At 32.7% G+C, this 848,678-nt stretch overlaps 7 protein-coding genes and 4 long non-coding RNA genes across 13 annotated transcripts; 4 read left to right on the plus strand and 7 right to left on the minus strand.

The window, feature by feature from the left end:
• The first annotated feature begins 1,112 nt into the window (after window positions 1-1,112).
• On the plus strand, window positions 1,113-1,877 carry LOC126892117 (arginine and glutamate-rich protein 1-B-like). Its single transcript, XM_050661594.1, has one exon. The coding sequence runs from the start codon at window positions 1,113-1,115 to the stop codon at window positions 1,875-1,877; it is 765 nt and encodes a 254-aa protein (XP_050517551.1).
• Window positions 1,878-6,582: 4,705 nt separating this feature from the next.
• On the plus strand, window positions 6,583-8,155 carry LOC126892124 (uncharacterized). The gene is made up of 2 exons (XM_050661598.1): window positions 6,583-6,591; window positions 6,959-8,155. Exons 1-2 carry the CDS (start codon window positions 6,583-6,585, stop codon window positions 8,153-8,155), a joined length of 1,206 nt encoding a protein of 401 aa, XP_050517555.1.
• Window positions 8,156-16,934: 8,779 nt separating this feature from the next.
• LOC126878902 (uncharacterized) lies at window positions 16,935-21,911 on the minus strand. The gene is made up of 2 exons (XM_050641797.1): window positions 21,774-21,911; window positions 16,935-17,269 (listed from the first exon to the last, which is right to left on the minus strand). The coding sequence occupies exons 1-2, from the start codon at window positions 21,845-21,847 to the stop codon at window positions 17,128-17,130; spliced, it is 216 nt and encodes a 71-aa protein (XP_050497754.1). The 5' UTR covers window positions 21,848-21,911; the 3' UTR covers window positions 16,935-17,127.
• Window positions 21,912-24,885: 2,974 nt separating this feature from the next.
• On the minus strand, window positions 24,886-32,488 carry LOC126878904 (uncharacterized). The gene is made up of 2 exons (XR_007695867.1): window positions 26,168-32,488; window positions 24,886-25,683 (listed from the first exon to the last, which is right to left on the minus strand). It is a non-coding gene; the product is annotated as an uncharacterized LOC126878904 (long non-coding RNA).
• Window positions 32,489-97,395: 64,907 nt separating this feature from the next.
• Window positions 97,396-148,939, minus strand: LOC126892136 (protein phosphatase Slingshot homolog 3-like). The gene is made up of 3 exons (XM_050661602.1): window positions 148,935-148,939; window positions 100,097-100,474; window positions 97,396-97,747 (listed from the first exon to the last, which is right to left on the minus strand). Exons 1-3 carry the CDS (start codon window positions 148,937-148,939, stop codon window positions 97,396-97,398), a joined length of 735 nt encoding a protein of 244 aa, XP_050517559.1.
• Window positions 148,940-170,011: 21,072 nt separating this feature from the next.
• Window positions 170,012-177,863, minus strand: LOC126878906 (uncharacterized). The gene is made up of 2 exons (XR_007695868.1): window positions 177,418-177,863; window positions 170,012-172,429 (listed from the first exon to the last, which is right to left on the minus strand). It is a non-coding gene; the product is annotated as an uncharacterized LOC126878906 (long non-coding RNA).
• Window positions 177,864-190,789: 12,926 nt separating this feature from the next.
• Window positions 190,790-195,138, plus strand: LOC126878900 (52 kDa repressor of the inhibitor of the protein kinase-like). Its single transcript, XM_050641795.1, has 2 exons — window positions 190,790-191,177; window positions 191,737-195,138. The coding sequence occupies exons 1-2, from the start codon at window positions 190,985-190,987 to the stop codon at window positions 193,980-193,982; spliced, it is 2,439 nt and encodes an 812-aa protein (XP_050497752.1). The 5' UTR covers window positions 190,790-190,984; the 3' UTR covers window positions 193,983-195,138.
• Window positions 195,139-200,164: 5,026 nt separating this feature from the next.
• Window positions 200,165-219,219, plus strand: LOC126878901 (dual specificity protein phosphatase MPK-4-like). The gene is made up of 2 exons (XM_050641796.1): window positions 200,165-201,026; window positions 218,763-219,219. The coding sequence occupies exons 1-2, from the start codon at window positions 200,511-200,513 to the stop codon at window positions 219,147-219,149; spliced, it is 903 nt and encodes a 300-aa protein (XP_050497753.1). The 5' UTR covers window positions 200,165-200,510; the 3' UTR covers window positions 219,150-219,219.
• A 38,090-nt stretch (window positions 219,220-257,309) lies between these two features.
• LOC126878899 (HEAT repeat-containing protein 1 homolog) lies at window positions 257,310-709,739 on the minus strand. Of its 2 annotated transcripts, XM_050641793.1 has the most exons (8): window positions 709,335-709,556; window positions 708,117-709,278; window positions 616,935-619,114; window positions 610,627-611,067; window positions 560,002-560,337; window positions 559,427-559,915; window positions 260,121-260,560; window positions 257,310-258,403 (listed from the first exon to the last, which is right to left on the minus strand). In XM_050641793.1, the coding sequence occupies exons 2-8, from the start codon at window positions 709,268-709,270 to the stop codon at window positions 257,372-257,374; spliced, it is 6,072 nt and encodes a 2,023-aa protein (XP_050497750.1). In that variant the 5' UTR covers window positions 709,271-709,278; window positions 709,335-709,556; the 3' UTR covers window positions 257,310-257,371. The 2 variants fall into 2 exon arrangements, with proteins under 2 accessions (XP_050497750.1, XP_050497751.1); XM_050641794.1 differs by lacking the exons at window positions 559,427-559,915; window positions 560,002-560,337 and having other exon boundaries at window positions 709,335-709,739.
• A 3,033-nt stretch (window positions 709,740-712,772) lies between these two features.
• Window positions 712,773-713,666, minus strand: LOC126878903 (uncharacterized). The gene is made up of 2 exons (XR_007695866.1): window positions 713,272-713,666; window positions 712,773-713,215 (listed from the first exon to the last, which is right to left on the minus strand). It is a non-coding gene; the product is annotated as an uncharacterized LOC126878903 (long non-coding RNA).
• Window positions 713,667-811,672: 98,006 nt separating this feature from the next.
• LOC126878908 (uncharacterized) lies at window positions 811,673-813,315 on the minus strand. Of its 2 annotated transcripts, XR_007695871.1 has the most exons (4): window positions 813,128-813,307; window positions 812,534-812,968; window positions 811,851-811,926; window positions 811,673-811,788 (listed from the first exon to the last, which is right to left on the minus strand). It is a non-coding gene; the product is annotated as an uncharacterized LOC126878908 (long non-coding RNA). The 2 variants fall into 2 exon arrangements; XR_007695870.1 differs by having other exon boundaries at window positions 811,851-812,968; window positions 813,128-813,315.
• Window positions 813,316-848,678: the final 35,363 nt, after the last annotated feature.

The following is an 848,678-nucleotide window of genomic DNA, read 5'->3' on the forward strand; positions in this document are numbered from 1 at the left end:
AACCACATTTTCTTTTTTTAACTGTCAAAATTTCACCCTTTTGCATTTCAATCTAAGTGGTTCACTTATTTCCAGGTTTACACTGAGGATGGTCAGTTTGACCGAAAACGTTTTGTTGTACTTCCACTCCCTTGTGGATAAATTTTAAGAATTTTTTAATAAATTATATACCTACATACAACAGAAGTGTTTACTTCATTCTACGTTGTTTGTACTTTTACTTTCTATAATCAGCTTTAAATCAAAAGAGTAAACAGTTTCCAAAATATTAAAGGCCAAAAAATAAACAGTATATCGTATATCTTTTAATACTCTGGGCTAATTAGCAAAATACAAGGAAAAGTTATTTACCAGCAATTTTATTGTAGGAATCGAATCTTCCCTCCCTGGGATTGTATTTCTACCTCGACGACGGTGGGAGGGCCGAGTAACCGATCGTGGTCCCTAAAGTTGTGAGGGGAGCACGACCGGTGAAACCAAGGACAGTCCCAGCGTCCAGCGACTGTGCACCGGGTGAGCGCCGGACACCGCCGCTGGACGCTAAAAAGGCGTCGCAACTGAGGCGAGCAGTTGCGACGCCTTTCGCCTTCAGCAGATGTATATCACCCTCCAAGTTCCCTACGGCTACTCTAATCCCTAAAAGTTAATCTCGTCCACCTTAGCATTGTGACCGGGGGTCGATGGGGGGCCCCAAAGCACTGTGCGGGGGGCTCCGCCATCGGACTCTGATCACAAATTTCTATTCGAAAACTTCTTCGACATACCCACTACGAGTAGCCGTCATGTCTTACCCCACCACACATCCATTCCAAATCCCGCGTAACAGGGGAGGCAGCAGTTACGCGGAAACTCCAGGTAGCCTGTGAATACAAACTGCCACTGCGTCCGGAGGCAACCGTGAAAAAAAGCCTAGAGGAGTAAACCTCAATAAAACAATCCCCACTATCACGGTGGAAGGCATCGTGCCAAAGATATGAGAGATGCGAGGGTTAGAGCATCACAAACGATCCCTTCGGGATACCTGGCGACCTCCCGAAGTAAACAAGCCTTGGCGTGGTAAGGGCGCACTGCCGCGCCAGACGTATAGTACGTCCCAACTCGTAGGAATTTATATGAGTACCAATAAACAAAATTCTGAACAGACGGGGGTGAGTGAAGACGACCATCGGCGAGACACGGACAATGGAACGGATATGGAAAATGAGAATAGGAAAAAACAGTCGCCTGACGACTTGAAATGGGAAGAAGGAATGAACAGTTTTGAGAGGGAGCTCATAAACTCACATAAAAAGAAACAGAAGATGAACAGGTCGACTGCCCCAAAACAGTCGACACTAGTAGGGGATGAAATGCTGGAAAGCAGTGAAAATGATGACGATGAGATAGGGGAGGAAAGATCACAAGAGGAAGTGGAAAACATAGAAAAAGGATGGCAAAATATTCAGGAGAGGGTGTTAGCCTCTTTCCTGCTTGATGATGAAACCATGAATAAGAAGAAAAGGAAAGGGAATAGTCTAGAGATAATAAATGATCTGAAGAGGGAGAGACTCGAAGAGAGTATTAAGTTTCCTAACGAAACCAAACAACAAAAAATAAACAGGAAACTCGAAGAGTTAAATATAAAACTAATAGAGATATTTACTAACCTAAGCGAAAAAAGGGGGGAAAAGGTGGAGATGGATACGGAATTAAAAAAACTGTTAGGGGTCATAAAATCCACTAACAACAAAAAAGAAGACGACAGTATAGCCGAAAAAACACAACAAGAAGTAAAATGCGATCACTGCAAGCTAAAAGTGGAACAAGAAAGACAGAGAGAAGAGCAAGAAAAAATTAAAAGGGCTCTAAACATGGGGGGAGGAAAAAAACCTTCATGAGTATATGTAATAGCAAATGGGAGGAGAAAGCATATATGTAATGAAACTACATATTATACTTTCATCATTTTAATATTGCTGTGCTCCAAGATGTCATCTCAAATTGGAATTTCAAATTGGAACGCAGTCAGCCAACGTTAGAAATTCGGAACACACTCCTGGCCTGCCGAACCGTCACTAGCTGAGAAGAGATTGGATTGACAGACGTCGTCATTTATGAAATGTCAAGCATTTATGAAACTTTTATTTTCACTTATTTGTAGAAATAATCATAGATTGGGAATATTGACATTAAATGTCGTTTCTTTATTCTAGGTAAATATTGTAAATGTTGTATTAAAACATGTTTTAATAAAATACTTTATTCTAGAGCAACACAGCTGTCCTTATTCCTATAAATATCATTACAAAACGACATTACTAGTCAAAAAAATGGAGAAATTAAAGTTCCAGTTTACAGTACAGGGATCCGCAGATGGAAAAACGAATGAAATATGTATAACAGCAATTGAAACTCCAGATGGACGTGTTTTTGAGCTCCCAGAAGAATTCAAGCAGGTAAATAAACATACATACCTAGCGAAATCTAATGTATTTATGAAAGTAAAAAATTCTTTGAAAAAAAGAGGTCAAAAAAGAAATTTATGGGTACCATTAGATATTGAAATGAGAAAGATATATTTAGATGATGGTGAGAATTTACAATTTGGGGAACAGTATTTAGATGAGAAAACACAATCTGTAGTTGCTACTTATGAAAAAGAAATACCATCAATAAAAAATTTAAGCAGAGTAACTGAAAGTTTTTTGATTGAAAAATTTTCTATAAAAATACCGAATGCTTGTCAGTGGATGGAAGACTTTGAGAGAGAGTGCGAACGATTTGAAATCATAGATGATGAACAGAAAATAGAGTCATTAAAATACTTACTTGAAAAACAATGTTTAGATTGGTACAGTAGCATGATAATTAAATACACAGTACAATCAGATTGGAAAATTTGGAAAACAAACTTTTGTGATGCATATGAAAAGAAAGGTTGGTCTCAAATCAAATACGCATTCACATTCAAATATCAAAGTGGTTCTCTTATAGAATATGCAACAAAAAAAGAAAGATTATTATTGGAAGTAAATAAAACAATCGACAATGACACATTAATAAACCTTATTGTATTAGGTTTGCCAGACGACATAATGAATAAACTTGATAAATATTCATTGATTTCAACTACTCATCTATTTAGTGAGTTGAACAAGAATGAATACTTGGTAAACAAGCAAGGTAAAAGACAGAAAGTATTCTTAGATTTTAAAGAAAAAGTTGAAGAAAAACAATACAAAACCAGCCAAAGATTATACAAAGAACAAAAACACATATGCAGTATTTGTGAAAAGCTTAAAAAAGGAACACGTTACCACTTAGAATCAGCATGTTGGTATAAGGCAAAAGATAATCACAATGACAAAGATAGTCAAATTCAACTTATCAACAACTCAGAAATAGAATGTGAACTACAAAATGAAAATCAAAAAAACTGCTAGTGTTGCCATTAATAAAAGTAAAATTAGTACTGAATAGCAATTTTGAGATTTTTGCAATATATGATTCAGGTTCAAATGTCTCATTAATAAATTCAAAATTGTTGAAAATAAATAATGAAAGACTAATTAATCCTAGAGGTACTAATTTAAAAACTATTAATGGCCTTAAAAAAACAAATGGAATGGTCAAATTAAGTATAAAAATTTTTGACGTAGAAAAAGAAACTGAAGTCTTTGTGATTGACAAGGATAATTTTGATTATGATTTTCTAATTGGTTTAGACTGTATAAAAAATTTTTATTTATGTCAAGATGAAAACCTGAAAATAAGTCAAAAACCACCTATACATATAGATACTATTTCTAAGGAAATAGAAAAAACTTTTCAAACAAATGCTAAAATTTCTAAGGAAATTAATGAAGAAATAATATTTGCTTCTAAGGAAACAAATGATAATTCAAAGGTATCTGATATGTCAAATGAAATGGGAAATAAACATTTAATAAATTTTAATGAACACTTTGAAAATCAAATTTTTGAAATTTATGTAAACCATTTAGATCGCTATCAACAATTAAGAATAGATGAATTAATAAATGAAAACAAATCCATATTTGCCAAAGATAAGTATGATGTAGGAACAGTAAAGGATTATGAAGCACACATTGATTTATTAGAAGAAAAATATTGCAGCAGAAGGCCATATAGAAACTCAATTGAGGATAGAAAGGAAATTGAAAAGCAAATTGCAATGCTATTAGACAAAAAGCTAATCGAAGAATCATACAGCCCCTTCGCAGCACCAGTTACATTAGCTTACAAGAGAGAGGAAAATACAAAATCACGATTATGCATTGATTTTAGAGACCTGAATAAAATTGTTGTGCCACAATCACAACCATTTCCTCATATTGAAGATTTAATGCAAAAGACGAGAAACTGTAAATTTTTCTCAACCCTTGATATCAATTCTGCATTTTGGTCAATTCCTATGCGTATTACAGATAGATACAAAACAGGATTTGTTACACAAGAGGGACATTTTCAGTGGACTTGTTTACCATTTGGGCTGAAAACATCCCCAGCTATATTTCAGCGAATAATGTGTAATATAATAAGAAAACACAAACTTGCTGACTTTGCAGTGAGCTACATAGATGACATACTAGTTTTTTCAAAATCATTCTCAGAACATATCAGACATCTAACACAACTATTTACAGCTATCAAAAGTGAAGGATTCAGATTAAAGCTTACAAAATGCACATTTGCTGCGGAATCTGTAAAATACTTGGGTCATATAATACAAAATAATAGTGTACGACCACTGAAGGACAACTTAATTTCAATAAAGGAATTTCCAATACCTAGAACACAAAAACATGTAAGACAATTTCTAGGAAAGATAAATTTTTACCACAAATATGTGCCAAACATTGCAATAACATTGAACCCATTACACAACCTGTTGAGAAAAGGACAACCATTTATTTGGACTACAGAATGCCAAAATTCGTTTGACAAATTAAAAAACATATTGTTAACTCAACCTGTATTAACTATATTTGATCCAAATCTACCAATACATATTTATACTGATGCCAGCTTATTGGGAGTAGCAGGGGTATTAAAACAACCACAGGAAAACAAAGAAGAAAAACCAGTGGCTTATTTTTCAAAAAAATTAAATGAAGTTCAAAAAAGAAAAAAGGCCATATACTTGGAGTGTTTGGCCATTAAAGAATGTGTTAGGTATTGGCAACATTACTTAATTGGTAAGAAATTTACTGTTTTTTCTGATCATAAACCATTAGAAAATATGAATATAAAATCTAGGACTGATGAGGAACTAGGAGATCTAACATATTATTTATCACAATATGATTTTGATGTTAAATATTGTCCTGGGAAACATAACTTAGAAGCTGATTGCCTTAGCAGAAATCCTGTCCTAGGCCCAGATAAAAATACTGAGGAACAGTTAAAAATTGTAAATTCAATAACTATCCAAGATATACTGGAAGATCAAGAAAAAAATAGAGACATACAGGAAAATAAGTATAAATTAATAAATAAACATAATGTTTATTACAAAAATATAAAAGGAAGAGAAAAAATCCTTTTGACTGAAGACTTTAGTAGAGAATTTTTAAAAAACGTTCATAGAAACTTGTGTCACATAGGAGTGAAACAAATGCATAATATGATTGGAACATATTATACAGCAAAAAACTTAACAAAAAACATTAGAGAAACCTGCCAAAAATGCTCAGTATGCATTAGAAATAAATCAAGGGGATTAGAAAAATTCGGATTAATGTCACATTTGGGACCAGCCACAAAGCCTTTCAGCATTGTCAGTATAGACACAGTAGGAGGTTTTGGAGGTTCCCGTTCTACAAAAAAATATTTACATATTCTAGTAGACCACTTCACACGATATGCATATATATTGACATCGAAAACTCAAACTGCAAATGATTTCATTAAACTTGTAAATAGTATTCCAGAAAATGATCAAATCGAAATGATTCTATCAGACCAATATCCAGGAATAAATTCAAATGATTTTAAAAAGTTTTTAGAGAAAAAGTTTACGAAACTAATATTCACTGCTGCTAACTCTCCTTTTTCTAATGGTCTCAATGAGAGACTAAATCAAACCCTGGTTAATAAAATTAGGTGTAGAATTAACGAGACAAAAGAAAAAAAAGCTTGGACAACAATAGCACAAGAATGTGTGGGCAAATACAATGATACCGAACATACTGTAACTGGTTTCTCACCATCATATTTAATGTATGGCAAAAAAGTAACAACACTGCCATCTGAACTGAAAGAAGTAGATTCAGAAAAAGATTGGATAAGAAACAAAAATCTTGCTTTAGAAAGAACGAAAAGATCTCACAAATATAATAAACAAATTTATGACAAGAACCGTAAACATGTGGACTTCAACATAGGTGATTTGGTGTTTGTCGAAAATGGAAACAGGTTAAACCGAAAAAAAATTGGACGAATTAAAAATTGGACCATATGAAATAACAGAAAAACTATCAAATTCCATTTATAAAGTAAATATGAATCGGAAGAAGTCAGACTCTAATCTATTCCATATCTCGAAGCTGGTTCCATTCCCTATACAGGAAGAAGGTCAAGATGAAGATGGTAACGAAAATATTTGAATATTTTCACCTTTGGGAAGGATGATGTAATGAAACTACATATTATACTTTCATCATTTTAATATTGCTGTGCTCCAAGATGTCATCTCAAATTGGAATTTCAAATTGGAACGCAGTCAGCCAACGTTAGAAATTCGGAACACACTCCTGGCCTGCCGAACCGTCACTAGCTGAGAAGAGATTGGATTGACAGACGTCGTCATTTATGAAATGTCAAGCATTTATGAAACTTTTATTTTCACTTATTTGTAGAAATAATCATAGATTGGGAATATTGACATTAAATGTCGTTTCTTTATTCTAGGTAAATATTGTATTAAAACATGTTTTAATAAAATACTTTATTCTAGAGCAACACAGCTGTCCTTATTCCTATAAATATCATTACATATATAAAGACAAATTGGGAACAAGGGGGGTTACGAGAAACGGTCGAGAAGAAAACATGTCTGATAGTAACAAAAAAGGATGCGAAGGACAAGGGGGTAGAAAATATAATAAAGGACGTGGGAGAGGACCTGGCAGAAACACTAGAGGAAGTGAACGAGGGAGAAATCAAATTCCTTGAGAACTTTAGGAGGAAAGAAAATAAAAAAACAATTTGGTACACGTTCGTCGCTGGAATAGAAAAAGAAAGTGGTGGCGATATATACGACCTAGCAGAAAAGGCTATAACTAAAATTAAGAAAGAGATGGATGAAACACCAAAGGTTGTACGGGTCGTAGCCGGTAACGACCTTAACAAGGAGCTCATAAGGAAAGCCCTCGAATATGTGGGGCGGAGGGAAAGTATCTCATGGGAGATGATAGTAAGAGGGAAGGAACTCGAGGTAGAGAAGAAGTCAGAACAAGAAGAAGCCCTCCTTATAAAGATGGGGGGGAAAAAATATAACGAAGTTCTTAGCGAAATGAGAGAAAAAATCGACATTGGAAAAATCGGTCTACAAGTGGAGAAGTTAAAAAGAACGAATGGGGGAGATCTCCTTGTAAAGTTAAAGGGAAGAGGGGCTGCGGAGAAGTTGAGGGCTGAACTGGACAGCAAAATGAACGGGATGGACACGGCAATCAGAAGAAAAGAGACTTTCTTCACGATTACGCGGTTGGACCCAGGGGTTGGTGAGGAAACTCTAAAGAAAATGATAAAGAGCTATACAGGCGTTCCTGAGAGAGAGATAGAAGTCAAGGTTCTACGAACAAACAGATATGGGGAGCAGGTAGCTACGATAGTCGTACGCCCCTCCAGAGCGGAAGAGCTGAGGAGGTACGGCTCGATAAAAATAGGGTGGGTTGTGTGTCCAATAATGGAGAGACACAACTCAGTTAGGTGTTTTAAGTGCCTAAAGTTTGGGCACAACACTTACGATTGCAAGGAAGAGAGCAGGGCGGCGTGCTGCTATAATTGTCTCCAAACGGGACATACCGTTGCAAGCTGCGGTAATAAACCGTACTGCTCGGTATGCAAAGAAGAAGGGCATAGGATGGACAGGATGGCCTGTCCGTCGTACCGAGCCCTTGTATACGGTAGGGGAGGAGAGGGGAACCCCTAAAACATGCTAACCAAACATAAAATAGACTCCTTGGAAAACGAAGGTGGGCCCATATACAGCCCACCTAGGTGTTATTTTATATCTTTAAAATTTATTTTATCTATTTTATTTATTCTATTTTACTCTATTATATCAATTTTACTAAACCACTTTTATTTATTGAATTCTTTTACTTTTACATATTTTATCTATATACCGTATCTATTTATTTTATTTATATTAATTTATTTACTTATTTTAGCTTTTATGCTTTTTAATTTTTTCGAAAGACGTGAGTCCGACGCAGAAACGACCTCTGGGAACTGAACCAAAGTGGACCTCAAGGATCAACCTGGTATACGGATATTGCAGGTGAACGTGGGCAGGGCACGCCGAGCACACGACCTTGTCCACGCAAAAGCCTGCAAGCTAGAAATAGACTTGCTCATCGTCCCGGAACCAAACAAAAAAATAACATCAGCCGGTGGTTGGGTCCAGGATAATGGGAAGAATGTGGCGGTGCTCTTTAGAAATAGGGATTTGGGGGTGCGTGGTATTGTCAGGGGAGGAAATCATATCCTCATCAAACTGAGGGATTTCAGCCTGCTGGCATGCTACGTGTCCCCAAATATCCCTATGATAAGATACAAAGCAATCGTAGATGAAATAATTAGCGCCGCCACGAACGAAAAAGAAGTGATGATCGCCGGGGACATTAACGCGAAATTGAGGTTGTGGGGTGCCCCCATAAACGACAGAAAGGGGGAAATATGGAATGAATGGATAGCCCAGGCTGGCCTCCAAGTATTAAACAATAACAAACCAACATTCGTAAGGGGGGTCAGCCGAACACACATTGATATTACGTTCGCGAGTGAAGGGCTATCCAGGAGAGTGCACGGCTGGGATGTCCTTGACGATCAGTTATTCACCTACCACCGGTATATACAATACGAAATAAAGGTTAAAGGGGGAATAAGACGGCCGATAGGACACACGGAGATTTATTTTAACAAAACCAAGTACCTATCGAAGGTCAGGAAGATTACCACATTACAAATTTGGCCACCGTGAAGAGAAAAGATAATAAAAAATCCCCCTACTGGTGGACGGATGAGATAGAAGATCTACGGGAGAGATGCCTCAGAGCTCGAAGGAATTATACGAGAAGCCAGGGCAGCCTCGAGCTCAAGGAAATATATAAAGATCTAAAGAAAACTTTAAATAAAAAAATAAAACAAGAGAAAAAAGAAAAGTGGCAGACCCTGATAAAAGCATTGGACGAAGATATATGGGGCGATGCGTACAAGATCACTATGAAGACGCTGAAAATAATCGCCCCATATAGACTCAACGAAGACCAGCGGATGGAATCAGCTGAGCTCCTCTTTCCTACCAAGGATCATCAAAATTTCATTAAGATATTTCCAACGATGGTAGAGGAGTTCACGGAAGAGGAAGTTAGAATAGCTGGTCAGGAGATGAAGACAGGGAAAGCTCCCGGCCCTGACGGGCTGCCACCAGAGGCAATAAAAATAATAGCAACGGAGAAACCAGGTTTGATCAGAAGAATATACAACGACCTACTGCAGAAGCAAGAGTTTCCCAGGGACTTAAAGGAAGCGAACTTAGTTCTACTCCTAAAGCCTGGGAAACCCCCCGATTCAGCAGCCTCTTATCGGCCAATATGCCTTCTGGACTGCCTTGGTAAGTTCTACGAAGGGCTTATCAAGAAGAGGCTGGAGGGCGTGTTGGAAGATCAGAGAGTGTTATCAAATCAACAATATGGATTTCGAAAAGGTAAATCGACAGTCGATGCCGCGACCTGGATAAGGGACGCGGCTAAAGCAAGTAAAAAAAGATGGGTGGTCTTTGTTCTGTTGGACATAAAAAATGCTTTTAATTCAGCAAACTGGGGTCACATAGTAGACCGAATAGTCGAATTTGGGGCTCCAGAGTATGTGTCCAACATAATAAAGGACTACCTATCTGAAAGAAACGTATGCATATCGAAGAAAAAGAAGAAAGAAATGACCGCGGGTGTACCCCAGGGGTCAGTCCTGGGACCCTTACTTTGGAATATACTATACAACGGGGTACTAGAAGTAAACAGGCAGAGAGGAGTGAGAGCGATTGCATACGCGGACGACCTAGCCTTACTGGTCGAAGACGACATGAATAGGGGAATAATACAAAAAGTAAACGAAGCAATACAGAAGACCGCAGATTGGATAGAGAGAAATGATCTAAAGTTAGCAGTAGAGAAGACAGAATCCATTATCTTGAGGGGACCAAGAAAGAGAGATGACATATTTGGATATAAAGGCTCTGTAATAAGACCCCAAAAGACGGTTAAGTACCTCGGAATTATTTTCGACGACAAGCTTAAATTCGGACAACACGTACAAGAAGCATGTCGGAAGGCAGAAGAAAGGACCTCTATACTAAATAAATTTATGCCAAATATAGGGGGTCCTGGATCCCAGAAGAGAATAGTGATGGCACAATCCATCTTATCCATAGTTTTATACGGAGCCCCAGTGTGGCACGAGGTCCTTCGAATGAAAAAGTATAAAGACGTGCTTCTTAGGACACGAAGGAAACCTCTGATCAGGGTGTGCAGCGCGTACAGAACCGTATCAACCATTGCCTTACAGGTGGTGGCTGGGTCTGTACCGGTGCACATCCTGGCCAGAGAAAGAGTCCGAATGTACCAGAGGGGCAACGGGGCAATAGGTTCAGGTCCACAAGAAAGGAAAAGAAGTCTAGAGATGTGGCAGAGGGAATGGGCAGCCGAAGTCGAGAAGGCGGCCTGGACGAGATCCCTGATTCCAGATGTGGTGAGGTGGTACGAGTGCCGGCATCGGCGCGTCAGCTACTATTTCACACAATTTTTGACGGGACATGGATCGTTCAGGAAGTTTACTCATCGTATAGGGAAAACCGTGGACGATCTATGCCCTGATTGTGGAGTAGTGGATGACGCGCAGCATGTCGTCTTCGTGTGCCCTGCATACCAGGCGGGACGTACCGAGCTGCAGCTGGGACTGGGATCGCCTCTAGGCGAGCCTCACGAGCTAATTGATAAAGCTATCAATAGCAAGAGAGACTTCGACCTGATCATTGCTTATGTCACGAAGACAATGAAGCACAAAGAGGAGAAAGAGAGGCGACTGCAAGCGGGATGACCGTCTATTTATTTATTTTTTAACGTTTTTATTTTTGTGTCGCAGATGGCAGCCAGTGGGGGGAGGATCCTTTACATCCAACCTGCGCTGTCTGTCTTATTTTAACTATTTTTACTTATTTATTTATTTTATCTTGTTTTATCTCCTTATTTACTTCTTCAATCTTATTTATACAATATTTATCATTTTAAATCAATTTTATTACTCAAATGTGTTGCGTGTTGTAAGCGGTAGTCAGCAGGGGGGGGGGACCTTTTACATCTAACCCATGCTGACCGCCTTTGTATTGTTTTGTTTACTTTCTGTTTTGTCTTGTTTTTTGTTTTGTATCAGGTAGTGGGGGAGGATTTTTACACCCAACCTCACTGACTGCTTCCTTTTTAACTGTAGAATGAATGGGTATGAGTTTGAGTGCGAATTGATGAAAGCACGAATGTTTGGAGTTGCTCGTAACTGTCGACTGGTATCCTTTTGCTAGTTCATGTTTGATTGGGGGCACCCCGGTCGCCCCACCCACACATGGGCTGCACGGAACGGTCGTCTTCACCGACCGGTCTTTGTGCGGGGTGTGTGCGGGACGGGGCGGCTGGGTGGCCGCTTAATCTACGGAGTGCACGCAGAGGGTGCCCGGGGGGAGTTATGAGTAAGGTCGACGGGTCAGACATGCTCGCCAAGAGCGGTTCCAGACCTGTCGGCTGGAGGAAGAGGAGGTGAGTTTAGTCGGTAGGCGGTTCGGCACGGTGAAGCGTGACGGATCGAATCCGACACACCTGGGACACCTTCCCAAACGGTCTTTTGAAGGTTCTCACCTCCCAAAAAAAAAAAAAAAAGGAATCGAATCTTATGGTTGTATATATTAATAATATAGCTATGCAAAGTCCGCAGATAGTGTGCTACTTTTTTTATAAACAAAATGGCGCCCGAAAAAAATCGTGTTTTTTCAATTTTTGCTCTATAACTCCAAAGATTTTAACTTTACACCAAAAACACCCAAATAAAAATTCACCGTAATTAAATTCTCCAAAGACACGTGTTTTTCCCGATTTACTTGACGAAAATTTTCCCCGGAAAATGCGGGTTTTTCCAACAAAATCTTTAATTTTCAACTAAAATTTTAGATAAGTAATAATTGTTTATTAATATGTAATTAAATAACTTGGTAATATAAAAGCTCTTTTCGCATAGATTATAATTCCAGAAGCCGATGGAAATTGAATGAACAGTTTATCTGGTAATATCTTTTTTTACGTAAAGCTGTAGTTTCATACTGAAGCTTAGTATATACTGACTTTTTGGGATAGTTCTAAAACGGTACTCCAAAATATGGACAAAAATGCTGTCTCTAGTGATTCAAGGTTTAATCTTAGAGCAGATTCATCACTTCGACATTAAGGGTTTTCGTTCCTGTCATTCTCTATTAGTTTCAAAGTTTCTGTAATTACCGGCCAATTTTCTTTCAGAGCTCGACAAACATCGTTTCTTGCTGACCAACGTGTTTTATGGGAACGATGTGTTGAACTTGTTAAAAAATTGTACAGTTCTTGAAGTAGACCAAAAAAAGAAACAGCAACCACACATGAACCAACGGCCACAGATCCTACCAGATTTAAGAAATGAGCGGCTCATGTGACATACTCAGCCTGAGGACCTAGTTTCGTTATTCTGGCTTGAACACCTGAGTATATCCCTGCCATATTACTGGCATTGTCATATGACTGACTACGGCATTTTGTGATATCCAAATCGAATTTATCAAAAACATCGATAACAGCATTTACTATCTCTTCAGCTTTGTGTCCGACGTTAGGCGAAGAACACAGAAAGCGTTCTACGGGTATGCCATCCCTAGTTATATACCTTAGTACCAACGTTAATTGGTCAATATGAGATATGTCTGGAGTGGAGTCTACCACAATCCCAAAATATTTTGCTTCCGTAGCTTCATTTAATATTTGTCTTCGAACATTTTCAGCCATAAGAAAGATCACTTCTTCATATGTTGACAAGATAGTAGGCGAAAAATAGCAAAGCGAGCGGGATTTATCTTACCTGCGCTGAGACACGGTCTACAGGTACAACGTAAAGAAAGTAACAGAATTAGTAAATAATATATTCTCACGGTTATGTTTAAAAGTGGTATGTTAAATTATCGCTCTTATATTTTTTAAACTTTTAATGTGTGGTAACTGTGCCAGCGTGTACTCGGAGTAGGGGGGCATCCATAAACTACGTCGTAAAAAATTTGGACTTTTTAATACCCTCCCCCCCTTCCGTCGTAATTCGTCGGTTACAGACGAACCCCCCCCCCCCCCATGTCGACGTCGTCATTGCAGTACACGACCCCCCTTTCAGTGATTTAAAAAAATTCAATGTTATTTCTGTTTTTTTTAATCAACCTTGAAACTTTATTTGCGAATGTATCACAACAAGAACAATTAAGGGGGTAGGCGCAAAATCTTGGTCCAATGCTATTTAAATGCATTCTTTTTTCGAATCCTGAGAAATCTAATAAATATATTTGAAGAATGTAAACGCAGAATGAAAGATTACATTATTACCGAGGGCTGAAAGTCCCTTAGAATAAACAAAAGGTTTCTTTTGAATGAAATTTTTGAACTTAAAAATCAGACTAAATATTTTTTTATCCCTGTAACTTATTAAAATAAACATTATAGATGTTTTCAGAAACTTTTGGTCCTCGGTAATAATGTAATCTCTCAATCTGCGTTTAAATTTTTCAAAAATTTTTATTAGTTTTCTGAGCATTTGAAAAAAATGAATGCATTTAAATAGCATTGCATCAAGATTTTGCTTATAAATCTTCTCTAAGTATAAATACGACTTACTACTAAATATAACACAATATTTTATTTCCATTCATTCTTTCAGAACTATTTTTCCACACACAGTATGCAGCACATAAATAAACTAACAATTGAATATTGTTTGCTTCCAAACATTTTTCTGTATATAGAAGCACTTGTTTAAACTCAAAGAACAATGTCTTACTGTTTGTTGTCCTGTGCTAAACTTTTGCAAAAGTGCTACCTAATATTATTTTAATGTGACTGTGACTGATAAATACGAAATTTATGTGATAAAAGTATCTATAAGAGAATTCTTTTTAATTTTAACAAAGGTGTATTTATTCGTAAACGTTTTGTTTTATTTTCAATTTCATTTCAAAAACTATAGGTACGTTTTTATATGAATATCTGATACTTTAATGCTGGTAAAAAATTATATTTATAGAGACAATAGCGACAAATTTAAATATACCAATATATTAAACGACGTCGAATGTGCACTCATACCCCCCACCCCCCTGTCGTATATCGTCGAAATAAGCAAGCCCCCCTCCCTCCCTCTTCTCAACGACGTAGTTTATGGATGACCCCTAGGCAATGCGAACAAAATCCGCCCATTCCGCGCCCTAACGAATTTGGCGATCTAGGCCTGTGCCTTGTTGGCCTAGTGGTAAATCCGGCCCTGCTAGTGGTCAGTTTAGTTAACACCGCTATCCTATAAACACCTTCTTTGTTAGGTTGGCCATAGGTCATAGTGCTTCTGCTAAATGCAGTCTGTAGAAAGTATAAAAGGCCGGAAATTGCGGAAAGCAACGAAAAAGCTGTTTGATGTTTGATTTATAGGAAGAAACTAAACATGGGATGTCATAAATTTTCTTAAGGTCAGTAATACACTGCGCGTCAGAAAAAACGGGCATCCCAAAAAATGGGTAATTTTTGATGTCGCGTATCTCCCAAACCTGTTGTCCGATTTAAGTAATTTTTTTTTAATATGTTATAGCCTTATTCTTTATCAATATCGCTGTAATTATATTGTTGCTAAACAGGCAAATTTTCAATGCATAGTGGGTGTATGAATCAAACTGTGTTTTTTTCTTAAAGTTCACAACACCCTGTGGAATATTCTAGTATTTATAAAATACTAAAATTAAAACCCAACTATAGCCTCAAGTTTTCTTAACATTCTCTTTTTTGATTCATTCGCTTATGTTTTGGATAATACAAAAGTTAGGTACTTTAACAACTAGCCATGTTCTTCATCAGTACAGGGTGTTTCTAAACAAGTGCGACAAACTTTAAGGGGTAATTCTGCTTTAAAAAATAATGACAGTTTACTTTATAATCGTATGTCCGCAAATGCATCGTTTCCGAGATACGGGATGTTAAATTTTCTCTTACAAACTGACTATTTATTTATTGCTTTAAAACCGGTTGAGATATGCAAATGGAATTTGGTGGGTTTTAAGACGTAGTTTTTTTTTGACATACAATTAAGAATTTTATATTCACCATTGACGTGGATACGGGTAATATGATCGGTCATATTACCCGTGTGCGCGCCAATGGTGAATATAAAATTCTTAATGCCATGTCACAAAATGCGTAATAACTATGTCTTATAGTCTGTTCGCTAAACTCAGACGCAACTTTCTAGATATTTTAGTCGGTAATTTTGCGAATACTTTTTTAATACTTTTTAAATAGTTAATAATCACTAAATATTTAGTAATTTTGTCAATTTTTGCAAAATTGGCAAAAAACAAAAAAAATATCGACTAAAATATCTAGCCAGTTGCGTCTGAGTTTAGCGAACCGACTATACTACCAAATTTCATTTGCATATCTCAACCGGTTTTAGGGCAATAAATAAATCGTCAGTTTGTAAGAAAAAATTTAACATCCCGTATCTCGGAAACGAAGCATTTGCGGACATATGCTTATAAAGCAAATGGTCATTATTTTTTCATGCAGAATTGCCCCTTAAAGTTTACCGCACTTATTTAGAAACACCTTGTACTGATGAAGAACATGGCTAGTTTTTAAAGTACCTACCTAACCTTTGTATTATCCAACATAAGCGAATGAATCAACAAACAGAAGAAAACCTGAGGCTATAGTTGGGTTTTAATTTCATTATTTTATAGATGCTAGAATATTCCACAGCGTGTTGCGAACTTTGAGAAAAAACACATTTTGATTCGTACACCCAGTATATAATGAAAATTTACCTGTTTAGTAACAATATGATTACAGCAATATTGTTAAAGAATAAGGCTATAACATATTAAAAAAATACTTAAATCGGACAACAGGTTCAGGAGACACGAGACATCAAAAATGACCTATATTTTGGGGTGCCCGTTTTCTCTGACGCGCAGTGTATACTAGTTTCATGATTTGGAATTAGCAAATAATTTCAACTGAGGACGTAAAACCGCGCAAGGTATGTACAAACAACTAATATATAAGGTAAATATGGGTGCAAAGAAAACAACAAAATTCTAGCATATTATATTTTTGAAGTGTATTGTTGATTTGTTGTTAACGGGCAATATTGAAAGGCAATTTTTGAAAAATAGGGTGAAATTCGAGTGTTCGTATTTAGTGATAAAAAAAATACCAAAAAAACTTTTAAGACCTGGTTTTGAGAATCAATACAAATGAAAGACACCTAAGCAAAATATTATGTTTCTTGGATTAAAGATTATGGAAATGGCGAAGGGAGAATTAAATAGGAAATTACTTCTGAAAAACTGTTTGTAATAACACTAAAAGATAAGAGGAAAGAAAAAAAATCAAAGGCTCTTAAAATGTACTGAAAATTTTATTCAACATTGTGTTTTCATACATTACGTAGACAACAATATCACAATTATTTGATCTTACTTATTTTTATGTTTGTACCTACCCTGTATATTAATTATTACCATTAATTGTGAATATTTTTAAGTGATATGTGAATCATGATACAAAGAGAATTGTAATAATGACGATCAGTTTATCTCATCATGTATCGTGCCAGTCTGGGATCATATCTTCTAATAGTGGTGTATCCCATATCTCTGTAGCTTTGCAATTGGGATACAAATCCTGGGTTAGGAAATACGCATCTTTTCATTTTTACTTTATCCAAAGCTTCCCTAAAATCAGAATACAATATATATTTCCTGTAAAAGCTATTAATTCGAGAGTGATGTGTTTGTGGTTTATTTGAATTTAGAATAGTATGGTGTTTAAAAGAGTCTGGCACTGGCAGTGAAACGAAAAGTTCGAAGTAAAATCGCTCTGATTTAAAGTGTAAATTACGTAGGAAATACAAATCCGAAAATTTAAACAACATCATCACTTAGTTTGTGAATGGTAAAAGCCTTAGAAGAGCAGAAATTTCTCAGAGAAAGCAAATTAGTAGCCAGATCACCTCAACATAAAGAAATTGCAAAACAGCCAGAATCCAGCATGGATGAATTCAAACAAATGCTGCGCGATCTTAAAAAAGACCTACATGAGGATATGGCACAAATAAAGAGAGAAATTAAAAATGACATCAGGGAAATGAGAGAGGACATAAAGGACACCAAAAAAGAGCTGCAGAAGAACCGAGAGGAAATGAAAAGCATGGCGAAGGAAATCACCCAAATGAAGGACGAATGGACGAGAAAAAAAGAAGAACTACATAACAAAATCAAGGAAGTGGAGGACAAGATGGAAATGATGAAAAAACAAAAAATTCTAAACAACCTAACAATAACTGGACTTACAACGAATACCGATAATAAAGATACACTCGAAGAAGCTTTGGAAAAGTGTTTCAGACAGAACAACTTTTGAAAACAAAGATACGTAGAGCGCAGAAGATAGGACAAGATAGATGTATAGTCGAAATGGTAGAATGGAATGACAAAATAAAGATACTCCAAGAAAAAGCAAAGCTAAAGGGGAAAGACATTTTCATAGACTCGGAACTTACAAGAAATGAACAAAAAATCCAGAAAAATATAAGAGATATAGCCAGAGAAGAAAAGAAAAAAGGTGCTATCGTAAAAGTGGGTTATCAGAAATTAGAAGTGAACGGGAAGAAAATGAAGTGGGATCATAGGTCCCAGAAACTCACAGAGGCAAACAAGTTAAAAAACTAAAGGCCGAAACGAAACCCGGAACTATAAAGACGAGGAAGAAAATGAATTACTAGATATAATGCAAAAATCATACAAAAACAAAACAGATTATTATTGGCAAATGAAGAGGACAATCAGGAAACAGAAGAAGAAACGGACTCTCGGGTGCAGAGAGCTGATTACTCACTCACTTTAAACTCTAAAATCAATGAAACTGAAGCGAAGCAAAACAAACCCAATAATACCTTAACTCAAAAAACGTTACAGAATCGGAGCCTGGAACGTCAGGACCATGTATGAAGCGTCAAGACTAGCGCAAGTAGTAAAAGAAATGGCAGAATTAAGGATACATATTATGGGGCTATCTGAAATAAGATGGCCTGGGCAAGGAGAGACAACAATATCAAACGGAGGAGTGCTGTTACACTCAGGAAACGATATAAAAGAAGACAGGAGGAATGGAGTTGGGATTCTTTTAAGTAAAGAGGCAAAAAGAGGGCTAATAAAATGGCATCCTATATCAGACAGACTAATAGTAGCACCATTCAATTCTCAAATAAGAAAGATTACCATTATTCAATGTTACGCACCGACAGAGGTAATCGCAGAAGATGAGAAAGAAAATTTCTACCAACAATTAACAGATACTATCGGAAAGGTGAACAAACGGGATTTTCTAGTAGTTATGGAAGATCTGAACGCGAAAGTTGGCAAAGACAACAAGGGAGTGGAAACATGCATGGGAACATATGGACTAGGGAATAGAAACAACAATGGAGAGAAACTCATAGAAGTTAGCCTAGAAAACAATCTTGTCATTGGAGAAACGATTTTCCCACACAAAGACTGCCACAAAATAAGCTGGATATCACCAGATAATAAAACGCAAAATCAAATAGACCACATTTTGATTAATAAAAAATGGAGAAGTAGCCTTCTAGATGTACGAAATAAAAGATCAGCAGATGTAGAAAGTGATCACCACCTACTAATAGCAGAAATAAAAGTAAAAATTAAGGCAAAAAGCGGGAGTAAACAATATAACAAACGAAGAAGATACAATATACAACAACTGAAAGACAGTGAAACCAAAAAAATGTGGAGTAACAAAATAAAGTTGAACACAGAAACTGTAAACAGCACACAGACAAATATAGCAAACAAATGAGAGATGATCAAAGAGACTGTACACCAAACCGCACAAGAACTGTTGGGCTACAACGAAGAAAAGAAATCAGAGTGGCTAAGTAACACATGGCAACTGATAAAAAAGAGGAAAGACTTAAAAGCCGAACTAAATAGAATACAAAAATTAGAAGATAAAATCAGAATAACCCAAGAGTATGCAGATACAAATAAACAAGTAAAAAAGAGCGCTAGGAATGACAAAAGAAAATGGACAGAGAAGATGGCGCGCTTAGCAGAAGAGGCAGCCGAAACAAATAATCAGAGAGGGCTATATAGAACCACTAAACGTCTTGCAAATAAGAACTTCAACAGTGGCAAACCACTAAAAGACAAACAAGGACAACTGCTTACAACAACTGAAGAGCAAAAATGAAGATGGCATGAGTACTATAGCGAACTTATGACAGAAGAAGAAAATGAGCCGCCGTTCCAAGAGGGTAACGACGTAGAGCCAAATGAAAATGATCTAAGGATAAACGAGGAAACTCCAACGATAAAAGAAATAGCTGAAGCAATCCGGCACCTGAGGAACAACAAAGCAGCGGGAATGGACGATATCACAGCAGAACTTTGGAAAGCGGACACTGAGAGAACCGTGGAGCTAATAGCACCACTATTAGCAGATATATGGGCTGAAGAAATCCTACCTACGGAATGGAATAATGGAATTATAGTTAAGCTCCCAAAAAAGGGGACGTACAGCTATGCGAAAACTGGAGAGAAATAACACTGTTATGTTCCATAAATAAAATATTAGCATTTATTGTTCATCAAAGAATCAACAATATAATAGACAAAACTCTCAGAAAAGAACAAGCGGGTTTCAGAAGGGGAAGATCCTGTATAGACCAAATTTCGACGGCAAGAATCATCATAGACGAAACTATAGAGAAGAACGCAGCCTTGATAATGGCCTTTATAGACTTTGCCAAAGCCTTCGACAGCATAAAACATACAGCCCTATGGAAAATCTTAAGGCTAAATAAATTACCTCCTAAGATCATTGGAATAATCAAAATGATGTATCAGCAAACATGTCAGGTATTGCATAAAGGGCAAATGACAGATAAAATACCAATTGAAGTAGGTTTAAAACAAGGTTGCATACTGTCACCTTTGCTCTTCAATATATGTCTTAATCATATACTGGAAAAACAATTGAAAGAAAAAATGGGATCCCTTGGAACTCCCTTCAGAACAAGAAACTAGCAGATATGGAATACGCAGATGATATCTAGACGAAGCAATAAAGCACTAAAAAGCCCAAAACCTAGAAATTTTGTGCAGTAAGATGATGCATTCTATTGCCGACGTCATGCAACTTTATGCATTCTATTCGAGAGAGTGTCAGGTTATTTTGTGAACTAAATTTATCTTCGGCAAAAATTTTTGTGCATGAAAAAATGCATTTCAAAGTGCATCTCGAAGAGATGGAAAATGAAAAATTTAGAACTCAAAAGATATTGACGGAAATGAGTTCAATTTTTATACTTGGGGGTTTTGGAGGTCACTGAACACGAATTTTATGACGACGATGGTCTCCAAGGTACCTGGTGCCCAAGATGGAACTCATCTCCTGGGACGAACGAATAATTCGCAGGACGATTGAATAATTCGCGAAATGAAGATTGGATCGAAAAACTGAAAAATACGTGTGTAATATTTTTCAAAAATTCTATCCAATGACACTAAACACGACCCCTCCACTTCATCCCCTGGAGGTGGCGTGGGGGTAACTTTAAAATCTTAAATGGAAACCCCCATTTATTATTGCATATTTGGATTGCTTACGTAAAAATAAGTAACTTATATTCGAGACATTTTTTCGAATTGTGGATAGATAGATATAATCGGAAAATACGATTTATCGTGATACCATAGGTAAATTATAGAAACGGTCTAATATCTCGAGAAATGCAGTTCCAAATAAAAAACCAAAAAATACGTGTTCAATATTTTTCAAGGGGTGGAGGTTGGGTGGGGGTAATTTTTAAAATCTTAAATAGGAGCCCCCATTTGTTATTGCAGATTTGGATTTCCTACGTAAAAATAAGCAACTTTCATTGGAGACATTTTTTCGAATTATTGATAGATATCGCTTTAATCGGAAAAACACTATTTAGTAGCGTCATCTGTCAACAATGGGGCCAAAATGATCCCTTCGGGCTTTCTAGGTAGGTATACTAAGCCAGACTTTCTAGTGTTAAAGTACATTAGTCATATATTTTTTTGCACCGTATCGCGCTTAGTTTGAATGTAAGCGGCATTTAATGGTGCTCGTTTTAAGGCTTTTTTCAAACACTACAAAAGGCGTTGGTAGCATTATACACCTAAAACCTACCGTTCCTCTGTTATTTCAAGTTGAATACACCAATTTGAGCATGCACCACAAAACAAACTCTTTTCACCTACCATATCTCTTTTTGTATTATAAATAGAACATTTACGAAGGAACGAATCTCTTTGTTATTTATTTATGACCTAAAAAATGTTTTATATAGTGTTTTTAGTTCGATGCATAGTTTTTAAGGTATTCACAAAAAACCGTCCGAAAAGGTGTCATTTTTCAATGAAAATGGCCAATTTTCAATTAAGCATAACTCAAAAATTATTGAGTTCTCAAAAAAAAGTATAGACCAGTTTTTGCTTAGAAATAGGTTCTCTAGCCACTCCCGTGCTTATTTTGACCAACAAATTTTCCACCCCCTTGAAGGGGTGGGAACCGCCCCAAGATAAAAGCGCCATAGTATATAGTGTAGATTTTGTTTCTTGAGCTATTCCCTACTTATTGTGAAAATATCAAGTATATCGATGTAGTAGGATGGAATTCGGAGCCAAATACCCTCATTGACTGCCCTATAATAATGCTCTGCTATGATCGCGTGAGAGAGGACACACAAGATTATAGCAAAATTTCTATTTACTGTAACTTTTCGAGTTTTTGAGCTACAGCAACGAGTTTTATGTCATTGGAAAAGTAATTTTGCATTATTTCAAAATATGTAAAAATATACAAAAATTAAGATTTTTTTTATTTCCGGTTCAACCGGAAGCCACATTTTAAGTAAAATTTATTGTAATAATAAATAATAATAAATAAAAAATTAGTTTTTATTACAAAGGAAGTTACGGGCACTCGTATATTTTTTTATAGAAAATTTATAACTCAATATTCTCAATATACTCATATACTCATATATCACAATTCAATAATGTCATTCAATTAACCGATAGGATTTCAAAAATATATCAAAAAATAAACAAATTCCTTGGAGCCATTTTTGAGAAAGTCTAGTTCAAAGTTATGTCAAATTTTGACCCCTTAAATATAGGCAACCAATAACTTTTTCTGAAAAACGATAATATTCTTCTTATAGCCCTATCTTTAGGCTATATAACGCCTTTTTCAAATTAAACTTATCTTAAACAAGTTTTTAGATAGGTAGGGAAATGTGTCGGATGGGCGGTCGGCCATGTTGGCTGCCATTTTGAATTTGGAAACGTCAAATTCCGTATTTCTATTTACCTATCGATGAGTTAGCTTTGAGTTAAATCGGTCAAAATTTGCAAAAATAGGCCCTAAATAACCCCCTATTTCGGCCTCCTTTGAGAAGTTTTTTTTAAAACCTTAGTTTCTCGACAAAATTCTCTTAAACTTACTCATACCGAATTTCATCGAAAACGGTCCGGTAGTTTTTGCTGGGCGGTGGCGACATACGTACATACGTACGTACATACTTCCGACATGTTTTTTTATTTGCTTTTTAGACTCATGGGGACTCAAAACGTCGAAAAAAATTGAAATCTGAAAAAAAATTTTTTGCACGATCCTATAACTTTATCTATTATACTATACTACGTATATAGTACGATAAAGTAAAACGAGCCTGTACCGCCATTAAGAAGAACAAAAGAATACACTTTCTTCAAATAAACTTTTTTATCCGATGCCTAGATTTTGTGTCATTTTGGAACTACTAAAACTTTTTATTTCATTAGTAGTTCCAAAATGAACAAAATCTAGGCATCGGATAAAAAAGTTTATTTGAAGAAAGTGTATTTTTTTTCTTCTTAATGGCGGTACAGGCTCTTTTTTTTAATATTGTATTTAATTACAGAGTAATTTCCACATATTAATATATTTTTCAAATTGGGCTCTGTACCGCCATTCTTTATTATATTACGAATACGTGTGCCAAATATCTCGAAAAAATATTCAAAATTACAGCCGCAATCTTGGAACGCGTTTTCGCTACCTGTTGATCGCTACTGGTTCCTCTTAATAAAAATTAATAAAATCTCCAGGGGCGGAACGCTGTGTGGGGGCCAAATGGGCAGAGGTGAATATAAAAATTATATGGGGTTTTTGTGACGTTCGTGATACAGATAGTACACCAAAATTTGGAAATAAGTAGATCATGGCGTAACTAGTAAAATCTCCATCGGTGGAACACTGCGTGGGGGACAAAGGGGTGACGAGCAGGGGTGAATATAAAAATTTTATGGGTTTTTTGTGACGTTCGTGATCGAGATAGTCCACCAAATTTGGGAATAAGTAGATAATGACGTAACTAAGCAAAATGTCCAGGGGCGAAACGCTGCGTGGAAGACAAAGGGGTGGCGAGCAGAGGTAAATATAAAAATTTTAAGGGGTTTTTTGTGACGTTCGTGATCGAGATAGTCCACCAAAATTTGGGAATAATTAGATAATGACGTAACTAAGCAAAATGTCAAGGGGCGGAACACTGCGTGGGGGACAAAGGGGTGGCGAGCAGGGGTGAATATAAAAATTTTATGGGTTTTTTTGTGACGTTCGTGATCGAGATAGTCCACCAAATTTGGGAATAAGTAGATAATGACGTAACTAAGCAAAATGTCCAGGGGCGAAACGCTGCGTGGAAGACATAGGGGTGGCGAGCAGAGGTAAATATAAAAATTTTAAGGGGTTTTTTGTGACATGCGTGATCGAGATAGTCCACCAAAATTTGGGAATAATTAGATAATGACGTAACTAAGCAAAATGTCAAGGGGCGGAACACTGCGTGGGGGACAAAGGGGTGGCGAGCAGGGGTGAATATAATTTTTTTTTGGGTTGTTGTAACGAATTGGTTTTCTGTTTGAGTGGGGTAGCTTAATAAATGACTAAAGTTTTTCGGAAATAGGCTAGCTGGTAATTCAAGAGACTTTATCAGTAGGGCTCAAGGGAGGATTAGGCCAATTTGCATGCCCTACTAAGACGGTACCTAATGAAATACGTAAATGATAAAGAAAATAAATTAGTATAAGGGGTAATGAAAAGGAAGAGAACTACTGACCGAGAAGATATTACTGAGAACGTATGCGGGCGCCAGGGAAGGATTGAATGAATTCTTCGCCGAGTGACTTGTATTGCTGCACCTAACTAATACTATTAATAGATACTATTAAAATGGTAGGATAATAAAACATATAAGTATGTACAACCAAATTTAATCAAATAAAATACCTATAGCCCCTATATACAATTTTTACACAATTAGCTAAACTACCGGACGTACTAGGCTAGTACGTTCCTGTCGATAACGCAGGTTTTACAATATGAAAAATATGTAAGAAATTAATTCTATCAAACAGTGTGTACAAACTTATGATTAATGAGGGATACAAGATTGGCTGACAATCTCGTATCTGATCGGAAGTGACAATACCTGACCGATGAAATAAATTTTATTAAATAGGTTATAAAATAAGGTTCTAAACTCCCGAATATTGTGCACAACACTCTTACAACAAGATGGTTTACAACCTTCAAACTATTGTAAACAAATGATAAAAACAGTGGAAAGATTAAATTTATCGAAAATATTGAATGTTATTAGGTTAATTATATTTTAAGAAAAATGAAAATATATTATTATTAAAGTAAGTTAACAGTTATTGACAAAAAGAGTAAAATTTAAAGGTATTATTAAATAAATTGACATGCAAATTTTAATTATAAAACCTGTTGCTTCTACACAAGTGAAGGTGTGTTTCTCATCCAGCCTCCTTCGAGGGTGATGATCGGAAGAGACCCAAGTACGGTATTTTCCAGGTTTTCCCAACCTTAGGGGTGGAGGGTACTTGTCTCGACGAGGTACTTCCTAGTACCAGAAACTCAACAAAAATTCCATGCAAAAAATCCAACAAACTTGACCCAAAATTCCCAACTTATTATGTTTCCATTTAAAAGAAAAAATTACTGACAACTTGGACTCCTTCTTCTCCAATGACTAAAAGAAAACAAAACCGGTGATTAGCTGGTTTCTTTTTAGTACATATGACAGGGGGCCTTTACAAAAAGGTATAAAACCTTATCCGAACTTGACAGGAAAAAACTAAAAAAAGTGACGTTTTGATGTGTATACGTGCCATATCATTGACCTTGGTACGACTTTCACTTGAAATAGGCTTTTGAACACATGTAAGGAAGTATGTATTTGAAGAAATAAATTTTAATATTGTAATAAAAGATTACTTTACAGAATTAGCTAAATGCGAAAATGAAAATGTCATGGATTTTTAAACTTATTTGGAGTGAAAATGTAATTTTCAGAATTTTTTTAATCTGCAGAACATAGATTAGACGTAGTGAAGCATGGAAAATCTACTTATTGAAGTGTAACATTTATTTTAATATGATATAAATCTCGTATTAGGAAAAGATGGTATGGTTTTTTTAGAAAGGGAAAAAAATAGAAAGATATTTCTACATACCCGGTGATGCTGTAAAAAGCAACGAAACTCCTCTCCTATACTTCACCAAAACCAAAAAAAAACCACAACTTCTAACTTATATTCAGCATTCACATAAAACCAAATTTTAACATAAATTCTATTCTAGATAGAATCACCGGTCATTGGAGATGCGATTTCTACCAAATCCTTCGAAAGAGTGAAGCCTTTCACTTCTGTCAACCACGTTCGGCGGAAATTCCTTGACAGATTGCCAACTTAACAATTCCAATGTTACCAGTTATTCCATCAAGTCGCACCGAAAATCAACGCAACACTTCAAACAACTCGCTGTATAGTTGGTTGTATACCTAGTTCCTATCGGAATAAATATTTTAGTAACGATTAGAACGCTTATCGTTACATTGTGACGTTCGTGATTGAGATATAGACCAATTAAGTTAGGTTTTTACTCGATATAACTGAAAGAACAGGGTTTGATAGTTGAAATGTGTAGAATGAGATGTTCCATCTTGGGATTCATCAATTTTTTTTGTGGAACAATTTTTAAATTAAATTAACAACAAAAACGTCAAACTTAGTTTTTGCTCATAACTTAAAAAACTTGTTTATTTAGAGTTTTGACGTTCACAGGTAACTTTTTCAGACAAAAAATATACATAGAATGAGATACGCTAAATGAAAATCGGTTAATAAATAAAAAAGTTATTGCAAAACGGCCGACAAAATCGCTGTTTTTGGATATTGTTAATAACAATTTTATTGCTGATTAAAATTTGTTTAAATGTATATAAACTTGAGGGTATTATAGCGTTTGAATGGTGTGCAAAAAATGGTCTAGATCTGTTAAATAGTTTTTGCGAAATTGAATTTGTTTATAAAATTTTTTGAAAAACGAGCTAATTTCTGAGTCTGGTCCAGTTAATTTGGCTGAATGGATTTCAATGATCTGGGGCTTATTTCCTTCGTTAAGATGAAATGTATACTAATAGCCTATGAAAAAAATTTAAAAAAAAGTTACATTTATGTAATCAAAATTATTTGTTAATAAATAGCACTTTTTAAGCTTATAAACAATTACAAAACTCCGTGGAAATTAGATTAAATTAAATGGCAATAAAAAATACGGAAAGCTGATTAAAATACACAACTTAAAAAAAATTAAAAGTCATACCACCCTGACTGACTTTTTTTTTAAATCACTGTTACGTTACTTAACAACATTAAGAGCTGAAATTAACCAGTCTTTTATAAGAAAAGACAAAGTTTTCAACAAAATTTTTAGCTAGAAAAAATATTACAAATTGTTTAAACAGAAGTGTTATAAACAAAGAGTATTTTGCGTTCCGAGTAAAAAATAGTGGACGTAGCGGCTGGCGTAGCCGAATAAGACTGAATTCGCGCGCTATTACACTAATAGCCGGTATAGGTGAAATTTGCTAGTCATTTTAGGCACGATAAGAGCCTAAACTTAAATAGTAGAACCTAAAAGTAAATGTATGAACACTATGCCGTCACGTTTTAGTGACGCACATGCGTCGACAGTGGCGCATCAAAGTTTCCACTTATGGACAGGATAAATAAATTAAAAGGTACCCCCTCTCACTAACAGAATTCAATTTATTTCACTTTTTAAGTTCTATGTGATTAACAAATGAGACTTCTTCTTCTTTAAGTACCGTGCCCAAATTTTAAGGCGTGGGTAGCTTCCATAACAATTTGCCGATATCGTTCTCGATCTTGTGTGGCATGTAACAATTGATCTGCTGATAAGCCAGTCCATTGACGAAGGTTTCGGAGCCATGAATATTTCTTTCGACCAATTCCTCTTTTTCCGTCGATCTTTCCATTGAGTATTAACTGCAGCATCCTGTATCTGCTACCTCTCATTCTATGCTCCAGATATTCAAGTTTTCTCTTTTTTATCATCTTCATTAAGTCACCTTCGCCTTGACCTACTCTGTTTAAGACTTCTCTGTTTGAAATGCGTTGAACCCAAGATATTCTGAGCATTCTACGATACGACCACATCTCAAAGGCTTCTAATTTGTTCATCATGTTAACCTTCATGATCCAGGTTTCACATCCATATAGTAATACAGGATACACATAACATTTTAGGAACTTGATTCTTAGTTGTAAGTTCAGCTGAGAGTTGCTCAGAATAGATCTAAGTTTCATAAATGCTCCTCTTGCAATTTCTATACGAGTTTTAATTTCTTCATCCGATTTAGTGTCTCGTTTATCCAACATCCTAGGTATTTAAAATGGTTAACTTTTGTTATTGATTCATCATTGACAATTAGTTGCATAGGGCCGACGTCTTGTTTACTAACCACAAGTAACTTTGTCTTTGTTGCATTTATGTTAAGTCCGTTATTGGAGCATTCTCTAGCGACTCGATCTATAAGGAATTGAAGATCTTCGATATTTTCAGCCATGATCGCGGTGTCGTCTGCATATCTGATGTTGCTAATAGTTTCTCCCCCGATTCGAACTCCACATTGTCCTTCCAAGGCTTCATTAAAAATTATTTCTGAGTATACGTTAAACAAAGTTGGGGATAACACACAACCCTGTCTGACACCTCTTTGAATGCAAATTTTGTCTGTTTCTTTGCCGTCTACCAGAATAGAAGCTTCTTGATACCAATATAGATGTTGTAAAAGTCTCAGATCTTTATCGTCTATTCCAATCATTTCTAGATATTCAAACAACCTATTATGTTGAACTCTATCAAACGCCTTCTCAAAATCTATAAAGCAGACGTAAATTGGTTTCTGTACTTCCCATGATCGTTGAAGTAATGTTAACATTGAGAACAAAGCTTCCCTTGTTCCCAATCCTTCTCTGAAACCGAATTGTTTGTTTCCCATTGTCTCTTCACATTTCTGCTTGATTATATTAAGAATTATCTTAAGAAGTAGCTTGAGAGAGTGGCTCATGAGACTAGTAATACTTAATAACGTAATTTTAACCCACCACCCCTTCCCCACCATCAGGGCCAGGTTTCCCATAAGGCCGACTAGGCCTGAGCCTAGAGCGCAAGATTTTGAGGGGCGCAAAATTTCAGATGTTTTCAATTCAATGGGACAGAAATTTGAGGGCGACTAATGAAAACGCGGGGGAAGGAAGGAATGCCGAGACGCGAGAAAACAAACAATACGTCAATACCACGATGATTCCTGTACTTACACTGTTACACTTACGCTACCTATCGGTAGGAGTTGCCTTGCGTTGCATGGAATTGAAGCAATCGCGTTTGGTGGAGTGTGAAGGTGGGAATATCAACATTCTCGAGTTATTTACGCGTTACTTTTGATTAAACGTCGATTCCATTATATTATTTGCTTCTCGGGACAAGTTAAGCACTGAGCTACGTAAACGCGCTGATAAATATAGTGACATTCATTCAATTTTTGGGTTTTTTGAGAACACTGACTTACAGACCTCCGATGTCATTACAGAAAAAGCTAATCACCTAGTGACCTTATACCCAAATGATCTCGAAATATCATTAACTGATGAATGTTTTTATCTGCAAGCTTATTTGGGCCAATGTGAGCCATCGCTTTGGGAGATAACAGGTGACCAAAAAGTGAAAAAAACCTCAAGTATTTCCGGACTCTAAATTTCTTTATGAAAATGGTGCTCTAGAAATGTGCCCGAACATTGACATAGCACTCCGTATTATTCTCTCCTCACCTGTCTCAAACTGTTCCGGAGAACGCTCATTTTCAACCTTGCGACGCGTCAAGAATTACCTTCGGTCAACAATGGGAACTGAAAGATTGACAGCGTTATCCCTTCTTAATATTGAGCAGCGCATCACCAAAAGAATTGCGTATGAAGACCTCATTGATGATTTTGCCCGTCAAAAAGCTAGGCGTAAAGCAATGTAACCTTGGTGATTGGTGAAACAATGGTATTTTCTTCTTTTTTTGTTTGCTTGTTATTATATTAATACTCAACTTATGCCAGAAATGGTCTTAATTTTGTAAGATTGAAAATAAAAGCTTTCGACGATTCCTCTTTAACTTGAGTCATCCCTCCCTTTATTTTTTTTTAAATGAGTGTTTCATCACTGGGCAGGGGGCCAGCTACAGGGAGAGGAGTGGATGAGGGAGGCAGGGCGGTAAAAACAGCTGGGCCTAGGGCGCTAGTAGGGGTAAACCCGGGCCTGCCCACCATCAAAATGGGGGCCAAATGCCAATGGATACAAATGGATAACTCATGGATTTTTGGGGTTTCTGAACATAAATACGCCATCAGAACACACACCGGAGCACCTGGTGCCTAAGGCACGTTATCTTTTGTAGTTTCGATAGTTTTCGGTACTAAATTAGTGCAAACGCATTACTCTTGAGTTTTTGGGGTTGCTGAACATGAATATGCCATTAGACCCAACCCACACCGCATCTGGTGCCTAAGGCAGGTCATCTTCTGGAGTTTCGAGTCTTTTCGGTACTAAATTGATGAAAACGGATTACTCATGGGTTCCTGAGGTACCTGAACACGAAAACGCCATCAGAACAGACACCGAAGCACTTGGTGCATAAAGCACGTTACTTTTTGGAGTTTCGAGAGTTTTCGGTACTAAATTGATGGAAAATGGATTACTTTTTGGTTTTGGGGTTGTTGAACACGAATATGGCTTACATGAGGAATTCTGGAGTATCTTGTGATTACGGTAATTACTAATAACGTCAACGCATAATAACACTGATATAAAAAAATAAATAGATCAACATAGTAGAGTTCGTATTCCGCAAACCCAAAAACCCATGAGCAATTCGTTTACATCAATTTAGTACCAAAATTTTTCTAAACTCCATAAGATGATATACCTTAGGCGTCAGGTGCTCCGGTGTTTGTTCTGGCGGCGTATTTGTCTTCAGCAACCCCAAAAATCCGTTTGAATCGATTTAATGCCAAAAGCCCTCAAAACTCCAGAGGATAACGTGCATTAGGCCCAGGTGCTCCGGTGTCTCTTCTGATGGCGTATTTGTGTTTAGCAACCCCAAAAACCCATGAGTAATCTGTTTGCATCAATTGAGTATCTAAAACTTTTGAAATTCCAGAAGATGAAATGCCTTCGGCATCAGGTCCTCCTGTGTTTGTTCTGATTGGGTATTCGTGTTCAGCATCCCCAAAAACCTATAAGTAATGTGTTCCTATACCTATAAGCAACGTCCCTTGCAGTGACCTTGGGCTCCAGGTGCACAGTTGGTCGGTTCTGATGGTATATTCGTGTTAAGCGACTTCAAAAACCCTCCAGTAATCCATTTGCATCGATTAAATGCCGAAAACCCTCGAAACCCCAGAAGATGACGTGCCCAAGTAGCGACCCTGAGCACCAGGTACTCCGGAGTTCAGTTCTGATATCATATTCGTGTTTACCGACCCCAAAAAACCCGTGAGTAATCCGTTTACATCAATTTAATGCCGAAAACACTCGAAACTCCAGAAGACTACGTGCCTTAGTAGAGATCCAGGGCACCAGGTACTCCTGAACGAATTCAATTCTGATGGCATACTCGTGTTTAGCGATCCCAGAAACCCGTAAGTATTCCGTTTGTATTAATTTAATACGTACTGAAAGCACGCGTAAGTCCAGAAGATGACGTCCCTTGTAGTGACCTTGGGCACCAGGTGATCCAGAGGTCTGTTGTGATGGCATATTCGTGTTCAACCACCTCAAAAACCCCCGAATAGTCCAGTTGCATCAATTTAGTGCCGAAATCCCTCGAAACTCCAGAAGATGACGTGCCTTAGTAGCGACCCTGTGCACCAGGTACTCCGGAGGTCAATTCTGATGGCATATTAGTACTTAGTGACCCCTAAAACCGGTGAGTAATCCGTTTGCATCGATTTAATGCCGAAAACCATCGAAACTCCAGAAGATGACGTCTCTTGTACTGACCTTGGGCACCAGGTAATCCGGGGGTCAGTTCTGATTGCGTAATCGTATTCAGTCACCCCAAAACCCCCCAAATAATAAATTTTGTTCCTTAGTATTCTGATTTTGACTTTATTTTTATATTTATGCAATTTTGGATGCATTTATGGCACTTTACAGTGCAATTATGCATTTCCACCCATTTTTGAATAGTTAACTTTTTCCTGATGTCAACCTGAACATAATGCAACTGCAAAAAAAACTATACATATACAACCATCTCCCTCTACAACTTAAATCTGCAACATCTTTCCCCAAGTTCCGTAAAATGACAAAAGGCTATCTATCTGAAAGACCATATTATTCAATAACAGTGTTTCTTAACCAATAACTAAGAAATTACAGTATTCTTATTTATAAGTAGAATTTTAATCTATATTTGAGTGTCATATGCAGCAGCTTAACTTAACTTATTAAATTTCTTAAGGTAGATTATGCAATTTGCAATTTTTTTAAAATTGTAACATAGTTACTGTTTTTTGTTTCACTTCATTATATTTTATTTATATTGACGATTTATATAATTTTAGTAAATTGTATTTGTTATTGTTTTTATTTATGCCTCTTGTAAGCTTTGTCTATAAAATTGTTAAATTTTTCATGACAATAAAGCATATTTCTATTCGATTCTATACGAAACGCTCGTTTCATTGTAATTGTAAGTTGTTACAGTAAACTTGTTACAAGTGGTGTACAGTCGGAAAAATGAAAGAATACCCATGAACGAACATATAAAACACGCTGTATTTTCCTGTCACCGTGTCACAAAGAAAATTTCCCAGCGCAAGTACATGTAATAATAATTATTACATTACTTGCGCTGGCCAATTTTTTGTATGACACGGTGACATGAAAATACAGCGTGTTTTATATGTTCGTTCATGGGTATTCTTTCATTTTTCCTACTGTAGGTGTGAGGAATTTTTTTTAATTAAATTTACGCTGTATTTAAACTGCCGTCAAACGGTCGTGCACTAAAATGCCATTAACAGCTATCGCGTCATTCTTATGATGCGTTTGACGGCATTTTCTTCGGCTGCCGTTCGCTTGGAGGCTGGCCATCTTAGTACCTATCAATTTCTGATAAATAATTTATTAATATTAGAAGATTTTCTTATAAACGAAAATGAAAATAAAGTGAAGTATTAAAACGTATTTTAATTATGGGTAATGATAAATACATAATTAAATTAGTCTTTATTTATTGTAAAACCTGTTGTAAACTAAGAAAAAAAATAATTATAGAAATTTAATAATTTCTTCGGAATGGAACCCTGGATTTATTTGGAAATGTTTTGGGGTTCCTTTTCTTTTTCTTTGGTAATCCTATTGCTGTCAGGCCTTTTCCTTTTGGGCGTCCTCGTTTCTTTACTGCCACTAGTATTTTAATTGTCGACAAAGCAACATCGTTCACTTAAAGAAATGTTATAAAAAAATTTTTACCAATTTCACAAAATGAAATAAAAAGTGAAATATAATCAAAAGTCATGATAAAACCATTTAGTATTATTTGAAAGTTCATTATTTATTAAATTAAATTTATTCAAAGGCAGAAACCCAAATAAACTCCAATTTGGTTAACAGTGCCGACGTTGTATCTATTGATAATCATTATATGCTTACTTTTGAGGTATCATGATTGTGCTGAGTTTGAATTGACGTTATTTCTAACGCATTTCCATCTAACGACGCCTTGAATCGTACATGTACTGAGCAATCTTCTTTAAATGTCCAAGACTGCCGAATTTTTTCCCACCGCTCTTGAAGTTCCTTCCACCATGATTGCATGCATAAACAAGTTGATAATAAATTAAATAGCTTTCTATCGGCCTCTTAATTTTACTGCTTGCAATAGTACGTGTATCTCGTTTCCAAAATGTGATAAATGTACTTTTTCCAAGTTTCGAGATGGCTTTTTTGCATCGGCAAATGAGGAAAATGTATCGCCAACTTTTAACATCATTGACATACCAATACTTAACCTAACTAAAGCAAACCGCACACCAAAGAAACATGAAACGTAAAACACGTTTCATGAAAATAAATCACAGGTAAACAAATCTTGAAGTCCGCCTACCAATGAAACGAGTGTGATTCATGCTCATAAAACATTTTTATTTTCGGAGAGTTTCATAAATGGCCGGATGTCTATTTGTTTAGCAGTGTTTTATTTCCATGAAACGTGATTTACGTTTCATGTTTCTTAGATGTGCGGCCCGCCTTAAAGTACCAATATTTAGAAAACGAACGGACGCCCAATAATGACACTTACCTAAGTCATTCAAGTTTTTCAAATTTAAACTTATTATTCTCTCAATAATTAATAATTAGGTACAAATATAACGCTTGTAACTATTTATACTGAGACGGGCACTATAATAAAATAAGGTAAGAGAATCGTCAACTCGTGCATTAACTCACCACGTGTATATTATAATATGCTGAACTGCAAGTGAAAGCGAACGGCAACCGAAGAAAATGCCATCAAACGCATCATACGAATGATCATAGCTGTTAACGGCATTATAGTGCAAGACCGTTTGACGGCAGTTTAAGTACAGCAATAAATTTAATTAAGTTTAAATATAAATACAGTGGAACCCCGATAAGTCGGCCTCCGATAACCCGGAAGTCCGGCTAACCCGGACCAATTTTCATCACACAAAACAAACATTTTTTCGCTTTGACTGAGTTTTTTTACCAAGAAATAAACAATACTCTATACAAATGTACGAAATTTAGATGTACTGTGCATTCGTATTTCATGTTTTTGCAATTATGATCAGATCAGATCAGAGGTCAAGCATGTCTGAGTGAACAGCGACTAAACGAGCTTTTACTTTTTCGGTGTTTTAAGTGGTATTTTCGATATAAAACTTATTTGTTTTTGGTTGTACGTGGTGTTTGTTATTAATTGAAAGTCTAGGATATAAAGTGATATCCCTAAAGAAGCTGCAAAAGGTAATTTGACTTGCATCTTATTTGATACCGACTCACATATATTCAAGCCATAGTTGCCAGCTAGTTTAGAAAATCTCAAAATATGAGTAAAATAACTAGAAGCACGTCTATATCTGAGGATAGTATAATCGATGCTGTGATTAATAAGTATATATATATATATATATATATATATATATATATATATATATATATATATATATATATATATATATATAATAATAATAATAATAATGTTTATTTACTTTCAAAATAACGCAATGGAAATACACTTAACAGTTCAATACATATAAATAAATATAAATATAAATAATATGAGTAAAATATAAATATATATGAATTTATCATGAATATAGTGTACAAGTTATAAGCAAATAAATAAACACAAAAGAAATTCCCTGAAGAACCAAAGGTTGTGCACAGGGATTATTCACATTTATTTAGCTCTAATTAAATGTTCACAATACTTTATGACATAGACCAACCAACAAAGTAAAAATAAAAACCCAGAAAAAGTTTTGCTTGATTTGAATAATCATAATAATTACAAAAATATTGCATCCAGAATTTCAGTTTCCTTAAGAAATCTGCTAAAAATTGTTTTGACAAAACTAAATGAGTTTATTTTTCTGATATAGGTTTTATACATGTCTGGTAAACAATTAAATATTTTGGGTACGAAATATGTATAATTATGTTTCCCAATAGACTTTTTAGGAATCAGCGATGTCCAATGGCCGACTCAGGAAAGATGAAAATCAACAATAAAACAATATACTATTCAGGAAGTCAAGACGGTTCACACAGATATGGTGTCGGGATAATACTAAACAAACACATGGATAAAGCTGTAGTAAATTTCATTCCATACTCCAACAGAATTATCCTCTTACAATTAAATCAGAATAAACCCAAATTAAACATAATACAAGTTTATGCTCCGACTGCGGACAAACCAGAGAGCGATATTGAAACTTTCTACGAAGACCTAGACAATATTTTAAAATCCATTAAAACGCAGGATGTTACAATTATAATGGGAGATTTTAAGGCAAAGGTTGGAGACGAAAAAGTAGAAGAATGTACAGGAGGATATGGTCTGGGCAACAGAAACGAAAGAGGTGACAGGCTTATCGAATTTTGCCAAAACAATAATTTTGTCATAACTAATACATTGTTTAAAATGCCAAAGAGAAGACTATATACCTGGAAGTCACCAGCAGATCAAGAAGGGAGAATTGTAAGAAACCAAATAGATTATGTATTGATTAGACAAAGATACAAGAACGCAATTATATCTTCAAAAACCTATCCAGGTGCCGACATAGGATCAGATCACAACCCAGTAGTGACCAAAATTAGGCTCAAAATGAAAATAATAAAACGCAGAACAACAGATGTAAAAATCGATACAAGTAAACTAAGAAACCCACTCATAAAACAACGCCTGACAGATGAAATTAATAACCGTTTAATGAATGTTAAAGAACAAATCCAGCAAAATACTGAAACAGAGACAAAATGGTTATTAATAAAGACAGAAATAGATAAATGTCAAAAAGAAATTCTTACACCAACCAGATACAAAAAGAAACAATGGATGACGGAGGAAATCTTAGATTTAATGGAAGAAAGACGTCAGCATAAAAACAAAGATAATCAGATGTACAAAAATGTGGATAATCAAATAAAATCCAAAATTAAACAGGCTAAAGAACAGTGGTTAAAAGAACAATGCGCAGAAATAGAAGAACACCAGAAAAGACATGATAATTTTAACACACATAAAAAAATTAAGGAATTAACGCAGATCAACAGAAAAAGAAAACCGGGAATACTAAAAGATACAGATGGGAAACTTGTGTTGAGTACTAACGAAAAATTAAAGAGATGGACAGAATACATAAATGAATTGTTCAAAGACAAGAGCAGATGGAAGTCGAAGTAGAAGATGATACGGTTTTGAAGATATTAAAAGAAGAAATTAAATCGGCATTAAAAATCAGCAAAAATGGCAAAGCAGTAGGTCCAGACCAAATCCCAGTAGAAAGCTTAAAATGTATAAATGATGAAACCTTAGACATTATCGTAGACTTGTTTAACACAGTGTACAAAACAGGAAACATACCAAAACAATGGTTACTCTCAACCTTTTGTGCTATCCCTAAAAATACAAACGCTAAAGATTGCAGTGAATACAGAACAATATCATTAATAAGTCACATTCTCAAATTATTCTTGAAAATAATACATGGTCGTATAAACAAAAAACTAGAAGAAGGAATAGATGATAGTCAGTTTGGGTTCAGAAACGGATTAGGAACCAGAGAGGCGTTATTTGCTTTTAATGTGTTAGCTCAAAGATGCATGGACATGAATGTGGATGTGCATGTTTGTTACGTTGATTTTGAGAAGTCTTTTGACAAAGTAAGACATGAAAAATTAGTCCAAATTCTCAAGACAAAAAACATAGACAAAAGGGACTTACGAATAATAACAAACCTTTACTGGAATCAAAGAGCACAAATTGTAATAGATAACGAACCCAGTCCAGAAATTGAAATCAGGAGAGGAGTTCGGCAGGGATGTATTATGTCTCCATTACTCTTTAATGCATATAGTGAAGCCATTTTTGAAGAAGCATTGCTATCTCAAAGTGAAGGAATAATAATTAACGGAAGATCTATTAACAACATAAGATATGCAGATGACACCGTGATTATAGCAAGCTCTGCTGAACAACTCCAACTACTACTGAACAAAACAAACAATTTCTGTAAAGAATATGGACTAAAAATGAATATAAAAAAGACCAAATACATGATAATAACTAAGAAAACAAACATACAAACAAGCATACATTTGGGAAATGTACCGATAGAAAGGGTTGATAAATACAAATACCTAGGAACCTGGATTTCAGAGAAAAATGATCAAACAACAGAAATAAGGACCAGGATAGAAATAGCAAGAAATGCGTTTGTAAAAATGAAAACAGTTCTCTGCAACAAAGACCTTAGCTTAGAACTGAGAGCAAGAGCTTTGAGATGCTACGTGTTCTCGATACTACAATATGGACTTGAAAGCTGGACATTAAAGCAAGAACACATAAATAAGCTACAGTCATTTGAAATGTGGTGTTACAGAAGAATGCTTAGAATAGCATGGACACAGAGGAAAACGAACACGGAAGTACTGCGAGAAATGGGTAAAGAATGCGAAATAATAAACACGATAAAAATAATACAGTTACAATATCTGGGACACGTAATGAGGGGACCGCGATATGAAATGCTAAGACTGATAATACAGGGAAAGATAAGAGGCGGAAGGAGTATAGGAAGAAGGAGAGTGTCATGGTTAAAGAATTTAAGGGACTGGTTTAGATGCAGTTCTATAGAACTCTTTAGAGCAGCGGTGGATAGAGTAAAGATAGTGATGATGATATCCAACCTCCGATTAGGAGACGGCACTTGAAGAAGAAGAAGAAGAATAGATTTTTGTGCATTAGAAATTTTAACATAGTCTTGATGTTTCCTTCTAGTGTTATAAGAATGATCCAAGGATTTTAATATATGTTTATTATTGTATGTAAATAAAATTATGTTTAATTGATACAACTTTCTAATACTCAATACGCCGGCTTCTCGGTAAAGTAGTTCTGACGGGTATAGATTTGACTTATTTAGCATTATTTTCAGAAATCTCCGTTGCAGTATTTCAAGTTTCGTTAAATGCGAAGCATGTGTACCACCCCATGCCAAAATGGCATATCTAATACGAGATTCAATCAATGAATAATAAACAGTTTTTAAGTAAGACAAATTTAGAATATTGCTGAGATAACGAAATTTATATAATAACATTCTTAAAGTTCTGCACACCATATCTATGTGGACATCCCATCTTAAGTGACAGTCAATATACACACCTAAATATTTTATGTTGTTTTTTCTACTTATTTTTATATGTGTATTATTATCTCTTATATCTAATTCCGTGAAAGCAGGTAAATTATTTTTATAAATTAAAAACGGTATGAAATAAGTTTTGTCAAAATTAACAGTAAGCAATCTTTCATTCAGCCGTTCTAGTACCTCTTTCTGCTAAAATTTTTAGTTCGTCCCAAGAATTATTGGTGTAGAGAATAACTGTATCGTCAGCAAAACAAATAATCTTGCCATTTATTTCCATTCCTGTCAAGGCATTTATATAAATAGTAAACAGTAAGGGACCTAATATAGTACCCTGAGGTACACCATATTGTACGTTTTTTTCGGCGCTTAGTTTGTCATTAATTTTGACCAATTGTGTTCTATTATTTAAATAACTTTGTAATAGTATGTGTGGTGCACCTCTGATTCCAAGATCCTCCAAAGTTTCCAATAGCTGTTGATGACTGACAGTGTCAAATGCCTTGGCTAAATCCATAAAAATAGCTAATGTAGGAGAACTTTTATCAAGCATTTTGTATAAATAATCAGTAACAGACGTAATCGCATCGGTAGTAGAATATCCCTTCCTAAAACCATATTGGTTTCCTGATAGCAGATTAAATTTTATGAGATATTTATTTAATCTCTCTAACAAGGCTTTTTCAAATATCTTAGCAAGGCTGGTAATAAGCGATATAGGCCGATAATTTTGTACTAAATTTTTGTCACCCTTTTTGAATATGGGTATAATTACCGATTTTTTAAAAAGTTTAGGACATACAGCTTGTTCGAATATTTTATTTATTAATACAGTTATAGGATCTACAATGATATTTGCAACTATTTTTAGTATATCTGCAGAAATGTTATCTATGCCAGTACTCTGGGCTAATTAGCAAAATTCATGGAAAAGTTATTTACCAGCAATAAAATTGCTGGAATCGAATTATCAGATCCTCTATATTAATAATATAGGTATGCAAAGTCCGCAGATAGTGCGCTACTTTTTTTATAAACAAAATGGCGCCGACAAATCGTATTTTTTTCAATTATTTCTCTATAACTCCGAAGATTTTAACTTTACAACAAGAACACCCAAACAAAATTTCACCACAATTAAATTCTGCATAGAGATATGTTTTTCACGATTTGCTCCGACGAAAATTTTCCTCGGAAAATGCGGGTTTTCCTAACAAAAACTCTAATTTTCAAATAAAGTTTTAGGTAAGTAATTATTAATCAATAATTAAATAACTTAGTGACATCAAAGCTTTCTTGGTATAGATTGTAATTCCAGAAGCCGGTGAAAATTAAACGAATATTTTAGCAACAATTCAATTGTTAATAAACAATTTACGATCGCAATAATAACCAAAATAATCATGATACATTGATCAAACTTATAAAGATTATAAAGATGAGATGCTTATTTAATATTTTATCGACAAAATATAAATTTTTCTTTTTTTTTGCATAATCTTTAAATTTTGAAAAAAAAAATATTTATAATGCGCTGGTCTAATTAGTAAAGTACAAAGAAAATTATTTACCAGCAATTTTAGTGCTGGAATCGAATTATAAGATCCTATGTATTATTAATATAGGTATGCAAAGTCCGCAGATAGTGTGCTACTTTTTTTATAAACAAAATGGCGCCGGAAAATCTTATTTTTTTCAATTATTGCTCTATAACTCCGAAGATTTTAACTTTACACCAAAAACACTCAAATAAAAATTCACCCCAATTTAATTCTACATAAAAGCATGTTTTTTCCGATTTGCTTCGACGAAAATTTTCCTCGGAAAATGTGGGTTTTCCCAACAAAATCTCGAATTTTCAAATAAATTTTTTGGGCCAATAATTATTTATCAATAATTATATAGCTTGGTGAAATAAAAGCTTTCTTGGTATAGATTATAAATTCAGAAGCCGGTGAAAATGAAACGAATATTTTAGCAACAATTCAATTGTTAATTAAAAATTTACAGTCGCAATAACAACCAAAATAATCATGAGACATTGATCAAACTTAGAAAGATTATAAAGGTGTGATGGCTATTTAATATTTTGTCGACAAAATATAAATTTTTCATTTTTTTGCATAATCTTTAAATGTTTAAAAAAAATTGTTATAAAAAAATTAACATTTCTCAGAAATTGTTTATTATATTCTAATTTTATAAAATACTTAAAATGCGTATTTCATAGGTCTTGAAAATGAATGATTTAAAAAAATTTTCCAACCATTCGCAAAAAAGTTATGAAACAGCAAAGTAAATATACGAAATCTCCGTTGTTTATAATTTGTTTTAATTGTTTCAAAGCTTAAAAGTGAGTCTATGGTACAATCTAATTACTCACAAAGAATGTCAAAAATTAGTGCAATGGTTATATTTTAATCAAAGATTAAAAATACTTTTTTTTGTAATTTTTAGCGCAAAAGTAGGCCTGATACAGAGTCGGAGCTAAAATGTTCACTCGAAGCGACTGACACGCAGCATATATTATTTATAAAAGTGTACGTCTCGCGCGGCCTGTCGTCGCTCAGAGTGAAAATTTCAGCTACAGTGCTGTATTATTCTACTTTCGCGCGTGTAAATTACAAAAAAATATATTTATAATCTTTAATTAAAATATAACCATTAAATTGATAATCGATATTTTTTTGTAAATAATTAGCTTGTACATTATACTCACTTGTACGCTTTGAAAGAATTAAAAAAATGTATAAACACCGTAGTAATCGTATGTTTATTTTGCTGTTTTATAACTTTTTTGTAAATGGTTGCAAAAAAGTTTTAAAGCATTCATTTTCAAGATATTTGAAATGCGCATTTTAGCTATTTTTTAAAATTACAGTATAATAAAAACTTTCTGAGAAACGTTAATTTGTTTATAACTATTTTTTTTTAACATTTAAAGATTATGCAAAAAAATAAAAAATTTATATTTTGTCGACAAAATGTTAAAAAGGCATCTCATGTTTATAAGATTTCAAAGTTTGATCAGTGTATCATAATTATTTTGGTTATTATTGCGACCGTAAATAATTAATTTACAATTAAATTGTTGCTAAAATATTCATTTAATTTGCATCAGCTTCTGGAACTATAATCTAAACCAAGAAGGCTTTTAAGTCACCAAATTATTTAAATATTGGTAGATAATTACTTATCTAAAACTTTATTTGAAAATTAAAGATTTTGTTGGGAAAACCCGCATTTCCCGAGGAAAATTTTCATCGGAGCAGATCGGGAAAAACACGTCTCTATGCAGAATTTAATCACGGTGAATTTTTATTTGAGAGTTTTTGTTGTAAAATTAAAATCTTCGGAGTTATAGAGCAATAATTGAAAAAAACACGATTTTCGGGCGCCATTTTGTTTATAAAAAAAGTAGCACACTATCTGAGGACTTTGCATACCTATATTATTAATATATAGGATCTTATAATTCGATTCCAGCAATAAAATGGCTGGTAAATAACTTTTCCCAAAAATGGCCTATTCTCCGATAATCAGCCCAGACTACAGGAGATTTATTAGGTTTTAAGGAATGAATAATATTATGGATTTCTGAGTTAGTTACAGGTTCTAAAAAGAATCTACGATTGCATGTAAATTTTGGAGAAACGGGAGATTGTTGTATTTTAATCTTTTCAGCGAGCTCATTTCCTATATTGGAAAAATATTCATTAAAAATATTGCTAATGTCAGATCTATCAGTAACTAACTCATTGTTTCTATTTAAGATACTTTTTATTTCATTTGATTTTGAATTATTATTATCTAACTTTTTGATTGTATTCCACAGACCTTTGGAACTATTTTCATATTTTTTTATTTCCGAGTGAAAATACGTTTTTTTCGTTTCAATAATTAGTTTATTTAATTTATTTTTGTATACTGTATATTCCTTTTTAAATATTTGATTATCTGGATTATTTATATGTTTTCTGTAAAGTTCATTTTTTTTATTAACTGATTTTATTAAACCGTCCGTCATCCAACTATTCCTTTTAACTTCACATCTTTTTTTCTTTACTTCCTTAGTATTTTTATTAATTACTGAAATGAGCGTATTGGTAAAACTGTCTACCATATCATCAACATTATCCGTATTTAAAACTTGCTCCCAATTCTGCAAACTGAGATCTCTTTTTATATTATCATAATTTATTATTTTGTTGACATTCTTCTTAAAACCCATTTTGGCCTTTTCAAAAGCAATACTAATAAAGTAGCCTTATGATCAGTTATTAGAAGATCCAAAACAGCTGATAAAGTATTATTTACCATTTGCGAGTTGCTTTTTATAAAAATATGATCAATACAGCTATGGGAATCTCCTTGAATTCTAGTATTTTTATTTATCACAGATACAAAATTATGTTCACTTAGCATACTTAAATATTCAGAAGACTCAGGAGACATGTTTTTAATGTTAATGTTAATATCTCCCAAAAGTACATGGTATTTATAGACAAAACTTTCAGTATTATTGAAATAATCATTCAGACAAACACAAAAGTCATTTTCATTAGTTGATGGTGGTCTATAGATTACAGTTATTGTGTTTTTATTATTTTGACCAATTACAGTTATCTCTAATGCCTTACATACAGAAACACTTACAATTCTAGAGGTATATCTTAAATTATTTCTTAAATATACGATGACACCGTCATTTTGATTTATGTCTCCTTCATTATATAAGATATTGAAATTTTCCATATTAAATAATGATATATCAGGGATCACCCATGTTTCAGTCAGACATATACAATCAAAATCCAGCGTCATCTGTTCTAAATTTATCTTCAACTGATCTAGATTTCTATTTAGGCTTCTGATATTTTGATGCAAAATTGAAAATTTTTATCATCTGTACCTTTATAAAAATCCTCGGTCAGCTGATTAAATGCTTCTAAATTTGTAGGTTTATGCGTAACTACAGGGATGTAGTCTATATCCCGTATATATGGATCCATCAAACAAAATAGACAATTTATTTATCGATGTTACTCGAACCAGCGCGGGATCTCGTGTTTCTATTTTGTAGGGGTGGTGGGACTTCTTGTGGCTTTGTTCTTTTGATTGGAGTGTTGGTTATGTTGTTCGATTTTATTAAATTGTCTAGTTCAGGCTGAGTTATTGTTTTGGATTGTTTGTCGATTTGGTTTGAACACGGAGTGGCTGGATCACTACTGCTTTGCTGAATGGAATTGCTTGAATTTTCTATTTCAAGTATTTCACTGGCTGTGTAGACAGAGTTGTTTACGTATAATTTATCACCTCTAATGTAACACTTGTTGTTTGGTGTCCTAACTTTGTTCATATATCTTCTTAAAATTGCTGTTGTTTCCCGTTGCTTTGTTGTCAAATCGTGGGATATATGTATATTCGTTCGTTTAAGTTTGTTGCTGTTTTTTAGAATCGCGAATTTTGCAGGATATGAAACGAATTCTACTTTTACTGGAGCGTTATTATTTGTCCCCAAGGAATAAATATTATTTATTTTTTCTTCTTCAATTTTAATGTCTAACAATGCCGAAAACCTTGTACAAAACGATTTGGGAGTAATATCTGCTTTTTGTTGGTTTAATCCAAAAATTACAATATTATTTTTTTAGCTCTTTCCAAAGCTTCTACTTTTTCTCTCAACTCAGAGTTTTCTGCTTCTAAGCTTCGAATTTGCTCGTTTAATGATTCTATTTTCAACAGTACATTAACTTCTGATGCTTCTATAGCTCTTCTTAGCTCTTGTTTACTATTTTTAATTTCTTCTAGGATTATATTCTCATTATGTTTAGCCATTTTATGTGTGCATAAGTCAAAAATATAAATGTGGATTTAAAACTATTTTATTTGTTGGTTGTGGTGGAATTATTTAGGCTGTACGTAAATAAACTGTTTTTTTAAAATGGCTTCTACTCACCGCCTGTAGTTTAATTACGATTTTGGCACATTAAGAGCAATTTAACAAGCACTAACGCTCACACTACTAAAACAGTCACTTGTGAACACTATGCACTAGGTGAAGCTATTTTTTTGTTGCACAAATCTGGTATTTGATGTTATTCTACAACAAGACAAATTCTAGAGCTGTTATCTATTCAACACATTCCACCATATATATATATATATATATATATATATATATATATATATATATATATATATATATATATATATATATATATATATATAAATGTAAAAAGTGAGTGAGGAGAAAATCTCACTGTAATTGAGGTTATCAGTCAAGGAGAATTAAAAAAATGATCAAACTATTTCAATCTTTTTAATAGAATACGTTTCGTGCAGTATTCCTGCACTTCATCAGTTCTAAAATGATTGTGAAGTTAACATAAAGATGTAAAAAACAATGTCATAACAATGGTTTTTGACGTTATAAACTTAGTAGCTAAAAAATACTAAGTTTATAACGTCAAAAACCATTGTTATGACATTGTTTTTTACATCTTTATGTTAACTTCACAATCATTTTAGAACTGATGAAGTGCAGGAATACTGCACGAAACGTATTCTATTAAAAAGATTGAAATAGTTTGATCATTTTTTTAATTCTCCTTGACTGATAACCTCAATTACAGTGAGATTTTCTCCTCACTCACTTTTTACATTTAAATATTATACAGTCGTACTCCTTGATATATATATATATATATATATATATATATATATATATATATATATATATATATATATATATATATATATATATATATACATTAACGACTGTTAACGAAATATTGGAATCGTAGAAAAGAGTACACTGAGTCTTCCATTTCAGCTGTTAACCCAATAATTTGTAAATTGATATATATATATATATATATATATATATATATATATATATATATATATATATATATATATATATGAGCCCAGAGAGGTTGAAGAGGGCGAAACACATTTCTAAGAACTGGTGTTTGGATCTTTGATTCTATTCGAAAAATTTTTCCCAGCCCGAAGTGGTGGATGTGTGAATTCTTCGTAAGGGGATTTTTCCACATTCTCTATTTCATCTGTTTGATTTATATATATATATATATATATATATATATATATATATATATATATATATATATATGCTTTCTGTTGTTTTCCGGGTTTGACTCCGCGTTGAATAATTTTGGTTTTGAGAAAAACCATTATGGTCAAAATAATGGTTTTTCTCAAAACCAAAATTATTCAACGCGGAGTCAAACCCGGAAAACAACAGAAAGCACATATAGCTCCCGCGGAAACTTTAAGTGTAACATATATATACATATATATATATATATATATATATATATATATATATATATATATATATATATATATATATCGGTTTTAAAACGTTCTCCTACGTCTTCCGATGCCTAGTCGCCATTCACTTCGGTCCATCCAAAGGTCTTCATCCAATTCTCTTTCTCTCATTTCTCGATTTATGCCTTCTCTCCAACTAAGGCGGGGTCTTCCTCTTTTTCGTCTACCATGAGGGGTCCACGTTAGGATTTGTTTCGGGAGTCGTTCTTCGGACATTCTTTGTACTGTCCACACCATCTAAGCTGTTTGGTACTAATGTCATCTACTATTGTGTGTTTCACATTCATTATTTCCCTAATTCTGTTGTTGGTTACACTTTCTAATCTTGATTTTCCTGCTAAGCGCCTCCAGAAATCCATTTCTGTTGCTTCAAGTTTTCTCTTGTATCTTTCTTTTATTTGCCATACGTCACTGCTGTAAGTGATTATACTCTTAACAATTGTATTGTATATTCTATGTTTGTTGTTGTTTGATATTGACTGGTCCCACAGGATGCTATTGAGAAGGGTAATTGCTTTTCTTCCCTGGTTGTTTCTTTCTTCTATCGTCCGGTCTACGTTTCCTTCTTGTGTGATGGTCATACCCAGGTATTTATATGCGTCGCAATGTTTAATAATTTCGCCATTCCCCAGTGTAAGGTCCTGCTGTGTCCCACCGATACACATATATTCGGTCTTCTTTATGTTTATTTCCAAACCACCTTTTTTGTACTCCTCTATTAATTTCCTTGTCATATATTCTATATCATCGTAGTCTTGCGCTAGTACAAGTTGGTCGTCGGCAAATGACAAAGTGTATATTGTATTGTTGTTGATCGGTAATCCCATGTTTTTGCATTTGCGTTTCCAAAGTTTTAGAGTTTGCTCGAGGTAGATCTTAAATAATGTCGGTGAAAGGCAGCACCCTTGTTTTAGGCCTTTGCTAATTTGGAATCCTCTCGATAGCCTGCTTCCAACTTTCACCCTTGCTGCAGTTTTGGTATACAATTGTTTCGTCGCTGTTATTAAATTTGCGCTTATATTGGTTTTCTCTAATGCTTCCCATAGTTTGTTTTGTGGGATGCTATCATACGCTTTTCTTAAGTCCACATATAACAGATGCACCTCCTGGTTGACGGCCAGTTTCTTCTCAATAATCTGTGTAATACAAAACAGATGGTCAACCGTTGATCTCCCTGCCCTGAATCCTGCCTGTTCTTCAGCTTCTATATCTTTATATTCGTTTTCGATTTTATTTTTAATCAGTTTTCCGTATATTCGGCTGATCGAGTTCGTTACAGCGATGCCTCTGTAGTTGTCACATTGATCCCGTCTGCCTTTTTATGTATGGTGGATATCCATGATGTCTTCCATTCTTCTGGGATTTCCGCTCCGTTTTTGCATCTTTGAAAGAGTTTAGCCAGGTTTTCATATAATTTTGTTGTGCCATATTTTATTAGTTCAGCTGGTATGTTCCCTGGTCCTGGTGCTTTGTTATTTTTTAAAGACTTACATACTTCTACTTCTTTTGTTGTTACTCGTAATGGTGAGGCTAAGATATTTACATTGCTGGTATCACTGTTATTTAAAAATTCCGCTCTGTCCTCGTTTAGGAGTTTTTCAAAATATTCGTCCCATTGATCCGGTGTGATTGCTGATATTATATCTCTTTTCTTTTCCTGTCGTAGCGATTTTAATACTTTCCAACTTTCTGTACTTCTCCGTCCTCCTAAATGTGTGTTAATCATGTTACACTTTTTCTCCCAAGCCTCATTCTTCTTTTGGCATATCATTTTTCGCACTTTAGCTTGAACCCTCTTGTAATCTACCTTATCGGCGTCGGTCCTTGTGTTCAGAAATTTTTTATACTTCTCTCTTTTATTTTTAATCTCTTGTTCTATTTCTTCGTCCCACCAATACGGAGTTTTTCTGTGGTTTTTTATTTGGAGTCCGAGGGCCTCTGTTGCTGCTTCCTGAAGACATGTTTTTATATAATGATAATGCTCTTCATTGCTGGTAAATTGCATGGTTTCTAACTTTTTATCTAGTCTACTCCTGTATAAATCCCTCACGCTTTCTTGTTCTAAGCTGTTTAGGTTGTATTTCTTTTCTGTTAATTTTTCTATTTCCGCTGCAGCTTCTTTTAAATCTCTTGCTCTATCTATTCCTATTGTGAGCTTTGTTTTTAATAGATGGTGGTCACTGCCGCAAGTGGCTCCTCTATATACCCGCACATCCTGTACAATCAATTTAGTCTTTTGTCTTATGATTGTATAGTCTATGATTGATTTCAGCTCTCGGGTATTTTGTGTCCATGTATATTTATGGATATCTCGGTGTTAGAAGAATCCATTTGTGATTTTCATATCATTTTGTTCGCATAAGGCTATTAGTCTAGTACCATTGTCATTTATAGCTTCTTCACCATATTGGCCTATGACTTTGTTGTGCTGTTTCTTGCCTGTTCTACTGTTTAGGTCCCCCAAGATTATAATTTCTCGTGATCTGCCGATATTTGCAATTTCTGAATGTAGCTTTTCAAAAAAGTCGTCTTTAATATTCACCAGTGCATCATCGTTTACTGCATATACTCCAATAATCGTAATCTTTTTTCCTTTGATAGTTAGATTCATTTTTATGAGCCTTTCGCTGATGGCTTCCCAAGCAGTTATGAATCTCGTTAGTTTCTTGCGTTATAAGTATACCTACGCCTTGTTGGGCTCTTTTCTCCTTTGGTACCCCGCTGTAGAAGTAATCATATTCTCCGATATTTTCTGATCCTTGACCCTTTCGTTTTGTTTCTGTAATCACTGCGATGTCTATGTTCAGTCTATTTATTTCGTGTATTACTTCATTTATTTTTTGTTTAAACCCTTGTACGTTCCAAGTTCCAATATTCGTTATCCTTTTCCGTAGCATGTGTCGTCGTGACATAATCAATCGATTCCGAGGCGTTTCGCTAGGTTTTTTAATAGTTTGAAATTTTTCCGAGTAACGGGGAGTTAACCCGATGCCTCAACCCCCGACCTTGAGGACCAGGGTTTGATTTTGGAGTATTCCTTCTCCTAGAGGATTTGCTTTCTCTAGAGCTTTAGAGCATCCTCCGCGCTAATAAGTTATTGCCGAAATTAACTGCCACAATTAATGAAAACACAGAGAAACTTGCCAAAAAACTGGACGGCCTAGAAGAAAAATTAAATAGTGCCATTACCAAACTCTCAGCAGTTGAAACCATGATACAATCTAATAATAAAGAAGTTGATATAATTAAAAGTAAAATGGAAAAAATTGAACAAAATTACAAAAGGAACTCGTTAACTATGATCGGAATTAAAGAAGAGGAAAACGAAAATCTGTTAGCCAAGGCACTTACTATATTTAATGAAGGTATGAAGATCAAATGCGCCCATTGGGAAATTAACAATATTTTCAGGATTGGAAAATTTAATAAAGATCAGCCTAAACCTTCTTTTTCTTCTTCTACGGCACTACAGCAAAAATTGAGCCTTGCCTCCTTTATTTTTTGCCTCCACCCTTGCCTGTCTGTGGCTGCTCTTCTCCATACACGGACTCCTAAAAGGGCTTGTGCGTCGCTGTTTACTGTGTCTTCCCAGCGCTTTCGTGGCTTCCCAACCGGTCTCTTTCCTTGCATTCTAGCATTCAGTGCTCGTTTTGGTAGCCTATCCTCTCCCATTCTTATCACATGTCCAGCCCATTGCAATCTTTGTATTCTAATGAAGTCTGACAGGGGCGTTTCCTTATAAAGTTGATAAAGCTCGTTGTTGTATCGACTTCTGAAGATTCCGTTTTCCCTCACAGGTCCTATTATTCTCCTAAGTACTTTCCTTTCGAATGTGTCGAGTTTGTTTTTGGATGTTTCTTTCAGGACCCAGGCTTCACTGCCATATCATGTTATTGGTCGAATTAAGGTTTTATAAATTCTCATCTTTGTATTTCGGTGGACACTTTTAGACCGAAATATATGGGAGAGAAGGCAAAATAAGCTCTGGTTGCCTGCGTTATTCTCTTCCGTATTTCTCCATCTTCTGATCCGTCGGCATATAGTTCTACTCCCAGGTATGTAAACTTTTCAACCGTTTCAATGTCATCTTCATGTATAATGTTTTCTCGGACTATATTGCCTAAACCTAGAACAGTGATAATTGAAGTGTTAAAAAGGAATGAATTATTCAATTCAAGTAAAGTGCTCAAAAATTCCCGGAATGGGACGTTTCATCGCCGCCGGTTCATCGCCGCCGTTTCGATGCCGCCGGTTCATCGCCAGTCCATTTCATCGCCGGCCGTTTCATCGCCGGCCGTTTCATCGCCAGTTAGTCAGTTGATCTTGTATTATGGGAGATGTCACGACACGACGTTAAATTCAGTTCAAAACTTATGACAAAGAAGTAGATACAAAATATTATTATATTAATTTACTGTTCTATTTCTACTTCCCCTAAATTTGATACTAAACAGTATTAAATTTGTAGTGTTAAATTATATTTTATATTATAAAAGTTTAAAAGTCTATTAAAAGATTAAGTATGGCAACGGGAATGGTTATATCTCGCATTTCCTAGAATTCCTAATTAATACTAAAATTAAATAATAAATGTAACTGTCGAAAATTCGGAAATACAGTATGTCCCTGTAAGTTGTATCCATATGGAAAACTTTTTTATGATTAATTTTACGAAAAAAAGTTATTCTTTATAAAAAGCTCTGGATGGTCTAAAATTTAAAATTCAACCATCTTATATCAAATTTTATCAATTTTATACGAGGTATGTCAAAAAAGATAAATTTAGATCAAAAGTAAAGTACCTTTGTAGTTCAGAATATTTCAATTAGAAGGATGTAATTACGTACTGAAACATAGTTTTTAATTCTAAATAACTTTTCATAATAACAATTTTCGATATTGTGAAAATTAAACGTATTTTACTCATGAGCGAAATTCATATTTTTTGACATACCTCGTATAAAATTGATAAAATTTGACAAAAGATGGTTGTATTTTAGATTTTAGACCATGCAGAAATTTTTATTAAGAATCACTTTTTTCGTAAAATTAATAATAAAAGAGTTATCTGAATTAAAATAACTGAAAATAATGTTAGTTATCCATAATTAAAAAAAAAAAAAATTTTCAATTAGAAGGATGTAATTGCATACTAGAATACAGTTTTTAATTCCAAACAACTTTTCATAATAGCGATTTTCAATATTGTGAAAAATAAAGCTACTTTACTCTTGAGTGAAATTCAAACTTTTTGACATACCTCGTATAATATTCAAAAAATTTGATATTTGATGGTTAAATATTAGGTTTTGGACCATGCAGAGCTTTTTATAAATAACTTTTTTTCGTAAAATTAATAATAAAAAAGTTTTCCATATGGATACAACTTACAGGGACATACTGTATGTCAGTTAGCGATGAACGGGCGGCATCGAAACGGCCGGCGATGAATCGGCCGGCGATGAACTGGCGGCATCGAAACGGCGGCGATGAACTGGCGGCGATGAAACGTCCTAGACCCAAAATTCCAGTATATATTTAAACAAAAATTTGACTAGTCAATCTTATCAACTGCTACGTTCTGCCAAAAGTAAATATGGTAACCAATATGCCTGGTCTAGGAATGGAAAAATTTTTGTTAGACGTGACAACAACGTAATGGTGATTAACGATATACATGATCTGAACTAAAGCGATTAAGTTTAAGTTTTCACTCTAATGGCATATAAAACAACATAATGCTATTCTACACCCCACCAGAATGAAAACAATGGGAACCTTCTCTGGTTACACCTCCGAGGCTTCTACAATTTGCAAGCCATACGGATGCTGAGACTAAGGAAGATGAGGGAATTCTACAATTTACAATTCACGTCCCATCTGCTCAGCGCAGTAAATTGAAAATGGTTATTCATTTTTAAAGCGATTAAGTTAAAAAACCTGGTAAACTATAATGAGGTATTTATTTATTTTTAATTTCTACTCGTCTTAAGAAATTTATAGGTTCGAAAATGAACGATTTTATGTCGGATGTAAAATTATCATTTTCTGGCCAAACACCATCAGAAACGAAGATCTGCTACACCTGACCCAACAAAAGAGGGTAGAAAATGAAATAAAATACAGAAAGTGGGGGTGGATAGGTCACACACTCCGAAAAGATAGTTCCAGTATTGCAAAAAATGCCCTAGAGTGGAATCCCCAAGGAAAGAGAAAAAGAGGTCGCCCAGCACAAACTTGGAGAAGATCCATCATGGACGAGATAAGAAGTCAAGGAAAGTCTTGGAATGAGGTGAAGGCCCTAGCGCAAAATAGAACCCGATGGCGCGTTTTCACTGAAGCTCTATGCTCCACTTAGGAGTTCAAGAACATTATATATATATATATATATATATATATATATATATATATATATATATATATATATATATATATATATATATATTATCATAATTATTAATTTGTGAGAAATTAAGGAATATTCTTTATTTATTTATTCTTAATTTTTATGCAGCAGTATTATTATTTTATTTAGGTTTATAGTATAGAAAATTGTATGTATTTTTGGGTGAAGCCGACTGTTAGTTATGAGTGTGTTTTGATTCGGGTTGTTGGGTTGGTTTTGTTAGTGAATATGTTTTTACGTTTAGGTTATAACCGTGTAATTTTCTACCTTTGTAAAATTCATACTCCTTTTTCTTACTCTCGTCTTATTTCTATTTAGCAAAAATATAATTCAAATTTAATACATTAGTTAAACTTGATGATTAAGAGCTCGTGATGTAAAACACTTAAGGCCGCGTCTCACCATCAAATAATTTGATCAAACAGTTTGAGCAAACTCCGGAAGTACGTCAAAGTGACGTCACAATTGCAGTTTTTTTGAAATTCTAAAAATCTGTGATCTCACTATCAGTCTAGTTTGATCAAATTTTTTGTATTGAGTTGTCTAATTTGTTTGTACTTTATTTAAAATTAAAATTTTTCATTATTATCCACAATGAACACTCAGGATGTGACGTCACTAACTGTCACTTTCAGTTTGCTCAAACCAGTTTGATCAAATTATTTGATGGTGGGACGCGGCCTTTACGATATCCACCCTTATTATATATTATCAAAACTGCCGAGGACTGAACACTAAATTAAGCGATTTTTTCAGTAGCTGCTTGAATGACAACTATGATGTTAATAGGTTTGTTCTAGCAAACAGTCAAACTAGTCAGAAACCGTCAGCAAATAGTTGGTCAGTGAGAGAACATAATAGAGTCATCAGTGCTATCCCCTCTACTCGCGCTGGTCGACTATTCGCTGATGGTTTCACCCGTGTTGAGCTGCCCCCCCCCCACTTGCAAAAATTAAAAAACAAATAGCCCTGATTTATGAGCTATTTATGAGCTTTCATATTCCGCAAACTAAAAATTTTGAGCTCGTTCCACTGAGCAGGAATTTAATACTTTAGTGGGGGGGGGGGGCTGAGTCAGCCCCCTTACTACTTCAAAATAGGAATATTGAATCGGTTTTTGCGGCAGAATTACGAGCTATTTATGAGCTCTTGAAATTATACAGTTTCGATTTTTGAGCTCATCCCCTTCACCCCCAAACAACCCTTTAATTGATTTAACTTAAGAGAAAAATGCTGAGAAAACTTAAAATATATCGTATTGCGGATATAACTCCTATAGCTTATATACTCTAAGAATAAACTATTAAATCACGTGCATTTCGATTATTGAGCTACAACCCCTTCGCAAGAAAACCACCCCATCTTCCCGGCTTAAGAGAAAGTTGTACTTAAAATGCATTAAATTAATTATTTGGCGACTACATATCATTTAATAATTTATAAGCTCCCAAATTACGCGCATTTAGATCAGTAAATTGCAATTTATTTTGTATAGTGCAGTCACTGAAGGTAAAAATCAACGATTACCTTCAATTTCGGTGAACCTTCATCGATTTTCACGAAAATTGGTCAGTGGTTAGAGAATATCTCAAGAAACAAAAGTGACATGGTACCACCTTGCGCTTTTACCCTGAGGGTGGATACCGCCCCTTCTCGGGGGTGAAAATTATTTTATAAAAAATAACTGCACAAATCTGTAAAAGAATAAATTATAGGCAAAATTTATTATATAAAGTTATTAAAATAAGTCAATACTGTTTAAGTTATTAAAGATCAAAAATTTTAATTATTCGTGAAAAAATGCATGTTTTGAAGCGGTTTTTCGTAAATCACTGAAAAACTGTAAGTTTTTACAAAAAAGTTAATAGTGGTTTAGGTCGTATAGCTTATATTCTAAGAATAAACTCTTAAATCACGTGCATTTCGATTATTGAGCTACAACCCCTTCGCAAGAAAACCACCCTATCTTCCCGGCTTAAGAGAAAGTTGTACTTAAAATGCATTAAATTAATTATTTGGCGACTACATATCATTTAATAATTTATAAGCTCACAAATTACGCGCATTTGGATCAGTAAATTGCAATTTATTTTATATAGTGCAGTCAATGAAGGTAAAAATCAACGATTACCTTCAATTTCGGTGAACCTTCATCGATTTTCACGAAAATTGGTCAGTGGTTAGAGGATACCTCAAGAAACAAAGGTGACATGGTACCACCTTGCGCCTTTACCCTGAGGGTGGATACCGCCCCTTCTCGGGGTGAAAATTATTTTATAAAAAATAACTGCACAAATCAATAAAAGAACAAATTAAAAGCAAAATTTATTATATAAAGTTATTAAAATAAGTCAATACTTTTTATGTTATTGAAGATCAAAGATTTTAATTATTCGTGAAAAAAATGCATGTTTTGAAGCGGTTTTTCGTAAATCACTGAAAAACTGTAAGTTTTTACAAAAAAGTTAATAGTAGTTTAATTCGTATAGCTTATATTCTAAGAATAAACTCTTAAATCACGCGCCTTTCGATTATAGAGCTACAACCCCTTCGCAAGAAAACCATCCCATATTCCCGGCTTAAGAGAGAGTTGTACTTAAAATAATTTAAATTAATTATTTGGCGACTACATATCGTTTAATAATTTATGAGCTCGGAAAATATACGCATCTCAATTATTGAATTGCCATTTTCTTTCTATAGTGCAGTCACTGAAGGTAAAAATCAACTATGACCTTCGATTTCGGTAAATCTCCATTCATTTTCACGAATTGACAATAACAACTTGCGGTTTTAGCCTGGGGTATGTGTCACCCCTTCTCGGGGGTGAAAATTACTTTATTAAAAATAACCCCACAAATCGAGGGAGGGACAAATTTTAAGCAAAATTTGTTATATAATGTTATTAAAATAAATCAATACTTTTTGAGTTATTAAAGATCAAATATTTAAATTTTTGTGAAAGAAGATGCATGCTTTAAAGCGATTTTTCATAAATAACTCAAAAACTGTAAGTTTTTACAAAAAAGTTTTCATCACTAAAATTGAAGCTAATGAAAAATATAATAAATTGCTTACTTGAAAAACCTTTTAATGTTAATTTAAAGTAAGTTATTGGTAATTAAATGTATATTTTTTTCTGCGACTGTTCAAACCTAAGGATTCAAGCTTAAATAACGGGAAAGAGATGCATTTTATAACAATTAGGTACTAAATACTTGTCAAAGTACTTAGAAACACCTATCAAAAATGAGCTCCAGAAAAAGTTGATAGCATCAAAATTTATACTTATAAAGTATACAGCTATAAAACTATATTACATTTAATCTTTCAAATACTTTATTTTTAGATCATATTTAAAATAATAACTCCAACAATACTCGATTGACGTAAAAAATGATAGATAACGAAATTTGAGTTTTTTTATTAGCAAAGATTTTACTTGTTTTTTGATTTATGTATAAATCAAAATAACGAAGATAGATACGTTTAAGCCTAAATTTTACTACGAGAACAATGTAACTGGAGCCCTTTAACCTATTATCCTAAAAAATAAAGTATTTGAAAGATTAAGCCGGTACTTTATGTCTCGGTTGACAGCCGGTTAGTTAACCGGAGTTTAATCGGGACCTCTTTAGGGTCTCTTGCGTTGTAATAAATGTAATTACAAGTATTATTGTGATTATAAATAAGAATAATAATAATACTTATTACAACGCAAGAGACCCTAAAGAGGTCACGATTAAACCCCGGTGAACTAACTGGCTGGTAATCGAGACATAAAGTATCGAGCCTAAATGTAATACAGTTCTATAGCACTTAAAATTACCTTTCAAATAGTTGGATGTGCCTGATATCATAAAAATTAACAAAGTGATTAAAAAAAATTCATTTTTTTTTTTTTTAATTTTTGGAGTATAAATTTTGATGCTATCAACTTTTTCTGGAGCTCATTTGATAGGTATTTCTAGGTACTTTGACCAGTATTTAGTAAATGTTATAAAATGCATCTCTTTACCGTTATTTAAGCTTGAATCCTTAGATTTGAATAGTCGCAGAAAAAAACTATACATTTAATTACCTATAACTTACTTTAAATTTACATTAAAGGGTTTTTTAAGTTTTAAGGGTTAAAAGTCAGCAATTTATTATATTTTTTATTAGCTTCAATTTTAGTAATGAAAACTTTATTGTAAAAACTTACAGTTTTTAAATTATTTATGAAAAATCGCTTTAAAGCATGCATTTTCTTTCACAAAAATTAAAATATTTGATTTTTAATAACTCAAAAAGTATTGATTTATTTTAATGACATTATATAACAAATTTTGCTTAGAATTTGTCCCTCTCTTGATTTGTGGAGTTATTTTTAATAAAGTAATTTTCACCCCCGAGAAGGGGTGACATATACCCCCGGCTAAGTTGTTATTGTTAATTTTGTTTCTTGAGGTATCCTCTATCCGCTCACCAATGGAGATTTACCGAAATCGAAGGTCATAGTTGATTTTTACCTTCAGTGACTGCACCGTAGAAAGAAAATGGCAATTCAATAATTGAGATGCGTATATTTTGCGAGCCCATAAATTATTAAACGATATGTAGCCAAATAATTAATTTAAGTTATTTTTTCTACAACCGTGTTAAAAATTCAATTTTTAGCACTCCATACGTGCGTTAAAAATGCTACTTCAAGGCATTAGTGCTTTAAGAAATTTTTAAGGCACTGCAGTTCGTATTGACAGTATATACAATTTTGATGTAATGTCAAAAAAATATAAAATTGTAATGTCAGTCAAGTTCAAGTAAAAGTTTTTGTAGATATTCACTCATGTGAATTGCGGAACTCGCTTTCGCTCATTCTGCAAACTTTCACATGCGTGCCTTAAACGTCTACTTTTAACACTTATATCATAAATAACTATTAAGTACAACTCTCTATTAAGCCGAGAATATGGGATGGTTTTCTTGCGAAGGGGTTGTAGCTCAATAATCAAAAGGCGCGTGATTTAAGAGTTTATTCTTAGAATATAAGCTATACGAATTAAACTACTATTAACTTTTTTGTAAAAACTTACAGTTTTTCAGTGATTTACGAAAAACCGCTTCAAAACATGCATTTTTTCACGAATAATTAAAATCTTTGATCTTTAATAACTTAAAAAGTATTGACTTATTTTAATAACTTTATATAATAAATTTTGCCTATAATTTGTTCTTTTACAGATTTGTGCAGTTATTTTTTATAAAATAATTTTCACCCCGAGAAGGGGCGGTATCCACCCTCAGGGTAAAGGCGCAAGGTGGTACCATGTCACCTTTGTTTCTTGAGGTATCCTCTAACCACTGACCAATTTTCGTGAAAATCGATGAAGGTTCACCGAAATTGAAGGTAATCGTTGATTTTTACCTTCAGTGACTGCACTATACAAAATAAATAGCAATTTACTGATCTAAATGCGCGTAATTTGGGAGCTTATAAATTATTAAATGATATGTAGTCGCCAAATAATTAATTTAATGCATTTTAAGTACAACTTTCTCTTAAGCCGGGAAGATAGGGTGGTTTTCTTGCGAAGGGGTTGTAGCTCAATAATCGAAATGCACGTGATTTAATAGTTTATTCTTAGAGTATATAAGCTATAGGAATTATATCCGCAATACGATATATTTTAAGTTTTCTCAGCATTTTTCTCTTAAGTTAAATCAATTAAAGGGTTGTTTGGGGTGAAGGGGATGAGCTCAAAAATCGAAACTATATAATTTCAAGAGCTCATAAATAGCTCGTAATTCTGCCGCAAAAACCGATTCAATATTCCTATTTTTAAGTAGTGGGGGGGCTGACTCAGCCCCCCCCCCCACTAAAGTATTAAATTCCTGCTCAGTGGAACGAGCTCAAAATTTTTAGTTTGCGGAATATGAAAGCTCATAAATAGCTCATAAATCAGGGCTATTTGTTTTTTAATTTTTGCAAGTGGGGGAGGGGCATCTCAACACGGGTGATGGTTTCAAACCGTTTGAAACTGATGCTAAAACAAACCTATTATTGCTGTCGAAACATGGCTACAAGATAGAGTCATGGATGGTGAAGTAGTAAACACTTCAATTTTTAACTTAATAAGATCAGACCGGAACCTTCAGTTGACCGGAAAATCCACAGGTGGTGGAGTTTTTATTGCACTTAGGAAAAATTATAAAATTTTCAATGTAATAAAATATAACACTTCATTTGAAGCTGTTATAGTAACCTTTAAGGTCAATAGTTGTAAGTACACCTTTTTGGAGGTAAAAGTCCGCATGAGGCAAGAATCCGCACACGCCTTCTAGATGACAGAGACAATATATTAACTTGATTCACTCATGGATCGGTCAGTACCTTTCTAACAGCGCTACAGACTATACACGTGCTTCGTGCGGCGGTAGTTAACGAAAACATGAGGTAAGTTTTAAAATTTGGTGTTCTGATCTAATATTTTTAATCATTCTTTTGAATATTGTATGTGTTAAACTATTTTTCTAAAAAGTCTTTTAACTAATTTGAGTAAGCCGGTTTATTGTAAATAATTTTAAGGAACAAAATCCTTAATTTGAGGTTAGTTTGTTCCAAATATGTTTAGCTAAAATTAATAATGAATTTTGGGGTATAAGTCCGCATGCCGGATGGGGCAAAGATCCGCATGCGGATTTTTGCCTAATTAGGTACGTTTGTGTGTATTATCTAGAATTTTGCTTAATTCATGAAGTGTTTTGAAAAGTTTGTATAAATTACGTTTTTTTGTTTGTTTGTAAAAATTACGTTTTTGTTGTAGAACCTACAAGAGAAAAAATGAGAGCATGAGGCCATTTACAGAGGATGTTTTTATGCAGGCTAAACATTTAAAAGAAAGAGGTCTATCAACAAGAGAAATAGGTAGAACTCTTGGCTATGATGAATCTACCATTCGAAAAAGGCTAAAAGCTGACAGCAGCGTTAATTTCTTGGGTAGATTTCGACGTGTATTTACTCCAGAGCAGGAAAAGCAAATAGTGGACCATTGTAAAGCTTTAGACTTACGTTTCTATGGGCTTACCCTAAAATCGCTTCGTTTTCTGGCATATCAGTTTGCAGAAAGAAATGGTATCCAGCATCAATTTTCCAAGCAATCAAAACTAGCAGGTAGAGATTGGACTAGAAATGTTATGAAACGAAACCGCCTTTCACTACGTACACCACGAAAAACCAGTGTAGCTAGGACCATGGGGTTCAACAAACATCAATTGACACAGTATTTTCAAAATTTAAAATCTGTCTTGGAGAAATATAAATTTCCTGCGAATAAAATCTATAACATGGATGAGAGTGGTTTACAAACAGTACCAAATAAATTACCTAAACATGTTGCTCCCACTGGAAAAAAATAGGTAGCAAAAAATGTAGCTGCAGAGCAAGGAAGAACTGTGACAGCTGCATGTTCTATGAGTGCAACAGGACACTATGTTCCACCATTCTTTATTTTCGCACGCAAAAGACTAAATCCTCTTTTGATAAAGGACGCTCCAACTGGTTCTTTTTTGGCTGTAACTGATTCTGGGTACATGAATTCAGTTAAGTTTCTTCAATTTTTGGAGCACTTTCGCAAATATACAAATTCTACCGCTGAAAGCCCAGTGCTATTAATTTTGGATAACCACATATCCCATACCACTCTAGAGGCCATCACTTACGCAAAAAATAATAACATCCATTTGCTCAGCCTCCCACCTCATAGCAGCCATCGAACTCAACCACTGGACAGAAACTTTTTTAGGCCATTAAAAGTTTACTATGATGATTTGTGTGATAATTGGACCACATCTAATCCCGGGCAAGTAGTCACAGAATACCACGTCGCTGGATTATTCAAGCAGGCCTATGAGAAAACTGCTACTATAGAAAAGGCTGTTAATGGATTTAAAATGACAGGTATTTTCCCTTTAGATGAAAATATCTTTACCGAAGAAGATTTTTTACCTTCTTCAGTAACTGAACAAGAGCAAGAAGAAGTAGATGATCTTGACCGAAATAATAAAGATGAACAATTAATGATTGTATTTTTGACGAAGACAAAAGTCAGGAAAATGACAAAGCAGAAGAACCAAATAGTAAAGCAGAAGAACCAAATAGTAGAGCAGAAGAACCAAATAGTGATGCAGAACAACCAAGTGGTGATGCAGAAGAACGAAATGTTGAAAATCTACCAGATAGAGAAATGTCTACTACGTTACCGTCAGATATCATTCCGTTGCCAAAACTAACCAAAAAGAGAAAACAAACAAGAAAAGGATTAAAATCTACACTTCTGACATCTACTCCACATAAAGAGCAAATGGAAATCTCAGAGCTGGAAAAGAAATACAAAATTAACGAGAAAAAAGGAAGGAAAGCATCAAGATAAATAAAAATACAGTAAGAAAAGTATTTGAAGAAAAACAAAATATACTAAATAAAAAGGAATATGACTATTCTTCTGACTCGGAGGCGCAAATGTCACTTCACGATAGTAGCAGCAATTTAAGTTTTTCTGAAAGTGATGCTGAAAACGAATTATCCGAATTAAGTCCAGGAGAGTTTCCTGTAGTAAAAGTTTACGCAAAAACCAAGGACTCATTTCGAAGGTACGTTATGAGAATTACTGTAATGATGGTTACAATGGTGTTTATTATAGAAGGGCACCAAATACAATGCGTTTTTCAGAAACTAACGAAGAGTTTTTGTTAACAAGACAGACATTATAAGTAAACTTTCCAAGCCATTGCTAGGCAGTTCTGCTGGATTTAAGGACTTTGTGAGCTTTTCAACCGATTTAAGTAATTTAATGCTGCACTAGATGTAACCTAAAAAGTGTTCCAGCTTTCAAAAATTTCTTTTATTTTTTACCTTTTTGCGTTTAGGTCATATATCCACTTGTTTATATGTTATAAGTTTTTAGATAATGTTTTTTGACAAAATAAAGGATTTCTATTTGATACGTTGTTAATTTTTATTTTTATGAAATTATTTTTATTCAAAGGGGGCAAAGATCCGCTACGCGGACTTTTGCCCCAATTAATGGGGTAAAAATCCTATTTGTAAAATATTGTACTTTGCGCTATAGTTTTTTTTCTTACAGCTATTTAGCATTCGTTTTATATTTATAGCTAAGGGCATTAGTTATCCTAATGCCCTGACAAATTTAATATGTATACTGCAATAAAAAGTGTGGCAAATATTGCATATATACCAAGTGCGGACTTTTACCCCACCTACCCGCATTTTAAGTACAACTTTCTCTTAAGCCGGGAAGATAGGGTGGTTTTCTTGCGAAGGGGTTGTAGCTCAATAATCGAAATGCACGTGATTTAATAGTTTATTCTTAGAGTATATAAGCTATAGGAATTATATCCGCAATACGATATATTTTAAGTTTTCTCAGCATTTTTCTCTTAAGTTAAATCAATTAAAGGGTTGTTTGGGGGTGAAGGGGATGAGCTCAAAAATCGAAACTATATAATTTCAAGAGCTCATAAATAGCTCGTAATTCTGCCGCAAAAACCGATTCAATATTCCTATTTTTAAGTCGTGGGGGGCTGACTCAGCCCCCCCACTAAAGTATTAAATTCCTGCTCAGTGGAACGAGCTCAAAATTTTTAGTTTGCGGAATATGAAAGCTCATAAATAGCTCATAAATCAGGGCTATTTGTTTTTGAATTTTTGCAAGTGGGGGGGCAGCTCAACACGGGTGATGGTTTCAAACCGTTTGAAACTGATGCTAAAACAAACCTATTATTGCTGTCGAAACATGGCTACAAGATAGAGTCATAGATGGTGAAGTAATAGACATTTCAATTTTTAACTTAATAAGATCAGACCGGAACCTTCAGTTGACCGGAAAATCCACAGGTGGTGGAGTTTTTATTGCACTTAGGAAAAATTGTAAAATTTTCAATGTAATAAAATATAACACTTCATTTGAAGCTGTTATAGTTAACTTTAAGGTCAATAGTTGTAAGTACACCTTTTGTTCTATATATATACCTTCGGGAAGCGGAGGTAATGTGTATGAGACCGCATTTGAATGTTTACAATCTCATATAATGGATGAAGGAAGAAAATATATACCTTTTTGGGGATTTTAATATACCCAGTGTAACTGATATAAATATTGACAATAACATCTCTAATGACATTTTTGAAAAACTACAAGACTTTCTTGATTACAATGGATTTAAACTATATAATAATATTAAAAATTTGCAAGGTAGGACATTAGATTTGGTAATTAGCTCGGATAGTAACTGGAATAATTATACAGTCAGTAGAAATTGTCTCCCATCTGTTAAAGAAGATTTATACCATCCTGCCCTGGATATTGTAATTAAAATTAAATCGAAGCCAAAACTAAGTAATCAGCATTTATCAGAAATTCAGTATAATTATAAAAAATGTGACTTTCTCAGGTTAAGTGTAAGTATTAGAGATGCAAACCGGCATAATGTGATTAAGGAACAGTCAGATGTGAATGCAGCATTAGATGCATTTTATAATATATGGAACAAGTTAGTAGACGACTGTGTACCGAAATTTTGTAAATATGTAAATTTAAAAAAATATCCGGTCTGGTTTACTAAAGAAATAGAGATTTATTAAAAGAAAAAGATAGATATAAAAAATTAAAGCTTGTTTCCAATTACTATTTAGATAAATATAAGGAATTAAGGAGTAGCGTCAATAAATTGATTAAGTTAGAGGAACTTAAGTAAGTAATATTGAAAATAATTTATCTACAGATATTAATTATTTTTGGAATCATGTGAATAGTAAGAAAAAAGATATCTCAAGTTTCATCAATTACACATATAAAGGGGAACAAATAGCAGAGGAAAAGACTGTAGATGCATTTGCAGACTTCTTTTCATCTGTGTATTCATCAATTAAAGCCTCATATAATCTTAATTTTCCTGAAAAGTCTGTACATAGTGACAGTTTTGTAATAAAATTCATAACCGAAGCTGAGTACAACAATGGAGTTAAAAAGATAAAACCTAAGAAAGCAGCTGGGACTGATGGGATTCCGCCGTATATTCTTAAAACTTGTGTGAATGGTTAGAAAAACCATTGCTTCATATATTTAATTTAATAGTTTCCTCTATAAAAGCTATCCTGTAGTATGGAAAACTGGTATCGTAACTCCTATATTCAAAACAGGTAATAAAATGAATGTAGAAAATTATAGACCGATATCGATAATGTGTGCACCAGCTAAACTATTCGAACAAATTATTTATTCTAGGCTATATCATTATGTCGAAAAGTTTTTAGTATCTCAGCAACATGGTTTTGTAGCCAGTAAATCTACTAGTTCAAACTTATTTATTTACATGAATCGAGCATATGAAACTTTAGAATCAAAGTCCCAATTAGATACTGTATATACAGACTTTCGTAAAGCATTTGATACGGTTGACCATGACGTGTTATTATCAGAATTAACTAAGTTTGGTTTATCAAAGAATTTTATCGAATTAATAAAAAAGAGTTGAGACTTCTGAGCTTCACCGATGAGGCATAAGGATGCTGAAATAGCTATATGGAGATGGTGGATTAACTCTGAATCAAATATAAACAAAACCTGCCTTGATCTTTTTTATCTTTTTAATAAAAAATTATTTGCAAAACAGATCTTTTATAGTTAAACACAATGGAAATACGTCAGGTAAATTTGAAGCTAATTCGGGAGAGCCACAAGGTTCTAATCTGGGGCCTCTTTTATTTGTACTTTTTATTAATGACTTACTATCAGTATTGACACATTCAGAATGTCTTCTATTTGCTGATGATTTAAAACTCTTCAAACGCATACAAACTGTTGAGACTCTGTATTGTTACAAAAAGATCTAAATAATTTACTTGAATGGAGCTATTGCAACAAGTTATACTTTAATGTGAAAAAATGCTGTATATTTACCGTAACACGTTTAAAAGATCCTATTATATTTGAATATAAAATTAATGAAGAAACTTTACTGCGTTGTACATAGGTAAAAGATTTAGGCATCACCTATAATAATTTATTATCTTTCGCTGGCCACATAAATAATATAACGAAGTCTGCAAATCGATTATTAGGGTTTATAATTGGACAAACCTTTAATTTTAGAAATATAGCAACTCTTAAAATTTTGTACTATACTTTAGTAAGGGCAAAATTCGAATTTGGAGCTCATATTTGGTTTGGTGAGTATCAAACTGCATTAGATACACTGGAAAAAATTCAAAATAAATTTGTAAGATATCTTTATTTTAAAAAATATCACATACGACCAGATTATACTGAAGTTAGAACCACTCGCCTTAGAAATGAGTTTAAAATATTGTCATTAGAAGACAGACGGAAACTTACAGCTTTAATATTTTTACATAAAATAATTAACAATAAAATTAATTCACCTGAAATTCTAGCTTTGATTAGGTTCAATGTACCATTAAGATTAACTCGCAATATGGTAATGTTTAATATTCCACTATTATCTACTACCACCAGAGCTCCTCTGGTGGCCATGTTTCGACTAGCTAATAACATCAATACTCTAACTGATTTAGATTGGAGAAAACCAGAATAAAAGTCGAGAATGAACTAACATCGGAAGTAGAAATCAACTCGGGAATCAGACAATGGGATAGCTTGAGCCCATTGCTTTTTAATTTAGTCATGGACAAAATCATAGAAAACATTAAAGGTACTGGAAAAGGATATAAGATGGCGGAAAAACAAATAAAAATCCTCTGTTATGCTGACGACGCAATCTTAATCTCCGATAACGAGGATAACCTACAGCGAATGACACAAACTTTCAATAGAGTGGCGAAGAACCACAACATGAAAATATCAACAGCCAAGACAAAATCCCTGGTAGTGTCAAGGGAACCCATAAGATGCAAATTAGTAATTAACAACGAACTAATTGAACAAGTCTCGAGATTCCAATATCTGGGAATCGAAATATGTAGTTATGGGGATGTTAAAGAGAGCGTCCGAAAGGAAGCAAATAAAGCCAATTACGTGTCAGGATGTCTGAGGGATGTCATCTGGATAAACAAAGATATGAGGAAAAAATGAATAACCATTTTCAATGTCGTTGCAACACGAAACTACAGCCGCGCGATATTCTAGTCCAATCAGAGAGTGCCGCAAGCATCTCTACCGGTTTCGAAACTTATTAGTCTCTCATCAGGAGGCACATATGCTGCTCTCCCTGATCCAACCAAAACAAACCCCGGCGTGCAGTCACGGATCGCAACGAACGAAATGGCATAGATGCCCTAGCGGCAACTGCTATCAAAAGTCTAAGTTTTCACTCTAATGGCATATAAAGCAACATAATGCTACTCTACATCCCACCAGAATGAAAACAATGGGAACCTTCTCTGGTTACACCTCCGAGGCTTCTACAATTTGCAAGCCATACGGATGCCGAGACTAAGGAAGATGAGGGAATTTTACAATATATAATTCACATCCCATCTGCTCAGCGCGGTAAAGTCCCAACGAGAATAGTTCCCTTTGTACTCCAAACAGAGTAAAGTAAATCAAAAATGAATAACCATTCTCAATGTCGTTGCAACACGAAACTACAGCCGCGCGATATTCTAGTCCAATCAGAGAGTGCCGCAAGCACCTCTACCGGTTTCGAAACTTATTAGTCTCTCATCAGGAGGCACATATGCTGCTCTCCCTGATCCAGCCAAAACAAACCCCGGCGTGCAGTCACGGTTATTCATTTTTGATTTACTTTACTCTGTTTGGAGTACAAAGGGAACTATTCTCGTTGGAACTTTACCGCGCTGAGCAGATGGGACGTGAATTATATATTGTAAAATTCCCTCATCTTCCTTAGTCTCGGCATCCGTATGGCTTGCAAATTGTAGAAGCCTCGGAGGTGTAACCAGAGAAGGTTCCTATTGTTTTCATTCTGGTGGGATGTAGAGTAGCATTATGTTGCTTTATATGCCATTAGAGTGAAAACTTAGACTTTTGATAGCAGTTGCCGCTAGGGCATCTATGCCATTTCGTTCGTTGCGATCCGTGACTGCACGCCGGGGTTTGTTTTGGTTGGATCAGGGAGAGCAGCATATGTGCCTCCTGATGAGAGACTAATAAGTTTCGAAACCGGTAGAGGTGCTTGCGGCACTCTCTGATTGGACTAGAATATCGCGCGGCTGTAGTTTCGTGTTGCAACGACATTGAAAATGGTTATTCATTTTTGATTTACTTTACTCTGTTTGGAGTACAAAGGGAACTATTCTCGTTGGAACTTTACCGCGCTGAGCAGATGGGACGTGAATTATATATTGTAAAATTCCCTCATCTTCCTTAGTCTCGGCATCCGTATGGCTTGCAAATTGTAGAAGCCTCGGAGGTGTAACCAGAGAAGGTTCCCATTGTTTTCATTCTGGTGGGATGTAGAGTAGCATTATGTTGCTTTATATGCCATTAGTGTGAAAACTTAAGACTAAAGATATGAGGCTTGAAGGGAAAGTACGCATATACAAATCATGTGTAAGACCGGTCATGACGTACGCGATAGAAACAAGATGTGACATAGCAGAAACCAAGAGGATCCTGAGAACATCAGAAATGAGAACGGTGAGGTCAATAACTGGGAAAACACTGAGAGACAGAATACCGAACGACAGAATAAGAGATCTCTGTAACATACAAGATATAGTACGGTAGGGAAGACAGAGACGACGAGAGTGGAATCAGCATGTGACGAGAATGGACAGCGAGAGAATAGCCAGTATAGCCAGGGATTCGAAGCCAACAGGCAAGAGACCAATAGGAAGGCCATTTAAAAGGTGGCGAGATAGCTGGCAGTCAACATCACAGCTACGAATACAAGCTCAAAATCGGTAAGGAACAGGCCAAGAGGCCTATTTTAAGAAGAAGAAGAAGAAGAAGAAGAAGATTTAGATTGGTCAGTCTCACAAAATGTATTTCGGGGAATAGTGTTACGACAAATTATTAATTTATCGGCATAGGATTAGTAAGTGTTGTCTTATGGATAATATAAGAATGGTTTGTATTATCTGATATGTTAGACCTACTATTTATTTTGTTTTTTTTTTGTTATTTTTATTTCTTATGTTTTTGTATAGATATTTATTTTAGAAAAAACTTAGTGTATTTTATCCTTGTAATTAGACCTTACAGGTCTGTTGGGATAACAAATAAATACATAAATAAATAAATTATAATCGAGTTTATCTGTAAGTATACCGTATTTGGTCGTCAATTAGCAGCCGAAGAGGACGGTTCTACGAAAAAGTTGTGATAAACAAACCTGTTAACAAGCTATCCGAGAAAAACATTTATTTATTTTATTTGAATGCGTTCAAAAACGTGAGTTTTATTATTAATATTATCAATTTTACGAAAATGGGACGTTTATGAAAGTGCAAGGGTTGCTGTTACGGTCCTAAGAAAGATCTATGTATTTTTAATAGTGTTTTTGTTCGGCAAAAAATATTACACACAATTAGTAATTAGTGAATAGTGATAAAACTTAGTACTTTTGTGTCAAAACATTCTACCTTTACCTTGTAAGTGTTGGCGGAGATATAAAGGTGGGATTCAACGCTCCAAAGGAACGGTTAGTAAAATTTCAATCATTATTAGAACTTTTTTGTAAGAATACATGAGAAATATAAACAAAAAAAAAATAGAGAATACATAATACAAAAAAAAATAAATAAAAACATACTGAGAACCGATAGGGGTTAATTTTCCGCGGAGATAGTCCGAAATTAACCCTTTTCGCGGTTGTTTGGTAAACTAGTAGTTCTAAAATCTGTATATATTTAAGAAATAGCACGTAATTTAAACTAGGCATATTATATTACATAGGTAAAAAAATTAATAAAGCTGGAGCTGGAAAGGGACGAGCCTCTGATCGAATATCGCAAGAGAAAAGACAGAGAATCAGTATCTCCCCCAAACCCAACAAAAAAGCTGCAAACCGCAAAGGGAAAAACGGAAGACATGGAGAAAACAATGGACACAGAACAAGAAACAACAAATAGCTTACTGAAACAAGTTTTGAATGAAATTAGACAAACGAGGGAAGAAAACAAGGTTTTTAGAGATGAAATACTAGAATTAAAGAAAGAAAACAATAAGGTAAAGACAGAACTCGAGGAAACAAAGAAAAAGCTAAATATTTTGGAAATGAGGGTAGAACGGTGTGAAAAAGAAATGAAGCAAAACAAACTAGTAATAACGGGTCTCAAAATAGATGCGAATGATGAAGCTGAACTAAAAGAAGAAATGACAAACTTCATCAAACAGCACTTGGAAGAGAACACAAAAATAGAGAAAGCAGTTAAACTGGGAGACAGAACTTGTCTATTGAAAATGGGAAGTATAGAAGAAAAAAATAAGGTAATGAAGAAGAAAAGTAAATTGAGACATATCAAAGGGGAGAAGAGTCTTAGAAAGAAATATTCAGAAAGAAATAGGAGCAAAGTGTAAGGAATTAAGACACATGGGGAGAAATGTTAAAAGGGACTACAATGGATTAACCGTGGATGGTAATGAAAAAGGGAGATGGAGAAAAGACGGTAAAGTAGAAACATTCCCAAAAAACTAGCTGATGAAAATCAAAAGATAGTACCACTGGAAACAGACTCGGCAATGCAAACGGTTAACGAAAACAAAATAACGCACACAAAAGAAAGAAAGAATCTCAATAAGAAGAAAAGAACGAAACCCATTAGAATGGGATCTTGGAATATTAGAACCATGCTAGCAGTAGGTAAGATGCAAGAAATAGCTCTTGAAATGAAAAAATACGAACTAGAAATCCTAGCCCTACAAGAAATACGATGGAAGAAAGAAGGAAAAATTGAGAAGAAAAACTTTAGCATATACTATGCGGGAGAAAACAAACAGGGAACCAATGGTACGGCATTTATGGTGAACAAAAAAATGAGGGAAAAAGTGATACAATTCAAAGCAGTTAATGGAAGGATATCTTACATAAGAATAGAAAATAAACAAGCCAACATCTCGATAGTCAATTGCTATGCACCCACGGAAGAAGCAAGCCAAGAAGATAAAGCAGAATTCTACGACATCCTGGAAGAAACCTGTGAAAATATTCCGAGGAATGATATATTAATAATATTGGGTGACTTCAATGCAAAGATCGGAAAGGAGGACTATAATAGTAATGTAGCGGGCAAAGAAACCATTCATGACACTACGAACGACAATGGAGGAAAAATCTGCAACCTAGCAGCAGCAACAAACACATATATAGTTAGTACTAGGCATAAACATAAAAAAGAACACAAAATAACATGGATGGATGATACCAGGAAGAATGGATGGAAACCAAATAGATCATATTCTAATTTCGAAAAAGTGGACACAAATAGTACAAGACGTAAGGTCATATAGAGGGGCAAATGCGGACACTGATCACATATTGTTGATAGCAAAACTTAAGATGAAAATAATCAAAGCAAATAATCATAAGGAAAGAAAAAGGAGGAAATGGAATATAGCCAAACTGAAAACGCAAGAAAAAAAGCAACAATATACAGAACAACTGGAACAGAAACTGGGCAGGTACGAGAACATAGAAATAGAAGAAGAATGGAAAAACATTAAGAACAGCATAATAGAGACAGCAGAACAAATAATAGGATTCCAAAAAAACAAAGAATCGAAAGAATGGTTTGATGACGAATGTCACCAAAAAAGTCAATTGAAGCACCTCGCAAGAAACAAATGGCTACAGAGTGCCGAACAGGAACAATTGGACCAATATAGAAAAGAAAAACAAGAAGCATTGAAACTCTATAGAAGAAAGAAGAACACATGGATCATTGAACAAATGCAAGAATTAGAATCGAATAATAAAGACAACAAGAAATTGTTCGAATACATAAAACAACAATACAACACCAAAAAAACTGTCACAAAAATAAACAAAAAAGATTGGGAAAAACATTTCACGAACCTATACAAAAACAACAACAAGGCAGATTCAGAGGATGAGGATATAAGAGATAACAGAGATGAAAAGGAAGGTGCACCTACTTATCAGGAATTCATGGAGGTACTAAAACAACTAAAAGTAAACAAAACGCCAGGGCCAGATGAAATCAACAACGAACTGATCATCAACGGAGGAGAGGAGCTCACGAAGCGAATGCACAAGTTAATGGTTACAATTTGGAAGGACGAAAGCATGCCCATAGAATGGAAAAATGGGCATATCACACCAATCTTTAAGAAAGTAGATCCAACTAAGTGCTGCAACTACAGAGCAATTATGCTATTAAATACAACGTATAAGATATTGACCACAATTATAAGAAACCGACTAAATCAATACACAGAAAAAATTATAGGACCATACCAACAGGGCTTTAGAAAAGGAAGATCAACAATAGATGCAATACACGTCCTAACACAAACAATTGAAAAAAGCTATGAACATGACGTAGAATTACACATACTATTCATCGATTTCCAACAGGCCTTCGACAGCATATACAGACAACAATTATTAAAAGAAATGAAAAAAATGGAGATACCGGCAAAATTAATAAGACTAACTAGAATGACAATGAAAGACTAAACAGCAAAAGTTAAAACAAATGAGGGAGATACAAACGACATCAAAATAGAACTTGGGGTAAGACAAGGAGACAGTCTGTCAACGACACTATTCAATATCGCTCTAGAAGGAGTAATTAGGGACACAGGCCTGAAAAAGACAATTATTCAAAGCTCAACACAGATCATAGGATATGCGGATGACCTAGGACTGATAGCACGAGATAAAAAAAGACTAGAAGAGGCACTTTTAACCCTTGTAAGAGAAGCAAAGACGCGAGGATTAATAATCAATCAGAATAAAACAAAATACCTTATAAGCACAAGAGACAATGTAAACAGAATAACAGAAATAAAGATAGGTGAAAATACATTCCAGAGAGTAGATTGCTTCAAATACCTGGGGGTGATGGTGGACGGCAAAAACGGAAGGAGTATAGAGATCAACGAAATAATTAAAGCAGGTAATAGAGTATATTGGAAATACCACCGACTACTCAAGGACAAAAACCTAAGCAAAAAAACAAAATCAAAAATATATACAGCAGCAATTAGACCAGTGATAGCCTATGGAGCAGAAGTAATGTGCCTTACGAAAAAAGACGAAGAAAAGTTAAGAATAATTGAGAGAAAAATTTTGAGAAGAATACATGGCCCAGTGATGACAGAAACAGGGGAATATAGAAGGCTCATGAACCATGAAATAATAAATATAACTGAAGGAGAAGATATAGTAAATTCATTAAAGCACAAAGACTCAGATGGTTTGGACACACACAAAGAAGAGGAGTAGAAGAACTGATCAGGAAGATAGTGAACTGGAGACCAGTAACAAATAGACCAAGAGGAAGGCCAAAAATAAGATGGGAAGATCAACTGCTAGACGATATATCAAAGATGCAAACTGGAGAGAAAAGATTCAGGACCGGAGTGAGTGGAAGAAGATAGTAGAGAAGGCAAAAAAACATCACAAACTATGAACGATGACCTAAAGGACACTGCGGACTAATCCACCGCGTGAAATGGATTAAAAGAGCTCATAGTATTTGAGCGACCTATACTCTAACAAGAGTGAACGGTATATACCGTATTTTATTCATTTTTACCATATTCTCCGGCTAACCCGGATTTTCGATAACCCGGATCGGCCGCGGTCCCGATTAATCCGACTTATTGAGGTTCCACTGTAATAGTGACTTTAAAAGACTTTTGAACTTTATTCGTCGCGAATAATCGGAGTGCGTTAATTGTTCGGTATTCGGAAAGACTTTTTAAAAGAACATTTGAAAAGTACGTGTGTGCCGACCAAAGATGTTGACCAGAACGACACCCCTGCATCCTCAATCAGATGGAATGGTCGAGAGGATGAACCGAACGATGGGTAAACACTTGTCCAAAGTTGTATCTGAACATCAGCGAGATTGGAACCAACACATTCATATATTCCTAATGGCCTACCGTTCGGCTGTGAATGAAACTACAGGTCAGACACCAACCTGCCTGATGTTGGGTCGTGAAGATCGTTTGCCCTGCGACCTAGAGTTTGGCTGCAGACCTTCCGAAGAACATGTTCATCATCATCATCAATGGCGCTACAACTCTTCGTGAGTCTTTGCCGCGTTTACTATTGCCTTCCATGTTTGTCGGTCCTGTGCCACTAATTCCCATTGTCCCACTCCCATTTTCTCTAGATCTTCTTTGACTGCATCTTTCCACCTTTTTCTATGCCGTCCTGAGACCTTCTTCCATCTGACCTTTCCCAGAACACATTGTTTATAAGGCGATTGTCGTTACTGCGTATCACATGCCCTGCCCATCTGAGTTTATTCGCCTTTATATATCTGACTAGATTTTCTTTTCCGAATATAGACTCTAGCTCGTTATTGTATCTGCGTCTCCATTCGTTTGTCACGCTGTTTCTGCAAGGGCCATATATCATTCGAAGTTCGAATGTTTTGCCTTATTCGCAGTCGTTCTTGTTTTGAGACGACCATGTATTTTGTTTTGTCTTCATTTATTTTTAGACCGATGTTTAATGCAGCTTCTTCAAAGCTCGAGAAAATATCCTTAATTTCTAATGTTGATTGTGCTACTGCGTCTACGTCATCGGCAAAGGCGAGTATGATTTTTGCTCCCCGAGCAGTTGTCTGGTTTGATTTTTGGATACATTTTTCGCATGAAATATTCTAAGGCCAGGTTAAACAACAATGGGGACAACGGATCTCCCTGTCTCAGTCCAGAATTTACGCAGAAAGCATTTGATATTTTTCCCCCTATTCTAACTTGTGAAAATGAGTTACTTACACACATTTGTGTTACCGAAGAACATGTTGCAGGCAAAGAATAGGTCGACCGCCTGGAGTTACGCCAGTGACAGAATGAAAGATCAATATGATTCTCGATGCAAGAATGAAAGCTTCGAAGTAGGTGATCTTGTCTGGCTTTATAATCCACAACGTCGTCGAGACTTGTGTCCTAAACTAAAAAGACAATGGAAAGGTCCGTATGAAGTTAAGAAGAAAATAACTGACGTAATATACAGAATTAAGAAGTTGCCAAAAGGTAAACCAAAAATTATTCACATAAATAGTCTTGCACCATATGCTGGCTCAAATGAATCAGAAGAAGCACGAGTGCTCCAAGATGAGATGAAAGATGCCGGACAGCCAAGTTTTAAATAATTTATGTCAAATTACGCAGAGAGAAAGAGATACTAGATTTGGCGTGACCACAGAAGTTCAGCAAGATCTGTTTAGTGTTCCGGAAAACGTCTCTCTAATCCACTGTGTTGCCCAAGACCTCGAGATGACTAAAGGAATCTCGTCCGTGTTCATCACGAATTTGGCTTTACCAAACCGGGGTACGAATTACCGTGTGTTGCATGAACCCGAAAATGTCATACCCTTCAAAGAACATGTTCATCATGTTTTTATTATATATTTCTTATTTTTATTTCTTTTCTAGGGCTGTATGCAGAGCTGGAGAGTTCTGTAGATTCCGCCATCCTGGGTCTTTATCTAGAATTGCTGATTGCGACGTTCAGATCTTAGGAGGGGAGCAGTGTAACGAAAGAGTTTCGAATAGACGGTCCCCGCGACTAGAAAATTCCATTCGTTCGAGAGAACAGTAGGCGTGCCGGCAGAGCATCGATTGAGTGGTCGTGATGAGCGCGGATCTCTCCGGAATGTTTCATAATAACTTTATCGTATATATAAACCGAGGGCGATGTTACTTTTTAGTTATAAGTTAGAATTCGTAAAGAAAACTTTTAGTACATTCTTTCACGGTTTTTGATCTAAATTTTAAAGAACCGCTTGGATTGACATGAAATTTGGCATACGCATAGCTTACATGTCAAAGAAAAAAGTGATATTGTGCCGATGTGTGCTTTTGCCCTGGAGGTGACTTTCACCCCCATTTGGGGGTGAAAAATATATGTCCAAAATAAGTTCGGAAATGGGTAAACTGACTAATTTTAAGTAACTTTTGTTCTATAGAGCTTTTTCGCCAAGTCAACACTTTTCCAGTTATTTGCTAGTGAATATGTTCATTTTTCAACAAAATAACCACATTTTTAGACGGTTTTTCGCAATTAACTCAAAAAGTAAGTATTTTGTCGAAAAAAACGTTCTTAGCAAAAATATAGCCTGTAAAAAAGTAAAAGAAATGGTGTACGCGTTAGGTCTCTAGACCTTGTAGAACCGGAGTTATAGCCAATGAAAAATAGATTCATTTTCCTCAAATTTCAAATAGAATATTTCGACGTGAAATATCCAAAAAATTAAGCACTTTTTGTAGAAAACCCACTATAACTTTTTTAAAGTGTTAAAAAAAGCTTTATTTCTGTTTTTATAAAAAGTTTCTAACATTACATTTAAGCAAGTTACGCTCAAAATAAAGTTGGTCCCTTTTGTTTTGGCAAAAAAAATCGGGAAGACCACCCCCTAATTAGCAACTTAAATGAAATTAATCGTTACCGCTCCACAAATTATTTTACTTATGTTGTATTTATATGATCTGTAAGTTTCATCGATTCAAAGTGCTTATTTTTAAAAAAATTTGGTTTTAAAGTAAAATTTTTAAAAATTTTAATTTTGAAAAATATGCTTTTTTTCAAAATAACTTAAAAATTGTTAGAGACACCAAAAATCTCGAAAAACAAAAAAAGTTAGCATTGCTTTTTTGAATATCATGTATTTTTTTGTTTTTCTGTTAGACAAAAATTGATGAAGATTTGGTGTTTCTAAATTTGCATACATTCGTGATCAGTGACTTGTTCAACCCCTTTTAACTACAGCCCTTTCAAAAAGAATGACTTTGAACCGATCAAACTTATAGATTATATAAACAATGCATACACGAGTCAAAAAACTTGTGAAGTCGTAACAATTAAGTCAATTTGAGATACTAATTAGGGGGTGATTCTCCCGATTTTTTTACCAAAAAAAAGGGACTAACTTTATTTTGACCGTAACTTGTTTAATTTTGATGCTAGAAATTTTTTTATAAGACAAAAATGAAGCTTTTTTTAAACCCTTTAAATAAGTTGTAATACGTTTTCCCCGAAATGTGCTTCATTTTTGGTTATTTCACATTAAAGTATTCCATTTGGAATTTGACGAATATGAACCTATTTTTCATTAGCTATAACTCTGCTTCTACTAGGTATAGAGACGTGATATATACACCATTTTTTTTTAATTTTTTGCAGGCTATATTTTTGCTAAGAATGTTTTTTCGACAAAATACTTACTATTTGAGTTATTTGCGAAAAACCGTCTAAAACTTTAAATAAGTTGTAATAACGTTTTCCCCGAAATGTGCTTCATTTTTGGTTATTTCACATTAAAGTATTCCATTTGGAATTTGACGAATATGAACCTATTTTTCATTAGCTATAACTCTGCTTCTACTAGGTATAGAGACGTGATATATACACCATTTTTTAAAAATTTTTACAGGCTATATTTTTGCTAAGAATGTTTTTTCGACAAAATACTTACTATTTGAGTTATTTGCAAAAAACCGTCTCAAAACGTGGTTATTTTGTTGAAAAATTGAACATATTTACTGGTAAATAACTCGAAAAGTATTGACTTAGTGAAAAAACTCTATAGAACAAAAGTTACTTAAAATTAGTCAGTTTATCCATTTCCGGACTTACTTTGGACGAATATTTTTTCATCCCCAAGAGGGGGTGACAACCACCCCCAGGGCAAAAGCACATATCGGCACAATATCACTTTTTTTCTTTAACTTGTTCGCTATGTGTATGCCAAATTTCATGCCAATCCAAGCGGTTCTTTAAAATTGAGAGGTTTTGCAATATTTTGCCGTTAAAGAACGGACTATTTTATAAATAAATAAAGTCTTATATAAATACGAACCGCTCGTTTCATTGTAATTGTAAGTTGTTACAGTAAACTTATTACAGTATGATGACAAATTGTTCATATCAGTTCCGTTACTTAATACTGCTTGTAAAGTATCTCATAATTTATATTGAAGTCTCTCCATGCAATAGAGCGGACACTCCAGTAAAATATGGTGAACACTGAAACACTGAGCACAATATCACATATGAAGCACTGTGGTTTTAATTCACTCTCCAGCAGATGTTTATATATGATGGCGGTGTGGCCTATTCTCAGACGAGACAGAATGGTTTGATGTAACCGATCTTTTGGGTTGATTTCCAAGGTTATATCGCTTTATTATAACTTTCAATATTTTTTTTGTTTTTTGAATATATTTTTATTTAAATTAAACTTGCGTTTTACTGAGTATGGCGTCTAATAGAACTACCCGTCACAAGTTGTCCATACTTGTCTAATCTTCGGGCTCAGTGGAGATCTATCGCCTCAAAACTAGTGATGTAACGAATATTCGTATTCGCATTCGCGAATATTCTCATATTTTTGAATATTCGCATTCGCTTTCGTATTCGCAAAATTTGTGCGAATATTTTGCGAATATGAATATCGGAAAAAAAGTAATTTGAAGATAATATTAGGTTAATAAAATCAAAATATCTTCACTTCTCATCTTTTTTTTTAAGTAAAGATAATTTATCTTCGTATAATCACATTATCAGCCTTAACTTTATTTTATTATTTGGTCTTTTTTATTAAGCCTTAAGATTCCTCAAGAATCAGATTTATTTACACTAGATGTCAATTAACTTCTCATTATAAATTTAGAAAATATTACAAAAATAGAAACATATTTAAAAAAAACGGAATATTCGCATTCGCATCCGCATTCGCGAATGTCGTAGCAGATATTCGCATTCGCATTCGTATTCGCGAATGTTTAAAAAATGACATTCGTTACATCACTACAAAACCCCCGGGAGAACGTAGCTGTACCGATATGTGGCTCGTATGCGAATTAACGAAAGACTCCTATAATGCTACATGGCCTGGTTGAGTTGACTCTAATGAATGATTCTAAATGTATGTTCTCTCTTGTTGGCAACATGAATTGGGTCATAGCCCACACGACCAAAAGAACAAAGGTTTTTATTTAGTCAGCTAAATTAATGTCCATTGGCAAAATATTGTTTATGAATTACAACAATTAAACAAATGAAATAGCCCGCACCTGGTTAAATATAGTAACAAATTGGTCCATGTGATATATGGGGTGATAAAAATATACTGTTTAATACCGGATATGAATTATGAATATTTGATATTGAACATATTGCCCGGCGAAATAAATCATAACACGGCGTCAGTACAGCAACGCTAACAATGATAATGATAAAGTATTTATAAGATATAGTCTGTTCGCTAAACTCAGACGCAACTGGCTACATATTTTAGTCGATAATTTTTTTGGTTTTTGCCAATTTTGCAAAAATTGGCGAAATTACTAACTATTTAGTGATTATGAACTATTTAGTAATTATTTTTTGCCAATTTTACTAAAATTGCCAAAATTACCGACTAAAATATCTAGAAAGTTGCGTCTGAGTTTAGCGAACAGACTATAATAGGTTAATGTACGGTGTGATGTGAAGACACTAGTCTTTGAACAACTTATCAATCCTCCAACTGCAACACCTTAGGTAATAATATCAAAATTAAATCTGAATCAGAATTTAAATCAACAACATTCAAGTCAAAGTTCAGATTAGGTAAAGATAAATGAAAAGGTATTGAGTGGGATAGATGTTTCAATATGTTAAGTATTGTATTATTTTGTATTCTCTTATTATAATCGTATAGTATTATTAGTTATTTTATTATTAATAGTATCGAATTATATAATTAGTTAGTCATGCATCGATTCTGCGACGAGCTCTCGGACTATAATTATATACATATATGCTTCGCCGTTGTATTTTATTACATAACATGCCAGCTGAGTTTTTGTAAACTCGGTTTGTATTACATCATATATGTAGGCTAATAATAAGGTCGTGTTTCCTAACGCGAAATATTCTGAAATGCGTAAAGTTATTAATGATGTTTATTATTAGACGTTGTACTATGTATTCAATTATTATTTCTATTATTATAGCTTTGTGTTTATGTGTTTATTATTGCGATCACCTTTTGTCTTATCTTCTTGTATGACCATAATTGAAGTATTAATTTATAAAGTATTAAATAAAAAATCAATGGGAAAATCCCAATAGTTGACTGTATACCATAGTTTAAAAAAAACCAATACAGAAGTAAAAACTTCGAGATGTATTCTGGTATAAAATCGTTTATTTAAAACTATAAAATGTCATGGATTGCAAAACGTTTTCGTTCTATACAGAACATCTTCAGTGCATCCTGCCGAGTAGTTTGAAACTAGCACACTGTAAATAGTGTTAACCTCATCGTATATGGTTTACATAATATAATACAGTAGAACCCCGTAAATCCGAACCCCGCGAATCCGAACTTTCGGCAAATCCGAACTAACGGAAAGTGAAAAAAATTTAAAAATTCAAGACAAAAACTTAAAAAACATGTTTATTATACAGAGTAAAGCCAGAAAATTGGACAATGTAGGATAACTAGGACTTTGACATTTAAAATTTCTTAAAACTAAATATTATACTTTAATATATAGGTTTATAAAGTGTTTATAAAGGTTAAACACAAACTCACTTTGGTTCTCTCGTAGTCAACTTGAGTCCAAAAATATTGTCCACACTCTTGCGAGAACGTTTGGCTACTCAAAATCACAATGAAAGCTTTGAACTACTAGTTAAGGCTAACTTTCGGATAATCCGAACTTTTCGGAATCCGAACAGGCTGCCCCCCCAATTAGTTCGGATTTGCGGGGTTCTACTGTATATTAAAATTTTATGACTACAAGTCGATGTTAATAGATAAAGTGGAACACATGCTAAAAGGGTGCCATGGTTCCCTGTTCGAAGATGCTAGGTACTTGCCAATTCAATGGGCACAGACCAACTCCTGAGTTGGTCTGTGCCCATTGAATTGGCAAGTACCTAGCATCTTCGAGCAGGGAACCATGGCACCCTTTTACCATGTGTTCCACTTTATCTATCAACATCGACTTGTAGTCATAAAATTTTAATATATTATATTATGTAAACCATATACAATGAGGTTAACACTATTTACAGTGTGCTAGTTTCAAACTACTCGGCAGGATGCACTGAAGATGTTCTGTATAGAACGAAAACGTTTTGCAATCCATGACATTTTATAGTTTTAAATAAACGATTTTATACCAGAATACATCTCGAAGTTTTTACTTCTGTATTGGTTTTTTTATAAAGTATTAGTAGTGAAGTATTAGTTAATAACCCTGTAGTCTGTAGTTATACCAGAGTTGTGAGCTTTGTAGAAAAGTTTAAAATAATCTACTATAGTTAGTAGATTCCTTGGGGGGGGGGGGGCAAAAAATTCCTCCATTTGCAGCGTTATAGCTGATTTCAAAAAAAAGTATATCCTTACTCTATAATTCTAAGTTCCGTTTGCTTAATATATCTATCATGTAGACAATCCATTGTCGTGCCGGATCTGCAGGACTCAACCGAGTGGGATCCGATTTACCACCCTAGACATTCCTCTTAACATCCTCCCACACGACTTAGTTTTCAACCCTTAAGGTCAATCCCTGTCTAGTTTGCATACATGTTTTGAAAAAAATTTGCATCAGGCACCGAATTCTTCTGTTGTTCATGGTGGTTGTAATTCACCCGAGTCCATTGTTTGTTTCTTCTTCCTTGTTGAGCTTGCTGTGGTCCTCTGTTTCTTTGCATTCTTTTTATATTATAAGTCCTTCTTTCATGTTTATTCGTATTTGTATAGTTTACATAATGATTCCTCCTCGTATAATTTTGTCTTTGGTATTTATTTTTATTCTTGTAATATTTGTTCTTGTTTTCGTTTGTGTTAATGTAGGTTTGATCTCGATACGTTTTTGTATCACGACGTCTATCTTTTGTTTTTCTGCAACTTTTATCACGGTACATCTTCGACTCCTGTGGTCCGTATTGTTTTGTATTTCTGTGATCACGATACGTCTTCGTGTCACGTCTTTCCTTGGCGTTAGTACTATTGCAGGGTTTTTTCTGTATGTTTCTCTTCTTTTAGAGTTATTTTTGTAATCTTCATGTGTTACATCGTTTCCTTCTTTCCGTCGATCGACGTTTTATACTGTATTGTATTTGTGTCCGTTTGGTACACCTCTTCTGCTCCTTTATACCTACTGTCTTTTGGTTTTGCTGGAGTCTTTTGTCATCTGTTTGGAAGAGTGTTTCGTCACTCTTTGCCCAAATAATTGCCCCTGATAAGGAGCTGAATTGTACTGTATTGTACCGGGTGTCCCAATAAGAATGGCTCTCGGCCATATCTCAGGAACCGTTTATAGTAGAGCTTTGAAATAAAAAATTTTATAACAAAAGTTGCCTCAGGAAAAGACTGGAAATTATTTTCATAATTGTGGGACCACCGCTAGAGGGCGTAATTGAATATCAAAAATTAAAAGATCTAAATTTTACAAAATTTTCCTAATGAAGGGGCACTGGAAATCCGATCGTCGTATTCTTCATAAAATTCTACGCATATTTGATTTGACAAGTTTAGGTCTACCTTTGGAAATAAGAGGTGGGGGTGAGTGGGAACCTTGTTATGAAAAACTGGCTGTGAGTCCGGTTCTGCTTAATCAAATTTTGCAAACTTGGTCTTGTTGAAGACAGATCTTTTTCGTCAATGTAAAAGTTATGATTTCGAACCAACTTACTGAGTAATGTGCCAGCTAGAAGGCATTATTTAATTTTTTTCAGAAATCTAGTGTTCCTTGGAAAATATTAAATACAAACATGCATTTTTAATAACATATTACAAAATTAGACAAAATTAGCAACAGAATATCGAAAACCGCATGTTAATACCTTTTTTCTATCTCGAGATATCTTACAAAACGTGTAAATTTAAAAACATAACTGTTACTGTCACCGGTAAACGAAATTCATTAAAAGTAGTGTGCTATGGAAACAACAAAGAAACATTTTCCAGCTGTCGACGTATATTAGGTCTTTTCACCGCTTCTCATTTGTTTCGAGCCTCGTTCATATCTCGTATATTAATATTATACACGGATTTTACGGCATATGACAGAGGCTCGAAACAAATGAGACGCGTTGAAAAGCCCTATTACAAAGAAATAAAAACAACTATTTAGTGATGACATAAATGTTCAAATTTTTGCCCATCATTTTCGTTGCAAACATTTACTCTTTCAAGAGTAGATTGAACAGCAGTCTCCATTTCTGCTCTCGATATGCTTTGAATGGCGTTTAGTATTCTCTGGATAATCTATTCTAGAGTAGTGTATGATTGATGGGCAACAATTTGAATATTTAGGTCGTCACTAAGTAGTTCTTTTTGTTCTGTGTTATATTTAATTTTAATAGTATTGTTTCTCGAAATAGTTACGCCACTGGTGATAGTAAACACGTGATAAATCCGCTCTGTAAGAAAACTTCGAAATAACGGAAACTTACAAGTAGAAAATTGCGAAATTGTGACCATTGGAAAATTGGAACACTTATGGTCCAAGAGCTGTGAGACATTTTTGAGTAGGTATTTTAGGCAACCTGAAAATTTTTCAGGTGACTCTTCCATGATAACCTAATACAAAAATGCCGGTCTGGCTGGAGGGTAGCGGTTATTTTCCCCAAAATTCCCCCCCAAAGTTAAACAAAAGGGTAAAAATTGTCATTACAAAAAATATCATTGACGTGACTTTAAAGTAAATTTAAATATTCAAATATAAAGAAAATAAACAGGCCAGGCGATTTAAGGGCGATTTTAACTCTGCAAGATACTTGCATGGGCGCCCCAGGATTATTTTCAGGGGATGCATCTGAACTTCATAAGATTTCATCTGAATCTGTACATACTATTAACGAGTATAAAATATACAACTATACATGCATAGCTATGTACATTCTTTCCGGACAGGGAGGTGCAATTGTTATTTTGACAGGGTATTTTTAAATATTAAAAATAAATATTCTAAAAAAGACAGGTTTTTTTGTTGGAATTTTCCAACTGCCAGGTGATTAAACAAATTACGCGTGCATATAAATGAAAAGCGCTATAGGTAAGCAGAAGTGTGAGAAAGATCGTATATCGATAGCTGTTTGCGTCCTCTGTTGTAGCTAGAAAAATCACGTGACCTTTAGATATCCATGTTGTTGTTTCTCGAAACGTTAGAGTAATTATTATATATCATAGTTTTCTAATTTTTCTTAATTAAAGAAGAAAAAAATACGTACTATACAATAGATTTTGCAAATATGATAGAAAAAAGCCAAATTTATTATTATAAATAGATAGGTAGAAAAGTATAAAACTATAAACTAAATTAATTATGTGTCCGAATCTTGTACTTCCTCTTCAAAATCCACATCTGAGCTTAAATATTCATTCTCTTCTTCTTCGTCAGACTCCCCTCGAGACTAAGATTCCTCTTCTACATGATCTGTAAATAGTTGTAATATGTATGTAGAATTATCTAAAAATTAATTAGTCATTAATTAGTTGAGTTGCTACGTATTCTCCGTCCATTTATAAGGAGTAGAAGCCTGGACAATCACGGGTGCATCTGAAGAAAGACTTGCCATTGTTGAGATGTGGAGTTATCGAATAATGTTAAATATATCATGGACACACGTAACAAGCACGGAAACATTAAGAAAGATGAAAAAGGCAAAAGAAATACTCAACACTATGAAGGAAAGAAACATGACCTACTTTGGTCATATACTACGAAATAAAAAACGTGATGTGATTGGTTATATAAGGAAAAGTATTGAGCATTGTATGTAAGCATGTGTTGAGTATTTCTTTTGCCTTTTTCATCTTTCTTGATATTTCCTTGTTTGTTAAGTGTTGTTTCCATGATATTTTTTAGATTATTCGATAACACCACATCTCAACAATGGCAAGTCTTTCTTCAGATGCGCCCGTGATTGTCCAGGCTTCGACTCCGTATAAAAGGACAGAGAATACGTAGCAACTCAATTAATTAATCACTGATTAATTTTTAATTAATTCTAAATACATATTACAACTATTTACAGATCATGTAGAAGAGGATCTGAGTCTCGAGGGGAGTCTGACGAAGAAGAAGAGAATGAACATTTAAGCTCAGATGAGGAGTTTGAAGAAGAAGTACAAGATTCGGACACAGAATTAATTTAGTTTAAAAGTTTTATACTTTTTTACCTATATATTTATAATAATAAACTTGTCTTTTTCTATCATATTTGCAAAATCTATTGTATAGTACGTATTATTTTCCTTTTATTAAGAAAAATTACTTAAAATACTGTAATATATATAATAATTATTCTAACGTTTCGAGGCACAACAACATGGATATCGCCAGGTCACGTGATTTTCTCGAGTGAACGGACTCGCTCAGCTACAACAGAGGACGCAAACAGCTATGGGTATACGCTCTTTCTCACACTGCTGCTTACCTATAGCGGTTTCATTTATATGCACGCGTAATTTGTTTGATCACATGGCAATTGGATAATTTCACCAAAAAACCTGTCTTTTTTAGAATATTTATTTTTAAAATTAAAAAATACCCTGTCAAAATAACAATTGCACCTCCCTGTGTCCGGAAGGAATGTACATAACTACGCATGTCTAGTTGTATATTTTATACTCGTTAATAGTATGTACAGATTTAGATGACATCTTCTGAAGTTCAGATGCACCCCCTGAAAGTAATCCTGGGGCGCCCATGCAAGTATCTTGCAGAGTTAAAATCGCCCTCAAATCGCCTGGTCTGTTTATTTTCTTTATATTTGAATATTTAAATTTACTTTCAAGTCATATCAATAATATTTTTTGTAATAACAATTTTTACCCTTTTTTTTAATTCGGGGGGGAATTTTTGGGGAAAATAACCGCTACCCTCCAGCCAGACCGGCATTTTTGTATTAGGCTATCATAGAAGAGTCACCTGAAAAATTTTCAGGTTGCCTAAAATACCTACTCAAAAATGTCTCACAGCTCTTATACCATTAGCAGTGAATGTGAGTGAAATACGAAGCCAAAAACAAGATTTAGTAAGTCAAAATCGTTTATAATAAAAATAGAAATAACCTTGAAACTTGCACACGGAATAGATATTTTGACATCCGCACTTTTGAGGTGTGTCAAATGTCTTACGCCTGGTGTGCATAGAGCAAACAAACTGAACGGTAACCACAGAACACATTATTACATAGTTACATATATTACGCCGATAGAGTAGGCAACACATAATACTTACAAAACAAGAGTGAAGTACGCCGATAGCGTATGCAACACAAACTCAGCAATAGTAAATTATTGAATAAAACATTATCAATTAAATATGAGTTTTCAAAAAGAACAAATAATAGAAATTAAAGAATTCATAAAGGAACTGATCGCCGAAAATGGAGAGGAAATGATGAAAGAAACAAGAGATCTAATCAGAGAAGTGAAAGAAATGAATCAGATGTATAAGGATGAAATAAAAAGACTAATAGAAGAAAATTTGCAGATGAAAAACGAAATAAAGGAAATACGAGCTAAAATGAACTACATAGAGGAAGTAGAAAATAGAATAGAAACGAATGATAGGGAAAACAGGAAAAACAATATAATCATAAACGGATTGGATATACCAAATATTAACGAAAAAGAAATAGAAGACCATGTCAAAAACTTCGTCGATAAGGAATTAAAAGTTGCAATAAATAATGCAAAAGTAAGAAAAATCAAGAACAAAACATACTTGGTCAAAGTAGATAACTTCCCAAAAAAATTGGAAATAATGAAAAATAAAACACTACTAATGAGAGGAGAACACAAACAGGTTTATATAAATAATGATCTGACTGTAAAAGAAAGAGCAATCCAAAATAAACTCAAAATAATTGCAGAAAAAAAGAGAGAAGAAAACAAGAAAGTAAAAATAGGATATCAAAAATTAATAATCAATGGAGAAAAATGGATATGGAGTACAAAAAATAATGAATTGATACAAGAACAAAGAAGCAATAACACGCAAACAAAAAACTGGCTACAATAACCACATGGAAAAGAGATGGCAAGACATCAACGGAAACGACGAGGCAAAGAACAGGAAATGAAAATGGTAATGGTAATAAACAAACAATTTGGAGACTAGCAACGTGGAATGTGAGAGGACTAAATGGAAAAGAGGCAGAATTAAGCTATGAGTTTGATAGAAACAGAATAGAAATACTAGGAATAACAGAAACCAAAAAGAAAGGCAATGGAGAAATGTATTTGGAAGGTGGACATATTCTCATATACAGCGGTGTGCCAAACGAAAAAAGAGCAGCAGCGGGAGTGGGATGTGTAATACATAAAGACAGAATAAAGCACATACAAACATGGGAAAGTTGGACAGAAAGAATACTTACAGTAGAGATGAAAGATGAAGGGGAAGAAAACCTAACCATAATCACGGTGTATGGCCCAGATGAAAATGAGAAAAAGGAAATAAAGGACAAATTCTGGGAAGACCTCAACATAGCCGTAGAAAACAGTAAAGGAAATATATTTATTATTGGAGATTTTAATGGTAGAGTCGGAACCAAAGATATGTCGACATCTGATGTAATTGGAAAATATGGTGAGGAGGTGAGAAATAACAATGGAAGAAGATTAATAGAATTTTGTGAATTAAATAGCCTAATAGTAACAAACACACATTGTGAGCACAAAAATATTCATAAATTTACAAGACAAGGACCAAGAGAAACGGAAAAATCAATAATCGACTACATACTGATAGAACGCAATAATAGAAGGGCACTCCAAGACATAAGAGTTAGAAGAGGACCGGAAATAAGCAGTGACCACTACTTATTAGAAGCTAAAATAAAACATAGGATAGAACCCCAAGCTAGAGCAGCAGAAAATAGAAAAAAGATTGAGTTCGAAACAATTAAAAACTATAAGCTTAGAGACAAACAAATAGCTCAAAAATACGAAGAACTGACAAACTTAAAAATAACAAACTTGATGAGATCAATACAGATAAGCAATTTGGAACAAAAATGGCAACTACTCAAAGATATATTAATTGAAACGGCAAAAGAAGCGTGTGGGGTGTACAGGAAAAACAACAAAACTAAACAAACGAGCTGGTGGAATGATGAAATCAAAAACCATGTAAAAATGAAGAAGAAAATGTGGGAAAAGTACTTAGGGAACAAAACCGAGGAAAATTACGATAGATACAAAGAAGAAAGAAAGAAAGTAAGAGACATGATAAAAATAGAAAAAGAAAAGACCTGGATACAATTCGGACAACAGATGGAATACAACAGTAAAGAAAATCAGAAACTTTTCTATCGAACAATGAAAAATATAAGAATAGACAAACCAACAAGAGATACAAGAATAAAAAACACAGATGGAACAATAATAACAGACGATCAAGAAATAATGGAAAGATGGAAGCAACACTTTCAAGAACTACTAACTAGTAATGAAGTAAACAGAGAAGAGAACAACGAAGAAAATGAAGAAAGAACAGAACAGGAAGAAAACACAGATGAAATAACAAACGAAGAAATAGAAACAGCAATAAAGAAACTTAAAAATGGGAAATCTCCTGGACATGATAGAATAACACCAGAAATGCTGAAGTATATGGGACTGGAAGGTAGGAAATTGCTCAGAGAAATATGCAATGAGGCATGGAAGAAAGAAGAAATACCGTCGGACTGGGAGATGGGAGTAATACTGCCCATACATAAGAAAGGAGATATCAAAGAATGTAACAATTATAGAGGAATTACACTATTATGTACGGCACTGAAAGTATATGAAACAGTATTAGAACAAAAGCTGAAGAATATAATAGAAACGACACTAGAAGAAGCCCAGAGTGGTTTCCGGAAAGGACGAGGGGTGCAAGATCACATATTCACAGTGAAGCAAATAACAGAAAAAACACTACTGACTAAAACCAAAGCGTACATGGCCTTCATCGACCTAGAAAAAGCATTCGACAGAGCGAAAAGAGAAACAATATGGAACAGTCTAATTAGAAGAGGAGTTGATAGAAAACTAATAGAAGTCATCAAAAGTCTATATAAAAGAAACACGAATTACATAATGCATAAAAATATGAAATCGCAACAATTTAAAACATCGGAAGGCTTAAGACAAGGAGGAGTCATGAGCCCTACACTCTTTAACATCTTCATGGACGAAATAATCAAAGAATGTATACCACAATTAAAAAAGCTACATGTAGGTTACCGAAACCTAGAAAGAATAGGAATATCAGAATGTGCATTTGCTGATGATGTAATTGTCATGGCAGATAAAGAGGAAGATCTAAGAAATAATCTACAAACATGGAATGAGGTATTAAATAGGCATGGGATGAAAATAAACACACGCAAAACAAAGATTATGGTAGTAGCACAAGAACAACCCGTATTAAACATACAAATCAATGGAGAAACAATAGAACAGGTAAACTACTTTCAATACCTGGGAGTAACAGTGGAAAACAACGGAAAACAACACAAAGATATAGAAGAAAGGATTAACAAAACGTCTAAAATATTCCACGCAATTAACAACAAATTTTTAAACAAAAAAGAAATATCCCGAAAAACCAAAATAACTGTCTTCAACACGATATACAGACCAGTACTTACATACGGGTGCGAGTCTTGGGTATTAACAAGAAGTATGAAGAGTAAGATCCAGGCACTGGAAATGAAATACCTAAGACGAGTAAAAGGAGTATCAAAAAGAGACAGACTAAGAAATATAGATATACGAGCGGAGCTCAAAACTAAACCACTCCTAGAATACATCGAAGAAAAATAGCTGAGTTGGTGGGGCCACATGAAAAGAATGAGAAGAAACATACCAGTAAGGAAAGTATGGGAAGCAAGAATTCAGAAAAAAAGAAACAGAGGAAGACCATCAGAAAACTGGGATACAACCATTGCGAAGATTATCCAAAAGAAAGGGAAAACCGTAGCAGAAGCAAGCAGACTGGCGCAGGATAGAAAACAATGGTCAAAGTTTGTGCACACGTGAATAGACATTAGTCCCGACACTGAAAAGTAAAAGGGACTTAAAAGACTATATATATTGTTATATTTCTATTTGATATAAAAATTAAATTTTGATAATTATAAACAAAATTCACTTTAATATAAAATATTTTTAATTTTCTCAACCTCGGGCATATAAATTTAGAACAACCTGTATACAACAAATTGTTATATTTAATTTTAAGAAGTGATTAGAATAAGCGTACGAAACTCGGAACAATGTGCTTAGATAAACAAAGTGAATGACGCGTACCATTATCGTTCTTCTCGGAAGGTCGATCATTAGCCTATGCTAAATAAAACTCAGTGAAATAGATGATAGTTCATTATCGTTTTTCGCGGAAGGTTTCGATCATTAGCCTATGCTAAATAAGACTCATTTGAAAGAGAGAATAGGTCATTAAAATTTGTAAATAGTTAAAAAGTATTTTAGAATGGGAATTAAATATTTTCTTTTGAAATCCATTAAGCATATTTAGAAAGATTAAAAATTGGTTTTGAGGAATATTACGAATGAGAGTTGGTGGTGGAAGATTGATTTGTGAATCTGGAAGGGATATTTAGAAAGTAGGGGAATGGATGAGAAAGTGAGATCAGAATGTTTTGAGCTGTCGAGAAGTGAAGTCGAGTAGTAGACGGTAGTGTACGGAGAGTGAGAAAGCCGATGTAGTTCCGTGAGTGTGGAGTATCTATCGTGGAACGAGAAGTAGGCCAGGTCGAGAGTAAAAGAACCTCCTTGAGCCAAGAGTGTCCCGGTAGCTGATAGCAGTTTCGAAAAAGGTAGAACACAGCATCACGACAAAAGCAGGAACGAGAGCTTTTCGAGCTAGTTTTTCAAAGGAGAACATTACTGGAAGCCAGGACGAGGTTTGATCGCAGCCAAGGATAGCAGGAAACGGGTTTTGTGTGAGGACATTTTCAGTTCACCAGGAAAAGGTCAGTCTCATTTGTTTGGACATGAATGTATGGGTTTTTCGTATTAAATTCCACATAAAAAATTGAATAACATAATCAATAATATCAGAAAAGCTTCATCAAAGTTAAATAGAGTTGTTCCTAATAACTCCTAATAGTTAAATGTTAATAAAAACTTTCAATTGAAAACCAAAAGGAAATAAGATTCCCATTTGTAAATGTTATGTTTAAGAATAATAAGAAATAGCAAATATTAAGCATTGATTGCCTTTTAAATAAAATAAAAAATATTATGATTATAATTGTAACCCATATGTGTATTTTTTTTACTCTTTTCTTTTCTATCCCGATTAGGAACCATTAAGAAATATTTGAAGCCACGAAAGTAAGTAATTAATTTATAATTCGCCCTGAGATTGAAAACATATTGATATGTGATCTGGTTAATTAATTAGATTAGTATTAATACATTGATTAAATTAAGTGACATATAAGAATATTATCTCATATCAATAATCAAGATCACATCAACTGTCGTCCAACGTGGAAAGCATTGTAAAGTATTTCTAGTGGCAAATTTGAAGGATAGAAAGAGTAAAGCCGGTATTTGAAAATTTATATGCCTGTGGTAAAAAGTGAGATACTTACATTTGATAACATAAAATTTTAGATCTCTTTAGGTACAAATTTTACATAACTGATTTAATATTTTATTTTTACGATATTTACATTTGATATATTTATTGACAATTTATAATATTTGGGTAAAAAAAAAGTCGTATTGGTAACATACTAGTAAAATTTCATATTTGGCGGGGATAATACTTCTTGAAAACAAATGTCTGTGACAAGAAGCCAAAGCAAGGATAACAAAAAACAAAAAGAACATTCAGACCAAGAAGATATTTTAGACACGACAATCATGGCATCAGAACAGCAAGAATTATCAGGAATAGATAAATTATTACAAATGATGCAACTCCAGTCACAAAGAATGGAACAGAAAATGTATGAAACACAACAAAAACTGGATGACAATCAAAGAGAAACAAAACAAACAATGGAGAAAAATCAGGAAGAAACATCAAAGAAAATGGATAAAGTGGATCAAAAAATGGAGGAAACACAACGAAAAATGGATGAAACACAACAAAAATTGGATCAAAAAATGGATGAAACAAAAAGAATAATGCAAGAAAATCAGAAGGAAACAAAACAAGCCATAGAAGAGAACAACAAGAAAATGGAGGAACGCATAGAAAAGTATGAAATGAAAATTCAAGATAAAATAAAGGAGTTAACGAATGGCCAGAAAAAGGAACTAGAAAATTTGGAAAATAAGTTGGAAAATGCTATTCAAGTAGACAGAGAAGAAGTGGAAAAAAGAATCACAGAAATAGAAAAACAAGTCACCGAAAACCGGACGCAACAAAATGTCGGAGAAAGAAGAGAAATGGTTATACATAGCACAGATGACGTGAAGATAAGGTTTGGCGGGGATGTAAGAAGATTACACCCAGTGCCGTTCATAAATAGCCTGAAAAAGAAAATACAGCACATCGGAAATTTCGAAACAGCAAAAGAAACTATCAGAAACCATCTCAAAAATGAAGCAAGCCTATGGTTCGATTGCAAAGAAGAAGAATTTGACAGTTGGCAACAATTTGAACAAAAATTTTTGAATTATTTCTGGGGAAAAGTCCAACAATTGGAAATTAACAAGGAATTGCAAAATGGGAAATACAATGATAGGATGGGTATATCAGAAAGGACATATGCATTACAAATTTACTATAACGCAAAACATTTACAATATAATTACTCATCGGAACAATTAGTCGAACTGATTGCAAGACATTTCGAAGAAACGCTGGAAGACCATATCACATTGCAAAACTACAAAGACATAGATAGTTTATGCCAATTCCTACAAATAAGAGAATTACGTGTAAGAGAAACAAAATCAAGAAGGTCGCGAGAAGATTACAGGCCCCGAGAAACACAGGATTACAGAGATAGAAATCAAAATAGGAGGGACTATACAAGACGAGATTTTAATCCCAGAAGGGAAAACGAAAATAGAGACAACGGAAGAGGAAATTATGAACAAAGAAATAGGCAATGGAATGAGGACAGAAATCGAGAATACCAGAATAGAAACACCACACGCTCAAATCAAGAAAACAGAAATAATGGTAGACAAAATGAACAGGGATATCAAGAAAACCGAAAGAGATCCGACAGACCAAGAGAAAATAGAAGAGAAGTAAATAATACCCAGACAGATGGATATGACGGAGAGAGACATTATGACGAAAATATAAACAACGATGAGCAACCGGCGTTTTTTCACGACGGCGCTCACTAAAAACCAAAAATCAAACAGGAATCTTTTGTAACCCCAAGGAGTTTATTAAATTGGCAAGAAACAACGAAAAGAAAAATGGAGTTAATTTAAAATTTGTGGATGGATTTATCAACGAGAAACCAATTAAAATTATGATAGACACTGGATCTGAAATAACATTGGTCAACAGAAAACTAATAGAAGAAGTTAACTTAACAAATTTAATTTACAAAATACCTAGGGTAAATTTAGTGGGCGCAAACAAACGGACATTGGCAACTATAAATGAAGGCATACGAGTAATGGTACGACTGGGTAAGAAGATGTATGCACTACAATGTGTAATAATGCCAAACATGTCACATGACATGATAGTAGGAGTTGACGAATTGGCAGAAAAACATGTAGTGATAGATTTTAAAAATAATACGATGAATCTAACAGAAGAAAAAGAAGAAGAACAGGACAAGGAACAGGAGAAACAAAATACGGACGAATCAGGTAAAGAACAAACAGTGGAAATGAATTTGGCAACGAAGCAAGGACAAAGAAGAAAAGGGAGAAAAAGTCAGAAAAAGACAAAAGAAAATGAAACCTGTGGCTCCTCAAAAGAAGAGTTGAGCCCAGAAGAAGAAAATTTGAGAGTATCAGAAACAAAGGAAACCTGGGATTCCTCAAAAGAAGAGACGAGCTCAGGAGAAGAAGAAATAAAGCAAAAAAATGAAAGCGAAAAAGATATGATCGAAACAGTGGCATTTGAAGAGGAGGCATATGAAAACGAGGATGCAGAATACACGATAAAAGTATGTGAAAAATCTGAGGAAAAAGACAGAAGATTAATATGGGAAAAAGGGAAAGACAACATAATAGCCGACACTCTAACACAGGATGAGGACACTGAAAATAAGGAAACAATTACTCTACAGGTGGGACTAATTAGAGTAATACAAGAAGAAGGGGTATAAGACGTAGATTAAAGTAAGGAAATATACAGGGAGTTGGTTTTGCCTCGAGAAAATTTATTTAAAAATGCAGATAAATTTTATCGAATACAAGGCGGGGATTTGTTATATTTCTATTTGATATAAAAATTAAATTTTGATAATTATAAACAAAATTCACTTTAATATAAAATATTTTTAATTTTCTCAACCTCGGGCATATAAATTTAGAACAACCTGTATACAACAAATTGTTATATTTAATTTTAAGAAGTGATTAGAATAAGCGTACGAAACTCGGAACAATGTGCTTAGATAAACAAAGTGAATGACGCGTACCATTATCGTTCTTCTCGGAAGGTCGATCATTAGCCTATGCTAAATAAAACTCAGTGAAATAGATGATAGTTCATTATCGTTTTTCGCGGAAGGTTTCGATCATTAGCCTATGCTAAATAAGACTCATTTGAAAGAGAGAATAGGTCATTAAAATTTGTAAATAGTTAAAAAGTATTTTAGAATGGGAATTAAATATTTTCTTTTGAAATCCATTAAGCATATTTAGAAAGATTAAAAATTGGTTTTGAGGAATATTACGAATGAGAGTTCGTGGTGGAAGATTGATTTGTGAATCTGGAAGGGATATTTAGAAAGTAGGGGAATGGATGAGAAAGTGAGATCAGAATGTTTTGAGCTGTCGAGAAGTGAAGTCGAGTAGTAGACGGTAGTGTACGGAGAGTGAGAAAGCCGATGTAGTTCCGTGAGTGTGGAGTATCTATCGTGGAACGAGAAGTAGGCCAGGTCGAGAGTAAAAGAACCTCCTTGAGCCAAGAGTGTCCCGGTAGCTGATAGCAGTTTCGAAAAAGGTAGAACACAGCATCACGACAAAAGCAGGAACGAGAGCTTTTCGAGCTAGTTTTTCAAAGGAGAACATTACTGGAAGCCAGGACGAGGTTTGATCGCAGCCAAGGATAGCAGGAAACGGGTTTTGTGTGAGGACATTTTCAGTTCACCAGGAAAAGGTCAGTCTCATTTGTTTGGACATGAATGTATGGGTTTTTCGTATTAAATTCCACATAAAAAATTGAATAACATAATCAATAATATCAGAAAAGCTTCATCAAAGTTAAATAGAGTTGTTCCTAATAACTCCTAATAGTTAAATGTTAATAAAAACTTTCAATTGAAAACCAAAAGGAAATAAGATTCCCATTTGTAAATGTTATGTTTAAGAATAATAAGAAATAGCAAATATTAAGCATTGATTGCCTTTTAAATAAAATAAAAAATATTATGATTATAATTGTAACCCATATGTGTATTTTTTTTACTCTTTTCTTTTCTATCCCGATTAGGAACCATTAAGAAATATTTGAAGCCACGAAAGTAAGTAATTAATTTATAATTCGCCCTGAGATTGAAAACATATTGATATGTGATCTGGTTAATTAATTAGATTAGTATTAATACATTGATTAAATTAAGTGACATATAAGAATATTATCTCATATCAATAATCAAGATCACATCAATATATATATAGTATTGTTTCTCTTTATATTGTTGTTTTAATTAATTATATTTTTATACGTTGACATCTGCAAATGTTATTTTGTTTTTTTCCACAGCACACTACTTTTCATTAACTTAGTTTACCGGTGATAGTAACAGTTATGTATAAAATTTACACGTTTCTCGAGATATCTTGAGATAGAAAAAAGGTATCGACATGCGGTTTTCGCTATTCTATTACTAATTTAATCTAATTTTATAAAGTATGATTAAAAATGCATACTTGTATTTAATATTTTCCAAAGAAAACTAGATTTCTGAAAAAAATTAAATAACGCCTCCCAGCTGGCTTATTACTTATTAGGATGGTTCAAAATTATCACGCTTACATTGAAGAAAAAGATCTGTCTTAAACAAGACCTAGTTTTCAAAATTTGATTTAGCAGAACCGGACTTACAGCCATTTTTTCATAACAAGGAGTTCCCACTCACCCCCACCTCTTATTTGCAAAGGTAGAGTTAAACTTGTTAAATCAAATATGCGCAGAATTTGATGAAGAATACAATAATCGGATTTCCAGTGCCCCTTCATTAGAAAAATTTTGTAAAATCTAGATCTTTTAATTTTTGATATTCAATTACACCCTCTAGCGGTGGTCCCACAATTATGAAAATAATTTCCAAGCTTTTCCTGAGGCAACTTTTGTTATAAAATTTTTTATTTCAAAGCTCTACTATAAACGGTTCCTGAGATATGGCCGAGAGCCATTCTTATTGGGACACCCGGTACAATAGTTATAGTGTTATGATCTGTTTGTTGAGGACTGGCTTGCTTTCTTTGTGTCGTTCCTGACACTATCCATCCTAGTGTTATGTTTTGAGTGAGTAGGCCGTTACTTAATCGGTCGATACCCTCCATCAATATGTAACTGTATTATTTGGTAGTACTAACGCCTCTGTGTTCCTTATAACGCTTCCATGGTTCCTAGTTTTTTATTCTATTTTCGAAATAAACGATATTATACCTTTTTTCCGGCCGTGACCGTGTTAAACTTGTTGTTTTGTTAATTCGTATTGTTTCCTCAAACAACAATCTCGAACTTTCTGATGCGACAGCAGTATTATGGTTGATAATTTGTTTATAAATATAGAGTTAAATACAACAATTAATTACGAGTAAATGGGTTATGTAATCGTTATAAAATATGGCAATCTGATACCGCTTTGACCTTGTATAGCTAAATAATAAGTTTAAGACAGGTCAGTACGAATAAGTAGGTGAATAAATTATATGTAGTTACGAAAAAATATAAATGAAAAATCTTAGTAACAATGTTTAAGTAAAATTATGAAAATGTATGTATTTATTAACCAAATTTTCAAAATAAGAATACACATAATGATCAGTTGTGATTATTGCAATGCTGAATGATTAAATAGTTTTAGAGAGAAATATCTTTTATTATTATCAACTAAGTAATTTATGTGTAAGTGAAATAATTTTAACTTGAATGCAGACAATTATACAGGGTGTCCCGAAAAGATTGGTCATAAATTATACCACAGATTCTGGGGTCAAAAATAGGTTGATTGAACCCCACTTACCTATATACAATAATGCACACAAAAAAAGTTACAGCCCTTTGAAGTTACAAAATGAAAATCGATTTTTTTTCATATATCGAAAACTCTCAGAGATTTTTTATTGAAAATGGACTTGTGGCATTTTTATGGCAGCAAAATCTTAAAAAAAATTTAAGTAAAATTTGTGCACCCCATAAAAATGTTATGGGGGTTTTGTTCCCTTAAACCCCCCCAAACTTTTGTGTACGTGCCAATTGAATTATTATTGTGGCACCATTAGTTGAACACATTATTTTTAAAACTTTTTTGCCTCCTAGTACTTTTTCGATAAGCCAGTGTTCATCGAGATATTTTGAATATTTGTCGAATCCACCACATATTTGTATATGGTTAAGTACGATTATAGAGACCTGTTAATAATCTGAAAATTTATTTATAATTTACATTTTTAGGTATATTTTGAAAAAGAAGCTACATCTCGATAAAAGGTGACTTATGAAAAAAAGATTAAGAGGCAAAAGTTTTAAAAACACTGTGTTTAGCTAATGGTACCACAATAATAGTTTAATTGGAACGTACACAAACATTTGGGGGGTTTAAAGGAACAAAACCCCCATAAAATTTTTACGTAAATGTATTGAAAAAGAAGCCGCATCTCAATAAAAACTGGCTTATCGAAAAAATACTAAGAGGCAAAAAAGTTTTAAAAACGTTGTGTTTAACTAATGGTACCACAATAATGAATTAATTGGAACGTACAAAAAAGTTTGGGGGGTTTAAGGGAACAAAATCCCCATAAATTGTTTATGGGGTGGACAAATTTCACTATAATTTGGCTTTAAGATGTTCCTGCCATAAGAATGATACATGTCCATTTTCAATAAAAAATCTCTAATAGTTTTCGATATATTGAAAAAAATCAGTTTTCATTTTGTAACTTCAAAGGGCTGTAACTTTTTTTATGCGCACATTTGTACTAAGGTAAGTTAGGTTCAATCGAACTATTTTTGACCCCAAAATGTGTGGTATAATTTATGACCAATCTTTTCGGGACACCCTGTATAGAGTGGACTTTCTAGCTTAGATCCTATCATTCAATTTGAGATACCTTAATATTTGGTGTAAAGTTGGAGTAAATGTAACTTGTTCAAAAACTTACAATTTGTTTATGTTTCTGGACGTTGTGGCTCTCCTGGTTCTGGAGTGGCTCTGCAAGCGATCCTGTAGTTTGATCTCTGGCTCTGTAGTGGCCCTCTGGATCTGTAGGTTGATATCTGGCTTTGTAGTGGCCCTCTGGATCTGTAGGTTGATCTCTGGCTCTGTAGTGGCTTTCTGGATCTGGTTTCTGGTTCTGTAGGTTGATCTCTGGCTCTGTAGTGGCCTTCTGGATCTGTAGGTAGATCTCTGGCTCTGTAGTGGCCTTCTGGATCTGTAGGTTGATCTCTGGCTCTGTGTGGCTTTCTGGATCTGGTTTCTGGTTCTCCCGGGAGTAGTGTCGTCTATGTACCGATGGTGTTGTTAGCTGTGGACTAGTTGTAGGTCGATCTGTGTTTTTCGTGTCTTGTTAAAGATGTTAACACCTCGATGTTCTCTTTTGCTCGACAAGGAGCATGTCTAATCCACTACCACACTCTAACCCCGGAGCCCTTAATTGACTCGAATGAGTGAAGTTAAAGGCAGATCTGGCCTGGTTCAGTTGACTCTAATGAATGATTCTAAATGTATGTTCTCTCTTGTTGGCAACATGAATTGGGTCATAGCCCACACGACCAAAAGAACAAAGGTTTTTATTTAGTCAGCTAAATTAATGTCCATTGCCAAAATATTGTTTATGAATTGCAACAATTAAACAAATGAAATAGCCCGCACATGGTTAAATATAATAACAAATTGGTTCATGTGATATACGGGGTGATAAAAATATACTGTTTAATATCGGATATGAATTATGAATATTTGATATTGAACAATACTTTTATTACAAACATTCTGATAGCAAATTTGCCCGTTTGCCAACGAGTTATAGGTCATGGTTATCTTTTTGGGGGTTTGCCGCTCGCCTAGTCATAAAAATCAAAAGAACAATAATTCAATAATCAATAATAAATATCATCTTTATCATCGGCATAATATAGTGAGATGACATTTATAACATTAAACTTTTTAAAGGATTCGAAGGTTGCCATGATAAAAATTTTAAACCTCCAGACTGCTACTCGAAGCGTAATTTTTATCTGTACCTCAGATGAAACAGGAACAAAATGACAGCTGCTGATTGAGTACTATAAATAGTACTTAATCAGCGGCTGTCATTATAGTATGATACATATTACAACGGGACATCACCCGCATTACCATAGTTTACCGGACATCATAGACAAACCTGGCTAATTTGAACTTCCCCGTAAGATTTGGGCGGCCCTTAATCGAATCACAACAAAGTGTGGAAGATGTGCCGACTCTCTCTCTACATATGGAGTAAACTTCCCTCGCCTTCTTGTGACTGCGGCGCTGTAAGACAGACGGTCAGACACATAACACAGGACTGTCCACAATACACAGGCGACCCTGCAGACTTTGTAATGACAACCGAAGGGTAAATAGAATTTATAAACAAACCTGGACATCTGTTTGTGATTATATTAATGCATAAATCTAAATTTAATTTAATTATCTACTCTGTGATGTAAGCCATACGCTAAATAAAATAAAAATTATAACGGAAGTGTATTTTTACTAATAAATATGATAAATAACTACTTAAATTTAAATAATATACGAAAAGTCAAACAATAGGGCTTTTCATCGACTGTCATTTGTTTCGAGCTTGTGTCATGTGTCATATAATATTAATATATCTACGCCATACGTCTTTGGTTTGTATCATTGGTATATATCAATAACGTATGATGTAGATATATTAATATTATGTGACATATGACAGAAGCTTGAAACAAATGACTGTGAATGAAAAGCCCTATAAGGAATGCTCGTAATTTTCCCCTTGTTGCCATATTCTAAATTTGAAAAAATATATAGGGAATAATCAATTTTTTTTGACATGCCGTTTCTATTACAGCGAGCATCTCATTGGCTAGAATTAGTGACGTGTTTATATGACGTCATTACATTTGGTGAGATTTTAAATGGTAACTGACGTCTGTCATAATATTGGAGGTAAAATATAATGTCAAATGATTGTTTTCAAATTATATTTTATTTATTTAGTTTATATTTTTTAACCACAGTTTATTTTTCAACCAACTTCCTTCCCTATCCATGATTGGTCAATTCGTAATAGTTTTGTTTTATGGTAGGTTTAGTTAGGCGTTAATTTTAAGAAATGTTGGTGGCTACATAGGCACAGCTCCCAAAGGCCATAAAAGAAGAAGATAAAAAAATAAACAAACAAAAATCATACATAACCTTCTATACGACAACATGACTTTGGCACTTATATTACAGATAGTTATCTTTGTTTCACAACTTCAAGACAAAGAGAAACAGTGTAGCCGGTAGTTGCTGTAAGGTTTGTTCCAACACAACGAAAACCGTTATGAAACGATCACGAAACTGCGCGCTGTGAGCAAAATAATACGTTCCATGGGTTATTTTGTTTACTGCTCAGTGATCGTTTCATGACGGTTTTTCGTTGTGTTGGAACAAACCTGTAGTAAATGTAATTTGTTTTTTATTTGGCAACAGCGCTATCCCGCCAAATTTGACGGTAGCGAAAAAACTAATATAAGGAAAAATTTGTTGAATTTGTTTGCCGTCAAGTTTGTACCGGTAGGTTATGATATCATTAAATCTATGGGCATTCCTAATTGTTTCGACTTTTCGTTTACCTGTAGGTTAAATTATATTTCTTCATAATATAGGCTATAACAACTGAGGCACTTCTGGATACACCCATTTGACAGTGCACAAGTACGGCTCCTTTGGCAACACCCTCTCTAATAAATTCATAGGTTTCGTCGAAATAAGACAATAAGTCTGAAGAGCTTAAGTCTGGAAGCCTAATGTACTTTATTTGAAGATATCCTAGGGCACTTTTTACAGTACCAGTTAAAGGGAAATCATTGATAGTGAGTATGTGAGTAATTTTGTATTTTTTAAGAGTTTCAACATTTCTGGCTTCTGCCTCACCACTGAGGTAGAGATTAGTTTCTATCATATCCAATTCATCTGGATACTGCCTTGAACCAGACTTGGAATAAATATTGCTAAAAGATAAAATTGTTTTAGTTAACAGTAACTTTATGATTATGATAATATATAAGTATTCTTTGAAAACCTCAAAATGTCTTTAAACTTAAAATATTGTTATTGATGACACCTGCAACTTAGGAATCACAAGAAAAATCCAGGTCCGAATTAACAAGAAATATAAAGTAATTGTGCCCTTGAAACAACGCCCTATATATTGACATTTTCAAAATCCGTTTGCATATTTTAAAAGGACGCAAAAAACTAAGTTAAATGATTCGCTTCAATAGGGAACTTGCACATTTTTCTATTACGTAGGTAATAATGTTCAGATTTGTTTAAAAATGAGATTTCCAAAATTTCACGCTTCAAAATCTCATATTCACTTAGAAGTGCAAATTTAAAATTTTCTGTGATTTAAAATAGTTCAAACGACCCGTGACGTCACATAGTTCTACTATATGGTTATGTTTATGGTTATATTTAGGTATATTCGTCTTCTTTAATTTATTGGCCTCCACCTACTTAGGTATTTGGCCAGCTCATCGTCGCGGAATAAGGTAAAAACATTTAATTCGAATGACATGTATCGTATGTCATTGTAATAATATATACCAGTGTGTTGAGATTGGAGTTTGATAGAGTTTTTGAAGGAAAGGAAAGAAGGTTTACTATGGAAAATAAAAGAAAACACTATAAGTGTTGTTTAGTGCCATTTTGTAAAAGTGCAAGTTTTCTATGTATTTAAAATAGTTCAAACGATCAAAAACACTTGTGACGTCACATAACTGTTTTTCTACTGACGTTTATAATGTCTAATTTAAAAGTATATACAATTTTGTTTACTTTATTGGTGCAGAATGTAAACACACAATCATAAATATGACGTCACGACGTGTTTTGGGCTAGCTGCAATAATTTGAATTTAAAATCGTCTTTAGAGGCCAAACGGAACACAAAAACAACTTTTTTATCTTTGATACATGTTTTAAATTATGTTCTGTTGCGATTTATGACATTTTTTTCGAATTTAAAATTTTATGCAAGTTCCCTATTTTTTGCGCAGACAATTTAATGACCTTAATTTTGAAATTATGTTAAAATTTTGAACAGCTAAGAGATTAAAAAGCAAGTATTATTAACTCTTAATAATAAATTAACTATTTTGATTGGGAATAATAAATTATTAAATAATAAATTATTAAAGTCAATAAATACTTACTTTGTGTATATTTTTAATATGTTGTACCTTTGAGGAAACAGTGATACAAGTGCAAATTTTCCACAAATTGAATTATCAACAACGATATTAAAAATACTCGTCTTTGTCTGGGGACCCAAAAGTTGGTATTGCAACTCTTCCTTTTAGTCGAAGCAATAAAGCACTAAAATCGGCCTTACCTCTGAAAAAAAAAAGGAAAAGACGTATCTTAATAATTCTTTTTGCATTCGATTCGTGAATGCGTTAGGAAACTTTGTGAACCGGAGCCATTATATAAAATTGAAAAACTACATACAAAAAATGCATTCTTAAAGTGCATCTCAAAAAGACAATAAAAAATATTCAGACCTCGTCAATTTATCGGCGGAAATGAGTCCAATTTTGTTACTCGGAGGTTTTTGGGGTCGCTGAAAACGAATATAACGTCAAAAGTGATCTCCGGAGTACCTGGTGCCCAGGGTACCTACTGTTTACCTCGTCTTGTGAAGTTTTCGGCAAATTCATTAAAAATTAGTCAAAAATCATTACTCGGGGGTTTTTTGGGGCCGCTAACGACGAGTATGACATCGGAAGTGATTTTTGGGAGTTCCTGGTGCCCAGGGTACCTACTGTTTACCTCTCTTAGGGAGTTTTCGGCAAAACATTTATTAAAAAATTAGTCAAAAATACCTACTTGGGGGGTTTTTAGGGTCGCTAACGACGAATATGACATCGGAAGCCATCTCCGGAATACCTGGTGCCCAGAGTACCCACTTCTTCTGGAGTTTTCGGCAAATTAATTAAAAAATTAGTCAAAAATCATTACTCGGGGGGTTTTGGGTCGCTGACCACGAATATGACATCGGAAGTGATCTACGGATTACCTGGTACCCAGGGTACCTACTGTTTACCTCGTTTTCTGGAGTTTTCGGCAAATTCATTAAAAAATTAGTCAAAAATCATTAGTCACGAGATAAACAGTAGGTACCCTGGGCACCAGGTACAACGGAGATCACTTCCGATGTCATATTCGTCGTCAAAGACCCCAATAACCCCTGAGTAATGAATTTTGACTAATTTTTTAATGAATTTGCCAAAAACTCCAGAAATCGAGGTAAACAGTATGTACTCTGGGTACCAAGTACTCCGTAGAGCACTTCAGATGTCATATTCGTCGTCAGCGACCCAAAAACCCCCGAGTAATTGTTTTTGGCTATTTTTTAATGAATTTACCGAAAACTCCATGAGAAGTAGGTACCCTGGGCACCAGGTATTCCGGAGATCGCTTCCGATGTCATATTCGTCGTTAGCGACCCCAAAAACCCGCAAGTAATTATTTTTGACTAAATTTTTAATAAATTTTTTGCCGAAAACTCCACATGACGAGGTAAACAGTAGATACCCTGGGCACCAAGTACTCCGGAAATTACTTCCGATGTCATATTCGTCGTTAGCGGCCCAAAAAACCCCCCGAGTAATGATTTTTGACTAATTTTTAATGAATTGCCGAAAACTCCACAAGACGAGGTACACAGTAGGTACCCTCGGCACCAGGTACTCCGGAGATCACTTTTGGCGTTATATTCGTTTTCAGCGACCCCAAAAACCCCCGAGTAACAAAATTGAACTCATTTCCGCCGATAAATTGATGAGTTCTGAATATTTTTTATTGTCTGTTTGAGATGCACTTTAAGAATGCATTTTTTGTATTAAATTTTTCAATTTTATATAATGGCTCCGGTTCACAAAGTTTCCTGGCGCATTCACGAATCGAATGCAAAAAGAATTATTAAGATCCGTCTTGTCCTTTTTTTTTTGAAGGTTCAGTGCTTTATTGCTTCGACTATTTATTTAACTGAAATATCATATTTATTTCTTATAAATATATAAAAACAATAAACTTTATTGATTTATACAACCAAATAAACAATAAATGCAAATAAACCAATAAACTGTCACTATCAATGAAAATTATAAACTTCAAGATTCATAAGCTATCACCGTACATACCGTATTGTTTATCCTTGTTTAACTTATTGTGATTTCTATGGAAAAGCGGCTTAATTTTGCGATACTAGTTTCTGTGAGTTAAAAAGAGACCTAGTATAAAAAGTAATTCGTGAATAGCTTCATGCATGGGAAAAGCTGGCGTGGAAGAACTTTAATGTTATTTTTAAACGCTTTTATTTAGTTCAATAGTTTGCGTCAAATCTTTAGACGTTAATTTGACTGCCTTTTCTTCAATGCGAATTAATGAAAATTTGCAGACATATGCATTCGCGGGAACAATACACGAATAGTCAATAAAAAAAATGTTTTCATGTTTATTAATTCTTTAAATAAAAAAAAAACGATTTTAATGGAAAACGCTTAAATTCTCTTGTTTTTTACAATGTAAAAACTTAAATCTTTTACGGATTGTATAGCTAATGATGTATAGCTATAATGAAAAAAAATTTTAAGAAATGCTTTTCTTTAGTTACGAGTGACTAAAATTAAAAATATAAAAAAAATCAACTAAAAAGCAAAAAAAATGAAAAAATCTAACAAATTCGTTAAAGAAAAGCGTAAACCGTTTATTTGATGAACACGCGCCACGCTTTTCTTTGACGGATGTGTTAGATTTTTTCGTTTTTTTTTTGCTTTTTAATTGATTTTTTTTATATATTTAATTTTAGTAACTCGTAACTAAAGAAAAGCGTTTCTTAAAATTTTTTTTCATATTTTTTTAAATATTTTAGTAAAGAATCAGCTCGTTTCCATTCTAATTAATTTTTTGTTGATTATGCAACAAATGTATAGACCAAAATGTTCTCCATTTTGGTCGTTTTCCAAACATACATTTACATTACATTTCCTTGGCTGTTTTAAGATATTTCTAACCAATTCCGAATTACGTTTGGGTGGTTCTTTATTTCCCTGACAGCTTGTATTGTTCTAGTATTTATTTATTTATTTAAAGAGGTCACGAGTATTTATTTCAAAAGAATACACTTGTGATTTTAAATGATTTTAGATATAATAATCTACTGGATTAAAATCAGAGTATCTTGAAGGCCAGTTATACAGGCCAATCATGAAGTTACTACTGTACATATATTACTAAAATTATCATTTAGACAGTCTCTAAGAATACCAGGAAATTGTCTTGCATACTCTCTTCTTCCAGCTAGCCTATTTCCATGAGAAAATCCATAAATAAAGATAATATCTGCATATTCTTGGTTAGAAAATTTATGAGGTAAGTATTTTTATAACTCAATACTAACAACAACAATAAGAAAATTTAAGTTATCTAATCTAAACAATGAGCTATCAAAGGCATAGGTGTCTAGATGGAAGCTTGTGATATGAATGTTGTAGTATATAGATTCTTACAATAACTATACCAGCTTGAGCTGATTAATCACGAGGAGCATGCGGGAATTGCATAGAAATGATCCAAATTAATGTAAATAAAGTTTCAATGAGTCAACATCAGCGCGCGGAAAACGCATTCCCAGATTGCAGCTTTAATTTTGAATATTTTGTCATACAGTCCGTACAATACCGTTGCACGTCATTATCTATGTCAGAGATCTAAGTTGACATTGTTGCCCAATTACAAAAAATTCTTGAATTCATTTTTTTAAATCAAATATATCACATACTTATTGCGAAGTGGATTATACAACAAAATATATGTAAATAAATAAAAACAGAAATAGAAAACAAGAATTAAGTTATAATCTTACGTTAAAATAAATAATAAAAACAATAAATATAATAAAACAAATGCTTATAGTAAAGACTAAAAACAAATCTGAAGTGTCAATACCGCAACTATCAAATAAATGTTATCAATTTATGCCAAGATGTCACCTTTGTTCGATCGCAGTTAGAGTATAATCCGAACAAGTATGCTTTATAAAAACGCTTTATATTCCACTTACACAAATTAAACGAAACAAGTTAGGGTATGTTTCTTTAAATTTACACTGAATAGAAATCTTCCAATATTATTTCTACGCGTATATAATAAAATATGACTAGTGGCTGTAATTCCAGTGTACTCGGCTAAACGATTCTAAAAAGAAACAGACCTACCACTTAAATATTTCGTGTTGGTATCATGTGACGACACGTGCTATGACGCGGATGACGTGCAACGGTATCTATATTGTACACGATTGTACGGGGTGTAGTAAAGAATGGCGGTACAGAGCCCAATTTGATAAATATGTTAGTATGTAGAAATTACTCTATAATTAAATAAAATCTTGCAAAAAAGAGCCTGTACCACAATTAAGAACAAAAAATACACTTTCTTCAAATAAACTTTTTTATCCCATGCCTTGATTTTGTGCCACATTGGAACTACTAAAAATCGATTATCTATAACAAGAAATTGAACTTGGCTGACTTGGCAACATTTAGTACTATAACAACATATAGTGACTATGAGTATAGTAATTATTGTTTTTGTTAGCATAGTGTCACTGTCACTGTCGTACTTTTTTATTCTGTGAATTTGATGGCCTTAGCGGAGCCAATTAGCCAGACATTTTGTTATTTTAAAAACAAACAAATTTGTTTTTTCAATCAGAGGAATTTTTTCTGTATTTCTAACTCTAAATATATAACAAACTAACATATTACAATTATTATCTAAATAATACACTGTTTTGGTTGTAAATATTTTTTTGTAAATTTTTATTTTTTTTGTATTTTTTTATAATTTTTAATTTGTTTTTTTTTAACATTTTTTTTATTATTTTTTTTATTATTATTTTTTGTTAATGGTTTTTTTTTACTACGCTAAGACATAAACCCGATTCAACATCTCGGAGGTTTACATTAACTTTTTTGAATTCGTATTAAGTACTGAAGTATTAGAAGGTATTTTACAACGTAATATAAATTTATGAACCGCAATTAATAAAACACATAAAGCACATTGTATTGGTATATAGTTACAAAACAGAAAACCAAGGTAGTTTACGATTATTTAGTATTTTCAAAATCAGTATTGATTTAATAACTTCAATAATTTACATATTATTAAAAGTGCTGTTTTTTTACTCTAAAAATTTTAAGTAAAAGGTACATTCCATGTCAAATCACCCAGGCAAAAACTTTTGGATGTCTTTTGACATTTCTGCGGGGCGTAAAAATAAGATAATTAATTAAGGTCAAAAAAACTTCTTTTTTTTTTCTCAAAATGTTATTTTATGCAATTTTACAGTGATTTGGTGTTTATTTAAACAAATTTGCATTTTCTATCGTAAAGTATCAACAGAAAAAATAATATTTTAATAGAAACTCATTAGGACTCAAAAATGTCATTATATGGCATTATAACAAGTTATTTTGATTCAAAACAAGTTTTTGATGAAATTTTATAGTATAGAAAACGTTAAAATACCGTTTTTACATTTTCCTCCATTTCCAAAATACATAATAATCGATTTGGCTGAAAATTTGCCTACAGATAGCCAAAATATAGGACTTTAAGTGGTTAGAAGGATTTGGATTATATTACAATACCAAAAAAGTTACATGCAATAATATCAAACTCAAAAGTATATTAGTCCAGTCGGGATAGCATTTGACCTTGCATGCTGAGCTGCCCAAAATTTTATTTTTCTGATCTTTAGGGGGGTCAATAGTAGCCTAAATTTAAAATTGCGAATAAATTCCTCCGTTACATTAGCCGCCATCTGGATTTTAAAGGAGAACCGTTTTTGGTCAATATCTCCGCCATTTTTAACTTTTAGACAAAAATGGTAGGAACTGAAATTGTTCCAAATAAGTCGTATTTAAAATTATTACAATTTTTTTTAACAATTTTTGTCGTGAGGTCGATATTTTCCGAGTTAATTGTACTTACAGTAGACGCCTATACAGGGTGTCCAGAAACTCTACCGACAAACGAAAACAGGAGATTCCTCAGGTAATTTTAAGACAATTTAACCAAATTCACCTTGTCCGAAATTGCTTCCTAAGGGAGCTAGAGCTGTTTGAAAATGGCGCCTTGTAATTAGTTTTTCTTAAATACCTCCAGAACGCTTCTAGTTAGAAAAACAAAAATTGGTATGCATATTTATCTTCCAGAGATACATCGATTACATCCATTGCGAATTTATAGTACCGATCATAGGCGTCCGTTTTGGGTAGGGTATCGGTTATTTTATCGTATAACTTTTTCGTCTTTAAATTTTAAGCATTCTTCACTTTGGATTATTAAATCGTGGGGTATGCTTGTACTAAAAGGTACTCTTGATTTAAGTCGGTAGGACACACCGTTTTCTAGAAAAATCGATTTGAAAATTTTTCGTCTCTTGAATTTGAAAAAAAAAAAATTGAAAAATGTTTTCAAAAAAACGGTGTATTTTACGAACTTAAACGAAGAGTAACTTTTACTCCTAGAATATCTCATAATTTAATAATCTAGTGTCAAAAATCTTAAAAATTAAAGACAAAAAAGTTATGCGATAAAATAACCGTTGACCTACCCAAAACCGACGCATATGACTGATACTTGAAATTCGCAATTAATGAAATCGATTCATCTCTGGAGTATAATTAAACTTACAAGTTTTCGTTTTTCTAATTATTTTTTTTTTTATTTTTTTTGAAATTTAAGGAACAAAAAATTTTCAAATCAATTTTTCTAGAAAACGGTGTATCCTATAGACTTAAAACAAGAGTACCTTTTAATACAAGAATACCTCACAATTTCATAATCCAGAGTTAAAAATGCTTAAAAGTTAAAGACAAAAAGTTATGCGATAAAGTAACCGTTGCCCTACCCAAAACGGACGCCTATGACCGGTACTAGAAATTTACAATGTATGGAATCGATTTATCTCTAGAAGATAAATATGCACACCAATTTTTGTTTTTCTAAATAGAAGCGTTCCGGAGGTATTTAAGAAAAACTAATTACCAGACGCCATCTTCAAATAGCTCTAGCTCCCTTAGGAAGCGTTTTCGGACGAAGTGAATTGGGTTAAATTGTTTTAAAATTATCTGAGGAATCTCCTGTATTCGTTTGTCGGTAGAGTTTCTGGACACCCTGTATTTTTGACTATCATATTGCATGTAACCTTTTTGGTATTGTAATATAATTCAAATCCTTCTAACTACTTAAAGTCCTATGTTTTGGCTATCTGTGGTCAAATTTTCAGCCAAATCGATTATGATGTATTTTGGTAATGGAGGAAAATGTAAAAACGGTATTGTAACGTATTCTACACCATTAAAATTTGGTCAAAAACTTGTTTTGAATCAAAATAACTTGTTATAATGCCATATATTGACATTTTTGAGTCCCTTCTATTAAAATATTATGTTTTTCATTGATACTTTACGATAGAAAATGCAAATTTGTTTAAATAAATACCCGATCACTGTAAAATCGCTTAAAATAACATTTTAAGAAAAAAAGAAGAAGAAGAAGAAGAAGAAGACAATTCGACCTTAAATGTTTTATTTCTACATCCCGCAGATGCTATATACCAATTTACAGACACATCGGAGATCCAAAAGTTCTTTTGATCCAAAATTGAGTGATTTGAAATGGAATCACCCAAAAATTAAATTGGCTGAGCAAAAATTTAATGGAACCAATAAACTTATTTTGTGCTCTTTTCAAATGTGCAAACGTATTTTGAAAATTTCAATATACAGAGTGTTGTTTGAAGGTCACAATTACTTTATATTTTTTGTTAATCCAGACCTGGATTATTCTTGTGATTTGTAAGTGAGTCGTTCCAATGTATTAGTAAATAAGTATTGATTATTTTTAAAATGAGTCAGGGGCGGCCCGTCGGGAAGGCAAGATAGGCGCCGCCTAACCTCTTCAAATGTACAATAATAAATTATTTATTAATTGAAATTACTTTCAAGATTGCAATTTATAAATGTTGACACAATACCTAAGTATCTAAAATAATAAAGCTACTTTTTAATTTCTCTCCGAAGTTGTTATTATTGTACGCTCCCCATAGTAGTGCTACTCACTTCTATGATGGCACTACCCTATGCGAGTAGTCAGGCACTTTTCAAATACGCCTAAGAACAGAACAGAATCGTATGCGTCTCTCACTCTTTACACTAAGGCCCGGTACTTTATGTCTCGATTAACAGCCCGTTAGTTAACGGAGGTTTAATCGGGACCTCTTTAGGGTCTCTTGCGTTGTAATAAATGCAATTATAATTATTATTATACTTATTTATAATTATAATAATACTTGTAATTTGTAATTGCATTTATTACAACGCAAGAGACCCTAAAGAGGTCCCGATTAAACCTCCGTTAACTAAAGCAAGAAACCCATTATGAACAGCCAGCACGGCACAGCCCGGCACGGCACAGGACAGTCCAAATTCATTCCATGAACATACGCCTGTTTTGGATTACTTCGACAACGAATATTTTACTGTGCAACATAAGAAGTAGGGATGGCGGTTTTTGACAAAACACCGGTTTTCGGTTATACCGGGTTTTTTGCTTACGGATTAACCTGGCGGTTATAACCGGCGAAAAAAAACCGGTTTTTGGAAAAACCGGTTTTTGGTTTTTTTAATCCAATAGGTTACAAAGTTACATTTACAATACACTTTAGTTTGCGATACTCTATTCGACTCGATATCAATATGATCAAAATTAGTACTATCGAAAGAACATATATTACTTCTTGTAACACGTTTGTATATTTGTAGAATAATTTTAACTCATTTAATACTTCCTGTATGAGTGTATCGTTTTGAAAACGTAGCGAAATTCTTGGAGATTCGTATTCGTAATCAGTAATTCGATATTCATAGTCAGAGCATTATTTTTGGTAATCAGAAAAAGTCATTCACCCATGTTTGCTTCTAATTCAACCAGATCACTTCTTATGTAAATATTATGATTACAAATACCTTTACAAGGAAATATTATAATAAAACTTAATAAATGTTTCTGGCTGATGTGAGATTGCACTTTCAGTTTGCTTCTGTATTTTATAAAATAAAATAAAATTTGAATTATGGTTTTGTTTGGAATAATTACTTGAGGATAACAATTATGATTGGGATCCAAAATAATACCTAACCTAATCCTAATCACCGTAAAAACCTAATAACCGGTTTTTACTTTAAAAAGAAAAAAACCGGTTATAACCAGGACAAAAAAGCTACCGGTAAAACCGGTTATTGCTAAGTAAAAAAACCGGTTTTAGGTTTAAACCGGTAGGTTTTTCCCATCCCTAATAAGAAGTACGAAAGGAAATGGCGCTAATAATTATTCCAATAAACAACAATTTAATTTGCAGTTTACTTTCGTTCTTCTTATTTTGCACAGTAAAATATTCGTTGTCGAAGTAATCCAAAACAGGCGTATGTTTGTGGAATAGGGTATATTATAGTTTTAAATGCAACGTAACCCATTATGAGCAGCCAGCCCGGCCCGGCACAGGCCAGCACGCAAACAGAACGGCTGAAATTCTCCGAGTAGAATAAAATCCGTTGGAGTCGAACGGCCTCTGAACGGCCAGAGTGTGTCATAATTGTTATAAAATATTATATTGTTGATTTTTTAATTGAAAGCGCGTTGTTTCTTTTGAAATAATATGGACGAACTTTTAATTGAGAGTGTCAGAGAATACCCATTTTTGTATGATGCCTCGGACCCAGTTTATCACGATAGCAAGAAAAAGGACAATGCATGGGTACAAATATCCGAACATTTTGATCAATGGACAGGTACGTACATTATCTTTTAACCATGAATTCGTTTTTTTAACATGATGCATATTCATTAAAATTGTGTAGTTTATGTCTTTTAAAAATTTTTATTTTACGATAAACTAAAATAAAATTAAAACAATACATAACATTTTTCTCCTATATAGAGATGGGCTAAATTATGGAATAAATTCATTTTCTGTAAAATGGACGGCTTTGGAGAAAAATCCCGAAACACGTCGATTTTTATTTTTAAATTACAATTTTTTGGCATATATTTCATACTAGTGACGTTATCCATCTGAGCGTGATGACGTAATCTATGATTATTTTAAATGGGAATATGGGTCGTGTGGCATCTCATTTGTGGCCAAAAAATACTTTTTTAATTAAATTAATTGACGAAAAAAGAAGAATGTATGCAATTTATTTAACTCAAAATACTTTCTAATGATGTCAGAAAATAGAAAAAAAAAATGTTTATTTGGCAAAAAACATTGCTTTTCGCTTAAATTAAATGTTCAAACTGTCAAGAGGTAGGTGGGAGGCTGTTTGTGATTTAATTTAAGTGAAACGAAATGTTTATTTGTGAAATAAACATTTTTTTCTATTTACTGACAGCAGTACAATGTATTTTGAGTTAAATAAATTACATACATTCTTCTTTTTGCGTCAATTAATGTAATTTAAAAATTATTGTTTTGGCTACCCTGTATAAATAATGATATTATTGTTTATATTACTGAATAGAGGATTGAACACCCTTTCAAATGAGATGCCACACAACCCCTATTCCCATTTAAAAAAATCATCGATTACATCATTAAGCTCAGATGAATGACGTCTCTAGTATGAAATACAGTGGAACCTCGATTATCCGTCAGGGCACCGGACCAAGGGTATGACGGATAATCGAGAAGACGGTTAACGAACATTAAAAAAATAAAAATCATACTGTTATGGTGACACACAGATATTAACTAATAATTTGTGTGATGTACATTTTTATTTTCGGCTTGCGATTCTAAAAATAGAACTCTAAAAGTATGGTATCATTTATCATTACCTATTTAAATTGAAATTTAATCCAGAGCCCTGAATAAGAACAAAAATTATTTACATAAAAAAATGCGGTGATGGCATAACTGCACGTGTACATTTCAATGAATTTCGTTTGGCTTATCGCAATGCTCAAACAAAATGAATTGATGACTCAATTTTTACTTGTGTATATGTTACAGTTCAAGTTGATTCTCAGTTAGAGTTGACTCCAACTAGTTGGAAACAACTCCAATTGAAACGAGCAGTAAAAGTTGATTTTAAAAATTTAAATCAACTTTTACTAGTTGGAGTTGACTCTTCCTGGATCGATTCAGTAAATGTTGATTATACGAGAATCTCAAGTGCATTTTTGATGAGTGTGCGTTTCTTTGTTTTGACCGTTTCAACTACTTATTAGTATAGCCTGTAAGCGTCGCCCCCGTTAGGTAAATTATTTTGATTCGATATTTTGCACAAACTTACTCAAAAAAATACATCCGTATAACAATCCTTATAACAAATACACAGGGTGTCACGCGGTACCGCAGTCGAAAAATTGTTTAACCAATTTTTGTTAACCAAATTCACAAAAATAATTTTTATCTACTCTATCTCATATTATGTAAAGCAGCGGTTCTCAATCTGTGGTACATGTACCACTGGTAGTACATATCATTATTTGCCGTCCTGCCAAAGACAAACCATTTTATTTCCAATAATGACACGAGCCGTCTCACCGTGCCTCGGAGAGCACGTTAATCCGTCGGTCCCCCTGGGCTAGTATAAGATGTAATTGGCGCCGGAACTGTCCGAAAGGCAAAAATGCCATACGATATTATATATTATGAAAGTCAGAAACTAAAAAAAATCAAAAATTAAAGCTACCTCTATAAGATCCTGAAGAAATTTTTGTCATTATTTCATTAATAAGATATTATTTTTAATTATCAACAATGAGCGCTAAGCGAGTATTGAGGCGGCCGTCAATGTGAGTGCGAGTGAGATTCCCCATTGGACGGGCGGAATGGTGCATCTCTTTATCTCTCACCATTGACGGCCGCCTAATACGCACTTAGCGCTCATTGTTAATAATTAAAGATAAAGCTTAGTAATAAAATACAGTCCTCTCTCTCTATAACGATATGCAAGGGACCGGGAATTTTCATCGTTATAAGGAGAGATCGTTATAAGGAGAGATCGTTATATAGAGAGAAAGGGAAAAAAATCGTTATTGTAATAGTAATCATACTGTACTAAATAAATTGTGTTAATTTTCTCTATTGCCCGAGTTATCGATAACTTTTCTTTAACCGAGAGTACTCTACGCTTTTTCGAAAACATCTTGACTGTTCACAGGCCGAGATACAACCGAAATTGAAACTTAGAAGTCGTCAATAGTCAATAGAGGACAACATCTGTGTGAAAACAGTTAAGGCACACCGCCCGAACGATAAAAGCGTGTACTCAACTTTCTGCATATCGGATTGAAATTTGAACCACCAAATTTTTGCTAAATTAGAGCCAAAAAATGAATCACTCACTAATCACTTTTTATCAAGTTACACCTACGCAAGAGCTTTTTCAGTTATTCCCTGTGTTTCAATTAACCGTTATCTTTAATTGGTAAAATTCTCACGGTTTAGTTATCTTAGTTATTGCCAAACGCAAATGGTTATCAGTTGTTTCTTGAAAAGTGAGGTCATCGAATATTGAAAAGTTATCGTTATAAAGAGAGAACGATATCGGTATAGAGAAAGAATTAATACATTGTCCTTATGACGAACCAAACAATGTTTAGTATTTTGATCGTTATAGAGGAATTATCGTTATATAGGGAATCGTTATAAAGAGAGACTACTGTAGTGACAAAAATTTTCTGCGTTATAAGAGAGACTACTGTAGTGACAAAAATTTCTGCTGGATCTTGTAGAGGAGGCTATAAACTTTGATTTGGTCACTTTCTGACTTTCATAATAATGGATTTTAACCGAGTTATTAAGCCTTGAAAATGGCTATTTTCGCATTTTTCAAATTTTAAATCGCGTATAACTCGACAACAATCAATTTTAGAGAAAAATCACAAAATACCTTTTTTTTCCTCAGACTAACCCAAATGATCTAAAAAAAAATTGTTCCAAGTGAAAAAATTATTTTTGTGAATTTATCTAAAAAAATTGTTTAAACAATTTATCGATCAAGGTACTGCCTGGCACCCAGTAGATTCTTTTTGAGTAAGTTTGTGCAAAAAATTCGAATCGCAGTAATTTACCTAACGGGGGCGACGATACAGCCTAGACTAATTTGAACATATTCAGTAACATTTAATTTCTAGAATCGGCTGTTTGTGTGAATCAGAATCAACTTTTACTAAATGGCTTTGGGAAGAGTATACTTTTCCTAGTTGGAGTCTACTTTTACTAGTAAATGTTGAATATAAATCTTCATTTTATATTTATAATCAACTTTTACTGAAACCAGCCGTCGACCAGAGTCGACTCCAACTAGTTGGAGTCAACTCCAACTGGATAATCAACTTGAACTGTAACATATACAATATAACTTAATGGACCCTGACGGTTAACAGAGGTGACGGATAATCGAGGTTCCACTGTATATGCCAAAAAATTGTAATTTAAAAGTAAAAATCGACCTGTTTTGGTATTTTCTTCCAAAGCCGTCCATTTTAGAGAAAATGAATTTATTCGATAATTTAGCCCCTCTCTGTATATATTTTATTAATAAAAATACATTATCATTTATGGCAAATGATCATTTTTCCGGTGCCGTGCCACGCTGGCCGTTACAAATGGGTTTTTGGACGGGCCGGCCTGTGCTGTGCCGTGCCGGGCTGGCCGTTCATAATGGGTTTCTTGCTTAACGGGCTGTTAATCGAGACATAAAGTACCGGCCCTAAGGCTACGGCTCCACGGGCTGGAAATTGACGCTAGCAGTAGCCGCAAAACGAACTTAAGGTTCCGCAGAACGGAATAGGAATAGCCGAACTGTACCGACTATAGGACTTGTGCGTAGTCGGTTCAGTTCGGCTATTCCTATTCCGTTCCGTGGAACCTTAAGTTCGTTTTGCGGCTACTGCTAGCGTCAATTTCCAGCCCGTGGAGCCGTAGCCTAAGCATTTTCCAAGCTAATTTCCAGAGGGGTCCTATTTTCGAATTCATTCGAGCATATTTTGCATACGAAATTAGAAGAATTTCGCTTGAAATCCGGTGTCTTGTATTTACGAATACTTCGTGTACGAATTTTTTCGTATACGATGACTCGAATGGGTATGAACCATTCGAATCGAGATGCTCGTATACGAATTATTGTTGTCATTTCAAGGTCACTTCAGCTGTCATGATAGTTTTAGCTGATAGTGTTAATTGTGTTGGTGTCTACAATATTTTTACATTGAAAGTTATTTTCAATGGCTGGTTTAAATAATCCTTTAAAAGAAAGAAAGGATATGTTGTACGATTATGCCTTGAAAATATAACCTAACCTAACTGTATGTAGGCATTTTAGCATTGGATCACCATATCCTCAATTTTTTCATACTATCACATTACATAAAGGTGCATTAAAAAATCGCTTTGAAGTAAAGTTTTAAAAAGTAAATAGTAAAATATCAGTATAAATACTGGATACAAAAATAATATTAAACAAAATAGCACAATAGCACACTTTCTGCGGAGTTTGCAAATCAATATTACTAATATACCTATGCAATCTTAAGATTCGATTACACTTAAAATAACTGCTAAACAACTTTTCCCAAAAATGGCCTTTTTTATAATTTGTTCAGACTGTAAGTCGTTATCTTTATACATTAAACGTTCTTATACAATCTTATTCTTGTACATTATACCCCAGTATATATAAAAAATATAACATTTTGTTTTTAATACTGCGATTATACCATTGATTGAAATTATACAAGAAATAGACAAAGTATGGCAACATTGTGACTCTTCAGATGACAAATAAGTTCAATGTTATTCGAATTTGCAGTGTTGCCGGTGCAAATTCTGCTCGTATACGTATAACATTTCGAAGGACGTTCAAAAATACACATTCACGTTCGTATACGAAATTTTTCATTCGAGTTAACTCGTATGCGAAAATATTCGACTGAATTCGAAAATACGACTCCTGGGGCTAAAGCGACATTTTTTGCGCATTCAACAATGGTTGTCACGAACTGCATCTCGGGATAGCCAATTGTATGTTTTAGGATCCTGACTACAAATACTGAAAAAACTAAAAGTGCAAATTTTGTCATGAAATTTAGTGCGTGGGGTTATAATGATATTATGAAAAATTTTTCCAAATAAATTTTTCCGATATCTGTAACGCGAAGCAAAATATCGAAAATTCGCCCTGTGGATTCGCAGTAGGCCGAGTTTAAAATTTAAATTTGAGTTGACTATCTTAAAAAATGTGAACCATCACACTGCTTGACTGCAAAATTTCAAATCTGTATTTATTTTGATAGCCGCACTATAGGGGTGTCTTCATCGTAAATTCGACACACTGTGTATACAGGGTGTTTCATTAATAATTGTCCATATAGTAACTGGAAAAAATGTGGTTCCTTACTGAGTTACAGGGTGTTTTATCTAAAAATTTAAAAACTATTTTTGCTCAGCATTTTAAAACTATTCGACGTATCCTTTTCATACTTCGCAGGAAGTATAGGTACTGTACAAACTACTAAATTATGTTAAATAAACGTTTCTGGCTATTACCAGAGGCGTACGACGGGGGAAAGTGAATGGTTGACCCTTTCCAAATTCTACGCCACTGGCGGAATTGCTATTTTAGTTCAATTTTTCGATTCTCCAATACTTTCTATAAAAATAATATACTCTTCATTCGTAACCATAAAGCCATTAGTTTTCGAGATCTTTGAAGTTAAAAATGAAACGACACTGTTATTTTGATTAATGTATTGTGTCACTTCATTTTTAATTTCAAATATCTCGAAAACTAATCATTTTATCGTACGAATCAACGGTATATTATTTACATAAAAAGTATTGGAAAATCAAAAAATTACACCAAAATATTAATTTCGTTAGTGGCGTAGAATTTGGGAAGGGTCAACCAGCCACTATCCCCTATTGTACGCCTCTGGTAGTAGCTAGAAACGTTTATTTATCTTAACTTAGTAGGGTGTACACAGGGACGTATTTATGGGGGGTTTAGGGGGTTCAAACCCCTCCTTGCAGTCCATGCAAAACTATTACTTTTAATCCAATATCATTACATGTATAAAAAATAAAAATAAATTAATGAGTCAGCGCACGGATGCTGTCGGTCCGCAGTAGCAGCGTAGATACAGATAAACTAATACCTATTAGAATTAGAACGCTATTAGTAGTTATATCACCGTACACCTATTCCAAATAGTAGGTTCACTCTTTTGATCTCGGCTCTCGCCGAAAGATTTTTTGCCGGTAGTCATAAATTATATTGAACGCTCCGCAAATACACTGAACGGTGCCTGAACGATAGAAATTTTGAGAGGACTGACTGGAGAGAATTTGGTAGGTACGGGGCGTGAGACGACGGGGGCAGGTAAACCGGCGCTAAATCGAGAGTGACCCAACTTATTCTATCACTGAACGGTGGTTATACACGGTGAGTCATAACTATAGGGACATAGACTAAGGACAGGTTATTTGGACCAAAATATGGCTATTGGGCCAAATATGCCTTAATAAAATGTTGCTGAGAAAAAAGATACAGGGTGTTAAAGTTAATTTTTGTTTTTCGTTTTTTGCTAATAGTTTCCCTGTATGTTTATAAATTGCTATCAAAATTGGCACAGAGGCATAATCTTAGACAAGAAATAGTATTTTATCTACAATTTTACGTTTTGTCATAGAGGGCGCAACGTGGATCATTCCTGATGATCAAATTGAGTCTAAACTTTTTCTGATGAAACTTTTTAGTAATTTTTATTAGAAAATATGACGTAAACATCATTTTTACGTAAAATTGGTACTCTTGTTTAAACATGATAATTTCAACCGTTTTCGATAAAAACGCAATTGAAGATTTCAGGAACTCAGAAGGGGATATCAAATACCAAACTAATAAACAAAGTTGCAACTGAAATGATTGTGACGAGGCATTTCAATCAAAAAAGTAATGATTACTTTTAAAAAATGCAACACTACACTACACTGTCACATCACAAATAATTTACTCTGAACAAATGACATTTACCAACAACAATTATCTGACAGTCCAAGGCATACTTTTCATAAATGAAATAATATTTGAAATCCTTTTTTAAGACTCTAAGCAGTTCGACTGCGTTTTTATCAAAAACGGTTGAAATTATCATGTTTAAACAAGAGTACCAATTTTACGTAAAAATGATGTTTACGTCATATTTTCTAATAAAAATTACTAAAAAGTTTCATCAGAAAAAGTTTAGACTCAATTTGATCATCAGGAATGATCCACGTGGCGCCCTCTATGACAAAATTTAAAATTGTAGATAAAATACTATTTCTTGTCTAAGATTATGCCTCTGTGCCAATTTTGATAGCAATTTATAAATATACAGGGAAACTATTAGCAAAAAACGAAAAACAAAAATTAACTTTAACACCCTGTATCTTTTTTCTCAGCAACATTTGATTAAGGCATATTTGGCCCAATAGCCATATTTTGGTCCAAATAACCTGTCCTTAATCTATGTCCCTATAGTTATGACTCACCCTGTATATGAGTCGCAGTCTAGTGCTGTCTAGTGCCAGTCTTGTTTGTCGGCCGGCCGGTGCATATGTGGATTTGTGTATTGTTTTCTTTATTTTGTTGCTATTGTACAAGTACAAATTCAGTAAACTGTTGTATTTGTCGAAATTTTTGTGGTGTTTGTGTAAGTATCTACAGTGTCGTTACGTATATATAGATAATATAATAATTATTATTTGGATATTGCTTAATATGTATTAATGTTTTAGTGAAAGAAGTATGAAACGAACTATACAGCAGTCGCTTTTGGGATTTTTTCCAAAGAAGGGGAAAACTAATGATGAACTGAACCCTCAAAACGATAAAATCCTAACTACGCCGAGTATGGATATTAGTACAGATGGGGATGCTCCAACTCCCTCCACCTCAGATAGAAACAGAGAGACAAGCCATGGTAAGTTACTTTAATTTTAATCTCTCACCATTTTAAATCATTTTTTTTTAGCTGGGCTGGATTCTGGTATGGACTACGATTTTGGTAAATATTTATCAAATAATCCAAAAAATGACGAAGAAAAATTAACAGTTTTAAAAGAAACTTGGACCTCTCCAGAGACTTTTAAGTTCCCCGTCTGTGGTAAAAGAAAACTTTGTTTTCAACGTCATTGGACCCAAAAGAATCCATGGTTAGTATATTCAAATATGTTACAATGCAAAATGTGCGTTTTATTTGGACAGACCGAAGGTGGTCGCGGTGATCAAAAACTTGGAAGTTTTGTCACAAAACCATTTAATAACTGGAAAAAAGCATCTGGAAAAAATGGACCATCATCGAAATACAAATTATCATAAATATGCTGTTGAACGGGCAAGAAATTTTGTAAGCGTTATGGAAGGTCAAACTCGTGATATTACAGAGTCGTTTAATGAAGAAAATAAAAAAATTGCCCGAGAAAATAGAGAGAGGCTATGTGCCATAGTGGACACAATCTTATTTTGCGGACGGCAGGAATTGCCTTTGAGAGGAAATCAAGACTCTGGTGAAATCGGTATTATAGATCCTCTACATAATGACGGTAATTTTCGTGCACTACTTCGTTTTCGTGCGCAAGCTGGTGATGAAGTACTTAAAAATCACCTTATTTCTCAAAGCAATCATTCTCGGGCTATGTACATATCGTCCGTCATTCAAAATGAAATTATTGATTTGTGTGGAAATGCTATTCAGGAGCAAATAATAAATAGAGTGAAACAATCAGGTTTCTTTGCTGTACTTGCCGACGAAACTCAAGACATTTCGCGTCACCAACAACTCTCACTTTGCCTTCGGTATGTAGACTGCTCTTCTGGAAAGGCACTTATTCGAGAGGATTTCATTGAATTTATCCACGTTGATGAAGTAACAGGATCAGCTCTAGCTACGATAATCATCGATAAACTTAAGTCGTTTGGATTAGATTTGGAGAATTTAGTTGGCCAGGGCTATGATGGTGCGGCTGTGATGAGCGGACGATTTAAAGGAGTAAGAACAATAATCATGGACAAATATCCTCGAGCACTATTCGTACACTATGTGGCGCACACATTAAACTTAGTTTTGGGTCATTCATGCGAGCTCCCTGCAATACGAAACTGCATCGGAACTATTAAAAGTATAATTAACTTCTTTCGGCAATCTGCACTCCGGGATGGACTTTTAAAAAGAACTGCGGACGAGGTTGGAGCACCTCATTCAACGCTTATCTCGCTTTGTGAGACACGCTGGACAGAAAAACATACAGCCGTCGAAAGATTTGCTGAGATGTTTCCTGTAGTAAATTCCGTGCTTCAAGAACTTTAAGAATCTGTTGCAACCCAAGCTTACCAGTTACAAGTCGCAATGGAAAACAGTCAATTTATAGTTTCACTAACTATTTTAAGGAAGGTTTTCTCCTATACGTCAAGCTTAAACCGAACCCTACAAAAAGTCAATGTAGATTTAACCGACTCTTCAGTTACGTAAAAACAATAAAAACCACTTTACAGAACCTTCGTAACGAACGTGAATTCTCAAATCTTTTTGAGGAAGCAAAAAAATTAATTTCAGCAGATATAACTGTTCCAAGAGTAAGTAGGAGACAATTAAACCGCAATAATATACCAGGGGACACTGCTCAAGTTTACTATCGGCGAAATATATTTTATCCATTTATAGAACATGTAGTGACCGAGCTTGATGCTCGCTTTAAACCTCACGAAGAAGCAATTTCAGGAATTCAGTTGCTTCTACCAGATCGCACCCAAAATACTGAGAGAGCAAAGAAATGTATAGCAGGAATCGGAGAAATATTTCTCAGGGAAGTTGAAATAAAACATTTAGTAAGTGAGTATGAGCTTTGGCACAACCACTGGTGCAATCAAGAACAGCAGTCTACTGCACTAGAAGCTATGGACCGATGTGATAAATTTTTTTTCCAACGGTTAGGAAACTTCTTCAAATTTTAGCAACACTTCCAGTATCTACTGCCACACCTGAACGTACTTTTTCATCACTTAAACGGTTAAAAACTTATCTTAGAAATAGAATGGGAGACGAGAGGCTTACAGGATTAGCTCTCATGAGTATTCATCGGAACGTGACAATAGGTCTAAATTCCTCAGAAATTGTAAATAAGTTAGCTGAAAGAAGGAAGAGAATGAATTTAATTTTGTAAAACGGTATTTTAAGTTGTAATAATTTTTTTAGAAATTTGTTTTTATTATTTTTTTCAAAGGTATTTCAAAACCAAGCCCCGGTTTTACTTAATTTGGAAATTAGGATCCCCCCATTAAAAAACTATAAATACGTCCCTAGGTGTACAGTACCTACACTTTCTGTCAAGTATGATAAGGATACGCCAAATAGTTTTAAAGTTTACTTTAAAACTAGTAGTACTACTACTTTTAAACTAAACACCCTATGAAATTATGCACCCTATAAATATTGTGCAAAAATGACCCCTTTTTAATTATTTAAAGTTAAACAATGATCCCCTTATATGATTTGGATACTTTCTTGAAAATATCTTTTGTACTCACCTAAACTTAGATATAAAATTTGTTCCAACCTGCACGAATTTACATTTTGATTTACATGTAGTGTAATCTTATTTTACTAGACTATAGTGAGTATAGTGTATTGATAACAAATGAAAATTGTACAAAATAAAAATATTTTGTAGAAATAAATTCCATAAAATTTTATGAGTTTAGTATACTATTTGCAATAATTCTTCTTTTTTTAATGAAAGATAATAAATAGTAAAACAAAATCAATTGGAAAGTCACAGTAGCTGGCTGTATACCATAATTAAAAATCATACAGAACAAGTAAAAACTTCGTTTGTATAATGGTATAAAAAGTTTATTGAAAAACTATTAAAAAGTCATCCAAAAGAATTCGCAAAACGTTTTCAATCTAGATCAGATCATCTTCAGTGCCTAGAACGAAGTATTTCGACGTTAGAATGAATACAAAAGGTTAAAATTATGACTAGTTAAAGAAAAAATGTGGAATATACTTACGTTCTGCTTAGTACATGAAACTAGCAACCTTATAGAATAGGTGACATCGAGAAATATGATTTACATTTTTAAAAAATGATGTTAGTGGCGACTCTAAGTCGATGTTGTGATAAAATTTTAAGAGTGCTCAAAGGGCAACATGATTCACTGCTCGATGGTAACGTGTGGTACTTGCCAGTTAGATGGACACAGACCAACAAGAATATAGGAGATGACAATCTATTTATCAGACTGAAGTGACATGATAAGACAGGTAGTCAATTTTTGGTTATGAACTTAAATTCAAATTATCAGTTAAGCTGAATGGATGTTAATAACTGTAATAAAGTGGAATTTAAATTATAATAAAATTACATTTTATTGTAAAAGTCTAAAAGGTAACTCTCTGTTATAGTATTTTTACTACAAAAGCGATATTACGTAGGTCAAAATTTTTGACGTAAGAGAACTGTCAAAACATTAGAATGTGACTTTTCATTATTGCCATGTTTATTATAATATTATATATTGTTGTGATCTGCTTCTTATGAATTTTATATTAATTATTATTTATTTGATTAATTATTTAATTGTCGCAAATCATACATAAAAAATGAATAAAAAATCTCAGGGTGCCTTTTTATAATATTAAAAAAATGTCTAAATTATCTTACGTTATACTTATCTTCTCTCGTGGTTTCAGTATCTCTTAGTTGATCCTAATCGGGATAAAATAGGAAAAAGAAATAAAGCAAAAATATAAAATAAACATACAGAATTGTCTTTTATTTATCAAAATCAATACTCTAAAAAAATCTATCACATCTAAAACCTGTGGACACAGATGTCCGAATGAAATTTTTACCACTTAAATTTATTCTAGTTAAAAAAAACAATTTATCGGTTTGTTCCCGATGACTTTGGTACAACAAAATAAACAAAACCAAATTATGTATTCGCAAGATTAGCTATACTTCCTATTTACTTTTTGAAATATTGGAATTTTAATTCCTACGCTTTTTACTCAAAATTTTAGTTTCCGAACATAAAAATATCGTTCACATAAGTTGACTGACCTTTTGCTTCACTCACTCTGGTGTCTTCTCGTGACCCAAAACAGCTCTCCCTCATTGACTATGTTAAAGGCTACTCATCAAAGCCCTCTCCTTTCTCCAGCTTCAAAACTATCAGCATACCAGCACCAATTATCCAACAAGCCAGGCCTCTTTTGACCAGTACTCGATTCAACCAGAACTCCAAAAATTCTCTGCTCTCCTTCTCACAATAATACAGAATCAAAGAGGTATTTCGTCTCAATTTGATCTGTCTCTCGTTCCACTTTTCAGCACTATTCTCCACTATCAAACAACCACCGGTACTTGCTAACTATCTATCCACGAAAACGTCGAACTGCTCCTCAGCGATGCCAATAACATACTGCCTTCTTTTTCAAACTCATTCAATCATTCAAACCACTTTCCCCTTCCAAATGGCCAAGAATCAGAAACATTTCTCTTTTCCATTCGATAAACAAACAGTCATTCTTTCAAAATTATTCCGACCATCCTAATTACTTTCGGTGAACTCTACAACATTTACTCGGGGTGAAACAAAGATATTAAAATTCCAAACTTTCTTTTAAACCATTTTTCTAGAAAATGATAATTACCTCTACCTGTGGATTCTATAGTTCCCGTAATAAACAATATTTTTCCATTTTAAACCTAAATACATCGTTCTTTTCACTTTAATTATTCACAAAAGTCTTTAATGGTTCATCGGAAAGCTCATTAAAAAAGAAATCCACTTACATCCAAACTAAATTCTAATAAATATTTACAGATCAATATACAGGGTGTATCAAATTTATGTGCCCGCGTTATTTAAAAAAAAATTTAATTTAATTTTTATTTTGCCCTTGATTGATAAATTGAAAACACAATAACATCCCCGCCTTGTTTTGAGATAAAATCAGTATTAATAAGTGCAACAAAAAAATGATTTTCTCTCGACAACAACACCTTTCTATTGTGTCAAAATATTGAGTCCCTCCTGAAAAACAATTGCTTTCTTTTTCCCAGTGTCTGTACTTAGATGGGATAGGGTAAGTTTTCGATCGAAAATTTCCTAAGTCTTTAGTCTCAAATGAATTTTCATACTTTTTGGCTACTCTGTTTTCTTCATTTATTAAATTTTCACATTCCCTCAATATTACACGCAGTTCCTTCTCCTTTTCTTCTCCACATATCAATTTTCTTTCTTTTTCCTCCGATTCTCTACACATGTTTATTGTGTATTCTGTCTTCTCCATTTTGCATACTTCCTCTTTAAATACCGCAGTCTCAATTGTATCTTTTCCGCCTTTTTCTATTCTGATCTCTTCTTCTTCTGGGCTCATCTCATCTTTTGAGGAATCCCAAGCTTCATTTTCCTGTGTCAATCTTTTTTCTTCCTTTTCCTTTTCTGGGCTCATCTCTTCTTTTAAGGAATCCCAAGCTTCATTTTCTTTTGTCAATCTTCTTTCTTCTTTTTCTTCTTCTGGGCTCATCTCTTTTTTCGAGGAATCCCAATCTTCATTTTCTTTTATCCATCTTCTTTCTTCTTTTTCTTCTTCTGGGCTCATCTCTTTTTTCGAGGAATCCCAATCTTCATTTTCTTTTATCCATCTTCTTTCTTCTTTTTCTTCTTCTGGGCTCATCTCCTTTTTCGAGGAATCCCAATCTTCATTGTTTTTACTTATCTTCTGCTGCTTTCTCCTCTCTCTTTTCTGTCCTTGCTTCATTGCCAAATTCATTTCCACCGTTTGTTTTTTGTCTGCATTATCCTTTTTTTGTTTCTCATGTTCATTGTCCATTTCCAGAATGTTCGGTTCTTCTTCTTTTCCATCTGTGATTTTCATCGTGTTATTTTTGAAATCTATCACCACATGTTTTTCTGACAATTCATCCACTCCTACGATCATATCATGAATCATGATTGGCATTATAACACATTGTAGTGCATAAAATTTCTTCCCCAATCGAACCTTTATTCGTATTCCTTCATTTATTGTTGCCAAAGTCCGTTTATTTGCGCCCACTAATTTTACCCTGGGAATTTTGTAAATCAAATTCGTCAAATCAACCTCTTCTATTAATTTCCTGTTAATCAAAGTAATTTCTGAACCAGTATCAATCATAATAATTTTAATCGGTTTCTCATTGATAAAACCATCTACAAATTTTAAATTAGATCCACTTCCTTTATCATTATTTCCTGCTAATTTAATAAATTCCTTCGGGTGACAAAAAATTCCTGTTTGTTCTTTTGCTTTTAGTGAGCGCTTTCGTGAAAAGACGCTTGCTGTTCTTCTTCGCTTCTTCTTCCGTCGCTTTGTCTCTCATCCTCATATTCATATATTTGCGTGTTGTTTACCGCTCTTCTGTTTTCTCTTTGTCTGTCGGACCCGTATCGGTTTCCACGATTTTCCTGTTCATTCCTTCTATTATCATTTCTGTCCTCTTGATTTATGCGGGTGTTATTTCTATTCTGGTTTTCTCGATATCTGTCTTCATTCCATTGCCGATTTCTTTGTTCATAGTTTCCTCTTCCGTTGTCTCTATTTTCGTTTTCTCTTCTTGTATAATCTCTCCTAAAGTTCTGTCTTCTATCTCTATAGTCTCGATTTTCGCGTTGTCTATAATTATCTTGCGATCTTCTTATTTCTCTTTCTCTCATTTTTGCCTCTCGTATTTGTAAGAATTGGTACAAACTGTCGATATCTTTGTAGTTTTGTAGAGTTATGTGATCTTCTAAGGTATCTTCAAAATGTCTGGCTATCAGTTCTACTAGCTGTTCGGATGAATAATTGTACTGTAGATGTTTTGCATTATTATATAATTGTAGTGCATATGTTTTCTCTGAAATACCCATTCTATCATGGTACCTCCCATTTTGCAATTCCTTGTTTATTTCTAGCTGTTGTATTTTTCCCCAGAAATAACTCAGGAACTTTTGTTCGAATTTATGCCAATTGTCCAATTCTTCTTCTTTGCTATCGAACCATAAACTTGCCTCATCTTTAAGATGGTTCCTTATCGTTTCTTTGGCTGTCTCGAAGTTACCGATGTATCGTATTTTCTTCTTTAAATTGTTTATGAAAATTACTGGGTGTAATTTTTTTACATCCCCGCCCAATCTTATTTTCACTTCCTCTGTACTATGGATAATCGTTTCCCTTCTTTCTCCGGAATTTTGTTGTTTTCTGATATCATCAATTAGTTTTTCATTATTTCGGCATCTTTCTCCTATTTCTGTCTTGTCTTCTTGTAAAGCATTTTCAAATTTGTTTTCCAAATTTTCTAGTTCCTTTTTCTGGCAATTTGTTAACTCCTCCATTTTATTTTGAATTTTCATTTCTTGCTGTTCTATCTCGTTTTTCATTGTTGTCAAACATCCTTTTACTTCATTTTAATACTTTTCTATGCGTTCCTCCATTTTCTTGTTGTTCTCTTCTATTGCTCGTTTCATTTCTTGTTGTGTTTCATCCAGTTTTTGTTGTGTTTCCTTCATGGCTTGTTTTGTTTCTTCTTGATTTTTATCCATTGTTCGTTTTGCTTCATCCATTGCTTGTTTTGTTTCTCTTTGATTGTCATCCATTTTTTGTGACTGGAGTTGCATCAGTTGTAATAATTTATCTATTCCTGATAATTCCTGTTGTTCTGATGCCATGATTGTTGTTTCGAAAATGTCTTCTTGTTCTATATGTTCTTCTTGTTCCAAATGTTCTTCTTGTTTTTTGTTTTCTTTGCTTTTGCTTCTGGTTGTTATCGACATGTAGTTAAAATTTATCCCCGCCTGACACCAAATTCGAAAATACGCTGTATGCTGTCGAGACGAAAATTTTTCTCTCCCCAAATATAATCAATTTATCCCACAAATTTTTAAATATTTCAAAATTCAAATCAATCAAAAATAAAATAAATATGTAAAAAAAAACTGTACCTAGATAAAAAAATTACGTCAAACAAATATTTCAAAATTTTAAATATATCACTTTTTCCGACGGGCAAATAAATTTTCCTTCACCTGTTTTTCCGTTTCCTATTCCCTTCAAATTCACAACCAGAGATACTTTAATGCCCCACGTTGGGCGCCATGTTGTTATGATCTGCTTCTTATGAATTTTATATTAATTATTATTTATTTGATTAATTATTTAATTGTCGCAAATCATACATAAAAAATGAATAAAAAATCTCAGGGTGCCTTTTTATAATATTAAAAAAATGTCTAAATTATCTTACGTTATACTTATCTTCTCTCGTGGTTTCAGTATCTCTTAGTTGGTCCTAATCGGGATAAAATAGGAAAAAGAAATAAAGCAAAAATATAAAATAAACATACAGAATTGTCTTTTATTTATCAAAATCAATACTCTAAAAAAATCTATCAAATCTAAAACCTGTGGACACAGATGTCCGAATGAAATTTTTACCACTTAAATTTATTCTAGTTAAAAAAAAAACAATTTATCGGTTTGTTCCCGATGACTTTGGTACAACAAAATAAACAAAACCAAATTATGTATTCGCAAGATTAGCTATACTTCCTATTTACTTTTTGAAATATTGGAATTTTAATTCCTACGCTTTTTACTCAAAATTTTAGTTTCCGAACATAAAAATATCTTTCACATAAGTTGACTGACCTTTTGCTTCACTCACTCTGATGTCTTCTCGTGACCCAAAACAGCTCTCCCTCGTTGACTATGTTAAAGGCTACTCATCAAAGCCCTCTCCGTTCTCAAACTTCAAAACTATCAGCATACCAGCACCAATTCTCCAACAAGCCAGGCCTCTTTTGACCAGTACTCGATTCAACCAGAACTCCAAAAATTATCTGCTCTCCTTCTCACAATAATACAGAATAAAAGAGGTATTTCGTCTCAATTTGATCTGTCTCTCGTTCCACTTTTCAGCACTATTCTCCACTATCAAACAACCACCGGTACTTGCTAACTATCTATCCACGAAAACGTCGAACTGCTCCTCAGCGATGCCAATAACATACTGCCTTCTTTTTCAAACTCACTCAATCATTCAAACCACTTTTCCCCTTCCAAATGGCCAAGAATCAGAAACATTTCTCTTTTCCATTCGATAAACAAACAGTCATTCTTTCAAAATTATTCCGACCATCCTAATTACTTTCGGGGAACTCTACAACATTTACTCGGGGTGAAACAAAGATATTAAAATTCCAAACTTTCTTTTAAACCATTTTTCTAGAAAATGATAATTACCTCTACCTGTGGATTCTATAGTTCCCGTAATAAACAATCTTTTTCCATTTTAAACCTAAATACATCGTTCTTTTCACTTTAATTATTCACAAAAGTCTTTAATGGTTCATCGGAAAGCTCATTAAAAAAGAAATCCACTTACATCCAAACTAAATTCTAATAAATATTTACAGATCAATATACAGGGTGTATCAAATTTATGTGCCCGCGTTATTTAAAAAAAATTTAATTTAATTTTTATTTTGCCCTTGATTGATAAATTGAAAACACAATAATATATATTATATTATATAATGAAAAGTCACAATCTAATGTTTTGACAGTTCTCTTACGTCAAAAATTTTGACCTACGTATATCGCTTTTGTAGTAAAAATACTATACAGAAAGAACTGTTGTGATTGTTATGTTAATAAAAATGTTATTCATAGTAAAATCAATGACATCATTGATGACAGTTTAAAAAAAAGAAGAAAGTTTAATTTAGTTTTGAAATAAAAAGAGAACTGAAAAAACTTGAATGTAAACAACTAATGGAAGGAAAATACCAGAAAACTAGTATTATTGTAAAAAGATTGACAAAAGAGTAATGTTGGTTGCCTATGATTATGGTTGTAATGGGTAACAGAGAAAGAGAAAATTGATAAATTCAGCTGATTATTATTTGAATTAGTTAACTAACAATTTGAAATCTACAGATGGTACTGGAGTGAACAGGCTGAAATGGGTGAAAGAAAAACTTTTTTGATATTACTGTAGAAGTTTTTTTAAAAAGACAGGTTTAGCAAAAAGCAGGTTAAATACAAAATAAAAAATAAAGATTAAAAAACAAGTAGTAGTGATTGCCTGATATGGTAATGTTGAAAAAATATAATTTGATTAAATTACTGAAAGGATAATAGATATGTATTTACTGAAATGATAAGGGATGTAAAATGCCAGATTAAATGAAATTATGATTTGAAAGAATGTAGAAAAAAGGGGAATGACATAAGTGTTATGAAAAAATTATCAGAAATGCAAATTGAAATGTGTGACAGACAATTGTAAATGAGCTGTAATTAGTCATAGAACGGAATAGATGAAAACATTAATGAGTTATAACATAACAGGCAAACTATTTATTGTGTGAATGAATATTAAGGTGATAGCTAACTAATCAATGTTGAGGGTTGAAGGTTATTGTATATATATATATTGATGTGATCTTGATTATTGATATGAGATAATATTCTTATATGTCATTTAATTTAATCAATGTATTAATAATAATCTAATTAATTTACCAGATCACATATCAATATGTTTTCAATCTCAGGGCGAATTATAAAATTAATTACTTACTCTCGTGGCTTCTAAGTATTTCTCAATGGTTCCTAATCGGGATAGGGAAGAAAAAAGTAAAATAATACACATATATGGGTTACAATTATAATCAAAATATTGTTTATTTTATTTCAATGGCAATCACTGCTTAATATTTGCTAGATCTTATTTTTCTTAAACATAACATTTACAAATGGGAATCTTATTTCCTTTTGGTTTCCAATTGAAAGTTTTTATTAACATTTAACTATTAGGATTTATTAGCAACAATTCTATTTAAGTTTGATGAAGCTTTTCTGATATTATTTATTATGTTCTTCAATTTATAATGTGGTATTTAATACGAAAAACCCATACATTCATGTCCAAACAAATAAGACTGACCTTTTTCTGGTGAACTGAGAATGTCTTCACACAAGACCCGTTTCCTGCTATCCTTGGCTGCGATCAAAACCTCGTCCTGGCTTCCAGTAATGTTCTTCTTTGAAACTAGCTCGTATAGCTCTCGTTTCCTGCTTCTGTCGTGATGCTGTGTTCTACCTTTTTCGAAACTGCAATCATCTACCGGGAACTCTTGGCTCAAGGAGGTTCTTTTACTCTCAACCTGGCCTACCTCTCGTTCCACGATAGATACTCCACACTCACGGAACTACACCGGCTTTCTCACTCTCCGTACACTACCGTCTACTACTGGACTTCACTTCTCGACAGCTCAAAAATTTCTGATCTCTATCTGTCATTCATTCCCCTACTTTCTAAATATCCCTTCCAGATTCACAAATCAAACTTCCACCACCAACTCTCATTCGCAGTATTCCTCAAAACCAATTTTTAATCTTTCTAAATATGCTTAATGGATTTCAAAAGAAAAATAGTTAATTCCCATTCTAAAATTACTTTCTACTAATTACAAAATTTAATGATCTATTATCTACTTCCACTAAGTCTTATTTAGCATCGGCTAATGATCGAACCTTCCGCGAACAACGATAATGACCTATTATCGATTTCACTTGAGTCTTATTTAGCATAGGCTAATGATCGAACCTTCCGCGAACAACGACAATGGTACGCGCCATTCACTTTGTTCATTCTAAGCGCATTGTCCCGAGTTTCGTTTAATCACTTCTTAAAATTAAATATAACAATTTGTTGTATACAGGTTGTTCTAAATTTATATGCCCGTGGTTGAGAAAATTGAAAATATTTTATATTAAATTGAATTCTGTTTATAATTATCAAAATTTAATTTTCATATCAAATAGAAATATAACAAATCCCCGCCTTGTATTCGATAAAATTTATCTGCATTTTTAAATAAATTTTCTCGAGGCAAAACCAAATCCCTGTATATTTCCTTACTTTAATCTACGTCTTATACCCCTTCTTCTTGTATTACTCTAATTAGTCCCACCTGTAGAGTAATTGTTTCCTTATTTTCAGTGTCCTCATCCTGTGTTAGAGTGACGGATATTATGTTGTCTTTCCCTTTTTCCCATATCAATCTTCTGTCTTTTTCCTCAGATTTTTCACATACTTTTACCGTGTATTCTGCATCCTCGTTTTCATATGCCTCCTCTTCAAATGCCACTGTTTCGATCATATCTTTTTCGCTTTCATTTGTTAGCTTTATTTCTTCTTCTCCTGAGCTCATCTCTTCTTTTGAGGAATCCCAGTTCTCTTTTGCTTTTGATACTCTCAATTTTTCTTCTTCTGGGCTCAACTCTTCTTTTGAGGAGCCACAGGTTTCATTTTCTTTTGTCTTTTTCTGACTTTTTCTCCCTTTTCTTCTTTGTCCTTGCTTCGTTGCCAAATTCATTTCCACTGTTTGTTCTTTACATGATTCGTCCGTATTTTGTTTCTCCTGTTCCTTGTCCTGTTCTTCTTCTTTTTCTTCTGTTAGATTCATCGTATTATTTTTAAAATCTATCACTACATGTTTTTCTGCCAATTCGTCAACTCCTACTATCATGTCATGTGACATGTTTGGCATTATTACACATTGTAGTGCATACATCTTCTTACCCAGTCGTACTATTACTCGTATGCCTTCATTTATAGTTGCCAATGTCCGTTTGTTTGCGCCCACTAAATTTACCCTAGGTATTTTGTAAATTAAATTGGTTAAGTTAACTTCTTCTATTAGTTTTCTGTTGACCAATGTTATTTCAGATCCAGTGTCTATCATAATTTTAATTGGTTTCTCGTTGATAAATCCATCCACAAATTTTAAATTAACTCCATTTTTCTTTTCGTTGTTTCCTGCCAATTTAATAAACTCCTTGGGGTTACAAAAGATTCCTGTTTGATTTTTGGTTTTTAGTGAGCGCCGTCGTGAAAAAACGCCGGTTGCTCATCGTTGTTTATATTTTCGTCATAATGTCTCTCTCCGTCATATTCATCTGTCTGGGTATTATTTACTTCTCTTCTATTTTCTCTTGGTCTGTCGGATCTGTTTCGGTTTTCTCGATATCCCTGTTTTTTGTCTACCATTTTGTCTACCATTTTGTCTACCATTATTTCTGTTTTCTTGATTTGAGCGTGTGGTGTTTCTATTCTGGTATTCTCGATTTCTGTCCTCATTCCATTGCCTATTTCTTTGTTCATAATTTCCTCTTCCGTTGTCTCTATTTTCGTTTTCCCTTCTGGGATTAAAATCTCGTCTTGTATAGTCCCTCCTATTTTGATTTCTATCTCTGTAATCTTGTGTTTCTCGGGGCCTGTAATCTTCTCGCGACCTTCTTGATTTTCTTTCTCTTATACGTGATTCTCTTATTTGTAGGAATTGGCATAAACTATCTATGTCTTTGTAATTTTGCAATGTGATATGGTCTTCCAGCGTTTCCTCGAAATGTCTTGCAATCAGTTCGACTAATTGTTCCGATGAGTAATTATATTGTAAATGTTTTGCGTTATAGTAAATTTGTAATGCATATGTCCTTTCTGATATACCCATCCTATCATTGTATTTCCCATTTTGCAATTCCTTGTTAATTTCCAATTGTTGGACTTTTCCCCAGAAATAATTCAAAAATTTTTGTTCAAATTGTTGCCAACTGTCAAATTCTTCTTCTTTGCAATCGAACCATAGGCTTGCTTCATATTTTAGATGGTTTCTGATAGTTTCTTTTGCTGTTTCGAAATTTCCGATGTGCTGTATTTTCTTTTTCAGGCTATTTATGAATGGCACTGGGTGTAATCTTCTTACATCCCCGCCAAACCTTATCTTCACGTCATCTGTGCTATGTATAACCATTTCTCTTCTTTCTCCTACATTTTGTTGAATATTGATTTCCGCAATCTTTCTTTCCATTTCTTCTCTGATTGCTTGAATAGCGCTTTGCAACTTGTTTTCCAAACTTTCCATTTCTTTTTTCTGGCAATTCGTTAACTCCTTCATTTTATTTTGAATTTTCATTTCTTGTTCTTTCATGTGGTCCTTCATTCTCATTTCTTGTTTTTGCATGTGATCTTTAATTTTCATTTCATACTTTTCTATGCGTTCCTCTATTTTCTTATTGTTCTCTTCTATCGCTTGTTTTGTTTCCTGTTGATTGTCATCCATTTTTTCTCCACTTTATCCATTTTCTGTTCCATTTTTTGTTTTGATTCATCCATTTTTTTTTATGTTTCTTCCTGATTTTCTTGCATTTTGTCCATTTTTTGTGACTGGAGTTGCATTAGTTGTAATAATTTATCTATTCCTGATAATTCTTGCTGTTCTGATGCCATGATTGTCGTGTCTAAAATATCTTCTTGGTCTGAATGTTCTTTTTGTTTTTTGTTGTCTTTGCTTTGGCTTCTTGTCACAGACATTTGTTTTCAAGAAGTACTGTCCCCGCCAAATATGAAATTTTACTAGTATGTTACCAAGACGACTTTTTCTCACCCAAATATTATAAATTGTCAATAAATATATCAAATGCAAATATCGTGAAAATAAAATATTAAATCAGTTATGTAAATTTGTACCTAAAGAGATCTAAAATTTTATGTTATCAAATGTAAGTATCTCACTTTTTACCACAGGCAATTTTCAAATACCGGCTTTACTCTTTCTATCCTTCAAATTTGCCACTAGAAATACTTTTCCATGCTTTCCACGTTGGACGACAGTTGATGTGATCTTGATTATTGATATGAGATAATATTCTTATATGTCATTTAATTTAATCAATGTATTAATAATAATCTAATTAATTTACCAGATCACATATCAATATGTTTTCAATCTCAGGGCGAATTATAAAATTAATTACTTACTCTCGTGGCTTCTAAGTATTTCTCAATGGTTCCTAATCGGGATAGGGAAGAAAAAAGTAAAATAATACACATATATGGGTTACAATTATAATCAAAATATTGTTTATTTTATTTCAATGGCAATCACTGCTTAATATTTGCTAGATCTTATTTTTCTTAAACATAACATTTACAAATGGGAATCTTATTTCCTTTTGGTTTCCAATTGAAAGTTTTTATTAACATTTAACTATTAGGATTTATTAGCAACAATTCTATTTAAGTTTGATGAAGCTTTTCTGATATTATTTATTATGTTCTTCAATTTATAATGTGGTATTTAATACGAAAAACCCATACATTCATGTCCAAACAAATGAGACTGACCTTTTTCTGGTGAACTGAGAATGTCTTCACACAAGACCCGTTTCCTGCTATCCTTGGCTGCGATCAAAACCTCGTCCTGGCTTCCAGTAATGTTCTCCTTTGAAACTAGCTCGTATAGCTCTCGTTTCCTGCTTCTGTCGTGATGCTGTGTTCTACCTTTTTCGAAACTGCAATCATCTACCGGGAACTCTTGGCTCAAGGAGGTTCTTTTACTCTCAACCTGGCCTACCTCTCGTTCCACGATAGATACTCCACACTCACGGAACTACACCGGCTTTCTCACTCTCCGTACACTACCGTCTACTACTGGACTTCACTTCTCGACAGCTCAAAAATTTCTGATCTCTATCTGTCATTCATTCCCCTACTTTCTAAATATCCCTTCCAGATTCACAAATCAAACTTCCACCACCAACTCTCATTCGCAGTATTCCTCAAAACCAATTTTTAATCTTTCTAAATATGCTTAATGGATTTCAAAAGAAAAATAGTTAATTCCCATTCTAAAATTACTTTCTACTAATTACAAAATTTAATGATCTATTATCTACTTCCACTAAGTCTTATTTAGCATCGGCTAATGATCGAACCTTCCGCGAACAACGATAATGACCTATTATCGATTTCACTTGAGTCTTATTTAGCATAGGCTAATGATCGAACCTTCCGCGAACAACGACAATGGTACGCGCCATTCACTTTGTTCATTCTAAGCGCATTGTCCCGAGTTTCGTTTAATCACTTCTTAAAATTAAATATAACAATTTGTTGTATACAGGTTGTTCTAAATTTATATGCCCGTGGTTGAGAAAATTGAAAATATTTTATATTAAATTGAATTCTGTTTATAATTATCAAAATTTAATTTTCATATCAAATAGAAATATAACAATATATAGTCTTTTAAGTCCCTTTTACTTTTCAGTGTCGGGACAGGTTATTGTCTGAAATGGCAAACTGAGAATTTTGAATTTTGTAGCTGAAAAATTTGGAGATATGAGGAATGGCAAACTATTGAATGGCATAACTAAGAGATTGGGAAGGTGTATGAAAGAGGATTGGAAATAAAAGGAAGAAGGTAAACTGTGTTAGGGATGGCAATATAACTATATGATTAGGAAATAGTATGAAGGGGGATTGGAAAAGAAAGAAGGTAAACTGTGTTGGGGTAGTGAAAGAGGGAATAAAAAAGATAAGAAATGTTACTAGTGGGGTGAATGGAAAGGGGGGGAACACAGTTACAAAGGAGAAGAAAAAAGAATGGATAAATTATAAATAGAGTCTGTTTTCATGTTAGGGGAATAATTGTCGGTGGATAGGAGTAAAAGGTCGATTTAAAGTAGTTTGGCGGTTAACGCAATTGGGGCTTGTCCTCATGTCTTTAGAAATCTCAAGGTCTTCGTACAACAAATCCAACCGTAAAGAGTTCTTATCCTGGATATTGTGAATTAATTTGACGCCATCAGGGATGGTAAGATGGTGATTGTTAACTTTAAGGTGATGGGAGAAAGCTGATGTATTATATCTTTTGTAATGTTCAGCAGATCTAGTTGAAAGTGATCTATAAGTCCTGCCTATGTACGAAGCATCGCAGTCAGAACAAGTCAGTCTGTAAACTCCACTACGGTTCATATAATGTACTGTATCTTTGGTATTTGTAAAAAAAGTGGTTGAGAGTATTTCCAACTTTAAAAGAGATGTGTATGTTGTCAGAAGTGTTGGATATAATGCTTTTAATCTTTTCAGATAAGGTGGGGTTGTGATATGGTAGTGAGCTATAAATTTGGGAAGAAGAAGAGGTCTGACGAAAAGCAGAGTTTTGTAGCAACCTAGATTCTCGTTTACGGATGAGTTTGTGTATTATAAGGGGATCATAACCATTGTTGACAGCTATTTGTTTGACGATGTTGAGTTGTTTATTGAAAGAGTCATTTGACATAGGTATGGAAAATAGTCTATGTATGAAACTTCTAAAAGCAGCTAATTTGTATGATAGAGGGTGATTGGAAGAAGAATGAATGACGTGATCGGTTTGGGTTGGTTTACGAAAGATACCAAAGTTGAATTGGTCGTTAAGTCTGGTAATAGATACATCAAGAAAATTAATGGCCTGAGAAGATTCTAGTTCCATGGTAAATTTGATATTTGGGTGGATTTGGTTAATTTTAAGAAGTAGTTGTTGAGCTAAGTCATGATGTCCAGCAATAATGACCAAACATTCATCTACATAACGGAACCAATGTAAAATTTCTGGATTTTTCATGATGTGATTGGATTCTAGAATCTAGATCTGGATTCTTAATGATGGGTAATTAATAAATAAATAAATACCTTTATACGATCACTGATAACAGCTATCACAAAGCGATAAGACAACTTTCAACTAGATCTGCTGAACATTCCAAAAGAGATAATACATCAGCTTTCTCCCGTCACCTTAAAGTTAACAATCACCATCTTACCATCCCTGATGGCGTCAAATTAATTCACAATATCCAGGATAAGAACTCTTTACGGTTGGATTTGTACGAAGACCTTGAGATTTCTACAGACATGAGGACTAGCCCCAATTGCGTTAACCGCCATACTACTTTAAATCAACCTTTTACTCCTATCTACCGACAATTACTCCTCTAACATAAAAACAGACTCTATTTATAATTTATCCATTCTTTTTTCTTCTCCTTTGTAACTGTCCCCCCCCCCTTTCCATTCACCCCACTAGTATCTAACATTTACTACTTCCTTACTAATCACCCATTAACATTACCTTCTTCCTTTTATTTCAAATCCTCTTTCATACACCTTCCCAATCTCTTAGTTATGCCATTCAATAGTTTGCCATTTCTCATGTCTCCGAATTTTTCAGCTACAAAATTCAAAATTCTCAGTTTGCCATTTCAGACAACAACCTTCAACCCTCAACATTGATTAGTTAGCTATCACCTTAATATTCATTCACACAATAAATAGTTTGCCTGTTATAACTCATTAATGTTTTCATCTATTCCGTTCTATGACTAATTACAGCTCATTTACAATTGTTTGTCACACATTTCAATTTGCATTTCTGATAATGTTTTCATAACACTTATGTCATTCCCCTTTTTTCTACATTCTTTAAAATCATAATTTCATTTAATCTGTCATTTTACATCCCTTATCATTTCAGTACGTACATATCTATTATCCTTTCAGTAATTTAATCAAATTATATTTTTTTCAACATTACCATATCAGGCAATCACTACTACTTGTTTTTTAATATTTATTTTTTATTTTGTATTTAACCTGCTTTTTGCTAAACCTGTCTTTTTAAAAAAGTTCTACAGTAATATCAAAAAAAATTTTCTTTCGCCCATTTCAGCCTGTTCACTCCAGTAACATCTGTAGATTTCAAATTGTTAGTTAACTAATTCAAATAATAATCAGCTTTTATCAATTTTCTCTTTCTCTGTTACCCATTACAACCATAATCATAGGCAACCAACATTACTCTTTTTTCAATCTTTTTACAATATTAATAGTTTTCTGGTATTTTCCTTCCATTAGTTGTTTACATTCAAGTTTTTTCAGTTCTCTTTTTATTTCAAAACTAAATTAAACTTTCTTCTTCTTTTTTAAACTGTCATCAATGATGTCATTGATTTTACTATGAATAACATTTTTATTACATAACAATAACAACAGTTCTTTCTGTAACAGAGAGTTACCTTTTAGACTTTTACAATAAAATGTAATTTTATTATAGTTTAAATTCCACTTTAATACAGTTATTAACATCCATTCAGCTTAACTGATAATTTGAATTTAAATTCATAACCAAAAATTGACTACCTGTCTTGTCATGTCACTTCAGTCTGATAAATAGATTGTCATCTCCTATATTCTTGTTGGTCTGTGTCCATCTAACTGGCAAGTACCTCACGTTACCATCGAGCAGTGAATCATGTTGCCCTTCGAGCACTCTTAAAATTTTATCACTTAACATCGACTTAGAGTCGCCACTAACATCATTTTTTTAAAATTTAAATCATATTTCTCGATGTCACCTATTCTACAAGGTTGCTAGTTTCATGTACTAATCAGAACGTAAGTATATTCCACATTTTTTCTTTAACTAGTCATAATTTTAACCTTTTGTATTCATTCTAACGTGGAAATACTTCGTTCTAAGCGTTGAAGATGATCTGATCTAGATTGAAAACGTTTTGCGAATCCTTTTGGATGACTTTTTAATAGTTTTTCAATAAACTTTTTATACCATTATACAAACGAAGTTTTTACTTGTTCTGTATAATACATAGTACCTACTGACACTTTCCACAAGTATTAAAAGGATACGTCGAATAGTTTTAAAATACTGAGTAAAAATATTTTTTTATTTTTAAATAAAACTCAATAAGGAGCCATATTTTATTTAAGCGATTTTGGTTATATCTTAATATTTTAAGGTCTAGAATCAAAAGGTTTGTTCCAACACGACCGAGAACCGTCACGAAACGGTAATGCTCCTGCGCAGTAAACAAAATCCGTTCCAACAAAAATATGATCGTCATCGGATCGTCCTTCCCACTGTTCCAACAAGAATTGTGATCTTTCGGTGACGGTTTCGTGATGATCATTTCAGTAATCGGGCAAATGCATAAATGTGCTGGTTGGACTGACTTGCACACTAGAACTTAATTCTTTAAAGTTTTTGAGCCTTTGATCGACTTAAAAGCGCACAAGCTGTCACCAATAAAAATGACAAATATATGATTACCGTCATGGGACGATAACTGGGCGATACAATTACGAACATGCGCACAACAAACGGTACAAGTAGTTTCGTGACGGTTTCTGGACCGTCCAAAAGTTCATGTTGGAACAAACCTTATAACTCAGAGATTGGACATTCTTAATGAAACCCCCTCTATAAGAACAACAACTATATCTTTTACTATAAGGGAAAAAAGAAGAAGAAAAAACGACAAAAAAGTTTGTTAATTAGTGCAAAATTCCTAGACACCCTATTATCGGAACAGCATTTCAAAATGTTTAATCCCCGCGACGTTATTAAAAAAACAAATTATAAACAAATTAGAATAATTTTCAAATGCCATTTTAGAGGGGAGTTAAAGTGAAATTTGAATTTATCAATTACGCCAGTCAATGGGAGCAAAAATAGGATATAACCTCCGAATTCTATCCTACTGCATGGATTTTAATGAAATTTTGGGAATAGCCTCTACCTATCTCCTAATTCAAAGTCTACTCTATGCCGATGTGTGCTTTTATCTTGGGGGTGGTTCCCACCCCTTCTCGGGGGTAGACAATTTCTTGGTTAAAATAACCACGGAAGTGGCTGGATAACTTAATTGTAAGCAAAAACTGTTCTATAATTTTTTTTGAAAACTCAATATTTTTTGAGTTATTCGTGGTTGAAAATTGGCCATTTTCATTGAAACATAACACCTTTTCGAGCGGTTTTTTGCAAATATCTTAAAAACTATGCATCTAACTAAAAAAACTATACAGTGCTAGTCAAAAGTCCGTACCCCCCTCGTATCTTCTGAACGGTTATACCTATAATAGTGAAATTTGGAGGGAGGAAATAAACTAACGTGAGCTTCTTAACTAATCATGACAGGTGACATAATATTGACAGGTGACGTTGCAGAGCCACTGTGACCGATAATTTTAAATAGGACCCTATGGCAAGTGATACCTCGTTTGAAAGGTATTCAAAGTACCTATTCAGTCATAGTAATTTTTTTGGGTTTTAGTTGATTTGAATTTTGGTGAATAAATTAAATGAATATAATATTTTAGTTTCGCATTTAATTAATAAAAATTCAACTGTCCGCCTGTGTTTTTTTTTGTCAAAAAGTTTGACGTTTTTCAATTCTCTAGTAGTTTTTACGTCAACGTCAACCTTTTTGACAAGTAATTATATGCGGAATTTTGAATTTTTATTAATTAAATGCGAAACTCCAATTTTATATTTATTTCATTTATTAGTATGACTGAATAAGTATTTTGAATACCTTTCAAACGAGGTATCACTTGCCATAAGGTCCCATTTAAAATTATCGGTCACAGTGGCTCTGTAACGTCATCTGTCACTATTACGTCACCTGACATGACTAGTTAAGAAGCTTACGTCCGTTTATTTCCTCCCTCCAAATTTCACTATTATAGGTATAACCGTTCAAAAGATACGAGGGGGGTACGGACTTGTGACTAGCACTGTATAAAACATTTTTGTAGCTTATAAAAAACCAAAGAGAGTAGTTCCTTTATATATCTTCTAGTTGTGATATAAAAAGAGATAATATGGTAGGTGAAAATAGTTTGTTTTTTTGGTGCATGCTCAAATCGTTGTATTCAACTTGAAATAACAGACAAACGGTCGATTTTAGGTGTAGTAGGTGTAAAACTTTAGGTGTAGGACCAAAACCTTTTGTAGTGCTTAAAAAGATCTTTAAAATGAGCTATATTAAAGGTATATTACATTCAAACTAAGCGAGATATGCTGCAAAAAAATTGATGATTAATGTATTTTAAGAAAAAACGAGAAGTATATTTAACCTCTCATATACCAGAATTTTAATGCATCATTTTACTTCTACAATACCTTTTATTATAGTATTATGGACGGGTTCAAAAAGTTGTACGGGTTTAAAATGAATGGTTTTTGAAAAAAAAAATAAGATCAATTTATAGTGCGCATTTTTAGATTTCCTTAAAAATCTTCTTTTTCTATATGTAACTTGAAAATAATAAGAGATACAATAACGAAACAAAACAAAATTTTTATTCAACAAAATCCTACATTTTTGTGTGGTACCTTTTTCCGTATCTTTTATCATTTTCGAGTTACATGGAGAAAAAGGAAGATTCTTAAGAAAATTTAAAAATGCGCTCTATAATTTGATCTTATTTTTTTTCAAAAACCATCCATTAACCCATCCAACTTTTTGAATATAGAAATAATACTATAATAAAAAGTATTGTAGAAGGAAAACGATGCATTTAAATTCTGATGGATGAGGGGTTAAATGTACTTCACATTTTTTTTTAAATTCCATTAGTCATCAATTTTTTTTGCTGCATATCTCGCTTACTTTGAATGTAATCAACATTTAATGTTGCTCATTCTAAAGATTTTTTCAATCACTACAAAAGGTATTGGTAGCATTATACAACTAAAATCGACCGTTTTTCTTTTATTTCAAGTTGAATACACCGATTTCAGCATGCACCAAAAAAAACAAACTCTTCTCACTTATCCTATCTCTTTTTGTATTATAACTAGAAGATATATGAAGGAACGAATCTCTTTGTTTTTTTTTATAAGCTACAAAAATGTTTTGTATAGTTTTTTTCGTTAGATGCATAGATTTTAAGGTATTCGCAAAAAACCGCCCGAAAAGGTGTCATTTTTCAATGAAAACGGTCAATTTTCAACCACGAATAACTCAAAAATTATTGAGTTTTCAAAAAAAAATATTGAACAGTTTTTGCTTAGAATTAGGTTCTATAGTCACTTCAATGGTTATTTTAACTAAAAAATTTTACACCCCCGAGAAGGGGTGGGAACCACCCCCAAGATAAAAGCGCACATCGACATAGGGTAGACTTTGTTTCTTGAGCTATTCTCTACTTATTGTGAAAATATCAAGTAAATCGATGTAGTAGGATGGAATTCGGAGCCAAATAACCTCACTGACTGCCCTAAATATATTTATCGAAAACACATAAAAATTAGAGTAATGAGGTTTTATACAGATTTTTATTCTTTTGGTAACAACCGCGTTTTTGCAATTGAAAATATAGTAAGATTTAATAAACAAATTAAATATCTCATAAATTAGGTATTAAATATGTTTTAACCAATGTTTTTTTGGCAAACACTGGTAACATAGCGCAACTTCTCCTATTAGGCTATTGATTATGTTCAAAATAAGAGAGCTAAAAGGAACTACAACGTTAATGAGATTTTATTATCTCATATGGTCAACGGACCTCTATATTTAAAAAAACCGCGGAGTGCTACCATTTAAATAGGTGCGTTTTTGAGAAAGGGGCGAATTAGTCCCTAGGCTCAGGGTGAATTAGTGTGAATTCTATGCACTTTTGGTACCAACACGTCTACAGAAAAATTGTTCCAGGTTAAATTTACTATCAAAATATCACATTTTAGAGTCAAATATATTTTTTTGCAATAATATATTCAAAAGAAAATCAAGAAAAAAACACCAAAGAAAGCAATTTTGTTTTTTGCCCCAAACTTTTTCCTCAGGGATATAGGTATAGGCATTGCTTCAGCTAAAAATAACTTCAGTCCTTTCTCTTCAAAATGGCGTTTAACAGAAGTCACTAGGATTTATATTTTCCGAAATAGGATTTTTCAAAATTCTCAGCTCACAGCATTTTAGGGCCATTTTCCCCATTATTTCGCAAACACTTTCTGTAACTTTTTTCTACGCATCTCTAGGTATATGTAATGCTTAGTATAAATAGAACTCAATTACCTTTAAAATGGTCTATTGCGTAAGGTTGTGCGACTATTTTTAAGCATGTTATGCTTTTTTCAAGGTTTTATACTTTTAATGATTTTTGATATTTTTTATGGTTAATGTTTAAATTTCTTATTATAACTTTTTTTCTTATATATTTAGGTATATACATTGTGCAATAAAAAAGCTTATTTTCTTTACTTTAAAATGGTGTATTGCAAAAAATTCTAGGACTATTTTAAAACAAGATATCTGTAGGAAATCCAAGGGTATCCGTAACTTGAGAAAAATTTTAATTTTTTTTATTTCTTTCAATTAGAAGAATATAGTTACATATTGTAACCTAATTTTTAATTCAAAATAACTTTTCTTAATAACACTTTTCGATATTATGAAATATAAAGGTACTTCACTCTTGAGCGAAATTCATATTTTTAACATACCTCGTACACTATTGATAAAATTTTATATCTGATGATTGCATCTCAGGTTTTAGATTCTGCAGAGCATTTTATAAAGAATAATTTTTTTTCGTAAAGTTAATAATAAGAAAGTTTCCATATGGTTTCAGCTTAGTGGGACCTGTGGCATGTGTATATGTCACATTTTGAGAAAGCAGTTCTTGTTTAAAAATAGTCCTAGAATTTTTTACAATACACCATTTTAAAGTTAAAAAAATAGGCTTTATTTTTTATTGCACAATATATATACCTAAATATATAATAAAAATGTTATAATGAGAAATTTAAAAATAATCGAAAAATATATCAAAAATCGTTAAAAGTATACAATTTTCAAAAACCATATCTTGCTTAAAAATAGCCATACAGCCTTCTACAATAGACCATTTTAAAGTTAATTGACTTTTCTTTCCTACAAAATGTACCATTGCATATACCTAAACCTGCGTAGAAAAAAGTTACAGAACAATGTTTGCGAACTAATAAGGAAAATGGGTCAAAATCGCTGTGAGCGGCGAAGTTTGAAAACTCATATTTTGGAAACTATAAATTATAGAGACTTCGACCAAACACCATTTTAAAGAGGAAGGATGAAGTTTTTTTTATTTGAAGCAATGCCTATACCTATATTCCCATGGGAACAAGTTATGGGGCAAAAATTGCTATATTTCGTGTTGTTTTCTTGCTTTTCTTTTGAATATATTTTTGCAAAAAAAAATATTTTTGACTTTGAAATGTGATATTTCAAAAGTAAATTTAACCTGGAACCATTTTCATGTAGACGTGTTTGTACCAAAAGTGCATAGAACTCACCCTAATTCGCCCTGTGCCTAGGGACTAATTCACCCTTTTCTCAAAAACGCACCCCTTTAAATGGTAGCACTCCGCGGTTTTTTCATATATAGAGGTCCATTGACTATATTAAACAATAAAATTCCGTTAACGTTGTAGTTCCTTTCTATAATACATAATCAATAGCCTATCTATATAAATAAAAATGAATGTATGTATGTATGTATGTATGTTCCTTATAGACTCGCAAACTATGCATTTGATCGTATGATGACCTTAATCAAAGTTGTTGTGCATGAACCCGGGATGGTTTATGAAGTGGTACGGTCTATCTAAGTGAAAAGGGGGCTTGCCCCCCCGAAATTTTTTTAAATTTTTTTGGCCAAATTTTTCTTTTTTAATTTTATACGATGTAGAACCAAAATATATGTACATACAATCCTAAATTTTCACTTTTTTATCTCCAACCGTTAATTTTTAATAGCCATCTAAATATTACCTCTTCTATATAAATAAAAATGAATGTTTGTATGTATGTATGTATGTATGTATGTATGTTCCTTATGGACTCGCAAACTATGCATTTGATCGTATGATGACCTTAATCAAAGTTGTTGTGCATGAACCCGGGATGGTTTCTGAAGTGGTACGGTCTACCTAAGTGAAAAGGGGGCTTGCCACCCCGAAATTTTTTTAAATTTTTTTGGCCAAATTTTTTTTTCTTAATGTTATACGATGTAGAACCAAAATATACATACAATCCTAAATTTTCACTTTTTTTATCTCCAACCGTTAATTTTTAATAGCCATCTAAATATTACCTCTTCTATATAAATAAAAATGAATGTTTGTATGTATGTATGTATGTTCCTAATGGACTCGCAAACTATGCATTTGATCGTATGATGACCTTAATCAAAGTTGTTGTGCATGAACCCGGGATGGTTTCTGAAGTGGTACGGTCTACCTAAGTGAAAAGGGGGCTTGCCCCCCCCCCTGAATTTTTTTTAAATTTTTTTGGCCAAATTTTTTTTTCTTAATTTTATACGATGTAGAACCAAAATATACATACAATCCTAAATTTTCACTTTTTTATCTTCAACCGTTATTTTTTAATAGCCATTTAAATATTTAACATCTATATATAAAATTCTCTTTCTCAGTGTTTGTTGCCATACTCCTCCGAAACGACTTGACCGATTTTTATGAAATTTGGCAGTTAGACTCCTTGCTCAATTCGCTATCCAACGGTATATAAATCGTCTCTCTAGCTCAATTAGTTTCCGAGATAACAAAACGAGCCCGTAGGACAACACGAGAGCAGACATTAAGCACACGAGAAGAACGAGCGAAAATTGTACTAACATCCGTGAAATTATGAAATTTTTAATTTTTCGATTACTATTTTTAATGTACAAAAAATATTTCAAAATTTTGCCGAAGGATCATGTCTTTCGTATAATAATAATCAAAATTTTGGCGGAGGCGCATATCTGGTATAATCAAAATTTTGGCGGATGCTTTTGGTGGAGGCGCATCTCTGGTATAATAATCAAAATTTTGGCGAAGGCGTGTTTCTCTGCTACAATAATAATTTTTTCCCCAAAAAACTGGCGCAAGAACACTTAGCTCTCTGTCTCAATAGGTCCGTCCATCAGTTTACTCTTTTTAATGCTTTTAAAATTTTACCAAAATACAGAAGCATAAAATCAAAGGCTATTGTTGATCAAAAAATTTTTCTATAAAATATTTTGTAGAACACCTACGTTTTTTAGAGTCTATACAATTATTACAGAGAAAATCAACTGCCGAAAGGCCACATTTACTCGAAGTCAATTGCTCGAATAAAAAAGAAAATTGTATATCTAAAATATTTATTCACAATAGTACAAAATATAGACATAAGAAAGATAGTATAATAGAACAAATTATATGATATTCCACGTATATAATCGTATATTAATTTATGTTAAAAACATATATTTTCTATTATTATATTCATTAGTGTATACATTATAGTAGGGTAATGTGTACCGGAATCGTGCTGCGGTTAAGTTAGGTCAGGCTAATTCATTAGTGTATACATTATAGTGGGGTAATGTATATCGAAATCATGCTGCGTTTAGTTTAGGTTAATTCATTAGTGTACACATTATAGCGGGGTAATGTGTATCGGAATCGTGCTGCGTTTAGGTTAGGTTAATTTATTAGTGTATACATTATAGCGGGGTGATGTATATGGAAAGTTCATGCGGTTAAGTTAGGTCAGGCTAATTCATTAGTGTATACATTATAGTGGGGTAATGTATATCGAAATCATGCTGCGGTTAAGTTAGGTCAGGCTAATTCATTAGTGTATACATTATAGCGGGGTATTTTCTTTGATTTGTATAGTCTTATAAATTGTACAGATTATAGTCGTATATATAATTCGTAAATCATTTTTTGTTCGATTATAGCGCCATCTATCAACAATTAGAATAAATGTTATAACAAACTGTGGTCACGGACGTACCTTTTTTCTGTCACTTCCAACTTAATGCGTTAGAAAGAAATCGAAAAACTGTGATGCACTGAAAGATGCCTTTGAGAACGAGTATCCATAAGTGATAAGTGACAAACAACCTCAAAATGGTCATAGAAGATATAGAGATAGTGTTGATAGGTTATTGCGTTTAATAAACAATTACATATTATGAACCACAAATTGATATCTGTGATTATATACGTGGAATATCACATAATTTGTCCTATTAAATGTACCTCTCTTACATAGCTACAAATTTTGCATTATTGTGAATAAATATTTGGACATATAATTTTCTTTTTTATTCGAGCAAGTTGCATTTCGATCAATTTTTATATCGAGCAATTCATTTTCGAGCAGTTGATTTTGAGTTATTGATCTCTAGCAATTGCGTTCGACCAATTGATCTAGAATTAAAATTATGACACATTATCTAAGGTGCAACGAAGTTCACCGGGTCAGCTAGTATTAAATAAAATAATTTATAGTGCTTATAGTATTTTTGCAAATTTGATTTTTAAATTTTATATATAATTATTTAAATAAATAGGGAATCAAATTTAATTTAGTAAGTCTTAGGTAAAAGATTTGTCCTTCAGCTTTGTAGAGAAAAATCCTAAAGACCTTCATTAAAATGTAAATTATCTAAGCAGTTAAAAAAGCAAATATTGTGCAAAAATGATTTCGCCTTTTTAATTATTTAAACAATGATCCCCTCATATGATTTGGATACTTTTCTGAAAATATCTTTTGTATTCACCTAACTTTTGATATAAAATTTATTCCAACCTGTACAGAATTACATTTTAATTTTTTTAAATTTTATTAGGTTACTATAACAGTATAAATAAATAATTATTGGTTGACGTAAGGTTTATGTTATAGGCCTGGATTAAAAAAAAAAGTTGATTAATAGCAAGCTGAAAACTTGTAAATAGCTTAACGGTGTCTATTCGGACAATCTTTGATGTGCGGGAACACTGGAACAGGGGAAGTTTTAATCGTGGAGCAGTTTAAAAATTTGGAACGCCAGATTACGAATACGTCCCATGTATTTTGTCGGGCAGAACATCCAATTGATTTGTTACCCTTTCATTAAACTCTCATGCAAAAATCAGACTGCTATTACTAACCAACATAATTCCTGTCATTTGACATGTTCTTCGTGTTCCACTCATTAAAATGCACAGTTGGTAATACACCACTCTGATTTTTGCATGAGAGTTTAATGAAATGGTAACAAATCAATTAGAAGTTCTGTCCGACAAAATACATGGAACGTTATCCTATAGATGAACAGTGTTCCCATACATCAAAGTTTGTCCGACTAGACACCATTAAGCTATTAACACATTTTCAGCTTGCTATTAATCAACTTTTTTTGGTACGCGGGATCCAGGTCTATTATTTATGTCTGTTTACTTTTAATAATGTTGGCTATAAGCAAGTATGTTTGGTTGCGTAGTAATTTCCAGTCACGTCTAGCAACCTAACATTCCAAAAAAGAAATTACCAACATCACTAGACAGTTGTGTCTCAGATAAGCGAATCGAGTTTACCTACTTGTAATAAGATAATATTTTCAAAATGATATAAATGCATGTTAAATGTCAACAGTTATTGTAGCTCTTATGAAAAGTTGGACTGGAAAGGCAGCAGTGGTGGATAGGTAATCCTCCAAGAAGTTACTCCTCCATAGACGAAGTCAACCCGCTAATTACGAAATAATGAGGCAATAAACGCGCTAATTAGGAAAATTAAGCGAACTTACTCCATTATTTCTGTCTGTTATGTAAATAGTTTGTGTTTATCTTATTTTTTATGTCTTTTAGTTGTTGTTTCACTAAAAGTCTCTCCCCCTTCCCCTAGTGCACAAGAATGACTGCATTGCTTTTTTAAATGTAGACTTACATGAAAAATAACTTTTTTTCTTAAAATGAAAAATAAAAATTTTCCATATGATTCCAACCTATCACAGATTATGGAAATTTGAAATACATGACTCATGACAAAGAAGTTGATCCCAAAAAAAGTTAAGTAGATGTGCAAATAAAAAATATATAAATATTTTAGAATGAAAGGAAATAAATGATCATAAAATGCATGAATATATAAATGATAAAATAATCAAGGTAGAAGAACAAGATAATCTATACAGTATACTGTGAGATAATTATTGTAGCATAATATAATGTATGTTGTTATAGTATCAACATAAGTACTAACTTCTTCTTCTTAAAGTTACATCTCCTAGCGGAGGTTGGATATCATAATGGCTATGGTCACTTTGTTGGCTGCTGCTCTGAACAGTTGTAATGAACTACAGTTAAACCATTCTCTAAGGTTCCTCAGCCAGGAGATGCGTCTTCTTCCTATGCTTCTTCTTTCTTGGATCCTTCCTTGCATAATAACTCTCAGCAGCTCATATTTCTCTCCTCTGGTAATGTGACCCAAATATTCTAGTTTTCTTGTTTTTATACTGTTCAAAATTTCTAACTCCTTATTTAAACGTCGTAGCACGTCAACATTGATATATAATCCTTTGAACCCACTGAATTTTCAACATTCTTCTGTAACACCACATTTCGAACGCTTCTATTTTTCTTATGTGTTGCCTTTTCAATGTCCAAGCTTCCATTCCGTATAGTAATATAGAAAATATGTAGCATCTTAGAGCCCTCAATCTGAGAGGCAACTGCAGGTCTTTGTAAGCAGTGTCTTCATTTTTATAAATGCTTGCCTTGCAATTTCAATTCGGACTCTAATTTCTTTGCTTTGGTCATTTTTGTCATCGACCCAGGTTTCCAGATATTTGTATGTCTTTACTTTTTCTATTTGGGTTTGCTTTATCATTAACCTTTCATTTCCATGTTCTGTTTTTGAGACGATCATAAATTTAGTTTTTTTCTTGTTTATTTTTAGTCCCTATCGAATGCAATAATCGTTAATTCTATTTAGCAATTCTTGTAGCGATTCCAGAGTGTCTGCCATTATAACGGTGTCATCAGCGGATCTTATGTTATTTACTATTCTTCCGTTTATAGAGATTCCATCACTTAGCTCCGCTATCGCTTCCTGAAATATGGCTTCACTGTATAGGTTAAACAGTAGCGGCGACAGAACACAACCCTGTCTTACCCCTCTCTTTATATCAATATTCTCAGATTCTTGTTGTTCTATCTTTATATTGGCCTTTTGATTCCAATACAGATTTATGATAATTCGTAAATCTCGTCTGTCTATATCTGTTTTTCAATAATTCTATTAGTTTTTCATGTCGGACCCTGTCGAACGCTTTTTCGAAGTCGATGAAACAGGAATAAATAGTAATATAGAAAATATGTAGCATCTTAGAGCCCTCAATCTGAGAGGCAACTGCAGGTCTTTGTTTGTAAGCAGTGTCTTCATTTTTATAAATGCTTGCCTTGCAGTTTCAATTCGGACTCTAATTTCTTCGCTTTGGTCATTTTTGTCATCGACCCAGGTTTTTAGATATTTGTATGTCTTTACTTTTTCTATTTGGGTTTGCTCTATCATTAACCTTTCATTTCCATGTTCTGTTTTTGAGACAATCAAATTCCATATCGAATGCAATAATCGTTAATTCTATTTAACAATTCTTGTAGCGACTCCAGGGTGTCTGCCATTGTAACGGTGTCATCAGCGAATCTTATGTTATTTACTATTCTTCCGTTTATAGGGATTCCATCACTTAGTTCCGCTATCGCTTCCTGAAATATGGCTTCACTGTACACGTTAAACAGTAGCGGCGACAGTACACAACCCTGTCTTACCCCTCTCTTTATATCAATATTCTCGGACTCTTGTTGGTCTATCTTTATATTGGCCTTTTGATGCCAATACAGATTGATGATAATTCGTAAGTCTCGTCTGTCTATATCTCTGTTTTTCAATGATTCTATTAGTTTTTCATGTCGGACTCTGTCGAACGCTTTTGCGAAGTCGATGAAACAGGAATAAATATCCAGGTTCATATCTAAGCATCTTTGAGAGAGGATATTAAATGCAAACAATGCCTCTCTTGTTCCAAGTCCTTTGCGGAACCCAAATTGGGTATCATCCATATCATTTTCTAGCTTTCTGTATAATCTTCCATGAATCACCTTTAGAAATATTTTGAGGGTATGGCTTATTAGTGATATTGTCCTATAGTCTGAACAATCTTTGGCATATATTGTTTTAGGTATTGTTACAAAGGTGGAGACCAACCATTACTGATAGGGGAGTGCATTTAGATCTTCACTTCGGAAAAAATCAAACAAGATAAAACTTTTTGTAATTTCATTAAGAAATGTTTAATAAACAACATATCAAAAAGTTCTACTCGAGAAGTGGGTGCTTCATTTTTTATTAAACAAATGAACAGCGAAGTTAGATGTTTTTTTAAATAACTCCGAGAATATAATTTTTAGAAAAAAACTGACTTGACCATTGAAGAATTCAGAAAATTTTACAAAAAAAACCTTATTTAAAGATTTTTCTAAAATTAAATCTCTAGCTTCTGTAATTTTTTATTTATAACGCTAAAGTCACCCTTCTCACACACATTGGCGCACTGTAAACTAGCGTTGGAAGAAGTGCACGGTTGAGTTTTTTAAATGTAATTATTTAACTAATAGATCAAAAGAAATTTTACAAATTGGACATGAAAGAAGATGAAATAAGCTATCTTATGGTTGTAATAAAAAGAAATAAAATGTATGGACATAAGTACGGTGTGGGCGGAAAGTGAGCCTTACATGAATTTTGTTTAAAAATGATTTAAAAATGTGTAACTAATACAATTTTAACTATAAAACTCTCAAATTTGCACAACTTACCCCCCCAATCATCTTACTAAACGATGTTTCATTAAAAAAAAATCTCAAAAATTTAATTCAAATAATACGCTGTCTCAAAAAATGTAATTTTTGAAAACTTCGTAGTTTTACAGAATTCCCACCACTTTAAGACGGTATTACTCAAGTTTGAATAAATCTAATACAATTTTTTTCATATTATTTTAAAGCTTAGGATGTAGTATTTAAAAAACACTGTATTATTTTAGTTTAAAAATGAAATAAACAATTTCTTTTTGAGAATACTAAGAAAGATAACAAAAATGTAATACAAAAACCGAAAAGTACCAGTTGAAAAAATGTATATACAGAGTGATCAAAACTTTTTTCTGTAAAACTTACCTAAAATATATTTAATAATAAGCTTCAACAATAACAAATGTTCAACAAAAAAAATTTTTTTTTAGCTCTTATACAGTATGTCTGCGTAACTTGGAACCTATTGATAACTTTTTTAATATCAGTTTTACGAAAAAAAGTTATTCTTTATAAAATACTCTGCATCGTATATAACATAAGATGCAACCATCAAATATCAAATTTTGTTAATTTTGTACGAGGTATGTCAAAAAATATAATTCACTCAAGAGTAAAGTACCTTTATATTTCACAATATCGAAAATTTTTATAAAGAAAAGTTGTTTGGAATTAAAAACTATGTTCCAATATGTAATTATATCCTTCTAATCGAAAATTTTGTTTTTTTTAATATTGTTTCAAATTAATTAAACCTCAACTTCACCTATTCACTTCATTTATTATTTATGATAACTGATGTATTATTAATTTTATGAAGAAAGTTATTCGTCATAAATAGCTGTGCATGGTCTAACACTTAATATATGCAAATATAAAATATTATATTTTATCAATATAAACGAGATATGTTAAAAAATTATATTTCGCTCAATAAATATGTAGCTTTATAGTTCACAATATTTCGATTAGAAGAGTGTTATTGCATATTGACACATCGTTTTTAATTCTGAACAACTTTCCATAATAACAATTTTCAGTATTATGAAAAATTTAGGTATTTTACTCCTAACTGAAATTTTTATTCATTGACATATCTTGTACAAAATTGATAAAAATTTATATTTTTTGATTGCATTTAAAGTTTTAGAATATGCAGAGCTTTTTACTAAGAATAACTTTTTTATTTATGATCCCATTGCAACAATTTTTTGAATATTGAAAAGATAGATTTTAAATAATTTGTTCTTTCTTTCTAATACATTTTAATGTTTAAGATTATTGTGAAAATTATTTGTTTATCTTTTTTTTAAGAATAAAATTCCATATTTGTTTGATTGGATTCTACTTGTTTTTCATTTAAATATCCGCCATTTTGGATCCGCCATTTTGAAATTTTAATTTTTAATCTTTAATTCAGATTCAACAACCTGTTAAAAATAAAGACAATAAATGTTTTAGAAAAATGTTCTTATTACTGTTCTTTTTAGAAAATCCGCATTTTGGATCCGCCATTTTATAGTTTATAATGTTAACATTTAAGTTAGGTTTATCAAAGCTCTCAAAAATAAATATATGTAGAAATAAATACAATTTGTAAAGCAATTATGATTTTACAAATATTTTTTAAGTTATCCGCCATTTTGGATCTGCCATTTTATAATTTAAATTATCAAAATGTGATTCAGGTTCAGCAACCTCTCAAAAATATCCACATATATGTAAACAAACACGTTTTATAAAAAAAATTCGGACTTTACAACTGCTTTTTAAGGATTTTTAGAAAAAAATCCGCCATTTTGAATCCGCCATTTTGAATTTGCAAATTGTAATGTCAGATTCGGTTTCAGCATAATCAAAACTAAAACAGAAACATTTTTTATCAAAATAAAATGTTGAATTCACCCATATTCTTAACATTATTTATACAAAACAACTGTTATTGTTTAAACAATTAATAAACAATTAGCGGCGAAATTTGTGAGTAGAACTTTTTACTTTAACATATTTATAAACTAACAAAAAAAGTTTTAGAAAAATATAACCTCGTTTGATTTTTTCCGAAACATTGTATCTTTTCGTTCTAATTGCACTCCCCTATGAGGTATTTTTCCGGTTTTATATACTTCATTAAACAGATCCAGTAGTACAGGTAGAGTTTCATCGTCTAGACATTTCAGTAATTCTGCAGGTATTTCGTCTGGACCTACAGTTAAGTACTAACAACATACTGTAACGAGAAGGTTATTTTCAACCTACCCACGTAACAATTGCACCTCTACCATCTGATTCACGCAAGTCTTACATCTTTCTCGGCGTTGTTACTAGAAGCACATAAAAGAAAGGTCATACGATACACAGAGTTGAGCGAACCTTCTGGAAAATAACCTTTGCCTATAATACCGGGTGTCCACTTATATTTTCCCCCATTTTAACTGCCTATAATTTCTAAACGGCTCAAGATAGAAATATGCGGTTTTCGCTGAAATGTATTATTTTAGTAAAAGTTTTGTCTGAATGGATTGAATTTTTGATATCGCATTCAATTACGAAAAAGATGGCGGATTTTTGAAAAAAACATTGTTGACTTTTTTTTAATGGAACACCCAGTATATTTTTTTGTAAATTGAAAGAAAGGTCATTCACCTATCCAGCAATATAAAGTTTTTCAAAATCGGTTATCAAAACACTGAGTAATTAATTTTTAAAATAAAAGGTGCAACGTGGATATCAGATACCTAAATAACATAACTCAGCAAACTGACATTGTTATGCGATTTCCACATTGCATCTCTCATTTTAAAAATTAATTGCTCACTCATTTGACAACCGATTTTAAAAAAAAAATATATCGCTGGATAGGTAAATGACCGTTTTTTCAAGTTTTTAGGTAAATGACCATTTTTTATATCGCTTTTAAATAAAAAATGGCGGATTTTTGAAAAAAAAACGTTGTTGACTTTTTTTATTAAAACACCCAGTATATTTTTTTGTAACTTGAAAAAACGGTCATTAACCTATCCAGCGATATAATTTTTTTTTAAATCGGTTGTCAAATGACTGAGCAATTAATTTTTAAAATGAGAGATGCAATGTGGAAATCACATAACATAATATCAATTTGCTTAGTTATGTTATTTAGGTGTGTGATATCCACGTTGCACCTCTCATTTTAAAAATTAATTACTCAGTGTTGTTCTGAAGCTATTTTCTTGTGGCATTTTTATAATCAAGTATATTCAAATGGGAAATAAGCCACAATTTTACCTAAAAATGATTTTATTAACGTTTGGACGCCCAAGTCGGGTGTCGTTGTCAAAATACAAAATAATACTAAATAAACAAAAATGTTGTTGCTTAGTAAAAAATTCTTCTAATAATTTATTTAATCTGACTCATTTATATCGGCAATTCAGACACGTATTATACATTTTAAAGTAGACGACTTTAAAATGATATTGCCAATATTGATGAGTTGCGTTCCTGGGACGACTTTACTAAAAGATAGTTCATTCGATTACATGAAATCAATTCCAACTCAAGAATATCCGCCACAAAAAATCATAGCATGTGATCTGTCTTTAAAAAGACAACCAAATGCAACGGTGGCACTGAAATTCTCGCGTTAGAGATTCCATAGTAAATCACGAGGGAAAACCAGGAAAAACCTCGTGATACTATCCCGACATCGTAAGTATTTGGGTTTACATTTAGTTTACTCTCAAAACTAATACCAAATTCTGACTTGATATTTTAAATTTTAAATAATACTAAAATACTAAATATGTACTAACTCGATATGTTACTGATTTACTAATTGTGGTATTTTCTTTCTATTGACTTCCTCCTTTAATATGGGTAACCACATCCTACTGCATTCTACCGAGGAATTTGCGACACAATTGGTTTCATTTAGCATAATTAGAGCCGCTTCTTTGATTTTTCTCTTTTTACTATCTGCTTCTTTTAGGACTATACTTGAATCTCTCCACTGAACTCTATGTTCATTATCCCATGCGTGTTGACATATTTGAGATCTATCAAATTCTCTATTTTTTATATAAGACTGATGTTCATTTACTCTAATGTCTAATGGTCTTGACGTTTCACCTATATAAAATTGTTCGCATTCACAAGGTATTTTATAAATACAATTCTTTGTTCTTTCTTGTTCACTGTTAGGTTTAGTTTTAGATAGAATAGATCTCAATGTGTTTGTTGTTTTGAATGTTGTTGATATGTTGAATTTATTTCCTATTGTTTTAAGTTTCTCGGATAGTCCTTTTACATATGGTATTGATATTTTCCTCGTATTATTTCTTGTGAATGTTGTAGGATCCCGTTAATAAAATTTCCTCGAAACGTTAATAAAATCATTTTTAGGTAAAATTGTGGCTTATTTCCCATTTGAATATACTTGATTAATTATTAGCGAATATTTCGCGAAATGAACGTGAAACCTAGTGGAGTCACTGAAGGTGGATATGAGCTATTACCTCCGATTTCGTTGAACCTCCATCGATTTGCATGAAAATTGGTGAGTGGTTAGTTAGAGGATATCTCAAGGAACAAAGGTGACATGGTGCCAACTTGCGCTTTTACCCTGGGGGTGGATGTCACCCCTTCTCGTGGGTGAAAATTATTTTATTAAAAATAACCCCATAATTCGATAGAGGGGCAAATTTCAAGAAAAAAATTGTTATATAAAGTTGTTAAAATAAATCAAAACTTTTTGAGTTATTAAAGATCAAAGATTTTAATTTTTCTTCAGAAAAATGCATGTTTTTAACCAATTTTTCATCAATAACTCAAAAAGTGTAAGTTTTTACAAAAAAGTTATTATTATCAAAATTAAAGCTAATAAAAAATTAAATAAATCCCTTACTAGAAAAACCTTTGTTTACTAAAAGTGAGTTATAGGTAATTGAATGTATATTTTTTCGGCGAGTAAAAAACTCTAAGCATTCAAGCTGAAATAACGGGAAATTGATGCATTTTATAACATAAACCTATTAAACATTTGTCAAAGTACTTAAAAATATCTATCAAATGATCCCCCGAACATGTTCATAGCGTTAAAATGTATGCTCCAAAATATTTTCAAAATTTATCTTTTAAAAATTTTTCCAAAAAATGGTATTGTTTTTTTTTTTAATAACTCCGTTCGTGTTTACGATATCAGGTTCATCTAAAAACTGTTTGAAAGTTAATTCTAAGTGCTATTTAAGCACGTTAAACCTAATCTTCTAAACCTCTTACTTTTTTAAAAAATAAAAAGTTAAATGACCCCGGTTGCATGGTTCCCACCGCAAAATTTAAGATTTAAGGTTGATCTGAACCCCCCCAAAAATAAACTACACATTCAAAAAATTTGAAAAAAAATTGAGAAGGTATATGTGATCACTAGAAGCATTTTGACAAATTTTGAATAAACTTCATGTTTTCGTTTTCGAAAAAACTCAAAAAAACTCCTTTTTTCCAAGTATAAAGCGGGAAAACCAAACATACAATTTTGCTAATTTTCTTACAGAATAAAGATATAATCCTAGGAAATACTTATGAATTTTTTTAAAATTTTTGAATATACAGTTTTGCCACAGTACGAAAAAATAATATTTCTCGGCTTATAATAAAGCTACCGGTAAGAAATTGGATAAAATTTTAATAACAACATATATAAATCTGTAACACTGGAAAATATTTCCAATAAAATGTTGAATATTTTTTCTTAAACATATGAAAAATCGGATAATGTCTAGGTAATGGGAACGGCAATTGGAAGGTGGAAACTCAAAAAAAATCTTATGTATGTCTTTCTACTCACTTTATAATGCTAAAAAAATCACGGCTTCCGAATTTCCATGCATATTTTTTCTATAATTCTCATTTAAAATTCTGTTTTTAACATGAATTTTCAAATATATCCTCCATCTTGATTGTTCTGTCCTTAATGTCATGTCACTTTTCTACCAATGTTGCCATATTTTCAAGAATATTGTCTTGCAAAATTTTGTAAAAATGTAAAAAAATAATATAATTTTGAAAAAACTACATATTATTTTGTTTTAATTTTGTCTTCATCAGTCTTCATGTTTATATTAGTTTCGGTTAGTTTAGGTCAGGTTTGGTCAGGTTATGTCTTAGTCACTAAGAAATATTTAAAAGGTAATAAGTCACTTTAATTTTCAGTTACTAACTTCTTTATATATTATTTTTGATTAATTTGGGTTAGGTTTGGTCAGGTTATGTTTTAGTCGGTATATTGTGATTGCGCGCAGCGGTCAAATACCTCCTGGGGTACTCTACACTCTAATACCCGAAAGTTAGGTTTGGACCGAAGGGTTAGGTCTTCCTCCTTTGAAAATTGTACTGTATAATATATAATATATTAATTTTTTTAAAATTAGCAAAATTTCCGTTCAAAACGAATAAGAAGTAAATAAAACTTAGACACCCTGTTGAGAACCCTGACCGCTGCGCACAATTGCAATCTGCCCGTTTTAGTCATTCTAGAATATTATTATAAAAACGGTACTTTATATTTATATTTAAATTATTACAAAATTTTGCAAGAAATAATATTTTTTGAAAATATGGCAACATTGGTAGAAAAGTGACATGACATTAACAAGGAAACAATCAAGATGGAGGGATATATTTGAAAATTTATGTTAAAAAAGGAATTTTTAAATGAGAATTGAACTAATTATAGAAAAGATATGCATTGAAATACACGTGTCGTATTTTTAAGAGCATTATTAAGTGAGTACAAAGGCATACATAATAAAATTTCTCTAATTTCACCTCAAATTTAGCATGCACTTTTCCTAGACTTTTACCGAAAAATCTCGTTAAACAAGAATTATATCTTGAATTGCCGCTATCAAATTGTGCTACCATGACATGGCTCCCTCTAGAACACCGGTAATATTTATCTCCGATAGATAGCAGTAACTTCTGCGTAGAATTGCCTTAAACAGAACTGTAATCTAGCAGCGTTGCCATATCAATTATTTGTACAACATTTTGGCAGATTACAACAAAATTATAACTTTTGTTTTGAAAATACGATGTATTAAAATCTACAATCTACAAATAATATATTTATAAAAAAACCTAAGGGTAAAAAGGAATTTTCCCAGTTTTTAGTTTTGATCAGTGATGTGTTCTTAAAAACCTCTCAATTACTTAAGTGTTTAGATATTGGTACCTGATAATGTAAATTTACAGAATATTATTAGAAATTTTAGTAGATGCACAAAAAGTTATATTAATTACGAAAAGGTACTTATACGATAACGAATTAATGAAATAAATTATTATAAGGTAGGTACTTGGAAAAACCGGTAAGTGCATGTAGAGCACTAATAAAACTATTTCGAAAAAACTTTTTTCATCATAGTTATCGTTGTTTATAATCAGAATTACTTTGAAAATTGGTAAGGGGCGTAGCTGATATTACAACTAAACAAAACCCGATTTTAAGTTTCCTCGAATATTAATATATTTAATTGTTTCCACGAAAACTGGTTTCTTTCAGATTTCTTCCGCGAAAAGTAGTATCATTGTAGTACGATTCGAATTATTTCCACAACATCTAGTAGACATGTTTCAAAACCTCATGAACCTCATACGCATACCCGAAAAAATAAATGGACCCTAAAAACATTCACCATTTAACTTCATAGGAAATTAGGCGATAGGAGAGGATTTGCACGTGCTATAAAGAACCTATGTAGGTATATCTTACATGTTCTCGAGTATTTCCAATAAACATGACATAATATGTTTCTGGTGATGTTTCTCTCTAATCTTTTAAACATTCCAGTTGTTACTCGTCGCATTTATTTTATCTGAGACTGAGAGATGTAATTAAATTTTACGACTTCCGTCTGGCCTGCCGATAAAAATTGCTTGTGTAAAAATGTAAACCTTTTAAGAACTAAAAGTATCTAGACTAGAGGGCAAATAAATAAATAGCAAATCAATGTATGATAGAAAAATAATAGAATTTTGATTTTAAATTCAACAAAATATGGTGTGCATAACCACTTTCATAAGATACCGCATAATAATGTTCAAGAGGTCGCCCATACAAACAGGGCCGCCGAGAGGGATGAGCGGGCCCCGGTAACAAGTAAAGAGTGTGCCCTCCGCTAAAGTGAAGAGCGAAAAAAATTGTTAAATTTTAATAAAAAATAAAATTATCAATAATAAATAATAAGAATGATTTCAAATATAAATTTTATTATGTTTTGATTACTTATATTTATAATAGGGAACATTTTTTATAGTACAGGTGCTTTTCGAGTTTTCGAGATTGGCAAAGACGTCTATACCTAATTTTCGAAAAATCGCATGATTTTGCCAAACCATCGATGCACAAAGTTGCTATGCCAGTTAACCGATCCTATTTCATTGTAGATCTCATAGCATTTTTAATGAGAGAAAGACAACTAAAGGATCTTTCCTCTTCAGCGGGTTAAATTGGTTAATTGTTTAATTTCACACCGAAATATTTCGTCGGGCTCAAAATTATCAGTTGGGTCACTACTAAGCCCAAGGAGATCATCAAAAAATCTGGCAAGCTTCTTGCGCCGCGCCTTTTTAGAATAAAACAAAATATATTTCAAAATAGAGGTCATATAAAATATAGCCGAGTGTTAATTAAACGCATTATGCACATAACGTGAAGAGCAAACACGTGTCTGGTCAACACCGGGCGGGCCCCTTTCATCGCCGGGCCCCGGTAAAATGTACCGACTGTACCCCCTCTCGGCGGGCCTGCATACAAACAGTGGTTCTAATTTAATAAACAGTCTTGTATAAATCCATTTTTTAGGTTGTGATAAGGGCCTCAAACTACTAAAAACAATGTTTTAAAAATAAATAAGCCCAAACTACTGAAGTATCAGAAACTGATACCACAAGGTTTTAACTTAAATTTAGGAACTTGCTGAATTAAAAAATAATTGTGTGTTTTTGAGGCTTAAAAATCGTCATTTTTCGTTTTTTTTTTCTGTTTTAAATTGTTTATAAGTTGAAAGCGATCCATTTTAGAGAAAAATTACAACAAACCTTTTTTGTTCAGAATGATGAAAAACCTAAGAAAAAATTTGTCCGGGCAGATGAAATATGACTTCTGAAGCACAAGAATACCACAAGAATGGAGATCAAGCATCCTAATACCTCTCTTCAAAAAAGGAGACAAATCAAACCCGGGGAATTACAGAGGGATTAACTTATTAAATACAACATTAAAATTAACAACAAAAGTGATACAAATAAAGTCAATGAAATTATAACATTATCAGAAGAACAACAAGGTTTTATGTTAAGAAGGTCATGCACTATATTTATAATGAGGCAAGTTCAAGAGAAATCGTTGGAATACAACAAACTGGCATATTTATGTTTCGTGGACCTTAAGAAAGCATTTGACAGGGTCACATTAAAGGACGTTATCCACTTGTTATCTGGGAATAATTAAAATGATAGAAAACATCTAACAGAACAACACAATAAAAGTAAAAGTGGAAGATGAACTAACTGACCCAATTGAAGCCGGCAATGGGATAAGACAGGGGATTCCTTGAGTCCTTTATTGTTCAACCTGATCATGGACGAAATAATAAAAAAAGTAAGAACTAAAAAAGGATATAAAATGGGAGAAAAACAAGTTAAAATAATCTGCTATGGGACGATGAAATACTAATCTCCCAAAGTGAAGATGATTTACAACAAATTTAACATGTTAATTTCCTCAAAAAACACAAAATGCATGGTTATAACAGCAGATCCAATAAGATGTAAATTGGAGCTTTAAGGTCACATAATAGAACAAGTGATGGAGGATAAATACCTAGGCATCACAGCTACGGAAGGCTCGAAACAGAAGTGGAAGATCAAGTGAATAGAGCAAACTGAGCCGCAGGTTGCCTGAATGACACAATATGGAGAAATAAAAATATCGGAAAAGACATGAAAGACAGAATTTACAAAACAGTCATCAGACCAATAATTACATACGCGGCAGAAACACGACCCGACACAGAGAGGACAAAAAGATTGCTCGAAACAGCGGAGATGAAAACCCTTCGAAAAATCGATGGTAAGACTCTATGGGACAGAGCTAGAAGTACAGATATGGTACGGAGATGCAAGGTGGATAACATTAATAACTGGGTAAGAAACAGAAGAATATAATGGAATGACGACATACGCCGAATGACAACAAATAGGGTAGTCTGGTAGTCAGGACAGCGAGAGACGATTCCCCAATAGGAAGACGATCAGTGGGAAGACCACGAAAACGATGGAACGACCGAACGACAACTTACTAGAGGCGCATTGAAAAAACAGACAGTCATGTCTATACAAAAAGAAGAAGAAGAATACTTCTGAAGCATTATGCATATTATACAGGTAGGTCTACAATTCTTTAACCACCTACCTATTCCTATACACTTGATCTCGATGATATAAAGAGTGATATACTGATTACTGATTTGAAATCAAAATCCTGTTTTGCAGGAACATGCAATTAGTCCACGTTGTGAGGCCACTCCCGTCTGAAAAAAATTCTGATTTGGTTTCTTTGCGGATTCCTATTCAAAAATGTCCCCTTTGAACAAATCAGAGGAGTGCCGGCGAAATTTTTGGCAGAAATTGTTTAAACAATGTTTTTAAACAAATTCACAAGATCACCATTTTTTGTCCAGGAAAATATTTTTTTGTTTTTTGGGCCATTCTAAACAAGAAAGATATCTTGTCATTTTTCTCAAAAGTATATAGTTTTCGAGTTAGAGGTGATTTAAAATCTGAAAATGCGTAAATACACGTTTTCGAGGCTAAAACTTATATTTAAATTATTATATTCAAAGTTGGCAATTCCTTAAATTGAAATTTAAACGTTCATTTTTGAAATTCTGAGCAGTAATCGGATATATATAACTTCAATTTAGACCGTTGTTTTTTAATTGTTAATAATGCGCGTCCATCCGATTTTATTGCCAATGCGGCAGGCTCTATTTCAACAATCTCCTATTTTGACCTGGAAAACATTGTTTAGGTTTTTTTGGCTCTTTCTAAACAAAAAAGATCTCTTCTCATTTTTCTGAATTTTCGAGTTACTAAATCGAAGGATTTAAAATCTTAAAATTGTGAAGATACACATATTCGAGGCTTGGAAATTCCTATGTAAATTATTATTTTTGAGCTTGCCAAGTACCTAACTTGAAGTTTAGACGTTCAATTTTAAGAGTTGGATGAGTAATTGGGACTTATTTCAATGTAAATCGTTGTTTTTTAATTATCAATTATGCCCACTCGACCCTTAGGCCGCAACCTGCCACCCTCGCACTATGGCTAGCACTCCACTTGCGATTTGTAGTCGCGGCGACAAAAAAATCGCTGTCGCAGAAAATCTAGAGGGTGCCTCGGCTGCGATTTAAAAGTCGCTGAATTGCATCCGTTTTGCAATGGATGACATCGAAACCACTTGTGTGATTGCTCTTCGCGCGAGATGTGTGCAGTTGTATCTTGTAACGGAAATTGCAGAATTGCTGAATTTATCTTAACTCATCCAACTGAAGTGGTAGACATAATATTTATATTAACAATATTATAAATATAACAGTGTTAATATACAAGCACACCGGCAAAATTAGCCGAACGCCTTAAAAATGGGACATGTTTGATGTCTCGAATTTTCTAAACCTGTTGTCCGATTTGAGTGACTCTTTTAGTGTATTATAGCCTTATTATTTAAGAATGTCAGTGTAATAATATTGTTGCTAGACAGGTAAATGTCATTTTATACCGGGTGTAACAATCATACTGTGTTTTTTTTCTTCAAGTTCGAAACACCCTGTGGAATATTCTAGCATATATAAAATATTGAAATTAAAACTCTATTATAGCGTTAGGCTTTCTTAACATTTTCTTTTTTGATTCATTTGCTTATGTTGGAAAATAAAAAAGTTATGAGCTTTAACAACTAGCCATGTTTTCATTAATAATAAATCCTCATAGTAGGGGAGGAAAGTATGCTAAATTTGCAGTTACTCGAGCGTTATGGGGACCTATTGGATTGTAAAGGGTGGGTGCTAAAACCAAAAAAAGTTAAGATAAGTTTCCCATAAAGTGTGGGATATTTTTTAATTTAATTTTCCATTTCCACCAATCGTTTTTTCCAATTATAGCGCTATCTATCCATAATTCGAAAACATTAGTCGAATTAAAGTTGCTTATTTTTACGTAAAGAATCCAAATCTGCAATAAAAATTGGGGGCTCCTATTTAAGATTTTAAATTAAATCCCCCACCCCACCTCCGTGGAGGCTCGTGTTTGGTGCCATTCGATAGATTTTTCAAAAATATTGAATACGTGTATTTTGCAGTTTTACGATCTGATGTTCATTTCGCAAAATATCGTATTTAAAATTTTTAATTTACCCCCCCCCCCCTCTCCGAGAGATATTGTGTTTAGTATTATTCGATAGATCTTTGAAAAATATTAACACGAATTTTTTAGTTTTTCGATCTGACGTTTATTTCGCGAAATATTCGCTTTTTTTGTGAAACTTTCTCATAGCCTAGTTTAGAATTGTTTATTAAACTAAGCAGAAAATGAGGAGTTATTGATGGAAAATATGGCTAGTTGTTAACGCACAATTGTTTATTAAACTAAGCAGAAAATGACGAGTTATTGATGGAAAACATGGCTAGTTGTTAACGCACAATTGTTTATTAAACTAAGCAGAAAATGAGGAGTTATTGATGTAAAACATGGCTAGTTGTTAACCCACATAACTTTTTTATTGTCCAACATAAGCAAATAGTGAGAAACCTTGTACCCTGTAAGTGTACCTCTACCATAATATTGGTTCTTAATACAGGGGAGTTCGTTAAGGGAGATCCGAAGAAAAATCTATCCTCAGAAAAATAGTGTATATTTAAAAAATCTGACAATTTGAACGTGGCCTAAGAAAATGGGCGAGTCACAAAGTTTCACAAAAAAAGCGAATATTTTGCGAAATGAACGTCAGATCGTAAAACTAAAAAATATTTGTTTAATATTTTTCAAAAGTCTATCGAATGATACCAAAAACGAACCCCCAAGGAAAGGGGTGAGGGGTAAATTAAAAAGTTTAAATACGATATTTCGCGAAATGAACATCAGATCGTAAAACTGCAAAATACATGTATTCAATATTTTTGAAAAATGTATCGAATGGCACCAAATACGAGCCCCCACGAAGGTGGGGTGGGGGATTTAATTTAAAATCTTAAATAGGAGCCCCCAATTTTTATTGCAGATTTGGATTCTTTACGTAAAAATAAGCAACTCTAATTCGACTAATTTTTTCGAATTATGGATAGATAGCGCTATAATCGAAAAAAAACGATTATTTCAAATGCAAAATTAAATTAAAAAATGAAAAGTCCCCACTTTATGGAAAACTTAACTTAACATGTTTCTGGTTTTAGCACATACTCTTCACAATCCAATAGGTACTATGAGGATTTATTGATAAAAAACATGGATAGTTGTCAACGCACCTAACTCTTTTATTATCCCACATAATTAAATGAATCGAACAGAAGAATGTGAAGAAAGCCTAAGTCTACAATTGAGTTTTAATTTTAATAGTTTACATATGCTAGAATATTCCACAGGGTGTTCCAAACTTTAAGAAAAAACACAGTATGATTTGTACACCCGGTATAAAATGATATTTACCTGTATAGCAACAATATTATCACAGAGATATTCTTAAATAATAAGGCTATAACATACTAAAAGAATCACTCGAATCGGACCACTGGTTTAGAAAATTCGAGACATCAAACATGTCCCATTTTTAAGGTGTTCGGCTAATTTTGCCGGTGTGTGTATATTACGTCTATGAATCAACTGTAACTTCCGCTAATGAGAAGTTAATTGGTATTTAGTGTAACTCAATCGTATGTTCGCGCTATAATATGCGTATGTTCTCATTTTTCAGATTTTAAATCGCTTATAACTCAAAAACTGTTAACTTGTCAGAACAATGAAAAGAAACTTTTTTTTATTTAGTATTACCCGAAAAACCTTAAAAAATATTTTCCGGTGCAAAATAGAAGATTATTGAAATAGCCGCACCGGCATTAAAATTGGATGGACGCATAACATTTTAAAAAGATAGAAGAGATCTAAATTGAAGATAGAACCGACTACTCTTCAGAATTTTATTACAGATATATTCAGATATAATAAATCTGAGTTTTTAAGCTTCGAAAATGAGTATTATCGCATTTTTCAGATTTTAAATTGCCCCTAACTCGAAAACTATCAACTTTTGAGAAAAATGACACGATACCTTTCTTGTTTAGAATGGCCAAAAACCTAAAAAAAATATATTTCGGAGCAAAAAAGGGTAATCTTTTGAATTTCTTTAAAAAAAATTGTTTCAACAAATTCTCGCCAAAAAGTTCGCCTTGCACTCTTCATATTTCATTAAAGGGAACATTTTTGAATAGGAATCCGCAGAGAAACCGAATCATATTTTTTTCAGACGGGAGCGGCCTCACAACATGGACTAAATGTTTCTTGCTAACATTACATTGTTATTAGGCCTTGATAAAATGACTGTCTAAACAATTTGGCAACAAAGACAATTGAGCCAATGGGTGTAAGGATAAAAAAGTGTTCAGGTTTCTACATTATTATTGAGTCATCATGTAGAAATCTACAATAAGTTGAAAATGTTACCACATTAACATGCTACAGTAGAGCCATCTCTAGGATCAGAAACAAATTAATTGAGGGTTCGTATCAACCTTAAACGTTTCTATCTCGGTTATTTTTTACTCTATAAAAATAGTAAGACAGGTGAAATATTTGGCACAGAAAAAACTAAAATTTGGTTATACAACGTGTCTACTTAAGTTGGAAACATATGGGAAACTTTTTTATTAATTTTACGAAAAAAAGTTATTCTTCATAAAAAGTTCTGCATGCTCTAAAACCTAAGATTTAATCATTCGATATCAAATTTTATCAATATTATACGAGGTATGTCAAAAAGTATGAATTTCGATCAAGGGTAAAGTACCTTTATTTCTCTGAATATCGAAAATTCTTATTATGGAAAGTTGTTTGGAATTAAAAACTAAGATCTACATGCTTCTAATTGAAAAAAAATACAAAATTTTCTCAAATTTACGAATACCCAACATCGTTTTTATTTATTACAAATATGATAACTCTTTTATTATTCATTTTACGAAAAAAAGTTATTCTTCATAAAAAGCTCTGCATGGTCTAAAAACTAAGATACAACCATGATATATCAACTTTTTTGAAGTTATACTTCTTTAGGCACGAGGGTGAATTTTTACATTCCCCAGCGCATGCGCACACGGACAGTTTGGTATTAAATAGTCGCTACATCTTTTAAATTATGTAGCACAAATAAGGTGTGCGTGAAAAGAATATATTATTAGTGTTTTTAGTAAATATATTTATTATAATTTTTATGTCTGTGGATTTGTCTTCCTCCTAATAAGTATTATTGAAAATGTTTATTTTCATTTAAAGTATCTGTCACCGAGATTGTAATTATGTCCGAGAAATGATCCACTGAATACAAAAGCCGTGGTAGCCGATCGGTAGAGCATTCGCCTAGGGATCGAGAGGTCCCCTGTTCAAATCCTGACAAAGTCATATCCTTTTTTTTATACTGTTTAAAGTACATAGGTATATTGATTTCGTTGAAATCATAATATGAAGTTAGAATATATTATAATAGAAGTATAACTTCTTACGTGCGGACAAAGTACACACACACATTTTTTTTTAATTTTATACGAGGTTTGTCAAAAAATATGAATTTTGCTAATGATTATATTATGTACCTTTATATTTCACAATATTTCAATTAAAAGGATTTAAGTGCATATTGAAACATTGTTTTTAATTCTAAACAACTTTTTGTAATAACAATTTTCAATATTGTGAAAATAAAGGTACTTTACTCCTGAGTGAAATTTATATTTTTTGACATACTTCGTATAAAATTAATGAAATGTGATATCTGATGGTTGCATCTTAGGGCTTAGGACATACAGAGATTTTTATAAAGTATACCTTTTTTTCGTAAAGTAATAATAAAAGAGTAATCTTATGTGTAATAAATAAAAACGAAGTTAAGTATCCATAAATTTAAGAAAAGTTTGGAAAAATTTTTTTTTTCAATTAGAAGCATATACTTGCATATTTGATCTTAGTTTTTAATTCCAAACAATTTTTCATAATAAGAATTTTCGACATTTAGAGAAATAAAGGTACTTTACCCTTGAACGAAATTCATATTTTTTGACATACCTCGTATAATATTGATAAAATTTTATATCTAATGATTGAATCCTAAGTTTTAGAGCATGCAGAACTTTTTATGAAGAATAACTTTTTTTCGTAAAATTAATAATAAAAAAGTTTCCCATATGTTTCCAACTTAAGTAGACACGCTGTATATAATTTTTTACGTATATTGAGTATTTTTGGAGTAATCAAAAGAATATGAGAATTACAATAATTTTAAAAATTATGATTTTTTTAAATTATATCTTTTTTTCAAAAATATGCATTCTACACCGGTCAAGATTATCGAAAACATTACTTATGCTAATATAAAGAAGTTTTTGTTAGGATTACTATAAATTTTAATTTTTGTGGAAATGGCGTGTTTTATTTTTCATTTTTTCCTAAAAAATTCGAAACGGTTCTTTTATTTTCATTATAACTTGCTTAATTTTGACGCTATTACCTTGTTCTGAAACTCATTTGATAGGTATTCCGAAGTACTTTGACAAATGTTTAGCAGGAATATTTTATACATTGCATCGTTTTCCTGTTATTTAAGCTTGAATACTTAGATTTGAGTACTCGTCGAAAAAAATACGCATTCAATTGCCAAAAACTCCCTTTGAACTAACATAAGGTTAGTTCTTTATATGAGAAATGTATTCATTTTTTTATTATCTTCAATTTCAGTAATAATAACTTTTTTGTAAAAGCTTATAGTTTTTGATTTATACGTGAAAAACCGAGTTAAATCATGCATTTTTTTACGAAAAAAATAAAATCTTTAGTCTTTAATAACTCAAAAAGTGTTGATTTATTTTAATAACTTTATATAACAAATTTTGCTTATAATTTGTCCCTCTATGGACTTATATTATTTTTAATTAAATAATTTTCACCCCCGAGAAGGGGTGGCATCCACCCCCAGGGTAAAAGCGCAAGTTGGCATCATGTCACCTTTGTTCCTTGAGGTATCCTCTAACTACTCACCAATTTTCATGAAAATCGATGAAGGTTCAACGAAATCGGAGATGAAAACCTTCAGTGACTGCACTAACCGAAAAACTAAAAACTATGTGTTCAATATTTTTCAAAAATCTATCGAAACATACCAAACATGACCCCCCACGGAGAGTGGTGGGGGGTAAATTTAAAATTTTAAATACAAATCCCGCGATATTTCGCAAAATAAACATTAAATCGAAAAACTGCAAAATACACTTATTCAATATTTTTGAAAAATCTATCGGATGGTACCAAACACGACCCCCCACGGAGGTGGGGTGGGGGATACTTTAAAATCTTAAATGGGAGCCCACATTTTTTATTGCAGATTTGGATTCTTTGCATAAAAATAAGTAACTTTTATTAGAAACATTTTTTCGAATTAGGGATAGATGGCGCTATAATCGGAAAAAACGATTGTTGGAAATGGAAAATTAAATTAAAAAATGGGAAGTCTCCACTAAAATGTAAAATTTTACTTAACTTTTTTTGATTTTAGAACCTACTCTTCACAACCAAATAGGTCCCCAAAGCGCTCGAGTGACTGCACATTTAGCATTTAGCATACTTTCCTCCCCTACTATAAGCATGCTCATAATTAGGAGTGGTTTAGTGTATATGATAAATTTGATCTGTAAGTTTGTTAAAATAAATTCGTATAAAAGAACTGATAGTTTTATTGTTACAATACTAGTAGTAGTCCAAACCATAAAGTGTTGGTAATCATAAGGTAACAACAATGTAAATACTCCATTATTAATATGTCGACCTAATCTATAAGCTGGTTAACTCCATTTATCCTAATTTTACAGGAGACACAAAAACTATCTCTCTAAATATGACTAATATGAATACTACGTATCCTACCATTTTAAAAGATAGGATGGTGGAACGGAAATATTTTATAGATACACATATCACTAACATTATTTGTATATTGTTTAATAAGTATTTAAATATTACTTACCACCAACTTTTTCTTGAAAATATCACTTTCTAAATAGTGATAGGTCAGTTGTGTGGTAGAGAGAAATATCTGACGTAACGGCTCGCCGCCGGTGGGAAGATACTACCTCAAAACTAGATTACAGAGACGGAAGTAAATTCTGGAACAAATTCAAAGTCCTAACAAAACAAAAACTATCTCAACCTTCTCATCTGTTGGTCAACAACCAAATCATTAACTCCCCAGAAGAGAAAGCAGAAGCATTCAAAAATTCGCTTCAAAATAACTTTCAAACCCCTGACAACCCGAACTTTGATCGCATATTTAAACTCAACACAATTCATAGTCAGAAATACTCTCAATTTTCACATTCCGGTCCATGACCCAATCATGGATCCCCTCACCAACAGGGAAACGGAGAGCTTTTGCCGCCAAGGCAAAAATAGCGCTCCCAGACCTGACTGCATCAGTCGAATAAGCCTTAAGAAACTTCCTGAGAGTATTTTCTCTCTTCTCACTAAAATCTTCAATGCATGCATCAAAAGAAGCTACTTTCCTACTCCTTGGAAAGTAGCCAACACAATCATGTTACCTGAAAAAGGTAAACCCCGTACCGACGTGAAATCCTATAGACCTATCTCTCTCATAAACACTTTGGGCAAAGTTCTTGAGCTAATCTTAAAAGAGAGGCTCAACGACTTTCTCGAAACCCACAACATCATCCCAAAATTTCAATACGGATTCCAAAACGGTAAATCTACTAAACATGCATTGATTGACTTTACCACTAAAATCTCACAAACCATCAACGCCGGTTGGAAGCTAATTGACATCGGGCTACCATTACAATTCACAAAAATTGTACATTCATATCTCCATGACCAAACTGTAAGAGTGAAAGGAAGCGATCAAAGATCAACCCCTTTTACTCCACAAGCTGGAGTTCCCCAAGGATCAGTTATAGCACCACTGTTGTACATAATCTACAACAGTGACCTCTCAAATCAAAATATCCCAGGCACCCGGTTGTTTCTCTATGCTGACGATACGGCTCTGCTCACAACAACTACACGATACAACCCACCACTCATCCATAGAAGAGCCTAAGCTCTGTTAAACGCGGTCGAGGAATGGTGTTGTAAGTGGAGAGTAACACTAAACGCGAACAAAACAACAACCATTGTATTTCGCGCCCCCACTGTGTCATCAAGAATCATTAGACATGAGGACGACCAATTCCCAGTGAGGCTGATGGGAGAAATGCTTTTGCTCAGCCAGACTACAACCTACTTGGGAGTTCTGTTTACCAGGACTCCCAACTGGGATGCAGATCTAAAGGCAACTTTAGATAGGGTAAGAAATAGAGCCAGATTACTCCACCCTCTCTCTGGGAAAATTGGCAAGACAGACACGAAAACGCTCATCCACACTTACAAGGCCTACATTCGACCCGTCATTGAGTACAAATCAGGCCTCTATTGTATATTCAATAGCAATAGACTACAAAACCTGAAGTTGTTGCGAGCGGAACGTAGAATCCTGCGTGTCATCCTGGATATCCTTTAGGCCTGGATATCCTTTACCTTTACCTCCCCAAAATTTACATTGTCTATCTTTGTGTGGTAGGTAGGACAAAGTAGGGAGTTATGTATTTTTCATACTACGTTTTGTAGCAAGGGAGACGCGGTGTATACGAAGAGGTCGCTATTTACTGATCGAGTAAAATAATGCAGGTCAGTCCTTTTTTAAACGATAAGTAGGGACTTTTTGAAACAGATAGTAGTAATAACTCATTTTCAGGTAATTATGGAGTTACACAGTTTACAGATTAGGACGACGAATAGCTGATATAAACTTCCTGTTACATACTTTTTGATTTAAAAACTAAGAATAACGGGAGTATATACAAAAACCATAAAATTTACATGTCTTAATTTCATATAGTTATTGTAGAAAAATTTATAATTGTGTTGTTTGGTTTATTTGATATATGTAGTTATATACAATTATAATTTAAAACTTGTTATTTTAGGCCTGGATCCCACGTACCAAAAAAAGTCTATTAATAGCAAGCTGGAAATTTGTTAGTAGCTTAACGGTGTCTAGTCGGACAAACTTTGATGTATGGGAACACTGGAACAGGGAAAGTTTTAATTGTAGAACGTGTCATCCTGACAAGTTTATGATTCTGAAAACTAGCATGTTGTTTTTAAGTTTATTCAATAGCAAACTTTATACATATAATACCTATATGAAAAAATGTTTGTCTGACAAATATGTTGGGCATTATAATAAGTCCGACACATAGAACATGTCAAATGACAGGAATTATGTTGGTGGTAAATCAGACCGCACATAGAACATGTCAAATGACAGGAATTATGTTGGTGGTAAATCAGCAGTCTGATTTTTGGATGAGAGTTTAATGAAAGGGTAGCAAATCAATTGGAAGTTCTGTCTGACAAAATTTATGGGACATTTTCGTAGTCTGACATAATCAATTTGTCAATTACATAAACATAAATTTGAACATACACATAAGTGAATGGGTGAAGATAACCTCTGCAAATTGCGATTGTGGTGCTACAATACAAACAGTTAGTGAAGGAATGCCCTATCAAATGCTCTGCCAATCCGCCCGATTTCTTTCTGAAAGAATCAATTGAATATATAGATAATACGTATATTCAAATTTAGTTGACAAATTTTGTAAATTAAATTTTTGTTTTAGTCCAGAAAGCCACTGCGCATCAATCTTACTCAAAAAGGACCCATTTTAACAAATTTGCATGTTGCCAGGACCAAAAGTGGGTCAAAAATTTTTTAAACGTTTTTTTTTTGTTTTTTCCTAAAATTATTTTTTTTGTATGGAACAAAGTTTTTTTCAGGTTTTTTGGATCATTCCAAACAGAAAAAGTCTTTAGTGACATTTCTCTAAAGTTGATAGTTTTTAACATATAAGCGATTAAAAATTGAAAAACTGCGAAATTGGCCATTTTTAACTCTCAAAAACTATGTGAAAAACTGAAAATTTGAATGTTGCCAAGGTAGTTAGATATTCTTTAAACATCTATTGATGAAATCTGGAAGAGCTTTTGCAATACAATATTCAAAATTCCTTTGTTTTTTAATTGCTGATCAAGCGTGCGCGACACTATTTTCCACTGACAGTATGGTGCAAATGAAAGGAATAAATTCGTTATTTCGTAAACCGACGACTTTAAGGAAAAATCCCGAAACAGGTCGACTTTTACTTTTAAGTTATGATATTGTGGCATATATGGTATACTAGTGACGTCATCCATCTGGGCGTGATGACGTAATCGATGATTTTTTTAAATGAGAATAGGGGTCGTGTGCTAGCTCATTTGAAAGGTTCTTCAATTCTCTATTCAGTAATATAAACATTTATATAATTATTTATACAGGGTGTCCTTCTACTTCTTTTTTGTCAAATAATTTAATTTAATAAAAAAATTTTGGACACCCTGTATAAATAATTATGTAAATGTTTTGTAAATAATTATTATTAATAAATAATTTGTAAAAATTAATAATTATTGTTATTTACTGTTTGTAATGTAGTGTCCACAGTCCTCTCTACTTGTACACAAAAACTGTGATGTAGCCATACACTAAATAAATAAATATAAAATTTATTAAGATCATAATATAGTATTAGGTTTGTTCGTAGTATACGAAGTTCGTAGTATACGAACGCTACCTGTTAACTGCGCAGCGCTAACTGTTAACTGTGCATGCGTCTGATGGTTGGCAACGGTTGCTGATCGTTTGGAACGTACTACGAACAAACCTATTGTTTTGAAGCCATTTTCTTTTGGCATTTTTGCAATTAACTAGTTTTGATTGGAAATAAGCCACAATTTTAGTAAAATATGAGGGCAAAATTACAGATCTAATAACAAATGGACGTTATACCAAATTAATGAAGGATCCAACGAAGACACTGGAAAACAAGATATATAGAACTTTATTCTTTAAAGATGATTTAACATACTATCAAAGAAAATTAATGACAATTCATTACAGTAAGACACCACATTTTTATGGAGTGCCGAAACTTCATAAAGCGAATATACCACTTTGACTCATTTGTAGTACCATCAATTCTCCTTGTAGTGAACTATCAAAATTTTTATTAAACATTATAAAACCATTTGCCAATAATAATGGCACATTTATAAAAAATACACATTTTTTAAACAATTTATCAAATATTGAATTTATTCCAAATAATATTCTAGTAAGTTTTAACATAAACAGTTTATTTACAAATGTGCCATTAGATAAAACTTTAAACATAATCAAAACGAAATTAGAGAATGATAAATACATTGACAACTAGGACAAGACTAAATGTATCAGCTATAATGTGAGTTATTGACATTATGTACTAATACCTATTTTCAACTAAATAATGAATTCTATAAACAAAATTTTGGTCTAGCAATGGGCTCTTCTTTATCTCCATTATTGGCTAATATATTTATGGAGGATTTCACAACTGATATAATTTCTAAACAAAATTTAAAACCCACAGTATGGTGGATATATGTAGATGATGTGCTTTCAATATGGCCTCATAGATCAGAACTGTTGGATACATTCCTAAATATTATAAACGATCAAGAAGAGACAATAAAATTTACAATGGAAAAGGAATATAAAAACACCCTGCCTTTCCTCGATATTTTAGTCTCAAAGAAGGATACTGGATATGAGACTCAAGTGTATAGAAAACCAACACACACCAACAGATATCTCAATTGCAAATCAAATCACATCAACGTTAAAAAGGGAATCATTAAATCCTTATATGATAGAGCCAAAATTACTTGTTCTAACGAAAATTCATTCTTAGAAGAAAAACAATTGTTAACATCTGTTTTATTAAAAAATGATTATCCTTAATCATTTATAAATAAGGAATTGTCAAGATTGGATCGAATGGAACAGAACAACTTAGAACAGGATCCTATAGCATTCACAAGAAATAATACGAGGAAAAGATCAATACCATATATAAAAGGACTATTCGAGAAACTTAAAACAATAGGAAATAAATTGAACATTTCAACAACATTCAAAATAACAAACACATTGAGATCTATTCTATCTAAAACTAAACCTAACAGTGAACAAGAAAGAACAAAATATTGAATTTATAAAATACCTTGTGAATGCGAACAATTTTATTTAGGTGACACATCAAGACCATTAAACGTTACAATAAGTGAACATCAGTCTTATATTAAAAATAGAGAATTTGATAGATCTCAAATATGTCAACACGCATATGCAGTAGGATGTGGTTACCTATCCTAAAAGAGGAAGTCAATAGAAAGAAAGTACCACGATTAGAAGTCAATAACATATGGAGTTAGTGCATATTTTATATTTTAGTATTATTTATATAATATCTAGTATTATTAATATTATTTATAATTTAAAATAACATAATATGTACATATTAAGGTCAGAATTTGTTATTAGTTTTGAGAGTAAACTAAATCAGACCTAATACTTACGACATCGGGATAGTGGCACAGGTTTTTTTCCCGGTTTTCCCCTCATGATTTACTACTGGAATCTCTAACGCGAGAATTTTACTGTCACCATTGCATGTGGTTGTCTTTTTAAAGGCAGATCATATGTTATGATTTTTTTTGTGACGGATATTCTTGAGTTGGGGTTGATTTCATGTAATCGAATGAACTATCTTCCAGTAAAGTCGTCCCAGGAACACAACTCATAAATATTGGCAATATCATTTTAAAGTCTTCTACTTTAAAATGTATCATATATGTCTGAATTGTCGATATAAATGAGTCAGATTCAATAAATTATTAGAAGATTTTTTTTACTAAGCAACAACATTTTTGTTTAATTCATTAATATTTTTTGTATTCTGACAACGACACCTGATTTGGGTGTCGAAACGTTAATAAAATTATTTTTTTAGTAAAATTGTGGCTTATTTCCCATCATAATATAGTATTCTGAATAAAAAACTTATTTCATAGAAATTTTTAAAGAAATTATTTCATGGAAAAAATAAGTATAGGGTAGGAGGGGCAAAAGTATGCACGGGGCAAAGGTACGCACTTACATTTTTCAGTAACTTCTTATATGTTGGCGACAACATCTTGTGGCATATGTTTGTACTACTCACTCAGTAGCATTGGATGAGAAACTTTGGCACAATCAGGGCGAACACAAAAACAAAAATGAGGTAAAAATTATTTTTGTACCTTTTGATCTAATTTTTCTTAAAAATTGATTGATTCTAATTCGTAATCTTTCAAACTCAGATTATTATTGGTTAGGCATGTTGAAAGTTTATTGTTAGAAGTCTTCTTCTACATGACAGTTTGAAGTTCATATGTGCATAGTTTCATATTGAGGTTAGATATATTATTGGTTGCCGGATGGGGCAAAAGTACTCACACAAATGGGGCAAAGGTACACACTTTGAATGTTGAAATGAGGGCAAACGTTCACAGTGCGTACTTTTGCCTGCAGTGAGGTAGACTTGGCAAATGCATGTTTCAAGTCAATCTTCAAAGTGAATATCAAGTTGAGCTTGATATTCTATCAGCTAATTTTGTCTCAATTGCAAAATGTCTCAAATCTGCAAAAGTATGCACATGCGTACTGTAGGCATTTACATTTTCTTTTTCAAAAAGTTAGCAACCCTACAAAAATAATATTGAAGAATTTCCATTTGCCTAATATGATTACAAAATGTATCATTTTCACTTTCATCTATACTCTGTGCCAATTCAAGCATTAGGAGATTCACTAGAGATGAAAATTTAGAAAATGCCTACCTTTGCCCCCACCTACTATTTCATTAAGATTAAAAATTATTAATCTAATATAAGGCATGAGACAGGTATTATACAAAATAAATCTATAAAAAATACCCTTCAAAGGTACATTATTTGTATAAAGAATGGTTACCTAAAATTTTAATTTTCAGACAAAATCTACAAAATTCCTTGTTTACCTATAAATCCTGGGATCCATATTAAACAACCGTAATATTCCTAAAATAATAAACGGGGCCAATATTTGATTAAAATATTTGAATTACTTACGATATTCTTGACAGCACTGACATTTTAGGATGGGAGCTGGTATTTGCACTAATTTTGCAGTTTAAAGGATACTCTGCCAAAATCTAAATTTACTAGTGCTATATTACCATCTATTACTTTTAATAGCTTCCTATTTTCTACATTCCTCCTCCCGCCACCCCATTTTTTCTATAAATAATCTGAAGTCTGAAGGTTTATTTTCATTCCACAGATTTTTTTATTCCCTTTTTAGAAATTATACTCGGCCAACGAAATTTTGAACTGAATCAAATCAATAGAGCAAAAAGGAATATTCTTGGACGTTTGGTTTGTATTAGTTCTGTCAGTTCTGTATGTACCCACGGTTATTAGACTTTATTACGGTTGTCTTGTCCGACGGAGGTGGGGAGACTTATATTTTTGACTTTACGTCACAAGAGTTTACATTCCCATATTGTTAAATGATTTTCGATCATAGGGCTTTTCATTCACAGTCATTTGTTTCGAGCTTCTGTCATGTGTCACATAATATTAAGGGGTCATATACGGATAAATTGTACGAAAACTATTGGGCTAATTGAGTTCATTTTTTTTAATTTTAAAGGTGGACTTTTAAGGAGCATAAAACATAATGTTAAAAGTTAAAAAATAATTAAAAACATGGCGGCTGTGTCCAGTGGAGTAGAACGTGTTTTTTTTTTTCAGACCAAACGGTGGACATGATTCAGCTCGTAATATTTATCTGAAACAAAAATTGTTTATTTGTTATCATTTTGTAGAGTAATAGTTCTCGTGTGACGAGAGGAATTTAAGAAAAAAAAAAAGATTACGGAAATGGTAGAAATTTTAAAAAAGTCGTAATTCTCACCAAAAAAATAGTCTATTTTTTTATTGCTATTCGAAAATGGTTAAATTTAATCAAAAAAGCTCTCGTCACACGATAGTAAATATAATTTAGAATATGTATGCCAAAAATGCAGTTAATCGGACGAGCGGTTAAGCAGTTATCATGCCCACCGTTTGACCTGAAAAGAAAAAACACATTCTACGCCACTGGATGCAGCCGCCATGTTCTTAATTATTTTTTAACTTTTAACATATGTTTTATGTCCACCTTTAAAATTAAAAAAAAAATGAAATCAATTAGCCCAGTAGTTTTCGTACAATTTATCATTACATTTAGACTACTTTTTAAGCTCGAGAAACGTATATGACCCCTTAATATATCTACGTCATACGTTATTGGTATATATCAAACCAAAGACGTATGACGTAGATATATTAATATTATGTGACACATGACAGAAGCTCGAAACAAATGACAATCGATGAAAAGCCCTATTGAATGTGTGTTATGTTATTGTGTATATATGTGTATTATTTGTGTTATTATGAAATAATTAGACAAATAGTACACATTTTAATCTTATACCGGGTGGTGAATCGTAAAAAGGGCCATAGGAAACTCAATGTAAAATTCTGAATTGTTGAATTCCTGCTTCCCTAATTATTTTACATCAAAAGTCATGAGAGAATACTTGTAGAGAATTAAAATCTGTATTAAAATTGTTCTACGATTTAAATGCATTCCAAAATTTTGAAAAATATGATACATTTGCCACAATAGATATGCGTATAAAAGTAAGGCCACACGTTACTATTTAACTGACAGTGCTCACACCATTGACTGAATAAAAAAATATTTATTATTAATCCTTTCTCCGCAACTGAGGGTATCTTATCAACTGTATTGTTTTTAAACAATAGGGCTTTTCATCGACTGTCATTTGTTTCGAGCTTCTGTCATGTGTCACATAATATTAATATATCTACGCCATACGTCTTTGGTTTGTATCATTGGTATATATCAATAACGTATGACGTAGATATATTAATATTATGTGACACATGACAGAAGCTCGAAACAAATGACTGTGAATGAAAAGCCCTATACGCTCTGAGCTTCGCTGGTGTCGCTCCTGGCGGATTACTAATTCAACTTTCACTGGTAATTTTTAAATTTATTATTAAATTGTTATCGTTTAATATTTACAACGCAAAAAAGTAATTAAATTGTAATCGATTTTTTAAAGATTTTGCTAATCATTTTGACGTTCTATTGATAAAATATGAATTTCTTACTTCGGATACTTTCACAATTATCGTGTAGATGGCGCAGATTAATTTATAATTACATATTACGGAACAATAAAAAAACTTAAATTCAGCATTTAAAACGTAAGTATATTTAACGTAAAAATATATACCACAGCTTTGACCAACTAATATTTTTTATAATTAATGTTTTTAATTTTAATTTTAAATTAATCACTTTGACATTTATGTCAAATTTCCGGTAAACGTTTACAGACTTGCCACTACTGGCGCTCGCGAATTTGTAAATATCCCCTCTACGTACGAGCTCACAGCGTATAGATGATAAAATAAAAATATTGACAGTTCAAAAATGTGAACATTATTGCATTGTGTGTGGCCTAAGTTTGGGCTGAAAACTAAAATGTATTACATTTTTACAAAATTTTGGAATATGTTTAATTACATAGACCAATTTTAACAGTTATTTCCAATACAGATTTCAATCCTCTACAAATAGTTTCTAATGTATTTTGATGTACAATAATTATTAGGGAAGCTGGAATTCAACAGTTCAGAATTTTACATTGAGTTAATGCAAAATTTTGACGCATGTCAAAATTCTCAATGTGTTTTAATTGTATTCATTTTTTTCAAATCCGGAGGAAACTAATAAATATTTTTGAAAAATTTAAACTCAGAATGAAAGACTACATTATTACCGAGGGCTGAAAGTCCCTGAAAACTTCTATGTTTATTTTAATAAGTTACAGGGCTGAAAATAAAAGAGAAGTGTGATATTTAATTTCAAATATTTCATTCAATAGAATCTGCTTGTTTATTCTAAGGAGTTTTGCGCCCTCGGTAAAATAGTAATCTTGCATCCTGCGTTTAAATTTTTTTTAAAATACTTGGTTTTCTCAGTATTCGAAAAAAATCATATTACGATTCAAATGACAGTAAACTCTCATGACGTAATCTCACCCTTAATGTGCATTTGTTAGTCGATTTAGGCAACCGTAGTCAAGCTTCATAAATAGACAGGTTGCATGGTAACTTTCCACCAATCAGCGTCGAGAATCTAATGGCGGGAGTGACGTCACCCAGAATGCTGCATTCAAATTCATTCACTTCACTCATTGAAATAAACTCGGAAAGTAGGATGTGTATATTTAAAAAAAATACGTTTGGATTTTTAATGACTATTTATTTCATATATTCTTTAAAAAATGTGGTAGATACCTGTAGAGTTACAAAAATCATAGAATATAATTGCAATTAAATATATATGTAGTAGAATAGCATTACTAATACTTAATTAAAGCAGGAGATTCTTTCTTGTGTATATATGGGACTAAATCATTCAAATATTCTAGGTATATTAATAATGGGTTGAATATAATTTACTTTTTTAAATGATTTTGAGTAGGTATATAATAATTTTGAATTGGGGATAATGCATGTAGTACATTATTATAAATTCCTCCTAACATGTAAACCATGGTGAAAAAGAGATTCAACTAAAGATTTATGTAGGTATCAAAATTAGTAGTTTTTCCCTTAAGTTTAACATAAGAGCATCTGATTACGTTAGGTACTGGATTATAATATCTAAAACTATTAAAACATTATGATTCCATTCAATAGATACCTGTGAAGTTCTACATTAACAGTAAATTATAAAAAAAAAATACAATTTCAGTGCAATAAAGGAAATTTTCCCCATTTTATATGGTGCATTTTATTTCAGTGCAATAAACTCGGAAAGTAGGAATGTATTGAAAATGTGTATATTTAAAAAAAATACGTTTGGATTTTTAATGACTATTTATTTCATATATTCTTTAAAAAATGTGGTAGATACCTGTAGAGTTACAAAAATCATAGAATATAATTGCAATTAAATATATGTAGTAGAATAGCATTACTAATACTTAATTAAAGCAGAAGGAGATTCTTTCTTGTGTATATATGGGACTAAATCATTCAAATATTCTAGGTATATTAATAATGGGTTGAATACAATTTACTTTTTTAAATGATTTTGAGTAGGTATATAATAATTTTGAATTGGGGATAATGCATGTAGTACATTATTATAAATTCCTCCTAACATGTAAACCATGGTGAAAAAGAGATTCAACTAAAGATTTATGTATCAAAATTAGTAGTTTTTCCCTTAAGTTTAACATAAGAGCATCTGATTACGTTAGGTACTGGATTATAATATCTAAAACTATTAAAACATTATGATTCCATTCAATAGATACCTGTGAAGTTTTACATTAACAGTAAATTATAAAAAAAATACAATTTCAGTGCAATAAAGGAAATTTTCCCCATTTTATATATTCATTTAGTTTATAATTGTTTATTCAAACGATCTTCAGATGGCTGCAATATTGGTTATAATTTTATATGAAACAATTACATATAATAGATCTATTATCTATAGACTTATAGATATATTGTTCAATAAGTCTAAGCAGAATGTAACCTACACAGATGATGTAAACTTGATGTGAAGAACATCAAGAGACATTACAGAACTGTAATGTCTCTATACAAGAATGTCCTTTACTATACAATACAGCAGAAAGAAAATCCAGTAAGTAAGTAGGTACTTAATACAACCACATTAAAATGTATCTTAACACTTGTAAAAGAGTTTTGGGTTTAAGTTATTATACTAAAAACACTTAATGCTATCTATAGATACATTATATCTCAAGATATAAACACAAATTAAAACACTAACGATATTTAATAACAAAATATAGCCTCCAAACCACGTATCCTATTATGTTTACAAACAATTCGTAAAATTGATCGTCTGGGTGACGTCACGATGACAATATTTCATTTGTCAATGTCAAAGTTACCATACAACCTATGGTATAGGGACCTTGAACCGTAGTAATAGGGAGTTTTTGTGCACACAAATACGTAAACGTAACCCATCTTTTCGACATATACGCTTGCGCATTAATGGTTGAACTCCCGTATCTCGATGCGTATTACCTAAAGTAGCGCTCTGATACGTACGTGAGAACGCATCCCTATCGAGACGAAGGTCACCGAATGCACACGAGGATCTTGCCCGATTGGCGATTACCTACCAATGGCTACCAAATGAACATTTCATCAGCGTACTACCCGTTTATAAATATTTAAGGTTATATTGGTTATTGGTTTAGTCTAATTGAGTAAAATTATTCTGTGTTTGTAAGTGGAAATTGGAACTTCATAATAGATTTAAAATTTTATTGTTTTCAAGTTGTCTATTAATAAAGCAAAACAAACAAATCTTGTATTAATTTAAGAAATACTGTGATCACCACAATTAATAACTTGATAAATAAATGACCTAATTTCTGTAAAATTTTCAAATAAATATGAACAAACTATTTACATTATACTGGAATTCTGATGTAGGTACAATAATTTACAACTAAAAAATAGGTATAAACAAAAATAAAAAAATTTTAACCTAAGGAAAAATAATATTTTTATATTTAAATAGAAGCAATAAAAACCATACAATTTCATCATTCATTTATCTTTTTTTACATTTGTATATTAATTGTATATTGTGTGAACATTGTTTTATTTTTTTAATGTCAACGGAATTTAAAAATTACTTTACGATTTGCTTTACGTTACGTTAAGGCAGTCACAAAAACTACCTATTTTAACGTTCATCCTCTACGACACGTTAGTGGCTTTACGTATACGGAGATGCGTACGTTACGTAGCAACAAAAACTCCCTATTGTCTAAGAACCGTGCACAAAGACAACTAATGCAGCCACGATACAAGAGAGAGGTCCTAGAGAGAGACAGACAAGGTGGTGGAAACTTTGACAGGCCGTGTAATTTGAGTTGCCTGTATCAACTTAAATCGGGGAAATGGACCTCATATTTTTTTAACTGGGCTGATGGGGCAGTATTTCCAAATTTAAATACTTTTTTGTATTTAAATACGTCAGAACTCTCTTCTTCATTTAAAGAAGTACTGGTTTTAATCTGTCTTTATGTCATTGTCATTAAGTGATACACAATAAAATGACATATATATCATGGCGCAGTTCTGAAACCTACAAAATAGAATATGCCAAAAGCAAAGACTAAAACCAGTACAGTCGAACCCGCTTATCGGAATACCTGTTAAAGGAATATCCCGCTTTAAGGAATAGAAATTTGAGGTCCCGAAACGTTTCTACCAGGCACCAATGATCGGTTATTAGAATAACCCCGTTATAGGAATACTTTTGCTTGGCACGAAGGCTATTCCAATAAGCGGGTTCGACTGTACTTCTTTTAATGAAAAAGAGAGTTCTGACGTATTTAAATACAAATGAAGGGATCTAATACGGTCAGAATGAGAGCAATAGCCAGGGAAAGAGGGAAGATAATCGCCACCTTTTGTAAACAAACAACTTCATAGTGGTAGACGGTAGTTGAAGGTTGTAGTAATAAATATTTTACATCAAAAGACATGAGAGACTATTTGTAGAGGATTGAAATCTATATTAAAAACAGCTGTTAAAATTGTTCTACAAACATATTCCAAAATTTTGTAAAAAATGTTATTCAGTTTTTAAATTAACATGCCACAGTTAAGTTAGGCCACACACATTGCAACAACGCTTTTTTCGAATTTAATTCTTTATTATAAATTTTTTATTTATTATAAATTTTTATTATAAACTTTTCACCCTCCGTAACTCTGGAATCGTTGATTTTATAAAAATTATGTACAGGACCTTTTTTGTTTTAAATTTGATGTAAAACATTTTTATATAAAACATTGTTTACGCTAAAGCATATTTTTAGAAATATTGACGAAAAACTTAAAAAAACTGCTAATTTACCGATTTCTCCCCCATCTCCCCCTTCCCTCCCAAACCGGATGCTCAAAATGGTGTGACTTTTTACTGAACAATATCTGGACCATATAGAACAATTTGGTGTTGGAGGAAAGCTTTTACTTTAAAGGCGGGTTGACATTACTAGTGAATAACGAACGTGGCTCACGCTTACGTATTTTGCCCGTGCTATTGTTAGATATTTTGTTATCTATTTTCAAACTCGAGCAGTACATTTGTATCTATGCATTGCATAATAATATGCGTTTTTTTATATTCTAAGATTTGAATGGGAAATGGCCATTCCATCCGTATTGACAGTTCATTGGTACCCACTCAAAATTAAGCTGCGCTCTGCGCTGCGGTTAAGCTTGGTCACAGAATAAATAACCCATAGATACTAGATAGAGTTAAGGCTGTATGACACTATGCATTTTCTTGTATCATTTCTAATATCGTTTCTGATATGTCAAAAAAATGCATAGTGTCATACACAGATACAAGAAACGATATCAGAAACGATACAAGAATTTGTGTCAGGCACAGATTCTTGTACAAGAACTGCGCCAATTTCTGCGCAAAAAGCAAAAACGTAAATCCTGCTGGTAAAACTTCTAAATGTCATAATGGCGGCTGAAAATGAGATCATATGATTTATGTCTTGATGAATTTATTTGTGTTTTTGTATGTATTATTTATAAATATTTTATTGATACTTAATATATACCGTTTGGTATGGACTAGTCTTCTACTAATAACCATATATTTAGCTCTTAATAAAGTTCAAACTATGTATAACTTTCGGTTTCATATTGCATAATTTTTTAATAGAGGAAAATACAGTAGTTCCTAATTTGGATCAAACTGAAGATAATTCTAATGCGAATATTTTAGCACAAATATCAAAACAAAATAAAAAACACAAATAATCAACAGTCAACGTAAAAATTCTAGTTAACATTAAAACATTTGTTTTTAAAAGTTTATAAATTTTATAAAATCCTTAAAATCAGCTGTAGACGCAGTACTACCATACCAATGTAACGTGAAACAGGGTGACAAAAAAAAATTTCGACCAATCACGTGCCGAATTTCATACAATTTTCGATATAAGAACTTGCATAGTGTCATACAGGGCACAAATGTACGTACAAGAAACGATACAAGAAAATGTATAGGTATCAGAAACGATATTAGAAATGATACAAGAAAATGCATAGAGTCATACAGCCTTTATATATTAGCATAGAGAGACATAGAGGTATATATTAACATAGAGGGAGCCTACCTTCCGCGCTTCCTGACGACAAGATCTCATGGACTGGTTTGCTGCATCTCTTTCTAACGCATTGTATCGAAAATCTATGATGACATTCAGTGTGAATATAGGCACGGAAGAGGAGGACAACTGTAGCAGCTTTACTATGCGTAAGAGCGAAACAGCACTAATCCAAATAAAAAAGATGGTGTCGTCACTTCGCTCTGAATGACACTCTCTCTATGCTAATATATAACTCTATGATAGACTGTCCGCTGTCATGAGCCGCTGTCACATCCCCTGTAATTTACACTCAAATGCCCATAGAATTTCTTACACTAACACTCAAAAGTGTAACACTAAAAAACAAAGGAACAGACCTAATAATCTTAATCTAAATTCTAATCTAATCTATTTTCGAAAGTTGACAATCGAACTGTCAAATGTCAAAAAATCGAAAATCTGTGACTTGTGATTGGGCCAAATTTTCCCATAACACAAGTCCTGCTCAAGGTTCATATGGTATAGGGACCTTGAGTGAAACTGAAAATGAGGAGAAATGAGGACCTGCTGGAGAAACTGAAATCTCGCGGCGGGCGATGATAAATAAATCGCTGTGTCTAGGTACACGCTAACGTGTACGCAAATAAAAAAAGTTAGGTACACGCTTAAACGTCATCAAGTCAGTGACGTCATTATTTAGCGTGTACTATGACTGGGTTTTTTGGTACACGCTAATTTGAGCCGCGTGTATGCTGTGGTATTAAGTATCTGGTATCGCGAGTGTCAGAGTGTGGTTAGAATTATTGTCTAATCGCGTTATGTTTACATTTTAATATTGATTTGTAAAGAGTTTCCTTATTTTTTACTTGTTTAATGTTTTTTTTTTAAATTAACTATGGAGTGTGGAAAATTTAGTTTTTTTAATGAGTTTAAAAAACATTCTAAGACAGTATGAAAAAGATAAGAGACAAAAATTCGTGATTAAGGGTAGCAGAAGTAATCAGATAAAATATACGGGGCGATTGATTAGTCTGATAAAGCTCAGTAGATCCGCTATAGTAATAGATAGCAATTAGAGTTAGTAACAAAAATTTTAGCAAACTTTGAGCTTCATATTACAAAATTAATAAAATTAGTTAGAATGTTACAGGGCGTTCGATAATATAGTGGCAGACCAAACTTATGTTTTTTAAATGGGACACCCTATATTTTATTTTATGTTCGAAATCTTCTTAACTTCCATATCACAAAAATATAAAGGCTTATTATGTTATACAGGGTATTTACAAAGTTATAACCAATTTTCTATGAAAATCGTAACAAGTTCAACTCCCTGTATAAATAAAAATAAACACCACAGCAAAAATAAACACCGATATAAACTGGTATAATTAACTTACGTATAAAAATAATTTTAGCAGTATTTTGTATATATCATGTTAACTCATTTATTTTGCTAACCTGAAATACTTTTATATACATACATTACAATTAAGTTTGAAACATCTGAATAGTTTTGTTTCCCTTTCCCTTCCCTTAATAAAAATATTTTCTATCAAACAAACAACAAACACTAAACATATGAAAATAGCGTGTACCAAAATATAAAGTCACTGCGCATGCTAAATAATGACGTCACTGGCTTAATGAAGTTTAATTCGCGTGTACCTAACTTTTTTATTTGCGTACACGTTAGCGTGTACCTAGACACAGCGTAAATCGCTACATATTTCTTGTTTATCTTCTTCTTGTAGTTTCATGGCCTCCACCTCTTAGGTACTTGGCCAGTTTCTTGTTTATCTTACAATTGACAATTTTTATGACAGAAATAAAAGTGTGGTAGAAAATCAATGTTGAAAAACAGTATTGATTAAAAAATCACTATTTATTCGTTTCTACACTAGTCTTCTTTCTAGACTGTACAGCTGATTGTCGTTTGTCTTTATTTCTTTATTATCTGACCAATACGATACGAACACAGATATCACGTGGGTAGTTCTAACCAATAAAATCGTGGAATTCATAGCGGTCAGGGTCAGCGGTTATTAAGCGAGATCGCAAACCAAATGCAACACATAAGATAAAATACATACGTAAAATGTTGCACATTTATTTCATAATAGCGTACATCTGTTTATACCTACTCAACAGAGATAACGTCGCATGCACACATTTTATATAATGTAGAATACAGGAGCGTGCTATAATTTTGGAACTTCAGTAAGTATATCAGTAGTTGAAATGTCTTCAAGCGAAGAAGACGTTAATTGTATCTTGGCAATTTTTAAGAAGACGTCAGAGAAAAAAAATGGGTTCAGCATGTTCATGCTACACTATTGTTGTTAATATTTTTGGATAATCCTCTGCAACGACTCTATTTACCTCCGAAGGGTAATACTCTGATGAATTTTGACTTGAGGTTGAACATATTAACTTATTTATTTTTAGCACATAATATGCAAATCGGACAGGTCGATTTTTAAAACAATCATAATATATTCGTGTGACAGTCATAACTAAGATTTTTTTTGAATCGGAAAGTAGGTACATCATGTAACACCTCATTTAAAAGCTTTTAAAATACTGATTACAAAAATATATAATACTTGCGCAAAATTTCGGTCCAATACTTTTTAAATGGATTCATTTTTTTTAATCCTGAGAAAACTAATCAAGAATTTTTGAAAAATTTAAATGTGCATGCACTCGCAATTAGTGACTAGTTCAAGCCTCAACTACAGCCCCTTCAAAAATAAGCACTTCCAACCGGTGAAACTTACCATATAAACAATAATATATACACGAGTAAAGCAACTTATGAAGTGGTAATGATTAATTTCACTGGGGATGCTAATTAGGGGGTGATTTTCACAATTTTTTTACCAAAAAAGGAAGGGACTAACGTTATTTTGAGCGTAACTTGCTTACTTTTGCTACTAAAACAAAATTAAAGTTTTTTTTAAACAATTTAAAAAAGTTTTAATGAGTTTTTCCCAAAAAGTGCTTCATTTTTTGGTTATTTCACGTTGAAATATTCGATTTGAAATTTGGCGAGTATGAATATATTTTTCATTACTTATAACTCCTCTTTTACTAGGTAATCTCATACCTAAACCATTTTTTTCACTTTTTTATGGGATATATTTTTGCTAAGAGTGTTTTTTTCGATAAAATACTTACTTTTTGGGTTAGTTGCAAGAAACCGTCTGAAAATGTGTTTTTTATGAACATATTTACTCGCAAATAACTCGAAAATTTTAACTTAGTGAAAAATGCTATAAAACAAAAGTTGCTTAGAATTAGTTAGTTTATCCATTTCCGGTCTTATTTTGAGCGTATATTTTTTCACCCTTGAGAAGGCATGAAGCTGGGCACCCATGCTACCTACATATTTATATGCCAAATTTCATGCCAATTTAAGCGGATCTTTAAAATTTATAGGTTTTGCATTATTTTGCCGTCAGCGAACGGACTATCAATTGCCCATAAACTTTAAAAATATCACTTAGAAAGAAATATGAAAATAAAGATGGAGAAAATAAAGATAATGGTCATGGAAAATGAGGATAATCAAGTAAATATAGAGAGAGATAAATAACCAAAAACTAGAACAAGTAACAACATATACATAAATGCCTGGGTGTGAAAATAGAAAATGGAGGAAGATCAGAAGAAGAAGTCAACGAAAGGATAACCATGACTCCAGAATGTACTACAGCTTAAACAGAGCATTCATTGGAAAGAAAGAAGTAAGCAGCAGGACGAAGATGGGGGTATATAAAATGATCTTCAGGCCGATTCTCACCTATACTACTGAGAGCTGGGTGCTAACACAATCATCGAAAAATACTTAGAATAAACTCAATGGACATGAAGTACCCATGAAAAGTAAAAGGAATTACAAGACGCGATAGAATAAGAAACAGCATTGTAAGAGAATAACTACAAGTCGAACCAAAAACACAAATACTAGATAAGAACAAGCTTAAATCCTTTTGGCTTTTGTGTAGAATGAACGACAATAGACAAGTAAAACGCGCATGGGAGGCAAAAGTACACAAAACAAGAGAGGAAAACGGAGACCAAAGAAAACCTGGAACGATGAAGTGGTAAGGATTCTGAAGAAGAAAAATACAACTTCGACTGAAGCGAAACGAAGGTCCAAGAATAAGCAAGAGTGGAGACGATTTGTATATGATATAATTGATATAGATGCATGAAATGTATTTTTCGAACACCTTAAGAAAAGTTTAGATATAGATTATATAATAAAATTATTTATACTACTTGGACTAAATAAAAAAGGGATTTGTGTACCATTTTAACAAATTTAAATTATACTAGAAAAAATTGATTTGTCAAAAAACTGTAAATATTAATCTGTAAACATTATATAGATAAGTCAACAAGCATGTTTATGCTTTTAAGACTTTTTTAAGTTTATTATGTAAGTAAACAAATTATTGTAAAAAATTGACCTATAATTGACCAATAAACCTATTATCTCAAAAATTATAATGCCCTATTATCCCTCTTATTGCACGCCCTCAATCCCAAATACACACATCTGGGCTTCTGGCACATACAGTACACTCTACTGCCCTTTTTTGAGAATCCGATCCCGAACAGGCGCGGATCCGGGGGGGGGCAGAGGGGGCAATTGCCCCCCCCCCCCCGAGAATCTGAGGATAAAAAAAAATGTGTATTTATTTCTAAATTGAGGATAACGAGTGCCACTGGCCACACAGAAAAGAGCTTTATATATTTAGCGATTGTCCTATTCAAAGTTTGTTTCCGCGTGCAAATTTCCCGTGCTCTCTCGTCGAATAATATTCATTGAAACAGTTCCGTAAAGATTTTAATTTGCTTGCTGTAAAGCTTATAACCGTGCGCACGCCCTAGCGTTAGAAATTAGAAACGGAACTTCGATTAGATTAGATTGCGCTCGACATAGTTCCTTATTCTGACGCTAGAACGCGCGCATGTACAACAACAAATAAGATGCCATTTTGATGTCGGTGCTTATTTGTGCTTTGTTGTTGTTGTGAGCTGATGTTATGAAACGAGCTGCCAAAATTACAACGTTCTTCAAAAAGTTGAAGACAACGTCAGGTAAGGTTACTCTATTTCATAAGCCATAGTAATAAAAGCTAGTAGGTTAGTAGGTTTAATGGTTATTTTTTACGCTTGCTACGTTTTTGTTTACTGTTTAGGCTATTATTTAGGACTCACTAAAAATTAGTTTAACTTTACTTTTATTTTTTATTTATATTTAACGTTTTTTTGTGTTTAATTAGTCTACCCTTTTAAAGTAAAATACATTTTTTAATGTAAGAAATCAGATAAAATCAAATTTAATTGATTAAATGTTAATTTTGTTTGATTTTCACTTTAAAACAATTTCAGATAGCAGTAATGGTGAGACTGAGGGTGCAAAACGAGACGATGAAGATAAACCCGAATCACTTACAATAATTCGAGATGAAGTGGAAGTGGGACAACATGAGCAAAGCTCGCTTGCTGTGTCACAAAACCCAAACTTCGAAGTGGAAGTTTTCGGTAAGCCTTTTTTGTAATAGCGAGCAACAACATATAATCCTGCAAAAGGCACATATAGAGGATAAGAGCTTTAAAATGATACCCAATTTGCCTAGAAAAATAATTATTTAGGGGTTGATTTGTTGAGTACGAAAATCAAGTAAATTGTTTTAATAATGTGGATGATAACTTTTAATACAAGTTACATTTTAAATTAAACAAACTATTTCAAGTCTTAAGACCGCGTCCCACCATCAAATAATTTGATCAAACTTGACAGTTAGTGACACAAAGTGACAGTTAGTGACGTCACATCCTGAGTGTTCATTGTGGATAATAATGAAAAACTTTAATTTTAAATAAAGTACAAACAAGTTAGACAACACAATACAAAACATTTGATTAAACTAGACTGTTAGTGAGAGCACAGATTTTTAGAATTTAAAAAAAAACTGCAATTGTGACGTCACTTTGACGTACTTGCGGAGTTTGCTCAAACTGTTTGATCAAATTATTTGATGGTGAGACGCGGCCTTAATAGGTCTAGTCGATCAATTATTTCAAGGTTGTGTTTTTTTAGGAGATCCTCTGGCCTTGGATTCACACTCAAAAAGCAGTGGACCTACCAACTCCTCAAGCGAATCCAGACCTACAATTAACTCTGAAGGTAAAGTGAAAGAGCTCTCTTCAAATCATATCATCAAAGATATAGGGCTATATGTAAATAACAAGCCTGATGATTACACAAAATATCTTCTTTTGGAAGAACATTGGAAGCCACCCTCAAACTACGTGTATCCATATTCAGAAAACTCAAAGGGCGTTAAAAGGTATTTGTCTAAAACCCACCTAGAAAATCATACATGGCTTGTACTTTCAGAGTCGAAGAAAGGTTTGTTCTGTAAATACTGTGCACTTTTCGCCCAAGAAAAGGCAGGTCACAATAAGGGCGTGAAGCTGGGGAGACTTGTAATTGAACCTTTGACACGGTTTAAAGACTTAACAGGAAAAGATGGCGACTTGCAAACCCATGAAAGAAGTTTATACCATAAAACCTGTGTAGAAATGGGGAAAGACTTTTTGAAAACTTACAAATCACCTAATAAAGAAGTTATCAATCAGGTATGCTCTGAGCGGCTTCGTCAGGTTACAGAAAATCGTGAAAGGCTAAAGCCCATTATCAAAACCATTATTTTGCTCGGGCGTCAAAACATACCTTTTCGAGGTCACAGGGACGATGGTCCTATCAACCTAGACATTGAGACTTCAGCAGCAAATCAGGGGAATTTCAAAGCTCTCTTGCAGTTCAGAGTAGACGCGGGTGACAAAGCTCTCGAAAAACATCTTAATACATCATCTTCTCGAGCAACATATATTAGCAAAACAACGCAAAATGCTTTAATAGAGTGTTGTGGGGATGAAATTAGGGATGAAATTCTGAAAAGAATACTCGAGTCCAAATATTGGTCTATGATGTTTGACGAAACCAGTGATTTGTCTCATAAGGAACAGATTACATTAGTTGTCCGTTATCTTTGGAAAGATGCCGTAAGGGAGGACTTCATAACTTTTATTGATGCATACAATGCAGCAGCAGATGTAAATGGTAAAGAGTGTAAAGAGAACAAACTATCAGGGAAAACTCTAGGTGAAATAGTCTTAAGGAATGTAAAAGAACTTGGCTTAGACCTTAGTTACTGTGTAGGCATAGGTACAGATGGGGCTTCGGTAATGACATCTGAAGAATCAGGTAGTGTAACAAAGATCCAATCAGAGGCAGTTAGTGCAAAACGGCTTCCATGCTACAACCACGCCTTGAATAATTCTATTTCTAAATCTAATAAGATTCGATCCATAAATAATGCCGTTGGCATTATGAAAGAAGTCATTCACTTTTATAATCAGTCAGCAAAAAGGAATGCTGTTCTAACTGAACACGTAGGAAGGCAACTAGTGAGCCTCTGTGAAACTAGGTGGGTAGATAGACATGATGCAGTAATTTTATTTTTTTGTGCATTGCCAGAAATTGTCGATTCATTTACAGAGATAAGCGAATGGAAAGAGTCCGAGTCAGCCAAAAAGGCCGTATTGTATATCAACTCAATAACAAGCACTGAATTCATTTTTTCTTGCGTTTGTCTGGTAGATATTCTGAAAAGGACCCTTCCCCTAAGCAAGTTATTGCAAAAACCAAACTTAGACTTGAACAAGGCTTCCAATGCAGTGACAGACACACTGACATGTCTGAAGGATAGGAGACGAAATTGTGATGATCATTTCACAGAGTTATACTTGGAAGCTCTAACTACCTCTGAAAAGCTGGGCGTGCAGCTCAAAATGCCCAGAGTAGTGAAAAGCCAAAGGCATAGAGAAAACTACGAAGCAGAGACAGTGATGGAATATTATAGGATGTCCATGTATATACCACTTCTCGACAATGTCATCACTGATCTACAAACCAGGTTCTCCGAAGAAAACCTATTGTGCTTTGACCTCAACCTTTTAATGCCTGCAAATATGTTGAACACCAATGTCAGCGAAAAATGCTTGGAGTTGAACGTGAGGCTGCAGAAAGTTTGCCAGAACTTTAAAACTCTTTTGCCCAGTGATTCTGAAGTGGTACTTGAAGGAGAGTTAAGCATTTGGAGAGCGAAGTGGTCAAGGGAGAAAGAAGAAGGAATGAAAATTCCAAACTGTGCCATAGAAGTACTCAAATGCTGCGATGGAGATATGTTTCCAACTGTACGAACACTTCTACAAATACTTATCACACTACCAGTAAGTGTTGCAAGTGCTGAAAGGTCATTCAGCAGCCTTCCCAAGTAGCAATTTGTCGACGCGACAACGTTGTCTACCGCGTGGCAACGTTTTGTTACAACGTTGTTATTGCCTAGAAGACGACCCTATTCTGCACTAATTTGGTGGACGATTTTTGAGTTGTCTTGACGTTGCCTAGGCAACCTCCTATGAAGCAACATCGTTTCGTAAGCGTTGCATAAGACAACTGAAGCGACTATAAAAAGAACCTGCGCGTGCAATGGTTGCTCAAGGAGTCAGACTAGTTATGTTTTTTTACCTATATTTTTAACACCTTTATGGTGAATGCGAAAACCAAAATGGTAACTATTTTGACATCGTATTAGGTATTTAAATTTATATCAATACATAAAGGACTTAAACAAAATTACCTGATCTGAAAATTTATAAACGCATCTCAGATTACCGTCAAATATGGATATTTCACCTTTAAAAAACACACGCGCTACTTTTTTACGACATTTTTGACAAAAAATATGCAAATTTAAAAAAATCAAATTTTAATATAAAAGTTAAAATTTATGTTAAAGATGTTCTGTATAAATTTAATGTATTGATGGTGCTTTTAAAGGTATCATTTTTTATATTCTGTATTTTCATTTTCTTTGCATCCCAAAAATCTCAAGTAAAACCAAAATGGTGCATTAAACAATATTACCTTATTACTAAAAAATACCTTATTACCAACCCTAGACCGATAAGACAACTTAGAAGTCCAATCGCCAACCAAGCCCGGCCGCGCTGACTATCCCAACCATTTTAGAACGCACCCTCTTATTGGGTGACAGAGAGGTCATGTGACCAGTGTCAAAAGTGTAGCATTCTCCTTAACAGCGTTGCCACATTTTGGAGATTTCTACTTTTTTGGTAGATTTTTGATATTTTTTAAAATATTCTAGTAGGTAATATTGTTTAGTAGATTTTTGTTATATTTCAACATTTTGTTATGACTAAAATAAAATTTGCTTTTTAATAGTATTTACCCCATTTCTAAATTAATTTTCACACATTTGGTTACAATTTCCCAATCCGAAAATAAGACCGAAAATAAGATTCAGAATAATTAGGTCATTACCGAAAATAAGATTCAGGACGTAGATGATGAATATTACAGAGAAATGAAACTGGAAACTAGATTCTTGTGTAACAAACTTGCAGATTTCAAGTAACAGTGCAAGCAGTATTTCAGGTGTTATTGAAGAGTTCTGGCATTCGGTGAGCCTATTATAGAAGCTAACGATGGAAAACTAAAATATCTAAACATATGTAACTTTGCAAAACACAAAATGTTGTGTTCACGTGTTTCTAATGTTAAATGCGAAACAATTGTTTGAAGAATTTGATCCAGACATGCAGCTGTTAAAATTAGTGGATGACAAAATATTCTAGTTGTTAAATGTACCTATTCATTTTTTTCGAATCATGAGGAAACTATAATAAGTATTTTTGAAAAATTTAAACGCAGAATGAAAGACTGCATTATTTAGAAAAACCAAAACGTTTCTTTTGAATGAGATATTTGGAATTAAAATGACACTACATTTTGTCTTTTTTTCACCCCTGTAACTTATTAAAATAAACATTATAGAAGTTTTCAGTGACTTTCAGTCCTCGGTAATAACGTAATCTTTCTTTCTGCGTTTAAATTTTTCAAAATACTTATTCGTTTTCTCAGGATTCGCAAAAAATGAAAACATTTAAAATACATTGAACATTTTAACGGGCGACATTTTGCGCCTATCCCCTTAAGTTAACTGTTGTTTTTATTATCAAAAATCCCAAATATATCCCAAAAATCCTTAAGTACATTTTAGTTTTTGATTTAGTAGATTTTAGCTAAAAAATGGTAATTACCAGTTGTTGTTTTGGAATAATTAGGTTTCCAATTTTTTGGAATTCCTCTTGGACAGTTAAGACGGATATGCAGATTACTGTATAAGTTTACTGTATTTACATGGCCTAAAAAGAATCTACTGATTTTGTGAAAGCAAAACTAATGAAAGAGTAAAAACTGACCTGGCAACCCCGTCTAGCAGGCAACCCCGTCCAAGGTTGCCAGGTCTGGTGAAAATTCACCAGATTTGGTGATTTTGTAACCCATTTGGTGATATGGTGAAAACTTTTTTAAAAAGCTTAATATCTGGTGATTTTTTGACCTTATCTACATATAAATTTATGTTAAAATTTAAAAAGTACGATTATACTATATATGAGTTTGTTATTCGTTATTAAGAATTGCCTAATATTCATATCATACAAAAAGTCTAATTTGTAATATAAAATGATCCGCCTCTGTGGTGTTCAACCGGGGATTTCCCGAAGGTTACGCTATTCTTGCAAGTTTCATGCACTTCCAATAATTTATGTCTTGGTTTTATAAACAAACCTTTCAGTTAATATCAACATATCAATTTTCAATTTATCAGTTGTATCTTTCTTGTGTCGGCTGTAGAGTTGTAAGTGATTACTGTTTTTATAGTTTTGTCATGTATTGTGTTGGTTTGATCATCTTTAAAATCTCAAAGGTGGGTAGGTGTACTATTTTTTCAGTTTTTATTTATATTACAAATTTGGTAGCATGAGCAAAAATTACTAGGTGTTTTAACAAAAAGTTTGGTGGAAACAAGGTGGTCTGCTATGCCAAGTTTATGACATAAAAAGTTTAGTTTTAAATAGTAAATAATCTACATTATCGGGAGTTTCAGTAAGTAATAAACCAACCCTTCACATTACCGTTCTCGAATTGTTACGCGTATGCGCATGCGCAATAACCTATAATCATGCGCAGTAACACATTTTTCGTTACTGCGCATACTCATAACAATCTGGTGATTTTTAGCAAAATCTGGCAACTTTTTAAGCGACTGTCTGGTGATTTTTAGTTTTTTGACCTGGCAACCTTGACCCCGTCTAGCAAAGCTGATACAAAGATTGAAAGATTAAGGTTATCAAATCTACTGATAAAACAGAGGACAATGGAATGGAAACCAGCTATTAAAAAAACAAACGAACAGGTTGTTAAATAAATCGAAAATTTCCAGCAAAATAAAACATATAATAATAAGAAAAAAATAAGGTTATAAAGTAAATTCTTTTTCTCCTTCTGAAGTTGCCGCAAAGGTGTCACACACCTAGAACAACACCTAGGGTCGTGACAGACAACTTCAGAGTCGGCCAGGGCGTAAATTAGTTTAGCATTATAACGTTTTTAAGTCGTTGCGATTGTTGAAAAAACTGAACTGTGATATGTAGTTGTCACAATGGTAATAAATTAGTTGCCCGTGTAACTAAAGGCATTACTTAAAGTTGTAACATCGCAATGTCAGTCGGGATAGGGGACGTTGGCCGAAACAACTTAAAATGCTCTCGGGCAACGTTATATACAGTGCATTTGTTTGTACTGACAACCAATGCGTCGAAAAATTGCTACTTGGGTTAAGCTCGTTAAATCCTGGCTACGGACAAGAATGGTTGAAGAGAGGTTGAATGGATTGTGCCTTTTATACATACATCGTGATATTGAGGTGAATGTTGAGAACGTAATTGAGCGTTATGCTAAAGGAGGAAAAAGAAGGCTGGACTTTATTGTTTAAGTTTTATGGAGAAAGTATGTAAATAATAAAGTAATGCTTTGAATCTTCAAAAAAGTGTTTTGTGTTTTTATTTCCCTAACCAAGTAGGCTTTAATGAATAAATCCAATTAAAAACTATAGATTTAAATTACAAAATATGATCATGTTTTAGTCTCTAGATTGTCTAAAAACACGAGTTTTCAGTTACATTTTTCCAGACCCAGACCCCCCGGAAGGTTCCCCACATAATCCTCCTTGCCCCCCCCCCCGAAATCATGCCCTGGATCCGCCACTGATCCCGAACGAGCTTTTAAAGAATTCTAGGTAGTTTAAGTGCATTGAAGACATAAATTAACCGCAGATATTTATTAGACCATGCTGTATTGTTGGCCCCGTTAGGTAAATTATTCGGATTTGTTTTCTGTTGCACAAACTTACTGAAAAAGAGGTCCTCATAATAAATCCACAGGGTGCCGGGAGGTGCCGCGGTCGGAAAATAGTTTAAACAAATTCAAAAAATCAATTTTTTCACTTCGTAAATTTTTTTATATTCTTTGGGTCATTATGGACAAAAAAGGTCTCTTGTGATTTTTCTCTAAAATTGATTGTTTTCGAGTTATACGCGATTTAAAATTTGAAAAACGCCAAAATCACTTCTTCTCCTTTTAGTTTCTTGGCCTCCACTTCTTAGGTACTTGGCCAGTTCTCGTATTTAGACTGCAATTGGAAGGGAATACTCTTTTCAAGGGGTCTGGATTTTTCCATATTCCCTTCGTTAAATTCATTGTATTATGATTGTCAAATAACTATTTTATATTTTAATTTGAAATATTACTATAAATTGATTGATCGTTCTTAAGATTTGGTCATTAATATTATGTAGACGATTTTATATTGAAATGGGGGTTGGACTTCCTGTATTAACAAGTTCCTGATACAGGTCAAGTTGATTTATTTTGTAACATATTCAGTAACATATGAGTTATACTTTTGTCCACATTCACAAAAAGGAGTATCACTACAATTGATTTTAAACCAATAATGATCTGGTATGAGGCATTGACCCGTTCGCATTCTAATAATTGATGTCAAGTGCCTTCGATCCACAAATGTGAATTTGTGGAACCAAGGGTTTGTAGAAAAATCACTTTAGTTTTATACTGTTTTGTCCATTCAACTTTAAACTCATTTACAATTTTGTGTTTAATAAAAGGTAAAAAGTGAAATTTATATATTTCAATGTCTGCAGAAACGTTTAAAGTCTTGACTATATTTGCCAATTTATCAGCCTCTGTATTCCCCTTTACTCCAGTATGGCCTGGAATCAAAGCTAAGATTAAGATATAGCTAAGCTAAGATATATATAACGCCAAAATGACCATTTTCAAGGCTTAATAACTCGGTTATAAATTATTATTATGAACGTCAAAATGTGACTAAATAAAAGTTTAAAGCCCCCCTCTCTCCCTACATGATCTTGCAGAAATTTGTGTCATTAATGTATTACTAAGCTGTTATTTTTAATTAATCAGCGCTAACAGCGTATTGAGGCGGCCGTCAATGTGAGTGCGAAAGAGATGCACCATTCCGGCAACCAATGGTGCATCTTAAAGGCACTCACATTGACGGCCGCCTCAATACGCTGTTAGCGCTAATAGTTAAAAATAACAGTTTAGTAATAAATTAATGACACAAATTTCTTCACGATCATGTAGGGGGGGCTTTAAACTTTGATTTAGTCTTTTTCTGACTTTCATAATAATAATTCCTAAAGGCCCCGTCTCACCATCAAATAATTGACAGTTAATTTGATCAAACTTGACAGTTAGTGACACAAAGTGACAGTTAGTATGTATAGTTTGTGTCACTAGTCAAGTTTGACTGTCAAGTTTGATCAAATTAACTGTCAATTATTTGATGGTGAGACGGGGCCTTAAGAGTTAAAGACTTGAAAATAACCATTTTCGCGTTTTTCAAATTTTAAATCGCGTATAACTCGACAACAATTAATTTTAGAGAAAAATCATAAGAGACCCTTTTTGCTCATAATATTCCAAAGAATCTAAAAAAATTGGTACGAAGTGAAAAAATTGATTTTTTGAATTTGTTTAAAAAAATTGTTTTAACAATTTTCCGACCGCGGCATCTCCCGGCACTCTGTGTATTTGTTATAAGGACCTCTTTTTAAGAAAAACGTTTGTGCAAAAAAAAATTATCGGAATAATTTACCTAACGGGGGCGACGATATAGTCTGGACCAGTGGTTTTCAATGTTTTTGGGTCATGTACCACCAAATTCTTTTAAAATTATTCTTGGTACCACCTAACTGAAATACCTGTCGAGCTAGGTAACCTAACTAACTACAAATATGCTGGATTTTGGCTGTGTTTCTGTGTTTTGTGTACCACCCCAAATAATGTAATGTACCACCAGTGGTACATGTACCACAGATTGAGAACCCCTGGTCTGGACTATATGGGATGTTGCCTGTACAAATATCGTTCGGATATTGCTTTTGGTATGCGAGCTTCCTAACGAATCGTCGCCGACACCGCCGACTGGCTGGCATGTCGCATGTGCATGACATTGACATTTGGTTCTTGGTTGTCATGTAATTTAATGTTATTGTTAGGTTTTCAATGACAATAAAGTACAACCAAATACAACAGTTGTTTTGTTTACCAATCCAAAGATTCGTTCATTCTCATTCGTTGGTTTAACGATTGATAGTAACTATAAATTCAAATTACAGATCAGATGTATATATATATATAAACACGCAAAAATGCTTGGCTATAAAATGAAAAATGTAACTGCAATATTAGGTGACGTTATATATAAAAATAAATAAAATCTGCTGTTGATATTGTAGTTCATTAGTTTTGAAAAATAAGCAGTACTAACTTTAATCTTGTGCCAAATTAGTTTTATTGTTAATATTAATATTTTCACCCAAATAAGAGAAATGGATGACGTGCAACTGGGTCCTGTGAGTATTAGCATGATAGAAGATAATTTATATTTAGGAGGATTGGCAGCTGCGAAAAATTTGGAAGTTTTAAAGAAGTACAACATTACTCATATTCTTACCATAGATATATGTCCATTACCAAGAACTGTAACAGAACAAAGAAATTTAGTTACCAGATTTATACAGTTGTCAGACCAACCAAGAGAAGATTTGCTTTCATATTTTGATGAAACAGATTTATTTATTAATGAAGGAAGGGAGAAGGGAATTGTTTTGGTTCATTGTTATTTTGGTGTTTCTAGAAGTGCCACTGTTGTTATTGCCCATATAATGAAAAAATACCAGATGAGTTACTTTGAGGCATTTGATATGGTAAAAGCCAAAAGAAAAATAGTTTTTCCTAATCCAGGTTTTGTGTCACAACTAAAACTTTATAAAGACATGGGATACCAAATAGATAACAGAAACATGCACTATAAAATATATAAACTGTCTCTAGCTGCTTTTAGGGTAAGTAACAAGAATTATATACCTAACTACTTAATAATTTGTTTTCATAACAAATCTGCCAGAGTGTTACAAAAAAATGGTCCAAAATTATTCAAATTCCTAGGCACGATAATAAGATCGACTTTACCTATATCCTAAAATTGCACCTGATTATAATGGGTTGAGTTATAAAATAACTTTTTAAAATTCTACTACAACCAAACATACCATTAATACTGACAGTTAAACTGCAAAACCTCGTAAGTCGATTTTTGGTCCATTATGACTTTTATACTTTGTTGGTTTATACTTTTACATATCTTTTAAACTATTTAATGGTACTAGCGACATCAAAGACCTCGTAAGTAAGATTTTTTATTTATTTATTTATTTATTCACGGGTAAGCCCTATTCAGATATAAATGTTACAGTGTTCTAAATTATCATAATATAACATAACAAAGTGGTTTGAGAAAAAATAATTCTATGAGTAGTACAGTTACAAAAAAGAAAAAAAGAAGATTACATATAGGTCAGTACAATTACAAACAAAAGATAACACATAAATCAATTCAGAAATTTTCCAAGGTATAATGGTTTTGAGTTATCTAATACATACAGGTCATGTAACACAAATCACAATACAAAAGCTCTGGCCGAAAGTATTATAAAGTTAAAAAGAAATATGATTTTTAAAGCAGGAAACTGATACACCTATTAAAAATTTCAAGGATATTCAATGAGTTAGCTAATCTAAGAGTTCTAGGAATAAATGTGTTGTAAGAATAATAGACCATTCCAGGGTGACGTCATTTGACAGCGACTGGTGGGCAAAATATTGTAAACAAACTAGGTTAAGTGTAGAAAACCATTGTTTAATTTAAGAATATGATTAAAATACCAGCGTTTTGTTCAGTTTGAAAGTGTTCCAGTAAAGGTAAAAGAGATAAAGTAAGTTTTTTTTATAATACCAGCCGCATTTAAAGACCGAAATGTTTTAAATCACTATAATCACAATACACTGTAAACGGAACGACGATATGGGCCAAGAAAACTGATTTTCTGATTATACCGGGTTTTTGCATCCCCTACGAAGGGATGTCCTATATCCAATATTTGAAATTTTTGTAGTTAAAACCACAGATTTTTTATAATAAGGCGAGAAAATAGCAAAAATAACACCAAAAACACAATTTTTGCCCCTCAGCAACAGTGTCGAAAGTCACTTGACCTGGAATGGTCAATTGTGTGTGTGTGTGAGAGAGAGAAAAAATGGCTTGGATGTGGGTCCGTTAGCCACAGATTTTTATTTTATTTTTACTTACCTCAATTTATTAGTTTTGTTATATTTATACCTATTTCACTTAAATTTGTTTCTCTCACTTTGTTTCTCTCAAGTAGTTAATGAGTAATTTAAATATTTCCATTTTATGACAACTTATTAGATATTCTATACTAATTGAATATCTACATATACACAGCTATCAGTTTTGAAGTAGTGTGTGAAGAAAATCTTGATTTTATGAATTATGAGGAATATTTTTACGATTTCAGAAATGGTGACTACTTTTCAATAAATAATTATTTAGCAAGTATAAATTGGGAGGGACTGTTTCTTAGTGGTACAGCTGATAGTATGGTGGTCATTTTTTATGATATAATTTACTCATTGATAGAAAACTTTGTTCCACTTAAGAAATATAAGATCTCTACCTTTCCCTCTTGGTTCTCCTCAGAGCTGCGTAACCTAATTGTATGTAAAAAACAGGCCCACAAACAATATAAAATTAGTAATAGGCAAGATGATTATGACCGTTTCGTGGCTTTAAGAAATCAGTGTGAAATTTTAAGAGCAGACTGTCAGAAACAGTATTTAGATAGGATACAAAACAACATTTCCCATAATCCAAAATATTTTTGGTCTTACATTAAAAGCAAAAGAAATGGGTATAACATACCAACTACAATGGTCTATAATGACAGGGTTGGCTTGAATGTCAAGGACTCTGCCAATATGTTTGCAGAATATTTCTCATCTGTCTACTCAGATGACCAACAAGATACTTTACCTTTTTTTAGTTTTGAAGGTTCGATTTGTTTGAGTTCCATAATACTTATAGCAACTGAGATCTATGATACTATTGCAAGTTGTAAAAACCGATTATGTGGAGGGCCGGATGGAATCCCAGCCTATTTTCTGAAAAAATGTATATGTGTACTTACAAAACCAATTTTGTTTATTTTTAACAGATCACTTGGTACTGGTAGCTTTCCCAGTCTCTGGAAGAAGAGCTTTTTAAAGCCGATTTTTAAATCAGGTGCAAGGAACGACATATCAAACTATCGAGCTGTCTGTAATCAGTCAGAGCTGCCATAGTTGCTTGATTGTTTGGTTAGTAAGAAACTGACATGGTGTTTTAGAGGCATTTTTAATCCTGAACAATTTGGCTTTATGAAAGGGTGGTCAACAGATGCCAGCCTAGTTTTGTATGTCAATCATATATATAACAGCTTTGAAGAGGGATTCCAGGTTGACTCGATCTATACTGACTTTTCTAAAGCATTTGATCGGGTTAACCATGGGGTCCTATTACAAAAACTAAGAGCTTTGGGTATTGTGGATCCCCTTCTTCAGTGGATTTCAGAATTTATTAGCGGCTGTACGCAGGCAGTTAACTTAGGAGGTGTTACTTCGATTGAAATAACAGTTCCATCAGGCGTGCCGCAAGGCTCTCATTGTGGCCCTGTTTTGTTTTGCTTGTTTCTGGTTGATTTAGTAGAAAAAATTAAAAATTGTAGTGTTCTTATGTTTGCTGACGATGTAAAACTGTTTAGAAAAATTCAATCCTGGGATGATGCTGTTATACTACAGGAAGATCTTAAATCTTTTTATGATTGGTGCAGTTTAAACAGAATGTCACTTAATATAAACAAATGTCATAAAATGACGTTCTCGAGGAAAAGAAATCCAATTACATTCGTTTATTATATTAATAACTTGCCATTAGCCTCTAAAAATGAAGTATCAGATTTGGGAATCTGGTTAGACACCAAACTGTCATTCTCATGCCACATCAATCAAGTAACAAACAGGGCGATGAAAGTACTGGGATTTATCCAACGCACATCTGTAGACCTGTCTTTGTTCACATTTAGAAAACTTTATTGTGGTCTCGTTAGGCCCATTCTAGAGTTTGGATCAGTTGTATGGTCCCCATCATACAACTGTTACATTGAACATATTGAAAGAGTCCAAAATAAATTTTTGAGGGTAGCAGCTTATAAGAGTGGATACAGGAGAGAGGAATATGACTATCAGTGGGTAAGAGATAGTCTAAATTTACCAACACTTGAGTCAAGGAGGACATTGTTAGATTTATGCTTGCTACACAAAGTTATTAATGCTTTCATTGATTGTCCTCAATTGATATCACTTTTTAGTCTTAAAGTTCCTAGTAGAAGCAACAGACAATCAGAAATCTTTTCAGTGCCATTTCACCACCACACTAATTTTGGTATAAATGAACCGACTACACGATTGGTTCGGAGTGCTAATGGCCTGCCAAGACAAATGGATATTTTTGACTCCAAAATTGGTTTGTTCAAAAAACAACTAAGGGGTATCTTACAATAAGTTTGTTGTAGTTCTGTATTGTTCTTACAATATGTTTGTTTGTATTATTCTGATGTGTTTATTATTTTAATAATTTATTATTGTTGAGGTGTAACTTGTAAAAGTCTTGTTGTGTGTAAAACTTTTAAATGGATGCTGTAAATAAATAAATAAATAAATAATTGGAAAATGAACTTGTGTTTGTCGTAAATTGTAATATAAATTGATTTATATATCTCTCGTTAATTTTGCATTCAAAGAAAATATGGTTCAAATCTCTAATCGAAACATTATCACAAAAACAGACTGATGAATCTATTCCTAATTTGTGCAGATGTGCCTCATATTTTCCGTGTCGAGTTTTTAATCTGACATAGTAGAAATATCTTGCTTTGGCAGGTTATACTTAAATATGTATTCAGGTGGCGGAGGAAGTTCTTGATGTAAAGAAAAATATAAATTTTTTGATATGCTTGAAATATTTTTCCATTGTTTTTTCCATATTTTATTTATTCTAGCTTTGAGATCATTTATTACATCTGTCGATAAGATCTAAGTTAGAATCTCACCATTTTTTATTGCTTCTTTGGCCAACTCATCCATTTTTGCCCATATAAATACTACTTCCACTTTAGTAAGAATAATTGAATCTATGAAAAGAAACATAAAAGGTTTGCACCTGCCTAGTCAAACGACTGTGGACAAATAGAGATATTTTGGAGAGAAGCTCGGGGCAGTTACACAGCCTGTTGATAATTTTAAATAAAATTATTAAGTCTCTTTGTTTTCTGCGTACCTCAAGAGGAGGTAAGTTCAGTATGCGCTCTAATGCAGAATAGTCGTAGTATACATGCATCTTAGTGGCAGTATATCTCAGAAAATTGTGTTGGACAGCCTCAAGTTTCAGTTTATGAGTAAAGTAATAGGGGGACCAAATTGTGGAATAGTATCAAAATGAGATCTAACCAGGGAGAAATAAAGGGATTTAATAGCTGAGATGTTAGTAAAGTCTCTGGTGGTTCTCTTTATAAAGCCAAGCATCTTCATAGACTTCTGTATTGTACTGGAAATGTGTGATTTATAGCTAAGGACGGAGTCAAGGATCACACCTAGATCCTTAGTTTCAGAGGCAGAATGTAAGGTCAGATTATTTATACTATATTCGAAGATGATTGGATGATGAGTTTGATGAAAACGAAGAATATGGCATTTGGATGCATTCAAACACATACCATTTTGCATACACCAGTTAGATAGGCGTTCAATATCACCTTGTAGACTAAGTGAATCAGCCTCACATGTGATTATTTTAAAACATTTTAAATCATCAGGGAATAACAAAGTTTCACTTACTTGGAAACAGGGTATTAGATCATTGGTAAATATATTAAACAACAGAGGCCCAAAGTGTGATCCTTGTGGTACACCTGAGGTAACAGAGATGGTATGAGAATAGTAATGATTAATCCTGACAATTTGCGATCTTTGCGTAAGATAGCTCTTGAGCCACTTCAATATAAGGCCATCAACTCCATCTAAATAAAGTTTATGAATCAAGAGCTCATGATAAACTTTGCCGAAAGCTTTGAAAAAGTCAGTATATACACTTGTAACCCCTTCTCAAGAGCATCTGTCAAAAAGTCAACATATGTTATGAGACCAGAGAGAGAGAGAGAGAGAGGAGAGAGAGAGAGAGAGAGAGAGAGAGAGAGAGAGAGAGAGAGAGAGAGCGAGAGAGCGAGAGAGAGAGAGAAAGAGAGAGAGAGCGAGAGAGACGTATTAACATAGGCAAAAATATAGGTCCGTGAACCTGGCCCCCGAAATGCGAATATTCGTGTGAAAATTTGCGCATTGTTTGCCCATCGTTTGACCATGTTTGCCCACTTATTACTTTTTTTTGCCCACCTTTACAATAAGAGATACATACATGACATAAAAAACATAAGACCCAAATTTGCTCCGAATTGAAAAAAAGATATGCACTCGTTTGACCACGTTTGCCCACCTTTTAATTTTTTTAGATATTTATTATTTCTCTAGATATGACATAATTGACATAAATAACATGAAATAAAATTTTTTCGAAAATCAAACTCGCGCGTTCGTTTGTCCGTCGTTTGACCACGTTTACCCACCTTTTAATTTTTTCAGATATTTATTGTTTCTCGAGATATGACATGATTTACATAAATGACATAAAATATAATTTTTCGAAAATCGAACTCGCGCGTTCGTTTGTCCGTCGTTTGACCACGTTTTTTCCACTTTTTAATTTTTTCAGATATTTATTGTTTCTCGAGATATGACATAATTGACATAAATGACATGAAATAAATTTTTTTCGAAAATCAAACTCGCGCGTTCGTTTGTCCATCGTTTGACCACGTTTGCCCACCTTTTAATTTTTTCAGATATTTATTGTTTCTCGAGATATGACATGATTGACATAAATGACATAAAATATAATTTTTCGAAAATCGAACTGGCGCGTTCGTTTGTCCGTCGTTTGACCACGTTTTTCCACTTTTTCGTTTTTCGATTCACTCATTATTTTCCGAGATACGACATACACGACATAAATCACAAAAAACCTATAAAATTAAATTTTTTCAAAAATCGAACTCGCGCGTTCGTTTGTCCGTCGTTTGACCACGTTTGACCTTTTAGTTTTTTCAGATATTTATTGTTTCTCGAGATATGACATGATTTACATAAATGACATAAAATATAATTTTTCGAAAATCGAACTCGCGCGTTCGTTTGTCCGTCGTTTGACCACGTTTGCCCACCTTTTAATTTTTTCAGATATTTATTGTTTCTCGAGATATGACATGATTGACATAAATGACATAAAATATAATTTTTCGAAAATCGAACTCGCGCGTTCGTTTGTCCGTCGTTTGACCACGTTTTTCCACTTTTTCGTTTTTCGATACACTCATTATTTTCCGAGATACGACTACACGATATAAATCACAAAAAACCTATAAAATGAAATTTTTCGAAAATCGAACTCGCGCGTTCGGTTGTCCGTCGTTTGACCACGTTTGCCCACCTTTTAATTTTTTCAGATATTTATTGTTTCTCGAGATATGACATGATTGACATAAATGACATAAAATATAATTTTTCGAAAATCGAACTCGCGCGTTCGTTTGTCCGTCGTTTGACCACGTTTTCCACTTTTTCGTTTTTTGATACACTCATTATTTTCCGAGATACGACATACACGACATAAATCACAAAAAACCTATAAAATGAAATTTTTTCGAAAATCGAACTCTCGCGTTCGTTTGTCCATCGTTTGATTACGTTTGCCCACCTTTTAATTTTTTTAAATATTTATTATTTCTCGAGATATGACATAATTGACATAAATGACATGAAATAAAATTTTTTCGAAAATCAAACTCGCGCCTTCGTTTGTCCATCGTTTGACCACGTTTGCCCACCTTTTAATTTTTTCAGATATTTATTGTTTGTCGAGATATGACATGATTGACATAAATGACATAAAATATAATTTTTCGAAAATCGAACTCGCGCGTTCGTTTGTCCGTCGTTTTACCACGTTTTTCCACTTTTTCGTTTTTCGATACACTCATTATTTTCCGAGATACGACATACACGACATAAATCACAAAAAACCTATAAAATGAAATTTTTTCGAAAATCGAACTCGCGCGTTCGTTTGTCCGTCGTTTGACCACGTTTGCCCACCTTTTAATTTTTTCAGATATTTATTGTTTCTCGAGATATGACATGATTTACATAAATGACATAAAATATAATTTTTCGAAAATCGAACTCGCGCGTTCGTTTGTCCGTCGTTTGACCACGTTTTTCGACTTTTTCGTTTTTCGATACACCCATTATTTCCCGAGATACGACGTACACGACATAAATCACAAAAAACCTATAAAATAAATTTTTTTCGAAAATCGAACTCTCGCGTTCGTTTGTCCATCGTTTGACCACGTTTGCCCACCTTTTAATTTTTTCAAATATTTATTATTTCTCGAGATATGACATAATTGACATAAATGACATGAAATAAAATTTTTTCGAAAATCAAACTCGCGCGTTCGTTTGTCCATCGTTTGACCACGTTTGCCCACCTTTTAATTTTTTCAGATATTTATTGTTTCTCGAGATATGACATGATTGACATAAATGACATAAAATATAATTTTTCGAAAATCGAACTCGCGCGTTCGTTTGTCCGTCGTTTTACCACGTTTTTCCACTTTTTCGTTTTTCCCACCTTTTAATTTTTTCAGATATTTATTGTTTGTCGAGATATGACATGATTGACATAAATGACATAAAATATAATTTTTCGAAAATCGAACTCGCGTTCGTTTGTCCGTCGTTTTACCACGTTTTTCCACTTTTTCGTTTTTCGATACACTCATTCTCCGAGATACGACATACACGACATAAATCACAAAAAACCTATAAAATGAAATTTTTTCGAAAATCGAACCCGCGCGTTCGTTTGTCCGTCGATTGACCACGTTTGCCCACCTTTTAATTTTTTCAGATATTTATTGTTTCTCGAGATATGACATGATTTACATAAATGACATAAAATATAATTTTTCGAAAATCGAACTCGCGCGTTCGTTTGTCCGTCGTTTGACCACGTTTACCCACCTTTTAATTATTTCAGATATTTATTGTTTCTCGAGATATGACATGATTTACATAAATTACATAAAATATAATTTTTCGAAAATCGAACTCGCGCGTTCGTTTGTCCGTCGTTTGACCACGTTTTTCCACTTTTTCGTTTTTCGATACACCCATTATTTCCCGAGATACGACGTACACGACATAAATCACAAAAAACCTATAAAATAAATTTTTTTCGAAAATCGAACTCGCGCGTTCGTTTGTCCGTCGTTTGACCACGTTTGCCCACCTTTTAATTTTTTCAGATATTTATTGTTTCTCGAGATATGACATAATTGACATAAATGACATAAAATATCATTTTTCGAAAATCGAACTCGCGCGTTCGTTTGTCCGTCGTTTGACCACGTTTGCCCAACTTTTAATTTTTTTAGATATTTATTGTTTGTCGAGATATGACATGATTTACATAAATTACATAAAATATAATTTTTCAAAAATCGAACTCGCGCGTTCCTTTGTCCGTCATTTGACCACGTTTTTCCACTTTTTCGTTTTTCGATACACCCATTATTTCCCGAGATACGACGTACACGACATAAATCACAAAAAACCTATAAAATAAATTTTTTTCGAAAATCGAACTCGCGTTTTCGTTTGTCCATCGTTTGACCACGTTTGCCCACCTTTTAACTTTTTTAAATATTTATTATTTCTCGAGATATGACATAATTGACATAAATGACATGAAATAAAATTTTTTCGAAAATCAAACTCGCGCGTTCGTTTGTCCATCGTTTGACCACGTTTGCCCACCTTTTAATTTTTTCAGATATTTATTGTTTCTCGAGATATGACATGATTGACATAAATGACATAAAATATAATTTTTCGAAAAGCGAACTCGCGCGTTCGTTTGTCCGTCGTTTTACCACGTTTTTCCACTTTTTCGTTTTTCGATACACTCATTATTTTCCGAGATACGACATACACGACATAAATCACAAAAAAACTATAAAATGAAATTTTTTCGAAAATCGAACTCGCGCGTTCGTTTGTCCGTCGTTTGACCACGTTTGCCCACCTTTTAATTTTTTCAGATATTTATTGTTTCTCGAGATATGACATGATTTACATAAATGACATAAAATATAATTTTTCGAAAATCGAACTCGCGCGTTCGTTTGTCCGTCGTTTGACCACGTTTTTCCACTTTTTCGTTTTTCGATACACCCATTATTTCCAAAGATACGACGTACACGACATAAATCACAAAAAACCTATAAAATGAAATTTTTTCGAAAATCGAACTCGCGCGTTCCTTTGTCCGTCGTTTGACCACGTTTGCCCACCTTTTAATTTTTTCAGATATTTATTGTTTCTCGAGATATGACATGATTTACATAAATGACATAAAATATAATTTTTCGAAAATCGAACTCGCGCTTTCGTTTGTCCGTCGTTTGACCACGTTTTTCCACTTTTTCGTTTTTCGATACACCCATTATTTCCCGAGATACGACGTACACGACATAAATCACAAAAAACCTATAAACTAAATTTTTTTCGAAAATCGAACTCTCGCGTTCGTTTGTCCATCGTTTGACCACGTTTGCCCACCTTTTAATTTTTTTAAATAATTATTATTTCTCGATATATGACATAATTGACATAAATGACATGAAATAAAATTTTTTCGAAAATCAAACTCGCGCGTTCGTTTGTCCATCGATTGACCACGTTTGCCCACCTTTTAATTTTTTCAGATATTTATTGTTTCTCGAGATATGACATAAATGACATAAAATATAATTTTTCGAAAATCGAACTCGCGCGTTCGTTTGTCCGTCGTTTGACCACGTTTTTCCACTTTTTCGTTTTTCGATACACCCATTATTTCCCGAGATACGACGTACACGACATAAATCACAAAAAACCTATAAAATAATTTTTTTTTCGAAAATCGAACTCGCGCGTTCGTTTGACCACGTTTGCCCACCTTTTAATTTTTTTAAATATTTATTATTTCTCGAGATATGACATAATTGATATAAATGACATGAAATAAAATTTTTTCGAAAATCAAACTCGCGCGTTCGTTTGTCCATCGTTTGACCACGTTTGCCCACCTTTTAATTTTTTCAGATATTTATTGTTTCTCGAGATATGACATGATTGACATAAATGACATAAAATATAATTTTTCGAAAATCGAACTCGCGCGTTTGTTTGTCCGTCGTTTGACCACGTTTTTCCACTTTTTCGTTTGTCGATACACTCATTATTTTCCGAGATACGACATACACGACATAAATCACAAAAAACCTATAAAATGAAATTTTTTCGAAAATCGAACTCGCGCGTTCGTTTGTCCGTCGTTTGACCACGTTTGCCCACATTTTAATTTTTTCAGATATTTATTGTTTCTCGAGATATGACATGATTTACATAAATGACATAAAATATAATTTTTCGAAAATCGAACTCGCGCGTTCGTTTGTCCGTCGTTTGACCACGTTTGCCCACCTTTTAATTTTTTCAGATATTTATTGTTTCTCGAGATATGACATGATTTACATAAATGACATAAAATATAATTTTTCGAAAATCGAACTCGCGCTTTCGTTTGTCCGTCGTTTGACCACGTTTTTCCACTTTTTCGTTTTTCGATACACCCATTATTTCCCGAGATACGACGTACACGACATAAATCACAAAAAACCTATAAAATAAATTTTTTTCGAAAATCGAACTCTCGCGTTCGTTTGTCCATCGTTTGACCACGTTTGCCCACCTTTTAATTTTTTTAAATAATTATTATTTCTCGATATATGACATAATTGACATAAATGACATGAAATAAAATTTTTTCGAAAATCAAACTCGCGCGTTCGTTTGTCCATCGATTGACCACGTTTGCCCACCTTTTAATTTTTTCAGATATTTATTGTTTCTCGAGATATGACATAAATGACATAAAATATAATTTTTCGAAAATCGAACTCGCGCGTTCGTTTGTCCGTCGTTTGACCACGTTTTTCCACTTTTTCGTTTTTCGATACACCCATTATTTCCCGAGATACGACGTACACGACATAAATCACAAAAAACCTATAAAATAATTTTTTTTTCGAAAATCGAACTCGCGCGTTCGTTTGACCACGTTTGCCCACCTTTTAATTTTTTTAAATATTTATTATTTCTCGAGATATGACATAATTGATATAAATGACATGAAATAAAATTTTTTCGAAAATCAAACTCGTGCGTTCGTTTGTCCATCGTTTGACCACGTTTGCCCACCTTTTAATTTTTTCAGATATTTATTGTTTCTCGAGATATGACATGATTGACATAAATGACATAAAATATAATTTTTCGAAAATCGAACTCGCGCGTTTGTTTGTCCGTCGTTTGACCACGTTTTTCCACTTTTTCGTTTGTCGATACACTCATTATTTTCCGAGATACGACATACACGACATAAATCACAAAAAACCTATAAAATGAAATTTTTTCGAAAATCGAACTCGCGCGTTCGTTTGTCCGTCGTTTGACCACGTTTGCCCACATTTTAATTTTTTCAGATATTTATTGTTTCTCGAGATATGACATGATTTACATAAATGACATAAAATATAATTTTTCGAAAATCGAACTCGCGCGTTCGTTTGTCCGTCGTTTGACCACGCTTTTCCACTTTTTCGTTTTTCGATACACCCATTATTTCCCGAGATACGACGTACACGACATAAATCACAAAAAACCTATAAAATAAATTTTTTTCGAAAATCGAACTCGCGCGTTCGTTTGTCCATCGTTTGACCACGTTTGCCCACCTTTTAATTTTTTTAAATATTTATTATTTCTCGAGATATGACATAATTGACATAAATGACATAAAATAAAATTTTTAATTAAGTAGTAAATATGGTTTTAAACGTGGCTGGATTTCTATTTTCCATGTACCCAGGTAATGAATAATGTTAATTTATCATCGTTAATTAAGTTAATATCGTAAAAATATTGTTTTCATGACGTCCATTGAAAATAAAAAATCAACCTTACCTGACATAAAATCTCTATATTGTGAAATTCACAACGTTTAGTGTTTGAAACGTTGTAAATAACACAAAATTAAGAATCATTGAATAGAGGATTTAGAATTCATTTTGTCAAAAATTCAGTGTAAAGAATAAAGAAGTCACATAATATAGATAACCTAATTTGTGAGACAATTATGATAAAAATTTACACAAAGTCGCATCCTATAATATAAACTGATCAAAAGCTAGTCAGACGAACGCGCAAGTTAGATTTTCAAAAAAAATATTTTTTATGAGTTTTCGTGATCGATGTCGTATACGTCGAATCTCGGGAAATAATAAGTATATCGAGAAACGAAAAAGTAGGCTATCGTAGTCAAACGATCGACAAACAAACGCGCGAGTTCGATTTAAAAAAAAATTAATTTTAGTGTTTTCTGTAATTTATGTCGTGTATGTTGTATCTCGGGAAACAATGAGTATATCGAAAAACGAAAAAGTGGGAAATCGTAGTCAAACGATGGTCAAACGAACGCGCAAGTTCGATTTTCGAAAAATTATATTTTATGTCATTTATGTCAATCATGTCACATCTCGAGAAACAATAAATATCTCAAAAAATTAAAAGGTGGGCAAACGTGGTCAAACGATGGACAAACGAACGCGCGAGTTTGATTTTCGAAAAAATTTTATTTCATGTCATTTATGTCAATTATGTCATATCTCGAGAAATAATAAATATTTAAAAAAATTAAAAGGTGGGCAAACGTGGTCAAACGATGGACAAACGAACGCGAGAGTTCGATTTTCGAAAAAAATTTATGTTATAGGTTTTTTGTGATTTATGTCGTGTACGTCGTATCTCGGGAAATAATGGGTGTATCGAAAAACGAAAAAGTGGAAAAACGTGGTCAAACGACGGACAAACGAACGCGCGAGTTCGATTTTCGAAAAATTATATTTTATGTCATTTATGTCAATCATGTCATATCTCGAGAAACAATAAATATCTGAAAAAATTAAAAGTTCGAAAAAAATTTATTTCATGTCATTTATGTCAATTATGTCATATCTCGAGAAATAATAAATATCTAAAAAAATTAAAAGGTGGGCAAACGTGGTCAAACGATGGTCAAACGAGAGCATATCTTTTTTTCAATTCGGAGCAAATTTGGGTCTTATGTTTTTTATGTCATGTATGTATCTCTTATTGTAAAGGTGGGCAAAAAAAGTAATTAGTGGGCAAACATGGTCAAACGATGGGCAAACGATGCGCAAATTTTCACACGAATATTCGCATTTCGGGGGGCCAGGTTCACGGACCTCAAAAATATGAGGATATTACCTGTAATAGGAGAGTGTTTTAACACTATTGGTTCAAAAAGAGCATTTACGAAGGGTACTGACAATTTTTTATAGCACAAATACAAAATGGAGTACAAATATTAGGAGATTAAAAGATAAACTTGCATACAAAACAAATAGATACAACACTAGTTGATCAAGAGAAACAAAAACTACTATTAACTACGAGTACTTACTAGTTAAATGAGTCTTTCAAAAGCCTTGTGTAAAAGATTGTCTATGTGCACTTGTTCTGATTGCGCCGTCTCCTTTCGAAGGTTGGCGATCCAAATGGCAACTGTAGCTTTGGAAACTGCGGCACGAAAAATGTTTTCTCAGGTTCTTAAGCCACGAGATCTGGCGTCTTCCTTCTGATCTTTTGCCCTTTACTTTACCTTCCAATATGATTTGAAGTAAAAAGACTAAGTTTTCACACTAATGGCATATAAAACAACATAATGCTATTCTACATCCCACCAGAATGAAAACAATGGGAACCTTCTCTGGTTACACCTCTGATGCTTCTACAATTTGCAAGCCATACGGATGCTGAGACTAAGGAAGATGAGGGAATTCTACAATTTACAATTCACGTCCCATCTGCTCAGCGCGGTAAAGTTCCAAAGAGAATGGTTCCCTTCATACTCCACACAGAGTAAATGTAAATCAAAAATGAATAACCATTTTCAATTTCGTTGCAAAACGAAAATACAGCCGAACCATATTCCAGTCCAATCAGAGAGTGCTGCAAGCACCTCTACCGGTTTCGAAACTTATCAGTCTCTCATCAGGAGGCACATATGCTGCTCTCCCTGATCCAACCAAAACAAACCCCAGCGTGCAGTCCCGGATTGCAACGAACGAAATGGCATAGATGCCCTAGCGGCAACTGCTAGCAAAAAGACTAAGTTTTCACTCTAATGGCATATAAAACAACATAATGCTATTCTACATCCCACCAGAATGAAAACAATGGGAACCTTCTCTGGTTACACCTCTGAGGCTTCTACAATTTGCAAGCCATACGGATGCTGAGACTAAGAAAGATGAGGGAATTCTACAATTTATAATTCACGTCCCATCTGCTCAGCGCGGTAAAGTTCCAAAGAGAATGGTTTCCTTCATACTCCACCATATGGTTCGGCTGTATTTTCGTTTTGCAACGAAATTGAAAATGGTTATTCATTTTTGATTTACATTTACTCTGTGTGGAGTATGAAGGGAACCATTCTCTTTGGAACTTTACCGCGCTGAGCAGATGGGACGTGAATTATATATTGTAGAATTCCCTCATCTTCCTTAGTCTCAGCATCCGTATGGCTTGCAAATTGTAGAAGCCTCAGAGGTGTAACCAGAGAAGGTTCCCATTGTTTTCATTCTGGTGGGATGTAGAATAGCATTATGTTGTTTTATATGCCATTAGAGTGAAAACTTAGTCTTTTTGCTAGCAGTTGCCGCTAGGGCATCTATGCCATTTCGTTCGTTGCAATCCGGGACTGCACGCTGGGGTTTGTTTTGGTTGGATCAGGGAGAGCAGCATATGTGCCTCCTGATGAGAGACTGGTAAGTTTCGAAACCGGTAGAGGTGCTTGCGGCACTCTCTGATTGGACTGGAATATGGTTCGGCTGTATTTTCGTTTTGCAACGAAATTGAAAATGGTTATTCATTTTTGATTTACATTTACTCTGTGTGGAGTATGAAGGGAACCATTCTCGTTGGAACTTTACCGCGCTGAGCAGATGGGACGTGAATTGTAAATTGTAGAATTCCCTCATCTTCCTTAGTCTCAGCATCCGTATGGCTTGCAAATTGTAGAAGCCTCAGAGGTGTAACCAGAGAAGGTTCCCATTGTTTTCATTCTGGTGGGATGTAGAATAGCATTATGTTGTTTTATATGCCATTAGAGTGAAAACTTAGTCTTTTTGCTAGCAGTTGCCGCTAGGGCATCTATGCCATTTCGTTCGTTGCAATCCGGGACTGCACGCTGGGGTTTGTTTTGGTTGGATCAGGGAGAGCAGCATATGTGCCTCCTGATGAGAGACTGGTAAGTTTCGAAACCGGTAGAGGTGCTTGCGGCACTCTCTGATTGGACTGGAATATGGTTCGGCTGTATTTTCGTTTTGCAACGAAATTGAAAATGGTTATTCATTTTTGATTTACATTTACTCTGTGTGGAGTATGAAGGGAACCATTCTCGTTGGAACTTTACCGCGCTGAGCAGATGGGACGTGAATTGTAAATTGTAGAATTCCCTCATCTTCCTTAGTCTCAGCATCCGTATGGCTTGCAAATTGTAGAAGCCTCAGAGGTGTAACCAGAGAAGGTTCCCATTGTTTTCATTCTGGTGGGATGTAGAATAGCATTATGTTGTTTTATATGCCATTAGAGTGAAAACTTAGTCTTTTTGCTAGCAGTTGCCGCTAGGGCATCTATGCCATTTCGTTCGTTGCAATCCGGGACTGCACGCTGGGGTTTGTTTTGGTTGGATCAGGGAGAGCAGCATATGTGCCTCCTGATGAGAGACTGGTAAGTTTCGAAACCGGTAGAGGTGCTTGCGGCACTCTCTGATTGGACTGGAATATGGTTCGGCTGTATTTTCGTTTTGCAACGAAATTGAAAATGGTTATTCATTTTTGATTTACATTTACTCTGTGTGGAGTATGAAGGGAACCATTCTCGTTGGAACTTTACCGCGCTGAGCAGATGGGACGTGAATTGTAAATTGTAGAATTCCCTCATCTTCCTTAGTCTCAGCATCCGTATGGCTTGCAAATTGTAGAAACCTCAGAGGTGTAACCAGAGAAGGTTCCCATTGTTTTCATTCTGGTGGGATGTAGAATAGCATTATGTTGTTTTATATGCCATTAGAGTGAAAACTTAGTCTTTTTGCTAGCAGTTGCCGCTAGGGCATCTATGCCATTTCGTTCGTTGCAATCCGGGACTGCACGCTGGGGTTTGTTTTGGTTGGATCAGGGAGAGCAGCATATGTGCCTCCTGATGAGAGACTGATAAGTTTCGAAACCGGTAGAGGTGCTTGCAGCACTCTCTGATTGGACTGGAATATGGTTCGGCTGTATTTTCGTTTTGCAACGAAATTGAAAATGGTTATTCATTTTTGATTTGAAGTAGTTCATATCTTTCCCCTCTCAACACATGGCCCAAGTATTGTATTTTTCTTTCTTGGATTATTCTGAGTAATTCTTTTTGTTTGTTCATGCGCCGAAGTACCTCATTGTTAGAAACCTTTTGTACTCATGGAATTCTCAGCGTCCGTCTGTATGCATGCATCTCAAAGGCATCCATTCTCTTTTCTGTTTCAGAGTCCATTGTCCAACTTTCACAGGGATATAACAAGACAGAAAACACATAACATCTGATCATTCTAATTCTGAGCTCCTAGCTCTAGCTTATGTGCACTATTGTCTATTAACAACTTCACTGGTACCAAGAGCCTGACTGTCGTGGTATGAGGAGGAAGTGACAACGTTGATTGCGTTCAGCTACTAAAGCCGATGCAACAGAGAGATCCGAGAAAGAGTTTTAGACGAAGACCTTTGGGAAGATAAAGATGCATGGAGATTGGGCATTGGAAGACGTCGGAGGACATTTTAAACCGATTATATATATACGTAATTTCTTATTACAACCTAACTGTGGTTAATCCCATATAAACATAACATTTAATTCAAACATGTCACAAGTCAACAGTTTTAGAACCCCGTATATTTTTAATTATCTATTATATAATATGTAATATGCTAGATAACAACTGATCCTTTGGAAATCAAATATGGGTGGGGTAAAATTAGGTATATATTATCCCGTGGGAATATAGGAAACGTAATTATTAACAGCCTTCCAACTGTTCTAGTCAGTATGAAAAATTAAGGTCCAGTAAACGCGCTTTATACGAAGTAGTCCAAAAACGGATAACAAAACGCAATAGAAAGATAAGATCTAAGATGTATTAAAGATTAAGTTTTTTTTAATTAAAAGATCGCACAATATAGAAATTTGCACAGTTTGTTGCTTTTATTTTCGAAGTATCAAAGTTAATGTTAATATAAAAAGGAAATATATGAAAATATACGATTAAAACACTATTTTTTGGTTTTTAGGTGAGAAAAGTAAAGATTTTACCACAAGAATTTCACTATCTAATTCAGCCTGATCCAAGTCTTGAACAAACTGAACCAGAACCCAATGTTTACCGATGTAAAAAGTGTAGGAGAATATTAGCAGCTGAATCTAACCTTCTTTTGCATGAGTCAAATGGAGTAGTATGCAAAGAAACTTACTTTGTAGAACCAATTGCATGGATGAATGTCTTGCAAGAAAACCAGGGCAAAATATTGTGTCCAAAATGTTCAACTAAATTGGGATCATTTAGTTGGATAATGGGATGTCAGTGTCCTTGTGGAATACAAGTGGCACCTGCATTTTATCTCACTCCTTCCAAAGTAGATTTTTGTAATGTTGTTAAAAATTTAGAAACTACATGTTAGATAGTTTACAGTTTGAATCAAAATTTGTTGTATGTTTTAATATTAAATATACCATATATTTATTATGAAAGCCAGGCTGCCATTATTTAGATTGAGCAAATAATTGTGTAAAATAAATAAATTCAAATGTTTTTTTAATAATTGACACTGTATGTTACTTATGCGTGATACGTTTCACTGTCATAAGCATATATGTGTTTATGTTGGAATTTTTGATACGTTGTTACCTTACAAACCTTTTTTAAATAAAAACCAAATAACATAGAAATTAAAAACCAATAAGACAGATAATAATTAACGTGGAATGAAAATAAGAGACATCTTATATTTCAATTCGTTCAGACAGGACCATATACACCTTGTGTAAGTTTCATCGTCAGTAGAGATCATCATAGGGGTATATATGGTTACCTTTGAACGAAATAAAAAATAGTCAGTCTCCCAATGTCGAATTACAACATATAACTTAATATGGACGCTATAGCGACATCTACCAATTCGACGTTTTATTTCCGGAGTAATAAACACTTCTCTTGGGACCAGATTCTGGTTACGCCTCTATTCGTGGTTTCTAATACTTGCAAACCAAATGAACGATGAATGAAAGAAGAGCCTGGGAAGTCTAAAATGTGTACTTCACTGGCTGTCTATTATTCAAGGCAAAAATTCCAACGAATTTAGAAAATCTGGATAGAAGGCGGACTTGTATCTTCGCGTTTATCCTGTGTAAGCTAGCATCAAGTGATGAAAAACTTAACACTTGTTATAATGATTTATTGAAATAAAAATTAAAAACGAACAACTTCAAAATGAACTAATTATTTTAAGGGCAGTCCGGTTAGACAAACAAATATAATTACGTATATTCAAATGGGAAATAAGCCACAATTTTACCTAAAAATGATTTTATTAACGTTTCGACGCCCAAGTCGGGTGTCGTTGTCAAAATACAAAATAATACTAAATAAACAAAAATGGTGTTGCTTAGTAAAAAATTCTTCTAATAATTTATTTAATCTGACTCATTTATATCGGCAATTCAGACACGTATTATACATAATAAATATAATTACAATTAGATATTATACGACGTTACAAAAAGCCGGTAGCTTCGCGTAGTGATGTGTCTCTTGTGTGATGTATCTCTTACGAATGCGAAAAAACGAATCCCATGTCTGGTATGATCTCATTTTCCTATGGTCTGACTTTTGACCCTGAATTCGAGCCTCGCCATGCACTTGCTGGCTGGATCTCATACGATAACGAAGGTTAATCCCGGAATGCGCTGAGTGTGGTAAAAGCAGCGGCGTAGTTAACACTGTTGCACAATAAAAAACGAAGCAAAATAAATCTAAAAAGTTTGCTTGAAACTCTACATTCTCCCAGCCTTGATTCCAGGAGGGAATCAAAATATTCCTACACTAACTTCATAAATAGAAGAAACTAATTAATGTCTGAAACCGTGGGCAAAACGCACACCTTGTTTACACCTCGTTTGAGGACGGATCCATTTGTAGTCTTTACCGACACTACTCGAGTATGTCCAGCGGCACCAGGATGTTCAGCATGAACACGGGCTAAGGGCCAGCAGAGTGGTGGCACGTTGTCTTCTTTGAGAAGCACTAGATCTCCTATCTTCGGGCCTCTAACAGTTGAGCAGCAACTAGTCTTTGGTCGAACTTGCAATGAAGTCAAGTATTCCTTGTGCCATCTCGTCCAAAAGTGATGGCGTAATTTTTGAATATATTCATACCGTAACAAACGGTTGCTAGGCACATCCCCATAATTTGGTTCTGGAACGGCTGTCAATGACCTGGCGGCTATGAAATGTGCGGGAGTCAAAGGTAAAAAATCGTTGGGGTTAGAAGACATAGGTGAGGTAGGACGGCTATTTAATATAGCCTCGATTTGAGTGCATAACGTATACAGCTCTTCAAAATCCAATTTAGCTTCTGTTAACACACGACTCAAATGATATTCGATTTGTTTAATATGAGATTCCCAGATTCCGCCAAAAGATGGCGTCCTGGGTGGAATAAACTTCCAAGTTATATGCTCATTACATAAAAAATTAGTTATTTCACCCTGTATTGTATTAAAAAATTTGTAAAATTCCTTGAATTTATTATTGGCACCTACAAATGTAGTTGCATTATCAGAGAAAATCTGACATGGTTTTCCCCTACGACTGATAAAACGCCGCAAGGCGGCAATGAAACAATCCGTAGGCAAATCTGACACAGCTTCTACAGCGTGTCTACTTAAGTTGGAAACATATGGGAAACTTTTTTTATTATTCATTTTACGAAAAAAAAGTTATTCTTTATAAAAAGTTCTGCATGCTATAAAACCTAAGATTCAATCATCAGATATCAAATTTTGTCAATATTATACGAGGTATGTCAAAAAATATGAACTTCGTTCAAGAGTAAAGTACCTTTATTTCTCTCAATGTCGAAATTTCTTATTATGAAAAGTTGTTTGGAAATAAAAACTAAGATTAAATATGCAATTACATGCTTCTAATTGAAAAAAAATATTTTCCAAATTTTTCTCAAATTTATTGATACTAACTTCGTTTTTATTTATTACACATACGATAACTCTTTTATTATTACTTTTACGAAAAAAAGGTATTCTCTATAAAAAGCTCTGTATGTCCTAAGACCGAAGATGCAACCATCAGATATCACATTTTATTAATTTTATACGAGGTATGTCAAAAAATATGAATTTCACTCAAGAGTAAAGTACCTTTATTTTTCACAATATTGAGAACGGTTATTAAAAAAGTTGTTTAGAATTAAAAACTATGTTCCAATATGCAATTACATCCTTCTAATTGAAATATTGTGAAATATAAAGGTACTATAATGATCTTGAGCAAATTTCATATTTTTTGACACACCTCGTATAAAATTAATAAAAGTTGATATATCATGGTTATGTCTTAGATTTTAAACCATGCAAAGCTTTTTATGAAGAATAACTTTTTTCGTAAAATGAATAATAAACGAGATATCATATTTGTAATAATTAAAAACGATGTTGGGTATCCATAAATTTGAGAAAAAATGTTTAATTTTTTTTTTTTTTTCAATTAGAAGCATGTAATGAATGCATATTTCATCTTAGTTTTTAATTCCAAACAACTTTTTATCATAAGAATTTTCAATATTGAGAGAAATAAAGGTACTTTACCCTGACCGAAATTCATATTTTTTGACATACCTCGTATAATATTGAAAAAATTTGATATCTGATGATTGAATTAGGTTTTGGGGCATGCAGAACTTTTTATAAAGAATAACTTTTTTTTGGTAAAATTAATAATAAAAAAGTTTCCCATATGTTTCCAACTTAAGTAGACACGCTGTATATGTACACCCTTCGTGACAAAACATAAATAAAGAAATCCAGCATTTTCTGGTTTTGCTCCCCTTCCCTTAGAATTCTTAATTAAATACGGCCCTGCATAATCCAGACCAACATATGAAAATGGCAAAGATTGTGTAACTCTTTCCATAGGTAGGTCTCCCATAAAAGGAGTAACTGGCTGTGCCTTTAACCTGTAGCACCTTAAACATTTGTGCAAAACCTGTCTGACAACAGCCTTGCCTCTTGTTATCCAATATTGCTGTCGTAAGAGGTACAATAAGTTCTGAGTACCCAAGTGTGCATTTTTTACATGCTCATGATTTATTAGCAGTTTAGTAAAATGGCTATTTCCTGCCAATAATATTGTATGTTTAACATCAAAAGACATATCTGCGTTTTTCAATCTTCCCCCTACTCTAATAATACCTCTTTGATCCAAAAAGGGGTTAAGTACTCTGACATTGCTTTCAGATAGTTGAACATTAGCTCTTAATAAATTAATTTCCACGGGAAATGACACTAATTCAGCAATTTTTATTAATTCTAATAATGCACATTCTAATTCTTGATTAGTTAAACAACCTGTGTTTTTAAATTTACCCTTGCTCCGAGTGTTGTTAACAAACCTCAATATATAAGCAAAGGCTCTAAGTAATCTGGAGAAATTTGAAAACCGTTCAAAATCAATCAAATTTATTACTGAAGTTATTTTAAATGACTTAGTCTCCGGAACAGTATCGGAAAGTTCGACTGTTCTTGAAATAAAACGTTTCTCATTCTGCAAGAAAGGAGGGCCTGTCCACCAACTGTTATTAATTTTTAAACTATGAATGCTCGACCCCCGAGATAATATATCCGCGAGATTCAACTCAGATCGAACATGTTGCCAGTGGGAAGCCTCAAATAATGCTACTATTTTAGCAACTCAACATTTTAACAACTTTTAACATTTAATATTATTAATTTCCAAACGTAATGTGGATACAATTTTCTTGGTTAATTCAGCACCCAATAATGCAGCGCATAATTCCAACCTCGGAATTGTTATAGTTTTTAAAGGTGCGATCCTGCTCTTTGCTGAGACCAAGGCGACCAAAAAATTGCCATCGCTTGTAATAGACCTCAGATATACACATGCTCCATACGTTCGTTCACTCACGTCACAGAAGCAATGTAATTCTAAATAATTAAAATCGGCACATACAATAAGTCTGAGAACCAGAACGCTCTCAACCAATGGAAGTTCATCCCGAAAACTCAGCCACTCTTGTAAAATCTTGTACAAGACAGTTTCGTCCCAAGAAGTTTTTTCAGACCACAACTTCTGCATGATTATTTTAGCTCTGACAATAAATGGATTAAGTAATCCTAATGGATTGAAAAGTTTAGCAATATTTGACAAAATGGTTCTTTTGGTTACCTTCTCAGAAATTTCAGTTGCGGAATATCTATAAGAAAACTTATCAGTTTTAGGATGTAAACTAAGCCCTAATGTCTTTGACAACATGTCACTTTTTTCGACAACATGTCACTTTCAATATTTGGTCCAGACAATAATATGTCATTGAGACTAGCACCTGAGGATGTACGAGCAGAAGCGTCGAATACGACCCTCAGTTTTGTAGTTAAACTTTCTTCTTTAACTACCCCATGATGTGGCAATATATACCCAGGGGTTTTTATTTATATCTAACCTGGACATATGTCCTAATTTTTCGTACTCTTCCATAAAGGCGTTGTACTTATTTGAGAATGTTGTATTTTGACTGAATTTTACTTGCAGTCTTTTAAACCTTTTCAAGGCATTATTATAAGAGGCACCCAACTTATTGCGTTAGCTAACGCAAGGAATTGGGAAAGAAAAGCGAGTAACAAAAGGGAGTGGAAAAGAATAGTACATCAAGGCATGGGCCTACTAGGCTCGTACTGCTTACATATTATTATTATTATTACCTGTCTATTCATCAAAGTAAAAATTCCAACGAATTCTTGGTCCCTATACTCAAATAGGAGTAAACTAATATAAAATGAAAATGAGAGACATCTTATATTTCAATTCGTTCATCATACAAACACAAAAAATAGACATGCCTAATTGCAGAAACACATCTAACTAGACAATCATTTATTAAGCTGCAAGGTTATCAAATCTATCATGCCATACATCCACAAAATTCAGCCAGAGGCGGAGCTGCTGTCGCTGTTAAAAATAGTATTCTCCACTGGGAACGTGAAAAAATTGAAACCGAAGAAATACAATGTGCCTCTATCAGTGTTAAAACTAAGAAATACACACTTAACATTGCAGCTGCATATTTCCCTCCTAGACATAACCTCAAAAGAGAAGACTATGCTAACTTCTTGTCAACCTTGGGTGAAAAATACATAATTGGCGCAGACTTTAATGCAAAAAATACCTGTTGGGGCTCCAGACTCTCAACACCTAAAGGTAAAGAATTGCAGCATGTTGTGACCGGACACAATTGTAGATGGCACTCTACTGGGAAACTCACTTACTGGCCAAGTGATGCAAACAGAATCCCAGACCTCCTAGATTTTTTCATATCTAGAGGTGTAGCAACAAATTTTATAAAAGTATAGGATGTAGAGGAGCTTATATCTGACCACTCTCCAATTCTACTAACAATTAATGAGCAAATTGTTACCACTGAAATGAAACCCGTGTTGACCAATAAGTTTACGGACTGGGTAAACTTCCAATCAGAAATTAATGAGAAAATTGAGTTCAATGGATTTATTCAAACGATAGAACAATTGGAACAAGAAACCGAGCTATTTATGATAAACATCCAGCAGGCAGCGTGAAACAACACACCTATAATCCAAAGAAAAACAGTAGGAAACAATTACCCCAAAGAAATTAGAGACTTGATACAGGAAAAAAGAAAGGCTCGGAAGATATGGCAAAGAACTCGAATTACAGAAAATAAAAATAAGCTAAATAGGTTCACACAACAGCTGCAAAGGGAAATCTCGAAAATTAAAAACGAATCAATCAATAAGTACCTGAGAGAACTAACTGATGATGAATGTACCGATTACTCCCTTTGGAAGGCAGCCAAAAAGATAAATAAGCCAGTTCAGCATGTACCTCCTTTACGAAAAGAAAACAGAACATGGGCAAGAAATCCCAAAGAGAAAGTGGATGCGTTCGCTGATTATTTAGAAAACATATTTCAGCCAAACCCTGGGGAAACTCATGTAGACGATGAACCAGTAGCTTTTGATTCTGTTAACATACAACTGACTACTACAAAAGAAGTTCAAAAATTAATCAAAAACATCAATACAAAAAAAGCGCCTGGGTTTGACCTGATCAATGGTGAGATACTAAAAAAATTACCTAGAAAAGCCATAGTAAAGCTTACTACACTAATAAATGCATCCTTTAGGCTTAGATATGTTCCCATCCTTTGGAAAACTGCAGAGGTTATAATGATACCAAAAGTAGGACAAGATAACCATGAATTAACATCATACAGGCCAATCTCCTTACTATCCATAATCTCAAAGGTGTTTGAAAAATTACTACTACGAAGAATGAACCATATAATTGAACAAAAAAATATTATTCCTACTCATCAATTTGGATTTCGTGATAAACACTCCACAATTGACCAGATCCATCGAATAGTAACTGAAATAGAAAAAGCACTGGAAGGGGACAAAATTTGTTCGGCAGTATTCCTGGATATCGCAAAAGCATTTGACAAAGTATGGCACGACGGTCTGTTAATGAAGCTAAAGAAAATATTTCCTATGCAACTCGTTGAAATATTGAAGTCATACCTACACCAGCGAACATTTAGAGTTAAAATGGAAAACGAGTACTCTGAGTTAAAGCAAATAAATGCAGGGGTTCCACAAGGTAGCGTTCTTGGACCAATACTATACCTTTTGTACACATCTGACATTCCGGAGAGGGAAAACATCCAACTGGCCACATTTGCTGATGATACAGCAGTCATGACAATAGGAGCAACTATAGAGGAATCTACGATTAACTTACAAAATGCAATTAATGGCATAGAAGGCTGGTCCAAAAAATGGCGTATAAAGTTTAATGAACAGAAGTCAGTTCATATTAACTTCACTAACAAGAAAATCAATAATCTTCCAATTATCCTAAACAACAACGTTGTTCCTAATAAAAAAACAGCGAAATACCTGGGTTTAAATCTCGACGTCAAACTAAAATGGAAGGAGCACGTTAAAAAGAAAACTGAACAGATGAAGATAAAGTACAAAAATATGTATTGGCTAATAGGTAGGTACTCTCAACTTTCCATTCAGAACAAAGTACTAATTTACCAACAGATATTGAAACCGGTGTGGACCTATGGCCTACAATTATGGGGCTGTACCAAAAAAAGTAATTACCGAAATTTAGAAACGCTCCAGAACCGAATATTAAGGAATATTGTATGTGCTCCCTGGTATGTTCGGAACGACAATTTGCGTAGAGATCTTAAAATCGAATCTACTCCAAATGAAATTAAGAAAGTCGCCAGGAGACATGAAGACAGGCTCCATAAGCATCCCAACCATGAAGCACTTCAGCTTCTTGTCAACGAACCCCAGATGCGAAGGCTCAAGAGGACTAAACCGTTCGAGCTCGTGTAATGTGTGAAGTTGTGCCGGGCTTAGTTAGTGTTGTGCATTGTATTGTAGCCACAACAAATACGTGAGCAATTAGTGAAAAGCAGAGTCAGTGCTGTGCTGTGTAGCCACAACAAAGAAGTGGACATTTCATGTAAAAAAAAAGCTATAGTTTACAAACATTTTTAGGGAAATTAGGTTAAAGAAAAAATACTGATTAATCTTGTAGATTAAGTGTATTTATATTGTTTAAATAAAAAAATATATATATTCTTTAACTCCATTACTCCATCGTGACCTCGGTCTTCCCTCTTCGCCTTTTCACTGCCAATGCACTAGATAGTACCATTCGGGGAATTCTAGATGGAATCATTCTCTGCACATGGCCCAATCATCTAAGTCTTTGCGCCTTCTTCTTAAAGAGCCGTCTCCTCAATGGAGGTTGCTACTACAATTGCAAACTCTTCTCTGTCTTCAGCTGTTCTTATTAGTTATTCAAAATTTAGCCCTGTCCTTTATCGGATGTTTCTGAGCCACGATAGTCTTTTCAACGTTTTATAGTTTTCTATTGTTAGTTTCTTTCTCTTGTGCTTCTGACAATACTCTATCTCTTTCTTTCAGTATTCGCTCAATATAATTCTACTATTCACTACATTTCGTTCACATACTACAATCCTTGATCTTTTCAGATACGACTTCCCAATATAACAACCAAAAATTTTCTGCTGATTGCCCAACAATAAAAATTCCTTTTTTATCACTCATCCACTGTTTTCATTACTATTATAATTATAAATAATTTCTCAGCTATCAATAATTAATTTTACTCTAGTATCTCAACATTTATCAATATAATATAATCTAAATTTTCAATAGTTCAACTAGTCTAGTTGTTTCTTCGAATGTTTCACCGACTGCTAGTATTGCAGTGTCGTCTGCAAATGTTGCCAGTTTAATATTTTCTGTAACAGGTATGTCACAAGTATATAATAAATATAGTATGGGTCCCAGAACACTGCCCTGTGGGATTCCTGCTTTAATTGGCCGTAATTCTGAATATTCGCTTTCCTGTTTAACTCTAAAAGTTCTATCTTCCAAATATGATTGTATTAGATGTACATATTGGATGGGAAGATATCTTTTTAATTTTAGTAACAAGCCTTTGTGCCACACTTTGTCAAATGCTTTTGCTATGTCTAGAAAAATAGCTGAGCATATTTTATTCTCCTCCAGAGATCTCTCTATAATATCTGTTATTCGATGAATTTGGTCTATTGTTGAATGTTATTTATTGCGAAATCCAAATTGGTGGGAAGGAACAATTTCCCTGTGGTCGAGTATAGGTTGCATTCGTGCTAGCAATATCCTCTCAAATAGTTTGGATAAAATTGGTAGCAGAGATATTGGTCTGTATGATTCTACCTTGTTGGTTGGTTTCCCTGGTTTGGGAATCATGATTAATTCAGATGTTTTCCACGTTATTGGTAGGTACATATTGCAACCTGAATACTGCATTTATAAGGTTTGTGACTTTTACGATGGCCTTTCTAGGTAATTGTTGTAGTATTTCTCCTGTTATTAAGTCAAATCCTGGAGCCTTTTTGGGATTGATATTGTTTTTGATTACGTTGGTAACCTCTTTAGGAGTAGTAGGCTTTATTATGTCTTGATCAGTATTGTTCAAATCAATTTCAGTGCTTTGATCATCTTCGTTTTCGGCTTGATGATTATTTCCCATTTCGTTATTTTGGAATGCATTTTCCAAGTATAAAGCGAAAAGATTTGCTTTTTGTTTTCCATCTCTTGCCCATGTTCCATTTTCTTTTCTAATCGGCGGAATCTGTTGCGAACCAAAAACAAAAAGAAGAAGAAGAAGAAAGTACACTGCTCAATTTTCTACAAAATACGCGTATCAGTTTTTTTTGGAACCAGCTGTACATGTTAGAAGTCTCGAATTTCCTAAACCTGTTGTCCGATTCGAGTGATTATTTTAGTATGTTACAGCCTTATTATTTAAGAAAATCGATGTAACATTATTATTGCTAGACCGGGCCTCGATTTTTGACCCTTCGCTTCTGTTTGTATCTGTTTAGTATACGAAGCGAATACGTTCGATAACGAAGCGAAGGGTCAAAAATCGAGGACCAGGTAAAGGTCATTTTATACCGGGTGTAACAAACATAGATTGTTTTTTTTTTTCTTAAACGTACTAAGTTTTTTATTATTTAACATAAGCAAATGAGTCAAAAAAGAAAATGTTAATAAAGCCTAAGCCTACAATTGAATTTTAATTTAAATATTTTTTATATGCTATAATACTCCACAGGGTGTTCCGAACTTTAAGAAAAAACACAGTATGATTGTTACACCCGGTATACAATGACCTTTACCTGTATAGCAACAATAATATTACATCGATTTTCTTAAATAATAAGGCTATAACATACTAAAGAAATCACTAAAATCGGACAACAGGCTTAGGAAATTCCACGTGTACAATTATTCAGCAAGTGAGTCGATTATTTTGCTCTCGACTGTAGTTTATTCTATGAATAAAGTTACTCGGCCAATAAACTGACATTTCTCCATTTTACTAACGTCAAATAAGACTTATTTTACTAATTTATCAAATAAATACTTACTCTTCGAATAAATAGGCAAGTTAATCTTGCTGTAAATTTTTATAAGAAAGTAAATTCGCCAGTTTAACTTTAAATTATCAAAATGATAATGAAACAAAATATAAATATAAACGTCTCATAAATTTTATTCGATGAATTAGCTATTCATTGATTTATTTGTTGTTGGTGAAACCGGACCTAAGAAAGTTATTTTTGTGATAAAATAACAACAGCTAAAAATTATTGTTGTGATAGATCTTTACAACACCATGTTGAAAATGTGCATAGCAGGCGCGTACCGCCCATGTAAACAAAGCTTAATTATTGTTGTGATAGATCTTTACAACACCATGTTGAAAATGTGCATAGCAGGCGCGTACCAAGGGAATAGACCAGGGCATTTTAGCACTAAAAACACCGGAATAAATCGATTTTTAAATACAACACCTATAGTCTGGGCAGATTATCGGAGAATAGGCCATTTTTGGGAAAAGTTATTTACCAGCAATTTTATTGCTGGAATCAAATCTTATTATTTTATATATTAATAATATAGGTATGCAAAGTCCGCAGATAGTGTGCTACTTTTTTTATAAATAAAATGGCGCCCAAAAATCGTGTTTTTTTCAATTTTTGCTCTATAACTCCAAAGATTTTAACTTTACACCAAAAACACCCAAATAAAAATTCACCGTAATTAAATTCTACATAGAGACGTGTTTTTCCAGATTTACTTCGACGAAAATTGGTACTATAAAATCTCTTTTCTTATAGATTATAATTCCAGAAACCGATGGAAATTTAATGAACACTTTAGCAACAATTGAATTGTTAAGTAAAAATTTACGGTCGCTATAATAACCACAATAATTATGATACATAAGAATAACTATGATTTTTGTATAAAACGACACTGTACCTATCTAATGCATTTTACAAAATTGAAATTGGACTATATAAGCGGCCTCAGGAATATTTTAAAATTGTTTTTTTTTATTATTTATTAAATTAACAATGCACCTAATCTTAAGACTAACCAGCATTTTACATTTAACTTAATCTACTACTGTACTGTCCTAGGTATTCCCAACGGTTCACCTTAGAATTTAATAATTATTGTTGCACACATCACTGTTGTGGCTAGGTTCACTGTCCGAATTTAAACTGACACTGACATTTTTATAGATTTATCACTATCACACAAGTTCAAAAGGTTTGGTGCGTTTGAGCCTGCGGACTAGGTTTTGATTATCTAAAAGTTCTAACACTTCCCTGTTTGTATGGTTGTGGAGTCGTTTTTCGTGACCCTTGGCAATCTTCTTTATTTCTTCTTTGATTTTTGCTATACGAAGTTCCCGATGTAGGTCTTTGTTGCGGATATACCATGGAGCGTTGACTATGTTTCTTAATATTCGGTGTTGGACTCTTTGAAGGCAAGCATAGTTACTCTCACTAGTACAGCCCCATAACTGTAGACCATAGGACCATACTGGTTGGAGCATTTGTTTGTAAACTAATACTTTGTTTTTGATTGTAAGTTGTGAGCTTCTACCTAATAACCAATATAACTTCTTGTACTTCAGTTTTAGTTCTTCGGTTTTCTTTCTGATATGTTCCTGCCACTTTAATTTGCTATCTAAATGTAGCCCTAGATATTTAACTGTTTTCTTGTACGGAACGATTTTATTGTTTATTCTAACTGGGTGACTATTTATTTTTTTGTAGGTGAAATCGATATGGGCAGATTTCCCTTCATTGATTCTTATGCGCCATTTATTATTCCAGGTGTTTATTTTGTTTACTGCATTTTGCAGGTGTCTAGTTGTTTCTTCGAATGTTTCACCGACTGCTAGTATTGCAGTGTCGTCTGTAAATGTTGCCAGTTTAATATTTTCTGTAACAGGTATGTCACAAGTATATAATAAATATAGTATGGGTACCAGAACACTGCCCTGTGGGATTCCTGCTTTAATTGGCCGTAATTGTGAATATTCGCCTTCCTGTTTAACTCTAAAAGTTCTATCTTCCAAATATGATTGTATTAGACGTACAAATTGGATGGGAAGATATCTTTTTAATTTTAGTAACAAGCCTTTGTGCCACACTTTGTCAGATGCTTTTGCTATGTCTAGAAAAATAGCTGAGCATATTTTATTCTCCTCCAGAGATCTCTCTATAATATCTGTTATTCGATGAATTTGGTCTATTGTTGAATGTTATTTATTGCGAAATCCAAATTGGTGGGAAGGAACTATTTCCCTGTGGTCGAGTATAGGTTGCATTCGTGCTAGCAATATCCTCTCAAATAGTTTGGATAAAATTGGTAGCAGAGATATTGGTCTGTATGATTCTACCTTGTTGGTTGGTTTCCCTGGTTTGGGAATCATGATTAATTCAGATGTTTTCCACGTTATTGGTACATATTGCAACCTGAATACTGCATTTATAAGGTTTGTGACTTTTACGATGGCCTTTCTAGGTAATTGTTGTAGTATTTCTCCTGTTATTAAGTCAAATCCTGGAGCCTTTTTGGGATTGATATTGTTTTTGATTATGTTGGTAACCTCTTTAGGAGTAGTAGGCTTTATTATGTCTTGATCAGTATTGTTCAAATCAATTTCAGTGCTTTCATCATCTTCGTTTTCGGCTTGATGATTATTTCCCATTTCGTTATTTTGGAATACATTTTCCAAGTATAAAGCGAAAAGATTTGCTTTTTGTTTTCCATCTCTTGCCCATGTTCCATTTTCTTTTCTAATCGGCGGAATCTGTTGCGTTGGTCTATTTATTCTTTTTGTACATTTCCACAACGAGTAGTCAGTGGTTTGGTCAGCTTCTTAACTATTGGGTGAGGTTGTTTAATACATTTTTATTTTCTACAGTTCTGCTTTTTTGCCATGTCTTCCTGGCTTTTCTTTTTCTTTGCACCAGTTCTCGAATTTCTTTGGGATAATTTTGTCCTTTGGTTTTTCTTATAATTTGTTTGATATTATTCCAAGCTGCTTGTTGTATATTTATGGTTAGTGTCTCTGTTTCTTCATCAAGTTGTTCATTAGTTTCGATTGGTACATTAAGCTCAATTCTGTCACTCCTGTCTAAAGCTAGCCCAGTCCGTTCTTTTATTGGTTAATGTTGGGTTATTTTCTCATAGTATTATATGCTCACTGATTGCGAGTAGTATTAGAGAGTGATCAGAACTGGGACCATCAACTTCTTCTATTTTCATAAAATTTGTTGCAACTTTTCTTGAAATGAAAAAGTCAATTAGGTCGGGTGTTTTATTTTGATCAGTGGGCCAATATGTTGGTTTTCCAGTTGAGTGCCATTTGCCGTTTATCTTTTCTATTGCTGCATGTAGTTCTCTACCCTTTGTATTGGTTAACCTTGAACCCCATACAGTGTTTTTAGCATCAATAAGTCTGCACCAATAATAAATTTTTCTCCAAGCGTGTTAAGCAAATGGACATAATTTTCTTTTTTTAGATTGTGTTTGGGTGGAAAATATACAGCTGCTATTGTTACTTCATATTTTTTTGTTTTGACACTTATACTAGCTGCCTGGATGGCTTCAGTCTCTATATTTTCTCTTTCGAAGTGAATTAGATTATTCTTTACGATTATTGCTGCTCCTCCACCAGCTGTGTTTCTAGGATGAAGAGCTTGATATATTTGGTATCCTCTCAGTTTAATATATGTTTGTTTAGTGAAGTGTGTCTCTGATATTATAGTCCATTCTTTCACGGTTTTTGCTCTAAATTTTAAAGAACCGCTTGGATTGACATGAAATTTGGCATACGTATAGCTTACATGTCAAAGAAAAAAAGTGATATTGTGCCGATGTGTGCTTTTGCCCTGGGGGGTGACTTTTATCCTCTCTTGGGGGTGAAAAAATATATGTCCAAAGTAAGTCCGGAAATGGGTAAACTGACTAATTTTAAGTAACTTTTGTTCTATAGAGCTTTTTTGCCAAGTCAACACTTTTCGAGTTATTTGCGAGTGAATATGGTCATTTTTCAACAAAATAACCACATTTTTAGACGGTTTTTCGCAAATAACTCAAAAAGTAAGTATTTTTTTGAAAAAAACGTTCTTAGCAAAAATATAGCTTATAAAAAAGTAAAAAAAATGGTGTACGCGTTAGGTCTCTATATCTCGCAGAACCAGAGTTATAGCCAATGAAAAATAGATTCATATTCACCAAATTTTAAATAGAATATTTCGACGTGAAATATCCAAAAAATTAAGCACTTTTTGGGGAAAACTCATTATAACTTTTTTAAAGTGTTTAAAAAAAGCTTTGTTTCTGTTTTTACAAAAAGTTTCTGGCATTAAATTTAAGCAAGTTACGCTCAAAATAAAGTTGGTCCCTTTTGTTTTTGCAAAAAAAAAATCGGGAAGACCACCCCCTAATTAGCAACTTAAATGAAATTAATCGTTACCGCTCCACAAATTATTTTACTTATGTTGTGTTTATATGATATGTAAGTTTCATCGATTCAAACTGCTTATTTTTGAAAAAATTTGGTTTCAAAATAAAATTTTTAAAAAATAAAATTTTGAAAAATATGCTTTTTTTCAAAATAACTTAAAAATTGTTAGAGATACCAAAAATCTCGAAAAACAAAAAAAAAGATTTGCTTTTCTGAATATCATGTATTTTTTTGTTTTTCTGTTAGACAAAAATTGATTAAGATTTGGTGTTTCTAAATTTGCATACATTCGTGATCAGTGACTCGCTCAACCCGTTTTAACTACAGCCCTTTCAATAATAAGGACTTTGAACCGATGAAACTTACAGATCATATAAACAATATATACACGAGTCAAGAAACTTGTGAAGTCGTAACGATTAAGTTCATTTAATGGGGGTGATTTTCTCGATTTTTTTACCAAAACCAAAAGGGACTAATTTTATTTTGAGCGTGACTTGTTTAATTTTGATGCTAGACATTTTTTTATAAAACAAAAATGAAGCTTTTTTAAACACTTTAAAAAAGTTGTAATGAGTTTTCCCCGAAATGTGCTTTATTTTTGGTTATTTCACGTCAAAGTATTCCATTTGGAATTTGACGAATATGAACCTATTTTTCATTAGCTATAACTCTGCTTCTACTAGGTGTAGAGACGTGATATATACACCATTTTTTAAAAATTTTTACAGGCTATATTTTTTCTAGGAATGTTTTTTCGACAAAATACTTACTATTTGAGTTATTTGCGAAAAACCGTCTAAAAGCGTGGTTATTTTGTTGAAAAAATGAACATATTCACTGCCAAATAACTCGAAAAGTATTGACTTAGTGAAAAAACTCTATAGAACAAAAGTTACTTAAAATTAGCCAGTTTATCCATTTCCTGACTTTCTTTGGACGAATATTTTTTCACCCCCAAGAGGGGGTGAAAACCACCCCCAGGGCAAAAGCACATATCGGCACAATATCACTTTTTTTCTTTGACTTGTTAGCTATGTGTATGCCAAATTTCATATCAATCCAAGCGGTTCTTTAAAATTTAGAGATTTTGCAATATTTTACCGTTAAAGAACGGACTAATTAAACATATATCGATTTTTTGGTTATTTAAGGTAAACAGCATCTCCTGCTGATGTTGCAAGAGGCCGTTTGCGTTCCAATGTAATATTCTTAACTCTTCCGCCATTTTATCGTCTACTAGTTTCTATGCTATTTAATCTTTGTAGGATTTTTTTATTGAATTCTTCTTGATTGTTCATGCGTTCTATTAGTATGTGTAGCATGTATATATATATATATATATATATATATATATATATATATATATATATATATATATATATAAAGGGTTGTCTACAGCTAATGCCGTTTCCCTTCCGTCAGCCAGGACTTCCATTTTTTTCGATCTTCCCAGTCTCCGTCTTCCAATCCTTTCTTAGACATGACTTCGTCGACTTCATTTTTCCAAGATCTTCTAGGTCGTCCTCTTCTTCTCGTTCCTCTTGGGCTCCATTCTGCAACCTTGTTTATCCAAGTGTTTTCTGCTCTGCGTACGTGGCCGTACCATTTCAGTCTTCTCTCGTCTATATATTGCAGGGCATCTTTTTCCACTTGCATTCTTCTCCTTATCTCCTCATTTGTTATTCTGTCTCTTCTGGTGAGACCACAGCATCTTCTCCAGTATTCCATTTCGGTTGCCAGAATGCTTTTTTGGGTTTTTTTGTTTATGACCCAAATTTCTGCGGCATATGTCATGATGCTTCTTACTATTGTTTGGTATATCATTCTTTTTGTTTTTCCCTTGTAGACTGGGAGATATTATACAGAAGTTCAGCCACGATTTTCTAAGTCCTGCCTTTTGCAATACTGGAAGGGTAGACGATGTAATTACAATCTGTGGAAACATCCACAAATTTCCTGTGACATTTTCCTGTAAAAATCAGATTTTCCCAAAAAATAAAAATAGGGTTTTGCGATGAATTTCTAAGTCCTGCCATATCCGTAGATAGACAGGATACTATCGATTTTATGAAGAAAATTTTTTGGGCAGGACGGTCGCAAAAGTACTTAGGGAGTATACATATATACAAATATGTAATGAAAATAATGAAATTTTCATGATTTTCTAAGTCCTGCCAACTTAATAAACTAAACATATTTATTTCAAAATGATCAAAAAAATATTGGCATGACGTCTCCTAATGTTTAAGTATACTTGTCCCTTGGAAAATTCTGCGGAAAATTCTCACCCTGATTCCGTGATTTTCTAAGTCCTGCCTTTAAAAAGTTATAATACTCAAATACAATCAATACCTTTTCGGTACTCGGCAGGAAGGTTAAACAGTTCTTGTAAGACGGCAGGAGTCCTAGATTTGTAAGAAAATTCGTGAAAAAGTCAACGATTTTCTAAGTCATGCCATTTTGCACATGTTTCAAGAATCTTAATATAAGTCTATATACAAAGAGGCAGGATGGTTTTATGGTTATTTTGTATACAGGGTGGGGCATTAGTGTGGGCTAGTCCAATTACTCGTTTGTCGTAAGATATACGAAAAAAGTTATTTAGGTAAAACATGTGCCACAGATAGGACTATAATTTAACAGTATTTTCTAATATACAGGGCTACCCGTTTTCACAGGGTGACAAAAATTTATGTTTTTTTAAATGGAATACCCTGTATATTTTTACATTTTTGGATTCTACTCGATGTTCTCTTTAATAAAATATAGTGTTTTGAAATATTATACGAGGTAGTTTAAAATATAATTACGTTTTTTTTTTTATTTTGTAGGAACATTCACACCCTATACATATTGTTAGTGATTTGATATCCAAACTTCTATTAATTTATGTTTAAACGATTTTTAATATAGTCTACTATTGTCAGTTATTAATAGTATACCAAAATGTTTAATTTTAGTATACGGGGTTGGTTGAAACTTGAAACTCGGAATGAGTATTTTTTGAGTTTTCTTAAATGGGACACCCTGTATTTTAGTATTATAATAAAATGATATTTTATGGTACCTTTTTATTTGCTAAGCATTTTCTATACCATATTTATATATTAATTTCGGCAGTAAATTGATACAGACAGATTACTCAGGTGGTTTTTGGGGTTTCTGAACAAGAATGTCACATTAGAACAGATCTTTACCTAGTGCCCGGGGTGACTGATATACACGCCGTATTCTTACATTTCGAGGCTTTCAGACACTAAAGTGATGCAAGTAGATTTCTCGAAGAGTTTTGTGGTTGCTGAACATGAATACGCCATCAGAATCGACCTCCAAAAACTCTCTTAAATTCGAGATCAGTCACCCTTTGCACCAGGTGCTCCGAGGGTCGGTTGTAATGTCATATTCGTGTTCGGCCATCCCAAAAACCATCGAATATTCTGTTTTTTTTTTTTTAATTTATTGCCGATATCCCACGAAACTCCAGATGGCGTGCCTTAGCAGCAACTCTGGGCACTAGGTGATTCAGAGGTCGGTTCTGCTTGCGTATTCGTAACTCCATAAACCTCAAAAATAACAAAATTTTGCCCTTCATACACCGATTTTTACAGGTTTATGCACTTTTGGATGCATGTTATGCACTAAAATGCAATTTCTACCCATTTTTATATTATACACCTTTTCCTGATGTTATCCTGAACACAATGCAAAAAGTTGCAAGTAGATAGATGCTGTATTTAAAAATCGTTATTCTGGTGTTGTTAGTGTTAGTAAATTTTGCTATCAAATATAGGAAACAATATCAGGATAATATCTACAATCCTACAATATTAGGAAAACGAGTTGAGTGCGGCAACTCAGCGCCTGTTACATGCGTGTGTATTTTGTGTTCGAACAAGTAAGAAGGCGGGATAAAATTGCTATGCAACAAAATAAATTAATAACAACAAATTGATTTTAAGGCAATTAATAATTGCAATAAAGGCAATTAATAAATTTAATAATTTTACGGCAATTTAACACAATTCAACTAATCTGAAAATGCTTCCTAAGGCAGATTAAAATAACATAAAACGTGAAACATGAAACTTGAAATAAGAAACAAATAAATTGTGAAAAAACATTTGATTTCATGTGATATACTAATCGAAGAAACAAAAATAAAATTTGTATAGTCGACAATGGAAAGTTATGACGAGGTCGTTGCTGTCATGGCAAACCTTTATTACTTTCTAAGGGAGGCCGCAGATCAAAGAAACGTGAAGTAAAACATAAAACGTAAAACATGAAACAAAATGAATTGTGAAGGACGAAACCGTTTCATATTATATACTAATCAAAGAAACAAAATGAAAATTTGTATAGCCAACAATGGAAAGTAATGATGACGAGGTTGTTACTCTTGCGGCAACTTTTTATTACTGCCCAACATCATAATCATAGTACGTATTTGGTTGCAAACGAACTAAGTAATCATCTTCCCAAATTTAAATAATTTTATAGACTGAGTATTCAAACATCTACATTGTTTTATTGTGGGTCCTGGTTTAAAGAAAACTGATATTTTCTTATCATTACCTATTCGAGTACCTCTCCAGGTTATAATAATTGTACAACTCTTCATTCTACTTTACAACAGAAACCAATGCAATATTAAATTCTTGGTTGGAATTCATATTATGCACGTAATTAACTGTCCAAAACAATGAAACTGAAACCGAAAAATACAACACGATCTCTTTCCTGAAACAGATTTCACCAAGATAAAAATGTTTTATGTGCATGAATCACACTCGCTTCTTGTGTGTGCGGACTTCAATTTGTTTAACTGTGTTTTATTTTCATGAAACGTGTCATGTTTTATGTTTCTTTGGTGTGGGGCCTCTCGAAGATAAAAAAGTTTCAGGCACATGAATCACACTCGTTTTATTGGTGGGCGTACTTTTAAATAGACGGAGGCCTATGACCAGTACTAGAAATTCACAATTGATAAAATCGATTCATCTCTGGAAGAGAAATAAACGTAGCAGTTTTCGTTTTTCTAAATAGAATTTTTCTAAATTCTTTTAAACTCAAAAAACCAAAAAGCGAAAAATTTTTCACATCGATTTTTCTAGAACACTGCATTGCGTATTCTTCTGAGTTAAAGCAAAAGTACCTTTTAGTACAAAACTATCCCAGAATTCAATAATCCAGTGTCAGAGATGCTTAAAAGTTAGACAGAAAAGTTATTCGATAATATATCCGTTTCCGTACCCAAACGGACCCCTATGACCGGTACTAAAAATTGACAATTGATAATTGACATTTGACAATTGACCTCTGGAAGATAAATAAGTGTACCAGTTTTCGTTTTTCCAAATAAAAGCGTTCTGCAGCTATTTTAAAGAAACTAATTACAAGACATCGATATGCTTCTTCTAGACGAAGCATATCGAAGTAGAGGTCGTCCGCCAACCAGATGGTCTGATGACATTTGTAAAGTTGTAAACGGTTTTAGATTAGTGTTTTTTAAGCATACTCGACATGGTATGACTCAAGAAAAATGTGGTGATATGAATATGTTTGTATAACACCCTGAAATAATTTTACAGACAGATAATTTAATTTTTTTATACGAAATAACTATACAACCATCCTGCCTCTTTGAAAATAGATTTATATTAACCTTCTTGAGATATGTGCGAAATGGCATGACTTAGAAAATCGTGTAATTTTCCACGAATTATCTTACAAATTTTTTAACTATATATAGTAAAAAAGGTGTAACTAAACATCCTGCCATTTTGCATAATGTATACTGAAATTATTTATTTTGTAACAAAATTTATTTTATGACTTAGAAAATCACGGAACCAGAGTGAAAATTTTATACAAAATTTTCCAAGAAACAAGTGCAGTTAAACATTAGGTGACGTCATGCCAATATTTTTTTTGGTCATTTTGAAATAAATATAATTCATTTATTAAGTTGGCAGGACTTAGAAAATCATGAAAATTTCATTATTTTCATTACATATTTGTATATATGTATACTCCCTAAGTACTTTTGCGACCGTCCTGCCCAAAAAATTTTCTTCATAAAATAGATAGTATCCTGTTATTCTATGGATATGGCAGGACTTAAAAATTCATCGCAACTCCCAATTTTTTTATTCATGGAAAATCTAATTTTCACAGAAAAATGTCACAGGAAACCCGTGGATTTTTTCACAAATTGTAAGTACCTTCTCTAACCTTCCAGTATTGCAAAGGGCAGGACTTAGAAAATCGTGGTTGAACTTCTGTTAATATCTCCCGGTTTATTGATGTTTTTATTCCAGATTACATTATGGAGTTGTCTGATGCAAGATCGTGTTTGTCCCAATCTACTTTTTATTTCTGCTTCTGTTGTTCCGCTTTTCGACATTATAAAGCCCAAATATTTAAAATTCTTCGTTCCTTTTATTTCAACTTGTTCTTCTACTCTAAGTTTTTTACGTCTTCTTCCGATATTACTAAGTATTCCGTTTTCTTCATATTTATTTCCAGGCCCACCTTTTTGTTTCCAGGCCTGTGTAGCATGTTTGATATCGAATTGAGATCATTCTCTACTGGTTGTTTTGGCTCGTTAGAGGCTATTTGGGCATATGTTTGGTTTTGGTTAACCTCTCTTGGATGGATTTGCGTAGGATTCTCCATGTCTGCTGCCTTGTTTTGTAATTTGGTTGTAGGTCTCTGTTTGTTCCGTAATTTTTGAAGAGATATAGCAGTGGTGCAACCTCTATAACTAGCTGGGTGGGCACCACCACAGTGTACGCATTTGGGTTCTTTATCTTGTGGCTTCTTAGAATCTTTTGTTAAATGTTTCCTGATGCATTTTACGCATCTCGGTTCTCTTCTGCAATAATTTTGTGTATGTCCGTACTCTTGACACCGTTTACATTGTGGAATCAAATTCGGTTTTCTGAAAGCTTCTATCGTCACTTTCATGTTTAAAATTTCGGTAATTTCATACACTTTTTTTGTATTTTCCTCTTTACTAAAAGTAAGTGCAAAAAGTGGCAGTGGCGATTTGTCCTTTCCTCTTAGTAACTGGGTTACGTTTTCTATTTTGTATCCCTTATTTTTTAGGTCTTCCATTATGTTCTTAACTTGGCAAGTTTGATGCAGTTTTCTTGCAACCACTTTTAGAGGTCTATTTTGTTTATCTTCAAACGAATACCATTCGAGATTTGTGTCATTTAGAGTCTTGGTTAGGTTTCTGTAGCTATTTTCGTCTTTGACATTAATTTTTATATTTCCATCTGCAAGCATGCTAGTTTGATAATATATTTGCTTACCTGATAAGTGGCTGGCTAGGGTGTCGTATTTTTCCTTCTTCTTCTTCCTTTTTTTATGGGTTTCGATTATGCAATACGCTATCATTTACCCAGTACATGTATGTAGGTTATGCGAGTCTTGCTCGAAGCAATGCACAACCTACGTTTTTATCCTTACAAATGATATATATAACTTTTCTTCAAATATCCATTATTCCATTTAACTAAGAACAAACACATTAGCAATCATGCTCGAAAATAATGCTTCCTTAATAAAGCTAAATTGCCATAATTTTACTACAATAACTATAACAGACAACACTAAGCTACTTCACTTTCACGAATTATAACTAAAAATTAACTTTTCTTTAGGGATTATTTAGATAACTTCAAATTAATTTTTCATTCTACATAAAACATCCTTCGGCGGCCATTGCCGCCGAATCCCCCCGTCGTATTTTTCCAATTTGTTTATAATGACTGGTGGTGGTTTACGTGCCGTTTGTGTCTCGTCTGGTTTACTTCTCTGTTGGTGGGAGTGGGGCTGTACTTCCTTTGGGGAGTTGCTTATCTTCCTTTTTTTGCATTGTGGACTCGAATCCATTCCGTTTCTTTACTCAGTTCTTCGTCGTCGGTGCGATATTCTATATCTTCATTTTGCTGTTGTTTTTCTTCGCCTATCTTCTTTTGTAGGATATCTATTTGGATTTTCATTTGTTTGTATGACGACATGTAGATTTTCTCTTTCTTGTTTTTCCTGTAACCAGGCGTTGTATAACATCTGCTCATTTTGACTTCTGGCTTGATTCTCAGTAAAGAGCACTTGATTTTGTTGAAAAAGTAATGTTTCACTTGATGTTGTCGGTAGGGAAACCATATTGTCTTTTTTTCTATATTTCAATACACCCATCTCACACTATGGCCTGAGATTGCCTGGACTATTCCAGGCCATATATTCCATGAAATATTTAACAGTGTAACTATTTATTTGTGCAGATATAGTATGGTATAGTTAGACCCAAACCCAGACATCCAAAGTGAAAGTTATCCTCCAACACCAAATTGTTCTATATGGTCCACATAATGTTCAGAAAAAAGTCACACCATTTTGAGCGTCGGGTTTGGGGGGGAGAAATCTACAAATTCGTAGTTTTTTAGGTTTTTCGTCAATATTTCTAAAACTAAGCGGTTTAGCAAGCATGAACAACCTTCTACACAAAATTGTTCTACATTAAATTTGAAATAAAAAAGGCCCTATGCATAACCCTTCTAAAATGAACGGTTCCAAAGTTTAAGTTTTTCGTCAATATTTCTAAAACTATGCTTTAGCGTAAGGAATGTTCTATAGAAAAATGTTCTACATAAAATTTAAAACAAAAAAGGTTCTATACATAATTGTTATAAAATCAACGGTTCCAGAGTTACGGAGGGTGAAAAGTGGAGGTTTTCGATACTTTTTATATTTACCGATTTCTCCCCCCCCCCCCCCTCCACCCGACGCTCAAAATGGTGTGACTTTTTTCTGAATATTATGTGAACCGTATAGAACAATTTGGTGTTGACAGATAACTTTCACTTTGGATGTCTGGGTTTTTGGTATTGGCTCCGTGCGTCTCCCCTCTACGTACAGTCACGTGATACGATGGCAGATTTTGTAAGGACGTTTTAACATTGAGTCTTATGGGATTATTTTGTTAAACTTGAATATTTTATTTTGTAGTGATAATAACCGAATACAATTGTTAGAATTCATTAGTTATTAATTTATACTGTAATTTATAGTGCAACAAAATATTTTCTTTTTCGTTAATAAATATTTATTGACATAAACTGCGATAGTGAGGTTATGCATACAAAATCAAACTGATAATCAATATTGGAAAGTGAAGAATTTATAGTGCGTTTTTATTTTCTGTTTATATTGATACATAATATCACTAGCGTGACACAACATTTTTTTAAATGTCTCATTTAAACATACACAAAGCGTCCTTATAAAATTTCAAAAAACCGCCACCATGAGCAGGTCGGTCGATTTTGCTTTGACACTTTGTTAACGCTCGGAGCGAATAGTAATATAAATATTGCCCAAAAAATATAAAAAGTATCGAAAACCTCGACTTTCACCCTCCGTAACTCTGGAACCGTTGATTTTATAACAATTATGTATAGAACATTTTTTGTTTTAAATTGTATGTAGAATATTTTTGTATATAACATTGTTTACGCTAAAACACAGTTTTAGAAATATTGACGAAAAACGTAAAAAAACTACTAATTTACCGGCTTCTCTCCCATCTCCCTCCCAAACCGGACGCTCAAAATGATGTAACTTTTTACTGAACAATATGTGGACCATATAGAACATTTTTGTGTTGGAGGAAAACTTTTACTTTGGATGTTTGGGTTAGGCCTTTTTTTGGACCAGCTATACTATACTACCTCCATAACTTTGGAACCATTCATTTTAGAAATATTATGCATAGGGCCTTTTTTATTTCAAATTTAATGTAGAACAATTTTGTATAGAAGGTTGTTCATGCGAAACCGCATAGTTTTAGAAATATTGGCGAAAAACTTAAAATACTACGAATTTACCGATTTCTCCCCCCTCTCCCCCACAAACCCGACGCTCAAAATGGTGTGACTTTTTTCTGGACATTGTGTGGACCATATAGAACAATTTGGTGTTGAAGGATAACTTTCACTTTGGATGTCTGGGTTATGCCATCTTTTGGATCAACTATACTATACTAATAAAACTTTTGTATCTTATCACAGTCGAATTTTAATTTTGCAAGTAAAAACTTTCTAACTTTAATAACAATCGGTTTTTAATTATCACCTTAATTACTGTAATTATGGCTTAATTCATTTGCTAACGATACGATGTGATGTTTACTTGTCGAAAGCCAAATGAATCCTGGAATCCTCCAGTGTCTCTCTAAATAGAAACTCGGAGTAAAGATTAAACAGCAGAGGCGACAGAACACATCCCTGTCTAATTCCCCTCCTAATTTCTACTTCTGCGGATGTGGAACCTTCGATCCTAACTCTGGCGTTTTGGTTCCCGTATAAGTTTTTTAGTAATTTGATGTCTTTTCCATCTAAACCGACTTCTTGCAAACGTTCTAATAGTAAGTCCTGTCTTACTCTATCAAATGCTTTTTAGAAGTCTATAAAACATATAAATATATAAAAAAAAAATCAATGGGAAAATCCCAATAGTTGGCTGTATACCATAGTTTAAAAAACCGATACAGAAGTAAAAACTTCGAGATGTATTCTGGTATAAAATCGTTTATTTAAAACTATAAAATGTCATCGATTGCAGAACGTTTTCGTTCTAAACAGAACATCTTCAGTGCATCCTGCCGAGTATTTTGAAACTAGCACACTGTAAATAGTGTTAACATCATCATATATGGTTTACATAATGTAATATGTTAAAATGTTATTACTACAAGTCGATGTTAATAGATAAAGTGGAACACATGCTAAAAGGGTGCCATGGTTTCCTGCTCTTCGAGCAGGGAACCATGGCACCCTTTTAGCATGTGTTCCACTTTATCTATTAACATGGACTTGTAGTCATAACATTTTAACATATTACATTATGTAAACCATATATGATGATGTTAACACTATTTACAGTGTGCTAGTTTCAAAATACTCGGCAGGATGCACTGAAGATGTTCTGTTTAGAACGAAAACGTTCTGCAATCGATGACATTTTATAGTTTTAAATAAACGATTTTATACCAGAATACATCTCGAAGTTTTTACTTCTGTATTGGTTTGTTATATAAATATATCTTTATGTTGGTCGTAGCTTTGCGCCTGAATTACTGCTAATATGTTAGGATCCTGATAGAGCTCAGTTATTTCGTTATTTGTTCTTCTTATCCATTGTCCATTTAAGTTTTTCCCACCTAAAAGTTTGCGCAGTATTTTCCTCTCCCAAACTAATAACAACTCTTGATGTTTTTTTTTTGTTGTGGCCCATGTTTCAGAAGTATACGTCACTATCGGCCTTATTACGATCTTGTAGGTTCTTAGTTTTGCTCTTCGAGATATATTTTTGCTTCTTAACAACCCATTGAGAGCATGTATAGCGCGCTTGCCCGACATAATTATTTTTTGTATTTCTTCTTCACAGTTAGGATCTCTTGTGAAGACAGTTCCTAAGTACTTAAATCTTTCAACTTCTTCGAATTTATATTATGTTCCCTTCGCTGTTGTCATTGTTATGTATTTCCCCTGAACGAATTGCTTATTTGTCCATTCCATATACTTTGTTTTTGCTTCATTTATGTACACTCCTTTGATTGCTGCCCTCTCTTCGAGTTTCCATCAGTTATATTTTGCTCCTAGCCAAGATTACCAAATCGTCCGCGAATGCTAAGCACTGATGTTTTTTGTGGTATATCAGACCTGTTCTATTAATGTTTGCTTCCTGTGTAACCTTTTCTAGTATTATGCTAAACATTATAGATAATAATGGATCACCCTGCCGCACTCCTTGTTTGACCTCAAATCTTTCTGTTATACAATTGTTTATCTTGACTTTATTCACTGTTCTTTGGAGAGTTAAGTTTATATCTAATAAGTTTTGGACAACATCCATGTCTTGCAATGCTGTGAATAGTTCCCTTCTTTTGACTCGATCGAAAGCCTGCTTAAAATCAATGAAAAGAAACATGGTCTCTTTATTGTATCCGTAACTTTCAGCCCGTATTTCTCGTAGTGTGAAGACCTGATCCACAGTACTTCTGCCTTTTCTGAAGCCACACTGATATCCTTCTATGCTTTTATCAACCTTCGTTGTTAATCTATTTTTAATATGCATAGCCAATATTTTATACGTTATATTGAGCAGCGCTATGCCTGGATAATTCTGACAATCAGCTATATTTCCTTTTTTTTAATAGGACATAGTATTGCTTCTGTCCATTCCTCTCTCAGGTAGTATTTCTTATTCCCATATATCATTAATTAGTTTCTGGATTTTATCTACTAACTGATTTCCTCCAAATTTAATCATTTCAGCCGTTATGCAGTCGCTTCCTGGGATTTTGATCATTTTTAAATTATCGATGATCTTCTGAATTTCGCTTTTAGTCGGAGCCTGCTCTTCACTCTGTTGATTTTTAATTTCGTATTTAATTTACTAGAACCATTGTTTCCTCGTTATTATCGTCTGTCTGTTCAGGTCCATTTAGAAGCTCATCAAAGTACAGCTTCCAGCGTTCTACTGGTTCACCCATAATCATTTCTCCATTTTTATTTTTATAATGTACCGTTTTCGGCTGGTGTCCTCGTTTCTCATTATTTATCCCTTGGTACAGGTTCCTAATTTGATTATTTTTGTGGTTTTCCTCTATATTTTTCAGCTTAGCTTCATGTTTCCTTTTTTTTGGTTTTATTTCTTTGTTCAGTGTTCCTTGAGTTATCATTTTTAATTCGTAGCCTGGCCCGTTCTTCCAATTCTTGTTCGCGTTCTTCATCAAACCATTCTTTTTGTTTTTTCTTTGTGTTGTCATTGGTGCTGGAAATATTTGCTGCTTCTTTAATTACATCTTTTAATGTTCCCACATGCATTATACATTCCTTTCATCCACTATACTCTTTAATTTGTTGTTAATAATTTGTCCATACAACGTTTACTCACTTTCTGTCTGTAATCTGATTGGCTTGTTTCTTTCGTATTTTAATCTCGTTTTGTTTCGAAGATTTGTGATTGTTTCATCCATATTCCGACCAAATAGTGGTCTGAGTCCATATCGAGTCCTCTATATGTTCTCACCTTTGTTATGCAGTTTTCTTCGTTTTTCTCAATTAAAACATGGTCAATCTGGTTGACCGTACGGCCGTCCGGAGATTTCCATGTTCCCTTTTATAATGTCCTTTCGTTGGGGGTACGTACTTTTTATTATAAGTCCATTTTCTTTAGCAAAATCTACCAGGAAATATCATTTTCGTTGGTCTCTGGGTGTAAACTGTGCTTGCCTATAAATAGTGGGCATTAATATTTCTTCTCTGTCTATTTTGCCATTAGCGTCTCCTACAATAATCTTCATATCATACGTGGGTATAGCCTCAAATACTTCATCTAATTTGCTATAAAATTCTTCTTTTAGCTCTATTCCCTTTTCCTCCGAGGGTACATGTATATTCACAAATTTTATCTTTTGGTATTTACCTTTTAATCTGAAAGTGCAAAATCTGTCCGAAATTGCTTTAAAGTCTGAAACAAATTGTTTCAATTTTTTACTTATTACAAAACCTGTACCCAGCAATCTGTTACTGCCTCCGCTATTGAAAAATATATGGTCGTCTATTTCCTGGCTACCCTGCCCTAATTGTTTTGTCTCTTGTAGACCTACTAGATCAAACTTACATTTCCTAATTTCGTTTATAAATGCTTCAGCCTTCCTTCCTGATAGGATCCTCTTATATTCCAAGTCACTGCTTTTACTAGTTCTGTTGTTTTATTAATTTGTTTTTGCTTTCCTTTTTTCGTGTCCGTGTTCCTTGCCGTGTCGTCTTTGTCGATTCATCTCCGTCTGCATCTGATTCTAGTTTTTTGGGATGTCTTCTTTTATTTTTTCCAATTGCCCTCTTTTTTTGTTCCATTTCCATAGTTCATTGTTTACTATTAATCTCTGGTACCCTATTTTTGTGATTTTTCCATTGTTTTTCTGCTCTCTAACCATTATTCTAATTTGGCTTGTATTTCCCTTTCGTCTTGTGTTAGATCATCATTTACATATATTTTCTCCATTGGTTGGTTAAGCTTCATATTATTTTGCATTACTTTGGACTTTTCGTATTTGTGATCCAACTCTACTAGACATGTTTTGTCTTTCAGCTTTCTTGCATCATTCACCTTTACTTTATCTCCCATTTCCTTTTCTATGAAACCTTCTACTGTATTCTTTAGCATATTGGGATTGTCCGTCTCAATTAGAAGTCCTTGAATCACAATATTTCTTTTTCGTTTTTCTCCTTCTAATTTTTGTAATCCTTTATCAGTACGACTTAATTCGTTTTGCAGCTGATTTATCTCTTCAATCGCTTTTTCATTAGCTAGTTTTAGTTCTCTCATTTATCTTCGATACTCCTTTTGTTCTTTTTTGAGCTCCATCAGTTCTTCAATTAGCATATTCATGGTTTCCGCCTGCTTTTTCTGTTGATTTTTTATTTCCTTTGTATCCTCAGCCAGTACTTTAAGTAAATCCATCATTTGGGCTAGCATATCTGGGGTTGAGTCATCACATTTTTTTGGTGATCTATAGGTTTTCTTGGATTTTTTTAATACATCACCATAAGTTCCTGCTTTTCTTTTTCCTCCATCTGAATACGTATCATCCGAGTCTGTCTTATTTATAATGTTTTACTTTTCTTGATGTTGCCCTTGTTTTGCGTGAATATTCTTTGCACCGAGATAGGAGTTGAGTCCCAGGTCAGCTCTTCAGATATATCCACCCCAGTGGAGGCTCGTGGCTTTAGTGACAGGGTCGGCAAGGTTTTGTCTCCTCAGATAGGTATGCCATCTAATTAAAAGGCTTCAATTTCATAGAATATTTTTGGTTTTTGTTTTTTTTTATGTTTTTTTATTTTATTTTTTTTTGTAAACCTGTTTATAAATTAACTCTAGTCTAAGTTGTTTCGAAGTAGCAAAATGGGTTATAACGTCATTGTAAAATTTATTATTGTTTTGGAGAGGTTTTAAAAGTTTTTTTCTATTGACATTTGAGACAAGTTTGACATTATCTCTTGTTTTATGGTGTTTCGACAATACGTTTTGACTTTTTTGAGACAAGAGAAATCCCGTTCATTTGAGGCAGAATTTGCCCATATTTGAGCACAATAATTTATTAAATTCGGGAACAGTTTGTTGTACCTAATGAATTGCTGTATATAAAATTAAACATATTTTGTAACTTATCCCACCTTCCGAAAATATTTAGATCAGCATATAAAACTGTTAATCCATTTTCTTATTTTATTTGAATAAAGAATGATGGATAATTTTTAATGAACTTGTCTAATAGATATTTTGAAAATTCCTTGTAAATAATAATTGAGTTATCCTTCCGCTCAAAAAGGTCCGGATTTACATAATCAAAATGTCAAAAAATTAAGAAAAACTTAATTTTTTTTCTTCGTTTTTTGATTTTAACTTTCAAAGTATTCACTTCTGAGAAAAGTTACACTGACATAAAAGTTGGGTAACTAAATTTCCTACAATATAGGATTGGTTGAAAATTTTAAAAAGTGTCATCCTTGTTGCAAATCAGCAATAATTGCGAAAAAAACATAAAAAATAAGTATTCGCATTTTACGTTTTTCAACCATTTATGCTAACACTTACGACCTTCATATTTTAACCAGAAAACCTTTGATATAATAAAACAATACTGTAAATTTCATTAAGATCGACATTTTGCAATCTAGCTTTTGCAAAAAAATTAATTTTTTCAAAATGTTGCAGTACTGACAATAAAGCAGATAGCAAGTTGAATTTTTTTACATATAGAAGAAAGGTACAGTATTCTTCTATACGTAAAAATAAATTCAACTTGCTGTCTGCTTCATTTTCAGTTCTGCAACATTTTGAAAAAATTAATTTTTTTGCGAAAGCTGGATTGCAAAATCTATTGAAACGATCTTAATGAAATTCACAGTATTTTTTTATTATATGATGTAGTTTTTCTGGGTAAAATTATGAAGGTCTTAAGTGTAGCATAAGCGGTTGAAAAACGTAAAATGCGAATACTTGTTTTTTATGATTTTTTCGCATTTATTGCTATTTTGCAACAAGGGTGACAATTTTTAAAATTCTTAGCTAATCCTTTATTGTAGAAAATTTAATTACGCAACTTTTATGCCAGTGCAACTTTTCTCGAAAATGAATACTTTTGAAGTTATAATCAAAAAATGAAGAAAAAAATCGAATGTTTCCTTTATTTTTTGACATTTTGATTATTTAAACAATGTTCCGGACCTTTTTGAGTGGGAGGATAACTCAAATATTATTATATGAGTTATTTTCAAGCAATTTCTGCAAACAAATACGAGTCACCTCTCAACGTCCAAGTACGTGTTTTGTTGCCATTTGCAGATCACCGCTGTGCTCGACAGATTGTTTTTCTGCCGTACTTGTCATTCAAATAAATACGGGGAATGTATAATTGGTTGCCTATCGGCTAATATTCCATAGCGTCTTATTACAAGCAAATGCTCAACTGGGTACGGCTAACCGAAGCGGGCCATAAATTCACACAATCGCAGTCGGGTGTATGGCTGGCTAGGATCCTTAATTTGAAAAGTCTCTTACGCACAGCGCACAGGGTCACAAGGTATCAGATCGTTCGAATTCTTTTAAAAACAATGAATAAAATTTAGTCTGTATTATCTCACAGATATTTTTTTTATTTCACACAAACGAATATCATCAACTCTGATTAACTTATATATTTAAAAAAATCTATAATGTGTCCATAAATGTGTGGGTCGGCACTGCCGACCCTGACTAGCCGCCACTGATCCACCCCTCTCAGTGCAATCAGCTTCTCACTAAACTTTGTTTAGTTACGCTTTCCAACGATTATTCGCACATTGTTTTATATTCGAACCGGACTTCAGCTGGAGAACTAGCTGTCTTATTTATCTTATCAATATAACCTTACTTGTTTTTATTATTATCAGTATTGTTTTTAACGCCGAATATTACTTCTTTGCAGTGGATTTACACAATAGACAGGTAGTGAAGTGCAAATTTTAGACTTTCCCGGGTCTTCTTTCATTCATCGTTCGTTTGGTTTGCAAGTATTAGAAACCACGAATACAGGCGTAATCACAATCTGGTCCCAAGAGAAGTGATTATTTCTCCGGAAATAAAACTTCGAATTGTTTTAATTAATGTAGACTCTATCATGACTTAAACTTTAAACCAATTAAAACTAAACCTTAAACCAGTTAATGAAAGAATTAGTATTACAAGATTACGGGGTAAATGGTCCAATTTAACTATATTCTGTGTATAAACAAACCGAAGAGGCATCAGACGATGATAAAAATGAATTCCACTGCTTTCTAAATCAACTATGCACAGAAGCTCCTGACCATGATATCAAAGTAATACTGGGTTATATTAGCGCAAAAGTAGTCACAAAAGAGTAGGTACATAATACTGGTGGCAGAAAATATAGTCTACAAGCCGTTACAAATGACACCCAGTTTGCTAGAAAAAAGATCCACAAGGCAACATGGATATCAAATTATGGAAGAACAAATAATCAAATTGATCATGTATTGATTGATGAGAGACAATATAGCAGCATAATAAGCTTAAGAACTACGAGAGGGCCAGATAGTGACACGGACCATTGGCTCGTGAAGCTAAGCTTAGTTAGCTTAGAACAAGAATTTCAACACAAACAGTAGATAAATAGACAAATAGATGGAATGTGGCGAAGCTGCGAGAAGATAAGGAAAGACAATAGTCAATACCAAGTAGAAATTAGAAGTAGGTTTCAGGTTTTGGAAATAAATGAAGATGTAGATCAGCAATAGCACTCCATAAAAAGAACTATTAAAGAAGCAGCAGAGAAATATATCGAAACAAAGAAGAAAACAAAAATACCAAAATGGTCAGACGAAGAATGCGAAAGAGCACTGAAAGAAACAAACAAAAAAAAAAGAATTGATTATCTGTCGAACCCATCAGACGAAAAACGTATACACAGCGTTGACAGAGAGGCGCAGCTAGAATAACAATAAGGCAAAAAAGGTAGAATATCTATACTCTGGGCTAATTAGCAAAATTCATGGAAAAGTTATTTACCAGCAATTTTATTGCTGGAATCGAATTATAAGATCCTATATATTAATAATATAGGTATGCAAAGTCCGCAGATAGTGTGCTACTTTTTTTATAAACAAAATGGCGCCGACAAATCGTATTTTTTTCAATTATTGCTCTATAACTCCGAAGATTTTAACTTTACAACAAAAACACCCAAATAAAAATTCACCGCAATTAAATTCTGCATAGAGATATGTTTTTCACGATTTGCTCCGACGAAAATTTTCCTCGGAAAATGCGGGTTTTCCTAACAAAAACTATAATTTTCTAATAAAGTTTTAGGTAAATAATTATTAATCAATAATTAAATAACTTAGTGACATCAAAGATTTCTTGGTATAGATTTTAATTCCAGAAGCCGGTGAAAATTAAACGAATATTTTAGCAACAATTCAATTGTTAATTAACAATTTACGATCGCAATAATAACCAAAATAATAATGATACATTGATCAAACTTATAAAGATTATAAAGATGAGATGGTTGTTTAATATTTTATCGACAAAATATAAATTTTTCTTTTTTTTGCATAATCTTTAAATTTTGAAAAAAAAATAGTTATAATACGTTGGTCTAATTAGTAAAGTACAAAGAAAGGTTATTTACCAGCAATTTTATTTTGGTCTAATTAGTAAAGTACAAAGAAAGGTTATTTACCAGCAATTTTATTGCTTTAATCGAATTATAAGATCCTATATATTATGAATATAGGTATGCAAAGTCCACAGATAGTGTGCTACTTTTTTTATAAACAAAAGAGCGCCGACAAATCGTATTTTTTTCAATTATTGCTCTATAACTCCGAAGATTTTAACTTTACACCAAAAATACTCAAATAAAAATTCACCCCAATTTAATTCTACATAGAGTCATGTTTTTCCCGATTTGCTCCGACGAAAATTTTCCTCGGAAAATGTGGGTTTTCCCAACAAAATCTCGAATTTTCAATTAAATTTTTTGGGCCGGTAATTATTTATCAATAATTATATAGCTTGGTGAAATAAAAGCTTTCTTGGTATAGATTATAAATTCAGAAGCCGGTTAAAATGAAACGAATATTTTAGCAACAATTCAATTGTTAATTAACATTTACAGTCGCAATAACAACCAAAATAATCATGAGACATTGATCAAACTTAGAAAGATTATAAAGGTGTGATGCCTATTTAATATTTTGTCGACAAAATATAAATTTATCATTTTTTTCCATAATCTTTAAATGTTTAAAAAAATTGTTATAAACAAATTAACATTTCTTAGAAATTGTTTATTATATTCTAATTTTAAAAAATACTTAAAATGCGTATTTCAAAGGTCTTGAAAATGAATGCTTTAAAAAAATTTTCCAACCATTTGCAAAAAAGTTAGTAAACAGCAAAATAAATATACGATATCTCCATTGTTTATAATTTGTTTTAATTGTTTCAAAGCTTAAAAGTGAGTCTATGGTACAATCTAATTACTCACAAAGAATGTCAAAAATTAGTGCAATGGTTATATTTTAATCAAAGATTAAAAATACTTTTTTTTGTAATTTTTAGCGCGAAAGTAGGCTTGATACAGAGCCGGAGATAAAATGTTCACTCGAAGCGGCTGACACGCTTAAACTCGCGCGAGTTGTGTATGTGGGCGGGTAGCTACGGTACTGTATTATTCTACTTTCGCGCGTGTAAATTACAAAAAAATATATTTATAATCTTTAATTAAAATATAACCATTAAGCTGATAATCGATATTGTTTTATAAATAATTAGCTTGTACTTTAAACTCACTTCTACGCTTTGAAAGAATTAAAAATAATTATTAACACCGTAGTAATCGTATGTTTACTTTGCTGTTTCATAACTTTTTTGCAAATGGTTGCAAAAAAGTTTTAAAGCATTCATTTTCAAGATATTTGAAATGCGCATTTTAGCTATTTTTTAAAATTATAATATAATAAAAAGTTTCTGCGAAACGTTAATTTGTTTATAAGTATTTTTTTAAACATTTAAAGATTATGCAAAAAAATAAAAAATTTATATTTTGTCGACAAAATTTTAAATAGGCATCTCACCTTTATAAGATTTCAAAGTTTGATCAGTGTATCATAATTATTTTGGTTATTATTGCGACCGTAAATTATTAATTAACAATTGAATTGTTGCTAAAATATTCGTTTAATTTTCACCAGCTTCTGGAACTATAATCTAAACCAAGAAGGCTTTTAAGTCACCAAATTATTTAATTATTGGTAAATAATTACTTATCTAAAATTTTATTTGAAAATTAAAGATTTTGTTGGTAAAACCCGCATTTTCCGAGGAAAATCTTCGTCGGAGCAGATCGGGAAAAACACGTCTCTATGCAGAATTTAATCAAGGTGAATTTTTATTTGAGTGTTTTTGTTGTAAAGTTAAAATCTTCGGAGTTCTAGAGCAATAATTGAAAAAAACACGATTTTCGGGCGCCATTTTGTTTATAAAAAAAGTAGCTCACTATCTGAGGACTTTGCATACCTATATTATTAATATATAGGATCTTATAATTCGATTCCAGGAATAAAATTGCTGGTAAAAAATTTTTCCCAAAAATGGCCTATTCTCCGATAATCAGCCCAGACTACTACAACAAATTGAAAAGGTAGAAGGTAGAACGTGGACAAAATCAAAGTAAAACATTCTACAAAGAGGTAAGACAATAAAAGAGAGGCTCCTATACGGGGTGTTTCATTGAGAAACGGAAATACTTGAATGGTGAATATAAGTCATTGAGGCTATTCTAGATATACATTTATTGCCTCGCCGATTTTTATAACCGAGTTACAGGGTGTTTTATCGATTTTGTCCATTACTTTCTTCTTCTTCACATGCCATCACCGCGACGGAGGTTGGCAATCATCATGGCTATTCTAATCTTAGATGCTGCTGCTCTGAATAGTTCGGTTGATGTGCATCCGTACCATTCCCTAAGTTACGCAACCATGAGATTCTTCTCCTTCCTACACTTCTCTTGCCCTGGATTTTCCCCTGTATAATCAATTGAAGTATGTTGTATCTCTCATTACGCATAACATGCCCCAGGTATTGCTTTCGTGTCTTGATGGTTTCCAATATTTTCAGTCTTTTGTTGACTCTTCTCATGACTTCGTTGTTTGTTATATGCTCGGTCCATGATATCTTCAGGATTCTTCTATACACCCACAGTTCAAATGCTTCCAACTTTTTACTAGTCGATGCGTTAAGTGTCCATGCTTATATCCCGTAAAGCAGGGTCGAGAAAATATAACGCCTTGCCAACCTAACTCTCAAGTCTAATTTCAGTTCTCTTGCACAAAGTACCTTTCTCATTTTATTGAAGTTTGTTCTTGCTTTCTCTATTGGAACTTTGATTCCTTTGGAGTAATCGTTTGTGTGATTAATTATTGTGCCAAGATAGTTGTAGTTTTCAACTTGTTCTAAAGTTTTACCTTTAATTGTCAGGCTTTCATCATTATTTTGGGTTTTTTATATCCTCATAAATTTAGTTTTCTTGATGTTTATTGATAATCCATATTCTTCTCCATACTCAACTATCTTGTTCATTAGCTTTTGGAGGTCTTTAAGGTTGTCTGCTATTATGATAGTATTGTCCGCATATCTAATGTTGTTAATTGGCGTTCCATTTACCTTTATTCCTGCTGTTTCTCCCTCAAGAGCTCTTTTCATACACATACAGGGGTGTGACAATACACACCCCTGTCGCACTCCTCTTTTAATTTCGAACTATTCTGATGTGCGTTCATTAATGCGTATGTGTGCTTGCTGTTTATAATATAGATTTGTTATAATTCGATGGTCATTGTTTTGCTTTGAGGACGTCCATTAGCCGTTTGTGGCGGACTTTATCGAAAGCCTTGTTGTAATCTATGAAACAGACGTATATCCATAAAATTATTAATAAAAGAGTTATTACATGTCTAATAAATAAAAATGATGGTCGGAATCGGTAATTTAGGAAAATTTCAGAATTTTTTTTTTTCAAGTAGAAGGCTGTTATTGCATATTTGAATATGGTTTTTAATCACAAATAACTTTTCATAATAAAATTTTTTGATATTTTGAAATATAAAGGTAGTTTGCTCTTGAGCGAAATTCATATTTTTTGACATACCTCGTATACTGTTAACAAAATTTGATATCTGATGATTGCATCTTAGGTTTTAGACTATGCAGAGCACTTTATAAAGAATGACTTTTTTTAGTAAAATTGATATTAAAAAAGTTTCCCATATGGTTCCAAGTTACGCAGACACCCTGTATACGTCGTAAGAAGATTCGCTTCCGTCGGGTATCACACATTTCCTTATACTTCGTTTAGAAGGCTCATTTCGCCCCCTTATAAAAGCTTAAAGCCTATATTCAGTTTTTGCTAAATCAGTTGAAGCACGAACTGCATTTGGTAATTATAAAAACTAAAAACTGGTAATTATAATACTTCTTCCTCTGAATACATCCATTGTGCAAAGCTACAACAACTAGGTAAAAATATTCAACGGAGCTGGTATATACTGTTTAATGTAATCCTAGAATATCGTCTCAATAAGAGGACCTTATGATTACATATTATGGGCTTTTAATTATTTAAGACATTAGACTTCTAGGACACTTCTTCAAATTGCACAAGCAAAAATTTTCTGGAGAATTTTCTATCTAATCGGGTATTCGACAGGCGGAACTCTTTTCCTTGTGAGATTGGTAATTCTGAATGTATGAACTTCTTTAGAAACAGATACGATTCATATACGTTCATATTGTCACAACAATTTCTTTTAGATTAGCGCACTAAATTTTTGTTATAGACTTTACTTTTAATTTTTTTACAATCTTTAATTAATACTCGTTATATAAATATTCTCGGCTATAAAATTATCTATAATTGTGTTATTTTAAAACAAGAGAAAAGTTTGTTACAGAGCTCTTAGATACAACTTTTATTAAAATATATAAAAAACAAAATATACCTATGAATTAGGTAAACTTAAAAATACTTTTGTAAAGGTTCTCCTAACACTTTTTCCATTTCTTGTATTGCCTTTTGACAAGCCTTTTCTACATCCTCTTCTTCGTCTTCCAGCAATTCAGCAAGGAATGGAATAGTTTCCGGTAGTAACGGAAGGAAATCTTCGCCCAGTTTTTTGACTATCTCTGTAACACAATGCAATGTTAACAATCTAATTTTAGGCGAATTATGTCGCATTTTTAGTAAAATCTGATAGTTCATTTGCTTCCAAAGAGCATCATCAGCAACAGCTACTGAAAAATTAACTAAGCATGGTGTTAAGATTTTGTTATTTCGTTTTATCAGTTCATCTAAGCCTCCCAGGGGATTTTCCAATTGATCTACTAACGGCTGCATTAAAATATCGAATCGATCTCTGTTCACGAATTTATGATTGTCATACAAAAATACCGCATTTAACGTGGATAGCATGTTCTGCAACAATAATATATTTTTCTCTTGGTCATCAAAGTAAAGTTCTTCAGTTTTGACCTTGTTGCAAGCATCTAACATGACTGCTACGTTGTTAATAAAATGGCCAGCAAACAATACAAAAATTCCTTTAAGTGATTGTGCTATTTGGCTAGAAAGATTATAAAAAGTAATCAGTCTTTCTGTTTTAACGTCACTCCTCACAGCCCAGTCGTAAAGTTTGTAATATAGCGGTCGAAAGGTATTTTCCGAAAGTTTTAAGATAAGAACTGTAAGAGCTTTAACAATATGGCTTTCAACCATGTTAGCATCTTCTAGTGTACATTTTTGCTCTGTGCGGAACTTAAGAATGTTAAGAAAGAAATTTGTGAGTTCGTTTAAATTGCTGTTTACATCAAGTCCGTTAGTATTTGTTATACTCTCTGTTAAGATATTTAGCAGTGAGCTGGTGGCGTGGAAACAATTCCTGTCCACTAGTGTATTATAACAGTTTTCTATTGGTAGCAGAAGAACTCTGAGGGGTATGGTCATTCCTATTTTTTTATTTATGCTGTTTAGTTTAGTTGACAGTTGTTGCACCTAAAACGAAAACAAAATTACAATAAAAATGTATGAAAATTAAACTGATAACTGTGTAACAAATGTACGAGGTAATACCAGTATTAGGATCAATATCGTAAAACAAGAAAACGGGGAGCTTTAAGTAACGTATGCAGCAAAATAAACATTACTGAAATGCGTTTGCCTCAAACTTGTATTTGTCACGCGCCGAAACGTACTGAGTGATGCCGAAAGTCGTTATAGTAGGGGAGGAAAGTATGCCAAATTTGCAGTTACTCGAGCGCTATGGGGACCTATTGGGCTGTGAAGAGTAGGTCCTAAAACCAAAAAAAATTAAGTAAAGTTTTCCAGTTAAGTGGGAACTTTGCATTTTTTAATTTAATTTTCAATTTCCAACAGTCGTTTTTCCGATTATAGCGCCATCTACCCATAATGATAAAAAATGTCTCGAATGAAAGTTGCTTATTTTTACGTAAGGAATTCAAATCTGCAATAAAAAAATGGGGTTTCCTATTTAATATTTTAAAGTAGCCCCCCACCCCACCTCCGTGGGTGGTCGTGTTTGGTGTCATTCGATAATTTTTCAAAAATATCGAATACGTGTATTTTTCAGTTTTTTGATCAGATGTTTATTTCGCGAAATATCGCGGGGTTCCTATTTAAAATTTTAAATTTATTCCCACTCCTCTCCGTGCGGGGTCGTGTTTGGTATCATTCGATAGATTTTTAAAAAATATTGAAAACGTATTTTTTAATTTTTGGTCTGACGTTTATTACTCGAAATATTCGCTTTTATTTCGAAATATTCGTCAGATTTTTGAAATGTACACTGTTATGCATGTATTTATAACTGATACAGTCGAACCCGCTTATTAAAATAGCCGTCGTGCCAAGAAAAAGTATTCCTATAACAGGGATATTCTAATAACCGATCGCATATGCCTAGTAAAAACGTTTTGGGACCTCAAATTTCTAGTCCTTAAACCGGGATATTCCTTTAACCGGTATTCTAATAAGCGGGTTTGACTGTATAACTGATCTTAATCTGACGATTTCCAGGTTTTCTAAGGATAGATTTTTTTCGGACCCCCCCCCCTGAACGAATGTATTAAGATCCAATATATGGTAGGGGTACAAGGTTTCTCCCCATATCATAATCTGACGCGCTCGAGTAACTGCAAAAATCTCCGCTTGGGCTCCCCTACCATTATAACATGTGAATGTTAATATTAGGTGCTTCAGGATGGTTCTCAGTTTTGCAGAAAAAAATTTTTCTACGTGGAGTACTATTTTCGGAAAAGGTCGCAAAAACGGTTCAAGCTTAAAATTAACAAGTGTTTCAGCAGGATGGGACAACATGTCACCTGGCTAGGGAGTCTCTTCGAATACTACGCGATCATTTTGAGGATCGCCTTATTTCGCGTGGCAGTGATTTTCCACCAGACCTAACGCCACCTGTTGGGTACATAAGGGGAATGCTGAAGGAGGCATCTGACATTGCAAAATTGCGGACTAGAATTATTAAAGCTTTTTTCGTGCCAGAGGACATCTTTAACATCTGTTTTATCGGGAACGTCGTCGTAAATAATTTTTGCAAGGCTATATCATGGATACAAAATAATCATAAACATTTCGAGGTTTATTTTTTTATTACTGTTTATTTTGCCGCATATTGTATTTCAAAATTGAATAAAAAATATTTAGTGTTTTACTTAATTTTTAAATTTAATTTTACCTTTTGTTCGTCTTTATTTATATTCCACTTCGACATCAACTGGGAGACTTCAACTAACAGTTTCTCTAAATAAGGACTCAAAAACAAGGGCATGCTGTCCAAAATCTTTTCAATGGTTGTAATCAAACTCTTTAATAAAACGCTAGATATTTCTGCGTGTTTCTGCTGTTTCAAAATTTTAATAAGTATAGGCATGAAATCTGGCAAGCTTGCAATAGCGTGTCCTTTGAGATGAATACATAGCTCAGCCAGACAAAGAACCACCGATGCAAGCAAGTTATTCTGAGCTTTACCGGATTTTAACACCCCCGTGATGAAGTCTATGATTTGAACAAATTTTTCAGGTTCTTGCCGTGCGAGAAGTTTAACTAGTAGTTTTAAAGACAATAAAGCTGTTTGTATGATTATTTCCTGCTCGGCGTCGACTTCTTCATCTAGACCTAAAAGGAACATCAACTAAATTAAGAATACAGCTCTAATAAAAATAAGTAAATAACGAAACTATATTTGACTACAATCTGTATTATCTCCACTCTCTTCTATTATCTTCGACTATACAAACAAAAAACAAATAATAAACTTAACGGCAAAAGTTTTGCGCCAGCAAAAATTATTCCCGTTTTAAAAGTTGATTTTCTCGCGAACGGATTCCGCTATTTTCAACGAAAATTTCGTTTTCGTTTATAAATTCGCAAAGTCTGTCCGTTCGTTCGTGCGTTGCAGTCCCTGCAATACTTTGAGCAGATCTACCGATGGACCACCATGTAGTTTTGTCTCCTAAATCCAAATCTGAAAACGGCATTTCGATATCTCAAACCATCTTCGAGATAACCGACCTCAAAGTCAACTTGCATCTCGGGACAGCAATTTAGGGTTATTTAGGAATTTTTATACATGGAGACACTGCTAAAAATGCATTAAACCTAATGTATGTCAAAATGCAAATAAAAATTTCATATTTCAAACTAGCGCGTGACTTCGACTGACATCGGCTATAAACGCTTGTGATCAGGATCCTAAATTGCTATCCCGAGATGCAAGTCTTTGTTTCGTTTGACATATAAACGTCAAGTTGAAATGTCAAATAAACAAATTGTTCATTTATTAATGTTCATGTAGGTAATGTTAAATGGCAGATTACTAACCCGGACCCGGAAGAAGAAGACACTAATGGCTTAAAAACTCACGCCAATGGTTTGGACTAACGTGCCAATGTCCGCAACGGACGAAGCACATGAAAAAGAAGAATAATAATTAGAAATGAGGTATTCTTCTTCTTACGGTGCTTATCCGTTCCGGATGTTGGCTATCCTAACTTTGCTTGCAGCTGTCTGTTTGTCGATGTATTGAACTAGTTTCTCAGGTTTTTAAGCCAAGATATTCTTCTTCTACCTGCTCCTCGCTTCCCAAATACATTGCCCTGCAGAATGAGTGGCAGCAATCTCTGTTCATTTCTCATAACATGGCCAAGATATTCTAGTTTGCGCTCTTTTCTGGTGTTCGCATTCCTTGCCCATTCTACGTAGGACCTCAACATTAGTCACACGATCCATCCACGAAATTCTTAAAATGCTTGTGTAATATCACATCTCGAATGCCTTGAGTTTTCTTAAAGAAGCTTCGGAAAGTGTCCAGGCCTCTACTCCGTATAATAATGTAGAAAATACATAGGATCTGACAATAGAGATTTTGGTACAAAGTGGTAAATCGTGACTTCTGAAAAGAGACTTCATGATTATGAACGCTGATCTCGCTTTTCCTATGCGTTGTTTTATTTCACTAGAGTGGTTCCATTGACTGTTTATGATGGTAGAGTCCTTTTCATGAGCATTTTTCAGTGCGTCACAGTTTTTCGATTTCTTTCTAACGCATTAAATTGTATGTGACAGAAAAAAAGGCAAGTCTGTGCTTAAGGGCATTTATAACATTTATTCTAGTTATTCTGGTTGTCGATAGATGGCACTATAATCGCAGAAAAAATTATTCACGAATTATATAATATATCTACGAATATAATCTGTACAATTTATAAGACTATACAAATCAAAGAAAATACCAGTTTATAAATGCAATAAACACAATTGCTTTGTTTTTATGCCAAATTGCAAATCGAATGTAACAACTGTCAGATTTAACTAAAATGTCATGTTAGAATAAATGTCATAAATGTGTATTATCACGGACTTAACTTTTTTTCTATCATTTGTGACGCACTGAAAAATGCTCATAAAAAGGACTTACCAAGGTATGTGTAGCTGTCCACCATGTTAATTACTTGTTGGTTAACCAAAGTTGTGTATTTAATATTTCGCGCTTACTGACTACCACTACTTTGTTTTTTTCGTATTGAAATAAGTCAATGTTCGCTACTTATAGCTTATAGGCGCGACATTATTCTTTGTAAACCATCTAGGCTATCTGCAAAAACTACTACGTCGTCGGCATATCTAATGTTGTTAGATCTATCATCTAATTCCGTTTCCTTCAAGGATGGTTATGAGCTTATCATGTTTTACTCTATCAAATGCCTTTTGTAGTCGATAAAACAAATGTATATATCTATATCTATATATATATATATATATATATATATATATATATATATATATATATATAATTAAATTTTGTTTTTCTTGGGTTTTATTTTTCCATTTAAATCAACGTTTCGGCGGATATCTCTCGCCTTTGTCAAGATTCTAAAAATGCATACAAATAAATACAAGATGTTATTATAGAACATGTTAAAACACTTACCTACACGTAAATCGACACAATAACAGTACTGGACATACACAGAATAAAATGTGAGACCTGTTATCTCACATTTTATTCTGTGTATGTCCAGTACTGTTATTGTGTCGATTTACGTGTAGGTAAGTGTTTTAACATGTTCTATAATAACATCTTGTATTCATTTGTATGCATTTTTAGAATCTTGACAAAGGCGAGAGATATCCGCCGAAATGTTGATTTAAGTGGAAACATAAAATCTTATTCCAATTTTAACATTATTTACTGAACCGAAACCCAAGAAATACAAAATTTAATTAAATATAGTATGGTTCAAGAAACTCAGTAAAACAATATATATATATATATATATATATATATATATATATATATATATATATATATATATATATATAGATATATATATATATACAGGGTGCGCCAAACCTCTGGTCTTCTTTGATTACGGCTAAACTATGAGATATACAAAAACATGTTTATAACAAAACTAATGTGTATCAAAGAGGTCTATAATTTAAAATTATTTTCAATTATACAGGGTGTCAGAACGACGGTATGAACCAAAGTTGTATTTTTTTAAATGGAACACCCTGTATATTAAATCATTTTTGAATATATTATTTAAAAATATGAAAAATTTGTATAAGGTCTTATAGGCCTAAAGTTAATAACTTTCAAAATATTTACATTTTTATTGAGAAAAATGGTAATATTTATAGGGTTGTGGATTATGTTTCCAAGGAAATAAAAAGTTAGGTGATAGGTCAAAGTTTTTAAAATACTGTGTTATTTTTAAATAATTTAATATTTTTTACTTTTAGCCATAAAATATACAGTGTGATCACTATTTGCAAATACAAAAGTTCCCATTTTTTTTAAATGGGACACCCTGTATATTAGTTTTGCGTTTGGTAGTAAATATTACAACCTTTCTTTTGGTATAAGGTTGTATGTACCTAGCATGTTTCGTTTTGTAGATATTTTAAAAAAACTATAGATTTTACGTTTTTGCGGATTTTTTATTTAAAAATTTTTTTGCAAAAAAAATAATTATAATCTGGTTTTAGAAACATACACTAAAATATAAAATATGAAAATAAAAACGTAATTAAAGATTAAAATAAATCGTATGCTAGTACAATTCAATTGAATTTAATAACTTTAAATTATTTTACAAAAAATATTTTACCTTATTAATGAATACATAAATTAGTTACTAAATTAAATAAACAACCAAATTTTAAATCAATCGTAGTAATTCTTCTACCGCAGCAACTTTCCTGTACCAAATTAATTGTTAGTTATTTTAATTTACGAGTAAGATCAGTTAATAACTTTTTAATTTACCTACATCTTGAGAACGTATAAAGTATGCTTTGAAACAAATGAACGTTATGGAAGTATATTAAGAAGTAAATAGTATCTATGTACCTACTCGTGTCACAAAAGCTGGTAATAATTTCTAATGGTTTCGCCCAAAACAAATGTCATATCCAAAAATTTTTCGGTTAAAAAATTAAAATTTAAAATATAAAAAATTGTTACAAAAATTTCAACTACAAAAGTATTACCCGTTTTTGTGACACCAGTAAATACTATTTATATTAATAAATAATTTGGATGATACATTTAACATTCATATGTTTCAAAGCATACTTTATAATAATTTTTATATTCTCAAGATGTATGTAAGTAAATTTAAAAGGTAAATTAAAAGTTTAACTAAATAAAATTTAACTAACAATTAATTTGGTACAGGAAAGTTGCTGTAGTAGAAAAATTACTACGGTTGATTTAAAATTTGGTTGTTTATTTAATTTAGTAACTAATTTATGCATTCATTAATATGGTAAAATATTTTTTGTAAAATAATTTAAAGTTATTAAATTCAATTGAGTTGTACTAGCATACGATTTATTTTAATCTTTAATTACGTTTTTGTTTTTATATTTTATATTTTAGTGTATGTCTCTAAAACCAGATTATAATTATTTTTTTTGCAAAAAAAATTTTAAATAAAAAATCCGCAAACACGTAAGATCTATAGTTTTTTTAAAATATCTACAAAACGAAACATGCTAGGTACATACAACCTTATACCAAAAGAAAGGTTGTAATATTTACTACAAAACGAAAAACTAATATACAGGGTGTCCCATTTAAAAAAAAATGAGAAAATTTTGTATTTGCAAATAGTGATCACACTGTATATTTTATGGCTAAAAGTAAAAAATTTTAAATTATTTAAAAATAACACTATATTTTAAAAACTTTGACCTATCACCTAAATTTTTATTTCCTTGGAAACATAATCCACAACCCTATAAATATTACCATTTTTCTCAATAAAAATGTAAATATTTCGAAAATTATTAACTTTAGGCCTATAAGACCTTATACAAATTTTTCATATTTTTAAATAATATATTCAAAAATGATTTAATATACAGAGTGTTCCATTTAAAAAAATACAACTTTGGTTCATACCGTCGTTCTGACTCACCCTGTATAATTGAAAATAATTTTAAATTATAGACCTATTTGATACACATTAGTTTTGTTATAAACATTTTTTTGTATATCTCATAGTTTAGCCGTAATCAAAGAAGACCAGAGGTTTGGCGCACCCTGTATACAGTATGTCCCTGTAAGTTGTATCCATATGGAAAACTTTTTTATTATTAATTTTACGAAAAAAAGTTATTCTTTATAAAAAGCTCTGCATGGTCCAAAACCAAAGATTTAACCATCAAATATCAAATTTTTTGAATATTATACGAGGTATGTCAAAAAGTTTGAATTTCACTCAAGAGTAAAGAAGCTTTATTTTTCGTAATATTGGAAATTGCTATTATGAAAAGTTGTTTGGAATTAAAAACTATATTTTAATATGCAATTACATCCTTCTAATTAAAAAAAATTTTTTTGAGAAATTATGGATAACTATCATTATTTTTTCAGTTATTTAAATTCTGATAACTCTTTTATTATTAATTTTACGAAAAAAAGTGATTCTTAATAAAAAGTTCTGGATGGTCTAAAACTTAAAATACAACCATCTTATATCAACTTTTATTAATTTTATACGAGGTATGCCAAAAAAGATAAATTTAGATCAAAAGTAAAGTACCTTTATAGTTCAGAATATTTCAATTAGAAGGATGTAATTACATACTGAAACATAGTTTTTAATTCTAAATAACTTTTCATAATAACAATTTTCGATATTGTGAAAAATAAACGTATTTTACTCTTGAGCGAAATTCATATTTTTTGACATACCTCGTATAAAATTGATAAAATTTGACAAAAGATGGTTGTATTTTAGATTTTAAAACATGCAGAACCTTTTATTAAGAATCACATTTTTCGTAAAATTAATAATAAAAGAGTTATCTAAATTAAAATAACTGAAAATAATGTTAGTTATCCATAATTTTTCAAAAAAAAAATTTCAATTAGAAGGATGTAATTGCATACTAGAATACAGTTTTTAATTCCAAACAACTTTTCATAAGAGCAACTTTCAATATTGTGAAAAATAAAGCTACTTTACTCTTGAGTGAAATTTAAACTTTTTGACATACCTCGTATAATATTAAAAAAATTTGATATTTGATGGTTAAATCTTAGGTTTTGGACCATGCAGAGCTTTTTATAAAGAATAACTTTTTTTCGTAAAATTAATAATAAAAATGTTTTCCATATGGATACAACTTACAGGGACATACTGTATATATATATGTATATATATATTGTTAAGATATGTAAAATTTGAATTAATATGGTTTCGATCTTAATATTTTAGAAAAGTTAAAACATATAATAAAAATATACCAAAATTCATTTCGAAGAAATGAAAGTCAATTATCTTTGGATGGCCGTAGGTAAACAAAATTTAAATAGGGATTAAGTATTTTCTTTGTACAGTTAGTATGATAAGAAAGTGGTTATGTGTTTGGACAATGAGACCGGGTTTCCCAAATGGACTTTTGCGGCGAGGGAATAATTGTATTTAGAAATTTAAATGAATGTAATCTTTGTTTAGATATTAAGAAAGGAAAAAAAAAACCGATTGGCATGTAATTAGTTTTAGGAAATTTCTAATGGTAGGGAAAATTGGTGTTTGTTATCTGAAAGGTAGATGGGGATAAAATTGAGGAACTCGGATTGATGAAGAAGGAAAAAGGAGGGGCTAGGTATGAAGAATGGGAGTTTAGCGAAATGTTAGAGGGTGGAAGAAGAGTCAGTTGTTAAATGATCGTTAAGTCGACTAGTGGTGATCTCTAAGAGTCTCCTGAAGTAGTAAGGCAGATAAGTGAATAGTTGTGAGTTTGTTGAAATAAGTGTCCTGACGGAAGCTCATCACGTAAAGCATTGTAAGTTATATTGTTCTACTTATATTCCAAGAGTCACCGTTGCATGCCGGAACGAGAAATAGATTCAGTTTATCGAGAGGAGAAAAGGCTAGCATTGTTTTTTGAAAGATACGTGCATCTGTAGGGGGTCATTAATGACAATAGGCTTGCAATAATTTGTTGCGAGATTGCTGACTACATAGGGGGCTGCTAAGAGTAAATTGTAGGCGACCAGAGACAAGAATTTGGACAACTCATCATCCGAGAGACAGTTTTATTTTTTTTGTAGAATTGTTCATAACGCAAATTTCAATAAGTACTTTAGATAGTGGTAGGGTTATTTCAATAATCAGAATAGGAGATATTATTTTTAGAGGATATTTTGAGGGTGAATTTATTTCAATAGATGCTTTTGTACCATATATGTGTTTTATTCCGTTAATCTTTGACCTTATTTATCATATGTAAAGCAAAGGAGATATTGAAGCACGAGAATATAAAACCCTGAGATTAGAGCATTAAATAGTGTGATTAAATCATAAGTGCATCATTAAAATTAAATTTAATTAATTAGTTAATTATCTAATCAAGTGCTTTGAGCACACCGATCTTTGAATATCACATTAACTGGAGCCCAGAACGTGGTGGCTTAAAAATATCGCAGCTTTGCATTTGATGGTAGGGAAAGAGATAAGGAATAACTACAGGTGATCCAGAGATAATTTGACAATTTTTCCAGGTGTAAAAATAATTTTGATTTATGGATTGATCGTAGGTATTGGATATTTACTGCCATTGAATTATTTGATTTTTTTTTACCAATCGTACATTTGATATTTATTTTGAAATTTACTGATTGCATATTTGATATTTGTGGCGAAAATTTATTAAATTTGGGGAGAAATATTTGTCGTGTTCTGCAACTTATAGAGTGTTGTAAAATTTCACATTTGGCGGGGACAAAGAAAACAGTAACGAAAAGAAACAACATGTCGACCACAAGGAGGCAAAGCAAAATGCAAGAAAACAGAGAAGAGGAAAAAATTGTTGAAGAAGGATTGGATAATGAAGGAGATACAACGATTATGGAGAGAAAAGAACAGGAATTAACAGGAATAGAGAAACTATTGCAACTGATGCAACTCCAGTCACAACAAATGGATAGAAATCAACAGGAAACAAAAAGGACAATGCAAGAAAATCAACAGGAATCAAAACGAGCCATGGAAGAAACACAAAGAGAAATATCACAGAGAATAGAACAGAAATTGGAAGAGAATGATGGCAAATTGAAAAAGCGTTTGGAAAAATATGAAAATGAAATGAAAGCCTGTTTAGAAAAAGTTAGAGAAGAAACAGAAAGGAAACTGGAGATGCAACGAGAAGAAATAGAAACTAAAATGAAGGATATTAAGAATGTGCAGAAGATGGAATTAGAACAGTTAGAAAGCAAATTTGAAAATGCAATACAAGAAGACAGGCGAGAAATAGAAGAAAAATTTAAGCAAAACGAAAAACAAATTGCGGAACTCAAGAATCAACAGAATTGTGGAGAAAGAAGGGAAATGATTATCCATGGTACAAGCGACGCGAAAATACAATTTGGCGGGGATATTAGAAAAACACACCCAGTACCATTTGTTAAAAATTTGAGAACCAAATTGCAACATATTAGATATTTTGACGACTGCAAAGAAACAATTAGAAACCATCTGAAAGAAGGAGCAGCGTTATGGTATGAAAGTAAAGAAGATGAGTTTGAAAATTGGACAGATTTCGAAAATAAATTTCTCAACTATTTCTGGGGGAAAGTTAAACAGAGGGAAATCAACCAAGAGCTACAGAATGGAAGATATCACGAGAAAATGGGAATATCGGAGGAAAGATATGCTTTGCAGATATATAACAATTCCAAATATCTAGACTACAAATACTCTACCGAACAACTGGTAGAAATGATAAGCAGACATTTCGAAGAAACGCTGGAGGACCACGTGATTTTGAGAAACTATCAAGATATTGATAGTTTGTGCCAATTCCTTCAAGTAAGGGAAGCAAAACGAAGAGAAATGCGAAACAGAAGACAACATGAACAATATAATGGACCGGCAAGAAGGTATCAATCAAATTATGACCAGAGAAACCGACATGCCCAATCAACAAACGAAGATAGGCCGAGAGAATACCAAAATTACAATAGACAACAAAATTATGATAACAGGAATCACGCAAAAAATAGAACATATGAAAATCACAACAGAAACAGAGATGCACAAAATCCTCCGACTAGGAATACGAACGAACAAAGGGACGGTAGAAACAATCAGAATTTCCAACGACAAAATAGAAGGGAGATGAATCATGTAACAATAGAAAACGAGGAAGAAGATATATGCAATGAATCCAGACAGGATTTTCAATAAAGCATCCACTGAACAAACATAAACAACTCTCCGGTATATTTTGTCATCCGAGAGAGTTTATACAGTTGGCGGGAAATGAAAGACAAAGTTCTAATTCCAATTTAATATTCTTAGATGCATTTATAAAACATAAAGCGATTAAAATTTTGATTGATTCTGGATCGGAGATATCGTTAATCAATAAGAAACTAGTAAAAGAATTAAATTTGGACAGATTTGTGTACAAAATTCCTAGGGTTGTTTTAGTGGGTGCAAACAACAAAAAATTGACGACAGTAAATGAAGGTTTGGGAGTGCGGATCAGAGTGGGAGACAAATACTATATTATGCAATGTGTGGTGATCGAAGATTTAAACCATGATATGATAGCGGGAATTGATGAATTGAGTGAAAAACACATCACCATAAATTTTTCGGAGAATAAACTGGAAATCAGAGCAGAACCAGACAACATAGAAGAAGAAACGGAAATAGAGAGGAAAATAATTGTTGAAAAGATAAATGAACAGGAAAAACATAAAGAAATCAATATGACTGTAGAGGAAAAACCGAAAGTACAAGAAAAAAATCAACCAGAAAAAAAAAAAGAAGGAAGAAAAAGAAGAAGAGTTCAAAAAGAAAGAAGGAAAACACGGTGGATACAAGAGAGAGACAGGAAATCGAAGATACGGAAGAATTGTCGGCAATCGACGATAAAACAGAAAGGAAGCAGGAAGAAAAGGAAGTTCTCATAAGAGAAATGAAAGCAGTAGAAACATGGTGCTCGGGATACCAAATGGAAATTGAAGATAAAAAAAAACAGAAGAAGAAATAAAGGATGAGGACAGAGAAGAAATGGCAATAATGGACGAGAATCCAGAATTTTATGAAGAAATATTATGGACAGTGAACACATGCGAACAAAATGAGGATGAAAGAAAATTAAAATGTGGAGAAAACATGGAAAAGGAAGTAGAGAAGATTCTAGAAAATTATGGAGATTTGATTAATGAAGAAAGCCGAGTGGCTAAAAATTATGAACATTCTTTTAAAGTTAAAAACTTAGAAAATTTTAAATCCAAGACATATCCAATCCCGTATAAATACAGGCAAAGCGTCGGACAGGAAATTGAAAAAATGATCGAAGACAAGGTGATAGAAAGATGTGACTCGCCATATATCAACCCGATAGTATGCGTTAAAAAATCGAGTGGTGATTTGCGATTATGTTTAGATGCAAGAAACATTAATTCACACACAATCGCGCAATACGAAGCGCCTTTGAACATCGAAGCCATATTTGGACGAATCACAGGGTCACACATTTTTTCCAAAATCGATTTGAAACATAGTTTTTGGTTAATACCTTTGGCAGAGAAATGTCGAAATTATACCGCTTTTTCGATCGACGGAGTGGTATACCGATTTAGGGTGGTACCATTTGGCCTACAGAGTGCATGCGCTGCTTTGGTTCGCGCATTGAACACAATCTTAAATAGGCATGAAGAATTTGTTGTACATTACATAGATGATTTATTAATTTTCTCACCAGATATAACAAGCCATCTACGACATATTCACACTGTGCTAGAAGAACTGGATCAAGCGGGATTGAAATTAAATATTCAAAAGTGTCAGTTTTTCCAAAAGGAAATACTGTATTTAGGATTCAAATTAGACACAAAAGGGATTAGTCTTGCAGAAGATAGAATCGAAATTATAAATAACTACGCTAGGCCAACCAATTTAAAAACATTGCGGGGATTTTTGGGAATGGTAAACTATTTCAAAAAACTAATACCAGACATCAGCACAAAAGAAATACCGTTGATAGCATTACTTAAGAAAAATGTTAGGTGGAAATGGGGAACGGAACAAGAAATGGCTTTCAAAAATTTAAAAGGAGCTTTCTCCACAGCTGTAAGAGTACACCACCCAAGATATGATCAACCTTTCATTCTCCGGACCGATGCTTCCATAACAAAATTCGCAGGGGTGTTATCACAGATCCAAGACGATGTAGAGGTGCCAATCTGTTTTGTCTCCCGTGTAACCAAAACATATGAGAGAAAGTACAGCGTTACTGAATTAGAGTTCGCCAGTGTGTTATTTTGTGTAAATAAATTACGGTTTTACCTACTAGGGGCAAAATTCACCGTTGAAACAGACCATGCAGCTTTGGTACATATAATGAAAAATAGGCTGGTAAATAATAGAATTCATAGGGGCATTCTTTTACTTCAAGAGTATGATTTTGAATTTAAATATATCAAAGGAACTGACAATATCTTGGCTGATGCGTTGACGAGAGATGAACAATTCCGCAAAGAGGACCACAAAACTCTCCACGTTGGCATGAACATAATGAGAGAAGAAGCAGGCTTATTTTCTTTGGCTCAGATCAGGGAAAATCAGGAACAACTGGATGAAAGAGAAAAGCAAAGGGCCGAACAAGAAGATAACTTATATTTTAAGAGGGTCGATGGTAAAGAACTATATGTAATCACGGAACAGATGGCAAAAGAAGTTTTAGCAAAATTACACTGTGACAACGGACACATTGGAAGCAGGAAGGTGTGGCTTATGTTCAGGGAGAACTACATTTGTCGACAGGACTATACAATAGCCAAAGAGATGACTCGAAATTGCGAGACATGCCAAAAGTGTAAAAGTAAGAATTGCAAAAACGAAAACATCACAAAAAACGTCATAGCTCGGAAGAAACTGGATATTGTCGCCATTGATATGTTGAGCGATTTAATAACAACAACACAGAGGAATAAACACATATTAGTTATGGTGGATGTTTTCTCAAAGTATTTAAAACTGTACCCATGTAGAACCACGAAAGGAGCTGAAATACTTCGGAAGATAGACGATTTTATCGAAACAGTGGGAAGACCAGACAATATTTTGTTGGACAATGCGACATACTTTAGGAATGACCGTTTTAAAGGGGAATTAAGAGAGAGAGGCATAAATACAAAATTTGTAAGCATCCGACATCCACAGAGCAACCCATCAGAGCGTTTTATACAAGAAGTCACAAAATTTCTAAGAATTGCTGCGGAAGAACATCATCGACATTGGGACAGAAAAGTGTTTGAAATAGAGACGTATTTGAACTGTGCACCAAATACGGTTACCAAGGAGACGCCTTTATATGTAATGAAAGGAACAATGCCTACGAGACCGTGGGAAGACACCGCCCCCAGACAATACGAAGAAGTGATCGAGGTGGTTCAACGAAGATTGAGACGAAGTGGAGAGAAATATCTCCAAAGGCAAGAGAGGACCCGAAGAAGAAGGCCGGTTACATTCCAGAAAGGGGATAAAGTTTTAGTGAGGGCACTGAGGGTGTCCAATTTACAAAATGGTATTTGTGCTAAATTGATGCCGGTATTTGAAGGTCCATATAGGGTCAATACGGAAAATGGGGTAAATAGTTATGAATTAGCGCATATAGAGACAGGCAAGATACGGGGTATTTTTAACATTCACGACATTTATAAGTATCATGAGTAGAGTTTGGTAACATAATGGAATAATTTGATCCTAAAAAAAAACTTGTGTCATTTAAATAAATAACAGAATTTTTTCGGCAAATCAAATGGCGGGGAGTTGTTAAGATATGTAAAATTTGAATTAATATGGTTTCGATCTTAATATTTTAGAAAAGTTAAAACATATAATAAAAATATACCAAAATTCATTTCGAAGAAATGAAAGTCAATTATCTTTGGATGGCCGTAGGTAAACAAAATTTAAATAGGGATTAAGTATTTTCTTTGTACAGTTAGTATGATAAGAAAGTGGTTATGTGTTTGGACAATGAGACCGGGTTTCCCAAATGGACTTTTGCGGCGAGGGAATAATTGTATTTAGAAATTTAAATGAATGTAATCTTTGTTTAGATATTAAGAAAGGAAAAAAAAACCGATTGGTGAAAATTGGTGTTTGTTATCTGAAAGGTAGATGGGGATAAAATTGAGGAACTCGGATTGATGAAGAAGGAAAAAGGAGGGGCTAGGTATGAAGAATGGGAGTTTAGCGAAATGTTAGAGGGTGGAAGAAGAGTCAGTTGTTAAATGATCGTTAAGTCGACTAGTGGTGATCTCTAAGAGTCTCCTGAAGTAGTAAGGCAGATAAGTGAATAGTTGTGAGTTTGTTGAAATAAGTGTCCTGACGGAAGCTCATCACGTAAAGCATTGTAAGTTATATTGTTCTACTTATATTCCAAGAGTCACCGTTGCATGCCGGAACGAGAAATAGATTCAGTTTATCGAGAGGAGAAAAGGCTAGCATTGTTTTTTGAAAGATACGTGCATCTGTAGGGGGTCATTAATGACAATAGGCTTGCAATAATTTGTTGCGAGATTGCTGACTACATAGGGGGCTGCTAAGAGTAAATTGTAGGCGACCAGAGACAAGAATTTGGACAACTCATCATCCGAGAGACAGTTTTATTTTTTTTGTAGAATTATTCATAACGCAAATTTCAATAAGTACTTTAGATAGTGGTAGGGTTATTTCAATAATCAGAATAGGAGATATTATTTTTAGAGGATATTTTGAGGGTGAATTTATTTCAATAGATGCTTTTGTACCATATATGTGTTTTATTCCGTTAATCTTTGACCTTATTTATCATATGTAAAGCAAAGGAGATATTGAAGCACGAGAATATAAAACCCTGAGATTAGAGCATTAAATAGTGTGATTAAATCATAAGTGCATCATTAAAATTAAATTTAATTAATTAGTTAATTATCTAATCAAGTGCTTTGAGCACACCGATCTTTGAATATCACATTAATATATATATATATATATATATATATATATATATATATATATATATATATATATATATAGTCAATGTGTTTTGGGCTGATTAGAAGTGAAACACTTTGAACTTTTGTCGAGCTTTCGGACAATTTATTTCCTTTATCAAGACAATCTAAAAATACAAATACTACATTTGATTAATGTCTTTTTGACATATTTCAAAATTAATTTACGTTTACAATTTATATTTTTTAGAAAGAATTTTTATGTTTTTTATAATTATGTTAGTTATTTTGTAAACCACGAGCAGTAAGTTTTTATTTTTCTAGTTTTCATCTAAATTTAAACATTTGTATTTTTAGATTGTCTTGATAAAGGAAATAAATTGTCCGAAAGCTCGACAAAAGTTCAAAGTGTTTCACTTCTAATCAGCCCAAAACACATTGACTGCATTCCCCAAAATTATTCTTTTTGTATTATTAACAGTCACTACATATTAATAATCATATATATATATATATATATATATATATATATATATATATATATATATATATATATATATATATATATATATATATAAATAGATGAAATAGAGAATGTGGAAAAATCCCCTTACGAACAATTCACACATCCACCATTTCGGGCTGGGAAAAATTTTTTCGAATAGAATCAAAGATCCAAACACCAGTTCTTAGAAATGTGTTTCGCCCTCTTCAACCTCTCTGGGCTCGTCGGTAAAGACAAGAGGTTGAATATCTTTAGACACATTCTAAAAAAAAAATGCGAAACACATTTCTAAGAACTGGTGTTTGGATCTTTGATTCTATATTCGAAAAAATTTTTCCCAGCCCGAAATGGTGGATGTGTGAATTGTTCGTAAGGGGATTTTTCCACATTCTCTATTTCATCTATTTGATTTCGTACGAGTGGTCGTTAAACCAATAACCTTGGATCTTTGGTTCACTGAGTGTGTTTCAAAGATCTACATCTTATGTATATATATATATATATATATATATATATATATATATATATATATATATATATATATATATATATATAAACTCCTGGACAAAATTAACGCACCACTTTAATTAATCTAAATATTTATAATATGAACACAAAATAAACCTAAATTACATTGAAATAATAATAAACACCTACAAATAAGTCCAACATGACTTTATTATGACCTTAATTTGCCTTATTGTTTCTTTAAAAATTTGTTATTGCTGGAAATGCGTAAATAAGCTAGCATAACTCCAAATTGCAAAAAGAAAAAAATCAGTAAAGTAACACAATAAAATGCATCTGGGTAAACACTAATACCGTGTAGGTCCTCCTCTACTTCTTATGACTGCATTTATGCGTCGAGGCATGCTTGATATCAAATGTTCAACAAAAGCTAGCGGAATATTCTCCCATTCTTCAATAACGGCCTCAATGAGTTGGTTGTGATTGGCAATAGGGGGTCTACGACTTCGAATCTTTTTTTTTGAGATAATCCCATAGATGCTCTATAGGATTAATGTCCGGACTGTTAGGTGGCCACTCTAATAATGGAATATCAACATCATTTAGGTAGCCAATAACCTGTCGAGCCACATGAGGACGAGCGTTGTCTTGCATGAATAAAAAATTAGGTCCAAGAAACGGAGCAAAAGGCATTACATGTTCGACAATAATGTTGTCTAAGTAATAATGGGCATTCATAGACCTCGTACGTATAGGGACTAACTCCGTACGAGCTTCAAAACAAATTCCCCCCAAAACATTTTAGAGCCACCACCAAAAGTTACTTTAGGAGAGACATTGCAGTTGGCAAACCTTTCTCCTCGCCTTCGCCAGACACGCTCACGACCATCTGGAGCTTTTAGGCTTACTCTAGTCTCATCGGAGAAAAGAACTCGTTTCCAATCATCGATGGTCCAATTTTGATGCAATCTTGCAAAATTTAATCTCTGAACCCTGTGTTCTCTGGTAAGCAAAGGTTTTTTGGCCGGTTTCCTGTTGCTCAATTCTGCTTCATGTAAACGTCTTTTAACTGTTCGAGACGAAATCGCGACATTTCGAACATCTGCTAGTTCATTTTTTAGCAAATTGCTGGTGACTCTCCTATCTCTGAGAGCACGTTGTCTCAAAAAACGATCATCAATTTGATTAGTGCAACGTTTTCGCCCTTGCCCTGGTCTTCGATGGTACGACCCTGTTTCATTATATCGCCTCACCTTGCGACTGATGCTGGAATGATGTCTTCCTAACAAACCTGCAATGTATCGCATTGAATATCCTTCATCTAGGAGAGTCGATGCTCGCACTGCCTCATCCATTGACAAATTTCTTTGGCGGTTCATTTTTTTATTTGATTTTTATGCAAATGAACTTCCAAACATGCATGTGATGAAAAATATCACAATAAAAAGCTTGTTTCTCACAAGCACTTTGCTTTAATCGGCACTTTTTATGAAAAGTTTAACTCACTTTTAGTCTAAAACGAAGTTTAATACAAATAATTGTTAAAGCAAGACTATTATTAGCTTACATGATAACTGTCACTGTCAAACAAGGTCCATAGGCAACTTGTCGTACAGTAAACTATTAATAAATGAAGATTATTGAGAAAAATATTAGTGGTGCGTTAATTTTGTCCAGGAGTTTATATATATATATATATATATATATATATATATATATATATATATATATATATATATATATATATTGTCATAGATAAAGATAAGCAGAGAGGAAAAAGAAGAAAATCTAATTATCTAATTGTATGCTAATTTTTATTACGTTAAAATAGTTATTTTCTAATATTTAATTTTTTTATTCACCCTGTAAAATAGATACCGATTTCAATTACCCAGTATTGTATTGTAAGATATAAGTTTTTCTTATTCATATTGTTAAAATAATTCTATGAATTTTGGACAAATGCGTTTATCATGTTAACAGTGCAGTTACATTCAATAGACAGTGTTTCTAAGAACAATTAGCGGCAAAAGCATTTGGAGGCGTTGATATGACGTAGTAAGGATATTTGTTTGGACGAATGGAACTGCAGGGACGAGATAGATTGAAGGATGTCAAAAAAAAATGGTTTTTCTTTTTTGACAAGACAAGAACGAGAGGCGGTGTGTTTTAGAGAGCTGAAATAGAAGGTACTGTTGAAGAATGAGTAACAAGTGTCGGTTTGTTTACTAGTTATAATTTAATTTGTATTCATACTGGGTAATTTTGATTTCAAAATAATTTGCGGTATTTTTCAGAATTGTTTTCATTATTTTGCACAAGCATTTCTAGATTCATAGATTATCTGTTTTCACAGTTTATTCTATTATTAAACATTTGTGTTTGAATTATTTGGTATAATTAATTTTTCTTTAATATACGGTTATATTTTATTTTTCCATGAGTTTTTTCTGAGTATTGGTTTTGCATTTCTGCGATTGGATGATGTAAAACCCTGAGATAAATTTATTAAATTGAGCTAGTCCAATCAAAGTAGATATCAATAAGTAGAATCAAAACAATATTGTCGCCCAAGCGTGTGAGGCAAAAGCAGAAACACCAATACCCAGACAAAGTGTACTGGAAAATATATAAATTCTTACAGGATTTTTCTAATTTTTTTTCTCTCTGCCAAATTTCGACAAAGTATTTTTGATTTTTATTATTCAAACCTTTTTCGCTTTGAATAATCTTGGAACAGTTTTTTTACATAACCAGATATTTTTATTTGATCAACATTCTTGTGGAATAGGCAAAGATAATAGTTCGGTTGGTTTGTACGTTCACATTGTTAAGTCCAGAAAAAGGAAAGAAAATGGAGACAAGACTCAACAAAAAACAAAAGGAAACAGAAGAACGTTATAGCGAGGAAGGAATAGAAAATGTAGACGAAGAAATTAGTATTACAGAAACAACAATCAAGGAGAGTACCACAGAAATATCAACAATGGATAGGATATTACAAATGCTACAGATACAGGAAGAAAACAGTAAAAGACAGGAAGAAAACAGTAGAAGACAAGCAGAAAAAATAAAAAAAAGTATAGATGAAAACAGTAAACGACAAGATCTAGGTTTTAAACAAATGGAGCAGAGACTAGAACAGCATAAAGAGGATGTACAAATGTATTTAAAACAGATGAAACATGAAGTAGAGCAGAAAACAAAGGAAATTAGCCAAAATTTAGAAAAACATACCAAGAAACTACAGAATTTGGAGAAACATGTAGAAGATAGAGACGAGGAAATAGAGGATAGATTTAAAAAATTGGATAAGAAACTATTGGAAGTAAAATCACAACATAATACTGGAGAAAGAAGACAAGTAATTATACACAATGGAGCAGAAAATAAGGTCCAATTTGGCGGGGATATAAAGAAACAGCACCCAGTCCCGTTTATTAGGATGCTTAAAAATAAAAAACAAGGATATGAAGAGTTTGAAGAGGCTAAGGATATGATAAGGACTCATTTTAAGGATGGAGCAGCATTATGGTTCGAGAGTAAGCAAAATGAGTTGCAAGATTGGGAAGAATTTGAAAGAAAATTTTTGAGATATTATTGGGGAAAAGAGAAACAGATGGTCGTGAATAGTGAACTACAAAATGGAAAATATGATGAGAAACTAGGAATATCCGAAGAGAAATATGCATTGCAAGTATACGCCAGTGGGCAATATTTAAATTATAATTATTTGGAAGAACAGCTAGTTGAATTGATAGCAAGACATTTTGACAATACAATGGAAGACTATGTCACCTTGCAAGGATATAGGGACATGGACAGTTTATGCCAGTTTTTAGTTGTAAGAGAGGCTCGAAGAAAAGAAAGAAGGACCGGTAGACAAACGGAAAACAATGGGAACAACCAAACAAACCGCACAAACAACTACAGACAGTCTCGTAATGAAAATCCTTACCGATACAATGGATATAGGGATAATGAGGGACAAAGATATACAAACAATTTTAATCAAAATAGATATGAACAGAATAGAAATGGATATCATCAAAATAGATTTCAAAACAGTGGGAGAAATTATAACAATCAACCATATCAGCCAAATGCAGGTCGGGAAAATTTTAATAGAGGAAACTATGGAGACCTGTAAGAAGGAGTGGAAACGCAATGCATCGTTTGTGGGCTAACTTTTCAACCTCTAATTCAACTTTCAGCAATCGCCGCTAGAGGCGCAAGTGTTCGAATAGGTGCTACAAATACATTAGCTCTTATGGACTTATTTATTATTTAACTCATTTTATTATTGTTTTTAGCGTAATTAGACATTAATTTATTGGTGGATTGTAGCTGAATATGTTTTATGCCAAAAATAAATTATTTTAACCTTATAACATATCGACGTGTGGTAAAAAGTGTATTCTTTTTATACCATTGTAGATGGAGATGTGACATCAAAATTAAATTTGTCATTACTTTAATATGTAGGACAGCTTATTTTGAAGCGGAAATATTTTGTCACATTATCTAACTGCCACATTTATATACCAATGGTATTTCAACCGCAAATTAATTTGTTAATATCTTTGTAACTGATATCAAAAAGTTTGTTAGTTGAAAAAATTTAACTTAACTGTAGGTAATTGTTTTTAAAAAGTTATTTAACTAATTTATAATAATATCAAAATTTAAAATGCTTTTTCTTTTGAACACTTCATATCTATATTCTGAAAGCTTATCTATCAGATGTTTAAATTTAGTTAATAAAAATATATGTAAATTAACTACAGACGACAGTCTGACTTTTATAAAATTAATGTTAATTTTTGTGAAATATTTTGTCTCAAAAAATGCATTGTTTCGACAGAAAATCTTTCAAGATCCTCCTACTATTATCACTATAATTTTCAGATTAAAATAAAAACCAATAATAAGTAATACACAAATTTTATTTACACCGAAGGAAATAACATACAAACGAATAGGTATAATCCATGAACGTTATAAATAACATAAAGACAAATCTTTATAAAAAGTCTTTATTAACTTCCTTAAGTTCCCTTTTGAATTTTTTATCGGAACGATAACTCGATATAAATCCCGGTACGAAGCAAGTTCTTTTAGTGTAAGCTTTCTTGGCACTCATATTTAAATAATATTAACCACCAAAACCAGTAATCTTATATTAACTACGAATAATTAATTATTTTCGAAGTTTTCACATTCACTCCAATGCAAAACTAGCATCTATGCCTACGCCACCGCCGCCCTAGCGAGAAACCAAGCAAACAGGCAAAATCGTGTACAAAAATTTCAAGGTCGTCCTATCTCGATTCCTCTCCTCTGTGTAGGTCTCCATAGAGGAAACCAATATAACAACAACAATGGACAAGGAAGAGAACAGAACAGAGAAATAAACAGCCTAAGTTTCACCAGAGAAGGAGAAAATGAACAAGGACACCAAGTAATGGACAATGTGGAAGTAGAAATCAATAGAGCAGGGTCGTCTTTTCAGGAGGGCACTCACTAAAAACAGGGATAAAATTTAATTCAGGAATATATACTCACCCTAGGGAATTTATCACTTTAGCGGAAAAAAAGATTGAATACGTGCGTAATAATTTGGTTATGGTACAGGGGTATATTAAAAATAAAAAGGTTGATATACTTTTGGACACTGGTTCAGAGGTATCATTAGTTAATAAACAATTGATAAAGGATTTAGGACTAGATTCTCAAAGGTATAATATTTCTCGAATAAGGTTAGTGAGTGCTAATTCAAAAAAGATTTTGACTACGAATGAGGCTATTGTTTTGACATTGAGATTTAAAAATAAAGAATATTTGATTAATTGTTTTATAATTGAGGACATGAAGTATGATATTGTCATTGGAGTGGATGAATTGGATAAGTATGGAACGAAAATTAATTTTGCAAACAAATATATAAAATTTGGAGAGGACATAATGGAAGAAGGTTTAAAGGAAAAAGAAGATGAGCAGGAAGTCAGTACAGCGCCGAATAAGGTACGCACATCAATACCTGACAAGAAAGATGAAAATAAAGAGGTGCAAGAAGATGACACAGGAAATGAAGTAGATGTTTTGACAACACATTTTGAATATAAGAAAATGAGAAGTGTGGCATCGCAAACGATGGACACCGATGAAAGAAAAGAGGGGAAGAAGAGGAGGAGAAGAAATAGGAAAAAAAGAAGTGTGACGCCGATATAGGTGGACACAACTTTAGGACAAGAAGAGAAAGAAGAGGAAGAAGGAAATTTAGATGTCAGTACTGCGCCGCAAAAGGTGGGTACAAACATGACGGAAAAGGAAGTTGAAATATTGGATGAGGAAGAAGCTGTAGTTTTTGAAGAAGAAGAATCGGAGAAGGAAGAGAGAGAATTTGAGTTCAATATGTGTACAACGACAAGTAATTGCGAAAGTGAAGAAGAGACATCAATAGTTTGTGGAGAAGAAATGACGTCTGACTTAAAAAAATTACTGGCAAGACATACGGGATTAATCAATACAGAAAATAGAGCAGCGACAAAATACGAACACACGATTAAAATGAAAAACTTATCTAATTTCCGCTCGAAGACATATCCTATTCCATTTAAATATAGAAAAGATGTAGGTCAAGAAATAGATAACATGTTGAGGGATAAAATAATTGAAAGATGTGATTCACAATACATAAATCCAGTAGTCATTGTTAAAAAAAGTAATGGGGACATAAGGATTTGTTTAGATGCACGTAATTTGAATTCATGTACAGTGCCCCAATACGAGGCCCCATTGAATATAGACTCAATTTTTGGTAGAATCACAGGATCTAGTTTTTTTACCAAATTGGACTTAAAACATAGTTTCTGGTTAATTCCTTTAGCAAATGAATGTAGGGATTACACTGCTTTTTCTATCGACGGAGTGGTATATAGGTTTAGGGTAGTGCCATTTGGTTTACAAAGTGCATGCGCGGCTTTGGTAAGGGCATTGCACACGATTTTAAATAAACACGGTGATTTTGTTTTACATTATATCGATGATTTGTTGATTTATTCTCATGATATGTCTAGCCATATGAATCACACAAAGGTAGTTCTCAAAGAACTAGATGAAGCAGGTTTAAAATTAAACATAGGAAAATGCAAGTTCTTTCAAAAAGAGGTGATTTACTTAGGTTTCAAACTAGACAGGCAAGGCATAAGCCTAGACGAAGAGAGAGTCAAGATCATAAAAGAATACACACGTCCAACAAATTTAAAAACACTGAGAGGATTTTTGGGAATGATAAACTATTTTAAGAAGCTCATCCCAGACATCAGCCAAAAGGAACTGTCATTGATAGGTCTTTTGAAGAAAAATGAAAGATGGAAATGGGGCAAAGAGCAGGAAGAAGCATTTCAAAATCTTAAGACAGAATTTGCAAGTGGAAGTAAGATATACCATCCGATATACACAGCACCGTTTATTTTACGAACAGACGCTTCGATGAATAAGTTTGCAGGGGTGTTATCCCAAATACAAGAAGAAATAGAAGTTCCAATATGCTTTGTGTCCAGAGTAACAAAAACATACGAAAGACGATATAGTGCGACCGAGCTAGAATTTGCCAGTATTCTTTTCTGCGTGAATAAACTACGTTTTTATCTATTGGGATCAAAGTTCACCATAGAAACAGATCACGCTGTTCTCGTTAATATCATGAAGAATAGAGTAGTAAACAACAGAATACACCGCGGTATTTTATTACTACAAGAATATGATTTTGAATTCAAATATATCAAAGGAAAAGATAATATCATCGCCGATGCTCTCACCAGAGATGAATACTTCAATAAAGAAGAAAAAATGGAATTTCAGGTTGGAATGAACATTCTAAGAGACGACGACGGAATCTATTCATTAGAGGAGGTCATGAGAGACCAAGAGAATCTGGAAGAACAGGAAAAAAACAGAGCAATACAAGAAAATGGAATTTATATAAAAAGAACGGAGGAAAGATAACTGTATATGATCACAAACGAACTGGCTAACAAAATATTGATTGATATACACCGAAACAATGGACACATTGGAAGTAGGAAAAGCTTTCTGGTATTCCGAGAAAATTATATTTGCAAAGGAGATCATAAGTTGGCAAAAGACATTGTGAAAAGATGCGAGGTTTGCCAAAAATATAAATCGAGGAACTTTAAAAATGAAAACATACCTAAGAATATAACATCTGGCCAAAAATTAGATCTTGTAGCCATTGATATGTTGAGCGAACTGATAAGAACTCCCCGTAGAAATAAGCACATTTTGGTGATGGTGGATATTTTTTCGAAATTTGTAAAATTATACCCTTGTCAAACAACAAAAGGAAATGAAATATTACGAAAAATAGACAATTTTTTAGAAGAAGTTGGGACACCCAGGAAAATACTGCTAGATAATGCTACGTATTTTAGAAACGATAGATTTACAGGTGAGCTACAACAAAGAGGAATAGACACTGTATTTACAAGCATCAGACATCCTCAGAGCAATCCATCGGAAAGATATATACAGGAAGTAACAAAGTTTTTACGAATTGCATCTAATGGACAACATACAGGATGGGATAGAAAGATGGAAGAAGTAGAAGAATACATAAACTCTATTCCAAACACAATAACCAAAGAATCTCCGATGTATGTGATGAAAGGAAGAATGCCACCTAGACCATGGGAAGAACCAACAGAAAGAGAATATGAAGATGTAATAAACAAAGTAACTACAAGATTAAGAAGAAGTGGAGAAAAATACATCCAAAGAAAGCAAAGACAACGGCGAAGAAGATCTGTTACATTTCAACAAGGTGATAAAGTAATGGTGAGAGCACTGAGAGTGTCCAATTTGAATAACGGTGTTTGTGCGAAATTGATGCCAGTATTTGAAGGTCCATACGTCGTGCAAACAGCAAATGGGGTAAATAGCTATAGGATAGGGTACATAGAGAATGGCAATATTAGGGGTATATTTAATATAAACGATATATACCGGTATTTTGAACAAAAATTTGTAGAAGCATGTAAATAATTTAGATACTAAGTATAGAAATAGGAGATAGGATAAAAGCAAAAGGATTGAGTAATCTGGGTATAAAAGAAATTTTTTTTCTATCTAAAATTTTGTTCATACCCAAGGTCGGGGAAGTTGTCATAGATAAAGAAAAGCAGAGAGGAAAAAGAAGAAAATCTAATTATCTAATTGTATGCTAATTTTTATTACGTTAAAATAGTTATTTTCTAATATTTAATTTTTTTATTCACCCTGTAAAATAGATACCGATTTCAATTACCCAGTATTGTATTGTAAGATATAAGTTTTTCTTATTCATATTGTTAAAATAATTCTATGAATTTTGGACAAATGCGTTTATCATGTTAACAGTGCAGTTACATTCAATAGACAGTGTTTCTAAGAACAATTAGCGGCAAAAGCGTTTGGAGGCGTTGATATGACGTAGTAAGGATATTTGTTTGGACGAATGGAACTGCAGGGACGAGATAGATTGAAGGATGTCAAAAAAAAATGGTTTTTCTTTTTTGACAAGACAAGAACGAGAGGCGGTGTGTTTTAGAGAGCTGAAATAGAAGGTACTGTTGAAGAATGAGTAACAAGTGTCGGTCTTCGTAAATTAAAAAGCCTTATAGGTGCCCGTATATAAAAAGCACAAAGTAAAAATGTTATTTTTGGAAGTCAAAAGAAAATTCAATGTCAAGTGAAAGCAGCTGTACTAAGGTATCCAAAATACATTGTTCTCTCCGTCAATAGTCTCTGTTTGCCACACTTTTGGTTTTCTTTGGTTGCATCGACCCCTATGTGGAGACTCAAGTGAAATGGGACATAAACTTTTTCGTGATTTTTAAATTGACATAAACTTTCACAGAAACCTTTTCGTGATTTTTAAATTGACTTTTGTTTACTAGTTATAATTTAATTTGTATTCATACTGGGTAATTTTGATTTCAAAATAATTTGCGGTATTTTTCAGAATTGTTTTCATTATTTTGCACAAGAATTTCTAGATTCATAGATTATCTGTTTTCACAGTTTATTCTATTATTAAACATTTGTGTTTGAATTATTTGGTATAATTAATTTTTCTTTAATATACGGTTATATTTTATTTTTCCATGAGTTTTTTCTGAGTATTGGTTTTGCATTTCTGCGATTGGATGATGTAAAACCCTGAGATAAATTTATTAAATTGAGCTAGTCCAATCAAAGTAGATATCAATAAGTCGAATCAAAACAATATATATATATATATATATATATATATATATATATATATATATATATATATATATATATATATATATATATATATATATATATAAATAACAGGTATATAATATTTGCTGAACAGTTAGGAAACAAGGCTGAAATATTGGGGTAGCAGCAATCTCAAAGAAAACTCTTTATAATAGTTCCAAGCTTTCGAAAATGTTTATTTTCATCATCAGGGAAACTACAATCATAAATAGACAGTATTTAACAAATAGGCTAACTGAAATCAATAATAATTGCTATCTTTGTGTTACCAAAAATCCAGAACACCACAGTTTCCTCTCACTAAATGTGTTTTATAAATTTATATGTCAGTGTTTAACAACTAGGCTCAACATCCTCAAATAATGTAAGTACAAACATATAAGTAACTCTTTAGTAAGATTGTTTTGTGATGTGCAGTGTTTTTAGTGAAAGTATTGACTCTGCATTTCTCAAAACAATTTTTTGTTGTTTTTGTGTTTTTGGGGATCCTCGACACCTGGTTTAGTGAGAGGAAACTGTGGTGTTCTGGATTTTTGGTAACACAAAGATAGCAATTATTATTGATTTCAGTTAGCCTATTTGTTAAATACTGTCTATTTATGATTGTAGTTTCCCTGATGATGAAAATAAACATTTTCGAAAGCTTGGAACTATTATAAAGAGTTTTCTTTGAGATTGCTGCTACCCCAATATTTCAGCCTTGTTTATATATAATATATATATATATATATATATATATATATATATATATATATATATATATATATATATATGTTATATCCGTTTTTACCAACTAACCTTAATAATGAAGTACCTACTTATTTCCCATCAGGATATATCAGGTGTCAGCCATCTGAATCGACGCATCCAGTTTCAATGCCAATGTCAGCGAGAACTACTACGTCCAGGCTTTCTCACAACCTCAGCATTTTGTAAATCATATAAAACCATTTGCCGGTGTTTAATATTTGTTCGTAATAATTTAGATTTCATTCATGTAACTTTAATTCTTATATTTTCAAAATAAAATATTTTTTAAAAAGTCAAAAAAGTTTTAAGTGATATAAAAATTGGCGCAGTCAGTAGGATCTGGAAACGTTGTTAGAACACGGAAAGGCCTAACTAACAACGGTGGATTCCAATCCTTTGATTCAGAAACGAACCATCCAAAAGGCAGAGCCGTCATCACTTTGCAGATATCTACGGATTAGGAACACCTGGTGAAGCCCCTGGTAGAGACGCTGTCGAGAACAAGACGACTAGATGTTTTTGGATTTAGTGTAAGTCTAATATTGAATCATCTCGTATATTATTATTACATTATTTTACAATATTATTATTATTATTGAATACTGTTCGATATTCCAATATTGATTATACTGAAAATCAATAAAAACAACTACATATTTATTCTCATTATTTGACGTTTATACTGTAAATCGTCAATTTTTTTTTTTATTTATTGTTGTTATAAAACGCCGGAAACACGCACTTTTCGCTCATCGGGCAGTTATTATAAGAACATTTTTTTTTTAAATACTAAATAAGTACAACCACTAAATATTTTTCTGATTATCTTTTAACTATTTGACGTTTATTCTGTTAATCGTCATTCCTTTATTTTCACTATTGTTCTTATATACACGTCTGAAACACGCACATTTCGCTAATCAGACAGTTGTTATAAAAACATTTTTGATATTTTTTATTATTTCTGATTATTGTTTGATATTTAAATTGATTTATTTGACCATTTTTATTTTTACTATTTGATATATTGACTATTCCATATTTAAATTGTTTTGTTTGACCATTTTTATTGTTATGATTTGATATTTTGATTATTTCATATTTAATTTGTTTTATTTGACCATTTTTTATTTTTGATATATTGATTACCTGTTTTATTTAAATTTATTTGATCATCATGACTGACAACAGTAATACTTCTCGTCCCGCAGTCCCCGTATCTCATATCGAGAATGAACCCGAAGTAGAACCTTATAAACTATCCGAAATATTTTCGATCGTACCCGAATTCGAAGGCGATCAAATATTTTTACAAACCTTTCTAAATGCTTGTGACTATGCCTACAATATGTCTACGCGTGATCAAAAACAACTATTAGTAATTCACATAAAAAATAAACTTCGCGGAAGAGCAGCGCAACTCATAAGCTCTAGAAATCCCTTATCATATCTAGAAATTAAGCAACTTCTTAATTCCCACTTTGGAGACACTAGAGACCTATCTTCTCTCATACAAGATTTACAGAGAGTCAAACAACTTCCAAATGAATCGGCTCTTACATTCCTCAATCGTGTCCAAGTCCTTAATGCAAAAATGCATGCCAATATCCAGAAATCTGGCCTCACTCCTGAAGAGAAACAAGCCCAAATCGTACTAATCGAATCAATGGCGCTCAATACCTTATTGACCGGCCTAGATCCAAAAATTGCACATATTGTTCGTGCTAGTAATCCGAAAGACCTTCTTCAAGCTCAGGTCCGCATCAGACGAGAGCTACAATTATCTTATTTCGAGATACAGAAAACCAATAGCCCCAATCCTCCAAGACCCAATCAAAATAATCAAGCCATTAGAAGACCAAACTTTCAACCACCTAGATGCACCTTTTGTGGACGCATTGGCCACTCAAATAACGAATGTCGCTCTAGACAAAATTCCCAAAATAATTCCCAGAATTTTAACGATACTCGAAATTTCAGTAGCTATCAAAACTTCAATAATGCCCAAAATAATGGCTTTCAGAGGCAAAACTTCAGCCCGAATAATACCTATCAAAACACTAGACCTAACGACCAACAAAGACCTCAGTTCAATCAAAATAACCCACAATTACGCCCTTCTGTAATTCATAAGAACCCAAATTTTTCGAACGATAGACAGAGAGCTCATTTTGTTAACTACGAACCTGACTATGTTCATGATTATACCCCAGCTCCAATTGAAAACTATCATTACGAAGATTTCTCCGATAATAATTATTATCCACCTCCTGATTATTACCATTCATTCGATCAATCAACCGATTTAATTAATAGCCAAGACTATCAGGATTTTCTCACAGTTCCAAATCAGAACCACCCACCAGACAATGTCATTTCAATGAAGGAACCTTTGTCTCAAATACAAAATCAGATCCAAACTCTAAATTTGGACGACATGAACCCGTCTCTAAATTTTCCAGAACAGAAATTTTTCTAAGCCCTCCTCTTGCTGTAAACTCTAAAAATCCTTATTATATAACAGACGCATCAAACAAGTTTAAACTACTTATCGATACCGGTGTTTGTATCTCTATCTTTAATGAAAATACCGCGAAAAATTTCAAACCACGTTTTCCTGAAAATATGACCATACAGTTTAATACAGACCAAACAATTCATATCAACGAATCTACTTTATTCCCTTTCCAAATGGGGAACCCCCATAAAGTATTTATCTATAATCTAGATACAGATTTTGATGGAATCTTAGGCCTCGATTTTTTTGAACATTACGAATGTGCAATAGATTTCAAGAACAAACAACTAATCACAAATTTTCAAACATTACCTCTCTACAAAGTAGAAACTGATTCGCTTAACAATGAATCTCCTAATCAAATTAAAATAGATCCCAGATCCGAGCAAATATTTAATCTAACATGTCATCTGTCGAATACAGATGCAATTTTGCACAAAAATGATAATGATAAAGTCCATACTCCCAACGCATTAGTACACGTGAATGAAAAAGAAAAATTTCTGACATCTATTATAGTAAACTCAAACACAATCCCCAAAATTACCGATTTTTCTGATACCGCAATAATTGAACCCTATTCAAACTACACGATTCTAAATTTCCAGTCAAACGATAACTTAATAAATTATTGCTCTGATAAAATATACCGAAACGACAACATCAAGTCTCGACTTCCAATACAACATATTAACAAGGAAGAACGAGAACTAGTAAAAAATCTTTGCTTAAAATATAAAAACAAAAGAGCTAATCAATCTGAAAATTTCGATGAACATCCTTTCAATATCCTGCCTTATGCAATTATTTGTCCTAATAACACAAAAAACAAAACTAACGAATTTACACCGTACAAACTTATTTTTGGATATACTTCTATTAGACCACCCGAAATATTTTATAATGCTAAAACTCACGGATTTATACCGTACGAACTCATGTTTGGGTATACTTCTGTTAGACCACCCGAAACATTTTATAATGTAAATTTGCTTATATCAAAATACTTTAGGAACTTAGGTAATCCTAAAGGAAAACCCAAATTAAAATTATTGTCCCTTTCGAAACCCAAGAAACCCACGTAAAGTTTGTTACTTTATTAAATACCAAATCCAATAGAACAATCAAAGTAAATTTTGAAAAATAAAAAATGAATAACCATTTTCAATTTGTCAAACTTAGTCTTTTTAAATTTTGAAAATTCATCTATCATGAATTCTCTTTCAAATTCCTTAGACTCATTTCAGTCATCCACTCCCAGTATATGTTAACCCTAATCAACAACACCATTGGAATCTACTTTTATGAAGAATTTATTTTATTTATTAAGCTCAAGAACCCTTGAATGCATAGAGCTGAGAAATTTAATTTTCCCCACAATTAGTATTAAGTTATTAAGTACATAATAATATTACACTGTACTACTATAATATAGACTATAGACAATATTACATTTACTTTTATTAAATACTTAATATTAAATATTTACAATGTACAAATTTTATTATAGTCTTTCCATACATTTTTTCTTAACTACTTGTTTCCATTGCTTTCTGTCTAAAGCTTTTTATTACTTTTTCGCAAGTCTTCATATACTCTGACATTTAATATCCTTCCTGTTCTATCTTTTCTTCTTGATGTATTGATTTTCGTGATAGTACCATCTTCAACATTCTTTCCTTTCCCATTCTTTCAATTTGTCCTAAATATCATATTCCATATGCTTTGATTGACATCATTATTTTTGACTCGTTATTTAAGTCTCTTATTCCATACAAAAAAAAAACAAATAGTCTGGCTAATTGACTAAGCCAAAGCCAAAGCCATTATAAAAAAAGTCTCTTATTATTCCTTCTACTCTATTAATAATTTATTTTCACACCTCTATATATTGCTCTTGCATTTTCTCTCCCATCTCTCTAAAAAGTCTATTTCTGATTTTTGTACCTATGTTTCACGTGCATATGTAGCTGTATGCCTGACAACTGTTTTGCAGATTATAATTTTTGTTTTTCTTGAGACATATTCGAATTTCATTAATGATCGCCACACTCCATACTTTTTGTTTGCTTTTACTATTTTTGTCTTTATCTTTCCTTCCCCGTGTCCCTTTTCACATAATTTCAGACTTACCTGAGTAAACTTTGAAACTCATTCGAATAGGCATTTTTCGCATCCTGTCTAAGGAGAAATTATCTTCCTTTTTATCTGTTTCTCCCGTTATCATGCATTTTGTCTTTTCCTTATTTATTACTATTTCCTTATTTATTAGAAGACTAAACCTTTAGCCTCATTTCTAATATTCTTGATTAATCCTCTTAGTTCTTTCTTACCTGTCATTAATAGTGTTAAATCTATACATTGCCATACATTGATGACCATGTTCAAAGAAAATATTTCCTGCATCTTTATTTTACTTTTTCTAATTACATACTACTTCTAGTATCAAAGTAAAAAAGGGTCATTGATAATTTGTACCCTTACTATAATCCTTCGTTTCTTTCAAAATTCCTTGGTTTATGCCCTTGCCCTTGTTTGCTATTTCGTTATTGTGTTATCCATAGGCATTTTGTTTTCATCATGACGATTTTAATTAGTAGGCTTATCTCTTTCATTAGATCGTATATCTGTTGCCGCTTTACCTTATCTTAGTCGTACTTGAAAGTCAACGAACAGAACATAATACTGATGTTCATATCCGTAGCACGTAGTGTGGATTCCTTTTAGCGCTAACGTTTGGTCTGTCGTCGACCTATTATTTTTAAATTCTGCCTGATATTCGACCAATATATTTTCCTTATATTTATTTAGCTTTTTCTTATGATTTGTGTCAAGATTGTCTAAACTAACTACTTCTAACAGCGCGATACCTCTATTATAGTTGTCTCTATTATAATAGTTTAAATAGTTTTCACCTTTCATTTCGTCAAATTTTGTGTATGAGACATACCCCTGCTATGGCCCACTCTGTTGACATTTTTCTGTTTCCCATGTGCTTTTATCAAGTTATGTATCTCTTTGGGTAGCCTTTTTCTTCGGCTTTTATCATTTCCGCCGATATTTCTGTTATTCCTAGACTTTTATTGTTTTCGTCTTTTTATTATATTTTTTATTTCTTCCATTGTACAAGTTTCTATTAATATAAGGTCATATTCACTTTCATGGATTATTCTCCTTCCTTGTTCATTTTTATTTAGCAGTTGCAAAAAGTTAGTTTGCCAATTTCTCATTAACTCCCTGATTTATTTATTAATGTACCCACCTTCATCATTTTTCATATATGGGATATTTTTCTTATATCCTCTTTCCATTGTTCTTGTTTCCTGGTAAAAGGATTTAATGCCCTTTTGTTTGGAATCTTTCTTCGACCTCTTTGAGTTTATCTTCATTGTATTTTCTTTTGTTTTACACATTATTTTAATCATTGTCCTCAATTCTCTGAATTCTTATCTACTACAGTCACTATTATTGGTTAACTTTTAATTCTTATTTTTCTAATTGCTTCTACCAATTTTAGCATTTCTCCCATCACACCATTCCTTTATTTTTGTTTTCTATTTTTAACTATTAACTAATTAATTTAACTAAGGTAACTTTACTAATGTTTAACACTGCTTCCTGTATGTTTTCACTAAATCTTTTAAATCAAAATTTCAAACGACAAATGGACCCTCCTGGTATACAAAGACATGTAACCAATCAGAGATTTTATCGACAAAACGACAGAATCTTAGACAATTTATTAGATACCACTGAATAAAATGTAGCTTGAATACTATTATGCAAATCTGAAGTCCAAACTCACATACGTCTCCTCAAACAAATCTCTAGTTCCGTTAAAGTCAAATATACAGAAATAATCGCTGATACGAAACAACACGCTTTCCGAGAAAAAACAGGAACTTATTAACGGAATGGGTTCAATATGGAAATCAATAACAATAACCGGAAACTTCAGATCAGATCTGCCATCAGATTCGTCAGATGGCGAATATTTCAATGAATGTATAAATTTAATAAGAAACCCCGCAATAAGTATCAAATCGAAAAGCTATTAAAAATTCAAATATCGGTTACCACTTCTTTCATTAAGAGTTTCAACGCGACAATCCGAAAATTACAAATAGATGAGGAAACCTTCAACAATAATATTAAAGAAATTAGAAAATCAATAATGAATATCTCTGACCAATTAAAATTCTATAAATCTCAAATCGATATGCTGAACTTTTGTGAGTTGCTAATGGAAAGCTATTCATTTATCGAACATTCGTTAAATGATATAGTAAATGCTATAACTTTTGCTCGATTAAAAATATTACATAGTTCAATCATTATTCCGTTTGATTTAATTGAATCGCTTAGGCATATATCACAATCATTACAGAAAAATAATCTTCCCCATCTATCTATACTTCAAACCTCCCTCAATATCTCGATATTATCGAATCACATGCCTATCAATTAGACACAAGAATTGTGTTCTTCTTAAATATTCCTTTAACTGTTTAACTGATGTAGAACAATATACTTTATATTATCTCTATCCAATAACAATACTGGATAATCGAACAGGTTTAAATTCGATATTAACAACAACTCATAAATATATTGCGCGAAACGATGATTCTTTGTTATACCTTACAATAAATAGATAGCCTTGAGTCATGCAAAACACTTCGAGCCAGAACCAAGATCTGTTATCCAATCGACAGCGACGCCATATGCGAAGCCCAACTTCTGAAGCGACAAGAACGCCTTCCTAGAACATGCCAGACTTCCGTAATATTTGCCAAAGACTACACCGTTCAGAAGATCAGCTTGAATTTTTGGCTCGTAACAGTTTCTGACCCACTGCCCAATAAAATCAAATGCTAATTCAGAGAAGTCAAGTCAGAAATCATCAAAACTAACCACGTGCTCAAACTACAACCCACGTGCGATGCCCTTACTGGTAGTACAAGAGTACACTCCCAGAAATTGATCGACGCTTACGATAATGTTACGTACTAAAGTCATCCAGTTCAAATACCATTCAGTTGCTGCAATCACTTCTTAGACAAAATCTTTCCAAGACAAAGACCCAGTATCCACCTAAGCGACTCCATAGAAGAAGAAGAGCAAATCGCACTGAATACCAATAAACAGACACTCTGGAACTTGCTGCCACGCGTCAACTTCCTTCTAACAAGGGGAGCTGTTATATCCGTTTTTACCAACTAACCTTAATAATGAAGTACCTACTTATTTCCCATCAGGATATATCAGGTGTCAGCCATCTGAATCGACGCATCCAGTTTCAATGCCAATGTCAGCGAGAACTACTACGTCCAGGCTTTCTCACAACCTCAGCATTTTGTAAATCATATAAAACCATTTGCCGGTGTTTAATATTTGTTCGTAATAATTTAGATTTCATTCATGTAACTTTAATTCTTATATTTTCAAAATAAAATATTTTTTAAAAAGTCAAAAAAGTTTTAAGTGATATAAAATATATATATATATATATATATATATATGTATCAAGCAGTGATTCTTGAGGATGCAGTCGATTTTGGCCCACAAGACAAAGAAAACTCTTTAACTTACTGTCAAGCTTTCGAATTTATTTTAATTCTTTTTCAAGACATCTGTTGACAAAAATATACAAATATAAAAATTATGTAGGTACTTACAATTTTCTTAATTACTTACTAGTCATGTCTTGAAAAAGAATTAAAATAAATTCGAAAGCTTGACAGTAAGTCAAAGAGTTTTCGACTGCATCCTCAAGAATCACTGCTTGATATTTGAATATACAGTCAAGAATACCATAATCTTATATATATATATATATATATATATATTGATGCGCGTTAAGTTGTGACTTCCGGTATACAGAAGAGGCTGTCCGACTTCCACCTTTTCTACTAGGAATTATTTTTTAAAAATTGTGTATTTGGTAAAAGGGGGGCTTATAAAATGGGTCTACCTATTGAGGGGAAAGGATTTACCAAAATAAATTTTGTATATATATACGTATATACCGAAGCGTACAGCATACGTTATGGCTTCCATATATAGGGTAGTTCAAGGTGCGTTGTCACTTCCAGCGGTGTTGTCATATTTTGGAAGTCACAACGACTCGTCTGCTGATTTACCTCTTACTTTAAGCGTAATGTGTGATCTTTTGAAACTTTTACTGTGAATACAGTTGTGAATGCAGTTCTATGTTTTACAGTTGTCTATTTAAATTAAAAGATTGATATTCTTTTGATTAAACAGGTTTACAAAAAAAATACATTTCGGAATATTTGACGAAACCATATGACTAGGGGGTTTTTGGGGTCGCTGGTCACGAATCCGGGGTCCGCTGACCTCTATCACGTCAGGTAATGGTCATCTCAAGGTCAAATCAAGATAAACCGACAGTCGCTCTGAAAAAGTATATTAGGGGGTTTTTGTGGTCGCTGATGACGAATTTTGTGTCCGCTGACGCTCTATCACGTCTAGCTCAAGGTCATTTCGAGGTCAAATCAAGATAAATCGACACGATCGCTCTGAAAAAGTATATTAGGGGGTTTTTGGGGTCGCTGATCACAAAACTGGGGTCCGTTGAGCTCAACCGCGACAGGTAAAGGTCATTTCAAAGTCAAATCAGTTTTGTGGACTTGTCCTGATTTGGCCTTGAAATGACCTTTACCTTACGTGGTAGAGCTCAACGGACCGCAGTTTTCATGATCAGTGACTCCAAAACCCCTATATTTTCAGAGTGATTGTGTCGATTTATGTTGATTTGACCTTGAACTAGACGTGATAGAGGTCAGCGGACTCCTGATTCGTCATCAGCGACACCAAAAACGCCCTAATATACTTTCTCAGAGCGACTGTCGATTTATCTTGATTTGACCTTGAAATAACCTTGAAATGACCTTTACCTGGCGTGAAAGGGGTGAGCGGACCCCGGATTCGTGATCAGCCACCCCAAAAACCCCTTTGTAATATGGTTTCTTCAAATAGTCCGAAATTTAGTTTTTTTTTGTAAACCTGTGTTATTTATGATATAATTGATATTTATTTTACAAATACTAATATTTTATTATTGCTGCAAAATGGATTTTTTGGAATTAATTAAAAAAGTGTTATTAGTAAGTAATTTATTTATGAAAATTATATCAAAAATTTTAATAAATAAATTTGAACGTATAGGAAATTTTAATATTTATTATTTTTCTTGATTAAATTTTAAATTTTAGATTTTATTACAGGGACCATCCTTTTAATTTTTGATGGACCAATAATAATGTGTAATAAGAAAATTAAATGGCTAAATACACCAGGTGGGGTTGAGCCGCTAAAAAGCTATCTATCCATCTTTTTAGAGCAGATTAGTCCCAGTCTGCTACTCGATACTATTGACTGTGCTTCTCCATTTCTTTCTATCCTCTGTCTTTTTCTGCTAGTCTCTAATTCCTGCCCTATATAAATTTTCCTTTACTTCCTGTAACCATTTATTCTAGTTCCTCCGCGTCTCCTTCTAACTCCGGGTTTCCATTGTAAAATTGAGTTTATAGTTGTTACGCTACCTGCTCTCCATATATGCCCCAACCATCTAACACTGTGCTGAAATCTGAAAATCTGGAATAATATCTACCCGGGTCGAAACATTTTTTTTAATATATGAAAATAGTTATTTATGAAACAGTTCGTGAAGTATGCTTTTTACGAATGCACGTGATGTTTAGAGCACGAGCGACAACGGAGCGAGTGCTATACATCGCGTAAGTTCGCAAAAAGTACTTCACGCACAGTTTCATACAATATTTTACCTACGATAAACAAATAAAATAACTGTAACTCTCCATCAATGGAATTCATTCCTATTCTACAATTTTTAGAACTTATTTAAACATTCTGATTTCTTTCAAACCACAAAACTGTCAAATTTTTTTTGTAATTTATTGCTCATTATGTCATCACCATGACAACGCTAAAGTTAAGGATATTTGATTATACGAAAGTGTGTCAAAAACAGTGCGAAAAAGTAAATCCCGTTTAAAATACATTGTTACTTCACGCACACGTTATCCATTAAATAGATCGATGCAGATCGGCCTTATATCGGATCCTCTACTATTAGTCCGTTCGCTGACGGTAAAATATTGCAAAACCCATAAATTTTAAGAAACCGCTTAGATTGACATGAAATTTGGCATACACATAGATAACATGTCAAAGAAGCACATTGCTATTGTGCCGATGTGTGCTTTTGCCATGGGGGTGACTTGTACCTCGTCTCGGGATGAAAGAATATACGTTCAAAATAAGTCCGGAAATGGATTAACTGACTAATTCTAGGCAACTTTTGTTCTATAGCATTTTTTCACTTATTTTCGAGTTATTTGCGAGTAAATATGTTTATTTTTCAACAAAAAAAACAACATTTTTTAACGGTTTTTTTGGCAATTAACTCAAAAAGTAAGTATTTTATCGAAAAAACCATTCTTAGGAAAAATATAGCCCATAAAAAAGTAAAAAAAATGGTGTGCTTATGAATGAGATCCCTAGACCCAGTAAGAGAAGAGTTGTAACTAATGAAAAATAGGTTCATACACGCCAAATTCCAAATTGAATATTTCAACGTAAACTGTCAAAAACTAAAGCACTTTTTGGGGAACACTCATTACAACTTTTTTGTAGTGTTTAAAAAAAGGTTAAAACAGTTTTAGCATTAAATTAAGGAAGTTACGCTCAAAATGAAGATCCTTTTTTTTGTAAAAAATTATAAAATTCACCCCCTAATTAGCATCCGAAATGAAATTAATAGTCACCACTTCAGAAGTTGATTTACTCGTGTATGTATTGTTTATAAATATGATCTGTAAGCTTCATCGGTTCAAAATGCTTATTTTAAGGGGATGTAATTGAAAGGGATTGAACTAGTCACTAACCAACTGTGTAAGCCAATTTTGAACAGCCATATCTTAACCAATATTTGTCTCAAAGAAAAACACATAATCCTAAATATTCAGAAAAGCAAAACCTACATTTTTTACTATTCGTAATTTTTAGTATCACTAATAAATTATATGTCATTTTGAAACAGCATTTTTTTCTGCAAAAAATTTTACTTTAAAACCAATTTTTTTCAAAAATTAGCCCTTTGAGCCGATCATATAAGATATACAGATCATATAAATATTACATAAGTTAAGTAACTTGTGAAGCGGTAAGTATTAATTTCATATGAGATTCCAATTAAGGGGTGCTTTTTCGATTTTTTTTAACAAAAATAGGACCTACTTTATTTTGAGCGTAGCTTGCTTAATTTTTATGCTAGAAAGTTTTTTAGAAAACATAAAAAATATTTTTTTAAAACTTTAAAAAAGTTGTAATAAGTTGTCTCAGAACAGTGCATCATTTTTTGGTTGCTATCATTTTTTGGTTATTTCACGTGAAATTATTCGTTTTTAAATTTGACGAATATGAACCTGTTTCCTGTTTTACATTAGCTACAACTTTGCTTCTACTGATTCTAAAAAGTTCATACGTACATCAATTTTGTTACTTTATAAGCTATATTTTTAATGTTTTTCCCGATAACATACTTACTTTTTGAGTTATTGGCAAAAAAACCGTATAAAAGTGTTTTTTTGATGATAAATTGCCATATTGACTCGCAAATAACTCAAAAAGTATTAACTTAGTGAAAAAATTCTATATAACAAAAGTTGCTTAGAATTAGTCAGTTTATCCATTTCCGAACTTATTTTGAACGTATATTTTTCACCTCCGAGAAGAGGAGAAACTCGCCCCCGTTTTCTTTTCACTTTTTTCTTTGACATGTGACCTATGTGTATGCTAAATTTCACGTCAATCCGTTCTTTAAAATTTGGAGCAAAAACCGTTAATGAACTATACTGCAGTCAAACCCGCTTATTAGAATACCTCTTAAAGGAATATCCCAGTTCAAGGAATAGAAATTTGCGGTCCGGAAACGTTTCTACTAGCGACCAATGATCGGTTATTAGAATATCCCGGTTATAGGAATACTTTTGATTGGCACGAAGGCTATTCCAATAAGCGGGTTCGAATGTATTTCGGTAAGATCGTAAAAAACGAATCAGAATATTTTTCCTATCGACTAAGATACAACCTGGACTAGGTAAAATAAAATACCTACTTTCAATACACCAATAATCATTGCGTTTTTTATAAATGTATAAAAGCATAATATTTTAGTGCATATTTCAATTATTCAACTGTTTTTTGCATAATTTAAGGTTTTTTTAAGTGCATATTTCCCGAGCTCTATTAATTTGATGTATTTCTCCACGAGTTTACAGCAAAAATCTTGATAATTACAATTGTTTTGTTTGTATAATTATTGTTTTATCTACGACTGATACATAATATAGGTATTATACTTGTGGTGTTTGCAATATAATGCCATATAATAATCCCTTAGGGATTAATAATGCGGGATTAATAGCTATTAATCCCTCTGGCACAACAATCACAAAATTCACCACGGAAACAAAATAATCAACCTCAAAAAGTGTCACTGTCAAACGAATAGTATATTTGACAGTTTGTGTTGAGATGGACGAAAATGAAGAATCTTTTAATTGTACACCACCAGAAATTCTAGAACTAGCTACAGCAACAGCATCTACCTTAATGCCTGAAACATCGAAATCCATTTATAATAAAACGTACGCAACCTTCAACGAATGGCGTGTTCGAAACAACGCGAAATCATGTTCCGAAAATGTTCTGCTGGCCTATTTCGCTGAATTAAGTGCAAAATATAAACCGTCTTCATTATGGTCATTCTATTCAATGATTAAATCTATGTTGAGAATAAACCATGACGTTGATCTGGACTACAGCAGATACTATCGCTAAAGAGATAAACAGTAATGTACCATCTTCTTGTTCTACAGCAATCGAGATCCCAAATATTTGTATTAAAAACTCTACTAAAGTTAATGATGATTCTCAACCAATTCAGTTTATTAATTGTACTATTACTAATTTTAATGTTTTTAACAAATAAAGTTGTTCATTAAAAATCTTAAATTAATTAATTTGTCGTAGATAAAGTAGAGTATACTACTCGCAATAATGGCTCTCATTCCCTCGGAATGTTACTCCCTCGCCGCTAACGCCGGCTCGGTTCGTAAATATTCCTCGGGAATAATAGCCATCATTATTGACTCGTGGTATAATCTACTATTATCATACAGTCAAGTCGCCCTTGAATCCCAAACATTTTTAAAAGAAAATAAAATTTTTATTGGATATGTTCAAGCAGACATTTCCGTTCAAGCAGAATTTTTAGTCACAACATATCAATGTTAAATATTATTAGAACAACGTTAGGGTGTCACGTTTCTTTTAATGACCGACACACATATTATATTTTAATTACGGATCCCACATTTTGCTAAACAGTTAAGAATGTAGTAGAAACATCAAACTTAGAAACATATTTTTATTGCCTACTGCTGATAAATTAAACAGTATCAAATATCACTCGTTGACATCTCTGTATTAATTTTAAATAATAAAATATATGTAGTTTTGTATTCTAAAATATTTGGAAAATATACCTATGTATTTTTTTTCATTTACACATTTACACTTCATTTTAAGGGAGTGTCCGTTGAAGAGTACAGGTTCAATGTTATCGGCAAATGAGTTTTGTCTTAAATACCGTCCGTATAGAGGAGCTGTTCGTTAAGGAGATAGGCGCAAAATCTTGGTAAAATGCTAATTAAACGCACTAATTTTTTTCGAATTCTGAGAAAACTAAGTATTTTTGAAAAATTTAAACGCAGAATGGAATATTACATTATTACCGAGGGCCGAAAGTCCCTGAAAACTTATACAGGGTGTCCAGAAACTCTACCGACAAACGAAAACAGGAGATTCCTCAGATAATTATAAGACAATTTAATCCAATTCACCTAGTCCGAAAATGCTTCCTAAGGGAGCTAGAGCTCTTTGAAGATGGCGTCTTACAATTAGTTTTTCTTAAATATCTCCAGAACGCTTCTATGTATTTAGAAAAACGAAAACGGGTACGCTTATTTATCTACCCGAGATACATCGATTGCATTAATTACAAATTTCTAGTATCGGTCATAGGCGCCCGTTTTGGGTAGGGCAACGGTTATTTTATCGCATAACTTTTTTGTCTTTAACTTTTAAGCATTTTTGACAGTGGTTTATTAAATTGTAAGGCATTCTAGTACTAAAAGGTACTCTTGCTTTAATTGAGTAGGATGAACCGTTTTCTAGAAAAATCGATTTAAAAATTTTTCGTTTTTTTAATTTTAAAAAAATTTGAAAAAGAAATTTATATAAAAACGGTGTATTTTACCTACTTAAAGTAAGAGTAAGTTTTAGTACTCGAATACCTCATAACTTAATCATCAAGTGTCAAAAATGCTTAAAAATTAAAGACAAAAAAGGTATGCGATAAAACAACCGTTTACCTACCCAAAACGGACGCATATGACCAGTAATAGAATTTTGCAATTAAGGAAATCGATTTATTTCTGGAAGATAAATAAACGTACCAGTTTTCGTTTTTCTAAATAGTTTTCTTGTGAATTTTTTTTTTCAAATTAAATACACGAAAAATTTTCAAATCAATTTTTCTAGAAAACGGTGCATCCTACCGACTTAAAGCAAGAGTACCATTTAGTACTATAATGCCTCACAATTTAATAATCCAGTGGCCGAAATGCTTAAGAGTTAAAGACAAAAAAGTTATATGATAAAATAACCGTTTTCCTACCCAAAACGGACGCCTATGACCAGTACTAGAAATTCGCAATTAATGGAATCGATGTATATTTGGAAGATAAATAGGCGTACGAGTTTTAGTTTTTATAAATAGAAGCGTTCTGGAGCTATTAAAAAAAACTATTTACAAAACGCCATCTTTAAAGAGCTCTAGCTCCCTTAGGAAGCGTTTTCTTACTAGGTGAATTGGGTTAAATTATCTTCAAATTATCTGAGGAATTTCCGGTCTTCGTTTGTCGGTAGAGTTTCTGGACACCCTGTATAATGTTTATTTTAATAAGATAACGGGATAAAAAAACAAGAGAAAGTTAGTGTGATTTTTAATTTCGAATATTTCATTATCAAGAAACTTTTTGTTTATTCTAAGGGACTTTCGGTCCTCCGCAATAATAATCTTTCATTCTGGGTGTAAGTTTTAAAAAGTATTTATTAGTTTTCTCAGAATTCGTAAAAAATGAATGCATTTAAATAGCACTGGACCGAGATTTTGCGCCTACCCCCTTAAGAGAGAGTTTACTGTATTTCATATTATTACTAGAATTTATTACTTTAAACTTTTTATCGCTCTTGATTCATTTTTTCGTGTATTTAATTCCATTCAATTGTAATTGTACATTCAATTTTTTTGTATATTTTTACACGTTTTATTACTTTCGAAATAACAATAACTATAAAATCGATTTTTCAGCCTACTTGGGTCAAAAAAATACGCAATTTTCGGAAATTTCGTTAAATGAGAACATTTACCTACATTTCTTGTATTTAAGCTTTTAATAAGATTTTTAAAAATAATTTAGATTATTTAATAGATACATTCACCGGCACGAAAAACGGGCACCCCAAAAATGGGTCATTTTTGATGGCTCGTATCTCCTAAACCTATTCTCCGATTTAAGTATTTCTTTAATACGTCTTATTCTTTAACTATATCTCCTATCTATCTAAACCTATTCTCCGATTTAAATATTTCTTTAATATGCCTTATTCTTTAACTATATCGCTGTAATAACATTGTTTCTAGACAGGTAAATTATCATTGTATACTGGGCGTACCAATCAAACTGGTTTTTTTTTCAATTTTCAGAACACCCTGTGGAATATTCTAGCCTTTGTACAATATTGAAATTAAAACCCAACTATAGCCCCATGTTTTCTTAACGTTCTGTTTGTTATTCATTCGCTTATGTTGGATAATAAAAAAGTTAGGGACTTTAACAACTAAACATGTTCTTTATCAACACATGGTGTTTCTAAATAAGTGCGACAAACTTTAAGAGGTAATTCTGCATGAAAAAATAATGATCGTTTACTTGATAAAGCTATGTCCGCAAATGCTTGCAAATATAAAATTCTTTTGCCAAACGATCATTTTTTTTTCATGCATAAATTAACCCTTAAAATTTGTCGCACTTATATTTAGAAACACCTGTATCGATAAAGAACATGGCTAGTTGTTAAAGTCCTTAACTTTTTTATTATCCAACGTAAGCGAATGAATAAAAAAACAGAATGTTAATAAAACCTGGAGCTATAGTTAGGCTTTAATTTAAATATTTTATAAAGGCTAGAATATTCCACAGGGTGTTGTGAAAATTGAGAAAAAAAAAACAGTTTGATTGGTACACCCGGTATACAATGAAAATTTAACTGTATATTAACAATATTATCATAGCTATATTGTTAAAGAATAAGGCTATAACATATTAAAAAAATTACTTAAATCGGACAACAGGTTTGGGAGATACGAGACTTCAAAAGTTACCCATTTTTTTGGGGTGCCCGTTTTTCGCGCCGGTGAGTGTAGATTAAATTAGAAGTTCATTGTAAAAAAGGAAGTAAACAAAAACACGAGAAAAATAAATTTATATAAGTAAATAGGTAAGTAAATATTATAGATTAAAATAAGTACAGAAAATATATAATTATAGAGATATATAATCACTTATTGTACCTTCATTTAAGGCTAACTTTAAAAGTAAAGCAGATCTGCTATTATTCATGTTTAAAAACAAAAGGCACACAAAACACTAAGTACGATTAGGACCGCGAATCTACAACAGATAAATGTCTGGAAACCGTTACACAGGGTTGCCAAAAAACGGAAGTCACACCGAGCGGTGTGGTATACGGAAGACGCTACGCGTTGTGTACATAACCTGTATAGTAGCACGGGAGCGACACTAGCGCTGGTGATATACCGTCGAACTAAAATCTGATCTTATGAGTATGTTAGATACGATATGACTTCCAGCGAAATTTTTAATATAAGCCGTCTGATACCATCTAGTAGCCAAATTCGTAAAAATATAGGCAAAACGTTGTGACTTCCGAAATCGGAAGTCATAACGGTATATATGAAGTAACAACGTATTACGAGAATCTACTTTGGAAGTCACATGGATACATGTATCAATATATATATATATATATATATATATATATATATATATATATATATATATATATATATTGATGCACGTTAAGTTGTGACTTCCGGTATACAGAAGGGGCTGTCTGGCTTCCACCTTTTCTACTTGGGATTATTTTTTAAAAATTGTATATTTGATAAGAGGGGGGGTGCTACGATAGATCTACATATTGAGGGGAAAGGATTTACCATAATAAATGTTGTATATATATAGGTATATACGGAAGCGGACATAATACGTTGTGGCTTCTGTAAATAGGGTAGTTCAAGTAGCGTTGTCACTTCCAGCGATGTTGTCATGTTTTTGGAAGTCACAACGTCTCTTCTGCCAAATTTACCTCGTAGTTTGAGCGTGATCTGTTATCTTAGAGTCTCACACTTGGCAGTGGAATTCATTGGTATCTAGCGTTCCAATAATAATGTCTTCTTTTTAAAGTGCCTACCCGTTCCGGATGTTGGCGATCATCATGGCTATCTTGGCTTTGTTTACCGCAGCGCGGGACAGTTCAGTGGTAGTCATGTTATACCACGTTCGTAAAGTTTACCACTTTTACCACGTCCTCTTTTACCACTTACCATCCCTTGAAAAATCCGTTGGAGAAGGCGGTAACGTTCTTGATTTCTCATTACTTCGCATTGGAAATCGAAATTGGTTAATTGGCTTAATTGGGTAATTGGTTAAACGGCTTAATTCTAAATATAAAATATCATTAATATTATATAGTTTAACTGTAATAATAATTGTTACAATAATTAAAACTATGCATTAGTCAATTACAGCTATTAATGAACATAATTCTGTGAATGAATATGAGTCTGTAATTCGGACCCCCGGGGAATTACAGAGGAATTAATTTATTAAACACAACACTAAGTGATAACAAACACACTGAATACAATTATAAGATTAGCAGAAGAACAACAAGGTTTTAGGTCGGGAAGATCATGTACCGACGCTATATTTATAATGAGGCAGATTCAAGAGAAATCAGTAGAATACAACAAGCCGGCATACTTATGTTTCGTCGATTTTAAAAAGGAATCTGACAGAGTCAAATTAAAAGACGTTATCCATTTATTGTACGCAAGAGAGGTACCTCTAGGAATAATTAAAACGATCGAAAATATCTATCAGAACAACACGATCAGAGTAAAAGTATATAAAGAACTAACTGACCCAATTGAAGCTGGCAATGTGATAAGACAGGGAGACTCCCTGTCTTGTTCTCTATTGTTCAACCTGATCATGAATGAAATAATAAAAAAAGTAAGGACAAAAGAAAGATACCAAATGGGAGAAAAACAACTTAAAATAATCTGCTATGCAGACGAATCTCTCAAAGTGAAGATGATTTACAACGTATGCTGCACCAATTTAATATAACCGCTAGAAAATTTAACATGTTGATTTCCCCAAAAAGACTAAATGCATGGTTATAACAACAAATCTAGTTGTAAATTGAGCTGGACGGTCAGATAATAGCACAAGTCGTAGAGTTTATATCTAGGCATCACACTATCTAGCTCTATCTACGGAAAGCTCGAAACCGAAGTACAAGCTCAGGTGAATAAAGTAAACAGAGCCGCAGGCTGCCTGAATGACACAATATGGAGAAAAAAAAATATCGGGAAAGAAATGGAAGGCAGAATTTACAAAAGAGTCCTCAGACTAATAATGACATACGCGACAGAAACACAACCTGATACAGAAAGGACAAAAAGAATGCTAGAAACAGCAGAGATGAAAACACTTCCAAAAATCGATGGTAAGACACTATATGATAGAGCCAGAAGTGCAGATATACGTATACCACAGAGATGCAAGGTGGACAACATTAATAACTGGGTGAAAAACAGAAGAGTAAAATGGTGGAATGGCCACAAAAGCCGAATGACAATAAACAGAGTAGTAAGGACGGCGAGAGACGGTTCCCCAATAGGAAGGCGATCAGTGGGAAGACCACGAAAACGATGGAATGACAACTTACTGGAGTCACATTGAAAAACAGACAGAGTTATGTCTACACAAAAAGATGAAGAAGAAGAATAAATGAATATAATGAATAAAATGATGCTAGGTAATATTAATTTTAACAAATATTTTTAGTGATTTTATTTTAGCTCCAGGTTATTGTTGGAGTTTACTAACGACATTTTAAATTTAATAATATAATATTGAATAATAAAATATTATGAACAATATAAAGTTAGATACACTCCGGCCAAGAAAATCGAGCTTAGTAACAAATAAAAAACAAAATGTTGCAAATCCTATAATTGCAAAAAACGCTCAGGGAGTTTGTCAGTGATTTAAAGTCAGTGTCAGTGTTAGTTTTTTTAACAGTAACAGTGATCCAAAAAAATTTTTACGGCACAAAAATAGCAACTGTAACAATTTGTTTAAAACATCTTTAGAATTTTTAAGTGGTTATTTTCCGAGCTCTGTTAATATAATGTATTTCTGCACACGTTTAAAGCAAAAAACTTTTAATAATTAGATACAATTATTCTATTATAGAGTGAACTCTCCCTTGGATGGACAGTATAGTTGATCCGCATAAACTGTCCGTTTAAGGCAGGTGTCCGTTTAAGGGAAAAATAAATATGATATAATTAATTATTTTTAATGAGAAATAAGCCACAATTTTACTAAAAAAAATTATTTCATTAACGTTTCGACGCCCAAGTCGGGTGTCATCAAAATAAATATTACTAGAGTAACAATGTATTACTAGAGTAATATTTTGTATTTTGACAACGACAAATATAAATTTTAACTATTTATAATGGGAAATAAGCCATAATATTATTAAAAAATGATTTTTATTAACGTTTTGACGCCCAAATCGGGTGCCGTTGTCAAAATACAAAATACTATAAACATAAACAAAAATGTTGTTGCTTAGTAAAAAAATTCTTCTAATAATTTACTTAATTTGACTCATTTATATCGGCAATTCAGATACATATGATACATTTTAAAGTAGAAAACTTTAAAATGATATTGCCAATATTTATGAGTTGCGTTCCTGGGACGACTTTACTGAAAGATAGTTCATTCGATTACATGAAATCAACCCCAACTCAAGAATATCCGTCACAAAAAAATCATAGCATGTGATCTGTCTTTAAAAAGACAACCACATGCAACGGTGACATTAAAATTCTTGCGTTAGAGATCTCATAGTAAATTACGAGGAAAAAACAGGAAAAAACCTCGTGATACTATCCCGACATCGTAAGTATTTGGTTTTACATTTAATTTACTCTCAAAATTAATACCAAATTCTGACTTTACTATAATTTTGTTTAAATTATAAATAATATCAATAATACATGGATATATAAGTAATACTAAAATATAAAGTATGTACTAACTCGACTATTGACTTACTAATTGTGGTATTTTCTTTCTATCGACTTCCTCTTTCAGTATGGGTATCCACATCCTACTGCATTCCACCGAGGAATTTGCGACACAGTTGGTTTCGTTTAGCATAATTAGAGCCGCTTCTTTGATTTTTCTCTTTTTACTATCTGTTTCTTTCAGAACTATACTTGAATCTCTCCACTGAACTCATATTTTAACATATGAACTGAACATATTTTATTTTTATAACATATTTTTACAACATTCACATTTCAGTGGAGAGATTCAAGTATAGTCCTGAAAGAAACAGATAGTAAAAAGAGAAAAATCAAAGAAGCGGCTCTAATTATGCTAAACGAAACACAACTGTGTCGCAAATTCCTCGGTGGAACGCAGTAGGATGTGGATACCAATACTGAAAGAGGAAGTCAATAGAAAGAAAATACCACAATTAGTAAGTCAATAGCCGAGTTAGTACATACTTTATATTTTAGTATTACTTATATATCCATGTATTATTGATATTATTTATAATTTAAACAAAATTATAGTAAAGTCAGAATTTGGTATTAATTGTGAGAGTAACTTAAATGTAAGACCAAATACTTACGATGTCGGGATAGTATCACGAGGTATTTCCTGGTTTTCCCTCGTGATTTACTATGAGATCTCTAACGCGAGAATTTTAATGTCACCGTTGCATGTGGTTGTCTTTTTAAAGACAGATCACATGCTATGATTTTTTTGTGACGGATATTCTTGAGTTGGGTTTGATTTCATGTAATCGAATGAACTATCTTTCAGTAAAGTCGTCCCAGGAACGCAACTCATAAATATTGGCAATATCATTTTAAAGTCTTCTACTTTAAAATGTATCATATGTATCTGAATTGCCGATATAAATGAGTCAAATTAAATAAATTATTAGAAGAATTTTTTTACTAAGCAACAACATTTTTGTTTATGTTAATAGTATTTTGTATTTTGACAACGGCACCCGATTTGGGCGTCGAAACGTTAATAAAAATAATTTTTTAATAAATGTGGCTTATTTCCCATTATAAATAGTTAAAATTGTAAAAATGCCACAAGAAAATAGCTTCAGAACGACAAATATAAAAATGCCACAATACAAGGAAATAGCTTCAGAACAACAATGAATATGTTAATTTAAAATTTTTAATAACTTTAATAACTAAAATTATTTCAGTTACTTTAATTATATGTACAAAACGCTAAGACCTACAAATTAATACAATGACGTCTATTGAACCCAAATATCTTCATTCGACAATTAAGTTAAGATTCATATTTCAGTCAAAACACAAAAATTTATCGAGGTATTTATTATCAGAGTAATAATGGGGTCAGCAATTCTTTCATGGATCGACATACACATTAAAATTTTGCTTGCGTTGCTAACAGTTAAAAGTTGTGAACATATTTATTTACATAATTAATATAGCGTAAACAGTATTCATACCTAATATCAAATATCACTCGTGTAAAAGATCTGTTAGCCCGATCAAGGAATACAAAACTGATCGAAAACCTCCAAAAAATAAATTAGGGATGAAAATTTGGGAATAGGTAGTTGAAATTGTCTATTATTAAGAAAATGTTTACAATTCTACATCACCTCCATTTTACAAAAATTGAGGGGAATACACCCTTCTTGGGGTTGAAAATATACATTCAAAATAAGTCCGGAATTGGATAAAATAACTAATTTTAAGCAACTTTTGTTCTATAGAGTTTTTTCACTAAGTCAATACTTTTCGAGTTATTTGCAAGTGAATATGTTCATTTTTATGCTTATGAACGGTTTTTCGCAAATAACTCAAAAAGTAAGTATTTTATCGAAAAATGTATTCTTGGCAAAAATATAACTTATAAAAAAGTGAAACAAATGGTGTACACATGAAGTCTGTTGACCCAGTAGAAGCAGAGTTGTAGCTAATGAGGAGTAGGTCCTTCTTCGTCAAATTTCAAATCAAATGTTTCGACGTGAAATAACCAAAAAACGGAGCACTTTTCAGGGAAAATTAATTACAACTTTTTTAAAGTGTTTAAAAAAAGGTTTATTTTTGTTTTTTAAAAGAACTTTTCACGTTAAAAGTAAGTGAGTTACGCTCAAAATATTGTTACGCAAATAAAAGGGCTCAACCCTTTTTATTTTTTGGTATAAAGATCGCGAAAATCACCCCCTAATTAGCATCTCAAATAAATTTAATCGTTACCGCTTCACACTTTACTTTTCTTATGTATTCTTTATATGATCTATAAGTTTCATCGGTTCAAAGTGCTTCTTTTTGAAATGGCTTTAGTTAAAATGGCTTGAACAAGTCACTAATCACGAGTGTATGAAAATTTTGAACAGTCTTAGCATAACCAATTTTTGTCTACCAGGAAAACAAAAAATCCAAAATAATCAGAAAAGCAAAACGTACATTTTATTACTGTTTGAGATTTTTGGTATTACTAATAATTTTTCAGTTATTTTGAAAAAAAAAGGAATTTTTTCAAAATCAGAAATTTTTTTTTATTTTAAAACCAATTTTTTTCAAAATTGAACAGTTTGAACCAATAAAACTTATAGATCATTATAAAGAATACATAAACAAAATACCTTGTGAAGCAGTAACGATTCATTTTATTTGGGATGCTAATTAGGGGGTGATTTTCGCGATTGTTTTTACTAAAATATAAAAGGGAGCAAAAATATTTTGAGCGTAACTCACTTACTTTTAATGTTAGAAGTTAAAAAAAAAACAAAAATAAACCTGTTTTTAAACACTTTAAAAAAAATTTTAATAAGTTTTCCCCGGAAAGTGCTCCGTTTTTTGGTTATTTCACTTTGAAATATTCGATTTGGAATTGGACGAATAAGGACCTACTTTTCATTAGTTACAACTCCGCTTCTACTGGGTATACAGATTTCATGAGTACTCCATTCTTTTCACTATTTATAAGCTATATTTTTACTAAGAATATCTTCTTCGATAAAATACTTACTTTTTGAGTTATTTGCGAAAAACCGTCTAAAAACATGTTTTTTGTTGTTAAAAATGAATATATTCACTCGCAAATAACTCTATATTTTTCACCCCCGAGAAGGGGTATTCCCCTCAATTTTTGTAAAATGAAGGGTGTGTAGAGTAGTCAACTTTTTCTTATATAATAATAGACAATTTCAACTACCTATTCCCAAATTTTCATCCTTCCTTTATTTTTTTTTAGGTCAGATTATTCTTTGATCGGGCTATGTATCAATTTGAAACGATAAAAAATGACCTACAGTATCATACGCAAAGCATGCGAAACATGGGTGCTGAAAAGTCAGAAACAGACCTTTTAGAAAGATTGAAGAGAAAAATGCTAAGAGCAATATAATATGGAGGTGCGAAAATAGATCAGTGGAGAAGAAGAACCAATAAAGAATTGGAAGAACTGTATAAAGAGCCAACGATAACGATGACGATCAAAGCACAGAGAATAATATTTGGGGCAAATTGAAAGAATGAGAAGTAAAAGAATGCCAAAATGGTACTCTTACGTAGACCATAACAAAAGAGAAGGAAAGGCAGGCCAAGAGAAAGATGGGAGGACAGTGTGTACGAAGACCTGAAGAAAAGTAACATTGAGAGATGGAAACAACTAGCATTGAACTGAAGGAGAGGGAAGTAGGTGGTGAAAGTTTGTATAAATGGACTGAATTGGAATTATATAAAATTTATAAGACTAAAATAAAATATAATCAGAAATGTAAACGTTTTATTCCTAGGCCAACAAGGAATATTGAGCTTAATAAATAATAAAAAATGTAGTTTTATATCGTAAAATATTTGGAAAAAGTTCTTTATTTTATATTTGCTATCCACATTTGCGGATACGTGCTGTCGTGCACGGATGGGTGCTGTCGCCACAATTATTCAATGTGTACTCCCAACTAATATTTCAGGAGGCACTATGGGAAAGAATTGAAGGTGTAAGGATTGGAGGGAGCATCATTAATAACATAAGATTTGCAGACGATACCGCAATCATGGCAGAGAATATAGACAATTTACAAATTCTCCTAGATATCATTAACAGAGAAAGCAAAAAGATGGGACTAACAATGAATATAAATAAAACCACATTAATGGTGATCTCAAAAAACCCTGTTGACAACATACATCTGACATTGGAGGTAAACCGATAGAAAGAGTCGAGAGGTATAAATACCTAGGAGCAATTATAAACTCACAATTAGATCAAGATGAGGAAATAAAGGTGAGAATAGAAATAGCTCAAAAAGGATTTATAAAATTCAAGTTAATGTTTACAAATAAGAAATTGAGTATGGACATTAGATTGAGGTTCGTCGAATGTTATGTTTGGTCGCAACTACTATATGGGGTAGAAGCTTGGACTCTAAAAGCACAATCCGTAAAAAAATTGGAGGCATTCGAGATGTGGCTGTATAGGCGCATTCTGAAAATTCCTTGGACTGCAAAAGTCTCAAACGAAGAAGTGTTAAGAAGAATTGGACATGGCAGGAAGCTTATGAACACAAAATAAGAAAAACATCGTATCTGGGCCACATACTTCGTAACTATAAATACTCTCTGCTACACGTCATCATGCAAGGAAGAGTAGAGGGGAAAAAGGTTTGGGAAGAAAGAAGAAATCTTGGCTGAGGAATATCAGAGATTGGACTAACCTCAGTGTTGAACAGATATTTCACTTTGCAAAAGACAGAGAAGCGTTTAAAAAGGTGATCGCCAACCTTGGTTAGAAGACGGCATAAGAAGAAGAAGAAGATCCGCATTTACACATCATTTTTACTGTCAACGTCCGGTGTTGAGTGTCAGTTGTCAGTTGAAGGGTACAGGTTCATATATCGCCGAATTATTTTTGTTTGAAAAACCGTCCATATAGAGGAGGTGCCCGGCAAAGGGAGGTGTCCGTTAAGAGAGAGTTTACTGTATTTCATATTATTACTAGAATTTATTACTTTATTAGAACTATTTATCACTTTTGATTCATTGTTTCAATTTTTTTGTGTGTTTTTATACTTTTATTACTTCCGAAGTTACAATCACTAAAATTGACTTTTCAGCCTAGGTCCAAAATACCTATACGCGATTTTCGGCAATTTCGTGAAATGAAAGTAATATTTACCTAAATTTATTTTTTAATAAGGTTTTTAAAAAATAATTTAGATTATTTAATGGACACTTTGAATTTTGTACATGTATAATATACTAATTATAGAGATAATATATTTAATTTAACGCTAACTATGAAAGTAAAGCAGATCTGCTATTACTCATATTTAAATAACAGCTGCACAAAATACTACGACCGCAAATCTATAACAATTACATGTCTGGCGTCTGGGAACGTTTAGACAGCGTTGCCAAATAACGGAAGTCACAACGAGCGGTGTGGTGTACGGAAGTCCCTACGCGTTGTGTATATCACGTGTATTCTCGTACGGGAGCGACACTAGCGCTGATGATATACCGTCGTACTAAAATCTGATCTTATGAGTATATTAGATACGATGTGACTTCTAGTGAAATTTTTGATATAAGCCTTCTAATACCATCTAGTAGCCAAATTCGTAAAAATTTAGGCAAAACGTTGTGACTTCCGAAATCGGAAGTCATAACGGTATATATGAAGTGACAACGTATTACGAGAATCTATTTTGGAAGTTACATGGATACATGTATCAATATATATATATATATACATATATATATATATATTTATAAATATATATATATATATAAATAAATAAGCAAAATCATTGGCTAATACTCGTAAAGTGAATGTGAATTTAGTTGGAAATATATAAAATGATGAAGGGTCATCATTCCATACATTTCTGTGCAACTATATACACCGTTGTTTCGGCGTTTATATATAATTTTATTTAATATTGTTATGGCTTTTCATTTCCTCAGGTAGCTTTACCTCCTTGGCAATGTTAGTTGTAGCCTTGCGACTGCGGGTCTTCTAACAACCTGACCAAAATTGGTAACCTTGCTCCTGTAGTAATCCTTTTACAAGTTAACAAACAACTTTTTTAACTTGCTACACTATACTGACGAAGCCCAAATAGGCCGAAACACCGGTGTATATAGTTGCACAGAAATGTATGGAATGATGACCCTTCATCATTTTATATATTTCGAACTAAATTCACATTCACTTTACGAGTATTAGCCAATGATTTTGCTTATTTATTTTTATATTTGTACTCGATTATCCAACATCATTTTATATATATATATATATATATATATATATATATATATATATATATATATATATATATATATATATATATATATACAAATAATATGTTAATTGACTTATTAGAAAATACAAATTTCACTATTGTTTTGGGTATAGAAGTCAAATTGGGGCCTTAAAGTACACTATTATCTAATATTCAAGCTTTCGGAAATGTTTATTTCCTTTCTCAAGAATTTCTACAATGCAATAAGATAAAATTTAGAACATATGTATGAAAGAATAAAAATATTAATGAGTAACTTACCAGAATTTAGATTATAAAAGAATGTTGATTACAATACATAATTAAAAATACTATTACTAAAACGGCTGTTTAACATTTCAAAAAACATAAAAACAATAAAAATTCTTCAGAAAAGATTTTAGAAAAGATTAAAAAATTGATTAATTTTGAAGTTTTGATCTAATTTTGATTGACTTTTTAAAATTTATTTATAAATCCTAAATACATGGCTGACAAAGACTAAATGTAACTATGGTTATAGCATATCGGTGTTTACATCTACCAGGAATTGAAAATATTTTTTGATAATAAAAATAAGGAAATGTTTAAAAGCAAAAAAAAATTAATTTTAAATATTGGTGATATTAATTAATTTTGTTAACATTTAATGAAAAATTATAAAGTGTAGATTAGAAAAAAAAAATGTATGATTTGATATAACTATGATTATTATTTTTTTTTTTTCAAAAGAAAGAATGTAATTATAAATTTTGCTAAGATTGTCAATTTCAGATTATATATATATATATATATATATATATATATATATATATATATATATATATATATATGTATCCTACTATCTTCCTAGCGTCCATACATTGCCCGATAACTATCCGCTCGGCGTCCGCGGAAATCGAGCGTCCGTATACGGACGCCGAGATGAAACCTTAATAAAAATTTATCATTGGTCAGTTTTCTTAGAATACTTCTTCTTCTTTTTGATGCCGTTGACTAATAATACGCGTACACAAGTTCTCTTTATATACAGAAGAACTTAGATTACTATAATCAAACATTAAGCGAAATTATTTCGGACGCTTAAAAGATAGTTAAATAAATTTTTCGTATACTGTAGCGTATAAAGTAGTGTTAACATTTGATCACCAGAGGCGCTCTTTTCAATATACGTATACTTTTAGGTATATTGCATTTTTATTTTTACGATTTCTCAGCGTCCATTAAATAAACTCAAGTTTTGATATTGCCACTTCTGAGAGTCGTAGACTTGGCAACCGTGGCTAACGTAGTATTTAGGAGGAGTTCACTGCGGAAGGAGGACTAAGGCCCGTAATTCTTTAAAAATTTACTGCCAACATTGAACAAACCTTTTGCACTGGTTAAAAAAGACAAAGATTTAGCAAACATATCACGCACAACAATGTGGAGAATACTCCATGAAATGAACTTTGTTTTTTGCAAACGAGGAGTAAAGTCGACCATGATTGAACTGTTCTATATGGTTTTCACGCAATTTTGAAAAAAATGTGAAAACGTTGAATTATCCACGTCCGTCTGCCGGTAAACACAGCTCCACCAACAAAGGTGAGGAATTTGACCTAGAACTTCCGGTTTTAGAAATGCAACCGGAAGTACTGTTTTCAAGTCACCGGAATAGTACAAGCGATATATTATTCGACGCGCCTTAGCAAGAGGAGAACAAATATATTCATCCGGTTTCATGACTGTGTCCGTCCATCCGCGAATATATCTCCTCCGTTATTAATACAGATAGAATGACAAATGAGGTGTCGAATGAAAGCTTATAACCCAAGGATGGTATCAGAGATGAAAAATTTGACCTCGGACTTTCGGTTTTAAATTTGCGACCGGAAGTACAGTTTTAAAGTCACCGAAATAGTATAAGCGATATATTATTCGACGCGCCTTAGCAAGACGAGAACAAATATATATCCGGTTTCATGACTGTTTGTTCGTCTATCCGTTCGTCCCCGAATATAACTCCTCCGTTATTAATACAGATAGAATGACAAAAGAGGCGTCGAATGAAAGTTTATAACCCAAGGATAGTACTAAAGATAAGAAATTTTACTTCGGACTTTCGGATTTACTGTTGGAATTGGAAGTTACTGTTTTAAAGTCACCGAAACAGTATACGAGATATATTATTCGACGTGCCTTAGCAAGATGAAAACAAATGTATACTTTTGGTTTTTATATCATTTCCGGTTAAAAAGTTCTAACCGGAAGTGCCATATTATAGTCGCAGGAATAGTATATATGACATATCAATAGAAGCGTATTGAAAAGTCGCGCTTGATTTTTTAGTTCCGGTTTTGAAGTAATTTTCGTTTAATTTTGTGCTTACATTCAACCGCTGACGTCTTACGAACGCACCCAATGATAGAGAAGATGAGGATGATGTTAATATGGAGTGAATAAATTATGTGATAGTGTGAAAATCGGCGGACACAAAGTGCCAAATCCGAAAAGTGTGTAAGTAATAGTCCGACAAAAAGTGAAAATTAGGTAATAGTGCGAAAAATTGCAACTAATATAACATCCAACTAATAAATATACCAATTTACATAGAAGTGGTTTTACTTCTTGTTAGAGTTTTTTAACTATATGGTATACAGCCAACCTAGGGAACCTCCCTTTTAGTTTAATATAACATCCTTTTTAAGGGGAATACATGTTATATACTAATATACAGGGTGAGTCACCATGCACCACTAACGGGACGGAAGATTATAGCGAAAGGGTAAAAGGTTTGAAAATTTTTTAAATATAGCTTGTAAGTTAATAAGATCTAAGGTAAAATGTAACGTTAAGTATATAAACGAATGGACACTAAATAGAAAAAAATAATGGAATAGCCACATAAGCAGAATGGAGGAGATACGTGTGGTCAAAATAGCAAGAGATAAATCACCAATCGGTAGAAGAAGTATCATCCGACCGCGCAAAAGATGGAGTGACAACCTTCCATAGAAGTATCAATCCGCCAATGAACAAGCCGGATTGCTTATAAAGCGGATAAGGAAGCAGAATAAGAAGAAAAAATATAACTTTGATACGTCGCAATTTATTGAGACCTCCTGTAGTACGCTGCAATTTATTGGGACATCCTGTCTATTTCAAAATAATTTTAAAAAGTAGGTTTTACCAAGTTACAGACTAATAATTTAAAATGTTTTACTCTTTCGCTGTAATCTTCCGTCCCGTTAGTGGTGACTCACCCTGTACTTATACAAGGAAACATTTTTATGGAAGTAATTATTGTTGTTATTATTTACATGAAAATAAAATTAAAGCTGCACCTGTTTTTTGTAGTTTAGTTACATCTTATTATCTAAAGCTAAAGCGTTAATAAACATGTAATGCAACAATAGTAAAATTTAACTATTTTTATCAGATATACATTATTTATACCTATAATTTCTGTCTATTAAAGAAACAAGTATTTATATTCGATACTTTTGTATTGTATAAATTCTCGTAAATATAACTGAAGTTAATATTTTTTGTACAACGCTAATAAATGTCGAATGTGTCACATTCATTAGTGTGTGTTGTAAAATGTATACAATTATTTAATTATGCAAACTGTCCAAAATACTAAACTGCTGAAAAGACAAAATGCACGTGTTTAAATTCTTGTGCGAATCTTGTTTCATTTCAGTATCGCTTCCAAGAAATTCTTTTGAGCTAATGTATGATTTCATTTTTAACCGATTTTTATAATTTCATTATTTACAACTTACGAACTCATTTAACTAAGTATAATATAATATAGCTAAACTACATAGAAACAGTGATGTTGTCAAAGCGAGAATTATTTAAAAAAAAACTTAAAGAATGCTGCCTTTGGGACGGGAACGGGATCTACACAGTCTAATTCCCCTACCCATGTGGGGGAGAGAGAAGACATTTCCTTCGCTAATAACGGTAAGTTTATTTTTGTAACTAAATGATGTGTTAGGTATTCATTACATACAGGGAATGTTATTATTATGCTATGGGTTTTTTAGGTGCCGAAAAATCGAATTACTCTATACGTAATTATGAGCAACCTAATAACAACGATGGTCAGCAGTCTCCAGATTTTCTTTTACCTGATAATAAAAGTTTGCTGAAAGGAGGTAATAATATTTAATTACCTAGGCTCAATCAAAAGTAACTCGTTTTTTTATTTTTTTGTCGTAGATTTATACCTCAGCTCGGCAGATGATTCTGATTTGGACCCTACATTTTCACCTACAGATACAAGTAGTTGTGAATCTGATGATGAATTATACTTTCAGAAAGGTATTATTTATTTTTCTTCATCGATATACTTTACAATATGACAAAAACTCTTGCAACTTTAATCTCTTATTTTGGAAATCGCAAACCAAATGACTTATTCACGTTTTAACAATTTAGTGTTAGATTCATTCTCATAATCCTTAGTCCCCTTTAGGGCGTCGGATGTCGGGTTCCACCTCTTATCCATTTCTCCCATGCGCTTCTATTGGTGGCCAGAATCTTCATATCTCTTATACTCATGTGTCTCCTTTCACCTATATACTGGTTCTGGTGTTTCCCATTTTGGCTTCATGTACCTTCTTTGTTAGTTTCTTTTGCTCCATTCGCTCTATGTGGCCAAACCAGTTGAACTGTTTGTTTTCGATCTTCCTCATTATCGGTTCTTGCTCCATCTCTTTCCTTTTATCTTCATTTCTAAATCTTTAAATTTTCGTAACTCCAGCTATTCTTCTCATGTATTTAGTCGCGTTTTTATTCCTGTTTCTTTTGCACAATTATAAGTTTCCGCCCCATATGTCATTATCGGATTTACCATGCTATTATATACTCTGAATTTAGTTTTGTTATCTATTTCTGCCTTTCCAAAAATTGTATTATTTAATGAGTAATACACGTTATTCAGTTTATTACTTATTGCCATATTCGTTTTCCCATCATCTGTTATCTTATATTTTCCAAATATTCAAAAGTAGTTACTTGTTCTATTACTTATTTATTATCATTAGTTTTGTTTTATTGTGATTCATTTCCATTTTTAAGTTCTGTATCTCTTTTTGCTAAATAATCTATAGTTTTTGCACTTTTTCTACTGTGTCTGTGTATCCTACTGTACAGTAAGGACGTTTAGGTTCGAATAAATTCATTTTCTCGAGAATGGTCAATTTTGGAGATAAATCCCGAAACAGGTCTACTTTATCATACTAGTGACGTTATCCATCTGAGCGTGATGACGTAATCGATGATTTTTTTAAATGAGAATATTGGTCTTGTGATAGCTCACTTGAAAGGTTATTCAATTCTATATTCAGTAATACAAACGTTAACATAATTATTTATACAGGGGGTCCAAAAAAATTTTTTGAATTAAATTAATTGATACAAAAAGAAGAATGTATGAGGTTTATTTTATTCAAAATACATTATATTGCTATCAGAAAACAGAAAAAATATTTATTTGGAAAATAAATATTGTTTTTCGCTTAAATTCAAGTTGAAGCTTCCACCCATCTGCCTCTTGGCAGTTTGAACATTTAATTCAAGCGAAAAGCAATGTTTTATTTTTCAAATTAACATTTTTTTCTGTTTTCTGACAGCAGTAAAATGTATTATGAATTAAATAAATTACTTACATTCTTCTTTTTGTACCAACTAATTTATTAAAAATTATTTTTTTTGTATACCTTGTATAAATAATTATGTTAATGTTTATATTACTTAATAGAGAATTGAATAACCTTTCAAATGAGCTATCACACGACCACTATTCTCATTAAAACAAATCATCGATTATGTCATCACTCTCAGATGGATGACGTCACTAGTATGATATACGTGTGTCTGCGTAACTTGGTCTGCTCAAAAATATAAGAAACTTTTTTATTATCAATTTTACGAAAAAAAGGTATTCTTTATAAAGTGCTCTGCATAGTCTAAAACCTAAGACGCAATCATCAGATATCAAATTTTATCAACAGTATACGAGGTATGTCAAAAAATATGAATTTCGCTCAAGAGTAAAGAACCTTTATATTTCACAATATCGAAAAATGTCGTTGAGAAAAGTTGTTTGTAATTAAAAATTATGTTATAATCTGCATTTACACTCTTCTAATTAAAAAAAACATGAAAATTTTCCGCAAATCACGGGCACCCAACATAATTTTTATTTATGGTAGTTCCGTTATTATTAATTTTACGAAAAAAACTTATTCTTTATAAAACGTTTTGCATAGTCTAACAACTAAGATAAAATTATAAGATATTAAATTTTGTCAATTTTATACGAGGTATGTCAAAAAATATGAATTTCGCTGAAGATTAAAGTTCCTTTATTTTTCACAATATTGAAATTTGTTATTATAAAAAGTTGCTCAGAATTAAAAACTATGATTCAATATGCAATTGCATCCTTCTAGTTGAAATATTGTGAACTATAAAGGTATTTTACTCTTGAGCGAAATTCATATTTTTTGACATACCTCGTATAAAATTGAAAAAAATTGATATCTCATGATTGAATCTTAGTTTTTTTGACTATGCAGACATTTTTATAAAGAATAACTTTTTTTCGCAAAATTAATAATAACGGAGTTATCTTAAATAAAAATGATGTTGGATATCCGTAATTTGAGGAAAATTTTAAATTTTTTTTAATTAGAAGCGTGTAAATGCATATTATACCATAATTTTTCATTGCAAACAACTTTCCTTAATAACAATTTTTGATATTGTGAAATATAAATGCACTTTACTCTTGAGCGAAATTCATATTTTTGGAGATACCTCGTATATTATTAATAAAATTTGATATCTGATGATTGCATCTTAGGTTTTAAACTATGCACAGCACTTTATGAAGGATAACTTTTTTTTCGTAAAATTGATATTAAAATAGTTTCCCATATGGTTCCAAGTTATGCAGACACACTGTACATGCCAAAAAATCGTGATTTAAAAATAAAAATTGACTTGTTTCGGGATTTATCTCAAATCACCGATTCTTGAGAAAATGAATGTATTCCAACCTAAACGTCCTCACTGTATATTGACGGTTTCTTGTTTGATCTCGTTTGAGAAGAAGAAGAAGTGTTAGATTCTTCTTTTTTTTATTTTTTTTATTTCTTTTTTATTTAAGGTGCCAAACATCATAAAACCACTAAAAAAAGAAACCAACAGATGGAAAACATTAATCAAGAAGCTTCGAATGGTTCGTTTGAAATGGAACCTAACCATGATGAGAATATTCAAATTGGAGAATCGACAGAATGCTGTCAAGTATTAAATACTGTAAGTAGCACCTCTAGTACTCACGATTCATTATTATACTCTGTTTTTAAACCAGGAGGAGTAATTCAAATTTACCGCGCCGTAATGCTTGTTTCAAATTGGTTCAACCGTAGGCAAGTTTACTCCACTGTTATGGCGTTTTGACACTATTGACATTTATGAAATTTTGACACTAATGACATTTCATAGGTTAATTAAGTTAGGTATATCGGCGATTTTTTGTGTTTTCTGCGTTTTGCCTTTAATTTCTATATGTTAAGTCTACTTTTATATAAAAAGCAGTTGTTTTTAGAACTCTTTAGCGACGTATTAGTATAGTATAATATTTATAGATTACCGTCGAAGGCCGATATGATCAACCAAAAAGAAGATGTATTTGGAGAACTTTTCTAGTGACTTTCTTGGGTGTAAATCTGTCTTTTTATTTACTCTTCTTGGTTTAAAAACAAAGCATATTTTTCCCAAAAAGCGTTAAAGCAGCTTTACATCTAGGCTATGCAAGTCTCATGCTATGCAAGTCCGTCTTGTATGGCATATCTCTTGCCTAGCCTGATCTGTTTACATTAGTCTTTTGTTTTTTACTCTTGAAAAATTTCCAGTCTTAATACCTTACTTTGAATAAATTAATTTAAAATCGCAAAAACAAATAATTTATTCTCAAGAGGTATATTATAACCAATTTTTAATCTTCGTAGTTAAAAGAAAATCAAGATAAACCCTTAGTTCAATCCCTAAAAGACCAACTCTTATCAGTATTTTCTTAAACAGATAGGAATGCTAACTTCATTATTAAAAATGTTGAATAAAAATACTCTGAACTCTCTCTTAAACGAACACTAGTCGTTCTGCATAAAGTGGCCGTTTAAAGAAGATGCTCGTCGAAGAGAAAAAAAATCTGTTACCTTAAAATGTTTAAAAGTGTATGCATGTATACTGTATACCTATAAGTAAGTATAAATAATAGAAATATTATTTTAACATTACACAACACAAGTTGTTGTTTAGGGACAAAAGAACTTTTCGAGTTTATCTCTGCATTCTTGTATCAAATTTATTTAACCAGTCTGTCATGATTTTCCTTTTCATCCACGACTTCTTATTGTTGTATCATTCGATAGGTAATTGTTCTACGTGTGAACCCTTGAATCAATGAGGGTTTTTACTTTTTCCGATTACTGGTAGCCTTTCCTTGTCCCCTATCATAATAGTGCAAAATATAATTGTGATCCTATATTTGGAAGCCTTAATACCTCCAGTGCACCTTTCTCCTTTCAGGGTATTGCTCTAAGCTAAAGTTTTGTTGGGTAATGCTCTAAACTCTAAAATATGATGGAGAGTATTTTTTTAATAAAGTGAGCAGTTTTTCCTTCCAGTTAGAAACTACTAATAAATCTGCAGCTGCTGCTTCGCCACATACAGATTTGACGGAAATATTATGTCATTTACAAAATTTCTCGAGCTATCCACCAGAAGCTTTCTTGGTCTTCAAACATTTTCTTTTCGCTTCCAGGTTTCCGCTCTCAGAAAACTGATAAATCACTCCTATATTTCAAAATGTCATTGGTTTGAGTTTTTCCAATAACAAATTTTTCTGCTAACTGTCGTAACACGTCTTCGCAATAATGAACCACATCGACTTTTTCTTCCAAACTTAAAAGCTTTCTTTTGGGTCACTAGTGTATGTCATATAGGCCAAAAAATCATAATTTAAAAATAAAAATCGACCTGTTTTGGGATTTTTCCTTAAAGTCGCCGATTTATGAAAAAACGAATTTATTCCTTTCATTTGAACCATACTGTATAGGTAGATGTTCAGATAGACACAAAATTTATTGTGAAAATTGATCTGAAAATAAAATTTCTACGAAAACCCTCATAAAAATCCAACGACTGACGTCTATTGAATATGTTTAATCAGACATTTCGGTTAAAATAAAATTTTTATTTCAGTCAAAACATAATTTAACAATGTTATTATCAGGTGGTGTAGCATTTCGTTCATGGACCGACACACATATTAGTAAATTTTATTATTTTGCTTGCTTTGCTAAACATTAAGTAGAAACATCAAACTTCTAGTGCTGCTAACGTACAGTTATATCAAAAATATCACTGGTGGACAACTGTATTGATTTGGAATAATAAAAATGTAACAGAGTTTTATATTGGAAAATATTTGGAAAAAAATATTCATTTGTTTGATTTACTGTCAGCGTTTACACCTTATTTACTGTACGCGTTTGTTGTTGAGAGTGACCGTAGAAGGGAGTTAAAGGCTACAGATTATTATATCGTCGAATGATTTTTGTTTTTAAAACCGTCCGTATAAAGGAGGTATCCTTTAAGAGAGAGTTTACTGTAATAAGTTCCTCTTGGAAATAAAATTTATATGTGTTTGATTTTCTGTATGATTCATAAACCGTTCTTTTGCAGGAACTGGCCGAGAATTCTACAAAGAACGAGTTGGGTGTTCGAAAATTGGATGGTGAAATCCGTAAAGGGTTAAAAAAAAAGGATTTTTGTTTCTATTGTGAAAGCTTGGTACTTAATTTTGCCAGACATACTTTACGGAACCATGCATCGGAAATCGAAGTTCAGAAAATTTTGTCTCTGCCTCCAAAAAATATAGAGAGGAAGCGTCTATTGGATGTCATACGAAAAAAGGGAAACTATTTAAACAGCAATGATATTTGTAAACCTATTCAAAAATCCCATTCAGAAAATGACGTGTTACCCTGCACCAATTGCTTAGGTTTTTATTCTGTCAAGACGTTATGGCGACATCGAAATAAATGCATTGGCCTAAAAAGTAAAGGACATCAGTCATCTGCTCAAAATTTACTTCTCGCGAATTTAAAAGTCGACTCACAATTAAGACAGACAGTTTTTCCCAGAATGAGACCGCAAAAAAGGATTCACTTATTTGTGCTTTTGGAGCAAGATACATAAAAATTCACCGTGAAAAACACTTCATAAATGTTGCATCGCAGAAAATGAGAGAACTGGCTAGACTTCTTATTCAAATAAAACAAAGAGATGAATCCATAAAATGTTTATTAGATGCACTAAAATCAAAGCATTTTGATTTACTTGTTGAAGCAACTAAAGCTGAAGCGAAATATGACGCAGATAAAGATATCTATAAATCACCTACATATGCTCTTAATATGGGAACGACATTAAAACAATGCGCTGAATTAGCGATTATAATGGTTCTAAAAAGAAAAAACATTGCTGAAACAGTTAGTTCGGCTGAAACAGAGGCCGATCTTAAAACTTTAATTCAAGTATTACAGTCGCAATGGCAATATGGAATTTCTAGTCAGGCAGCGAATGATTTAAATGTAAATAAATGGAACAAAATCACTCTTGTGCCTCTTGCGAGCGATCTGAAATTATTAAAAGAAAACCTTATCACAAAAGCTACATCAGCTGTGGCAGCCTTAGATGCAGACAGTAACGATACAGACAGCTACACCATTTTACTGGAAACAATATTTTGCCGAGTAATGTTGCTTAATAGAAGGCGACCAGGAGAGCTACAGAGGCTCACTTTAGATATATACGAAAATGTTAAAGAAAACAAATCCAACTATGAAGAATTTTTCGAAGTGATCTCTCCGTCGGAGAGAATTTTATTAAATAGATTTAAAAGAGTGGTGATAAGAGGAAAGAGAGGTCGAGGTGTCCCAATACTTTTCAGTACCGATGTTCAAGAACACATCACAATTTTATTAAAGCACAGGAAAGACCTTGTAGAAAAAGGAAACTTGTATTTGTTTGGGAAAATAAATAGTCTACAACCTATATGTGGTTATAAAGTTTTAAGCAAATATGCTCGGGCATGTGGGGCAAAGAATCCAGATGCTTTAACATCGACAAAACTTAGGAAACATCTTGCAACATTAACACAACTGTTTGCAATGTCTGACAACGATTTAGAGCAGCTTGCAAACTTTATGGGCCACACTATCGGTATTCATAAGGGTAGTTACCGATTACCGGATGACATATATCAAACAGCCAAAATATCAAAACTTCTCCTTTTAATGGAACAAGGTGGGGCTGCACAATTTAAAGGAAAGTCCTTAAACGATATAGATTTGGATCTTGAAGAAAATCTGTTAAATACCGATGATAATATGCCAATTACAGAGGCAACTGATTTAATTCCAGAGGTAAATATTTGTGAAAATGAAGCTTCTGGCATTAATTCTACTGTAGCTTTGTCAGGAGCAAGTAATTCCAGCAAAGAACAAAACAAAAAGGAGAAAAGGTCGTTGGTGCCCTGGAAAGAGGCACAAAAAACAGTTGTTATCAAATATTTTTCAGACCATATTAAAAATAAAAAGCCTCCTAAAAAAAGTGAATGCGAAATTTTAAAAGAAAAGTATCCGAAGTTATTGAGCAACAAGGATTGGCTCAAAATTAAGGTATTTATTCAAAACCAATACATGAAAAAGAAGTAAATTTAATGATTTTTTTTTATTTAAGAAAAAGTAAATTTAATGATTTTTTATTTCAAAATTATGTAATTTTCAATTAATAAACCTTTTTGTTTTATTTTAATAATTTTTTTTATTAAATCGAACTGTCTAATTCTTTTGGTATGTCGTTAGACGTGCCCAATCCTTTATAATACACTAATAAAACTGAGCACACGGCATAGCGACTCATTACCGATGGTTGTATCATACGGAAAACCAGATCACACTGTATCATTGTTGTGAAATATTGTGGTTTCCCAAAAGGTAATATTTGTTGTTGAATGGGTTGCATGTGAGAGTTCATTTTAAATGAAGTAAAAGACAGACGTACTCTCAATCATTTATTGTAACTTCCGACGACCGGTTTCGCTCTTTAAATTGAAACAAGAAATTTACAATAAATGATTGAGAGTACGTCTGTCTTTGACTTCATGTAATATTTGTTATTCTATTACGAAACAAAGTTGGGGTTCATTGTGTGGAAGGGACAATGTCGAAACAGTCATAAGCAGTTTTTATTTAATTGAAGCAATCAATTCTATTTAATAATGACATCTTTTATCATAAAATAATGAAATCTTTTGAACATTGCCACACAATTTATTACAATTTATTTCCAATACAGCAGTTTCGGCAAGTTGCATTTCTCAAGTAATGTACCAAATATACAGTATGGTTCAAAAGAAAAGAATAAACTCAAATATTTGGGCGAGTACGTTATCGGCCAGTCAAAAAAATACGGGCCGATAACGTACTCGCCCATAATGCAGCCCCAAACATTATCAGTAGTATTTAATTGCATAAGAGCTCCAAAATTATCGAATTTTTCCCGAGTGACACTTTGACAGTTTTAATTTCACGACCCGAAGGGGAGTGAAATTATGTCAAAGTGTCACGAGGGCAAAAATTCGATAATAATTTTAGAGATCGAGTGCAATTTGCTGCGATTATTTCATGAATAAATCTGTTCAAAACCAGAATTTTATTGTAATTTATTTATGTAAGTACAAATTAGTACAATTAAACACACAGTTGTTATAAATATTTGACGGTTGAAAGTCATCACTTTTATAATTTTTAACATTAATGTCACTGAATGTATTTTTTCGTACCAACGAAGGGCATCTGACGTAATATACTTGACGACGGGATATTATCAAAAATTATCAGTTTAATTTTGATTTCTGTAGCTTTCTATTGGTCAGAATCTCCTATGAATGAAATAATCATAATAATGAAAATTAAGTTTATGTACTAGACTAGACTATTATTATTATGAAAAGTAGATTCGTCTGTGTAAACAATATACTTTTAAAAAATCAGGTTCTTCTCCAACTTTATCAAAAGGCCAAAACCAAAAATTTAAACGTTTATCGTAATCCCGTTCTATTAAATGCTGGTGTAGTTGAGTGTGATACGGATGATAGTGGTTTATCTTACGTCTTCTATATAAACTCGTTTAACTGATTTACAGTTCTCCCGAATTTTTTCTCGTACTAATATTTGGGTTTTCAGTAACAGAAAGTAGAACATCAAGTTCGTGGACGTTGTCACAAATCACTGGTTTATTTTTATTTACCTTTTCGTATGCAACATTACCAGTAACACAGCACGGAATCAGTTGGGAAGTCTCTCAAAAGCTTCTTTTTGTGGGTATTTTCTATCAGGATACTTTCGAGCGTAAACTTTAGAAGCTCAGAAACAATTTTCCAAACATTCCCTAATGCAAAGTATCCATGTCGACTCTTTCGTAGATAGCGTAATTCTTCATTTTTAGGAACAATTAAATCTAAATATTATGCACGAATGTTTATATTTTTGACAATTACCAGACTGTAGTGTCATAAACCGCCAATGTCGTACAATGATATTAACTAACTACATCTTTTGTTTTAAAATCGAGTGATACAGTAGCGATCAACAGGTAGCGAAAACGCGTTCCAAGATTGCGGCTGTAATTTTGAATATTTTTTCGAGATATTTGGCACACGTATTCGTAATATAATAAAGAATGGCGGTACAGAGCCCAATTTGAAAAATATATTAATATGTGGAAATTACTCTGTAATTAAATACAATATTAAAAAAACGAGCCTGTACCGCCATTAAGAAGAACAAAAAAATACACTTTCTTCAAATAAACTTTTTTATCCGATGCCTAGATTTTGTGTCATTTTGGAACTACTAATGAAATAAATAATTTTAGTAGTTCCAAAATGACACAAAATCTAGGCATCGGATAAAAAAGTTTATTTGAAGAAAGTGTATTTGTTTGTTCTTCTTAATGGCGGTACAGGCTCGTTTTTTTAGTATTGTATTTAATTACAGAGTAATTTCCACATATTAATATATTTTTCAAATTCGGCTCTGTACCGCCATTCTTTATTATATTACGAATACGTGTGCCAAATATCTCGAAAAAATATTCAAAATTACAGCCGCAATCTTGGAACGCGTTTTCGCTACCTGTTGATCGCTACTGTTTCCTCTTAATAATTTAAATAATTCTAAATTAAGCAAAAACTGTGACTCCTTGTTATAGGACATCCTTATACCATTCGAAAAAGAAAAGTTTGTTTATTATTATGATTAATTAATATTTATGGTGTTCCATTTAAAATAAGACTCATATTACACATTGAATAATCCAATAATGAAACTGTAAATTTTGAACACCCTGTAAATAAATGTTTAACAGTCAATCATGAAATACATTCAACCAATATCCAATTATTTAGCTGCAAGAGTAAATTTGTTACAATTGCTTAAATAAGTTGGGAATGAGTCTTCTTTTAAAACTTTACATTTTAAGAAATGTCGACATAACTCAGAACACTCTGTACATAGGTATAGGGAAGCCTTATGAAACTATATCTTATTTTTTACGCACAATTGGAAAATGCAACAAAATACATGTGTTCCATAAGAAGAAAATATAACTTTGATACACAGCAATTTATTGGGACAACCTGTATATTTCAAAATAATTTTAAAATGTAGCTTTAACCTACTTACAAACTATTAATTTAATTTTTTTTTCAAATCTTTTACTATTTTGCTGTAATCTTCCGTCCCGTTAGTGGTGACCCACCGATATAATATGTATGCCAAAAAATCATAATTTAAAAATAAAAATCGACCTGTTCCGGGATTTTTCCTTAAAAACGCCGGCTTATGAAAAAACGAATTTATTCCTTTCATTTGCACCATACTACTGTAACTGTATAATAACAGATTATGTAAATACCAAATTCGATACGCTTTCGGTTTGTTAAGTGTCAAATTACCTCTATTCTTCACACATGTAAAATGTCGAAACAGTATATTTTCATTAATCTAATATTGTGGAAATATGACACAAGAGTAAATTATACCGTATAATTGAAGGACGCCCAGACATCGAAAGAGTCAATTTTTGCGTATTCTCTGGACGCTAAGCGCTTGTTTTACAAAAGGACGCTGAGTGATGGAAAAGTTAAACTTGAGAGATGAATTCTCCTTGGACGCTCAGTGATCGTTCTGTCAACGGACGCCCGGCGGATAGTAGGATGCAAATATATATATATATATATATATATATATATATATATATATATATATATATATATTGATGTGATCTTGATTATTGATATGAGATAATATTCTTATTTGTCATTTAATTTAATCAATGCATTAATAATACTTTAATTAATTAACCAGATCACATATCAATATGTTTTCAATCTCAGGGCGAATTATAAAATTAATTACTTACTTACGTGGCTTCTCAGTATTTCTCAATGGTTCCTAATCGGGATAGGAAAGAAAAGAGTAAAATAATACACACATATGGGTTACAATTATAATCAAAATATTGTTTATTTTATTTAAATGGCAATCACTGCTTAATATGTGCTAGATCTTATTATTCTTAAACATAACATTTACAAATGGGAATCTTATTTCCTTTTGGTTTCCAATTGAAAGTTTTTATTAACATTTAACTATTAGGATTTATTAGCAACAATTCTATTTAAGTTTGATGAAACTTTTCTGATATTATTGATTATGTTCTTTTATTTATAATGTGGTATTTAATACGAAAAATCCATACATTCATGTCCAAACAAATGAGACTGACCTTTTTCTGGTGAACTGAGAATGTCTTCACACAAGACCCGTTTCCTGCTAACCTTAGCTGCGATCAAAACCTCGTCCTGGCTTTCAGTAATGTTCTCCTTTGAAAACGAGCTCGTATAGCTCTCGTACCTGCTTCTGTCGTGATGCTGTATTCTACCTTTTTCGAAACTGCAATCAGCTACCGGGACACTCTTGGCTCAAGGAGGTTCTTTTACTCTCAACCTGGCCTACCTCTCGTTCCACGATAGATACTCCACACTCACGGAACTACACCGGCTTTCTCACTCTCCGTACACTACCGTCTACTACTGGACTTCACTTCTCGACAGCTCAAAACATTCTGATCTATCTTTTTCATTCATTCCCCTACTTTCTAAATATCCCTTCCAGATTCACAAATCAACCTTCCACCACCAACTCTCATTCGCAGTATTCCTCAAAACCAATTTTTAATCTTTCTAAATATGCTTAATGGATTTCAAAGAAAATAGTTAATTCCCATTCTAAAATTACTTTCTACTATTTACAAAATTTAATGACCTATTCTCTATTTCCACTAAGTCTTATTTAGCATCGGCTAATGATCGAACCTTCCGCGAACAACGATAATGACCTATTATCGATTTCACTTGAGTTTTATTTAGCATAGGCTAATTATCGAACCTTCCGCGAACAACGATAATGGTACGCGCCATTCACTTTGTTTTTTCTAAGCGCATTGTCCTGAGTTCCGTAAGCTTTTTCTAATCACTTCTTAAAATTAAATATAACAATTTGTTGTATACAGGTTGTTCTAAATTTATATGCCCGTGGTTGAGAAAATTGAAAATATTTTATATTAAATTGAATTCTGTTTATAATTATCAAAATTTAATTTTCATATCAAATAGAAATATAACAATATATATATATATATATATATATATATATATATATATATATATATATATATATATATATATATATATATATATATATATTTGCCAAATTGTACATTTATAAAAATTAAATCAATTTATTAAATTATGATATACATTGGAGAGATCCTTGATGTCAGTTTTATTATTTATGCAATTTTGGTCTTTCTTTACATGAATCATCTCCAATATACATCTTGTGTGGTAGTTTTGTTCTTTTTCTAAAATTTGTACATTTTCAAAATCAAAAGCATGGTTATTTTCTATGGAATGCTTGGCTAATGCTGTAGTGTTTACTTTGTTGGTTTGTACACTATGTTTGTGTGCAACCATCCTTCTATGTATATATTGATGTGTTTGCCCAATGTATGTCGAATTGCAGTCTTTACAATTTACTTTATAAACAACATCTGACTGCTGGTCCTTAGTAACAATGGGTTTAAATTTTGAAAAACATTGCCCCGATGTTTTAGGCGCTTTATGTCCAACATTGATATCATATTTTGCAAACATTCTCGACATTTGTTCGGAAAATCCATTTATATATGGTAGGGATATATAGCGTTTATTTGGGTTGGTGATATTACTATTGATATTGTTAGGTGAAATTTGGATTTGATTTGGAGTGGATTCACTTGACAATAGCAAGTGAGATCTTGCCGAAACGTCGTCAAAATAATGGTTTTTGTCAAAACCAAAATTATTCAACGCGGAGTCAAACCCGGAAAACAACAGAAAGCATATATATACAGGGTGCGCCAAACCTCTGGTCTTCTTTGATTACGGCTAAACTATGAGATATACAAAAAAATGTTTATAACAAAACTAATGTGTATCAAAGAGGTCTATAATTTAAAATTATTTTCAATTATACAGGGTGAGTCAGAACGACGGTATGAACCAAAGTTGTATTTTTTTAATGGAACACCCTGTATATTAAATCATTTTTGAATATAATATTTAAAAATATGAAAAATTTGTATAAGGTCTTATAGGCCTAAAGTTAATAATTTTCGAAATATTTACATTTTTATTGAGAAAAATGGTAATATTTATAGGGTTGTGGATTATGTTTCCAAGGAAATAAAAATTTAGGTGATAGGTCAAAGTTTTTAAAATATAGTGTTATTTTTAAATAATTTAATATTTTTTACTTTTAGCCATAACATATACAGTGTGATCACTATTTGCAAATACAAAATTTTCTCATTTTTTTTAAATGGGACACCCTGTATATAAGTTTTGCGTTTTGTAGTAAATATTACAACCTTTCTTTTGGTATAAGGTTGTATGTACCTAGCATGTTTCGTTTTGTAGATATTTTAAAAAAACTATAGATTTTACGTGTTTGCGGATTTTTTATTTAAAATTTTTTTGCAAAAAAAAATAATTATAATCTGGTTTTAGAAACATACACTAAAATATAAAATATGAAAATAAAAACGTAATTAAAGATTAAAATAAATCGTATGCTAGTACAACTCAATTGAATTTAATAACTTTAAATTATTTTACAAAAAATATTTTACCATATTAATGAATGCATAAATTAGTTACTAAATTAAATAAACAACCAAATTTTAAATCCACCGTAGTAATTTTTCTACTACAGCAACTTTCCTGTACCAAATTAATTGTTAGTTAAATTGTATTTAGTTAAACTTTTAATTTACCTTTTAAATTTACTTACATACATCTTGGAAATATAAAAATTATTATAAAGTATGCTTTGAAACAAATGAATGTTAAATGTATCATCCAAATTATTTATTAATATAAATAGTATTTACTGGTGTCACAAAAACTGGTAATACTTTTGTAGTTGAAATTTTTGTAACAATTTTTTATATTTTAAATTTTAATTTTTTAACCGATCCGACGCCCTGAAGGGCACTAAGGATTATGAGAAAGAAGAAAAGAAGAATTTTTTAACCGAAAAATTTTTGGATATGACATTTGTTTTGGGCGAAACCATTAGAAATTATTACCAGCTTTTGTGACACGAGTAGGTACATAGATACTATTTACTTCTTAATATACTTCCATAACGTTCATTTGTTTCAAAGCATACTTTATACGTTCTCAAGATGTAGGTAAATTAAAAAGTTATTAACTGATCTTACTCGTAAATACAATATAACTAACAATTAATTTGGTACAGGAAAGTTGCTGTAGTAGAAAAATTACTACGGCTGATTTAAAATTTGGTTGTTTATTTAATTTAGTAACTAATTTATGCATTCATTAATATGGTAAAATATTTTTTGTAAAATAATTTAAAGTTATTAAATTCAATTGAGTTGTACTAGCATACGATTTATTTTAATCTTTAATTACGTTTTTATTTTCATATTTTATATTTTAGTGTATGTTTCTAAAACCAGATTATAATTATTTTTTTTGCAAAAAAAATTTTAAATAAAAAATCCGCAAACACGTAAAATCTATAGTTTTTTTAAAATATCTACAAAACGAAACATGCTAGGTACATACAACCTTATACCAAGAGAAAGGTTGTAATATTTACTACAAAACGCAAAACTAATATACAGGGTGTCCCATTTAAAAAAAATGAGAAAATTTTGTATTTGCAAATAGTGATCACACTGTATATTTTATGGCTAAAAGTAAAAAATATTAAATTATTTAAAAATAACACTATATTTTAAAAACTTTGACCTATCACCTAAATTTTTATTTCCTTGGAAACATAATCCACATCCCTATAAATATTACCATGTTTCTCAATAAAAATGTAAATATTTCGAAAATTATTAACTTTAGGCCTATAAGACCTTATACAAATTTTTCATATTTTTAAATAATATATTCAAAAATGATTTAATATACAGGGTGTTCCATTTAAAAAAATACAACTTTGGTTCATACCGCCGTTCTGACTCACCCTGTATAATTGAAAATAATTTTAAATTATAGACCTCTTTGATACACATTAGTTTTGTTATAAACATTTTTTTGTATATCTCATAGTTTAGCCGTAATCAAAGAAGACCAGAGGTTTGGCGCACCCTGTACATATATATATATATATATATATATATATATATATATATATATATATATATATATATATATATATATAAAGTAGTTTGGTAATATTGACTGATACTATGTATAATAGTTTTGTTTTGGGGTTGCAGTCACTTATTTTTTAGGGGCAGGATAAGTAAAATTCTTTGTTATTATCGAGCTTTCGCAAAATTTATTTGCTTTTTCAAGATAAGCTAAAATAAGTATATGATAAATACAATGAAATTAGAGATAAAGTACATTGTATATAAAAGCATAAAAAACTTACAACTTGAGGTTATTCCATAAAGTAAACATTTTTACAAAACATAATGTATATAAATTTCTATTTTATATAATCCAAATAACAATGTTCCAATTTGTAAAAAAATATGAGGAAAGATCTGATTTAATTTAGTTTTAAATTTGACTAATGCCAGAAAGACATTTCAAGTAATGTCAAAAAGAATACCAATATCTGTTTATTTGAAGTTGTTATAAACTAGTATTAGATTATTCAATATTAGTATACTTTAAATTAGAGTAGGTATATCTAGATATATGAATTTTGCCAATTATTCTTTAGTTAATAAAAAATTAAAGTGGTGCCAAAATTTGAAAATTTAATTTATGAAATTTAGTTAAGGAATTTAGTGTTTTTTAATTAAAATATTATTTATCATAAGATAAAATGTAATTGTAGATGTTACTTAGTTTATTTATGTCAGTTTTTTTATTCACACATTGATTTTTATTTATGCATACCATTTCAAGAAATTCCCTTTTATTAAGTTGGTTCTCATGTTTCAATATCGTTGTTTCATTGAAGTTGAATGAATGATTTTTATTTAGTGCATGGTTTACTAATGCACATGTATTTTTGTTATTTCTTAGATCGCTTTTGTGTGACGTTAATCTACCTATTAGATTTCTAGATGTGTGTCCGATGTATGATTTTTTTATTAACCACTTTAATTTTTTATTAACTAAAGAATAATTGGCAAAATTCATATATCTAGATATACCTACTCTAATTTAAAGTATACTAATATTGAATAATCTAATACTAGTTTATAACAACTTCAAATAAACAGATATTGGTATTCTTTTTGACATTACTTGAAATGTCTTTCTGGCATTAGTCAAATTTAAAACTAAATTAAATCAGATCTTTCCTCATATTTTTTTACAAATTGGAACATTGTTATTTGGATTATATAAAATCGAAATTTATATACATTATGTTTTGTAAAAATGTTTACTTTATGGAATAACCTCAAGTTGTAAGTTTTTTATGCTTTTATATACAATGTACTTTATCTCTAATTTCATTGTATTTATCATATACTTATTTTAGCTTATCTTGAAAAAGCAAATAAATTTTGCGAAAGCTCGATAATAACAAAGAATTTTACTTATCCTGCCCCTAAAAAATAAGTGACTGCAACCCCAAAACAAAACTATTATACATAGTATCAGTCAATATTACCAAACTACTTTATAATTAAAGATGGGGTTCTACGAAAACATCAAACATAGGTATGGACCTGCAACTGAAAGGCTACTAAAAACATGGGCAAAATACAACAGCAAATTAGCATCTTTACAAAACAGAAAAATTTTCTTAATCAAATGTAGAAAATACCAACTATACCCTAACCACATTATAAATGGTACTACTAATATTAACAACCTACTACACCACCGAGGAGGAAGAACAGGACAACAAGTACAATGTTTTAATTTAAATTTAAAAAAACAAATTATCAATTTAGAGATAAAAGCTACATTTTCAGACATAAACTTTTTAGACAAAAATATGTTAGTCATTAAAAATAAATTACAAAACTTACTCCCACGACATATTACAACTGAATTTTTTCGTAGGCAAAAAATAGCTTACAACAAAATATTTCATAACATAAAAGAAAATAATAGACTTAAATTTGAAAATCTGAAAATGAGCGCTTATAACTCTATCACTTTTAAAGAAAAATGGTTTAAAAATTTGACTAATGTTGAAATTCCTTATAATGTAAAAAAGATACTCGCATTAGGTCCAAAATTTTGTTTATTACCAACTATTAAAGATTTCAAAATTTCTAATATACTAGCAGATATCGAAAATACTATAACTAGATTTTCTGAAAACGAAAAAAACTTAATCAGGGCTCAATGTACTAACATCATAACTAACTATTTACATAAAAATAAAGATAATAATCATTTTTTAAATAATTTATATCATGAATGTAAAAAATTCATCAAAGACCACCCTGAGATTTATATTGTGAGAAGTGATAAAGGAAATGTGACTGTTGCGATGTACAAAGAAGACTACTACACAAAAAGTTATGAACTTTTAAACGACACTAAATATTATAAAAAACTACAAAATAATCCAACAAGTACCTTACAACAGAAAGCTAACAAAATAGTTACTGAACTAAAAAATAAAAAAATGATCACCAAAGAGGAAGCCTCAACTCTCACCATATATAACTCAGTCACACCACGGTTTTATGCACTACCAAAAATACATAAACCTAATTTAGCAATGAGACCAATTGTATCATCAATTAATTCACCCAATAATAAACTGGCAAAATTTTTGAATGATATTCTTACAAAATCATATAATTTAGATAATAGTTTCTCTATACAGGATTCTTTTGAACTAAGTAATTTTATCAATAACTATCAATTACCTAACAACTACATTATGGTAAGCTTTGACGTAATATCTTTATTTACTAATCTACCTCTACATGTTATTAAGAACAGCATTAACAAACACTGGCATGAAATCGAAATAAATTGCAAAATGAATAATAAAACTTTCTTAGACATTTTGGAATTCATTTTTGATTCTAATGTATTGATTTTTGATAATAAATTCTACAAACAAATCTTTGGCACCCCCATGGGATCTAGCATATCATGCATATTATGTAATTATGTATTAGATGATTTGGTAAGAGATTCTTTAAATAAATTGCCTTTTGATATTCCATTTATTAAACGCTTCGTGGATGACTTAATACTTACTTTACCTAAAGATAAAATCAATGAAACTTTAACAAATTTTAACAACTATAATGAACATCTAAAATTCACATATGAAGAAGAAATAGATAACAGCATCCCATATCTAGACATGAGAATCAAACGAAATCCGCAAAATGTATTAAGCACTGAATGGTATAGAAAACCTATAGATAGTAACAGATTTATCAACTATCATTCACAGCATCCACCTCATATGAAAATAAATTTAATATTAGGTCTCAAAAACAGAATCAACAAATTATCTCACCCAAGCAACATCAATAAAGGATTAATGGAACTCAAAGACATTTTATTGGAGAATTCTTACCCACTTAAACTAATAAACAAATTTTTATTTAACAACCCTAATAATAGAACGATTGATATTAATACAACAACAGAACCAAATAACCAAATTTTGCAATCCCAATTAACTTACACCTCACTACCTTACATACCAATATTAACACCCAAATTAACTAAAGTATTTGCTAACTACTCACAAGTTAAAATTACAACTAAAAATGTAAAAACGTTAGCATCACTGTATACAAAAACTAAAACACCTATTGGTATTATGGAAAACTCTAATGTAGTGTACAAGATACCATGCGGAAATTGTGAAAAATCATACATCGGACACACATCTAGAAATCTAATAGGTAGATTAACGTCACACAAAAGCGATCTAAGAAATAACAAAAATACATGTGCATTAGTAAACCATGCACTAAATAAAAATCATTCATTCAACTTCAATGAAACAACGATATTGAAACATGAGAACCAACTTAATAAAAGGGAATTTCTTGAAATGGTATGCATAAATAAAAATCAATGTGTGAATAAAAAAACTGACATAAATAAACTAAGTAACATCTACAATTACATTTTATCTTATGATAAATAATATTTTAATTAAAAAACACTAAATTCCTTAACTAAATTTCATAAATTAAATTTTCAAATTTTGGCACCACTTTAATTTTTTATTAACTAAAGAATAATTGGCAAAATTCATATATCTAGATATACCTACTCTAATTTAAAGTATACTAATATTGAATAATCTAATACTAGTTTATAACAACTTCAAATAAACAGATATTGGTATTCTTTTTGACATTACTTGAAATGTCTTTCTGGCATTAGTCAAATTTAAAACTAAATTAAATCAGATCTTTCCTCATATTTTTTTACAAATTGGAACATTGTTATTTGGATTATATAAAATAGAAATTTATATACATTATGTTTTGTAAAAATGTTTACTTTATGGAATAACCTCAAGTTGTAAGTTTTTTATGCTTTTATATACAATGTACTTTATCTCTAATTTCATTGTATTTATCATATACTTATTTTAGCTTATCTTGAAAAAGCAAATAAATTTTGCGAAAGCTCGATAATAACAAAGAATTTTACTTATCCTGCCCCTAAAAAATAAGTGACTGCAACCCCAAAACAAAACTATTATATATATATATATATATATATATATATATATATATATATATATATATTGCTTATTTCCTGACCGTGAATTTTTAAATAGTTGGTTTTTAATTCCTGGGTTTGCGGTCTGTTATAAATAAAACACTTGATTTTGCTTGAGAAAATACAAAAAAAAATACGCACCTCAGTATTCATATTTCGAGTTACATACTCAGATCATAACTACAAAAAATCTTGCTCCCATTATTAAAAGTTAAACATTAGTCAGATTTATTTCTTTCGTATATTATGTAACTTGATCTCCTGTATATTATCGTTTTGGTTTTACGACCACCATCCAAAACCGTTGTGAAGTGCTTTTACCATATGCCCAATGCCCATGCCTGGCATTCTCTCATAACATCTTAGAGAAACACAATGTGCATTTTTTTTTAAATTTTCAAAATATTACGTGTATGGTATATAAAATATGTTTGTTAACAGTGTAATGTTTAATAATTAAAAGTGCTTATTGAAAATGGCAAACAGCCGAAACGTCTAAGCAAAATCAAGACTGCAAACCCAGGAATTAAAAACCAACTATTTATATATATATATATATATATATATATATATATATATATATATATATATATATATATATATATATTGTTATATTTCTATTTGATATGAAAATTAAATTTTAATAATTATAAACAAAATTCAATTTAATATAAAATATTTTCAATTTTCTCAACCACGGGCATATAAATTTAGAACAACCTGTATACAACAAATTGTTATATTTAATTTTAAGAAGTGATTAAATAAGACTCAAGTGAAATCGATAATAGGTCATTATCGTTGTTCGCGGAAGGATCGATCATTAGCCGATGCTAAATAAGACTAAGTGGAAATAGAGAATAGGTCATTAAAATTTGTATATAGTAGAAAGTAATTTTAGAATGGGAATTAATTATTTTCTTTGAAATCCATTAAGCATATTTAGAAAGATTAAAAATTGGTTTTAAGGAAGACTGCGAATGAGAGTTGGTGGTGGAAGTTTGATTTGTGAATCTGGAAGGGATATTTAGAAAGTAGGGGAATGAATGACAAATAGAGAGCAGAATGTTTTGAGCTGTCGAGAAGTGAAGTCCAGTAGTAGACGGTAGTGTACGGAGAGTGAGAAAGCCGGTGTAGTTCCGTGAGTGTGGAGTATCTATCGTGGAACGAGAGGTAGGCCAGGTTGAGAGTAAAAGAACCTCCTTGAGCCAAGAGTTCCCGGTAGCTGATTGCAGTTTCGAAAAAGGTAGAACACAGCATCACGACAGAAGCAGGAAACGAGAGCTATACGAGCTAGTTTCAAAGGAGAACATTACTGGAAGCCAGGACGAGGTTTTGATCGCAGCCAAGGATAGCAGGAAACGGGTCTTGTGTGAAGACATTCTCAGTTCACCAGAAAAAGGTCAGTCTCATTTGTTTGGACATGAATGTATGGGTTTTTCGTATTAAATACCACATTTAAAATTGAAGAAACATAATCAATAATATCAGAAAAGCTTCATCAAACTTAAATAGAATTGTTGCTAATAAATCCTAATAGTTAAATGTTAATAAAAACTTTCAATTGGAAACCAAAAGGAAATAAGATTCCCATTTGTAAATGTTATGTTTAAGAAAAATAAGATCTAGCAAATATTAAGCAGTGATTGCCATTTGAATAAAATAAACAATATTTTGATTATAATTGTAACCCATATATGTGTATTATTTTACTCTTTTCTTCCCTATCCCGATTAGGAACCATTGATAAATACTTAGAAGCCACGAGAGTAAGTAATTAATTTTATAATTCGCCCTGAGATTGAAAACATATTGATATGTGATCTGGTAAATTAATTAGATTATTATTAATACATTGATTAAATTAAATGACATATAAGAATATTATCTCATATCAATAATCAAGATCACATCAATATATATATATATATATATATATATATATATATATATATATATATATATAAAATGATGTTGGATAATCGAGTACAAATATAAAAATAAATAAGCAAAATCATTGGCTAATACTCGTAAAGTAAATGTGAATTTAGTTGGAAATATATAAAATGATGAAGGGTCATCATTCCATACATTTCTGTGCAACTATATACACCGGTGTTTCGGCCTATTTGGGCTTCGTCAGTATAGTGTAGCAAGTTAAAAAAGTTGTTTGTTAACTTGTAAAAGGATTACTACAGGAGCCAGGTTACCAATTTTGGTCAGGTTGTTAGAAGACCCGCAGTCGCAAGGCTACAACTAACATTGCCAAGGAGGTAAAGCTACCTGAAGAAATGAAAAGCCATAACATTATTAAATAAAATGATGTTGGATAATCGAGTACAAATATAAAAATAAATAAGCAAAATCATTGGCTAATACTCGTAAAGTAAATGTGAATTTAGTTGGAAATATATAAAATGATGAAGGGTCATCATTCCATACATTTCTGTGCAACTATATACGCCGGTGTTTCGGCCTATTTGGGCTTCGTCAGTATAGTGTAGCAAGTTAAAAAAGTTGTTTGTTAACTTGTAAAAGGATTACTACAGGAGCCAGGTTACCAATTTTGGTCAGGTTGTTAGAAGACCCGCAGTCGCAAGGCTACAACTAACATTGCCAAGGAGGTAAAGCTACCTGAGGAAATGAAAAGCCATAACATTATTAAATAAAATGATGTTGGATAATCGAGTACAAATATAAAAATAAATAAGCAAAATCATTGGCTAATACTCGTAAAGTAAATGTGAATTTAGTTGGAAATATATAAAATCTTCTAACAACCTGACCAAAATTGGTAACCTGGCTCCTGTAGTAATCCTTTTACAAGTTAACAAACAACTTTTTTAACTTGCTACACTATACTGACGAAGCCCAAATAGGCCGAAACACCGGTGTATATAGTTGCACAGAAATGTATGGAATGATGACCCTTCATCATTTTATATATTTCCAACTAAATTCACATTTACTTTACGAGTATTAGCCAATGATTTTGCTTATTTATTTTTATATTTGTACTCGATTATCCAACATCATTTTATTTAATAATGTTATGGCTTTTCATTTCCTCAGGTAGCTTTACCTCCTTGGCAATGTTAGTTGTAGCCTTGCGACTGCGGGTCTTCTAACAACCTGACCAAAATTGGTAACCTGGCTCCTGTAGTAATCCTTTTACAAGTTAACAAACAACTTTTTTAACTTGCTACACTATACTGACGAAGCCCAAATAGGCCGAAACACCGGTGTATATAGTTGCACAGAAATGTATGGAATGATGACCCTTCATCATTTTATATATTTCCAACTAAATTCACATTTACTTTACGAGTATTAGCCAATGATTTTGCTTATTTATTTTTATATATATATATACATATAGATTATAGTTTTGTTTTGGGGTTGCAGTCATTTATTTTTTAGGGGCAGGATAAGTAAAACTCTGTGTTATTACCTAGCTTTCGCAAAATATATTTGCTTCTTCAGGGTAAGCTGAAATGAGTATATTATAAATACAATGAAATTAAGTTAAAATACATTGTATAAAAAATAACAAAAAAGACTTACAACTTGAGGTTATTCCTAAACATTTTCACAAAACATAGTATATATATAATTCTTATTCTAATGTTATCCAAATAGCAATGTTTTAATTTTCAAAAATTCGATTTAATAATTTAGTTTTTAATTTTGATTAATGCCAGAAAGACACTCGAATAATGTCAAAAAGACACAAAAATCTGTTTATTTTATTTTAAGTTGAAAAGTTAGTATTAGATTATTTAATTAGTAATCAAAATATCAAAAACTACTACATATTTTAAATTATAGAGGATATAATTTAAAATATATATATACATCAAATGTAGTATACAAGATACCATGCCAAAATTGTGATAAATCATACATCGGACACACATCCAGGAATTTAATAGGTAGACTAACATCACATAAAAGCGATCTCAGAAACAACAAAAATACATGTGCATTAGTGGATCATGCCATAAGTAAAAATCATTCTTTCAATTTCAATGAAACAACGGTATTAAAACATGAAAACCAACTAAATAAAAGGGAATTCCTAGAAATGGTATGCATAAATAAATATCAATGTGTGAATAAAAGAACTGATATAAATAAACTAAGCAACATCTATAATTATATTTTATCTTATGATAAATGATGTTTTAAATCAAGAACATTAAATTCCTCGACTAAATTTTATAAATTTAATCTTCAAATTTGGCAACACTTTAATTTATTAACAAAACCATAATTGGCAAACTAAATATATGTTATATCCTCTATAATTTAAAATATATAATAGTTTTTAATTACTCACTAAATAATCTAATACTAACTTTTCAACTTAAAATAAAATAAACTACTAATGCATATAAATATCTAGTTATATCCTCTATAATTTAAAATATGTAGTAGTTTTTGATATTTTGATTACTAATTAAATAATCTAATACTAACTTTTCAACTTAAAATAAAATAAACAGATTTTTGTGTCTTTTTGACATTATTCGAGTGTCTTTCTGGCATTAATCAAAATTAAAAACTAAATTATTAAATCGAATTTTTGAAAATTAAAACATTGCTATTTGGATAACATTAGAATAAGAATTATATATATACTATGTTTTGTGAAAATGTTTAGGAATAACCTCAAGTTGTAAGTCTTTTTTGTTATTTTTTATACAATGTATTTTAACTTAATTTCATTGTATTTATAATATACTCATTTCAGCTTACCCTGAAGAAGCAAATATATTTTGCGAAAGCTAGGTAATAACACAGAGTTTTACTTATCCTGCCCCTAAAAAATAAATGACTGCAACCCCAAAACAAAACTATAATCTACATAGTATCAGTCAATATTACCTAATTACTTTATATACATATATATATATATATATATATATATATATATATATATATATATATATATATATATATATATATATATATATATATATATATATATAAAGGATGTTATGTAATATAAAGTGTAATGTAATAAGTATATATACATATATATATATATATATATATATATATATATATATATATATATATATATATATATATATATATATATATATTAACAAATGAAATAGAGAATGTGGAAAAATCCCCTTACGAATAACTCACACATCCACTATTTTTTTTTTATTTTTCCACATTCTCTATTTCATTTGTTGATTTTGTTACGATTGGTCGGTGAACCAACTTTGTATCTTTTGATCACTGAGTGTGTTCAAAGATTCTTTTTTGTTTGTTTTTTAAATATATATATATATATATACAGTAGAACCCAGCAAATCCGAACTAATTGGGGGGACAGCCTGTTCGGATTCCGAAAAGTTCGGATTATCCGAAAGTTAGCCTTAACTAGTAGTTCAAAGCTTTCATTGTGATTTTGAGTAGCCAAACGTTCTCGCAAGAGTGCGGACAATATTTTTGGACTCAAGTTGACTACGAGAGAACCAAAGTAAGTTTGTGTTTAACTTTTATAAACACTTTATAAACCTATATATTAAAGTATAATATTTATTTTTAGGAAATTTTAAATGTCAAAGTCCTAGTAATCCTACATTGTCCAATTTTGTGGCTTTACTCTTTATAATAAACATGTTTTTAAGTTTTTGTCTTGAATTTTTAAATTTTTTTCACTTTCCGTTGGTTCAGATTTGCCGAAAGTTCGGATTCGCGGGGTTCGGATTTACGGGGTTCTACTGTATATATTGATACATGTATCCATGTGACTTCTAAAGTATATACTCGTAATACGTTGTCACTTCATATATACCGTTATCACTTCCGATTTCGGAAGTCACAACGTTTTGCCTATATTTTTACGAATTTGGCTACTAGATGGTATTAGAAGGCTTATATTAAAAATTTCGCTGGAAGTCATATCGTATCTAACATACTCATAAGATCAGATTTTAGTTCGACGGTATATCACCAGCGCTAGTGTCGCTCCCGTACTATTATACAGGTTATATACACAACGCGTAGCGTCTTCCGTATACCACACCGCTCGATGCGACTTCCGTTTTTTGGCAACCCTGTGTAACGGTTTCCAGACATTCATTTGTTGTAGATTCGCGGTCCTAATCGTACTTAGTATTTTGTGTATGAAACATGAATAATTTTGTGTTAACATTAATAATAGCTTTCTTTTAAATCTGCTTTACTTTTAAAGTTAGCCTTAAATGAAGCTAATTATATCTCTATAAATATATATTATCTGTACTTATTTTAGTCTATAATATTTACTTACCTATTTATTTATAGAAATTCATTTTTCTCGTGTTTTTGTTTACTTCCTTTTTTACAATGAACTTCTAATTCAATCTACACTCACCGGCACGAAAAACTGGCAACCAAAAATTGGTAATTTTTGATGTCTCGTATCTCCTAAACTTGTCCGATTTAAGTAATTTTTTAATATGTTATAGCCTTATTCTTTAACAATATCGCTATAATAATATTGTTGATAGGCATGTAAATTTTATTGTATACCAAGTGTACCCATCAAACTGGGTTTTTTTCTCAATTTTCACAACACCCTGTGGAATATTCTAGCCTTTATAAAATATTGAAATTAAAACCCAACTATAGCCCCAGGTTTTCTTAACATTCTGTTTTTTTTTTATTTATTCGCTTACGTTGGATAATAAAAAAGTTATGGACTTTAACAACTGGCCATGTTCTTTATCAATACAGGGTGTTTCTAAATAAGTTGATGCACGACAAATTAGATAAACATGTGATGTACATAAACTTGAAAAAAATTCGTGCTACATAATTTAAAATCGCACCGGCGGCTCTAATCATCAAGAGATTTTAGGGTGTGAGTTCATACAACAATATTTAAGCTAAAGAAAAGAAATTATTAATTTTTTTGGGCGCCATTAATAGATCAGAATCTATTGCTATATAAAAATTACAAAATTGTTACGAAAAAAATGGTATCCCTTTGACTACTAATGGTACTTACCCTTGTTGTCTGTGGTAGGCTGCGTTTCCTAATACAATAAGGATACATAGATGGATTGTGCGAACAGAAAAAGACGAAATAAGTTTTAACATAGTTACCATTTATTTAGATAGAAAATTGTCATTAAACTGAGTTGATTAGAAAAATAAAAAAATAAGTCTTTCGCGTTTCATCTTAAAAGTTCAAAAAAAAGAAAAAGGAACGAAACAGTTTATTGCAAAATACCTGGTGATGATCCATTGTTGTTGAACAGCTGGAATCGGGTTAGCTCGCCAGAGTTGTGGATACGACGAAATCACTTTCACTTTTCACTTTCATTTTTAGAGTTAAAGTACTGTTACATAATTGTTATTATATTATACGAAAAATAAAAATTCCATAGTTCTTTCTGTTTTATGAAAAGAAAATAACTGCATTCATGATTATTAGTGATACTTCTCACTGACTTGATAATTAAACATATTTTATTTAGACCATTGTCTTTAAAAAAAATGGAACTGCGTTCCTCGAAGATTGAATTAAGTGCGGTTTATATGAGACATATTAAACGGAAGTCTTATCCGCAAATGTTGAACTAAGTTCTGTTTGAACGAAACATATTACACGCCGTACTAAGAAAACTATTATTTTATCGTACCGGACACAACACAGAGAATATATCGGTATGGTATTTAAGACAACATATCGCACTTGCGATTTTCACGACAGAATCTTTAAGATTCCATTTTGCCTATTTAGGCACAGACAAGAAAAAATGCAGGTCTTCACTGCATGACCGCTAGAACTTAATTGATTTCTTCTTGTCCTAATCTCGGACAAGATTCCTCTCTGCTCTCTATATTCACCTCCCTTTTTCACAGCTATCACCTAATTTTACCAATAATCATCATTCCGAAATTTTCGTACCAATCACATAGCTGGAAAATAATGTTTAGACCAGCCTTATTATGATCATACGTTTCTTTTTCGGCCAATCACCACGAGTGTCCTTTTTGTAACCGTTTAAGGATTCCCAGGAAAGTTACTGCGTTGTAATTTTGTGGAATTCCTAGATTTCTATCACTCAAACATTTAGCAATATTTCCTATTCTTCTTTTTATGAGGCATATCCTGTGCAAAGTAAATACTTTTAGGAAAGCTGTCTCCGAGCTCTAAAGTGTCTTTGTGATTTTACTGCCTGCAATAGCTAAATTATCAGCTTAGGCGTCTAGAATTTCTTAAAATATTAATCCTTCCGCTTTCTTGTGGGTGGCCTAAGAGAAACGCGTTGGGAAGTACATTTCGTCTTACTTCTATCTATAACGACAGAGACGGACTTTTGCGATATTTAGATTGTGATTCTTCTAGCCTGTTTCACTGCCTCCCCCACGATTTCAACTTCGTGCTAACCAGTTTGAAATCGGAAACGGAATTAAAAAAATGAAACAGCAAAAAAAAAATGAAAACCACATTTGTTAGTCACCATATCGTAATATCGTTCAGAGGCCTTAGGCTTTCTCTAACGATCAATACATGTCTTACAATCTAGACATGAACGCGTTAATCAACACAAAAAATTCACAAGAATACAACGACGCAATTCGTCATCGTAGACACAAAAAAAAATAAAAACACAAAAATAGGGCAAGATATGTTAACGTTTTTTCGGATGCATAGGTTTCTTTCAACCTAGACTAACACCACGAATAACATAAGAATAATGATGTCTTAGCATCATTAACGCCATAAAAAAATAACATGTTATCCTTGACTTGGATGCATAAAGTCTCTCATTCATGACTTATTCCAGAGATAACACAATATAATAACGCCATAAGCAGTTATTACTTACGAACAAAAAAAACAAAAAAAAAGGAGTTACTGATAGTTCTAAGTTGGACCTTGTAATTATATAAAGATAAGCCTGTAATTAGTTTATTGTGGAAAAAATGGACACATTGCTTTTCAGAAACTTACTACTCTTTCAAGAACAGGGGGGATTAGGAAAATATTGATATTTTAACTTCGTTGTGGTAACCAGAACAAGCGATAACTGACGCGTATCATACGCCTATCATAGGAACATTTTCGGTGGGGTCAACTTAAGGTAGGGTCATAGTCGGTAGAGTCTATTATTCAAAGTTACACAACCAAACGGAAGTTTTAGGAAATGACATAGGAAGTCATCACCTAAGGTCTGTGGCTAAATTGCGATTATGAATGGCTTCTCATTCCGACGAGTCAACTGGCGGGAATCCGCTCACTTCATCCCTAGCCTTCCTCAGTGTCTGGCCATCCATACCGTAAAGGGGGTTAGACAACATATTTTAATAGAGGGGGCTGAAATTCATAGGTCCTTGAAGTAAGAATAAACTTAGGCAAAACAAATAGGTTCTATTACGAACTATCACTAGTAACTGTACTAAGGACTTCTGATATCAATCTAGATACCAAAAAAAAATAAGAAACGATTTTCAAAAAAAATATAAAAAACATTTTCCCTAAGCTTAAGCTGGATTGCATATAAGCGAAGGTAGTATATCCTAGAAGGATACCAAAAAAATAAAAAAAATAAAAAATAAAAAATCAACCTTTTATTATAAAAAAATTTTACTTCTATATCGGACTAACGCACGACATAAAAACATTTGAAGAAGGATTTTTAATATGTCCTTTCAACAAAACAAAAAAAATTTATTTTTATTAACTAGGTAAAACAGTTCAAAGAACTGGGGTGTGAGCCAAACTGAGTTGCTCTGGAGATCAACGTGCGGAATCCCCTACACTACTTCCAGAGGCTCGTCTCCTTCGCGACAACATCAAAAAAAATATATCAAATAGATAAACATTGACCGCAGCGGGACAATTCCCTACTATTGGTCTACACCACACATCAAAAAAAAGGTTGTCGAGACAGCTCTAAAAAATTTATGCGCGTCTCTCGTCCTGAATGGAACGAGGCACTTGGGGACGGTTTTGCCGAAGCAAAGTTGTATTCAATGTACTACGTACTAGGGTATCAGTGCATTACTGATCCCACGCCAAAATTTGTTGGAAGAGAAACAAATCCCTTCCAGGAAAAAGTTCGCAATTTGCGCGACTTTTCCTTTAACACGGACCACGGAGGAAATGGGGTGTCGCTAAAAAAAATTACCGAAGTATTTAGATTATAATAGGCTTTCAGATCAAAAATTCATATGTCCAAAATCATTTATTTGAAATCACACTTTCCAAAACTGAAGAATTTCGACTAATAAAAAAATTTGGTGCACAAAACAAAAAAATTATTTCTCTCAAAAAAAACTTTAAGCACCTGTACTATAAAATAGAAAAAAATCAAAAATATCTAAAAAATTATATTTAAAGTTGGTTCATATCGCCCTGTAAATAACGGAATATACATTTCTATTCGCTATCGGACAAATCTGAAGCATCTGACGAAACATTGACGGATGAATAAGCTTTTAAATCTTTAATATGCCAATTTCCAGCATTGGAACCATCTGGATTCCTAAGAACGTAAACTAACGAGGATAGTTTTTTAATTATGGTACATAAAATATATTTGGGAGCCAATTTTGCCATGAAATGTTTCGGGGCGCTAGATAAAACCATATTTTTTCTCCAAACTTGAACGCCAACGTTAAACTGTACGTCGCGTTAACGCAAATTATATGTTTTTGCATTTCTCTGATATGCACGAGACAAATTTTTACGCACGGCCGTGAAAACTTCTTTTATTCCCGTTACTTCGGACGCGTAATTATCGCGATCACCCGGTAGGATTTCTATATCAACAAAATCATGGGGCATTTGACCGTAATAATTTCCAGACAACGGTACGTGTCTAGCAAAATTTAAAAATGCCGGTGAATATTTGGTTACTTCATGTTTCGCTGTGTTTATGGCTTGCCGAATTTCATGTATGTGTTTGTCCCAATCGCGGTGTTCGTCAATATAACTTCTGATTGCCGTACCAATAGTACGATTGCTCCTTTCAACAAAATTTACTTGGGGAGAATAAACCGCAGAGAACCAGATTTTTTGGACTGCATATCTCTCACAAAGATCTTTCATTATTTTACAATTTAAATTAGAGGCATTATCACACATAAGATGTTGTGGAACTCCAAATATGAGAAACACCTGTTCCTCTAAAAATTTACAGATATTTGAAGCAGTAGCCTTGCGAAGAGGATGTAACAAAGTGTACTTAGAAAACCAATCTGAGACCACCAGCAACCACGTAAAACCGTTTCTACTTCTGGTTAAAGGGCCTATTAAATCAACGGCGATAATTTGCCATGGGTATTCGGCTTTTTTCTCTTTACCCATTTTACCCATTTGCGCCATATTTGGTGCTTTTTGTGCTCCACACGTTTTGCAGGCACGGACATATTTAACAACATCTCTTCGCATTTTTGGCCAGTAATAATTTTCTTGGATTCGAGCAAGAGTTTTATAAACACCAGGATGGGCACAAGTTGCAGGATCATGACACGACTTAATAACATCCTCACGTTGAGGTTTGGGAACAAGGACTTTCCACTCGATTAAATTTGAATTAAAAGGAAGACAAGCCGGAATAAATTTGTATATGAGGTCGTTCTCTACTTTCCACTGTGGAAAACTTTCTGGGTTAGACAAAATCTTTGTACGCAAATCATCGTACCAGGGATCGATGCGATCAGTATCAACTTCAAGATAAGCAATTTGATCATTCTCATGAATCCTACTAAGTGCATCAGGCACCTTATGACATGCTCCTTTACGATGGACGATTCGGAAATCAAACTGTTTGAGACGCATAGCCTAACGAGCTAAACGGCCTGTGGGATTTTTTAAATTTCTAAGCCATAACAACGAATAATGGTCAGTGATGAGGGTAAATTCAACACCATCTACGTAAGGACGAAATTTTTCAACAGCAAACAAAGCTGCAAGGGCCTCTTTCTCGGTGGTTCCATACGAACGTTCTGCTCTTGTCAAAGACCGACTAGCATAGGAAATCACCTGTTCTCCACCGTCTATTTCTTGAGTCAATACAGCTCCTAGACCGGTGTTACTTGCGTCACACTGAATAGTGAAGGGACGAGAATAATCGGGTTGTACTAGAACTGGGGAAGATACTAAAGCTTCCTTTATGGCGATAAAAGCATTCTCAGCTTCTGATGTCCAAACTATAGGTTCTTTCTTTTTCTTTCCTTTCAAAAGATCATTGATAGGGGAAACAAGGGTAGAAAAATCTTTGACGAAGCGTCTATACCAAGAACAAAGACCAATAAAACGTTTAATCTCCGTTGTGTTAGTTGGACGGGGATAATTAACCATAGTGGAAATTTTGTCGGGGTCCGACCGAAGAGAGTTATCACCAACGATATAGACTAAATACTTCAAAGTTGTTTTGAAAAATTCACATTTGTCTACATTTATCGTAAGGTTAGCATCCTTTAGTTTATCTCGCACTTGTCCTAACAAGGCAACGTGTTCCTCTGCAGTGGAAGAACAAACAATAATATCATCCAAGTAAGTAAAAATAAAAGGTTCGAATTCTGGTCCAAAAATTTGATCTACTAATCTTTGCTGGGTTTGAGCACTATTACAAAGACCAAAAGGCATCACAGTAAATTGAAAAGATCCACGGCCAACAACAGCAAAAGCAGTTTTTTCTCGCGAAGATGGATCAAAAGGGATCTGCCAAAAAGCTTTTTTCAAATCTATCGAACTTATATATTTAGCGTTACGCAATAATGACAAAATTCGGTCAATATTGGGGAGAGGATATGTGTCATGACGAGTAACTTCATTAAGATTCCTGCCATCAAAACAAAACCTAAACTCGCCTGTCTTTTTCTTTACAAGCAAGACTGGACTACACCAAGGACTGTTACTCGGTTCTATAACTTTAAGTTTGAGCATCTCATCTAATTCGCGATTTAAAATATCTGACATGTATGGCGACATAGGAAAAGGACGTTGTCGAAAAGGCTTTGCGTCACCCGTATCGATAGTCATTTTGATCTTATCTGTTCTTCCTATACCATTCTTTTTGTCTACCTCCTGAAAACTATGGATGACAGCATCCGCTAGAGGTCTTAACTCGGCGGCAAGAGAATCAATCGAACACAAAGATTGTGGGAACGAAACATCGCCTTCAGGTTTTGAAGTTACTATCTCGCAACAAGGATTTCTGACACTCCATTTATTTTGTTCGAAATTTATCGCTAAAGAAAATTTTGAAATAAAGTTACTTCCTAAAATAAAATTTATTGGTAGCGATGGCACTACAAGACAACTAATCACATGACAAATTCCATTCGCCACAAACGGCAAATCTACAATACCAGAAACCTTTTTACTCGATCCGTCGGCTAAAGACACATTCTGACTACACGGTAAATCGATCTCAATGTTGTTTCTCTCAAGAAAATCCAATCCCTTGGATCCGACTACAGTAGTGGAACACCCGGTATCTAATAAAAGCGTAAAGGGTTGCGAAAGAATTTGAACCTCCAAGTAAGGTCTGTTATCGAATGGCTTTGAAGCAATGACCGGAGATAATTTTGACGAATGTTTATAAAAATTTTTTACTGTACCTAGCCATTTGTACCAATCAGAGACATTAAAATTTTCTGGAAACTTATTATCGGCCGCAAAACATGAATGTTCGGGGTTTGAAATTTTATTGTGAACACTCTTACCGAACTTAAGGGTGTTGGTTATTCGTTTTTTGAAGGTTTGACACAGTTTGGGCATGTCCTTACCGTAACATTATCTGCGCCACATCGGAAACAAAAATATCTATCAAAACGCTGTTTACAGTCGTTGAAATTGTGCCCGCGTCTTCGGTAATTAAAACAAACGATCATCTTCGATTTATTCGAAGTACTTTTACTAGGGTTTTTCGCCTTAGAATTTCGCGGAGCCGAGCGATCGTCATTATTTTTAAAATTTGCTTTTCCGTTAGGAACATTGGCTTTTCTGGAGGGACCGGGGAACTCATGATTAACATAAGCGACGGACGTTTCCTTCTTGACACTAGGCACGACCACATTATTCTCTAGTTTACGAATAATAGCAGACAACTCCTCAACAGTATTGGTATCGACTAATGCAATCAACGGAATATATTCAGGGATAATATTTTGCCTTAAGTGTTTCACGATAGTTTTCTCTAAAGGCTGCACCGTCAGCCGTTTTGCCAAAGACATAACCTGTGCCTGAAATAAAGCGAACGACTCATTTTTCTTCTGCTTCCTGGATTTGATCTGGTTCCATAAATCCTCGTCGTAGTCTTGGGGAAGAAACGTGGCCTTCAAAAGACCAATCAATTCGTTCCATGAAGAAACGGTACTACGAACACTCCTGAACCACACAGCAGCGCTACCTGTAAATAACTCGACAGCTGATCTGAAAAGAACCTCTTGTCCTACATTACGGGATTCAGCCAGGTCTCTAACTTTTTCTATGAAAGGGAAAACTCCTTTAGAATCTCCACTAAACTTAATGTTCCAATCAGCTAAATTAGTTGGATGCGACACCTGAACGACGGGAGCTGGAATATTAACGACCGGCTGTGAAGGAATTATATTCGAAGAAACTGATGGCCCAACAGGAACGACTTTGTCATCTAATTGCCCTTCTAAAAGTAAACAATCTGCAGAAGCCTCTGCCTTATACTCTTCTTCTTCCTCAAATTCTACGGGTAACCTAGCTATTCTAAAAGATAAATGCGTAAGATGAGCCTTTGCCCTACGATAGACCGAATCTCTAACGTCTCCTTCGAAATCTCCAATTAAACTACGGATGTCAACAGCAGTTTCGTCTATCTGCTTCTTCTCATCGTTGAATATTAACCTATTTTCCTCTAAATCAATAACGGCCTTTTTACTAAGTAATTTACGAAGCATTGTTTTTTTGTCACTAAGATTTTTCTTAGTCTTAACCCCTCGTATAAACAATTCATAATCAATTTCGTCATTTTTTAAATATTGAACCACGGAGGATTCCATTTTGAATTATATTCTCTCAAAAATTATGCAAAAAAAAATCAACAAAAACATTTAAACTCAAAATTTACTGTAAACTTGGAATTGAAAACTAGCAGTTATTTTATTTACCTTTGGAATTTTCTCTTTTCATATTTACATTACTATCTTATTTCTTATCTGCGCATCCATCGAAATTTTATAAACAGTATAAAATCTCTATTCAGACACCTTTAGACAACAAGGAGCCACATTTTAAATAAGTGCTAGGAAAAATACCATTTACGTGTAAAACAAAAAAAGGAATGCAATGACGTTGTTTTTAAGTACTCGTTAACACGGAGCAAAAAGAAACAAAAAAATGACAGAAACCTCTAGGTGCGGTCGCCGTTTTATGAATAAAACTTAGGTTGCGTTAAAAATAAAAAAGCCTTTTTGTGATATTACTAATTAAGAGTTAGATGAAAAACTTAGCGTTATTTTATGAATCAATAATGAGCAGAACAACGTGGACAAAATAAGAAAACAAACTAATAAGAATTAGACAAGAGATAGCCCCACATGTTGCGGCGTCATTTTATGTTGCACGACAAATTAGATAAACATGTGATGTACATAAACTTGAAAAAAATTCGTGCTACATAAATTAAAATCGCACCGGCGGCTCTAATCATCAAGAGATTTTAGGGTGTGAGTTCATACAACAATATTTAAGCTAAAGAAAAGAAATTATTAATTTTTTTGGGCGCCATTAATAGATCAGAATCTATTGCTATATAAAAATTACAAAATTGTTACGAAAAAAATGGTATCCCTTTGACTACTAATGGTACTTACCCTTGTTGTCTGTGGTAGGCTGCGTTTCCTAATACAATAAGGATACATAGATGGATTGTGCGAACAGAAAAAGACGAAATAAGTTTTAACATAGTTACCATTTATTTAGATAGAAAATTGTCATTAAACTGAGTTGATTAGAAAAATAAAAAAATAAGTCTTTCGCGTTTCATCTTAAAAGTTCAAAAAAAAAGAAAAAAGAACGAAACAGTTTATTGCAAAATACCTGGTGATGATCCATTGTTGTTGAACAGCTGGAATCGGGTTAGCTCGCCAGAGTTGTGGATACGACGAAATCACTTTCACTTTTCACTTTCATTTTTAGAGTTAAAGTACTGTTACATAATTGTTATTATATTATACGAAAAATAAAAATTCCATAGTTCTTTTTGTTTTATGAAAAGAAAATAACTGCATTCATGATTATTAGTGATACTTCTCACTGACTTGATAATTAAACATATTTTATTTAGACCATTGTCTTTAAAAAAAAAATGGAACTGCGTTCCTCGAAGATTGAATTAAGTGCGGTTTATATGAGACATATTAAACGGAAGTCTTATCCGCAAATGTTGAACTAAGTTCTGTTTGAACGAAACATATTACACGCCGTACTAAGAAAACTATTATTTTATCGTACCGGACACAACACAGAGAATATACCGGTATGGTATTTAAGACAACATATCGCACTTGCGATTTTCACGACAGAATCTTTAAGATTCCATTTTGCCTATTTAGGCACAGACAAGAAAAAATGCAGGTCTTCACTGCATGACCGCTAGAACTTAATTGATTTCTTCTTGTCCTAATCTCGGACAAGATTCCTCTCTGCTCTCTATATTCACCTCCCTTTTTCACAGCTATCACCTAATTTTACCAATAATCATCATTCCGAAATTTTCGTACCAATCACATAGCTGGAAAATAATGTTTAGACCAGCCTTATTATGATCATACGTTTCTTTTTCGGCCAATCACCACGAGTGTCCTTTTTGTAACCGTTTAAGGATTCCCAGGAAAGTTACTGCGTTGTAATTTTGTGGAATTCCTAGATTTCTATCACTCAAACATTTAGCAATCTTTCCTATTCTTCTTTTTATGAGGCATATCCTGTGCAAAGTAAATACTTTTAGGAAAGCTGTCTCCGAGCTCTAAAGTGTCTTTGTGATTTTACTGCCTGCAATAGCTAAATTATCAGCTTAGGCGTCTAGAATTTCTTAAAATATTAATCCTTCCGCTTTCTTGTGGGTGGCCTAAGAGAAACGCGTTGGGAAGTACATTTCGTCTTACTTCTATCTATAACGACAGAGACGGACTTTTGCGATATTTAGATTGTGATTCTTCTAGCCTGTTTCAAAGTGTGACTGACTTTAAGGGGTAATTCTGCATGAAAAAATAATGATTGTTTGGCAAAAGAATTTTATTTTTGCAATCATTATTTTTTCATGAAGAATTACCCCTTAAAGTTTGTCGCATTTATTTAGAAACACCATGTATCGATAAAGAACATGGCTAGTTGTTAAAGTAACTAACTTTTTTATTATCCAACATAAGCGAATGAATAAAAAAACAGAATGTTAAGAAAACCTGGGGCTATAGCTGGGTTTTAATTTCAATATTGTATAAAGGCTAGAATATTCCACAGGCTGTTGTGGAAATTGAGAAAAAAACCAGTTTGATTGGTACGCCTGGTATTCGGTAACGGTATATAATGATAACTTACATGTCTAGAAATAATATTATTACAGAGATATTGTTAAAGAATAAGGCTATAATATATTAAAAAAATACTTAAATCGGACAATAGGTTTAGCCTATATATAAGATACGAGCCATCAAAATGACCTATTTTTTGGGGTGCCCGTTTTTCGTGCCGGTGAGTATATCTATTAAATAATCTAAATTAATTTTAAAAATCTTATTAAAAGCTTAAGGTGATACAGTAGCGATCAACAGGTAGCCAAAACGCGTTCCAAGATTGCGGCTGTAATTTTGAATATTTTTTCGACGTATTTGGCACACGTATTCGTAATATAATAAAGAATGGCGGTACAGAGCCCAATTTGGGAAATATGTTAGTATCTGGAAATTACTCTATAATTAAATACAATATTAAAAAACGAGCCCGTACCGCCATTAAAAAGAAAAAAAATACACTTTCTTTAAATAAACTTTTTTATCCGATGCCTAGATCTTGTGTCATTTTGGAACTACTAATGGAATAAAAAATTTTAGTAGTTCCAAAATGACACAAAATCTAGGCATCGGATAAAAAAGTTTATTTTCTTGTTCTTCTTAATTGCGGTACTGGCTCGTTTTTTTAATATTGTATTTAATTACAGAGTAATTTCCACATATAAATATATTTTTCAAATTGGGTCTGTACCGCCATTCTTTATTATATTACGAATACGTGTGCCAAATATCTCGAAAAAATATTCAAGATTACAGCCGCAATCTTGGAACGCGTTTTCGCTACCTGTTAATCGCTACTGTTTCCTCATAAATACAAGAAATGTAGGTAAATGTTCTCATTTAACGAAATTTCCGAAAATTGTGTATTTTTTTGGACCCAAGTAGGCTGAAAAATAGATTTTATAGTTATTGTTATTTCGAAAGTAATAAAACGTGTAAAAATATACAAAAAATTGAATGTACAATTACAATTGAATGTAATTAAATACACGATAAAATGAATCAAGAGCGATAAAAGTTTAAAGTAATAAATTCTCGTAATAATATAAAATATAGTAAACTCTCTCTTAAGGGGGTAGGCGCAAAATCTCTGTCCAATGCTATTTAAATACATTTATTTTTTTCGAATCCTGAGAAAACTAATAAATATTTTTTAAAACACACACCCAGAATGAAAGATAACATTATTACGGAGGACCGAAAGTCCCTTAGAATAAACAAAAAGTTTCTTTTGAATAAAATATTCGAAATTAAAAATCACACTAACTTTTCTCTTGTTTTTTCATCCCATTATCTTTATTAAAATAAACATATATTAGGTATATAAGTTATTAAAATAAACATTATATAAGTTTTCAGGGACTTTCTGCCCTCGGTAAAAATGTAAGCTTCCATTCTGCGTTTAAATTTTTCAAAAATACTTTTCTCAGAATTCGAAAAAGATTAATGCATTTAATTAGCACCAGACCAAGATTTTGCGCCTATCCCCAACGAACGCCTCCTCTATACGGACGGTATTTAAAACAAAATTCATTTGCCGATATATTGAGCCTGTACTCTTCCGGACAATCCCTTAACCCTTAAACGCCCAAGGGTGGGTAAAAAATGTCCACCTAATGCGTATTCCCTTGTAACATATTTATTACGTGTTTAAAAATTTTTCAAAAATTATTTATTGTTAAAAAGACAGCCTTTTATCGAATGTTAAATTGTTTCTACCGATATTTTTGAAAATAAAAGTAATAGGTAATAGCTTACGTTAAATATGGGTTGGCATAAAAAGTACACCCTTGGTAAAACTTGTTACTCAAGGTTTCTATATAATTTCTCGTTGGTAGCAACATAATCCATATATTATCGACGTATAATTACATAATCGACATAATTATCCGCCAATGAGAAGGCTGAAAGGAAGAATATGGAGAAAATGGACAAATTTGAATTACAGTAGAACGTCGATAATCCGGACGTCAAAAATCCGGACCGTCAATAATCCGGATTTGTATTTAGCAAAAATATCTGATTCTTTTAAAATAAATTAAGAACTTCGTTGCGAAAAACGAACCTCTACCGCAGTTAAAAAATATTTTACACATTTTTTTAAAAGCCCAAATAGTGTCTGATGTTTTTACTGTACACATGGTGCTATTAAAAATTAATTACAATACAGTGTTTAAACATAAAAAAATGTTTTGATTAATTTCACCTCTAGACACTTTACTGCACAAGAGAAAACATAAAACTTTAAAACGTTTGTTGTACTTTTATGTGTATACTGGCCTTTTTTGAGGTAATTTCGATAATCCGGATAATTTGATAATCCGGATGGGGTCTGGTCCCAATTAATCCGGATTATTGACGTTCTACTGTACTGCCTTTTACTGGTATGTTAATTTTGATGTACATTGTAATTTTGTTGTACGATTTGTAAATTGCTTATATTAATATTTTACAAGATTCTGTGTTTATTAAGCATAAGATCCTTAAGTTTAATCCATTTGCAACAACTCTCAATAAATATATTAGCTATTTTCGAGGTGGACATTTTTTACCCACCCTTGGGCGTACATGGAACCTAAAAAAGGTTGGGTGTTTAAGGGTTAAAATGATGTGTACCTAAATGAAAAAAAAATACATAGGTATTTTTTCCAAATATTTTAGAATACAAAACTATTTATATTTTATTATTTCAAATTAACACAGAGATGACAACGAGTGATATTTGATAACTATTTACCTTATCAGCAGTAGGTAATAAAAATCTGGTTCTTACTATCAAATACCAAAATTGTAGAAAGTGACGCATACTTTAAATGTAGACCTTTGCGGGTCCAAGGGGAAAGGAAACCGACGAGTCATGGGCGTGCGGTTATTATTAAAAAAAGAATAAGAATTTTAGAACGAATTGATCGTCATAAAAATTATTTTCTTATTTTATAGATTTCTTATATGAAGAAAACGGTGCTACTATAGTATGCGGTCTACCCTGGGGATGCGATCTGCCTGTGAATATCATTATAGTGTTTTGTGGCTTCTTCCCAACTAAAATAGTAAATTGATATGGCAAAGTATAATTTATAAAGTTAAAATAATAATTCTTCCGATTTATGGGTTTCATTTACTTGGTAAAAAATTTTTTGTCGGCACAGTATACCTGTGCCGCTAAACGATAATCTTTTCTCAGAGAAGAGTTTTACACACAATAATGAAAATCTTTACAAAGTGAATAAAATTCATAAATCAGAAGAATTGTTATTTTAATTTTCCAAATTAATACTTTGTCATATCAATGTATTATTTTAGTTGAGAATAAGCCATAAAATTAGCTTATTCCCAACAAAAATAGTAAATTAATATGACAAAGTATTAATTTGTAAAATTAAAATAATAATTCTTCTGATTTATGCGTTTTTATAACTTTGTAAAGATTTTATACCGGCACTTTAATATAATACAGGTTATACCCCGCAACCAACGGTAGACCGCGAGGTATAACAGAAACGCGACGATAGACCGCATATTATAGTAGCACCAAGCAAGCAATTTGATTCAACCCAGCCTGAGAGACTTGCTCAGCCCTTGATGACATTCGGGTGTAACAATTCATTGGAGCGAGGTAAAACTCGAGTAAAACAGGAGACACTCTATCGCGCTCCAATGCTCCAGACCATCCCTTTCCCCCCTATAGCACTCTGATGCGCGATAGGGGCACAACTATCAGCCAAATGCTCTTCACGTGGGAGTTTTGCGTAACAGAACTCCAACGTGGTGCCCTAATCGATTGCAAATTCAGGCTAGCGTGAGGCGCTTTAATCCTGTTTCATCTAGTGACTTATCCGCGTAACTAAAATTGCTTGCTTGGGCCCCAAGCCTCTGCTCTGGGCTAGGCCCGGATCAGAGACTTGGTGCTCAAGGGTTTGGGCCCTACGAGCCCGTGTTTTTTGCTGTTTTTTTTTTGTTAATTTTTTTGGCGGCTTGCGCCGGTTTTTGTTAGTAATTTTTTAATTTTTTTGGAGGCCGAAGCCGTTTTTTGTTTTTTTTAATTTTTTTGGTAGTATGTCTCTGAAAAATAAAATCTGATTAATGGGGCCTAAACAGTGTTGCGCTTATCTACGTTGATAGAGATAAATATAAAAAATATGTTCAAATAAAAACTTACGTTATATATCACCTAATCTGAGTCATCTATGTCGTCTTCAGATTCATCACTAGTATCTTCACCTAGATGCACAACTATTGGTTCAATGGTAATTTCAATGAAGTTATCAAGGTTCCACATTTTCTTTTCTTCTTTCACTACATGTTCGATACATTTTATCCACGATTGTGAGGTCACATTGCTGACGGCACCATTAAGTAGATTTTTAACATCATTTAATTTATAAGTAAAATTGTTCCTTGCTACTTCATTTTTTATTTGAGCCCATATAAGTTCTATCGGATTTAATTCGCAATGGTATGGCGGCAATCGAAGTACAATTACGCCTCGTTCTCGCGCCATTTCATCTACTACATATTTAATATATTTATCTTTATGACACCGTGCTAAGTTTAGTAATTCGGTCTTCAAATTTTGTTCATTGAATTTAATATTTTTTTTAGTAAGCCAATCCGCAATCTCTGCTTTTCTCCATTTAGTGGTTGGTAACTGTTCTACACGCCGGGAGTGATATGGAGCGTTATCCATAACAATAACAGATCCTGGTTGAATTTTTAATAGAATATCTGAAAACCATTTTTCATAATGATCTGCATCCATTTTCTCATGGTAATCTATAGTTTTTTTTAGAAACAAATGCATTTAAACCTCCTTCAACAAATCCAGAGTCGCTACCAATATGGGTAATAATAAGGCGTTTTCCCTTTCCAGATGGGGCTTTTAAACCTGTCGACAAACCATCTAGGAAAGCTTGTCGTTTGTTTTTCACATTTAAATCCTGCCAAATTTTAGTCACTGTATGTCCTTCATTTAACCATGTTTCATCTGTATAGTATATCTTTTTTCCATCTCTTCGAAATTCTGCAATTTTTTTCAGGTACCGTCTGCGCCATAAAATGATTTCTTCTTTTTCAATAAGAGTACTATTCCTCTTTCTCTTTAAATACCTAAAGTTCATTTCACGTAAAGTACGTAACAAAACACATCTTAATATTTTTGGAATATTTTCATTAGATTGAAGGGAAAGAGCAATTTTTTTATAGTTGGTAATTCGTTTTTAAAATAAAATTCATGTACTGCACGACGAATGGCCTGTTTCGTCGTATCATCCAATTCTATTTGTTTCCTTCCTCTTGTCTCAACCTTCAAAGTATTACTATCGTTTGTTTTATCGACTGTTTAAATGACTCTGTACACACTAGCTTCCGAAACTTTTGTTAAAATACTACATAATGTAACTACATCGCTTACATTCATATTTTGTTCTCTGGCTCGAAGTCCTTCAAATACATTTCCGATCATAGCTTTTTTTCAGGTGTTAAATTGTGGCGTTTCTTTTTAATACACGGTTCACTACTACTACTGTCAGACATATTTATTTTTTGTCACTACTTAAATTGAATTAATTAAACTAAATTACTCACAGTTTAGTAAATGTAAAATCACCTTCCACTAATAACACTACAAATAATTCTGTTTTTAATTATTATTTGTCACTACTTAAATTGAATTAAACTAAATTAGTCACAGTTCAGTAAATGTAAAATCACCTTCCACTAATAACACTACAAATAATAATTATGTTTTAATTCTTATTTGTCACTAAATTGAATTAAACTAAATTACTCACAGTTTAGTAAATGTAAAATCACCTGCCACTACTTAATAACACTACAAATAATTCTGTTTTTAATTATTATTTGTCACTACTTAAATTGAATTAAACTAAATTACTCACAGTTCAGTAAAGGTAAAATCACCTTCCACTAACACTACAAATAATTATGTTTTTTATTATTATTTGTCACTACTTAAATTTAATTAAACTAAATCACTCACAGTTCAGTAAATTTAAAATCACCTTTTACTAATATCACTACAAATAATTCTGTTTTTAATTATTATTATTTGTCACTAAATTACTCACAATTCGCAAAACGTAAAATCAGCTGTCTGGTTTATGAAATACCTTTCAGCGCGCTCATGAAATGACTTACAGAAACACACGTACCCTTGAACGCTGCCGCTGTTGCCAGTTACATCACCTTAATCTGCGACGACATTGTCGATCTCGGACAGTGTCTAAGGTTAGAGAAAGATATAAACTACGACCTTGCAGATAACGTTCAGTTAAATTATATATGCTGGCAACGTTCAATATTCTTAGAACTGCAATCTTGTCAAAAAGGTTTTAAATAGACCAGTCAAATTATTATTGAAATGTATTTGATATAAAATGAGATCTCTTCTCTTGGAACGTATATTCTAAACAGTCAGACAAAGAAGGTTTTTGTCAATTTTTAAGCGATTAAACAGATTCTGCAATAATCGACTAATTTGTTTATTAAATAGTAATTAAATTTTCTTATTTTGTCGATTTTCCGACAACAAAAATATTTTTTTAAAAAGGGTAAACGTCTAATTTTACTTGCCTATGAAAAGTTATTAAAACATGACTCACTTTCTACAATTGTGGTATTTGAGAGTAGTGTGGGATCCGTCATTAAAATATTTTGTGTGTCGGTCATTAAAAGAAATGTGACACCGTAACGCGTTGCTCTAATAATACTTTAACATTGATATGTTGTGACTAAAAATGTTAACGGAATGTCTGCTTGGTTGAAAATATCCAATAAAAATTGTATTTTCTCTTAAAAATGTTTGGGATTGAAGGGAGACTTTGACTGTATGATAAAACAATAATTATACAAACAAAACAGTTATAATTATCAAGATTTTTACTGTAAACTCGTGGAGAAATACATTAAATTAATAGAGATCGGGAAATATGCACTTAAAAAAACCTTAAATTATGCAAAAAACAGTTGAATTGAAATATGCACTAAAATATTATGCTTTTATGCATTTATAAAAAACGCAATAATAATTATTATTGGTGTATTGAAAGTAGGTATTCCAGGTTGTATCTTAGTCGATAGGAAAAATATTCAGATTCGTTTTTTACGATCTTACGGAGATAGTATAGTTCATTAACGGTTTTTGCTCCAAATTTTAAAGAACGGATTGACGTGAAATTTAGCTTACACATAGGTAACATGTAAAAGAAAAAAAGTGAAAAGAAAACTTTGCCCTGGGGGTTGAGTTTCTCCTCTTCTCGGAGGGGAAAAATATACGTTCAAAATAAGTTCGGAAATGGATAAACACACTAATTCTAAGCAACTTCTGTTATATAGAATTTTTCACTAAGTTAATACTTTTTGAGTTATTTGCTAGTCAATATGTCAATTTTTCAACAAAAAACACTTTTATGCGGTTTTTTGCCAATAACTCAAAAAGTAAGTAGGTATGTTATCGGGAAAAACATTAAAAATATAGCTTATAAAGTAACAAAATTGATGTACGTATAATTTTTAGAATCAGTAGAAGCAAAGTTGTAGCTAATGTAAAACAGGAAACAGGTTCATATTCGTCAAATTTAAAAATGAATAATTTCACGTGAAATAACCAAAAAAATGATAGCAACTAAAAAATGATGCACTGTTCTGAGAAAACTTATTACAACTTTTTTAAAGTTTTAAAAAATATTTTTTATGTTTTCTAAAAAAGTTTCTAGCGTTAAAATTAAGAAAGATACTTTCAAAATAAAGTAGGTCCTATTTTTCTTAAAAAACTTCGAAAATCACCCCTTAATTCGGGCTAAGTAAAGGGCTAATTTTTGAAAAAATTGGGTTTTAAAGTAAAATTGTTTAAATTTTGAAAGAGATGCTTTTTTTTCAAAATGACATAAAATTTATTAGTGCTACCAAAAATTACGAAGAGTAAAAAATGTAGGTTTTGCTTTTCTGAATATTTAGGATTATGTTTTTTTCTTTGAGACAAATATTGGTTAAGATATGGCTGCTCAAAATTGGCATACACAGTTGGTTAGTGACTAGTTCAATCCCTTTCAATTACATCCCCTTCAAAAATAAGCATTTTGAACCAATGAAGCTTACAGATCATATTTATAAACAATACATACACGAGTAAATCAACTTGTGAAGTGGTGACGATAAATTTTATTTGCTAACTTCCTTAATTTAATGCTAAAAACTTTTTAACCTTTTTTTAAACACTACAAAAAAGTTGTAATGAGTGTTCCCCAAAAAGTGCTTTAGATTTGGACACTTTACGTTGGAATATTCAATTTGAAATTTGACGTTTATGAACCTATTTGTCATTAGTTACAACTCTTCTTTTACTGGGTCTAGGGATCTCATACATAAGTACACCATTTTTTCACTTATTTATGGGCTATATTTTTCTTAAGAATGTTTTTTTCGATAAAATACTTACTTTTTGAGTTAATTGCAAAAAAAACCGTTAAAATGTGTTTTTTTTGTTGAAAAATGAACAAAAAAGAACAATAGTTCCTTAGAATTAGTCAGTTAATCCATTTCCGGACTTATTTTGAACGTATATTTTTTCATCCCTAGACTAGGTGAAAGTTACCCCCATGGCAAAAGAAAACATCGGCACAATATCAATTTTCTTCTTTGATATGTTACCTATGTGTATGCCAAATTTCATGTCAATCTTAAGTGGTTTTTTAAAATTTATGGGTTTTGCAATATTTTACCGTCAGCGAACGGACTAATAGAAGAGGATCCGATATAAGGCCGATCTGAATCGATCTATTTAATGGATAACAATAATTATTGGATATGTAATTTAGTATGTTAACAATTATAAAAAACAAGGGGTGCATGATCTAATTTTCTTCTGACTATAATCAATTAATAATTAATAAATGACTTTTATCTACTCTATGTCATATTATGTATAAATTTTTAGTTTGTGAAAACTGTCATTATAGATAGCAGTGCTTTAAAGTAAGCATGAAGTAACAATGTATTTTAAATGGGATTTACTTTTTCTCACTGTTTTTGACACACTTTCATATAATCAAATATTCTTTCTTAACTTTCGCGTTGTCATGGTGATGACATAATGAGCAATAAATTACAAAAAAAAATTTGACAGTTTTGTGGTTTGAAAGAAATTATAATTTTTATATGTCAAAGTTCTAAAAATTGTAGAATAGAAATGAATTCCAGTGACGAAGAGTTACAGTATTTTTATTTGTTTATCGTAGATAAAATATTGTATGAAATTGTGCGTGAAGTACTTTTTGCGAACTTACGCGATGTATAGCACTCGCTCCGTTTCATAAATAACTATTTTCATATATTAAAAAAAATGTTTCGACCCGGGTTGATATTATTCCAGATTTTCAGATTTGGGCACAGAGTTGGATTGTTGGAGCATATATGGAGAGCAGGTAGCGCAACAACTATAAACTCAATTTTACAATGGAAACCCGGAGTTAGAAGGAGACGCGGAGGAACTAGAATAAATGGTTACAGGAATTAAAGGAAGATTTATATTGGGCAGGAATTAGAGACTAGCAGAAAAAGAAAGAGGATAGAACGAAATGGAGAAGCATAGTCAATAGTATCGAGTAGCAGACTGGGAAAAATCTGCTCGAAAAAGATGGATCTAGATAGCTTTTTAGCGGCTAATCCCCACCTGGAGTGTTTAGCCATTTAATTTTTTTATTACATATTTTATTGGTACATCAAAAATTAAAAGGACGGTGCCTGTAATAAAATCTAAAATATTAAAATTTTCTATAAGTTCAAATTTATTTATTAACATTTTTGATATAATTTTCATAAATAAATGACTTACTATTATTGTCCTTTTCATGATCATTTTTCAGTGCGTAACAAATGATAGGAAAAAGGGTAAGTCCGTGAAAATACACATTTATGACAGTTATTCTAACATGACATTTTAGTTAAATCTGACAGTTGTCACATTTTATTTTCAATTTGGAATAAAAACAAATCAAATGTGTTTCTTGCATTTATAAAATGGTATTTTCTTTGATTTGTATAGTCTTATAAATTATACAGATTATATTTGTAATATTATTATCTAATTAAAAAAAATATTTTTTTATTATGGCGCCATCTATCGACAACTAGAATAACTAGAATAAATGATATAAATGTCACCCATGTAATGCAATCACCGACGTGCGTTTTTTCTGTCACATACAATTTAATGCGTTAGAAAGAAATCGAAAAACTGTGACGCACTGAAAGATGATCATGAGAAAAAGAATATCATAAATAACTATTAATCTGTTCTTTAAAATACACAAATGTGTTTCTTGCATTTATAAAATGGTATTTTCTTTGATTTGTATAGTCTTATAAATTATACAGATTATATTTGTAATATTATTATCTAATTAAAAAAAAATTATTTTTTTATTATGGCGCCATCTATCGACAACTAGAATAACTAAAAGAAATGTTATAAAAATGTCACCGACGAAATGTAATCACCGACGTGCCTTTTTTTCTGTCACATACAATTTAATGCGTTAGAAAGAAATCGAAAAACTGTGACGCACTGAAAGATGATCATGAGAAATACTGTAACACTTTTTTAATTAATTCCAATAAATCCATTTTACAGCAATAATAATATATTAGTATTTTTGTAAAATAAATATCAATCATATTATCATAAATAACACAGGTTTACAAAAAAAAACTAAATTTCGGACAATTTGACGAAACCATATGACAAGGGGGTTTTTGGAGTGGCCACAAATCCGGGGTCTGCTCACCTCTATCGCGTCAGGTAAAGGTCATTTCAAGGTCAAATCAAGATAAATCGATAGTCACTCTGAAAAAGTATATTAGGGGGTTCTTGGGGTCGCTGAAGACGAATCCGGAGTCCGCTGACCTCTATCACGTCTAGTTCAACGTCATTTTAAGGTCAAATCAACATAAATCGACACAATCGCTCTGAAAGTATAGGGAGTTTTGGGGTCGCTGATCATGAAATCTGCGGTCCGTTGAGCTCTACCACGTCATGTAAAGGTCATTTCAAGTTCAAATCAGGAGGAGTTAACAAAATTGATTTGACCTTGAAATGGCCTTTGCCTGACGTGGTTGAGCTCAACGGGCCCCAGTTTTGTGATCAGGGACCCCAAAAACACCCTAATATACTTTTTCACAGCGATTGTGTTGATTTATCTTGATTTGACCTCGAAATGACCTTCAGCTAGACGTGATAGAGGTCAGCGGATCCTGGATTCGTTATAAGCGACCTCAAAAACCTCCTAATATACTTTTTCAGAGCGACTGTCGATTTATCTTGATTTGTCCTTGAAATGACCTTTACCCGACGTGATAGAGGTTAGCGGACCCCGGATTCGTAACCAGCGATCCCAAAAACTCCCCTAGTCTTATGGTTTCGTCAAATAGTCCGAAATGTATTTTTTTGTAAACCTGTATAATCAAAAGAATATCAATCATTTAATTTAAATAGACAACTTTAAAGCACAGACAACTGTATTCACAGTAAAAGTTTCAAAAGATCACACATTACGCTCAAAATAGGAGGTAAATCTGGCAGACGAGTCGTTGTGACTTCCAAAATATGACAACACCGCTGGAAGTGACAACGCGCCTTGAACTACCCTATATATGGAAGCCATAACGTATGCTGTACGCTTCGGTATATACGTATATACAGGGTGTCCAGAAACTCTACCGACAAATGAAGACAGGAGATTCCTCAGATAATTTTAAGACAATTTAACCCAATTCACCTAGTCCGAAAATGCTTCTTAAGGGAGCTAGAGCTCTTTGAAGATGGCGCCATGAAATTAGTTTTTCTTAAATACCTCCAGAACGCTTCTATTTAGAAAAACGAAAATTGGTATGCATATTTACTTTTCAGAGATGAATCGATTCCATCCATTGCAAATTTGTAGTACCGGTCATAGGTGTCCGCTTTGGGTAGAGCAACGGGTATTTTATCGCATAACTTTTTTGTCCTTAACTTTTATGCATTTTTGACACCGGATTATTAAATTGTGAGGTATTCTAGTACTAAAAGGTCCTCTTGTTTTAAGTCGGTAGGACACACCGTTTTCTAGAAAAATCGATTTAAAAGTTTTTCGTTTTTGGAATTTGAAAAAAAATTGAAAGAACTTTTCAACAAAAAACGAAGTATTTTACCAACATAAAGTAAGAGTAACTTTTAGTACTCGAATACCTCATAATTTAATAATCTAGTGTCAAAAATGCTCAAAATTTCAAGACAAAAAAGTTATTCTATAAAATAACTGTTGACCTACCCAAAACGGACGCCTATGACCAGTAATAGAAATTCGCAATTAATGAAATCGATTTATCTCTGGAATATAAATAAATGTACCAGTTTTCGTCTTTCTAAACAGTTTTTTTTTGATTTTTTTTTTATTTAAAAAGCGAAAAATTTTTAAAATCGATTTTTCTAGAAAACGGTGTGTCCTACCGATTTAAAAAAAGAGTATCTTTTAGTACTAGAATACTTCAAAATTTCATAATCCAGTGTCAGAAATGCATAAAAGTTAAAGATAAAAAAGTTATGCGATAAAATACCCGTTGCCCTACCCAAAACGGACGCCTATGATAGGTACTAGAAATTTGCAATGTATGGATTAGATTTATATCTTGTAGATAAATACGCGTACCAATTTTTGTTCTTCTAAATAGAAGCGTTCTGGAGGTATTTAAGAAAAACTAATTACAAGACGCCATCTTCAAAGAGCTCTAGCTCCCTTAGGAAGCATTTTTGGACTAAGTGAATTGGGTTAAATTATCTTAAAATTATCTGAAGAATCTCCTGTCTTCGTTTGTCGGTAGAGTTTCTGGACACCCTGTATATACAAAATTTATTTTGGTAAATCCATTCCCCTCAATAGGTAGACCCATTTTATAAGCCCCCCTTTTACCAAATACACAATTTTTAAAAAATAATTCCTAGTAGAAAAGGTGGAAGTCGGACAGCCTCTTCTGTATACCGGAAGTCACAACTTAAGGTGCATCAATATATATATATATATATATATATATATATATATATATATATATATATATATATATATATATATATATATATATATATACAGGGTTACGCAATTGAACTGTTACCAACTTCACATCGATATATCTGGCAAATCGATGATGACAGCTACATCAAAGTTGGCCTGATAACACTTCAGTATATTGTTTAATAAGCCATCAAAAGCATTTGCATATAAGTTTTATACATACAACAAAAGTTATTCGCAATGGAATTTAATAGTGTGATTGCGTTATATTTGGCGGGAAAATCACAATCAGCTATTGTTCGTCAACTCAAACACCTCAAAGTGAATAAAATGTTTGTGTATCGCACCATAACTCGTTATAATGATACTGGTGGTGGACGAAAAAAAACAGCAACATCACCTGAAATGGTTCAGAAAGTGAAGGCTCGACTTAAGCGAAATCCACGTCGTAGTGGTAATCAAATGGCAAAAGAACTAAAAATATCCCAGCGAAGCATGCAACGAATATTGCAAAAGGAGCTCAAGGTCAAGCCTTACAAGTTCCAAAAAGCACACAATCTCATTGATTAATAAGTACAGAGGAATATTTATAATCAATGACAATCTTACATCAAATCAAAAAAAAGTTCGGCTTGAAAGAGCAAAGGAGTTGTTACGCCTGCACGAACGTGGCGAATTTCCGAACATAGTGTTCTCTGATGAGAAAAATTTCTCTATTGAGCAGTTCATAAAATCTCAAAATGATCATGTTTACTTGACCCAACGCACCTACGAAAGTTTGAGCCTACGAACGGCCACCCGTAGTAATTTCCCATCTCAAGTAATGGTATGGGCAGCTGTAACCGCCGATGGACGCTCTCGCAAACGTTTTTATTGAATCTGGTGTCAAAGTCAATGCAACTTATTATCGGGAAAATGATTTAGAAACTGCTTTAGAGCCGTGAGCACGCAAACATTTCGGTTGTATACCATGGACGTTCCAACAAGACTCGGCACCGTCTCATAAAGCTAGTGTGAACCAAGAATGGTTAAAAAACCATGCTCCACACTTCATTTCATCCACACAATGGCTTTCGAATTCGCCAGACGCAAATTCGATGGACTATTCCATCCGGTCCATTTTGGAGAGCAAGGTTAGGACTAAAAAATATGCCAGTATGGATGCGCTGAAGAAAGCAATTATACGTGAATGGGCTAAAATACCGGAATATCACATTCGATCACATTCGTGCAGCATGAAACTCGTTTTTTGATCGTTTGAAGGCCATAGTCAAGGCAAAAGGTGGTCACATCGAGCTAAAATGAGCGAATTCTAAAATTTTGATTATTTTCACACATTTTTGTCATTTGAATCAATAAAAAATAATTTCACACTAAAAATTATGGTCGTGTAAATAGGTAACAGTTCAATTGCGTAACCCTGTATATATATATATATATATATATATATATATATATATATATATATATATATATATATATATACAGTGGAACCTCGATAACTCGGATTAATCGGGACCGCGACTGATCCGGGTTATCGAAAATCCGAGATAGCCGGAGAAGATGGTAAAAATTAATAAAATACGGTATACTTACAGATAAACTCCGTTAGAATTGAAATAACATGAAATATATTTATAAATATGCACAGTATTACCTACTCATTAAAATTACTAAAAAAAACACCAAACCCAAACGTAAGCAAATGGAAGCGAACAATACAAGACACACAATACTAAAGACCATTGTTTATAAAAGAATTTTTTAAATAGTCTTTCCTAAACAATGCTGACAGTTTGAAATAAAAAGGAATAGATACTGCAGACAGGTGGCTGTTGTTTCTGCGGCGTGTGCTGAGTCATTTTTAATATCGTATAGTTCAAATTACACACATAAGTACACATTATCTCTCAAATATTATATTACATACATTTTTATTGTTGAAAGGTTTGTCTGATAATTAACTATTTTGATTGGAAATAAGCCACAATTAAATTGAAAAATACAAAATATTGAAAATCAAAATGTTTATCTGATGAAAATCGGTCCGGGTTAGCCGGACTTCCGGGTTATCGGGGGCCGACTTATCGGGGTTCCACTATATATATTCAAGAATGTGTAGCGAATAACGTGGCTTTGTAGACAAATCTGTGACACAAAGAGGTGTCTTTTGTCGTTCATCGTCTTTTATGAAGACTTTGAAATTTACATTTTCGCGTCCGCTACGGAAAAGATTTCTTCTGTATATCAGAGAAATCTTTTCGTTTAATTCATATATATATATATATAAAATGAATAATTTTGGGAATGCAGTCAATGTGTTTTGGGCTGATTAAAAAAGAAACACTTTGAACTTTTGTCGAGCTTTCGGACAATTTATTTCCTTTATCAAGACAATCTAAAAATACAAATGTTTAAATTTAGATGAAAACTAGAAAAATAACAACTTACTGCTCGTGGTTTACAAAATAACTAACATACTTATTAAAAACATAAAAATTCTTTCTAAAAAATATAAATTGTAAACGTAAATTAATTTTGAAATATGTCAAAAGGACATTAATCAAATGTAGTTAGACTACTTTAATAACTCGATAGATTGGGAAAGAAGTTAGCTAACAGTGTATAAAATAATGATATAAAGATATAAGCAAATTTGAAGTTATAATTATTAGCTAACTTCTTTCCCAATCTATCGAGTTATTAAAGTAGTCTAACTACATTTGATTAATGTCCTTTTGACATATTTCAAAATTAATTTACGTTTACAATTTATATTTTTTAGAAAGAATTTTTATGTTTTTAATAAGTATGTTAGTTATTTTGTAAACCACGAGCAGTAAGTTGTTATTTTTCTAGTTTTCATCTAAATTTAAACATTTGTATTTTTAGATTGTCTTGATAAAGGAAATAAATTGTCCGAAAGCTCGACAAAAGTTCAAAGTGTTTCTTTTTTAATCAGCCCAAAACACATTGACTGCATTCCCCAAAATTATTCATTTTGTATTATTAACAGTCACTACATATTAATAATCATATATATATATATATATATATATATATATATATATATATATATATATATATATATATATATATATATATACCCCACCATGTTTCACTCTTCCATTCATTGACATTTTTCATATGTTAGGTCGTCCGACCGACATAGCTCCACAGTATATGGAGGAGCGAAAGAAATCTATGTAAATCGATTTAATTTATCATATTTCACCTTTCTACAACTTTTTAGAGGGACGACTTATTATGGTTTTTTTAACATTTTGTATAATTTAGTTAGAGACATGACCGAGAGCCGCGGCGGCGCCACCGCTCTACGTATATTGACTGCAGTATACGAAATGTTCGTATTTCCGATGGTAGGTCTTCCCCTGAATAATTGTTTATATATTTACATAGCATAGGTATTCCGCAAATCGGGCAACACTGCATGTAATTAAATCTATTTTAGGAATATTCGACTGTTGGTCTCTCGCATCGTCTATCGCCTAATAATCTTGAAGTATTAGCACCGTTTATTTATGGCCAAAGTAGTTTCATAAAATAAAAGCGTGTATAATTTTTCAGTGTTTTTTTATTTTTGATTTGTTTGTTTCTGTTTTTTTTGTTTTGTTATTATTTTTTCCATTGTTTATACTATGTTTATTTGTGTGTTCATTCTAGTTTTTCAGTAGTAACTTTTTATATATGTTTTATTTTTTTAAATCTTACATTTTATTTAGATGTGTGTACATACAATTCTATAATATAGACTTTATAACTTTAAAATCTACGTGATGTTCTATTTCATCGTTATGCCTACGTCTACAAGTGGTAATTGCTTGACTACTTACAGTAAAATTTTGAAAATGTATACCTACCTACTACCTAAGTAAGCTTGATCGTAAAGCTGAATCGTAAGATTCGTAAAATATACATATATAGCCCAGTCGGGATAGCATTTGACCTTGCATTACGAGCTCTCCCAAATTGTGTTTTTCTAATCTTTAGAGGGGTCAATATTAGTGTAAATTTAAAATCTCGACTGAATTCCGCCGTTGCGTTAGCCGCCATCTTGATTTTAAACGAGAACCGTTTTTGCTCAATATCTTCGCCATTTTCAACTTTTCGACAAAAATTATAACAACGAAAATTATTGTTGAAAATGTGATTTTCTTTAATTAATTTTATTACAATCTTTTTCGTGAGGTCGATATTTTCCGAGTTATGGCGGAAAATAGTGACAGTTTTATCTCGTTTAATATTGTGTTACAACAAAAATGTGCCTATACAAAAATAAAGAGAATTAAATTTTATACAATTTTGATCGTTTTTTTTTGTAAAATCAATATTTAAGGTAAAAACCTTCGTATGCGGTAAATGCACAAGCGTAAGACCTGATTAATTTTACAGCAATTGTTTTTGTTCAATATCTACGTCATCTTCAACTTTTAGACAAAAATAGACTAGAACTAAAATTGTTCCAAATATGATTTTCCATAATTAGTTTTTAACAATTTTTTTCGTGTTGATATTTTCCGAGTTAAGCGGGAAAGTAGGAAAAAGGGAGGGGGGAGAATAATTTTGTTTCTGAGATGCCCCAAATTTTATAATTCTATCCTTTAGGGAAGGTCAATAGTAGTGTAAATTTAAAATCGCATCTGAATTCCGCCGTTGCGTTAGCTACCATATGCCATATTGATTTTAAAGGTGATCCGTTGTTGCTTAATATCTTCGCCTCTTTCAACTTTTTGACAAAAACGGTAGGAACTAAAATTGTTGGAAATGCAATTTTCTAAAATTTCTGTTTCACAATTTTTTTATGCGATCAATATTTTACGAGTTAAGGGGGAAAATAGTGGAAATAGAGGGGAAGTATAATTCTTGAATTGTCTTATTTGTTATTAATTTTACAAGATAAATTGTACATAAACAAAAATAAAGAGAATTCTATTTTTACCATTTTTGAAACTTCCAATGACACACCAACGAAACTACATAGAAGACGTAAATAATACCTTATATGCATTAAGTTCACTTAATTTTAATAACTAGCGGGTTTATTGGTTGAATTTGTTTGTCGATGTAAGTTTCATGTCAGTTAATATATTTTTTATATTTCAACAATATTCTTTTCATTTTGGACCCTGTTGAGGGAATTTCCCCATTGCCCCCCCCCCCCAGTAGATCTGCTACTGGTTCTCTCGAAAAATTGTAGGAAATGGCAATTTCAACAGCTTCAGTTTTTACACTTTTTGTCAAAAAGTTGAAAATGTTCGAGATATTAATCAAGAACAATTGCTATAAAACCATACGGGTCTTATGCTTGGGTCTTTAATGCATGCATACTACCTTAATTATTGATTTTAGCAAAAAAATAAAACATCATAATTATGTAAAATTTAATTCTCTCTATTTTTGTATAGGTATATTTTTTGTCGTAAAACTAATATTAAAAAAGATAAGTCAATAAATGTGCTTTAACTGTCACTATTATTAGCCATAACTCGGAACATATCGACCCAAGATAAAAAACTGTAATAAAAGCAATTATAGAAAATCGCATTTTCAACAATTTCAGCTTTTATACTTTTTGTCAACAAGTTGAAAATTGTTTTGTTGTTTGTTTGGGTTTATATGACTGCGGACACTAAATCCATTCGCCAATTTTACTATTTTTTATTTTATTAGTCATTTTTTCGTATCTTATCCTAAAACTAATACTAATATAACAAACAATTCTACTAATAAATAATTATTTTTGTATTTTTTTTTTTAATAATTTTTTATATATATATATTTTTATTAATTTTTTTCCAAATGATGTTCTCAGAGTTCCACAGAAAAAACTGCAACATTCTTCTTTAGCCCTCTACTTCATTCGAAAGCTATTTTACTATGGACTGTCCAAGTTCGTCATTCATTTTTATCTACATATTTTTTTTTATATTTTTTTTAATTATTATATTTTTTTTTCTATTTTTTTTTATATAGCGGAGATATTGAGCAAAAACGGTTCTCGTTTTAAATAAAGATGGCGGCTAACGAACGGCAGAATTCAGTCGAGATTTTAAATTAGCACTACTATTGGCCCACCTAAAGATTAAAAAAATAAAATTTGGGGCAGTTCGTAATGCAAGGTCAGACCTGTTATTGGTTTAACCCAACTGGACTAACAGTCGAATAAATTTTTACTTTTTACGTTGTAGCAAATTCTGGTAATCCAGGTTGTGTTCATAATTTATGTACTATTAATTTTTAAAAATAAATAGAAAAACGTAATCTATCATAGATTAAATTGCATAAGCGGCTAGTTTAATGTTCAGTTTGTGGGTACGCTTATTAGTCCAGAGAAATAAGATTTTTCTTGTGACACATCCCCCTCCAGGGCCCTCCAGGCCGAAAATAAACTTTTTGAGTAGTATGGACATCTACAGGGTGTTTGGTAAAGAATGGGCCATAGCTTAACCTCAGTTTCCTCAGAAATTTGCTAGATGGGGTTTTTTTAGGTCGAGAAAACTAAATTCGCTACCAAAAACTATGTATTGCCCAGAGGGCGCCACATACGCCTTTCAGAACTCATTTATTACGTTCAATTTTTTTAACCCTCACTCTGTATAATTTTGACATTAAAATTTTTATTCTCCTATTAGTTTTACTTAAAAAAGGTATACTTCTTTCATCTCCCTAAACTCGACCGTTTTCGAGATAAACGCATTTTAAATCTGCAATACACCATCATTTTTAGCATAATATCATTGTAGTTACACCCGAAAAATAACTTAAAACCATAGTAATTGTGCCAGTTCTCAAATTTATGTAATTGCATCGCAAATTCCATTTCAAGAAATTTGCGATACATTTTTGGATAATTTTATGGTTTTAAGTTATTTTTCGGGTGTAACTACAATGATATTATGCTAAAAATGATGGTGTATCGCAGATTTAAAATGCGTTTATCTCGAAAACGGTCGAGTTTAGGGAGATGAAAGAAGTATACCTTTTTTAAGTAAAACTAATAGGAGAATAAAAATTTTAATGTCAAAATTATACAGAGTGAGGGATACAAAAAATTGAACGTAATAAATGAAAGCTGAAAGGCGTATGTGGCGCCCTCTGGGCAATACATAATTTTTGGTAGGAAATTTAGTTTTCTCGACCTAAAAAAACCCCATCTAGCAAATTTCATGTTGTTATCTCATACGTGTCAGGAAATATTCAATAATAAATAAAAAAAAAAGTTTAACTTTGACACCCTGTATCTCGGTTATTATGAACTTTGTACTAAGGTAAGTTAGCTTAAATAGGCCTATTTTAACCTCAGGAAACTGAGGTTAAACTATGGCCCATTCTTTACCAAACACCCTGTATAACAATCACATATATGTTTCCTGCAGTCGATTTTGATGATATACATAAACATAGTGTATACATATAAACAAATGAAGAACAAAAAGAGGTGAATTTTCGCTTTTTTCGTCTATTAGCAAAAAGTTAAGCATTTTAAACAAATTTGAGAGTAAGAAACTCATAAATCCTAATATAAAATACTTCAATATGGCGTTGACTAAATATATCCATCCTTATTTGTTGCTTAGAAAATGGCAATGTAAGTCATAAATTTTGAGTTTTTATAAATGTTCATAACTTATTTTAAAATTAAGCCAAACCTTCTTATTACGTGGAATGCTGAGACTTCAGGTGCTTAAATTATACCCTAAATTTCAAAACAATCGGTAAAATGGTTCAAAAGTTATTTAATTTGTTTATCCCAAATTAATTTTTTTTGCCACAATATAAGTCAGAAAATGATAAAGTTACAGTAATACACTTTGTGAAAGAAGAAGATTTATACTAATAATTTTATTTAAAAAAATAAAAAAAATGAGAAAAAATACTTTTAAATAAGTATTGCAAAATTATTTTGAAAGAACATTTCGATTTTTTGCTTATAAAGATTTTTTTCATATTTAGAAAGATTGAATTGTTTTACAAATTTAGAAAGAGAAAAACTTGTCCTAGGACAATTAGGGACGAAATTGCCCCCACCCCCTCCCTTTTTTTTAATTCACAGCAGCTTTGTTTATAGCATTTAAGAAATAAAATTAGCCGCATTTGAAAAAACATACTTCACAGTTTTAATGTACCAAATATAAAAAAAGATTTCTTTCAAGGAAATAGGTTAATAATCTCAAATACATTAGGTTTTACTTCTTGATGAACATGCTACTAGAGAGAAATTAGAGAGAGGACAAAAAGAACAAAGTTATTTGCAGAACATTTTTCAACATATTGTTTTTTTCTATAGTTTAAATTTTTGTAAATTTAACTATTCTAAATGGAAAATAAGCCACAATTTAACTAAAAAAATGATTTTATTTACGTTTCAACGTCCAAATCAGAAGTCGTTGTCAAAATACAAAATATTAATAAATTAAACAAAAATGTAAATTTATTAGAGAATAATATTGTATAAGGAAATATAATGTGTTATATAATTATTTTTATTAAATATGATTCACATAATTCACAAAAATCACTTAATTACGACTTGATCTATATTTATTTTCTTACTCGTTAAAACCTATTTTGTATGTATATATGTGTGTACCATTATTATTATAGTGTTGCAAAATTCAAAAAGTAAATTCAAAAAAACATAACTTTTAAAGATTTTGAAATAAATAGTGTTTCCAAATTTTCTAGAATATTGTAACTGTATCTTACAAAATTGAAAGTTATAATTTTAAGATTGTACAAAACAATAAAAATTAAGGTATTTCATACATTTTGGTATGACAACAAGACTATTAAAAGAAAATAAATCAACAACAAATGAGATTTATCTAGGATTACTAGTATTTTTATGAAAAACATATCGATTATCAGTTATTTATTATAAGTTATTGTAAATTCAAGTGTATATGATCCACTCCCATGATTGCCAACAAAGTCATCCTAAAAATACCGTAAAAGAATTTCCAAAAATTGTTTACACAATTTACATAGTTAATTAAATAATCACTTTATTAACAAAAAACTTATTCATAACGACGCAAAAGGGTACATATAGATTAAAAACGAGACATCAAAATATATAATAGAGAAAGGTAGAGGTTTTGGTTATCGAAGTCAATAACATATTTATATCTCTGTACTAACAGGCACTCGGTGCAACCTGTATTTCAAGAGCAGGTAGTTTATTTTAATAAAAAATCTGGTATAAAGAAGATCCGTTGATCGGATCGGTACTAACTGTTCTTATCTGAATTTCCAACACCAATTATTTACGTTTATCTTTTGTTTGGAGGTTCTTTAACTTCAGTTTTTCATTCATCTAGTAGCATGTTTTTAGCAAAAAATTAAAACTTAGTTCACTTGAGACTTTTTGATTTTCATAGACCAATACTCGTTTTAGAAACAATTAAATGGGATAATTTGTTTTTTTCATACAATCTATTAAAAACAAATTATTTACTAAGTTTAATGAAGAACTATGTGTTATTATATTATTCATCAATATTTATGTTTTGTGATTAAAATTACTTCAAATATTATTAAATAAGATTGAAAAAATTGTTTTAACAAATTTGATTGTGTATATAACAATTAATTTATTTAAATAATGCATATTCGTAATTTACGCAAAAAGTACGTACAAATTACAAAAAGAAACGTCGAAATCCATAAAGGAGAAAAAGAGATACAGCTAACAGCTCCTTTACCGTTCTCATCGATCTCCCAGGTTTCAAGGCCGGCCGATTTTAAGGGCCACATTTTGAAGCTTTGTCGATGATTTCCTTGAAAGAAAACCTTTTTTTATATTTGGTACATTTAAAACTTTGAAGTATGTACTTTCAAAATTACTAATTTTGTTACTTAATTGTTATAAACAAAGCAACTGTGAATTATTACGTTATAATAATAACGTAAATATTTACGTTATTATTATAGATGTCCATACTATTCAAAATATTTGTTTTCGGCCTGTAGGGGGTCATGTAACCAACAGGTTATTTTTTTCCTTATTTCTCCCTTATTTCCTTATTTCCTATTGTTATATAGCAATAACAAATATTATACAAAATTACTGAATTTAACGTTTAATTACAGAGTTGATTCAAAATAAGAAAAAATGAAGGGTTTATTTTATTTGTAATTTGTACTTAAGAATGTCTAAAAAAATAATACTAAATAAACGTGGGAGTGTTTGTTTCTTTTAGAACAAAATTTCAACAACATGTTCCATACATTAACTTAATCTGTTCGGTGTAACTTTGCTATTATAAGGAAGAAGGGTGACCAAAAAGAAAAGCAAAACCGAAATATTTATTCCACCTAAAAAAATAACGGAATCTACCAATACAATAAGGCAAATAAGAAATCAATAATAGAAGCAGACAGTAACTATTTACTTGTTTTCATGTACTTATTTTGGACAATGCCTAATTTTTAGTCAGTTCTTATTGTGAAAAAGTACTGGATATTTCGAAATAAGTTCTATACACTCTTGTCTCTCTGGTGCTTTTTTTCTTTAATTTGAGCTTTAAAATAATAACATACGACTACTTTTTGGTCTTCTGTCCAAGGAGTGAGCACTCTTCTCTTTTTTTCGGATTTTATGTTACTTTCATTAATCAAATTCCTCTTTGTTAGTTTCGTGGTCTGAGAATTCTTGAATTTCTTCCCGTTCCAAAATTTCGTCTATATTATCATCTAATGTTTTTAATTTAATGTTTAATGTTTTCAATCTAAACTTTTCTTAAAAACATTCAACAACTATTGCGTTTCTTTAAAAACAAACACTAATCTACATCTGTATTATTTTGTCTCGCCGCCGCCCGTAGCAAAATTTAAAAGAAACCGTGATATCATGAAATCACGTGGGGTAGACTGATTTCACAGCACTGAATGGGACCGAACATACAGAAACTGACAAATAAATAATAACACAAATAAAGAGTAACCTATGACAAATACAACCACAATAATAAACAGATCTTAGGAGTTATGAATAAAAAACTGATTTTGTTATAGAATCTGTCATTTCGTTTAAATGTTAAAAACTACGAAACAAAAACAAAATAAAGCAAAGGTATAGCCTTAAAAATAAAACGTAAAGAAACTCACCATATGAACCTTATGAACAAACAGTAGATTTCGTGACGTCACGGTTCCTTTAAAATTTAGCCACGGCGGCGAGACAAATGTCTAAATCTGGCAACACAGGTTGGTTAACCTATTATATATGCATTTTGTAACAAAAATATGCTCAGGAAGACCGAAACCTGTTAGAAATGGATAATGCAATTATACACGTGGAAGTTTCAAACATTGCACAATGTAAGGAGGAGAGAAAAATAGTGGATTAAAAAAATGTATATACACCGTTCTTAGGCGTCAACGCCCTTCGGTAGGGATCTATGGGGGAGTATCACCGAGCCGCAAGCCCTTATCCCTTGCCGTACTGCTCCCTCATAGGTCGATCAGATGCCCGCATATTCCAGTCTAAGCGCCAGATTCATATTTAGAATTTTATACTGACGCGTTAGCCTTTTTGTTTTTCCGATGGCCTGGCTTGGGCTTGAACTCTCGTACCTCACGGCGAAGTGAAGTGCGGGTCAGCCGCTAGTCGCACTGAGCTATCCGATCGACATGAGCTATCGGATTAAAAAAATGACAAAAAAAAAATGATTTCAATTTTTTCACACTGCATATCATAGAGATCTTTTAAGCAATATACTTAAATCAAAAAGTTGATATACTCACTCCTTCTGGGAGACGACTTATAGCTGGTTTCCGAAAGGAGGACTTAAACATACCGGGGTGTATATATATATATATATATATATATATATATATATATATATATATATATATATATATATATATACAGTGAGCACGTAAAGGTTGGAATAAATTCATTTTCTCGAGAATGGACGATTTTGGAAAAAAATACCGAAACAGGTCAATTTTTATTTTTAAATTACGACTTTTTGGCATATATATCATACTAGTGACGTCACCCATCTGGGCGTTATGACATCATCAATGATTTTTTTAAATGAGAATAGTGGTCGTGTGATAGCTCATTTGAAAGGTAATTCAATTCTTTATTCAGTAATATAAACATTAACATAATTATTTATACAGGGTGTCCAAAAAATTTTTTTTGGATTAAATTTATTGACATAAAAAGAAGAATATATGTAATTTATTTAATTCAAAATACATTTTACTGCTCTCAGAAAACAGAAAAAAATGAATATTTGAAAAATAATCATTGATATTGGCTTAAATTAAATGTTCAAATTGTCACGAGGATGGTGGGTGGCTACTTTAATATTGAATTTAAACCAAAAACAATTTATTTGCCAAAAAACTTTTTTTCTGTTTTCTGATAGCAGTAAAATGTATTTTGAATCAAATAAATTACACACATTCTTCTTTTTATGTCAATAAATTTAATTAAAAAAAATTTTTTTTAGTCACCCTGTATAAATAATTATGTTAATGTTTATATTACTCAATAAAGAATTGAATTACCTTTCAAATGAGCTATCATACGACCCCTATTCTCATTTAAAAAAATCATCGATGACGTCATCACGCCCAGACCGGTGACGTCACTAGTATGATATATATGCCAAAAAATCGTAATTTAAAAATAAAAATTGACCTGTTTCGGGAGTTTTTTTTTTAATCGTCCGTTCTTGAGAAAATAATTTTATTCCAACCTTTACGTGCTGACTGTATATACAGGGTGTAACAAAAATACAGGTCATAAATTTAATCCCGTATTCTGGTACCTAAAATAGTTCGATTAAACATAACTTACCTTAGTACAAATGTGCACGGAAAAAAAAGTTACAGCCCTTTGAAGTTACAAAATGAAAATCGATTTTTCCAATATGTCGAAAACTATTAGAGATTTTTTATTAAAAATGGACATGTGGTATTGTTATGGCAGTAGTATTTTAAGAAAAAATTATAATGAAATTTGGACACCCCATAAAATTTTTATGGGGGTTTGGTTCCTTTAAACCCCCCCAAACTTTTGTGTACGTTTCAATTTAATTATTATTGTAGCGCCTTTAGTTAAACACAAGTTTTTAAAAACTTTTTTGTCTCTTAGTACTTTTTCCAAAAGTCAGTTTTTATCGAGATATTTGAATATTTGTCAAATCCACCACATATTTGTATATGGTAAAGTACGATTATGGAGACTTGGTAATAATATGAAAATTTATTTATGATTTACATTTTTAGGTATATTTTGAACCATATTAAAAAAGAAGCCACATTTCGATAAAAGATGCTTTATCAAAAAAATACAAAGAGGCAAAAAAGTTTTAAAAACACTGTGTTTAACTAATGGTACCGCAGTAATAGTTTAATTGGAACGTACACAAACATTTGGGGGGTTTAAAAGAACAAAACCCCCATAAAATTTTTATGTAAACATATTGAAAAATAAGCCTCAACTTGATAAAAACTGCCTTATCGAAAAAATACTAAGAGGCAAAAAAGTTTTAATAATATTGAATTTAACTAATGGTACCACAATAATAATTTAATTGAGACGTACACAAAAGTTTGGGGGGGTTTAAGGAAACAAAATCCCCATAAAATTTGTATGGGGTGCACAAATTTCACTATAATTTTTCTTTAAGATGTTCCTGCCATAAGAATGCCACATGTCCATTTTCAATAAAAAATCTCCAATAGTTTTCGATATATTCGAAAAAATCGATTTTCATTTTGTAACTTCAAAGGGCTGTAACTTTTTTTGTGTGCATATTTGTACTAAGGTTAGTTAGGTTCATTCGAACTATTTTTGGTCCCAAAATATGTGGTTTAATTTATGACCTGTATTTTTGTTACACCCTGTATATATACAGGGTGTCCAGAAACTCTACCGACAAACGAAGACAGGAGATTCCTCAGATAATTTTAAGACAATTTAACCCAATTCACCTAGTCCGAAAATGCTTCCTAAGGGAGCTAGAGCTCTTTGAAGATGGCGTCATGTAATTAGTTTTTCTTAAATACCTCCAGAACTCTTCTATTTAGAAAAACGAGAATTGGTATGCGTATTTACTTTCTAGAAATGAATTGATTTCATCCATTGCGAATTTCTAGTACCGGTGATATATTAATGATATTTTTTTGTATAATTAACAATGTATTTTTGTTCACTGCAAAAATAAAAAATTAAAAAGTATGTTCATTAAAATTGATGAATTTATCATAACCAGTTGCCGAATCTGCTGGTCTAATTGCTCCATTGTAACATATTACAGAAGTGTTAAAATTGAATTCTTAATTTTTTATTACAAAATTTTTACCTCGACAGCGTAGGGTACAAGAGAACGGCTTAAGTAAGTACAAAATTTTTAATAATATAATTTGTTCAACTAATAGGTCCAAAGGTATCTGGAAAATAATAAAAATGTTTAAAACATTGCTTACTTATTTCATACACTCAATGTATTTTTTTATGTAAGGATATAGAAAATAATATTTTGAAAAATATTTAAAATATAGTAGTAAGTCTTAAATTTCACATTACATAAAGTAGTTAAGTCTGCTAGTCTACAAAATTAAAAACAAATAGAATACTTAAAAAAAATTTAAGCACTCATGCCATACCAAACGAACTACATTCTTACATATTTTAAAAAGAAAAATATTTAATTTTGCCCAACCCGACTAAACTATCGGCAGGTAAAAAGTCTGCAGTATGCGGGGGCCCTACTGTTGAAATAAATTAGAAAATTAAAATAAACTTATCTACCATTATGAAATTCTAATTTGACACAAAAAACTGTATTCTGGATTAAGAACAAGTGTGTAGAATACTCTCGTGAATTAAGAAGCGTTTCTACTGTAGGGTGACCATATCATAAATTTGAAAAAAACGGGACACATCCAAGCAGCAGTAGCGCACCTATAATTTTTCTCTGGGGGGAAGGGGGTTGGCTTGGGCGTCGAAATTTTTTTCTATATTTTGTGAAATGACAAGTTACATTTTCCTGCTATTATTTATATATTTTTCATATGCCCTGGGGGAAAGGGGGTTTAACTCCCAAACCCCCCCTGGGTGCGCTACTGCCAAGAAGGGTTTGGAGCGATACCCAAACAGGGATTGAAACACCGTCTTTTAGCTAATTTGGAACCTATAAATCCTTTTCAATTTTAAATGTGTAATTTACGTACGATTAAGACTGCGAAACACGCAGAAAACTAAAAAACTACGCTAGAATGACGTGGAGAAACAACCAATCCGTCAAAACAAAACAGGGAAGAATAAAAAATAGCGAGAAACACAGCAAACTCAACAAATAAAAAGAAGAAAAATGACGGGTTTCGCTGGAGGACATTAAAAAAGACAGAGAAAACCATCAAATATAACAATTTTACAAAAAAAGTCAGATAAAAAAATACGTCCAGCATTAAAACAAGAGTACTAAAAAACAAAAAAAAAGAGAAACCCTGTTTGAAGACAAACAGATCAGCAGAATATGAGAAGAATATTACGAAAAAATGCTATTCGCTATGAAGGAAACAGATGAAGAACAAGATAACAACGAAGTAGAAATTTTCATAGAAAAAAACGTACAAAAACAAATATTAAAAACATAGAAAACGGAAAAGCAGCAGAAGAAAATGAAATAACAGTGGAATAAAATACAGAGGAAGAGAATTACATAAGGAAATAAACCAGCTAATACAACAAAAAATATGAACAAAACAGACTACCAGCCGATTGGAACGCAGATATTATAGTAGGTACCTATATACAGTAAAACCCCGCAAAATCTTAACTAATTGGGGGGACAGCCTGTTCGGATTCCGAAAAGTTCGGATTATCCGAAAGTTAGCCTAACTAATAATTGGAAGTTTACTTTGTCGTTGATTTTGAGTCGCTGTGCCTGTCTCTCTCCCCCTTCCACCCATCTCAGATTGATGTCACTGATGCAGAGCCAGTGTCATCATTTGTGCTTAGTCGTTAACTCCATGGCTTGATTTCTAATTTGAATAAGCTCCATTTTTCCCCGTTCCCCTATACAAGATGGATGAGAAAACTAAGAAGAAAGTGTAATTACAGAATGGATTGAAGCTGACGACAAAGGGAGCGAAGAATTTACGGATGAATACATTGTAGACTTGGTTCAACCTCAAGGCAACCCTAATGACTAATGAAGATGAAGAAAGCGAGGAAGAAGTTTCCCTGTCATATTGGGTGTCACACGCAGATGCCACTAAAGCTCTGGGTGTGGCTCTACGTTACGTGGAGCATAACTCTGCTGCGTTACCAGTAGATGTAATGTTTATGTGTAAATAGTTTATCATCACTGCGTCAATTCGCTACACTTCCATGCGTCAGAAGAAAGTTACGGAGTCAAAGACCTGTTAAACGTAGATTGTTCAATTTTCTGGTTTTACTCTGTATAATAAACATGTTTTTAAGTTTTTGTCTTGAATTTTTTTCACTTGCCGTTGGTCCGGATTTGCCGAACGTTAGGATTAGCGGGGTTCTGATTTGCGGGGTTCTACTGTATATAAAAAAGGAGATCGGAAGGAGTGCGAGAATTACAGAGCAAGCACTTTATTTAACACCACATATAACATTCTAGCAAACATACTAAACATAAGACTTGAATCATGCGCCAAACGAATATTAGAAGAATACCAGAACGGGTTCAGACCGGGAAGGTCGATGATTAGTCCCATACATACAGTGGAGCAAATAGGTAATTCAAAAATCGAGAGAATAAAACAGAGAAATACACCTAATATTCATGGATTTCAAAAGCGCTTTGATACAATCAATCGGAATAAAATGATGGGGGAGCTAGAGAATGTTGGAATCCCAGAAAAATTAAGACATATGCTAACAGTGAGCCTAAAGAACACCAGAGCAAGGATCAGTTTCAACGGAACAACTTCTAAGAAGATTAATGAAAACAAAGGTGTGAAACAAGGTGACTCTATCTCGCTACGACATGATTTAATCTTATATTGAAAGTAATCATGAGAAGGACAAACTGGGCAAAAAAAACATTACAGATCAACTTTAACTAGTAGCATAATGCAGATGATGTAGTCATAATAGAGAAGACAAAGATGACACTTTCAAAAGCACTTGGAAAATTACATAAGGAAGCGAAGAGAATAGGACTAGAGATAAACAAGCAAAAACAAAATACATGACGGATGACACAATAAGTCAGAAATATCTAATAACACAGAATGAGAATAATACTGGGCCACAATGTAGTAAAAGAGAGAGAAATACGAATGAAAACAAATGCCGCAATTGAAGAAAAATTAAAGAGAGAAAATATGGTCAGTTACAAAAAAATCAACCAAAAGCAAACATTTGGGACATTTAGGCGTCCCGAGAGACTTTTTCGGGACCCCGGGACAAATCTTAAAAAAACGGGACAATCCCGTTTTTACGGGATGTTTGGTCACCCTATTCTACTGTTATAACGTCCTTCACTTAATCGTAATTGAAAAGTATTTGAAAAAGTTATTTAAAGTGGGTCCTTGTTTTGGTTCTTTATTTAAATTTGGTTCTATTCTTGTAATGTTTTCTAAATTTATGATGAGAAGTTTATAACTTTATTAGATAATACCAAATAATAAAATAAAGTGAAGGCTGATAATGTGATTGTACGAGGTTGTTACCTTTTCTTAACAAAAAAAAAATGATGACAAGTGAATAGATTTTGACTTTATGAACCTAATATCATCTTTAATCTTCAAATATTTTTTTCTCAAAATCATATTCGCACCGTTAACCATAAATCATCGTAGACTAAACAACTAAATTCTTAATTATGTCACCAACTCTGTGTCCGCATGTGTTAAAGATATATTGTGTTCTCGATTACTCAGCGGTGCGACGTCGACGCCTTGGTCAAATTATTACTCTACAATCTACAGACACGTCTTCAAATCAGTATTTGAATTGAAATTATTTATGATAATGAAAACATTTTATATTTATTCGTATATTTACTACTTAAATAATTAAACATTAATTATTATTTTTATATAATATTTTATGTATAAATGGAGACTAGTTGCAAAACTAAACAACATAGTAGATAGAAACGCAGAAGCGATATACGAGGAGGTAAAGAAAGCCATTCATGGAGCAGCAGAAGAAGGGCTAGGAAAAAAGGAAAACATTATTAGAGAATACCCAGAATAGTGGTCACAAGATCTAGAATCCTTGATAGAAAACAAAAAGAAAGTTTACCAGACATGGTTAGTTTCACAAGACGGTGAAGATAAAAAGATATATTATGCCCGGTTAAACAGAGAAGTGAAAAGGAAAGTTGCAGAAAGAAAAAACAAAATGTGGGAAATGAAATGCGCTGAATTGAATATTGATATTATTCAATAGAAGAATTTCTTAATGAATAACTAAGAAAATTGGGTTTCATACGCAGTAACTTAAACTGTCAATTCCTAATGTTGTATTTTAGTTGTTGTAAGTATGTTCAACTTTCAATTTACAATGTATATAAATTTTGCAATTAATTGTTTTTGTCTTTGGTTTTATATCTTATTTACTGTATATTGACGATTTATCTAATTTTATTGAATTGTAGTTGTTATTTGTTATTTCTTGTTGATATTATTTTTCTTTTGACTGTATGTAAGCTTTGTCCATAAAATTGTAAAAATTTTCAGTGACAATAAAGCATATTTCTAATAGATATATGGGAGGAACGAAAGTATCTGAAGTTTGGCAAACCCTTAGAAATTTAAGAACAGACGAAAAGCATAATACTAACGTACATTTAATTAAAATGGATCAATGGAAAGAGCATTATAAAATGTTACTAACAGAGGATAGACCGGAATTTATAGAAAACACTGAGTCTGATCAAGAAGAAATAACTACAAATATAGAAATGATCACTAAAGAAGAAGGTAGGAAAGCTATGAAACTATGAAAAATGGGAAAACAACGGGATCTGGAGGCATACCTATATAACTGGTGAAATATTGCTCAGATTTGCTAATAAAGAAAATTACAGATATTTTCAATAACTGTCTTATAAAGGGATATAATATCCCGAAAGATTGGGAAAGGGCTTTTATAAGCTCAGTACATAAGAAGGGATGTAAAAGAACATGTAGCAATTATAGGGGTATTAGTGTAACCAGTTCTCGGGGAAAGCTGTATGGTAGAGTTTTAAAAATAAGAATCGAGATGTTTTTCCCAGACATCGAAGAGCAAAGTCGATTTCGCGCAGGATGATCCTATTTAGGCAATACCTTTGTATTACAGCAATTGGTAGAAAAGATAATGAAAAGAAATTTGACAACTCATCTAATGTTTGTAGATTTGGAAAATGCTTACGACAGTGTGCCAATAAACAGGATGTTTAAAGTGCTCCAAGAATCTGGTTTAGATAACACGTATGTAAATGCTCTTTATAACATATACAAAAATTCGATTAGTAGGATAAAAATACGAGACAATTTATCAAAACCCTTTAAAACATCTAAAGGTCTATGACAGGGATGTTGCCTCTCTCCTACGCTGTTCAAAATTTATATCCAAAAAGTGCCACACCTACGGATGAAAAAGTGATCAAGAATGGGAATAGAAATTGGAGAGGACTGCCTGTATACTTTGCTATTTGCAGATGACCAAGTACTAGTGGCAAATGATGCAGAAGTCATAACATTCATGACAAGAAAGCTAATCGAAGAATACGCTAAATGGGGATTAAAATTAAACATAAATAAAACGGAACATCATATAGTTGGAGGAAAACCAGAAAATATTCCAGTTGAAGACGGTATTATAAACAGCTGTAAAGAATATAAATATTTAGGAACTGTTATTGCCGAAGATAGTAGCACAGAAAAGGATATCTATAAAAGAATAATTCAAGGACGAACGGCTATCCAAAAATTAAATTCTGTATTATGGTCAAAAAATATCAGGATGACAACAAAGATAAATCTCTATCACAGTATAGTAGAACCAATCACAACATATGGCGCAGAATGTTGGCAGATATCACAAAGAAACAGAGACAAACTGAAAGCACTAGAAATGGACTTTCTACGAAGATCGTGCAGAATCTCTCGATTAGACCACATAAGAAACGAAGTAGTTAAGGAACGAGCAAAGGTTAAGAGTAGCATTGACAACAGAATTGAATTCCGGCAACTGATTTGGTATTGATACGTTAAACGAACGAACAATAAACGATGGCCAAGAAAGATCCAAGCTTAGACTACTCCAACAACTAGACGAAGACGAGGCAGACCTCGTAAATCTTGGGAACAAGGAATAATGGATGTCATGCGAAAAAGAGAAATAGAAGAAGAGGATTGGCAGGAAAGACAAAACTGGAGATTGAAGTGCAGGAAGCAGCCAGAGCTGTAGGGCCTCACTATATATAATATATTAATATTTTTGCACGGCGTGCGGGCCTCATAGCTAGGCGCGCCCACCTAGTCCGACTAATAGTTAATCCGGCACTGTATATTATATAACTAAAGCTGTTTAAAATTTAGAGACACGCAAGAAATAGCTACTTGGCATTACCTAGTAGTTACCTACCAACTAAAATTTTAATAACCTTAAAAGTTTACCATAAATAGAAAATAATTAATAAGGTGTAATAACAATATAAGCAATAACAATGTAAGCAATAACATAATAACCACTATAAAAATCTGATACTGATAGAGCAAAGACCAGAATTCAGCATTGATGGAAACGAACAAAAAATAATGACCACAGAGGAAGAAAAAATAGTCATAACAGACAAAGAGATGAAACAAGCAATAAATTCCATGGAAAACAATAAAGCGGAAGGACCAGGAGGAATTGTAGCGGAACTCATAGGCGTAACCGGGGGGTTTGGGGGCTATAACCCCCCCCCCATTTGGATGGACTTTGAGCTCTATACGCTAAACACCATACCCCTCAGAGACCTTCCAGTAGTTGTAACCCCCCCCCCTTTCCAGTAGTTTTAACACCCCTTAGCATCATCCCGATTACGCCTATGGTGGAACAAATCAAATATGGAACAGAGAAATTAAGAAGAATGATATGCCGAATCATGGAAAGAGCAATAAATGGAGAGGACATCCCTAAACAATGATAAGAATCCTACATAACATCAATATAAAAAAAGGGAACAGAAAAGATTGCGAAAATTACAGGAGGATAAGCATCATCACTACAATGGGAAGACTGTATGGCAGGATCCTCAGGAACAAAATAGATAAAAATATAGAACGTAAAATCGGAGAAGAACAAGCAGGTTTCACAGCAGGGAAATGATGTCTAGATCATATCCATACATATAATACAACAGACAATAGAGAAAAAAAGAAGAGCTAAGAACAAAGATTTACACATGGTGTTTATAGACCTTAGGAAGGCATACGACACTGTGCCAAGGAAAGAACTGTACAAAGCAATGACTAAAATAGGGATACCACCTAACCTAACACAAGCATCAAGAACATGTACAGTGGAAATGAAGTAAATATAAAAATAGAAAACAAGGTAGTTGCTATCTTCAAAACAACAATAGGATTACTACAGGGATGCCCAATTCCCAACGTCACTAACTGTATTTAAAATATTTTTAGAACACGCACTAACAACTTGGAAAACAAAATGTAGGGGTATGGGAATGGGAATACCGATAAGAGACGATTACCTCTACACATTGTGTTTCGCAGACGATCAGGTGGTTATGTCTCAAGATGAAGAGGATATCAGTTGCATGTTGCAGAGGATATCAGTTGCAGAAAACTAAAAGAGGAATACAAAAGGTGGGCCTGGAAATTTATGTGAAGAAAACGGAATACTTAGCAATATCGGAAGAAGACGTCAAAAACTTAGAAATAGAAGAAAAAGTAGAAATAAAAGGAACGAAGAATTTTAAATATTTGGGCTTTATAATGTCGAAAAACGGAACACCAGAAGCAGAAATAAAAAATAGATTGGGACAAACAAGATCTTGCATCAGACAACTCCATAATGTAATCTGAAATAAGAACATTAAGGGAAATAAAAAAAATGATACACCAAACAATAGTAAGAAGCATCATGACATATGCCGCAGAAATTTGGGTCATAAACAAAAAAGCCCAAAAGAGCATTCTGGCAACCGAAATGAAATACTGGAGAAGATGCTGTGGTCTCACCAGAAGAGACAGAATAAAAAATGAGGAGATAAGGAGAAGAATGCAAGTGGAAAAAGATGCCCTGCAATATAAAGAAGAGAGAAGACTAAAATAGTACGGCCACGTACAGTACGGCCACGTACGCAGAGTAGAAAATACTTGGATAAACAAGGTTGCAGAAGCTATTATAAGAAGACCTTAGGATAGAAGAAGATTTTTTGACCTTAAATACAGTCGGAAAAATGAAACAATACCCATGAACGATCACATCAATCACTTATTTTGTATTTGCTATCTTTTTCTGTAACTAACGTTTGTTATTTATAGAAAAAGACAGCAAATACAAAATAAGTGATTGAGGTGATCGCTCATGGGTATTCTTTCATTTTTCCGACTGTATTTAAGGTCAAAAAATATTCTTCTTCTTTTTTCTCAAAATGTTATTTTATGCGATTTTACAGTGATTTGGTGTTTAACCAAATTTGCATTTTCTATCGTAAAGTATCAATGGAAAACATTGTTAAAAAGAAATTGTAATATGTAATTGTAAATAGTTTCAATAGTAATTGTAAATAGTAAATAGTAAATAGTAAAATAAATAGGAAAAATTTCAGTTTCTACCATTTTTGTCGAAAAGTTAAAAATTGAGATATTGAGCAAAACAGGTTCTCGTTTAAAATCAAGCTGGCGGCTAACGTAAAGAAGGAATTCATTCGTGATTTTAAATTTAGGCTACTATTGACTCCCCTAAAGGTTAGAAAAATAAAATTTTGGGCAGCTCGGCATGCAAGGTCAAATGCTATTCCGACTGGACTAATATACTTTTGAGTCTGATATTACTGCATGTAACTTTTTTAGTATTGCAATATAATTCAAATCCTTCCAACTACTTAAAGTCCTATATTTTGGCTATCTGTGGGCAAATTTTCAGCCAAATCGATGATGATGTATTTTGGGAATGGAGAAAAATGTAAAAAACGGTATTTTAACGTTTTCTACACTATACAATTTGATCAAAACCTTGTTTTGAATCAAAATAACTTGTTATAATGCCATATGATGACATTTTTGAGTCCCTTCTATTAAAATATTATGTTTTTCATTGATACTTTGCCACAGAAATTTGTATTTGCAAATTTGTTTAAATAAACACCAAATCACTGTAAAATCGTATAAAATAACATTTTGAGAAAAAAAGAAGAAGATTTTTTGACCTTAAATATCTTATTTTTACGTCACGCAGAAGCTATATACCAATTTTTAGACAAATCGCAGATCCAAGATTTTTTGCCTGAGTGATTTGACATGGAATGTACCTTACATAATCTTCTATTCTCCATATTATTTGTTTGTAGTGTAACGTTGGCCATTACCATTAAAAATCTAATTATATTAAACCGTTTGATGATGCAAAGACAAACTTTGTGAAACCGGTCAAGCAAAATACAACTACCTAATTATAAAATTATAATTTTTCCTGTTCATTCTACAGAGCAAGTGTTTAAAGAATAAATTTAGGATTCTAAAAGATTTTTATATATAAAACCGATTTTGTATGACAAAACGCCAAAATAGCAAAAGATATAAATAGAATTTGTCTGAGTTCTTTAACTAAATTCTCACGTAAACACGACCAAGGTTAAATATTTTACCGGATACCATAAGTACATTGTTGCCAGTATAACGGATGCCAAAACGAGCGCGAAGTGTATAGTATTATTCTTTGTATTCTGTCTTCATGCATTCTTTGTACGTGACCAAACCATCGTAGTTGTATTTCGTTAATTTCGTCATTTATTGTATGTGTGACGTTCATTATTTCTCGTATCCGTTAATTGGTGACATGTTCTTTTCTTGATCTTCCTGCAGCCCTTTTCCAGAAATCCATTTCGGTGACCTCATAACATTCATTTTGATTTTTCCTTCATATGCCATACTTCGCAGCTGTATGTTATAATGCTTTTCACTACTGCGTTATAGATCTTTTTCTTGTTTTGGTTGTTTATCTGCTTGTCCCAGAGTACTGAGTTTAGGAACCTAATTGCTTTCCTGCCCTGAGTGTTTCGTTCTTTAACGGCTCCGTCCAGTGTTCCATCATTCGTGATTTTCATATTCATACCCAGGTATTTATATTCGTTACATTTACTGATTGTTTCTCCTCCTTCTATAGTCGAGGAAATGAATCATTTTGACTCGCAATTTTTTCGTCCAGCATGGATTTACTTGAAATTTTCACAGAAGGTAGGGAATAGTCCAAGGATCATTTTCTATATCATGCCGCTGTATAAAAAAATTTAATACATTCCTTACTTAAAGAACTAAACTAATGTTATATCAAAGTGAGTTATTGGCAATTTAATGTGTATTTTTTTCGACGAGTACTCAAATCTAAGTATTCAAGCTTAAATAACGGGAAAACGATGCAATCTATAAAATATACCTGTTACACATTTGTCAAAGTACTTCAGAATACCTATCAAATGAGCTTCGAAGCAAGTTAAAAGCGTTAAAATTAAGCAAGTTATGATGAAAATAAGAGAATCCTTTGGAATTTTTTAAGAAAAAGTGAAAAATCAATCATACGCGATTTCCACAAAAAATAAAATTTATAATAATCCTTATAAGAACTTCTTCATATTAGCATAAGTAATGATTTCAATAATTTTGACCGGTTTAAAATGCATATTTTTGAAAAAAAGATATAATTTAAAAAAATTATAATTTTTAAAATTATTGTAATTTTTATATTCTTTTGATAATAACTCCAAAAATACTCAATACACGTAAAAATAATATATAACCAAATTTTAGATTTTTTTGTGACAAATACTTTACCTGTTTTATTATTTCTACAGGGTAAAAAATAACCGAGATAGAAACGTTTAAATCTTAAATTTTGCTGTGAGAACCATCCAACCGGGGCCATTTAACGTTTTATTTTTAAAAAAGTAAGGGGTTTAAGAGATTAAGTTTAACTTGATGAAATAGCTCTTGAAATTAGCTTTTAAACGGTTTTCAGATAAACCTGACATCGTAAAAATGAACGGAGTTATTAAAAAAAAAACAGTAACATTTTTTGGAGACATTTTTAAAAGATAAATTTTGAAAACATTTTGGAGCATAAATTTTAATGCTATCAACATGTTCGGGGGCTCATTTGATAGATATTTTTAAATACTTTGACAAATGTTTAATAAGTTTATGTTATAAAATGCATCATTTTCCCGTGATTTCAGTTTGAATACGTAGATTTTTTTACTCGCCGAAAAAAATATACATTACCTATCCTATAACTCACTTTTAGTTAACACTAAAAGGTTTTTCTAGTAAGGAGTTTATTTCATTTTTTTATAGCTTCAATTTTAGTAATAATAACTTTTTTGTAAAAACTTATAGTTTTTGAGTTATTGATGAAGAATCGGTTTAAAACATGCATTTTTCTCAAGAAATATTAAAATCTTTGATCTTTAATCACTCAAAAAGTTTTGATTTATTTTAATAACTTTATATAATAAATTTTGCTTAGAATTTGCTTCTCTATCGAATTATGGGGTTATTTTCAATAAAATAATTTTCACCCCCGAGAAGGAGTGGCATCCACCCCCAGGGTAAAAGCGCAAGTTGGCACCATGTCACCTTTGTTCCTTGAGATAGATCCAAATCGATGGATGTTCAATGAAATCGGAGGTAATAGCTCATATCCACCTTCAGTGACTCCACTATTGGGACCGTGCAAGTTCGGAAAAGCGACACCTATTTCTACGCTCTGAACTTTTATTCGCACTTTTAATTATATTGGCCAATCATATGGTCCTGGTTACTGGATAATTGTCAAGGCCATAGTCCAAAAAAATAATAAGAAGAAAAAATAAGATTTAGGTTGTGTTATTCAAACATAAACAATTGTATGTAGTAAATAAAATTAGTTATTAAAATGCAGTATTGCAAGCAAAATACAATTAATTAAATTTACCTTTATATAATAATAGCATATCATATCAGTATTGTGAAGCAATATATATTTTTTCTTCCTAAATGACAATAGGTATGAAATGTACGTCAATTTGACAATTTCAGTTGACAATATGAATTATTTAAGAAAGTTGCAATATTTCTCCGCTATTCGCGCACGATCGTTTCGCGTATCCCTTCCAAGTACTTGCACACCGCGAATAGAGGGTTTTTTGAGAATACCTCGAAAAATATGCATTTAATAAAAAAAAAACTGTAGGTATCAAAAATTAATCTTTTAGTAACACAAATTAAATTAAATAAAATTAACATGAAGTAAAACTCCCTAGTGTAGTTGGTATATTTAATAAAAATTATAAAAATTTTTAAAAATCCAAACGGATTACGTTCAAAACGTTTTCGGACTTATCAGTCCATCATCAGTGAACCTAAAAGTAAGTAATCTCACTTAGTAAAATTGAAAAGGGTGAAATTTTGAATGTTAAAAATTGAAAAGTGTGGTTACGATTACTTACTCTCTGTCCTTGCTAAATAGCCACAATGCCAAACACTGGTCAAGATGTATGTTCTAACTACATGGTGAAATCTGATCTACAATTTGGCTTACATTGGATGCCAACGGATTAGTACTAGGAACATGATGCTCTACTCCATTAATTAAGAGATTTTTTTATTATTAGGTCTACATTGAACTACGTTTAGTCTGTCAATGATTTAGAAGGAAGTTGAAATACTTCAAATGTCAGTAACATTGACATCCAGGAAAGGGAATTTTTAAGGTATTAACCAAGGTCAAGATCCAATGTGGTTACGGAAATTTAAGTTTAAGACTGTGTTGGAATTTTAATTTTTAATATTAGAATTTAAAATTTACTATTTTTATAAAAATATTACAACCATTACCATAAACTTGACTATAAAATTAAATTTGATCGAACTTATTGTCATAATATGGTAATGAAAACAAAATGTAAGATAGAATTATTGGTTAATGAAAGTTAATAATTTTTTTGGCCTAAAATAGCCTTGTGGGTGAAAGTTAAAACGTTGAAGTGATACAACAGTTGTTTAGTGTGTATAGAAATATAAATTTGTTAACTGTAATGTTGGTTGTATAAGTCTAGTAAGATATTGATTCTGTATGAGTTAACTAATTAAAAAAATTTGGTGAGAATTGAGGTAACTGATATAAGATTGTTAAGTAAAAAATATAAATAATTGACGGAATGTGAAAATGTGTTAGTTATAGTCAAAAATATAGGAAGTATTATAACATTATGCATATAAAAGAAAATGGAATTATTTGATTGTTAAATTAAAACTAAGTTGATAAAATGTGTAAATGAACAAAAGATTCAAAAGAAGTGCGTCAACCGGATGCACAAGACACAAACTGTATTTGGAAAATAATTAAAAGTTAAAAATAGTAAAATAAGAATAAAGTTGTAAAGTTAGAGATTAGAGTGGCTAGAAAGTTAGATGCAACATATTAAAATTTTGAATTTTTAAGAAAAAAATTTTTTTTTAATGAAAAATAAAAAGAAAAAGGAAGAGAAAAATAAAATAAAAAGGAAAAAGGACCTGTATGAAAAAGAAGAATTAAATGAATAGCGTAGTAAAACATTTTGGAAAAGATCAACGAACGAAGTAAAGACCCAAGCGGCGAATAGACAAATAGATAAGGTCAATGATTTATGAAGGGAAAAGTAGGGTGAGAAAATGGCAAAGGGTGAATTAGTTGTGTTGGTGTTACTGGGGGTTGTAGAGTAAATGATTAGTATGAAAGGAGATTTTGGAAATAGAAGGAAGTGAAGTATGAAAAAGAATGAAAAAGAAGGTTAAGTTAAAGGTTTTATGGGTGAGGTCAGGAAAGTTGCTAAGAGTGAAGGATAAATTGAAAAAACAAGGAATTTAGGAAAAAAGTTGACGGTGAATGGGAGTAAAATTGCGATTAAGGGAGGTTTGTCTATTCACACAATTGGGACTGGACCTCAAGTCTCGGATAATCTCCAAATCCTCATACAAGTCCAATCGGAGTGTGTTTTTCTGCTGTATATTGTGCACCAACTGGACACCCTCAGGAATCTTAAGTTCATGTCTATTGACTTTAAGGTGATGTGAGAAAGAGGAAGTAGTATCTCTCTTACTATGTTCTAGGGATCTGGTGGCAAGAGATCTACAAGTTCTACCGATGTAGGTAGCATCACAATCTGAGCAAGAGAGTTTATATACACCACTACGGTTCATGTAGTTGATTGGATCCTTAGTATTGGTCAAACTCTTGTTAAGGGTGTTATTAACTTTAAAAGAAATTTTTATATTATCACAGGAGTTGGTAATAATGTATTTAACTCTTTCAGATAGATTAGGGTTATGGAAAGGCAATGAAGCATAAATCGGAGTTGTTGTAGATGAAGTAGAAGAAAAAGCTGACTGTTGAAGTAATCTGAGCTCTCTTTTATGTTGGAGTTTATTGATGATATCAGGGTCATAACCATTGTTTATAGCAATCTGTTTAATGATGTTTAATTCTTTGTTGAATTCTGTTGATGAAAGAGGAATAGAATTTAATCTGTGGATAAAACTACGGAATGAAGAAAGTTTGTGGGAAAGAGGATGATTAGATGATGAATGAATTACCTGATCTGTTTGAGTGGGTTTACGGTAGATCCCAAAGCTGAAATGGTCATCTAGTCTGGTGATAGAAAGGTCTAAGAAATTAATGGAGTTAGAAGTTTCTAGTTCCATAGTGAAAGTGATTTTTGGACGAATTTGATTTATTTCATGAAGTAAATTCTGTGCTGAGTTGGAATCGCCTGAGATCAGAAGTAAACAATCATCTACAAAACGGAACCAGTGTAAAATCTCAGTATTTTTTATGATATAGTTGGATTCTAAATGATCCGTAAAAACATCGGCTAGGAACGGGGATAAGCAACTACCCATTGCTAGACCATCAGGTTGTTGGTAAAAGTTGTTATTGAAAACAAAGTAATCTTGAGATAGACAAATTTTGAGAATGTTTATGATAGACGAAGTGGTATTAGGGGTGATAGAGTTATTTAAAAGAAGTGAGTTAACCAGACTAATAGATTCATGTTTGGGTACTGAGGTAAATAAATTGCTAACATCAAAGGAAAGCATAGTAATATTCGGATTAAGATTAATAAGTTGAAGTTTTTCAACTAATTGGCGAGAATTCGAAACTGTAAATTGGGGAGTGACCAAACCATCAATAAATTCAAAAATAAACTTTCTAACAATAACCATTCTATTAATTACAACAATTCATCATCGTCTTCTTCTCTTACACCTAATCCAGCCCACAGTAACAACATTTCTTCAACTTCTTCATTTCCCAATTTTTCTCTTAAAAAAACCAATTCTCTTTTATCCACCTTAAAGTCAATAAAAAATAAGATTAAAAACCATCAACTTGTTTTTAGTAAAGCAGATAAGGGCAACTGTCTTGTTATTTTAGAACAACAACTATACATTGATAAAGTCACTTCCTTTCTTGACACCAATAATTTTACCCTTCTTCCTGTTGATCCATCTAAATCTTTTGTTTCAAAATTGAAAAATAATTTAAAACAATATTCTGATTTCTTCTCTGAACATGAAGCACCATACAATAAAATTCCATCTAATCCATTGATCCCTAGGTTATACGGTTTACCAAAGATCCACAAAGTTGACATTCCTATCCGTCCCGTCGTCAGTTTTATAAACACCCCAGTTTCTATTTTATCTAAATTCATTCTAAAAATTATCAAGAACTTCATAAACTTCACTCCCCAATTTACAGTTTCGAATTCTCGCCAATTAGTTGAAAAACTTCAACTTATTAATCTTAATTCGAATATTACTATGCTTTCCTTTGATGTTAGCAATTTATTTACCTCAGTACCCAAACATGAATCTATTAGTCTGGTTAACTCACTTCTTTTAAATAACTCTATCACCCCTAATACCACTTCGACTATCATAAACATTCTCAAAATTTGTCTATCTCAAGATTACTTTGTTTTCAATAACAACTTTTACCAACAACCTGATGGTCTAGCAATGGGTAGTTGCTTATCCCCGTTCCTAGCTGATGTTTTTATGGATCATTTAGAATCCAACTATATCATAAAAAATACTGAGATTTTACACTGGTTCCGTTTTGTAGATGATTGTTTACTTCTGATCTCAGGCGATTCCAACTCAACACAGAATTTACTTCATAAAATAAATCAAATTCATCCAAAAATCACTTTCACTATGGAACTAGAAACTTCTAACTCCATTAATTTCTTAGACCTTTCTATCACCAGACTAGATGACCATTTCAGCTTTGGGATCTACCGTAAACCCACTCAAACAGATCAGGTAATTCATTCATCATCTAATCATCCTCTTTCCCACAAACTTTCTTCATTCCGTAGTTTTATCCACAGATTAAATTCTATTCCTCTTTCATCAACAGAATTTAACAAAGAATTAAACATCATTAAACAGATTGCTATAAACAATGGTTATGACCCTGATATCATCAATAAACTCCAACATAAAAGAGAGCTCAGATTACTTCAACAGTCAGCTTTTTCTTCTACTTCATCTACAACAACTCCGATTTATGCTTCATTGCCTTTCCATAACCCTAATCTATCTGAAAGAGTTAAATACATTATTACCAACTCCTGTGATAATATAAAAATTTCTTTTAAAGTTAATAACACCCTTAACAAGAGTTTGACCAATACTAAGGATCCAATCAACTACATGAACCGTAGTGGTGTATATAAACTCTCTTGCTCAGATTGTGATGCTACCTACATCGGTAGAACTTGTAGATCTCTTGCCACCAGATCCCTAGAACATAGTAAGAGAGATACTACTTCCTCTTTCTCACATCACCTTAAAGTCAATAGACATGAATTTAAGATTCCTGAGGGTGTCCAGTTGGTGCACAATATACAGCAGAAAAACACACTCCGATTGGACTTGTATGAGGATTTGGAGATTATCCGAGACTTGAGGTCCAGTCCCAATTGTGTGAATAGACAAACCTCCCTTAATCGCAATTTTACTCCCATTCACCGTCAACTTTTTTCCTAAATTCCTTGTTTTTTCAATTTATCCTTCACTCTTAGCAACTTTCCTGACCTCACCCATAAAACCTTTAACTTAACCTTCTTTTTCATTCTTTTTCATACTTCACTTCCTTCTATTTCCAAAATCTCCTTTCATACTAATCATTTACTCTACAACCCCCAGTAACACCAACACAACTAATTCACCCTTTGCCATTTTCTCACCCTACTTTTCCCTTCATAAATCATTGACCTTATCTATTTGTCTATTCGCCGCTTGGGTCTTTACTTCGTTCGTTGATCTTTTCCAAAATGTTTTACTACGCTATTCATTTAATTCTTCTTTTTCATACAGGTCCTTTTTCCTTTTTATTTTATTTTTCTCTTCCTTTTTCTTTTTATTTTTCATTTTAAAAAAAAAATTTTTTCTTAAAAATTCAAAATTTTAATATGTTGCATCTAACTTTCTAGCCACTCTAATCTCTAACTTTACAACTTTATTCTTATTTTACTATTTTTAACTTTTAATTATTTTCCAAATACAGTTTGTGTCTTGTGCATCCGGTTGACGCACTTCTTTTGAATCTTTTGTTCATTTACACATTTTATCAACTTAGTTTTAATTTAACAATCAAATAATTCCATTTTCTTTTATATGCATAATGTTATAATACTTCCTATATTTTTGACTATAACTAACACATTTTCACATTCCGTCAATTATTTATATTTTTTACTTAACAATCTTATATCAGTTACCTCAATTCTCACCAAATTTTTTTAATTAGTTAACTCATACAGAATCAATATCTTACTAGACTTATACAACCAACATTACAGTTAACAAATTTATATTTCTATACACACTAAACAACTGTTGTATCACTTCAACGTTTTAACTTTCACCCACAAGGCTATTTTAGGCCAAAAAAATTATTAACTTTCATTAACCAATAATTCTATCTTACATTTTGTTTTCATTACCATATTATGACAATAAGTTCGATCAAATTTAATTTTATAGTCAAGTTTATGGTAATGGTTGTAATATTTTTATAAAAATAGTAAATTTTAAATTCTAATATTAAAAATTCACTTAGCTTCCATTCGTCGTGGTAGTCAGACGTGCGTAGGAAAGAAGCTTGTTTTTTAAAACCGGTGTCTATAAATTAGATATTTAAATAAATATTTTGTGAACTTTAAAAGTAAATTAATTACACCAAATAAAAAAGCGAAATCGGAATAAAAACATTAAAAAGTTATGAGTGCAGTTAGCGGGGGCGACGCCCCCGATAAAAATGTTTTAGAAACCCAAATGGATACAGAACATGCAACATCTTCAAAGGAGGAGCTATTAGGATTCCAAAATCTTGTTCCAGTTACACAGATAAGTACCACAAAACTTGTTAATAATAAACCCATTATCGATAATGACTTTGCTAATGTACACACTTCAATAACAAATAACATTAACAAAGAAGTAGGAACAAAAAGGGAGGAATTTCTTTACCGACAAAACGACCTAGGACCTTTTTACGCGTATTTAGAAAATAATTCACCCGATTTTAAAGGCAGATTAAACGCGTTAAGGATAGGTGACATTATTATCACAAATTTTAAAGAAATTGATGAAAAAATTGTAAGCATTGACGCAGTAGGAAGAAATAAAATACGTATAAAATTTAAAGATTATAAATCGGCTAACTATATCATATCTAAAAAAAATGAAGCAATATTTATAAAAAATAATCTAGACATATACATTCCTAAGTTTCTTTTAGTTAGACAGGGCGTAATAAAAGATATTTCCACAGAATTTTCAGTAGAGTATGTTAAAAACAGAATAAAAATGTACGATTTACACTGTAAATTTGAAGTCCTTCAAGTCACAAGATTAAATCGAAGACAAGTAGATGAAAACGGTACTCAATACATTCCAACAAAAACATGCGTAGTTAGTTTTAAGTCACAAGTGCTACCAAAATATATAACAATCAACAAGGTACTAAAGGAAGTCGAACCATACAAACAAAAGGTGCTATTATGCTTTAATTGTCTTCGATTTGGACATACAGGTGGGCAGTGTAAGAGCAAGGCTAGGTGCGATAAATGTCAAGAATCCCACAACTCAAAAGATTGTAAAAAGACCGATCTCACTCCAAAATGTTTTAACTGTTCGGGGGATCATTTTACTACAAATTTAAGCGCGTGTCAAGAATTTCAGCGTCAAAAACTTATTAAAGACGCTATGTCTTCCAATAATATTAGTTATCAAGACGCAAACAAACAGTTCCCCAGAAACTCCTATGCAAAAGTAACATCCATAAATACGGAACAAACTACAAACCTCTCCTGCCTCAAAACTTTCCCTCCATTAAATCCCAATAATTATACACCCACCCAATTCCCATCAAATCCAATTAACAAAATGTCAACTAATAATATATTCTACAATAATAATTCAAATAATACAAATTCTCGAACATTCAAAAGACAGAGACCAAATAGTCCAGATCCAACATTAATTTTGCATAATGAAATTATATCTTCCCCTAGATCTCAATTACCTACGGGAGGAATATTAGACAGCATTAACTATAAGGGAAATATTAATAATAATCCAGTTGCATCTCCTTCAGACTTGAGCATGATAAATTCAATATTAGAATTAGTTATAGAAATTGTCTCAAAAGTTTTAGTAACAAAAAGTATAAACATAAATAAGGAAGAACTCGAAAACTTAGTCAAATTAACTATAAATGGAAACACGTCATCACATTCTCAGACCTCAACCATGCAATAAATATCCTTCAATGGAACTGCCGTTCGGCAGTTTCTAATAAAAATAACTTAGAATATCTACTAGATAGGGGCAACTACTCCGTTGCACTTCTATCGGAAACATGGTTTAAAGCAGAAAAATACTATAATTTTAAAGGTTTCAACAATATTCGCTGTGACCGGGACGACGGGTACGGCGGCTCTGCCATTTTATTAAAATCAGACTTAATATACCAAGAAGTCTCAATTCCAACTACAATCAACTTTGAGCATACTTGTATCTCGGTAAATTTTCCATATATACATAAAAAAATTTACTTTGTTTCAGTATACCTTAAACCGAGAACTAGAATATCATTACAACAGTGGATTAACTTTTTGGAACAAATTCCAAAACCATTCATAATTGGGGGCGACTTTAACGCACATAGTTTGGCATGGAACGATGGATATGACGATATCTATGGCAAGATTCTTTTGGAAGCTATCGAACAATGCAACCTAGTAATTATAAACGACGGATCACCTACATTAGCAAACAATAAGAAGTCAGCTGTAGACTTGACCCTCTGTACACAGGATCTGACACAACTAATTACGTGGTGTACTTTAGAAGAACCTTATGGCTCTAATCACTTACCAATACACATACAATTTGGAAGGAATATCCCACCTGCGCAAATTAAACAGACAAAACATAATATATGGAGACTCAAGGCTGCTAATTGGGATGTATACACCGCTACCCTTGAAGCAACAGAACCAAAATCATCACTAAAGGGCATTATCGACAATATTAACAAAGCTGCCGACAAAGCAATTCCGTTACGAAAATCAAACACACAAAATAGAAATCATTGCTCAAAGGACTGGTGGAACGAAACCTGTAACATAGCTGCTAAAGCAAGAAAACAAGCTTTCTTAACCTACACACAGGCTCCAAATCTTAATAATCTAACAGAATATAAAAGACTTGATGCAGTAGCTAAAAAAACTTTTAAAGAAACTAAGAAAAAAAGTTGGATAAATTACTGCCAAAATCTAAATCAAAATACACCAATTAAAGAAGTGTGGAACAAAGTAAACCGATATAAAAACCGAAAACAAGCGAATAAACCCCTAATGGACCCCAAAGAAGACTGGATAAGCGAATTCCACACAAAAATCTCACCTCCATGGGTCGAAAACAACATTACTCAACAAATAGCTACTGTAAATAGGAACACTTCTTTCTTACAATCGTTATTTCAATTATGGGAACTCGATCATTGCATTAAATCAACAAATAATAAATCTCCCGGGGCGGATAACATTTCATATAATATGTTGCATAAAATGCCCTTAGACCATAAGAAAGCCCTGTTGGAATTGTTCAATTCGATTTGGATAAATAGGATTCCTTTTCCACCGATGTGGAAAGAATACATCATAGTACCTATCAAAAAACCTGGAAAACAGAATGGAAATGCAGATTCATATAGACCCATAGCTTTATCATCGTGTATATTTAAAACCATGGAAAGAATGATAAAGAACAGGCTTGAATATTGGCTAGAAAATGAAAAAATATTACCTGACTCACAATATGCTTTTAGAAAGGGAAGATCTTCCTTGGAACCCCTAACGATACTAGTAAATGACATCTATCTAGGATTTTTTTTTTTTTTATTATCTCCCTTTATTGACAATCAGATATAAAACAAACATCTATAAGTCAATTTGTTGGTCTTACATTAAATTAAATTATTGTAAATGTGGTGACGTGGAGAGGTAAACATCCAGCGATGTTTCCTCAGTTACCTCTTAGGTCGGAGGGCCAGCTTCTTCTTAGTCTTCTATTGTGGACAGGTTGCAGTAGTGGATGAAGTAGTGGATTAGGATGGTCTTCTAGTTTGTTGTGGTGTTTTCTGTTGTTTTCTCGGATGACTTCGGTTACATATGGAATTTTTAGATCTGTGTGTAGAGTTTGGTTTGATACATACCATGGTGCATTAACTATTGCTCGAAGTATCTTGGATTGCGCTCTCTGGATAATCACAGTATTGGATTTGCTAGCACAGCCCCACAGTTCAATGCCATAAGTCCAGATTGGCTTTATCACTGCTTTATATATTAGCAATTTGTTTTCTATTGAAAGATGGGAATTTCTTCCAATGAGCCAGTAAAGTTCTTTGGTTTTTAGGTCAAGTTGCATTCTTTTCTTTGTTATATGGTGTTTCCAGTTGAGTTTATTGTCAAAGTGTAGCCCTAGATATTTGACTTGATTACTTTGTGGTATTTTTATTTGATTTATGGTTACTGGTGGGCAGGTTCCAGTCCGGAGAGTGAATGTTATATGGGATGATTTTGTTTCGTTTACCTTAAACTTCCACTTCTTCAGCCATATTTCAAGTGAGTTTAGATGCTCTTGGAGATTTTGTGTTGCTGCAATAGGATCGTCATGCTTGGCAAAAATAGCAGTGTCGTCTGCAAATGTCCCGATGGTTGTTTTATCATTTGTAGGCAAGTCATATGTATATAGTATGTACAATAATGGTCCTAGTATGCTCCCTTGTGGTACGCCAGAGTGAATAGGCTTGTATTCCGAGACTTCTTCATTAACTTTTACTTTAAACTGCCGTTCGTGTAGGTAGGCTCTCAGTAGGTTGTAGTAACTTGCTGGAAGAATTCTTTTTATTTTGCATAACAAGCCTGGATGCCAGACTTTGTCAAAAGCCTGACTGATGTCTATAAAGGCTGCTGTGCAGTACTGCTGATTTTCAAGTGACTGGTTAATGGCGTTGACTATGCGATGGCATTGTTGTATCGTTGAATGGCTTTGTCGAAATCCGAACTGATGATCTGGGATCCAATTTTGTGGATTTATTTCTGCATTTATTCTGTTTAGGATAAGTCTTTCAAGCAACTTGGAGATTGTTGGTAATAAGCTGATAGGCCTATATGATGAGACATCTAGAGGGTTTTTGCCAGGCTTTGGTATCATAATTATTTGTCCAATTTTGAGTGCTTTGGGCCAGTAGTCACATCTAAGTATTGCATTGAATATGTGCAGTAGTTTAACTATGCCCTTTTTGGGTATTTCTTTTAACATTTTTGCGGTTATCAGATCTTCGCCTGGTGCCTTCTTTGGGTTTAGGGTGGCAATTACGTCTCTAATTTCTTTTGGAGTAAATAGTTTTATTCGGTCCTGTATCTGTAGTGGTTCTTCTAATATTTGGTTCGCTTCTGGTACTTGGTCGTCATTTAGTGGAGTAAAAACTTCTGCTAAATACTCGGCAAATAGGTCAGCCTTTTCTTTATCACTTTTTGCCCATGGTCCTGGTGGTGTTGAATTTTTACGTATTGGAGGTAATGCTGTTATTGGCTTTCTCTTACTTTTTATGGGCTTCCATATAGAGTTGTCTTGTCTTGAAAGATTGGTGATATAATTCGTAAATGACTCATTTTTGACTTCTTGCAGCTTTGATTTTAATTTGTTGCTGATGCGATTGTATCTTGTTCTGCTGTCTGGTGTGTGTGTTCGTTGCCATGCAGATCTGGCCTTTCTTTTTTCAGCTACCAGTTTTTTTATTTCTAAAGGTATATTACTTATGTTTCTGTTGGGACTACTTTGTGGGGTAGCTGATTTAGCTGCATACTGTAGTATGTTTATAAATTTGTTATAGTCCTCTTCTATTTCTTCCGGTTTTTTCAGCCTCGTTGTTATTTCGATAGTATCGTGAATTATTTGTCGGTAAGTGTCCCAGTTTGTTTTATTGTTGTGCAGGTGGAGTTTTGGTTTTTTAGTGATAACTGTTGTACTTACCGTTGCTATTATTGGGCTATGGTCAGTAGTTAGGTCATAGCTTGGTGTTATATCTGTATAAGTTATACCGATACCGTTTGTTATGAAGAAGTCCAATAAATCTGGTTTTTTGTTGGGATCGGTCGGCCAGTATGTTGGTGTTCCCGTTGAGATAAATGAGTATTTCTTATTTTGTATAACATGTGCCAGTTCTCTGCCTTTTGTTGTTATAAGTCGTGACCCCCACAAGGTATGCTTGCTGTTGTAATCTCCCCCAGCAATGAATTTTGGTCCTAAAGTTTGGAAAAATTCTTCATAGTGTTCTCGTTTTAGATTATGGCGAGGAGGGCAGTACACAGCTGTTACGTTGACATTATATGGAAGTGCTTCAACGCTTACTGTCGTTGCTTGTATGTGTTCTTCTTTGTACTTCAGTAGTTCATGATGTTTAATATTTTCTTTGATGAGTATTGCTGTACCTCCGTGGGCTGTGCCGTCAGGATGCTCAGTATGATATAGTTTATATTTAGGTATGTTAAAATAAGTTCTGTTTGTGAAGTGTGTTTCACTAATTAAAAATATGTCAATTTTATTTATGTCTAGAAATATTTTCACTTCTTCTGTATGGCTTGGAAGGCCGTTGGCATTCCATTGGGCTATTCGAAGAAACTTAGCCATTTATTTCATTTTGTTCATAAGCATGGTAAGCATGTTGAGGACCATGCTATTTTGTTGGATTAGTTGGTTGAATAGATTCTTGAATTCTTCCAAAAACTTGTTTAACACAGTGGTTGTATCTTCTGTTTGGTTGCGTTTAGTTACTTCAGCATAGCTCATGCCCTGGGGCAGTGGATTGGATAGTTGTTGTGTGTTTCTTGTGTATATATCATTTGTGTAGATTGCTGATGGGTTTTGATGCTCTCCATTGTTTTTATTGCTTCCTTTGGTAAGTTTCTTATAGTGATCACATCCCTTGTAATTGGCTGGGTGGCCTCCATTGCATAACGCACATATGGCTGGCGTCTCCTTTGACTTTTTGCACGTGGTGGTATTGTGTGAGCCTCCGCATTTTACACAGACGTATGGTTTATTACAATATGATTTGGAATGTCCATATTGTTGGCATCTCATGCACTGTATTATACTGTTTTTTTGAGTTCGTGGAGGTTCTATGTGTACTACTCTGTTCTGTAGGCCTGTTATATTATAGACATCTTTGTTGTTTTGCGCGGGTTCTAAATCTACAAAGAAGAGATTAAGTGGTTCTTTGGTTTTTTGTTGTTTTACATTAACTATGTTTCTCACTTTGTGCTCTAACTGAGATAGCTCACTTTTTATGTCATCAGTATTGGTTGAGTGATGTAAGTATCTGATCACGATTCTGTAGGCTCGTTCTTCTTTTAGTTGGTACGTGTGATGGTATATATTTTTTTCCTTGAACTCCTTAACCAATTTTCGGTATATTTCTGGTGTTTCACAATTTATTTTGACAACGTTGTTTATTAAACTTTTTGTCTGGTATTCTTCTTTTTTGGCTATTTCCTCTAATTGCTTTGTCATCTCTTTGAAATCCTGTACCCCGTGTACAAATATTGGTGGAGGTTTTGGTATTTTGTTGGTTTCGACGTTTCCAATATTTTCTTCTGTTTCTTTCGACAGCGGTTGGAATCGGTTACCTGTTTCAATTTCGCTTGGATTTGGTCTGTTGTTATGTATTTTCTTTCTTTTATTGCTTCCCATGACTTGCCAAGCGTTTTTACTGTTTGTCTGATTTTCTTCTTCATCTTCGCTGGTTGATGTCATATAGTGAGTTTCTCTGTCTTCGATATTTGCACTATTTTTACTTGATGTCGGCATTTGCTGCTGAACTGGTTGAGAGCTGAACTGGTTGGTATTTACTGTCTGTATAGGAGTTGTATGATACTGTTGTTGCATAGTTGGCATATTCATGTTCATTGCATTTTCTGGTTGCTTCATCATTGTTGGCTGCCACTGTAGTTGGTTATTGGTTGCTTGTGGTATTTGGTAATTTGGTAATTTGGTATTTGTAATCTAGGATTCACACACAAATACAGCACTTTGGCCACATTTTTGGATATAACTTCAGCATATGATAATGTTCAAATAAATATACTAGAAGAGAAGCTCATCAATATTGGTCTACCAACCTCCTTTGCCAACTTCATAAAATCAGCTTACTCTAATCGATCAGTTTCCTTAAAGATAAATCAAGAAATTTCGGAATCAAGAATATGTAGATCTGGATTACCACAAGGTAGTATCCTGAGCCCAATCCTCTACAGCCTGTACACAATGGATATAGAAAATGTTATATCACAAAAGTCTAAAATCATTCAATACGCTGATGATGTTGTTATTTACACCAGTAGCAAATCAGAGGACAAATGTATAGAAAATATCAACACTGAATTTATAAAAATCCAAAAATACCTAGACAACATGGGACTTTCCATATCCGAGTCCAAAACCAATATATGTATTTTCTCTAGAAACAGAAATAACTATCAAAGACAACTAACAATAGGAAAATATAAACTCTGTATTAGTAACTCTGTAAAATATCTTGGTCTGCATCTAGATAGAAAACTATTATGGAAGGACTGTATCCACCAAATTATCAAAAAAACAAGTAATTCTATAAATATCCTAAGAGCGTTTTGTAGAGCAAAGTGGGGAGCAGACCCAAATACGGCTTTACTATTCTACAAAACAATGGTACGATCAATAATGGATTATGGAAGTCAACTCTATGGAACAGCAGCAGATACACATCTAAATAAAATCGAGATACAACAAAATAAATGCTTAAGAGTTTGCCTGGGATATCTTAAGTCAACGCCCATAAACATTATACAAGCTGAAGCCGTGGAACCTCCTCTTAAACTAAGAAGACAACTATTGAGCAGAAAATTCATGATAAAAACCATTTCAAAAAAAACTTCTTACCTCAATAGTGTACAGTCACTAACAGTTCAAGTTTTGACCCATAGATACTGGCACTTCAAGAAAACCCCCCTCATAGTAGAATCTTTCTCAGAAATAGCTGACATTACAGATATACTCTATTCCAACCAACTCCCTCCAGTTTTAATTTACTCACCTGAACAAATTTTTTCACGTGAAATTAGAACCTACTATTTTGAAAGTGAAGAAGTAGCAAGTATCAATCAAACAAAGTTCAACGAAACAAAAAACAAATACTGGCCAAACTATGATTCTATATTCACTGATGGATCAAAGTCAAAAGAATATACCAGTTGTGCCTTCTACCATTTTGAGGAAAATACTGACAAAAAATTTATTTTACCAAAGGAAGCTTCCATATACACTGCAGAACTAACAGCAATAGTGCAAGCTATGAAATACGTACTCGGCTCTAACCACGACAAATTTATAATATGTACGGACAGCAAAAGTGCAGTAGATAAACTTAAAAATGTTAAAATAAATAGATCAGTTAATCATATTGAAGCAAAAATCCTGTATTTACATAATGAGATACACATCAAGAATAAAGTCGTCATATATCTATGGGTAAAGGGACACGCAGGCATAACAGGTAATGAAATGGTGGATGCCTTAGCAAAAACAGCTCCAACATCAGGAGAAGAACTAAATCTTAAACTACCCCCGTCCGATTTATTCTTAAATCAAAGGAACAAAATAAATGAGATGTGGCAAAACCTATACAGTGCATCAACAACTGGAACAAACTTTTGTAAACACCAGCCAAGGATTCCCAGAAAACCATGGTTTCACAAAATACCAAACAGAAACTTTGTCGCCACAATAAATCGAATACGTGCAAACCATGCACTAACACCTTATTATAAACACAAAATAAAAATTACAGACGATCCACTGTGTAGTTGTGGTAAAATGGGTACATTGGTACATGTTTTACTTGAATGTCCAATAAATATTGTAAACATTAATAATCTATATAAAAACTTAATTCACTACAAGATAAACCTTCCAATAGACCTAAATTGTATTATTTTTTCAGGAAATAATAATATACTTTATGTACTTCATCAACACATCATAAACTGTAAACTAAAATTGTAAAATTACTAACCAATTTTGTAAGCAATTCTGCAAAACAAACTAAATGTAAAGCATTAAAGGAAAAAAAAAATAATAATAATAAAAAAAATAAACCAAGTAAAAAAAAAAATTAACCAAATAAAAAAAAAACAAAAAAAAACAAAAAAAAAACAAAAAAAAAAAAAAAAAAGAAAAAAAAAGAAAACAAAAAAAAAATAAAAACACACACAAAGAGGGCTAAAACCTCCGCGGCGTTGAACCGGGTTGATGCTCTAGCGCGGAAGGAAAAAAAAAATTAAACACCTTACACTTTACTAATGCTACATATTACTAACAAAACAAATGAATACATCATGCTCAAGTTTGATACTATGAAACAATTTACACAAACTATTTATACAATCTAACATAGTCTGGCTAATTGGTCCTCACCAAAGCCATAAATTCCAGGAAAAAAAAAATATTAAAAATTAAAATTCCAACACAGTCTTAAACTTAAATTTCCGTAACCACATTGGATCTTGACCTTGGTTAATACCTTAAAAATTCCCTTTCCTGGATGTCAATGTTACTGACATTTGAAGTATTTCAACTTCCTTCTAAATCATTGACAGACTAAACGTAGTTCAATGTAGACCTAATAATAAAAAAATCTCTTAATTAATGGAGTAGAGCATCATGTTCCTAGTACTAATCCGTTGGCATCCAATGTAAGCCAAATTGTAGATCAGATTTCACCATGTAGTTAGAACATACATCTTGACCAGTGTTTGGCATTGTGGCTATTTAGCAAGGACAGAGAGTAAGTAATCGTAACCACACTTTTCAATTTTTAACATTCAAAATTTCACCCTTTTCAATTTTACTAAGTGAGATTACTTACTTTTAGGTTCACTGATGATGGACTGATAAGTCCGAAAACGTTTTGAACGTAATCCGTTTGGATTTTTAAAAATTTTTATAATTTTTATTAAATATACCAACTACACTAGGGAGTTTTACTTCATGTTAATTTTATTTAACTAGATGGTATACAGCCAACCTTCGGGTATTATCCCGTTTTATTTTTGTATATGACAGTATGGTCAATTTGGCTTTAGAGTACTTGCGACTAGCCACACAGCGGAGCAATGTTCAACTGGACATATGGTTCATCTCAAGATGTTTACACAATAAAGTTTTTCCAACCTTTTGTAGAGTTAAGACATCCAATAATGTACATCCCAATACCAGGATCTCCATTCAGAATAAAATTTTGAGGAAAGAAATTTGTAAGCACTACAGTAAGCTTAATTAAATCAATTGTAAACTTAAGGTAACATATGATTCTCTACTTGATACTTTAGGTTATATTAACATCAATTTTTTAATGTCAGACATTCAGGATAAGGTTGATCACTCTCGCACAGTTAAATTCAATACAGTCAATAATAAATTACAACGTTTGGTTAACAATAAGATTAAATCTGATCAACAAAAAACTTTAAACAAGAATAAGTTCTCCAATTTTCGATTCCATCCAAGAATCAAAAATCTTTCCAAAGTTCAATTTTCCGATGATGAATTAAAACTATTGAATCTCGGCCTCAAACACTCCATTCCCACCAATTTGTCTGTCAAAGATCTTGAGAGTCTTTCTATTGAGACCGATACAGTCATTCAAAATCTTTCCATTTCTCTTACAAAAAAAACTTCTATCAGAAATTCTTGTATCCAAACCATCAATAAATTCAAAAATAAACTTTCTAACAATAACCATTCTATTAATTACAACAATTCATCATCGTCTTCTTCTCTTACACCTAATCCAGCCCACAGTAACAACATTTCTTCAACTTCTTCATTTCCCAATTTTTCTCTTAAAAAAACCAATTCTCTTTTATCCACCTTAAAGTCAATAAAAAATAAGATTAAAAACCATCAACTTGATTTTAGTAAAGCAGATAAGGGCAACTGTCTTGTTATTTTAGAACAACAACTATACATTGATAAAGTCACTTCCTTTCTTGACACCAATAATTTTACCCTTCTTCCTGTCGATCCATCTAAATCTTTTGTTTCAAAATTGAAAAATAATTTAAAACAATATTCTGATTTCTTCTCTGAACATGAAGCACCATACAATAAAATTCCATCTAATCCATTGATCCCTAGGTTATACGGTTTACCAAAGATCCACAAAGTTGACATTCCTATCCGTCCCGTCGTCAGTTTTATAAACACCCCAGTTTCTATTTTATCTGAATTCATTCTAAAAATTATCAAGAACTTCATAAACTTCACTCCCCAATTTACAGTTTCGAATTCTCGCCAATTAGTTGAAAAACTTCAACTTATTAATCTTAATCCGAATATTACTATGCTTTCCTTTGATGTTAGCAATTTATTTACCTCAGTACCCAAACATGAATCTATTAGTCTGGTTAACTCACTTCTTTTAAATAACTCTATCACCCCTAATACCACTTCGTCTATCATAAACATTCTCAAAATTTGTCTATCTCAAGATTACTTTGTTTTCAATAACAACTTTTACCAACAACCTGATGGTCTAGCAATGGGTAGTTGCTTATCCCCGTTCCTAGCTGATGTTTTTATGGATCATTTAGAATCCAACTATATCATAAAAAATACTGAGATTTTACACTGGTTCCGTTTTGTAGATGATTGTTTACTTCTGATCTCAGGCGATTCCAACTCAGCACAGAATTTACTTCATAAAATAAATCAAATTCATCCAAAAATCACTTTCACTATGGAACTAGAAACTTCTAACTCCATTAATTTCTTAGACCTTTCTATCACCAGACTAGATGACCATTTCAGCTTTGGGATCTACCGTAAACCCACTCAAACAGATCAGGTAATTCATTCATCATCTAATCATCCTCTTTCCCACAAACTTTCTTCATTCCGTAGTTTTATCCACAGATTAAATTCTATTCCTCTTTCATCAACAGAATTTAACAAAGAATTAAACATCATTAAACAGATTGCTATAAACAATGGTTATGACCCTGATATCATCAATAAACTCCAACATAAAAGAGAGCTCAGATTACTTCAACAGTCAGCTTTTTCTTCTACTTCATCTACAACTCCGATTTATGCTTCATTGCCTTTCCATAACCCTAATCTATCTGAAAGAGTTAAATACATTATTACCAACTCCTGTGATAATATAAAAATTTCTTTTAAAGTTAATAACACCCTTAACAAGAGTTTGACCAATACTAAGGATCCAATCAACTACATGAACCGTAGTGGTGTATATAAACTCTCTTGCTCAGATTGTGATGCTACCTACATCGGTAGAACTTGTAGATCTCTTGCCACCAGATCCCTAGAACATAGTAAGAGAGATACTACTTCCTCTTTCTCACATCACCTTAAAGTCAATAGACATGAACTTAAGATTCCTGAGGGTGTCCAGTTGGTGCACAATATACAGCAGAAAAACACACTCCGATTGGACTTGTATGAGGATTTGGAGATTATCCGAGACTTGAGGTCCAGTCCCAATTGTGTGAATAGACAAACCTCCCTTAATCGCAATTTTACTCCCATTCACCGTCAACTTTTTTCCTAAATTCCTTGTTTTTTCAATTTATCCTTCACTCTTAGCAACTTTCCTGACCTCACCCATAAAACCTTTAACTTAACCTTCTTTTTCATTCTTTTTCATACTTCACTTCCTTCTATTTCCAAAATCTCCTTTCATACTAATCATTTACTCTACAACCCCCAGTAACACCAACACAACTAATTCACCCTTTGCCATTTTCTCACCCTACTTTTCCCTTCATAAATCATTGACCTTATCTATTTGTCTATTCGCCGCTTGGGTCTTTACTTCGTTCGTTGATCTTTTCCAAAATGTTTTACTACGCTATTCATTTAATTCTTCTTTTTCATACAGGTCCTTTTTCCTTTTTATTTTATTTTTCTCTTCCTTTTTCTTTTTATTTTTCATTTTTAAAAAAATTTTTTCTTAAAAATTCAAAATTTTAATATGTTGCATCTAACTTTCTAGCCACTCTAATCTCTAACTTTACAACTTTATTCTTATTTTACTATTTTTAACTTTTAATTATTTTCCAAACACAGTTTGTGTCTTGTGCATCCGGTTGACGCACTTCTTTTGAATCTTTTGTTCATTTACACATTTTATCAACTTAGTTTTAATTTAACAATCAAATAATTCCATTTTCTTTTATATGCATAATGTTATAATACTTCCTATATTTTTGACTATAACTAACACATTTTCACATTCCGTCAATTATTTATATTTTTTACTTAACAATCTTATATCAGTTACCTCAATTCTCACCAAATTTTTTTAATTAGTTAACTCATACAGAATCAATATCTTACTAGACTTATACAACCAACATTACAGTTAACAAATTTATATTTCTATACACACTAAACAACTGTTGTATCACTTCAACGTTTTAACTTTCACCCACAAGGCTATTTTAGGCCAAAAAAATTATTAACTTTCATTAACCAATAATTCTATCTTACATTTTGTTTTCATTACCATATTATGACAATAAGTTCGATCAAATTTAATTTTATAGTCAAGTTTATGGTAATGGTTGTAATATTTTTATAAAAATAGTAAATTTTAAATTCTAATATTAAAAATTAAGATTCCAACACAGTCTTAAACTTAAATTTCCGTAACCACATTGGATCTTGACCTTGGTTAATACCTTAAAAATTCCCTTTCCTGGATGTCAATGTTACTGACATTTGAAGTATTTCAACTTCCTTCTAAATCTGACAGACTAAACGTAGTTCAATCAAAGAATACTAACACACCCACAAGAAGCGAAAGCATCGACCATTTTACGATCCAAATTTCTTTGCGCATGTGCGATCTATCCGCCATCTTTTTAGTGTCTTATGTGTAAGTGCGTGCTATTTCTCAACGTGACAAGACACATTGGAGAAAGAAGTATAATAAATAATAAATATTAAACTTAAAGTTAAGTGTTAAGTTAAAATAAACTCATTGTGATTGTGATGGCTGCAAGAAAAGGCAAAGGTGGATTTTCTTGTGTGGTTCGTGGATGCCCCACTCGATCTGGGGAACAAATAAGTCTCTTTACAATACCAAGAGATCGTAGCAGGTAAACAAATTAAATTTGAAATTGAAACGCATTAGGAAAGTTATTTGAACATTAATATTTTAATTTAATATACTTTTTTCTAGAGCTGAATTATGGCTAAAAGCCGCAAATAGAGAAGATTTGCTTTCAAAGCATGTGAATGACTGGCATAAATATTGTAGAATATGTGAGAAACATTTTCAACCCCATTTCATATCGAAGGGGGGAAATGAAAGAAAAAATTTATTTATGCTAGCCCATCCTACGATATTCCCACACAAGATATTCCCACCACACAACCAAAACGTACTATCTGCAGATGAACCATTAAGAAAAATCATAAGACTTGAAGGTAGGTACAGTTTATTTATTCACAATTATAGTGCCTCATAAAAGTCATATAAAAATCAGTATCTACTTACTCTCTTACTATCTCTATATAAGTTGTTTGTTGTTTTTCATAATATAACAGGATCCGGAATTTTGAAATTTAATGATCTTTTATAGTAGTTCCATTTTATCTTTGCCTATGGGGCACAATTCATTTTCAAACAAATTAAATTAAATCAAAACATAAAGTGTATGCATATGCCGATGTGTGTAGTATATAGTATACAGTATAAAAAATGTATATACACATCGACCTTCCTTTCACTTTATGTTTTGACTTAATTTGTTTGAAAATGAATCGTGACGCATGGGAAAAGTTAGAGTGGATGAATAATAACAGCCTTAAAACACTATTTTGTAAGAACCTATCTTAGGGTTACATACTAAGTAATATTTATGTTGTGGTTTTAGGTCAAACTGAAATAGATATTATGCAGCCAGTTGCAATTGATGCCGCTGATAATGTACCTGATACTATCATGGAAGAATCTCTGGTAACAGGTAATTTTATTTATTGCTCCTACAACTCTATTATGCATTCAACTAATCACTAATAAGTATTAACATATACAATGATGAGCGTGCTAATAACTGGCAAAATAAAGCAAAAGATGGATAACATAAATTAAGTTGTGAGATAAAAAGAAATGAAATTAATGGAGGTGGGAGATTTAGCAATAAAAACTTATAAACTTACATTCTATTTATTGTTTCCCACCTTTAGATGTATCAGAGGAGTATGTCAACTAAAACTGCCACTATCACAGAGGCAGTTGCCAAACTCATCTGATAGGTCTAAAGATGGAAAACAATAAGTAGAATGTAAATTTATAGGTTTTATCACTAAATCTGTCACCTCCACTAGTTTCATTTTTTTTTTATCTCACAACTTAATTAGTTTTCCATCTTTTGCGTTATTTTGCCGGTTATTAGCTCATTGCACATCACTGTAGTTCTTCCATTATATCTTTGCGTATGCATGAAATTATTACGTTATGAAATTATGTTAAATATAATGTAAAGTTATCCTGTGGTTAAGTTATAATTATCGAATTGGCGTTATATATGATCGCGATAAATATATAAATTGAGACCCAATATGAAACAGTGCGTAAAACTTCCAATGAATTTTTATTTTCCGAAATTTATAGGGTGCCCACTTTTTTGCCGGTCAGTGTACAAAAGATAAATTATACAAGAATAAAAATGTTTTTAAATTTTTAAGCATTTAGGGATTTTACTGTTCTATAGCTCTACCTAACGAACACCGAACAGCTGTTCGGTGTAGGTGGGTATAGCTTCTCATAATTATCTTTCTCACCCCGACTTGTGGTAATTCTACATAATGTTCTCTTTGTTAGACAACACAATACTTACTTCCTTTTTGACTTTTAGGAAATAACTCATCTCGTAACAGTGAAGGATACATCACACGGAATTTATGTTAAAACTTATCGAGGAAGTTATCTGTCAAAGTTTTCTTAACTTAACTCAAAACATTAAAAATAACTTCGGTGATACATCACAGGGCTGATTGCGTTTATTTTATAAAGTTATATTGTGTTAAATATATAATATTTATTATAACAATATCAATATATTATATTATAACATAGTTATAAGTGTACAATATAACTTAATAAAATACATCCATCGATAATAGCCATTTTCTAATTGATTTTTTGCTGTTTTTTTGTCCTGTTTTTGCATTTAGAAGTCATTTATATTAAACCAACAGCTGTTTTTACAACTAGTTTTATACTAGAGTTTGAAATTTAATGGTAAGTATTTTATTTTGATATTAATTTACATACAAAATAACATCATTCATGTTTAAGGGGTTTTGTTTACATTTCCGTAAAAGTGAAATAAACAACAAAAAGAAAATATTTCATTTTCAAATATTTATATTATAACAAATATTAAATTTTATTATCACTAATATTAAAATAATCTATTAAGCTACTTCAAATGTAGCTATAATTCTGCATCAAAATTTTAAATTCTATTTATTTTATAACGGCAAATTTTATATCCATCAGTGAGCGTTACAGAAATGCAGTAAAGTCTGTAAAAACCTATCCTGGCGCCGATGTGCCATCTGATCACAATCTATTGTTAGCCGAAATAAAATTAAAACTTAAACGGATAAAACAACCACGATCCTCTAACAAACTGGATACCGATTTTATTAGAAACAACAGTCAGGGGATTTCAAACAATTTAGAGAGCAATTTTGAGAATAGCGAACAACAAGAATCCATCGAGGATCATTGGAACCAAATCAAAACGATTATAAGCAACTCAACTCCAAACTTCAAAGAGAAAAATCAAAAGAAGCAACAGTGGATGAACGATGAGATTTTGAATTTGATGGAAAAAAGACGCAAATTTAAGAATCAAAACATCGAAATGTATAAACGCATTAATAAAGAGATAAGGACTAAAATACGAGCGGCAAAAGAAACATACTTTGAAAAAAAATGTTTAGAAATTGAAGAGTTGCAGAGAAAACATGATTCATTTAATATGTATAAAAAAATAAAAGAACTCACCGGTCAGAACAAAAAACATGCAAATAACATCGTTGATAGAGACGGAAAACTGATTATCACTAATTTGGATAAAATAGACAGATGGAAAGAATACATTGAGGAACTGTTTAATGATGAAAGGCCCGAGCTTGAAATTAACGAAGTAGTTACAGGACCTGACATAACTATGGACGAAATTGAACAAGCAATAAGATTAGCAAAGACCAGAAAAGCGACGGGACCAGACGAAATACCGAATGAAATAATAAAGCTCTTCGAAAATTCAGGTAAAAGATCTCTCCTTCATCTTTTTAATAAAGTTTATCAAACTGGCTATATACCAACGGATTGGCTGCTGTCGACTTTTGTGACGATACCTAAAAAAGCAAACGCGAAAAGATGTAGTGACTACAGAACCATTAGCTTGATGAGTCATGTTTTAAAGATATTTCTACGAATTTTGCACTCTAGGATGTACCAAAAAATAGAAGAACAGCTTGGTGATACACAGTTTGGATTCCGCAATAACCTTGGGACCAGAGAAGCACTGTTTAGTATTCAGGTTATGGTACAGAGATGCAGAGATGTCGGACATCCGGTTTATATGTGTTTCATTGACTTTGAGAAGGCCTTTGATCGGGTAAAACATACGGAAATGATTGCTATTCTTCAGAAAGTGGGTATTGATGATAAAGACCTACGCATTATCAAAAATCTTTACTGGCATCAACGTGCAAACATCAGGATTGGCTGGGACACGTCTGAAGAACTTCAAATACGAAGAGGAGTAAGGCAGGGCTGCATTTTGTCCCCACTAATATTTAACATCTATTCTGAGTTTGTTTTCAATAAAGCAGTGGATAATGCTCAATGTGGTATCAAAATGAATGGCGTCAATATTAATAATTTGAGATATGCGGATGACACGGTGTTAATTGCGAGCAATTATGAAGAACTTCAACATCTGATTAATAGGATTACCACAACGTGTGATGAATATGGACTCAAGCTAAACACCGCAAAGACCAAGGTGATGGTTGTCAGTAAGACGCCAATACAACCGGAAGTAGTAACAGCTTATGGTGAACAATTAGAAAGAACTAACAGTATCACCTACCTTGGTTGTAATCTAAATGAGAACTGGGACATGAGCAAAGAAATTAGAATACGTATAGAGAAGGCCAGAGCTGCATTCTTTAAGATAAAGAAACTTTTATGTGGAAACAACATTACTTTGAATCTTAAAATTAGATTAGTGAGATGTTATGTGTTCTCTACTCTTTTGTACGGTGTCGAAGGTTGGACTTTAACAGATACTCTTCTCAAGAAATTGGAAGCCTTTGAAATTTGGGTATACCGAAGAATCCTACGAATAAGTTGGGTGGATAGAGTTCGTAACGAAGTTGTTTTGCACCGGATGGGAAAAGTCACAGAAGTCGTCAGAACAGTTAAAAATCGAAAACTTGAATATTTTGGCCATGTTATGCGACACCCAGAGAGATATAATATACTCCATTTAATAATACAAGGCAAGGTAGACGGAAGAAGAGGGCCAGGTCGAAGAAGAACGTCATGGCTTAAAAACCTGAGAGAATGGTATAACAGATCCTCTGCATCCCTTTTCCGAGCTGCCGTTAACAAAATTACTATAGCCAATTTGATAGCCAACGTTCGATAATCGAGCACGGCACATGAAGAAGAAGAAGAAATTTTATATACATGATCTTAGTAATAGCCATTTTCTGTCACTTACTGTTGCGTGGAATAGATTTCCGACTTATTTTGTATGCTTTGAATGATAACGCACGGGTAAAGAATCATGGACTGAAGTGTATACAATTTTTGCTCCAAACTGTGCAAAGGTATTTTTGAAGGCAAGAAATATTATAAACTTAATTTCGACAAAAGTGGTCTTTGACCAGTTGTTACACCGAACCCTTGAATTATTACATTGACAGTACAATATCAATTACATTACATATCGACATACATTTCACTTAACGTTTTGGTTTGTTTGCAAACGAATCTAACGTTCGTGCAAAGATATAATGGAACAACCATATCTGCTTTGAATGTTTGTACATTATTTGGGTATTAAATACACTTTTATATTTCAGATGTTGATATCAATAAGGTAGTGTCTTCCAGACCTCATACTCCAGTACAAACAGCTGGAACACAAACCCCCCTAAAATTGTCCTGTAGTACCCCAAGAAAACTTAAATTGAGGTTGAAAATAAAATCACTACGCAAAAATATTAAGAGATGCCAGTTGTCCAAGAAGAAGAGGGAAAGTGATATTACTTATTTAAATAAATTTAATCAAATGTGTGACAAACTATTAAACCAGCCTTTAGCACAAATAGTAAAAGCTCAGGCATTATTAAAAAGTAAACCTCCAAAAAGTAGGAGGTATTCTGATGAATATAAACAATTTGCGTTAACACTATATTTTTTGGGTCCAAGAGCATATGCCTTTATGCAAAAAATATTGTATTTGCCCTCAAAACGAAGTCTTCAAAAAATTACTGAAAATTTGGTATGTAAACCTGGTTTAAATAATGAATAAATATTTGATGCCCTAAAATTAAAAGTGGACACAATGTTAGATCAGGACAAGCACTGTAGTATTTGTATTAATGAAATGTCAATTAAAAGTAATTTATTTTTTGATGTAGGTCGTGATGAAATAGTTGGTTTATATGATATAGGAACTGGGAAAAAGGAATCAATAGTTGCACAAAATGTACTTGTGATAATGGTTCGAGGTTTGTATTCAAATTGGAAACAGCAACTAGCATATTTCTTTGTGAATACTACCTTTGAAGCAAATCACCTTCTTCCTATTATAAAAGAATGTATTTCTAAATTATTTCAATCAGGTTTATATGTGAATTGTCTTGTTACTGATATGGGATCGAATTTTCTAAAATTGAGTAAATTACTTGGGATTTCTCCATCTAACCCAGAATTTGATGCCAATGGACAAAAAATTGTTTATTTATTTGACCCATGTCATTTAATTAAAGCCACTAGAAATAACTTAATTAATAATGTCTTTCATTTTAATAACAAAAAAACTTCTTGGTTATTTATAGAAACATTTTATCATGAAGATAAAAAACAATTTTATAAGTGTGCGCCAAAATTAACATACTCTCATATACACCCCACATCTTTTGAGAAAATGCGAGTAAAACTGGCATCCCAAATTTTAAGTAACACTGTTGCAAGTTCTATGAATACATATATTGCTCTTGGTATTCTTTCATCAGAGGCATCAGGAACAATAGAGATTATTGAAAAATTTAATAATTTGTTTGACATTTTAAATTCTACTGATACGAACAATCCTAACAAATATAAAAATGTATTTGAGGGAACTGAATTTCAGATCAATTTCCTAAATTCCATGATAGATTTCCTACATAACCTGAAAATATTAGATAAAACAGGAAAAGATGTAACATGTCGTTCTAGATCAAAAAATTGTTGGATTGTAACAATTAATGGTGTTAAAAAACTTTGGGATAACTTATCATCTAGCGGTTTTAAATATTTAAAAACAAGAAGACTTAACCAAGACTGTGTGGAAAATTATTTTGGAAGTATAAGGCAACAAGGCGGAAATTCCATCAATCCAACTGCCATACAATTTCAGAGGGCATTTAAAAAATTGTTTTGTCAAAATTTTATGCATTCTAACAATATGAATTGCAAAGATGATTTAGATAAACGTTTAATGGATTTAAATGTAAAAAAAGTTTCTAATAGTCAACAATATTCGCCAATGAAGGCTCTTTCACTTCCAGATTGTGATTATAAAACAGAAAATCTAACAACCCAAAATGCTTTTCAGTATGTATGTGGTTATTTAATTAAAAAGGCTCTTAATATTCATGTTTGTCACATATGTAATAAATATTCAAGGGAAATTAAAGAACTAGATAGTAGTTTATTATTGACACATTTTAAAGCATACAGTATTGATCAATGTGATTATGGGGGACTGAGAACTCCAAGTAGGGACTTTGTCCAATATATTTATAAGTTGGAAAAAATGTTTACTGCTTCTTATGAAGATATATTAACTAAAGGTGGAATATCACACTCATACTTTAGAGTAATGAAAGAAGTTCCTTTTAAACATCCATGTGATTCCTTTCCATATACATATGTATTAAAACTATTTATTCGTGTAAGATTATTTTTTTCTTTAAAATATTTTAACGCGGATTTAAAAAGTAAAAAAAGTAAAAAGAGTAAAAAAAAGAAGGAAGATAGAAAATTGAAAATATTATCCCATGTTTAAATATTTAAAATTATCGTAGTTTTTATATCACACTTTGTTCAATACTACAGTAAATCTTGTAGAACTCCTGTATGTCTAATATGTAGTTAGTTTTTTATTATTCTATATGTATAGTAAATAATATACTCAATCAAATAAAATAGTAATTAAATTTTATAGTAAAGATTTAATTTTTTAAAACAATTTTTAGGAATAACTCATTTACGAATTCTTCATTTTGCACTTTTTACTATTGCTTTAAAATTCAAATTTTTAAATCAATGTTTAGGATTACCTCAGTTACACATTCTTTATTATGCACTTTATTATTGCTGCTAAGCCAACAAAATAATACAGACGATTCTCTATAATACATAATCTGATAAATATTTTGACAATGTGCAATATTGGAAAATTAAGACATGGATGGTTAAAATGTTATTTTGACATATCTTTAAACAGAGTTTTCGAAATTCCACTTTTGTTTTTTTATAGTGCCAAAACAACTTTTTGTTTGGTACTGTATGCTTTTAGTCTAGTAAATAAATTACTGGCATTCTTAATTTCAGCCTATTGAAAAACTTTATTACAAACAGTGCAATCGTGCATTTGCAAAGCTTTTTTAATCAAATATCCACATAAATAAATAAAGACACTTTCTGTACCTGTGGTTCGAATCTGGAATGGGTATAACGGTATTTATATTTTTTGTAACATTTATAGGTTGGAAAGTATTATGTTCGATATTATTTAAGCCGGTTAATATAATCCCTAATTCATCTGTACAATTCATATGTTCCAGATGTAAACAATTAAGACAAAATCATTTGCTGAATGCTCTTTCACATTGAATTGGGGTACGGTTTACAGTTTTGTGCTTATTGTCTTTTCCTAAAATTTTTTATAAACGGTCTTAGTTTATTCGTCTGACTTTTAAGTTAATAAATCCTGCTCTTTCCAGTCGCTGCCAAAGAACTTTTACATATTATATTGTTACCATCAACTGGTACGAAATGTAGATCTTGATGTTATATCGATGTTTACATATTTTCAAGTTGTCCAAAAATATCCACATGTCTTCGAGGTAATTGAGATGGTAGTCCAAACCTTTAAAACATTTTTAAATTCATTTGGGTGACATATATATTGGTGGAATTGAATATATCAAATTTATTTATTACTTCAATAGTATATAAGTCTTGCAGCTGTTACGTTTAAAATTTGAGTAGCTTACTTAACTGTCGTATTTTAAAAGTGTGTTGGTCGAATATGCGCCTCGGTAGTTATTTCTAGTTGCTTTTTGTAAATTTGGAGGATCAAAAAATAAATAAGCTTATGATTAATTATTTATATGGGAAATAAGCCACAATTAAAATGAAAAAAATAATTTTATTAACGTTTCGACGCCCAAATCGGGTGCCGTTGTCAAAATACAAAATATTACTAAAATAAACAAAAGTGTTGTTGCTAAGCAAAAAAATTCTTCTAATAATTTATTTAATCTCACTCATTTATATTGGCAATTCAGACATATATTATACATTTTAAAGTAGAAGACTTTAAAATGATATTGCCAATATTTATGAGTTGCGTTCCTGGGACGACTTACTGAAAGATAGTTCATTCGATTACATGAAATCAACCCCAACTCAAGAATATCCGTCATAAAAAATTATAGCATGTGATCTGTCTTTAAAAAGACAACCAAATGCAACGACAGTAAAATTCTCGCGTTAGAGACTTCATAGTAAATCACAAGGGAAAACCAGGAAAAACCTTGTGATACTATCCCGACATCGTAAGTATTTGGTCTTACATTAATTTACTCTCAAAAAATAATACCAAATTCTGACTTGTAACATGTTTAAATTATAAATAATATTAATAATACTAGATATATATAAGTAATACTAAAATATAAAATATGTACTAGCTCGATATTATTGACTTACTAATCTTGGTATTTTCTTTCTATTGACTTCCTCTTTCAGTATGGGTAACCACATATTATTTATTATTTTTTCATTTTAATTGTGGCTTATTTCCCATATAAATAATTAATCATAAAAATGCCACAAGGAAATAGCTTCAGAACAACATAAATAAGCTTAAGCAGTGACATTTAATTTTCCGGACAGTTTTATAAAGTTTGACCCCCAATCAGTTAAAATACTTTCAACATGTAACCCAGATTTTGATAATTTGGTAACACATTAACTTTAGAGAAGTTGTTGACGTCAAAGGTTGTATTTAAAAAAAAAGTAATTGGCTGTTTGCAATTCTGAAATCATCTTGCCACAATAATCGCAACGTTTTATGCAACTAAAGACTTATTTTTTTAGTAAGTCAAAAGAGACAGCAATAGGTGCTCACATGATGCTAATTGTTAAATCACAAATTAATTCCTTATTTGTAATCTCACATTCTTCTTAACTTCTTAAAATTGTATAGTTTCACCGTGTATAATTGAAACATTGGAAAACATATCGAGTAATATTTTAATAATTGAATGGGTGATTGGAAAAGGAGAAGATTCCTGACAACCGTATTTTTAGAAAATGAAAAAGAAAAATGTTTTGCGTCGAAGCCGCTAGTTAGATAGCCATTCTCTTAATATTTGTATCTTAGTGTAATTCGCCAAATTTTTGGAATGTTGTCCTTTTTCCAATCACCCATTCAATTAGAGTTCAACCTGCAAATTTAATAAATTGACAAATATTATATTTTCTAATTGAACTTTTCAAGTGTTGCAATAACGTCCTCGATTAAATTGTATTGTAAGCTCTTAGTTCAAAGTTTGTCATTAGTATACATTATTTGTGAAATTATAAATTGGGGATTTGAGCTCTTTTGAGTGCAGTCTATTATAGAAAGTTACCTAACCAACAACTATAGTGTAATAATCAGTAGCTGTCAATATAACCATATTTTTTACTTCACACTTTAAACATATATTTATCATCGTCGATCGAGAAGAAACGGACACAGGGCATTAGAAAACAATTCGAAGCTGATATTTACATCGAATTGTCCACTAATTTAAAGCCGAAATACGTATAAGCACATAGTAGAGGCCCTATTCTGTAATCAAATCTGAATCATCTTTACTTTTATTTATTTTTTTCTTTCCCCACTTCTTGGAATCCAACGAATTTCATGACGACCCAAATGAAAATAAACATTTGACTTAAGCGCAGCTTCATCAATGCATATATTATACAATTTTTATCCATTTATTCTGGCGTAGTCTTAACTTTTAATTGGATAGCATTAAATACAGAGGTCTAAATTAAGCCAGGTTTACAAACAATTTTTCCAATCATTTTTTTCAAACAACGTTTAGTAGGTATATAAAGATTTTTTTTCAAAAAGTTTTAAGCTTTAGGTTCAAAAAAGTATCATGTGAGAGCGAATTGTTTGTATTCCTTTGAATATCTACTGACCTTTGGGACTTTTCTATATTTTTTTATATAACAATAACATTATCCTATAACGGGGCTCTTCAACTCTTGCTTCTTAATAACAGTGCAAAAGTGCTTGAGCTTTTACAATTTATTAATAATTTGTCACACATTTTTTTAATTGTTTTAATTCTTGTTTTGTGTTGTTTGGTTTTTTACATGTTATATCTAAAATTTTCCCTTTTAAAAACCTGATTTTATGTTTCAGCTTAAACGTGGACCGACTCTAATTTACTCTCTTTTAACGCAGATAAAACAGTAGCATTATCCTATAAAGGAGCTCTTCAACTCTTGCTTCTTAATAACAGTGCAACAGTGCTTGAGATTTTACAATTTATTAATAATTTGTCACATATTTTTTTAAATTGTTTTAATTCTTCTTTTGTGCCTTTTGTTTTTTACATGTTATATCTAAAATTTTCCCTTTTAAAAATCTGATTTTATGTTTCAGCTTAAACGTGGACAGACTCTAATTTACTCTCTTTTAACGTAGATAAAACAGTAGCATTATCCTATAAAGGAGCTCTTCAACTCTTGCTTCTTAATAACAGTGCAACAGTGCTTGAGATTTTACAATTTATTAATAATAATTTGTCACATATTTTTTTAAATTGTTTTAATTCTTCTTTTGTGCCGTTTTGTTTTGTACATGTTATATCTAAAAATTTTCCTTTTAAAAACCTGATTTTATGTTTCAGCTTAAACGTGGACCGACTCTAATTTACTCTCTTTTAACGTAGATAAAACAGTAGCATTATCCTATAAAGGAGCTCTTCAACTCTTGCTTCTTCATAACAGTGCAACAGTGCTTAAGATTTTGCAATTTATTAATAATTTGTCAAATATTTTTTTATTTAAAATTTAAATTTAATTCTTCTTTTGTGCCGTTTTATTTTTTACATGTTATATCTAAAATGTTCCCTTTTAAAAACCTGATCTTATGTTTCAGCTTAAACGTGGACCGACTCTAATTTACTCTCTTTTAACGTAGATAAAACAGTAGCATTATCCTATAAAGGAACTCTGCAACTCTTGCTTCTTAATAACAGTGCAACAGTGCTTGAGATTATACAATTTATTAATAATTTGTCACATATTTTTTTAAATTGTTTTAATTCTTCTTTTGTGCCGTTTTGTTTTTTACATGTTATATCTAAAATTTTCCCTTTTAAAAATCTGATTTTATGTTTCAGCTTAAACGTGGACAGACTCTAATTTACTCTCTTTTAACGTAGATAAAACAGTAGCATTATCCTATAAAGGAGCTCTTCAACTCTTGCTTCTTAATAACAGTGCAACAGTGCTTGAGATTTTACAATTTATTAATAATAATTTGTCACATATTTTTTTAAATTGTTTTAATTCTTCTTTTGTGCCGTTTTGTTTTGTACATGTTATATCTAAAAATTTTCCTTTTAAAAACCTTATTTTATGTTTCAGCTTAAACGTGGACCGACTCTAATTTACTCTCTTTTAACGTAGATAAAACAGTAGCATTATCCTATAAAGGAGCTCTTCAACTCTTGCTTCTTAATAACAGTGCAACAGTGCTTGAGATTTTACAATTTATTAATAATAATTTGTCACATATTTTTTTAAATTGTTTTAATTCTTCTTTTGTGCCGTTTTGTTTTGTACATGTTATATCTAAAAATTTTCCTTTTAAAAACCTGATTTTATGTTTCAGCTTAAACGTGGACCGACTCTAATTTACTCTCTTTTAACGTAGATAAAACAGTAGCATTATCCTATAAAGGAGCTCTTCAACTCTTGCTTCTTCATAACAGTGCAACAGTGCTTAAGATTTTGCAATTTATTAATAATTTGTCAAATATTTTTTTATTTAAAATTTAAATTTAATTCTTTTGTGCCGTTTTATTTTTTACATGTTATATCTAAAATGTTCCCTTTTAAAAACCTGATCTTATGTTTCAGCTTAAACGTGAACCGACTCTAATTTACTCTCTTTTAACGTAGATAAAACAGTAGCATTATCCTATAAAGGAGCTCTTCATCTCTTGCTTCTTCATAACAGTGCAACAGTGCTTAAGATTTTGCAATTTATTAATAATTTGTCAAATATTTTTTTATTTAAAATTTAAATTTAATTCTTCTTTTGTGCCGTTTTATTTTTTACATGTTATATCTAAAATGTTCCCTTTTAAAAACCTGATCTTATGTTTCAGCTTAAACGTGGACCGACTCTAATTTACTCTCTTTTAACGTAGATAAAACAGTAGCATTATCCTATAAAGGAGCTCTGCTACTCTTGCTTCTTAATAACAGTGCAACAGTGCTTGAGATTTTACAATTTATTAATAATTTGTCACATATTTTTTTAAATTGTTTTAATTCTTGTTTTGTGCTGTTTTGTTTTTTACATGTTATATCTAAAATTTTCCCTTTTAAAAACCTGATTTTATGTTTCAGCTTAAACGTGGACCGACTCTAATTTACTCTCTTTTAACGTAGATAAAACAGTAGCATTATCCTATAAAGGAGCTCTGCAACTCTTGCTTCTTAATAACAGTGCAACAGTGCTTGAGATTTTACAATTTATTAATAATTTGTCACATATTTTTTTAAAATGTTTTAATTCTTGTTTTGTGCTGTTTTGTTTTTTACATGTTATATCTAAAAATTTTCCCTTTTAAAAACCTGATTTTATGTTTCAGCTTAAACGTGGACCGACTCTAATTTACTCTATTTTAACGTAGATAAAACAGTAGCATTATCCCATAAAGGAGCTCTTCAACTCTTGTTTCTTAATAACATCCAGTTCAGTGCCGTTAATTCTGTAAAATTTTGTATTGAAAAAAGTATTTTGTGTTTTGTATCTGTATTGAATTTTTATTATAGTTGTATAGGCTTAACAAGAACGTCAGTTAATTTAACATTATTGTAGATTTTATTTGTGAGTAATGTAGTGACATTTCTTTATATATGTATGCATACTTAGGTTAGGTCTGAATTTTAAAGCCATGTTAAGTAATGTTATTTATAGACTTTTATATTATATTTTTAATTCGGGATTTACTAGGTCCCAGGCGAGGTTTAGAGGGGTTTTACCTTCGCCATTTCACCAATAAGGGCCTCCCCTCCTTTGAGTGCCCAAATTTTTAATAAAGAATAAAAACATTTTAAACATAGCTATTTGGTGTTTTATTTAGTTTGCAATAGTTATTTCCAGTAATCCACAGGCAAATCTATATGATTTTTTAAGACAGCTAATGGAAAAACATAAAAAAAACTACAGGTTTAAATATTACTCTGTTTCTCAGTGTAACCAAAAATTAACTATGTTTTGAGCGAATTCCTCATTACTTTTCTTAGTGGAACACTACGTGGCTATTCGATCATTCTCCAACCGATATTTCTGTCCCCTGAACATCAAAGAGCCGACAAGAGCTTTCGCTTCTTGTGGGTGTGTTAGTATTCTTTGGTTCAATGTAGACCTAATAATAAAAAAATCTCTTAATTAATGGAGTAGAGCATCATGTTCCTAGTACTAATCCGTTGGCATCCAATGTAAGCCAAATTGTAGATCAGATTTCACCATGTAGTTAGAACATACATCTTGACCAGTGTTTGGCATTGTGGCTATTTAGCAAGGACAGAGATTAAGTAATCGTAACCACACTTTTCAATTTTTAACATTCAAAATTTCACCCTTTTCAATTTTACTAAGTGAGATTACTTACTTTTAGGTTCACTGATGATGGACTGATAAGTCCGAAAACGTTTTGAACGTAATCCGTTTGGATTTTTAAAAATTTTTATAATTTTTATTAAATATACCAACTACACTAGGGAGTTTTACTTCATGTTAATTTTATTTAACTAGATGGTATACAGCCAACCTTCGGGTATTATCCCGTTAAATTAAATTAAGCTAAAATAATCTTTTTTCGAGTATACTGTTAGACCTTTCAAAAAATAATAATATGAAGCTGCTAGCATGAAAGTTAAGAGACTTATGATCAAAAAAAAGGTCGGTACCTGCTATTCTCTATGAAAAAATCAGTGAAAACAGCCCCCCAACTACCCTTCTAATTGAAAATTGATCTTCACCTTTCTGTAAGTAGTTCCTTTTATATTCGTATTATCAATACACCCAAGAAGTTTGACCTATTTAAAAGGCTTAATTTTAGAAAAAGTGGAGTTTAAAGAAAAATTGACTTTTTGCAATTTAATATTTGTCACCTATTACTTCAAAATATCTCCGAAAATACTGGAGATACGAAAAAAAATATGGACTACTAAATTGTAGCTTATTATTTAATAAGTAAAATTCGCTTGTGCATAGATTTTCATTACAGTGAACAGTTAGCGAGATAAAGCTATTTAGTAGATCAGATGTAGAAAAAAGGATAGTAAAGGCACAATATGCACTCATTATATAATCATAGCGGGTAGTATCATTATAGTTGGGTAGCGGGTAGGAACTCTTTAAATTCTTGAAGATAGTCCTATCAGGGAAAATGAATTAATCCCTGCCGTCCGCAGATTCCGGGGGTTTCCTGACCCGGGAAACTAGTACCTGTTTAGGGTCCCTTGTCCAGGGTTACGGATGAAGTCCACAACGGCTACGGCGGAGAAGCGGAGCTTCGGTACGGTGTAGATGGCGGAAGTGGCAACCCTCGATTTTAGGGGTAATATGGAATCAAATTACTCACCGAATGATTGCCGGAATAAGAAATCCCCCACTTACTGGCCAGCGGCTTTGGGCGGATGAGTTAGAAAGTGGTAGGGCACCCTTTTGCCCTGAGGTTGAGAAATCGGCCCCGAAGGCGGAAGAACCAAGTAATGGTCAACGGCATAAGGATGTAGAAGGCAAGGGGAAACCACTACATTAAAGGTCCCTATAGATATCCCTAGTACAATCATCATGGTGGTAGAAACCAACAACAGTGATACTGATTATGGCCCTCGGAAGCCAAGATCCGGCAGGGGAGGAAAAGACTCTCAGGTCGTTAATCGGCGAATTCCTTGTCACAAAAGCGGAGATGAGAGAATAAGACTGTCCAATACTAAAATTGGAACCTAGAATGTTCAGAGCATGTTTCAGCCTGGTAAGATGCACAATACAATTCAAGAGATGAACAGGTTGAATATTGATATACTGGGTATCAGTGAAGCCAGGTGGCCTAACTCAGGCTGCTTCTCAACAGCAGAAGCTACAATATATTATTCAGGTAGCGATGACAACCTACATAGACACGGAGTGGCAATAATTGTTAATAAAATATCTAATAGAGCAGTGAAAGGGTTTGTCCCCATCTCAGAAAGAGTAATGTTACTACAATTAGAGACATCTCACGCCACGTTGAACCTGATACAAGTATATGCTCCTACGACGAATGCCAATGAAGAAGAACTAGAATTATTTTACCAGCATATCGAAGAAGCACTGAAAAAAAACAAAAAGCAGAGAAATCACGATAGTCTTAGGTGATTTCAATGCAAAAATTGGAAAGGAGCAAAGCGGAAAATGTGTAGGAAAATATGGTCTGGGAAATCGCAATGAGAGAGGTGATCGTCTACTACAATTTTGCCAAGAGCAGAACTTCATTATCACAAACACAGTTTTCAAACTACCCAACAGACGACTGTATACATGGCGATCGCCCGCAGATTCATCGTAGAAAGTAGTTAGGAACCAGATAGACTACATTATGATAAACGAAAGATACCGTAATGCTGTTAAAGCCGTAAAAGCATATCCCGGAGCAGACGTGGCCTCAGACCACAACCCACTTATCGCCAAAATTACACTCGCACTTAAAAATATTAAAAGAAATCAGAGAACAGCTACAATAGACATAAGCAAGCTTAAAGAACCCAACGTAAAAGAATGTCTTCAACACGAACTGCATAAGAACTGTAGAGATCTGAACATAGACACCAATGACATTGACGAGCACTGGGAGCAACTAAAACATTGCATACTAGAACCTTGTAAAGATATACTAAAGACTTCCACAAGGAGAAAAGAGGAATGGATGAATGACGAGATACTGAATATGATGGAACAACGGAGACAATATAAGAACAAAAATGACAATAAATACAGGGAGATTAACCACGAGATAAGGAAGATGATAAAGCAGGCAAAAGAAAAACACTTTGAAGAGAAATGCAAAGAGATCGAGGATCTCCAAAAAAGATACGATCTATTTAACCTACATAAGAAAGTCAAAGAAATGGCTGGACTAAGAAAGCAAAATCTAACTGGTGCACTTCTGGATAGACACGGGGTCGCTATAACAGAGACCGATGAGAAAGTACAACGTTGGGCAGAATACATCGCTGAACTGTTCGATGATGAAAGAGGGTACCTGGAACACATAGAACTTACTTCAGGAGAAATAGGTCCATATATTACAACGGAAGAAATAATACATGCGTTAAAAACAATGAAGAACAGAAAAAGCCCAGGACCTGACATGCTTCCTATCGACCTTTTAAAAATAATAGATGAGCAGCATATTGATATTTTAGTGGTACTCTTGAACAAAATTTATAGCTCAGGCACATTACCCAAAGAATGGTTGACGTCGATCTTTATTTGCCTCCCTAAAAAGAAAAACGCACGAGAATGCGGCGACTACCGCACCATTAGTTTGATGTCCCATGTGCTAAAGTTGCTACTGAAAGTCATCCATAACCGAATATATCATAAACTAGACATAGACATTAATGATACGCAATTTGGGTTTCGCAAAGGCCTGGGAACTCGTGAAGCTCTTTTTTCACTTAACATACTTATACAAAGGTGCCTGGACGTCAATCAAGATATATATGCGTGTTTTATTGACTATAATAAAGCATTTGACAAAGTACGACATGAACAATTAATGCATGTTCTGGAATCAAGGAAGCTGGACTACAATGACCTCAGGATTATATCGAATTTATACTATAAGCAACGAGCAAAAGTACGTGTTAACGATCAGCTGTCGGAGGAAATTGAAATCAGACGTGGAGTGAGACAGGGATGCGTGTTGTCGCCGGTTCTTTTTAATGCCTACTCGGAAGAGATCTTGAAAAAAGCTCTGGATGGTGAAACAGCTGGAATAAAGGTAAATGGAGTTCCCATTAACAACATTAGATATGCGGATGACACTGTCATCTTAGCTGAAAATATTGGGGATCTTCAGAGGCTGGTGACCAGAATAGCAGAGTTTGGAGAAGAATATGGGCTAACAATGAATGTCAAGAAGACAAAGTTTATGAGAATATCGAAAACTCAAAGAAATAACGAAAATCTCGTCATCAACGGATCCAATATCGAACGAGTCGATCAATATGCATACCTTGGAACAATGATCAACTCCACAGGAGATTACTTACAGGAAATCAAAATCAGGATAGAAAAGGCTAGAGAAAATTTTAACAAAATGAGGAAAGTGCTCTGCACAAGAGATTTGAAGTTGGAGCTAAGAGTTAGGTTGGCTAGGTGCTAGGTTTTCTCGACTCTGTTTTATGGAATGGAAGCTTGGACCTTGAATGCTGCATCAATGAAAAAACTAGAATCATTCGAGCTGTGGGTGTACAGAAGAATTCTGAAAATATCGTGGACAGAACACGTTACAAACAAAGAGGTTCTGAGAAGGATGAATAAAGAAATGGAAATCCTAAATACCATCAAAACAAGAAAATTGGAATATCTCGGACATATTTCACGTGGAGAGAGATACAGCTTGCTCCAATTGATTACGCAGGGAAAGATTCAAGGAAAGAGAAGCATAGGGCGACGCAGAATATCGTGGCTGCGCAACCTGAGAGAGTGGTACGGATGTACATCAAATTGAACTTTTCAGAGCAGCCATCTCTAAAATACGAATAGCTATGATGATTGCCGACCTCCGCCGCGGAGATGGCACTTAAATAAGAAGAATATAATCATAATGCATTAAGGAAAAACTGGAACACACGCGATATATCAGAATTAACCAAAATCAAAATATTTACAGGAAGAGACAGGAAGAAACAACTAGCAAAAAATTACAAACCTTTATAAAAAATCGTTGAGGAAAATCCTAAAAATATACTGGCCAGATAAAATAAAAAGCAGATCTACGGAGAAGAACAAAACAAAAGAAAATAACAGTCACGATTAAAAATAGGAAATGGAAATGGATTATACGGGCTCGTGAGGAAGGATCGAAATAATATAACCAAACAAGCACTCGAATACCAACCAGACGAAAGAAGAAGAAGAGGAAGACCTGATAATGGCTGAAGAAGAACTGTAATAAGAGATCATGAAAGAATTGGCCTGAGATGGAGAGAAGTCCAACAGAGAGAGACAGAGAGAGAGAGAGAGAGAGAGAGAGAGAGAGAGAGAGAGAGAGAGAGAGAGAGAGAGAGAGAGAGAGAGAGAGAGAGAGAGAGAGAGAGAGAGAGAGAGAGAGAGAAAGAGAGAGAGAGAGAGAGAGAGAGAGAGAGAGAGAGAGAGAGAGAGAGAGAGAGAGAGAGAGAGAGAGAAACAATACCGATTATTTATCAAAATAAAATTTAATAATAAACCTAACCTAACCTATCGAAAGGCTCATCAAACAATTATTAACTTTAAAAAATAAACAGTTGTCAAGGGTATATAGTGGTATTGTTAAGTATATTACATTATAACTTATTCCATCGAAATCTTCCGAAATCCATAATCTTCCATCGAAATAAAATAGAAAATTTAAAAGTTTAGAAAATACATCTTTCATAACTACACCTAAGAAATACGTTTTTCTAACCTGATTTAAGAGTATAAAAAAAACGAAAACAAACAATTTACAGCAAATCCTTATCGTATATCCGAGCAAAACAGGAGACGTTAATTTGTCCAATTCGTTCCTCTATTTGCGCATGTGCAAGCAATGTCATATAAAGGAATCTTTTATTTTGACAATTGATGTAAAAAATAAAAAATAAAAATAACATTTAAAATGTGCTGAAATTCTGTATAAAATCTGCCGTTACCTGTAATATAGATAAAAAGTAAAATAAGTTCATGGAAAAGAGTAAAACGTTGACTTTAATCAGTATTTTGTCATTTAAAGAACAGAACAACATAACCGATAATAATCATCCTGCAATATAGAAGTGCATTTAGAAATACTCAATTTTAGGTGTTGTTATATACTTTTGCATATTATGGGTATATAAAATGGGGAATTTATGGACAATGTATTGCTAGGGAATATCCAGTTCTCAACTACAGCAGTTGAAGTGCTTCCATTATAAATATTGCTTGTTATTGAAAGGTTTGGTATTTTGAAGAGATTTTTCATATTAATATGTGAAATGAGATGCAATGCAAGATATCTTTTGTTCAAGGAATATCAGCTTTACAAATATTGCAGTTGTTTAGAGAAAACATTGAAATACTGGCAACTGAGCCTGCGGTTATTTAATCGAACAAGCTGTGGCAGTACATTTTTAACCAGGAGAAAATCTAGTTCAAAATGTGTGTGTGTGTTTGTTTGTTTTAAAATGTTGCCATTTAAGGCAAATACAGTAAAAATTCCGTTAACCAAAATGGCTTGACAGTTTTAATAATTTTGTCAATAAAAAGTAAATTAAACAGCAATAAAATTAAGGAAATTGAACATGTTTAGAGTGTTTTTTTAAGAAATCTTCTGTTTTCTTTTGTGTTTGCCTTCGACAACGATGTTTTGTAGCTCTATCTCTCCAATACTATGTAATTTGATAAAAAGAAGAATACAAAAAACAATGTTATTTTTAACCGAAATTCTTGTTATCCGAAACAGCCTTCCACTCAATTATTTCGGTTAACGGAGGTTTTACTGTAAATGGCTAATGTTGATAATATATTATTTTTCTTGGATTGCAGTTTGTTAATAAATTTATAAATACATACATGATATTTGTGTTTGATTTGAAATGATTTTAAGCATCATTTAAAGTATGTTATATCACATTCCGTTAAAAGAACTTCCACAACTAGCAAAAATGTATGATAAACAAATTGTTTTAAAGGACAAGAATAATAAAGAAATTAGCTTTATGGTGGGTTTTTTATAGTACATTTAAATAAACAAATGCTGATGGCATGCAAATGAAAGTGTAATTAATACTTTTGCTTCAAAACTTTATAGATTCCAATACATAAAGGATTAAAATTTAAAAAATAAATACTTAAACCTTTGTTTTATTGTATTAACCTGCTTAAATTGTTAATACCATTTGGATTGCATTTCAACCAAAGGATAACATGGAACAAACACCTCCAAATGAAATGCAGGCAGCTGGATCTCAAGTTCAGACAAATGTACTACTATACAAAGCCATGTTGGTCACAACTTTGATTTTATATTATGTTTTTGTTCCTTAGTACCCATTGTTTACTGCTATTTGTTGAATGATGTACAATTCTATCTTGAAGTTATTTATGGCATGGGTATTTCTGTCAGTGTATGTAACATATTATGTAGGCTGCCAATAGGATTTTTCAGCCCTTCTCATTTGTTTAGAACTTCTGTTCCTAATGTTGTATATTAATATGGATGATTATACGAACTATCAACAAGATCAAAGCAAATGAGAAGCGTTGAAAAGTTCTATTTATGTTGTGTTAGGATGGGATGATGAAATGTGACAGTATTTTGTATTAGATAAAAAAAATAGCAAGTTGCCCGAATCATCATTGTAAATCAAAAATAGGTCTTTTGAGATATTAGACTTTGGGCATGCATTTATCCAACGCTGTCATAGGCATAAGGAAAAAGACAAAAAGAAGAGATCAATACTTTGGGCAACTTGCTACTTTTTTTTATATACAACACAACAAAATACTGACACAATTCATCATCCCATCCTAACTATTAGGGTGGCTATTAGAGCCACCTCAGAAAATTTTACTTTTGTTTAATAATGGTATGTAAATTTTTTCTTTATACGGTTCAAGTTGCCTTTGAAACTTTAGAAATGGATGGTATGTTTCTGTTGGAGTGATTAGTGTTAAATAATAAAGTTTTTATTTCTACTATTCTCTTTGGTGAGATGTACCACTAGTGTAACGAACATGCAATGTTTATTAAATTCACAAAAAATAGTATAAGACTGTCAGAATATCACTGGAGAGCAATGGAAACTCTCAGAGTTTATTATAACTGTAAACACCAAGAATACAAAATAAGAGGCACACGAGTTGCAAGCTAGCTGGGCAGCACTGACAAACAATGGCATCTGAGTTACGCATTACCACACACACGTGTTACCACTATTGTCGGACTATTATTTATTGCATTCATTAAGTGCAACAAGACAGTCAAATGGAAACAAACGCATTAATATATTATACACTTCAATAATAATAATACACTTCTAATAATTTGATCACCCACTGTATGTTAGATAGACTGACAGAAATATCCATATAAATAACTTCGAGATATAATTATAGAATTGTACGCATCATGCAACAAATAATATATATGTAGCAGTAAACAATGGGTACAAGGAACAAACAATTAACAGAATCGAAAATCAAAAACTGCATAAAAAAGCCTTGAAATTAGTCTTCCCATTATCACAGAAAAACCCAGTACCTATCTTCTGCTCTATCACAGGTAAGATATCAACAAATATGTAGCCAAACACATAAAAAGAAAGGAATAACACCAGCTTTCAGAACTAACAACTTAAACAAATATTTTAAATAAATCTTGTGGGAAGATTGAAAACAAAAGTTTTGTGTTTATTGTTAGACATGAATTTCCACCAAGTAAGCATCGAATCCCTTAATTCTTTTCATTACACTTTAAGCACACTACACTCTAAAATAAATGTGTAGTAAAGTGTACACTCTGATAAAATAATACCGTATTTTCCGTTGGCATCGGTCCATTTTAATTCGTATCTACTTATCCAATATATATGAAAATATCATTTAACCCAACCTATTTTTTAGACTTGCTTCATCTGTTTCTATCAAATATCTAAAAGATAAATAATTTAATTGAAATCTACACTAACATTTGTTTAAAAGCACATTTAGATATTATGAATACTTTGTTAAAGAAAGAATAATCTATAATAATGTTAAAATATACTACTAGTTAAAGAAAGAATAATCTTTTTTTAGCCGTAATAGGTCCACTGCACATTATTTAAATTTTGGCACGAAATTCAATATGACATTGCTTGCACATGCGCAAATAAAGGAACGAATTGGACAAATTAACGTCTCCTGAGCAAAACCACCTAATTGGCAAAAGTTATAAATAGAATTTGTCTGGGTTCTACAACTAAATTTGCACATAAACACGACCAAGGTTAAATATTTTACTTGATATTATAAGTACATTGATGCCAGTATAACGGATGCCAAAGAGAGCGCTAACTGTATGAAATTATTCTTCTTAATATACACGCTGTATATTGATCGGAAGTCACGAAGAGTCAAAACTATACAGAAGCCACGAGGGACGCAAATGCAATATATATGAGCAATATTTCTACTTTTCGGTGAATTTTGTGGGGAGGGTCCTCGGATTTTCTTCAAATTTTAGTATGTTACTGGACCTATTGAAAAAACGTTATGCTGAGAGTTACAGAGCCCTAGGGGCTTTAGAGCCCTAGATAGGGCCCGTCGAAGACCCTAAAAAGGTCGTTTTTGCTGTATATTTGACAGGCTGTACATCGGCTCCCAGTTAACCGATTTTAACTTACCAAACGTCATTGTCTTTGTAATTTTAAGCAGTTTTTTCAGTGATAATTTAAAGTCTCTAGTCAATAACCCTGATTTTTGGGACCATTTTAAGTAACGCTAAAAATTTCAAAAAATACTATTTTCAAAAATGTGTCAAAAATCTAATTTTAATCCGATTTTCATTTTCTGGACAACAGTTTAAAGGTATTAACAAGGGCTTAAAAATGATATTTTGTGAGTTAAAATCCGTTCAGTAGAAGTGGAGATAAAACAGATTGAAAATAGACATTTTTGTAAAAATCGCGTTTTTACGCATTTTCAAAGTGCTGGCACCTTTTGGGGTATATCTTAAATTGTACAAAATTGTTTTTACATGTAGTTTTTTATATAAATAATAACGTTTCATTGGAGATTTTCTTGGCCCGAGCCTCTATCTATCTGTCATACAAACTTCTAGGTAGCCTAGAAGTATAGGTATGATATTTCAAAATCTTAACTAAAATCAAAGTATCAATTCTGTGAACGCTACTTTTATAGACTAAGAGCCGCTATAGATGAAATTTGATAATTATTTTAAGCACGATAAGAGCCTAAAACTTAAATAGTAGAACCTAAAAGAAAAGCTATGAACACTGTGCCGTCACTTTTTAGAGCCACATACCTCGACAGTGGCGCATCAAACTTTCCACTTATGGAGGGGATAAATAAATTAAAAGGTACCCTCCCTCACTCCCAGAATTAATTTTTTTTATTTTTTAAAGTTATACGTGATTCAAAAATAAGACTCAGTGTAATTTCAACCCGCCTCCCCTGTTTCCCTAGCCCCACCATCAAAAACTTCATTTCTCGTTTTTTATTTTTTTTAGGTGGGATATAATCAATTTTAAAATTTTAAAAAATTCACACGCATAGTTGTGGCTTTTACAAAACATGCCCATTTTTTATAGATACGTAGGTTGAGTGACATAACCTAAAAAAAATATTTTTTTATTTTTATAAACTTTTAAACGAAATACTTTTTTTTGGGGATGACTGTTGGACTATTTTGTTTTAATCTTGTGTATTTTATCAAATGCTACATTTCTAATTTATTTTAGAAGTTTCCGTAAGGTTCTCCATCTTCAAAAATCCAAAAAATTTCGAGGGGGTTTTTGGGGGTTTCAACGTATTTCTCCAATTTTTAAATATTCTACAGGACACAGTTACTTCAATTTACATATAACCTATAAAAAACATTAATTTAATCTATTTTGAAGTCTATAAAATAGGTAAAATCACCAAAAATCCCCTAAAAAACAGTTTTTTTTTTATTTTTTGGTGGTGGAGGAAGGGGGTAGGGGTGGCGGGTTAAAATTACACTGAGTTTTATTTTTTAATAACGTAGAACTTTAAAAAATTAACAAAATTGAATTCTGGGAATAAGGAAGGGTACCTTTTAATTTATTTATCCCGTTCATAAGTGGAAAATTTGATGCGCCACTGTCGAGGTATGTGCCTCTAAAAAGTGACGGTATAGTGTTCATACGTTTTCTTTTAGGTTCTATTGTTTAAGTTATGGCCTCTTATCGTGCTTAAAATAATAAGCAAATTTCACCCATAGCGGCTCTTAGTCTATAAAAGTAGCGTTCACAGAATTGATACTTTGATTTTAGTTAGGATTTTGAAATATCATAACTGTACTTCTAGTCTACCTAGAAGTTTGTGTGAGCCCTCAAATAAAAGGTTTTGATCTCTACTTTTATAATCCGTAATAGATAAAGTCGTCAAGCTCTCTGATTGATAGAAATAGGCCGTAAGTTGGTTGTTAAGTCACCTCATTTGAGTAACAAAATACTCATTTTTAGAGGGTCATATAAGGTAGATAGAGGCCCGGGCCAAGAAAATCTCCAATGTGAAGTTATTATTTATATAAAAAGCTACTTCTAAAAAAATTTTTTGTACAATTTAATATATACCCCAAAAGGTGTCAGCACTTTGAAAATCCGTAAAAACGCGATTTTTACAAAAATGTCCATTTTCAATCTGTTGTATCTCCGCTTCTACTGAACGGATTTTAACTCTTGAAATATTGTTTTAAATACCTTTTTATTACCTTTAAACTGCCGACCAGAAAAAGAAAATCGGATTAAAATTAGATTTTTAACAAATTTTTGAAAAGCAATTTTTTGAAATTTTTAGCGTTACTTAAAATGTTCCCAAAAATCAGGGTTATTAATTAGACACTTAAAATTGTCACTGAGAAAACTACTTAAAATTACAAAGAAAATGGCGTTTGGTAAGTTAAAATCGGTTAACTGGGAGTCGATATACAGCCTGTCAAATATAGGGTAAAAACGACCTTTTTTGGGTCTTTGACGGGCTCTATCTAGGGCTCTAAGGCCCCTAGGTGGCTGTAACTATCAGGATAACGTTTTTTCAGTAGGTCCAATAACATACTAAAATTTGAAGAAAATCCGAGGACCCTCCCCACAAAGTAGAAATATTGCTCATATATATATATATATATATATATATATATATATATATATGTATATATATATATATATATATATATATATATATATATATATATATATATATATATTTGCATCCTACTATCCGCTGGGCGTCCGTTGACAGAACGATCACTGAGCGTCCAAGGAGAATTCATTTTTCAAGTTTAACTTTTCCCATCACTCAGCGTCCTTTTGTAAAACAAGCGCTTAGCGTCCAGAGAATACGCGAAAATTGACTCTTTCGATATCTGGGCGTCCTTCAATTATACGGTATAATTTACTCTAGCGATTAGTGGGCGCCCTGCGACGATGTCATATTTCCACAATATTAGATTAATGAAAATATACTGTTTCAACATTTTACATGTGTGAAGAATAGAGGTAATTTGATACTTAACCGAAAGCGTATTGAATTTTGTATTTACATATGTTATTATACAGTAGTATTATGCAAATTAATGAAAGTAATAAATTCGTTTTTTCATAAGCCGGCGACTTTAAGGAAAAATCCCGGAACAGGCCGATTTTTATTTTTAAATTATAATTTTTTGGCATATTATACCGGTGAGTCACCACTAAAGGCATGGAAGATTACAGCGAAATAGTAAAAGATTTGAAAAAAAAATTTAAATTAATAGTTTGTAAGTAGATTAAAGCTACATTTTAAAATTATTTTGAAATATACAGGGTGTACCAATAAATTGCTGTGTATTAAAGTTATATTTTTTCTTATGGAACACATGTATTTTGTTGCATTTTCTAATTGTGCGTAAAAAATAAGGTATAGTTTCATAAGGCTTCCTTACACCTATGTACAGAGTGTTGTGAGTTATGTCGACTTTTCTTAAAATGTAAAGTTTTAAAAGAAGACTCATTCTCAACTTATTTAAGCAATTGTAACAAATTTACTCTTACAGCTAAATAATTGGATATTGGTTGAATGTATTTCATGATTGACTGTTAAACATTTATTTACAGGGTGTTCAAAATTTACAGTTTCATTATTGGATTATTCAATGTGTAACATGAGGCTTATTTTAAATGGAACACCATGAATATTAATTAATCGTAATAATAAACAAACTTTTCTCTTTCGAATGGTATAAGGATGTCCTATAACAAGGAGTCACAGTTTTTGCGTAATTTACAATTATATAAATTATTAATGATTACATCGATTTTAAAACAAAAGATGTAGTTAGTTAATGTCATTGTACGACATTGGCGTTTTATGACACTACGGTCTGGTAATTGTCAAAAATATAAACATTCGTGCTTAGTATTTAGATTTAATTGTTCCTAAAAATGAAGAATTACGCTATCTACGAAAGAGTCGACATGGAGTGTACTTTGCATTGGGGAATGTTTGAAAAATTGTTTCTGAGCTTCTAAAGTTTACGCTCAAAAGTATCCTGATAGAAAATACCCACAAAAGGAAGTTTTTGAGATTTCTCAGTAGATTCCGTGCTGTGCTACTGGTAATCTTACATACGAAAAGGCAAATGAAAATAAAGCAGTGATTTGTGACGACCTCCATGAACTTGATGTTCTACTTTCTGTTACTGAAAACCCAAACACTAGTACGAGAAAAAATTCGGGAGAATTGGAAATCAGTCAAACGAGTTTATGTAGAAGACTTAAGATAAACCACTATCATTCGTATCACACTCAACTACACCAACATTTAATACAACAGGATTATGATAAACGTTTAAATTTTTCTTTTTGGCCTTTTGATAAAGTTGGAGAAGAACCTGATTTTTTTAAAAGTATATTGTTTACACAGACGAATCTACTTTTCATAATAATTGTCTAGTACATAAACTTAATTTTCATTATTATGATAATGTTTGGGGCTGCATTATGGGCGAGTACGTTATCGGCCCGTATTTTTTGACGGGCCGATAACGTACTCACCCAAATATTTGAATTTATTCTTTTCATTTGAACCATACTGTATATTTGGTACATAATTTGCGACAAATTTTAAATTTCTCTGAAACTATATTTTTTAATAGTACTTAATGATAGGTACATTACTTGAGAAATGGAACTTGCCGAAACTGCTGTATTGGAAATAAATTGTAATAAATTTTGTTGCAATGTTCAAAAGATTTCATTGTTTTATGATAAAAGATGTCATTATGAAATAGAATCGATTGCTTCAATTAAATAAAAACTGCTTATGACTGTTTCGACATTGTTCCTTCCACACAATGAACCCCAACTTTGTTTCGTGACAGAATAACAAATATTCACAGACTACACAGTGTACACCTTTTGGGAAACCACATATTTCACAACAATGATACAGTGTGATCTGGTTTTCCGTATGATACAACCATCGGTAATGAGTTTTATTAGTGTATTCTAAAGGATTGGGCACGTCTAACGACATACCAAAAGAATTAGACAGTTCGAGTTAATAAAAAAATTTATTAAAATAAAACAAAAAGGTTTATTAATTGAAAATTACATAATTTTGAAATGAAAAAATCATTAAATTTACATTTTCTTAAATAAAAAAAAATCATTAAATTTACTTTTTCTTCATGTACTGGTTTTGAATAAATAAATACCTTAATTTTGAGCCAATCCTTGTTGCTCAATAACTTTGAATACTTTCCTTTTAAAATTTCACATTCACTTTTTTTAGGAGGCTTTTTATTTTTAATATGGTCTGAAAAATATTTGATGACAACTGTTTTTTGTACCTCTTTCCAGGGCACCAACGACCTTTTTTCCTTTTTGTTTTGTTCTTTGCTGGAGTTACTTGCTCCTGACAAAGCTACACTAGAATTAATGCCAGAAGCTTTATTTTCACAAATATTTACCTCTGGAATTAAATCAGTTGCCTCTGTAATTGGCATATTATCATCGGTAGTTAACAGATTTTCTTCAAGATCCACATTTATATCGTTTAAGGACTTTCCTTTAAATTGTGCAGCCCCACCTTGTTCCATTAAAAGGAGAAGTTTTGATATTTTGGTTGTTTGATATATATGTCATCCGGTAATCGGTAACTACCCTTATGAATGGTAGTCTTGTCGATACCTCAGGTACCTGAGGTTAAAATAGGCCCATTTAAGCTAACTTACCTTAGTACAAAGTTTATAATAACCGAGGTACAGGGTGTCAGAGTTAAACTTTTTTTTATTTATTATTGAATATTTCCTGACAGGTATGAGACAACAACATGAAATTTGGTATATGGGGGTTTTTTGGGTCGAAAAAACTAAATTCCCTACCAAAAATTATGTACAGTAGAACCTCGATTAACCGAGGTAATTGGGACCGAGAGTACCTCGGATACGGCAAAACTCGGATAACACGGAACGTAACCTAAATATAGTACAATATAAAGACGATTGTTAGTCGGCGCACACAGTGGAGGCGGTTTCCGCTTACGGTTAAACCGCGCGGACCCGCTTTTAAACGTTTTCAAAAAGAATGCACGTCTTTAAATGTACACGAACATAGTCAAAGCAGGTCCGCGCGGGCCAACCGCTTCAACCCGCCTGACCGCTTTTGCTAGAATGATAATTTAGTTTTTTCCGCGCGGTTTTAATGTTTACTCGAATGAGAATTTAGTTTATTCCCTCTTTTTGTCGCGCGAGTTCAGTGATTTTACAATGAATAAGGAGGCAATGGATTAATTTTATAAATTGTACATTATAATAAACAAAAGTAATAAAGTCAATCTTATTGAAACCGTAATTTTGTGTGATTTAGGTATTCCCAAAATAAATTTACAACAAATCTAATTAGCTCAATGTTATAACAAGCCTTCCGGAAGGATAGCTTGCTTATGTAAATTACACCAGCTTTTAGTTAAGATCAAACAGTAGCGATCAACAGGTAGCAAAAACGCGCTCCAAGATTGCGGCTGTAATTTTGAATATTTTTTCGAGATATTTGGCACACGTATTCGTAATATAAGAAAGAATGGCGGTACAGGGCAAGTAATGAAATAAAAAATTTTAGTAATTCCAAAATGACACAAAATCTAGGCATCGGATAAAAAAGTTTATTTGAAGAAAGTGTATTTTTTGTCCTTCTTAATGGCGGTGCAGGCTCGTTTTTTTAATATTGTATTTAATTACAGAGTAATTTCCACATATTAATATATTTTCAAATTGGGCTCTGTACCGCCATTCTTCATTATATTACGAATACGTGTGCCAAATATCTCGAAAAAATATTCAAAATTACAGCCGCAATCTTGGAACGCGTTTTTGCTACCTGTTGATCGCTACTGTATCACCTTAAATGATACTCCACTTTCTCCAAAATATAAATAAAAGTCTCTTGAGTCATTCTCATATACCTACTGGAAGAATCGTTCATTATCTTCTTTTAATTTTTGAAATACATGATGATATTCTCCACAAATTAATTATTCTCGATTAATAGGATGTACACCAACTCTCTTTCTTCTCAGTTTAGACAAAACAGAATCTAAAGCAATTATATTGTCATCGGAAGACGACATTTTGCTACAAGTAGTAGACGCAACTGACAAATTTGAACGATCTCTCTCGCTTTTACCCGTCTTCACTGTGTTACCATAACCGCGCGCGAGAACCGCGCGGTTTGCCCGTAAGCGGAAACCGCTTCCACTATGTGTGCCGCCTAGGTTAAAATAAAATATGGGACAAACACACATTGTTTTGGTATAAAACTCATTTAATATTACATAACCTTAAAACAGTTGAATCTCAAATACACTACATGTGAATCAATTATCATTTTTATAATTTATAAAATTCATTAAAATTTATAAAATTCATATTAGGATGGCCTCGGTTAACCCGGAATCTCGATTAACCGGAAATCGGTTAACCGAGGTTCTACTGTATTGCCCAGAGGGCGCCACATACGCCTTTCAGCACTCATTTATTACGTTCAATTTTTTTTATCACTCACTCTGTATAATTTTGACATTTTTAATTTTTATACTCCTATTAGTTGTACTTAAAAAAGGTATACTTCTTTCATCTCCCTAAACTCCACCGTTTTCGAGATAAACGCATTTTAAATCTGCGATACACCATCATTTTTAGCATAATATCATTGTAGTTCCACCCGAAAAATAACTTAAAACCATAATAATTGTGCTAGTTCTTAAATTTATGTCATTGCATCGCAAATTCCATTTGAAGAAATTTGCGATACATTTTTGGATAATTTTATGGTTAAGTTATTTTTCGGGTGTAACTACAATGATATTATGCTAAAAATGATGGTGTATCGCAGATTTAAAATGCGTTTATCTCGAAAACGGTTGAGTTTATGGAGATGAAAGAAGTATACCTTTTTTAAGTAAAACTAATAGGAGAATAAAAATTTTAATGTCAAAATTATACAGAGTGAGGGATAAAACAAATTGAACGTAAGAAATGAGTGCTGAAAGGCGTATGTGTCGCCCTCTGGGCAATAAATAATTTTTGGTAGGGAATTTAGTTTTATCGACCCAAAAAACTCCCACATACCAAATTTCATGTTGTTATCTCATACCTGTCAGGAAATATTCAATAATAAATAAAAAAAAAGTTTAACTTTGACACCCTGTATTTCGGTTATTATAAACTTTGTACTAAGGTAAGTTAGCTTAAATCGGCCTATTTTAACCTCAGGAACCTGAGGTTAAGCTATGGCCCATTCTTTACCAAACACCCTGTTTAATCAAATAATGAAAATCTGTTAAAAATGAAATAAGAAATTATCCCACAAGAATTTCTTGGAAGCAATACTGAAACAAGATCCGCACAAGAGTTTAAACACGTGCGTTTTGTCTTCTCAGCAGTTTAGTATTTTGGACAGTTTACATAATTGAATAATTGTATAAATTTTACAACACAAACTAAGGAATGTGACACATTCGACATTTTTTAGCGTTGTACAAATATTAACTTCAGTTATATTTATTTATACAATACAATACAGAAGTATGGAATATAAATACTTGTTTCTTTAATAGACAGAAATTATAGGTATAAATAATTTAGATCTGATAAAAATAGTTTTACTAATTGTTGCATTACATGTTTATTAATGCTTTAGATAAGATGTAACTAAACGATAAAAAACAAGTGCAGCTTTAATTTTATTTTGATGTAAATAATAACAACAATAATTACTTCTATAAAATTTTTCCTTCTATAAGTACAGGGTGAGTCACCACTAACGGGACGGAAGATTACAGCGAAAGAGTAAAAATTTTTAAATTATTAGTCTGTAACTTGATAAAACCTACATTATAAAATTATTTTGAAATATACAGGATGTCCCAATAAATTGCAGCTTATTACAGGATGTCTCAATAAATTGCGACGTATCGAAGTTATATTTTTTATTCTTATTCTTCTTCCTTATCCTCTTTATAAGCAATCCGGCTTGTTCATTGGCGGATTGATACTTCTATGGAAGGTTGTCACTCCATCTTTTGCAAGGTTGGCCGATACTTCTTCTACCGATTGGTGATTTATCTCTTACTATTTTGAGCATACGTGACTCCTCCATTCTTCTTATGTGGCTATTCCATTATTTTTTTCTATTTAGTGTCCATTCGTTTATATACTGTACGTTACATTTTACTTTAGATTTTATTAACTTACAAGCTATATTTAAAATTTTTTCGAACCTTTTACCCTTTCGCTGTAATCTTCCGTCCCGTTAGTGGTGACTGATGACTCACCCTGTATATTAGTATACAACAATTAGTTGCAATTTTTCGCACTATTACCTAATTTTCACTTTTTGTCTGACTATTACTTACACACTTTTCGGATTTGGCACTTTGTGTCCGCCGATTTTCACGTTATCATATAATTTACTCACTCCATATTAACATCATCCTCATCTTCTCTATCATTGGGTGCGTTCGGAAGACGTCAGCGGTTGAATGTAAGCACAAAATTAAACGGAAATTACTTCAAAACCGGAACTAAAAAATCAAGCGCGACTTTTCAATACGCTTCTATGTCAGATATACTATTTCTGCGACTATAATATGGCACTTCCGGTTAGAACTTTTTAACCGGAAATGATATAAAAACCAAAAGTATACATTTGCTTTCATCTTGCTAAGGCACGTCGAATAATATATCTCGTATACCGTTTCGGTGACTTTAAAACAGTAACTTCTGATTCCAACACTAAATCCGAAAGTCCGACGTAAAATTTCTTATCTTTAGTATTATCCTTGGGTTATAAACTTTCATTCGACGCCTCTTTTGTCATTCTATCTGTATTAATAATGGAGGAGTTATATTCGGGGACGAACGGATAGACGGATAGACAGTCATGAAACCGGATATATATATTTGTTCTCGTCTTGCTAAGGCGCGTCGAATAATATATCGCTTATACTATTTCGGTGACTTTAAAACGGTACTTCCGGTCGCAAATTTAAAACCGGAAATCCGAGTTCAAATTTTTCATCTTTGATACCATCCTTGGGTTATAAGCTTTCATTCGACACCTCATTTGTCATTCCATCCGTATTAATAACGGAGGAGATATATTTGCGGACGGACGGACAGACGCACAGACAGTCATGAAACCGGATGAATATATTTGTTTTCCTCTTGCTAAGGCGCGTCGAATAATATATCGCTTGTACTATTCCGGTGAGTTGAAAACAGTACTTCCGGTTGTATTTCTAAAACCGGAAGTTCTAGGTCAAATTCCTCACCATTAGTAGGTACCATTCTTGGGTTATTAGCTTTTATTCGACGCCGCATTTGTCATTCTAGCTGGTATAGTAAAGGAGGAGTTGTGTTTACCGACAGACGGACGTGGATAATTCAACATTTTCACATTTTTTCAAAATTGGATAAAAACCATATTTTAACCAGTGCAAAAAGTTTGTTCAATGTCGGCAGTAAATTTTTAAAGAATTACGGGCCTTAGTCCTCCTTCCGCAATGAACTCCTCCTAAATACTACGTTGGCCACGGTTGCCAAGTCTACGACGCTCAGAAGTGGCAAGATCAAAACTTGAGTTTATTTAATGGACGCTGAGAAATCGTAAACATAAAATGCAGTATACCTAAAAGTATACGTATATTGAAAAGAGCGCCTCTGGTGATAAACAGTTAACACTACTTTATACGCTACAGTATACGAAAAATTTACTTAACTATCTTTTAAGCGTCCGAAATAATTTCGCTTAATGATTGATTATAGTAATCTAAGTTCTTCTGTACATGAAGAGAACTTGTGCACTCGTATTATTAGTCAACGGCATCAAAAAGAAGAAGAAGTATTCTAAGAAAACTGACCAATGACAAATTTTTATTAAGGTTTCATCTCGGCGTCCGTATACGGACGCTCGATTTCCACGGACGCCGAGTGGATAGTTATCGGGCAATGTATGGACGCTAGGAAGATAGTAGGATATATATATATATATATATATATATATATATATATATATATATATATATATATATATATATATATGAAATAAACGAAAAGATTTCTCTGGTATACAAAAGAAATCTTTTTGACGTGAAAATGTAAATTCAAAGTCTTGATAAAAGACGATGAACGGCAAAAGATATCTCTTTGTATCACAGATTTGCCTACAAAGCCACGTTATTCGCTACACAATCGTCAATTACGGAGAAACCGTGATATGAAAGAAACGCCGATTGCATTTAATTTCATTTCGACCACCACCGATATCCTACACGACTTGTTTCACAGTCATGTCAACCGCTCGTCAGGGACATCTAGGTGGATGGTCGAAGCGCAACAAAATGCATGGGGCCTTCCTGGTAATAATAAAATAACCAGACTTCAGTACACTAGGTACGACATCTATATGAAATAAACGAAAAGATTTCTCTGGTATACAAAAGAAATCTTTTCCGTAGCGGACGTGAAAATGTAAATTCAAAGTCTTGATAAAAGACGATGAACGGCAAGATACCTCTTTGTATCACAGATATGCCTACAAAGCCACGTTATTCGCTACACATTCGTCAATTACGGAGAAACCGTGATATGAAAGAAACGGCGATTGCATTTTATTTCACTTCGACCACCACCGATATCCTACACGACGTGTTTAGCAGTCATGTCAACCGCTCGTCAGGAACATCTAGGTGGATGGTCGAAGCGCAGCAAAATGCATGGGGCCTTCCTGGTAATAATAAAATAACCAGACTGCAGTACACTAGGTACGACATCTATATGAAATAAACGAAAAGATTTCTCTGGTATACAAAAAAAAATTTTCCGTAGCGGACGTGAACATGTAAATTCAAAGTCTTGATAAAAGACCATGAACGGCAAAAGAGAACCAGCACTATTCTTAGATACTGAAGGAGCATATCACTCCGTTTGTTTATCAACCTTAAAACATAAAATCGTAAATTTTTTTCATATGCCAATTGCTTTCGTTAACACAATAATCAGTTTCTATACAGATAGGGTAATTTACATCAGAGATCATAATAACAAACTAATAGGTCCTCGACATAATTATCACGGTATACCACAAGGCTCAGTATTATCACCAATTTTATTAAATCTGTACACCTCTGACATACATAAGATGCAAATAAACAACATCCCATTCAAAATCATACAATATGCAGACGACTTTTGTGTCTATGCGGAAAGCAAGAAATATGAAAACGGTATGCAAAACCTTAGTACAGTTTGTAGTTCCCTCTTTCCATGGTTCTTAGAGAACGGATTAAATTTATCAATTAACAAATCAGCAGTATCTGTCTTTACAAGACACAATCTTCCTATAAACCAAGATGTATTACTTAGTGATCAATCTTTTACATTTAAAAATAATGTCAAATATCTGGGCCTCATTCTGGACAAAAAACTAAATTGGAAACAACACATACAATATATGCTGGATAGATGTAGCAAAGGTATTAATTTCCTTAAAATGACAACTACAGTGTGGTGGGGCTGCGATGTTGAAACATCTTTATTGTTTTATAGGGCTTATATACGATCCATTATAGATTATGGTGCTACTCTCTACGGTTCTGCTTCCAAAAACCTTTTAAGAAAAATTGACGTTTTCCAAAATTCTGCCTTGAGAATCTGTTTAGATGCTATGAGATCTACTCCTATACAACCAATATATGTTGAAGCTTCTGAGCCTCCTTTGGAGATTAGAAGAAATTTACTAAGCGAAAAATGGGTACTTAAAGCACACTCTACAAATTTCGAATTATTTTCCTGTATATGTCATCTTAACGAATCAGATCTTACTCACAAGTATTGGATTAAAAAACCATCTCCGCCTTTATGTACTGCATTACAGAACAATCCTATTTTTTCAAAGAAATTAAACACAGTAGACAACTTTGCTCTCTTCCATAAAACTGATGTAATAATACCCACATACAACGAAAACAACATATTCAGCAACAATATCCTGAAATCTATTTTGAACTGCTACAGTGATGCAACAGTTATATACACAGATGCATCTAAATCAAGAGAAGGGACTGGCTGTGCTTATTTTTTACCCTCAGGAGGTTTCGAATTCAAGTACAAACTTCCCAATGAGTTTTCAATTTTCTCTGCGGAATCATTGGCCATACTCGAAGCGTTGAAATATATTAAAAACTCTTACACTAAAAAAACGTTAATTCTTTCAGACTGCCTATCAGTTTTACAAAATATCAAAAATACTTTTTTGCCCAAAACATTTAGTAATCCTTACATATTTTTAATAAAGGATATGTTAAAGCATTTAGAAGACTCTGGCTTCAATATAAAATTTATTTGGGTTAAGGCACATATTGGACTCAAAGATAATGAGTATGTTACTTAGCTAAATCCAGTATAACATCAGGCACTTTATTGTCATATTCTTTATGTGTATCAGATGTTATTACTATTTTTAAAAGAAACCAACTATCGATATGGAAAGATCAATGGAATCTTTACTGCTTAACAAACCCCACAAGATACACCACTTTACAACCAGTGATTCCACAAAGTACCTGGTTTAAGAGTTTTAAAGCTCCACGTAAATATATAACGACTATAAATCGACTACGTTTTGGGCATGCTTGCTATCCAAGTCATTTATATAAAATAAATGTGATTGAAGACGATAATTGCAAACAATGCGGAAAGCAGGGTGATCTTGATCATATCTTTTTTGAATGTACTAAGTTTCAACAGCATTCAAACTCTCTCTATAAAAATTTAATTAAACTTGATATGCATGCACCATTCAATATCCAGTCTCTGCTGGCTACAGACTCACAACAAATATACAATATCATTATAAATTTCTTGTCAGATACACGCATGGTCTTATAAGATTTGTACTCGGGCATGATATTTTTATAATCAAGTATATTCAAATGGGAAATAAGCCACAATTTTACCTAAAAATGATTTTATTAACGTTTCGACGCCCAAGTCGGGTGTCGTTGTCAAAATACAAAATAATACTAAATAAATAAAAATGTTGTTGCTTAGTAAAAAATTCTTCTAATAATTTATTTAATCTGACTCACTTATATCGGCAATTCAGACACGTATTATACATTTTAAAGTAGACGACTTTAAAATGATATTGCCAATATTGATGAGTTGCGTTCCTGGGACGACTTTACTAAAAGATAGTTCATTCGATTACATGAAATCAATCCCAACTCAAGAATATCCGCCACAAAAAATCATAGCATGTAATCTGTCTTTAAAAAGAGACAATCAAATGCAACGGTGGCACTGAAATTCTCGCGTTAGAGATTCCATAGTAAATCACGAGGGAAAACCAGGAAAAACCTCGTGATACTATCCCGACATCGTAAGTATTTGGGTTTACATTTAGTTTACTCTCAAAACTAATACCAAATTCTGACCTGATATTTTAAATAATACTAAAATACTAAATATGTACTAACTCGATATGTTACTGATTTACTAATTGTGGTATTTTCTTTCTATTGACTTCCTCCTTTAATATGGGTAACCACATCCTACTGCATTCTACCGAGGAATTTGCGACACAATTGGTTTCATTTAGCATAATTAGAGCCGCTTCTTTGATTTTTCTCTTTTTACTATCTGCTTCTTTTTACTATCTGGGCGTCGAAACGTTAATAAAATCATTTTTAGGTAAAATTGTGGCTTATTTCCCATTTGAATATACTTGATTATAAAAATGCCACAAGAAAATAGCTTCAGAACAACATATTTTTATAAGTTCAGATTTGCATCCTTTTTTATCATAAATGTTATCACTTTATCAGAGATCCATTATTGTTTTTATTGTATTATTATTGTATTGTATTATTTATTGTATCACTATATTGTTTCTGTTTAATTTTGTATTAGGGATAGGATTGTATATTCTTTATTGCAACTGGCTGAATGACTAATGTCTATGCCATTAAATAAAAAAAAGGCTATCGAATTTATGCTTTCGTTACGAAGTACAGGAATAAAGGATAGGAAAAACTATGAATAAATGAGTAGCAACAAAGTTAGTTGGGAAGACTTCGTCAAAATAGTTGAGGAGATTACGCAAGAAGTAATAAGACAAAGCAGAAGGGTCTTGAAGAAGAAAGTACCTAAATCTACGGATATACAAGAAGAAGTAACGACACAGTTAATTAAATCTACAAGTTCACACACTTAACGAAGAAAAATTGGGAAGCGCTAACAGACAAACAAAGAGAAGCGTGCAGCAAATATTTTGGAAGAATCAGAGACAAAGTTATACGCTCATTTCAAGCTGTAAACTTAAGAACAGTACATAGTTCCAAGTTCAATACATCAGCCAATCGACAAGGAAATAGAAGAAGAACAAAGCGACGAGGAAGTAGAAGAGGAAAAAAGTGACGAGGAGATAGAAGAGGAAAAAATTGACGAGGAAATAGAAGAGGGAAAAAGCGACATAAAACAAGATATAAAAATATTAAACATGACTCTGACGATCAACGAATTTTGGAATATCGCAAGCAAGGTATTGCCCAACGAGTTCGATGGAAGCGCGGGTAAACTACAACCATTTTTAGACGCATTAGAACTACTTAGGAAAATAGCAGAAGGACATGAAGAAACAGCTAACATTAATAAAGACAAGGTTGACCAATAAGGCTAGAACCCTAATAACCACGGAAGATACGATTCCACGTATAGCCGAGGCACTGAAGAAAGAACTAAGAGGCGATAATCCGAAGACTGTAACAGCCAAGTTAGCCAAAAAAAAGGCAAGGGCATCGAGATGCAGCAGTGTACGCATCTGAAGTAGAAGAATTAGCAGAACAGTTAAAAGTGGCATACATAGCGGAAGGAATGCCATTGGAATTAGCGAAAAAATATACGACGGAAACAGTGGTAGCAACGATGAAACGAAACGTTAATGCAGATAAAGCTAAGCTAATACTGGAGGCAGGTAACTTCACAACACCACAGGAAGTAGTATATAAATTTTTATCGATTGATACAACAGAAGAGAACACACAGGGAAGAGTCTTAAATTACAGGACAAATTATGAAAATAGAAGAGGACAGCAGCAATACCGAAGAGGATACCATAACAAATACGATAGAGAGAGAAGAAATAACTTCGGACAACGGAACGAAGGAGAAGCAACGGAAAACCAACGGAACTATTCGAACAGAGGATATAGACAATTTAACAACCAAACATACAGAGGAAACCAGAGAGGAGGACGTAAGAGGAACGTAAGGCTACTAGAGTTAGAGGACAGCCAAGAGGAACAAGAAAAACCGTAGTTGGGGTTTTGAATGAACGAGACAAAGGAAGTACACAGTCAGAAGTGGAATATAATATTTACAACTTCGACTTAAACCTAACGAATTTTGTACGAATGAAAACAGAAATCCTAGAACACACAAATACCTTTATCATAGACACAGGAGCTGATATTTCAATACTGAAATGTTCACAAGATTTTATGAAGGAACTTGTGAAACCAAACACAAAGGCGAAAATAAAAGGAATAACTAAAGGAGAATTGCAAACAATGGGAGAAGTTGAGACCACACTAGAAGTAAAAGGAACTCGATTTGAGCATATCTTTCAATTAGTTGAACCTAGCTTTCCCATTCCAACCGACGGAATCATTGGGAGAGACTTTATTTCAAACTTTCAATGCATACTAGACTACGCTAACCTTAAAATGCACATTAAAGAGGACAACGATTGTTACATTAGTATGAACATTTTGGATAATATAGATAATGACACAATAATAATACCGCCTAGATGTGAAATTTACAGAATAGTAAAATATTTTCAAACACTGAAGAACGACAGGATAGTGGAACAACAGGAAATACAACCAGGAATATTCATAGCGAGAGCAATTATTTCAAGTAATAATCCCTACATCAAAATTTTGAACACAACCTACGAAACAGTAAATGTAGAGGCAAACACAATCAGGACGTTAGACATTAAATTATTCAACATTATATAGACTGATCAACGACAGCAAGGATAGAAAAAAATAATTGCGGGAATCATTGAAGTTAGGTATTCCAGAATACATACGCGATAACTTAGTATCTTTATGTGAAGAATATTCAGATATATTCGCCCTAAGGCATGACATGCTAACATGTAACAACTTCTACGAGCAGAAACTGAGAGTTAAAGACCAAACTCCGATATATATTAAAAACTATAGGACACCTCATGCACAAACAGAGGAATTAAACCGACAAGTACAAAAACTAAGAGACCAAGGAATCATAGAACCGTCTACATCAGAATACAACCGCCCAGTAATGTTGGTACCGAAAAAAGCTATAGATGGAAATAAAGCATGGAGGTTATGCATAGATTATAGACAACTGAACAAGAAAATAGTCACAGATAAATTTCCATTACCAAGAATAGACTCGATATTAGATCAACTAGGAAGAGCAAAATGGTTTTCAGTTATAGACTTAATGTCAGGTTTTCACCAAATACCATTAGAAAAATCCTCGAGAAAATACACATCGTTTAGCACGGAAAATGGAGCATTTCAATTTACCAGATTACCTTTTGGATTAAACGTAAGCCCGAATAGCTTTTCAAGGATGATGTCAATAGCGTTTTCAGGATTAACACCAGACAAAGCATTTCTTTACATGGACGATATAGTAGTAATATTAATATCTGAAAAAGATCACTTAGACAACCCGAAAAAGACATTCGAGACATGTCGAAAATTCAATTTGAAACTTAACCCAGGGAAATGTCAATTTTTTAGAAGAGAAGTCACATATTTAGGACATGATCTTTCTCAGGAAGGAGTATCACCAGACAAAGCGAAATATGCAACGATTGAACAATACCCGATACCTAAGACAGCAGAAGAAACAAAAAGATTCGTAGCATTTTGTAACTATTATGGACGTTTTATTCAAAATTTTGATGAAATATGCAGACCACTCAACAGATTATCGAGAAAAGGAGTAGAATTTTTTTGGTCAGATGAATGCATTCAATAAGCTTAAATCATCTCTGATGAAGCCACCGATCTTAAATATCCAGATTTCAATAAACAATTTATCCTAACGACAGACGCATCCAACGAGAGTTGTTCAGCAATTTTAAGTCAAGATTACAACGGAATAGACCTACCGATAACATACGCATCAAGAAGTTTTTTTACTAGCGATCCATTAGGGAATTAATCATTTCAAATGTTATCTGTATGAAGCACCAACATTTTTAGTAAAAACAGATCATAAACCACTAACACATTTATTTGCAATGAAAGAACCAACTTCGAAACTCACGAGGATCAGATTAGATCTAGAGGAATACGATTTCGAAATAGAGTATATAACAGGGGAAAATAACTACGCAGACAGCTTTTCAAGAATAACATTGCATCAACTAAAGAACCTATACATAAACAATCCAGTGGCGTGCGGTGACATTTTCGGAAGGGGAAGCGATTCAGTAAGAGTATAAAATTATTTTCCTACGGGCGTCGAGATCAAAATATATACTATGTGATAAATATGTACCTACTTAATAGGTAAATAGTAGGTACATACCTAATATTATACTACTTATTAACTTATATGGATTAAAAACAAAAACTATAAAAAATTACCTGTAAAACGAAGCAAGCAAGCAAGCAATAGTGTTTAACCCAGACTGAGAGACTTGCACGCCCCTTGAGAAAGACATACGGGTGATACAATTCATTGGGGAGAGGAGGATTTACTATACCTAGAAGCGGCCGTCACTCCATCCCGCCCCAATGCTCCAGACTATCCACTTCCCCCCCCCCCCCCCCGATAGCACTCTGATGCGCTATAGGGGCTCTCTATCAGCAAAGTGCTTATCATGTGGGAGTCCTGGGTACAAGGACTCACACACGAAATCATACCCCGATCAATGCAGGCCAGCGTGAGGCGCTCTATTCCCGCTGTTTCTAGTGACTTATCGATCTGTATTGCTTGCTCGGACCTCGACTCCGGGCTTGGTTTGTTTAAACTTAAAAAGAAGAGTTCCATTTAAAATTGTTATTATATTCCGAGGCATTTCCACAACACGCACCTTTTAACACTTATTTATATTTGAGGTCTATTCTCCTATCAACCAGTGCAAATTTGTCTATAACATCGTCGTAAAATTTTGTATTTTCTGACATTTGTTTAATGCATTCTTTTTCAATAAATAATAGGGCTAACTTGGAAAGTCTGTCTTCGCTGGTTGAATTTCGTGTAAAACTTTTAATTTAATGCGTTTTAACACTGAAAAACTGCGTTCAAGTGATGCACTTGTCGCTGGGATAGTTAGTACTAATTCACACAATTTGACCACTTCACACAGGGACTTATTTAAACCAGTAGTGTTTAAAAAAATTTAACAGATTCCTGGGAATTTCTTTTTCACTAATGTCACTTGTTTCATAAACGACACTTAACTGAGAGTTCAAAGCTGGGACATCAAAAAAATTTCCATAATTTAATCGTAGGGAATTAAATGCCTCTGTGGGAAATTTTGATGAGTTATAATTGGATATATTAAAATTACATAATTCTACAAATTTTAATTCGTTAAAATTTTGAAATCGAGAATTCATTTGTTGTATGATATTGTCAAAAATTTCGATGTATAATCGTCGATAGGAGGTCTCTCTATCGCCGACATTAGCAATCTTTATTCTTTTACTTTCAGGTTCTAAGCCCATAGTTACAGTTTTCTCCCAAATATTTTTGAACTGCTCTCGTTTTTTAATTAGTGTATTTCGAAACTCATCTATTTGTCTTATACAAAATCCAATGTCATTTGACTTCGTCTGTAAAATGTCGAATAAAATATCAGTAAAAGGAAAAATCTCTACAAAAACATTTAGCAAAAAATTGAAATCGAAATTTTCTTTAAGCCAATGTAAGTACCCCTTAGCAGCAGTAACAGTCTCAGCATCCCATTTTTCTTTATTATCCCAAACGTCTTGAAAAAAGTCTATCAATGAATCACGGTATTGAAACACCGTTTGCACTAAGCGTCCATTGTAGTTCCATCTCGTCTGAGCAACTTTTGGAAACCTTTTCTGAACGTACATATCCAAAGCATGCGTTCTTTTTGATGATTTTGAAAAATAGGATGCCAAGCCACTTAGCGTCGAAAAGAAAACTTTAACGTCTTTAATATTGTCCATGCCTAGAGATAAAACCAAATTAAATCTGTGTGCTAAACAGTGAACAAAAATTGCATGTTTAAACTGTTCCTTTACTTTAGCTTGAAGACCTGCTAACTGACCAGCCATTACTGCAGCACCATCATAGCTCTGAGCGACAAGCTTGAAACATAGCCTCTGCAGTCCGATCGCCAGTTATGTTCACGAATTCTAAAAATCTCTCTTGAGGAATACCATCAACCACATATCGCACAACAATGGATAACTGACAAAAATTACTTACATCTGTTGTTTCATCAAGTGCAATTGAAACAAATGGAGCTTTTTTATCTCATTTTTAATATGATCCATTACAACGTCAGCAGTACATTTAATTAAGTCGTTTTGGATTGTGTTTGAGGTACCTCGGAAAACTGTGGAATTGATAAATTGATTTTTTAGGGTTTCATCATATTTTGCCAAAAAATTTACAAGGTCTATATAATTTCCTCGATTGGCCGATTCACTTGTTTCATTATGACCTCTGAAACTTAATTCATGTTCTCCCAAGAAACAAGTTACATCAATCAACCGTTTTAACACATCCCTATTTTTTTAACGCTTTTATTGTGAAGTCTATGGCTTATTTTTAAATGATTGTCCAAACTATGTTCAATGCGATATGCCCCGAATGTTTTTTCTTTAATTGTAGCACTTAAATGGCACTTACTATTTACATGTCGCTTTACACTTTTATGAAAATTATTTAAATCTGTAACGCCGACCGAGTTCCAATGTGTTTTTTCGCTTGTATTAAAAAGAATACAGGGCCAACAAAATAATTTTGATACAATTTTGCAGCCAGTTAACCATTCATATTTTTCATAAAAACCCACATGGAAATGTCTGGTAAATTTCTTTGCCGATTTTTCCACTTTTGTCTCCAAATTAATGGGCTCCGTTGACCTACCAGACTTATAATGTCCACTTTCTCTTGATAACTTCGACTTGAAAATCCTTTTTTTAATAAACTACACACAATACAAATACAAACACAGTTTTCTATATTATTCATAAATCCACAGGACGGTCCACTCGCTCCTTCCATTGCAGAAAAAGATAAACGACAGCACAAAATTTACAATTAAAAAAAACGTCGCCTCGTATACCTACGAATTTCGACTGACTTATAAGTAAATGCTGGCGTAAGGCGAACAGCAAATCGCTTCCACTGTAAGAAAATTCGCGCGAACTCAAGATGACTTGTCAGTGCGGTCATTAAACCCTGACCACGCCGGCCAACATTTTCAATGGATCAACTGCGCTAATTTTGAAAAGAGCTTCCATACAGGCACGGCTCTTGGTATAGGATGCGTTAAATTGTGTGTATATTATTATTTGAGTTCGTTTATGCGATAATTTTTTAATATTTTCGATCCTATTGTCTATATAATAGATTAGTTAGATTAGGGAAAATTTGTTGATAATTAAATATTAATTAATAATATATTTTCTTATATCAAAGTATAGGGAAGCGGTGCTTCCACCGCTTCCATGGACCGCACGCCTCTGGACAATACCCATATACTAGCTACAACACGACCTCAAGCAAGAGAAAAGGGGAAAGAATCAAGGCAAACGAAGGCAGAAAGTGAACCCGCACTACAGCCAGAAGCCACCAAACAGACAGTAAGAAAGGTACTAAATAATTTAGAGGCGCATATACTACCAATTTTGTCCTTTGGAGCAGAACTAATCTCACCAAGACTGAGCATTAGGGCCAAAAACAAAATAAAATGCAGCAAGAGCATAGCCACAGGATTCGATTTAAACCAAACGTTGGCACAGCTTGATAAACTGGCGGTAGAGAATGCAGTACGTAAAGTAAAGATATACGTAAATGATATTATTTTTAAATTGTGCACAATGGATGAATTTATTAAACAAGGAAACAGAATATTGAAAAATGTAGAGATATACATATGTGAAGTACCAGAAAAAATAGAACACGACAAAGAAAAACGCAGATTAATAGAGGAATATCATAATCACCCGATGTTTGGAGGACACTTAAAGAAAAATAGACGAATAAAGAAGCTAAAAGCAAGATTCAGATGGAAAAATTTGGAAAAAGACGTAGAAAATACGTTAAACAATGTCATGAATGTCAAATTAACAAACCAAAAAGGACAGAAGTCGAAGAATTCGTGATATCGGACACTTCTTCGAAACCAGAGGACACAGAGTACATAGACACGATAGGTCAATTCACTAGAAGTAATGAAAACAATGAAGACAAAAAAGAGCGGCAAGAAGAGAATAATCCCAAAACAACACCACAACACTTTAAAATAGGAGACCTAGTCCTGGTAAAAAGGGAAGAGAAAGGTAAGTGTAATAGTCTTTATGTAGGCCTCTTCACAATAACAGAGGTAAATAACGTTAATTGTAAGATCAGAATGGAAAACAATAAAATCAAGGAAATACATAAGAATGGATTATATGCTTACAATCCGAGAACACAGTGAGTGACAAGTGAAACGGGAACAATGTTGATAACGAACATTGTTTTTTGTATTTAATTATTAGTTATAGGAAATCAATATTTAATTTGTATTGATTAAAATGCAGTAATCAGTTGGTGGTGCTGTCTGAAAATTTTCTTCCTTCTCCGAAGTCAGAAAATTTTGCCAGGAGGGTAAAGATGTATTGGGATTCACAGCATCCATTATTAAGCATCCAATTAAGAGCAAGACACATTCTTTTAAAATTTAAATGTTTTAAAATTTAAACACACGTTTGTTTATAATACATATTACGTGACCCAGATTACTCCACACAAGTGTACCAGTTGTCAATCCTGCGGCGTCAGCGATTCAATATTACATATTCCTAATTCATGGCCAAAGCCGACTCAGCATAAATAATATAAACACTTTCTCTTTTATTTATATACACAGAAAACATCGGGAGGCATTCTAATTTCATTGCGTGATCAATCATCATGGATAGTTGAGATACACCAGAGGGTGAACGTACATTAGCACATCAACTCTTTACAGTCGTACTCCGAGTTGATAATAAATGAATATACTGTGAGTAGTGTTTACTTCATCAACCCCTATCGTAGGGGGTAACTACCCCCAACCACTCTGAGATGATCCAGATGATGTAAAACTAATATAAGAGTCAGTGGCGCCCCTAAAATTTTCCTCTGGGTGGGGTTGGCTTAGGCTCCGAAATTTTTTTGTATTGTTTGTGAAAGACAAGTTGCATTTTCCTATAGGCGAGGAAATAAAGCACACTTCTAACTTTTTAAAGTAAGACGGATCGTTATGAAACCTTTTGCACTCAATTCGGGAGAGCTTTAGGAAAATTCTTGAACACTTGGCATGTGGGACAAATGAAAATTGCATTGTTGTAAGCAGAAAAGCATTTTCCAAAGTGCTTCTCAAAGTGTTCAAATAATAAAAATTCACAACTCTGAAAATAATCATGGAAATAAGTGCAATTTTCATACTCGGGAGTTTTGAGGTCGCTGAATAGGAATATGGGATCTGCGAAGCTGTAAGATCTACCTGGATGCCCGGTATCCCGGTAGGCACGTCGTCTCCTGGAGTTTTATAGAAATTTATTATGAAAATCGTTGAAAGTTGATATTCCGAGGTTGTTGAGGTTGCTGAATACGAATATTGCTTCGGCCATGCTGTAGAAGGTACCTGCTGCCCGGTATCTATGTTATCTCCTTGAGTTTCATGAAAATTCGTTATGAAAATAGGTACTTGAAATTTATCACCTAAAGGTTTTCGAGGTCTCTGAATACGAATATTGCATGGAAGATGCTGTACGAGGTACCTGGTGCCCGGTATCTACGTGACCTCTTGGAGTTTTATGGAAATTCGTTACAAAATTCAACAGTAACACTAACAGTAAGTTATTTTAATTCAGAGCGCAAATTATGAAAAAAAAAAATAAATCGAAATTTTTTTCATCGTTAATAATAATTTTTTTAGATATAAAGATGTCAGAACCTCGAGTATATGATTAAAACTGTCAGTTGCCTTAAAAACCCCGGAATAACAAGTTTCAACAAATTTTCTTACGAATTTTCATAAAATTGCCGGAGACGACGTAGATACAGCGCACCAGGTACCTCGTACAGCATCTTCGTTGCAATATTCGTGTTCAACGATATCAAAACCCCGACATAATAAATTTCAACTATTTTCATAACACATTTCCATAAACCTCCAGGAGATGACGTGGATACCGCGCGCCAGGTACCTCGTACAGCGTCGCCGAAGTAATATTGGTGTTCAGCGACCTCAAAAGCCTCGAGATAACAAATTTCAACGATTATTATAATGAATTTCCATAAAACTCCAGGAGTCGACGTGCATACTGGGACACTGGGCACCAGGTACCTCTTACAGCTTCGCCTACCCTATACTCCTGTTCAGCGACCTCAAAAACCCCCGAATATAAAGATTGAACTTATTCCCATGATTATTTTAGTTGTGAATTTTTATTTTGTGAACACTTTGAGATGCACTTTGGAAAATGCATTTTCCGCCTACAAGAATACAAATTGCATTTGTCCCTTATGGCAAGTGTTCAAGAATTTTCCTGAGGCTCTCCCGAATCGAATGCAAAATGTTTCATAACGATCCGTCTTACTTTAAAAAAGTTAGAAGTTTACGCGATTTTGGTGCTTTATTTCCTCGCCTACTACTATTATTTATATATTTTTATATGCCCTGGGAGGTGTTTTAACCCCCAAAACCCTCCCTAGGTGGTTAGAGTATCAGATAATAATATTTAATGCATCTGAACAAATTTCACTCCTCTTAAGCTTTTTTTATAGATTTTGGCAATAAGGGAAGTTTTCACCCTTAAAAAATAAAAAGCGCCCTTCGGCACAATATAGATTTTGAAGTAGAGGGTAAGGTGAACTTAATTCCAAATTTTTATACAAATCGGTCCATTCTGTAAAAATTGCGAGGTATTGTCAAGATTCATTTCTTGAACTATATTTTATTACCTATAAGTCAATCTACTGATTACTCAATGTTTATGTTCGTCGGCGCAGTTTCTGATGTGAATGATGTGTCAGGAGATTCTAGAGGGAAATATTTTGTTACGACCTTTCTTGCATTTAATCATTCATATTTCTTGTAAGCAATTTAAGACATTTTCTATACAATATCTAACAATTTTTTAAAATAATAAGACAAAATTGAAAAAAGGAACTCGGTACATCTATCCAGAGCCACAAAGCCGCATATGGCTCGCCCCAGTTTTAAATATCTTAGTTGCTATATTACTGAACAACTAGATCCAGATAAAGAGATAAAATGTAGAATCGAGATAGCTCGCACATTTTTAAAAATGAGGTCATTTTTCTGTAATGCAACTTGCAACTTCAACTTCGAAACCGCATGATTAAATGTTAGAATTGGTCAGTCCTCTTATACGGTGTCGAAGCATGAACATTAATAGTATGCACCATTAATCGTTTGGAGGCTTTTGAAATGTGGCTGCACAGACGTACACTAAAAATACCATTGACAGAGAGAGAGCAAATGCTGCTCGCGAGCTACTTGATAACATCAAATGTAGAAAGATGGTCTATTTTGGACACGTAGTAAGGGAAGACCGAGATAATATTCTTCAACTTATTATGGGTAAAATCGAAGGACGCACAGAAATTGGTAGAAAACAGGCCTCTTGGTTGAAGAATATCAGAGAGTGGACAGGAAAAAGGAAAGCAGAGCAACTATTTAGAATAGTTTGAGACAGAGACAGTTTTGCCATGTTAATCGCCAACGTCAAGGGACTTGATAGGGTACGTTAAGAAGAAGAAATGAGTTTTATTTTCTAACGTTCTGCTCATAATTTATGCTTCGGTCAAAGAGCGAAATTGCAAAATACGGAATTACACTTATGTAAGAAATAATGATACTCAAAGCTTCAACGAAGTCAACTACTAGATACTCGCATATTCTTATGATTTAGAATAAGACATATTTTCCTAAAAAAGAAGATATTCCAAAACTACCTCCAAAGAAGAAATTAAATTTGAAGGAATATCTCACTGGATTTATTTGTTATAGTCTGATAAAGTAAAATGATTTTTATGTAAAGACGGTTTTTACGTTAGGGGATGATGGGATAGTTTTTGGATGTTGGTAAATTTAGCCATCAACAGCAATTAATTAGAAATAAAATATGCCGTTAAAATGGGCTCTGTACTCCTTTTCATTGCCGAGCTAATATAGGTTGCTAGCTTTACCGTAAAGCTAGCAGCACCCACTGTTTCTCGGAAACGGCTACAGCAATAAATTTTTTCTTTCCGTAATAAATTATCAATTAATTCCTGGGGGTTGAATTTTCGAGTTTTATCATTTTTTCGGAGGGGGGGAGTTTTGCGCTAGGGGATGATGGGGTAGTTTTTCGGGATTGGTTATTATATGAATCACGAGCAATTAATTAGCAATAAAATATGAAGGCAAAATTGGCTCTTTACTCCTTTTCATTGCCGAGATATAGGTTGGGTGCTGCTAGCTTTACCGTAAAGCTAGCAGCACCTACTGTTTCTCGGAAACGGCTACAGCAATAAATTTTTTCTTTCCGTAATAAATTAGCAATAAAATATAGTCTTAGTCTGAATTCGGTCTTATAAAATGGTGCTGCTGACTTTACCGACATGAAGTATTTCCGCATTCTTAAAAACCACTTGACAGACAACGCGGTCCAAAGCAGACGTAATAAAAAAACTATGTAAAGTAGAGTATTCACAGGTTCCTGGAGGCAACCCATTGCCGTCGACTATAAGTCACATTATTTTCATGTATTTATAATGTAGTTTGAACATTCATCCCAACCAGTGTTTGGCATTGTGGCTATTTCGCAAGGACACGGTGTAAGTAATCTTAACAACATTTTTCAATTTTATTAAGCGGGATTACTTGCTTCTAGGTTCACTGATTATGGACTGATAAGTTCGAAAATGTTCTGAACAATGAATGTAATCCTTTTAGACAAGGCAAAAACGGCGGGTTCTTTGGAGAAAATATTCCCATGAGATTTTTTTGCATAATCACATTCGTGAGACATTCCAGAATAAGGTTCAAGAAGTCTCCCAAGCAAAAAGTGGTCCAAATTTTTTTTAACCAAATTGCAAAAATCAATATTTTCGGCCCGGACAAATTTTTTTTAGGTTTTTTGGACCATTCTGGATAAGAAAGGCCTCTTATAATTTTTCTCTGAAGTTGATCGTTTTCGAGGTAAAGGCATATTAAAATTGAAAAAAAAAAAAACGAAAAATGGCGATTTTCAAGGCTTAATTACTCGGTTAAAAGTTATTACTATGAAAGTCATAAAGCGACTAAATCAAAGTTTAAATCTCCCCCTACAAGAACCTGAAGAAATTGTTGTCATTATTTGATTACTAAGTTGATATTTTTAAGTTATAATAATGAGCGCCATGCACGTATTAGGCAGCCGTCCATGACGAGTGCGAAAGAGATGCCATTCAGGCAGTCCAATGGCGCATCTCACTCGCACTCACATTTACAGCTGAGTCAATACGATCTTATCGCTCATTATTAATAATTAAAAATAACAGTTTAGTAATAAATGAATGACACAAATGTCTTCAGGATTATGTAGGGGGGGCTTTAAATTTCCACTGTCTGACTTTCTAAATAATAATTTTTAACCGAGTTATTAAGTCTTAAAAATGACCATTTTCGCGTTTTCCAAATTTTAGATTGCTTATAACTCGAACACGATCGACTTTAGAGAAAAATTACAAGAGACCTTTTTTGTCCAGAATGGTCCGAAAAATCTAAAAAAAATTGTTCGGGCCAAAAATATTGATTTATGCAATTTGATTAAAAACAAGCTGAAAATGCGAGCATTATCATAACGAAAACTTTGTTTATTTACGTAATAAACAAATAAGAATATTACGTAATTCGTAATATGGAAAATTGCTATTATGAAAAGTAGTTTAGAATTAATAATTATGTTTTAATGTGCAATTATATCATTCTAATTTAAATGTTATAAACTATAAAGGCAGTTTACTCTTGATCTAAATGTAATTTTTATATACCTCGTATAAAATTAATAAAACTTTATGTAAAATGTTGGTTGCATCATAAATCTTAGAACATGAATAGCTTTTTATGAAGAATAACTTTCCTTCGTCAAATTAAAAATAAAAGAGTTATAAATGAAAATGTTGGTATCCATAATTTGAGAAAAATCTTCAAATATTTTTTTCCATTAGAATTGCACATATCAGACCATAATTTTTTATACCAAACAATATTATTTCATATACTGTCGGTTCGGTAAACTCAGACACAACTGGCAAGTGATTTTAGTCAATAATTTTGCCAATTTGATAAAAAAAAATAATTACTAATTACCTAGTTAATAATTACTAAATAATTAGTAATTTTGCCAATGTTGGCAAAATTCGCAAAAAACAAAAAAATTACCTACTAAAATCACTAGCCAGTTGTGTCGAGTTTAGCGAACTGACTATACAGGGTGTCCAGAAACTCTACCGACAAACGAAGACAGGAGATTCCTCAGATAATTTTAAGAGAATTTAACCACATTCACCTAGTCCGAAAATGCTTCCTAAGGGAGTTAGAGCTCTTTAAAGATGGCGTCTCGTAATTAGTTTTTCTTAAATACCTCCAGAACGCTTTTAGTCAGAAAAAACGAAAATTGGTACACATATTTATCTTCCAGAGATAAATTGATTCCATCTATGGTGACTTTGGGTGGTGGTTGTGGGTGGGGCAACGGTTATTTTACCGCATAACTTTTTTGTCTTTAACTTTTAAGCACTTTTGATACTGCATTATTAAATTGTGAGGTATTCTAGTACTAAAAGGTACTCTTGCTTTAAGTCGGTAGGACACACCGTTTTCTAAAAAAATCGATTTGAAAATTTTTCGTTTCCTGAATTTGAAAATTTTTTTGAAAATTAAAAAAAAAACGGTGTATTTTACCAACTTCAAGCAAGAGTAACTTTTAATACTAGAATACCTCATAATTTAATAATCTAGTGTCAAAAATCCTTAAAAATTAAAGACAAAGAAGGTATGCGATAAAATAACCGTTGATCTACCCAAAACAGACGCATATGACCGGCACTAGAAATTCACAATTAATAAAATCGATTCATCTCTGAAATATAAATAAATGTACCAATTTTGGTTTTTCTAAATATTTTTTTTATTGAATTTTTTTTTTGATATTCAAACAACGAAAAATTTTCAAATCGATTTTTCTAGAAAACGGTGTATCCTATCGACTTAAAGTAAGAGTACCTTTTAGTACTGTAATACCTGACATTTTAATAATCCTGACTCAAAAGTGCTTAAAAATTGAAAACAAAAAAGTTATGCGATAATATAACTGATGCCCTGCCCAAACGGACGCCTATGACCGGTACTAGAAATTTGCAATTAATGAAATCGATTTATCCCTGGAAGATAAATATGTGTACCAATTTTCGTTCTTCTAAATAGAAGCGTTCTGGAGATATTTAAGATAAACTAATTACCAGACGCCATCTTCAAATAGCTCTAGCTTCTTTAGGAAGCATTTTCTGACTAGATGAATTGGGTTAAATTGTCTTAAAATTATCTGAGGAACCTCCGTTTGTCGGTAGAGTTTCTGAACACCCTGTATTTTAATTTTATAATAAATGGAACAGTCCATTTATTATAAAGGGTAGGCCGTATACTCGTAAATATATACCTACTTAATAAATTATTGCTTTTAAAATATACTCAAATTGTATTTTTGCACATCTTATTTATTTTATATAATAATTAAATTCACTATCAAATGTCATTGATGTTTTATTAATACTTAATTTAAAATTTAGTTTGACATTCACGAAGTGTCAAACTCAAATGTAAATAAACTATGCTTTGCTGAACAAATTGAGATTAAAAAAGTAGCCTACGTTTAGTGCGTCGGTAGGAAATAACCGGATTGTGACGTCACATTTTAGACTTTGAGGTCGATTATCTCGAAGACGGTTAGAGATATCGAAATGCCGTTTTCAGATTTGGATTCAGAAGGCAAAACTACATAAGAATCCATCGATACACCTGCTCTAAGTATTGCAGGAGCGGCAACGCAATAACACACAGACTTTTGCAAATTTATAAACGAAAAGTTTTCGTTGGAAATTGTAAAAAAAATTTGGACCACTTTTCGCGTGGGCGACTTCTTTAACCTTATTCTGCCTTTTTTCCAACGAACCCGCCGTTTTTGCCTTGTCTATTTTGGATTTTTTAGAATTTTAATTCTTAATTAAATTTTATACCAACTATACCAGGGAGTTTTCACTTTACGTTAAGTTATTTAAAACTACATGGTATACAGCCAACTTTCGGGAACTGTCCTGTTTTATTTATTATTTAATTAGTTAAAATAAACTCCTTACTTATTTTTTTTTGTATTGTTGAAACCATTCCTTCGTGGTAAAATTGTAAGTATTGAGGAATTTGTTATTTATTAAAGTAGGTAGGTACTCCTAATATTTTACTAAATCATTTATCGAGTGCAACTGATTATAAACTTCATAAAGCTATGAAAATAAATATTGAAAAATTCATCATTCACTTTAATTGAATATAATGCATGAAAAATTGTTTTAAATCTACCTGTTTCCTTCCGCCACTGGTAGAAACAGTCCGCCCACCTGTGCAAGTTACTACGTCACATTCCCAAACTTACGTTTGTTGGAGTCTAATATATCATTTTCCACTGTGTACAAGTTATTTTTTGTAATGAGTTTATAGGCTATACGTTTCAGGAAATGAGTCGGTAGAGTTCGATTAATATTTTTGTAATTTTTTGTTCTTTTGCCCTTGATTCATAGACTGTTCAACGTGGAATATTTCTTGAAATTTCCGCAGATTCGAAATTTCCAAGAGATACGTAGGTACGTTTCCTTTTGGTTAACTCCACCTTCTCTAAATTACAGGAAAACATCGTGTGTACTTTCCGATTAAGACATGTCAACAGCACAAATTCAAACACTAATTCGACCGGATTATAAATTGTGGGTATGCAAACACAGAACTACCTCTAGTAAACAATTGCATGACGATATTATAACGAGCGATGGAGCGATCCACAATAATTGTGGGATAATTATGAGATTTTATGTTATAATTATTATGAGATCCCAATAATTATTATTGGGATCAAAGCTAGCCGTGCAAAAAATTACGTATGTCTTGTTTTAATCTGAATTTATATCATTGGTTTATCAATTAATTTTGATTAACATTATAAAACCCACCAACATAGTCCACTGAAATATTCTCAACTGCTCAGAATTGGCAAAGAAGACGAAAACCTTTTGCAAACATGTTTTCGACCCTCAGGATTCCGAATCTGAAATTAGTTTTGCGAGAAAATGCCGGGAAATCCGAAAAAATCGTAAAATAGAGATTTTCCGCAATTTTCTCGAAAACTACAGCAGTTACCGGAAAAATAATTAAACCATCGTATTTATTGGACGATTTTGCATAAAAATAAATGTGTTTTTTTGCAAGAAAATGCCAGGAAATCCGAAAAAATCGTAAAATAGGTATTTTCCGCAATTTTCTCGAAAACTACAGTAGTTAGCGGAAAAATAATTAAACCATCGTGTTTATTGGATGATTTTACATAATAATAGATCTGTTTTTTGCGAGAAAACGCCGGGAAATACGAAAAAATGGTAAAATAGAGATTTTCCGCAATTTTCTCGAAAACTACAGTAGCTAGCGGAACAATAATTAAACCACTGTGTTTATTGGACGATTTTACATAAAAATAGATGTTTACTATATTAAAAAATAGATAAATATAGTAATAATTATATAGGGTGTCCCAAAAGTAATGGGACGATCGAATATCTCGCGAATTATACATCGCATCAAAAAACTGAAAAATACGTTTTCAATCATTTTCAAAAATTTATCGAATGACACCGTACACGACACCCGCTTCCACACCTTAGAGGTGGGGTGGAGGGTAACTTTAAAATCTTAAATAGGAACCCACATTTTTTATTGAAGATTTAAATACCTCATAAAAAGTAAGTAACTTTTATTCAAGACATTTTTTCTAATTGTTGATAGATGGCGTTATAGTCGGAAAAAACTATTTAGGAACCCCCATTTCTTATTGCAGATTTGAATAGCTCATAAAAACGTAAGTAACATTTATTTGAGAAAGTTTTTATTTTTGTTGATAATAGACTCCGCTAAAAAATCGTATTTTTCCAATTTTCGCGCCATCTTTAAACCATTCTCAAAATGTCTCAAATAAATATTCTTTATTTTTTCATGAGGAATCCAAATCTGCAATAAAAACCGGGTTCCTATTTAAGATTTTAAAGTTACCCCTACCCCATCTCCATGTGATGGATTTGGGATCGTGTTTAGTGTTATTCGATAGTTCTTGAAAAATATTGAACACGTGTTTTTTGGATTTTCACATGGAAGTATAGTTCTCGAGATATTAGATAGATAGATAGATTTAAACAGGTGGCTTTCTGGCCTATGCCACTACGACCTTTTCAGACTATATAACATCCTCTAGCCTGACCCTTTTTAAAAAGTCCAATAGCTTCGAGACTGAACCTTCCGTGTAGTTATTTACCGGTGGATTTTCTTCTCCAAATGTGTTTGGACCACACACTTTGGACAAAAAAACCACACATTTTTGTCACAATGACTGTGTGTTCACATAGAATGTGTTAGGCTGTTTCTTCTTCCAGGTAACAGAATCTGCACAGGTCATCATCTGACAATCCCATCAGCTTCAAGTGCCTATTCAGCTTATAGTGCCCTGTTAGCAGACCTACTATGGCTTTGACTGTTTTCCTGTCTTTGCTTATTAAGTCTGCCGTAAATTTTGGCGAATGTTCTGGAATGAGCTGTTTCGCCTGTCTTTGTCCTGGTGAATTCCTCCTGGCATTTATGAGCCTTGTTTGGCTATTTAATCGGCTTTTTCATTGCCCTTATGACCCTCGCGTCCCAGTACCCCAGGACACACACAATCCCATACTAGCTTAGAATTGGCAATTCAAGGGCAATCTCCAAGCCTTAGGGGCAATCCATCACTTCCACGAAGTGATGGATTGCCCCTATTTCCGTCTGGAAAACTGTGATATCCTTAGATAGCCTAACCAGGAAATGCATCCGTTGATTTGTCCCTACTATGCCGGCTTCCAAACCTTCTGATGTTTTTGAGCCATCAGTGTACCAGGTAGCAACAGCTTATTTAGGCACACCTTTCTTCCAGTCTTCCTTGCCTAGTATATTAATTTTGAACTTTTTGGCAAAGCTATATCTCATAGCTCTTGCATCGAAAGGCTGCCCATCACAATATCGGCTTTTAGCTCCTCAATTAGCTTTAGCTTTCTGTTGTCAGCGGAATGGGACGTTTCGATGCCGCCAGTTCATCGCCAGTCCATTTAATCGCCGTCATATCTCGCATTTCCTAGAATTCTTAATTAATACTAAAAATAACTAAAATTGTAACTGTCGAAAATTCGGAAATATATCAGATAGGGATTAATTGACTGGCGATGAATCGGCCGGCATCGGCATCGAACTGGCGGCATCGAAACGGCGGCGATGAAACGTCCTAGACCCGTTGTCAGCACCATGCACCGGCCCTTTATGTAGCTGACTATGCGTTAATCTGTGCATCACTGATCCGACTTCGCTCTGAACAAAGAAGTGAAGTGGTGGTTGATTCAGCAGGACTTCAAACGCTTCTGTAGGAGTTTTTTATGGCCCCCGTAGTACAAAGGCATGCTTGCCTTTGTCTATTGCCTAGCAGCCTTATCGCTCCAACTTGCTGCGTCTTTGTCCATCACGTCACCGAGCAATAGGTTATCATGGGTGTAATAACCTTTGTTTATAACCATAGAGTCATTTTGGGGTTAAGCCCCCAATTATTACCGCACATTCTTCTACATCTGTCGAAGGACATAGTAGCCTAGATAAATTATAGAAACGGTCTAATATCTCGAGAGGGGCCGACGGATACGCTCTATTTCTAATCGGCGTAAAGCTAAGCGGGGAAAAAACTAATCTCAGGGTACAAGTCTTGCACGGAGAGTCTTAGAACTTTGCAACTCCTTAAACCATCCAAAGATCGCTAGGTACTCCCATCAATAATTGGGGGTGTGCAAGTAATCGTTGATTGCACCCTTCTCGTGGTAGCCCTGTTGAAACTAAACTCAGCGGATCTAGACTAGACTGTTGATAAACAATCCCCAAACCAAGCCATGAGATACCGTGTTGAAGGTTGTAAGGCACCAGGGTGACAGTGTCGCAAACGGTTTCTTTGGGGCAAGGGACAACAGGTTGTACCCCTTAGTATTTAGACTTATCCGTTGCAAGTGGGGCTCTGCGAGAGGTTGACTGTCCATCTCTAGCTACTCGTGGAACCAATTTGAAAAATAAAACAAAAGAAAATGTAAAATCTCAGAGCCAAAGGGTGCCCGAGGCCGAAGGCTTAAGGAACTCTAAACCAAAATCATAGTTCCTAAAGCCCAAGGGCAGGGAGCATATAGACGAGTGACACACCCCTAATTTGAGGCTTAGAAACCGAAAAAGCGACCATGATTGGTGAATGGCTAATTTTGATTATTCTTTATATTTTCGAGGTCGTTGAATCCAAATGTGAAGTTTATTTTTATCTAGAGTTGGTGGAACATGTTCAAAAATCAAATTTTAAGCAACAAGGCGAAAAATCAATTTTGATGATTTTTCAATTTTAACTCGCTGTATCTTTGGTCGCTGTAAATATTTCCTTTTGAAAATTTTATTGTATCATCATTGAATTATTTAGATAAGAATGAGATTTCTCTGAAATATTTAAAAAAATTGAAAGAGCAGTTGTTAATTTTGAAACATCTTGTCGTCAGATTTCGTTAGTTTTATGTTTACTTAAAACAATGATTGAAGAGACTTTTTACTTTATAATTTTAACCAACATAACATTAAAAAATGACTCATGTAGAAGTTTTCTGGAAAGTTTCGAATCAAAATATGCAATAGGAAAAAATTGATGTGACTTTATAGACGAGTGGGACTCCCCCAAAAAAGGCTTATTTCTCGAGATACTGACCACGGTGTGTTGAATGGCTAATTTTGGTCATACTTTATGTTTTTGAAGGTAATGAAAACAAAAATGAGATTTATTTTGAATTTTAAGTGGGGGAATATTGTCAAAACCAATTTTACCCTAAAAATAAAAAAAAATTATCACGTTTCTTTTTTAATAATTAAAAGTTATGGGCCATTCCACGAACATACGCCTGTTTTGGATTACTTCGACAACGATTATTTTACTGTGCAAAATAAGAAGTACGAAAGTAAATGGCGCTAATAATTATTCCAATAAACAACAATGTAATTTGCAATTTACTTTCGTTCTTCTTATTTTGCACAGTAAAATATTCGTTGTCGAAGTAATCCAAAACAGGCGTATGTTCGTGGAATACACCATTTTTTCTATAAAACGTTTTGTTCTTTGTACTCTATATTTTAACATAAATTTGATTAAAAACTAAATTTCAAATTTTGTCACTCAACTTTTGCGATTAAACTTTGCAATTCAGGAATCTGCCCCGTTTACGTTACAAAATTCATAACTTTTAGTATAATAAGACTGAAAGATTAAAGCAGGTAACATTGCCTTCAGAAAAAATGCAAGACATATATTATAAAAATTTCAGAAAAAATATTAAAATGGAACAGAGTTGTAGCGAGTTAAAAGCAAAAAAAGTAATTTAATTTTTTTTTATTTTTATGGTAAAATTGCGATTTTGACAATGTTCCCACTTAAAATTCAAAATAAACCTCATTTTTGTTTTTATCACCATCAAAAACATTAAGTATGACCAAAATTAGCCATTCAACACATCGTGATCAGTATCTCGAGAAATGAGCGTTTTTTTGGGGGAATCCCACTCGTCTATAAAGTCACATAACTTTTTTCCTATTGCATATTTTGACTCGAGACTTTCCAGAAAACTTTTGCATGAGTTATTTTTTAATGTTGTGTTGGTTAAAATTATAAAGTGAAAAGTTTTTCACTCAACTTTTTTAAGTAAACATGAAACTAACGAAATCCGATGACAAAATATTTAAAAATTAACAACTGCTCTTTTAATTTTTTTAAACATTTCAGAAAAATCACATTTTTATTTAAATGCTTCAAAGATGATACAACAGAATTTTCAAATGGAAATATTTACAGCGACCAAAGATGCAGGGAGTTAAAATTGTAAAATCATCAAAATTGATTTTCCGCATTTTTGCTTAAAATTTGATTTTTGAACATGTTCCACCAACTCTAGATAAAAATAAACTTCATATTTGGATTCAGCGACCTCGAAAATACAAAGAATGAACAAAATTTGCCTTTCACCAATCATGGTCGCTTTTTCGGTTTCTAAGCCTCAAATTAGGGGTGTGTCGCTCGTCTAATAAGCTCCCTGCCCTTGGGCTTTAGGAACTATGATTTTGGCTTTAGAGTTCCTTGGGTCTTCGGCCTCGGGCACCCTTTGGCCCTGAGATTTTCAATTTTTTTGTTTTAAGTTTCCATATTGGTCCCACCTCGTGTGGGATGCGGGCCGCCCAAGTAGAATTCACCCACAGTATCTCCTGACTTGATCGTAAAAGGCGACTAATAGGAGCAGCATTCCGCTGACCTCTTCCTTGAAATCCTGTCGACACCTGACCCTTAACGACCAAACCCCGATACCCACCTCCAACTCACCCCGCGTGAGATTGGAGTCCTTTTGTCCGTGGGTGAGTGGCAAGGGCCGTCTGGACGTGGGGGAAGCGGGGCATGTATATGTCGCGCAACCTATTAAACTGCGTTCAGAACGTCCAAACCAGACACGCACTCCTAAAGGGGAAGACTGGTCTCCAGAGTCCTGAAAGACAACCAGTCTAAAGGAAGAATACCTTTAACAAAAAATTACCTGGTCCTCCAGGTTGGGGGTTAAGACGTCAGGTTGGTTCCCTGTCACTTGTAAAAAACCGCATTTACCAAAAAGCCTAAAAGTTGCCTCGGAGCTTCGGATGGATGAAACAGACAACGACAACAGCTACGAAAATGGACAATGAACATTGGCACTTGGAATGTACAGATCATTAGCGGAAAGGTGGAAGAAGTCATCCAAGAAATTACTAAACTGAACATGGACATAGTTATCTTGACTGAAACAAAGAAGAAAGGATGTGGTACAGAGATATTGAAGAACTATGTACATATATATATATATATTGTTAAGATATGTAAAATTTGAATTAATATGGTTTCGATCTTAATATTTTAGAAAAGTTAAAACATATAATAAAAATATACCAAAATTCATTTCGAAGAAATGAAAGTCAATTATCTTTGGATGGCCGTAGGTAAACAAAATTTAAATAGGGATTAAGTATTTTCTTTGTACAGTTAGTATGATAAGAAAGTGGTTATGTGTTTGGACAATGAGACCGGGTTTCCCAAATGGACTTTTGCGGCGAGGGAACAATTGTATTTAGAAATTTAAATGAATGTAATCTTTGTTTAGATATTAAGAAAGGAAAAAAAAAACCGATTGGCATGTAATTAGTTTTAGGAAATTTCTAATGGTAGGGAAAATTGGTGTTTGTTATCTGAAAGGTAGATGGGGATAAAATTGAGGAACTCGGATTGGTGAAGAAGGAAAAAGGAGGGGCTAGGTATGAAGAATGGGAGTTTAGCGAAATGTTACGAGGGTGGAAGAAGAGTCAGTTGTTAAATGATCGTTAAGTCGACTAGTGGTGATCTCTAAGAGTCTCCTGAAATAGTAAGGCAGATAAGTGAATAGTTGTGAGTTTGTTGAAATAAGTGTCCTGACGGAAGCTCATCACGTAAAGCATTGTAAGTTATATTGTTCTACTTATATTCCAAGAGTCACCGTTGCATGCCGGAACGAGAAATAGATTCAGTTTATCGAGAGGAGAAAAGGCTAGCATTGTTTTTTGAAAGATACGTGCATCTGTAGGGGGTCATTAATGACAATAGGCTTGCAATAATTTGTTGCGAGATTGCTGACTACATAGGGGGCTGCTAAGAGTAAATTGTAGGCGACCAGAGACAAGAATTTGGACAACTCATCATCCGAGAGACAGTTTTATTTTTTTTGTAGAATTATTCATAACGCAAATTTCAATAAGTACTTTAGATAGTGGTAGGGTTATTTTAATAATCAGAATAGGAGATATTATTTTTAGAGGATATTTTGAGGGTGAATTTATTTCAATAGATGCTTTTATACCATATATGTGTTTTATTCCGTTAATCTTTGACCTTATTTATCATATGTAAAGCAAAGGAGATATTGAAGCACGAGAATATAAAACCCTGAGATTAGAGCATTAAATAGTGTGATTAAATCATAAGTGCATCATTAAAATTAAATTTAATTAATTAGTTAATTATCTAATCAATTGCTTTGAGCACACCGATCTTTGAATATCACATTAACTGGAGCCCAGAACGTGGTGGCTTAAAAATATCGCAGCTTTGCATTTGATGGTAGGGAAAGAGATAAGGAATAACTACAGGTGATCCAGAGATAATTTGACAATTTTTCCAGGTGTAAAAATAATTTTGATTTATGGATTGATCGTAGGTATTTGATATTTACTGCCATTGAATTATTTGATTTTTTTTTACCAATCGTACATTTGATATTTATTTTGAAATTTACTGATTGCATATTTGATATTTGTGGCGAAAATTTATTAAATTTGGGGAGAAATATTTGTCGTGTTCTGCAACTTATAGAGTGTTGTAAAATTTCACATTTGGCGGGGACAAAGAAAACAGTAACGAAAAGATACAACATGTCGACCACAAGGAGGCAAAGCAAAATGCAAGAAAACAGAGAAGAGGAAAAAATTGTTGAAGAAGGATTGGATAATGAAGGAGATACAACGATTATGGAGAGAAAAGAACAGGAATTAACAGGAATAGAGAAACTATTGCAACTGATGCAACTCCAGTCACAACAAATGGATAGAAATCAACAGGAAACAAAAAGGACAATGCAAGAAAATCAACAGGAATCAAAACGAGCCATGGAAGAAACACAAAGAGAAATATCACAGAGAATAGAACAGAAATTGGAAGAGAATGATGGCAAATTGGAAAAGCGTTTGGAAAAATATGAAAATGAAATGAAAGCCTGTTTAGAAAAAGTTAGAGAAGAAACAGAAAGGAAACTGGAGATGCAACGAGAAGAAATAGAAACTAAAATGAAGGATATTAAGAATGTGCAGAAGATGGAATTAGAACAGTTAGAAAGCAAATTTGAAAATGCAATACAAGAAGACAGGCGAGAAATAGAAGAAAAATTTAAGCAAAACGAAAAACAAATTGCGGAACTCAAGAATCAACAGAATTGTGGAGAAAGAAGGGAAATGATTATCCATGGTACAAGCGACGCGAAAATACAATTTGGCGGGGATATTAGAAAAACACACCCAGTACCATTTGTTAAAAATTTGAGAACCAAATTGCAACATATTAGATATTTTGACGACTGCAAAGAAACAATTAGAAACCATCTGAAAGAAGGAGCAGCGTTATGGTATGAAAGTAAAGAAGATGAGTTTGAAAATTGGACAGATTTCGAAAATAAATTTCTCAACTATTTCTGGGGGAAAGTTAAACAGAGGGAAATCAACCAAGAGCTACAGAATGGAAGATATCACGAGAAAATGGGAATATCGGAGGAAAGATATGCTTTGCAGATATATAACAATTCCAAATATCTAGACTACAAATACTCTACCGAACAACTGGTAGAAATGATAAGCAGACATTTCGAAGAAACGCTGGAGGACCACGTGATTTTGAGAAACTATCAAGATATTGATAGTTTGTGCCAATTCCTTCAAGTAAGGGAAGCAAAACGAAGAGAAATGCGAAACAGAAGACAACATGAACAATATAATGGACCGGCAAGAAGGTATCAATCAAATTATGACCAGAGAAACCGACATGCCCAATCAACAAACGAAGATAGGCCGAGAGAATACCAAAATTACAATAGACAACAAAATTATGATAACAGGAATCACGCAAAAAATAGAACATATGAAAATCACAACAGAAACAGAGATGCACAAAATCCTCCGACTAGGAATACGAACGAACAAAGGGACGGTAGAAACAATCAGAATTTCCAACGACAAAATAGAAGGGAGATGAATCATGTAACAATAGAAAACGAGGAAGAAGATATATGCAATGAATCCAGACAGGATTTTCAATAAAGCATCCACTGAACAAACATAAACAACTCTCCGGTATATTTTGTCATCCGAGAGAGTTTATACAGTTGGCGGGAAATGAAAGACAAAGTTCTAATTCCAATTTAATATTCTTAGATGCATTTATAAAACATAAAGCGATTAAAATTTTGATTGATTCTGGATCGGAGATATCGTTAATCAATAAGAAACTAGTAAAAGAATTAAATTTGGACAGATTTGTGTATAAAATTCCTAGGGTTGCTTTAGTGGGTGCAAACAACAAAAAATTGACGACAGTAAATGAAGGTTTGGGAGTGCGGATCAGAGTGGGAGACAAATACTATATTATGCAATGTGTGGTGATCGAAGATTTAAACCATGATATGATAGCGGGAATTGATGAATTGAGTGAAAAACATATCACCATAAATTTTTCGGAGAATAAACTGGAAATCAGAGCAGAACCAGACAACATAGAAGAAGAAACGGAAATAGAGAGGAAAATAATTGTTGAAAAGATAAATGAACAGGAAAAACATAAAGACATCAATATGACTGTAGAGGAAAAACCGAAAGTACAAGAAAAAAATCAACCAGAAAAAAAAAGAAGGAAGAAAAAGAAGAAGAGTTCAAAAAGAAAGAAGGAAAACACGGTGGATACAAGAGAAAGACAGGAAATCGAAGATACGGAAGAATTGTCGGCAATCGACGATAAAACAGAAAGGAAGCAGGAAGAAAAGGAAGTTCTCATAAGAGAAATGAAAGCAGTAGAAACATGGTGCTCGGGATACCAAATGGAAATTGAAGATAAAAAAAAAACAGAAGAAGAAATAAAGGATGAGGACAGAGAAGAAATGGCAATAATGGACGAGAATCCAGAATTTTATGAAGAAATATTATGGACAGTGAACACATGCGAACAAAATGAGGATGAAAGAAAATTAAAATGTGGAGAAAACATGGAAAAGGAAGTAGAGAAGATTCTAGAAAATTATGGAGATTTGATTAATGAAGAAAGCCGAGTGGCTAAAAATTATGAACATTCTTTTAAAGTTAAAAACTTAGAAAATTTTAAATCCAAGACATATCCAATCCCGTATAAATACAGGCAAAGCGTCGGACAGGAGATTGAAAAAATGATCGAAGACAAGGTGATAGAAAGATGTGACTCTCCATATATCAACCCGATAGTATGCGTTAAAAAATCGAGTGGTGATTTGCGATTATGTTTAGATGCAAGAAACATTAATTCACACACAATCGCGCAATACGAAGCGCCTTTGAACATCGAAGCCATATTTGGACGAATCACAGGGTCACACATTTTTTCCAAAATCGATTTGAAACATAGTTTTTGGTTAATACCTTTGGCAGAGAAATGTCGAAATTATACCGCTTTTTCGATCGACGGAGTGGTATACCGATTTAGGGTGGTACCATTTGGCCTACAGAGTGCATGCGCTGCTTTGGTTCGCGCATTGAACACAATCTTAAATAGGCATGAAGAATTTGTTGTACATTACATAGATGATTTATTAATTTTCTCACCAGATATAACAAGCCATCTACGACATATTCACACTGTGCTAGAAGAACTGGATCAAGCGGGATTGAAATTAAATATTCAAAAGTGTCAGTTTTTCCAAAAGGAAATACTGTATTTAGGATTCAAATTAGACACAAAAGGGATTAGTCTTGCAGAAGATAGAATCGAAATTATAAATAACTACGCTAGGCCAACCAATTTAAAAACATTGCGGGGATTTTTGGGAATGGTAAACTATTTCAAAAAACTAATACCAGACATCAGCACAAAAGAAATACCGTTGATAGCATTACTTAAGAAAAATGTTAGGTGGAAATGGGGAACGGAACAAGAAATGGCTTTCAAAAATTTAAAAGGAGCTTTCTCCACAGCTGTAAGAGTACACCACCCAAGATATGATCAACCTTTCATTCTCCGGACCGATGCTTCCATAACAAAATTCGCAGGGGTGTTATCACAGATCCAAGACGATGTAGAGGTGTCAATCTGTTTTGTCTCCCGTGTAACCAAAACATATGAGAGAAAGTACAGCGTTACTGAATTAGAGTTCGCCAGTGTGTTATTTTGTGTAAATAAATTACGGTTTTACCTACTAGGGGCAAAATTCACCGTTGAAACAGACCATGCAGCTTTGGTACATATAATGAAAAATAGGCTGGTAAATAATAGAATTCATAGGGGCATTCTTTTACTTCAAGAGTATGATTTTGAATTTAAGTATATCAAAGGAACTGACAATATCTTGGCTGATGCGTTGACGAGAGATGAACAATTCCGCAAAGAGGACCACAAAACTCTCCACGTTGGCATGAACATAATGAGAGAAGAAGCAGGCTTATTTTCTTTGGCTCAGATCAGGGAAAATCAGGAACAACTGGATGAAAGAGAAAAGCAAAGGGCCGAACAAGAAGATAACTTATATTTTAAGAGGGTCGATGGTAAAGAACTATATGTAATCACGGAACAGATGGCAAAAGAAGTTTTAGCAAAATTACACTGTGACAACGGACACATTGGAAGCAGGAAGGTGTGGCTTATGTTCAGGGAGAACTACATTTGTCGACAGGACTATACAATAGCCAAAGAGATGACTCGAAATTGCGAGACATGCCAAAAGTGTAAAAGTAAGAATTTCAAAAACGAAAACATCACAAAAAACGTCATAGCTCGGAAGAAACTGGATATTGTCGCCATTGATATGTTGAGCGATTTAATAACAACAACACAGAGGAATAAACACATATTAGTTATGGTGGATGTTTTCTCAAAGTATTTAAAACTGTACCCATGTAGAACCACGAAAGGAGCTGAAATACTTCGGAAGATAGACGATTTTATCGAAACAGTGGGAAGACCAGACAATATTTTGTTGGACAATGCGACATACTTTAGGAATGACCGTTTTAAAGGGGAATTAAGAGAGAGAGGCATAAATACAAAATTTGTAAGCATCCGACATCCACAGAGCAACCCATCAGAGCGTTTTATACAAGAAGTCACAAAATTTCTAAGAATTGCTGCGGAAGAACATCATCGACATTGGGACAGAAAAGTGTTTGAAATAGAGACGTATTTGAACTGTGCACCAAATACGGTTACCAAGGAGACGCCTTTATATGTAATGAAAGGAACAATGCCTACGAGACCGTGGGAAGACACCGCCCCCAGACAATACGAAGAAGTGATCGAGGTGGTTCAACGAAGATTGAGACGAAGTGGAGAGAAATATCTCCAAAGGCAAGAGAGGACCCGAAGAAGAAGGCCGGTTACATTCCAGAAAGGGGATAAAGTTTTAGTGAGGGCACTGAGGGTGTCCAATTTACAAAATGGTATTTGTGCTAAATTGATGCCGGTATTTGAAGGTCCATATAGGGTCAATACGGAAAATGGGGTAAATAGTTATGAATTAGCGCATATAGAGACAGGCAAGATACGGGGTATTTTTAACATTCACGACATTTATAAGTATCATGAGTAGAGTTTGGTAACATAATGGAATAATTTGATCCTAAAAAAAACTTGTGTCATTTAAATAAATAACAGAGTTTTTCGGCAAATCAAATGGCGGGGAGTTGTTAAGATATGTAAAATTTGAATTAATATGGTTTCGATCTTAATATTTTAGAAAAGTTAAAACATATAATAAAAATATACCAAAATTCATTTCGAAGAAATGAAAGTCAATTATCTTTGGATGGCCGTAGGTAAACAAAATTTAAATAGGGATTAAGTATTTTCTTTGTACAGTTAGTATGATAAGAAAGTGGTTATGTGTTTGGACAATGAGACCGGGTTTCCCAAATGGACTTTTGCGGCGAGGGAACAATTGTATTTAGAAATTTAAATGAATGTAATCTTTGTTTAGATATTAAGAAAGGAAAAAAAAACCGATTGGCATGTAATTAGTTTTAGGAAATTTCTAATGGTAGGGAAAATTGGTGTTTGTTATCTGAAAGGTAGATGGGGATAAAATTGAGGAACTCGGATTGGTGAAGAAGGAAAAAGGAGGGGCTAGGTATGAAGAATGGGAGTTTAGCGAAATGTTAGAGGGTGGAAGAAGAGTCAGTTGTTAAATGATCGTTAAGTCGACTAGTGGTGATCTCTAAGAGTCTCCTGAAATAGTAAGGCAGATAAGTGAATAGTTGTGAGTTTGTTGAAATAAGTGTCCTGACGGAAGCTCATCACGTAAAGCATTGTAAGTTATATTGTTCTACTTATATTCCAAGAGTCACCGTTGCATGCCGGAACGAGAAATAGATTCAGTTTATCGAGAGGAGAAAAGGCTAGCATTGTTTTTTGAAAGATACGTGCATCTGTAGGGGGTCATTAATGACAATAGGCTTGCAATAATTTGTTGCGAGATTGCTGACTACATAGGGGACTGCTAAGAGTAAATTGTAGGCGACCAGAGACAAGAATTTGGACAACTCATCATCCGAGAGACAGTTTTATTTTTTTTGTAGAATTATTCATAACGCAAATTTCAATAAGTACTTTAGATAGTGGTAGGGTTATTTCAATAATCAGAATAGGAGATATTATTTTTAGAGGATATTTTGAGGGTGAATTTATTTCAATAGATGCTTTTATACCATATATGTGTTTTATTCCGTTAATCTTTGACCTTATTTATCATATGTAAAGCAAAGGAGATATTGAAGCACGAGAATATAAAACCCTGAGATTAGAGCATTAAATAGTGTGATTAAATCATAAGTGCATCATTAAAATTAAATTTAATTAATTAGTTAATTATCTAATCAATTGCTTTGAGCACACCGATCTTTGAATATCACATTAATATATATATATATATATATATATATATATATATATATTGATGTGATCTTGATTATTGATATGAGATAATATTCTTATATGTCATTTAATTTAATCAATGCATTAATAATAATCTAATTAATTTACCAGATCACATATCAATATGTTTTCAATCTCAGGGCGAATTATAAAATTAATTACTTACTCTCGTGGCTTCTAAGTATTTCTCAATGGTTCCTAATCGGGATAGGAAAGAAAAGAGTAAAATAATACACACATATGGGTTACAATTATAATCAAAATATTGTTTATTTTATTTAAATGGCAATCACTGCTTAATATTTGCTAGATCTTATTATTCTTAAACATAACATTTACAAATGGGAATCTTATTTCCTTTTGGTTTCCAATTGAAAGTTTTTATTAACATTTAACTATTAGGATTTATTAGCAACAATTCTATTTAAGTTTGATGAAGCTTTTCTGATATTATTTATTATGTTCTTCAATTTATAATGTGGTATTTAATACGAAAAACCCATACATTCATGTCCAAACAAATGAGACTGACCTTTTTCTGGTGAACTGAGAATGTCTTCACACAAGACCCGTTTCCTGCTATCCTTGGCTGCGATCAAAAACCTCGTCCTGGCTTCCAGTAATGTTCTCCTTTGAAACTAGCTCGTATAGCTCTCGTTTCCTGCTTCTGTCGTGATGCTGTGTTCTACCTTTTTCGAAACTGCAATCAGCTACCGGAAACTCTTGGCTCAAGGAGGTTCTTTTACTCTCAACCTGGCCTACCTCTCGTTCCACGATAGATACTCCACACTCACGGAACTACACCGGCTTTCTCACTCTCCGTACACTACCGTCTACTACTGGACTTCACTTCTCGACAGCTCAAAACATTCTGATCTCTATTTGTCATTCATTCCCCTACTTTCTAAATATCCCTTCCAGATTCACAAATCAACCTTCCACCACCAACTCTCATTCGCAGTCTTCCTCAAAACCAATTTTTAATCTTTCTAAATATGCTGAATGGATTTCAAAGAAAATAGTTAATTCCCATTCTAAAATTACTTTCTACTATTTACAAAATTTAATGACCTATTCTCTATTTCCACTAAGTCTTATTTAGCATCGGCTAATGATCGAACCTTCCGCGAACAACGATAATGACCTATTATCGATTTCACTTGAGTTTTATTTAGCATAGGCTAATGATCGAACCTTCCGCGAACAACGATAATGGTACGCGCCATTCACTTTGTTTTTTCTAAGCGCATTGTCCCGAGTTCCGTAAGCTTTTTCTAATCACTTCTTAAAATTAAATATAACAATTTGTTGTATACAGGTTGTTCTAAATTTATATGCCCGTGGTTGAGAAAATTGAAAATATTTTATATTAAATTGAATTTTGTTTATAATTATCAAATTTTAATTTTCATATCAAATAGAAATATAACAATATATATATATATATATATATATATATATATATATATATATATATATATATATATACATCCCGCTATCATTATGTCATCTTTTCATGTTGCAGTCATTTGGCATCACTAAGAAATACTATCATTTTCGAATTTTAATTCGTGTATGTTTTTTGAGCGCATTTTTTAATGCCCTGTATCGTTCTCAGTTTTCTAAAATTTTGATTTTAAAAATTTAAATTATATACAAAAATTTTTACACTTCACAGCCATTTTGACTTCCACCACATAAAAATGTGTATTTGCGGTGTATTTGCCGTCAATCAACGTTGCCACGAGTTAAAAATATCGAGCGTTTGAGGCCAGGTAGAAAAGGTATATTATAAAGTATATAAAAGGTGGGTTCTTTACCTGTTCGGCTGGTTCAGCTGGTAAGGGTCCAAATATTTTACGAGTTGAATTGTGTTTATTTTATTTCATCTGTTAAATTATAATTTTCTCATAACGACTTACAATATTTGTTTGAAAAATTAATTTTGGGTCATTCCATTTCAAATCATTCAATTTTGGAGCAAAAATAAATTTGGACCTCCGATTTGTCTGAAAATTGGTATATAGCTTCTGCGGGACGTAAAAATAAGATATTTAAGGTCAAAAAATCTTCTTCTTTTTTTCTCAAAATGTTATTTTATTCGATTTTACAGTGATTTGGTGTTTATTTATACAAATTTCCATTTTCTCTCGTAAAGTATCAATTGAAAACATAATACTTTAATAGAAGGGACTCAAAAATGTCATTATATGGCATTATAACAAGTTACTTTGATTCAAAACAAGCTTTTGATCAAATTTTATAGTGTAGAAAACGTTAAAATACCGTTTTTTTTTTACATTTTTCTCCATTCCCAAAATGCATCATAATCGATTTGGCTGAAAATTTGCCCACAGATAGACAAAACATAGGACTTTAAGTGGTCATAAGGATTTGAATTATATTACAATACCCAAAAGTTACATGCAATATTATAATCAAAAATATAGGCGTCTAAAATTAACTCGAAAATATCGACCTCACGACAAAAATTGTTAAAAAGAAATTGTAATAATTGTAAATACGATTTATTTGGAACAATTTCAGTTCCTTCCATTTTTGTCGAAAAGTTAAAAATGGCGGAGATGTTGAGCAAAACAGGTTCTCCTTTAAAATCAAGATGGCCGCTAACGTAACGGAGGAATTCATTCGCGATTTTAAATTTAGGCTACTATTGACTCCCCTAAAGATCAGAAAAATAAATTTTTGTACAGCTTGGCATTCAAGGTCAAATGCTATCCCGACTGGACTAATATGTATATACTTTTGAGTATGATATTACTGCATGTAACTTTTTTGGTATTGTAATATAATTCAAATCCTTCTAACCACTTAAAGTCCTATCTTTTAGCTATCTGCGGGCAAATTTTTAGCCAAATCGATGATGATGTATTTTGGGAATGGAGGAAAATGTAAAAAAAACGGTATTTTAACGTTTTTTACACTATAAAATTTGATCAAAAACTTGTTTTGATTCAAAATAACTTGTTATAATGCCATATAATGACATTTTTGAGTCATTTCTATTAAAATATTATGTTTTTCATTGATACTTTAAGACAGAAAATGCAAATTTGTTTAAATAAACACCAAATCACTGTAAAACCGCATAAAATAACATTTTGAGAAAAAAAGAAGAAGAAGATTTTTTGACCTTAAATATCTTCTTTTTACGTCCCGCAGAAGCTATATACCAATTTTCAGACAAATCGGAGATCCAAATTTTTTTGCCTGAGTGATTTGACATGGAATGTACCTTTTACATTTTCGTTTAATTTACTTACGGTTTTTGTTCAGAATTTTGAAGAAACGCTTGGTTTGACATAAAATTTGGGACACGCATAGCTAATATGTTAAAGAAAAAAAGTGATATTGTGCCGATATGTGCTTTTGATCTGGAGGTGAGTTTCGTCCGTTATCGGGGATGAAAACAAATACGTTCAAATAAGTCCGGAATTAGATAAACTGACTAATTCTAAGCAACTTCTATTTTATAGAGTTTTTTCACTAAGTCAATACTTTTAGAGATATTTGCGAGTGAATATGTTCATTTTTCAACAAAAAAAAACACGTTTTTAGACGGTTTTTCGCAAATAACTCAAAAAGTAGGTACCTACTTTATTGAAAAAAAATTAGCAAATAGCAAATATAGCTTATAGAAAAGTGAAAAAATGGTATATGTGTCAGGTCTGTAGACCCAGTAGAAGCAGAGTTATTGCTAAGCTTTGTTTTAAAACCAAGAGGAGTAGGTAAACTAACCCTAATAGCACACGACGTCCTCTGGACGTCCAAAATAGGTCCATTTTTGGTCCTAACGTCCATGGACTATAAATGGACGTCCTCTGGACGTCCGGCGTTGGACGTCCTTCGGTGGACTAAATATGTACGTCCTTCGGACGTCCGACGTTGGACGTCCTTCGGTGGACTAAATATGTACGTCCTTCGGACGTCCGATGTTGGACGTCCTTCGGGTGGAATAAATATGAACGTCCTTTGGACGTCCGTACTGGACGAAATACGGACGTTTGCTGATCGTCCATATTGGACATATTATACGAATTACGGGATAAAATAGCAAAATAATTCAATAAAATATTAACTTAATTATGTTAATAAAATAGTTTATATCGAAAAGATAATTATATTTAATTCAAAATTGCACAGTTTTATATTCTAAACATGTTTTTGTTTTTTTTGTAAAGTGTGAAAATCTTATTTGTAAATTATTTGTTACAATGTTTTATTATTCTAGTTACCAAGATGACATAAGTTTGCTAATTAATTCTAGTAAGCAAAAATATAATTTTTATCAATGTATCTGTACTAAAAATGAATCTTAAGAGCATCTTTTTGAAGTTGAATATACGTGGCCGTGCCCAAAATAGGTCCAGTCTTAGTCCTAATGTCTATGGACTATAAATGTATGTCCTTTGGACGTCCGACGTTGGACGTACTTCGGGTGAAATAAATATGAATACGGTGGATTAAATATGTACGTCCTTCGGACTTCCGATGGTGGAATAAATACGAACGTCCTTTGGACGTCCGTACTGGACGAAATACGGACTTTTTGTGGACGTCTGAAAATCACCCCCACTACTTGGTTCCTCTGTTCACAAAACTATAACGATAGGCGATAGATTTTCGATTCACCCACCGATATCAGTTCGAAGTTGGAGAGTTGATCTCTCAGTCGTTGTCGTCGTTAGGGCTCCCGCGTAGAGTTTTATTCATTAACCACTGATTTTCATAATGTAATAAATTATATTATATACGAATTAAAGTATAATATACTTTTACATATACTATATATTACGTAAAACTATGAAGACGCTGTTTCACAACATAACACAGAGTCCGACCGCCTCATCGGGCCATTTAGAGCATCAATGCATAAGCCCATCCAATGGATTATTATGTGCCCCTTTGACATAGGCGCACACCATTTTAATCTACCACCCTGAGGATTCCTGCTCCTGGAGTTTTTCTGAAGTGCCGAAACAGTCTATGTTCCTGATTCCTCGATCAGATGAGGAGTTTTCGGAGCCATCAACCCCAGAGAGCTACTGGAGCTCCACGTTGCAGCCAGTCACTTCTTGGTAAGTGAACGCCAAAGAGGAAGCATTCAGACTCTGCTGCTACCACCGTCTGGACATAGCCTATCGATCCCTGATGGCCTAGAGGACAAACTCACCGAGAATGATGGACAAAACCACCAGCCAGGACAACTGGTATCCAAACATTGGTATTATTTACGTTTTTTATTACATTTACGTATTTTTTCATGCTCTTTGATATATATTTCTTATTCTTTCTGGTATATTTTTCATACATTTTTCAAGCTTATGGGTGTTTGGTAAAAAATGGGCCATAGCTTAACCTTGGATTACTGAGCTTAAAATAGGTCGATTTAAGCTAACTTACTTTAGTACGAAAGATTATAATAACCGCAATACAGGGTGTCAAATTTAAACTTTTATTTTATTCTTGATTATTTCCTGGGCAATACATCATTTTTGGTGTTGAATTTAGATTTCTTGTCCCAAAAAAACCCCGCTTACCAAATTTCGTGATATTATCCCATGCTTGTTAGGAAATATTCAAGAATAAATAAAATAAAAGTTTAAATTTGGCACCTTGTATTTCGGTTATTATCAACTTTAGTACTAACGTAAGTTAACTTAACTTAAATCGACCTATTTTACCCTCCGAAATCTAAGGTTAATCTATGGCCTATTCTTTACCAAACACTCTGTATAAGTACATATTTGTATTCTAGCCAATCTTTTTGGTTTTCTATAAAGTATAGATTTCCTTGAATTTTGAATTACAATTGTTAAAGGAAAGTTTCGCTACCGCGGTCGCCTTTTGTTCGTCTTAACTTCCATAACGGTTCTTTTGTCAAACAGATTGGGTTGGTTATTGTACCTAGTAAGCAAAAAGTATTTATCTCAGTATTTTATAATCTATTTATAATATTGAATTATCTAAAGACAGAAAGCGAAGGCGGATGAAAAAAAATTAGACAAAAGTTGAATGATTATTATAATATTATAATATAATATTACACTATATAATAAGTATATATAGATAGAATATCTTCTTTTTAAGAAATTGTCCATTATCTCCAAATGAGCAAGGTGTCGATTTGAAATATATGTATAATATACAGCCCATTACGCACCACCTTAAAAATTGAGCATTTTTGATGTCTCGAATTTCCTAAACCAGTTGTCCCATCTAAGTGATTTTTTTTATAATATTATAGCCTAGGCTATAGGTTACCTCCTTAAGCTTGTCATGCACGGGGAGCTATATACTGTAATATATATTATATCACACCGCTCTCTATAGTAATGAGTGAGCCTGCACACACGGAACCATTAGTTCCGTGTCTCCAGGCTCACTCATTACTATAGGGAGTGATATGATATAATATACATAATATATTACAGTATAGCTCCCCGTGCATGACAAGCTTAAGGAGGTAACCTGTAGCCTAGGCTATAATATTATAAAAAAAAATCACTGAGATTGGACAACAGGTTTAGAAAATTCGAGACATCAAAAATGCATCATTTTTAAGGTGGTGCGTTAATTTCTTGTAGAAGTGTTATTGTAATTTAATGTAAATAATGTAATATCCAATAATTGTAATTTAATATAAGATGTAATATAAGTTCCTTAAAAAATGTATTTTTTATTTCCCACAATACATTCTCCACAGGTCTAAATATCGTCGCTAGACGTCCACCGAACGTCCTCTCAGGACGTTAGATGGACGTTCGGCAGCACGACATTTGACCAAACTGGGACGTCCTATGAAGGTCCAATTGACGTCCACCGAACGTCCCCTTTAGGACTTTAGGTGGACGTCCATTGGACGTTAGATGGACGTCCATTGGACGTTTGGCAACGAGGCATTTGGACCAAACTAGGACGTCCTGTTAAGGTCCAATTTACGTCCCCTAGGACGTCCGATTAAGGTCCAATTTACGTCCGATTAAGGTCCAATTTACGTTCGATTAACGTCCAATTTACGTCCGATTAAGGTCCAATTTAGGTCCCCTCGGACGTTAGGTGGACGTCCATTGGACATTTGGCAATGTGGATTTGGACCAAACTAGGACGTCCTGTTAAGGTCCAATTTACGTCCCCTAGGACGTCCGATTAAGGTCCAATTTACGTCCGATTAAGGTCCAATTTACGTCCCCTCGGACCTTAGATGGACGTCCAATGGACGTTCGGTAGCGCGACATTTGGACCAAAATAGGACGTATAAAGGACGTTCCTCGGACGAAAACGGACGTCCTTAAAGTCCGTGAAGGACGTCCTATGGACGTCCATTGGATGTCCTTGTGCTATTAGGGTAAAAAGACAGATTCACACCCAAGAAAGTCACTAGAAATATCTTCAGATACATCTTCTTTTTTGGTTGATCATATCGGCCTTTGACGGTAATATTGACTAAAAATCTAAAAATAAAAGGAATAACGCAGAAAATGCAAAAATCGCTGATAAAATAAATAAACTAACCTATGAAATGCCAATAGTGTTAAAATTTTATAAATGTCATTATTGTCAAAATTTGATATGAGTAAAATTGCCTGAGGTTGTACCAATTACAAACAAGGTTTACGGCGCGGGAAATTTGAATTACTCCTCTTGGTTTAAAAACAGACTATAGTGAAAAATAAGCTCTTATATGTCAAATTCCAAATCGAATATTTTAACGTGAAATAAAAAAAATTAAACACTTTTCTTTGAAAACTTATTACAACTTTTTTAAAGTGTTTAAGAAAACGTTTATTTTTATTTTTTTAAAAAGTTTCTAGCAGCAAGAGTAAGCAAGTTACGCTCCAAATAGAGTTGTTCCTTATTTTTTGGTTAAAAATATCGTAAAAATCTCCCTCTAATTAACAGCCCAAATGGAATTAATCGTTACCACTTCACAAGTAACTTTATGTATTGTTTGTGTTTGTAAGTTTCATCAGTTCAAAGTGCTTATTTGTGAAAAAATTTGGTTTTAAGGCTGTTCCTCACGATTCTAAGCATAGCTAAATTCCAATGTAAAAGTTTAAACAAAATAACGCAAAAACTATGGCAGATATTGAGATAATTCTTTTTTTATATGAAAGGTATTAAAAAGTTCTAGTGCACTATTTGCTTATCAATTATTAAATTGTTTAAACAATATGTTTTTTTTTAACTTTTTTGCTTAAAATTAACGTAAAAAAATTTAAATTTAAATACGGCACTAGAGAATTTTTCCCACTTTCCGAAACTGTTTTTGTTTTTAACATAAAGTGTAACACAAAGCAGTTATTTTGTTTAAACTTTTTTACTAAAAGTTTTGCTAAAAGGTATCTCTTTCGGCCGTCATTCTGTCCTTGTTGTCGATATCCAGCCCGCGGCCAGCCAGCAGGTAAAGAAACCCTGTCGGTAGGATTATCAATAATGTTATTACAGGTACGAAAACGAATTAGTGCTTATGAATGGACAAAGATTATTTAGACTTTTGACAAAATTTTTATTATAATTTTTATTTCAAAACACCCTCTAAAGAAACATTACACAATTCTATATTTATAAATGTAATTTCATTTTATCGATCTTGCTCATGATGCTACTCAAATTCTTATAATACCTATTACTTGTATAAACTTTTTCATTATATGTATTATCATGTATAATATGATATGCATAATCCGTTTAGAACGTCTTTCGACGTTATCCGATCCCATTTTTCATTCAATTCGGCTGTTCCATTGATCTTCTCTAAGTTCTTTGGATTTGGAGCTCATTGAGTTTCTTATTCTTTTTATCCATGTTCTCTTAGGTATTTCTCTCTTCTGTATTCCTGTAGGTGACAATGCAATTACTTGTTTCGGGAGTCTACTGTTTTTCATTCGTTGGACATTTCCGAACCATTTGAGCTGCTTTCGTTGTATGTCATCCATGACTGTACCTTGTATTCTCATGCGTGCTCTAATTTCTTAATTGGATTCTTCATTTATTATCCTCTCCCGTTTCGAAATTACGGCACGACAGCCCAAATTGAGCCCTGGACTCCTTTATTTTTTGCCTCCAGCCTTGACTGTCTGTGGCTGCTCTTCTCCAGACACGGACTCCTAAAAGGACTTGTGCGTCGCTGTTTACTATGTCTTCCCAGCGCTTTCTTGGCTTTCCAACCGGTCTCTTTCCCTGCATTCTAGCATTCAGTGCTCTTTTTGGTCGCCTATCCTCTCCCATTCTTATCACATGTCCGGCCCATTGCAATCTTTGTATTCTAATGAAGTCTGACAGGGGTGTTTCCTCATAACGTTGATAAAGCTCGTTGTTGTATGTACTTCTGAAGATTCCATTTTCCCTCACAGGTCCTAGTATCCTCCTCAGTACTTTCCTTTCGAATGTGTCGAGCTTGTTTTTGGATGTTTCTTTCAGGACCCAGGCTTCACTGCCATAGCATGTTATTGGTCGAATTAAGGTTTTATAGATTCTCATCCTTGTATTTCGGTGGACAATTTTGACCGAAATATATGGGAGAGGGCAAAATAAGCTCTGTTTGCCTGCGTTATTCTCTTCCGTATTTATCCATCTGATCCGTCGGCATATATTCAATTTCTACTCCCAGGTATGTAAACTTTTCAACCGTTTCAATGTCATCTTCATTTATAATGTTTTGTGGGATTATATTTCTTCTCGTCTGAGTCATTATTTTTGTTTTTTCTGTGTTAATTTCGAGACCTTAGCGAAGTACTTAGCGTTCGTCTTATTACATCCATTTCCGCGGCTTCTGTCTTTCTTATATTTCTCTCTGTTAATCGCCTCATTTCACAATCGTATAAAAGCATGCTATTTACCAGTTTCATAGATATTAAATTATATCTTTTCTGTTATTTTCTTGTTCCAGAGAAAGGCATCCTATAGCTTTTTTTTGCTTTTCTTTGTTTTGTACATTGAGGAAATTTATGCCGCTTTCCATTAGCTGGGAACGGGGTATCCATTTATACACATATTAACAATTTTTGTAATCAGTCGAATTAGTTTTTTGGTGCCACATATAAGGAGTTCAGTTCGTCGTCTATATTGATTCAATGGAATCACCTTGCTTAGCAGTTTTCTGTAGACTTTATTAGACTCAGAAATGCCGCAAAACAATCGGAGGAATAAATGAGAATAAAACAAAATATATAGCTACAACATGAACGGGACAGAGAGACAGAATAGGGCAAAACGTTACAATGCACCAGAACAACTTTGAAAGGAAAGGGTTCATCAGTTTAAACATTTGGAAGCTACGATCACATCTGATAATAAAGTTACTCATAAACAATGATTCAGACATTAATATTGTTACAGTAGCTAAGTTAATATATGTAATACAGTAATTTAATATTATCTCTATAGAGATGTGTGGCGCTGGTCACAATCTCTTCATGTCATTATTTCTCAGATAAAATGTGCCTATTGTTATATGTTATAACAGATTGCCTAATAAACATTAAAAAAAAAGTAAACAATGATTAACAACAAAATACAAAGTGCCAATCGTTGTTGCGTTACAAAAAATATTGAAATTAGATTATGTATCCAGTTGTACGAAAATAAGCATCTACCATTCTGTAATAAGACCTAAATGACGAATACCTGTGAAACATGGACAATAACAAAACTTAAAAATCGCAGAAAGAAGAATTATTAGAGGAACATATGGAGCAGTTAAGGATGGCACCAGAGAACTTTAGACAGTGAGAACCAACCAAGAATTGAAAGAATTATATAACCAACCAGATCCTATAATATAAATATATATATAATGTAATATAAATTTTTAAATAAAACAAAATTAGATAGGTACAGCGTACAGCATGATATTTTTAGGTCACGGTATTGCTGAGTTGGGTTTTTTTTAAATATAATGTCTTATATTTTCTTTTGTTTTTAGGTCATTTTTTTTAAGGACAAATTGGCTGTCTTAATTTAAACGTTGATTAAGGCTTGGAAATGTAATACATTTTTGTGAAATGTTGATAATGTGGCGACACGATACTCTTGACTCTTGACATACCTAGACATATAAGTCTTTGTGACTTTATTATTTTAACTATATTATAGTTAAAATAATAAAGTCACAAAGACTTATATGTCTAGGATATGTCAAGAGGCAAGAGTATCGTGTCGCCATATTCTCAACATTTCACAAAAATGTATTACATTTCCAAGGCTTAATCAAAGTTAAAATTAAGACAGCCAATTTGTCCTTAAAAAAAATGACATAAAAACAAAATAAAAATATAAGACATTAAGTATAAAAAAACCCGACTCAGCAATACCGTGACCTCAAAATATCATGCTGTACCTATCTAATTTTGTTTTATTTAAAAATTTGAAATCTAAATTAATATTGTTCTCGAAAATATAACTGCACGTTTCTACAATAATTTACAATGTACATTCTAATTACCTACCCATAATCCCACTGAAGAAAAGAATGACCACAAGTTAATCGTTTTATTGTTTAGCTTCTTAACTGCCACCCAGGGGTTGTCCGGTTTGTCTATCGGCTCGATAACAGGTGAACAGAATTTTTGATCTGGGCTTTCTGCACGTAAACGTTTACGTGTAGAAAGAAATTTTTGAGAGAGAGGATATTCACAGTTATGATTTAGAAGGAATGGCCTTAAAGTAAATTTTAAATCTTTAATTTTGAAAAAAAAGTCTTTTTTCAAAATAACTTAAAAATTATTAGTGATACCAAATATCTTAAAGAGTAAAAAATGTAGGTTTTGCTTTTTTAAATATTTGGGATTTTTTGATTTTCTGGAAGACAAAAATTGGTTAAGATATGGCTGTTTAATTTACTCGTGACTAGTGATTCGTTCGAGCCCTTTCAACAAAACCCCTTTCAAAAATAAGCATTTTTAACCAATGCAACTTACAGATCATATACAGGGTGTCCCCGAAAATAGTGCGTTCCTTAAAGGTATAGATAGAAAGCACAATGTAGAGCAAAAAATTCTTATAACATTTTCAGCCGTTTAAAACTTTTATAGAACAAAATTTGCTTAGAATTAGAATTAGTCAGTTTATCCACTCCCGGACTTATTTTGAACGTATGTTTTTTCACCCCCAAGAAGGGGTGAAAATCACATCCAGGACAAGAGAACATATCGGCATAATCTCACTTTTTTCTTTGGCATTTTAGCTACGTGTGTGCCAAATTTCATGTCAATCCAAGCGGTTCTTTACAATCTGGAGGTTTTGCGATATTTTACCGTGAGTGAATGGAATGATTGCCGTTGTCACTTTTAGATAAGAAATCATTATCACAATGACATAGTCAGGTTAACTGAATTATATAATTATTGTTTTTATCATTAAATGTGAAAACCTAGAATTATCCATGTCTGTCCGTCAATAAACACAACTCCTCTGTTAGTAGGACAGAAAGAATGACAAATAAGGTGTCAAATGAAAGCCTTTAACCAAAATATGATATTACATGTGAGAAGTTTGACCTCGGACTGCCTGTTCCAGAGTTGCAACCGAAAGTACTGTTTTAAATTCGTCGAAATAGTACAAACTATTATTCAACGCGACTAAGAAAGACCAGAACAAATACATACTTCCGGTTTCATGCCTGTCTATTTGTCCATGTCTGTCGGTGAACAAAATTCATCCGTCATATCAACTGACAAAAAGTTACACGAAGAGTTCAAATATCGACTGCCGGTTCAACTTCCGGTCACTTTGGGTGAAAAATTAGAACTTACGATGTCCAATTGCTTGTTACAATTTTTTTATAAGTGTTCTACTCTATATATTCTGACTTTTTCTATAACTTACTTAGATCACATATAATTTAATACAGTTTTGATGTCAGGGTCTTCAAAATTTATGTGGTGAGTTCCGGTATGTGATGAATAAAAAACGACTCTATAAGCAGAAGAAAAAAGTGTTCTTTAAAGTGTTCTCAAGACCTAAGACAATACATCGACTCACAAGAGCGTTGTGACAGTAGCAAAAATTCGAGTTGGGGTTCGAATTACTTTCTCATGCGGCTTACTCTCCTGACTTGGCCCCCTCCGATTATTAAGTGTTCCCAAATCTGAAGAAATGACTCGTAAATAAAAAAATCAGCTGAGATAATTGAAGAAAAAAATAACTATTTTTCAGAGCTTTCAGAATCGTATTATGCGCACGGCATCGACATCCGCGACACGGCATAAATCCGACAAAAGAATTGAGAGGGAACTCTGGACCAAATATCAAAAACCAGTATAACCTAACACTTTGAGTTTCATATTAATAATAGAAAATCACCGAAAGACAAATATGTAATGTAAAGAATTAATATCTCAATATTCCGGTCTACTAAACAATAACGACTGGCAAAACATTAAAGTCTTTATTCAAGTCGTATATTCAAAAAATAAGACAAGTAGAGTAATAAATGGATAATTAAAAATTGCGAGAAACAGTGCAAGAAAATTATTTAATAGACCCGAAGACAAAACAAAAATTAATGTGCTAAATAAAAGTACTGATTCGTTACTGCAGAACTAGAACTGTTATATGGAGCTATACTAGTCTGGATCGGTGTAAATTAAATGAGAAAGAAAATAATATAATAAACACACTTTAAGAGCAGATAGAGAAAATATATGGATTATCAGAAGGTTCAAACGTCAGAATTATCAACGATAAACAAGAAAAAGTCAACGAGATAATGATTCTGGACCAACTGTTTTATTATAATTAGGGTTACGGAATTTTCGTTTTTACGAAATAGATGCGAATTTCGGCGAAATTTTGAACATAAATGCGATAAATGTGAAATATGGAGTTTTTGTTTATTTCCGCGAAATACCTGCAGGTGCCCAACTCGCCCGTAAATAAGTAGGTAGTTACGTAGTAAATAAGGCATGGAAAGATTTTACGGAAAGTTTTCTATTGTACATAATTTTTGAAAGGTTGTTTATTTTTCTAACACGTGTTGAAACAGAAGGAACTTTCATTGTTCATCATTAAATAGATAAAGATAAGATAAGGAATTGATATTTTTCAATGTTGATTCTTTGAGAAATATAAATAATCCGACTGTTGTTATCTGCATTTCGGTCTTTTGTATTGGTAAAAATCTAAGTAGGAATAAAGGTCGGCTAATTTTTATTTTCTAAACATATAAATTAGTCAAACAGGACAATCAGTGCTCATTCCGTCAATTTTTATTAAGAACATGGTCTATCAAAAAAGTTTTCATAGTAACATAAAGTTACTTAAAGTATCCCCTAAAATGGGACGCCCTAAAACAATTTTGAGTGATCGAGTCAAAGAATTTGCAACAGATGACCTATATCTGTGTGACACAAGACACAATTGCTACACAGTGCAGTTTTCCGTCATTTGCTAAAGCAGCATTACAGAGCATTTGGAGTCCAACGAACAGCGTAGACGCAGAACGATTCTTCAGCACATATAATATTGTAGTGACAGATCGAAGAACAGCTCTTAAAGAGTCGAATGTCGAAATTACAACGATGTTAGCTTTTAATTAATGTTTTCTGTTGTTTTACTCGTAGTTAAAAATAAATGCGAAATTTTGTAATTATAAAAAAAGTAAATGCGAAATTCATGTTTTTTATTTGCGAAAATTCCGTACCCCTAATTATAATTAGTTATAAAATAGCTTCAATGGGGAAAAGCTGTAAGCTTAGACCAAACACCAGTAGGGGGCATCCAATTAATTGAGGAAAAAATTAAATGTATAACAATATTCACTTCATTTACTGAAAAGGCATTGTCCCGCAAGAATGGTTGAAATCACAATTAATAGACCTACAAAAAGACAAGCGCTTAAAAGTGATAAGACCATTGAACAATAAGCATGTAAGCTACCTTTTAAACACATTCTCAAAAATAATCCATAACACAAGGATTGTTAGGAAATTCTTTTATAGACTTCAGGCAACAAATTCTCCTGATCATGTTTAAAATACGTACGGAATGTACTAAATAAAAAAATATATTTATCATTTAAAAATAAATACCCTTATACTATAACATAGTTCTAACGTTAAATATATAATGCTTTCCTGTGGAGTATACAAAGGATGGTCCTGTTTTTCCCGCACGCTGCCTTATTTAGTCTTCTTTGTTGTTTAATTCGTTAAATTCTATCCTCTTATGTCACGGCTTCAGGAAGCAGTGGATATATGCAGTGAACGGGAGGCCTATGTCGAACAGTGAACGAACGGAGCCTTTTCGCGTTTATCATGTAGAGAAGTCACTTGTCAAAAACTGGACGTATGTAATCGTATTCAATTTGTTAAATACTGTCACATAATATGTCATACACCTCTGTGCGTTAATCCATTTTATTTCTACATTAAGGTGCTATTACATGCCGCCATTTTGATTTGTCTACAGTCGCATTCTGCCCGTTAAATCCCATCGTTTGAGGCGCTGTACGTCACGATTGGATCAATTGTAGCGAAGCTGCATGACTAAAGCCCTTTTAACATGTTGCTGTATTTGATTTTTTGGTGCCATTTTATATTATTTGTCAAATACTATTATTTGAGGTGCTGTACATCACGATTGGACCAATAGGACCGTAGATACAAGACTAAGGCCCTTTTGACATGCTGCTGTATTTGATTTTTCTATGTCATTGTATTCTATTTGACAAATCCAGTTATTTGAGGTGTTGTACTCCACGATTGGACCAATAGGAGCGAAGATACGTAAATAAGGCCCTTTTGGCATGTTGCTGTATTTGATTATTCTGTGTCATTGTATTCTGTTCGTTAAACCCTATCATTTGAGTTGCTGTATGTCACGATTGGACCAATAGGACCGAAGATACATAACAAAGGCCCTTTTGACTTGTTGCTGTATTTGATTTGTTTGTGTCAAATTTGATTCTATTGGTCAAGTCCTATTATTTAAGATGCTGTACGTCACGATTGGACTAATAGGACCGAAGATACGCTACTAAGGCCCTTTTGACATGCTGTTGTATTTGATTTTTCTATGTCATTGTATTCTGTTTGCCAAATCCTCTCATTTGAGGTGCTATACATCACGATTGGACTAACAGGACCGAAGATACATAACTAAGGCCTTTTTGACATGCTGCTGTGTTTTGATTTTTCTGTGTCATTGTCTTCTATGATGCATAAGGCATGTCTATGATATGCCTTATTTTTAAACAAAACAAGTAATTGGACTTCGTAAGTCCTAGGTTTTCACCCAAAGTAATCGAAAGTAGAACTGGAAGACGATATTTGAATTTTACGTGTAACTTTGCGTGGATTGATATACGAATTTACTAATTTTGAGTCATTTTTACTAAACTTTGACATTTGTCACCTCATTTGTAATTCTACCCGGTATAATGGCGGAGGAGTTATATTGGCGGTCGTACGAACCGACAGAAATATTGCCTAGGTCAAATACCTCACCTTTAGTACCATCCTTGGATTATAAGCTTTCATTTGACACCTCATTTATCCTTCTAGCTGGTATAATGATGGAGGAGTTATATTTGCGGTCGTACGAACCGACGGAAAGACAGCCTAGGTCAAATATCTCACCTTTAGTACCATCCTTGGATTATAAGCTTCCATTTGATACCTCATTTGTCATTCTACCTGGTATAATGATCGAGGAGTTATATTCGCGGTCGGACAGACCGACGGACAGACCGCCAAGGTCAAATATCTCACCTTTAGTACCATCCTTGGATTATCAGCTTTCATTTGACACCTCATTTGTCATTCTACCTGGTATAATGACGGAGGTGTTATATTCCCGGTCGTACGGACCGACGGAAGGACAGCCTGGGTCAAATATCTCACCTTTAGTACCATCGTTGGATTATAATCTTTTATTTGACACCTCATTTATCATTCAAGCTGGTATAATAATGGAGGAGTTATATTCGCGGTCGGAGGGGCCGACGCACAGACCGCCTAAGTCAAATATGTCACCGTTAGTACCATCCTTGGATTATAAGCTTTTATTTGACACCTCATTTGTCATTCTACCTGGTATAATGATCGAGGAGGTATATTCGCGGTCGGACAGACCGACGGACAGACAGCCAAGGTCAAATATCTCACCCTTATTACCATCCTTGGATTATCAGCTTTCATTTGACACCTCATTTGTCATTCTACCTGGTATAATGACAAAGAAGTTATATTCGCGGTCGTACGGAAAGACAGCCTAGGTAAAATATCTCACCTTTAGTACCATCTTTGGATTATAAGCTTTCATTTGACACCTCATTTGTCATTCTACCTGGTATAATGATCGAGGAGTTATATTCGCGGTCGGACAGACCGACGGACAGACCGCCAAGGTCAAATATCTCACCTTTAGTACCATCCTTGGATTATCAGCTTTCATTTGACACCTCATTTGTCATTCTACCTGGTATAATGACGGAGAAGTTATATTCGCGGTCGGACGGACAGACAGCCTATGTCAAATTTCTCACCTTTAGTACCATCCTTGGATTATAAGCTTTCATTTGAAACCTCATTTGTCATTCTACCTGGTATAATGATCGAGGAGTTATATTCGCGGTCGGACAGACCGACGGACAGACCGCCAAGGTCAAATATCTCACCTTTAGTATCATCCTTGGATTATCAGCTTTCATTTGACACCTCATTTGTCATTCTACCTGGTATAATGACGGAGGTGTTATATTCCCTGTCGTACGGACCGACGGACAGACCGCCTAGGTCAAATATCTCACCTTTAGTACCATCCTTGGATTATCAGCTTTCATTTGACACCTCATTTGTCATTCTACCTGGTATAATGACGGAGGAGTTATATTCCCGGTCGTACGGACCGACGGGAAGGACAGCCTGGGTCAAATATCTCACCTTTAGTACCATCGTTGGATTATCAGCTTTCATTTGACACCTCATTTGTCATTCTACCTGGTATAATGACGGAGAAGTTATATTCGCGGTCGTACGGACCGACGGAAAGACAGCCTAGGTCAAATATCTCACCTTTAGTACCATCCTTGGATTATTATCCTTTATTTGACACCTCATTTATCATTCAAGCTGGTATAATAATGGAGGAGTTATATTCGCGGTCGGAGGGGCCGACGCACAGACCGCCTAAGTCAAATATGTCAACTTTAGTACCATCCTTGGATTATAAGCTTTCATTTGACACCTCATTTGTCATTCTACCTGGTATAATGACGGAGGAGTTATATTCGCGGTCGTACGGACCGACGGAAAGACAGCCTAGGTCAAATATCTCACCTTTAGTATCATCCTTGGATTATCAGCTTTCATTTGACACCTCATTTATCATTCAAGCTGGTATAATAATGGAGGAGTTATATTCGCGGTCGGAGGGACCGACGCACAGACCGCCCAAGTCAAATATGTCAACTTTAGTACTATCCTTGGATTATAAGCTTTCATTTGACACCGTATTTGTCATTCTACCTGGTATAATGACAAAGGAGTTATATTCGCGGTCGTACGGACCGACGGAAAGACAGCCTAGGTCAAATATCTCACCTTTAGTACCATCCTTGGATTATAAGCTTTCATTTGACACCTCATTTGTCATTCTACCTGGTATAATGATCGAGGAGTTATATTCGCGGTCGGACAGACCGCCAAGGTCAAATATCTCACCTTTAGTACCATCCTTGGATTATCAGCTTTCATTTGACATCTCATTTGTCATTCTACCTGGTATAATGACGGAGGAGTTATATTCCCGGTCGTACGGACCGACGGACAGACCGCCTAGGTCAAATATCTCACCTTTAGTACCATCCTTGGATTATCAGCTTTCATTTGACACCTCATTTGTCATTCTACCTGGTATAATGACAAAGAAGTTATATTCGCGGTCGTACGGACCGACGGAAATACAGCCTATGTCAAATATCTCACCTTTAGTACCATCCTTGGATCATAAGCTTTCATTTGACACCTCATTTGTCATTCTACCTGGTATAATGACGGAGGAGTTATATTCCCGGTCGTACGGACCGACGGAAGGACAGCCTGGGTCAAATATCTCACCTTTAGTACCATCCTTGGATTATCAGCTTTCAGTTGACACCTCATTTGTCATTCTAGCTGTTATGTTGACGGAGGAGTTGTGATTACAGACAGACGGACGGACAGACGGACGTGAATAATACAAAGTTTTCACATTTTTTCAAAATTGGGTGAAAACAATATGATGCCAGAATGATTTGTTGATGAAAATAATATATACATTCTCAAATTGCCTATTATTCGGTGTGGATAATATTATATTCAACAGTGATGCCAAATTTCTGATGCCAAAATGATTGATAATGAAAGTGGGATATACGTTTTCATGTATATAGCGGCAGCGACAAAACGGTAAAACACTGAACTAAATGTATATAATATTTTCACTGTACCATCATTTTGGACTCAAACATTTTATGGAATAAACTTATATAACTTAGTAAGGGATAAACAAAGAAAGCTGATATATTAAAGTAACATCAAGAAATCAAATCTCTAACTACCGAGTTGATCAGACTTCTGGTAACAAGTGCAGAAAAAAAGTTATTAAGGTAGTGTAAAGTGGCATCGATATACAGATGCCACTTTGCAAGACGATGCCAAATCGATGGTAAATGCATAATGTATCGATGCCAAATCGATAGTAGGATGTATATATATATATATATATATATATATATATATATATATATATATATATATATATATATATATATATATATATATATATATATATATATATATATATATACATCCTACTATCAATTTGGCATCGATACATTATGCATTTACCATCGATTTGGCATCGTCTTGCAAAGTGGCATCTGTATATCGATGCCACTTTACACTACCTTAATAACTTTATTCCTGTACTTGCTACCAGAAGTCTAATCAGCTCGGTAGTTAGAGATTTGATTCCTTGATGTTACTTTAATATATCAGCTTTCTTTGTTTACCTCTTACTAAGTTATATAAGTTTATTCCATAAAATGTTTGAGGCCAAAATGATCGTACAGTGAAAATATTATATACATTTAGTTCAGTGTTTTACCGTTTTGTCGCTGCCGTTATATACATGAAAACGTATATCCCACTTTCATTATCAATCATTTTGGCATCAGAAATTTGGCATCACTGTTGAATACAATATTATTCGCAACGAAAAATAGACAATTTGAGAATGTATATATTATTTTCATAAAGAAATCATTCTGGCATCATGTTTTATTTAAAAATAGGGCATATCAGAGATATGCCTTAGGCATCATAGAAGACAATGACACAGAAAAATCAAACAAGCAATATGTCAAAAGGGCCTTAGTTATGTATCTTCGGTCCTGTTGGTCCAATCGTGATGTATAGCACCTCAAATGATAGGATTTGACAAACAGAATACAATGAGAGAAAAATCAAATACAACAGCATGTCAAAAGGGCCTTAGTCGCGTATCTTCGGTCCTATTAGACCAATCGTGACGTACGGCATCTCAAATAATAGGACTTGACAAATATAATACAATGACACAGAAAAATCAAATACAGCAACAAGTCAAAAGGGCCCTAGTTATGTATATCTAGTCCTATTGGTCCAATCGTGACGTACAGCAGCTCAAATGGTAGGGTTTAATGAACAGAATACAATGATACAGAAAAATCAAATACAGCAATATGTCAAAAGGGCCTTATTTACGTATCTTCGCTCCTATTGGTCCAATCGTGGCGTACAGCACCTAAAATAACTGGAGTTGACTAATATAATACAATGACGTATGAAAATCAATTACAGCAGCATGTCAAAAGGGACTTAGTCTTGTATCTACGGTTCTATTGGTCCAATCGTGACGTACAGCGTCTGAAACGATGGGATTTAACTGGCAGAATAAGATGGTGTAGACAAATGAAAATGACGGCATGTAATAACACTTTAAAATTGTAGAAATAAAATGGATTAACGCACATGGTATGACATATTATGTGAGAGTATTTAACAAATAGAATACGATTACATACGTCCAGTTTTTGACAAGCGACTTCTCTACATATGATAAACGCGAAAGGACCCCAACGTTCACTGCTCGACATAGGCCTCCCGTTCACTGCATATACCCGCTGCTTTCTGACGCTGTGACTTGAGAGGATAGGATTTAACGAATAGAACGACAAAGAAGACTAAACAAGGCAACTCACGGGAAAAACACAACTGTCCGTTTTATACTCTACAGGGAAGCATCAAATATTCAACGTAAGAATATATTATAGTATAACGGTATGATAAATCTTTTTCTTTTTTTTCATTTAGTGCATTCCGTACGTTTTTTAAACATAATCAGGAGAAGTTGTTGAATTTCTGAAGTCTATAAAAGAATTTCTTAACAAACCTTTTTTTAATTGTGTTATGGATTATTTTTAAGAATGTGTTTAAAAGGTAGCTCGCAGGCTTATTGTTCAATGGTCTTATCACTTTCAAGCGCCTGTCTTTTTTGTAGGACTATTAATTGTTAATTGTGATTTCAACCATTCTAGCGGGGCAATGCCTTTTCTGTAATTGAAATGAATATTGTTATCCATTTAATTTTTTTCCTCAATTAATTGAATGCCTCCTACTGGTGTTTGGTCTAAGCTTACCGCTTTTCCCCATTTAAGCTAAAGTGCTCGTCAAAAGTTAGGGATATAGAAAGTTATGCTCATTTTCATAGCTAATTTTTTCGAGAACACATTAACGGATTCCATATATTTTTTTAATATTTTAGATTTTTCTTTAGTATTTACACAGTTGTGCAAAGGTTTAACCTCTTGTTAGGTATTAGTTACGTATCTTCACTCCCATTGGTCCAAACGTGTCGTACGGCGGCTCAAATCATTGGAACCAGCCAATAGAATACAATGACTAGGGAGCGGATTTATATGCGATCAATTTTGATGAAATATGCGCATATATATGCGGTAAAAAATTACGAAATATGCGCAAGATATGCACAAAAATTCAAAAAATGCGCATTTCGGGAAACCACAAATTTTCTGTCTTATTTAGCAATCTTATTTATTATCTTTCAAATAAAATCTTTTTTTATATATGCAATTTATTCACAGTTTTTACAAAAACTGCTACCAATAGTTACCTATTTAAAATAAAACAACAATATCACTATAAATATTATCTTCGATTATAATTCACTACAATGTGTTTTTTCAAATTCTTTACGAGGAAACATATTCTTTGATCAGATAAAATATTTTTATAACTTGAAAAACTCCTTTCAACATCAATAATTGGTGCGTATTTAAAATAACTTGTTAATTTCCGTTAGAAAATCGTAAATGTATGGCTAGTGTAAATTCTCTTAACAATAGAGGATTTAAAAGAATCACCAGAATTATAGGTACCTACTAAATATAACAAAAGTAAATAAAATTCGGATTTCCGTTTAAACCATCCTTCGTCATTTTAACATCCTACAATCATTTACGGCGTACTATCCTATAAGTACTTTGTGTAAGGATCGGGTATTTTCTAAGAAAAAATGAAAGGCAGTGAATGAGCTGTCTCTCTTGGTTCTCGAATTAATAGAGACGACAGCCTGTGCGGGGAAATATTTTGTCGAATTAAAAAATTTAAATTTTGTTTTGGACTAATGAAATAAAAAATTTTAGTAGTTCCAAAATGACACAAAATCTAGGCATCGGATAAAAAAGTTTATTTGAAGAAAGTGTATTTTTTGTTCTTCTTAATGGCGGTACAGGCTCGTTTTTTTAATATTGTATTTAATTACATAATAATTTTCACATATTAATATATTTTTCAAATTGGGCTCTGTACCGCCATTCTTTATTATATTACGGATACGTGTACCGAATATCTCGAAAAAATATTCAAAATTGCAGCCGCAATCTTGGAGCGCGTTTTGGCTACCTGTTGATCGCTACTGTATCACCTTAAACAATTTTTTAAACAAATTCACAAAAATAATTTTTTCATTACGAACGATTTTTTTAGATAAGTTGGGTTATTCTGAGCAAGAAAGGTATCTTGTGATTTTTCTCTAAAATTGATTGTTGTCGAGTTATATGGCCATTTTCGCATTTTCAGGTTTTAAATCGCGTATAACTCGACAACAATCAATTTTAGAGAAAATTGACAAGAGACCTTTTTTGTTTAGAATGTCCAAAGTTATCTAAAAAAAATTTGTTCAAAGTGAAAAAATTATTTTTGTGGATTTGTTTAAAAAATTGTTTAATCAATTTTTCGACCACGGCACCTTGTGAATATGTTATAAGGACCTCTTTTTGAGTAAGTTTGTGCAAAAAAATCGAATCGGAATAATTTCACTAACGGGGGCGACGATAAATCCGGGACTATAGCGCTAATTATTAATAATTAAAAATAACAGCTTTGTAATAAAATAATGACAAAAATCTCTTCAGGACCTTGAAGCAGGGGTTTGAAACTTGATCTGCTCACTTTTTTAATTTCATAATAATAACTGTTAATCGAGTTATTAAGATTTGAAAATGGCCATTTTCGCATTTTTCAAATTTTTAATCGCATGTAACTCGACAACAATCAATTTTAGACAAAAATGGCAAGAGACCTTTTTTGCCCAGAATGACACAAGTTATCTAAAAAAATTGCTCGAAATGAAAAAATTATTTTTGTGAATTTGTTTAAAAAAAAAATGTTTAACCAGTTTTTCGACCAAGGCACCGCCCGGCACCCTGTGGATATGTTATAAGGACCTCTTTTTGAGTAAGTTTGTGCAAAAAAATCGAATCGGAATAATTTCGCTAGCGGGGGCGACGATACTGCCCGGTCTACTTTTGATGCTGTTGGTGATAGAATAGATACTTTTTAAATAACAAAAATAAAACTTTTTTTAAACACTTTAAAAAATTTGTGGCGGGTTTTCCCCGAAAAGTGCGTTATTTTTTAGATATTTTACGTTGAACTAGTCGATTTGGAATTTGACGAATAAGAACCAACTTTTGATCAGCTCCAACTCTGTTTTTATTGTGTGTCCAGACTTCATACATACATAATTTTTTTTACTGTTTTATAAGCTTCATATTTGCTAAGAATAGTTTTTCGATCAAATACTTACTTATTGATTTATTTGCGAAAAACCATCTAAAAACAAAAGTTACAAGGAATTTAATTAGTTTATCCACTTACGGACTTATTTGGACCTATATTTTTTCACACTCGAGAAGGGGGTGGTACTCATCCCCAGAAAAAAAGCACACACTGGCACAATATCACTTTTTTCTTTGACATGTTAGCTATGCTTATGCCAAATTTCATGCCAATCCAAGCGATTTTGTAAAATCCAAAAAAAAAACAGTGAGTAAATTGTCCAATGATATCTTTAAAAAAAGACTAGTGCATTTTACAAAAATTTAGGTCAATAAATACACACACCGGCAAAATTAGCCGAACACCTTAAAAATGGGACATGTTTGATGTCTCGAATTTCCTAAACCAGTGATTCGATTTAAATGATTCTTTTAGTATGTTATAGACTTATTATTTAAGAATATCGTTGTAATAATATTATTCCTAGACAGGTAAATATCATTTTATACAGGGTGTACCAATCATACTGTGTTTTTTTCTTAAAGTTTGGGTCACCCTGTGGAATATTTTAGCATATGGAAAATATTAAAATTAACGCTCAATTGTAGATTTAGGTGTTCTTAACATTTTCCTTTTTGATTCATTTACTTTTGTGGGGTATTAAAAAAGTTATGTGCGTTAAGAACTATCGATGATTTTCATCAATAAATCCTCATAGTAGTAAGAAGGAGGTATGCTAAATTTGCAGTTACTCGAGCGTTATGGGGACCTATTGCATTGTGAAGAGTATGTAATAAAACCAGAAAAAGGTTTAGTTAGGTTTTCCATAAAGTGGGGGTTTTAATTTAATTTTGCATTTGAAACAATCGCTTTTTTCCGATTATAGCGCTATCTATCCATAATTCGAAAAAATGTGTCGAATAAAAGTTGCTTATTTTTACGTAAAGAATTCAAATCTGCAATAAAAATTTGGGGCTCCTATTTAAGATTTTAAATTAAATCCCCCACCCCACCTCCGCCGGAGCTCGTGTTTGGTGCCATTCGATAGATTTTTCAAAAATATTGAATACGTGTATTTTGCAGTTTTTCGATCTGATGTTCATTTCGCGAAATATCGCAGGGATCGTATTTAAAATTTTTAATTTACCCCTCACTCCTTTCCGTGGGGATTCGTTTTTGGTATCATTCGATAGACTTTTGAAAAATATTGAACACGTATTTTTTAGTTTTTCGATCTGACGTTCATTTCGCGAAATATTCGCTTTTTTTGTGAAACTTTGTGACTCGCCCATTTTCTTAGGCCCCGCTCAAATCGTCAGATTTTTGAAATATACACTATTTTGCCTATTCTTAACTTACTTTATTTTAATCTGATGATTTCGAATTTTTCTAATGATAGATTTTCTTCGGACACACCTTAACGAACTCCCCTGTATCAAGAACCAATCTCTTCACAATCCAATAGGTCCCCATAACGCTCGAGTAACTGCAAATTTAGCATACTTTCCTCCCTACTATGAGGATTTATTGATGAAAAACATGGCTAGCTGTTAAAGCACATAACTTTTTTATTTTCCAACTTAAGCAAATGTATCAAAAAGGAAAATGTTAAGAAAGTTTAAGTCTATAATTGAGTTTTAATTTTAATATTTTATATATGCTAGAATATTCCACAAGTTGTTCCGAACTTTAAAAAAAAAACACAATATGAGTGATACACCCGGTATAAAATGATATTTACCTGTCTAGCAACAATATTATTACAACGATATTCTTAAATAATAAGGCTATAACATACTGAAAGGATCACACAAATCGAACAACAGGTTTAGGAAATTTGAGACATCAAACATGTCCCATTTTTAAGGTGTTCGGCTAATAATTTTGCCGATGTGTGTAATATGAAAACAGCCGAATATGAACCAATGTTGAATGTTTTTACAAAGTATTGTTTATTTTTCGCTACTCGAAGTGAACTATTAAACTAGTTTAACAAAATACATGACCAGCTCGAAAAGCAGACCGATCGTTAAATGATACAATCCGACATTGTATTAACACAAAAGTTACTTGACCACCTCAACTAATTTAGAATTTTGTTTATATTTTCTTCAGACATTCTGTTGCTAAACAACAATGTTTAATATTAGTTTAATTTCGCTCACGCTGTATATTAGTTTTAAGATATAGACTTTCCTAATTTTCCTAAAATTTAATTATCTTTACGGATGCCGGTACTTGCTTGAAAAGTAACTTTCTAAATATAATCATAATGCGTTCTTAAGAATTATAACAATGACAGTACACAGTTAGAAATTTTTATCTCTCAGTCTTTGTTATCCAAAAATTCCAACCAGGCCATTTCATGAGAAAGACCGCTGACGTAAACTTTAACCAAAAAAGGAAATTTTGAAGGTCAAGGAAGGCGGTTGCGATGAAAGGGGGTTGGGGTGTGTGTATTCGGAGACAGTGGACAGTACAGTTGCAAGTGCCAGACGGGACAGTCGAAAGGTTGGAGCTCAACGCTCTCGGTTCAGCGCAAACCGGATTCTTTAATACGTGTTCAGTAACTAGTGCCAACTCTTTTTGTTTTCGTGCTCATAGTGTGTTTATTGAGCTATTGCAAGCAAGCTATCGGCGTCCAAAATTTCGTTATTGTAATTGTTTTTGGTAAATAGACTTAGTAAAAACGTTCTTCTCGTATATTTCATTTTGTCCCAAAGCTTTGGGTGGTCCTTCGTTAAAGTAGAGAAAAAGTGAAACCATTTCCCTAAGGAAAGAAAATTCAATTTCCCCAAGGGGAAAAACCAGCGATCTATAACTGGTGCGCGAAACAAAGGCACCAGGACGAAGTGTAAGGCCAACAACACCTACATCTTCGCACATGTTCCTTCGAGACCGGATATCTTCATATTTTAACTTCGAACCAAAGATCTTCGCTTGGTTCACCTTCAAGTTAGACATCGACGCACCTTCAGGATCTTCCAGTGGACGTCTCCAGACTTCTTCATCGTGGTAGCTGGTTCAACGCATCGCATCAAACTCACAACAAACTGTAAGCTTTTTAATTTTAATATTACTTGTGAAGTGCACACTATAAACTCTCTTTGAATATTTATTGAACACTTTCGTTATTTCGCTGTTTTTTATATTTATTGGACATTAATATATTTTCTTGATTTTATTGGACATTCTCATATTTCGTTAATTTCTCTGTTTAATATTATTTTTTGGTTTTTAATTCAAAGATCAAATCGTTTCACGTAGTTTTCGCTCATCAAATTTTTGTCTAATTTACGCAGTCAACCATGAATAAAACCGTTGACGATCTCACTAAAGCAAGAGATGACCTTGTTAAGGCAAGGGGTCGTAGCAAAGCTTCGATAACTAGATTGGAGAATTGGTTAAAAGATAATGGAAATAAAAATATTTCAAAAAATGAACTTATTTCTAGAAAAGATTATTTATCAAAAGTTTTTGACAAGTACCTTGACGTTCAAAATGAATTAGAAATATTAGATGATGCATATGCTGTTGACATGGCAGATGTAGAAGGGAGATTTCTAATCTTGGAATCAGCCTTAAATGATAAAATTGATCAAATTTCAGTAAATTCTGTTATGAGCACCTCAGCTCAACAAAGTCCCACAAACTCAAATAACCGTCATGTCCGCTTACCGGAGCTAAAAATTCCTCATTTCGATGGGACTATAGGGAATTGGCCTAGTTTTTCCGAGATTTTCACAAAACTTATCGTAAATGACACTCATCTTTCAGATATTGAAAAACTAATCTACTTAAAATCAATTCTCAAAAACGAACCTCTACAACTAATTGAAAATTTGGAAATTGTGGGTTCAAATTTTTCTGTTGCTCTCGATATACTTAAAAATAGATTTGAAAATAAATGTTTAATAATTAATACTTATTTAAAACAACTTTTGAACGTTTCTTCAATAACAAAAAATACTGCTCAAAACTTGCGTGAATTCTTAACTCACATAAAAAAGAATTTAAGTGCGATAAACAATTTAAATATTTCCGACAATCTTGCAGATTTAATTTTAATTCATATATTCACACAAAAATTAGATTTTAATATGAAACGATCCTTTGAATCAGAAAGAGATTTTAACGAACTTCCTACGATAGATGAGTTTTTGAATTTCATTGAAAAGAAATGTAAGATATTGGAAAATTTGATCTTTGAAGAAAAAACAAATCATAAACCAAAACCGTCTCTGCATACTTCTGCAGATAACAGAGATACACTTTTTAAATGTTTTGTCTGCAATTCTAGCTCACACAAGGTATACTCTTGCCAACAATTTTTAAATTTGACTGCTCAAGAGCGTATACAAAAAGTAAAGAACAAAGGTTTCTGTCTCAATTGCCTTGCTAGTGGCCATAAATCTAATATTTGTCCCTCATTGTCGAATTGCAAAACCTGCAATAGGCGCCATCATTCTTTGCTCCACATTTCGCATCCGTCGGAAAATAATGCAAAGCAAGTTTCCGATAGGTCAAATCATCAAAGTCAACCCGCCCAAAATCAATTTGTTCGTAATTTCCGTGACCAACGTCAAAACCAGCATCCTTCTCAATATACCTCGGAGAATATTCAAGAAAATTCGCAGAACAATTCTGTTCTAAATGCAATTCCGCAATCTTTGCCAGATATGCAAAATCCCCCAGGTCCGAGCAATATTTCGTCTCACTCTGTATATTCGAAAAACCTACAAGTTTTACTCGCAACTGCTTTGGTAACTGTTTACGATGTTCAAAATAATCCCATCTCAGTTCGTTGTTTAACAGACTCCGGTAGCCAGGTTTCGTTCATAACAGACAGGTTAGCCAAAAGAATTTCTTATTCACCATATACCAGAAATCTTCAAATATCAGGCATAGCTCAAACTTCTTCTGTTTCAAACAGGATGGTAGACCTTCAAATCCATTCAAACACATCTCCTGACAAAAATTTTTATCTGTCTTGCGCTATCCTTGAAAGCATTACGTGCCAGCATCCACAAGTCGCGCTTGATTTAAATTTATTAAAAATACCAAAAAATGTAAAACTCGCAGATCCACATTTCTGTACCCCGTCGGACGTAGACATTCTTTTAGGAGCTGATATCTATTTCGATCTAGTTACGTATGGCTTAATAAAACTAGGTCCCAATCTTCCTATTCTTCAAAACACTCATTTGGGGTATATTGTAGGAGGAAATATTCCATACTCTCGTAATGCAATGTTAGGATCAAACTCGAATCCTTCAACTAATGTTCACTCTCATTACTCAAATGTTTCATTACACGCACAAACTGTTGATCTCGATTCTCTTTTAAAGAACTTTTGGGAAATAGAAGAGACTAAACCTATCAATCCTATTCATGCAAAAACATTAACTCCCTCAGAACAGCAAGCTGAGGACATATTCAAATCTTCGTTTACAATTCTTCCCAGTGGCAGATTTCAAGTAGACCTACCTCTGAAAACTCCTAATGAATATCGAAAATTAGGCGAATCATTTCATTTGGCAAAAAGACGTTTTTTCAATCTTGAAAAAAGGCTTAATAAATCAGACGAATTACGGCGTCAGTACAATGATTTCATATCAGAATATGTATCTTTAGGTCATTGTAAATGCGTTCCTCTTTCTAAAATTAATGAATCGTCAGTACATAAGTTTTTTCTTCCACATCATTGTGTTCTCAAACATGATAGCCTAAATACCCGACTCAGGGTTGTATTTGATGGATCAATGAAATCAACCTCAAATGTGTCTCTCAATGATATTATGCTTAAAGGTTATACCGTACAACCTGATTTATTCGAAATCCTAATTCGTTTTAGACTTTACAAATATGCTCTCATCGCCGACATCGAAAAGATGTTTAGGCAGATAAGAATCAATCCGGAACAGACATTTCTGTTAAACATTCTATGGCGCAATTCCCCGCAAGAAGAATTAAAATGTCTAGAACTTCAGACCGTGACTTACGGCACAAATTCAGCTAGTTTTTTTAAGCACTAGATGCCTCAAAGAGTTGGCAGTTCGTAATCAAGGAAATTACCCATTAGCTGCTGATGCACTACAAAATTCTTGTTATGTAGACGACATTTTACATGGTGCAAATGACATCGACACTTTGCATAAGACTTATAAACAGCTTTCTGTGAGTTTAAATTCCGCCGGAATACCACTCCATAAATGGAGTTCTAATTCTTCTGAGTTTCTCGACTCCATTTCCACTGAATCACAAAATTCTAATTATGTGGTAAAACCCGAAAATTCGTCAAATAAAGTTCTGGGGATATGTTGGAATTCTAAGTCTGATTTGTTTTCTATATCTATCCCTGACATTTCCAATGAAACAAAATACACAAAAAGAGAAGTTCTATCCATTATTGCCTCTATTTTCGATCCTCTTGGTCTAATAAATCCGATTACTGTATCTGCAAAGTTGCTAATGCAAAAAATTTGGATGTGTAACTTAAATTGGGATGACAAACTCACACAAGAAATTTCCTCAGAATGGTTAAATTTTTTAGCTCACATTCCTGATCTCGCCAAACTTGCAATTTCTAGACCTCTGCTCAATCCTCTCAATATTTCTCGAATTGAAATCCATGGTTTCTGCGATGCAAGCATGAAAGCATATGGTGCTTGTATTTATTTACGAGTTTTACATGAAAATGGAACCGTTTCGTGCAACCTAATCACCTCAAAGAGCCGTGTAGCTCCGTTAAAAATCATTTCCCTACCGAGGCTTGAATTATTAGGTGCTGTTTTGCTCTCTACCTTGATTTCAAATATTGTCCTTATTATTTCACCAAAGGTTTCTCCCATAGCTTCGGTTAGGTTGTGGACAGACTCCCAAATCGTACTTGCATGGATTAATTCTCATCCTTCTCGTTGGTCAATCTTCGTAGCAAACCGTATATCTCACATACAGGAGTTAACGCAAACTTATTCATGGAATCACATAGGGTCTAAAGATAACCCTGCAGATATTCTTTCTCGCGGTACCACACCCGCTTTGCTGATAGAAAATACATTATGGTGGCATGGGCCTAACTTTTTAATGAACACAACCACTAAATTCAATGAATTCGTTCCAAATACTGACTTAACAGGTGTCCCTGAAATAAAAGGCACTCTTCACACTGTAAATAATTCAAAGCCAACTCTATATACAACATTTTGCAAATTTTCATCCTTCACTCGTTTACAAAGAGTAATTGCATATTGCAATAGGTTTATCTACAATCTTAAGAATAAGAAAAACAAAAGAAATGGTGTACTTTCGGCTACTGAACTGATAGAAGCTGAGCAAAGGATAGTCAAAATTATTCAACTAACATTCTTTCAACCAGAATTTAACGACATACAGCTCCAGAAACTAGTTAAAAATAAGGTAATTTTAAAATTGAATCCATTTATAGACACATCTGGTTTTATAAGAGTTGGTGGAAGACTTCGCCACGCAAATGTTTCATATAATCAAAAATTTCCACTCCTTCTTCCTTCAAAATGCCATGTAGTTAGATCGTTGCTTGAAAGAGAACACATTCGCCTATTGCACACCGGCCCTCAAAATACATTGTCAAACATAAGACTCACTTATTGGCCTCTTGATGGACTAAGAGAAATCAAGAGAATCATATACAAATGTAAGAGCTGTTATAGATTTAACGCAAGGCCGGCTTATCAAATAATGGCCGATCTACCCAAAGAGCGGTTTCAGGTCTCTCGACCGTTCACTAATGTTGGTATCGATTACGGGGGCCCACTTCAAATAAAATCTTCAAGATTGCGACGTGCACCCATTTGTAAGGCTTATATAGCAGTATTCGTATGCCTCGTTACTAAGGCAGTCCATATAGAGCTAGTGTCCAGTCTCAGTACTGAAGCTTTCCTACTAACTTTGAAAAGATTCATTTCACGCAGAGGCATCCCTAAAACGATATATTCGGACAATGCGACCAATTTTCTCGGAGCTCGTAATCAGTTGAAGGAACTTTACGACTTCTTTATGGGAGCGGATGTCCTACCTACCATAAAGGCATTCGCAGCCTCAACATCAATTGAGTGGAAGTTCATTGCACCTCGATCTCCACATCAGGGTGGAATTTGGGAAGCAGCAATAAAAAGCTGTAAGTATCACTTGGTAAGGATGATAGGCAATAATATTTTTACATTCGAGGAATTAACCACTATTTTAGCTCAAATAGAAGCAGTTTTAAATTCACGACCACTTTGTCCATTGTCAGACAGCCCAAATGACTTCTCATTTCTAACCCCCGGTCACTTTCTGATCGGCAGCAGCATGACTTCCTATCCAGAGAAAGACATCTCGTCAAGATCCGAAAATAGTTTGTCACTGTGGCAGAAATGCAGCAAAATTCAGCAGCATTTCTGGAAGTGCTGGTCCAGGGATTATTTAAATCGTCTCCAAAACAAGCCCAAATGGTTTACGCCCCAAGAAAACATTAAAGTTGACGATCTTGTACTCCTAATCGATGACAACGCTCCCCCTCTAAAGTGGCCATTGGCAAGAGTAATTAAAACATTACCAGGTAAAGACGGCAAGGTTCGAACCATAAAAGTAAGAACTAAAGACGGAACATTCATAAGATCTATTGTTAAAGTGTGTCCTCTACCTCATACTCATTTAGATGTAGGTCACATCAACGGGGGGACTATGTTGCTAAACAACAATGTTTAATATTAGTTTAATTTCGCTCACGCTGTATATTAGTTTTAAGATATAGACTTTCCTAATTTTCCTAAAATTTAATTATCTTTACGGATGCCGGTACTTGCTTGAAAAGTAACTTTCTAAATATAATCATAATGCGTTCTTAAGAATTATAACAATGACAGTACACAGTTAGAAATTTTTATCTCTCAGTCTTTGTTATCCAAAAATTCCAACCAGGCCATTTCATGAGAAAGACCGCTGACGTAAACTTTAACCAAAAAAGGAAATTTTGAAGGTCAAGGAAGGCGGTTGCGATGAAAGGGGGTTGGGGTGTGTGTATTCGGAGACAGTGGACAGTACAGTTGCAAGTGCCAGACGGGACAGTCGAAAGGTTGGAGCTCAACGCTCTCGGTTCAGCGCAAACCGGATTCTTTAATACGTGTTCAGTAACTAGTGCCAACTCTTTTTGTTTTCGTGCTCATAGTGTGTTTATTGAGCTATTGCAAGCAAGCTATCGGCGTCCAAAATTTCGTTATTGTAATTGTTTTTGGTAAATAGACTTAGTAAAAACGTTCTTCTCGTATATTTCATTTTGTCCCAAAGCTTTGGGTGGTCCTTCGTTAAAGTAGAGAAAAAGTGAAACCATTTCCCTAAGGAAAGAAAATTCAATTTCCCCAAGGGGAAAAACCAGCGATCTATAACTGGTGCGCGAAACAAAGGCACCAGGACGAAGTGTAAGGCCAACAACACCTACATCTTCGCACACATTCCTTAAGCTAACGCTGTCAAGATATTTTTGTTTTATGCTTATTTTTTGTTTAACAATAATAAATATAAGTGACTACAGCTGTTTCGGCGGAGTGCCTTTCTCAAGTAATATAGTTTACAATGTGTTTGCCTTTTTAATCTTCAACTGAAGAGGTTGAGGAGTGGGGAGCTGTTTGTCTCGAGTTGGTCATTCAGAATTATATCTGTATTTTTCAGTTTATTAATTTCCATAGATTCTAAAAAAGATAGCTTAAGGCCTTTATTTTGAATATGTAGAATTTGAAACTCTTCATTGAAAGAATGATTATGATCTAGAAGGTGAAGTGCGTATGTAGAAGTGTCTGTTTTTCTATTGTTGAATGCCCTTTTGTGTTCTGCTATCCGTTTGTCAAAAGTTCTGCCAGTTTGACCGATGTACGTTTTCGGACAGTCACCACAAGTTAGTTTGTACACACCACTCTGTAGTTGCTTTCTCTTTCGGCTTTTATTGTTCTTAATATATTTGCTTAAGTTGTTGTTAGTTCTGAAAGCTGGTGTTATTCCTTTCTTTTTTATGTATACCTTCTGCTCTCTCACATATACTGGCAAGATAACAACAACAATAGCCAGATACATAAAAAAGAAAGGAATAACACCAGCTTTCAGAACTAACAACAACTTAAGCAAATATATTAAGAACAATAAAAGCCGAAAGAGAAAGCAACTACAGAGTGGTGTGTACAAACTAACTTGTGGTGACTGTCCGAAAACGTACATCGGTCAAACTGGCAGAACTTTTGACAAACGGATAGCAGAACACAAAAGGGCATTCAACAATAGAAAAACAGACACTTCTACATACGCACTTCACCTTCTAGATCATAATCATTCTTTCAATGAAGAGTTTCAAATTCTACATATTCAAAATAAAGGCCTTAAGCTATCTTTTTTAGAATCTATGGAAATTAATAAACTGAAAAATACAGATATAATTCTGAATGACCAACTCGAGACAAACAGCTCCCCACTCCTCAACCTCTTCAGTTGAAGATTAAAAAGGCAAACACATTGTAAACTATATTACTTGAGAAAGGCACTCCGCCGAAACAGCTGTAGTCACTTAGATATAATAAATTTTGTGGAAGTATAGAAAACAAACGTTTTCAGTGTTTTATTGTTAGATAAAATGAACTTCCATCAAGTAACGGTCGAATCCATCAATAATAAATATGTTGAATTTTCACCCTTTTTTGCAAAACAATTCTTTGTTTAGACTTCTGATTGATATTGATATCAAAAAGTCAAAATTAGATAAAACTAAAAAACTCGACAGCGTTACCTCGAGAAACTCATAACCTAATAAAATTTTTTGAATTTTTGGTTTACCATGATCTAACGATGAGTTTTGATATCCACCGCAAAATTCATTATATTTTGAGGTGTCTTTTACAAATTTGCCGCCGTTGGCTTATTTTTCAGTAGTACCTACTCTTTGGATTTCTTCTTGAGTAATCTACGAATTATACTGAATATGCCTATTTAATTTAGAAATAAAATAAATCTACCATACTTAAAAAAATGGTGTTTGGAATATTGGTTTCAACCCCTTCGGCCCCCTTAAGGATATCTATGACACGATTTTAATAGGCAACCCATGCTAGAAATATTTGTCTATGTATGAAATTTAATAAAAATGTTTCATCCCGCAAGCAGATGGGTACAGGTCGACCTATATTCGGATCCCGTACTACTAGCTCCACATAACATTTGTAGTTCTGCAGTAACTAATCAATAATTTGACACATTAAGTTTTTGTTTTGTCTTCACTACTCGATTTTAAATCATTTATTATAAAAAATATGCAGTATTTCTCTTGTTTTTATACAAAGAAGAAATTTCTAAATTTAAGACGAAATATTTTTAAATTGATTTATTATTACAGACATTTATTTTCCTTACATTTTCTGGCGCTTTTCCTCGCAATTTTTAATTATCCACATGCAGCAATGATTTTTGCACGAGAGTTTAATGAAAGGGTAACAAATAAATTGGAAGTTCTGTCTGACAAAATACATGGAATATTTTCGTAGTCTTACGTTTCAAATTTTTAACCTGTTCCACAATTAAAACTTCCCCTGTTCCAGTGTTCCCGTAGATCAAAGTTTGTCCCACTAGACACCGTTAAGCTATTAACAAATTTTCAGCTTGCTATTAATCAACTTTTTTTGGTACTATACCAGGTCTATAAGATTTGACTAATTTTGAGTAAGGTTTGCCCAACTTCCAGACAATTTTTTAACCGCATATGACATCAAAACCAGAATTAAAAATTCGGTTTCGACTTCTTAATACACGTAAATTGATCAAGTATATTTTTCTGTGACTATGTGTGTCACTTCCGGGTACACCATTTTAACCGGAAGTGGTATAAAAACTAAAAAAAGTGTTTCTTTTTTCTCATTTTCTAATGCGCGGTAAATTTCTAATCGCTAGTACCATCTATGGGTTATAATCTTTCATTCGACCTCATCATGTCATTATATCTGACAGACGGACGGAGACAGGCATAAAACCGGAAGTATATATTTGTTCTCGTCTTTCTAAGGCGCGTCGAATAATACATAGTTTGTACTATTTATGCGAATTTAGAACAATACTTCGGGTTGCAACTCTTTATCCTGAAGTCGGAGGCCAAATTTCTCACCTTTAGTACCATCTTTGGGTTATAAGCTTTCATTCGACGTCTAATTTGTCATGTTTTACCCCGGCATCCGACAGGTGAACTTCTTTGCCCCTAACAGACAGGTGGGGTGTGACAAACCCCAGCAATAAAAGAGTTAAAGAATCTCAAAAAATATCTCTACGTTTAGATTAGTTAACAGAAACAGTAAAGATGCAGTAGAAATAAACAAACCAAGACACTCTAAATGATACTAGGAGCACCCCCGAATCATAATTTACAATGTGTAAACTTTGGAAATCATGACTTGGAATTTACAATGTATATACATTGTAAATAATTATGATTCGGGAGTGCTCCTAGTTGCATTTAACGCAAATTTCTACCCTGTTTCTTGTTGAAAATAAAGCAAAAACTTTACCAATTATGGTTTCATTTCGAAAACAACATACGTTCACAAACTTTAAAACATAATATCAAAAAAATACGCAACATTTAGACTTTTTTGGTCTTTCAGATAGATGCATTTATAACCCATAATACTTATATAAAATAAAGTATTACTATCAGAATCTTTAACTGCTAATGGAAATATTTTTACGTTTCCTGAAAAATTTACACATTGTAACATATAGTGCGTCCATAAAGTAAAGCATAAATTAATTATTTCGTAAACCCTGTATAAATAATTATATTAACGTTTATATTATTAAATAGAGAATTACATACCCTTTCAAATGAGATATTACATGACCCCTAATCTTATTTAAAAAAATCAACGATTACGTCATCACGCCCAGATGGATGACGTCACTAGTATGATATGTATGCCAAAAAAATTGTAATTTAAAAATAAAAATCGACCTGTTTCGGTATTTTTCCTTAAAGTCTCCGGTTTATGAAATAATGAATTTATGCGTTACTTTATGGACGCACTGTATATTGTTTCGCAATGACCCATTCAATTATTATAAATGCAATTAACCATTCACTATGTCATGAAAATGGCAATGTAAAATTAATTTTTCAAATGTCAAACTTTAAAATTTGTTTTTGTTAAAAAAAAATAATTTAAATAGCTATTATGAAATTCGTTACAAACAAAATCTGATAATTTCAACTAAATGAAATAAAATGCCAAGTGAATTATTAAACTCGTTCAGGTACCCGTTCAGACCCAAGAGCCTACAATGGTTTTTTACCTGAGTGCGAGTGGAATACTTGTAACGTGAAACGATCGTTTGTATCTAACTAGGTACTGACTTTTCCGTAAAAATATATATCTTGGCAACGTCCTGTTGTTACCAAAATGATGTTTAAGCAATGTTTTTGACCTACGGGAGTCAAATTGTCTGTATAGTGTAAGGAATAAAATATATAAATAAATCGGATTACTCAAAATCCGACAACGGTGCCAAGCCTAAAGCAGTGTATTAAGCGAACATTCACGGTTTATATCTAGAAAATGATAGCATTTCTTGGTGATGCCAAATGACTGCAACGTGAAAAGGTGTCAATATGATAGCGGGATGTATATATATATATATATATATATATATATATATATATATATATATATATATATATATATGAAAGAATGGCAATTGCATTCTATTACACTTCGACCACCACCGGTATTCTACACGACGTGTTTCGCAGGTTATGTCAACCGCTCGTCAGGAACACCTAGGTGAAGTGGTCGAAGAGGAATAAAATGTATGGGGCCTTCCTGGTATTAATAAAATACCAGAATTCAGTACACTAGGTACGACATCTATATGAAATAAACGAAAGGATTTCTCTGGTGTACAGAAGAAATCCTTTCCGTAGCGGCCGTGACCATGTGAATTCAAAGTCTTGATAAAAGACTATGAAACGACAAAAGATACCTCTTTGTATCACAGATTTGTCTACAAAGCCACGTTATTCGCTACGCATTCCTCAATAACGGAGAAACCGTGATAATATGAAAGAATGGCAATTGCATTCTATTACACTTCGACCACCACCGGTATTCTACACGACGTGTTTCGCAGGTTATGTCAACCGCTCGTCAGGAACACCTAGGTGAAGTGGTCGAAGAGGAATAAAATGCATGGGGCCTTCCTGGTATTAATAAAATACCAGAATTCAGTACACTAGGTACGACATCTATATGAAATAAACGAAAGGATTTCTCTGGTGTACAGAAGAAATCCTTTCCGTAGCGGCCGTGACCATGTGAATTCAAAGTCTTGATAAAAGACTATGAAACGACAAAAGATACCTCTTTGTATCACAGATTTGTCTACAAAGCCACGTTACAGACACGTTTACAGACAAATCTGTGATACAAAGAGGTATCTTTTGTCGTTTCATAGTCTTTTATCAAGACTTTGAATTCACATGGTCACGGCCGCTACGGAAAGGATTTCTTCTGTACACCAGAGAAATCCTTTCGTTTATTTCATATAGATGTCGTACCTAGTGTACTGAATTCTGGTATTTTATTAATACCAGGAAGGCCCCATGCATTTTATTCCTCTTCGACCACTTCACCTAGGTGTTCCTGACGAGCGGTTGACATAACCTGCGAAACACGTCGTGTAGAATACCGGTGGTGGTCGAAGTGTAATAGAATGCAATTGCCATTCTTTCATATTATCACGGTTTCTCCGTTATTGAGGAATGCGTAGCGAATAACGTGGCTTTGTAGACAAATCTGTGATACAAAGAGGTATCTTTTGTCGTTTCATAGTCTTTTATCAAGACTTTGAATTCACATGGTCACGGCCGCTACGGAAAGGATTTCTTCTGTACACCAGAGAAATCCTTTCGTTTATTTCATATAGATGTCGTACCTAGTGTACTGAATTCTGGTATTTTATTAATACCAGGAAGGCCCCATGCATTTTATTCCTCTTCGACCACTTCACCTAGGTGTTCCTGACGAGCGGTTGACATAACCTGCGAAACACGTCGTGTAGAATACCGGTGGTGGTCGAAGTGTAATAGAATGCAATTGCCATTCTTTCATATTATCACGGTTTCTCCGTTATTGAGGAATGCGTAGCGAATAACGTGGCTTTGTAGACAAATCTGTGATACAAAGAGGTATCTTTTGTCGTTTCATAGTCTTTTATCAAGACTTTGAATTCACATGGTCACGGCCGCTACGGAAAGGATTTCTTCTGTACACCAGAGAAATCCTTTCGTTTATTTCATATATATATATATATATATATATATATATATATATATATATATATATATATATATATATATATATTGTTATATTTCTATTTGATATGAAAATTAAATTTTGATAATTATAAACAAAATTCAATTCAATATAAAATATTTTCAATTTTCTCAACCACGGGCATATAAATTTAAAACAACCTGTATACAACAAATTGTTATATGTAATTTTAAGAAGTGATTAGAATAAGCGTACGAAACTCGGAACAATGTGCTTAGAATAAACAAAGTGAATGACGCGTACCATTATCGTTTCTTCGCGGAAGGTCGATCATTAGCCTATGCTAAATAAAACTCAGTGAAATAGATGATAGTTCATTATCGTTTTTCGCGGAAGGTTTCGATCATTAGCCTATGCTAAATAAGACTCATTTGAAAGAGAGAATAGGTCATTAAAATTTGTAAATAGTTAGAAAGTATTTTAGAATGGGAATTAAATATTTTCTTTTGAAATCCATTAAGCATATTTAGAAAGATTAAAAATTGGTTTTGAGGAATATTACGAATGAGAGTTGGTGGTGGAAGATTGATTTGTGAATTTGGAAGGGATATTTAGAAAGTAGGGGAATGAATGACAAAGTGAGAGCAGAATGTTTTGAGCTGTCGAGAAGTGAAGTCGAGTAGTAGACGGTAGTGTTCGAGGAGTGAGAAAGCCGGTGTAGTTCCGTGAGTGTGGAGTATCTATCGTGGAACGAGAAGTAGGCCAGGTCGAGAGTAAAAGAACCTCCTTGAGCCCAGAGTGTCCCGGTAGCTGATAGCAGTTTCGAAAAAGGTAGAACACAGCATCACGACAAAAGCAGGAACGAGAGCTATTCGAGCTAGTTTTTCAAAGGAGAACATCACTGGAAGCCAGGACGAGGTTTGATCGCAGCCAAGGATAGCAGGAAAGGGTTTTGTGTGAGGACATTTTCAGTTCACCAGGAAAAGGTCAGTCTCATTTGTTTGGACATGAATGTATGGGTTTTTCGTATTAAATTCCACATAAAAAATTGAATAACATAATCAATAATATCAGAAAAGCTTCATCAAACTTAAATAGAGTTGTTCCTAATAACTCCTAATAGTTAAATGTTAATAAAAACTTTCAATTGAAAACCAAAAGGAAATAAGATTCCCATTTGTAAATGTTATGTTTAAGAATAATAAGAAATAGCAAATATTAAGCATTGATTGCCTTTTAAATAAAATAAAAAATATTTTGATTATAATTGTAACCCATATGTGTATTTTTTTTACTCTTTTCTTTTCTATCCCGATTAGGAACCATTAAGAAATATTTAGAAGCCACGGAAGTAAGTAATTAATTTATAATTCGCCCTGAGATTGAAAACATATTGATATGTGATCTGGTTAATTAATTGGATTAGTATTAATACATTGATTAAATTAAGTAACATATAAGAATATTATCTCATATCAATAATCAAGATCACATCAACTGTCGTCCAACGTGGAAAGCATTGTAAAGTATTTCTAGTGGCAAATTTGAAGGATAGAAAGAGTAAAGCCGGTATTTGAAAATTTATATGCCTGTGGTAAAAAGTGAGATACTTACATTTGATAACATAAAATTTTAGATCTCTTTAGGTACAAATTTTACATAACTGATTTAATATTTTATTTTTACGATATTTACATTTGATATATTTATTGACAATTTATAATATTTGGGTGAGAAAAAGTCGTCTTGGTAACATACTAGTAAAATTTCATATTTGGCGGGGACAGTACTTCTTGAAAACAAATGTCTGTGACAAGAAGCCAAAGCAAGGACAACAAAAAACAAAAAGAACATTCAGACCAAGAAGATATTTTAGACAAGACAATCATGGCATCAGAACAGCAAGAATTATCAGGAATAGATAAACTATTACAACTGATGCAACTCCAGTCACAAAAAATGGATGAAGCAAAAAGGACAATGGATAAAAATCAGGAGGAAACAAAACTAGCAATGGATGAAGCAAAAAGGACAATGGATAAAAATCAGGAAGAAACATCAAAGAAAATGGATAAAGTGGATCAAAAAATGGAGGAAACACAACAAAAAATGGAACAGAAAATGGATAAAGTGGAGAAAAAAATGGATGACAATCAACAGGAAACAAAACAAGCGATAGAAGAGAACAATAAGAAAATAGAGGAACGCATAGAAAAGTATGAAATGAAAATTAAAGATCACATGCAAAAACAAGAAATGAGAATGAAGGACCACATGAAAGAACAAGAAATGAAAATTCAAAATAAAATGAAGGAGTTAACGAATTGCCAGAAAAAAGAAATGGAAAGTTTGGAAAACAAGTTGCAAAACGCTATTCAAGCAGACATAGAAGAAGTGGAAAGAAAGATTGCGGAAATCAATACGCAACAAAATGTCGGAGAAAGAAGAGAAATGGTTATACATAGCACAGATGACGTGAAGATAAGGTTTGGCGGGGATGTAAGAAGATTACACCCAGTGCCGTTCATTAATAGCCTGAAAAAGAAAATACAACACATCGGAAATTTCGATACAGCAAAAGAAACTATCAGAAACCATCTCAAATATGAAGCAAGCCTATGGTTCGATAGTAAAGAAGAAGAATTCGGCAATTGGCAACAATTTGAACAAAAATTTTTGAATTATTTCTGGGGAAAGGTCCAACAATTGGAAATTAACAAGGAATTGCAAAATGGGAAATACAATGATAGGATGGGTGTATCAGAAAGGACATATGCTTTGCAAATTTACAATAATGCAAAACATTTACAATATAATTACTCATCGGAACAATTAGTCGAACTGATTGCAAGACATTTCGAGGAAACGCTGGAAGACCATATCACATTGCAAAATTACAAAGATATAGATAGTTTATGCCAATTCCTACAAATAAGAGAATCACGTCTAAGAGAAAGAAAATCAAGAAGGTCGCGAGAAGATTACAGGCCCCGAGAAACACAAGATTACAGAGATAGAAATCAAAATAGGAGGGACTATACAAGACGAGATTTTAATCCCAGAAGGGAAAACGAAAATAGAGACAACGGAAGAGGAAATTATGAACAAAGAAATAGGCAATGGAATGAGGACAGAAATCGAGAATACCAGAATAGAAACACCACACGCTCAAATCAAGAAAACAGAAATAATGGTAGACAAAATGAACAGGGATATCGAGAAAACCGAAACAGATCCGACAGACCAAGAGAAAATAGAAGAGAAGTGAATAATACCCAGACAGATGAATATGACGGAGAGAGACATTATGACGAAAATATAAACAACGATGAGCAACCGGCGTCTTTTCACGACGGCGCTCACTAAAAACCAAAAATCAAACAGGAATCTTTTGTCACCCCAAGGAGTTTATTAAATTGGCAGGAAACAACGAAAAGAAAAATGGAGTTAATTTAAAATTTGTGGATGGATTTATCAACGAGAAACCAATTAAAATTATGATAGACACTGGATCTGAAATAACATTGGTCAACAGAAAACTAATAGAAGAAGTTAACTTAACAAATTTAATTTATAAAATACCTAGGGTAAATTTAGTGGGCGCAAACAAACGGACATTGGCAACTATAAATGAAGGCATACGAGTAATGGTACGACTGGGCAAGAATATGTATGCACTACAATGTGTAATAATGCCAAACATGTCACATGACATGATAGTAGGAGTGGACGAATTGGCAGAAAAACATGTAGTGATAGATTTTAAAAATAATACGATGAAACTAACAGAAGAAAAAGAAAAAGAACAGGACAAGGAACATGAGAAACAAAATACGGACGAATCAGGTAAAGAACAAACAGTGGAAATGAATTTGGCAGCGAAGCAAGGACAAAGAAGAAAAAGGAGAAAAGGTCAGAAAAAGATAAAAGAAAATGAAACCTGTGGCTCCTCAAAAGAAGAGTTGAGCCCAGAAGAAGAAAATTTGAGAGTATCAGAAACAAAGGAAACCTGGGATTCCTCAAAAGAAGAGACGGGCTCAGGAGAAGAAGAAATAAAGCTAAAAAATGAAAGTGAAAAGAATATGATTGAAACAGTGGTATTTGAAGAGGAGGTATATGCAAACGAGGATGCAGAATGCACGGTAAACATGTAAAAATAAAACTATGTTTATTTTCAATAAAACCACATTTAGTTATTTTAAGTTATTTATAGTTTTAGGTGGCATGACTGTGTAATTTTAGTTTGAATGACATTTGTAAATAATTATTTGACAGTTGTCAAAAAACTCAGAGTAAGAAATAGCATGTTCTTGATTCTCTTTTTTAGGTTTGTATTTTTAAGTTATTTTAGTATTGTTGTATTAATGTTTATAATCTTTATTGTACATATTGTAAATAAACTCTTTTTTAGATGAATTCATACGGCTATCTCTTACACGAATAAGAAGTATGAAACTACTCTTATAAATCAAGAACTTAAGCTGACCAAGCCAACATAGTGATAAAAATAGATTTTCAAACCGTTATTTGTACAAATTAAGGATGAATATTACATCAATGAAAATTTGTATTGCTATAGAAGCAAGCAGTACTGATAGTAAGAATAATGTATGTAAATTTAAGTGGTTGCAGCCAACACAGTCACCTTTCTATTATGAAATGCCTGCTGAAAAGCAACTTCAAGATTATCATTCTGAACTATTTCGTCTGAAAAAAGTAAAAAATGTTTTAGCATCCATGAAATCAAGAGGATGCTTTAGAACATGTACCATTTCATTAGATGATAATTTGAAAGTGATTTATTTTGATTCAGATGGTGATGTGGTTTATCAAAATGAGTACCTACAACAGACCTTATTACCAGTGTATGAGAAGAAAGAAGCGATTGAACAATCTCCACCATTAGTCGAGTTGCTCCAGAAACTTGGTGATACTAGTATACCTAAAGTTGAAAAGAAAAATTACAAAAAAATAAAAGATGATTTCGTACTTCGAAATTTTGATGGTAAAAATGTTCCAATGAATTCATGGCTCAAGACCTTCGAATCAGAATGTTCGCGATGTGAGGTGGATGCTGATAAAGACAAGATTTTGATTCTACGTCTGTTTCTTGATGGAATAGCAAAGGAATGGTTTGAATCAAAAATAATAACATTAGGCTTAGATAACAGTTTTGAGGTATGGAAAGTTAATTTTTTAGATAGTTTTTGTCAAACAGGTTGGGATAATCATAGAAAAGCTTATTCTTTTAAGTATGTAGGTGGTAGTTTTGTTGATTATGCATTTCGCAAAGAAAATTTATTGCTAAATATCAAAAATGATTTTCCTATTGATATATTAATCGATTTAATTGTGACAAATTTGCCAATTCATATACAAAATAATATTAATAGAGCTGAGGTTACAACAATGGAAAAATTGATAGGTGAGTTACGAAAGTTGGAGAGTTCAGTTATAAGCAAAAAAAAATCAGAGACAAACCCAAATTTTGTACAAATACCTACCAAATTAAATACAATAATACCAAAAGAAAAAAATAGTTGTCAATATTGTGATAAAAAAGGATTCCCTGGGAGGTTTCATCCAGAGGCAATGTGTCGTTTAAAGCAAAAAGATAGAAGGACAATACAAGAAAACAAATCAAATGATATTCAATATGTTAATAATATTGCTATACAGGAGACATTAAATGAAACGGTAACCGACCAAAAAAACTGAATTTGCTGCCATTGATCACATTAAAAGTATTCCTAAATAATAGAGAATTATGTGGAATCTATGACCCAGGTTCGAATGTTACTCTTCTGAATTCGAAGGTAGCAGGTAAGTTGGGATTAGTTATTCATGAAGATAGGAATATGTTTAAAACGATAAATGGCAGAACAAATTTTACAGGAAAACTAATTGCAAAAATGAAAATTAATAAAATTGAGAAAAATGTTAATCTTTTTGTAATTAATGATGAATATTTCGAGTATGATATTCTACTTGGATTGGATTCTATTTTGAATTTTCAAATGAAACAAGATTTTGATTTAGAAATTTATCAAAGATTAGATCTAGATATTGAAGAGAAGATTGAAAAGTTTAATCACAATGTTAATTTGACAGAATATTCAATAAACTTTAATGAAGGAATTCCCACAGAGCTTTTTGAAGCAAAATTAGAACATTTACAGCCAGAGCAGAAAAGTAAAATAGAAATATTACTAAATAAATATGACAATATTTTTGCAAAACATAAATTTGATATTGGGCAAGTTCAAAATAATGAAGCTCAAATTAAACTTTTAGAACATAAATTTGTCGCAAAGAAGCCATATAGATGCTCAATAGAGGACCAAAAAGAGATAGAATTTCAAATTGGACAATTGTTAAAAGCAAATTTAATAGAAGAATCATCTTCGCCCTTTGCAGCACCTGTTACATTGGCTCTTAAAAAAGATGAAGGATCTAAAACAAGATTATGCATTGATTTTCGTGAATTAAACAAATTAATTGTTCCCGAACCACAACCTTTTCCATTAATTGACGAGATTTTGACCAAAACAAGGAATGCTAAATTCTTTACTACTTTAGATATAAATTCTGCTTTTTGGTGTATTCCAGTTCGGAATAAAGATAAATATAAGACAGCTTTTGTTACACAAGATGGTCATTGGCAATGGAAATGCTTACCTTTTGGGCTTAAAACATCACCAGCAATATTTCAAAGGATTTTAAGTAATATTATCAGAAAACATAATTTAAATCCATTTTGTATAAATTACATAGATGATATTTTAATATTTTCAGTATCATTTGAAGAACACTTAGAGCACATCGAAAGACTCATGGAAGCCATTCTTGAAGAGGGATTTAGGCTCAAACTTCTAAAATGTAATTTTGCAAGAGAAGAGGTAAAATATTTGGGGCACATTGTGGGAAACAATTCAGTTCGTCCTTTACATGATAATTTAATATCGATCAGAAATTTTCCAGCACCAGATACCAGAAAAAAAATACGACAGTTTTTGGGAAAAGTAAATTTTTACCACAAATATATAAAAGACTCAGCTAGGTTATTAGAGCCATTACATAATTTACTTAGAAAAGATATTAAATTTCACTGGTCTTTAAGCTGCCAAACAGCCTTTGATATGGTAAAGAGTATCCTGTGCTCTGAACCTATTCTCGCTATTTTTGACCCAAATGCTCCTACAATTATATATACCGATGCTAGTATTTTAGGAGTTGGTGCAGTTCTCAAACAAAAACAAGAAGATGGAGAAATGAAACCTGTGGCTTACTTTTCAAAAAAATTGAACAAATATCAGAAAAACAAAAAAGCAATTTTTTTAGAATGCCTGGCAATTAAAGAAGCATTAAAATTTTGGCAATACTGGCTAATGGGAAAGAAATTTGTCGTTATTACTGATCATAAGCCCCTTGAGGGAAGAGAACTTCGTACAAGGCCAGATGAAGAATTAGGAGATATGACTCATTTTCTTTCACAATTTGATTTCGACATTAAATATGAACCTGGAAAAGAAAATGTAGAAGCAGACTGCCTTTCTAGAAACCCAGTTTTGGAAAATATAGAAAATGCAGAAACATTTATAAAAACAGTGAACCTAGTGACATTAACTGAGATAAAACAAGACCAGAATAATAATCGACAAGCTATAGATAAAATGATAGGAACAATTTTTAACCAAGATGTATTCTATAAATTAAGGAAGAACCAGAAAAAAATAATTTTATCCAAAGATTTTGGAGTGAAGTTAATAACAAAAATTCACAAATTTTATGGTCATATTTGTGCTGGTAAAGTAATTAACAAAATTAGGAATTTTTACTACATTAATAATTTGGATTTACTGGCAAAAGATATCTGCCAGAAATGCGAGATCTGCTGTAAAAATAAAACAAGAGTAGGTCCAAAATATGGTCTCTTGTCACAATTAGGTCCGGCAAAAGAACCCTTCGAGATAATGTCCCTAGATACAATAGGAGGATTTGCTGGCAATCGTTCAACAAAAAAATACCTCCACTTACTTGTAGATCATTTTACCAGATATGCATTTGCAGTTACTTCCAAAAATCAGATGACAGGTGATTTTATTAAACTAATCTCTAAAATTCAAGATAAACACCCCATAAAAACATTATTAACAGATCAGTATCCGGGAATTAATTCCAAAATATTTAGAAATAATATGAAACAGTTAAATATTCAACTGGTTTTTACAGCAGTGGACTGCCCATTTTCGAATGGTTTAAATGAAAGACTTAATCAAACATTAGTTAATAGGATAAGATGTAAACTAAATGAAACTAGAAGTAGAGCATGGACAAAAATAGCTGAAGAATGTATAGATGAATATAATAGAACAGATCATTCCGTAACCGGATACAGCCCAGAATATTTGCTTTTTGGAAAAGCGGATCCGATTGTTCCCGAGGAACTTTGTGAAACAAGAAATGTATCAAAAGATAAGCAAATAGCTTATAAAAATTCAGTACGACATCATGAATATAATAAAAAGCTGTATGACAAAAATAGAAAATTCCATGAATTTAAAGAAGGAGATTGGGCATATGTAGAAAATAAATCCAAACTAAATAGAAAAAAACTTGATGAAGTAAGACTAGGTCCATTTCAAATAAAAAAACAAATTTCAAATACTTTATATGAAATAGACATCGGATACAAAAGGAACGATATGAACTATTTTCACATCTCAAAATTGTTGCCTTGTGACCAACCATAGACTTTCATGGTTTGTCATACCTGTTGGTGGGGGGATGTAAAAATAAAACTATGTTTATTTTCAATAAAACCACATTTAGTTATTTTAAGTTATTTATAGTTTTAGGTGGCATGACTGTGTAATTTTAGTTTGAATGACATTTGTAAATAATTATTTGACAGTTGTCAAAAAACTCAGAGTAAGAAATAGCATGTTCTTGATTCTCTTTTTTAGGTTTGTATTTTTAAGTTATTTTAGTATTGTTGTATTAATGTTTATAATCTTTATTGTACATATTGTAAATAAACTCTTTTTTAGATGAATTCATACGGCTATCTCTTACACGAATAAGAAGTATGAAACTACTCTTATAAACATGTGTGAAGAATCTGAGAAAAAAGACAGAAAATTGATATGTGGAGAAGGGAAAGAAAAAGAATTGCGGTTGATGTTAAGAAACTACGAAAATTTGATCAATGAGAAAAACAGAGTGGCTAAAAAGTACGAACATTCATTTGAGGTGAAAAACTTGGGAAATTTTCGATCAAAGACTTACCCGATTCCATACAAGTATCGACAAGAGGTGAAAGAAGAAATAAATAAAATGTTGGAAGATCAAATCATCGAAAGATGTGATTCACCGTATGTTAACCCGATTGTGATAGTAAAGAAAAGCAGTGGAGAATTGAGATTATGTTTAGATGCCAGGAATATCAACCAGCACACTGTATCACAATATGAATCACCTCTAAACATCGAGGCCATTTTTGGAAGAATCACCGGGTCACACATATTTTCGAAAATTGACTTAAAACACAGTTTTTGGTTGATACCGTTAGCTGAAAAGTGTAGAAACTACACCGCTTTTTCTATTGATGGTATTGTCTACCGGTTTAAGGTAGTGCCGTTTGGATTGCAGAGTGCTTGTGCTGCACTCGTCCGAGCTCTACATACCATTTTGAATCGCCACGAAGATTTCATAGTTCATTATATCGATGATTTATTAATTTTTTCACAAGATACTCAGAGTCATCTGAAACACATAGAAATAATTCTGGAAGAATTGGACACAGCGGGATTGAAATTAAACATTGAAAAATGTCAATTTTTTCAAAAAGAAGTCATTTATTTGGGTTTTCAATTGGACACCAAAACAGTAAGATTATCCGAAGACAGAGTCAAGCTCATAGATGAATACCTAAGACCAACGAATTTGAAAACATTGAGAGGTTTTCTTGGCACGATTAATTATTTTAAAAAACTGATTCCCGATTTGAGCCAAAAGGAAATCCCTCTGATAAAGTTGCTTAAAAAAGGAATAAAATGGAATTGGAAAGAAGAACAGGAGGAAGCTTTCGAAACATTAAAACGAGAATTCGCAAAAGGAACGAAAATATACCACCCCATTTACAATTTACCTTTTATACTCCGAACTGATGCGTCCATACAAAAATTTGCAGGAGTTCTGTCTCAAATACAAAACGACCAAGAAGTGCCGATATGTTTTATATCGCGAGTGACTAAAACACATGAGAGAAAATATAGTGTTACAGAATTGGAGTTTGCCAGTGTACTATATTGCGTGAACAAATTGAGGTTTTACTTATTGGGAGCAAAATTCACAATCGAAACAGACCATGCAGCTTTAGTACATATCATGAAGAATAGATTAGTAAATAATAGAATACATAGAGGTATTCTATTATTACAGGAGTATGATTTTGAGTTCCGATATATAAAAGGAAAAGACAACATAATAGCCGACGCTCTAACACGGGATGAGGACACGGGAAAAAAGGAAACAATTACTCTACAGGTGGGACTAAATAGATTAATACAAGAAGAAGGGATATATTCGTTAAATGAGATAAGGACAAACCAAGAAGACCTAGAGGAAAGAGAGAAAAGAAGAGCGGAAGTAGAAAATGACATATATTTTAAGAGAATAGACGGAAAGGAACTATATTTAGTGACACAGACATTGGCCGAAAAGATAATAAAGAAATTACATGAGGACAATGGGCATATCGGTAGCAGAAAAGTTTGGCTCGTTTTTAGGGAAAATTACATCAGCCGACAGGATTACCGCATTGCAAAGGAAATTACCCAGAAGTGCGATGTATGTCAAAAATATAAGAGTCGGAATTTCAAAAACGAAAATGTTGCCAAAAATATTGAAGCCCGAAACAAACTAGACATTGTAGCAATAGATATGTTAAGCGATCTAATTATGACCACTAAAAGGAACAAACATATTCTGGTAATGGTGGATGTGTTTTCAAAATACGTAAAATTATATAGTTGCCGCACCACAAAGGGGGAGGAAATATTAAGAAAAATCGACAATTTTATAGCCATAGTAGGAACACCAAAAAAGATCCTACTGGACAATGCAACGTATTTCCGAAATGATCGTTTCAAGGGACAACTTCGAGAACGAGGAATAGAGACAAATTTTGTCAGCATCAGGCATCCACAGAGTAATCCTTCGGAACGATTCATACAGGAAGTGACGAAATTTCTTCGCATTGCAACAGATGGTCAACATCGCCACTGGGACAGGAAAATGGCGGAAATAGAAAGGTATCTAAATACAATTCCGAGCACAGTAACAAAAGAGACCCCAGAATACATCATGAAGGGTGTATTGCCGATAAGGCCATGGGAAGACCAAGAGCCAAAAGAATATCAACAGGTGATTGAAACCGTACAGAGAAGATTACGGCGAAGCAACGAAAAATATATCCAAAGACAGGAACAAAATAGAAAAAGAAGACCAGTGACTTTCCAAAAGGGTGAAAAAGTACTCGTGAGGGCATTACGAGTATCAAATCTTCCTGGGGGCATTTGCGCAAAGTTGATGCCTGTTTTCGAAGGCCCGTACATAGTGAATAATGAAAATGGGATAAATAGTTATGAGTTGAGGCACAGGAACTCGGAAAAGATCCGAGGAATTTATAATATTCACGATGTATACAAATATCACGAATAAAAGACAGAATTACATGAAGTAGATAGTAAGTTAGGATATAAGACGTAGATTAAAGTAAGGAAATATACAGGGAGTTGGTTTTGCCTCGAGAAAATTTATTTAAAAATGCAGATAAATTTTATCGAACACAAGGCGGGGATTTGTTATATTTCTATTTGATATGAAAATTAAATTTTGATAATTATAAACAAAATTCAATTCAATATAAAATATTTTCAATTTTCTCAACCACGGGCATATAAATTTAAAACAACCTGTATACAACAAATTGTTATATGTAATTTTAAGAAGTGATTAGAATAAGCGTACGAAACTCGGAACAATGTGCTTAGAATAAACAAAGTGAATGACGCGTACCATTATCGTTTCTTCGCGGAAGGTCGATCATTAGCCTATGCTAAATAAAACTCAGTGAAATAGATGATAGTTCATTATCGTTTTTCGCGGAAGGTTTCGATCATTAGCCTATGCTAAATAAGACTCATTTGAAAGAGAGAATAGGTCATTAAAATTTGTAAATAGTTAGAAAGTATTTTAGAATGGGAATTAAATATTTTCTTTTGAAATCCATTAAGCATATTTAGAAAGATTAAAAATTGGTTTTGAGGAATATTACGAATGAGAGTTGGTGGTGGAAGATTGATTTGTGAATTTGGAAGGGATATTTAGAAAGTAGGGGAATGAATGACAAAGTGAGAGCAGAATGTTTTGAGCTGTCGAGAAGTGAAGTCGAGTAGTAGACGGTAGTGTTCGAGGAGTGAGAAAGCCGGTGTAGTTCCGTGAGTGTGGAGTATCTATCGTGGAACGAGAAGTAGGCCAGGTCGAGAGTAAAAGAACGTCCTTGAGCCCAGAGTGTCCCGGTAGCTGATAGCAGTTTCGAAAAAGGTAGAACACAGCATCACGACAAAAGCAGGAACGAGAGCTATTCGAGCTAGTTTTTCAAAGGAGAACATCACTGGAAGCCAGGACGAGGTTTGATCGCAGCCAAGGATAGCAGGAAAGGGTTTTGTGTGAAGACATTTTCAGTTCACCAGGAAAAGGTCAGTCTCATTTGTTTGGACATGAATGTATGGGTTTTTCGTATTAAATTCCACATAAAAAATTGAATAACATAATCAATAATATCAGAAAAGCTTCATCAAACTTAAATAGAGTTGTTCCTAATAACTCCTAATAGTTAAATGTTAATAAAAACTTTCAATTGAAAACCAAAAGGAAATAAGATTCCCATTTGTAAATGTTATGTTTAAGAATAATAAGAAATAGCAAATATTAAGCATTGGTTGCCTTTTAAATAAAATAAAAAATATTTTGATTATAATTGTAACCCATATGTGTATTTTTTTTACTCTTTTCCTTTCTATCCCGATTAGGAACCATTAAGAAATATTTAGAAGCCACGGAAGTAAGTAATTAATTTATAATTCGCCCTGAGATTGAAAACATATTGATATGTGATCTGGTTAATTAATTGGATTAGTATTAATACATTGATTAAATTAAGTAACATATAAGAATATTATCTCATATCAATAATCAAGATCACATCAACTGTCGTCCAACGTGGAAAGCATTGTAAAGTATTTCTAGTGGCAAATTTGAAGGATAGAAAGAGTAAAGCCGGTATTTGAAAATTTATATGCCTGTGGTAAAAAGTGAGATACTTACATTTGATAACATAAAATTTTAGATCTCTTTAGGTACAAATTTTACATAACTGATTTAATATTTTATTTTTACGATATTTACATTTGATATATTTATTGACAATTTATAATATTTGGGTGAGAAAAAGTCGTCTTGGTAACATACTAGTAAAATTTCATATTTGGCGGGGACAGTACTTCTTGAAAACAAATGTCTGTGACAAGAAGCCAAAGCAAGGACAACAAAAAACAAAAAGAACATTCAGACCAAGAAGATATTTTAGACAAGACAATCATGGCATCAGAACAGCAAGAATTATCAGGAATAGATAAACTATTACAACTGATGCAACTCCAGTCACAAAAAATGGATGAAGCAAAAAGGACAATGGATAAAAATCAGGAAGAAACATCAAAGAAAATGGATAAAGTGGATCAAAAAATGGAGGAAACACAACAAAAAATGGAACAGAAAATGGATAAAGTGGAGAAAAAAATGGATGACAATCAACAGGAAACAAAACAAGCGATAGAAGAGAACAATAAGAAAATAGAGGAACGCATAGAAAAGTATGAAATGAAAATTAAAGATCACATGCAAAAACAAGAAATGAGAATGAAGGACCACATGAAAGAACAAGAAATGAAAATTCAAAATAAAATAGTTAACGAATTGCCAGAAAAAAGAAATGGAAAGTTTGGAAAACAAGTTGCAAAACGCTATTCAAGCAGACATAGAAGAAGTGGAAAGAAAGATTGCGGAAATCAATACGCAACAAAATGTCGGAGAAAGAAGAGAAATGGTTATACATAGCACAGATGACGTGAAGATAAGGTTTGGCGGGGATGTAAGAAGATTACACCCAGTGCCGTTCATTAATAGCCTGAAAAAGAAAATACAACACATCGGAAATTTCGATACAGCAAAAGAAACTATCAGAAACCATCTCAAATATGAAGCAAGCCTATGGTTCGATAGTAAAGAAGAAGAATTCGGCAATTGGCAACAATTTGAACAAAAATTTTTGAATTATTTCTGGGGAAAGGTCCAACAATTGGAAATTAACAAGGAATTGCAAAATGGGAAATACAATGATAGGATGGGTGTATCAGAAAGGACATATGCTTTGCAAATTTACAATAATGCAAAACATTTACAATATAATTACTCATCGGAACAATTAGTCGAACTGATTGCAAGACATTTCGAGGAAACGCTGGAAGACCATATCACATTGCAAAATTACAAAGACATAGATAGTTTATGCCAATTCCTACAAATAAGAGAATCACGTCTAAGAGAAAGAAAATCAAGAAGGTCGCGAGAAGATTACAGGCCCCGAGAAACACAAGATTACAGAGATAGAAATCAAAATAGGAGGGACTATACAAGACGAGATTTTAATCCCAGAAGGGAAAACGAAAATAGAGACAACGGAAGAGGAAATTATGAACAAAGAAATAGGCAATGGAATGAGGACAGAAATCGAGAATACCAGAATAGAAACACCACACGCTCAAATCAAGAAAACAGAAATAATGGTAGACAAAATGAACAGGGATATCGAGAAAACCGAAACAGATCCGACAGACCAAGAGAAAATAGAAGAGAAGTGAATAATACCCAGACAGATGAATATGACGGAGAGAGACATTATGACGAAAATATAAACAACGATGAGCAACCGGCGTCTTTTCACGACGGCGCTCACTAAAAACCAAAAATCAAACAGGAATCTTTTGTCACCCCAAGGAGTTTATTAAATTGGCAGGAAACAACGAAAAGAAAAATGGAGTTAATTTAAAATTTGTGGATGGATTTATCAACGAGAAACCAATTAAAATTATGATAGACACTGGATCTGAAATAACATTGGTCAACAGAAAACTAATAGAAGAAGTTAACTTAACAAATTTAATTTATAAAATACCTAGGGTAAATTTAGTGGGCGCAAACAAACGGACATTGGCAACTATAAATGAAGGCATACGAGTAATGGTACGACTGGGCAAGAATATGTATGCACTACAATGTGTAATAATGCCAAACATGTCACATGACATGATAGTAGGAGTGGACGAATTGGCAGAAAAACATGTAGTGATAGATTTTAAAAATAATACGATGAAACTAACAGAAGAAAAAGAAAAAGAACAGGACAAGGAACATGAGAAACAAAATACGGACGAATCAGGTAAAGAACAAACAGTGGAAATGAATTTGGCAGCGAAGCAAGGACAAAGAAGAAAAAGGAGAAAAGGTCAGAAAAAGATAAAAGAAAATGAAACCTGTGGCTCCTCAAAAGAAGAGTTGAGCCCAGAAGAAGAAAATTTGAGAGTATCAGAAACAAAGGAAACCTGGGATTCCTCAAAAGAAGAGACGGGCTCAGGAGAAGAAGAAATAAAGCTAAAAAATGAAAGTGAAAAGAATATGATTGAAACAGTGGTATTTGAAGAGGAGGTATATGCAAACGAGGATGCAGAATGCACGGTAAACATGTGTGAAGAATCTGAGAAAAAAGACAGAAAATTGATATGTGGAGAAGGGAAAGAAAAAGAATTGCGGTTGATGTTAAGAAACTACGAAAATTTGATCAATGAGGAAAACAGAGTGGCTAAAAAGTACGAACATTCATTTGAGGTGAAAAACTTGGGAAATTTTCGATCAAAGACTTACCCGATTCCATACAAGTATCGACAAGAGGTGAAAGAAGAAATAAATAAAATGTTGGAAGATCAAATCATCGAAAGATGTGATTCACCGTATGTTAACCCGATTGTGATAGTAAAGAAAAGCAGTGGAGAATTGAGATTATGTTTAGATGCCAGGAATATCAACCAGCACACTGTATCACAATATGAATCACCTCTAAACATCGAGGCCATTTTTGGAAGAATCACCGGGTCACACATATTTTCGAAAATTGACTTAAAACACAGTTTTTGGTTGATACCGTTAGCTGAAAAGTGTAGAAACTACACCGCTTTTTCTATTGATGGTATTGTCTACCGGTTTAAGGTAGTGCCGTTTGGATTGCAGAGTGCTTGTGCTGCACTCGTCCGAGCTCTACATACCATTTTGAATCGCCACGAAGATTTCATAGTTCATTATATCGATGATTTATTAATTTTTTCACAAGATACTCAGAGTCATCTGAAACACATAGAAATAATTCTGGAAGAATTGGACACAGCGGGATTGAAATTAAACATTGAAAAATGTCAATTTTTTCAAAAAGAAGTCATTTATTTGGGTTTTCAATTGGACACCAAAACAGTAAGATTATCCGAAGACAGAGTCAAGCTCATAGATGAATACCCAAGACCAACGAATTTGAAAACATTGAGAGGTTTTCTTGGCACGATTAATTATTTTAAAAAACTGATTCCCGATTTGAGCCAAAAGGAAATCCCTCTGATAAAGTTGCTTAAAAAAGGAATAAAATGGAATTGGAAAGAAGAACAGGAGGAAGCTTTCGAAACATTAAAACGAGAATTCGCAAAAGGAACGAAAATATACCACCCCATTTACAATTTACCTTTTATACTCCGAACTGATGCGTCCATACAAAAATTTGCAGGAGTTCTGTCTCAAATACAAAACGACCAAGAAGTGCCGATATGTTTTATATCGCGAGTGACTAAAACACATGAGAGAAAATATAGTGTTACAGAATTGGAGTTTGCCAGTGTACTATATTGCGTGAACAAATTGAGGTTTTACTTATTGGGAGCAAAATTCACAATCGAAACAGACCATGCAGCTTTAGTACATATCATGAAGAATAGATTAGTAAATAATAGAATACATAGAGGTATTCTATTATTACAGGAGTATGATTTTGAGTTCCGATATATAAAAGGAAAAGACAACATAATAGCCGACGCTCTAACACGGGATGAGGACACGGGAAAAAAGGAAACAATTACTCTACAGGTGGGACTAAATAGATTAATACAAGAAGAAGGGATATATTCGTTAAATGAGATAAGGACAAACCAAGAAGACCTAGAGGAAAGAGAGAAAAGAAGAGCGGAAGTAGAAAATGACATATATTTTAAGAGAATAGACGGAAAGGAACTATATTTAGTGACACAGACATTGGCCGAAAAGATAATAAAGAAATTACATGAGGACAATGGGCATATCGGTAGCAGAAAAGTTTGGCTCGTTTTTAGGGAAAATTACATCAGCCGACAGGATTACCGCATTGCAAAGGAAATTACCCAGAAGTGCGATGTATGTCAAAAATATAAGAGTCGGAATTTCAAAAACGAAAATGTTGCCAAAAATATTGAAGCCCGAAACAAACTAGACATTGTAGCAATAGATATGTTAAGCGATCTAATTATGACCACTAAAAGGAACAAACATATTCTGGTAATGGTGGATGTGTTTTCAAAATACGTAAAATTATATAGTTGCCGCACCACAAAGGGGGAGGAAATATTAAGAAAAATCGACAATTTTATAGCCATAGTAGGAACACCAAAAAAGATCCTACTGGACAATGCAACGTATTTCCGAAATGATCGTTTCAAGGGACAACTTCGAGAACGAGGAATAGAGACAAATTTTGTCAGCATCAGGCATCCACAGAGTAATCCTTCGGAACGATTCATACAGGAAGTGACGAAATTTCTTCGCATTGCAACAGATGGTCAACATCGCCACTGGGACAGGAAAATGGCGGAAATAGAAAGGTATCTAAATACAATTCCGAGCACAGTAACAAAAGAGACCCCAGAATACATCATGAAGGGTGTATTGCCGATAAGGCCATGGGAAGACCAAGAGCCAAAAGAATATCAACAGGTGATTGAAACCGTACAGAGAAGATTACGGCGAAGCAACGAAAAATATATCCAAAGACAGGAACAAAATAGAAAAAGAAGACCAGTGACTTTCCAAAAGGGTGAAAAAGTACTCGTGAGGGCATTACGAGTATCAAATCTTCCTGGGGGCATTTGCGCAAAGTTGATGCCTGTTTTCGAAGGCCCGTACATCGTGAATAATGAAAATGGGATAAATAGTTATGAGTTGAGGCACAGGAACTCGGAAAAGATCCGAGGAATTTATAATATTCACGATGTATACAAATATCACGAATAAAAGACAGAATTACATGAAGTAGATAGTAAGTTAGGATATAAGACGTAGATTAAAGTAAGGAAATATACAGGGAGTTGGTTTTGCCTCGAGAAAATTTATTTAAAAATGCAGATAAATTTTATCGAACACAAGGCGGGGATTTGTTATATTTCTATTTGATATGAAAATTAAATTTTGATAATTATAAACAAAATTCAATTTAATATAAAATATTTTCAATTTTCTCAACCACGGGCATATAAATTTAAAACAACCTGTATACAACAAATTGTTATATGTAATTTTAAGAAGTGATTAGAATAAGCGTACGAAACTCGGAACAATGTGCTTAGAATAAACAAAGTGAATGACGCGTACCATTATCGGTTCTTCTCGGAAGGTCGATCATTAGCCTATGCTAAATAAAACTCAGTGAAATAGATGATAGTTCATTATCGTTTTTCGCGGAAGGTTTCGATCATTAGCCTATGCTAAATAAGACTCATTTGAAAGAGAGAATAGGTCATTAAAATTTGTAAATAGTTAGAAAGTATTTTAGAATGGGAATTAAATATTTTCTTTTGAAATCCATTAAGCATATTTAGAAAGATTAAAAATTGGTTTTGAGGAATATTACGAATGAGAGTTGGTGGTGGAAGGTTGATTTGTGAATCTGAAAGGGATATTTAGAAAGTAGGGGAATGAATGACAAATAGAGATCAGAATGTTTTGAGCTGTCGAGAAGTGAAGTCGAGTAGTAGACGGTAGTGTTCGAGGAGTGAGAAAGCCGGTGTAGTTCCGTGAGTGTGGAGTATCTATCGTGGAACGAGAAGTAGGCCAGGTCGAGAGTAAAAGAACCTCCTTGAGCCCAGAGTGTCCCGGTAGCTGATAGCAGTTTCGAAAAAGGTAGAACACAGCATCACGACAAAAGCAGGAACGAGAGCTATTCGAGCTAGTTTTTCAAAGGAGAACATCACTGGAAGCCAGGACGAGGTTTGATCGCAGCCAAGGATAGCAGGAAAGGGTTTTGTGTGAGGACATTTTCAGTTCACCAGGAAAAGGTCAGTCTCATTTGTTTGGACATGAATGTATGAGTTTTTCGTATTAAATTCCACATAAAAAATTGAATAACATAATCAATAATATCAGAAAAGCTTCATCAAACTTAAATAGAGTTGTTCCTAATAACTCCTAATAGTTAAATGTTAATAAAAACTTTCAATTGAAAACCAAAAGGAAATAAGATTCCCATTTGTAAATGTTATGTTTAAGAATAATAAGAAATAGCAAATATTAAGCATTGATTGCCTTTTAAATAAAATAAAAAATATTTTGATTATAATTGTAACCCATATGTGTATTTTTTTTACTCTTTTCTTTTCTATCCCGATTAGGAACCATTAAGAAATATTTAGAAGCCACGGAAGTAAGTAATTAATTTATAATTCGCCCTGAGATTGAAAACATATTGATATGTGATCTGGTTAATTAATTGGATTAGTATTAATACATTGATTAAATTAAGTAACATATAAGAATATTATCTCATATCAATAATCAAGATCACATCAATATATATATATATATATATATATATATATATATATATATATATATATATATATATATATATATATATATATATATATATATATATATATATATATATATATATATATATTGTTATATTTCTATTTGATATAAAAATTAAATTTTGATAATTATAAACAAAATTCAATTCAATATAAAATATTTTCAATTTTCTCAACCACGGGCATATAAATTTAAAACAACCTGTATACAACAAATTGTTATATGTAATTTTAAGAAGTGATTAGAATAAGCGTACGAAACTCGGAACAATGTGCTTAGAATAAACAAAGTGAATGACGCGTACCATTATCGTTTCTTCGCGGAAGGTCGATCATTAGCCTATGCTAAATAAAACTCAGTGAAATAGATGATAGTTCATTATCGTTTTTCGCGGAAGGTTTCGATCATTAGCCTATGCTAAATAAGACTCATTTGAAAGAGAGAATAGGTCATTAAAATTTGTAAATAGTTAGAAAGTATTTTAGAATGGGAATTAAATATTTTCTTTTGAAATCCATTAAGCATATTTAGAAAGATTAAAAATTGGTTTTGAGGAATATTACGAATGAGAGTTGGTGGTGGAAGATTGATTTGTGAATTTGGAAGGGATATTTAGAAAGTAGGGGAATGAATGACAAAGTGAGAGCAGAATGTTTTGAGCTGTCGAGAAGTGAAGTCGAGTAGTAGACGGTAGTGTTCGAGGAGTGAGAAAGCCGGTGTAGTTCCGTGAGTGTGGAGTATCTATCGTGGAACGAGAAGTAGGCCAGGTCGAGAGTAAAAGAACCTCCTTGAGCCCAGAGTGTCCCGGTAGCTGATAGCAGTTTCGAAAAAGGTAGAACACAGCATCACGACAAAAGCAGGAACGAGAGCTATTCGAGCTAGTTTTTCAAAGGAGAACATCACTGGAAGCCAGGACGAGGTTTGATCGCAGCCAAGGATAGCAGGAAAGGGTTTTGTGTGAGGACATTTTCAGTTCACCAGGAAAAGGTCAGTCTCATTTGTTTGGACATGAATGTATGGGTTTTTCGTATTAAATTCCACATAAAAAATTGAATAACATAATCAATAATATCAGAAAAGCTTCATCAAACTTAAATAGAGTTGTTCCTAATAACTCCTAATAGTTAAATGTTAATAAAAACTTTCAATTGAAAACCAAAAGGAAATAAGATTCCCATTTGTAAATGTTATGTTTAAGAATAATAAGAAATAGCAAATATTAAGCATTGGTTGCCTTTTAAATAAAATAAAAAATATTTTGATTATAATTGTAACCCATATGTGTATTTTTTTTACTCTTTTCTTTTCTATCCCGATTAGGAACCATTAAGAAATATTTAGAAGCCACGGAAGTAAGTAATTAATTTATAATTCGCCCTGAGATTGAAAACATATTGATATGTGATCTGGTTAATTAATTGGATTAGTATTAATACATTGATTAAATTAAGTAACATATAAGAATATTATCTCATATCAATAATCAAGATCACATCAATATATATATATATATATATATATATATATATATATATATATATATATATATACAGTGCTAGTCAAAAGTCCGTACCCCCCCCTCGTATCTTTTGAACGATTATACCTATAATAGTGAAATTTGGAGGGAGTAAACAAACGGACGTAAGCTTCTTAACTAGTTATGACAGGTGACGTAATAGTGACAGATGATGTTATAGGGCCACTGTGACCGATAATTTTAAATAGAACCTTATGGCAAGTGATACCTCGTTTGAAAGGTAATTAAAATACCTATCCAGTCATACTAAGTTTTTTGGGTTTAGGTTGATTTTAATTTTGGTGAATAAATTAAATAAATATAATATTGTAGTTTCGAATTTAATTAATAAAAACTCAAATGTCCGCCTATGGATTTTTTGTCAAAAAAGTTGACGTTTATTAATTCTCTAGTAGTTTTTACGTCAACGTCAACCTGTTTGACAAATAATCATAGGCGGAATTTTGAATTTTTATTAATTAAATGCGAAACTATAATTTTATATTTATTTCATTTATTCATCAAAATTAGCTTAAACTCAAACAAAATTAGTATGACTGAATAGGTATTTTCAATACCTTTCAAGCGAGGTATCACTTGCCATAAGGTCCCATTTAAAATTATCGGTCACAGTGGCTCTGTAACGTCATCTGTCACTATTACGTCACCTGTCATTACTAGTTAAGAAGCTTACGTCCGTTTATTTCCTCCTTTAAAATTTCACTATTATAGGAATAATCGTTCAAAAGATACGAGGGGGGGTACGGACTTTTGACTAGCACTATATATATATATATATATATATATATATATATATATATATATATATATATATATATATATATATATATATATATATATAAAAGGAAAAGAAGTCTTTGCTGACAACGTAGAAAACGGAATTCTGAGGTTATTGGGATATGCAGCGGTGAAATAAGTGTACTCTTTTAACTAAGTTTCAAGCTTTCGAAAATGTTTATTTTCATCATCAGGAATAACTGAAATAAAGTGCTACTGTTAGTACAGCATCCTCGAAAACATACAGTACAAGGTGTAAAGGTTTAAAAACTTACGTTATTGAGATTTGCTTTCCGTGGATGTTATACTCACAGGTGACAAATTCACGCACCACTCATTGATTGAGTCAAATATTAAAAAATACATGGTGTAAAAGACCAAATTGACAAATTATTTTCTACACTAACACATAAGAAAAAGACAATTAAAAAGGTTTACATGCCACGTGTGCCGGCAAGTGTGAAATGTGAGGTTAGAAGTCAATGTCATTCCTGGACATACGCAAATGACACCACTTCTTCTTTTTTCTTTGTCTTATGTAGTACTAATACTTTAAGAATACACATCAAAAATTTACCAGAGTTTTGTTTGAAGTTAAAAACCAAAATTATAAATAATTTACATTTCAATGTACTGAAAGCTGGAAACTTTACAATGAATCAGTTGATAAGACACATCATTGAAATGAGGATAGTTGTCTAAACATAATAGATATGAGTAAATAGAGCTTAATTGATTTATGTCACTCCTTTTGTTCATTGCATTAGAATTCTGCGAAATGAAAGCCATCTCTAAGAACAGTCTTTTAGTATAGTTGGATTCAGAAGCTAAAACTCTGACCGATTCGTAATTCATTTTGTGATGTTCTTTATTAACATGTTCGGCAAGAGCAGATCTTTCAGGATATAATCTGCTATCACTGCGGTGACTAACTAAACGACTACCTAAATTGCGTGCGGTTTGTCCAACATATACCAAATTACAGTTGTTACAGGGAATCTGGTAGACAACGTTAGAACAATCCCTAATGTCACTCTTGTCCTTAACCTTTGAAAATATAGATCGTGAAGTTAAAGATGTTTTAAAGGCTATTTTCAAGTTAGGGATGTCTTTAAACAGTCTAGCCAGTCTGGGTGTTATGCCTTTCACGTATTTTAAAGAAGTATATAAACAATTGGCATTTTGTTCTCCGCTTGTAACAATAACGTAAGTATCTCAATAACGTAAGTTTTTAAACCTTTACACCTTGTACTGTATGTTTTCGAGGATGCTGTACTAACAGTAGCACTTTATTTCAGTTATTCCTGATGATGAAAATAAACATTTTCGAAAGCTTGAAACTTAGTTAAAAGAGTACACTTATTTCACCGCTGCATATCCCAATAACCTCAGAATTCCGTCTATATATATATATATATATATATATATATATATATATATATATATATATATATATATATATATATATATATATATATATATATATATATATATATATATATATATATATATATATATATATACAGTTTTTGGTTATTGGGTTATGCAGCAATTGATAAGTGTACTCTTTTAAGTCTTTATTCCGAGCTTTCGTTCATGATTATGAACATCGTCAGGGTGCTACAATTATATTATATATGTGAAACAATATGAAAATATGTATATAAAATTATATGTACTTACATGTATAAAATTATACATATATAAAATTATAGCACCCTGACGATGTTCATAATCATGAACGAAAGCTCGGAATAAAGACTTAAAAGAGTACACTTATCAATTGCTGCATAACCCAATAACCAAAAACTGTACATTTACTGTCAGCAAAGACTCATTGTCTTCTTATATATATATATATATATATATATATATATATATATATATATATATATATATATATAATATATATATTTGTTTTTCTTGGGTTTAAATTCAGAGAAATATATATATATATATATATATATATATATATATATATATATATATATATATATATATATATATATATATATATATATATATATATATATAATATATATATTTGTTTTTCTTGGGTTTAGGTTCAGAGATTATATTTTAAATTTGGAACTAGATTTTATTGTTCATTTACAATCAACGTTTCGGCAGAAACTCTTGCCTTTGTCAAGATTGATTTCTAAAAATTTTTTCTAAAAAAAATAAAAAGAAACAAAAATTCAATCAACGATAGGAAAGACACGGACAACCTGAATAGAATTTATTTTAATCTAATTTAATTAATAATAAATAACACCATTAAAAAATTTCTTAAAGTAACATATTTCCATTTTGTATCCCTTTTACTACATTAAAGATACGCTCCTGTAATTAACTAGCACAGTAAGCAATGAGATATCAACACTCAATTTTTAATTTGTATCTGTTCATCGTCGTTAGTGTGTCGTTTTACGTGTTTGGTAAGTTTTAATATTGTTCTAAAATAATGTATTGTTTTTCATTTGTAAAAATTTTTAGAAATCAATCTTGACAAAGGCAAGAGTTTCTGCCGAAACGTTGATTGTAAATGAACAATAAAATCTAGTTCCAAATTTAAAATATAATCTCTGAACCTAAACCCAAGAAAAACAAATATATATTATATATAATTAGTATGGTTCAAGAACATCAATAAAACTATATATATATATATATATATATATATATATATATATATATATATATATATATATATATATATATATATATATATATATATAGTGGAGTTGAGAAACACCAGCGAGCAAAAAGAGGTGTATCCGTAATGATACATAAAAAACATCAACGCAGATGAAAATATCATAAGAACCAACATGACAATTAACCAAAAACCTGTCACTATTCTCGGTATATATGCAGTCTCTGATGATCAGCCTTATGCTGTTAAAGACGAATTCTTTGAGAAAATCAATGACGAAATTACAATTGGAAGTACTAGGGAAGTGATCATAGCAGGAGATCTGAATAGTAGAGTCGGACAGAAGGTAAACAACAAAGTGATAGGTCCACATGGAGAAATAACCCAAAATGACAATGGTTAAAGATTAATTCAAATATGCGAAAACCATCAGCTAAAAATAACAAACGGGTTTTTTAAACACAAGGAGATACACAAATATGCATGGATTCAGGTAACCAGAAATTTAAAATCGATCATAGATTATGTGATTACAAAACAAAATACAAGATTACAAGTAATGGATACAAGAGTATATAGAGGAGTATCATGTGATTCGGATCACTTTATGGTAAAGTCCGAAATAGTTTTTCCGTTTAGATCCAAGAAAACAAAAGAACCACCTGAAGCCACAGAAATTTTTAACACAACAAATTACAACCTGGACAGCTTACAACATGAAAGTACGAGAACACTATATCAACGAAGACTAACTGAAAAATTAGAAGATGTAATCCAAAATGTATCCGTGCAAGAAGTGTACAAAAATATAATAGAGAGTATACAAACAGCCGCAAAAGAAGCTCTTGGTTTAAAATCCGAACGCCACAGTAAAAAGCTATGGTGGACCGAAGACATACAAAACCTAATGATGGAGAAAAAGAAAGCGAACGCACGGTGGCTAAGTACTAAACATCCAGTAGACAAAGACAAATATTTGGACCTACGCAGAACAACAAGAAGAGCAGTAACCAGTGGCGTGCTGGCTGTATAAATGAATCGGTGCAATCACCGACAGGCCGCGGCCTCTTAAGGCCGGTCAAATAGGTTTTTTTTCACAAAAAATTTTGGATGTGACAAAAAACTGTTTTTTTTTTAAATTTCCAAGCGAATGTTAATTTTGCTAATAATATAAAAAAAACATTTCTAAAAAATTATTTTTTTTTTAAATTGTAAAATACAGTTTAAGTAAATGAATAAGACTCTAAATACATAAATAGATTGCTATTTATAATATTTATTTTCATACATACAACTATATTAAATATATATCGTTTTCTGGTTTCCAATTTCCTTCAAACATGTCTGTGCCCTGCAGAATAAAAAATGGGAAAAAAGTCTTGCACATTTTTGACCGAATTTTAAAAACAAATCGTTGTATGATGACATAAGCACTCTACATCCTAGAAATTTTGATACAATAAAAAATTGTAGACCTTTAACGGCATTTAAATCATTTACTGAAAAATTAAGAAATTTTTATCCTACCATATCTGCGACTACAATTAGAGAAGAACTCGTGGATTTTGCTGATAAATGGACTATTAAAAAATAGGATTTTGCAAAATACTGAAATTATAGAAATCGAGTTAATGATGAATATCTTCAGTCTATAGAAAATATGAAGGATGATATTATTAAGCTAAGTGGTAATGAACATGAAGTAACAAATGGCAATGTTGTTGATATCGTGAAAACTCCACCTCTGTGTGGTACTAAAAAGTGTAATGTATAGTGATTGTATAGCCTGTTGTTACGCTGTTACAATTGTTAGCTGCAAGTACAACTATATCAGTGTGGTTATCCAAATTTAAATTGTATATAAGCATTTACTAACTCTTTCAGTGATACAAGTATCTTGCGAAAGAAGCTTTTCAACGTTGAAATACATAAAAAATTGGTTAAGAAGTACTTTAACACAAGATCACTTGGAAACATTTATGCTAATGGCTATAGAAAAAGAAACTTTGTATGAGCTTAAAAATGATGAAATAATCGACGAATTTGCTCAAAAATCTATTTTAATTCGTAAATTATTGATCGAGAGTTAAGTAATTATTTTATAAAATAATTGCAAAAGAATGTTTAGATTATTGCGTTTTATTAAAATTTTAAATATTGTTAAAATAATGTATTTGTAGTGTACTTGTATTTGTAGTCTCTTTTATAATTGATTTAGTAAAATTCAATTTCATACATAATTCAAAAATTCTCAAAATTTTATTTCACATTTATCTTAATTACATCAAATTCATATTTTGGTTTCTGCCTTACTGCATGCATACAATATTGTCATACATCGGCTGTCCCAAGTAGAAACACTGTAAGCGCCAATTCGAAAAATATTCACCAGAGTAGAAAACATAAAGGACTCAACTTTTCAAATTTCTATTTTGTTTGAAATAAAAGTGAACACACATTAATTTAGTAAAAAACACTCCTGTTTTTCAGTAAATATTTTTATGTCTGAATTTTATTTCCTGACTAGGTTTTGAACACATACAGTGTTTTTATTTGGGAAACCTGAAAATATAGTATACAATTTCCCACTTTTTAAAGACATTAAGTACCACAAATGATACTTTATTTAAGTTCCTTTAACAAATATATAACAAATTGCAACAATTTAATGGTCAGTGTCTGGGTCATGTAATTGCTGTCATCCAGGGCTATGGAAAAGCTTGTCCACTAGTGTCTCTGAGACTGACCAATTACGCCAAAACGATCAGCCGTTTTCAGGCATCAAAGAAATAAGTTTATTATACATGAGGTACATATGTATACAAATTATATTCAATTCTCTATATAAAAAATTATATTATGCAGTTTTTAATAAAAAATTTTCGTTTATTGTTATAACTTTGTATATATAATATTTATATTAAGGTTTAGTTTTACAGCTTGTAGTTTTTTTATTAATTTGGGCTATTATAAAGTTATCTTACTCAAAATTCAGCCGACTTACAAGTGAAAAACCGACTAAATTCTGTAATTTTGCAATGTTTTTGCAGCATCTGTGTTTCTAATTATTATATTATTGGTCAAGGTTTACCAAACATTATTTTGTTGATTTTTTTAAGATCAAAATTCGTTTTGTAAAGACTACTTATATTTGTTAGTTTACGAATTATAATAACTTAAACAGTTAAATTGTTTATAATAAATTCTCGTCACTTTCGGCGCAAAAGAAAGTTATAAATTCGAATTCAGCAGGTCAAAATATTATTAGATTTTTATTCATATTTGATAATTAATAGGTAACACCCAGTTTAATTTTAAAAATTAATTTTAAATAATTAATACAATAAACTTAAATATTTTATACACGACAAATTTCTACTGCACTTATCACAATAACCATCAATAACTAACACACAACTAAAAATTGCTTTGGAAATATCAATGGTTTTGTCGAATGTAAAATGTAAATCATGCGATTCCCACGGTAAATCACTCTAAATCCCAAAAACCAAATAAAAACACTGTATATCCCGTATTTACAGTGTTTATACTTGGGGATATGGATATAATGTGTTTTAAATTGGTGAAGTGAAGATGGAATATAATATAATGTGTTTCATAGCAATGTTAAATTGTGGTTCTACTAATTTTTTACCGAGGGACTTATTCCAGAAGATCAAACTTCGTACCAGAGAATTTAAACCTCAAATGTGGTCTGTAATAGATAAGGAAGGTAATTTAAAGAGCGATACTGAAGAAATATTGGAAACATGAAGATTGGAAATCAGCAGAAAATCAGTGGCCTTCTGAATACCCTAGAGAACCTACTGTCTTACTCGCTGAAGTCAAAGATTCCCACGGTAAATCACTCTAAATCCCAAAAACCAAATAAAAACACTGTATATTCCGTATTTACAGTGTTTATACGTGGGGATATGGATATAATGTGTTTTAAATTGGTGAAGTGAAGATGGATGTAATATAATGTGTTTCATAGCAATGTTAAATTGTGGTTCTACTAATTTTTTATTTTTTTCTTCCTTCGTAATTGGTAGATAACAACACCCTAAATCCAAAAATGCAATAAAAGTGATTTTGAAAAAAATGGATATACAGTGTTTCTACTTGGGGCAGCCGACATGTCATTTATTATTTGTGAGATTGCTTATTCTTAAATAAAAAAATATGGCAAATTAACAAAAAATCATTGAATTCAAATTTTTATGGAGGTCAAAGTTTTAAGCTCTTGGATATTGGTCACTTGGGGGCAGAGAGCAGCAGGCCTACGCCTCTCTGATGATGACTCCAAATAGAGTCGAAAATCGTCGATTTAGAGTGCTGGCTTGCGCTCTCTGTTCTAAATGAAAAATAAGACAGTTTTGCCTTCGTATTGCAACTGAATAAAACTGGTATACATTTTGATTTCAGTTCAAATTTTTAGGTTTGCTTTAAAAATATTTTATATTTTTGTTTTTTTTTTATTTTATAAATAACGAATAAAACATCCTGATAATAGAAGGTAAAATGAGCATAGGAGGCCGCTTCTCGATAAAATCACCGGGCCGCATGAAAAGTTCCAGCACGCCACTGGCAGTAACAGCAGCAAAAAAAGAAATGTGGGATAGGAAATGCCAAGAGATCAAAACTTACATAGGCGGAAGGAAGTGTTCAGAGACATGGAAATTTTTAAACAAAATAAAGAACACAGAAAAAAATACTATTTCTATTCAGTTAATATCAACAGAAAAATGGAAAGAATACTACGAGAGTTTGTTAACAGAAAGTAGAGCCGAATATACCACACAATCACCAACAGAAGTATTTGTTGAAGGCGAAGAGATTGTAGTGGGAGTTGATATGGTGAAGAAAGCTGTAAATGAACTAAAAAATGGTAGAGCTCCAGGGCCCGAAAATATTCCTGCCGAATTAATAAAATGTGGCACAGATAAACTCTTTCCAAGCACTTACTTGGTGTATGAACAAATATATAAACGGTGTCACACCACCCAGTTTATGGAAAGTAGCTTATATTTCTTCCATTCATAAAAAAGGAAATAAGTTGGATTGCTCAAATTACAGAGGAATATCGGTAACTAGTACACTAAGCCGGGTGTACGGGCGCATTCTTAGAAATCTCATTGAGATGGAGTATAGGGGACAAGAAGTAGAAGAACAGGCTGGTTTCCGCAGTGGAAGGACTTTGCACAGATAATGTCTTCTGCCTAAAACAATTAATTGAAAAAAAATCAGCAACCAATCAAGAGACCCATTTCATGTTTGTTGACCTCCGTAAAGCATACGACAGCGTTCCTGTGACTAAATTGTGGAAATCACTACAAGAAACTAACATCAGCTACACTCTAGTCAAAGCCTTAAAAAATCTATATGAAAATTCTACATCAAAAGTAAAAATTGGCAACACACTATCTAAAAAGTTCATAGTTAACAAGGGTCTGCGCCAGGGCTGCTGTATTTCACCAATATTGTTCAAGATATATGTTGCAAAAGCACTAAACCAGTGGAAACGTAAATGCCACGGTATGGGTATAGACCTCGGAGAGGTTTGTCTGTATACCTTACAATTTGCTGATGACCAAGTCATCATAGCTAATGATAAAGACGACCTACAGTATATGGCAAGAAAACTGAAGGAGGAATATGAACAGTGGGGCTTGGAAATTAATGTGGAAAAAACTAAATACCTACCCATAGGAGCTGAGTTATCCAATATCGAACTAGAGGATAATGAACAGATCACATCCTGTAGTGAATACACGTACCTGGGAGTAATCTTCGATAGAACGGGAAAAGACGATGAGGAAATAAAGAAAAGGGTAACACAAGCTAGAAAAACAATTGGATGCCTAAATGGAATACTTTGGAGCTCCGAAATAGGAATACAGCGAAAATAAAACATCTATGAAACACTTATTAAAAGCAGCCTACTTTACGAAGCAGAAACTTGGAGAATAACCGAGAACAACAGGAAAAAATTAGAAGCTGTAGAAATGGATGTGTTTAGAAGATCGTTTGGTATATCCCGTAGGGAAAGAATTCGAAATGAGGAAGTAAGACGACGAATTGGAATAGATGGTTACTTAACAACAGACATTGAGAGGAAACAGTTGATATGGTATGGTCATGTTCAAAGAATGGAAGACACAAGATTGCCCAAAAAGATCTTGGAGTGGGTACCACCAAACCGCAAAAAACGAGGAAGACCCAAAAAGACATGGAAAGAAGGGGTAACCAAAGCAATGAGTACAAGGGATCTTAGAGATGGCCAATGGGATGATAGGATGTGGAAGTTAGGTATCGGACAACGTCGAAAGACGTTCTAAAACCGATACATACATACATATTGGTCCCACGAGTAGCTAGGTCGCTTGCGACGGTTAGGTCTAAATACTAAGCGGTACAACCTGTTATCCCTTGCCACAAAGGAACCGTTTGCGACACTGTCACCCCGGTGCCTTACAACCTTCACCACGGTATCTCATGGCTTGGCGTGGGGATTGTTGATCGACTGTCTAGTCTAGATCCGCTGAGCTTAGTTTCAACAGGGCTACCACGAGAAGGGTGCAATCAACGATTACTAGCACACTCCCAATTATTGATGGGAGTACCTAGCGATCTTGGGATGGTTTAAGGAGTTACAAAGACTCTCCGTGCAAAACTCGTCTCCTGAGATTAGTTTTCTTCCCCGCTTAGCTTTACGCCGATTAGAAAAAGTGCGTATCCGTCGGCCCCTCTCTAGATATTAGACCGTTTCTATAATTTATCTAGGCTACTATGTCCTTAAGCAGATGTAGAAGAATGTGCGATAAAAATTGGGGGCTTAACCCCAAAATGACTCTATATTTATAAACAAGGGTTATTACACCCATGATAACCTATTGCTCGGTGACCTGATGGACAAAGACGCAGCAAGTTGGAGCGATAAGACTGCTAGGCAATAGACAAAGGAAAGCATACCTGTATACTACCGGGGTCATAAAAAACTCCTACAGCAGCGTTTGAAGTCCTGCTGAATCAACCACCACTTCATTTCTTTGTTCAGAGCGAAGCCGGATCAGTGATGCACAGATTAATGCATAGTCAATTACATATAAGCCCGGTGCATGGTGCTGACAACAGAAAGCTAAATGAGGAGCTAAAAGCCGATATTGTGATGGGCCAGCCTATCGATGCAAGAGCTATGAGATATAGCTTTGACAATAAGTTCAAAATTAATATACCAGGCAAGGAAGACTGAAAGAAATTTGTACCCACACAAGCTGTTGCTACCTGGTACACTGATGGCTCAAAAACATCAGAAGGTTTTCAAGCCGGCACAGTAGGGACAAATCAACGGATGCATTTCCTGGTAAGGCTATCTAAGGATATCACAGTTTTCCAGACAGCAATAGGGGCAATCCATCACTTCGTGGAAGTGATGGATTGCCCCTAAGGCTTGGAGATTGCCCTTAAATTGTTAATTCCAAGCTAGTATGGGATTGTGTGTGTGTCCTAAATAAACTAGGAGACCGTAGCAAGGTTACGGTAGCCTGGGTACTGGGACGCGAGGGTCATAAGGGCAATGAAAAAGCCGATGAAATAGCCAAACAAGGCTCATAAATGCCATTCGTTGGACTGGAATCCCTCTACAACATTGCAAAGGCAGTAACAAGAACGACTACAAGAAAGTGGGTAGCTCACAAATATTTTGAATGGTGGAGGAATTCACCAGGACAAAGACAGGCGAAACAGCTCATTCCAACACATTCGCTAAAATTTACGGCAGACTTAATAAGCAAAGACAGGAAAACAGTCAAAGCCATAATAGCTCTGCTAACAGGGCACTATAAGCTGAATAGGCTGATGGGATTGTCAGATGATGACCTGTGCAGATTCTGTCACCTGGAAGAAGAAACAGCAGAACACATTCTATGTAAACACACAGTCAGTATGACAGTCTGGCAAATGTGTGGTTCTTTGCATTTGGAGAAGAAAATCCACCGGTAAATAGCTACACGGAAGGTTCAGTCTCGAAGCTATTAGACTTTTAAAAAGGGCCATGCTAGAGAATGTTATATAGGTCTAGTAGACCACAATAGATCTGAAAAGGTCGCAGTGGAATAGGCCAGAAGGCCACCTGTTTAAATCTATCTATCTATCTAATATCTCGAGAAATATACTTCCATGTGAAAATCCAAAAAACACGTGTTCAATATTTTTTCGTGTTTAAACACGATCCCAACTCCATCCCATGGAGATGGGGTGGGGATAACTTTAAAATCTTAAATAGGAACCCGGATTTTTATTGCAGATTTAGATTCCTCATGAAAAAATGAAGAATATTTATTCGAGACATTTTTTAGAATTGTTTAAAGATGGCACGATAATTGGAAAAATACGATTTATTAGCGGAATCTATCAACAAATCTAAAAACTGTCTCAAATAAATGTTACTTACTTTTTTATGAGCTATTCAAATCCGCAATAAGAAATGGGAGTTCCTAAATAGTTTTATCCGACTATAGCGCCATCTATCCACAATTCGAAAAAATGTCTCAAATAAAATTTACTTACTTTTTTATGAGGTATTTAAATCTGCAATAAAAAATGTGGGTTCCTATTCGTGGTGTGCAAGTACTTGGAAGGGAAACGAGAAACGACCGTGCGCGAGTCGCGGAGAAATATTGCAACTATCTTAAATAATTCATATTGTCAATTGAAATTGTCAAATTGACGTATATTTCATACCTTCTGTGATTGAAGCAGAAAAATTATATATTGCTCCACAATATTGATATGATATGCAATTATTATATAAAGGTAAATTTAATTAATTGTATTTTGCTTGCAATACTGCATTTTAATAACTAATTTTATTTACTACATACAATTGTTTACGTTTGCATAACATAACCTGCATCTTATTTTTTCTTCTTATTATTTTTTTGGACTATGGCCTTGACAATTATTTAGTAACCAGGACCAATATGATTGGCTAATATAATCAAAAGTGCAAAAAAAGTTGCCGAGCTATGAAACCAGGTGTCGCTTTGCCGAACTTGCACGGTCCCAATTTAAGATGTTAAAGTTACCCTCCACCCCACCTCTAAGGTGTGGAAGCGGGTGTCGTGTACGGTGTCATTCGATAGATTTTCAAAAATGATTAAAAACGTATTTTTCAGTTTTTTGATGCGATGTATAGTTCCCGAGATATTCGATCATCCCATTACTTTTGGGACACCCTCTATATAGTTATTACTATATTTATCTATTTTTTAATATAGTAAACATCTATTGTTATGTAAAATCGTCCAATAAACACGATGGTTTAATTATTTTTCAGCTAGCTACTGTAGTTTTCGAGAAAATTACAGAAAATCTCTATTTTACGATTTTCCCGGATTTCCCGACGTTTTCTCGCAAAAAAACACATCTATTTTTATGCAAGATCATCCAATAAACACGATGGTTTAACTATTTTCCGCTAGCTACTGTAGTTTTCGAGAAAATTGCGAAAAATATCTATTTTACGATTTTTCCGGATTTCCCGGTATTTTGTTGCAAAAAAACACATCTAATTTTATGTAAAATCGTCCAATAAACACGATGGTTTGATTATTTTTCCGCTAGCTACTGTAGTTTTCGAGAAAATTGCGGAAAATCTTTATTTTACGATTTTTCCGGATTTCCCGGCATTTTCTCGAAAAATTAATTTCAGATTCGGATTCCTGAGGGTCGAAAACATATTTGCAAAAGGTTTTCGTCTTCTTTGCCAATTTTGAGCAGTTGAGAATATTTCAGTGGACTAAACATCTCTACATAACCTAATTTTCTTGTTAAGTTGACGTACACTGCAAAGTTGACGTAAACTGGAAAGTATATCTGAATTAAGAACAGACATGCACTGTATAGCTATCTCTGTCGTTCAGAGCCACCTATGGTGACAATAATTTTGGATCACACGTTACCTAAAGTATTGTCCTATTAGAGCTAATAGCATCTTGTTCTTAATTTGTCTACCGCAATAATGAAGGTACACTGTATAAAGCTTTGGGTTTCCCTTCTCTTAGAATTTACATAGAACTATACAAGAATCTGATAGAATAAAAAAGAATTAACAAAAAAGCTTTTAAGTAGAATTTTTGTAAAAGGTGAAAATTTTACTTAAAATGAGCACATTTTGATAGAAAAACATTACGTAATTAATATTCACTAAAAACAATAATAAACGAATGAGAAAATACTTTCTACTACTAGCATAAATGGGACAAAACAAGCATATCAGCAAGAGAAAATTATTTTTTACGATATAGGTGGTAGAAACCTGCCCATTTGAAACAAAACGTTATCAAACTATGTATAAAAAAGTTAAGAATTGTGTATGAAAAGTCAATTTCAGAAGCTATTGCAAGATTTATGATTTACATAAATAATTTTTACTTTAATTTATTTTAAGAAATCTTGTTCTCCAACTTACCTTGTATTATTGCTATGATAGGTCGAATTAACGAATATAACTCGTTTTTACTACATTCTTCAAAAAATTGTGAACTATGCTGTAATTTATTATTTAACAATTCCAAAACTCTTCTTCTAACAGTCGACAATGTGTGTATCATCAGGCCTTTAGTAACCAGTAGGAACATCTGTGGTGTTAGAAGAGCGTTAACACTGTCCAAAATATCGTAACTCAAATGCAATAAAACTTTCCAGTAATGCGCTTGTGGTGTATTTGAAGCTTTGTCGCAAACTTTCGATATTCTTTGTATATATTGAAGCGTGTTGACGATCATCTCTTTGAACAGAGGTTCCAGGTTAAGTTCATCTTCATCGCTAAGGGAAGCAACTTGATTTACAAACTCTGGAAAACCTAAGAGATTACCAGTGGATTTTACCAACACATATTTGTAATGTCTAAAGTCTTTGGGCGTATGTGCAGCGATGTTGAAAATAGTAGTTACATCGCCTAAAATTTAAATAGAATATAATAGTATCTGAATTTTGTATGAATGTGTGTATGTACTCGCATGTATGTATATAATATGTGCTTACTATCTACTTCCATATTTTCCTCTTTTTCATCTGGTAATTTACTCAAATATTTTATTAGGTAGATGCAATTGGCAATAACGATCTTTGGGGAAAATTCCCTACATAATTCTGAAGCTATATCTAATCTTTTCTGAGAATTTTCTTTTCTCTGTTTGTCATGAGCACCATGTGTAACTTGAGCTTCAAAAATTAATAGCAAAAAGAGATATAGGTGATTCTTAACTTCTATCTGCTCCAGAAGTTGTTTATAAAGTGGTATTCTTCTGTGCTCGGGTACGTCAAGAATTACATCTACAAAGACTCGAAGAACATTGGAAATGTTCTGAATCTTATTGTCTGCAAATAACATAAATAATAATATAATATAAAATATATTTTTTTATTATACGTGAAAATATATAGAAAGAAAAAAGAATATCTACATTTTTGATCTGGACACTCTTAACCTGTGATGTTAAAGTCAACATACCTTTTGGAGTATAAGATTTTCTATTATTGCAGTATTTAGGGGATACAGTATCTGAAAAAAATTATAAATTCGCGATAGGAGGGAGAAAGAGATTAAAAGAATTTATATATTTCAATGATAACCATCTTGAAATATTTTTTAGTTCATTAATGATATAGACTGGGAGATATTATACAGAAGTTCAGCCACGATTTTCTGAGTCCTGCCTTTTGCAATACTGGAAGGGTAGACGAGGTACTTACAATTTGTGGAAACATCCACAAATTTTCTGTGACATTTTCCTGTAAAAATTAGATTTTCCCAAAAAATAAAAATAGGGTTTTGCGATAAATTTCTGAGTACTGCCATATCCGTAGAATGACAGGCTACTATGGATCTTATGAAGAAAATTTTTTGGGCAGGAAGGTTGCAAACGGGCTAACGGAGTATATATGTATACAAACATCTAAGGAAAATAATAAATTTTCATGATTTTCTAGGTCCTGCTAACTAAATAAATTAAACATATTTATTTCAAAATGATCAAAAAAATGTTGGCATGACGTCTATACTTATCCCTTGGAAAATTTTCACCCTGATTCCGTGATTTTCTGAGTCCTGCCTTTAAAAAGTTATAACACTCAAATGCAATCAATACTTTTTCGGTACTCGGCAGAAAGGTTAAACGGTTCTTGTAAGACGGCAGGAGTCCTAGATTTGTAAGAAAATTCGTGAAAAATTCAACGATTTTCCGAATCATGCCAGTTTGCATATGTTCCAAGAATCTTTATATAAGTCTATTTACAAAGAGGCAGGATGATTTTATACTTATTTCGTATACGGGTATATTTCGTATACAGACAAAGTCCAATTACGCGTTTGTCGTAAGAGATACGAAAAAAAAATTATTTAGGTAAAACGTGGGGCAAAGATAGGACCATAATTTAAAAATATTTTCTAATATACAGGGCTACCCGTATTGACAGGGTGACACAAACTTATGTTTTTTTTAAATGGAACACCCTGTATATAATTTTAAGATTTCTAAGATAATTTTAAGACAACTTAACACAATTCACAAATTGAAGATGGCGCCTTGTAATTAGTTTTTTTTATATCTCCAGAACGCATCCATTTCAAAAGACAAAAACTGGTACGCCTTTTTATCTTCCAGAGAGAAATTGATTCCATCAATTGAAAATCTCTAGTACCGGTCATAGGAGTCAGTTTTCGGTAGGGCAACGGTTATTTTGTCGCATAACCTTTTTGTCTTTAACTTTTACGCATTGTTGACACTAGATTATTAAATTGTGAGGTATTCTAGTACCAAACGGTACTCTTGGTTTAAGCCGGTAGGATGCACCGTTTTGTAGAAACTTGGTTTATATACGAAATAACTATACAATCATCTTTGGCCTGTTTGTAAATAGATTTATATTAACATTGTTGAGACATGTGCAAAATGGCATGACTCAGAAAATCGTGTAACTTTCCACGAATTTTCTTACACATTTTTGAACTATGTATAGTAAAAAAGGTGTAACTAAACATACTGTCATTTTGAATAATGTCTACTTAAATTATTTATTTTATAATAAAATTTACTTTATGACTCAGAAAATCACGGAACCAGGGTGAAAATTTTCCACAAAATTTTCCAAGGGACAAGTGCAGTTAAACATTAGGAGACGTCATGCCAACATTTTTTTTATCATTTTGAAATAATTATGTTTAATTTATTAAGTTGGCAGGACTCAGAAAATTATGAAAATTTCATTATTTTCATTACATGTTTGTATATCTATATACCTACTCCCTTAGTCTTTTTGCAACCCTCCTGTCCAAAAAATTTTCTTCATAAAATCGATAGTGTCCTGTCATTCTATGGATATGGATATGGCAGGAAATTCATCGTAACTCCCCATTTTTTTCCTCATGGAAATCTAATTTTCACAGGAAAATGTCTCAGGAAACCCGTGAATTTTTCCACAAATTGTAAGTACCTTCTCTAACCTTCCAGTACTGCAAATGGCAGGGCTCAGAAAATCGTGGTTGAAGTTCTGTCAATATCTCCCGGTTTGATAGGTTTGTTCCAACACAACGAAGAACCGTCATGTAACGATCACGTTACTATACTATATAATAATTAACGTTCCATGGGAACGAAATAATACGTTCCGTGGGTTATTTTGTTTACTGCGCAGGACAATGATCGTAACATGGACGGTTTCTCGTTGTGTTGGAACAAATCTGATGTAATCGCAATTCCTACCTACATATTTTCGATATAATGAATAGGAAGGTTATGGCATGCAATAGCGATGTTATAGAGTAGGGTATAGCCAAAGAACGGCGTTATAAAATTGGAAATTTTAAGATAACAAACGCAACTCTGACGGAAAGTATTGTTCCTCTATACGCTGATAATGTGGGTTAGAAAATACTGAAAAGAACTTAGAACAGAACTGTGAGTGGGGACGCCCTTGAAAAAGAATATATGTATACGCTCTGAGCTTCGCTGGTGTCGCTCCTAGTGGATTATAATTCAACTTTTACGGGTAATTTTTAAATTTATTATTAAATTGATATCGCTTAATATTTACAACGCTAAAAAGTAATTAAATTGTAAAAGATTTTTTTAAGATTTTGCTAATCATTTTGACGTTCTATTGATGAAATATTAATTTCTTATTTCGGATACTTTCACAATTATTGTGTAGATGGCGCTAAGATTAATTTATAATTACATATTACGTAACATTAAAAAAACGTAAATTGAGTATTTAAAACGTAAGTATATTTAAGGTAAAAATATAGGTATACCACAGCTTTGACCAACTAATATTTTTTATAATTAATGTTTTTAATTTTAATTTTAAATTAATCACTTTGACATTTATGTCAAATTTCCAGTAAACGTTTACAGACTTGCCACTACTGGCGCTCGCGAATTTATAAATATCACCTCTACGTACGAGCTCACAGCGTATAGGACAAAAATAGTAGATTGGAAATGTCCAATTCGTCTTAACACTTCTTCGTTTGAGACTTTTGCAGTCCAAGGAATTTTCAGAATACGCCTCTACAGCCATATTTCGAATGCCTCAAATTTTTCTACGGATTGGGCTTTCAGAGTCCAAGCTTCTCCCCCATATAGAAGTTGTGACCAAAAATAACATTTGACGAACCTCAATTTGATAACCATACTCAATTTCTTATTTGTAAACATTGACTTGTATTTTACAAATCCTTTTCGAGCGATTTCTATTCTCACCTTTATCTCCTCATATTGATCTAACTGTGAGCTTATAATTGCTCCGAGGTATTTATACTCATCTCTACCCTCTCTAACGGTTTACCCTCCAATTTCAAATGCATGTTGTCAACAGGGGTTTTCGAGATCACCATGTATTTGGATTTATCTATATTCATTGAAAGTCCCATCTTTTTGCTTTCTCTATTAATGATTTCTAGAAGAATTTGTAAATCGTCTATATTCTCTGCCATGTTTTCGGTATCGTCTGCAAATCTTATGTTATTAATAATGCTCCCTCCAATCCTTACACCTTCAGTTCTTTCCCATAGTGCCTCCTGAAATAGTGTCATACTAAGCAATTAAAAAAAGAAAAACAGTGAATGCATGTTGCAGAAATAGAATTAGATGAATGAGTCGACTGAAGACAAAACGTAAAAGTCAGAAAACCCAATAAAAATAATCGTAGTTAGGTTCCCGGTAGGAAGCGGTATAATGGATCAATGTAAAAAACCAGATAAAAAACCGTAGAACAGTCTCAGGAATTCAACTTTTCACTCTTTATAATATGCTGTGGACTTCAAAACAGAATAATAAATCTTATCAAAGAACTCACAGTGATACAGAAAGAAAAGTCCTACATAACGGCTTAACATTTGACATAATGGCTGTGCTAAATGGAGTACCACAGGGATGTGTTTGATCTTCCTTACTATTTTAAAATTGTAGCAGACTCCGTACCAACAAAGGTAAACGCTAATAGAGGAATTTACTGGTGATTAACATATAGACTGGAAGATCTCTGTTAAAGTCTGGCAAACTATCTAAGAGAGTCATTAATATTCAGCTGAGCGGAGTGCTATTGTCCGAGTTGAGAAATTCCATAAACAATGGATCTACCTGTTTTATAAAATTAAACCTTTGTTTATATAATTTCACAACTCGGGCAATGGCACCCCGCTCAGCACAACTATATATATATATATATATATATATATATATATATATATATATATATATATATATATATATATATATATATATATATTATGCAAATCTTATGTTATTAATAATGCACCAATATATATATATTGATGCACGTTAAGTTGTGACTTCCGGTATACAGAAGAGGCTGTCCGACTTCCACCTTTTCTACTAGGAATTATTTTTTAAAAATTGTGTATTTGGTAAAAGGGGGGCTTATAAAATGGGTCTACCTATTGAGGGGAAAGGATTTACCAAAATAAATTTTGTATATATATACGTATATACCGAAGCGTACAGAATACGTTATGGCTTCCATATATAGGGTAGTTCAAGGCGCGTTGTCACTTCCAGCGGTGTTGTCATATTTTGGAAGTCACAACGACTCGTCTGCTAGATTTACCTCCTATTTTGAGCGTAATGTGTGATCTTTTGAAACTTTTACTGTGAATACAGTTGTCTGTGTTTTAAAGTTGTCTATTTAAATTAAAATATTGATATTCTTTTGATTATACAGGTTTACAAAAAAATACATTTCGGACTATTTGACGAAACCATATGACTAGGGGGGTTTTTGGGGTCGCTGGTTACGAATCCGGGGTTCGCTAACCTCTATCACGTCAGGTAAAGGTTATTTCAAGGACAAATCAAGATAAATCGACAGTCGCTCTGAAAAAGTATATTAGGAGGATTTTGGGGTCGCTTATAACGAATCCCGGATCCGCTGACCTCTATCACGTGTAGCTGAAGGTCATTTCGAGGTCAAATCAAGATAAATCAACACAATCGCTGTGAAAAAGTATATTAGGGTGTTTTTGGGGTCCCTGATCGCAAAACTGGGGCCCGTTGAGCTCAACCACATCAGGTAAAGGCCATTTCAAGGTCAAATCAATTTTGTTAACTCCTCCTGATTTGAACTTGAAATGACCTTTACATGACGTAGTAGAGCTCAACGGACCGCAGTTTTCATGATCAGCGACCCCAAAACTCCCTATACTTTCAGAGCAATTGTGTCAATTTATGTTGATTTGACCTTAAAATGACGTTGAACTAGACGAGATAGAGGTCAGCGGACTCCGGATTCATCTTCAGCGACCCCAAGAACCCCCTAATATACTTTTTCAGAGCGACTGTCGATTTATCTTGATTTGACCTTGAAATGACCTTTACCAGACGCGATAGAGGTGAGCAGACCCCGGATTTGTGATCAGCCACTCCAAAAACCCCCTTGTCATATGGTTTCGTCAAATTGTCCGAAATTTAGTTTTTTTGTAAACCTGTGTTATTTATGATAATATGATTGATATTTATTTTAACAAAAATACTAATATATTATTATTGCTGTAAAATGGATTTATTGGAATTAATTAAAAAAGTGTTAATAGTAAGTCATTTATTTATGAAAATTATATCAAAAATGTTAATAAATAAATTTGAACTTATAGAAAATTTTAATATTTTAGATTTTATTACAGGCACCGTCCTTTTAATTTTTGATGTACCAATAATAATATGTAATAAAAAATTAAATGGCTAAACCCTCCAGGTGGGGATTACCCGCTAAAAAGCTATCTAGATCCATCTTTTTCGAGCAGATTTTTCCCAATCTGCTACTCGATACTATTGACTATGCTTCTCCATTTCTTTCTATCCTCTTTTGTTTTTCTGCTAGTCTCTAATTCCTGCCCTATATAAATCTTCCTTTAATTCCTGTAACCATTTATTCTAGTTCCTCCGCGTCTCCTTCTAACTCCGGGTCTCCATTGTAAAATTGAGTTTATAGTTGTTGCGCTACCTGCTCTCCATATATGCCCCAACAATCCAACTCTGTGCCCAAATCTGAAAATCTGGAATAATATCTACCCGGGTCGAAACATTTTTTTTTAATATATGAAAATAGTTATTTATGAAACGGAGTGAGTGCTATACATCGCGTAAGTTCGCAAAAAGTACTTCACGCACAATTTCATACAATATTTTATCTACGATAAACAAATAAAAATACTGTAACTCTTCGTCACTGGAATTCATTTCTATTCTACAATTCTTAGAACTGTGACATATAAAAATTCTAATTTCTTTCAAACCACAAAACTGTCAATTTTTTTTTTGTAATTTATTGCTCATTATGTCATCACCTCTCTTGTGCTCTGCACAAGAGATCTAAGGTTAGAGCTAAGAATAAGGTTGGCTAGGTGCTACGTTTTCTCGACTCTGTTTTACGGAATGGAAGCTTGGACCTTGAATGCGGCATCAATGAAAAAACTGGAATCATTCGAGATGTGGGTATATAGAAGAATTCTAAAAATATCATGGACAGAACACGTCACAAACAAAGAGGTTCTGAGAAAGGTGAATAAAGAAATGGAAGTCTTAAATACAATTAAAACCAGAAAATTGGAATATCTCGGACATATTACACGTGGAGAGAGATACAACTTGCTCCAACTCATTATGCAGGGAAAGATTCAAGGAAAAAGAAGCATAGGGAGACGCAGAATATCGTGGTTGCGCAACCTGAGAGAATGGTACGGATGTACATCAAACGAACTTTTCAGAGCAGCCGTCTCCAAGGTCCGAATAGCTATGATGATTGCCGACCTCCTTCGCGGAGATGGCACTTGAAGAAAAAGAAGATGTCATCACCATGAAACGCGAAAGTTAAGAAAGAATATTTAATTATATGAAAGTGTGTCAAAAACAGTGAGAAAAAGTAAATCCCATTTAAAATACATTGTTACTTCATGCTTACTTTAAAGCACTGCTATCTATAATGACAGTTTTCACAAACTAAAAATTTATACATTATAATATGACATAGAGTAGATAAAAGTCATTTATTAATTATTAATTGATTATAGTCAGAAGAAAATTAGATCATGCACCCCTTGTTTTTTATAATTGTTAACATACTAAATTACATATCCAATAATTATTGTTATCCATTAAATATATCGATGCAGATCGGCCTTATATCGGATCCTCTTCTATTAGTCCGTTCGCTGACGGTAAAATATTGCAAAACCCATAAATTTTAAAAAACCACTTAAGATTGACATGAAATTTGGCATACACATAGGTAACATATCAAAGAAGAAAACTGATATTGTGCCGATGTTTTCTTTTGCCAAGCAGACATTCCGTTAACATTTTTAGTCAGAACATAATATCAATGTTAAAGTATTATTAGAGCAACGCGTTATGGTGTCACATTTCTTTTAATGACCGACACACAAAATATTTTAATGACGGATCCCACACTAGAACCAGATTTTTATTACCTACTGCTGATAAGGTAAAGAGTTATTAAATATCACTCGTTGTCATCTCTGTGTTAATTTGAAATAATAAAATATAAATATTGTAGTTTTGTATTCTAAAATATTTGGAAAAAATATCTATGTATTTTTTTTTCATTTAGGTACACATCATTTTAAGGGATTGTCCGGAAGAGTACAGGCTCAGTATATCGGCAAATGAATTTTGTTTTAAATACCGTCCGTATAGAGGAGGTGCTCGTTGGGGATAGGCGCAAAATCTTAGTCCAGTGCTAATTAAATGCATTAATTTTTTTCGAATTCTGAGAAAACTAATAAGTATTTTTGAAAAATTTAAACGCAGAATGGAAGCTTACATTATTACCGAGGGCAGAAAGTCCCTGAAAACTTATATAATGTTTATTTTAATAACTTATATACCTAATATATGTTTATTTTAATAAAGATAATGGGATGAAAAAACAAGAGAAAAGTTAGTGTGATTTTTAATTTCGAATATTTCATTCAAAAGAAACTTTTTTTTATTCTAAGGGACTTTCGGTCCCCCGTAATAATGTTATCTTTCATTCTGGGTGTATGTTTTAAAAAATATTTATTAGTTTTCTCAGGATTCGAAAAAAATAAATGTATTTAAATATCATTGGACAGAGATTTTGCGCCTACCCCCTTAAGAGAGAGTTTACTGTATTTTATATTATTACTAGAATTTATTACTTTAAACTTTTTATCGCTCTTGATTCATTTTATCGTGTATTTAATTCCATTCAATTGTAATTGTACATTCAATTTTTTTGTAATTTTTACACGTTATATTACTTTTAGTGTAGGAAACAAAGGTTGAACCTTGCAAAATGGACACAAGTCCAGTTTTATTTTTTTTCTGGTATATCAAGGGGTGCTTATTATAAGACTAACTTTTTCTGAAAAAATTTCGCCCCGGAACCTCCCTTTTCACCCCTTTAAAGGGGGTAATTTGTGGTTTTTGCGGAACGTAGCCCTTCCTGTAACTTTTACAAAAAATTTCTTTTATAGAAATATGAAGAGGACTATATTTTCTACGATCTATTTCCAACACCATCTCTCTATCATCCACCGTTTAGCGGGGGTGGCGCCCTAAAGTTGACAAGTTTTTAAAAAAGATGTTTTTAAAAAAAATATATTTTTCCCTAACTGTAACGGAAATTAAGAAGAAATCCTGCGGCAATTATTCACAAATAATTGACTGATTTTTTGGTATAGGTTTTACTTAAGGATAATTGCCCTTTTTTTAATTACAGGGTGTTACATTTTAAAAAACCTCTTTTTATACCATCTGAACCGTTTATGCTAGAGTAAAAAGACTTTCAGCGCTTACCCATGTACTGGTGCTATTTACAAATTTGTATAATGCACCCCCATTTTTTCCCCGGAACCACCCCAAAAAAAAGAAGAATTAATAAATAAATTGATTTTCTTGGAATCCTTCACACACAATGCCCTTTATTAATATGCTTCATACATCATTTTGTGGAAGTTATTATTACCCATGCATGGACACCAAAAGCAATTTCCTAGTGCAAACCCTTAAGCTAAAAAAAAATAAATAAAATGGGGGTTTGAAATTTTTTTTTGTTTTTTGCTTTTTGATCCATATGGGTATATGCTTCATCAATAGTGCTTTTCAAAAATATATATGGTTATTGCAACATCTCTGCGAAAACCACCCCTATCCTTGAAAATGTACTGCAGAAACTACCCCTATCCCTTGGCGAGCATGTTTTTACGATTTTCTCATTACCTATGTATTATTTTTAAACAAAACTTATACAAGGTTAAAGACCACTATTTACTCTAAAAATTATGTCCTATTCATTTTTTCGTATAAGCAACGGTTACGGCACAGTGGCGCCGTAAACCTCATATATGCTTTGGCGGGCTCCAGTTTTTGTTTTTTTTTCGTCATCTGTTCGTTTTGTTGATAAAGTACTTATGCAAAATAAAACAACACAGTGTAACCTACAAATTATGACTTATGCACATTTTACATTCTTTGCTCCCCAAAGCCACAGTGGTGGCCCAAAATAAATTTTTGCATATTTTCGCCACCTACATGCATTTTATTGCATTAATGCTACCTTAACAGCACAATATTTACCCTTAGGTGGTCGCTACGCAGTGGCGGATCCAGGGAGGGGTGATGGGGGTGAACACCTCCCCCCCCCTCAAACCAAGTCATATTATATTCAAAGATTATAAAAATATTCATTTATTTTTATAGAAATTTAACCAATTGGCACCCCCCTCTTAACGATGCTGGATCCGCTACTGTCGCTAAAGCATAAAAAGTCATTCTTATAAAAATAATATTAATATTATATAAGTATTTCTATAAAAAAAAATGAATATTTTTATAATCTTCAAATATAATATCACTTGGTTTGAGAGGGGTGGGGGTGATCGCCCCCATCACCCCTCCCTGGATCCGCCACTGCTTAGCGACCACTTAGGGGTGAATATTGTGCTATTAAGGTAGCATTAACGCAATAAAATGCGTGTAGGTGGCGAAAATATGAAAAAATTTATTTTGGGCCACCACTGTAGCTTTGGGGAGCAAAGAATGTAAAATGTGCATAGGTCATGATTTGTAGGTTACACTGTGTTGTTTTATTTTACATAAGTACTTTATCAATAAAACAAACAGATGACGAAAAAATAAACAAAAACTGGAGCCCGTCAAAGCATATATGAGGTTTACGGCGCCACTGTGCCGTAACGGTTGCTTAAACGAAAAAAATGAATAGGACCTAATTTTTAGAGTAAATAGTGGTCTTTAACCTTGTATAAGTTTTGTTTAAAAAAAATGAATAGGTAATGAGAAAATCGTAAAAACATGCTGGATAAGGTATAGGGGTAGTTTCTGCAGTATATTTTCAAGGATAGGGGTGGTTTGCGCAGGGATGTTGCAATAACCATATATATTTTTGAAAAGCACTATTGATGAAGCATATGCCCATATGGATCAAAAAGCAAAAAACAAAAAAAAAATTTTAACCCCTCATTTTTTTTATTGTTTTTGGCTACAAGGGTTGCACTAGGAAATCGCGTTTAGTGTCCATGCATGGGTAATAATAACTTGCACAAAATGATATATGAAGCATATTAATGAAGGGCATTGTGTGTGAAGGATTCCAAGAAAATCACTTTATTTATTAATTCTTCTTCTTTTTTGGGTGGTTCCGGGGAAAAAATGGGGGTGTATTATACAAATTTGTAAATAACACCAGTACATGGGTAATCGCTGAAAGTCTTTTTACTCTAGCATAAACGGTTCAGATGGTATAAAAAGGGGTTTTTTAAAATGTAACACCCTGTAATTAAAAAAAGGGCAATTACCCTTAAGTGAAACCTATACGAAAAAATCAATCATATATTTGTGAATAATCTCCGTAGCATTTCTTTTTAATTTCCGTTACAGTTTGCGAAAAATATTTTTTTTCTAAAAACATCTTTTTTAAAAACTTGTCAACTTTGGGACGCCACCCTTGCTAAACGGTGGATGATAGAGAGATGCTGTTGGAAATAAATCGTAGAAAATATAGTCCTCTTCATATTTCTATAAAAGAAATTTTTTATAAAAGGTACAGGAAGGGCTACGTTCTGCAAAAACTATAAATTACCCCCTTTAAAGGGGTGAAAAGGGGGGTTCCGGGGCGAAATTTTTTCAGAAAAAGTTAGTCTGATAATAAGCACCCCTTGATATGCCAGAAAAAAAATAAAACCGGACTTGTGTCTATTTTGCAAGGTTCAACCTCTGTTTCCTACACTATTTCGAAATAACAATAACTATAAAATCGATTTTTCAGCCTACTTGGGTCAAAAAAATACACAATTTTCGGAAATTTCGTTAAATGAGAACATTTACCTACATTTCTTGTATTTAAGCTTTTAATAAGATTTTTAAAAATAATTTAGATTATTTAATAGATACATTCACCGGCACGAAAAACGGGCACCCCAAAAAATGGGTCATTTTTGATGGCTCGTATCTCCTAAATCTATTCTCCGATTTAAGTATTTCTTTAATATGTTATAGCCTTATTCTTTAACTATATCGCTGTAATAATATTGTTTCTAGACAGGTAAATTATCATTGTATACTGGGCGTACCAATCAAACTGGTTTTTTTTTTTCAATTTTCACAACACTCTGTGGAATATTCTAGCCTTTATACAATATTGAAATTAAAACCCAACTATAGCCCCAGGTTTTCTTAATGTTCTGTTTGTTATTCATTCGCTTATGTTGGATAATAAAAAAGTTAGGGACTTTAACAATTAAACATGTTCTTTATCAATACATGGTGTTTCTAAATAAGTGCGACAAACTTTAAGGGGTAATTCTGCATGAAAAAATAATGATCGTTTACTTGATAAAGCTATGTCCGCAAATGCTTGCAAATATAAAATTATTTTGCCAAACGATCATTATTTTTTCATGCAGAAATTACCCCTTAAAATTTGTCGCACTTATATTTAGAAACACCTGTATCGATAAAGAACATGGCTAGTTGTTAAAGTCCTTAACTTTTTTATTATCCAACGTAAGCGAATGAATAAAAAAACAGAATGTTAATAAAACCTGGAGCTATAGTTAGGCTTTAATTTAAATATTTTATAAAGGCTAGAATATTCCACAGGGTGTTGTGAAAATTGAGAAAAAAACCCAGTTTGATTGGTACACCCGGTATACAATGAAAATTTACCTGTCTATCAACAATGTTATCATAGGTATATTGTTAAATAATAAGGCTATAACATATTAAAAACATTACTTAAATCGGACCAAAGGTTTGGGAGATACGAGACATCAAAAATTACCCATTTTTTTAGGGTGCCCGTTTTTCGTGCCGGTGAGTGTAGATTAAATTAGAAGTTCATTGTAAAAAAGGAAGTAAACAAAAACACGAGAAAAATGAATTTATATAAGTAAATAGGTAAGTAAATATTATAGATTGAAATAAGTACAGAAAATATATAATTATAGAGATATATAATCACTTATTGTACCTTCATTTAAGGCTAACTTTAAAAGTAAAGCAGATCTGCTATTATTCATGTTTAAAAACAAAAGGCACACAAAACACTAAGTACGATTAGGACCGCGAATCTACAACAGATAAATGTCTGGAAACCGTTACACAGGGTTGCCAAAAAACGGAAGTCACACCGAGCGGTGTGGTATACGGAAGACGCTACGCGTTGTGTACATAACCTGTATAGTAGCACGGGAGCGACACTAGCGCTGGTGATATACCGTCGAACTAAAATCTGATCTTATGAGTATGTTAGATACGATATGACTTCCAGCGAAATTTTTAATATAAGCCTTCTGATACCATCTAGTAGCCAAATTCGTAAAAATATAGGCAAAACGTTGTGACTTCCGAAATCGGAAGTCATAACGGTATATATGAAGTAACAACGTATTACGAGAATCTACTTTGGAAGTCACATGGATACATGTATCAATATATATATATATATATATATATATATATATATATATATATATATATATATATATATATATATATCAGGGGCGTGCGGTGAAATTTGAAACAGGGGAAGCAATTTATAAAAAAAATTGTAAAAACACCTATTTATAATGTAATTCAGTTCTTCTACCATTTTTCGAAAACTTGTCTATAACTTCCTTGTACAAACGTGGATATTGTGACATTTCTTTAATCAGATTATATTTAATTGGAAAAGAAAACAAGTAAAATCCTTTATAAAACGTATACATACTACTAGGTATACTCCCTAGGGAGTAAAAGTACCTTGTCTCCCTAGGGACGAAAAGTACGTACGCCTTTCCTCCCTACAATCAGGTCAGGAAATGTATACTTTCGGTAGAGGTAGGTGGAAAAAATATTAGTAACTCACTGGCAATATTTTTTGTGTGAATACTCAATATCCTCAGTCTCATATAAAGCTGTTAGTTCTGAACTTAATGAAATCAAGTCAAAATATTGTCCATAAAGACGCATCAAAGATTTTGTTTGTTTTTCAGGAAAATGTGTTTTTTAATGTATTAAAATTGCACAGCTAAAGAAAGTCTCGGTCATCAAAATTCTTAAAACCTATTTTCCATTTGTTGACATATTTGATCGAAAATCTGGTAAATTGTATAGTTGGCGGTAGCACGATTCGACATCTCCAACATTATCAGTGCGTACCTATTCGTTTCCTTTTAGGCTTAACTTAACTTCTTGCCATCATATTATTCGAGCATTTTTCAAAGTCATCTCTCTCTTTTTGTTAATAATATCTTTAAATACGCTAATTTTTTTACACAGAAACCAATCTCGTTTATCTTGCATTGCAATACATTAAATAAATTATCTGAGAATGGAAATATTTCTGAAAAAAGCTAAGTTATAAAGTAAAATTCAAATAATCTTTTAAACTATCCAAAAATCCTCTCGAGCTATTTATGGTTTCTGTATCCCACATTTCACATTTTTACCATTTTCCAAAACACTAATACATATTTTATAATATATTTATATAAATAATATTTATATTTAGTATTTATAATATAAATAATTCTATGTACTTATTTATATAAATAATTCAATAAAATCCATCTTCATACTTTCAAAAAATCAGTCAACGAAGCCCGTCATTGTCAAATTCTGGTAAATCCCATTTAAATTCACCAAAAACATCTTCGTATGTAATTGACAAAACTGCTTATAAGCTAAAGATATGACCCAAATTTGAACTCACCGCTCACCATCTAACCCCGACGATTTTTACATAGGCTTGAGTCGCTGGAGAGAAGCAACTTAAAAATCAGATTATTATGCCGATATAACTCCGAATACCACCGTAGAAATACGATCATGGTCCGAGTAGGGAAGGATGCAGCATACAGTGCTGCTTATACTAGTGTGGGTACCTATACCTATTTCATTGCTTAGTTATTTACTGTGTGACAAAAATAGAGTAAAATACGTTTGTCTTTTCTTATTAGGTAGGTACTTGCTGCTTGTACTATATAATTAAATATTCTCGTACGCAACTTAAAATCCTGCTTATTATGTGTTTGTTCAATTTTTTTAAAATTATCTCAGTTACTCAGATGGTACGGCATTACTACGGAAACCAAGGGAAGCAATGCTTCCCTTGCTTCCATGGACTGCACGCCCCTGATATATATATATATATATATATATATATATATATATATATATATATATATATATATATATATATATATACAGGGTGCGCCAAACCTCTGGTCTTCTTTGATTACGGCTAAACTATGAGATATACAAAAAAATGTTTATAACAAAACTAATGTGTATCAAAGAGGTCTATAATTTAAAATTATTTTCAATTATACAGGGTGAGTCAGAACGACGGTATGAACCAAAGTTTTATTTTTTTAAATGGAACACCCTGTATATTAAATCATTTTTGAATATATTATTTAAAAATATGAAAAATTTGTATAAGGTCTTATAGGTCTAAAGTTAATAATTTTCGAAATATTTACATTTTTATTGAGAAAAATGGTAATATTTATAGGGTTGTGGATTATGTTTCCAAGGAAATAAAAATTTGGGTGATAGGTCAAAGTTTTTAAAATATAGTGTTATTTTTAAATAATTTAATATTTTTTACTTTTAGCCATAAAATATACAGTGTGATCACTATTTGCAAATACAAAATTTTCTCATTTTTTTTAAATGGGACACCCTGTATATTACTTTTGCGTTTTGTAGTAAATATTACAACCTTTCTTTTGGTATAAGGTTGTATGTACCTAGCATGTTTCGTTTTGTAGATATTTAAAAAAAACTATAGATTTTGCGTGTTTGCGGATTTTTTATTTAAACATTTTTTTGCAAAAAAAATAATTATAATCTGGTTTTAGAAACATACACTAAAATATAAAATATGAAGATAAAAACGTAATTTAAGATTAAAATAAATCGTATGCTAGTACAATTCAATTGAATTTAATAACTTTAAATTATTTTACAAAAAATATTTTACCATATTAATGAATGCATAAATTAGTTACTAAATTAAATAAACAACCAAATTTTAAATAAACCGTAGTAATTTTTCTACTACAGCAACTTTCCTGTACCAAATTAATTGTTAGTTAAATTGTATTTAGTTAAACTTTTAATTTACCTTTTAAATTTACTTACATACATCTTGAGAATATAAAAATTATTATAAAGTATGCTTTGAAACAAATGAATGTTAAATGTATCATCCAAATTATTTATTAATATAAATAGTATTTACTGGTGTCACAAAAACTGGGAATACTTTTGTAGTTGAAATTTTTGTAACAATTTTTTTTATTTTAAATTTTAATTTTTTAACCGAAACATTTTTGGATATGACATTTGTTTTGGGCGAAACCATTAGAAATTATTACCAGATTTTGTGACACGAGTAGGTACATAGATACTATTTACTTCTTAATATACTTCCATAACGTTCATTTGTTTCAAAGCATACTTTATACGTTCTCAAGATGTAGGTAAATTAAAAAGTTATTAACTGATCTTACTCGTAAATACAATATAACTAACAATTAATTTGGTATAGGAAAGTTGCTGCAGTAGAAGAATTACTACGATTGATTTAAAATTTGGTTGTTTATTTAATTTAGTAACTAATTTATGTATTCATTAATATGGTGAAATATTTTTTGTAAAATAATTTAAAGTTATTAAATTCAATTGAACTGTACTAGCATACGATTTATTTTAATCTTTAATTACGTTTTTATTTGCATATTTTATATTTGAGTGTATGTTTCTAAAACCAGATTATAATTATTTTTTTTGCAAAAAAATTTTTAAATAAAAAATCCGCAAAAACGTAAAATCTATAGTTTTTTTTAAATATCTACAAAACGAAACATGCTAGGTACATACAACCTCATACCAAAAGAAAGGTTGTAATATTTACTATCAAACGCAAAACTAATATACAGGGTGTCCCATTTAAAAAAAATGAGAAAATTTTGTATTTGCAAATAGTGATCACACTGTATATTTTATGGCTAAAAGTAAAAAATATTAAATTATTTGAAAATAACACCATATTTTAAAAACTTTGACCTATCACCTAAATTTTTATTTCCTTGGAAACATAATCCACAACCCTATAAATATTACCATTTTTCTCAATAAAAACGTAAATATTTCGAAAATTATTAACTTTAGGCCTATAAGACCTTATACAAATTTTTCATATTTTTAAATAATATATTCAAAAATGACTTAATATACAGGGTGTTCCATTTAAAAAAATAAAACTTTGGTTCATACCGTCATTCTGACTCACCCTGTATAATTGAAAATAATTTTAAATTATAGACCTCTTTGATACACATTAGTTTTGTTATAAACATTTTTTTGTATATCTCATAGTTTAGCCGTAATCAAAGAAGACCAGAGGTTTGGCGCACCCTGTATATATATATATATATATATATATATATATATATATATATATATATATATAACTCCTGGAAAAAATTAACGCACCACTTTAATTAATCTAAATATTTATAATATGAACACAAAATAAACCTAAGTTACATTGAAATAATAATAAACACCTACAAATAAGTCCAACATGACTTTATTATGACCTTAATTTGCCTTATTGTTTCTTTAAAAATTTGTTATTGCCGGAAATGCGTAAATAAGCTAGCATAACTCCAAATTGCAAAAAGAAAAAAATCAGTAAAGTAACACAATAAAATGCATCTGGGTAAACACTAATACCGTGTAGGTCCTCCTCTACTTCTTATGACTGCATTTATGCGTCGAGGCATGCTTGATATCAAATGTTCAACAAAAGCTAGCGGAATATTCTCCCATTCTTCAATAACGGCCTCAATGAGTTGGTTGTGATTGGCAATAGGGGGTCTACGACTTCGAATCTTTTTTTTTGAGATAATGCCATAGATGCTCTATAGGATTAATGTCCGGACGTTAGGTGGCCACTCTAATAATGGAATATCAACATCATTTAGGTAGCCAATAACCTGTCGAGCCACATGAGGACGAGCGTTGTCTTGCATGAATAAAAAATTAGGTCCAAGAAACGGAGCAAAAGGCATTACATGTTCGACAATAATGTTGTCTAAGTAATAATGGGCATTCATAGACCTCGTGCGTATAGGGACCAACTCCGTACGAGCTTCAAAACAAATTCCCCCCAAAACATTTTAGAGCCACCACCAAAAGGTACTTTAGGAGAGATATTGCAGCTGGCAAACCTTTCTCCTCGCCTTCGCCAGACACGCTCACGACCATCTGGAGCTTTTAGGCTTACTCTAGTCTCATCGGAAAAAAGAACTCGTTTCCAATCATCGATGGTCCAATTTTGATGCAATCTTGCAAAATTTAATCTCTGAACCCTGTGTTCTCTGGTAAGCAAGGGTTTTTTGGCCGGTTTCCTGTTGCTCAATTCTGCTTCATGTAAACGTCTTCTAACTGTTCGAGACGAAATCGCGACATTTCGAACATCTGCTAGTTCATTTTTTAGCAAATTGCTGGTGACTCTCCTATCTCTGAGAGCACGTTGTCTCAAAAAACGATCATCAATTTGATTAGTGCAACGTTTTCGCCCTTGCCCTGGTCTTCGATGGTACGACCCTGTTTCATTATATCGCCTCACCCTGCGACTGATGCTGGAATGATGTCTTCCTAACAAACCTGCAATGTATCGCATTGAATATCCTTCATCTAGGAGAGTCGATGCTCGCACTGCCTCATCCATTGACAAATTTCTTTGGCGGTTCATTTTTTTATTTGATTTTTATGCAAATGAACTTCCAAACATGCATGTGATGAAAAATATCACAATAAAAAGCTTGTTTCTCACAAGCACTTTGCTTTAATCGGCACTTTTTATGAAAAGTTTAACTCACTTTTAGTCTAAAACGAAGTTTAATACAAATAATTGTTAAAACAAGATTATTATTAGCTTACATGATAACTGTCACTGTCAAACAAGGTCCATAGGCAACTTGTCGTACAGTAAACTATTAATAAATAAAGATTATTGAGAAAAATATTAGTGGTGCGTTAATTTTGTCCAGGAGTTATATATATATATATATATATATATATATATATATATATATATATATATATATATATATATATATATATATATATATATATATATATATATATATATATATATATATATATATATATATATATATCGATAAAAGGTACGTTGTCGCCTCGCGGTGAAAACTATGACGACCTCGCCTCACCCTTTTGTAGTTCTTTTTCTCAAAAAATATATGCATATATACAATGAGGGGAACTTTCTAATTAAGAATCTCTAAAGAGGGGAAACGATTTTAAATGTTTATTTTATATATAAATTTACGATTAAATCCAATGCGCTGTCGCCTCACAACTATATATGACTAAGAATGAAAACCGGTACGTTGTTGCCTCAGACGGCGTTGCCAAATATTCGAAAATGAATAAAGGATTGAGTGGGTCGAACTTTGCTGCACAGCGAGAGGTAGTATAGGTATTTATTACGGATATAGGTAAAGCAATAGTGGGAATTTGTGTGTTCTATTGTTGTTTACATTAAAAATAAAGGATGGTTATTTTTGATATTTTAAATAAGCTTAAGATATGAACATGGTTTGTTTGGATTATATGTTTAAAAAATTTTTATTAGTAGATATTCCAAAGCTAGTATTTTGCAATAAATTAAGCTAAGACAAGTTATTTTGTGTGAATTATTGCTCTTATACAGTAAAATTATAAAGGCTTTTAACTATATAATTTATTATTTGCAGTAAGCATATTACCTATCTCACAGAAAAAAGTGTCAACGGTTTATTTAAAAATTTTAATTAAAAACCAGTGAACTAGTATACATAGCTGTAAAAATGTTCCAACAAAACGTATTCTTACAGCAAAGTGTACGAAAATAATCCATAAGGTGGTGAAGGTGGGGTGGTTTTAAGAGCGAAAATGGTTTTCTGAAATTTCTGGCTAAACATTGCATCGTTTAAAAAAATTCAACGCAAAAGATGTGGGCATAAAAAAATCTACAATTTGTGTAGTGGTCTTTTTATCCTGATCTCAAAAAATTTTGAGAAAAACTCAAAACTAGGTTTTTAGGTACCTATTTAAATTTTTCGTCTACAAAAATGATTTCATTATGTTTTGTTTAAATGTCAAACCCTTTAATTGAGGCGTTGGTTAGATGTTTATTATATCTAAGGATAAAAAACAATTATAAAAATAGTAACAAAAAGTAAAAAAAAAATATTCCGATATTTTCACTTAGCATCATATAAAAACTTATATATGCCATACATATTTTATTTTTATAAGATGTTGAATTCTTGATTTTATAATATTGGAATTCACCTTTTTATCTAGATGGATATACGCCATCTTGAATATAATTTGAAAAGTGTTCTCTTAAAAGGTTTGTTTTTAATATTTCTTCTTTGTGGAGGCACATATGAATGGCATTCGGAATGTTCCCTTGCTTGGTTTTTTGATGCTTTGAGTAGTTTTTTTATTTGGATAGTACTTATTGTCACTGTCCGTTTTAAATTCTTTACTTGTTTGAGCCAGAACGTTATCTTTTGCAACCAACGCTTTACTTTTTTTAACTTTTTGCATACCTGCAATACTTGGAAAATTAATATTCGTATTTTAAAGATTGATTTTTTTATTTTTTTCCGCATTTCTAAATCGTGGTGAAAATCTAGTTCTTCAAGCGATTTTCCTTTATATTCTAAAGGAAGAGAATCCCTTTAAATTGCTATTAAAAGTTTTGACAATTTTACCGTTTGATAAATGTCAGCAGGTAATTCATAACATTCATCATGCATTTTTTCGTCATGCCCCATAAACTTGACAAATTCTTTAGGTTTAATTTTTGGACATACTTAAAATTTGTGCTACTGTTGCAATATTTTTGCGTAATTTGTTGCTTGATATAGCTTCAGAGTTTGTTAAAATCATTTTGCTTGTCAATTTACGGATTGAAACATCCCCTTTGTCCCATTTTAGCTTACTGCCTGGAACTGCAAACATATAGTTATTAACGTCGGACGACGTCAGACATGTATTTATGTCTATGTTTTATTAAAGTTTCTATGAAACCTTGCAAACTTTTTGGAAGTAAAATAACAACAGCTCAAGAACCTTTACCAGAACACACTGGAATTTTTTGTCCTCTCGTAATTGCCTTCTCTCCTTCAGTTAAAACATTTTCAAAATCACTGAAATCCGTTTATCTTTCGTTACTAGATTGCTGAATTTTTAAATACTGAACATCACCTATTCGTCTTCTGTTAAAAATAATGGCTAATGCTAGAGCATATTTAACTAAATTTTTATGTTTCAACATTATCAATATTGCTCTCAAACGTCTTCTGACACTTCACACCAATTTTAATACTTTCTTCTCAAAATATTTTAATATCACTTAGTGGTACTAGCTTTGGCAATTTTTGTTCTTGAATATATTTGTTAGCGAGAGAAGCAATTTCCAAACTCCAACGATTTGTCAGCAACGTTTTCAAATTATGTATTTATAGCCCTTGGCCAATTCCTGTATTTGTCTTTCTGTTGTACACGTAAAATCAGCTGATTCTTTTAGTATTAAATGGAGGTGTTCATAGCAACATAGTTTTAGGTACGTACCCAAGTGCAACGCGATAATACGAGTAGGAGAACTGAAGGTCTTTTTAAAACCATTGTATACATATAAAACTAAAGACTAAGTAGTTTCGTGTTGCAACGAAATTGAAAATGCTTATTAATTTTTGATTTACATGTTTACTCTGATTGGAGAACGAAGGGAACATTCTCGTTGGAACTTTACCTCGCTGAGAAGATGAGACGTGAATTATAAATTGTAAAAATTCCCTCATCTTCCTTAGTTTCAGCATCCGGTTATGGCTTGCAAATTTTAGAAGCCTCAAAGGTATAACCAGAGAAGGTTCCCATTGTTTTAAATCTGGTAGGATGTCGAGCAACATTTTTGGTGTTGTTTTATTTGCTATTAGTTTGAAAACTTAGTCTTTTGCTAGCAGTTGCCGCTAGGGCATCCCTACCATTTCGTTTGTTGCAATTCGTGACTGCACGCCGGGGTTTGTCCTAGTTGGGTCAGAGAGAGCAGCATTTGTGCCTCCTGATGAGAGATTAATAAGTTTCGAAACCTGTAGAGGCGCTTGCAGCGCTCTCTGATTGGACTAGAATATGATGCGCCTGTAGTTTCGCGTTGCAACGAAATTGAAAATGGTTATTCATTTTTGACATATAAAACTCTTGGAGCACTTGAGATCGTCAACATTTTTGGGTCTTAAAATATGCTTTAAAGCAATCGTATTATTATTTACCATCGTTCTATACTTAATAATAAATATAGAGAGGGTTCGCATTCTTCCACTACATGCATAGTTTATACCCTCTCTCTTATGGTTTTTTAAGTAAGAATTACCAAAATTAACGTAAATGTAAATGCTATACATCTTTCGTTTTGTAGAAGACTCTTGTTTCTTAACATTTAATTTGGGGACAACGTTTTTTGGATCCATTACACATGCTGTAAGGGTTTGCGATTCAGAAACGTAATTATTACTGAAACCACCACGGTTTTTTGCTTGCAAATTCTGTTATGTCGTTTATAATGATACCGTCATTTGCTAATAGTCTAGCTAGAAGGCTTACAAGACATAATCAGTAAAGTTACAGAAGTGAGTCAGCGTTATGGACTGAATCCTAATATTAAGAAACCTAAATTAGTCCAGAAAGCCACTGCGCATCCGCTAGGAAAAATATTCTAATTCGGATTTTTTGCAAAATCTTACTCAAAAGGGACTGCTTTTAACAAATTTGCATGTTGCCAGGACCAAAATGTGGTCAAAAATGTTTTAAACGTTTTTTTTTGTTTTTTTCCTAAAATTATTTTTTTTGCATGGAAAAAAGTTTTTTAGGTTTTTTGGATCATTCCAAATAGAAAAGGTCTTTAGTGACTTTTCTCTAAAAATGATAGTTTTTGACAAATAAGCGATTAAAAATTGAAAAATTGCGAAATCAGCCATCTTTTACCCTCAAAAACTATGTAAAAAACTGAAAATTTGAATGTTACCAAGGTAGGTGGATATTCTTTTAACATTGATTGATGAAATCCCGAAGGGTTTTTTGCAATATAATATTCAAAACTCCTTTGTTTTTTAATTGCTAATCAAGAGTGCGCGACACTATTTTCCACCGACAGTATGGTGCAAATGAAAGGAATAAATTCGTTATTTCGTAAACCGGCAACTTTAAGGAAAAATCCCGAAATAGGTCGATTTTTATTTTTAAGTTATGATATTGTGGCATATATGGTATACTAGTGACGTCATCCATCTGGACGTGATGACGTAATCTATGATTTTTTTAAATAAGACTAGGGGTCGTGTGCCAGCTCATTTGAAAGGTTCTTTAATTATCTATTCAGTAATATAAACATTTACATAATTATTTATACAGGGTGTCCAAAAATTTTTTATTAAATTAAATTATTTGACAAAAAAAGAAGTAGAAGGACACCCTGTATAAATAATTATGTAAATGTTTACATTACTGAATAGAGAATTGAAGAACCTTTCAAATGAGCTACCACACGACCCCTATTCTCATTTAAAAAAATCATCGATTACGTCATCACGCCTTGACGGATGACGTCACTATTATACCATATATGCCACAATATCATAACTTAAAAATAAAAATCGACCTGTTTCGAGATTTATCCTTAAAGTCGCCGGTTTATGAAATAACGAATTTATTCCTTTCATTTGCACCATACTGTCGCGTGGAAAATAGTGTCGCGCACGCTTGATTAGCAATTAAAAAACAAAGGAGTTTTGAATATTGTATTGCAAAAAACTCTTCGGGATTTCATCAATCAATGTTTAAAGAATATCAACCTGCCTTGGCAACATTCAAATTTTCAGTGTTTCACATAGTTTTTGAGGGTTAAAAATGGCCGATTTCGCAATTTTTCAATTTTTAATCGCTTATTTGTCAAAAACTATCATTTTTAGAGAAAAGTCACTAAAGACCTTTTCTATTTGGAATGATCCAAAAAACCTAAAAAAACTTTTTTCCGTGCAAAAAAAATAATTTTAGGAAAAAAACGAAAAAAAAAACGTTTAAAAAATTTTTGACCACCTTTTGGTTGTGGCAACATGCAAATTTGTTAAAAGGAGTCCTTTTTGAGTAAGATTGTGCAAAAAATCCGAATTAGAATATTTTTCCTAGCGGATGCGCAGTGGCTTTCTGGACTAAATATATGAGGATCAGGAAAGATAACGCATCAGTTGAAGGGCTAGAAAAAATCGTAAACAAATAAGCACAAACATGCAAATTACCTATAAGGATATTAATCTGGTGAGCAATATCAATGGTAAATAAAATAAATAATAAAATAAGGGTACTTCCATGATATGTATTTCCCGTGTTTTCTTTACATCGCCATCTATCAAGATCTTATTTTCAGTTATTTTGTTCGTTTCATGTCTTCTCAATTTATTTTTGTTAGTTTCTCATTTTATCGTCCTATATTTTTTTGCTTGAAATATTACTGTTGTCATTTCTATTCAAACATTTTAATGTCAGAATACGGGTTTTTCTTTCAGAGCAGAAGTAGTAAACTTCTGATGTTGGATAGTGTTTTGTTGTTTCATTTTTGAGATTTTTGAAACTGTTGCTATTACTGCTCAATGATAAATTCCTATACGAAATTTACTTAGATTGACTCCCGTTTGCATGTCACCCACATAAAGATATTTATTTTGGTTTTACATAGTTTTTTTATTTGAGTTAAGCCATTCAGGTTCATTTTAGTGTTTTTCAACTTTCTGTAATTTCGATAGTAGGTATATCAGTGTTTATCCTTTGTCATAACTGTTATTTTTTTTCCTACTGCTGTTACAGAAAAAATCATTTATGTTCTTACTTTTGTAATAAAGTCACATAATATATTGAATTTTTTATTTTTTAGGATTAAATTAATGACTGGTTAGAATTTTCCTATCCTTTCGTCTTCATGATCTTTTGGGGCATAGACTTGTTCAGTTCCATATTATAATAACTACTTGCTTAAGTATTACATACGCTCCATGATTACTAATATTCCGTTTGTAATTTTTATTAATTCCTATGCGACCAGCTAACATATTTTTATTCCGGCATGCTCTCTCTCTTATAGAACTTGTTTATACAGGGTGTCCAGAAACTCTACCTAAAAACGAAGACAGGCGATTCCTCAGATATTTTCCTAAGACAATTTAGCCCAATTCACCTAGTCCGAAAATGTTTCCTAAGGGAGCTAGAGCTCTTGGAAGATGGCATCTAGTAACTAGTTTTTCTTAAATACCTCCAAAACTCTTCTATTTAGAAAAACGAAATTTGGTAAGCCTAGTCATCTTCCAGGGATAAATCGATTCCATCCATTGTGAATTTTTAGTACCGGTCATAGGCGTCCATTTTGGGTAGGGCAACGGTTATTTTATAGCATAACTTTTTTGTTTTTAGCGTTTAAGTATTTTTGACTCTGGATTTTTAAATTGTGAGGTATTCTAGAATTAAAAGGTACTCTTGCTTTAAGTCGGTAGGACACATCGATTTCTAGCAAAAAATTTATTTGAAAATTTTTGGTTTTTTGAATTTTACCAACTTGAAGCAAGAGTAACTTCTAGTACCAGAATACCTCATAATTTAATAATCTAGTGTCAAAAATGCTTAAAAATGAAAGACAAAAAGTTATGCGATAAAATAACCGTTGACCTACCCAAAACGGACACATATGACCGGTACTAAAAATTTGCAATTAATGAAACCGATTCATCTCTGGGATATAAACAAACGTACCAGTTTTCGTTTTCTAAATAGTGTTTTTTTATTTTCTTTTTAATTCAAGAAACGAAAAATTTTCAAATCGATTTTTCTAGAAAATGGTATATTCTATGGACTTAAAGCAAGAGTACCTATTAGTACTAGAATAATTCACAATTTAATAATCCATAGTCAAAAATGCTTAAAAATTAAATAAAAAAGGTATGGGATAAAATAACCGTTGCCGTACCCAAAACGGGCGCCTATGACCGGTACTGGAAATCCACAATTATGGAATGGATTTATATCTGGATGATACATATGCGTAATAATTTTCGTTTTTCTAAATAGAAGCGTTCTGGCGCTATTTAAGAAAAACTAATTATTACAAGACACCATCTTCAAAGAGCTATAGCTCCCTTAGGAAGCATTTTCGGACTAAGTGAATTGGGTTAAATTATCTTACAATTATCTGAGGAATCTCCTTTTTTCGTTTGTCGGTAGAGTTTCTGGACAACAATTTTAAATTGTAAGCTGCAACTTATATCATAAAGTTTTTAGCTGCCTTGTTACGGTACCGACGGCGCATATTTCTATATTTCACGACCTAATACCCAATGCAAACTGAAAGCGACGTTGCCAAAATCTGAGGCAACAAGGTACCGGTTGTTAAACAAAAAGTAGAATTTATATGCTGAGGCGACAACATACAGCCAGTCACTGCTGCAATGCCGATACTAGCGCCAGTGATATACTGCCGAACTAACGAACCAAGAAATAGTGAAAAGGGGTACGTTGTCACCTCAAAACTATTTTTTGCACATCGACTCATAAGGTGGTTGGGAAGCTGTCCTAAAATTTTCAGCCCAAAACGTTGTCGCCTCACCAAAGTGAGGCGACAACGTCATATATGAGGCGACAAAGTCTACCGATTCACCGTTTCTGAGGCGACAAGGTACCCCTTATCAATATATATATATATATATATATATTGATGCACGTTAAGTTGTGACTTCCGGTATACAGAAGAGGCTGTCCGACTTCCACCTTTTCTACTAGGAATTATTTTTTAAAAATTGTGTATTTGGTAAAAGGGGGTCTTATAAAATGGGTCTACCTATTGAGGGGAAAGGATTTACCAAAATAAATTTTGTATATATATACGTATATACCGAAGCGTACAGCATACGTTATGGCTTCCATATATAGGGTAGTTCAAGGCGCGTTGTCACTTCCAGCGGTGTTGTCATATTTTGGAAGTCACAACGACTCGTCTGCTAGATTTACCTCCTATTTTGAGCGTAATGTGTGATCTTTTGAAACTTTTACTGTGAATACAGTTGTCTGTGTTTTAAAGTTGTCTATTTAAATTAAAATATTGATATTCTTTTGATTATACAGGTATACAAAAAAATACATTTCGGACTATTTGACGAAACCATATGACTAGGGGGGTTTTTGGGGTCGCTGGTTACGAATCCGGGGTTCGCTAACCTCTATCATGTCAGGTAAAGGTTATTTCAAGGACAAATCAAGATAAATCGACAGTCGCTCTGAAAAAGTATGTTAGGAGGGTTTTGGGGTCGCTTATAACGAATCCCGGATCCGCTGACCTCTATCACGTGTAGCTGAAGGTCATTTCGAGGTCAAATCAAGATAAATCAACACAATCGCTGTGAAAAAGTATATTAGGGTGTTTTTGGGGTCCCTGATCACAAAACTGGGGCCCGTTGAGCTCAACCACGTCAGGTAAAGGCCATTTCAAGGTCAAATCAATTTTGTTAACTCCTCCTGATTTGAACTTGAAATGACCTTTACATGACGTAGTAGAGCTCAACGGACCGCAGTTTTCATGATCAGCGACCCCAAAACTCCCTATACTTTCAGAGCAATTGTGTCAATTTATGTTGATTTGACCTTAAAATGACGTTGAACTAGACGAGATAGAGGTCAGCGGACTCCGGATTCATCTTCAGCGACCCCAAGAACCCCCTAATATACTTTTTCAGAGCGACTGTCGATTTATCTTGATTTGACCTTGAAATGACCTTTACCTGACGCGATAGAGGTGAGCAGACCCCGGATTTGTGATCAGCCACTCCAAAAACCCCCTTGTCATATGGTTTCGTCAAATTGTCCGAAATTTAGTTTTTTTTGTAAACCTGTGTTATTTATGATAATATGATTGATATTTATTTTAACAAAAATACTAATATATTATTATTGCTGTAAAATGGATTTATTGGAATTAATTAAAAAAGTGTTAATAGTAAGTCATTTATTTATGAAAATTATATCAAAAATGTTAATAAATAAATTTGAACTTATAGAAAATTTTAATATTTTAGATTTTATTACAGGCACCGTCCTTTTAATTTTTGATGTACCAATAATAATATGTAATAAAAAATTAAATGGCTAAACCCTCCAGGTGGGGATTACCCGCTAAAAAGCTATCTAGATCCATCTTTTTCGAGCAGATTTTTCCCAATCTGCTACTCGATACTATTGACTATGCTTCTCCATTTCTTTCTATCCTCTTTTGTTTTTCTGCTAGTCTCTAATTCCTGCCCTATATAAATCTTCCTTTAATTCCTGTAACCATTTATTCTAGTTCCTCCGCGTCTCCTTCTAACTCCGGGTCTCCATTGTAAAATTGAGTTTATAGTTGTTGCGCTACCTGCTCTCCATATATGCCCCAACAATCAAACTCTGTGCCCAAATCTGAAAATCTGGAATAATATCTACCCGGGTCGAAACATTTTTTTTTAATATATGAAAATAGTTATTTATGAAACGGAGTGAGTGCTATACATCGCGTAAGTTCGCAAAAAGTACTTCACGCACAATTTCATACAATATTTTATCTACGATAAACAAATAAAAATACTGTAACTCTTCGTCACTGGAATTCATTTCTATTCTACAATTCTTAGAACTGTGACATATAAAAATTCTAATTTCTTTCAAACCACAAAACTGTCAAATTTTTTTTTGTAATTTATTGCTCATTATGTCATCACCTCTCTTGTGCTCTGCACAAGAGATCTAAGGTTAGAGCTAAGAATAAGGTTGGCTAGGTGCTACGTTTTCTCGACTCTGTTTTAAGGAATGGAAGCTTCGACCTTGAATGCGGCATCAATGAAAAAACTGGAATCATTCGAGATGTGGGTATATAGAAGAATTATAAAAATATCATGGACAGAACACGTCACAAACAAAGAGGTTCTGAGAAAGGTGAATAACGAAATGGAAGTCTTAAATACAATTAAAACCAGAAAATTGGAATATCTCGGACATATTACACGTGGAGAGAGATACAACTTGCTCCAACTCATTATGCAGGGAAAGATTCAAGGAAAAAGAAGCATAGGGAGACGCAGAATATCGTGGTTGTGCAACCTGAGAGAATGGTACGGATGTACATCAAACGAACTTTTCAGAGCAGCCGTCTCCAAGGTCCGAATAGCTATGATGATTGCCGACCTCTTTCGCGGAGATGGCACTTGAAGAAAAAGAAGATGTCATCACCATGAAACGCGAAAGTTAAGAAAGAATATTTAATTATATGAAAGTGTGTCAAAAACAGTGAGAAAAAGTAAATCCCATTTAAAATACATTGTTACTTCATGCTTACTTTAAAGCACTGCTATATAATATATATGACAGTTTTCACAAACTAAAAATTTATATATTATAATATGACATAGAGTAGATAAAAGTCATTTATTAATTATTAATTGATTATAGTCAGAAGAAAATTAGATCATTCACCCCTTGTTTTTTATAATTGTTAACATACTAAATTACATATCCAATAATTATTGCTATCCATTAAATATATCGATGCAGATCGGCCTTATATCGGATCCTCTTCTATTAGTCCGTTCGCTGACGGTAAAATATTGCAAAACCCATAAATTTTAAAAAACCACTTAAGATTGACATGAAATTTGGCATACACATAGGTAACATATCAAAGAAGAAAATTGATATTGTGCCGATGTTTTCTTTTGCCAAGCAGACATTCCGTTAACATTTTTAGTCACAACATAATATCAATGTTAAAGTATTATTAGAGCAACGCGTTATGGTGTCATATTTCTTTTAATGACCGACACACAAAATATTTTAATGACGGATCCCACACTAGAACCAGATTTTTATTACCTACTGCTGATAAGGTAAAGAGTTATTAAATATCACTCGTTGTCATCTCTGTGTTAATTTGAAATAATAAAATATAAATATTGTAGTTTTGTATTCTAAAATATTTGGAAAAAATATCTATGTATTTTTTTTTTTTCATTTAGGTACACATCATTTTAAGGGATTGTCCGGAAGAGTACAGGCTCAGTATATCGGCAAATGAATTTTGTTTTAAATACCGTCCGTATAGAGGAGGTGCTCGTTGGGGATAGGCGCAAAATCTTAGTCCAGTGCTAATTAAATGCATTAATTTTTTTCGAATTCTGAGAAAACTAATAAGTATTTTTGAAAAATTTAAACGCAGAATGGAAGCTTACATTATTACCGAGGGCAGAAAGTTCCTGAAAACTTATATAATGTTTATTTTAATAACTTATATACCTAATATATGTTTATTTTAATAAAGATAATGGGATGAAAAAACAAGAGAAAAGTTAGTGTGATTTTTAATTTCGAATATTTCATTCAAAAGAAACTTTTTTTTATTCTAAGGGACTTTCGGTCCCCCGTAATAATGTTATCTTTCATTCAGGGTGTATGTTTTAAAAAATATTTATTAGTTTTCTCAGGTTTCGAAAAAAATAAATGTATTTAAATAGCATTGGACAGAGATTTTGCGCCTACCCCCTTAAGAGAGAGTTTACTGCATTTTATATTATTACTAGAATTTATTACTTTAAACTTTTTATCGCTCTTGATTCATTTTATCGTGTATTTAATTCCATTCAATTGTAATTGTACATTCAATTTTTTTGTAATTTTTACACGTTTTATTACTTTCGAAATAACAATAACTATAAAATCGATTTTTCAGCCTACTTGGGTCAAAAAAATACACAATTTTCGGAAATTTCGTTAAATGAGAACATTTAGCTACATTTCTTGTATTTAAGCTTTTAATAAGATTTTTAAAAATAATTTAGATTATTTAATAGATACATTCACCGGCACGAAAAACGGGCACCCCAAAAAATGGGTCATTTTTGATGGCTCGTATCTCCTAAACCTATTCTCCGATTTAAGTATTTCTTTAATATGTTATAGCCTTATTCTTTAACTATATCGCTGTAATAATATTGTTTCTAGACAGGTAAATTATCATTGTATACTGGGCGTACCAATCAAACTGGTTTTTTTTCTTCAATTTTCACAACACTCTGTGGAATATTCTAGCCTTTATACAATATTGAAATTAAAACCCAACTATAGCCCCAGGTTTTCTTAATGTTCTGTTTGTTATTCATTCGCTTATGTTGGATAATAAAAAAGTTAGGGACTTTAACAATTAAACATGTTCTTTATCAATACATGGTGTTTCTAAATAAGTGCGACAAACTTTAAGGGGTAATTCTGCATGAAAAAATAATGATCGTTTACTTGATAAAGCTATGTCCGCAAATGCTTGCAAATATAAAATTATTTTGCCACACGATCATTATTTTTTCATGCAGAAATTACCCCTTAAAATTTGTCGCACTTATATTTAGAAACACCTGTATCGATAAAGAACATGGCTAGTTGTTAAAGTCCTTAACTTTTTTATTATCCAACGTAAGCGAATGAATAAAAAAACAGAATGTTAATAAAACCTGGAGCTATAGTTAGGCTTTAATTTAAATATTTTATAAAGGCTAGAATATTCCACAGGGTGTTGTGAAAATTGAGAAAAAAACCCAGTTTGATTGGTACACCCGGTATACAATGAAAATTTACCTGTCTATCAACAATGTTATCATAGGTATATTGTTAAATAATAAGGCTATAACATATTAAAAACATTACTTAAATCGGACCAAAGGTTTGGGAGATACGAGACATCAAAAATTACCCATTTTTTTAGGGTGCCCGTTTTTCGTGCCGGTGAGTGTAGATTAAATTAGAAGTTCATTGTAAAAAAGGAAGTAAACAAAAACACGAGAAAAATGAATTTATATAAGTAAATAGGTAAGTAAATATTATAGATTGAAATAAGTACAGAAAATATATAATTATAGAGATATATAATCACTTATTGTACCTTCATTTAAGGCTAACTTTAAAAGTAAAGCAGATCTGCTATTATTCATGTTTAAAAACAAAAGGCACACAAAACACTAAGTACGATTAGGACCGCGAATCTACAACAGATAAATGTCTGGAAACCGTTACACAGGGTTGCCAAAAAACGGAAGTCACACCGAGCGGTGTGGTATACGGAAGACGCTACGCGTTGTGTACATAACCTGTATAGTAGCACGGGAGCGACACTAGCGCTGGTGATATACCGTCGAACTAAAATCTGATCTTATGAGTATGTTAGATACGATATGACTTCCAGCGAAATTTTTAATATAAGCCTTCTGATACCATCTAGTAGCCAAATTCGTAAAAATATAGGCAAAACGTTGTGACTTCCGAAATCGGAAGTCATAACGGTATATATGAAGTAACAACGTATTACGAGAATCTACTTTGGAAGTCACATGGATACATGTATCAATATATATATATATATATATATATATATATATATATATATATATATATATATATATATATATATATATATATATATATATATATATATATATATATATAAACTAGAAATGATCACAGCTGTTAACCCTATATATATATATATATATATTGATACATGTATCCATGTGACTTCCAAAGTAGATTCTCGTAATACGTTGTTACTTCATATATACCGTTATGACTTCCGATTTCGGAAGTCACAACGTTTTGCCTATATTTTTACGAATTTGGCTACTAGATGGTATCAGAAGGCTTATATTAAAAATTTCGCTGGAAGTCATATCGTATCTAACATACTCATAAGATCAGATTTTAGTTCGACGGTATATCACCAGCGCTAGTGTCGCTCCCGTGCTACTATACAGGTTATGTACACAACGCGTAGCGTCTTCCGTATACCACACCGCTCGGTGTGACTTCCGTTTTTTGGCAACCCTGTGTAACGGTTTCCAGACATTTATCTGTTGTAGATTCGCGGTCCTAATCGTACTTAGTGTTTTGTGTGCCTTTTGTTTTTAAACATGAATAATAGCAGATCTGCTTTACTTTTAAAGTTAGCCTTAAATGAAGGTACAATAAGTGATTATATATCTCTATAATTATATATTTTCTGTACTTATTTCAATCTATAATATTTACTTACCTATTTACTTATATAAATTCATTTTTCTCGTGTTTTTGTTTACTTCCTTTTTTACAATGAACTTCTAATTTAATCTACACTCACCGGCACGAAAAACGGGCACCCTAAAAAAATGGGTAATTTTTGATGTCTCGTATCTCCCAAACCTTTGGTCCGATTTAAGTAATGTTTTTAATATGTTATAGCCTTATTATTTAACAATATAGCTATGATAACATTGTTGATAGACAGGTAAATTTTCATTGTATACCGGGTGTACCAATCAAACTGGGTTTTTTTCTCAATTTTCACAACACCCTGTTGAATATTCTAGCCTTTATAAAATATTTAAATTAAAGCCTAACTATAGCTCCAGGTTTTATTAACATTCTGTTTTTTTATTCATTCGCTTACGTTGGATAATAAAAAAGTTAAGGACTTTAACAACTAGCCATGTTCTTTATCGATACAGGTGTTTCTAAATATAAGTGCGACAAATTTTAAGATGTAATTTCTGCATGAAAAAATAATGATCGTTTGGCAAAATAATTTTATATTTGCAAGCATTTGCGGACATAGCTTTATCAAGTAAACGATCATTATTTTTTCATGCAGAATTACCCCTTAAAGTTTGTCGCACTTATTTAGAAACACCATGTATTGATAAAGAACATGTTTAATTGTTAAAGTCCCTAACTTTTTTATTATCCAACAAAAGCGAATGAATAACAAACAGAACATTAAGAAAACCTGGGGCTGTAGTTGGGTTCTAATTTCAATATTGTATAAAGGCTAGAATATTCCACAGAATGTTGTGAAAATTGAAAAAAAAAACCAGTTTGATTGGTACGCCCAGTATACAATGATAATTTACCTGTCTAGAAACAATATTATTACAGCGATATAGTTAAAGAATAAGGCTATAACATATTAAAGAAATACTTAAATCGGAGAATAGGTTTAGGAGATACGAGCCATCAAAAATGACCCATTTTTTGGGGTGCCCGTTTTTCGGGCCGGTGAATGTATCTATTAAATAATCTAAATTATTTTTAAAAATCTTATTAAAAGCTTAAATACAAGAAATGTAGGTAAATGTTCTCATTTAACGAAATTTCCGAAAATTGTGTATTTTTTGACCCAAGTAGGCTGAAAAATCGATTTTATAGTTATTGTTATTTCGAAAGTAATAAAACGTGTAAAAATTACAAAAAAATTGAATGTACAATTACAATTGAATGGAATTAAATACACGATAAAATGAATCAAGAGCGATAAAAAGTTTAAAGTAATAAATTCTAGTAATAATATAAAATACAGTAAACTCTCTCTTAAGGGGGTAGGCGCAAAATCTCTGTCCAATGCTATTTAAATACTTTTATTTTTTTCGAATCCTGAGAAAACTAATAAATATTTTTTAAAACATACACCCAGAATGAAAGATAACATTATTACGGGGGACCGAAAGTCCCTTAGAATAAAAAAAAGTTTCTTTTGAATGAAATATTCGAAATTAAAAATCACACTAACTTTTCTCTTGTTTTTTCATCCCATTATCTTTATTAAAATAAACATATATTAGGTATATAAGTTATTAAAATAAACATTATATAAGTTTTCAGGGACTTTCTGCCCTCGGTAATAATGTAAGCTTCCATTCTGCGTTTAAATTTTTCAAAAATACTTATTAGTTTTCTCAGAATTCGAAAAAAATTAATGCATTTAATTAGCACTGGACTAAAATTTTGCGCCTATCCCCAACGAGCACCTCCGCTATACGGACGGTATTTAAAACAAAATTCATTTGCCGATATACTGAGCCTGTACTCTTCCGGACAATCCCTTAAAATGATGTGTACCTAAATGAAAAAAAAATACATAGATATTTTTTCCAAATATTTTAGAATACAAAACTACAATATTTATATTTTATTATTTCAAATTAACACAGAGATGACAACGAGTGATATTTAATAACTCTTTACCTTATCAGCAGTAGGTAATAAAAATCTGGTTCTAGTGTGGGATCCGTCATTAAAATATTTTGTGTGTCGGTCATTAAAAGAAATGTGACACCATAACTCGTTGCTCTAATAATACTTTAACATTGATATTATGTTGTGACTAAAAATGTTAACGGAATGTCTGCTTGGCAAAAGAAAACATCGGCACAATATCAATTTTCTTCTTTGATATGTTACCTATGTGTATGCCAAATTTCATGTCAATCTTAAGTGGTTTTTTAAAATTTATGGGTTTTGCAATATTTTATCGTCAGCGAACGGACTAATAGAAGAGGATCCGATATAAGGCCGATCTGCATCGATATATTTAATGGATAACAATAATTATTGGATATGTAATTTAGTATGTTAACAATTATAAAAAACAAGGGGTGAATGATCTAATTTTCTTCTGACTATAATCAATTAATAATTAATAAATGACTTTTATCTACTCTATGTCATATTATAATATATAAATTTTTAGTTTGTGAAAACTGTCATTATAGATAGCAGTGCTTTAAAGTAAGCATGAAGTAACAATGTATTTTAAATGGGATTTACTTTTTCTCACTGTTTTTGACACACTTTCATAAATTAAATATTCTTTCTTAACTTTCGCGTTTCATGGTGATGACATCTTCTTTTTCTTCAAGTGCCATCTCCGCGAAGGAGGTCGGCAATCATCATAGCTATTCGGACCTTGGAGACGGCTGCTCTGAAAAGTTCGTTTGATGTACATCCGTACCATTCTCTCAGGTTGCGCAACCACGATATTCTGCGTCTCCCTATGCTTCTTTTTCCTTGAATCTTTCCCTGCATAATGAGTTGGAGCAAGTTGTATCTCTCTCCACGTGTAATATGTCCGAGATATTCCAATTTTCTGGTTTTAATTGTATTTAAGACTTCCATTTCTTTATTCACCTTTCTCAGAACCTCTTTGTTTGTGACGTGTTCTGTCCATGATATTTTTAGAATTCTTCTATATACCCACATCTCGAATGATTCCAGTTTTTTCATTGATGCCGCATTCAAGGTCCAAGCTTCCATTCCGCAAAACAGAGTCGAGAAAACGTAGCACCTAGCCAACCTTATTCTTAGCTCTAACCTTAGATCTCTTGTGCAGAGCACAAGAGAGGTGATGACATAATGAGCAATAAATTACAAAAAAAAAATTTGACAGTTTTGTGGTTTGAAAGAAATTAGAATTTTTATATGTCACAGTTCTAAGAATTGTAGAATAGAAATGAATTCCAGTGACGAAGAGTTACAGTATTTTTATTTGTTTATCGTAGATAAAATATTGTATGAAATTGTGCGTGAAGTACTTTTTGCGAACTTACGCGATGTATAGCACTCACTCCGTTTCATAAATAACTATTTTCATATATTAAAAAAAAAATGTTTCGACCCGGGTAGATATTATTCCAGATTTTCAGATTTGGGCACAGAGTTGGATTGTTGGGGCATATATGGAGAGCAGGTAGCGCAACAACTATAAACTCAATTTTACAATGGAGACCCGGAGTTAGAAGGACACGCGGAGGAACTAGAATAAATGGTTACAGGAATTAAAGGAAGATTTATATAGGGCAGGAATTAGAGACTAGCAGAAAAACAAAAGAGGATAGAAAGAAATGGAGAAGCATAGTCAATAGTATCGAGTAGCAGATTGGGAAAAATCTGCTCGAAAAAGATGGATCTAGATAGCTTTTTAGCGGGTAATCCCCACCTGGAGGGTTTAGCCATTTAATTTTTTATTACATATTATTATTGGTACATCAAAAATTAAAAGGACGGTGCCTGTAATAAAATCTAAAATATTAAAATTTTCTATAAGTTCAAATTTATTTATTAACATTTTTGATATAATTTTCATAAATAAATGACTTACTATTAACAATTTTTTAATTAATTCCAATAAATCCATTTTACAGCAATAATAATATATTAGTATTTTTGTTAAAATAAATATCAATCATATCATAAATAACACAGGTTTACAAAAAAAAAACTAAATTTCGGACAATTTGACGAAACCATATGACAAGGGGGTTTTTGGAGTGGCTGATCACAAATCCGGGGTCTGCTCACCTCTATCGCGTCAGGTAAAGGTCATTTCAAGGTCAAATCAAGATAAATCGACAGTCGCTCTGAAAAAGTATATTAGGGGGTTCTTGGGGTCGCTGAAGATGAATCCGGAGTCCGCTGACCTCTATCTCGTCTAGTTCAACGATATTTTAAGGTCAAATCAACATAAATTGACACAATTGCTCTGAAAGTATAGGGAGTTTTGGGGTCGCTGATCATGAAAACTGCGGTCCGTTGAGCTCTACTACGTCATGTAAAGGTCATTTCAAGTTCAAATCAGGAGGAGTTAACAAAATTGATTTGACCTTGAAATGGCCTTTACCTGACGTGGTTGAGCTCAACGGGCCCCAGTTTTGTGATCAGGGACCCCAAAAACACCCTAATATACTTTTTCACAGCGATTGTGTTGATTTATCTTGATTTGACCTCGAAATGACCTTCAGCTACACGTGATAGAGGTCAGCGGATCCGGGATTCGTTATAAGCGACCCCAAAACCCTCCTAATATACATTTTCAGAGCGACTGTCGATTTATCTTGATTTGTCCTTGAAATAACCTTTACCTGACGTGATAGAGGTTAGCGAACCCCGGATTCGTAACCAGCGACCCCAAAAACCCCCCTAGTCATATGGTTTCGTCAAATAGTCCGAAATGTATTTTTTTGTAAACCTGTATAATCAAAAGAATATCAATATTTTAATTTAAATAGACAACTTTAAAACACAGACAACTGTATTCACAGTAAAAGTTTCAAAAGATCACACATTACGCTCAAAATAGGAGGTAAATCTAGCAGACGAGTCGTTGTGACTTCCAAAATATGACAACACCGCTGGAAGTGACAACGCGCCTTGAACTACCCTATATATGGAAGCCATAACGTATGCTGTACGCTTCGGTATATACGTATATATATACAAAATTTATTTTGGTATATCCTTTCCCCTCAATAGGTAGACTCATTTTATAAGCCCCCCTTTTACCAAATACACAATTTTTAAAAAATAATTCCTAGTAGAAAAGGTGGAAGTCGGACAGCCTCTTCTGTATACCGGAAGTCACAACTTAACGTGCATCAATATATATATATATATATATATATATATATATATATATATATATATATATATGTATTAAACTATATAAGAGAGTCATTAATATTCAGCTCAGAGGGGTGCTATTCTTCAAAGTGTGAAATTCTATCAACAAGGGATCTACCTGTTTTATGGAATAATCCCTTGTTTATTTAAGTAGACATTTCCATCAATAGTAGGTACACCGCTGAGCTGAATACACACAGGGACGCGCCGTCCATATGGGCAAGGTCGTGCGGCGCACGACGGCGCCAAGGCGTTAAAGGCGCCCTTTGACTCGGCAAAGTTAAATAAATATCCAATTCAAAACTAAATATTTTTTGAAGCAAAAAAACATTGCAAAAAATAACTTAGTCCACTCATTCCCAAACATTACTATTTCGTTACGTATATTATTAACAACTATAGGTATTACCGATTTCTGTAGCTTCAGCCGTTCTAGCTAAGCGTTTATTTGAAAAACAACACATGTCCATTTTTCGAAAATTCGATATGTATTGTTCTTATAGAATAGTAGTTTATTTCTCCAGTTCACACATTTGGTTCAGATTGCATATAAAATTTTGATAATTTTAGAAAAACAACAGATGTCCATGCGGTTTTTTGTAAAAACAACACTTGTCCGATCCTAGTCAACGGTAGTTGTAAGTGTGAATGATCTTATCCTTAAATTTATCAGTTGTGTGCATTCTTTGACAGTAATTATGTGATGTTTGTTTCTTTTGTATTAGAAATAGTTCAGAATAACAGAAACTACATATATGTACAACACAATACCTCTATTTCCGAATATATTTTGGTAAGTTTGTACACTTATTTTCATATCCACATTCCTTCCAATGAATATCTTAATAAAAGTAAGATTTGAAATAAATTAAAGCTGGGCAGTTTTACTTGATTTTCCAAAATTTTCATTTTTGGACAAGTGTTGTGTTTCAAATAAACGCTTCAATTACTTAAGATCTAGAATGGGTCAGGAACGGCTAGAAAATCTTACTATTATTTCTACAGAATTAATGAATTTGTCAAAGGTAAAGCAAGAAAAGTTCAATTTCTATAAGAAATATCTGTTGGTTTTCATCATAATAAGTACATTTGTTTAAAAAATCGCAATATAAATACGTTTCATTTGTTGATCTTCAATCTTTTTTAATAATTTTAAGTAATGCTGTATGTATAACTTTAACATAGGATTTATTCTGTTCTGTTTTATTATGCAATATAGTTTAAAAAAATTATTTTTAACAACTACTACACTACTAGAAACAACAGAGATGAAAATACTTCGACGAATATCAGGCAAATTCTGTTGGATAGTGAGGGAAGCGAAAACATAAGAAGATCATGCAATGTAGAAGACATAAAATGGATGGGTGACAAAACGGAAACAGGAGTGGAACGAACACATTAGTAGAATGGCAGAGGATAGGATAGTACGAATAGCACGAGATAAGTTACCAAATTGACGAAGAATTATTGGCAGGCCAAGAAAAAGATGGTGCGATAATCTAAACAATTTAGGAGGCAAATATTGAAGAATAAACATGCTTTAAAGTCTCCATACAAGAAGGAAGAAGAATAAATTATTTTTTATAACAGTATTGTGTACTTATTATTTCCTTCAAAAAAAAAAAAATCTGGGTAGACGTAGAAAAAATTTCAGTTTTCCACGTTGAAATGTGAAGGAGTGATTGATATTTCTACCTGGTAATTTTGATAAAGGCGCTTATCAATATTTTGCACGACGGCGCCGAAGTTACTTGGCGCGTCCCTGAATACACACACCCAAACTTATATGGAATCACCTGATATTTCTTATTATTTCGGGCGATTTTAAAAAAACGAACACACGAAGTCAAACAATATTTAGTTTAAAGCAATTTAATAACAAATACGTAACAATTAAATAAAACAATAACGTATTTAACAAACAAATTGAAAGTAGTTTAAAGTCAATAGCATACAAAATTTCAATGTAAAACGAATAATGGTTAACTTGTTTTTATTTATGTTTTTTGTATTTTGTGGTAGTCAGTGTTATCACCTCTAGTCCTTATGCAAGCTTCAGTTTGCGTGGGCACGTTCCTAATCAAATTATCAACATTTTATTGTGGTAGTTTGCTCAATCCTTTAAAAGCAGATTGTACTAGCCGTGCGGTGTTTTGTGGATTATCCCGGCGAGCTCTAATTTTTCTTTTAAGCATATCCCACAAATACTCTATAGGATTAAGCACGGGTGAGCAAGCAGGCCACTCCAAACAAGGGATACCTTTTGCTTCAATGATGTCTCTAGTCACTCTAATGGTATGTAGAGGTCCATTATCATGAAATAAAATAAAATTTTCTCCTGTTGCGCCTCTCCAGAGCCTGACTACAGGTTATCAACATACCTGTGAGCAGTTAAAGTTGATTGGATGAAAATTAAAGGAGTTTTTTTACGGATCACAATTCCTCTCCAGAACATTACACTTCCCCTTGTACATTTGTGAACAGATCTGACAGTTTTCGTTCTTGCTTGTCTTCCTCGACCTCTAAGTACACGATTTCGTGGGTCATCTGATTTTCCATCTGATTACATTAAATTCTGACTGTTTTTGAAAATAGCACATTTTGTCAATTCCCAATGTTCCAGTTTTGGTGGTGAAGACACCAATTTTGGCGATCAATCTTGTGCTGCCTGGATAACTCGGGAACCCCTAACTGTCACCTGCTGTATACTTCTTGGTACGAACTCTTCTTCTTATCCTTTCAACTGAAACAGTTACACATGTAGCTTCCAAATGCTGCTTTTGGAGCTGCAGGTGAGAAATGGTTGGGTGTCTTCCAGCTGATTGGACAATTAAACGATCGTGGAGAGCCGTTATTACTTTTGGCGACTTTCCCTTGCTTTATTTTTGAGCTTTCCTAGTTCCTGTTACCTAGCATATGTTTTGGACAGAACGTATTACGCCTAGCTCTGCAGCTATGTCCATCTGAGAACATTACTTTCTCCACAAGACCAATAATATTTTCTCGTTGTAAGTTCTATAACCCCGACCCCACATGAAGCATATTTTCGTTTTTGGACGCAAAAGTTAGTTTATTTATTTTCCGGGCTGTACTATCCGATTGTCTTGTATATTTGTTTATTTTCAATAAAAACCTTTAATCTTCGCAACAATAACAAGTTTTTTCAAAAGAAATAAATATTACTTTGAAATACATGATGATTCCATATAAGTTTGGGTGTGTGTATTTATTACTCTCTGAGTTTCCTTGCACAACTATACATTTATCAAATTGGGCTAACCCGTACTCGTACCCCCTCCACGGCATCCATATTGCCAAAGTATCATGTCTGCCGTGATGAGGGATGGACTAAATCGACAACGGACTATATCGATAATTTCCACCTCTACTAGTTCCATCTCTCTTTATTTCACAATGTATTACGTTTTCCATCTTTTGCGTTATTTTGCCGGTTATTAGCGCGCTCGTATAATAAGTTTAATCTTTTTATTTGCTACATTTTTAACAAAATCTCTATAATATTTTGACAACCTAAATTTATTTGACATGGTACCTTGAAAAGTAATATAATTTCCTAAAATGTGTATGTTGCTTTGAATTTCTAGTTGAATATTATATACAGTGTGGGTGCCCAAAAACTCTCCCGACAAACGAAGACCGGAGATCCTTCAGATATTTTTACGATAATTTTACCCAATTCATCTAGACCGAAAATGCTTCCTACGGGAGCTAGAGCTCTTTAAGTGGGTAAATCTTGGTCCAATGCTATTTAAATGCATCATTTTTTTCGAATCCTGAGAAAACTAATAAATATTTTTGAAAAATTTAAACGCAGAATGAAAGATTACAGTATTACCGAGGGCCGTTTGAAATTAAAAATCACTCAAAATCTTGTCTTTTTTTTCACCCATGTAACTTATTAGAATAAACATTATAGATGTTTTCAGGGACTTTCGGCCCTCGGTAATAATGTAATCTTTCATTCTGCGTTTAAATTTTTCAAAAATACTTATTAGTTTTCTCATGTTTTGAAAAAAAAAATAATGCATTTAAATAGCATTGGAGCAAGATTTTGCGCCAACCCCCTTAAAGATGGAGTCTTGTAATTAGTCTTTTTTAATTGCTTCAGAACGCGTCTATTTAAAAAAAAAACAAAAACTGGTACACCTATTTATCTTTCAGAGATAAATCGACTCTATCAATTGCGAATTTCTAGTACCGGTCATAGGCATCCGTTTTGGGTAGCATCCGTAGATATTTTATAGCATAACTTTTTTGTCTTTAACTTTTAAGTATTTTTGACACTGGATTATTAAATTCGAAAGTATACTAGTACTAAAAGGTACTCTTGCTTTACGTCGGTAGAAGAATGCACAGTTTTCTAGAAAAAAACGATTTGAAAATTTTTCGTTTTTTGAATTTGAAAAATTTTTTGTCAGTACAGCTTGTATACGGCAATGCTTTTCAAATGAGAAGTAAACGAACCGTGTTGCCATATACTCGGTACCGGCACCAGAGGTGGCTTTTAGATACAAGAATTTAACCCTGCCCGCTTCGGTAGCGCTTACTGTTTATAAACCGAGGCCGCGAATTGGTATGCGAAGCTGCGAACTGACATCGTTGCCTGTACTGACTTATCGGAGTGACAAACACTATAGAATGCCTCAAAAATCTAGTGTCAAAAATGCTTAAAAATTAAAAACGAAACCGATAAAGCGATAAAATAACCGTTGACGTACCCAAAACGGCCGCCTATGGCCGGTACTAGAAATTTACAATTGATGGAATCGATTTATCTCTGGAAGGTAAATAGGCGTACAAGTTTTCGTTTTCTAAATAGAAGCGTTCTGGAGCTATTCAAAAGAAAACTAATTGCAAGATGCCATATTTAAAGAGCTCTAGCTTCCTTACGGCCAGTTTCACAATCTGTGGTTAACCCTAGCGGTCAACTAACCTTTACCCATGATCTAACTGACAGATGCTGTTTCACAACCACAGATTCAATCATGGTTAGTTGACCGTAAGTTTTGTTTTATTTTTCTTACGTTGGTAGGAAATTATGGACAATGATGACCAGAAATAATACTTTTATGGAGAATTATCAGATCAGCTGATCAGTCAGATGAGTTTTGGTTTTGATCGATTTTTATTAGGATAAATTCAATAAATTATTATATTTCTTTAGGACTATTTGTTGTATATATTTTTAGGTATTTTATATTTACTTATGAAGTTTATTTTGCAGATTAAGGAAAAATAAATGTGTGTAATGTGCGGTTAGGATATTCACTTCGAGACTATATACGAGACTTGTGGTTTCATTTGCATAATCATATTTTTGATGTGAATTCTTGCTATCTTGCTTTAAAAATTTATAACATACCTCCTATGGGATTAATACCATTTGATATATGATGGTTGCATCTTAGATTTTGGACCATATAAATTAGTATGCAGAACTTTTTTAGAAGTATTTTTTTCGTAAAATTAATATTAAAAATGCTTCCCATACGTGGCCAACTAAAGTACACACGCTGTATATTACATGCACATTATACGTTTTAAATTTTGTTTAAGAATAATATTTGTTTTAAGGTCTTTCGCCAAAATCGTTAAAATTAAATTGTTAATATAAAAACATGTAGCAAGTAAGATACTATATAAATGTGTATTAATAATTACCCCAGGAAGCAAATCATGCATTTAAAAATCGAAAAATTATTGGCCGCTGAAATGCTATTTTAAACGCATTTAAGTACAGTATTTCTCATGATCATCTTTCAGTGCGTCACAGTTTTTCGATTTCTTTCTAACGCATTAAATTGTATGTGACAGAAAAAAAGGCACGTCGGTGATTATATTTCGTCGGTGACATTTTTATAACATTTATTCTAGTTATTCTAGTTGTCGATAGATGGCGCCATATTAAAAAAATATTTTTTTTAATTAGATAATAATATTACAAATATAATCTGTATAATTTATAAGACTATACAAATCAAAGAAAATACCATTTTATAAATGCAAGAAACACATTTGATTTGTTTTTATTCCAAATTGAAAATAAAATGTGACAACTGTCAGATTTAACTAAAATGTCATGTTAGAATAAATGTGTATTATCACTGACTTACCCTTTTTCCTATCATTTGTTACGCACTGAAAAATGCTCATGAAAAGGACAATAAACTATAAATTCTACTCACAAAAACGGAGAGGAGGTTAATACAATTGATTAAAATTGTGATTAAATCTAATTAAAAACGTAACACCACTATAATAAAATGTTTAATCCACAAACTGTAAAATAAAAAGTAAATAACAAATTAATTTAATTGTCAACTGTCAGTTGTTAAATATGACAAGAGAATTGACTGACAGCGACATCTCTGGATTGGAATGGTAACTAATTTGCTGTCTTGACCTTGACAATTTACGTGAAACGTCTATGAGTATGTATGGTTTGTGTCCGCGACCCGTTTCTCCAACTGTCATCAATAACGACTGACTTCACGTGTAACTTTGATACGAGAATCGAGAATTATAAAAAAAATATGCATTGAAATCCAGATCCCGTAATTTTTTGAGCGTTATAAAGTGAGTACAAAGACATATTTCTTTTTTTGTAATTACAGCTTCAATTTACCGTACACTTATCGTAGATTCTGCCGATAAGGTAGAGTCGTGTTGGGGAAACCTGGGGCTAGATTCCGTGCACTTTACGATATCTACAGTCGCTTTCTATCGATGTCAATTGTCGTGAAAATATTTGAATTTTTAGCTTTAATTTAATTATTTTCTAGTTTTGCTAGGTTATACTCTAATTGATGCTGAAGTGACACTTAGTAAAACAAGAAAATATTTGAATTAAAACTAAAAATTCAAATATTTTCACAATTGACATAGATATCTACAGTGCACGGAATCTAGGCCCTGGCGTGCTCTAATTGACAATTGACCTAACCTAGGCTAATGTACTTTTGTGTGTCTGGCTGGAAAGTGCTGCTACAAATGACCTATAGCGGAAATTTTACAAATTAAAGATATAGTTCGGTTTAGAAATAAATTATCACTAATTGTTTTGAAATGTTTATTTAGTGTTATAAACTTCTAAACAACAAAAATTATAAAAGTAGAAAAGTTTATGAACTTTGAGTAGATCTATTGTAAGTGGAATTGACTTCTGTGAGGAAATTATAAATCCGCAGAATATGTTATGTTATATAATAAATGTCATAAATGTGTATTATCACGGACTTACCCTTTTTCCTATCATTTGTTACGCACTGAAAAATGATCATGAAAAGGACAATACATATAAATTCATATCTGTAATTAATAATTTACGTGTGTACACTCTACATTCTGTCCTGTCAATAAAACGAAGTTAGATTAGGATACCTCTGGTTAAGAACTTAACGTCTGGTTAAAAATTTTGTCAGTTGAACCACAACTTCGCCGTTGACCTGATATTGTGAAACGCATATTTCGGGGTAACCTCTGGTTATCTCTTAACCACAAGTTAACTTTACTGTCTGAAATCGGCCGTAAGGAAGCATTTTCGGACTAGATGAATTAGGTTAAATTATCTTCAAATTATCTGAGGAATCTCTTTCTGAACACCCTGTATATACACACACGGTGTTTCATTAAGAATGTCCAATCTCTGAGTTGTAGATTCTAGACAGGGCACCGCCGTCGAATGTGTGCGGTGCACACAGTTGCCAGCGAATAAGGGGCGCCACTATAGTTGTTACAAAATTTTACGCGTGTCAAAGCAACACTTACATTACCCATTTACCGATCTTGCCACCCTGTATATCTCAACTTCAAAGGTAGGTACATTACCTACCTATTAACATTAGATTTGTCCACTTTAACTACTTTCTTTGTTCATTTTTTGACACAACAGGTATGGGTTTTTTAAATAACATTTGAGGGGCCAGGGCTGTGATAATGGCTCTAAGATGCGTGGCAATAATAACAGTTTGCAAAAGATTATTTTAGATCTGAATCCACGAGCCTATTATATGCCATGTACTACTCAGCTCAGCTAAACACTGACGCAAAAATCCACGAATAACTGAGCGAGATACACAATGAGCCATGGAACGTGCAATGCTAAACGTGAGCCTTCGAGACCACATAAAAAACCAACAAATCAGGCAAAGATCAGGAGTTCAAGACGTCATCGAAAGAGCTATGACGCTTAAGTGAAACCGGGCAGGGCACTTAGGTAAAACACAAGATGTATAGTAGACACGACGAATAATGCACTGGAGGCCTAGAAACTACAAAAAAGCCGAGGACTACAACTGACCAGATGGACCGACGGCATAAAAAGATTAGCGAGAAACTGGCTACAAACGGCCCAGTGTAGAGAACATTGGAAAGAACTGAGGGAGACCTATGTCCAGCAGTGGACGCGATTGGCTGATTGATATTGACAGAAAACTCACATTTAAAACTTTTGTGCAGACATTTGGAAAAAAAATGAGATTTAATGATCATCTAGATATAGAGGGAGACGATTTGTTTGAAGAAATTATACAGTTTCAGCCTTTGTTAAAAGAAGTAGGTAAATAATGATATGTGTAAAATTTTAAAATTTATATTTTTAAACGAATCTGCAGTTTACCCAAATTTAACAATAACTCTTCGGATCCTGCTCACTCTGTCCATATTTGGTGTCACTGCTGAACGATCTTCGAGTTGTCAGTATTAGATGAAATTGATATTCACCATGTTAGAAAAAGATTTGCCGAACCAAAAGCGCGAAAAGTGAATTTTTATAAAATAGCTATTTTATGTTTACCTATATCGTTAGTTTTTCATGTTGTTACGCCAAAGGTTATTTTTATTTAATTATTTCAACTTACTCTATTTTCCTGTTGCATGTGCGAGAATTTTTTTGTTATTTTTGTCGGGTTACAATAAATAATATTGTTAATTTTTATTCACATTGTTTTATTTAACGGGACAATTTAAAAAAAAAATGCCTATTTGTTTAGGCGCCATTAAATGTTTTGCACACAGGCGCTACCATGTGCTGGCGCGGCACTGATTCTAGACCTCAAAATATTAAAATATAAAGGAAAAGATTCCTCTCATTGGCTGTATACCATAATAAAAACTTACTAATGAAGTAAAAACCTCACATGTAGGTAGGTGGTATATAATTTATTTTCGGACCAATCAGTCCATCATCAGGTGGTAGAAACCTAAAATAAGCAAACCACTGTATTAAAAAAGCCAAGATGAAATTTGACTGTCTGAAAGTTAGGAAAATTACAACATGTGGTTACTTACTTCAGATCCAAAGTAGTTGGAACTAGCTACATATTTAGGTCAAAAGACCTTAATGTAATAATAATTATGCCATTTAGGCTACAAAAATGTCGACAATAAGTCGATGTCACAAGAAATTAAATTGCAACGGTATTACAAAGTGGTCTTCATCTTGGCCTCAAACTGACAGACTAAAGTATGACATTGAACGGATATTGACAAGACCTTCTAGGGAATTTTATGTGTATGTAGTTATATTGTATTTTAGAAATGCAGAAAATATAAAAAATATTTTTACAACTGAATGAATTTAATTAGATATTAAATAAATGAGTAAGAATAAACAATTTAAATTAATAGTCACATGAAATTATTTATGAAAATTTCATGGCGGTGAAAGCGAAAGTTCACCCAAATCACTTAAATAAAATGTGGCTCCTTACTGAGTTACAGGGTGTTTTATTTAAAAATTTAAAAACTATTTTTGCTCAGTATTTTAAAACTATTTGACGTATCCTTTTCATACTTGGCAGAAAATACTATACAGCCTATGAAATTGTATTAAATAAACGTTTCTGGCTATTACCAGAGGCTTACGACAGGGGACAGTGAACGGTTGACCCTTACCAACTTCTACGCAAATGGCGGAATTTCCATTTTAGCGTAATTTTTCGATTCCCCGATACTCGCTATGCAAATAACATACTTTTACTCGTAACGATAGTCATTAGTTTTCGAGATATTAGAAGTTAAACATGTAACGACACAGATATTTTAATTAATGTATTGTGCCGCTTAATTTAAAACTTCAAATATCTCGAAAACTAATGATTTTTTCGTTAAGACCGAAGAGTAGATTATTCACTCTTAACCGTAAAATCATTAGTTTTCGATATATTTGAAATTAAAAATTAAGTGGCCCAATACATTAACTAAAATAACTGTGCCGTTATATGTTTAACTTCAAATATCTCGAAAACTAATGACTTTATCGTTACAAGTGAAGAGTTTGATATTTTTTACATAGAGAGTATTGGAGAATCGAAAAATTGCGCTAAAATGGCACTCCCGCCAGTGGCGTAGAATTTGGGAAGGGTCAACCATTCACTGTCCCCTGTAGTATGCCTCTGGTAATATCCAGAAATGTTTATTTATCTAATTTAGTGAAATGTACAGTATCTACACTTTCTGCCAAGTATGAAAAGGATACGTCGAATGCTTTTAAAATACTGAGCAAAACTAGTTTTTAAATTGTTAAATAAAACACCCTGTAACTCAGTAAGGAACCATATTTTATTAGTGATTTTTGTTAAATCTTAATATTTTGAGGTCTAGAATTTAAAATTCAGAGATTGAACAGTTTTAATGAAACACCCTGTATAACTAAATAAATAGACACATAATATACACATATGTCCAAAAGTTTGGAATATTGGAATATTTGATCTTTTAATTGATTTTTATATATCAACTCTTCTGAATAGTTAAACATCATTTTGCTGCAATTCTCATCAATACTAAATAAATCTCAAAACCAGATACACGATATGCAAAAAAATGAGTTAATCTCTTGGAGTGAAAAGCTTACAATGTACAATTTACATTTAAAAATAAATTTGTATAGATAAAAATAAATTTGTATAGATAAAAATATTTTTTAATAAAACTAATAATCAGTATTTCGTCCATTAGCCTGTGTGCATGCCTGTAGGCGATTTGGCGTGCTGCCGTTTGACTGGTCGAGCTGGGCTTGCGGAATTCTCTCCCATTCTTCGCGAGCAGCATTTTTTAGTTCTTGAAGTGTTATAGGGGGATCGTTTCGCGTCTTGATGCGTGATTTGAGAACGTCCCAAGCATGTTCAATGACGTTCATGTCGGGGGAATTCGAGGGTCACTGTAATGTAGATATTCTTTCTTCTTCCAGAAAATTTTGTGCTGCTGCTGTTCGATCAGGAGGTGCGTTGTCATGCGTAAACACAAATTCATCACCTACTGCCCCTCGGAATAGACGCACTACAGAACTTAAAACTTCCTCGATGTACACAGCACCAGTGACTCTTCTGTCCAGAACCAGCAGTGGCGTCCGTGTACCACGCATAATACCACCCCAAACCATAATACTGCCACCTTCAAATGGGACACGCGGTTGGGCTGATTCTAGTCGGGCTTGTCGTCCTGGGGCCCTCCAAACCAGTGTTCTTCGCAAATCAGAAAGCAACCCAATTTTGATTCATCAGAGAACATCACGTTATTCCAGTTAGGACCATGATGCACCATTTCTCTAGCCCACTGCAACCTTACTATTTTGTGTTAGTAGGATAGTTTAGGAACATGTAAGAGTCTTGTACGACACAAATTTACCGCATTTACTCCGCGTGTTATTGTTACCGTGAAATATTCAGTCCTTAAATCCTTGCAATTTCACTGGATATACCACTTGTAGATTCCAGAAGATTTCTTCGAGCCATCAATAATATCTGCCGCCTCTGCCGGTCTTGTGCTGCTGTTGTACATCGACTTCTATCACTTCTGGAGCAATCCTTCACGTCATTTGTATCTTGGATTTTTTTTAATTTCCGATACAGCCCTCTGAATAACACCAACAATATTCGCGATATCAGTTTGAATAAAGCCCTGTTGTAACAAAGCAATTACTCTAGATCTGTCACAATGAGATATCACGTTTCTAGGCATTTTTAAGCGGCTCAATTCAAATTTAAACAAAGACTGAAATAATGTGTAAATACGTTAATCAGTTAAATGTGACCGAAATGATACAAAAACGATTCAAATTTTTTATCATTTTCATTTAAAAACGCTCTAGAATGAATATCAACAACAGTTTTGAAACCATCATAGGCGTAGATATATTATTTGTACGTATTCCGAACTTTTGGACATATGTATTTATACTAACCTTCTTCATCACTAGCGACTATTATGGGAATAATAGTATCAACAATTTTTGAAATAATCTGAAAACTATACGCATCATCATGTCTCAGCACCGACGATCCTATAAATGTGAATATAGCCATAATATTATGCAACACTTGATTGGGGATATTATGTGCAGTGTGTGCTAATACCAACAATGCATGGTGATGTGTTTGGGGATTCTGGGATGCTCTTATACACTGAACAATAAGTTCCACATTAAAAACGTTTTCGGGTATCTTTGCTTCGATTTTTGTACAGCAATGCAGAACAATAGAAAGTAAAAGTTGTTTTGGGTATTCGACAGAGCTTTGCTCGTCGAAATCTAGACAACGTTTAAGAAGATCGAAAAATATTGGCACTATGATCTCAGAATTTCTTATTTTCTTTTTATCTTGAATAAATTCCAATATCGTAACACCTAAAAAGTATTTATAATTTAAAAATTAATATGAAATTTGCATTAATATGACTTTCAGTTGCTAACTTTTATGCACACTAATGGCCGGTTTCACCAACGACAAATACTACACTTGAGAGCAAAATAATCGACTCATTTGCTGAATTTTACAGCTGGTTCCTAAAAAACTGATACGACTCTTAGTAAGATTTGATCATTTTGAGCAGTGTATGATTGGTCTGACATTACATCATATTTATTATGACAGACAAATAATAAAATAAACAAACAAACAGCCATTTTTTAAGGTTGAAATTATCTGACAAATTTTAAGATTTGGCAGTGACAGTGACAGTATGTAAATAATAAGTATTTATCCTTCAAAATATAACAAATAAAATATAATTAAACTCATATTCATTATATCACACCTCATCAAAAGCTTTTTACAAGAACATAGTCGGCGATTTTGATATGGCTTAGGCTTAGAGCTAGACTACATCAAGATCGCCTATAAATCGTGCTGGTAATTGCCTTGCAGCGAGACCAAAAACAAAAAGAAGAAGAAGAAGAAAGTACACTGCTCAATTTTCTACAAAATACGCGTATCAGTTTTTTTTTTTGGAACCAGCTGTACATGTTAGAAGTCTCGAATTTCCTAAACCTGTTGTCCGATTCGAGTGATTATTTTAGTATGTTACAGCCTTATTATTTAAGAAAATCGATGTAATATTATTATTGCTAGACAGGTAAAGGTCATTTTATACCGGGTGTAACAAACAAAGGGTGATTTTTTTTCTTAAACGTACCTAAGTTTTTTATTATTTAACATAAGCAAATGAGTCAAAAAAGAAAATGTTAATAAAGCCTAAGCCTACAATTGAATTTTAATTTAAATATTTTATATAAAATGACCTTTACCTGTATAGCAACAATAATATTACATCGATTTTCTTAAATAATAAGGCTATAACATACTAAAAAAATCACTAAAATCGGACAACAGGCTTAGGAAATTCCACGTGTACAATTATTCAGCAAGTGAGTCGATTATTTTGCTCTCAAGTGTAGTTTATTCCATGAATAAAGTTACTCGGCCAATAAACTGACATTTCTCATTTTACTAACGTCAAATAAGACTTATTTTACTAATTTATCAAATAAATACTTACTCTTCGAATAAATAGGCAAGTTAATCTTGCTGTAAATTTTTAAAAGAAAGTAAATTCGCCAGTTTAACTTTAAATTATCAAAATGATAATGAAACAAAATATAAAAATAAACGACTCATAAATTTTATTCGATGAATTAGCTATTCATTGATTTATTTGTTGCTGGTGAAACCGGACCTAAGAAAGTTATTTTTGTGATAAAATAACAACAGCTAAAGTTACTTAAATATTGTTGTGATAGATCTTTACAACACCATGTTGAAAATGTGCATAGCAGGCGCGTACCAAGGGAATAGACCAGGGCATTTAGCACTAAAAACACAGGAATAAATCGATTTTTAAATACAACACGTATAGTCTGGGCAGATTATCGGAGAATAGGCCATTTTTGGGAAAAGTTATTTACCAGCAATTTTATTGCTGGAATCGAATCTTATGATTGTATATTTTAATAATATAGGTATGCAAAGTCCACAGATAGTGTGCTACTTTTTTTATAAATAAAATGGCGCCCAAAAATCGTGTTTTTTTCAATTTTTGCACTATAACTCCAAAGATTGTAACTTTACACCAAAAACACCCAAATAAAAATTCATCGTAATTAAATTCTACATAGAGACGTGTTTTTCCAGATTTACTTCGACGAAAATTGGTACTATAAAATCTCTTTTCTTATAGATTATAATTCCAGTTTAGCAACAATTGAATTGTTAATTAAAAATTTACGGTCGCTATAATAACCACAATAATTATGATACATAAGAATAACTATGATTTTTGTATAAAACGACACTGTACCTATCTAATGCATTTTACAAAATTGAAATTGGACTATATAAGCGGCCTCAGGAATATTTTAAAATTGTAAACAATTTTTTGGCTTATAAACAAATATAATATCTCGGGAAAGATTAAATTAAATTAAATCATAAAAACGGTATTGGAAAAAAGCGACAGGACGCTTCTTTTAAAAGAAAAAACGTTTAATTGTGATGAGTGGTTCCTGAGATACAACCGGTCAAAGTTGACCGGCATTTACGGCAAAGATATAAACAATAGGATCATAATTTTCGAACCATCACCTTTTTAGTTTTGTCCTCTTTCTCCACACCAATTTTCATAACATAAATTATTATAATAAAAACTATCGATATTACGAGTGAAAATTGCCAAAAATAGCAAAATTTTAATCAAAAATTAGGTTGGAGAAAATGTAATCTCAAAGTTCAAAATCGGTATACGTTAAAAAAATGCATTTTCTCGGCTTCCCATGGAGCAATTTTCTTCATTCTTTTTTTGTTCCAAAGTAACTTGAGTAGAGCCATCTGACTAACGCATTATTCAATGTCAAAGTTGCTTTTGTTTTGTTATAATAAATTTATTTATTAATTATAACAAAATTTTTTAATTGGTTTAAATAAAGATTGTTTAAATAATTATACAGCTTTCAAATAAAAATATTTATGTTTTTAACTTTAAGAGGTACACTTGTAGTAAGTTTATCTAAAAAAAGTCTACAACTGTAGAAAATATGTAGTTTTTTTTCTTATAAATAAATTAATCTATTATAACAAAACAAAAGCAAGTTTGACATTTGATAATGCGTTAGTTAGATGGCTCTACTCGAGTTACTTGGGAACAAAAAAAGAATGAAGAAAATTGCTCTATGGGAAGCCGAGAAAAGCATTTTTTTAACGTATACCGATTTTGAACTTAGAGATTACATTTTCTCCAATCTAATTTTTGATTGGAATTTTGCTATTTTTGGCAATGGACAGCCTAAGTCTGACGTCACAAATGTCACAAAATTGGGAGGAGCTTATATTGGCTCCAAACAATTTTGTTTGTAACGTTAAATGGTCATAAGGAATTTTTTAGTCATAAGGTATTTCGTTAAATAAACGTGTTAATTAAGAGCTTTTTATTCGTTTTTGCTCAAGTGGTTTTTATTCCTTAGTGATTGAAAATAAACATAACCTCAAAACTTTACGTTCTAATCATTGCATTAAATTAACTCACCTGGGCAAAAACGAATAAAAATCTCTTAATTGGCACGTTTCTTTAACTAAATACCTAAATGAAAAGTCTTATTTTATCACACAACCTACGTAAACAATAAATTAAAAATTCCTTATGAGTGTTTAACATTATAAACAAAATTGTTTGGAGCCAAATATAAGCTCCTCCCAATTTTGTGACGTCAAGACTTAGGATGTCCATTTTCACTCGTAATATCGATAGTTTTTATTATAATAATATATGTTATGAGTACTTTAAAGATTTGAAAATTAGTGTGAAGAAAGAGGACAAAAATAAAAAGATGATGGTTCAAAAATTATGATCCTATTGTTTACCTATATCTTTGCCGTAAATGCCGGTCAACTATGCCGGTTGTATTTTAGGAACCGGTCACAATTAAACGTTTTTTTCTTTTAAAAGGAGCGTCCTGCCGCTTTTTTTCCAATACCGTTTTCATGATTTAATTTAATTTAATATTTCCCGAGATATTCTATTTGTTTATAAGTCAAAAAATTGTTTATAATTTTAAAATATTCCTGAGGCCGCTTAAATAGTCCAATTTCAATTATGTAAAGTGCATTAGATAGGTACAGTGTCTTTTTATACAAAAATCATAGTTATTCTTATGTATCATAATTATTGTGGTTATTACAGCGACCGTAAATTTTTAATTAGCAATTCAATTGTTGCTAAACTGTTCATTCAATTTACATCGGCCTCTGGAATTGTAATCTATACGAAAAGAGATTTTAGATTACCAAGTTATTTATATATTGATAAACAATTACTTATCTAAAATTTTAGTTGAAAATGAAAGATTTTGTTGAAAAAACCCGCATTTTCCGGGGAAAGTTTTCGTCGAAGTAAATCGGGAAAACATGCCTCTATGTAGAATTTAATTACGGTGAATTTTTATTTGGGTGTTTTTGGTGTAAAGTTAAAATCTTTGGAGTTATAGAGCAAAAATTGAAAAAAGCCATTCGAGCGCCATTTTGTTTATAAAAAAAGTAGCACACTATCTGCGGACTTTGCATACTTATTATATTATTATATACAATCATAAGTTTCGATACCAGCAATAAAATTGTTGGTAAATAACTTTTCCTTGTATTTTGCTTATTAGCCCAGAGTACTATAGAGGGTTACAACGGTTAGCATTGTGTTCAGGATGTCAGGAGAAAGTCTACAATAGAAAAGTGAGTGGAAATGCATAATTGCATTTTAAAGTGCATAAAATGCATCCAAAAGTGCATAAACATGTCAAAATGAGCATATTAAGGGCCAGATATTGTTACTCGGGGTATTTTGAAATCGCTGAACACTACTACGCCATCAGAAATGATCCTCGGATTACCTGGTGCCCAAAATCACTGCTAAGGCACGTCATCGAGGGTTATCAGCACTAAATTGATGCAACAGATTACTTGGAGGTTTTTGGAGTCGATAAACACGAATACGCCGCCAGAACCGACCCCTGGAGCACTTGGTGCCCAGTGTCACTGCTAAGGCACATAATTTTCTGTAGTTTCGGCATTAAATGGATGCAAACAAATTACTCGAACGGTTTTTGGGGTTGGTGAAAACGAATACGCCATCAGAACGACACCCGGAGCACCTGGCGTCTATGGTCACGTCATCTTCTGGAGTTTCGAGTGATTTCGGTACTAAATTGATGCAAACATATTACACGGGGGTTTTGGCGGCTGCTGAACACGAATACGCTATCAGAACCGACTTCCGGAGCGCCTAGCACTGTCACTGCTAGGGAACGTCATCTTCTAGAGTTTCGAAGGTTTTTGGCACTGAATGCATGTAAATGCAATGGAAATTCCATCTTTTTATATTGTTAATTTTGTATTCACATTCACATTGCGAGTTATTTGCCAATGATTTTTCTTTTCTATGTTTATAGTTGTACTCGCTTACTTAACATCCTTTATTGTATAAGGTTTTGGCTTTTCTTTCCTCAGGTAGGTTTACCTCCGTGACTGTGTTGGTCGTCGCCCTGAAAGGCAGGGTCTTCTGACATTGTTGTCACAAATGGTAATATTGTTCCTGTAGTGATCTTTTTCCAAGTTAAACTATTATTCTTCTAACTTGGCTATACTGTACTGATGACGACTAATGAGTCAGAAACACGTGTCTGCAGTTGCATTCCATCTTTTTATATTGTTAATTTTGTATTCACATTCACATTGCGAGTTATTTGCCAATGATTTTTCTTTTCTATGTTTATAGTTGTACTCGCTTACTTAACATCCTTTATTATATATATATATATATATATATATATATATATATATATATATATATATATATATATATAGATTTAACACAAAATGCATATAATTCTGGCCCTCCTATAGAATTTTTTGAACTTTGTGGCCCCCCTTAAAAAAGTTTGCCCACCACTGATCTAGTGCATTGTCAGGCAAAAGGAGAAGAGGAAGACCGAGGTTACGATAGAGTAACCTAGTTAAAGATGATATGAGAAGACTTAACGTAACGAACTGGGAAAGAAAAGCGACTGACAAAAGGTAGTGGAAACTAATAGTACCTCAAGCCATTGGCCTACTAGGCTCGTAGTGCTTACATATTATTATTATTATTAATTTATAACAATTACATCCTACAACCAGTAAAGAAAGGATAGGTAAATCAGTTGTTAATGAATATTGTTATTAAAGTTAAATTTACCTTTTCTCCATTCTAGAGTATCCAATATATCCACTGTGGGTACGACACTGATTCTCCTCTTACGCTTACTTTCATCAAGTTTAGGAGACTGCACCTCCCTCATAGCAACTAATTGCTCTTTAATCCAATCTGCATTCAGATCAATATGTTTGAAAATTTTACTGGCAGCCGGAAGTACTTCAGGGTCACGGGCGGTAGTGGATATTTCGATTATAAGATCTATTAGCTTCCTTGCAGCGATTTCATTCTCTAGTTCAGAAAATAATTCTCTATCTAACTGATTTAGTAGAAGCAGTGAAGGGGATATTTGCGCCTCGTCTTCATTGTACAATTTTGTTTTGTCATCTTTTATAAATCTGTCAATTAATTTCCATGTATTTGAATCCAATTTGAGTTTCTTAATCACCTTAGGTTCAATTCTGGACACAATAAATCCAATTATTTTTGCGTTAAAAGATCGTACTCCTTCAATACCACTATTTTCTAGAATTTCTACAGCCATATCTGCTAAATCTTCTAATATGTCAAAGGAGGTAATTAAGGATAACGCTTTTAAAATACCTGCTTTAAGATAACATGGAGTGAAATTGTCGTAACACAATTTTAGTAGACGGTTTCTTATATTATTTAGATCATTTGTACAAGTTCTTTTTTTTGTGTTAGAAGAATCTAGATTATTAAACATAATTGATGGTATTTGTTCATTATCAATAAAAATTTCTTCCTTATTTTTAATAATATAATTTAGAAGATGGTAATATGACATAGTTTTTCTGGTAGATACACCAATTAAGGTATTCATAATGTCGATAACTCCTTTCCGAATCTCAGCATTAGGATCTGATAATAAAACTATTAGAAAAGCACTAATTCTTTTTTCAAGAAATATTAAAGGTTTCGCCTCTTCATTGTCTTTTAAAGTACGCTGTATGAAACCAAGAACTTTGTTTTTGAAGTCATCTTCTAAATTAAATTCTTTATTGATGCATAAATTTAAAAGGAACTCTATTTCTTCCTCCAAATTTTGACAATATCTATGTAACAATGTTTTTAGAAAGTCTTCGTTATTGTCCACCAATATAATTGTAATCATTGTAATAAATTTATTTTCAGGGTTATCTAGTGAAAAATCCTGTACTTTCAGTTTTGGTTTCTCTATCTTTTTTATAAGATTTTCTAAACATTTCAAGAAACCTTTAATAGGAAACTTTCCTAAAAGTGATTGTTTTATATATACATCTATTGTGCTAGTTTCTTCAAATTTAACTTCTGAGCTCTTATAAAATGTTAACAAAATATCCAAAATAATATTACCAGTTTCCAAACTTGAGTTTTTAGGTAGAAGATTAGTAACTATCAAAAATGATACATATTTTTTAAAAGTATCCCAAGATTCAGCAGGTATCCTCTGCAACATTACTATAAAAGATTTAACATTTTCAACATCTGTGTTTTCAGCTAATGCTTCAGTGACAACTTTAATAAAGGTTTTTCTGTCAGATGTACTTTTCAGGTTGAGTATTTGATTCTTAAACAAATCATGCCCAACTAAAAAAGGTGAATCTAGAACTTCTTTAGCTTTCCCCATATCTTTGGAATCTGTAGGTAACAAAAATGGAAACACAGTTAAGAAAACTTCCCAGTCCTTTGGAGGATATAATGAAGTCAACATTTCTAATACGATACTGCAAACATCATCCCAATTATGTTTATCCTTCTGATATTTTTCTGCAAGATGAATAAGTGAAGATTTTAAATTACCTCTATCCATTTTTCCCGTTTTTTTAATTACCTCAAGTGTGTTTTTGACTACCATTAGATTATCATCTCTTAATCTGTCCACAAAGGAATTATTTATTATTTCTTTGTCAGTATCTCTAAGGGAATCATAATCAACTAATAAAAATTTCAATGCTTCAGTTCTTATTGCTGGATTAGGATGATAAAGTTTGTCAAAAATATCAAATTTTCCTTGGTAAGTAGTGGTATTTTTTAAAATTTTTGAGAGAGATTTTCTTCTTTTTATCAATGTTTTATTTGTAGATACTGACAAAATTTTATATATTTCCTTATCGAAAGGAGAAGGATATTGGTTTTCTATTGACTCAAATATTTCTGTCAGCCATTCTTTAGCTTCGGAGGATATGTTCATTTTAGTAGGAACAGCATCCAAGATACAACTAAAAAGTAAAATATAGTATGTATGTATTTAGTATTATCAATTAGAATTTTATTTGGAATATTTAAAAATATTGTAATCAAGGTAAACTAATTGCAGAGACCAACCACATTATCGGATCAACAAATGAAATCTTAGTGAGAAAATGGTAAAATTTAACATTTGGTAAAATTCTTTTATGCCTGGTTGCACCAACAAGTCTTAAGCTCCAGCTTAGCTCAGCTCAGCTTATAGATAGGGCCGCTTTAAGTCTCCCTTATGTTGCACAATAATTTTGGATTCTTATCTAAGCAATCCATCGTGGCAAGCTGAAAATTGATTTAAGACGCAATGGTGTAAATGTTTCTTAAACTGAGCTTAAGGCACGTCTTAAGCTTAAAATCTGTTGGTGCAACCAACAGGCATTAAAGACATTAATATATGTACGGCCAGGAACCGAAGCTTTTCACTTCGCAATTTTTACAGAATGGATCGGTCTGCTTGAAAATTTGAGAATAAGTAGTGGCTAGTCCAAGGATCAAAATCTATATGATTCCGAAAGGCGCTTTTACCATGGGGGTGGTTGCCACCCCATCTCGGGGTGGAAATTTTTTATCATATTTTGATAGTAAAAGTTGATAAAAACATTCATTCTAAGCAAAAAATGTTCTATACATTTTTTTGATAAAATTAATAGTTTTCGATTTATTCGCTATCGAAAGTGTTAGTTTTGTATAGAAAAAATCAATGTTTTTCATTTACGATTCACTCAATTTTTGCCGTAGAAAAATTTTTTTCAACCCAAATTCTCGGGAATTAAATAACCTACAATTTTATATTGAAACATTTTTCGTATCTCTGATGCTAATCTTTATATTCTGAAGAAAATGACATTTTGTACCAAACTACACAAATTCGTTATTCGCTTTTAACTTCAGTTTTTTTTTAAACTAACCATTCTAAGCCAGTCAAACTTCTAGAATCTATTAATAATACATAGATAAATAAGAATAAATAGGGCCAATGACTAAAAACACAGCTAACTTACATTATTATGCTTCCAATTGGATTTCTCCATTTTTTTTTCAAAAAATTATATTAATATTTTAACCGTAACTTTTTTATTTTTTATCTTAGAAAGTTTGTTAAAACATAATTTTGTAGACTTTAACAAGATCTATGTCTTAAGATTAAATCTTTTTAAAATCCGTAGTCGCAAAAAGAGGTGACTTTGAAAGGATTGGTAAAGGTGGTTTTTGCATGTTATTATAAGTTTTAATTGTCAATAGCTCACTCAATTTTTGCCGCAAAAAAAAACTTTTGCAAACTAGTCCAAGCTGTGGGTGAAAAATAGGTCGATTTCAGGATATAATTCAGGAATTTTTGAAACCTATCAGGTGTTGTAAAGGACGATGCCAGGAATAACTTATACTAAAATGTAACCAAAAATTTTGTGCGGTTTTTTATTTATGACGATTTTCATTTGTTAAATTTGCAATTTTAAAGATTTTTAATTTTGCAGCTTAGGATATTCATTTTAGAGAAAAACTTTTAAATAGAAAATTATAGTGAATTAAAAAACCTACAATTTGAGCTATGGCATGTTTATCTTCGTTAATACGTTATTGCAGAATAGCCTGCGAAAGGTCCAAAATATCAGTTTTTTGCAATTGCCTTATTTATTGTAAAATTAACTTTTATGTATTTTTTAAGGCTTTAAAATAAAGATATTTCAACATTAAACATAAAAAACATAAAAAAATTTGTAGTGCCCGATTAGTGAACTTGTTGCTTAGATATTATAGTTTGTTTATCCCAAGAGGTCAAATGTCCAAGGCTATAACTTTTTGAAAAAAAAAAATCGTACAAAGTGAATCCAAGATTCGCTCTTCTTCTAAAGATTTATATTTTTATAATCTGATGTAAATAAATGCGTATAATATTTTTCAACCTCTTATTTCGGTATTGAAAATAAGGGGGCAAATTTCGTTATAAACATTTACAACTGAAGCCGCCGCTGTATCCATCCTATGAGTTTCTAACTTGCAGCACTTATTTCACAGTCATTGACTAAAGAAAGACTTATACTATCTTAAAATAAAAATTATTTTAACCGAAAATTACATTTAATTATTAAAAATTATTTTTAAAGTGTAGTGGAGATTTATTTTTCGTTACGACTGTGATTTATTGTGTCGGTTGCCCTAAGCAACGGTTAGCAACTTATAATAAATTGAATCACGGTTTTTGCTTTAAATTTTAAAGCGTCGCTTGGATTGACATGAAATTTGGCAAACACATAGAGAACATGTTAACGAATAAAAATTATATTGGGCCTCTGTGTTTTTGTCCTGGGGGTGAATTTCACCCCTTATAAAGGGTGAAAAAATATATGTTCAAAATAAATTCGGAAATGGATAAAACGGCTAATTCTAAGCACCTTTTGTTCTATAGCATTTTTTCACCAAGTTAATACCTTTCGAGTTATTTTCGAGTAAATACCTTCATTTTTCAACAACAAAAAAAACACGTTTTTAGGAGGTTTTTGACAAACAACTCAAAAAGTAAGTATTTTATTGAAAAAAAGAGTTTTAACAAAAATATAGCAAATTAAAAATTGAAAAAAATGATGTATGAAAAATTCATATCCGTCAAATTTCAAAGTGAATTATTTCAACGTGAAATAACCAAAAAATCATGCACTTTTTATAAATTATTAGCAATTTATAAATTCCCGTATAAAACTTTGATTAAAAAGCCAAGAATCATAATTCCTAAATATACAGAATCAAATCATTTAAATAATATTTTAGTAAAATCTATACTGAGCGACTTTGTGGATTACACAGTAATTTACACAGACGGTTCTAAAAATCAGGAGTAGGATGTGCTATGTATGTGCAAAATACCCATCAACATAATAATTACAAATTATCTAGTATTAGTAGTATTTTTACAGCTGAGATTATAGCCATCGAAAAAGCTCTAGAATGGATCAAAGAGAATAATATTGAAAAAGCTGTGATAATAACAGACTCCAGATCTGCAATATATGCAATTGAAAACACTGATTTTAGTTCATACAAATCAAAAATTTTATGTAATAGAAAAAATAATTTGTCTAAAGTGGAAGTAGTATTTATATGGGCAAAAGGGCATGCCGGTATACTGGGTAATGAGAAAGTGGATGAGTTGGCCAAAGAAGCAATAAAAAATGGTGAGATTCTAACCCAGATCTTATCGACAGATGCAATAAATGACGTCAAAGCTAGAATAAATAAAATATGGAAAAAACAATGGAAAAATATTTCAAGCATATCAAAAAATTTATATTTTTCTTTACATCAAGAACTTCCTCCGCCACCTGAATACATATTTAAGTATAACCTGCCAAAGCAAGATATTTCTACTATCGTCAGATTAAAAACTCGACACGGAAAATATGAGGCACATTTGCACAAATTAGGAATAGTTAATTCATCAGTCTGTTGTTGTGATAATGTTTCGTTTAGAGATTTGAACCATATTTTCTTTGAATGCAAAATTAACGAGAGATATATAAATCAATTATATTACAATTTACGACAAACACAAGTTCATTTTCCAATTAGTATAGAATATCTAATAAGTTGTCATAAAATGGAAATATTTAAGTTACTCATTAACTACTTGAGAGAAACAAATATAGTCATTTAAGTGAAATAGGTATAAATATAACAAAACTAATAAATTGAGGTAAAAATAAAATAAAAATCTGTGGCTAACAGACCCGCATCCAAGCCATTTTTCTCTCACACACACACGCACATGCACTTTTTGGAGAAAACTCATTACAACTTTTTTTAGAGTGTTTAAAAAAATATGTATATCTGTTTTTAAAAAAGTTTATAGCATCAAAAGTAAGCAAGTTACGCTGAAAAAAAGTTGATCTCTTTTTTTTTTGTCAAAAAACTCGGAAAGTCACCCCCTAATTAGCATCAAAAATGAAATTAATCCATTTTACTTCAATGTTGTTTTACTCGTGTATGTGTCGTTTATGTCTGTAAGTTTCATCGGTTCAAAGTGCTTATTTTTGAAGGGGCTGTAGTTAAAAGGACTTGAACCAGTCAATAATCACGAGTGTATGCAAATTTAGAACAGTCATATCTTAACAAATGTTTGCCTTCCAATAAAAGCAAAAATCCAAAATATTCACAACAGCAAAAACTACATTTTTTTACTCTTCGTGATTTTTGGTCACACTAATAAATTTTAAGTTATTTAAAAAAAACATTTTTTTCAAAATTAAAAATTCAAACAGATTTAGTTTAAAACCATTTTTTTAATAAGTCCTTTGAACCGATGATACTTACAGATCATATAAACAATACATGAGCAAAGTAACGTGTGAAGCGGTAATGATTAATTTGATTTAAGATGGTAATTAGGGGGTGCCTTTCCCGAGTTTTTTTGATAAAAAAAAGATCAAGTTTATTTTCAGCGTAACTTGCTTACTTTGGATGCTATAAACTTTTTTTAAAAACAGATATACATATTTTTTTGAATACTTTAACAAAGTTGTAATGATTTTTCTCCAAAAAGTGTATGATTTTTTGGTTATGTCACGTTGAAATAATTCATTTTGAAATTTGACGGATATGAACCTATTTTTCATTAGCTAGAACTTTGTTTCTACTGGGTCTAGAGATTTCATGCATACATCATTTTTTTCAATTTTTAATTTGCTATATTTTAGTTAAAACTCTTTTTTTCAATAAAATACTTACTTTTTGAGTTATTTGTCAAAAACCGCCTAAAAACATGTTTTTTTTTGTTGTTGAAAAATGAAGGTATTTACTCGAAAATAACACGAAAGGTATTAACTTGGTGAAAAAATGCTATAGACCAAAAGGTGCTTATAATTAGACGTTTTATCCATTTCCGAACTAATTTTGAACGTATATTTTTTTCACCCCTTATAAGGGGTGAAACTAACCCTCAGGACAAAAGCACACAGAGGCCCAATATCATTTTTATTCTTTAACATGTTATCTATGTGTTTGCCAAATTTCATGTCAATCCAAACGGTGCTTTAAAATTTAAAGCAAAAACCGTGATTGAATGTATTATAAGTTGCTAGCCGTTGCTAAGGGCAACCGACACAATAAATCACATTCGTAACGAAAAATAAATCTCTACTACACTTTAAAAATCATTTTTCATAATTAAATGTAATTTTTGGTTATAATAATTTTTATTTTAAGATAATAAAAGTCTTTCTTTAGTCAATGACTGTGAAATAATTTCTTAATTGTTATAAATAAAGTCACTACGATTTAAGAAAACAAAAACAATTATCTCGGCTTCAGTTGGACGTAGAAAATTTTTATTTGGTTCTGAATCTTTATTTTGTCTTCAGCAACAATAACCTGGAAGTTAGAAACTCATAGGATGTACAGGGGCGGCTTCAGTTCTAAATGTTTATAACGAAATTTGCCCCCTTATTTTCAAAACCGAAATAAGAGGTTGAAAAATTTTATACGCATTTATTTACATCAGAATATGAAAATATAAGTCTTTAGAAGGAGAGTGGATCTTGGATTAACTCTGTACGATTGTTTTTCAAAAAGTTCAAAGAGGTCAAATGTCCAAGGCTATACATTTGACCTCTTTGGATAAACAAATTATAATATCTAAGCAACAAGTTCACCAATAGGGCACTACAAATTTTTTTTATGTTGTTGAAAGATCTTCATTTTAAAGCCTTAAAAAATACATAAAAGTTATTTTTACAATAAATAAGGCAATTGCAAAAAACGGCCATTTTGGACCTTTCGCAGGCTGTTTTGCAATAACTTATTAACGAAATTAAACATGCCATAGCTCAAATTGTAGGTTTTTTAATTTACTACAATTTACTATTTAAAAGTTTTTCTCTAAAATTAATATCCTGGGCTGCAAAATTAAAAATTTTTAAAAATTGCAAATTTAACAAATGAAAATCGTCATAAATAAAAAACCGCACAAAATTTTTGGTTACATTTTAGTATAAGTTATTCCTGGCATCGTCCTTTACAACACCTGATAGGTTTCAAAAATTCCTGAATTATATCACGTTTTTTCACCCACAGCCTGGGGTAAACCGGATTCTTGAGAATTAAATAAGCTACAATTTCATATTTAAACATTTTTTCGTATCTATAATGTTAATTTTGCTATTCTGAAGAAAAAGCTATTTTTTTTCCAAACTACAAAAATTCGTTATTCGCTTTTAACTCTATTTTTTTTTTTAAACTAATCATTCTATGCCTGTCAAACTTCTAAAACCTATTAATAATATACAAATAAAAATGACCAAATAAGGTTAATGATTAATTTTAATTAGGGTGGTGATTACTGGGTTGCTTGCGATCACTTTTTCACTGAAAAAAATGAGGACTGACATTCTTTTCATTATAAGTCACTTAATTTTTGAGCTAGAGACTTTTCTTTTCTTTCTAGAGATAGATATTTTTAAGTAAATTAGTTTGAACAAGTTGTCCTCGAAAAATGCATAGTTTTCCGTCTTTTGACTTTGAAACTACAATATTTAGCATTTGACGAAGAAGAGCCAACATATAATAAAGTATAGCTCGATTACTATTGGTCTTAAAGAAAATTAAAAAAAAACGGTTTTGTTTATTTTTTGAAAAGGTACATTTTGGTAAGTAAAGTGTTTTTGATAAAACGAAAAGTTTTGGTGATATTAGCAGAAATCGTATTAAAAACACTGATTTTTCGATATAAAACTAACATACAGTGAGCACGTAAAGGTTGGAATAAATTCATTTTCTCAAGAATGGACGATTTTGGAAAAAAATCCCAAAACAGGTCAATTTTTATTTTTAAATTACGACTTTTTGGCATATATGTCATACTAGTGACGCCACCCATCTAGGCGTGATGACGGCATCGATGATTTTTTTAAATGAGAATAGAGGTCGTGTGATAGCTCATTTGAAAGGTAATTCAATTCTCTATTCAGTAATATAAACATTAATATAATTATTTATACAGGGTGTCCAAAAAATTTATTTTTGGATTAAATTTATTGACATAGAATGTATGTAATTTATTTAATTCAAAATACATTTTACTGCTCTCAGAAAACAGAAAAAAATGTTTATTTGAAAACTAATCATGGCTTTTCGCTTAGATTAAATGTTTAAACTGCCACGAGGCTGGTGGGTGGCTGCTTTAATATTGAATTTAAGCAAAAAACAATATTTATCTGCCAAATAAACATTTTTTCCTGTTTTATGATAGCACTAAAATGAATTTTGAATTAAATAAATGACACACCTTCTTCATTTTATGTTTCAAATGAGCTATCACACGATCCCTATTTTTATTTAAAAAAATCATCGATGACGTCATGACGCCCAGATGGATGACGTCAATAGTATAATATATATGTCAAAAAGTCGTAATTTAAAAATAAAAATTGATATGTTTCAGGATTTTTTTCCAAAATTGTCCATTCTCGAGAAAATGAATTTATTCCAACCTTTACGTGCTCACTGTATATAACTAACTAGCGAATGAATCGAAAACTATCAATTTTATCAAAAAAATGTATCGAACATGTTTTGCTTATAATGAACGTTTTTACCAACTTTTGCGATTAAAATATAATAAAAAATTTCCACCCCCGAGATGGGGTGGCAACCAACCCCATGGTAAAAGCGCCTTTCGGCATTATATAGATTTCGATCCTTGTACTATCCACTACTCATTTTCAAATTTTCAAGCAAATCGATCCATTCTGTAAACATTGCTAGGTTTTGTCCTATTTTAAGCTTCATTACTTTACAAGACTATTAACAAAATTTAATATTTATAAGTAAATTATCTCATATTAGTCCAGAAAGCCACTGCGCATCCGCTAGGAAAAATATTCTAATTCGGATTTTTTGCACAATCTTACTCAAAAAGGACCCCTTTTAACAAATTTGCATGTTGCCAGGACCAAAAGTTGGTCAAAAATTTTTTAAACGTTTTTTTTTGTTTTTTTCCTAAAATAATTTTTTTGCATGGAACAATTTTTTTTTAGGTTTTGTGGATCATTCCAAACAGAAAAGGTCTTTAGTGACTTTTCTCTAAAGTTGATAGTTTTTGACGTATAAGCGATTAAAAATTGAAAAATTGCGAAATCGGCCATTTTTAACCCTCAAAAACTATGTGAAAAACTGAAAATTTGAATGTTGCCAAGGTAGGTAGATATTCTTTAAACATCGATTGATGAAATTCCGAAGAGTTTTTTGCAATACAATATCAAAAAGCCCTTTGTTTTTTAATTGCCAATCAAACGTGCGCGACACTATTTTCCGTATTAAATATAAATGAATAAATTCGTTATTTCGTAAACCGGTGACTTTAAGGAAAAATCCCAAAACAGGTCGGTTTTTATTTTTAAGTTATGTTAAGTTTAAGTTAATCGATGATTTTTTTAAATGAGAATACGGGTCGTGTGTTGGCTCATTTGAAAGGTTTTTCAATTCTCTATTCAGTAATATAAACATGTACATAATTATTTATACAGGGTGTCCAAAATGTTTTTATTAAATTAAATCATTTGGCAAATTGACAAAAAAATTAAATTATTGGACACCCTGTATAAATAATTATGTAAATGTTGATATTACTGAATAGAGAATTGAAGAACCTTTCAAATGAGCTAGCACACGACCCCTATTCTCATTTAAAAAAATCATCGATTACGTCATCACGCCCAGATGGATGACGTCACTAGTATACCATATATGTCACAATATCATAACTTAAAAATAAAAATCTACTTGTTTCGGGATTTTTCCTTAAAGTCGCCGGTTTACGAAATAACGAATTTATTCCTTTCATTTGCACCATACTGCATACACAATAATACACATGCAACGGTGGAAAGTAGTGTCGCGCACGCTTGATTGACAATTAAGAAACAAAGGAGTTTTGAATATTGTATTGCAAAAAACTCTTCGGGATTTCATCAATCGATGTTTAAAGAATATCTACCTACCTTGGCAACATTCAAATTTTCAGTTTTTTACATAGTTTTTGAGGGTTAAAAATGGCCGATTTCGCAATTTTTCAATTTTTAATCGCTGATATGTCAAAAACTATCAATTTTAGAGAAAAGTCACTAAAGACCTTTTCTGTTTGGAATGATCCAAAAAACCTAAAAAAATTTTGTTCCATGCAAAAAAAATAATTTTAGGAAAAAAACAAAAAAAAAAACGTTTAAAAAATTTTTGACCAACTTTTGGTCCTGGCAACATGCAAATTTGTTAAAAGGGGTCCTTTTTGAGTAAGATTGTGCAAAAAATCCGAATTAGAATATTTTTCCTAGCGGATGCGCAGTGGCTTTCTGGACTATATGTATAATGTATACAGTGCACTGGAATAAGTGTTACCCCCCTCCCTATTAACTTATTTCTTGTTAGCATATAAGAAAAAAGCTTTGACGGGTCGATTTTTAAAATAATTATAGCATCAATGTTTCGAACTTTACGCGATCTCTCTTCAGGTGACAGACATAACTTTGATTTCTTTAAATGGGAGAGTACATCATGTGACACCTCATTAAAAAGCTTTTGAAATACTGATTACAAAAATGTATAATACTTTAATCCTTTTTGAGAGCATAGGCGCAAAATTTCGGTCGAATTCTTTTTAAATGTCATTTTTTTAAGCCTGAGAAAACTAATAGGTATTTTGAAAAATTTAAATGCAGAATGAAATATTAAGGTATTATCGAGGGTCGATAATATCAGGTAAAAGCCCATGAGCACTTCTATAATGTTTATTTTAATAAGTAACAGGGGCGAAGAAAAAAGGGAAAATTGAGTATGCTTTCAATTTTAAATACATCATTCAAAATAAACTTTTTGTTTATTTTAAGGGCCTTTCAGCCGTCGGTAACAATGAAATCCTTCATTCTGCGTTTAAAGTTTTCAAAAATACTTATTAGTTTTCTCAGGATTCGAAAAAAATTAATGCATTTAAAAAGAATTCGACCGAAATTTTGCGCCTACGCTCTCAAAAGGGAATAAAGTATTATATATTTTTGTAATCACTATTTCAAAAGCTTTTAAATGAGGTGTCACATAATGTACTTTCCCATTAAAAAAAATCAAAGTTATGCCTGTCACCTGAAGAGGAATCGCGTAAAGTTCGAAACATTGATGCTATATTATACTTTGAATATTTTAAAAATCGACCTATCCGAGCGTTTTGCTTATGTGCTAAAAACAAATAAGTTAATAAGGGGGGTAAAACTTATTCCAGTGCACTGTATATGCCGCTAATAACATCCGACGTTGATGCGACTATGTTTGTAAAATAAAAAATAAAAACAGCGCGTGGCACTAGGGAAGTACCGACAGAAAAGAATACTTATTATACGTAATTACTAATTACTATTATGTAGGTTAATGAAATTTTATGTCTGCTTATTAGTGAATTGTTAATAATTTTCTAAATATATTTTTTTATTGATGGCTTTGGCAGGTTGACATACAGCCAGATATTTTTAAATATGTATCTTGAAAAAACCATGTCTTCAATATCTAACAAAAAATACGCATGGAACTGCGAGTACTACTCCACGTAGTGTGTGGTCTGATTATATTCCATCCGATTCAATTTTATTTAATGTTATGTAATTCTACATAATTTTATTTTTTATACAGTATGTCTCTGTAAGTTGTATCCATATGGAAAACTGTTTTATTATTAATTTACGAACAAAGGTATTCTTCATAAAAAGTTCTGCATGGTCCAAAACCCAAAATTTAACCATCAGATATCAAATTTTATGAATGTTATACGAGGTATGTCAAAAAGTTTGAATTTCACTCAAGAGTAAAGTAGCTTTATTTTTCACAATATTGAAAATTGCTATTATGAAAAGTTGTTTGGAATTAAAAACTATATTCTAATATGCAATTACATCCTTCTAATTGAAAAATTTGAAAAAAATTTGAAAAATTATGGATAACTAACACTATTTTCAGTTATTTCAATTCCGATAACTCTTTTACTATTAATTTTACGAAAAATAGTTATTCTTAATAAAAAGTTCTGGATGGTCTAATACCTAAAATACAACCATCTTATATCAAATTTTATCAATTTTATACGAGGTACGTTAAAAAAGATAAATTTAGATCAATAGTAAAGTACCTTTATAGTTCAGAATATTTCAATAAAAAGATGTAATTACATACTGAAACATAGTTTTTAATTTTAAATAACTTTTCAAAATAACAATTTTCGATATTGTGAAAAATAAATGTATTTTACTCTTGAGCGAAATTCATATTTTTGACATACCTCGTATAAAATTGATAAAATTTACCACAAGATGGTTGTATTTTAGATTTTAGACCATGCAGAACTTTTTATTAAGAATCATTTTTTTTGTAAAATTAATAATAATCTGAATTGAAATAACTGAAAATAATGTCAGTTATCCATAATTATTAAAAAAAATCAATTAGAAGGATGTAAATGCATACTAGAATATAGTTTTTAATTCCAAACAACTTTTCATAATAGCAATTTTCAATATTGTGAAAACTAAAGCTACTTTACTCTTGAGTGACATTCAAACTTTTTGACATACCTCGTATAATATTCAAAAAATTTGATATTTGATGGTTAAATCTTAGGTTTTGGACCTTGCAGAGCTTTTTATGAAGAATAACTTTTTTTCGTAAGGGGCTGTCCATTAATCACGTGAGGCTCGAAGGGGGGGAGGGTTCCATAAAAAATCACGAAACACCACAAGGGGGGAGGGGGTCTAGTAATAATATCACGTGTATTTATTTTTTAAGGAAAATGCCCGAAACTCAACTGAAAAGTGGCGTTACATGTATTTATTTTTTCGTCAAATGCACACAAAAATCGAAAGTGGCATTGGTGTGACTGATAAAAAAAATCATTTCTCATTCTTATATTATATAAACCAACAACACATTAACTTTCTTTGGTTCCATCCAAATTTCTGTAGCGACACGGTATACTTTAAATGGTAATTATTTTAAGTGCCTTATACCTACTATCCGATAAATTGGTAAAATGGTGTGAGTTATTCTGTTGTTTTGGCACTGAATATCTACGAATCTACAGTTGAGTCCGCGAGTCTTTACCCGTGCGTCATCATTTAAAGCATACGAAATAAGTCGGAAATCTATTTCACGCAACAACAACTGACAGAAAGTGGGTACTGTTCCGATTACGGGTTTTATTATAAAATTTGACGTTATCAAATAATATATAGAATGTCAAATGTAAGTTTTGCTTCAAAATTTTTGTGCAGAATTACAGCTACATTTGAAGTAGCTTAATAAATTCTTATATTATTATTGATTTATAAATAAATAAACAATTTATAAAAAAAATCAGTAACATATTTTATTTTTGTTATTTTATTCACTTTGGCGGAAATCTAAACACAATCATTTCTTTACTCTGTGAATGACGTTAGCTTTGTATGTTTTAAATATTAATTGCCAAAATATAATTATTTACCTTAAAATTTCAAAGCCCAATATAAAATTAGTTGTGAAAACAACTGTTTGTGTAATATAAAGAAACTTCAAAACGCAAAAATTCGACAAAAACCGCAAAAAATTCAACTGATTGACAGCCACAAAAGTAAACAAAGCAGAAACGTCAAACAAATTGTGCTTAAAATATGAAAACATACCGAATCGTCTTTTTGTGTACCTATCTCTTTTCAATGCACTGAGTCTAGATGGTTCATAAAAATAACATGTGTTGTTACTTAATAACAAACGACAGCTGGTTTGTCATGAGTTTCATGCGTGGAAGAGAATGATGCTAGATAAAAAGTATGTGTTTTATCTCTTCAGGTATTAATGACGCACGGGTAAAGACTCGCGGACTCAACTGTATATAAGAATCGGAGGCACATTTCTTCTTGGATCTTAGCAATAGAGTATTTGACATATTCAGACATAATATGTTTATTGTTACACAATTTTGTACAGGGTGATCAAAATATTATAGTATTCTATTGACAAACTCAATATTTTAGCTCATGTATCAATACTTCAAAAGTATTGCCCATGCCCTACACAAATTTGTCAAGCATGATCTAGAGCAATATTTATCTTTACAAATGCACTTGGTATAAGCGCGTTCAATCGCGTTGAGAGAAGAATGGCGCCTTTCAGCCCGGAATTATCTGGACTTACACTTCCACATGATTCTTATGGAACCCATTTGGATGAACAAGGGAGAACAAAAGATCATGACCTTGAAAAAAGAACTTTCGTCAGAAGGCTGGTGAAGTTCTCTCAGAAGTATGGAGTAATACGGTTATTGACGGCCATGGCATCGTAGCAGAGTATGTCAAGCCAGATAACATTGTCGAAAGTTTTATTCCAGATCTGTCTTCCCAGCAGTAGTATAGCGAGCATGTGTGAGAAAGTCAATATTTGCTTTAGGTATATAATATGCGGATAATATTTAAGTATATAATATACGATTCACTCTTTCGGAACGATTCGTTATACCTCCTTACCCGATTTTGCACTCGTTCGGTGGTCTATATATTCCAGAGCCTCAAGAGCATGACGACAAGATCCATCATGCTCCATTTCTTCTGCGACGTTCTCTCGAAATTACTCCAACGTATGAAGGCTTCGGCAAATTGACTTATGACCTGTATTGCCCTAGCCTGCAGAAGGATCATCAGATACTTTTGAAAGCTCATGTCAGCGGTGTGCACTGGACTTCTGTACAAAGAAAAAAGCTAAAGCGCATGTGAATACTTGTCACAAGCAACTGAATCTGACCAATAACACTCTAGAGATGCACAATGTTCGTCCTTCCTGCATCCTCACGCGACGATTGAACAGTAGATCGAGATGCGTAGTGCGCGAAAATAATGACGCCGGATGGCTTGATGAAACTGATGTTGATCTTCAACAAAGCACTGTGCCAACAACTGACTTGCTAGATGCTTATCCAGTTATTGGTGTTAAAGAAAATCTTGCTCATTAGTGATCCGAGGATACCGTACATTAAATAATGTTTATGTATAATACATTTAGTATTTAATACTAATTTAGTACAAAAATGTTTTTCGCATTTTTTTTCAATATTTTTTTCAGTCAAAAACAACCTGCAACCTTTCTGTCTACCTCTAAACGTTATTATTGTAGTCTTTAATTTTTATAAAAAAAATATGATGATACTTATCTACCTACTATACGTGTATTTTATAGATATTAAAGAAATAGATTTTTTGTAGATCCTAAAAAATACATGTGATATAGGGGAAGGGGGGTGGTAAGTCTTAAACCTCACCATGTATCACCAATGGGGAGGGGGGTTAAAAAATGCCAAAAAAAACATCACGTGATTAATGGACGACCCCTAAAATTAATAATAAAAAAGTTTTCCATATGGATACAACTTACAAAGACATACTGTATATAATTTTATTAATTGTTAATTGTATTCAATTTTTATAATTTTACATAATCTCATTCAATTTTATTTACTTTTACATAGTTTTATTTGATTTTTTTAATTGTATTTATTTTTATATAATTTTATTGATTTTACACAATTTTAGTTAATGTTATTTAATTTTACAGACTTTTATTTAATTTTACATAATATTATTAACTTCCTACATAGCAACAAATATTTTGCAATAAACACATTTTATAAGAAAAAACCGCAAAGGAAGTGGACGTGGTTATCACCAGACGGAAAAACACGGAACGAAATCGATTACATCATGTGTAACAAGAAAGATATCGTAGATGTAACAGTAATAAATACGGTCTCTCTGAGTAGCGCTCATAGAATGGTTAGAGCTAAACTAAGAATTGAGTATAGCAAACGCAGAACTAACTTTAATAACACGACACAAATAGATACAGAAAAGCTAAAAACCGATAAAGAAAAATATGCTAGTAAATTAAAGACCGCCCAAGCACTGAATCTAGAACAACTCAGCTTAAATAAAATTAACTCAGTTATAACAAAAGAACTATTGAATGCTCTGAAATAGCGACCCGTCATAAAAATAAAAAATCCAAAATAAGTGCAGAATCGCAGAATATGCTGAAACAACGAAGAGAGCTCCTGTCACGAAACAAAAGAAATACCACAGAATACAAAGAACTTAACCGAGCCATATGAAAACAGATAAAATACCATATTAGAAAACATCAAGAAGACCATATAGATAGAAGAAGTCATAGAGAAAAATCGAAGTCTGAAATATACCAAACCAAAATTAGACCAATTTTTTTGTAAAATTTATAAGTAATAAATTATTTTTCTTTCTTTATTTACATTTACTGACAAAAGTAGTTTTTAATTGTTTCAAAAATGTTGTATGTTGTGGTTGTGTTTTTTTTTTGTAAAATTTATTACTAATAAATTATTTTTATTTCTTTATTATTGCTACATTGTTACATTGATATCATAAACCGGGAGATATTGACGATTTTCTGAGTCCTGCCCTTTGCAATACTGGAAGGTTGGAGAAGGTACCTACAATTTGTGGAAAAATCCACGGGATTCCTGTGACATTTTCTTGTCAAAATTAGATTTTCCATGCAAAAAAAATTTGGAGTTGCGATGAATTTCTGAGTCCTGCCATATCCATAGAATGACAGGATACTATCCATTTTTGGTTGTCCATCATTGTTATCCATTTACTTACAGGATGGTTGTAAAAGGGCTAAGGGAGTATACAGAGTCGGTATTTTCTTATCGATGGTATGCGAATTTAATAAGAGCAACAAAGAGACATGTATTTATTATACATTTAAAACGGGTTAGAAGATGTGGGCCGGTCGAACGTGGCGGAACTGGGAAGGGTCACCAAAAAATTTCGAGTCGTAGGTAATGGCTTTGTCAGACAGTGTTGCCAAAGTTGGAAATTATCAAAAGAAAATATTAAAATAGAAAAAATAATATATTTAACTTTTTGTAAACAGATATAATAAACAAATTATTTAAAAGAAAAAAAACAAGTAAAAAAATATTGTTTTCGCCAATTTTAAGAAATGTGAAAACGTTGAATTATATTTCAACGTTTATTTTTTTATTAGTTTTTTCTTTTAAATAATTTGGTTAGTACCTACACTATTTGTTAACAAACATTAATATAATATGTTTTCTACTTTAATTAATTAATTATGCAAGTTTTTCTGTCCCAGAGACTTTGTAAACACAACTTTTCCGTCATAAGATCAGACAGAAGGACAAAAATGAGGTGTAAGAGTGAAAGCTCTTAACCCAAGGATGTTATTAAAGTGAGAAACTTGATCGCACAAGTACTATTTTAAAGTCTCCGAAATAGTACAAGCGACATATTATTCGACGCGCCGTAGCAAGATGCTTCCGGTATTAGTCAAGTCAGTCCAGTCCGTCCGACAAAAAAATAGAATGACAAATGATGTGTCGAATGAGAGCTTATAACCCAAAGATGGCATTAGAAGTAAGAAATTTGACCTCGGACTTCCGTTTATAGAGTTACAACCGGGAGTACGGTTTTAATGACGCCGAATTAATACAAGCAATGTATTATTTAACACGCTTTAGCAAGACGAAAACAAATGTATTGTACTATTTCGGTGATTTTAAAACAGTACTTCCGGCTGCAACTGATACCATCTTTGGGTTATAAGATCTAATTTGATACCTTGTCTTCGTATTGCTAAAGCGCATCGAATAATATGTCGCTTGTAGTATTTCGGCGGCTTTAAAACACTACTTCCAGTTTCAACTCTGCAACCAGAAGTGTGAAGTCCAATTTCTCAGCTTTAATACCATCCTTAATTCGACACCTCATACTTACTACGTACTACGTGGCGTTACAACCCTTCGTGGGTTTTAGCCCACTCGACAGCATGCCTCCACTCTTCTCTGTCTTAGACAATCTTTGTCCAGTTCTCCACGCCCGTAGCTTTCAGGTCTCCTGCTATATTATCTTGCTACCGGAGTTGAGTGTTTTAATAAAGTAGGAGTTATATTCGATAGACATACGGACGGACAGACTTGCACAAAGCCGGAAAAATATAATGGTTTTCGTCTTGCTAAAGCGCGTCCAATAATAAGTCGTTTATAATATTTATTGGGCGACTTTAAAATAGTACTTCAAGTTTCAACTCTAAAACTGGAAGTGCAAGGTCAAATTTCTCACCTTAATAAGATCGTTGGGTAATGAACTTTCATTCGACAGCTCATTTGTCCTGTCTTATTTAATGACGGAAAAGTTGTGTTTACAAAGTCTCTGAGAGAGACAGACATGCGTATCTAATTATCCATCAAAGTAGAAAAAAAAATAATACAGTGATGAGCGCGCTAATAACCGGTTAAATAACGCAAAAGATGGAAAACTTAATACGTTGTGCAATAAAAAGAGATGAAACTAGTAGATGTGTAAAATTATCGATAGGAACCTATAAGTTTACATTACATCAGGTACCTACATAGTTTCCCTCCTTTAGACGTCTGTGACAGAAAACATTTGGAATTTTATAAAATTCTGCTGTCACGGTTAGATTTGTTATACTCCTCAGATATGTCTAATGGTGCGAAACTATGTAATGTTATGTAAATTTATAGGTTCCTATCGATAATTTTACATCTCTATTAGTTTCATCTCTTTTTATTACACAACGTATTATGCTTTCCATCTTTTGCGTTATTTTGCCGGTTCTTAATAGCGCACTCATTACTGTACCTATATTATTTTTTGTGAACAAATAAGTACATCTACTAAACAAATTATTTAAAAGAAAAATATAAGTAAAAAAATAAACGTTGAATTATAATTCAACGTTTTCACATTTTTTTTAAAATGGGTGAAAACAATATTTTGTTATTTTTAAATAATTTGTTTCTTATATATCTATCTGTTTACAAAAAGTTAACTATATTATTTTTTCTACTTTAATATTTTCTTTTGATAATTTCCAAATTCGGCAACGCTGTCTGACAAAGCCATACCTACAACGCCCAATCTTCGGCTACTTCGGCCGCCCAATATCTTCTAACCCGTTTTAAATGTATAATAAATGCATGTCTCTTTGTTGCTCTTATTAAATACCCATACCATCGATAAGAAAATACCGACTCTGTATATGTTACAGTTCAAGTTGATTCTCAGTTAGAGTTGACTTTTCCTAGTTCGAGTCAACTCCAACTGAAACGAGCAGTAAAAGTTGATTTGAAAAATTTAAATCAACTTTTACTAGTTGAAGTTGACTCTTCCTAACCCTTGTTAGTAAAAGTAGATTATACAATTTATACGAGTATAATCTCACGTGCATTTTTGATGAGTGTGCGTCTCAGCGTCTCTTGGTTTTGACCGTTTCAACTACTTATTAGTTCAGGATGTAACGTCGTCCCCGTTAGGTAAATTATTCTGATTCGATTTTTTATAATACATACTTATAACAAATACACAGTGTCAAGCGGTACCGCGGTCGAAAAATTGTTTAACCAATTTTTGTTAACCAAATTCACAAAAATAATCCTTATCTACTCTACCTCATATTATGTTTAAGTTTTTATTGTGTGAAAATTGTAAATATAGATAGCAGTACATGAAGGGTTTAAAATGTGCCTGAAGTAATAATGTATTTTAAATGGGATTTACTTTGTCGCACTTTTTTAAGCACACTTTCATATAATCAAATATCCTTAACTTTCGCCTTGTCATGATGATGACATGTGAGCAATAAATTACAAAAAAAGTTTTGACAGTTTTGTGGTTTGACAGAAGTTTGAATTTTTAAATGTCAAAGTTCTAAAAAATTGTAAAATAGGAATGTATTTCAGTGACGAAGAGTTGCAGTTTTTTTATTTGTTTTTTGGTAGATAAAATATTGTATGAAACTGTGCGTGAAGTACTTTTTGCGCACTTAGGCGATGTATAGCACTTGGCCCGCTCGTGCTCTAAACATCGCGTGCGTGCGCAAAAAGCATACTTCACGAACTGTTTTATAAATATTTTGGTCATTCGGAGCAAAAAAGGTCTCTTGTGATTTTTCTCTAAAATTGATAGTTTTCGAGTTATACGCGATTTAAATTTGAAAAATGCGAAATGACCATTTAAGTCAGAAAGTCACCTAATCAAAGTTTAAAGCCGCCCTACAAGATCCTGAAGAAATTTTTGTCATTATTTTATTACTAAGCTGTTATTTTTAATTATCAACAATGAGCGCTAAAAGCGTATTGAGGCGGCCGTCAATGTGAGTGCGAGTAAGATCCTCCATTCCGACCGTCCAATGGTGCATCTCAGTCGCACTCACATTGACAGCTGCCTCAATACGCTCCTAGCACTCATTGTTAATAATTAAAAATAACAGCTTAGTAATACAATAATGAAAATATTTCTTCAGCACCTTGTAGGGGAGTCGCTAAAATTTGATTTGGTGACTTTCTGACTTTCATAATAATAATTTTTACCTGAAGTTAATAGCTTTAGTTATTAAGCCTTGAAAATGGTCATTTTCGCATTTTTCAAATTTTAAATTGCGTATAACTCGATAACAAGAAATTTTACAGAAAAATCTCAAAAGACCTCTTTTGCTCCGAATGAACCAAATGATGGAAAAAAATGTCCGAAGTGAATTTTTTTTGTGCATTTGTTTAAAAAAAATTGTTTAAACAATTTTTCGATTACGGTACCACCTGACACCCTGTGGATTCGTTATAAAGACCTCTTTTTGAGTAAGTTTGTGCAAAAAAATCTAACTGGAATAATTTACCTAACGGGGGCGGCGATACAGCCTGGACTATAAATATCACGATTTGAACATAATATACAGTAACATTTAATTTCTAGAATCGGTTGTTTGTGTGAATCAACTTTTACTAAATGGCATTGGGAAGAGTATACTTTAACTAGTTGGAGTCTGCTTTTACTAGTAAATGTTGAATAAAAATCTTTATTTTATATTTATAATCAACTTTTACTAAAACCAGCCGTTTGAGTCGACTCGAACTAGGAAAAGTCAACTCCAACTGGATAATCAACTTGAACTGTAACATATACATATACAAATATGTAATGAAGATAATGAAATTTTCATGATTTTCTGAACTAAATAAATTAAACATAGAAGAATTGTTTACTAAGCAACAACATTTTTGTTTAATTTATTAATATTTTGAATTTTGACAACGACGTCCAATCTGAACATCGAAACATTAATAAAATATTTTTCGTACTTCCGGGCCTAAAGTGACAACTTCACTCCCTTGTGACAGGTACTAAAGTGTCACATTTAATCCCTCCGGGATTAAATATTGACGAAACTCCCGGAACGATTAAATCACAAACAAACGAATTTAAGGGATATTTTATTGAAAAATATAATTAATTAGAATGGTAATTAACGTTAATATTCAAATTAATATTGTGACAGTTCGTCATATTGACCAGTCTTTCCTGGGTTAATGCAGCAGGTAACTGACGAGTAACAGATAGGTCCTTTTCATATTGAACTGGTGTTTGTTTCGAAGATCCTGCGGAAACAGGAAGCGAGAATGAGGACTGTGGCATAACTATAGTGGACGAATCGGCGACTTGACCAAATATTTTATCTGAAATTTTTTGTTTATTTTTAATAGACGATTCAATATATCCCTCGGCCACGTTGGAGGATTTCCATCCTCCATGTCTCTTCAGCACGTCTATTGTTGCTCCCGAATCAGCTAACAAAGACGCAGATGTGCGTCTAAAACAATGTCCCGTATAAGACGTCGCATTTTCTAATTTCAAGAAAGCTGCTATTTGCCGTGGAATTGTACCAAACATGTTTTTTCCTACTACTCGCGTAGTACATTCTTTGTTGATGTATTGAACAAAAAATTTTGAATGAGTTGTCCCTGTCTTTCGCAATGCCACATATTTCCGAAATATCGCCACAAAACTGATGGCACTGTTTTCTGAATTTTTGATCACAAAATTTCGGTCAATTTTATTTTTGGTGTTTCTAATCGCAATTAGGAAGGAATCGCCCAAATCTCTCACATCGTCGATTTCTAAATCAACCAACTCTTTTCCACGACAAGCTCCCGCAACGCCCAAAATAAGTGCAACCTACAAAAAAATTGATTTCTTAAAATTTCTGAATATAAACAAATTTCCAAATTTACCTTAAGCATTAAATATTTATCATCCGGAGCCTCCCGTAAGAACTGATCTACCTGCTCAGACGTGAGAATTCTTGACTTCTTTGGCTTAAATCCCTCATTTCTTCTCTTCAAAAAAGCTAATAATTTTGGAAATTTACTTATATCAATATCTTCTCTAATGTTAATAACCGATTTCAGCATTGAGTAATGTGCCCAGAGAGTTGAGGCACAAACCGCTTTTGATTTATCATCGAAGTAGACTAACAGCGCATTTTCAGTAGGTTGTCTCACATTTTTTAAGCGGCACCACTTTTTAAAAGCATCGTACTGCTGCTCGTATAGTTTTCTAGATTTCGGTGGTAACAATTCTTCACCTACTTCGGCTGCTCTTTTATCAATATCAGATACACCTTCTTCACTCATGATACCAATAATTATCAATAACAATGTTTCTTTACAATGACACTAGTAATGACAATGTTTCTAAATTATAACTGTCACAACGCAATGTTACTATGGTAACTTATTTTAAAGACAGTTTATTAAATGAGTTGAAGAGAGAAAAAACTGATTGAAATTATTGAAATAATTAATAAAATCATACCGGAAGTACGAAAAGTATCGTATATACCTTGCGACTGAAGTACATTTAATCCTTCAGGTAAATTATGGCCCTCCCTGCGGTCGGGCCATAAACTTTACCTTCAGGATTAAATGTACTACTTCAGTCCCGCGGTATATAATGTACTATTTTTTAGTTAAATTGTGGCTTATTTCCCATTTACGAGTAGAATAGTTAATTGCAAAAATGCCACAAATAAATAGCTTCAGAACAACAATAAACATAGTTATTTTAAAATGATCAAAGAAAATGTTGGCATGACGTCTCCTAATGTTTAAGTGTACTTGTCTCTCGGAAAATTCTGCGGAAAATTTTCACCATGATTCCGTGATTTTCTGAGTCATAAAATAAATTTTAATATAAAATAAATACTTTAAATAAACATTATTCAAAATGGCAGGATGATTTGATAGACCTTTTATACTATAAATGATTAAAAAATGTGTAAGAAAATTCGTGGAAATTTCCACGATTTTCTTAGCCATGCCATTTTGCACATGCCTCAAGAATGTTAATATAAATCTATTTACAAAGAGGCAGGATGGTCGTATAGTTATTTTGTATATAAAAATGAATTTTTGAATCTCTTAAATTATTGAAGTGAATTATACAAACATATTCATATCAATCAAGGCACAGATACTCAGATGGATGGGACATATAGAAAGGAGGAATCCAGAAGCAGTTATCAAAAAAATTTCCAAATGGAGACCTATATCAGGCAGACCACGAGGAAGACCCAAAACTAGATGGGAGAACCAGATACTCGAGGACCTTAAGAAGATGGGAGTCAGAGAATGGGTTACCATAAGCAAAAACAGGAACGAATGGAGGGAAATTGTAGAAGATCCCAAGTCACACAACCAATTGTAAAACCAAAATGTTAATGCGGATTGATTCACCGCGACAAACGAATCGGAAGAGCCCAAAGAGGGCGGTAATCACTCCGCTACGCGTGTAGATGCCTTTATGATGATGATGATTCATATCACCACAATTTTCTGAGTCATGTCATTTTGCACGTGTCTCAAGAATGTTAATATAAATCTATGTACAAAGAGGCAGGATGGTCATATAGTTATTTTCTATAGAAAAATAAATTTTAAGTCTCTAAAATTATTGCAGTTAGTAACTGTAATATACAAACATATTCATATCACCAGAATTTTCATGTCCTGCCATTTCGCGTATGCTTTAAAAAGCAATAACAGTCCAGAGAAATAAGATTTTTGTCGGGACGCTTGAGCAGCCAGGTTCCAAATGGTTTTTTTGGGTACTATATACCTAATACATTATAAAATTTTAGTCATTAACAAATAAGTGTCAAAAATGGCAGTTTTTTCGTTTAAATCGCTACAGGTAAAAATAGGGTAATTAAATATCTTATTTAGAGTATTCATCTTTTAGTAGATGAGCAAAGGTTTAAAATGACAGTATTTGAATTTTGGTCCAATCATTTGTTGCTTCGCTAATTGCAAAATAAGACTAACATTTCGAAAATAAAAAAATTTGCTGAAGACTTTGATACTGCATGAAAGTCAACCAGTTCATCTAATGCCCAAAAATTTTCAAGACGATTCAACGATTAGTTTAAATTTTATTCAATTTATTTATCCCAAAGAGCTTTTTTGCAATTGTTCAGAAAATTGTAATGATACAGCACTTCTGTGGAAACCACATGAAAGAAGAATACTTATATTTTCAAATTTTTTAAAAAAATCAATAAAAAGTCATTTTTATCATTCCGAAAAAATTTGACTAAAGTAGTCATTTTTGGCTCATAAATAATTTGAATAGCTTTGTTAATATTGACTGTAGAGTAAATCTACTTTGGGATTTCAAAAGCTGGTAGTTACACGAATTTTCAAAAAAAAACTTTTCGCCTAGGTTAACTACGGTCAAAGTTAGCCACTTTTATTATTTAATTCACAGTTACTTCTATATACATACAATTCTCCTGTAACAATGTTAGTTACCATACTCCTCCGAGACCGCTTGACCGATTTTTATGAAATTTTACACGTATATCCTGGCTGTAGGACTGAGAATAGGTTTTAACCTATTTTTCATACCCATAAGCTGTAAGGGTGGTTGTCCCCCTGACATTTTTTTTATTTTTTTGGACAAAATTGTCTACCTTAATTTTATGGTATAGCAATGAAAAATACATATAATATAACCCTTGATTTCATAGTTCCAATTAGTACAGACGTTTGAAAGTAGCTCAGTGTTATATTTCAATTTTAGTTTTGTATGAACTGCCTTTTGAACTTAGAGTGTTATATTAGTGTAAATTATAGTATAAAGTGAATAAGAATCAAAAATTACAAGCGGAAGAGGCTGTAAGTAAAAAATTTTGAAAATTAAATTATATTAAAAACTGACAACCTATAATATTTAACAACTGTCAAATAAAAACATTTGGCTAGAGATAGGAGTAAACATTTTGGAACTGTAGAGGTGGGCGTTACTCCTTACGGTATAATAATAAAATAATAGCTGATAAAACTAAAATGCAAGTCAATATTCCGCCAGAACCACCTGACAGGGGAAAAAATTCTACGATGTCAACAAATGAAAATGATAAGGTCATAAAAAATCTGTACACAAATAATGATAACGGACCTTTTTACGTATATATCGAAAATAAAAACGGTAATTTTGGAAAATTGCACCGAATCGGGACAGCCAGAATAATATTAAAGACAGTGCCGGAGGTACAAAATAATATTACATTAATAACAGTAATTGGTAGGAATAAAGTAAAAGTCGAACTTAATTCTTTTGAAAGTGCAAATAAATTAATAATTTCCGAAATTTTAGCAGCAAAGGAGTATAATGTTTACTTACCAACATTCCTTATACAAAAAAGGGGAGTAATTAAGTTAGTTGATAAAGACCTGGATGAGAAAGAATTAATTAATATAATTCAACCTAGATATGGATATAAATTTGAGGTAGTTAATGTAAAAAGAATTAATAGAAGAGTTAAGAATTCAGATGGAAATATAGAGTATATCCCTACATCTACCATAATAGTATCTTTTAAGGGTCAAACGATACCTCAGCAGGTAATTATAGAAAAAATGATATATGAAGTCGAAGCATATATCCGAAGATTAGTTCAGTGTTTGAAATGTTTGAGATTTGGACATGTAAGTTCCCAGTGTAAAGCAAAAGATAGATGCAAATATTGTAGTGAAGAATATGAGAGTAATAACTGTACCAACAAAAAAGATATAAATTGTGCACTTTGTAGCGGTAATCATATGGCAACAGATATGACGGCACGTTGTCCAGAAAGGGAAAAGCAAAAAGATATTAAAAATATATTGAACTCAGAAAAGCTATCTTACTATGAAGCCAACGTCAAATACAAAAAAAACTTTTCTACAGTGGTTAAAAACAATCCAGCAACTACCTCCAGTTATTATACAATAGCAAAACGGAAGAGGACTGGAAGTATTAGTTCAAATACGAAAGATACGGCAATAATGGAGCAACATAAACAAATATTACGTAATCCCAATGTACAGCCACAACCGGTTTTTTCAAACTACCCTAATATACCTGATTATCACAATAGTGATAATTTACAAATGGACAGTAAAAATTTTTGTGAAAATATACAGTAGACTCGCGATTATCCGAGTCCCGGTCATCCGAGCCCCTCGGTTAACCGAGGCAAAAGTCATAACAGGTGAGTTACAATTTTCAACCTTGGCGCAACATCGCCGCCTTAAAATCAAAAATAGGAATAAAGCTTATGTAAAATCAAAGACTTTTTAAACAGTAATATGGATAAGGTAAATGTTTTTATCTTTTATAGACAATAATTTATTAATTTTGTCATTAAAATATCCACAGTTATGATTATTTTACGTGTTTTTCTATCAATATAACCAATCTCATTGTTAACCGAGTTTTTTCGTATCCGAGATAGTCACGGTCCCAGTTACCTCGGATAATCGCGAGTCTAATGTATTAGATTTTATAAAAACTAAATTATATCAATTAAGTTATACTATGGACATAGAAACATTAGCAGCTTTAAAGAATAATATAAAGTAATAAATAACACTAATGGCTAATATTAATATGTTGCAATGGAACGGTAGGTCTGTTTTAGCAAACAAAGGTACTTTAGAAAGGTATCTTTTTGATAAAAATATTTCTATTTGTTTTTTATCGGAAACTTGGTTTAAAAGAAATATGAATATTCATTTTTCAGGATATAATATATATAGAGAAGACAGACATGATGGATATGGAGGAGTGGCCTTGCTGCTTAAAAGCAGTTTGGCTGTTTCTCCAACTCCATTATATCATAAAATAAATAATGTAATGACTATTAGCATAGCTGTCCGATTACCTTCAGGAAAAACAATAAACTTATACTCAATATATGTTAAACCTGGATTAAGTATTTCACAGAATGATTGGAAAAATTTTTTTGGTAGTTTGAAAAAACCATTTTTGGTAGGTGGTGATTTTAATTGTCATAACGTTGCTTGGGGTTGTAGTACTTCGGATCGTTTGGGGAAAAATTTATTAGAGGCCATTGATGAATGTAATTTAATATATTTAAATAATGGTAAATAAACTATTTTGTCTAGACCGGGAAGTATTAATAAGTCGACAATAGATATTACTATTTCTACAGCCGATGTTGCTCATTTATTTGACTGGGACGTGGATGATACGACATTAGGTTCAAATCATTATGTAATTTTAATGAAGATAAATTTGAATTATGACGTTAATAATATTAATTATACTAGAAAAAAATGGAATATAGAGAATGCAGATTGGACGCTTTTTTCTTCTCTTATGGAACAATATGCTGAAATTAATAAAAATAATAATGACTACCATACCTTTATTGAAGAATTTAAAAAATGTATTAAAATTACTGTTCCAGAGAAGAAAAAATCGTTTCACGCAAAATTTAATAAGAATTGGTGGAATCCAGAGTGTAGTAGGGCAATAAAGCAACAACAATTAGCACTTAAACAGTATAAAAAAAACAAGGAACAATTGAAAATTACATTAACTACAACAAATGCACAGCTTTACTAAAAAAGTAGTAGAACAAAGTAAAAGAAAAGCGCGGAGAGAATTTTGTGTCTCTTTAAATAGAAACACAAATATTAAAACCATTTGAAGTCAAATACGAATGTTAAATAATGCCTATAAACCACCCATAAGTTCAGTAATGGAAGGAGATTGGATAACAAATTTTTTTAATAAAATTTGTCAACCGGGTCCTGCTCAAAATATCATTTATTCGACTAATGTAGAAGAACATTATTTAGTAAAATCATTTACTATGAATGAATTAGAAGCGAGTATAAAAATAAACAAAAACACAGCTCCAGGACTTGATGATGTTCAATATATCATGATAAGTAAATTGGGAGAAGAGGCTAAGAATATGCTACTGGCAATTTACAATAAAATATAGAATACCGAATGTTATCCATCAAGTTGGAGAGTTTAGTTTTACCCTTTCTAAAACCATACAAAAATCCAGAAATGTAAGAATCATATCGAGGAATCTCGTTAGGATCTTGTATTAGTAAAACATTTGAAAGAATGGTAAAGTGGAGATTGGAGAAATGGTTAGAATCTAATGAAAAAATACCGGCTTCACAATTCGGATTTAGAAGAGGATATTCTACCACAGAAAACATAGGTCATCTAGTAACAGATATTGATCTTAGTTTTTTTAATAATAATAATAATAATAATAATGAATTTATTTCGAAAATTGTACATACATATATACAGAGACACATACATATACGCAGAGCCAAATATTCGTCAACATAAAAAACAAAATTAAAATATTATTGTAATGTTTGTGAATTCCTGTTTTGAATTTTTTTGTGTCACTTTTGGTGTCACTTTTGGGTGATTATTTTTTACAGTACTGCAAAATTCCCCCCACTTAGAAAATCCTTGTGACGGTTAAAATCGAAACGACTTATTCCTACACCACTAGGCCAAAAAGATGGATCATATAAAATACCTTTTTTCTTGAGAGATGCTGTTACGACAAACGCTTTTAATCGATTTTCATCCGATGGTAATTCCTTCACTTGTACTATTTCGTTTTCAAACTCCACGTTATTTTTAATATACTTTTTGATCACCTCTTCAGTTGCGGCCCTTTTTACTCTATTTTAGAGCCATACTTTACGCTCCCCTTCTGAGAACTCCAATTCTTTATCATTGAAACTATTCCCCGTGCCTATGTTTTTTCTTTGTCGTTTTCTTCTAACCACTGTTTGAAATTCTTCTCTAGTGTCTTCACGTTCTTCTGCGGATGTATCTTCGCTAACATTTTCCTTTTGTTCGCTATTTACCTTTTTTTGAGGTTCCTTCTTACCTTGTTCATGTTCCATTGGTAAAACGTTTGGTTTTCTTATATTTGATTGTACACTTCTTGGAGGCACTTGTCTGATAAAAGTTGGTACACTGCTGATAGGTGTAGTAGCCACTTCCGCGAAAGTTTGTTTACATTTGAGATTAGCATTTTCATGTTCCAATCTCCTAATCCTATCTAACAATAATTCGTTATTTAGGGCTAAAATTTTATTTTTATCCTTTACTTCATCGACCAGTTCCCTTAAATACTTGTTTTCAACTGCTAACACTAATTGTTTATCAACTAAAAGGGAAGTTCCCTAGGTTGGCTGTATACCATATAGTTAAAAAACTCTAACAAGAAGTAAAACCACTTCTATGTAAATTGGTATATTTATTAAAACTTAAAAATCCCAATGGATTGAATAAAATATGTCCAATTCAGAACGTTTTCAGACCTATCGGTCCATCATCAGTGAATCTACAATAAAATAAGTAATCCCACTATTAGAATTGAAAGATGGTTGAAATTTTTAAAAAGCTAAAAATGTGGTTAGATTACTTACGTGCATACTTGCTAAATAGCCCCAGAACCAAACAATGGTTGAATTTAAAATTCAATTTACATTATTTAAAAATAATATTCAACAGGCTAAACGCCGATGTTACAGGATATTGCCTATGGGAACATGGTGAAACCCTACCAAAACCTCAATCAACCATCTTAGGCCAACTTTGACTATAAAGTGACACTAGTGTGTATGGAACTGTTTGAAGTGACATTGACAGTAGAGAAAAAGGTAGTCGATTTTAAAGTTAATTAACCAAAAGGTCATGACCCACAACAAATGATAAAAATTTTTTAATATCTGAAAATGTCTAACATTTTAAATCTATTGGTTATTGAAAAGAACTTGTGATATACAAAATTAATTTAGAATATAAGATTATTTATATTGACTGTATACCATAACATTAGATTGATCAAATTGATAGAAAGAAAGTTGAGCTGCTGTCAATAATGATAAAAAGATAAAAATAGATGAAGGTGAGAGAAGAGAAAGAATCAGTATTAGTTGGAATGTTATTGTACAAAATGAATAAATTGGTAGGCAATTTAATCTAGTCTATATTGTATTGGTGGTTGTATATGTAAAAGGAAAATATTGTTATTTAAAAAATAAATGCAAATTTTTGTAAATAATGGATTTGAGTTAGGATACAGTCAAATAATTAAAAGTGTGTAATATGTGAATGAAAAAGAATTGTAATTATTATGAGATGTTTTATTTTTTAATTTTATTTCAAAAGTTTTGAGAGAAATCTTGTGACAAAGTGAGGGTATGTGAAGTTAGAGATAAAGAAAAGTATGATTATAGCTGTTAAGTCCAGTTGATACACGAATGAAATTAAAATGAAAATAATATTGAAAGTGTACTGAATAAAATAAAACCAAAGTAAGAAAAAGAATATTGATATAATTTAATTGTAATGATAATGGATCTGAATGTGAGAACTGAAATTAAGTGATGTGATGTTAGTTGGAGAGGGAAAAAATTTTCTTGGAAAAGTCAAAGACAAAAAGTAGAGGGCTGTGGTGTAGGGTATAAAGACAAGAATTTTAAGGGAAAGAGAGGGATAAAGAAAAGATGAGGTGTGGAATTAAACTGAACGAAGTAATGAAATGAAAAAGAAGTAAAAAGATAGTAGGGTGAATTAATGAGGTGGTAGTTAATAGGGTTCAGTAGTTAATAATGTTAGTCGGGTAAAGGAGTTTGAAACAGTGAAGGATAGAGGAAATTTTGAAAAAGAAGGGAGAGAAAGTTGAAAGAGAAAGAATAGGATAAAAAGAGGAAGTTGAAAAATAGGAGTTATGAGAATAATTGGCGGTGAATGGGGACAAAGTTGCGGTTAAGGGATGTTTGTCTATTGACACAGTTGGGACTCTTCTTCATGTCCTTGCCAATCTCCAAATCTTCGTATAAGTCTAAACGGAGTGTATTGTTTTGTTGAATATTGTGTATCAACTGGACACCTTCAGGAATCTTAGGTTCATGTTTATTGACTTTTAAATGGTGTGAAAAGGCAGAAGTGGTATCTCTCTTGCTGTGTTCAGCAGATCGGGTAGAAAGGGATCTGTAAGTTCTGCCGATGTAGGTGGCATCACAATCTGAACAAGAGAGTCTGTATACCCCACTATTTATTGTAGATTCACTGATGATGGACCGATAGGTCTGAAAACGTTCTGAATTGGACATATTTTATTCAATCCATTGGGATTTTTAAGTTTTAATAAATATACCAATTTACATAGAAGTGGTTTTACTTCTTGTTAGAGTTTTTTAATTGTTTATCGTTTTTGTCGTCCGGTTTTTTCACCACTTGACAACATGTTATTTTAGTTTCATCCAAAAACTTGATTTCTGGACACCTTTTTGCGCAACTTTGGTGATAAATCGATAAACAATTTATACACACACATACTGAGCACTTTTTTGTATTACAACATTTCATATTGCCACTATTTTATTATTTTTATCACCATCTTCCGACACACAATCATCGTCGGACGCCATTTTTCGAATAGGAAATAGGTTTTGAATAGGTTTTACTGAAAATAAGTCTGTTACAGCTTTATTTATGGACATAGAAGGAGCATACGATAATGTCAATCTTAGTATTCTATTCTATATAACAAAATGTCATTAATTGGTCTTCCGGAAAGTTTTAATAAAAAAATAATTAAGATGTATTCCAACAGAAAAATATTCCTAAACATTAACAATAACCTATTAGGACCTCAAATTGCTAGATGGATTACAACAAGGAGGCATATTAACTCCAGTATTGTACCTTATATATACACATGATTTAGAAAAAACAGCAAAATTTTCAAAAATTATACAATTTGCAGACGATGTGGTAATTTATTAAGATCAAACTGAAATTAATCAAGGAATCAAAAATATCAATGATAACTACATAACAATTAGTAACTGGGCATTTAAAAATGGACTTACATTATCTAAAGATAAAACTCAAGCCTGTATATTTACTAGACAAAGGAAACATGTCCCAGTAGAAATAAAATTAAATAATATAAATTTTCCGGTACAAAAATCTGTACAACACCTCGGTGTCATTTTGGATCAAAAACTTCTATGGAAAGAACAAATAGAAAATATAATTAGGAAAACAGAAAAAGGAGTAAATATCTTACGAGCAGTTTCACATTCCACATGGGGAGCAGATCCCAATCTCTCTCTTTTGATCTATAGAGCTTATATAAGAGCAATAATAGATTATGGATCAGTATTTTATGCGGACGCAGCCAACTGTTATCTACAAAAAATTGAAGTCGTTGTGAACAAATGTTTAAGACTGTGTTTAGGCGCTCTAAAGTCTACTCCAATAAATAATTTATTTATAGAGTGTTCTGAAATGCCTATGACAATAAGAAGAATCAAACTAGGCAGTCAATTTTTAATTAAATTACTTCATAAAGAATCCAATATAACTGAAAAAATTCATCGATTGTCAATACAAGATTTAATGAATAAATACTGGCAAAAAAAGAAATCACCTTGTATTGCAGAATGCTATAGACAATTGGCTAAGTACAAGGAAAATATTCACACTACATCAATAAACCTAAGCTATACCTATAAATTCGAAGAAACGATGAAAATAGATATAAAGTTCCTTCGAGATTATTCGAAATATCCAAATCAAATAAGAAATCTAATGTTTGAAACAGATATAAAAGAATTAGTACCAAATTCATATCAAATTTACACCGACGCATCAAAAAACAAGGAGGGAACAGCCTGTGCAATATATGATTCACAAGATAAGTATAAAAAAATGGTAAAATTAAATATAAACACAAACATATATTCGGAGGAGTTAATAGGTATACTAGAAGTCTTGAAGTATTGTCAACATATTGTCACAAATTCAGAAATTGTTATAATAAGTGACAGTAAAAGCGCTTTGTCAAAAATAAAGCACCTGAAGATAACTTCCAAAGTAAATTATATATATATATATATATATATATATATATATATATATATATATATATATATATATATATACATATATATATAAAAAGAATAATTTTGGGGAATGCAGTCAATGTGTTTTGGGCTGATTAGAAGTGAAACACTTTGAACTTTTGTCGAGCTTTCGGACAATTTATTTCCTTTATCAAGACAATCTAAAAATACAAATGTTTAAATTTAGATGAAAACTAGAAAAATAAAAACTTACTGCTCGTGGTTTACAAAATAACTAACATAATTATAAAAAACATAAAAATTCTTTCTAAAAAATATAAATTGTAAACGTAAATTAATTTTGAAATATGTCAAAAAGACATTAATCAAATGTAATTAGACTACTTTAATAACTCGATAGATTGGGAAAGAAGTTAGTTAACAGTGTATAAAATAATGATATAAAGATGTAAGTAAATTTGAAGTTATAATTATTAGTAAAAAAAAAACTGATAGTAATGTAAAACAAGTTGATTTAGAATGTTTTTTGTTTTTTTGTTTCACTTCTAATCAGCCCAAAACACATTGACAAAATTATTCTTTTTGTATTATTAACAGTCACTACATATTAATAATTATATATATATATATATATATATATATATATATATATATATATATATATATATATATATATATATATATATATATATATATATATATAAGCGAGTCTTCTACAGCTGACGCCGCTTCTCGCATCCTAATTTCCAGCGTTTTCTGTCGAAGCAATCTAATAATAATAATAATAATAATGACTTTATTGCTTTTTTTTTCAAAAAAAAAATACAAACTAGACAAACAGTAATAATTATAATAAAGCAAAAGGCGACGTTCGCTCTTAGATGATGTTCCTAGAAACACCAGCTAAGAAGCGCTCTTCCACGTAACCGCAATACAAATAATTACTATGCTAGTGTAACCTAAAGACCTTATTTACATGCTAAAATAAATTTATCGTATATGATAATAACACTAATTATCTATTTTTATTGAATAAATTTTTATTGAATAAACTTTGCAATCATTCAAACGAATGCAGCCAAATTTACTTGTTTATAATCTAAATTTTAATTTTATGCTATTATTAAATAGAGACTTTTTTACGTTGGATTTAAATTGAGAGATGGGTAAAGTTTTGAAATTTTCAGGGATCATATTGTACAGATTAGCAATATTGTAAGAGAAGCAAGATCGAAATAACGAGGTTTTATGTTTCGGTATATTAAGTTTATTTTTGAATCTGACATTAATATTATGTACTTCTGACCTTTTTTTAACTTTTTTATATAAATAATAGGGCTTTTTGGTTAGCATTATTTTATGAAATAATACTGATCCGTGAAGAATACGCCTGTTACTAACATTTAACCATCCTAGATCCGCAAGATGCTTAGAAGTTGGATTTCGACGTCTGATACCACAAATGAAACGGACACACATATTTTGAATTCGTTGCAAACGATTCTGATCTAGTTGTGTTAATGCTGGTCCATATATTACATCACAGTAATTAAACTGTGAAAGCACTAAACTATTGCAGAGCATAATTTTAGTGGTTCTATTAAACATTTGTCTATGTGAGAATAAAAGTTTTAAATTACAATATGCTTTCTGAATTATTGATGAAATATGATTAGAGAACGTTAGGGAGTCATCTAATATGAGTCCCAGGTTTTTTTCACAATTAGATAGAATTACATTTTCGTTATTGATTTTTAAATGTATTTTATTATTTACTCGATTTTTCTCAATTCTACGTCCAAACAGCATGGCTTTGGATTTTCAGGGATTTATGCTTAAGCAGAATTTGTTTGAAATGTCTGAAATAGATTTTAGTTCTTTATTAATTTTAGAACAAGCATTTTCAACTTCTGATTCTTTAAACTCTAAGTACAATTGTGTGTCATCTGCATAATAGTGAGATTTCATATAATTTAAATAACTTGAGAACTGGGAGGTGTATATCGAAAACAACAAAGGTCCCAATATAGAACCTTGCGGAACTCCTCGTGATAGGTAAATTTTATTTGACGACTTTTTATTTAAAAACACGCTTTGAGATCTTTGATCTAAATATGACTTCAACATTTTTTGCGCTTGTTTATTAAAAGACATAAAATTACATAGTGAGAGAAGTAGAGGGTGGTTAATTTTATCAAATGCCTTCGAGTAATCTAATAAAACTAGTATGCACAGGTAGTTGGAGTCAATATAAGAGTAAATGTCATCTAAAACTTTAAGAAGTGCGGTAGTGCAGCTATATCCAGGACGGAAACCTGACTGATGTTCTGGTAGGAGGTGAAATTTGGTAATGTGTTGCCTAATTTGTTCATCCATCACTTTTTCTAGGATTTTAGAAAAGGTACATAGAATGCTTATGGGACGCAGCTCATTGTAGTCAACAGGACTATCAGTTTTTGGAAGAGGTATGACTTTCGACTCTTTTCAAACAGAAGGGAAAATAGATTTTTGTAGACAAAAATTAAATATGTGAGTAATAAATGGTAAAATGTAGGGGCAACAATAAAGAATCATAGTGATATTAATGTTATCATGTCCAGAAGCGTTTGATTTTATTGAAAGTAGTTTTTCATATACCTTTAACTCATCAATTACTGTAAAACTAAAATTATCAACACCAGGAAATTTAGAAGAAGAATAGTGGTTTAAAACGTCAGCATCAGGAATGTCGTGACCACCAATACCATGAACGAAATAATTATTTATAGAATCCGGATCTTGCAAATGATCAGGAATAAATGACGACGATTTTTTATTACTAATGATGTTATGCTTCTTCATTTCTTTCCACATATTTTTTCCTCGCCGTAACTGAAATTCAAAATACGCCTTCTTTTCGCGTTTAATTGCATGATTAACTTCATTACGAATTGATTTGTAAAAATTCCAATGATTCTCATTTTTTGATTTTTTAAATTTTAATAATGCTTTATCCCTTAATTTCATCATATACCTTAATGTGTCTGTTAACCATGGAGCCTTTTTTCTTGTAATTTTAATTTGACGAAGAGGTGCATGAATTTGAAATAAATTTAGAATAGTGGAATTTAATACGTTGATTTTACTTTCAATATCATTAAGTAGATAAATTTGTTGAAGGTCGGAAGCTGCTAGATCTCGATGAAAATAGTGCGGTTCAAAATTTCTAAAGTCACGAAAAGTGAATTCAAAAGGTTTAAATTTTTTTATACCCGGTGATCCAAAGTAACAAGATGGCATGGAGTGATCTGATACTAAAGGACACTTAGTAACTTTTACATTACTGATTTTTAAAGCTTCCGTACATAATATAATATCGAGTAGTTTTGGACCTCTTGTTGGTTGGTCAACAACTTGAGTAAGGCTGTAAGTGTCAAAAATTGACTATAGAGTTCTACATTGTAGGCTACTCGGTTCTAAAAAATTAATATTAAGATCCCCAGCAAAAACAATATAGTCATATGATGGCGATAATGTACCTAAACATAAGTCAAGATCGTTAGCGAAATCGTGATAAGAAAAATCATTAGGCCTGTAAAGTGAACCCAAAGCGTAAGTTTTATTATTATAACAAAACGAAATCCATAACTGTTCGGAAGTAATATTGTCCAGATTAGTAATAGGTTTAGGCTTTAAACTATTTTTAATATATACAGCAGTACCTCCACCAATTCTCAAAGATCTATCCCGTCTGAAAATTTTGTATCCCGGTAAATCGACTACTCTATTTACAATATTAGGTTTTAGCCAGGACTCCGATACTGTAATTAAGTCAAATTTATTAAACACAGCATCTTTAAAAGCAATAAAGTTAGCCAAGATAGATCTTGCATTTATATGACAAACAGATAATGGCTCATTCATTCTATTAAATAAGTACAAAATCCATCAAAATATATTCAAACTAAAAAATACCCAAATTTAAGCGTGTTGAAAAGACGTATTATGAAAATAAAAAAAAAAAAATTTACAGATATACTAAGCTGAAAAGAATTGAAAATAAATGTACAATTTTAAAATATTGTTTTTTTTTAGTTAATGTTGTCTATATAAGCATTCATATAATTTTTAGTTGTTATATTGACGCATAGTTACAAATATTGATATGAACGACATAAAACTCATTTAATTATAAAAATAAATAAATTCCCTAATCACCAGAACACAAAAGAAGAAAAATAAATTAGTATAATCTAGCATAAAAATCTAAGAAACAAAATTAGAGTTCATTCCACCAAAAAGAAATAAAGGAGCCTTTATTTTCTAGCGTTCGCAGTTTGTTTCTGATTTCTCGTTTTAGGGCTGTAGTTAATTTTTCCTCGCTTCCGTTTCTTGAACACTGGCTTCTCACTCTGTTGGATCGAAGTGCCGGTCTCAGTATGTTTATGAACAGTAATATTTTCGTTGGATTTAGTGCTACATGTATCACTTTCATCTGAAGACGGCGAGTCTACTTGTTGTTCTAGGTCTTCCAAATCATCTACTGTGTATATCTGGTCTTCTATTTCTAATTTATAACCTCTTATCTTAGCTCGCAGGTTCTGTTCTCTGGCTAACTTTAAATGTTTTGAGAGTTTTTTTTGTATTACCCGGTCCTCAACGGATGCATCATTTACTATTGATATACCTGTTCCTTTTAATTTTACAATATTTTTATACAGATCTTGCTTTCTTAAAAAGGAGACAAACTCGAGAAATACAGGAGACTTTTGAGGATCTCTTTGTGTTTGATAGACGTTGTTGATGTCTTCTGCTTTGAGATTTATCTCTAAAAGGGAATTTAATTTTGCAAGAACTTCTGACAGTAAATTATTCTTATCTGTGATTTTGAAGCCAAATATAACCACATTATTTTTTCTTATCTTTCTATCTAGAAAGCAAACTTTATTTTCAAGTTCAATTACTTTTTTATTTTGTTCTATTATTTGCGAAATGTTGTCCAAATTAGCAGCAATTTCATTTTTAATTTCAAGTGTTTGTTTACTAGTAACTTCTTTAATCGCGTTATGTATAAGATTGGTCAGGTCTGAAACGGTAAGTTGAGATATATTTGTAGCTTCGTTATTAACGTCTACCATTATTTACCGCAGTGACTCGTCTATTAATTTTGGTGGAATTGATGTCTAGCAAGAATATTCGACAAAAAGTGACTTCAGCTACTTTACTGGATTTTAGTCTTTATTCGTTCTATTTAAGGATTTTCTGCAATTTAGGTGTATTTATCTAATATTTTTAACTCACTTTTTAGATGAAGATGTCCGTGCACTTTTGTGGATTAGTTGTTGAAGAACTCACTTGTTTTTATCATTTTTGTACCACTTAAATTTACTAAATAGCAGGAGCGATTTTATACACGTGTATACACCAGCAAATTACTTTCGCTTATATCTTCAGTTTTTAGATCTCTGGCGGTCATTGCATCTTCGACATCTTCTCTCCAGGATCGCCTTGGTCTCCCTCGTTTTCTTCTTGTGGGTGGAGTCCATTTTTCTATTTTTTTTGGCCATCTACCTTCAGGCATTCTCTGAAGGTGTCCATACCAGTTGAGTCTTTTGGCTTCGATTGTGTCTATTATATCTAGATCGATTTCCATTTCTCTCCTAATATCTTCGTTTCTCACCCTATCAAGTCTAGTGAACCGGCAACATCGTCTCCAATAGTTCATTTCCATGGCCTTAATTTTTGATTTATTTCTTTGGTTTATTTCCCAGAGCTCGACGCCGTACAACCCAATACTTTCTATTATTGTTTTATATATTCTTATTTTATTTTCTTTTGTTATTTTATTATTCCATAATAGTCCGTGTAGCTGTCTGGTAGCTGATCTTGCTTGGCCAATCCTGGAATGTATTTCGTCGTTACTCCCTGCTTTTGAAGTTATTTGGACTCCTCAATATTTATAAGTTTCGGTTGGGTTTATAGTTCCCATTTCAATTTGTAGGCTTTCTGGTGTTTCTCCTTCAACTAAGTATTCAGTTTTTTGTATATTAATTGTAAGGCCCCACTTAGTGTATTCCTCTTCCAGTTTTCTGAGCATATAGTCTATATCACTCTCATCTTCAGCTAGAATAACTTGGTCGTCAGCGAAGTGTATTGTGTACAATCTATCGTCATCGATTGGGATGCCCATATTGCAGCACTTTCTTCTCCATAGTGAGAGTGCCTCGTTTAAATATATTTTAAAGAGTGTAGGTGCTATGCAGCAGCCTTGCTTTAGGCCCTTACTAATTGGAATTTCTCTCGTTAATTTGTTTCCAGTTTTAATGTTTACCGTCATATTTTTGTAAAGCTGTTGTACTGCTTGTATATTTTTTTTGCTTATCCCTTGTTTTTTTATTGCTACCCAGAGCATTGAAAGTGGTACACTATCGTATGCCTTTGTCAGATCTATAAAGACTACATGGGTGGAAAGGTTGTGGGCTAATCTTTTCTCAATAACCTGCTTTAGAGAAAATATGCTGTCCATGCAGGATCTGCCTGCACGAAAGCCATTTTGTTCTTCTACATCTGTCATTTCCTTTTCGATTTTATTTTTTATTATTTTTCCATAGAGTCTTGAGAGTGAATTGATGACACTAAGCCCCTATAGTTTGAACAATTCTTTCTATCTCCTTTTTTGTATATGTTGTTAATATGTGCTTTTGTCCACTCCGGTGGTAAGTCATGACCTTTATAGAATAAGGTGAAAACATACGCCAGTAATTCTCGTAATATTTGTGGGCTGTGTTTTAGTAATTCGTTCGGTATTCCTTATATAAATGTAAATTAATTCCTTAAATGTAAATTATATTATTTTGGAAATAATCAAAAATATTAACGAATTAAATACTGATTAAAAAAAAAATACGGTTAGTGTGGGTCAAAGGACACAGCGGAATTATGGGTAATGAACTGGTGGATTCCTTAGCTAAGCAGGCTCTAAAAGAAGGGACATATATTGACTACAAATGTACACCTGAAGAAATTAAAAATATTAGCACTAATATATATAAAATAATCTGGAGCAAAGAATTTGAGGAAATTAAAAAAGGTATGTACTATAAAGAAATTCAATGTACAATACCATCAAGACCATGGTTTGCAATGACAACTCTTCCAAAATACGCAGTGAGACAAATATGCCGTTTAAGATTTAACCATGCATTGATTTCAACATATCTACATAAAATTCATTTAAGAGACAATCCATATTGTCAATGTGGAGAAATAGGTGATGCTGAACATATGATTTTAAATTGCCCTCTAATACAAATAAATATAAATATGTTTATAAGTAAATTATACAGTTGTAAAAATATAACACACCCAATAAATTTAACATATTTATTATCACAAATTAATAATACAGAATTAATGCAATTATTTATAGAACATATTAAAAATATAAAAATCAAATTATAAACTAACTAACGTAAAGACCGAAATTAAAATCTATTATAATATATATAAGTAAACCTGTGTTTTTGCCTGATGTGGTATTCCCACTGACCAGTGGTCATTCCTTATAAAGTATGTAGAATAAGTAGGATAGAAAATGTTAAGTAGATAAGTATAGGAAAATATATTGTAAAATAAATGAGCAAAATTGATGAATCGGCGAATGAGGCTTGAAGGGCCCGTAGTCATACAACTCCAAAGAAAAAAAAACTTTTGATTTTCACTTTTCTAACACCAACCCCTATTTTTTAAAAGCCATCTATATATTTACAACTATAAAATTCTCGTGTCACAGTGTAAGTTGCCATACTCCTCCGAGACCGCTTGACCGATTTGTATGAAAATATATATTGTTATGATCTACTTTTTATTACTTTAATATCAATTTATCTTTATTTGATTACTCCAATTACTTATTTAATCAATTATCCAATTGTCGCAAATCATACAAAAATGTAAGTAAAAATCTCAGGGTGCCTTTTTATATTACAAAAAAATATCTAAATGATATTATGTTATATTTATCTTCTCTCGTGGTTTCAGTATCTCTTAGTTGGTTCTAATCGGGAAAAAATATTAGGAAAAGGAATTAAATAGAAATATAAAATAAGCATACAGAATTGTCTTTTATTATCAAAATCAATACTCTAAAAATTGATTAAATTTAAAACCTGTGGACACAGCTGTCCGAATGAAATTTTTACCACTTAAATTTATTCTAGTTAAAAAAAAAAACAATTTATCGGTTTGTTCCCGATACTTTGATAAAACAAGCTAAACAAACAAATTTAGGTACATATTCGCAAAATTACCTATACTTCCTATTTACTTTTTGAAATATTGGAATCTTAATTCATATGCTTTTACTCAAAATTTTAGTTTCTGAACATAAAAATATCTTTCACATACATTGACTGACCTTTTGTGCTTCACTCACTCTGATGTCTTCTCTTGACCCAAAACAGCTCTCCCTCGTTGACTATGTTAGGCTACCCATCAAAGCCCTCTCCGTTCTCAAGCTTCAAATCTATCAGCATACCAGCACCAATTCTCCAACACAACACAAACTCCAAAAATTCTCTCCTCTCCTTCTCACAATAATCAAAGAGGTATTTCGTCTCAATTTGATCTGTCTCTCGTTCCACTTTTCAGCTCTATTCTCCACTATCAAAACACCCACTGGTACTTGCTATCTAACTATCCACAAAAACGTTGACTGCTCTTCAGCGATGCCAATAACATAATGAGTTCCTCTTTCCAAAACTATCTCAACATTCGAAACAAAACTTTCCCCATTCCAAAGTGCCTAGCCAATCAGAAACATTTATCTCCCCACCTTCCTTTTTTTATTTGAAAACAAACAGTCATTCTCTCAAAAATATTCCTACCCAAACTTATGACTTTTCGGAAATTATCTAAATATTCCTATCATTAAACAAACATATTTAAAATTCCAAACTTTCTTTACCTCGATCTTCTAAGAACTAATTACTATGGCTTTTGCCCTCGTGCATAACAAAACACCGTCATAATCTCCAAATACCCTGAACAATCATTGTCTATTCATATCACTTTCTCCCCTAATTTGTTCTATTTTTCAGGAAAAAAACTTACTAACGATAAATCACTTCTTAAAAACTACTTATAATAAATAGTTACAAATCAAATATTGAATGGGTTGCATATGTGAGTCCATATTAAATATAGTAATGAAACACAGACCTACTCACAATCATTTAATTATACTTTGAGAATAACATTTCATACTTTGCTACAATTAATACGCAACCCATGGAGCATTGTCTTTCTCCATTCGAACAAAACATCACCCGTTTCACATACGCATCTTCCTTCAGGATCCATTCCAAATTCGAAATCTTACTGTGTTTTAACCTACGTAACATGTCTGTTTACCCTATCACTATCCCAACAAACCAATTAGCATAATTTGGACGTACTAATATGACAACAACTAAGTTGCAACGCAATCCTTGTAACGGCATGTAAGTAGATTAGAACAATATTACTACCTCTTTTATTATTACTACTTTGAATTTGGAAGCATATTTAAGTCAGCTTATGTTTATTTTGTTTTTTAATGGTTAAAAATTTTAATCTCAACAAATTCACAAACTGTATGCACCCTTTTGCACATACATGCCTATGAGCATTTTTACTCATAGGTGTGCCTTTGTATATACCAATATTCTGAAATGTCAACAGTTGCAAACCTTTATTTCAAAAAAATTTTATAAATTTTTTAAAATTTTTAAATTTGGCTTTCTATTAACATCTCTTCAATCAGACACTGTTCTAACACAAGTTTTCTCTTATTGTAGCATTTAACTACTTGTAACGCCGACCTGAAGATGATCTGTATATTGTAGAGATCGAAACCGGTCGTCAAAGTATAATTAAATGATTGTGAGTAGGTCTGTGTTTCATTACTATAGTTACAAATCAATGTACAGGGTGGATCAAATATATGTGCCCGCGTTATATTAAAAAAAATTAAAATTTTTATTCTATCTTTGATTGGTAGATTGATCCACAATAATATGTATATCCGGTAGGTCTTAGAATCGGTCGCAATCTGTGTTTCATATCCCTGAGTGATAAGGGGGTTCCCCCTAACATTTTGTAATGTTAGGTGGCGATATGTGTACATATTGTGCTCTACAAGACTACGCATACATACAAATTTAAAAAATTATGATCAAAATCCATCAACAATCTCCGGAGATATTAATCGCAGCATATGGTTGAAGAATCAATTTCATTTTTTGAGTGCACGGATTTTAATATTTCCCCTGCACCGACCACGAATCGATTTCGTTAGGACGTCATTTTTAAAGCTTTATTAACTACTCTGTTGAAGTTCAAAGTTTCCTCAAACTTTTATACATAAACTATATACCTTTATCTTCAAAACGGCGCTAATTAGGTTGCTTAATTATTATAAACAAAGTAGCTGCGAATTAAATAAAAAAGTGGCTAACTTTGACCGTAGTTAACACGTTGACGGACAGTGCGTCAAATGTATGAGCAAGTGTTGTGACGCTATATGAATTTTGTAAAGTAGAATAGGGAAATTGCTGAATTTCTTTTAGCGTTTATAGTTTATGGAAACAACGAGTTTTTTAATATTTTTTGTAAACGTGTGGATGACTATCATGGATGTCGTGTCACATTTTATATGCATCTGTAGATGTAATGTGACAAAAAATCTACCGATTTTTTGCCACAGCTCGTTATTTTAAACATGTCTTCTATAGACGTTGATTACATCAATGTAAATTAGACGTCTATAGACGTTCTGTTCGTCAAGGTATTAACCTAGGCGAAAAGTGTTTTACTCTACAGTTCTTCTTCAGGTTCCTTCCCCTATCGACGGTTGGAAATCATCATCGCTATTTTAATTTTATTGGCCGCACTTCTGAATAATTCTAATGAGCTGCAAGCGAACCACTCTCTCAAATTTCTTAGCCAGAATATTTTGCGTCGTCCTGGGTTTCTCTTCCCTTGCATAATTAACCTAAGTAATGCGTACTAATGCGCACCCTACTCTACAGTCAGTATTAACAAAGCTGTTCAAATTATTTATGAGCCAAAAATGACTACTTTAGTCAAATGTTTTCGGAATGATAAAAATGACTTTTTAATATTTTTTTTAAATACGTTGAAAATATAACTATTCTTCTTTCATCAAGTTTCTACAGAATTGCTATATCGTTATTATTTTCTGAACAATAACATTGCAAAACAAATCTTTGGGATAAACAAATTGAATAAAACTTAAACTAATTGACGAATCGTCTTAAAATTTTTTGTGAATTATCTGGACTGTTTGACTCAACTTTTCGTGCAATATGAAAGTCTAAAGTCATTTTCGCAAAAGTTATAGCAAATTTTTTATTTTCGAAATTTTAGTCTTATTTTGCAATTTCTGAAGCAACAGAGATGATGGGACCAAAATTCAAAAACTGCCAAGCCTTTGTTCATCTACTAAAAGAAGGATACTGATATTCAATGAAAAAACTGCCATTTTTGACCCTTATTTGTTAAAAACTAAAATTCTGGTGCGAACTGTGACGGGCATTTTTGTATTCATAATGTATTAGGTATATAGTACCCAAAAAACTCATTTGCAACCTGGCTGCTCAAGTGTCCCGAACATGGTATATTTTTACTTTATTTCCCTGGCGTATGATCTAAAACCATTTACAACGTCTCAGGATAACCGCAAAGATATTTAATAATAAAAATTAATTTTTATAGCATTAAAACCGTACGATAGGGTATTAGATACTATTTTCCTGAGTAATGCCTCAAATTTTTAACACACCTTTCAAATCTAATACGAAACTGTAATATCTTAATTGGGGGGATTATATGCTAAGGGGTACAAGTGCACAAAATAATACTAGATAGTACTAAAAATCTAGTGCCAAACAGGTGAATTAAACTACTGGTGGCGACATATCACAGGTTGTAGTTTGACTACTTACGAACTATTTAAAAACAGTTTGCGGCAAACAGGTGTAATTTCAATTGTACTTGTATCCCTTTGCCTGTAAGGTGTTAGATATCATTTTTGGTGAATCGTTTAGTATCTTTGCAAATCAAGCCCTTAAAAAAGTATTCAAAATAAGTGAAATAATAACACAAAATGTACCAAGTAATTTTTCATAAATAAAAACGTTTAATTTTTACGTAATTTTTCTTTTATTTTAGTTGAAGAATTTAGGAAATTCGTAAAATACATTTTTTTCCAAATTTCAAATTTTTTAAATGTAAGTAAATACTAACTTTACAAAAGCTTTTACAATTAGATAAACAAAAGGTATAAAATTAATTCAAAATAAGTCCATTACTTTACTTTAAAGTTTACTTCAAGCAGCAGCGAGAAGCGGAACTACCTGACTTGACAATGGCAAGTGAGATCTTGCCGAAACGTCGTCAAAATAATGGTTTTTCTCAAAACCAAAATTATTCAACGCGGAGTCAAACCCGGAAAAGCACATATAGCTCCCGCGGAAACATATATATGTATATATGTATATATATATATATATATATATATATATATATATATATATATATATATATATACAAAAAACACTTTTGAGTTTCGGTGGGTTGGAGTCAATAAAAAGGGGCTGTTAGAATACTATTTTTTATTACTCGAGCTTTCGAATGTGTTTACATTCATTTTCAAGAGCTAAAAAGTAACTGATAAAGTGGAAACAAAGATCATGTAAAAATATAACTCACCAGATAAATCTAGATTGGTTATTAAAACTTGCTAACATTAATACATATAATAAGAGGAAAACTATTAATATCCATAAAATGAATTCTTTCCAGACTGCATAATATAAATTAATGGCCAAAAGATTTAAATTTTTGAAATGAATTTTGAATTTGAATGATCGGTAAATTGGAAAAAAATTTTAATACAAAAAGTCAATGTCAGTGAAAAAATCAGCCTACATCGACAAGTAGCTAAAAGTAATTTATTTAAATATATTATAACGTGATGATTTGTTAAAAAAAAGAAAGAAGAAATAAATAAGTAGAGAAAAAAATATTTTAGTAGTTTACAGAAGTACAAAAGAAATGTAATAAGGATGTGAAAAAAGTGAAATATTTATGGTGCTCTGAATATTATTTAAAATTATAAGGAAATGATGTAATTATAAATTTTGCTTAAATTTTGAATTTCTGATCTTTTATTTAAACTATGATCACTTCTACTAATAGATACCATTTCCAAAAAAGTCCTTTTGAATTTATGCAGCGTTTTGAGATCTCACAACAGATGGTGTCAGATTATTAAAATTGTTAGAAAAAAGTATTCTGTGTAGCATGTGTGGAGGATTATATACATCTATCCCATCCAGATTACCTACAAGCTGATCTTTTAGTATTAAAAAATATTTTGATTGAGAACTCTTATCCTCCACACATGCTACACAGAATACTTTTTTCTAACAATTTTAATAATCTGACACCATCTGTTGTGAGATCTCAAAACGCTGCATCTGTTATTCAAATCTATTATCATTCACTCCCCTACATACCATCATTAACACCTAAGTTAATAAAAATTTTAAAGGTTATTGACAATATAAAAATAACAACAAAAAACATCAAAACCATTACATCTCTGTATTCTAAGACAAAGTATCCTATAGAAAAATTAGAGAAAACTAATGTAGTATACGGCATTAGTTGCACTCAGTGTGAGGCTGTATATATTGGTGAGACTGGCAGGAATTTATCTAGTCGCGTAATTTCCCACAAAAGTGATTGCCGAATCAAAAAACCGTCTTGTGCTTTGGCAGAGCATGTGATTGACAAAGATCATATCATGGATTTTGACAACATAAAAATGTTGTGCAATGAAGGTAATAAATTCAAAAGGACTTTTTTGGAAATGGTATCTATTAGTAGAAGTGATCATAGTTTAAATAAAAGATCAGAAATTCAAAATTTAAGCAAAATTTATAATTACATCATTTCCTTATAATTTTAAATAATATTCAGAGCACCATAAATATTTCACTTTTTTCACATCCTTATTACATTTCTTTTGTACTTCTGTAAACTACTAAAATATTTTTTTCTCTACTTATTTATTTCTTCTTTCTTTTTTTTAACAAATCATCACGTTATAATATATTTAAATAAATTACTTTTAGCTACTTGTCGATGTAGGCTGATTTTTTCACTGACATTGACTTTTTGTATTAAAATTTTTTTCCAATTTACCGATCATTCAAATTCAAAATTCATTTCAAAAATTTAAATCTTTTGGCCATTAATTTATATTATGCAGTCTGGAAAGAATTCATTTTATGGATATTAATAGTTTTCCTCTTATTATATGTATTAATGTTAGCAAGTTTTAATAACCAATCTAGATTTATCTGGTGAGTTATATTTTTACATGATCTTTGTTTCCACTTTATCAGTTACTTTTTAGCTCTTGAAAATGAATGTAAACACATTCGAAAGCTCGAGTAATAAAAAATAGTATTCTAACAGCCCCTTTTTATTGACTCCAACCCACCGAAACTCAAAAGTGTTTTTTATAAACAAGTCAACAAAGTACTTCTTTTTTCTTTATATATATATATATATATATATATATATATATATATATATATATATATATATATATATATATATATATATGGATTCCGACTTTAGGAAGCCAAAAACGCTATATCGCACCGGTCATACGAAGCCCGACACCTCCTTACGAAGCCCGGATTCGGGCTTCGTAATTCTTTAATGTTATTTCCCCAAAAAACGTACTTTACACCATCTCTCGATATTTTAACCAAGCTCAGAACATGTGAATACGCTTGGGCTTCATATATATTCGGACAAATTTTAGAAATGTACCATAGGTAGCTCTGAAATCATGATTAACAATACGAAGCCCGGGCTGCTTAGGCCTGGAATTATTATCAAAACATACACTCGTAGTTCATGGTATCTACCACCAGTTTGCGCTGCGAAAAGAAGTATATACTCTGTAGAAGTTCAGCAGCGTTAGGAAGCCCACATTGAGCTACCGATTATAAGAAGCCCTGAAGTTTGGCAACGTTTTTGCATATTCCTCAAAGTACTATTAGCTTGTAAACATTTTTATTATTACCTGGCAATGCACATTTTTTGTATTTTTGGGTCGTTCATCGTCATTAATCTTGTGTACTAAGACTCCCGAGAACAGATTATGGTAATTCTTAGCATTACCTGTACACAGTAAGATACCGACAGAGAAAAGATTTAAAAATTGAATCGCAAAAGAATTATTTATTTTAATTGATACAATTAATACAAAGTAACACTTTGTATTACTAATTTACTATTTTAGTTTGTAATAAGCCACAAAATTTGCTACCAAATAGGAAATTAATATGACAAATTAAATTATTGTTTTTTTTTATTTAAAAAAGGTTAATGCCTCGACAACTAATGGCCATTGGCATGGTAGGTACGGTAATTTTTAACAGTTAGGTACCTAGTGTAATGTGTAGTGTGTGTGTGTTGAGTAAGTGTCTTGTTACTTTGCAAAGTTGACATCATTGTCTTTGCAAAGAGACGCTAACTGTATCCGAACGTCTGCGGTTCCTCCGGTGAGTACCGATCCCACAAGGACAGAAACTATTTTCATTTATTAATTTATAATAAATGAAACATTTCTGACCCTGGTGAGATTCGAGCTCACAACCATTCGGATTTTTCGATCCAAAGGTAGGCGCTCTTACCACTCAGTCAAGGACGGAGTTAAAGTTATTATTATTAAATATTACTTTATAAAATTAAAAATAGTCATTCTTATGAATTATGCGTATTATTCTGATTCTGATACGATGAACACTTGTTTGATGGGTCTGAGCCACACAATTGAGGGTTAGGCCACTGCTTCATTCGTATTTTTAGTATTTGTCAAGGCAACAATACATTATGTAGTGCCATATTGCCAAATATAGAGCTAGATTGTGTAGACCACTGTTGAACCATATATCCAATTTTTCTGCTTTTATTGATGTATTAATCTAAAAATGCTCAATTTGTGGACTGTGCCACTGTTGCTCTGAGCGCCTCATTTAATACAAATACAAAATATTTAATACAATAATGCATATAGATTTTCCCTTCGGAAAAAATCAAACAATATAGATGTTTTTTAATTTCATTAAGGGAATGGGCACGTAGTTTCTGCTGAAATGCTACTCAAATGGAATTCATTTTTTTTTTCGAATTCTGAGAAAACTAATAATTATTTTTGAAAATTTTAAACTCAGAATAAGAGATTACGTTATTAGCGAGGGCCGAAAGTCCCTGAGAACTTATATAATGTTTATTTTAATAAGTTACAGGGCTAAAAACTAAAAGAAAATTTAGTGTGACTTTTAATTTCAAAATATCTCATTCAAAATAAACTTTTTATTTATTGTAAGAGACTTTCGGCCCTCGGTAATAATTTAGTCTTTCATTTTGCGTTTAAATTTTTCAAAAATATTTATTGTTTTTTTTTCAGGATTTGAAAAAAAATGAGCACAATGTCCGTGGTAATATTTTCCAAATCTTTGTCAGTAGTAAATAGAATATTGCCAGCATATTGTCAGTCAGACAGTGACAATTTTAAATATTTGACCTGGCATTGGGAATATTTTCAGTTGTTGATTAAATAATATTGATAATGTGTTTAATAAATAATTGATTTAAGACGTGAACTTAATAAAAAGTTATTTATTGTTTATTATTTATGGAAGATCCAAAGCAGAGAATACACCAGGATATATTCAGTGATCCAAGTATTGTGTTGTTACAGATGTTCAAAATTGTAAGCGTTTCATAGTAACAATATATTATTAAAAAATCACTTTATCACTTTTCCTCTTTTCTCGATTGATTATTAGCTTTTGTTGTACAGTAGGTAAATTATTACTGAATACATAGGTAGTGAAAAAATTATCAGTAGTAATTGCACAAGAGCTCTGAAATTATCGAATTTTTCCCGAGTGACACTTTGACAGTATTAATTTCACGACCCGAAGGGGAGTGAAATTACGTCAAGTGGCACGAGGGAAACAATTCGATAATAATTTCAGAGATCGAGCTGCAATTTGCTGCGATTATTTCATGAATAAAACTGTTTAAAACCAAAATTTTATTGTAATTTATTTATGTAAGTACAAATTAGTACAATTAAACACACAGTTGTTATAAATATTTGACGATTGAAAGTCATCACTTTTATAAGTTTTAAAATAGTAATTGTCATTAATGTCACTGAATGTATTTTTTCACAGCAACGAAGGGCATCTGACGTAATATACTTGACGATGGGATATTATCAAAAATGATCAATTTAATTTGTATTTCTATAGCTTTCTATTGGTCGGAAATATGAAATAATCATATTAATTAACTGAATTAACAATTAAGGCAATTAATTATACTAGTAAAAGTTATCCAAGAACATTCAAAAGCCATCTTTACAGTTAATGATGCAGTTGTCAAGTAAAGTTTACATATCCATACCAGTGACAATTTTACTACACGTAATTTGCCGTGTAAAGACAGAAAGAGTGGGGATAGCCTTAAAATATTTGCGAATTATGTACCGATGGCCCTAAGAAATGTTTAATAAACAACATATTAAAAAGTTCTACTCTAGAAGTGGGCACTTAATTTTTTATTAAACAAATGAACTGCGAAATTAGATGTTTCTTTAAATAACCCCGAAAATATAAATTTTAGAAAAAAACTGACTTGACTTGAAAAATTCAGACTATTGAAAAAACCTAAATATAAGATTAAAATTTTTATAAAATTAAATCTGTAGCTTCTATAATTTTTTATTTATAACGCTAAAGTCACCCTTCTCACAAACATTGGCGCACTGTAAACTAGCGAAGTGCACGGCTGAGTTATTTCAGTGTATTTCTCTAATTAATGGATCAAATAAAATTTTACAAAATGGACAAGAAAGAAGGAAATTAAGAGAAGGAACAAGAAAGAATAGCTTAATTGGAAAGAAGAACAATTAAGCTATCATATGGTTATAATAAAAAGAAATAAAATGTATGGGCATAAGTACGGTGTGGGCTGAATTTTGTTTAAACATTATTTAAAAATGTGTAACTAATAAAATTTTTCTTATAAAGCACTCAAATTTGCACAACTTACCTTTCAAACATCTTACTAAACAATGTTTCATTCAAAAAAATGCCAAAAATTTAATTCAAATGATATGACGCAAAAATGCAATTTTTGAAAACTTTTACGTAAGTTTTAAGGAAAAACGTAGTTTACAGAATTACCAGCACTTTAAAACGGTATTACTCAAGTTTGAAAAGATTTTTTACAATTTTATATGTGATTTTTTAAAGCATTTGATGTATTTTTAAAATTTACTCAATAATTTTATTTTAGAAATGAAACTATGAAACTATGAATGAAACTATTCCTTTTTGACAAAAATTAAGAAAGATAACAAAAATGTACCTAATACAAAAACCGAAAATTACCAACTAAAAAATTGTTTATAAAAAGTGATCAAAAATGTTTTCTCTAAAACTTACCTAAAATAAATTTAATAATAAGCTTGAACAATAATAAATTTTCAACAAAAAAATATTTTTAGCTCTTAAACATTATGTCTGCGTAACTTCGAACCTATTAATAACTTTTTTATTACCAGTTTTACGAAAAAAGTTATTCTTTATAAAATACTCTGCATCGTATATGATCTCAGATGCAACCATCAAATATCAAATTTTATTAATTTTACATACGAGGTTTTACATACGATTTTACATTTTGACATACGAGGTATGTAAAAAAATATGAATTTCACTCAAGAGTAAAGTACCTTTAGATTTCACAATATCGAAAATTGTTATTAAAAAAAGTTGGTTGGAATTACAAAATATGTTTCACTGTTTAATTACATTCTTCTAAATGAGATATTGTGAACTATAAAGGTATGGTATGTTTAACAGTAAATGGTCGAGTTCAATTAGTTACCACTACAAACATCCTGGAATAACCGATAATAGTATAAAAGGTCCGGTTTCAGGTAAAATTTAAATATGTTTTCTGGTACAATTTCTTTGCTTTATTATGGGATTACCGTCTAGTCAGTGTTAATTGTCAAAAGACCAACTCTGTCTACCTCGGTTGCTTATCGCTCCGGGTGGGTCTTAACAATGGGCCAGGTCAGATAAATTTAATAATATTTACGACCGCACTAATTGAACTCAACCATTTACTGTTGAACAAACCATACTGAACTGTTAAGCAAAAGTCATATTTGTTTGATATCTGATGGTTGTTTTTTGGACTTTAGACCAGAATAGAGTATTTTATGAAGAATAACTTTTTTTCGTAAAATTAATAATAAAATAGTTGAAATAATTTAAATAAAATAATGATGATGGGTATCCGTAATTTGAGAAAACATTGAATTTTTTTTTCAATTATAATGATGTAATTATAATAAAACATAGTTTTTAATTCCCAACAACTTTTATAATACCCATATTTTGATATTCTGGAATATAAAGGTACTTTACTCTTTAACAAAATTCGTATTTTTGACATACCTCGTATAAAATTGATAAAACTTGATATCTGATGATTGGGTTTTAGATTTTAGACTATGCAGAGCAATTTATGAAGAATAAACTTTTTTTCGTAAAATTTGCAATAAAAATGTTTCAAATATGGTTCCTTGCTACGCAGACATAGTGTAGAAGAGCTTCTTTATAAGAATTTTCAAATTGTAATGCCATATTCGGATTCAGCATAATCAAAAACAAAATAGAAACAAAATTCAACGATATTTTTAAAATTATTTTAAATTATATAATTTAACATGATTGTTTGGAATTAAGAACTATTAGGCCTTGGGCCCGCATATACAATTATTATTTATGACCACACCGTTGAAACTTTTTGTACTTGTTATTTGGGTGGAGTCGGACAAATTTTGAGCTTGGCGCATTATGGTAGTGGGGCGTTTGTCTGTCAAGCGGTGACGAAGTTGTCAACTTTATGCAAGAAAAAAATTTATTACCACATTGGTCATTCTATTTTAATCAATGGATTTTATCATATAAACAACGAAAACAATTTTGTCGGACAAAAATATTGGGGCATACGACGCGTCGGACACGCTAAATATGTCAAATTTATGAAAATAATAAATTTATTACCACATGGATAATTTTAACGGTATCTACCATAAAGCATTTTTACAATAATGTGGTAACCTTGTCGGACAATTTTCACGGGGCATACGCGCAGTCGGACGCGCCGAAGATGTCAATTTCCTGAAATTTTTTTATTTACAACCATTTTTCCGACAACATTAGTAGGTTATAAGTAATTATATTCTTAATCAAAAAATCAAAGTGTCGGACAAAAATATTGGGGCAACTCGACAGTCGGACAAAAAATTTAATTTTTATTAGTAAACTATACTTTCCAATTATGCTGGGTTCGTGCATCCCTTATTTTACAACCATTTTTCCGACAAAAGTAGTAGGTTACAAGTAATTATATTCTTAAACAAAAAATGTAATTGTCTGACAAAAATGTTGGGGCAAACGAACAGAAAACTTAATTCTTTTAGGCTATCGACGAGGAGGTATTATCAAAAAAAAATTTTAAAACAGAGTTTCTCGGTTACTTTTGAATCGATTTAGCTGAAAATTGGTACACACACTAAGTAAAGCATTTAAAAGGGTATGACGTAGGTCGTAACCCAAAATTTTCTTAAAAAATTTTCCGACAAGAGGGAAAATTTTAGAAAAATTGTGATCTGATAATGTGTGTATATACTCCTTGAACAACGACAAACATCGTTCTGTATTTTTTTCTCGAATTAAAAAAAAAATTTTCAGCACATGTATCAGGTTATAAGTAGTTATATTCCAAATCAAAAAATCTAAGTGCCCGACATAAATAGTGGGGCACATCCAAAGTCGGACAAAAAATTTAATTTTTATTAATAAACTATACTTTTAAACTATTCTGGGTTCGTGCATCCCTTATCTTTACAACCATTTTTCCGACAAAAGTAGTAGGATACAAGTAATTATACTCTTAAACAAAAAATGTAATTGTCTGACAAAAATGTTGGGGCAAACGAACAGGAAACTTAATTCTTTTAGGCTATGGACGAGGAGGTATTATCCAAAAATATTTTAAAACAGTTTTTCTCGGTTATTTTTGAATCGATTTAGCTGAAAATTGGTACAAACACTAAGTAAAACATTTAAAAGAGTATGACGTAGAGCTGTACCCAAAGTTTTCCCAAAAAAATTTCGGACAAGAGGGAAAATTTTAGAAAAATTGTGATCTGATATTTGCGTACATACTCCTTGAACAACGACAAACATCGCTCGGTAGATTTTTTTCTCGAAATAAAAAAAAATTTCCGACACAAGTATCAGGTTACAAGTAGTTATATTCCAAATCAAAAAATCTAAGTGTCCGACAAAAATATTGGGGCAAATCCAAAGTCGGACAAAAAATTTAATTTTTATTGATAAACTATACTTTTAAATTATGCTGGGTTCTTGTACCCCTTATCTTTACAACCATTTTTCCGACAAAGGTAGTAAGTTACAAGTAATTAGATTCTTAAACAAAAAATGTCATTGTTTGACAAAAATCTTGGGGCAAACGAACAGAAAACTTAATTTTTTAGGCTATCGACGAGAAAGTAATATCAAAAAATTTTAAAAGAGTTTTCTCGGTTATTTTTGAATCGATTTAGCTCAAAATTGGTACACACACTAAGTAAAACATTTAAAAGGGTATGACGTAGAGCTGTACCCAAAATTTTCTTAAAAAATTTTCTGACAAGAGGGAAAGTTTTAGAAAAATTGTGATCTGATATTTGCTTACATACTCCTTGAACAACGACAAACATCGTTCTGTAGTTTTTTTTTCCAATTAAAAAAAATTTCCGACACAAGTATCAGGTTATAAGTAGTTATATTCTAAATCAAAAAATCTAAGTGTCCGACAAAAATATTGGGTCAAATCCAAAGTCGGACAAAAAATTTAATTTTTATTAATAAACTGTCTTTTAAAAAATACTGGGTTCGTGCAACCCTTACCTTTAAAACCATTTTTCCGACAACATTAGTAGGTTATAAGTAATTATATTCTTAATCAAAAAATCAAAGTGTCGGACAAAATATTGGGGCAACTCGACAGTCGGACAAAAAATTTTATTTTTATTAGTAAAATATACTTTCAAATTATGCTGGGTTCGTGCATCCCTTATCTTTACAACCATTTTTCCGACAAAAGTAGTAGGTTACAAGTAATTATATTCTTAAACAAAAAATGTAATTGTCTGACAAAAATGTTGGGGCAAACGAACAGAAAACTTAATTCTTTTAGGCTATCGACGAGGAGGTATTATCAAAAAAAAAATTTTAAAACAGTCTTTCTCGGTTACTTTTGAATCGATTTAGCTGAAAATTGGTACACACACTAAGTAAAGCATTTAAAAGGGTATGACGTGGGTCGGAACCCAAAATTTTCTAAAAAAATTTTCTGACAAGAGGGAAAATTTTAGAAAAATTGTGATCTGATAATTTGTGTACATACTCCTTGAACAACGACAAACATCGTTCTGTATTTTTTTCTCGTATTAAAAAAAAATTTCAGCACATGTATCAGGTTATAAGTAGTTATATTCCAAATCAAAAAATCTAAGTGCCCGACATAAATAGTGGGGCACATCCAAAGTCGGACAAAAAATTTAATTTTTATTAATAAACTGTCTTTTAACAAATACTGGGTTCGTGCAACCCTTACTTTTAAAACCATTTTCCGACAACATTAGTAGGTTATAAGTAATTATATTCTTAATCAAAAAATCAAAGTGTCGGACAAAAATATTGGGGCAACTCGACAGTCGGACAAAAAATTTAATTTTTATTAGTAAACTATACTTTCAAATTATGCTGGGTTCGTGCATCCCTTATCTTTACAACCATTTTTCCGACAAAAGTAGTAGGTTACAAGTAATTATATTCTTAAACAAAAAATGTAATTGTCTGACAAAAATGTTGGGGCAAACGAACAGAAAACTTAATTCTTTTAGGCTATCGACGAGGAGGTATTATCAAAAAAAAATTTTAAAACAGTGTTTCTCGGTTACTTTTGAATCGATTTAGCTGAAAATTGGTACACACACTAAATAAAGCATTTAAAAGGGTATGACGTGGGTCGGAACCCAAAATTTTCTAAAAAAATATTTTCTGACAAGAGGGAAAATTTTAGAAAAATTGTGATCTGATAATTTGTGTACATACTCCTTGAACAACGACAAACATCGTTCTATATTTTTTTCTCGTATTAAAAAACAATTTCAGCACATGTATCAGGTTATAAGTAGTTATATTCCAAATCAAAAAATCTAAGTGCCCGACATAAATAGTGGGGCACATCCAAAGTCGGACAAAAAATTTAATTTTTATTAATAAACTGTCTATTAAAAAATACTGGGTTCGTGCAACCCTTACCTTTAAAACCATTTTTCCGACAACATTAGTAGGTTATAAGTAATTATATTCTTAATCAAAAAATCAAAGTGTCGGACAAAAATATTGGGGCAACTCGACAGTCGGACAAAAAATTTAATTTTTATTAGTAAACTATACTTTCAAATTATGCTGGGTTCGTGCATCCCTTATCTTTACAACCATTTTTCCGACAAAAGTAGTAGGTTACAAGTAATTATATTCTTAAACAAAAAATGTAATTTTCTGACAAAAATGTTGGGGCAAACGAACAGAAAACTTAATTCTTTTAGGCTATCGACGAGAAGGTATTATCAAAAAAAAATTTTAAAACAGTGTTTCTCGGTTACTTTTGAATCGATTTAGCTGAAAATTGGTACACACACTAAGGGCCGGTTGTTCGAACGCTAATCAACAATGATCACTATCAAATATTTAATTACTGTCACCAAAACTGTCAATGTCAACTTTTATTGGGTAGCTGAAAACATAATTGATTAAAATTATGAGATTAGTTAATCAATTAACATAACAATTATTAACATAATTGATTAAGTAATTTCATATTATGTTTTCAGCAACCCAAACAAAGTTGACTTGACAGTTGGTGACAGTAATTCAATATTTGATAATGATCATTGTTGATTAGCTTTCGAACAACCGGCCCTTAGTAAAGCATTTAAAAGAGTATGACGTGGGTCGGAACCCAAAATTTTCTAAAAAAATTTTCTGACAAGAGGGAAAATTTTAGAATAATTTTGATCTGATAATTTGTGTACATACTCCTTGAACAACGACAAACATCGTTCTGTATTTTTTTCTCGTATTAAAAAAAAATTTCAGCGCATGTATCAGGTTATAAGTAGTTATATTCCAAATCAAAAAATCTAAGTCCCCGACATAAATAGTGGGGCACATTCAAAGTCGGACAAAAAATTTAATTTTTATTAATAAACTATACTTTTAAATTATTCTGGGTTCGTGCATCCCTTATCTTTAAAACCATTTTTCCGATAAAAGTAGTAGGATACAAGTAATTATACTCTTAAACAAAAAATGTAGTTGTCTGACAAAAATGTTGGGGCAAACGAACAGGAAACTTAATTCTTTTGGGCTATGGACGAGGAGGTATTATCCAAAAATATTTTAAAACAGTTTTTCTCGGTTATTTTTGAATTCATTTAGCTGAAAATTGGTACACACACTAAGTAAAACATTTAAAAGGGTATGACGTAGAGCTGCACCCAAAATTTTCCCAAAACAATTTCGGACAAGAGGGAAAATTTTAGAAAAATTGTGATCTGATATTTGCGTACATACTCCTTGAACAACGACAAACATCGTTCTGTAGTTTTTTTTCTCGAAATAAAAAAAAATTTCCGACACAAGTATCAGGTTATAAGTAGTTATATTCCAAATCAAAAAATCTAAGTGTCCGACAAAAATATTGGGGCAAATCCAAAGTCGGACAAAAAATTTAATTTTTATTAATAAACTGTCTTTTAAAAAATACTGGGTTCGTGCAACCCTTACCTTTAAAACCATTTTTCCGACAACATTAGTAGGTTATAAGTAATTATATTCTTAATCAAAAAATCAAAGTGTCCGACAAAAATATTGGGGCAACTCGACAGTCGGACAAAAAATTTTATTTTTATTAGTAAACTATACTTTCAAATTATGCTGGGTTCGTGCATCCCTTATCTTTACAACCATTTTTCCGACAAAAGTTGTAGGTTACAAGTAATTATATTCTAAAACAAAAAATGTAATTGTCTGACAAAAATGTTGGGGCAAACGAACAGAAAACTTAATTCTTTTAGGCTATCGACGAGGAGGTATTATCAAAAAAAAAATTTAAAACAATGTTTCTCGGTTACTTTTGAATCGATTTAGCTGAAAATTGGTACACAGTGTACTTAGTGTGTGTACTACACACACTAAGTAAAGCATTTAAAAGGGTATGACGTAGGTGGGAACCCAAAATTTTCAGGAAACTTAATTCTTTTGGGCTATGGACGAGGAGGTATTATCCAAAAATATTTTAAAACAGTTTTTCTCGGTTATTTTTGAATTCATTTAGCTGAAAATTGGTACACACACTAAGTAAAACATTTAAAAGGGTATGAGGTAGAGCTGCACCCAAAATTTTCCCAAAACAATTTCGGACAAGAGGGAAAATTTTAGAAAAATTGTGATCTGATATTTGCGTACATACTCCTTGAACAACGACAAACATCGTTCTGTAGTTTTTTTTCTCGAAATAAAAAAAAATTTCCGACACAAGTATCAGGTTATAAGTAGTTATATTCCAAATCAAAAAATCTAAGTGTCCGACAAAAATATTGGGGCAAATCCAAAGTCGGACAAAAAATTTAATTTTTATTAATAAACTGTCTTTTAAAAAATACTGGGTTCGTGCAACCCTTACCTTTAAAACCATTTTCCGACAACATTAGTAGGTTATAAGTAATTATATTCTTAATCAAAAAATCAAAGTGTCCGACAAAAATATTGGGGCAACTCGACAGTCGGACAAAAAATTTTATTTTTATTAGTAAACTATACTTTCAAATTATGCTGGGTTCGTGCATCCCTTATCTTTACAACCATTTTTCCGACAAAAGTTGTAGGTTACAAGTAATTATATTCTAAAACAAAAAATGTAATTGTCTGACAAAAATGTTGGGGCAAACGAACAGAAAACTTAATTCTTTTAGGCTATCGACGAGGAGGTATTATCAAAAAAAAAATTTTAAAACAATGTTTCTCGGTTACTTTTGAATCGATTTAGCTGAAAATTGGTACACACACTAAGTAAAGCATTTAAAAGGGTATGACGTAGGTGGGAACCCAAAATTTTCTTAACAAATTTTCCGGCAAGAGGAAAAATTTTAGAAAAATTGTGATCTGATAGTTTGTGTACATACTCCTTGAACAACGACAAATATTGTTCTGTAGTTTTTTTTTCTCGAATTAAAAAAATTTCCGACACAAGTATCAGGTTATAAGTAGTTATATTCCAAATCAAAAAATCTAAGTGTCCGACAAAAATATTGGGGCAAATCCAAAGTCGGACAAAAAATTTAATTTTTATTGATAAACTATACTTTTAAATTATGCTGGGTTCGTGTATCCCTTACCTTTACAACCATTTTTCCGACAAAGGTAGTAAGTTACAAGTAATTATATTGTTAAACAAAAAATGTAATTGTCTGACAAAAATCTTGGGGCAAACGAACAGAAAAGTTAATTCTTTTGGGCTATCGACGAGAAGGTATTTTCAAAAAAAATTTTAAAACAGTTTTCTCGGTTATTTTTGAATCGATTTAGCTCAAAATTGGTACACACACTAAGTAAAACATTTAAAAGGGTATGACGTAGAGCTGTACCCAAAATTTTCCCAAAAAAATTTCCGACAAGAGGGAAAATTTTAGAAAAATTTTGATCTGATAATTTGTGTACATACTCCTTGAACAACGACAAACATCATTCTCTATTTTTTTCTGGAATTAAAAAAAAATTTCAGCACATGTATCAGGTTTTAAGTAGTTATATTAAAAAATCAAAAAATCTAAGTGTCCGACATAAATAGTGGGGCAAATCCAAAATCGGACAAAAAATTTAATTTTTATTAATAAACTATGCTTTTAAACTATTCTGGGTTCGTGCATCCCTTATCTTTACAACCATTTTTCCGACAAAAGTAGTAAGTTACAAGTAATTATACTCTTGAACAAAAATGTAATTGTCTGACAAAAATGTTGGGGCAAACGAACAGGAAACTTAATTCTTTTAGGCTATGGACGAGGAGGTATTATCCAAAAATATTTTAAAACAGTTTTCTCGGTAATTTTTGAATCGATTTAGCTGAAAATTGGTACAAACACTAAGTAAAATATTTAAAAGGGTATGACGTAGAGCTGTACCCAAAATTTTCCCAAAAAAATTTCCGACAAGAGGGAAAATTTTAGAAAAATTTTGATATGATATTTGCGTACATACTCTTTGAACAACGACAAACATGGTTCTGTAGTTTTTTTTCTCGAAATAAAAAAAATTTCCGACACAAGTATCAGGTTATAAGTAGTTATATTACAAATAAAAAAATTTAAGTGTCCGACAAAAATATTGGGGCAAATCCAAATTCGTACAAAAAATTTAATTTTTACTGATAAACTATACTTTTAAATTATGCTGGGTTCGTGTATCCCTTATCTTTACAACCATTTTTCCGACAAAGGTAGTAAGTTACAAGTAATTATATTCTTAAACAAAAAATGTAATTGTCTGACAAAAATCTTGGGGCAAACGAACAGAAAACTTAATTCTTTTGGGCTATCGACGAGAAGGTATTATCAAAAAAAATTTTAAAACAGTTTTCTTGGTTATTTTTGAATCGCTTTAGCTCAAAATTGGTACACACACTAAGTAAAACATTTAAAATGGTAGACGCAGAGCTGTACTCAAAATTTTTCCAAAAAAATTTCCGACAAGAGGGAAAATTTTAGAAAAATTGTGATCTGATATTTGCGTACATACTCCTTGAACAACGACAAACATCGTTCTGTAGTTTTTTTTCCAATTAAAAAAAATTTCCGACACAAGTATCAGGTTATAAGTAGTTATATTCTAAATCAAAAAATCTAAGTGTCCGACAAAAATATTGGGTCAAATCCAAAGTCGGACAAAAAATTTAATTTTTATTAATAAACCGTCTTTTAAAAAATACTGGGTTCGTGCAACCCTTACCTTTAAAACCACTTTTCCGACAACATTATTAGGTTATAAGTAATTATATTCTTAATCAAAAAATCAAAGTGTCGGACAAAAATATTGGGGCAACTCGACAGTCGACAGTTCTGTATTTTTTTTTTCTCGAAATAAAAAAAATTTCCGACACAAATCGGGTTATAAGTAGTTTTATTCCAAATCAAAAAATCTAAGTGTCGGACAAAAATATTGGGGCAAATCCAAAGTCGGACAAAAAAGTTAATGTTTATTAATAAACTATACTTTTAAATTATGCTGGGTTCGTGCATCCCTTATATTTACAACCATTTTTCCGACAAAGTAGTAAGTTACAACTACAGTAGGAAAAATGAAAGAATACCCATGAACGGACATATAAAACACGCTGTATTTTCCTATCACTGCGTCACACAAAAAATTGGCCAGCGCAAGTACATGTAATAATTATTATTACATGCACTTGCACTGGACAATTTTCTTTGTGACACGGTGACAGGAAAATATAGCGTGTTTTATATGTTCGTTCATGGGTATTCTTTCATTTTTCCGACTTGTAATTATATTCTTAACCAAAACATGTAACTGTCTGACAAAAATGTTGGGGCAAACGAACAGAAAACTTCATTATTTTAGGCTATCGACGAGGAGGTATTATCAAAAAAAATTTTAAAACAGTTTTTCTCGGTTATTTTTAGATCGATTTAGCTGAAAATTGTTACACACATTAAGTAAAAAATTTAAAAGGGTATGACTTGGAGAATGGAGAAGAAGACACAATGATGAACTCCAGACAATATACGGAGATGAAAACATAATACGCTACATTAAATCAAACAGAATACGATGGGCGGGTCACGTACTAAGGTCAAGTGACGAAAGACTTCTAAACGCCACATTCTGGGAAAGGCCCGATGGAAAAAGGTCAGTTGGTCGCCCAAGAAAGAGATGGAAGGACGCAGTAGCCAGCGATCTACGCAAAATGGGAGTACAGCAATAGGAAATAGCTGCTCAGGACCGACAACAATGGAGGGAAATAATAAACGCGGCCAAGACTCACATAGAGTTGTAGAGCCAAATGATGATGATGATGATGATGATGACTTAGAGTTGTACCCAAAATTAATTTTGGGTATTAACTACAGTTACATTATTAACTACATTTTTTAACTACAGTTAAGAATTTAATATTCAACATTGGCGCGCATACGGGTAATATGAGCCGAAAAATACGTAATTTAATATGAAGTCAAAAATGTATAAAAATTATTTTTTTTTAAATTGTACCAAAACGCCCCATTATTTTTGTCCGACAAGTGATCCAATATGCATTACACATGTAAAAAAACAGTACAAAATAAAAATAACAACTGTGGTAATAAATAAAAAATTTTCAGGAAATTGACATTTTCAGCGCGTCCGACTGCGCATATGCCCCGTGAAAATTGTCCGACAAGGTTACCACATTATTGTAAAAAGGTTTTATGGTAGATTTCGTTAAAATTAGCGTAGCGTTTATGTGGTAATAAATTTATTATTTTCATAAATTTTAAGTTATTTTTCGGGTGTAACTACAATGATATTATGCTAAAAATGATGGTGTATCGCATATTTAAAATGCGTTTATCTCGAAAACGGTTGAGTTTAGGAAGATGAAAGAAGTATACCTTTTTTAAGTAAAACTAATAGGAAAATAAAAATTTTAATGTCAAAATTATACAAAGTGAGGAATAAAAAAAATTGAACGTAATAAATGAGTGCTGAAAGGCATATGTGGCGCCCTCTGGGCAATGCATAATTTTTGGTAAGGAATATAGATTTCTCGACCCAAGAAACCCCCAGATATAAAATTTCATGTTGTTATCTCATACCTATCAGGAAATATTCAATAATAAATAAAAAAAAAGTTTAACTTTGACACCCTGTATCTCGGCTATTATAAACTTTGTACTAAGGTAAGTTAGCTTAAATCGGCCTATTTTAACCTCAGGGACCTGAGGTTAAGCTATGGCCCATTCTTTACCAAACACCCTGTATGCATAAAAATTATTTTTTATTTTAATTGTACCAAAACGCCCCATTATTTTTGTCCGACAAGTGATCCAATATGCATTACACATGTAAAAGAACAGTACAAAATAAAAATGACATCTGTGGTAATAAATAAAAAATTTTCAGGAAATTGACATCTTCGGCGCGTCCGACTGCGCATATGCCCCGTGAAAATTGTCCGACAAGGTTACCACATTATTGTAAAAATGTTTTATGATAGATACCGTTAAAATTATCGATGTGGTAATAAATTTATTATTTTCATAAATTTGACATATTTAGCGTGTCCGACGCGTCATATGCCCCAATATTTTTGTCCGACAAAATTGTTTTCGTTGTTTATATGACAAAATCCATTGATTAAAATAGAATGACCAATGTGGTAATAAATTTTTTTCTTGCATAAAATTGACAACTTCGTCACCGCTTGACAGACAAACGCCCCACTACCATAATGCGCCAAGCTCAAAATTTGTCCGACTCCACCCAAATAACAAGTACAAAAAGTTTCAACGGTGTGGTCATAAATAATAATTGTATATGCGGGCCCAAGGCCTATATATTCTGATATGCAATTTCATCCTTCTAATGGAAAAAAAAATTTTGAAAATTTTTCTAATCAACATTATTTTTAGTTGTTTATTTCAATTATGATACATATAGATATTTGTATAACAAGGGAGGAAAGTGCTTCTTTTCCTCCCGAGAATGAAGTTTACTGCCCGACGCGTAGCGGAGGGCAGTAATCATTCAAGGGAGGAAAAGGCACTTTACTCCCATGTTATACATATGGTTTTTCCACCTTCCTCAAATAACAAGTCATTTTTTCATTTTTACTTAATTTATTTGTGTAACTAACCAACAAAATTTATTAGAACTAAAACTAATAAGTACGTACAATATAACTGTCAACTGTCAAATATAAGTCAAAATAAAAATGTAAACATTGTTAAATCAAAATAACAATTTACAGTTTTTTACCATTCTGTGAAATACAGAGTGTTTTATAAATAAACGTTAAAATGTATACAAACTTACGTAATAGAAAATAGATATTGTACAGGGCGTCAATAAGTTATATTTTTATGAATGAAATACCATGATGTCACTTTTACTTTTCTTCCCTAGGGAGGAAAAGTACAACTTTGCTCCCTACAATCAGGTCCGGAAAAGTATACTTTCGGTAGAGGTAGGTGGAAAACTCTTTTATTATTCATTTTACGAAAAACAGTTATTCTTTATAAAATGTTCTACAGGGTCTAAAACCTAAAATACAACCGTCTAATATCAAATTTTGTCAATTTTATACGAGGTATATAAAAAAAATATGAATTTTCCCAAGAGTACTTAAATAATATACCCTTATTTTTCACAATATTGAAAATTGTGCTTATGTAAAGTTGTTTAGAACTAAAAACCATAATTAACCCGCCAGTGGTCGCTATATGAGATTTTCTCTCACGGTTTCAGAAAATTGCACAGAATTTTTTTTCTGGGAAATTATAAGATCTGTAGTTCCTTCTAGTCTCCTAACTATCCTCCCTCGACAATCTAATAGAATCGTCCGCTTAGATAGTGACTCAGTTGACCTAATATCACCCAATTGTTGAGTCAGCGCGCTTCAAGTGAGACATTCTCTCATCAAGCGACCACCCGCGTTACGAACTGTACATAAAAATTAATTTTATTTTGGCACTTAAAACCTAAAATAATGTAAAAAAAATTGTAATTGTCATCAATCAAATTTTCCAGAGCATTCTTGTTATATTTGTGTGCTGTGCCGTAAATTATCAAGATACGGAGATTGATTAATTTTGGTTTAATTCCGATTATTTCTTTTTATTTTATTATATTATTATCTATATTATGTTACATTTTTTTTTCTTATTATTAGTTAATAAAAAAAGTTTAAAAACTGTTTTAAAAACTTTATTTTGTAAAAAAAGGTAAAATTTGGATATGTGAGAGAAAATCTCACGCGCGACCACTCGCGTAACAATCTACCTAGCGACCAATGCCGGATCGCTAGGTTGGGAATCTATCTTTGGTTGGGAAATAAGCCACAATTAAATTGAAAAAATAATTTTATTCGCGTTTGGACGCCCAAATCGGATGTCGTTGTCAAAATATAAAATATTACTAATATTTACTCGGTAATATTTTGTATTTTGACAATGACATCCGATTTGGGCGTCGAAACGTTAATAAAATTATTTTTTCAATTTAATTGTGGCTTATTTCCCAATCAAAATAATTATAAAAATGCCACAAGAAAATAGCTTCAGAACAACACTAAAAACCATCTTCCAATATTCCATCCTTCTCATTGAAATATTCTGAACTATAAAGGTACTTTATTCTTGATCGAAATTTATCTTTTTTGACATACCTCGTATAAAATTAATCAAAATTGATATAAGATGGTTGTATTTAAGGTCTTTGGCCATGCAGAACTTTTTACAAAGGATAAAATTTTTTTTGTATAATTAATAATAGATCAGTAAGGATCTGTTTTTAGATGGATGTGAGAGGTGGCATTCAGATTTTTGCGGATAAAGTTAGGTGATAACTTCGTTATTAATAATTGATTAATGCTCCGTCTCAAATATGCCCGGAACATTAATAAAAAAAATAAAATATTTAAAAATTTCAAAAAATTTCGTTTTTTTTTTCTAATTTTTTTGCTTATAACTTTAAAACGATTCATTCTGGAACAAAGTCGTATAGGAATAAAACAAAGGTAATTAAATTTTCTATCAGATGCGATTGGTTAAAAGTCTCTTAATTAATCAACCTTGCTGCAAAATAGCAATAAATATAAAATAAGGGGGCAAAACAAGCCTGTTATTATTCAATTATTTTCCATCACTTAGGTTACACTTGGAACCTTCCTAATTCGCTTAGAAAATTTTTGTAATATGCTAAAACCGTACACCAAATTTCATTAAAATTGACTTACTAGATTTTGAATAATAATTTTGCAATCTAAACTTTTTTTAAAAAATTAAAATTTTTTAAAATCTTGCACAACAAAAACTAGTGTATACAAAGATTTGTCAATTTTTCTACATATAAAGAAGCACTCCACCTATCTAATGCACTTTACAGAATTAAAATCGGATTGTTTAAGCAGCCTCAGCAATGTTTTAAAGTTATAAACAATTTTTTGGCTGATAAACAAATTAGTCCTGTGGCCAGGAGGGGGTGCTGCGGGCTCCTTTATTTAGATACACTTACCCAAGATTTTTATGTATTTTTTGACCCGTGGAACACGATTTTTTTGGGTAACAGTTGATCCGGATATCAATAAAATTGTTATAAACAAACAACTTGAGGAATTACATAATATCGATTTTTCGCAAAATAAAACACTTTTTTATATTTCTTGGGTAAGTCTAAGCAAAAAATGTTCTTACAAGTTTTTTCGTAGGATGCATAGTTTTCGAGATAAACGCAGTGGAACTTTCAAAAAATCGAAAAAGTGCAATTTTTGAACGCGAATAACTTTTGATTAAAAAATAAAATAGCAATTCTGCTGACAGAATTTGAAAGTATAAATCAAATTATACCGGTTTTAATTATTTGCATTGCTAAAAATTTATTTTTTATTATTAAACAAAGCTATTTGTTTATAAGCCAAAAAATTATTTATAAGTTTAAAACATTGCTGAGGCCCCTTAAATAATCCGATTTTAATTCTGTAAAGTGTATTAGATAGGTAAAGCACCTCTTTATATGTAAAAAAATTAGACAACTTCTAAATGGTCTACTTTTTGTTCAGAAAGATTTTAAAAAATTTGAACTTTTTTAAAAACATTTAAATTGCAAATTTATTATGCAAAATCTATTAGGTCGATTTTAATGAAATTTGGTACACAGTTTAAGTATATTACAAAGAATTTCCTAAGCGAATTACTAAGGTTCTAAGTACCACCGAAGTGGTTAAAAACATTGAATAACAACAGGCATATTTTGCCCCCTTATTTTGTATTTATTGCTATATTGCAGAAAAGGTCATAAGTTAAGACATTTTTGACCAGTCGGATATCATACAAAATTCAATTATCTTTATTTTATTTCTCTACGACTTTGTTCCAAAACGAATCGTTTTAAAGTTATAAGCAAAGAAACAGAAAAAAATCGACGTTTTTCGAATTTTTAAATATTTTATTTTTTTTATTAATGTTCCGGCCATATTTGAGAAGGAGCATAAGTAAATTATTATTAACGAAGTTATCACCTTACTTTATCTGCAAAAATTCGAATGCCACCTTTCACATCCAAAAATAGACGTTTTTTCACAGATCCTTACTGGTCTATAATAAAATAGTTATCATAATTGAAATAACTGAAAATAATGTTGTATATCCATAATTAAAAAAAATTCAACTTTTTTTTAATTAGAAAGATGAAGTGGAATATTAGAATATAGTTCTTAATTCCAAACAACTTTTCATTACAACAATTTTTAATATTTTGAATAATAATGCTACTTTACTCTTGAGTAAAATTCATATTTTTTGACATAATATCTCGTATACGGCTTTAAAAAAAATGAACTGATGGTTCTATTTTTAATTTAGACCATGCACAACTTTTCACGTTGACGAACAGAACGTCTATAGTCGTCTAATTTCCATTGATGTAATGTGACACAACGTCTATATACGTTGAATTTTTCCCTATTCTACTTTGCAAAATACATATAGTGTCACAACACTTGCTTATACATTTGACGCAGTGTCCGACAACGTGTTAATTGGACACACTGTACAAAACAATTATTGTTATTGTTTAAACAAATAATAATCAATTAGCGGCAAAATCTGTGAGTAGAACTTTTTTACTTTAACATGTATATAAACTAACAAAAAAAGTTTTAGAAAAAGATAATCTTGTTTGAATTGCTCCGAAACAATGCATCTTTTCGTTCTATCTTGACTCTTCTAAAATGCTTCGTATAGATTGCTGAATAGAATTGGGCTTCTTATAACAGGCAATATGACGACTTATATACACATATAACGATCTCGTAGAACAGTCGTATTATTTAAACGTAAATTAAAACATGGCAACATCGTCGGGCTTCGTATAATGCGTAATCCATATACACTGTGAACGCGTTTATACGAGTGGGCTTCGTAAGACTGTAGGAATAAGACAGTGCTACAATCCCCTTACCCCGTAAACCGCGGGCTTCCATTCATCGGCAGGTTGTAGCGGGCTTCCTATCATTTGTGAGCCATATATATATATATATATATATATATATATATATATATATATATATATATATATATATATATATATATATATGAAAAAACAAAAGATGTAGATCTTTGAAACACACTCAGTGATCAAAAGATCCACAGGTACTGGTTTGGAAGACCACTCGTACGAAAACAAACAAATGAAATAGAGAATGCGGAAAAATCCCCTTACGAACAATTCACACATCCACTACTTCGGGCTGGGAAAAATTTTTTGAATAGAATCGACGATCCAAACCAGTACCTGTGGATCTTTTGATCACTGAGTGTGTTTCAAAGATCTACATCTTTTGTTTTTTCATAAACATTATCTAACTTACTCTAAAGTAATTAGGGAATTAAAACTTGAGAATGGCATTGTCAGGTTGGGCGTAGATTTACGTTCCTGCTATGTCTAGGTCTCGAATGTTGTTTTTTGATTGGAATGTGTCTGAAGATATTCAACCTCTCATCTTCACCGATGAGCCCATAGAGGTTGAAGAGGGCGAAACACATTTCTAAGAGCTGGTGTTTGGATCTTCGATTCTATTCAAAAAATTTTTCCCAGCCCGAAGTAGTGGATGTGTGAATTGTTCGTAAGGGGATTTTTCCGCATTCTCTATTTCATTTGTTTGTTTATATATATATATATATATATATATATATATATATATATATATATATATCAAACAGATGAAATAGAGAATGTGGAAAAATCCCCTTACGAACAATTCACACATCCACCATTTCGGGTTGGGAAAAATTTTTTGAATAGAATCAAAGATCCAAACACCAGTTCTTAGAAATGTGTTTCGCCCTCTTCAACCTCTCTGGGCTTATCAATAAAATTTTTCCCAACCCGAAATGGTGGATGTGTGAATTGTTCGTAAGGGGATTTTTCCACATTCTCTATTTCATCTGTTTGATTTCGTACGAGTGGTCGTCAAACCATTAACCTTGGATCTTTTGATCACTGAGTGTGTTTCAAGGATCTACATCTCATATATATATATATATATATATATATATATATATATATATATACATCCCGCTATCATTATGTCATCTTTTCATGTTGCAGTCATTTGGCATCAGTAAGAAATACTATAATTTTCGAATTTTAATTCGTGTATGTTTGTTGAGCGCATTTTTTAATGCCCTGTATCGTTCTCAGTTTTCTAAAATGTTGATTTTAAAAATTTAAATTATATACAAAAATTTTTACACTTTACAGCCATTTTGACTTCCACCACATAAAAATGTGTATTTGCGGTGTATTTGCCGTCAATCGATGTTGCCACGAGTTAAAAATATCAATCGTTTGAGGCCAGGTAGAAAAGGTATATTATAAACCATATAAAAGGTGGGTTCTTTACCTGTTCGGCTAGTTCGGCTGGTAAGGGTCCAAATATTTTACAAGTTGAATTGTGTTTATTTTATTTCATCTGCTAAATTATAATTTTCTCATAACGACTTAAAATATTTGTTTGAAAAATTAATTTTGGGTCATTCCATTTCAAATCACTCAATTTTGGAGCAAAAAAAAATTTGGACCTCTGATTTGTCTGAAAATTGGTATATAGCTTCTGCGGGACGTAAAAATAAGATATTTAAGGTCAAAAAATCTTCTTCTTCTTTTTTTCTCAAAATGTTATTTTATTCGATTTTACAGTGATTTGGTGTTTATTTATACAAATTTCCATTTTCTCTCGTAAAGTATCAATGGAAAACATAATATTTTAATAGAAGGGACTCAAAAATGTCATTATATGGCATTATAACAAGTTACTTTGATTCAAAACAAGCTTTTGATCGAATTTTATAGTATAGAAAACGTTAAAATACCGTTTTTTTTACATTTTTCTCCATTCCCAAAATGCATCATAATCGATTTGGCTGAAAATTTGCCCACAGATAGACAAAACATAGGACTTTAAGTGGTCATAAGGATTTGAATTATATTACAATACCCAAAAAGTTAAATGCAATATTATAGTCAAAAATATAGGCGTCTCATCATCATCATCAGCCCATAGTCGTCCACTGCTGAACATAGGCCTCCTCGAAAAACTTCCATTCAGATCTATCCTGCGCTGCTGCAATCCAGTTGGTACAAATCCTCTTTATGTCGTCAGTCCATCTTGTGGGTGGTCTTCCCGGGTTTCGTCTATCCGCTCTCGGTCTCCATTCCAAGATTTTTTTGGTCCACCTATCATCTCTCATTCTAGCGACGTGTCCTGCCCACTTCCATTTAATTTTGGCTATGTGTTTTATTATGTCTTCTACACCACTTCTTCTACGAATTTCTTCGTTTCTTACCCTATCTCTTAACGTTATGCCCAACAATGATCTTTCCATTCTACGTTGCGTCACTTGTAGTTTTCGTGCAGATGTCCTTGTTAGGGTAAGTGTCTCTGCGCCATATGTAAGAACAGGCAGGACACATTGATTAAAGGCTCTTCTTTTTAAGCTGATAGGTATATCACCTTTAAAAATATCACGTAGTCTTCCATATGCTGCCCATCCCAGAGTTATTCTTCTTAGCAGCTCAGCAGTTTGATTGTCTCTGCTAATTTTTACCGTATGTCCAAGGTATATGTAGCTGTCAACAACTTCAATTTCGACGTCTTCTACCTTTAAAGGATGGCTCGGAACTAAATTCGTCATCATTTTGGTCTTTTGGTAATTAATATTTAGACCTACTTTACGTGCTGCATTGCGGAGTTCATTCAACATATCATTGGCAGTTTTTAGGTCATCTGAAATCAGAACAATATCGTCTGCGAATCGTAGATGACTGAGCATCTCACCATCGATATTTATTCCTTTATTTTCCCATTCCAGTGATTTCAAAGCATGTTCAAGTACAGTAATGAACAACTTAGGCGACATAGTATCTCCCTGTCGAATACCTCTCCTGATATATATCTTATTGGTAGGACCGTGCAGATTTATAGTTGTTGTAGCATTTCTGTATATATTTTCTATAATATTGGTGTACCTATGATCAATTCGACACTCTTCCAATGCCTTAAGTAGTGCGGGTAATTCGATAGTATCAAACGCTTTATGGAAGTCTATAAACGTTAGAACTAGAGGTCTATTATATTCAATTGATTTTTCAATCAAGACTTTGAGGCACTGTAGGTGGTCATTTGTACCGTAGTTGGGGCGAAAACCAGCCTGTTCTTTTGGTTGGTACAGCTCAAATTTTGCTTCCAATCGATTGGTTATTATTCTGGTGTACAGTTTGTATAAATGGTTGAGTAGAGAAATTGGCCTGTAATTCTCTAGGTTCATGTTGTCACCCTTCTTATGCATAAGAATTGTAATTGAGTTATTCCAAGCTATAGGAATTTTTTGACTATACAAGCAGAGATTGAAGAGGTCTTGTATTTTTTTCAGAAGAGAAGTTCCGCCAAGTTTTATAGCTTCTGTAACTATTCCATCATCTCCCGGAGCCTTGTTGTTTTTCATTTTTTGGAGTGCATATTGTATCTCATCTTGAGTAATTTCTGGAATATCCTCAGATCCCTGGTTTTGTACCGTGTGTCTATTTTCTGGATTTATGACATTGTTAACTTGGTTTGTGTATAATATAGTGTAGAACTCTTCGACTATTCCTAGTATTTTCTGTCTGTCTGTTGTTATCTCACCATTTTTATCCCTAAGCTGGAAAATTTCTTTTCTACTTGTCGTCATTTTTCGTCTCATTACCTTCATGCTCCGGTTTTGTTCTATAGTCTGTACTATTTTTTCATGTTTAAATTTCCTAATATCTCTTCTCACAGCTTTCGATATGTCTTTATTGAGTGCCCTAATGGTTTGTGGATCAATGTCCCTTTCACTTTTTAACTGTCTTCTTTCTGTTATTTTGTGTTGTGTTTCTAAAGTGATCTTTTCATCTCGTTTGGTCTTTGGGCAAAAACGTGCTTGTGCCAGTTTAAGTGTATCAACTATTTGTTTGTTCAACTCATCGACATCGTTTGATATTATGGTGTGATCAAGAGTGTTATTAATGTAGTCTCCAAATGCTGTTTCGTCTTGTGGGCGTGTCCAGTGAAAGTATTTCTTTTTTAATATATGGCTTCTATCTAAATGAGTTGGTATCTCAATGGTAGCTCTAACCATCCTATGGTCAGTGTTCTAGGCGTCTACTGTAAGTAAAATTAACTCGAAAATATCGACCTCACGACAAAAATTGTTAAAAAGAAATTGTAATAATTGTAAATACGATTTATTTGGAACAATTTCAGTTCCTTCCATTTTTGTCGAAAAGTTAAAAATGGCGGAGATATTGAGCAAAACAGGTTCTCCTTTAAAATCAAGATGGCCGCTAACGTAACGGAGGAATTCATTCGCGATTTTAAATTTAGGCTACTATTGACTCCCCTAAAGATCAGAAAAATAAATTTTTGTGCAGCTTGGCATTCAAGGTCAAATGCTATCCCGACTGGACTAATATATACTTTTGAGTATGATATTACTGCATGTAACTTTTTTGGTATTATAATATATTTCAAATCCTTCTAACCACTTAAAGTCCTATCTTTTAGCTATCTGCGGGCAAATTTTTAGCCAAATCGATGATGATGTATTTTGGGAATGGAGGAAAATGTAAAAAACGGTATATTAACGTTTTTTACACTATATAATTTGATTAAAAACTTGTTTTGATTCAAAATAACTTGTTATAATGCCATATAATGACATTTTTGAGTCATTTCTATTAAAATATTATGTTTTTCATTGATACTTTACGACAGAAAATGCAAATTTGTTTAAATAAACATCAAATCACTGTAAAATCGCATAAAATAACATTTTGAGAAAAAAGAAGAAGAAGACCTTAAATATCTTCTTTTTACGTCCCGCAGAAGCTATATACCAATTTTCAGACAAATCGGAGATCAAAATTTTTTCGCCTAAGTGATTTGACATGGAATGTACCTTTTACATTTTCGTTTAATTTACTTACGGTTTTTGTTCAGAATTTTGAAGAAACGCTTGGTTTGATATAAAATTTGGGACACGCATAGCTAATATGTTAAAGAAAAAAAGTGATATTGTGCCGATATGTGCTTTTGATCTGGAGGTGAGTTTCGTGCGTTATCGGGGATGAAAACAAATACGTTCAAATAAGTCCGGAATTGGATAAACTGACTAATTCTAAACAACTTCTATTTTATAGAGTTTTTTCACTAAGTCAATAATTTTAGAGATATTTGCGAGTGAATATGTTCATTTTTCAACAAAAAAAAAACACGTTTTTAGACGGTTTTTCGCAAATAACTCAAAAAGTAGGTACCTACTTTATTGAAAAAAAATTAGCAAATAGCAAATATAGCTTATAGAAAAGTGTAAAAATGGTATATGTGTCAGGTCTGTAGACCCAGTAGAAGCAGAGTTATTGCTAAGCTTTGTTTTAAAACCAAGAGGAGTAGGTAAACTAAAAAGACATATTCACACCCAAGAAAGTCACTAGAAATATCTTCAGATACATCTTCTTTTTTGGTTGATCATATCGGCCTTTGACGGTAATATTGACTAAAAATCTAAAACTAAAAGGAATAACGCAGAAGATACAAAAATCGCTGATAAAATAAATAAACTAACCTATGAAATGCCAATAATGTTAAAATTTTATAAATGTCATTATTGTCAAAATTTGATATGAGTAAAATTGCCTGAGGTTGTACCAATTACAAACAAGGTTTACGGCGCGGGAAATTTGAATTACTCTTAGTTTAAAAACAGACTATAATTAAAAATAACCTCTTATATGTCAAATTCCAAATCGAATATTTTAACGTGAAATAAAAAAAATGAAACACTTTTCTAGGAAAACTTATTACAACTTTTTTGAAGTGTTTAAGAAAACGTTTATTTTTATTTTTTTAAAAAGATTCTAGCAGCAAGAGTAAGCAAGTTACGCTCAAAATACAGTTGTTTCTTTTTTTTTGGTTAAAAATATCGTAAAAATCTCCCTCTAATTAACAGCCCAAATGGAATTAATCGTTACCACTTCACAAGTAACTTTATGTATTGTTTGTGTTTGTAAGTTTCATCAGTTCAAAGTGCCTATTTGTGAAAAAATTTGGTTTAAAGTAAATTTTAAATCTTTAATTTTGAAAAAAAAGACTTTTTTCAAAATAACTTAAAAATTATTAGTGATACCAAATATCTTAAAGAGTAAAAAATGTAGGTTTTGCTTTTTTAAATATTTGGGATTTTTTGATTTTCTGGAAGACAAAAATTGGTTAAGATATGGCTGTTTAAAATTTGCATATACATACTCGTGACTAGTGATTCGTTCGAGCCCTTTCAACAAACCCCCTTTCAAAAATAAGCATTTTTAACCAATGCAACTTACAGATCATATACAGGGTGTCCCCGAAAATAGTGCGTTCCTTAAAGGTATAGATAGAAAGCACAATGTAGAGCAAAAAATTCTTATAACATTTTCAGCCGTTTAAAACTTTTATAGAACAAAATTTGCTTAGAATTAGAATTAGTTAGTTTATCCACTCCCGGACTTATTTTGAACGTATGTTTTTTCACCCCCAAGAAGGGGTGAAATTCACATCCAGGACAAGAGAACATATCGGCATAATCTCACTTTTTTCTTTGGCATTTTAGCTACGTGTGTGCCAAATTTCATGTCAATCCAAGCGGTTCTTTAAAATCTGGAGGTTTTGCGATATTTTACCGTGAGTGAATGGAATAATTGCCGTGTCACTTTTAGATAAGAAGTCATTATCACAATGACATAGTCAGGTTAACTGAATTATATAATTATTGTTTTTATCATTAAATGTGAAAACCTAGAATTATCCATGTCTGTGCGTCAATAAACACAACTCCTCTGTTAGTAGGACAGAAAGAATGACAAATAAGGTGTCAAATGAAAGCCTATAACCAAAATATGATATTACATGTGAGAAGTTTGACCTCGGACTGCCTGTTCCAGAGTTGCAACCGAAAGTACTGTTTTAAATTCGTCGAAATAGTACAAACTATTATTCAACGCGACTAAGAAAGACCAGAACAAATACATACTTCCGGTTTCATGCCTGTCTGTTCGTCCATGTCTGTCGGTGAACAAAATTCATCCGTCATATCAACTGACAAAAAGTTACACGAAGAGTTCAAATATCGACTGCCGGTTCAACTTCCGGTCACTTTGGGTGAAAAATTAGAACTTACGATGTCCAATTGCTTGTTACAATTTTTTTATAAGTGTTCTACTCTATCTATTCTGACTTTTTCTATAACTTACTTAGATCACATATAATTTAATACAGTTTTGATGTCAGGGTCTTCAAAATTTATGTGGTGAGTTCCAGTATGTGATGAATGAAAAACGACTCCATAAGCAGAAGAAAAAAGTGTTCTTTAAAGTGTTCTCAAAACCTAAGACAATACATCGACTCACAAGAGCGTTGTGACAGTAGCAGAAATTCGTGTTGGGGTTCGAATTACTTTCTCATACGGCTTACTCTCCTGACTTGGCCCCCTCCGATTATTAAGTGTTCCCAAATCTGAAGAAATGACTCGTAAATAAAAAAATCAGCTGAGATAATTGAAGAAAAAAATAACTATTTTTCAGAGCTTCCAGAATCGTATTATGCGCACGGCATCGACATAAAAAATTTGTAAAACCGTTAAAATCGCTGTATTGAACATATTGAATAAAATTAAGGAATTTTCATGAAAACATGTTTTTCATGAAAATATGTCTACTTTTATAGGACGCACTTCAGCAGTTCATAAAAAAAGCTTACAGACTTTCTAATGCTGTTTGCTAAATAGCAAAAATAACAAAAATTTTATTACTCATGAAGAAGATCAAGCAGCTAAATTTAAAGTAAAATCATTAGATGGCATATAAATAGATATGGAACAGAAGTTGATATCCACTTCTGAACCCACCTCAGAAGAAGTGGACGAAATAGAGTAATTGGGAGTCCTTCAAAGGTCACCTGAGCACTCAGAACCTAGTACCAGTACATGCAGCTGCGATAATATTAAAGAGAAAGATAATTAAAAATTGCGAGAAACACTGCAAGACCCGAAGACAAAAAAGAAAACAAAAATTAATGTGCTAAATAAAAGTATTGATTCGTTACTGCAGAACTAGAACTGTTATATGGAGCTATACTAGTCTGGATCGGTGTAAATTAAATGAGAAAGAAAATAATATAATAAACACACTTTAAGAGCAGATAGAGAAAATATATGGATTATCAGAAGGTTCAAACGGCAGAATTATCAACGATAAACAAGAAAAAGTCAACGAGATAATGATTCTTTACCAACTGTTTTATTATAATTAGGGGTACGGAATAGATGCGAATTTCGGCGAAATTTTTAACAAAAATGAGATAAATGTGAAATATGGAGTTTTTGTTTATTTCCGCGAAGTACCTGCAGGTGCTCAACTCGTCCGTAAATAAGTAGGTACTTAGTCACGTAGTAAATAAGGAATGGAAAGATTTTACGGAAGTCGGAAAGTTTTCTATTGTACATAATTTTTAAAAGGTGTTTATTTTTCTAACACGTGTTGAAACAGAAGGAACTTTCATTGTTCATCATTAAATAGATAAAGATAAGATAAGGAATTGATATTTTTCAATGTTGATTCTTTGAGAAATATAAATAATCCGACTGTTGTTATCTGCATTTCGGTCTTTTGTATTGGTAAAAATCTAAGTAGGAATAAAAGTCGGCTAATTCTTATTTTCTAAACATATAAATTAGTCAAACAGGACAATCAGTGCTCATTCCGTCAATTTTTACTAAGAACATGGTCTATCAAAAAAGTTTTCATAGTAACATAAAGTCACTTAAAGTATCCCCTAAAATGGGACGCCCTAAAACAATTTTGAGTGATCGAGTCAAAGAATTTTCAACAGATGACCTATATCTGTGTGACACAAGACATAATTGCTACACAGTGCAGTTTTTCGTCATTTGCTAAAGCAGCATTACAAAGCATTTGGAGTCCAACGAACAGCGTAGACGCAGAACGATTCTTCAGCACATATAATATTGTAGTGACAGTGACAGATCGAATAACAGCTCTTAAAGAGTCGAATGTCGAAATTACAACGATGTTAGCTTTTAATTAATGTTTTCTGTTGTTTTACTCGTAGTTAAAAATAAATGCGAAATTTTGTAATTATAAAAAAAGTAAATGCGAAATTCATGTTTTTTATTTGCGAAAATTCCGTACCCCTAATTATAATTAGTTATAAAATAGCTTAAATGGGGAAAAGCTGTAAGCTTAGACCAAACACCAGTAGGGGGCATCCAATTAATTGAGTGAAAAAAATTAAATGTATAACAATATTCACTTCATTTACTGAAAAGGCATTGTCCCGCAAGAATGGTTGAAATCACAATTAATAGCCCTACAAAAAGACAAGCGCTTAAAAGTGATAAGACCATTGAACAATAAGCCTGTAAGCTACCTTTTAAACACATGCTCAAAAAGAATCCATAACGCAAGGATTGTTAGGAAATTCTTTTATAGACTTCAGGCAACAAATTCTCCTGATCATGTTTAAAAAACGTACGGAATGTACTAAATAAAAAAATATATTTATCATTTAAAAATATATACCCTTATACTATAACATAATTCTAACGTTGAATATAATATAATGCTTTCCTGTGGAGTATACAAAGGATGGTCCTGTTTTTCCCGCACGCTGCCTTGTTTAGTCTTCTTTGTCGTTTAATTCGTTAAATTCTATCCTCTTATGTCACGGCTTCAGGAAGAAGTGGATATATGCAGTGAACGGGAGGCCTATGTCGAAAAGTGAACGAAGGGGGCCTTTTCGCGTTTATCATGTAGAGAAGTCACCTGTCAAAAACTGGACGTATGTAATCGTATTCACTTTGTTAAATACTGTCACATAATATGTCATACACCTCTGTGGGTTAATCCATTTTATTTCTACAATTTTAAGGTGCTATTACATGCCGCCATTTTGATTTGTCTACAGTCGCATTCTGTCCGTTAAATCCCATCGTTTGAGGCGCTGTACGTCACGACTGGATCAATTGTAGCGAAGCTACATGACTAAGGCCCTTTTAACATGTTGCTGTATTTGATTTTTCTGTGCCATTTTATATTATTTGTCAAATACTATTATTTGAGGTGCTGTACATCACGATTGGACCAATAGGACCGTAGATACAAGACTAAGGCCCTTTTGACATGCTGCTGTACTTGATTTTTCTATGTCATTGTATTCTATTTGACAAATCCAGTTATTTGAGGTGCTGTACTCCACGATTGGAACAATAGGAGCGAAGATACGTAAATAAGGCCCTTTTTTCATGTTGCTGTATTTGATTATTCTGTGTCATTGTATTCTGTTCGTTAAACCCTATCATTTGAGGTGCTGTATGTCACGATTGGACCAATAGGACCGAAGATACATAACAAAGGCCCTTTTGACTTGTTGCTTGCTGTATTTGATTTGTTTGTGTCAAATTTGATTCTATTGGTCAAGTCCTATTACTTAAGATGCCGTACGTCACGATTGGACTAATAGGACCGAAGATACGCTACTAAGGCCCTTTTTACATGCTGTTGTATTTGATTTTTCTATGTCATTGTATTCTGTTTGTCAAATCCTATCATTTGAGGTGCTATATATCACGTTTGGTCTAACAGGACCGAAGATACATAACTAAGGCCCTTTTGACATGCTGCTGTGTTTGATTTTTCTGTGTCATTGTCTTCTATGATGCCTAAGGCATGTCTATGATATGCCTTATTTTTAAATAAAACAAGTAATTGGACTTCGTAAGTCCTAGGTTTTCACCCAAAGTAATCGAAAGTAGAACTGGAAGACAATATTTGAATTTTACGTGTAACTTTGCGTGGATTGATATACGAATTTACTAATTTTGAGTCATTTTTACTAAACTTTCACATTTGTCACCTCATTTGTAATTCTACCCGGTATAATGGCGGAGGAGTTATATTGGCGGTCGTACGGACCGACAGAAAGATTGCCTAGGTCAAATATCTCACCTTTAGTACCATCCTTGGATTATAAGCTTTCATTTGACACCTCATTTATCATTCTAGCTGGTATAATGATGGAAGAGTTATATTCGCGGTCGGACGGACCGACGGACAGACCGCCTAGGTCAAATATCTCACCTTTAGTACCATCCTTGGATTATCAGCTTTCATTTGACACCTCATTTGTCATTCTACCTGGTATAATGACGGAGAAGTTATATTCGCGGTCGTACGGACCGACGGAAAGACAGCCTAGGTCAAATATCTCACCTTTAGTACCATCCTTGGATCATAAGCTTTCATTTGACACCTCATTTATCATTCAAGCTGTTATAATGATGAAGGAGTTATATTCGCGGTCGTACGGACCGACGGAAAGACAGCCTAGGTCAAATATCTCACCTTTAGTACCATCCTTGGATTATAAGCTTTCATTTGACCTCATTTGTCATTCTACCTGGTATAATGATGGAGGAGTTACATTCGCGGTCGGACAGACCAACGGACAGACCGCCAAGGTCAAAGATCTCACATTTAGTACCATCCTTGGATTTTTAGCTTTCATTGGACACCTCATTTGTCATTCTACCTGGTATAATGACAGAGAAGTTATATTCGCGGTCGTACGGACCGACGGAAAGACAGCCTAGGTCAAATATCTCACCTTTAGCACCATCCTTGGATCATAAGCTTTCATTTGACACCTCATTTATCATTCAAGCTGGTATAATGATGGAGGAGTTATATTCGCGGTCGTACGGACCGACGGAAAGACAGCCTAGGTCAAATATCTCACCTTTAGTACCATCCTTGGATTATAAGCTTTCATTTGACACCTCATTTGTCATTCTACCTGGTATAAAGACGTAGAAGTTATATTCGCGGTCGTACGGACCGACGGAAAGACAGCCTAGGTCAAATATCTCACCTTTAGTACCATCCTTGGATCATAAGCTTTCATTTGACGCCTAATTTATCATTCTAGCTGGTATAATGATGGAGGAGTTATATTCGCGGTCGGACGGACCGACGGACAGACCGCCTAGGTCAAATATCTCACCTTTAGTACCATCCTTGGATTATCAGCTTTCATTTGACACCTCCTTTGTCATTCTACCTGGTATAATGACAGAGAAGTTATATTCGCGGTCGTACGGACCGACGGAAAGACAGCCTAGGTCAAATATCTCACCTTTAGTACCATCCTTGGATCATAAGCTTTCATTTGACACCTCATTTATCATTCAAGCTGGTATAATGATGGAGGAGTTATATTCGCGGTCGTACGGACCGACGGAAAGACAGACTAGGTCAAATATCTCATTTTTAGTACCATCCTTTGATTATAAGCTTTCATTTGACACCTCATTTGTCATTCTACCTGGTATAATGACGGAGAAGTTATATTCGCGGTCGTACGGACCCACGGAAAGACAGCCTAGGTCAAAGATCTCACCTTTAGTACCATCCTTGAATCATAAGCTTTCATTTGACACCTCATTTATCATTCAAGCTGGTATAATGATGGAGGAGTTATATTCGCGGTCGTACGGACCGACGGAAAGACAGCCTAGGTCAAATATCTCACCTTTAGTACCATCCTTGGATTATAAGCTTTCATTTGACCTCATTTGTCATTCTACCTGGTATAATGATGGAGGAGTTATATTCGCGGTCGGACGGACCAACGCACAGACCGCCAAGGTCAAAGATCTCACCTTTAGTACCATCCTTGGATTTTTAGCTTTCATTGGACACCTCATTTGTCATTCTACCTGGTATAATGACAGAGAAGTTATATTCGCGGTCGTACGGACCCACGGAAAGACAGCCTAGGTCAAATATCTCACCTTTAGTACCATCCTTGGATCATAAGCTTTCATTTGACGCCTCATTTATTATTCTAGCTGGTATAATGATGGAGGAGTTATATTCGCGGTCGGACGGACCGACGGAAAGACATCCTAGGTCAAATATCTCACCTTCAGTACCATCCTTGGATTATAAGCTTTCATTTGACACCTCATTTGTCATTCTACCTGGTATAATGACGGAGGAGTTATATTCGCGGTCGTACGGACCGACGGAAAGACAGCCTAGGTCAAATATCTCACCTTTAGTACCATCCTTGGATTATAAGCTTTCATTGGACACCTCATTTGTCATTCTACCTGGTATAATGATGGAGGAGGTATATTCGCGGTCGGACAGACCGACGGACAGACCGCCAAGGTCAAATATCTCACCTTTAGTACCATCCTTGTATTATCAGCTTTCCGTTGACACCTCATTTGTCATTCTAGCTGGTATATTGACGGAGGAGTTGTGATTACAGACAGACGGACGGACAGACGGACGTGGATAATACAAAGTTTTCACATTTTTTCAAAATTGGGTGAAAACAACATGATGCCAGAATGGTTTGTTGATGAAAATAATATATACATTCTCAAATTGCCTATTTTTCGGTGTGGATAATATTGTATTCAACAGTGATGCCAAATTTCTGATGCCAAAATGATTGATAATGAAAGTGGGATATACGTTTTCATGTATATAGCGGCAGCGACAAAACGGTAAAACACTGAACTAAATGTATATAATATTTTCACTGTACCATCATTTTGGACTCAAACATTTTATGGAATAAACTTATATAACTTAGTAAGGGATAAACAAAGAAAGCTGATATATTAAAGTAACATCAAGAAATCAAATCTCTAACTACCGAGTTGATTAGACTTCTGGTAACAAGTGCAGGAAAAAAGTTATTAAGGTAGTGTAAAGTGGCATCGATATACAGATGCCACTTTGCAAGACGATGCCAAATCGATGGTAAATGCATAATGTATCGATGCCAAATTGATAGTAGGATGTATATATATATATATATATATATATATATATATATATATATATATATATATATATATATATATATATATATATATATATATATATATGTATATATATATATATACACAACGTGATATATAACGTGATGACGTGTATGACGTGATGGAACGTACTATATACGCCACCTATCTAGCAATAGCTTTTTCGTGTTCTGAGGTCGTCCTTGTGACAGACGAAAAGAACCTCAGCTCAGCTTTCACTTTTAGTTGGGAAATTGTTCGGAGTGGCATGGGACAAAATTTAGGTCAAGTCCAGGTTAATACCTAGTTTCATAAAATGTGAATTCCAAACTATGGATCACCAAAACTATTAGGAGTATTTCCATCCAATTGGGTTTTCTATATAACATCATCGAGTCTCATGGTAACTACAATTTTTATATTAATTTTTTTTTATAACAATCTGTGAAATATATAATTTTTCACTCTTTCATGGTGAAATATATAATTTTTCCAATTAAATCTTATGCGTAAATTTATTCACTGAAATTAGTAGTTATCTTTAATTATTCCAAAATCTTCCAGAGAAAATCCTAACCCTAATTTTTAGCTATGTATCTGTATCTTTTATCTTTGAATTATTCCATTATTCAGCAATATCCCATAATTATATTAAAGAAATCATATTTATTCTGTACTTAAATCCCAAATCCCCGTGGCTGTAATTAGAAATTCTCACATAAAGTTGTCAAGGTTAAGTATTCAGTAATTTCTTGTGCCTAACTAATGAGTTTTTTTACATTACTATCTATCCAAAAAACACTTTCTTGGTTTTTCTTCTATCTTTCCTTGGATTCTTTTTTTCATACACTTAAGAAACTGAAGTAAACGGAAATTTTGTGTTTTTAGCCAATCCCGTGAAAACTTAGACCTCCCAATACCATCGGAGAGGTAGGACAATTTCCAACCACTAGTCACTATTGGGTAGTCATTTTGGGGAACAAGTTTTTGGGGGCATTCCAGCTCCTTTTCGTCCTGCCACCGGGGTCTACGGAGAGCATGAGGCGCATCATCCTGATGCTCATTTTCGAGGATGCAACAGCAATAACTCAATAACTCCCTCTCTCAATAACTCAAAATCACAAACAGTGAACTTTACCCTAAGACATAACACCATTACACATCCCATTTTAACAGATTGTTCACAGGAAGCTAAATTTCTTGGTGTTTATCTTGATCAGGGACTCACTTGGGAACGGCACATACTGAAACTTTCCCAAAAGCTCTCAAGCCAACTCTTTTTATTTAGAAACCTATCTAAGGTTACCTCCCTTCAAACCCTTCTTACATCATATGACAGCAACTTTCACTCACGACTAACTTACGCAATCCTTTCCTGGGGACACTCTTGCCATATAGATAAGGTGTTTGGTCAGCAGAGAAAGTGTATTCGCATAATCACAGGTCAGGGTTATCGGGACGATTGTAGGCAGTCTTTCAGAAACCTGAGGATTCTCACACTACCTTCTGTGTACATTATGCAGTGCCTGTTGTATGTTCATCAAAATGTAGATCTGTATAAAACACAACAGCATACTTATCAGACTAGAAATCATGATGCCCTTGTACCAGACTTCAGTCGACTTGAGAGGACCAGAAATGGAACCAGATACGTAGCATTGAAATTTTATAACTGTATACCAATATCTATTAAAAGTCTTGATTTTAACCAATTTAAGAGACAAATTAAAAATTATCTTCTGATGGGTGCTTTCTACTCATTTGAGGAGTACTTCAGATCTGAATTTTGTTTTGTCCTGTAATTTAATTAGTGTTTAGTTTTTAAATTTTAGTAATAGGTTTTTTTACTGAAGTACTGTCAACTTTTAATGTAATTTTAGACAATTTTAATTATTGCTGACCTGTAAAAGTACATTTGTACATTATTACCAATAAATACTCTACTCTACTCTACTCTAACCTGTTAGAGAGTCGTTTGGGATTGTTTGGGAACAATTAGTGTGGTGATAAGAGTAACTATGGTTCTTTATATTTCAGACATTTATTTGATGCACTATGTTTATTCATTATTTTTTTCAGATTTAGCTAACTTTGTTTTTGATATGACATATTTGTATATTAATGTATTAGGTTCCCAAACTTTGTATCTACGGTAACTTCTTGTGCACAGGAATAACCCTAGAAAATTAAGCTTTTATACTTTATTATTGCTTTGATTGGTTGATGTAATTCGGGTAAATTTAGTTTGTATTAGTAGCTTGTTTCCCAAATATTTTGTTTATTCACTTTACTTCATTTGTTCGGTTAATCTAGGTCATTCTTTCGGTACTTACCTCAACTTCATTTCTATTTCATTCATTGTATATTTAACTTGGTTAATTCATTTAGTATTTTCCCTTAGTCAGGCTTGTGCCTATTTATTTATATCACTTTTTAATATTTTTCGGTTTTAAAATGGTTGTACGTAGCAGGTGTACTATAACCATTTGGTAGAAATCTCATGTGAGTTGTACCCTATATGTAAGTAAGAGGTATTTATATAATATTGTAGTAGGTAACAGGATTGTTGTTATCTTGAATATAACATGTTAAAGTATAACGTATGTCATTTTAGAGTCACATAATATTAAATTTGGTTTAACTCAGAGATTGTCAAAAATCTAGGTAGTTATTTTATTAAATATTTACTTATTTTGTATATCATTTATTTTTATTATTCCTTTATGTTCATTATTACTGATTTAATATTTCACAGCAGTGTAAGATACCTGGGAGAGTGATCGGGGTTCTATTTTGCGCTAGGGCCTTCACCTCATTCCAAGACTTTCCTTGACTTCTTATCTCCTCCACGATGGATCTTCTCCAAGTTTGTGCTGGGCGACCTTTTTTTTTCTTTTTTTTTTTTCCTTTTCATCAATACAGTGTGTTTCTAAATAAGTGCGACAAACTTTAAAGGGTAATTCTGCATGAAAAATTAATGACTGTTTGCTTTATAAATATATGTCCACAACTGCTTCGTTTCTGAGATACGGGATGTTTAATTCTTACAAACTGACCATTTATGTATTGCTCTAAAACCGGTTGAGATATGCAAATGAAATTTGACAGGTTTTAAGAGATAGTTATTGCTGATATTTTGACATACAACTAACAATTTTATACTCACCATTGGCATGCATACAGGTATAAACATTTTAGATACATCCCGTATGCATGCCAATGGTGAATATAAAATTCTTAATTGTATGTCTAAAAATGAGCAATAACTACCTCTTAAAACCTACCAAATTTCATTTGCATAAATATCTTAATCGATTTTAGAGCAATAAATAAATCGTCAGTTTGTAAGAAAAAATTCAACATATCGTATCTCGGAAATGAAGCATTTGTGGACATATGTTTATGAATCAAACGGTCATTATTTTTTCATGCAGAATTACCCCTTAAAGTTTGTCGCACTTATTTAGAAACACCCTGTATTGATGAATAACATGCCTAGTTGTTGAAGTAAAGTCCTTTTACCCTATGACGGCCGGTATGTAATTAAGATATCAGTGGGCCTCAAACAGTGGGGCGTTAATATTTAATTCCTATCGCTTGAAAAGTAAAAATATTTAATTTCCTGTATTTTATGTTCAGTAATAATATTGGATTTTACTGTATCAAAGGCAAATAAAATGATTATAATATGTATATACAGGGCGTGCTAAAAGAAGTGGGACGGAATATTTCGATTACTCGAAATTATTTGTCGACATCAAATGTTCATGAAGGTCTCTATAAATCTCTATTTTGCGTAGAGTGAAAATTATACGAATTGCTTTGCATGCAGTAAAATTGGAAAATACTTGCCAAGTTGCTGGTATGTCCAAATTTGAATAAAATACATCCAAGACATTAGTTTCTGCAGACATTGTATTAAATATAACCTTGAAACAAATTGGCACTAAATCACTTCCGAGTTTTCAACAAAACAAAAGGTTTAAACATGTGTAGTCCAGTAATTAATACCAAAGCTATTGAGAGTATGCAGTCCAGTAATTAGACCGAAGGTACTTTATCGTTTAACTAAAACACACCGCTTTGCAAGTCCGAATTGAATTCCCGAAACACTTCTTTTTAGCAAACGATTTGTCCTATTCACTGTCTGATATTTCACTATCAGAGTCGTCACTATCTGAATTGTCTATCCGAATAATTAGAGGCCGGACCTCGTCTATAACTCGCTCGGTTTGAAAAGACTTAACGATTATGTCTTCCGTATGTCTAATACAATTTTGCCATTGTACTGCTTTTATTTGTTCTAGCGATTCTTTCCATAAACTAAGAACGCTAGCGTCATCTGTTGTTTTGGACGCATGTTTATCATAAAAATTTTTGGCTATACCCCAAACTAACTCAATTGCATTATAGTGGCAATGGTAGGGCGGAAGTCGAAGAACTTCATGGCCATATTTAAGAGCCATTTGGTCAGTAACAAATTTCTTTTGAACTTTGTGCTCTCCACACCTTTGAAGTAAATCAACTTTTAAAAATATGTCACTGTGATAAATTTTCTTTTCTGTCAACCACAACTGTATTTCTTCTTTTGTCCAGCTGCTTGAAGGAAATCTCTCTTCTACTCTGGAGTGGTAGGATGCATTATCCAACACTATTATGGATGGTCGCTCCAATTTTTTCAACAAATTTTCTTCAAACCATTCTTCAAAAATATTTGCACCCATATTTCCATGGTAATCACCTGTATTCTTTGTGGACGAAAAAATTAAACTAGCGTCCGGAATAAAACCCTCATCATTTCCAGCATGAAGTATAATGTAGCGTTTAACATTACTGGAATGATTAGAAGAATAACATTTCGTGGTGCCATCTTGCCAGGATGATTTTGACATATTTCCTTTAGCGAAAATCCAAGTTTCATCTAAAAATACAACTTGCCTCGGACTATCAGACGTTTTATGGTTCATGTATTTTCTTAAAAAATGCCACCGTTTTGAAACAACATTGGACAGTTCACACAATACTTGTCTATTATTTGTCTTTTTGTATCGAAAACCTAAATGTTTCAGCACTCTCCACAAACTTGTTAAACTAATATCACACAGTTCCTTGTCTTTAATTTTTTGTAACACAGCACTAAGTTCCTATAATTTATTAATTATTTATTATTGTTACTAATTTAATTTTGTTGGTTTTTATTGTTGTCATTGTTGTCATTTTTATTATCTTTTGTTATTTGTTATTTTAGGTTAAAATTGGTTATCTTTACTGTTTACCATATTTCATTTTTTTTTATACATTTTTTGTAAATTGGCTCTGCCGTTTATTGAATAAATAAATAAATAATTGTTACATGTTCTTTGGCTTTATACATATTGTATATAATATTTTTAATTTCAAGTTTAACTGACTGGTGCAAATCTAAAGTTTTTGGATGTCGACGATTTCTCTTGCTTACTTTATTTATTTCATCCTAACTCATGTTATTAATTCTTCGGAATGTCCTCTCTGAGATACCGCAAGCATCGCATGTGCGTTTCTGAACTGCCATAACAGATGTCAATGGACCCATATATTTTTTTCCAAATTGAAATAACTTTTGACTTTCAGAACTAAACGCCCTTCTTCTGGAGACAACACTCTACGTTTCTCCAAATTATTCATTTTACTTTGAAGTACTGCTTCACTACACTACTATAAAAAAATAGGTATGTACTTATATACAACTACTACACCCTAAAAAGGATGAGGGTTGTACAACAGACGAAACAATCGAACACAAATTATTTAACAGCCAATGCTATAATAACAGGCATAAACACTGCATTGATTGTGATTGCAAAAACCGTTGGCATGTTTTAAATAAGATTTCTGCTGATTATGTATTAAACAACAACAATACAACCCACGACCATCCATTAATTTTTAACGATACACAGAACTGTAATTTGATGACAAGTTTGAATTTGATCTACTTTGTCGATAACAGTGTCATTAACAGAAAGATATTTTTAAATAGCATGAATCATTTTTCAATGATTGTGTGTCTTTAAGAAATACATACATACTAAACAAATTTTTAAAGTGTGAATAAAGAAGATTACATTTATTATGACACATGGTATATACTCCTTATTTTTCAAATAATATGTTCTTGTAAAAGTATAACTTTGATTATTGGGTAAACCTACTACCTCAGAAGAAATTAAAAAAAAATAACATTCCGTACTTGTATTATTGCAAAAAAATATTAAAACCAATAAACGATAACTTGTTGAGAAGTGCTGATTGAAACAACAGACCAGTAAAATGCTATTCATAAAGGTAGTGTAAAATATATCGCCGCTTATCTGCTCTGCTAGTAACAAACTTATCAGCATTTAATGGCAAAGTGGTCTTGTTAGCTGAAAAATATTTTACCTAACTTTTTTATTATCACACATAAGCGAATGATTCAAAAAGCAAAATGTTAAGAAAGCCTAAGGCTATACTTGAGTTTTAATTTAAATATTTTATATACGCTAGAATATTCCACAGGGTGTTCCAAACTTTGAGGAAAAAACATACTATCGTTGTTACACCTGGTATACAATGACACTTACCTGTTTAGCAATAATATTATTACATCGATATTCTTGAAAAAGCTATAATATACTAAAAATCACTCAAATCGGACAACAGGTTTAGGAAATACGAGACATCAAAAATGTCCTATTTTTAAGGCGGTGCGTTAATTTTGATGCTTATTGTATATAACGGGCCAAGTGACAAAAAATTAATATTTCTGTTTTTTTCATTATTATGGTCTATGCAACAATGCTGTTAACCTGTATTATGGGCCAAGTGAGAGTTGCATTGGAAACAGCTCTAAATAAATTCAATAGATAGTGTCCGCCGTTAAGTATAGTGTTTCGTTTCCTGATAAAAACTCATTTTTCTCGATTGTGTATTTTGTCACTTGGCCCGTTATATATCTCCACGCTTCAAATGTTATTATGTTATTCAAAAATCTGTGTTTAGGCTATTAATTTATTCCTGAATTTATATAAATGATGTCAATGGCATAGAATGAACACCTCGTATTTGATTTTACAGGAGAGAATTTAAACTCTCTATGAGTACTGCAAACTACAATATATGAAAAATATATGAGTAACAATCTAAATGTGCTCAGAATCAAAAATATGTAGATAGTTTTTTGTTTTTAGGTTAGAGTATGAACCAAATTATGTTTAAAGTCTCTCCTATAAAATTAGATAAGACGTTTTCATACCAAGACATCGCTACTTCGATGAAGATATAAATATAAGATATACAATTAAAAACATCATACCTTAAAACAGTTGCTACAAATGTGTCCTTTACTTTGATGTAATCCAAACAGGCCTTAATCATATCTCTAGCCAATTTCAAATCGTTGTTAACTCCTTCATAAGCAAAATTTTTCAGAATAATTTCTAAAAAAGAATAAACAAAACTACCAGAAGATTGCAAATTATACAAAGTTTTAGGTAGCCAAAGTTTTTCTGATAAATTAGCAGTAGCAACTTGAGGAATGGATTTGTACTGGCTCTGTGATTGGTATATAACCAAGAGAACTAAAATTGCCTCAGTTTTTAAAGTAGAGACAGGAACTTCAGAAATCTTTTCTACAAATTTGTCTAGAAGTTTATCTGAGAAGCTGGTTTTAGATACTAACCTAGCTGTAACAACATAGCTACCAGCACAGAAATCTGCAACTGTAGAGTTCAAACCCTTTAATAACACTGGTAGCATCTGAGACACTTGATCTTCAGTTATTTTATCAGATAACTCTATGGTCCCTGTAAATATTGTGCAATAAAAGTTAAAAGCTACAGTTAACATTTCTGGCTTTTCATGATGCTTTAATAGATCTTTTATATACTTAGAAATCACTTTAAGAAATCCACTGTTTGAAACAGCATGATTCAACAAACTTTGTTTTGGTAAATATGCACCAGGCTTCTGTAGTTGTTTTAAGAAGTAAAAAATGTCTCTAGTTTCTTTAAACTTAAACAATTGGACAACTCTAACAAATATATTTGATTCATGGTAAGGCAAACTTAACAATAACAAATCATCTCGATTGTATTCATGAATAGAAAACCTGTTAATTAACCATTCTAATGTTTTGTGACAAGAGTTTAACATGAAGTATGGAGCTAACAACAATAGAAACTTTTTTAAAGACTTGTTGAGTTTTTCATTGGCACCTGCAGTTTGAACAGATCTTTCAAATTGTTTTGATGTCAGGTGAAATAATGTGTCCTCAAATTGAGCAAATAGTTCATTCTTTTGCACCAATTCTTCTAAGCCTTCTAATCCAATTTGATATATTGTTTCTCTGCTAAGAGTGGCGGCTTCCTTTTGATCAAATAGTAAGGAAGGTCGTTTTTTATCCCGAGTTAGAACAGATGTTTGTGGTACAGCTAAACGCTGAAGCTGTTCTGCTAAGGAAGTAGCCATTTAATAGCCTACAACAAAATGCACTTTTAGCCACTACACTTTTCAACAATCTGAATACACTTACATTTATCCGTTTCTTTCTGCCTAATTCTCAATTTAATCTTCACCCTAACCTTCAAAAACAAAAAACACGTGTGTAAAAGTGTAAATAGTACCTGACAGGTACGATTTGTCAATAGGGCTTTTCATCGATTGTCATTTGTTTCGACCTTCTGTCATGTGTCACATATTATATCTACGTCATACGTCTTTGGTTTGTATCAGGGGTCGTATTTTCGAATTCGATAGAATATTTTCGCATACGTGTTAACTCGAATGAAAAATTTCGTATACGAACGTGAATGTGTATTTTTGAACGTCCTTCGAAATGTTATACGTATACGAGCAGAATTTGCACCGGCAACACTGCAAATTCGAATAACATTGAACTTATTTGTCATCTGAAGAGTCACAATGTTGCCATATTTGTTTGGTCTATTTCTTGTATAATGTACAAGACTGTCTTAACTGGGGTATAATGTATAAGAATAAGATTGTATAAGAATAAGATTGTATAAGAACGTTTAATGTATAAATATAACGACTTATAGTCTGAACAAATTATAAAAAAGGGCTATTTTTGGGAGAAAAGTTGTTTAGAAGTTATTTTAAGTGTAATCGAATATTAAGACTGCATAGGTATATTAGTAATATCAATTTGCAAAGTCCACAGAAAGTGTGCCATTTTGTTTAATATTATTTTTATATCCAGTATTTACACTGATACTTTACTATTTACTTTTCAAAACTTTACTTCAAAGCGATTTTTTAAATGCACCTTTATGTAATGTGATAGTATGAAAAAATTGAGGATATGGCAACGGTGTCATATGTCAAGTTTGGAGCTTAGATCCAATGCTAAAATGCGTACATAAAGTTAGGTTAGGTTATATTTTCAAGGCATAATCGTACATGTCCTTTCTTTCTATTAAAGAATTATTTAAACCAGCCATGAAAATAAATTTCAATGTAAAAATATTGTAGACAACAACACAATTAACACTATCAGCTAAAACTATCATGACAGCTGAAATGACCTTGAAATGAAACAATGGTTGCGTTCATCAAACAGAGAGCTTGGAATCGGATTGCAATCGGATTGGAAGCTCTTTTACTAGTGAACGGTGCGCTGAATTAATCGGATTGGAAGCGCTCGCCATTTTATTCAGCCTTAAATTTGTTATTGTGCTGTGATAGCTGAATCCCGCCAACTTTAAAATTAAGTTCAAAGTAAAATGGATAATTTAATTAAAATTGAATATAAATACAATAATTATTGTATGTAATTTATTGTAAATATTTGTAGTTCTTATTTTAGTATTATTAATATGTATCCTATATATAGTTATTATCTAAATTAAGTTAGAAATATTTGTGTTTTTTTATTTATATAGTTACTAGAAATATTAACACAATATCTGTATAGTAGGTACCTACCTCATTTATTTTCCAACAATCCAGTTTTTGATTGATTCACAAATCTTATAAAAATTGGTATTGATTGCATACCAACTATTTGTAATTAATATTTACCTACAATAAAATTAAATTTAATATAGGTAGGTAGGTACCTATACAATAATACTCCATATTAGTTATTTTCAATAATATTTCCAATTTTTTATTCTTCTTCACCCACCGTTATGTTATTAATTTCTTTATTTAGCATACCTACTCAATATTGCATTTATCCAGAACATTATTGCCTTCTATATTATAAAATTGTGTAAAACACAATGTTCGTTAATCGAATATTTTCTGTATCAAATTTTAATCCTCTAAATTTGCATTTTATTAGTTCAAACCTTTCTACAGCTGACCGAATCTTTAATTTATTATCAAAATTTTCTTGTTCTTGTAGTAAACGTTTATTATTCTGGTAAGATTTCATTAAGTTAAGTATCTAGATATGCCGAATTTTGAATGAGATTTATATTCGCTGGTAAAATGGAATCTGCTCGAGTTAAATAGTTAATAGGCCTGGATCCTGCATACCAAAAGAAAGTTTATTAATGGCAAGCTGAAAATTTGTTATTAGCTTAACGGTGTCTAGTCGGACAAACTTTGATGTTTTAATTTAAAACAAACACTGGAACGGGAAGTTTTAATTGTTGAACAGGTTACAGGTTTCGAACGTCAGACTACAAAAACGTCTCATGTGTTGTGTCAGACAGAACTTCCAATTGATTTGCTACTCTTTCATTAGCATGCAAAATTAGACTGCTATTTATCACCAATATAATTCCTATCCTCTGACATGTTCTACGTGTCGGAATTATTAAAATGCCCAACATAGAGAGAGACATACTTTATTGATACAATGTACCAAAAGGCCATCGACCAAAGTCTTTCAGCCAACTGCCCAACATATTTTTCGGACAAAAATTTTTTCATATATTATAATATACAAAGTTTGCTATTGAATAAACTTAAAAACAACCTGCTAGTTTTCACAATCATAAACTTGTCAGGATGGCACGTTCCACAATTAAGGCTTCCCTTGTTCCAGTGTTTCTATACATCAAAGTGTGTCCAACTAGACACCGTTAAGCTATTAACAAATTTGAGCTTGCTATTAATCAACTTTTTTTTGGTATGCGGTATCCAGGCCTAGGTACGAAATTTTTAAAAGTAGACGTTTTAAAAAAAATTTAATTATACAGTTTAAACAGCTTTTTCAAAACTATTTACAATCATATTATTTGTTGTCATTTCATGGAATTAGGCATAATCCAAATTTAATATAAGTACTATGAAAAAAGAACTAGAGGGAGATATAATCTATTTTTTAATACGATTCTTTGATCACAACCAACTAACTCTTGAGATAAACTGGGAATGCAGTAGACATCCCTTTATGATGCTCATACAGAAGCACATTTCCAAGCAATCTCACATTACAAAGTTGTTGCTGGCATCCTATAAAGGGAAAAAATAATTATTTTGCATGGTTACATTATCTTGAAGCTGTATTCGATAAAAAATTCTGAAACGAGAAAGCTCACTTTAATACTTATCCGGGCAAGACATTTTACTTCCATATAAAAGACATGGCATTTCGGGCCTATTGAGCCCCACTTGCCCGGATAAGGGTTAAAACAGTAAAAGAAAACGCAGCAGCATAAGGTACTGTTGGTTGGGAGCACTCTGAAGACCACCATGTGTTCGTTGTTCTCTGATAATACCATCAATACAGATAGAATTATTTCTACGAGTATGGCTATGTCAAACGAAATAAGGATTGAGAGACCTTTTAGATGCTCTCAGTGAAACAAATGCAATTTTAGAGCCACAACCAAATACTAGGAACGCTAAGGAAGAAATTCCTCTTATTAAAAAAAGAATGGAGGGACAATTCTTGTTAACAAATTCTGCTTAACAATGGAGGAGGAAGATATATGAAAGGTTGTGTTAAGTACAATACATTTAGTTTTTATCTAAGCATGAAAATAAATATTATGACCACATTTGTACTACATTTATTTTCAAACAAACCAGTTTTTTATTGATTCACAAAAAATTTTTATTGATTACGATTTACAATTAACCCATTCGCAGATACGACTAATATGCATGTACTTACAAAGGGAAATTACTGTCTGCATATGAAGATGTGTCCACAAATGTGTTAATACAATATTTACAATAAAATTATATTATAGAATATTTACAATAAAATTAAACTCAATATACACATTGATATTCAAGATTAGTTATTTCCAATTTTTTGTAATTCTATATTATTTGGGTGAAAATCTTATGTCCAGAGCTCTTTGGCAAACCAAACGTATCCCCAGCAACAAATTCTCTGGTTTACTTAGCATCCACATCATAAACATTAATTTTTTCCAATAGAATTATTCTGTTTTCAAATTGGTGGATATGACCAATACAATTAAATAGTTCCTGGAAATATAACAATATAATATACATGATGTTATTAATTTGTTATACAATTTTACCTGGAAAGTAGTTCTGGACATACGAAAATGTTCTCTAAATTGGATATTGAATTATGGTTTATATATATTTAATTTCATCTCATCCTTCTGGAATAATTGTGAGGCAGGTACATCTGCTAAATGTATAACGGCATTTGCTAATTTCGTCCCCAAACAAAAATTCTTCAAGAATATTATCCATTTTAGCTTAGACACAGTTTCAGTTTTATTTAAAAACAAAACTGTCTAGGTTATAAATTATATAAACAAAGAATAAAAAAATAAACAAATGGAACACAGAACACTCTCAATCGAATGTCAAACGTCAGTCGTTCACTAGTAAAAAAACTGTCAGCGTTTCAGCGCAAATTAATCGGATTGCACTCGGATTATTCTGGTGAACGCGACCAATAATTCGTATACGAGCATCACGATTCGAATGGTTCATACCCATTCGAGTCGCCGTATACGAAAAAATTCGTACACGAAGTATTCGAAAATACAAGACACCGGATTTCAAGCGAAATTCTTCTAATTTCGTATGCGAAATATGCTCGAATGAATTCGAAAATAGGACCCCAGGTTTGTTCCAACACGACCGAGAACCGTCACGAAACGGTAACGCTCCTGCGCAGTAAACAAAATCCGTTCCAACAAAAATATGATCGTCATCGGATCGTCCTTCCCACTGTTCCAACAAGAATTGTGATCTTTCGGTGACGGTTTCGTGATGATCATTTCAGTAATCGGGCAAATGCATAATGTGCTGGTTGGACTGACTTGCGCACTAGGATTTAATTCTTTAAAGTTTTTGAGCTTTTGATCGACTTGAAAGTACACAAGCTGTCACCAACAAAAATGACAAATATATGATTACCGTCATGGGACGATAACTGGGCGATACAATTACGAACATGCGCACAACAAACGGTACAAGTAGTTTCGTGACGGTTTCTGGACCGTCCAAAAGTTCATGTTGGAACAAACCTATACGTCTTTGGTTTGATATATTCGCGGTGTGCAAGTACTTGGAAAGGGAAACGAGAAACGACCGTGCGCGAGTCGCGGAGAAATATTGCAACTATCTTAAATAATTCATATTGTCAATTGAAATTGTCAAATTGACGTATATTTCATACCTTCTGTCATTGACGCAGAAAAATTATATATTGCTCGACAATATTGATATAATATGCAATTATTATATAAAGGTAAATTTAATTAATTGTATTTTGCTTGCAGTACTGCATTTTAATAACTGATTTTATTTACTACATACAATTGTTTACGTTTGCTAAACATAACCTGCATCTTATTTTTTCTTCTTATTATTTTTTTGGACTATGGTCTTGACAATTATCCAGCAACCAGGACTAATATAATTGGCCAATATAATTAAAAGTGCGAATAAAAGTACAGAGCGTAGAAATAGAGGTCGCTTTGCCGAACTTGCACGGTCCCAATACCAATAACGTATGACGTAGATATTAATATTATGTGACACATGACAGAAGCTCGAAACAAATGACTGAATGAAAAGCCCGGATGGAATAGGCACGAAGACATTTAATCATAGATATAACAGAATAGATAAGGCCAGTCGAAAAATAGCGTAACGCGGAACAGTTCGGGTCGGTGGTCTATCTATCTCTCTCTACTGGCGCTTAGCTTTCTCTCTCTAGCATATGATGGCCGCCGCCTGTGTGTCACTGTCGTTCCGTTATTCCCACCTCTTGGTAGATACAGTCAGCTACTTGCGTCTAGACAGCATACCAACAAATCAGGTGATTCCGTATCGATATCAAATTCAGATCGATATAATCGAATTGAATTTAGTAGCTCGAGCTCGGATATGTCATCGGGAGAACAATAACATCATGCCCCGCTAACTCTAAAGGCTGTATGACACTATGCATTTTCTTGTATCATTTCTAATATCGTTTCTGATATCGTTTCTTGTATACATTTTCTTGTATCATTTCTTGTACGTACATTTGTGCCCTGTATGACACTATGCAAGTTCTTGTATCGAAAATTGTATGAAATTCGGCACGTGATTGGTCGAAATTTTGTTTGTCACCCTGTGTCACGTTATGGTAGTTGGTAGTACTGCATCTACAGCTGATTTTAAGGATTTTATAAAACTTATAAACTTTTAATTAACATTTTAGTGTTAACCAGAATTTTACGTTGACTGTTTGAGGTTGATTATTTGTGTTTCTATTTTGTTTTGATATTTGTGCTAAAATATTTTCATTAGAATTATCTTCAGTTTGATCCAAATTAGGAACTATTGTATTTTCGTCTATTAAAAAATTATGCACCATGAAACCTACATTTAGATATAGTTTGAACTTTATTAGGAGCTAAATATATGGTTATTAGTAGAACAGTATAGTCCATACCAAAGGGTATATTAAGTATCAATAAAAGATTTATAAATAATACCTACAAAAACACAAATAAATTCATCAATACATGATCCCATTTTCATTTCAGCCGCCATTATGAGTAAGTAATTATGACATTTTAGATGTTTTACCAGCAGGTTTTACGTTTTTGCTCTTTGCGCAGAAATTGGCGCAGTTCTTGTACAAGAATCTGTGTCTGACTCAAATTCTTGTACGCTGTGTCTAGGTACACGCTAACGTGTACGCAAATAAAAAAAGTTAGGTACACGCTTAAACGTCATCAAGTCAGTGACGTCATTATTGAGCGTGTACTATGACTGGGTTTTTTGGTACACGCTAATTTGAGCCGCATGTATGCTGTGGTATTAAGTATCTGTAATATGTAAGTATCGCGAGTGTCAGAGTTTGGTTAGAATTTGTCTAATCGCGTTATGTTTACAGTTTAATATTGATTTGTAAAGAGTTTCCTTATTTTTACTTGTTTAGTGTTTTTTTTAATTAAGTATGGAGTGTGGACAATTATTTAGTTCTTTTAATGAGTTTAACAGCATTCTAAAACAGTATGAAAAAGATAAGAGACAAAAATTCGTGATTAAGGGTAGCAGAAGTAATAAGACAAAATATACGGGGCGATTGATTAGTGTGATAAAGCTCAGTAGATCCGCTATAATAATAGATAGCAATAAAAGTTAGTAACAAAAATTTTTAGCAAACTTTGAGCTTCATATTACAAAATTATTAAAATTAGTTAGAATGTTACAGGGCGTTCGATAACAGTGGCAGACCAAACTTATGTTTTTTAAATGGAAATGGAACATCCTATATTTTATTTTATGTTCGAAATCTTCTTAACTTCCATATCACAAAAATATAAAGGTTTATTATGTTATACAGGGTATTTACAAAGTTATAACCAATTTTCTTTGAAAATCGTAACAAGTTCAACTCCCTGTATAAATAAAAATAAACACCACAGCAAAAATAAACACCAATATTAACTTACGTATAAAAATTCTTTTAGCAGTATTTTGCATATAATATCATGTTAACTAATATTTATTTGCTAACCTGAATATATATTTTATATACAGTTGTTTTATTACAATTAAGTTTGAAACATCTGAATAGTTTTGCTTCCCTTCCCCTTTCCTTAATAAAAATATTTTATATCAAACAAACACTAAGGCCCGGTACTTTATGTCTAGATTAACAGCCGGTTAGTTAACCGAAGTTTAATCGGAACCTCTTTAGGGTCTCTTGCGTTGTAATAAATGCAATTATAATTATTATTATCCTTATTTTTAATTATATTTAATAATACTTGTAATTGCCTTTATTACAACCCAAGAGACCCTAAAGAGGTCCCGATTAAACCCCAGTTAGCTAACCGGCTGTTAATCGAGACATAAAGTACCGGACCTAAACATATCAAAATAGCGTGTACCAAAATATAAAGTCACTGCGCACGCTAAATAATGACCCCACGACAAATTTAGAAGAGATAAAAGAAGATCTTAAAACCAAAAACCATAATGTTATAAATATATGGAATATACTACACAACCAAACTAAAAAAATCGCTGCCTATGTTCTACATTGATCTAGAAACAAAAGATAATAACAAGGACATCTATAACATTAAACAAGTAATGCATTCCATAGTAGAATTCGAAGCACCGCATGTCAAGAGAATAATTCCGCAATGTAGTAGATGTCAAAAATACAACCACACAAAAAACTTCTGCAATAAACAACCGTGCTGTGTCAAATGCGCAGAACCTCATTACACTAAAGAATGTCCAAGGAAAACCAGAGACAGTAATGTTAAATGTGCTAACTGTGGTGAAAATCACCCCGCAAATTATAGAGGGTGTGAAGTTCACAAACAATTACAAAAACTTAAATTCCCTAACTTGAGACGACACAACGCGAGGACAAACCAAGATAGAACTACAACAGTCAACTATGTGCAACCTGGAATAACATACGCACAAGCAACGCAAGCAGTTAACCAGCAAGCCTCCAACCAAACTACTACACAACATATACCAAATCAAACTAATAACCACACAGACATGTCAGAACTGAAAGACATGTTAAAAAAACTGACGGAACAAATGAGCACTATGCTCAACCTCCTGACCATGATTCTCAACCAGAAATGACTCAGTTACTAAAGCTAGTATTATGGAACGCCAATGGCTTAAGTCAACATGTAGAAGAATTAAAACTATTTATTAACACACAAAAAATTGACATAATGCTGATTACAGAAACTCATTTTACATCCAAAAACCACATCAATATTCCACGATTTACAACTTATCATACGCAACATCCCAACGAAAAAGCACATGGAGGCACTGCAATAATAGTTAGTAATAAACTAAAGCACTACAAAATACAAAAACATGAATGCGACTATCTACAGGCCACCAGCATTGTTGTGGAAGATCAACTAGGCCCACTAACAGTATCAGCTATATACTGTCCGCCAAAGCACAATAACAAAACGGAACAGTTTGAAAATTTCTTTAAAACATTAGGAAATAGATTTATAGCAGGAGGAGATTTTAATTCTAAGCATACTACCTGGGGATCCAGAATTATTACCACAAAAGGCAGAGAACTTCTTAAAGCTATAAATGCGACCAATGCAAATTACCTCACCACAAGGGAACCAACTTACTGGCCTACCGACAATGCAAAAATACCTGATCTACTCGACTTTTATATTGTTAAAGGAATTAATGTTAAATTGGCAAAAGTAGAATCTTGTTACGATCTACCCTCTGACCACTCTAGCGTAATCGCGACATGGTATGCACAAATAACAAACAGTACTAAACAACCATCACTATACAGTAACAAAACAGACTGGAGCATTTTCAAGACTAAACTAGATGAACTAATTGACATAAACATCCCATTGAAAACAGAAAGTGACATCTACGCAGCAGTAGAAAATCTTCAGAAATCTATACAAGAAGCTGCTTGGTATGCTACCCCTGACTGCTACCAAACAGAATTGAAAGAGAATTGCCCAACTGTAATAAAGGAAATGATTGCTAGAAAGAGAAAAATAAAGGAAGAGTGGCGAAGAAAAAGAACACATGAGAACAAGGCGAAATTAAATAAAATCACCAAGGAAATTAAACTACAATTGCATAATATCAAAAATAACAAAATACAAGAATATCTTACAGGTTTATCAGCAAACGCAGATAGTGAATATACCCTTTGGAAGGCCACGAGAAAAATCAAACACCCGAAACAACAAATACCACCAATACGAAACCAAGAGGGAAACTGGTGTAGAAATAATAAGGAAAAAGCCGAAGCATTTGCAAATCACCTCACTAATGTATTCCAGCCACATCCCATGGAAGATGGTGACACAGAGGAAGAAATAAATGACTTCCTGGAATCGCCCTACCAGATGGATTTACCTATACAAAAAATCACCACTAAAGAAGTTAGAAATATGATCCAGCATGAAATCAGTCCAAAAAAAGCTCCAGGGTATGACCTGATCAACGGGAAAGTACTGCAGCAATTGACATGCAAAGGTCTGAAAATGATAACGCAAGTATTTAATGCAATATTTAGGCTAGGTTACTACCCAGAACAATGGAAAGTTGCTCAAATTATTCTCATACCTAAGCCAGGGAAAAATAAAACTCAGGTGACTTCATACAGACCAATAAGCCTGCTACCTGTTCTATCAAAAATTTTGGAAAAACTTCTCCTTAAACAATTATCCCCAGTTATAGAAGAAAGGAAACTAATTCCCCAACACCAATTTGGGTTCAGAACACAACACGGAACGATAGAACAGGTACATAGACTGGTAAAACACATCAGAAGTGATCTAGAAAATAAAAGGTATTGTTCTGCTGCATTCCTGGACATTGGTCAGGCCTTCGACAAGGTATGGCATGCTGGTATGCTCTTTAAACTAAAGAAAAACCTTCCTCATCCTTTTTATCAAATCCTAAAAAGCTATATTTCCAACCGACCTTTCCTAGTCAAGCAGGATAATGAATACACAAGCCTAAGACCAATAAAAGCCGGAGTACCACAAGGAAGTGTCTTGGGACCGATATTGTACTTGCTCTACACTGCTGACCTACCCACAAGTAACAAAACAACGTGTGCAACTTTTGCTGATGACACTGCTGTACTAGCCTCTCACCATGATCCAAATACAGCATCCAGAACCCTTCAGAAAGACCTTAATAATATACAAATATGGCTTAAAAAATGGAAGATAAAGGCGAATGAGAGTAAATCCATCCATGTAACCTTCACCATGAGAAGACAAACATGTCCATCTGTAACACTAAATGAAACTCAACTCCCACAAACCGATACTGTCAAGTACCTAGGAATCCATCTTGATAGGAGATTAACTTGGCAAAAACACATTTTTACAAAAAGAAAACAACTAGGAATAAAATTTCGAGAAATGTACTGGATCATCGGTCGTAAATCTCAACTATCACTTGAAAACAAACTGCTGATATATAAAACTATATTAAAACCAGTGTGGACCTATGGTATCCAACTTTGGGGGACAGCCAGTCAAACTAACCTAGAAATATTGCAGAGATTCCAGAACAAAGTCCTTAGAACAATGCTGAATGCCCCTTGGTACGTGCCAAACTATGTGATAGAGCAAGACCTCAATGTGCCATCCATAAAAACAGTAATAACGGAATATTACAAAAAATATTCCAAGAGACTAGAATCTCATCCAAATGAGTTAGCCAGCAACCTTACTGATGACCACAATGATGTACGACGCCTGAAGAGATTCAAAGTAGTGGATCTAGCAAGAAGATTCGAATAATCTGTGATAACTAAACTTATTTTAATTTGTTTTAATTTAATTTATGTAAAGAGGGTGATCACTGGATCTCCCTCTACAGGTCAAAATTTTCAATTTTTGTCAAATAATTTACCTATTGTTCTCAGTTGAGGACAGATTGTAAATATTACAACATTAAATAAAAAAAAAATAATGACGTCACTGGCTTGATGAAGTTTAATTCGCGTGTACCTAACTTTTTTATTTGCGTACACGTTAGCGTGTACCTAGACACAGCGAAAGATTAAAGATAACGCTGTGTCTAGGTACACGCTAACGTGTACGCAAATAAAAAAGTTACGTACACGCGAAACGTCATCAAGTCAGTGACGTCACTATTTAGCGTGCTCTGTTACTGGTTTTTTGCATACTCGCTAACTTGATAAGTACTTGTATATACCGCGAGTATCAGAGAGTCACAGTATTAGAATTTGTCTAATCGCGTTGTTTTTACTATAAAGAGTTTTCTTATTTTTTATTTGTTTAGTGTTTTTTTTTAATTAACTATGGAATGTGGACAATTATTTAGTTCTTTTAATGAGTTTTATTTTAAAACAGTATGAAAAAGATAAAGAGACAAAAATTCGTGATTAAGGGTAGTAGAAATATTAAGATAAAATATACAGGACAATTGCTTTGTTTGATAAAGCTTAGTAGATCCGCTATAGTAATATAAATATAGCAATAAAAATTAGTAACAAAAATTGTAACAAACCTTTAGCTTAATAATATTACAAAATTAGTTAGAATGTTACAGGGCGTTCGATAACATAGTGGCAGACCAAACTTATATATTTTTTAATGGAACATCCTATTTTTATGTTCGAAATCTTCTTAACTTTCTCATCAAAAAATATAAAGGTTTATTATGTTATAATATAGGGTATTTACCAAAGTTATAACCAATTTTCTATGAAAATAGTAATAAGTTCAACTCCCTGTATAAATGGAAATAAACACAACAGCATTGGTTTATAAACTGGTATAATTAACTTACGTATAAAAATTATTTTAACAGTATATTTTGTACATGTCAACTAAATATTTATTTTGTTAACTTGAATATTATACTTTTATATACATATTAATTTATTACAATTAAGTTTGAAACATCTGAATGAGTCGGCTTTCATTCCCCTTCCCTTAATAACAAATATTGTTCTATCAAACAAATGTAAAACATACCATACCAAAATAGCGTGCACCAAAATATAAAGTCACTGTGCACGCTAAATAATGACGTCACTGGCTTGATGAAGTTTAATTCGCGTGTACCAACTTTTTTTATTTGCGTACACGCTAGCGTGTACGTAGACACAGCGTAAAGATAAAGGCATAGGCATACATACCTCTATGAGGCATACTCATACTGACATGATTAATGATCAAGGTTCATAAATAGACCTTGGTATAGGGACCTTGATTAATGATGACAATTGACAAATTATAATGACACTCAGACTCAGTGATATAGAAGAAATCTTCACTCCAGGTGCATGCCGACATCTCAGAAAACGTATCATTACTAAAAATGACATTTAGTTTAGGATGACCTTGAGATACCTGCGTCACAGTATAGGAGAATTCCTCCTATACTGTGCCTGCGTGAAACATCTAAAGAGAGTTAAGTGATCTGTGATTGCTACTGTGTCTACCTTAGACAAGGAAAAAAGAGAGGACGGGTAACACCCATTTAACACACACGTTCCAAAAGTGAAGCCAGTTTTTGGTTTGTTTGTCACCAGAAACATGGCGGTCACGTCAAAAATAACAATGGGTTGCCAGTGGTGGGTGTTCGTTGAAGGTTAAAATTTCATAAAAAATAAAGTAAATCATCATCTAAAATTCGTAATAAAAACATATGTATGTATTGAAACATATGTACGTAATATGAGCAACTTAATAAAACATTTACCGTACACAAATTCTTCATTTTAAATACATTTCATGTTTTTATTTTAAATACTCAATGCATAACAATACCCCAAAGATACGTCGATGATCAAAATCCCTGGTGTCAGTTTGGCTTCACTTTTGGTCATAGGATTACTCGTCCTCTCTCTTTCCTTGTCTAAGGTGTCTACACTACAGTCGCTTTCTATCGATGTCAATTGTCGTGAAAATATTTGAATTTTTAGCTTTAATTTAATTATTTTCTAGTTTTGCTAGGTTATACTCTAATTGATGCTGAAGTGACACTTAGTAAAACAAGAAAATATTTGAATTAAAACTAAAAATTCAAATATTTTCACAATTGACATAGATATCTACCGTGCACGGAATCTAGGCCCTGGCGTTCTCTAATTGACAATTGACACAGTGTTCCCAGATGACTCTTTTGATGATCAGTAGGTGTCGCTTCAAAAGATCAGTAGATTTCAATAGTGTCAAGTCGACTCAAAAATCTATCAGTTGATACATAGACAACTAGATGTGGCCCCGAAAAATCAGTAGAATTCGGGGGGAAGGCAAACCAGATGCCTCCAAAAATCGGTGGATTCAACCGATTTTTCGTTAAATTTACCAAATCCCTCTATCAAAATACGATGATTTTGAGTATGTTAGTAATTTTTAGTATTTCAGTAGGTTTAAGGGTGCCATCACTAGATCAGTAGACGAAGATCGATATCAGTAAGTCTACTGATTTTTCAGTAGGTCTACTGATTTTTCAGTAGGTCTGTACTTTTGTGTGTCTGGCTGGATAGTGCTGCTACAAATGACGGAAATTTTACAAATTAAAGATATAGTTCGGTTTAGAAATAAATTCTCACTAATTGTTTTGAAATGTTTATTTAGTGTTATAAACTTCTAAACAACAAAAATTATAAAAGTAGAAAAGTTTATGAACTTTGAGTAAATCTAGTGTAAGTGGAATTGAATTCTGTGAGGAAATTATAAATCCGCAGAATATGTTATGTTATGTATACGGCCATGTTTATTTTATTGAAAGTAGGCTGTGTGTTTATTTGTACTTTTTGAGTGAAAACTTGTTCCCCCAAAAGCTTTGAGTTGACACAAGTTACTTCTTACTCGATTAAATGGAGATGGATTCCACAGAAAGAGGTAAGTTGATTTTGATTAAGTCCGATAATTGAAGTTTAAATGATATAAAGGGCAATGGCAAAAGTCAGGGTCGAGTTATTTGGTTCAGTGACCGCATTTCTTAGTGAATCCAGACCAAGAGTTTTTCAAGACCTAATTTAATTATGAAAATGCCAAAATTTGCCATAACAATAATCTCATTAGCCGTGCAGCTTGCAGCTTCTAGCCCATGTAAAAATAGGGCATCTATTAAGGCACCTATACAGGTTGTCTTACCTTTTTTTTTTTTGGGAAGGAGGAAATCTTCATAAGACCGTCAGGGTAGATTGCAGCACCCCAAGAAATTAGTGTTTTGCCCTCTACCCTGGTGTGTGGGATTCAGTCCGCTTGCCAGACACCCGTGAAGCCGAGCGAATCAATCGTGAAAACGCAACTGCCTACCCACTAAAACCCCCTCATTCCAGCCGTGGACACCTGGTACATATTTTTAACAAACGTTACTTCGAATGCCCTGCTGCTGACCCTATCTCTGCTCCATGTCAGTGGAGCCGACTGTGAGGAGTAGTTATTCTTTTATTTGTTCTAGAAATAGAACATTGAGTACTGTGTACAAAAAGAAGAGTATATGAAAAAAGTTAAAATAAAAGGAAGTGTACACAACTGAAATAAAGTAAAGTAAGATAAAATAAGTATTCATAAAACATTGTAAAGATAAAAGTGTATAATAAAGTATTATATTATATTATGTATAGATAAAATAAATAAATAAAAGTGTATAGATAAAAGGTGTATAAGTAAAATAAATGATAAAATATCCTTGATGATGTCTTCTGTCACTCTCTCATCTCCCATCTTGTCTCACTCTCTCTCGCATTTCCTTTTTTTTATTATCTCTGTTATTAGGTCTACTATCACGTTGAAATTTTCTTTGCTTTGCATGGCTACATTCATTATAGTCTCTGGTGTTATCTCACCTAGTTTTCTTCTCATGTCTTGTTGTTTATCGTGGAAAATGTTGCAATGGAATACACAATGCTCTGTGTCGTCACGCACTCCACATTCTATACATAGGTCATCTTCAGTTTTCCTTATACGATATGTGTAAGACCTGAATGAGCCGTGCCTGGTCAGGAATTGAGTAAAAAAGTAATTTGTTCTTTTAAACCTACATTGGTACCACTTTTTCACATCTGGAATTAGTGTTTTCGTCCATTGTGCTTTTTCTATCTGTTGCTCCCATTCTTGTTGCCATTCGTTTAGCATTTGCTCTCCTACGTCGGCTTTCACTCCTATTAGGTGAACGTTATCATTTTCGTATATAATCTTATGCTCTTTTGCTAGGAGGTGAATGGGGAGCGTACCCGCGATCACCTGTAGGGCTATCATCGATGTAGTCCAGTATGCACTTACTACCTTCAGGAGGGGTTTTCTTTGACTTCTCGTTAATATTTCCTCATATTTTTTGAATCTCAATGCTTCAAGCCATACAGGTGCCCCATATAGGAGGGTGGATTGTACTACCTGGAGATACAATTTTCTTTTATAGTTGCTCGGTCCGCCTATATTTGGCATAATCTTTGTCATAGCAGCAATTCTCTGTTCAGCCTTCTGGACTGTATTTATAAGGTGTTTCGTGTATCTCAAACCTGAATCAAGGTGTATGCCCAGATATTTAGCACAGTTACTCGGTTCTATAATGCTACCATTTAAATCAAAGCTCAAAGTTGGTCTCTGTCTTGGTCCCTTTTTTTTTTATTTATTGACGGGATTACCCCATTAAAAGTTATACAATTAACAATAATAAGTTTACAAGCTAAATATGTACTAATAATACTTTAACAACATTATAATTAGATAACAAATATTAGAGTAAGAATAGGTAGGTACTTGTAACCTTAGAACTAACAAAAAATTAAATAAATACTCTATTTAAATTATTTTTAAACATATTCAGAGATATATCAAAAATTTCAATGTGTTTGTCATTTATAGTTTGTATATCAACATTAATACACTGTAATAGATCACAGCAATCTAAATTTCCATTTATTAAATTATACGAAAATACTAATCCTACTTGATTACATCTATTTTCTAATGTATTAAGTTTTAAACTGTTTTCTATTAATGAATAATATCGTGATCTACAATAGTTTCACTTAATTTAAATACACAGAACCTCAAAAATTTTGTGTTGAATTTTTTCAACAGTCATATTATGAACTGCATGGTATGGAGACCATACTATAGAGCCATATTCAAGTTTAGATCGCACCAAAGAACAATAAACTCCTCTTACAGTGTCAACTGAAAAATTACTACAATAGGTCTTTTCGCGGTGCACATGCTGAATGTACTCTGAACTTAACCCGGATACAAATATATGCGCAAGCGTGTCTCCAAATATATTCTGAATTTGTTTCTGCACGAACAATTTCCGGATGTTTTTTGGGTTGCCTATGCCAATTGCCTAATTCTTTACCTTTATCTACGACATAGCATCGACAATCGACACCTCCGAGACAGGAAAAGTAATTTTACATATTTAAAAAAAAAATTGCATTTTTCGGAACATTTAAAACTCCTCCAATCTCTTCCAAATCTTCATCACTGGAACTGAGGTTCATCATCTAAAAAGGTTTTAAAAATAAGAAACTGAAATACATAATACAATTTAAAAAACCTTACCTTTTAAAAAAATTTTATGATAACGCAACAATTTAAAATCTGTTAGGTTAGAAATAGAATCTCGAATCTCTAAGCAAAATAAATAAATTCATCAAATCAACTTCTGCACATGTGCGGACAATAAATCCTCTCTTTAATCCCAAAACTTGTTGAACGCATTCCGAATACGTTCAGGACAAGTTGTTGCGCTCCGCGAACAGAGAACTTTTTTTTCAGAGGAGGATTTTTGAACACTGCGAACAGCTAAAATTCTAATGCGCAAGCGTTCTTCCTCTGAACACGTTCAGGATGTGCACCACGAAAACACCTAATGTCTCAAAATAAATCCTAACATTTTTGAAGACTGAACTGTTACGTAATTAATGTGTTCAACAAAACTCAAACTTTTGTCAAAAATCACTCCTAAATCTTTAACTTTTGAAACATATTTCAGATCTTCATTATTTATTTTATATGAAGTATTGATCTTCCTATTACCTTTGAAAAAACTAATGTGACAGCATTTTGAGACATTTAGGTTGCGTTTGTTTACTGTACACTAGTGATGTAACGAATATTCGTATTCGCATTCGCATTCGCGAATATTCGCATGTTTTTGCATATTCGCATTCGCATCCGCATTCGCGAAATTTGTGCGAATGTTTTGCGAATATGAAAACCAGAAAAACAATAATTTTAAGATACTATTAGGTTGATAAAATCAAAATCTATTAACTTCTCATCTTTTTTTATTAAGAAAAAGTAACTTAACCTCAAATATGCACTACTCTCAAATGGAAATATGCAGGACACAACAGCTGACAAAGAGACGGAAGATGGAATGAAGCGATAACTCACTGGAGACCTTGGGACTACAAAAGAGGAAGGGGCAGACCACAGACGAGATGGTCGAATGACCTAATGAGATACGCAGCCAAATGAAGGGCAATAGATAGATAGAACTTAACTTTGTATAATCACATTATTAGCCTTCACTTTTTTTTTATTTTTTGGTATTATGTAATAAAGCTTAAGATTCAGATTAATTTACACTAAATATCAATGACCTTTTCATTAAAAATTTAGGAAACATTACAAAAATAGAAACAAATTAAAAAAACTGGACATTCGCATTCGCATCCGCATTCGCGAATGTCAGTAGCAGATATTCGCATTCGCATTCGTATTCGCGAATGTTAAAAAAATGACATTCGTTACATCACTACTGTACACCAATGTGTCAATCTATCCAGGTCTTCCTGCAGAAGGTGTTGGTCTAAAGGACTAGAAATTATCTTTGATATTTTAAAATCGTCAGCAAAAGCTAAACCATCACTGTTTTCAAAGAAGTCGAAAATAGAATTCACAAACAGATCAAAGAAAATCGGTGAGCAGTGCCTGCCCTGAGGAACGCCCGATGTAACTGCAATAGAGTTTGACAGAAAGGATCCAACCTTAACCTTCTGCTGGTGGCCAGACAGAAAACTCTTGACCCAGCTGACTGTGGTTATGCCAAAACCAATATCGGTGAGCCTCTTAAGGAAAATGCTATGGTCAACTCGATCAAAAGCTTTAGAAAAGTCTGTATACAGTGTATCAATTTGTTTAAAGTCTTCCATAGCATTTATTAATCTATTCTGATATAAAACTAAATTGTTAATAGTAGATCGACCCGAAAAAAACCCATGCTGATTCTTATTTATTAAATTTCGACATAACCAACTTAACTGACCACAAACCAAGCTGTTAAAAAGTTTGGGAATAGATGACTGTGTGCAAACACTTCTATAGTTCTTAACATTGCTTTTATCTCCGTTCTTGTAAATAGGCATAATATAACTATTTTTCCAGTAATCAGGAAAAACAGATGTTGTTAGGGACAAATTATATAAAACATGCAATGGTTTTGTAAGAGTACAGATACACCTTTTAAGTAGAATATTGGGTATTCCATCAGGACCTAATGTAGTTTTACTAGGTAAACGCAAAATTTTATTATAGATTTCTTGTATAGAAATGTCTGCAAAGTCAATATTTTGTGAACAATTTACAGGTAAAACTAAATTATCCACAGAACTATTTTGGTCTCCAGGAGTGTAGACTGTCTGAAAGTATTCCTTAAAAAGGTTCACAATGTCTTGGCCATTTTCTGCCAACTCTTCATTATACTGCATTGAGTGTGGTAGTGAGTGATTAGACTTTAGGTCGCGCACATACTTCCAAAAGTACCTAGGATTAGTTTTGAACTCATTATTTACATATATATATACTGAGACCAACATACTTCTCTGACTCGTTTGCATTCTATACGTAGTTGACAAAATCTTAGGTAATCTGAATGTAATTGTGATTTACTGTAAGTTTTATGCATTTTTCTCTTTTGAGATGTTATGTATCGCAATTCTGGTGAAAACCATTTAGGAAAACTGCTAGATATATATTTTTCCAAAGGTACAAAAAGAGCAATTCCCATAGCCAAGATTTCATAAAAATTGTTAACTGAATCATTAATATTATTTGAGAAACATTGTTCCCACTGTACACTTGCTAAAAAATTATTAAGACCAAAATAGTTTGCATTCTTAAAATCATAGTAAAAATCATGTAGATATAAGGTACTAGAGTCTTGATTGTTAGAAAATGGGTTTAAAGTACATTCGTAACTAAAATGGTGCAAACTATCAGCAAAAATAAAATCCTTAGATTTACTAAGTTGTACATTTTTGTCATTTGTAAACAACAGATCCAAATATATATTCCTACTATTGGGTATTTCATTTAATTGATACAGTTGCAAAAAACCAAATTGTTGAGCAAGTCCTACTGCATTCGATGTACCAGAACACTCTACTCGAACTCCATAATCGTCATTAAACCACCTAGCATCTGGTAAGTTATAGTCACCAAATAAATATATTTTATTCAACGGAAACCTTTGCAACATATTTTCAACTGCTTCACAATGTTTATTGTAATATATTTCAGGCATCTGAGGTGGAATATACAGACCTCCAATTATGAATTTTATACTTTTAAAATTACAAGAAATAAATAATTGCTCCACAGTTACCTGTTCTATATGGATTCTAGCAGAAGATATAGTTTTACGTACATAAACAATAATGCCACCACCTCGTGATTTTTGACTAGTTAAACTTGATCTATCATTACGGTATATATTGTAATTTTGACATTCCAATTCACTATCCAAATAGTCACAGCACAGGTTGCTCTCAACTAATACTAAAATATCATAGGAGGAACTATTCACAGCCATTTTTAGAGCATCTAACTTAGTACGAAGTCCTCCCACATTTTGGTAGTAAGCTATCAATGGAGTATTGATTAGTTTTCCTGATTTCTATCATTAATTCTTTTAGCTATAACCTTTAATACCCTTTTTTTATACCCTTTAATATTACTATGTCTGTTTTGCTACTTGCCAACTCTAGGTTATTCTCTGTTATCCACCTGTTGACTTTTCTGTAGCAACTTGTCACCTTTTCTTCAATATCCCCGTTTATGTTAGACTCTATTAGGATTGCAAGGTCATCTGCATATGCTACATGGTGTAGGTGTCTTGCCCATAGTCTATTTCCAATACCCCGTTGTACAGTACATTCCATAGAGTAGGTCCCAAAACGGACCCTTGCGGTACTCCTGATGAGAGTTTCATGTCTGTATTATATGCCACATTTAAATATCTGTTTGTCAGGTATTTATTTATAATATTTATGATGTAGTCTGACACTCCTGCCACTTCGAGCTTCGTTAGTATGTGATTCCAATTTGCAGAGTTGAAGGCATTCTTCACGTCAAACATCACAAGAATGGCCCATCTTTTTTCTGATCTCTTTACAGTATCAGAATTTCAAGTTCGTCTTCAAGACGTTTCTTTATAAAACCTTCATATAATTTTCCTATGCAATCTAGTAAGCATAGAGGTCTATATGAGTTGGCTTCGTCCGGGTTCTTTCCTGGTTTTGGTAATAATACGAGTCTTGCCAACTTCAGTTTATCTGGGAATTCTTGTGTGTTCAACAATTCATTGAATACTTTGCGCATCACTTCAGGTTTCTCTTTTACTACCAGTTTTATTGCTTCTGGCGTTACTTTATCTGGACCTGGTTCTTTTCCTGGCTTTATACTTTCTGCTGCTTGTATGATCTCTTCAGTAGTGAACTCTGCAGGTCTAATATTATTGTCTATCCGTAGGAATGTGTTGTTGGGCTACCTTGAAAATAGAGTGTTCGCTATTTCCATCTTTCGTTTTGCACAAAGGTTATATGGGGACTCGAACCTTAGACTTTTCATGGCGATCTTATATGCTTCGCCCCATATGTCTTCTTCCAGCGCGGCACACAAATCCTGCCAACATGTGCGTTTAGTCCTTTTAATTTCACTACTTAATTCTTTTTTGGCTCTCTTATATGCCTCTTTATGTTCTTCTTGGTTTCTATTATCATTCGTACTGTATATGTAGTGTGCCTATTTATGGTACTTCTTCTGTGTGCATTTATGATATTTTCTCGGAGCTCGTTAAAGTTGGTAGTTTCTTCTTGTAGGTTATTTATTTCTCTTTTAAATTTTTCTTTGTCGAATACTGCTCTCTTCCTGCTGTATTTCGTGACCTTGGTGCCAATTTCGTAGGTGATGTACCAGTGAAAGGTGAAAAGGTTCTCATCCAGTACGTCCCAATCCCTGATCTTTTTGGCAACACCACCGCTAGCTATGGTGACATCTATGTGGCTTTTCGATGTACCTCTCACAAAGGTTGGTTTTCCATTGTTTAGCACTATGAGGTCCGCCGCGGAGATCCACTCATTCCAAAGTTCACCCCTCTCGTCATTTCGGGGAGATCCCCATAGAATGGACTTTGCATTTATGTCTCCGGCTACTAAAAAATTTTTCTCCCTCTGTGTCGTGTCTATTATATTCTCCACGTGTTGTCTGTAACGCTCTCTAGTAATATTTTGTCGATTTTTATTGTTACATGCCCCTCTTTTCTTACTATTTTATTGATGCACACGTTTGTATTTAGTATTTTTATCGCTACGTCGATGAGGTTATCTTACCTGCTCAATTCTTTAATTAAAAAATTAAGAAAAAACGGGTACTAGACTCTAATAATATCCCTAGTATTCATTCTACATTCTACACTCACCGGCATGAAAAACGGGCACCCCACAAAATGGGTCATTTTTGATTGCTCGTATTTCCTAAATGTGTCCGATTTAAGTGAAATATGATATAGCCTTGTTCTTTAACAATATCGCTGTAATAATATTGTTGCTAGACAGGTAAATTTTCATTGTATACCGGGTGTACCAATCAGACTGTGTTTTTTTCTAAAAGTTCGGAACACCCTGTGGAATATTCTAGCATTTATAAAATACTGAAATTAAAACCCATTTAAAGCCCCAGGTTTTCTTAACATTCTACGTTTTGATTCATTCACTTATGTATGATGATAAAAAATTAGGTACTTTAACAACTAGGTATGTTCTTCATCAATACAGGGTGTTTCTAAATAAGTGCGACAAACTTTAAGGGGTAATTCTACATGAAAAAATAATGACTATTTACTTTGTAAACATATGTCCACAAATGCTTTGTTTCCCAGATACAGGTTGTTGAATTTTTTCTTACAAACTAACGATTTATTTATTGCTCTAAAATCGGTTGAGATATGCAAATGAAATGAAACACCCTGAATTGATGAAGTACAGGGCTAGTTGCTAAAGTACCTAACTTTTTTATTATCCCACAAATGCGAATGAATCAAAAAACAGAATGTTAAGAAAACCTGTCACGGTGTTCAAGAGAAAATCTAAATAAAAGTTGATCGAACACCCTATTTTTTTGCTGTTATGCTAGCAGTATCTCTTGTAGATCAAAAATACGTCAGAATTAAAATCGGCTACGGGGCACTTTTTTGCCCATGCATAAAAAAAGTTTTTTTCTATTTATTTTTCTGTTTTTTTATTTTTCTTTATTTGTATAATCGGATTTTCATATATTTTAATATGTGACACACACACACACACACACACACACACACACACACACACACACACACACACACACACACACACACACACACACACACACACACACACACACACACACACACACACACACACACACACACACACACACACACACACACACACACACACACACACACACACACACACACACACACACACACACACACACACACACACACACACACACACACACACACACACACACACACACACACACACACACACACACACACACACACACACACACACACACACACACACACACACACACACACACACACACACACACACACACACACACACACACACACACACACACACACACACACACACACACACACACACACACACACACACACACACACACACACACACACACACACACACACACACACACACACACACACACACACACACACACACACACACACACACACACACACACACACACACACACACACACACACACACACACACACACACACACACACACACACACACACACACACACACACACACACACACACACACACACACACACACACACACACACACACACACACACACACACACACACACACACACACACACACACACACACACACACACACACACACACACACACACACACACACACACACACACACACACACACACACACACACACACACACACACACACACACACACACACACACACACACACACACACACACACACACACACACACACACACACACACACACACACACACACACACACACACACACACACACACACACACACACACACACACACACACACACACACACACACACACACACACACACACACACACACACACACACACACACACACACACACACACACACACACACACACACACACACACACACACACACACACACACACACACACACACACACACACACACACACACACACACACACACACACACACACACACACACACACACACACACACACACACACACACACACACACACACACACACACACACACACACACACACACACACACACACACACACACACACACACACACACACACACACACACACACACACACACACACACACACACACACACACACACACACACACACACACACACACACACACACACACACACACACACACACACACACACACACACACACACACACACACAAATATACCGGGTGTTCAATAGTCGAACGGACCATAGGAAACAATGGGGAATGCTTAACACACTGTTGAATTCCTGCTTCCCTAATTATTTTAAATCAAAAGTCATGAGAAACTATTTGTAGAGAATTGAAATCTCTATTAAAAACGAATGTTACATATTTGTTCTACGAATTAGACTCATTCCAAAATTTTGCAAAAATCTAAAGCAATTGCCAGAGTATTATTAGTCCAATCGACCTCTAAAAGTTAGAGTTTACCTCTAAAAACCATACGAACTAGCTGAATTTTCTAAGAATATTAATTTTGGGACCACAAAAAAGCTGCAAAAAAGATTGCCACTCCTACCACCGGGCTTCCCCCTAAAACCACCCGTCGTAGAGTGGGAAATCGAAAACTTCATATTATCAAGAATATGTTTACGCCGTGTAAAAAAAATATAAACAAAGTGTAGCTAAGATTTTGAACAAAAATGTTTGTTAGAATTTTTTGTGCAGAATGAACCGTTCTTTCAGAAACAACGCTTGAAGCGACCGGCGATTTTAAATGTCAGTTACGCCCGCGCACTCAATTTTTTAAATAGAATTTGTATCAACCCTACAGTCAAAATTGGATATCTTTTGATCAGAGGGTCCTTTTGACAAAAATCCAAATGCGTTTTAAAGATAAAATATTTTCAGCTTTGGTGTCTAATTTTTGCATTTTGTAGCAAATGAAGTCAATTTCTGTATAGTTGTTAAAGAAATAAACATTACTCGATTTTTGCCACATTTTTTATGATTATCATGAGATCAATATAATTTATTATTTCCATTGGCTGGTCGCTTTGAAGTTTTCATTATTAGAGTACAATCTTCAAATCTTTAAAAATTCGATTTTGAGTTTTGGCAACAAATATGAGGCATTAGAAATATGCCTAAACACGCTGAATTTAAACTTTCACGTTACAAACGATCTAAAACGTTGAAAACTGCTTCTGGTCGATGACACAAGTAAGTTTCTCGAAATTAAACAACTTTAGATACAAATTCCACTCACGTCTTTCTTCGTGAAAGCATTTTCCCTGACGTGAGATCATTTGTAATGTGATAATTTAAATTTAGCGTGTTTTAGGCATATTTCAAATGCCTCATAGTGATTGCCAAAACTCAAAATTGACATATCATGTTATAAATTTTGAAGACTGTGCTCTACTCTAATAATGGAAACTCCATAGCGACCAGTGAATGAAATAATAAATTATGTGGATCTCATGAGAATCTTAAAAAATGGAAAAAATCGCATAACATTTATTTATTTAACATTTATATAGAAACTGATTTTATTTTCTCAAAATGCAACAATTGGATATCAAAGCTGCAATTTTTATATTTAAAACGTATTTTTATTTTTGGTAATAGGACACTCTGATCAAAAGATATCGAATTTTTACCGTCGATTTGATACAAATTGCATATACATATTTAAAAAATTGAGTTCGCGCGCTTAACTGCGCGTTTCCAAAAGAATGGTTCATTTTGCACAAAAAATGCTAACAAACATTTTTGTACAAAATCTGAGCTACATTTGTTGTTTAAAACATTTCTTTTATACGGCATACAGCATACAACATATTTTTGGTAATATGAAGTTTTCGGTTTCCCCCTCTGCGAGGGGTGGTTTTAGGAGGAAGCCCGGGGGTAGGAGTGGAAAACAGGTTTGCATCTTTTTGGGGTCCCAAAATTGATATTCCTAACAAAAAACAGCTTGTTCATAAGATGTTTAGAGGTCAAATCTGACTTTTAGAGGTCGATTTGACTAATAATACTCTGACGATTGTTTTAAATTTTTGCAAAATTTTGGAATGTGTTTAATTAGTAGAACAATTTTAACATTTGTTTTTAATACACATTCCTCTCCAATTAGTTTCTCACGACTTTTGATTTAAAATAATTAGGGAAGCAGGAATTCAACAGTTTAGAATTCCCCATTGTGTCCTAGGGCCCGTTTGACTATTCAACACCTGGTATATTTGTGTGTGTATGTCTGTTTGTATATGTGTGAGTGTGTATAGATATCATATACATACTCACACATATTAAAATACATGAAAATCTGATTATACAGATTAAGAAAAATAAAAAAACAGAAAAATAAATAGAAGAAATCTTCTTTTACGCATGCGCAAAAAAGTGCCCCGTAGCCGATTTTAATTTTGACGTATTTTTAGTCTACAAGGGATACTGCTAGCATAACAGCAAAAAAATAGGGGGTTCGATCAACTTTTATTTAGATTTTCTCTTGAACACCGTGCTGTGGCTATAGTTGGGTTTTAATATCAGTATTTTATCAGCTAGGTGTTAAGTATTTATTAAAATGTATAGAACACGCCACTGTTCATGTCATACTGTCACATCGCCATTGTAATAAAATGGAATTGATTGTCAAAATTGAAAAGTATCATATACTTTAAGAACAAGTAAAATATTATTTAATTCAATCAGTTTAGTTTGTCCAGAACTACAAAAAAAATTAGACACTAAAGTGTCTAGGAGCATTCGCAGTGTAATAGCTCATACTAATTGGTCCTTCTAGCCTCGATACCAGTGGAATATTGGTAAATTTTGGACAAATTTCAGTGTCGTTCCAGCATCATATTCAAGCAATCGTTACTTGGACAAACAAACGATTCAAAAACTCATTTTACGTCGCTCATCGAGAACTTTAAAGTCTGTGAGTCAGTTTTTACCTAAAATATTGCTTTTTTATTTGATCATAAATAAAAGTGTTGATAATTGTCATAGGTATTTGAGATCTGAATTTGCAATTTTTCTTTGTTTTTTAAAACAGTAAATAAAATAGCGGTAATAAAATTAACTTAATTTCTATATTACATTAAGGGCCGGTTGTTCGAACGCTAATCAACAATGATCATTATCAAATATTTAATTACTGTCACCAAAACTGTCAATGTCAACTTTGTTTGGGTTGCTGAAAACATAATTAATTACAATTATGAGATTTATTATTAATTATGTTAATAATTATTGTTATATTAATTGATTATAGTCTCAGAATTGTAATTAATTATGTTTTTAAAGTTGACATTGACAGTAATTAATTATTTGATAATGATCATTGTTGATTAGCGTTCGAACAACCGGCCCTTAGATTAATTAATTGATTGCTATAAAGCTTAATAATTTCTATACAGTGTATTTAAAATCTCAAACCATTTATTGCTACAAATAAATGTCAAAAACTAAAAAATCAAAAACGTCAAAAATGTCAGAAGCTCTTGATAAATTACGTAAGAATAGGAATTCTGTCAAAATCAACTTAACTATATTTTAGTAAATTTGTAGATAATTTTAATACAGCAGATGGATCTGTTACTGAGTTGCAAGCTAGATTAAATGATGCAAAACATTTAATACGTGAATTTGAAGATATTCAACGTGAAATTGAAGCATCTTTGGATCAAGTATCCGAAGAAGAAATAAATCACTGCATAGAATTCAATTCATTGTACTATTCAACATTAACAAGTGCCCAACTAATAATTAATAATTCTAGTTCTACTTCTGAACATAATTCTTCTTCAGCACAGCAATCTACAAATATTGTAGGCATTACTCTTCCTTCTCTTCATCTTCAAAAATTCAGCGGAAGTTATGACCAGTGGCTCTCCTTCCGTGATTTTTATTTATTTATTTATTTATTAATGGGATACCACCCAATTTAATATATACACAAAATATTATAATTATCTAGTGATACAGTAAATATAATAGTCCAGGGCGGATCTGTTTTGAGATGGACGTTGAGAGGTGACTCAAATTTTTTTGCAGAAATTGCTTGAAAATAAATCAAATAATAATATTTGAGTTATCCTCCCTCTCAAAAAGGTCCGGAACATTGTTTAAATAATCAAAATGTCAAGAATTGAAGGAAAAATTCGATTTTTTTCTTCGTTTTTTGATTATAACTTTAAAAGTATTCATTTCCGAGAAAAGTTGTACTGACATAAAAGTTGCGTAATTCAATTTACTACAATATAGAATTGGTTAAAAATTTAAAAAATATTCACCCTAGTTGCAAAATAGCAATAATTGCGAAAAAACCATACAAAAACAAGTATTCGCATTTTACGTTTTTCAACCATTTATGCTACACTTAGGACCTTCATATTTCACCCAGAAAAACTTTATGATACAGTAAAACAATACTGTAAATTTCATTAAGATCGGTTCAATAGATTTTGCAAAATAAATTTTGCAATACAGCTTTCGCAAAAAAAATTCATTTTTTCAAAATGTTACAGGACTGAAAATAAAGCAGATAGCAAGTTGAATTTTTTTGCTTATAGAAGTGTACTGTACCTTTCATTTGCAATTTTCAAAATTAAAATCGATTAATTACCACGGCGTCAGAAAGTTTTTGAAATAAACAATAATTTTTGGTGCTACGCGCAGGACAGCGGTGTTCGATTCACACAGGTTGATTTCCACCAAAATTTCTTCCAATCTTTATCTAATATATTATTTTCTTACTCTATATTTTGTTGTATTTTAATTTTTTAATTCCACAAAAATCAAACTAATTTTATTATTGTTTGTGAAATATTGTTTAAACAATTGCATATGTTTAAAAATAATAAACTTTTATTATTGAAGTTAAAATATATGAACAAAGAAAGTTTTTGCTAATAAAAGTGTTATTTCAAAGGATAGAGTATGTGTTTTTATTTTGCAATAAACAAATTTATTTATTTATATCGAAATGTCATAAAAATTAAAATGTATCAATCATTATCAAAGGTCATTGGAATGCCCAATCAGAGCAACCTATCCGCTGTCCTGCGCGTAGCACCAATAATTAATGTTTATTTAAAAAAAAATTCCTGACGCCGTGGTGTTAAGCGATTTTAATTTTGCAAAATTGCAAATGAAAGGTACAGTACACTTCTATATGCAAAAAAATTTTCAACTTGCTATCTGCTTTATTTTCAGTCCTGTAACATTTTGAAAAAATGAATTTTTTTTACGAAAGCTGGATTGCAAAATTTATTTTGCAAAATCGATTAAACCGATCTTAATGAAATTTACAGTATTGTTTTACTTTATCATAAAATTTTTCAGGGTGAAATATGGAGGTCCTAAGTGTAGCATAAATGGTTGAAAAACGTAAAAGGCGAATACTTGTTTTTGTATGTTTTTTTCACAATTATTGCTATTTTGCAACAAGGGTGACTATTTCTTAAATTTTAAACCAATTCTATATTGTAGGAAATTTAATTACGCAACTTTTATGTCAGTACAACTTTTCTCGGAAATGAATACTTTTAAAGTTATAATCAAAAAACCAAGAAAAAAATCGAATTTTTCCTTAATTTTTTGACATTTTGATTATTTAAACAATGTTCCGGACCTTTTTGAGAGGGAGGATAACTCAAATATTATTTGATTTATTTTCAAGCAATTTCTGCAAAAAAATTTGAGTCACCTCTCAACGTCCAAATGTACTAATATTTTTACAGATGCGCCCTGGTCTATAAAGATGATTGATTCCTTTGAGGCAATAATAATTAAGAACAAAAATATCAGTGACATACAGAAGTATCACTATTTAAAGTCATGCATCTCTGGTAGTGCAGAAAAACTCATCCAGTCACTAACAGTTAGTAGTTCAAATTTTATTGTTGCATAGAATCTTTTTCTTGATAGATTTGAAAACAAGGAATTATTAATCCACAATCATATTAAATCAATGTTCAATATAAAACAAATAAAAGAAAATTCTTCTTCTTCCTTACGATATTTAGTAGATACAATTACAAGCAACTTGCGCTCGTTACAATCTCTTAAGGAACCAGTAGATAAATGGGACTCTCTTCTCACTTACATAGTTTTAGAGAAATTAGATTCAGATACAGCCCAAGACTGGGAGAAAAACAAAACAAAAAATTGTTCTTTCCAAGATTTCATGACATTTCTTAGTAATAAAGCAAATGTATTGGAAAAAATAGAGCAATCTACAAACCATGCAAGGCATTCTAGTGATAAATCACAATGTTCTTCTCATTCTTCTAACAAGTCATCCAAAACTCGCTCCTTTGTTATCAATCAATCTGCCATATTCTCATGTGCTTTCTGTAGAGGTGATCACAAAATATATACTGTGAGGAATTTCTCAAGCTTAATGTTCATTCACGCATAGAGGAAGTCAAAAAACGATCATTGTGTTTAAATTGTTTGCATGTCGGACATATAAGCAGTACATGTAAATATGGAAAATGCAAACATTGCAAAAGCAAACATCATTCAGTTTTACACATAGAAACATCGGAAGTTTCTATTCCTTCAACGAGCCATATTAATTCACAAACCTCTCTTTCAAATTATACTAATGTACAAAACAAAGGAGTTTTACTTTCAACAGTTAAAGTTCAACTTTTTGATCAACATAATAAAGCTCATACTTGCAAAGCGATTCTTGATAGCGGAAGTCAATCAAATTTTGTTGTAACTAGGTCTCCCTAAGATTAATACCAATATTTTGTGATTGGAATTAGTCATATATCTTCAAATATAAATTTTCTTACCAACCTTAAAGTTAAATCTCTATTTTCTACAAATGAAACATCTCTAAAGTGTTTAGTTACAGATAACATTTGTGATAAAATGCCTAGTCACAAAATAGATACTTCCTCGTTTCAAATACCTTCTAACATTACATTGAGTGACTCAGAATTCAATTTTCCATCACATATAGATATCTTGATCGGTGCAAGTCATTTCTGGGAACTTCTATGTATAGGTCAAGTCAAGTTAGGTCCCCAAACCCAATTCTACAAAAAACCAAGTTTGGTTGGATAATCTCGGGTCCTATTCTTCAATCATCTTCCATGACTACTCAGTGCAATCTTTTGCATGGTGAAATGTGTTCTGATCTTAATCGATTCTGGGAACTAGAAGAATGCAATGCTTCGAGCCCCAAATCTCTGTCTCAAGAAGAAAAGGATTGCGAATCACATTTCAAAAATACTATCAAAGACAAGCAGATGGTAGATTTGTTGTATCGTTGCCTCTTAAGGATTCAGTTTCTAAACTAGGTGACTCTAAAACAATTGCTACTAAACGTTTTTACTCTTTAGAACGTAGGCTTCAATTAGACGATAAGTTAAGGCAAACTACACTCAATTCATGTCTGAATACTTGTCAATGGGACACATGACGCAATGTGAACCAACCGATAGTATTTCAAATAAAGCAGAATTTTATCTTCCTCATCATGGAGTTATTCAAGAAAGTCTAACCACTCAACTTAGAGTTGTTTTTAATAGTTCTTTTCAATATTCTTCAGGTATTTCTATTAATGATTTACAGATGATAGGACCAGTCATACAGGATGATATCATTTCCATCTTATTACGCTTCAGACAGCATTCATATGTCATTTCTGCAGACATAGCAAAAATGTATAGGCAAATTCTCATCGAACCTTCTCAAATATTGCCTACAGAAAATAATTTGGAGATCTGATCCACCTCAACCTTTAAATTCTTACGAATTAAATACGGTTACATATGGAACCGCTTCGGCCAGCTTCTTAGCTGTTAGATGCATACGTCAGCTTTCATTAGATTTTGCAACCGAATTTCCAGAAGCTTCTCAAATTATTTCTAATGACATGTACGTAGATGACATTCTAACTGGTTCCGAATCGGCAGACGATCTATCGCGGTTGTGTTCAGAAATAATACACATTCTGAAATCAGAGTGTTTTTCTTTACGTAAATGGATTTCAAACGATCCTAATCTTCATAAATTACATGATTCTATATCTTCGTTAGATATTCCATTTTCATTTGGCTCAAATGAAAATACGAAAACCTTAGGCCTTCCGTGGTGCTCTCAATCGGACACACTTTCTTACAAGGTTAATTCTCTACCTATATCAAAGGTTACGAAACGTACTATATTATCAAGTATATCCCAAATATTCAACCCGTTGGGACTAGTCAGTCCAGCAGTGATTAAAGCCAAAATTCTCTTGCAGCAATTATGGTTACAGAAAATTGATTGGGATCAATCTGTTTCTCCAGATATTTATACCCAGTGGTTAACATTTTACGATTAATTATTCCATTTAAATGAACTAAAAATTCCTAGGCATGTGAAACTCAAGAATTCTGTTGTATTAGAAATGCACGCGTTTTCTGATGCTAGTGAACTAGCATATGGTTCTTGTATGTATGTTCGTAGTATCAATGAACAAGGTGAAATATCCGTAAACCTATTAGTTGCCAAATCAAAGGTAGCCCCCTCAAACCAGTTTCAATACCTCGTCTCGAACTATGCGCAGCCCTCATATTGGCTCAGCTTATTAATAAAGTTTTTGAAGTTATACTTCTTTACGGGCGTAATGACGGTGAATTTTTATATGGTAAAACCTAGCGACCGGGCGCATGCGCATTATAACTTTGTTCTGATTGGATGTTCAAATGACATGACAAAAATTATCCAATATGGCAGCTGTGGAACTGTGGTTTGGTTATAATGTATGGTTGTTGCGTTTTAAAATTTGTAGGAAGAGAAACAACAAACAAAAAGTTAGTTAATGGTTATACTGCCTTTTTAAATAGTTTTCATATTATATTTTTGGACTTATTTACATAGAAGAGATGATTGTTGCATGCCAATGTGAAAGCCCATCAAACTGTGACTAGTATGAGTGCCGCAGATCTCGCTTATTCAAAGCTAAAGAATCTTACACTGGTAAGTGTTTTATAAATAGTTGATCAAATTTTGTTATGATATTTGAACATAGCCACTTTGCACGATGCAAGTGATTTCGAAATTTATTAGTCGTTATACGGGCTCCGATACCTACCTATTTGAACCTACCAAAATACATAAGTAGTATGTAATACTTTTATTTACATAATTTGATTACCATCAAAATTTCTATCAATATTCACCTAATATATTGTTTTTTTACTCTATGTTTTGTTGTATTTTTTCAATTCTAAATAATTTCAATTCAAAATCAAAATAATTTTATTTACAAGTTAAAAATGTCAAAAGTTTAATCCGTTTAGTTAGTCGATCTTCGCACATAATGACAAACTGTCTCGGTGGCGAAGCTTTTAATGCGAGTGAATCGCAATACAACGCAAATACCAGCCGCGTGGTAAGTTGGTTCGAATCCCAATAGAAACTTTTATTTTTTTATTTTTTTTTTATACATTTTATGATTGTAAGTATATTTATTATATAATTTTATTTTCAGAAAATACGTATTTAGTTGAAAATTTTTCCGACAATTAATGTTGAGAAATCATTTGTGGCATTTTTAATGTGTTTGTGTGTGTTTTATTCTTTTATTATTTTAATTTTTGGCACTGTTTTAATAAAAATGTTTGAGAAGTAGTAAGTATAAATTAGTTTAATATTTAAATAAAATATAAATAAAAAGTATATTAATTTCGTTTATAATCATATAATCATATAATAGAAGTATAACTTCTTACGTGCGTACAAAGTACACACACATTCTTGTTTTTTTATTTAATAAAACTCCACAGGAATCTTATGATTATTGCTATCTGATCATTACTATGATCAATAAGCAAGTTAGTTCTATATACAAAATATTATAGAAAACTTATCTAAGGTCATATTCAACAATATTCCTTAGGCTCTAATACATTACAGTACTACTAGCTAACGTGTACACTTTAGCCGCACTTTGCTCTGCTTTGTCACTTTCACGCACTTGAACTTATTGCACTAACTCGAATGGCTTCGTCCTCTTAAGTCTTCTTATCTGGTTGGCGTTGTCTAGGAGATTGATGGCCTCGACATTCACATGGTTGGAGAGTCTTTGTTCATGACTCTCGGCAAACTTACTTACTGTCTGGATAACCGTATCCATCTGAAGGTCTCGATGAAGATCACAGTTTCTGAAGTACCATGGAGCTTTGACGATGTTCCTTAATACTTTATTCTGATATCGTTGTATAATTTGGATGTTACTTTATTTTGTACAGCCCCATAGCTGTATCCCATATGTCCATATCGGTTTAAGGACTTGCTTATACAATAACAATTTGTTGTAAGTAGACAGAGTGGATTTTTTTCCCATCAACCAGTACATCTTTCTGAACTTAATTTCTAATTCTTCCTTTTTTTCTTAATATGCGCTTTCCAACGTAGCTTGGAATCTAATGTCATACCCAAATATTGTGCCGTATTTGCATAAGGTATTTGGTTTCTATTTATACTAACTGGGATATGTTGTTCTCTTTTGTTAGTAAAATTGACATGAACAGATTTTGTTTCATTTAATTTGATATGCCATCGCCTGGTCCAGATGTTAATTTGTTCAACAGAATTCTGTAGCGTGGTTGCTGCTTCCTCGTGGTTTTGTCGGACTTATTAATAAAGTAAATAATTTTTTGAAACTTCAATTTCGAAACTCATACTATTGGACAGATTCTACAAATAGTTCTTGGTTGGATAAATACGTCATCTCATTTACTCAAAACATTTGTTGCCAATCGTGTCAGTGAGATTCAATCAATGACAGCAGCTCACAATTGGAGACATGTTACATTAAGTCAAAATCCAGCTGATCTGCTTTCACGCGGAATAAGTACCTCTCTTCTTAAAACTTGTGATCTTTGGTGGCATGGCCCACAATTCTTGTCTCTTCCTGAAGAGTCATGGGAAGTATCTAGTATTGATTCCCAAATGTCTCTTCCCGAAATGAAGAATTCAGTTCAATCTTTAATTGCAGTCAATTCCTTCAAGTTTCCATTTAATGATTTCTCCTGTCTTATTAAAATAAAAAGACTCGCTGCTTATTACGTTTTATTCATAATTGTTCCACATGTGATAAAACTCAAAGAAAGTCTTTGTGCTGACGAGTTCAATCTCTACATATTTTAACCTTCGGATGACCAAGCGGGGGAAATTGTTACCCCAGCGTATGTTTTTCTTTAATAAATTCAAAAGTATTTTCAATTTTTAACTCATTATTTTTTTATTTGACTTTAATATCATTCTAGATATCCTCATATTTTGAAATAAAAAAAAATTCCCTATATTTTTTTTTATTACATATTTTCATTTACAATCTGCTTCATCGAAGCTATAAGCAAATAGTTTGAATGTTAAATACATGAGGGAGAAGCTGCCCTGTGGCAACCCTCCTATTATAATTTTTTACATTTGATCACAATATGTATATATTTAATTTATTAAATCTGTTGGCCATAGTTTCTTCAGTCGTCTTGCGAATTCGGGAGGAGTGTTCAGCAGCCTTGCTTCATCATTTGGATGACTTCTCAGTCCATCAAGGTAGCTCTTTGTGATCCTTGGAATTTCTTCCTCTACCAAGGGTGTAGCTGAGTCCTCGTGTAGGGTTTTATTGCTTACATACCAGGGTGCGTTGAATATCATCCTCAATATTTTTGATTGGACTCTTTGTATTATCTTGATATTTGATGGCTTTGAGCATCCCCAGAGTTGAACACCATAGGTCCAAATTGGTTTTATCATAGTTTTATACAGGAGCAGTTTATTTTCAATATTGAGTTTTGATTTTCGACCAATAAGCCAGCTCATTTGTCGTATTTTGATGTTGATCTGGGTTTTCTTGGCTTGGATGTGCGGCTTCCATGTTAATCTTTTGTCAAGGGTTAGTCCCAAATATTTGACTTGTGTGCTGACTGGTAATTGTGTATCATTTAGTGTTATTGTTGGGCATACATCTCTTCGGTTTGTAAATGTAACTTGGGTTGACTTCGTTTCATTTACTTTCACCTTCCATTTGTTGAGCCATGTTCCCAATTGGTCAAGGTGGTTTTGCAGTTGTGCAGACGCGATAATAGGGTCCTCATTGACAGCGATTATGGTGGTGTCATCAGCGAATGTTGAGATTTGGGTTGTTTCAGTGGTTGGGATATCTGCGGTAAATAATAGGTAAAGGAGAGGGCCCAGGACACTACCCTGTGGTACACCTGATTTAATGGGAAAATATGTGGAAGTTGCTGTGTTATATTTTACTTGGAAGTAACGATCTTCAATGTAGGATTTCATGATTAGGTAGTAGGGGGTTAGAAGAATACATTTGAGTTTGTATAAAAGTCCAGTATGCCATACTCTATCAAATGCCTTTTCTACATCTAAGAATGCCGCTGTGCAATATTTTTTTTCCTCAATAGCAGTAAGGATTTTTGTTATAATTCTATGAGTCTGTTGTGTTGTGGAGTGTCTCTCTCTAAAACCAAACTGGTGTGTGGGTATTTCTACATCTAGGTTAATGTCATTCTTCAGTCTACCAAGTAGTAGTCTTTCGAAGATCTTAGACATTATCGGCAACAAGCTGATTGGCCGATAGGATGATGTTTTATTTGGAGGTTTACCCGGTTTGTGAATCATTATTATTTGCGCAAATTTCCATGTGATTGGGAAATATGTCAGTCTGATTGCACTATTGTATATTGTAGTTAGCATGACCAATGCTCTTCTCGGAAGATGTTTCAGTATTAATCCTGTTATTAGGTCAAATCCAGGTGCTTTGTGGTTATTGCATTTTTCTATTTCTAGTTTAACTTCTGATGTATTGAATGGTGTTATTGGAAGCGTCATAGGGCAAGCACTATCCAGGAAGTCTCTTATTAAGTTTCCATCATCATTATTCTCTACTTGGTGTTCTTTAAAAATACCAGCTAAGTATTCTGCAAATGCTGAAGCTTTTTCCTCGTCTGATCTTCCCCAAGTACCATCATCTTTCTTAATTGGCGAGTTGTGTTCTGTAGGTCTCTTTAAGTGTTTTGTTGCCTTCCATATTGAGTGATCTTCTTTAGACAAGGTACTAATGTAGTGTTCAAATGTGGCATTGCGTGCTTCATTTAGCGCTGTTTTTAATTGTCTGGTTAATCGATTATATTCGTGTTTGTCATTAACGTTGCGGCTTCTTTGCCATCTACCTCTTGCTCTTCGTTTTTCGACTATTAGTTGTCTAATATAATTCGAAGTGGTATTTTTGTTTTCTTGCTTTGGAGTTGATGGTGTAGCTCGATATGCAGCTTGCTGAATTTGACAGGTGAAGTGGTTTATAGCCTTATCTATGTCATCTTTTTCTTTGAGTCTGATTCCAAGATTTATATTCGTGTCAAGCTGGTACTTGAATTCACACCAATTAGTTTTAGGGGAAGTCAACTTGGGTATTTCAGGTCGTTTGATTATGTGGGTGCTGATTGTTGCTATGATTGGTGTGTGGTCAGACGAGAGATCCCAACTTGCTTCTATGTTTGTGTAGTTTGCTGCAATTCCTTTTAGGATAAAGAAGTCGAGTAGATCTGGTAGTCTATTTGTATCGGACGGCCATTACGTTGGTTGTCCCATCGATAAGTAGGTGCAGTTTGTGTTGTTGATGGCATCTAGTAGGCTTCTGCCTTTTGGTGTAATGAGTCGTGAACCCCAATTCGTATGCTTAGCATTCCAATCACCTCCAACAATGAATTTGTTACCTAGCTTGTTGAATAGTTCTTCGTATTCTTCAGTTGTGATTCTATGTCTAGGAGGGCTATATATTGCAGCAATTTCGAAGTTCCAAGGCCTGGCATTTATATTAAGTATTGTTGCTTGTAGCTTATCTGTTTTATGTTCCGGCATTTGATGATGTTGTATATTGTTCCTTATAATTATTGCAGATCCTCCATGGGCTGTTCCATCTGGGTGACTAGTGTGGTAGACTGAGTATTGAGGTATTTTAATTACGCTTCTTTCTGTGAAATGCGTTTCGGATACAAAGAGGATGTCTATTATGTTGTCCTCTAGGAATTGGATTACTTCTGCTTTATGGTTTGCTAAACCATTTGCGTTCCATTCGGCTATTCGAACAGATCTAATGAATTTTATTAATTAATGTTGTTAGCGTGGTAAGGATCATGCTGTTTTGATTCATTAGTTGGGTGAACATTGCTTTAAATTCGTTTAAGAATAAGTTCATCTGAGACCCTATGTCAGCTACTTGATTTCCTGCTCTTACTGCTTGGGCATAGGATTGGGTTCCATTCTGTTGTTGGTACTGTGATTGTTGACTCTGATACTGTGAAGTTGGTGCTGGGTTAACATTTTGATGTGGGTTCTGATTATTATGGGTTGACTGATTTCCGCGTTGTCTATTATTTCTTACATTTTGCAAGTCCTTGTAAATTACGCAGCCTTTATAGTTTGCAGTGTGTTCTCCGTTACACAGGGCACATTTTGCTGGTGTATTTCTGGGTTTTGTACATTCTGGCGTTGGATGACTTCCTCCACATTTCACGCATGCGTAAGGTCTTGTACAATACGCTTTTGTGTGTCCATAACGTTGACAGCGCTGACACTGTGTTATATTTTTCTTTCTGTGAGGAGGTTCAAAGCTGACTTTCATATTGCCGATAGAATCCAGTGTATAGATGTGTTTGTTGTTTTCTTTCGGTTCTAGGTCCACATAGAACATTGACAGTGGTGATTTATTGACTCTGTGTAATACGTTAATGATATTACGGACAGTATGCCCTGATTTAGCTAGTTCACTTTTTATTTCTTCAACTGGCATCGAGTGGTGTAAATTTCTTATAACTACCCTATAAGCTCTATCTTGTTTTGCTTGGTATGTGTGGTGAACTATTTTGCTACTATATAAATGCTGTATAAGTTTTCTGTATGACTCAATAGTTTTTGTGTTTATTTTTATTGTGTCATTTGGGAGAGCTTTCGACTGGTAGTCTTCTGCTTTAATGACTGTCGATAGGTTTTCAGTCATCTTTTTGATATCATTTACCCCATAGATAAATATAGGTGGAGGTTTAGGTGTTACTGGTGTGTTATTATTATCAGTTAGGTTTTCTAATGGTTCAAATCTGTTGTTTGTACTCACTTGCATTGTTGTTGTGTTATCATCTTTGGGGTTAGCTTTTCTTTTTTTTGTAATTTTTTTGACTGTTTGCCAATCATGGACATTTTCTATGGTTTCGTCGTCTTCATCGCTTGAGTTTTCCATGACAAGTTCCTCTGCACTGAGGATGTATTGGGAAGCATTTGATGTATTTGGTTGATCCATTTGAGGTGCAGGGAGGTTTTGGTTATATTGGTGATTATTGTTTGGGAATGGAGTAGGCGGGATATATTGGTTTGTTGTCTGTTGGCTGCTCGGGAATCCATAAAATGGGGGCGATATTACTGGAGGTTGTTGAGGCTGTGTATATATTTGGGGCACATTATACAACCCCCCATTTGGCACTTGATTTTGGTGGTACATTTCCTTAATATAGTACGCCACTGAGTTAAAAATTAATCACATAAATAGTAATTTAGAATTAATCACTCAAATCGTTTTTTAATTATTATTTCACTAATTACCATAAACTAGTCCCGGCCGATAGCCGAGACCGGCACAAAAACTTGGAACTTGGATCTCGAGAGCGATATGGTACGTCTTTACTGCTCGGAATCCAAATACACACTTCCCTATATTTTACGAATAAAAAAATTATTCTGAAGTTGATGATTAGTAAAATACCGTCTATTATGTGTAATTACAAATGACGTCGACTTTGCAAAGTAACAAGACACTTACTCAACATACACACTACACATGACACTAATACTCATGTTGTGACTGGCTGAATGACATAAAGTCCATGCCATAAAAAAAATTAAAAAAAAAACTTCATTTTTTTGTTAATTGTCATTTTTGACCTGGGTCATTTCCCCCCCCCCCTTGGTCATTTGGTCATCCGTGTAACAAAAAAAGGTTGGTCATCGGAAGGTTAATCAAGTTAGCCTCAAGGTGAAGGATTTTCCACTGAATTATCTGATCTTTCAAAAGGAAAAGTAATTTCCCCCAAGAGTAAAATTCTTTCTCTCAGCCCTTTTCTTGACGACAAAGGTATAATTAGAGTTGGTGGAAGAATATGTAATTCTAGTTTTGAATTTGATAAGAAACATCCTATCTTGTTACCAGCTAAGCATCATTTAACAATATTGATATTTCATTTGAAGCATCAACTATTATTTCATTCAAGTGCTCAACATCTTTTGGCAGTTGTTAGAGAAAATTTCTGGCCTATTAATGGCAGAAACACAGCAAAAAGAATAGTAAGAGAATGCATTCATTGCTTTCGTTTCAATCCTAAACACGTCTATCCGAAAATGGGCAACTTACCCAAAGCTCGTGTTACTCCTTTATTCCCATTTTCCGTTACGGGTGTTGATTACGCTGGACCATTTACCTTAAAAACCAAAAAGGGCCGTAATCCATCATTTTATAAAGCATACGTAAGTTTATTTATTTGTCTTTCTACCAAAGCAATTCACTTGGAACTAGTAACCGATCTTACTGCTCAATCTTTTATATCTACGTTAAAAACGTTTTATATCAAGACGTGGAAAACCAGCTCAGATTTTGTCTGACAATGGTACAAATTTCATAGGATATAATGAATTAAAGGATTTAGGTAACTTTCTTGAAATTAATCAATCAAATATATCAGATGTTTGTGCAAATAATCAAATAAATTGGCAATTTATACCAGTATATTCACCTCATTTCAGAGGAATTTATGAATCGGGTATTAAGTCTATGAAATCCCATTTGTAAAGAGTCATTTCAAATTCACATCTTACTTATGAGAATTTCAGCACTGTTCTTGTTCAGATAGAGGGTATATTAAACTCTCCACCTTTGACTCCAATGTCAGCTGATCCTTCCGACTTTACCCCAATCACTCCTGCCCACTTCTTGATAGGACGCTCAATGGAATCAATTCCAGAAGTTGACTTTACTGACATAAATCCCGGAAAACTTCATCAATTTCAAAGACTCCAGCAGACCCGGCAGCACTTTTGGCGATGATGGTCTTTGGAATACATATATCCGAACTGCAGAGTCGACAAAAATGGAAAATACACATGTCAAATATTCAGCTTGGAGATTTAGTCCTGATAAAGGATAAGGGACAGCACCCGTTAAATTGGTTGATGGGTCGTGTTCATTCACTTCATCCTGGTCCAGATGGTGTAACCAGAGTGGTTACTCTTCGCACTTCAAAGGGTCTTACCAAGAGAGCAGTTAGTACGATATGACCGCTTCCTATAGACATAGTGCAATGATAACTGATGAACAATATTAAAGTGTGTACTATTTTTTGAACTCTATCACTGATTCAAATGTTTAGTTTTTAATAGTTTTATTTGATTCTGTTTGCTTATGTCATTTATTATTTTGCTTATGTTCAGTGTAATTTCATAATTATTATTTGAAAGGTGTGCCTTTCAAGGTGGCCGGTATGTTAAGTATTTATTAAAATGTATAGAACACGCCACTGTTCATGTCATACTGTCACATCGCCATTGTAAAAAAATGGAATTGATTGTCAAAACTGAAAAGCGTCATGTACTTTAAGAACAAGTAAAATATTTAATTCAATCAGTTTAGTTTGTCCAGAACTACAAAAAAAAATAAGAAACTAAAGTGTCTAGGAGCATTCCCAGTGTAATAGCTCCACTAGGATATTCCACAGGGTGTTCCGAACTTTTAGAAAAAAACACAGATTGATTTGTACACCCGGTATACAATGACAATTTCCTGTCTAGCAACAATATTCCTACAGATATTGTTAAAAAATAAGGCTATAACATATTAAAAAAATCACTTAAATCGGACAACAGGTTTAGGAAATACGAGTCATCAAAAATGACCCATTTTTGGGGTGCCCGTTTTTCGTGCCGGTGAGTGTAGTTCTAATTTATTTACATTACTGTAAATACTGTGTTACACAGTGAGATAACAAATTAAATTAAAATTAATTAAACAAACAAACTAGTTTTGCCTAGGCCAAACTAGTTTATCCTGATATTAATACAGATACTGCAGGGCACGTTCCACGAATATTAATAAAAGCAGTATAAGCACTATACAAGAAGAACAAAGTACATAGCTATCAAAACGGGCAATAGAATATGCAGTCCATTTAAGACGAAAAATGGACTGCTACAGGGCTGTTCCATATCCCCTATCCTATTTTAAATATTCCTGGAAAAAAACCCTGATACCGTGGAGAAGAAAATGCGAAGGAATAGGTATGCCAGTAACAAAAGAATAGGCTGAAAATAGACGAAGATAAACAAATCAAAGAGACAGACAAGTACAAGTATTTAGGTTTCATAATATCAAACAAAGGAACAACTGAAGAAGATAATATAAAACATAGACTAGGACAAACAAAAGACTGCAGTATGACGGCTTTGAGAATCACATCTTAGGCTACGGCTCCACGGGCGGGAAATTGACGCTAGCAGTAGCAGTAAAATGAACTTAAGGTTCCGCGGAACGGAATAGGGATAGCCGAACTGTACCGACTACAGGACTTGTGCGTAATCGGTTCAGTTCGGATATTCCCATTCCCTTCCGCGGAACCTTAAGTTCATTTTACTGCTACTGCTAGCGTCAATTTCCCGCCCGTGGAGCCGTAGCCTTATGCATATAATTTGCAATCCTTATTACGTTATCTTCAATATCACGTGTTGTCCGAGTTTCACTCAATAATAACATTTTAGGATTAAACCATATTAAATTTTGATATACAGTAGAGCGTCGATAATCCGAACCCTGGTAACCCGAACGTTCGCTATTCCGAACGCAAAAAAATTATAAAATTAAAAAATATGATCGCGGACCGAATTTTTGGATTTAATATGACAATACATATAGGCAAAATATGACCGCGGATTTTTGTTTTGTTTATGCAGAAATGCATACAATATATTTGTTTATTATGCAGATGTTTTATTCCTTGTAACTAAAACGTATGTAGGTACATATGTACTATGTTTATGAGCTTTGTATGTATTGTTATGATCTGCTTTTTATTAATTTTATATTAATTATTATTTATTTGATTAATTATTTAATTGTCGCAAATCATACATAAAAATGAATAAAAAATCTCAGGGTGCCTTTTTATACTATTAAAAAAAATCTAAATTATCTCACGTTATACTTATCTTCTCTCGTGGGTTCAGTATCTCTTAGTTGATCCTAATCGGGATAAAATAGGGAAAAGAAATAAAGCCAAATATAAAATAAAAATACAGAATTGTCTTTTATTTATCAAAATCGATACTCTAAAATCTATCAAATCTAAAACCTGTGGACACAGATGTCCGAATGAAATTTCTACCATTTAAATTTATTCTAGTTAAAAAAATATTTATCGGTTTGTTCCCGATTACTTTGGTACAACAAAATAAACAAAACCAAAAAAATATTGGAATTTTAATTCATACTCTTTTTACTCAAAATTTTAGTTTCCGAAACATAAAAATATCTTTCACATAAGTTGACTGACCTTTTGCTTCACTCACTCTGATGTCTTCTCGTGACCCAAAACAGCTCTCCCTCGTTGACTATGTTAAAGGCTACTCATCAAAGCCCTCTCCGTTCTCCAGCTTCAAAACTATCAGCATACCAGCACCAATTCTCCAACAAGCCAGGCTCCTTTTGACACGTACTCGATTCAAACAAAACTCCAAAAATTCTATGCTCTCCTTCTCACAATAATACAGAATCAAAGAGGTATTTCGTCTCAATTTTATCTGTCTCTCTTCCACTTTTCAACACTATTCTCCACTATCAAACAGCCACTGGTACTTGCTAACTACTTATCCACGAAAACGTCGAACTGCTCCTCAGCGATACCAAAAACATAATGACTTCTTTTTCAAACTCTCTCAATCATTCAAACTACGTTTCCCCTTCCAACTTGCCAAGAATCAGAAACAAACTTTTCCATTCGACAAACAGACAGTCATTTTCAAAATTATTCCGACCATCCTAATTACTTTCGGGGAAACTCTACAACATTTACTCGTGTTGAACAAAGATATTAAAATTCCAAACTTTCTTTTTAAACCACTTTCCCAGAAAGTGATAATTACATCTACCTGTGGATTCTATAGTTCTCGTAATAAACAATCTATTTTCATTTTAAATCTAAATACATCGTCCTTTTCACTTTAATTATTCACAAAAGTCTTTAATGGTTCATCGGAAAGCTCATTAAAAAGAGAAATCCACTTACATCCAAACTAAATTCTAATAAATATTTACAGCTCAATATACAGGGTGTATCAAATTTATGTGCCCGCGTTATTTAAAAAAAATTTAATTTAATTTTTATTTTGCCTTTGATTGATAAAATTGAAAACACAATAGTATTTTGAACATAAGTTCGATAATCCAAACTACCCCTGTACCAATTATTTCGGATTATCGACGCTCTACTGTATTTGATCAAAGTTACATAGGATGCTTTGAGCATTTACATAAATGATGCCAGAGTTTAGAAGTATATTAGGTTGCAAAGTTATTTTTTTTGTATTTTATCTACAATAGTTTGTTTATTGTTAAAACGTTATAGTTTTACTATTATATCTAATCATTCATTTTTTTTTTAATTCTAATTTAAGTTTATTTATGCCCGGTTGCACCAACAGATCTTAAGCTTAAGTCGAGAATATCATAAGAATTAATATAATATAATTATAATATATTACAATAAGAACACCATAATATAATAATAGATATAATTGATAATAAGGTAAGAATCTAAAATTATGGTGCAACGTAAGGGATACTCAAGAAGGCCCTATCTATAAGTAGAGCTTAGCTAAGGTGGAGCTTAAGATCTGTTGGTGCAACTAGGCATTAAGTACTCACGTTGAGCATTTGTCTGATCAGAAAATATGTTAACACTAGGGCCTTTGATAAGCTCTTTATTCCTTAAAACCATTTTCGCTTGACAGCAAGATAAACTTTATAGGCCTTATTTTTTCTGGCTAAAATTTACCTACTCTAAACGATTTGATCTTGCTCTTATCTATTTCGAAATTCTGTAATATATCTTGAACCGCATTGTAATCTTCATTATTTCTCTCTTGATTTGATTTCATTGTAGATTCATTTACATTAAATATTATTATATTCGAAGCACGTCTTTGTCTATCCATAATTTCATTAATTAAATCTTCATTATCAGGACGTGGGGAAGGTATCTTAATATTTTCAATATTATTTTTCAACTCAGTGATTTCTTCTTCCAATTTATCAATTTTCACAAGTAGTTTAGGTATCAACTTAATTCCACTATGGCAGTCTTCACAATAGAATTTTAGTAACCGCTTACCTTTGAGGTCCATCACTTTTAATTCACTTGCACTAAAGCGCTGGTTTCCTCGAAAGCGGCACCGACAAACTGCGACCGTAGCACTGTGATGAATTACGTCAGATTACGGTGAAAAATTCAAGGTTCTTCACTGCGGCAATGGAATGTGCAAACTCAGCAAGCGGTGGCTTCCAACGCATCCTTGGAAACCACCGCTATTATTATTTTGCATGGTACGGTTTTTTATGACGTCATTCATCGCAGTGTTATGGTCGCAGTTTGTCGGCACCGCTTTCGAGGAAACCAGCGCTTAAGCCCGTTGCATTCTCGATGAGTTGACCTTTGGCAGCTATCACATAATAAGACTGAATCTCCTTTCTTAATTTTACATGTTACACATTCCATTTGAAAAGATCTAGGATATACGACCAGTAGCCACTACCAAGTGATTATGGTATCTAACTACAATGATAATATCAATGATAATATCATTGTAGTTAGACCCGAAAAATAAAGTTAAAACCATAATAATTGTGCCAGTTCTCATATTTATATCATTCCATCGCAAATATCATTTTAAGAAATTTGCGATACATTTTTGGAAATTTTTATGGTTTTAAAAATGCAGGTTTAAAATGCATTTATCTCGAAAACGGTTAAGGTTTGCAAGATAAATATAGTATACCATTTTTAAGTATAAATATGAAGAGAATAAAAGTTTTGATTCACAAAGTATGTAGAGTAGGTCATAAAAAAAATTGAACATATTAAATGAGCGCTGAAAGGCGTATGTGGCGCCCTCTGGGTAATACATCATTTTTTGTGGCGAATTTAGATTTCTCGTCCCAAAAAACCTCCGTTTACCAAATTTTGTGTTATTATCCCATCCATGTCAGGAAACATTCAAGAATAAATAAAATAAAAGTTTAACTTTGACATCCAGTTAGCTTTCATTCGTCATGGTAGTCAGACGTGCGTAAGAAAGAAGCTTGTTTTTAAAACCGGTGTTTATCATCTAGGTATTTAAACCGGGAGATATTAACAGAAGTTCAACCACGATTTTCTAAGTCCTGCCCTTTGCAATACTGGAAGGTTAGAGAAGGTACTTACAATTTGTGGAAAAATCCACTGGTTTCCTGTGACATTTTCAGGTGAAAATTAGATTTTCTATGAAAAAAAAATTGGGAGTTGCGATGAATTTTTAAGTTCTGCCATATCCATAGAATAACAGGATACTATCTATTTTATGGAGAAAATTTTTTGGGCAGGACGGTTGCAAAAGGACTAAGGGAGTATACAGATATACAAACATGTAATGAAAATTATGAAATTTTCATAATTTTCTAAGTCCTGCCAACTTAATAAATTAATCATATTTATTTCATAATGACCAAAAAAATGTTGGCATGACGTCACCTAATGTTTAACTGCACATGTTTCTTGGAAAATTCTGTATAAAATTTTTACTCTGATTCCGTGATTTTCTAAGTCATAAAATAAATTTTGTTATAAAATAAATAATTTCAGTAGACATTATTCAAAATGGCAGGATGTTTAGTTACACCTTTTTTACTATATATAGTTAAAAAATGTGTAAGAAAATTCGTGGAAAATTACACGATTTTCTAAGTCATGCCATTTCGCACATATCTCAAGAAGGTTTATATAAATCTATTTTCAAAGAGGCAGGATGGTTGTGTAGTTATTTTGTATAAAAAAATTAAATTGTGTGTCTGTAAAATTATTTCAGGGTGTTATACAAACATATTCATATCACCACAATTTTTTGAGTCAAAAAACACTAATCTAAAACCGTTTAAAACTTGGCAGGATAACCGCAAAGATGAATAATACAAAAAATTAATTTGTATATCATTAAAACAATCGTATCTATTAAATATTATTTTATTGAATAATGTCTCGGAATTTTTACACACTTTTCAAATCTAATAGCAAACTGTAACATCTTTATTTTAAGTGATTAGATCATATTTTTATCTAAGTAAACGCAATAAAAGTAAATAAACAATTTTTACAATTTATTGGTTATAGTAGGGAATTTACCTACCCATTATATTATACAGGGTGTCCAGAAACTCTCATAACAAACGAAAACCGGAGATTCCTCAGATAATTTTAAGAAAACTTAACTCAATTCACCTAGTTCAAAAATGCTTCCGTGGAAAGCTAGAGCTCTTTAAAGATGGCGTCTTGTAATTTATCATCGTCATAATTCAACCCGGATCTATCCACTGCTGGATATAGGTCTTCCTCAGTCTTCTCCATGCATTTCTGTCCTGTGCTGTCTGCATCAAGTTTCTGTCGATCCGTTTGATGTCATCAGACCATCTGGTTGGCGGACGACCTCTAATTCGATATGCTTCGTCTAGAAGAAGCATATCGAAGTCTTATAATTAGTTTCTTTAAAATAGCTCCAGAACGCTTTTATTTGGAAAAACGAAAACTGGTACACTTATTGATCTTCCAGAGGTCAATTGTCAAATGTCGATTATCAATTGTCAAATGTCAATTATCAATTGTCAATTTTTAGTACGTTTTGGGTACGGAAACGGATATTTTGTCGAATATCTTTTCTGTCTAACGTTTAAGCATTTCTGACACTGGATTATTAAATTCTGGATTATTAAATATACATAGGGGTCCGTTTTGGGTACGGAAACGGATATTTTGTCGAATAACTTTTCTGTCTAACGTTTAAGCATTTCTGACACTGGATTATTAAATTCTGGGATAGTTTTGTACTAAAAGGTTCTTTTGCTTTAACTCAGAAGAATACGCAGTTTTCTAGAAAAATCGATTTGAAAAATTTTTTAGTGTTTTGGTTTTTTGAGTTTAAAAGAATTTAGAAAAATTCTATTTAGGAAAACGAAAACTGCTACGTTTATTTCTCTTCCAGAGATGAATCGATTTTATCAATTGTGAATTTCTAGTACTGGTCATAGGCATCCGTCTTGGGTAGATGAACGGATATTTTATCTCATAACTTATTGGTCTTTAAATTTTTAGACATTTTTGAGAGTAGAGTATTAAATTATGAGGTATTCTTGTACTAAAAGTTACTCTTGCTTTAAGTCGGCAAATACACCGTTTTTTTTTTAATTTTTTAAAAAATTTTTTCAAATTCAACAAACGAAAAATTTTAAAATTGATTTTTCCAGAAAACCGTGCATCCTACTGACTTAAAGCAGGAGTACCTTTTAGTACTAGAATACCTCACAATTTAATAATCTAGTGTCAAAAATACCTAAAAGGGAAAGACAAAAAAGATTCCTATGACCGGTACTAGAGATTCGCAATTGATGGAATCGATTTATCTCTGGAAGAAAAAAAGGCGGACCAGTTTTTGTCTTTCGAAATGGAAGCGTTCTGGAGATATAAAAAACTAATTACAACGCGCCATCTGTAAAGAGCTTTAGCTCCCTTAGGCAGGCCGCACATCAAAGAAACATGAAACGTAAATCACGTTTCATGGAAATAAAGCACTGCTAAAAAAATAGACGTCCGGCCATTTATGCGACTCTCCGAAAATAAAAATGTTTTATGAGCATTAATCACACTCGTTTCATTGGTAGGCGGACTTTAAGATTTGTTTAGCCGTGTCTTATTTTCATGAAACGTTGTTTTTTGTTATCAATATATTTTTGTTGCATAGCAATTTTATCCCGCCTTTTTACTTGTTCGAACACAAAATATACACGTACGCATGTAACAGGCGCTAAGTTGCCGCACTCAACTGGTTTTACTGATATTGTAGGATTGTAGATATTGTCCTGACATTGTTTCCTATATTTGATAGCAAAATGTCCTAACACTAACAACACCAGAATAAATCGATTTTTAAATACAGCACCTATCTATTTGCAACTTTTTGCATTGTATTCAGGATAACATCAGGAAAAGGTGTACAATATAAAAATGTGTGGAAATTGCATTTTAGTGCATAACATGCCTCCAAAAGTGCATAAACCTGTCAAAATTCAGTGTATTAAGGGCAAAATTTTGTTATTTGGGAGGTTTATGGAGTTACGAATACGCAAGCAGAACCAACCTCCGAATCACCTAGTGCCCAGAGTTGCTGCTAAGGCACGTCATCTGGAGTTTCGTGGGATATCGGCAATAAATTAAAGCAAACAGATTATTCGAGGGTTTTTGGGATGGCCAAACACGAATATGACATTACAACCGACCCTCGGAGCACCTGGTGCCCAGGGTGACTGATCTCGAATTTAGAGGGTTTTTGGAGGTCGATTCTGATGGCGTATTCATGTTCAGCAACCACAAAACTCCTCGAGTAATCTACTTGCATCACTTTAGTGTCTGAAAGCCTCGAAATTTAAGAATATGGCGTGTATATCAGTCAACCCGAGCACTAGGTACAGATCTGTTCTAATGTGACATTCTTATTCAGAAACCCCAAAAACCACCTGAGTAATATATCTGTATCAATTTTCTGCCGAAATTAGTATATAAATATGGTATAGAAAATGCTTAACAAATAAAAAGGTACCATAAAATATGATTTTATTATAATACTAAAATACAGGGTGTCCCATTTAAGAAAACTCAGAAAATACTCATTCCGAGTTTCAACCAACCCCATATACTAAAATTAAACATTTTGGTATACTATTAATAACTGACAATAGTAGACTATATTAAAAATCGTTTAAACAAATTAATAGAAGTTTGGATATCAAATCACTAACAATATGTATAGGGTGTGAATGTTCCTACAAAATTAACAAAAAAACGTAATTATATTTTAAACTACCTCGTATAATATTTCAAAACACTATATTTTATTAAAGAGAACATCGAGTAGAATCCAAAAATGTAAAAATATACAGGGTATTCCATTTAAGAAAACATAAATTTGTGTCACCCTGTCAAAACGGGTAGCCCTGTATATTAGAAAATACTGTTAAATCATAGCCCTATCTGTGGCCCATGTTTTACCTAAATAACTTTTTTCGTATATCTTACGACAAACGAGTAATTGGACTTTGTCACACTAATGCCCCACCCTGTATACAAAATAACCATAAAACCATCCTGCCTCTTTGTAAATAGACTTATATTAAGATTCTTGAAACATGTGCAAAATGGCATGACTTAGAAAATCGTTGACTTTTTCACGAATTTTCTTACAAATCTAGGGGCCGGTTGTTCGAACGCTAATCAACCATGATCATTATTAAATATTTAATTACTGTCACCAAAACTGTCAATGTCAACTTTGTTTGGGTTGCTGAAAACATAATTAATTACAATTATGAGATTTATTATCAATTATGTTAATAATTATTGTTATATTAATTGATTATAGTCTCAGAATTATAATTAATTATGTTTTGACAACCCAAACAAAGTTGACATTGACAGTAATTAATTATTTGATAATGATCATTGTTGATTAGCGTTCGAACAACCGGCCCTATGACTCCTGCCGTCTTACAAGAACCGTTTAACCTTCCTGCCGAGTACCGAAAAGGTATTGATTGTATTTAAGTATTATAACTTTTTAAAGGCAGGACTAAGAAAATCACGGAACCAGGGTGAAAATTTTCCGCAGAATTTTCCAAGGGACAAGTATACTTAAACATTAGGAGACGTCATGCCAATATTTTTTTGAGCATTTTGAAATAAATATGTTTAGTTTATTTAGTTGGCATTACCTAGAAAATCATGAAAATTTCATTATTTTCCTTACATGCTTGTATACATATATACTCCGTTACCCCGTTTGCAACCCTCCTGCCCAAAAAATTTTCTTCATAAAATCGATAGTATCCTGTCTATCTACGGATATGGCAGGACTTAGAAATTTATCGCAAAACCCTATTTTTATTTTTTGGGAAAATCTAATTTTTACAGGAAAATGTCACAGGAAATTTGTGGATGTTTCCACAAATTGTAAGTACATCGTCTACCCTTCCAGTATTGCAAAAGGCAGGACTTAGAAAATCGTGGCTGAACTTCTGTATAATATCTCCCAGTCTAATATAAATAAATATTTTGTGAACTTTAGAAGTACATTAATTACACCAAATAAAAAAGCGAAACCGGAATAAAAACATTAATAACTTATGTGTGCAGTTAGCGGGGGCAAAGTCTCCGATAAAAATGTTTTAGACCAAATGGATACTTCCAATACAGAACATGCAACATCTTCAAGGGAGGAGTTGCTAGGATTTCAAAATCTTGTTCCAGTTACACAGATAAGTACAAAAAAACTTGTTACCATGTAAGTACCATAAAATAAAAAGAAGTAGTAACAAAAACCGAGGAATTTCTTTATCGACAAATCGACTTAGGACCTTTTCACGTTTATTTAGAAAATAATTCACCCGAATTTGAAGGGAGATTAAACGCGTTAAGGATAGGTGACATTATTATCACATATTTTAAAGAAATTTATAAAAAACATTGTAAGCATTGACGCCATAGGAAAAAATATAATACGTATAAAATTCAAAGATTATACACTGCGCGTCATAGAAAACGGGCACTCTAAAAATGGGTCATTTTTGATGTCGCGTATCTCCTAAACCTGTTGTCCGATTTAAGTGATTTTTTTGAATTTGTTATAGCCATATTCTTTGTCAATATCCCTGTAATAATATTTTTGCTAAACAGGTAAATTTTCATTGTATACCTACTGGGTGTACGAATCAAACTGTTTTTTCTCCAAGGTCGCAACACCCTGTGGAATATTCTAGCATTTATAAAATACTGAAATTAAAACCCAACTATAGCCTTAGGTTTTCTTAACATTCTGTTTTTTGATTCATTCACTTATGTTGGATAATACAAAAGTTATGTACTTTAACAACTAGTCATGTTCTTCATCAGTATAGGTTGTCTGTAAATAAGTGTGACAAACTTTAGGGGGCAATTCTACATGAAAAAATAATGACCGTTTGCTTTATAAACTTATGTCCGCAAATGCTTCGTTTACGAGATACGGGATGTTGAATTTTTTTTACAAACTGACGATTTATTTTATTGCCCTCCAAAACCGGTTGAGATATGCAAATGAAATTTGGTAGGTTTTAAGAGATAGTTATTGCGAATTTTTTTACTTGCAATTAAGACTTTTATATTCACTATTGGTGTGCATACGGGGAATATGACCAATCATATTACCCGTTTGCATGCCAATGGTGAATATAAAATTCTTACTTGTATGTCAAAAAATGTGCAATAACTACGTCTTAATTCCCACCAAATTCCATTTTCATATCTCAACCGGTTTTAAAGCAATAAATAAATCGTCAATTTGTAAGAAAAAATTCAACATTCCATATCTCGGAAACGAAGCATTTGCGGACATACGATCATAAAGCAAACTGTCATTATTTTTTAATGCAGAATTACCCCTTAAAGTTTGTCGCACTTATTTAGAAACACCCTATACTGAAAAAGAACATGGCTAGTTGTTAAAGTACCTAACTTTTGTATTATCCAACATAAAGGAATGAATCAAAAAACAGAATGTTAAGAAAATCTGTGGCTATAGTTGGGTTTTAATTTCAGTATTTTATAAATGTTAGGATATTCCACAGGGTGTTGCGAACTTTGGGAAAAAAACACAGTTTGATTCGTACATCCGGTATACAATGAAAATTTACCTGTTTAGCAAAAATATCATTACAGGGATATTGACAAAGAATAAGGCTATAACATATTCTAAAAATTACTTAAATCTGACAACAGGTTTAGGAGATACGCGACCTCAAAAATTGCCCGTTTTCTATGACGCGCAGTGTAAATCGGCTAACTATATCATATCTAAAAAAAATGAAGCAATATTTACAAAAAACAATTTAGAAATATACATTTCTAAGTTTCTTTCAGTTAGACAGGGCGTAATAAAAGATATTTCCACAGAATTTTCAGTAGACTATGTTAAAAACAGAATCAAAATTTACGATTTACACTGTAAATTTGAAGTACTTCGAGTCACAAGATTAAACCGGAGACAAATAGATGAAAACGGTACCCAATACATTCCAACAAAAACATGTATAGTTAGTTTTAAGTCACAAGTGCTACCAAAATATGTACAGTCCGTCTAATTTACTTACCGTTGCACGTCATTATTTACCTTTGAGATCTAAGTTGACATTGTTGCCCAATTACAAAAAATTCTTGAATTCATTTTAAATCAAATGCATCACACAATTTTTGCAGAAGTGAATTATACAGCAAAACAAATTAATAATCAATATAAATAAATAAAAACTTAAGAAATAGAAAACAATAATAAGTTATAATCTTACGTTAAAGTACATAATAAAAACAGTAAATATGATGAAACAAATACTTATAGTAAAGAATATAAACAAATATGAAGTGTCATCACCGCAACTGTCAAATAAATGTTACAAATTTATGCCAAAATATCACCTTCGTTCGATTATAGTTACAGTGTATTCCGAACAAATGTGATTCATAAAAATGTGCTTCATTTATACAAATTAAATTAAACATATTATTGTGTATTTCTTTAAGTTAACATTAATAGAAATCTTTAAATATTATTTCTACGCGTATATAATAAAATATGCCTAGTGGCTGTAACGCCAGTGACTCGGCAAAGTGATTCTAAAAAAGAACACACCTACCGCCTAAATATTTCGTGTTGGTATCATGTGACGTCTCGGGCTATGACGCAGATGACGTGCAACGGTAAGTAAATTAGATGGAGTATAACTAGTGTGACCAACTCCAATTCAGTTGAATTCGGGACAAGACTGAAAAAAATACTTGAAATCCGGGACTTTTCAATGAAAATCGGGCCATCATTTTTATTTTTTAAATATAGGACTTTAATATCATCATTTTATTGATTATTTAACATTTTTATGTTGACAATGATATTTTTAATGGGATTAAGCCACAATTGGTTATAATGATGATAATTATATTTTTGTTAGTTTTTGACGTTTCGACTTCCAATCATTCTCAAAAAAGGAAAAATTAGAAAATAAAGTGATGTGGAACTTTCATATAAATACACTCATCGGCAGAGAAAACGGGCACCCCAAAAAATGGGTCATTTTTAATGTCTTGTATTTCCTAAACCTGATGTCCGATTTAAGTAATTTTTTAAATATGTTATAGCCTTATTCTTTATCAATATCGCTGTAATAATATTGTTGCTAGACAGGTACATTGTCATTGTATACAGGGTGTACGAATCAAACTGTGTTTTTTTCTCAAACTTTGGAACACCCTGTGGAATGTTCTAGCTTTTATAAAATACTGAAATTATAACCAAACTATAGCCTCAGGTTTTCTTAACATTCTGTTTTTTGATTCATTCGCTTATGTTGGATAATAAAAAAGTTAAGCACTTTAACAACTAACCCTGTTTTTCGTTAATACGGGGTGTTTTTAAATAAGTACGGTAAACTTTAAGGGGTAATTCTGCATGATAAAATAATGACAGTTTGCTTTATAAACGTATGCCCGCAAATGCTTCGTTTCCGAGATAGGGGGTGTTGAAATTGTTCTTACAAACTGACGATTTATTTATTTCTCTAAAACGGTTTGTGATATGCAAATCAAATTTGGTAGATTTTAAGAGGTAGTTATTGCGCATTTTTTGGCATACAATTAAGAATTCTATATTCACCATTGGCGTGCATACGGGTATAAATATTTTAGATATATCCCGTATGCACGCCAATGGTGAATATAAAATTCTCAATTGTATGCCAAAAAATGCGCAATAACTAGCTCTTAAAATCTACCAAATTTCATTTGCATATCACAAACCGTTTTAGAGCAATAAATAAATCGTCAGTTTGTTAGAACAATTTCAACACCCCCTATCTCATAAACGAAGTATTGGCGGGCATAAGTTTATAAAGCAAACTGTCATTATTTTATCATGCAGAATTACCCCTTAAAGCTTGCCGTACTTATTGAAAAACACCCTGTATTGACGAGAAACAGGGGTAGTTGTTAAAGTGCCTAACTTTTTTATTATCCAACATAAGCGAATGAATAAAAAAACAGAATGTTAAGAAAATCTGAGTCTATAGTTGGGTTTTAATTTTAGTATTTTATAAAAGCTAGAACATTCCACAGGGTGTTCCAAAGTTTGAGAAAAAAAACACAGTTTGATTCGTACACCCTGTATACAATGACAATGTACCTGTCTAGCAACAATATTATTACCGCGATATTGATAAAGAATAAGGCTATAACATATTAAAAAAATTACTTAAATCGGACATCAGGTTTAGGAAATACAAGACATTAAAAATGACCCATTTTTTGGGGTGCCCGTTTTCTCTGCCGGTGAGTGTATAACCTTAGGTTAATATAAAAGTGTAATTATCAATACAACCAATTGTGGCTTAATCCCATCAAAAATATAATTGCCAAACAGGCCACAAGAAAACAGCTTCAAAACATTTAAAAATCAATCCCTTCATATTCTAAATTTACCTCAACAAACAAAATATGATGTATTCTTGCAATATAATTCTTTACATTGCTTATTTTTATTGTCGATTTTTTCTCGTCCCAACAATTTAATTTGATGTGAATTCTTAAAAGAATACGAAAAAAATAGAATGTTACCAAAAAGTTGAAAATTCGGATGGCCCGGAAGCCTTTTCCGGGACGCCGGGACACGGCTTCGTAATTCGGGCCATGTCCCGGATTTTTCGGGCTAGTTGGTCACACTAAGTATAACAATCAACAAGGTACTGAAGGAAGTCGAACCATACAAACAAAAGGTGCTACTATGCTTTAATTGTACTTCATTCAATTGTAATTCAAATAGTACTAATTCTCGAACACATAAAAGACAGACCAAATAGTCCAGACCCAACATTAATTTTGCATAATGAAATTATATCTTCCCCTAGATCTCAATTACCTACTTAAGGAATATTAGACAGTGTTAACTATAAGGGAAATATTAATAATAAACCAGTCGCATTTCCTTCAGACTTGAGCATGATAAATTCGATGTTAGAATTAGTTATAGAAATTGTCACAAAAGTTTTAGTAACAAAAAGTATAAATATAAATAAGAAAGAACTCGAAAACTTAGTCAAATTAACCATAAATGGTAACACGTCATCACATGCTCAGACCTCAACCATGCAATAAATATTCTTCAATGGAACTGCCGTTCGGCAATTTCTAATAAAACTAACTTACAGTATTTTTCATGATCATCTTTCAGTGCGTCACAGTTTTTCGATTTCTTTCTAACGCATTAAATTGTATGTGACAGAAAAAAAGGCACGTCGGTGATTACATTTCGTCGGAGACATTTTTATAACATTTCTTCTAGTTATTCTAGTTGTCGATAGATGGCACCATAATAAAAAAATATTTTTTTTTAATTAGATTAAACTAAAATGTCATGTTAGAATAAATGTCATAAATGTGTATTATCACGGACTTACCCTTTTTCCTATCATTTGTTACGCACTGAAAAATGATCATGAAAAGGACAATAGAATATCTACTAGATAGGGGCAACTACTCCATTGCACTTCTATCGGAAACATGGTTTAAAGTAGAAAAATATTATAATTTTAAAGGCTTAACGATATTCGCTGTGACCGGGACGACGGCTACGGCGGCTCTGCCATTTTATTAAAATCAGACTTAATATACCAAGAAGTCTCAATTTCAACTACAATCAACTTTGAGCACACTTGTATCTCAGTTAATTTTCCGTATATACATAAAAAATTTACTTGGTTTTAGTATACTAGTACTAGAATATCATTACAACAGTGGATAAACTTTCTGGAACAAATTCCAAAACCATTCATAATTGGCGGCGCACATAGTTTGGCTTGGAACGATGGATATGACGATATCTATTGCAAGATTCTTTTGGAAGCTATCAAACAATGCAACCTAGTAATTTTGAACGACGGATCACCTACATTAGCAAACAATAAGGAGTCAGCTGTAGACTTGACTCCCTGTACACAGGATCTGACACAACTAATTACGTGGTCCACTTTAGAAGAACCTTATGGCCCTAACCACTTAAGCGCTGGTTTCCTCGAAAGCGGCACCGACAAACTGCGACTGTAGCACTGCGATGAATTACGTCAGATTAAGGTGAAAAATTCAAGGTTCTTCACTGCGGCAATGGAATGTGCAAACTCAGCAAGCGGTGGCTTCCAACGCATCCTTGGAAACCACCGCTATTATTTTGCATGGTACAGTTTTTTATGACGTCATTCATCGCAGTGTTATGGTCGCAGTTTGTCGGCACCGCTTTCGAGGAAATCAGCCCTTTACCAATACACATACAATTTGGAAGGAATATTCCGCTTGCCCAAATTAAACCTACAAAGCATAATATATGGAGACTCAATGCTACTAATTGGGATGTGTATACACCGCTACACTGGAAGCAACAGAACTGAAATGATCACTAATGGGCATTATCGACAATATTAACAAAGCTGCCAACAAACCAATTCCCTTACGAAACTCAAGCATACAAAATAGAAATCATTGCTCGAAGAACTGGTGGAACAAAACCTGTAACATGGCTGCTAAAGCAAGAAAACCAGCTTTCTTAATCTACACACAGGCTCCAAATCTTAATAATCTGACTGAATATAAAAGACTTGATGCAAAAAACTATTAAAGAAACGAAGAAAAAAGCTGGATTAATTATTGCCAAAATCTAAATCAAAATAAACCAATTAAAGAAGTGTGTAGCAAAGTAAACCGATAACTAAAAACCGAAAACAAGCAAATAAATCCCAAAGAAGACTGGCTAAGCGAATTACTAGTGATGTTAGAAGAGAATATTCTCAAGAGAATATTCTCGGCCAGAAAATTCTCTCGAGAATATGTATGTATACACCGTTCTTAGGCGTCAACGCCCTTCGGTAGGGATCTATGGAGGAGTATCACCAAGCCGGAAGCCCTTATCCCTTCCCGTACCGCTCCTCCATAGGTCGATCAGACGCCAGTTTATTCCAGACCAAGCCGTAGACTCTATTGAGTTTTATACTACGGCGTTGGCCTTTTTATAAATTTCATGACCTAGCTGAGGCTCGAACCAGCGACCGCAAATCGCAAATCCACTAAACTTGTCGATCGACTGAGCCCCAGCTAACTGGACCGTCAAGACCTCTCGAGAATATTCTCGGCAAAAATTTTCTATATTTTCAAAAACCGAAACAAAAAGAAAAACTTGATACGGGTCAAATTATTATAATTTAAAAAATATGTAGGTATATTGTTTTTGCCAATCCCACGAACCACTAGCAAGGTTGTTTACAGTGTCAATATTGTCAATAGTGTCAATATGGTGTTCATTTAAGCAGAGAAGAACAAGTTAAGGAAACTGAGTTTGTAGATAATTTAGCAACTTTAAAATATGGTGATGAGTCGGCTGAAATAATGGCAGATTTGGCACTTTATCGGTCTAAGGAGGGATTTTTTGGAAAACCATACGTTGTAAAATAAATTGAAAAACTAGACTTAATCATATGGTGAAAAGGTACATGTTTCGGAACCAAATTAACTAAAATAGTATTCGATATATTAAGCATGCCTTCATCCAGTGCAGCGACTGAAAGAAGTTTCAGTACTTATGGTTTTTTTATACATTCCTCTAAAAGAAACCGGCTCACTGCTGAACGGGCTCGTAAGATAACTTTTATTGCTCACAATTTAAAATTGTTAGACGTACACCAATCCATGACTGAGCTGGCCACTAGTGAAAAACAAAATCCCACAACTCATCAGTACATTGAAACGCAGATTGTAGATGACTAGGATGAGCTAATGATAGAAATAGATTCTGAATCTAAGGTCTCATCTTTTATCACACCACATCGATTATTTGCAGTTAAGAAGAAAATTTAATTTTTTTATCTAAGAAATTTTGTGTTTTCTGTTGATTTTGTATTTTTTTAAATACAAAGAACACTGTTGTTTCGTTTCATAATTTTGTATATAAGATCATGATTTTTAAAACCCTATTTTTCATCTTCAACAATATTCTTACGTGCGTCATGGGGTTCATTCTCAGAAAATTCTTCATATCGAGAATATTCTCTAGAATCTAGAATATTCTCCGATTTTTCATTCTCGAGAATTTTCCAACACTACGAATTCGAAACAAAATTCTCGCCTCCATGTGTTGTGAACATTACTCAACAAATAGCTACCGTAAATAGAAACACTTATTTTCTGCAATCACTATTTCAATTATGGGAACTTGATCATTGCATTAAATCAACAAATAATAAATATCCCTGGGCGGATATCATTTCATACAATATGTTGCATACAATGCTCTTAGACCATAAGAAAGCCCTGTTGGAATTATTGTTCAATTCGCTTTGGATAAATAGGATTCCTTTTCCACCGATGTGGAAAGAATACATCGTAGTAGGTACCTATCAAAAAACATGGAAAACAGAACGGAAACGCAGATTCATATAGACCCATAGCTTTATCATCTAGTCCAGAGAGCCACTGCGCATCCGGTAGGAAAAATATTCTGATTCGGATTTTTTGCACAATCTTACTCAGAAGGGACCCCTTTTAACAAATTTGCATGTTGTCAGGTTCAAAAGTGGGTCAAACATTTTTTAAACGTTTTTTTTTTGTTTTTTCCTAAAATTGTTTTTTTTACATCGAACAAAGTTTTTTCGGTTTTTTGGATCATTCTAAATAGAAAAAAAATCTTTAGTGACTTTTCTCTAAAGTTGCTAGTTTTTGACATATAAGCGATTAAAAATTGCGAAATCGGCCATTTTTAAACCTCAAAAATTATGTGAAAAACTGAAAATTTCAATGTTGCCAAGGTATGTAAATATTCTTTAAACATCAGTTAATGCAGAGGTCGGCAACGCGGCGCCCGCGGGCGCCACTGCGCCCTTCAATAAATTTTAATGCGCCCTTAAAATATTGTTAATTTAGACAAGAAATTCAAAACGTATATTTTTTATACGTTTATATTTATATATTTGTTAGGTCAAAAAATAGTTGGCGCCCGCCATGAATTTTGAATTTAGTATTTCACTCTTTACATTAAAAATGTTGCCGACCTCTGAGTTAATGAAATCCCGGAGATTTTTTTATAATACAATATCGAAAACCCCTTTGTTTTTTAATTGCTACTCAAGCGGGCGTGACAGTATTGTCAACCGTTGCATGTATATTATGTAATATGCGTAAATGTGCGGAAAATATTCGTGATTTAATTTTTTTTTTCACCATCTTGCTTGAAACGTCCCCTTTTAAGAAATTTGCATGTTTCCAGGTCCAAAAGTGGGTCAAATCTTTTTTAAGTTTTTTTTTATTTTTTCCTAAAATAATTTTTTTTTGCATCAAACAAAGTTTTTTTTTTGATCATACCAAACAGAAAAGATCTGTAGTGACTTTTCTCTAAAGTTGATATTTTTTGACATTAAGCGATTAAAAATTTAAAAATTGCGAAATCGGCCATTTTTAACCCTCAAAAACTATATGAAAAATCGAAAATTTCAATGTTACCAAGGTACATAGATATTCTATGAATATCAGTTGATGAAATTCCGAAGAGCTTTTTGCAATACAATATCGAAAACCTCTTTGTTTTTAATTGCTAATCAAGCGGACGCTATACTATTTTCAACCGTTGCGTGTGTTAATATCTATGTAATCGGAAAACATTTTAAGTTTTAAAAAAATTGTTTAAAAATTGCTTGACCACTTTTTGACCCTGGCAACATGCAAATTTGTTAAAAGGGGTTCTTTTTTAGTAAGAATGTGCAAAAAATCCGTCTCAGAATATTTTTCCTAGCGGATGCGCAGTGGCTTTCTGGACTAATCGTGTATATTTAAAACCATGGAAAGAATGATAAAGAACAGGCTTGAATATTGGCTAGAAAATGAAAAAATACTACCTGACTTCACAATATGCCTTTAGAAAGGGAATATCTTCCGTAGAACCCTTAACAATACTATGGTTCATTTTTTAAATAGGAGCAGTAATTCAAATTTACCGCACCGTAATCTTTGTTTTTCCTAATGTAGTTTCCCCACTGACCAGTGGTCAATCCGTAAATAAATTAAGTAGTAGAATAAGTACGATAGGGAATATTAAGTATAGAAAAATATATTGTAAAATGGTGTATCGGCTAATGAGCCTTAAAGGGCCCGTAGTAATATAACTCCAAGGAAAAAAAAAGAAAAGAAAAAAAAACGACACAAAAAATTGTTAATTTGTGAAAAAATTCCGCAGAATCTGAATATCTAAAGGGCATTTCAATATATGTTTAACCACCGCGACGTTATTAAAAAAATAAGCTATAAACAAATTAGAACAATTTTCAAATGCCATTTTAGAGGTGAGTTAAATTGAAATTTGAATTTATCCCATTTATCGAAAATACACATAAAAATGATGAAATCTTACACAGGTATCTATTTTATTCCATTGGCAACAACCGCGTTTTTGCAGTTGAAAATATAGTAACATTTAATAAACAAATTCAGTATCTCATAAATTATTAAATATTTTTCGACCAAATGTTTTTGCATAATACTGGTAACATAGCGCAACTTCTACTATAAAATAAAACATTTTATAGCGCTTATTTAAAACGCAATAGTTATTTATGTACCAAGTCAGTAAAGTTACTCTTTATCGAACGAGTCTGATATTATGAGCAGAGCGAGCTTAGCGAGGGAGGCGAATAACAGACGAGTTCGATAAAGAGTCTTTACTGATGTGGTGCATACAAAATTTTATCGCCAACAATTTGATATTGGTTTTAACACTTAGGGACAATTTCTCATATCGAGTTTAACTCCAGTTTAACCTGAACTTTTAGTGAACGTCAGTTTAAAGTCAAAATCGTCTTTCTTAATTCACGTTCAACCGATGGCAGTTTAAACTTGAACGATGCTTGAACGCTGGAATTCGGCCTTTCAAAGATTTCTGAACCCAGTTCAGATGATTTCATGGATTACGCATGCGTTGTATCCACACGAAACACTGGCATAACATAATAGACCAGGAAGGATCTGTTTTTAGGTGGATGTGAGAGGTGGCATTCGGATTTTTGCGGATAAAGTTAAAGGTGATAACTTCGTTAATAATAATTGACTTATGCTCCTTAAATATGCCCGGAACATTAATAAAAAAAAATAAAAAATTTAAAAATTTCAAAAAGGTTCGTTTTTTTTTTCTATGTACTTTCTTTGCTTATAACTTTAAAACGATTCATTTTGGAACAAAGTCGTATAGGAATAAAACAAAGATAATTAAATTTTCTATCAGATACGACTGGTTAAAAATGTCTTAATTTAACACCCTTGCTGAAAAATAGCAGTAAATATGAAATAAGGCGGCAAAGCAAGCATGTCCTTATTCAATGTTTTTCCATCATTTAGGTTACACTTGGAACCTTCCTAATTCGCTTAGAAAATTTTTGTAATGTGCTAAAACCGTCCACCAAATTTCATTAAAATTGACTTACTAGATTTTGCATAATAATTTTGCAATCTAAACTTTTTTTTAAAAATTTAAAAAAATTTAAATCTTACCAACAAAAACTAGAACATACAAAGATTTGTCAATTTTTTACATATAAAGAAGCACTCCACCTATCTAATGCACTTTACAGAATTAAAATCGGATTATTTAAGCAGCCTCAGCAATGTTTTAAAGTTATAAACAAATTAGTGCTGTGTCCAGGAAGGGGTGCTGCGGGCTCCTTTATTTAGATGGATTTACCTAAGTTTTTTTTTATGTATTTTGACTAGTAATGTTAGAAGAGAATATTCTCGAGAAGGAGAACATTCTCGAGAATATTCTCGGCCAGAAAATTCTCTCGAGAATATTCTCGGCAAAATTTTCTATATTTTCAAAAACCGAAACAAAAATAAAAACTAGATACGGGTCAAATTATTATAATTTAAAAAATATGTAGGTATATTGTTTTTACCAATCCCATGAACCACTAGCAAAGGTGTTGACAGTGTCAATATTTATTGTTTTGGTGAAATATTAACGTGCAAATATTTAGAATGGTGTTCATTTAAGCAGAGAAGAACAAGTTGAGGAAACTGAATTTGTAGATAATTTAGCAACTTTAAAATATGGTGATGAGTCGGCTGAAATAATGGCAGATTTGGCACTTTATCGGTCTAAGGAGGGATTTTTTGGAAAACTGTACGTTGTAAAATCAATTGAAAAACTAGACTTAATCATATGGTGAAAAGGTACATGTTTCGGAACAAAATTAACTAAAATAGTAGTTGATATATTATTAAGCATGCTTTCATCCAGTGCATCGACTGAAAGTGTTGAACGGGCTCGTAAGGTAACTTTTATTGCTCACAATTTAAAATTGTTAGACGTAGACCAATCCATGACTGAGCTGGCCACTCGTGAAAACCCACAACTCATCAGTACATTGAAATGCAGATTGTAGATGACTAGGATGAGCTAATGATAGAAATATATTCTGAATCTGAGGTCTCATATTTTATCATACCACATCGATTATTTGCTGTTAAGAAGAAAATTTCATTTTTTTATCAAAGAAAATTTGTGTTTTCTGTTGTTTTTGTATTTTTTATATACAAAGAACATTGTTGTTTCGTCTCATAATCTTGTATATAAGATCATGATTTTTAAAACCCTATTTTTGATCTTCAACAATATTCTTAAATGCGTCATGGGGTTCATTCTCAGAAAATTCTCCATATCGAGAAGATTCTCGAGAATTTTCCAACACTAATTTTGACCCGTAGAACACGAATATTTTGGGTAACAGTTGATCCGGATGTCGATAAGATTGTTACAAACAAAGAACTTGAGGAATTACATAACATCGATTTTTTGCAAAATTAAACATTTTTTTGCATTTCTTGGGTAATACTAAGCAAAAAATGTTCTTACAAGTTTTTTCGTAGGATGCATAGTTTTCGAGATAAACGCGGTGGAACATTCAAAAAATCGAAAAATTGCAATTTTTGAACGAGAATAACTTTTGATTAAAAAATAAAAGCAATTCTGCTGACAGCATTTGAAAGTTTAAGTCAAATTATACCGATTTTAATTATTTGCATTGCTAAAAATTTATTTTTTTAAGAAATCTATTTGTTTATAAGCCAAAAAATTGTTTATAATTTTAAAACATTGCTGAGGCCCCTTAAATAATCCGATTTTAATTCTGTAAAGTGTATTAGATAGGTAGAGCACCTCTTTATATGTAAAAAAATTAGCCAACTTCTAAATGGTAGACTTTTTGTTCAGAAAGATTTTAAAAAATTTATTTGAACTTTTTTAAAAACATTTACATTGCAAATTTATTATATGCAAATTCTATTAGGTCGATTTTAATGAAATTTGGTAGACCATTTCAGTAAGTTATAAGAATTTTCTAAGCGAATTACATACTAAGGTTCTAAGTGCCACCAAAGTGGTTAAGAAACATTGAATAACAACAGGCGTATTTTGCCCCCTTAAATTTGCAGAAAATTTCTGCTATATTGCAGAAAAGGCAATACCTTAAGACATTTTTGACCAGTCGTATATCATACAAAATTCAATTATCTTTATTTTATTTCTCTACGACTTTGATCCAAAACGAACCGTTTTAAAGTTATAAGCAAAAAGAAAGCAGAAAGAAATCGATGTTTTTCGAAATTTTTAAATATTTTAATTTTTTATTAATGTTCCGGGCATATTTGAGAAGGAGCATAAGTCAATTATTATTACTGAAGGTGTCACCTAACTTTATCTGCAAAAATCCAAATGCCACCTCACATCCAAAAATACACGTTTTTTACAGATTAGTCCTGGTCTATAAATATAAAATATTTTATTATATTAAGCCTAACGATAAAAGATAACATTATTTTTTACACAGAAGTAAAAACTTCCAAGTTGTATACTGGTATAAAATCGTTTATTAAAAAACTTCATAAAATTTCGTGCAAAACGTTTTCGTTCTAATTCAGAACATCTTCCGTGCATTCTGCTAAGTAGTTGAAACTAGCACACTAATTAAAGTGGTGACATCGTAATATATGGTTTTCATGTTAGATTTAATAAAAATATGGTGAATACCAGTCGATGTTAAAAGATTAAAATCAGTACATGCTTAAAGTTCAACATGCTTCCCTGCTCGAAAAACTAGGTACTTGCCAGTTCAATGGGCACTGGCTGTTGGTCTGTGTTGTCTTTTTTTATATAAAAAGTTGCTAGCATTAAACTTAAGCAAGTTACGCTCAAAATAAAGTTGGTCACTTTTGTTTTGGCAAAAAAAAATCGGGAAGACCGCCCCCTAATTGGCAACTTAAATGAAATTAATCGTTACCGCTCCACAAATTATTTTACTTATGTTGTGTTTATATGATCTGTAAGTTTCATCGATTCAAAGTGCTTATTTTGGAAAAAATTTGGTATTAAAGTAAAATTTTTAAAAATTTTAATTTTGAAAAATAAGCTTTTTTTCAAAATAACTTAAAAATTGTTAGAGATACCAAAAATCTCAAGAAACAAAAAATAGTCAGCATTGATTTTCTGAATATCATGTATTTTTTGTTTTTCTGTTAGACAAAAATTGATTAAGATTTGGTGTTTCTAAATTTGCATACATTCGTGATCAGTGACTCGTTCAACCCCTTTTAACTACAGCCCTTTCTCAAAAATAAGGACTTTGAACCGATGAAACTTACAGATCATATACACAATACATACACGAGTCAAGAACTTGTGAAGTCGTAACGATTAAGTTCATTTGGGATAATAATTAGGGGGTGATTTTCCCGATTTTTTACCAAAAAAAGGGGACTAACTTTATTTTGAGCGTAATTTGTTTACTTTTGATGCTAGAAATTTTTTTTATAAAACAAAAATGAAGCTTTTTTAAACACTTAAGTTGTAATGAGTTTTCCCCGAAATGTGCTTCATTTTTGGTTATTTCACGTTAAAGTTTCCATTTGGAACTTGACGAATATAAACCTATTTTTAATTAGCTATAACTCTGCTTCTACTAGGTATAGAAACGTGATATATACACCATTTTTTTAATTTTTTTACAGGCTATATTTTTGCTACTAATATTTTTTCGATAAAATACTTACTATTTGAGTTATTTGCAAAAAACCGTATAAAAGCGTGGTTATTTTGTTGAAAAAATGAACATATTCACTGGCAAATAACTCGAAAAGTATCGACTTAGTGAAAAAACTCTATAGAACAAAAGTTACTTAAAATTAGTCATTTTATCAATTTCCAGACTTACTTTTTACGAATACTTTTTCACCCCCAAGAGGGGGTGAAAAGCACCCCCGGGGCAAAAGCACATCGGCACAATATCACTTTTTTTCTTTGACTTGTTAGCTATGTGTATGCCAAATTTCATGTCAATCCAAGCGGTTCTTTAAAATTTAGAGGTTTTGCAATATTTTACCATTAAAGAACCTAATTTTGATATAAAATTTGTTCCAACCTGTACGAATTTACATTTTGATTTACATATATTGTAATTTTATTTTACTAGACGAATTAGAGAATCTATGGTTGTTTAAATTTGTCATTATAACATTCATACATGTCTGCCATCGACCTTTATCACTAACGAAAAAAATGTTCCAACAATATATTAAAGCTTAATTTTACTCCACTCCATTTCCACAAAAATTGATTAGGAGTGGATAATACATTCCTGACATCCTTTCATTTCGTCCTTGAGCCTCTCAAGGATATCTGCGTTGGAGTTTCGTCCTTGTCACCATTTGCTGGTTTTTGGTTTAGTTCCTCGAAGTAGGTCACGCCTTGAAAGGAAACATATTTTATACATTTTCCATTTACTGGAAACTTTTTTTGTTTTATTAATCTATCAGAAGATGTATCTGCAAGTAATTATTGCTTTGAATAGTTCTTCACAAAAAAACAAGGTGTGACAATTAAAGAAAGACGTAATAGGAAAAACAACTACCATTTGTGTTTAAATTGACTTGTAGTATAAAAGCTTTCATTATACTTATGTTAAGAAAAGCTTCTTAAAAAAATAAATCCATTAGTTACGTTATTTAAAAGGTTTCAAAGAAATTTTGCATTATTACTGATCTTACGATAGTCGGGTAATTTCTTTAATCCTTAAGAAAGGGTTAATAGTTATTATTTTCGTAATTATTTCGTTATTATTTTCGTAAATTCAAAATCATTCTTTACAATCATCAAGAAAGAAAAATGAATATGTGATAAGAGAAATTTACAAGTACGTTTATGCAATGCAATTCGAAAAATATATATACCAGAGTTAAACCAGACATCAGTGCCAGAGGAGTCAAGATTGTTCTCGCATTTGCATATAACGTAGATGCAGTAGCACAGACAATACTGGAAGTTAAGGATATTGTTTCGAACTTTGAAGAAGCAAAACTAAACGTCGGTCGGCCTGAAAATAAATGATGAAAAAACTAAATACATGGTAGTGTCAAGAAAGGAACGTTAGCGAATAAGACAAAACATTACCATAAACGATCATAATTTTGAGGCGGTCAAAGAATTCAAATATGTACGTATAGTCCGTCTCACCTTGACTTTACAGTATAATACAGTCCTTATGCGAGTTTTTAGCGCTGTGATGCCGATTTGATCAAAAATAATTTGTAATCGAACAGTAGAGATTAAATTAAAACTGCTTTTATTTTACAATTTTAAGGTACAATTTTAGGATTCATATGCGTGATAACTATAGTATATCAAATAAACTTATACGCATTAAATAAACTTAAACTTACGTGCATAGAAATCGGCCCACCTAAAAATTTGGTCATTTTTGAAGTCTCGTATTTCCTAAACCTGTTAGCCGATTTAAGTGATTTTTTTAATATGTTATAGCCTTATTCTTCAACAATATCGCTGTAATAATATTATTGTTAAACACTTAAGTGTTATTTTATACCGGGTGTAACAATGATAGTGTTTTTTTTTCCTCAAAGTTCGGAACACCCTGTGGAATATTCTAGCATATATATATATAAAATATTGAAATTAAAACTCGACTGTAGCCTTAGGCTTTCTTAACAGTTTGCTTTTTGATTCCTTCGCTTATGTTGGATAATAAAAAAGTTAGGTATTTTAACAACTAGTAACGTTCTTCATCAATACAGGGTGTTTCTAAATAAGTGCGACAAACTTTAAGGGGTAATTCTGCATGAAAAAGTAATGACCGTTAGGTTTATAATCATATGTTCGCATTATGCTTCGTTTCAGAAATACGGGATGTTGAATTTGTTCGTGCAATCTGACGATTTACTTATTGCTCTAAAACCGCATGAGATATACAAATGAAATTGGGTAGGTTTTAAGAGGTAATTATTGCGTATTTTTTGGCGTACAGTTAAGAATTTTATATTCACCATTGGCGTGCATACGGGTAATATGACCGGGTAATGTGACCCGTGTGCACGCCAATGGTGAATATAAAATTCTTAATTGTATGTCAAATATGCGCAATAACCACCTCTTAAAACCCACCAAATTTCATTTGCATATCACAACCGGTTTTAGAGCAGTAAATAAATCGTCAGTTTGTAAAAAAAAATTCAACATCCCGTATCTCGAAAACGAAGCATTTGCGGACATTATGTTTATAATAAATAAAACGGTCATTATTTTTCATGCAGAATTTCCCCTTAAAGTTTGTCGCACTTATTTTGAAACACCCTGTATTGATGAATAACGTTGCTAGTTGTTAAAATACCTAACATTTTTATTATCGAACATAAGCGAATTAATCAAAAAGCAAAATATTAAGAAAGCCTAAGGCTACAGTTGAGTTTTAATTTTAATATTTTATATACTCTAGAATATTCTACAGGATTCCGAACTTTGAGGAAAAAACACACTATCATTGTTAGTTACACCCGGTATAAAATAACACTTACCTGTTTAGCAATAATATTATTACAGCGATATTTTTGAAGAATAAGGCTATAACATATTAAAAAAATCACTTAAATCGGCCAACAAGTTTAGGAAATACGAGACTTCAAAAATGACCAAATTTTTAGGTGGGCCGATTTCTATGCACGTAGTTTAGTTATTATGGGCCATTCCACGAACATACGCCTGTTTTGGATTACTTCGACAACAAATATTTTACTGTGCAACATAAGAAGTACGAAAGTAAATGGCGCTTATAATTATTCCAATAAACAACAATGTAATTTGCAATTTACTTTCGTTCTTCTTATTTTGCACAGTAAAATATTCGGTGTCGAAGTAATCCAAAACAGGCGTATGTTCGTGGAATAGGGTATACGCATATGAATCCTAAAATTGTAGATTGCCTTTCTAAAACAGTTTTAATTTAATCTCTCTAAATTCTTTTTGATAAAATCGGCATCACCGCTCTAAAAACTTTCATAAGGACTGCATTGCATAATATGTTACTTATACTGTAAATTCAAGGTGAGACGGACTATAGGAACAGCAATTATTGGAATAAAACTTTCTTTGCCGTTCAACATCTAATGAGGTCAAAGCTTTTCACAAGACGTGCCAAAATCCAAATGTACAAGACCATAGTACGACCAGCAGTGACATACGAAAGTGAAGCATGGACATTGAGAAAGAAATCAATAAACTATTAGTATGGGAACGCAAAATCCTGTCAGTGAGCATGAATGGAGAAATAAATGGTGAAATGAATGAAGGAGCAGATACAACAATGAATTACAGACTCTCTTCGGGCAGGGAAACATCGTGAGATACATAAAAGCCAATAGACTAAGATGGACAGGCCACGTGGTACGGAGTGATGACGACAGACTGATTAGCAATTTGTTTTGGAAAAGACCAGACGGTAGAAGATCGCCAGGACTAGTGATGTGAAATTTCCGGGAATTTATTGTCGAGGGAATATTCACAAAATTCATATCTTCCCGGGAATTTTTGAGAAGTTATAATTTGTAATTGTATATAATTGGATAAGTAACTAGGAAAAAAATGAGACCTGTTAATACAAAAACTTAATACAACTAGTTAAGACCACTGGAGATAGATAGAGATAAAGGGGACGATAAAGAGAGAAGAAAATGGGCGCCAACTCGGACAGCTCAACTTCTGGGACACAGTATTTGAAAGCTCACTCTTACTTAACTGTAGCGAAAAAGAAAAGAAAAAACCTAAGTTTTGGGTCCAGAATTTGAACAGCTCGAGATTTTTGAAGCAACGAACGACAGGAACTAAAAGACACTGGTTACGACCACCTGAAATACAAAAATACTAAATACTAACCTTTTTTAACTATTTAGAATGGGAAATAAGCCACAATATTATTAAAAAATGATTTTTATTAACGTTTCGACGCCCAAATCGGGTGCCGTTGTCAAAATACAAAATACTATTAATATAAACAAAAATGTTGTTGCTTAGTAAAAAAATTCTTCTAATAATTTATTTAATTTGACTCATTTATATCGGTAATTCAGATACATATGATACATTTTAAAGTAGAAGACTTTAAAATGATATTGCCAATATTTATGAGTTGCGTTCCTGGGACGACTTTACTGAAAGATAGTTCATTCGATTACATGAAATCAACTCCAACTCAAGAATATCCGTCACAAAAAAATCATAGCATGTGATCTGTCTTTAAAAAGACAACCACATGCAACGGTGACATTAAAATTCTCGCGTTAGAGATCTCATAGTAAATCACGAGGGAAAAAAAAACCAACACATACCAACAGATATCTCAATTACAAATCAAATCACATCAACGTTAAAAAGGGAATCATAAAATCCTTATATGATAGAGCCAAAATTACTTGTTCTGACGAAAATTTCTTTTTAGAAGAAAAACAATTCTTAACATCTGTTTTATTAAAAAATGATTATCCTTTATCGTTTATAAATAAGGAATTGTCAAGATTGGATCGAATGGAACAGAACAACATAGAACGGGATCCTACAACATTCACAAGAAATAATACGAGGAAAATATCAATACCATACATAAAAGGACTATCCGAGAAACTTAAAACAATAGGAAATAAATTCAACATTTCAACAACATTCAAAACAACCAACACATTGAGATCTATTCTATCTAAAACTAAACCTAACAATGAACAAGAAAGGACAAAGAATTGTATTTATAAAATACCTTGTGAATGCGAACAGTTTTATATAGGTGAAACATCAAGACCATTAAACGTTAGAATAAGTGAACATCAATCTTATATTAAAAATAGAGAATTTGATAGATCTCAAATATGTCAACACGCATGGGATAATGAACATAGAGTTCAGTGGAGAGATTCAAGTATAGTCCTGAAAGAAACAGATAGTAAAAAGAGAAAAATCAAAGAAGCGGCTCTAATTATGCTAAACGAAACCAATTGTGTCGCAAATTCCTCGGTGGAATGCAGTAGGATGTGGATACCCATACTGAAAGAGGAAGTCAATAGAAAGAAAATACCACAATTAGTAAGTCAATAGTCGAGTTAGTACATATTTTATATTTTAGTATTACTTATATACCCATGTATTATTGATATTATTTATAATTTAAACAAAATTATAGTAAAGTCAGAATTTGGTATTAATTTTGAGAGTAAATTAAATGTAAGACCAAATACTTACGATGTCGGGATAGTATCACGAGGTTTTTCCTGGTTTTCCCTCGTGATTTACTATGAGATCTCTAACGCGAGAATTTTAATGTCACCGTTGCATGTGGTTGTCTTTTTAAAGACAGATCACATGCTATGATTTTTTTGTGACGGATATTCTTGAGTTGGGGTTGATTTCATGTAATCGAATGAACTATCTTTCAGTAAAGTCGTCCCAGGAACGCAACTCATAAATATTGGCAATATCATTTTAAAGTCTTCTACTTTAAAATGTATCATATGTATCTGAATTGCCGATATAAATGAGTCAAATTAAATAAATTATTAGAAGAATTTTTTTACTAAGCAACAACATTTTTGTTTATATTAATAGTATTTTGTATTTTGACAACGGCACCCGATTTGGGCGTCGAAACGTTAATAAAAATCATTTTTTAATAATATTGTGGCTTATTTCCCATTCTAAATAGTTAAAATTGTAAAAATGCCACAAGAAAATAGCTTCAGAACAACATTAAATACTAACCTTGTCTTGCTATGTTATATACTGGTAATACAGACTGAAATAAAACATCAACCTTTCTAATGTAACATATAACTCGAAACACAATAACAGTGGTAGTGGTGCTGTAACGGTCAAACAGGACCAAAAAGCCACTAACATGCAATTAACCACTACACACTGCGCTAAGTAAAGGTATTAATCACAAAATCAAAATCAAAAGTCCGTTAGAATAGCACAAAGTCCTTACAACTAAAAGTTAGTAATATTCCCTAAATTGAACTAGCCTAGAGTGAAATACACACGACAAGAACGCTACGGTTACCAAAAATTAAGTATTTCACCTACAAAAGTAGCAAAAATATTAATAATTATATAATGAGTTATATAAATGAGTTGGTCAGTAACTCTTTATTATCATATTTATACAAACAAACCTACCAGACATATTCCCTATTTAAAACCTCGACAAAATTTTAACAACCCCTTCCCTATCAAATTTTTAAGATACAATTATTTATAATGATTATTGAACAAGACCTAATTTTATTTATTTGGAACTACTACTTATATTGAATCAAGAAAAAAACAACGACCTAAAACCCCATCTATCAAGAAATATGTACCTAGTTTACCTGATTGTATGCATACAATAAGTTTACACTGCAAGCAACTATCGAGTACCCAAAATATGTAAATAATAAAAGTAAACAACTTATCTTAACCACAGTCCCTATTTAAAAATGTTGAAGTCCAGATAGGAATGAATTTCCTCTTGGCACGGCAAAAACTAGTGGGCTGCTGTGGTGATAAATCCAATCCTGGATGTTGTGAAATAGGTAATATAGTAGTATATCCAATCAAAAGCAGTAAACTCTAGAGGTAACCCATACCCGAGTTGCTAACAGTTACTGGTACATAATTAAATGATGTATTTTTTTTCCAATTTACATAGAGTGCCTAATAAATTTAGTTATTATGTATTTCAACAAGGGTAGCAGTACAGATTGAACAGGTCCAAACAAAACATCAAATACTAAGTTAGATATCTTGTCATGTCAAAATTTCTGAAACAAATTTCAATGACGTGAACCTGCGCGTCGAATGAACATGCGCAGAAGACAGAAGGCTGTATGATATTCGTTAAAACCTTTTTATTAAATATTACCTTATAAAAAAATGAAAGAAAAAGCCTAATGGTAGCACATGAAATAAATTGGAATTTAAAGTTATAAAAACTTGGCCTTGACTGACTGTTCCTTTGCAAATTATTTAAAGCAGATTAAGCAAAATAACAACAGATAACGAACAGAATCTCTAGGATGGTGTATTGGATTTTATGACGACGAAATAATGAGAAATATATCAATATACTTACTTGAGCAAGCAACACATCGGCGGTATTATAATCTTTTTTCTTTACTGTGAATAAGTCTCCAGATATCTCTACTTTGATTTATTATTCTTAGCACAGGTTATTGGCTGATGTTCGATGGCCTTTTAGTTAGATTTTTTCCAATTTTGCTCAAACTCCGTCGCCTAAATAATGACGATGTGTTGCCTAATTGCGAGCTCGTGACCAACTAAACTCGAAATCGACAAAAATCGATTTTGTTCCTATTGGCGCGCCTATGCAGCGAAAGGTCGCTGTAGGATCGGCGCGGGCGTCACCCAAGGATTTTCTAGAGGGGTATTTTTTTAATGGAATTTATTTAGTTAATAGCGTAACCGCTAGAAACCACCCCAAGGTTTTAGCGTACAGCGGCATGATATAGAAAATGATCCTTGGACTATTCCCTACCTACTGTGAAAATTCCAAGTAAACCCATGCTGGACGAACAACTTGCCAGCCAAAATGCTTTATTTCCTCGACTATGAGGCTACAATACGTTTCTGATGAATACTCACATTTGTACCTCGTCCTCCCTACTTCTTTTTCTTGTGCCACTTCTATCGGAGATTGGAAATCATCAAGTCTACCTTGACTTTGTTTACAGCTTACCTAAAAAGCTCATTAGTGGTGCAGCCAAACCACTCTCTCAAATTTCGCAACCATGACATTCTTCTTCGGCCTGGATTCCGTTTTCCTTTTATTTTTCCTTGCATTATAAGTAATGCGTATTTATGACCTCTCATCAGGTGACCCAAATATTCGAATTTTCTTCGTTTTATCGTTAACAAAATTTCTGGGTCTTTTCCTATCCTTCGTATTACTTCAAGGTTTGTGATTCTTTCAACCCAACTTATCTTCAGCATTCGACGGTAGCACCACATCTCGAAACTTTCAATATTTTTTATGTTCTGTTTGAGAGTCCAGGCTTCTACACCGTATAACAGCGTATTAAATACGTAGCCTCTTAGCATTCTTAATCGTAGAGGGATGCTTATATCTCTGTTGCAGAAGAATTTTCTCATCTTTATGAAGGTGGTCCTGGCAATTTCGATACGTCTTTTTTTTATTTCATTTAAAGTTCCCAAGTATTTGTAACTTGATACTTTTTCAATTTGAATGCCGTTTATACTAATATGTGCTGGTTGTGTCATGATTTTACTGAAGACCATATACTTTTTTTTATATTAATGTTTATGCCATAATTGTTGCAAACAATATGTTTGTAAGTAATCGTTGTAATTCTTCTACTGTTTTTTCAAATAGTACAGTGTCGTCCTCCCTACTCCGTCCTTCCGTTCTTCGTCCTTCCGATGTATACTTAGGCTACGGCTCCACGGGCGAAAAATTGACGCTAGCAGTAGCAGTAAAATTACGGCAGCACCATAGCTGTAAAATCTTGGCTGCACGAGAACGACAATTATTTACAACATGCATAGCGCCGCATCTTGGTTTGTAGTGGCTCCATGCAGGGTCGGCGATAACGGGCCTGCAATGGGTGCACTGCAGGCGGGCGCTCCTATTTGAGGGGCTCCAAAATGAGCTTTTTTCTGCATACATGTTAAACAAAATATTGTACTAATTAAAAAGAAACCGAAGGGCGTCTATGCTAATTTTGCAGACGGGACCTTATGCCCTGGCGCCGGGACCGACTTCACGAGCTTCAGTATGACGCGGCTACGCTCTGCGACCAGTGGTATCTTCTTGTGCGTAATCATACCGATAATAATAATATAGTACTTATGGATAATCTATCATTTCAACAAAATGTTGCTTTGATATTGGCATTGCGCCGTCGACGGAGGCAAATATTTGTCCATGCATTTAATTTCTTTATTCTGTTTTTATAGTTATAGTCCTCTGATATAAAATCATACAGACAGTAATTCTTTTGCACTTCCAATATTAATAGTTCACTATCAATCTCAAATTTTGTTTCCGTTATGAATGAAATACAAAATACCAAACACAGCAAAATAAACGTAAAATAACAATAAAATCTGATTGGATGGCACTTGCACCTACGAGCGACAAGACCCACAATACTGCCAGTGGAGTCAGAAATCGGCTAGTTGAGCCCCAGAATTTATAATCCGTCTTTCCAGTAGCCGAGTTGAGTTCCGAAGATGGGTAAATTGATTCCCGTTGCCATCTGGGGCTTAGTCGGTGTACGTAATGTTTTCTAGGAATGAGAAAACAATAAATTATTTTATAACATATAGTTTTGTTGCAAAAATGTATACCTATATATTTAAAGTAAAAAATATAGCCTACATTTACATGCTAGATCTATGCTAAGGTATTTAAATGCCAGTCTATGTATATTATGTACGTTTTTGTCTATTTGGTAATAAGAAGAAAACCAAAGGTACTTACTATCCATTGCAAGATAATTCGGATGGAATTCCCCAGATTATTTTGTGCTTGATATCGGCCCAGTCTCTTAATCTGGGGAATTCCATCCGAATTATCTTGCAATGGAGAGATATATAGACCATGGACGGAGAACATTTACTTAAAGAACTTTGAGCAATATTCAAAAGTTCCATCTATATACATAAATGGTGTCCAAACCTGTTAAAAATTGTAAAATGCTGTTGCAGGAAAACATAATAGTTTGGTTTTCTATGTCGTTTACCATTAGAAAATCCTCGTTTCACTAGAAATGTTTTAATGCTCATGAGTTTCTTCCATACTTTTTGGCCATTTAGGCAGAAGAGATCGTCGGGCGTTATACATATTTTTCGGACCAATTCCACATCTTTGGTAGTCAAGGTACTAATATCGCCATTTCGTAATTTCTCATGCAAAAGTTTATCACCCATTTTCATATGTCCACTGACATCTTCTACGGTCTTTTGCTTTAAGGAGTTACTTAACATTTGACAATTGAGCACATCTTCGTTTAATTCACAATTATTGTGGTCATCCATAATTTCCGTCACTACGTTGTCCCCTTGGGTTTTTAAAAATGCTTTACATTTTTCTTTCGTCTGCGCACAACAAATTCAACGCTTGTCGTCATTTATTAAAAATCTGTGAAAACGATATTTGAAGCCATTCAACACAATCAATTGTTTTCCTTTTTCACTAATAGACCAGGGCGCATCTGTAAAAATATTAGTACATTTGGACGTTGAGAGGTGACTCAAAATTTTTTTGCAGAAATTGCTTGAAAATAAATCAAATAATAATATTTGAGTTATCCTCCCTCTCAAAAAGGTCCGGAACATTGTTTAAATAATCAAAATGTCAAAAAATTAAGGAAAAATTCGATTTTTTTCTTGGTTTTTTGATTATAACTTTAAAAGTACTCATTTCCGAGAAAAATTGTACTGAGATAAAAGTTGCGTAATTAAATTTCCTACAATATAGAATTGGTTAAAAATTTAAGAAATAGTCACCCTTGCTGAAAAATAGCAAAAATTGTGAAAAAAACATACAAAAACAAGTATTCGCATTTTAGGTTTTTTAACCATTTATGCTACACTTAGGACCTTCATATTTCACCCTGAAGAATTTTATGATACAGTAAAACAATATTGTAAATTTCATTAAGATCGGTTCGATAGATTTTGCAAAATAAATTTTGCAATCCAGCTTTCGTAAAAAAAATTCATTTTTTCAAAATGTTACAGGACTGAAAATAAAGCAGATAGCAAGTTGAAAATTTTTTTGCATATAGAAGTGTACTGTACCTGTCATTTGCAATTTCGCAAAATTAAAATCGCTTAACACCACGGCGTCAGGAATTTTTTTAAATAAACATTAATTATTGGTGCTACGCGCAGGACAGCGGATAGGTTGCTCTGATTGGGCATTCCAATGACCTTTGATAATATTTGATAAATTTTAATTTTTATGACATTTCGATATAAATAAATAAATTTGTGTATTGCAAAATAAAAACACATACTCTATCCTTTGAAATAACACTTTTATTAGCAAAAACTTTCTTTGTTCATATATTTTAATTTAAATAATAAAAGTTTATTATTTTTAAACATATGCAATTGTTTAAACAATATTTCACAAACAATAATAAAATTAGTTTGATTTTTGTGGAATTAAAAAATTAAAATACAACAAAATATAGAGTAAGAAAATAATATATTAGATAAAGATTGGAAGAAATTTTGGTGGAAATCAACCTGTGTGAATCGAACACCGCTGTCCTGTGCGTAGCACCAAAAATTATTGTTTATTTCAAAAATTTTCTGACGCCGTGGTAATTAATCGATTTTAATTTTGATAATTGCAAATGAAAGGTAGAGTACACTTCTATAAGCAAAAAAAATTCAACTTGCTATCTGCTTTATTTTCAGTCCTGTAATATTTTGAATAAATGAATTTTTTTTGTGAAAGCTGTATTGCCAAATTTATTTTGCAAAATGTATTGAACCGATCTTAATGAAATTTACAGTTTTGTTTTACTGTATCATAAAGTTTTTCTGGATGAAATATGAAGGTCCTAAGTGTAGCATAAATGGTTGAAAAACGTAAAATGCGAATACTTGTTTTTGTAGGGTTTTTTCGCAATTATTGCTATTTTGCAACTATGGTGACTATTTTTTAAATCTTTAACCAATTTTATATTATAGTAAATTGAATTACGCAACTTTTATGTCAGTACAACTTTTCTCGGAAATGAATACTGTTAAAGTTATAATCAAAAAACCAAGAAAAAAATCGAATTTTTCCTTCAATTCTTGACATTTTGATTATTTAAACAATGTTCCGGACCTTTTTGGGAGGGAGGATAACTCAAATATTATTATTTGATTTATTTTCAAGCAATTTCTGCAAAAAAATTTGAGTCACCTCTCAACGTCCATCTCAAAACAGATCCGCCCTGGACTATAAGAACAACTTTCACAGAATTCATTTTGGCAATCAACTCAAACCGTATCGTATACCGATAGATCGCGCTCTATAGTGTTACCCTTCCTTATTAACTTATTTATTTTTAGCATATAGGCAAAACGCTAGGACAAGTCGATTTTTAAAATAATCATAGTATATTATAGCTTGTTTCGAACTGTACGCGATCCCTCCAGGTGACAGGCATAAATTTGATTTTTTTAAATCGATACATTCCTGGCAAAGTAACGTAAGTGAGATTTTTGAAAATCATGTTTTTCCGTTAAACTAACGCTATTATTGTTCAGAAGGCACTGCCAAAGTGTAGTAAACCTATACATATATTATGTTTAAATTAATTCTAGACTTACTACACTTTGGCAGTACCTTCTAAACAATAATCGTGCTAGTTTAATGGAAAAACATGATTTTCGCCAAAAATGTCACTTACGTTACTTTGCCAAAAATGTATCGAAATGGGAAAGTACATCATGTGACACCTTATTTAAAAGCTTTTGAAATACTGATTACAAAAATGTATAATACTTTAATCCTTTTTGAAAGCGTAGGTGCAAAATTTCGATCGAATTCTTTTTAAATGCATTCATTTTTTTCGAATCCTGAGAAGACTAATAAGTATTTTTGAAAAATTTAAACGCAGAATTAAATATTACAGTATTATCGAGGGTCAAAAGCCCCTGAGAACTTCTATAATGTTTATTTTAATAAGTCACAGGGGCGAAAAAAAGAGAAAATATAGTCTGATTTTTAATTTCAATTATATCATTCAAATGAAACTTCTTGTTTATTCTAAGGACTTTCAGCCCTCCGTATTAGTGTAATCTTTCATTCTGCGTTTAAATTTTTCAAAAATACTTATTGGTTTTCTCAGGATTTGAAAAAAATGAATGCGTTTAAAAAGACTTCGATCGAAATTTTGCGCCTATGGTCTCAAATAGGATTAAAGTATTATCCATTTTTGTAATCAGTACTTCAAAAGCTTTTAAATGAGGTGTCACATGATGTACTTTCCCATTTCAAAAAAATCAAAGTTATGCCTGTCACCTGAAGAGGGATCGCGTAAAATTCGAAACATTACATAATATTTGATTATCATAAATGCATAACCAATAAAATACTTACAAATTAAAAGCTATTAAAAGGTCATTAGAAGGATTATGATGCCCGGGATTCAATGCGACCATCTAAATATATTGAACCTTCTTAATTTAGATATATTCTTCTTCTTCTTCTACGGCACTACAGCCCAAATTGAGCCTTGGCCTCCTTTATTTTTTGCCTCCACCCTTGCCTGTCTGTGGCTGCTCTTCTCCATACACGGACTCCTAAAAGGGCTTGTGCGTCGCTGTTTAGCGACTTTAGATATATTATGGGACTCAATTCACCTACGCCCCTGTAAATTACTGTAAAAAATAGGTCTGGACCTATCCATCTGCGACATGACCTTGAGGACGCGTCTTTTACCGATCTTGATCGACAGTTTACAGCATCGTGGAGCCGCCAAGTATTATCGGTGTTGGTTTTATTTATCACTCTTCATTTTACTGCTACTGCTAGCGTAAATTTGTCGCCCGTGGAGCCGTAGCCTAACATTTGTACCTCGTCCTCCTTACAGGGTGGCACAAACTTAACATAAGAAAAACATGTCTTTTCTTCCACGCGGTAAAATACAAAAAGGAAGTTTGAGTAAACCTTTGCACAACTGTGTGGATACTAAACAAAAATCTAAAATAATAAAAAAAATTAACAGAATCCGTTAATCTGTTCTCGAAAAATCAGCTATGAAAATGAGCATAATTTTCTATATCCCTAACTTTTGACGAGCAGTTTACTTAACTTCTTGTCGAAACGTGACATTTCTTCGGGACAAACCTTCGGAATTTGAAGTTAAGCGATACTTTCAGCGATGGCTGCCGCAATCGCTGAAAGTATTCTATTTGAATCTGGGCATGTTCATCGAAGGATCTTCCAACCGCAATTACATCATCCATAGCATGTTTTCCATGTTAGACCTCTTAAAACTGACTCCATTACTCTTTCAAATGTTTCAAGAGCACTACATAAACCAAAAGACAACCGTAAACTGACAAATAGTCCTGTCGCCAGGGGGGGTACAACGGCCTCCTTAATTCAGATGGACTTACCCAAGTTTTTTTTATATTTTTTGACCCGCAGAATACGAATTTTTTGGGTAAAAGTTGATCCGGATGTCGATAAGATTGTTATAGACAAAGAAGTTGAAGAATTACATAACAGTGATTTCTCGCAAAACAAAACATCTTTTTGTATTTTTTGGGTCATTCTAGGCAAAAAATGCTCTGACAAGTTTTTTCGAAGGATGCATAGTTTTCGAGATAATGGCGGTTGAACTTTCAAAAAATCGAAAAATTGCAATTTTTTAACCCGAATAAGTTTTGATTAAAAAATAAAGTAGCAATTCTGCTTACCGCATTTGAAAGTTTAAGTCAAATTATATCGGTTTTGATTATTTGTATTGCTAAAAATTTATTATTTTATTGTTAAACAAACCTATAAACACCTAGTGCGTGAGTGATGTTTTCAATGATTTCTCATTTAAAATCGAACGAGTAGGTAGAGTAGCTACAAGTGCAAGCGAGGCAATTTCTACGTAGCATGCGTTAAAACGCATGTATTAGGCACGTGAAACACTATGTGTTTGTAGCTTTGTTTAACAATAAAAAAATTAATTTTTAGCAATGCAAATAATCAAAACCGATATAATTTGACTTATACTTTCAAATGCGGTAAGCAGAATTGCTACTTTATTTTTTAATCAAAAGTTATTCGGGTTCAAATATTGCAATTTTTCGATTTTTTGAAAGTTCAACCGCGGTTATCTCGAAAATTATGCATTCTACGAAAAAACTTGTAGGAATATTTTTTGCTTAAAATGACCCAAAAAATACAAAAAGATGTTTTGTTTTGCGAGAAATCGCTGTTATGTAATTCCTCAAGTTCTTTGTCTATAACAATCTTATCGACATCCGGATCAACTGTTACCCAAAAAATTCGTATTCTACGGGTCAAAATATATAAAAAAAACTTGGTTAAGTCCATCTGAATTAAGGAGGCCGTTGTACCCCCCCTGGCGACAGGACTAAAAGACAAAACCCTGATCCTATCGAAAATGCGGTTTTATCCCTATCGGCTGGCTCACGTCTACTTTCCAATATCCAGTTTTTAGGTCGAGTGGAGAGAGCCAACGAGAACCGGAGAGAGTATCTACAATCTCAGGCCATATTATTATGACCACCTATGAATTTTTACAAAAATCAACTATTCCACTAGGTACGTTTTGTTTAAAATATGATTTTTAAATTAAATTTTGTGATGTAATGTTAATGTTATATATTAACTATATTATATTTAATAATAAACACCAATAACACATTTAAAAATATTACATATTTATATACTTTTTAATATTTTGTTGAACTTCTGACCTTAATCAGATGGAAAATATTTGGGTGCTTTTAAAACGAGTATTTTCCGATGAAAAGGTCACTAACAGAAATCGATATGGCTATGAAACAACATTTGGAGGGAAATACTGTTTTTAAAGGTACGTCAAAGTCAGTTCAAAATGACATATTAAATGCTATTCTAACTTTTTGCCAGGAAGAGATTAAAAAACAGGTTTCAGAGGCACAGTCTGTATCCATCCAGTGTGATGAAACTACTGATGTTTCTACCCATAAGCAACTTGTTGTTATTTTAAGATATGAGCGGAATGACCAAATTTACGAACGATTTTGGAAATTTTTAGAACCTGTTTCACATAGTGCCAGTGACATAGCCACAGAAATTAAAAAAGAGTTGGAACTGCTAAATATTTCCATAAATCAGCTAGTAGGTCAAAGTTATGATGGAGCGGCTGTAATGTCAGGAAGGTAAGGTGGTGTTCAAAGTATTATAAGAGACAAGATTTTCCTTACGCATTTTATGTACATTGTTATGCACATCAATTTAATTTAATATTGCAGAGATGTGTTTGTGTTCATGCAAATGTAGCCAACTTTTTTGCCAATTTACATGCATTTCCGCCTTTTTTTTTTCAAGATCAGCAAAAAGAACTAGCACGCTAGATGACATAGTTAAAAAAAGGATTCCGACAGCACCAGCGACAAGATGGAATTTTATCATACGCTTTGTCAGAACAATTTTTGAAAACAAAGAGCTTTTAAAAAGTTGTCTAGAGAGTATATTAGAGAGCAGCGGGAATGATTTTACCACAATAAATCAAGCGGATACATTACTGGGATATTTAAATAATGAAAGTTTCATAATTGGCTTACATTTTTCGCGCAAATAATGCCCCACTGTGGCCCCAAAAATTTTTCGCCTGTGTCGCAATTTCCCGCGGCTTTTATTCACCGTTTCTATAATTGCATTCCTTAATTGAACACCCATTTTAAATTACCACGAGCCGCCACTGCACAGTCAATAAGGTTTTTCGAACGTCAAAGATAAGACTCCAGTGCTTTCTAAAACTAATACAGTCTACAGCCTTCCTTGTTTAGATTATAATCAAATATATGTTGGTCAAACGTCAAGAAGATTAAAAGACAGAATAACTTCACATAAGTCAGACTGTAGATTGTACCCGGACAGAAGTGCATTGGGTGAACATGTTTTCAGTAATAATCATCGAATTGATTACAATAACGTTAAGATATTGAATCGTGAGTCACATACTGCAAAGAGGCTCTTTTTGGAAATGGTTCACATAAATAAAATTCCAAATTCGATGAATCATCGTACTGATATAGGCCACCTAAATGAAATGTTTTCTTATTTACTATTTTTAGATAATCGTGAGTTATCTCCTAACTCCTCTTCTAGATACTCTGATTTGTCAACAACGTTATAAATTAATTTTGTATAAATAATTTAAAACTTTCAATTAATTTTGATCAATAATTTTACTCATTTTAAGTTTAACCTTAATTTATAATTTCAACGGTAATTTGTAAAATTCAAAATTACTTTCATACTTATCATGGACTCTTATTGGTCGTTTACTAAACTGTTCATCCTTAATAAAAAATTTTGTTGTCCAATTGTTAGATATTTCCAAGTGTCATTTTGTATTTCGTCGAATTTGTTCTATCGAGGCATTTACATGACCATTTAATAAGTACGATCTCATTTTAATGACCACCTATTTGAAATATCCTCAATAAGTTGTAAGTACATATAATGTTTATACTTATATTTTCATATTGCCTCACATATATATCGATACATCAGTATCAGAGTGCACCAACTCAAAAAACATAGTTCTTCACAAATTAACAACTTATTTTTTCTGGGAGCAAATATTTTTAATCTGTTGTCCATTTGTTTTTCAAATAGAACAAAATTTTGGAATTAGATGTTTATTTTATGGTTCTTTTAGATGGTAATTTTTGATTAATTTTTTTTTAAAGAATTCAGATTTTTTTTTAGTTGGTGCACTATGAAACTGTCGGCACATGATTTTTTAACAGTTAGTGCATTTTGTATAGGGTATTTGTATGGAAATCAAATAAAATTATTAAAGTATTTTTTTTCTTATAAAATCATTATTGTTTCCTTGTTAGAAAAAAATATAATAAAATCAAAATAATTCTGAATTGTCACTTTCTTCAGCAGCGGCAGCTGTGGCAGAAGTTGGTAAGTTCTGGAAAAACTCACAGTGAATTCTGGGTATTGCAGACGAGGAGCAGAGCGACAACAAATAACATTTTTTAAGTGGTGGCTCTCCAGGAGGTTTATTGGAGAGGATGAGAGATGGTCCTTCATAAGCCACGCTCGTTCTGTTTTATCGAATATTTGACATTATAATTTTTGTCAAAATAAGACTTTTACATTATTTTGTGTGGCTGGTTTTTCTCAACTCTTAGAATTTGTATTTCGCTACATTTTATCTTGTCTCCGGCTTCATTTATATTAAAAATTTTCCCAATTTTTTGTAAATTTTTACTTCATACACTTCCGCAATTTCTTCTGTAGCGTACCAGGCCGTCCAGTTTTCTTCTTCTTTTCCTCTTCTTCTTTTTGTATAGACATGACTCTGTCTGTTATTTCAATGTGCCTCTAGTAAGTTGTCGTTTTCCATCGTTTTCGTGGTCTTCCCACTGATCGTCTTCCTATTGGGGAACCGTCTCTCGCTGTCCTGACTACTATATTTGTTGTCATTCGGCTTATGTGGTCATTCCATTCTATTCTTCTGTTTCTTATCCAGTTATTAACGTTATCCACCTTGCATCTCCGTTGTATATCTACTTCTAGCTCTGTCCCATAGTTTCTTACCATCGATTTTTCGAAGGGTTATCATCTCCGCTGTTTCGAGCAATCTTTTTGCCCTCTCTGTGTCGGGTCGTGTTTATGTCGCGTATGTCATTGGTCTGATGACTGTTTTGTAAATTCTGCCTCTCATTTCTTTTCCGATATTTTTATCGGAAGTTTTCTTAGCCAGGCTAGTTATTATCGGTACCATTTGCGATGAAATATAGAGCGGGTTTCCTTTTAGGTATCTTTCTTTTTCTATGAGGGCATCATCGCATCACCCTCATTTTGAGTATGTCCAACTACTAAGCATTTGTTTTTTATTGCTAAGTTTTGACAGCAATATAAAAACAAAGAAGCAATGAACTTGTTTTTGTTTTGGTCCAGGCAATTATCGGAGTAAAATATGTGCTCATATTGAGGTCCCATGGTTCTTTAGATACTGTCAAAGACACGTACTTATTTCATTAATACCTCTGCTTGCGATACGTTCGTGTCACAAAAAACTATAGCCATGTTTGTGAGAAATATCAAAAATAGTGAAGTTGTAACATGATTCTCATGTAAAAAGAAAATCACTCCGATCTCCATTTGGTAGTGATAATACAACTTGGAGATGAAAGCCACAAACTACAGTACGGTCATCTTCCTTTGAATTCTTGATATCCAACTCCTTCTCTAACCGAATCTAATTTTTTTCTCTGATATGTGCATCATACTTAAGTTGTTGTAATACTTTTTAAAACATTGGTCTTTTTTGGCTGAAAAAGGCAATATTAAATTCCCTGTTGAAAATCTTGCTGTAATAATAGAGTTTTACTGGAATTTTCAGTTCTCCTCTACATTTTTCTTGGTACAGTCTGTACATGGTGGCTAAGTTTAGAGATTTGTTTTTTCTTGCTCCGCAATAATGAGCGTCAATTACTGATAAGGATTTGATGTGAGACCTCACGAATTCTTTTTCATCATCTAGCACCCTTGGTCGCCCAGCATTTTTCCCCCGCGAATGTCATTCTGTGCAAGCCCTAGTTCTGTTTTTTTATTGCTGTGTATGCTTTTTTATTATTATCCTATTCGAAATGTTTAAAGTGTTCATAAAGAAAGCTTTACATACTCTTTTTTCATTTCTCATCTCAAAGTAATAAGCTATATATTTTGGCTTAACCGGCATTACATTGTTAACTATAAAATGTCGTTGCCTATTTAAATCACCAAGACCCCAGTAGTTATTTAACAGTTCTTCTCTTTCTGTATCACAAAATTTTTCCGAACACTTAATTTAGCCACAGTCAGTACAAGCTGCTTTCACAGACCATTTTGAGTTAGTAGCTGACAACAGTTTTACCGATCAGTTTCATTATGCACTAACTCAAAGTGATGCGGTATGAAACTACGACGTTGTAAAAAAATATTCGATTCTGCATGTTGACAAGTCAAAATTTTTGCAATGGGGTTGGAATTTTGAGATGGTGTAATTTGAAACTGATAAAATAAACATATTAAAAAGAAACCACTATATTTACTGAAACTAAAAAAATCGTGAAAAATCCACAATTGTTTCACCAGATAAAGTATTTTTAAGAAACAGATAAAAGGATAAAAGCGCCGTGTTGCCGTTTTTATCAGAATATTAGAATAACAGTTGAATCTAAAGTTTAAAGGGAATTCCAAGTTTCTGACCTAAACGTTCACTTTATAATATGAAAAACCAACCTGTGATGTTTTAAAATCCATAGAAGAGTAGTTTTTGGTATGTTTAATTCTATAGAGATTTGCCGACTACTTATTTGTGGATTTTGTTGAATTAAAGCAAGAACATTGATTGAATTATTATCTTCGGTCATACCTCTACTACGTCGTTTAAAACAAGGACGATGAAAACTATCTACCAGTTTCTCTTAATCTTCTTGCCTTTCTTTCAAATACTTGTTTGCCATAATGTTATCTTACAGAATATATACGTGAGGCAATAGCGGCACTTCGGTGACATTCGAAATAAACTCCAATCATATCATAAAATTATGCATTTGATATACTCATCACGAATTATTAGTACGGATAATTAATTACTAATATTACCAATATTAATATCTATTGAAAAAAGTGCAATCTTCAATTCGAATTATAATATAACACTTCTTAACAATGTTTTGACTGCTGTCAATAAATAAACAATATGAACTCCCCGTAAAATTCATTGTCGTAGCCTACTTAGTTTCGAAAAAACTACATATTTTTAATCGTATGAAATAACAATGGTCAAAATAGGTATCAACATTAAGATTCTTCTGCTATAAAAAAATATGAAAGTACCTACTGACTTATTTTTTAATTTAATTTATAATACAGAGTGAGTCAATACTATACTTACTTATGTTTATGCGTTTTTATTTATATCTCGAGTTCGACAAAAGCTATCAACATACGGTTTGCGCCATTTTGTTACGAATTTAATCCAGTTCCATTATAATTTACAATAAGTAGGTGTTTCCATTAAACATTTTGAAGAAAAACAAATTTTAATTTTTTCTATTCGAAAGTACCCTCTACCTATGACAATTAAAACTAAATGCAATTATTTTATAGTAGATGTAAATTAATTCATACACACTCTTTCTAATGACACTAATTTCGTAAAAAGCGGTTGATCCAAACCAAAGTTATAGGTATTTATCCACAAATACTTTCCCACTCTCCCCCACCCTTTATTTGAAAAAAAAGTACTTGAACAACTTTGTGCAGAATTTAGGCATCTTTCTAGTTTACTTATTTAACACTTGGTATAATTAAGCATATTTCACAAAAAACTGGTTTTCAAATTTTTCTTCACAGGTTACGCCCCCTAGCGGTTAACCCAGAAACTTGAAAGTTATTTCCAGCGATTTGTCTTGGTCACTTTTACTAAAGAATTTTTTCTCCTAAAGTTATAACATGAATAGTTTCTGATATATAGCCGAGATATCGGCTTATTGGACCACCCGGTACAGTTCAGTGATGAACAAAGATGCCCTAAGTGCGGTCGAGTTGTGCTTAACACTAAAGAAACCACGAAAAAGGAGAAGTAGATAAAAGAAGAAGAACAAGTGTGAAAAAAAACACAATTTCTCATTTAAATTTATTAAAGAAACTTCATTTTGAACCTTCTGATTGGTCAAACTGTTTAAGAATGAGTGAGGATGCATATCTAAAATTGCTGCAGTTAGTATCATAACACCAATTATAAAAAAGCAAGACACCAACATGAGAGAAGCTATATCACCAAATGAGAGGCTATGATAATTTTATGCGACTGAGACCTGATCGGACAATTTTGTTTATACATCAGTTTAAATAACAACGGATGCGATAACTTTTAGTATACCCATCGAGCCACAGCTCAGTTTCAGTTTTTCTTACGGTTTTTTGTGTTTACACATACAGATAACTGACAGTTCGACTGAAACTGATACTGAACGGAGAACTGATCTGACCGTCTAAAAAAAAAGTACCTTTTACATGTACCTATTATCAATTTATTCGTTAGATTTTGCGTCGATGCGTCGATTTTTATTTGTAAAATATGATTTTTTGGTATATATATCATACTAGTGTAGTGACGTCATCCACCTGGGCGTGATGATCGATGATGAGCGTAATCGATAATTTATTTAAATAAGAATAGGGATCGTGTGCTAGGTCGTTGGAAAGGTTAGGTTCAATTATTATACAGGGTGTAACAAAAATACAGGTCATAAATTAAATCACCTATTCTGGGACCAAGAGTAGTTCGAATGAACCTAACTTACCTTAGTACAAATATGCATATAAAAAAAGTTACAGCCCTTTGAAGTTACAAAATGAAAATCTTATGGGGGTTTTGTTCACTTAAACCCCCCCAAACTTTTGTGTACGTTCCAATTAAATTTTTATTGTGGCACCATTAGTTAAACACACTGTTTTTAAAACATTTTTGCCTCTTAGGACTTTTTCGATAAGCCAGTGTTTATCGAGATATTTTGAATGTTTATCGAATCCACCACATATTTGTATATGGTTAAGTACGATTATAAAGACCTGTTAGTAATCTGAAAATGTATTTATAATTTACATTTTTAGGTATATTTTGAAAAATAAGCCACATCTCGATAAAAGGTGACTCAAAAAAAGACTAAGGGGCAAAAAAGTTTTAAAAACACTGTGTTTAACTAACGGTACCAAAATAATAGTTTAATTGGAACGTACACAAACATTTGGGGGGTTTAAAGGAACAAAACTCCCATAAAAATTTTATGTAAATATAATAAAAAAGAAGCCGCATCTCGATAAGAACTCGCTTATCGAAAAAATACTACGAGGAAAAAAGTTATAAAAACGTTGTGTTTAACTAATGGTACCACAATAATGAATTAATTGGAACGTACACAAAAGTTTGGGGGGGTTTAAGGGATCAAAACCCCCATAAAATTTTTATGGGGTGGAAAAATCTCACTATAATTTTTTCTTAAGATACTACTACCATAAGAATACCACATGTTCATCTTCAATAAAAAATCTCCAATAGTTTTCGATATTTTGGAAAAAATCGATTTTCATTTTGTAACTTCAAAGGGCTATAACTTTTTTTATGAGCACATTTTGTACTAAGGTAAGTTAGGTTCAGTCGAACTATTTTGACTCCAGAATGCGTGGTATAATTTATGACCAATCTTTTCGGGACACCCTGTATAACAAAAACTATTAACTAACAAAAACCTAAAAAAAATTTGTTCGATGCAAAAAAAAAATAATTTTGGGAAAAACCCCTAATCTTTCTCCTCGCCTGACAAGGTCTTATGCTCTTCAGAATCGCCTGTCATTGTACACATTTCTTCTAAATGACTTACTCAAACACATACTTAAATTTAAACGTTACAGGAGAAAGTTTATTATACCCCTAAACTATGCACTTTTCGATGCACCTGGTAGATACAGGTGCAGGGCTGATGCCTGCCAGGTCATGGTTTTTAGCCTTGGTGTGCTATGAATTATCACTAGACAAATTTCTAGCCTTACAGGACGACCGTTAGTCGGAGGGTTCGCTAGCTCTTAGACTTAGACTGTTAAAAGCGTCGGCTTACGAATTAACGAATTTATTGCTTTCATTTGCACCATACTGTCTAAGCTTAATAATAAGGGTCTCCCTTTGTGTGTGTTTTGGACGGGCGCGTTCAAATACTACAGCAAATACTCCAAAATATTGAGGTATTAACATTGAAGCCAAACTTCGCTGGAAGGTTCTCGCCAAGAAGACAAGAGAACTAAAAATAAAATAAATATAAAATTTTAAAAACGATAAATATTGTCAACAACAAATTATGGGTTGCTTTTATACCGGTTTATATCTTCACTTTTTGTTAGTGTATTTTCTGCTGTGACAGACAGCTAGCTATCCCTGAAAGCCACTAAAAGTTCAGTTTTGACGAAGAATTGTGGATTACAGTAACCTTGAGACGTAACATTTGCAAGGGCAGGATTCTACGGATGTGAAGAAATGTAAAAAGCAAAAAAGAAAAATGAGCCAAGCCCGTGTAGTTAGTGATTAAAAATCGTCGATGTAGGTAGATGTAGACAAATGGTGGATAGCCGAGAATCTTTTCCCGGAACCAACTCGTTTCACGTTCACGAAATGTTCGCCAAAATAACCTTGCAAACTTCCGCCAGCAGGCTATTCGTTTGCATTATTTAACTATACACTGAGAAATTGAAAAAGTTTTATGCGTTTTTGTTATGAAGAAATATTTAGTTCTGATCTACACTGAAAAATTATAGTACAATCACAATAAAGTTGCACTAGAAATAAACAAACCAAGACACGTTGAATGTTACGAGGAGAATTCCCGAATCTTTATACAGGGTGATACATTAAGAATGTCCAATCTTTGAGATGTAGATTCTAGACCTCAAAAAATTAAGATTTAACCCAAATCATTTAAATAAATACAGGGTGTTTTATTTAAAAATTTAATAACTATTTTTACCCAGGGCTTTAAAACTATTTGACATATCCTTGTAATACTTGGCAATAATATACGTACTGTACATCCTACTAAATTATGATAAATAAACTTTTCTGGCTACTACCAGAGGCGTACGACAAGGGAAAGTGAATAGTTGACCCTTCCCAAATTCTACGCCACTGGTGAAATTGCTATTTTAGCACAATATTTCGATTTTCCAATACTTTCTATGTAAGTAATATACTCTTCATTCGTAACGTTAAAGTCATTAGTTTTTGAGATATTTGAAGTTGAAAATAAAACGGCATAGCTATTTTGATGAATGTATCCTTCATTTTTAACTTTAAATATCTCGAAAACTAATGATTTTATCGGTACGGATGAAGAGCATATTATTTGCATAGAAAGTATTGGAGAATCGAAAAATTGCAATAAAATAGTAATTTCGCCAGTGGCGTAGAATGTGGGAAGGGTCAACCATTCACTTTCCCCTGTCGTACACCTCTGGTACTAGCCAGAAAGTTTTATTTAACATATTTTAGTAGATTGTACAGTATCTACACTACCTGCTAAGTATGATAAGGATATGTCAAATACTTTTTAAATACTGGATACAAATAGTTAATATTTATATAATATTTAAAAATGATTGGGCTGTTTGATTTAAAAATTTAAAAATTATTTGTACCCAGTACTTTAAAAGTTTTTGAAATTGTCGTATCATACTTGCCAAAAAGTGTAGGTACTGCACACCTTACTAATTTATGTTAAATAAACGTTTCTGGCTATTACCAGAGGCGTACAGGAGAAAATGAATGGTTGAACCTTCCCAAATTCTACGCCACTGATGGAATTGCCATTTCAGCATAATTTTTAGATTCTCCAATACTTACTATGCAAATAATATACTCTTCATTCGTATCGATAAAATCATTAGTTTTCGAGATATTTGAAGTTAAAAATGAAGGGACACAATACATTAATCAAAATAACTGTAAAGTTTCATTTTCAACTTAAAATATCTCGAAAACCAATGACCTTAACGTTACGAACGAGTAGTATATTATTTACATAGAAAGTATTGGAAAATGGAAATATTGTGCTAAAATAGCAATTTCTCCAGTGGCGTAGAATTTGGGAAGGGTAAACCATGCACTGTCCCCTGTCGTACGCATCTGGTAGTAGCCAGAAACGTTTGTTTATCATAATTTAGTAGGGTGTACGACAACTACACTTTCTGCAAAGTATGACAAGGATATGTCAAACAGTTTTAAAGTACTGGGTAAAAATGGTTATTAAATTTTTAAATGGAACACCCTGTAACTCAGTGACGAGGCACATTTTATATAAATGATTTGGGTTAAATCTTAATATTTTGAGGTCTAGAATCCACAACTCAGAGATTGGACATTCTTAATGAATCACCCTGTATACAATGTACAAACTTTGTAAATCATAATTTGGGATTTACAATGTATACAGGGTGTCCAGAAACTCTCCCGACAAACGAGACCGGAGATTCTTCAGATAATTTTAAGACAATATAACCCAATTTACCTAGTCCGAAAATGTTTCCTAAGGGAGCTAGAGCTCTTTAAAGATGGCGTCTTGTAATTCGTTTTTTAAATACCTCCAAAACGCTTCTATTTAGAAAAACAAAAACTCTACGCCTATTTATCTTCTAGAGATAAATCGATTCCATTGATTGCGAATTTCTAGTAGTCGGAGAGATAGAAGCGGATTTTGTGCGTGGTAAGTAATATGGGAAAACTATACGGGGATATGTTGAATTAGTTGTGTACATGACTTTCACCAACGGCCGGAAACCAGAGGGGGCCGAGGGTAGTTATAAGGGGTCAAAGTCGCGGATTTTATTATTTTTTTATGACGCTCATGATCGAGATAGTGCACCAAAATTTGGGAATAAGTAGGTCATGACGTAACTAAGTAAAATCTCTAGGGGCGGAACGCTGCGTGGCCGACAAAGGGGTGGGGGTAGGGGTGAATATAAAAAATATAAAGGGTTTTTGGCGACGTTCGTGATTGAGATAGTGGACTAAAATTTGGGAATAAGTAGATCATGACATTACTAAGTAAAATCCCCAGAGCCGGAAACCAGAGTTGGGGATGAGGGTAGTTATAAGGGGTCAAAATCGCCGTTTTTATTATTTTTTTTTGTGACGCTCATGATCGAGAGAGTGCACCAAAATTTGGGAATAAGTAGGTCATGACGTAACTAAGTAAAATCTCCAGGGGTGGTACTCTGCGTGGCCGACAAAGGGGTGGGGCAGGGGTGAATACAAAAAATATAAGGGGTTTTTTTGCGACGTTCGTGATTGACAGAGTGCACCAAAATTTGGGAATAAGTAGACCATGACATAACTAAGTAAAATCCTCAGAGCTGGAAACCAGAGTTGGGCATGGGGGTAGTTATAAGGGGTCAAAATCGCCGTTTTTATTATTTTTTTTGTGACGCTCATGATCGAGATAGTGCACCAAAATTTGGGAATAAGTAGGTCATGAGGTAACTAAGTACAATATCCAGGGGTGGAACGCTGCGTGGCCGATAAAGGGGTGGGGGTAGGTGTGTGAATATAAAAAATATAAGGGGTTTTTGGCGACGTGCTAGATTGAGATAGTGCACCAAAATTTGGGAATAAGTAGACCATGACTTAGCTAAGTAAAATCCCCAGAGCCGGAAACCAGAGTTGGGGATGAGGGTAGTTGTAAGGGGTCAAAGTCGCAGTGTGTATTATTTTTTTGTGACCCGGCACAACATTTGTCCCCCACGCAGCGTTCCGCCCCTGGAGATTTTACTTAGTAATGTCATGATCTACTTATTCCCAAATTTTGGTGCACTATCTCGATCACGAACGGCAAAAAAAACCATATATTTTTATACTCACCCCTGCCTACCACCCCTTTGTACCCCAATCGGCGTTCCGCCCCTGAAGATTTTACTTAGTTACGTCATAACCTACTTACTCCCAAATTTTGGTGCATTATCTCCATCATGAGCGCCACAAAAAAAATAATAAAAATCGCGATTTTTACCCCTTATAACTACCCTCGTCCGCCACTCTGGTTTCCGCCTCTGGGGATATTACTTAGTTATGTCATGGTCTACTTATTCCCAAATTTGGGATATTACTTAGTTATGTCATGCTCTACTTATTCCCAAATTTTGGTGCACTATCTCAATCACGAACGTCGCAAAAAACCCCTTACATTTTTTTATATTCACCCCTGCCCCACCCCTTTGTCGACCACACAGCGTTCCACTCCTGGAGATTTTACTTAGTTACGTTATGACCTACTTATTCCCAAATTTTGGCGCGCTATCTCGATCATGAGCGTCACAAAAGAAATAATAAAAAACGGAATTTTGACCCCTTATAACTAACTACTATATAATTATAACTATCACTAATTAAGCGAAATCGCCTGCAGTGGGCAGTGGGAAGGACATGTAGCCCGAGTCCCTGAATCGAACATGATAAAAAGGATTCTAACAGCTCAACCCGTGGGAATGAGAAGACGGGGAAGACCAAAGTTGAGGTGGATGGACGGGGTAACACAAGATGCCGAGAAGATCGGAGTCGGCAACTGGAAAGTGCAGGCAAGGGACAGAACAGAATGGCGTAGAACGCTTGAGAAGGTCGAGGCCCTCTAAGGGCTGTAGCACCATGATGATGATGATGATAACTAACTACCTTCCTTCCCCACTCTGGTTTCCGGCTCTGGGGATTTTAATTATTTATGTCATGGCCTACTTATACCCAAATTTTGGTGCATTATCTCAATCACGAACGTCACAAAAAACCCTTTATATTTTTTATATTCACCCCTACCCCCACCCGCTTGTCGGCCACGCAGCGTTGAGCCCCTAGAGATTTTACTTAGGTACGTCATGACCTACTTATTCCCAAATTTTGGTGCACTATCTCGATCATGAGCGTCATAAAAAAAATAATAAAATCCGCGATTTTGACCCCTTATAACTACCCTCGGCCCCAACTCTGGTTTCCGACCGTTGGTGAAAGTCATGTACACAACTAATTCAACATATCCCCGTATAGTTTTTCCATATTACTTATCACGCACAAAATCCGCTCCCAGCTCTTAGACTATAGCACCGTTCATAGACGTCATCACCGACGTATTTTATCACACAACTTTTTTGTCGTGAACTCTGAAACATTTTTGATACTAGATTATTAAGTAGTGAAGCAATATGGTGCTAAAAGGTACTGTTGCTTTAAGTCGGTAGAATGCACCGTTTTCTAGAAAAATCGATTTGAAGAAAAGTTTTCGATTGTTGAATTTGAAAAAAAAATTAAAACAAAACTATTTAGAAAACCGAAAACTGGTATGTTTATTTATCTTCCAGAGATAAATCGATTTCTTTAATTGCGAAATTCTAGTACCGGTCATATGCGTCCGTTTTGAGTAGGTCAACGGTTATTTTATCTCATAACTTTTTTGTCTTTAATTTTTAAGCATTTTTGATACTTGATCATTAAGTTATGAGGTATTCTAGAACTAAAAGTTACTCTTGCTTTAAGTGGGTGAAAGACACCGTTATTTTTGAAAAAATTTCAAATTTTTTTAAAATTCAAAAAATGAAAAATTTTCAAATCGGTTTTTCTAGAAAACGGTGCATTCGGTGCAAATGGTTAAAGCAAGAGTACCTTTTAGTACTAGAATAGCTCACAATTTAATAATCCAGTGTCAAACTTGCTTAGGAGTTAAAGACAAAAAAGTTATGCGATTAAATATCCGTTGCCCTACCCAAAACGGGCGCCTATGACCGGTACTAGAAATTCGTAATTAATGGAATCGATTCACCTCTGGGAGATAAATGTGTACCAGTGTACCAGTTCTTGTTTTTCCAAATAGAAGCGTTTTGGATATATTTCGGAAAAACTAATTCCAAGACGCCATTTTCAAAGAGCTCTATTTCCCATAGGAAGTATTTTCGGACTAGGTGAATTGACGGACGAGTTTCTGGACACCCTGTATACATTGTAAATCATGATTCGGGAGTGCTCCTCGTAACAGTCAACGTGCCTTGTCAACACACTAGTCCTAAATATTACACATACATGTTTTATTTTAGTCTTTTTATTAACTGTTAGTTTTTGTGAAAGTGTTCGTTGCAGACTATTTTTGTGACGTTTTTTCCCGTTTTTACACATTAGCCTTGTATTCTTCTCTCGGACAAAAAACATGTTCCCTTTGATGCTCGATGAATATATGCTTACTCCAAATGAAGGTTTACTCCATCACGTTTCATAATAGGAGCAGCACGTAATTCCCTCATTATGACTGCACTTATCAAAGCCAGAGCATTTATGTAGCATACGATAGTAAATAATATTAAAATGTCGCAAGAAAATAGCTTTATAGCAACTACAGTTGATTCCACGATTCGTTACCCGTGCGTCATTAATACCTGGCGAGATAAAACACATTCTTTTTACCTAGCATCATTCTCTTCCCCGCATGAAACTAATGACAAACCAGCTATACTCCTTCCCAAACCCTTTTTTTCGCGAGTCATTAATTTTGACGCCATATATGATTTTAAGAATGTCGCAAATCATTACATGACATTTTAGTTAAATCTGACACTGACGGTTTTTTATTTATTTAGGTAGAATATTTATATTTATACAAACATCAATATTTATACAAATATTTGCTAGAATATTAATATTTTTCTACGACCGTTTAATAACATGCTCATTATTCGCTATTTTTTCATAGATAATAGCACCCATTACTGTACCCGTGAGTAATAATTCATTACTCACGGGCTGAAGTTACTCACGGGCTGAAGTTAGATTCAAGGGCGCATGCCACTTTTAATATTAATCGTATATAAACTGCATATAAAATTACTTTATTTAATACAATAATTATTGTAATTTATATCAATAATTAACTTCGAAAAATTTTTAAAGTAATTTTAACTGTAACAATGTCAGTATATTTTTTACGTTTATATCTTGTTTACTACAAATTTTGACGTTTATCATTTATTTTAGTGACAGTGACATTAGCGCATTTTGTTTATGTTAATTGGAATTTATAACTAATATTGTGTTTATTTTTCAAGTTATATTGTGTTAAATATGTTATAACATATTAGTATAGTTATATTATTATATTATATATTATAGTTAAATGTAAATATACAATATAACTGTATTTTATATGAAATATGTCCACCGACATCAGCCATTTCCTATTTATTAGATTCACTGACAGTAGGTACAAATTTAAGCTTATAATTTTTCGGAAACGAATAGAACTTGTATTGACTATTTCTAGTTGTATTGTTACAATAAATAAGAATTTGGTAACAGTAGGCAACCAATTATTCAGCCACGTAATAGGGGTAAATAGCATTTAGGTATTTTTGTAAATTATTATAATTTAAATCTCGAGAAGTTGATAATTACATTTTTTACTAATTAAAAAAAAAAAAAAAAAAAAAAAAAAAAAAAAAAAAAAAAAGGTCGTAGAAAAAGTATAGTATTCTACTCGCATGTAATGGCTATTACATGCTCGTTGAATAATATACTATTAAAATAGTTTAATGTAAAATTAAATAAATATAATATCAAATTTCACTGTACAATGCCCGAATATACCGATGACATAAAATATTTATATTTTTCTACGACCGTTTAATAACATGCTCATTATTCGCTATTTTTCATAGGTAATAGCACCCATTACTATACCCGTGAGTTATAATTCATTACTCACGGGCTGAAGTTAGATTCAAGTGGCGCATGCCACTTTTAATATTAATCGTATATAAACTGCAAATAAAATTACTTAAACTTATTTAGTTAATACAATAATTATTGTAATTTATACCAATAATTAACTTCGAAAAATTTTAAAGGAATTTTAACTGTTAGCCCAGCCGCACACCAAAGAAACATGAAACGAAAAACATGTAACATGAAACGAAAAACATGTTTCATGAACCTAAAACACTGCTAAACAAATCTCAAAGTCCGTCTACCAATGAAACGAGTGTGATTCATGCTCATGACACATTTTTATTTTCGGAGAGTTTTATAAATGGGCGGACGTTTATTTGTTTAGCACTGTTTTATTTCCATGAAACGTAAATTACGTTTCATGGAAATAAACCACTGCTAAACAAATAAACGTCCGGCCATTTATGAGACTCTCCGAAAATAAAAATGTGTCATGAGCATGAATCACACTCGTTTCATTGATAGGCGGACTTTGAGATTTGTTTAGCAGTGTTTTCTTTCATGAAACATGTTTTTCGTTTCATGTTTCATGTTTCTTTGGTGTGCGGCTTGCCTAACAATGTCAGTACGTTACGTTTATATCTTGTTTACTAAAAATTTTGACGTTTATCATTTAATTAAGTGACAGTGACATTAGCGTATTTTGTTTATGTTAATTGGAATTTATAACTAATATTGCGTTTGTTTTTCAAGTTATATTGTGTTAAATATGTTATAACATTATATGTATAATGTATAGTTATATTATTATATTATATATAGTTAAATATAAATATACATTATAACTATATATACATAATATGAAATACGTCCACCGACAACAGCCATTTCCTATTTATTAGATTCACTGACAGTAGGTACAAATTTAAGCTCATAATTTTTCGGAAACGAATAGAACTTATATTGACTATTTCTAGTTGTATTTTTACAATAAATAAGAATTTAGTAATAGTAGGCATCACGTACTGGGGGTAAATAGCATTTAGGTATTTTTGTAAATTATTATAATTTAAATCTCGAGTAGTTGATAATTAATTTTTTTACTAATTAAAATAAAAAAAAAGGTCGTAGAAAAAGTATAGTATTCTACTCGCATGTAATGGCTATTACTCACTCTGATGAATTACGACACTCGCCTACGGCTCGTGTCGCAATCTTCATCATCGTGAATAATAGCCATCATTGCATGCTCGTTGAATAATATACTATTACGTAGTTGACAAATTTATAACCTAGAAATTACAATTGTCATTGTAACATATATGATCGATTATTTTTGTGTCTAATTATCTTACTCGCCTCATTGATTGGTTATCGAAAGTTCGATGTATAATAATCACAGAGGTACGTTTTTTTCTGTCGCTTCCAACTGTAATGCTTTAGAAAGAATTCGATAATCTGTGACGCACTGAAAAAAGGATTTGGGACGGAGTACACCGCCTGTTATTAAGTAAAAACACATGTTATTTTTAAGAACGCTCTAGACTTAGTACATTGAAAAGAGATAGGTACAAAAAAGACTCTTGGGGATGTTTTCAGATTTAAAGTGCAATCTGTGACGTTTCTGGTTTGTTTACTTTTGTGGCTGTCAGTCTGGTGAATTTTTTGCTGTTTTTTTGTCGAATTTTTGCATTTTGAAGTTTTTTATATTACACAAACAGTTGTTTTCACAACTAATTTTATACTGGTGTTTGAAATTTTATTGCAAGTGTATTTTAATTAGCCATTAATTTTTACAACATACAAAGCTAACCTCATTCACACAGTTAAGGAATGGTTGTGTTTAAGTTTCCGCCAAAGTGAATAAAATGACAAAAAGAAAATATGTTATTGAATTTTTTTATAGATTGTTTATTTATTTATTAATCACTAATGATATTAAAAGAATTTTACCTACTTCCAATGTAGCTGTAATTCTGCACCAAAGTTTTAAAGCAAAACTTATATTTGACATTCTATTAATTTGATAACGTCAAATTTTATAATATAACCCGTGATCGGAGCAGTAGCCACTTTCTGTAGCGTTTAGTAAATTTCCGACTTATTTCGTATGCCTATCAATTTTAAATGATGACACACGGGTAAAGTACCCTGGACTCAGCTGTATATAATATAAGACATATCGCTATCGCAGCAGTTATCGTACCTGAATAATAATACATAAATATTTTTTATTCATCACCCTTTTCCTTGCAATTTTTAGAAGGATGGGAATAGGTATAAGAGAGAATCTGTTTCCGAACTAAGAAATCCAAAGATTTTATTATTTTTAAACATTTATTTGTTTGAAAATGGAGTCTTTTGGGTTTCGACATTTTGTCAATATTTTTTAATTTTGGACCACTTTTGTGGGGAGGGTCCTCGGATTTTTACCAAATTTTAGTATATTATTGTACCTACCTTAATTGTAAAAAAGTAGTCGTAGGGTAGCTATTTTTAGAGCCCAGTGGACCGATTTTATTGCACAATTTCTCATTTTTCTTGTTATAATGTCAACTTTTTGATGAAATAATTGGCAAATCCGTAAAAGATACGTTGTATTTTGTAGATTAAGAAAAACAAAAAGGAAACTTACTAAATTTTATGATTTTCAACTAATTGTCAGAATTTAACTAAACGAGGAAAACAAAGTAGAAACCGGCAAATGAAAGGGTTTTTGAATACCTTTCTAACAAGCATCTGTAAATTAAAATCCTTCTATATAGTATAGGTATTCGAAGATACAGCTGTTGATGCAGATACAACTACAGATGGAATGCAACGTAGATATGTATGTATTTCTGACTCATTAGTCGTCATCATCTTATACCTACATATTATGTGTTTTTTTTCGTGACCAGACACCTCATAACGCGACAGTTCGTAACCATACAGTTGGTAACGGACAATTCGTAACAGCGACAGTTCGTAACGGCGACACTTGGTAACGGCGACAGTTCGTAACTATACAAATTCGTAACGGACAATTCGTAATGTCCAAATTGAATTATTATGTTTATTTTTGTTACCGTGGAAACTAACTGTTATTACAATTATAATTGAAATTGTGTTTATCAATTAAACGAATCAGTACGGATAAACATGTTTAACACATTTTATATTTCGTGTTTCAGAATATTTAAAAGTCTTTAAACACAGACAATAGTTATTTATGATATAAGTGTTAAAAGTACACGTTTAAGGCACGCATGTGAAAGTTTCTTGAAATTCACATGAGTGTCTTAAAAATGTACTTTTTAACGCGCATATCATACAATATTTTTTCTACAAACGTAATTACAGGACAATATCTACAAAAACTTTTACTTAAACTTGATTGACATTCCATTTTTATATTTTTTTGACATTACATACATCAAAATTGTCTATACGGTCAATACGAACTGCAGTGCCTTAAAAATATTTTAAAGCACTAGTGCCTTAAAGTAGCATTTTTAACGCTCGTGTGGAGTGCTAAAAATTGCATTTTTAACACGGTTGTAGAAAAATATATTTAAATACATAGAAACTTTTAACATTATTTTTAAAATTTTATCACTCTTATTGTTCCTTAAATTTGCATATACCTAGACAAAGGAACAAGGAAGTACTTAATTCCTGAAATCTTTAATCTGACAACCGTCTTTAGACATTCCAAACTTTTTAAATAAACATTTTGTAAAGGAAAGATTATAATTACCTGCTATAATAAACCTTGTGATTGGTAATAACTTTGGGGCATTCAATCAACGGTTATAGTTGATAAGAGAGATGGCTTGTAATACTTTAATACTTGGTTTAACTACTTTTATTATATTCTGAAACACTAAATATGAAATGCCTTAAAAATGTTTATCCTGATACTGATTCGTTAAATTGATAAACATAATTTCATTTATAACTGTAATAACAGTTAGTTTCCACGTTAACAACCATAAACAGAATAATCCAATTTGGGGTTACGAATTGTCCGTTACGAATTTGTATAGTTACGAACTGTCGTCGTTACGAAGTGTCGCCGTTACGAACTGTCGCTGTTACGAATTGTCCGTTACCAACTGTCCGGTTACGAACTGTCGCGTTACGAGATGTCATGGAACCGTTTTTTATATAAATATTTATATAAATATTTGCCAGAATGTTATTATTTAAAATATTTTAAGGAAAAAATAATATATAAATATATACTCACCGGCACAAATTTCCGCCACCCAAAATGTTTAATTAAGTTTGACAATTTATATCTTAATTATTTGTACTCCGATTTTCAAGATTCTTGCTGCAGTTTATAGGTACAGCTGGTTCCTAAAAAACTAATACGACTCTTAGTAAGATTTGATCATTTTGAGCAGTGTATGTGTTACGCTTGAAATGCTACAATTGCTATTGTTGTATTGTTAATTATTGAAAATTCATGTAAATACAATATTCACTCACAGAATAGTAATTGCTCAAGTATATGTAGTAGTATATAATTGATTCTGTTTTCCAATAGTAAATAATAGAAATATAAAGTTAAAAATGATTTTATTTGCTTATATATATTAACAGCTTAATAATGTTATATTTTATAGATCTTGATAAAGTTTTTCAGATGAGGATGTAGTTTATCTGGTTGCCAGTATGTAGAAAGCGATTACTTTGGTAGTAAAAGCTGAAATAAATAAAATATCATACCTTGGAGTGTTCCTTTAAGATTTGAATAGAACTACTGACCTTTCTGTTGGTTCGGTTAGATCTGTTCTGGTTATTATAGCCTTTGGAGGTAGGAAGCCTCTTTGGTTTAAAGAATCTAAAAAATAATTATAGTAAATAAATGTATACAGACAATGGTTACATGATTGGTAAACATAGGTTAAGGTCACATCCTTGTCTTGTCAAGTCATTGTGTCAAAGGTTACAGTAGTACCAGAAGTAAATTAGTACACAAAGTACCCTAAAATTTAGTAAACAATTAGGTGAACCTAGCTTTAATGCAGATTTCAAAACATGAGTTGGTAATTATGTTTTTCCTAGTGTCAGATTTGACTGACATTGGCACTTTTCCTTCCTTCAGATGGAATTTGACTGGTGATATGATAGGAGGTCCTACTTCTCTTAGTTAGAGGATTTACACCCCAAATTTTATCGGAAGTATGAACTTATTTTTCAAATCGGTTTGAAAATAAGGAACCAGGAAGACCGGGATTTATAGCTTCCTAAATATTTTACAGAGTTTCGAAGTGAAACCTACAATTTTGGCCACATTACATCACAAGGTGAGGAGGAATATATTATCAATTCATATTAAAGTGGTAGAATTATTTTAGTGAATTAAGCTAGCTTAGTAGAACACATTTTACATTCATTATTAGCAGAATTCACTAATTTATTTGCTAGAAGTAAAAATAATACTTAACTTTAACGCTGTAACCATTGTCATAATGCTTGGTTTGTTTTAGGCCTTGTTAGCTTGTTTGCTTTGTTAGCTTGTTTGGTTAATTTTCCGCTTGGTTGGTTTTCGCTGTGTCCGATTTCAAGTTTTGGCATTAGTCTCCAATTTGTACTGGACTGGAATGGGTTTTGACATATAGTAGCAGCTTATCGTTGGTTCCGAACACATGAAAACCTGAATCGGTGGTCTTGGTTGGTACATTTGCACTCAGTAGAAGCCCCAGATACCACCAATAGAGTACCGCACTTCAAATCAATTAAACTTGGTGGCTACGGACTACGAGCTTAGTGGTAGGACTAATTCTACGCAGTAATCCACTAATCAAGGTAGGCTCTATCCTTATAATTTGATTGTATGAACATGGCCTAGTCAGCTTAAGGCCCTTCCAGTGTCACATTTCCTAAAAAGAGACATTCCGTCAGAATATGAACTTAATGTACAGAGTTGTGAAGGTTGATTAAATAAATGCACAATTAAGTGTATAATAATTAGAGATAACTTATAGTAGAGTTTTGTCTAAAGAACTAGGATAACAGGTAGTAAAAGAAATGTAACATACCTAAATAGAAATTGCAGCAGTCTTGATATCAACATAATATAACAACCATTTTCACTTGTAAGCTTGCAGAACGTTCTAAAAGTACTAAATTTGGTTGATTCTATACATAGTTATATAAAGTAAATTCGGATAAACTTTATTTCCACATTCTGTAGATAAATATACTTGTAAATTGCAATTGTTTGTTGCATCATTTCATTTTTCATTATATTTTATTTTACAAAACTTTAAACTAACCAAACTTTTTATGTTAGTGTTTTATGTAGAATGTCAGTGATCAGGGTAAGTTAGGCAATTTCATTACTTATGCAAGGCGTTCCGTTGCAATTCCAGTGGCGTAACTAGAGGCTCTGGGTTTCATAGTAAATATAACGAAATAAAGGAAATTATCAAATCACAAAATCTTTTATTTTAATTTTAATTTACTTTATGAATTTTTACATATAAAAATTTTCCCGGAAATTATTTAAAAAGATATTAATAATTATTCCACAAAAATTGGGAAATAATTAAGCAACAAAAATGGCGCCCAACGTGGGGCCCGAGGGGTTTGTGTGTATTTAACGATTCGTAAATATGGATATTAATAGACTTTTGACTGACGAACTTACTTATGAATTAGCGGTAAGAGGGTGGCGTTCGGAAGGAACGGTGGCTGACAAACGCATACTCTTACGTTCAGCATTACGTGGTGAGAGAGAAGGAGTTCCTCCAGCTGAGTTATCCATAGTGTTGCAGCCTAGTGTTGAGTATGAGATTTGTAATCGCAAATTGAATGAATTAAACGTAGCTATCCTGAATTTTAATGTTGAGAAGAGAGTAAGTGAGTATGTTGGGATATCTTCTAGGTTATTTCATGTTCAGCGAAGGTTAGGTAGGGTACCAGTTGATACGGCAGAGAATGAAGAGACTCGAAGACAGTTGTTATTTAGATGCATGGAACTAGTGGAAGCAGTTAGTGGTTTAGGTATTAAAGGGGCAGATAATCCTGTCGTGCATGGAGTAGAATCATTTAGGGATGATTTAGTGCCAAGGAATGTCGAGGATCATATACTTGATTCTGAGAATGATCCAATACCAATAGATTTTGAAGGTCACATCCTTGATTCTGAGAATCCATTGATACCGGAGTTAGTTTACTCGGGATCTTCGTCTGATAATAGTGTGAGGTGGCAACAAGCAGTTAGTTCAGAGGCAAGAACACATAGAGCGTCAACAAGTCGAGATCAATCGGCAAGTCCAAGTCGTGCCATCCCAAGGGGATTTTCTACGGGCGATGATATTTCTGGTATATATCCAAATCCAAGGGAAACAGTTGTTAGACCTGTGGAATCTAGGGGACTTAATACTGGAATACGCAGAGTTTCTTCTAGTAATGATATAGCTTATACAGGTAGACGAGAGAATGGATCCTCATCAGACCATACAGTTTCGCCGGTAATATCATTCCCATCAACTCAATTAGAATCCTCTAGGTTAGGTAGTGTTGATCCAGTTGCTAGTCTAAGTTCGCAGCTTGGTCAGATTTTGCCATCGTATGTTGAGGTAGGGAGGTGGAACATAAAGTTCAATGGAGAGTCCAGCGTCTCTACATTTATTGAAAAAATAGAAGAGATGAGAATTTCTCGAGGAGTCAGCAAAGACAGAATGTTAAGGTCTGCATCGGAACTTTTTACTAGGGAAGCATTGGCCTGGTATCGTACTAACCATTTCTCTTCATGGGATGATCTGTTAGAGCAACTGAGGGATGCATTCCTTCCTTATGACTACGAAAATAGTCTATGGGAAGAAATCCGTAAACGAACACAAGGAGCTCGCGAGAAAGTGGTAATTTATGTGTCAGCGATGGAGAGTTTGTTCCTGAAGTTAGGTAGAGTTCGTCCCTCGGAGCAGGAGAGGATTGCCATTATAAGAAGGAATCTGCTACCTTATCTTCAGTCAGCTCTTGCCCTGTACAATTTTTCTTCAGTGAAGGAGTTAGTAGATCATTGTAGGAGAGTAGAGGCCACTGATTTTCGCATTCAAAATTTTACTCCACCACCAACAAATAGTAGGCAACTCTTGGAACCTGATTTAGCCTATCATAAGCCATCATCGAGTTCATCACCACAAATTGCAGCTGTTAGCAATGAACCTTCAAAGGGAGTTAGAGAGAATGTTCGCTCTGTACTTGACACTATATTATATTTATTATGACAGACAAATAATAAAATAAACAAACAGCCATTTTTTGAGGTTGAAGTTATCTGACAAATTTTAAGATTTGGCAGTGTCAGTGACAGTATGTAAATTGTAGAGTTTAGAAATTAGGGGGAAGATAAAAGCTTAGAAAGTTTAGATACTGCTTCTAGTTTAGGTATGAGGTTAAGAATACTTAAATACAAGGGGGTCTGGAGAAAACTAGGGCATATTTCTAAAAACTACTTTGCTACGGCGGCTCGTGTTTTGGTTTGAGAGCTGAGGTTGTGAGTTCGTTTAAGAAGAAGTTAGGGATTAGGAAATATTTACTACTATCACCAAATTAAATAAGGGTACTTACAGATATCCTGGGGTGTTAAATATAAATCCTGGCTATATTTTCTTAGGACGCCTTACCAGGAGTTTTACTTTCTATGATCCAACATCTTAACAACCGGGTAAAAATTTGACTCTAAAAAGCTTTTAAAGTTTGTGGTTAAAATTTTGCCAATAGGTTAGCGGTAAATAAACAGGACAAAATACAGTTATGGCATTTATTGAAAAATCATTCCTTTAGAAAACAAAACTTTCAGATTACATAAAAGATTACCTGTAAAAAAAATACATCTACTTTTCTGAACATAGGTTATGGTGCACCAAAAGATAAACAATAAATTTATTGCATTGAGGATTTGATATCTGACTTAATTATGACTTGTATAACTGACTGACTGACCTAATTATGACATATATTATAGTATTTGCATTAAAACAAAAATTTATATTCATTCAGGGAACAATGTTTACATTAAAGAATTACTGACTACTCCTCGTAGTACTTAATTATTGGAAATAACAACTTAACTATGTCACCTGTCAAATATCATTCCATAAATCTTTTATTTTTAACTATTTCAAAAGGTTTCAAAAGGATTTTAACATTAACTCACAATTATGTCTTTACAATATTTTTTAATGATGGAAGCAAAATTATTCTCTGTTCTGTTCAACAATTTACTTTTTCATTTTTGTATTTTAAGTTCCAAAAAGATTTATTTTTTATGTTGATGAAAGAAATTAACGTTATTAGTTTGAGAATTTTATAATTATTAAAAGTCACTACCTTCAAATTCAAAACATTCACCATTGTGAAACTTGACATGGCACTTGACAGCACGTACGTAGTTCATACGTCACTCGAAGGGGAAGGGTGTCGATGGAAAATTACAGATTGCACCATACCATTATACCATGAAAATACCATAAAACAAAGGAAATTTGCTTATTTACCTCGGGAAATAGGTTTTCTAATCCAGGAGACAGGAGGCTTGGGTTTAATTCATCACCACGATATTAGTACCATGCCGGCTTTCACAAATACAAACGCAGTATTTTTACAAAGCGTTTATTACACTTTTACCATCAAAAAAGAACTGCTACACCATCAAACTGATGGTACACCTACTTAACAACAACACAAAAGAACTTTGATAGATCCCATTTACTTGGAAATTCGTTTTGCGTCGCAAAAAAGCCGGTTACTGACTATCGATGTTTACTGATTCACTACCATTGTAAGAATGAGAATGACGCTACTTTCCTCCTGACAAGATTCCCCGATCTTGTCATACGCAGTTTCCGACTTCCGTTCTTCAGGGCCAATTAAGAGCTTCGATCTTTGTACCAAATTCAAACAAACCAATCAAAATGATTTTCAACATTTCTTCTAGAAAATTCCAATAGAAAATCTACGCATCAGAATTCTGTACATCTCAGCACTTCTCAAAATTGGTTAATATTGCGCAATAGCTTTCAACTGTACACAGGGACGGTTTTAGAAAATTCCTTGCAATCTGAATTTAAGTAAAAAAAACTGAATAAAAAAAATTTGGACTTCTTAGAGAGGGATTGTAAAAACTATACAAATCTAAAAGATAATATTTTCACTGGTTTTATAAACGCTACAAAATAATAAGTATTTATCCTTCAAAATATAATAAATTAAATATAATTAAACTCATATTCATTATATCACACCTTATCAAAAGCTTTTTACAAGAACATAGTCAGCGATTTTGATATGGCTTAGAGCCAGACTACAAGATCGCCTATAAATCGTGCTGGTAATTGCCTTGCAGCGAGACCAAAAACAAAAAGAAGAAGAAGAAGAAAGTACACTGCTCAATTTTCTACAAAATACGCTTTAAGAGTCGTATCAGTTTTTTTGGAACCAGCTGTACATGCAGTGCCGGATTTACCACTAGGCCGATTAGGCCGCGGCCTAGGGCCGCAAGCAAAAGGGGGCCGCTATTCTACTAAATATGTAATACGATATTTTACAACGTTTTGACAAGAGTAGCAAAACATTGTAAAAGACCGCTACAGACTGAATATGACTTGCAACATATACAAATCTCTAAAGGAGTATGTATTGAGTCTGAGAGACACCTTTGATTCCTATGAAAAAAGAGGAAAAGAGTTGTCTAAAAATGAAACCTATATTCTTGAAATAAAAAGACGCCTGAAAAGAAAAGCTCTTCCTGGCAAAGACAAAGAAGATGAATCCACTGAACCCCACTTTAATGACAAAGAAGACTTAAACATTAATGCATTCAATGTTATACCTAATTGACAGGCTTTATTGAGAATTGAATGCAAGGTCCGAAGTTTATTTCAGTCTTAATGAAGAATTTGGATTTTTAAACAGCTTATCGTCAATTTCCAATGAAGAAATCAGGGAAAAAGCTTCTATTTTGGCTAAAAAGTATTGAATCCACATGATAGTGACTTTGGAGAAGAGTGTGTTACAGTTCAAAGGCTTTGTTGAAGGATATTTGATGAAGAAAGATAACCTCATGTGATGTGAAGTTATGGGGGGCCGCTCGGGGTAATTTGGCCTAGGGCCGCAAGTACCCTAAATCCGGCACTGTGTACATGTTTTGGTGTCGTTTGTTGTTATTTCGGTAACAATTTTTTTTTTATTAGATGGCATTATACTGGGGGAATGGAGGCGTTGTATTTTCTCCTAACTTTAAAAAATTTTGTGGAAAAATTGGAGGGCTGATTTTGTTACATATTCCTTTTGTATTATCCTGGAGATATCCCTAAAATTTTCCTTTTTGAATTATTCGAATATCTGTTGTCTTGTAAGAGCTGTAAAATTTTTTGTAAAGAAAAACACTGATTGACCCATAAACATATTATCTTAAATAGAGGTTGGATCGATAAGATTAGAATGGCCCGCATGCAGCCCGGATCTCAATCCTATTGAGCATTTATGGGATGAATTAAAAATAGTTATTCGCGGTCGCTTAGGCCTCCAGAAAATGTGGTTCAGTTATGTCCCTGGTACAGGAATATCACTATTCCCGGGAAAGGATATCACATCTTTATTCGATGCCAAACAGATTGCGAGCATTCGTTGCTGCGAGACTCGTTTTGTTTTATTGTTAATTTTGTTTTGTGTTGTTCATTTTAGTGCGTTTGATATTCTTAATTAAGTAAACCTTCAAAGCAGTGTTTTTATTTACAGCTTTTAAACGAAAACAGATATTCGGATATTTCAAAAAATAAAATCTTAGGTATACCTCCAGGATAATACAAAAGGAGTATGTAACAAAATCTGCCCTCCAATTTTTCCACAGCATTTTTTAAAGTTAGGACAAAATATAACGCTTCCATTCACCCCCGTATAATGTCATATAAGCAAAAAGTTTTTGTTACCGGAGTAATAACAAACTATATGAAAACATTTACAGCTGGTTCCTAAAAAAACTGATACGACTCTTAGTAACATTTGATCATTTTGAGCAGTGTATTTGATTGGTTTGACATTATATATTTATTATGACAGACAAATAATAAAATAAACAAACAAACAACTGATTACATAATATGTTAATTCATAAATTTTAATAATTATTAAGGTGATACAGTAGCGATCAACAGGTAGCAAAAACGCGTTCCAAGATTGCGGCTGTAATTTTAAATATTTTTTCCAGATATTTGGCACACGTATTCGTAATATAATAAAGAATGAAAAATATATTAATATGTGGAAATTACTCTGTAATTAAATACAATATTAAAAAAACGAGCCTGTATCGCCATTAAGAAGAACAGAAAAATATACTTTCTTCAAATAAACTTTTTTATCCGATGCTTAGATTTTGTGTCATTTTGGAACTACTAAAATTTTTTATTTCATTAGTAGTTCCAAAATGACACAAAATCTAGGCATCGGATACAAAAGTTTATTTGAAGAAAGTGTATTTTATTGTTCTTCTTAATGGCGGTACAGGCTCGTTTTTTTTAATATTGTATTTAATTACAGAGTAATTTCCACATATTAATATATTTTTCAAATTGGGCTCTGTACCGCCATTCTTTATTATATTACGAATACGTGTGCCAAATATCTCGAAAAAATATTCAAAATTACAGCCGCAATCTTGGAACGCGTTTTCGCTACCTGTTGATCGCTACTGTTTCCTCTTAAGGTCTAAATTTTGATATTATTTTGAATTCTTGCAGTTTTCGCATCTTTAAAAGGATTCTCTTCTAATCTCTCCAAAAGCGTACGACCTTCATGAGCAGTAGATATTTTTGGTCTTCCAGAACCTTGCTTTCTTTCGAGAGTTTCTTGTTCTCTCCATCTCTTATTAATATTAAAAACTGTTGTTCTTCTTACGTTAAAATGGTTCTTTACGGCAGATAGTGACCAACCATCTTCTAATTTCGTTACAATTCTTGCTTTTAGTTCTTTGCTAGCATGTGGAGCCATTTTCTGAGGGTGAACAGAATAAGATATCTGACATATTTTAAGATTTGGCAGTGACAGTGACGGTATGTAAATAATAAGTATTTATCCTTCAAAATACACTGCTTAATTTTCTACAAAATACGCTTTAAGGTGATACAGTAGCGATCAACAGGTAGCCAAAACGCGTTCCAAGATTGCGGCTGTAATTTTGAATATTTTTTCGAGATATTTGGCACACGTATTCGTAATTAATAAAGAATGTCGGTACAGAGCCCAATTTGAAAAATGTATTAATATGTGGAAATTACTCTGTCATTAAATACAGTATTAAAAAAACGAGCCTGTACCGTCATTAAGAAGAACAAAAAAATACACTTTCTTCAAATAAACTTTTTTATCCGATGCCTAGATTTTGTGTCATTTTAGAACTAGTAATGAAATAAAAAATTTTAGTAGTTCCAAAATGACACAAAATCTAGGCATCGGATTAAAAAGTTTATTTGAAGAAAGTGTATTTTTTTGTTCTTCTTAATGGCAGTACAGGCTCGTTTTTTTAATATTGTATTTAATTACAGAGTAATTTCCACATATTAATAAATTTTTCAAATTGGGCTCTGTACCGCCATTCTTTATTATATTACGAATACGTGTGCCAAATATCTCGAAAAAATATTCAAAATTACAGCCGCAATCTTGGAACGTGTTTTCGCTACGTGTTGATCACTACTGTTTCCTCTTAAGAGTCGTATCAGTTTTTTTAGGAACCAGCTGTATCTACAAAACTGATGCAAGAATCTTGAAAATCGGAGTACAATAATAATCAAGTTATAAATTGTAAAACCTAATCAAAAATTTTTATGTGGTAAAATTTTGTGCCGGTGAGTGTAGAATACAATTTAACTAATATACTTACCGTTGCACGTCATTATCCACGTCAGAGATCTAAGTTGACATTGTTGCCCAATTACAAAAAATTCTTGAATAATTCATTTTAAATCAAATATATTACATAATTTTTGCAGCAATTACAAACTATAATTATGGGATTATGCAACAAAACAAATTATAATTCAATGTAAATAAATAAAAACTTTAGAAATAGAAAAGAAGAATTAAGTTATAATCTTACGTTAAAGTAAATAATATAAACAATAAATATAATAAAACAAATACTTATAGTAAAGAATAAAAACAAATATGAAGTGTCATCACCGCAACTGTCAAATAAATGTTACCAATTTATGCCAAAATATCACCTTCGTTAGATTACAGTTACAGTGTGTTCCGAACAAATGTGCTTTATAAAAATGTTTTATAATCCATTTATACAAATTAAATGAAACATATTATTGTGTATTTCTTTAAGTTAACATTAATAGAAATCTTCAAATATTATTTCTACGCGTACATAATAAAATATGTCTAGTGGCTGTAATTCCAGTGCAGTTGGCAAAATGATTCTAAAAAAGAACACACCTACCGCCTAAATATTTCATGTTGGTATCATGTGACGTCACGGGCTACGACGCGGATGACCTGCAACGGTAAGTAAATTAGACGGAGTATATGTATATAGTCCAAGAGCTGGGAGCGGATTTTGCTCGTGATAAGTAATATGGACAAACTATACGGGGATATGTTGAATTAGTTGTGTACATGACTTTCCTCTAAGGGCGGAAACCAGAGTGGGGGACGAGGGTAGTTATAAGACGTCAAAATCGCGGTTTTTATTATTTTTTTGTGACGCTCGTGATCGAGATAGTGCACCAAAATTTGGGAATAAGTAGATCATGATGTAACTAAGCAAAATCTCCAGGGGCGGAAAGCTACGTGTGGGAGAAAGGGGTGGTGAGCAGGGTTGAATATAACAATTATAAGGGTTTTTGTGACGCTCATGATCGAAATAGTGCACTAAAATTTGGGAATAAGTAGATCAGGACGTAACTAAGCAAAATCTCCAAGGGCGGAAACCAGAGTGGAAGACGAGGGTAGCTATAAGGTGTCAAAGTCGTGGTTGTTATTATTTTTTTGTGACGCTCGTGCTCGAGATAGTGCACCAAAATTTGGGAATAAGTAGATCATGATGTAACTAAGCAAAATCTCCAGGGGCGGAAAGCTACGTGTGGGAGAAAGGGGTGGTGAGCAGGGTTGAATATAACAATTATAAGGGTTTTTGTGACGCTTATGATCGAGATAGTGCACTAAAATTTGGGAATAAGTAGATCAGGACGTAACTAAGCAAAATCTCCAAGGGCGGAAACCAGAGTGGAAGACGAGGGTAGTTATAAGGGGTCAAAGTCGTGGTTGTTATTATTTTTTTGTGACGCTCGTGCTCGAGATAGTGCACCAAAATTTGGGAATAAGTAGATCATGATGTAACTAAGCAAAATCTCCAGGGGCGGAAAGCTGCGTGGGAAACAAAGGGTTGGCGAGCAGGGGTAAATATAAAAATTGTAAGGAACTTTTTGTGACATTCGTGATCGAGATAGTGCACCAAAATTTGGGAATAAGTAGATCATGGCGTAACTAAGAAAAATCTCCAGGGGCGAGACGCTGCTCAAATTCAGTATTAAAGCTGCCACCCACCTGCCTCTTTACAATTTGAACATTTAATTTAAGCGAAAAACAATGTATATTTTTCAAATTATCATTTTTTTTTCTCTTTTCTGACTGCAGTAAAATGTATTTCGCATTAAATAAATTACATACATTCTTCATTTTGTCTCAATTAATTTAATGTAAAAAAAATTTGCACGCCCTGTATAAACAATTTTAATGTTTATATTAGTGAATAGAGAATTGAATAACCTTTCGAATGAGATAACACACGACCCCTATCCTCATTTAAAAAATCATCGACTACGTCATAACGCTCAGATGGATGACGTCACTAGTATAATATATATGCCAAAAAATTATAATTTAGAAATAAAAATCAACCTGTTTCGGGATTTATCTCCAGAGTCGCCACCCTCGAGAAAATGAATTTATTCCAACTCAAACGTCATCACTGTATTTCCACAGCCACGTTTCAAGATTAGTTCTTTTGGCATACAAACAATCGAACTCGATCAGATCTTTATTTTCCTTTTTGTCATCTTCTTCTTTTCTCCGTCATTATGATTAGTTTGGTGCTATTTAATATGGAAATAGTTTTTGAAGTAATCTTAACTATATAGTAGCTTTTTAGTTTATTATTAATTATTACATCGTGGCAGAGACGAGACAAATATTTGGTCTCCCCCCTAGACTGAGACGAAACGAGAATGAGACCGAGACGATTTTGTTAATTCAATTTTTCTTCGAGACTAATACGAGACTCATCTCGTCCATCTCTAATTATATTATAATTAGAAAAAGATTAAGCCCTATTTTCCATATTTACAATCACACCTCTCTTAGGAAAAACGGACACCCTTATAATTTCCAACGAAATTGTCCTGATCTTGATTTTTTTTCGGTTCGTTTTACAAATTTGGCAAGCGATGAACACGGTTTAGCAGAAATCCCTTAAAATACTTTTTAACGTAAAATGTCTTAAATTGAAATTGCCCATATATTGTTAAAAAATCTCAACAATATTGAAGTTATCATCTTACCCTCATTTCAGTGATTACAAGGAGGCTGCGCACTTTCATTTGTTTTAAATATGACATTTCTGTTTATTGATGTCAAAAATGTTTATTGTTATCGTGCTTGTGTCAATTCTTGGTAATTTTAAGATGTCGAGTGCAGAAATTGTTACTGTCTTTTGTTGCTCTTGTTCGGGGCGGAAGAAATCAAGTGTCTTTGTTCGTTTATAGAGACATGAGCTATGGGAGACAGGATATCTATTCCAGGACTCGGCGTCAACATCTTGGATAGGTCCCCGAAGGAGAATTATTTATTTTGGCCATCGTTTCATAATGTCTTTGTTACTAAGAAATCGTCACACATCTGCCATATATGTTAGAAACAGTCTTTAACACGTCAGAAACGAAAATGTTAGTGAACGAACCATTAGAAGACTGTGAAATAAGTTTCCTTGGAATGTTCTAGGACCCACTACAGGACCCGAACTTTCCAGGTAACATTGTGTAGCCAGAGCATCGCGACTGGAATGCAGAGGACTTTGAGAAATGTAATATTTACCGATGAGTCCGATTTTGTCTATGTTCCGGATAGTCATGGAAGAGTCTGGTGAAGAGATGGTGAACGATATGACGAGTGCCCTTTTAGCCCTAGGGTAAGTTTTCAAGGGGGTTTAGTTATGGTGTGGGCTGGTCTATCTTCGGGGGTTTGTACAGAATTGTACGTTGTCCGTATAAAATCGCTGGCCACTGATCATTAGGGGTACATAAATAAGATACTGCAAAATTATATTGGCCCATATGCACCATTTATTGGAGAAAACTTCACACTGATGCACGACAATTGACGCCCTCATACCACCCGCATTGTCACATAATACTCAATTGAAGTTACTATTACCCATATGACATGGCCAGTGCACAGTCCAGATTTAAGTCTCATCGAGCATGTATGAGACAGACTTAGTAGAAGCATTCGAAGCTGGGTACCTGTTCCTCTTACCTTAGGTAAACTCAAAGTAGCTTTTTTAGAGGAATGGGAAACAATTCCACAGAATGAAGTTTTAAAAGTATTTTCTTTTTTTAATGTTTTATCTTTTTCTATAAAACTTATCTCTCCGTAGTTTATTGCAATATCACATTCAAAATCAATTGACAAAAACAAAAATTAAGGCACTCGGGAGAGTGCCGACAGAAGTGAAAACACCTTGCGAAGCAAGCACCACAACGTTGCTAAAGAAGTTTTTACTTCAAAAATACTTGAAACGCAAGTATCGTTCGCGGTAACGATCCCGTACTTGTCCAGGACAACTTCGCATGCGCACTTTAAAAAAGAGCGTTCTCTTTTATAAAATGCGCATGCGATTTTTAAAGTGCGCATGCGAAGTTGTCCTGGACAAGTACGGAATCGTTACCGCGAACGATACTACTAATCAGTTATAATGATTGGAGTAGGGATAGTGTTGCCCCTCATGCGCTTGCTTCGCAAGCTCCTTCGGGTACACACTCTATCTAGTCCGTTCTTTAACGGTAAAATATTGCAAAACCTCTAAATTTTAAAGAACCGCTTGGATTGACATGAAATTTGGCATACACATAGCTAATAAGTCAAAGAAAAAAAGTGATATTGTGCCGATATGTGCTTTTGCCCCGGTAGTGCTTTTCACCCCCTCTTGAGGGTGAAAAAGTATTCGTTCAAAGTAAGTTCGGAAATTGATAAACTGACTAATTTTAAGTAACTTTTGTTCTATAGAGTTTTTCCACTAAGTCAATACTTTTCGAGTTATTTGCCAGTGAATGTGTTCATTTTTTCAACAAAATAACCACACTTTTAGACGGTTTTTGGCAAATATCTCAAATAGTACGTATTTTGTCGAAAAAACTTTCGTAGCAAAAATATAGCCAGCAAAAATTTAAAAAATGGTGTATATATGACGTTTCTCAACCTAGTAGAAGCAGAGTTATAGCTAATTAAAAATAGGTTCATATTCGTCAAATTCCAAATGGAATACTTTAACGTGAAATAACCAAAAATGAAGCACATTTCGGGGAAAACTCATTACAACTTATTTAAAGTGTTTACAAAAGCTTCATTTTGTTTTTTAAAAAAAAATTTCTAGCATCAAAAGTAAACAAGTTACGCTCAAAATAAAGTTAGTCCCTTTTTTTTTGGTAAAAAAATCGGGAAAATCACCCTGTAATTAGTATCTCAAATTAACTTAATCGTTATGACTTCACAAGTTTCTTGACCCGTGTATGTATTGTTTATATGAGCTGTAAATTTCATCGGTTCAAAGTCCTTATTTGTGAAAGGGCTGTAGTTAAAAGGGTAACACCAAATCTCAATAAATTTTTGTCTAACAGAAAAACAAAAAAATACATGATATTCAGAAAAGCAATGCTGTTTTTTTTTGTTTTTCGAGATTTTTGGTATCTCTAACAATTTTTAAGTTATTTTGAAAAAAAAGCATTTTTCAAAATTAAAATTTTTAAAAATTTTACTTTAAAACCAAATTTTTTTCAAAATAAGCACTTTGAATCGATGAAACTTACAGATCATATAAACACAACATAAGTAACATAATTTGTGGAGCGGTAACGATTAATTTCATTTAAATTGCTAATTAGGGGGTGGTCTTCCCGATTTTTTTTGCCAAAACAAAGCCGACCAACTTTATTTTGAACGTAACTTGCTTAAATTTAATGCTAGAAACTTTTTATAAAAACATGAATAAAGCTTTTTTTAAACACTTTAAAAAAGTTATAATGGGTTTTCCCCAAAAAGTGCATAATTTTTTGGATATTTCACTTGGAAGTATTCTTTTTGAAATTTGGTGAATATGAATCTATTTTTCATTGGCTATAACTCTGGTTTTACGAGGTCCAGAGACGTAACGCGTACAGCATTTTTTTTACTTTTTTACAGGCTATATTTTTGCTACGAAAGTTTTTTCGACAAAATACTTACTTTTTGAGTTATTTGCGAAAAACCGTCTAAAAATGTAGTTATTTTGTTGAAAAGTGAACGTATTCACTCGCAAATAACTCGAAAAGTGTTGACTTGGCGAAAAAGCTCTATAGAACAAAAGTTTCTTAAAATTAGTCAGTTTATCCATTTCCGGACTTATTTTAGACTTATATTTTTTCACCCCCAAGAGGGGGTGAAAGTCACCCCCAGGGCAAAAGCACACATCGGCACAATATCACTTTTTTTCTTTGACATGTAAGCTATGCGTATGCCAAATTTCACGTCAATCCAAGCGGTTCTTTAAAATTTAGAGCAAAAACCGTGAAAGAATGGACTAATCCTCCTCCAACAATTATAACTTCGGTTTTAACTTATACTCAATTCAATCTATAGCAGGGGTTCCCAAACTTTTAGCAACTGCGTACCACCTGAAATATTTTGAAGATTTTGGCGTACCACCAAACACATTGGGGGGGGGGGGCATAGAATGGAAGAAAGCCCCGCCTCTTAATTTTTTTAAAACAATTAAAATAAAGGAAAAATATAACAAGTATGCACATTACAGTTTATTACTCATAGCTATACAAAAACATAGTGCAATGTTATACCATTGGTACAAACTATCAGCCGAAGAAAAAGCTACAAATCAACAAAAACCAATATTAGTCATTGTGTATCGAGATTAATGCGAAGCTTGTTGGAGCTTGTTTGTGATTAAAGTGTCAATTGCAGGAGTAATTGAACTTTATTTTATTCTTAAGTCCTCTTCAATACTGTTTCTGTATTTATTTTTTATATACAATAGTTCAGAAAAACCAGTCTCACACAAGTAACTAGTGACAAATGGCATCAAAAACAGCTTAGCTTGCCGAAAGAGCATTGGATAATCGGATTTAACGATTTCTTTTTAAAACTGTATTTCATAGAACTGTCTTCTGTTAGATCGATGAACGTTTTCTGCAATTCCAACTCATTTGGTGAGGTTCCTGCAAAATGATTTCTGATCTAGTCAAGTTTGGAATAATCTTTAGAAACAAGCAACATATTGAGGAATAACATTGTCACTATTTTCTGTGCCTGTCTTCACTATAAAACCGCACTGTAAGTAGCTTTCGTGGTATTTCCAATTGGCCTGCGGTTTAGGTTTTTTACACTATCCTTTGAAGTCTCAGGGTTCACCAAAAGCGACCCAACAGATACTGGCACTTCCGCAGACAGAGGCCCAGCGTAATCGCTTGTTTCACTCACGCGACGCGTACCACCAGTGGTACGCGTACCACTGGTTGGCAACCCCTGATCTATAGTATATAAACTACTAATATCTCGCAGTAGCGATGACGGTCGCAAGTACAATGCTTTTTCCCCATCCAAAAAAAAAGTGCTACTACTATTTATATAATATACATTCACATAATGTATAAACGTACAGAATTTATTTCGGCGAAGCGATGACAGTCGCGAATTCAATGCTTTTTCCCCATCCAAAAAGTACACAACGTCGCTAAAGAAGTCTTCACTTCAAAAATACTTGAAACACTAATCAGCAATCAGTTATAATGACTGGAGTAGGGATAGTGCTGCCACTCATGCGCATGCTTGGCAAACTCCTTCGGGTACACACTGTATTCCTCCTCCAACCATTATAACTTTGGTCGAACATATACGCAATACGCAATTCAACCTATCGTCTTTAGTAGTTATATCTCGCCGTAGCGATGACGGTCGCGAATTCAATGCTCTTTCCCCTGCTGTCATGCGCTTGCTTCGCAAGTTCCTTCGGATACACACTCTATCCCTTCTCCAACCATTATAACTTCGGTCGAACTTATACGCAATTCAACCTATAGTATATAAATTACTAATATTTCGCCGTAACGATATCGGTCGCGAATTCAATGCTTTTTTCTCATCCAAAAAGTGCACAACGTCCCTAAAGAAGTTTTCACTTCAAACATATTTTAAACACGAATCAGTTATAAGGATTGGAGTAGGGATAGTGTGGCCTCTCATGTGCTTCCTTCACAAGTTCCTTCGGGTACACACTCTTTCCCTCCTCAAACCATTATAACTTCGGTCGAATTTATACGCAATTCAACCTATAGTATATATATTACTAATATCTCGCCGTAGCTATGACTGTCATGAATTCAATGCTTTTTCCCCATCCAAAAAGTGCACAACGTCGTTAAAGAAGTCTTCATTTAAAAATACTTTACATTAATCAGTTATCATGATTGGAGTAGGGATGGTGTGGCCCCTCATGCGCTTGCTTCGCAAGCTCCTTCGAGTACACAGTGTATCCCTCCTACAACCATTATAACTTCGGTCGATCTTATACTCAATTCAACCTATATAGTCCAAACTGTGGGTGAAAAATAGGTCGATTTCTGGATATTTCAGGTCGATTCAGGAATTTTTGAAACCTATCAGGTGTTGTAAAGGACGATGCCAGGAATAACTTATACTAGAATGTAACCAAAAATAATGTGCGCTTTTTTATTTATGACGTTTTTCATTTGTTAAATCCGAATTTTTTAAAGATTTTTAATTTTGCAGCTTAGGATATTTATTTTAGAGAAAAACTTTTAAATATAAAATTGTAGTAAATTAAAAAACCTACAATTTGATCTATTTCAAGTTTAATTTCGTTAATACGTTATTGGAAAATAGCCTGCGAAAGGTCCAAAATGGCCATTTTTGCAATTGCATTATTTATTGTAAAAATAACTTTTATTTATTTTTTTTAAAGCTTTAAAATAAAGATCTTTCAATACCAAACATAAAAAAATGTAGAGCCCGATTGGTGAACTTGTTGCTTAGATATTATAACTTGTTGATTCCAAGGGGTCAAATGTCCAAGGCTGTAACTTTTTGAAAAAAAAATCGTAGAGAGTTAATCCAAGATCCACTCTCCTTCTAAAGACTTATATTTTCATATTCTGATGTAAATAAATGCGTAAAACATTTTTCAACCTCTTATTTCGGGTTTGAAAATAAGGTGGCAAATTTCGTTATAAACATTTAGAACTGAAGCCGCCCCTATACATCCTATGAGTTTCGAACTTGGAGATTATTGTTGCTGAAGACAAAATAAAGATTAAAAACAAAATAAAAAAAAATTATGACTAACTGAAGCCGAGATAATTGTTTTTGTTTTCTTAAATCGTAGTGACTTTATTTATAATATATAAGAAATTATTTCACAGTCATTGACTAAAGAAAGACATATATTATTTTAAACTAAAATTACATTTTAATAGGTTTGTTCTAGTAAACAGTCAAACTAGTCAGAAACCGTCAGCAAACAGTTGGTCAGCGAGAGAACATAATACAGTCACCAGTGCTATCCCCTCTACTCGCGCTGCTCGACTATTCGCTGATGGTTTCAAACCGTTTGATACTGATGCTAGAACAAACCTATTAAAATGATTTTTAAAGTGTAGTGGAGATTAATTTTTCTTTACGAATGTAATTTATTGTGTCAGTTGCCCTTAGCAACGGTTAGCAATTTATAGTACATCGAATCACAGTTTTTGCTCAGTTGATACTTTTCGAGTTATTTGCGAGTAAATGCACTCATTTTTCAACACAAAGAAACACGTTTTTAGACGTTTTTTTTTGGCAAATAACTCAAAAAGTAGATAAGTATTTTGTTAAAAAAACATTCTTAGCAAAAATATAGCCCATTAAAAATAAAAAAAAATGGTGTATTTATGAACTCACTAGACTCAGCAGAAGTAAAGTTCTAGCTAATGAAAAATAGGTTCATATACGTCAAATTTCAAAGTGAATATTTCAACGTGAAATAACCAAAAAATTATGCAGTTTTTTTTTGTTTTTTAAAAAAGTTTCTAGTATCAAAAGTAAGTAAGTTGCGCTCAAAATAAAGTTGATCCTTTTTTTGTCAAAAAAACTCGTGAAAGTCACCCCCTAATTACCATTTTAAATCAAATTAATCGCTACCGCTTCACAAGTTACTTTGCTCATGTATTATTTATATGATCTGTAAGTATCATCGGTTCAAACGGCTTATTTAAAAAAAAATGGTTTTAAAGTAAATCTTTTTATTTTGAAAAAATGGTTTTTTTTTTTCAAAATATCTTAAAATTTATTAGTGTGACCAAAAATCACGAAGAGTAAAAATGTTAGTTTTTGCTTTTCTGAATATTTTTAATTTTTTGTTCTTTTTGTAACGCAATAGTTGGAAGATATGGCTGATCTAAATTTGCATACACTCGTAATTATTGACTAGTTCAAGTCTTTTCAACTACAGCTCCTTCAAAAATAAGCACTTTGAACCAATAAAACTTACAGACATATACGACACATACACGAGTAAAACAACTTATGAAGTAAAAAGGATTAATCTTATTTTTGACGCTAATTAGGGGGCGACTTTCCCGAGTTTTTTTGGCCAAAAAAAAAGAGAGCAACTTTATTTTGAGCGTAACTTGCTTACTTTTGATGCTCAAACTTTTTTAAAAAACATATACATATTTTTTTAAACACTTTAAAAAAGTTATAATAATTTTTCTCCAAAAAGTGCATGATTTTTTGGTTATTTCAAGTTGAAATAATTCTCTTTGAAATTTGACGGATATGAACCTATTTTTCATTAGCTAGAACTTTGTTTCTACTGGATTTAGAGAGTTGATGCGTACATCATTTTTTTTTTTCAATTTGATTGAAAAACATGAAGGTATTTACTCGCAAATAACTCGAAAAAGTATTAACTTAGTGAAAAAATGCCATAGAACAAAAGATGCTTAGATTTAGACGTTAAAATTTAAAGCAAAAACCGTGATTCAATGTACTATAAGTTGCTAACCGTTGCTAAGGGCAACCGACACAATAAATCACATTCGTAAAGAAAAATTAATCTCCACTACACTTTAAAAATCATTTTTAATAATTAAATATAATTTTCGTTTAAAATAATTTTTATTTTAAGAAAATATGTCTTTTTTTAGTCAATGACTGTAAAATAATTTCTTAATTGTTATAAGTAAAGTCACTACGATTTAAGAAAACAAAAAAATTATTATCTCGGCTTCAGTTGGTCGTAGAAAACTTTTATTTTGTTTTGAATCTTTATTTTGTCTTCAGCAACAATAATCTGCAAGTTAGAAACTCATAGGATGTATAGGGCTGCTTCAGTTCTTAATGTTTATAACCAAATTTGCCCCTTATTTTCAAACACGAAATAAGAGGTTGAAAAATGTTTTTCCACCTACCTCTACCGAAAGTATACTTTTCCGGACCTGATTGTAGGGAGCAAAGTTGTACTTTTACTCCCTAGGGAGGAAAAGTAAAAGTGACGTCATGGTATTTCATTCATGAAATATAACTTATTGACGCCCTGTACAATATCTATTTTTTATTACGTAAGTATCTATACATTTTAACGTTTATTTAAAAACACTCTGTATTTTGCAGAATGATAAAAAACAGTAAATTGTTATTCTGATTTACCAATCAATGTTTACATTAATAATTTGACTTATATTTCACAGTTGACAGTTATATTGTACTTACTTGTTAGTTTTAGTTCTAATAAATTTTATTGGTTAGTTACATAAATAAATTAAGTAAAAATGAAAAAATAACTTGTTATTTGAGGAAGGTGGAAAAACCATATTGTATAACATGGGAGTAAAGTACCTTTTCCTCCCTTGAATGATTACTGCCCGGGAGGAAATTAGCACTTTCCTCCCTTGTTATACAAATAGCTGTTACGCATTTATTTACATCATAATATGAAAATATAAGTCTTTAGAAAGACTGTGGATCTAGGATTAACGCTCTACATTTTTTTAAGTTATAGCCTTCGACAGTTGACCCCTTGGGATAAACAAATTATAATATCTAAGCCACAAGTTCACCAATCGGGCTCTACAATTTTTTTGTTTAAAATTGAAATATCTTCATTTTAAAGGCGTAAAAAATAAATAAAAGTTATTTTTACAATAAATAATTCAATTGCAAAAAACGGCCATTTTAGACCTTTCGCAGGCTGTTTTGCAATAACATATTAACAAAATTAAACTTGCCATAGCTCGAATTGTAGGTTTTTTAATTTACTACAATTTTCTATTTAAAAGTTTTTCTCTAAAATGAAATTTAACAAATGAAAAACGTCATAAATTAAAAAGCGTACAAAATTTTTAGTTACATTTTAGTAGTTATTCCTGCCATCTTCCTTTACAACACCTGATAGGTTTCAAAAATTCCTTAATTATATCACGTTTTTTCACCCACAGCCTGGGGTAATAGTATATAAATTAGTAATATCTCGCCGTAGCGATGACGGTCGCGAGATCAATTCTTTTTCCCATCCGAAAATAGGTGCTATACCTATATTATATATACGCATTGCCTGCCTCCTACACTATTTATATATTTTTACATACACAAAATATAAATACGTACAAAATTTATTTCGTCCAAGCGATGACGGTCGCGAAATCAATACTTTTTCCCCATCCTAAAAATAGGTTTTACATTTATTTTAAATTTAAATACTTCTACACAATTTATATATTACACATACACATAATATATTTATAGACGTACAAAATTTAGTTCGCCGAAACGATGACCGTCGCAATGACGGTCGCGAATTCAATGCTTTTTCCCCATCCAAAAAGTGCACAACGTCCCTAAAGAAGTTTTCACTTCAAATATCTTAAAAATAAACCTGCATATAAATCACATCTTTAGTCTCTAATCTCTTTCTTGCTTTATTATGAATTACTAGGAACTCTATTGAATGATGTACATGGGTAGCCATTTTATATCCATATAATTATATTATGCTCAATTTCAGTATCTAATATCTTGTTATTGACGTCCACAAACAACGAAAATGAACAATGATATTTAATTCTAATCTAATAATATGGAAGGGGTGGAGGATGTGGCAGTCACATTCTGAGAACACAATTCAAGCAAGAGTCGTGAGTCTGGTGTGTCTAGACCGCGGGCCAGACTGAATTGAATCGATAAAGGCCCAGATAGCGGGTCCGCCGCATAAAATAAAATGTTTATAGCTTTAGTAGAAACCGGGAGTAGCGCTCTTTTGATAAACTTGAAATGATAAACCGCAACATTATTTGGCTTTGTTATTGACGAAAGAAAATCTGCAAAAATAATTGATTATTTCGATTACGAAAAAGTAAACACTAAAAATTTTATAAACATTATGGTCTAAGAGCTAGCAATCATTTTAAGACGGCTGATTCTTTCATATATTGTTCCCTATGCTTCCTCGAACACCGTACCGGCCATCTGGCTGCTGATACAGGTTGCGTTCGTTACTGCGCAGCACATCTGTACAGGTAAACACAAAATCAGGGTGATTGATTAGTGTGAAAAAGCTTAGTAGATCCGCTATAGTAATAGAAAGCAATAAAAGTTAATAACAAAAATTGTAGCTAAATTTGCACTTCATCTTACAAAGTTAGTTAGAATGTTACAGGGTGTTCGCTAACATAGTGGCCGACCAAACTTTTGTTTTTTTAAATGGAACACCCCACATTCTATTTTATATTCGAAATCTTCTTAACTTCCTCATCACAAAAATATAAAGGTTTGTTATGTTATACAGGGTATTTACAAAGTTATAACCAAAGTTCTATGAAAATCGTAATAAGTTATAAGCACAACAGCAATGGTTTATTGGTACCATATCTTTTTGTTAATTGTCAAAATTTATAAAAATGGTTGATATTGCTAATTTTCTTTATATCGAATACAGGGTGAGTCAAAACGCAAGTACATTATTTTTATAGTAATTTTAAATAGAACATCCTAATTAATAACTTGCTCTGAAAAATGAAAATATCTCGAAAACTGACAAATTTAGGCATAGGGAATATTATACAAAAATTAAAGTACTGTAATGATATTTTTCGATAGTAATATAAAATACCATATATAAATAGGGTGTTCCATTTAAAATTTCTGAGAAAAGAATGTACTTGCGTTTTGACTCACCCTGCATTCGATATAAGGAAAATCAGCAATAACAACAATTCTTAAAAATTTTCACAATCAACAAAAAAATATGGTACCAATAAACCAATGCTGTTGTGCTTTTTTTTATTTATACAGGGAGCTGAACTTGTTAGATTTTCATAAAAAATTGGTTATAACTTTGTAAAAGCCCTATATAACATAACAAACCTTTATATTTTTGTGATGGGGAAGTTAAGAGGATTTCGAATATAAAATAAAATATAGGGTGTTCCATTTAAAAAAACATAAGTTTGGTCTGCCACTATGTTATCGAACATCCTGTAACAATCTAACTAATTTCGTAATGTGAAGCTGAAAGTTGGCCACAATTTTTATTATTAACTTTTATTGCTATCTATTACTATAGCGGCTCTACTGAGCTTTATCACACTCATCAATCACCCTGCATATTGAATTTATATTATTTTAGGACGAAAAATTTTTTTGTCATTACTTTTTAAACCACAGAAATGTCTGGCAATTACAGTTCATATTTCTAATAATGTTTATATATTTCTAATCATTTCTATTATTAGTTCTAATAATGTTTATATACAAAAAAATTTTTCGTCTTACAATAATTTTAAAATCGATATGTTTACCTGTACAAGTGTGCTGCGCAGTAATGAACGCAACCTGTATCAGTAGCCAGATGACCGGTATGGTGTTAGAGGAAGCATAGGGAACAATATATGAAAGAATCAGCCGTCTTAAAATGATATTTTTTCCGACGTTGCTAGCTCTTGGTCCATTAAAGATGATTAATAATCTATTTACAAATCGCCATAATTTTATCTGATTATCAACACATATTATTTGACTCTATCCCCATATTGAGCTTATCCATCCGTTGAAGATTACATTTTTCTTTCACCTTTTTTTTTGGTATGACGGGGGGTAAGTAATTTATATACTTTTTTAACAAATTATTCTGTGGTCCTCTCACTATAGGTACTGCTTACGCCGCTTACGGTCTCTACGAGTTATATTTGAATTTTCTAATATTATCATCTCAGAAGAAAATGGTAATAAGATAATAACATCATAACGAGACAAATCATATAGGAATAGCGACATAGATTGTGACATCTCTGACAGGCAAGGAAATAGAAACTACAGAAGAAATGGAAAAAATGGATGTACAAATATTGGACATATCAATATCAACGAGAAATATAGCCTATACTATTCCGGAGTACTGCAGGGACAAAGAGCAAAAGAAGGAGTCGGTATAATAGTGAATAAAAGAATAGAATTAAGGATAACAAACTACGAAGCAGTATCATCTAGAATAATTACAGCCCAAATAGAACTAAAATACAAGATAGGGATAATACAAATATACGGACCAACAGAAGGTAGTGAAGAAAAGGCAATGATAGAATTCTACAACGAACTCCAATATACATTAGATAAGTTAAGAGAAACAAGAGAAAAAAATAATAATTTTTGGAGATTGAAATTCTAGAGTAGGTAAGGACGTTAATAGGGGTTTAGGATATATTGGACAATATGGGGAAATAACATTAAATAGAAATAAAATTAAAATGCTAGAATTCTGCCAAACGAACGACCTGATAATAGGAAACACATTCAGTGAACAAACGATTGAAGACAAATATACATTTGTGGCTCAAGAGAGAAATGCAAAGAGCTTAATCGACTTTATAGTATATACGAGAAATTTAGAACAAAACATACAAAATATCTTAACGGAGAAAGAACCGGAGCTGTCCACACAACACAGGCTTGTCACTGCAAAACTGAAGGATGAAAAAATAGAGGAGGTGGAAAGAAAAGAGTACAAGAAAGTAAAAGTAAACAAACTAAAGATAAAACGTGTGCGAGAACTTTACAAGAAGGAAACCAATAAAAGATTGAGGCAGATAAAGTGCCAAAAAGAAACATGGACAATGGAAAAAATATGGAATACTTACAGGGAAGTATTAAAGAAACCATCAGCTGAAGTATGTGGAATCACAAAATGTAATAATCAATTGAAAAGGACAAGGTGGTGGAATAAAGAAGTGAAAACAGAAATAAAAAATAAGAAAATGGCATGTAAAAAATACATCGAAACGAGATTAGAAGAAGATAAAGAAGAAAATTACAGGCAGAGACGATTGGTAAAAAAGACAGTCACACAAGCAAAAGCAAAATTATGGAAAGAATTTGGAGAATAACTACATGAAGGATATGTAACAAATAATAGAAACTTTTAGACGACAATACGACACATGAAGGGGGGAAAAGGAAAGGAAATAAATGCAGTAAGAGGTACATTAATGCAAATTCAAATAAACCCATAACAAATAGCTGGGGTATGGAAAGAATATTATGAGGAAAAATTTGATACCGAATTAATAAAGGAAGGCAATGTAATAAATGAAGGCGAAGAAAACACAGAGATAGAGCAAATAAGCTCCGTGAAGTTAGCCCGAAAAAGTCGGGAAAAAAAATGCGATTGATGCCATTCGTTTGTCCATTGATTGTCCACGTTTGTCCACCATTTTATTTCGTTAGTCCACCCATCAATTCTTTTTTATAAACAAAAATTTTTTTTCGGGCTAACTTCACAAATCCACAAATTTTCGAAAATTTAAAAAAACTCTTGCTATATTGTTTGTCCATCGTTTGTCCATGTTTGTCCACAACATAATTTTTTTTGTCCACCCTCTGAAACAACCCCCTGTTAATTGTAATTATTTTTTTATTTCTTAATTCGGACTAACTTCACGTTCTCTTAAATGGGCATTTAAACGTTAATTCAGGTGCAGAATCACAACTAAGCGTTTGTCCACCCCTTTGCAACATTTGTCCACCCCCTTAAAGTGCGAAACAACCCCCCTGTTAATTGTAATTATTTTTTTATTTCTTAATTCGGGCTAACTTCACGTCCGTTTAAACGTGTATTTTATTTAAAGTTAAATCGGGTGAAGAATCACAACTACCCGTTTGTCCACCCCTTCGCAGCGTTTGTCCAGCCCCTTAAAGTGCGAAACAACCCACTCGTTAATTGTAATTATTTTTTTAATTCTTAATTCGGCCTAAATTCAAGTTCTCTTAAATAGGTATTTAAACGTTAATTCGGGTGCAGAATCACAACTACCCGTTTGTCTACTCCTTGGCAGCGTTTGTCCAACCCCTTAAAGTGCGAAACAACCCCCTCGTTAATTGTAATTTTTTTTTATTTCTTTATTCGGGCTAACTTCACGCTCTCTTAAATGGGCATTTAAATGTTAATTCAGGTGCAGAATCACAACTACCCGTTTGTCCACCCCTTCGCAGCAAAAAAAATGTGATCGATGCCATTCGATTGTCCATTGATTGTCAATGTTTGTCCACCATGTTATTTCGTTAGTCCACCCATCAATTTTTTTTTAAAACAAAAATTTTTTTTCGAGCTAACTTCACATATTCACAAATTTTCTGAAATTTAAAAAAACTCTTGCTATATTGTTTGTCCATCGTTTGTCCATGTTTGTCCACCACATAATATTTTTTGTCCACCCTCTGAAACAACCCCCTGTTAATTGTAATTATTTTTTTTATTTCTTAATTCGGGCTAACTTCACGTTCTCTTAAATGGGCATTTAAACGTTAATTCGGGTGCAGAACCACAACTGCCCGTTTGTCCACCCCTTCGCAGCGTTTGTCCAACCCCTTAAAGTGCGAAACAACCCCCTCGTTAATTGTAATTATTTTTTTATTTCTTTATTCGGGCTAACTTCACGTTCTCTTAAATGGGCATTTAAACGTTAATTCGGGTGCAGAACCACAACTGCCCGTTTGTCCACCCCTTCGCAGCGTTTGTCCAACCCCTTAAAGTGCGAAACAACCCCCTCGTTAATTGTAATTATTTTTTTATTTCTTTATTCGGGCTAACTTTACGTTCTCTTAAATGGATATTTAAACGTTAATTCGGATGCAGAATCACAACTACCCGTTTGTCCACCCCTTCGCAGCGTTTGTCCAACCCCTTAAAGTGCGAAAGAACCCCCCTGTTAATTGTAATTATTTTTTTATTTCTTAATTCTGGCTAGCTTTACGTTCCCTTAAATGGGCATTTAAACGTTAATTCGGGTGCAGAACCACAACTACCCGTTTGTCCACCCCTTCGCAGCGTTTGTCCAACCCCTTAAAGTGCGAAACAACCCCCTGTTAGTTGTAATTATTTTTTTATTTCTTAATTCGGGCTAGCTTTTAAATGCCCATTTAAGGGAACGTGAAGCTAGCCCGAATTAAGAAATAAAAAAATAATTACAATTAACAGGGGGGTTGTTTCGCACTTTAAGGGGTTGGACAAACGCTGCGAAGGGGTGGACAAACGGGTAGTTGTGATTCTGCACCCGAATTAACGTTTAAATGCCCATTTAAGGGAACGTGAAGCTAGCCCGAATTAAGAAATAAAAAAAATAATTGGAATTAACAGGGTTGTTGTTTCGCACCTTAAGGGGTTGGACAAACGCTGCGAAGGGGTGGACAAACGGGTAGTTGTGATTCTGCACCCGAATTAACGTTTAAATGCCCATTTAAGAGAACGCGAAACTAGCCCGAATTAAGAAATAAAAAAATAATTACAATTAACAGGGGGGTTGTTTCGCACTTTAAGTGGTTGGACAAACGCTGCGAAAGGGTGGACAAACGGGCAGTTGTGATTCCGCACCCGAATTAACGTTTAAATGCTCATTTAAGAGAACGTGAAGTTAGCCCGAATAAAGAAATAAAAAAATAATTACAATTAACTAGGGCGTTGTTTCGCACTTTAAGGGGCTGGACAAACGCTGCGAAGGGGTGGACAAACGGGTAGTTGTGATTCTGCATCCGAATTAACGTTTAAATGCCCATTTAAGGGAACGTGAATTTAGCCCGAATAAAGAAATAAAAAAATAATTACAATTAACGAGGGGGTTGTTTCGCACTTTAAGGGGTTGGACAAACGCTGCGAAGGGGCGGAAAAACGGGTAGTTGTGATTCTGCACCCAAATTAACGTTTAAATGCCCATTTAAGGGAACGTGAACCTAGCCCGAATTAAGAAATAAAAAATTGATTACAATTAACAGGGGGGTTGTTTCGCACTGTAAGTGGTTGGACAAACGCTGCGAAAGGGTGGACAAACGGGCAGTTGTGATTCTGCACACGAATTAACGTTTAAATGTCCATTTAAGAGAACGTGAAGTTAGCCCGAATAAAGAAATAAAAAAATAATTACAATTAACTAGGGGGTTGTTTCGCACTTTAAGGGGCTGGACAAACGCTGCGAAGGGGTGGACAAACGGGTAGTTGTGATTCTGCATCCGAATTAACCTTTAAATGCCCATTTAAGGGAACGCGAAGCTAGCCCGAATAAAGAAATAAAAAAATAATTACAATTAACGAGGGGGTTGTTTCGCACTTTAAGTGGTTGGACAAACGCTGCGAAAGGGTGGACAAACGGGCAGTTGTGATTCTGCACCCGAATTAACGTTTAAATGCCCATTTAAGAGAACGTGAAATTAGCCCGAATAAAGAAATAAAAAAATAATTACAATTAACTAGGGGTTGTTTCGCACTTTAAGGGGCTGGACAAACGCTGCGATGGGGTGGACAAACGGGTAGTTGTGATTCTTCACCCGAATTAACTTTAAAATACACGTTTAAATGGACGTGAAGTTAGCCGGAATTAAGAAATAAAAAAATAATTACAATTAACAGGGGGGTTGTTTCGCACTTTAAGGGGTTGGACAAACGCTGCAAAGGGGTGGACAGACGCTTAGTTGTGATTCTGCACCCGAATTAACTTTTAAATGCCCATTTAAGAGAACGTGAAGTTAGCCCAAATAAAGAAATAAAAAAATAATTACAATTGACGAGGGGGTTGTTTCGCACTTTAAGAGGTTGGACAAACGCTGCGAAAGAGTGGACAAACGGGTAGTTGTGATTCTGCACCCGAATTAACGTTTAAATACCTATTTAAGAGAACTTGATGTTAGCCCGAATTAAGAATTAAAAAATAATTACAATTAACGAGGGGGTTGTTTCGCACTTTAACGGGCAGGACAAACGCTGCAAAGGGGTGGACAAACGCTTAGTTGTGATTCTGCACCCGAATTAACGTTTAAATGCCCATTTAAGAGAACGTGAAGTTAGCCCGAATTAAGAAATAAAAAAATAATTACAATTAACAGGGGGTTGTTTCAGAGGGTGGACAAAAAAAATTATGTGGTGGACAAACATGGACAAACGATGGACAAACAATATAGCAAGAGTTTTTTTAAATTTTTGAAAATTTGTGGATTTGTGAAGTTAGCCCGAAAAAAAATTTTTGTTTATAAAAAAGAATTGATGGGTGGACTAACGAAATAAAATGGTGGACAAACGAATGGCATCAATCGCATTTTTTTTTCCCGACTTTTTCGGGCTAAGTTCACGGACCTGAGCAAATAAGTAGAGAAGATGTAATAGAAGGAATATCAAACATAAAAATAGGCAAGGCATGAGGAGATGATGAAATTGAACCGGAAATGGTAAAATACATGGGAGAAGAGGAAATAAACTGGCTATGGACAATACATAAAAAAGCGTGGGAAAAACAAGCAATCCCTAGAGACTGACAGAATAACATCATCGTACCAATATACAAAAAAGGAGAACATGTAAACTGCGTTAACAATAGTATACGTAGTATGCGTCTGTCATCGGTATGCTTTAAAATGTATACGAAAATAATAGAGAAGAGACTAAGGCAAGAAGTAGAAATGAAATTGGGAGAACAAGCTACCTTTAGAACAGGAAGACAAACAAATGACAACATAATATATACATATACAGTGCTAGTCAAAAGTCCGTACCCTCCCTCGTATCTTTTGAACGGTTATACATATAATAGTGAAATTTGGAGGGAAGAAATAAACGGACGTACGCTTCTTAACTAGTCATGACAGGTGACGTAATAGTGACAGATGAATTTACAGCGCCACTGTGACAGATAATTTTAAATGGGACCTTATGGCAAGTGACACCTCATTTGAAAGGTATTGAAAATACCTATTCAGTCATACTATTTTTTTTTTGGTTTAATTTGATTTTGATTTTGGTGAATAAATTAAATAAATCTAACTTTGTAGTTTCGCTGTTAATTATTAAAAATTCAAATGTCCGCCCATAGTTATTTTGTCAAAAAGTTAACATTTTTCAGCTCTCTAGTAGTTTTTACGTCAACGTCAACCTTTTTGACAAGTAACCTTAGGCGGAGGTTTGAATTTTTATTAATTAAATGCGAAACTACAATTTTATATTATTTCATTTATTCATTCAAATGAGCTTAAACTCAAACAAAATTAGTATAGCTGAATGGGTATTTTCAATACCTATTAAACGAGGTATCGCTTACCATAGGGTACCATTTAAAATTATCTGTCACAGTGGCGCTGTAAAGTCATCTGTCACTTTTACGTCACCTGTCATGACTAGTTAAGAAGCCTACGTCCGTTCATTTCCTTCCTCCAAATTTCACTATTATAAGTATAACCGTTCAAAGGATACGAGGGGGGGGGGTACGAACTTTTGACTAGCACTGTATATACAGAACTATCGACAAACGAAGACAGGAGATTCTTCAGATAATTTTAAGACATTTTAACCCAATTCATCTAGTACGAAAATGATTCCTAAGAGAGCTAGAGCTCTTTTAAGATGGCGTTTTGTAATAAGTTTTTCTTAAATACCTCTAGAACGCTTTTATTTAGAAAAACGAAAATTGGTACGCATATTTATCTTCCAGAGATAAATCGATTCCACCCATTGCGAATTTCTAGTACCGGTCATAGGCGTCCGTTTTGGGTAGGGCAACGGTTATTTTGTAGCAAAACTTTTTGTCTTTGTCTTTTTTGTCAAAACTTTTAAGCATTTTTGAAACTGGATTATTAAATTGTGAGATATTCTACTAATAAAAGGTACTCTTGATTTAAGTCGGTAGAATACACCGTTTTCGAGAAAAAATGGGTTTGAAAATTTTTCGTCTTTTGAATTTGAAAAAAAAATTTTTTAAAATTTCAAAAAAAACTGTGTATTTTACCAACTTAAGCAATAGTAAATTTGAGTACTGGAATACCGCATACTTTAATAATCTGGAGACAAAAATGCTTAAAAATTAAAGACAAAAAAGTTATGCGATTAAATAACCGTTGACCTACCCAAAACGGACTCATATGACCAGTACTAGTAATGCGCAATTAGTGAAATCGATTCATCTCTGGAATATAAATAAACATACCGGTTTTAATTTTTCTAAATGGTTTTTTTTTTAATTTTTTTGAAATTTCAAAAAACGAAAAATTTTCAAATCGATTTTTCTAGAAAACGGTGTGTCCTACCGACTTAAAGCAAGAGTATCTTTTAGTACTAGAATACCTCACAATTTAATAATCCAATGTCAAAAATGCTTTAAACAAATAACAGTAACAGTTATGCGATAAAATAACCGTTGCCCTACCCAAAACGGACGCCTATGACCAGTACTATAAATTCGCAATAGATGAAATCGATTTATCTCTGAAAGATAAATATGCGAACCAATTTTCGTTTTCCTAGATAGAAGCGTTCTGGAGGTATTTAAGAAAAACTAATTAGAAGACGCCATTTTCAAAGAGATCTAGCTCCCTTAGGAAGCATTTTCGGACTAGATGAATTGGTTTAAAATGTCTTAAAATTATCTGAGGAATCTCCTGTCTTCGTTTGTCGGTAGAGTTTCTGGACACCCTGTATATATATACAGGGTGTTTCATTAATAATTGTCCATATAGTAACTGGAGAATCCTTAGCACAAATTACGAAGATTTAACCTAAAACACTTAAATAAAATGTGCTTCCTTACTAAGTTACAGGGTGTTTTATATAAAATATTAAAAATTATTTTTGCTTAGCATTTTAAAACTATTCGACGTATCCTTTTCATACTTGGCAGAAAGTGCGACTACTAGACACACTACTAAATTATGATAAACAAACGTTTCTAGCTACTACCAGAGGCGTACGACAGGGGATGTTGAATGGTTGACCCTTCTCAAATTCTACGTCACTGGAGGAATTACTATTTTAGTGCCATTTTTAGATTCTCCAATACTTTCTACGTAAATAATATACTCTTCATTGGTAACGATAAAGTCATTAATTTATGGTGTGATTCATAATATGATTAAAATTTAAAAATTATTTGTACCCAGTACTTTCAAACTATTTGGCGTATCCTTATCATACTTGGCAGAAAGTGTAGGTACTGTACAATTAAGATAAATAAACGTTACTAGCTACTACCAGAGGCGTACGACAGGGGATAGTGGCTGGTTGACCCTTCCCAAATTCTACGACACTGATAAAATTGCTATTTTAGTCTAATTTTTTGATTTTACAATACTTTTTATGTAAATAATATACTCTTCATACGTAACGATAAACTGATTAATTTTCGAGATATTTGAAAATAAAAATGAAGCACAATACATTAATCAAAATAACTGTGTTGTTTCATTTTTAACTTCAAAGATCTCGAAAACTAATGACTTTATCGTTACGAATAAAGAGTATATTATTTTCATAGAAAGTATTGGAGAATCCAAAAATTGAACTAAAATAGCAATTTCGCCAGTGGCGTAGAATTTGGAAAGGGTCAATCATCCACTTTCCCCCGTCGTACGCCTCTGGTAATAATCACAAACGTGTGTTTAACATAATTTAGTAGCTTGTACAGTACCTATACTTCCTGCCAAGTATGAAAAGGATACGTCCAATAGTTTTAAAATGCTGAGCAAAAATAGTTTTTAAATTTTAAGATAAAACACCCTGTAACTCAGTAAGGAACAACATTTTATTTAAGTGTTTTAGGTTAAATCTTCGTATTTTGTGCTAAGGTGTATTAAATTATTAATGAAACACCCTGTATACAGTATACAGGGTGTTTCATTAATAATTGTCCATATAGTAACTGGAGAAACCTTACCACAAAATACGAAGATTTAACCTAAAACACTTAAATAAAATGTGATTCCTTACTGAGTTACAGGGTCTTTTTTCTAAAAATTTAAAAACTATTTTTGCTCAGCATTTTAAAACTATTCGACGTATCCTTTTCATACTTGGCAGAAAGTGCGACTACTATACACCCTACTAAATTATGATAAACAAACGTTTCTAGCTACTACCAGAGGCGTACGACAGGGGATAGTGAATGGTCGACCCTTCTCAAATTCTACGCCACTGAAAGAATTACTATTTTAGTTCCATTTTTAGATTCTCCAATACTTTCTACATAAATAATACACTCTTCATTGGTAACGATAAAGTTATTAGTTTTCGAGATATTTGAAGTTAAATATGAAACGGCACAGTTATTTTGATTAATTTATGATATGATTCATATGATTAAAATTTAAAAATTATTTGTACCCATTACTTTAAAACTATTTGGGATATACTTATCATACTTGGCAGAAAGTGTATGTACTGTACACCCTACTAAATTAAGATAAACAAACGTTTCCAGCTACTACCAGAGGCGTACGACAGGGGATAGTGGCTGGTTGACCCTTCCCAAATTCTACGCCACTGACGAAATTGCTATTTTAGTGTTATTTTTTGATTTTCCAATACTTTTTATGTAAATAATATACTCTTCATTCGTAACGATAAAATGCTTAGTTTTCGAGATATTTGAAATTAAAATGAAGCGACATAATATATTAATCAAAATAACCGTGTCGTTTCATTTGTAACTTCAAAGATCTCGAAAAATAACGACTTTATCGTTACGAATGAAGAGTAAATTATTGTCATAGAAAGTATCGGAGAATCCAAAAATTGAACTAAAATAGCAATTCCTCCAGTGGCGTAGAATTTGGAAAGGGTCCACCATTCACTTTCCCCCGTCGTACGCCTCTGGTAACAGCCAGAAACGTTTGTTTAACATAATTTAATAGTTACAGTACCTATACTTCCTGCCAAGTATGAAAAGTATACATCAAATAGTTTTAAAATGCTGAGCAAAAATAGTTTTTAAATTTTTAGATAAACTCAGTAAGAAACCACATTTTATTTAAGTGTTTTAGGTTAAATCTTCGTATTTTGTGCTAAGGTTTCTCCAGTTACTATATGGACAATTATTAATGAAACACCCTGTATACAGGGTGTCCCGAAAAGAATGGTCATAAATTATACCACACATTCTGGGGTCAAAAATAGTTCGATTGAACCTAACTTACCTTAGTACAAATGTGCCCATAAAAAAAGTTACAGCCCTTTGAAGTTACAAAATGAGAATCGATTTTTTTCAATATATCGAAAACTCTCAAAGATTTTTTATTGAAAACGGGCATGTATAATTCTTATGACAGGCCCACCTTAAAACCAAATTATAGTGAAATTTGTCCACCCCATAAAAAAATTATGGGGATTTTGTTCCCTTGAACCCCCCCAAACTTTTGTGTACGTTTCAATTAATTCATTATTGTGGTACCATTAGTTGAACACAACGTTTTTAAAACTTTTTTGCCTCCTAGTATTTTTTCGATAAGCCAGTTTTTATCGAGATGCGGCTACTTTTTTACTATATTTACATAAAAAATTTTTGGGGGTTTTGTTCCTTTAAACCCCCCAAATGTTTGTGTACGTTCCAATTAAACTATTATTGTGGTACCATTAGTTAAACACAGTGTTTTTAAAACTTTCTTGTCTCCTAGTCTTTTTTTGATAAGTCAACGGTTATCGAGATGTGGCTTCTTTTTCAAAATATACCAAAAACTTTAAGTTAAAAATAAATTTTCAGATTATTAACAGATTAATAATCATACTTAACCATATACAAATAGGTGGTGGATTCGACAAATATTCAAAATATCTCGATAAACACTGGCTTATCAAAAAAGTACTAAGAGGCAAAAAAGTTTTAAAAATATTGTATTTAACTAACGGTGCCACAATAATAATTTAATTGGAACGTACATAAAAGTTTGGGGGGCTTTAAGGGAACAAAACCCCCATAAAATTTTTATGGGGTACACAAATTTCACTATAATTTTTTTTTAAGATGTTGCTACGATAAAGATTCCTCATGTCCATTTTCAATAAAAAACCTCTAGGAGTTTTCGATATATTAAAAAAAATCGATTTTCATTTTGTAACTTCAAAGGGCTGTAACTTTTTTTGTGAACACTATTGTATATATGTAGGTAAGTGAGGTTTAATCAACCTATTTTTGACCCCAGAATCTGTGGTATAATTTATAACCAATCTTTTCGGGACACCCTGTATAGGGTGAGGCAGATAACTGGCCTATTAGAAATATTTAGAGAACTAAAGGCAACAGGTTCATGAACATTGGAATGAAGCGGTTTTGAAGGGTGATCTATTTAATGAAAATATTTTCATCAATTTGCCACTTTCGGTTATACCGGAAGTGGCTTAAAACTTCGTTTTTTTAAATGGGACAACCTGTATATTTTTACATTTTTAGATTCTACTTGATGTTTTCTTTCTTAAAATATGCGGTTTTGTAATGTTATACAGGGTAGTTTAAAGGCTAATTACGTTTTTTTATTAATTTCGTAGCAACTTTCACACCCTGTAGAATTGTAGTAGTTGGATATCAAAAACTCTATTTATGTTAAAATGATTGTTAATATAGTCTACTATTATTAAAAATTATTAGCATAGCTAAATGTTAAATTTTAGTATACAGGGTTGGTCGAAACTCAGAATGAGGATTTTCTGAATATTCTTAAATGGAACACCCTGTATTTTAGTATTGCAATGAAAAGACATTTTATGGTACTTTTTTATTTCTTAAGCACCCCCTATACCTAAATGCTTTAATTTGTGCTTAATTGTTAATCGCGCCAAGAATGTTAACTACGTAGGTATTTTGATAGCTCAACCATTATTGGCAATTTTAAAGATCAGTCAAGATTAATATGTATTTATTTCCGAAAAATTATTTGTGGTTGAATATTTTCACGGCCAACCTAATCAAATTTCACGTATTTTTTGTTGAAATTAATGTTTGGCTTGAATCACCAATAACCTAATAAAAAGTAGCATAAAATATCATTTCATTACGATAATAAAATATAGAGTGTTCCATTTAAGAAAACTCAGAAAATACTCTTTCCGAGTTTCGACCAACCCTGTATAGTCCAATTCAACATTAAATATACTAACAATTTTTAACAATAGTAGACTATATTAAAAATCATTTGAACATAAATATAGTTTTTGATGTCAAACTACTACAATTCTACAGGGTGTGAATGTTGCTAGGAAATTAAGAAAAAAACGTAATTATCTTTTAAACTACCCTGTATAACATTACAAAACCTCATATTTTAAGAAAGAAGACATCCAGGAGAATCCAAAAATGTAAAAATATACAGGATGTTCCATTTAAAAATACGAAGTTATAAGCCACTTCCGCTATAACCGGAAGTAGCAAATCGATGAAAATATTTTCATTAAAGAGATCACTCTTCAAAACCCCTTCATTCCAATTTTCATGATTCTGGTTCTTTTAGTTTTCGAGATATTTCTAATAGGACTTTTATCTGCCTCACCCTGTATATATATATATATATATATATATATATATATATATATATATATATATATATATATATATATATATATATATATATATATATATATCAAGCAGTAATTCTTGAGGATGCAGTCAATTTCTGGCCCACAAGACAAAGAAAACTCTTTGACTTACTGTCAAGTTTTCGACTATTTTCCAATCATCTACAACTACGCTCTTGATGACCTTATTAAAGATTGTTTAAAAATAATACCTTTTCATATTCCGTTTGTTAAACGTTTTGTAGATGATTTAATCCTAGCAGTACCTAATGTCAAAATGAGTGAGGTTTTAAATATTTTTAACAACCAATGTAGACAATTACAGTTCACTGCTGAAAAAGAACAAAATAACAGCCTCCCTTTTCTGGATATGGTAGTCCATCGCTCTCATGATAATATTCTCAAAACAGAATGGTATAGAAAACCGATTTCTAGCAATATATTCATAAATTACT

Source organism: Diabrotica virgifera, chromosome 1 (genome assembly GCF_917563875.1).
Source record: "Diabrotica virgifera virgifera chromosome 1, PGI_DIABVI_V3a".
NCBI lineage: Eukaryota > Metazoa > Arthropoda > Insecta > Coleoptera > Chrysomelidae > Diabrotica > Diabrotica virgifera.

Excerpts from the sequence above, each read along its gene's own strand:
- LOC126892117 (XM_050661594.1), top strand. The coding sequence starts at position 1,113 with ATGAGTACCAATAAACAAAATTCTGAACAGACGGGGGTGAGTGAAGAC.
- LOC126878902 (XM_050641797.1), bottom strand. The coding sequence starts at position 21,847 with ATGGTAGGTGAAAAGAGTTTGTTTTGTGGTGCATGCTCAAATTGGTGT. Across the intron at positions 17,270-21,773 it reads CTTGAAATAACAGAGGAACG|GGAAGCTTTGGATAAAGTAA; the intron begins GTAGGTTTTAGG and ends TTCTGATTTTAG.
- LOC126892136 (XM_050661602.1), bottom strand. Across the intron at positions 97,748-100,096 it reads AAATATAATTTAACCTACAG|ACGACACTACTCCCGGGAGA; the intron begins GTAAACGAAAAG and ends ATCGGTACATAG.
- LOC126878900 (XM_050641795.1), top strand. The coding sequence starts at position 190,985 with ATGTTAATTTTGTTTGATTTTCACTTTAAAACAATTTCAGATAGCAGT. Across the intron at positions 191,178-191,736 it reads CTTCGAAGTGGAAGTTTTCG|GAGATCCTCTGGCCTTGGAT; the intron begins GTAAGCCTTTTT and ends GTGTTTTTTTAG.
- LOC126878901 (XM_050641796.1), top strand. The coding sequence starts at position 200,511 with ATGGATGACGTGCAACTGGGTCCTGTGAGTATTAGCATGATAGAAGAT. Across the intron at positions 201,027-218,762 it reads TGTCTCTAGCTGCTTTTAGG|GTGAGAAAAGTAAAGATTTT; the intron begins GTAAGTAACAAG and ends TTTGGTTTTTAG.
- LOC126878899 (XM_050641793.1), bottom strand. The coding sequence starts at position 709,270 with ATGGCTACTTCCTTAGCAGAACAGCTTCAGCGTTTAGCTGTACCACAA. Across the intron at positions 619,115-708,116 it reads TTTGTAGCAACTGTTTTAAG|TTGTATCTTGGATGCTGTTC; the intron begins GTATGATGTTTT and ends TTTACTTTTTAG. Across the intron at positions 560,338-610,626 it reads AGTCGCTAGTGATGAAGAAG|ACAATAAGATTCAGAACATT; the intron begins GTTAGTATAAAT and ends TGTTATTTGCAG.